This window comes from Rhinatrema bivittatum, chromosome 2, assembly GCF_901001135.1.
Source record: "Rhinatrema bivittatum chromosome 2, aRhiBiv1.1, whole genome shotgun sequence".
Taxonomy (NCBI): Eukaryota; Metazoa; Chordata; class Amphibia; order Gymnophiona; family Rhinatrematidae; genus Rhinatrema; species Rhinatrema bivittatum.
Window position 1 is genome coordinate 13,047,273 of NC_042616.1, and position 981,526 is coordinate 14,028,798.

Here is a 981,526-nt window from a genome sequence, read left to right on the forward strand (position 1 = left end):
GAAATCTGATCCGTCTCCCAACTGCTATCAGGAGTACACTATACCCATTGGTCCTGAGTCCATCTGTCTACACGCTTGGACAGTCGCTTTTTAACACGCTCCTTTATTGAAGAGCGACCGTGGCATAAGCAGCTCGAGATGTTTTCTCTGCTGAGCTGCTGTAAACCTGACCAGGCCGTAACTACTGGAAGAACCCATCCCGCGCCTGGCAGTCCATTGTCTCTCTGCAGGAGACAAGCAGGTTAAAAAGTTACCTTACCCCACTGAGCTGGGAGATACCAAGCCAGTGACTCGTCTGCTGAGGAGGAGGAGGGCCTCGCCCAGAAGCCACCTGTAACGGCAGCAGTGTGAGAGCAGTGATGCTTTCTGAATATGGCACTTCCCGGGTCCTGTGACAGCTTCCCAGTTTTACTGCCCATGATCTGAGCTGTACATAAACGTAGCAAGCCTCACCCTGGAGCTAGGACTCTGTCTGTGCTCAGCAGGCACCAGCGAGGCCTGAACTTGCAAGGAGAAGCAATCCTGCCCCAAGCAGCGTCTTATGCACACAAGTCTGCTTTTTAATAGGTTTTATTAGGGGAACTTTTTAACAACGGGTCTACGGGCAATCCAATCAAGCTGAAAGAACAACGCAGCAAACTAATTAACAAAGTATTCACCAACTAAACAACTACTTTATGGATCAAGCTTCAAATACCTGCGCCTCCATTAGGTTTCTCAATATCTATCGCCCTCCCCCTTCAGCTAAAGGCGCAAGATCTCCTTTTATCATTTATTTGATTTTCAGAGAGCTTGGCTTTCTCCTAATGAGCAGGCTGAGGAGTTACAGTGTGGGCAGCCGAGCGCACTGGTTAACCGCGGCTGGAAGCCGTTTTTAGATGTGCGTCCACCACCCCTTATAGGGGATTAACGTGTGGAAAACGCGCATCCCCCCGGACGCTAATAGCTCTCATCACATGCAAATGCACGGGGAGACTATTAGCTATTTTCTCCCGATTCAATAAGAAGGTGCACCCCTCGTGCACATTTTTACCCTCGGCAATTAACGCTGGCCCACAGCCCCCGTTATCCCTGCATAGTTATTGCATTAAAATTACATTTACCAACATCCTAAATCCAAACTGCAGCAAACCAGATCAGCCAATCGCCCCTCACACTGCCTGTGACCTTGGCTGAGTCACATCAGGCTCCGTTGCCTCTGATCAGAAGCGCCTGGGACCGGGAACAGACTTAATCTACTCGAATGTAACTCGCTTTTCTGCCAGCACTGAAAACGCAGGACCCAAATGCACAATAAATGCAGAAATCGGAGGCGAACACTTTCCAGCAGGACGGGATTCCCTGGGTGCGGAAGCCTTTCCCTGCCTTCTGATCAATCTCATCTAGGTTAGGATGAAAGGAATCCCCTCCTGCTGATTGCAAAACTCTCACAGGCCCAGTCCATTGAGATCTGCAAAGCTAAATGCAGCACTTTGAGCGGTGCACGAAACGTATGGGCGTCCCTTGGAGATCCTGTACAATAGAGTTAATTGTGGCCCCAGCATTTGCACTGCTTGTGGCTTGTGAATGCTTCTCCTAGGTTGCATCACGAGATGCAAGCACAGCATGAATTCCTGTACTTGGATCCTTCTGGGCAATGGAAATATTATGATGATTACTAACAATTTCTGAGGCACTACTGGATGCGTGCAGCGCTGTCCTGATGTACGTAAGAGACAATCCCTGCTCCAGGCAGTTTACAATCCGGTCCAGACACATAGAAAACACAAATAAGAGGAGGCAGAAAATGGATCTGGAAGACTCCGATAGGCACCAAGCCTTGGGGGCCGCTGGTGTCTGCCTCCTTCCCCAACCGTCTCTCAGTAATTAAAGTGCATTCTGCTGTACAAAGAATGGGTCCCCTGTCTTCTGAAATATTTTATTTCCAGGCGCGTGTGGGTTTATGTTTCACCCCTAATAAACTTTATTTTCGGGTGTCCCATGGACTCCGAACTTTCAGGATCTATCAAGGGGGCATAACCACTCTGACAGGGCTGGTGGTTTCTGGCGCTACCCCTGCAGTAGGTGGGGATGGTAGATTGGCAGAGGGTCGGAGATCTCTTCCGTACCCAGAAATGGATCGAGCCGGTCTCCTTCCCCCTCAGAGCCGGCGGCTTCCTCCCTGCCATCTCCGTCCCTGATTCAGGCCGCACAAGGAGTGGCAGAGCCGGGAATTAAACTGCCCGGGCGCACAGGGGGAGGAATGGTCAGCAGAGAAAACGCGCAGGTGATCTTGCCCCTTTACAAGTCTTTTGTGAGACCTGCGTACAATTCTGGAGGGCGCGCCGTGAAACTCGGGGGCGGCCTGAGGTGAGGAAACAGGGCACCCCCGAGTCGCGTGCAGGTCAAGGCAGGGAGAGGGCAATGGGGTGCGTGGCCCTTGGAGTCTCGTCCCGGGGAAGGGGGAGGCAGGGTCAGGTTTCCCAGCGGCACGGCAGAGAGAGGGATATTTCCAGGAAGCTGGCGACCCGGTTACATTCCCGCTAACCCTACCCACCTGCTTCCCAAGTGAGGGCTGGGGGAATGGGGTGGTGCAAGGATCCCCAGCACCCTACAGGTGAACCTTACAGCTGGTGCCCAGCCCCCAAAACCCCCCCCCCCCCCCCCCCGCACACATCTACAAATGAAGTATTTATAATAACACTGGACATGAAAAAGGGGGAAAAAATCACTTGCAAATTCATATTCAAAACAGCAACAGAACATTCATATGAAACTCGTAACGTTTCTTTCAAAGGTTCCAAAATCAGTAAAATATTTCCAAAAAGCAGACGCCTGCAATATTGAAAACTTAACAAGGACACAAGAAATTCCCGCGTGTGGGGCCGCCGTCCTCCCGCCGCTCCCTTTGCCTCTCTGACATCCAGGCTGGGATCCTGGCTGCGGCGCCAAAAGATGACATCACCAGCGGCGCGGCATTTACACCTCATGGCTCCTGCACTTAGCAGCAGAACTGCCCCACGGTGCCCCCTGCAGGAAAGATTCACTGATTGCACCTTTAACATCCCCGGCAACTCCTCGCCTGCCCTGCTGTGAAGTTGCTGCCCCTGCAACCATCAGTGCTCCTCCCTCTGCCGTTTCCTCCATCACTGTCACTGCCCCTCCATTCCCTGCCCTTAATCCTCCTTCTCTCCTCCCCCTCCCCTCTATCCCTAGTCCTCTTCCCTTCCAGCTGTGAAGCTGCTGCCCCTGCAGCCATCAGTGCTCCCCCTCTGCCATTTCCTCTATCACTGTCACTGCCCCTCCATTCCCTGCCCTGAACTCTTCCTTCCCCCCCTCCCCTCTATCCCTAGTCCTCTTCCCTCCCAGCTGTGAAGCTGCTGCCCCTGCAGCCATCAGTGCTCCTCCCTCTGCCATTTCCTCCATCACCGGCACTGGCCCTCCATTCCCTGCCCTGAATCCTCCTTCTCCCTCCCCTCCCCTCTATCCCTAGTCCTCTTCCCTTCCAGCTGTGAAGCTGCTGCCCCTGCAGCCATCAGTGCTCCTCCCTCTGCCGTTTCCTCCATCACCGGCACTGGCCCTCCATTCCCTGCCCTTAATGTGGGGCAGTGTAAAGGCTGCGTTTTCCCTCCCTCCCCCCACTTCCCAAATACTGCACATTTACATAACTTCTTCTGAAAAGCAGATTTTATTGATTGTACAAAGATGGCCGCAGCCCATAGACATTGAATAATCAGCAATTAGCAAAACATATCAATATCATCATAACTCTACAAGACTGCATAACAACTCGTAACTAAATTAGTGACCAGCGAGCCGCCCCCCCTTCTATGTGGTAAGTACATAAGTCAGCTGACGCAGGGGCACATCCCTTGGCCGTACGAGCCAAGGGGCGTGCCCCTTAGCACAAGCCATAGTGTCCGGCGCCCCGACTGTGGAAGTCGGGAACCTTTGTTCCAATCGCCCCATCTTCCCTCTTGGCTGTTGAAGTGTCGAGGGTCTGTGGTCCCTGGAGGTGCGACACTGAATGGCCGGGTGGGAACTGAAACCGCAGGTGGAGCAGATGTGACTGAACTTGCAGTTTTTCCACTTGCAGTGACCAGCGTTGAACTGTTTGCAGATTTCCCACCTCCCCGCACCCTGAAATGGACCTCTCTCTCTCGCATAGCTGTAGGATGCACCCGCTCTCTCCGCCCATGAGGGCTTCTGTAGGGTCATCTCATCCAACCACAGGTCCATCAATCTGTGCTGCCAAGAGACGGCGGGGTTATGGGCCATGCTCTTCCGAAAACGAACGTCGTAGTTCAGCCAAGCCCAACCTCCCCGTCTCTGCGCTGTCATGATGGTGTCCATGTATCTTATGAGAACGGGAGAGTGTTCCGGCTCGCGTTCCACAATCACGGACATGAAGACGTGGAAGGCCCTGACCCAGTTCTGAATGTTCTTGTCCACGTTGGGTCTCTCTTCTTTCACCTCACTTGACCCCCCCTTTCTCTGGCTCAACTTCCACATCCGCAATAAGGAGCGAAAATATATCAATATACTCCCGCTTCCATATTCTTTCCTTAATTGTGGCCGGCACACTGTGTGCCAAGGATGTGACCCCACCTAGAACATCGTTCGCTACCTGTGGCGCTGGATTTTGGGAAGCCAAAATGGCAGGGGCTAAGGGGGGGTGGACGTTCTACTGGCGGCTGAGGAGCGGGCACCGAGGTTGGCCACACTGTTTAGCTGGTGATTGCAGCACCGGAATAGAGGGTGGGGTTGACAGGTAAGGGGTGGCCTGAGTGATAGGGACACTCTCTGCCTCAGTGACCACTTGCCCACTACGCTCCGGCTCACTCACAGGCTGAGGACCCCAGACTACCGCTGCCGAAGCACTTGGCCTCGCGTTCTTCCTTCTTTGGAGGGAACGGAAAAAAGAGCAAAGTGTCTTGGCCAAAGCCCTTTCGGTATCACTGCAGTCAGATGACGAGGAAGGATCGCAGTTCTGGGGCTCACCTCGTCCCATGTCATAGGAAGCAACCTCTGCGCTAGGAGCCATGGAAGCTGTAGCCAATGGGTCGGGGGACGTCGAAGCTTCCCCGAAACCAAAGACCGCCCTGGACGCCCCAGCGAGGCATCGGGGCCCATTTATAGCTTTTCTGGGGCCCACAGGACGCCTTTTCTTGTTCGCTAATGCCCTCAGCTGCCGTGATTTGGCGCGCCTCTTGCGTGACGCTGACAGCTGACCCTGCGGAGCTGAGGAGAGCGTTGTTATATCCTGCACTAGTTTGTCTCCTGGTGAGCACTCGGGCTCTCCTGACGAAGCATCTTTGCCCCGTCCGTGAGAAGATGAAGGCGGAAACCCCGCATGCGCTGTCTTACCCAGTCCATTCCATGCGCAGCTGCCTGCTCTTTAATTTCCAACAGCAAACTGATCCATGTCACTTACAGCCGGCGCTGCCGTACTGGATGCCGGCGCTGCCATACTGGATGCCCTCTGCTTTCTGCGCTTTGCACTTCCTTGCGGTCTGCTTCCTCGCTTTGGGCTTGATCCTGTTCTTAACCTTGGTCTTTCTCACTGCCGAACCTTTTGAGCCTGCTACCCCGAGGGGGGCCTGTTGATGTGCCGAGGACCCTTCTGCCGCTGCTGACCGCTGACTTGTAGACGCCATCTCCGACTGACAATTACTGCATTGCAAAGTCACAATTAATTGATAAACAATCATTTAGTTTTTGTTTTTTTTTGAAAGCCACTGCTGTTTGTACCCTCAGGCATATGGCCACAGCGCGGCCCACATGACTTGAATGGCAGCCGTTAAGCCCTGCCCCACCCCCCCAACCTGGCTGCTGCCCTGTGTTCGAAGTGCAGTCCCCAAAATGATCAACAGTATAATGGCCGCCGCCATGTGCTGCCCCCCAAAATGGCTGCCGCCATGTGCTGCCCCCCAAAATGGCTGCCGCCATGTGCTGCCCCCCAAGCATACAAAGACATGCACTGCAAACAGGCCGCTGACCCTTTAAACACATAATGTGTACTGCACTGCTGTGGCCTTTGTCCTTTCAGGACGCTAGTAATTATAATGTAAATGATACCTTATACAAAAGGGGACGGACGGACAGTGGCCCTTTAAATAAAGACCGTCACCCAGTGCTACCAACCAAAATGGCCGCAGCCATGTGCTGCCCCCCCCCCCCCCCAACATGCATATATGCGATGGCTATTTAATAGTAGCAGGCCGAAGGCCCTTTAAGCATATATACCTATGTATTGCTAACCCTTGAAATACCAAACTCATAATTAAGTATGCAAACATCCATTACACCAGGGCCCCTGGCCTTAAAAGAATAAACAGGCCACTAACCTTTTTAGCTGCCCTAAATACTAATTAGTGATTATAACAGGGACATTACAATGGAGCCGCAGGCCCTATAACAACACGCTGCTAGCTGAAATAAATTTAAGTACATATGGCCCTTTGCAAGGGGCAAGTGCAATTTAAAATGACCTGGATTTCAAGTAACCCCACTGAATGGTGGACATAGATATTGCTGCTAGTCTTTCAATAAATATCTTCTATAGTAGGTCAGGCTGCCGGCCTTTTAGGTGCCATAAATAATAATAAATATGTGGGAAAAGAATGACAATGGGGCCGCTGTCCCTATAAACAAATGTTTTAGATGCAATAAAATGTAAACACATAAATACTTTCGTGGGCAGCTGGCCCTTTAAACATAAGCAATAATAATACAATTAAGCTTATAATAATAATAATAAATACAGGACCGCGGGCCCTTAGCATGGTAAGGCCGAAGGCCCTTTAATGCAAAACCTAAATTCCTCTCTCTCTTTCCTTTCTCTCTGGAGCTGGCTTAGCACAGACAAGGTCTCCCCTTTGCTGAACGGGGCAGCTCCGCTCAGGAGCCGAGCTGAAGGCTCCAGCTAAAGCGAAAGGAAGGAGAGAAGGCCATGCCTGGCTCCAGGGAAAAGCTGAAATGCGGCTCCCGGCCCTGCCAGGAACATTAAGGCTGAAAGGCCGCCTGAGCTCCGGAAATGGATTCAATGCGGCTTCTGCCCATCTCCCTCCTCCCTACCTGAGTCTCAAGCTTCCTCCTTCAGGTGAACTGCAAAAAATGCTGCTCTGTTTCTCAATGCTGCACCAGGGGAGAGGAAGCCCCGCTGATGAAGATGAAGCTGCGCTGGGTCTGGCCGAAGAGAGAGGGAGGGCTGAGCACGCTGGCTCTGCCTTTTCTACCCCTCCCCCCCAGCCCTAGCCCTGCCTACCTTGTCTTCCACGCCCCCATTGTGTCCTGCTTCCTTAATCCTCCTTCTCCTCCTCCCCCTCTTCCCTCCCAGCAGCCATCAGTGCTCCTCCCTCTGCCATTTCCTCCATCACCCGCACTGCCCCTCCATTCCCTGCCCTGAATCCTTCTCCTCCCCTCCAGCCCTAGTCCTCTTCCCTCCCAGCTGTGAATCTGCTGCCCCTGCAGCCATCAGTGCTCCTCCCTCTGCCATTTCCTCCATCACCCGCACTGGCCCTCCATTCCCTGCCCTGAATCCTCCTCCTCCCCTCTAGCCCTAGTCCTCTTCCCTCCCAGCTGTGAATCTGCTGCCCCTGCAGCCATCAGTGCTCCTCCCTCTGCCATTTCCTCCATCACCGGCACTGGCCCTCCATTCCCTGCCCTGAATCCTCCTTCTCCCCTCCCCTCTAGCCCTCTTCCCTCCCAGATGTGAATCTGCTGCCCCTGCAGCCATCAGTGCTCCTCCCTCTGCCATTTCCTCCATCACCAGCACTGGCCCTCCATTCCCTGCCCTGAATCCTCCTCCTCCCCTCCCCTCTAGCCCTAGTCCTCTTCCCTCCCAGCTGTGAATCTGCTGCCCCTGCAGCCATCAGTGCTCCTCCCTCTGCCATTTCCTCTATCACCGGCACTGGCCCTCCATTCCCTGCCCTGAATCCTCCTCCTCCTCCTCTAACCCTAGTCCTCTTCCCTCCCAGCTGTGAATCTGCTGCCCCTGCAGCCATCAGTGCTCCTCCCTCTACCATTTCCTCCATCACTGCCACTGCCCCTCCATTCCCTGCCCTGAATCCTCCTTCTCCCCTCCCCTCTATCCCTAGTCCTCTTCCCTTCCAGCTGTGAAGCTGCTGCCCCTGCAGCCATCAGTGCTCCTCCCTCTGCCATTTCCTCCATCACCGGCATTGGCCCTCCATTCCCTGCCCTGAATCCTCCTTCCCCCCTCCCCTCCCTAGTCCTCTTCCCTCCCAGCAGCCATCAGTGCTCCTCCCTCTGCCATTTCCTCCATCACCCGCACTGCCCCTCCATTCCCTGCCCTGAATCCTCCTTCCCCCCTCCCCTCCCTAGTCCTCTTCCCTCCCAGCTGTGAATCTGCTGCCCCTGCAGCCATCAGTGCTCCTCCCTCTGCCATTTCCTCCATCACCCGCACTGCCCCTCCATTCCCTGCCCTGAATCCTCCTCCTCCCCTCTAGCCCTAGTCCTCTTCCCTCCCAGCTGTGAATCTGCTGCCCCTGCAGCCATCAGTGCTCCTCCCTCTGCCATTTCCTCCATCACCCGCACTGCCCCTCCATTCCCTGCCCTGAATCCTTCTCCTCCCCTCCAGCCCTAGTCCTCTTCCCTCCCAGATGTGAATCTGCTGCCCCTGCAGCCATCAGTGCTCCTCCCTCTGCCATTTCCTCCATCACCCGCACTGGCCCTCCATTCCCTGCCCTGAATCCTCCTCCTCCCCTCCCCTCTAGCCCTAGTCCTCTTCCCTCCCAGCTGTGAATCTGCTGCCCTGCAGCCATCAGTGCTCCTCCCTCTGCCATTTCCTCCATCACCGGCACTGGCCCTCCATTCCCTGCCCTGAATCCTCCTTCTCCCCTCCCCTCTAGCCCTAGTCCTCTTCCCTCCCAGATGTGAATCTGCTGCCCCTGCAGCCATCAGTGCTCCTCCCTCTGCCATTTCCTCCATCACCGGCACTGGCCCTCCATTCCCTGCCCTGAATCCTCCTCCTCCCCTCCCCTCCCCTCTAGCCCTAGTCCTCTTCCCTCCCAGCTGTGAATCTGCTGCCCCTGCAGCCATCAGTGCTCCTCCCTCTGCCATTTCCTCCATCACCGGCACTGGCCCTCCATTCCCTGCCCTGAATCCTCCTTCTCCCCTCCTCCTCTAACCCTAGTCCTCTTCCCTTCCAGCTGTGAAGCTGCTGCCCCTGCAGCCATCAGTGCTCCTCCCTCTGCCACTGCCCCTCCATTCCCTGCCCTGAATCCTCCTTCTCCCCTCCCCTCTATCCCTAGTCCTCTTCCCTTCCAGCTGTGAAGCTGCTGCCCCTGCAGCCATCAGTGCTCCTCCCTCTGCCCCTCCATTCCCTGCTCTGAATCCTCCTTCTCCCCTCCCCTCTATCCCTAGTCCTCTTCCTTTCCAGCTGTGAATCTGCTGCCCTGCAGCCATCAGTGCTCCTCCCTCTGCCATTTCCTCCATCACTGGCACTGCCCCTCCATTCCCTGCCCTTAATGTGGGGCAGTGTGAAGGCTGCGTTTTCCCTCCCTCCCCCACTTCCCAAATACTGCACATTTACATAACTTCTTCCGAAAAGCAGATTTTATTGATTGTACAAAGATGGCCGCAGCCCACAGACATTGAATAATCAGCAATTAGCAAAACATATCAATATCATCATAACTCTACAAGACTGCATAACAACTCGTAACTAAATTAGTGACCAGAGAGCCCCCCCTTCTATGTGGTAAGTACATAAGTCAGCTGACGCGAGGGCACATCCCTTGGCCGTACGAGCCAAGGGGCGTGCCCCTTAGCACAAGCCATAACGTCCGGCGCCCCGACCCTGGAAGTCGGGAACCTTTGTTCCAATCGCCCCATCTTCCCTCTTGGCTGTTGACGCGGCGAGGGTCTGTGGTCCCTGGAGGTGCGACACTGAATGGCCGGGTGGGAACCGAAACCGCAGGTGGAGCAGATGTGACTTAACTTGCAGTTTTTCCACTTGCAGTGACCAGCGTTGAACTGTTTGCAGATTTCCCACCTCCCCGCACCCTGAAATGGACCTCTCTCTCTCGCATAGCTGTAGGATGGCCCCGCTCTCTCCGCCCATGAGGGCTTCTGTAGGGTCATCTCATCCAACCACAGGTCCATCGATCTGTGCTGCCAAGAGACAGCGGGGTTATGGGCCATGCTCTTCCGAAAATGAATGTCATAGTTCAGCCAAGCCCAACCTCCCCGTCTCTGCGCTGTCATGATGGTGTCCATGTATCTTATGAGAACGGGATAGTGTTCCGGCTCGCGTTCCACAATCACGGACATGAAGACGTGGAAGGCCCTGACCCAGTTCTGAATGTTCTTGTCCACCCTGGGTCTCTCTTCTTTCACCTCACTTGACTCCCCTTTCTCTGGCTCAACTTCCACATCCGTAATAAGGAGCGAAAATATATCAATATACTCCCGCTTCCATATTCTTTCCTTAATTGCGGCCGGCACACTGTCTGCCAAGGATGTGACCCCACCTAGAACATTGTTCGCTACCTGTGGCGCTGGATTTTGGGAAGCCAAAATGGCAGGGGCTAAGGGGGGGTAGACGTCTACTGGCGGCTGAGCGGGCACCCAGGTTGGCACACTGTTAGCTGGTGATTGCAGCACCGGAATAGAGGGTGGGGTTGACAGGTAAGGGGTGGCCCGAGTGATAGGGACTCTCTCTGCCTCAGTGACCACTTGCCCACTACGCTCCGGCTCACGCACAGGCCGAGGACCCCAGGCTACCGCTGCTGAAGCTCTTGGCCTCGCGTTCTTCCTTCTTTGGAGGGAACGGAAAAAAGAGCAAAGTGACTTGGCTAAGGCCCATTCGGTATCACTGCAGTCAGATGACGAGGAAGTATCGCAGTTCTGGGGCTCACCTCGTCCCATGTCATTGGAAGCAGCCTCTGCGCTAGGAGCCGTGGAAGCTGTAGCCAATGGGTCGGGGGCCGTCGAAGCTTCCCCGAAACCAAAGACCGCCCTGGACGCCCCAGCGAGGCATCGGGGCCCATTAATAGCGTTTCTGGGGCCCACAGGACGCCTTTTCTTGTTCGCCAATGCCCTCAGCTGCCGTGATTTGGCGTGCCTCTTGCGTGACGCTGACAGCCGACCCTGCGGAGCTGAGGAGAGCGCTGTTATATCCTGCACTAGTTTGTCTCCTGGTGAGCACTCGGGCTCTCCTGACGAAGCATCTTTGCCCCGTCCGTGAGAAGATGAAGGCGGAAACCCCGCCATGCGCTGTCTTACCCAGTCCATTCCATGCGCAGCTGCCTGCTCTTTAATTTCCAACAGCAACTGATCCATGCCACTTACAGCCGGCGCTGCCGTACTGGATGCCGGCGCTGCCGTACTGGATGCCCTCTGCTTTCTGCGCTTGCACTTCCCTGCGGTCTGCTTCCTCGCTTTGGGCTTGATGATCCTGTTCTTAACCTTGGTCTTTCTCACTGCCGAACCTTTTGAGCCTGCTACCCCGAGGGGGGCCTGTTGATGTGCCGAGGACCCTTCTGCTGCTGCTGACCGCTGACTTGTAGACGCCATCTCCGACTGACAATTACTGCATTGCAAAGTCACAATTAATTGATAAACAATCATTTAGTTTTTTTGTTTTTTTTTGAAAGCCACTGCTGTTTGTACCCTCGGGCATATGGCCACAGCGCGGCCCACATGACTTGAATGGCAGCCGTTAAGCCCTGCCCCCCCCCCCCCCCCAACCTGGCTGCTGCCCTGTGTACCAAGTGCAGTCCCCACAATGATCAACAGTATAATGGCTGCCGCCATGTGCTGCCCCCCAAAATGGCTGCCGCCATGTGCTGCCCTCCCAAGCATACAAAGACATGCACTACAAACAGGCCGCTGACCCTTTAAACACGTAATGTGTACTGCACTGCTGTGGCCTTTGTCCTTTCAGGACGCTAGTAATTATAATGTAAATGATACCTTATACAAAAGGGGGGACGGGACAGTGGCCCTTTAAATAAAGACAGACAGTCACCCAGTGCTACCAACCAAAATGGCCGCAGCCATGTGCTGCCTCCCCCAACATGCATATATGCGATGGCTATTTAATAGTAGCAGGCCGAAGGCCCTTTAAGCATATATACCTATGTATTGCTAACCCTTGAAATACCAAACTCATAATTAACAGGTCGATACTGTAAGACCGTGGGAGAGCGGACGAACGCCAGCTCTCCCGGAGTGCGCACCAGCCCTTCGCCAGTGCGGGCGATTCAGTATTTAAATGAGGTGACACAGGGAAAAGGAGGCGCTAGGGACACTAGCGCGTCCCTAGCGCCTCCTTTTTGTCAGGAGCAGCGGCTGTCAGCGGGTTTGACAGCCGACGCTCAATTTTGCCGGCGTCTGTTCTCGAGCCCGCTGACAGCCACGGGCTCGGAAACTGGACGCTGGCAAAATTGAGCGTCCGGTTTTCGGCCCGACAGCCGCGGGCCGAATTCAAATTTTTTTAATTTTTTAATTTTTACTTTTTTTTTTACTTTTGGGGACCTCCGACTTAATATCGCCATGATATTAAGTCGGAGGGTGCACAGAAAAGCAGTTTTTACTGCTTTTCTGTGCACTTTCCTGGCGCCGGAAGAAATTAGCGGCGACCTTTGGGTCGCCGCTAATTTCTTAGAGTAAAATGTGCGGCTTGGCTGCACATTTTACTTACTGGATCCCGCGCGCATACCTAATAGGGCCGTCAACATGCATTTGCATGTTGAGGGCGCTATTAGGTGCCGCGGGTGGGCCGCGTGTTTTCCTCCCCTTACTGAATAAGGGGTAAGGGAAAACGTGCGTCCAAGAGCAGGCTGACAGTGCGCTCCGACGGAGCACACTTTACTGTATCGACCTGATAGTCTGCAAACATCCATTACACCAGGGCCCCTGGCCTTAAAAGAATAAACAGGCCACTAACCTTTTTAGCTGCCCTAAATACTAATTAGTGATTATAACAGGGACATTACAATGGGGCCGCTGCCCCTATAACAACACGCTGCTAGCTGTATTTACTTTAAGTACATATGGCCCGTTGCAAGGGGCAAGAGCAATTTTAAAATGACCTGGATTTCAAGTAACCCCGCTGAATGGTGGACATAGATATTGCTGCTAGTCTTTAAATAAATATCTTCTATAGTAGGTCAGGCTGCCGGCCTTTTAGGTGCCATAAATAATAATAAATATGTGGGAAAAGAATGACAATGGGGCCGCTGTCCCTATAAACAAATGTTTTAGATGCAATAAAATGTAAACACATAAATACTTTCGTGGGCAGCTGGCCCTTTAAACATAAGCAATAATAATACAATTAAGCTTATAATAATAATAATAAATACAGGACCGCGGGCCCTTAGCATGGTAAGGCCGAAGGCCCTTTAATGCAAAACCTAAATTCCTCTCTCTCTTTCCTTTCTCTCTGGAGCTGGCTTAGCACAGACAAGGTCTCCCCTTTGCTGAACGGGGCAGCTCCGCTCAGGAGCCGAGCTGCAGGCTCCAGCTAAAGCGAAAGGAAGGAGAGAAGGCCATGCCTGGCTCCAGGGAAAAGCTGAAATGCTGCTCCCGGCCCTGCCAGGAACATTAAGGCTGAAAGGCCGCCTGAGCTCCGGAAATGGATTCAATGCGGCCTCGGCCGATCTCCCTCCTCCCTACCTGAGTCTCAAGCTTCCTCCTTCAGGTGAACTGCAAAAAAAACGCTGCTGCAGCAGGGGAGAGGACGATGAAGCTGCGCTGGGTCTGGCGGAAGAGGAAGGGCGGAGCGCGCTGGCTCTGCCTTTTCTACCCCCCCCCCCCCCCCCCAGCCCTGCCTACCTTGTCTTCCACGCCCCCATTGCGTCCTGCTTCCTTAATCCTCCTCCTCCCCTCCCCGTCACTGCCCCTCCATTCCCTGCCCTGAATCCTCCTCCTCCCCTCCCCCTCTTCCCTCCCAGCTGTGAATCTGCTGCCCCTGCAGGCTCTCCTGCCCCTGCTGCACGGCTCAGTTTCTGCCCCCCCCCTGCCCCCGGGTGCAGGCAATGACTGAGGCACAGAGCATTGTAACTGCCTGCACTGGGATTGAATGGAAAGGAAAGATAAAGGTGAACGCATGAATACGTTAAAGACTGTCCTCAACCAGGGGTGTCCTTCCACCACCTGCTGAGAAGAAAAAGTCCCTGCAGAGCTAAAGCCCGAGCATTAGCCAGGACACAGGGGAGCCAATAGGGCTGTGTGTTACGGGAAGCCCCTGGAGTGAATCAGCCAATCAGAAGCTGCCTTTAACTGGGGTGAATGGAGTCATTCCACCGGGAAATACTGGGGCCAGCTGGCCAATAGGATCGTAGGTACATCTGCACTCTTGGCAGTTTAGTGGTACCCAATAACACAGCTCCTCATAGGCTAACTGACTCAGAAACCAGCCAATGAGGATTAGGGGCAGGGTGCGGCACCAATGGCGATTCCCGAGATGCGGCTGCACAGGGAATGAATGAGGGTTAGAGGCGTGTGAGAGGCACCAATCAGAGTGAAAGCTGGGTGAGCAAGGAACCAATGGGAAGTGTGCGCTCATGTTTATTAATGCCCCTCCCCCCCTCCGGCTCTTCCTGTCGCAGGATAGGAAAAGTCTCAGCCGAGGAACCACAAGGCAGCACCTGGGGGGGAGGGGGGATCACTGTCACCTGGGGAGGGACACTGGGACCTCCCCCCCTCCCCCTGAGCGAGAGCCCCCGGGCAGTGGGGATTCTCCTGGGCTCTGAGGCAGGGGAGGTTTCATTCTATAATGCAGATAAATCTCACCTGTGCACCTTCCCCCACACCTTCACCTGCACTCTCCTGCCTTTCTTCTGCACTTACGGAGCTCTGAGGATCCTCCCAGTGCCAGGCTGGGAGTGAGAGCCCCCGGGCAGTGGGAATTCTCCTGGGCTCTGAGGCAGGGGAGGTTTCATTCTATAATGCAGATAAATCTCACCTGTGCACCTTCCCCCACACCTTCACCTGCACTCTCCTGCCTTTCTTCTGCACTTACGGAGCTCTGAGGACCCTCCCAGTGCCAGGCTGGGAGTGAGAGCCCCCGGCAGTGGGGATTCTCCTGGGCTAGGAGGCAGGGGAGGTTTCATTCTATAATGCAGATAAATCTCACCTGTGCACCTTCCCCCACACCTTCACCTGCACTCTCCTGCCTTTCTTCTGCACTTACGGAGCTCTGAGGACCCTCCCAGTGCCAGGCTGGGAGTGAGAGCCCCCGGGCAGTGGGGATTCTCCTGTGTTAGGAGGCAGGGGAGGTTTCATTCTGTAATGCAGATAAATCTCACCTGTGCACCTTCCCCCCACACCTTCACCTGCACTCTCCTGCCTTTCTTCTGCACTTACGGAGCTCTGAGGACCCTCCCAGTGCCAGGCTGGGAGTGAGAGCCCCCGGGCAGTGGGGATTCTCCTGGGCTCTGAGGCAGGGGAGGTTTCATTCTGTAATGCAGATAAATCTCACCTGTGCACCTTCCCCCACACCTTCACCTGCACTCTCCTGCCTTTCTTCTGCACTTACGGAGCTCTGAGGATCCTCCCAGTGCCAGGCTGGGAGTGAGAGCCCCCGGGCAGTGGGGATTCTCCTGGGCTCTGAGGCAGGGGAGGTTTCATTCTATAATGCAGATAAATCTCACCTGTGCACCTTCCCCCACACCTTCACCTGCACTCTCCTGCCTTTCTTCTGCACTTACGGAGCTCTGAGGATCCTCCCAGTGCCAGGCTGGGAGTGAGAGCCCCCGGGCAGTGGGGATTCTCCTGGGCTAGGAGGCAGGGGAGGTTTCATTCTATAATGCAGATAAATCTCACCTGTGCACCTTCCCCCCACACCTTCACCTGCACTCTCCTGCCTTTCTTCTGTACTTACGGAGCTCTGAGGACCCTCCCAGTGCCAGGCTGGGAGTGAGAGCCCCCGGGCAGTGGGGATTCTCCTGGGCTCTGAGGCAGGGGAGGTTTCATCCTGTAATGCAGATAAATCTCACCTGTGCACCTTCCCCCACACCTTCACCTGCACTCTCCTGCCTTTCTTCTGCACTTACGGAGCTCTGAGGACCCTCCCAGTGCCAGGCTGGAGTGAGAGCCCCCGGGCAGTGGGGATTCTCCTGTGTTAGGAGGCAGGGGAGGTTTCATTCTGTAATGCAGATAAATCTCACCTGTGCACCTTCACCCACACCTTCACCTGCACTCTCCTGCCTTTCTTCTGCACTTACGGAGCTCTGAGGACCCTCCCAGTGCCAGGCTGGGAGTGAGAGCCCCCGGGCAGTGGGGATTCTCCTGGGCTCTGAGGCAGGGGAGGTTTCATTCTGTAATGCAGATAAATCTCACCTGTGCACCTTCCCCCACACCTTCACCTGCACTCTCCTGCCTTTCTTCTGCACTTACGGAGCTCTGAGTATCCTCCCAGTGCCAGGCTGGGAGTGAGAGCCCCCGGGCAGTGGGGATTCTCCTGGGCTAGGAGGCAGGGGAGGTTTCATTCTATAATGCAGATAAATCTCACCTGTGCACCTTCCCCCACACCTTCACCTGCACTCTCCTGCCTTTCTTCTGTACTTACGGAGCTCTGAGGACCCTCCCAGTGCCAGGCTGGGAGTGAGAGCCCCCGGGCAGTGGGGATTCTCCTGGGCTCTGAGGCAGGGGAGGTTTCATCCTGTAATGCAGATAAATCTCACCTGTGCACCTTCCCCCACACCTTCACCTGCACTCTCCTGCCTTTCTTCTGCACTTACGGAGCTCTGAGGACCCTCCCAGTGCCAGGCTGGGAGTGAGAGCCCCCGGGCAGTGGGGATTCTCCTGTGTTAGGAGGCAGGGGAGGTTTCATTCTGTAATGCAGATAAATCTCACCTGTGCACCTTCACCCACACCTTCACCTGCACTCTCCTGCCTTTCTTCTGCACTTACGGAGCTCTGAGGACCCTCCCAGTGCCAGGCTGGGAGTGAGAGCCCCCGGGCAGTGGGGATTCTCCTGGGCTCTGAGGCAGGGGAGGTTTCATTCTGTAATGCAGATAAATCTCACCTGTGCACCTTCCCCCACACCTTCACCTGCACTCTCCTGCCTTTCTTCTGCACTTACGGAGCTCTGAGTATCCTCCCAGTGCCAGGCTGGGAGTGAGAGCCCCCGGGCAGTGGGGATTCTCCTGGGCTAGGAGGCAGGGGAGGTTTCATTCTATAATGCAGATAAATCTCACCTGTGCACCTTCCCCCACACCTTCACCTGCACTCTCCTGCCTTTCTTCTGTACTTACGGAGCTCTGAGGATCCTCCCAGTGCCAGGCTGGGAGTGAGAGCCACCGGGCTCAGGATTATCAGCTCCAGTTTCTGGGAGTTCTCGTATTTTCATTCCATGGCCTCATGAAGGATGACGAGGAAGGTTTGTGACAGCAGACGGAAGGAGCTGCTCCTTGTGACCTTGGGAAATGTCACTTTATCCTCCATTGTCTCAGGTATAAACACAGATTGTGAGTGCTCTGGGGACAGAGACAAACCTAAGGACCTGGAATCCATATTTACTATGATTTGCAAACCTCAGCTAACGCCAAACACTCATTGGATATAATAAATTTGTATGCTATGTTTTCTGGTTTAACATTTAAATTTGGGGAAGTCAGAGACTTTGGTTAGTGGAAGATGCACTCTGTTAAGGTTAGTAACTGCCGCTCCGTGCAGATTACCCCCATGCCTTCTGTTAAGGGTAGTAACTGCCACTCCATGCAGGTTACCCTCATGCCTTCTGTTAATGGTAGTAACTGCCGCTCCGTGCAGGTTACCCCCATGCCTTCTGTTAAGGGTAGTAACTGCCGCTCCGTGCAGGTTACCCCCATGCCTTCTGTTAAGGGTAGTAACTGCCGCTCCGTGCAGGTTACCCCCATGCCTTCTGTTAAGGGTAGTAACTGCCACTCCATGCAGGTTACCCCCATGCCTTCTGTTAAGGGTAGTAACTGCCACTCCATGCAGGTTACCCCCATGCCTTCTGTTAAGGGTAGTAATGCCGTTCCATGCAGGTTACCCCATGCCTTCTGTTAAGGATAGTAACTGACACTCCATGCAGATTACCCCCATGCCTTCTGTTAAGGATAGTATCTGTCGCTCCATGCAGGATACCCCCATGCCTTCTATTAAGGGTAATAACTGCCCCTCCGTGCAGGTTACCCCATGCCTTCTGTTAAGGGTAGTAACTGCTGCTCCGTGCAGGTTACCCCTATGCCTTCTGTTAAGGGTAGTAACTGTCGCTCCATGCAGGTTACCCCATGCCTTCTGTTAAGGCTAGTAACTGCCTCTACGTGCAGGTTACCCCATCCCTTCTGTTAAGGGTAGTAACTGCCTCTCCGTGCAGGGTACCCCATGCCTTCTGTTAAGGGTAGTAACTGCCTGTCCGTGCAGGTTACCCCATGCCTTCTGTTAAGGGTAGTAACTGCCTCTCCGTGCAGGTTACCCCCATGCCTTCTATTAAGGGTAATAACTGCCTCTACGTGCAGGTTACCCCATGCCTTCTGTTAAGGCTAGTAACTGCCTCTCCGTGCAGGTTACCCCCATGCCTTCTATTAAGGGTAATAACTGCCTCTACGTGCAGGTTACCCCATGCCTTCTGTTAAGGCTAGTAACTGCCTCTATGTGCAGGTTACCCCATCCCTTCTGTTAAGGGTAGTAACTGCCTCTCCGTGCAGGGTACCCCATGCCTTCTGTTAAGGGTAGTAACTGCCTCTCCGTGCAGGTTACCCCCATGCCTTCTGTTAAGGGTAGTAACTGTCTCTCTGTGCAGGTTACCCTCATGCCTTCTGGTAAGGGTAGTAACCGCCGCGCCGTGCACGTTACCCCCATGCCTTCTATTAAGGGTAATAACTGCCTCTACGTGCAGGTTACCCCATGCCTTCTGTTAAGGCTAGTAACTGCCTCTATGTGCAGGTTACCCCATCCCTTCTGTTAAGGGTAGTAACTGCCTCTCCGTGCAGGGTACCCCATGCCTTCTGTTAAGGGTAGTAACTGCCTCTCCGTGCAGGTTACCCCCATGCCTTCTGTTAAGGGTAGTAACTGTGTCTCTGTGCAGGTTACCCTCATGCCTTCTGGTAAGGGTAGTAACTGCCGCGCCGTGCACGTTACCCCATGCCTTCTATTAAGGGTAATAACTGGCTCTCCGTGCAGGTTACCCCCATGCCTTCTATTAAGGGTAGTAACTGCCTCTCCGTGCAGGTTACCCCATGCCTTCTGTTAAGGGTAGTAACTGCCTCTCCGTGCAGGTTACCCCCATGCCTTCTATTAAGGGTAATAAGTGCCGCTCCATGCAGGTTACCCCATGCCTTCTGTTAAGGGTAATAACTGCCGCTCCATGCAGGTTACCCCATGCCTTCTGTTAAGGGTAGTAACTGCCTCTCCGTGCAGGTTACCCCCATGCCTTCTGGTAAAGGTAGTAACTGCCACTCCGTGCAAGTTACCCCATGCCTTCTATTAAGGGTAATAACTGCCCCTCCGTGCAGGTTACCCCATGCACCCCTTTCTTCATTTCCAACATCTAGGTTGAAGGCATCTGCAGTTTTTATCTCATGTCGTTTTGAATTCATTTAGTCTTCATCTTTCTTCCTTACACTTCTACTAAGTGATTACGAATATTATTATATGTTATGTCATATTGCATTTTAATAATATTGCTGTTGTGATATTATACGCCGGATAATTTTCCCCAGAGAGAGAGTTAAATAATGACCTGCCTACGGTCTCTGTACTGAGAGCAATAGTGTTTAAATCATTCATTATTGATCTCTGCAAAAAGGAGCCACCGGTGAGGTTATTGGATTTGCAAATGACACCAAGTTATTGCAAATAGTTCAAACATGAGCTGATTAAAAGGAATTGCAGGAGGACTCTGTCAAATAGGAGACAGGGCAACTGAATGGCAGATGAAATGCAAGGTGAAAAAATATAGTGATGCACATAGGGCAAAATAACCCCAACTGCAGGCACAAGATGCTGGGCTCTGTACTGGGAGTCACTACCCAGGAAAAGGAACTTGCAGTCTTTGTGGACATTACAATATGTTGAAATCGTTGGGTAAGTGCACAGTGGCGGTGAAAAAACAAAAGGAATGGTAGGAATGATTGAAAACGGCAGGTCCAGCACGGTAAAGGGATGGAACGGCTCCCCCATGAGGAAAGGCTGAAGAGGTTAGGGCTGTTCAGCTTGGAGAAGAGACGGCTGAGGGGGGATATGATAGAGGTCTTTAAGATCATGAGAGGTCTTGAACGAGTAGATGTGAATCGGTTATTTACTCTTTCGGATAATACAAGGACTAGGGGGCATTCCATGAAGTTAGCAAGTAGCACATTTAAGACTAATCGGAGAAAATTCTTTTTAACTCAACGCACAATAAAGCTCTGGAATTTGTTGCCAGAGGATGTGGTTAGTGCAGTTAGGGTAGCTGGGTTCAGAAAAGGTTTGGATAAGTTCTTGGAGGAGAAGTCCATTAATGGCTATTAATCAATTTTACTTAGGGAATAGCCACTGCTATTAATTGCATCAGTAGCATGGGATCTTCTTAGTGTTTGGATAATTGCCAGGTACTTGTGGCCTGGTTTTGGCCTCTGTTGGAAACAGGATGCAGGGCTTGATGGACTCTTGGTCTGACCCAGTATGCCAACTTCTTATATCCTTAGCATGCATTTGCAGAGCAGGCATACCCAGGGTGCCATCAGACCCGCGGCAGCAGGAGAGGCCATGGCCGCTGGCGGAGCTCAACCCGCCGGCATCTGAAAACGAGAGACCAGGTGGGTTCCCTGTTATTCGTGTGCATGCACGCGAATAACAGGGAACCACAACTTTTCTCGTGCACAACTTTCCCGTGGTCGCACACAGCTTCCGCTGCCCTCCACCCCCCCAAGCAGGAAGGCTGATGGGCCCTGGTGGAACTCATCCCATCAAGGCCTGAAGACAACAGGAAGCCCACGGGGTCATGGTAGAGTTCATCCCACCATGGCCTAACGACAACAGGAGGCTGTGTGAGCCTGTGTGTGTGTGTGTGAATTGTGAGAGTGTGCGTGTGTGTGTTTGTCTCTGTGAGAGCCTGGGTGTGCCTGTGTCAATATAGGCTCTGACAGGCATGCACACATACACACTTAATGTATCTATGAGGGAAAGGGAGCCTGTGTATGTGATAGAATGAATGCGTTATTTTGTGTGTGTGTGTGAATTGTGAGAGTGTGTGTGAGAAGATAAAATTGTGCGGCCCTCCCTCCCCCAATCCATGACTATCTCTGGGTGACTGGAAATCAAAAGATCCCAGATATGGAGAGCAGGAGATTTTTAAATCCTTATTAGTTGTTATTATTGGGTGTAATTTGAGGATTCTGCTCTTTTGAAATATTTTTATGGGGAGGGGAATAGAATATGTTTTAATTATTGGATTTTTATTCATCAGATTTTTTTAAATTATTTTTGGTGTTTGGGAAATTTTCAATATTCTGTTATTTAACTGGTTTGAAATATTCTTTTTATGAATACGACTTTGCTATTATGATTGATGTTTTATATTTCTTGATTTTATTATTGAATGTTTTATGAAGAATGGTGATGTTTCTGTTTTTCCATTGTTGCTCTGCTTGTTGTGGGTTGCAGCTCAGCTCTTGTCAGCAGGTTTCTGTTTATACTTTCTGATCTCTTTATTCTGTATTTGGTGAGGGTCTCTCTGTGTTCTGCATATGTGATGGAGGTGAGGTATTTGCTGGCATGTAATTTCTGTGCACGGATCTACAGCAGCCTTGTTTCCTAATAAGAGTTTTATTGGTGTTGTAGGGCCTGGTGTAATATGTGCCATGTTGCCTTTTCATAGATAAGGCTGCTAGGGGGTTTTGGTAGGGGAAGTTTACAATATTGTAATGGTAATTCTGTTTATGGCTTTCTGAGGGCCAAGCTCACACCCAGCACACATTACAAAAAGTCCTAATACCATAGGAGCTCCAAGTGTCTTTTCTGCAGGGTTTTCTGGTTTGGCACCACAGCAGTGCTTGTAAAGCACAGCAGCTCCCAGGCAGCAGTAGCAGTGCAGACCCATGCATTCATGCAGCGGGGGTAAAGCACAGCAGCATCACGGCAGCAGCAGCAGTACAGACCCATGCATTCATGCAGCGGGGGTAAAGCACAGCAGAGCCCCTGCAGCAGCAGCAGCAGCAGTGCAGACCCATGCATTCATACAGCGGGGGTAAAGCACAGCAGAGCCCCGGCGGCAGCAGCAGTGCAGACCCATGCATTCATGCAGCGGGGGTAAAGCACAGCAGAGCCCCGACAGCAGCAGCAGTGCAGACCCATGCATTCATGCAGCGGGGGTAAAGCACAGCAGCATCACGGCAGCAGCAGTACAGACCCATGCATTCATGCAGCGGGGGTAAAGCACAGCAGAGCCCCTGCAGCAGCAGCAGTGCAGACCCATGCATTCATACAGCGGGGGTAAAGCACAGCAGAGCCCCGGCGGCAGCAGCAGTGCAGACCCATGCATTCATGCAGCGGGGGTAAAGCACAGCAGAGCCCCGGCAGCAGCAGTGCAGACCAATGCATTCATGTAGCGGGGGTAAAGCACAGCAGTGCCCCGGCAGCAGCAGTGCAGACCCATGCATTCATGCAGCGGGGGTAAAGCACAGCAGCGCCCCGGCAGCAGCAGCAGCAGCAGCAGCAGTGCAGATCCATGCATTCATGCAGCGGGGGTAAAGCACAGCAGCATCCCGGCAGCAGCAGCAGTACAGACCCATGCATTCATGCAGCGGGGGTAAAGCACAGCAGAGCCCCTGCAGCAGCAGCAGTGCAGACCCATGCATTCATACAGCGGGGGTAAAGCACAGCAGAGCCCCGGCGGCAGCAGCAGCAGCGCAGACCCATGCATTCATACAGCGGGGGTAAAGCACAGCAGAGCCCCGGCGGCAGCAGCAGTGCAGACCCATGCATTCATGCAGCGGGGGTAAAGCACAGCAGAGCCCCGGCAGCAGCAGCAGTGCAGACCCATGCATTCATGCAGCGGGGGTAAAGCACAGCAGCATCACGGCAGCAGCAGTGCAGACCCATGCATTCATGCAGCGGGGGTAAAGCACAGCAGAGCCCCGGCAGCAGCAGCAGTGCAGACCCATGCATCCATACAGCGGGGGTAAAGCACAGCAGAGCCCCGGCGGCAGCAGCAGTGCAGACCCATGCATTCATGCAGCGGGGGTAAAGCACAGCAGAGCCCCAGCAGCAGCAGCAGTGCAGACCCATGCATTCATGCAGCGGGGGTAAAGCACAGCAGCATCACGGCAGCAGCAGTACAGACCCATGCATTCATGCAGCGGGGGTAAAGCACAGCAGAGCCCCTGCAGCAGCAGCAGTGCAGACCCATGCATTCATGCAGCGGGGGTAAAGCACAGCAGCATCCCGGCAGCAGCAGCAGTACAGACCCATGCATTCATGCAGCGGGGGTAAAGCACAGCAGAGCCCCTGCAGCAGCAGCAGTGCAGACCCATGCATTCATACAGCGGGGGGTAAAGCACAGCAGAGCCCCGGCGGCACCAGCAGTGAAGACCCATGCATTCATGCAGCGGGGTAAAGCACAGCAGAGCCCTGGCAGCAGCAGTGCAGACCAATGCATTCATGTAGTGGGGGTAAAGCACAGCAGTGCCCCGGCAGCAGCAGCAGCAGCAGACCCATGCATTCATGCAGCGGGGTAAAACACAGCAGCGCCCCGGCAGCAGCAGCAGCAGTGCAGACCCATGCATTCATGCAGCGGGGGTAAAGCACAGCAGCGCCCCGGCAGCAGCAGTGCAGACCCATGCATTCATGCAGCGGGGGTAAAGAACAGCAGCATCCCGGCAGCAGCAGCAGTGCAGACCCATGCATTCATGCAGCGGGGGTAAAGCACAGCAGCATCCCGGCAGCAGCAGCAGTACAGACACATGCATTCATGCAGCGGGGGTAAAGCACAGCAGAGCCCCTGCAGCAGTGCAGACCCATGCATTCATACAGCGGGGGTAAAGCACAGCAGAGCCCCGGCGGCACCAGCAGTGCAGACCCATGCATTCATGCAGCGGGGGTAAAGCACAGCAGAGCCCCGGCAGCAGCAGCAGTGCAGACCAATGCATTCATGCAGCGGGGGTAAAGCACAGCAGCGCCCCGGCAGCAGTGCAGATTCATGCAGCGGGGGTAAAGCACAGCAGTGCCCCAGCAGCAGCAGCAGTGCAGACCCATGCATTCATGCAGCGGGGGTAAAGCACAGCAGAGCCCCGGCAGCAGCAGTGCAGACCCATGCATTCATGCAGCGGGGGTAAAGCACAGCAGGGCCCCGGCAGCAGCAGCAGATTCATGCAGCGGGGGTAAAGCACAGCAGTGCCCCAGCAGCAGCAGCAGTGCAGACCCATGCATTCATGCAGCGGGGGTAAAGCACAGCAGAGCCCCGGCAGCAGCAGTGCAGACCCATGCATTCATGCAGCGGGGGTAAAGCACAGCAGAGCCCCGGCGGCAGCAGCAGTGCAGACCCATGCATTCATGCAGCGGGGGTAAAGCACAGCAGAGCCCCGGCAGCAGCAGTGCAGACCCATGCATTCATGCAGCGGGGGTAAAGCACAGCAGAGCCCCGGCAGCAGCAGTGCAGACCCATGCATTCATACAGCGGGGGTAAAGCACAGCAGAGCCCCGGCAGCAGCAGTGCAGACCCATGCATTCATGCAGCGGGGGTAAAGCACAGCAGAGCCCCGGCAGCAGCAGTGCAGACCCATGCATTCATGCAGCGGGGGTGAGAAAAGCAGCGCCCCGGTAGTCCAGGAATGCAAGCAGGCAGGGCCCTGCCGTCCGGGAGGGCTTCCTACTGCTCCGGGCTCAGCTTCCTGTTTCCGTCCAGCAGTCTCCGCCTCCTCCGGAGATCCAGCCCCACGGCCGGGGAGAGCAGAGAAGGGGCAGGCCCCCCATCCCCTGAGCGAGGGAGCATGGCGGAGGGAGCTTCCGCTGCCGAGCAGGTAAGGCTGATCGGGGGGAGGATCGGAGCCGAGCACAGAGCAGGGGCCCCTGGCGGCTTCCTCCGTGCAGGAGGGGGAACCTGCACCCAGGAGCTGGAGCTGCCCTGAGACGTTACCATGAAATGGGGAGCATGATCTGGGAGCGGGGAGCAGGGCTGTGCTGGGAGGGTACAGGATGGAGGAGGTCACTGATCACAGAGGGTGAGGAGGGGGAACAGGGCTGTGCTGGGAGGGTACAGGATGGAGGTCACTGATCACAGAGGGTGAGGAGGGGGAGCAGGGCTGTGCTGGGAGGGTACAGGATGGAGGTCACTGATCACAGAGGGTGAGGAGGGGGAGCGGGGCTGTGCTGGGAGGGTACAGGATGGGGAGGTCACTGATCACAGAGGATGAGGAGGGGGGAGCGGGGCTGTGCTGGGAGGGTACAGGATGGGGAGGGTCACTGATCACAGAGGGTGAGGAGGGGGAGCGGGGCTGTGCTGGGAGGGTACAGGATGGGGAGGTCACTGATCACAGAGGATGAGGAGGGGGAGCAGGGCTGTGCTGGGAGGGTACAGGATGGAGGTCACTGATCACAGAGGGTGAGGAGGGGGAGCGGGGCTGTGCTGGGAGGGTACAGGATGGAGGTCACTGATCACAGAGGGTGAGGAGGGGGAACAGGGCTGTGCTGGGAGGGTACAGGATGGAGGTCACTGATCACAGAGGGTGAGGAGGGGGAGCAGGGCTGTGCTGGGAGGGTACAGGATGGAGGTCACTGATCACAGAGGGTGAGGAGGGGGAGCGGGGCTGTGCTGGGAGGGTACAGGATGGGGAGGTCACTGATCACAGAGGATGAGGAGGGGGGAGCGGGGCTGTGCTGGGAGGGTACAGGATGGGGAGGTCACTGATCACAGAGGATGAGGAGGGGGGAGCAGGGCTGTGCTGGGAGGGTACAGGATGGAGGAGGTCACTGATCACAGAGGGTGAGGAGGGGGAGCAGGGCTGTGCTGGGAGGGTACAGGATGGAGGAGGTCACTGATCACAGAGGGTGAGGAAGGGGAGCAGGGCTGTGCTGGGAGGGTACAGGATGGAGGTCACTGATCACAGAGGGTGAGGAGGGGGAGCAGGGCTGTGCTGGGAGGGTACAGGATGGAGGTCACTGATCACAGAGGGTGAGGAGGGGGAGCAGGGCTGTGCTGGGAGGGTACAGGATGGAGGTCACTGATCACAGAGGGTGAGGAGGGGGAGCGGGGCTGTGCTGGGAGGGTACAGGATGGGGAGGTCACTGATCACAGAGGATGAGGAGGGGGGAGCGGGGTTGTGCTGGGAGGGTACAGGATGGGGAGGTCACTGATCACAGAGGATGAGGAGGGGGGAGCAGGGCTGTGCTGGGAGGGTACAGGATGGAGGAGGTCACTGATCACAGAGGCTGGGGAGGGGGAGCAGGGCTGTGCTGGGAGGGTACAGGATGGGGGTCACTGATCCCAGAGGGTGAGGAGGGGGAGCAGGGCTGTGCTGGGAGGGTACAGGATGGAGGTCACTGATCACAGAGGCTGGGGAGGGGGAGCAGGGCTGTGCTGGGAGTGTACAGGATGGAGGTCACTGATCACAGAGGCTGGGGAGGGGGAGCGGGGCTGTGCTGGGAGGGTACAGGATGGGGGTCACTGATCACAGAGGGTGAGGAGGGGGGAGCGGGGCTGTGCTGGGAGGGTACAGGATGGGGGTCACTGATCACAGAGGGTGAGGAGGGGGGTGCGGGGCTGTGCTGGGAGGGTACAGGATGGGGGTCACTGATCACAGAGGGTGAGGAGGGGGGTGCGGGGCTGTGCTGGGAGGGTACAGGATGGAGGTCACTGATCACAGAGGGTGAGGATGGGGGAGCGGGGCTGTGCTGGGAGGGTACAGGATGGAGGTCACTGATCACAGAGGGTGAGGAGGGGGGAGCGGGGCTGTGCTGGGAGGGTACAGGATGGGGGTCACTGGTCACAGAGGGTGAGGAGGGGGGTGCGGGGCTGTGCTGGGAGGGTACAGGATGGAGGTCACTGATCACAGAGAGTGAGGAGGGGGGGAACGGGGCTGTGCTGGGAGGGTACAGGATGGAGGTCACTGATCACAGAGGGTGAGGAGCGGGGCTGTGCTGGGAGGGTACAGGATGGGGGGGGTCACTGATCACAGAGGGTGGGGAGGGGGGGAGCAGGGCTGTGCTGGGAGGGTACAGGATGGAGGTCACTGATCACAGAGGGTGAGGAGGGGGGAGCAGGGCTGTGCTTGGAGGGTACAGGATGGAGGTCACTGATCACAGAGGGTGAGGAGGGGGGAGCAGGGCTGTGCTTGGAGGGTACAGGATGGAGGTCACTGATCACAGAGGGTGAGGAGGGGGAGCGGGGCTGTGCTGGGAGGGTACAGGATGGAGGTCACTGATCACAGGGTGAGGAGGGGGAGCAGGGCTGTGCTGGGAGGGTACAGGATGGGGGTCACTGATCACAGAGGGTGAGGAGGGGGGGAGCGGGGGCTGTGCTGGGAGGGTACAGGATGGGGGTCACTGATCACAGAGGGTGAGGAGGGGGAGCAGGGCTGTGCTGGGAGGGTACAGGATGGGGGTCACTGATCACAGAGGGTGAGGAGGGGGGAGCGGGGCTGTGCTGGGAGGGTACAGGATGGGGGGGGGTCACTGATCACAGAGGGTGAGGAGGGGGAGCAGGGCTGTGCTGGGAGGGTACAGGATGGAGGTCACTGATCACAGAGGGTGAGGAGGGGGAGCAGGGCTGTGCTGGGAGGGTACAGGATGGAGGTCACTGATCACAGAGGGTGAGGAGGGGGGAGCGGGGCTGTGCTGGGAGGGTACAGGATGGGGGTCACTGATCACAGAGGGTGAGGAGGGGGAGCAGGGCTGTGCTGGGAGGGTACAGGATGGGGGTCACTGATCACAGAGGGTGAGGAGGGGGGAGCGGGGCTGTGCTGGGAGGGTACAGGATGGGGGGGGTCACTGATCACAGAGGGTGAGGAGGGGGGAGCGGGGCTGTGCTGGGAGGGTACAGGATGGGGGTCACTGATCACAGAGGGTGAGGAGGGGGGAGCGGGGCTGTGCTGGGAGGGTACAGGATGGGGGTCACTGATCACAGAGGGTGAGGAAGGGGAGCAGGGCTGTAAATTCTGTGAATAATTGTCAGGAGGGAGGACCAGTGTCTCGGGCCTGTACAGTTTGTGTTTCTGACCTGGGCAGTATGTATTCATCTCTCTTTCCCTGCTCGTATATTTACTCTGCCGCCCGTAGCCCTGCGTGTGCCCGGGGCACTGACTTGCTCCTGGTTTGTCTTGCAGGCACCGGTAGCTTTCGAGGATATCGCTGTTTACTTCCGTCGCACGGAGTGGGAGGACATGGAGGAATGGCAGAAGCAGCTGTACAAGGAGACGATGAGGGAGAACTATGAGACCCTGGCGTCGCTGGGTAAGATCTGCACTAGTCCCCTGCTTATAATCTGAAAGCCTCCAGTGAAGGCGTGATCCATCCAAAGCCCTGCCACTGCCACTGCCGCTGCCACTGCCACTGCCGCTCCCACTGCTGCTGCCACTCAGTACACTTTGAGAAGAAACAGCTAAAGAGATTTTTTTTTATCCCATTTGGAAAACTGTGGACTGCCCACAGACTTCCTGTTTCCGTGGAGAACCCCGGGGGTCACACACTCACACAGCCCCTCTTGCTACCTGTGGCGTGTCTCCTCCCTGCACAGGTGCCCTGCTGTCCATGGAGACGCATGCACGCGCAGCCCCTCGTCTTGGGTCAGTGTCTCATCGAGACATGCTAAAGAGGTTAAGGTTTGTAGATGCCGTTAATGCCTGCTTCATTGAGCAGCTGCTCCTAGAAAAGAGGGACAGCCGCTTTAGATCTAGCCCTCAGTGGTATGCGTGAGATGGCGTGAAGGTTTAATGTGGTGAGGTCACCGTGCAATAGCAATCACAATGCAATCACATTTGAACTGGAAGGGAGGACCTTAAACTTCCTTACAGTAGGCTATAACTTTTAAAAACGAAGACCACGATAGAATGAGGAAATTGGGAAAAACCTAAAAGGAGCAGTTGCAAGTGTTAAAAGTTTGCATGAGGCTCCGATATTTTTAAAAAATAAGATTTGGAGGACCAGATCAAATGTATTCCATGCATTACGTAAGGTCAGAGGAAGACGAAACAAATGACAGCAGGGATAAATAAGGTAAAGATAAATAAGGCAGTGAAAGCTATAAAAGGACATCATTCAAAAACTGGAAAGCAGAGCCAAATGATGAAATTAGGCAAGAGCATAAGGACTGGCAAGTTAGATGTAAAATATTAGTTAGACAGGCCAAGAGAGACTTTGAGAAAAAGGTTGCCAGTGAGACAAAAACTAATAGAAACTTTATAAACATTTAAAGCAAAAGGACAGTGAGGGGGGATCAGTTGAGCTGCTAGATAACCAGCGGGCAAAAGCGGTGCTCAGAGAGGACAAGGAAATCGCATTTAAACGTGTATGAATTCTTTGCTTTGCTCCTTCCGGGGGAGAATGCTGGGGACATACTTAGGCCAGAAACATTTTTTTTTTTTTAAGGGTGGAAATTCTGAGCAATTAAAACAAATATCTGTGACGGCAGAGGGTGTAATAGATCAGGTTGACCAGCTAAAGAGTAACAAATCGGCGGGACCGGATGGCATCTGTCCCAGAGATGTAGAAGAACTGAAGCATATAACACCGCTAACCTGTTACTAGTAACCTGCAAATTATCATTTACACCGGTCCTGCTGCTTGGAAGACTGGAAAGTAGCCCATGTGACGCTGATTTTTAAAAAGGGCTTCAGGTGAGGTCTGGGAAACTATAGGCCGGTGACCAAAACGTTGGGCAAAATGGTTAGAAACCGCTCTTAAAAACAAAATCATTGGCCCATATAGATAAACACAGCTTCATGGGGAAGAGTCAGCATCATCTTGCCAGGTCTTTCAGAATTTCTGAAGGTGTAAATAAACCCGTGGGTAAAGGCCAGCCGGCTGATATAGTATGGTGTTGGGATTTTCGGAAGGCGTTTGACAGGGTCCCCCCACGAGAGACTCCTCGGGGGAAATTACAGAGTCGCAGGGTAGGAGGCAGCGTAGATTGCGAACCGGTGAAAAGGCAGAAAACCAGAGGGCAGGCCCCAGCTGGTCGGTTTTTTCCCCAGATGGAGAAAGGTCGTCAGCGGGGCACCAGAGGGCTCGGTGCTGTTTGACGTGTTCCCGGGAACGATGCACCAGAGGCCTCGGTGCTGTTTGACGTGTTCCCGGGAACCGACGCGCCAGAGGGCTCGGTGCTGTTTGACGTGTTCCCGGGAACGACGCACCAGAGGCCTCGGTGCTGTTTGACGTGTTCCCGGGAACCGACGCGCCAGAGGGCTCGGTGCTGTTTGACGTGTTCCCGGGAACGACGCGCCAGAGGCCTCGGTGCTGTTTGACGTGTTCCCGGGAACGACGCGCCAGAGGCCTCGGTGCTGTTTGACGTGTTCCCGGGAACGACGCGCCAGAGGGCTCGGTGCTGTTTGACGTGTTCCCGGGAACGACGCGCCAGAGGGCTCGGTGCTGTTTGACGTGTTCCCGGGAACGACGCGCCAGAGGGCTCGGTGCTGTTTGACGTGTTCCCGGGAACCGACGCGCCAGGCCGTCGGGCTCGCGGGCGGCGCAGAATGGATTCCGAAGCGGGTTAGAGCGGCGGCGGATCGCGAGGAACTGCAGAAGGGGAGCCTTGGGGAGACCGAACGGCGGATGAAATGATGCAGGTGGTGGGGGGGGAATTAAAAACCCAATTCCAGCTTACGGGTACCCGATGCCGGGTTCTCGCACCGGGAGTCGCCGCCCAGGAAAAGGGGGGACCTCGGAGTCCTCCTGAGGAAAGGAAGCGGCCGGACGACGTGCCGCTTACACGCGCGTCCTCGGAAAGCCGCCTGGATCCTCGTGCTGAGGGGGAGGCCGCGCTGGACCTCGCCCGTGGGCCGCTGAGGGTTTGAGGGGGATTGGGGTGCAACGGGGGTATCAATGTATATATTTCAGAGGGGGGGGGGGAATGAGAAGTCCTGGCCTCGGTGTTAGATTTTAGTGAGAGGAAGGGAGGGGTCTGTTTCAGCGATCCTGGGACATTTTTGCCTTTTCTGAGATGTGGGTTGGGGGATGAAAGGCCCTAGAGAGCATTTTTTATTATTAGGGGAGGAGGAATACAGCAAATCGGGCCATAGGCTGTTTTAGTAGTGTTTTGTTTTTAACTCTGACACCTCCTGAAGATATGCGGATAAGTAGCAGGTTATCCAGATAACCTAACCAGATAAACCCGCTCTTCAGCTCAAGGTCAGCCAGATAACCCGACCCCTCTCCAGATCGCCCCAGGAGCGCGCCGTTTTTACTGGGCTGAATATCGCCACGTTTGGGTTATCCGTGGAAGTGGCTTTTTGAATATGGACCTCGGGAGGGTTATTTACCCTTTCCAATAATGCTAGAACAAGGGGGCGATCCACGAAACTTAACGACCGGCAGGTTCAAAAGCCATCCTGGGGCGTATTTTTCTCACTCTGCGCACAGTCAGGCTGTGGAATCCGTTGCCAGAGGGACGTGGTCAAGGCCACGAGCCGAGCGGGGGGGCTTAAAAGAGGTTTAGGACAAGTTCCCGGAGGAAGAGTCCACGGCTGTCGCTCTCCCTGGGAAGGGAGTAAGAGGGATGAGATCTGCTTTACGGGATCTGCCCGGGTTCCCGTGACCAGGACTGGCCACTGTTGCAGACAGGGCGCTGGGCTGCGTGGACCTTGGACTGGCCCGGCATGGCTCGTCTCGCGTCCCTACGCCTGTGGCCTGCCTCCTGCATGCAGACACCGGGGGCTGGCGCACCCTGGTGCAGCTCCTCTCGGTACTGGGTTCCCGTTTCCGTGCAGACAGCGGGCACGCACGCTCCCACTGCCTGCGGCCTCTCTCCCACGTGCTGCAGCTTCCCGTTGCCGTGGAGACACCCGGGGCACACTCGCCCGGCTCCTTTTGCCTCCCGCAGCCTGTCCCCCTGCAAGGTGCTTGGTTTCTGTCGCCATGGAGACAACCGGGATGGCGGGCAACGGAGTGGCACAGATCCTCTCATTGTCTGTGGCTTGTTTCCACGTGTCGCTGGATTCCTGTTTCCATGGAGACGCTGGAGGGGCACACTCACACAGCCCCTCTCCCCGCGGCCTGTGGCCCCCCCCCCTCCCGTGTGTCATTGGATTCCTGTTTCCATGGAGATGCTGGAGGGGCACACTCACACAGCCCCTCCCGCGGCCCGTGGCCCCCCTCTCCCACGTGTCATTGGATTCCTGTTTCCATGGAGACGGTGGGGGGTGCAGGCTCACACAGCCCCTCCTGCGGCCTGTGGCCCCCTCTCCCACGTGTCATTGGATTCCTGTTTCCATGGAGACGGTGGGGGACGCAGGCTCGCACAGCTCCTTCCGCCTCTCTCCCGAGTGACTCGGGATTTTCCGTTTTCCACGGAGACCCCGTGGCTAGCGCACGCGCGTGTAGCCACTCTTGCCACCAGCAGCCCGTCTCCTGCGCGACGCAGGGTTCCAGTTTCTGTGGTAACGGGCAAGACAGGCCGCTTTGTGACCCTCTTGCTTCGCGCGCTTCTGTGAACCCCCTGCTGACCACGTGGCGCCGCTGACTGATCCGTGCCACTGGCCCTTGCAGTGGTTCCCTGTGAGTAGCACAGTCGGTGGCGCTGGTGTTGCTCTACGCTCCATGAATTACATTTCTTGCTGTTACTTGCTGCTACTCGCTGCCTTACACGGCGCACGCTCGCTGTGAGTGCCTTGTGTTGCGCCGGTACTCGCTGGCAATACGCTCGGTGAGGAACGTTTCGTGCTTTTAAAACTAACGCGTTGAGCGCGCGCGTGAGCGTTTGCGACGCTCAGTTGTGGAGGTGCAACCGTGTTCGTGGGATGTTAGGTGGAGCCAGCAGATATGGACCAGCTTTTGTTACGAACACCGGCCCCCATCTAAGTTTGGAGCTGCCCAACCGGAAAAGACGAAGGAGAGCCACAGGAGCCAGCACAGAACCTGATAGTTGCATACAACTAGAGTGATCCCTGCTGCATATCTAACGCCCCTTCCCCTTCCCTCCCTCGTCCAGTTGCTGGGATTTGCGGGGTTGCGCCAAGGTGTTTGCAGGGCCCATGCTCAGCTGATGGCCGTGAAGGCCGCCCGTCGGTCTCCGTTCCCTGATGTGCTTGTGTCTCGGCACGGTGGTGGACGCGGCAGGGTGAGCTTACGGGGTGAGCGTGTGCCTCTGGGGACGTCGGCGTGCCCAGCATCAGGAACGTCCGTACTCCCACGAGGCTGTCTGGTGTCTGGAGCGGGAGCGGCCTCTCAGTTGATCATTGTGGCAACCCTGGATCTGTCCGTCAGTGGTCCGGATCTTGTAGGACAGAGGGTCCGGTGATGGAAGCGGGGCAGGGGGGTGCATTTTGGCCCAGCCCCGTGATCTCTAGCAAAAACTGGGCCCTGTGGTGTAAATGAGCCCAGGGAAGGCGTCGAGCCCCTGTCCCTGCTTGGAGTTGCGATTCCGCCGTGAGATCAGGGTTGTGTCTGCGGCCTGGCACGCGTCTCGGTCTTTAGCCATCCTTGCTGTGTCAGCCTCTGTCCCAGGCCACCCGATGCAGCTCTTGGCTAGCGCTTTCATAAAGCACGGCTCTAGCACGTGTGGCGTGCATCATAGCTAGAATGACCTGGTGACCTCTCCTTGTGCAGCTGGGAGGGGAAGGCACCCGGAAGAAACGTTTCTAGCACCGAAAGCGTTGCCCAGAAGTGGAACAAGGAAGTCTGGCACCCATAGCAGCAGGCGGCTGAAGGCATCGGGTGTGGTCATAAACCCTCAGCAGGGTAGTCCAGAGCTGCAGCCACGGTGACAAGACAAAGGGTGTAGGCTTTCTTTGGAGAATAGGCCCCGGAGAGGCAGGTGGTCACTGCGGATTTCAAAAGCCTTGACGGTACGTCTCTTGTGTGCAGTTCAAACTGTGCCTCTTATGGATGAGAGGAGCGCCGGTGGTAGGAAGCAGCGGCAGTTCCACCCCCACTGTCTATGAGGGAAAGGACAGCCCTCGCCAGCAATTCTTTACATAGTAACATTTATTTAAAATGTTTTACATACCATTTGCATAGGTCGTCGTAGTCAAAGCGGTTTACAGCACAAAAATATGCATCATGAAATAGAAAACACATAGAATAAATGAATTAAAAGAGGACATAAAATTCTAATAGTGTAGAAATCTACAAATCGGTACAGAACGTAGGAACAAAACTGAAACGAATCAGACTAGAGAACCAGCAGCGAAGAAGGTAGGCCAGGTAGGAGGGGAAGGACAACTAAGGATCGGAAGCTTTTAAGTTCTTCTTGAACTCTTTTCACATTGCCAAGGTGTCTCAAATTATCTGGAATCGAGTTCCAGAGTTGACTGCCAGCAACCGAGAATGCACATCTTCTAGTAATGTCAAGACGGGCAGTTTTGATGGTAGGTACGTGCAACAGGTTTTTGTGAGTAGAGCGTAGACTTCGGTAGGGTTTATAGAAGCAAAGTTGTATACTAAGCCAGGTCGAGGAGTCGTCCTATAAAAGATTATGGATCGTTGTAAGTATTTTATTCTGAATGCGACCAATGCAAAGAGTAAAGGACTGGGGAAATGTGGTCTCCACAAGATTTGCCAGTTCAGAATGCTGCAGCTCGCATTTTAACTAATTGCAGAAGGCGAGAATCGCATTGTCACGTAGGCCAAATAACAGAGCACTGCAGTAGTCAAGGCCACTGAAAATGGAAGATTGTAAGATGGTTCTGAAATCTTCCAAATGTAATAAAGGGCGTAGTCATGTCAGCATGTGGAGCTTAAAGAGTTTTTTACAGACAGAGATACAGGTTGGGTCATAGAAAGTCTAGAATCAACTGTGACGCCTAGATTACGAGCCTTAGATGTAATAGGCAGTGAAGAACCATCAAGATCCAAATGTGAAGGGAGGCCGCAGGCGGAAGATGGGATGGATGATAGATGAATAATTTCAGTTTTTGCAGTATTAAGTTTTAGGAAAGCCAGGTTTTAATGGTGGTGTTGTATAAACAGGCAATGGAAAGAGTATTGGACCATGAGTTTGAAGAGGGAATGAAAAACTGAATATCTTTGGCGTAGGTTTTGAATTGTAGGTTTAGACTGTCTAATGGATAACATGGTGGTAGTAAATAAATATTAAAGAGAGTGGGAGAGAGAGCTGAACCTTGCGGTACACCCGGGGATGTAGAATACTGAGCGGGAGAGTAAGAACCAATGTTTATTTGCTACAGGCGGCCAGTAAGAAATGAGTGGAACCAACTGGGTACTGAACCCGTTATACCAATGGGATGTAATCTAGAAAGTAGTGTGGAATGATCTAGGGTGTCAAACGCACTATATAATACCACTATATAATCTGTATTAGCATCGAGGCCTCTGAATTTAGTGTAGGAGGCAGAAAAAGACAAAATGGTCCATTCCTTCTGCCCAGCCAGTTTTTCATGGTAGCCTTCCCACGGTCATCCCATGCCTTATGTTAAGGATAGTAACTGCCGGTCCCCCTATGCTTACTTAAAGGCAAAACCAAGCATCTGTCAAGCCCGTAACAAAATTACTGCTAGCATCATTTTTACATGGTGAGCAGCCTTCCTGGTAATTCAGACAATGCTGCTGCTTGAATGGGCTTTGCTTTTGGACTTGGCCATAGAAACCTTACCCCCAATGCCGGCATAGCAGCACCCCAGACCGCAAGCGTCGGGGCCTAGTGTTGGCTGTCTTCAGAATTCAACACCCATTTTTTTTTCCCCTTCCCCCCCGTCAAAGTGGAGAGCGATGGTGCAGTTGTGTCTAAAACGTCAAGGCTAATTGGATAAGGGTAGTAATCTCCCATGCCTTCTGGTTAAGGGTAGTAACTGCCGCTCCCTGCAGGTTACCCCTATGCCTTCTGTTAAGGATAGTAACTGCAGCTCCGTGCAGGTTACCCCCATGCCTTCTGTTAAGGATAGTAACTGCCACTCCCTGCAGGTTACCCCCATGATTTCTGTTAAGGGCAGTAACTGCCGCTCCCTGCAGGTTACCCCCATGTATTCTGTTAAGGGAAGTAACTGCCGCTCCTCCGTGCAGGTTACCCTCATGCTTTCCGTTAAGGGAAGTAACTGCCGCTCTGTGCAGGTTACCCCCATGCCTTCTGTTAAGAATAGTAATGGCTGCTCCGTGCAGATTATCCTCATGCTTTCTGTTAAGGGTAGTAACTGCCGCTCCATGCAGGTTACCCCCATGCCTTCTGTTAAGGGAAGTAACTGCCGCTCCATGCAGGTTACCCCCATGCCTTCTGTTAAGGGAAGTAACTGCCGCTCCTCCGTGCAGGTTACCCTCATGCTTTCCGTTAAGGGAAGTAACTGCCGCTCTGTGCAGGTTACCCCCATGCCTTCTGTTAAGAATAGTAATGGCTGCTCCGTGCAGGTTATCCCCATGCCTTCTGATAAGGGCAGTAACTGCCACTCCATGCAGGTTACCCTCATGCCTTCTGTTAAGGGTAGTAACTGCCGCTCCATGCAGGTTACCCCCATGCCTTCTGATAAGGGTAGTAACTGCCGCTCCGTGCAGGTTACCCCCATGCTTTCTGTTAAGGGTAGTAACTGCCGCTCCATGCAGGTTACCCCCATGCCTTCTGATAAGGGTAGTAACTGCCGCTCCGTGCAGGTTACCCCCATGCCTTCTGATAAGGGTAGTAACTGCCGCTCCGTGCAGGTTACCCCCATGCCTTCTGTTAAGGGTAGTAACTGCCGCTCCATGCAGGTTACCCCCATGCCTTCTGATAAGGGTAGTAACTGCCGCTCTGTGCAGGTTACCCCCATGCCTTCTGTTAAGGGTAGTAACTGCCGCTCCATGCAGGTTACCCCCATGCCTTCTGATAAGGGTAGTAACTGCCGCTCCATGCAGGTTACCCCCATGCCTTCTGATAAGGGTAGTAACTGCCGCTCTGTGCAGGTTACCCCCATGCCTTCTGTTAAGGGTAGTAACTGCCGCTCCATGCAGGTTACCCCCATGCCTTCTGTTAAGGGTAGTAACTGCCGCTCCATGCAGGTTACCCCCATGCCTTCTGATAAGGGTAGTAACTGCCGCTCCGTGCAGGTTACCCCATGCCTTCTGATAAGGGTAGTAACTGCCGCTCCATGCAGGTTACCCCCATGCCTTCTGATAAGGGTAGTAACTGCCGCTCTGTGCAGGTTATCCCCATGCCTTCTGTTAAGGGTAGTAACTGCCGCTCCATGCAGGTTACCCCCATGCCTTCTGATAAGGGTAGTAACTGCCGCTCTGTGCAGGTTACCCCCATGCCTTCTGTTAAGGGTAGTAACTGCCGCTCCATGCAGGTTACCCCCATGCCTTCTGATAAGGGTAGTAACTGCCGCTCTGTGCAGGTTACCACCATGCACCCTTTTCTTCATTCCCATCCTTCAGCCTTTTAGGGATCCACAGTTTTTATCCCATGCCCTTCTGAATTATTTTACTCTCTTCATCCTCACCACGTCCTCCGGAAGGGCATTCCAGGCATCCACCCCTCCCCCCCCTTCCCCTTTTCCTGAAGAAATATTTCCTGATGTTGGTTCAGAGTCTTTCCCCCTTTGGATTTTCCTTTCATGACGGAGGGAGCGGGTGGCAGGCGATAGCGACTTCCTCTTCAGCCCCACAGGGCCTACTAGAAGAGGGAGGTATTTACAGGAACATCCGATTCATAAGCTGAACACAGTTAATACCGTGCAGTCTGTTGGGTGAGTGTGGAGACCTCATAAACAACGTGGGCTGCTTTTTACTTCAGTGACTGCCTCACGCTTAGGTTATGCTGCGTTTGAATGCTCAGTTGGATTATTTATGACTGTATAACCAGGTTACATTCATCGGTGGCCGCACTCGCTGGGATACATATTTTTTTAGAAAACATTTTTATGCTTGGAAACCGGACACTTGGGCAGCATTTGACAACCCTGACCCGACCCGGTTCATGTTTCGGGGGCTTCGTCAGGGATGGTAAGGTTGTGCCTTGTGTTCTTTGTCTGTATCTGTCTCTCTCTGCATGCACTGCTACTCGGTTTCAGCTTTAACTAAACAGAGAACAAGAGTGGAGGGCCCGAGCCAGCAGCAGACAGAGCAGAGCAAAGAAGAGCCGCGGTGTTCCCGAAGTCCAGCCCCTTTCCTCCTTTCATTCAAGGTCGTAAAGGCAGGGATGGACCTGGAAGCCGACGGCAGAGCAAAGAAGGGTTACATTTTTTTTGTTTGTCTGTACATTTCTGCGTCTAATTTGCGGTCATTTATTCTGCATTTAGTGATGGAGGCGAGGGATCCTGTCAGCATGTAGTTTGGGTAGGGACTTACGACGGGCCAGTTTGTCCCGCTTTCACAGCGGGAGGGGTGTTGGTGTTCTAGGGCCTGGCGGAATATCTGCGGTGTGGCCTTTTCATGCACGGTGAGTCCTGGGAGGTTTTGTGTGGCAGGTTTGCTACAGTTAGAGGTTCTGACAGGCCTTTTTTTTTTTTTTGTTTTTTTGCAGGGTTTTGTGTTACTTCACAAAGTTTATCTGGTAATTGGAGGGAGTGTGTGTGTCACTGTTGCTGAGGTGACAGCAGAATTCAGAGTTTATTTTCCTACGGTGAGTAGTTCAGCTGTTTCGGAGAATTACTTTCCGCCAGTGCAGTGTAAATGTCTGCTCTCAAAGGTTAAAGACGACACACTTATCGGACACCCTGACTTCTGAAATAGATCTGCATTGTGTGTTTAATATATAAAACTATGATGTGCAGTTATGTGTGTTACAGGATTAGGGATAGGATCACGATGATGGCTGAGTTTTAATAGCAAAATCTCGGGGGTTGAGTTGAACGGCCCTGAAAGTTAATCGTGTGGGTGGGAGACCACTTGCGTCGGCCCTGTCCGTAGCACGAGGGCCCTTAACGCCGGTTCCCCCAGCAAGCCCCGCACAGGGCCAGAAAAAGAGAGAGAAGGCCTCCTGCCGTGTACGGGGCCGGTGCTCGCATTCGCTCGCCTGGGCCGGAAGAAGACGAGAGATGGCGCTTCTGGCAGCCCGTGCGGGCCGAAAAGGGTTGGGGGGTCGGTCGGTGTCGCGTGCGGCCGGCCTCCTGTCAGCCAGCGCGGCGGAGGAAAGCTGCAGCGGCGGATGAACGGAGGGGGTGTGAGGGGAAGGGGACGGTGCAGGAGCCGGGGGAAGCGAAGGAGGGTAAAGGTCAATATGGGGGGTGAAAAAAAAAAGTCCAGGAACATCTTAAGTGGTTTAAAGCGGCCCTAGCTGGACTCGCCGATGGAGGACCGCCTACGCCCACGGCCCGTGCACGTCGTCGTCGGCGGCAGCAGCAGGATCCCCATCCTCGTCGCCAGAATGTGGGATGTGGACTATTAGAGGGAGCCGGCAGATATGAACCAGAAAAAAAGAGGAAGAGCGGGAACGAGAACCGGGAGAACGTCCTGCGGAGAGCCTGAATGGCTCCGTGCAGCCAGATCTCTGCTCCCCCCCGCTGCATACATAACAGACCTGATGTTAGGGGGGGTGAGGGAGACGCTCCTGCCAGGTGCTCCCCTTGCACCTGAGATTTCCCCTGAAGTTTACTTCCAGAAAGGCTAACTCGGAGGTCGGTGACAGAGGGGGAGGTGAAGAAAGCCGGAGGGGAAGGGCTGGGCTGTCTCCTTATAGTCGGCGTAGGAACGCGAGTCGCGTTGTCACCCAAGACTGTGGGCCGGCTAGACTCGATGGGTTTACTTCTGCCTGTGCTGGGGGAGGAGACGGTGCCACAAGCCTTCATCCACAGCGAGCTGGGGGGGGGGAGTAAGGGGGGAGGGCTCCCTATTTTTCTGTCACCTCCAAACGCTTCCCAGTCACTGCATTGACCGCTCTCCACCAGGGGACCACAAACCGCAGCTCCCACCGGAAACTGGGCTAACGTGGGGCCCCCTCCGGTCTATCATTGCATATCGCCATCGTGCGACATCCAAAACTCATCCCCCTTCTTTCCCGCCCGTCCGTCCTCCCCGGCCCAGCGGTGCACAGAGCTGCCGTGGAGCCACTCGGCTGGCTTCTCCCAAAAAATAAAAACAACCCCCGGCGCCGGAAGGGCTTCCTGAATAGCGATGCCATGATGCCGGGAGCAAATGCACGATGTTTACTCTCTCTCTTGTCAGGAGGTGGTGCGAGCGCCAAACCCGACCTGATATCGAAGATCGAGCGTGGGGAGGATCCCTGCCTCCGGGATCGGCGGGACCCTCCGGGCGGAGAGATGTCTGGCAGCCCCTGCGCCGGTGAGTAGAAGGTGCAGTGTGGACTCCCCCCAGGGCAGAGAAGGAAGGGGGGGTAACGCGGTCATAAGTGCTCGGCTAGGGTAAATCCACGGGATCCCCCCCCCCCACGGATGCCTCGATTCGGATCCCCGCCCAGCCGCTGGCGCTGCATCACCTCCAGCAGGGCGGGGGGACGGGGACCCTTTTATTTCCCAGTGCCCGAGTTCTTGAGTTCTAATCCCAGCTCTGACTGAGCAATTGGAATGATATTGTTCCTTCTCGCGCAGATGGGTGTAAAAGGATTTCCGAGGACGTGTGAGCGCGAGTCAGTTTTTGTGCGCCCTCAGAGGCCTGCTCGGTTGTGCCACGGTTAAAGCCACCGCTGCCTGCTGCTCAGACCTAGGCCGGCCCCTGGGTTCTGCTCTCGGCACTTTTCAGCCCCGCGTGACGCCGGCGGTGCCTCTTGAACGTGTCTGAGCCCCCTTCTTGAGAACGCGTGCAGTCACCTGTGCCTCTTCCACCGCTGCCTGCTGCTCAGACCTAGGCTGGCCCCTGGGTTCTGCTCTCGGCACCCTGCAGCCCCGCGTGACACCGGCAGTGCCTCTCGAACGTGTCTGAGCCCCCTCCCTGAAAGCGAGTGCAGTCACCTGTGCCTCTTCCACCGCTGCCTGCTGCTCAGACCAAGGCCGGCCCCTGGGTTCTGCTCTCGGCACCTTTCAGCCCCGCGTGATGCCGGCGGTGCCTCTTGAACGTGTCTGAGCCCCCTTCTTGAGAGCGAGTGCAGTCACCTGTGCCTCTTCCACCGCTGCCTGCTGCTCAGACCTAGGCCGGCCCCTGGGTTCTGCTCTCGGCACCTTTCAGCCCCGCGTGACGCCGGCGGTGCCTCTTGAACGTGTCTGAGCCCCCTTCCTGAGAGCGAGTGCAGTCACCTGTGCCTCTTCCACCGCTGCCTGCTGCTCAGACCTAGGCCGGCCCCTGGGTTCTGCTCTCGGCACCCTGCAGCCCCGCGTGACGCCGGCAGTGCCTCTCGAATGTGTCTGAGCCCCCTCCCTGAAAGCGAGTGCAGTCACCTGTGCCTCTTCCACCGCTGCCTGCTGCTCAGACCTAGGCCGGCCCCTGGGTTCTGCTCTCAGCACCCTGTAGCCCCGCGTGATGCCGGCAGTGCCTCTCGAACGTGTCTGAGCCCCCTTCCTGAGAGCGAGTGCAGTCACCTGTGCCTCTTCCACCGCTGCCTGCTGCTCAGACCTAGGCCGGCCCCTGGGTTCTGCTCTCGGCACCCTGCAGCCCCGCGTGACGCCGGCAGTGCCTCTCGAACGTGTCTGAGCCCCCTTCCTGAGAATGCGTGCAGTCACCTGTGCCTCTTCCACAGCTTCCTGATGCTCAGACCTAGGCTGGCCCCTGGGTTCTGCTCTCGGCACCTTGCAGCCGTGCGTGACGCCGGCAGTGCCTCTTGAACATGTCTGAGCCCCCTTCCTGAGAACGCGTGCAGTCACGGATGCCTCTTCCAACATGAGCCCTGGGGGGCGTGGTAATCACTGGGCAGTCTGCAGGGCACGGATAGCTGGCACCTGCTTTGTGCAGCGCCCACAGCACCTTCCCTGTCTTGGTGAGTCCTTCCGGCCTCTGTCTTCTCCCCGGGCCGAGTGAGACAGCGCCGACGTGCACTGAGCACTGGATGTGGTGCAGCAGCGAAAGGAGCTCTGGCAGTCCCGTGTAGAGAAGCCAAGATACCTCCCTGCCTGCCCACGGTGAGCACCGGCATCTCCCTTCTCCTGGGTTCCTGCGCGTCTTCGTCCCCTCATCCCCCTTCTGTTTTAAAACGGGGAGGAGAGACCAGCGGAGCTTTCTCTGCTTCCCCCCACCAATTCTTCTGGCCATACGACTCCTCTCCGTGTCCGCACCGCCCGCTCCATGGAGGCTGGGGTGCCACGCAGCGGGCTTTGTTAATGCGGGCGTGCCTTGGGAAACGCTGGCGTAAGGGACCGTGTGTCTGGAGGGCGTCGCGTCGTCCTTTATTTTCATGCTGCTTATGTCAGGCGGCTCACAAAAAAAAGAAAAAAAAATCCATAAACGAATAGACACTTGCAGTTAAATAATTAAAAAAAGAAAAAAAAGAAAAGCAAACTCAATTGAAATGGTGCATGTTAAAAGAAAACCTTAAAACTTTAAAAATTCTCATTGGGTCTTTAAAAAATTAAGCAGTTTAACGTCAGAAAAGGCTCTTGGGATTTATGGAAAAGCCTGGCTAAAGAGGGTTTTTTGTTTTGGTTTTTTTTCTGAACACTTTGGGACACTGAGTTAAGTGTGGCTCTTATTTTATTTTATTTTATTTTTTTATTTGTAATTTTTATTTAATTGCCAACAAATATACAATCCAACTTTATAGAGAGCAGTTATACACTACACTTTGTATATAATACTGTATTTATTTTTCAGCAATTAATCGCTGTTATCAATGTTTGACTGATCTATATAATCTTTATAACTTCTGTTCACCTCCTCCCTGTTACCTGCCCCTCGTTCAGTGTAATTTCTCTTGTGTTAATGAGTTATCTGTAAACCGATATGATGTCCCAAACGAATACCGGTATAGAAAAACCGTTAAATAAATAAATATCGTTAGGAACAATCAGAGCGCCCGTAATATGCAAAAAGGCTCTTCTGGAAGGGGATTCCACTACCCCGGCGCTGCAGCCGAGAAGCTGCGTTTCCGTATTGCGCTGAAGGCCACGTTCGCTGCCGTGACGGAACCTGCAGTTGGAACCTTTTAGAAGATCTTAAAGCCCTCAAGGGGGAGGGCGATACGGCTTCAGCGTGGCCGAAATCTTCGGAATAGCGCCGCGAGCGCGAAAGTCTTTGCGCCAGGGCGAGCAATTTTAGAATGGACCCTCGACGCGCCGGGCAGCCGGTGTAGAGCCGCCGGGACGGGAGGTAGAACGGTGGCGCACCAGAAACCGGCCGAGCGGCCGCCTTCCACAACAGGTTGGCGCGACTTTGATGAGGGACGTGGGAAGAGCTAGGCCCGGCCGGCTGCAGCAATCCAGAACGGGCGGGAATCATCGGCCCACACGAGCGTAGCGGAGGCGGGAAAGGGAGGGGGCGCGCGATAACTGGACTTTTTAATCAGAGCCCGATGTTACTCCGGCCTTCATTTGCGAAGCAAAGGGCAGCGCGGGATCGATAACGCCAAAGATTTCGTGCTTGAGAATTTTCGTTGTCGTCCCATGAATCATATTAGTCGTAGGTGGAGCTTCGGCCGTATCAGAAGGCGGCATTTCCAGTCTGAAGTTTTCATGACTGTGTTGGACAGATGTCGTCTTGTTTGTTTTTTTTTTCCAGCAGGATCCCAGCGGTATGGAATCGAGAGTGAACACTGAGGGGGTAAAAATAGGCGTAGGGGAGGCAGAAAATGAGAGACAGGGAAGGAGATTGTGCGGAGAGCTGTAGACCCTCTCAGCTAGTGCCAGCTACCAGTTACTCCTGAGAGCAGCCGTCCCTGGCATGGAGCGAGGATCAGATTGGATGATGCAATGTGTGTGTGTGTGATGTCATTTGTGACATCATCGCCACCAGGGACCAGTTAGATCTGACAATGGTGCGAGGATGGGAGACTCAGAGAGAAGCTGCAGGGTGCAGGTGAGAGAGTCGGACAGTAAACAGGAGGTCTTTGTTGCCTGCTGGTCCCTCGTTGCTTCAGATTGCCAGGGCTCTCCCTGCTCCCTCCCCTCCCCAATTCTTGGCAAGCACATAGGGGAAGCAGTGCACTCTCCTGCATGGTGTGTCCAGCTGACTCCTCTGTGCTTATCCCAGGCTTTACCCCTCATTCCTCCTGTCTAAGGATCCTCTGTGCTTATCCCAGGCTTTACCCCTCGCCTCCTCCTCTCTAAGGATCCTCTGTGCTTATCCCAGGCTTTACCTCTCGCCTCCTCCTATCTAAGGATCCTCTGTGCTTATCCCAGGCTTTACCCCTCACCTCCTCCTATCTAAGGATCCTCTGTGCTTATCCCAGGCTTTACCCCTCATTCCTCCTATCTAAGGATCCTCTGTGCTTATCCCAGGCTTTACCTCTCACCTCCTCCTATCTAAGGATCCTCTGTGCTTATCCCAGGCTTTACCCCTCGCCTCCTCCTATCTAAGGATCCTCTGTGCTTATCCCAGGCTTTACCTCTCACCTCCTTCTGTCTAAGGATCCTCTGTGCTTATCCCAGGCTTTACCCCTCGCCTCCTATCTGAGGATCCTCTGTGCTTATCCCGGGCTTTACCCCTCGCCTCCTCCTCTCTAAGGATCCTCTGTGCTTATCCCGGGCTTTACCCCTCACCTCCTCCTATCTAAGGATCCTCTGTGCTTATCCCGGGCTTTACCCCTCACCTCCTCCTATCTAAGGATCCTCTGTGCTTATCCCGGGCTTTACCCCTCACCTCCTCCTCTCTAAGGATCCTCTGTGCTTATCCCAGGCTTTACCCCTCGCCTCCTCCTCTCTAAGGATCCTCTGTGCTTATCCCAGGCTTTACCTCTCGCCTCCTCCTATCTAAGGATCCTCTGTGCTTATCCCAGGCTTTACCCCTCACCTCCTCCTATCTAAGGATCCTCTGTGCTTATCCCAGGCTTTACCCCTCATTCCTCCTGTCTAAGGATCCTCTGTGCTTATCCCAGGCTTTACCCCTCGCCTCCTATCTGAGGATCCTCTGTGCTTATCCCAGGCTTTACCCCTCACCTCCTCCTATCTAAGGATCCTCTGTGCTTATCCCGGGCTTTACCCCTCGCCTCCTCCTATCTAAGGATCCTCTGTGCTTATCCCAGGCTTTACCCCTCATTCCTCCTATCTAAGGATCCTCTGTGCTTATCCCAGGCTTTACCCCTCACCTCCTCCTATCTAAGGATCCTCTGTGCTTATCCCGGGCTTTACCCCTCGCCTCCTCCTATCTAAGGATCCTCTGTGCTTATCCCGGGCTTTACCTCTCACCTCCTCCTATCTAAGGGTCCTCTGTGCTTATCCCGGGCTTTACCCCTCACCTCCTCCTATCTAAGGATCCTCTGTGCTTATCCCAGGCTTTACCCCTCGCCTCCTATCTGAGGATCCTCTGTGCTTATCCCGGGCTTTACCCCTCGCCTCCTCCTCTCTAAGGATCCTCTGTGCTTATCCCGGGCTTTACCCCTCACCTCCTCCTATCTAAGGATCCTCTGTGCTTATCCCGGGCTTTACCCCTCGCCTCCTCCTATCTAAGGATCCTCTGTGCTTATCCCAGGCTTTACCTCTCGCCTCCTCCTATCTAAGGATCCTCTGTGCTGATCCCAGGCTTTACCCCTCACCTCCTATCTAAGGATCCTCTGTGCATATCCCAGGCTTTACCCCTCACCTCCTCCTATCTAAGGATCCTCTGTGCTTATCCCGGGCTTTACCCCTCGCCTCCTCCTATCTAAGGATCCTCTGTGCTTATCCCAGGCTTTACCCCTCGCCTCCTCCTATCTAAGGATCCTCTGTGCTTATCCCAGGCTTTACCCCTCACCTCCTCCTGTCTAAGGATCCTCTGTGCTTATCCCAGGCTTTACCCCTCGCCTCCTCCTATCTAAGGATCCTCTGTGCTTATCCCAGGCTTTACCCCTCACCTCCTCCTATCTAAGGATCCTCTGTGCTTATCCCAGGCTTTACCCCTCGCCTCCTCCTATCTAAGGATCCTCTGTGCTTATCCCAGGCTTTACCCCTCACCTCCTCCTATCTAAGGATCCTCTGTGCTTATCCCAGGCTTTACCCCTCGCCTCCTCCTATCTAAGGTTCCTCTGTGCTTATCCCGGGCTTTACCCCTCGCCTCCTATCTGAGGATCCTCTGTGCTTATCCCAGGCTTTACCCCTCACCTCCTCCTATCTAAGGATCCTCTGTGCTTATCCCGGGCTTTACCCCTCACCTCCTCCTATCTAAGGATCCTCTGTGCTTATCCCAGGCTTTACCCCTCGCCTCCTATCTGAGGATCCTCTGTGCTTATCCCAGGCTTTACCCTTCACCTCCTCCTATCTAAGGATCCTCTGTGCTTATCCCAGGCTTTACCCCTCACCTCCTCCTATCTAAGGATCCTCTGTGCTTATCCCGGGCTTTACCCCTCACCTCCTCCTATCTAAGGATCCTCTGTGCTTATCCCAGGCTTTACCCCTCGCCTCCTATCTGAGGATCCTCTGTGCTTATCCCAGGCTTTACCCCTTCACCTCCTCCTATCTAAGGATCCTCTGTGCTTATCCCAGGCTTTACCCCTCACCTCCTCCTATCTAAGGATCCTCTGTGCTTATCCCAGGCTTTACCCCTCGCCTCCTATCTGAGGATCCTCTGTGCTTATCCCAGGCTTTACCCCTCACCTCCTCCTATCTAAGGATCCTCTGTGCTTATCCCTGCCATTCCTGATGTTTTTCATTGTTTTTGCCTCCATCGCCTCCCGAGGAGTCTGTTGCATGTATCCATCTCTCTCTCTCATTATTTTTTTTCTATCCTTGTTGTTTTATTTTGGAAGCACAGTATATAAATAAGCAGATAAATTACATACTGTATTTAAGCACGGAAAAAAACCACCCTAAATGTAACAGGTTCTCTGCCTACGCAGCACGGTTAGTAGCTGTTTGCTGAAAAGCCATGCAGTGCATATGTTTCAGTGAGAGGATTATGGCAGATCTCGTTAGCCAGGGATTGCTAGGCCATACCTACGTGGGCTTTCCTTCAGACCAGGCCCTGTCCTTCTGCCTGAAGCCAAAGAAAGCTGCTGCACAAGCCACTGACCGTCCTCCCAGCCTGGCCGAGGCTCCGGATGAACCTCGGACGGACGTCGACAGATTTGCCCATTCGAGGGCTCACTCCGAGCTTTGGCTCCTGCCCCTGGATATTACCCGCCTCCCACCTCCTCCACGCAGCGCGGTGCCCGGGGAGAAAGGAAGTGCTGGGGGTCCTTTCCGATTTCCAGATTTCTCTCCCTGGACGGTGGGAAGAGTTTGCCTTTCCGCAGGCTGCTCCTGGCACCTCAGTCCCGCTGTGTTTTGAGATGCGGTAATCCTACGCCTGCATCCCGGAGGGGGGGGGGGGATAGCATCTCCTACTTAGTTCTGGGTTTCTTTCCGTCTTATACAAGAAGGTGGGTCAAGTTCTTATCATAGCTGGGACTTGCCAAACATCCGGCCCTTTCTCTCCTGCCAAGCTGGACTGGCTCTGTCCGGGGGGGGGGGGGGGGGGCGGTCCCTGCATTAAACCGGGCACGACCTCACGGGGGGCCTCCTCTGCAGCGGATTCAATGTCGGTGGGTGTTTGCCAGCTCGTACGTCCACACACCCACCCACCCACCCCCGTTGTAGAAAGTGGAGGATTACGCCGCGTCGTTGAGCTTATCCAGCGGCTTTTATGCGTTCGTTTTAAACAGTTCTGGGGATTGCGCTGCGAGAAAATGTTAGCGCCAGATATTTTCTTGGCTGTCTGTGCCCGGTTCATGGTGGACGGAGCTGTCCGTCCTAGCCCCAGCTCTTCCCAGTCAGTCCGGTGCTTCTGCCTTATCGTACCGGATCTGAAATCCCGAGCGTGTCGTCCCCCCAAGTGTTGCATGTTTTGTATTTGCTGCATCCGGATTGTACGGTGTCAGATCCTCTTAAAAACCGCGCTGAGTTCTCCCCGCTCTGTGCCTTACAAATCTTTTTTTTTTTTTTCCCAAGTGTCAATAAACGTAGAGGCGAGCCGGCTGCCGTAGTGTATTTGGATTTTCAGAAGGCATTTTATAAAGTTCCTCAGGAAATGGCAAAGCCCTTGAGTACTGCTAATGAGGACAAAAGATGGGAAACAGGGGATAAGACTCAATGATCGGTTTTGCAAATGGAGAAAGTTCAGTAACACAGGGATCGTGACTTGCAGAAAGGACCTTGGGGAGACCAGGAGACTGGGCAGCTGAACGGCGGATGACGTTCGGTACGGTGAAAAGCAAAGTGATGCACGTAGGGAAAAAAACAATCCCGACCTCGGGCATACGATGGTGGGTTCTGTCCTGGGAGTCGTTACCGGGGGGAAAGGATCTTGGAATCCTAGTGGACAACACGGTGAAATCCTCGGCTCGGTGCATGGCAGTGGTAAAAAAAAAAAAAGCAAATAAGATGTTAGGAATGATTGGAAAAGGAGCGGAGAATAAAATGGAAAATAGCATACTGCCCCTGTGTCAGGTCCTGGTGCACCCCCCTAGACTGTTTTACTCTCTGTTGTCTATCCCACAACCATTTTCTAATTCGATTTCCCTCCAGGTTCCTCAGCTGATTAACTGAGCCTCTTACGGGATCAAAAATGAAAGAGCTGGTGAAGTGCATCAGCACAAATAAGCGTTAATAAAGAGTCTCCAAGGAGAATGGCGTCTAATAATTTGGGGTCGGGAGGGTGGGCTCTATATCTGTTTCTGGTTTTTAAAATCTTTCTTACAGAGGTGTCTCGATACAAACGGAGGAAAAGACCTGACGCAATGAGTGAGGTCAGAAAAACTTTTTTTTTTTAAACATTACTGAAAGTGTCCATGTGTTCACAACCTTTGTACAAAAAGAGTTAACTTATCTTAAAAAGTCCATACTGGACCAAATCCGACACTGCCGGCGTTTCGCCTGTTGGCTGCTTCAGGGATTGACTCAGTCTATCTGCAACACAAAACATTTCAAATAAACCCACTTCTTAACTCTGTGCTCCTTACAACATTAAACACCCCTCACGCTCAAAAACATTTTCTATCCGCTCGCTTTTCAAACGCCTAGCGTGCAAATTCAAAGACCCGCCATCTCGGTCTGTGCATTTAAATCACTTCTGACGGACACCCCTTCTCCAATCAAAAGGCACGCTCTGCGACTGTTCTCATTGCTCTAAAATTGCGCAAGCCAGTCAACTCGCTCTTAACCAGCCCTTCTTGCAGCAATAAATCCTTCACCCATCAAGCAGCAGCAAGCAACCCTACTTCTTCATGTGAAGAAGCTCCATTCTGTTGCCACTTTTAGACCTTCGGGTTCTAAATATTTCAATTAAAATATCTATCTCTGTTGTAAACATCTTACCACTTATGTCTCGAGCTAGCCCTCGGGGATGAATTTTTACTTGATCTGTAATAAAGAAAAGGAATAAGGAATGTTCTTGTGGAATACCTATGAGGAAAGACTAAAGAGGTTAGGGCTTTTCAGCTTGGAGAAGAGATGGCTGAGGGGGGATATGATAGAGGTGTTTAAAATCATGAGAGGTCTAGAACGGGTAGATGTGAATCGGTTATTTACTCTTTCGGATAATAGAAAGACTAGGGGGCATTCTATGAAGTTAGTATGGGGCACATTTAAAACTAATCGGAGAAAGTTCTTTTTTACTCAACGCACAATTAAACTCTGGAATTTGTTGCCAGAGGATGTGGTTAGTGCAGTTAGTATAGCTGTGTTTAAAAAAGGATTGGATAAGTTCTTGGAGGAGAAGTCCATTACCTGCTATTAAGTTCACCTAGAGAATAGCCACTGCCATTAGCAATGGTTACATGGAATGGACTTAGTTTTTGGGTACTTGCCAGGTACTTATGGCCTGAATTGGCCACTGTTGGAAACAGGATGCTGGGCTTGATGGACCCTTGGTCTGACCCAATATGGCATGTTCTTATGTTCTTAACTATAATAGCTTCCTGACGTTTTATTCTTTCAACGTCTACGATGTTCCTGACATCCTGTAATGAAGCATTCTCTTGGTCTTGCCCACATACGCTTTCCAGCATGGACATATCATGCTATAAACTGTATAAGTGGACTTGCGTATGGTTAAATGTCATAACATATATTTTTTGTCTGAGTCAATGGGTTGACAAACTCCTTTGTTTGTAACGTGACGACATCGCCCACCTTTGAAATGTCCTGTCATAAACTTCCCAGCGCGCCGGGTAAACGATCTTGATTTGGGTAACAAATTGGCAGGGCAGGAGAATTCCTTCAAATTCTTCGATCTTAGTAAACGCAGTGCTCAAATGTTTCTCTGCAAAATACGAATGGGCTCGCAGTATTGTCCAGTGTTTCTGTAAAATTTTCCCTAAAGGCATAGGATGTTGTGAATGGCGTAGAACGCATGTGATTGCATCATCCAGACCACCACCCCCCCTTCTTTGATTCTCATCTTTAACAGATGATCTCCATTTGAAAAGAGGGCTCTTTTGTAGGCCTCATGCTCCAAGTAGAAGACCAAGCCATTTCCATAAGCCCTGCTGACATTTTTTATTTTTTTGTTTATAATCCCTTACATTGGAACAAATCTGCTTGTATTGTAGAGATTGGGGAAAAGGTAAATTTTCTTTCAAAGGCAAAGGAGACGCACTCATATAATGTAAAAAAAAAAAAAGTATTACGATCTGTCGTCTTTCTATAAACACTAGTAACAAATCCCACTTTTGGACTTCTACTAACAAGAACATCTAGAAAGGCTATGCTCATATAAATGAACTGTTTGCGTTCATCACAGCTGTCTGATCGTTTAACAAATCTCGGCACTGATGATTCTGTAGCCTCCAGAACAGGAAACCATCATTAATCAACCATTTCCACATTCAGAAAGCGGGGTGAATTTATCCACGCGCTCTCAAAATTGGACAGAAATGGATTTGCCAGGGATGGAGCCCATCCTTGCTTTCATCACTGTTGCTGAATTTTCGAACTAAAAATGTCCATTAAAAAATGAAGAAGATTCTTTTTCAATGCTATAATAGGCAAACCCATGCCGAAGGACGTAGGTACCAGATAGGGCCTTGTTCGTTTTATCCAGAACTTCACGGAGACACTTGCACTGCTTCACTTTGAAGGATATTGGTGCATAATGAATTTTACGTCCAAGGTGACCGTGATTCAGTCGCTTTAATGTATTTCAAACTCATGCTGAGGAATTCATAAAATGTGCGTTGTCTTTTGCATAGGAAGCAGTTTGAGTTGCAAATGTTTTCAAAAACTTGTCTGCATAAACCAATAGCGTTTCCAATAAATGAATCATTCACTGTTGCTTTTGACTGCTCAGACGGAAATAGTCTTAGTGAATTTTTGGTAAGTTATGGAAAGCAGGAATAGTAAAAAAAAAATCACTTTTTCTTTCAACGTTAATATCCTTCATCCAAACCCTGTTGAACTACTCACTGTATTGGATTTTGTGTCGATGAATCGCCCAAAAATTTATTATAGCACTTAATATCTGATAATTGTCGATTTTGTTTTCTTTCAGTATCGTAATCTTTCCGGTCCATGAGAAATATTGCTCCTCCCCTTATCTGCTGACTTAATAACAATGGAAGACTCACTCTTCAAATGTATTCAAGCTTGTTGATCACCAAAACAGATTTCTCCCTTTAGGTGAAGTTGTTGCTTCAAAATTCTTAATGTCCTTCAGAACCAGTTCCTTGAATGTATACAAAATCGGATCTGTTGGATCGGGTAGTACCCAAAAGGATTTCTTACGGGCAGTCGATCTACTGTAGTAATTGACAGCTTGATGGGCAAAACGCTGGTCACATCAGATTTGATTTCGTAGTGGCTTTTTAAAATAAGTCAACTCTTTTTTTATTTATTTAGTTTTCTGGTATAAATTTTCTGAACACATGGGCATTTTCAATAATATTTAAAAAAAAAAGTAATATGAGCAATGTACAAAGGAGTTCAAAAACCCCACATCCAGCACATGACACTGCTCTAATTGTCTGATCACGCACCCTATAAAGGAAATGGACCAGATCTGTTTGATACCATGCTGCTTCAGGGCCTGCAGCTGCTTGATTCAAGATAATTCACTATCATTTTGTTTAGTGGAGTTACCCAACTCTAAGATGAGAGTCACCGGCCTGTAAAAGGAATAATAGAAAATATCTCTTGGTGGAAAGAGTGGGGGACTTATGGAACAGCTTCCTAGGGGAAGACATGTGATAAGCTCAGACGGTCATTGGTTGCGAGGAGGTGAAGGTAAAATCAGAGCTCGAGCTGAAGGGGGACAGGTTTGTGGTATTGCAATAGGAAGGATCCTGGTCAGAGATTAAATGGGCCTATTGGCTCTTTTCGGCCATCATATTCTGTTTCTAAGTAAACCCCAAGAAAAGGCTTAAAATGTATGGCCTTCCCTTCCACAAGGCCCTCAATCAGAAAAAAGATGGAAGCTTAGAGAGAAAACAGCAACAAGATAAAGAAGCAGATGAGACCAGTCAAACTGAACAAACGCATCTTATGTACCAAAGCTAGGCACTTTACTCAGATTCACCTACTAATGGGCCTGAGGACTTTGAATGAGTTGAGTATCTTAAACTTTGTGGCAAGATCTACTCCCAAGTCTCATTGACCATCAATAAATGTGTGATTGAAGAGTCTCCCAACCCGCTACTGCATTCTTACTGAGGGTCTCCATGGAGAACGTGAAGGCTGTCACCTATTTAGTGAGGGTCTCCAAGGTGAATGCAAGGGCTGTCACTGCATTCTCACTGAGGGTCTCCATGGGGAACATGAAGGCTGACACCTATTTAGTGAGGGTCTCCAAGGTGAATGCAAGGGCTGTCACTGCATATTGAGTGAGGGTCTCCACAGGGAATGCGAGGGCTATTGCGTTTTGAGGGAGGATCTCCATGAGAACTGTAGGGGCTGTCGCTGAATGTTGAGAATGCAAGTCTGTTGAATGTAGGGCCTCTTGTTTCCTGAGCTTCTGAACTAATGCTCGCACTCTGCTATTTATCCAGCAGGTAATGAAATCAAGAAAGAAACCAAGACGCAGTCTAAAGAACTTTCTACCGTGCAGGAACTCCATAAGATGTTTCCAGATGAAGACAAAGACATGTTCTCCCATGACTCAGGCGTCAAGAGCGAGTCCCACTCAAATCAAGACAGGAGCCCTACCCAGCACCATTGGACCCCAGACTGGACAGACCCCTCTGGATCACAAACCAGCCATTGCACTGATGGGGGAGAAGGCTCCAGCAGGAATCCAGAGATCTTCCTAGAGAGTGGAAACTTCCCATCATGTGAAGCAGGAGAACGGTACTTCACGTACACGGAGTCTGATGGAAGTGTCCATCATGAATTGCATCTGGTGGTACACCAGACCGTCAGTACAGAAGCCAAACCCTTCAAGTGTCCTGAATGTGGTAAAAGCTTTGGTCAGAAATCCAACCTCCGCGTACACGAGAGGAGTCACAAGGGAGAAATCACCCTGATCTGCACCGTGTGCGACAAAAGCTTCAGCCGGAAGTCCAACCTGAGGGAGCATCAGCGGATTCACACGGGAGAGAACATCTTCATCTGCACAGAGTGTGGGAAGAGCTTTAGCCGGACATCCAACCTGAGAGTACATCAGAGGATCCACACAGGAGAGCACAAGTTCATCTGCACGGAGTGTGGGAAAAGCTTCAGTCGGAAATCGAGTCTAAAAGTGCATCAGAGCACCCACACTGGGGAAAAGCCATTTACATGCAGCGAGTGTCAGAAAAGCTTTAGCCGTAAGTCGAGCCTAATGAGGCACCAGACCATCCACACGGTAGAGAGCTGAGAGACTGACCACAAACCCGGCCTGAAGAACCGGGCTCATCTCTGTTCTGGCATGCACCAGGCAAATATGCTTCAAGCACTGAGAGAGAGAATGGACTCAAACTTGTAATACTAGTGCTGCAAGTGTTTTAAAAACATAAGGACAATGTGCCAACCATTAACTGGTCAAATGATCTCCTATAACTCTGGACTAATAGACTGGCCCTAGAGAGATCTAGAAAATGCCTCCAAGCCCATCAGCTAATCTGTGAGAACCAGTGTATGCTGAGACTGAACAGCTCAGGAGCTGAAGGTTGTCTGGGCCTTATAAAATAGGTTATGCACATACAGAACGACTGTCATAGCACTACAGGCATATCTGACGGTAGCAGAGCCAATTGCTCAAAACGGTGCCGAAATTCCAAAGTAAGCAGCCTCTACCTTTGCACCTGGACTGGTGTTCTGATGAACAGAAGGAATGAGCGAGAATCCGCCTGCACACATGGCAGCAGAAGGACAAATATGTGCAAAACCAGAGACGTGCAGGCGCGTATATCGGACACAGGGTAACGGACGCAAGAAAAGGGGTTGAAACTCATGAGGGGGCAGCACCAGTCGCCAAGGCTTCGACAAGAGAGAAAACTCTTTTTTTTTTTTTTTTTTTTTTTTTTAAAGCTGGACTAGCCAACAAGGATAAACAAGGGACAAATGAACAAAGACAGCGGGACATGTAAAGAATTATTTCTCCAATCACACGTAGGTCGGCACCTTCTACAGCAGTGGCTAAGGAGAAGTGAACTCAAGCTTGTGGATGAGAGATGGGTAATTGCAGCTCAGGATGGTCCACCGCCAGCATAGAAAAGGCCGGTAAAACGGACAAAGGCAGATTCTGCAGAGCAGAACTGGAAACGGTTGCACGTCTTGTTGCTGGGTGCGATGTGCTGACGTCAGAAGGCCTGCATGCAGGGAGACACCATCCGATTGCGCGGTTCCTCCACTGGAAATTGCGTAAACAGTGTACCATCGCTGTACCAGGAATGCAATGCCGTCACGACCCTGATGAGAGAACTGAGGAGAAGGAAGGAAATGTGATCACGTGAGACGTTCCCAATCCATCCAATAAAAAAAACTGGATGCTAGAACACAGGACGTTGTAGTAAAGAAACCCCCACCACACACACAGACACGCAGACACAGACAGACAGACAGACACACACACACAGAAAACCATCAGATTACCAAATGATGCAAGCGGAGACCAAGAGAATGTGGCAGAAAGATCCAGAAATAGTCCCAATTGCCCTGGTCTGATTAAGAAGAATTTGCCAGCACATCTCGCCATGGGGCTGGCAGCTCGCCTCTGCCCCAGATTACGTTCATTGTATGCGGCATCAGTGATCGCGTGTGCGTTCTGAATATCATTTCACGAAATGACTCACTACGGCGTGGAACCTCTTGTGCCGTCATGTGAGGGCGATGTATTTTTGGGGTGCCCCTAGCCTTTCCTCCCCACCCCCTTCTCGGAAGTGCTCCTAGACGGCTGCAGATGGAAGTTTAGTGCCAGAAGATGCCAAGACCGAAACCCAACCCCATAGCTCATCTCCCCAGAGCGCACACATGGAGACGGGAGGTTGAGCTCCTGTAGCTTGGCTATGGATATTGCATCAAGAAAATACTCGTGCTGGTACAGCAAAGGCTGTGGGGAAGACACAAGCCTGAACTTCTTGGACCTCGGGTTGGAAGGTTGCTCCTCGATGCCAATGCTTTGATGATAACGTTGAATCTATTCATTGAGTCTTTCTATAGAACAGGGCTCTAGCAGCCATATTGGTTTCGGAGAAAGCCGAATGAGCTGGTTCTTTCTCAAACGTCAGTATATTTTGTATGAGCTTGCCTGTGCTATACATTCAGGGCACTGTAAATAAATGGCAGATACATAATAATGTAAAGACGATGAGCAGGCTCCATTTGAAAAGTTACTGGGCAGTTGATATTGTGGGGTGGGATGGGCAATTCTAGGGAGCACAGGCCCAGTGCGGCCCATATTCAGAAGCATTTAGAAGGATAACTCAGAAGTTATCTGGCTGAAGGAATATTTTGGGCACTTAGACGGCTAGTAAGCTAGCTGTCTAAGATAGGGGTGTTCCAGGGGCATAACTGGGAAGAGCTGAATTAGTCGGCTAAGTCTGATATTCAACATTAGCCAGCTATCTTAGTCAAAGTGCTGTCTTGAAATTAGCTGGATAAACTTAGCCAACTAAGTGTAAGATAACTGGATTAAGTTTATCCTGCTAATGTTGCTGTCCAGACAGTGACTGAACGTGGCCTGTGTGTGGCCCCTTATTTAGTCTGGGCGGAGGATGAGCAGGGTCACGACCCAGGTTCTCTGCGTTTTCAATGTCTTTTATTTATTTATTTATTATTTATTTATGAACTTTTAATATACCGATATTCGTGAGTCACATCATACCGGTTCACAATAACCTCATGGAGAGAAGGGAAATAGAAATTACAAATAACCGGGAGAGGGGAAGGGGAGCAGCGGAGGAACAGGGAGAGAGTGGGGGTAGGGAGAAAGCAAGCGCCAGAGGGGGCGTGAAAAGCAAGTGTAGGAGAGAAGGAGATAGAAGTGGATAGGAACTGAAGTAACAGTTTTAAACAATATCCTTACTGGAATAACAGCATCAACATTATCTATACATTTCAATAGATTGTGAAATTAACCTTTACTTGGGGGGGGGGGGGGGGGGAAAGGGGGGGGGGGCGGAGGGGATTAGGTTTGGTTAGAGTCAGGATAGGCCTGCAGGAAGAGCCAGGTTTTGATGCCTTTTTTGAAGTTGGGTAGGGAGGGTTCGAGGCGGAGATAGGTGGGGAGTGAGTTCCATAGGGTGGGTCCTGCAATGGTAAATGCTCTATCTCTGGTAGAGGAAAGATGCGCAGTTTTGAGTGGTGGGGTGTGGAGGGTGTCAGCTAAGGTGGCTCTGGCAGGACGATTGGATGTACGGAAACGTGGCATTTCCTTGAGCCAGGCGGGGTTGTTGCTATAGAGTACATTGTGAAGAACGGAGAGGGTTTTGTATTTTATGCGGAAAGGGATGGGGAGCCAATGCAAATCCTTCAGTACTGGGGTGATATGTTCTTTTTTTCGGGTGTCAGTGATTATTCTTGCCATGGAATTTTGCAGGATTTGTAAGGGTTTGATCGTAGAGTATGGGAGGCCTATGCGGAGGGAGTTGCAGTAGTCCAATTTCGATAGAACGGTGGACTGCAACACTAGACGGAAGTGGAGATGGAGATGGAGAAGGGGCATGGAGAAGGGGCTTTATTTTTTTGAGGATGTGTAGTTTAAAGAAACCCCCTTTTAGAAGTGATTTGATGTGGGGTTTAAAGTTGAGGTGTTGGTCTAATATTACACCTTGCCCTCCGTGGGGGCTCCCCAGTTGGCCCAGCCTGACTGTTTTCCAGAGCCGGTGTTGTACCCGAACTACCAGGACCACACGGCGTTCTTCTTCAGACGGAAACGTAAAAGAGGTTGTCAGTGAAGTGGCGTGGGGCCCGCCCGCTCTGGCCCAATGTGTGCTGTGGGCAGGTCTTACTCTGTCTGTGGTCCTCAGCGTTCATGTCCTGCCTCTTCTCTCATCAAGTCTTATCTTGCTTCAAAAGGTGATAACACGGCCTCCGATAAATCAATTGAGCTCATTCTTGTGGAGCGGGCGTTATCGGATGGGAAAGCCAGAAGCCAGCAGGGGTTTGCAAGACTGCTCTGGCACTCCCGATAGCCAAAAATCTGGATCTTAGGTGAAAGGGTACGATCACATGAGAAATTTTAGAATGAAATAAAATTAGCGTGACGTGGCAGCCAGGAACGTGGGAAGAGGTGTGGTAGAAACGAGGCCTTCCTGAGGCTGACAAATGACTGTAAGGACCCGGGCTTGCCCCATTTCCTCAAGATGATGGTAAGGGTTCGCTGAAGCCCCCAGGGCGTCTGCACCAGGAAATGAATAAATGTCTCCTCTCAAATTTGGGAGCTTCCGCCATCGGAGAGGGAGGGTCGCGCGCTATCTGAACCTTGTCTGACCTGCTGCTGCGCGGTGTGAGCGGTGAGGCAGGGATCCGTCGGGCCGACGCCACCATATAAATGACCAAGTTCATAATTCCAACCTTGTGATTCCATCCCATATCTTAAAACAATATTATGACCACTTTTTTTGGGGTGGGATTTTCCTTACTTCATGCTCGAACAGCATCTGCCTCCTGCCCTGCTGACGATGAGGCCTCCCTAGCCCATATCTAGCAGGGGTAATCCTCTAGTGCCTGACACTATTGCCTCTTTCAGCCACTCGTAGCTGTTGCTGTGGGGTAATGGCTAGGGATCCTCCTCTTAACTCTGCCTCCCCTTCTATCAGCATTGTGAGCATTGCCGCTGCAGTATCTCTGGTCCCAGCCAACCCAGAGAGCAGAAGCTGGGCCAAGGAATGGAGCCCAGTTCTTCATCGCAGTAGCATGCAGCAGAATACATGGGGGTAACCTGCACAGAGCAGCGGTTACTACCCTTAACAGAAACATGGGAGTAACCTGCACGGAGCGGCAGTTACTACCCTTAACAGAAAGCATGAGGGTAACTTGCACGGAGCGGCAGTTACTGCCCTTAACAGAAGGCATGGGGGTAACCTGCACAGAGCGGCAGTTACTATCCTTAACAGAATGCGTGGGGGTAACCTGCAGGGAGCGGCAGTTACTACCCTTAACAGAAACATGGGGGTAACCTGCATGGAGCGGCTGTTACTATTCTTAACAGACGGCATGGGGGTAACCTGCAGGGAGCAGCAGTTACTACCCTTAACAGAAGGCACGGGGGTAACCTGCACGGAGCAGCAGTTACTACCCTTAAGAAGGCACGGGGGTGGGAAGCCTTCCGGGTGCGAGAGAGATCGCGAGAGGACGAGGGGGACTGCTCCGGTAAGCCGCTTAACCCGCCTCCCAAACCCTGACGTCATTGCCAGCTGACGGGGCTGTGCTATTTAAAGATCGGCACAGCGGCGCGCAGCCGCCGGCGCGCCAAAGCCGCGCGCCAAAGGGGCGCGCCCCTGGGAGGAAATTTGTGGAGAGCTCCCTATGGGGAAGAAAAGAAAGATAAAACCTACTACATCTACCCCAGCCTCTAAGGAGATGAAAGGCCCTATGGATAATCATTTGATCCGTAGGGGGAGTCAACTAACTGGAGAGATTGCCCAGGATTTATCCTTCTCTTCTGGGATGAGCACAAGTCCCGTCCAGGACCAAATAGCTGTCAAAGATCGCAGTAATATGGTGGTAAGTGTTTTAAATACCACCCATGTTACTGAAATGCCAAATTCAGCAGAGGGAGGAACCAGAGTACTGGAATCTGTTCCGTCTGCTGGAATAGTGGAAGGGAAAGCTGAACTGGCAGACCCTGATAACATCTCACTGGCAGATATATGGAAGGCTGTAACGAAAATGGAAATGAGACTCTCTCAATCCATGACCCAGTCCACTGTCTTTGCTGCTGAGATTAAAGGAAAGATTGACGACCATGGGAAAAGAATAGAGCAGTTAGAATCTGCAGACAAGATGATGACTAATCAAATTACCTCTCTACAAACTAGCGGGACTGCATTTATTAAGGACTCTTTAATAATCTATAGAAACATAGAAATGTTGGAAAACAATTTTCGTAGTAAGAATTTAAGACTCTTAAATTTTCCATATACCAGACTGTTGTCTGCGCAAGAGCTGTTTAAAAAATATGTTAAAGAGGTGTTGGGTATAAGTAGTGAATTATTAATATCAAATATGTATTATATCTCTAATTATAAGAGGGATGGGAAAGTAAATGAGAGTGGGATGGAGGAAATAAATGATAGAAGTCCCAATTTGACATCCTTCCTAGAAGCTTCTGGGGATGATATAACATCAAGAGCTACTTTAATAGTGGTTTTCGGATTAGAGATTGAAAAGAATCTTGTTCTGCAGAAATATTTTAAAAATAAAAATTTCTTATTCTGTGGTAAAACTGTTCAAATATTTCCAGATGTCTCAAGATCGACCCAGGTGAGAAGGAAACAGTTTTTGGCAATGCGAGGAAGGGTTTTAGCCATTGGGGCTACATTCTTCCTCAAATTCCCATGCAAATGTATTATTACCTATCAAAAAAACAAATTTGTTTTTCTTCAACCGGAACACCTGGAGGTATTTCTTCTGGATAAAGGGGGATCTGGGGTTCGTGAGCAGTCTACATGACGGTTAATTAATTTGGTCAAAAAAAGGATCTACTTATTAGTCTAGATTTAGACATATTTTCTTTAAATATCTTATAGAGAGGCTTCCCAGATAAAGTGGACTGTTTAGTTGGGATAATATGTAAATTTTTATTTCTTGTAAGTATTTCCTCTGTTTTTGAATTTGAAAATGTATCCCATGATTTCTTGATTTCTTTTCATTGTAAATGTTATAGAAATTTAATAAACTATAAATAAAAAAAAAAAAAGAAGGCACGGGGGTAACCTGCACGGAGCGGCAGTTATTACCCTTAACAGAAGGCATGGGGGTAACCTGCACGGAGCGGCAGTTACTACCCTTAACAGAAGGCATGGGGGTAACCTGCATGGAGCGGCAGTTACTACCCTTAACAGAAGGCATGGGGGTAACCTGCACGGAGCGGCAGTTACTACCCTTAACAGAAGGCATGGGGGTAACCTGCAGGGAGCGGCAGTTACTACCCTTAACAGAAGGCATGGGGGTAACCTGCAGGGAGCGACAGTTACTACCCTTAACAGAAGGCAAGGGGGTAACCTGCAGGGAGCGGCAGTTACTACCCTTAACAGAAGGCATGGGGGTAACCTGCACGGAGCAGCAGTTACTACCCTTAACAGAAGGCATGGGGGTAACCTGCACAGAGCGGCAGTTACTACCCTTAATAGAAAGCATGGGGGTAATCTGCAGGGAGCGGCAGTTACTACCCTTAACAGAAGGCATGGGGGTAACCTGCACGGAGCAGCAGTTACTACCCTTAACAGAAGGCATGGGGGTAACCTGCACAGAGCGGCAGTTACTACCCTTAATAGAAAGCATGGGGGTAATCTGCAGGGAGCGGCAGTTACTACCCTTAACAGAAGGCATGGGGGTAACCTGCATGGAGTGGCAGTTACTACCCTTAACAAGGCACGGGGGTAACCTGCAGGGAGCGGCAGTTACTACCCTTAACAAGGCATGGGGGTAACCTGCAGGGAGCGGCAGTTACTACCCTTAACAGAAGACATGGGAGTAACCTGCATGGAGTGGCAGTTACTACCCTTAACAGAAGGCATGGGGGTAACCTGCAGGGAGCAGCAGTTACTACCCTTAACAAGGCATGGGGGTAACCTGCAGGGAGCAGCAGTTACTACCCTTAACAAGGCATGGGGGTAACCTGCAGGGAGCAGCAGTTACTACCCTTAACAGAAGACATGGGAGTAACCAGCACGGAGCGGCAGTTACTACCCTTAACAGAAGGCATGGGGGTAATCTGCAGGGAGCGGCAGTTACTACCCTTAACAGAAGGCATGGGGGTAACCTGCAGGGAGCAGCAGTTACTACCCTTAACAAGGCACGGGGGTAACCTGCACGGAGCAGCAGTTACCACCCTTAACAGAAGGCATGGGGGTAACCTGCACGGAGCGGCAGTTATTACCCTTAACAGAAGACATGGGAGTAACCAGCACGGAGCGGCAGTTACTACCCTTAACAGAAGGCATGGGGGTAATCTGCAGGGAGCGGCAGTTACTACCCTTAACAGAAGACATGGGAGTAACCAGCACGGAGCGGCAGTTACTACCCTTAACAGAAGGCATGGGGGTAACCTGCACGGAGCGGCAGTTACTACCCTTAATAGAAAGCATGGGGGTAACCAGCACGTAGCGGCAGTTACTACCCTTAACAGAAGACATGGGGGTAACCTGCACGGAGCGGCAGTTACTACCCTTAACAGAAGGCATGGGGGTAACCTGCAGGGAGCGGCAGTTACTACCCTTAACAGAAGACATGGGGGTAACCTGCAGGGAGCAGCAGTTACTACCCTTAACAGAAGGCATGGGGGTAACCTGCACGGAGCAGCAGTTACTACCCTTAACAGAAGGCATGGGGGTAACCTGCACGGAGCGGCAGTTACTACCCTTAACAGAAGACATGGGGGTAACCTGCAGGGAGCAGCAGTTACTACCCTTAACAGAAGGCATGGGGGTAACCTGCACGGAGCGGCAGTTACTACCCTTAACAGAAGACATGGGGGTAACCTGCAGGGAGCAGCAGTTACTACCCTTAACAGAAGGCATGGGGGTAACCTGCACGGAGCGGCAGTTACTAACCTTAACAGAAGGCACGGGGGTAACCTGCAGGGAGCAGCAGTTACTATCCTTAACAGAAGATATGGGGGTAACCTGCAGGGAGCAGCAGTTACTACCCTTAACAGAAGATATGGGGGTAACCTGCAGGGAGCAGCAGTTACTACCCTTAACAGAAGACATGGGGGTAACCTGCACGGAGCGGCAGTTACTACCCTTAACAGAAGGCACGGGGGTAACCTGCAGGGAGCAGCAGTTACTATCCTTAACAGAAGGCATGGGGGTAACCTGCACGGAGCGGCAGTTACTACCCTTAACAGAAGGCATGGGGGTAACCTGCACGGAGCGGCAGTTACTACCCTTAACAGAAGGCACGGGGGTAACCTGCAGGGAGCAGCAGTTACTATCCTTAACAGAAGGCACGGGGGTAACCTGCAGGGAGCAGCATTTACTATCCTTAACAGAAGGCACGGGGTAACCTGCACGGAGCGGCAGTTACTATCCTTATCAGAAGGCATGGGGGAAACCTGCAGGGAGCGGCAGTTACTATCCTTAACAGAAGGCATGGGGGTAACCTGCACGGAGCGGCAGTTACTATCCTTAACAGAAGGCACGGGGGTAACCTGCAGGGAGCAGCAGTTACTATCCTTAACAGAAGATATGGGGGTAACCTGCAGGGAGCAGCAGTTACTATCCTTAACAGAAGATATGGGGGTAACCTGCAGGGAGCAGCAGTTACTATCCTTAACAGAAGGCACGGGGGTAACCTGCACGGAGCAGCAGTTACTATCCTTAACAGAAGGCATGGGGGAAACCTGCAGGGAGCAGCAGTTACTACCCTTAACAGAAGGCATGGGGGAAACCTGCAGGGAGCAGCAGTTACTATCCTTAACAGAAGGCATGGGGGAAACCTGCAGGGAGCAGCAGTTACTATCCTTAACAGAAGGCACGGGGGTAACCTGCACGGAGCGGCAGTTACTATCCTTAACAGAAGGCACGGGGGTAACCTGCAGGGAGCGGCAGTTACTATCCTTAACAGAAGGCATGGGGGAAACCTGCACGGAGCGGCAGTTACTACCCTTAACAGAAGGCATGGGGGAAACCTGCAGGGAGCGGCAGTTACTATCCTTAACAGAAGGCATGGGGGAAACCTGCACGGAGCGGCAGTTACTACCCTTAACAGAAGGAACGGGGGTAACCTGCATGGAGCGGCAGTTACTACCCTTAACAGAAGGCATGGGGGAAACCTGCATGGAGCGGCAGTTACTCCCCTTAACAGAAGGCATGGGGGAAACCTGCATGGAGCGGCAGTTACTCCCCTTAACAGAAGGCATGGGGGAAACCTGCAGGGAGCGGCAGTTACTACCCTTAACAGAAGGCATGGGGGAAACCTGCAGGGAGCGGCAGTTACTACCCTTAACAGAAGGCATGGGGGAAACCTGCAGGGAGCGGCAGTTACTTCCCTTAACAGAAGGCATGGGGGTAACCTGCACGGAGCGGCAGTTACTACCCTTAACAGAAGGCATGGGGGAAACCTGCACGGAGCGGCAGTTACTACCCTTAACAGAAGGCATGGGGGTAACCTGCAGGGAGCGGCAGTTACTACCCTTAACAGAAGGCATGGGGGTAACCTGCAGGGAGCGGCAGTTACTACCCTTAACAGAAGACATGGGGTTAAAGTATTTGGGGTGGCATTTGCTGTCTTAAAGAACGTGCTGGGCAGACTGGATGGATCATTTGATAGTTTGAGTTCCTTGTAAACCGGGGTGATATGTATTCTATACAGGAACCTCCGGTCTAGAAATACTATAAATAAATAAATAAATAAATCATTTGGTTCTTTATTTGCTTTCATCTGCTATATTGCTAGGAGCCATCGGGCGGCCTAGGCCTGTCACGGATGATGATAAAGGTTAGCATGTGTGACAGATCAGATTTATAAAATGAGTGCTCTCTAGGATGGACAGGAAATCCCCTCTGTCTTCCTGAATTAGTGCTTTTCACAACCACAGGGAGCGTTGTCTTTAAGCTTCTCACTTGTGTCTGAAATCACAGTTGTTTACAATTTGAATCGCACTCCTGGATGTGAGTCATCTTGCTCTGAAATTGATATATGGTTTAGTAATTTAATTACTCTAAGGCTTGATTTATATTCCATCTTTTGTGACTGCTCAGCTATTTGAAAGGAGCTTACATTCAGGTACTGCAGGTTTGTCCCTGGCGACTCGTTCAGTAACCCGAAGGAAGGCTAAGGCCGCGGTGAAAGGCATGGCCACGTTCAGATTCCCGTGCTGTTATTTTTCCGAGTGGTTAAATAGCACAGAGAACAACGCCACGGCGACAAAGGTCCCCAAACAATGCATGACGGTGGCCTGAGAACTGTGGAGCCGACATCACTTGCACATTTAACATCAGCTTCGCATAGAAAGGCAGGCAGGAAATGCTGGCGCAGTTTTCCTCCAAGGCCACCAGGTGTCAGCATCGCATTTATTTATTTGTTTGTTTTTAATATACCGACGTTCGTAGGATACATCACAACGGTTTACAATAAATGTAATAATATGATTCAATAAAAGTAATCACAGTAAACATAAATACAATAAAAAGTTCAAAGTATCATAAAAAGACAGAATATAGAACTTTTATGCAGTCAGCCAAACACCGCTTTCAGCTTTGCACAGAAAGGCTCGCAGTAAATGCTGATGCAGTTTTCCTCTACGGCCATCAGCTGTCAGCAGAACACATTAACACACAAGAATACAGAACCCTTCAGCTTCATATTGAAAGGCACTGAGTAACTGCTGATGCAGTTTTCCTCTACGGCCACCAGGTGTCAGTGTAATGCATTAACACGGTGAGAATGCAGAACCCTTATACAGAAAACTAAACACCGCTTTCAGCTTTGCACAGAAAGGCTCGCAGTAAATTCTGATGCAGTTTTCCTCTATGGCCACCAGGTGATAGCATAACACATTAACACGAAAGAATACAGAACGCTTATACAGAAACCTAAGGCACTGAGTAACTGCTGATGCAGTTTTCCTCTATGGCCACCCGGTGTCAGTGTAATGCATTAACACGCAAGAATACAGAACCCTTCAGCTTCATATTGAAAGGCACTGAGTAACTGCTGATGCAGTTTTCCTCTATGGCCACCCGGTGTCAGTGTAATGCATTAATATGGTGAGAATGCAGAACCCTTATACAGAAAACTAAACACCGCTTTCAGCTTTGCACAGAAAGGCTCGCAGTAAATTCTGATGCAGTTTTCCTCTATGGCCACCCGGTGTCAGTGTAATGCATTAACAGGGTGAGAATGCAGAACCCTTATACAGAAAGCTAAAGCTAAACTCCTGTTTTCGGCTTAGAAAGTCACGCAGTAAATGCTGATGCGGTTTTCCTTTATGGCCACCAGGTGTCAGCATTGCACGTTAACACAGTGGGTGGATTGGAGGAAAATATTGGCCCATAGTGGGGGTATCTTGCACCTTCATTCACTTTCCCTGCTGCATGTGTGTCAACAGCTCCCAAAAGCACACTAAAAGTTAACCCTGGAACCCAGCAGAACTGAGCCAACATAATCTCCAAAATAAACCTAATGTTTCCTAAATAACTAAGAAGATGAACACATTCTAGAGACCATGGGTGAGCAGATTTGCAGCCTTCGTTCTCTCCATGCAAATTGGTCGAGCACCCTACACGTCTGCTTACATCTCTATCAGGCCGATTCAGTATTAAGTGGGGGAGAGCCGGCACTCCCGTGTCGTGCGCCCGCTCTCTCCCCACGCGCGCCCAGGCGCCTCTCCTGGGCGCGCGTTTCTCTATTTATTTATTTTTTATTTAAATAATTTATATATCGGAGGTTCCTGTATAATATACATATCACCCCGGTTTACAAGGAACAGTAACTATCGCTACATTTAGCGGTTTACATAGAACAGAATTAAAAACGAAGTTTTTACATTGAACATTGAACAAATTTAAATGAGGGCCCGCGCTAATGAGGCGGCGCCAGGGACACCAGCGCATCCCTGGCGCCTCCTTATTAGCGGAAGCGGCGGCTGCCAGCGGGTCCAACAATAGACGCTTAATCTTACCGGTGCCTCTTTTCCAACCTGTCGGCAGCCACGGGTTCAGGAAACGGACGCCGGCAAAACTGAGCGTCCGTTTTCGGACCGGCGGACAGATTTTTTTTAAAGGTTTGTTTGTTTTTTCTTTTTTTGGGGACCTCCAACTTAATATCACAATTATATTAAGTCGGAAGGTGCACAGAAAAGCGCTATTACCCCTTACTGAATGGGCCTGTTATAGAGCTATAGCCTGGAGTCCCGGTCTGGCTCTTGAACCCTTTGCAGGTAGTGACACTGCCATTTGGTGTCAGACACACAACGCTCAATCACAAACGTTTTTTTAGATTGCAGGAAGCTTATTGGCACGTGCACACTGACACCCACAGAGACTCGTACTCTGTCTCAGATACTGTGTCAGAGACAAAGATACCCACACACACACACGCTCTCTCACGGACGAAAGTGTGCATGGGTGTGTGCGTCCTCACTCTCTCTTGGACAGACACGCAGACACTCTCTCTCTCTGACATGCTACCATTGTGCTGCTGCTCATGTGCTCACGCAGTGAGTGCCCCCCCCCCCCCCCCCCCAGTCCGGCACTGCTGCGTCGGGGTGCAAAGTTCTTGCTCGCTGCCAGCCCTTCCCCCGTTCTGCAGCGGCCCACCCCCTCCCTTTCCCAGTTTCATTCTCCAGGAGACTCGCCGGTTCCAGGGCCAGCTGCTTCTCTCGGAGCTCAGTGCAGTCACCTCAGACAGAAGCCTCCCCAACACTGCATTTGCGCTTTCTCCTGGCTCACCCGCCCCCCCCCCCCTTTCCTTCCTTCCCGTGCCTGCCGCTTGCCTGCCACTTCTCCGCAACCCTCCCACCACTCCAGTGCATTCCCAATGACTGCGGGCTACGCTGACTGCTGCTTTTATGGGTCCCCCGGCTCTGCTCTGTCTATCGACTCCAGGGGGGAGAGGGACCCAGAAGTGACCCCCTACCGTTCCCTGGGCCTATCAAAAGAGAAAATTAAGCCTGGGCCGAGACTGAGGAGAGAGCCACTAACCCGAAGTAGCCCTGCTCCGGCTGGAATCCTGCTTTCTCTGGTGGAGCCAGGTCTAGTGCAAGGGGTATTAGCTGTGGGCAAGGCTGTAAGGATCGCCTCTGACCCCCTAATACCGTTGCACTAGAGCTGGCTCCACAAGAGAAAGCTGGCTGACGGGCTGCTTTCTTTTTCGCCATGCGGACTGGCTGCCAGGGTCAAATTCTTTTCCCTCCAAATGGCTCGGCACAAATTAGCCACACAACCAACCAAGTGACTAGCCCCCCCCCCCCCCCCCCCCGTGTGTCTGAGAGAGAGAGAGAGTGTGGCAGTGAGAGGAGGTCTGAGAGAGAGAGTGTGTGGCGGTGAGAGGAGGTCTGAGAGAGAGAGTGTGTGTGCGGTGAGAGGAGGTCTGAGAGAGAGAGAGTGTGTGTGTCGGTGAGAGGAGGTCTGAGAGAGAGAGTGTGTGGCAGTGAGAGGAGATCTGAGAAAGAAAGAGAGTGTGTGGCAGTGAGAGGAGATCTGAGAAAGAAAGAGAGTGTGTGGCAGTGAGAGGAGGTCTGAGAGAGAGAGAGTGTGTGGCAGTGAGAGGAGGTCTGAGAGAGTGTGTGGCGGTGAGAGGAGGTCTGAGAGAGAGAGAGAGTGTGTGTGGTGGTGAGAGGAGGTCTGAGAGAGAGTGTGTGTGGTGGTGAGAGGAGGTCTGAGAGAGAGAGTGTGTGTGTGGCGGTGAGAGGAGGTCTGAGAGAGAGAGTGTGGCAGTGAGGAGATCTGAGAAAGAAAGAGTGTGTGGCAGTGAGAGGAGATCTGAGAAAGAAAGAGAGTGTGTGGCGGTGAGAGGAGGTCTGAGAAAGAGAGAGAGTGTGTGGCGGTGAGAGGAGGTCTGAGAGAGTGTGTGGCGGTGAGAGGAGGTCTGTGAGAGAGAGAGTGTGTGGCGGTGAGAGGAGGTCTGAGAGAGAGAGAGAGTGTGTGTAGGCCAATAAAGTTTCTGCAATCTAAAAATGGGTTTGTGTGACCGAGCGCGTGTGTGAAACTGGCTGGCAGTGTGCTTGTCTCGTTACTTGCAAGGGGTTCAAGAGCACCCATGCACGTGTCCCTATAAATATAAAATCTCTTCCGGAGTTAGGAGCAGACTTGCATGGTTGGAAGGGGGCTCTGTTTGCTCACCCCCTGGTCTGGATTGTGTTCTGCTTCTTAGCCATTCAGGACACATGTGAAGTTTATTTTGGAGATGTTTTGGGGCAGTTCTGCCACGCTCCAGGGATGACTTGGGGTGCGCGTGGGACTTGAGGCACGGGCTGTGCAAGGATAATGCAGGAGGGAGGCAGATCCCCCAGGGGCCGGTTTTGAAAAAAATCCCCCGGGCTGATCCTTTCCTGCAATCCGCCTCCTCCCCCCGATACTTTGGAAGCCCTTCCCTTCTGTTCCTGGCCCAATTGAAGCAGCAAGCAAAGTTGTGTGTGATGGAGGGTGGATCGCAGGGTCTGCACGACGCCGTGAGGTCAGTGGGTGCTGGCTGCCTTTCCAGATCACCCTCAGTAATGCATCTCCTCCCCTCCCACGCTCTCCATGGGAGCTGGGAAATATTTCACCACCCTGCGGTTCCTGCGTGGTGCAGCGGGAAGAGAGAAGATGAAAGGGGCCTTCCAATAGACGACAGACACGGTGACAGAACTGCGGGAAGCATGGGGATGAGCACAGAGGATTCTCCTGGTTATGAGGAAGTGAGGGGAAGGGGGGGGGGAGCCAAAGGTCAGCCGGGGTCCGCAGCAGGAGTGGAGCTGAGCCAGGCTGGAAGGGTCGTGTGGTCCTGATCCGCAATCACCATCCATCTGCACGCAGCACAAACGGGGCAGGAGACGCCTATAATATGAGTACAGCACGGATGGCTGAGGAGGGTCCTCGGGGGAGGAGCCGTGTACCTCCTTGTCCATCCCATGCTGAAGCAGGATCGGATTCTCTCGCTTTGGAGGAAGAGGAACAGCCCTAGTGCTTCACATCCCAAAGCACTAAGTCCGGCCGGGGTGGCGGGAGGAGGCCGAAGTGGTGTCAAGTGCCAGCGCTCTCCTCTTTCCTGCCAGCAAATCGCCCCGCCTGGAGGCTGGGGGTGGAGGAGGCCCCGCGCACTTCCTGCGATTCCGTGGCGGCGGGAGCTGCGGGACTCCGATGCGAGGGGCCCGGTTGCGGAGTAGCGAGGTCTCGGAGGGCCGCTCCCGTTCGTAGGCGAGCCCTGGAGTTCCGCGCAACAGGGAGGGGGAGTGGGGGGGTATATAACGTCTTACTGGGACAGCCAAGGCGCAGAGAGTCACGACACGAGGCGCGCTCGTAAAGCCGGTAGAAGGGCTTAAGCTAACTGAATGCGCCGCTTCCAGCTGGCAGGCTGCCGCCGGTGCAGCCTCGCCTGTGCGCGCCGTCGCAGGCTCCGTGCCCCCCCTACTGCAAGGTGCCTGGTGTGCAGCAAGTGCGGCGCGTGTGACGCGTTACCTTCCGGTGTGGCTCGGGATTTGAACTGGGATCCCTTATTTATTTATTTATTAACACATTTATATAGCGTTTTACCAATACATGATTGAACAAAGCGGTTTACAATAATAATAACAAAAAATTTTAAAATAATTAACTAGAGATGACTTAAGCCGCCCTGGGAGGAGACTTGGCCCCCCCCCCCCCTGCTGCGGCTCCTGCGGGAAGGGCCTCACGGATTGGGCTCCGACAAAGAAATCCATAACCGAACCGGGCCAGGCGCAGGGCCCGGCTCGCGTGGGTCAGAGGAAAGCCAGATCCGGTCCGGGGAGAGCCCGGGCCTGGGCACCGTCCCCACTGGATCCCAATAGAGAGTTGAGTGATCTCGGGGGGAGCGGCTGGCAGGGTCTCTGGAGGGGACCCGAATGCTGCCTCGGCCGCCTCCCTGCCCGCGCAATCTTTCCACCCTGCCCGCGCAATCTTTCCACCCTGCCCGCGCAATCTTTCCGCCCTGCCCGGCAGCTCCTTCCCCGATGGAGGAGGGCTCGGTAGACGGTGCATTTAGCAATCGGCGGGCGCGCTTACTTTTGCATTTCTTTTACCCATAAACGGGGAATCGGTGTCGGGCTGCCAGGGTCCTCCCTGCAAATGGATGGGGAAGGGGGGGAGGGGAGCAATGCATGGACTTGCAGCCGAGAGCCAGCAGACGGGCCCCCCCCCCCGTGCTCCCAAAGCCCCTCTCCTGGAACCAGATCCCCACCTCTCTCCCCCCCCGGGGGGTGAGGCGCTGCCCTCCCCTTCCCCCTGTCAGGCCTGCCTCACCGGTGCCGCCGCTTCCCCTCCGGCTTTCGCGCCGCCGCCGGCTCCGTTTCCTCCGGGACCGGGGGCGCGCGGCACCAGGAGCCTCCATTCGCAGCCCTTCCCCCGGGCACTTAGTTCAGCCACGGTGGGGTGGGGGGGGGGGGACGGGCCTAGGCCGGGCAGCGGAATAGGGCGAGCCCGGGGCCCGGCCCCCCCGCAGACAAAGGGGGCCGCCTTGGACGGCACCGGCGTCCCCGCGGTCAGGCGGGGGGGGGGGGGGGCGGCCCCGGCGGCTGCAGAGCGTGCGCCCTCTTAAAGGGGGGAGGGGGTCGGTCTCAGGTCAGCGGGCGCTGAGATCGGCCCTGGGGACCCCGGAAGCTTCCTCCCCGCGGTGGCGCTGCCGTCACCCCGGGGGCCTTGATCCACAGCTGCGAGGCCGGACGACGAGCAGGGGAAGAGCAAAGAGGGAGAGGGGCCCGGGGGGATCTTCTAAACGGGTGAATCTGGGCGCCTGCGGCTTATTTCTCCGTCGCTTTCCCCCTTGCAGGAGTGGGGATCACCCGTGCATCCGCCGCTGGCTGCAGAAAGGCTTTCGGGGGGGTCCGGCCACTTTGTGACCGGGCCTGGTCCTTCGGCCCGAACCGGTGCTGGCGGAGTATCCGGGGGGGGGGGGGGGGGGACTTGCTCGCCAGCCTTGCCCAGAAACAGTAAAACCCCCAGCCCCAGCAGCAGGAACTCGTGTTGCTTTTTTTTTTTTTTTGTGTGAGGGTAAATTCTGACAGGGCAATGGTTTGCAAGGACAAAATGTAGCCAGGGAGCTGGGGGGGGGGGGGGGAATATCTATCTATAAATCCGTTGGTTAGAGGCACCGTTTGAATGTTGACCTCGGGGTCATTCAGATCTTCCAAGTGAGCTCAATTCTTTGACAAGAAATCTCCGCGGGAGAGGGAGAAACCTGTTCAGATGCACAATTTGTGCCGGGGATTTGTGTGCTAGAGGCACAGAAAGAGGTTTGCTTGAGGCCCTTAGTGGGGGAGAGGGAGTGAGGGATTGAGGGGGGGGGGGGCGGGTTATGCTTGGATTATGGGGGCGGAGTAGGATTCAGCGATTGGGTGGGGCATCGGAGCCGGAGCAGGGAGGGAGGTGGGTGCACTCAGAAAGTTGGTGGAGAGTATTACCGTTGGCTGAGGGCACAAGTGGGTGGTGTGAGACGGGGCTGCAAGGGGTTTCACCTGCAAAAAAAAAACCACCCCAAAAGGGAGCGCATCCACAAACTTATGCTGGATCCAGGGTAAGAGGAGCACCGACCACGCGTGAGGAGGAGGAGTGGGCAATTGGCACTGTGCGGGTAGATGGAGTGTGAGAGAATGCCAGGAGGGAGGGAGGAGGGAATACCGAGAGGGAGTCGTAGCCAATGCTTGGAGGGAGGGGGAAATAGTGTCTGGGGGGCGTGAGCGAGAGAGGGATGGGCAGAGAACAGCTGGAGAGAGAAGAAGAAAAGAGAGAATGGATGGAAGGAAGAAGAAGAAGAAGGGGGGAGTATGCAGGGAGAGAGAGCTTGCCTGGAGGGAGGGAAGAGAAGGGGGGAGAGAATATGTGGCAGGAGCTCTACCTACCCTAAAACCCACCCTGGCAGCAGGCAGGACCCTAAATCTAGCCAGTAGGTGTCACCATTGTGCAATGACCGGGACTCCTTCACTCTCTCCCTCAGTGGCTGTGAGCGCTACCTCTGCAGCCCGATCCAACCTGAGGAGCAGAAGCTTTGAGCCGGGATTCGCCCCTAGGTCTCTCTGGGCCGGCTCTGCAGTTTGGTTTGTAACCGGTGCCACTCCGTGTTTTGGTGCCCCGATGGAGCTGCAGCACTTCTGCTCCGGGTTACAACTGCCGCTCTTTGCAGGTTTCCCGACTGTCGCTAGGGTTGCAGCCAACATAAATTTTATGCAACCTAATCCTTTGCCTGTGGTGTCCTGGGTACTGTCCCTCATATATGTGTGTGAAACGTGCTACCTGGCATGCAGTCCTGTGGGATTACACGGAAGCAGCTGCAGTTTCAACCCAAACTCTTCCTCTGGTTGGGGCCTTCTCAGTTTTAACCGAATACATTTCCTGAAACCTTAGTTAGTGGTTAGTGTAGCTGTGTTTAAAAAAAAGGATTGGATAAGTTCTTGGAGGAGAAGTCCACTACCTGCTATTAATTAAGTTCACTTAGAGAATAGCCACTGCTATTACTAGCAACGGTAACATGGAATAGACTTAGTTTTTAGGGTACTTGCCAGGTTCTTATGGCCTGGATTGGCCACTGTTGGAAACAGGATGCTGGGCTTGATGGACCCTTGGTCTGACCCAGTATGGCATGTTCTTATGTTCTTATGTCCTGTTTATCTGGTCGGTGTGCCTTGTCAGCTGCATGGAGCAGGGGTCCGTCTCCTGTGTGTTTCTGTACAGTGCTGTGTACACCCAGTAGCATCTTCTGATCCTCTTCCACTGGGAGGAGGGGGGTAGGGGGGTCCGGCCCGTGGCTCTGCCGGCCACAGCACCTCCACGCTGTGCAGCACAGGAGTCGAATGCCCGGGTCCGAGAGAGCAGCACTGCTGCCATCGCGGGGCTCTGTGGCCCTGCCTCACAGCTGCAGCCCCCGCTTCTCCCAGGAAGCATCCAGATGTGCACAGTAAGGGGACACTCCCCTCCCCCCCCCCCCCCCCGAGTCTGTCAGAGTCTGCCGACCAAGATAACCGAGAATTCAAACAGGATCCTGGCGGGCTGGGCCGCAGCGGTATAAATCCATCTCAGTCCCTCCCTGGGCAGGCGTTCCCATGTCTGAGTGCCTGCTCAGGGAACGAGTGGCCTCGTTGGGATACTCGCTTAATGCCACCAGCGGCAGGACTGCGGCACTGCCTCCAGTTTACCCACAGCTTTCCAGAGCGCACAATGTCTGATCACGTAACCAGGAAAGGAAGGGCACAGGTGGAGAGGGGGCACTTAGCAGAGGGCTTCTGAGTCTCTGGGAGCGGCTGAGCTGGTCCTGCTCTCCTCAGGGGAGTCATCGAGAATAGTCCAGAGCTGCAAAGGGGGAAAGGCCAGCGTCGTCCGACAAACAGACAGGGGGGATCGTCCAATGCCTAAGTGGTGGAGTGAGACCCCCCCCCCCCCCACACACACACACACAGCTCAACCAATATACATCACTCCTGCCCTGCAGCAGCAGCCCTACATTACAGTATAGAGACCCCCCAAACACAGCTGTGCCAATGCACCTTAATCCTGACCTGCAGCAACCTCTTCTATTCAGTGACTCAGACCCTCCTACACACACACACAGCTTCACCAATGCACCTCACTCCTCCCCTGCAGCAACCCCTACTGTTCCAGTACTGAGATCCTCACACACAGCTCTGCTAATGCACCTCACTCCTCCCCTGCAGCACCCCCTACTGTTCAGGTACTGAGACCCCAACACTCAGCTCTGCTAATGCACCTCACTCCTGCACTGCAGCACCACCTACTGTTCAGGTACTGAGACCCCAACACTCAGCTCTGCTAATGCACCTCACTCCTGCACTGCAGCACCACCTACTGTTCAGGTACTGAGACCCCAACACTCAGCTCTGCTAATGCAGCTCACTCCTGCAATGCAGCACCACCTACTGTTCAGGTACTGAGATCCTCACACACAGTTCTGCTAATGCACCTCACTCCTGCCCTGCAGCACCTCCTACTGTTCTAGGACTGAGACCCGCACACACAGCACAACCCATGCACCTTATTCCTACTCTGCAGCACCCCCTACTGTTCAAGTACTGAGAAGATCTCACATAGCTCTAACAATGCACCTCACTCCTGCTCTGCAGCACCGCCTACTGTTCAGGTACTGAGATCCTCACACACAGCTCTGCTAATGCACCTCACTCCTGCCCTGCAGCACCCCCTGCTGTCCCAGTACTGAGATCCTCACAAACAGCTCTGGCTAATGAACCTCACTCTTGCCCTGCAGTACCCCCTGCTGTCCAGTACTGAGATCCTCACACACAGCTCTGCTAATGCACCTCACTCCTGCCCTGCAGCACCGCCTACTGTTCAGGTACTGAGATCCTCACACACAGCTCTGCTAATGCACCTCACTCCTGCCCTGCAGCACCGCCTACTGTTCAGGTACTGAGATCCTCACACACAGCTCTGCTAATGCACCTCACTCCTGCCCTGCAGCACCGCCTACTATTCCAGTACTGAGATCCTCACACACAGCTCTGCTAATGCACCTCACTCCTGCCCTGCAGCACCGCCTACTGTTCAGGTACTGAGATCCTCACACACAGCTCTGGCTAATGCACCTCACTCTTGCCCTGCAGCACCGCCTACTGTTCCAGTACTGAGATCCTCACACACACAGCTCTGCTAATGCACCTCACTCCTGCCCTGCAGCACCCCCTACTGTTAAAGTACTTAGAGCCTCACAAACAGCTCTGGCTAATGAACCTCACTCTTGCCCTGCAGCACCCCCTGCTGTCCCAGTACTGAGATCCTTCACACACAGCTCTGCTAAGGCAGTCACGTCTGCCCTGAACTACCCCCTACTGTTCCAGTACTGTGATCCTCTCAACCAGCTCTGCTAGTCCACTTCTCTCCTGCCCTGCACGACCGGCTACTGTTCCAGTAATGAGACCCCCACACACAGCACAACCCATGCACCTTACTCCTACTCTGCAGCAACCCCTACTGTTCCAGTACTGAGATCCTCACACACAGCTCTGGCTAATGCACCTCACTCTTGTCCTGCAGCACCCCCTACTGTTACCTGTTCTGAGATCCTCACACACAGCTCTGGCTAATGCACCTCACTCTTGTCCTGCAGCACACCCTACTGTTTCAGTACTGAGATCCTCACACACAGCTCTGGCTAATGCACCTCACTCTTGTCCTGCAGCACCCCCTACTGTTTCAGTACTGAGATCCTCACACACAGCTCTGGCTAATGCACCTCACTCTTGTCCTGCAGCTCCCCCTACTGTTCCAGTACTGAGATCCTCACACACAGCTCTGGCTAATGCACCTCACTCTTGTCCTGCAGCTCCCCCTACTGTTCCAGTACTGAGATCCTCACACACAGCTCTGGCTAATGCACCTCACTCTTGTCCTGCAGCACCCCCTACTGTTCCAGAACTGAGATCCTCACACACAGCTCTGGCTAATGCACCTCACTCTTGTCCTGCAGCACACCCTACTGTTTCAGTACTGAGATCCTCACACACAGCTCTGGCTAATGCACCTCACTCTTGTCCTGCAGCACACCCTACTGTTTCAGTACTGAGATCCTCACACACAGCTCTGGCTAATGCACCTCACTCTTGTCCTGCAGCACCCCCTACTGTTCCAGAACTGAGATCCTCACACACAGCTCTGCTAAAGCACCTCGCTCCTGCCCTGCAGCACCCCCTACTCTTCCAGTACTGATATCCTCACACACAGCTCTGCCAATGCACCTCACTCATGCCCTGCAGCACCCCCTACTGTTCCAGTACTGAAAACCCCAACACACAGCACAACCCATGCAGCTTACTCCTACTCTGCAGCACCCCCTACTGTTCCAGTACTGATACTCACACACAGCTCTGCTAATGCACCTCACTCCTGCCCTGCAGCACCCCTACTGTTCCAGTACTGAGATCCTCACACACAGCTCTCCCAATGCACCTCCCTCCTGCCCTGCAGCACCCCCTACTGTTCCAGTACTGAGATCCTCACACACAGCTCTGCTAATGCACCTCCCTCCTGCCCTGCAGCACCCCCTACTGTTCCAGTACTGAGGTTCTCTCACACAGCTCTCCCAATGCACCTCCCTCCTGCCCTGCAGCACCACCTACTGTTCCGGTACTGAGATCCTCACACACAGCTCTGCTAATGCACCTCACTCCTGCCCTGCAGCACCCCCTACGGTCTCAGTACTGAGGTCCTCACACACAGCACAACCCATGCAGCTTACTCCTACTCTGCAGCACCCCCTACTGTTCCAGTACTGATACTCACACACAGCTCTGCTAATGCACCTCACGCCTGCCCTGCAGCACCCCTACTGTTCCAGTACTGAGATCCTCACACACAGCTCTCCCAATGCACCTCCCTCCTGCCCTGCAGCACCCCCTACTGTTCCAGTACTGATATCCTCACACACAGCTCTGCTAATGCACCTCCCTCCTGCCCTGCAGCACCCCCTACTGTTCCAGTACTGAGGTTCTCTCACACAGCTCTCCCAATGCACCTCCCTCCTGCCCTGCAGCACCACCTACTGTTCCGGTACTGAGATCCTCACACACAGCTCTGCTAATGCACCTCACTCCTGCCCTGCAGCACCCCCTACGGTCTCAGTACTGAGGTCCTCACACACAGCACAACCCATGCAGCTTACTCCTACTCTGCAGCACCCCCTACTGTTCCAGTACTGATACTCACACACAGCTCTGCTAATGCACCTCACGCCTGCCCTGCAGCACCCCTACTGTTCCAGTACTGAGATCCTCACACAGCTCTCCCAATGCACCTCCCTCCTGCCCTGCAGCACCCCCTGCTATTCCAGTACTGAGATCCTCACACACAGCTCTGATAGTGCACCTCACTCCTGCCCTGTAGCAGAGCCTGCTATTCAAGTACTGACTCCCTCACACACAGCTCTGCCAATGCACCTCACTCCTGCTCTGCAGCACCTCCTACTGTTCTAGGACTGAGACCCCAACACACAGCTCTGCCAATGCACCTCCCTCCTCCCCTGCAGCACCACCTACTGTTCCGGTACTGAGATCCTCACACACAGCTCTGCCAATGCACCTCCCTCCTCCCCTGCAGCACCACCTACTGTTCCGGTACTGAGAGCCCAACACACAGCTCTGCTAAAGAACCTAACTCCTGCCCTGCAGCACCACCTACTGTTCCGGTACTGAGATCCTCACACACAGCTCTGCTAATGCACCTCACTCCTGCCCTGCAGCACCCCCTACGGTCTCAGTACTGAGGTCCTCACACACAGCTCTACTAATGCACTTCGCTCCTCCCCTGCAGCACCTCCTACTGTTCTAGGACTGAGATCCTCACACACAGCTCTGCTAATGCACCTCACTCCTACTCTGCAGCACCCCCTAATGTTCCAGTACTGAGATCCTCACACACAGCTCTGCTAAAGCACCTCACTCCTGCCCTGCAGCAACCCCTACTCTTCCAGTACTGAGATCCTCACACACAGCTCTGCTAATGCACCTCACTCCTGCCCTGCAGCACCACCTACTGTTCCAGTACTGAGATCCTCACACACAGCTCTGCTAATGCACCTCACTCCTGCCCTGCAGCAACCCCTACTGTTCCAGTACTGAGATCCTCACACACAGCTCTGCTAATGCACCTCACTGCTGCCCTGCAGCACCTCCTACTGTTCCAGTAATGAGATCCTCCTACAGAGCTCTGCTAATGCACCTCACTCCTGCCTTGCAGATCCCCCTACTGTTCCAGTACTGAGATCCTCACACACACAGCTCTCCCAATGCACGTCCACTCCTGCCCTGCAGCACGTCCTACTGTTCAGTATTGAGATCCTCCTACAGAGCTGTGGTAATGCACTTCACTCTTGCCCTGCAGCACCCCCTACTGTTCAGTACTGAGATCCTCACAACACAGCTCTGGCTAATGCACCTCACTCCTGCCCTGCAGCACCTCCTACTGTTCTAGGACTGAGAGCCCCGCACACAGCAGAACCCATGCACCTCACTCCTGCCGTTCAGTAGCCCCTACTGTTCCAGTACTGAGATCCTCATACACAGCTCTGCTAATGCACCTCACCCTACTGTACCTGTTCTGAGATCCTCACACACAGCTCTGCTAGTGCAGCTCACTCCTGCCCTGCAGCACCCCCTACTGTACCTGTTCTGAGATCCTCACACACAGCTCTGCTAGTGCAGCTCACTCCTGCCCTGCAGCACCCCCTACTGTACCTGTTCTGAGATCCTCACACACAGCTCTGCTAGTGCAGCTCACTCCTGCCCTGCAGCACCCCCTACTGTACCTGTTCTGAGATCCTCACACACAGGTCTGCTATTGCACCTCACTCCTGCCCTCTAGCACCCCCTACTGTTCCAGTACTGAGATCCTCTCAACCAGCTCTGCCAGTGCACTTCTCTCCTGGCCTACAGCACCTCCTACTGTTCCAGTACTGAGATCCTCACACACAGCTCTGCTAAAGCACCTCGCTCCTGCCATTCAGCACCCCCTACTCTTCCAGTACTGAGATCCTCACAACCAGCTCTGCTAAAGCACCTCACTCCTGCCCTGCACCAACCCTACTGTTCCAGTACTGAGGTCCTCACAAACAGCTCTGGTAATGAACTTCACTCCTGCCCTGCACCAACCCTACTGTTCCAGTACTGAGATCCTCACACTCAGCTCTACAAATGCACCTCACGCCTGCCCTGCAGCACCCCATACTGTTCAGGTAATGAGACCCCAACACTCAGCTCTGCTAATGCACCTCACTCCTGCCCTGCTGCACCCTCTACTGTTCCAGTACTGAGATCCTCACACAGTTTTGCTAATGTACCTCACTCCTGTCCTGCAGCACCTTCTACTGTTCCAGTGTTGTGATCCTCACACACAGCTTTGCTAATGCACCTCACTCCTGCCGTGCAGCACCTCTTACTGTTCTAGGACTGAGACCCGCACAAACAGCACAACCCATGCACCTCACTCCTGCCCTGCAGCGCCCCCTACTGTTCCAGTACTGAGACCTACCCACACAGCTCTAATAATGCACCTCACTTCTGCCCTGCTGCACCCCCTACTGTTCCAGCACTGTGATCCTCACATAGAGCTCTGCTAGTCCACTTCTCTCCTTCCCTGCAGCACCCCCTACTGTTCCAGTACTGAGATCCTCACACACAGCTCTGCGAAAGCACCTCGCTCTTGCCATTCAGCACCCCCTACTGTTCAGTAGTGAGATGTTCACACACAGCAATGCTAATGCACCTGACTCCTGCCCTGCAACACCCCTTAATGTTCCAGTACTGAGATCCTCACACACAGCTCTGCTAATGCACCTTACTCCTAGTCTGCAGCAGCTCCTACTTTTAAAGTACTTAGAGCCTCTCACACAGCTCTGGCAAATGCACCTCACTCTTGCCCTGCAGCACCCCCTGCTGTTCCAGTACTGAGATGCTCACACACAGCTCTGCTAAAGCACCTCACTCCTGCCATTAAGCACCCCCTACTGTTCCAGTACTGAGGTCCTCACACACAGCTCTGCTAAAGCACCTCACTCCTGCCCTGCACCACCCCCTACTCTTCCAGTATTGAGATCCTCAAAACCCCTTACTGTTCCATTAGTGAGACCTACCCACAGAGCTCTACTAATGCACCTCACTCCTGCCCTGCTGCACCCCCTACTGTTCCAGTACTGAGATCCTCACACACAGCTCTGCTAATGCACCTCACTCCTGCCATGCAGCACCCCCTACTGTTGCAGTACTGAGACCCCAACACACAGCTCTGCTAATGCACCTCACTTCTGCCCTGCAGCACCCCCTACTGTTCAAGTATTGAGATGCTCTCACATAGCTCTAACAATGCACCTCACTCCTGTACTGCAGCACCACCTACTCTTCCAGTATTGAGATCCTCAAAACCAGCTCTGCTAGTGCACTTCTCTCCTACTCTGCAGCACCTCTTACCGTTGCAGTATTGAGATCCTCCTACAGAGCTCTGCTAATGCACTTCACTCTTGCCCTGCAACACCCCCTACTGTTCCAGTACTGAGATCTTCACAGACTGCTCTGCTAATGCACCTCACATCTGCCCTGTAGCACTCCCTACTGTTCCAGTACTGAGACCCCAACACACAGCTCTGCTAATGCACCTCACTCATGCCCTGCAGCATCTGCTACTGTTTAAGTAATGAGATCCTCCTACAGAGCTCTGCTAATACACCTCACTCCTACCCTTCAGCATCCCCTACTCTTCCAGTACTGAGATCCTCACAACCAGCTTGCTAAAGCACTTCACTTCTGCCTTGCAGCATCCCCTACTGTTCCAGTACTGTGATCGTCACTCACAGCTCTGCTAATGCACCTCACTCCTGCCTTGCAGCACCCCTTACTGTTCCAATACTGTGATCGTCACTCACAGCTCTGCTAATGCACCTCACTCCTGCCTTGCAGCACCCCTTTCTGTTACAGTACTGATATCCTCACACACAGCTCTGCTAATGCACCTCACTCCTGCCTTGCAGCACCCCCTTCTGTTCCAGTACTGATATCCTCACACACAGCTCTGCTAATACACCTCACTCCTACCCTTCAGCACCCCCTACTCTTCCAGTACTGAGATCCTCACAACCAGCTTGCTAAAGCACTTCACTTCTGCCTTGCAGCACCTCCTACTGTTCCAGTACTGAGATCCTCACACACAGTTCTGCTAATGCAACTCACTCTTACCCTGCAGCACCCCCTACTGTTCCAGTTCTGAGATCCTCACACACAGCTCTGCTAAAGCACTTCACTCCTGCCATTAAGCACCCCCTACTTTTCGAATACTGAGATCCTCAAAAACATCTCTGCTAATGCACCTCAATGCTGCCCTGCAGCACCCCCTACTGTTCCTGTACTGAGAACCTCACAAACAGCTCTGCTAATGCACCCCGCTCCTGCTATTCAGCACCGCTACTATTCCAGTAATGAGACCTACCGACAGCTCTCCCATTGCCCATCACTCTAGCCCTGCAGCACCTCCTACTGTTCCAGTAATGAGATCCTCCTACAGAGCTCTGCTAATGCACCTCACTCCTGCCCTGCTGCACCCCCTACTGTTCCAGTACTGTGATCCTCACACACAGCTCTGCTAGTGTACTTCTCTCCTGCCCTGCAGCACCCCCTACTGTTCCAGCAACGAGATCCTCCTAGAGAGCTCTGCTAATGCACCTCACTCCTGCTTTGCAGATCCTCCTACTGTTCCAGTACTGAGCTCTTCAGACAGCTCTGCTAATGCACCTCACATCTGCCCTCTAGCACCCCCTACTGTTCCAGTACTGAGATCCTCTCAACCAGCTCTGCTAGTGCACCTCCATCCTGCCCTGCAGCACCTCCTACTGTTCTAGGACTGAGACCCGCACACACAGCACAACCCATGCACCTTACTTCTACTCTGCAGCACCCCCTACTGTTCCAGTACTGAGATCCTCACACACAGCTCTGGCTAATGCACCTCACTCCTGCCCTGCAGCACCTCCTACTTTTCTAGGACTGAGACCCGCACAAACAGCACAACCAATGCACCTCACTCCTGCCCTGCAGCGCCCCCTACTGTTCCAGTACTGAGACCTACCCACACAGCTCTACTAATGCACCTCACTTCTGTCCTGCTGCACCCCCTACTGTTCCACTACTGTGATCCTCACATAGAGCTCTGCTAATGCACCTCACTCCTTCCCTGCAGCTCCCCCTACTGTTCCATTACTGAGATCCTCACACACAGCTCTGCTAATGCACCTCACTCCTGCCTTGCAGCACCCCCAACTGTTCCAGCATTGAGGTCCTCCTACAGAGCTTTGCTAATGCACCTCACTCCTGCCTTGCAGCACCCCCAACTGTTCCAGCATTGAGATCCTCCTTCAGAGCTCTGCAAAAGCACCTCGCTCCTGCCATTCAGCACCCCCTACTGTTCAGTAGTGAGATGTTCACACACAGCAATGCTAATGCACCTCACTCTTGTCCTGCAGCACCTCCTACTGTTCCAGTAATGAAATATTCCTACAGAGCTCTGCTAATGCACCTCACTCCTGCCTTGCAGATCCCCCTACTGTTCCAGTACTGAGATCCTCACACACAGCTTTCCCAATGCACCTCACTCCTGCCCTGCAGCACCCCCTACTGTTCAATACTGAGATCCTCACACACAGCTCTGGCTAATGCACCTCACTCCTGCCCTGCAGCACCTCCTACTGTTCTAGCACTGAGACCCCCCCCGCACACAGCAGAACCTATGCACCTCACTCCTGCCGTTCAGTACCTCCTACTGTTCCAGTACTGAGATCCTGTCAACCAGCTCTGCTAAAGCACTTCACTCCTGCCATTAAGCACCCCCTACTGTTCCAGTACTGAGATCCTCATACACAGCTCTGCTAATGCACCTCACTCATGCCCTGCAGCACCTGCTACTGTTCCAGTAATGAGATCCTCCTACAGAGCTCTGCTAATACACCTCACTCCTACCCTTCAGCACCCCCTACCAGCTCTACTAGTGCACTTTTCTCCTGCCCTGCTGCACCGCCTACTGTTCAAGTACTGAGATGCTCTCACATAGCTCTAACAATGCACCTCACTCCTGCCCTGCAGTACTCCCTACTGTTCCAGTACTGAGATCCTCACACACAGCTCTGGCTAATGCACCTCACTCTTGCCCTGCAGCACCCCCTACTGTTTCATTACTGAGATCCTCACACACAGCTCTGCTAAAGCACCTCACTCCTGCCATTAAGCACCCTCTACTGTTCCAGTACTGAGATCCTCTCACACAGCTCTGGCTATTGCACCTCATTCTTGCCCTGCAGCACCTCCTACTGTTCCAGTAATAAGATCCTCACACACAGCTCTGCTAAAGCACCTCACTCCTGCTGTTAAGCACCCCCTACTCTTCCAGTAGTGAGATGTTCACACACAGCAATGCTAATGCACCTCACTCCTGCCCTGCAGCACCCCCTACTGTTCAAGTACTGAGATCCTCAAAAACAGCTCTGCTAATGCACCTCACTGCTGCCCTGCAGCACCTCCTACTGTTCCAGTAATGAAATCTTCCTACAGAGCTCTGCTAATGCACCTCACTCCTGCCTTGCAGATCCCCCTACTGTTCCAGTACTGAGATCCTCACACACACAGCTCTCCCAATGCACGTCACTCCTGCCCTGCAGCACGTCCTACTGTTCCAGTATTGAGATCCTCCTACAGAGCTGTGGTAATGCACTTCACTCTTGCCCTGCAGCACCCCCTACTGTTCAGTACTGAGATCCTCACACACAGCTCTGGCTAATGCACCTCACTCCTGCCCTGCAGCACCTCCTACTGTTCTAGGACTGAGAGCCCCGCACACAGCAGAACCCATGCACCTCACTCCTGCCGTTCAGTAGCCCCTACTGTTCCAGTACTGAGATCCTCATACACAGCTCTGCTAATGCACCTCACCCTACTGTACCTGTTCTGAGATCCTCACACACAGCTCTGCTAGTGCAGCTCACTCCTGCCCTGCAGCACCCCCTACTGTACCTGTTCTGAGATCCTCACACACAGGTCTGCTAGTGCAGCTCACTCCTGCCCTGCAGCACCCCCTACTGTACCTGTTCTGAGATCCTCACACACAGCTCTGCTAATGCACCTCCCTCCTGCCCTGCAGCATCTCCTACTATTGCAGTACTGAGACTTTCACCCACCCACACATGCACATAACAAAGACAGCTCTGCCAGTGCATCCATCTCCTGCCCTCCAGCATCTAATGCCCACCCATGCGTTTTTCCTTCTTTCTTTGCTCCTCTGTCTCTTTTGCTCACTGCATAGATCTGCTGTAATTATATCGAGCCGCACTCTCTCCCTGTCCCTCCATCCCTTTCAGCCGGTGACAGTTCTGCTTTCTCAGACACTTTCTGCAGCTGGCTTTGCATCTTGCTGCATTTTATGTGCCATCCTTAATTAGGCCAGGTTTTCCCTGCATTTCTCTTTAAATCAGCCCTTCATCCTCTGACTCTGTGCCAGACCTGGCTATCTTGAGACGGCCACGCAGGGGCCTCTCACCATTCTGGCATGAATCGGAGCCACAAAGGGCGGCAAGCGTCCTCCAATCCCAATAATCTCGTATTTTACCGTAATCCCTTGATCTTCTGTGCTTACTCCTGGCAGCCTTCCTGCCTGCCCTGCAACCACCCAACATTCTGTGCAAAAAAACAAAAAACATTTCCTGATGTTTTTTGTGCGTCATGACCTCATCTTTCAGATCTTTCCACTGGAGAATTTGCTTCTTGTGTGTTTAGACTTTGAGGTTTCTGAATCTCCCTGAGTCTGTTAGAGCCCCTTTCTCTCCCAGCTTCCGTCTCCTCTAGGGCAGCCTGACTCCCAGTCAGTCAGGTTTTCAGGATATCTGCAATGAATATCCATGAGATAGATTTGCATGCATTGCCTCCCTGTCACCTGCAGATTTATCTCACTCATATTCCTTGTACAACTGGCTGGGGGGGGGGTCCTCCAGGACAGGCTGGGGAACCACAGCTCTAGAGTATACATCAATGGGTTCTTGCATCTCATGTCATAAGGGCTTCGACGATGTCTTTATCCTTTCTGAGTTAGGGCCTCCGGGACTGAACCCAATGCTCTTGGTGAGGTCCCATCAATGACCTGTGCAGGTAGGGGCAGTAGCATCTCCTTTCTCCGATAGTTACCCCTGGCCCCTGTGCACCCCAGCCTCCCTCTGTGTCCGCCCACTGCCTTGTGACACTGTTTCGCTCCTTGAGATCACTGGATATTATCATACCCCCCCCCCAGAGATCTCTTTCCTGTTTGGGGCGCATCAGTATCTCGCCCCCATCCCCGCTGATTCTGCACCCCGAATGCATGACTCTGCACTGTTTTGCACCCAATCTTAATTGCACAACATTCATTTGTTATGACTTTCAGTGTAAGAGTTGTTATATCTGTAAACCGGTGTGAAGGTTTGTACCAAACCTCGGTATAGAAAAACACACAAATAAAATAAATAAATACAAAATAAATAACAATTGCCAGCTGCTCGCCCGCTCCTCCGTTTTATCTGAGCGCTTCTCCTTCTCTCCGCTCCTTCGGTGGGGGAGGGGTGTCCCCTGCTGCCGCAGGTCTCAGGGGGACCCCCGGTCACTGCTGGCCACAAGTTGTCTGCCTGGTCGGCAGCCTGCCTGCGATAATCCCGGGGCCGCTGGACGGAGGGGGTTCTGTGTCAGGACAAAGGGACTGGGGGAGAGGAGCAGAGGGACCGGGTCCACGTTTTCAGGTGCCTGCGGCAGAGGATTCAGAGGCAGGGGCTGTGTGTGTACTGGGATGACTTTCTGTCGGAGCCGGCTCCTTTCCTGCAAGGTGCAAGCGAGCTGCAGCTTAACTCCCTACCTACCCGCTTGGCCTCCGACGGCAGGATGCATTATTGACGGTATCTGTGCTCTCTGTCTCACCCCCACGGATTACATTTTGGTTTGTGTTACGACAAGGAAGGGAAACCTGCGCTGTGTTTAGAGTTAGCTGCGATTTGTACAAGCCCTTCTGAACATGGGGGGGGGGGGGGGGAGTGCTTATTTTCTGCCCCTACAAAAAGCAGCTTTCCCCTTACAAACGTACAGCTTTGGCTGGCCCCAGTTTTTGCATCTCATGTCACCCTCAGAGGTCTCACCGGACCTTGCCTATGTCTGGGCGATGCCAATGTGTCAGGGAGCAGTGCCACTCCCCAATGGGTTATAAAAAAAGAAAACCTTCTGCCCCCACTGGAAGCCTGGAGAGAGGGGTGTGGAGAGCTGCTCTCTCCGCAGAATAGCACCAGGGGCCTTTCCCTTCCCAGAGAAGATGCAGAGGAGAAGGAGGCTCCTGGAAGCTTGAAGAAGAGGGGCCCTGAGGGCTGGGGACGAGCGATGGGGAAAAGTCTGCCTGGGAGAGAGACTTCTTCAGCTAAAAATCAGCCCCTAACTCCAGCGGAGAGAGGGAGGGAGAGACAAGCACCCCTAAGGAGGTTACTGCTCTCTAACAGGAGCTTGGAGGGCCCAGGTTGGAAGGGGAACCCGTCCAGAAGAGCTGACTTGTTTTGGAGGAAGAAGTGACCACAGCCTGGGTTTGATTTCTGCGACTTGGAAGACTGATTTGCTGGGGTGCTCTGCTGTTCTTGGCTTACCCTGCCACCAGTTTTATAATAAAGGATTTTAGTTTGAACCAGTACTTCCTAAGTATGCAAATATTTCTCATGCATATTCATTAGGGATGTCCTGAAAACCTGACAGGCATGGTGGGAAGGTCCCGAGGACCGGTTTGAGCTTCCCTGGTTTGATCATTTTCCCCCTGTGTTGGAACTCCTTTTGAGGGTCCCTGGCTCTCCCCGTGTGCCCCTGTACCCAGTACCAGAATAGGACAGGGGCTGACGCAGCAGTGACTCTCTCCTGAGAATTCCTCTCCCTCCGTAAACATTTCCAAAATTTCCCAATGTTTTGTTGACGATAATAGTCAGAAAATTGCAGCTGGCAAATCGTGCCCCATTTTTCTAAGAGACTTGAATACTCAAATCAGCTGCAATCCAACGTGCGTGTGAAGTGTCGGATCAGATTTGCACCGAGCCTTTGCAATTAACCTTCTGTTTTCCTTTTTGTTCTTTTCTGTGGTCTGTGCCTGAGACTGCTGCGGGGGCTCGGCGAATCTGATAAACTGTTCAGGAATCCAGCTGGTCAGTGGCGCTGGCAGCAGCAGCTTCACTTCTGACAGATACAAATTGCTTTCTATGGTTACCAGAATGCCACGGGACATGGATCTGAAAGCAGAGCCGCCTAGAGAGGACAAACCTTTTCTGATAACCCCGCTGCAATATTACACATCGAAAATACTGAAGAGAGCAGGCCCTCCCAGCCCTCTCCCAGGCTATTCCCTCGACAGCCTTCCGCTGATAACCCGTCTGTCCTTACTGCTAACCTCTCTTTATCTTTCACCAGTCAACCACTTTGTAGTCCAGCCCTAGGGCGCTCCTAGACGTGCCCAGCACTGTACAGATACACAAAGTAGACCATCCCTGCTCCATGGGTCCTTCCAATCAAGTCAAGAGACACAGACCAGACAAACGAGAGCCTTCAGGAGATGTCTTTCTTATAGCAAACATGGCTAATGTTAACAGGACCACAATCGGGAGTGGGGGGGGGGGGGGGGGGGACCAGGATTTAAGATCTATACCTCAGGAAGATGGGTTTTGTTTAATCTTTTTATTGGTTTTTTTGCATCCGTTGTACATATACTTTTCACAAATACAACATTTTGGTGAGAGATCTAACACCATTGCGAAACCCATCGCAGAAATCATTAACTGTTCGCTAACTCAAGGACTAGTCCCAGATACTTTAAAGCTTGCCATCCTGAAATCTCTCCTAAAAAAACCTAACCTGTTGATAGCGGACCCAGCGAATTTCCATCCCATAGCCAACTTACCCATCAAGGCCAAGCTTTTGGAAAAAACAGTAAATAAACAACTTTCAGAATACTTGGAGGAACACAAGACTCTATCTCCTTCGCAATATGGATTTCGCAAATCACTAAACACTGAATCCCTTCTAATCTCTCTCACTGACTCCATTATCCTGAGCATGGACAAAAGACAACCTCACCTACTTGTTCTCCTTGATCTTTCTGCGGCCTTCGACACGGTCAACCATACAATTCTTTTAGACCGGCTCGTAGACATAGGCATCACAGGTACCGCACTCAACTGGTTTAAATCCTTTCTCTGCAACAGATCTTTCAAGGTAAAAATAAACAATAAAGAATTGCATCCGGTCAGCTCCAATCTGGGAGTCCCCCAAGGATCTTCCCTTTCACCAACCCTCTTCAACATATACCTTCTACCTCTCTGCCACCTTCTTACCAAACTAAAGATCAAACATTTTCTCTGTGCGGATGATGTGCAAATTCTCATTCCTATCACTGAATCGCTACATAAAACCCTAAGCTTCTGGAATAGTTGCTTCCAAGAAATCATCACGTTCCTCTCTAGTCTCAATCTAGTCCTCAACACTGACAAGACTGAAATCCTCATCGTCTCTCAGGAGGACAGCCACCTTCTCCTTAACTCACCTTCCACTCTGCCCTACAACTACAAAAACTCGTCTTATGTAAGAGACCTGGGTGTGCTCCTGGACAACCAGCTTAACCTCAAACGATTTGTAAACAACACCATTAAGGAATGCTTTTTCAAACTGCAAGTCCTAAAAAAGCTGAAACACCTTCTTCATTTGTATGACTTCCGCTTGGTACTGCAATCAATCATTCTCTCAAAAATCGACTACTGTAACTCTCTGCTTCTCGGCCTCCCTGCAAACACCATCAAGCCCCTTCAGATGTTACAGAATTCTGCTGCCAGGATCCTGACGAACACAAAAAAGAGCGATCACATCACGCCTATCCTCTACAACCTCCATTGGCTCCCTATCAGATTCAGAATCCTTTACAAAGTCCTTACCATTTTGCACAAAACCATACACAATCTCTCCCCAATTGATCTCACCATCCAGCTTTGTCCTCACACCTCAGTCAGGCCGATTAGAAGAGCCTACCAAGGCACTCTATATGCCCCCCCAGCAAAAACATCCCTAAGGAATAGGGCCCTATCGACTGCAGGTCCCCCGCAATGGAACGCCCTCCCACCAGATCTCCGACAAGACCCTTGCCCGATATCCTTAAAAAAAACCCTCAAAACGTGGCTATTTAGATCAGCGTTTCCAAAATGATGACACCAGTTCATACCGTCACGTTAGCCAAACCAATGCATCTTAGCTTGCCTTATTGTATCCAACAAGTATTGTATTTTGTAATTAAGTTTTATCTATGTATTTATTAACCTTCTTGAGCAATGTCACATAGCTCATCAGTCTAGCTCTAAGTTCTTAGTATCTCATTTATTAACGTGTTCCTCCTTGGTTTCAATCATTGTCTCCCATCTGTTCAATGTTATTTATTCAAAGTTTATTCATTGTTTCGTGTTCTATGTAATGCTCACATGCGAGGTTTTTTGTTCACTGTAAACCGGTTTGATTTGTATTCTATACAAGAATATCGGTATATAAAAGTTAAAAATAAATAAATAAATAAATATTGTAACATTAGCCCATGAATAAGAAACAATAAACACCTTAAGCACATTGGCTCATCATCCATCATGGCGATAATCTGGGACTCCGGTGCAATGCCCCCACAGCCTGTTTAAGCCGTCCAAATGATGCATCAGTAGGTTAAGTGGAAGTTCCTATTGCTGCTCCGACTTTAAAAAGAGATCCCAAATTTATGCCACGTCATCTTACAACACATTAAGCAAACTCCTAAGGCTTCCTATTGTGGTAATATTTGGAAGAAACCTGTCCTTTTCTGTAACAACCCTCCCTAGCCCCCCCCTCCCCCAAATTCCCCCATCAGGAGAGAGAAGAGCTAGTCTGTACATGGTATGCCTAGGTGTTCAGCGACAAGGAAGTTGAGGAAGTAATCAGCAAACATAAATCAGACAACGTGTAAGAGCAAATATGACCCAACATGCACAAAGGTGAACATATATGAACAATCACTATCTGATGTGATCAAATACGGTCCACCGTACCCCTGTATACAAGAGCCAAATCACAGTGCTGTTGGTGTTCCGGCTCTGGACTATATGTTTGAACCTTTGGTTTTATATATTCCAACAATGTTGATCAACTCTCCGTTGCCCCTATACCCCGTTTGCCACCCGTTGTGTTGGCTAATAGTATCTCATGTGAGCACAAGTTGAGCAGTCTTTTGAACCGGTGTTCTTTCTCTGGGGCTTTGTCCTCTAGCCAGACTGTTAATATGACGTTTTTTGCCACCAGTGCCGCTTTCATAATAAAGAGCACCAGAGCAGGGTTCAAAGATGGGGTTTTAGGTGGAACTTGAATATGGTCCCGAGAGGGAGCATAACGCGCCCTACTCAGAAAGACTGCGGAAGAAATATGGCGCAGCTTAAGTGGAAGAGCAGAGTCGGGAGTTGGCGATGGAGGAAATGGCACAGATAGGAGGGACTTGCATGATGAGGGGAGTGCCCGAGGAGGGGTACAGGGAGAGATGAGAGAGGAGAGGAAGTGAGGAGCTGCAGAGGGAAGGCTCTGTAGGTGAGTAAGAGGAGCTTGAACCGTAAGTGGGAACGGATAGGGAGTCAATGCAGTGAGGTCAGAGGAGGGGTTATGTGGGTGCAGCGACTCTGGTGAAAGATAAGTCGTGCAGCTGAATTTTGGATGGATTGGAGGGGCTCACCGGGAGACCTGTGAGGAGCAGGCTGCATTGGAGTAAGCGGGAGGAGAGCGTGGATAAGGGGGTCTGGCAGTGTGTTCAGAAAGGAAGGGATGGATTTTTGTTGGTGTTATAGAGAAAGAAATGCCATGTTTTATCAGTGCTTTGGATGTGTGTAAAGGAGAGAAAGAAGAGTCAAAGGTGACCCCAAGGTTATGGGCTGAGGAAAAGGAGAGGATGATGATGGTAGACCAATACAAAAAAAGAGGAAAGAGGGAAATGGATTTTAGGAGTACTGATAAAGAGATCTAGGTTGGCCATGTTAAGTTTAATCCAACACCAATGCCAGTGCAAATATAATTACTTACTTCTGCTGCTGAAGATAAATTTTTCATTTTAAGTTTAAGCCTGAGGTGGGACATCCAGGCAGCAATGTCTGACAAGCAGGCTGGGATGTTGGACTGGATCCCTGATGAAGTTTCTGGTGAAAAGAGGGAAATCTGGGAATCACTAGTACAAAGATGGTATTAAAAATCATGGGATGAAGTTAGAGCATCCAGGGAATTAGTACAGAGATAGAAGCGGGCCCAGGAGAGAGCCCTGAGACATACTGACTGATCCTGGGATAGAGGTACAGGTACATAATGTGGGTCACTGGGGCAAAGACTGCATGCACTTTAAACCAATTCGCAGTGCAAAACTGCACAGGGACGTCCACTCTGAAACCAGTCTGTAGGAAAATAAGGATATTCTGCAATCTGTGGACTGCCACCTGCTTTCCTCCCCACTCTTGTCTCTCTCTGTCTCTGGGAGAGGGGCAGCACTACAGAAACTGACCACTTTTTACTTCATATGCATGTGATCTCAGCAGTCCAAAAAAGGACACTGTTGGTCTCAGAATCAGACTTTTATTGATCAGACATTTCAGGCTTACCAGTTAGAATAAGACGGATAACTCATATCTCTACAGTGCATAAGCTTCTCCAGGAACCATGCTTCCATCATCCGGACCCCACACGTCCTTTTATCTTGGAAGTCGATGCCTCCTTCTTGGTGTTGAGGCAGCATTCCAGTATGGGATGTTGCTGATTAAAACTTTGCATCATTAGTGAACTCAGGGCAAACATATAGAGACTTTGACTTGCTTAGGGGGTATTAATAAAAGTAGCTAGCTAACTACCCCCCCATAACTTTAGGAGACTACCTTCAGTTTCTCGCTGGAGCAGTCTCTGTGGCTGGAGGTTTCCGAGGCAGTCTCTGCCGGAGTGGTGCATGTGTTCTTGATCCCTGTTGCTTGCTGGGCTCAGGAGGCTTAACTGAGCCCTGGAGAAGAAAAGCCAGGTTTGACATGAACAGTCAGATAACAGACAGGACTTTCATACATGCAGGCTTCCAGGATACAGTAGCTCTTCTGCTTTGCAGGGAGGGGCAGAGATGATGTCTTGGGTGTTATATTCTGCTGATGTGAATGAACTTCTTCTGCCGGTCGCCCACCTGAGCCCTCTCCCTTGCTGCTTTTAATACAGGACATACATATGTAAGAGCTCATGCAGTCAGGCAGGAGCATGAATAAAGGGGTCTTGCCTTCATTTCATACTGCTGGACCCCCCTTTTCAATCAGTTGCTCCTGCCTCAGGGCAACTCTTGCCCAGGATGTGTGATCTTAGTTCGGTCCTGTGACTGACCTGGTCGCAGCAGTTCACCTGCCTGATAAGCTTGTTCTTCTTGGATTCGCTGTTCTGTTTCCAGGCAGATTTGGGACCTGTCCCTGACACATACACCTGGGCAGCTTCTTACGTCAGTGTTTGTGGAGAGAAGCTATATTCCTTAGTTAAAGCGCAGATCAGATAACTTAGTCACGTATTGTTATTCCTGCCCAAGTTCCTCATCTGTGTATTTCTGCTGAAAAACATGTCAGTGTCCATCATGTGGAGTCAGTGCTCACCTTTGGCTGCATCTCCCAATAGGCCTCAGGTAGAAACGATGAACATGCAGCCATTTGCAGCTCCTGTGACTGCGGGTTTAGTTCTGCTGGAAAAGCACGTGAATAGAATTGAAAATGCCTTCTACGCATGTACTTGTCATTCCCCCCCCCCCTCCCCAAGCTAAACACGCCCCGGGAATGCTAAAAGTGCACGCGTCATGGAAGAAGGGGCCGACCTTAGCTAAACTGAGGATGGGTAATTTTCAGGTGGCTGATAAACAAGCATGACAGACCCCTCCTGGTCTGGCTACCAGATGTCACTGTCCCTGTATTATAACACTCTAGTAATAAGCCATCCATACCCCTCAGACCCTCCCATCTGGAGAGTTTGGATTGGATGCCTGAAAGCTATTTAGCCCGGCCATGTTTGATACCCTGTGGGATTCAGTTAGAGAGAAGTCAAAGAGCAAGATGTATTTTTCCCACACTCTGATGGGGCCTCCCAGCTTCACCAAAAGGAGAGTTCTACTTATAATTTACAGATAGATAGATTTTCAGCCTCATATACCTTTGAGGCAAAAGGGCTCTCACCAGGAGACCAAAGACCTGTGAGCCTACTGTTGCATCCGTCGGTCGCAGACAGCTGCGCCCTCTCTGTCTCACCTCCTTTTTCTCTCTCTTTCCTCTCCTCTGGGAAAGATGGCTGCCTCCGCCTCATCTCACCAACCCCTCCGGCGTCCCCGGACCGGCATGGGCGATTGCGTTCGCCATGTTTGCACTGAGACCTCCTAGGGCATGTGCGCGTGCGCCGCCCTCGCTTTTGAATACGTCATGGCGGAAACCTCGGGGGCGTCCCCACCGCATGATGTCACTACCTCCGGGTACTTAGCCTCTGATCTCCAACACTGCTACGAGTTAGCAAGGATTCTGGTCCAGCTAATTTCGACCGCTTCTGAGACGCTCGCTCATAGTGCCTACTCCTACAACCCTCCGAGGTTACGCTGATCCTAGGACGCTCTGGGTACCCGCTCCTCGGGGGCCCTGCCGCTCCTACCTACCCTCCGGGGTTTCTCGCTCAGCAAAGACACTCAAGACACCTGCTCCTCGGGGGCCTTGCTTCGCTTCTATCTCCTCTCCAGGTTACCCTGCACAGAAGGACACCTAGGTACTCACTCCACGAGGGCCTTGCCCGCTCTTGACTACTTCCTGGGTTACCTGCTCCTCAAGGACCATGGCACCGGCGTCCCAGTCTGCCTCTCTACCTTCACTACTGCGGAAGCTATATCCTCAGCAGCATTACTAGCCTTGTGAGTACCTCATTCTTCAGTCCCTCTACCTTGTCTCACCACAGACCAGATTCTCGGCGTACTCCGCTCTGCGGACCACTACCGGATCTGTCACCGCTGGCTACATCACCTGTGACTGGGTTCTCAGCCTACCCCGCTCCGCGGACCACTACCGGACCCTTCACTTCCCAGCATCGGATGAGACCTACTCTGCCCTTATATCACCAGTGCCTGGACTGAACACTGCCATCAGAGAATACTCAGTGGCTGAGGAGAGCTGCTCGCTCCACGGGCATTGCTCTATTGCTGTATAATAAAAGCTTTCAGTCTCCTTGTGTTGCTTACTGTAGAGTCAGCCTATTGCTGTGTTTCCCCACGGGGCCCCTCCCTATGGGAGGAGTCATCAACACAGCAACCCAGGGGTCCACAACTATGTCACAACCACAACACCTACTCTAAACCCTAGGTGGACAAGCACCAGTGATGGACCCTGCTGCGAGAGATCGTGAAGGCAGAAGAGATATTCAGTTTAAGGTATTTTTTGGACTTAAGAAGAGTGGAGAAGGTTTTTGGATGCCCCTTCTCCCACTGGGATTTCAGAGTGGAGAACTTGCCTGATCCCATAGACTTTTGCCCAAAAGAAGTCCCCCAGAATATTTCAATAAAAGCAGGACGAAAGAATCATTAAGGAAGGAAGAACAAGAGCAGGAGACCCCAATCGGATCTCTACCATCAAAGGACCAGGACGGGCGGGGTATCTGAGGAGAAGTTGACTAAAGGTGGGATTTCTTTCAGTAAAGTTGGGGGCACCTCCACTAGGATTCCCGCACAGCCACTGGGAGAGTTTGTACAATTAAAATCACCATGAGCTGAGTTCTACCCAGCGGTCTGGTAAAAGACACCTACCTGCCCAGAATTATACCTGTACCATCAGTCAGATGCAAATTCACACTTCTGGACAATGGACTTTATGAGTATTAATCAGTAAACTTTTAGTTAAACACCCAGACTTGGTCCTATCTGAATCATTTCAGCCTCTCACCCCATGAGAAGCGCCGACAGTTCTGACACACACTGGCGACCTTTTCTCATCGTCTGGGCCATAAGTGAGAGCTTCCTCTCATAAAAAGAGTCCCCCTCTGAGACAGAGAGTCAAGCGTGGGATGGAATTGCTAGCTGGTGCAGCCTCTGAAGATACAAAATACTCGTGTGCCCTGAAGGGAGTTACTACTCCTAAAAAAAAAAGGGGGCTTACACAAGCATAATATACGTTTTCCCTGCAAAAATTGCTTTGAGAATTGTCAGTGCAGATTCATGTAGGTGCATGTTTATTTATTTGGACGTCTTCTGTGGTGGAAGAAAAGTGAGGAGGACCAAGATATAACAAAGTCCCAAAATCCAAGCAAGGAAAGAGCTATCAAGGAGTAGATAATAATCAACAGTGTGAAAAGCAGCAGACAGGGCAAGGAGGAGAGGGGTTGAGCCTTTGGCTTTAGCCATGAACAGATCATTGGAAACTTTGGCAAGGGCTGTTTCTGTGGAATGTAGAGGGTGAAAGCCAGACTGGAGTGGATCGAGAAAGGCTTGAGATCAAACGGTGAAGAGTATGTACAAATGGTTTGGAAGCAGAAAGGAAGGAGGGTGATGAGATGATAGCAGAGCAGGTAAGGAAGAATGAGGGTTTTTTTTAGGAGGGGTGTGATCGCAGGATGTTTGAAGGCAGCAGGAACATCGTCCTGTTTCCAACAGTGGCCAATCCAGGCCACAAGAACCTGGCAAGTACCCAAAAACTAAAGTCTATTCCATGTTACTGTTGCTAGTAATAGCAGCGGCTATTTTCTAAATCAACTTCATTAATAGCAGTTAATGGACTTCTCCTCCAAGAACTTATGCAAACCTTTTTTAAACCCAGCTACACTAATTGCACTATCCACATCTTCTGGCAAAAAGTTCTAGAGCTTAAGTGTGTGTTGAGTGAAAAAGAACTTTCTCCGATTTGTTTTAAATGTGCTACATGCTAACTTCATGGAGTGCCCCCTAGTCTTTCTATTATCCAAAAGAGTAAATAACCGATTCACATTTATCCATTCTAGACCTCTCATGATTTTAAACACCTCTATCATATCCCCCCTCAGCCGTCTCTTCTCCAAGCTGAACAGTCCTAACCTCTTCAGCCTTTCCTCATAGGGGAGCTGTTCCATCTCCTTTATCATTTTGGTTGCCCTTCTCTGTACCTTCTCCATTGCAACTATATCTTTTTTGAGATGTGGTGACCAGAATTGTACACAGTATTCAAGGTGCGGTCTCACCATGGAGCGATATAGAGGCATTATGACATTTTACGTTTTATTAATCATTCCCTCTCTAATAATTCCCAACATTCTGTTTGCTTTTTTGACTGCTGCAGCACACTGAGGGATAAGGGAAGGTGTGAGTGACTGAGAGGATTATTAAATTAATAGGGGACTAATATTGAAGGGGTTTCGAGACTTTTATGCAAAACTTTACACTTCGGAGGGTGGGAGTGACGAGGTTTACGATAGGTTTTGTTCGCATTTATCAATTCCGTGTTTGTCCAGTGCCCAAAAAGAGAGTTTAAATCAGCCCATAACGGAGAATGAAGTCTGGCTGGCCATTCGCCGCGCCCAGCTTCTCAAAGCTCCTGGACCGAATGGTTATACCGCGGAGTTTTTTAAATTACTAGTTGACCAGATAGCGGGCCCCTTGGCCGCTGGGTACTCAGAACTGATCACCCGAGGTTCCTTTTCTGCTCATGACAATCTGGCCCTTATTACTTTTATACCGAAGGTGGCAAGGATCCTCTGCACCCGGAGTCCTATCGTCCGATTTCATTGTTAAATCTAGACCTTAAGCTACTGGCCAAGCTATTGGCGGATAGATTGGCCCCTATTATCCCCACCCTTGTAGGGGATCACCATGTTGGGTTTGTCCATCAGCGCTATGCATTGACCAACATTTGCTGGGGCTTGACAGCCATGACGATGTGCCATCACATGGATACCCCCTACTTAGCCATCAGTTTTGATGCCGAAAAGGCCTTTGATAGGGTAGAATGGCATTATCTGTTCACTATCTTACATAAAATGGGGTTTGAGGGTTTTTTCATGCAGGCCTTGAATCTCTTGTACATGGATCCCCGAGCGGTCATCCTGGTGAATGGCACGCAGTCCGAACCCTTTGAAGTTGTGAGGGGCACCAGACAGGTGTGCTTTCGGCGGATAGCTAGGATCTCGAACAATATGTATTTTTGCGAACTACAATTTAAATTTTTAAGTCGGGCATATGTGTCGCTGCAGGTTGCATTTCAATTGACCATTGCTTCCTCGGCGGGATGTGCCCGCTGTGGACACACCACGGGTACCTTGTCCCACGTTTTTTGGACCTGTGCTCCGATACAGCGCTTTTGGCGTCGAGTGACGATGTATGTGGCCGATCTCATTGATGTGGCTTTCCCAATCACTCCGCTATGGATGTTATTCGGGTGTGAATCCCCGATTCGGATTCGAGATCCTGGCTCCTGCCTGTTTCTCCGCAAGGCTTGCCTCGTGGGGAAAAAGGTGATCCTCTCAGTTTGGCAATCTCCAGATGCTCCATACTTCTGGGCCTGGAGAAACAGCTTGCATGCCATGATGACCATGGAAGGTTTGGCTTCACGCACCTCCCCGCGGAGTAGACGACAATTTCTCACTATATGGCAGGCCTACCTTCAATCATTACCACATTTTGCTCGTAGCCTTGTAGTAAATTACTAACCATTGTATCTTGTGATGTGCAGTACTTTACGGTCATTGTTTGATTGAGTATATTGTTATTCACCAATTCCTTCTGTGGGGTTGGGGGGGGGTGTGTGGGAGGGTTAATCTGGGGGTTTTGAACCTTGTTGGTGGCTAATTCTGGGGAAGGCTCAGGAACGCGCCCTCCTCAGTGCTGTATTTTTTACTGTTTCCCTAAAACCAATAAAAAACATTTAAACATAAATTAATAGGGGACTAATGGTCATGGCTGACCTCAGTCCCTCCATGGCCTTGTTATGCCACTATTTTAGGACCTAAGTAATTATATGTTAGAGAGGAGGAGAGAAGAGGGATATGAAAGAAATGTTCATATACTTCAGGGATATAAATCAGGCACAACATAATAATCTTTTCAATAAAAAAATGTTCTAGAACAAGAGGACAGTGTGTGAAGCTCTGGGGGTAGACTCAGGAGTAACATTTTAAACTCTTTCTACACAGAAAGTCTTGTGTTTCTATATTCTAGTGGCAGCCAGACTAAGGGCTGGTTTTGATGTGATTCAGCCAGTGGCCATGGCCAGCACTGTGCTCCCAGGCCTGAGGGTGGGATGTTAGCCCTACTCTGTGACTTGGAAGATATGGCCATGCAGTGGATGCATTCTCTCACCACAAGCCACCTGGGAGCATTTCAGAGAAAACTTTTCCTGAAAGCTCATTACAATAATTGTTGTTCAGCCTGTATAAGGATGAGATAAGGCTGCAGCAGGGTCCTAGGAGAGGTCTGCTCCCGGCGGATACCTCCTGCAGGCTGAACTTACTGGAAAGTAACAGAGCACAGGGAAAGAGGCAGAATCCAAGCCATGGAGTGAGGAAGTGCCCCAGCCAGGCAGGGCATGGACTGAGCTTAAAAGTAGCACATTTAAAAATTATAAATTAAAAAAAAAAAAAAAAAGTAGCACATTTAACATCTGCTCCAGTAAAGGCTTTCAGGTCATGGCTATTAAGTACACGTATGTGGTATGAACAGTGTTACAGTTCCATTTCTATTTGCTTCTTAAAAGAAGCTTTACAGCATTGCAATAATTTACTCAACACTAATACTCATAGTTTAGAAAATGAAATCCCAGAGCTACATGTCCTAATAGCAGAGGCAGATCTAGAAATCATTGCTGTCACAGAGACTCGAGTCAGGGAGCATCCCCACAGAGGCAGTACAGGGCTGCAAGGCAGGACTGGAGCTGGTCTTCTGCCTAACTAACCCCCTCCCCCACAGGTTGAGCCCTTGGGTTCTGGGGGCCAGAAAGACCTGACTTCTGTGGAACATCATGGGACAGACTGGAAGCTGAGTACAGGCTGAGTGCTGAAGTCAGGCATAGGCTAGGCAAGGCAGGATGGAAGCTGAAGGTAGTTCACGCTGGTAGCTGGATACAGGTCCTGGCTGAGGACTGGAAGCAGATACTGGCTGGGACTGGATACGGGGCACAAACTGGGACTGGATACAGGGCACAGGCTGGACCAGGCACAAGGGTAAGGGCTGGGAAACAGACAAGGGCCTGGACAGGGCAGTGCAAGACAGAACAAGTACAGGACTGGACAGGCAACATAAACAGGAAAGCCCAACAGGGCACAAGGCTGGCTAGAAGAACCTAGCAGGCCGGGGGCCACAGAGCAAGGCAATGGAGCCAGAAGGCCTCAGAGCAAGGCAGGAGGTCTGAGTAGGGTGCAAAGCAAGACAGGATAACAAGGACAAGGTGGCCAGGTCAGGGAGCCAAGGTGACTCGATCAAAAGGCACTGAGACATTGAGCACGTTGGGTTAAGTAGAGCTGAGGCTGAGGCGTGGTATGACCAGTGAGGAGGTAACTGGCAGAGCTGTGAGCACAGCTCGCTGAGGACCCCTGATGGAAGGAAGGTTGCACAGCAGGCGAAACCTTGACACAGGGAGACTGCGTAGCAGGTGAAACCGTGCAGACGTGACGCAATGAGTCCCATGGCTGGGATACGGCCATACAGGGCTCATCTCTCAACAGAAAAGGGGGCAAAAGGAGCATTTTATATATTAAATAATATTAAAGGGACTGAAGTACAGGGGGAGCAGGGAAGAATGGAGACCCAATGGGTTATCTTGGAAAGGGAAGATGAGCATTAATTTAAACAAAGACTACATAAACTTGCAGGTGTTGCTGGTGGGAGGCTTTAATCTGCTGGATGTGGACTGGCGCATCCCTTCTGTGGAATCAGTGATAGCCCGGCTTCACTTAAAGGGGTGCTCCTCAGACAAATGGTAACAGAACCCACGAAGGAGGGCTATACTGGACCTGGTACCTACGAATGGGGAAAGCATTTCTAATGTCTCGTTAGGGGGGTCACCTGGACACCAGTGATCACCAAACAGTGTGATCTGCTGTAAAAGCAAAGGCAGAAAGAGGTCACACAAAGGTCTGGCTCCTGGACTTCAAGAATAAAGCTTTGTTAAAATGGGGAAGGATTTTACAAAGGCACTAGAAAAGTGGAAAAATCTTTGAAGTAGGATAACTTTGGCTAAGCTAATAGAAGCCATTATATGTGCGACAATTCCTTATGCTAGGAAAGTTATACAAGTAAGAGTTAAAATACTGGCACGGTTTTCAGAGGAGAAGGCTGAAAAGGTTAGGGCAAAAATATTAGCATTCAAAAAGTACTAAGGACATTAGAAAGAGAACAGGAAAATATCTGAAAGGCTGACAGAAACAAGGAAGGTAGTCAGGATAAGTGAGGCAGGCATGGTAAAGGAAGTTGACAAGATTTATTTGAGGTATGTCAAAGAAAGGAGGAAGGACAAAAGGTGGGATTGTATGAATGAGAGGAGACAAGGAGAAAGCACAAATGATTAATAATACTTTTCTTTAGTGTTCACTGAAAAAGGGATGGTGGAAGGACCACTAGCAGTTGGCAGGGTTATATATGGTAGGGAGGTAAATGCCATGATATTTAGAAAAGAGAGGCCTTGGACCTCTGGAATGGAACCATCAAGGAGGGAGCAAAAACCATGCTCTGCCAGAAAAACTAGCACAAGACAACACGGCAACATCCCCGCATTGGCAGTTCATTGACTTATGTCATTGTTCATGGCCAGGATTGCAAAGATATCCACATCACGTGAGTTATGCAAGACAATGACGACTCATGCGCTCAGCCATGCCATTCAAAGGGGCTTCCAAACGATGCCCTGTAGCAGAAGTGATGCAGGCAAAAGATCAGCGTCAAAGGGCTCACCTCGATGTCTGTCCATCGTAGGAAAGAGCATTGCGAGAATTCTCCGATAATGCGGTGACACTGAGCAGTGAGAGAGAAGCATGAAGAAGGAGATCTTTGAAATGCGTCCTGTGCAGGGTATAATTTGGGATAAAGCCACATTTAACGGACACGGCTACCAGACAAAACATAAGCTTTTAATTGCACATCAAATTAAAAAAAAACCCAATTCTTGTGATAAATGGACAGCATGCAATAAAGGGGTGATGATGATAAGGTAATCTTTATATTTGCATGGAAAGCTATTCTCTTTACATGCAAATATTTATTTTTTTGATGTATTTTCATGGCACGTTTTACATGATTTAGGTGATCTTTACAGTTAGATTAGGATTTTCACTTTACTTTGTGGTTTGTTTGTTTTTTTTTTTATAGGCAATGCTAGTCTATGATTTTGGCAGCACCATATCAACAGATTTTTAATTACACAGTAGCATAGCTGGAGGATATTAAGAAGGAAACATCATTATTCTCAGAAGCAGAATTAAAAGAACATAACTTAAGACACTAAGTAGATCCTATGCCTCTAATGCCAGTAACAGCAGAGGCCATTCCCTAAGTCAACTTGATTAATAGCAGTTTATGGACTTCTCCTCCAGGAACTTATCCAAACCTTTTTTAAACCCAGCTTCACTAACTTGATAAGTTCTTGGAGGAGAAGCCCATTAACTATTATTAATCAAGTTGTCTTAGAGAATAGCCACTGCTATTACTGGCATCAGTAGCATGGGATCTACTTAGTGTTTTGGTTCTTGCCAGGTACTTATAGTCTGGATTGCCCACTGTTGGAAACAGGATGCTGGGCTTGATGGACCCAGTATGGCAATTTCTTATGTTCTTAACCACATCCTCTGGCAACAAATTCCAGAGCTTGATTGTGTGTTGATTGAAAAATAATGTTCTCTGATTTGTTTTAAATGTGCTACTTGCTAACTTCATGGAGTGCCTCCTAGTCCTTTCTATTCTCCAAAAGAGTAAATAACCAATTTACATTTACCCTTTCTAGACTTCTCATGATTTTATAGACTTCTCATGATTTTATAGAACTGGAAAGTTGGGCATCAAAATGGCAGATGAAATTTAATGTGGATAAGTGCAAGGTGATGCATATAGGGAAAAATAAATCATGCTATAGTTACACAATGTTAGGTTCCATATTAGGTGCTACTACCCAAGAAAGAGATCTAGGTGTCATAGTGAATAACACATTGAAATCGTCGGTTCAGTGTGCTGCGGCAGTCAAAAAAGCAAACAGAATGTTGGGAATTATTAGAAAGGGAATGGTGAATAAAACGGAAAATGTTATAATGCCTCTGTATCACTCCATGGTGAGACCGCACCTTGAATACTGTGTACAATTCTGGTTGCCGCATCTCAAAAAAGATATAATTGCGATGGAGAAGGTACAGAGAAGGGCTACCAAAATGATAAGGGGAATGGAACAGCTTCCCAATGAGGAAAGACTAAAGAGGTTAGGTCTTTTCAGCTTGGAGAAGAGACGGCTGAGGGGGGATATGATAGAGGTGTTAAAATCATGAGAGGTCTAGAACGGGTAGATGTGAATCGGTTTTTTACTCTTTCGGATAATAGAAAGACTAGGGGGCACTCGATGAAGTTAGCACATGGCACATTTAAAACAAATCGGAGAAAGTTCTTTTTCACTCAATGCACAATTAAACTCTGGAATTTGTTGCCTAGAAGATGTGGTTAGTGCAGTTAGTATAGCTGTGTTTAAAAAAGGATTGGTTAAGTTCTTGGAGGAGAAGTCCATTACCTGCTATTAATTAAGTTGACTTAGATAATAACCACCGCTATTACTAGCAACGGTAACATGAAATAGACTTTTTTTTGGGTACTTGCCAGGTTCTTATGGCCTGGATTGGCCACTGTTGGAAACAGGATGTTGGGCTTGATGGACCCTTGGTCTGATCCAGAATGGCATGTTCTCATGTTCTTATCATATCCCCCCTCAGCCGTCTCTTCTCCAAGCTGAATAGCTCTAACCTCTTTATCCTCATAGGAGAGCTGTTCCATCCCTTCTATCATTTTGGTCACTCTTCTCTGTATCTTCTCCAGTGCAACTATATATTTTTGAGATGTGGTGACCACAATTGTACACAGTATTCAAGGTGCGGTCTCACCATGGAGCGATACAGAGGCATTATGACATTTTTCTGTTTTATTCACCATTCCCTTCCTAATAATTCTTAATATTCTGTTTGCTTTTTTGACTGCTGCAGCACACTGAGCTGACAATTTTAATGTATTATCCACTATGATGCCTAGATCTTTTTCCTGGGTGTTAGCTCCTAATATGGAACATAACATTGTGTAACTAAAGCATGGGTTATTTTTCCCTATAAGCAACACCTTGCACTTGTCCACATTAAATTTCATCTGCCATTTGGATGCCCAATCTTCCAGTCTTGCAAGGTCCTCCTGTAATGTATCACAATCCGCTTGTGATTTCACTACTCTGAATAATTTTGTATCATCTGCATATTTGATTACTTCACTTGTAGTATCCCTTTCCAGATCATTTATAGATATATAGATGTACAAGGACCAATGTTAGTTCTGGAAAATGATGAGTATTTTAAAAAATGAACTACCATTTAAAATAAATGTTCTCAGGATTTGATGCTCTTTGTAGTTGAGCAAGTTAAGATTTATACGGAGCAGTTGACAACACATATTTCTGAATCAATATCTAAAATTAGAGAAAAGATAATTGTGACAATGTTTGATTTGAAATTTAAGGAACATCAAGAGGTTTTAGAACAGTTTCGTATGGGTATTAAGAAAGCTAAGATTCAGAAATATAGACAAGATGAGCAAGATTATCAACAGAATAAGATGTATAAATGGACAATAATGGACATGAATTACATTATGCAAAAACCGAGATAAATTACATTTGACCTTTCATCTGACGAAAATTCCAGTGACTCCGATGATAGAGAGATGTCAACAGATAAGGATACCAGAGTAGAATGGTCCCCACGTAAACATATTTTAGGCATGGATCAATGAGGCTGAGTCAACCGGCGACAATACAGAGGTCGTTAAGAGCAAGTAGGAATGGATGTGTTCCAATCCAGTCGTCCAGTGATGAGACAGTAGACTCAATGCAACGACTGACAGTTATAAATCTTTCTTCTGTAGTATTAACTTGGATTCAAGAGGAAGTTCTCAATAAAGGCTTATCCTATGTTCTATTTGTCATGATCCATTTATTAGTAGGATTTCGATTCACAAATTCATTATAAGCTTGAACATAAAATTATTTTTTCAAAATCATCCAACTTATTCTGTGGACATTTCAATGGTTAAGGGTTGTTTGAAATGGAATCTGCTTGGTGCATTGGATCCATATTTCTCCATATGTAGGCATCTAATTTTACAGGACTTACATGACATGGAATGTGGTTGCTCAAGGACTTTTAACAGTCTTCACAGTGAAATGAGACAAGCTTTACAATTTTTGTTTCATACCAATCAGCTCACCATCAAGCCTGCAGATAAAGGTGGAATACAGACAGATATATGAGACGGATGCTTTCATACCTTCATGATAAGAAATATTACAGACAGTTGAGTAAAGATCTTACCTGGGCATTACAACAGCAGACTGAGAAGCTTTTACAAGAAGCACTCTTCCTCATGCATAAAGAAAAACGTTTTCTAATGGTTACATATCCAAGAGTGCCTGTGGTTTACTCTGTTCCCAGAGTAAGGCCAAATTTAATGGACACTGCTCCAAACAAAATATTTTAATTAAAAAAATTTCAGTTCTTGGGACAAATGGACTGCATGCAATACACGGGCAATGACGATAACATGGCAAACTGGGGAAAAGTTTTATCACCGATAGCCTTTATATGGGCAATTCCTTTTACATGCAAATATTTATTTTTGGTTTATTTTCATGGCATGTTTTATATGATTTAGGTGATCTTTACAGTTGAATATGAATTCTTCTGAAACATCCCCTTCCACTTTCTGGATTGCTCCTCCCAACATCTCAGTACTAGTTTAGGCCATCAAGAAACTTAATTGACATGATCTTCACTGCTCGTCTGCTCCAAGAGAATGTCAGAAACAAAACAAACCTCTCTACATGATCTTCTATGACCTTGCTAAAGCCTTTGACTCTGTCAACTGAGAATCACTGTAGAGGATGCTTCTAAAATATGGATGCCTATCAACATTTGTCACCATTCTTTGCCTGCTCCATGACAATATGTGAGTGGTGATTGTCAGTAATGGATCCATCACAGACCCCTTTGAGATTAATGTGGGAGGCAAGCAAGACTGTGTCATTACCCCAACATTCTTCTCCATATTCCTTACTGTCATGTTATATCTGACCAGTGACAAACTTCTAGCCAGAATTGATCTAAAGTATTAGATGGACAATTAGAGATAGATATTCAAAATGTAGATGGATTTATCTGGCTAACTTAGGGGGTCATTTATCAAAGTGCTATATGGCGTTTTCGCATGCAAAAAGCACCTTTAACGCATGTGAAAACACCATAACTCATGGTGAGATGCAAATTAGGAAAAGGGGAGGAGTTTGGGTGGGATTTCTGGCAAAGTGGGCTGGTATTATAAGCTGCTAGGGGAGAAAGATCCTAGCATGAGTGAGAGAGAGAGAGAGAGAGAGAGAGACTAGCTATAAGGTCCTCATACTAGGTAAGTATTTATACCTCTATATGAGGACCACCTAGCTATTTGAGGTGAGGTTTAGGCATTAGTGTAGGGGTTAGGGGCCACTTTGACATTCAGAATGTGACGTATGAACAGAACAGTGCACTCTTGTGAAGATTTGATGACCTTTGGCGTGAGGAAACTCACCCAAAGATGAGATTTGTGCAATGTTCTCTCAACTTAACTTGATGCTCTCTACCTGGGAAACATCAAGCTAGGTTAAGATAAAAAGCCTATTACCATAAAACATGCCCCTTTTGCTATCGCATGCGATATTTAGTACATTTTGATAAATCCAGGCCTTAGACGGGATATTCAGCACTATGGCTATGCTGCAGAATATCCTATAGTAAGCACTATAAGTTTAAACTTGCTATTGAGCAGGTCTAACTTACCTAGATAAGTTATCTGCCTGATGCTGAATATTGCTACTTAGCCAGATAATTTATCTGGCTAAATAGTGCCGCCCCGATCTGCCTACTGCCTGCCCCAACTTATCTGGCTATTCAGAATAGCTATATAAGTCCTACTTATCTGGCTATGTAGTGCTAAATGTGCTTTGAATATCAGCCTCCGCGTTGTTTAAACTCAGTCAGCTCTGATACAGAACCAGAACTAACCAAACTTCAGTCATCGAGTTCCTGTATGCTGACGAAGTTGTAGTGTCTACACATATAGAAGCAGATATTAAAGGAAATCGTTGATGTCTTTACCGAGACTGACATTTAACACTTAACAGATGAAGATGTTCTGTAAACAATCTCTCAATAAGTCATCCTTGGCTCCGGAAATTCAGATTCATAGTGTGACTGTTGAGAACCCTGAACATTTCCTATATGTTAGACGTAATCTAGTCTGTCACAGAAGGTTAACATTTACAAAGACATCAAACAGCCTCACATGTGCAGGTGCACTCTTTGGTCACCTGAGGAAATAGGTGATCAATTAATGCAACATCAGGTGCAAAACCAAGCTCAAGATTTATCTAGCAATAATAATCCCCAGCCTGGAGCTCTATGGACAGCATATAGTTGATACCTCAAGACACCCTTTTTGGTTTTAAATATTTTACTTAACAATGAAACTCACAAAGTCTTTTATTTGTCCTGTTTGTCCATCTTGATTAGATTGTAAGCTCTACAGAGAAGGGTCTGTCTGTCATGGGTGTTTAGACAGCACAGTGTATGTACTTTTACTGGCAGAGGAAAAGAGTCAGAGTAAGAGCAGGGAAGGGAAGCTACGCACAGAGATTGTAGGATCAAATCTGACAGGAATACTCTGTGCCTGCATGCCAGGTGCTGAAGGCATTTCTCCTGGAGCGGAGGACGTTGTACCTGCGGGCCCCACAAGCTCTTCGAGGAGGCTCATTATTGCCCTCCCTGGCCACCTTCAGCTCATCTCAGATAATTACTCCTAGGACTCTTTCCTGTTTAGCAAGTTGTCAGCTCTTCTCCTTCTAATTGATAAGTGAAGAACGGATTTTTGCACCTTGGAGAGATGATTTTACACTTGCAGCAAATCACAGTTTCTAAACTATTCTTCCAGTTCTTTTCAGGTCTCCTTTCAATTTTCACCTTCTCCAAGTGTGTCTACACTGTTATACATTTTTGTTTCATCCTCAGGCAAACATATTTGCCCTCATATCCTTCTGCAATGCTAGGATCAGCACTGGCACCAAGCCCTGGGTTACCCCTTTGGTCAGTTTGCCTTCAGCAGACTGGACTCTATTTTTCATTACTCTCGAACTCCTGCTGATCAACCAAATTACTCACTCACAGGTCGATCCAGTAAAGTGTGCTCCGTCGGAGCGCACTGTCACCCTGCTCTGGACGCGTGTTTTCCCTTACCCCTTATTCAGTAAGGGGAGGAAAACACGCGGCCCACCCGCGGCACCTAATAGCGCCCTCAACATGCAAATGCATGTTGATGGCCCTATTAGGTATTCCCGAGCGATCCAGTAAGTAAAATGTGCAGCCAAGCCGCACATTTTACTCTAAGAAATTAGCGCCGCCCAAAGGTCGGCGCTAATTTCTTCCGGCGCCAGGGAAGTGCACAGAAAAGCAGTAAAAACTGCTTTTCTGTGCACCCTCCGACTTAATATCATAGCGATATTAAGTCGGAGGTCCCCAAAAGTAAAAAAAAGTAAAAAAAAAAAAAAATAAATTTTGAATTCGGCCCGCGGCTGTCGGGCCGAAAACCGGACGCTCAATTTTGCCGGCGTCCGGTTTCCGAGCCCGTGGCTGTCAGCGGGCTCGAGAACCGACGCCGGCAAAATTGAGCGTCGGCTGTCAAACCCGCTGACAGCCGCCGCTCCAGGCCAAAAGGAGGCGCTAGGGACGCGCTAGTGTCCCTAGCGCCTCCTTTTCCTCGTTTGCACCGCGTCACCTAATTTAAATACTGGATCGCTCGCACCGGCGAGGGGCCGGTGCGCGCGCCAGGAGAGCGGGCGTTAGTCCGCTCTCCCACGGACTTTACTGGATCGGGCTGTCAATTTGCAGCTTTCAGTCCTTGTTTGCTTACCGATCTGCTTTGTGGAACAGCATCGGAAGTCTTACTGAGGAGCAGATAGACAATGTCTACTCCACCATGGTTGTCTCCTCATTATTTATTTATTTATCACTTATGCCAAAGCTCTACATGATTTACAAAATAAAAACATAATTAAAATATATAGACCAATATAAACAAATAACAAAAATAACAACGCCCATTAGCCAATAATATTCACTAGCTGTAGTAATAGTTCCTATAAAAAACAATACCTATAAAAAATACCACAAAATCTAAACTAAATAACTAAAATAAACTAAAATATCAGAAATTAACAAGCAAAGATGGATCCAAACCAAGGCGAGCAGTCACCATGCTTCTTCAAGTCATCATATGCTTGAATAAAAAGGCCTTGAGCATTAGGGATGTGAATCGTTTTTCGACGATTAAAATTATCGTCCGATAATTTTAATATCGTCTTAAACCGTTATGGAACACAATACAATAGAGATTCTAACGATTTATCGTTATAAATCGTTAGAATCGTGAGCCGGCACACTAAAACCCCCTAAAACCCACCCCCGACCCTTTAAATTAAATCTCCCACCCTCCCGAACCCCCCCCAAATGACTTAAATAACCTGGGTGTCCAGCGGCGGTCCGGAACGGCAGCGGTCCGGAACGGGCTCCTGCTATTGAATCTTGTTGTCTTCAGCCGGCGCCATTTTCCAAAATGGTGCCGAAAAATGGCGGCGGCCATAGAACAACACGATTCCACGGCAGGAGGTCCTTCCGGACCCCCACTGGACTTTTGGCAAGTCTTGTGGGGGTCAGGAGGCCCCCCCCAAGCTGGCCAAAAGTTCCTGGAGGTCCAGCGGGGGTCAGGGAGCGATTTCCCGCCGCTGAATCGTTTTCCGTACGGAAAATGGCGCCGGCAGGAGATCGACTGCAGGAGGTCGTTCAGCGAGGCGTCCGAACGCCTCGCTGAACGACCTCCTGCAGTCGATCTCCTGCCGGCGCCATTTTCCGTACGGAAAACGATTCGCGGCGGGAAATCGCTCCCTGACCCCCGCTGGACCTCCAGGAACTTTTGGCCAGCTTGGGGGGGGCCTCCTGACCCCCACAAGACTTGCCAAAAGTCCAGCGGGGGTCCGGAAGGACCTCCTGCCGTGGAATCGTGTTGTTCTATGGCCGCCGCCATTTTTCGGCGCCATTTTGGAAAATGGCGCCAGCTGAAGACAACAAGATTCAATAGCAGGAGCCCGTTCCGGACCGCTGCCGTTCCGGACCGCCGCTGGACACCCAGGTTATTTAAGTCATTTGGGGGGGGTTCGGGAGGGTGGGAGATTTAATTTAAAGGGTCGGGGGTGGGTTTTAGGAGGTTTTAATGTGCCGGCTCACGATTTAACGATTTTTCACGATATTTTACCCCTCCAAACGGCAACAATACGATTCCCTCCCCCTCCCAGCCGAAATCGATCGTTAAGACGATCGAGGACACGATTCACATCTCTATTGAGCATTGCCCACTAGACACTCGCCTCAATAGCATTTTAGTCAGTGCTGGAGAGGAGCCGGCTGTCTTAGTACATGTGGGCTCCAAAGATGTAGCAAGTTGCAGGAGATAAGTTCTGGAAGCCAAATTTAGGATCTTACGTAGAAAGTTGAAATCCAGAAACTCCAGGCTTGCATTCTCTGAAATGCTCCCCATTACATGCGCAGGACCCCAGAGGCAGGCAGAGCTCCGGAGTCTCAATGCGTGGATGAGACGATGGTGCAAGAAAGAGGGAGTCAGTTTTGCAAGGAACTGGGCAACCTTTTGGGCAAGGGGAGCCTATTCCGAAAGGATGGGCTCCACCTTAACCAGGGTGGAACCAGACTGCTGGAGCTAACCTTTAAAAAGGAGATAGAGCAGCTTTTAAACTAGAACAAAGGGGAAAGCAGACAGTCACTCAGCAGCGCATGGTTCAGAGAGAGGTATCTTTTTTTTTTTTTTATTAGATTATATCATTTATTACAATGAAACAAAACCAAGAGAAAAAAGAATTAATATAATACATAAACATGGAAAGAGGGAGGTTTCTTCAAAGGATACTAAAATAATAGAGGAGTTAGGGCATCCCGATAGAGAGGTTCCAATAAAAGTAAAAGTAGCCCATGTGCCTATAAGTTAAAAAATCCTAAATTATCTCTGTCAACTGATAAGCAGATTGTTAATGCACACAATAAAACACACTTTGAAATGTCTGTATACCAATGCCAGAAGTCTAAAAAGTAGGATGGGAGAGTTAAGAGTGTATAGTAGTGAATGATGACATAGACATAATTGGCACCTCAGAGACATGGTGGAAGGAGGCTAACCAATGGGACAGTGCTATACCGGGGTACAAATTATATCAAAATGATAGGAGACCAACTTGGTGGGAGGTGGCACTTTATATTAGAGAGAGAGCACAGAGTCCAACAGGATAAATAGCCTGCAGGAGACCAAATACACAGTAGAATTTTTATTCCATGTGTGATGGGGAATAGTGTAGCGGTGGAGGAATACTACTATCCAGCTATCCAAAATGCACAGATGGATGTTGAAATGCTAACAGAGGTTATTGAAGCTAACAAATTTGGCAGAACAGTAATAATGGGAGATTTCAATTACTTGAATACTGACTTGGTAAAAGTAACATCAGGACATGCTAGAGAGATGATGTTTCAAGATTAAATAAAGGACTGCTTTATGGAGTAGTTGGTCTGGGAACCAATGAGAGGGAGAGCCATTTTAGACCATTCTTAGTGGAATGCAGGATTTGGTGTGAGAGATAACGGTGGTTTGGCTGCTCAGCAACAGTGATCACAGTGCAATCAAATTTGACTTAATGACTGGAGGGAGGACATTAAGATAATCTACAGCTCTAGTATTAAACTTTCAGAAGGAAGACTTTGATAAAATGAGGAAAATAGTTAGAAAAAAATTAAAGCTGCAGCTACAAAGGTTAAGAGCTTACATCAGGATTGGTCCTTGTTTAAAAATACCATCTTGGAAGCCCAGTCCAAATGTATTCCACACCTTAAAATAAATGAAGGAAGGTCAAATGACTAAAAGGTGGTTAAAGGCTGAGATGAAAGAGGCTATTTTAGCCAAAAGAACTTCTTTCAAAAACTGAAATCCATCTGAAAAAACTGGATCCATCTGAAAAAAATAGGAAAAAGCTTAAGCATTGACAAGTTAGATGTAAAACATTGATAAGATAGGCTAAAAGAGAATTTGAAAAGAAGCTGGTTTTAGAGGCAAAAATTCATAATAAAACTTTAAAAATATATATCCAAAGTAGGAGGCCTGTGAGAGAGTCAGTTGTACTGTTAGATGATTTTGAGGGGTTAAAGGGGCATTTAGGGAAGATAAGGCCATTGTGGAAAGAGTAAATTAATTCTTTGCTTCTGTGTTTACTGAAGAAGATGTTGGGGGATAAACTCTTGCCTGAAACTATTTAGTGGTGACAATTCAGAAAAACTGAAACAAATCATGGTAAGACTAGAAGATGTAATAAGGCAGTTTGACATACTATAGAGAAGCAAATTGCCCGAACTAGATGTTATAAATAAATTAAACGCCCTTGTTATAAGACTTAAAGTGATTGACTGGGTTAGAAAATGACTGAATAGGAGGCGACAAAATGTTTAGCTAAATAGAGTTTTCTCTGAGAAGAGGGTTGTTACTAGCAATGTGTCTGAAGGATCAATCCTTGGACAGGTTCTTTTCAATATTTTCATGAGCGACTTAACAGAAGGATTGTCAGGAATGATTTATTTCTTTGCTGATGATACTAAAATCTGTACAGGGTGGACAGCCAGAAAGGTGTGGAAAATATAAGGTGGGATTTATCAAAGCTCTAGGAATGGTCTAGGGTCTGACAGCTAAGATTTAATACTAAAAAATGCAGAGTAATGCATTTAGGATGCATAAACCCAAGGGAGACGTACAGTATTGGAGGTGAAATTCATCCAAGGAAGAGTGGGATCTGGGGATGATTGTATCTGATGATCTTAAGGTGTCAAAAGCCAGAAAGATGCTTGGCTGCATAGGGAGAGGAATGGTCAGCAGAAAAAGGGAGGTGATATTGCCCTTTTATAGGTCCCTGGTGAGATCTCAATCCGAATACTGAATACAATTCTGGAGACCGCATCTTCAAAAGGATATAAACAGGATGGAGTCGGTCCAGAGGGAGGCTACTGAAACAGTCAGCGGTTTTCACTGTTAAACATATGGGGATAGACTGAAAGATCTACACATGTACACCCTAGAGGAAAGGTGAGATAGGGGAGATATGATAGAGAGATTTAAATATCTCAAAGGTTTCCATGCACAGGAGGTAGCCTCTTTGAATGGAAAGAAGGCTTTAGAATGAGGGTTCATGGGTTGAAATTGATATAGGGTAGACTCAGGAGTAATCTTAGGAAGTATTTCTTTACAGAGAGAGTGGTGAATGCATGAAACAGCCTCCCAGTGCAGGTGGTAGAGACAAAAACAGTATCTGAATGGTTTGATTTTTAATATTAATACCCTGAACAGAATGCATGGGGGTAACCTGCATGAAGCAGCAGATACTGACCTTAACAGAAAGCAAGGGGTAACCTGCACAAAAAAGCAGTTACTACTCTTAATAGAAGGCATGAGGGTAACCTGCATGAATTGGCAGTTACTACCCTTAACAGAAACAAAGGGGTAAGCAGCATGGAGTGGCAGTTACTATCCTTAACATAAGGCACATGGGCAGCCTTCACAGAATGGATGTTGCTACCCTTAACAGAAGGCATGGGAGTAACCTGCCTGGAGCGGCAGTTACTATCCTTAACAGAAGGCATGGGGTAACCTGTATGGAGTGACAGTTACTACCCTTAACAGAAGGCATGGGGGTAACCTACACAGAGTGGCAATTACTACTCTTAACAGAAGTCATAGGGGTAAACTGCATGGAGCGGCAGTTACTACCCTTAACAGAAGGCATGGGGGTAACCTCTACAGAGCAGCAGTTACTACCCTTAACAGAAGGCATGGGCTAACCCACATGGAGTGGCAGTTACTACCCTTAGCAGAAGGCTTGGGGTAACCTGCACGGGGCGGCAGTTATGACCCTTAACAGAAGGCATGGGGTAACCCGCATGCAATGGCAGTTATTAGCCTTAACAGAAGGCATGGGAGTAACCCACACAGAGCGGCAGTTACTACTCTTAACACAAGGCATGGGGGTAACCTGCATTGAGTGGCAGTTACTACCCTTAACAGAAGGCATGGGGGCAACCTGCATGGAGCAGCAGTTACTATCCTTAACAGAAGGCATGGGGGTAACCTGCACGGGACGGCAGTTAATGCCCTGAACAGAAGGCTTGGGGGTAACCTGCACGGAGCGGCAGTTCATACCCTTAACAGAAGGCTTGGGAGTATCTTGCACGGAGCGCAGTTACTACCCTTAACAGAAGGCATGGGGGTAACCTGCATGGAGTGGCAGTTACTACCCTTAACAGAAGGCATGGGGGTAACCTGCACAGGGCGGCAGTTACTATCCTTAACAGAAGGCATGGGGGCAACCTGCATGGAGCAGCAGTTACTACCCTTAACAGAAGGCATGGGGGTAACCTGCACGGGGCGGCAGTTAATGCCCTGAACAGAAGGCTTGGGGGTAACCTGCACGGAGCGGCAGTTCATACCCTTAACAGAAGGCTTGGGAGTATCTTGCACGGAGCGCAGTTACTACCCTTAACAGAAGGCATGGGGGTAACCTGCATGGAGTGGCAGTTACTACCCTTAACAGAAGGCATGGGGGTAACCTGCACGGGGCGACAGTTTCTGCCCTTAACAGAAGGCATGGGGATAACCAGCACAGAGCAGCAGTTACTACCCTTAACAGAAGGCTTGGGAGTAACTTTCACAGAGCGCAGTTACTACCCTTAACAGAAGGCTTGGGGGTAACCTGCTCGGAGCGTCTTTTGCTACACTTAACAGAAAAATTGGGGTAACCTGCATAGAGCGCAGTTACTACTCTTAACAGAAGGCATGGGGGTAACCTGCACGGGGCGGCAATTACTGCCCTTAACAGAAGGCTTGGGGGTAACCTGCATGGATCGGCAGTTACTACCCTTAACAGAAGGCATGGGGGTAACCTGCATGGGGCGGCAGTTACTGCCCTTAACAGAAGGCTTGGGGGTAACCTGCATGGAGCGGCAGTTACTACCCTTAACAGAAGGCTTGGGAGTAACTTACACGGAACGCAGTTACTACCCTTAACAGAAGGCATGGGGGTAACCTGCATGGAGTGGCAGTTACTACCCTTAACAGAAGGCATGGGGGTAACCTGCACGGGGCGGCAGTTACTGCCCTTAACAGAAGGCATAGGGGTAACCTGCACAGAGCGGCAGTTACTGCCCTTAACAGAAGGCATGGGGTAACCTGCATGGAGCAGCAGTTACTACCCTTAACAGAAGGCATGGGGGTAACCTGCACGGGTTGGCAGTTACTGCCCTTAACAGAAGGCTTGGGGGTAACCTGCACGAAGCGGCAGTTACTACTCTTAACAGAAGGCTTGGGAGTAACTTGCACGGAGCGCAGTTACTACCCTTAACAGAAGGCTTGGGGGTAACCTGCTCGGAGCAGCTGTTGCTACACTTAACGGAAAAATTGGGGTAACCTGCATAGAGTGCAGTTACTACCCTTAACAGAAGGTATGGGGGTAACCGCATGGAGCGGCAGTTGCTACCCTTAACAGAAATCTGCGGTAACTTGCACGGTGTGGCAGAAACTACCATAAAAAGCTTGTGGGGAGACTGGTTGGACCATTTGTTCTTTTTCTTCCATCATTACTGTATTACTATGATGAATCAGAGGCCTTGCCTTTATCTCAGTCAATGCTTACCTATTGGCAGGGTTCCTATACTTTAGGATGGACAACCTCATGTCTTAAATATTTGGGCTTTTTGTGTCCTACGAGAGGCGAGAATCTGTATTCTTTGGATCCTACTTTTCTGCTTGTTGCTTTTTGGGAATAACTTTGGGCAAATCTAGCACTATCCTTATTTGGGAGGTGTGCGTTGCTCAAAATGATACTTCTGTGCAAATTCCTTTATAAACTTCAAATGCTTCCGATTTGGATATTGAATAGAGACTTCAAGAAACTTAAATCTCTTCTAATCCAATTTGGCGAGCAAAAGGTGCATGAATTGGATCTTCTACTCTGATGAGAAGTAAAACTCCGGGTGCTTTAAAGACACCCGATTTCTGTTTTTACCAAGTGGCCCTGCCAGATGAAATTTTGTTCATGAATGGTACTTCAGTAGAGTATACGCTTTGCACTCCACAATTTTTTTTTTTTAGAGTCCTTGGTTAAACCCTGGTCTTTGAAGGGTCCTGGTGCATACTGGGAGAGGTCACACTTTTGCCCGATTATTCAAAAACGGCATTCTGTTTCGTCCTGTGAGTTATGTAATTGGGGAGATGGGTCATCAGTTGCCACTGGTCTTCCTCCGTTAGGGTTAAGCCAGGATTCTTACCAGGTTTACATACTGTGGTGCTTAAAGAATGGAACAAGAAGGGCGGTATTCAGATTAACACCAAGCCCTTGTGACCTTTGCAGATTTAGCAGCACTTCTACTAATTACCTCAAACTGTTCTGTGTCTTTTTGCAAGTCAGACATTACATATGACACAGTTTCAACCAAATTCCGCAGAAAATGTCATTAGGCATTTATCATCTGGTAAAAACTCTCTGTCTTATTGGTATAAAATTAGATTGACTAAATCTAATGTTGATTTGTTAGATAAACTGAAAAATTGCTGGACGAAATTCCTAGGTGTTGAAATGGACTCCGCAGGTAATGAAGCTTTCCTTTGGTTCTTTATATAAAGTGTCCATCTCAGCAACTCTTCAAGGAACACAGTTTAAAATATTACATTGTGGTTACAAAGATTCAGTCAAAGCATACAAAATGCAACTTGACGCCATCAGCAATATGCGTCATGTGTAACATAGAAACTGGCACTTTAACTCATAAACTGGCATTGTGTTCTAAATTGTTTTGATTTCTGGGATGAAGTGTTTAATGTAGTGGAACAAGTGACTTCTTTCCGACCTATAACTACAGGTCAATGCATATTGCTAGGTTTATGGATCCGCTCTATAACATTATCTAAAAGCTATGCTCGCTTTGTGCAAATAGCTTTATTCTTAGCTATGGCTTATATTTTGCGTTACTGGTCGGAAGGAAAAGCACCTCCACTAACATTGGAGCAATATAAAATGACAGATTGGATGCAATGTGAGTGATTAGGGGCTGCTGGTATAGGTGGCCCCGACTCCAAAAAGTTTAAAATATGTGTGTGATGGTGGCAACCTCCCCTCCCAATTTCAAAGCCTCCCAGGCCCCCCAAAGGAGCAGTCCACCCTCCCTCCAACACTCAAAGCCCCCATCCCTCTTCCCCCCTGAAGGAGCAGTCCCCTCCCATCCCTGATGGAGCAGTCACCTCTCCTCCCACCCCCTGATGGATAAGCCCCACACTCCTGTGCCCCCTCCAGAGACCCTCTTAACTTATCATCAATCCTGTTGGGAATGGGTTTACCCTTGCACCCATCCCATTCAGTGCCATTTCTTGCCTTGCCTCAGCCATGTGACTGGTGAAAGTCTGGGGGATTGGGTCTGGGAGGTAGGGGGAGGGGGTCTGACCCAGTATGGCATTTTCTTATGTTCTTATGCTCTTATTAACTAATTAACCAAACAAGAGAGCCGAAGCAAAGTTACATATAACAAGGAGATTGAACTTGGGGGCTAGAGTAGCCAGGAAGTAGAAAGACAAAAATTAACTAGAGGTAAAAATACATAAGAAGAGTACTGGGACTAGTGCGAACGTCCCATCAGTTGGGCTGTGTCTGGATTGACACTTTAGAAATTATGTGTAAAACTGCCATTTGCTCGAGTATGTGGGCATTTGAAAATTACTAGAATAGTTGCCATTGAATTGTCCATAGGATTTACCCGCGTAAGTGCACTTTACTGAAGTAACCTTACTCAAACCATCAGAAGGTAAGGAAACTACAAAACAAGAAGGACAAGAAATACTAACTGAAGCATGAAGAATACATTTAACAAGAGAGTGTAAAAATCCCATTGCAATGTTCTATTATGTGACCTTTGCTATATTATTTATCCTAAACTACTCACCTTATATTGTAGATCATTAGTAAGTGGCTTAATATGTATAGGAACAGTTCATTTGATTAATGTAATTCTTGCTTATGAAACTACCTCAGTAAAATGTCAATATTTGTTGATTTAAAGTTATGAATGTTACTTTTGTAAACTGTTACCGATGGTATATAAAATAAATAGGGACGGACCCAAAAAACAAAGCGGTAGCCGATCCAGTGAGCTGTGTAACAGTGACGACAATAGGAATCGGATGATGAAAACAAGCCCTTTATTTAAATGCCCGACTCTGGCCGAGTTTCGCTCCCTTGCACAGAGCTGCCTCAGGGGCAATTCATTTAACCAGGACTTGATTTGGTCAATGTGGAAAATGTCGCATTGATTATGCCTTCAGTGCAGATGAATTCCCACTCAAACACATAGCCGACTAGCTGAAAGACGGCTCGTCTGTTTGAATTTGTTATGTACAGAACGTTTTTGACTCCAATGCTGGTATCACGTAGCAATACTATGATGATAAGAGAAAGTCTATGTGTTTGAGTGGGAATTCATCTGCACTGAAGGCATAATCAATGTGACATTTTCCACATTGACCAAATCAAGTCCTGGTTAAATGAATTGCCCCTGAGGCAGCTCTGTGCAAGGGAGCGAAACTCGGCCAGAGTCGGGCATTTAAATAAAGGGCTTGTTTTCATCATCCGATTCCTATTGTCGTCAATATAAAATAAATAGTACATAAATAAATGGCTTTTGAACATTGCTATGATAGTATGTTATATTTTACGTGCGTAACTCCTTTAAAATTCACCTGAGACAGTCTAAATGGTCAGCTTTCTTAGTGAAGAAGGGTAGACAGTGGAGTGCCTCAGGGATCTCCAGTACGGATGATGCTTTATAAATGATCTAGAAAGGGATACGACGAATGAGGTGATGAAATTTTCAGATGAAACAAACTTATTCCGAGTTGTTAAATCACAAGCAGATTGTGAAAAATTGCAGGTGGACCATGTGATACTGTAGGACTGGGCATTTAAAGAGCAGATGAAATTTAATGTGGACAAGTGCAAAGTGATGCACATGAGGAAAAGTAACCCATGCTATTGTTACAAGATGTTAGGTTCCATATTAGGAGCTACCATCCAGGAAAAGAACCTGGGTGTCATAGTGGTCAATACTTTGAAATCCTATGCTCAGTGTGTGACCATGGAGAAAAAAAGCAAACAGAATGTTAGGAACTGTTAGGAAAGGAACGGAGAATAAAACTGAGATTATAATGCCCCTGTATCGCTCCATGGTGAGGCCACAATTAGGGGTGGATTTTAAAAGTGTTGCTTGCGTTAAAAGGTCCATATTTGCGAATATATGGGCCATGTGCAAGCAATATGTATTTTAAAAGCCGCAAATTATGCTCATATATACGTGTGTATGAGTTTTTAAAAAGAGGCAGGGTTGGGGCATGTCAGGGGCATTCCAGGATGAGGCTAAATTTACGCTTGTAAATCTGTATTTTAAATCTAATGGCCACACCATGGGGTGACCCATTAGCTGCGTACATTTACTTCTGCTCTTGATGAGATGTAAGTCTGCAGAAATCTCTTTTTAGGCCTAAAACGACTGGGTGAAGGGTTTGGGGCAACTGGAGGGAGTGTAGACTGAAGAACCAGAGGGTCTGGATGACCTCGAGATGAACTGAACTAATGGCTAAAACTGGGAATGTCCTTCACGCGAGCATATTTTAAAATCCGTTTAGCTGTGCGCATTAAAGCTGATAAAGTATTAAAGAACACACGCAAATTATGCTTGCTTGAGTAACTGCTTAAAATACGATAGGCGTATTTTAAATCATACTTACATACTTTCATGCATGATTTAAAATTTCAGCATATGTGTGCTCGCACTCCCATATGCATGTATAGAGGCGCCTGCGCACGGGTTTTAAAATTACCGTTCCTGGTCATCGCATCTCAAAAATGTTGCATTGAGAAGGGTGACCAAAATGATAAAGGGGATGGAAATGCTCCCTTATGAGGAAAGGCTGAAGAGGTTGGGCCATTCAGCTTGGAGAAAAGAGGCGGGATATGATAGAGGAGTGGAATAGAACAGGAGAATGTAAATTGGTAACTTACGCCTGGATTTATCAAAATGTGGTAAGTATCGCATGCGATAGCAAAAGGGGTGTGGTTTATGCACATATTCATTTTATTGCAATTTGTGCTAATTACCTATGTGAAGAGCTAAGTTAGTACAAATTGTGATAACATTATCAGGCTTTGTGATAGGAGCCAGACCTGTTGTATTTCCCACATATAACCACTGGGGGGACCATGTTTAGTAGTTTTAAGGAGGGAGAGGGAGAGAGAGAGAGAACCTAGCCATAGTGTCCTCTCCCTAGATAGGTATCTGTATCCCTATGGTAGGCCCACCTAGTAGCTCAAGGTGAGGTTTAGGCATCAGTGTAAGGGGTTAGGGGCCCCTTTGACATTCAGTGTTAGATGTACGAACAGAACAGTGGTTTCTTGTGAACATTTGATGACCCTCGGAGTGAGGAAACTCACTCCAAGATGAGATTTGGGCAATGTTCTCTCCACCTAGATTGATGTTACCCAGGTAGAGAGTCCATCAAGCTAGGTTGAGAGAACATTGCCCAAATCTCATCTTGGAGTGAGTTTCCTCACTCCGAGGGTCATCAAATGTTCACAAGAAACCACTGTTCTGTTCGTACATCTAACATTGAATGTCAAAAGGGCCCCTAACCCCCTACATTGATACCTAAACCTCACCTCGCGCTACTAGGTGGGCCTACCATAGGGATACAGATACCTATCTAGGGAGAGGACACTATGGCTAGGTTCTCTCTCTCACTCTCTCTCTCTCTCTCACAAGGCAATAAAACCTTACCACCCAGTCACAGCACCTATTGCACAGCCTAACACAATTCAAAAAGGTGTTGTTAAAATCAGCATTAAGTCTGTGCAATAGCTCTTCACAGCCAGGAAAACCCTGCCCTAACTCCTCCTATTTTCCATATTTGCATCGCACCATATGATATGGTGCTATTGCATGCGTTAAACACATTTTCGCATGCGGTAAGGGCCTATCACATGCGTTAACAGGGCTTTTCGCATGCATTAAGCCCTTAACGCATGCAAAAAAGCCTTAGCGCATTTTGATAAATGACCCCCTTAGTCTTTAAAAAATACAATGACTGAAGTTAGCAAGTAGCATATTCAAATAAATAGGCAAAAATTCTTTTTCACTCAACATAAAGTTAAGCTTTGAAACTCACTGCCAGAGGATGTGGTTAAGGCAGTTATCAAAGCTGGATTTAAAGATGGTTTGGACAAATTCCTGGAGGAGAATTCAATAAACTGCTATTAACCAAGCAGACTTAGGAAATAGCTACTACTTATCACTGCACGATAGCACAGGATCTATTTACTGTTTGGGTTCTTGCCAGGTACTTGTGACCTGGACTGGTCATTGTTACAAACAGGATACCTCGGTCTGACACAGTATGGCAATTCTTATGTTCTTAGCTGCTTCCTCCTTCAGCTCACCTATGTGTAACAGGCAGAAGCATTTACTTCAAATTAAGGTTGCCCAAGCAACAACTTCTAGGGCAATCAATTCTAGCTCAGAAGACCTGAAATTGGCTGAAAGTGGTGTCCCTTTCTCCCTTGGGCCCTCGGCACTGTAGAGGCTGTTTTGGTGGAATTCACATCATCTTCACTCTTCTCCAGTCCTTTGGAACCCCTTCAAGGAATTACAGAAGGTATTAGCAGATATCTCATCTGCCCTCTTTCATTCCTGGTGCAATGCCTTAGAGCCCCATTAATTTCCTGCATTCCAGTTACTTCCTTGCTTCTCCAGATCCTCTGTGCTTATCCTAGGCTCTCTTCACCTCTCTCACCATTTCTGTCGCCAGCCTCTCACCTGGGGGGCTGTTCCTTGTGCCCACCACCCTCGCCGTGAAGAAATATATTCCTATGTTGCTCCTGAGTCTGCCTCCTCCATCATCAAAGATAAGTTAAAAACAGCTGGAAAAGGTGCAGTCAGCATTTTCACATACATAGAAACATAGAAATGACGGCAGAAGAAGACCAAACGGCCCATCCAGTCTGCCCAGCAAGCTTTGAAATTTTTTTTTCTCATACTTCTGTTAGTCTTGGCTCTTAGTAACCTTTTGGTTCTATTTCCCTTCCACCCCCACCATTAACGCAGAGAGAAGTGTTGGAACTGCATCTAAGTGAATATCTAGCTTAATTAGTCAGGGGTAGTAACCGCCGCAATAAGCAAGCTACACCCATGCTTATCTGCTTACCCAGACTATGTAATTCAGTCCTTGTTGGTTGTTGTCTGTATATAGATCCACTTTTCTTCATTCCCCCTGCCATTGAAGCAGAGAGCTATGTTGGATATGCATGAAGTATCAGTCTTTCTCCCCTGCCGTTGAAGCAGAGAGGGATGCTGGATATGCGTGAAGTATCAGTCTTTCTCCCCTGCCGTTGAAGCAGAGAGCTATGCTGGATATGTATTGAAAGTGAAGTATCAGGCTTATTTGGTTTGGGGTAGTAACCGCTGTAACAAGCCAGCTACTCCCCTCTTTGTGAGTGCAAATCCTTTTTTCCATATTTCCTCTTGCTGTTGAAGCTTAGAGCAATGTTGGAGTCGCAGTAACCGTGTGTATGTTTATTGAATAAGGGTATTATCTTCAGGCAGTAGCCGTCATTCCTGCGAGCCACCCACTCTTCATTCACATCCTCTAGACTTTATGGATCCACAGTGTTTATTCCACGCCCCTTTGAAGTCCTTCACAGTTCTGGTCTTCACCACTTCCTCCGGAAGGGTATTCCAGGCATCCACCACCTTCTCCGTGAAGAAATACTTCCTGACATTGGTTCTGAGTCTTCCTCCCTGGAGTTTCAAATCGTGACCCCTGGTTCTGCTGATTTTTTTCCGACAGAAAAGGTTTGTCATAAGAACATAAGAAATTGCCTTGCTGGGTCAGACCAAGGGTCCATCAAGCCCAGCATCCTGTTTCCAACAGAGGCCAAAAACAGCCCAGCATTCTTCTGGCTTTAGCTATCGCCTTGTCACATTGTTTCACCGACTTCAGATCATTAGACACTATCACTCCAAGGTCTCTCTCCTCCTCCGTGCACATCAGCCTCCCCCCCCCCCCCCACCATCGAATACAATTTTCGAATACAATTTTCCTGGGGTGTACTTTAAAATGATCAGATTCCTACAAAATCTGTGAATTCTGACCACACCTCATCACTGATTTGTGCCATGAAGCAAGCTTTTCTTAAAAATCTACTTTCATTATTAGAAGTATTTTATATACTTTCTCCCCTGGCTTTGTGATCTTTTTTGTAATCAGTTGTGTCGTTGTATCCTGCCTTAGACAGTTCATCAGCTCCCTTCCGTCTGCATCTGTAAATACTTTGCCTATTTATTGTTTGATATTAACTTCCTTGGGTTAAATTTGTTCCAAGGAAGGGAGTAAAAATTATAACATAACATAACTAGACTCCCCATGGAAAATTTGCTAATCAGACCAAATTTTAATTTCACAAATTGGGTTACCAACATCAAATTCAACTTTACAATTTACTACTAGACAAGGGCAATTAGTGATCATCTCTATGTGCATTGAGTTTCATCGCTTAATTCCATCCAGAAGTGCCAAAATAGAAAATCCTGATCTGTAAATGGACAAGAATTACTTACAGATGGCCTAGTCCAATGGCTCAGATCAGTGCTGGGCCCCTTTGACCTCTCTCCAACCCCTCCAGAAATCACTTGGAGTCTCCCTAGGTGCCTACAACCCCTCCTTCCCCTTCCCTAGATGTCTGCTGGTGCCAGAGATCTCCCCGGCCCCGGCTTACCCCTTACATGGGCTCCAGGCACAAGAAAGGGGCTGGAACCCTCCCCACTCGCTCCTGCCTTGCTGGAATCCTTTTAAAAATGGCGTTGACCTCTGCTGAGTGTGACATCAAAACCGAGCCTGTCTCAGGGCCGGCCACTGCCAGTCTTCTTGGAATGAAGAATAACCTTGCATCTCGCTTCACCAGATAAGGTCTTGACAAGCGCCCTTGGTGAGACTACGGTGAAAAAGTTCTGGGGGAGCAACAGTACAGAAGGCGGTGGGAAACCGAGAGGGTTACACCCTGAGGCAGGCACGGAGAGGATGCCAAAAACCCAGTCCATGTCAGGTGAAGTGAGCGGCAAGGTTTCTCCATTCCGTGCTTCAACAGTTGGCAGTGACGCCACCTGGTACGTTACGTGTGCGTTTTCTCGTGCCCCCCTGTTCCGAGAGACCCAAGAAGCCGCTGCTATTTCACACAGCCCCAGTCCACCTTGAGATTCAGATGTAGGATGTTTATGGTACTTGCGCTGATTGATAAGATGCATCTGATGAAGAGCATCAGGCAGGGGGCGGGGGTTAAGCAGGAAGTTTCTTTACTCTGCACTCTTTGCCTTTCTGGTATCGGCCAAGAAGTAATTTCGACGTTCTAATTGGATACAAATTTACCAAACGGTCACAACGAAAAACATTTATTAATCCCAACGCTTAAGAACCTGAATATTAAAGAAACAAAGGAATAACAACGAAAGGGAATATTATGAAGCGTATTATCCTCACTTGTAAAATGCTTGTGTCAGGAGAATCTTAATCTTTTAATATCGTGCTCCACTTTTTGTTTTAAACAAAAAGAAAACCAGCGGGCGCTTTCGTGGTGATTAGTGCTGTTAAAGCGTGATAAAGAAGGGTTTATCTGCAACAAAATAAAAAGGTGTGTTTGAAAATTCTGCTTGGAGGCGATGATTATAAAACAAACGCCGATTAATCAGACAAAGAGCTAAGAGGTGGCTCCTTCGGGGTAGATGAATGCCTCTGCGGTCCACGAGGATTAATTGACCCTTCTCTCTCTGAGTGCATCTATTTCATTTGGCGGTGTCGGTTTCTACTCACCACATCAGACACTTCACACTGAATATTTAATTTCCTATTATAAGGGAGAGTATTAGGGTGCTTTTCTTCATTTGCTTATTCCTTTCAGAAAATATTTTTCCAGTCTGCCAGTATCCCCCCCCCACCCCCAACCCGGCTTTGTGGGTTCTGTTACCATTTGTCTGAGGAGCACCCCTTGAAGGGAGGCCGGGATCGCTTTACTTCTGATTGCACAGAAGGGATGAGCCAGTCCACATCCAGCAGATTAACACCTGCAAGTTTATGTAACAAAGTCAGCAGAAAAAGACCAAATGGTCCATCCAGTCTGCTCAGCAAGTTTATTATGGTAGTAACTGCTGCTCCCTGCAGGTTACCCCCATGCCTTCTGTTAAGGGCAGTAACTGCTGCTCAGTGCAGGTTACCACCATGTTTATGTTAAGGGTAGGACCCAAGAAGCAAAGATGAAGGCGAACTATGATAGCTGTGGAGGAAACAACAGAAGAATAGATGCCAGATGTCTTTGAATGTATTTATTGTAGTGGAGACGTTCTGTTAAGGGTAGCAACTGCTGCTCTGTGCAGGTTACTCCCATGCCTTCTGTTAACAATAGTAATTGCCGCTGCGAGCAGATACTGCTGCTCTGTGCAGGTTACCCTCATGCCTTCTGTTAAGGGTAGCAACTGCTGCTCTGTGCAGGTTACCCCGATGCCTTCGGTTAAGGGTAGCAACTGCCGCTCTGTGCAGGTTACCCCCATGCCTTCTGTTAAGGGTAGCAACTGCCGCTCTGTGCAGATTACCCCCATGCCTTCTGTTAAGGGTAGCAACTGCTGCTCTGTGCAGGTTACCCCGATGCCTTCGGTTAAGGGTAGCAACTGCCGCTCTGTGCAGGTTACTCCCATGCCTTCTGTTAAGGGTAGCAACTGCCGCTCTGTGCAGATTACCCCCATGCCTTCTGTTAAGGGTAGCAACTGCTGCTCTGTGCAGGTTACCCTCATGCCTTCTGTTAAGGGTAGCAACTGCCGCTCTGTGCAGGTTACCCCGATGCCTTCTGTTAAGGGTAGCAACTGCCGCTCTGTGCAGGTTACCCCGATGCCTTCTGTTAAGGGTAGCAACTGCCGCTCTGTGCAGGTTACCCCCATGCCTTCTGTTAAGGGTAGTAACTGCCGCTCTGTGCAGATTACCCCCATGCCTTCTGTTAAGGGTAGCAACTGCCGCTCTGTGCAGGTTATCCAAATGCCTTCTGTTAAGGGTAGCAACTGCTGCTCTGTGCAGGTTACCCCATGCCTTCTGTTAAGGGTAGAAACTGCCGCTCTGTGTAGGTTACCCCGATACCTTCTGTTAAGGGTAGCAACTGCTGCTCTGTGCAGGTTACTCCCATGCCTTCTGTTAAGGGTAGCAACTGCCGCTCTGTGGTTACCTCCATGCCTTTTGTTAAGGGAAGTAACTGCTGCTCTGTGCAGGTTACCCCCATGCCTTCTGTTAAGGGTAGCAACTGCCGCTCTGTGCAGATTACCCCCATGCCTTCTGTTAAGGGTAGCAACTGCCGCTCTGTGCAGGTTATCCGAATGCCTTCTGTTAAGGTAGAAACTGCCGCTCTGTGTAGGTTACCCCGATACCTTCTGTTAAGGGTAGCAACTGCTGCTCTGTGCAGGTTACTCCCATGCCTTCTGTTAAGGGTAGCAACTGCCGCTCTGTGGTTACCTCCATGCCTTTTGTTAAGGGTAGCAACTGCCGCTCTGTGCAAGTTACCCCCATGCCTTCTGTTAAGGGTAGCAACTGCCGCTCTGTGGTTACCCCCATGCCTGTTGTTAAGGGCAGTAACTGTTGCTCTGTGTAGGTTACCCCCACGGCTGTTGTTAAGGGCAGTAACCCTATGCCTTTGTTATGGTTTAGCGGTGTTTGGGTGACTTCTTGGGTACTGTGGCAGATGACCTCGCCCTCGGGGAGGAGCCCCGTGAGGCGCCACAGTACTGGGCTAAACGCAGACACACAAACACAGAGTTTAGTTCTTTTATTAAACAGCTTGAAGTGTACCACCAGAGGTGGCAGTAGTGAGGTAGTCTGGATGTAGCAGTCTCAGGACCCTTGGCAAAGGGGACCCTTCTCACCCCGTTGGTAAAGGGGGATTCCGGTGTAGGTTTCCCAGCAAAGCAGTACTGTGGATGAGATAGACTGATAGATTATTCACTAGATGGTTGCTGTTGGTAAGCGATTCCACCAGGTTGAAGAAGTTAGGTAGCGGCACCGAGGCAGGTTACCCCATGCCTTCTGTTAAGGGTAGTAACTGCTGCTCCATGTAGTTTGCCCCCATGCCTTCTGTTAAGGATAGTAACTGCCGCTCCGTGCAGGTTACCCCCATGCCTTCTGTTAAGGGTAGTAACTGCTGCTCCATGCAGGTTGCCCCCATGCCTTCTGTTAAGGGTAGCAACTGCCACTCTATGCAGTTTACCCCCATGGTTTGTTAATGATAGCAGCTGCTGTCCTGAGCTGGTTACTCCTATGCACCCTTTTCTCAGTTTCCAACTCTAGCCTTTAGGGATCCACAGTGTTTATCCCATGCCTTTGTGAATTTGTTTACTGTTTTCAACTTCACCACCTTCTCTGGAAGGACATTCCAGGCATCCACCACCCTCTCTGTGAAGAAATAATTCCTGATGTTGGTTCTAAGTCATCCCCCCTGAAATTTCATATCATGACCCCTAGTCCTACAGTTTCCTTCCCAACAGAAAAGGTTCAAAGTTTGTGCATCATTAAAACCATTCAGGTATCTGAAGGTCTGTATCATATCTCCCCTGTATGTCTTTGACTAAATTAATGTCCATCTCCCCTTCCCAAGATAACCCATTCGTTCTCCTTTCTTCCCTACACCCTCTGTATTTCAGTCCCTTTAATATTAATTTATATATAAAATGCTTGTCTTGCCCCCTTTTCTGTTGAGAGATAAGCCCAGTATGGCCGTATCCCAGTCATGCACTAATTGCATCACATCTCCGTGACAGCAACAATATCTAGATCTGAATCTCCCATTAGGACTTGTAGATTTTTTTTTTATTTATTTAAGTTTTTTTTATATACCAACATTCAAGACAATAGTCCCATCATGCTGGTTCACATGAAACAGGAGTGCAAAATAACCTTAAACTTGAACAATAGTGCGGAAAAAGCAGTTACATGTAACAAGGAAAAATAGAACTTGGAGTGAGAAGGAAAAAGGAAAAGGAAAACCAGCTAATTACATATAATTACATTGTAAGAGGTAGCTAATAGTGATATTGATATTGATCTGGGATTTCATTTTCTACACTATGAGCATTAGTGCTGTATGAAATATTGAAATGCTCTAAAGCTTCTTTTCAGAAGCCAATAGAAATGGAACTGTGTCAGGGATCATACCACATACTGTGAGGTTCGTGGACCCTTGTTGCTGTGGGGAAGTTGGCCCTGTTGGTCCTCCCTGACAGCGGACGGGACTAAGCTGGTGCGAGACTGGTCTAGAGCTTCACCTATACCAGCACCTTGCCCCAGGCCTCAGGTTCTGGGGACCAGCGAGACTTAGGCTTGAGTCTCGTAGGAGTGGGGAATAACATAAGAACATGCCATACTGAGTCAGACCAAGGGTCCATCAAGCCCAGCATCCTGTTTTCAACAGCATCCTGTTTCCAACAGAGAATTTTAGATGAGGATTGCAGGTATTCAACCAATTCAAAAAAAGTTCAAAACTTTCATTGTTGCCTGTTATGGAGTCTCAGTTTAGTGAACCCTTAGGCCGACCTGCAGGAGACTGGGAAAGGTGGTCAATGTCTCTAGTATGTGGCAGACCGGGAGGCAGGTGTTCAGGCAGACGTGGAGGTGCTCTTCACCCTGGAAGCTGGTACTCCCCCGGGAGGAGCCCAACCGCTGGGACTTAGGCGGCTTCACCCTTGGAAGCCGAAGCCCCTCCCGGGAGGAGCCCGTAGGGGTCCGGCCGCTGGGACTTAGGCGGGTTGTTGATCAGGACTGAGAACTGGAACCAGACTAGGACAGTAGATCAGTACTGTAATGGGGCTCGGGTTCTGGAACCAGGCAAGAACTGTAGCAAGACTTGGGTCCTGGAACCAGGCAGGAACTGTAGCAAGACTCGGGTTCTGGAACCAGGCAGGAACTGTAGCAAGACTCGGGTATTGGAACCAGGCAGGAACCGTAGCAAGCAAGCAGGAACTAAGCAGGTACTGTAGCAGGCAAGCAGAAACGGAGCAAGTAGCAAGGTAACTCACTCCAGGGCACGACGCAACAGGGAACCAGGAGGTAAGCCCGTTGCAAGGCAAAGACTGAGTGTCCGCGGTCAGCTTATCAAGGCCGCGGCGTCTGACGTCAGGAACTGGGCGGAGTCACCACCGGTGGGAAATGGCCTAGAAAAGTGTTCAAGTGGCTTGGCAGGCAGGAACAGGCCAATCCACCGCATTGGCCCTCTTTCGGGTGAGGTCAGTCAACGGGGCCACAATACGGGAGTAGTTAGGAATAAAGTGACGGTAGAAATTGGAAAAGCTGAGGAAGCGTTGCAACGCTTTAAGGCCCTTCGGCCGGGGCCACTTCTTAATTGCCGCCACTTTCTCAGGATCCATTTGAAAGCCTGTTGCAGAGATTATGTAGCCCAGGAATGGCAGGGACGTCTTCTCGAAACTACATTTTTCCAGTTTCGCGTACAGACCATGCTCCCTAAGTATTTGGAGCACTTGACGGACATGCTGATGGTGTGAAGGCAGGTCCTGGGAGTAGACTAGCACATCGTCATGGTAAACGATTACGCAGGTGTTCAGAAGGTCCCGTAACACCTCATTCATAAGGTGCTGGAACACCGCCGGAGCATTACATAAGCCGAAAGGCATCACAAGATACTCATAATGCCCGTCTCTGGTATTAAAAGCGGTTTTCCACTCGTCTCCGGGACGAATTCTGACTAAGTTGTAAGCACCTCGTAAGTCCAACTTTGTGAAAATCTTCGCTCCCTGGAGCCTATCGAGGAGCTCCGGGATTAAAGGGAGCAGGTAACGGTCTCGCTTAGTAATGGAATTTAGGCCTCGATAGTCTATACATGGTCTCAGCGAGCCGTCCTTCTTGCTGACAAAGAAGAAGCCTGCCCCTGCAGGCGACTTGGATGGACGAATGAACCCCTTGGCCAAATTCTCTGAAATATACTTGGACATGGCCCGGGTTTCGGGTAATGATAAGGGATACACCCTTCCTCGGGGGGGCATAGTACCAGGTAACAGGTCTATCGCGCAGTCATACGGACGATGCTGCGGAAGGATCTCCGCCTTGGTCTTAGAAAATACATCCGTAAAGTCCTCATAAGGTGCAGGAGGACCTAGGGCAGAGTGCATCAATGGAAGTGCGGGAGTCCTAGGCACTTTCATACAGTTAGCTAGGCAGAAAGGGCTCCACTTGACAATCTGTAGAGTATCCCACTGAATCGTGGGTGAGTGCTTCTGTAACCACGGCAACCCTAGCACCACGGGGTGGACAGCCTTATCCAACACTAGGAAGGCTATCTCCTCCGAATGGATCGCCCTGGTGCGGACAGTAATGGGTGCCGTGGACATCAGGACAGGTCCTGGAAGGAGCGTCCCCTGGATAGAGGTAATTCGTAACGGGACCTCCCGTCTACGCATAAGGATTTGCAACTGGGAGACTAAGTCCTGCAGGATGAAATTACCTCCGGCTCCAGAATCCAGGAACGCAATCGTCTCAATGGACCCTCCAGGGTATTCCAGGGTAACAGGCATGGTACATTGAAGAGCTGTAGCACAGCCTAGGAGGAGCTCCTCCTGACCTCCTAGGCTTTGGCATTTTCCGCACGCTCCTGGCAGCGTGCTAAGAAGTGGCCCTTCTGACCACAATACAAACACAACTTCAACGAACGGCGACCTTGCCTCTCTTCAGCAGAGAGCGGGGCCCGACCCAGCTGCATGGGTTCGCAGGTGGGAGCATCTGGACGAGAAGTCTTAGGAGAAGGCACAGGTCTCACCGACACAGCAGCAGGACTGTGGCAAGAGGAGTGCTGCTCCTTGGCCCGTTGTTGTAGGTGGTGGTCAATGCCGGCAGCCATCTCTATCAAGATGTTGAGGTCCTCCGGCATATCTCGAGCAACAATCTCATCCTTTATGTGTCCGGAGAGGCCCTCCAAGAAGATGGCCTTAAGACAACCATCCTGCCAACCTACTTCCTGGGCTAAAGTCCGGAATTCCATAGCATAATCTGCCAAGGAGAGAGCCCCCTGACGGAGTTGCAGCAGATCAGAGGTAGCCGAGGGTACTCGGGCTGGCTCATCAAAGGCCTGTCGAAAGTTCGAGATGAACTGTTGTAAGTTCGTTAGCGAAGGATCATTGTTTTCCCAAAGGGGAGAAGCCCATATTAAGGTTTTCCCATCAAGCAGAGACAGGATATACTCCACTTTCACCGCATCCGAGGGGAACTGCCGGGGCAACAGAGAGAACCGTACGAAACACTGGTTCAGAAAGCTGCGGCAGGTCCTTAAATCTCCAGCGTAGCGGGAGGGTGCCGGTAGCTGAGTCACAGAAGAGCTGTGTCCCTCGGGGACCCTGCCAGCAGGAGGCAAAGACTCCAGGCGAGAGGATAGCCGTTCCACCGTGGCTGCCAGAGTATCAATGCAGCTCTGGTGCTGTAGCATCTGCCGGGCCATCCTGGGCAGATCCGAGGGAGCGGGCACATCCGCCGAGTCCATGGCCTTGCAATCTGTTATGGAGTCTCAGTTTAGTGGACCCTTAGGCTGACCTGCAGGAGACTGGGAAAGGTGGTCAATGTCTCTAGTATGTGGCAGGCTGGGAGGCAGATGTTCAGGCAGGATGTAGAGGTGCTCTTCACCCTGGAAGCTGGTACTCCCCCGGGAGGAGCCCATAGGAGCCCAACCGCTGGGACTTAGGCGGCTTCACCCTTGGAAGCCGAAGCCCTCCCGGGAGGAGCCCGTAGAGGCCCGGCCACAGGGACTTAGGCGGGTTGTTGATCAGGACTGAGAACTGGAACCAGACTAGGACAGTAGATCAGTACTGTAATGGGGCTCAGGTTTTGGAACCAGGCAGGAACTGTAGCAGGGCTCGGGTCCTGGAACCTGGCAGGAACTGTAGCAAGACTCGGGTACTGGAACCAGGCAGAAACTGTAGCAAGACTCGGGTACTGGAACCAGGCAGGAACCGTAGCAAGCAAGCAGGAACCAAGCAGGTACTGTAGCAGGCAAGCAGGAACGGAGCGAGTAGCAAGGTAACTCACTCCGGGGCACGACGCAACAGGGAACCAGGAGGTAAGCCCGTTGCAAGGCAAATACTGAGTGTCCACGGCCGGCTTATCAAGGCCGCGGCATCTGACGTCAGGAACTGGGCGGAGTCACTACTGGCGGGAAACGGCCTTGAAAAGTGTCCAAGAGGCGCGCGCGCCTAGAAGCAGGGCATCCATGGGAAGCTTCCCGGCGGCGCAGCCCCTGCGGGGACGCTACTGAACAGGGAGCAAACCAGGCCTCCAGAAGCGGGAGTAGGTCCAGGAGCACGGAGGTAAAGGTCTGGTCGCGGCGCTCGCAGCCAGAACCGCAACAGTTGCCTCTCCAAAGGACAAACACATCGTCGATATATCGTTTCCACACAACTACTTGATTTTGAAAGGGATGGTGAATTAACTATTGTTCTTTGAAGCGATCCATATATAAATTAGCCAAGTCGGGGGCCATGGTGGCCCCCATGGCAGTGCCTCTAATCCGTTGGTAAAATTTGCAATTGAACGCAAAAAAGTTCTCTTTCAATGCAATCTGTAGTAACTGTGATAGAAATTCACTCGGAACACGATGAGGTCGTGGATGTCTGTCAAAAAACATGTTGGCAATTTCCATCGTCTCATCTTGGGGGATGGAGGTATACAGTGCCTCTACATCTAGGGTAACCAATTTTGAGATATCAATTTCCAACTGTTCAAGAAAAGTCACCATATTAGAAGAGTCCTTGATATAAGAAGCCATCTGCGGAATAAAGGGTGCCAATAAAATGGTCAATGAATCGTGATAAAGGCTCCAATAAATATCCACAACTGGACACTATTGGTCGACCTGTAGGATGCTATAAATCTTTGTGTATTTTTGGTAAGGTATAAAATACCGGGACTTGTGGATGAGATTTTACCAAAACGTTTGCCTCTTTTGTGGTCAAAAAACCAGATTTGGAGCCACGGTTTACAACCTTGATGATAGTCTCCTGTAAATTTTTTTTGTAGGATCCTGGTCAAGAGGTTTGTAAAATTGAGTATCCTCTAATTTGCGAATAATTTCTTGTTCATAAGTGGTTCGATCTTGTAAGACAATCTTTCCACCTTTGTCTGCAGGTTTTATTATCAGATTCTCAGCCGAACGTAATTCTTGAAGGGCATTCTTTTCAGAACGCGATAGGTTGAAAAAAGGCTTTGAAGTAGGGGTAGTTTTGAGCAAAGCAATTTCCTTGGAAACCAATTGGTAAAATACCTTTATTGCTGGATCTTCCGGCCCAGTCCAAGTAGAAGGGTTAGATATTATTGACATATCACAACTTGAAGGGTGAGAGTCGAAAAATAGTCTCAACTTTAACATCTGCACAAAACAGAAGAGAGCCACTTGTAGAGAAAATGAATGAGTCCAGGGGGTGGGAACAAATGATAAACCATGTTCTAATATCGTGAGTTGAATCGGTGTCAAATCAAAAGAGGAAAGATTCAGAACTAAGGATTCTTGGCATCCTGAGACCGGGTGACTCTCGTTGATTGTTCGAATTGGTCTGAATTGGTGGAGAATGGATGCCGATTGTATCGATTGTTGAATGGACGGCAGGATCCCTACATGTTCTGACCTAAAAAAGAAGATGTCATCGGTTTCGTGAAAGATGAATTATCATTGCGTCGGGAGCAATTCCGTGAATCATCATCGCCAGATCAGTGGCGTAGCCAGAATTGATTTTTTGGGTGGGCACAAGGTTAACATGGGTGGGCTGTAGGCATGCAGGTCTACTAGTTGTTTTTTTACTGATAAATAATGCCAAATTATGCAGCATAGCATTCACATCTACGCCTAAGTATGAGGTTTACTTAATGATACAAACATAATTCACGGTGATTTTTGGTACTTTAGCCTTCTTATTATTACGATTTTATACACGGCTCCTACCTGTCCATAAATTTTGAGAGAGCGGTTGTATTGCTTATATTTAAATTGCTAACATCTCAAAATATAGATATATATTTTTACCTTTGTTGTCTGATCTTTGAATTTTTCTAATCAGTTGTTCCTGGTCTCTTTTTCCCTTATAGCTCATTTCCTAATTCCTTTTCAGTGTCTTTCTTCTATTACTGTCTTCTTCCCTTCCACACACACATACACGCTTTCTCTCACAGACTCCCTCTCACACACTCAAGCTGTCACTCTCATATGCTCTCCCCCCCCCCCACAAGCTCACATTTTCTGCAGACACACATACAAGTTCTCACTTTCTCACCCCTCCCCAGGCTTATATTCTTATGCACACACAGACGCACATCCAGGCACCCATTCTCACCCACACACATAAACCCAGACTCCCATTCTCACCCACAAACCCATGCTCCCAGACTCACCCACACATATTCAAGCTCCCATTCTCATCCATACATATACACATTTAAGGTCCTATTCTCACCCACACATACACACATTCAAGCACCCATTCTTATCCACACATTCAAGCTCCCATTCTCACCCACCCACAAACCCAGGCTCCCATTCTCAACCACACATACACACATTCAAGCTCCCATTCACCCACATATTCAAGCTTCCATTCTCACCCACATACACACCCAGGCTCCAGTTTTCACCCACACACACTCCCATTCTCATCCACACATACACATTCAAGCACGTGCACAGCTTCCGCTTTCTCCCCCCAATGCAGGAAGATCAGCTGCCTCTCCTGCTGCCACCCGTTCTCCTGCTATCTTCGGGCGTCGGGCCGTACTGCGCGCCGAACTTCCTGGGGGGGGGGAGCGGAAGCGCAGTGCACAACGTCCGCTTCCTCCCTCCCCCCCCCAAGCAGGAAGATCGGCGCGCAGTACGGCCCGACGCCCGAAGATAGCAGGAGAACGGGTGGCAGCAGGAGAGGCAGCTGATCTTCCTGCATTGGGGGGAGGAAGCGGAAGCTGCGCGCGGCGCTTCCGCTCCCCCCGAACAGGAAGACCGGTTGGCCATACGGCCGCAGCAGCGCTTCCCTGTGTGTGCCGTGATGGCGCGCGAGGCGTGGGTTCTCTTGTTCGCTGTCGCGGGGATGGGATCCCGCGACAGCCTTGCAGTTCCGGTGCCAGTTGGGTGGGCCTGGGTCTAAGTTGGGTGGGCACCTGCCCACCCAGGCCCACCCGTGGCTACGCCACTGCGCCAGATGAGTCATCCCCACTATAGTCGAAAGTGACATGCCTGGAAGTTTTTGTAATGTTGGTTTTCGACATCCAAGGGTAAACATACCCTTTGTCGTAATCTCGTTTTGACATATACCATCTTACTAAATGTATATTTCTCTGACACTTTTAGGCAAAGACTCTTGTGAAATTAATTTCATATGCCCCTGAGGAAGCGTTTATCGTGAAACACCGGCTGTGTAGGGCTGTGGTTATTACCTTGACAAAGAGACTGCTGGTTAAATCTCTCTCATGGATTAGAGTTGAAGGCTTATAAAGACTTCTAATGAAAAGATAAAAATATGATAAAAAAACATTTTTTGGAATTTAATAAAAAGTTTTTGAAAGTGATGGTGAATGATTAAAAGACCGGTTGGGTTCTTTTTTAGAAATCACAACGACAGGCTTGCTGACACGGTCACTTAGGTTATTTCTTATATATTTATTTGGTTTTCCTCATTGTTTCCAGGTAATTGAAATCTCCCATTATTACCGCACTACCAATTTGGTTAGCTTCCCTAATTTCTCTTAGCATTTCACTGTCCGTCTCACCATATTGACCAGGTGGACGGTAGTATACTTCTATCACTACAGTCTTCCCCAACACACAAGGGATTTCTACCCATAAAGATTCAATTGTGCATTTAGTCTCATGCAGGATGTTTATCCTGTTGGACTCTATGCCATCCTGGACATAAAGCACCACACTGCCTCCCGGGTGCTCCTCTCTGTCATTGCGATATAGCACTGTCCCATTGGTTGTTCTCCTTCCACCATGTCTCTGAGATGCCAATTAAGTCTATGTCATCATTCACTGCTATACATTCTAATTCTCCCACCTTTCTTCTTAGACTTCTGGCATTAGCATATAAACATTTCAAAGTTTGGTTTTTGTTTGCATTTTCATTCTTCTTTTTAATTGTTAGGGATAAGTTAAATTTTTTTTAGCTCAGGTGAGTTTTTAGTTACAGGCACTTGGACTTCTTTTCTTATTATAGGAACCTCACTGTCGGGATGCCCTAATTCTAATACATCATTAGTATCCTTTGAAGATACCTCTCTTCGAACCATGCTGCTGAGTGACTGTCGGCTTTCCCCTTTGTTCTAGTTTAAAAGCTGCTCTACCTCCTTTTTAAAGGTTAGTACCAGCAGTCTGGTTCCACCCTGGTTAAGATGGAGCCCATCCCTTCGGAAGAGACTCCCCCTTCCCCAAAAGGTTCCCCAGATCCTTACAAAACTGAACCCCTCTTCCTTGTACCATCGTCTCATCCATGGAATGAGACTCCGGACCTCTGCCTGCTTCTGGGGACCTGCGCGTGGAACAGGGAGCATTTCAGAGAATGCTACCCTGGAGGTTCTGGATTTAAGCTTTCTATCCAAGAGCCTAAATTTGGCTTCCAGAACCTCCCTCCCACATTTTCCTATGTCATTGGTGCCCACATGTACCACGACAGCTGGCTCCTCTCCAGCATTGTCTAAAATCCTATCTAGGTGACGCGTGACATCCGCCACCTTCGCACCAGGTAGGCATGTTACCAGACGATCCTCACGCCCACCAGCCACCCAGCTGTCTACATTCCTAAAGCAGAGTTGCTTACCTGTAACAGGTGTTCTCACAGGACAGCAGGATGTTAGTCCTCACATATGGGTGACATCACAGGATGGAGCCCAATCACGGAACACTTTTGTCAAAGTTTCTAGAACTTTGACTGGCACCTACTGGGCATGCCCAGTAATGCACTGACCCTGCATCCAGCAGGGGTCCCCCCTTCAGTCTCGTCTTATAGTAAAAAGTACGTGTGAAAAATAAAATAAGAAATGTAAGCGAACCCAACTCTGCGGGGTGGCGGGCGGGTTTCGTAAGGACTAACATCCTGCAGTCCTGTGAGAACCCCTGATACAGGTAAGCAACTCTGCTTTCTCACAGGACAAGCAGGATGGTAGTCCTCACATAAGGGTGAGTACCGAGCTGAGGATACCTGAGCAAAGCACCAAACTCACCCATAGACGTGCAACAGGCACAACAGGGGTGGAAATTTGGTTAGGAGGGCATCCTGAACCCTGAACGGGTCGGTGGAAGGATGTTGGGAAGTTAAACTGAAAACAAGTTGCGTAGAATAGACTGGACAAAGATGGAATCCTGTCTGCCAGCCTTATCTAAGCAGTAATGGGCTGCGAAGGTATGGCGAGAACTCCAGGTAGCAGCCTTACAAATATCAGGAAGCGGCACCGAACGGAGGTGTGCTACTGATGTCGCCATGGCCCTGACAGAGTGTGCTTTTACACGATCTTGCAGCAGAATGCCTGCTTGTTGGTAGCAAAAAGAAATGCAGTCTGCTAACCAGGAGAGGGTCTGCTTTCCCACAGGATTTCCCAATTTGATGGTATCAAAAGAGACAAACAATTGAGTGGATTTCCTGTGGGCCGACGTGCATTCTAGATAGAAGGCTAGGGTACGTTTGCAGTCCAAGTATTGCAGAGCCTGTTCTCCTGGGTTTGAATGGGGCCTGGGAAAAAAGGTAGGTAGGATAATGGATTAATATGGATTTCCGACAATACCCGGAGGGTAGAGAGAGCTTCCAGCAGCAGCAAGAAGCGGCAGAGCACTATGGTACTTATTAAACAGACGCTTAGGTTAATTTTGACCTATCATAATAGGCTTCATCTGAATAGCAATTTTGCTAGATGATATGCCATATGTATAATCATCGGTCAATAACAAGAGTCAATTTTTTTAAATATTTTCTTTTTGCTTAATGTGATTGGTGAACTTAGCTTAGTGCAGTCGCTTAGCTAAGTTCACGACTCTAAATTGGCTGGACATCCCGGTCAATGGAGAACGCTGGCGAAGCTACAGCAATACTACTGGTAGCCATCTATGAAAGAAGACACTTTTGCTTACGTAGCGGCCTGTGCCAACTGTGCCAGGCAGAAACCTCCGCCCGGACATCCTTGGGGCCAGCTTCAGCCCTTGCCAGTACCAGACAAGCCCTGGACTCACATCGCCACGGACTTTGTGGTGGACTTACCACTCTCTGGAGGCAACAGTACCATCTGGGTAACAGTGGATCGTTTCTCAAAGATGGCTCACTTTGTGGCACTTCCTGGCTTACCAACTGCTAGTGAATTTGCAAAGCTTTTCATCAGCCACTTATTTTGTCTGCACGGCATGCCTAAACACATCGTCTCAGTTAGAGGTGTACAATTCACAGCCAAATTTTGGAAGGCTTTGTGCAAGACGTTTGATATCACTCTTGACTTCACTTCATCTTACCATCCTCAATCAAATGGTCAAACTGAAAGGATGAATCGTACTCTCAAGCAGTTCCTCCATGCCTATGTTGGTTCACGTCAGAATGACTGGGCTGAACTGTTACCATGGGCCGAATTTTCCATCAACTCCCATCCAGCAACATCTACTGGATTGACACCATTCGAAGTGGTATATGGACGACTACCTTTACCACCTTTGCCACTTCTGCTGTCAGTATCGTCCCCGGACGCTCAAGCTACTGCTGATGAGATCCAACTTTGGAAGAAGACCAAAGCGATGCTCATTAAAGCTGGAATCCGAGCTAAACATCTTAGACTCCTTAGACTCAAGCTACCATCAGCTCGCTTCGCACCACGCTATGTTGGACCATTTCCCATCCTCCAACATCTGGGCAACCTCTCCTACAGTCTCAGACTTCCCCCAGCAATGAAGATCCATAACGCTTTTCATGTCTCACTATTGAAACCGCTCATTCTCAACAAATTCAGCACCAAGACACCAGATCCCCCTCCTGTTGACGCAGAAGAGGACATTGAGTATAAAGTTGATGCTATACTTGATGTAAGGAAGAGAGGCAGAGTTTGGGAATATCTCCTGTCATGGGAGCGCTATGGACCAGAAAATAACTCGTGGGAACCTATGGCTAATATCATGGACAAAGAGATGCTAAATCAGTATCATCGATCGCATCCTCGGAAACCAAGACCAGTTGGGGGTCTGGAGGAGGTCCTTTGAAGGGGGGTACTGTTGCGTCCGTCGGACTCTTTTGGCTTCGTCCCACATATCTTACCTTGATATTCGCTTTCTCCACCAGCCTTGGGAAAATGGCGACCGCTGCGATCCTCGGAACAGCTATGGCAAGGCATTCCGCCATGATTCATCTGAGGGCCTCCTAGGGTGCGCGTGCGCGCTACCCACGTCTTTATACCAGTGTTGGCGCAAACTTCGGGGGCATCCCCCTCGAGTTACATCACACCATCCGGGTATTTAGCCCGCCCATTTGCTGACTGACTTTGAGTTAGCAAGGATTGGATTCATCCAGTCTATGCTGCTCTGCCGCTTCTTGCTGCTGCTGGAAGCTCTCTCTACCCTCCGGGGTTCTACTAACTTGGGTACCCACTCCTCAGGGGCCCTAAGCTTCTTTCCAGGTGCCTATCCAGTATCCAGGTACTTGCTCCTCGAGGGCCTGAGTTGTCCACCTTGGTGCCTGCTACCATTACTTCTACCTGCTGGGAACTCCACCATTACTGAAGAGGATGTTGGGGAGGTACCCGTAATGGAGAAGGTTTTCATGGGTAATGATTCAGATGGACTGAATCAAATCACGGTAAACCTAGAAGATGTGGTAGGCCTGATTGACAAACTGAAGAGTAGTAAATCACCTGGACCGGATGGTATACACCCCAGAATTCTGAAGGAACTAAAAAATGAAATTTCAGACCTATTAGTAAAAATTTGTAACTTATCATTAAAATCATCCATTGTACCTGAAGACTGGAGGATAGCAAATGTAACCCCAATATTTAAAAAGGGCTCCAGGGGCGATCCGGGAAACTACAGACCGGTTAGCCTGACTTCAGTGCCAGGAAAAATAGTGGAAAGTGTTCTAAACATTAAAATCACAGAACATATAGAAAGACATGGTTTAATGGAACAAAGTCAGCATGGCTTTACCCAGGGCAAGTCTTGCCTCACAAATCTGCTTCACTTTTTTGAAGGAGTTAATAAACATGTGGATAAAGGTGAACTGGTAGATATAGTATACTTGGATTTTCAGATGGCGTTTGACAAAGTTCCTCATGAGAGGCTTCTAGGAAAAGTAAAAAGTCATGGGATAGGTGGCGATGTCCTTTCGTGGATTGCAAACTGGCTAAAAGACAGGAAACAGAGAGTAGGATTAAATGGGCAATTTTCTCAGTAGAAGGGAGTGGACAGTGGAGTGCCTCAGGGATCTGTATTGGGACCCTTACTTTTCAATATATTTATAAATGATCTGGAAAGAAATACGACGAGTGAGATAATCAAATTTGCAGATGACACAAAATTGTTCAGAGTAGTTAAATCACAAGCAGATTGTGATAAATTGCAGGAAGACCTTGTGAGACTGGAAAATTGGGCATCCAAATGGCAGATGAAATTTAATGTGTATACTTCTAGTTTTTGCTGTTAATTTAGCACATTACTTATTCCTCTGATGTTTATTGTAAAGCCTTTGACTGAATTACTGTTTGCTGTAAACCGAGGTGATGTGTATTACGTTCCGCGGTATATAAAAAACTATAAATAAATAAATAAAATAAATGTGGATAAGTGCAAGGTGATGCATATAGGGAAAAATAACCCATGCTATAATTACACAATGTTGGGTTCCATATTAGGTGCTACAACCCAAGAAAGAGATCTAGGTGTCATAGTGGATAACACATTGAAATAGTCAATACAGTGTGCTGCGGCAGTCAAAAAAGCAAACAGAATGTTGGGAATTATTAGAAAGGGAATGGTGAATAAAACGGAAAATGTCATAATGCCTCTGTATCGCTCCATGGTGAGACCACACCTTGAATACTGTGTACAATTCTGGTCGCCGCATCTCAAAAAAGATATAATTGCGATGGAGAAGGTACAGAGAAGTGCTACCAAAATGATAAGGGGAATGGAACAACTCCCCTATGAGGAAAGACTAAAGAGGTTAGGACTTTTCAGCTTGGAGAAGAGACGACTGAGGGGGGATATGATAGAGGTGTTTAAAATCATGAGGTCTAGAACGGGTAGATGAGAATCGGTTATTTACTCTTTCGGATAGTAGAAAGACTAGGGGGCACTCCATGAAGTTAGCATGGGGCACATTTAAAACTAATCAGAGAAAGTTCTTTTTTACTCAACGCACAATTAAACTCTGGAATTTGTTGCCAGAAGATGTGGTTAGTGCAGTTAGTATAGCTGTGTTTAAAAAAGGATTGGATAAGTTCTTGGAGGAGAAGTCCATTACCTGCTATTAAGTTCACTTAGAGAATTGCCACTGCCATTAGCAATGGTAACATGGAATAGACTTTTTTTGGGTACTTGCCAGGTTCTTATGGCCTGGATTGGCCACTGTTGGAAACAGGATGCTGGGCTTGATGGACCCTTGGTCTGACCCAGTATGGCATTTTCTTATGTTCTTATTACAGCTACAAGAGTGTGAGTAATCTAACATCTACCAGTCTGTCTCAACTACAGCTCCTCATTGAAATCTGCATCAGAGCTCCCTACACCACCATTGTGGGACGGGTCTCCTCAGCCAAGGACCCAAGACTGCTGCTGCAGGAATCTACTCACTATTGCCACCTCTGGTGAACTCTACAAGCTGTATAATAAAAACTATCTCTGTGTTTGTGCATCTGAGTCTAGCCTGGTACTGCAGTTCCCTGCGGGGCTCCTCCCCATGGGAGTGGCCATCACTGCAGCACCTAAGAATCCACCAAACACCTCAAAATCATAACAGCAAATAGGTCTATGTGAGTGTAACCCCAACACTGGAATATTGTGTCCGCTACCATAGGGTTGAGAGACAACTCGTGTGGAAGAAACGTGCGGCTCAACTTGTCCGCCAACACATTGTCCATGCCTGGCAAGTAGGTGGCTGTGAGGTACATCGAGTGGGAAAGGGCCCACGCCCATATCGTTGCAGCTTCCTGACACTGGAGGTAGGAGTCCATTCCCCCTTGCTTGTTGATGTACCACATCGCCACCTGATTGTCGGTTTGAATCAGGATAGCCTTGTTTGAAAGGCAATCCTGAAAAGCCCTGAGGGGATACCTGATTGACCGAAGCTCCAGGAAATTTATGTGGTGTTTGGCTTCCTCTGGAGTCCAGGTTCCCTGAGTCTGTAGGTCACCAACATGAGCACCCCACCATAGGTTGGAGGCGTCTGTTGTCAAAGTGATTTGAGGATTTATAGCCTGAAATGGAAGGCCTTGAAGTAAACTGGAGTGTTGCATCCACCAGGCCAGCGATAGTCGGAGCTGTGTGGTAACGTGAACAATGCTTGACAGTGGTTGACAAGCCTGAACCCACTGGGATTTTAAGGTCCGCTGCATAACTCTCATGGCTAGTCGGGCCATTGGAGTGACATGCACTGCGGATGCCATGTGGCCTAGCAGTATGAGAAAGTGACGAGCAGTTGAGGATACTAGAGTCTGTAAATGATGCGCTAGAGAGGCTAGGGTGAAAGCCCGATCCTGAGGGAGGAAGGCTTTAGCCTGTATGGTATTTAGGTCGGCCCCTATAAAGGATAGGGCTTGGGATGGCAGGTCAGCCAACCTGTCCTGTACCTCTGGACTTAGGTCGGAGGATTTTAACCAAGCCCACCTTCTTGCACTAATCCCTGATGCGGACACTCTAGAGGCAGTGTCAAATATGTCATACGCAGCGCGGACCTCATGATTACTAGCATCCAGACCTTTCCGAGCAAGAGCATTAAGGTCATCCTGGAACTGGTCAGGTAAAGATTCAGAGAAATCCTGTATCTTTTTAAACAGGTTTCTGTTATGCTGGGTCATGTACAACTGGGAGGAAGCAATGAGAGATATAAGCATTGAGCCATGAAAAACCTGTCTGCCAAAAGCATCTAGGGATTTTTGTTCCTTTCCTGGAGGTATGGAGAAATGAGGTTTGGAACGTCTTGCCTTTTTCTGGGCTGATTCCACAACCACAGAGTGATGATCCAGTTGTGATCTTTGAAACCCAGGAGCTGACTGCACAAGATAGGTGGCATCTGTCTTACGGTTGACAGGTGGAACTGAACCTGGATGCTCCCAATTCCTCTTTAGAGGTCAATTAGGATTTCATGAATGGGAATTGACATGATTTCATTAGGAGCATCAAGAAACTGGAGTACTTCCAGCATCTTGTGTCTTGAATCTTCTTCTGTCTGAAGCTGAAATGGAACTGTTTCAGACATTTCCTTGATGAACACCTTCTCTCTTCAGGAGGAGAGGGCTCTGAAGGCAGATCATCTGTATCCTGGGAAGAATCATCAGTCCAAGGATCATAAGGTTGATCACCAGCCCCCTGAGGATCTTCAGAAGGGAGAAAAGGCATTAATCCAGAAGGACCAGGCTTGGCATCAATGGTATCAGAGGTGGCACCGATGGCATCACTGGAGGCATCAATGGCATCCGTGGAGGCATCGATGGCATCAATGGAGGAACTGATGGCATCGATGGAGGAACTGACGGCATCGATGGTGGCACCGATAGAACCGGTGACATTGATGGATGAGTCGATGGCAGAATTCCAGACAGTGGTATTGGTAACAGTCTTTCTTCGTCTTCTGATGACAGAGGTATCGGCATCGAAGGAAGAGGACATACCGGTGTTTTCGGTTCCATTGGTGGAAGGGTACCGAGCAATGCATTCAATCTACCCAGTAGCAGTGCGAGCGCCATGGGAATCGGATCGGTGACCAGCTCGGGCACCGGTAACGGCATCGATGGAGGCTGGAAGTCTTGCAGTGCTTTACCGATGGCCTCTTGGATCATCCGATCCAATTCCCAGCGGAAGCCTGGGGCATGGAACCCCGGCACCGGAGTAGGAAGCAGCACTGGTGTAGCTGGAGGGTCCCCCGGTGAAAGTGGAATTGCGGCTCCCTGCACCGATGAAGATGGGGAACACCTCGGTGACCCAGTCACAGAGGAGGATGGGGCCTTCTCTGGATGGGATTTCTTCGTTGGTGACTCTATCAACGCTGATGCAATGGTCTTGCCTGGTTCGGCGGACTGAGCTGTCCGATGCCGCTGTCAACGCTTTTCACGATGTTCTCCTCGGTCCTTCTCTTGAGGTGATGAGGAAGACGTCGACACCTTCAGTGTAGTCGATGCCGGTTGGGCCGTGTCGGTGACCTGCTGCTTGCGAGATGTCGATGGTACTGGCTCAGACGAAGTCGAAGCGGTCGATGGAGTCGGGAGTTTTGAATGAAAAAGAAACTCCATCTTTTCCAAACGGGCTTTACGGCCCTTCGGCGTCATTTGGGCACATTTGGTGCAAGTTAGGGTATAGTAGTTGGACCCCAAATACAATACACAAATTCTATGCGGGTCTGTGATGGATATTGTCCGAGGACAATCGGGGCACCAACGAAAACCCGATGCCATGGCTTCGACAAAAATTTAGTCGCGGTGCGGTCGATGGCCAGTAGGCCCCAAAGGGAAAACTCGACGGGAATCGTCCATAACAAGGGTAAAACCTTACCTTTTGACCCTATGGGGTAAAATGTTTTAAGAAGTTCCATGAGGAAAATTCCTGTCAGGAATCTCTGAATAGCTCCTTAACCCGCGTGGCTACTGTTGCGCGGAAAAAGAGAGACTGAAGGGGGACCCCTGGGTCAGTGCATTGCTGGGCATGCCCAGTAGGTGCCAGTCAAAGTTCTAGAAACTTTGATAAAAGCGTTCCATGATTGGGCTCCATCCTGTGATGTCACCCATATGTGAGGACTACCCATATGTGAGAATAATCGAATCACCAACTATGACGGCCGACCTAACCCTTCCCTCCTGGGCAGTAGGCCTTGGGGAGATATCCTTTCCTGCTGCACTAGGTTGATGCTCTCTAATCATGAGACCTTCTTCCTCCAAGGCAGCACCAGAGCTGCCAGTCTGAAGTTGGGACTTGGCTACTATGTCCCTGAAGGTCTCATCTATATACCTCTCTGTCTGCCTTAGCTTCTCCAGAAGGACAGAAGGTCCTGCTCGTGGCTAGGGTCAGAGGGAGGTGGCAGGCAAGGGTGGTCAAGGTCCAGACTGAGGTCAATGACAGACGGCTGCAGGGATGCTCAGAATTCAGGCTAAGGTCACGTCCGAGAGTAGGCAAGGAAGATACTAGGGAGAATGAAGGCAACAGGGCTGGAAGGGCAAGGCAGGCTGGGTTTGGAAAGACAAGGCAAGCTGTTACACAGTTGGGGTTTAAATACCCAGCCATGTAATGTCATCTCCCTGTCCCTGCCAAAGCGATTCCTGCCGTAGGGCATTTAAGGTTAACTGCGTCTGTAGAGGGAATCCTCATGTGAATCATGATGGCAGTGTCCCTGCTGTGAAGCACAGAGGCCATCAGTGACCTGAGGTGAGTGCGCCGACTGACAGTGGCAGCCCACAAATGTAACAAATACGTGTACTTAATAGCCATGACCTGAAAGCCTTTACTGGAGCAGATGTTAAATGCCCTACTTTTAAGCTCAGTCCATGCCCTGCCTGGCTGGGGCACTTCCTCACTCCATGGCTTGGTTTCTGCCTATCTCCCTGTGCTCTATTACTTTCCAGTAATATCAGCCTGCTGGAGGTATCCGCCGAGAGCAGACTGTAGGAGTAATGAAGAGGCATCAGACAGCTTTCATGGCAGGCAGGTCAAAAGGCTTGAGCACAGTGTAGCACTCTCTTTTATTGTACATTCATACAAAGGCAGATGATGTGTCATTACATGATTGGCTACTTTCCCATAGCAACAGACGAGTCCTTACACTATTGGCTTTGGCTCAGGGGGTGTGCACGGATCATTTCATTGGCTGCTGAAATCTATACCTCCTGACTTTGTCCTGCCTCTGACTAGGGAACACCCAGCCCTACTTTCAGGCTATCAGGATTAATTATAAGCCAGAGAAACACATGAAGTCAGGTATCCTTTCCTAGGCAGAGAGGCTTAAGCACAAGTGATGCTTTTATTCAGGCAAATGTCAGGGAGAAGGGAAGTTAGTGTTTAAACCTGATGAAATGGCTTGCTGGCAAGCGCATATTTCCCACACAGACCTCTCCCAGGACCCTGCTGCAGTGCAGCCTTACCTCATCCTTATACAGGCTGAACAACAATTATTGTAATGAGCTTTCAGGAAAAGTTTTCTCTGAAATGCTCCCCGGTGGCTTGTGGTGAGAGAATGCATTCACTGCATGGCCATATCTTCCAAGTCACAGAGTAGGGCTAACATCCCACCCTCAGGCCTGGGAGCACAGTGCTGGCCATGGCCACTGGCTGAATCACATCAAAACAAGCCCTTAGTCTGGCTGCCACTAGAATATAGAAACACAAGACTTTCTGAGCAGAAAGAGTTAATAATGTTGCTCCTGAGTCTACCCCCAGAGCTTCACACACTGTCCTCTTGTTCTAGAAGCTGGGAGCTCAAATCAGTCCTTGGAGGGTCCCCTCAGCCAGTCGGCTTTTGCAGGATATCTCTAATGAAGATGCATGAGGTTTATTTGCATGCCCTGCCTCCAATGCATGCAAATATTTCTCATGCATAGTCATTAGGAATATCCTGAATACCCAACTGGCTGGAGTGGGGGGTTCTTTCCATTGAAAAGGTTTGCTCTTGTGCCTGATTTATACATTTGAGATATGTGAGCATCTCTATCATTTCTCCCCCTACACTGTTCCTCCTCCCTTCTAATGTATGCACATACCAAGGCCATGGAGGGACTACAGTCAACTAAGACCATCAGTCCCCTACTAATTTAATAATCCTCTCAATTACTTACACCTTCCCTTCTCCATAGCCCATCTTAATACCATACCAATTACTCCCATGTTCGCCCCCATGTAAACTTTCTCAATTACTCCCTTATACCCCCTCCATAACACCCTCTCACTCACTCATTCATCAGAAGTACGTGGTTGTGATATATTTTTGTGTGTGTATTTCTGTATGCATTTATATATGTTATGTTGTACATTTTATATACATATTCATATGTTTTTAAATTTTGGTTTTAATTTTAGTAATTTTAAATTTTTCTATCTTCATTTTATGTATGTGGCTGCTATATATGTTTTATAATTGTTAATATATATGTTTATGATTGTCATAGCCTCTGAAGCAGCTCATGTGAGCGAAACTCGGCCAGAGTCGGGCTTTTCATTTCAACTGTATTGCATCTGCTATTAAAGAATCCCTGTTATACCGATCTTATCTTCTTGGTTGCTAAAATCTTAGGCTGGCCACATCCAGATGCTTTTCACTCAGTTCCCAGGCTTCTCGAGTGAAAACCAAAGAGCTGGAATTGGAAGTAATGGAGCAAAGATAGCATGCGAAAAACCCTGGAGATTATAACTGGGGGAAAATTCAAGATACTGAACTCCATTTAATGAAGGATAACTTATGTGATCAGAAATCTGACTTTCCTAAATTTGGCATCTCTTAAGCATTATTTTGTTGAAGTCCTGAAAATTCCGGAAAGTTCATGTCGCCCCCCCCCCCCCCCCTCTGAAGTTCTAGTGCATATTATCTTCCTCCTTTTGTGAAGAAAGAAAGCTGCTGGAAATCATGTTTTGGTCCCATTGCCTTATTTTGTTCCCCTGAATCTTTGCAATGCTCTAGAAAGCGAGGAGGAAGACATCACTCAGCTCTTACTGTTCACTTTGTACTTGGGCCTGACAGGAACTCGGTTCTGAAGCTTTCCCACCTGCCCCTGCCCCTGTTATAAGCATTCTCTGTTTCTGAATTCTAAACATTTGTGTTTTGCTGGATGTGGCTAAGGCCCACCCAATGGAAAAGGAAGCAATGTCTTCCTACGTGGCATCCAGGCCTCGCAGTTTGGGTCAATGTTTTGGCTAAATTTCCAATTAAAATGTACGATTAAATATCGAGGTACAAGATGTATCTTCCCCTCCCAGCTCACTGCCTTATTCGCACCTCCTGCAGCCTCCTCTCCTACGCCGTCTGCAATGCATGATGCTGCTTCGTAGATGAGGTGGTAATCCGTTGTGTAAGATGCTGGCCATCTCATCACTGCTGTGTACATTGAGTATTGGGGAGCGCTCCCTCTTTTTGGTGGTCTGTTTTTCTGTGGTTAGGATTTAGTTTTATTTTATTTTTGCCTATACTTGACTTATGAATATTTCGTGCTGGAAGGGAGGAACATAAGAACATAAGGTATTGCCATGCTGGGTCAGACCAAGGGTCCATCAAGCCCAGCATCCTGTTTCCAACAGAGGCCAAACCAGGCCACAAGAACCTGGCAATTACCCAAACACTAAGAAGATCCCATGCTCCTGATGCAATTAATAGCAGTGGCTATTCCCTAAGTCAACTTGATTAACAGCCGTTAATGGACTTCTCCTCCAAGAACTTATCCAAACCTTTTTTGAACCCAGCTACACTAACTGCACTAACCACATCCTCTGGCAACAAATTCCAGAGCTTTATTGTGCGTTGAGTAAAAAAGAATTTTCTCCAATTAGTCTTAAATGTGCTACTTGCTAACTTCATGGAATGCCCCCTAGTCCTTCTATTATTCGAAAGTAGTCTAGTGGTTAGAGCAGCGGGCTGTGCCCCAGAGTAGCCAGGGTTCAAATACTTGCTGATGCTCCTTGTGGCCTTGGTCAAGTCACTTTCAGCTCAGGTGAGGCCCCAGAAGGAAAAATACCCTGGGACTCGCTAAGCATGCAGTACTCAGTACTGCTACTTTGTGTATCTTGCAGTATTTTCTCCAGTGGAAAAATAACTGCAACATTACTTGCCCCTTTAATTCCTTGCAATGGCAGACCCAGGACTATGGGGCTGCCATGCCTTAAACTGACCTATTTGTCCTGGCTTCTAAACCCCCACCAAGTATGGCAAAGTCCCACACCCCCTGGAGGTGGCCAGAGTGAAAGAAAGATCTGTTGTAAAATACCTCTGGAGTCAGGCCCACCCCCACTCCTCTTTGACTAAAAATTGATTCCCCAGAGGCCATCCCCCCCTCCAGCCCTTCCTGGACTTAAGAAAGTAGCCCTGGTGGTCTAGGCAGAGTCTGAAGCACTTCCTAGTCTCTGGACCCAGCAGTGGCCATTTTCCAAAATGGCACTGGCCAGCCGGTAGCTTGACTTTGCCCATATCATGTGATGGAGCAGTTGGCAGCATTTTTAACAGAAAGGAGGCTCTGGAAAGAAGAGTCATGGGATGAGGGTGAAAGGGGGGTAGACTAAGGCGTAATCTAAGGAAATATTTCATTACAGAGAAGGAACAGCCTCCCCATAGAGATGGTAGAAACAAGGAGAGTATCTGAATTGAAGAAAGCATGGGATAAACACTCTGAGGGAGCGGTAATGATTGTAGAGATGAGTGGTTGGTGTGGATGGGCAGATTAGAAAGGCAATATGGTCTTTTCCTGCCATCACAATTCTATGACTGTTATCTAACAACTTGTGTGCCACCCCACTCATGATTTTATAAATCTCTATTACAGGGGTAAGTAAATCCAGGCCTGGAGTGCCACAAATAGGTCTGGTTTTCCGGATATCCACAATAAATATGCATGAGATATGTTTGCATACAATGGAGATAGTGCATGCAAATCTACCTCATGCATATTCATTGCAGATATCCAGAAAATCAGACCAGTTTGTGAAGCTCCAGGACTGGAGTTGCCTACCCCTGCTCTACCATATCTCCTCTCAGCAGTCTCTTGTCCAAGCTGAAAATCCCTAGTCTTTTCGGCCTTTCTTCATAAAGAAGCTGTTCCATCCCCTTTATCATTTTGGTCACCCTGCTCTGGACCTTTTTTAGTTCCGCTATATCTTTTATGAGATGGGACGATCTGAATTGCACAATATTCAAGGTGTGGGTCGCACCTCGGAATGATACAGAGGCAATATATTTTTCATTTTTTTCTCCATTCCTTTCCTAATAATTCCTAACATTGGCTGCAGCCAATGATATCAATGTTTTATCCGTGATGATGCCTAGATTCTTTTCTTGGGTGCTGATTCCTAATACAGAACTAAACAGAACCTAGCATCCTGTATCTGGGATCATTTTTTCCTCATGTGCATCACTTTGCACTTGTCCGCATTAAATTGCATTTGCCATTTAGATGCTCAATCTTCCAGTCTCGCAAGGTCCTCCTGCAGCTCCTCACTACAATCAGATAAACGTTTACTGATAGGTAAAGGGAAACCGAAATATCTTCTTCCAGACCAATCAAGATTTAAAGTCCTGTAAACACAGAAAACCAGTCAATAAAGAAGGTTGCTGGAGTGCTCCTGGCCTCCCTAGGAAGAAATGGGGGCTCAGTCTCTGTAGCTCTTCCAGAAAGGCTCTCCTCTTGTCAGTTAGCTCTTCTGCATCCTTTCCCCTCTCCCATCGGACCAGGAAGGCTAACTCTTCTCCTCTCTAACTCTCCTCAGGGAGCCGGCCAGCCTCCAGCTCCTCCGTACTGTGCTCCTGTAACCCCCCCCCCCTCGTTTGGGATGGATTACATGAGGGCCCTCGGGGCTCCCACGTCTATTAAGGGGAGGGTAACCAAAAAGAACGCCATCATCAGACTTAATCTTTCTGGCTACCATGGGGGGGGGATTCTTAGTTCATTCCCCTTAAATTTGGATTTCCAAACCTGAGCTCAAAGCGGATTGGGGGATGCCCTAAGAACATAAGAAAATGCCATACTGGGCCAGACCAAGGGTCCATCAAGCCCAGCATCCTGTTTCCAACAGTGGCCAATCCAGGCCATAAGAACCTGGCAAGTACCCAAAAACTAAGTCTATTCCATGTAACCATTGCTAATGGCAGTGGCTATTCTTTAAGTGAACTTAATAGCAGGTAATGGACTCCTCCTCCAAGAACTTATCCAATCCTTTTTTAAACACAGCTATACTAATTGCACTAACCACATCCTCTGGCAACAAATTCCAGAGTTTAATTGTGCGTTGAGTAAAAAAGAACTTTCTCAGATTAGTTTTAAATGTGCCCCATGCTAACTTCATGGAGTGTCCCCTAGTCTTTCTACTATCCGAAAGAGTAAATAACCGATTCACATCTACCCGTTCTAGACCTCTCATGATTTTAAACACCTCTATTATATCCCCCCTCAGCCGTCTCTTCTCCAAGCTGAAAAGTCCTAATCTCTTTAGTCTTTCCTCATAGGGGAGTTGTTCCATTCCCCTTATCATTTTGGTAGCCCTTCTCTGTACCTTCTCCATCGCAATTATATCTTTTTTGAGATGCGGTGACCAGAATTGTACACAGTATTCAAGGTGCGGTCTCACCATGGAGCGATACAGAGGCATTATGACATTTTCCGTTTTATTCACCATTCCCTTTCTAATAATTCCCAACATTCTGTTTGCTTTTTTGACTGCGGCAGCACACTGAACCGACGATTTCAATGTGTTATTCACTATGACGCCTAGATTTCTTTCTTGGGTTGTAGCACCTAAAATGGAACCCAACATTGTGTAATTATAGCATTATAGTACTTGAACGTAATCCGCTTTGAAATGTCGACAAGCAGAAGATAAATCAAGTAAATAAGTTGGCATTCAGGCAGTGGAGGTATCTCTGGAGGTTAACGTGCAAGTAATGGCGGTGGGATTGAACCCTTCCGACAGTCTGCCTTACTCCTTCACAGCCAGCTCTCATCAGGAAGCCATCCCGCTCAGCCTCTCTCCTTTGCTTCTTTAAATCCAGCACTCATCAGGGAGCTGTCCCACAGTCCGCCTCCCTTCTAATCATTCCTGTAAGTAGAGTATTCCTGTGGTGGCAGGAATGCAGCTGGGCTGGCTGAGGAGTGCTTTGAAGTGCTGGCCTTATAATTGCCAATTAGTGCTGGCCTTCAATTAGCAGGCGAATGCATTATTCAGAGGCTGGGCTGGCTTCTGGGAAGTGCAACTCAGGCAAAGGCTTGTGGTAACGGAGGGGAGCCACTGGTCCCCAGCTTCCCAGTGCCCTCAGACAGATGGGCTGGGGTACTCTCTCCCCCTCGAAGTCAGACTCAGCAACACCTAAAACCCTGACCCTAGCGCTTCTGCTCTTATTCTTAGGTCTCCTACAATTTGGTTAAGGGAAAACCTGCTATTGAGGTTAGGACTGAGGAAAGGGGCTTCCGCAGACGCTTTAAATATTTCCCAGTCTTTTGATGGCTAATGCACTGGGCTTCTCGTAATCTAACAGTATTTTAGGTGGGCTAACACCTTCAAGTTTCTTTATTGCAATGATATATTTTTTCCTATATTTCCACAGGTGCATGGAAGAACAAGTGTTGGAATTTGTGAGTGTGTGTGTGTGTGAAGGAACGTGTCAGAGGGTCACTGCTGGTTATATAAAATGTCCTGAGTGCCTCTGAATAGACATGGGGGGGGGGGGGGGGGCAGGGAAACTGCCTGTCCCAGAGCCAGAAACCTTTACTGAAATTCAAAAGAAGAAACTCTTTAAAAGAATGGCAAATATCCCCCTCCCCAGGGACTGAATTAAAGTCTGCAGGGATGCAGGGAGAATGGGAAGGAAGCCTGGCTTTTCATCCCCTCTTGCTGTCCTTTCCTTGTGATGAAAGGTGACGGAGAGTCAGGCCACCCTGGCTGTTGTGTCTGTACAGGGAGTGTGCATTCCACATGTGTATGTACAATGAGTGTGTGTTCTCCATGTGTATGTACACTGAGCGTGCTTACTTGTAATTTTTCTCTCTGTGTTATTGTAATGTAGAAACTGTGAACCGTAGAGATGGACTTTGTCTAATCTACGGTATATAAAAACTGTTTAAATAAAAAATAAATTCTTCATGTGTATGTACAGTGAACATGTGTTCTCCATGTGTCTGTACAGTGAATGTGTGTTCTCCACATGTCTATACAGGGAGCATGCATTCCACATGTGTATGTACAATGAGTGTATGTTCTCCATGTGTATTTACACTGAGCGTGCATTCTCCATGTATCTGTAGCATTCCTCAAGTGTATGACCAGGGAATGTGCATTCTCAATGTGTATGTATAGTGAATGTGTGTTCTCCATGTGAATGTACAGAGAGCATGTATTCACTGTGTATATGTATAGGAAACATGCATTCTCTGTGTGTGTGTGTGTGTGTTCAAGAAGTTTGTGTTCTCCGTGTGCATATACAAGGTGTGAGCATGCTCCATGAGAAGGTACAGAGAGAGCATGTGTTCTCCATGTATACAGTAGGGACAGGGAGCATGCATTCTTCATGTATACTGCATATACAGGGAGCATGTGTTCTCTGTCAGGCCGATGTAATAAGGTGCGCCCAGCCTAGTGCACAGGTTTTACTCCTGGTTGGGTGCGTGTTTCAGGCGCACAATCATAGCTTCCAAAGCAGCAAGAAGATTAGCAAGTCTAAAACATGTGCCCATTGCATTTAAATTGCATGCAAACAAAGTCATTATTTATTACCTACCACCCGATGCAGGAAAGTGTGCCCAAAGGCTGGGCGCCCAACACACATTTTTTATCCTGGAAAATTAACTCCAGCTCTGGAGGTGGAGTAAAGTTTATTCGCAGTCAAGGGCTCATGAGAAATATAAAAAATGTGGTCTTCTAAACTGCAATAAGTTGCTCCTTGTAGGATAGGATTCTTTAGAGAGATTAGTATAAGATTTAGTTATTTGGGGTTAGAACAAAAAATTTAAAAAATGTACATAGGGATTAGAGGCACGGAGCATGATGATTATTAAAAGGACACCTTAAAACACCGTGGGCGATTCCTCTCCTTTTGGTAAACAACAGGCATTGCAGATTTCTGTAACTTCATGTGAACGGTGCGCTTTTGTTAGGAACGCACAATTTAGACGTCCGTGCGCCAAATGCAATAAAGGTTTGAGCACCAGAAATGCGCGTTTCTCCCTAACACGCCTTTTCTGTATTCCACTTTGATTGATTTCTCATTAGAAGATTGCATCGGGCACACAGGGTGGAAGTGGATGCGCATGCGTCTTATTACAATGCATGTCCAGGGAGAAGGGGCAGTGGGACGCCTTTTCCATCAGGGGGAGGACCAAGGAAATCAATTGAACTCTGCCCCTGAGCTCCCACTGGCAGCTTCTTAGTTTACGTTTACAGTTAGTCATTCTTTCTTATATATGTTCTTTGCATAAATCATAGAGTGCAATTATTCATTCCCAGAGTAATCAATAAAAAGCTTGATGCTATAAAACCTGGTGGTAAAGGAGAAAACCACAAATACAGCATTACTGATAGAAATGTCGGTACTAAGTGGCCATTCTATACTATCTATGGAGCCAGAGAAGGTCATCAAGCGCCAAGAGGTGCAATCACAGACCATGAAAATGCACCTAGAGACACAGAAAGCGGCCTGTTTGCTTGGGTACCACTCCCTAGATTAAAAAGCACTTCCAAGCTCACCTCAGTAGGTTGCCTGCATTTACATAACACCTTATCAAGCTGCAGAAAGAAGCCGTTTGCCACAATGCAAGCAATAATAAGAGCACTAGCAGGAATTTTCAGAGATTGAGATCATTCCCAGCTTACCGTACGATGGGTTAAGAGGTTCATTCCTGCCACTGTATGTGCAAGACAAACCCAGTATAAATCCTGTTAATATATACTCAGTGTCCACAGAACCCCCAGGCCCCTCCCCATCCCCCCCCCTCCAAACATGGGGCACAGCAGGAGAACTAGGATATTTTCCTGTGCACCTCACCATGCAAAAACAATATATAAATTCTGGAGTCATCTAAGTAACAGGAACACAAACTCCTTCCAGTACCAGGCATACTGTGAAATACAAAATCCTGGTACAAAATGCCATACCATAGCAGCACTAAGTCACAGGACTCCAAGACAACTACTCCACTATGAAAAGGCAGCACTGCAAATATTACACTGGGCCCTAGAACCCAATACACCTATGGATCCCTGCATGCTAGCAGAATACCTCAGCTCGCTCACTGCTTGCAGGACACAGGCAGATCTCCACCAAATACAGAACAGCTGCCCACAAATTACAAATGTGCAGGCAGGAATTGTGGTTGCCATGTTAGTCCACAAGGATATGTGGCATTAAGGGTCAACAAACAAACTGTATGTGACACCGTTTTATAGGACTAATTTAAAGCGACTGTGACAAGCTTGCAAGAGCTATTCTTTCTTTGTCAGGTCAGTAATGAAACAGCGCAGCTACACTGGTATTAAATACTAGAGCGTCATCTGGGTCTTAGGCTGCCTGCATGTGTCATCACAACTCAATAAAGAAATGGAGGGGGGAGAGAGTGAAGGTTGGAGGGGAGGAGACAATAAAACTTTGCAGCTGAAAGAGCCGATATTGCTGATTGGGACCGAGAAAGCCGATATCCTCATTTCCTCCTTTTGTGTTTGATCCTCCTAATTTCAAATGTTTTCTCTTCTAAAGTTCCCCTTAGGTGCCCCGATTGTGAGGTCGTCAAAGGGGCGATCTTCCTATGAGAAACACGCACCTACTGAGCAGTCTCGTCGGTTTTTCTCTGTAGTGGTTTATGTTATGTCTAGAAAGATTGATTCTTCGCCTTGAATTTTGGTTTCTTTCAGCAAGGCTAGGTCACTAGGTTACCAGCTAGGTTACTGAATAGGTCACAGATACCAGTCATGTAACTAGACAATCCTCAGCAAAGTCTCTGTTACCACACCGTTATTGTTACTGAGTTACTCTGTTACTCTTTCCGCCTCTAGTGCATTCCTTTCCTCAACCCATTTCCCCTGTTTTATTGTAACTTTCCTGCAACTTGTTTATGTTAAGGTTAAAGTTCCTTAACACATTGTTCTTTGTAAACCGATTTGATATGATATTTTTCATGAAGGTCGGTATAAAAAAAGTTTAAATAAATAAATAAACAAGGCAGCCTCCTTCTTCAAATATTTTTGCATTGGATCATATGTGCAATATTTGTAGTGCAGCACGAATGTGAATCGCTTATTCTGAATGCCTTTCCCAAGTGGGTAGCTATAGGGTCTGTTGATACACAGTGAGATATAACACAGTAACATACTAACATACAGGCCGATACAGTAAAAATCGCGGGAGAGCGATTCAGTAAAAAAAAATTATTCAAATTAGGGCCCGCGGTAAAAAGAGGCGCTAGGGACACTAGCGCGTCCCTAGCGCCTCTTTTTTGACAGGAGCGGCGGCTGTCAGCGAGTTTGACAGCCGATGCTCAATTTTGACAGCGTCGGTTCTCAAACCCGCTGACAGCCACAGGTTCGGAAACCGGATGCCGGCAAAATTGAGCATCCGGTTTTCAACCCACGAGCCGCGGGCCGATTTTAAATTTTTTTTTTTTTATTATTTTTAACTTTTGGGACCTCCGACTTAATATCGCCATGATATTAAGTCGGAGGGTGTACAGAAAAGCAGTTTTTACTGCTTTTCTCTGCACTTTCCCAGTGCCGGCAGAAATTAACGCCTACCTTTGGGTAGGTGCTAATTTCTGAAAGTAAAATGTGCGGCTTGGCTGCACATTTTACTTACTGAATCACGCGGGAATAACTAATAGGGCCATCAACATGCATTTGCATGTTACGGGCGCTATTAGTTTCGGGGGGGGGGGGGGGGGGGGTTGGACGTGCGTTTTCGACGCGCTATTTCCCCTTACTGAATAAGGGTTAAAACTAGCACGTCGAAAACGCGCATCCAAACGCGGGCCTGATAGTAAACCAGAGTTGCTTACCTGTAACAGGTGTTCTCACAGGACAGCAGGATGTTAGTCCTCACATATGGGTGACATCACAGGATGGAGCCCAATCATGGAACACTTTTGTCAAAGTTTCCAGAACTTTGACTGGCACCTACTGGGCATGCCCAGCACAGCACCAACCCTGCAGCCAGCAGGTGTCCCCCTTCAGTCTCGTCTTATAGTAAAAAGTACATGCGAAAAATAAAATAAGAAAACGTAAGCGAACCCAACTCCGCGGGGTGGCAGGCGGGTTTCGTGAGGACTAACATCCTGCTGTCCTGTGAGAACACCTGTTACAGGTAAGCAACTCTGCTTTCTCACAGGACAAGCAGGATGGTAGTCCTCACATATGGGTGAGTACAGAGCTGAGGATGCCCGAGCAATGCGCCAAATGTACCCAAAGATGTGCAACAGGCATAAGAACTGGGGTAGAATTTGGTAAAGGGCATCCTGAACCCTACCAGGTTGGCGGAAGGATGTTGGTACCTCAGTTCACAAATAATTTGCGTAACACAGACTGGCCGACGATGGAGTCTTGTCTGCCAGCTTTGTCTAAACAATATTGGGCTGCGAAGGTGTGGAGAGAACTGCAGGTAGCAGCCTTACAGATTTCAGCAAGCGGCACTGAGCGTAGGTGCGCTACTGATATTGCCATGGCCCTGATAGAGTGTGCTTTGACACGGTCTTGAAGCGGAATGCCTGCCTGTTGGTAACAAAAGGAAATACAGTCCGCTAACCAGGAGGAGAGAGTCTGCTTACCCACAGGTTTACCCAATTTGATGGGATCGAAGGAAACAAACAACTGAGTAGATATTCTGTGGGCAGCTGTACAGTCTAGATAGAATTCTAGAGCATGTTTACAGTAAAGGGTATGCAGAGCCCGTTCTCCTGGGTTTGAGTGGGACCTGGAAAAGAAGGTGGGTAGTATAACGAATTGATTGATATGAAACTCCGATACTACCTTAGGCAAAATCATAGGGTGAGTGCGGAGTACAACCCTATCATGCAGAAGTTTAGTGTAAGGCGGGTAGCTGACTAAGGCCTGTAACTCACTAACTCTGCGAGCGGATGTGATCGCCAGAAGAAAAATCACCTTCCAGGTGAGATAACGGAGATCATAGGATCGGAGAGGCTCAAATGGCGGCTTCATGAGCCTACCCAAAACCATGTTGAGGTCTCAAGAAGGTGCTGGAGGGCGCAATGGAGGTTTAAGGTGAAGCAAGCCCTTCAAAAAGCGTGTGACAAGGGGTTGTACTGAAAGGGGTACATCCCCGACACCTTTATGGAAGGCGGCTACCGCACTGAAATGTACCCTGACAGAAGTTTTGAGGCCTGACTCTGACAGATGCCAGAGATAGTCCAGAAACTTCGGTGTGGAACAAGTGAAGGGATCGATGGACATAGAAGTACACCATACTGTAAACCTGTTCCATTTATAACGATAAGACTGCCTAGTGGAAGGCTTTCGTGAAGTTACTAGGACATGGGAAACCGGCTCTGAAAGGTTAAGAGGTTGAAGTATTAACCTTTCAGCATCCAGGCAGTCAGGGAGAGGGCCTGAAGGTTGGGGGTGACGAAGGCAGCCGTCGTTCATACAGTTAGCAATATTAATTTATGTGCCTTATTGTAAACCGTTGTGACAGTATCTAGCTTAACGATGGTATAGAAAGGATTTTAAATAAATAAAAATAAATAAATTCCTGAACACCCTGGCCTAGGCATGGATGGCCCCGAAGGGGGAATCGAAGGCATCGATGGAGGCATCGAGGGCATCAATGGCGGCATCAATGGCATCGGAGGCCCCGATGGAATCGGTGACATCGATGGTTGTGTAGGTGGCGGAACATCTGATGGCGGAATGAAGAGCGGTGTTTCTTCTTCTTCCTCTGATTACAAGGGAATTGGTGAGGAAGGAATCGGGTCCATCGGTTCTCTCAGATCCACCGGTGGAAGGGCACCGATTAACTTGTCCATTCTTGCCAATAGCGGTGCAAGTGCTATGGGTATCGGTTTGGTGGCTGGAGGAGGAACCAGCACCAGCATCGATGGAGGTTGGAAGCCCTGGAGTGCTTTTCCGATGGCCTCTTGGATCATCCGATCCAATTCCTCACGGAAACCTGGGACATGGATACCCGGTTCCGGAGTAGGAGGCAGCACTGGCATAGCCGGAGGGTCCACCGGTGGAAGGTGGAATCGCGGATCCCGGCACCTGTTCAGGTGGGGAATGCCTCGGTGACCCAGAGACAGAAGAGGACCAAGCCTTTTCTATACGGGACTTCTTTGTCGGTGACTCAAATGACGTCGATACTAAGGGCTTTCCCGTAACGGTGGCCTGAGCTTTACGATGAAGGTGTCGATGTTTTTCTCGATGTTCACCTCAGTGTTTTTCCTGAGGAGGAACAGAGGGGGTCGACACCCGTGGAGTCGTCGAGGCCAGTTGGATAGCAGCGGATTCCCGGTGCTGGTGCGACGTCGACGGCACTGGTTCAGACGACGTCAAAGCTATCGATAGAGTCGAGGTTTTTGGCCAAACGAGAAGTCCCATCTTATCGAGCTGAGCCTTATGACTTTTGGTGTCATTTGGGCACATTTGGTGCAAGTAAGGACATCATGGCCGGACCCCAAGCACATCACACAGACCGTGTGAGGGTCAGTGATGGACATTGTTCGAGTGCAGAACAATGGACAGAAACCCGACGCCATGGTCTCGACGAAATTTAGTCGCAGTGCGATAGATGGCCGGTAGGCCCTGAGGAAGAAACTCGACGGTAATCGACCGTAAATGGGTAAAAAACTTACTGTTTGACCGCGGAGTAAAGATATCAATAAGGGGACCCCTGTGGGGTAGAAATTTTTTTAACAAAGTTCCATGATTTCTGTTAAGGGTAGTAACTGCTGCTCAGTGCAGGTTACCCCCATGTTTCTGTTAATGGTAGTAACTGCTGCTCTGTGCAGGTTACCCCCATGTTTCTGTTAAGGGTAGTAACTGCTGCTCTGTGCAGGATACCCCCATATTTCTGTTAAGGGTAATTCCCTGTACGTACCAGGATCAGTCCAGACCGCTGGGTTGTGTCTCCCTTCCAGCAGAGGGAGTCAGAGAAAAAAACTGAAAAGGCACCCCTCTTAACCTGGTGTGCCACCTGCGAACCCTCAGTATTTTCTCTGACTCTCAGCAGAAAGGTTGACAACATGCGGTCCTGATTTTTCAATTTCTTTAAATTTAGTTACATCTTTTTTTTTTTTTACAGAGTTCTAAGGCTCTGGATGCTTTAGTTAACAGCTTTAGCTATAGCAAGTTGGTTGTATAAAAAAAAAAAAAAGCTTAGTGCGGTTTTATTTTCCCAGGCTTTTCACTCAGCTGGTAGAGGTAAGGCAGGGGCTGGCAGCTCTAAAAGTCTTGTTCCCAGAGGACCGTTTCTCTCTGGAAGCGGATTAACCGGTGGGCCGGTCCCTCCCCTCGGCGCCCCGAGACGGGTTTCCTCAGGTGCTGCAGCGTTCCCAGAGTTCCGGAAGGCTGCGAGTCGGCAGGGTATTTTAAGTTCTTCCTTTTTTTTCCTACCATGCTGTTTGGAACCCTCCGGGATGCCACGAGGGCTAATGTGCTCAGCATGTGGGGAGGTGGGGTTGCGCCTCTCGCGGGACAGGGTTTTCGCCCATTGCCTCCCCGGGGGGGAGGGCTCGTCTGGGGGAGATTTTGGGCCCATTTTGCCACGAGGCGCAGAACGGCGATTGCGATCGCGTCTGGGTCCGTTGCCGGCGCGTGCGGGAATGGCGGCCATTTTGTCAGAGCCCTGTCTGCCGACTGGGGGAAAGGATTCTCCGATTTCTCCTCCCAGTCTGAGTCCCGTTCGACCGCGCGATCCGGGGCCTGCCCCCTCCTCCTCACCTATCGGATCCCTTAAAGGGCCAGTCAGTTTTTTCTTCAAAATTTATTTTACTTATGCATAGGGCTTTTTTTGGAGGCAGAAGCTCATCAGCAGGATGAGCAACCCCCTCCTGCGAAGATTGCGCGGTGGGACACATCTCTGGATGCCCTTTCGGCCCCCGGGGGCTCCAGATCCTGCTCCCTTGGGATCTTTTCTGGATCCTCTCCTCCAAAACCTAGATGGGGGGTGTTGATGAATCCACTCCAGTAGAGGGGGACGACCCCCGGGGTTCTTGGCTGTTTCGATGGGAGGAGTTGGATCTCTTGATCCCCTATGTCTTGGAGGAACTGGAAGTGGAGACACCAGTCCCCAGTTCGGAGCCAGTTAAAGGGAAACCAGTACTCTTGGGGCTGCGTGCCCTGCCCCAAACTTTTCCTTTCCACCCAATACTTAAGCAGTTGGTCACTCGGGAGTGGGAATCTCCGGACGCGACCCTGCGGGTGGGATGGGCGATGGACAAACTCTACCCTTTACCCGAGAAAGCCTTGGATATCCTCAGGATTCCCAAGGTGGACACGTGGGTTACTGCGGTCACCAAGCGGACCACCATTCCTGTTACGGGAGCGACGGCTCTTAAGGATTTACAGGATAGGTGGCTAGAAGTCCTCCTCAAGCGCATGTTTTAGGTGTCAGCACTCTGTGTCTGCAGTAGCCTCATGCAGCGAGCGACCCTCGGGTGGGTCCAGCAAATGCTCACATCACAGGTGTTGCCACCAGAGGAAGCAGATCAGGCGAATAGGATGGAGTCCGCAGTAGCTTTCACAGCGGATGCATTATATGATCTGTTGCGGGCATCTTCATGCAACATGGCCACTGCAGTTTCGGCTAGACGGCTTCTCTGGCTCCGGAACTGGTCTGCAGACGTTTCTTCCAAAACTCAGTTGGGTAATCTTCCTTTCAAGGGAAAATTGTTTTTGGGGAGGAACTTGACGCCCTTATTAAGTCTCTTGGGGAAAATAAGGTGTATAAATTGCCAGAAGACAAGCCTAAGTCTTCCAGGCCCTTTGGGGCAGCGCGTTACCGTTTCCGAGGACAGCGCAGATTTCGGCAGTCGCAGCCACCCGCTTTTCCTGCCCGACAACAGACTCAGAGAGCTCAGTCTTGGACTACTTCCTTTCGTGGTCGGAGGCCATTTCGGGAGGGAGGCTCTCAAGGGGCCACCGGAGGTAAGCAGTCCCAATGAAGGTGTTCTGACCCTCTCCCCGGTTCCAGTGGTGGGAGGTCGTCTCTCCCTGTTTCTCGAGGAGTGGGTCAGGATCATGTCGGACCAGTGGGTCCTCAATATCATCACCCATGGTTACGAGTTGGATTTTGCCCGCCCGTTTCTGATTTCTCCCGCCGGCTCTCTGACCAAGGAAGAGGTAGTCGGGCAAACCCTGAATCACTTGAAATCCCTGGGGGCTATTGTTCCGGTCCCTCCAGAAGAGCGCAGGGCCGGCAGGTACTCCATCTATTTCGTAGTCCCAAAGAAGGAGGGGTCCTTCTGGCCAATATTGGATCTCAAGGCAGTCAACCGAGCACTTCGGGTTCCCCGATTTCGCATGGAGACTCTACGGTCGGTCATTGCGGCCATCCACTCAGGAGAATATTTGGCCCCTTTGGATCTGACCGAGGCGTATCTTCACGTCAGGATATGCGAGCGCCATCAGCGGTTTCTCCGGTTCATGGTCCTGGGGGAGCATTATCAGTTCCAAGCTCTTTCGTTCGGCTTAATGACAGCGCCTCGGGTCTTCACCAAGGTAATGGTAGTCGTAGCAGCAGCCCTCCGGCAGGAGGGGATCTTGGTTCACCCATACCTGGACGATTGGCTCATCCGGGCCAAATCGGAGAGCCTCTGTCGGGAAGCAGTGAGCAAGGTTCTATTCCAGCTCCAGTCCCTTGGTTGGGTGGTCAACTTTGCCAAGAGCCAGTTGGTACCATCTCAACTTCCTGGGAGCACGCTTCGATACCTCGGTAGGCAAGGTCTTCCTCACTCGGGAGAGGAGGCTCAAGTTAGTAGCGCAGATCTGTCGGCTCATGTCCTTACCCCTGCCCATAGTATGGGATTATTTGCAGGTACTTGGTTCCATGGCGTCTACTCTGGAAGTGGTTCCCTGGGCGTGGGCGCTTATGAGACCATTACAACGCGCATTGCTTTCTCGCTGGGATCCTAAATCGGAGAAGTTTCACCTGCCTTTGCCACTGATGGAACCAGCCAGGTCCAGTCTCGATTGGTGGTTGATTCCGGCCCACTTGTTACAGGGGATGGACCTGGAGAAGCCGTATCGTTGTATTTCAGATTCCTGAGTTTCGCTGTGGACCGTTCCCTCCTTCTTGCCCAAGGTGGTATCGGCTTTTCATGTCAATCAGACGGTAGAGTTACCGGCCTTCCCAAATTTGGATCCGACTTCTGCGATGGATAAGGATCTGCATAAGTTGGATGTGCACCGGGTTCTCCTTCGCTATCTAGAGGTGACCAATGCTTTTCGATTATCGGATCATTTGTTTGTCTTATTGACTGGTCCTAGACAGGGACACAAGGCATCCAAAGCTACGGTTGCTAGGTGGTTGAAGGAGGCCATTTCCTCCAGTTATCTTTGCGCAGGGCGTGCCATACCAGAAGGCTTGAAAGTGCACTCTACCAGGTCTCAAGCGGCTTCTTGGGCGGAGAGCCAGTCGGTCTTGCCGCAGGAGATCCTTGCATACTTTTGCGAAACATTATCGTGTGGATGTCCGGGATCTGGAGGTCAACTATTTTGGCAGCAGTGTTTTTCGTGCGGGACTCTCCAGATCCCACCCCAATTAGGGCAGCTCTGGTACATCCCAGCAGTCTGGACTGTTCCTGGTACATACAGGGAAAGGAAAATTGGTTATTACCTGCTAATTTTTGTTCCTGTAGTACCAAGGATCAGTCCAGACGCCCGCCCTTGGGTTTTTTGGAGAGTCCGTTTTTCTGTATGTTTTCTTCCTTCTTCTTACCTCAGCAGAGTTCTTTACAGGCATGGGAAGGAATCTTCTTGATTGATATGTTATGCGGCGGTACGGTTTGTTTATTTTACCGCGAGTATTGTTGTAGCCACTGGTTGTTATGTTTGGGGATTTGTTCTCCTTTATTGGTTATTCTGCTTTGATATCGTATATACTAAGGGATCGCAGGTGCCACACCAGGTTAAGAGGGGTGCCTTTTCAGTTTTTTTCTTTGACTCCCTCTGCTGGAAGGGAGACACAACCCAGCGGTCTGGACTGATCCTTGGTACTATAGGAACGAAAATTAGCAGGTAAGAACCAATTTTCCTTAACTCCCTCTCCGTGCAGGTTCCCCCCATGTTTCTGTTAAGGGTCCGGGGGGTAGCGAATAAATACTTTTAGACTGGGGTTTTTTTTTCAAAATCGGGGGTGTGGCGCAATAGACATTTAAAAACTGCTGAAGAGGAAAAGGGTGCAAGGGGTGGGAGTGGGGGGGACACAAGTGACCCATAAATGTATTTCAGGAGAGCTGGGCCAGCAATTCTAATTTATGAGAGGATGGGGGCAGCGAGCCCTTTCATTTTTTGTGTGTTTTTCTTTTTTTTTGGAACTGATACAGCCCTGCTTACCTGGATATCTTTTAAAGATATCCGGATAAGTAGCAAGTTATCTGGCTACATGTATCCGGCTAACTTTAAAATCTAACATAGCCAGTAAGGTTTTAAAGTTAGCCGGATACATGTAGCTGGATAACTTTACACTAGTATATTTAGCGGGAGGTTTATCCCACTAAACGGGCTGCGGAATATTGGCCTCATTATTTAGAAATATCATATAATAAACCAGCGGCAATTATTATACAGCTAATGGTTTTGAAGCTATAATCATCAGTCCTGCACAGTCACTGTGAATCCTTTTATTTTTTAAATTGTTTAAATTTGCAAGTAAAAATTCTCTTTAACTGCAGCCCTGAAATGCCCTTTATCCTTTATCCTCCCCCGCTGCTGGCACAGGACTCCTCTGGGTCCTGTGCCAGCAGGACCAGAGGGGTCCTGCTGGCACAGTGTTTCTGAGCACGAATAAAGACTCTTGAGAAACCCAGGGGGCCTCAAGCCTCCATCCAGCACTTTTGCACACATGTTTTCTTTCTAGAGGATCACCGGAGAAATTGGGCGTGCAACGTGCAAGATTAAGGGTGCTCCAAAAGTGCAGATACTTGCAGATTTAAACTTTTTTTTTTTTAAAGGATTCCCGGACTGATGGGTTAGTTTAGGAGGGGGAATATTCTCAAAAGTACCATAGAATTTTCTGCCATTTTCTTCTGCTTGGCGTTTGCTCCTTAGAAGTTTTTCGTTCAGGTCAGGTGGTTATCAGAAGGCTAGAACTGGGAGAGCAGCAATTCATCCCCCAGTAGTATTGGTTGCAGATCTTTTATTATTTTCTGTAGATTTTCCATCAATAGAAACTGCACGCGCTTCGTGGTTCTCCTCTCCTATTGCAGTAGGCTTCCTCCCTGAGTGTTTTGAGTGAGGATGCAATTTTCTCGGAGATGATTTTGGGGTGATTGCTGTTTTGTTGGAAGGATTCAGTTAGAGTTCCGAGATGTTTAATCCTGTCCTTTGTGTCACAATAAATACAGTGGTATCGTGTAGCTTGGCTGTGTGTAATAGACCTTTTTGTGTGTGAAGCATAGAAGCTGGAGCTGTGCAGGAAGCTGCCTCTGTCTATTGCTTTTCTGTATACAGATGTTTGCAAGTATTCACTGTTGACTGAGACTGTACAGTGTACAAAGTTAATGTTTTTGTCTGATCCTGGAATGGGATGCGTTGTAGGAGTTGTAAAAATGCTTGAACATTTTCTTTTCCTGCGGTCCAAATCATGAAGATGCCATTGATGTACCAGTAATATTGTGCTCACCATTAAGGCATGCCTCTTCCAATTCTGATGTGACAAGGCTGCTACACCGTGGTGCCATTCTGGTGCCCATAGCAGGCAAAAGGTGACTTCAAGAAGCCGGACTCACAGGCTGATCCACTAAAGTGAGCTCCCACATCACCATGTGCTATTAGCGAATGTGCCCCCATTAGCAGCAATGGGAGTGGCAGTAAATAAGTCTCAGTAAGGCACTATCACATGTTAGGGAATCAGCCTGTCGGTATGCAGTACAAAACTGGAAAACTAGAAACAGAAAAGCCTTTCCTCCTCTACTTAAACCAAGCCCCCATCATCATTCTTGTGTGAATATTGGGGGTGCACTGGAGCTATTGATCTTCCATCGTTGTCACTGTGGAGAATGGGAGTGTAAGCAACAAGGGTTTGGTGGCACTAACATAACGCCTTCTTCCCTCCTTTATGGTACTTTGCTTCCCCCTATCCAGCACCAGTATTTTTACCCAGCACAATGACTTTATTCAGCACTTGGGCCCTGCACCAGAATCCCATGACTCCCTTTTTTCCCATGTGCACAGCAGCCAACCAGCCTCCAATATGAACTCTGTTCCATTGCCAGCTGGCCAGTCAGCCTCCAGCCTCGACCCCTCCCTGGCTAGCCTTGACTTCCCCCCATCCCACAGCAAGCCTTTCCCCCCTCAGCCAGCCTCCAGCCTCAGACCCCCCCCTCCCCTCCCCAGAAAGCATTCATCCTATTGTGGATTGGGAACTGGTTAAAAGAGAGTAGGCTAACTGTCAAATTTTCCCAATGGAGAAAGGTGAATAGTGGTGTGCCCCAGGGATCTGTTCTGGGACCTCTGCTTTTTAATGTATTTATAAATGACCTGGAAATGGGAACGAGTGAGGAGATCAAATTTGTCAATGACAAAAAATTATTCAAATTTGTTAAATCTCAAGAGGATTGTGAGAAATTGCAAGAGGACCTTGCAAAACTGGGAGATTGGGCATTCAAATGGCAAATGAAATTTAATGTGAACAAGTGCAAAATGATGCATTTAGGGAAGAGAAACCCAAATTATAGCTACATAATGCAAGGTTCCATATTAGGAGTCAGGAACAGGATCTAGGTGTCATCACTGAAAATACATTGAAATCTTCTGCTCAGTGTGCAGCAACAGCCAAGAAAGCAAATAGAATGCTAGGGAATATTAGGAAAGGAATGGAGAATAAAACAGAGAATATCATAATGCCTCTGTATCTCTCCTTGGTGCGACCTCATCTTGAGCATTGTGTGCAGTTCTGGTCACCACATCTCAAGAAAGATATAGCAGAATTAGAAAAGGTACAGAGAAAGACAACGAAAATGATTCAAGGAATGGAACAATTCCCCTATGAGGTTAGGACTCTTCAACTTGGAGAAGAAATGGCTGAGGGGACATATGAAAGAGGTCTATAAAATAATGAGTGGAAAGAGTAAATGTTGATTGGTTGTTTACTCTTTCAAAAAGTACAAAGACCAGGGGACACACAATGAAGTTAATGGGTAATACATTTAAACTAACAAGATAACATTTTTTTACTCAATGCATAATTAAGCTCTGGAATTTGTTGTCAGAGGATGTTGTGAAAGCTATTAGTGTAGCTGTGTTTAAAAAAGGTTTGGGACTTCTGATCATGCACTGAGCTAGTTAGGTCCTGCATGTGTTGACTCCTGCCACAATCCAATTTAATCCTGATAAAACTTGGCCTTCGGGGCTGCCAGAATCATTATGTCACTTGGTAAAGAAGTGTCCAAGCGATCGATTCCCTATTTGTGGGCGGATAAAGGTGGCAAGGTCTCAAAATGGGAAAAAATCGGAGGCCACTGAGCAGCAAAACATGGACGACTCAACCTCGGACACCTAGGGGCCAGAGGATGTGGCTGGCACTGGCGCTAAGTGCAACTACATTTACAGTTTGATGGAAAAATTTGCAGAGAATCTGCAGAAATATCTACTAAACTTGATGCCTGTCTTGGAGTGATCATGGACAAAGTGGTGCAGATAGTGGAGAACATGCAGGAAAACACGGCGTGCATAGGTGAGGTGGAGGAGAGAGTGGGTGAGATGGAAGCCACTGTTACTTCATTAAGTGCTAAGGTGGACAGGCTCAATTGTCAACAGGCAGCAGTCCATGATAAGTTGGACAACCTGGAGAACTGGTCGAGGTGATGTAATATCCAAGTGACTGGGCTGGCGGAAAAAACTGAGAGGCAGAATGTGGCAATTTTTTTTGGCGATGGTTCCCTGAGACCCTGGTGCTCTCCCCGGCAGAGGGTCCCATCAAAGTAGACAGGGCCCATCGTTCACTTGCTCCTCCACCAGGACTGACCAACCACCCGAAAGCCGTCATCATTATGTTGCACTACTTTGAGGATAAAAGGCAGATACTCACGGCTTTCAGGGAGGCTGACACAGTTAACTTTGAGGGGCATAAAATTATGTTTTTTTCCCAACTTTTCCTCTAAGCTTCAGAAAAAGTGGCAAGATTTTCTTCATGTTAAAAAAGAGCTTCAGAAGCTGAACGTTAGATATGCTATGGTGTACCCCACGAGACTGCGGGTTATGGTCGACGGGAAAGCTTCAATTATGGATAATGTGAAAGCCATGGAAAAATTGGTTACGTAGCTCCATCGTGAGCATGGAGTGGAGCAATAGCTCTGGGTGCTGCAACCATTTCCTGGCAGCCATAGCTGGGTTATGGCAGGAAGCCAGACTGAAGCGTGGCAGTGGTTTTCTCTTTGAAGGAATTTGAAAACGGGGTATTTTTTCATGGGACATTATGTTTTTTCTAGCCCTCAAACTTTGGCCTCATCGCCTTTTTGTTGCTCTCAGTGATTAAATCCTCACAATGGACTCTGGGTTGGTCTATATTTGTGACTTTTCAACGCAGTTGGGGGTTTCTTTGGTTTGGTTGCTGCATGGGCTTGGGAGGTGTTACATAACGGGAGGCCTTAGGAGGCCTTGCATTCTGTTATGTTTGGGAACCGCTAGGAGAGCAATCCCATCTTGAGGGAATTGTGTGCCCTTGGGCCTCGGCACGATCCCAGAAGACTCCAAGACAGCACCGAGGGATGGCAAGACGTGTCCAAACATGGATGAAAACAAAGTCTGGCCCTCTGCCGGACCTTCATGCTTCTGGAAGACCAACAACACAATGTTGGTTAGTGAACAGTCCTCCGACCGTTCCCAGCCCTTTTGGACCTGCCGCTACGATCGGCAAGAAGCAGCAGGCCGGACTGAAGATGAGGGCTGTTATTGATCTGAAGCTACGAGTTGCTAGAGTTAGCAGTCTGTTGTAGATCTGATGCCTGATGGGCGGAGCAATCAGATAGGAGTAGCAATCTGTTAGGAATCTGATGGTAGTTAGACTGCGGGCTCCTGAAGAGGGAGGAGTTAGCAATCTTGTAAGGAAAGCTCTGTGTAGAGCTAAGAGTAGCAATCTGTAATTCTGATATAGTAGTGGGTGGATCCCTGGGCCGGTGGCAGATGACCACGCCCCCGGGAGGATATCCCGAGAGGGACCACCGGCTAGGCTTGAGTATGGAGATAGACACACATTAGTTCTTTTATTAAACAGGTTTTTGAAACCACCAGAGGTGGCAGTAATGAGCTGATATGCCCAGCAGGGCTGTAGTCCCTCAGGTACTGGAACAGCAATCCAGGATGGCTGAACTGTTGAGAAACTGTAGAAAGTGAGTAGGCAGAGTTCATGAACAGAACTAGATGACAAAACTCATGTAAGATCTCAAGGAAGCTCAGGAGCTGGAAAGGTTTAGGCCCTTGAGGAGCGAGTACCTGGTTCCAGGGAAAGCTCTGAGAGAGCGATGGTAACTCACAATTGTTTGTAGCAACAATAGCTTCCAGGCAGTAGAGAATCTTCAGAGTGTCCAGGAACATGGGCCCTTGAGGAGCAAATACCGGTTCCTATCTGTAATCTGAAAGTAAAGAAAAGAGCGAGGCCCCCAAGGAGCGGGTACCTCTGGTAAGTCCGAGGAGGCAGAGTAGCTTGGATAGCCAAAGTGAGTCCTTAGTGAATCCTTAGTGAATCCTTGGCAAATCCTTGCTAACTCAGTTAGTTAGCGATAACAGAGACCTTTAAATATTGGAAGCGGATGACGTCATCTCAGGGGGACGCCCCTGAGGTTCACGCCCTTGCTGGTACTTCAATCAGAGCGTGTGCACACACGCGCCCTAAGTCTTCAGGCAACATGCCGGATCTGCAACGTCGAGCCGGTCCGGGGACGCCGGAGGGAGAAGGCATGGAGACGCTGTGGCAGCCAGCCATCCATCAGACCCGGAGGGAGTCGCCACAGAGGTAAAGAGGGCGGAGTGAGGGCGTCGAGCAGCGACAGTTGCAACAGTACCCCCCTGCAAAGGGCGATCTCCTCTTCGGGTACCAGACTTAGGTTTAGAAGGATACGCAAGGTGGAACTGATGAAGCATCTCTTTGTCCAAGATATTGGTCTGAGGCTCCCAAGAGATTAAATCGGGGCCGAAACCTTCCCAAATCAGAAGGTATTCAAAAGTCTTGCCTCTGTTACGAACATCCAGAATCTCTATGATCTTAATTTCTAATTCATCTTCTGCATAGATGACAGTTGGATCTTGAGATTTGGAAGAATCTTGCAGAGTGTTATTGATGATATCAGCAGCAATGGGTTGAGCTGCTGTGGATGCCACTGAAGGTTTCAGTGGAAGCGGTGATGTTAGGTTACATCCAAGATCCATTTCTAAAGATGACTCTCCAGTAGATTTTGCTGGATGAGAGATGAAGTAGAATTCAGCAGCAACAGTAGCTGCTATGGACATCACTGAGGCTTCAGCGGAAGTGGCGATGTTGGGGTACGTCCAAAATCCACTTCTAGAGATGGTGGCATTACCAGCGGAAACAGACTAGCTGGTTGCCAGAGATAACTTCTTCGGAACTATATGTGCTGTGGCTCATCAGACACATCCTCCGAATGGATGGAATGTGACAGATATCTCTAAGTTTATAATCCGTGAACGCGGATAGATGTTGAACACCTTTGAGCCAAAGTAAACGTAGAAGGCGCTATGAATATCAGCAGCCATGAGTTGAACTGCCGTGGACGTCACTGAGATCTTTAGGAAAAGTGGCGATGTAAAGGAACGTCCAAAGCCCACTTCAAATTGTGATGTAATAATGTATCTTCTAATTTGACAAAGGGACTCCTCAGGTCTTCCACTAGAGTCTGAGAATAAGGTTGTCTCCTGCCCCTGAATCCATCAGGGCAGGAGTCTGAACCGCAGCCGGTTCGCAGATCACGGAGACTGGAAGAGAGAATGGAGGAGAAAACGCAGTACGGCCCAAGAACAGTCCTCCCACGGGACTTAGGCCCATCCGTTTCCCGGACAAATGGGACATGTAGGGACAACATGGCCGGGCTGACCACAGTACATGCACAGGCCGCGTTTCTTCCGAAATCTTCTCTCCTTGGAGGTCAAGTGTCCATGACCAAGTTGCATCGGTTTATCTTTATCAGCAGCAGAAGTTACTAAGACCATCCGAGGTGCAGTGGTAGTACTAGCCTGTTTCAACCCAGGTAACACCTTAGGCTGGAATTCCTTCACCTTGTCTCGGAGCCGGTGATCAATGTGAGTGGCCAAGGCTATTAATTCGTCCAGCGAGTCAGGTGTCTGGCGAGCGGCCAGCTCGTCCTTTAAGCGGGTATCCAGGCCTCTGCAGAAGAGAGTCTTGAGACAATTGGGGTCCCAGCGAAGTTCCGCTGCAAGAGTCTTGAATTCTATGGCGAAATCAGCCAGTGATCTGTTGCCTTGCTTCAAGTCACCCAAAGCAAAACCGGAAACAGAAATACGAGCAGGGTCATCAAAGTCGGATTTAAACAAGTCCATAAATCCTTCTATGTCCTGCAAAATAGGGTCCTTGCGTTCCCACAAGGAAGATGCCCACGACAGGGCTCTCCCATCCAAGTATGACAGGAAGTGGGTGATCTTCGAAAGAGCCGTGGGAAATAAAGTTTGCTGTAAGGTAAAGTGCATGCAGCACTGGTTCAGAAAGCCCCGGGTCTTCTGGATTTCTCCAGAAAAGCATATAGGAGCCACCAGTGATACAGCAGTCTTTAAAGTTACCTCCTGTAACTGATCTTCTTGGTTAGAAGCTGTGCCTTGTATCTTCTGTGTGTGTAGCTGATGAAATGCTGCAGTAAGTTTCTCCAAAGTTTCTTGCTGCTCAGAGATGCATTGAGCCAGGCCCGATATAGCCTGCAAGGTAGAGAGATGTGCCGGATCCATAGGGTTAACAACATCCCAAAGTTGAAGCCAGATCCACTGGAGTTAGCAATCTGTTATTGATCTGAAGCTACGAGTTGCTAGAGTTAGCAGTATGTTGTAGATCTGATGCCTGATGGGCGGAGCAATCAGATAGGAGTAGCAATCTCTTAGGAATCTGATGTTAGTTAGACTGCGGGCTCCTGAAGAGGGAGGAGTTAGCAATCTTGTTAGGAAAGCTCTGTGTAGAGCTGAGAGTAGCAATCTGTAATTCTGATATAGTAGTGGGTGGATCCCTGGGCGGGTGGCAGATGACCTCGCCCCCGGGAGGATATCCTGAGAGGGACCACCGGCTAGGCTTGAGTATGGAGACAGACACACATTAGTTCTTTTATTAAACAGGTTTTTGAAACCACCAGAGGTGGCAGTAGTGAGCTGATATGCCCGGCAGGGCTGTAGTCCCTCAGGTACTGGAACAGCACTCCAGGATGCCTGAGCTGCTGAGAAACTGTAGAAAGTGAGTAGGCAGAGTAGGCAGAGTTCATGAACAGAAAGCAAATGTTGCTTACCAGTAACAGGTGTTCTCACAGGACAGTAGGATGTTAGTCCTCACATATGGATGACTTCATCAGGATGGAGCCCAATCACGGAAAACGTCTGTCAAAGTTTCCAGAACTTTGACTGGCCCCTACTGGGCATGCCCAGCATGGCACTAACCCTGCAGCCAGCAGGGGTCCCCCTTCAGTCTTATTTGAAAGCTACAGGCAGTGCCGAAAATAAAATAAAACATTACAAATCCGACACCGCGGGGCGGCGGGCGGGTTTCGTGAGGACTAACATCCTGCTGTCCTGTGAGAACACCTGTTACAGGTAAGCAACATTTGCTTTCTCACAGGACAAGCAGGATGGTAGTTCTCACATATGGGTGAGTACCGAGCTGAGGATGCCCGAACATGCACCAAATGTACCCAACGGCATGCAACAGGCACAACAACTGGGGTAGAATTTTGTAGAGGGCATCCTGAACCCCAACGGGCAGGCGGAAGGGTGTAGGTACGTCACGTTGGAAATAAGTTACGCAGGACAGACTGACTGAAGATGGAATCTTGTCTTCCGGCTTTGTCCAAGCAATAGTGGGCTGCAAAAGTGTGGAGAGAACTCCAGGTGGCAGCCCTGAAAATGTCAGGAAGCGGCACCGATCGTAGGTGTGCTACTGAAGTCGCCATGGCCCTCACAGAGTGTGCTTTAACACGGTCTTGAAAAGGAATGCCTGCTTGCTGGTAGCAAAGAGATTTGCAGTCCGCAAACCAGGAGGAGAGAGTCTGCTTACCCACAGGTTGCCCTAATTTGTTGGGATGGAAAGAGACAAATAACTGAGTGCTCTTCCTGTGGGCAACTGTACGGTCTAGATAGAAAGCTAGAGCCCGTTTACAGTCAAGGGTATGCAGAGCCTGTTCCCCTTGATTGGAATGGGGCCTGGGAAAAAAGGTAGGTACTATGATGGATTTATTAATGTGAAACTCCGAAACTAGCTTGGGTAAAAACTTAGGGCGAGTGTGGAGTACCGCCTGGTCCTGCAGGAGTTTAGTGTAAGGCGGAAAGGTAACTAGGGCCTGTAACTCACTAACCCTGCGAGCTGAAGTGATAGCTAATAGGAAAATCATTTTCCATGTGAGATATTTTAGGTCACAGGAGTGAAGAGGCTCAAATGGTGGTTTCATGAGCCGACCAAGAACCAGGTTAAGGTCCCAAAAAGGGGCCGGAGGACATAAAGGTGGCTTGATATGGAGCAAGCCCTTTAAAAATCGTGTTACGAGGGGTTGTACTGATATAGGGACATCCCCGACACCTTTATGGAAGGCGGCTACCGCACTGACATGCATTCTAATGGAAGAGGTTTTTAGACCTGACTCTGACAGATGCTAGAGATAGTCCAAAAACCTTGGGATTGGACAGGAAAAGGGATCAAGGGACTGCGAAGTGCACCATGATGTGTACCTTTTCCATTTATAGGAATAAGATTTTCTTGTGGAAGGCTTCCGTGAAGCAATCAGGACACGAGAAACCGAATCTGAAAGGTTAAGTGGTTGAAGGATCAGATGCGGGTCCGTTCCCAAGGGAATGTGCCTGCAGATGGAGAGATCCTGGAGTATGGGAAACCACACTTGGCGTGGCCAGCGAGGTGCTATCAGGATCATGGTTCCCTTGTCCTGATGTAGCTTCACAAGAGTCTTCGAAAGAAGAGGAAGTGGAGGGAATGCATAGAGCAGACCGGTTGCCCAAGAGAGGGAGAATGCATCTCTGAGCTGAGAGCCTTGCTCCAAATGAGGGAGCAGAAATTGTCAACTTTGTGGTTCTGAGGGGACGCAAAGAGGTCTGTCTGGGGATAACTCCATTGTTGGAAGATGAAGTCCGCTACCAAGGGGCTGAGAGACCACTCGTGCGGTTGGAAGACATGACTCAGTTTGTCTGCCAAGACATTGTCCACTCCCGGCAAGTAGGTGGCCCTGAGGTACATCGAGTGGGATAGGGCTTCCGCCCAAATCTGTGCAGCTTCCTGACACAGAAGGAAGGAGCCTGTGCCTCTCTGCTTGTTGATGTACCACATGGCCACCTGGTTGTCCGTCTGAATCAGGATGATGTGATTTGATAGGTGTTCCTGAAAAGCCCTGAGAGCATATTGCATTGCTCGAAGTTCTAGGAAGTTTATTTGATGTTTGGCTTCCTCTGGAGACCAAGACCCTTGTGTCTGTAGATTGTCCACGTGGGCTCCCCACCCGAGGATGGAAGCGTCGGTGGTGAGGATGAGTTGAGGATCTGGCACTTGAAAGGGCAGTCCCTGGAGGAGATTGTTGTGATTTTTCCACCAGGCGAGAAACAGACGGAGTGAGTCGGTGATGTGGACAATGGTCAACAGAGGCTGAACAGCTTGAATCCATTGTGACCTCAGAGTCCAATGCATGAGCCTCATGGCCAGGCGGGCCATTGGTATGACATGGACTGAGGACGCCATGTGTCCTAAAAGGACGAGGAATTGGCGAGCTGTTGCTGTATGCTGAGACTGCAACTGGTGAGCGAGAGACACAAGAGTTAGCGCTCGTTGCTGAGGTAGAAAGGCTTTTGCCTGTAAGGTGTCCAAGTCTGCCCCAATGAACGACAAGGTTTGAGATGGGACTAAATAGGATTTCTCGTAATTGACGAGAAATCCTAGAGAAATTAGAGTGTGTAGGGTCAAATTGAGGGACGACAGAGCGGCTTGCTGGGTTGGCGCCCTGATTAACCAGTCGTCCAGATAGGGATAGACGTGAACACCTTCTTTCCTGAGAAAAGCTGCGACAACCACGAGACACTTGGTAAAGACTCATGGTACCGATGCTAGGCCAAACGTAAGCACGCGGTATTGATAGTGCTTTGGGCCTACTAAAAAGTTGAGGTACTTGCGATGAGCTGGAGTTATCGCAATGTGTGTGTATGCTTCCTGAAGGTCCAGAGAGCAGAGCCAGTCTCCTCTTTGCAGAAGAGGTAGAAGCGAGCCCAAGGTTACCATCTTGAACTTTTCTCGCTGTAGGTACTTGTTGAGAGCATGTAGGTCCAGAATTGGACGAACTCCCTCGGATTTTTGGGGGATCAAAAAGTATCGGGAATAGAACCCTAGGCCTTGCTGCGAGAGAGGGATGGGTTCTATTACTCTTAACTGGAGAAGAAGGGAAACTTCCTGCTCCAGAAGGACAGAATGGTCGGATACTCTCCATGCTTGCAGAGGTGGCGAGTCCGGTGGAAGAGCAAGAAAGTTTAGGTGGTAACCCTGAGCAATGATTGCTAGCACACATTGGTCGGTTGTGATTGATTGCCACATGCCGTGAAAGTGGCACAATCGACCTCCCATTGGTATGCTTGGCAGAAGAATCAGGCTGCTGCTCTCCAGTTGAAAGTCAAAAACCTGAAGCAGGCCCCGGCTGGGGAGCTGCTTGTGGCTTTTGCTTTCGGGCCTGGCGAGGCTGAGGTTTTTGAGAAGGCCTCATAGTTCGGGACCTTGCTGGTGGAGGATAGTACTTCCTTGGACGGAAGAATGACTTCTTAGAGTCCTTCCTAAAGGTCTCTCTTGAGGGGAAGTCGGAAGGTATCGATGAGAGCTGTTTAAGGGTCTCATGATGGTCCTTTAATTCAGCCACTATTTGCTGGATCTGTTCACTGAACAGATTGTCTCCTACACATGGCAGGTCAGACAGCCTGTCTTGTACTTCTGGGCGAAGGTCAGAAGATTTGAGCCAGGCCCATTGTCTTGCCGAAATGGCAGCTGCAGACACTCTAGTAGAGGTGTCGAAGATATCGTAAGCTGTTCTTATCTCATGCTTTCCTGCCTCAAACTCCATGTTGACAAGGATTTGAAGCTGTTGTTGGAATTGGTCAGGCAGGGTTTAGGAGAAGTCCTGCATCTGCTTGAAAATGACACTATTGTATTGGGTCATATACAGCTGGTAGGCAGTAATTCTGGAGATAAGCATGGCCCCTTGGAACACTCGTCGACCAATATTGTCTAGAAACTTGTGTTCCTTAACAGGAGGGGTAGATGAGTGAGGCTTCATCCTTTTTGCTTTCTTTTGAGCCTATTCCACCACCACTGAGTGGTGGTCGAGCTGAGATTTTTGAAAGCCGAGGGCTGATTGTACTAAATAGGTAGTGTCATCTTTTCTATGGACTGGGGCAACGGATCCAGGGTTTTCCCAGTTCTTTTGGAGGAGGTCAAGAAGAACTTGATGAATGGGAATAGAAGTGATCACTTTAGGGGCATCCAGGAATTGGAGGAGCTCCATCATCTGGTGCCTATCATCCTGCTCCGTCTGAAGCTGAAAAGGGACCAACTCTGACATTTCCTTCACAAAATTAATGAAAGAAAGATCTTCTGGAGGAGAACGCTTTCTACTTTCAGCAGGAGAGGGAGGTGAAGGTACGTCATCGGTGTCTGTGGAAGTATCATCACCCCAGGTGTCATAAGGATCAGCAGACTGACCTGTAGGACGAGAAGGGGGTTGGATACCCGAAGGCCCCGGCTGAGGCTCCGAGAAAATCGAAGGAATCGCCGGGGGCACCATGGACGGTCTGGAAGGCATCGGTGCCGGTATCGAAGGCATCAATGGCGCCAATGTGCATATCGCCCCCGATGAATGAATCGGTGACGAGGGACGAATTGGCATCGATGGCTGAGGCAGTACTCCCGAAGGAGGAATGAGGAACGGTGTTTCTCCTCCCGATGAAGCTGTCAACAGGGAACGCACCGGAGCCATCGGAGACCCGGGAATCACCGGTGGAAGGGTGGTCATGAGCGCCTCCATCCAGGATAGCAGTGGTGCCAGCGCTGCTGTCATCGGGTCGGTGACCGGTTCCACTCTCAGTGCCGGTGTCGGTGCCGGAGGAACCTGGAGTCGTTGCATCGCCTTGTCGATGGCCTCCTGGACCAGCCGGTCCAGTTCTTCCCGGAGACCTGGAGCAAGCAGCCCCGGCTCCGTGACAGAAGAGAAAGGCGGAGGCACAGTCGGAGGGACCACTTTTACAGGCGGAATCGCGATTCCCAAACCCCGATCGGGTGAGGGTGGCCTCGATGTCCCGGTTGCAGGAATGGTCGGTGCCTTTCCTGGACGGGGCTTCTTCGATGGTGGCTCGGACGGTGGCTCGGTCGATGATTTTGCTCCCTCGACGGTCCGAGACTTACGATGCCAATGGCGATGTTTCTCCCTACGATCCCCTTGATCTTGAGGGGGAGAAACAGGAGTCAATGGCCGTGAAGACGTCGATGGCGGACAGTCACCGGACGGTGGTCGATGCTGGTGCGACTTCGATGGTACCGGTTCCGATGACGTAGATGCGATGGACGGCGTCGGGGTGTGAGCACGGAAGAGGAGTCCCATCTTCTTCATTCTGGCTTTGCAACCTTTTGGTGTCATGAGGGCACATTTGGTGCAAGTCAGGACATCATGCTCATGGCCTAAACACATTACACAGACCCCATGAGGGTCTGTGATAGACATGGTATGAGTACAGTCTGGGCACCGACGAAACCCAGACGCCATGGCCATCGAAAAAAATCGAGCCGCGGTACGGTCGACGGCCAGTAGGCCGCGAGGGCCAAACTCGACGGTAATCAACGAAAGACGATCAAAAACTTACTGGAGTACCGCAGCCTGAGAAAAATTAGAGGAGGGACTCCTGTGGGGCAATTTAAGTTTAATTAACTCCGTGAGGAAAATTCATGTCAGGAATCTCTTCAGAGCTCCTAAACCGCGAGGCTACTGCTGCGCGGAAAAAAGAAGACTGAAGGGGGACCCCTGCTGGCTGCAGGGTTAGTGCCATGCTGGGCATGCCCAGTAGGGGCCAGTCAAAGTTCTGGAAACTTTGACAGAAGTTTTCCGTGATTGGGCTCCATCCTGATGTCACCCATATGTGAGGACTACCATCCTGCTTGTCCTGTGAGAACTAGATGACAAAACTCACGTAAGGTCTCAAGGAAGCTCAGGAGCTGGAAAGGTTTAGGCCCTCGAGGAGCAAGTACCTTGTTCCAGGGAAAGCTATGAGAGAGCGATGGTAACTCACAATTGTTTGTAGCAGCGATAGCTTCCAGGGAGTAGAGAATCTTCAGAGTGTCCAGGAACATGGGCCCTCAAGGAGCGAGTACCGGTTCCTATTTGTAATCTGAAAGTAAAGAAAAGAGCGAGGCCCCCAAGGAGCGGGTACCTCTGGTAAGTCCGAGGAGGCAGAGTAGCTTGGATAGCCAAAGTGAGTCCTTAGTGAATCCTTAGCGAATCCTTGGCAAATCTTTGCTAACTCAGTTAGTTAGTGATAACAGAGACCTTTAAATATTGGAAGTGGATGACGTTATCTCAGGGGGACACCCCTGAGGTTCGCGCCCTTGCTGGTACTTCAATCAGAGCGCGCATGCACAGCCTAAGTCTTGTTAAAAAGGCAGCAAACCCCTGACTAATTAACCCAATGAATACCAGCTCCAAAATGTTATAAAAGTAGAGGTTTTATTTATGGAGGAAGGCGTGGTTTCTCCAGGAGCAGAAGAAACACAAAACAAGTGGAATATAATTCTAAGTTTGCTCAAAGATCTGACTTGCGTATTCAACAATATAAGGGTTTCGTCCAACCAATTAACAGATGTCTCCAAAAGCCCGCCCATTCCCTTATAGCCAATCAATAAATTTTAGCATGTGTTTGTGTGCTCTTACTATGGGCAGGAGCCTCTTGTGTAATTTACAGGAATTGAGACCAAGTTAGTTTCGTTTTGACCAGGTGTGATGTCATCTGTGCTGGCTGATTCTCTGGTAAGTTTAGTTATCATAGTGCTTCATAGTGCTATCAATCTACTAGGTACAATTCAGCGCTGGGTATTCTTACAGTCTTCAGGCAACATGGCAGATCTGCAATGTCAAGCCGGTCCGGAGACGCTGGAGGGAGATTGCATGGAGACGCCATGGCAGCCAGCCATCCATCAGACCTGGAGGGAATCGCCACAGAGGTAAAGAGGGCGGAGTGAGGACGTCGAGCAGCACGGTCACAACAAGGGCAGATGGAGGCCTTGTGACACAGAATACTCAAGACGAGATGAGAAGACTCTGGATATGGACCAGGAACTTGGAAGACTCTAGACGAGAAGAGAAGCTTGGAAGGTTCGGACATTGGCACTGTTTCTCAGGGCGCCCTACACAGCCCACCTACACGGGTGGACCGAATGGGCTGGTCACGGACCACCCTGTCCCACTGCGTGCCCTTCACAACCTGAAGAGGCTGGTCATGGACCACGCGGAGAGCAGGACAAGCGCAGGAAGGGAATCCAGCTGAGACAAAACTCCAATGACGAGGCTAGGTGTCATCTGGAGAACCACAGGAGTTGGAGGGTCAAAAGCACTCGGAAGCACAAGAATGGAATCCAGCTGGGACGAGACTCCAATGACGAGGCAAGGTGTCATCTGGAGAACCACAGGAGCTGGAGGGTCCGGAAGACTCAGAATGAACGAAGGAGGAGCGGAACCTCGGAACATCAGGAAGTGAAACATCAGAAAGCCTGGACTAGGAACCTCGGAACATGAAGACATGAAACATCAGGAAACCACAGGAAGCAACAAAGACTCAGGAAGCAAGACAAGACATGGAGCTCCAACGAAGAATGAAGACCTGACGGAGCACTGGAAGACGAGACTTCCAGAGACAGGAAACTCCAATGCAAGGCAACACAGGAGTGCAGGAGAAGCCCTCTTATAGGGCTGAACCAGGAAACAGTCATTAGGTGGGACCCAGGGCATATCCAGCCATGGGCCCTTTAAATCTGGTAAGGAGGCGCGGCCACGTGCCTAGAGAGGCAGGCAGAAGCAGGGAGAACCCGATAGCGGCATCCCTTCCGCAAGGGAGAGTTCAGAGGCGTCCCCAGGCTGCAAGCAAGGTCGAGGCAGGCTCGCGGCTCTCTGCCGCTGAAGATAACGCTGAAGACTTGCAGCCCCCTGCCGCGAGGAGCAAGGGGCGAGCTCTGGCTGCCACGGAACGTGGCTTTGATGTCGGCGGCTCCGGCTGCATGAGGGGTCGGCAGCGTGGCTTCTGGCCGCGCGGAAGCGGCAGTAACGGCGGCCTCCTGTCCGCGTGGAAGCAAGCAGGGTGCATGGCTCCTGCCGCGATGAAGGCCCGGCATCAGCGGCATCCAGCCGCAACGAGGGAGGCAGCTCAGCAGGTGAGAGGCCTGCTCGCTGGGAATAGCTCCACGGGCAGGAATCATAACAGGAAGTTGTTGTGTTATGGGGGTAGAAAAAAGGCATGCGAATATTGCGGGCAATATGTGTGGGATTTCCGGATTCATGACTTCCATGGATATCTTTGGTAGTTTGATACTTAACATTGAACCTCTTGAAATTACCTATCTGACTGAAATGTATTTTCATGTGTGGTAGCAATATGTATATCTGGCGATCTCTCCTGTCTATAGTCTACTTTGTATGAAATGTCATGAGTTCCTGACTTAAGTGTGTGTCGCTCAATGTATGGGGGATATCCAATCCTATTAAAAGAAAATGTATCCTTCAATTTGCTCATAGAAACCAAGTGGATATCCTACTGTTGCCGAAGATACATCTCATTCGAGCTGAACATGAAAAGCTCAAAGCAGATTGGGTGGGGCAGATATACTACTCTTCTTACAACTTGAGAAGTAGGGGGTTTGTATTTTAATCCATTAAAATATTACTTTACAAGTGGGAAGGGTCTTGTCTGACCCAGATGGTCAGTACGTAGTGATTGACTATACGCTATGGGAGAATTCATTTAGTTTGGCAAAGGTGTATGGTCCCAATACAGATCAGAGGAAATTCTTTAGCAAATTCTTAGATACTTTGCTTGATTGAAGGAACCATCCTCTCCTAGTTGGAGGGGATTGGAATATATGCTTGGCCTCACATTTGGACAAGATTTCATCCTCCAAAACTAGTTTGGCCACCGCTAGAGAGCTGACTGATTTGATGGAAACTCTTTATCTCACTGACATTTGAAAACATCAATATGTTAAACAGAGGGATTACACTTTCTATTCTCCCCGACATGTTATGTATAGCCTGATAGACCACTTTTTTTGCTCATCGGAGTTCACGTCCAGAATAGCTAGAGTGATATATTGGTCTCCTCCATATCAGATCACCACCCTGTAGCAGTTGTTCTAGAACTGGGTGACGAGCTCAATTCAGAGGCTCAATACCTCACTCTTAGGGGATAACAGATTCCCCGAACTGTTAAAAGGAGCAATTGAGGAGTTTGACACTTTAACCCGGAAGGAGAAGGGAGACCTTTAAAGCCTACTTGCAAGGTAAAATAATCTCATTCTCTAGTCATTTTCAGAAACTACGTAGACAAAAAACTGATGCCCTTCTGACCAAGATCAGTAGTTCAGAGAAACAAGATAAGCTGGACTGTTCTCAGAGGACCTTGAAGGCACTGGAACAGTGTCAGAGGGATTTGGAATCCCTTGAGGTAATGGGTGTAGGGAAGGCTTTTAAAACTCTAGACTCAGGTGTTATGATCATAGTGATAGATCCGGTTCTTTTCTAGCCCATGTGATCAGGAAGAAAGTGGGGAGGACTACTATTACGGGAGTGTGGGATCCTATGGGTCGGGTTCACACAGACCCAAAACATGTGAATACACTGTTCAGGGAGTTTTATGAGAAATTATATGTGGTGGCCTGTTTGGAGAACTCGGACACTGTTCTGAGTTTCCTTACCTCCTTGTATTGCCCAGGCTTTCAGAGGTTTAGGCTGCCAAACTGAATGAACCTATCACGGGGCAGGAAATTCAATCTGCAGTTAGGGAGCTAGCTGGAGGAAAGAGTCTGGGATCCAATGGTCACCCTATAGATATTTATAAGAAGTATTTAGTTGAGCTTATTCCCTTTTTGGGAAGGGTATTCAACCATACAGGTGATCAGGGTGAGGGGCTGGGAGGCATGACTGATGCTATGGTTACCTTGCTCCATAAGAAGGGGAAAGACCCATTAGATTGTGGCTCCTATAGGCCCATTTTGTTATTAAATTCAGATATAAAAATGTTAGCGAAAGTCTTGCAGTTAAGGATGGTGCCTTTTATGCCTCAGCTCATTCACCCTGATCAAATGGGCTTCATTAAAGGGAGAGCACCTACCCATAATACCAGTGTACAAGGCCTAGCGACAAGGTCTTTCAGGTTTATTTATTTCATTGGACGCTGAGAAGGCTTTTGACAGTGTCTAGTGGCCTTTTATGTTTGCGACCCTGTGCGTCATGGGATTCCCTGAAAAATTTCTAGCCTGGATAGTGGTCCTGTATAAGGGACCTCGGGCCCATTTAGTTCTCAATGGGAGTTTAACACCGTTCATAGCCATTCAGTGAGGCACTCGTCAAGGTTGCCCCTCTTTTATTTAATATAGTTAGTGAACCTTTGGCTGAATCCATTAGGACTCATCCTGATATTAGAGGTTTTAAAGTGGGTGGCAGGGTTCATAAGCTGGCTCTTTACGCAGATGATTTATTATTATTTCTGATAGATACAGCAATAGAATTCTACAAAATCATGAAAGGACTTGAACAAGTTATTGTAAATTGGTTATTTACTCTCTCAGATAATAGAAGGACCAGGGGGCACTCCATGAAGTTAGCAAGTAGCTCATTTAAAACTCAGTGCATAGTTAAGCTCCGGAATTCATTGGCAGAGGATGTGGTTTCAGCAGTTAGTGTAACTGGGTTTAAAAAAGGTTTGGATAAGTTCCTAGAGGTTAAATCCACAAACTGCTATTTCGGTAGCATTGATTGTCCTCCTTCCACCTGTCTGGTATAGTAAAAAGATGTAAATAAATAAATGTCTCTGAAATGCCAATTAAGTCTATGTCATCATTCACTGCTATACATTCTAATTCTCCCATCTTACTTCTTAGACTTCTGGCATTAGCATACAAACATTTTAAAGCCAGCTAGACTGCCTTCCAAGACCTAAACTTACCACACACACATGCATAGCCCCCAGCTCCTAGAGCAGTAAAAAAATAACATTCAATGTCCATGAGGGGGAAAAGAGAGGAAAAAGGGCCCAAAGGCAGAGAAAACAATGCAGTCACCCTCAGTCACAGCGTAGCCTTATTTAAACAAATGACATGGGAAGACTCCATAATGCAGCAGAGGCCAGCAGGAAGGGGAGTACTTTCGCCAGCTTCCCAAATCTTACCGGGGATTTTTCCTTCTTCATTTACACAAGCTGAGACATTCTATGCAAAGCGGCCTTCCACATATTTCAGAAAGCCTAACTTGCTTAAAAGAAGGGACAGCTAGCAAAATTTCAGAGGCTGGTCATGAATAGCGTGTAAGCTGATACATCTGGAGGCTGGCATGGACACTCACCGGGGGAAGGCCTTGAAAACCTTTAAAGAAAAAAAACCAGGAGCGACATTTTTTCAGTTTCTCTCGCCATGAAACAGGCAGCCAATATAAAAAGGGAGAAATCTGCTCACGACCAGAAGCTCCTGAGATTTATCTATTTATTTAAAGATTTTTACTATACCGACATTCGTTGGAGACATCACATCGGTTTACATTGAAATATAACAGCAGCAGGGTTGCTTTACAGAGGAACAATGTTGATAACAGTGCAAATTGCTAAGGAGGGAGGAGGGGAAACAGGGGGAACTAGAGGGAAATTAAATGTTGCGGGATTTATTAACTGTATACATAAATAAAAGATAACTATTTACAAAGTTTATGCATATTAGTAGATTGCAGGAATTGGTTTATCTATATGAATATAAGAATTTATTTACAACGTTTATGCATATTAGCAGATCGCAAGACTAGTTACAGGTTTATGCCTATTAGCAGGACAAGGGGGATGTTATGAGGATGAGCGGGGAGAAAGGGAGAGGAGGGAAATGAACGGGACGAGTGGGGGAGGGGGTGGGAGCAGGCGAAAGTAGGGGTTGGGCGGGGGGGAGGAGTGTGGTCATGTGTATGCTTATGAGAAAAGCCAAGTTTTTAGGTTTTGTTTGAATTTTAGTGGGCTGAGTTCTTGTCGAAGGTCAGTGGGGAGGGTATTCCATAGGGTGGGACCGGCAATGGAGAGGATTCGCTCTTTGGTGGAGTTACAGTGGGTGAGTTTGGGTGAGGGAGTGTTTAGGGTAGCTGCATATTGGGCTCGGGTGATCGGTTGGTGTTGTGGAAGACTAAGGAATTATTGAGCCATTGAATATTTTGGTGTAAGGTTTTGTGTACGATGTTGAGGGTTTTGTATTGTGTTGTGTCCATTGCTGCCCTATGTCTCTGCTCCGCCCACCTTACCTCGTTGGCGACTCCCTTCTGGGTTGATGCTGCTGTGGCGTCTCCATGCTGTCCTCCTCCGGCGTCCCCGGACCGGCTCGATGCTGCAAGCTGCCATGTTGACCAGATGCCTAAGGGCGCGTGCACGCAGCCCGACTGATGTACCAGCGTTGGCGTGAACCTCAGGGGCGTCCCCCTGAGATGACGTCACCAGCTCCAGATATTTAAGGTCTCAGTTTTTGCTAACAGGACGAGCTAGCAAGGGATTGGTTTACCTAGCTTCCTCCTGGTCGCTGCGGATGGGATTCGCTCTTCGCAACCCTAGCTACGCTGCCTCCTCGGACTTCACTAGAGGTACACGCTCCGCGGGGGCCTCGCTCTCTCTTTTTCTTTTCATGTCGCAGTCCGGAACCGGTACTCGCTCCTTGAGGGCCCGCGTCCTGGACTTGCTCCTGGATACCACTTCTGCTAAGAAACCATCGCTGCTTACAACATCAGTGAGTTTCCATCTATCTCTCAGAGCTTTCCATGGGATCAGGTACTTGCTCCTCAAGGGCCTAATGCATACCATCTCCTGGGCTGCCTCAAGAGACTATTGTGTGAGTGTTACCATCAAGGACTTGTTCCAGAACTCTGCATATACTGCCTACTCACTTTCTTAGTTTCTCTACAGCTCAGCCACCTGGGGATCGCTGTTCCAGTACCTGAGGGACTACAGCCCAGCCGGGCGCTTCCAGCTCACTACTGCCACATCTGGTGGTTTACTATATTGTCTAATAAAATAACTAGTGTGCGTCTGTCTCCTACACTAAGCCTGACCAGTGGTCCCTCTTGGGATTTCTCCCGAGGGCATGGTCACCTGCCACTGGTCCAAGGATCCACCCACAACTATTCTAAATAACTTCAGATTGCTAAATACCAGCTTTAACAACAGAGCTTTCTGACAGATTGCTAACTTCATGGATCCGGCTTGACTACATGATTCCGGTTTGACTCCAGAGTTCGGGTAACTACATGGATCCAGCACAACTCAATGCTTTGCAGGCTATACCGGGCCTGGCTCAGTGCATTGCGGAACAACAGGACGCCTTGGAAAAACTTACTTCAGCTTTTCATCAGCTAGACACACAGAAGGTTCAAAGTACTGCTTCTGACCATGGAAGTCAGTTACAGGAGGTAACTTTAAAGACTGCTGTACCACTTGCGGCTCCGATCCGCTTCTCTGGAGAAATACAGAAGACTCGGGGCTTTTTAAACCAGTGCTGCATGCACTTTACCTTACAACTATCTTTATTTCCTACTGCTCTCTCCCAGACTACCTACATCCTTTCATACCTGGATGGTGGGGCCTTGTCTTGGGCATCTATCTTGTGGGAACGTAATCACCCCATTTTGCAGGACATAGAAGGATTTATGGATTTGTTTAAATCTGTTTTCAATGATCCTGCTCGAACCTCTGTCACCGGTTCTGCTTTGGTTGAATTGAAGCAAGGCAACAGACCATTGGCTGAATTTGCCATAGAGTTTAAAACTCTTGCGGCAGAACTTTGCTGGGACCCCAAATGTCTCAAGACTCTCTTTTGCAGAGGCCTGGATACCCGATAAAGGACGAGCTGGCTGCTCGTGAAACACCTGACTCGCTGGACGAATTGGTGGCTTTGGCCACTCGGATTGATCAACGACTCCAGGATAAGGTGAAGGAACTCCGGCCTAGGGTGTCACCCAGGTTGAAACAAGCCAGTGCTGTCTCTACACCTCGGATGGTTCCAGTAATCCCTGCTGCTGATACAGATGAACCCATGCAACTGGGTCATTGATGCTTGACCTCCAAAGAGAGAAGATTTTGGAAGAAGCGTGGCCTTTGCATTTACTGTGGTCAGCCCGGCCACGATGTCTCTACGTGCTCCACTCGTCCAAAAGCACAGACAGGCCAAAGTCCTACAGGAGGACTATTCTTAGGCCTTACTGTGCCCTCTCGTACGCTCTCTCTCCCAGTCTCCTTGACCTATGGACCAGTCACGGTTCAGACTCCTGCTCTGGTGGTCTCGGGGGGCAGGAGGCAACTTCATTCTCAGACGTCTAGTGGAATATTTAAGGATCCCCCTCATCAAGTTGAAAGACCCACTACGATTATCCTCCATTCATGGAGAGCCCTTACCGGGAGATGTGACTTGCCAAACCAAGTCAGTTACTCTCCGCACAGGAGCTCTTCATACGGAATCGCTCTCCTTCTTCGTACTGGAAAAGGCTGTGTACCCTATCGTCCTGGGGTTACCCTGGTTGCAAGTACACCAACCCCAATTTGACTGGGCATCTCTGGATCTCTCCCACTGGGGCCCAGAATGTCATGGGAAATGTCTTAAGGAGATATCGCCTATTATTGGCATGCCTGCGACTCCAGAGTACCGGGACTGCTGCTCCAGTACACTCCCTTCAGGGATATCTTCTTCAAAGAAGTAGTTGATATTCTTCCTCCACAGGAGCCCTATGACTGTGCCATATGACAGAAATCTAAAGCTGAGCCTCCGAAAGGACAGGTGTACTTTCTCTCAGCTTTTGAGAATAAAGCAACGTCGGAAAATATGGAAGAAAATCTCCAGAAGGGCTTTACTCAACCATCAGAATCGTCAGCTAGTGCAGACATTTGCTTTGGGGGAAAGGTAGATGATACGATACCCGTGAATGTTTTGCAGTATCTCAAGACGAAGACAATATACTAACCAGTGAATATTCTTCAATATCTCAAGACTCACTTATCATCAATACAGAAGACGAAGTAGAACTTAACGTCACAGAGATTCTGGATGTTCGTAAAAGAGGAAAGACTTTTGAATACCTTCTAAAATGGGAAGGTTTTGGCCCTGAAGAAAACTCGTGGGAGCCTCAGACCAATATCTTGGATAAAGAAATGCTTCGTCGATTCCATCTTGCGCATCCTTCAAAACCCAAGCCTGGTACCCGAAGAGGAGATCGCCCTTTGAAGGGGGGTACTGTTGTGTCCGTCGCTGCCCGATGTCTCTGCTCCGTCCCCTTCGGGGTTGATGGAAGGCTAGCTGCTGCGGCGTCTCCTGGCTGTCCTCCTCTGGCGTCCCTGGACCGGCTCGACGCTGCAAGCCGCCATGTTGACCAGATGCCTAAGGGTGTGCGCACACAGCCCGACTGATGTACCAGCGTTGGCGTGAACTTCAGGGGCGTCCCCCTGAGATGACGTCACTAGCTCCAGATATTTAAGGTCTCAGTTTTCACTAACAGGACGAGTTAGCAAGGGATTTACCTAGCTTCCTCCTGGTCGCTGCGGATGGGATTCGCTCTCCGCAACCCTAGCTACTCTGCCTCCTCGGACTTCACTAGAGGTACACGCTCCTCGGGGGCCTCGCTCTCTCTTTTTCTTTTCAAATCGCAGTCCGGAACCGGTACTCGCTCCTCGAGGGCCCATGTCCCGGACTTGCTCCTGGATACTACTTCTGCTAAGAAGTCATCGCTGCTTACAACATCAGTGAGTTTCCATCTATCTCTCAGAGCTTTCCCTGGGATCAGGTACTTGCTCCTCAAGGGCCTAATGCATACCATCTCCTGGGCTGCCTCAAGAGACTATTGTGTGAGTGTTACCATCAAGGACTTGTTCCAGAGCTCTGCATATACTGCCTATTCACTTTCTTAGTTTCTCTACAGCTCAGCCACCTGGGAATCGCTGTTCCAGTACCTGAGGGACTACAGCCCAGCCGGGCGCTTCCAGCTCACTACTGCCACCTCTGGTGGTTTACTATATTGTCTAATAAAAGAACTAGTGTGTGTCTCCTATATTAAGCCTGACCAGTGGTCCCTCTCGGGATTTCCCCCAAGGGCGTGGTCACCTGCCTCTGGTCCAAGGATCCACCCACAACTATTCTAAATAACTTCAGATTGCTAAATACCAGCTTTAACAACAGAGCTTTTTGACATATTGTTGTTGTATAGGGAGCCAAAGTGGTCCTTGAGGATCGGGGTGATGTGCTCGTCCCTGCGGGTGTTGGTGAGAATATGAGCGAATGAGTTCTGGAGCATTTGGAGGGGGCGATGTGGATTTTGGGAAGGCCGACTTTTGCAAATATGGTTGATTGGAGCACTGTTCTGAAATCGTTGAGGTGGAGGAGAGGTTTTAGTTTTTTCAGTGTTTGTAGCTTAAAGTAAGTCTTTCATGGTAGTGCTAATGAAGTTTTTAAGGCTGAGTTGGTTATCAATGATAACGCCAAGTTTTCTTACTTGATGTGTAATTGGGATTGATGGGGGGAGGGAGTGGATTTGAGAGGAGGTGTAAGGATTGTACTGGGGTGAGATTATCATGAATTCCATTTTGGAGGAGTTGAGTGCAAGATTGAGGCTGGTGAGGAGGTTGTTTATGGCGGTAAGTGAGGTTTCCCAGGTTTTGATTCCATTGGGTAGGGAGTCGGTGATAGGGATAACGATTTGTACGTCGTCTACCTATTTATTTATTTATTATTTAACATTTTTATATACCGAAATTCATGTAGCAATGTTATATATCATTTCGGTTTACATTATAACATTAAACACGCATGAAAGAATGCAATTACATCGAACAGGTAGATAAACTTGGATCAAGTAACTTGGGAATAACGTACAATGAATACTAAACGGTAATGAGATTTTAGACTGAAACCTGGCTAAGTGTCTAGGAGTCATGGTACATGGTGTACATGTTTGGATAGATTGAGGGGAGATTATTGGTATGGATGAAATGCTTGTTCGAATAGCCAAGTTTTGAGTCTCTTTTTAAAGGTGATTGGGCAAGGTTCCTTCCGGAGTTCTGGAGGTAGAGAGTTCCACTGCGCAGGGCCCGCTGTCGATAGAGAACGTTTATTTAATGAAGTTTTGATGGGTGGGGCGAGGAGAGTATCTCTGTAAGCTGTTCTCACTGGTCTGGAGGTTATATGTGGATGCAAAGGGATATTGAGATCCAGTGGAATGAGCTTGTGTATAGATTTGTGTATGATTGTTAGTATTTTGTAAGAGATTCTGAACTTAATTGGAAGCCAGTGAAGGTTTCTTAAGATGGGGGTAATATGATTTCTTTTGTTAGATTTTGTCAGAATCCTGGCTGAAGCATTTTGAAGCATAGTAAAGGTTTTATGGTGTTAGCTGGGAGGCCGAGTAGGAGGGAATTACAATAGTCAGTTTTTGAAAAAATGATTGCTTGTAGAACTGACCGGTAGTCTTGGAAGTGGAGGAGCAGTCTGAGCAGTTTCATGACTTGCAGTTTATAGAATCCATCCTTAGTGGTATTATTAATAAATCTTTTTAGGTTTAATTGATTGTCCATGTTGACTCCGAGGTTTCTGACTTGAGTGGAGAGGGAAGGTTGACTAGTAGGGAGTAAGTTAGACATAGTATAGTTACTGTCCTGAGAAACGAGGAGTAGTTCGGTTTTATTGGAATTAAGGATTAAGTTAAGGCTCATGAGCAGGTTGTTGATGGCTTGGAGGCAGTTGTTCCAGAATTCTAGTGTTTTTTGTAGAGATTCTGTAACCGGGATGAATATTTGCACGTCGTCTGCGTAGATGTAATGGGTTAGTTTTAGTTTGGAGAGGAGCTGGCAGAGAGGTAGTAGATAAATGTTGAAGAGGGTGGGGGATAAAGATGAGCCTTGAGGGACTCCTAGAGAGGAGTGGACTGGGTGTGATTCGTTATTGTTGACTCTAACCTTGTAGAATCTGTTTTGTAGAAAAGATTTGAACCAGCTGAGTGCAGTGCCTTTTATGCCGATGTCTGATAGCCATAGATGAAGTGTGTAGGCCAAGTTCATATAGGAGGTGGCAGAGGGGCAGGAGGTATATATTGAATAAAGTCGAGGATAGGGATGAGCCTTGGAGAACTCCTTGGGGAAAGTTAATTGCTTTGGAGTCGTGGTTACCTATTCTGACTTTGTATTGTCTGTCTTTTAGGTAGGATGTGAACTAGTGAAGTAGGGTACCTGAAATGCCAATTTCAGAGAGTCGGTCCAGTAGGATTTTGTGGCTTATGGTATCAAAAGCCGTGGATATGTCTAGTAGTGCGAGGATGTATGAGTGGCCTTTGTCCAGTCCTTTGAGTAGGTGGTCGGTGAGTGAAAGGAGGAGTGTTTCTGTGCTGAAGTACTTACGGAAACCAAATTGTGATGGGTGGAGGATATTATTATTTTCTAAGTAGTTGGTTAGTTGTATGTTGACTACTTTTTCCAGGACTTCTGATATGAAGGGAAGGTTGGAGATTGGTCGGTAATTGGACAGTTCAGTTGGGTCGGGTTTCTTTAGGATAGGTTTAACTATTGTTTGTTTTAGCGAGGTGGGGACATGTCCTAGGGTTATAGATCGGTTTATGATGTGAGTTAAAGGTTGTGCAATGGTGTTGGGAACAGAGAGGAGGAGTTTAGTAGGGATGGTGTCAGATGGGTGAGATGAGGGTTTCATTTGTTTTAGAAGGGATTCTAATTCGGCAGGAGTTGTGGTCTCGAATGAGTTTAATGAGGCTTGGGGGTGTTTCATGAGGATCTTGGAGTGGGATGAGGTGGTGGGGAAGCGAGTCATGATACTTTTTATTTTATCATGAAAGAAATGGGCTAGGTCCTGGCATTTTGTAGCTGCTTGTTCGTCGGGCATAGGTGGGGGGAGGTTTTAGTGAGGTCCGAGACATAGTTGAAAAGGGCTTTGGTGTTGAAGTGAAAGTTATGGATGCGTTGAGCATGGACGTCTCTTTTTGTTTTAAGGTTGTTCTCACGGTATAAGTGTAGAATGTATTTGTATTTGGCGAGTTGTGTGGAAGATGGGTCTTTGCGCCCAATCCTTTCTTATTTATTTATTTATTTAAAGTTTTTCTAGACCAACATTCATTGGGAACATCACATCAGTTTACAAGGAACAGGTTTTCTAAGGTTGCGTTTAAGAGCCTTTAAGTTTGGAGAGTACCAGGGATTTTTTGGTGTTAGTGGAAGGGATGAATTTTTTATATTGTAGTGGGCAGAGATTATTAGCAATGTAGTTGGTGAGGTGGTCACAGGACGAGATTGCTGAGTCTGTGTCAGTCAAATCTAGTTTTTCGCTGTCATTGGTAAGGGCAGTAGGCAGTAATAAGGTCGTCTCTGGAGCAGGGCTTTCTAAATATGATTGTGTTGTGATTGGTGTTTGTGTTAGGGGTTACAGTTTTGTTCATGTTGAAGGTTGCTTCGATGAGTGAGTGGTCAGACCAAGGTATTGGGGAGCAGGAGAGCATGTTTGGGAGTATGAGGTTGTTTGTGAAGATGAGATCAAGGATGTGCCCTGCTCTGTGTGTAGGACTTATCTATTAGTTGTTTGAAACCCATTGTCTGGAGTGAAATCAAGAATGCATCACATGGGGGGGGGGAGAGGGGAATGGTGTCAATATGTAAGTTGAAATCTCCAAGGATGATGGCAGGTGTATCCATTTAAATGTTTTCGGCTATGCATTCAATGAGAGGGGAGGAGTTAGACTCAAGGAGGCCTGGTGGGGTGTATACTAGGCATATTTGTAAATATTGGGATTTGAATAGACAAATTTCATATTTGGGAGTAGTTCTGATAGATTGGAGTATCATTTTGAATTCCTTTTTTGCAGCGAGTAAGAGACCTCCACCTTTTTTTCTGGACCTTGGTATAGAGAAGATGTTGTAAGTGTTTAGAGGGAGTTGGTTCAAAATGACTGTGTCAGTTTCCTTGAGCCATGTTTCCGTTATGGCGCATATATTGGGTTTATTGTCAAGCAGAAGGTTGTTGAGTATGAGTGATTTCTTGATGATGGATTGAGCATTGAAAAGGAAGAGGGTGATAGCTGTGAGGCTGAGTTGTGTGATTGGGGTGGGCATGATTGGAAGTAGGTAGGAGTATAGGGTGTTATGGTGTGGAAGGTGAGGTATAGATCGTTTGGTATAGTTGTGTTTGATGGAAGGGATTGAGTGTATCTGCATGTTTGTAAGGAGGAGGTGGATTGTGAGTGTGGTTGTTGCAGGTGCGAGAGAGGTACCAGGAGGGATGTTGAAGGGAGAGGATCGAGGACGTTGTGTATTGGTGTAATTGTTTGAGAGGGTAGTGGGGTAGGCGTGGATAGAGATAACCTGTGCAGCCCTCATCTGGCACCAACTGCGTCACTTGCACGCCGGCATATGGTCGGCGCACATAAAGCACATTGCAGTAATCCAGCGTGGACGTTACTAACGTGTGAAAAACAGTCTCGAGGTCAGGTTCTGCTAAACAGCCCCATTTCTCAGCTGAACTGACATCCTGACGCTCTGAGGGATTCGTGGGGGCCTTGTGCCACCCTTAGATACAAGATTTACAGATCACTGGGGAGACCCAGAAAAGCAGGTACGGCCTAGAGACTCTCTCCCGACGTGGGTCCTGTCTAGCTGCTCAGACATCTTCCTTGCCGTCCCTCTGTAAATCAGGGAAGGGTCCATTTCCACAGAACTGTAGCTCTCCTCATCAGTCACAGGGTTTGGTCAGCATTGCACCTTCATCTGGGGTTTCCAGCCTGCTATGCACACTGTAACTCGGAAAGCAAAGAAATTAATAAAGAGACGCAAGGACTTGTCCCAGGACATCTGAGTAATTCCCATTGATCAGGCACAAAGCAATTGGCAGACTCCCAGCCCAAGACTTATTAATTAAACCAGAGGCAATTTCTATATACCTTTTATTAAACTGTGTTGCTCTGTGTTTTTCATTTGCAAAAGGTCAAGGAACGCATGTAAGCATACTTTGCGGGTCTCTCAGGTGAGTATGGACAGGGCGTTGAGTGCACTTTCTCCATTAAGCATGCCAGCAGGGTGTGCAAGCCTGGTCTTAGTGCTAATCAGTGCTGGTATAAACTTGGCTCTTTCCAGCGGGGTTGCATTGGCTGGCCTCACAGCCCGGCCGTAGCTGCGGGAAGTAGATGACTCAGCCGATTTAACATTCAGTGGCAGCTTTTGCTGAGGAGGAGTACTTGCTCTTGGGTGTGTGTTTGGTCTTTCGTTAGATCTTCAGGTTTGATCTCTTTATAAACTGAGTTAGAAACTGGTTGAGTGGGAGGCAACAAAGGGTAAATGGAGCTTCTCCGAGGAAAGAGGGGTTAATAGTGCTGTGCCACTGGGATCGGACTTTGAACTGGTTCTTTTCTACACTTTCATCAGCAATAATGTGGAAGGATTGCCAGGAAAGGTTTGCCTTTTTGTGGATGATACCAAATCTGCAACAGGTTAGACACCCTGGAAGGTGTGGAAAACAGGAGGAGGGATCTAGTGAACTCAAGGAAAGGTGTAGAGTTTGTCTAAAAAAATGCAGGGATATGCACTTGGATTGCAAAGCCAAAAGAGAGCATCACAATATAGGGGATGAAGTTCTTCTGTACACAAACAAAAGCAGGATCTGGGGGCAATAGCAAAAGCCAGAAGGATGCTTGAGGTGCATAGCAAGAGGAATAAACAGCAGGAAAAAAAAAAGAGATAATATTGCCTCTGAAAAGGTCTCTGGTGAGACCTCATTTGGAGTACTGTGTACAATTCTGCAGACCACACCTTCAAAACATATAAACTGGATGGAGTCAATCCAGAGGGTGGCTGCTAAAATGGTCAGCGACCTTTATCATAAAGCATACGGAAACAGACATAAAGACATGTGCACCCTGGAGGAAAAGAAAGAAAGGGGAGAAAGGATAGAGACATTTAAATACCTCCAAGGAATAAATGCACAGGAGGCGGGTCTCTTTCAATGGAAAGGAGACTCGAACAAAGGGTCATGGGATAAGGGTGAAAAGGAGTAGGCTCAGGAGTAACTAAAGGAAATACTTCTTTACAGAAAGGGCGGTGGGCATATAGAACAGCTTCTCTGTAGAGGTGGTAGTGATGTGCTGTGCACCGCTGCTGTCTTGACTTCCTTACATCTCAAACCATTCTTGATCCATTCCAATCTGGTTTTCACCCTCTACATTCAGCTGAAATAGCCCTTGCCAAAGTTTCCAATGACCTGTTTATGGGTAAAGCCAAAAGTCTTTACTCTGTCTTTTCTCTGTTTCTGTGCAGGGCTAGTGCGTCCCATTAGGTGAATTAGGCGGGCGCCTTGGGCACCAACTATTAGGCGGTGCCGAAGAGCAGCCATGTGGGCCATGAGCAGAGTCTATCCTGCTCGTGGCAAAGAGGAGCAAAGCACAGGGCTGGCTTGGATGTACAGAGAGGAGCCGGGGGAGGCGGACAGTTTGAACCTTTAGAAACCTGTCACCTTTGTTACCTCTTGGAAGGTGCTCTTTCTGGTAGCAATAACTTCAGCGAGACAGATAACTGAATTGCACGCCCTGGTTCATTTCCCTCCTTATCTTCAATTTCAACATGACAAAATGACCTTACAGACACACCCAAAATTTCTACCAAAGGTGATCTCCAGTTTTCATATTAACCAAACTATCACCTTACCTACATTTCATCCAAAACCTCATCACAACGATAATGATAGGAAATTACATACTTTAGACTGTAAACGTGCATTAGCTTACTACAAGCCGTGCACAGATTCTCTCATAGGCCATCCCAATTATTCCTTTCATTCAATCCAAATTCACAGGGATGGCCAGTAACAAAGAAAAATTTATCCACATGGATAACCAACTGCATTCAGTTTTGTTATGCTCAAATATCACAGACGTTACCTGCAGCACCAAAAGCACATCAGGTACAAGCAATGGCAGCTTCCATAACCAACCTCCATGAAGTGCCAATCACCGATATCTGTAAAGCAGCGACATGGTCCTCGTTACATACTTTCACATCCCACTATTGTTTGGACAAACAATCAGCAGATGACGCATTAATTGAAACCTCTACTACAAAAACCCAACCTCTCCACAGACAACCCAGCTAATTTTCCCCCCCTTTGCAAATCTCCCCATCATTGCGAAGATCCTCGAAAGAATAGTCAACAAACAGCTCTCAGAATTCCTTGAAATCAACAACATCCTCTCCCCAGCACAACTTGGTTTCCGTAAATCCCGAAACACAGAATCTCTGCTATTATCACTGTCAGACAACATCCTCATGAACCTTGAAAAAAAACAGCCCTGCCTGCTCATCCTTCTGGACTTAACCGCCGCATTCGACACAGTTAACCACGACTGTCTCATTGACAGATTAACCGACATTGGCATCAAAAACACAGCCTTAAACTGGTTTAAATCCTTCCTCCAGAACAGATATTACAGAGTCAAGATCAACAGCAAAGAATCTTTTCCATTTAGTTCCACCCTCGGAGTCCCTCAAGGCTCGTCGTTATCACCAACATTATTTAACATCTATCTACTCCCGCTTTGTAAACTCCTCTCCGAGCTCAAATTAACACATTACATGTATGCAGACGACGTCCAAATCCTCCTACCGATAATAGATTCTCTGGACAGTACTTTACGTCGTTGGAACACCTATCTATGCTCCATTAATAACCTCCTTTCAAATCTTAACCTGATTCTCAACACAAACAAGACCGAATTCCTCTTAATCACACAGGATGGTAACTTTTCTCTAAACAACCTACTCCCTACAACGCTCCCAACCATCTCTCCCAAAGTCAGAAACCTAGGGGTAGTCATGGACACTCAATTGAGCTTCACAGGCTTCATTAACAACACAATAAAGGAGTGCTACTTCAAACTTCAAGTATTAAAAAGATTAAGACCCCTCCTTCATTTTCAAGATTTCAGGTCTGTCTTACAAGCGATCATTTTTTCAAAAATCGATTACTGCAATGCTCTTCATCAAGGTCTTCCAGACAACTCCATTAAACCTCTCCAGTTGCTTCAGAATGCAACTGCAAGGATACTCACAAAGTCTAACAAAAGGGACCACATAACACCGATCCTTAAGAAGCTCCATTGGCTCCCAGTCAAATTCAGAATCCTCTACAAGCTTTCAGTAATCACCCACAAAGCCATTCTTAACATCTCTCCGCTGGACCTATCGACCCCCCTGCAACTTCATACTTCAACCCGTCCTCTGAGATTAGCGCAAAGAGGGACTCTTAGAACACCTACATTCAAAACCTCCTTTAGTAAAAGAGCCTTTTCCACCGCAGGCCCCAAACAGTGGAACCTGCTCCCACCGGACCTTAGGCTGGAACAATGCCCAATTACATTCAAGAAGAGATTTAAGACGCTACTATTCAGACAAGCCTTCCCATAACACTCGTCCTTGCCTCATCCTCCACGGACCTTCTCTTTCTAAGCTCAGATGCCTAAGCACTTTTTCTTCCGCTGCCTAAGCTATTTAATATATGTATATTAGTTTCATTAAATCTATGGTAACCCTCCGCTACCCTCCCCCCCACCTTCCAACCCTCCTTCCAACCCCCTTACAATCCCTCATTCCTACCCCTCCCTCGGAATACCTGGTTACCCCAAAAAGCCAACTCTTATCAGTTCTTACCAGTTTAGGACACGTTACTCCCCATGCTTAAGCTGTATCCAAGTTTTTCTCTCCCCCTGTTCTATGTAAGACAACTTTGTCACTGTTTTTATGGTTGCAATGTAAACCGGAGTGATAATTAACTCTGTTATTTGAACTTCGGTATAGAAAAGTTATAAATAAATTAATTAATTAATGGGTTGGACTATCCTCCAGAAGAGCACAAAATCCACAAACAGGAAGCCTTCATAGGAACTGTCCGCCATTACTTCTAATATTGAGCACATCAAGCACTCTGAACGTAACGAACCTGCTCAATACATCAGCTGGGGACTCCCAGACAGCATGGCTAATTCAGATGCTTATCTATGTGAAAAGAGCAAGTTTGCTTACCGTAACCGGTGTTTTCCGTAGATAGATGAATTAGCCATGCTGGCCCGCCCGCCTCCCCGGACAGTTCTAATATAACTTACTTGCTTTGATACTGACTGAGGAACCTGAGGCAATCCTAGCAACAGGCAGGAGGGAAACCCTGGCTGAAAGATTTTATTAAACTTAGAGAGAGCTCTGCCACCTAGTGGTACGGAAGACGTACCCAGACAGCATGGCTAATTCATCTGCTATCTACGGAAAACACCGTTTACGGTAAGCAAACTTGCTCTTCATGTTGGAAAAGTAAATGAAAGTAACAGGAAAAAGAGACCAGCATGGCTTTCAAAGGAGGTGGCTGAACCAACCTGCTCCGCAGAAAAAGTGATATAACAGAATTCCCTGTGTGATGCACTGTTCATGTCAAAATCCTGCACCAGCTCAGTAGAGTTTCTTTAAGCTCTAGAAGCTGTGAAGTCAAGTCTTCCAAGCAGGGCTCTGTCTGATGACAGCACCCACCTGGGAGCACTCACATCCTGCTTGTCCTTGCAGAAAGAAAAAATTCCCAAGGCTTTAAGGAGAGAGAGCAAAAACATGTCCTTTTTTCAAGAGCGAAATAATAGAGACTAAAGAGACTTGCACAGAGGCGGCTGCATGGGAAGGTCCACACATGCCCAGAAGAACTTTTCCATCTCAGCCCCATCAGATGACATCACTCACTTGTGTGGCTGATGTATGTCCTCTTGTCTACAGAGAATATTTATTCATCTAGCAATGAAGCATGATCGTTCCTAAAACACTTCATCAACCTCCCTTCCTCTTCCTTTATTTGTTCCTTAGACAGTGGAGACCTCCACCAGAAGTTTTTGCCTCCTCAAAGATTGTCTGCTACCCTTTATGCATTTTCCTTCAAGGTAAAACTCCCCATGCTCCTTGGGACATTTTTTTCCTGCCCAGGCCATAAAGGTCTATGCAAGGGGCAAACCCTGATTCATCCACCTGGCTCTTTCCAAGCCCTCTCCCAGTCCATCTGTTTCTCATCGTTGAGATCCTGCGAAGCAGCCAGGGTGAACTCAGCGAAACATCATTGAGAGGGAAAGACTCCTCACACCCAAGTCCCACCCTGGAACAGAGCAATCTCCATCCTTAGTCCAGAAGTAGGCTCATGCAGGCAGAGAAAAAGCCCAGCTTTTCAGAAAGCTTATTATAAGATTCCCAAAACCGGGAGCATGAACCAATCACCTCAACAGTGCTACCGGGAAAGAGAGCATGAAAGGTCTGAACAGTGATCTCCAATTCTTCTTTGTATGGGACTCAAAATGGGCAGGGCCGGTGCTTCCATTATGCAAACTAGGCGGTCACCTAGGGTGCCATTATTTGGGGTGTGACAAAATCCCACCATCATAAGGTTCAGAGCAAATACCACCAAAGAAGGGAACGCTGTGCTCGTGCTGCTGACGCTGGTAGAATGGAATGGTAGGCTGGAGGTACATTTGGGAAGTGGTGCAAGGCGAAAGGGTCGCCTAGGGCACCAAATATTCTTGGCTTCAGCCCTGAGAATGGGATGAGAGAGGGAAGCTGAAGAAATGCTGCTAGAAGGAATTACATCAGATAACTAATTTAAATGCAGTTGCGCCAAAGGGTATGAATTTCAAGGAAGATTCAGGAATTGGAATTAATATTGTTGCACATTCCTCTCTGCTGAAAATAATATTATATGTTACATTTATTAGAGTAGGGCCTCCTGTGCCTGTGTCATGTAGGAATTTAAAAGTTCTTTCTTATAGGGTATGCAGCACAGATTTATTGGTTTTAGTGTCCCTGCGAGGATAAAAAAAAAAAAAAAAAATTCCTGTGTAGGAAAGAGATACAGAAACAGAGAATCTGACTGTAGCTAAACAGCACAAGGCCCTGCCCATTCTCCAGCTTTATAGTCTCCCATCCTTGTATCTAAGGAGTTTCTCTGCTTATTCCAGACTCTCCTGACCTCCACTGCCTTCTCTGGATGCATCTTCAAACATCTTTGGGGCAAGGAATGGAATTAACAAAGTAACACAGCAGATAATGAGTGAAGAAAAGACAAACACGGTCCATCCACTCTGCCCAGCAAGGTATTTAGGGTTGTACCTGCCGCTCCTTGCAGGTTTCCACAGTGCCTTCAGTTTAGGATTTCAACTGCTGCTCCGTGCAGGTTGCTTCCATGCAGAAATGTTACTCCAAAGTTACCCTGTTGCCTCAGTACCATCCTGCAGCCCCTAGGGATCCCCACACGCTTGAGAATTCTGTTATCGTTCTTGTTTTCGCCGCCTCTTCAAGGAGAGCATTTCATGCATCCACCCCGATTTCTGTGAAAAGGCATTTCCTGTCATTGTTCCTGAGTCTACCTTCTCGAAGCTTCATATCATGACCTCTGGTTCTACAGCTTTCTTTCCATCGGAAAAGGTTTGATTATTGTGCATTATTAATACCTTTCAGCTATTGAATCAGTGATACAAACCCTGTCCTGGAGGACCTGCAGCCAATCAGGTTTTCAGGATATGCACAATGAATATGTATAAGATAAATTTGCATGCAATCTCCCTCATGCCTCTTCATTGCGGATATCCTGAAAACCTGAGAGGCTGGGGGTCCTCCACTAGCCTATATCATATCTCCTCTGTCTCTCCTCTCCTCCAGGGTGTACATATTCAGGTCCTTATGTCTCATCTCATATGGCTTTTGGAACAGACTCCACGTTATTTTGCTTGCCTTTCTTTAGACAGCTTCTTACTTGTCTCTGTCCCTTTTTGAGATATGGTGTCCAGAACTGAACACAGTACTCCAGGAAAGGCCTCACTTGTACAAGAGCATTGTCACCTCTTTTTTCCTGCAGGTTTTGGCTCTTTGCAGCCCAGCATCCCTCTGGCCCTAGTCACCACTTTCTCACATTGCTTTGGTACCTTAAGTTCATCAGACATTATCTCACCCCTATTCAGTGTGTGACCTCCACCCACGCAAGGGCACATAAAATGGTGAGAGGTGCTGATGTCATGTGAAAGAGGTCAGAAAGTCAAATTTATCTAGTGGGTTCAACATTATGCATCATGCAGATGGTAAAGTGGGACCCAGATAGAAAACAGCAGGGGCAGCTCACAATCTCAGGACTGGTCAGGGAGAACACCCACCTCCTCCCCTCCATGCTCCCTAGCCCTGTGAGGAATGGCATGATAAAACATCGAGAGAGGCCCATCAAACTTTCAACGTTATCTCTGGTTTTATAGCCAGTCACTATGCAGGCAGCCATATAAATACTGAATGCTCAGAATTCATGGGATGCAACAGTCAGAGTAAAATCTCCCAAGAATAACAATGCCAATCGCTCAACCTTTACTTGAACAGAAATGAGGTCTCCGAATTCCACCTAGCAACACTTTTCTGGAATGTATGGCTTGCATCCCTTCCTGTTACAGCACTTAAAATCTCCACACATTAGGTACACTTCCCATCTCAATCCCAACCAACCATAACACACAAAGTATTTTATTTTATTTATATATATATTTTTTTCAGGCACTTCAAAGTAGATTACGTTTAGGTACTGTCCCCAGAGGGCTTACAATCTGTTTTGTACCTGAGGTAATGGAGGATAAAGTGACTTGCCCAAGGTCACAAGGAGTGGCCATGAGATTTGAGCCCTTTATTCCCGGATTCCTCATCCTTTTAACATCCACTTCAAGGTGGGACATTAGGGTTACGTCCCTTGTTGCTGGGGCCTCTTACGCCATACCCATACTGTTAGTCACACCTCCTCGGACCTCTCAGACTTCTCGATGATCCTCCACTCTCCCCAGTCACCTCCACTCTATAGAACTCACTGGGGCCTTCCTCATCTCCAATTAACCCCTTTTCCTTAGCCCACTAGCTTCTCCCTCAGGTGAAGGAAACGCCTCAGCTCTCTGTTGCTCCTGTCCCATTTCCTCGAGAGGGGGGCATCCTTTCACCACACCACAGCCTCGGGCCTTTTCCCCCTGGGTCCCAGCAGCCCACAGACTGGCTACTTTTGATTTGCTTGTGTGACATCAACAGAAGAAGGATCTGCTCTGTCTGTATAGTACTACCTTAACCTAATAACCCTGATGCCTAACCCTATTCTTAATCCCTAACTCTACCCTAACTCCAACCCCAATGCCTTACCCTATCCTTAACCCCTAACTCTACCCTAATAACCCTGATGCCTAACCTTATTCTTAACCCTTAATTCTATCCTAACCTACTAACCCTGATGCCTAACCCTATTCTTAACCCCTAATTCTACCCTAACCTACTAACCCTGATGCCTAACCCTATTCTTGATCCCTAACTCTAACCTAACTCTGATGCCTAACCCTATCCTTAAGCCTTAATGCTACTCTAACCTGCTAACTCTGATGTGTAACCCTATTCTTATGCCCTTATGCTTCCCTAACCCTATCCTCAAGGCTTAACCCTATCCTTAACTCCTAATTCTTTTAAAAACCCAAACACCAGTGCTTAACTCTATTGTTTAACTCTCCTGTAAGCATCTAATTCCAATATCTATCTGGTAGACCTAAAGTGTCACCTAGATTGGATTTTGGACAGTGCTGAGGAGAAGCCAGCTCTCATGGTACATGTGGGTACCAATGACAGAGTATTCTGGCTCAGCGTGGAGTCCCTTGCACTTTGGTGACCTGGGCCGAGGGAAAGAAGGTAAATAGGGACTCATGATGTTTCCTTGAGAGGGCACACTCGAAAAGCTCTCTTTCCTGCTGGGCTTTGTGTGATGTAACCCACCCAGTCAATCTTCCATGGATAGGGAGGAAAAGCAAAGATAACATTAGGAAAATTTCCTGAGTGAGGATGTTAGTCCAGAAAATTGCAAAAAGAAATGATGCTGTGCTGACAGGGCCAGCAGGATTTAGGTGTGGGCCTCTGTTGACAAGGTGGAAGTCCGTGGAGACAGGCGAATCACAGGCCAGGGTCTGGGGCAGGCTAGGTACAGGCGTAGTCGGAAACGAGCAGTGGTCAAGGCAGACAACGTTCAGTCGTAGTTGTGAATCAGGCAGTGGTCAGTGGCAGGTGGAGTACAATCGTAGTCAAGAATCAAGCAGGCCGAGGTCAGAACCAGAGATCCGTCCAAGAGAAGATGGGATGGATAGGCAGGCAGGGATGCGAGGAACAGCACAAACAGGCAGGAGAAGACACTGAAGAACTGAAGGCTGACCATAGAATGAAGACGAAGAACTCAGGAATTAAGACTAGGAGCTGCCAAGATGAAGACCAGAAACACAGGAACAAAGACCAGGGACACACTAAGGCAACTTGCTCTACCAAAGGAAGTCGACTATTGTCGAGCCCCAGGTTGCAGGAAGGAGGGGCCTTTTAAAGCCAAGTTTCATTTCCATGATTATAGAACAGTGCTCCAAGCAATAATATTTGCGAAAATTGATTACTGCAACTCTATCCTTCTAGGCCTCCCATCATCCCACACTAAACCTCTCCAAATGATACAGAACACGGCAGCAAGAATTCTAACAAACAAAAGGAGAAGAGATCACATTACACCAGTCCTCAAAGACCTTCACTGGTTACCAATCCACTACAGAATAATTCATAAGTCCCTCACCACAATCTACAAAAATATCCATGGACTGGCTCCACTCCCATCTACAAATAGCTCTCAAAAAACATTCCTCCAACAGACCCATCAGAGAAGCATATAGAGAATATCTACAAGTACCTCACAACAATACCACCCAACATATAACATTGAGAGATCGGGCCTTCTCCACAGCAGGTCCCCCACTATGGAACTCAATCCCCTTAGAATTACGACAGGAACCATGTCTTCCAACCTTCAGGAAGAGACTTAAAACATGGCTGTTCATGAAAGCATTTCCGGACCCTTAATGATTCACTTCCATCAAATGCAGCAACACTGAGCATCTTCTATTAAACTGAAACAGACAATACCAACCAATCACTACAATGTTTTACTTCTTGTTAAACTTTTTATCTCTCCTCTAACTCTAATCCCAGTTAGAATAACCCCTGTTTTATTGTAACTTTTTCTTCTACGCACTTGTTATACTTTTGTAATGTATACTCTTACGTTTTAGCTATGTACGTTATAATGTATTGCTCACCCCTTGTTTTATGTAAACCGACATGATACGAACTGCCGTGAATGCCGGTATAGAAAAACACAAATAAATAAATAAATAAAAAAGTCTGTGAAGTCATCAAGAGGGGCCACGAGGCCTTTAAGTTTAACACGTGCACCTAAGGGGAACACATCTGAGTGCGAGGTGTTGGCGGCCTCGTCTACTGGACTGCAGTAGAGGTGTGAGCAGCGGTCCCTGGGGCTAGCCCATGGATTACTGATTACAACAGAGGATTGGCGGGGTTTGCTACAAAGGAGGGCCCGGCATCTGCCTGGATTGGGTGAATGCCGCGACTCTTGGGGCCTACCCACACAAGCCACGAAACATAACAGGGAGATTTTAATTACCGTAATTTTGATTGGATAAATGTCTTATTGAGACATTCCTGGATAGAGCCAATACTAGAGCAGCCAGTTCTGAAATCTACAAGATAGAGGAATACTCTCGATTTAATACTTATTGCAATGCAGAAACTGGTGTAAGAGAGGTAACAGTGATGGGTCCACTTGGCAATAGTGATCATAACATAATCAAATTTAACATAATCGACTGTTACTTGTAAGGGCCCTGCCCAAAAGTTTTTTTTGTTTAATGTAAACCGATACAATGTGCGAACGGCTATCGGTATAGAAGAGACTTTAAATAATAAAATAAAATAATAAATAATAATAATAATAATCACTGAAGGGAGGACATTAGGGAAAACTACTGTGGTTACATGTAACTTTAAATAAGGTATCTATGATAAAATGAGGAAATGATAGAGGTTTTTAAGATCATGAGAGATCTTGAACAAGTAGATGTGAATCAGTTATTTACACTTTCGAATAATAGAAGGACTAGGGGGCATTCCATGAAGTTAGCAAGTAGCACATTTAAGACTAATCGGAGAAATTTCTTTGTCACCCAACGCACAATAAAGCTCTGGAATTTGTTGCCAGAGGATGTGGTTAGTGCAGTTAGTGTAGCTGGGTTCCAAAAAGGTTTGGATAAGTTCTTGGAGGAGAAGTCCATTAACTGCTACTAATTAACTTAGGGAATAGCCACTGCTATTAATTGCATCAGTAGCATGGGTTCTTCTTAGTGTTTGGGTAATTGCCAGGTTCTTGTGGCCTGGTTTTGGCCTCTGTTCAAAACAGGATGCTGGGCTTGATGGACCCTAGGTCTGACCCAGCATGGCAATTTCTTATGTTCTTAAATTAAAAAACAATTAAAAGCAGTGGTTTCGAAGGTCAAAAATCTTTTATTAATTCGGCCTGTATGTTCTTCTCTTGCTGTTATCAGCTCTCTCTAGACAAACTTCTTTTATGCTCAGCTTCTGTAGACTAACCTTCTTGGCATGACTTGAGAAGGAGATAATGCCCCCCTTTCAAAACTATTTTTAATGTCACCCATCTCAAATTAGGATCATATTATGATATTGGATGATGAAACTGAAACTAGTATACTCTCAACCGTCCCCCTAAATTCATGACTACCCAGCAATGATAAATTTAGTAACTTCCATGAGCTCTCTGATGAAGCCTAATGGGACCATATTCACCTGAAGAAAATAGGGTAGTGGTATAATATTACACTTGGTAATACATTGTGATTATTAACCTGAAGCGCTAAGCTTTAAATAAGGTATCTATGATAAAATGAGGAAATTAAAAAACAATTAAAAGCAATGGTTTCGAAGGTCAAAAACCTGCATAGGGCATGGTGCTGTTTAAAAACACCATCTTAGAAGACCAGAGTAGATGTAGTCCATGCATCTGAAAAGGTAGAAAGAAGACCAAACAATTGATAGCATAAATGGTAAGGTATATAAATATAAATGGTCAAACCGTGTTTGACCATTTATATAAACCTTTGTTATACTCGCCATACGGAGTGAAGGCATGCACCATCACACTCAGTTACCATAGTTATTAATCAGTTATCAATGTTATCATGTCAGCTTTTATCAATGATATCTAGCAGTTATCAATGTTGTCAATGTATTTATTGTTCGACTTTTCATGTAAATCGTTGTTATACCTGTAAACCGGAGTGAAGGCCAGCACCAAACTTCGGTATAAAAAAAACCCATATAAATAAATAAATAAAATATGGTGAAAGAGGCTATTAAAACCAAAAGAATATCTTTCAAAAATTGGAAAATAGATCCAAATGAAGAAAATAGAAAAAAACATTAACACTGGCAAGTTAGATGTAAAACAAAAGAATTTGAAAAGAAGTTTGTCAGGCAGGCAAAAAGTTAGGGATTACTATTGTTACATCTGCAATTTCATGTTTTAGTTCTTTTAGAACTCTGGGGTGTATGCCATTTGGTCTTTGTGATTTGTTACTCTTTAGTTATTCAGTTTGCTTTGTTCCATTTTCCTGGTTTACAGTGATTTGCTTCTGTTCTTCTGAATCATCACCCTCGAAGAATGCTTCCTGCACAGATATCTTCCTGATACTCTCCTCATTAAATACTGAAACAAAGAATTCATTTGGGGCCGGATTTTAAAAAGGTTGCGTGTGTAACCGGGCTTACACGCGCCGGGCCTATTTTAAAAAGGGCCGGCGGCAGGCGTAAGGCCCTGGGACGCATGTAAGTCCCGGGGCTTTACAAAAGGAGCGGTCCGGGGGGCGGGACCAGAGGCCTCCCACAGAGTGGCCATTGCCGCTGTGTCGGAGGATGGCAGGCGCAAAAGATAAGAAAAAGCTTTTGCTGGGGGTCAGAGTAGGGCTGGGGGGAAAGGTTAGGGGAAGGGGTGAGAAAGTCAGGTTAGGGGGGAGGGAACGGGGAAAGGCAGCGCGGCTCGGCAGGTGCAAGGTGCACAATTGTGCACCCCCTTGCACGCACCAACCCCTGATTTTATAACTTGCGCGCGCGTTATAAAATCTGCGTACATGTGCACGCACCAGGTAGCACGTGCACATGTAGGTCGTGTACGCTCCTTTTAAAATCTACCCGTTAGTTTTTCTGCTGTGGCCTTGTTTTCCTTGAGTGCACCTTTTGCCACCTCATGGTTTCTAGTGGTCCAACCCAACTCCTTCATAGGCTTCTTGCATCGAATATACTTGAAAAATATTTTATTTTGGCTTCTCATTCAAATTGTCTACAGTACCTGAGGTTTGAAGAGTGGCATTTTTAAAAAAGGGTTCAAGGGGTGATCCTGGAAACTACAGACTGCCGAGCTCCACGTCACTACCAAGCAAAATAGTAGAAGCTATTCTAAAGAACAAAATTACTGGCTATCTGGATAATCAAAGATTAACAGGCAGAACCAACATATATTTATCAAAGAAAAATCTTGCCTTACAAATTTGTTACATTTTTTAGAAAAAGTTAATAAACTTCTGGATAAAGGTGAGTCCATTGATATAGTTAGTATATCTGGATTCTCAAAAGTGGTTTGACAAAGTCATAAGAACATAAGAAATGCCATACTAGGTCAGATCAAGGGTCCATCAAGCCCAGCATCCTGTTTCCAACAGTGGCCAATCCAAGACACATTTACCTGGCAAGTACCCAAACATTAGACTGATCACAAGCTTCTATTGCTTATTAATTACCGTAATAACAGTTTATGGAATCAACCTCTAGGAACTTATCCAAACCTTTTTTAAACTCAGTAACATTAATTGCTGAAACCACATCCCCTAGCAAGGAATTCCAGAGCTTAACTATGCACTGAGTGAAAAATAATTTTCTTTGATTTGTTTTAAATGAGCTACTTGCTAACTTAATGGAGTGCCCCCTGGTCCTTCTATTACCCGAGCGAGTAAATAACCAATTAACATTAACTTGTAAAGTCCTTTCATGATTTTGTAGACTTCTATCATATCCCCCCCCCTCAGTCGTCTCTTCTCCAAACTGAACAGCCCTAACCTCTTTAGTCTTTCCTCATAGGGGAGCTGTTCCATTCCCCTTATCATTTTAGTCGCCCTTCTCTGCACTTTCTCCAGTGCAGCTGTATCCTTTTTGAAATGTAGCGACCAGAACTGCACACAGTATTCAAGGTGTGGTCTCACCATGGAGTGATACAGAGGCACTACGACATTCTCCGTTTTATTTTCCATTCCCTTTCTAATAATTTCTAATATTTGCTTTTTTGATCGCCACAGCACACTGGGCCAACAATTTCAATGTATTATCCAGTATGACACCTAGATCTCTTTCCTGGGTGGTAACTCCTAAGATAGAACCTAACATTGTGTAACTATAGCATGGGTTATATTTCCCTATATGCAACACCTTGCACTTGTCTATGTTAAATTTCATCTGCCATTTGGAAGCCCAATACTCCATTCTCACAAGGTCCTCCTGCAATTCATTTCAATCTGCTTGAGATTTAACTACTCTGCATAATTTTTTGTCATCCGCAAATTTGATCACCTCATTTGTCGTACTCCTGTCGAGATCATTTATAAATATATTAAAAAGCACCAGTCCAAGTACAGATCCCTGAGGCACTCCACTGTTTATCCTTTTCTACTGTGAAAACTGACCATTTAATCCTACTCTGTTTCCTGTCTTTTAACCAACTTGCAATCCACAAAAGACATCGCCTCCAATCCTATGACTTTTAGTTTTCTTAGAAGCTCTTATGCAGGACTTTGTCAAATGTCTTCTGGAAATCCAAATATACCACATCTACTGGTTCTCCTTTGTCCACATGTTTATTCACCCCTTCAAAAAAAAGTAGGAGATTTGTGAAGCAAGTAAATCCATGTTGGCTGTGTCCCATCAAACCATGTCTATCTAAATGTTTTGTGATTTTATTCTTTATAACACTTTCCACGATTTTTCCTGGCACTGAAATCAGGCTCACCAGTCTATAGTTTCCCGGATCACCCCTGGATCCCTTTTTAAATATAGGAGTTACATTGGCCATCTTCCAGTCTTCAGTTACATCAGATGATTTTAATGATAGGTTACAAATTATTACTAACAGTTCTGAAATTTCATTTTTTAATTCTCTTTCAGAACCCTGGGGTGAATACTATCCGGTCCAAGCAATTTACTACTCTTCAGTTTGTCAATCAGGCCTACCACATCTTCCAGGTTCACCGTGATTTGGTTCAGTTGATCAGAATCATCATCCATGAAAACCTTCTCCAAAACGGGTATGTCTCTAACATCCTCTTCTGTAAACACTGAAACAAAGAAATCTTTTAATCTTTCTGCGATAGCCTTATCTTTTCTAAGTGCCCCTTTAACCCCTTGATCATCCAACGATCCAACCGTTTCCTTACAGGCTTTCTGCTTCAGATATATTTTTTAAACTTTTTATTGTGAATTTTTGCCTTTATGACCAACTTCTTCTCAAATTTTCTCTTAGCCAGCCTTATCAATGTCTTACATTTAACTTGCCATTGCTTATGCTTTATCCTATTTTCTTCTGAAGGATCCTTCTTCCAATTTTTGAATGAAGATCTTTTGGCTAAAATAGCCTCTTTCACCTCACCTTATAACCATGCCGGTAATTGTTTTGCCTTCCTTCCACCTTTCGTAATGCATGGACTACATCTGGTCTGTGCTTCTAGGATAGTATTTTTTAGGGATGTGAATCATTTTTTGACGATTTACAACAATCGTCAGATATATTTTAAATCGTCAAAAACCGTTAGAGCTGCGATACAATAGCAATTCCCCGATTTATCGTCAATAAATCGTAAATCGGGGGAGGGGGGAGGGCGGGAAAACCGGCATACCCCTTCCAATAGTACTAGGACATGGAGACACTCTATGAAGGTAACAGGTAGCACATTTAAAACAAATCGGAGCAAGTATTTTTTCACTCAGTGCACAATTAAACTGCGGGATTTTTTCATTCACAAGAGTGGGAACAGAGAGGAGCTGGTAACTACAGACCGGTTAGCCTCACTTCAGTGGTGGGAAAAGTAATGGAGTCACTGTTGAAAGAGAGAATAGTGAACTATCTACAGTCGGGAGAATTGCTGGACCAGAGGCAGCATGGATTCACCAGGGGAAGATCCTGTCAGACAAATCTGATTGACTTTTTTGACTGAGTAACCAAGGAATTGGATCAAGGAAGAGCGCTCAATGTCATCTACTTGGATTTCAGCAAAGCTTTTGATACAGTCCCGCACAGGAGACTGGTGAATAAAATGAGAAGCTTAGGAGTGAGTGCCGAGGTGGTGACCTGGATTGCAAACTGGTGACAGACAGAAGACAATGTGTGATGGTAAATGGAGCTCTCTCTGAAGAGAGGGAGGTTTTAAGTGGTGTACCACAAGGATCGGTGTTGGGACCGGTCCTGTTCAATATCTTTGTGAGCGACATTGCGGACGGGATAGAAGGTAAGGTTTGTCTTTTTGCGGATGACACTAAGATCTGCAACAGAGTGGACACGCCGGAAGGAGTGGAGAGAATGAGACGGGATTTAAGGAAGCTGGAAGAGTGGTCGAAGATATGGCAGCTGAGATTCAATTCCAAGAAGTGCAGAGTCATGCATATGGGGAGTGGAAATCCAAATGAACTGTATTCGATGGGGGGAGAAGGGCTGATGTGCACGGAGCAGGAGAGAGACCTTGGGGTTATAGTGTCTAACGATATGAAGTCTGCGAAACAATGCGACAAGGCGATAGCAAAAGCCAGAAGAATGCTGGGCTGCATAGAGAGAGGAATATCGAGTAAGAAAAGGGAAGTGATTATCCCCTTGTACAGGTCCTTGGTGAGGCCTCACCTGGAGTACTGTGTTCAGTTCTGGAGACCATATCTACAAAGAGACAAGGACAAGATGGAAGCGGTACAGAGAAGGGCGACCAGGAAGGTGGAGGGTCTTCATCGGATGACATACGAGGAGAGATTGAACAATCTAAATATGTACTCCCTGGAGGAAAGGAGGAGCAGGGGTGATATGATTCAGACTTTCAGATACTTGAAAAACTTTAACGATCCAAAGACAACGACAAACCTTTTCAGTCAGAAAAAAATCAGCAGAACCAGAGGTCATGAGCTGAGGCTCCAGGGAGGAAGACTAAGAACCAATGTCAGGAAGTATTTCTTCACAGAAAGGGTGGTGGATGCCTGGAATGCCCTTCCAGAGGAAGTGGTGAAGTCTAAAACTGTGAACGACTTCAAAAGGGCATGGGATAAACACTGGATCCATCAAGTCTAGAGGGCGTGAATAAAGAGGAGGCATTCAAACACTGCACGGAGCGGCAGTAGCCACAGAGGCATTCAAACACTGCACGGAGCGGCAGTAGCCACAGAGGCATTCACGGAGCGGGATGCCAGTGGCCAGTAGTTGGTGTTCCATCTTCACGGAGCGGAAGGATGGAGGGCTGCTATCTCCAAAAAAAAACAAAAAACAAAAAAACAAACAAAAAAATAAAAACAGGGGTGGGTAAGAGTATGGGGTAAGGGTGTGGCCTGCTTGTTACAGCGGTTGCTACCCCTAATTGAGCTGGACATTCACTTGGATGCAGATACGGCGCTGCTCTCTAAATTGGTGGTGGGGTGGAGGGGAATTAGGGCTGGAGGGTACTGGAAGCCAATAGTAACAGGTGGGAGAGAAAAAAAGGGGAAAAAAAATGGATAAAGTGCGTAGCTTGCTGGGCAGACTGGATGGGCCGTTTGGTCTTCTTCTGCCGTCATTTCTATGTTTCACAGGGAATGTGATGAAAGCAGTACGCATAGCTGGGTTTAAAAAGGGTCTAAACAAGTCTATAAACATCATTGATTATCCCTAATCATAAGCAAGACAGATTGGACCTATTTTTTGCTATTCTTTTGGTTACTTGTGACCTGGATTGGCTACTGTCGGAGACAGGATGCTGGACTTGATAGCCCTTTGGTCTGACTCAGAATGGCATTTCTTATGTTCTTATCTAACTCTATCCTAATCCCCTAACCCCCGCTGTCTAACCCTATCCTTCACTCCTTACTCTTCCTTAATCCCCTATTGTGTGGTGCCTATCTCTATCTCTCCCTTAAGCTATATCTCTATATATCTATATCTATCTATCTCCCTTAAGCTATATCTCTATATCTATATCTATCTATCTATCTATCTATATATCTCCCTTACGCTCTGCAACCTATGTTTTTCACGCTACTTACGCGCTTGCTTTCACCCGCCCCCATCTCTCCTTTTTCTATTCCTGCTCCCCTTCCCCTGTCCTTGTTATTTTGTAATTTCTCTTTCCTCGCTACAAGAGTTGATTGTAAACCGGCATGATATGTCCTATGAATGTCGGTATATCAAAAGTTCTTAAATAAATAAAATAAATAAATAATGCTATCTTAATCTCCTAATCTCTGGTTTCTAACCTTGTCTCTTACCACCTAACACTACCCTAATCCCTCAAAACTCAATGTCTATCTTTACCCTTGACTCTTAATGTAATCTCCAAGGTTTTCCTCTATTCTTCACTCCCAACACTACCCTAATCTCCTAACCCTCAATGTCTAACCTTATCCATGACTCCTAATGTTATCCAAATCTACTAAATCTTGATGTTTAAAATGCTTACTGCTCTGTAACCATATCTTTGTCTGTGTTTGTGGAAAAGCATTCTCTTCTCCATGCCGTTCTCTGGAATGGTCTCCCCTCTCCATGCAGTGACTGATTTCCTCTGGTTTTCAATCCATGGAGGAGAGCAAATCTTTTCCCTCTTGCTTTTACTTCTTTTCCAGTCCCTGTCCAGCCTGATCCTCTTCCAGCTCTCAGACTCCTTCACTACCACCCTCTCCCTGACATGGATTTTACTGTATTTCCCGCCTTGATCGCATAGCACTTGAGGAAGTGCAGGGATGGCAAGTGCTGTGTAAATGAAACTGGAGTGCAGGAAAAGGGAACGAGACACTGTCTGAGCATCGTGCCGTGAAACGGTGTCTGCGGACAGTTCCTTGGAGCAGGTGAAACATGCCGTGAGGGCATAAACCTGGGAGAGGCCACGCGCACAGGAGCACTGCTGGGAGTGGTGGTGGGCTTTATTTCCAAATCCTCTCCATTTGAGGGGCAACAACAACAAAAAAAAGGATCAGAGCATCATCAGGAGGCTGGGGAGGGAGATAAAAGAGGAAAGGAGAGAAAGGAAGGCGTGTGTGAGAGAGAGGCAGTGAGAAGAGGAGACAGAAAGAGAGCAGATAGACAGCGACAGTTTCTCACTGCAGGAGAGGTTCATAGAGAGGGGGGAACACATTTGATATATGAATAGATAAATCTTGAAGAACAGATGGATACACAGACAAACAGACAGACGTGAATAGATGGGAGGAGAGAGAAGTAAATATTGCTAGGCTTAGTCTCCCTGTAAGCGATTCTCTCTCAGCCTGCAGAGATAACAGCACACCCCGAAAAAGAGAATGTGTGTGTGTTTGCGTGTGTGTGAGAGAGACAGACAGAGGATGGATAGAGAAGGAGGGAGGGGGAAAGCAGGCTGAGGTGTGGATGCTGAGCCAGACCACACCACATTAAAGCACGTCTGCCCAGCTCTTACAGTGTGAGGACCGCAGCTCTCGGCTCCCTCCCTCTCTCTCTGGGAATGGACACAGGCTTCTGAGCAGCAAACTCCCCCCCCCCTCCCACCCCCCTCCACCACCAACACTATCCATCCCTCCTTCCCTGCCTCTCTCATTTCACAGGGAAACTTGGAGAGAAAAGCAAGGGGGAAGCAGTCACAGAATACCAAGTAGGGAAGCGCCGGTGCCGAGGAAGGCTTCCTCCATCTCCTGTTAGTCAGTGTCGCCGTGACGATCCTCGGCTGCTGGGAGGCATCCCTCACCCCTCTCATCCCCCGTCCCTCCTGCCAGAGCTCCTCAGCTGGGATCGAAGCTGCTGGCATTCGCCGGGCAGGATCGATGCTTCCTGTGTGGAAGTGGAGAGCGGGTGGCGAGAGGCGGTGAGAGGAGCCTCAGCGATGCTCTGCCCACTTCCCCCGGGAGATCACCCACCACTGCAGACGGCCAAGGCAGGGGGGGAGCGTTAACCTGCCTAGCTGGTGGCAGGAGAGGAAGGGAGGACTTCGGAAACAGGACAGGCTTCTCCCCAATCTCCTCTGCATCTCGGTTCCCGAGACCTCGGCGGTGCCCAGGATGAAGGAGCCTTCGGCGGAGAGCCTCGATTCGGACAGCCCAAACAACCTTGCAACCTTTGCCAATAACTCCACGCTGCATGGCCTGAGCCACATCTTCACCTACGGGCCCTTGACCCTCCGGCGCTGCCTGTGGGCCACTTTCTTCTTGGGCTCCTTCAGCCTCCTGCTGCTGGTCTGCATGGAGCGGGTCACCTTCTACTTCAGCTACCCCCATGTGACCAAGTTGGACGAGGTCGCGGCCCCTAATCTGACCTTCCCGGCCGTTACGATCTGTAACCTAAACGAATTCCGCTTCTCCAGAATCACCCGCAACGACCTGTACCACATGGGGGAGCTCCTTACCCTGCTCAACAAGAGATACGAGCTCACCAGTCCTGCCATGGCCGACCCCGAGGTCCTGGCCATCCTGCGGGACAAGGCCAACTTCAAGAACTTCAAGGCTAAGTCCTTCAACATGACGGAGTTCTACAATCGCACCGGCCACGACATCCAGGAGATGCTGCTGAGCTGCAAGTTCCGGGGTATGAACTGCTATGCCCTCAACTTCTCCACGGTGAGTGGGACCCCCCCCCCCCCCCCCAACCGCTGCGCTCACCTCCCTGTGACATGCATCAGAGGGGTAAAGCATGCACTGATTCGCTTCCAGCCCTGGGGAAGCAGGTGGTGGGGGCGGGAGTGGCTGGCAATGTACAGGGTCATCAGGTGACTCTATGTCACCTAGGAAGGACGGATCCTGTCCCCAGTTTTTCCCCGTTGCATGCATGGAGGCACAGCTCCGATTTCTCCCCGAGAAATGCAGGACTGGATCAGCCTGGACAAGTTACCATGAAGTCAGGGTCCTCGGGGACCCAGTGGGTGATGGAGAAGTACTTGAGCTGAACTTGGCTCAAATGTGAGGCTGACAGTGCACAGCCAGTGTGAGGTTTTCCCCCATGGCATGCATGGAACTGTGTGATTCTGATTTCCCAAAGAGAAGCTCGTCCACCGGGCCGCATTGCTGCCGTGAGGTCGAAACAGGTATTACTCTGCCTGTGGCGGGTAACCCTCTCTGACACCTGTCCGATGAATGCATCCAGCTTCTGCTCCTCTACTGCTTTCCTTTTTACATTTCTTCTCAGCAAAGTCTTGTGGGGCATGTAGTTCTGGAGTGCCAATGGGACTATGACTACCCAGATGACTTTTCTGTTCATGCAGCTGTCTGCTCTAATGAGGCTGTGAGATTGTCATTTGCATTTAAAGCTCATATCAAATGGCACTCTGAGAACAGCTCATGAATCCAAATGTTAAAAAACCCTCCAGCTTGAGTGCCATTCCCAAGAACGAGCATGTCATAGGGGATACCAGTAGGGATGCCATGTCATCCTGGATCACCTAAACAGGCTGATCCGGTCCTGGTTGTGCCCCACTGCATGTAAGAAAATGTACTTCAGATTATTCCACTGATTTCCATCAGACAGTCAGATTTACCAATCTCTGCATGCAAAATCACTAGATAGAGCAGCTTGTTTGGTTGACCTAGGGTGAGGTAGCAACCCCAAGCTACCAGACCTGTCTGGGGTCCTGAAGCTTTCAATAAAGACATCAAAATAAACCACATACACCACATAACAAGTGCAGTATGTGCAGCAGCAGTGCCAGCTTCTCACACACACATACACACTCTCATTCTTACAATGCCCTACCATAGAATAGGTAAAGCATGGGCAGCAATAGTGCAAGCTTCCCTCACACACACTGCCACAGAGCAGATAGAGCACGGGCAGTGGCAATGCCAGCTTCACACACACACACACACACGGTCCCAAAGAACAGGTACAGCACAGGCAACAGCCGTGCAAGCTTCCTACACACACACATGCACTCGTATACTGTGCACACGAACCTGGCAGATCCCATAGAGCAGATCTAATTCCTGTTATTCACTCCCAGGAATAGCAATAGCTTTCTTTAATCTACCTGACTAATAATGTGTAATGGACTTTTCCTCCAGGAAATTGTCCCAGCCTTTTTTAAGCCCTGTGATGCTTTGTCACCTAGATCTTAATCTCTGGTAACAGATTCCACAGCTTCACACTGCACTGAGTGACAAAGTACTTTCTATGATGGGTTTTGAATCTGCTGGCTGTTAGTTTCATGGAGTGCCTCTTGTTTTAGTATTATTTGAATAGGTAAATAACCCTCCTTCATTTACCCATTCCACACCTCTCATGATTTTATAAACTTCTATCCTGTCCCCTCTCAGCTGTCTCTTTTCCAAGCTAAAGATCCCTCGCCTGCGTAGCCTCTCATCATAGGAGAGATGTTCCATCTCCTTTATCATTTTTGACAACCTCCTCTGTTTTATCTTTTTTGAGATGGGATGACCAGATCTGAACCCAATAGTCATGCACATGGATCAATACAAAGGCATTATGATATTCACAGTTTTGTTCTCTATTCCTTTCCAAATACTCCCTAACATATTTGCATTTTGGACCACTGCCACAGACTGAGACAAGGATTTCTACTTATTGTCCATAAGAATTCCAAGATCCTTTTCCCGGGTGGTGATTCCTAGCATTGTGAACTTATAGTTGGGGTTACTTTTCCCTTTGTTCAGCATTTTGCACCTGTCCTCATTAAATTTCATCTTCCCCATTAAGCCATGTCTATCTATGTGGCCAGTGATTTTGTTTTGCCCTGCATCGACAAATGACTCAATGAGTATAGTTTCATGGATCACCCCGGAGCCCTTTTTAAAAATCAGCATCACATTGGTCACTTTCCTGACTTCAGGTATTGTGGCTATTTTAAATAACAGGTTACATTACTAGCAATGGGTATGCAGTTTTATGTTTTACTTCTTTGAGGTTCGGTGATTTGTTATTCTTACGTTTATCAGTTTGATCTATTACATCTTCCATTTTTTCAGAGATTTGTTTTAGTTGCAGAAAAAAATGTTTCTGGTATGGGAAAGTCCCCAGCATCTTCCTCAGTAAAACCCAAGGCTAAAATTTCATTTACCTTTTTCTGCTATTTCCTGTCCTCTCTTTACCCTTGGTCATTTCCTGTTGCTCACTCCCTGGGATATCTCTACTTCATGGGATCTGTTGGGTACTTGTAACCTGGACTGGCCACTGTCAGAGACAGGATACTGGGCTTGATGAACCCTGGTCTAATTTTATTTATTTAGCCATTTTATATCACAACCGTTTACAACATGACGTACATATTTTACATCGACAGGTACGTTGACTTAATGGGGTTAAATAACATACGATTTAAAAATTGACACATACTTTGAATAATGTATTTAGTTCAGGAGATAGGATCTTAAAAACTTTGTCCTTGAGGGTGCATGCTCTGGGTTCAGGTGATTTTAAGTTAGGTTATAGGCATTTTGAAATAACCATGTGTTTAGGTCACGTTTGAATTTCTTTGTTTCTGGAGTCAGTCTTAGATACTCGAATAGAGAGTTCCATAGCATTGGGTCAGCTATTGAGAACATGCAGTCTCTTATTTTTGTTAAGTGAGTATTCTGTAATGATGGCACAGCTAGTAGTCCTTTGTTTTGAGATCTTAAAGATCTCTGTGGCCTGTATGATTGTAGAACTACATCTACCAAGCCAGAGTTATCAGAATGGATGGTGAATTGTATTAATGTTAGGACTTTGTAGCTGATGCGGGATTGTACAGGTAGCTAGTGAAGAGCTATCAGTGAATGTGATATGTGATCGAATTTTCTTGAACGTGTTAAGAGTCTAGCTGCGGCATTTTGTAATAGTTGAAGTTTTTTTTAGAAGACAGTTGGGAACTCCAAGTAGAAATGAATTACAGTAGTCTAAGTTTGGGAAGATGAGGGTCTGCAGGACCGTGCGGAAGTCTGCATGAGTCAGCAATGGTTTCAATCTAAGTAGTAAGCGCAGTTTGGCATATCCTGATTTGATTAAATTTATTTACGTGCTTTTCCATTGATAGGTTCTCGTCAATCTGTATACCTAAGTCCCATACTTGCTCCGAGGGTGTGTGTTGAAGTTGCCCATGTCAAGTGTTTGAGGAGTCACTATAGGGAGATTTTTTCTCAGTAGAATGATTTCAGTTTTATTAGTGTTTAGAGTTAGTTTAAGTTTGGATAGTTTATGTTGTATAGCCTTCATGTGTGTAGCTAGAGTTAATCTTGCATTTTCAATAGATTTGGTGCAAGGTATAAAGAATTGAATGTCATCAGCGTATAGGAAGAAGGCGATTCCTAGATCAGATAGAAGTCTACATAAAGGAAGCATATAGATGTTGAATAAAGTTGCATGGCAATTATTCTGTTCTTATCTAGCTTTCCAGCTAAGTTCCTTACAGGCTTTCTGAATCAAATGTATTTTCTAAAAGCTTTTATAATTGGTTTTTACCTCTATGACAAGCTTCTTTTCAAATTCTTTGCCTGCTACATTATTGCTTTACAACTAACTTGCAAGTGCTTATGCTCATTTCTGTTTTCCTCATTTATGTCTGCTTTCTATTTTTTTAAAAATTGAACCATTCTGGCAATCGTTTTGTCTTCTTTTGAAAATTTAAATGCATGGAATACATTTTACCTGGGCTTCCAAGATGGTATTTTTAAACAAAGTTCATGCTTCATGCAAACTTTTAACCTTGGCAACTACTCCTTTTCATTTTATTCTAAATAATTTCCTCATTTTATTGTAGTCTCTTTTTTTAAAGTTAATATTTCTGAAGTAATTTTAGTTAGTATCCACCTTTCATTGATTATGACAAATTTAATTACAATATGAACATACTGGCAAGCGGCTCGACCATCTTTACCCCTTGCACCATGTCCTGCACTCCAATGAGAACTAGATACAGAGAAGTAGTGATTGTCTCTGGCACCCGGGGACCAATGCATTTGTGTTGCCTCCTTGGCACCCCCTCCCAAATCCTTCTTGTAGAAGTGCTTAAGGGCAAGAAAGTTGCATTAATAGAAACCCAAGAAAAGAAATGAACATAAGATCATAAATTGCTATACTGGATCAGACTGAGGGTCCACCAAGCCCAGCATCCTGTTTCCAATGGTGGTCAATACCAGATACAAGTACCTGGCAAGTACCCAAATATTAAGAGGTCCATATTCAAAAGGATTTAGCCGGCTTACTTAGAAGTTAGCCAACTAAATGAATATTTGGACACATCCAGCTAAATTCTAGCCAGCTTTTGAGTTAGGTGGCTAGAATTTAGTTGGAAAAGTTAGGTGTGTTCCAGGGATGTAACTGGGAGGAGTTGAGTTTGCCAGCTAAGTTAACCGGCTAATTCCGATATGCAGTTAGTCGGATGACTTAGTCGGTTAAGTCTTGGCAGGTCAAATTGCTGTCCTAATGTTAGCCAGCTATAGTTAGCCGACTAACCAATTAAGATAACCAGATATATTCAATAGTGTGGCTGCACTATTGAATATGCCTCCAAAGTTAGTTGGATAAGTTTATCTGGCTAACTTTTCTATCCAGACTGTATCTGAATCTGGACCTCTAAATGGATCCCATGCTACTAATGCTGGTAATAAGCAGTGGCTATTTCCTAAATCAACTCAATAGCAGTTTATGGACTTCTCCTCCAGTAACTTATCCAAACCTTTTTTAAACCCAATAAGCTAACTGTCTTAACCACATCCTCTGGCAATGAATTCCGGAATTTAATTGTGCACTGATTGAAAAAGAATTTTCTTTGATTTGTTTCAAATGTGCTACTTGCTAACTTCATGGTGTGCCCCCTAGTCCTTGTATTATCTGAAAGAGTAAACAACTGATTTACATTAACCCCTTCTAATCCGTTCATGATTTTAGAGACCTCTATCATATCCTCCCCACTCAGCCATCTCTTCTCCAAGCTGAACAGCCCTAACCTCTTAAGCCTTTCCTCATAAAGGAGCTGTTTCATCCACTTTATCATTTTGGTTGCCTTTTCTCTGTATCTTTTTTGAGATGTAGCAACCAGAATTGAACACATTACTATGGAGCGATACAGAGGCATTATTAAATTCTCCATTTTATTCACCATTCCCTTCCTAATAATTCCTAATATTCTGTTTGCTTTTTTGACTGCTGCAGCACACTGAGCTGACAATTTCAATGTATTGTCCACTATGATGCCTAAATCTTTTTCCTGGGTGGTAACTCCTAATATGAAACCTAATATTGTGTAACTACAGCACCATTTTTCCCCTTTATGCATCTACTTGCACTTGTCCACATTAAATTTCATCTGCTATTTGGATGCCAATCTTCCAGTCTCACAAGGTCCTCCTGCAATTTATTTCTATCTGCCTGAGATTTAAATATTCTGAATAATTTTGTAACATCTGAAAATTTGATCTCCTCACTTGTCGTTCCCCTTTCCAGATCATTAATAAATACATTAAAAATCACCGGTCCAAGTACAGATCCCTGAGGCACTCTACTGTTTACCTCTCTCCACTGAGAAAATGGACCATTTACTCATACTCTGTTTCCTGTCTTTAAACGAGTTTGCAATCCACAAAAGGATATCGCCTCCTATCCCATGACTTTTACATTTTTTTAGAAGCCTCTCATTAGGGTAGTGTTGCGGGAGCGCTAGGGAGTGGTCCCGATTCCGGGGAGATTGGTGTGCCCTTGGACCACGGCACGACTGCAGAGAGGAGCTCCGTGGAAGCGCCGAGACAGGCAAGCCATGTCCAAGCATGGGTGGAACAGGCTGACCACTGGAGCCCTAACCTCTGCCGAACCTGCACGCACCGGTAGAGACCCAACAATGCAATGCTGGTCTCTGGGGTAGCCCTCCGGCCACTCGATAGCCCTTTCGGACCTGCCACTAGGGAACGGCACATGCTATAGGTCAGACAGAAGTCGAGGACAGGTGATGGTACTAGAACTTGGAACAAGACTGGAACTTGGAGACTTGGACAAGGCTTGAAAACTTGAACAAGACGAGGTTACTTGGAACTCAGACAAGACGAGGGTGCTTGGAACTCAGACGAGACGAGGATGCTTGGAAATTGGAACTCAGATGAGAAAGGACACTTGGAACTTGGATGCAAGGTGCTCAGACGAGGACTTGGAACTTGGAATGACTCAGATGAGGACTTGGAACTTGGAAGGACTCAGACAAGGACTAGGACTCAAGATATTCGGAGACTTAGACAGGCACTGCCCCGCAGGGCGCCCTAGACAGCCAATGTGGGCTGGTCACGGACCGCCCTGTCCCACTGCGTGCCCTAATTAACCTGAAGAGGCTGGTCGCGGACCACGCGGACAGCAGGACATGCACAGGTCTGAGGCTCAGGGCGAAGGAGAAGTCCGGGCAGTGCTCGAAGACGGATCCAACTGGAAGAGGACTCCAGCCACCACAAACGGACACCGGATCAATACAGATTTACTCCCAGGGAAGGTCAGCGGGAGACGAGGTCCAAGGCGAGGCAAAGCTGGACCCGGAGCTAGGAACTAGCAGTACTTCAGGAACAGAACTGGATGGAAGACATCAGGATCAGGACTCGGAACATCAGGATCAGAACTTGGAACATCAGGACTTGGAACTTGGAACATCAGGACTGGAATGTAGGGCATTAGGTACAACAGGACACCGGTACCTCTGTGAAAAAAACAAAAGCAAGACCGATGCCTTGGAAAGTAAATTTATTCAATACAATAATGCCTGCCCGACGCCGGCCGAGTTTCGCCCTTTCGGCTGCATCAGGGGCTCTTATAATTACTTTGCAAAATGTGTTCTCAAACACACTTATGGAAACCACTTAAGAGTCCTGTCTTGATGAATGTTCAAGGAATCTCAGGGGATGCAAATAAGCTGCAACAAAGGCATATTTCATCAAAGGTATGTCATAGTGCCTTCACTATGTCGATAAATACACGATTCCTGCTTGTGCACAGATAAAATTGCAGCGTGTTTGAGTCTTAGCAAAACTCTAAGATGACATACTTTTGATGAGATATGCCGTTGTGTGCAGCTTATTTGCATCCCCTGAGATTCCTTGAACATTCATTAAGACGGGACTCTTAAGTGGTTTCCATAATCACACTATAAACATTGTAAGCAGTTGAAATTTTCAACACTATCCAAGTGTGTTTGAGAACACATTTTGCAAAGTATGCAATTATAAGAGTCCCTGATGCAGCCGAAAGGACAAAACTCGGCCGGAGTCGGGTGGGCATTATTGTATTGAATACATTTACTTTCCAAGGCATTGGTCTTGCTTTTGTTTTTTTCACATCCGTGGCTACTTTAGACCATCTACCACTTTGCTTTTTGGCACCGGTACCTCTGGCCACCAGGACATCAGGGTGTCTGGATATCTAAGGCATCTGAGCATCAAGGACCTCTGGAGATGAAGAAATCAGGGACGTCTGGAACACAAAGCATGGAACATCAGGCACTTCTGGACCGGGGACATCAGGACTAGGAACATTCAGGGACTGGACATCAGAAGACGAAGACATCAGAAGACGAAGACATCAGAAGACAGGGACATTGGAACATCTAGAGATAAGGAGAGCTGGACATCTGAAGACAAGGAGATCTGGACATCTGGAGACAAGGAGATGGGATCAGATGAGAGACCAGGACATGGAACGAAGATGAAGACCGAAGGTTCAGGAACCATGGATGAAGACAAGGAATACCAATGAAGAACAGAGTTCCTTGATGAAGGGAGGAAGGATCACGGATGTTTCCTGGAACGAAGAGCTGGAACGGAGGATCTAGGAGCAGTCCAGCTCCATGACTGGCTCCTTGCGAAAGCAAAGACTGACTGAAGGATGGCCTACTTTATAGGGCTGAAGAGGAAACACCTCGGGGACGACAGCAGGAGGAGCTCAGGAGGACTGCCCACTGCTGGTCCTTTAAATGAAGAAGAGAGGTGCAGCCGCACGCCTAGGAAGGGGCAGGACCTTGGAGAGCGGCGTCCATGCCGCAAGAAGGAAGCGGGCCTTGATGTCGGTGGCTCCCTGCCGCGAAGAACGAAGATAATGGCGGCTCCCAGGCCCCATAAAGAGGAGCTCCGGGGTGGCCTCCTGGCCGTGGAAGAGGACCTGGATGATGGGAGCCTCTGGGCCGCAGAAGAAGGACATCAGCGGCTCCCAGGCTGCGTGGAAGAAAACAACAGCGGTTCCCAGACCGCATGGAGAGCTGGTCTGTGGCAGCTCCCTGCCACAGGTAGCAGCAGTGAAGGCGGCAATGGCAGCGGCCTCCAGGCCGCGAGGATAGTGGGCAGCAGTTGGCAGCAGCGGCCTCCGGGCCCCACTGCGAGGTAAGAGGCTGCTTGTGGGCCTAGCCTCAAGCAGGATCACAACAGGTACTTTGTCAAACTGACAGACTGTTATGAATAGTCTATGGAGCAAAAGTTTCCCTGCCCGCAGACAGGCTGCCAACATTGCCCCTTCCCTCTGTGGTTCTGCAAACAAACAAAAGCATTCTTTGATAAAGAATAAGACCAAGAGGCGAGGATTGTGATGTTAAATTTATAAATTCTTCCAAAATTTCCACTTCTGACCATTAGGAGAGAAAAAAAAAGGAAAACCATTACAAATTTGTCCTTTTTTCCAGACCTGCACACATCATTGCAGCCTCATTACAGCACACTGCCTGCCCCCTCACCAAATAAAGAATAACTGGCCACAAATTAGAAACAGAAATATGGAGACAAAAGCTGAAATGGAAACCCCAAAAAGCCAGACTCTGCCTGCAATATAACACCAGAGAAAAAATACAGAAGTATTCAGATGCAAAATGACACAGAGAAAATCAAATTCTCCCACTTCCCATCTCAAACAGATGCAAAGTAGACTCAGTCTTCTACCCTCCCAGGCCCCAGCAATCTTGCTCCACAGCCCCCTCTCACCTCCCAGTCCCTGGCATTTTTGCCCCCCCAGTCCTCCTAGTGCCCAGCAGTCATGCTCCCCAGTCTCTCTCCCCTCCCAAACCTTCCAGCCAGACTAATATGCAATACAATAATGCAAAAAACAGAAGCATCACCATGCCTTATAAAATAAAATCAGGAAATATAAATCAATCATAATAGAAACCATACTAATAAAAAACAATCTTTCAAAAACAGGTGATTAATACAGTATCTAATAAAGAAGAATAAAAACAACTTTGAACATTTCCCAAAAATCAATTAAATATTCAAAACAGCAGACATGCCAAATAACACCCAATAATAAAAATAAAAACTAATAAGGATAAAAAATGTTTCCCTCACCATACCTGGAAATGTTTGATTTCCAGTCACCTAAGATTGTTCTGGATTAGTGGAAGGGAAATGGGGTTGATGGGGGGAGGGGGAGCAGGAGAGGAGGGTACACAAACTTTTTCTTCTCTCTCATATACACACATATTCATTCACACATATGCACTCTTCTACTCTCAGACCCTCTTCCATTTCCTCACTCCCCCTTTCCCTCTCCTCAGTCACTCAACCCCCTTTTCATCACTCTTACCTTGCTTCTCTCCCAGTCACTCACCTCTTCCCTTTCCCCCTCAGTCTTTCACCCCCTCCCGCCAATTCCTTCCCTCCTCTCTGCACTCAACACCCTCTCTCCCGTCACTCACAACCCTCACACCTTCCCTCCCCATTCTTCATTCATACCCCTTCCCTTTCAGTCGCAACCTGCCATGACGCATCTGTGTTCCAGTGGTACTAGTCTTCTTCCTGTTGGCCAGGAGTGGGAAGCCCACCTGTAGGCCATAATTTGGGCCACCGCAAGGCATCTAGTGCCTAGCTCTCTCTCTGATATGCACATGCTCTCAAACACGCAAATTCCTCCTCTTTCATACGCACATCCGCATGCACATGCTCCCTCTCTCTCATGCACACGTTCTCACATAAACGCTCCCTCTCTCTCATATACATAGGCTGTTACACATACGCATATGCTCTCTATGTACACATGCTCATACAAATGCCCCTCTCCCTCATATGCACAGCCTCTCACACACATGCAAGCTCATCTCTCTCATATACACACCCGCATGCACATGCTCCCTCTCTCGTAAACACATGTTCTCACACACACAAGCTCCCTCTTTCTCATATATACAGGCTCTCACATAAACATTCCCTCTCATATGCATAAGCTCTTACACACATGCACTCTCCCTCTCTCATACACACATGCTCTCACATGCATGCTCCCTCTCTCTCATACACACACACACACACACCCACCCCAGACAGGCTCCCATTCACACATACACACACACCCCAGTCAGGTTCCTATACCACTTACACCCCCCCCCCCCCAGTCAGGTTCCTATACAGATATAGCAAATGTTGCTTACCTGATGTAACAGGTGTTCTCACAGGACAGCAGGATGTTAGTCCTCACAAATGGGTGACATCGAGGATGGAGCCCTGTACGGAAAACTTTTCTGTCAAAGTTTCAACAAGCTTTGACTGACACTGGCACACTGGGTGCACTGAGCATGCCCAGCCTGCAATTATCCCTGTGAGCCACAGGTGTCTCCCTCAGTCTCGTCTTATAGCTAAAAAGCGCAAGCGAAACTAAAATAAAAGTATACAGACCCAACTCCGCGGGGTGGCGGGAGGGTTTCGTGAGGACTAACATCCTGCTGTCCTGTGAGAACACCTGTTACATCAGGTAAGCAACATTTGCTTTCTCACAGGACAAGCAGGATGGTAGTCCTCACAAATGGGTGAGTACCGAGCTGAGGATGCCCGGGAATGCACCAGATACACCGCAGATGCGCAAAGGCGTAACGACTGAGGTGGAAATGGGAACGGAGGGCATCCGCAACACCATAATGGGTTCGTGGAAGGATGTTGGGTAGTGAATTGAAAAAAGTAAGAGTAGGCGGACTGGCCAAACATGGAGCATGCCGGCTAGTCAAATGTAAGCAATAATAGGCTGCGAAGGTATGGAGAGGACTCCAGGCTGCAACCTGATAAAAAAGTACAAGCAGCAGTAACCAAAGGGAAGCTGTTAAGGCTAAGACGGACACAACAGTATGTGGATACCCACAGTGTTGTAGTGAAATGTCTGCTTGTTGGTAGGAAAGGAAATATAGACCACTTAATCAGAAGGATTAGGTCTGTGTGGCCACTGGAAGTAGCAGCTTGACCCTTGCATGAAGGAAAGAGTCAAGTGGAATTCACATGGAATGCAGTGCAATGTAGATAGAATGTAAGCGCAGCATTACTGTCCAGGAATGTGGAAAACCCAGTCTCTCCCTAGGGCGAGAGAGAGAGGTTAGGAAAAATTAATAGAGTATTTCCTGAGGAAAGGAGATACAACATCTACCTGAAAAGGATAGAAAGTTGAATGCGTAGAACTACTCAGTGGCAGAGGAACGGAGTCAGGTGAGTATGGAAAGAGTGCATAACTCACGGACCCTGCTGGCAGGAATGACATTAAGAGGGAAAGAAGTTCCCTTGCCAAACTGTGGAAGAGAGGAATGGAAAGGCTCAAACGTAGAATGTATGAGACTTATAAGGAGAATATATATGTTCATTCCGTGATTAGAGAAATAGAGGCGGCTTGATCAGTGGATAATCCATGGTAAGCCGACTCAGAGAGGATTACCGAAAACGGGAACCCAACTCCCAAAACGATACACCTCCTAAGAGAAAGGTGTATCTATGTGGAGGATGTCTGGAGAACAGAATCCGAGGGAGTAAGAAAAAATGGTGGAAAAGTAAAAGGGGTAATACCTCTTTTTTTTTTTTTTTTTTAGTGTCAGGAGGTAAAGCCTGCCATATTAAACGGCAAGATTTATGTTTAGAAGGTTTTGTGACGCTACCAGAACCTAAGAACATCAGTAAGTCTATGATTTGGGACTGACTGGTGAGGGAATAAAAGGTTACTGATATGATGGATTGAGAAGTATGGGAAGCATACTGATCTCAGTCAGGGAGTGGGGAAAAGAATACTGAACCCCATCCCAGTTCAACATCAGAAGAATGCTGGCTACGAGAGGCAGCAGAAGAGATATATTGAAGAGGCCTTTGATGGAAGAAAAGGCATCTAAGGGAACGCATAGGAAACATGTGTAGGGAGCAGAACCTGTGCATCGTATGGAATGATGCAGACGCAGAGGAAAGTTTAGTTAAACTCAGCGTTAAAAGATTTGCCCTGTACACATGTAATTGAGACCATTCGAGAGGATAGAACCTACGTGGAGAAGGTCAGATAGAGCGTTCATTAAATCTCTTAGATATGTGGCCCAAGGACGCATGAAGTGAACAAGGGCCAAGGGTAGAGCTGCGCAGCTGTCTAGCAGAGCAGCTAAGAGGTAATGCGTGCTTATGAGTTGGAAAGCACATTGTCCCTATGCTGTCTGTCTGTATGCACAAAGAATTGTTGCAAAAGCAGTATTGGAAGGCATAAGGGCATAACTCATGGGTGCAACGTCCAGGACGTTTATGAGAAACTATGCTGGAGTGCAATAGATGCATAATGGGTTGACAGCTTTCAGGAGAAACTTTATAACCCTAAGGAATTGCGAGCATGAGTCGAAGGAGACTAGGTCCTAGTTCGAACTGGGATAAGAATCAGGGACGAAAGCAATGAAACCACTTAGGTCCATTGAGTATAGAATGTCACTGAATATAACCCATAGCAGTTTTGAATTATGAGAAAAATGCATAGTGGGAAGAAACCCCATAGCCCAACCATGAAAAGTTGAAAGGCTGAGGTTATGGAAAATATGCGCAGGGACATATAACAATGTATCAGAATGTCTGTGCGCATGCTGGACAAGAGGGTCTTAAGACTGTGGTGTCCAGAAGTGTTACAGAAGGGATTTATGGCAGTGACAGTAATCCCAGTTAGTAAATGTATAGTGAGTCCTGAAAAAAGTGAGAGCTCCTTGCATGTACTGAAAGTGGTTAGCAGTAGTCTATGCAAGGAAAGTGAATGATGTTACACTCCGCAGAGAAAACAGCATTCACCAACAGTGATGCAAGAGACAGTTCACTTACCGAAGCTGGTGCTAGCGGCAGAGCTTGGGGTTGTAATGTTGACTCACCATAAAGCACATAGAAACATTAAAATAATGTACTTACTGCAGTATGGAGTGATGGTAACCAAAGATACCATTGTACCTGTGACGTCTAAAGAAAGTTGGATTTTCTTAGGTCCAGGATGTGCGGAGAGTAACTATTTTCTGTTAAAAGAAAGAATAGTGCAATTAAAACTCCCCAACCCCCCTCCCTTCTCCCCTCTGCACTTCGTAGCGCCTGGGGGAGTGTACCGGGACTTTGGTACAAGGTGGGGTGGCCGCTCTGATATCTGACCAGATGGGAGACCAGGAGGTGTCCCAATGGAGGATATCATGTAGGCTCCTGCAGGTGTGTGAGCGGTAAGTGGTACCCGCATTTCTGTATGCTGTACAAGGAGACACTGAGACCTGTGGCCAGGCCTCAAGGTGGACTTGTACATGGGGCAATGGTTGCTGAATCTTATGTTTAGCAGATCAGCCAATGCAGCTGGACCTTGGTTGGGAGGGAACCAAGAGTCAGAGCATTGGTCGGCACAGGGACTTGTTACTGACAAGAGAAGAAGCCCTGCTGCAATCCCAAGAAGATAGAGGGGTTCTCCTGATATTGTGGCTAACATAGCTAACATAGTGATATGTGACACTAATACAGTTCTAAAAGGCACATGACCCAGAACTTTTCGAACCACGGTGCGAATGGGAGAACACAACTCTATGGGAATGCCGCCGAAGCGGGTACTTACCATCCGACGTGGATCGCCGCAAGACGAGCCGGTGAAGATTGTTGACCCCGACGGTCTCCGGAGTCCTCGAGGGTAAGGCCGGGGACGTAAACGTCCATCTCGCTCTGAAACCCGGTATGGTGGCACAGGTACAGAGGAGACAGGCCAGGCGTGAGTGGCGTTTAGACTGCTAAGTGTAACAGATGGCCATAGTCCCACACCACTTGACGGTGGGGCACGCCAGGAACAGAGGAGCCCTAACGGAACTCATGTTCCCTTCCCTCGTCACAGCGGCTCGATGTGTCGTGACGCCAATGCAGAAGCTGTCGGACCTGGATCCGGAAGTTCTGGATCACCAAGGACTGCCAAAACTGTAGGAACAGTGCTGATGGCAGTGGTGATGTCGCTCTGCCCGAGCGTTGTCCAGCCTGGAGAAGGATGGCACCGATGTGCTGGATGGCGTCAGCGGCGGACGATCACGATGTCGGCGATGATGGGTGCCACGGTGCTCGGCCCGGTCTTTCCCCAGCGCCGAGATGGAAGCCCTCGTCATCCTGGAAGGCGATCGATGACGAACTGTCAGCACGCCTGCTCTGCTCCTGACACAATGGAGTGCCTTAAGCTAATACGGGGCTTAAAAAAGAACCCAAAGCGTGGAGCAATGTGAGGAGGCGAGGGTATTATGTGGCGGTGCTATGTCGGTATTGACGATATTGAAGGCAACCTAAGGGGCTTCGAGGATATCATCAAAATGGGTATGAAAAATCGTCGATGACTGGCCAGGAGAATGATGACAGTGACGGGCACTGACAGCAGTGGCATAGGTATCTTTGAAACGATGTGGAATCGAATAATCGAAAAACATTGCCGTTATTGAAAAAGATACTGGCATCGACTGAGTCGAAGTCGAATCAATAGGGCGTCAAGGACACCGAAGGAAAACGGCGGTGTCGAGGGCATCGATGCATGGAGGCGGGCATTTATGCCGTTTGTGGCATGGCCACGGGCATCAACTATAGGGCCACAGACGTTGACGGTATCGATTTGGACAGACTCAGATTTCCAAGTGTACATGGCATCGGTGCCCCTGACACGTGTGTCGGTGGCATCGATATGGACACGTATGGAATCGATGGCATGGATCTCCCAGTCGATGAATTCCATCCCGGCATCAACGCCAGTCCTGGAATCGGCATGGGCATCGATGCCAGCCATAAGGCTGGCATTGGCATCAACGCCCATCCACGGAATCGAGCCGGCATGGATACCCACCGATGGGACCCACCTGGGCATCGAATTTCACCGATGGGAGCAGCCTGGCATCGACTGCCCTCGATGGATGCATTCTAACATAGATGCCCATGGATGAAACACCTGGGCATCGGTGTCCATCGATGCAAAAGGACCCGGCACCGATGCCATCGACGGACGGCCATCCGGCACCAATGCCATCGACGGACAAGCCATCCGGCACCGATGTCCATCGATGGGGACCATCCGGCACCGATGTCCACCGATGGGGACCATCCGGCATCGATGCCCACCGACGAATCGATGTGGCACCGATGCCCACCGATGGAAAAGGGCTGGGCATCGGTGGGGAGGATGGGGCATTGATGGCATCCCCAAAAGGGGGGGTGGCATCGATGAAGTGACCCTGGGATCGTTAAAAAGTGTCTCGGGCAGCGGTGGCGGCGACCCGAGTATGCATGGCAGTGACTAACAGCGTGTGCGTCAATGGCATGCATCCGGGTAGGGACGGCACCGAGGAAGCCCAAGGAAAAAAAACAGTGCGTAGGAGGAAAAAGCCTGGTAGCACTGAAAAGCAAAAAACATGGATAAAGGCATCAGGGCACCGTGGGGGGAGGGGCGCTGATGACATATAAAAGCCCAGGGCGGTTTAGGAGGGTCCCGGTGTAGCGATAGGGTATCGACTGCGTGAGGGTACCAGGGAACGAAGGACTTGAAGCTACAGAAGTCCTAAAGTTAAGGAAAAAAATCCCTACCCCACTAGCATAAGCAAGCAGAGTGTCACAGAGATACTCGCAAGCTGTTTAAAGCTAACTGAAAAATGGGGGAAGGGAAGGCTTCAGTCAGTTAACAGCCTTAAGATAGTGACAGGAACTGACCGAAAAATAAGAATTAGTACTCACCGAGCGTCGTAAAAACGTACGCGGAGGGAGACCTGTGCAGGGAAAAGTGTTTTTTGAAGTGAAAAGTTAAGTGTTTCCATGAGGTAATTAGTTAAAAAATCCTCACAGAGCTCCAACCGCTATGCTGACTGCAGAGCGGAAAAAAGAAGACTGAGGGAGACACCTGTGGCTCACAGGGATAATTGCAGGCTGGGCATGCTCAGTGCACCCAGTGTGCCAGTGTCAGTCAAAGCTTGTTGAAACTTTGACAGAAAAGTTTTCCGTACAGGGCTCCATCCTCGATGTCACCCATTTGTGAGGACTACCATCCTGCTTGTCCTGTGAGAAATATATATACACACACACATACCCCAGTCAAGTTCCCATGGACATACACTCACCCACCCACCCCATTCAAACCTCCACCCCAGGCAGGCTCCATTCACACAAACCACAGTCAGGCTCTCATTCTCACCTTCACCCCAGTTGGCTCCCATTCACACTTCTACCACAGCCAGGCTCCCATTCACACACCCACCACACACCTCAGCCAGGCTCTCATTCATTCATTCACATTTACACACACTCCACTTAGGCTTTCATTCATTCACACATACACACACACACCATTGGAGGCAGATGGGGGGGGGGGGGGCAATTCTACTACTCTTCTTTGTATGCCAGCCCCTGTGTTATTCAAATCTCGTGAGACTGACACTTCCTTTATGCTGATCTTGTGTATTGAGAGAAAGTGCTAGCTGCACTATTTGGGATAGGCATGCCGGCACAGTGCAGGAGGAGGAGAACAGGCTCCCTCTTCTTTTTTGTCTGCTGGTGGGATGGATTTCACCGGCGGCTTTGCGGGCCTCCTCGTAGTGCCAGTCTTGCCCGTGTGCGATTTCATCCAGGCCTGCTTCCGCAGCAGGGCCTGGAGTTTTCACAAGTTCCCGACACTGAAAAAAAAAATACAAAAAAGGCTCCTGGGTGCCCCCTACAGCCTGGTGCCTGGGGGCCTTGGCTTCCCTGCACACCACTTGCTATGCCACTGACTAGATCTAAAGAGGTTCCACATTCTTGTTAGTTTCATGAGCAGCAGCTGCTGCATGAAGGTGTCATTTATGGCATCTCGAAACTTTACCTTCGTAGCATGTCTTAAAGTGTCATTTAACCAATCAATACTTTGATAGTTGAACTCCGTCATTATAATTGTGTTGCCAATTTTATTAGCCTGTTTAATCTTTGGTAGTACTGCATGGATAGGTGGGGGGAAGAATACCCCAATTACTATACTCGTCACGATCCATAAAAATAGAACGTTTATCCTGCTTGATTCTATGCTATCCTGTCTCATTATGAGATGAAATCTAATGCTTACTTCTAAATAACTGCTCATAATAAGAAATGCTTTGTGTTCATTATTGTAAAATGGAGTTATGAATACATTTTGAATGAAAATAACATTTAAGAATTATTGACACTTTAGTGTTTACAACAACAGGTTGTTCTATTTTTTTGGTTTCGGGTTTTGATATTTTGATAGAACAGTGTTAGCGGTCTTTTGTTTGTAATAGTGTTTCTATGCTATCCTTAACATCTACTGCCACCCCTCTAGCAATATGATCTTCCTCTCATGGCGATATGATTTGTCCCCTGGCGTGTCTTCCTTGGCACATGTGCGCTAGCTATTCTGGCTTTTAAAGGGTTTCCAGAGGTAAAAACCATCCATGGCGCAATTCAATGACATCATAGGCCCGGAGTATTTAAAGGCCGGCTCTGTGCCATGCTGACGCCTCTGCAACAGGTCTCCAGTGCTAAGCTGTTGGTTCTCATTGCCTTGTGTTCCTCCCTTTCCATGTCCCTGTCCTTCCAGCCTTGTCTTGCTGTGTTCCTACTTGCTTTGCCCAGTCTGGCCTTATGTGTCTGACTTATCTTGCCTTCCCCCATCTCCTGCTCCTTCCCAACTTCACTTTGCCTTGTCTTCTTGCCAGCCCTCCTTTGGACTGATCTCTGCTGCTGACCTGGAATGCCTTAGAACCTTGCTTGTTCTCTGCCAGCTTTGATCATTGCCTGGACTCCATCCCCTACAATCCACCTGCCAGCTCTTAGATTCCAAGGACCCAACCTGTGGGAGAGGGGGCTGGTAGAGGCAAAGACTCTGGACTGCCAGGGCCCTGCCTGTTGGCTTATTTGCTGCCGCCTGCTGGGGCCTGACTCGTGGCTCCATGTATCAGGCAGCACCAACTCAGCAGTGGTCAAGGGCTCACATTCCCTTGAGCCTGGCACTTTTGTCCTGGGCACAAACCCCTAGTGACATATCCTTGGTGCGAGAGGTTAAGGCTTCACCAGGAGGGCAGGTCCTAGTTACAGGATCAGTTCCTGCCACACCAAGATGATGGCCTCCTTCCAGGTGACCTTGCATCGTCAAAGCAGCTCAGGGGCTGCCAGACTGGAGTTGAAACTGCTCTGCTATGTTCTTGATGGTCTCCTCTGTATGTGCTCAGCTCCTCCATGTCTGCTATTCTGGCCTCCACAGGTTGGACTAATTCTCTAAGAACCAAGAGTACTTTGCATTGGGAGCAGACATATAACCTCTCACCAACTGATAAGGTAGCCACATATGAGCAAAGAGCTCTCTCTCCTTTCATTTCCCTTTGTTGCTGCAGAATGTTTTCTGCTATGCCTCACACTAAACAGAAAGCAAAGCTTAGGGATAATACCTCTATGACTCCCTCACTGGCCTCAACACAACTGAGGATCGAGGGCTTCTTTGCCTCCACGCTGACATCCATTCAGGGAGCGCAGGCCATTGCGGGGCCTGACGTAGAGTGGACATCGGCCCCGCTGGCTGAGGAGATCTCTCTGAGCCCCAGTGCGCTGTCAATGCCGTCCCCTCCCTTCAGCTCGATTCCTGTTTTCTTGGAATCGTTGCCAGCTGCCTCTGAGGTCGGTTGGGGGACAATGGCGCTGGAAAAAGAAGTTATGGAGACAACCATAAATCCAACTCTGGTCCCTGTAACTGGTTCAACCCTCCATACAGGTTCCATCAGGGGGCTTGAGCATTAACATCGCTTCAAGCGAGGTCAGTGTGTCGCAGGAACTGCCGGTTTCAAAAATTGCTTTAACTAAGCCTTCAGTAATTACTTTGGGCGCTGTATGGAATGCATTAGTAGTACTTGAGGCTTCTATTGCTTCACTAACTAAGGTCTCTTTAGATACTAACCATCGAGTATCTGCTACAAAAAAACTGGTTTCATCCCATGAGGTTAAAATAGAAGCTTTGGACTCTTGGGTTTCAGCAGTCAAGAAGATTCAACATGGACTGGTTCAGTCTGAAATGGTCAAGGATAAGAAACTATAGAATATTGAAAAATCTTTAAGAAATTTTAATCTGAGGGTTCTCAGTTTTCCTGTGATTAAATTGATTGCACCAATAGAGCTTTTCAAGAACTATATTTCGCATGTTCTCAAGATTCCACAGGATGCTATGCCTGTTATTACTAAGGCATATTATTTGCCGCAACATGAGGAAGCTACTACTGGAAGTCAACCTAAACCTCAAGATTCAGCTCTGAACTTGACAGATATTTTAGAATCGTCACAAGAGACTGAGATCTCTAGGAGAGGGACTTTGTTGGTATCATTTGCTTTTATGAGTGATAGGAATTCTGTCCTCAAATTTTTTAAAAGTTTCTCTCTATGAGATCTGAGGCCTTGTCATTAGGTGTGCAATATATTTTACGATATCCATGGAAATGTCTTGTGAAATATTTAAATGTTAATTACGTCTTTTTCGAACCATCCCAATAGCGTTATTCCTGGACTCACATACTTAAAGCTCACTCTCTTAAAGATTGGCTAATAGTTTACCTGGCATGGAGAGTTCTTCTCAATTTTCTTTTTCAAATGTTACTGTTTTTACAATTTTTTTTCTTGGTCTCCCCCTTTTTCTTTATTATTAAGAGGAATGTGTATTGATAATTTTTTCTTTTTGTTTTTTTTTTATTATCTGTAGTAACTGTTTTATTATTACATACTCCTCATTTGCTGATACAAGATATTCTTGTGTTATTTGTTAAATTAATTAAAAATAATTTAAAAAAAGATAGCCATATATGTTTCACCAGATGTTAAAGACTGGGTAGCCCCCATCTCGCTGCTGGACCGCTGACTGCAATTAATACTGTTGAGTTGTTAAAGTTATTTAAGCTGATTAAGGAGTGGTTATACTTTAATTAAATTTAGAAGTTTTTTGTTGACTTGTCAATAAACTGCAACAGAACTAAAATCAGTCAATTACTAAAATCAGGGTAAATTACACATTGATGTAAATCTCTAATTGGCTTTTAGTATGAAAAAAAATCTTTCTATATTGGGTTAAAAGTATATATATAAAAAATGTGAGCGGGAGTGGGGGAAACAAAACAGCAGGGATTTAAACCTTTAAACTACATACACAATTAATTCAACACTCACAAATGACCTTCCCACACATACGGATCTGTTCAGAATTAAAACTGCACACAGAATTAATTAAACACTCACAAACTACTTTCCTGCATAAAATATTAAGACCCAAGAACCTTTGTTCCAAAATTTAAAAAAAGAAAGAGAGAAGGAAGCAGAGACCCACAAGGATTCCTCACAATGAACCAGTTCTATCTACATATATCCATGCAGCTGAGTCTGTCTGGCAGGCTGTAAGTACAGTATTAACTGGAAGTCCTAGAGGAAATGCAGGCACTCATGTAGCTGGGTCTGTCTGGCAGGCTATAAGTACAGTAATAACTGAAAGTCCTAGAGGAAACGCAGGTGCTCACATAGCCGGGTCTGTCTGGAAGTCCTAGAGGAAAGCAGAGTTGCTTACCTGTAACAGGTGTTCTCACAGGACAGCAGGATGTTAGTCCTCACATAAGGGTGACATCATCAGGATGAAGCCCCTCCCCCGGGAAAGTTTTCTGTCAAGTTTTAGAAAGCTTTGACTGACACTGGCACACTGAGTGCACTGAGCATGCCCAGCATGCCATTATCCCTGTGTCTCCCTTCAGTCTTGTTTATAGCAAAAAGTGCAAGCGAAAAAAATAAAATAAGAAAACGTTAGCGGACCCAACTCCACGGGGTGGCGGGTGGGTTCCGTGAGGACTAACATCCTGCTGTTCTGTGAGAACACCTGTTACAGGTAAGCAAATCGGCTTTCTCACAGGACAAGCAGGATGGTAGTCCTCACATATGGGTGATTAGCAAGCTACAGGCTAACTCGTATTACAACAGGCCAATAGCAGAGAACTCGTGCGGAAGCACAATAATTGGGGTGCCAGTGGCAATGATGAGACAGCCTGAAATCACAGCAGATGGTTATGTAAGGAGTTGGGAATTATAGTGGAAGAAGCTTTGCAAGACAGGTTGGCTAAAGGCAGAGTCTTGATAGACTTCCATATGTAAGCAGTAGGGGCTGCAAATGTGCAAAGAGAGATACAAGTCGCAGCCTAGAAAATATCGGCAACTGGTACTCAATGATAGTGTGGTACTGACGTTGTCATGTCCATTATAGAATGTGCCTTCATTCACCTCTGGAGGAGAAGGCCTGCTTTTTCATAGCAGAATTTGATACAGTCTGCTAGACAGTTGGAGAGAGTTTGTGTGCCCACTGGAACTTGTAGCTTGTCCTTGACAAGGAAGGAAAGAGTTTGGTGTATTTTCTATGGAGTGCAGTGCGGTCTAGATAGAATGCAAGTACACATTCACAGTGCAAGGTGTGGAAAAACCTCTCTCCCTGGTGAGAGAGAGACCTTGGGAAAAAGTGAGCAGAGCATATTCTGAGTGAGGTGAGAGGTTGCGTCTACCTTAAGAAGAATATTAGGATGAGTACGGAAGATCACTCGGTCACGTAGGAACCTAGTGTCAGGTGAGTATGTAACAAGGGCTTGCAACTCACTGACCCGTTCAGCAGAAGTGATGGGACGAGGGAAAGAATTTCCCATGTTAGAATTTTTAAGTTATAGGAATGCAGAGGCTCCAGCGGGGAACGTATGAGTCTTGTAAACACTACATGTAGTAAGAATGATCGTAGAGGAGGCTTAATCTGTAGAGGACCCATGATAAGCTGACTCATAAGGGGTTGAGCCGATTATCGGGCATACCCTGCTCCCAGGTGGTACGGTGAAATAGAACTGAGGTGTACCCATGAGGAGGATGGCTGGAAACCAGAGTCCGAGGGGTATGCTAGATAGCCTAAGAGAGATGGAGTGGTGCAGAAAAAAGGGACTAACCACCTTTTGTGTATACTGTGTGGTAAATGTTGCCATTTCGAATAGCAAGATTTACGTGTGGAAGGCTGTTGTGATGCTACCAGTACCTGAGAACATCAGTGAGTCGGTGTCATGAGACTGACCTGTGAGCAGGTGAATTGGTTACTGGAGTGATAGGTTGACAAGTATGGGGAAGCATACTTGTTGAGGGCAGGACGTGGTTCTGAGAAACATTGAAACTTGTCCTGTTGTAGCATCATGAGAGTTTTGGTTATGAGCGGTATCGGAAGAGACGCATATAGGAGGCCTTTGTTGCAGGAGCGAGCAAAGGCGTCCATGAGAACGCATTTTGATGCATGTGTAAGAAGTAGAATCTGTCCACTCTGTGGTTCGATTCGAACGCAGAGGTCAAAGGTTGGTTGACCTCAGCGCTAGAAGATTTTGCTCGCTACACATGGATTCAGAGACCATTTGTGAGGATGGAGTCTATGGAGGTCTGCTAGTGCGTTTGGTATGCTTATTAGATAAGTGGCCTGTAGATGCATGGAGTGTGCAAGGGCATAGAGCTAGAGCTGCGTGGTCTCCTGGCAGAGCAGATAAGAGCCTGTGAGTGCTTTTGTGTTGGAATACCACATTGCCACTATGCAGTCTGTCTGTATGCACAAACTTTTGTGAGAGAGGCAGTGTTTGAAGGCATAAAGGGCATAAAAGGCATAAAGAGCTCGAAGCTCCAGGAAGGTGATCTGAGACTTTTCATGGAGCGCAATAGTGCATCTTGGGATGGAAGGATATGGATTCGAGATTTCCAACCCTAGTTGTTTTTAATGTATTTCCGCCCTGGAGGCGACTGTTCAGTTCCTTGTAAACCGGTGCGATATGTATTCTTTACAGGAACATCAGTATATAAAAATTAAAAATAAATAAAATAAATAAATAGTTGAACATGACCATGGCCAAGATCATCTGAGGATTTGGTACTGGATCGGCAATAAGGATCAGGGAAGAAAGCAGTTGAATGGCTTAGAGCCCCTGAAATGTCAAAATCCTGAATGGTACTCATGGCTAAACTGGCCATATGAGTGATGTGGATAGTTAAAATCCCATGGCCCAGTAGTGAAAGAATTGATAAGCTGAGGTTATGTGGCATGCGTGCAGAGATGTGAAGAATTTAACAGGATGTCTGTGCGGTTGTTGGGCAGGAAGTCCATTGCGACTGTAGAGTCAAGAATCACTCGATATGAGATTTATGGTAGTGATAAGAAATCCCAGCCAAATTGAGAAGATTTATAGTGAGTCTTGGAGAAGTCAGAGCTCCTTGCTTGGGTTGACTCCTATTAGGCCGTCGTCCATGCAAGGAAAAGGGTGCATGCTGTTTTGCTCCAGAGAGAGTCACTGCTAGGCATTTGGTGAAATACACAAGTTGTCAAATTTAGTTTGAATGGTAGAACTTGGTATTGAAAATGTTGTTGACTCACTATGAAGCATATAGAAAGACTAGAGGATAGAGGCCACCCACTTATTGTAGTAAGGGAAGAATGGTGCCGAGAGACACAATTCTGAACTGTCCTTCCTGAAGAAAATTGTTGAAAACAGGACTAGCGGGATTAAAATCCCCTGCCTTGTTGCATCCCCGAGCCCTGGTTTTTTGTGGGATGTCCGCTCTGATGTCTGGCAAGGTTGAAAGACCAGGAGCCTGCTCGACTGGCGGAGCTGGTGTGATCTGGATATCAGTTGGTCTCACACGGGGCGTAAGCGATAAAAATCCTTCCCGCATCTCTCTCTCTGCTGTGCAAGAAAAATGTAGAGAGCTGTTGTCAGGTCTCAAGGTGGGTTTGCAATTGAGGCAGTGTCTGCTGGATCTTTTGTCTAGCAGATCAGCTAGTGAATCTGGGACTTCAAGCCGTAATTAGGCTCCAGAAGCCAGAGTATTATCGAGTACAGAGTCCCGTTGCTGGCAACGGGAGGACATCTCGAAGCAATCCCAAGTTGTTGGCAGAGAGGTTCCCTTGGTGTTGTGTCAAACACAGCTGATAATGGCAATATATGACACAAATATGGTTCTTGGAAGATAACACTACCTAGAACCTTCCGCAACCATCTGGTCCTTTTTAGTGACTAGGTCTCGATGGGATTGTTGCTGAAGCGGGATTAGAGTACTTACCGTCCTTTGTGGTGAAGGCACAGAAGGACGAGTTGGCGGCAATGATTTAGACTGTCGTTGGTAGGTATTGCAACGAGGTGATGCCACTGTGGCTTGGATCCATTGTTAGCGCAATGTCCATTGGGTTACTCTCATGGTGAGCCTTGCCATAGGAGTGACATGAACTGTGGAGGCCATGTGGCCTAGTAAGGTTAGAAACTGATGAGCTGTTGCTTGTTTCTTTGAACGAATCGAGTTTGCCAACAGGGATAATGTCTCTGCTCGATCCTTGGGTAGAAAGGTTCTGGATAGGATAGTGTCCAAGTCTGCACCGATGAATTGAAGTAGGTGAGATGGAGTAAGGTGGGATTTTTGATAATTGATGAGAAAACCCATGGAGTGAAGTAGGGAAATGGTTCGACTGAGATAGGTGAGAGCTCCCTCTTGAGAGTGCTTTCTAATGAGCCAGTCGTCTAGATATGGAAAGACATGCACACTTTGCTTGCGTAAATGTGCTGCTATTACTGCTAGGCATTTTGTGAATACTCTGGGAGCAGAGGCAAGTCCGAATGGCAGTACTCTGTACTGGAAATGTTGATGACCCACCATGAAACGCAGATACTTGCAGTGAGGAGGGAATATTGGAATGTGAGCATAAGCGTCTTGAAGGTCCAGAGAACAAAGCCAGTCTCCTGTTTGCAGAAGTGGAAGCATGGTGCCTAGAGAAACCATCCTGAACTTTTCTTTTTTTAGAAACTTGTTGAGATTTCTGAGGTCTAGGATGTGACGTAGGCCTCCGGTTTTCTTTGGAATGAGGAAATAACGTGAATAGAATCCTCTTCCTTTTTGAGTCCTGGGAACTAGCTCTACAGCTCTGGCTCTCAGAAGGGTGGATAATTCTATTTGTAGTTGAAGCATGTGATTTTCGCTGAGATGAGAGTGACTCGGTGGAAAATCTGTGGGAATTGAGATGAAATTGAGTTGATATCCTCGGTGTATTATTGATAGGACCCATTGGTCCGATGTTATTGATGTCCAATTGTTGTAAAAGTTGGACAGTCTGCCTCCTACTGGTAGTGCTGACTGAGGATTTGAGTAAAGGCTTTGTTCTCTGGATGTGTTTTCAAAATCCAGTAGCAGATCCAGTTTGAGGAGCTGGTTGGGGCCTAGTTGTTTTCAGTTGCCTCTGTTGTGGTCTTAGTGGGATCTAGAGGGTCTCAGTCTAGATGCAGGGGGATAATATCTGCGTTGCCTGTAGAAAGGCCGCCTGGTCTCTCTTCGTGTGGGCCTGCGGCCAGTATGCGTGGAAGAGTCATGTGGAAGGGAGGATAACTGTTGCAAAGTTTCCGTATGATCTCCTAACTGTGAAACTGCATCCTCCACCTTGGAGCCAAATAAATTATCCCCAAGGCAAGGAAGATCGACCAGTTTATCCTGCACCTCTGGTCTTAGATCTGAGGCCTTGAGCCAGGCCCACCTTCTGGCACTAATGCCTGGTGCAGCAACTCGTGAAGCCGTCTCATAACCATCATAGGCGGCTCGAACCTCATGCTTGCTGGCATCTAACCCCTTGTTGATAATAATTTGTGCAGCTTCCTGGTATTGTGTGGGCGGTGATGGCACAAACTCCTCTATTTGTTTCCAGAGGTTTCTCTGGTACTGGGTCATGTATAGGTGGTATGCTGAAATTCTAGAGTTCAGCATTGCCCCTTGAAATACCTTCCGGCCCATTTGATCCAGGAATCTGTTGTCTTTCCCGGGAGGTGTTGATGAATGGGCCCTTGTTCTTCTAGATTTCTTCTGCGCCGATTCTACAACCACTGAGTGGTGTGGCAGCTGTGTTTTTTGATATCCTGGTGTGGATTGTACCAGATAAGTGGTATCTACCCTTTTATTCACCGCAGGAACCGGGCAGGGATGCTCCCAGAGACGTTGCTGTAGTTGCAAGAGGCCTTCAAGAATAGGAATTGCAACTGTGTGTTTAGGGGGGTCTACAAATTGGAGGACTTCCAAAGTTTGTTGTCTGGCGTCCTGTTCAGCTTGCAGCTTGAAAGGGATGGAATCTGCCATTTCCTGCACAAACATTGGAAAAGAAAAGTCCTCTGGAGGTGATTGTTTCCAGGCATGAGGTGGTGACGGATCAGACATAAATGCCTCAGATGAGACATCTGAGTCAGTGTCAGACCAAGTATCGTAGTCTGTAGGCTGATGATGAGGAGGTGTAGTCCTACGAGGAGGAGGTACACCAGAGGGTTCTGGTAAAGGGTCATCAGGTGAAATGTCCTCTACCTGCTCTTCTACTGGGTTAGATGGCAGGGAGGCCAGTAATTCCTGGTATCTCTTGGTAAGGATACCATGCAGTGCTGATTCTTCAGACCTTGGAAGCTCAGAAAAAGTTGGTAGACGTTGAGTCATCGAGGGTTTTAACTTAGTCGATGACTTCGGTCTCGACATCGTTGCTTTCTTAGCCGGAAGTATGGTGGGTGCCGTAGTGTACACGGATATCAGTTGTGGAACCGATGGAATGGTCGATGTAGAGAGAAATGAAAACATCGATATTGGAGTAGAAATCGAAGATTTTTGTGGTTCCGAAGAACTTGGCATCGATGGAAGTTCTGATATGGCGAGAGGCACCGACACAGATGGTAAGAGCACAGATGACATGGTCGAAGACGGCATTGGCATCGGGGTGGTTTGTGGCATCGGTATTATCGATGGCATCGGCTTGATGACTGGCATCGGCGAGACCGCCGGCATCGGCGTGAGGGCCGGCATCGGCGTGACCGCCAGAACTTGTGCCTGCAAAGCCTCAATCACCATTTGCTTGATAAGAACAGCTAAGTCCTGAGTAGTCGATGGTAACTGTGATGTTGATGTGGGTGTCGACGGTGTAGACGATGGCGCCGTAGACACGGAGGTTAGTGGAACATCGGTGTGTTTATGCTGCTTTGCAGTCGTTTCTACCGGGGGTGGGGGGGAAGTGACGGGGACGCCGAGGATTGACGATGCCAATGTTTATGTTTAGGCCTCGGTTCCGAGACTGACCTGGTCGATGCTGTCGACGGGGCTAGCGATGAAGCATCTCCGGATCCTTCGAGGTGTCACTTTTTAAGCAGGAGTTTCTTCGTGACTCCTGTTGGAGATGACTTCATCGAAGTAGATGGTGAAGAACGAACTGGAGATGGAAAAGATGAGCCATCTTTTCCTGCCAGAGCTTCCGACCCTTCGGGGTCATCTCTTGGCATTGTTGGCATGATGAAACATCATGCTTCTCACCTAAACAGATCACACATTCAAGATGTGGATCTGTTACCGACATGGTCCGGTTACAGACCGGGCATTTTTTGAAGCTGGAAGACATGTTTGTATTGACAACCGTCGATGAAAAAATTCTGTGAAAAAAAGAATTAACGAGAAAGCGAAAATCACTATTAGTTTTGTCACCGTTGGGTGGCAAATGTGAAGTGAGACCCGAATGGGGAATATATGAGAAAAATAAGTGACTTTTTTTTAGTCAAAGTCGTGAGACAACTCACAGGGCTCCTGTCACCGCGATGCTGAGGGCAGCGCGGAAAAACGAAGACTGGAGTGAGACCCCTGTGGCAGAGAATATCATGGCATGCTGGGCATGCTCAGTAGCCTCAGGCTGCCAGTCAAAAGTTTCTAGAAACTTTGACAGAAGTTTTTTCCCGCAATAGGGCTCCGTCAGTGACGTCACCCATATGTGAGGACTAGCATCCTGCTTGTCCTGGGATAAATGCAGATGCTCACGTAGCTGGGTCTGTCTGGCAGGCTGTAGGTACAGTAATAACTGGAAGTCCTAGAGGAAATGCAGGTGCTCACATAGTTGGGTCTGTCTAGCAGGCTGTAAGTACAGTAATAACTGGAAGTCACATGTATAGAAGTATATAAGTACATATACTCCTTCCACTTCCAACCCTCATGAAGATCAAATAGATCCGCCAATAATGGCACTCTACTTATAACCTCCCCCAAACTCACCAACCTCATTTCTACAAGAGAACGTGCATTCTCCCTTGCCAGCCCTGCCATCTAGACCTAAGGCTTGAACCCAACACACATACCTTAAAAAAACCAAACTGAAAACCTGGCTCTTCGAGCAAGCCTATCAATAACTCCCCCTCCCTCCCACTCAATCACACCCTCAAACACTATTCCACACGCACTGTACAGCCACCATATTTATTGTTACTTGTTATTTGATACCTGTTACTTGTTCCTATCTCCTTCTGGCCTATTACGTTCCTAACTCCCTTTCACTTTTAATTATATAGAGTAGCCACTTGTTGTTATTGCTAAAACATTGTTTCTCATTCTGTTATGTAATTTCCCTCTCATCTATCCTTGTTTTACTGTAAACCGATGTGATGGTCCATACAAATGTCTGTATATAAAAGCTGAGCGTGAAGCAGACTCCATGCAAAGTAGTGGAAATTGAGACTGGAACATGTCAAAGATTCAGTAGAGGCCTGCACCGGGCGCGCCCTACACAGCCGTCTGTGGCTGGTCACGGACCACACTGGAGCGGAGCAGGTTCTGGCAGAGTCCTGGGCATGGACGGAAGCAGGCAAGGAACTCCAAAGACGGGACAGGATTCAGGACTCAGGATTCAAGACTCGGAACTTGGAACATGGAACTCAGAACATTAAAAACAAGTGTCTTCCAGAGATTTGCACTGCAGACGAGAAGAAGGACTTGTGCCATGAAGCGCCGTACACAGCCCCCCATGGGCTGGTCATGGACCACGACGGTGGCACGCCAGGAAAGTTGGACGCAGGAAACTGGGAACTGGTTGCAGAGGTGAAGACGAAGGCATCAGGGCCAAGACATCAGGAATACAGAACATCTGGAACATCAGGATTTTCAGGAATGGAACAATGGAACATCAGGGCATCTGGAACAACAGGACTTGGAACAGACGACGAGGGAGCTCAGACGAAGGACGAGACCAGGAACATCAGGATGAGGAGACCAGGAACATCAAGACATGGAACAAAGAACCATCTTGGACACATGAAGACCACGGAGGACCTGGACCGGCACAGAAGAACATGGACGACCATGAAGACCAATCTGAAGGCCCTGAAGAGCTGGAAGTGAGCCCTTTTATAGGGCTGGAACAGGAAACAGGATGTTGACGGCTTCCGGTGGGGCCTTGGGCTTTTCCCACCGTTGGCCCCTTAAATCTAGAAAGGAGGCACGCGCTGATGCCTAGAGGAAAGCCCAGAGTGGAGCAGGACCTTGGATAGCGGTGTCCCTGCCGTGAAGAACAAAGAAGCAGACAGGCGTGGCACTAGGCCGCAAAACAAGGGCCTGATGTCGGTGGCTTCCTGCCGCAAGGGAGAGCAGGCTCGCGGTGGCTCCCTGCCGCAGAGAGACTCAGCGGCGGTGGCTCTGCCTGCCGTGAAGATGGAACATCGGCAGCAGCCTCTGGGCTGCGCTGGGAAGAGGCTGCAGCGGTGATGGCCTCCGGGCCGTGCCAGAGATGGCGTCGGAGCAGCAGCAGCCTCCCATGCCACATAGGAGGACAATGATGGTGGCCAGGCCGCGGCAGCAACGACGTGACGATGGCGGTAGCTTGGGGTAAGTGGAGGGCCTGCTTGCAGAATGAGCTCTGCGAGCAGGATCACAACAATTGCTAGTGCTGCTGGGGTCTCCTTTGACAGAAGGAGCGCTCCTCCTGTTGTTAAGCCATTGTGGTGTTAGTTCTGGCGCTCTCTGATCAATTGATTTTTGTAGTTTGCCAGGTCTCAGTGGGGAGAGGTTGAATACTTGGCTCTCGTCAGGGCCAGGAGGCTTCCAGTCGGGGGCCCTTTGTAACTTGGCTTCCTGCTCTTTTTTTCTTGCCTCAGCTCATTCCATAGTTTTGATGTTTGCCTTTTCCAGTTCCCCTGTTTGCTGGGTCTTCATTCTGCTTTCTCCGTTGTACTCTATGGGATCCTCTGAGAAATTTCTATAGAACATTTCTGTTTCAGCTTTAGTGGTGCTATTTTAACTGAACTAATGTTTTTATTTCTCCAGGTCCCTGTAGAATTGCTTTGAGTTGTAAATATTTATTTTGCTGACTCCATTTCTGTTTTCAGTGTCTCTCCTTAGCTTTTGTGCTTCTGCTGCTATTTGCAATTTCTTCCTGGAGTATATGAATGACAGATCTTCTTCTGTTAGTGCAGCAGATTTCAGCTTGAGGCTTTGAATTTCTCTCATTAATTTCAGCGTCCTAAATCCTTTGAGATATTTGTCTATCTGGGGACATCGTTCCACTCAATGATTTCATTGTTTTCTTCCATCCCAGTGGTATTCACTCCCAAGCCCTGGAGGGCTAGCAGCAGGTCAGGTTTCCAGGATATCCCTAATGAAAGTGCAAGAGAGATTTATGCCTCCCCTGAAAACAAACCTCTCTCATGCATATTCATTAGGGATATCCTGGAAACCCGGCCTGTTGGTGGCCCTCGAAGGCTGGACGTGTATACCACCACTCAATATGTTTTTCTTTTTCAAGGAGGAGTTTATCTTTCCCCTTTTCTTCAGCCTTAGTGTCCTTGTTAGGAGTCTCAGTAATGATTTTTCCTGTACAATACTGTATCCAATTTATTTCTGTGATGTCAATAGATGGTCCCTTTATGCAGATTATGGCTTTCTTGATCTTACTCATCTTAAATTTTGGTCAGTTCATAAGAACATAAGATATGCCAAACTAGGTCAGATGGAGAGTCCATCAAGCCCAGTATCCTGTGTCCAACAGTGGCCAATCCAAGTCACAAGTACCTGGTAGGATCCCAAGGGGTAGACAGATTCCATGCTGCTTATCCCAGGGATAAGCAGTTAATTTTCCCAAGTTCACCGTAATGTTGGAACCTGTGGGAGGGAGTGCTACAGAGTGCTCCCGATTCCGAGGAGATGTGTGCCCTTGGACCATGATGCATCTGCAGAGAGGAGCTCCGTGGAAGTGCCGTGGCAGGCAAGACGTGTCCAAGCATGGGTGGAGCAGGCCGGCCACCGAGCCCTAACCTCTGCCGAACCTGCACACACCGGTAGAGACCCAACAATGCAATGCTGGTCTCTGGGATAGCCCTCCGGCCACTCGACAGCCCTTTCGGACCTGCCACTGGAGAGTGGCAGATATGGCAGGGCGGACAGAGGTCGAGGACAGGCGATGGTACTGGACCTTGGAACAAGACGGGACCTCGGCCTAGGACTAGGCTGACGGCTTGAATAAGATGAAGAAGCTCGGAGGCTCAGATGAAATGAAGATAAGTGGGGCTTGGGACTCAGCCGAGACGAGGACACTTGAAGACTCAGACGAGACGAGGACGCTTGGTATTTAGAGATTCAGATGAGATGAGGACACTTGGTACTTGGGAGCTCAGACGAGACGAGGGTGTGAGGTGGCTTGGAACTCAGACACAAGATGCTCAGACGTGGATGAAGATCAGAGGTAGATTCTAGAGAATCAGGCGAGGCTTCTGGATACTCCGATGAGGATTTGGAACTTGGAAAGACTCAGGTGAGGATAAGGACTTGAGATACTCAGACGAAGACAGAGGCTCAGGATCTGGGAGGAATCCGGGCAGTGCTCGAAGACAGGTCCTGCCGGAAGAGAATTCCAGCCACCGGAAATGGACACCGGATTGATACGGATTTACTCCCAGGAAAGGTCAGCTGGAGACGAGTTCCAGGGTGAGCGAAGCTGAACCCGGAAGTTAAGGACTGATGGTACTTCAGGATCAGAACCTGATAAAGGACATCAGGAGCAGACTTGGAACATCAGGGTTGGAACGTAGGACATCGGATACGAAAGGTCACAGGTACCTCGGGACATTAGGACATCTAGGCATTGTGACATCTACTCGGGGGAATTTGTAGCAGCATGCATAATTCTGTGGGCGGTTCCAAACCCAAATTATGCCAATTATCAAAGTAAACCTACTTGTGTTAAGTTCGTTTTGAAAATGATTCCGGCAAAGCTTCCCTCAAAAGTCAACACCTGCTAATTTGTACATTGAGTTTCTCAGAGGAATTCTGTATGCCATGCTTCCCAAAATCAAAAAGAACGAAAATAAAGCCAAACCCCGCCCAGATTCCGCCCCCACAGAACACTTCTCCACCATGCACAGAAAATTATGGGCGCCCAGAGTGTGTGCATGTAATCTTACCTACCGTACTTATCAGATGAACAATTTTCAAAGGGGTCATTCCTGTGGACAAAGCACTCTTTTATCCAACAGAGGTCCCTTTGAAAATAACCCTCCCTGTGTATAATAAGTTATTTATAATACTTTTTTCATTTATTGTATTCCTTTAGCTGTAAACCAGCCTGGGTTGAATTTTGTTGAAGGAAGGTGGTCTCCAAGGGTAATATAACATGGCATATTCTATATGGCATTAAATGAGAAGGACCTGTCCCAATATTTCATTAGGATATGTAATGAACAAACTCTTTATAGTACTAGGGTATGAAGTATGAGGTATCGATTTACGACACTGGGTTATATCTATTTTTCTCGGTTATCGGATGGAGGGGTTTGGAGTTAATTTTATAGAGAAGCTTTTAAGTTTTGAAAACGCCTGTTGCTTGGATCCCAGACCTGGAATTGATGCTGATATAAAACTGAGGGACTAGTTAATCTTGGCATTCTTGTAATTTCTCTGTCCCCTCAAAATTGTGAAGAAAACTTGTTTAGCTGCAGTAATTGGGGAGCTCTATTTTTGATGAAGGGATTTTGTATTGCTAGGAGATGCATATTGCTAAAATGGATCTCACAGGAAGCCCCTTCTTTCAGTTTGTGGCACTCGGAGATTTTGGAGCTTCTGTAATTTGCTGCGCCGGAAAAAAAGCGGCTTTTCTTAAAATATGGAGTGCTTATATCACACCTTTGTCCTCTTCTTTTTTTTTAATTTATATTTTATTGAATTTTAACAATACTTTATAGAATTCAAAAAAGATACATATTGGAATCTGAAAATTATAATCACATTTACATATTGTTTACATACTTGTAGAATTCCAATAAGACAAGTCCCCATAATGGGAGGCTATAGCGGAATACAATTAAAGAAAACACTGCAATAATTACAGCATATAGAGAGACAATTCAATTTCTTTACCTTAACATTCCACACATTCCATATACTAAGAAGTTTGCTTATCTACAAAAAATGTCTCTATAAGAGATAGATTTACCTCTGCATTGGATGCTACTTCTCTAGTTGGTATAAGGTCTGAAGTCATTAATGAAGATCATGCTGTTAATAAGTCTTGACTTATGATGCTTCTGGTCTGTGGTTACTCCTTTCTCAGGCTGGGTTGGAGAGGGGTGAATGGAGTGGGGGGCTCTTCTCTGTTTACTTACTGGGTTTTCAATAGTCTGTTTGTGGTTCTATTAAATGTTTGGGATAAGGTTTTATATAAAATGAATAAAGATATTTCAAAAAAAAAAAACTTGTTTAGCCTGCTTCATGTCAATTCCTAGCCTGTCTAGAAATGTTCCTAAACTCCTCATGGTACGTGCCTTCAGTTTGCAGGCAGGCCTCACCCCCTCTAGAGTTTCAGTTGTTTTCTTGGATTCTCTACACTGCTTCGGCTTTGATGAAAAGGTCTCGTGCAGCAGGATGCTTCCTGGTTCTTGTTTTCTTTCCAGAAATGATTCAGGGGATTATCCCATATCTATCAAGTCTTGCCACTGCCTTGGTTGGATCATTATTTAATACAGTTTAAATTACACATTTCTTCTGTATTCCTGAAGGTACAAACAATGGTCAAGAAATTCAATTCCTATGTTTCAGTTACCCTTGATTCTTTTTTTACGAGTATTGGTGACCTTAAGCCTGTTTTGGGAGATAAGGGGGTGAATAAAATGGTCGTCTCTTGGAATCAGGTGGTTACAAGAGCTCTGGATATTATTGCTCCTGCGAGGTCTCATTCAATCTCAAAGATAAAGAAATCTCCCTGGTTTACACAGAACTTCTGGCTATTGAAAAGTATAACATGTAAGTTGGAGAGATTGTGGCTTAGATCTCCAAATGCATATATAGCCTCCATCCCACTCAGCTCTTGGACACAGGTGGGTAACACGGGGAGGGCCATGGAGCATGCAAGGCCCCGTGGTCTCCAGGGGTTCCCACACATGGAGGAAAAGTCAAGCTTCTCAAGGCCTGGAGGGGGGTTTTCTCTTTGGAGTTCTCCAGTACCCCAGTGGAGTCACAGAAAAAGAATCACTCTTCACTCCAAAGCTATTTTTCAAAATAAACTCTTTACTGAACTAACAGCATGGGGGGGGGGGGGGGGGGAGAAACAAGGTCCACAATCTGGAACATTGGTGGTTAAAGCTCCACAGCAACAAAGTCCAAAAAAATACACCAAAAATCCAAATTCAGTCTCTTCCTTCTACCTGCACTCTCTTCCCTCCTAGGGACAGGTAACCTTCCTCCCGGCACCATCCCAGTACCCTTCTGCCCTCCCTCTCTTTCTTATTTTTATTTATTTATTTTATTTAAGAGTTTTTATATACCGTCATTAAGTTATTCACCATCATAACGGTTTACAATAGGGCACCTATATCAAAGAAAAATATGGCTCGCAAATTACATGGGTGGTGCCATTAGTATTCGGTAACAAACAGGAGTTTATATCAAAGACATTTACTTGGGGAGTTGAGTGTTTCATAGAAATTCGTCCTGATGGTTGACTACAGTTAAAAATAGGTTGAACTAATTCTATTAGGAGCTGGAAATTAGGCATTGGGTGCTTTATGCCGCTTATCCTTCTGCCTGCATCATTCTCTGTCTTGAAGGCTTGTATGAAAAGCCAGGTTTTGAGTTGTGTTTTGAAAAGTTTATGATTGCTCTGGAGACTAAGGTCAAGGGGCATGGAGTTCCATAATGTGGGACCGGCTAGAGACAATGCACGTTCCCTCACTTGGGTAAGTCTTGCTGTTTTCACATGTGGAATGGGTAGAAATGCTCTGTTTGCTGATCTTAAATTTCTGTGTGGGACGTGTACTCTAAGGGGCGGATTTTCAGAGCCCTGCTCGCCGGTAGGCCTATTTTACATAGGCCTACCGGTGCGCGCAGAGCCCCGGGACTCGCGTAAGTCCCGGGGTTCTCCGAGGGGGGCGTGTCGGGGGCGGGCCCGGTCGTCGCGGCGTTTCGGGGGCGTGTCGGCAGCGTTTTGGGGGCGGGGTACGGGGGCGTGGCTACGGCCCGGGGCGGCCCGGGGGCGTGGCCGCGCCCTCCGTACCCGCCCCCAGGTTGCGGCCCGGCGCGCAAGAGGCCCGCTGGCGCGCGGGGATTTACGCCTCCCTCTGGGAGGCGTAAAGGGGGGGGTTTAGACAGGGCCGGGCGGGTGGGTTAGGTAGGGGAAGGGAGGGGAAGGTGAGGGGAGGGCAAAGGAAAGTTCCCTCCGAGGCCGCTCCGATTTCGGAGCGGCCTTGGAGGGAACGGGGGTAGGCTGCGCGGCTCGGCGCGCGCCGGCTATACAAAATCCATAGCCTTGCGCGCGCCGATCCAGGTTTTTAGCAGATACGCGCGGCTCCGCGCGTATCTACTAAAATCCAGCGTAGTTTTGTTTGCGCCTGGAGCGCAAACAAAAGTAGGCTATTCGCGCTCCTTTTAAAATCCGCCCCTAAGTGCTGTGTTCAGCCATTCTGCTTTTTCGTCGTGGATAAGTTTGTGTATTAAGCACAGTGCTTTGAACTGTATTCTTTGTTCTATGGGTAGCCAATGTAGAGTGGCAAGTGTATCTGTTATGTGATCTCTTTTGCTTTTTCCAGTGAGAATTCTAGCTGCAGCATTTTGTAAAATCTGCAGTGGTCTTACTGTAGTGTTGGGTAGGCCTAGTAGCAAAGCATTACAATAGTCTGTGCTGGCAAATATCAGAGATTGAAGTACAGTACGAAAGTTTGGCAAGGATAGTAATGGTTTAGGTTTTCTGAGTATCATGAGTTTAGCATATCCTTCCTTTACCTTGGCTGATTTGGTTGAGCAGCCTGTCCTCTGGACTTTCCCAGGTCTCTCCTCTGACACCTCTCTGGTAGTTTAGTTCAGTTTAATTTTCTTCTTGATATGCTGCAAATCCATAAACAGATCAATGCAAATCCCCGCTCTCCCTTGGCCTCCTCAGAGTCTCTTCTGATTTCAAGAACATTTCCTTCCACACTCTCTGGACTCCCAGAACTTCTCCCTCCTGGAACTCCTCCATTTCCGGAAGGCCTGGCCAACTTCTCCCCAGGTTCCAGCCACCTTCTCTGGTCAAGAATATCTCTCTCTCTCCTGGCCCTTTCCCTATGGAGGGATGAGGCTGACTGGCACCCTCTCCTGCCATCCTATTCACTTTCCTGCTCCTCTTCTCCCAGACTTTCCCTATGGAAAGGTCAAGCCTACCAAAGTGTCCTTTGCAAGGAGAGACATCTGCTCCAACTCAGCCCCGTTCTAAGGCTGATGCTGAGCTCCTCGAATGTCCTCCTGCATCACATGGGTGCAGGGGGTTTTATACCCACTTACAACCCTTCCCAATGGGGAGTGGAACGCTACACTAACACACCTACAATGAACTGACATCACACTTCGGTGCAGAGTCTGACACAGACTACTGGCAAGCTTACCTGTTGAGGACACTGCTACCATATCAACCAGAGGCAAATGCTGCTAGTAAGGGACAGTGTGAAGGGGTCAACAGGAGAAAACCCCAGAATTCCTTAACGGACTGGCTCTACCTTAAACCTAATTCAGCAGGGAAGCCTGGTCCTGGACTACAAAAGCAGCGGTCAGCCTGGTGACCCAACTGATACCAAAGGTTAAAGTACCCAATAGCAAAGGAAAACCTTCCAAGGGAGGGTGATTGCTGGTTTGGAAGGTGTCTGCCCAAACAAGTAATGAGATTATGGATGTTTTCCTTTTCTGCTTCCTTTTGCTGGGCAAGCAGAAAGAGGAATGGTGCCCGTTGGTAACGAAGAGAGCAAGGTACCCTTTGTAGGAAGTATGCAAGTCAAAGGAGAACAGAATCTATGGGCATGCTCCTACTGTAAGACAGAAGACCATGCTGAGAAGGACTGCCTATGGCTTGAAGACCTAGAATGCAGACGCAAGCTAGAGGAGCAGCGCAAGAGACAGCGCTGTCAATGAAGGAGGCGAATGACAAAGCTTTTTTAGGAACTGCTGATCTCAAAGCAGAGCAAGACTAGTAGGCAAGCTCTCATTTTGGCACGGAAGAACACGTTATCAAGAATTATCCCCAACATGAGACTGAAGTATGGAGGCGCGAATGAGCCTGGTCTTTTGCGAAGATGCAAAGCTGTAATTTAGTAGATGGTCCTTGTGGGGGACTATTTAACTTTGTGATCCCCTTGGAATTGAATGACTGTCTTATATGAGCCTTGATAGATTCAGGGTGCGGCAAGACACTCATTAAGAAGGAGTTAGCTTAGACATTACATGTCGACTATAAGAAGAAAGTAACGCTTGCATACATGTGGATCAGCAACAATACCCCACCTACCAGGTGGTGCTGACGACTATGCCAGGGCAGAGATGGGAGTGCTTCCTAAGCTCCTCTACAAAGTGGTTCTTGGGCATGATTATCTTTGGACTTGGCTTATTGCTGGGTTAACCAATGCTAAAGGAGACAAAGCAAAGGAACTTACTGAGACAAAGGAGGAGCAGCAGACAACACGAGATCCTTTAACTGATTCTCCAGATTAGGGGAGAGGGGAAACCCAAGAAGAATAGACAACCCCAGCATAGGAAGGGGAAGGAAAATAGGATCTTATGTTTCTTAGGAGTATACCCTTACTAAGGGCAAGTGGTCAACCTGATAGGTTTGAGCTGAGGGGGAGGGTATGTAAAGGGGTATACAGGAGAAACCCCCAGAATACCTTAAAGGACCGGCTCCAGAGAACTGGCCCAGTCCATCTTAAACCCAATACAGCAGAGAATCATGGTCCTGAGCGGAGGTCCCTGGGAAAGGTGTTTAACTAGCCAGGCCCAGGAGGGAACAGGAAGACCAGGGAAGAGAAGGAAGCCTAGAGAAAGAGAATGCTGCTGAACTGTAGGTTGAAATACTACATTTGAGGTGTTGAACTGCAAAGAATAGCACAGCTGCTTTTGTTCGTTTTCTTGTCACTAAAAAAGAGGTTTTTGCAAGATTTCTGCGAGTCCAGCCTGAATCTGTCCTCTGGCTACTCTAAGACTGCTGACAGTGCCGCAGGCAGATTTTGGGGTCCCCTTACACATGTAATGGGCACCTATGGATGGAGCAAGCCATCTTGCTGAGCATAAAGAATTATTTATCAAACATGTTGAACTCTGCTATAAATAGACCCAGGCAGTCATTTCAGATAGCAAACACTTTTTTGCATCTGAATATGCAGCAATCTGCAATTAATCCTTTCAAAGAGATATGCGAAGGATTCGCTGAGTTTTTTCATGATAAAATCTCTGCTCTGCATTAAGAAGGCTGTTATTGTATAAATCCCCACCGGAGGGAGGGGTAACGTAAATAACTCTGCCTCTCAGCTTTGGAATATAGACTGGGCATCAGCAACATGCCAACAGGGTCGAAGCTTCTCCCAGGGGTGGGGAGCAGGTTAAAAATAATAAAGAAAAATACAAATTATTATTAATACTATAAGTGATGCAAGCAAAACCAGCATATGCACATTTACATACAGTAACACATTTCGACTCTTATACTCTACCAGTAGAAAAGGCCATCAAAAATGACATGTAAAATATGAACCCACAGACCTGTGAAGTTCTTCTCCTTAAGCTATATGCAAACTCAACCCTATCAGCCACTAAGTTCCCCACCTCCACGCAGCCTCCCCTCATCCCAGTAGAACTCAGCACAAGCTTTCTCCCTTCTTCCTCCCCTACACACTGAAGCCTCTCTTCCACTAACACCACAATAGCGGACCCTCAGTCACTTACGGCAGCCAAAGCTGCTGCTCACTGTGTCATGTGTGTATGTCAATACAAGTGGATGACGTGTCTTAGTCAGTGGGAGGTTGTGTGTCCGTGGACATCTATGGCTGTATGAGTGGGGAGTGTGAGTATATTTCCGTGGGTGGCGGGGCGGAGGAAAGTAGGTCTGTGACTGGGGAGTATGGGTGGGTGCGTCTCAGTGTGGGGGGAGCTGTGGGTACAATTGTTGGAGTGTGGTTGTCTCTCTGGGTGAAGGGGTGTGTGTCTATCAGTGGAGAGCGTGGGCTTGTTTGTGTGTGGATGTCTATTGGGGAAGCTGTGTGTGTGTGTGTGTGTGTGTGTTAAGAGAGTGAGTGGGTGCCCCTCACTTTCCTCCTTCCATTCTGCCATGATCTCTCCTCCCTTCTCCCCTTTCCCTCCCCACTCACTCACCCTTCCCGTGCTTTCTCCCTCCTCCTTTCCCTCTCATACATACGGCCTCCTCTCCTTTCGTACTCCCTTTCCTTCTGCTCATTTCCACTTCCACTCACCTCACTAATGCTTCCTCTTCTGCTGGCAGGGGTGGGGACTGTGCCAACATTGCCACATGGCATCATGCTCCTTCACCTCTAGGTCTGGAGGGTTCAGGGATACAGAACCAGGGGACAGGTAAAGGGACACAGATCCTGTCACCACTAGGACTGGAGGTCTTAGGGGATGGGCATCCATAATATATCGGGCTTGGTAGTGTGTCAGTCAGTGATCGCGGATGTTCTCCAGCCCGCCGATAGATGGCGCTATAATATATCGGCCTTGGGGCGCAGGCGGCTCCCTGGACGCCTTGGAGCCTCAAACAAGCCGCAACACCAGGGACAAGTGGTACTCCGGGGGGAATTCTGCTGCGGCCATCGCGGGACAGGATGAAAATAGCTGAGGAGACCCCGGCATGCTGTGAACAGAGCACGTCCCGCGGCACACGCTCCATTCACGGCGAAGATGAAGGCCTGGCGCACCCTTCGCGGCGACAAAGGAAGGCCCCTTGTGCCGAGATCGGCACGCACGAGCCTTCATCTTCGCCACGAACGGACTGTGTGCCGTGCGACACGCTCCGTTCGCAGCATGCCGGGGTCTCTGCTGCTATTGTCTGCTGAACGCGAACATGGAAGGCCCCTGTGTGCCGCGAACAGCGCGCAGGCCCTTATCTTCGCCGCCAACGGCATGGCTCCCGCAGCATGCCTGTGACAGACAATGTGTGTCGGGGAGGGGAGGGTGGAAGAGAGCAAGAGGTTGTCAGAGAGAGCATGGGAGTGGGGATGCCGGTGAGAGAGAATGTGTGTGAGAGAGGGGGGGTGACAGAGAGCATGGTTGGTAAGAGGGGGTGGGGAGGGTTTGAGAGAGAGCATGGGGGGGGGGGGAGGGGAATGCCGGTGAGAGAGAATGTGTATGTGAGAGAGGAGGGGTGACAGAGAGCATGGTTGGTGAGAGGGGGGTGGGGAGGGTGTGAGAGAGAGCATGGCAGGTAAGAGAGGGTGGGTGGGGGGATGCTTGAGTGAGGGTTTCAGAGAGAGGGAGTCTATATGAGGGGAGCGGGATGCCGGTGAGAGAGAATGTGTGTGTGAGAGAGGAGAGGGGGTAGTGGGGGAGTGTGAGAGACAGCTTGGTTGGGAGTTTGCGGGATGCTTGAGTATGGGTTTCAGAGAAGGAGCCTATATGACGGGATGTGTGTGTGTGCCAGAGAGTGAGGGAGCCTGTATGAGGGTGGGTGTATGTGGAAGGGACACTCTTACAGTGAATTTCTAGGGAAATTCTGCTCAAAACAAGAGATGTGCCAATAAAAAGGCTCACCGCCCGGGCGTAAAACGGGTACAGTTGCTAGTAGAGATATAGTCTGTCACCTCTAGGATTAGAAGGCTCAGGAGAGAACTGTAGTGATTGCTAGGACTGGAGGGTTTAGGGGATGGAAACAGGGGTGAAGAACAAGTTTGCTTACCGTAAACAGTGTTTTCCATGCCACTAGGTAGCGGAGCTCTCTAAGTATAGCAAAGTCTTTCAGCCGGGTGCTCCCTCTTATATCCTCTCTGATTCACCTCAGGCTCCTCAGTTAGTATTAAAGTGCAGGTGTTGCTGGAACTGTTCAGGGAAGCGGGTGGGTCAGCATGGCTAATTCATCTGCTATCTACGGAAAACACCATTTACGGTACGCAAACTTGCTCTTTTCACGTAGATAAGCAGCTGAATTAGCCATGCTGTCTGGGAGTCCCCAGCTGAAGTATTGAGCTGTCATGTATTTTGATTGGTAATTATCTCAATACAGAGTTTTTAGGTGGACAGTTGCTATGAAGGCTGTATATGCAATGAACATGTGCTCTTCTGTAGGATAGTCCTACCATTAGTGCATCATTCACAGTTTGTTTGTCCAAACAGTAATGGGATGTGAAAATATGCAGTGATGACCATGTTGCAGCTTTGCAAATATCTATGATGGGAACTTCATGGAGATGGGCCATTGAAGCTGCTAGTGCACGAACGAAAGGAATGTAAATAGGTGAATCCTTGGGCCGATGGCAGATGACAGCGCACCCAGGAGGATATCCTGAGAGGGACCACAGGCTAGGCTTGGGTATGGAGACAGACACAGATAGTTTTTTTATTAGACAGGTTAGTAGGACCACCAGAGGTGGCAGTAGTGAGTTGATATGGTCGGCAGGGCTGAAGTCCCTCAGATACTGGAACTGCGATCCCAGGAGTGCTGAGCAGTAGAAAGACTATAGATAGTGAATAGACAGGTTATGCTGTATACATAGCCAGTAATAGATGATAATCTCACATATGTTCTTAAAGAGGCTCAGTAGCTGGAAAGAGTTAGGCCCTCGAGGAGTGAGTACCTGGTTCCAGGGAAAGTTCTGAGACAGCGGTGGTAACTCACGAATGTCTGTATCTGCGATAGCTTCTAGGCAGTAGAGAATCTTCAGAGTATTCAGGAACATGGGCCCTTGAGGAGCGAGTACTGGTTCCTATCTGCAATCTGAAATAGTAACTCACAAATGTCTGTATCTGCAATCGCTTCCAGGCAGTAGCGAATCGTCAGAGCCAGGCGTTCCCGGAGAGCTAAGGTCCGATAAATGGCGCTTCATAGACGTTGCTCCACTTATACCACTGTAAATATGTTTGAATTGTACTAATTATTGTTAGCTAATCATGTTTTTAAATGCATTCCACTTGTTCACTGTAAGTTCACATCAACCTTGTTTCAATGTATCCGCCCCTGGGGCGACAGTTCAGTTCTCTGTAAACCGGTGCGATATGTATTCTATACAGGAACATCAGTATATAAAAATTATAAATAAATAAATAAATAGTATTCAGGAACATGGGCCTTCAAGGAGCGAGTACCGGTTCCTATCTGCAATCTGAAATAGAGAAAAGAGAGTGAGGCCCCCGAGGAGCGAGTACCTCTGGTAAGTCCAAGGAGGCAGAGTAGCTTAGAGAGACAAGCGGGTCAAAACAATCCCTGCTATGAATCCGTCCTTGCTAATTCAAAATGTAAGCAAAAGTGAAGACCTTTTATGTTGGAAGCGGATGACGTCAATACAGGAGGGACGCCCCTGAGGTTCGCGCCCTTGCTGGTACATACTTTGGAACGTGCACGCGCCCTACATCATCAAGAACATGGCGGATCCACAGCGTCGAGCCGGTCCGGGTACGCCGAAGTGGCATGGAGTCGCCGCAGCAGCAAGCTGTCCATCAAGTCCGGAGGGAGTCGCCACAGAGGTAGAGGGTGGAGTGAGGTCGTAGAGCAGCCACAGTAATGAGAGTGGATAATGAATGGAGGAACTGATTCCATTGGTTTTTCAGTCCCCATTGAAGGCGACGCATGTGGAGTCGTGTATGAGAGACTACATATATGGAAGCTGCCATGTGGCCAAGAAGAGTTAGAATATGGCGAGCTGATGTTATCGAAGTCTGAAGGAGATCTGTAGCCAGAGTAGAGAGAGCCACTGCTCTCGGATGGGGAAGGAAAGCCTTGTCCTGTATCATATCAATGACGGCCCCTATGAATTGTAAAGTTTGAGTGGGCTGCAGATGTGATTTTTCGTAATTTATGAGGCCTAGACTGTCTAGGCAAGAAATAGTTTGTAGGAGATTGGTCCGTAACAGGATGTGATTGGAGGCTACTAGGAGCCAATTGTCCAGATAAGGAAATATTTGCACCGCTTGATGACGAAGATGCGCTACTGTCACTGCTAAACACTTGGTGAATACTCTGGGGGCAGAGGAGAGGCCGAATGGTAGAACCCTGTATTGGTAATGTTGATTGTCCGCCTGGCAACATAGGTAGCACCAGGAACTGGGGTGCATTGGAATGTGTGCATAGGCATCCTTTAAGTCCAGGGAGCACATCCATTCCTTTGGTTGAAGAAAGGGAAGGATGGATTTGAAAGAAGTCATTTTGAATTTCTCCCTGTAGAGATGTTTGTTCAGAGAACGAAGATCCAATATTGGACGCAGTCCTCCTGATTTCTTGGGAATTAGGAAATATTGGGAGTAGAATCCCAGACGGGATTGTTGGGAAGATAACCTCTGAATGCAGTTGTTCTGTAGAAGATTCTGAATTTCTTTCAGTAGAGGTTCTTTGTGAGATGTTACTTGTTTTTGCTGAACCCAATGTGGAAATGTTGGGAGGGATGAGAAATTAAGTTGGTAGCCGTGGGCTATGATTGACAATACCCACTGGTCTGATGTGATATGAGTCCAGGTGGGAAGAAAGTTCGATAATCTGCCTCCTACCGTGGGGTGATGGGACGGTGGCAGAATTATTTCTAAAAACTGGTTTGAGTTTTCGCGGGCTGAGGGTCAGCCTGTTGTTTAGGCGGGTGAGAAGCCCTTGTTCTTTGCCGAGAGGCTGCAGGTTGGTATGGCTGCTGCCTTGAAGGTTGGTAGGGTTGAGGTTTGTAGTATGAAAACGGTTTATAAGACTTAAAGGGTAGTCTTCGGTATGACCCTGTAGGAATGTATTGCCTTCTTGAAGTAGATGGCTGATGTGGTAAAGTTAAGGAAAGGACAGTCGTCTTCTGTTCCTTGAACTTTGATACCGTTTCCCTGAATTTATCTCCGAAAAGTTTGTCTGGACGACATGGCAAATTCGCTAATTTGTCATGGACATTGTCTCGTATGGCGCTAGATCGAAGCCATGCGAGACGGCATGCAGCCAAAGTGTTTGCTGAACCTCTGGATGAGATGTCAAATCCTTCATAGACGGTTCTTAACAAGTGCCTTAAGCCTTCCTCCATGCTGTGATATTGAGGAGGCAAAGTGATATCTGGAAAACTCTGTTGGAGATTTAAGTGCCTGTAAATTATCAAACAGGTACTGAGTAATATAAAATTGGTGCTTCTGAATTCGCATATTTAACATCGCTGAATTAAAGGATTTCTTTGCAAATTCATCCAACAGTTTATGATCTTTGTGAGGTGGTGTATTCGAATGAATACGGGATTTTCGTGCCTTCTGCATCGCTGACTCAACAACAACAGAGTTATGCGGAAGCTGAGAAGTATGAAAAGGAGAATCTTTCATCTTATATTTTATATCAATTTTCCTGGAAGTTGGAAGCGTGGACAATGGAGTGTCCCAGGATCTCTCTATCAGCTGTGTCAGAACAGAATGCTGTGGAAGGGTTATTGGTTCTGTGGGGGCATCAAAAATCTTCAGTATGCCCATCATTTCCTGGCGTGGATCAGGCAATTTCCTGGTTTCTACATTTAGAAATTTTCCAACCTTCTCTATGAATTGAGCATAAGATAAGTCTTCTGGGGGTGAAGATGGTTCAGGAGGTATCTCTGCCGGGCCAGATGGATAACCCGTGGAAGTGTCTGCAGAGGTATCCGTATCATATTCAAGTGGGGATGAATGTGGTACTGGATGAACCTTGGGTGCTGGACCTGGTGTGACAGGAACCACTGGAACTGTTGGTAAGGTAGTAGGTTGGGTTTGAATATTTGAATTTTCTACTGACTGTAGAAATTGAGACAGAATATTGGTAATTTGGGTCATGGCCTGAGTAGAGAGACCCAAAGTGGACGGTACCTGTGTTGGTTCCGTACTTGATGGTAAAGACAAAAGGATTACCTCTTCTGAATCGTTCCCTAGAGTGGGTTGAAATTGGCCTGGACTTGATGCCCCGATGGAAATTATAGACTCAGATGTTCCAGGCGAGGTAGGAGATGTGGGCGAGATATGAGGAGGCAAAAACTCTGAATCCAATTCTAAAGTTGGAAGAGGAGATACTTCTCTTCACCTCTTATGGCCCGAATGGTGTTTCTTATTCTGTTTGTGTGTAATTTGCATCGGTTGTGCGCTGATATGCGTCAACGATGCACCTATTATATGAGATGTTGAGACAGGAATAATCGTGCGTCGAGGCATCGATGGTATAGTTGTTGCGTCGGAACAATGCAGCATTTATGCAGAGGCATCCGTGCGCCGGACATGTTTTGGTGCTTCGATGCGAACATCCTTTGCTGCGTCGGTGCGCCGTACATCCTGCGGCGTGCCAATGCTTCGGTGTTTTTTAGCTGTTCTGAAGCATCCCACTGCTGGCCGTCGATGCGTCGAGTCCATCGGTGATCCCATCGATGTATCCCCGGCACCGTGCCCCGGTTTTTCGCGGGTAAGCAATGGTGGGTGTTCTGACCTGGGGGGGGGGGGGTTCAACTGAGGAAGCTCTCCTCGATGAGGGAGACCTTTTTCTTCTTTTTGGTCCTGGTGATGACCTAACTGAAGCCTCAGAAGGTGCATAGGAACCTGAAGTTTTGGATTGAAGGTCCTGTATTTTCGCTGCCCGTTGACGATGGGCACGTGGGGACATGCGTCTGCAATCAGCACAATTAATTTGGTCGTGGAAAAATCCCAGACACAAATAACAGGACTTGTGGCCATCAGTGGCCGACATAATCTTACCACAAGAGCAAAAATTAAAACCAGGACGTGGCATTCTTCAATCTGCTGTTTGTTTGAAGCGGATTTTCACTGGTTTCTTTCCTTTTTTTTCACTTCAGAAGTTTTCTCTCACAGGAGAGCAGAGCTCTGCGTGCCAACTGCCGCACAGAAAAAAACTGACTGAGGAGCCTGAGGTGAATGAGAGATGATATAAGAGGGAGCACCTGGCTGAAAGACTTTGCTATACTTAGAGAGTTCCGCCACCTAGTGGCACGGAAGACGTACCCAGACAGCATGGCTAATTCAGCTGCTTATCTAAGTGAAAATATCCTGTTACTTCTAGGATTGGGGGGGGGGGGGAAGGGGGCTCAGGAGAGGGTGCAGAGGTACAAAGCCTGTCACCTCTAAAGCTGGTGGGCTCAGGGGACAGATTCTGGGATACAGAGCTGGTCACCTCTAAAGCTGGTGGGCTCAGGGGACAGATTCTGGGATACAGAGCTGGTCACCTCTAAGATGGGAGAGCTCAGAAGATAGGCACTGGGATACAGAGCTGGTCACCTCTAGGAGTGCAGGGCACAAAGGTATTGAATCTTTTACCTCTTCCCTGTTCTTTCCCTTGCTTATTGTGGGAATGTGGTGCCCGGTGTCACCAGGATGGGCTCTGGGTGCTATATCCTGTGTACTGTGGGTCATTGGGATGGGTGATGTACACTATGTATCCTGTGTGTGGGGGGATTAGTAGGATAGGTGCTGGGTTCTGTGTCCTCTGTATTGGGTCACTAGGATGGGTGCTGTGTCCTGTGTGTTATTGGGGGGGGTCACTGGAATAGGCTTTGGGGGCTGTGCCCTGTGTGGGCCACTGAGATGGGTTTGTGGGAGTCACGGGGATGGGTGTTGTGCCCTTTAATTAATTTGATGTATTTTGCTTTTTTTTTTTGGCCATTTAAAAGTGGCTTATTCTCAGGTATTTCCCTATCCCCAAGTCTGTACCTGAGGCAAGGGAGGGTAAAATTACTTACCCAAGGAGTGGTGGTAGGATCATGGCCTGCCGCTCAAACCACTAGGCTCCTCTTCCATTCATCCTGTGTGTTGGGGATGTGCAGATTTGGTAATCTGCGGACTTCCTGCAGGGCGGCTTCCCGCCGCCTTCCTCGGCTAACAAACACAGCTGCGGGCCCGGAGCCCACCGGCACGCTCCGGCAGGCCCCGCCCCCTCGGGGTTATGGGAGGCTCGTGCAGCAGAGGGAGGGGGTGAGGCCGCTGTCAGAGCGCGCGGGCCGTCTCCTCGCTAGGGTTTCTTTGGTTACAGGAAGACTGTGGCGAAGGCGAAAGAGCTGAGGCCGCTGACAGTGCGCGCGGGCCGTCTCCCGCCCCGCCCCTTCGCAAGGGTTTCCTTGGTTACAGGAAGACTGGCGAAGGAGAAAGAGCTGAGGCTGCTGAGAGGGCTCGCGGGCCGTCTCCCGCCCCTTCGCAAGGGTTTCCTTGGTTACCGGAAGACTGTGGAGAAGGAGAAAGAGCTGAGGCTGCTGACAGTGCGCGCGGGCCGTCTCCCGCCCCGCCCCTTCGCAAGGGTTTCCTTGGTTACAGGAAGACTGTGGAGAAGGAGAAAGAGCTGAGGCCGTTGTCAGAGCGCGCTCCGCCCTAGGGTTTCCTTGGTGATGGGAGGCCCGTGGAGGAGGCGGAGGAGGGACGGCGCTGGATTTCCTTCCTCGTCCTGCTTCTGCAGTTGTTGTTACTGGACCCGCCTTGGAAGAGCCCCGAAAGGTGAAGGGAAGAGGCTGAGTCTGCGGAGGAAAGAAGCTGTTGAGCGAGCGCGGGAGAGAGAGAAGCTGGGAAGAGCTGGGAAAGGGCCATGGAGCGGGAGGGGCGCATATTGGAGAGAGGTCATTGGGGGGGGCGAGTAGGAGAGAAAGGGGATACAGCAGCCATGGGGTGAGGAGCCAGGGGTTTCAGGAAGGGGCCGTGGGGAGAGGAGGAAGAGGGCCCAGGATTAGGGGGGGGGGGAGGAGTAGGAGGGAAAGGGGATACAGCAGCCATGGGGTGAGGAGCCAGGGGTTTCAGGAAGGGGCCGTGGGGAGAGGAGGAAGAGGGCCCAGGATTAGGGGGGGGGGAGGAGTAGGAGGGAAAGGGGATACTGCAGCCATGGGGTGAGGAGCCAGGGGTTTCAGGAAGGGGCCGTGGGGAGAGGAGGAAGAGGGCCCAGGATTAGGGGGGGGGGAGGAGTAGGAGGGAAAGGGGATACTGCAGCCATGGGGTGAGGAGCCAGGGGTTTCAGGAAGGGGCCGTGGGGAGAGGAGGAAGAGGGCCCAGGATTAGGGCTCCCATATTTCTTTCCCGCTCTTTTCCTGCCTTTTTTTTTTTTTTTGGTCTCCCAGGCCCACTCCAAGTTGACTTAGCCAAGAGTGCCACTGTCAGACATGACAGCCAACCACAGGCCATGCTCGTACCTCTCAACTCGGGGGGTCTCGGAGATTGGGAAGGGGGGGGGGGGGTCCTACGGGACAATGGGGGCCCCATAGGAAAGTGTGAACGAGGGGCTTAGTGGGCGAGTGGGGGCCTGGATTGGGTGAGGTTTGGGGCAGGGAAGAGTGTGGACTCGGAGATTGAGAGGAATTGGGGGTGGGGATTTATTTAAAATATTAATCTAGACTGAGACTGAAGAGGCAGTAAACTCAGCATCCTTTGGGGTGAGGGAGAGAGCAAAGACTGGGTAGGGAATAGGCAGACAGTGAGGACTTGGTGGTGGATGGTGTGGCTTGTGTTAGTTGAGCTGGGAGGGTATTGGGGGGGGGGGGGGTTGAGATCTGTAAAATAATAGGCTTTGAATTTGCTCCTTCTCCCGAACTTGCATTATTGGGGTACTGAGGTTGTCTTCCAGTTGTAGGCAAAATGAAAAAGCTTATCTCAATTAGCAGCAAGATTCACTATTGCCCAATTTTGGAAACACACCCACTTTGGATAATTGGGGATCTCGATTATTTAAAATTGTGAGAATTGAAAGATTGATGTACTCACTTAAGGGATTTATTAAAGCATATAACTGCTTTGCACAATAAACATGTAATAATTAGTAGGGATGTGAATCGTTTTTTGACGATTTAAAATATCGTCCGATATATTTTAAATCGTCAAAAATTGTTAGAGCCGCGATACAATAACAATTCCCCCGATTTATCGTCAAAAAATCGTAAATCGGGGTAAGGGGGAGGGGAAAGGGGAGGGCGGGAAAACCGGCACACTAAAAAAACCCTAAAACCCACCCCGACCCTTTAAAATTTATTTTTTAAAATTTAACTTTTTATTTAACTTTTTTATATACCAACATTCAAGACGGTGGTCCCATCAATAAATCCCCCACCCTCCCGAACCCCCCCAAAATGCCTTAAATTACCTGGGGTCCAGAGGAAGGGTCCTGCTGTGATCTTCCACTCTCGGACCTCCGGTGCTTGTAGAAATGACGCCGGCGCTACCTTTGGTTTTTCCGTATGGAAAAACGATTCGCGGCAGGAGATCGCTCCCGGACCCCAGGGACTTTTGGCCAGCTTGGGGGGCCTCCTGACCCCCACAAGACTTGCCAAAAGTCCAGCGGGGGTCCGGAACGACCTCCTGCAGTCGAATCGTGTTGTCTACGGCCGGCGCCATTTTGCGCAAAATGGCAGCGCAAAATGGCGCCGACCATAGACAACACGATTCGACTGCAAGAGGTCGTTCCGGACCCCCGCTGGACTTTTGGCAAGTCTTGTGGTGGTCAGGAGGCCCCCCCAAGCTGGCCAAAAGTCCCTGGGGGTCCAGCGGGGGTCCGGGAGCGATCTCCTGCTGCGAATCATTTTTCCATACGGAAAAACCAAAGGTAGCGCCGGCGCCATTTCTACAAGCACCGGAGGTCCGAGAGTGGAAGATCACAGCGGGACCCTTCCTCTGGACCCCAGGTAATTTAAGGCATTTTGGGGGGGTTCGGGACGGTGGGGGATTTATTTTAAAGGGTCGGGGTGGGTTTTAGGGTTGTTTTAGTGTGCCGGTTTTCCCGCCCTCCCCCCCACTGGACCCCAGGTAATTTAAGGCATTTTTGGGGGGTTCAGGAGGGTGGGGGATTTATTTTAAAGGGTCGGGGTGGGTTTTAGGGATGTTTTAGTGTGCCGGTTTTTGATTTTCACGATATTTTATAAACCCAAACGGCGACGATCCGATTCCCTCCCCCTCCCAGCCGAAATCGATCGTTAAGATGATCGATCACACGATTCACATCTCTAATAATTAGTAAGGAATAGTACAACATGCTTAAATCAGCAAATTTATTCCCGCATTATAAAACGTAATCATGCATACAAATCCCTGAATTTACCCCAAATATTATCGAGCTATGTAATTAATTTATTTATTTAAGAATTTTTCTATACCGGCATTCGTGAAATCACATCATGCTGGTTTACATATAACAAGGGGGGTGTGAAACGCAGAAACGAAACATTAACAAGTGCAAAGAGGTCATAAAGTTACATTACAACAAGGTATATATAACTGGGGAGAAGAATTAGAGCAAGATAATTGAGCAGTTCGGAATAACTATTTACATTATATTGTGAAGTCTCTTAAAAAATGATGCTGTCATTCAATTGGGATCTGGGAAGGCTTGCTTAAAAAGCCAAGTCTTAAGTCTTTTTCTGAATGTAGTTAGGCATGGCTCTTGTCTCAGATCCGGGGGAATATAATTCCATAGTGAAGGTCCGGCTGTGGAGAAGGCTCGGTCTCTGAACGTTAAATGATGTGTGGTTTTGGTTTGGGGAACGAGCTATGTAATATGAAATATGTAATATTTCATATTACATATGTAAGCTATGTAATATGAAATGTGTAGTTAAAAAATAAAGTTTAATATTTTGGGACCCAGTTCAAAGTCTGTAACCTGAATGTGTCTCCTGCAAAAAATGTACATGTTGGGAACAGCAGGTTTTTGTTGGCTGACTAGACTTTTTTGGGTGCATCATTATTTTTCTTGTAAGTAGGACATAGCATCCAGCCCTGAGGCTTATGGACTGGGTTCTCAATATTCTGTGGTAACAAAATTTAAAGAATATGATCCTGATTTTCAAAAGCATTTACACTCTTTAAAAAAACCTTATTTTTCTTAGCGTCCAGACAGTTGAATTCAGAACCAGTGGGTTGTGCTCCCCAGCCAGCAGGTGGAAAGGAGCAAAGCTGATATCACAGTATATATAATCCTTTGGTGACATCAACCTACCAGTCTTCTCTGACTCCAGCAGATGGTGGATGTGCATCTCACTACTGGGGATTGATTTAAGTTTTAGATGGAGAAAAAGAAGGAAACTTAATTTGCTTCACTCTTCTGCGGTGAATCCAATTGGTCCCTCCCCCAGTTGAGAATTCCTGAGGTGATTTCCGTGGTTCCTCAGATGAGTATCTTGGTCCAGTAGCTAGTTTTACAGTCGGCATGGACTTAGCTGTTGAAACAGCTGAAAGACAGCGGGTGCAGGAAGCCGAGCACGGCGGTGACGGTATATGCCCTCTTCCCCCTGCAGCTGGAGAACAACTCTGTACTTAGCTGGGACGGGTTGAGCTCAGGTAAAGCTTTAAAAAAAAAAAAACTGGGAAGGAAGGTTTTTTGTAGGACCTCTTCCATCCTCTGGTCTCCATGCGCGGTGTGCCGATCTGACATTCCCACCCCCAAGGGAATTTAAGGGACCTGGACAGCCTGGCCGGTTGAGCAGTCCTTTTGGGCTAGGCCCTGCTCTTAGGCTTTTCTCTGTGCTTCATTTGCTTGTTTAAGAATGGCTCCAATCCTTCTATCGTTTGCATCATTCAAGGTTGCTACACCCTCCACAGAGATAGTCGTTCTCTTAGAGATGGCACATACAAGTGCGTTCACTTTCGGAAAACTTAAGCGCTCTCTTGCCACTGGATCCAAGGGGTACAGGCCTTCTAAAACTCGACCCACTTTGAAATTAGCCTCCGAGGCACCCTTCTCAAGGCCAGTCAATTCTTCAATGGCCTCCATAACAGAAAAAACAAGAGGCTTAAAGCAAAGAAACCAAAATGGGATTCTTCTTTGACTTAGACATGGAATCAGTGCCAGCATCTTTAATATCTGGGAAATCAGAGCCAGTAACTTACCTTTATGAAAGAACTGCAACTTAGTTCTATAGGGCTCTAGTCCCGGAGGAATTTCCTCATCGTCCAGAGACTAAGGATCGGCTTTATCATCTGTACCATCCGGCTCCCTATCAGGAAGACCGACTGCTGATGTAGGAGTACTTCGGTGCTCAACTGCAGCGACAGGCGTTCGGGGAGGTCACCACCTGTGATTCTGACCTGGCAAGATAAGCCAAGACGAAGGACTGTGCCTGAAGAAAGGATTGCAATCCTTGAAAAATTCTACCCAAGAAAAGGCAGAAGGACCCATGCCAAAACCAGGAGGCACCTGTCCTGTGTCCCCTGAGCTACCTTTCCCTGCTGATGAACTAATTAAGGGAGTTCCAAGGTCAGGTGCCCCTTCTGACATGTCTCTACCCCAGGCCCTCATCAGGCTGGGAAGAACGGGGCTTAGTAAAATCAGATGAAGGCAATTCACCCTGAGCCTCTAAACAGCGCTGGCACAAGTTAGAGTAGGTTCCATTTGGGGAGAGCAAAATGGTGTCGTGAAGGAAAGACGCGGTGAGACAGAGCTCCCAACTCGCCGTTTATTTTTGTATTTCATTTCCTTCTGTTGTGTCTGTCGCCGCTAGACGCCCTCACTCCGCCCTCTTTACCTCTGTGGCGACACCCTCCGGGTCTGATGGACGGCTGGCAGTCACGGCGTCTCTGTGCCGTCTCCCTCCGGCGTCCCCGGACCAGCTCGACGTTGCAGATCCGCCATGTTGCCTGATGACTTAGGGCAGGCGCACGCTCTGATTGAAGTACCAGCAAGGGCTCGGACCTCAGGGGCGTCCCCCTGAGATGACGTCATCCGCTTCCAATATTTAAAGGTCTCTAATTCACTATCTAATGGAGTTAGCAAGGAGAGGATTCGGATACGGATTAGACTACGTTCCTCCAAGCTACTCTGCCTCCTTGGACTTACCAGAGGTACCCGCTCCTCGGGGGCCTCGCTCTTTTCTTTACTTCAGATTACAGATAGGAACTGGTACTTGCTCCTCGAGGGCCCATGTTCCTGGACACTCTGAAGATTGTCTACTGCCTGGCAGGTATCGCTGCTACAAACAATTGTGAGTTACCATCGCGCTCTCAGAGCTTTCCCTGGAACCAGGTACTCGCTCCTCGAGGGCCTAAACCTTTCCAGCTCCTGACATTCCTTGAGACTTTATGTGAGTTATATCATCTAGTTCTGTTCATGAACCTTGTCTACACTGCCTACTCACTTTCTGCAGTTTCTCAACAGCTCAGCCATCCTGGATCGTGGTTCCAGTGCCTGAGGTACTACAGCCCTGCCGGACATATCAGCTCACTACTGCCACCTCTGGTGGTTTCCAAAAACCTGTCTAATAAAAGAACTAATGTGTGTCTATCTCCATACTCAAGCCTAGCTGGTGGTCTCTCTCGGGATAACCTCCCAGGGGCGAAGTCATCTGCCACCGGCCCAGGGATTCACCACTACTATCTCAGATTCATAACAGATTGCTAACTACTCACGGAGAACCCTAACACATTGCTAATTCCCAGCACAGCGGAATATACAGAATCTGAGACATTACAAGATAGCTGACTCCTCCTTCTTAGGAGCCATTCATTCAGATTGCTCCTCCCATCTAACTCCCAGCTTTCTTAACAGATTTACATCAGATTGCTAGCTCCCTAGCAGATTCTCAACACCTTCTGAGCCATTATGCCTCACACCATAAGGAAGGGAGCCTGGCCTCCACCCCCCGAAGCCTACCCTAGCACAGACGTCAATTCAGGAATTCTATACCGCTTCGGGGTGATTCCAGGAGAGTCGGCTGCAGCACCGGAGGAGGAGCAAACTTCAGTACTGCTCGACGAGACATCTCTGAGCCCTGGAGCGCAGGCTACTCCTTTCCCCCAGCCCATGTCGGCGCATTTGGGTCGGCTGGAACCCTAAGATGGAAGGCGTCTGAGGAGGATGAAGCTTGCAAAGGAGGCCTATCTGCAATAGCGATGGGACAGACTCAAGGCGGAGGAGTTCTCATTGCTTTGAGGGAAGCAAACAGCGTGTTGAGTGGCGTTGGCGGGGCTTCGCCATTTTCTGCCACTTAAGGAAGGAGTCAGACGGATCTAATGGAGTTAGAAGATTCATCACAGAATACATCGGTAAATATACCTGTTAAAAATTTACTAAATAAACCAGATGTTGTGACTTTGGAAGCATTATGGAATGCAGTTTCATTACTTGAAAATGCTATTATTTCCTTGACAGCTACGATTAAAGATTCTCAAATACAACTCAATACAGTTAATCCGGTGGTTCTGGCTAACTCCACAAAAATTCAGGAAATGGATTCTCAAATAACCCAGATACAGGCGATTCAAACTGGCCTAATTAGGGGGACTCAATGACAGATAAGAGATTGGAAAATTTGGAGAATAATCTCAGATATAATAATCTGAGAATAGTGAAGTTCCCAAAGTGCAAATTGATTTTTCCCAAGGAACAGTTTAAGAAGTATATGTTAGAAATATTGTGGTTTCCTAGCAGTGAATTGCCCACAATTCTTAAAACCTAATTTCTACCAGAAGCAGCCCAAAGAGGGGGGAATGAGAATGTATGTATTGGAAATCAAGTAGAACTCCCAGAGACATTATCACCTCTAGAGGATTTATCTGGCTTCCTAGAAACATCTCAAGAGGAGCAAGTAGAGAGAAGAGGTGTTCAATTGGTTATATTTCTGTTACCTGCTGCAAGGGACAATGTATGAAAGAGTTTTCTTCAAAACAGGAATAAGCTATACCTGGGGGAAAAGATCTGGATGAATCAGGACATTGTAAGAACTACGTAACTGTGAAGGAAAAAATTTTTGGTTCTCTGTCCAAGAGCCCGCCAATTAGGAGCTCAAATATTGATAAGATTTCCCTGTAAATGTATATTAAAAATGGGAAATAATAGATATGTTTTTATGGAACCAGATCAATTGGAAATATATTTGAATTCACAAATTGAATTGAGGGAAGGAGTAGGTTCCATTTACCATCACATGCTGTCTTCTATCCGTCAACCAGTTTGTAATCCACGCCACCACTTTGGCGCTCACTGCCAAGATTCTCATTTTATTCATGAGTCTTCTATGTGCATATCAAAAGCTTTTCTAAAATCCAAGTAAATCACATCAAGCGTTTTTCCCTGATCCAATTCTCTAGTCACTCAAAGAAATCAATCAGATTCGTCTGACAGGACCTTCCCCTGGTGAATCCTTGCTGCCTCGGATCGAGCAACCCACTGGATTGTACATAGTTCACTGTCCTTTCCTTCAACAGAATCTCCATTAATTTTCCCACCACCAAGGTGAGGCTAACCGGCCTGTAGTTTCCAGCCTCTTTTCTGCTCCCACTCTTGTGAAGCGAGACCACCACCGCTCTTCTCTAATCACTCGGCACCCCTCCCATTTCCAGGGATCTATTGAACAGGTCATGCAGCGGATCTGTCAGCACATCTCTGAGCTCCCTCAGTATCCTGGGATGAACCTCATTAGGCCCCCATGGCTTTTTCCACTTTCAGTTTTTCTAGCTCTTCCTGTACTTTCTCTTCTGTAAATGCAGTTTTGACTACTTCCCCTCCCCCCCCCCCCTCCCCATGTCTTGTTAACTAGCGACGCCTCCTCAAGGGTCGTCTTTAGTGAACACCGAATTGAAGTATTTGTTTAATATTTCCACCATTTCTTCATCTCTCTTTACACATTGATCCTTGTCACCTTTCAATTTCACTATACCTCTTTGGACCTTACTCCTTTCTCTGATGTATCTGGAAAATGTTTTGTCACCTTGCTTTACCTCTCTGGCAATTGTTTCTTCCACCTGACTTTTTGCTTTCTTGATTACCGTATTTTTCGCTCCATAAGACGCACCTGACCATAAGACACACCTAGGATTTAGAGCAGGAAAATTAAAAAAAAAAAAAATGGTTTGCTAAACCTGCTCTGTTCCTGGGCATCTGTGCGTCTTATGGAGCAAATTAGGGGAGGGCACAAAACTTTTTTTTGTCCCCATTTTGTTTTCGGGTCTGGGGAGGGCCATTTCTGTCCACTCCCCGAATCAGAAAACTTTTATCATTCTCTTTGTTGGAAAAACAAAAAAAACCAACCTCATCTCAACCCTTTAAACTTAATTCACTACAATCCCCCGCCCTCCTGACCCCGCCCCCCAAGACTTGCCAACAGTCCCTGGTGCTCCAGCGGGGGTCCTGGAGGGTTCTCCTGCACTTGGGCCGTCGGCTGCCAGTATTCAAATGTGCTCCTACCATGTGACAGGGGCCGACCAATGGCACAGGTAGCCCCTGTGATATAGTAAGGGCAAGGGCTATCGGCGCCATTTTGAATACTGGCAACCGACAGCCCAAGTGCAGGAGATTGCTCCTGGACCCCCGCTGGACCACCAGGGACTTTTGGCAGGTCTTTGAGGGGGGGGGGTCTGGAAGGTGGGGGTTTTTAGTTTAGTTTTTTTTTAATATTTGCTCCATAAGACGCACAGACATTTTCCCTCCACTTTTGGGGGGGGAAAAAGTGCGTCTTATGGAGCAAAAAATACGGTACTTTCTTTGTCTTCCTTAGTTTCACCAGATACTCTTTCCTATGTTCCTCTTTTTTTGATCCTTTATATTTTTTGAACGCTGCTTTTTTTTTGTTTTTATTTTGTCAGCCACCTCCTTTGAGAACCAGATTGGTTTCTTATTTCTTTTACTTTTGTTTACTTTTCTAACATATAGATTTGTTGCTTTTATAATTGCTCCTTTTAGTTTGGTCCACTGATGTTCAACCTCTCCCATTTTCACCCTGTCTTCTCGTTCTACCTCCAGGTACATCCCCATTTCGACAAACTCTGTATTTTTGAAATGCAAAACTCGGGTCTTCTTAGGACTTCTCGGTATCCTATTTGCGATGTCAAACCATAACGTTTGATGGTCACTGTGCTGAGGTGGACACCCATCCGAACATTAAAGACATTATCTCCATTAGTGAGCACTAGGTCGAGTATAACTCCCTCCCTTGTGGGTTCCATTACCATTTGTTTGAAGAAAGCTCCTTGCAGGGCATCCACTATTTCTCTACATCTGGTAGGGATTTTCCAGACTACGTTCGGCAGATTAGTCTCCAACAATCAACACTTCTCCCTTCTTCTGCTGAGCTGCTGGGAACCGTTCCTTTGAGTGACTTGCATCAGTAGCATGGGTTCTTCTTAGTGTTTGGGTAATTGCCAGGTTCTTGTGGCCTGGTTTTGGCCTCTGTTGGAAACAGGATGCTGGGCTTGATGGACCCTTGGTCTGACCCAGCATGGCAATTTCTTATGTTATGTTCTTACCCCTTGTAACAGGTCAATAGGTTTTGATTCTCAGTGCCCAATTTTTACACTGTATTGCCTGTTTAGATATGATTAAAACCAGTGGAGTGGGGTTCCAGAAATGCCGATTTCTTTAAGGCATTTTATTAGGATATTATGATTGACCGTGTCAAATGCAGATGAAATGTCCAAGAGGGCCAGAATGTAAGATTGCCCTTTATCAAGAGCTTTCAGTATGCGTTCAGAGAGGGAGATAAGGAGGGTTTCGGTGCTGTGGTGTCTGCGGAACCCATATTGAGGGGAAAAGAATGTGATGATCGTCAAGGTAATCTGTCAGCTGCCAATTAATTATTTTTTCTAGGATTTTTGATAGGAATGGAAGGTTGGAAACGGGGCGATAGTTGGCAGGTTCGGTAGGGTCAAGGGAGGATTTTTTTAAAAAATAGGTTTTATTATGGCGTGTTTAAGTTGGTTTGGGACTGAGCCGAGGGATATAGATTTATTAATGATATTGGCTATGGGTTTGGATATAATGTTGGGAATAGTGAGGAGGGTTTTGGTGGGGATAGTGTCTGAGGGATGCACTGCAGGTTTGATTTTCTTGAGGGTAGATTCTATTTTCATAGGGGTGGTGGTCTCAAATAAGTTTAGTATTGCAGTGGTGTTTGCTGCTTGGATAGTATTGGGTATGGGAGAGGTGGAGGTGGTGCTTGCTGCTAGAGTATTGGTGGATGTGGGGGGTAGAGGAGAAGCGTGACATGAGTTTCTCTATTTTGTTGTGGAAATATTGCACAAGTTCTTTGCATTTGGCTTGGTTATCAGTCGGGGGAGGGAGTGTGGGTGGATTTAATTAGTATTGAAACATATTGAAAGAGGGTGTGGGGTTAAATTGTAGCTGATGAATTCTTTGGGTGTAAAAGTCTTTTTTTGGCTTTGTCAATGGCTTCTCGATAGGTATGGAGGTAAGATCGGAACTTAGACTCTATGGCCGGGGCTTGTTCTTTGCGCCATCTTTTTTCAAGTTTTCTGAGATATTTCAAGGTTTTGAGCTCAGGGGTGTACCACGGTTTCTTTTTGTTGTTGGCAGGGTTGATTTCTCGAGATTGTGTGGGGCAGATGTTATCGGTGACAGTATTAGTAAGTTGAAGCCAAGAGGAAAGGGCGGAGTTGGCATCCGTAAGGTCGAGTTTGGGAAGTTCATCCGAGAGGGTGAACTTCCCAAACATCCACTTCCGTAGACCATGTTTTACATGGTCTACGGAAGTGGATGTTTTTTTTGGTGAATGAGTTTTTTATTGTGCAACTGGTTTCAATGTGGAAATGGTCGGACCAGAGGATGGGTGTGCAAGTAGGGGGGGTCAGGTTGAATTAGGGAGTTGGTGAAGATGAGATCAAGGGTGTGGTCTGCCTTGTATGTAGGGTTGGTGATTATTTGTTTAAAGCCTAGAGCGTTCAGAGAGGCCAGCATGTATGTCTGTGTGAGCTTATGGTAGTATCTGCTGTGTTGTGTTGGTTACTCCATGCTTATTAGTTTCCCACACCGCAAAAGTCAGGACCCTCGTTGATTGCTATTGAATCCAATTCCCCGTTATGCCTTGCCATTGAAGCAGAGAGCAATGTTTGAGTTGCATCAAAGTATCAGTCTTATTGATTAAGGGTAGTAACCGCTGTTGTGAGTTTTGGGAGTTAGTTCTCTTATGATATGGTAGGCTCTGAGTGATGGTTTTGTATGACTTCACATTGTGCCTGGCAGTGGAGAGAGTTTGTGGTAGTGTTACTGAAGTGACAGCAGAATTTGAATATTCATTTTCAGTTTTATATTTAAATGTATGATGGCCAGTTATGTTTTTATAGGATCATTCTCAGAGGGAAAGGAGGAGGGTCACAATTTTGTTCCTTTGTCAACAAAATTTTGGCAAGGGTCCTATTGATCCAAGTCCCGAGTCTACTAAATAACAAGTAACACTTCTGGGAGGACTCGGCGGCAGGCTCAGTTAAGAGAGAAGTGGGATAGGAAGCGGTTTGAGAGAGAGGCTGCTGGAAATGAGGTGGGACCTTGTGAAAAGGGGATAAGGTTTGAGACTTGAGAGACTGCTGGACTGGGGGGGTGGTTTAAACTTGAGAGAGAGACTACTGGGGACAGAGTAGATGCCATATCATTGCCCCACCAAGTCCTCAGCAGTCTTTTTCAATTCTTCATCCCTAGCCATCAGTGTGTGTCGTATCCTGGAGAAAAGGGAACTGCTGGGGGGGGGGGGGGGAGGAGGGGGAGAACTTTGTCGACAGTATAACTAGCATGCTCACACCTCTACGCTTAGTTCCTGCCCGTGTTCATTTTGAATCCTGCCAAAATATCAGTTCTGGCTATGCAACTGGTGTGGGAGTCACTGAGGTAGGTGCTGGGTACCAGAGCTGTAGCTAGACTATGGTCGATATAGACATGGCCATAGCTGCCATCCATTATGAGGCGCCACCACTCTTCCAATAGGGCTGACAAGCAATCTCCACACCTCCTGATACAGCCCTTGGTCCTCAAAAGCCCTTCCATGTGGGAGGAGTACATGAACTGCTGTGCGTGCTCTTGGTGACACCCCCCTCAGGGTCATCCTTGTGGACGGAGGGAGCAAACGGGGGGCAAAAATACCAAGATGCCACCCAGTGCAGGACTCCCCTCCCTCTGCAGTTAGGAGATCGTTTTATAAGATGTGACATTTATAACTTTTCCATTTACAATCCTTCTCCTGAATTTTGGTTGCCCCCCCTGGCTTCAGCTCCTCTATCTGCTATGTTATAGAATGCAGCTCTGGAGACCTGAGGCCTGAACGGAACCTTAACGGCATTTTGATTGCAGCTTAATTGGCTTAGAATAGCAGTAAATGAAATGTTTCAGCTGAGTATCAACTGCAGACTGCATTTCTGCAGTCCCACCCTAAGCAGATACAGTAGGAAGTGAGAAGGCACACTTGTGAGACCACAAAACAAACAATTGGCCAACCCTGTGCCAGTCGGGAGCAGGAAGAGCAGCATGGCCTAATGGCTGGAAGAAGATGCATCACTCTTCTCACCCTCCCCCCAACTACAGTCAGAATATCATGCCTCTCCGGCCAGGCACTTAGGAGTAGCTTGGCCCATGGGGCCGCAAGAAGAATAGTTTTCCCCTCTTCCTCCACAATCAGGAGGAGAACCAACATCAGCCTTCTCTAAGTCAGAAGCATGAAAAGCGCAGTCCTGAGGTTAGAAGGAGGAGGAAGAATGGGCTGTGAGGCTGAAAGAGGAGGCTATTGCTGCTGCTGCTTTTACTTCCTGGGGGGGGGTGAACAAATGAGAATGAGAGATATGTGTATGTAAGTTTGAGCACGTGGGTGTGAGTAATTGATGATAGCAGAGAGAGCGAGCATGTATGTCTGTGTGAGTGATTTGAGCTTGGTGGTGAGAGTGTGTGTGTGGGAATGTTTGAGCATGGCGCTGAAAGCGCGTGAACATGGCAGAGAGTGTGTGTGTGAGCGATTCAGCATGGCAGAGAGAGAGAGTGCATGTGTTTTTCATATGATTGAGCTCCTAGAAAATGAGTTCTTGTGTGCATGAGATTAAGCACTGCATAGATCGAGTGCGCACATGTGAGTGTGTGTGAGATTTAGCATGGCAGAGAGTGAGTGTGTGCATGTGTACGTGAGATTGAGCATGAGAGAGAGGAGGAATTTGTTTAACAACACCTTACTCTCCCCCTGTTAATCCACAATAATATCAGGGCATCTGGAAATTAAGTTCCAAGATATAGAAAGTAGGGGATTTTTAAAAATCCTTGCTAGTTTTAATTATTGGGTGTAATTTGATATGTCTGCTGTTTTGAAATATTTTGTTTGGCATTTAGAAAAGTTTTGAGTTTTTAATTTTTGGATGCACTATTTAGCTTTTGTTTTGAAATACTGTATTTATTTTTATTAGTATGGTTTTACTGATATGATTTTATATTTCTCAAGTTTTATTTTTTTGTTTTATGTTGTATGGCGATGTTTATCTTTTTCCATTGTTACACTGCATACAGAGTCTGGCTTGTTGTGGTTTCCAGTGCAGTCTGCACATTTCTGTTTATACTTTTGGTCTCTTAATCCTGTATTTGAGAGTCTGTGTTCTGTACCTATGATCGAGGTGAGGAATTCTGCTAGTCTGTTTCTGTAGCGGGATCTGTAGTAGCTTGGCTTGTTCTGTTTTCCTAATACATTGATGATGTTCTAGGACCTTGTGTAATATTTTGCAGTTGACTTTTCACAGGCAAGGTTATTACTGTTTGAGTTCTGGCAGTTAGTGCTGTTTTGGTGTGGTAGGTTTACTGTATTGTAATTCAGTTTTGCTCATAGCTTTCTCATGGCCAAGCCCACACCCAACACACGTTACCATGGGCATAATAATGAGTTCCAAGCGTCTTGTGCTTTTTGCAGGGTTGGCACCAGGGTTGGCAGTGCGTATAAATATAATATAAGTATTGTTGTATGTGATTTTTTTGCCTCAGAAGACCGTGCTTTGAATATTTTTTTTTCATGTATTCTAAATGCATAATTTTTAATTGTGGGTGGGGAGGGTGTGACTGGGTTGGGGGGGAGTGCAAGGCTTTAAGGGGGAAGATGGAACTGGCAAGCAACATGCTGGGATTTCATTTTTAAATTTCTGCATGTGCTTTATGGTAGCAGGTGCAAGTATCCCCGTGTTTTCGAAGAAAAACTTGGCGGGCTATTTCTCAGTCTCTTGCATTGTGCAGACTGGATATGACTGATGGTACTGAATTCTCTGATCTATCCATACGATATAGATGCAAATGATTTCCATGCTTATTATTCCAACATTAGAAACCTAACTAATTTAATTTAAATATGGTGAAGAATATTTGATGTATGAATGTATAAATATTTTTGATGGTTATGAGTAGATTTGTAAATTTGTAGAACAGCGGGTTATACAGTTTTGTAAATAAGGCTCATGGCACCAGGATTGTTTTTACTGTTTCTGATTGAACTGGAAGCCTAAAGAAAAAACTGCTGGGTCAAAATTAAAGCTCCCTACATGTAACAGTCTCCTAGCTTGTGGTCTTTTATGTTGTGTTCAAGTTGAGGGTGTACGTTTTCACTTGGCTACAGGTGCCAAATGGCTTGGCTTTGGCTCTGCTAGGTGCTGTGCCCTGTGCATCATAGGTCCCTGCGTTGGGCACTGGGTGCTGTTCCCTGTGTATTGTGGCCATGTAGGGGTCATTGGGGACGAGTGCCATGTCTTGTGTATTGTGGGTCAATGGGATAGGCACTGGGTGTCGTGGTTATGTGGGGCTCACTGCGATGGGTGCTGTGCCCTGTTTATTGTGGGTATATGTGGATACTCTAGGTGCTGTGCCCTTTGTATCGTGGTGTGTGTGTGTGTGGGAGTTCACTAGGATGGGCTCTGGGTGCTGTACCCTGTGAGTGGTGGTTATACGTGGGTCACTGTGATGGGTGCCATGTCCTGTGTATGTGGGTACTCTGGGTGTTGTGCCTTTTGTATTGGGGGGGGTGTCACCAGTTGGGTGCCTTGTCCTGTGCATCGTGGATATATGTGGGTCATTGGGCTAGGCCCTAGGTGCTGTGCTCTGTGTATCATGGGTGTGGCGGGGTCACTGGGATGGTGCTAGGTACTGTGTCCTGTATATTGTGTGGGAGCCACTGTGATGGGCTCTGAGTGTGTATTGTGGTTGTGTGGGAAGTACTAGATTGGGTACTGGGTGCTGTGTATTGTGGGGGTCACTGGGATGGGTGTCTGGTGCTCTGCCCTGGGATGAATGTTGGAATTTGTCTTTGAGCACTGGGTGTGATTTTCAGCTGTTTAGGTCTTCCTCCAAACTTCTTTTACAAGTATGGGCAGCTGCTTTTTTTTTTTTTTTTTTAAATAACGATTTGTGGCAGGGAAGTGCACTAAAGTAACTTCCTCTATTAATCTAATGGATTAAACACTGTGAAGAGAGGGTAAAAAAAGCCAAACCCTCTCTACTGCTAAGTGTGACTTATGGAGACAGACTGAGAGAGATGGGGAGGGGAATTGGGGGAGAGAGAACAGCATCAGAGGGGAGAGAGAGCATGTCATGGGAAGGTAGAGGGGGAGAGAGCATCTCTGAAAAAGAGCGTCTGAGAGGAAGAAAGAGAAGGCTGGTGGGAGGGAAGCGGGAAGAGAGAGAAGTGAACGCTGCAAATATTCCAAGGCCCTGGAGCACTAATACCCCTCACTAGTGTTGGCGCCTGTTTTAGATGATCAGAAAGCTTGGTGGTAAGACTTGGGTTTGAGAGGCATTTGGGAGCTGGGTTAAAGAAGCAATCATCAAACTGCCTCCGTAATTAAAAACTCCACGAGTAATGTTTACCCCTGAGTTTGTACAGTAAGTGTAAGAAAACGACGTAGGGAATGATTATTTCCTGCAGCGGTGTGTGGCTGCTTTCTCTGTGGGCCATCTTCAAATGAAAACAGTGTGCAAAGCCTTGATTAATCAAATCTGCAGACAATGTTGTTCTCCTCACCCCTGGGAAAGCCTCCAGAATTTGTGGATGAAAGCTGAACGCATGTACTGCACAAACTGGGCAATATTCAAAGCCTCCATTCCCTTAGGTTAAAATGCTTTTTTTCACTTGTAGGGAAGGCTTTGGATACCGCCCTCGCTGTGTGGGAATTTGCATGTTTGGGATAGCAGAATAGAAAAATTGACTTGGATAAGGGGCAACGTGCTACAATTGGTTGTGCTTCTTCAACTGAGAACTATCCTTAGCATTATCAGTGCAAGACCAGGATTGCTGGGCAAACCTGAAGGGCCATGTGGTCTTTTTCTGCCCTCAACTGTCTTACTATCTGACTTCTGTCCCACATGCAAAATACAGGCAGACCCTCACCAAATATATAGGATAAATGTTCACAGTTTAGAAACAGAAAGATGCAGACAAAAACTAAACTGGAATCACTAAGAATCCAGGCTCTGTGCGCAATACAACACTGAAGGAAGAAAAACAGAGATTGCACTTCTTCCTGTGTTGTGCAAATACAAAAAAATCAGGGAATAATACTTGCCAAAACTGAGAGAGAACATTTGAGATTTTGCACAAAAGAATAAGCAGGGAAAACACTGAATAGTCCTGGGGGAAAGGAGAAACAGCAGCCAGAGAAGCAAACTCTGTTTTCTTCTGTTTGTAGTAATTCCATTTCATTCTTGTTATTGCTAGAGATATTTGTCCTCGTTTATTTTTAATCCACTGGGGAACAATTTTAAAAGCTTTCCAAAGCTATTTAGCAGTTCCCCGTTTTCCGGCTGAAAGCATGGGCCGGCTTCCATAGCACATGGACTTTCAGCTGGATGGAGGAGAGCCGTGGCAGGGAGAAGGCATCTTCAGGAAATGCTGCCTGAAGATTTGACGTTCAAATCTACGCACATTATTCTCCAGCAATGGATTTGCAACTGATTCCTTTGGCAACATGTACAAACAGTCGAGGCCGAGAGAGCCTCCTGAATCAGAATCTGACAGGATCGGAGGGGTTGGGGAGAGGGGTGGGCAGCTTGTTTTCGGAAACCTCTGAAGCAGGTGGCATTGCCTGGAGGATCTGTGTGGCAGAGCCTTGTAAGATCTTGGCAACATTAGGGTCCTGAAGGAAATCCCGCAGCTTGGAAGTGAGAGGAGCGAGCCAACAGGCTGGGAAGGACCTTGGGGGAAAGCATCCAGTGGCACAGACTGGCCGCCATGCATTATAGAGTGAAAAACAGGATTGCTGGGAAGAGCTCATCCAGTCCTCTTCAGCTGCTCCCAACCCTAGAGCTCCCTGGGGAGAGAGGGATTTAAATGGACAAGGGCTTCTTCTGTTGTAAAGAGCTTATCTCCAGCTCCCAGCCTCAGCTGGTGGGCATGCGTTCAAATACAGGCTCCTTCCTTCTCCTGACAGTTTACTCATGCATTACCAAAGTAATGCTTACCTTGGATTAAAAATAGATGAGGAAAATATGTAGTGATAGTAATATCAATAAAATAAAATTACAAAGTACAGGAGAGAAATAGAGAATTTCTGCTGTTGGTCCCTGATCAGACTCGTTTCTGGTCCGGTGCCAGGACACCACATATATTTTGCATTTCTGTTTTTTTCTTTTTCTGGTATCGCACTGTGTTCAGAGTCTGATTTCTTTGACTGTCCAATTCAATTTCTGTCTGCATTTACCTGTTTTTTTTGTCTGTAGTCCCTTATTCTGTATTTGGTGAGGGTTTTTCTGTGTTTTTTGCCTGTATGGCAGAGATGTGTACTGTAAGACTCGTGGGTTATGTGGACCCTTAGTGCCGAGATGTGGTTGGCACTGCTAGTGAGCAAGCCCACTAGGCAAACTCCCATCAGCGGGCGGAGGAGCCCAGATGCACGACCAACTGGAGCTTTGCCTTTACCAGCTATATCTCCCTCATAGGTTGAGCCCTTGGGCTCTGGCAGCCGGCAGGTGGGTCCATAGGGTAGTCCTGTGGGGAATCCCAGGTGAGGTGCTGGTCTGGGCAGGCTGTGGACAGAAGGACCAGAAGACAATCCAGTGGTCTAGGCAGGTGGCAGAAAGTGAAACCAGAAGACAGTCCAGAGGTCGAGGCAGGTGGTAGAAAGTGGAACCAGAAGACAGTCCGGGTGGAACTAGGCAGCAGGTAGCAAAGAAGTCTAGATCAGGGCCAAGGTTGGAGTCTGGGAAGTCATGCCAAGGGAACAAAGAGCAATGGGCAGGACATATAAGACAGAAGGAATAGCTGTCAGGACAAAGCAAGGACAAGAGTAACACACACCGGGACAAAGAGCTCCAGGGGACCTGTTGCTGAGTGAAGGAAAGGCTGGCTGAAGAGCCCTATAAGGGCTGAGACTGGTGATGTCATCGGGCGCCACAGCCCTGTTCCTGTTGCGGGCCCTTTAAGAAGGCACATAGGCGCATGCCTAAGGAAGGATGTGGGGTGCAGCGACTGGCGGTGCTTGCGACCGCATGGAGTGATCTTTGGAGGAGTTGGCATCTGGAGCAGCAGTCTTTCCTGACAGTGCCAGGGGTAAATGCGGGGGCTCACGGGGCCATCCCTTGAGCCCCCAAACGTAACAGTACCCCCTCTCCAAAGGCCCCCCCCCCCCAAACGTCTGGGCTTCTTGGGGAACCTTCGGTAAAATTTCTGGATCAGCTGGGGGGCTTGGAGGTTGGAAGCCATCTCCCACAAATTTTTCTCTGGGCTATTTCCCTTCTATAGAAGAAGATAGTGGAGTTTGTTACAGACCTGTCTTGTGTCTAGTATTTCCTCTACTTGATATTGCTTATCTTCTGTCTCAATCCGAGGAGCCGAGGATGCTGGTGTTCTTGGCCATGAGAGAGAGACTGGGGTTTTTCTTTTTTTTAATTTTAAAGTTGTTTTTATTGTGACATCAACAATTACAAACAGAACAATGTATACATTGATCAATGGTATGAATATAATAACCACTTCTGCAAAAGTGAAACTGGTGAAGTCACATAACAAAGCAGTGGAAACAATAATAAAACCATTGCAAACCCTCAAGTTGTGTTTAATTATGTAAACCAGATAATGCCCCCATGAACCCCTCATCCCCCCCGCCCTAGGCCCATTTTACTCTGCTGATGTTTGGTAGTAGCAATGGAGGTCAGATGAAATTACCAGTAGGGGCTGGTTACGGTCTGTGTAAGTGGTGATCTTTAACTTAAGCATTCATGTAAAATTTGCCCGCCAAACTGTATATGGCTGCTATATTCGAAAATGCCCAATATTTTTCTGTTTATGCGCTATAATCTCTAACATATAGATTTCTCCTAGATTATGTTGTACTTCAGCGAGCCCTGGACTGAGGGGTGATTTCCATTGCTGTGCTATTGCTAATCTGGTGACGGTGAAAATACAATTAACTAGTCTGTTCTCGCCGCCTTTGGTCGGTAGAAGTTTAATGCCCAATAACGCATGTTGTGGGGTTACTACTATTGAAGTTTGTAACAATTGACCAATCCAGCGCTCCACATCTTGCCATAAGCTTTGAACCACTCGACATTCCCACCACATATGTAAATAACTACCCTTGACCCCACATCCTTTCCAGCACTTGTCTGAAAAAGTAGATTTAATTTTATGAAAGTGCACTGGACATATATGCCATCTATAGAACAGTTTTAAGGAATTCTCAACCATGGAGGCTGCAATTAGAACTTTACCTAGCTGAGAGGCGTTTGCCTCCCATTCCTTCTGTGAAAAGGTAGCATGAAGATCCTTTTCCCAAGTGATCATATGAGTGGGTTTCTCAAACATTGCGTAGAGCAATGATAGCAATTTTGTGGCGTGATCTGCTTTGTGACATAGTATTTCACAGTCAGATCGACCTTGGGTTAGGTGACCTGCTATGAGCTGAGTACCTGTGAAATGCCTTAAATGAAGGTATGGATATATATCCAAATCAGCCAGCTCATATCTCATTTGTAGTTCCGAAAATGGGGAAATATCTTTCACCCCCCCAAATGTGTTCCCAAAGTCGAATGCCCTTAGATTCCCAGGTACGAAAGGCTGTAGACTGATACCCCGGGGTGAAGTCACCATTTGCGTATAAGTAAGTACTGCGATGGAATTCCCTCGTACCCACATGTATTCTCTCGGTATTCCACATGTCTAGTGGTATAATCATAGAGGGGGGGAGGGGGTAGGAGATCCTTGGGTGATATTATCCATGTTTTCTTATGTTGCCAAAGGAGGCTAGATAGTGGTATATTACCCAGTAATTGTTGGCTAAAAATCACCCAAGGTTTAGGTGGAGTCTTCTTATGCCAATCTACTAGTATCTTAATTTGTGCAGCAATATAGTACTTTACTAGATTTGGGACTCCCATCCCTCCCTTCAGCCGTGGTTGAAACATAACCTGCCGTGCTATTCTAGGTCTCTTGTTGCCCCATATATAAGACATTTTCTTCTGCCAATTCAGTAATTTGGATCTGGGGATAGCTATAGGTAGAGTTTGAAATAGATACAATAGCTTGGGTAAGACCGTCATCTTGACCGCCGCTATTCTACTATATCTGTTCCATTCCTCAAGATCCCTGGATATTTTCTGCTATAGGGAGTCATAATTAAACTGAAACATGTCACTAGAAGCGCTGATATAGACACCTAGGTATTTTAATTGTCTGTGCCCATTTATTCTCACAGGACAAGCAGGATGGTAGTCCTCACATTTGGGTGACATCACAGGATGGAGCCCAATCACGGAACACTTTTGTCAAAGTTTCCAGAAATTTGACTGGCGCCCACTGAGCATGCCCAGCATGGCATAACCCTGCAGCCAGCAGGGGTCCCCCTTCAGTCTTCTTTTTTCCGCGCAGCAGTAGCCTCGCGGTAAAGGAGCTCTGCAGAGATTCCTGACAGGAATTTTCGTCACGGAATTACTAAAAGTTTATTTTCCCCACAGGGGTTCCTCCTTTAACTTTTTTCAAGCCGCGGTACTCCGGTAAGTTTTTACCCGTTTTCCGTCAATTACTGTCGAGTTTGGCCCTCGCGGCCTACTGGCCATCAATCGTACCGCGGTTCAATTTATGCCATGGCATCAGGGTTCCGTCTGTGCCCGGACTGTAATCGCACCATGTCTATCACAGACTCTCATAAAGTTTGTGTAATGTGTCTTGGATGAGAGCACGATGTGCTAACTTGCACCAAATGTGCCTTAATGACACCAAAAGATCGCAAGGCCAGAATGGAGAAGATGGAGCTTTTCTTCCGTGCTCAAACCCCGACTTCGTCCATTGCATCGACGTCAACTTCACGCCAGTATCGACCACCAGCTGGTGACTGTCCGGCATCGACGACATCTCAGCCTTCGACACCTTCTACTCCCCCTCAAGACCGAGGGGATCGCAGAGAGAAACATCGCCATTGACATCATAAGTCTCGGACCATCGAGGGAGCGAAGTCATCGACCTCACCATCGTCAGAGCAGCCGTCGAAAAAACCCCGTCCAGAAAAGGCACCGACATTTTCGGAGACCGGGTCACCGAGGCAACCCTCAACCAACAGGGGATCGGGAGCTGCGACTCCGTCTTTAACTGTGGTCCCTCCGGCTATGCCTCTGCCTCCTTCTTCTGTTCCGGAGCCGGGGCTGCTTGCTCCAGGTCTCCGTGAAGAACTGGACTGGATGGTTCAGGCGGCCATCGACAAGGCGATGAAACGACTCCAGGTTCCTCCGGTACCGATTGTGGAACCGAGCACCGACCCGATTCCAGCAGCATTTGCACTGCTGCTATCCAGGATGGAAGCGCTCATTGCCGCTTTTCCACTGATGGACCCCGGGTCACCGATGGCTCCGGTGCCCTCTCCACTTATTCTGTTATCGGGAGGAGAAACACCGTTCCACATCCCTCCATCCGGAGTCCTGCCTCAGCCATCGATGCCGATATATCCCTCGTCACCGATCCAACCATCGGTGCCGATACATCCGTCTGCGCCACCGAGCCATCCATCGATGCCTTCATCGGTGCCTCCGATAATTCCTCCGATTCCTTCGGAGCCTAGACCAGGACCTTCAGGTATCCCACCACCCCGTCCCCCTCTAGCTTCTAGAGGGACAGGTGCTGATCCTTATGATATCTAGACTGATGATTCCTCGCCAGACACCGATGATTTACCTTCACCACTTTCACCCACTGAAAGTGGGAAGCGTTCTCCTCCAGAGGACCTCTCCTTTGTAAATTTTGTGAAGGAAATGTCTGAATTGGTTCCCTTCCAATTACAGACTGAACAGGATGACAGACATCAGATAATGGAGTTGCTCCAATTCCTGGATGCTCCCAAGGAAATAACCTCCATCCCTATCCACCAGGTTCTTTTGGACCTACTCAAGAAGAACTGGGAACATCCTGGCTCCTTTGCTCCAGTGCACAGAAAGGCTGACACTACCTATTTGGTGCAGTCAGCTCCAGGCTTTCAGAAAACTCAATTGGATCACCAATCTGTAGTTGTTGAATCTGCACAAAAAAGAGCAAAGAGATCAAAGCCTCATACCTCTTTTCCCCCGGGCAAGGATCAAAAGTTTTTAGATGCCATTAGCCGCCGGGTATTCCAAGGCTCAATGCTCATCTCCCGGATTGCCGCCTATCAGCTCTATATGACCCAATATAATAGGGTCATTTTTAAGCAGATACAAGATTTGACAGATATCTTGCCTCAACAATTCCAAGATCAGCTTCAAACCCTAGTAAATAAGGGTTTTGAGGCAGGCAAGCATGAGATCCGATCATCTTATGATATTTTTGACACTGCCACTAGGGTATCTGCAGCTGCTATTTCGGCAAGAAGATGGGCCTGGCTCAAGTCTTCCGACCTTCGCCCTGAAGTATAAGACAGGCTATCCGGTCTGCCCTGTGTGGGGGACAATCTGTTTGGCGAACAGATTCAGCGAATGGTGGCGGAACTTAAGGACCATCATGAGACCCTAAGACAACTCTCTCTGATGCCTTCTGACTATTCTTCTAAACAGCCCTTCAGAAAGGACTCTAAAAAGTTATTCTTCCGCCCGAAGAAGTCCTACCCGCCACCAACCAGATCCCGTGCCACGAGACCTTTTCAAAAAGCACAGTCTCGTCAAACATGTAAACAAAAGCCACAAGCAGCTCCACAACCAGGGCCTGCTTCAGGTTTTTGACTTCCACCTAGAGAGCAGCAGCCAGATTCCACTGCCTCACATACCAGTGGGAGGTCGATTGTATCACTTCCACAACATATGGCACTAAATCACCTCAGACCAATGGGTACTGGCAATAATTGCTCAGGGTTACCATCTGAACTTTCTCTCCATGCCACCAGACTCCCCACCTCTACCGATGTGGAGAACATCCGATCACTCCATCCTTCTGGATCAAGAGGTCTCCCTCTTGATCCAGAACCGTACGTAATAGAACCCGTACCTACCCTACTCTCAGCACAGCCTAGGGTTCTATTCCCGGTACTTTCTAATCCCCCAAAAATCGGGAGGCGTTAGTCCTATCCTGGACCTACGGGCCCTGAACAAGTACCTTCAGCGAGAGAAGTTCAAGATGGTAACCTTAGGCTCGCTTCTTCCTCTTCTACAAAGAGGAGACTGGCTCTGCTCTCTGGACCTCCAGTACGCATACACTCATATTGTGTTAACTCCATCTCATCGCAAATACCTGAGGTTTCTAGTAGGCCCCAAGCACTATCAATACCGAGTGCTTCCATTCGGCCTAGCATCTGCGCCACGAGTCTTCACAAAATGCCTCGTAGTAGTTGCAGCCTTTTTCAGGACCCAAGGTGTTCACGTCTACCCCTATCTAGACGTCTGGTTAATCAGGGCTCCCACTCAGCAAGCTGCTGTTTCGTCCCTCAATCTAACCTTACACACTCTCTAATTTCATTAGGATTTCTCGTCAACTACGACAAATCCTACTTAGTCCCGTCTCAAACCTTGTCATTCATTGGGGCAGACTTGGACACCTTGCAGGCAAAGGCTTTTCTGCCTCGACAGCGAGCGCTCACTCTCGTGTCTCTTGCACACCAGCTGCAGTCTCAGCAATCTGTGACTGCTCGTCACTTTCTCATCCTTCTGGGACATATGGCGTCCTCAGTGCAAGTCACACCAATGGCACGATTGGCCATGAGAGTTATGCAGTGGACTCTACAGTCACAATGGACTCAAAGCGTTCAGCCCCTGTCGACCATGGTCCACGTAACCGTCTTACTCCGTCAGTCTCTTGCCTGGTGGAGGCATCAGACCAATCTCTTCCAAAGCTTGCCCTTTCAGGCTCCAGACCCTCAAATAACTCTCACCACCGATGCTTCCAACCTCAGCTGTGGAGCCCATGTGGCCAATCTGCAGACACAAGGATCTTGGTCTCCAGAGGAAGCCAAACACCAAATAAATTTCCTGGAGCTTCGAGCAATAAGATATGCTCTCAGGGCATTTCAGGATTGCCTCTCAAATCAAGTTATCCTGATCCAAACAGACAACCAGGTGGCCATGTGGTACATCAACAAACAGGGAGGCATGGCTCCTTCCTTCTGTGTCAGGAAGCTGCACAGATATGGGCGGAAGCTCTCTCCCATTCAATGTGCCTCAGGGCCACTTGGTTGCCAGGAGTGGACAGTGTGTTGGCAGACTAACTGAGGCGCATCTTTCAACCGCACGAGTGGTCTCTGAACCCCTCGGTGGCGAACTCCATCTTCCAACAATCAGGATATCCTCAGATAGACCTCTTTGCGTCTCCTCAAAACCGCAAAGTAGAGAACTTCTGCTCCCTCATTCACAGCAAACACTCTCAGCCCAGAGACGCATTCTCCCTCTCGTGGACAACCGGTCTGCTCTATGCATTCTCTCCACTTCCTCTTCTCTCAAAGACTCTCGTGAATTACGTCAGGACAAGGGAACTATGATCCTGATAGCACCTCACTGGCCACGCCAAGTGTGGTTTCCAATACTGCAGGATCTCTCCATTCGCAGGTGCATTCCCTTAAGGATGGACCCGCTTCTGATCACTCAAAATGACGGGTGCCTCCGCCATCCCAATCTTCACGCCTCATCCCTGACGGCATGGATGTTGAAAGGTTAATCATTCAGCCACTTAACCTTTCTGAACCAGTTTCCCGTGTCTTGATTGCTTCACGGAAGCCTTCCACGAGAAAAGCTTACTCTTACAAATGGAAACGGTTCACGTCATGATGCTCTTCTCAGTCCCTTGACTCCTTTTCCTGTCCCATCACGAAGTTTTTGGACTATCTCTGGCATTTATTAGAGTCAGGACTAAAGACTTCTTCCATCAGAATTGATGTCAGTGCAGTAGCCACCTTCCATAAAGGTTTCGGGGATGTTCCTTTATCAGTACAACCCCTTGTAACACGTTTCTTGAAGGGCTTGCTTCACCTCAAGCCTCCACTGCGTCCTCCGGCCCTTTCTTGGGACCTTAATCTGGTTTTGGGTTGGCTCATGAAACCACCATTCGAGCCTCTTCACTCTTGTGAACTTCGATATCTCACATGGAAAGTGATTTTCATTTTGGCAATCACTTCAGCTCGCAGAGTTAGTGAATTACAGGCCCTAGTTACCTATCCGCCTTACTCTAAACTTCTGCAGGACCGGGTGGTACTCCGCACTCACCCTTAATTCTTACCTAAGGTAGTTTCGGATTTTCACCTCAATCAATCCATCCATCATACTACCTACCTTTTTCCCAGGCCCCATTCCAGTCCAGGAGAGCAGGCGCTGCATACCCTTGACTGTAAACGGGCTCTAGCATTTTATCTAGACCATACAGCTGCACACAGGAAAAGAACTCAATTGTTTGTCTCTTTCCACCCTAACAAATTAGGGCAGCCTGTGGGTAAGCAGACTCTCTCTTTTCCTGGTTGGCGGACTGCATATCCTTTTGATATCAGCAAGCGGGCATTCCATTTCAAGACCGTGTTAAGGCACACTCTGTGAGGGCCATGGTGACTTCAGTAGCACACCTGCGATCGGTGCCGCTTCCTGACATTTGCAGGGCTGCCACCTGGAGTTCTCGCCATACCTTTGCAGCCCACTATTGCTTGGACAAAGCCGGAAGACAAGATTCCATCTTCGCCTAGTCTGTCCTTCGTAACCTGTTTACAACGTGACGTACCAACACCCTTCCGCCTGCCCGCTGGGATTCAGGATGCCATCTACCAAATTCCACCCCAGTTGTTGTGCCTGTTGCACGCCTTTGGGTATATTTGGTGCATGTTCGGACATCCTCAGCTCGGTACTCACCCGTATGTGAGGACTACCATCTGCTTGTCCTGTGAGAAAACAAATGTTGCTTACCTGTAACAAGTGTTCTCACAGGACAGCAGAATGTTAGTCCTCACGAAACCTGCCCGCCGCCCCGCGGTGTTGGGTTCGTATCGTTTTATTTTATTTTTCGGCACTGCCTGTAGCTTTTAAACAAGACTGAAGGGGGACCCCTGCTGGCTGCAGGGTTAGTGCCATGCTCTGGGCATGCCCAGTGGGGGCCAGTCAAAGTTTTGGAAACTTTGAGAAAAGTGTTCCGTGATTGGGCTCCATCCTGTGATGTCACCCATATGTGAGGACTAACATCCTGCTGTCCTGTGAGAACACCTGTTACAGGTAAGCAGCATTTGCTAATCTAAATTGCTTTTGAAGTTTGGTAGCCACTGGGGAGGGAATATTTATATTCAAAATTTTTGATTTCTCCCAATTGATGCGAAATCCTGATATGGAACTAAAATCTTCCAAGGCATATATCAAATGTGGCAGAGAAGTCTCAGGGTCAGTAATCGTGATCAGGATGTCATCGGCAAATAGACAATTTAGAGGAAAATTGACCCAAGTCAACCCCCTTTATGTTAGGATTAGTTCGTAATTTGGCAATAAAGGGTTCAAAAAATATAGTGAATAAAAGCGGGGATAAGGGACACCCCTGCCTCGTTCCCCTCCGTACTGGAAAGGTGGCAGAATAGCCTCCATTTACTTTGAAACCGGCTTGGGGATTTTCATAAAGCTGTTGGAGCCATTGTAGAAAGGAATTACCAAAGTTTAATTTACGCAATAAAGCAAAGAGATTGAGCCAATGCACCATTTCAAAGGCTTTCTCGGCATCAACCGAGAGAGCCAATGTAGAGATGTTATGTTTTGACACCCACCATATCAAGTCTATGACTTTGTGTACATTATCACTGGCTTGTCGCCCGGGGATGAAGCCAGCCTGATCTGTGTGAATAATTTGGGCAATAAAACTAATCGTGTTGCTAGAATTTGAGCCAATATCTTCAGGTCGATATTGATCAAAGAAATCGGGCAATAGGAACCACAAAGCGTAGGGTCTCTACCCGGTTTAGCAAGCACCGTGATTCCGGCAGTATTGCCTGAAGAGGGGAGAGAGGTCCCCTCTCTTATTGCCTGAAAAAGGTTCACCAAGAGGGGGGCCAGCTGCGGAGCAAAGACCTGATAAAAGCATCCTGTATATCCGTGAAGTCCAGGTGATTTCCCAGGCTTTAAGATTTTATAGCTTGGTGCACTTCAGCTTCGGTAATGTTGTGTTCTAGAATGGCTCGTTGAGACCCCGTTAGTTCCTGTAATTGAACACTCCCCAGATAGTCATCTATCTTATCGGAACTTATCTCACATCCTTAGAGTAAAGTTCCGAATAGAGCAGAAGAAATCTTTGATAAATGGATTTATTGTCAGTTAGTATGTCCCCATTTTCTGCTTTTATTTTAACTATAGCTGATTGGGCTTGGCTACGTTTAAGGGTTTGTGCCAGCAATTTCCCGGCCTTATTGCCGACTTCAAAGTATTTTTGTTGGGTTAAGGTTAGTTGGTGGGCTAACGCTGAGGCATCAATAGATTCTATCCTATTACATAATGTAGTTATTTGGGTTTTAGATGCAGGATTATGCTTATGTCGTTTCTCAAGTGATTTTAATTGAGAGATAAGACCCTCTCTGGCTTCCTCCCTCTGTTTTTAAGGAAAGTAGAGCGAGCAATTAATTTACCCCTCAAAACAGCTTTTAAGCAGTCCCATAAGATCACTGGATAAACTTCCCCCATATCGTTATGTTCCAAATAATCAGCTATCTCATCTTGCAACTGAGTTATATATTGGGGTTCATCAAATAATGAGTCATTTTAACCTCCAAAAGCGGAGGCTTCTATCATAATCCTGCACGTCAAGGGTAAACCATATGGACACGTGGTCTGACCATAGAATAGGTTTAGTATCAATGTTTATGACCCTCTGTGGCAAGCTAGTGCTAACGAAAAACATATCTAATCTTGAATAACTGTCATTGGGATGGGAGAAGAATGTATAGTTTCTGGATTTAGGATACCTGGAGTGCCAAATATCTATAACCACCTGAGATTTCAGAAGCGTTTTCAAATCAGTTCTAGCAACTTTAGGATCATACCTGTGACCACTAGAGGTGTCTAGTCTGGGATAGAGAGTCAGGTTAAAGTCACCTCCTATGATCGCATGTCCTTCTTCTGTTCTCTTTGCCATGATATGAGACAAGTTGTGATAGAAGTCTGCCTTGTGTGTGGTAGGGCCATAAACTGAGACTAAAGTATACAGCTCCCCCCCCCCCCCCCCATGGTCATTGTAATTAATAGAAATCTGCCATTAGGGTCCGGATGTGCTCCTTTGAACTCGAAGTGCAAGTCCTTATGTATTAAAATGCCCACTCCTGCTGTTATTTGTGATAATTGTGGGTGGATCCTTGGGCCGGTGGCAGATGACCACACCCACGGGGGAAGATCCCAAGAGGGGCCACCGGTCAGGCTCAGAGTTGGGAGACAGACACACACTAGATCTTTTATTAAATTGTATAGTGAACCACCAGAGGTGGCGGTAGTGAGCTGGAAGAGCCCGGCTGGGCTGTAGTTCCTCAGGCACTGGAACAGCGATCCCAGAATGGCTGAGCTGAAGAGAAACTGAATATAGTGAGTAAGCAGAGTATGCAGAGTTCAGGAACAGAACCTTGATGGTAACACTCACACAATAGTCTCTTGAAGCAGCTCAGGGGCTAGAATGAAGTAGGCCCTTGAGGAGCGAGTACCTGGTTCCAGGGAAAGCTCTGAGAGAGAGATGGTAACTCACTGGTGTTGTAGGCAGCGGTGACTTCCTGGCAGAAGTTGTATTCGGTAGCAGGTCCAGGAACGTGGGCCCTCAAGGAGCGAGTACCGGTTCCAGACTGCGACCTGAAAAGCAAGAGAGAGCAAGGCCCCTGAGGAGCGGGTACCCCTGGTAAAGTCCGAGGAAGCAGAGTAGCAAGGTATGTGGAGAGCGAATCCCATCCACAGCGATACCTGGAGGAAGCTAGGTAAACGTATGAAACCCTTAACCTTTGCTAACTCGAATAGCCAGCAAAACGAAAGACCTTAAGTATCCGGTGAGGATGACGTCATCTCAGGGGGACGCCCCTGAGGTTTGTGCCACAGCTGGTACTTGAGTTGGGGCCACGCCGCGCGTGCCCTTAGGCTTCAGGAGAGCATGGCGGAAGGCAGCGTCTAGCCGGTCTGGGGACGCCGCAGCAGCCAAACTTCCATCAACCAAAGAGGGAGTCGCAAAAGAGGTAAGGTGGGCGGAGTGGAGACATCGGGCAGCGACGGTCGCAACACCTGCATACTTGATCTGTTTTGTGGCAGGCGCCCAATATTGATACGGGAATTTTTCAGATTTCATTAACTCTTGATATCTTTTCTTTAGATGTGTCTCTTGAAGAGACACAACATCAACATACAATCTATCTAATTCTTTAAACTGCAATTGTCGTTTTCTAGGAGTATTAAGGCCTTTTACATTTAACGAAAAAAATCTAAAAGTCACCATCATCATAGATCCCACTGCTCCCTCCGGCACGCAGAAGACCTCCCCTTTGTACACTCAGCAGCTCATTTAGAGAAGTAAAACCTTTCAAATTATCAAGCATTTTGTCACATAATAATAACCAGCAAACACATATTTTGAACAACCATGCTTGTGCAGATGGATAACATTTGCAGAATATGACCACCCATCCCCATACTGTGAACAACAACCTCTCCATATCAGAGACAGAATCCTCCTTCCCATACAACACCCCCCACCCACCCTGCCCTAGTACCTGAGATAGAAATCATATGCAAAGATAGCCAAAATTATCCACGGTATGACTGCTATAGACTGCGTCCTTCAGGATGAAACTCTCTTATGTCCTGTAAAGTCATGCAGGATCTGTGTGCGTATTGGCCCCAGTAGAGTTCCTCTGAAGCCTACGGCGACCATTCGTGACCCGCTGCCACCGTGGCGGTGCTAGAGAAGCATTGCGGTTTGATATTCCCGGCTGCGGGCACTTTAGGCGGGACCTCTACGACCATGCTTGCTAGTTTGAGGATCTCCGCGGCCTCTTCCACTGACTGCACCCGATGTGATATCCCTTGTAGCGTAAAGACTAGTTCTCCCGGGAACAATCACCTGTAGCGAATATTAGAGGCCAGAAGCTGCGAAGTAATGCATCTGAAATCTTGTCTTTTCTTCAGTGTGGCTGCGGCTAGATCTGCAAAGATGGCTATCACGTGGCCTTCCCACTGCACGTGCGTTGTTTGCATGCTATGTTATATATGTGCTCTCTTTGTTTATAAGAGTGGTAACACACAACTATATCCCTTGGTTGGTTAGATAACTTGGGCCCTAGAGTTCTGTGAGCCCTCTCAATTTTAACAGGGGGAGTCGCAGCGTCCAGAGTGGGCTCACCTTGTGTCAGAAAGAACTGAGAGACTTTTATCGCCGCTGCGGTGCTGTCTGAGAATTCTGACTCCGGCACGCCTCTAATATGAATGTTGCAGCGACTGCTGCAGTTTTCAATATCTTCCAGCTTGTCTGAGAGATTCTGGCAGGTGGTGTGCAAGACTTCATTTTCTTTTTGAAGAGCATGCCAGCCTTCTCCTTGAGTATAGAGGCAAATCTGTTTCATCGATTAGTCTAGCCATCTCAGCTGATTCCTCTCGCAGTTCTGCGATTTAAGGTGGTCATTTCCATTTTGTATGTTTTAATGTCCTGTCTCAGTTCTCTGAACCATCCTCTCATTTCTCTGCGTGTAGGATAATCATCATTAAATTTGCTCGCATCCGTGCTTGTCTCTCCTGTTTCTTCCCTCATTTCCACTGGCGCTATTTTACCGCATGAGTCCTCGGGATCTTCTCCACTCTTCGCATATGAAAATTTGCGTAAATCCACTGTTTTTTTTTTTTCTTTTCCGACACCGCCATCTATGTCCAATATCAATAAGCTGCCATATATTAGTAGCTGTAGGTTCAGTTGCAGCCCATAAGATTAGATTTAGTCCGGTGAAAACGGAGAGCACAGGTTTAGGCTGCTCTCATGAGGAGTGAAGTCACTTCCTCAAGAGAGAGACTGGTTTTAGCAGATGTGACATGCATCCTGTACTCGGAGAGATGGAAGTAAGCGAAGCCTGTATATAACTGGACCTAACTGTCGGACCAAGGGGAAAGGCAGTGAATGGGGTGTAAACTTTAAGGAAGGCATCCTTAACCAGAGGTTGTTGGTAACTAACCATACCAGTGTTCCAGGATGCTAAGTTGATGCTGGATGTTTTTGTTTTTTTTTTTAATCCGCTTGTGCCTTGAAATGAGCAGCAGTTCTGGATAAAAGGGTAATGAGTCTTCTGATATAAGGCATGGAGTTGTTTACTCATTAGGGTAGCCGCCGGACAAGTATCTGGCATAAGCAGAGGTTTTGGTATCTGGGGGTGGCGTCCAAAGATAAGGGAGAAATGACAGTACATGCATTGATATGATTATTATGGGCAAACTCTTCCCAGGGGAGTAGAGTGGCCCAATTGTCTGGCATTGACATATGCTTGTATGAATTTCTCAAGTTCTTGGTTTACCCGTTGGGTCTTTCTGTTGCTTTGTGGATGATAGGTGGAGATAAAGTCCAAGGTAAATCCAAAGCTTTGCCTCAAGGCTCTCCAGTAACGGGCTGTGAAGTGGACTCCGCAGTCCTAAAATATATGATAATAGACCATGTAGACGGAAGATGTGCTATACAAATAGTTTGGCCAGTTTGGGAGCAGACAGGAGCCCAAGGAGAAGAATGAAATGGGCCTTCTTAGAAAATCTGTCCATGACCACCCATATAGTGTTGTGGTCACTAGAGAGGGGAAGGTTACAGACACAATCTGTAGTCATATGGGCCCAGGGTTCCATGGGGGCTTGCAGTAGCTGTAACAGCCTCCACTGTTGTGCTCGGACACTCTTGTGCGTTACACATGTGGGGCAGGACCCCACATAGTATTGCATATCTGTTTTAGTTGGGGCCACCAGTATTGTCGCATTGTGAAAGCCAAAGTCCAGATGATGCCAGGATAACCAGAGAGATGGAGTTGTGGGCCCATTCCAGGACTTTTGCAGAAGTCTTTGTGCCAAACCAATTAAAGAGAGCAACAATGAGGCCTATAGTGAAAGATGGTAGCAAGCCACAAAGATTCTGGAAAGTCGTGTCTTTAGTCAGAGGAGCATATTACGTCTATTAATGCCCTACAAGAAAATCAGTATGGGTTCCAGCAAGGAAACAATACTGAAATGTTACTGTCTTTGGATACGCTGATATGCAGTTTGGATAGAGAAAAACAGGGATTTTGATGTAGCGTCGGCATTTGATATGGTCAGACACAATGTTCTCTGGCGTGATTTAGAGAACATCACTGTCTCTGGAAAAGTATTATGCTGGTTTCGTTCTCTTTTGGATATGAGGGAGTACAGGGTCCAGATGGGCCCAAGTTACTCCAAAAGGCGATCAGTGAGCCATGGAGTTCCCCAGGGCTCATTGCTATCATCCGCATTGTTCAATATTTATCCAACTCCTCTGGCTTTTGTGCTGGAGGAGCTGTATGTAAAATTTCACATATATGCAGATGATGTGCAAATATAGTTGCCAAGCGATCACCCAGGATAATTCCCAGTGTGAAATCCTTTATTAATTGTGTGACATTCATTAAGGATTGGATCTTTAAAAATGGTCTATTGCTGAATATTGAAAAAACAAAAATTTTATGGCTAGGCAAGAAACCATTTAGCTAGGATACAACCGATTTATTGATTGAGGGAAAACAGCTCCACCTTCTTACAGAAGTACGGAGTCTTGAAGTTATATTGGATTCAGCTCTTACATTTAAAACCTCACGTTAGTCAGTCAACATGCACTGCATTCTACAAATTGAAACTGAGTTCAGTGAAGCCTTTTCTTCCAAAAGGCTTCTTTTGGGTGGTTCTTCAGTCGTTAGTGATGGGGCACATTGATTATTGTGCAACATTACTGATAGACTTACCTGAAAATTTGCTAAGGATTTTCAGCTAGTGCAGAATGCTGCAGCCTGAGTCCTCCTGGGGTTAACAAAGTGTGATCATGTGTCATCCGGACTGCAGCATGGACACCGGCTTCCAGTGAAATGACGGGCTAAGTTTCGTCTCTTGGTCTCTGTCCATAGACTGATGAAATCTGAGGAATTTTGTGCACTGAATCACAAATTGTCTTATTACGTACCTAACAGGACATTACGGTCCCAGTCGGCTTGCCTGTTAAATGAGCCCTCATTGAATAGAGGTAGAACAGCTCAGACGCATGGGAGGGCACATTCTTTGGTAGTGCCAGTAGTTTGCAACACTTTATTTATTATTTATTTAAAGTCTCTTTTATACCGATGGCCGTTCGCACATCGCATCGGTTTACAAAAAACAAGAACTATTGGGCATGGCCCTTACATATAACTGATATATAAACAATAAACAGGGGGAGTAGATAATACTGAAAGGCAACGCCAATTAATAAATCAATAAATAGATAGATAAAAAACTATGAACATGAGTAACAATATACAATAATCAGAGGTCATAAAGCATCAGGCATAAATCGGTGGTCATAAGGCATTCCTAGTCATAGAGCATTCTTAATCGTAGAACGAAGAATAGATTACAGGGGAGTTTTATGTGATGGGCGGTGTCATAGGGTAGGCTTGCTGGAAGAGCCAGGTTTTCAGTTTTTTCTTGAATTTGGGAGTGTAGGTCTCCATGCGTATGTCATGAGGCAAGGAGTTCCATGCGGAAGGGCCAGCGAGTGAAAAAGATCTGTTTATGGTGGAGGAGAGTTTGAAAGATTTGATGGATTGGGTACGTAGGGTTCCTTGGAGGGCTGGGCGGGTGGGTCTGTTGGAGGTACGGGGGAGGAGGGGAGGGTTGAACCAATTGAGGTTTGAGTTTACCAGACTTTTGTGGATTAGGGACAGTACTTTATAAAGAATTCGTGAGTGTATTGGGAGCCAATGTAGTTCAATAAGTGTGGGGCGTAATATGGTCTCTTTTTTTAGAATTTGACAATATGCGAGCGGCGGCGTTTTGTAATAGTTGCAACGGCTTGATGTGTGTTGCGGGGATGCCAAGGAGGAGTGCGTTACAGTAGTCTATTTTTGACAATATAATAGACTGGAGTACTGTACGGAAGTCAGAAAAGTGTAGTAGGGGTCTGAGTTTTTTTATCGTTTGCAGCTTAAAATAGCATTCCTTTATGATAGAATTAATGAATGGTTTAAAAGTAAGGTGATTATCAATAAGGACACCTAAATTTCTAACGTGTGCGGGGGAAATGGTGGATGAGTATGAGGGTGGTATGGCTGGAAGCGGTTGCTTATTGGAAATGATTAATAGTTCGGTTTTGTGGGGATTTAGGGCCAGGTGCATGTCAGCGAGGAGTTGGTTGATGCAGGACAGACAGGATTCCCAATTTTGTAGAGCAGTTTGGAGAGAGTCTGAGAAGGGGAAAATGATTTGCACATCGTCCGCATAAATGAAATGCTTGATGCGCAGGTTGGTGAGAAGGGTAGTAAGGGGAAGCATGTATATATTAAAGAGGGTAGAGGGCAGCTGAGGGAAATTCAGCTGGGCAGCTGGTAGCTGGTAGCTACCAGCTAAGCTGGGCAGCTGAGGGAAATTCAGGATTTAAAGGAGTTTAGGCAGGCTTTGAAAACACATCTTTCTCAAGAAGCATATCATTGAATGAAGAGTGATGCGTATTAGTTATTTTAATGAATGAATTGTTTTCTTGTTTTATTATGTTAGGTGGTTTTGTGATCCGCCCTGGATAAATGTTTTCTTTGGAAGATGCGGAATATAAGTTTTTAAATAAGGTACAAGTTATGGAAAGCTCAGCATCAGGGACACGTCTCAGGTTCTGGTGCTGGTCCATAGTGTCCCTGGTCAAGTTTCATTTCTGGCCTGGTGGCCATTTTTCTGCTATTTACGCTGTTTCTCCTCTTTCCCCAAGATTGTAAAGGAGTTTTTCTGGCTCATTCTTTTATGGAAAAATTTTAGGAAATGTGCATCTCTGATCTATTTGAGGTCAATATTCAAAAGCCATTTAGACGAATAACTCACAGGTTATCCATCTATATGGCAAGTGTGGCATATTCAGCTAGTTATCCGGTTAAAATATAGCCAGATAACTATTTATCCGGCTATAATTTAGCTGGATAGAAAATGGATGTTTCAGGGAGGGGGCTGACATATTCAGCTAATTTAGTTAGCCAGATAACTTTTTCAGTCTGCTTCAGAGCAGATCTAATGTTATCCAGCCTTGTGTGGCCAGATAATTTTACATATAACCAGCTATATTCAAAACTATCACTGGTTAAGTGGGGCTTCATGGGGGGGGGGATTTAAAAATCACAGGCCTACAGATTTTATCTAGACCGCTCCTCCCTTACATGAAGCACTAAGTTGCTGCCTCCCTTCTTCAGGGCTGCAGCCTTTTGAAAAAACAGAAAACACAGGGCTGGAGTTGGCTTTTCCATATGGCAGAGGCTGAAGTGCTGGGCCCAGATCACAGTAGGAAGCTGCCGTGATCCGGGCAATATGGAAAAGCATTTTTAAGGTATGGGGTGGGAGGAATAAGGTTGGGGTGGGGTCCTTGGAGAGACAAACTTATTTTCCTAGCACGTAGACAGATCGATTCAGGACCAGTGGGTTACGCACCTCTACCAGCAGATGGAGACGGAACAAACTGATGTCACAGTATATAGACTCCTGCAGTGACATCAGCCTGCCAGTGTTCTAAGTCTCCAGCAGATGGTGGATGTGCATCTCCCTACTGGGGATTGCTTCAAGTTTTAGAGGAGAATTAAAAAGAGCTTTGATTTGCCCCACTTTTCTGTGGTGATACCAAATAGCCCCTCCCCCATTTGAGAATTCCTGAGGTGATTTCTGATGTCCCTCAGATGAGTGCCTTGGTCTGGTAGCTGGTTTTTCAGCCAGCATGGACTTAGCTGATTAAAACAGCTGAAAGGCAGTGTGTGTAGGAAACCGAGCGCGGTAGTGATGGTATATGCCCTCTGTCCTTGCAACTGGAGACAGTCTCTCTACTCAGCCAGGAGAAGCTGAGCTCAGGTAAGGTTTAAAAAAAAAAAAAAAAAAAAAAGAGGAGACAGACAGACAGTGTAGAGGGGTTGTTGTAGGCCTTCCTCTGGTCTTCGTGCTCGGTGCGCCGTTCCCACGTTCGTTCCCACTCCCATGGAAGGTTAAGGGACTTGGGCAGCCTAGCGGGTTGAGCAGCCCAGATGGGCCTGGCCCCATTGTTAGGCTTTCTTTTCTGTGTGCCGTGTGGTAGGCTGTGGTGGCATTTTCAAATGCTTTGGCTGGATACTCATCTTCAGTCACCTGTTAAGCATACTGATGAAATAATAGCGCCTGTGGCTAAGAAACCTAAGCAACTTTCCCTCTGTGCTGCCTGTCATATTTGGGTATCTCAGCCTGGAGCGCCCTTTAACTTGTGCCAGCGCTACTTAGAGGCTCAGGGGGAATGTTATCTTTTCTGATTTTACTAAGCCTGATTCATCCCAGCCTGATGATGGTCTGGGTAAGGACATGTCAGGAGAGATGCTTAACCTTAGACCTCTCTTAACCGATTCATCAACAGGGGACGGTAGCTTTGTGGGTGCAGCACAGGTTCCTTCTGGTTTTGGCATGGATCCTTCTGCCTTTTCTTGGGTAGAATTTTTTTTCAAGGATTACAATCCTTTCTTCAGGCTCAATCCTCAGCCCCACCCAATCCTGTCAGGTCAGATTCCCAGGTGGTGGCTTCTCCCTCTTCCGGTACTACTGTTAAGCACTGAATTACACCTAGATTGGTAGCAGGTACTCCTGATAAGAATCTGGATGGCACTGATGATGAGGCTAATCCTGACTTTCTAGACGATGGAGAAATTCCTCCGGGACTGGAACTTTATAGGACTATGTTGTGGTTCTTTCATAGAGATGAACTACTGGCTCTGATTTCGCAGACTTTGAAGATGCTGGGAGTACCTGGGTAAGATTCCTCTGAGCTAAAGAAATATCCCATTTTGGTTTCTTTGCATAAAGCTTCTTGTTTTTTCCCTGTTATGGAGGCCATTCAAGAATTGATTGATCTTGAGTGGGACACCCCAGAGGCAAAATTCGAAGGGGGTCAGACCTTAGAAGGCCTGAATTTCCTGGATCTAGTAGCGAGAGAGTGCCTGTGTTTTCTGAAAGTGGATGCGCTTGTCTGCCATCTCTAAGCGGACAACTATCCTCAAGGAGAGAGGAGCAGCCTTGAAGGATGCACAAGATAGGAGGATTGAGGCCTTCCTTAAGCAAGCATTTGAAGCAGTAGCGATAACTTTGCAGATGGATTCTTGTTGTTCCCTGAAGGCTCGCTCTGTTTGCTTCTCTCTCAGGAGGTCGAAGACTCTGGAGTGAATTCCAGGGCATTTATGGAACCAGCCGCTGCATTTTTAGCAGATGTGGGCTGCGATTTTTGTCCATGCCTTGGCTAGAGGAGTGGTTTCGGTAATAGTGGCTAGGCATCAGTTATGGCTGAGAAATTGGTTGGCCAATGTGACCTTCAAGTCTAGTATTATAAAATCGCCCTTTAAAGGCTCACTCTTGTTTGGGAGCGAGTTTGAGAAACTGGTTAGTAGATTCCTCGGTTGCTGGAGTATATAAGAAGCAGTCGCCACACCCCTTTGGTCTGAGGGGTTGTTCAGGGGTTCCAGGCATCTTTGTCCCTTCAGAGGACTTGGACCTTCGGTAGGTCTCAGTCCTTTCATCCCAAACCGCCCAGGCGGGGCATGGGCTTGGGATGTGGAACACCCTGAGCCTCCCAATAAAGGTTTGCTGACCCACCCCCGGGAACAGGAGATAGGGGGGCATCTCTCTCTCTTTTATCAAAGGTGGGTCAAAATCACATCGAATCAGTGGGCTGATATCACTGCAGGGGTATCTATACTGTGATGTCAGCTGTGCTCCATCTCTATCTGCTGGTGGAGGTGCGTAACCCACTGGTTCTGAATTCATCTGTCTGGTCTAAAGAAAAGGAAATTATTAGGTAAGTAGTAATTTCTCATTTTCAAAGGCCAAGAACCGAAAGGGAGGGGGTCCGCTCTCACCCAACTCCAGCCCTGTTTTTTTCAAGATGCCACCACTCTGAGGAGGGGGTCTAGGTCAGGCCTGTAGGCCCGTGATCATTTTCCCCCTGCCCCCCCCTCCCACACCGGAATTGCCACTTAGGCTATATTCTTTTGAATATCTGGTGATTTTTAAAGTTATCTGGCTGCTGATAGTCAGATAAGGGTGGAGCGAGGGCGTAGAGTAGGCACGAACACAAGTAGTAAGGGGAAGCATCCTAATTCTGCTCTGCACCCATTATGAGGAGTGTTTCTGTAGAAATAGGAGTGTCTGAATTCAGAACTGGAGGTGTAGGATTTCTACTGGGGTTCTGTCTCATTCTGTATAGTTTGGGGTCAGTGATAGACCCCAGACCTCACTCCTGTATAAGAGGATTGGTTGAATGATGCCAGAGGTTTCTTTGCTGCATGTAGGGCTCTTAGTGCTTTTTCTTGTGGTGTCTTTATAGTCAATTTAAAACTCCCAGATGCACTTAGGGGCAGATTTTCAAAGGGGTACGCACGTAAGATACGCACGTAACCCCCGAAAAGCTGCCCCTTCCGCCCCCTGCGCGCCGAGCCTATGTTGCATAGGCTCGGCGGCGCGCATAAGTCCGGGGGCATGGACGCGGCCTCTGGATCAGCCCCCGGACCGGAACATGGCACGCCGGCGTAACGTGGGCAGGCGTAACTTTTGAAATAAAGGTGGGGGAGGGTGGAAATTAGGTAGGGCCGGGGGGGGGGCGGGTTAGTTAGGGGAAGGAAAGGGAAGGTGGGGGGGCGCCGGAAAGAAAGTTCCCTCCGAGGCAGGCTGCGCGGCTCGGTGTGCGCAGGCTGCCGATTTTGCGCAGCCTAGCGCTTGCTGACCCCGGATTTTAAAAGATACGTGCGGCTAAAATCCGGCGTACTTTTTAAAAATCTGCCCCTTAATGTCTCAAGCCAAAGTTTGCATGGTTTATGGTATGCTCTTGTTTATACAGGAAGAATTTGAATTTGTGTTGAATACTTTTGGCCTCTTCTAGAAAATCATAAGTTTTTGTTTTCTCCAGGTTTACTTGCAGGGCTCATGATTTGCAGCAGGTCTCTAGCAGATTTAGATTCTCTTGTAGACCTTCTGCAGTGCGGGACAGAATGTCCAAATCATCTACATAGAGCAGGCATTCGACTTCTGAGTCATTTATTTTTATATCTGGATCTGAGGAACTCTCTAGTATTGTGGGAAGGTTATTTTGATAAAAATATGGACTCCTCTGCTTTTCTTTCTGCATCTCATATCCCCCTGCCCCCTTTTCTGCAGGGCACTGGGCTTTCGGTACAGTTCTATCTTTATAGGGGGAGGCTGACCCAGACCTGGTTTTCTACCTAGTTGCATGCAGAACAGTTCCTGGTTCTTCATAAACCCATGGCTAGCAAAATGTTTTCCTGTCTGGTAATCGTAGCACTGAGGAGTTGAGAAAGGTGAGACGGATAGCACATCTGCCTGAGAGCTGAAGGCGATCCGTCCCATGAGATCCTTTCTGAGATGGCAGAACACTGAGCAGGGTTAAATGGGCTACTGACACTCAAGATAAAAACTGAAAGGAGGAGATGCCAAGGTTAAGAGTTTACATCAGACATGGATATTGTTTAAAAATATGAATAGTAAAGAAGAAAAAAAAAAGCCTCCAATGGTATATGTATTTTTAATTTAGACCATCATACTAGGCACTACCAGCATTCATCTTCAATTGCTTTATTACTAATATAGTTGAGTTCATGAGTTGAAAAACTCAATTTTTTGTTTTTATATATTGCAAATAAAATGTCTACTTAACTGACTTCTGAGGGTTAGTATGTCTTGTCAGCATCAGACCCCTTACACTGTCCATGTTTCTAAAAGCAATCTGCTTCAGGAGGATAAATTAATCCAGTATTCAGCCATTTGTAACGTTGGGACCTAAAACAAAGTTGTGAAATGTAAGCTATCATAACTCATAAATGTATTAAAAAAATGAACCCACCCTGACAATAACCTCTTCAGATTGTACAAATAAATATAATGAGTCAAATAAAGTGCTTCAAACTCCAAAGCTGTTCTTTAAATCATTCAGCATGACTGAAGGTGTCGTACACCAACTTGACTTAAGGGCACATCGCCAGAAAAACATCATCACTGGAAGGACTCAAGGTGGCTGTTGTCTAATATTTATATCAATATCTCAAAACAATTAAATAATGAAGTACCACTCATCTTCAAGACTGAGCCCACCTGGAGCTGCTGTCTGTAATTCAAAATTCCAAAATTGTGCTTTATAATTACCGTGCTTGGCGAACCCTTTCTTGAGGAAAAGGCAGACCAACAAAGCAACAAGGAAGGCTATCTAAAAAAGCTGTGAGGGCAACAAAATGGGTTAGAAGCCAATTGTCAGATCAGAAATTTTTATTTCATGGAGTCGTGTTTCTTTTTAGCAAGCCCGACTCTGGCCAAGTTTTGCCCCCTACATTGGGACTACCTCAGGGGCTATAAACACACAAACAAACATATCTATAACTCAACAATATTTGACAAAATAATTAATGCATAACATTTAAACAAGACATATACAATGGTAACATATAAAACTGTATTAATGTGCATATGATAAATGATAATACATTTCTTGTTGAGCAGCTCTAAGGAAACTTTGTAGTGTATTTGATTTTTGAAGAAAAATAATGAAACAATTAGTGCCAGTTTTTACCTGTGTGCAGTCAAGCGTATTGAGTCTGAGGAATCAATATCATTCAGGTAGATTATATTAGATGGTTTGAAAAGGTATGTTTATAAAACAGATGAAATCAGTGTCAGAAAATAAAAATGCTTATGTGATGATATAAAGGTAAAAATGTAAAAATAAATAAATAAATAAAAAGTACTGAGTTTGCGAATACAAGAATAATCTGATACTGTGACACTACGGGTATATACTAAATAGACAAGAAAAATTAGCACAAAAACAAACTCTGCAAAAACATCTATTGTACATTAAAAAGCTATTGGTGATAATACTTGCTTACCGCGGCGATTCAAAAGCCCTGCCGGGTATTGTTAAAGAGCTTGCTCAACCTCCTCATTCTTTTGAGATCAGAGCGGAGACTGTCCTTGCCGTGGTTGTACTGAGGAAATATAAGTGACTCTCATTTCTCTTTTGGTATTTGTCGCAGCACATATTTTTTAACAATACCCGGCAGGGCTTTTGAATCGCCGCGGTAAGCAAGTTATTATCTGACCCTGATTTCATCTGTTTTATAAATATGCCTTTTCAGACCATCAAATATAATCTGCTTGAATGATATTGATTCCTCAGACTCATTACACAGTCCTATGCTTTCTGAATGCAACCTGCCTTTCAGATAACCAAGGGTCTGGACATATTACTTCCTCTCTGTTTTTAAAAGTGTGTAGTAAGTCACAAAGCCACCATACAACTTTCTGCAAAACTTGTTTCATGAACTTCAATGCTTCTCATTGAGAAATGTTAATATAAAGTGACTTTATATCAAAAGTTTTGCATCTTTGAAATATGAACTTGTGAGGGGATCCTCCATAAAAAAAAATGTTTTCTAAAACAGATAAAGGTTATAAAATAGAACTGATTAACGCTACAGTAGGTCTCTGTGGAGGTTTATCCAATCTTTTATGTATTTTTGGAAGAAGGTAGTGTATCAGAACTGCAGGACAATGAGGTGTTAAAAATTGAACTTCATGCAGAGTCAAAAAAACAAGTTTTGTGGCTTGTTGTAATTCTGACAAAATCAATTGTTCCAAATGTGATGTGGGATCACAATCAAACTTCTTATAGAAATGACAGTTTTCTATTTATTGGAGAATTTCTGAAATGTATTGATCAGAGTACGAATCACAATAGCCCTACCCTTGTTGGTTGGTTTAATTATACTATTTTAGTAGAGAAGAACGAAAAAACGTGAAGTGGTACAGAAATATTTCCTAAGATTACTAGAGTCTATCCCCTTTCACCCTTATCCTATGACCTCTTGTTCTAGAGCCTCCTCTCCATTGAAAAAGGCTCACCTCCTGTGCATGGAAACCTTTGAGATATTTAAATGTCTATATCTCCCCAATCTCATTTTCTAGGGTATACGTGTTTAGAACTTTAAGTCTATCCCAATATACTTTAGAATGAAGACCAGTGATCATTTTAGTAGCCACCCTCTGGATAGACTCCAATTGATCTCCAGAATTGTACACAGTATACCAAATGAGGTCTTACCAGGGACCTATCCAGAGGCAATATCACCTCCCTTTTTCAGCTGACCATTCCTCTTCCTCTGCAGCCAAGCATTTTTCTGGCTTTTTGCCATCACTTTATCCACCTGTTTGGCCTTCTTAAGATCATCGGATATAATCACTCCAGACTTACGGGCGTATGTTCTGACCCGCATGCATGCTGTAAGAAATTACCTTTCTTGCGTAAAGTCATAGAAAACAGAGGACAGGGGTCCCAAGACCTTTCAGAGGAAGGGCCACATAGGTCATTTCAAATCACCAAGAGGATGGGGCTGGGGGGGGGGGGGGGGGTCCCCTCAGACTGCGGAGTGGTGAAGCATGAGGAGGGACATGTCTGGCCTTTTTGATGATATGAAATGCTGGTAGAGGGAGGGGACAGAGTTCCTAGGAATGTGGCAGATAGTAATAATAATTCTAGATTTCTTGAAAGATGGTGACCCTGCCACACCCCTAGGATCCATGCCCCCTTCTTCATCTGCTCCCTGAATTGGAGGGGCATGATTGTGTATGTGTGGCTCATTTCTTCCTCCCCACCTTGCATCCTATTCCAGTCCCTTTCATTCATTCCCCTCCTCTCTTTTCCCTTCATGTCACAGTCTCAGCTCCTCCTCTTCCCTCCCTTCACTCTCAGTATGCTCTCTCATTTACTCTCGTCTCCTTCCCTCCCTTAACTGTTATTCACCTCTTTCCCCTTCCTTCTTCTCACGTACTAACTCCACCCATTCTCAATGTCTTCTTGATCTTCTGCTGGTAAGGCCTGGCCTCTTCATTTGCGGCTCTCTTAATTCAGGCAGATCTGGCTAGCTCTTATATTGGAAGGGCCTGGGAAACCCCCACCAGCCTTTCTACCCCCATTGTGTATGAGAAAAAAAGACTTCGCTGTGGATCAGTTTCAGCTGCATGAAAGAAAAGCATAGCAGCCAGGAAAAGGAGCTTTGTGGGCTGGGTCAGGCCTGTACACCACAGTTAGGGACCTCTGACATAGAAGATGTCAACAGAAAAGGACCACTCAGTCTCTCCCTCCTCCATTCGTCCTGTTTGTACCCGTCACCTGTGCTGCCACAGATATTAATTTTAATTTATTATTATTAAAGTTTATAATCTGCACTTTCATAAGAGCACCATTGCAAGGCTGTGTACATGAATATATTCACAGATCTTACTCAGTCCCTTGTCTTTAAAGTCCCTTCATGTTTTATCCCATGTGTGTCTGAATTTTGTCGCTATTCTGACTCATATAACTTCCACTGGGGTCTGTTCCAGGTGTTCACCATTGTCTTAGAGGCTGATGTAATTAGGTGAGAGTTAAAATTGCACACAAGCTACATTTATTTTTTCACCCCAATGCAGTATGTTAATAGTATGATAATGCGTCAGGAATTTAAAAAATGCACACAAAGCAGAGAATGTGCACAAAGAAAGGGCTTAGGATATAGCAAAACATGATTTATCCATATAAATTATATTTTATACTCAGAAAATATGGTTTATGGGCACAAAATCTTTTCTGTGCATTTATCCTGACTATATTTATTTATTTTATTTATTTAGAGTTTTTATATACCGGCAATCATGAAAACATATCTTGCTGGTTTACATCGAACAGGAGTGCATTATAAACAAAAACTAGAACTGTGGTGTCCGAAAGTACAGTTACATTTAACAAGGGTAGCCGAACTTGGAGAAGGAAGAAGAGAGGAGAGAAAAGAGATGGTTAAACAATATACAATTTAAATATAGCATATATATATATATCCCAACATATATCCCAACTATATATATATATATATATATATATATATATCCCAACTATATATATATATCCCAACATATATCCCAACATATATCCCAACTATATATATATATCCCAACATATATCCCAACTATATATCCCAACAGCAGAACTCCCTCAGCCCTAATTCTAACACTGGAAATTTTACTCTACCTTTTGACCAGGAGGAAAATTTCCAACATTAAAAAAACTTGTTATGGCAGTGCCTCTCTCTGTATGGCTGGGGGAGGGAAGTAATAGTTAATGCCCACATTAGCATGGGATTTTCACGTGAGGGTGCCAACCTGTACATCAGGGCCAGTTGAAGCACTAGATGGTCCAGGCAGCTGCCTAGAACACCTCCAGTCTGCGGGCAGCAAGTGCATGGCTTCTCCCTTGTCCCCAAACCAAGCCTCCAAAAACTCAGAAATCTGAGGTAACTATAACACAATCAAAAACACACCACACTGTTCCTCAGTATAGTTTTATCACATTAGATCAGCTGTATTTTATATCAACTATTTTTGTAGGACCTTCATGGGAACAACTTTAAGCTAACTGATAAGTTGTATAACCTTTTGGTCCACTTTTATTTAAATTTTTTTTTTCTTTTTTTATATCCATAATCTATGAACTTTTCATGTTTTTCTTAAAACACAGTCCCAACCCGTGAAGATCCTTAGAATGGGTCACATCTCAAATAACATCTTAATTGCAAAAATCTCTAATGAGAGCCGTTTTTACTTAGCTTTTTATGTGGAGGCTAACTCTGCTCACCACCCTGACATGGCCATGTTTCGGTATAAGTTCTACTTCAGGGGGTTTCACAACTCCTTTCAAAAAAATGCTCTCTTTCCTTCCAGCATATGTCCTGAAAGATTTCAGCTTTTTAGTAATTAATGAAAGACCTTTAAACATGGCACCCAAACACTCTACCTTTATACGTCAAAACGTGCTGATGTCATTGATTACATCAGGGAATACCAGTTCACTATTTCATTAAGTCCATCTGGATGAACCGATCTTAATTTGAAAATCCAAAATTGTTCGTGTCTATTAAGAACATATTGAATATCGCCAGCCCGAGATGACACTTGCAGCATTTCAAGAATAGTCCACCGAAAGTCTGTGAACAGATGTCCTTTATCAATACAGTGATTGACCAATGGAGCTGTCAACTTTGAATTCTTGATACAGCTTTTGTGTTCTAAGAGATGTGTCCGAATTTTTCTTTTAGTATGCCCTACATCGATCAGATTACAAGGACATTGAAGAACATACACAACATGTGTGGAATTACAATTTGTTGATTTTTTTCAAAAAAATTGTAAACCTGGAACCTGGGTGCTGCCACTCTGCTCCGAAAGCCAACCCGCACATTTTGCATTTGCCATTTGTTCATGTCCATCAGGCTGATTTTCTATGTTAAGATTGTGAGGGCTTGTCTGAAACCTCTCTCGAAGATTGTGACTCTTAGAAAAGGCAAAACGGGGGAACTTATCAAAACCTTGGTGGAGGGGATAACATATTCCAATGTTTTTGATGGATTTCAATGACATCTTTTACACAGTTGCTGTACTGTAAAACACATGTCAGTCCATCATTCTCACGGCTTGCTTTATACCCCAAAAGTAGCTCCCTGTTTGCAAAAAGAGCCTGTTTAAAAGCCTTTTTGATTACAGAGTGGGGATAACCCCATTTCAGAAAGCGGGACTTCATATCCTCTGATTGAATTTTAAATTCGGAAAGAGGAGAAACCACTAAATGTTGGATCCAAGATGGCTGCACGTCGCGGTTAGGAGTGAAGTGGTGCCCTGACTGCAAGCAAAAAACTTTGTTTCCTTTACCAAAATGCCTCCCAAAAGGAAAGGGAAAATTAGGGTTTACCCTTCTACACCCTTACCTTCAACTTCTACAGCGATACAACAGGAGATTATCCGATTCCTAACCTCATCAGTTTTGGAAACGCCAGGAGTCGAGAAGCCCTTGGAGGGTGAGACCAAGAGAGCGGTTCCAGCCCCGGAGGAGACTACACTGAGTCCAGACCTGAGGCCAGCCCCGACGCAAAGATCAGGGTCGCAGTTTCAGCCCGGAGCACTGAGCGAGGGAACCTTTTCTGGGTTGGATGCAGAGTCACCATCTTTCATCGCAGCCGTTCAGGCTTTACCAGCTACAGCGGCAACATCGGTCAAGACGCCCAGTGCGGGGATATCTAGAGCTGGCCAGGAAGAAGGGGCAACAGGGGTAAGTCACGAGAATAACGTCCTGCAGTTACAAGTTACTCCTGAAATCAAGCCCCTAATGATTCCTGAGCGCCCTGAGGTCGTCACTATGGCTGCACTTTGGGACCTGATGGTGGGGGTAGCTACCACGGTAAATAATCTGGCTATCAAGGTAGAGAGTTTGGCGTCTCAAAACGCCTTTACCTCTCTAGGTTTTCAAAGGAAAGTTGATCTACTATCAACTAAAGTGGATTTATTGGAGGAGAAGGAACGTGAAAATTCGAAATTTAAAGTTGCTTTGATAAAAGACAAAGAATTTCTCGCTAGAAGAGTAGAAGCCCTTGAAAACACTTCTAGATATTTAAATGTCAGAATTTTTCCCCATGTTCTAGGTGAAACTCATATGTTTCCTTGAAACGATATTTCCAAGAGATTCTTGGTTTTGAAGAATCTAATTTTCCTGTTATAAATAAGTGTTATTTCCTTAAAACTGTTTCCACAAATAGAATCAATTTACAAGATAACTTGACTGAAATACTAGAAGGTTCATCCCTAGAAGTGTTAGAGGGACTTTATTAGTATCATGTATATCTTCAGGGGATGTTCAGTCTATAATGAAAAGTTATTTTAGAAAGTTTCCTACCTTATTCTTTGCTGAAAATGTAAAAATTTTTCCTGACCTTTCTTCTATAACACAAGAGAAGCGCAGGGCTTTTCTAACCCTGCGCCAAGAAACAATTTCATTAGGATATTCCTTTAAGCTAAAATTTCCTTGCAAATGTGTAAAAGAGAGGTTCAGAAGTAAATATTTTTTTCACAGTTGAACAGTTGAAAACTTTCCTGCAATCCAAAACTCCCATTACTTCATCTCCCATAAATGCGTAAAAATAAGATAATTGAATGAAGACGTGCAGTTGATTATCTACTAATGTTTAATTATCTATAATATCTCTCTAAGTTTATGGATCTGGTTAATATACTATATTGATTTATGGATTAATAAAGTAAGGTAATTTTTAATTTATTTTACTTTGGAAATTGTATGAAGAAAAAATTTTTCTTTTCCCTTCTTTATGATGTTTTTCTGTATTTGCAAAAATTTGATTTTTTGTAATGTTTAAAAATGATAAAATAAAGAATTAAAAAAAAAAATTCGGAAAGAGTAGAACATAGCCTCCTTAATCTCAAAAATTGCTAATTGGCAGGTTATCTCGTAATTTTTTGGGATGACAACTGGAATATTTAAAAAAATGATTGTGGTCTGTCTCCTTCTGGTAAAGTGTTGTTTTCAAAAAATCACCTTCCCTTATTATAGTGATATCCAAGAATGCTATAGAGAGTACATGATATTTCAACGAGAATTTCAAATTTGCATTCTGTCCATTCAACCATGTTACAAAAACAAGAGGATCCTCCTCACAGGAACCTAACCAAATGAAAAAAATGTCGTCGATGTAGTGCCACCATACATAGATTTGACTAAACCAATATGATGGATACAGCATTTCTTCTTCGAAGTGAGCCACAAAAAGATTTGCGATGTTGGGCAATGGTAGCACCCATCGCCACTCCCTTTACTTGAAGATAGTATTGCCCCTCAAACATAAACATTTTTTTGAATATTACTAATTCTAGTAGGGATACCAAAAAGGAAGTAGGTACCCTATGGGCGTGTTCTCGATACTCTAGAATTTTTTCCATCAAATTAAATGCCTCATTTTGTGAGATATTTGTATATAACGCCTCAACATCAAGAGTTGCTAAAATACATTCTTTCGGTAACGGGGGCATTTTATCAATCAAGGCCAAATCTGTGTTGTATCTTGAACAAAAGAGGCCGTTCATAGTACAAATGGTTTTAAGAAAAAATCCAAAAAATTTGATAGAGGTTCAAGAATAGACTCTCTACTAATCAATGACATCAGTACGTTTTGATGTATAAAGGTAGAGTGTTTGGGTGCCATGTTTAAAGGTCTTTCATTAATTACTAAAAAGCTGAAATCTTTCGGGACATATGCTGGAAGGAAATGGAGAGCATTTTTTTTTAAAGGAGTTGTGAAACCCCTGAAGCAGATCTTATACCGAACCATGGCCATGTCGGGGTTGTGAGCAGAGTTAGCCTCCAGATATAAAGCTAAGTAAAAACGGCTCTCATGGGGGAGAGCCGAGGAGAGGAGAGAGAAGGGCTCGAACCAGCCTACCATCACCCACCCGAGCTTGTTTCCTGATTACCAACGCTGACAACAGCTGGGAGACTCGGCGTGTAAGATCTGGGACTGACGTCATAGACAAGCGCCTGCCTATAAAAACGGGCAGTCTGCGGCGCGTGTCGCCGCCGGCGCACCTCCTAAGCTGCGCGCTCCCAAGGGGCGCGTGGCTTTGTCCGGATAAGTCTGGTAAGTCCGGGGTTAGTATCGGGGAAGAAGGAAAGTACTCATTTATTCTTTTTGTTCCAAGGCGGGTGTATGGGGAGAAAGAGAAAGGTGAAGTCCTTTCCGGCTTCCCCGATAACTCCCCGAGGCCCCATGGACAACCACGTCATTCGACGGGTTGAAGCGCCATTAGGGGAAAACTCAGGGGAACATTTTTCAGCTTCCCTGAGCCCCGGCGAGGGACCAATACTTCCACCCCAACCGACGGCATTATCTCCAATATCATTAGATAATGCAGCGGCAAGCACCTCCCAAAATGGGGAGGTAAGCTTAGAAACTGCAGATATGGCATTAGGAGCTTCAACTCCTATTGATAATCTTTCATTGTCAGGAGAATTGTTGCGGCCCGAACAATGGCCTTCAACTCCTCCAGACAATGTTACCTTAATCGATATTTGGAAAATGGTGTCGTCTGTAAATGCTAATATCCAACAAATGAAATTATCTTTACCAATAATTATAAATGAAAATAAGTCACAAATTGAAGATCATGGAAAGAAAATAGTGAAAATGGAACAGGAGATAGGAAAAATGGCAACAAAGGTTAAATTATTGCAAGATACAGAGTCGATCCATATCAAGGATAGCCTTTCTATCCATAGGGACTTAGAATATATTGAAAATATGCTACGATACAAGAATTTAAGATTAGTTAATTTCCCGCAGACGAGACTCCTCTCCCCTAAGGAAATGTTTTTAAAATACCTTAGAGAAATTATGTAGTATGAGGTTAAAGATATTCCACAAATATCTAAGGTTTTTTATTTTCCTAGAAGATCCATTAGGGATAGTAAAGAGGAAGAGAGGAAAAGGTGGAGGACCCAACAATTGGAGTCTCCACCTTTCTAGAAGAATCTATAGATATAATTAATAAAAGATCTACATTGTTTGTATCACTACAATTGGAATCGGAGAAAGATAGATTATTTAGAGACTTCTTTAGATTTAAAGAATTAAATTTTTGTGGCCAGCCTATTCAAATATTCCATGATGTATCTAGAGTTACCCAAGTGAAGAGAAAGCATTTCTTGTCTCTAAAGACTAGGTTGGTAGCCTTGGGAGCAAGTTTCTTTCTAAAATACCCATGTTCATGTTTTATAACATATCAAGGAAATAAGTTTAGTTTTAATGATCCGATGCATTTGGAGACTTTTTTGCAGGATAAAAGCAATGAGGGAGGAAATAATGAAGTCCAACAAAGGTAGATATCTCTCTTACTTGAATCTTTGTTAATAAGGGAAAAAATGTATTTTGGTTTCTCTCCCCCAATTATGAGTTTGTAATTACAGATAAATGAGTTTTGTACAAATGTTGGACAATTATGATCTGTAAATTGCTATCTACATATTTTGTTTAAATTGATTTTAAATGAAATTCAATAAAAAAAAAAATAAAAACGGCTCTCATTAGAGATTTTTGCAATTAAGATGATATTTGAGATGTGACTGTGACTGCATTTTAAGAAAAACTTGAAAAGTTCATAGATTATGGACATAAAAAAAGAAAAAAATATATTTAAATAAAAGTGGACCAAAAGGTTATACAACTTTATCAGTTGGTTTAAAGTTGTTCCCATGAAGGTCCTACAAAAATAGTTGATATAAAATACATCTGATATAATGTGATAAAACTATACTGAGGAACAGTGTGGTGTGTTCTCCCTTGTCCCACTTACGTAGCCCAAAAGTGGAAATGATATGGCATAAGTCCGCATAAGCAGGAAGAAGGGAGAGGCCATGCCATTGCCACCGAAAGCAGGAGAAATAATAGTGCATCCCATGTTGTAGGAAGAGGCAATATCAAGCCTAGATCCACACAGTGTTTGAACTTAGGAGCAGCAGCATGGCCCTTGCCCACCTCAGGAAGTAGCAGCATCTATCCCCGTACATGGTCAGAAGTAGAAAAAGGAGTAGGGGCTCATAGGTGCAGGAGGAGAAGCATGGTCACGGCCCTTAAGCGCAGGAAGCAGAGCAGCATTAGCCCCCTCAGCCTGTAGAAAGATGAAGAGTCCCATCTACCATGTGAGCTGAAGGAGGAGACTTCTGCTGCATAGTGGGTTGTGAGGGAGAGGAAATGAGAGAGAGAGAGCATGTCTCTGCGTATGAAAGCATATCTATGTATGTGTGGGTGTATGTGATAAAATCTGTGTATGTGGTTATGTATGAGAACGTGTGTATATGAGCATGTGCCTGTGATTGAGCATGTGTATATGTCTCTGTATGTATATATGTGTATGTGTGTGTATATATATATCTGTATGAACCAAATCATAGTGAATCTGGAAGAGGTGGTAGGTAGGACTGTGACAAACTAAAGAGTAGTAAATCACCTGGATCGGATGAAAACTAAAAAATGAAATTTCAGACATATTTCAATTAATTTGTAACTTATCCCTAATTTTTTTTTAGTTCAAATCTTTTTTATTGAAAATGTAACAAAAGTACAGAACAAAAATATACTGGGTCTAAATAAAAGAACAAACAAACAAAACAAGGAATCAGGGCCTTGAGTCAATAAGTCAATGGAACAAATTATGGAAAGAAAATCGTACATCATCAGGTTGTGCAACATAGTATTACTTAATAGAATAAAAAAAGTCATCAAGTGGCTTCCACAACTATGGCAATTATGCTAGCCATTGGTACTTAACAGCTACAGCTTTTTCGTATTTACAATAGAGACAAATAGAATTCCACCAAAAGTGCTCATTCAGTAAATCACTTTGCTTCCAGTTAGATATGATTAAATGTATAGTAACAACAAGGAAAAAATCCAACAAATTACAGTGAGGAAAAGAAAGAAAGAAGGGCAAGGCCGCTCCCCAAAAAATAATGCGATAAGTGAGAGAAACTTCCAAAGCCAGATTGAATGGGAAGGGAGAAAGGGGACACATCTCTCTTGTATCCCTGTGTAAAATGACTTGATAGTTTGTCCTATTATTAAGATATAAAAAGGTAGATGGGTGATGGTAAAGCAGCAGAATCCAGGTCAAAAAGGTGGGACCAAAGCCAAACCACCGGAGAGTAGTGAAAAGATATTGCCATTCAACATGGTCAAATGTTTTTTCAGCATCAAGAGAAAGAATCAGAGATGCAAGGGATTTGGCCACTTCTTGAATGTGAAGAAAAAAGCAAGCATTATTAGAAATTAAGTAATGTTTAATAAATCCAGATTGGTCAGAGTAAACAAGATGCTGCATAACTTCCATCATCCTGAAAGCCAAAATTTTGGCAAACAGTTTATAATATATATTTAAAAGAGAGATAGGTGTGTAATTGGATGCTAACTGGGGATCCCTACCTGACTTTGGAAGCACCACTATGCAGACCTTTGTGAAAAAAGAAGTAGGCTTAGGATTAGACACTAAATCAGAAAAAAATCAACAATCGAGGCACAAGTTACTTTTGAAAGGCCCGCTTGAAATCTACAGTGAAACCATCCAGGTTGGGAGCCTTCCCACTCTGCAGAGTTGACAAAGCCGTAGCAATTTCCATAGTTGTGATAGGGCTATCTAGGAGACTGATACAAATCATTATAAAAATCAAGAAAAGCTTGTAAAATATTAGTGTCAGAGAGTAAAACATCTCCAGAGGGAGAATTAATTGCTTGAATACGCTTTTTATCCTTTTTCTTTTTAAGGTCGGTGGCTAACAAGTGACCACAGTTATTGTTTTCCACATAGGGAGGAGGGAGAGGAATAGCCTAGTGGTTAGAACAGTGGGCTACAAGCCAGGAGACCAGCGTTCAAGTCCAGCTGTCACTCCTTGTGACCTTGGGCAAGTCACTTTACTCTCCGTTGCCTCAGGTACAAACTTAGGGGTAGATTTTATAATTTTGCACGAGCACGAACAAAAGTACGCTGGATTTTATAAGATACGTGCGTAGCCACGCGTATCTTATAAAATCCAGGGTCGGCGCGCGCAAGGGGGTGCACATTTGTGCAACTTGTGCGTGCCGAGCTCGGCGCGCGCTGCCTGTTCCCTCCAAGGCCGCTCTGAAATCGGAGCGGCCTTGGAGGGAACTTTCTTTCCGCCCCCCCGCACCTTCCCCTCCCTTCCCCTACCTAACCCCCCCGGCCCTATCTAAAACCACCCCCCTACCTTTTGTTGGCAAATTTACGCCTGCTCACTCGATCCGGGGGCTGGTCCGGAGGCCTCGACCACGCCCCCGGGCTGGCGCCACCTCCGGTCCTACCTCCTCGCCGCCCCTTTTACGAAGCCCCGGGACTTACGCGCGTCCCAGGGCTGTGCGCGCGCGCCGGCGGCCTATGCAAAATAGGTGCGCCGGCGCGCGTAAATCCGGCTGGATTTACACGCGCAGGGCATTTAAAATCCGGCCCTTAGATTGTAAGCCCTCTGGGGATAGGGAAATACCTACAGTACCTGAATATAAACCAATGTGATATCTGAGATTGAATGTCAGTATATAAAATAAATAATTCTGGGCCTGCTGAGTAAATAGGAATTTGCCAGCATGAGAGCTTAAAAGCTTCTCATATTCATAATGTGCTCTTTGTATCCATCAAAGTAGTAGGAGAGGGAGGAGAAATATGATCATCCTCCAATTTAGCCACCTTCATCTGTAAAGAGCTGCACGCTGCTTTTTCCTAGATCTGATACTGTAGCTTATATTCTCACCTCTGATAGTAGCTTTAAAGGCAGCCCATACTATTGGAGAGGAAATAGGGGTGACATTATGCAAAAAATATTCAGCAATTTTGTCACGGAGGAAATCAGAAAAGGAGGAATCGGCCAACAAGGTCGAATTAAGAACATAAGAACATGCCATACTGGGTCAGACCAAGGGTCCATCAAGCCCAGCATCCTGTTTCCAACAGTGGCCAATCCAGGCCATAAGAACCTGGCAAGTACCCAAAAACTAAGTCTATTCCATGTTACCGTTGCTAGTAATAGCGGTGGTTATTATCTAAGTCAACTTAATAGCAGGTAATGGACTGTTCATCCAAGAACTTATCCAATCCTTTTTTAAACACAGCTATACTAACTGCACTAACCACATCCTCTGGCAACAAATTCCAGAGTTTAATTGTGCGTTGAGTGAAAAAGAACTTTCTCCGATTAGTTTTAAATGTGCCACATGGTAACTTCATGAAGTGCCCCCTAGTCTTTCTATTATCTGAAAGAGAGAAAAAATGATTCACATCTGCCTGTTCTAGACCTCTCATGATTTTAAACACCTCTATCATATCCCCCCTCAGCCATCTCTTCTCCAAGCTGAAAAGTCCTAACCTCTTTAGTCTTTCCGCATAGGGGAGCTGTTCCATTCCCTTTATCATTTTGGTAGCCCTTCTCTGTACCTTCTCCATCGCAATTATATCTTTTTTGAGATGCGGTGACCAGAATTGTACACAGTATTCAAGGTGCGGTCTCAACATGGAGCGATACAGAGGCATTATGACATTTTCCGTTTTATTCACCATTCCCTTTCTAATAATTCCCAACATTCTGTTTGCTTTTTTGACTGCCGCAGCACACTGAACCGACGATTTCAATGTGTTATCCACTATGACGCCTAGATCTCTTTCTTGGGTAGTAGCACCTAATAAGGAACCTAACATTGTGTAACTATAGCATGGGTTATTTTTCCCTATATGCATCACCTTGCACTTGTCCACATTAAATTTCATCTGCCATTTTGATGCCCAATTTTTCAGTCTCACAAGGTCTTCCTGCAATTTATCACAATCTGCTTGTGATTTAACTACTCTGAACAATTTTGTATCATTTGCAAATTTGATTACCTCACTCGTCGTATTTCTTTCCAGATCATTTATAAATATTGAAAAGTAAGGGTCCCAGTACAGATCCCTGAGGCACTCCACTGCCCTCTCCCTTCCACTGAGAAAATTGTCCATTTAATCCTACTCTCTGTTTCCTGTCTTTTAGCCAGTTTGTAATCCACGAAAGGACATCGCCACCTATCCCATGACTTTTTACTTTTCCTAGAAGCCTCTCATGAGGAACTTTGTCAAATGCCTTCTGAAAATCCAAGTACACTACATCTACCGGTTCACCTTTATCCACATGTTTATTAACTCCTTCAAAAAAGTGAAGCAGATTTGTGAGGCAAGACTTGCCCTGGGTAAAGCCATGCTGACTTTTTTCCATTAAACCATGTCTTTCTATATGTTCTGTGATTTTGATGTTTAGAACACTTTCCACTATTTTTCCTGGCACTGAAGTCAGGCTAACCGGTCTGTAATTTCCTGGATCTCCCCTGGAGCCCTTTTTAAATATGGGGGTTACATTAGCTATCCTCCAGTCTTCAGGTACAATGGATGATTTTAATGATAGGCGAATTGAACCTCCATAAATGATCTTCTGCAGAAGGGGAAGTCAAAATAGGATGAATGGCAGTGGATTGAGCTTGGGGGAACTAGGGTTCCAGATACCAAAAATAATCAATACAGGAAAACATGGAATGAGGAGGGGAGAAAAAAGTATAATCTTTATCAATGGGGCATAATAATCTCCATGGGTCAGCCATACCAGAAGTATCAATGAAATTGTGTAAAACCATATGGGGCGGATTTTAAAAGCCCTGTGCGCGTAAATCCTTCTGGATTTACGCGTGCAGGGCGCCAGCACGCGTAAAGGGGCAGGAGGGGGTGTGTCCGGGGGCGTGCTGCAGCGTTTCGGGGGTGGGCCCGGGGGCGTGGGCGAGGCCTCCGGACCAGCCCCTGGGACCGGAGGATGGAGCGGGGCTGCCGGCAGGCGCGCGCAAAGTTACGCCTGCTGAAAGCAGGCGTAACTTTGCCGACAAAGGTGGGGGGGGGTTTAGATAGGGCCGGGAGGGTGGGTTAGGTAGGGGAAGGGAGGGGAAGGTGGGGGGAGGGCGAAGGAAAGTTCCCTCCGAGGCCGCTCCGAAATCGGAGCGGCCTCGGAGGGAACAGGCAGCGCGCGCTGGGCTCGGCGCGCGCAGGTTGCACAAATGTGCACCCCCTTGCGCGCACCGACCCTGGATTTTATAAGATACGCGCGTAGCCGCGAGTATCTTATAAAATCCAGCGTACTTTTGTTCGCGCCTGGTGCGCGAACAAAAGTATGCGATCGCGTATTTTTTAAAGATCTACCCCAAAGATTAAAACAAAAACAAAAGATCCAGTCCCTAGCCATAATATTAAGATATGGAGACATAAGAGGCACAACCCGCAGAGAAAAATGGCAATGAGAAACGAAGAATGACACAATAACAATGGGAAAACAGCCCTGCAAAGGAATGTATCAAAAAAAAAAGATAGAGTGCAAAAAGAGTATCCTTAGCCAAATTGGCAACATGTATATAATGAGCCTCAGGGCAGGGCCAGTAGGTAAAGAAGATCCAGCTGAAAGCAGAAAATGAGGATATGCCTATATAAGACCCCCCCCCCCCCCCCCCAAAAAAAATTGAATATTGTAAAAAAAAAAAGTCCATCAAATCCAAAAAGGAGCTTCGACCTCCATCAAAACTGTCTGCCACACTGCAGACAACATCAGCAAAGAATTAAGCTGGCATATCAAGACAGCTATTGAAAAACAAAAATGATGCTCCCAGCAGAAAATATAAGGTAATACGGATCATGGACAAGGGATCATATATTCAGGTTATAATGTGCTGCATATTCTCCAAAGAAGTAAGAAACGAAGCAAGATCTTCTGGCACTTCAAAGGATCTGGTCTGGTAGTGGCAAGTCACTTTCATTTGCGCAGGGTAAAGAAGGCCATAGTGGGCCCCCAAAGCTTGTAGACGGGGATATAGGGCCAAAAGGCCTTGCGCTTTACCGCTGTAGATTTGTCCAAATCCAGTATGAAAAGAAGAGTTCCCTTGATATGTGACTAGTGATCAAGCGTGCTTCTGAAAGAATTGCCAAAGCTTGCAGGTATCTGAGTACTTTAAACATTACCGGGCTGGGAAATCTAGTGGCCTAGATGGTATCCAGTGCGCCTGCTCGAATTTGAAGGGCAGATTAAAGGAGAGCTGGAGGTAAGCTAGGATCATAGTTGTTAGAAAGCTTATCATGTCTGACACCTCTGATCCTTCGGGAATGCTGAGAATCCGAACATTGTTCCAGCGATTCCAGTTAGGAGGTCCTCCATGCCCCTCTGAAAGCATTCCACCTTTTGGATAAGTTGAGGGAGCGGACTAGTTGCTAACAATAATGATGCCACTTGGGATTCAACATCATCGAGCTGCGATTGAAAAGTTGACATTTGCTGAGACATCCCAGTTAAATCCTGCTGGATTGCCAACGTCGCATCGATATTGACCTTTAGCATTTCCTTAAGCTGCTTGAGCTCCATAAGCACTAGCTCGGCTGATGCCATTGATTTAGTATGTGTCACCTTCTTCGGGGTGGGGGGATCTTGATGCGCATGTTTCATGCCGGTAGCCACTGTGAAAGCAGCTTCTATCTTGCTCAACTTCGTCCCTGACATTACCAGGCACTAATAGTGAGGAGGTCAAAGTTAGTCATGACAAATTATAAGGGCAAAGGATAGGAATAAAAAAAAAGGATCTTGGAGAACAGCTAGATTAAACAGCCATCTTGGTATTTGCTCAAGAGCATCCCCAATTTGTAACCTATGGTATTTAAGAGCTATTTGCTCACTCGTGCATTTAATATTGTATAATTACAATGTGAATGTTTTATGATATTATTGTGAAATCATGGAGTGTTAACTGTTGAATTTCCCTGTTAAATTTACTTCAGGTATGTAATCCAGTGAATTTTTAGGGATAAGTCCCTAATGTTAGTTTGGAATAATTTGAGATGGTTTCTATGAAACCTATATTTATGAGTGTCATTTTTATGTTTTTGTTTTTATTATTATGTATGTTTGTTATGTATATCGCCTAGGCCTTCTAGTGTTAGGCGATTAATAAATTTTATTAAATGAAAAATCTTTAAAATCATCCGATGTACCTGAAGATGGCAAATGTAACCCTGATATTTAATAAAGGATCCAGAGGTGATCCGGGAAACTATAGACCGGTGAGCCTGACTTCAGTGCCTGGAAAATTCGTGGAAACTGGTATAAAGAATAAAATCACAAAACATTTAGATAGACATAGTTTGATAGGACACAGCCAACATGGATTTACCCAAGGGAAGTCTTGCCTCACAAATCTCCTACATTTTTTTTTTTTTGAAGGGAAGGGGTGAATAAACATTTGGACAAAGATGAACCGGTATTTGGATTTTCAGAAGGCGTTTGACAAAGTTCCGCCTGAGAGGTTTCTAAGAAAACTAAAAAGTCCTGGAATAGGAGGCGATGTCCTTTTGTGGATTGCAAGCTGGTTAAAAGACAGGAAACGGAGAGTAGGATTAAATAGTCAATTTTCTCAGTGGAAAAGGGTAAACAATTGAGTGCCTTAGGGATCTGTACTTGGACCGGGCTATTGCCAGGTACTTGTGACTTGGATTGGCCACTGTTGGAAGCAGGATACTGGGCTTGATGTACCCTTGGTCTGACCCAGTACGGCATATCATGTTCTTATTCTCTTATAATATATATACGCAAGAGAGGAAAGTTTGTGAGCAACAAGCCCACTTCTCTCCCCTGCTAATCCACGATAGTCTAAGGCAGGGGTCGGGAACCCATGGCTCGCGAGCCAGATATGGCTCTTTTGAGGGCTGCATCTGGCTCGCAGACAAGTGTCGCCATACTTCGCGGTTCCCCGCTGACCCAGCTGCTCCCCGGTCCTCCGCCGCCCGGGCTTAAAATGCTGTCAGCCCGGGCGGAACGCGGCAGGACAGCTGGAGTCAGCGGCACCGGCGTGCTCTCTTTCCCCCCCCCCCCCCCCCCCCGCGGCCCGGAAGAGGAAGTGGAGAGCATCGGGTGCCTGCGCGGAAGAAGAGACCACACTAGCGTAGTCTCTTCTTCCGCGCAGGCACCCGATGCTCACCACTTCCTCTTCCGGGCCGCGGGGGGGGGGGAGGAGAAGAGAGCACGCCGACTGGAGTCATCCGGGTGCCTGCGCGGGAGTCATCGGGTGTCAGCCGGGTGCCAGCGCTGGAGTCATCGGGTGCCTGCGCGCCCGATGCTCTCCACTTCCTCTTCCGGGCCGCGGGAAGAAGAGAGCACGCCGGTGCTCTCTTCTTCCCGCGGCCCGGAAGAGGAAGTGGAGAGCATCGGGTGCCTGCGCGGGAAGACCCGCGCAGGCACGCTACTGTCCGACGGGAAGAAGATTGCAGCGCGGCTCGGAGGAAAATGAAAATCTTCAACCGCGGCCGATGGGACTCCGCCTTCGCCTCCGCGAGGGCTGAAAATGAAGGAGGTTAGCGTTGGGAGGTGGCTGCTGCTGCCGCGAGTTCCCGGGGGGGGGGGGGGGGGAAGGGGGAGAGAGAGAGTGAATGAATGAGCGAGCAAGCATGTGTGTTTGAGATCCTGTGTGTGTGAGTGAGAGATTGCATGTATGTGAATGATTGAGAGCCTGTATATGTGAAAGAGAGTATGTCTGTGATTGAGATCCTGCCTGTGAGAGAGAGAGCATGAATGTAAGTTTACCATTGGGAACCTGTATGTGTAAGTTTGTAATTGAAAACCTGTTGTTTGAAAGAGTATGTGTGTATGATTGAGATCCTTTGTGTGTGAGAGAGATCATGTGTATGTATGATTAAGAGCCTGTGTGTATAAGTAAGAGAGAGATCATGTGTGTCTGTGTCTGATTGACAGCTGGTTTAGGTGATGGAGCATGTGAGTATGTGATTGAGAGCCTGTGTTTAAATGAGAGAGAGAGACCATGTGTGTCTGTGTGATTGAGAGCTGATTTAGGTGAGGGAGCATGTGAGTATGTGATTGAGAGCCTGTGTTTAAATGAGAGAGAGAGACCATGTGTGTATGTGTGTGATTGAGAGCTGATTTAGGTGAGGGAGCATGTGAGTATGTGATTGAGAGCCTGTGTTTAAATGAGAGAGAGAGACCATGTGTGTATGTGTGTGATTGAGAGCTGATTTAGGTGAGGGAGCATGTGAGTATGTGATTGAGAGCCTGTGTGTAAATGAGAGAAAGAGAGGACATGTTTGTAAGCATGTGAATGAGAGTCTGTGTGTGAGAGAAAAAGACAGCATGTATTTATGTGATTGAAAGCCTGTGTGTGTGTAAGCGTGAAAAGATAGACAGCATGTGTGTAAATGTGTAATTAAGAGCCTATATAAGTGAGAGAGAAAAAACATTTGTATATGTGAGTGACTGAGAGCATGTGTGTATAGGTGTGTCATTGAGAGCCAGTGTGAGAGACAGCGCTGGTATGTGACTGAGAGAGGAGAAAGTTCCAAGCAAACCACCCCACCTCCTGCTAATTCAGAACAATCTCAGGACACCTGGATATCAAACGTTCCCAGGTATGCAGAGCAAAAAAATGTTTGTATCCTTATTATTTTTCATTACTGGATCTTTGTGTCTGCTATTTTGAAATATTTTGTTGGTATCTGGAAATGTTTTATATGAGTTTTTAATTATTGGATATTCCACTCATCAGCTGTTTCGAAATATGTTCTTTTTGTTAGTACACTTTTACTGCTGATGATTTTATATTTCTTGATTTGTTTTATAAGGATGTGTGATGTTTCTTTTTTCCTTTGTTACACTGCATACAGAGACTCTGGCTTGTTGCAGTTTCCAATTCAGTTTTTGTCTGCATGCTTCTTGTTATGCGTTTTGGTCTCTTTATTCTATGTTAGGTGAGGGACAGCACGTGATTCAGGTGAGGTTTTCTGCTGGCGTGTAGTTTCTGTGTAGGACTCTATAGCAGCCTGACTTGGTCCGTTTTCCTAATAGGAGATGTATTGGTGTCTTAAGGCCTGGTGTAATATTTTCAGAGACTTATTGTACTTTAAAAGTGTGATCTTACATAAAATGTACACATTTACTTGTATTTAGTTTTAAACATATTGTATGGCTCTCATGGAATTACATTTTAAAATATGTGGCGTTTATGGCTCTCTCAGCCAAAAAGGTTCCTGACCCCTGGTCTAAGGGCATCTGAAAATCAAAAGATCCCAGTATAGACAGCAGGGTTTTTTTCTTATTAATTTTAAGTACTGGCTGGTGTTGGTATCTACTGTTTTGAAATATTTTATTGGTCATAGAAAATGTGTATGAGGTTTAAATTATGGGATGTTATTCATCAGCTGTTTTGAAATATTCTTTTTCTTAGTATGGTTTTACTTCTATTGATTTATATTTCCTGATTTTACTGTTTGATGTTTTATGAGGCAATGTAATGTGTCTGTTTTTCTCTTGTTGCATTGCTTAAATAGTCTGGCTTGTTGCATTGCTTAAATAGTCTGGCGGTTTAGGGTTCAAGTTTTAGTCTACATGTTTTTATTACTTCTTTATGGTCACTTTATTCTTTATTTGGTGAGGGTTTGTTTTTATTTTGCATGTATGAACGAGTTGATGAATTCTGTTAGCATTTAAGTTCTGTATATAGCTGTATATAGCAGCTTGTTTTCCTAATAGGTGTATTGGTGTATTAAAGCCTGGTGTAATTATTTTCAGTATTACCTTTTCATAGGTAGGGTTGTTACTTTTGAGTGAGGGCAGTTAGTGCTGTTTTGGTATGGGAGGTTTACTACATTATAGTTGTAATTCAGTTAACTCATGGCTTTCTGAGGGCCAAGCCTATTCCCATCAAATATTACTATAAACCTAATACCAATTCCAAATGTGTTTTCTATTTTTTTTTGTAGGGTTTTCTGGTTGGCACCACAGCAGTGCATGTAAATATAATATACATGTTATAAGTGATATTTTTACCTCAAGATTGTACTTTGTGTTCTTTTTACTGTAAACTCTTATTAGAAATGCATAGACATGCATGTGTAGGGCGGGTGTGATGGGGAGGAGTGGCAGGTTGTAATATTCGCCTAGGGTGCCTTGCACTGGCCTTGCTGTACCTACATTGTTAGGCACATATTTTTTTGTGCACAAAACTTCTTGCTGTATCAGGAGCAAAGTTTGTACAGAAAAGGTTTTTTACACAACTGCTGGTTAAACTGTGCCCTCTGCTGAGTACTCCTTATTGCATTGGGTCCCCAGTGAGAAAGTATTTCCTCACGTTCCCTCTCAGCTTCCTTCTCTAGTTTCATGCAATGACCTCTTGTCCTTGAGCATTTCATTCTAGGGAAAATGCTGCCTTCTGGTGCATTATGGAAGCCTGCCAGATATTTCCATGTTTGTATGCCTGTTCTAGTGACTTCGGGCATGTCTTTGTTATTCTAGGAGAAACAAGGGTCAATAGACCAGCTGTAGGTGAGACCTCTTTATTGGATCAATTTAATTCATCTGCTCTTGAAAGCTTGTTACAAACGTATTAAGTAAATCCAATAGCAAGGGCTCGCCTACAGCTGGTCTGTTGACTTTTACATCTACATAGTCCTATCGAGTAACGGATCCAGAGCCTTTTTGTTTTTAGGTAACTCCAGCTGGTGATCAAATTCTCTGCCAAAGTCTGTTTGGGGTCTGGAATTATATGTAGATGCAGGGGCCAGAGCACAGGCAGACAGGTTTATTTAATGAGCATAGGACGGCTTTCTGCAGGAAATATTTCAGGGCCCGTGGTACAGAGAGGCCATATTCAGTGGTTTCTGCAGCCCAGAAGAGTTGTTCGAAGTTTTGTTTTTCTTTAAAATCAGGCTACCTTTGATTAAGATCTGGAAAGCATATTCCAGATATGCTTTAGGTTTTGCATGTTGTTTCATATCTCATTTATCTTGTCTGCATGTCTAGATTACATTGTAAGCTCCATGGAGCAGGGAACTTCTCTCTATGTGTATTTGTGCAGTGTCTGGTACATCTGCCAGTAATGTAGAAATTAAGAATAGTAGTAGCGCTGGGGGTCACAGTGAAGAAATCATAGAGAACTTTTAATGACTGAAAATGTGTTGAGTGAGGCTGTAATTCAGGATAGGCAGGGGACGAGGGATTTATAATATTCATCAAGGGACTTTAAACTGATTGACTGAAACTGATTGACAGGGAAAGATAACAGTATGTTCAAGGTATAGGAGGAAGAATCAGCAGCAGGATACTAGAGGGAATATTGCCCCTGTCGTCAGAGCCCACCTTGAGTATAGGGTGGCCAATTTTTCCATGGACCATAACTTGTCACCCCACTAAACTTAATGCTTGGGGGGGGGGGGGGGGGGAGGTTACAGGTTACTGTTAGTTGTTGGTTCACTCATTACATGGCTTTCAAGCACCCTCTCAATATTCTTTGTTTTATAACATGTTATTTCAACTATCCTCATAAACCACAACCACAGCCTTGCTATTTATCACAGCTCAAGCCTTTCATATACACACCCACCTCCCTGCTTCCCCATAAGCACACAACCTCCTCTGTCATACACACAACCTCCTCTCTCATACACATGTACATCCACACACTCCCAAAAACACAGCCTCCTCTCTCATACACATGTATAAACACATTCCCAAAAACACAGCCTCCTCTATAGTGTACACCCACACACTCCCAAAAACACAGCCTCCTCTTCCACACACTCCCAAAAACACAGCCTCCTTTCTCAGACACAGGTGATTTGCTCTCCCTTTCCTTAAACCCTTCCTGGACTGGAAAATTGGGCATCCAAATGGCAGCTGAAATTTAATGTGGATAAGTGCAAGGTGATGCATATAGGGAAAAATAACCCATGCTATAATTACACAATGTTGGAGTCCATATTAGGAGCTACCACCCAAGAAAGAGATCTAGGCGTCATAGTGGATGACACATTGAAATCGTCTGTTCAGTGTGCTGCGGCAGTCAAAAAAGCAAACAGAACCTGGAGTGCATACCATCCGGTCCAGGTGATTTGCTACTCTTTAGTTTGTCAATCTGGCCTACTACGTCTTCCCGGGTTCACAGTGATTTGGTTGACTTCATCTGACTCATCACCCTTGAAAACCATCTTCGGAACTGGTATCTCTCCAACATCCTCATTAGTAAACAGAAGCAAAGAATTAATTTAGTCTTTCTACAATGGTCTGATCTTCCCTAAGAGCTCTTTAATCCCTTGGGGGCGGATTTTCAGAGCCCTGCTCGCGTAAATCCGCCCAAAACCGGGCGGATTTACGCGAGCAGGGCCCTGCGCGCCGGTGAGCCTATTTTACATAGGCTCACCGGCGCGCGCAGAACCCCGGGACTCGCGTAAGTCCCGGGGTTTTCGGAGTGGGCGTGTCGGGAGGCGTGTCGGGGGCGGGGCCGGAGCGCGCGGCGTTGCGGGGGCGTGTTGGCAGCGTTTTGGGGGCGGGTACGGGGGCGTGGCTACGGCCCGGGGCGGTCCGGGGGCGTGGCCGCGCCCTCCGTACCCGCCCCCAGGTCGCGGCCCGGCGCGCAGGAGTCCCGCTCGCGCGCGGGGATTTACGTCTCCCTCCGGGAGGCGTAAATCCCCCGACAAAGGTAGGATGGGGGTTTAGACAGGGCCGGGTGGGTTAGGTAGGGGAAGGGAGGGGAAGGTGAGGGGAGGGCAAAGGAAAGTTCCCTTCTAGGCCGCTCCGATTTCGGAGCGGCCTAGGAGGGAACGGGGGTAGGCTGCGCGGCTCGGCGCGCGCAGGCTATACGAAATCGATAGCCTTGCGCGCGCCGATCCAGGATTTTAGCCGATACGCGCGACTACGCGCGTATCTACTAAAATCCAGCGTACTTTTGTTTGCGCCTGGAGCGCAAACAAAAGTAGGCTGTTCGCGCTCGTCTGAAAATCTACCCCTTGGTGTCTAAACAGTCCAACAGACTCCCTCGCAGGTTTCCTGCTTCGGATAAATTTTAAAGTTTTTATTATGAGTTTTTGCCTCTATGGACAACTTTATTTAAAATTCTTTCTTAGACTATCTTATCAATGTTTTACCCTTAACTTGACAATGCTTATGCTTTTTCCTATTTTCTTCAGATGGATCCTTCTTTAAATTTTTGATTGATATTTTTTTTTGGCTAAAATAGCCTCTTTCACCTCACCTTTTAATCATACAGGTAATCATTTTGCCTTCCTTTTCACCTTTCTTCATATGTGAACTACATCTGGACTGCACTTCTAAGATAGTATTTTTAAATAATGTCCACACCTGTTGTACACTTTTAACCATTGCATCTGCACATTTCTGGATTTTTCTAACAATTTTCCTCATTTTATCAGTTTCCCTTTTGAAAATTTAGTGCTAGAGTTGTAGATTTACATATAGTCCCCCTTCCAGTCATTAGCTCAAATTTGATCATGTTATCACTATTGCCATGTGGCCTCACTGCTGTTACATCTCTCATCAAATCCTGCATTCCACAAAGAATTATATCTAAAATAGCTCCCTTTCTCATCAGTTTCTAAACCAATTGCTCTATGAAGCAATCATTTCTTCCATCCAGGAACTTTACATCTCTAGCATGTCCTGATGTTACATTTACCCAGTCAATATTGGGGTAATTGAAATCTCCCATTATTACTGCACTGCCAAATTGGTTAACTTCCCTCATTTCTATTAGCATTTCATTATCTGGCCAGATGGATGGTAGTATACTCTTAACACTATACTCTTACCCAACGCACATGGGACTTCTACCCATATAGATTCTACCGTGCATTTAGTGTCTTGTATGATTTTTATCCTGTTGGATAAAGCGCCATACACCCACTAAGTTGATCCTCCCTATCATTGCAATATAATTTGAACCTTGATATAGCACTGTCCCAGTGGTTATCCTGTTCCTACCAGACATAATTGGTATCTCTGAGACCTCTCTCATCATTCACTGCTATGCACTCTACCATCTTACTACTTAGACTTCTGGCACTGGCATACAGACATTTCAAAGTGTGTTTTTTGTTTGTATTAACAACCTGCTTTTCAGTTCTTAGGGATAATTTGGAATCCTTTAGCTCAAGTGATTCTTTACTTATAGGCACATGGATTAGTTTTGCTTTTATTGGAACCTCTCTGTTGGGTTGCCTTAACTCTCCTGTTTCATTAGTATCCTTCAAAGATACCGTCCTCCAAACCATACACTGCTGAGTGACTGTCTGCTTTCCCTCTGGAACAGCCTGGTTCCATTCTGGTTAAGGTGCAGTCCATCCTTTCAAAAAAGTCTCCTCTTTCCACAAAAGGTTGTCCAGTTCCTTACAAAACTGAATCTGCCTTCCCTACACCATCATCTCATCCACGCATTGAGACTCCGGAGCTCTGCCTGCCTCTGGGGACCTGCCTGTGGAACAGGGAGCAATTCGGAGAATGCTACCCTGAAGGTTCTGGATTTCAGCTTTTTTTTTTTTAATTATTAGTTTTTGTTCTCCGAAAACCAAAAATGAGAATACATCCATAATGCAAAATACGGTAGTACAAACATTTTGCTAAAGACAACATACCATTCGTATCAAATGAACTAACCCATCTCCACAATTTGACCGCATTATCTGTACAAAATCGTTAAACATGTTAACTAAATGAAAAATTGTGAACCGTTGTGATGGCAAAACCAGGCGATATATAAAACTTTATAAATAAATAAACATATTAAGTTTTTCAATTACATCATGCTTCTTGCAGGAAATCCCTCCCTCCCCTTGATGACTTTATCAGACCTAAGACTAAAACTATAACAGAACATTAAAATGTGCATCATCAAGGAAAATAAAGAATATTTCAAGTTTTCTGAAGTAAAAACACTAATGTCTGAGGGCCCATCACATACAGAGTATCAAGAGGAATCAGATTGCCTCCAGCCAAGTAAGGGTCCCATGTTTAGGTAAATCTACTAAGCTTGTGGTGTTTTAAAGCAGTGATTTTACTCATGGTGCAGACTCTGTCCATTTGTGAGACCACTCCCTGTCTCGTTGGTACATGATCCTGTCTCCAGAATAGGGCAATCTCCATTCTTGTAGTAATGCAGAATTACTGGACTAGGACCTGAGCAGCTGAATCTTCAGCAGGAGCTGAGAAGTTCAGAAGTGCTATTTCCTTGGAGAGCTGGGTTGATTTCTTGAGGATCTTGGAGAGAATAGTAGATATCTGTTGCCATAAAAGTTGTATATGGAAGCATTCTCACCACATGTGAATAAAGGTCCCCTGAGAAGAACAACCCCGCCAACACTGATTGCTTGTTTAAAGGCAAAATTTATGAAGCTTGACAGAGGTATAGTACCACCTGTATAGCAATGTATAGCTATTCTCGAGTAGCAAGGAGGAAATAGAGGATGTCTTGGTCATCTGGAAAATGGACGAATCCTCATCTGAAAATGTAAAGCCTAGATCATGTTCCCAAGCTCTTATGTGGGCGGGCTTGTCCTTCAGGCGAACATTCAGTAACATATAAATTTTAGAGATCATTCCTTTCATGATATAAGAGCGAGAGCAATATCCTTCAAAAAGAGACTTCTCTGGGAATAATAGAGATTTCATTTGGAGGTCAATCACAAAGGGGTAGATTTTATAATTTTGTGCGAGCGCGTACTTTTGTTCACGCACCAGGTGCGAACAAAAGTACGCTGGATTTTATAGGATAAGCGCGTAGCCGCGCGTATCTTATAAAATCTGGGGTCGGCGCGCGCAAGGGAGTGCACATTTGTGCAACCTGCGCGCGCCGAGCTCGGTGCGCGCTGCCTGTTCCCTCCGAGGCCGCTCCGAAATCGGAGCAGCCTCAGAGGGAACTTTCTTTCCACCCCCCCTGCACCTTCCCCTTCCCTTCCCCCGGCCCTATCTAAAACCCCCCTACCTTTTGTTGGCAGATTTACGCCTGCTGAAAGCAGACGTAAATCTGCGCGCACCAGCGGGCTGCTGGCGCGCCATCACCCGACCTGGGGGCTGGTCCGGAGGCCTCGACCACGCCCCCGGGCCAGCTCCACGCCCCCTCCCCGCCCCTTTTAAAATCCGGCCCAAAGTGTTTAATCTGAAGGTAGCAAAGGAATTCAGATTGGGGGAGCTGATATTTAGTCTGCAAAGCATCATAGGATAGAATATTCCCTTTTATACATATGTTCAATAAGGAGAATTCCTTTATCTTTCCATGCTTTGAATGATTGGATGGGCAAGTAGGGAGGGAACATGAGATTGTGAAAGATGATGATTGAAAATAAGATATTGGGCCCACCAACCGATGTTTCCAAACTAACCATGTGTTCAGGGTATGTTGGGTAGTGGGGGCCAGGTTGGGCAATGATGCCAGGAATGGCACGGTTGCCACAAAGTAGCCTGTAAAGGCATGTCATTCAGCCAGAATTGTTATATCTATACCCACTGTTTAACTGTTTAACTAGAATTGTGCGAGTCAATAATGGGGCGCAACTGGGCTGCTGTGTAATACCAGAGTAAATTGGGTATCTCCAACCCGCCATCTAATTTAGACTGATAGAGAATGGAGTAGGCCACTCTGGGAGGTCTTTATTTCCAAATGAAGTGGAGAAGTTTCTTTTGCATATTCTCAAGATAGAATTGGGTAATGGGAGTGGGAGGGTTTGAAATAGGTAGAGAAACCTAGGTAGTATCTTCATTTTTCTCGCTGAAATCCTCCCTATCCAGGTTAGAGAGAGGCGTTCCCATTTATCTAAGTCTTGTCCAATTTTCTTAAGGAGGTGTGTATAATTTAATGAATAAAGATCCTTCAAATGTCTACCAATATATACACCCAGATATTTAAGTTTGTGCTAAGCCCATTTAAAAGGATGATGCTACTTTAAATAAGATTCTACTTGTTTGTTGCAGGAAATGTTGAGTAGCTCCGACTTTTCCCAGTTAATCTTAACAGATTCTCTTCGGATTTTTATCAAGCGTTTCAAAAAGACTTAACCCCTCACATACATAAGTATTTTTCCTTGCTCCCCTCACACCCCACTGCTGCTGGACCTTTTACTGAAGCTTGTGTTGTGGTGATTCCAATGCCAGGAAGGGACGCTATAGATGTAGTGAATTATAGACTCTCATAAAAGTTTTGCGAAAATTTTAGCTACCAGCCTGTCCCATCCCATTTGTTCTATTATTCACTCTGATCAATCGGGATTTATTAAGCACCGATTGATAACCAAAACACTTGCCTTTTTTTGCATATACAGGCACAGGCAATCTCCATTTCTGAGCCAGTGGTTGCTAAATCTCTAGACGCAGAAAATGCCTTTGATCGCATCGAATGGCCTTTTCTATTTGCGACGCTCCAGTGGTTTGGTGTGGGCCCCATATTTACATCTTGGATACGACTCCTGCCTTCGTCTGCCTTCTTATACATAAATGATTCGGCTTCTCCTCCATTCTCCCTTTTCAGAGGAACCTGTCAAGGTTGTCCTTTGTCCCCGCTTCTATTCAACCTGGCTTTGGTTCTGAGACATATAAGTTATCTGCTTATGCTGATGATGTTCTCCGCTTCCTAAGTAATCCGGCTTCTTCTCTCACTAGCCTTTTTGATTTGATTTCTTGCTATTCTTCTTTATCTGGATATAAAATAAACTGGAATAAGACAGAGCTCCTTCCCTTGAATTTTCTAGGTTCAATGGCTGCCCTTGCAAAAAGTTGCAAATGGGCTGAAATACCTAGGAGTCTGTTTCTTTACTGACCCTATTCTCACGATCACTAACTGTGAATCCACAATGTTACAACAATTACGAGATGCCACTCTGCAGTGGTCCCCTCTACACCTCTCTTGGTGGGGGAGACTAGACACTATTAAAATGGTGTTGCTGCCTAAAGTCTCATACTTACGCTCCATGATTCCCATCTACTTCCCCAAAGATTTATATACGCAAATTGATAGAATTTTGCAGAGATTCCTCTGGCGTAATAAAACCCCCACAATTGCTCTGAAAACATTAAAAACTGCAAGATCTTGCGGGGGAGGGGGGGGTAATTTCCCTGATTTTTATACATACCACCTGGCATTCATCCTACAACAAGGGTCCCCTTTTTTTTCAATTCGATGCTGATCCCTCCCATCAGCCTAGGTGGCTGTCCATTGAATGTCACTTGTTGGCACCATACCCTACTAATTGCTTCCCTGGAATGAACCTTCTCCCCAGACAATCCTATATTACGAATGCTTCATCGTACCTTTTTGGAACTAGAAGCGCTTCGACTCTCTAGCACATAAACTTGGAAGGCCTCCAGTTTAGCCCCCATATGGTACAATTCACTCATCAGAATTAGGGGTCATCCAATAAATTAACCAATTTGGCAATCTGTTGGTATGTGGAATCTTACCTCTCTTCTTCAAGAAGACACTCTTATGGCACTCCAGAATCTCCAGACAAAATTTGGGCTCCCTAAAACACAATTCTTTGTCTGGTTACAACTCTGAAGCTCTTTACCTGTAAAAAAAACTCTGAGAGCTATCCTTAGATAAAATTCCTTACATCTTTATTAATTTTATTTAATTGCTTTTATATACCAACATTCATTGGAGTATATCACATCGGTTTATATTGTAACTAATGGAATAGTAAGACTAAGGTGTCTTAATATTGATACATTATATACCATTGAGGATATAAAAACCTAAGACTAATGTGCCTTATAATAAATAGAGTATAACATGACAATCCAGTGGGAGCACTGAGAGGAGAGGATCACCTAGCTGGTGGCTGAAAGGAATCAGTAAGTTTTTGCTTGGAACATTGTCTTTTTCAAAAGTATTGGGGCAAAGTTAACTATTTGGTAATATTATTTAGTGTGTTTGTGTGTTTGTGCTTTCAATAGTCAGTAAGGCAGCAAATAAATAGAAGTTAGACTGTTTGTATTTTTTAAATAGGCAGTAAGGCAGCTAGCAAGCAGAAGTTAGTCTTTGTATATTAAAAAAAAAAAAAAAAAGTAGCCAGAAGCTAGAAATAAGCTAGGGCCATGTATATCTAAGTAAAACGCTTGAAAGGTTCAGTTCAGTTACTCACCTTGGAATAGTGTTGAGGTAGTGTGATTTGGTTTGATTAGGTACCAACATTTGTTAATCAAGAGAGCAGTGAGTCACTCTGGCTGAGTAACTGAAGTTAGGCTGTTTGTATTTCCCAGCCCTCCCACCATTCGTCCACCCATCTGTAGCTCATGTTATTGAGAGTTTGATCATTCCTGTGTAGGCCACTACCAGACATATAGGGAATTCACTAATACATTTAAAGGACATTAATTAGACATATTCCTACTCCGATAGCAACCTATAACTTAAATAGGAACTGAACAAATTTGAGATGAAGGCAGCAGTCCAGCAGCAAGAGGGGGGCTTCCCAGTCTTTTGCATCGAGTGTCACATGTATGATTTTTTACCCACCGGTGAGAAATTGTACATGTGCATGCGATGCAAAGAGCTCCTGGCTCTCAGAGAACGAGTCCAATCTCTGGAGGCTAGAGTGGCAGACCTGGAGGAGCTGAGGCAGACAGAGAGGTATATAGATGAGACCTTCAGGGACATAGTAGCCAAGTCCCAACTTCAGACCGGCAGCCCTGGTGCTGCCTTGGAGGAAGAAGGTCTCATGATTGGAGAGCATCAACCTGATGCAGCAGGAAAGGATCCTGAAGCAAGGACCTTTTCTCCAGGTGATGCATTGTCCTTTCACACCGAGGATATCTCCCCAAGCCTACTGCACAGGAGGGAAGGGTTAGGTCGGCCGTCATAGTTGGTGATTCGATTATTAGGAATGTCGACAGCTGGGTGGCTGGTGGGTGTGAGGATCGCCTGGAAACATGCCTACCTGGTGCGAAGGTGGCGAACCTCACACGTCACCTAGATAAGATTTTAGACAGTGCTGGGGAGGAGCCGGCTGTCATGGTACACGTGGGCACCAACGACATAATTAAGTTGACTTAGAAAATAGCCACTGCTATTACTAGCAACGGTAACATGAAATAGACTTAGTTTTTGGGTACTTGCCAGGTTCTTTTGGCCTGGATTGGCCACTGTTGGAAACAGGATGCTGGGCTTGATGGACCCTTGGTCTGACCCAGTATGGCATGTTCTTATGATAACTTGAGGCTAGGGTGTCTTATTATTGATACATGGTAACATAGTAACTTTGAAAATTCAAAGCATGGTAACAGTGATACATCGAGACAGAATGAGAGGTTAAATATCTGGACTTTGGGCCAAAAGGACACTTTGCCTCTCTATTTTATAAACTCATTAGGGAACTTTCATTCTCACAGGACAAGCAGGATGGTTGTCCTCACAAATGGGTGACATCGAGGATGGAGCCCAACCACGAAAAAACTTCTGTCAAAGTTTCTGGAACTTTGACTGGCCCCTACTGGGCATGCCCAGCACGGCACCAACCCTGCAGCCAGCAGGGGTCCCCCTTCAGTCTTCTTTTTTCCGCGCAGCAGCTGCCACGCGGTGAAGGAGCTCTTACCACATTCCTGACAGGAAATTCTTCTCGAACTTTTTTGAAGTTAAATACGCCCCACAAGGGTCCCCTCTCTATCTGCGGTGTTTCGGTAAGTTTTTTGCCGTTTTTCGCCGGCTACCGTCGAGTTTTGCCTTCGCGGCCTGCTGGCCGTCGACCGTCCCGCGGCTAAATTTTTGGTCAATGGCCATGGCACCGGGGTTCCGTCGGTGCCCAGATTGTACGCACACCATGTCTATCACAAACCCTCACAGAGTCTGCGTATTATGTAACGCCACAGATGCGATTGTTCAGTTTCAATGGAAACCGATATGATTTGATATCTTCTTTCAAGAATGTCGGTATATAAAAAATTCTAAATAAATAAATGTTTGGGAAGTGAGCATGATGTCCTGACTTGCACCAAATGTGCCCTTATGACACCAAAAGGTCGCAAAGCCAGAATGGAGAAGATGGGACTCCTTTTCCATGCTCACACTCCGATGCCGTCCATCGCATCGACGTCCTTGGAACCGGCACCGTCGAAGTCCTTCCATTGTCGGCAACCTCCCGGTGACCGTCTGCCATCGACGTCTCCACGGCCATCGACCCCCGTCCCTTCCCCAGAGGATCGTGGGGATCGGAGGGAGAAGCATCGTCATCGACATCGCAAGTCTTGGACCATCGAGGAATTGAAGTCTTCGACCTCGCTACCGTCCGAGCCACCACCGAAAAAGTCTCGATCAGAAGAGGCACCGTCCACTTCTGTTTCTGAGACATTGAGGCAACCCTCACCCCATCGGGGTTTGGGAGCCGCGATTCCACCGGTGACGGTGGTCCCTCCGGCTCAGCCTCAGCCTCCCTCTTCCACGGAGCCGGGTATTGTTACCCCAGGTCTCCGGGAAGAACTGGACCGGCTGGTCCAGGAGGCCATCAATAAAGTGATGCAAAGGTTCCAGACTCCTTCGGCACCGACTCCGCCACCGAGAGTGGAACCAGTCATCAACCCGATTCCAGCAGCGCTGGCACTGCTGCTCGCATGGATGGAAGCGCTTGTGACCGCCCTTCCACCGGTAATATCCGGGTCACCGACAGCACTGGTGCGCTCCCCGATGCCAAATTCATCGGGTACAGAAACACCGTATCGAATTCCTCCTTTGGGAGTAGTTCAATCGGTGCCATGTCGTCCCTCGCCACCGATACATTCCTCTGGGGCGATACGTACATCAGCTCCATCGATGCCTTCGATGCCGGCACCGATGCCTCCAAGGACAGTTTCGATGCCCCCGGTGATTTCTTCGGGTTTCTCGGAGCCTCAACCGGGTCCTTCTGGTATCCAACCCCCTCGGGGTCCTACAGGTCAACAACCTGATCCTTATGACACCTGGGGTGATAATTCTTCCTCGGATACCCATGATTTACCTTCACCACCCTCTCCTGCTGAAAGCAGAAAGCGTTCTCCTCCCGAGGACCTCTTTCACAAATTTTGTGAAGGAAATGTCGGAATTGGTCCCTTTTCAGCTTCAATCGGAGCAAGATGACAGGCACCAAATGATGGAATTACTCCAATTTTTGGATGCCCCAAAAGTCATCACTTCCATTCCAATTCATCAGGTTTTTCTGGACCTTCTAAAAAAGAATTGGGAAACTCCTAGATCTGTTGCTCCAGTAAATAAAAAAGCTGACTCTACTTACCTGGTACAGTCAGCACCTGGCTTTCAAAAACCTCAGCTAGACCACCACTCTGTTGTGGTGGAGTCAGCACAAAAGAAAGCTAAAAGAATGAAGCCATACTCATCCATACCTCCCACTAAGGAGAGTAAGTTCCTAGATAGTATAGGCAGAAAAGTTTACCAAGGGGCCATGCTTATTTCTAAAATAGCTTCTTATCAGCTATACATGACCCAATATAACAGGGTCATTTTCAAGCAGATACAAGAATTTTCAGATACCTTACCAGAACAATTCCAACAACAACTTCAAACCCTAGTGCTTAAAGGGTTTGAAGCTGGAAAGCATGAAATACGAACATCTTATGACATATTTGATGCTTCCACTAGACTGTCTGCTACAGCCATCTCGGCAAGGCGCTGGGCTTGGCTTAAGTCTTCTGACCTTCGCCCGGAGGTTCAGGACAGGCTCTCCGACCTGCCCTGTTTAGGGGATAATTTGTTTGGTGAGAAAATTCAACAAATAGTTGCTGAATTAAAGGATCATCATGAGACCCTTAAGCAGCTCTCATCGATTTCTTCTGACTTCCCTTCTAAACAACCATTTAAGAAGGAACCTAAAAAGTCATTCTTCCGTCCACGGAAGTATTATCCCCCACACACCAAGTCCAGGTCAACGAGGCCGTATCAAAAGTCTCAGCCTCGCCAACCTCGAAAGCAAAAACCCACACCAGCTCCGCAACCAGGTCCTGTGTCGGGGTTTTGACTTTCAATTAGAGAGCAGATGCCTAATCCCTCTTCCAAACATACCAGTAGGAGGTCGACTAAGCCACTTTACACAAAAATGGCATCATATCACTACAGATCATTGGGTGCTAGCGATCATTGCACAGGGTTACCATCTAAACTTTCTAACTCTTCCTGCGGACTCTCCGCCTCTACAAGCGTGGAGACTTACCGACCACTCTGTTCTTCTAGAGCAGGAGGTATCTCTTCTCCTCCAGTCCAACGCTATAGAACCCGTTCCTCTTTCCCAACAAGGACTGGGGTTCTATTCCAGGTACTTTCTGATCCCAAAAAAGTCAGGAGGACTTCGACCAATCCTGGACTTGCGGGCCCTCAACAAGTACCTTCACAGAGAAAAGTTCAAGATGGTAACCCTGGGCTCGCTTCTACCTCTGCTACAAAGAGAGGACTGGCTCTGCTCTCTAGACCTCAAGGACGCTTATACCCACATTGCGATAACTCAGGCTCATCGCAAATACCTCCGATTTCTAGTAGGCCAAAACTACTATCAATACCGAGTGCTCCCATTTGGTCTGGCATCTGCACCGCGAGTTTTCACCAAATGTCTTGTAGTGGTTGCAGCGTTCCTCAGGAAGGAAGGCGTCCATGTATACCCCTACTTGGAAGACTGGTTGATCAGGGCCCCAACCCAGCAAATCGCTCGGTCCTCCCTGACCCTGACAATTCAAACGCTTATTTCGCTGGGATTTCTTGTCAATTACGAGAAATCCTACTTTCTCCCATCTCAAACCTTATCCTTCACTGGAGCAGACTTGGACACCTTACAGGCAAAAGCCTTCCTTCCTCATCAACGTGTCCAAACCCATGTGTCCCTAGCTTGCCAATTGCAGTCTCAACCCACAGCAACAGCTCGCCAATTCCTCATTCTGTTGGGACACATGGCCTCTTCAGTTTATGTGACTCCAATGGCCAGTCTAGCCGTGAGAGTCATGCAGTGGACTCTGAAATCACAATGGATACAAGCCACACAGCCTCTGTCGACCGTTGTTCGCATCACCCATGCACTCCGTCTGTCTCTTGCCTGGTGGACAAATCGATCCAACCTTCTCCAAGGCTTGCCCTTTCATCCACCAGATCCTCAAATAATTCTCACCACCGACGCTTCCAACGTCGGCTGGGGAGCCCATGTAAACAATTTACAAACTCAAGGATTCTGGTCTCTAGAGGAAGCCAAACACCAGATAAATTTCCTGGAGCTTCGGGCAATCCGATACGCTCTCCGGGCTTTTCAAGATTGCCTATCAAATCACGTAATCTTGATTCAGACGGACAATCAGGTGGCCATGTGGTACATAAACAAGCAGGGAGGCACAGGCTCCTTCCTTCTCTGTCAGGAAACTGCGCAGATTTGGGCAGAAGCCCTCTCCCGTTCGATGTACCTCAGGGCCACCTACTTGCCGGGGGTAGAAAATGTCTTGGCAGACCGGCTAAGCCGTGTCTTCCAACCACACGAGTGGTCACTCAGTCCCTTGGTAGCGACCTCTCTTTTCCAGCAATGGGGTTATCCACACACAGACGTCTTTGCGTCCCCTCAGAACCACAAAGTGGTCAATTACTGCTCTCTCATTCGGACTCAGCACTCTCGGCCCAGGGATGCATTCTCCCTCCCGTGGTCAACAGGTCTGCTTTATGCATTCCCTCCACTTCCTCTTCTGTCGAAGACTCTTGTGAAGCTACGTCAGGACAAGGGAACCATGATCCTGATCGCACCTCACTGGCCACGCCAAGTGTGGTTTCCCATACTCCAAGATCTCTCCATCCGCAGGCACATTCCCTTGGGAAAGGACCCGCATCTGATCACTCAAAACGACGGATGCCTCCTCCATCCCAATCTCCAAGCCTTGTCCCTGACGGCATGGATGTTGAAAGGTTAGTCCTTCAACCACTTAACTTATCGGATTCAGTTTCTCGTGTCCTCATCGCTTCACGAAAGCCTTCCACAAGAAAATCTTACTCCTATAAATGGAAAAGGTACATATCATGGTGCACTTCTCAGTCCCTTGATCCCCTTTCCTGTCCAATTCCTAAATTTTTGGACTATCTTTGGCATTTGTCAGAATCTGGTCTAAAGACCTCTTCCATTAGAATGCATGTCAGTGCGGTAGCCGCCTTCCAGAAAGGTATCGGGGGTGTCCCTATTTCAGTACAACCCCTTGTAACACGCTTTCTTAAAGGCTTGCTCCATTTGAAGCCACCTTTACGTCCTCCGGCCCCATCTTGGGACCTTAATCTGGTTCTTGGTTTCCGTATGAAGCCACCCTTCGAACCTCTTCACTCCTGTGACCTTAAATATCTCACATGGAAAGTGATTTTCCTTTTGGCTATCACTTCAGCTCGCAGGGTTAGTGAGTTACAGGCCCTAGTTACCTACCCGCCTTACACTAAACTCCTGCAGGACCGGGCGGTACTCCGCACTCACCCTAAATTCTTACCTAAGGTAGTTTCGGAGTTTCATATCAATCAATCCATCATACTACCTATTTTCTTTCCCAGGTCCCACTCCAACTCCGGGGAACAGACTCTGCATACCCTCGACTGTAAACGTGCTCTAGCTTTCTATCTAGACCGAACAGTTACCCACAGAAAGAGCACTCAATTATTTGTCTCTTTCCATCCTAACAAGTTAGGGCAGCCTGTGGGTAAGCAGGCTCTTTCCTCCTGGTTGGCGGACTGCATCTCTTTCTGCTATCAGCAAGCTGGCATTCCCTTTCAAGACCGTGTTAAGGCACACTCTGTGAGGGCCATGGTGACTTCAGTAGCTCACCTTCAATCGGTGCCGCTTCCTGACATCTGCAGGGCTGCTACCTGGAGTTCTCTCCATACATTTGCAGCCCACTACTGTTTGGACAAAGCTGGAAGACAGGACTCCATCTTTGGCCAATCTGTCTTGCGTAACCTTTTTCCAACATGACGTACCAACACCTTTCTGCCTGCCCGGTGGGGTGCGGATGTCCTCTACTAAATTTCACCCCAGTTGTTGTGCCTGTTGCACGCCGTTGGGTATTTTTGGTGCACGTCCGGACATCCTCAGCTCGGTACTCACCCATTTGTGAGGACAACCATCCTGCTTGTCCTGTGAGAAAGCAAATGTTGCTTACCTGATGTAACAGGTGTTCTCACAGGACAGCAGGATGTTAGTCCTCACGAAACCCACCCGCTGCCCCGCGGTGTTGGGTTCGTTTTCTTATTTTATTTTTTCGGCACTGCCTGTAGCTTTGAAACAAGACTGAAGGGGGACCCCTGCTGGCTGCAGGGTTGGTGCCGTGCTGGGCATGCCCAGTAGGGGCCAGTCAAAGTTCCAGAAACTTTGACAGAAGTTTTTCCGTGGTTGGGCTCCATCCTCGATGTCACCCATTTGTGAGGACTAACATCCTGCTGTCCTGTGAGAACACCTGTTACATCAGGTAAGCAACATTTGCTATACAACGTTCCCCCAAGATTTTGCATTCAACCTGGACCTCTGACTATTGCAGGTTTCCTCTGTTGTGAATTGGTCTTATATTTGGAATGTATCAGCACGTATCTCCTTATCTTCTAGTTTGACTCAGACCTCTTATTTCATTCTTCATAGGGCGATTTTTACTCATGTTTTTTGTGAATTGGAAAGTGGTTACAGTACAGGAAACAGTAGTATTAAATAGTCAGTTTTCTCAGTGGAGAGAGATAAACAGTGAGTGGCTCAGGGATCTGCACTGGGACTTAACATTTATAAATGATCTGGAAATGGATATGACAACTGAGCACATGAGTGATTGTTCATGCATTTTGGAGCATCATTCACAGGATTTACAAGGTTGCTCATGTGCTTATTTTCTTTGTGCTATTGATTTGTGCTTATGTACATCGCTTTGAAAGATTTTATTGTAAAAACTGGAAAGCTGTTAATGTTTTTATAAATAAAATAAGTATACAGAAATGCAACGCTAATGCTGGCACTCAAATAGTTGGTTTAAAATAGCTGTTGCTGAACTGAAAAAAAAATTGCGCACACACAGTCAGTCTTTGGAGGGAACATTGACGATGAGTGAGGTGATCAAATTTGCAGATGACACAAAATTATTCAGAGTAGTAAAGTCAAAAGCAGATAGTGATAAATTGCAAGAAGACCTAGTGAGAATGGAAGATTGGGCTTCCAAATGACAGATGAAATTTAATGTGGACAAGTGGAAGATGATATCTAGGGAAAAATAACCCATGTTATGGTTACATGGTGTTACGTTCCATATTAAGAGTTACCACCCAAGAAAAAGAATCTTGGAATTCTGCACATAAAAATTTTAAATTCTGCACACAAAAAATTAAAATTCTGCATAATTTATATTGGTCAAAGTAATACAATATATTTGACAGTCTTTAAGTACCGTATTTTTCGCTCCATAAGACTCACCTGACCATAAGACGCACCTAGGATTCAGAGGGGGGAAATTAAAAAAAAAATTTTTTTTGTGCTAAACTGGCTCTGTCCCCTGGCATCTGTGCATCTTATGGAGCAAATTAGGGGAGTGTATAACATTTTTTTTTCTCCCCATTTTGTTTTCAGGTCTGGGGAGGGCCATTTCAGTCCACTCCCCAGATCAGAAAACTTTTATCTTTCTCTGGGGAACCCATCCCCCAAAATAAAACCCCCATCCCAACCCTTTAAATTAACACCCCCCCCAAGACCTGCCAATTTAATTTACTACAACCCCCCCACCCTCCTGACCCCCCCCCCCAAGACCTGCCAAAAGTCCCTGGTGGTCCAGCGGGGGTCCAGGAGCGGTCCGGGAGCGATCTCCTGGGCTTGGGCTGTCGGTAATCAAAACGGCGCCGACGGCCCTTTGCCCTTACTATGTCACTGGGGCCGACCAATGACAGCGGTAGCCCCTGTGACATAGTAAGGGCAAAGGGTCGTCGGCGCCATTTTGATTACCGACAGCCCAAACCCAGGAGATTGCTCCCGGACCGCTCCTGGACCCCCGCTGGACCACCAGGGACCTTTGGCAGGTCTTTGGGGGCGGGGGTCAGGAGGGTGTGGGGGGGGGGGGGTTTGTTAGATTTTTAGTTTTTTTTTTTTTTTTTTTTTTTTTTTTTTTATATTCGCTCCATAAGATGCACATACATTTTCTCCCCACTTTTGGGGTGGAAAAAAGTGCGTCTTATGGAGCGAAAAATACGGTAATTTAAAATGTAATACAGAAAAAAGTTATTACTTAAAGATGCAGAGTTTTAAATATTTTGAGCAGAATTTCTCTAGAAGCTCACTATGTGTCTCTTCCACCCTCTCTCCTACTCCCCTGGCCAGCCTCCTTTCATATGGCCCTCTCAGGTCCCAACTCCTCCACCTGCCACTATCTCTCCCCTCCCCGCTAGGCTCAACTCCTTCCACTCTATCTCCACTTCCAGAGTTTGACCCCTCTCACAAGCTCCTTATCCCAGGACAAGCAGGATGCTAGTCCTCACATATGGGTGACGTCACTGACGGAGCCCTTTCGCGGGAAAAAACTTCTGTCAAAGTTTCTAGAAACTTGACTGGCAGCCTGAGGCTACTGAGCATGCCCGGCATGCCATGATATTCTCTGCCACAGGGGTCTCACTCTAGTCTTCGTTTTTCCGCGCTGCCATTAGCATCGCGGTCATCGGAGCCCTGTGAGACTTCTCACAATTCTGCCTGAAAAAGTCACTTTAAAATTTTCCATTTCTCCCACATCGGGTCTCACTTCTGATTTGTTACCGGCCGGTGACAAAAAATAATATTGGAATTCTCATTTTGGAAAAAATCTTTTCTCAGACATTCTCATCGGTTCAAATTTTTCTCTCAGCTTTCCATCGATTGCTGTCGACAGAAACATGGCCTCGGGCTTCAAAAAATGCCCATCCTGTAACCAAACCATGTCGGTAATGGATCCGCATTCTGAATGTGTAATGTGTCTAGGAAAACAGCATGAAATTTCTTCATGCCAGAAATGCCAAGAGATGACCCCGAAAGGGAGAAAACTCAGGCAAGAAAAAATGGTACAACTTTTTCAACTCCAATCTGTGCCTTCTCCCTCGACTTCGACTAAATCATCACTGCTGGGAGTCACGAAGAAACTTCTCATCAAAAAACGACACCTTGAGGGTTCCGGCGCTTCACCAGTCCCCTCAACTTCATCGACCAGGTCAGTGTCTGAGTCGAGGCCTAAGCATAGGCATCAACGTCATCGATCCACGGTATCCCCGTCACTTCCCCCGCCAGAAGAACCGACGGTGATACGCCATAAACCGGCTATGGTACCGTCGACTTCCGTGCCCTCTGTTCCATCGACATCGATGACGTCATCGACATCGATACCGGACTTGACTGTACTTATCAAGCAAATTGTCACCGATGCCTTACGAGCACAAGTTCTGGCGCCATCGCCAATGCCGATGACTACGTCGATGCCAGCTGTAGAGCTGATGCTGGAAGTCACATTGATGCCGGCTTTACAGCCGATGCCGGCGGTTGCGCCGATGCCGGCAGTCGCGCTGATGCCAGCGATTCCGGTGTTGTCCACAATGTCACCGACATCGGTGACCACTTCGATGACAGAGCCTCTTCAAGCGTTGATGTCATTGGAACCATCGGTGTCCACACCTCTCTCGATGCTACCGGTTCCATCGATGCCAACATCATCGATACCACCCATCGTTGCATCGACGATTCCTATCTCGATGTTTTCTTTTCTTACAACTTCGACATCGACCATACCATCTACTTCACAGTCGATGTCACTTTACACGATGGCACCATCAGTACCTCCTCTTCACAAGGCATCGACATCGAAGCACAAGTCATCGGGAAAATCTAAGTATTCGATGACAAAACCTCCACCTGCAGTTTCTGAAGCTCCCAGTACAGAAACAGCACTGCATAGCCTCCTGACTAAAAGATATCAAGAGCTCTTAGCTTCCTTACCTGCCAATCCAGTAGAGGAGGAGGATGAAGAGGAAATTTCACCTGACCCTCTGCAGGGACCTTCTGGTGTACCTCCACCTCACAAAGCTACACCTGCTCCATACCAAACACCAACTTATGATACTTGGTCTGACACTACATCTGAAGCCTCAGAGGACTTTATGTCCGATCCTTCCCCACCTCAGTGCAGAAAGCAGTCACCTCCAGAAGACCTCTCCTTTTCATCATTCATACAAGAAATGGCAGATTCCATTCCAATTGCAAGCAGAAAAGGATAAAAGACAACAAACTCTAGAAATACTGCAGTTTGTAGATCCCCCTAAACACAATCTTGCAATTCCCATCCATGAGGTGCTCTTGCAACTTCAACAACGTATCTGGGAGCATCCCTGCACAGTTCCTGCAGTAAACAAAAGGGTGGATTCTACTTATGTCGTGCAATCTGCACCGGGATATCAGAAGACTCAACTACCTCACCACTCGGTTGTAGTTGAATCTGCACAAAAGAGGTCCAGAAGAACAAGGACCCATTTATCAATCCCTCCAGGGAAGGATAACAGATTCCTGGATCAGATGGGTTGAAAAATTTTTCAAGGAGCAATGCTGAACTCTAAAATTTCAGCATATCACTTGTACATGACCCAGCACCAGAGAAACCTCTGGAAACAGATTGAAGAGTTTGTGCCATCCCTGCCTGTACAATATCAGGAGACAGCACAAAGTATTATTCAAAAAGGATTGGAAGCAGGGAAACATGAGGTCAGGGCCGCCTACGATGCCTTCGAAACATCTTCAAGAATAGCTGCATCGGGCATTAGTGCTAGGAGATGGACCTGGCTAAAAGCCTCCAATTTATGGCCAGAGGTTCAAGACAAGCTTGTTGACCTACCCTGCCTTGGAGATAATTTGTTTGGTACCAAGGTGCAGGATGCAGTTGCTCAGTTACGAGAGCACTCAGAAACCCTGAGGCAACTATCATCTCTCCCACATGACCCGGCAACACATACCAGCCGCAGGCCCCCACGTAGGGAGACTAAATGTCCATTCTACAGGCCAAGGAGATATTATCCTCCCACGCCCAGACCAAGGCCTCCCAGATCTCAACAAAGATCTCAACAGAGACAACAAAGAACAGCTAGGCCTCAACCAGCTCCGCAAACCGGACCTGCCACTGGCTTTTGAAATCACATCCAGGGAACAAGGCCTTTATTCCAATCCTCAACCAACAATACCAGTGGGTGGAAGACTGTCCATCTTTTACAACAATTGGACGTCAATAACATCCGATCAATGGGTCCTTTCAATAATAAATCAAGGATATCACCTCAATTTCACATCACTTCCCCAGGATTTTCCACCGAGTTCCTCTCATCTCAGCGAAAATCACATACTTCACATACAAAAAGAATTATCCACCCTTCTGAAAGCCAAGGCTGTAGAGCTGGTGCCACGACTTCAGCAGGGCAGAGGATTCTATTCCCGTTATTTCCTCATTCCAAAGAAAACCGGAGGCCTACGCCCCATCCTAGATCTCAGAAATCTCAACAAATTCTTAAAAAAAGAAAAGTTCAGGATGGTCTCTCTAGGAACCATGCTTCCACTTCTTCAAAAAGGAGATTGGCTTTGTTCTCTGGATCTTCAAGATGCTTATGCTCACATTCCAATATTTCCTCCTCATCGCAAGTACCTGCGCTTCACAGTAGGCCAGCAACATTTCCAGTACAGAGTGCTACCATTCGGCCTTGCTTCTGCTCCCAGAGCGTTCACCAAATGTCTAGCAGTAGTAGCAGGACACTTGCACAAACAAGGTGTTCATGTTTTCCCATATCTAGATGACTGGCTCATCAGAAGTCAATCTCAGCAAGGAGCTGTAACTTCTCTAAATCACACAATTGCTGTACTTCACAAGATGGGATTTCTAATCAATTATCAAAAATCCCACGTAACTCCTTCTCATCTACTCCAATTCATAGGAGCAGAATTGAATACCATCCTTGCAAAGGCCTTTCTACCCGAGGATCGAGCAGAAACACTGTCCCTGTTGGCGAACTCGATTCACTCAAAGAAACAAGCAACAGCGCATCAGTTTCTCACCTTACTAGGCCACATGGCTTCCACAGTTCAAGTCACTCCTATGGCAAGACTTGCCATGAGAGTAACCCAATGGACATTACGATCACAAAGGATCCAAGCCATTCAACCACTGCATTCCCCTATTCAAGTAACCCACCAGCTCCGTTCTTCCCTACTATGGTGGGTGAACAAGGACAATTTGCGCAAGGGCCTACCCTTCCAACAACCAGTCCCACAGATAACATTAACTACAGATGCATCCACCTTGGGTTGGGGAGCTCACATAAACAATCTCCAAACACAAGGAACTTGGACAAAACTCGAAGCAACATTTCAGATAAACTTCCTGGAACTTCGAGCTATGCGTTATGCACTTCATGCGTTCGAAGACTGCCTCTCGCACAAGACTGTTCTCATCCAAACGGACAACACAGTAGCCATGTGGTACATCAACAAACAGGGAGGTACGGGATCGTACCTCCTCTGCCAAGAAGCTGCACAGATTTGGGCCCTGAACCACTCAATGTTCCTCCGGGCCACTTATCTGGCAGGCATTCACAATATAGTGGCAGATCGACTAAGTCGTCAGTTCCAACCATACGAGTGGTCTCTGGATCCCTCAGTTGCGACCAGAATATTTCAACGTTGGGGACAACCAACAATAGACCTCTTTGCATCACATCTGAATCACAAAGTGGACAACTTTTGTTCTCTACACGAACAGAAGAACCAACCAGCCAAGGATGCTTTTGCTCGCCCTTGGAACTCAGGCCTACTATACGCGTATCCTCCAATACCGCTCATAACAAAAACTCTAGTGAAATTACAACAGGACAAGGGAACCATGATACTCATAGCCCCGTCTTGGCCTCGACAAGTATGGTTTCCCACACTTCTAGACTGCTCAGTCAGGGATCCCATTCGCCTGGGAGTAACTCCCACTCTCATAACTCAGGATCAGGGTCGGTTGCCCCACCCCAACCTTCAATCCCTATCCCTGACAGCATGGATGTTGAAAGCCTTATTTTACAACCACTCAATCTTTCTACCAATATATCTCAAGTGCTTATAGCTTCACGCAAACCTTCCACACGAAAGAATTACTCTTCCAAATGGAAAAGATTTGCTATGTGGTGCAGACAAAAGAATATAGACCCTTTCACCTGCCCCACAACCTCTCTGTTAGACTACTTATATCATCTATCAGACTCTGGTCTTCAGACTTCATCCGCAAGAGTCCATTTGAGTGCCATCTCAGCTTACCATAACAAGATGGGAGATGCACCAATCTCTACACAACCTCTTGTCAGCAGGTTTATGAGAGGTTTAACTCACCTTAAACCACCAATTCGGCCCCCAGTCACTGCATGGGATCTGAATCTGGTTTTAATACAACTAATACGTTCTCCTTTCGAACCCATAGATTCCTGTGATCTTAAATTTCTCACATGGAAGACTAACTTCCTCATAGCTATTACATCAGCTAGAAGGGTTAGTGAGTTACAAGCACTTGTCACGTACGAACCTTATACAAAGTTTCTACATGACAGAGTGGTTCTTCATACACATCCAAAATTCCTCCCTAAGGTAGTTACAGAGTTCCACTTGAACCAATCCATAGTTTTACCCACATTCTTTCCAAGGCCTCATTCTCACCAAGGTCAGCGGGCCTTACACACAGACTGCAAACGTGCATTGTCCTTTTATTTAAACCGCACTGCAGTCCACAGGAAATCAAATCAACTTTTTGTCTCTTATGACCCAAACAAACCGGGTAAAGCAGTGGGTAAACATACTCTATCCAATTGGCTAGCAGATTGCATACAGTTTTGCTATGAAAAGCAGGCCTTTCTCTCCAAGGGCGAGTAAAGGCACATTCAGTAAGAGCAATGTCAACCTCAGTAGCACACTATCGTTCAGTGCCAATCCTTGACATATGTAAAGCAGCAACATGGAGTTCTCTTCACACATTTGCAGCTCATTACTGTTTGGACAAAGAAGGACGACATGATTCATCCTATGGACAATCTGTGTTAAAGAACTTGTTTCCAGTCTAATCCCAACTCCTTCTACATCCAACCTGCTGTGATCTTCGGCTGACTCACTTTCAACAACAATACATCACTGTTGCTTCACTACAAAATGACTCAGCCTCTAGCTTGCTAATCACCCATATATGAGGACTAGCATCCTGCTTGTCCTGGGATAAAGCAAAATTGCTTACCTTGTAATAGGTGTTATCCCAGGACAGCAGGATGTAGTCCTCACAGAACCCACCCGCCACCCCGCGGAGTTGGGTCTCAAACCTTTTATTTTATTTTTGCTAAAGCTTATTGCTACATACCAGACTAGAGTGAGACCCCTGTGGCAGAGAATATCATGGCATGCCGGGCATGCTCAGTAGCCTCAGGCTGCCAGTCAAAAGTTTCTAGAAACTTTGACAGAAGTTTTTTCCCGCGATAGGGCTCCGTCAGTGACGTCACCCATATGTGAGAACTACATCCTGCTGTCCTGGGATAACACCTATTACAAGGTAAGCAATTTTGCTTTCTGTCCCTCTCTCACACACACACACACACTCCCTCTCTCTTGTGCACACACACATCCCCTCATACAGGCTCCCTCTCTCTCTTGCGCACACACCTACACAGGCTCCCTTTCTCTCTCATGTATACACCCATGTCTCTCTCTCTCTCACACTCCTGTATACTGGCTCCCTCTCTCGCTCACCCCCTCTACACATAGGCTCCCTCTCTTTCATACACACATCCCTTCACACAGGCTTTCTTTCTTACATATAAACACCCTCACACAGGCTCCCTGTCTCACAAACAAGCACCCTCACATACGTACCATCCCTTTTTCACACACGCCAACTCCCAATCTCTCACATATTTACACACTCCTTCACAATCTTCTCACATTGGCTCCCTCTGTCTGGCACCCACACCCTCACACATGCTCTCTCTCCAACCCCTCAGGCTCGCAGTCTTACACACACACATACTCTCACCGGGGCCTGCTCCATCTTTGTCACAAGTGGGATGGCCTCCACTCGTGGCACGCCTGGACCTGCTTCATCTTCGCCGTGAGCAGGATGGCCTCTGCTTGCAGCACGCCGGAGCCTGCCAATTTCTGGGCAGGAGGGGAATTCTGTGCTCAGCAGTAGCGCAGAAGTCCCCAGGACTACATAGTGGGCAATACATTGAAATCGTAAGCTCAGTGTACCACAGAGGTCAAAAAAGCTAACAATGAAGGTAATGGGGAATAAAACGGAAAGTTTTATAATGCCTCTGTATTGAACCTTGAATATTGTTTGCAGTTTTGTTCGCCACATCTCAAAATATAGAGAAGGGCGACCAAAATGATAGAATGGAACAGCTCCTATATGAGGAAAGGCTAAATAGGTTAGGGCTGTTTAGCTTAGAGAAGAGACGGCTGAGGGGGGATATGATAGAGGTCCATAAAATCATGAGAGGACTAGAATGGATTTGTTACTCGAGCGGTCAAAGAGGACTAGAATGGATTTGTTACTCGAGCGGTCAAAGAGCGGCCTGCCGGCGCTCTGTGCGCGCCGGCAGGCCTATGGAAAATAGGCGCGCCGGCGCGCAAGGCCCTGCTCACGTAAATCCAGGCGGATTTACGCGAGCAGGGCTTTTAAAATCCGCCCCCTAGAGAATAGCCACTGCCATTAGCAATGGTTACATGGAATAGACTTAGTTTTTGGGTACTTGCCAGGTTCTTATGGCCTGGATTGGCCACTGTTGGAAACAGGATGCTGGGCTTGATGGACCCTTGGTCTGACCCAGTATGGCATTTTCTTATGTTCTTAGAGGAATCACACTCAAGACTCAAGGTAAAAATGCCAAACACAAATGCAAACACTTAGGACTCTTCTCCAGTCTCAGCAACTCAAAGTAACTAAGCCCTTCCCAGAAGTCAGCCCACCTTCACACTATCTCTTAGGCCCTTCCCAAAAGTCTGCCTACCCTTTCCCAGAGTGTTCTGGAGCTCCCACTCCAATATCCACGGGGCCCATCCTTTCCCCACTGGCTCAACAACTTATCCTCCGCTGTAGTGGGCATGCCCTCCAAGCACCTCCCGCCCATAGACATTCATCCTCTAGGGGGTTTAAAGAGGACCAGGCTTCTAGCTTCGTCCTCCACATGCTTACAAGGGGACACTAAGGGTCCTGCCTCACATTACCCCCCACCCCAGCCTAGGCCCATCAGCCTAAGTGTCCTTACCCGGAGATCCACCCAGGGGAGAACGCCACACAGCCCATCCCCCTCAGCCGGGCTCTCCCCCTCTAGGGTCAAACTTGAAAGTCTGGGGTTCTGTGTACCCCCACTCCCTAGGGTAATGCTAGAAAGTCCATCAACCACCACCCACTGCATTCCCAGCCAGAGTCCTTTTGAGTTCTTCTAGAGCTCCAAGTTCCAGGTTCTTCTTAACAGGACTTTTGTAGCCTCCTCTGGGTACTATGGTTGCCACTTCTCCTTTTTTCCACCTGTGAGAAACCTCGCCGCGACTCTTTCTGGGGGCTGCTCCCTCCGGGGTCTTCTCTGCTGATGCTGGGGTCTCGGCGGCATCATTGTCTGGACCCTTTGCAGCCTCTCCTTCAGGCTTCTGCCCGCTGGCCCCTTTCCCTACCAGCCAGTTGAGGGACTCTTGCAGTTTCCTTTTTATCATGGCATTTTCTTTGGCGATTTGTTCCAGGTCCCTCTCCATCTGGGCTGCCTGTGCCACAATATCCCCAACTCTGCTATTAACTGGAATCAGTCCCATCTTCCTGGTGTCTGGGTCTCTGTGCGTAGGTTCTCTCATTTTGGATCCCGAGCCGGCTTTTCAAGCCTCCTAACCGCACGTTTCCTCTTTGCTTTGGCTCTGGGGAACTAGGTACGTGCACCACATAGTAGTATATAATTCCAGACGTCACTTCTTTCTCCAGCCTTCTGGCTTCTCTCTCGCTGCAGCACTCCCCACTGGTTCCCAACCAGGCTTTACTGGGATATTGCCTAGGTTTCCAGCAGCTGCTCCTTGCTAGCAGTTTCTCTTCTGCTGGGCTACTCCCTGCTCAAAAAAAAATTAAATAAAAAAAAGATCCCGCATGACCTGCTCTGGTTACACTTTTGTTGCACCCCCAGCTTCGAGACAGGGCTAGCCCCTTTAGTCTCAATGACAAAAACCCCAACTTGCTTCCCTAACAGGCTCCTCATCCCTCTCTCTGAGTTTAAAGCAGTTTTGGGTTGCTTTTTTTTTTTTTTATGCTCTGCAGACCAGCTGTGTTACAGGGCTCCAATGCTCTGCAGAGCCACACTCTTTTCTTCAGCTGTTTCTAGCAGGCAGCTCAATTAACCAAACTTTTCCTCTTTTAAACAACTTTTTTCTCTTCCATCTGTGTGCTCCCAGAGCCCCACCTGCCTTCTGTAGTCCGCTTCCCAAGCCACACTCTCAGAGAACCTTTTCCAACAAACTTGCTTCTCTTCTCAACACACTTTTCCTTTTCACGCTGTATGTCCCCAGAGCTACCCAGCAGCTCCAGCTGCCTTCTGCAATGTGCTCCCAGGGCCCCACCCTCCCTCAGCAGCACTGCTCAGAAAAGAAAATGTCTTTACATCAGTCTTTTCTTCTGGAGACTGGTTCCTCCTTCTGTGCCTTGCTTAGAGGGATCCCACTGCTACCACCATATGTGGCACTCGAGTGGTCAAGGACTTAGATACAGCCAGTGGAATCACACTCAGGCTCTGCCATAACTTCAGTGTGTTTATTTAAAGTGCCACAGAAACTCAAGGTCAGAATGGCAAAAACAAATATAAACAGTTAAGACTCTTCTCTAGTCTCAGCAACTCAAAGTAACTAGGCACTTCCCAGAAGTCTTCCCACCTTCACAGTATCTCTTAGGCATTTCCAAGAAGTCTGCCTACCCTCTCCCAGAGAGGTCTGGAGCTCCTATTCCCAGATCCAGAGGGCCCATCCTTTCCCCACTGGCTCAACAACTTATCCTCCCCTGTACTGGGCATGCCCTCCAAGAACCTCCTACCTGGCAAGGTCCCGCCCATAGACATTCTCCCTCTAGGGGATTTAAAGGGGACCAGGCTCCTAGCCTGGTCCTGCACATGCTCACAAAGGAACAGAGGGGGCGCTGCCTCACAGGGTTAATAAAAATTGGTTGTTTACTCTCTCAGACAATACAAGGACTAGAGGGAACTCCAGGAAGTTAGGATGTAGCACATTTCAAATTGGAGAACTTTTTTTTTTCACTCAATGCATAATTAAGCTCTGGAATTCATTGCCAGAGGATGTGGTTAGGGAAGTTAACTTATCTGGGTTTAAAAAAGGTTTGGACAAGTTCCTGGAGAAGGAGTCCATAAACTGCTGTTGGTAAAGTTGACTTAGGAAATAGCCACTGCTTATTACCAACATTAGTAGCATGGGATCTATTTAATGTTTGGGTACTTGTCAGGTACTTATATCCTAGATTGGCCACTGTTGGAAATAGGATATTGAACCTGATGGACCCTCAATCTGACACGCATAATTAAGCACTAGAATTCATTGCTGGAGGATGTGGTGAAAGCCATTAATGCTTCTGGGTTTCAAAAAGGTTTAAACAAGTTCCTGGAAGAGAAGTCCATAAACAATTATTAAGTTGGACTTGGGGAAATCCACTACTTATCCCTAGGATAAGCAGCATGGAATCTGTTGCCCTTTTGGGATCCTACCAGATACTCGTGTCCTGGATTGGCTACTTTTGGAAACAGGATACTGAGCTTGATGGACCTTTGGTTTGACCCAGTCTGGCAAATCTTATATTCTTAGGAGGTGTGGCTGGTGGGGTGTAGTCAGTCCTCTCTTATGACCTCGGCTGTTCTTGTAATGGTGCAGGATCATCCCTAGACTCGGGCTGCATTCTTGGACAGTCGCTGAGACATTTCAGTACAGTTTCTTGTGCTGTTTGTGTTCTGCTTCATATCTCTCCCCATCCTGGCCTCTCTATGGTCCGCTCTCTCCTCTGTCCCTGTATCTCTTTCCCCCCCACCCCTCCATCCTCTGGGTCCTCTCTGTCTATCTCTTTCCTCTGTCTCATATGTCTCTCCACTCTTTTTTTCTTTCCCTCTCTCCTCTCATTTCAGTCTTTTTTTTCTATTTGTTTTACTCTTTTTCCTCTGAATTTCTCTGATTTTACTTTTTCTTTGCCCTGTTTCCACTGTCTCTCCTCCATCCCTTCCTCATTACTCAGGAATTAAGCCCAGGTTCAGCCATTAGATGGGATCCCTGGATAAATCTATAGATATCTCTTTTCAACCTCTCATCTTTATAGCCCCACTGCTGACCACATATGTCCTAGGACACTTTGCTAATTGCAGCCTCCTCCCTCTATCTCCTCCTTCCTCTGCCAGTCCTAAGCCAGAAACCTGCAGAGGTCGGGGAAAGCTTTGCCTGGCTCCTTTCACTTCTCATACTTTGCTAGTTCCAGTAACTTGAGCTGTTAGTCAATTCCATTCTGTCTGCCCTTCGCATCTCTCTCCTTCCTTGCATCCTCCTCCCTCACTGGCAGCATTCTCTCTGAAATGCAACCCTCCTTCTTTGGTTATGTGTCAGTGAAGGAGCCTGGTCATACACATACAGCCCCTCTGCCCTGCGGCAGTTCTGCAGGAGGACGGGCAGCAGACGAAAGCGAGATTGGGCTGTTGGCAGCCAGCATCCAAGAGAGGAGCAGAATGAAAGCACCACAGGAGGAAGAAGAGTCTTCGAAGGCTTCCGACCTCATCATCTTTGCCAGCAACTCCAGCCTTCATGGAATCAGCCACATCTTCCTTCCTGGAGGGGTTACAATCCGGAGGGCTGTGTGGGGCTGTGCTTTTCTCATGTCCCTCAGCTTCTTTCTCTACCAGGTGGTTGACAGGATCATCTTTTACATGGAGTACCATCATGTGACTACCCTGGACGAGACGGATAATAGCAGTATGTTCTTCCCAGCTATCACCATCTGCAATTATAACATCTTTCGCAAGTCCAAAATCACCAAGAATGACCTCTACTGGATGGGTGATCTCCTGGGAGTGGAAGAGGAAGACTACCCTAGCTACCTGCAGGCCATTGGGCAGCCAGCTGACTTCAGCTTTTTTCCTACCAAGACTTTCAATGTAACAGACTTCTACTGGCGCACAGGACATTCAATGGACGACATGGTATTGGACTGCCAGTACCGCAGCCGGGACTGTGGTGCCGAGAACTTCACAACTGTGAGTGTGCTTGTCCCCTTCTAATTCCCCTGCCAGAAATATAGCAAGAGTCACAAAATCATGGAAAGATAGGACTGGAGGGGATGTTGAGGTCATCTAGAATCATGAAGAGAGGTTCTAGAAGAGTTCAAACAGAACCATATTAGATTGTTGTTGGAAGGGACTGAAAGAAGCCAACCCAGTTTATATAATAAGGGCTAGAGTGGACCTCAAAAGTTTATCTATAGTGACCCTATGTGGGCCAGGATTATGTATATAAATTGAATAAATAAAAGACTAAATAAAATAAAATCTACAGACAGAGAGAGAGCTGGAAGAGACCTCTAGAGTTCATCTATAGTCACCGAGAGAAAAGGCTGGAGGGTATCTCAAGAATGTATACTCTGTCATTGAGATGGCTAGGAGAGATCTCTAGAGCTCATCTACAGTCATAGGAAGAGAGAGGGCTGGAAGAGACTTCTGGAGATCATCCAGTGTCATTCAGAGAGATAGGGCTGGAGTGGACCTCGAGAGTTCATCTACAGTCATTGATTGAAAGGGCAAGAGGGGACCTTGAGAGTACATCTACTGACCAGTTCCATGGCAGTGTTCCATACCTGGGAACGTTTGAATTCCAGTCACCCTGAGATTGTCGTGGATTAGTGGGCAGAGTGGGGGGTGGGGAGGGAGACAAACAGCCTGGCGACACCCCAATTCCTTCACAGCCACACACAGTTTAGATGCTGATCTGCAGGGCATCTTCAGATGTTCTAAGTCTTGTTTCGTGGCAGGAAGAAATTTGGAAATGTGATGATAAATGATTACGCTCTGTGATTGTGCTCTTCGGCTGCTGTATGAATAGCTCGAGACCTGTCAGCAGTGGTATCTCTCTGAGAGAGCCAGGACAGGTTCAATCTGTCTCACTGCCCTCGATTGGCTGATAACTCTGTGTACTCTCTGGTAATGCCATTTGTAGGCAATTGATGCCATTCGCTATCTGATAATGCCGTACGTGGTGTGATGATGCCATGGTCAGTCTGTTATGAGACAGTGATTTGAGGTGGTCTGTGCTCTTCTCCTGCCCAAGCTTGGGTCTCCTGAGATTTGGTCAGCTAATTGAGTGCCCCCTCAGAATAGACATCTCCCTCGCTTTGCTTGACTGCTTGCTGTCTGCCAGTCAAAGATGAAAGGAACAGAATCTTCCACTTATGCAGACCTTGACTGACTAGAGACCTGACTTTTTCTGAGGCTGGGAACAATGTGTATATAAAGGAGACCTGCCTTTTTCTCAGGCAGGGATAAATGTGTATATAAAGGAGACCTGCCTTTTTCTCAGGCAGGGATAAATGTGTATATAAAGGAGACCTGCCCTTTTCACTAGCTGGGATCAATGTGTATATAAAGGAGACTTGCCCTTTTCACTGGCTGGGATCAATGTGTATATAAAAGAGACCTGCCCTTTTCACTGGCTGGGATCAATGTGTATATAAAGGAGACTTGCCCTTTTCACTGGCTGGGATCAATGTGTATATAAAGGAGACCTGCCCTTTTCTCAGGTGGGGATAAATGTGTATATAAAGGAGACCTGCCCTTTTCACTGGCAGGGATAAATGTGTATGTAAAGGAGACCTGCCTTTTTCTCAGGCTGGGAATACTATGTATGTAAAGGAGACCTGCCCTTTTCACTGGCGGGGATCAATGTGTATATAAAGGAAACCTGTCTTTTTCACTGGCTGGGATCATTGTATATGTAAAGGAGACTTGCCGTTTTCTCAGGTGGGGATAAATGTGATTATAAAGGAGACCTGCCTTTTTCTCAGGCTGGGATCAATGTGTATATAAAGGAGACCTGCCCATTTCACTGGCGGGATCAATGTGTATGTAAAGGAGACCTGCCCTTTTTCTCAGGCGGGGATAAATGTGTATATAAAGGAGAACTGCCATTTTCACTGGCTGGGATCAACATCTCCATGGCATTTCCTGTGGTTTCTTTTTCTGTCAGTTTTCAAATTAAATCCTGCAGCTCTTATTTACAACAGACACAGTGGCAACAAAGGGACAGAGGGATTCCTTGGAGTGAGCTTGCACCATCTGATAATCCCTCTTCTAAGTTCATCTCTGGGGCCATAGGCTCCCGAAACTGCCCCCAGTGCAGTAGCTTACTGGGGAAAAGCAACTGGGAACTTTCTGGGTAATAATCAGAGTGCGGGTGCCTTAGTACCCTCATCCTGCCCAGAGGTAATTAGAGAGAGCGGAAGGAGAAATGTATTATAGAATCAAGGAAAGAGTCTGAGAGGGAAAAATAACGAGATAATACAAGAGAGAGATCAAGATGGGGAGAAAAGGATTACCGAGGCAGAAAGGAGACGGGGAGGAGAGCCTTCTGCTTCTACTGGCAAATGCAAAATCTTTCTTCTACTATGTAATATAATCAGTCTTGGGACCGTGAGTCTCTCTCCCTCACACTTGTTAAGAACACATGGAGGAGATGGCTCCACTTCCCCCTCCCGGCCCTCGGCTGTTAATAATAGATGAAGTGGAGGAGTAGCTTAGTGGTGAAAGCAGTGGGCTGAGAACCAGACAAGCCAGCGTTCAAATCCAGCTTCTCTCATTGATGCTTTCTTGTGACCTTGGACAAGTCATTTTTCCCAGTCGATAGCAGGGCTGAATTAGCCATGTTGTCTGGGAGAGCGTCACGATCCCGAGTAGGGGGAATTTCCTCAGCTGAGCACAGAGTTTTTGACTCTGCGTCTGCGCGGTTGTGTTTCCGCGCGGTTCCCTCACCTCTTCAGTTTCTTTTTTTTCTGCGAGCCGTTCGCACGCGGGGTTTTTTCCTCTAGCTATTTTTTCCTGACAGGAAATTTCTTCGTCTAATTTTTCACGGTTTTTTTCAAGATTTTTTCTTCCCAGATGGCTCTGAAGCCCTCTGGGTTCAAATATTGTCAGTGTGGCAAAATTATGTCCATCACGGATGGACATAATTATTGCTACATCTGCTTAGGCCCGGACCATGACCAAAAGTTGTGTTGGGACTGTGGAAGAATGTCTCCGCGAGCCCAGCAGCAGCGGGCTGCAAGGATGGAAAGGCTTTGGACGGGCACTTCGGCCCCACCATCCTCCATACACTCTTCGCTGGGACCGGCAAAATCTGGTAAGGCCCACTCAAAACGGGCGTCCTCGTTGGGACCAGCCAGATTCAAAGAGCCGTCCCCAGTGCCAGGCCAGGGTCTCACACACCCTCAAGGCCACATAATAAAGCCAGGGATCCGGCAGTGGTATTTCAACCAAAAGAACCGGGGAATGCATCGTCAAAAACTGCGCCTTCAGTGTCGTTGAAAAGGAAGCACGACGCAACAAAAACCGGCGACGCACGAACAACGCACGGTGCATTTAAATTGTACGGCGCATCTACCACACATGCCCGTGACGGCGCATCTACGACACATGCCTGTGACGACGCATCCTCAACACACATAACGGCCCACAGCGCATGGCCAACCACACGGTGCATCTACGGCGCACAGACCATTGCACGACGCAAGTAAGGTGCATGGTGCAAAAAGAATGCAGGTGGAGTCACAGACCACAATAGATTGGGCAAACATCATCATAAATCGCACCATGCAGGTTTATCGAAGCACACGAAAAAAGAAAATTCAACAAGGAGACGGCACTCTCAAGATTTACAAAGAATCTCCAGTATAAGTTCTGATGTGGATGTTGAAAATCTATCTGCACCTGATTCTCCATCCTCAGGTCACACTCCACTCAGTGAAAGTTCTTTGGCCAGTCTCTCATCCGTATCTGGAGCTAAGAGACTGTCCCCTACCTTACAGATCCCGTTATCAAAACGTATTTGCCCGTCTCCAATTATTCCTCCTCAGGACCAGCAAAAAGGAACATCACCTGAGGACATTTTGCTTGCGGCAATTCCAACAAAAGCCCCAAAGCAAAGATTACACATTCCTCCACAGGGCAATCTTGTGGCATCTACTATGACTAAAATCTCAGATATCCTGAGCTCTTTTTTCCAAGAACTGGAAAAAGCTCAACAAATATCACCACAGGATTCACCTCACGGTTCACCTGCTTCACCTTCATATGTTGAACCCTTGCAGCCAGACAAGGAACATACACCAATTCAACCACTTAGCCCGGGTTCTCCGGAATCAGTTCAGTCTTTGAACTCTTCAACGGGAATGCCATCTGATCCTCCGGAAGGCCTACCTGAGCCTTATTCTCCTCCGGAGGACTTGACTTATGCAAAATTCATTGAGAAAGTAGGCAGTCTTCTTCAGGTAGAAGCCGGAAGAATACCTGATCCCAGGGCTGAAATGCTAGGGATCTTAAAAATATTCGAATCTCCTCCTGAACCCACTGCTTTACCCCCACACTCCGTGTTAGAAAATATTGTATTCAAAATCTGGAAAACTCCATTCTCAACAACCGCTACTTCCAGAAAAATTGAAATTAAGTATAAGATGCGTAATTCAGCAATTTATGAGTCTGCCCAACTCCCCCATCAATCTGATGTAGTTGAATCAGTCTTATCCAAGGCTAAGCGTACTAAGCTACATTTGAATACCCCACTGGGCCAAGAGAATAAATGTCTGGAAGACTTTGGAAAGAAGGTGTACCACTCCTCCATGCTCACAAACAGAATACAGCATCATCAGTTCTACACTACGCAGTACCTCTTTGAATCACTCCAAAAGCTGCGTCCACTCTGTCTATCGGAGGACAACACACTTCCACAGTCTTTCTTGGATATTGAAGAAGGTCTCAGACATTTACTACAGTCCATTTACGAGTCATTCGAATCATTGGCAAGAGCGTCCGCTTCGGCTATAGCGGCCAGACGTATCGCTTGGCTCAGAGCCAGCGCAATTCGTCCTGATGTCCATGAGAAACTCGCCGATATTCCATGCACAGGAGGCAATCTCTTTGGAGATAAATTTCGTGACACAGTCTCCCATTTGAAGGAACAAAGTGCAGCTGTACTTTCCCTTACAACACCTGCAGAGTCTCACAAATCTCAACATCGATTTTATCCTTACCGTCGTCGGTATAATACGAGACCATACAATAGACCAGGGGTCGGGAACCCATGGCTCGCGAGCCAGATATGGCTCTTTTGAGGGCTGCATCTGGCTCGCAGACAAGTGTCGCCACACTTTCCCGCTGACCCAGCTGCTCACCGGTCCTCCTCCGCCCGGGCTTAAAATGCTGTCAGCCTGGGCGGAACGTGGCAGGACAGCTGGAGTCAGCGGCACCGGCGTGCTCTCTTCTTCCCCCCCGCGGCCCTGAAGAGGAAGTGGAGAGTATCGGGTGCGTGCGCGGCAAGAAGAGGCCACGCTAGTGCGCTCGGCATCGGCCCGAAGAAAAGAAGACTGCAGCGCGGCTCGGAGGAAAATGAAGCGCTTCAACCGCGGCCGATGGGACTCCGCCTCTGCGAGGGCTGAAAATGAAGGAGGTTAGCGTTGGGAGAAGGCTGCTGCTGCTGCGAGTTCCTGGGGTGGGGGAGAGAGAGAGTGAATGAGCAAGCAAACACAGCTTGCTCGCTCATTCACTCTCTCTCTCCCCCACCCCAGGAACTCGCAGCAGCCTTCTCCCAACGCTAACCTCCTTCATTTTCAGCCCTCGCGGAGGCGGAGTCCCATCGGCCGCGGTTGAAGCTCTTCATTTTCCTCCGAGCCGCGCTGCAGTCTTCTTTTCTTCGGGCCGATGCCGAGCGCACTAGCGTGGCCTCTTCTTGCCGCGCACGCACCCGATACTCTCCACTTCCTCTTCCGGGCCGCGGGAGGGGGGGGGGGGGGCGCGCGTGTGTGTGTGTGTGAGTGAGAGATTGCATGTAAGTGAATGATTGAGAGCCTGTACGTGTGAAAGAGAGTATGTCTGTGATTGAGAGCCTGCCTGTGAGAGAGAGAGAGCATGAATGTAAGTTTACCATTGGGAACCTGTATGTGTAAGTTTGTGATTGAAAACCTGTTTGTGTGAAAGAGTATGTGTGTATGATTGAGATCCTTTGTGTGTGAGAGAAATCATGTGTATGTATGATTAAGAGCCTGTGTGTATAAGTAAGAGAGAGATCATGTGTGTCTGTGTGTGATTGAGAGCTGGTTTAGGTGATGGAGCATGTGCGTATGTGATTGAGAGCCTGTGTTTAAATGAGAGAGAGAGACCATGTGTGTCTGTGTGTGATTGAGAGCTGATTTAGGTGAGGGAGCATGTGAGTATGTGATTGAGAGCCTGTGTGTAAATGAGAGAAAGAGGACATGTTTGTAAGCATGTGAATGAGAGTCTGTGTGTGAGAGAAAAAGACAGCATGTATTTATGTGATTGAAAGCCTGTGTGTGTGTGTAAGTGTGAAAAGATAGACAGCATGTGTGTAAATGTGTAATTAAGAGCCTATATAAGTGAGAGAGAAAAAACATGTGTATATGTGAGTACTGAGAGCATGTGTGTATAGGTGTGTCATTGAGAGCCAGTGTGAGAGAGAGCGCTGGTATGTGACTGAGAGAGGAGAAAGTTCCAAGCAAACCACCCCGCCTCCTTCTAATTCAGAACAATCTCAGGACACCTGGATATCAAACGTTCCCAGGTATGCAGAGCAAAAAAATTTTTGTATCCTTATTATTTTTCATTACTGGGTCTTTGTGTCTGCTATTTTGAAATATTTTGTTGGTATCTGGAAATGTTTTATATGAGTTTTTAATTATTGGATATTCCACTCATCAGCTGTTTCGAAATATGTTCTTTTTGTCAGTACAGTTTTACTGCTGATGATTTTATATTTCTTGATTTGTTTTATAAGGATGGGTGATGTTTCTTTTTTCCTTTGTTACACTGCATACAGAGACTCTGGCTTGTTGCAGTTTCCAATTCAGTTTTTTCTGCATGCTTCTAGCTATGCGTTTTGGTCTCTTTATTCTATGTTAGGTGAGGGACAGCACGTGATTCAGGTGAGGTTTTCTGCTGGCGTGTAGTTTCTGTGTAGGACTCTATAGCAGCCTGACTTGGTCCGTTTTCCTAATAGGAGATGTATTGGTGTCTTAAGGCCTGGTGTAATATTTTCAGAGACTTATTGTACTTTAAAAGTGTGATCTTACATAAAATGCACACATTTACTTGTATTTAGTTTTAAACATATTGTATGGCTCTCATGGAATTACATTTTAAAATATGTGGCGTTTATGGCTCTCTCAGCCAAAAAGGTTCCTGACCCCTGCAATAGACCATATTCCCAGTACAGACCTCAACCATATGTCCCACCGAGGAACACAGCTCCACCTGTTTCTAGGGATTGTGCCAGACAACAAAGGCAATTAAAGCAAACGCCGGCTCCTCAACAAAAGCAAGCTTCCTCTTTTTGAAATTAATACAGCCACCACCACTACCAGTATTCATAGGAGGACGCCTTCAATTTTTTCTCCACAATTGGGAATCCATCACCTCAGACCAGTGGGTACTAAACATCATAAAGGACGGTTAGCCAATAAACTTTCAATCCACTCTTTCTCTTCCTCATATTCCTCCGAAGAGGATGATACAGTCCCAGTCCACATCCCTCACAGCGGAATTGAACAACCTAAAAATTCAACAATCTATACAGATCATCCCTCTTCATCAACATCATCAGGGTTTTTATTCCCAATACTTCCTTATTCCAAGGAAGTCAGGAGGTCTGCAACCCATTCTGGATCTGCAACTACTGAACAAACACATACAGAGAGAGAAATCCAAAATGACTTCTCTCAAAAATATCCTACCGCTGATTCAGTCCAACGATTGGCTATGTTCCATCGACCTGAAGTATGCATATTCCCATATACCAATGCACCTGTCTTCTTGGCGTTACCTATGTTTCCAAGTTCAGAATATACATTACCAATACAAGGTTCTCCCATTTGGCCTATCTTCAGCCCCAAGGGTATTCACCAAATGTCTAACAGTGCTGGTGGCTCACCTCAGGAAACTTTCGATCCAAATTTTTCCTTATCTGGACGACTGGTTAATAGTAGCATTGGATCAGTCTACACTGAGAGATCATACGTTACGCACGATCGAATGCCTTCAGAGGTTGGGATTTCTTATCAGTTTCAAGAAGTCTCACCTACAACCTACTCAACTACTTCAGTTCATAGGCGCTGTCATAAATACGGTGGAACAGAGAGCGTACCTTCCTCCAGACAGGATGTGGAACCTACAACCAGGCATCAGCAAGCCAGGTGCTCCAACTTTTGGGTCATATGGCAGCAGCGATCTACGTAGTTCCTCACACCAGACTTCACATGTGCTGCTTAAAATGGGGTTTAAAGACTCAGTGGTCTCAATTCCTACAGCCACTCAGCTCCAGAATTCAAATTACAAACGCAATGAAGGAGGACATTCGATGGTGGCTCCTTCCCAAAAACCTTTCCTTGGGAGCCCCATTCCGCTTACCTCCTCATCAGATCACTCTGACCACAGATGCCTCCAACAAAGGTTGGGGAGCCCATCTCGGCGACCTGAAAACTCAGGGTCTGTGGACCCCTCAGGAATCTACATACCAAATCAATCTCTTAGGATGGCACTTCAAACGTTGTCGGCTCAGATACGGGGATCAAGCCTCATGGTATATACAGACAATCAGGTAGCCATGTTTTACATAAACAAGGAAGGAGGGTCCGGTTCTTAGACTCTGTCAGGAAGCAACACAAATTCTACCTTGGACAATCAAAGCCCAAGTATCAATTCAGGCGACTTATCTTCCAGGTCTGGACAATGTGACAGCAGATCGTCTCAGTCGGATTTTTCATCCACACGAATGGACCTTAAATCCAGAGGTGGCAGAAAACATCTTCAAACAGTGGGGTTTTCCCACAATAGATCTCTTTGCTACAGAAGCCAACAGACAAGTCCAGACCTTTTGCTCAATTTATCCCAGCAATCAAAGGCTTGCTCCCGATGCTTTTCTCAATCCATGGACACCAGGCTTGATGTATGCCTACCCTCTCATTCCACTCATATCTCGAACAATTCAGAAATGCATCCAGGACGTGTCAGACATGATTTTAATCGCCCTGGCATGGCCAAGACAGCCTTGGAATGCTTACCTCATGAGACTTTCCATTCATCCACCAATAACGCTACAAAATCTTCCACATCTTCTGACACAAGAAGGGGGCTCTTTACTTCACCCCATGAACCAATCCCTTCATCTCACAGCGTGGAGAATGAAAGGCAAATATTAACTCCCTTAGGTTTATCTTCTCAACTGGAGGATATTCTTATTGCTTCAAGAAAACCTTCAACCAGACGCAATTACACGGGAAAGTGGCAGCGGTACTTGAACTGGTGTAGTCCAAAAAAACATAAACCCCTTTTCATCTACTGCCACTCAACTACTACAATACCTGCACACACTTTACGAAGCAGGATTAGCCACCACTTCGGTACGAGTTCATATCAATGCTATAGCAGCTTTTCATGAACCTTTTAATAATCTTCCAATTTCTAACCATCCGTTAATTTCCAGATTCATGAAGGGAATGATACGACTTCGCCCACCGGTGACTACACCTCCAATTCCATGGGATTTAAATGTAGTACTAGAACAACTAATGCTTCCGCCTTTTGAACCATTAGACTCTAGCCACATCAAATATATGACATGGAAGACAATCTTTCTCATTGCCATAATTTCCACAAGGAGAATAGCGAACTACAAGCCTTGGTTCACTACTCCCCTTATCTAGAATTCTACCATGACAAGGTGACCCTTCGTCCTCGCCCTTCCTTTCTCCCTAAGATGGTAACATTTTTTCATCTTAATCAAACCATAACTCTACCTATCTTTATGCTAAAACCGCATACTAACGAACGTGAAAAGTTTTTGCACACGTTGGACTGTAAAAGAGCGTTAGCTTACTATAAGAAAAGGACTCAATCAACTTCGAGGCCTTCTCAACTGTTCCTTTCCTTTAACCCGAATGATCCTGGTCAACCAGTCTCAAAAAGGACCATAGCCAGTTGGTTATCACAATGCATACTTTTTTGCTACAATAAACGTTCCATTAAACTACTCACAAAGCCTCAGACTCCAAATTCGCGCCACTGCAGCATCAGTTGCCCACTTGAACAAAGTTCCCTTAATTGATATCTGCAAAGCGGCAACATGGTCGTCCATTCATACCTTCACATCACATTATTGCCTGCAACAGCAAACGACCTCTGATGCAGCACTAGGCACAGCAGTCTTATCACTCAAAAAGATATGAGATTGTCTACCACTTCAAGGGTTGCTGTCCAAACCTCCAAAGAGATATATGCATGAACAAAACCCGGGAGCTTGGGACTCTCAGACAGCATGGCTAATTCACATATCTTCCTAACTTACCTCTCGCTTGGCTACAAAGAAACTGAAGAGGTGAGGGAACTGCGCGGGAACACTACTGCGCAGATGCACAGAGTCAAAAACTCTGTGCTCAGCTGAGGAAACTCCACCTACTCTGGATCACGACGTTCTCCCAGACAGCATGGCTAATTCATCCTGCTATCTACGGAAACATCGTTTACGGTAAGCAAACTTGCTTTTGCTCTTCATTGCAACAGGAACAACTTAAATTGTAAGCCCTTTGGGGAAGGGACCAGCGTACTCTATCTGTACTGTAAGTCATCTTGGGCTTTGATTTGTAAAATGAGTACTTAAATCTAGATATAAACAAAATGGGAGGAAGTTTTTTCCCCTTTCCTGCAATGCCCACTTGTAAATGATTCACATAAGAGGCATCTCCCCATAGCCCCTCTTTGTTAATTATAACAGTGGAAGTACCTTTCCCCTTCCAGTGGTCCCTGCTTGTTAATAATAAAAGGAGGAGGCATCTCTCCCCCCTTTTTCTGGCTCTTGCTTGTTATTAATATACAGAGGAAGTGAGTGATTTCCCCCCCCCCCCCACCAGTGGCCTCCTTACATGTGTGTGAGCCCCTATATTTTAAGCCCTAAGTGTGTGGCCCCCAATGAAGTTTGTGAACATGCTGTAGAGACAAATGTACAGAGGACGTGTGCTTGTTCTGTGTGAAGACCGAGGCAGAAAGAATCTGAGAGGGAAAGAGTCCGCTGGAAGCAGGGGCAGTTCTTAATGAGGCAGGGTGAGGCGGTCGCCTCAGGCGGCAGAAATTTGAGGTGGCAAAAAAAGCCCCCCTCAAAGCACCCCCACGGCGTCTGCCTCACCCTGCCTCAGGGCAGATTGGCCTATCGGGGCTTTGGGCATGCTCTGGTGGGTTGATCTGGCCTATCACGGGGGTTAGTGTTGGTCACAGCAGCTCCATGCTCTTGGAGCTGCTGCAACCAGCATCAGGCACACAATAGAAGTTTTTTGCTTGCCATGGTCTGCCTTTTTCATTTTTGCGGTAGTGGTGGCAGCAGCAGCATGGAACCATATGTTCCTCCACCTCCACCTCCCTCTTCTGTCACGGAGCCGGGGCTGCTTGCTCCAGGTCTCCAGGAAGAACTGGATCGGCTGGTCCAGGAGGCCATCGACAAGGCAATGCAATGGCTCCAGGTTCCTCCAGCACCGACACCGGCACCGAAAGTGGAACCTGCCACCGACCCGATGACAGCAGCACTGGCACCGCTGCTATCCCAGATGGAGGCCCTTTCACCGGTGATTTCCGGGTCTCCGATGGCTCCGGTGCGCTCCCCGTTGACAGCTTCATCGGGAGGAGAAACACCGTTCCACATTCCTCCTTCGGGAGTATTGCCTCAGCCATTTCGTCCCTCGCCACCGATTTCATTCATCAGGAGCGATACGCACATCGGCGCCATCGATGACTTCGATACCAGCACCGATGCCTTCCAGAACATCCACGGTACCCCCGGCAATTCGTTCGATTTTCTCGGAGCCGCAGCCGGGGCCTTCGGGTATCCAACCCCCTTCTCGTCCTACAGGTAAGTCTGCTGATCCTTATGACACCTGGGGTGATGATACTTCCACAGACACCAATGACTTACCTTCACCTCCCTCTCCTACTGAAAGTAGAAAGCGTTCTCCTCCAGAGGACCTTTCTTTCATTAATTTTGTGAAGGAAATGTCTGAGTTGGTCCCTTTTCAGCTTCAGACGGAGCAGGATGATAGGCACCAGATGATGGAGCTCCTCCAATTCCTGGATGCCCCTAAAGTGATCACTTCTATTCCCATTCATCAAGTTCTTGACCTCCTCAAAAAGAACTGGGAAAACCCAGGATCCATTGCCCCAGTCCATAGAAAAGCTGACACTACCTATTTAGTACAGTCAGCCCTCGGCTTTCAAAAATCTCAGCTCGACCACCACTCAGTTGTGGTGGAATCGGCTCAAAAGAAAGCAAAAAGGACGAAGCCTCACTCATCTACCCCTCCTGTTAAGGAACACAAGTTCCTAGACAATATTGGTCGACGAGTGTTCCAAGGGGCCATGCTCATCTGCAGAATTGCTGCTTACCAGCTGTATATGACCCAATACAATAGGGTCATTTTCAAGCAGATACAGGACTTCTCTGAAACCCTGCCTGACCAATTCCAAGAACAGCTTCAAATCCTTGTCAACAAAGGGTTTGAGGCAGGAAAGCATGAGATAAGAACAGCTTACAATATCTTCGACACCTTTGCTAGAGTGTCTGCAGCTGCCATTTCGGCAAGACGATGGGCCTGGCTCAAATCTTCTGACTTTCGGCCAGAAGTGCAAGACAGGCTATCTGACCTACCTTGTGTAGGAGACAATCTGTTCGGTGAACAGATCCAGCAAATATTGGCTGAATTAAAGGACCATCATGAGACCCTTAAACAGCTCTCATCGATACCTTCCGACTTCCCTCAAGACAGCCCTTTAGGAAGGACTCTAAGAAGTCATTCTTCCGTCCAAGGAAGTACTATCTTCCACCAGCAAGGTCCCGAACTATGAGGCCTTCCCAAACACCTCAGCCTCGCCAGGCCTGGAAGCAAAAGCCGCAAGCAGCTACCCAGCCGGGGCCTGCTTCAGGTTTTTGACTTTCACTTGTAGAGCAACAGCCTGATTCCTCTGCCAAGCATACCAGTGGGAGGTCGATTGTGCCACTTTCACGGCATGTGGCAATCAATCTCAACCGACCAATGGGTGATAGCAATCATTGCTCAGGGTTACCACCTAAACTTTCTTGCTCTTCCACCCGACTCACCACCTCTGCAAGCATGGAGAGTATCCGACCATTCTGTCCTTCTGGAGCAGGAGGTTTCCCTTCTTCTCCAGTTAGGAGCAATAGAACCCGTCCCTCTCTTGCAGCAAGGCCTAGGGTTCTATTCCCGGTACTTTTTGATCCCCCAAAAATCTGGGGGAGTTCGTCCAATTCTGGACCTACGTGCTCTCAAGAAGTACCTACAGAGAGAAAAGTTCAAGATGGTAACCTTGGGCTCGCTTCTCCCTCTTCTGCAAAGAGGGAGAAGCGAGCCCAAGTAGGCCCAAAGCACTATCAATACCGTGTGCTTCCGTTTGGCCTAGCATCGGCACCATGAGTCTTTACCAAATGTCTCATGGTTGTTGCAGCTTTTCTCAGGAAAGAGGGTGTTCACGTCTACCCCTATCTGGATGACTGGTTAATCAGGGCTCCAACCCAGCAAGCCGCTCGGTCGTCCCTCGATTTGACCCTACATACTCTAATTTCTCTAGGATTTCTCGTCAATTACGAAAAATCCTATTTAGTCCCATCTCAAACCTTGTCGTTCATTGGGGCAGACTTGGACAACAGATCATACAATGTTTGCAAAAGTTGGGCCTAGTGATCAATTTTCAAAAATCACACCTACAACCATCTCAACAAATAGGAGCATATCTGAACTCGACACAGACCAGGGCTTATCTTCCAGTGGACAGACAAATACAGCTACGACGACTTCTGCAGCAATTGAACAACACTCAAACGCCTTCAGTGAGGCAAGTGTTAGTAATCTTGGGTCACATGGCGGCGGCCAATTTCACGGTCCCCAACACCATGCTACATATGAGACGCCTGCAGTGGGGACTAAAGTGTCAGTGGAAACAACACACACAACCATTGACACAACCAATTCTTCTTACAGCCGAAATGAGGAAAGACATTGCATGGTGGCTGTTCCAGTCCACACTCGCAAAGGGAGCACTGTTCCACCTGCCCATCCACAAAGTTCAAGATGGTAACCTTGGGCTCACTTCTCCCTCTTCTACAAAGAGGAGACTGACTCTGCTCTCTGGACCTCCAGAACGCATACACCCACATTGCGATAGCTCCAGCTCATCGCAAGTACCTCCGGTTTTTAGTAGGCCCAAGGCACTATCAATACCGGGTGCTTCCATTCAGCCTAGCATCGGCACCACGAGTCTTTACCAAATGTCTCGTAGTTGTCGCAGCCTTTCTCAGGAAAGAAGGTGTTCACATCTACCCCTATCTCGACGACTGGTTAATCAGGGCCCCAACCCAGCAAGCTGCTGGATCGTCCCTGGATTTGACCCTACACACTCTAATTTCTCTAGGATTTCTCGTCAATTACGAAAAATCCTATTTAGTCCCATCTCAAACCTTGTCGTTCATTGGGGCAGACTTGGACACCTTACAGGCAAAAGCCTTTCTACCTCAACAATGAGTGCAAATCCTCGTGTCCCTCGCTCACCAGTTGCAGTCTCAGTACACCGCAACAGCTCGGCAATTCCTTGTCCGTCTCGGACACATGGCGTCCTCAGTCCATCTCACACCAATGGCCCGCCTGGCCATGAGAGTCATGCATTGGACTCTGAGGTCATAATGGATTCTAGCGACTCAGCCTCTGTCAACCATTGTCCACATCACCGACGCACTCCGTCTGTCTCTCGCCTGGTGGAAAGATCAGAAAAATCTCCTCCAGGGACTGCCTTTTCACCTACCAGATCCTCAACTCATTCTCACCATCGCTGCTTCCAACCTCGGGTGGGGAGCTCATGTGAACAATCTACAGACACAAGGATCTTGGTCTCCAGAGGAAGTCAAACACCAGATAAATTTCCTGGAGCTTCGAGCAATGCGATATGCTCTCAGAGCTTTTCAGGATTGCCTCTCAAATCACGTCATCCTGATTCAGACGGACAACCAGGTGGCCATGTGGTACATCAACAAGCAAGGTGGCACAGGCTCCTTCCTTCTGTGTCAGGAAGCTGCGCAGATTTGGGCGGAAGCACTTTCCCACTCGATGTACCTCAGGGCCACCTATTTGCCGGGAGTGCACAATGTCTTGGCAGACAAACTGAGTCGTGTCTTCCAACCGCACGAGTGGTCTCTCAGTCCCTCGGTAGCGACCTCTCTCTTCCAGCAATGGGGTTATTTATTTATTTATTTATTTAAGGTTTTTATATACCGGCATTAGTATGCAAACATCATGCCGGTTTACATTGGAACTAAAAAGGAGGAAAGGAAATACAATGAACGGGGGTATTGGGAGGGGGCATAGCATAGGCTGCAGAGGAGATAAAGGCAAGGAAGCGGACAGTAAACTGTGATGAACTATGTACAGTATGGAGTATAACTATAAATACATTATAAATACATTATATACAGGGTTATCCCCAATTAGACCTCTTTGCGTCCCCTCAGAACCACAAATGTGGACAATTACTGCTCCCTCATTCGGAGCGAGTGCTCTCAGCCCAGAGATGCATTCTCCCTCTCGTGGGCAGCCGGTCTGCTTTATGCATTCCCTCCACTTCCTCTTCTCTCGAAGACTCTCGTGAAGCTCTGTCAGGACAAGGGAACCATGATCCTGATAGCGCCTCACTGGCCACGCCAAGTGTGGTTTCCCATACTCCAGGATCTCTCCATCCGCAGGAAAATTCCCTTGGGAACGCACCCCTTCTGATCACTCAGAACGACGGATGTCTACACCATCCCAATCTTCAGGCCTTGTCCCTGACGGCATGGATGTTAAAAGGTTAATCCTTCAACCACTTAACCTTTCAGATTCGGTTTCTCGTGTCCACCTTCCCCCCTCCCCCCACCTTCCCCCCTCCCTTCCCTCATCCCCCCCCACCTCTATTCCTAAATTACCTAACCAACAAGTCCCTAATCCTAAATTTATTTTATCAACAACACATTCATGTACATATGTTATTTTCTATAACCTTTTGTTATATCCTATAACCTTTTGTTCCATGTACCACTGTTATAATATGTTATAATTGTTTTTTTTGTTTTTGTTTTTTTTTTGGTTACCATGTTATAATGTAAAATAGGGCGGACTACGCCCTATTCTCTTGGTTATCTGGAAACCGATGTGATATCTCGATTGAATGTCGGTATATAAAAGAAATAAATAAATAAATAAATAAATCATGGTGTTCTTCGCAATCCCTTGATCCCTTTTCCTATCCAATCCCAAGGTTTTTGGACTATCTCTGGCATTTATCGGAATCAGGTCTAAAGACCTCTTCCATCAGAATGCATGTCAGTGCGGTAGCCACGTTCCATAAAGGTGTCGGGGATGTCCCTATATCGGTACAACCCCTCGTAACACGTTTTCTTAAAGGCTTGCTCCATATCAAGCCACCTTTACGTCCTCCGGCCCCTTCTTTGGCCCTTAACCTGGTTCTTGGTCGGCTCATGAAACCACCATTCGAGCCTCTTCACTCCTGTGACCTAAGATATCTCACATGGAAAGTGATTTTCCTATTAGCTATCACTTCAGCTCGCAGGGTTAATGAGTTACAGGCCCTAGTTACCTATCTGCCTTACACTAAACTCCTGCAGGACCGGGCAGTACTCTGCACACACCCTAAGATTTTGCCTAAGGTAGTTTCGGAGTTTCACATTAATCAATCCATCATACTACCTATCTTCTTTCCCAGGCCCCACTCCAACCCAGGGGAACAGGCTCTGCATACCCTCGACTGTAAACGGGCTCTAGCGTTCTACCTAGACCGTACAGTTGCCCACAGGAAGAGCACTCAGTTATTTGTCTCTTTCCATCCCAACAAATTAGGACAACCTGTGGGTAAGCAGACTCTCTCCTCCTGGTTGGGGGACTGCATTTCTTTTTGCTATCAGCAAGCAGGCATTCCTTTCCAAGACCGTGTTAAAGCACACTCTGTGAGGGCCATGGCGACTGCAGTAGCACACCTACGATCGGTGCCGCTTCCTGACATTTGCAGGGCTGCCACCTGGAGCTCTCTCCACACTTTTGCAGCCCACTATTGCTTGGACAAAGCCGGAAGACAGGATTCCATCTTCGGCCAATCTGTCCTGTGTAACCTATTTCCAACGTGACGGAGCAACACCCTTCCGCCTGCCCGGTGGGGGTTCAGTATGCCCTCTACCAAATTCCACCCCAGTTGTTGTGCCTGTTGCACGCCGTTGGGTACCTTTGGTGCATGTTCGGACATCCTCAGCTCGGTACTCACCCATATGTGAGGACTACCATCCTGCTTGTCCTGTGAGAAAGCAAATGTTGGTTACCTGTAACAGGTGTTCTCACAGGACAGCAGGATGTTAGTCCTCAAGAAACCCGCCCACCGCCCCGTGGTGTTGGGTTCGTAACGTTTTCTTGTCTTATTTTTTCGGCACTGCCTGTAGCTATCAAATAAGACTGAAGGGGGACCCCTGCTGGCTGCAGGGTTAGTGCCATGCTGGACATGCCCAGTAGAGGCCAGTCAAAGTTCTAGAAACTTTGACAGAAGTTTTCCGTGATTGGGCTCCATCCTGATGATGTCACTCATATGTGAGGGCTAACATCCTGCTGTCCTGTGAGAACACCTGTTACAGGTAAGCAACATTTGCTTTCTCTCTCATCGGCTGGTGAGATATTTTCAGCATTTATAATTCAAAACACTAATAATTTTTTCTCTCATTCATCGACGGCTGTCGATAACACCATGGCCTCGGGTTTCAAAAAATGCCTGGCCTGTAATCGGACCATGTCGGTCACAGACCCGTATCTTGAATGCGTTGTCTGTTTAGGTGAAAACCACGATATTTCTTCCTGTCAGCAATGTCAGGAAATGACACCAAAAGGAAGAAAACTTCGGCAGGAAAAAATTGAACAACTTTTTCACCTGCAACTGATTCCTTCACCATCTACTTCATCAAAATCTTCACCGGCAGGAATTACCAAGAAAATCCTGTTGAAAAAACGTCGACCGGACGGTTCTGGGGACAAAACCTCGCCAACACCGTCAACGGTATTGGTGCGATCGGAGACCGAGGTAAGGCCTAAACATAAACATCGGCATCGTCATGCCTCAACATCGCCATCAGTTCCCTCCCATGTGGAACCAAGTGGGAAACGGCCGAAACACAGACACTTCACTGTCACCTAGGTCTCCCTCGGTGGAATCTGCATCATCGCAGGTAATACTCTCTCCGCCTACACCGGTGCCTAGCTTTCCCCCCGTACCACAAGACTTGACGGCATTCATTGAAGAAGCGGTACTGCAGGCAATAAAAGAACATCTGCCGGCGATATCACCGATGCTGGTGACTTCTTCTCTACCTGGGACGTCACCGATGCCGGTAGAACCGATACTAATGACAACTTTAGTACCGGCGACAACGCCGATGCCGGGTATATCCCCAATGCTGCTGGCATCTGTGCCACTCACAACTACACAGTCGATGCCGATGCCTCCTCTTTTTTTGGAGTTTAATTCGATGCATATGATGTCATCGGTTCCAATCTCGGTGCCTATTGTTACTTCTGCACCGTCACAAAAGAAAAGTGGAACATCAACGATACCCACTAAACAAACATCGAAGACCCTGATACCCTCGATGCTAAAGACTTCATCAACGGTGCCACTTCCTCCTGGGGCTCCAGGATCCTCAGAAGCAGCACTATATATTCTCTCTTACAAAAGAGATACCAGGATTTATTGGACTCTTTGCCAACTAATCCACGAGAAGAGGACTCTTCTCCTGAAGACCCTTTGCCAGGGCCTTCTGGTCTTATTCCTCCACCTAAACTCGCAGTACCACAACAAAACACTGCCTCAGACACTTCATCAGAAGCCTTTATGTCTGATCCATCACCACCACATCCTAGAAAACAATCTCCTCCAGAAGATCTTACTTTTACCACATTTGTGCAGGAGATGGCTGACTCTATCCCCTTTAAATTGGAATCAGAGCAGGATTCTAGACAACAGACCTTGGAGGTACTGCAATTCGTTGACCCTCCAAAGCAAGTGGTGGCAATTCCCATACATGATGCTCTCCTACAGCTACAGCATCGCCTTTGGGAACATCCCTGTTCTGTTCCTCCAGTAAATAAAAGGATGGACACCACTTACTTGGTGCAATCCACTCCTGGATATCAAAAATCACAACTACCCCACCATTCAGTAGTTGTTGAATCAGCACAGAAAAGGTCTAAAAGGACAAGAGTGCACTCTTCAAATCCTCCAGGAAAGGACCACAGGTTTTTGGATTCCCTGGGTCGTAAGGTCTTTCAAGGTGCAATGTTGAATTCTAGGATTTCATCATCCATCAGAGTGTATGTCAGTGCAGTTGCCGCATTCCATAGAGGTACGGGGGATGTCTCTATCTCGACACAGCCCCTGGTAGTGCGCTTTATGAAAGGCTTGCTTCACCTGAAGCCTCCTCTCCGTCCACCGGCCCCGTCTTGGGACCTTAATGTGGTTTTAGCGCAGCTCATGAAACCTCTGTTTGAGCCTCTGCATTCTTGCGAGCTGAAACATATCACTTGGAAGGTCCTTTTCCTTCTGGCATTAATATCTGCTCGCAGGATCAGTGAGCTACAGGCACTGGTTACATACCCCCCTTACACGAAATCTTTTCATGATAGGGTGATCCTTCGCACTCATCCTAAATTTCTACCGAAAGTAGTATCTGAATTTCATTTAAATCAATCCATAGTGCTGCCTACTTTCTTTCCAAAGCCCCACTCACTTTCTGTTGAGCGGGCTCTGCATTCCTTGGACTGTAAATGTGCGCTTGCCTTTTATTTGGAACGCACTGCAGGCCATAGGAAATCCACCCAACTTTTTGTGTCCTTTGATAACCTTAAGCTGGAAATACCGGTTGGAAAGCAGACCCTGTCCTTCTGGTTAGTGGACTGTATCTCTTTGTGCTATCAGCAAGCAGGCCTTCCGCTTCAGGAACGAGTTAAAGCGCACTCCATTAGAGCAATGGCAACGTCGGTTGCACACCTTCATTCTGTACCTCTCATTGATATCTGTAAAGCTGCAACCTGGAGTTCTCTTCATACCTTTGCAGCACACTATTGCAAAGACAAGGCAGGTACACAAGATTCTATCTTTGGCCAGTCTGTTCTACGCAATCTGTTCTCAGTGTAATATCCTACTTCCTTCTACACCCACTGTGATATTCAGGCTGCCCGTATACCAAAACATCACCTCTGTTGTTGTGCCTGTTGCATGTCTTTGGGTATTTTCGGTACATGCGCGCGGGCATCCTCAGCTTGTTATTCACTCCCATGTGAGGACTACCATCCTGCTTGTCCTGTGAGAAAGCAGAGTTGCTTACCTGTAACAGGTGTTCTCACAGGACAGCAGGATGTTAGTCCTCATGAAACCCGCCCGCCACCCGCAGAGTTGGGTACACTTGCGATTTATTATTTTATTTTTTGCACACAATTTTTACTATACATAAGACTGAAGGGAGATCCCTGCTGGATGCAGGGTTAGTACCATGCTGGGCATGCCCAGTAGGTGTCAGTCACAGTTCTAGAAACTTTGTCAAAAGTATTCCATGATTGGCTCCATCAGATGATGTCACCCACATGTGAGGACTAACATCTTGCTGTCCTGTGAGAACACCTGTTACAGGTAAGCAACTCTGCTTTCTCTCTCACATACACCAGTCACCTCCCTGACCAATGTCTCTTTCTCTCACACACACACTAGTCACCTCCCTGAACAATGTCTCTTTCTCTCACACATACACACACACATCAGTCATCTCCCTGAACAATCTTTCTCTCACACATACCAGTGACTTTCCTGAGAGTATTTATTTTATTTATTTTATTTATTTAGAGGATTTTATATACCGATGAACGTTGGGAACATCGGTTTACAAGAAACAACGTGTAGCAAACTGCGCTTTTCAGAGAAACTTGAACCAAACTTGAACCAAATATACAATAAGGAACGAGAACATAATATTTCTAACAGATAGATTCATCAATTAAATTACAAATGGGCATCAGTTTAACAAAAGGGGGGGGGGAAATATGATACAATAAAGAGGGAGAAGAAAGGAAGGAGTTATTTACAAAAGAAAGGCGTGGTTAGATAATTAGATAAAGAGTTAAATTACAATTAGAAGGAGGCGTAAAGGGAAAGCTGTTAAGCAAATGCTTGCTTGAAGAGGCAGGTTTTTAGATTGTGTTTGAAGTTTTTTGGGCAGGGTTCCTGCCGCAGAAAAGGGGGGAGTTTGTTCCAAAGGGCAGGCCCAGCTAAAGATAGTACCCGAGCTTTAGTGGAAGCAAGTTTGGATTGTCTGGGTGAGGGGATAATGAGGGTAGTCTTGTGTTGTTGCCTTATTGGTCTGCTTGAATTGTGAAAGATGAGGTGATCGGAGAACCAGTGCATGTCTTGGTTGTGGAGGGCCTTATGGATCAGGGTGAGAGTTTTATAGGATATTCTTTCGGCGACAGGTAGCCAATGCAAGTTTTTAAGAACAGGGGTGATGTGGTCGCTTTTGTGAGTATTAGTTAGAATCCGTGCAGCAGCGTTTTGTAGAAGCTGTAGTGGGAGTAGTGTACTTTTGGGTAAACCTAGTAGTAGGGGCGTTGCAATAATCGATTTTGGATAAAATGAATGCTTGCAGGATGGTGCGAAAATCACTGAGATGCAGCAGGGGTTTGATTTTTTTGAGGGAGTGCAGTTTGAAATAACAGGCTCTGAGGGTGTTATTGATATATTTTTTAAATGAGAGATGGCTGTCAATAGTGATGCCAAGACTGCGCACCTGTTGGCTGAAAACAACGGCGGAGTTAGGGCTGCAGGAAGGTTGCAGTGGAGTGGGAATGTTTTGTGGAGAGATGTGCAATAGTTCTGTTTTATCCGCATTGAGTGCCAAAAAGTTACTTGTCAGGAGTGTGTTGATCGCTGATAATGTGGAGTTCAAGGTCTCAATAGCTTTTTGAAGAGTGTCTTTTACGAGTATGAGAAGTTGCACGTCATCAGCATAGATGAAGTACGGGAGGCCTAGATTGGTTAAAAAATTGCATAAAGGGAGAAGATAAATGTTAAACAGGGTGGAGGAGAGGGAGGAACCTTGGGGTACACCCTGTGGCAGTGGAATGGTTTTGGAGGTGCAGTTGCCAATTTGTACACTGTATTGCCTATCTTGCAAGTAAGATTGGAACCATTGCAACGCGGTACCTGCAATGCCAATATCTGAAAGGCGTTGCACCATTATTTTATGATTAACAGTGTCAAAGGTGGCTGAAATGTCCAGGAGTATCAGGATATGAGAAATGCCTGTGTCCAGGCTTTTGAGAATGTAGTCAGACATGGTAATAAGCAGGGTTTCAGTACTATGGCGTCGCCGAAAGCCATATTGTGAGTGTGAGAGCAAGTCGTGTTCGTCCAGGTAGTCGGATAGCTGTCGATTGATGGCCTTTTCAAGGATTTTCGCAATAAATGGGAGATTAGAAATGGGGCGGAAGTTGGTAAGGTCTGAAGGGCTTAGTGAAGGTTTTTTTAAGATAGGTTTAATGATGGCATGTTTCAGCTTCTGGGGAACAACACCAAAAGTGATGGAGCAGTTAATAATATTTGGAATGGGTTTAGCGATGATGTGAGGGATCGTGAGTAGGGTTTTAGTCTGTATAGTATCAGAGGGATGTGTGCAGGGCCTCATTTTTTTAAGATAGAGTCAATTTCCATAGCGGAAATGGTATTAAGAGCAGGGAGCCTTGTAGTGTATTGGTAGGCACATAACAGTCAGAAGAGACTTGGTTGTTAGGGAAACGTGCTAGAATGTTGCAAATGTTCGTGTTAAAGAATGCAGCAAGGTCGTCACATTTGCTCTGTTCGTCAGTGACCTGGAAGCAGTTGGGACTGGACTTAGTTAAGGAGTTTACCAACTCAAAGAGGGCCCGAGGATTGAATTGCAGGTGATGAATTCTAAAGGGTAGATTTTAAAAAATAACGCGATCGCGTAATTTTGTTGGCGCACCAGGCGCAAACAAAAGTACGCTGGATTTTATAAGATACTCGAGTAGCCGAGTGTATCTTATAAAATCCAGGATTGGTGCCGAGCCGCGCAGCCTGCCTCCGTTCCCTCCGAGGCCGCTGCGAAATCGGAGCGGCCTCGGAGGGAACTTTCTTTCGCCCTCCCCTTACCTTCCCCTCCCTTCCCCTACCTAACCCACCCCCCCGGCCCTATCTAAACCCCCTACCTTTATCCATGGATTTATGCCTGTCAGAGGCAGACATAAATCCGCGCGCGCCAGCGGGCTGCTGGCGCACCAAGACCCGACCCGGGGCTGTTCCGGAGGGCGCGGCCATGTCCCTGGAACGCCCCCGGGCCGGCGCCACGCCCCCGGGCCCACCCCCCAAACGCTGCATCATTCGGCGATGCCACAGACACGCCCCTTTCAGGAAGCCCCGGGACTTCCGCGCGTCCCGGGGCTCTGCGTGCGCCGGCGGCCTATGCAAAATAGGCGCGCCGGCGCGCGTAAATCCAGGAGGATTTACGCGCGCGGGGGTTTTAAAATCCGCCCCTAAGGGCGTAGAAGTCTCTTTTTGCTTTATCAATGGCTGCTCTGTATGCATGGAGGTGAGTTTTGAAGGTGGCACGTAGAGTGGAGGTAGGGGTTTTTTGCCATTTTCTCTCCAGTTTCTTAAGGCTGCATTTCATGTCTTTTAGCTCTCTAGTATACCAAGGTTGCTTTTTATTTCTGACTGGTGATACAAGAGTGATTGTATGGGGCAGAGTTCGTCAGCAATAGTATTGGTGAGAAAATTCCAAGAGTTGAGGGCAGTGTCTGCGTCTGTAAGGTCGAGTTTATCAAATTCTTGTGTAAGGGCTGCTACTAGGTCCTCTTGCTTGCAACTTCGTCTGAATTGCAAGGATTTTTTGTGTGGAGAGGGTGTAAATGATTTGCTTATGGAGCAGGAGATGTCTATGCGAAAGTGATCTGACCAAGGGATGGGGGTGCAACTGGGGGAGTTGGCGGTGATTAGGGAATTGGTGAATATAAGGTCCAGGGTATGACCTGCTTTGTGTGTGGGGGTAGAGACAAGTTGTTTGAAGCCTAGGGCATCTAATGCAGAAAGAATAGCTTCACAGGAGGATGAGAGCATTGCTGCATCAACATGGATGTTGAAGTCTCCAAGGATGATTGCTGGGAGGTAAATGTTTATATGCTTTGTAATGTATTCAATTAGGATGGAAGGGTTCTTTTCAAGAAGGCCAGGTGGGGCATATACAAGGCAAAGTTGAAGATTGGAATCAGTGAAAAGGCTGATTTTCAGTTTGTGTGGTGGGGTAATGGTTTGTGTGCGATTTTAAAGGCCTTTTTGGCAGCTAGTAGTAGGCCGCCTCCTTTTTTTTTTTTTTTTAGGTCGGGGGATAGAAAATAAATCATATGTTTGTAAGGGTAGTTGATTGATATGGGCGGTGTCGGAATCCTTTAGCCAAGTTTCTGTGATGGCGAGAATGTCGGGTTTGTCATCAGTGAGTATGTCATGAATTAGAGGGTTTTTTTTGGAGATGGACTGTGCATTAAGTAGGAGGATTGTGAAAGTAGTGATACCAATGAGTTGTGTGAATGGAGTGGTCATGATGGGTACCAGGTTTCTGTGTCTGACCAGTGGTGGTTCGGGGGGGGGATCCCTAGTATGATGTTTAATGGTTGGGATGAGGAATGAGTGCATGATGAAGACAGAATATCTTAAAGGAAACGGGCAGCTAAAAAAAAAAAAAGATTAAATGTGCTGGAAGGAATGGGTGGTGTGGGAAATGAGTGAGGCCCTCGTATGGGGGGAGGAGGGGGGGTGGAAGTTGCCTGAAAGCAAATTACAAGGTACAGATATAATGCAATGATAGAGAGGTTATACTTAATGTAAAAGTCAGTTGAACTGGATGGAGACCTTTCCAGGGGCGCAGCAGGTGGAAGATGTTCTTGTTGCAGTTGCGAGATGGAGTGAGTAGAAAAACTGCAAGGTACTTTCTTATGATAGGTCCAATCCGGCGAAATCTGTTAATTTTCTGTTGGTGAAGGTGGCAAAGTGTATTCCCTGCGGTTGGCGCACGAAGGGGTGCACTAAGGGGCAGGCCCCTTAGTTCGCGCTCCTTTGTGCGTATCTTTCTCTCTCACACACACACGCATCTTTCTCTCTCTCTCTCTCACTCACTCACTCATTCACTCACTCACACACACACACACACACATTCTCTCATACACTTACACACATGCTGGCTCACTCTCTCTGTCTCACTCACTCACCCCCACCCCCAGCACACATGGCAGCTACAACACAAGGTAGCCGGTATGCTGCTATTAAAAGCAGAGTCCTGACAGGCTGGAAACTGTAGCAGGAATGACCTCCCCGCCCTGCAGTGGTAAGAAGGCAGCACTCAGCTGATTAATTGTGCTGCTATCACGGCACAGAGCAGTCAGCCTAGAATGTAATCTTATGTTTTTCCTTCTCCCCACCCCAGTCTTTTATTTTTTTGCAGTTTATTTATTTATTTATTTAACATTTTTATATACAGAAATTCATGTAGTAATATTACATATCATCTCGGTTTACATTATAACAGTAACAAGCATGTAATAATGCAATTACATTAAACAAGGGAGTAAAACTTGGATCAAAAGGAAACTGGGGAATTAAGAAAACGAAAACGAATAAATAAGATTCTTATGTGGAACCAAGTCTAACCTTGTTAAAAGATCTAGGTGAATACTGGAATAATTTAAGGTTAGGGTACAAGGAACAAAATTTGGATTGATCTACTGCTGAATTGGAATGCTAATTCAGATAGATAATCTGAATAGATAATCTGATATATAGCCTGTTAGATAGTAAGGTGATGTAAGAGAGGAAAATCATTGGCATAAATGAAAAGCTTGTTCGAATAGACAAGTTTTGAGTCTCTTTTTGAAGGTGATCGGGCATTTTTCCAGCCGGAGTTCTGGAGGTAGAGAGTTCCATTGCGCGGGGCCTGCTGTGGACATAGCTCGTTTACTTAAAGAGGTTTTGATGGGTGGAGCTAGGAGAGTATCTCTATAAGCTGCTCTCACCGGTCTGGAGGGTATATATGGTTGAAGTGGAATGTTGAGTTCCAGAGGGATGAGCTTGTGAATGGCTTTGTGTATGATCGTTAGTACTTTGTACACGATTCTAAACTTGATTGGGAGTCAATGTAGGTTCCTCAAGATGGGGGTGATATGATCTCTTTTGTTGGTCTTAGTCAGAATCCTGGCTAAGGTGTTTTGAAGCATTTGTAAAGGTTTAATGGTGTTAGCTGGGAGGCCGAGTAAGAGAGAGTTGCAGTAGTCAATTTTTGAGAAAATGATTGCTTGGATCTGTAGTCTTGGAAGTGTAGGAGAGGTCTGAGCCGTTTTAGGACTTGCAATTTAAAAAAGCCATCCTTAGCAGTATTATTGATAAATCTCTTTAGGTTTAATTGATTGTCCATGATAAGTCCGAGGTTTCTAACTTGAGAAGAAAAGGATGTTTGATTAGTGGGGTGCATGTTAGACATTGCATAGTTACAGTCCTGTGAGACGAGGAGTATTTCAGTTTTGTTGGAGTTAAGGATTAAGTTAAAGCTCATGAGCAGGTTGTTGATGGCTAGAAGGCAGTTGTTCCAGAATTCTAGAGCTTTTTGTAGAGATTCTGTAATCGGGATGCGTATTTGCACATCGTCTGCGTAAATATAGTGAGTTAATTTTAGTTTAGAGTTTAGTTAGTTTAGTTAGATTATTATTATTTTTATGTTTTCTTGCTGGTGTCACGCTGGCGAGAGAAGGGGAGGTCAGAGCCGGGGGGGGGGGGGGGGGGGGGCAGCGGCACCGTATTCCTGTAGCCCCTGGCAAAGTGGCCAGCCAGCACCAATCTTCAGCTCCGGGTCCAGGCAGCTGATGGACGACTTTCCCCAACAGTCGCACCACAGGAAATCCTGGTGGTCACATTCTCAGTACAGGCAAACTGCTGAGTGTAGCGGGGTCAAGGAGAGCCTTGGGATTTGATTGCTGCTGCATGGCCTTTTCTTCTTCCCGTGTGCCCGGTAAACATCACTTCCTCTTCCGGGCCATGGGGCGGGAAGAAGAAAAGGTCACGTTCCTGTTGCCGGCTTGCACCAACATACTTGCACCAACATACTTCGCTAGTAATAGCATTAATAGCATTAATAGCAGTAATAGCATTAATAGCCACCCCTTATAATGTTATTATATATATTTATAATTATCTGATCTTCATTTTCCTTCTTACTCCAAGTTATTGATGATTCCCTGTTACATGTAACTGCTTTTCTGCACTATTGTTCAAATTGTAAAGTTTATTTTAATTGCACCCCTGTTTCTTGTGAACCAGCATGATGGGACTATCGTCTTGAATGTTGGTATATAAAAAAAAACAAATTAAAAAAAAAAAAAAGTATTGGCGCACAACATTTCTATGCGCATGGCGCCGAAGACACTTGTGCGCACAACGCCGAAGGACCCTGCGTGCACGGCGCAGAAGATTTCTGCGCGCAGGGCGCCGAAGACATCGGCACGCAAGGCGCCGAAGACGTCTGAGCGCACAACCAAAGGAAACTCTACGCACACGGCGCCATCAACATCTGCGCACATGGCGCCGACACCACCTGTGCGCCCGGCGCCAACCATATCTATGTGCATGGCGCCACAGACATCGGCGCCGATCACTCTTGCACATATGGAAACAGAAAGATATGCGCACAAGTCTAGATCCACGCATAAATCCAAATCCGCGCATAAGACACGAGCACCTATCTCATGAATTACAAAATGAGTTGAAATGAAGACATGGAACTTCACACAGGTCTTCTTCAGCCTCTCCATCAATAACCTCACCTCATTCAGGTACTTCCCTTTCTTCGAGAGATAATTCGACAGAGTTTACAGTAAAACGTAGAAAACGATCACCGTCTTCACAGAAAAGTCATACAGACTCGTCATCACACTATTATCATAAGCACTCACGACACTCCCACCACAAAAAGTCGGCAAAGAGGAGTGCAACATGGGAAGTAAGCCCTTCGACTTCTAAATCATCTTATATACCAACTTCAAATACCTTCTCTCACAGAGAGGTAATACAAGTTGCTTCCTCTACAGCTGCTACAGCTTCAGAGGATTCGAGGGACATCATATGCGATGAGAAACAGAAGGACCATAAAGTATACACTTTATCTCAGAACACACCAATGCACCCTAAAGCATGTGGATCACAAGAACCAGATGATCGTACAATAATGCCCCCTCGTACAAAAGAGGCATTTTATCAATTGTCCCAATCCTTAGCAGATTTTTATGAAACTCTTCAGTCATTATTCAAAATGACTAATATTGCTGCTGACAGTTCTCCGGAACATAAGATGCAGACTAATAGAGAACAATCAGTGGAGCCTCCGACATCTCCCATAGCAAACCGACCAGCTTCACCAAATTATAAACAGGATACATCATTTGATTCTCTTTCACCGCAAACATCCCCATCATCATCTACGGGATTCCCATCGGATCCGCAGGAACAACCTCAGGAGCCGTATTCCCCTCCAGAAGACCTTACATACCCAAAATTTCTGGAAAAATTGGGTACAATACTGCATCTAGGGGTCCAAAAAGAGACAGACCCTAGGTCAGAAACCCTTGGTCTCCCAGGGGAACCAACATCACTTCCACCACAAGTCTTACAGAAATCCTGGGAAACATCTTACACAATCGCAGCAGTTTCCAGAAAAATGGACATAAAATTCCATATGAGGAAAACTTCACTGTACTCTGTACCACAATTACCTCATGCTTCAATTGTCGTAGAGTCGGCGATGCAAAGATTTAAGAAAACAAGGTCACATTCCTCATACCCACCAGGCAAAGACAACAAATATTTGGATGAGTTTGGGAGGAAAATGTTACGGGACCGGGCCGTGCCCCGGTCCCTCCTCCTACCTCTGGGCCGGCCCGGCCCACACGACAGCCTCCTCGATCCCCGGGGCCCAGCTCGCAGCCTGCCGCGGCTCCTCCGTGGTGTGAGAGACGCCGCCGACTCCCGTCGCTGGCCCCACCCCCCAGGTGCGCGGGCGAGGGGGCTTGCCTCTTAAAGGGGCCAGCGCAGGAGAACCAGGAATCACCAGAGGATGACGTCAGACGTCTCAGGGTATAAGTACCCTGCACCTAGACCTCTCCAGTGCCTTGCAACGAGGTTCCTCAGGTTTCCTGATCTTCAGTTGCTGCGTTCTCTTGGTTTCTCTCCGTCTTGACCCAGCCTGACTCCTGAATCGTCTTCCGCCTTTGTCCTTTGGTTTCGGTATTGGCTTGTGACCTCTGGTTCTGACCCGGCTTCATCTACAACTTCGTCTCCAGCTTCAGTCCCTGGCTTGGCTTCCTCCGACCTCTGGTTCTGACCTGGCTCCATCCACGACTCCGACTTCAGGTTCTTCCTTGGCACGGCTACCTCTGACTTCGTCTGACCTCTGACTTCGTCTTTGGGCTTCGCAGCTCTCCTGGCACTTGGCGTCCGCTGGCCCAGAAGATTCACCTAAGTCCCAGCGGCCGGGCCCCTACGGGCTTCTCCTGGGGGGGCTCCGGCTTCCAGGGCGAATCTCCAAAAGTCCCAGCGGCTGGACTCCTACAGGCTCCTCCTGGGGGAGTACCGGCTTCCAGGGCAAACTCGCTTCTGTCGTCAGGGCCCAACGTCGTCCGTCTTCTCTGCCTCTCCCGAGTCCTTGGTCGCATAGGACTCCACCTCGCCCAGTGCCGAAGCCTTCTCCGAGTCCTCCGAGCCGCCTCCCGGTTTGGACGCTTACGGTGGTCCTCCACCATCGCATCATCTGCTGTCCCAACCGACCCAAGAGTCCACAACCCTAACAGTTTGCAAGGCCATGGACCCGGCGGACCTTGCGGGCCTGAAGGCCATTCTCGGTATAGCCCAGAGGCTACAACAACAGCAAGCATGCCTCGATACTCTGACGACCACTGTACAAGCCTTAGCCGACCGCGTCAGTGGAGCCCCGGCCGCCAGCCCCAATGCCCCCGGAGCTGGGGCCCCTTCTGCAGCTTCAGCCCCTATCTAGATGCCGGCACCTTTGCGGTTTTCAGGAGACACGAAGCTCTGCCGAGGTTTCCTGAACCAGTGCTATATTCGGTTCGACCTTCTCCCGCTTCAGTTCGCAACCGACCGGGTCAAGACCAGTTTTATTATTTCCCTTCTGGATGGAAGACCTTTGGCCTGGGCCTCCAACTTTTTGGAGTGCCAGGACCCTCGTTTGAGCAACCTGGTACACTTCGTTTCTGCATTTAGGCAGGTCTTTGACGAGGCCACCCGTAAACCCACCGCTGCATCCGAACTGCTCCAGCTATGGCAGGGCAACTGGCCCTTAGCAGACCATGCCATGGACTTTCAGACCCTCGCTGCTGAGTTAAACTGGTGAAGCGACAGCTTACACAGTATTTTCCTGGAGTGTCTCTCCCCGAGATTACAAGATGAGTTGGCAGTCCGAGATCTTCCCGATGATCTGAATGATCTAATTGATTTGGCAGGCCGGGTGGACCGCCGCATACAACATCGCTTCCGAGAGAGGAGGGCGGCCCATAGACCTGCTGCCTCCAGACCCACTCCTTTACACCATGGAAGTTCCCCTCCAGCCTCTTCTGGGCCCCAAGATGTTGAACCCATGCAGGTGGGTCGAAGGCCCCTCTCCCAAGAGGAAAGAAGGAGACGCCGCTCGCTGGGTCTTTGCTTGTACTGCGGCGGAAAAAGCCACTTCCTTGCCCGTTGTAGCGAGCGCCCGGGAAACGCCCAGACCTAGGGACTGTGGGGGAGCTAACCCTAGGTCATGCCGCTGCCGACTCCCCATGCTTTGTTCCTGTAACTCTGCTTCTCTTGGACGGAGAGTTTGAAACTCAAGCCTTGATCGACTCTGGGACCGGGGAGAACTTCATCCTCCAGGAGCTTGTTCAGCAACTCCGGATTGGGGTACAACCCCAAGAACCTCCGCTTCGGATATCTTCCAGGGGAGACTCCTTCCGGGTACCATTGCCACGCGTACCTCACCGCTCGTCTTATGTATGGATGCCTTGCACCTGGAGGAGATTTCCTTTCTCATTTTAGAGAGATCCATGCACCCGATCATCCTGGGGCTGCCCTGGCTTCGGAAACATTCACCTGTCATCGCCTGGGACTCCCTCCAGTTGGCGTCCTGGGGTCCTGCCTGCTTCAGCGCCTGCCTGACGGACATACCTCGTGCCCCGTTGGCGCTACTGACCTCTTCTCTGGCGTTACCTCCCCAGTACCGGGAATTCCACGATGTTTTTTCCAAGGAGAGAGCTGAGATTCTTCCGGAGCATCGCCCATTTGACTGCGAAATCAACCTGCTGCCTGGTACCACTCCACCGCGAGGCCGGGTCTACCCATTATCCCTTCCGGAGACCCAAGCCATGTCTGCTTACATCCGGGAGAACCTGGAGCGAGGGTTCATTCGGCCATCTAAGTCCCCGGCAGGAGCAGGCTTCTTCTTTGTAGCAAAAAAGGATGGGTCACTCCGCCCCTGCATCGATTACCGCGGCCTGAACAACATTACTCGGCGAGATCGGTACCCTCTGCCTCTGATACCGGAGCTCCTAGACAGATTACAGGGGGCCAAGATTTTTACTAAATTGAACCTGCGATGGGCTTACAACTTGGTGCGGATTCGTCCCGGTGATGAATGGAAGACCGCTTTCAATACGAGGGACGGCCATTATGAATACCTAGTTATGCCCTTTGGCCTTTGTAACGCCCCGGCGGTCTTTCAAAACCTCATGAATGAGGTTCTCAGAGACATGCTACACTCTTCGGTCATAGTCTACCTTGATGACGTCCTTATTTACTCCAAGGACCTGGAGATGCACCGCCAACATGTCCGACAGGTACTGCTAAGGCTCCGAAAGAACAAACTTTACGCTAAGTTGGAAAAATGTGTTTTTGAGCGGGAATCATTACCCTTCTTAGGGTATATTGTGTCATCCACCGGCTTTCTGATAGACCCCGAGAAGGTTGCTGCAATCAAAGACTGGCCACAATCTCAGGGGGTAAAAGCACTCCAACGATTCTTGGGGTTCGCCAACTTTTACCGGCAATTCATTCCCCATTATTCTCAGCTGGTGGCTTCTCTAATGGCTCTCACTAAGAAGGGGGTCGATGCCAAGAATTGGCCGATGACGGCCATACGGGCCTTCCGTGACTTGAAAGAGGCGTTCCTCCAGGACACCTGCCTGTGCCATCCTGACCCCCAACGTCAGTTCATCGTAGAGGTGGATGCCTAGGATACAGCTGTGGGGGCAGTTCTAAGCCAGTTGTCTGCCAGAGGCAAGCTTCTGCCCTGTTCTTTCTACTCTCGTAAGTTTTCACCGGCAGAGAGGAACTACGGCATCGGAGATAAGGAGCTACTGGCTATTAAGCTAGCTTTCGACGAGTGGCGTCAGTGGCTGGAGGGAGCTCTGCACCCGGTTATCGTCTACACTGATCACAAGAACCTCGAGTACTTGTGTCGGGCTCAGCGCCTCAATCTGCGGCAGGCACGATGGGCACTCTTTTTCAGTCGTTTCAATTTTTCCCTTCGATACCGACCAGCGGCGAAGAACATGCTCTCTCTCGGACATCAGAACCTGAAGATGCACCTAACCCACCTCAATACATCTTTGATCCAGCCAAGGTCTTGCTAGCAGCTTCCGAAGTGGCTCCGGCGGGTAAGACGGTGGTTCCCATGCGTTCTCGCAAGAAGGTTTTAGCCTGGGCTCACGATTCTCTGACCGCCGGACATCCAGGGATCGCCAGGACTCTGGAACTCCTGACCAAGTTCTATTGGTGGCCCCCAAGTTAAGGATGACGTACGCCAGTATGTCCAGTCGTGTCCTACCTGTGCTCAACACAAGTCTCTCCATGGACGCCCCTGGGGACTTCTGCAACCACTGCCTACTCCCACGGAGCCTTGGACTCACCTCTCTACCGATTTTATTGTGGATCTGCCAGTTTCCGACGGGAAGACTGTGATCTGGGTCATGGTTGACCGCTTTTCTAAAATGGCCCATTTTGTGCCTCTCGCCAAGCTACCCTCGGTGCTGGAGCTGACCAACCTCTTCATACACCATGTATTCCGCTTACATGGCCTACCTTCGCACATTACCTCCGACCGTGGGCCTCTGTTTACGGCTAAGTATTGGAGATGCCTTTGCAGGAAATTTGGGGTGCGCCTAGACCTTACTACAGCCTTCCATCCACAGGCCAATGGCCAGGTCGAACGGACCAACCGGACACTGAAGGCCTTTCTTCGAGCATTTGTTGGGGATCTGCAAAATGACTGGGTCACCCTTTTACCCTGGGCTGAGTTCTCCTATAATCGACACAAGCACTCTGCTACCGACCAGTCTCTGTTTCAGCTCGTCTATGGGAAGAGCCCCAGGCCTCCATTGCCTCTGCCTCTGACAGTCTCCTCTCCGGCAGTTCAGCTTACCGCCCAGCAGCTGCGCTCCCTATGGACGTCTACCCAGGAGAAGCTCCGACTTGCCTCGGCTAAAGCGAAAAAATATGCCAACCGGCTACGACGGCCGGCTCCGGTCTTCCTCCCAGGAAGTAAAGTTTGATTAAGTACCAAGAACATTCGCCTACGGATCCCGTCTACACGCTTGGCTCCCAAGTATATTGGCCCATTTACAGTCCTGGAGCGGGTAGGGGCAGTGTCCTACCGTCTACGATTACCCTCCACTTTACAGATCCATAAAGTATTCCACGTATCCCTGCTTAAACCACTGGTGCTCTCCTCCTTTCATGACAAACCTCCGGTGCCTACTACCACCGAAGCTGAGGTTGACGGCATCTATACTGTAAGGGAGATTCTGGACGTCCGGTTTCATCGCCGCCGGTGGGAGTACCTTCTCTCATGGGAAGGATGTGGCCCTGAGGAAAACTCCTGGGAACCATCCTCCAATATTTTGGATAAGAACCTCCTCCACCATTTCCACATCGACCACCCGGGCAAACCCAAGCCTCCAGGGAGGGGGCGTAGGGGAGGGGGTATTGTTACGGGACCGGGCTGTGCCCCGGTCCCTCCTCCTACCTTGGGGCAGGCCAGGCCTGCACGACAGCCTCCTCGATCCCTGGGGCCCAGCTCGCAGCCTGCCGCGGCTCCTCCACGGCGTGAGAGACGCTGCCGACTCCCATCGCTGGCCCCGACTCCCAGGCACGCGCGCGGGGGGGCTTGCCTCTTAAAGGGGCCAGCGCAGGAGAACCAGGAATCGCCAGAGGATGACGTCAGACGCCTCAGGGTATAAGTACCCTGCACCTAGACCTCTCCAGTGCCTTGCAACGAGGTTCCTCATGTTTCCTGATCTTCAGTTGCTGCGTTCTCTTGGTTGCTCTCCGTCTTGACCCGGCCTGACTCCTGACTCGTCTTCCGCCTTCGTCCTTTGGTTTCGGTATTGGCTTCTGACCTCTGGTTCTGACCCGGCTTCGTCCACGACTCCGACTTCAGGTTCTTCCTTGGCACGGCTACCTCTGACCTCTGGCTCAGACCCGGCTCCGTCCACGACTTCGTCTTTGGGCTTCGCAGCTCCCCTGGCACTTGGCGTCCGCTGGCCCAGAAGATTCACCTAAGTCCCAGCGGCCGGGCCCCTACGGGCTTCTCCTGGGGGGCTCCGGCTTCCAGGGCAAACTCGCTTCTGTCGTCAGGGCCCAACATCGTCCGTCTTCTCTGCCTCTCCCAAGTCCTTGGTCGCATAGGACTCCACCTTGCCCAGTGCCGAAGCCTTCTCCGAGTCCTCTGAGCCGCCTCCCGGTTTGGACGCTTACGGTGGTCCTCCACCATCGCATCATCTGCTGTCCCAACCGACCCAAGGGTCCACAACCCTAACAGAAAGTATACCATAACTCAATGTTGAATGCCCGGATTATGCACCATCAATTCTACATGGTACAATACCTGTATGAATGCATACAAGCTATAAAAGGTATGCTTTCCTCGACTGGGGATCAGATACCTCCGCCTCTTCATGACATGGAAGAGTGTTCTCATCACCTTTTGAGGTCAATCTATGAAGCATATGAAACATCGTCTAGGGCATCGGCAACAGCCATTGCAGCCCGCAGACTAGCATGGTTACTCTCAAGTTCCATACGTGAAGATTTACACGCGAAACTAACGAACCTCCCATGTACAGGAGATAACCTGTTCAGAGAACGATTTCAGGACACAGTGGGTAAACTAAAGGAAGAAGCTCTAGCAGTACAATCATTAACATCACATCCTAACTATTCGACCACACGTCGTTATATTGGATCTACTCGTAGGCAATCCTATGCCAGGAGACCCTACAGATCTTACTAGTCCTTTCGTACACAGACTTACCCTGCATACCAGCGTCCTGCTCCACAACAGAATACCTCAAACCAACGTAGAGGTAAACCACGTAATCAGATACAGCAGGCACAACAACCGGCTATGGTAGTGAAAGCGACTTCATCTTTTTAGTTACCCAGCCACCACCACAACATCAAGCACCACCCGGCAGGATTCATTCCTGCCTGACAGCTTGGGAGAGAATAACCCCCGATCAATGGGTTTTGGAGATTGAACGTCACTGCTACCAACTCCAATTTGTCACAAAACCCATATCAACCTCCAACCACAACTGGGGGAGGAAATTGCTTTGCTTTGCAAACAACAAGCAATTCGACAAATTTACCCGGGGACCCAATCAGTAGGATTTTATTCCCCATACTTCCTCATACCCAAGAAGTCGGGTGGCCTTCGCCCCATCCTAGACCTAAGGAAATTCAACAAATTTCTCACCAAAGAGAAATTCAAAATGGTATCATTGAAATCAATCCTTCCTCTGATTCAAACCAACGATTGGATGTGTTCCATCGACCTGAAGGATGCTTACACACACATTCCAATCCATCCATCCTCATGGCGTTACCTATGCTTTCGGTACAGACATCAAAATACCAGTACAAAGTTCTCCCCTTTGGACTATCGGCTGCACCCAGGGTGTTCATCAAATGCATGGTAGTGGTGGTGGCTCATCTCAGACAACAAGGTATAACCATCTTTCCATATCTGGACGATTGGCTCATAATCGCCCCAACTCCAAACGTCTTACTCGAGCACCTCCCTCGAGTGATACAATGCTTGCAAGAATTAGGATTGGTAATCAATTTTCAGAAATCACACCTACAACCAATACAACAGTTACAGTTCATAGGAACATGCCTGGACACTACGTACAACAGGGCGTACCTACCAAGCGACAGAATATCAGAATTCCGTCTTCTGTTACATACCTTGAACCATACTCAGAGACCTTCAGCGAGACAGGTTTTAGTAGTCCTCCGCCACATGGCAGCGGCGAATTTCATGGTTCCCATCACCAGGCTACACATGAGATGCCTGCAATGGGGCTTGAAACGTCAATGGAAACAGTACTCGCAACCATTGACACAGAAGGTATCGCTGACCACCGAAATGAGGAAAGATTTAACATGGTGGCTCCTAAACTCCACCCTATCCAAGGGAGCATTGTTCAGTTCCCCTCCTCACAACGCAGTATTAACTACAGATGTGTCTCGCAAGGGCTGGGGTGCACACCTCGAGATTTACGAAACACAAGGGTTATGGACAATCTCGGAACAGAACCTGCAAATACATTTATTGGAACTTAGAGCGATTCGCAATGCATTACGAGTGTTCCAAGACCACCTGAAAGGACGCAGGATCATGATCTACATGGACAACCAAGTCGCGATGTTTTACATCAACAAACAAGGAGGGTCCGGTTCATGGTCCCTTTGCAAGGAGCCCTGACAATCTTCGAACATGCTCACCGAAATTGCATACATCTCCAGGCATCTTAAACCTACCAGAGCGGACAAGTTAAGCCGCATCTTTCACCTGCACGAATGGGCACTCAATACAGAGATAGCCCAAGACATATTCATGCAGTGGGGGACACCTTCAATAGATCTCTTTGCAACAGAGATCAATGCTCAAGTCCCCAAATTCTGCTCGATAAGACCAAGCCAATTCAGGATCGCTCAAGATGCCTTCCTCATCCCGTGGACAACAGGCCTCCTTTACGCCTTTCCTCCCATACCACTCATAACAAGGACAATTAAGAAATGCATAGCAGACAAAGCTCAACTGATACTCATAGCCCCGACTTGGCTGAGGCAACCGTGGTACAGTTTCCTTCTCCGACTATCCATCATGGATCCAATTTGATTACCGAATCGCCAGGATCATCTCTGCCAAGATCAATGGACGCTTCTACACCCACTACACTCATCTCTCCACTTGACAGCGTGGAGATTGAGAGGCTCCTTCTAACAGAACAGGGAGTTTCCACCTCGGCACAATTCATCTTGTTAGAATCCAGGAAACTCTCCACAAGGAAAAATTACAGCTATAAATGGAAATGTTACTCTACCTGGTGCACTTCCAAAGGTGTACCACCATTGACTGCTCACCTGAATTGCTCATTGATTATCTTCATACACTATATGCAGCTGGTCTAACGACATCATCCATCAGAGTTCAAATCAGTGCCATAGGGGCATATCATAGACCAGTTAACAATAATAAAAGGGTTAACAATAATAAAAGGGTTAACAATAATAAAAGGGTTCGCACTCACAAAGCGGGGAGTAGCTGGCTTGTTACGGCGGTTACTACCCCAAACCAAATGTACCTGATACTTCACTCTCGAAGCATATCCAGCATGGCTCTCTGCTTCAACGGCATGGGAGAAAGACTGATACATCACGAATTTCCAGCATAGCTCTCTGCTTCAACGGCAGGGGAAAAGAAAAAACTGATACTTCACGCATATCCAGCATAACTTCAACGGCAGGGGAGAAGAAAAAAGGATTCACACTCACAAAGCGGGGAGTAGCTGGCTTGTTACGGCGGTTACTACCCCAAACCAAATGTGCCTGATACTTCACTTTCGATGCATATCCAGCATAGCTCTCTGCTTCAACGGCAGGGGAGAAGATAAACAACCAATAAGGGCTGTATAACATAATTTGGGTAAAAACAAATAAGCATGGGTGTAGCTTGCTTATTGCGGCGGTTACTACCCCTACTACCTCTAACTAATCAAGCTAGATATTTCACTTGGATGCAGCTCCATCACCGCTCTCTACATTAATGGCGGGGGTGGAAGGGAATTAGAACCAAGAGCTAAGAGAAACAGATAAGTATGAGAGAAGAAATGAGGGAAGCTTACTGGGCAGACTGGATGGGCCATTTGGTCTTCTTCTGCCATCATTTCTATGTTCTATGTTTCTATGTTTCTATAATATTCCTATATCCAATCACCCCTTACTATCTCGTTTCATCAAGGGGTTATATCACCTTTGTCCTCCGATCTTTAAGCCTCCAGTTCCATGGAACCTCAACATAGTTCTGGAACAGCTCATGCTTTCCCCATTTGAACCCATGGACTCGGCACATATTAAATACCTCACATGGAAAGTGGTATTCTTGGTTGCAATAACATCAGCACGAAGAGTTAGTGAATTACAGGCCTTGGTCCATTATTCTCCATATTTACAATTTCATCACCAGAAGGTAGTTCTCCGAACTCACCCATCCTACCTACCAAAAGTGGTTTCCCAATTCCACCTCAATCAGACCATGGAATTACCCACCTTTTTCCCTAAACCTCATGCAAATGATGGGGAAAAATTACTGCACACACTAGATTGCAAAAGAGCTTTAGCATACTACAAAGAAAGGACAAACTCGGACTCCCGTGTTTCTCAACTCTTTGTCTCTTTTGACCCAAAGGCACCTGGACTACCAGTAGCTAAACGCACTATCTCTAGCTGATAGCACAGTGCATCAAATTCTGTTACGATATACAGAATTTACAGCTACACTCTCATCCTAAAGCTCACCAAGTCAGAGCAGTGGCGGGCTTCTTGGCACACCTTAAGAATGTACAACCCATAGACATTTGTAAGGCAGCTACATGGTCATCGCTCCATGCCTTCACATCTCACTACTGCCTTGATCAACAAGCAGCCACGGATGCGAAGACAGGGCAAGCAATCCTGCAATCTCTATCCTCCTGTCCACAGTGACTGCCACACTGTCAAAGATCACGTACAGACATATATATCAAAACAACGTGATCGGAAGCTTGGGACTCCCATGACAGCATGGCTAATTCAGCCCTGCCATCGATGGGGAAAAAGCAAGTTTGCTTACCATAAGTTTCCGTAGATAGCAGGATGAATTAGCCATGCTGATCCACCCTCCTCCCTGGCAGTCACCAAGTCGTCGACTACATTAAGGCTTAATCACAGACTGAGGAGATTCTGTTACTTTCCTGCGTGGGAACACACGCGCAGCCGCAGAGAGCAAAGCTCTGATCTCTGCTTTGACAAGCTCCGCCTCCCGGACCTGATTGACAGATCCCATGACAGCATGGCTAATTCATCCTGCTATCTGCGGAAACACCGTTTATGGTAAGCAAACTTGCTTTTCCTCAAGTCTACCTGGAGAAAAAAACCTGTAAAACAGACAAATGCAGATTCTGTAGAACAGTACTAGAAATGGCTATTCTCCGAGGACAAGCAGGATGGGAAGTCCTCACACATGGGTGACCTCATTAAATGGAGCCATGATGACAAAAACGTATAACAGAGTTTCTAGAACTGATTAGGCACACTGAGCATGCCCATCATGTCCTATACCATGCATCCACTTGGGGTCCCTCTCCAGCCTCTTCTTTTCTGCGGAGCTGTAAGGCTCACGGTGTGATTGAGCTCATTTTGGTTGTTTTTAACCTTATGGAAAAACTTTGTTCTCTTTGTGTTTTTTTCCTTCTCAATTCCGTCGCTGGGTCCCTCTCGGTGCCTTACCATAGTGTCTTTGGTCAGGGTTTTTGGTGTTTCAGGAAAGTTTCCCTTCGCAGTCGATTTCCCCCATGGTGATGGTGCCTTGGTGCCCGCCAGCCATCGACACCTTCCGCCATCACTTTCAACTTTGACCCTTTTTTTTCGCCCCATCATGGCCAAGTCCAGTTTACGCCGGTGCCCGATGACCATATCTGTCATTGATTCTCATGAGGTATGTATCCTCTGCATGGGGGCATCATATGACATCTGGGTTTGCCACTTATGCACCCAGATGACCCTGAAGGAATATCTGTTTCGACTGACAAAGTTGAATATTTATTTAGGTTGAGGAAATCCAAGCCATTGGCATCAATGGTCCTTGGAGCCACACCAATGGACATCGCGCCATTGACATTGGCGGGACCATCTGTGCTGTCAGCAGATAGGGGCGCCAGAGACCGACCATTGTTGATCTCTTCCAGTCTGAGGAAGCTAGTGCATTATCTTCAATCTTGGCATCAGAGAAAAACCGGGCTGAGCATTGAGGGAAGCCTAAGAAATATCGGTACAAGTACCCTTTGCACGATGCTGGCTGTGGGGATGCATCATTTTTTGCTGTGATGCCCCCAAAGTGACACCACAGCAAGGAGGGCCCATCTTCTATTGGTGCCGGAGGTCTGCGATGGCCTCCACCGGTCCTGGTGCCAGTCGCTGAGCCACCTGTCAGGTCCAAAGAAGATCTGGCCCCTCCTCATTCCTCCCAGTTGGTGTTGGCAATGGCAACGTTCGAGTCCAACTGGCGGTGGATTGGGCACTGCAGGGCATTGGGCCTGTGGTACAGATGGCACCGGAGCTGGTGCTGCCTGTCATCCTACCACTGCTGGAGAAGTTTAACGTGATTGGTGAGATACCGACCCAGCTGGTGCCAGTTCCTGGGATGGCAATGAGGCCTCCCACTACCAATACGGGGGCATTGCCAGTTTCTCAGAGGAGGAAGCTCCACAGAGGCCAGAAGAGACACCGAGGTCTGTAGCCCCCCGTCCAGTTCTACTGATGCTTGCACCCCTGGATGAAGGCAGAGCACCTAGGCCCCATCCCTGTAGTATTCAGTGAGGATGAGGTCCCTATGACCCCTGGGGGGATGATCCTATGGAGTCCTCTTCCAAGGACTCTGATGGTCTCCCATCAGTCCCTTCTCCTCCAAATGAGCGAAGGAAGTCCCCGCCTGAGGACTTTACCTTTGCTTGTGAGGGTGATTGCGGAGGCCATCTCATTTCAGTTTTTGACAGAGGAGGATGCCAGGCACAAAATGCTTGAGTTCCTCCAGTTTGTGGAGCCTCCTATGGAGATCGTGGTGGTCCTGATACATAAGATCCTTAAGGAGTTGCTGCTGACGATATGGGAACATCCCCTCACAGTGTCTCCCATTAATAAGGTGGCGGACAGGGTCTGCCTCGTCCAGAAGGCTGCTGGATTCGATAAATGGCAGCTGCTTCACCAGTTGGTGGTGGTTGAATCTGCCCTCAAGAGAGCCAAGCACTCTCAGATCCATTTCTTGGTGCTCTCGGGGAAGGACCGCTCTTGGAAGGAAGGTGTTTCAGGGTGCCATGCCTATTGTTCACATCGCTGCCTAACAGCTCTACATGAGCCAGTATTCATGGGACATCTGGAAGCAGGTACAGGAGGTGGCTGAGCAACTGCCTCAACAGCAGCAATACACCCTCATGTTGTTGGTGCACAAAAGTCTGGAGTGTGGGAAAGACTAGGTCTGTGCAACCTAGGATGTTTTCGAGACTGCGAGAGTCTCTGCAGCGGGAATCAGTGCCCACAGAATGGCATGGCTGTGGGCCTCGGATCTCCCACCAGAGACACAGGAACAACATGCTGACGTGCCCTTTACTGGAGAGAATCTCTTTAGAGATAGAGTGAGGCATGCTGTGGTCCAACTCTGGGACCACCATGAAACCCTCCAACAACTCCATCAGTAGACTCGTCCTCCTCATCCAGGAGGCCATCAAGACCAGGGCCAAGGAAGTCTTTTGCTAAAGGGAGTACTATCCTCCGCCTCCTTGCGCCTGTCAACATCATCAGGGCTCCCACGGCCGTCCCAGGCAGCAGAGAGCTCCCAAGCCCCAGCCAGCTCCTCAGTCAACTCTGGGGATGGGGTTTTTACTGGGCCGCAGGGAGTGTAAGCCAGTCAGTCATCCATACCTGGGGTGATGGACCCTCCGGTTGAGGTCAGACTGCGGTTCTTTGAGAACCAGTGGCCCAGTGTAACCTTGGGGTTTTGTCCATCAGGGGTAACAAATGAATCTATTGGGTGTCCTGCCAAATTGCCCTCTGTGCCATATTGGGGACGGTAGTGCATCAGGAGGTAATTCTAATGGAGCTCTTCTCCTTTTTAATGACTAGAGCAGTCAAGCCCATACCACCAGGCAAAAAGGGTGGGGATTCTTCTTCAGGTACTTCCTGATTCCAAAGAAAACAGGAGGACTCCGTCCCATCCTAGACCTAAGGGCCTTGAACCAGGTTTCTAATAAAGAAAAGATGGTTTCTGTGGGCACCTTGATTCCCCTTTTATTAAAAGGGGACTGGCTATGCTCCCTCCACCTAAAGGACACACAAATTCATATTGAGATCTTCCCCAGTCACAGGAAGTATCTCCAATTCGTGATAGGAAAATAGCACTTCCAATACCGAGTGTTGCAGTTTGGGCTCGCATCTGCCCCACGTATCTTCAGAAAATGCCTGGCCATGGTGTCGGCACACCTCCACAGACTGGGAGGGCATGTATTCCCATACCTAGATGATTGGCTGGTCAAGAGCATGTCGCGGGCAGGAACTGTCAGGTCCATGCGCTTCAATATTCGGGTGCTGGAGTCACTAAAGTTAGTCCTCAACTACCCAATGCTCCATCTCAGCCTGTCACCCCAATTGAACTTCATAGGAGCCCTGTTCGACACGGCTCAGTCCAAGGCCTTTCTGCCTCACTAGAGTGCTGTAGCCTCCAGTGAATGTTGTCCTGCCAATATTCTTTCCAACACCCCATTTGCAACAATGCGAACTTTGTGTAAGTGTTCCCTAATGTGAGCCAGAACCTTAGTGAACTGAGGGAAGCTCACTGACCTCTGAAGGCTGGGCTGAGAGGGGTATGGGGGGGAAGGTGGGTCCTGGAAGCAGGAGGCTAATTGTAATCAATGTTCCCTCTAAGGAGTGGGTTGCTCATGAGCAAAAATTTTTGGTTTCATTTCCCTGCAAGCTCTTCAGTCTGTGTGATCCTGCTCTCTTTGGGTCATTGTGCCTTGTGAAAAATCGTTGATGGCATTCTCCCCTTCTCTCCCCCCACCCCCCACTAATCTCTGCTCCTCAGGAGCAAAGAGTAAGGAAGTCAGACTGGGAGGATGAGGGAGAAGGGCTAAACCACCCCCTCCCCCAGATTGACATGGGTTAGTGTGAGTGGACACACTTTAACTTTCTTTCTGATCACAGAATTCTCCCCATTCCCCCTCCCTCCACCACTCCAGTGCTGGCCTTAGCGATAAAGAAATATTCATTCTCTAGATATAGAAATGCTGCTTCTACACAATAAAGAGACATGTTTTCATTTTCGATCAGTCATGCATCCCTGGATCATCACCTGCAGAACTGAGTCAAAATATCTCCAATGCAAATTTCAGATTTTGTCTAAAGAATCAAGAAATAGAGTACACCCCTAGACTATGCATGTATGCATGACTTGGCCAGACATTAAATATAGCTGGCTACTTGACTCTAAGATATCACAAGAAAAATGCCTACAGGCCCTAATGGCAAAAAAAAAAAAAAAAGCCCTGGTCAGTTTTAGCCTCTCAGTAAAACTATTTTTTAAATCATCTAACAGCTTTGCATCAACAATTTTAGAAAATGGATGCAAGATCTTATTCAGATGATATTTAACACCTCATAAATTATACAAAATATACCCACAGGTGTCAGTTAATTGCTGAAGACAAAAACAGAATAAAGAGACCATAAAGCATAAATAGAAATGTGCAGACAAAAACTGAACTGGAAATCACAAAAAGCCAGACACTGTATCCTCATAAAACATCAAACAATAAAATCAAGAAATTTAAATCATGAATCATAATAGACAAACCATTCTAATTTAAAAAAAATGTATTTTAAAACATCCAATAATTAAAATCATGTTATAAATTTCCCAAAACGCCAATAAAATATTTCAAAACAGCAGAAACATCAAATAACACCCAGCAATTAAAACTAATATGAATTTAAAAATATCCTGCTCTCCATACCTGGGATCTTCTGATTTTCGGTCATCCTGAGATTGTCGAAGATTGGGGAAGGTGGGGCTGCACAAACTTTAAACCTTATCTGTTTCCCCTACTCACACACACAAACACACTAACAGTTCATTCTATCATACTCCCTCGCACATACACATTCCCTTTCTCTCCTTTATACAAACATACTCTCGTATATACTCACACAAGCTCTCTCTCTCACACATATACACTTAAGATGTTCATTCTCTAACTCCCTTTCTTATTCATCCACCCATGCTCTCACACATACTCCCTCTCTCTCACATACATAGCCTCTCTCTCCCTCACACACACATTGTGTGTGTGTGTGCGTGCCTGTGAGAGCCTATGTGTGACACACAGGCTCTCACAGGCACACACAGAATGTGTGTGTGTTTGTGAGAAAAACCTGTGTGTCATATGTGGCTTGGAGGGAACACTCATAAGTACTAACATTATCGTCTTGGACCCATCAGTCTCTGGAAGGAGACTCCCACACACATGCAGGAGTGCAGCCCAAAGCACTGATCCGGTGTCAGTGCACTGTCAGCTGCAGAGGAGAGCAGTGCTGTGCTCTGTTGATCCATGTACAATATCCCCAGGTGGTGTAAGGCTGCCCTCTACTGTATGTTTAGTGGTACTTCAGTATCTGTATTTTTAGGATGCTTTTCTTTTTTTTCTTTAATCTTTATTAATTTTTAACATTCATATCAAGATAATTCTCTTGACAATTATATCATTGCATACATTCATAATTCTCATAAAAGAAATACAAAAATCAAAAAACCATGTATACAATCCAAGTCCACAATATAAGATCCAAGCGATCTAATAATCTTAAATCTTCTTTATTTATTTATTTATTTATTTATTTATTTATTCGTTTTTATATACCGAAGTTTAGCTAGAGGCCTTCACTCCGGTTTACATTTGAAACAACGAAATACATGTGTAGAAACCTTATGAAAGTCCTTATGGTAGACCAAGATTTACATCTAACGATATGATTGGTAATACAACATTTAGGATATAATGAGATACAGCGAGATAAAACAATATGACGAGATATAACACTATAACAAGATAGTTGGTAATTCACCATTTAGGATAATTAACAGCAGGGGACAGGTTATGACTCTGGTTGTGACAGTGGATGCGAATGGATTAGCGTTAGCAGGTTTTCTAGCGGCATATTGGTAGTATCATTATATGGTTTAAATAACCGTAATGGTATGGTTTAGTGATATGTATATAAGTTTGAAGTGTCCGTAAGGGTATGAGGTGTTGGTTGTGACGGGTAGTTTAACCGATCCCGTCTTTGAAGGTTTGTCTGAAGAGCCAGGTCTTGAGTTCTTTTTTAAAGGTTTTAGTGTTATTTTGTAGTCTTAGGTGCTCTGGTAGTGAGTTCCAGAGGTGAGGGCCTGCTATGGAGATGGCTCTGATTCTTACAGTAGTATGTTTGGCAGTTGAAATTGTTGGAATGTTGAGTTTTAATTTGTATGTTGTTCTTGTATTACGTTGAGAGACGTGTCTCTGAATGATGTTCTTTAGTCCTGTGTTTTCCATGTTGTGAATTGCACTGTGTATAATGGTCAGCGTTTTATATTCGATTCTCCTATCCACGGGTAACCAATGTAGTTCTTTTAGGACTGGGATGATGTGGTCGGATCTTTTGTGACCTGTGAGGATTCTGGCTGATGCGTTCTGTAGTAGTTGGAGTGGTTGAATGGTAGATTTGGGTAGGCCTATCAGTAGTGAGTTGCAATAATCAAAACTGGTGAATATGAGTGATTGAAGAATGGTTCTGAATTCAGGTTTAAATTTAAACTTAGCACTGGCAGGAGCTATCTAATATATGAGGTAGAGCAAACACAGAATTTCCAAGGTATTTGGAACTAAGTAATGGGTAACACGAACATGCTATGTTACTGGGTTTTCACACAGAAATTGTGTTAATTGTGATGGTAAGAAAAAGAGGAAAGATTTATCTCTAAACTTAATTATACAACGACAAGGAAATCTTAGTATGAAAGATGCCCCCCCATCTGTAGGACCTGAGGTCTTAATATCAGAAATTGCTTCCTTCTTTTCTGCGTGGATTTGGACACATCTGGGAACCCTCTCACTTGCATCCCCATAAATTTCTCCAGGCGATATTTAAAGTATAATTTCAAAATCCATTCCTTATCCATCTCAAGGGCAAAATTTACTATCAAGGTAGGATGCTTTTCTGAGGTGGGCCTCGGATCAGGACAGAACCCTCACACCTCATAGCCCAAGTTCTCATTGGGGGTGTTACACGTAAGGTAATTGATTAGCACAAACTCTCCACTGCCATTTTCTGCATCTTTTATTCCATTCTCTTTAACAAAGGTTAAAATTGATTCCCTGACCTGGCCTTTGCTACTCGTGGCTGCTGTGGAGTGAGCACTGGCAGTCTCTGCAGAGATGAGGGAGTCTCCGCTACTTATTGGATTCTTTTATAAACAGAGGTCAAAATGGTTTCTAAAAAGGGTTCATATTTTGCTGGTTCCAGGATTGTGCTGCGTGCTGGTATATGGAAGACCAGGGTTCAGTTTTCAGGCTGAAAAAAAGTAAAGGAAGGTTTGTGATAGTTTAGCGTGACACTGAAAGATTAATCTTTTCACAACCAGAGGGATATTGTGAGGTCTTTAGGTTCAAATGTATAAATCACAGTAACTTAGTCCTCCTTCATGTGTTTACCCAGGACCTGTAAAGGCTATTTAGGGCCCCAACAGTTTTGTTTTGATGCAAAAAGTGTTTTGTTTCTTTTTGGGGTTTTTTTTTTTTTAAGACTATCTGGCCACATTTCCCCAACATCCCCCTGTAACCAGAGGAATAGTGTGAGCATCAGAGTTTCACATCATTGATGAAAGGGGGCCTTAGGGGCAGCAGGGCACTATGCGATAGATCAGTAATTCTCTAAAAACATATGAATATGTCACTTTTTGCACTAATTGCGGACCTATGATTCTGTATGGGCTTAAATCCCAGACTGTGATATCTAAGTTCTCTGCAGCTCAGTAGGATGGTTCCCAAAAAATAAAAATTTGTCCATAGCAGTTAGTTTAATTTTAAATTATTAAAAGAAAATAAATCATAGCACTTTTGTAAGAAGATCATGCTTTCTTTGAGCATGTCGAGAGAAGGCAGTTTTCAGAAAGGCGAAACACTTTTTAGACATGTAGCGCCCCCCTCAAGTATTATGCTGCCAAGGGAGAGGGGCTGCACAAGAAGAATAACCCCCACCTGTACCCGTGGGTATGAGTATCAGAGTGGGGGGTGGGGGGTTGCGAGTTACGTTAGCGCCTCTGGGATAGATAATCCAAATGCCCTGATCCTCTCTTTTGTGGGACCCTGTGGTTCCCACCCCACCCCTGGGAACAGGGTACAATGCAGAAAATCACCTGTCTACTGTAAACATTCAATTTTTTTATTATTAACAGGTAAGTAGCACGATGCATACAGTGATGATACAGCAAAAGGGAAAATAATTATTACTAGCACCAGACAATAAGCATAACAGTCACAAAATGGTCCAATATTGTTAGCTCAATATTACTTGCTATTAAATCTAGCAACCTGCAGAGTCAGCCATAATGATCAACTTGAATTATCCATAGCAGTCTGTTGATTTGCCTGCTTAGACTGCACTCTGGAAAACTTTGTTTACCCAAGACTCTAAGGGTAATTCTCACACCAGTGTATCAGAATGTGTTCTACTGTTCCTCTCATAGTCCCCAGTCCAAGAAGTGTATACTCCCTTAAAGCATAATCAATGAAGGTTGTATTAGTTGAAACGTAGTGGCACTCTCTGGGAAGCTCCAGTCTTAGAGAGGCTCCAAACAAGGGGAAACATGCCGGTTCCCCGCCCTGATGCAGGGGATAAAAATTCAGGGCAGGTCTCTCTACTCAGTAGCTAACAGCAGTGTTTATCTGGCAGCTCACTGATGCAACAGTCTGATGTCAATATTGCAAGGCAGGAACAAAGAATGAAAGCATAACCCGTTGTACTGCTGCTGCTGAACAATTTAGGACTACTTAGCTGCAATGGGTCCTGCAGTGGGGAGGATGTAAACTCCCAGCTCCTGTAGTGGAAGCTTCTGGACTCTTCTTCTGCTGTGCACTCTTCTCCTGGTACCTGTGGTCGGAAGTGGGAGGGGGGGGGGGAATCCTCTCCCAAGCACAGCTCTCTGATATTTCTCTCCAACGCTGATATCTTTCCTCTTTTTTTTCTAGTTCCCTTAACGGTTTAGCTCAGCCTGGTAGCTAGGCTCATTACCCAAAAAAGCAGCATTTATTCCTCATTTGTTTTTTTTTTCTCTTTACTCTTTTCTGATTGGTCTGAAGTTCTCATCCTCTCTCCGGGTAATGAGCTGGCTCCCCATTGGCTCATGATAGTAACTGAACTTCCTGTGCCTGGTGTAATCAGATACCAGCTGGTTTCTGCAACAGCACAAGTCTAATGCTGGATTTAAACTGAAACAGTTGTCACCAGTCCAATTTTTTTTTTCTCTGGTTTTCACTATACATCCTTGTGCCAGGTAAGGTCAGGAGGGCAGGGACCCAAATCAGGCAGTTAACACCCCCCCCCCCCCCCCCCCCCCTTATCCGGAGAGCGTGCCCTCACACTTCTGAAAAGGAAACCAGGTTAATATGTAGTATTTGACTGATACACATTCTGTACTGACTAGCCAAACAGCAATATTAGCAATATTCACATTATCGAATTCGAGTCAAACCCAATGTTCTTTATATAATGGCCATTACACCCCGGGAGGCTGTTTGCAGTGGGATATCAGAAGGCACCCCTAGGGTATCATATGTAAGCTTATGCATAGGTTTAATTACTCTTTTCAAGGGCTGATTTCACTCCTCCCCATCAATGCTGACCTGGGGGTCTGGCTCACTCTCAACACTATCCCCTTGGTGGAAGGCATAAAGGGCTACCTCGGGTGTTTCACTAAGTTCATCTTGTCCCCGGAGTGCTTCTCCAACTGGAAATCCCTCTTCCCCAACCAGTAGCTTTGCCGAGGGCCCAGGTGCTACTATGTCTGAAGGTGCAGCTGGTTCAATGGGGTGACCCCAAGGGTCTGAAACATGCTTGGCTGAGAAATTATTGAGGGGGGTGTTTGAATTGTTGTCAAGGGTGGTTAGCTGGACCTGCCGGGGCTTGGGTGAAGAGGCGCACCAACTCAACTGGATCAGAACTCTCCCTCCTTGGAAAGGCAGCAGAATATTCCATCTCCAATTAAGAGTCCACACTGTCTGATAGGTTTGCAGAATGGCCCGGGGTAACCTCCTGTGCTTGTAGGGGGATCACCATTTTGTCCCCTCAATCGCCATAGTCTCGGTGGCTAGGGCCCAGGCGAGAGACCGTCCTTAGGTGAAGGCAACCTTATGGGGGAGCAGATGATTCCTGTGTAGTGTTTCTTGGGGCCTTGCCCATTCTCTGGCCTCATTCGGTAAACTGGCAGGTTTGGCAATTTGGAAACATTGACATAGGGTTCCTTGTGCCACCTATTTGACAGCTTATGCTTCCCTGGGATATGCAAACCATTCACCAGCACTCGATCCCCATCACTCAGTTCGTGATTTTTAACACTAGCATCATATCTGGCTTTGTTGCTAGCATTTCTATTTCCAGCAGCCTCAGTAGCAACCTAGTAAACCTGGTTTAATTGCTCTTTCAGATGCTCAAGATACTTTAAATGACTTCTTGCAGAATTACCATCAGGGGTCACCCCAAAGCACACATCTATTTATTTTATTTATTTATTTTATTTTATTTATTTATTTATTTGTTATTTTTATTATACCGAGTTTCATGATAGGAATCACATCAACCCGGTTTACAATTAACAATGTGAGTAAAGGCAGAGAGTAACAAAGTAAAGAACATTTCCCAATACAAGAACAAATATAGTATGAAACTTGACAAATATTATAACAATATTTTGGATGTGAGAAAGTTACAAAAAACATGGAAAAATAACTTGGATATGAAAGGGGAAGAATTGTAGAACGACTATAAGCATTTTAACCAGCTGTATCAATTAATAAATATGTATAATATTATAAAATGTAGATGTGTAGCAAAATCTACCGGCAGTCTACCGGTAGATAGATACCGGTAGATACCGGTAGATAGATACCGGTAGATAGATACCGGTAGATAGCAAAATCTACCGGCAGTCTAGCCTCCCTACCAAACGTGAGGTAGTAGGGTGAATAACCAGTAGCCTCATTCTTGGTACAATTGTATGCATGAACCAACCTGCTCACATGCTGACTCCACTGTTGTTTCTGCTTGGAAACACCTTGAGGGAGGCAGTGCAATAATAATGGGAGATTTCAATTACCACAATACACTGGTGCAGGATAAATATTTTAACCACCACAAATTTTATGGTGTATTTTAATAGTTCCAAATATCAAAAATATCAGTGTTTATACTGGCAACTCCATAAATTCAGATATGAAACTTTAAATAGGTCCCCCGACACGGTCCCGTGTTTCGCTAGGCTGCATCGGGAGGGACCGCAGGTATATTTGAATCTAGGATATAAAACAAATATGAATGAAGTTAAGGAATGGTGAAGACGGCTACAAAGTAAACTCCATTACAAACATGTACATACTTCTGAAAAGATACCCGGAGTGCGCAAGCCCACACAGGTGTAAGACATTTAAACATGGGAAAAGGCGCGAACGCGGCAGCTCTCGCGAGAGCTGTCAAAACCAGCAGATCTCGGCGGATCCATCCAGGCAGTGACCCTGTAACCTTAATAGAACAGATTCCACTCAATTTCTCTGTTGAGACCCTTAGGGACCACTGTGTCTAACATAAAAATCCATCTCTGCTCCCTCCGGCAGAGGATCTCGGGGTAGTCACCGCCCCGGGGGGGGGCGGCGCACCACCTCGATCACCAGAAAGGAGAGATCAGAGATGGAATGGCCGCAATCAAGCCAATGGGAAATTAGGGGTTCGTCTACTCTATGTGAGCGTATGTTGGAACAATGTTCTATCATTCGGGTCTTTACCATGCGCGTAGTTTTACCCACATAAAGCAAGGAGCAGGGACATTTTACAATGTAAATGACACCTTTAGTAAGGCAGTCCGATACTGAACGAAGGGTAAATACCCGCCCCGTAATGGGATGTGTAAAAGATAACATATTTTCCGTATGGCTGCACATAGTGCAGTGGCCACAGGGACCATGTATACCTGAACTCTCAGGTGGGTCGGCAACTGTAAATGTATGGACCAACCTGTCCCTCAAATTTTTACCTCGCCTAAAGGTGAAACGCAGCGGGCTGTGTAGCAAATCTGTAAGTGCCAGTGCTAACCAGTGTCGCCTTATCATCGTGGCAATGGCTCTCCCCATGATGGAAAAGGGTAAAATACAGTTATTGGTCTCGTCATTCGAGCTAGAAGATGGTAAAAACAGCCATTCTCGATTCGTGTACAAAGCTCTTTTAAAGGCTCTTTTGACAACCCTATGGGGATAACCGCGTTCCAGAAAACGATTAACCATAATTTGTGCTTGCACTAAAAATTCTGGACGGGTGGAACACAGGTGGCGCAAGCGAAGGAACTGGCCCGTGGGGATGTTGTCTCGCAATGCACGGGGGTGACAGCTTTGATACTGTAAAAGAGTATTACAGTCAGTCTCCTTACGGTAAAGAGTAGTTTCAAACCTATCACCCGCCGCTCTAATCATAATATCTAAGAATGCTATTTCCCGAGGGTGAATGCAAAAATTAAATTGTATATGTAAATTAAGAGAATTAAGCCAATCTAGGAAACAATAGAATTGTACTTCAGTACCCATCCAAATCATCAAAACGTCGTCTATATACTGACGCCAAACGTGAATGAACCGAAACCATTCCGAAGGGTAAACAAATTGGCTCTCAAAATGATCCATAAAAAGACAAGCAAGGCTGGGGGCCATAGTGGCCCCCATAGCCGTGCCTTTAATCTGTTGATAATATGAGTTCTGAAACTGAAGTAGAAAAGAAGTAGACACGCGGTGTGGTCGTGGACGCTTATCTAGAGTGTATGAAATAACCTGGAGGGCCTCAGTCTGAGGTATATTGGAGTACAATGAGACCACATCCAGCGTGACAAAAAAGAATGGGTCAGTAGGAAAATCCAGCTCAGTCAGAAGAGAGATCAAGTGTGTCGAATCCCTCACATAAGACCAAATCTGTGACACGAAGGGCTTCAAAAAACAGTCAACAAATTGGGATAAGGGTTCAAGGAGAGAACCAATGCCCGAGACGATAGGGCGGCCCGGAGGGTGCTCAAGAGTTTTATGAATTTTAGGTAATGTGTAAAACTGCAGCATAATAGGACATGGAGTGGTCTTCGAGACAACACTCCAAGGAAAACTGTCCATGTGGACCATGACTATCAGGTGACCATGTTCTACATAAACAAAGAAGGAGGGTCTGGTTCCTGGAACCTTTGCAGAGAAGTGGTGAGGATCCTAGAATGGGCGACCAGCAGATCCATCACTCTACAGGCCACCTACCTGCCAGGCATCAACAACGACAGAGCAGACAGATTGAGCAGAATCTTTCACCCCCACGAGTGGGAACTACATCAGAAAGTGGCAGACAGCCTTTTTCAGACATGGGACCTGCCACTCATCGATCTCTTCACTACAGAATTCAATCGCAAGGTGCAGATCTCCTGCTCGGTGTACCCCAGCTCCCAGAGATTAGCACAGGATGCGTTCCTCATTGACTGGATGGGGGGTCTGCTATACGCCTTTCCCCCCATACCTCTTATCTCTCGCACAGTCCAGAAATGCATCTCGGACAATGCAGACCTCATTCCTATCGCCCCGATGTGGCCCAGACAACCGTGGTACGCGTGTCTGATTCGACTATCAGTGGACCAACCGATACCCCTGGGCAACAGCTCTCATCTCCTCACCCAAGAGGGAGGCTCCCTCCTCCATCCGCTCCACTCCTCTCTGAATCTCACTGAAAGGCAGGTCTCCATCACCTGAACCTTTCACCTCAGCTACATGATATCTTGCATCACTTCTCATAGGGGAGCTGTTCCATCCCCTTTATCAATTTGGTCGCCCTTCTCTGTACTTTCTCCAATGCAACTAAATCTTTTGTGAGATGCGGTGACCAGAACTGTACACAGTATTCAAGGTGTGGTCTCACCATAGAGCGATACAGAGGCATTATGTCATTTTCCATTTTATTCACCATTCCCTTTTTAATAATTCTTAACATTCTGTTTGCTTTTTTGATTGCTGCAGCACACTGAGCTGATGATTTCAATGTATTATCCACTATGATGCCTAGAACTCTTTCCTGGGTGGTAACTCCTAATATGGAACCTAACATCGTGTAACTACTGCATGGGTTATTTTTCCCTATATGCAACACATTGCACTTATCCATTTGGACCTTGCAAGACTGGAAGACTGGGCATTTGGATGCCCAGTCTTCCAGTCTTGCAAGGTCCTCCAGCAGTTTATCACAATCCGCTTGTGATTTAACTACTCTGAATAATTTTGTATCATCTGCAAATTTGATAACCTCACTCGTCATATTCATTTCCAGATCATTTAACAATGTATTGAAAAGCACAGATCCCTGAGGCACTCCACTGTTTACCCTTTTCCACTGAGAAAATTGAGCATTTAATCCTACTCTGTTTCCTGTCTTTTAACCAGTTTGTAATCCATGAAAGGACATCGCCTCCTATCCCATGACTTTTTAGTTTTCTTCTTCTTGGTTCACCTTTTTCCACATGTTTTATTAACCCCTTCAAAAAAAATAAAGCAGATTTGTGAGGCAGGACTTCCTTTGGGTAAATCTATATTGACTGTGTTCCATTAAACCATGTCTTTCTATATGCTCTGTGATTCTGATCTTTAGAATAGTTTCCACTATTTTTCCCGGCACTGAAGTCAGGCTCACTGGTCTATAGTTTCCAGGATCACCTCTGGTGCCCTTTTTAAATATTGGGGTTACATTGGCCACCCTCCAGTCTTTGGATGTCCAGCTGTTCAGAAGGGGATAGGGTTGGATGTCCAGTTGTTCAGCAGAGTGATGAGATCTTGAATTTGGTGGTTACGGAGCAGCTCAGAGGAGAGGAGCATGGTTGTTTTTCTCAAATGCAGAAGTTATTGACCTCATATTCTCTCTTCTTCTCTTTTCTTTTTTTTGTTATTTAGATCTTTACCCGTTATGGGAAGTGTTACACCTTTAACTCGGGGAAGGAAGGGTACGAGGTACTCACCACACTGAAGGGAGGGACAGGGAATGGCCTGGAGCTCATGCTGGACATTCAACAGGACGAGTACCTGCCTGTCTGGGGTGAAACAGGTAAGAAGCCTTGGCCTATTATCTTTGACTCTTTTGTCTTGTTCTTCAGTAACGTGTCCATCACCCATTCATCAGCATGGGAATGAAAATAACGGGGCAAATCTTCCCAGACTTAGGCCCGTTTGTATAATTACAAATAGAGTTAACCTGTGTAAGTCAGCTATATCAAGATCAACTACGAAACTTAGCATTTTGTCCTGGCAGTTGTAATCTGTTTTCAGTTTTATTATATTGAGTTATTGAATTATTTTTATTGTTTTACTTTTTAAAATTATTTTTATATTGTTGACAATTTGTGTGTTGTTTGTATTTCATATTATGAATGTACATTTGGAAACCGCCCAGAACATAGGATGGTACGGCATAAAATTTTTTTAAATAAATAAATCCAGGTAAGTGGATTATTAGCTGCTGGAAACCCGGCTGATTTCTGGGTTGTTGTCTCCGAGTCTCCTTTGGTTCTCTCCAGATGCGCTGTCCAGACCTGGGCTTCTTAATACCCGCTCCAACCTTACGGAATTGTCTCTCCTTAGGCCTGGCCTCTTACCAGGTGTTCCTAGAGCTCTGGAAACCTCCTTACTTATGTATGAGTGGCTCCCACCTCCGCCATATCCCCTCTCCAGGGACACGGGACTTCTTTACTTACCTGCCATAGTCCTCTTTTGGGGACATGCAGTGGTTCACAATTACTCCGGTCATGCTCATGCTGACTTCTCTCCCCTTGCCTTCGGCAGGCTCCCTCGGGATGCTCTCTCCCAGGAGGCTCTGGCTTCATCTCTCAGGCTTCCCATCCGGGGCACACCGTTATGCAACCAGAAGGCTGTGTATGGATTCTGCAAGGTCCCAGCTAGGGTAGCAAAGGGGGCAGAAAGCTCCAGTAGCATGAAAAAGGGGAAGCTGATTCCTGGGTTGTGCCTCCCTTCCTGCAGATGGAGACAGAGAAAGGTTTACTGACACTGCTACTTAACCACACATGCCACCTGCAGTTCTTCAGTATTTCTCTGTCTCTAGCAGATGGTAGATGGGTGCATACCTGCAGTTCTGCAATTTTATTTTTTCCTTTTGAGCCTTCCTCCCAGGGGTTTATCATTTTTTCTGAATCCTGAGGGGTTCTCCCTGTCTGGTTGAGGCGGGCGGACTGGGGGTTGGTGATCCTTGTATGTGCTCGACCTGTGCGCCCGTGGGGTGTAAATCTGGTGGTTCAGCTCCCTCCCCTTCACAAGGCCACTTAGACGGCTGCAGGCTCTGGGTACCCTTTTTATCTGAGACAGCCTATATGTCTTTTTGTTTTGTTGTGGGCTCTCTCAGTTATGGTACTTTTCATTAAAGTTTAGACAAAAAAGATATTCTGGCTGAGCGGCAACCCTTCTTCCTCTCTTAGCACTGCGGTAGGTTTTATTCTTTGTTTATTTTGTCGGCTATCTTCCTGTGCTCAATGTCAGCATGCAGTGATAGGCTGGGGGTCAGCCTGCCGTGTGTGTGGCACAACTCGATCATGGCTCTGCCGACTCGGCTTCTGTGCCGCGAGTTCCAGGGGGGCCTCTCCGACCGACTGACTGCTGCGAAACAGCGCCGGGGGTCCTCTGCTGCCACCCCAGCATTGCATCGCGTTGCTGACCAGGGTGCTGATCCCTTCCTGATTAGCACAGGAATGGCGGCCATCTTGGATTTGCATTTGGCCATTCCCACGCTATCTGAGGGGAAAGACAGGCTCCTCCTTGCTTGTTACTGGCCCATTCCGTCTCCACCCGCGGTCGGGGGGCCTGTGGTGATTGGAGGATACCCTGCTGCCGTTTCCTGGTTCATCGCTTGAGAAATCTGGATCTTTCAGGCATTTTTCAACAGTCTGTGCTGCTGCTGCATGAGGCTTATTTAGCCAGGCAGCAGGCAATTTCTACAGCCAGGGAGCCACGGTCTTTAGCAGCCCAGCCTACGGGAGGGGGGGGGGGGCGTCTTCTTGATCCAAAACAGACTCGATTTAGTCGGCAATAGGTTTCTTTTGTGCAGGGCTCATTGGGTCCACCCTTGGCTTCTGGCCAAGGTGGGGGTGACTCTGATGGTTCAGTCGAGGCTCCTGTAGTGTCTGAGGACCTTCAGGTTCTGGGGTTTCCGGCGGACTTGGGAGATCCAGTCTCCGGAGATACGGATTCAGGGGACACTATGGCGATCCCGCTGCCCAAGTGTGATGACCCAAAGGTGGTGCGTCTTTTTAAGAAAGAAGAGCTCAATGCCTTACTGCTGCTGGCCTTTCAGGTACTTGGGGTAAAAATATCGCAGTAGGACTCTGATTTGGATGGAGCGGATCTGGTCCTTGATGGGATGCGGGGTCCCCCCAGGGCTTTTCAGTATCACAAGTCGGTATAGATGATGGTGGAAGCGGAATGGGGTTCTCCCGATTCTGCTTAAAGGTGGGGAGAGCCATGGCGCAGCTTTATCCGTTACCCAAACAGGCTCTGGAACATTTTGCTCTTCCTAAGGTTGATGCAGCTGTATCAGCTGTTATGAAAAGAATGACCATCCCGGTGGTGGATACAGAGAAGGGCAACCAAAATGATAAAGGGGCTGGAACAGCACCCCTATGAGGAAAGGCTGAAGAGGTTAGGGCTGGTCAGCTTGGAGAAGAGACGGCTGAGGGGGGATATGATAGAGGTCTTTAAGATCATGAGAGGTCTTGAACAAGTAGATGTGAATCGGTTATTTACACTTTCGAATAATAGAAGGACTAGGGGGCATTCCATGAAGTTAGCAAGTAGCACATTTAAGACTAATCGGAGAAAATTCTTTTTCACTCAGCGCACAAGAAAGCTCTGGAATTTGTTGCCAGAGGATGTGGTTAGGGCAGTTAGTGTAGCTGGGTTCAAAAAAGGTTTGGATAAGTTCTTGGAGGAGAAGTCAATTAACAGCTATTAATCAAGTTTACTTAGGGAATAGCAACTGCTATTAATTGCATCAGTAGAATGGGATCTTCTTAGTGTTGGGTAATTGCCAGGTTCTTGTGGCCTGGTTTGGCCTCTGTTGGAAACAGAATGCTGGGCTTGATGGACCATTGGTCTGACCCAGCATGGCAATTTCTTATGTTCTTATGTTCTGCAGCACTGAAGGATGTTCAAGATCGTAAGTTAGAGGTCCACCTCAAGAGGATTTTTGAGGTCTCGACCCAGGGCTTGCACGCGGCTATTTGTACTAGTTTTATGCAAAGAGCATGTCTCCGATGAGTACAACAGTCCCAAGAGAACCTCCCCACCTCCAGCGAGGATGCAGACAGGGCCGAGAGAATTGAGGTGGCAGTGGCTTATGGAGTGGTTCTCACAGGACAAGCAGGATGGTAGTCCTCACATATGGGTGACATCACAGGATGGAGCCCAATCACGGAATACTTTTGTCAAAGTTTCTAGAACTTTGACTGGCCCCTACTGGGCATGCCCAGCATGGCACCAACCCTGCAGCCAGCAGGGGTCCCTCCTCAGTCTTCTTTATTCCACGCAGTAGTAGCCACACGGCTAAGGAGTTCTGCAAGGATTCCTGACAGGAATTTTCTTCACGGAATTATTAAAAGTTAAATTGCCCCACAGGGGTCCCTCCATTAACTTTTTCAGTCTGTGGTACTCCGGTAAGTTTTTACCCAATTACTGTCGAGTTTGGCCCTCATGGCCTACTGGCCGTCAACCGTACCGCAGCTCAATTTTTTTCTATGGCCATGGCGTCTGGGTTCCGTCGGTGCCCGGACTGTACTCGTACCATGTCCATTACAGACCCCCATAAAGTCTGTGTAATGTGTCTTGGACGAGAGCACGATGTCTTGACCTGCACCAAATGTGCCCTAATGACACCAAAAGGTCGCAAGGCCAGAATGGAGAAGATGGGACTTCTCTTCCGTGCTCAAACCCCGACTCCGTCCATTGCATCGATGTCATCTGAACCGGCATCGTCAACGTCGCGCCAGCATCGACCACTGACCAGTGACCGCCCGGCATCGACAACTTCTCGGCCTTCAACACCCTCTTCTCCCCCTCAGAACCGAGGGGATCAAAGGAGAAACATCACCATCGGCACCGAAAGTCTCGAACCATCGGGGGAGCGAAACCATCGACCTTGCCATCATCCGAGCCGCCGTCAAAGAAACCCCGTCCAGAAAAGGCACCGACCTTTTCGGCCACCGGGTCACTGAGGCAATCCTCGCCCGACAGGGCATCGGGAGCCGCGACTCCGTCTTTAACGGTGGTCCCTCCGGCTATGCCTCTGCCTCCTTCTTCTGTTCCGGAGCCAGGGCTGCTTGCTCCAGGTCTCCAAGAAGAACTGGACCAGATAGTTCAGGAGGCCATCGACAAGGCGATGCACCGACTCCAGGTTCCCCTGGTACCGACATCGGTACCGATAGTGGAACCGACTACTGACCCGATTCCAGCAGCCTTGGCACCACTGCTATCGAGGATGGAAGCGCTTCTAGCCATTTTCCACCAATGGACCCCTGGTCACCGATGGCTCCAGTGCCCTCCCCGCTTACTTTATCATCGGGAAGAGAAACACCGTTCTGCATCACTTCATCGGGAGTTCTGCTCAGCCATCGAGATTGATGCCGATACCTCCATCGGCGCCATCGAGCCATCCACCGATGCCCTCGATGCCTGCACCAGGGCCTTCATTGCCTTCATTGGTGCCTCCAGTTATTTCTCCGATGCCTTCGGAGCCTAGACCGGGACCTTCAGGTATCCAAGTACCCCGTCCCTCTCTAGTTCCTAGAGGGTCAGGTGCTGATCCTTAGGATACCTGGACTGATGATTCCTCACCAGACACCGATGATTTGCCATCACCTCCTTCACCCACTGAGAGTAGAAAACGTTTTCCTACAGAGGACGTTTCTTTCATAAATTTTGTGAAGGAAATGTCTGAATTGGTCCCCTTCCAATTACTAATGGAACAGGACGACAGACATCAAATGATGGAGTTGCTTCAATTCATGGATGCGCCCAAGGAAATCACCTCCATCCCTATCCACCAAATTCTTCTAGACCTCTTCAAGAAGAACTGGGAACATTCTGGCTCCATTGCACCAGTCCACAGAAAAACTGACTCTACCTATTTGGTGTAGTCAGCTCCAGGCTTTCAGAAGCCTCAGTTGGATCACCAATCTGTGGTGGTTGAATCTGCGCAAAAGAGAGCAAAAAGGTCAAAACCTCACACTTCCTTTCCCCCTGGGAAGGAACAGAAGTTTTTGGATGCCATTGGTCGCTGAGTCTTTCAAGGATCAATGTTGATCCTCTGAATTGCCGCTTACCAACTCTATATGACCGAATATAATAGGGTCATTTTTAAGCAGATACAGGAGTTGACAGCCTCCATGCCTCAGTCACTTCCAGAACAACTCCACACCCTAATTAAGAAGGGTTTGGAGGCAGGCAAACATGAGATCAGATCATGTTATGACATCTTTGACACTGCAACCAGAGTATCTGCAGCTGCTATTTCAGCAAGACGATGGGCTTGGCTCAAGTCTTCAGACCTTCGACTGGAAGTCCAAGATAGGCTGTCCGACCTCCCCTGAATAGGAGACAATCTCTTTGGTGAGCAGATTCAAAAGCAGTGGCTGAACTAAAGGACCATCATGAGACTCTCAGACAGCTCTCTCTGATACCTTCGGATTATCCTTCCAAACAGCCTTTCCGGAAGGACTCTAAAAAGTCTTTCTACAGACCAAAGAAGTCCTACCTGCCAGCAGCCAGATGCCGTTCTGTGAGACCATTCCTCAAATCACAGTCTCGTCAGACCCGAAAACAAAAGCCACAAACAGCCCCCCAGCCGGGCCCTGCTTCTGGCTTTTGACTCTCGCGTAGAGAGCAACAGCCAGATTCCATTACCCCACATACCAGTGGGAGGGCGGATGTGCCATTTCAACAACATATGGCAATCAATCACCTCGGACCACTGGGTCCTAGCAATAATTGCTCAAGGCTATCATCTCAATTTTCTCTCCATCCCACGGATTCCCCACCTCTAATGATGTGGAAAACATCCAACCGTTCATTGCTCCTGGAGCAGGAGGTCTCCCTCCTACTCCAGTCCAGAACAATAGAACCAGTACAGTTCCCTCAGCAAGGCCTCGGGTTCTATTCCCGGTATTTTCTAATACCCAAAAGATCGGGAGGCATTCGTCCAATTCTGTTGGACCTCTCAACAAGTACCTCTCTGGAGGTACTTGTTGAGAGGTACGAGCTCTCAACAAGTACCTCCAGAGAGAAAAGTTCAAGATGGTAACCTTGGGCTCACTTCTTCCTCTTCTACAAAGAGGAGACTGGCTCTGCTCTCTCGACCTCCAGGACGCATACACTCATATTGCGATAACTCCATCTCATCGCAAATACCTGAGGTTTCTCGTAGGCCCCAAGCACTATCAGTATCGCGTGCTTCCATTCGGCCTAGCGTCTGCACCACGAGTCTTTACAAAATGCCTTGTCGTGGTTGCCGCCTTCCTCAGGACTCTACCCCTATCTGGACGATTGGTTATTCAGGGCTCCGACTCAGCAAGCTGCTTTGTCATCCCTACATCTCACCTTAAACACTCTAATTTCACTCGGATTTCTCAACTACGACAAATCCTGCTTAGTCCCATCTCAAACCTTATCGTTCATTGGGGCAGACTTGGACACCTTAGAAGCAAAGGTTTTCCTGCCTGGTGGACGAATCAAATCAATCTTCTACAGGGCTCGCCCTTTCAGGCGCCAAACCCTCAAATAACTCTAACCACCGATGCTTCCAACTTCGGATGGGGAGCCCATGTGGCCGATCTCCAGACACAAAGTTCTTGGTCTCCAGAGGAAGCCAAACACCAGATAAATTTCCTGGAACTGTGAGCAATTCGATACGCTCTCAGAGTATTTCAGGATCGCTTGTCCAATCAAGTCATCCTGATCCAGACGGACAACCAAGTGGCCATGTGGTACATCAACAAACAGGGAGGCACAGGATCCTACCTTCTGTGTCAGGAAGCTGCACAGGTTTGGGCGGAGGCACTCTCCCACTCGATGTACCTCAGGGCCACCTACTTGCTGGGAGTGGACAAAGTGTTGGCAGACAAGTTGAGTCGCACCTTCCAACCGCACAAGTGGTCTCTAAACCCCTCAGTAGCGAACTCCATCTTCCAAAAATGGGGTTATCCTCAAATAGACCTCTTTGCGTCACCCCAGAATTACAAAGTAGGCAATTTCTGCTCTCTCACTCGCAGCCAACATTATCCACCAAGAGACGCGTTCTCCCTATCATGGGTAACCGGTCTCCTATACGCATTCCCTCCACTTCCTCTTCTCTCGAAGACTCTCGTGAAGTTACGTCAGGACAAGGGAACCATGATCCTGATAGCACCCCACTGGCCCCGCCAAGTGTGGTTTCCAATACTTCAGGATCTCTCCATTCGCAGGCACATTCCTCTGGGAACAGACCCGCTTCTAATCACTCAAAACGATGGGTGCCTTCGCCACCCCAATCTTCAAGCCGTGTCCCTGACGGCATGGATGTTGAAAGGTTAATCCTTCAGCCGCTTAACCTTTCTGAATCAGTCTCCCATGTCTTGATTGCTTTATGAAAGCCTTCCACGAGAAAATCATATTCTTACAAATGGAACAGGTTCACGTCATGGTGCTTTTCTCAGGCCCTTGATCACTTTACCTGTCCAATCCCGCAGTTTCTAGACTACCTCTGGCACTTCTCAGAGTCAGGTCTTAAAACTTCCTCCATCGGAATGCATGTCAGTGCGGTAGCTGCCTTCCATAAAGGTATCGGCTGTGTCCCTAGCTCAGTACAACCCCTTGTCACACGATTTCTGAAAGGCTTGCTTCACCTTAAGCCTCCACTGCGTTCTCCGGCCCCTTCTTGGGACCTCAACCTGGTTTTGGATCGGCTCATGAAACCACCATTTGAGCCTCTCCAATCCTATGAACTTCGCTATCTCACATGGAAAGTGATTTTCCTTTTGGCAATCACTTCGGCTCGTAGAGTTAGTGAACTACAGACCCTAGTTACCTATCTGCCTTACACTAAATTTCTGCAGGACTGGGCAGTACTTTGCACTCACCCTAAGTTTTTGCCTAAGGTAGTATCAGAGTTTCATCTCAATCAATCCATTATACTACCTACCTTTTTTACCCAGGCCCCATTCCAATCCAGGAGAGCAGGCTCTGCATACCCTTGACTGCAAACAGGCTCTAGCATTCTACCTGGACTGTACAGCTGCTCACAGAAAGAGCACTCAATTATTTATCTCTTTCCATCCTAACAAATTGGGGCAGCCAGTGGGTAAGCAGACTCTCTCCTCCTGACTAGCGGATTGCATATCCTTTTGCTATCAGCAAGCGGGCATTCCACTTCAAGACCGTGTTAAAGCACACTCTGTAAGGGCCATGGCGACTTCAGTAGCACACCTACGATCGGTGCCGCTTCCTGACATTTGCAGGGCTGTCACTTGGAGTTCTCTCCATACTTTTACAGCCCACTATTGCTTAGACAAAGCCGGAAGACAAGATTCCATCGTCGGCCAGTCTGTCTTGTGTAACTTATTTTCGACGTGACGTACCAACACCCTTCCGCCTGCCCGGTGGTGTTCAGGATGCCCTCTCCAAAATTCCACCCCAATTGTTATGCCTGTTGCACATCTTGGGATGCATTTGATGTATGTCCGGACATCCTCAGCTCAGTATTCACCCATATGTGAGGACTACCATCCTGCTTGTCCTGTGAGAAAGCAAATGTTGCTTACCTGTAACAGGTGTTCTCACAGGACAGCAGGATGTTAGTCCTCACGAAACCCGCCCGCCACTCTGCGGTGTTGGGTTCGTTTTCTTATTTTATTTTTTGGCACAGCCTGTAGCTTTGTAACCAAACTCAGGAGGGACCCCTGCTGGCTGCAGGGTTGGTGCCATGCTGGGCATGCCCAGTAGGGGCCAGTCAAAGTTCTAGAAACTTTGACAAAAGTGTTCCTGTGATGTCACCCATATGTGAGGACTAACATCCTGCTGTCCTGTGAGAACACCTGTTACAGGTAAGCAACATTTGCTGTACTCTGTATGATTTGGTTCTTACCTTGTCTGGCATTATGGCGTCTGCGATTTCTGCCAGAAGATTGCTCTGGCTACAAAATTGGCGGTGGACGTTTCCTCCAAGGCATAGTTAGGCTCACTACCATTTAAAGATTGTCTTCTATTTGGTGAGAACCTTGAACAATTGATGCAATCTCTTGGGGACAATAAAGTCCTCAGGTTACTGGAGGATAAGCGTAAGGGCAAGCGTTTTTTTCAGACATGTTCGCATTTTTGGCTTGATAGGAGGTCACAGCCATCAAGACCTATTTCCAAGCCCCAAAGGCAGTCCTCTTATCAGGGTCAATTCTTTCGCGGGGGCTCGAAGGCCCTTCCGAAGTGCTCCCGGAGGGGGTAATTCTGGTATTAAATCCTCGCAGTGAGGCGAGGCTGGTCCACTCCATTATTCCCACTATAGGAGGTCACCTGGCGATGTTTTACGAGGAGTGGGCCAGTATCACCCAGGATCATTGGGTTCTCAGTGTGGTATGGGACGGTTATGTTTTAGAATTTACTCATCCTGTCCGCGATTTGTTCCTAATCTCCCATGCAGTTCATTAGACAAATGTATAGCAGTTTGAAATATGTTAAACCGTCTGCATCTCCTGGGGGCGATGGTTCCAGTTCCCCACGAAGAGCTTCTCAGGAGATGGTATTCCATTTATTTTGTGGTCCCAAAGGAGGAGGAGACTTTCACCCAATTTTAGATCTGAAGAAGGTGAATGCTGTACTCAAAGTCCCACATTTCAGAATGGAAACCCTCAGGTCTGTGGTGGCGGCAGTTTGCAAAGGGGAGTTTCTGGCATCCCTGGATTTGACGGAGGCTTATCAGCACATCCCCATTCATCAAGCCTCACCTCATTGTGATTCATGATTCTCGGACAGCATTTTCAGTTTCAGGCCCTTCCTTTCGGGTAAGCCATGGCGCCACACACCTTCACCGAGGTGATGGTTATGGTGGTGGTGGCTGCACTCCGGATGGAGGAGATTTTGGTGCATCCATATCTGGATGACTGGCTTATCAGGGTGAAGTCGGAAGCCCTTTATCGCCAGGCGGTTCAAAGGGTTTCTAACTACTACAGTCGTTCAGTTGGGTGGTGAATGTAGCAAAGAGTCTCCAGTCACCGATGCAGTCCCTGGAGTATCTGGGGGCTTGGTTCGAAACTCTAGTTGGCAAGGTGTACCTCTCAGAGGAACGAATTCTGAAACTTCAGAGGCAGATTTGGCATTTGTTGCAGTTACAGGTGCCCAAGGTTTGGAATTATTTGCAATTTCTGGGCTCTGTGGCCTTGACACTGGAGTTAGTGCCGTAGGCCTTCGCTCACATGAGACCATTGCAGAGGGCGCTTTTGTTTCGGTGGAGCCTGGTCTCAGAGGATTTTCAGCTTCCGTTGCCACTCGAGGGCATCACACGGGACAGCCTTTCCTGGTGACTTCTAACTTCCAATTTGGTCCGGGGTGTGGACCTAGAAGTCCCGGATTGGGTGGTAGTTACTACTGATGCCAGTCTCTCTGGTTGGGGAGCAGTTTGTCAGCATCAATCAGCTCAGGGTGGCTGGCCCAGGAAAGAGTCTGTGTGGTCTATCAATTGACTAGAGACCAGGGCGGTCTGCTTAGCCTTGCAGGAATTTCTTCTGTTGATGAGAGGCCGGTCGGTGAGGATTCTCCCCGACAATACGACAACAGTGGCTTATATCAATAGTCAGGATGGAACCAGAGGTCAGGGAGTAGCTCGGGAGCCACAGGAATTTATTCATTGGGTGGGACAACACCTGGAGCGCATAGAAGCATCCCACATTGCCGCAGTCGAAAATGTTCAAGTAGATTTCTTGAGTCAGATGGTATTAGATCCGAGCAAGTGGGAGTTGTCGGAGTCAGCGATGCAGCTCATTTGCGAATGGTGGGGTCCTCCCCATGTAGATCTAGTGGCATCTCGTCGGAATGCCAAAGTGCCTTGGTTTTTCAGTTGGAGGTGAGAGCAAGGGGCCAAGGAGGTTGGTGCGCTGGTACTTCCTTGTTCGAGAAGAGTGCTACTCTCTTTCCTCCTTGTCCTCTCATGTGAAAGGTATTGCGTCGCATAGAAAAGCATCAGGGAGAAGTGGTCTTGGTGATGCTGAAGTGGTTCGTGAATCTGATCAATTTGGCTGTAGATGGACCGATTCGATTTGGTCATCTGGAGGGACCCATATTTTCTGACCAGACTGCTTACCTTTGTCTAGTGGCCTGGCTTTTGTGAGGCGACAGTTAAGATATAGGGGTTATCCAGAGGCGGTTATTACTACATTGTTTGCAAGCCAGGGGAAAGTGTACTAATGTTTCCTGTTTTCGAGTTCTGGTGTACCGCCAACGAAGTTCGTCCTCTCAGGTCATCAGTCTCTGCCATTTTATCCTTTCTGCAGGATGGATTCCCCAAAGGCTTGTCTCTTAGCTCACTTAAAGTGCAAGTAGCGACTCTAGGTTGCCTTCTTGGTAAGATTGATGGTTCATCTATTTCTGCACATCAGGACATCCTTCACTTCCTTTGAGGGGCGAAGAATTTGCATTCCCCACTTTGACTAATTTGTCCGTCCTGGAATCTTAATCTTGTCCTGAGGGGTTTAAGTGAGGCTTCTTTTGAACCACTTCAAAAAGGGACTTGGAAGGACTTGACTCTTAAGGTGGTTTTTCTGGTGGCCATATGTTCCACTAGGAGGATTTCTGAATTGCAGGTGCTGTCATGTCGTGATCCAATCCTTCAGATTTCACAGTCAGGAGTCTCTTTGAGAACCTTACCTTCCTTCTTACCAAAAGTGGTCTCCGCGTTTTACGTGAATTAGACTATGGAGCTTCCAGCCTTTCCCCGGCTGGATGTGTCTACTCCTCATGCGAGGGAACTCAGGTTGTTAGATGTCTGAAGAGCTTTGTTACTTTACCTCAAGGTAACAAACGACTTTAATTAATTCATTAATTAATAACTTTTCTATACCGACATTCATATGCATGCCACATCAGTTTTCAGATCAACGGGGATAAACAAAAGCTGTGAAATAGATTTATACAGTTACAATTAACAAGGGGATAAAGGAACAAGGAGGGAGAATTAGAGGGAGTAAAGGGTCTAGCGGACCTAAGTAGAGTTAAGAAGATAGATCAACCAAATGCGAAGATAGATTAACCAAATAAATAGCCCGAAGTGGGCTTAATGGGGGGGGGGGGGGGGGGTAGAAGTGGGGGGAGAAGGGGAAGAGGAGGTAAGATCACCTCTTTGTTCTGTGGAGTGGCCCAAAGAGGGGTTTTCAAGCTTCTAAGGCTACCATTGCTCGTTGGCTTAAGGAGGCTATTGGTTCCATCTACATTCTACAAGGCCGACCAGTTCCGGAGGGGTTACGTACTCATTCTATACATTCTCAGGTGGCCTCATGGGCGGAAGCTCAGCTAGTTTCTCCCCAAGAGATTTGCAGAGCAGCGACTTGTAAGTCACTGCATACTTTTGCTAGACACTATTGTCTCGATGTGGGCAATTATGGGCTCCCCATCTTTTGGCGAAAGTGTCCGAGTGGGACTTTCTAGGTCCCACCCTGTCTAGGGAGCTTTGGTACATCCCAGGAGTCTGGACTGATCCGGGTACGAACAAGGAAAGGAAAATTGGTTCTTACCTGCTAATTTTTGTTCCTGTAGTACCACAGATCAGTCTAGAACCTGTCCAGTCTATTGAGGGGAGATTTGTCCACTCATTCAATTTTTTATAGCAGAGAGCATTTTCATATATTCATGATTTTGTAACTTTAAAAGTTGAGATGTTTTTTCCATTTTGGTGTGTTTGGCTTGGATATAGATAAATTTTGAGGAACTGCAGGTGGCGCATGTGATTAAGTAGCAGTGACAGTAAAACTTTCTCTGTCTCCATCTGCTGGAAGGAAGGCATAACCCAGGAGTCTGTGGTACTACAGGAATGAAAATTAGCAGGGAAGAACCAATTTTCCTTTACAAAGACTGAGAAAAGAGCTCCTGCAAATAAAAAGCAGAGTTTCAGAGGCAGAAGCCTAGGCCTGGGGAGGGAAAGGTAGGGATTCCAAATTTTCTTCCCTGTACAGGAAACATCTTTAGCTTCACAGACTGTGAAAGAGAGTCTTCACCTTGAGATGGGGGAAGAATCAATGGGACTCAGAGAATGTTTCTTGAGTGGCCATAGCCTTCGCCCCCCCCACACACACACACCCCCCTCTACCCCTGCCTCCACCCAGATAAAAGTGAAGGGATGAGCCCCAGGATACTCTTGGAAGACTGATGGGATAGGCCTGCTGCTTCCCCCCAGGTCCCTTCATCTGATGTAACCTTATTGGAGACCCAATACTTGGAGTGATAGATGGTGGAAAGCTCCGAGTGGCTGGGGCTGGTTCACATCCAAGCCCAGGGCAGCCCTTAGGGTCAGGGACCCTGTTGGCTTCGTGTGTGCTGCTAAGACACTAAAAATGGAATCGTTCGCAAAATGATAAACTCCAAGGCCCAAACCATTATTCCAGTATAAAATCTGTCTCTCTTTCTATGAGTCCCGAGGACGCCTGCTAGCAAAACCGCACCCCCATTGGCCCTGCTTGACTCTTTCGTGCTGTCCTGCATGCCTGGATCCTGCCTGCACCTCTAGATCCCCTAGGAATGCCCAGGTTTATTTATGTCTGTTTCCAGATCAAGTCTGCACCTCCCATGCACTCTCGTATAAGTTACAACAAACACAACAGCATCACCAGGAATCTCACATCCCAGAACACCTAGAGCCAAAATCCATTGTGCTAAGATTCATCCAGTGCAGACTCTGCCCTTTTTTACCACCAGAATATATACAGACAACTCCCCCAAGCAATATTTAGGGAGCAAACAAGGTAGCCGAGCCGACCACATGAATTAGGGAGGATTTGGAGAAGTGCAGCAAAAATAGAGCCAAACCTGTAACCCTGAAGTGTCTTCTGTGTTGTCAACTTGAGTAGGCCCTGCTGCTCTTTGTGGATCTTGCTGTGTGATGCCTGTCTTTTCTGCAGTTTGCTTTTTTTTTTCTAGTAACCTGTCTTTTCCACCTCTGCACCTCCCATCCCTCCCTTTCCCTCTCCTCCGCCTGTGCTCTTAGATGAGACGTCCTTCGAAGCTGGGATTAAAGTTCAGATTCACAGCAAGGATGAGCCTCCCTTTATCGACCAGCTAGGGTTCGGCGTGGCTCCTGGATTTCAGACCTTCGTGTCCTGCCAGCAGCAGCAGGTATCCAAAACCTGATCCATCCAGTGCCCCTCCTTATTAGCTCTGGCCCCACCAAGGCTTTCTGAGGTAAAGGCTGCAGTTCTTCCCCAACCTGTCAGGTCAGAGATGCTGTGGAGGAAGAAACTGCCAGGCTGGGGGCCATTAGAGACAGGCTGGAATGTGAGCAGGACTAATGAATATTCATGGGGGGAGGGGGAACTTCTGGGCCTATGTTTCTGTGGCCTTAGCCAAGTGGCAATTCATCATGAGAAACGAGCCATAGCAGAAAGGTCTCTGTACTTAGAGACAGACAGACAGACAGAAAGAGTGTGACCTGCTGCATTGAGTCAGACCAAAGGCCCACCTCACCTGATATCCTGTCCCTAACAGCAGGAAGCCATGGGTGCCCAGTGGAAGTCTGTAAGAAAGAGGATATCCATAACATCGTCCATCCCGTTGGATCTTGCCACTTTTCAGAAATTGTTAGTGTAGCAGCTTACCCATCCCACACTAATCGTTGCCTGGCTGTGAGAACAGTGGCGTGACGGCAGCATGGAAGTTTAGTAAGCATGTGCTCCCAGCCTATGTGGCTGTTCTTCCTCTGTAAGGTGGCCTAGTGGTCGCTATTTGGATGGGGGCCAGCAGGGCCATTATGCCATCCAACATAAGCTTGGGTAGTCTGCATACCCCCAGCCTCCACAGCAGCAGATGCTCGCATTCCCTCTCCAGAAATCATCATCCTGTTCCCAGAGCAACTCTCTTGCTTTCCTCCACACTACTGAATGGAGACATTTCATTGTAAAGAAAGGTCAGTACCAGGTCTTTCTCACAGGACAAGCAGGATGGTAGTCCTCACATATGGGTGACATCATCAGGATGGAGCCCAATCACGGAATACTTTTGTCAAAGTTTCTAGAACTTTGACTGGCACCTACTGGGCATGCCCAGCATAGCACCAACCCTGCATCCAGCAGGGGTCCCCCTTCAGTCTTCTTTTTTCCGCACAGCAGTAGCCATGTGGGTTAAGAAGCTCTTCAGAGATTCCTGACAGGAATTTTTCCTCACGGAACTTTGTTAAAAAATTTCTACCCCACAGGGGTCCCCTTATCGATATCTTTACTCCGCTGTCAAACGGTAAGTTTTTTACCCGTTTGTGTTCGATTTCCATTGAGTTTTCACCTCGTGGCCTACCGGCCATCGACCACACCACACCTAAATTTTGTCAAGGCCATGGCGTCGGGTTTCCGTCCGTGTCCCGACTGCACTCGAACAATGTCCATCACTGACCCTCACACGGTCTGTGTGATGTGCTTGGGGTCCGGCCATGATGTCCTTACTTGCACCAAATGTGCCCAAATGACACCAAAGGGTCGCAAGGCTCGGCTTGATAAGATGGGGCTTCTCTTTCGGCCAAAAACACAGACTCCATCGATAGCTTCGACGTCGTCTGAACCAGGGCTGTCCACGTTGCACCAGCACCGGGAAACCGCTGCTATCTGCCCGGCCTCAACGACTCCACAGATGTCGACCCTCTCTGTTCCTCCTCAGGAAAAGCACCAAGGGGAACATCGAGAAAAACATCGACACTGTCATCGTAAAGCTCAGGCCAAGGATACGGGTAAGTCCTCGGCATCGACGTTGTCTGAGCCACCGACAAAGAAGCCCCGTACAGAAAAGGCCTTGTCCTCTTCTGTCTCTGGGTCACCGAGGCGTTCCCCACCTGGACAGGTGCCGGGATCCGCGATTCCACCTTCACCAGTGGACCCTCCGGCTACGCCAGTGCTGCCTCCTACTCCGGAACCGGGTATCCATGCCCCAGGTTTCCGTGAAGAATTGGATTGGATGATTCAAGAGGCCATCGGCAAAGCACTCCAAGGCTTCCAGCCTCCATCGATGCCAGTGCCGGTTCCTCCTCCAGTCACTGATCCGATACCCAAGGCGCTTGCACCGCTATTGGCTAGAATGGAGAAGTTAGTCTGTGCCTTTCCACCAGTGGATCCGAGGGAACCGATGGACTCGATTTCTTCCTCACCAATTCCATTGTTATCAAAGGAAGAAAAAGAAACACCGCTCTTCATTCCAAAATCAGGCGTGCCGCCACCGACACTGCCATCGATGTCACCGATACCATCAGCGCCTCCATCGATGCCTTTGATGCCTCCCTTGATACCATCGATACCGCCAGCGAGGCCCTCGGTACCTCCAGCGATGCCTTTGGTTCCTCCTTCAGGGCCATCAATGCCTAGGCCAGGGCCTTCAGGAATAACTCCGTTACTTCCTTCTGAAGAACATTTGGGAGCGGGTGATGATCCTTATGATCCCTGGACTGATGATTCGTCCCAGGATTCTGATGATCTGCCTTCACAGCCCTCTCCTCCTGACGAAAGGAAGCGTTCTCCTCCAGAGGACCTGTCCTTTATTAATTTTGTAAAGGAGATGTCTGAAACGGTCCCATTCCAGCTTCAGACTGAAGAGGACTCTAGACATCAGATGTTGGAACTTCTACAATTTCTTGATGCTCCAAAGGAAATAATGTCCACCCCTGTTCATGACATCCTTCTGGACCTTTTAAAGAGAAACTGGGAGCGCCTTGGCTCTGTGGCACCTGTTAACCGAAAAGCAAATGCCACTTATCTAGTTCAGTCAGCCCCTGGCTTTCAAAGAACTCAAGTGGATCATCACTCAGTGGTTGTGGAGTCAACCCAGAAGAGGGCCCGTTGCTCCAAACCTCACTCTTCCATTCCCCCAGGAAAGGAACAAAAATTCGTGGATGCATTTGGAAGACGAGTGTTCCATGGATCAATGCTCATCTCTCGCATTGCGTCCTACCAATTGTACATGACCCAATACAACAGGGCCTTGTTTACAAAAATCCAGGACTTTGCTGAAGCCTTACCTTTGCAGTTCCAAGACCAACTTCATGCCCTAGCACAAAAGGGCTTAGATGCTGGCAAACATGAAGTGTGAGCAGCGTATGACATTTTCGACACTGCCTCCAGGGTGTCGGCGGCCGGTATCAGTGTGAGAGGATGGGCCTGGCTAAAGTCTTCTGACCTCAGACCAGAGGTACAGGACAGATTAGCTGACTTACCCTGTACAGGGGATAATCTTTTCGGGGAAAAGATTCAGGAAGCAGTGGCGCAGCTCAAGGACCACCAAGAGACTGCACCAGCTCTCCTTGCTGCCTTCCGATCCCTCCTCCAAAAGACCATTTAGGAGAGATTCCAAAAGACAAGTCTACCGGTAGAGGAGATACTATCCCCCGGCTTCCAGGGGTCGGCCTTCTAAGCCTTATAAAAAAGGCCAATCCAGGCAACCTAGAGTACAAAAGTCACAGCCAGCCCCTCAACCAGGTCTAGCATCTGGCTTTTGACTCCTTCCTAGAGAGCAGTACCCAGCCTCCACTTCCAACTATACCTGTCGGGGGCCGATTGTGCCACTTCTCCACCGTGTGGCACACAGTCACCAAAGACCAGTGAGTACTGGCGATAGTAACTCAAGGTTACCATCTCAACTTTTTCTCGGTTCCACCGTTTTCCCCACCTCAGCTGACGTGGGGAAAGTCCGACCACTCACCATTTCTGGAGCAGGAGGTCTCCCTCCTCCTCCAATCACATGCAATAGAACTGGTGCCCCTCTCCCAACAGGAGCAGAGGTTCTATTCCAGGTATTTCCTGATCCCAAAAAAGTCAGGTGGGGTGCGCCCAATACTGGATCTTCACACCCTAAACAAATACCTACAAAGAGAAAAGTTCAAGATGGTGACCTTGGGTTCTTTACTTCCCCTTCTTCAATGGGAAGACTGGCTCTGCTCTCTAGACCTACAGGACGCTTACATGCACATTTTAATTACTCCGTCATGTCGCAAATTCCTGCGATTCCTAGTAGGCCCAAAACACTTCCAATATCGAGTGTTACCATTCGGCCTAGCATCTGCCCCACGAGTCTTCACCAAGTGCATTGTAGTGGTAGCTGATTATCTCAAGAGTCAAAGTGTCCACGTCTACCCATATCTCGAAAATTGGTTGATCAGGGCTCCCACTCAGGAAACTACTCTGATGTCCCTACGTCTCACTTTGCATACCCTGGCCTCCTTTGGGTTTCTCATAAACTATCCAAAATCCAGGCTAGTTCCCTCTCAAACCCTATCTTTCATAGGGGCACACTTGGACACTCTGAAAGCGAAAGCCTTTCTACCTCAGGATCGAGCTCTCACTCTCGCTTCTCTGGCCCATCGAATACAGTCTCGAAACCACTCGACTGCACGTCATTTTCTCATATTGCTGGGTCATATGGCCTCCACAGTGCATGTCACTCCCATGGCTCGCCTTGCCATGAGGGTAATGCAGTGGACTCTAAGATTGCAGTGGACTCAGTCTTCTCAGCCAATGTCCTCCACCATCACCACATCACCAAACAGCTCTGATTGTTGCTAGCTTGGTGGATAATCCAAATCAATCTGGTGTAAGGCCTGCTGTTTCAGGTTCCAGAACCTCAAATAACCTTGACAACAGATGCCCCCAACCTTGGCTGGGGTGCACATGTTGCAAACTTGCAAACTCAGGGCTTTTGGTCTCCAGAGGAAGCCAAACACCAAATAAATTTCCTGGAACTTCGTGCAGTCAGATATGCTCTCAGGGCTTTTCAGGATCACCTTTCCAACCAGATTATCCTGATTCAAACAGACAACCAGGTGGCCATGTGGTACATCAACAAGCAAGGGGTAACGGGCTCCTACATCCTGTGTCAGGAAGCTGCACAGATATGGGCGGAAGCCCTTTCCCACTCGATGTACCTCAGGGCCACCTACTTGCCAGGAGTGGACAATGTGTTGGCAGACAAGCTGAGTCGCACTTTTCAACCGCACGAGTGGTCCCTCAACCCCACTGTAGCGGACTCGATACACAACCGCAAAGTAAGGAACTTCTGCTCCCTCACTCGCAGCCAACACCTTAAGAGACACTTTCTCCCTCTCGTGGGCCAGCGGTCTCCTTTATGCGTACCCTCCACTTCCACTCATTTCAAAGACTCTCGTGAAGTTACGAAAGGACAAGGAGCTAATGATTCTCATAGCCCCTCATTGGCCACACCAGGTCTGGTTTCCAATTCTCCACGACCTGTCTGTACACCGGCACATTCCTCTGGGGAAGGACCCGCTTCTGATCACTCAGAACGACGGCTGCCTTTGTCACCTCAACCTCCAGGCCCTGTCTCTGACCACCTGGATGTTGAAAGGTTAATACTTCAACTGCTAACCTTTCTAAGCCGGTTCCCCGTGTCCTAATCGCTCCACGAAAGCCTTCCACTAGGCAGTCTTATCGTTACAAGTGGAACAGGTTTACGGTATGGTGTACTTCCATTCCATCGATCCCTTCACTTGTTCCACACCGAAGTTTCTAGACTATCTCTGGCACCTGTCAGAGTCAGGCCTCAAAACGTCTTCTATCAGGGTACATGTCAGTGTGGTAGCCACCTTCCATAAAGGTATTGGGGATTACCCATTTCAGTACAACCCCTTGTAACACACTTTTTGAGGGGCTTGCTTCACCTTAAACCTCCACTGCACCCTCCGGCCCCTTCTTGGGACCTCAATTTGGTTTTGGGGCGGCTCAAACGGCAGTTTCTCCAATCCTGTGATCTCCGTTATTTCAACTGGAAAGTGATTTTTCTTTTGGCGATCACATCCGCTCGCAGAGTTACTGAGTTACAGCCTTAGTCAGCTACCCGCCTTACACTAAACTTCTGCATGATAGGGTAGTGCTCCGCACTCACCCTAAGTTTCTGCCTAAGGTAGTATCGAAGTTTCATATCAATCAATCCATTATACTACCCACCTTCTTTCCCAGGCCCCATTCAAATCCAGGAGATCGGGCTCTGCATACCCTTGATTGTAAACGAGCTCTAGCTTTCTATCTAGACCATACAGCTGCTCACAGAAAATCCACTCAATTGTTTGTTTCCTTTGATCCCATCAAATTGGGCAAATCTGTGGGTAAGCAGACTCTCTCCTCCTGGTTAGCAGACTGTATTTCCTTTTGTTACCAACAGGCAGGCATTCCGCTTCAAGACCGTGTCAAAGCACACTCTATCAGGGCCATGGCAACATCAGTAGCGCACCTATGCTCGGTGCCGCTTGCTGAAATCTGTAAGGCTGCGACCTGGAGTTCTCTCCACACCTTCGCAGCCCATTATTGCTTAGACAAGGCTGGCAGACAAGATTCCATCTTCGACCAGTCTGTGCTACGCAACTTGTTTGCGAACTGAAGTACCAACATCCTTCCTCCAACCTGTTTGGGTTCAGGATGCCCTCTACCAAATTCCACCCCAGTTGTTGTGCCTGTTGCACGTCTTTGGGTGCATTTGGTACATTGCTCAGGCATCCTCAGCTCGGTACTCACCCATATGTGAGGACTACCATCCTGCTTGTCCTGTGAGAAAGCAGAGTTGCTTCTCACAGGACAGCAGGATGTTAGTTGTCACGAAACCCGCCCACCTCCCTGCGGTGTTCGGTTTGCTACGTTTTCTTATTTTCGTTTTCTCATGTACTTTTACTATAAGACGAGACTGAAGGGGAACCCCTGCTGGATTCAGGGTTGGTGCTATGCTGGGCATGCCCAGTAGGTGCCAGTCAAAGTTCTGGAAATTTTGACAGAAGTTTTCCGTGATTGGGCTCCATCCTGTGATGTCACCCATATGTGAGGACTACCATCCTGCTGTCCTGTTGAGAACACCTGTTACAGGTAAGCAACTCTGCTATATCTCATGGCAGCAGCAACAGCAAGCTGTGAAAGGGCATAGGTCAGAACCTGAACCAAGATGGGACTCCACTCCCAGCAACTGCAGTGGCCTTGATCCCTTCTGGCTTCCATACAGGAGACAGAGTCTGAGATCAGACCATGCGCTAGGCTACACCTGTCGCTCTTGCTGCTGCCAGCACAGTCAGGCATAGGACCTAACCCCCTTCATAAGAGTGAGAGGAGGGGTGAGGGGCAGGAGGTCTATGGGGTGGGGGAGGTTATGGAGAAGAGGTCTCTATGAAGGGAGGGAGTAGGGTTTGTAAGAGGGAGAAATAAGCATAGGGACCAAATTGTTTTTTTTGGTTTTTTTTTATTTAGGCTCCTCCCTGACGCGTCCTGATTAGAAAGGAAGCCTGCATAATGGGGAAGAGAGGTTGAGGGGACAGGGAGCACACTGTCACTATGTCACTGTCCTTCTGGGCTACCATAGTACTGTGCCCCAATAAACTGAGGAACCTGAGAGAGAGAGAGGGCTGGAAGATGGAGAGGAGCCTGGATGGGAGAAATAGAGCACAACCTAAGGGAAAGGAGGGGGGAGAGAGAGGGCAGGAAGAGATGAAGAGGACTTTGGTCAGAGAGGAGGAGATGGTGAAGATCTTGAAGAGAAAAGATGGAAATTAATTTAATTGGAGGTAGAGAGAAATCTGAGGAAGAAGAGGGGGAGACTGAGAAAACCTGGAGAGGGAGAGCAGAGAGAAATCTGAAGAGGAAGAGAGATGGTGAAGAGCTTAAGGAAAAGAAGGGATAGGAGAGAGAGAAATCCAAGGCCCCAGGGAGGAGATGAAGAGGATGCTGGCAGGGGAAGAGGAGATGGAGAGAGAATTGGGAGGGGGCAGATTGAGATAAAGTCAGGGGCTGGTAGAAACGGAGATTCCTGAGGGTGAGGAGGGGGAGATGAAGAATAATGTGTGTGTGTGGTGAGGGGGGAGAGGTAAAGATAAATGGAATGGGGTAGGTAGAGAGGAATCTGGAATGAGCAGAGGGAAGATGCGAATGAGTAGGGAGGCAGTGATGTAGGGCTGGGATTTGGGTGCTAGGGGCCTTCATTCAGAGATTCCCGGGGATTTCCCCCTCTTTTAAAATCTTGATCTGAATCAGAACACAGGAAAATTTCTTAAAACCAAGACTGTCCTGTCTAGAGGGGGACACCTGGATGCTTCAGTTGGACTCGGGGTGATATCCCTGACTTATCTTCTATTGATATGCCCAATCCATTTCTGAACTATAGTTGAGGAAAAGAAATATGAGAGGTTAAGGACAGAGTGAAAAAAAGGAACAGAGATGGGAGGAGAGAGACTCTGCAAGAACAGGCAGAAGAGGACAGAAGGTGGTGGCTGACAAGAGGGGACGGAGGAAGAGCTGGGTGGCTTTGGGTGAGCTCCTGCCGGATATGAGATGTGCTGAGCCTCTCCGGGAGCCCAGCCTGGGAATACCGAGGGTGGTGGACAGAGGGTACAAAAGAAAGGCTCAGAACAGCAGCCTCCAAAAGTCATGGCGGTCGGGGCTCAGTGACTTTTTCTTTAGTCTTACTTGCTGTTCATCTTCTTTCCCCTATTCTATGGTCCTGTCCCTCTCTCTCCCTAGCTCCCTTTCCCCCTCTTTCCTCTCTCTTTCTGACCCTTTATTAATTTCCCACCTTCTACTACATAATTCCTCATTTACTTTTCCAGCCATTAACCCACCCTGACCCTCTCACACCGGGCTGCAACCCTCCCTGTCCCTCTCCTGTCCGCCCTGACAATCTCCCAGACCGGGCCCCTGATGCCCACTTCCTAGTATCTTAAAAAAAAAGTCCTGCAGAATTTCCCTGAGCTTACAGATATCCCAGGATCCTTCCTGGGGCTTAGAAAAGAGTGGAGATCCTTCTCTGTCTCTGCTGAACACCTCTGAATGAATACTGTAAACCGCTCTCCTGTCATTCCTGGTCTTCAGTGGGGGAATCATTCAGCTTGCTATCTTGCTGGGGTGGAAACATTTCTGGTCCTAAGCATTCCCCCTCCTTAGCCCCCCCTGATCACTGAAAGCATGGAGAACCAAGAATGATGGTGATGGTAGGGCTAAGGAGCCTTGGCTTGGGTCCCGAGGATCCCTGGGACATTCTGCTCTGTTCTTGGGTTTCAGTGCTTTTCCGAAGAGCGCACTGGCACTGGTCATCCTGGTTTACTCTTAGAACAGAAAGGACTACAAGCTCCAGAATGCTGTGCAGCGGATGTGGGTGCTGGACCTTGGACAGCAGCCATGATTCCTGGGATGAACGTCTCTTCTTAGTTTTTGCTGCCAAGTCTCTGTGCGGATAAATTCTGTGCCATCATCCAGACACTATTGGTGCATAACATGGTGTAAGAAGCCCACTCTGATTTCTAGGAATTTTTGGAACAGAAGTTGAATAACCAAGATGGACATTGGGCTGCTCCTCCTGAACTGGCGGCAGAAATATGACCTTGGGGGTACTCAGGTGGAAGCAGAGCTTGTCTTGTCTGGTTATTTTCCATTTCAGTGAATGTCCACAGGTAGCATCCTGGGCTTTCCCAGAGACCACTGAGCAGGGTCCGATCTTTACTCTTTTGCGTAATTAGCTCCTGGATTCCAGTGAGGAGGAAAGAGAGGACACGATTTTCTGTAATGTTTGTGGATTGTAATATCTCTGTTTTCTATGTTTCTCTCTCTTTTCTGCCTGTGTGTTTGGGGTTGTCAATGGTGTGGCTGTTATGAATATGTGCATGTCTCCATATTCGGTGTGCATGGTGTCTCCATGATGTGTGTGTGTCCATGCTGTATGTATGTGCTTGCCTGCTGACCTCCGTGGTATGTCTGTGGTCTTTGTGGCTGGTGTTTCTGTGATATTTGCGGTTGTATGGATCACTTCCCAGATGAGATCTGCTTCAAGGCTGGAGCGATGATGCAGATACACAGCCAGTCTGTGCCACCCTTCATACACGAGCTCGGCTTCGGGGTGGCCCCAGGATTCCAGACCTTTGTGTCCATGCAAGAGCAGCGGGTATGGGGACACATGACACAGGTTTTCCGCATGCCATGTGCCACTGCTTGTGTCTTGGAGATGTTGTGTTGCTTTGCCTCAGTGTCGTTCACTGTCTTGTTCTGCTCTTCTCCACAGTAAAAGCATCTCCTAATGCCTCAGCGGGCATGGACCTGATTTAGAGGTGCTGCCTCACCCCAGGTCAACCGATCCAGTTCAAGTTCTGCCCCATGGGGTGAGGTGGCAAGCCCTAGTGCTGTAGGGTAGCTCCGCACTCTCATCATGATTAAGGAACCGAGAATTACTGGGTTTAAACTGGCATCGGCGAACATATTCAGGGACGGCAAACTCCAGTTTGAGAGTCTCTCCAGCAGAATGGGCTTTCAGGATAGCCACATTGTACAAAAGAACATGGATGAAATGCATGCAGATAAAATTACTTGAATATATTTTGAGGAAACCTGAAAACTGGACTGAGGGTTGTACTTAAGAACTGGAGTGTGCCATCACTAATTCCTCTGCAATATGTACATGGCTGGGCTGGTGCTAGCAAGTGGCTCTCTGTGCCTCTCATCTCCCCCAACACATTCACCTTAATCCAGCAGTTTCTTGCTGCTCCTTTTGTACTTCCAGTTCTGTTCGAACCAAAGCTGAGATCTAGTGCCATGAGTCTGCATTCGTGACTTTCCTGGCACTTTTTCTCTGTATTTTATTTCTCTGAGTACAAGCAGGATGGTAGTCCTCAGAATGGGTGACATCATTAGATGGAGCCCGATGTGGAAAACTTATGACAAAGTTTCTAGAAACTTTGATTAGGCACACTGAGCATGCCCAGCATGTCCTATACCATGCATCCAATAGGAGTCCCTCTTTTTTTTTTTTTTTTTTTCCCGCGAAATTGCGAGCCTCGCTGTTTGATTGAGATCTAAAATCTTGGCTTTTTGCCTTGTGGAAAACTTCGGTTGTTTTGCAGTTGTTTTTGTAATTGGTCCATCACTAGGTGCCTCCCTGTAGTGCCCCAATCAGGGTTTTCAGCATTCGGATAAGTTTCATTTTGCGGTTGGTTCCCTCCATGATGGTTGTGCCTCTGTGCCCATTGGCCATCCAAGCCCGCTGCCATTCTTCTGTGCTTTTTCCCTTTTGATTTGCCCCGTCATGGTCATGTCTGGCTTCCGCCGATGCCCCCAGTGCCTGAGGACCATGTTGAGCAGTAATTTCATGACATCTGGGGTTGCTGCTAGTGCGCCCAGATGACCCCGAAGGGACATTGGATTTGACTGGACAAGATGGATACCCTCTCTGGGGCGAAGAAGTCCAAGCCATTGGCATCAGTAGCATCGGTATCGAAGGACCTCTGAGCTGCCTCAGTGGACATTATACCATCGACATCAACGGGTCTGTTGGGTCCGTTGAGGTCGCTGGTGGATAGGGGTGCTGGAGACCGACCATTGTCTATGTCCTCTGAGCCGAGGATGCTTGGTTTGTGGTCCTCGGCACCGGGGAAGTACTGGGCCGAAGATCGTGGGAAGACCAAGAAGCCATCGGCACCAGTCCCCATCAATGCATGGTGTCAGGTATGGGGAAACACCAGCTTTTGCCACGATTTCCCCGAAATGACCCCGTGGCAAGGAGTGCCCATCCCATCCTCCAACAATGCCCTGTATCCATGACAGTCTCCACCAGTCCTGGTGCCAATTGCTGATCCCTCTCGCGGGTCTGACAAAGATATGCCCACATCTACCCGTTCTAGACCTCTCTTGATTTTAAACACCTCTATCATATCCCCCCTCAGCCGTCTCTTCTCCAAGCTGAAAAGTCCTAACCTCTTTAGTCTTTCCTCATAGGGGAGCTGTTCCATTCCCTTTCTCATTTTGGTCGCCCTTCTCTGTACCTTCTCCATCGTAATTATATCTTTTTTGAGATGTGGCGACCAGAATTGTACACAGTATTCAAGGTACGGTCTCACCATGGAGCGATACAGAGGCATTATGATATTTTCCGTTTTATTCACCATTCCCTTTCTAATAATTCCCAACATTGTTTGCTTTTTTGACTGCCGCAGCACACTGAACCGATGATTTCAATGTGTTATCCACTATGTTGCCTAGATCTCTTTCTTGGGTAGTAGCACCTAATATGGAACCTAGCATTGTGTAACTATAGCATGGGTTATTTTTCCCTATATGCATCACCTTGCACTTGTCCACATTAAATTTCATCTGCCATTTTGATGCCCAATTTTCCAGCCTCACAAGGTCTTCCTGCAATTTATCACAATCTGCTTGTGATTTAACTACTCTGAACAATTTTGTATCATCTGCAAATCTGATTACCTCACTTGTTGTATTTCTTTCCAGATCATTTATAAATATATTGAAAAGTAAGGGTCCCAATACAGATCCCTGAGGTACTCCACTGCCCACTCCCTTCCACTGAGAAAATTGTCCATTTAATCCTACTCTCTGTTTCCTGTCTTTTAGCCAGTTTGTAATCCACGAAAGGACATGGCCACCTATCCCATGACTTTTTATTTTTCCTAGAAGCCTCTCATGAGGAACTTTGTCAAATGCCTTCTGAAAATCCAAGTACACTACATCTACAGGTTCACCTTTATCCACATGTTTAACTCCTTCAAAAAAGTGAAGCAGGGGGGGGCGCTGTTCACCGCGAATGTGTGTGGACACGTGACGGCTCGGCTCCGTGATCCCTCCCGCCGAAAGACCTACTAAATCGCTGTTTAGCGCTTTGAATACCCGGCGATTTTCATCCGAAACGTGAGTGGGACCCCCGCGCCCCGAAGTAGATGGCTACCAAGCGCAAGACAATGGATTTGCGGCACTTTTCTTATGATAAATTGTCGGGGGAAGCAGGCCAAGATGGCGCCGAGCCCGCGAACCTTGCGATCAGGGAGAGGGGCCAGAGCAGCTCGCGGATGCAAGCCTGCCGGCTAAACAGATAGATCCTTCGGAGATACTCACCCGATCTGAGGCCAGGAATTGGTTTAAGGAAATTCGGGCAGACTTAAAACAGCATCGGGATGCCATAATGGCGTCCATGGCAGACCTGAAGGACGATCTGGCTGCCCTGGGGAACAGGGTGGATGAGGCAGAAATCAGATTGGAAGGCCACGGGGAGTCTATCAACTCCCTAATCTCCCAGCACACCTCCTACTCATCCGATATGCTAACTCTGCAAAACAAGGTGGAGGACCTTGAAAACAGAAGTCGGCGCAATAATTTGCGCATCAGGGGAGTACCCGAAGCCCCAGAATATGCCGGGGTGGCGGAGACGGCGGTACAAATCTGCACCTTTATTCTCCAACAAGCCCAGGAGGGTGCGGCGTTGGAATCCACTCGTGGAACTGATATTCAATTTGAGAGAGCACACAGAGCGCTGGGGCCTAGAACGGATCAGAGGCCTAGAGATATTGTGCTGTGCTTTACTAGCTTCCCCCTCAAGGATGAGATATACAATATAGCCAGGAATTTAAAAGAACTTAAATGGCAAAATCATCATATATCCATATTCCAGGATTTGTCCCCGGTCACATTGAAGAAAAGATTTGACCTGCGGGAAGTCACTGCGCAGCTGCGCGAGAACAACATTCGCTATCGCTGGACATACCCCTTCGGGCTCTCCTTTCAGGTCCAGGGTGTGGGATATAAAATTACTTCACTAGAAGAAGCGCCTGGAGTATTTACTAAAGCTCAGCTGCCGGTTCACTTTCAACTTCCAAATTCCAAACAGCCACAACCCAGGAGGGATGAGGCGCCCAGATGGCAAAGGGCGGATAAAGGAGGAAAGCGACTGTGGAGACAACCTGGACTACGTGGTACCGCTCCTTCAGACAAGGGATGACTTTTTCTTCTAATAGGCCTACTTCGGGACGTATTGATTCCTTTCACATAGAGCACATGAGGCTTCTGTGCATTTAGCCATTTCACTTGGCTTAGTCGAACTCCTGTGCGGTTTACAGGGGTTCCGTTCTCTTCAGTTTGCTGGGACATGAGATGTTATTTCACTGTGTTTATGATAGATATAGGTCTTTTACTGTTTTAATCTTTGCTTCTGGTTTCATGCGGCGGGTGGGGAGGTCGCGGGGGGAGGGTCACGCCTCACATACACTACAACAGACCTCCAGAGGTGGAGTATCCCTACTTGTGGGAGAGGGATACTATAGGAATTCATTGGGGTTACACTGGTAGTTTATGGTTACTTGAGGAGGCTGGGACGGCTACATCTGTGGGTGGTTATGAGCGCGGGATTGGGACTGGGGTCCAATACCGTAGGCTGGTCTTATGCTATGCGGCTCCACGGTTTACAGTAATGGAGGCTGAGAAGGGATGTGGTAGTTTTCTCCTCTCTTGTCATGAACCATGGCGACCAAAATACTATCCCTTAATGTAAAGGGGATTAATACGCCACGCAAGCGCACATTGTTACAGCGGGAATTACAGAGGCAGGGGGCGGGCATTGTCTTTTTACAAGAAACGCATATTAGGAAGCATCATCAAAAGTTACTGCACTTTTCGAAGTATCCAGCTGCACACTGGGCGGCCAGCACCAAAACTTCTAAATATGCTGGGGTGGATATCCTCTTTGCATCCACTTTTGCCCATGAGGAGTTGTTTCATATCTATGACTCACAGGGGCGTTTTGTGCTGGTTAGGGTACGAGTGGGCAAACAGGTTTTTACCCTGGTCAATGTTTACTTTCCTAATGCGCATAAAACTCAATTTTTATGGGAGTTTAGGGACTTATTGTCCCAGCATGTGGAAGGGGACCTTATCATTGGAGGTGACTTTAATTTCGTACAGGTACCGTTGTTAGACTCCAGTTCTGGAAAAATCTCTGACCCCCAAACTAGAAACCGGTGGAGTGAGATTATGGAGGACTGGAGTCTGGTGGATGTTTGGAGGGCTAGATACCCGAATTCCCGAGCCTACACTTTTTATTCTCACGTTCACAGCACCTACACTCGAATAGACTGCTTTTTCATTCCAGGATGCTACAGAACTCAGTTATTCAAACTGATATTGACAATATCACTTGGTCGGACCATGCCCCAGTGTGGCTGGTGTGCCATTTTAGAGACCTGAATAAAGGGTTTAGACCTTGGCGTCTTAATGATTGCTTGCTCAAAGATACTGCCTTCCTAGGTCAATTGGAAAAAACGCTGAAAGATTATTTTCAGGTTAATCAAACGGAGGGTATATCCCCGCTGGTCGTCTGGGAATGCTCCAAGACGGTGGTCAGGGGAGAGTGTATTGCCCGGGCTGCATATTGTAACCGGGAGAGGGAGAGACAACGGCAAGCTTGGCTGCAGGAATTGTCTAACCTGACCCAAGTACACAGTCGAACGCATTCCGGAGCTACTTATCAGAAAATCCTGCTCCTCAAAGATAAATTGAGAGCATTGGATGATACCGCCGTTAGTCACCAATTAATGCTTCTCAAACAACAGTTTTATGAGGGAGGGAATAAGGTGGGAAAGTATCTGGCCAGACAGTTAAAAGCGGCCCAATCTAGAACGCTCATATCCAAAATACAGACTGCCTCAGGTAATATGATCACAGTGTCCGAGGATATTAGGAAGGCCTTCACTGACTTTTATTCCACCCTGTACACTCAGGACATCAACATTAGGGCGGTGGCCATAGAGCAGTATTTGACTGCAGTGCAGTTACCAGTTCTTAGCGAGCGCTGGCGACTTACTTTAGATAATCCCATAGAAGTGGATGAGGTTTTGGCTGCCATCAAGCAACTTAAGCCTGGCAAGGCACCTGGCTTGGATGGGTTCACAGGAGTCTACTATCATAAATTTGCTCCTCAATTAGCTGGGCCCCTGGCAATGGCTTTCAGTTCCCTCCTTGAAGGGAAAACCTTCACGAATGAATCCAATACAGCTGGGATTTCCGTGCTAGCAAAACCGGGGAGGAACCCAACTAAATGTAGCTCCTATCGCCCCATTTCCTTAATCAATATTGATTTGAAAATATTGGCTAGAGTTTTAGCGGCCAGGCTTAATGGGATTCTCCCTTAACTGATTCATAATGATCAAGTGGGCTTTGTTCCAGGGCGATTAGCAGCGGACAATGTCCGGCGGATTGTCAACATAGTCGACTTAGTACAACAACGGCATATTCCAGCGGTACTGTTAGCTCTAGATGCAGAAAAAGCGTTTGACCTCGTCCACTGGGACTTCTTGTTTAAAGTATTAGGTAAAATGGGTTTTGGGGTTGCCTTTTTGAAGTGGATACAGAAGCTATATGAGTGCCCCATGGCTAGGGTGAAGGTTAATGGCGGATATGGTCCCCCCTTTGATATCCAGCGTGGAACGAGGCAGGGCTGTCCCTTATCACCCCTGCTATTCGCACTGTTCCTGGAGCCATTTGCCATTAGGGTACGCGAGGCTCAGCATATCTCAGGGATCTGGGGCGGTGAGGTTCATTCTAAGATCTCCCTTTTTGCGGATGATGTTATGATGACCCTCTCTGATCCTGAAGCATCTTTGCATGGGGTAATGCTTGAGTTGCAAGGCTTCTCGGCAGTTTCCGGAATGCGTATTAATTATGACAAATCAGAACTACTTAACTTGACCCTTTTGACTGAGGTGGCGCATGGACTTAAGACTAAGTTTCCTTTCCTATGGGCTCCTTCATATTTGAAATATTTAGGTGTTAAGATCGGACCCCACGTTTGACAATTGTTTGATCTCAATTATACTCCCTTGGTGGCTAATATTCGAGAGAATTTAAGGCGCTGGGATAGACAGATATTTTCCTGGTTAGGCCGATTGGCTATTATTAAGATGAACGTCCTCCCTCGTTTCTTGTATTTCTTCACTACTCTTCCCATTAGTATACCCTCTCTACTCCTCAAACAGTGGCAGCAACTTATGTGTGGCTTCATATGGCGGAGACGTTCCCCCAGGGTGGCGAGGTCTATTCTTTATTTACCTAAAAACAGAGGGGGTCTTCACCTACCTAATCTACTGTGGTATTATTATGCGGCCCAACTGCGTGCCCTGGTGGCCCTACATGGATCCCGAGATATTCCTCAGTGGGTGAGGTTTGAACAAGGGCTGATAGGATCCTTCCCTATTACAGCACTGCCATGGCAGCCTAGCGCCACGTGGGGTGAATTCGGGTATTACCCCTTCGCTTTGCGTACCACGATGCGGATTTGGCATCAGTGGAAAAATGAGTTGGTGGGTCCTGAAAATCACTCCTTGCTCACCCACTTATTCACCAATACCGCGGTGTCCAGCTCGGAACGATTTGTGGGTCTTAGCGATTGGCGCAAGGCTGGGGTCCTATGCATAGGACATATGCTACAGCAGGGCAAGGTGTTCTCCAGAGCGCAATTATGTGACCTGCACCCGGGCAGCACTCTGGATTTTTTATTGTATGCTAGATTGTCCTCTTACATACAAACTGGTTTACGAAGGGGCACTGTACGGTCTAACAATTCTCTATTTGAGACCTTGTGTCAGCATGCCTCGCTCATAAAGGGGATTATATCAAAAGTTTATACTATGTTTACTAATAAATCACTGGTGGTCCATAAATATAGGACTCTCTGGGATTTAGACTTTCCGGGTTCTTTGGATGACACTGATTGGGATGTCATATATACTGTAGCTGGCAAATGTTCCGTATCAGCGGGTTTACAAGAAAACTGCTACAAAATGCTCTATCGTTGGCATTACACACCTCTTGCACTACACAGATTCTACCCCCATATCTCAGATTGCTGCTGGAGAGGCTGTGGGGCACAGGGCACATATATACATATATGGTGGTCTTGTCCCGGAATTCAGGGTTACTGGCAGGGGGTGATTCACTGGATCTCCCAGTTGTTAAATGCGCCTTGTGTAGCGCATCCCTGGCATGTCTTATTAGGTGCGCCTATGAAAGACCATGACACGTCACACCAAAAGTTGTTTTTGCAAATCTTTATTGCAGCAAGGACAGAGTTGGCTCTAAAATGGAAACAAATTACAGTTCCTACGCTTGCTGCAGTGCAACATCGCCTTTTCTCTTTATACCAATTGGGCAGACTTACGGCTGTCCATCAGAATCGTTTGTCCTCTTTTCAGGCTGTTTGGGGTCCATACCAACAGTGGATAGCTGCCCACAATTCCACGTAATGCTCATAGTTTAACTGCGTCTTACCAGTCCACTTGCTAGCGGTGCTCGTTAATGTTTTCCAAGTACCATTACACTGTAGATTCTGTATGTACTACACCAGTGAGGGGTGGGGGTTGGGAGGTTATTCTGGTTCATATGTCTTTCACGATCATTCTGTAATCTGGTCTTTTCAATTTAGTTTTTACTGCAGTTTGCTGTTATTCTTGAGGCTGTTTTTTGATTTTCTCGTATGCTGTATCGCATTGGCAAGGCTACTGTGATATTGTTAGTTAACCATTATGTTGTATCACTTGCTTCACCTCAGAGGTAGTCTGTTATCAGCCTGTCACTTGTATATTGATGTGTATTGCGGCTTGTTCATAAAATAAAAAACAGATTATATACAAAAAAAAAAGTGAAGCAGATTTGTGAGGCAAGACTTGCCTTGGGTAAAGCCATGCTGACTTTGTTCCATTAAACCATGTCTTTCTATATGTTCTGTGATTTTGATGTTTAGAATACTTTCCACTATTTTTCATGGCAGTGAAGTCAGGCTAACTGGTCTGTAGTTTCCCAGATCGCCCCTGGAGCCCTTTTTAAATATGGGGGTTACATTAGCTATCCTCCAGTCTTCAGGTACAATGGATGATTTTAATGATAGGTTACAAATTTTTACTAGTAGGTCTGAAATTTCATTTTTTAGTTCCTTCAAAACTCTGGGGTGTATACCATCCGGTCCAGGTGATCTACTACTCTTAGGGTTGTCAATCAGGTCTACCACATCTTCTAGGTTCACCGTGATTTGGTTCAGTCCATCTGAATCATTACCCATGAAAACCTTCTCCAGTACGGGTACCTCCCGAACATCCTCTTCAGTAAACACCGAAGAAAAGAAATCATTCAAACTTTCCGCGATGGCCTTATCTTCTCTAAATGCCCCTTTAACCCCTCGATCATCTTACAGTCCAACTGACTCCCTCACAGGCTTTCTGCTTCGGATATATTTTAAAAAGTTTTTACTGTGAGTTTTTGCCTCTACGGCCAACTTCTTTTCAAACTCTCTCTTAGTCTGTCTTATCAATGTCTTACATTTAACTTGCCAATGTTTATGCATTATCCTATTTTCTTCTGTTGGATCCTTCTTACAATTTTTGAATGAAGTTCTTTTGACTAAAATAGCTTCTTTTACCTCCCCTTTTAACCATGCCGGTAATCGTTTTGCCTTCTTTCCACCTTTCTTAATGTGTGGAATACATCTGGATTGTGCTTCTAGGATGGTATTTTTTAACAATGACCACGCCTCTTGCACACTTTTTACTTTTGTAGCTGCTCCTTTCAGTTTTTTTCTATTTTTCTCATTTTATCAAAGTTTCCCTTTTGAAAGTTTAGCACGAGAGCCGTGGATTTGCTTACTGTCCCCCTTCCAGTCATTAAATCAAATTTGATCATATTATGATCACTATTGCCAAGCAGCCCCACCACAGTTACCTCTCTCACCAAATCCTGTTCTCCACTGAGAATTAGATCTAAAATTGCTCCCTCTCTCGTCGGTTCCTGAACCAGTTGCTCCATAAAGCTATCATTTATTCCATGCAGGAACTTTATCTCTCTAGCGTGTCTCAATGTTACATTTACCCAGTCAATATTGGAGTAATTGAAGTCTCCCATTATTACCGCACTACCAATTTGGTTAGCTACCCTAATTTCTCTTAGCATTTCACTGTCCGTCTCACCATCTTGACCAGGTGGACGGTAGTATACTCCTATCACTATAGTCTTCCCTGACACACAAGGGATTTCTACCCATAAAGATTCAATTGTGCATTTAGTCTTGTGCAGGATGTTTATCCTGTTGGACTCTATGCCATCCCGGACATAAAGCACCACACCGCCTCCCGGGTGCTCCTCTCTGTCATTGCGATATAATTTGTACCCCGGTATAGCACTGTCCCATTGGTTGTCCTCCTTCCACCATGTCTCTGAGATGCCAATTAAGTCTATGTCATCATTCACTGCTATACATTCTAATTCTCCCATCTTACTTCTTAGACTTCTGGCATTAGCATACAAACATTTCAAAGTTTGTTTTTTGTTTGTTTTTTCATTCTGCTTTTTAATTGATAGGGATAAGTTAGAATCTTTTAGCTCAGGTGAGTTTTTAGTTACAGGCACTTGGACTACTTTTCTTATTATTGGAACCTCACTGTCAAGATGCCCTAATTCTAATGCATCATTAGTATCCTTTGAAGATACATCTCTCCGAACCATGCACTGCTGAGCGTCTGTCAGCTTTCTCCTTTGTTCTGGTTTAAAAGCTGCTCTATCTCCTTTTTAAAGGTTAGCGCCAGCAGTCTGGTTCCACCCTGGTTAAGGTGGAGCCATCCCTTTGGAAGAGACTCCCCCCTTCCCCAAAAGGTTCCCCAGTTCCTAACAAACTGAATCCCTCTTCCTTGCACCATTGTCTCATCCACGCATTGAGACTCCGGAGCTCTGCCTGCCTCTGGTGACCTGCACGTGGAACAGGGAGCATTTCAGAGAATGCTATCCTGGAGGTTCTGGATTTAAGTTTTCTACCTAAGAACCTAAATTTGTATTCCAGAACCTCCCTCCCACATTTTCCTATGTCGTTGGTGCCCACATGTACCACGACAGCCGGCTTCTCCCCAGCACTGTCTAAAATCCTATCTAGGTGACGCATGAGGTCCGCCATCTTCGCACCAGGTAGGCATGTTACCAGGCGATCCTCATGCCCACCAGCCACCCAGCTGTCTACATTCCTAATAATCAAATCACCAACTATGATGGCCGACCTAACCCTTCCCTCCTGGGCCGTAGGCCTTGGGGAGATAACCTCGGTACGAAAGGACAGTGCTTCACCTGGAGAGCAGGTCCTTGCTTTGGTCCTGTGGTATCTATGGCACTAGAGCCAGTGCCACCTGTCCTAGAGAAGCTCAGTGTTCTCATCAGTGCCTATAGAGGCACCAAGTTTGGTAATCCCCCGTCCAGTTCTATCGGTGCCTGCACCTCTGGACAAAGACTGAGCACTTAGGGTCCCATCCTCTGTGGTATGCAGTGAGGATGAGGGTCCCTGTGACCCCTGGGGGTGATCAGATGGACTCCTCCACTGAGGATTTGGATGGTCTCCCGTCAGACCCTTCTCCAGAAGATGAGTGAAGGAAGTCTCTGACTGACAACTTAACCGTCGCAGGTTTTGTACGGGTGATGGCGGAGGCCATCCCATTACAGCTTTTGACTGAAGAAGATGCCAGGCACAAAATGCTTGAGATTCTTCAGTTTGTGGAGCCTCCTAAGGAGATTGTGGTGGTCCCGGTGCACGAGATCCTTAAGGAGTTACTGTTGAGGATTTGGGAACAGCCCCTCAAAATACCTCTCATGAATAAGAAGGTTGCCAGATTTGATAAGTATCAGCTGCCCCACCAGTCAGTGGTTATCAAATCGTCTCTCAAGAAGGACTACAGAACGATGAACACTCTTGGAATAAAGGTGTTCCAAGGTTCCATGCTTAATCTCTACATCGTTGCCTACCAGCTCTACTTGAGCCAGTTCTCACAGGACATCTGGAAGCAGGTGCAGGAGAAGGCTGAGCAGCTGCATCTACAGCAGCAAGACACACTTATGTCGCTGGTGCTCAAGAGTGTGGATTGCGGAAAACCTGAGGTCCATGCGACCTACAATGTTTTCAAGATGACATTGGGATTCTGCGCCCGCAGGATGGCATGGCTGCAGGCCTCTGATCTCTTAACAGAGCTACAGGAACGAGTCTATGACGTGCCGTGCACTGGAGAGAATCTCTTCGGCCATAGGATGAGGAATGCTGTAGCCCAACACCGGACCATCATGAAACCCTCCAACAGCTCTCCACCAGTAGTCCGGACCTGATCTCCTCCTCCAGGAGGTCGTCAAAGGAAGTACTATTCTCTGCCTCCATGAGCCTGTCAACACCATCAGAGCTCCGTCCAAGGCAGTAGAGAGCTCCCAAACTGCTCCTCAGTCAACTCCGGAGATGGGGTTTTGAGAGGGCCGTAAGAAGCATAAGCCAGTTGCCCGTACCTGGGACGATGGACCCCCCAGTCAGGGGCAGGCTGTGGTTTTTGCAAACCAGTGGCCCAGTGTAACCTTGGACTAATGGGTTTTGTTCATCATCCGCCAGGGCTACCAATTAAATCTATTGGATGTCCTGCCAAATTGCCTTCTCTGCCCATATTAGGGGCCAGTAGAGCACCAGGAGGTGCTACAAGCGGAGCTCTCCTCCCTATTAACGGCCTCAGTGGTCAAGCCCATACCACCAGGGCAAAGAGGGTGGGGATTTGACTCCAGGTACTTCCTGATTCCAAAGAAGACAGGAGGACTCCATCCCATGTTAGACCTCCCTGGTCACCTTCATTCCCTTTTTGCAAAAAGGGGCCTGGCTATGCTCCCTCAACCTAAAGGATGCAAACACACATATCTTCCCCAGTCACAGGAAATATCTCCGATTTGTGGTGGGAAAACAGCATTTTCCAGTACCGGGTGTTGCATCTGCCCCACGGGTCTTCACATACTGCCTGGTCGTGGAGGCAGCACACCTCCACAGACTGGGAGTGCATGTTTTCCCGTATCTGGACGTTTGGCTGATTAAGAGCATGTGTCAGACAGGGGCCACCAGGTCCATGCGCTTGACCATTTGGGTGTTGAAGTCACTAGGGTTTGTCCTCAACTACCCAAAGTCGCATCTCAGTCCGACACCTCAATTGGAATTCATCGGAGCTATGCTAGACAAGGCTCAGGCCGAAGTCTTTCTGCCGTGCCAGAGGGACATCGCTTTGGCGATCATTGTGCTAGAAGTTCAACAAAGCCAGCAGGTATCAGCCTGGCACATGTTAAGGCTGTTGGGCAACATGGCCGCAACCATCCATGTCACTACCTAGACACGCCCCTTTTCTCAGTGATTTCTTGTCCTGGTGGCGGGTACATTCCAGTCTGGAATGGGGGATTTCCTTTCGGAGTCTTCCTTCTCAAATGGTGCTAACCACTGATGCATCTACCCTGTGGTGGGGAGCTCATGTAGATGGGCTCGGCACTCAGGGATTGTGGTCCACTCAGGAACGTTCTTGTAAAATCAACTTCCTGGAGCTTCAGGTGATCAGATATGTGTTATGGGCTTTGAGTTCGGTTGGAAGGTCATATTTTTGGTGGCGGTCACTTTAGCATGCAGGGTCAGCGAGCCCCAGGCCTTAAATCACTTATCCACCGTATACTAAGTTTTATCATGACAGGGTGGTCTTGCATACACACCCTAAGTTCCTACCTAAGGTTGTGATGGATTTCTATCTTAACCAGTCAATCGTCTTGCCAATATTCTTTCCCAGGCCCTATTCGCACCAAGATAAACGAGCACTGCTCAGTTTGCACTGCAAGCTAGCCTTAGCCTTCTACCTGGAGCGGACAACTTTTTGTTTTTTTGTTTTTATAAGAATAGGTTGGGCATTGCTATTGCCAAACAGACAATATCCAGTTGGCTAGCAGATTGCATCTTCTTCTGTTTTGCCCAGGCAAAATTGCCAGGTTCTTGTGGCCTGGTTTGGCCTCTGTTGGAAACAGGATGCTGGGCTTGATGGACCCTTGGTCTGACCCAGCATAGCAATTTCTTATGTTCTTATGTCAAGGCTCATTTTAATACCTCACCGCATTACTTAACACAGATATCGTTATTGTTACTTTAATGTTAATGTTATTAACTCTATTACTCATCCTCCACCTCTATTCTTGTTTGTGACTCTCCCCAGAGTTGTTTCTCCAGGTTAAACTCCCCTGTTTATTGTAATTCCAATTAAAGTTATATGTAAACCAACGCGATATGATTTTTCATGAGCATCGGTATATAAAACCTCTTAAATAAACAAACAAACAAATAAATAAATATCAGAGCCATGGCAGCGTCAGTGGCCCACTTGCGAGCAGTTACCGTGGAGGAAATCTGCAAAGTTGTGATGTGGCGTTCTCTCCACACATTCATGTCCCATTACTGTCTGGATAGGGATAGCCAATGCGACAACAGGTTTGGCCAGTCTGTCCTTTAGAACCTTTTTGAGAGGTAGAACCCAATTCTCCCAACTTAGGACCCATTGTTTGGTTCAGGCTGTCTCCCCCTCTGTTACCAACAGCAGCTGTGTTGTTGTGCCCGTAGGTACCTGGCTGGGTGTCTATTGGTCCCCTTTTGTGTTGGGGAGCAGCCTGTAGCTAGGGATTCACTCGTGTGAGGACTACCATCTTGCTTGACCTTAAAGAAAGCAGAGTTGTTTACCTGTAACAGGTGTTCTCTGAGGACAGCAGAATGTTATTCCTCACAAAATCTGCGCCACCCCGCAGAGTTGGGTTTCTCCTAATTTTTAAATTTTTATCGCAATTTTATGTTACGAGACTGAAGAGGGATCCCAAGAGGACGCGTGGTATAGGGCATGCTGGGCATAGTTAGTATGCCTTGTCAAACATTCTAGAAACTTTGATAGAAGCTTTCCGCATCCGCTCCATCTAATGATGACACCCAGGTGTGAGGACTATCATCCTGCTGTCCTTGGAGAACACCTATTACAGGTAAGCAACTCTGCTATCCCCTCCCTATATCCTTTCATGTAGTTATTACAGGGATATTACTCGCAGGGTATTCATGCACCAGGTTGCCTTCTAGAACCCTGCAATCATCAATATATGCAGACTCTCATGGCTCAGCGATGGGGGGGAGGGGAAAGACACCATGCCATGGAAGCAAGGGAGGCCAGGAAATTAGAACAATTGCTTTGGGTCTGAAGCAACAGAGGGTCAGCGGGAAAGAACACCAAAGCCTCTCTATGCAGTTTCTCGGGGACTGGAAGTTTTTTAACCTGCCAGTGTACTGAACAGTGTAATATGCAGAAAAAATATCCTACAACTAAACAGTACACAACATTTATGCCCTCAGACTGACTGCTGAGAATCAAGAGCTTTTTAGCATGCTTATGGGTATAGTGGGGTTGAAACAGTCATCTTGGTCAACTCTTGGGCAGTGGGGGCCACACGGGAAGGCCAGAATGCAAGGCCCCATGACCTCCCAGGGATCCCACACAGGGAAGGAAAAGAAAAGTCTTTTCAAGAACCTTAGATTTTGCTCTCTCTTTCTGGGGCTTCTCTGCTCACCAGTCCAGCCACACAAAAAAAGCCACACTCCAAGTCAAAAGCTGCTGTTCCAAATAAGTCTTTTCTTAGCTTCCAGTCAGATGAATCCAGAAGAAGTGGGTTATGTACCTCTACCAGCAGATGGTGACAGAGCAAGTTGACGTCAGAGTACATATACCCCTGCAGTGATCTCCACCCGCCAGTATTCTCCTTCTCTAGCAGATGGTGGACGTGCATTTTCCCACTGGGGATTGCTTCGATTTTAAGAAGGAGAATTAAGGAAGAAAATTGATGCCCCACTGTCCTGCAGTGATACCAAATGGTCCCTCCCCCAATTGAGATTTCCTGAGGGGATTTCTATGGACACTCAGAGGTGTGCCTTGGCCCAGTAGTTGGTTTTCCAGCATGGGTTTAGCTGCTTGAGCAGCTGAAAGGTAACAGTTGCTGGAAGCTGAGCGTGGCTGTGATAGCAAATGCCCTTCCCCCTCCCCTCAGCCGGAGACTATCTCTGTACTCAGCCAGGTAAGGCTGAGCTCCGGTAAGTTAAAATTAAAAAAAAAATAAAAATATATATATATATATAAGGTATGTATATGTGTATATATTAGGGATGTGAATCGGATCCGATATTGGATCCGATTCACATCCGATATCGGATCCGATTCACATCTATAGAGATGTGAATCGGAACCAGAATCGGATCCGATATCGGATCCGATTCACATCCCTAGTATATATATACATATATATTTATTTATTTATTTTTTCAGATTTTTATATACCGGCATTCGAGACAGCAGTCACATCATGCTGGTTCACATAGAACAGGGGTGCATAGTAAACATAACTATAACAATGGTGCTGAAAAGGCAGTTACATATAACAGGGTGATAAGAACTTGGCTGAGAAGGAAGAGAAAGGACAGGTTATTAATTCACACAGGTAAACGATAGAAGATATGGTTAAACAAGGTGTAGTTGGAGATTAGTTGACCATGCATGCATACATTATATATATATATATAATTTTTTTTTTTAATTTTAACTTACCGGAGCTCAGCCTTACCTGGCTGAGTACAGAGATGGTCTCTGGCTTGGGGGGGGGGGGGGGGGTTTGCCATCACCGCCACACTCAGCTTCCAGCATCTGCTACTTTTCAGCTGCTCAAGCAGCTAAGCCCATGCTGGAAAACCAACTACTGGGCCAAGGCACACCTCTGAGTGTCCATAGAAGTCTATAGAAATATGTGTATGTATATATATGCATATATATACATATATATATATATATATATATATATATGTAGATATATATGTATGTACATATGTATTTACAGAGACTTAGCGGGAGGTTTTACTTAAAGGGCTTCCTCCTCCCTTTGGTCTCCTTGCTCAGTGCGCTGTTGTGACGTTCGTCCCAATCTGTGGGAGGTCAAGGGAAGTGGGCAGCCTCAGCAGGTTGAGTAGCCTATCAGACAGGTCGATCCAGTAAAGTGTGCTCCGTCGGAGCGCACTGTCACCCTGCTCTGGACGCGTGTTTTCCCTTACCCCTTATTCAGTAAGGGGAGGAAAACACGCGGCCCACCCGCGGCACCTGATAGCGCCCTCAACATGCAAATGCATGTTGATGGCCCTATTAGGTATTCCCGAGCGATCCAGTAAGTAAAATGTGCAGCCAAGCCGCACATTTTACTCTAAGAAATTAGCGCCGCCTAAAGGTCGGCGCTAATTTCTTCCGGCGCCAGGGAAGTGCACAGAAAAGCAGTAAAAACTGCTTTTCTGTGCACCCTCCGACTTAATATCATAGCGATATTAAGTCGGAGGTCCCCAAAAGTAAAAAAAAAAAAAAATTTTTGAATTCGGCCCGCGGCTGTCGGGCCGAAAACCGGACGCTCAATTTTGCCGGCGTCCGGTTTCCGAGCCCGTGGCTGTCAGCGGGCTCGAGAACCGACGCCGGCAAAATTGAGCGTCGGCTGTCAAACCCGCTGACAGCCGCCGCTCCAGGCCAAAAGGAGGCGCTAGGGACGCGCTAGTGTCCCTAGCGCCTCCTTTTCCTCATTTGCACCGCGTCGCCTAATTTAAATACTGGATCGCGCGCACCGGCGAGGGGCCGGTGCGCGCGCCGGGAGAGCGGGCGTTAGTCCGCTCTCCCACGGACTTTACTGGATCGGGCTGTAAGCTAGGCCACACTCCAAGGTTTTTGCTGTGCCCTATGTAGTAGGCCGCAACAGCTTTTTGCGCACTTTATTAGACTGCCCTCTACGGGCTTATTGGTTCGACATGTGCGTCTTGCTATGCATCCAGTTTGTGCGCCCAGTTTTTAGGCGCACAATCAAGCCTTATCTTCTGAGTGCCTACGTTAAGCGCCACCTAGTGGCCACGTGCTTACATCAGTGCACATCTAGCAGTGTGCGGTGTTTTTGTGCGCCTTCTTGTTGGCCGCCTGGGTGTATACCTAGAAAGGCGTGCTTAACTATTAAACGCATATTTTTTGGGAGCCTAATTAAGCGCTTACATTAAAAAAACAAAAACAGCTAGACATGCGCCTCCGGCTGCCGCTCTGCCTTATTGGCATTATGGCATCAGTGCCTAAGAAGCCTAAGAGCCTCTCTTTTTGCACTGCTTGTCATATTCTGGCGTCTCAGCCAGGTGTGCCCGCTGAATTGTTTGGAGGCTCAGGGTGACTTGTCTTCCTCTGATTTTGCTAAGCCTGGTTCTTCCCAGCCAGAGGCGGGTCTGGGTAAAGATGTCTCAAGTGGGGCACCTGAATTTGGAACTCTCCTAACTGGCTCCTCAGCAGGGGAAGGTAGCTCAGTGAGTACTCCTCAGATATCTCCTGGTCTGGCTGTTTCTACTTTTTCAAGGGTAGAATTTTTCCAGGGGTTGTTACAATCTTTTCTTCAGGCGCAGTCCTCTGTTCTGTCCCATGCTCCATGAGCAGAGGCACAGGTGAGAACCTTGCCTGGACCTTTGGCTCCATGCCGGAGTAACCCCCAAGAGAAAGCGGCTCCTCTGACTGGCAATGTGGACGCCACAGATGTTGACGCCAATCCTCTCTCTCTTGAGGATGGGGAAATCAACCCTGGATTGGAACCTTATAGAACTATGTTGCGGTTCTTTCACAGAGATGAACTGCCAGCCTTTATTTCCCAGACCTTGAGGCTAATTTCAAAGGAGGTCAGATTTTGGAAGGCCTATACCCTCTGGACGTGATGAGAGAGCACTTACGTTTTCCAAAGCTCATTCTTGTTTGATAACGAGTTGGAGAAACTGGCTAGTAAGTGGGGCAAATCTCTAGTTCCTCGTTTTCCAGAAAATAAGAGACTAGCGCAGCACGCTCTTATCATGAGAGGTCGTGCTAGAGGATTCTGATGTTTTTGGCCCTATAGAGGAGCAACATTTCAGAGGACTCTGCCCTTCATTAGGTCTCAGTCCTTTTGTCCCCGACAGCCCAGACAAGGCGCAGGCTCGGGTGGTGGACCCTCCCAATCCTCCCAATGAAGGTTTGCCGACCCCCCCCCCCCCCAGGAACAGGAAATAGGGGTCATCTCTCTCTTTTATTAGAGGTGGGTCAAGATCACATCGGATCAGTGGGTCCTGGAGGTGATATGAGACGGATATGCGATGGCGTTTCGCAGTATTCTTCAGGACGTGTTCATGGCTTCTCCCTGCCACTGTCCGTAGAAGAAGCAGGCAGTGGAGGTTACGTCGACAAGGCTCCTCAGTCTGAGGGCTGTGGTCCCAAGGCCCACATCTCAAGAAAATATGGGGCGATATTCCATTTATTTTGTTGTGCCAAAGAAGAAGGGCTCCTTTCGTCTTATCCTGGACCTCAAAGGCGTCAACCGTCATCTGCGAGTGAAGCATTTTCGCATGAAAACATTGTACTCTGTGATAATAGCTGTGCAGTCGGAGGAATTCCTGACCTCCTTGGATTTGTCTGAGACGTATCTTCACATTCCCATCCGACTGGAGCATCAGCACTTCCTGCAGTTTGGAGATGTGGGATGCCAGTTTAAGTTTTGGGCACTGCCCTTTGGTCTGGCCACTGCTCCCAGGACCTTTTCCAAGTTAATGGTGGTAGTTGAGACAGCATTTAGAAAGGATGGAATCCTTGTGTACTTGTATTTGGACGACTGGCTGATTCATGCCAAATCACTGGAAGAGAGCCGCCTGGTAACTCGCAAGGTGATTTCCCTTTTGCAGGAGCTCAGCTGGGTGGTGAAACTAGCCAAGAGCAGTCTTCAGCCTGCTAAGTCACTGGAATACCTTGGGGTTCAGTTCAACACACAGCAGGACAAAGTGTTCCTACCGGAAGCTCGAATTCGGAAGTTGCTAGCTCAAGTCCGTCAGTTGTTGAACACTCTGTGCCCAACTGTATGGTCTTACCTGCAGGTTCATAGCTTAATATAAGAACATAAGAAATTGCCATACTGGTTCAGACCATGGATCCATCAAGCTCAGCATCCTGTTTCCAACAGTGGCCAAACCAGGCTACAAGAACCTGGCAAGTAGCCAAAATAGCAGCAACCTTGGAAGTGGTGCCATAGGCAAGGGAGTATGAGTCCTCTTCAGTGCTTCCTGCTGTCTCTGTAGAATCCGCAGTCTCAGGACTATTCAATTCGGCTCCACCTGCCGATGGAGGTATCCTTCCAACTGCAGTGATTGCTGCAGGCAGATCATGTATGGAAGGGAGTCTCCGTGTCCCCGTCGGACAGGCTAGTGCTGATAACGGATGTGAGTCTCTGAAGTTGGGAGGCTCACTGTCAGGAGCTGATGGTGCAAGGGTGTTGTTCCAAAGAGACTCTTCTGCACTCCATCAATCTACTGGAAGCCAGGGCCATCTGGTTGGCATATTTGGAGTTTGGCAACAGGCTGCAAGATCGGTCAGTCTGAATAATGTCGGTCAATGCAGCGACCATGGCTTACATCAGTCGGCAGGGAGGTACCAAGAACCAGCAGGTGTAACTGGAAATAGATCAAGTTATGGAATGGGTGGAGGTGCATCTCCAGATGATCTCAGCCTCGCACATTGCAGGCAATGACAATGTCAGAGCAGACATTTTCAGCAGAGACACCTGTTGGCAATTCTGCACAACGCGAAGGTTCCGCAATTCTTCAGCTACAGAAGGGATCCAAAGTCATTGGGGATCGATGCCCTAGTGCAGGAGTGGCCAGAAGGCAAGCTGCTGTATGCCTTTCCTTAATGGCCCATGTTGGGCAGATTGATTTGCAGGATTGAATGCTACAGGAAGTTGATGCTATTGGTCGCTGCAGATTGGCCCAGGAGACCGTGGTATGCAGATCTGCGGAGGCTCCTGGTGGATTTGCCTCTTCAACTTCCAGCGCACAGGAAGCTGTTGCAGCAGGAACCTGTCCTTCATGAAGATCCGACTCCATTTTGTCTTATGGTATGGCTCTTGAAAGGGCTCGCTTGCTGAAACGTGGATACTCTGCCACAGTGATTTCCACTTTGCTAACTGTTGCGCCGTCGGTTGCAGATGGCTGTGCCCTCTCTGTCTCACCTCTCTTCTTCTCTTTCATCTCCTCTGGACAAGATGGCTGCCACTGCCTCTCCTCGCCGACCTCTCCGGCATCCCCGGACCAGCATGGGCGATTGCGTTCGCCATTCTTACACTGAGGTCACTTATGGCCCGCGCACGCCACCCTCTCTTTTGAATACATCATGGCCGGAACCTCGGGGGCGTCCCCACCGCATGACCTCACTATCTCTAGGTACTTAGCCTCCGATCTCCATTCCAGCTACGATTTAGCAAGGATTCCGCTTCAGCTAATTTTGACTCCTTCAGAGACTCCCGCTCTGAATACTCGCTACTACAAACCCTCCGGGGTTACGCTGGCTACACTAGGGCGCTCTAGGTACCCGCTCCTCGGGGGCCTTATTCGCTCCTACCTACTCTCCAGGGTTTTGCTGTTCCAGCAAGTACGCTCAAGGCACCCGCTCCTCAGGGTTTTGCTTCACTCCTATCTACTCTCCAGGTTCCCCAGCTCATCAGGATCCTACGTACCTGCTCTCCGGGACCTTGCACTCGCCTGTCTTCCTCCTGGGCTAACCTGCATCTACAGAGGATATCCTGGCTCCAGCACTCCGGGCCTTGCATCATCTCTACCTCCGTTCTACGGAGGCCATCTCTTCAACAGCTCCCAGCCTTCGTGAGTACCTTCTCTTTCAGTCTTTCTGCCTTGTCTCACCACAGAATAGATTCTCGGCACACCCCGCTTCGCGGATCATTACCGGATCTACCATCACTGACTACGTCATCAGTGACTGGATTCTCGGTCTACCCTGCTCCGCGGACCACTTCCGGAACCTTCACTTCCAGCTTCTGGTGAGACCTTCTGTGCCCTTGATACAACTCAGTGCCTGGACTGAACTATCATCAGAGACCTACTCCACTGGCTGAGGAACACAGCCCGCTTCTCGGGTCTTGCCAACTGCTGTATAATAATAAAGCTTCTATTCTCTCTGTGGTCATTACTGAAGAGTCAGCCTATTGCTGTGTTTTCCCCACGGGGCCTCTCCCCGTGGGAGGAGTCATCAACACAGCAACCAGGGGTCCACAAACAAATCAAACTTACAACACTAACAGCTAGAAAGTTCTCCACTTCCTTGGCCTATGTGCGAGTTTGGAGGGTGTTTGAGGCCTGGAGTGAGGATCGAGGTGCTCTTTCTTCTTTGGTCAAGATTCTGCTTATTTTGGAATTTTTGCAGGATGGCTTGAATAAAGGCTTGGCTCTTAATTCCTTAAAGGTACATGTAGTGGCTCTCACCTTTTTCAGTGGTCAGGTAAATGGTGGATCCTTGTTGGTTCATCCTAATGTGGCTCGTTTTCTGAAAGGAGTGAAACATCTTCGTCCTCCTTTGCAGTTTCCGGTGCCCCATGGAGTCTTAATTTGGTCTTGGATTTTTTGGCAAGCCCTATGTTTAGACCGCTATGTACTCTGTCCTTGCGGTTGCTGACCTTGAAAACAGAGTTCCTTGTGGCAATTTGTTCGATGTGTAGGGTTTCCGAATTGCAAGCCTTGTCTTGCTGGGAGCCATTTCTCCAGATGACTCCAGAGGCGGTACAGCTGCGTACTGTTCCTTTCATTTTACCAAAGGTAGTCACTGGATTTCACTTGAATCACACCATCTCCCTGCCGTCTCTGGACAAAGGAAGAGATGCAAAGGAGTATCATCTGTTGCAAACCTTGGATGTCAAGAGACATATTATTGGGTATCTGGAAGTTACTGAAACTTTGTGGAAGTTGGATCGCCTGTTTGTTCTTCATCGTGGAACTAGACAGGGAGAGGCAGCCTCGCGGGCTTCTATAGCTCTCTGGATTAAGGAGGTAGTCATGGCTGCATACATGAATGCTAGGAAGCCGTGGCCTAGTCAGGTTCAGGCTCATCCCACTTGAGCTCAGGCAGTGTCATGGGAAGAAGTTAGATTGTTGTCTCCCGTCGACGTTTGCCGAGCTGCGACATGGTTCTCCTTTCACACCTTTTCCAGACATTATCACCTGAATGTTCAGGCCCAGGAAGACATGGCCTTTGCGCGTGCAGTTTTGTCTGGACTGCGGGCAGCCTCCCACTCTATTCGGGAGTAGCTTGGGTATATCTGACTTGTTCTGGATTCATCTGACTGGATGCTAAGAAATGAGAAATTACTACTTACCTGATAATTTCCTTTTCTTTAGGACAGTCAGATGAATCCAGCTTCCCTCTCTTGGCTGCCATGTGGTTGCATTTTGTTCCTCCTATATACCTACATGTTACAGAGATTACTGTTAAGTGTTACTCCAATCCCTAGACTAGTGTTGTTATGTTCTTATCGGAGCTCAGTATTGTTTGTTGGCTGTGTATTGACATAGTTAATCAAGATTTTTGACTAATCTGTCCCCAGTTGCTTTTGAAGAGAATACTGGCGGGCTGAGGTCACTGCAGGGGTTTTTCACAGGACAAGCAGGATGGTAGTCCTCACATATGGGTGACGTCACAGGATGGAGCCCAATCACGGAAAACTTCTGTCAAAGTTTCTAGAACTTTGACTGGCCCCTACTGGGCATGCCCAGCATGGCACCAACCCTGCAGCCAGCAGGGGTCCCCCTTCAGTCTTCTTTTTTCCGCGCAGCAGTAGCCTCGCGGTTAAGGAGCTCTGACCACATTCCTGACAGGAATTTCTTCACGGACTTCTTTAAGGTTAAATTTGCCCCACAGGGGTCCCTCCGCTTTCTTTACTCAGTCCGCAGTACTTCGGTAAGTTTTTTGCCGTTTTTCGTCGATTACCGTCGAGTTTGGCCCTTGCGGCCTACTGGCTGTCGACCGTACCGCGGCTAAATTTTTCTCATGGCCATGGCGTTGGGTTTCCGTCGGTGCCCAGATTGTACGCGCACCATGTCTATCACAGACCCTCATAGAGTCTGTGTATTGTGCTTAGGTAGTGAGCATGACGTCCTGACTTGCACCAAATGTGCCTTGATGACACCTAAAGGTCGCAAAGCCAGAATGGAGAAGATGGGACTCCTTTTCCGTGCTCACACCCCGACGCCGTCCATCGCATCGACGTCTTCGGAACCGGCACCGTTGAAGTTGCACCATCATCGACAATCCTCCGGTGACCATCCGCCATCGACATTTCCACGGCCATCAACTCCCGTCCCTTCCCCCAAAGATCGAGGGGATCGGAGGGAGAAACATTGCCATCGGCATCGCAAGTCTCGGACCCTCGAGGAACCGAAGTCATCGACCTCGATACCGTCCGAGCCTCCATCGAAGAAACCCCGGCCAGGAGCGGCACCGTCCACTCCTGCGACCGAGACATCGAGGCAACCCTCACCCGATTGGGTTTTGGGAGTCGCGATTCCGCCTGTAAAGGTGGTCCCTTCGGCTCTGCCTCAGCCTCCCTCTTCCGTTACGGAGCCGGGTCTTGTTACCCCAGGTCTCCGGGAAGAACTGGACCGGCTGGTCCAGGAGGCCATCGACAAGGCGATGCAATGCTTCCAGGTCCCTCCGGCGCCGAGAGTGGAACCGGTCACCGACCCGATTCCAGCAGCGCTGGCACCGCTGCTTTCCCGGGTCACCCTGGGTCACCGACAGCCCCGTTGCGCTCCCCGATGACAGCTTCATTGGGAGGAGAAACACCGTTTCGCATTCCTCCTTCGGGAGTTGTGCCTCAACCATCGATGCCGTGTAGTCCCTCGCCACCAATTCATTCATTGGGGGCGATACGCACATCGGCGCCATCGATGCCTTCGATACCGGCACCGATGCCCGCCAGGGCATTCTCGGTGTCCCCGGTGATTCCTTCGATTTTCTCGGAGCCTCAGCCGGGACCTTCGGGTATCCAACCCCCTCCTGGTCCTACAGGTCAGCCCGCTGATCCTTATGACACCTGGGGGGATGATACGTCCACAGACACCGATGATTTACCTTCACCACCCTCTCCTACTGAAAGTAGAAAGCGTTCTCCTCCAGAGGACCTCTCTTTCATCAATTTTTTGAAGGAAATGTCGGAATTGGTCCCTTTTCAGCTTCAAACGGAGCAAGATGACAGGCACCAGATGATGGAGCTTCTCCAATTCCTGGATGCTCCTAAAGTGATCACTTCCATTCCAATTCATCAGGTTTTTCTTGACCTTCGAAAAAAGAATTGGGAGAATCCTGGATCCATTGCTCCAGTACATAAAAAAGCTGACTCTACTTATCTCGTACAGTCAGCACCTGGCTTTCAAAAACCTCAGCTTGACCACCACTCAGTAGTGGTTGAATCAGCCCAAAAGAAAGCAAAAAGGACGAAGCCATACTCATATATACCTCCTATCAAAGAACATAAGTTCTTTGATAATATTGGTCGACGAGTATACCAAGGGGCCATGCTTATCTCCAGGATAGCTTCTTATCAGCTGTACATGACCCAATACAAATAGGGCCATTTTCAAGCAAATACAAGATTTCTCTGAAACCCTGCCTGAACAATTCCAACAACATCTTCAAGCCCTTGTAACTAAGGGTTTTGAAGCAGGAAAACATGAAATTAGAACAGCTTATGATATTTTTGACACTTCCACTAGAGTGTCTGCAGCTGCCATTTCGGCAAGACGCTGGGCCTGGCTCAAGTCTTCTGATCTTCGCCCAGAAGTTCAAGACAGACTTTCTGACCTGCCCTGCTTAGGGGATAATCTATTTGGAGAACAAATTCAACAAATAGTTGCTGAATTAAAGGACCATCATGAGACCCTCAAGCAGCTCTCATTGATACCTTCTGATTTCCCTTCTAAACAGCCCTTCAAAAAGGACTCTAAGAAATCATTCTTCCATACACGGAAGTATTATCCCCCACCAACAAGATCCAGACCGACGAGGCCTTATCAAAAATCTCAGGCTCGCCAGCCTCGAAAGCAAAAACCGTAAGTAGCTCCCCAGCCAGGGCCTGCTTCGGGTTTTTGACTTCCACTTGGAGAGCGGAAGCCAGATCTCTCTACAAAACATACCAGTGGGAGGTCGATTAGGACACTTTCATGAAAAGTGGCACTCAATCACAACCAACCAATGGGTATTAGCAATCATTACTCAGGGTTACCACCTAAACTTCTAAACTCTTCCACCGGACTCCCCACCTTTGCAAACATGGGGTCTAACAGGCCACTCTGTCCTTCTGGAGCAGGAGGTTTCCCTCCTTCTCCAGTCAAACGCAATAGAACCTGTCCCTCTTTCACAACAAGGCCTAGGGTTCTATTCCCGGTACTTTCTGATCCAAAAAAAGTCAGGAGGACTTCGTCCAATTCTGGACATACGAGCCCTCAACAAGTACCTTCAAATAGAGAAGTTCAAAATGGTAACCTTAGGCTCTCTTCTACCTCTGCTCTCTAGACCTTCGAGACGCTTACACCCACATTGCGATAGCTCCGGCTCATCGCAAGTATCTCCGCTTTTTAGTAGGCCAAAAGCACTACCAATATAGAGTGCTCCCTTTAGCCTAGCATCGGCACCACCAGTTTTCACCAAATGCCTTGTAGTTGTCGCAGCCTTTCTCAGGAAGAAAGGGTGTCCATGTCTACCCCTATCTGGACGACTGGCTGATCAGGGCCCCAACCCAGCAAGTCGCTCGGTCCTCCCTGAACCTGACCATTCACACTCTAATATCTCTAGGATTTCTTGTCAATTACGAGAAATCCTATTTACTCCCATCTCAAACCTTATCCTTCATTGGGGCAGACTTGGACACCTTACAGGCAAAAGCCTTTCTCCCTCAGCAGCGAGTTCAAACCCTCGTGTCTCTAGATCACCAGTTGCAGTCTCAACACATAGCAACAGCTTGCCAATTCCTCGTCCTGCTGGGACACATGGCGTCCTCAGTCTATGTGACAACAATGGCCCGCCTGGCCATGAGAGTCATGCATTGGACTCTGAGGTCACAATGGATTCAAGCCACTCAGCCTCTGTCAACCATTGTTTACATCGCCGACGCACTCCGTCTATCTCTCGCCTGGTGGAAAGATCACACCAATCTCCTCCAGGGACTGCCTTTTCACCTACCAGATCCTCAAATCATTCACACCACCGACGCTTCCAACATCGGTTGGGGAGCTCATGTAAACAATCTACAGACGCAAGGATCTTGGTCTCCAGAGGAAGCCAAACACCAGATAAATTTCCTGGAACTTCGAGCGATGCAATATGCTCTCAGGGCTTTTCAGGATTGCCTGTCAAATCACGTAATTCTGATTCAGACGGACAACCAGGTGGCCATGTGGTACATCAACAAGCAAGGCGGCACAGGCTCCTTCCTTCTGTGTCAGGAAGCTGCGCAGATTTGGGCGGAAGCGCTCTCCCGCTCGATGTACCTCAGGGCCACCTACTTGCCGGGATTGAACAATGTCTTGGCAAACAAACTGAGCCGTGTCTTCCAACCTCACGAGTGGTCGCTCAATCCATCGGTAGCGATCTCTCTCTTCCAGCAATGTGGGTATCCCCAAATAGACCTCTTTGCGTCCCCTCAGAACCACAAAGTGGAAAATTACTGCTCCCTAATCGGAGCATGCACTCTCGGCCCAGAGATGCATTCTCCCTCACGTGGGCAACCGGTCTGCTTTATGCATTCCCTCCACTTCCTCTTCTCTCGAAGACTCTCGTGAAGCTACGTCAGGACAAAGGAACCATGATCCTGATAGCACCTCACTGGCCACGCCAAGTGTGGTTTCCCATACTCCAGGATCTCTCCACCCGCAGGCACATTCCCTTGGGAACGGACCCGCATCTGATCACTCAAAACGACGGATGCCTACTCCATCCCAATCTTCAAGCCTTGTCCCTGACGGCATGGATGTTGAAAGGTTAATTCTTCAACCACTTAACCTTTCCGAATCAGTTTCTCGTGTCCTGATTGAAAAATAGAAACATAGAAATGACAGCAGAAGAAGACCAATCGGTCCATCCAGTTCTGCCCAGCAAGCTTCACACTTGTTTTTTCTCATACTTATCTGTTTCTCTTGGCTCTTAGTAACCTATGTTCTAATTCCCTTTCACCCCCACTATTAATGTAGAGAGCAGTGATGGAGTTGCTTCCAAGTGAAATATTAAGTTTGATTAGTTGGGTAAGCGGCAGCATAGCTCTCTGCCATGAAGCAGAGGGCAATGCTGGATATGTGTGAAGTATTAGTTTTTCTTCTCCCCTGTCGTTGAAGCAGGGAGCTATGCTGGATATGCATTGAAAGTGAAGTATGCCTTGAAAGTCACATTAACTATCATCAAATATTGAAAAGCCTAATAATTGGTAATTCCTATAGCCCATGAACCCATCCCTGTTTTTTTTCTTTTTTTGTTTTTTTTTTAATTGGGAGATGGCTGCCCTTCATCCTTCCGCTCCGTGAAGATGGACACCTACCACTGGCCACTGGCATCCCGCTCCGTGAATGCCTCTGTGGCTACTGCCGCTCCGTGCAGTGTTTTGCTACCTGCTCTTTATATGCGTCCACTAGACCTGATGGATCCCATCCCTGTTTTTTTGGGTTTTTTTTATTTAATTGGGAGATGACAGCCCTCCATCCTTCCGCTCCGTGAAGGTGGAACACCTACCACTGGCCACTGGCATCCCGCTCCGTGAATGCCTCTGTGGCTACTGCCGCTCCGTGCAGTGTTTTGCTACCTGCTCTTTTACGGAAGCCTTCCACAAGAAAATCTTATTCCTATAAATGGAAAAGGTACACATCATGGTGCACTTCGCAGTCCCTTGATTCCTTTTCCTGTCCAATCCCAAAATTCTTGGACTATCTCTGGCATTTATCAGAATCCGGTCTAAAGACCTCTTCCATTAGAATGCATGTCAGCGCGGTAGCCGCCTTCCATAAAGGAATCAGGGATGTCCCTATTTCGGTACAACCCCTCGTAACACGATTTCTTAAAGGCTTGCTCCATATCAAGCCACCTTTACGTCCTCCGGACCCTTCTTGGGACCTTAATCTGGTTCTCGGTCGGCTCATGAAACCACCTTTCGAACCTCTCCACTCCTGTGACCTTAAATATCTCACATGGAAAGTGTTATTCCTTTTAGCTATCACTTCTGCTTGCAGGGTTAGTGAGTTACAGGCCCTAGTCACCTATCCGCCTTACACTAAACTCCTGCAGGACTGGGCGGTACTCCGCACTCACCCTAAGTTTTTGCCCAAGGTAGTTTCGGAGTTTCACATTAATCAATCCATCATATTACCTATCTTCTTTCCCAGGCCTCACTCCAACCCAGGGGAACAGACTCTGCATACCCTTGACTGTAAACGGGCTCTAGCTTTCTATCTAGACCGTACAGTTGCCCATAGGAAGAGCATTCAGTTATTCGTCTCTTTCCATCCAAACAAATTAGGGCAACCTGTGGGTAAGCAAGCTCTTTCCTCCTGGTTGGCGGATTGCATATCTTTTTGCTATCAGCAAGCAGGCATTCCTTTTCAAGACCGTGTTAAAGCACACTCTGTGAGGGCCATGGCGACTTCAGTAGCACACCTACGATCGGTGCCGCTTCCTGACATTTGCAGAGCTGCTACTTGGAGCTCACGCCATACTTTAGCAGCCCACTATTGCTTGGACAAAGCCGGAAGACCAGGATTCCATCTTCGGCCAATCTGTCCTCCGTAACCTTTTTCCAACGTGACGTACCAACACCCTTCCGCCTGCCCAATAGGGTTCCGGATGCCCTCTACCAAATTCCACCCCAGTTGTTGTGCCTGTTACACGCCATTGGGTACATTTGGTGCATGTTCGGACATCCTCAGCTCGGTACTCACCCATATGTGAGGACTACCATCCTGCTTGTCCTGTGAGAAAGCAAATGTTGCTTACCTGTAACAGGTGTTCTCACAGGACAGCAGGATGTTAGTCCTCACGAAACCCGCCCGCCGCCCCGCAGTGTTTGGTTTGTTTTATTTTATTTTTCGGCACTACCTGTAGCTTTCAAAACAAGACTGAAGCGGGACCCCTGCTGGCTGCAGGGTTGGTGCCATGCTGGGCATGCCCAGTAGGGGCCAGTCAAAGTTCTAGAAACTTTGACAGAAGTTTTCTGTGATTGGGCTCCGTCCTGTGATGTCACCCATATGTGAGGACTAACATCCTGCTGTCCTGTTAGAACAACATTTGCTCTATGTACTGTGACGTCAGCTTTCTCCATCTGCTGGTAGGAGTGCATAACCCACTTGTTCTGGATTCATCTGACTGTCCTAAAGAAAAGGAAATTATCAGGTAAGTAGTAATTTCTCATTACTGAATTGCTAGGCCGGAAAACAAAGTCCAGAACAGGTCACAAAAAACAAACTCATTCTCTTTCCAGATCACTCAGAGAAGACAACCACAATAGAACAGGTACTTAGGACAGGTACTTGGCCTCCCTAGGCCCTTTCAGTTACTCTTGGCTGGAGTCAGTTTCTTCTCTTTATCTACTCTCAGGTTTTCCTCTGGCAGGCAGCTTCTCTCTGATTCCCTCACTTCCCTGTTTCTGAACCTAACCTTTCTTCTTTAGATCTTCAGACTCAGAACTCCCAGATACATTTTTCTTCAGAACTCACTGGAGTCCCCGGACTCTTCTCCTCCTGGACTCCTGATTTTATTCCTCTCTCCAGGCACCTCTTTACCCCAGTTTACTCCTTCTGCTACTGTCTCTGCAATGAGACTCACTCATTCTCTCACTTTTGTGCACAGAGTCTTCTTAACTGAAATGACCCCTCCCTTTGGGGAACGGTATACCTCACTAACCCACCTATGCAAAGACTTCACACAAAGAGGCAGGGTCTGGTTGAGACCTCTGATATGTAGGGGCCACTGATGCCATAAATGTATAAAGGGTAACACTGCTAGTAAGGGGCAGATTTTGGCACACTCACCCCTTATACTTAGTATCCCATAGGCAACAGATATGTGGGTGTTTGATCGCCCCCAGCTTTGTCTTGTGCACTCCTGTGGCTCAGGAGCTGAGAGCTGTATGCTGCACAGTTATGGGGGAGGGCAGGGAAGTTAGGAAGTGCTTCTGTATCCCTGCTACTGCTCTCTCCTACCTCTGCAGCCTATTGGCTGTCTGTGGAGTATCTGACCAATGGTCTGCAGGGGGACCAGAGAATGGAAGTAGTGGAGATGGGAAGAGGTGCTGATATAAGGACTGGGAAAGAGGGACAGATGAGCTATGAGGGGGGTAAGACAGAGACTGAGAGAAAAGAGGGAATGCTGACTAGGAGAGGAACTGTGAGGAGAAGAGGGGCTGATGGTGGAACTGTGTGAGAGGGAGAAGAGTAGACAGGCTGTGAGGGGAAGAGGGGTTTGGAGAGTAACAGAGAGGAATGAGAAAGGAGACATGGGTTGGGAGATAAGAAGAGCTGAGGTAAGAGGTTAGGCAAAGAGAACTTAAGAGGAAGAGAAAGGTGAAGAGAACTGGGAAGGAGCTGCGTGGTACAGAAGGGAGAAATAAAAAAAATTGCAAAGGGAATAAGGAAGGGAGGGGAAGAGGAGAAAGACGAGATATGGGGAATGTGAGAGAGAGAGCGGGCTAGAGAGAGAAAGTGGTGGGGACGAGACTGGTGTGGATGGGCTGCAGAGGTTGGGAAAGGAGAAGAGGGGTGAGGAGACTGGTATGGATGAACTGGGGTTGGGGAGAAGAAAGACTGGTGGGACTTTGAATCTTCCTTAGTTTTCTTTTGGCCACATGAGTCTTCTCCATGTCCTCATTATCTGCTTCTATCTGGACATTTAAATACAGACTGGTTAGTCGCACTCACAACCCACTGCGCTTTGGGGTTTGTTTTTTGTTTTTTGCTTGGGATACATTGATATGTGTTGAGTTCAGTATCCCCAGATCAGTCCAGAATTGTGGGTTGTGTATCCCTACCAGGAGGTGGAGTCTGAGAACAATTAGAACTTTGGGCACTGCTACATAACGAGAGTGCCACCTGCAGTCACTCAGTATTTCTCTGACTCCAGCAGGTGGTACAGATGCACACCTGCAGTTTTTAGTTATATTTTTTATTTAGTTTGAATTTCATTTTTTAGTTAATGGTCGCTTCCTGAGGTGTTAGGCGCCTTCGTGGGCCATCTCTCAGTAGAAGCTGGGCGTCCGGGGAATTGGATATTCTTGTCAGGGTTTCGCCTGCCACAGTTCGGTGTCTGACGACCAGGGGTTCCTGGCTACTCACCATCGTCTCTGCTACAACTGCTCCCTTGTCTCCTGCAACAGCCTTTCTCTGTGTCTTGGTAAAGTTTAATTTAAAAAAAAAAAAAAAAAAAAGCTGTTTTCACTGTAGCTGACTGACAGTCTTCAGTGCTGAGGTAAGGAGAGGTGCAGGAGGGACCGGGTCTTTTAAGGCCGGCCGGGGAAGCTGTCAGCAGTGTTCCCCTCAGCTCCTGGGGCTCCAGGTCATTTTCTGAGGGCAAGGGTGAGTTTTTCTCCGTGTGCCTTGTTTACTCGCCGCTTCCCTGCTGAGAGCCTTGCCATTTCACTATAGACAGGCTCCTTTCCCGCAGCATGGCTGCGCACGTTTTTTTCTCCTCAGCCGGTAGTCTCTTAGCCCGCAGCACGAAAAGTTTGTTTTTTCTGGTCCTGCCTGACTGAAATTTTCTCCGCGCGTTTCTTTTTTTTATTCGCGCCCTTTTCTATTTCACTTCAGACTATCGACGCACTGCTGCGGATGGGACAGAAAACAGAATTGCAGACCTGCTGCGCGTGAGGGTCACGCGGCCAGGCGTTAGATACGGCCTCCTTATGCGCTGTGTATTCCCCAGGGTTAGAGGGCTCTTCAGGGCTTCTTGCCTCCTCCCTCGGGGAGGGACGTCTGTCTCGGCTTCGCGGGAAGAGGATTCTCCACCTGTTCTAGCCCCGGTGAGGGAAGACCTCACCGGGGGAACTGATGACATCAACCCAGCCGACTCTCCAGTGGGGGAGGGGGACCCGGAAGGGTTTTCCCCAGAATTTGTCCTCCTTATGCACAAGGCTTTCCTGGCAAGGAAACACTCGGCGGTAAAGCGGCATGGTCTCCTGGGGGCAGGTTCGGACCCACCTGAGAAAAGAGGTCGGGGTACGGACCCTTGTCAGCGCCTCTCTGATCAGGCTAACCCCACAGGGGATTCTCCCCAGGGTACGCAAGATCCGATCCTGGGGTCTGGGGCGACGCCGGCTTCTGGGGTAGTAGGGGCAGCAGACCCGGTTCCGCGGCCGGATCCGGCTGATGTGGATACTGATGATCTGGATGAGCCGGATGACCCTCCTGCAGAGGGGGATGACCCCAATGTGCAGCGTTTGTTCAAGCGGGATGAGTTAAGTCCCCTTATTCCCCAGGTCTTTGATGTTCTGGGACTTAAGGTTTCTCAAGAAGAGTCTGACAAAGAGGGCATCAATCTAGTCCTCGACGGCATTAGGGGTCCCACAACATCTTTTCCTCTGCCTAAGAAGGTTCGTAAACTAGTGACCCGGGAGTGGGAGACTCTGGCTTGAAGGTGGGCAGAGCTATGGCGAAACTGTTCCCATTATCTGATGTTTTGGATTTACTGAAGATTCCAAAGGTGGACGCCATGGTCTCGGCAGTCACGAAAAAGACCACTATCCCGGTTGCTGGGGCGGCTGCCCTTAAGGATATGCAGGACTGCAAGCTGGAGATCCAGTTGAAGCGAGCATTCGAGGTTGCAGCGCTAAGCCTTCGGGCGGCGGTTTGCGCTAGCCTCATGCAGAGAGGGCCTGTCTGTGTTGGGTCCAGGAGTCGGCTGCCAGGGCCGGTACGGGCGACAGTGGGGCTCTGCAGTCCACCCACCTAGAAGCAGGCATCGCTTATGTTGTAGATGCTTTGTATGATCTGGTGAGGACCTCGGCGAGAGGTATGGTGTCCTTGGTGTCAGCGCTGCGTCTCATCTGGCTGCGAAATTGGGCGGTGGATTTGTCCTCCAAGTCCCAGCTTTGTAATCTACCCTTTAAGGGCAAGCTCCTCTTTGGGGAGGATCTGGATCAACTAGTAAAGCTCCTTGCCAAGGGCAATCGGTTGCTGGAAGATAAAAGATCTTCTAAGAAAGTCTTCCCTCCTCGAGCTAGGTTTCGGGACTCTCACTGCTTCAGAGTGGGTAGATACTCCGCACCTCTTCCTTCTAAACCTGCTTCGGGGCGCCAGCAGTCCTTTTGAGGTGGTCGCCAGCCCGGAAGAGATTCGGGACATCTTGGTGCAGGAAGTAATAAAAACCCCCAATGAAGGCACGAGCACCCATTTTGTCGTCAAAGCTGACGGAGGCAGATTATCCAACTTTTACACGGAATGAGCAAGAATTACATCAGACCGCTGGGTCTTAAGAACATAAGAAATTGCCATGCTGGGTCAGACCAAGGGTCCATCAAGCCCAGCATCCTGTTTCCAACAGAGGCCAAACCAGGCCACAAGAACCTGACAATTACCCAAACACTAAGAAGATCTCATGCTACTGATGCAATTAATAGCAGTGGCTATTCACTAAGTAAACTTGATTAATAGCCGTTAATGGACTTCTCCAAAAACTTATCCAAACCTTTTTTGAACCCAGCTACACTAACTGCACTAACCATATCCTCTGGCAACCAATTCCAGAGCTTTATTGTGCGTTGAGTGAAAAAGAATTTTCTCCGATTAGTCTTAAATGTGCTACTTGCTATCTTCATGGAATGGCCCCTAGTCCTTCTATTATTCGAAAGTGTAAATAACCGAGTCACATCTACTCGTTCAAGACCTCTCATGATCTTAAAGACCTCTATTATATCCCCCTTCAGCCTTCTCTTCTCCAAGCTGAACAGCCCTAACCTCTTCAGCCTTTCCTCATAGGGGAGCTGTTCCATCCCCTTTATCATTTTGGTTGCCCTTCTCTGTATCTTCTCCATCGCAACTATATCTTTTTTGAGATGCGGCGAGATGCGGCGACCAGAATTGTACACAGTATTCAAGGTGCGGTTTCACCATGGAGCGATATAAAGGCATTATGGCATTTTCCGTTCTATTAACCATTCCCTTCCTAATAATTCCTAATATTCTGTTTGCTTTTTTGACTGCTGCAGCACACTGAGCCGACGATTTTAAAGTATTATCCACTAAGATGCCTAGATCTTTTTTCTGGGTGGTAGCTCCTAATATGGAACCTAACATCGTGTAACTACAGCAAGGGTTATTTTTCCCTATATGCAACACCTTGCACGTGTCCACATTAAATTTCATCTGCCATTTGGAAGTGATCAAAGACGGGTATGCACTGGAGTTCTCGCACCCGATCTGGGAGGTTTTTGTGGAGTCCCGAGTGGCCTCAAGTTTCAAGCGAGAGGCAGTTCAGGTGACTCTACAACAACTTCTTGAGCTCAAAGCTATTGTCCCAGTTCCGTAGGCTCAACAGGGACGTGGTCATTACTCCGTGTACTTTGTGGTCCCCAAGAAGGAGGGCACGTTTTGGACCATCCTCGATCTGCAGAAGGTGAACCGTTGCCTTCGGGTTCCTCGCTTTCGTATGGAAACCCTGAGGACAGTGATGGCCGTGGTTCGAAAAGGGGTGTTTCTCACTTCTCTGGACCCTCACGGAGGCGTATTTACGCATTCCGATCTGGCTGAATCACCAGAGATTTCTGCGGTTCAAGGTCTTGGGATGACACTTCCAATTTCGAGCCCTATCATTTGGTCTCACAACAGCTCCTCGCACATTCACCAAGGTAATGGTGGTGGTGATGGCCTTCCTTCGTCAGGAAGGAATCTTGGTCCATCCGTTCCTGGACGATTGGTTGATTCGTGCGAAGTCTCGGGACTCCACCTGCTGGTAGGGATACACAACCCACTTTTCTGGACTGATCTGTGGTATTACAGGAACGAAAATTAGCAGGTAAGAACCAATTTTCTTTTATTTTCCAAAGATGGCTCCTATGTATTCTCCTGATATGTGAACCCATGGGATTATCTTAGGCTTGGATTGTCAGGAACAGCCTCACTGCTGTTGACCAAGGCTGAGGGGTGTACAAGACTGGACTGTCGGGATAGGTCTCAGTGAGCACAGGGTTGAGAAGTGCATAGGCCTGGACTCTCAGGAAAAGCCTCATTGCCGTGCACAGGGCTGAGTAGTGCATGGGCTTGGACTGTCAGAAATGCCATTAAAGCTGTTGAGCATGCTGGAGAGCTCTAGTGACCCTCTAGAGTGGACTTTTATGGCAGTAGGTTTCTTAGGATATACAAAGGAGCTGATAGTGCTTTTTAATAGTCTGGTTTGTGTTTTTCTCATCCTCTTTCTGGTTCCCAGAATGCTCTGCTTTCTTGACATTTGTGCGTGTGTCATGTGTGTGATCGCTTGATGTCTGCATGACTTTGCTGTATAATGTAATGGGCATTTCTTTTGGAGTATCTAAAATGTCTGAGATTCTCTCTCTCTCTCTCTCTGTTTCTCTCTCTGTTTCTCTCTCTCAATCTTTACATAGCAATAATAACATAGTAAATGAAGATGAATAAATACTAAAATGGTTCATCCAGGCTGCCTAACAAGATGTTTAAAAGCCACTCTGTTCAGGTTACCCCATGCCTTCTGTTAAGGGTAGTAACTGCCACTCTGTGCAGGTTACCCCATGCTTTTGGTTTAGGGTTGTAACTGCTGCACTCTGCAGGTTACCCCATGCCTTCTGTTAAGGGTAGTAACTTCTGCTCTGTGCAGGTTATCCCATACCTTCTGTTAAGGGTAGTAACTGCCGCTCCGTGCAGGTTACCCCATGCCTTCTGTTAAGTGTAGTAACTGCCACTCTGTGCAGGTTACCCCATGCTTTCGGTTTAGGGTTGTAACTGCTGCATTGTGCATGTTATCCCCATACAGAAAAGTTATCTCAGGTCATGCCACATCCAATAGTGTAGTTTACCAATACCTAATTTCACCACCAAACAGGTGTAACCCTAAATCCAATACATCCTAAATGTACACCGTTATCACTAGAATAGGAAATGGGCGAAACTATTTTTTTAATATATATTTTCTTATATGTAAAAGAAAACTCTCACCACCAAAAGGTGTTTTTACATAAAAAAATTATTTAAGCAATGGGTTGATAGTTTCTTATAACATTCACTCCATTACCTACCGAGGTAACGGAGTGATATGATGAATTTATAATCATTAACTACCAACCACCTTCCACCCTATCAGGTTATTTTAATATTTTATTTTAATATAATTTTTTGTTTGAAAAAAGATTTACTCTTAAAAATATAATTTCCAAATCCTTATCAAGAGTTCTCCATATGCATGTACACAGAAATCTAATCAGTGTAGGAAATGCTTCTTAATAAATCCTAGGCATCGATATATATAGTGCACTCAACTTCTTACTGTCCTCCCAACAAGACTGTACTTCAAAGTCCTTCATCAGGGGATGTTTCTTTTTCTTCTCGATGTACCGATAATTGAACCAGTTTGAAAAATTGTCTCCACCGTGTTAAAAAATCCATGCAACGGATAAGCATTAAATGGTGCCATTTCTTATATAGATGTCATCTGTCCAGGAAATGACCAGTCAGCATCAATCACAGCAAGAGACAAAAACTAAAAAGCCAATCACTGTGAGGTATATCGATTCAAACTTTTGGACGTAAATAATTATTATACCAACGATGCCCAATTCAATTCTTCATTCACACCTGCAGGACACACTGTGTTCGGTGTGTACATCCAAAAGTCTTCACAGTGGTTGAGTCTCAATAATACATCGCCCCCTACGACTAGTATTTGATTTTTGTTCAATAATGGTCCTCTGGAGGTTTGAAAAGGTGTGCTCTAATTCAACATAATGTTGTACCATTGGTGCCGTTCATTTAATCAGATACATGGTATTCCAATGGGTTCCCCTTTAGCATTGCCGGTGGCCAATTTATACATGGCGATTTTTGAGGAGATACATATAAATTCCTCAGAATGGTGGCAGTATATTGCTGGTTGGCACAGATATAGAGATATTTCCAACTATCAATAGCTAAAAAACCTCACGTATTAAACATTTAAAAACACCATACCACTCATGAGGAACACTACATATTTTTATCAATCAAAATATTTTATATATCTGTAGGGAATCATTATCAAAGATAATTGTGCTCTTTCAATCTCCAGGCTCTTGCCCGCAATGGGCTTCAACCAGTATCAACGAGCACCAGATTTTACATAGTCTACTGCTTCCCACACACCACTTTATTTTATTTTTATTTAATACTTTTTATTTAATTTTATTCATTACTACTTTTTTTTAAGCAAATCTCTTCCTTTTATGCTTAAAAACTATTTAATTAAACTTCCGAATTGAAATGTACTTATCTTTCACTCGAAGATTTTTACTTTACAGGTTCTTAATCTTTTACTTTGCTCGCTGTGTTTTCTTCACATAACGTACCTGACATTGACAATGTTTCGGCATAACCTTATGTCTTCTTCAGGGGTTACAACTTTCTCTATAATTAAAAGAACACATCAAACTCACCAACATTTCTTAAACATTTAAACTTTTAAACAGGCTACCGCGGTCAGACTCACCCTTTTCTCGTAACCACCTCGGCTTCACCTCGCAGTTCACACATAATGGCGAAAAACGCTCAAACACCCACACCAGAAGTACGATTTTTAAAGGACGGCACCAACTCTTTATAAACCAATCAAACCATTTCCACTGAAGCTACCTGAATACTGACCAATCCACCTCTTTATTCAGGCCAGCTGGATGTACAGTTCCTAATTTAAAAATCCAACGCTGTTCACTCTGGAGTAATCGCAGATTTACATCACAACCTCTCACTCCACATCTCATCACTTCTAAAACTGTACATTGTAATTCTTCAAATTCATGCCTCTCGTTCAAGCAATGTTGCACCAAATGTGCTTCTACTTTTTTGCACTTCAAGGCACTCTTGTGCTCAATAAGACGTGTGGTTTTGCCTATGTATAACAATTCACACGGACACCAAACCACATACACTAGTTTTCCCGTCGATAGCAGGGCTGAATTAGCCATTCTGTCTGGGAGAGCGTCACGATCCCAAGTAGGCGGAGTTTCCTCAGCTGAGCATGGAGTTTTTGACTGTGCGTCTGCGCGGTAGTGTTCCCACGCGGTTCCCTCACCTCTTCAGTTTCTTTTTTCCCGCGAGCCGTTCGCACACGGGGTTTTTTCCTTTAGGTATTTTTTCCTGACAGGAAATTTCTTCGTCGAATTTTTCGCGTTTTTTCAAGATTTTTTCTTCCCAGATGGCTCCGAAGCCCTCTGGATTCAAATATTGTCAGTGTGGCAAAATTATGTCCATCACGGAAGGACATAATTATTGCTACATCTGCTTAGGCCCGGACCACGATCAAAAGTCGTGTCGGTCCTGCGGAAGAATGTCTCCGCAAGCCCAGCGGCAGCGGGCTGCAAGGATGGAAAGGCTTCGGATGGGCACTTCGGCCCCACCATCCTCCGTACATTCTTTGCCGGGACCGGCAAAATCTGGTAAGGCCCACTCGAAATGGGCGTCCTCGTTGGGACCAGCTGGATTGCAAAGAGCCATCCCCAGTACCAGGCCAGGCTCTCACACACCCTCAAGGCCACATAGTAAAGCCGGGGATCCGGCAGTGGTACTTCAACCAAAAGAACCGTGGATTGTGTCGTCAAAAACTGCGCCTTCAGTGTCGTTAAAAAGGAAGCATGACGCAACAATAACCTGCGACGCACGAACGACGCATGGCGCATTCAAATTGTACGGCGCATCTACGATGCATGCCCATGACGATGCATCCTCGACACTCATAACAGCGCATCCACGGCGCATGGCCAACCACACGGCACATCTACGGCGCACAGACCATTGCATGACGCACTTAAGGTGCATGGTGCAAAAAGAATGCAGGTGGAGTCACCATACCACAATAGATCAGGCAAACATCATCATAAATTGCACCATGCAGGTTCATCGAAGCACACGACAAAAGAAAATTCAGCAAGGAGACGGCACTCTCAAGATTCACAAAGAATCTCCAGTATAAGTTCTGATGTGGATGTTGAAAATCTATCTGTGCCTGATTCTCCATCCTCAGGTCACACTCCACTCAGTGAAATTTTTCCTTATCTGGACTGGTTAATAGTAGCATCGGATCAGTCTACACTGAGAGATCATACGTTATGCTCGATCGAATGCCTTCAGAGGTTGGGATTTCTTATCAATTTCGAGAAGTCTCACCTACAGCCTACTCAACTACTTCAGTTCATAGGCGCTTTCATAAATAGGGTGGAACAGAGAGCGTACCTTCCAGACAGGATGTGGAACCTATAATCATTGGCCCACAGCCTTCTCTACAGAAATCAGGCATCAGCACGCCAGGTTCTTCAACTTCTGGGTCATATGGCAGCAGCAATCTACGTGGTTCCTCACACCAGACTTCACATGCTCCGCTTACAATGGGGTTTAAAGACTCAGTGTTCTCAATTCCTACAGCCACTCAGCTCCAGAATTCAAATTACGAACGCAATGAAAGAGGACATTCGATGGTGGCTCCTTCCCAAAAACCTTTCGTCGGGAGCCCCATTCTGCTTACATCCTCATCAGATCACTCTGACCACAGATGCCTCCAACAAAGGTTGGGGAGCCCATCTCGGCGACCTGAAAACTCAGAGTGTGTGGACCCCTCAGGAATCTACATACCTAATCAATCTCTTAGAATTGCGAGCCATTTGAAACATAGAAACATAGAAATGACGGCAGAAGAAGACCAAACGGCCCATCCAGTCTGCCCAGCAAGCTTCACACGTTTTTTTCTCATACTTATCTGTTTCTCTTAGCTCTTTGGTTCTATTTCCCTTCCAACCCCACCATTAATGTAGAGAGCAGTGATGGAGCTGCATCCAAATGAAATATAAAGCTTGATTAGTTAGGGGTAGTAGGGGTAGTAACCGCCGCAATAAGCAAGCTACACCCATGTTTATTTGTTTTACCCAGACTGTTATTCAGCCCTTATTGGTTGTTTTTCTTCTCCCCTGCCGTTGAAGCAGGGAGCTATACTGGATATGCGTGAAGTATCAGTTTTTCTTCTCTCCTGCCGTTGAAGCAGAGAGCTATGCTGGATATGCGTGAAGTATCAGTTTTTCTTCTCTCCTGCCGTTGAAGCAGAGAGCTATGCTGGATATGCGTGAAGTATCAGTTTTTCTTCTCCCCTGCCGTTGAAGCAGAGAGCTATGCTGGATATGCGTGAAGTATCAGTTTTTCTTCTCTCCTGCCGTTGAAGCAGAGAGCTATGCTGGATATGCGTGAAGTATCAGTTTTTCTTCTCTCCTGCCGTTGAAGCAGAGAGCTATGCTGGATATGCGTGAAATATCAGGTTTTCTTCTCCCCTGCCGTTGAAGCAGAGAGCTGTGCTGGTTATGCGTGAAGTATCAGTTTTTCTTCTCTCCTGCCGTTGAAGCAGAGAGCTATGCTGGATATGCATGAAGTATCAGTTTTTCTTCTCCCCTGCCTTTGAAGCAGAGAGCTATGCTGGATATGCGTGAAGTATCAGTTTTTCTTCTCCCCTGCCGTTGAAGCAGAGAGCTATGCTGGATATGCATTGAAAGTGAAATATCAGGCTTATTTGGTTTGGGGTAGTAACCACCATAACAAGCCAGCTACTCCCCGCTTTGTGAGTGCAAATCCTTTTTTCCACATTTCCTCTTGCTGTTGAATGTTGAATTTGGATGGCACTTCAAATGTTCTCGGCTCAGATACGGGGATCAAGCCTCATGGTATATACCGACAACCAGGTAGCCATGTTTTACATAAACAAGGAAGGAGGGTCCGGTTCTTGGACTCTATGTCAGGAAGCAACACAAATTCTACATTGGATAATCAAAGCCCAAGTATCAATTCAGGTGACTTATCTTCCAGGTCTGGACAATGTGACAGCAGTTTGTCTCAGTCGGATTTTTCATCCATACGAATGGACCTTAAATCCAGAGATGGCAGAAAACATCTTCAAACAGTGGGGTTTTCCCACAATAGATCTCTTTGCTACAGAAGCCAACAGACAACTCCAGACCTTTTGCTCAATTTATCCCAGCAATCAAAGGCTTGCTCCCGATGCTTTTCTCATTCCATGGTCACCAGGCTTGATGTATTCCTACCCTCCCATTCCACTCATATCTCGAACAATTCAGAAATGCATCCAGGACGTGTCGGACATGATTTTAATCGCCCCGGCATGGCCGACACAGCCTTGGTATGCGTACCTCATGAGACTTTCCATTCATCCACCAATAACGCTACAAAATCTTCCACATCTTCTTACACAAGAAGGGGGCTCGTTACTTCACCCCATGAACCAATCCCTTCATCTCACAGCGTGGAGATTGAAAGGCAAATACTAACTCCCTTAGGTTTATCTTCTCAACTGGAAGATATTCTTATTGCTTCAAGAAAACCTTCAACCAGACGCAATTACACGGGAAAGTGGCAGCGGTACTTGAACTGGTGTAGTCCAAAAAATATAAACCCCTTTTCATCCACTGCCACTCAACTACTACAATACCTGCACACACTTTAAGAAGCAGGATTAGCCACCACTTTGGTACGAGTTCATATCAATGCTGTAGCAGCTTTTCATGAACCTTTTAATAATCTTCCAATTTCTAACCATCCGTTAATTTCCAGATTCTTGAAGGGAATGATACGACTTCGTCCACCGGTGACTAAATCTCCAATTCCATGGGATTTAAATGTAGTACTAAAATAACTAATGCTTCCACCTTTTGAACCATTAGACTCTAGCCACAGTAAATATATGACATGGAAGACAATCTTTCTCATTGCCATAACTTCCGCAAGGAGAGTCAGCGAACTACAAGCCTTGGTTCACTACTCCCCTTATCTAGAATTCTACCATGACAAGGTGACCCTTCGTCCTCACTCTTCCTTTCTCCCTAAGGGGGTCATTTATCAAAATGCGCTAAGGCATTTTCGCATGCGATAAGGGCTTATTGCATGCGAAAAGCCCCATTAACGCATGCGATAGCACCATATCGTATGGTGCGATGCAAATTTGAAAAAGAGGAGGAGTTAGGGGCATGGAGTGGGCTGGGTTTGCCAGTCTGCGAAATGCTATCACACAGAGATGACCCTCGGAGTGAGGACACTCACCCAAAGATGAGATTTGGGCAATGTTCTCTCCACCCACTGTTCTGTTCGTACGTCTAACATTGAATGTCAAAGTGGCCCCTAACCCCCTACATTAATACCTAAACCTCACCTCGAGTTACTAGGTGGGCCTCTAGGGAGAGGATACTATGGCTAGTCTCTCTCTCTCTCGTCCCCCAGTGGTTGAATGCAAGAAATACAACAGGTATGACACTTATCGTACAGTCTGATAATGTTATCGCAATTTGTGCTAACTTAGCTCTTCGCATAGGTAATTCGATACTTATCACATTTTGATAAATCCAGGCCTAAGATGGTAACATTTTTTCATCTTAATCAAACCATAACTCTACCTATTTTTATGCCAAAACCGCTTACTAATGAACGTGGAAAGCTTTTGCACACGTTGGACTGTAAAAGAGCGTTAGCCTACTATAAGAAAATGACTCAATCAACTTCGACGCCTTCTCAACTGTTCCTTTCCTTTAACCCGAATGACCCTGGACAACCAGTCTAAAAAAGGACCATCGCCAGTTGGTTATCACAATGCATACTTTTTTGCTACAATAAACGTTCCATTAAACTACTCACAAAGCCTCAGGCGCACCAAATCCGCGCCACCGCAACATCAGTTGCCCACTTGAATAAAGTTCCCTTAATTGATATCTGCAAAGTGGCAACATGGTCGTCCATTCATACCTACACATCGCATTATTGCCTGCAACAGCAAACGACCTCTGATGCAGCACTAGGCACAGCAGTCTTATCATCACTCAAAAAGATATGAGACTGTCTACCACTTCAAGGGTTGCTGTCCAAACCTCCAAAGAGATAAATGCATGGACACAACCCATGAGCTTGGGACTCCCAGACAGCATGGCTATTTCAGCCCTGCTATCAACGGGAAAAAGCAAGTTTGCTTACAGTAAACGGTGTTTCCGTAGATAGCAGGATGAATTAGCCATGCGTTCCCTCCCTCCTCCCTAGACAGTCACAAAAAGGACATACATATCTTCCTAACTTACCTCTCGTTTGGCTACAAAGAAAGTGAAGAGGTGAGGGAACCGCGCGGGAACACTACCGTGCAGACGCACAGAGTCAAAAACTCTCGGGCGGATTTTAAATGCCCTGCTCGCGTAAATCCGCCCGGATTTACGCGAGCAGGGCCCTCGCACTCCGGCGTGCCTATTTTGCATAGGCCGCTGGCGCGCGCAGAGCCCCAGGACGCGCGTAAGTCCCGGGGTTTTTTTAAGGGGGCGTGTCGGGGCGGGACCGAATGACACGGCATTTCGGGGGCGGGATGCAGCGTTTTGGGGGTGGGACCGGGGGTGTGGTGCCGGCCCGGGGGCGTGGCCAGGCCTCTGGACCAGCCCCCTGGTCGGATGACGGTGCGCCAGCAGTCCGCTGGTGCGCGTAGATTTACATCTGCTTCTAGCAGGCGTAAATCGAGGGACAAAGGTAAGGGGGGGTTTAGATAGGGCCAGGGGGGTGGGTTAGGGAGGGGAAGGTGAGGGGAAGGTGAGGGGAGGGCGAAAGAAAGGTCCCTCCGAGGCCGTTCCGATTTTGGAGCGGCCTCGGAGGGAACGGAGGCAGGCTGCGCGGCTCGGCGCGCGCAGGCTGCCCAAAATCGGCAGCCTTGCGCGCGCCGATCCAGGATTTTATAAGATACGCACGGCTATGCGCGTATCTTATAAAATCCAGCGTACTTTTGTTAGTGCCTGCTGCGCGAACAAAAGTATGCAATCGCGCTCTTTTTTAAAATCTACCCCTCTGTGCTCAGCTGAGGAAACTCCGCCTACTCGGGATCGCGACGCTCTCCCAGACAGCATGGCTAATTCATCCTGCTATCTACGGAAACACCGTTTACGGTAAGCAAACTTGACAGGCACGATGTTTTTACTTTCAGTTTATAGCCTCATAATTTTTTTAGGGACAATCCACTATTAGAATGTGCTTGTGCACAGACTGAGCATGAATTACAGGGATAATGTCCAACCTGCTCCACAATTTCAGTGACCTCCTCTTTATAAAATGACCGCATTACTTGATCTTTTATATTACTGTCTCGCTGAAAGGCTACCATTGGTTTCTCCTTGAAAACCGAATACAACTGTAATACATGCCAATGTCTTTTAAATCTCCTTACTACTTTTTGAATGGCCGGGGAATATGGTAATTCACAAGTGAGGTTCTGTCTGTTCTCCTTCTGCACCGGATTCAATAACAGATCCCTGTTATTCCAACGGGCTCTTTTCATGGCTCTATTAACCACCTTTAATGGGTAACCCCTCTGTATAAATTTTAACCTCATATCTTTTGTCCTTGCCTTATACTCTTGTGTAGTAGAACATAACCTTCTTAACCGCAGGAATTGTCCAAATGGAATACTGTCTTTTAGACACCGAGGATGACAGCTGTCATAATTCAATAAAGTATTTCGGTCTGTCGGTTTATGATAGATTGTAAAAATGAACTGATTCTGACATAAGGATATTTGTATGTCCAAAAAAGGCACCGTGATATCTCCAAAATGGTAAGTAAACTGCAAATTGGAATCGCAGGAGTTCAACCAGTCTATGAATTGTACGAACTTCTCCTTTCCCCCTGTCCACAATATAAGGATATTGTCTATGAACCGCCTCCAACATATTATATCTTTCTTATATGGTGAATCTTGCATCCAATTCTGTTCAAACTGTCCCACATACAGGCTGGCTACACTTGTGGCCATCGTGGCACCCATTGCCATCCCTCCTATTTGTTGATAATAAACCTCATCAAACAGAAAAAAATTCTCTTTCAGTGCCACAGTGGCAAAATCTACCACAAATTGAACTTGAATACGTGGCCCAATCCTCTTTAGCATTAATTTCTCATAGATAACATTCAATGCTGCATCCTGGGGGATATTCGTATATAAAGATACGATAGCGATAGTCATTAAGGATACTCCCAATAAAGGGGAATCAATCTTTTGTAGAGTTTTTATCAGATCACCAGAATCCTGAATATATGAAGGTAATTGCAGAACCAAGGGCCTCAAAAAAAAATGTTCACAAACTGGGACAGTGGTTCAAACATAGAACCCTTTGCTGATGTAATTGGATGTCCTAGTGGATGTTGCAAATCTTTATGTATCTTGGGTAAATGATAGAATACTGGGGTTATTGGGTAATCCCCCTTCAAAAAAACAATATTCTTTTTCTGTGATCCACTCACTCTTCAGAGCCTGGTCATTTTTTAAGTGCTGGAGTAGGATCCATTTCCAAACATTTATAAATTTTTTTATCTGAGAGTTGCCTCAGAGTTTCCTCTTTGTACATTAGTCTGTCCACAACCACAACTGCCCCTCCCTTGTCTGCTGCTTTCACTATTATGTTTGAATCATTTTTAAAATCTCTTTAATGCCCTCTCTTCTTGGTTGGTTAAATTGTTCCACTCTCATATTGATCTTTGCCGAACCCCCTCAATATCACTGAGCTTTCTGCAGTTTCTCCCGATGGCTGGGACTCAAAAAAACAACCTCAACCGCAGTTTTCTTACAGTTTTTTGAAAAAACTTACATACTTCAAAATGATCAAACCCTACATTAGGGACAAATGAAAGACCTTTATTAAGCACATTTTCATGATCTCTTGTAAGTTGATTTGTGGGATAAATTGATTACAGCAGATCTTTGTGGGTCCATCCCCATGTCTGCAACCTCGTCCACCATATAAGAAAGATATAATATGTTGGAGGCGGTTCATAGACGATAACCTTATATTGTGGACAGGGGGAAAGGAGAAGTTCGTACAATTCATGTAATGGTTGAACTCCCGCGATCCCAATTTGCAGTTTACTTACCATTTTCGAGATACCACTGTGCCTTTTTTGGACATACAAATATCCTTGTGTGAGAATCAGTTCTTTTTTTACAATCTATCATAAACCGACAAACCAAAATACTTTATTGAATTATGACAGCTGTCATCCTCGGTGTCTAAAAGACTGTATTCCACTTGGACAATTCCTGCGGTTAAGACGGTTATGTTCCACTACACAAGAGTATAAGGCAAGGGCAAAAGATATGAAGTTAAAATTTATACAGAGGGGTTACCCATTAAAGGTGGTTAATAGAGCTATGAAAAGAGCCCGTTGGAATAACAGGGATCTGTTATTGAATCTGGTCCAGAAGGAGAACAGACAGAACCTCACTTGTGTATTACCATACTCCCCAGGGATTCAAAAAGTAGTAAGGAGATTTAAGTCATTGGCATGTTCTCACAGGACAAGCAGGATGCTAGACCTCACATATGGGTGACATAATCAGGATGGAGCCCAATCACTGAATACTTCTGTCAAAGTTTCCAGAACTTTGACTGGCACGTACTGGGCAAGCCCAGCATAGCACCAACCCTGCATCCAGCAGGGGTCCCCCTTCAGTCTTCTTTTTTCCATGCAGCAGTAGCCCCAGGGGTTAAGGAGCTCTTCAGAGATTCCTGACAGGAATTTTTCCTCATGGAACTTTGTTAGAAAATTTCAAAAATTTCAACCCCACAGGGGTCCCCTTACCAATACCTTTACTCCGCGGTCAAATAGTAAGTTTTTTACCCATTTGCGGTCGATTCCCGTCGAGTTTTCACCTCATGGCCTACCGGCCATCTACCGCACCGCGCCTAAATTTTGTCAAGGCCATGGCGTTGGTTTCCGTCCGTGCCCCGATTGCACTTGAACAATGTCCATCACTGACGCTCACACGGTCTGTGTGATGTGCTTGGGGTCCGGCCATGATGTCCTTCCTTGCACCAGATGTGCCCAAATGACACCAAAGGGTCTCAAGGCTCGGCTTGATAAGATGGGTCTTCTCTTTCGGCCAAAAACACCGACTCCATCGATAGCTTCGACGTCGTCTGAACCAGGGCCGTCCATGTCACGCCAGCACTGGGAAGCTGCTGCTATCTGCCCGGCCTTGACGACTCCAAGGGTGTCGACCCCCTCTGTTCCTCCTCAGGAGAAGCACCAAGGTGAACATCGAGAAAAACATCGACACCGCCATCGGAAAGCTCAGGCCACCGATACAGGCAAGCCCTCGTCATCGACATCGTCTGAGCCACCGACAAAGAAGTCACAAACAGAAAAGGCCTCATCCTCTTCTGTCTCTGGGTCACCGAGGCATTCCCCACCTGGACAGGTGCCGGCATCCGCGATTCCACCTTCACCGGTAGACCCTCCGGCTACGCCAGTGCTGCTTCCTACTCTGGAACCTGGGTATCCATGCCCCAGGTTTCCGTGAGGAATTGGATCGGATGATCCAAGAGGCCATCGGCAAAGCACTATAAGGCTTCCAGCCTCCATCGATGCCGGTTCCACCTCCGGCCACCGATCCGATACCCATGGCGCTCGCACTACTATTGGCTAGAATGGAGAAGTTAGTCGGTGCTTTTCCAGCGGTGGATACGAGGGAACCGATGGACCCGATTCCTTCCTCACTGATTCCATTGTCATCGGAGGATGAAAAAGAAACACCGCTCTTCATTCCACAATCAGGAGTGCCGCCGCCAACACTGCCATCGATGTCACCGATTCCATCGGCGACTCCATCGATTCCTTTGATGCCTCCCTCAATGCGATCGATGCCTGCCTCGAAACCATCGATGACGCCAGCGAGGCCCTCGATACCTCCATCGATGCCTTCGGTTCCTCCTTCAAGACCATCGATGCCTAGGCCAGGGCCTTCAGGAATAACTCCGTTACTTCCTTCTGAAGAACATTTGGGAGCGGGTGATGACCCTTATGATCCCTGGACCGATGATTCGTCCCAGGATTCTGATGATCTGCCTCCACAGCCCTCTCCTCCTGACGAAAAGAAGCATTCTCCTCCAGAGGACCTGTCCTTTATTAATTTTGTAAAGGAGATGTCTGAAACGGTCCCATTCCAGCTTCAGACTGAAGAGGACTCTAGACATCAGATCCTGGAACTTCTACAATTTCTCGATGCTCCAAAGGAAATCATGTCCATCCCTATTCATGACATCCTATTGGACCTCTTAAAGAGAAACTGGGAACACCCTGGCTCTGTGGCACCTGTTAACCGAAAAGCAGATGATACTTATCTAGTTCAGTCAGCCCCTGGCTTTCAAAGAACTCAATTGGATCCTCACTCTGTGGTTGTGGAGTCCACCCAGAAGAGGGCCCATCACTCCAAACCTCACTCTTCTATTCCCCCAGGAAAGGAACAAAAATTCCTGGATGCATTTGGAAGACGAGTGTTCCATGGATCAATGCACATCTCTCGCATTGCATCCTACCAATTGTACATGATCCAATACAACAGGGCCTTATTTACAAAAATCCAGGACTTTGCTGAAGCCTTACCTCTGCACTTCCAGGACCAACTTCATGCCCTAGCACAAAAGGGCTTAGATGCTGGCAAACATGAAGTGCGATCAGCGTATCACATCTTCGACACCTCCTCCAGGGTGTCAGCGGCCGGTATCAGTGCGAGAAGATGGGCCTGGCTAAAGTCTTCTGGCCTCAGACCAGAGGTACAGGACAGATTAGCTGACTTACCCTGTGCGGGGGATAATCTTTTCGGGGAAAAGATTCAAGAAGCAGTGGCGCAGCTCAAAAACCACCAAGAGACTCTGCGCCAGCTCTCCCTGCTGCCTTCCGATCCCTCCTCTAAAAGACCATTTAGGAGAGATTCCAAGAGACTAGTCTACCCACAGAGGAGATACTATCTCCCGGTGTCCAGGGGTCGGCCTTCTAAGCCTTATCAAAAAGGCCAAGTCAGGCAACCTAGAGTACAGAAGTCACAGCCAGCCCCTCAACCAGGTCCAGTGGCTGGCTTTTGACTCCTTTCTAGAGAGCAGTACCCAGCCTCCACTTCCGACTATACCAGTCAGGGGCCGATTGTGCCACTTCTCCACCGTGTGGCACATAGTCACCAAAGACTAGTGGGTACTGACGATAGTAACTCAAGGTTACCATCTCAACTTTCTCTCGTTTCCACCGGAATCCCCTCCTCGGCTGACATGGGGAAAGTCTGACCACTCACCATTTCTGGAGCAGGAGATCTCCCTCCTCCTCCAATCACATGCAATAGAACCGGTGCCCCTCTCCCAACAGGGGCAGGGGTTCTATTCCAGGTATTTCCTGATCCCAAAAAAGTCAGGTGCCGTGCACCCAATACTGGATCTTCGCACCCTAAACAAATACCTACAAAGAGAACAGTTCAAGATGGTGACCTTGGGTTCTCTACTGCCACTTCTTCAAAGGGGGAAGACTGGCTCTGCTCTCTAGACCTACAGGACAATTACACGCACATTTCAATTACTCCGTCACATTGCAAATTCCTGCGATTCCTAGTAGGCCCAAAACACTTCCAATATCGAGTGTTACCATTCGGCCTAGCATCTGCCCCACGGGTTTTCACCAAGTGCCTTAGTGTGGTAGCTGCCTATCTCAGGAGCCAAAGTGTCCACGTCTACCTCTAGCTCGAGGATTGGTTGATCAGTGCTCCCACTCGCCAAACTGCTCTGACGTCCTTACGTCTCTCTTTGCATACCCTGACCTCCCTAGGGTTTCTCATAAACTATCCAAAATCCAGGCTAGTTCCCTCTCAAACTCTATCCTTCATAGGGGCAGACTTGGACACTCTGAAAGCGAAAGCTTTCCTACCTCAGGATCAAGCTCTCACTCTCGCTTCTCTGGCCCATCGACTACAGTCTCGAAACTGCACGTCATTTCCTCATATTACTGGGTCATATGGCCTCCACAGTACATGTCACTCCCATGGCTCGCCTTGCCATGAGGGTAATGCAGTGGACTCTAAGATTGCAGTGGACTCAGTCTTCTCAGCCAATGTCCTCCACAGTCCACATCACCAAACAGCTCCGATTGTCACTCGCTTGGAGGAAGCTTCAGTCCAATCTGGTGCAAGGCCTGCCGTTTCAGGTTCCAGAACCTCAAATAACCTTGACAATAGATGCCTCCAGCCTCGGCTGGGGTGCACATATTGCAAGCCTGCAAACTCAGGGCATTTGGTCTCCAGAGGAAGCCAAACACCAGATAAATTTCCTGGAGCTTCGTGCAATCAGATATGCTCTCAGGGCTTTTCAGGATCACCTTTCCAAACACGTCATCCTTATTCAGACAGACAACCAGGTGGCCATGTGGTACATCAACAAGCAAGGGGGAACAGGCTCCTACATCCTGTGTCATGAAGCTGCACAGATATGGGCGGAAGCCCTTTCCCAATCAATGTACCTCAGGGCCACCTACTTGCCGGGAGTGGACAATGTGTTGGCAGACAAGCTGAGTCACACTTTTCAACCACATGAGTGATCCCTCAACCCCACTGTAGCAGACTCTCTTTTCCGGCATTGGGGTTACCCTCACATAGACCTCTTTGTGTCGATCCACAACCGCAAAGTAAGGAACTTCTGCTCCCTCACTCGCAGCCAACACTTTCAGCCAAAAGACGCTTTCTCCCTCTTGTGGGCCAGAGGTCTCCTTTATGCGTACCCTCCACTTCCACTCATTTCAAAGACTCTTGTGAAGTTTCGAAAGGACAAGGGGCTAATGATTCTCATAGCCCCTCATTGGCCATGCCAGGTCTGGTTCCCAATTCTCCACGACCTGTCTGTACACCGGCACATTCCTCTGTGGAAGGACCCGCTTCTGATCACTCAGAACGACGGCTGCCTTCGGCACCCCAACCTCCAGGCCCTGTCTCTGATAGCCTGGATGTTGAAAGGTTAATACTTCAACCTCTTAACCTTTCTGAGCCGGTTTCCCGTGTCCTAGTAGCTTCACAAAAGCCTTCCACTAGGCATTCTTATCGTTACAAGTGGAACAGGTTTACGATATGGTGTACTTCCATGTCCATCGATCCCTTCACTTGTTCCACACTGAAGTTTCTGGACTATCTCTGGCACTTGTCAGAGTCAGGCCTCAAAACTTCTTCTATCAGGGTACATGTCCGTGTGGTTGCCGCCTTCCTTAAAGGTGTTGGGGATGTACCCATTTCAGTACAACCCCTTGTAACACGCTTTTTGAAGGGCTTGCTCCAACTTAAACCTCAACTGCGCCCTACTTGTTTTTGGGGTGTCTCTTGAAACCTCCATTTGAGCCTCTCCAATCCTGTGATCTCCGTTCTCTCACCTGGAAAGTGATTTTTCTTTTGGCGATCACATCTGCTTGCAGAGTTAGTGAATTACAGGCCTTAGTCCCCTACCCGCCTTACACTAAACTTCTGCATGATAGGATAATGCTCCGCACCCACCCTAGGTTTCTGCCTAAGGTAGTATCGGAGTTTCATATTAATCAATCCATTATACTACCCACATTCTTTCCCAGGCCCCATTCAAACCCAGGAGAACGGGCTGTGCATACCCTTGACTGTAAATGTGCTCTAGCATTCTATCTAGACAATACAGCTGCCCACAGAAAATCCACTCAATTGTTTGTTTCCTTCGATCCCATCAAATTGGGCAAACCTGTGGGTAAGCAGACTCTCTCTCCTCCTGGTTAGCAGACTGTATTTCCTTTTGTTACCAACAGGCAGGCATTCTGCTTCAAGACCGTGTCAAAGCACACTCTATCAGGGCCATGGCAACATCAGTAGTGCACCTACGCTTGGTGCTGCTTGCTGACATCTGTAAGGCTGCGACCTGGAGCTCTCTCCACACCTTCGCGGCCCATTATTGTTTAGACAAGGCTGGCAGACAAAATTCCATCTTCGGCCAGTCTGTGCTACGCAACTTGTTTGCGAACAGAAGTACCAACATCCTTCCTCCAACCTGTTTGGGTTCAGAATGCCCTCTACCAAATTCCACCCCAGTTGTTGGGCCTGTTGCACATCTTTGGGTACATTTGGTGCATTGCTCGGGCATCCTTAGCTCGGTACTCACCCATATGTGAGGACTACCATCCTGCTTGTCCTGTGAGAAAGCAGAGTTGCTTATCTGTAACAGGTGTTCTCACAGGACAGGAGGATGTTAGTCCTCACGAAACCCGCCTGCCATCCTGCGGTGTTGGGTTCGCTATGTTTTCTTATTTTCATTTTCACATGTACTTTTACTATAAGACAAGACTGAAGGTGGACCCCTGCTGGATGCAGGGTTGGTGCTATGCTGGGCATGCCCAGTAGGTTACAGTCAAAGTTCTAGAAACTTTGACAAAAGTGTTCCGTGATTGGGCTCCATCCTGATGATGTCACCCATATGTGAGGACTAACATCCTGCTGTCCTGTGAGAACACCTGTTACAGGTAAGCAACTCTGCTTATTGCAGTTGTATTCGGTTTTCAAGGAGAAACCAATGGTAGCCTTTCAGCGAGGCAGTAATATATGTATTTATTTATTTATTTTGTATTTTTCTATACCGGAAGTTCCTGTATAATATACTTATCACTCCGGTTTACAAGGAAATAACTATCGCCTCGTTGGCGGTTTACATTGAACAGATAAACAATTAACAATTAATTATTACTGAAACAGTTAAACAAAGAAAACATGAAACAGTTAAACAAAGAAAACATGAAAGATATAAAAGATCAAATGGTGCGGTCATTTTATAAAGAGGAGGTCACTGAGGTTGTGGAGCAGGTTGGACATTATCCCTGTAATTCGTGCTCAGTCTGTGCACAAGCACATTCTATTAGTGGATTGGCCCTAAAAAAATTAAGAGGTTATAAACTGAAAGTAAAAATAATGTGCCTGTCAAGTAAACTAGTGTATATTGTTTGGTGTCCGTGTGAATTGTTATTCATAGGCAAAACCATGAGGCAACTGAAAACACATCTTATTGAGTTCAAGAGTGGCTTGAATGGCAAAAAAGGTAGAAGCACCTTTTGGTGCAACATTGCTTGAACGAGGGGCATGAATTTGAAGAATTACGATGTACAGTTTTAGAAGTGATGAGATGTGGCGTGAGAGGTGGTGATGTAAATCTGCGATTACTCCAGAGTGAACAGCGTTGGATTTTTAAATTAGGAACTGTACATCCGGCTGGCCTGAATAAAGATGTGGCTTGGTCAATATTGAGGTAGTTTCAGTGGAAATGGTTTGATTGGTTTATAAAGAGTTGGTGCCGTCCTTTAAAAATCGTACTTCTGGTGTGGGTGTTTGTGCGTTTTTCGCCATTATGTGTGAGCTGCAAGGTGAAGCCGAGGTGGTTACGAGAAAAGGGTGAGTCTGACTGCAATAGACTGTTTAAAAGTTTAAATGTTTAAGAAATGTTGGTGAGTTTGATGTGTTCTTATAATTATAGAGAAAGTTGTATTCCCTGAAGAAGACATAAGGTTATGCCGAAACATTGTCAATGTCGGGTACATTAAGTGAAGAAAACACAGCGGGCAAAGTAAAAGATTAAGAACCTATAAAGTAAAAATCTTCGAGTGAAAGATAAGTACATTTCAATTCGGAAGTTTAATTAAATAGTTTTTAAGCATAAAAGGAAGAGATTTGCTTAAAAAAAAAGTAGTAATGAATAAAATTAAATAAAAATAAAATAAAGTGGTGTGTGGGAGGTAGTAGGTGACGTAAAATCTGGTGCTGCTTGTTGATACTGGTTGAAGCCCATTGTGGGCAAGAGCCTGGAGATTGAAAAAACACAATTATCCCTGATACTGATTCCCTATAGATATATAAAATATTTTGATTGATAAGAATATGTAATGTTCCTCATGAGTGGTGTGGTATTTTTTTTAACAGATATATAGATGACATTTTTCTGCTATGGATTTCTTTGGAGGAACAGCTAAACAAATTTTGTATATGGATTATTTCGTTGGGTAATAACATACTGTGTACACCACAATGGTCTAAACAATCAATCTCATTTTTGGATGTTTTGGTTTCTTTCCGAGAGGGACAATTCAGGACAACTATGTATCGCAAACCCACAGGTAAGAACAATTTGTTACATTTTCATAGTCATCATTCAGGTTCATTTAAAATGGGTTTGCCAGTTAGCCATTTCTTTCGAATTAGAAGAATCTGCTCTGAGATGAATGAGTTCGAGCATCAAGCTGATATTCTGGTAGCCAAATTTCGTGCAAGAGGATATCCTAATAAATCTATCAGTTGAGCTTATAAATGAGCCAAATTCACAGATCGGCAATTGTTGTTACAGAATAAACCAGTTAAAGAGCAGTCATGGCTGGTTTGAGTGTTGAAACAAACTACAGCATTTGCAGCAATTGCAACTTCAATTAGGAAACACTGGCATGTTTTAACCTTACATGACATTTTTCAGGAACCTCCCCTTATAGCCACATCCCATAGTCTTAATATTTCGGATAAAGTTGTGTGTTCTCATTTACTGGAAGATTTTCCCATGGAAGACATGGAGGGTCATTCGAAGTGCAGAGCATGTAATTTTTGTGTCAATACCTTTTAGGGCAAAGTGTGGCAGGATCCAGTTACAGGATACAGGATTAAAAGGAGGGCACACACTGATTGTTGCTCTAATTATGTAGTTTATGCAATCATATGCCCCTGTCCCAAAGTACATATAGGGTGAACATCGTGCCCCATTAAAGTACGATTAACAGAACACAAAGACTGTTTAAAAACGATTAAATTAACTGCACCAATGGTACAACATTCTGTTGAATTAGAGCACACCTTTTCAAACATGCAGTAAACTTTATCGAACAAATATCAAATACCAGTTGGGGGGTGGGGATGATGTACTATCAAGACTCAATCCTGTGAAGCCTTTTGGATTTACACACTGAACATAGTGTGTCCTTCAGGCGTAAATGAAGAATTGAATTGGGCATCATTGGTATAATTATTATTCACATCCAAATGTTTGAATGGATATACCTCACAGTGATTGGCTTTTTAGTTTTCATCTCTTGCTGTGATTGGTGCATTAAGTAGGAATAATCCTGATTGGTTATTTCCAGGTCAAATGACGTATATATAAGAAACAGATGCCATTTAATGCTTATCCGATGCATGGATTTTTTAACACTGTGGAGACAGTTTTCACACTGGTTGAATTATCGGCACATCGAGAAGAAGAAAAAACATGCCCTGATGAAGGACTTTGAAGCAAGGCCTTGTTGGGAGGACAGTAAGAAGTTGAGTGCACTATATATCCATGACTAGGATTTACTGAGAAGCATTTCCTACACCGATTAGATTTCTGTGTACATGCATATGGAGAGTTCTTGATAAGGGTTTGGAAATTATATTTTTAAGAGTAAACCGTTTTTCAAGATTTTTTCAAACAAAAAAATTATATTAAAATAAAATATTAAAATAACCTGATAGGGTGGAAGGTGGTTGGTAGTTGATTATATATACATCATAGCACCGGTTACCTTGGTAGGTAACGGAGTGAATGTTATATGAAACTGTCAACCCATTCCGTATATAATTTTTAATGTAAGAACACAGTTCAGTGGTAAGAGTATTCTTTTACATATAAGAAAATAGATATTTTAAAAAAATCGTTTTGCCCATTTCCTATTTTAGTGATAAGGGTGTAAATTTTGGTAATAGTGTAGTTTGCAGTATTTCCATACTAAATGTTGGTTGAATATTTGAATTTTTCAAAACTTGCTTACTTGATAGAGTGGAACATGATTAAGGCCAAATTGTTTTGTTTTGGGTTTTCTTAGCCTATCCGATGTCATCTTGCGTAAAGGACAAAAAATGACAAGGGGGATTTTCTGGGATCACTGATGGAGCGACAGAGCTGAAGAACCTTGTCCGGTCTTTGACTCTAAACCCTGTAAAATGTGCAATTCCCGAATTCTGGAATCTCATTAATTGTAGCTTTGATATCACAGGTTCCCTGTACGTACCCAGATCAGTCCAGACCATAGGTTATACCTCCCTTGCAGCAGGTGGAGACGGAGAAAAACTTGAAAGGCACCCATAGATAAGCTGGTGTACCTCCTGCATCCCTTCAGTATTTCTCTGTCTCCAGCAGATGGAGGTCGTGCAAACCCTGCAGTCTTGTCACTTTTTTTGGGGTTTAGGCTATCCCTTAAAAGTAAGTAAGAGTGAACTAGCTATAAGCTGTGAATCAAGAAGTTTAAAAAAAAAAAAAAAGACAGAAAAAGGTTCTTCTTCAGAGTTCCCTATCCTCCCAGGGGGTTGTTAGATTCTGCGAGGTCATACTCTCTGGTAGCAGGTTATTGGAGTTGGGGTTGGTAACCCTGCGGGGCTCCAGACAGGTAAGGAGTAGGGGAAAAGATTACTGGTGGTCCAGTCCCTCTCTTACCTCATGTTGTTCCTGAGCTTTGTGTAAAAAAAAAATAAATCCAAATTTTAAAAAATTTTTCTTTTTTTGGTCTGCTGCAATCCAGGACCCCTCTCCGTCAGAATCGCCGCATTTTTGATAAATTTCGCCATGTTTTTCCTTCCGTTTTTTCCCCCCTCGATGCCACGGCCATCTGTTTTTGTGGCATGTGGAGAACCAGCTGCGTGGCTTTCTAGGGCTGGTGTTTGCATCTGATGCCTCCCTGGAGGGGAAGGCAGTTCTTTTTCAGGGTCTGCAGCAGTAACCAAGCCTCGAGGGGCTTCAAAAAGATCTGCTCCAAGGGAGCTTCAGGCTGATCCTTTCTCCCTCAGTGCAGGATGGCGGTCATCTTAAGCACATTTTCTGCAATCAGGCAAAAGCTATGGGGGACGGGGAGCTTCCCTCAGCACTGTCTCCGGTCCCTGCTAGTCCTGATGTTACTTTAGATCAGAACCAGGATTTTTTTGCAGGAGGATCCTGTTTTCCCAGGAGGACAGGATGTTGATTCTGATTCTTTTTCTTTAGATTTTGTCCTCCTTACGCATAAAGCATTTTTGGCTTCCATTTCTCCACAAGGTGGTGCTTTGCCTATGAGACCTGCATAGGGACCGCCCCCCAAGGTAGGCAAGTGCACGGATGTGCCCGCGTCTCTACAGATCGCGAAGTTAAAAGGCGCTGTGGCTTCAGGAGGCTCAGCCGCTCCGGTGGTGCCGGGCAGTGCAGCTGCGTGTGGGGGGAGGGGGGGGGGGGTTTGGATGATGAGCCGGGGAAACAAACGCTCTTGGATGGCAATGACACTCAGGTGGTCCGTCTGTTCCAGAGAGGAATTAGAACCTCTCATTCAGGCAGTTCTTTCTGAGCTCGGGGTGGAGCTCCCCCCACATGCTCCGCTGCAGGACTCTGTGGATCCAGTCCTGGCAGGATTACGAACGCCGACCCGGGTTTTTCCCATCCATCGCATGCTTCAGCAGCTGATGACCAGGTAGTGGGATGCTCCAGATGCTGGTTTGCGGGTTGGTCGAGCTATGGATAAATTTTACCAGCTAGTGGATGAGTTCCTGGAACTCCTACGGTCCCCTAAGGTAAACGCTTCAGTTTCAGCTGTTGTCAAGCGGATTACTATTCCAGTCGCAGGCTCAGCGGCTCTCAAGGACCTTCAGGATAGCAAGCTGGAAGTACTGCTTAAACGCATTTTTGAGGTATCAGCCCTGGGTATCCGGTCAGCAGTGTGTAGCAGCTATATGCTGCGTGTGAGCCTACACTGGGTACAGCAATTGCTGACATCCAGAGAAGATCTTCCCCCGATGAATTGGATCAGGCGCAGTATTTGGAAGCTGTGGTGGCATATGGGGCGGATGCGCTGTACGACCTGCTCCGTACTTCCTTTCACACCATGTTGTCAGCAGTGTCCGCAAGATGGCTTTTGTGGCTTCGCAACTGGTCAGCGGATGTTTCATCAAGGCTCAGCTTGGTGCGGCTCAGCTTGGTGCTATTCCATTTAAAGGTAGTGTTTTTATTTGGAGAGGATTTGGAGCAGTTGATAAAGTCCCTGGAATGTGTTACCAATTCTGCACTCTGCCGTTCGGCCTCGCGACCGCACCTCATACGTTCACCAAGGTCATGGTGGTTGTGGCTGCGTTTCTTCGGAGACAAGGCCTCCTCATTCATCCCTGCCTGGACAATTGGCTCATCAGAGCAAAGTCAAGGGATTGTTGTGTGGAAGCGATCTGCAAGGTGACCACTCTTTTGGAATCCCTTGGATGGCTAATCAATCAGGCCAAGAGTAAACTGGTTCCCTCTCAGACACTAGAATATCTGGGATCCAAGTTCGATACTTCGGTTGGGAAAGTTTTTCTTCCGACGGATCGAAGGAACAAGCTAACGGGACAAGTTCGTCGCTTGTTGGTTCTTCCACTGCCCAAGGCCTGGGACTACCTTCAAGTTCACGGTTCAGTGGCATCCACGTTGGAGGTGGTTCCTTGGGCATTTGCTCATATGAGACTGTTACAACGAGCATTACTTTCCTGGTGGGATCCCAAGTTGGAGAATTTCCAATTCCCTCTGCCACTCACCGAACATGCCAGGTCCAGTCTTGGGTGGTGGCTTTGCCCGCTCAACCTGTCTCAAGAAGTGTATCTGGAAGTCCTGCACTGGACAGTGGTGACCACGGATGCCAGCCTCTCCACCTTTCAGTACAGAGCAACCATCCGGACTCCTCCCCGGAGGAGTCCGGATGGTTGATCAATCGCCTGGAAACCAGAGCAGTTCGCTTGGCCTTGCAGCACTTTCTTCCCCACTTACGCCATCAGGCGGTTCGCGTCCTCTCCGACAATGCGACAACGGTGGCCTATATCAACCGTCAAGGAGGAACCAGAAGTCAAGCAGTAGCCGATGAAGTGGAGCTGCTTATGGCTTGGGCGGAGAGGAATCTAGCAATGCTAGCGGCATCTCACATCGCCGGGAAGGACAACATACAAGCGGACTTCCTCAGTCGAAGGTGCATAGATCCCGGAGAGTGGGAACTCTCGGACGGAGCAATGGATCTCTTTTCTCGCAGATGGGGGACTCCCCATATGGACTTGATCGCAATGCGGAACAATGCCAAGGCCCCTCGCTTCTTCAGTCGCAGGAGGGATCACGGCGCAGAAGGGGTCGATGTGCTAGTAATTCCCTGGCCAACCTCAGTTCTCCTGTACGTGTTTCCTCCTTGGCCTCTGGTGGGCAAGGTGCTTCACCACTAGGATTACCCAGGGAGGGTAATCCTAGTGGCTCCCGAGTGGCCCCAACATCCGTGTTTTGCGGATCTCGTCAATCTGACCGTGGATGGCCTGCTACGACTCGGGCATCTTCCACAACTTCTCCATCAAGGGCCTATATATTTTGGCCAGGCAGCTCACTTCTGTCTAGCGGCTTGGCTTTTGAAAGGAGGAGATTGAGGAAGAAGGGCTATTCTGAGGAGGTCATCACTACATTACTACAAGCCAGAAAAACGTCTACTTCCCTCTCATACATTAAAGTATGGAGAGTTTTTGAGACATGGTGTTGTAATACATATTACTCTGGTTGGTAGCTCGGTGGCGTCACATCCAGATGTGGTGCGTTTCCTCAGAAGAGTGAGGCATTTGAAGCCCCCTGTCCATCCGGTATGTCTGTCATGGAGTCTTAATTTGGTTCTTTGAGTGTTGTGTGATCCACTGTTTGAACCGCTTAAAACGGTAACGTTGAAGGATCTCAACTTGAAAACTTTGTTTTTGATGGCTATATACTCAGCTCGCCGGATATCTGAATTCCAGGCGCTCTCCTGTAGGGAACCTGTTTTGAAGATCTCTGACTTGGGGGTTTCTCTTCAAACGGTTCCATCCTTTTTGCCCAAAGTGGTCTCATATTTTCATTTAAGCCAGTCAGTTAAGCTTCAGGCCTTTCCTGATTTGTCAAATGATGTACAACACGCATGAGAACTGCATCGGCTTGATGTTCGGCATTCCTTGTTGCGTTACCTGGAAGTTACAAATTCTTCCAGACTCTCAGATCATTTGTTTGTCCTATGGAGCGGTCCCAGGAAGGGGTCACAAGGTATCTAATACGACGATTGCGTGATGGTTGAGAGAAGTCATTTCGTCTGCATATATTTGTAAAGGTAGACCTGTTCCTGAGGGACTGAAGGCCCATTCTATTTGCTGTCAAGCAGCTTCGTGGGCCGAATGCCATTTGATATCGCCTCAGGAGATTTGCAGAGCTGCTACTTGGAAGATGCTCCACACTTTTGCTCGCCACTACCGCTTGGACGTTCAGGTGCCCAGAGATTTTGGCAGTGGCATACTGCGCATGGGACTCGCAAGGTCCCAGCCGCTTTAGGGAAGCTTTGGTACATCCCATGGTCTGGACTGATCTGGGTACGTACAGGGAAAAGAAAATTGGTTCTTACCTGATAATTTTCGTTCCTGTAGTACCACGGATCAGCCCAGACGCCTGCCCAAAGATTAGGAGTGGGTAACAGGGGGATCTGTAAAGTCCGCGCGCGTATGTTCAGATTATGTTATTGCAGCATACTAAGAAAGAAAGCTACGGTTACATGTTTATTTGTTCTTAAAGTTCTTGCTTGATTCATTGCTAGTTTTATTCTGCTTTGATATTCTATATACTGAAGGGATGCAGAAGGTACACCAGCTTAACTATTGAGTGCCTTTCAAATTTTTCTCCGTCTCCACCTGCTGGAAGGGAGGCATAACCCATGGTCTGGACTGCTCCGTGGTACTACAGGAACGAAAATTTTCAGGTAAGAACCAATTTTCTTATAAGCCATTTATTATTTTTTTTGGCAGGGGCAGAGTTTTATGTGTTTACAGAAATACCACATGCATGGACTTGGCTGGTTTCAATGATAAAATTTCATTTTCACACCCATACTTGACACAATACAAAGCGATGACGTCCATGGCTGCTCTGTGGCTGTATCATATGGACATCATTTGACTAAGAAAAGCATTTCTGGAAAATTCTTAGGATGGGTCCGTAAACAGTATCACAACCTATAGAGAATTTACTTTTCTTTGACCTGTGACCCTATCTCTCCAGCTATAGAGCAGTCGGCCAGTCTACCATCGTCATCCCTCGACTTTCCCTTCTCGCTATTTCTTGCTTTCCCAGTATTGCTATCTTGCTCCAAGTCTGCCATTGCTTCCCGATCTAGTCCTGGCTGCTCTCATTCTCCCAATGCATTCTGGGACCTGTAGTCCCTTCCCTTGTTAAAATAATGACAAAAAGTCCAACAATGCAACAAGATGATTATTAAAGAAAGCCGGGACGGTATTATTTTGTCACGGTGAGTCAGGTAAGGGGTAACTGTTCACTTCCCTTTCTTCCTAGAGTCCTCTGTGATGCCCCATCAGTATTTCTCTGCTTTCAGTTTCTGCCACTCCATTTCTGCTTTCGCTCATTCTGCCAGGTTCCCCCTGCCTTCCTTCTCTCAGTACTGTTCACTCATTCTGCCAGGCTCTCCTTTTCCCTGTCCTTCTCTTTCTCAGTTTGATTCACTCACTCTGCCATGCTCTCTCTCTCCTTTTCCCTCTCTTTCTTGTTTTGGATCACTTGTTCTGCCAGGCTCTCACCTTTCCTTTCTTGGTTTGGTTCACTCACTTCTCCCTGTCTTCTCAATTTGGTTCTCTCATTCCACCAGTCGTCTTCCCTCCCTTTCTCGGTTTGTTCACTCATTCTTCCAGGTTCTCCCCATCTCTTTCCCTCCCTTTCTCGGTTTGGTTGGTTCATTCTGCCAAACTCTCCTCCTCTCTTTCCCTCCTTTTCTGCTAGCAATCATACAAAAGCTGGGTTATAGTTGGGTTGCTCCTCTCAGCCCTGCAGAGTGTGGGGGTTATGTTGTCTTCTGCCCTGTTTTCAAATATCAATCTTAAAAGTAGAAAGAAAATGTGTGTCTGAGGTATCTACTCTCCTGTCTCCTAATGCCTCTCTGCCTTCTTTATTCTTCCCTCTTTCTCATGTTGGGTTTTTCTCTTCCTTGTATTTTGTTTCTTTCCCTCCTTTTTATGGACTGCCTCTTCCTTAACCCTTCCTCCATTTTAGCTGAAGTACCTCCCGCCCCCGTGGGGGGACTGCAAATCCGCTGCCTTCGACTCAGATTTCTTCTCCACCTACAGCATCACGGCCTGCCGCATCGACTGTGAGACCCGCTATGTGGTGGAGAACTGCAACTGCAGGATGGTGCACATGCCAGGTATGGGGAGCTCAACTCTGGGGCCCTGGGGCAAGCCTGACATGAAGGAAGAGGGTGGATTCAGCAGGAAGGTCGCATTGACCCATCATTGTGGATATCGTGAAAACCTGACTATCTCTGGGGTCCCCAGGACAGATTTGGGAAACTGTGTTGCACAGGATCTCAATTTCGACTAAAAGGCCAAGTAGAGTCCATCCAGAGCATCTAGCTCAGACCATGGAATCCATCTTAGCACCAGTGATCAACAAGTGAAAGTTGTAGCAACCCAAACAGGACCCTGGCTAGCGCAGAAGGAACTGAAGTCTCAATGCAGAGATAATGCATTTCCTTGTACATTGTGAGGTCAATATTCATCTCTGTTTATCTGGCTAAGGCTGGGCTTAGCAGTGAGATTGAAAATCCTGCTGAACTAACCAGCCCCGAGATAGTCGGGGGCAGTGTGGGTTGGAGCATTCCAGGGTGTAGTCACTTATCTAGCTAAGTTAGTCAGATAAATGCTGTTTTCAGTGTTATCCAGCCAATGTAGCCGGTTAATTTTAGGACAGCTGAGAAGCTGAATCACCTGGACCGGATGGTATACATCCTAGGGTACTGAAGGAACTCAAAAATGAAATTTCTGATCTATTAGTTAAAATTTGTAACCTATCATTAAAATCATCCATTGTACCTGAAGACTGGAGGGTGGTCAATGTAACCCCAATATTTAAAAAAGGCCCCAGGGGCGATCCGGGTAACTATAGACCAGTGAGCCTAACTTCAATGCCGGGAAAAATAGTGGAAACTATTCTCAAGATCAAAATCGTAGAGCATATAGAAAGACATGATTTAATGGAACACAGTCAACATGGATTTACCCAAGGGAAGTCTTGCCTAACAAATCTGCTTCATTTTTTTGAAGGGGTTAATAAGTATGTGGATAAAGGTGAACCGGTAGATGTAGTGTATTTGGATTTTCAGAAGGCGTTTGACAAAGTCCCTCATGAGAGGCTTCTAAGAAAACTAAAAAGTCATGGGATAGGAGGCGATGTCCTTTTGAGAATTATAAACTGGTTAAAAGACAGGAAACAGAGAGTAGGATTAAATGGTCAATTTTCTCAGTGGAAAGGGGTAAACAGTGGAGTGCCTCAGGGAACTGTACTTGGACCGGTGCTTTTCAATATATATATAAAAGATCTGGAAAGGAGTACGACGAGTGAGGTAATCAAATTTGCAGATGATACAAAATTATTCAGAGTAGTTAAATCACAAGCGGATTGTGATACATTACAGGAGGACCTTGCAAGACTGGAAGATCGGGCTTCCAAATGGCAGATGAAATTTAATATGGACAAGTGCAAGGTGTTGCATATAGGGAAAAATAACCCTCGCTGTAGTTACACGATGTTAGGTTCCATATTAGGAGTTACCACCCAGGAAAGAGATCTAGGCATCATAGTGGATAATACTTTAAAATCGTCGGCTCAGTATGCTGCAGCCGTCAAAAAAGCAAACAGAATGTTAGGAATTATTAGGAAGGGAATGGTTAATAAAAAGGAAAATGTCATAATGCTTCTATATTGCTCCATGGTGAGACCACACCTTGAATATTGTGCACAATTCTGGTTGCCGCATCTCAAAAAAGATATAGTTGCGATGGAGAAGGTACAGAGAAGGGCAACCAAAATGATAAAGGGGATGGAACAGCTCCCCTATGAGGAAAGGCTGAAGAGGTTAGGGCTGTACAGCTTGGAGAAGAGACGGCTGAGGGGGGATATGATAGAGGTCTTTAAGATCATGAGAGGTCTTGAAAGAATAGATGTGAATCGGTTATTTAAACTTTCGAATAATAGAAGGACTAGGGGGCATTCCATGAAGTTAGCAAGTAGCACATTTAAGATTAATCGGAGAAAATTATTTTTCTCTCAACGCACAATAAAGCTCTAGAATTTGTTGCCAGAGGATATGGTTAGTGTAGTTAGTGTAGCTGGGTTCAAAAAAGGTTTGGATAAGTTCTTTGAGGAGAAGTCCATTAACGGCTATTAATCAAGTTTACTTAGGGAATAGCCGCTGTTATTAATTGCATCAGTAGCATGGGATCTTCTTAGTGTTTGGGTAATTGCCAGGTTCTTGTGGCCTGGTTTGGCCTCTGTTGGAAACAGGATGCTGGGCTTGATGGACCCTTGGTCTGACCCAGCATGGCAATTTCTTATGTTCTTATGTTCTTAAAGTTAGCCAGATAAACTGAATTCTCCAAGGACAAGCAGGATGGTAGTACTCACATGGGTGACATCATCAGATGGAGCCCCGATGCAGAAAAAATGTCAAAATTTCTAGAACTTTTACAAGGCACACTGAACATGCCCAGCATGCCCTCCCTATACCACGTATCCATGCGGGGTCCCTCTTCAGTCTCTTCTTTTCCAGGGAGCTGTAAGCCTCACAATCTGATTGAGCTCACTTTGGCTTTTTCTTGCCTAATGGAAAACTTTTTTCATTGCAGTTTTTCGTGGTTTTCGGTATTGTTTCCCTTTGATAGCAGGGCTGAATTAGCCATGCTGTCATGGGAACTGTCCATCAGGCCTGGGAGGCGGAGCTTCCTAAGTGTTATCAGAGCTTTGCTCTGAGGCTGCGCGTGGTTTCCCGCGCTGATAACGACTCTCCTCAGTCTGTTTTTCCACGCGCGGGATCGCACATGGAGCTTCAGACCTCCTCAGCTAAACTTTTTCTAACAAGGGAAGTGCAGCTAAAAAATTGATCTCATGAAAGGAGACGGTAGGAAAGACGCCCCCCGGCCCTCAGGGTTCACACCCTGCCTCTGCGGGAAGGTCATGTCCATTACGGATGGACATGGCTGTTATAGATGTCTCAGCCTAGATCACCCGCTGGAGTCATGCCCACACTGCGGCCGGATATCCCCGAGGGCTAGACACCAGAGGGGGGAAAAAACTCGAGCGACTAAAAATAGCGAGAGCCAGTTTGTATGCCCCGCCGTCGGAAGCCCAGTCTTCCCCGGGGCCCACCCCGACCGCGCCACCTCCGCAGCATTGGGCAGCCTCTATGGAGCCACTTACCTCCAGACCGGGTGTGAAGCGCCGAGGAAAAACTAAGGCACAGGCCTCCAGAGGTCGGGATTCCACCCGCGCCAAGGACCGAAGCCGGGAAGAGTCACATGAATCAGAGTGGAAGGGAAAGCCTGCCCATGGAGCGTCCCATGTGTCAAAGCCACCGGTGTGAGATGCACAGATGCAGCACCGTGGCGCAAGGGACTCTGAGAGCGTTGCCGGAATATCTGACACACAAGCTGAGGCCGTCCAATTTGACACACAAACCCCATGCGTCGACCGCGACGCAGGTGCATCGGCCGACGCACACCTTACAGACGCCAGCAGAAACGCCGTCGATGCAAAAAGTTGCGGCGCGGGCACACTGAAGCACACCAGCGCATGCTACGGCGCCATCAGAGCAAGTAACGACACCAACGGCGCTGGGGTACGCAAAAAAGAAGAAATCGTCCAAAACATCAACGCAACTTCCGGAACCCACTAAGGATAAAGGGGAGGGTTCTCATCTATTGCCACCATTTGCCACCCATACAATCTCAAGGGCATCCAGACGTGAACCACTGTCTCTGGGACATTTTTTACCGGCCTCTTCATCCAGATCAGAAACAGAAGAGGGCCAGATACTCCTTTCTTCTTCAGCTTCATCCGCTTCCTCAGCTCCTGTATTCTCAGACTTATCCTCGGCCTCTAAACGCCGCTCCCGGGGTGATGTGCTGCAGGAACCGCTGGTAAAGAAGCACAAGGGACCAGAGGTGCTGCACACCCATAACCACAATGCCAAGGCGCCAGATTCTGATATTCTGCTGGCGGCGATTCTGGTGGGGCGCCCACAGACACCATCTCGGCCACCTATCCCGCCAAAGATGAAAGACGCTTTCTTTAACCTCTCACAAGCACTATCTGGGTTTTTTGAGGTCATGCAATCGTCCTACCAGCTAGCAGACTCCTCACCCAGTAGTGGACTGGAGTCTCCACAACCATTGGTGCATTTGTCTCCACAGCACCCACAGCCTCCGTCTCCAGGCGCACCCTCTCCGATCCCAATGCTGTCGCAACAACCTCAGGAATGACCACTTAGCCCCATGTCTCCGGATCTCCCGACAACGTCGCCAGACACTTCGACTGGGTATCCTTCGGAGCCAGGGGAGGAACCAGCGGAATCTTACTCTCTGCCGGAAGATCTAACTTATCCGAAAATTTTAGAAAAGATGGGTTCCGTGCTCAACCTGAGCATTCAGAAGGTGCCTGATCCAAGACCTTCCAGCAGAGCCGACCCCGCTGCCTGCCCATGCAGTACTGGACACAGTTCTGGAATGCTCTTGGGACACCCCCTTTACATTCCCGGCGGTCTCCAGTAAGACTGACCTAAAATACAAGATGCAAAAGTCACCCTATTACACGTCGCCACAACTGCCTCATGCTTCTCTGGTCGTTGAATCGGCAATGGCGAGAGCTAGGAAATCCAGATTACATTCAGCTGCCCCTCTGGGCAGGGACTTTTGGTTGTTGGATGAATTCGAAAAAAAGCGCACATTCCAGGCTTCTATGCTAGCCGCCCGCATTAACCGCCATCAATTTTACATTGTTCAGTACCTCTACGAATGTGTGCAATGGCTGAAGGACAACTTGGAGCTAGCCCACCCAACTTCAGGGGATGCTCACACCATTCAAGACCTAGAAGAAGGAATACGACATCTGTTGCACATGGTATATGACGGTTTTGAGACCTCCTCCCATGCGTCAGCAGCCGCTATTGCAGCACGGCGTGTGGCCTGGCTTAGAGCCAGCTCCATTAGAGATGACGTCCATGACAAGTTGGCCAACTTGCCCTGTAAAGGTGACAACCTGTTCGGGACCCGGTTTCAGGAAACAGTGGCTCAACTAAAGGAGCAGTCAGTAGCCGTACAATCCCTAGCCACTCCTCAAACCTACTCTACTTTACGCCGATATTCTACACTGCCCCGGAGACAAATCTTCCCACACCGGCCTTATCAACTGTATGCGTCTTATCGTCCCCCGTCCTATCAAACGACTCCCTGTCCGCAAAATCAGCAGAACCAAAACCGCAGGGGACGACCGCGGGGCCAGCGGCCATAGGCTCAACAACTTTCTGCTCCCACCAAGCCTAATCCGGCTTTTTGAACATCACCCTGCCACCACCGTAGACAGTGCTAGCGGGGGGAATCACGGCGCACATCCAGGAATGGGAAGAGATCACAACCAACCAATGGGTACTGGACATTGTTCGTCACGGTTACAAAATCCACTTCCAGAACCCACCACCGCTCCCTCACTTAGCGCTACAAGGGACCAGACCCCACCAAACCTGATTGGAGGGGGAAGTGGCTGCCTTATTACGACAACAAGCAATTCGCCACATCCCTCCAACCGACCATCTTACGGGATTCTACTCCCCCTACTTCCTCATTCCCAAGAAATCGGGGGATCTTCGTCCAATCTTAGACCTCAGAGAACTGAAGAAATTCATAGTCAAGGAAAAATTCAAAATGATCTCTCTCAAATCTCTGCTACCCCTGATCCAGCCCAAAGCTTGGATGTGCTCTATAGATCTAAGGATGCGTACACTCACATTCCCATGCATCCTTCCTCCTGGCAATACCTATCATTTCAAGTGCATGGCCAACACTTTCAATACAAAGTCCTTCCCTTCGGCCTGTCGACAGCGCCCAGGGTTTTCACCAAGTGTATGGCAGTGGTGGTGGCATTCCTCAATCAGCGGGGGATCATGATTTTCCCCTACCTCGACGACTGGTTGATTGTGGCCTCCAGCCCGGACACTCTGCAACAACATCTCCGGGATACAATCAATTGCCTAGACAAATTGGGTTTGATCATCAATTATCAAAAATCCAACCTACGTCCTACACAAACAATACAGTTCATAGGAGCTTATCTGGACATCATCAGATACAGGGCTTTTCTACCGACAGACAGGAGACACACCATAAGGCTCCTATTCTGACAACTCAAATCGACCAGATCACCGTCAGCACATCAAATCTTGACAGTGTTGGGACATATGGTGGCCGCGATTCACGCGGTCTCCAATACAAGGCTACGCATGAGACACATACAATGGGGTCTCAAACGACAATGGAGGCAACATTCTTAACCACTACAATGGAGAGTGTCCTTGACAAAGACCATGATAACAGACTTAGATTGGTGGTTACGCAAACCAATGCTCACCAAGGGAGCTCCCTTTACTCTTCTGCCACACAATGCAGTCCTTAACCACAGATGCCTCTCGCAAAGGATGGGGGGCGCACCTCAATCACCTCCAAACGCAAGGCCTCTGGATCCAATGAGAGCAATCCCTCCACATCAATCTATTAGAATTGAGAGCCATCCGTTATGCACTGTGAACTTTTGTATCTCACCTTCAAGGTCACCAAGTCATGTTTACACGGACAACCAAGTGGCCATGTTTTATATCAACAAACAAGGAGGCTCGGGCTCATGGAGTCTGTGTCGCGAAGTCCTCACCATTCTGCAGTGGGAAAACTGCCATTCCATTCAGTTGCAAGCCACTTACCTGCCGGGCATCGCCAATACTCAAGCAGACAAACTAAGTCGGATATTCCATCCCCACGATTGGTCCCTCAACCACGACATAGCAGAGGCCATCTTCCAACGATGGGGATGGCCATTCATAGACCTTTTCGCCACAGAGATCAACAGGAAGGTGACTCGCTTCTGCTCCGTATGGCCGACCCCAAGCAGAGTTGCCCAGGATGCTTTTCTCATTCCCTGGACGGAACCACTAATGTACGCGTTTCCTCCGATTCCCCTCATCACAAAGACGCTACAAAAATGCATGCAGGACGAGGCGCAGTTAATCCTAGTGGCGCCAGCATGTCCCCACCAACCATGGTACACGCACCTTTCAACTGTCCTTGGACACACCATTTCGATTACCCAATCAGAAAAATCTCCTGTCACAAGAGGAAGGAACTCTTCTCCACCCGTTACACTCCTCCCTGCATCTCAAAGCTTGGAGATTGAACAGCGCCTTCTGTCGGACCAGGGATTTTCCATTACGGTGCAAGACGTAATCTTGGCATCCTGCAAACCTTCCACGAAGAAAAACTATCATTTCAAATGGAAGCGTTATGCAACCTGGTGCAAATCCAAGAGAGTTGATCCACTCACCTGTACACCGGATATTTTACTGGACTACCAACACACGTTGTGTATGGCAGGCCTTGCTACAGCCTCAGTCCAGGTCCACCTCAGTGTGATAGCCGCCTTCCATAGGTTCCACAATGGCCAACCTATCTCTATTCATCTGATGGGATCTCGATTCGTCCGAGGGCTCACACCCCTTCGACCCCCGGTCGCAAAACCACCAGTACCGTGGAATCTAAACCTTGTTCTCGAACAACTGATGGTACCCCCATTTGAACCGATGGAATCCTCCCATCAAAGATTTCTCACCTGGAAGGTTGTATTCCTCACCGCAGTGACTTCGGCAAGGCGAGTTACAAGCATTAGTTCACTATAGCCCTTATCTCCAATTCTATCATCACAAGGTACTCATGCGTACACATCCATCATTCCTACCGAAGGTGATATCCCAATTTCATCTTAACCAATCAATTGAATTGCCGACATTTTGTCCCAAACCTCACAAAAACGAACAAGAAAAGCTACTGCATACATTAGACCGTAAAAGAGCATTAGCCTACTATAAACAAAGGACCCATTCACCCAACAGGGCATCACAACTGTTCGTGTCTTTCAATCCGAATGCCCCAGGTCTTCCAGTAACAAAACACACCATTTCTAGCTGGATTACGCAGTGTCGACCCACGGCTCATCAAACTCGAGCAGTGGCAACTTCAGTGGCTCACCTAAAGCATATTCCACCAGTAGACATTTGCAAAGCAGCCACATGGGCTTCTCTCCACACATTCACTTCCCATTACTGTCTTGACCAGCAAACAGCGGACGATGCAAAGTTTGGTAAAACACTTCTACAGTCATTGTCCACAGATTCAATGGGGTCGACTGTCACTTAACCTTCATCACGCTGCATCATAAACTGACTACTGACTCTCATTCAGCATGATGTGGGGCTTATGACTCCCTTGACAGCATGGCTAATTCAGACCTGCTATCGACGGTAAAAGCAAGTTTGCTTACCGTAAACGGTGTTTCCGTAGATAGCATGATGAATTAGCCATGCTGACCCACCCACCTCCCTGAACAGTCGACTTCGCCTTCACGACCACGCTTGCTTTATCACAGACTGAGGAGAGTCATTATCAGCGCGGGAAACCATGCGCAGCCTCAGAGCAAAGCTCTGACATCACTTAGGAAGCTCCGCCTCCCGGGCCTGATGGACAGTTCCCATGACAGCATGGCTAATTCATCCTGCTATCTACGGAAACACCGTTTACGGTAAGCAAACTTGCTTTTCTTTCACTGGGTCCCTCTCAGTACCTTCCTGTAGTGTCCTAGTCAGGGTTTTTGGCATTTCTGATAAGTTTCCTTTCACCGTTGATTCCCCCACGGCAGTGGTATCCTGGTGCCTGCCAACCATCGACTGCCGCCACCATTGTTTAGTGTCTATGGCCCCTGTTCTTTCATTCCATCATGGTCAATTCTGCTTTTCGTCGATATCTCCCAGTGCCTGAGGACCATGTCCTTTACGGATCCTCATGAGATATCTGTCCTCTGCCTGGGGGCATCGCATGATACCGAGGATGTCAAACGTGCGCCTAAATGACCCCAAAGGGACATTTGCTTCGGCTCGACAAGATGGATCAGCTCTTCAAGTTGAAGAAGTCCAAGCCATTGACATCTGTGGACGTCATGCCATCGATATTTGCAGGACAGTCTGTGCCGTCAGCAGATAGGGGCAGACATTTGTCAATCTCCTCAGGGCCGAGGACACCGGCTTCATCATCTTCGGCCTCAGGTCTAGGGAAAGACTGGGCTGAGCATTGAGGGAAGCCTAAGAAGCATCAGCACTGGTCCCCTTCGATATATGGTACTGGGTGCAGGGATGCACTGGCTTTTGCTGTAGTGTCCCCAAACCGACCCTGGGATGAGGAGGGCCTATCCTTTTCCATGCCAGAAGTCTGCAACAGTCTTTACTGGTCCTGCTTCCTGTCACTGATCTACCTCACGGGTCCGAAGAAGATTTGCCCACCTCATTGGGCACTGTAGGGCATTTGGCCTGTGGCACTCACGGCACCAGAGCTGATACTGCCCATCATCCTACCACTGCTGGAGAAGCTCAACATGCTCATTGGTGCGTTACTGACCCAACTGGTACTGGTTCTCAGGACAGTACCAGTGCCCAGTGGGGCACTGAGGCCTCCCTCTACCGATACGGTAGACATTGCTGGCTCCTCCTCAAGGAAGCTCCACTGAGGCGGGCGGAGATGCCGAGGCCTGTAGTCCCTCATCCAGTTCTATCAGTGTCTGCATCTCTGGACGAAGGCCGAGTAACTAGGGCCCTATCACCTGGAGCATACAATGAAGATGAGGGTCCCTATGACCCTTGGGGAGATAATCTGATGGAGTCTTCCTCTGAGGACTCTGATGGTCTCCTATCAGACCCTGCCTGAGGACTTGACCTTTGCAAGGGTAATGGCGGAGGCCATCCCGTTTCAACTTTTAACAGAGAGGGATGCCAGACAAAAAATGCTTGAGATCCTCCAGTTAGTGGAGCTTCCTAAGGAGATCGTGGCAGTCCTGGTAAATGAGATCCTTAAAGAGTTGCTGCTGAGAATATGGGAACACTCCCTCACAGTGCCTCCCATTAATAAGAAGGTGGACTGTGTTTACCTTGTCCAGAAAGCTGCCAGATTCGATAAGCATCAGCTGACTCACTAGTCGGTGATGGTCGAATCCTCTCTCAAGCGGGACAAGCGCTCTCAGACCCATTACTAGGCACCCTGGGGAAGGACCACAGAGCAATGCACATTCTTGGTAGGAAGGCTGATTCTCCACATCGCTGCCTACCAGCGTGAGTCAGTACTCACAGGACATCTGGAAGCAATTGCAGGAGGTGACTGAGCAGCTGCCTCAAAAGCAGCAAGACACCCTCATGTCGCTGATGCAAGAGGGCCTGGAGCATGGAAAACCCTGAGGTCCATGCGACATAAAAGTGTTTTTGAGATGGCATTGAGAGACTCTGCAGCAGGAATCTGTGCCCGTAGAATGGCATGGCTGCGGACCTCCAATCTCTGACCAGAGGTACAGGAACAGCTCGCTTATGTGCCATGTACTGGAGAGAATCTCTTCTGAGATAGGGTGAGGGATGCTGTGACCCAACTTCGAGACCACCATGAAACACTCTAACAACTCTTCGCCAGTAGTCTGGACCCGTCCTTCTCATCCAGGAGGCCATGGAGACCAGGGCCAAGCAAGTCTTTCTATAACCAAAGAAAGTAACTATCCTCCGCATCCTCGCTCATGTCAGTACTATCAGGGCTTCCGTGGAAATCCCAGGCAGCAGAGAGCCCCCAAGTCCCAGCCGGCTCCTCAGTCAACTCTGGGGATGGGATGTTGACTGGGCCGCAGGGAGCTTACCCGGGACGATGGACCCTCCATTTGGGTGCAGGCTGTGTTTCTTTGCGAACCAGCGGCCCAGTGTAACCTCAGACCAGTGGGTACTAACAACGTCTGCCAAGAATACCAATTGAATCTATTGGGTGTCCTGCCAAATTGCCCTCCGTGCCCATATTGGGGGCCGGTCACGCATCAAGAGGTACTAATAGCGAAGCTCTTCTCCCTCTTAATGGTCAGAGCAGTTGAGCCCATACCACCAGGGCAAAGAGGGTGGGGATTGTACTCCAGGTACTTCCTGATTCCAAAAAGAACAGGACTCCTTCCCATCCTAGAACTAAGGGCCTAGAAAAAAAAAAAAAAAAGTTCAAGATGGTTTCTCTGGAGATCTCGATCCCCCTTTTTGCAAAAGGGGAAGGCCATGCTCCCTTCACCTAAAAAACACATACACTCAATTCGAGATCTTCTCTGTCACAAGAAGTATCTCCAATTTGTGATGGGAAAACAACATTTCCAGTACCAGATATTGCCATTCAGGCTCACATCCGCTTCACAGGTCTTCACAAAGTGCCTGGCCATGATGGCGGTGGACCTCTGCAGACTGGGAGTCCATGTCTTCCCGTATCTGTACAATTGGCTGGTCAAGAGCATGTCTCAGGCTGCAGCCGTCAAGTCCATGCGCTTGACCATTCGGGCTTTGGAGTCACTAGGATTCGTTCTCAACTACCCAAAGTCCCATCTCAGCCTATCGCCTCAATTGGACTTCATAGGAGCTCTGCTAGACACGCCTCAGGCCTTGGTCTTTCTGTGTCACCAGACGGCTATCGCCTTGGCAACCATTTGCGGCAGAGATTCAACAGAGCCAGCAGGTGTCAGCTTGGCACATGTTGAGGCTCTTGGGCCAAATGGCCGCAACCATCCATGTCACTCCTTTGGCACGTTTACATATGCACAGTGCCCAATAGACCTTGAGGTCAGAGTGATGCCAGGACACTCAGAGCCTCCAGATTTGTATCCAAGTCACACTGTCTCTCCAGGACTCATTGTCCTAGTGCTGGGTAGTTTCCAATCTGGAACAGGGGATCTCATTTCAGAGTTTCCCTACTCAAATTGTCCTAACCAGGGTCCTACCCAGGGTCTTTGGCCTGCTCAGGAATGCTCTTGTCAAATCAACTTCCTAGAGATTTAGGCGATCAGGTACATGCTGTGGGCTTTCAGAGATCAGCTGTCCAACAAAGTTGTCCTGATCCAGACCAACAACTAGATAGCCATGAGGTATGTCAACAAGCAGGGAGGCATGGAATCATACTTCCTGTGTCAGGAAGTCATCCAGATAAGGACATGGGCCCTGTCCCCCAAGATGTTGCTCAGGGCCATGTACCTTGCCAGGAAGGAGAACAGGCTGAGCGGACAGGCTGAGTCTAGCCTTCAGACCCCACGAGTGTTTCCTGGACCAGAGGGTAGCGAATCTGATATTCCACCCCTGGGGAACCCGCACTTAGATCTGTTCGCATCCCCTTGCAAAAGGAAAGTTCTTCGGTTCTGCTCCCTTTACTGGTCAGACAGCAAACCAGCCCCATAGGCCCTCACCATCAGGGCAAGGGTCTTCTGTACATGTATCCTCCAGTTCCCTTAGTGGTGAAGACTCTCTTGAAACTTTGCGAGGACAGAGGGACTATGATTTCATAGCCCCTCATTGGCCGAGACAGATCTAGTTTCCACTCCTAAGGGGGTTGGCCACTGGAGACTGATCAGTCTGGGGACTTCCCCAGATCTCATCACTCAAGACCAAGGCAGGCTACAGCATCCCAAACTCCAGGCCCTGTCTCTCATAGCTTGGATGTTGAGAATTTAATTCTGCAGCTGCTTGTTCCCTGTACGTACCCGGATCAGTCCAGACTGTGGGTTATGCCTCCCTTCCAGCAGATGGAGACAGAGAAAAACTTAAAGAGTACCCCTCTTAACTTGGAGCACCACCTGCATCTCTTCAGTGTTTCTCTGTCTCCAGCAGATGGAGGTGGCAATCCCTGCAGGCTTGACCTTCTATTGGGTTAAGGGACTCTCTTAAAAAAAAAAAAAAGATTATTAACAGAGTTTAGGAGCAAACTAAGATCAAGCGAGTGTAATTAATCCTCCCAGGGGGTAGGCAGGTCCTGGGTGGACTATCCCCCTGGTAGGATTCAGGAGCTGGGGTTGGTGACCCCGCGAGGCTCCTGCAGGTAAGGTGCCTGGGGTGGAGATACCAGTGGTCCGGTCCCTCTCCCCCCTCCTCAGGTCCTCAATCCGTTTAAAAAAAAAAAACAAAAAAAGATTAGGACTTTTCAGCAATCGGGCAGGAAGGAGCTTGTCAGCCTTCTTCTAATTCTGTTTCTTTGTACTTACTGGTGAGGGTTTTTTCGCGGCAGTCTGTTTTTGGTTTTATATTTCCTGCTTAATCACGGCTCTCCTTAATTTTCAGTTATGCCGCGACCTACCCATTGCCTTGCCTGCGGGGAGTCGGCTTTGCATCTCTCTCGCGCAGGTCTTTGTTCTCACAGGACAAGCAGGATGGTAGTCCTCACATATGGGAGACATCATCAGGATGGAGCCCAATCACGGAATACTTTTGTCAAAGTTTCTAGAACTTTAACTGGCACCTACTGGGCATGCCCAGCATGGCACTAACCCTGTATCCAGCAGGGGTCTCCCTTCAGTCTCTTTTTTTCCACGCAGCTGTAGCCACGCAGATCTTTGGAGCTCTTCACAGTTCCTGACAGGAATTTTCTCCTCAGGAAATTTACTTCAAAACGTGCAAAAGTTTATACCCCCAGGGGTCTCCCTTCTCCGCCGTCGATTGCCGAGCCGTACGGTAAGTTTGCCCTATTTTTTGGTCGATTCCTGGCGGGGACCGCTGTGGGCCTTGTAGGCACCGTCTTCTACCGGCCTAAATTTTTTCGACGGCCACAATGGCGACGGGTTTTCGTCAGTGCCCTGACTGTCCGAGGACTATGTCAATCACAGACCCTCATCTGGTCAGTGTATTATGCTTTGGACCGTCGCACGACGTGGAGACATGTACCAATTGTGCCCAAATGACCCCGAAAGGCTGTCGGGCATGGCTGGAAAAAATGGTGCTTTTATTTCAGCGTCCGTCTCCACAGACGCCATCGACTCCATCCCCGGCGAAGCATCGGCATAGCTCTGAGGCCGAAGAGTCCTTATCGGCGTCTCAATCTTCGGCGTCCCCTTCATTGATGCCGGCGTCAGGGAAAGCTGAGCACTGGGAGAAGCACAGACACAAACATCGGAGACCGGTGCCTTCAACTTCCGCAACACCAGTGGTGTCATCGAGCGAGCCACCGAAGAAGACCCAGGCTGAGGAGCATAAATTGCCCTCAAAGCCAGATGCACCGAGGCGTCCCTCGCCTTCGGAGGGTGCAGCTACCGAGACTCCATTGGGACCGGTGGACCATCCGGTGTTGCCCGCCATGTCTCCCACTCCGGACCTGGGGCTCACCACCCCAGCGTTCCGAGAGGAATTGCACTGGATGGTGCAAGAGGCAGTGGTCCAGGCTGTCCAAGGCCTCCCGAGACCACCAACTCCAGCACCGGTGCCCGTGCCAGCACCGGCACTGATGCCACCGAAGCTGCTTCCTCTCCTCGATAAGCTTGATTTGCTTATCGGTGCCCTGCTGGAGGCACTGAGGAAATCACCGATCCCCATGGCTCCATCGACGCCCATCCATCTCTCATTGGTGGAAGAGGACGTGTCGAGGCCGGAGCCCATTCCGGGGCCTTCGGGAGTGCCCACCCGGCATCGATACCGGATCTCGATTTATCGATGCCAAGGCCAGGACCATCGATGCCAAGACCTCCGGCCGTAGGAGTTCCAGGTTTTCCACCAAGACCACCGATGGATGCAAGGGATCAACCTTATGATCCATGGGCAGACGATTTCTCTGAATCCCAGGACTCAACCGAGGGCCCGTCGGAGCAGTCACCTCCAGAGGAAAGGTGTTAGTCTCCGCCAGAAGACCTCTCCTTTATTAGCTTTATCAAGGAGATGGCGGAGACTATTCCCTTCACACTGCAGATGCAGGAGGATTCCAGGCATAAAATATTGGAAGTACTTCAGTTCCTAGATCCTCCAAAGGAAATCATGTCCGTCCCAGTCCATGAAATTCTACAGGATTTAATGCAGCGGAACTGGGAGTATCCTGGAACGGTTCCTCCTGTGAACCGTAAGACTGACGCAATGTACTTAGTTCAGCCATCCCCGGGCTTCCAAAAGACACAATTGGCACATCAGTCGGTGGTGGAAGAGTCCGCCCAGAAGAGAGCCAAGCGTCCAAAGCCCCATTCCTCAGTGCCACCTGGGAAGGAGCAGAAATTTCTTGATGCTTTAGGCCGCAGGGTGTTTCACAGAGCTATGCTCATCTCGCGTATTGCGTCATATCAGCTATATATGACACAGTACAATCGAAACCTGTTTAAACAACTACAGGACTTTGGTGAGTCCCTCCCAGAGCAGCTTCAAGACCAGCTGAATTCCATAATTAAAAAAGGCTTCGACGCTGGAAAACATGAATTCAGATCTGTGTATGATGTCTTCGATACAGCCTTCCGTTTATCAGCGGCTGGTATCAGCGCTCGCTGTTGGGCTTGGCTGAAGTCTGACCTCCCCTGCACAGGAGATAACCTCTTTGGTGAAAAAATCCAGGAGATGGTAGCCCAACTGAAGGACCACAATGAAACACTTCGTCAGCTCTTGGCCGCTCATGCTGAATTTTTGGCTCCCTCCAAGCGCCCGTTCAGACAAGAAGCTAAACGAACAGCGTACAAAGCCCGGAGATATTATCCACCATCGGCATGAGCTCGCCCATCCCAGCCATTCCAGAAGTCTGCACCACGCCAGCCACGGGCTCAAAAAATTCAGCCTCCTGCCCAGCCTTCTCCTGTGGCGTGAGTTTGACTTCAAAGTCGGAAGCGAAGATCATCTCCCTCTGCCAAATCTGCCTGTTGGTGGCCGGCTATGCCACTTCTCCACCATGTGGCTAAAACTCACCACAGACCGGTGGGTACAGTCGGTCGTAACTCAAGGCTACCATCTAAACTTCCTCTCCGTCCCGTCGGACAGTCCACCTCAGCCGGGGTGGACCCCCTCCGACCACTACCTTCATCTGCAGATAGAAGTAACTTCTCTTCTGCAAGCGAATGCCATAGAACCGGTTCCTGTTTCCCAGAGGGGACTCGGATTCTACTCCCGGTACTTTTTAATCCCAAAAAAGACAGGAGGTATTCGCCCGATATTAGACCTTCAGGCTCTGAACAAACATCTTCGGAGAGAGAAGTTTCAGATGGTGACCTTGGGCTCCTTACTTCCACTTCTCCAACAGGGGGATTGGCTTTGCTCTCCAGACCTGAAAGACACGTACATGCACATCGCAATTACCCCGTCTCACAGAAAATACCTCTGCTTCCTTGTCGGAGACCAACATTTTCAGTACTGGGTACTTTCATTCGCAAAGTGCCTGGTAGTCGTAGCCGCATACTTAAGAAGACTGGGCACTTATGTCTGTCCTTACTTGGACGACTGGTTACTGAGAGCTCAGTTATCGGAAGGAGTCCTTCACTCCCTCCATCTTACAGTGCGACTACTATTGTCATTGGGATTTCTAATCAATTATCAGAAATCTCACCTGATTCCTTCTCAGTTCCTCTCCTTTATCGGAGTGGATCTCGACACGATCCAAGCAAAGACTTTTCTTCCCAGGGACCGAGCTCACATGTTAGTATTACTGGCACAGGCTCTGCAGTCTTGCCGAACCACAACGGCTCATCATCTACTCGTCTTACTAGGACATATGGCATCCTCAGTCCATGTTACCCCAATGGCTCATCTGGCCATGCGAGTAACGCAGTGGACATTAAAGTCCCAGTGGTCACAGGCACATCATCCAATGTCCGACATTGTCTGTATCACCAGGCAGCTTTGCCTCTCACTGGCATGGTGGATCCAGGAGTCTCACCTGCTTCAAGGGCTACCATTTCAAGCTCCAGAACCTCAGATGATCTTAACAACAGATGCTTCCACTCTAGGGTGAGGAGCACATGTCAACCACCTGCAGACTAAGGGAACCTGGTCGGTAGAGGAGTCGCAACATCAAATACATTTTCTGGAACTCCAAGCGATCAGATATGCACTCTCTGCGTTTCGGGATTGTTTGTCCAACAAAACAATCCTGATCCAAACGGACAACCAGGTAGCAATGTGGTATGTCAACAAGCAGGGAGGAACAGGATCCTACCTCCTATGTCAGGAGGTAGCACAGATTTGGGCTTTTGCTCTATCTCAGGCAATGCATCTCAGAGCAACCTACCTGGCAGGTGTGGACAATGTTCTAGCAGACCATCTTAGTCGGGAGTTTCAGCCTCACGAGTGGTCCCTCAACCCTGTCATTGCGGACAGAATATTTCGGAAGTGGGGGTACCCGACCATCGACCATCCCTACATCGCAGTCGCCAAGTTCCACCTCGGGATGCGTTCACCCTATCCTGGAAGAAGGGCCTCCTCTATGCCTACCCACCACTTCCTCTCATCAGCAAGACTCTCGTAAAGCTACGCACGGACAAGGGTCTAATGATTCTCATTGCCCCCTACTGACCGCGACAGGCATGGTTTCCCATCCTTCACGATCTCTCAGTGCACCCGCAGATTCCCCTGGGCTCGGATCCGTTCCTGATATCTCAGAGGAATGGCCAATTGCACCACCCCAACCTTCAGGCCTTGTCACTGACAGCTTGGATGTTGAAAGTTTGATCCTGCAACCGCTCAATCTTTCGGACTCTGTATCCCAGGTCCTGGTAGCTTCACGAAAGCCTTCTACTAGAAAGTCTTATCATTCTAATTGGAAAAGATTTTCCTTGTGGTGCACTTCAAAGGAGTTAGATCCTTCTACTTGCCCCACAAATCAGTTTTTAGACTACCTTTGGCATCTCTCGGAGTCGGGTTTGCAAACCTCCTCCATCAGGGTACGTGTAAGTGCAGTGGCCGCCTTCCATAGGGGTACAGGGGATGTCTCTTTATTGATTCAGCCCCTGCTAGTACGCTTTATGAAAAGCTTGCTTCACCTGAAGCCTCCTTACCAGCCCTGGCTTGGGACCTTAATGTGGTATTAGCACAGCTCACGAAACTTCCGTTTGAGCCTCTGCATTCCTGCGAGTTGCGCCATCTCACTTGGAAGGTCCTTTTCCTTCTGGCGTTAACGTCTGCTTGCAGGATCAGTGAGCTGCAGGCGCTGGTTACATACCCCCCTTACACGAAATTTCTTCAAGATCGAGTGGTTCTTCGCACTCATCCTAAATTTCTTCCGAAAGTGGTATCTGAGTTTCATTTAAATCAATCCATAGTACTGCCTACTTTCTTTCCCAAACCCCACTCACTTTTTGGTGAGACGGCTCTGCATTCCTTGGACTGCAAACGTGCGCTGGCCTTTTATTTGGAACGCACTGAAGGCCATAGGAAATCCACCCATCTCTTTGTTTCCTTTGATAAACTTAAGCTGGGAATCCCGGTAGGAAAGCAGACCTTATCTTCTTGGCTAGCGGACTGTATTTCCTCCTGCTATCATCAAGTGGGCCTTCTGCTCCAGGGACGCATTAATGTGCACGCCATTAGAAAAATGTCAACGTCGGTAGCGCACCTTCGTTCTGTACCTCTTCTTGATATCTGCAAAGCTGCAACGTGGAGTTCTCTCCATACATTTGCAGCCCACTATTGCCTGACAAAGCTGGCACACAAGATTCTCTCTTTGGCCAGTCTGTTCTGCGCAATCTATTCTCAGCGTAATAACCAACTTCCTTCTACACCAGCTGGGATTTTCAGGCTGCCCGTTATCCAAAGAACCACCCCTGTTGTTGTGCCTGTTGCACGTCTTTGGGTGTTTTTGGTACATGCACGGGCATCCTCAGCTTGTTATTCACCCATATGTGAAGACTACCGTCCTGCTTGTCCTGTGAGAAAGCAAAGTTGCTTCCCTGTAACAGGTGTTCTCAAAGGACAGCAGGATGTTAGTCCTGACAAAACCCACCCACTACCCCGCGGAGTTGGGTACGCTTGCGATTTATTATTTTATTTTTCGCACGCTCTATTTTACTATACATCAGACTGAAGGGAGACCCCTGCTGGATGCAGGGTTAGTGCCATGCTGGGCATGCCCAATAGGTGCCAGTCAAAGTTCTAGAAACTGTGACAAAAGTATTCCGTGACTGGGCTCCATCCTGATGATGTCACCCATATGTGAGGACTAACATCCTGCTGTCCTGTGAGAACACCTGTTACAGGTAAGCAACTCTGCTTTCTCGCTGCCTCTCCGGAGGTGAAGGCAGCTCGGACCCGGGACCAGAGCCTGCTGTCAAGCCCTGCGCAGTCCCAAACCGCCCTGCTCCACACGAGTCTCTGGCTGCTCCGTTCCAGCTAAGCGCGGGAACGGCAGCCATTTTAGACTCTTTGACAGCGTGGGCTCGTGCCGTGAGTGGAGGAGATTTCCCCCCACCCAATTTGTCTCCCGGGCCAGCCAGTCCAGATGTGCCTGAGGATCAAGACATCTGGTGGGGGAAGGGGCAGAGATAATTCTTTTTCTTTGGATTTTGTGCTGTTAATGCACTAGGCCTTTTTGGCCATTCAGGCACAGCAACCTGAGACTTCTTGTTTGGGATGCCCTGCGGGCCCCCCCCGTTCCAAGAAGATGCCTAAGCACCAGGACCCCCAGACCTCCCTTTGCGTTTTGAAGCTCCGGAGCTCCCTGGTGGCCCCTTCTACTCCTGATGGGGCTCCTGTGGGATCTTTAGACTCCTCTCTCGTCCCACCCCCCCCCTTCGTCAACTGACCCTGAGGATGATCTGGGGAAGTTGTCCCACCTTTAAGGTGACGACCCTAAGGTAGTTCGTCTCTTTCAAAGAGAGGAATTAGATCCTTTAATTCCATGGGTACTTTCAGAATGCGGGGTTGACCTTCTGCGGTTTCCGTGGACCCAGTTCTAGCAGGCTTTACCCCTTGCCCGAGGAGACCCTGGAACTGTTAAAGTTTCTCAAAGTGGATGCTTCCGTCTCAGCTGTCACTAAGCGAACCACTATTCCTGTGGCTGGGGCAGCGGCTCTTAAGGATCTTCAAGACAGAAAGCTCGAAGTTCTTCTCAAGCAGATCTTTGAGCTTTCAGCCTTAGGAATACGAGCAGCGGTGTGTAGCAGCTTTACGCTTTGAGCTAGCCTCCGATGGGTCCAGCATTTATTGACTTCCAGGGACCTCCCTCCGGAGTACTTGGCAGAAGCAGAACGCCTGGAGGCGGCTGTGGCTTATGGGGCTGGCGCCCTGTATGATTTCCTGCGAACTTCCTCCCAGACTATGGCATCTGCGGTGTCCGCAAGGTGACTTTTATAGCTACGCAACTCGGCTGCGGTCGTGTCTTCCAAGGCTCAGTTAAGTTCTCTGCCCTTTAAGAGAGAGCTTCTTTTCGGTGAGGAATTGGAACAGATGATCAGATCTCTACGTGAGAACAAACTGCATAAGCTCCCGGAGGATCTACCCAAGCCATCCAGAGGCTTCCCATCAGCTAGGTCACGTTTTCGTGGCCAACGAAGATTTCGTCTGAGCAGAACACAGCCTGGAGCTCAGCGACAACCAGCCAGAAGGCCCCAGACGTGGTTCTCTTCCTTTCGAGGACATCAACCCTCCCGAGAAGGAGTCTCTTCAGCCACGATTGGCTCCAGGTCCTCTCAATGAAATGTGGCCGGCCCATCCCTCGATCCCTCAGGTAGGGGGATGATTGTCCTTCTTTTACAAGGAATGGGCCAGGATTACCACTGATCGGTGGGTCTTAAACATCATAAAGCATGGCTACGCTTTGGAATTTTCTCGGCCTCTTCGGCTCTTCATGGTCTCCCCTTGCAGTTCTCATACCAAGTCTCAGTTTGTACGGGAGACTTTCGAATGTCTTATTGCCCTGGGAGTTAAAGTTCCCGTCCCCCAGGCCGAGTGGAAAAAGGGAAGATACTCTCATCTATTTTGTGGTTCCCAAAAAGGAAGGATCTTACCGGACGATTCTTGACCTCAGGAAGGTCAGCAGAGCACTGAAGGTTCCACATTTCCGAATGGAGACTCTACAATCGGTCCTTGCTGCAGTCCACAGCGGAGAATTTCTAGCTTCCTTGGATCTCACGGAAGCATACTTACACATAGCCATTCGCAAGGCTCACCAGAAGTATCTTCATTTCAAGATTCTCGGAAAACATTTTCAGTTCACGGCACTGCCTTTTGGACTCGCCATAGCGCCCCGCACGTTTACCAAGGTGATGGTAGTCGTAGCAGCAGCCCTATGGAGAGACGGTATTCTGCTGCACCCATACCTGGACGACTGGCTCATTCGAGCAAAGTCCCGAGACCTCTGCGTGGCGGCAGTCTCCAAAGTTCTCAGTCTTCTCGAGTCTCTCGGATGGATGGTCAGTCAGGCCAAAAGCAAACTTCTTCCTTCTCAGATCCTGGATTTTTTGGGAGCTCGGTTCGACACGAGTCGGGGGAAAGTTTTCCTTCTGCTGGAGCGGATCAACAAGTTGTTGAAGTCAGTCCATCGCCTGTTGGCTCTCCTGCTCCCCAAGGCTTGGGACTATTTGCAAGTTCTCGGGTCCATGGCGTCCACCTTGGACTTGGTTCCCTGGGCTTTTGCGCATATAAGACCATTGCAATGAGCGTTACTGGCTCGCTGGGATCCGAAGTCGGAGGAGTTTCAGGCTCCCTTACCTCTCACCAATTCTGCCAAATCCAGCCTTGGCTGGTGGCTTGTCCTGGAACACTTGAACTGAGGGGTGGACCTCGAAGTTCCCCAATGGATGGTGGTGACCACAGAAGCCAGTCTCTCAGGTTGGGGAGTGGTATGTCAGTCCCAGTTGGTTCAGGGCCTATGGTCGGCAGATGAAACAAGTTGGTCCATCAATTGCTTGGAGACCAGGGCTGCTCACTTGGCGCTCCAGCACTTTTGTCCTCTCCTCCGCAACCGAGCAGTCAGAGTCCAATACGACAGTGCAACAACCGTAGCCTACATCAACTGGCAAGGCGGTACCAAAAGTCTAGCGGTAGCAGCAGAAACAGAGCCTCTTATGGACTGGGTGAAGAAGACTCTTGCTGTTCAGCCACGATTGGCTCCAGGCCCTCTCAATGAAATGTGGCCGGCCTGACAACGTACAAGCAGATTATCTCAGTCGGCAAAGGATAGATCGGGAGGAATGGGAACTCTCTGACCAAGCGATGACCCTCATCACACGCAGGTGGGGGTCTTCCTCACTTAGACCTGATGGCAACGCTTCACAATACCAAGGCTTCACGCTTCTACAGCCGCAGAAGAGAGCACGGGGTGGAAGGGTTTGATTCACTGGTGCTCCCCTGGCCAACTTCTGTGCTCCTTTACATCTTCCCTCCTTGGCCTCTAGTCGGCAAGGTTCTTCGCCGGATAGAAGTGCATCCGGGGAGGGTGATTCTGGTGGCACCGGAATGGCCCAGACATCTGTGGGTCGCCGACCTCATCAATCTCGCATTGGACGGTCCCCTGAGACTCGGACATCTTCCACGTTTGCTTCATTAGGGGCCTATATTTTTCAACCAAGCAGATCACTTTTGTCTAGCGGCCTGGCTTTTGAGAGGCGGCGATTAAGGAAGAAAGGATATTCGGAGGCCATAATTACTACACTGCTACAAGCTAGGAAGACCGCTACTTCCCTTTCCTATATCAAGGTTTGGAAGGTTTTTGAGACCTGGTGTCTAGAGCAGGGTGTTCCCCCCTGATCACTGTCGATAGCTCATATTTTGGCATTCTTGCAGAAGGGCTTGGACAAAGGTGTTATCTTTCAATTCCCTACGGGTTCAGGTAGCGGTCTTAGGTTCTCTGCTAGGTAGAGTTCATGGACAGTCTCTCACTTCTCATCCAGATGTGGTTCGTTTTCTTCTGGGGGCAAAGCATCTGTACCCTCCAGTCCGACCAGTCGGACTTCTTGGAGTCTTAATTTGGTACTAAGAGTTTTGTGTGACCCACCTTTTGAACCTCTCAAGAGGGCAACCTTAAAAGACCTCACCTTGAAAACAGTATTTTTGGTGGCTATCTATTCGGCCCGTCTCATATTGGAGATCCAGGCTCCATCTTGCAGGGAACCCTTCTTGCGGATTTCTGACTCAGGAGTTTCTCTTAGAACGGTACCTTCCTTTCTACCTAAGGTGGTTTCGTCTTCCATGTCAGTCTGTGGAACTCCCAGCTTTTTCAGATACTTCCCCTGATGATCCTCATGCCAAGGAGTTAAGGCATCTGGATGTTCGAAGGATGCTATTGCGTTATTTGGCGGTCACTAACCCTTTTCGGTTATCGGATCATTTATTTGTCTTGAGGAGCAGGCCTAAGAGAGGACAAAAGGTGTCCAAAGTGACCGTAGCTAGATGGTTGAAGGAGGCCATTTCCTCTGAGTAAATTTGTCGAGGTTGTTCCATTCCTGAAGGTTTGAAAGCCCACTCACTGCGTTCTCAAGCAGCTTCGATGGGCTGAATGTCAGTTGGTATCACCACAAGAAATTTGCAGAGTGGCAAACTGGAAGATGATACACACATTTGCTCATCATTACCGCCTAGACATCCAGGCTCCGAACGCTGGTGATTTTGGTAGGGTTGTCATTCGAGCGGGACTCTCGGGATCCCACTCTAACTAGGGACGCTTTGGTACATCCCACAGTCTGGACTGATCCGGGTACGTACAGGGAAAGGAAAATTGGTTCTTACCTGATTATTTTCGTTCCAGTAGTACCACGGATCAGTCCAGATGCCTGCCCTTCGGAGGAGGGTTTTCTGAGAGTCTGCTATGAATCTTGTATACCAGTGCTTTATTCTGCAGAACATTATGGAAGAAGGCTACAGGTTTCTTCTCATTCACTTCTTGACAACAGTTGTTTGCTAGTTGAAGTTCCAAGTTCTTTTGCCTTGCTTGATCCATGTTTGCTCCTGGTTTGATCTTATTTTTATTCTGCTTGGATATTCTTTACACTGAAGAGATGCAGGTGGCGCTCCAAGTTAAGAGGGGTGCTCTTCAAGTTTTTCTCTGTCTCCATCTGCTGGAAGGGAGGCATAACCCACAGTCTGGACTGATCCATGGTACTACAGGAATGAAAATTATCAGGTAAGACCCAATTTTCCTATATTTCAGGATGTGTCTTGGGTCCTTGTGGCTTCTAGAAAGTCTATCACTAGAAAATCTTACAGACTGAAGTGGAGGAGATTTTCCATGTGGTGTGAACAGATGACCCTAGATCCGTTCTCCTGCCCCACACAAAAACTGCTTGATTACCTTTTATACCTGTCGGAAGCTGGCATAAAAACCAACTTGTTAGAGTTCATCTTAGTGCAACTGGTGCATATCACCAAGATGTAGATGGTATGCCCATCTCTGTACAGACTATAGTTGCATGTTTCATGCGGGCCTGCTTCAATTGAAGCCTCCCCTAAGGCTTCCTGCTGTGTCTTGGGACCTCAAAGTGGTGTTATCTCAGCTGATGAAAGCTCCTTTGGAGCCGCTGCATACGTGTGACCAGAAGTACCTGAGCTGGAAGATCATATTTTTGTTGGCAGTCATTTCAGCATGCAGGGTCAATGAGCTCCAGGCCTTAGTGACTTATTTATTTATTTATTTAGGGTTTTTATATACCGACATTCTCGATATACATATCAAATCAAGTCGGTTTCCATATAACAAAACTGTCGCCGGTAAGGCGTTACATTAAACAATAGACAAAGTATTGAACAGAGAACGTGCAGCGTAACATTAAACAATCAACAAATTATTGAACAAAAGAACGTAGATCAATAAATATTAAATATTAAACGTAAAAAAGATATATAAAATAAAATAACTATGGGAAGAGCATGAGCTAGAAAGCTGATGCTTCAAGAGATGGTTTTTCATAGCAGGTGGGTGGACTATCCAGATAAGGTCCTGAAGGTCCTAAGGGTATAAAGTCGGTAGTGGACTTTATATTGTGCTATTTTGCTCTTTGACCTGTGTCGAATTGTTTCTGCGATTCCGAATAGGCTTGTCGGAAGAGCCACGTTTTGAGGTTTTTCTTGAAGGTAAGATGGCAGGTTTCAAGACGAAGATCTGGCGGTAATGAGTTCCATAGGGAGGGCCCAGCAGTGGAGAGTGCTCGTTTTGCTAGCGAAGTTTTAATCGGGGGAGCATATAAAGAACCTTTATAATTATATCTGATAGGTCTTTTTGATGTGTGAAGGCGGAGTTGCGAGGTAAGATTTAGGTGAGCGCTTCCCATAATATCCTTGTGGATCATTGATAATGTCTTGAAGGTGATTCTAGCTTTTATGGGAAGCCAGTGGAGGTAGAGCAGAATTGGAGTGATGTGGGCTCTTTTGTTGGTGTTGGTGAGTAGCCTCGCTGCAGCGTTTTGTACCATCTGTAAGGGTTTAATGGACGAAAACGGAAGACCTAGCAGAAGAGAATTGCAGTAGTTTAACTTGGACAGAATTATGGACTGGACTACTAAGCGGAAGTCGCTGAAGTGAAGGAGTGGTTTCAGATTTTTTAGCACTTGGAGTTTGAAGTAACATTCTTTGGTTGTGTTGTGAATGAAAGATTTAAGGTTGAATTGATCGTCGATGCGCACCCCTAAGTCTCTGACTGAAGGTGAGTGGTTTAAGGGTGGTATTGTGGATTGTGTTGAGCTTTGGATGTTGAAGAGTGTGTGGTTTTCGTCAGGAGAGATGATGAGGATTTCTGTTTTATTTTTGTTGAGTATAAGGTTGAGGCTGGATAGCAGGGAATTGATGGATAGTAAGCATCCATCAATTCTTATCCATCAAACTTATCCATCAAACTTATCAATTCAATCAAATTTATCAATTCAATCAAATCAAACTTATCAATTCAATCCATCAAACTTATCCATCTTATACTAAGTTTTATCATGACAAGGTGATCTTGCATATGCACCCTAAGTTCCTGACTAAGGTGGTGATGGATTTCCATCTTAACCAGTCAATCATCCTGTCACAATCCTTTCCCAGTCCCCATTTGCATTAAGGCGAAATAGCACTGCACAGTTTGGACTACAAGCAAGACTTAGCCTTCTATCTGGAGTGGACAGAAGCTTAAAGACAATCCACCCAACTTTTTGTTTCTTTTGATAAGAATAGGTTGGGCGTTGCCGTTGCCACACAGACACAATCCAATTGGCTAGCAGATTGAATCTCCATCTGTTAAGCCCAGGCAGAACTGTATCTTGGGGGTCATGTCAAGGTTCATTCTGTCAGAGCCATGGCAGCGTCGTTGGCCCACTTGCGAGCAGATCCTGTGGAGATCTGCAAGGCTGCGATGTGGAGTTCTCTCCACACATTCACATCTCATTACTGTCTGGATAGGGATGGCCGATGCGATAGTAGGTTTGACCAGTCTGTCCTTTGGAACATGTTTGAGGGGTAGAACCCAACTCTCCTGCCTAGGGCCCGTTTGTTTGGGTTTAGACTGTCTCCCCCTTTGTTACCAACAGCACCGGTGTTGTGCCTGTTGGTACCTGGTTGGGCATCTATTGGTCCCCTTTTTTGTTGCGCAGCAGCCTGTAGGTAGGGATTCGTCCATGTATGAGGACTACCATACTGCTTGTTCTCGGAGAAAGTAGAGTTGCTTACCTGTAACAGGTGTTTTTCGAGGACAGTAGGATGTTAGTCTTCATGAAACCTGCCTGCCATCCCACAGTGTTGGGTTTCGCCTATTTTTTTTTAAATTTTAATTGTAATTCTGTTACGAAATTGAACAGGGACTCCGCGTGGACACGTGGTATAGGGCATGCTGGGCATGCTCAGTGTGACTAGCCAAAGTTCTAGAAACTTTGACATAATTTTTCTGCATCAGGGCTCCATCTGATGATGTCACCCTTGTGTGAGGACTAACCTACTGCTGTCCTCTGAGAACACATGGGTGTGTACACAAGTGTGTGTGTGTATGGGACAGGGGTGTAACATTTTAAGTAGGTTTTCAGGTGACTAATTTTTTTTTGTATTCAGTTTTCAACTTCTTATATTATTTTTCCTGGGCGCCCCCCTGGTTTCCATTTCTTGCTGCTCAGTAGCAGGTTAAAGTCATGCCTATTCACTACTCTGACTGTGCTCTTCAAAATAGAAAAGTTTATATGGGAGCCAGAGGAAGACCTTGATCTGTAGCTGATTCAAATTATAGTACCGCTAACGATAGAAATTACAAGATGGGATGACCATGGCCTGTAGAGCAGGAGATGTCCCATCCGAAGGCTAGAAAGAGATAAGACACCGCTAGAGCTCCTTGGGGAGACGTAGGTGAGGTTTCCTCATACAAATGACACCAGGCTGGTTCTGCATTTCCTACTTAAGTTCCTGAGACAGCGGATCCGCCAAATTAACCTTACAACAGGTGTCCTTGCCATCTGCTTCTCACCATGCACCTCTCTCTTTATTCCTCAGGAAACGCCAATGTCTGCACACCAGAAAAACAAAAGAACTGCGCAGACCCAGCCCTAGGTATTTAATAATACTTATTTCCCCTTCCACCTATATTAGAGACATAACTACGAGCTGCTCTGCCCCTTCCATGTGTGTAATGAAGACACACCTATTACCTGCACTCCTCTTCTTCTTGTGTAATAGAGACACATCTACTGCCTGCCTTGCCCCTCCACCTGTCTAATGCAAACACATCTTCCTGCTCTCCCCCTTTCACCTGTATAATGCAGATACACTTGTCCCTGCTCTCCCTCTTTCACCTATGTAATGCAGACACATCTATGCCTGCTCTCCCCTTTCACCTGTGTACATCAGACACACCTACTGCCTGCTCTCCCCTTTCACCTGTGTAATGCAGTCACACCTTTGCCTGCTCTCCCTCTTTCACCTGTGTAATGCAGACACACCTTTTCCTACTCTTCCCTTTCACCTGGGTAATGCAGACACACCTGTCCCTGCTCTCCCCCTTTCACCTGTGTAATGCAGACACATCTATGCCTGCCTTCCCTCTTTCACCTGTGTAGTGTAGACACACCTAATGTGATACTTTAGTGACATGCCCTGGAGAACCCCTCTCCCTTTATCCTTTCGCTGGACACACATGTACTGAGTTAGTGCAATATCAAGATCTCATGCATGTCTCCCTTTCAGACCCCAGTTTCCACATATTCAGGCAATCTTAACACAGCAGCCTCACTGCTTTATTCAGCTGTGAAAGGGAAACTTTTTCCTGATTTATCATTCTTCTCCTCCTCCTCGTGTCTCTGTTGTCTTCTTTTGTCCTTTTCTTTTCCTCGTTTATCCATCTCTTCTCCTTTCCATACTCCCTTGCTCTTCTCACCACCTTTCTGTCTCTGTTCCTCTTCCCTCACTGTACGAATAACATCTCCCTCCCTTGTCTTCCCTTCCCTTCCATTCTGTCCCATTCTTCCCCTCCATCTTCCCTGTTTCTCTCTTCCTCTCCCTTCTCCTTTCCAATCTTCCCCATTCTCACTTCCTCCTTCTGCCTTCACTTCCCCTTCTCTTCCCCCATCTCTCTCATGCCCTCTCCCTCTTCCATTGTGTCCCTTTCTTCACTTCCTTTCCTGCCTTCCTCACTGCCTTCCCTCTTTTTCTTATCTTTGCTCGCCACAGATTTCCTGGTTGAACAGGACAGCAAGTACTGTGTGTGTGAGACTCCGTGTAACATGGTCCGCTATGGGAAAGAGCTATCTATGGTGAAGATCCCCAGCAAAGCCTCCGCCAAATACCTGGCCAAGAAGTACAACAAAACAGAGCAGTATATAGCGTAAGTTACACCATGTGATGCTGGAAGTGCACTGCGTGATGCTCTCTGATTTCCCCTGTGGCATGCTGTCTCATACTCTGTGAGATATAGCTCATGATACCCTGCAGCAGTGGAAGGGGGGTGTGGGGCTCTTGACAGTGCAGTCAACCTTGGGTCACCTCTAGGAAAGGGGGTGCTAGCCGGAAGGAAGGTCGGTGGCCGCGAGTGACAGAAGAGGGAGGCGTCACTGGACTGTGGGTGGAGTCCATCCCACTCATGGCTGAAAACTAGGGAGGCGCCAGTGGGCTGCGAGCGGAGCCCATCCCACTGGCGGGTGAAGGCAGAGGTACCAGCAGGTCGCAGCCAAGGAGTAGTTAACAACTCTTCCCTGTACGTACCCGGATCAGTCCAGACAGTGGGTTGAGCCTCCTGTTTAGCAGATTGGAGACAAGAGAAAAACTGAAAGGGTTTCCTATATCAGAACAGTGCTCACCCTGCGTCCCTTCAGTATTTTTCTGTCTCCAGCAGATGCAGGCAGTTGAACCTGCGGTTCCCTAGCATTATATACCTTTCTTCTCTTTGATGATTTCTTTTCTCTTCTTCCCTCTGGGTTGATACAGGATCAAGCAAGTATTGTTTTTCAAAATTTAAAAAAAAAGAAGAATTTGTGCAAAGTGAGACAGAGTTGTCTCTTAGCGCTTACTGGGTCCCAGGGGGAGTTTTCCCCTTGAGTATTCAGCCTGGGACCCACTTTCCCAGTGATCAGCCTGGCTGCATGGGGTGATACTGGGGGTCCAGTCTCTCTCCCTTCTTTGCCTAGTCTGACCCCGGAGAGGCTCCTGCCTCGGGTTACATAGCAGGGAAGTGTTCATTCCTCTGCTTGTGTAAAGTTTTACAAACAAAAAAAAAAGACTGACGGGCAAAAGGCAATTGGCAGCATTTCAACGGCACTTACAGGGGAAGGAGCGTAGCAGGGTTTGTTCTCTTGCTTTGGCTCGTGTTCAGCCAGGCACTGCCGTTTTCAGCACAAGCGTGGTCGTCCGTCCGTCCCCCCCCCCCCCCCTCCCCCCGGAGAGAATGCCGCGTTCCTCGGCCTGCCTTGCTTGCGGGGAGCCTGCCCCTCGGCTCTCCCGCGATAGGCTTTGCTCCTTATGCCTAACCAGAGGGGAGGGACCCTCCGGGGCAGCGGCTAAATTGGCGGTCCAGGGTCGGGCCATGAAGCACATTCCTAAGCTGGCTCCCTCGCAAAAAACCGCGGGAACGGTGGCCATTTTGTCCCTGGAGCTCCCTTCTCATACAAGCCCTGAGGGACTCGCAGAGCCAATTTTTAACCCTTCACCGCCCGATCTCAGCCCCGAGCATTCCCTGGGTCTGGTTTCTGGACCTCCCCTCCCCCCGCGAGACTCCTCTCCCCCCCTTGCCTGGGAAGGTTCAGCATCGTTTTTCTACAGAATTTGTTCTCTTAATGCATAAATCTTTTCTGGCTAGTTTGGAGGAGCAGAATGATCCCTCTCCGGGGCACCCCCCCGACTAAGATCCCCTCGGGTGGCCACCGGACAGGGCCCTAGGGCCACAGATTTACCGGGCACAAGTAGGGTCAGGACCATGCCGGGCGTACCGGATCCTCCAGACCCTCCTCAACCATCGCCTCTGCCGGATCCCGATTCAGACACAGATCTAATCTGGCCCTCCCGAATCCGCCTGCCGACGGGGACGATCCCTGTGTTCTGAGACTGTTTCAACGAGAGGAACTTGACCCGCTCATTCCTTTTGTGTTGGATGAACTTGGCATTGAGGTTCCCCCGGAGGAGCCACCCACTGCCTCAACTTCAAGCACTGTGGACCCGGTCCTGGCGGGACTGAGGGCTCCGCTGTGTACTTTTCCATTCCACCCCATGCTTATGCATCTCCTGCTTCAGGAGTGGTAGTCTCCAGAGTCAGGCCTCCAGGTGGGAAGGGGGGATGGACAAGCTTTATCCTCTGCCAGACCAATGTCTGAAGATGCTTAAGGTACCTAAAGTTGATGCTTCTGTGTCTGCAGTCACCAAATGCATCACCATCCCGGTGGTAGGAGCCACAGCGTTGAAAGATCTTCAGGATCGGAAGCTGGAGCTTCATCTCAAGAGGATCTTTGATGTTCTGGCACTAGGAATTAGGGCAACAGTCTGTAGCAGTCTCATGCAGTGGGCAAGTTTCAGTGGGGTTTAGCAATTACTCAGCATCCAGGACCTCCCATCTGCAGAGGCGGAACAGGCAGAACGGCTGGAAGCTGCCATGGCATATGAAGCTGACGCTCTCTACGATCTCTTCAAGGTGCAAGCCAGAGCCATAGTCTCAGTGGTGTCAGCCAGGCGTCTCCTCTGGCTGAGGAATTGGGGTGCAGACTCCTCTTCTAAATCGCAGTTGGGCACACTCCCTTTCAAGGGTAAGTTGCTTTTTGGCGAGGACCTGGAACAGCTTATCAAATCCTTAGGCGATAACAAGGCCTGAGGACCGCCCCAAACAGTCCAGGTCGTTTTTTCTGTCACGCTCTTGCTTCAGGGGGCAGCGCAGGTATAATAAGCCGAGAAGTGCTTTTCAATGAAACACCTCCACTAGAGCTCAAGCATGATCCCAGTCCTTTCGGAGACGACGATCTTTCAGAGATGGCACCCACCAAGGCTCCGCCACAAAGCCCTTGCAATGAGATGTGGCCGGACCATTCCTCCGTTCCAGACTTAGGTGGTCGGCTGTCCCTATTTCTTGAGGAATGGGTCAAAATCACTGCTGATCAGTGGATCCTTGAGGTGATCGAAAGAGGTTACGCTTTAGAATTTGCTCGAGACCTCCCGGACCTCTACTTAATCTCTTCCTGTGGCACTCGGAAGCGGTCAGTGGTCTGCCAGACTCTCGACAGACTTCAAGCCCTCAGAGCCATAGTCCCAGGCCCCCCTCAGGAGCAGGGATCCGGCCAGTATTCCATCTACTTCGTCGTAGCCAAAAAGGACAGATCTTTTAGTCCAATCCTGGATCTCAAGAGTCAATAGGGTGCTCAAGGTTCCCCACTTTCGCATGGAGACCCTGAGGGCGGTCATAGCGACGGTGCGCACAGGCGAATTCATCGCCTCTCTCGATCTGACGGAGGCCTACCTTCACATCCCGATCCGTCAGGACCACCAACGTTTCCTTCGTTTCAATATTCTGGGACGACACTATCAGTTTCGGGCGCTCCCGTTCGGTCTTGCCACCGCTTCCTGCACATTTACCAAGGCTATGGTTGTAGTGGCGGTCTTCCTCTGGCGGGAGGGAGTACTAGTCCACCCGTACCTGGACGACTGGCTCATTTGTGCAAAGTCAGAGGAGCTGTGCGTGAAGGCGGTCAACCGGGTCTCGTCAGTTCTCACCTTCCTCGGGTGGATAATCAATTTTTCCAAGTGTTGTTACCCGAGATTCGTGCGCTCAAGATCATGGATCAAGTGCAACATCTGATATCTCTCTCGGTCCCCACGGCCTGGGACTATCTCCAGGTGCTGGGTTCTATGGCATCAACTATAGATTTGGTTGCGTGTGCTTTTGCGCATATGCGTCCTTTACAGAAAGCTTTGCTGTCCTGCTGGAAACCTGTCTCGGAGGAGTTTCGAACGCCTCTGCCGCTCTCCGATGCTACCATCGCCGACATACAGTGGTGGCTCTCTCTCGCCCACCTATTAAAGGGGATGCCCCTGGAAACTCCTCAGTGGATTATTGTAATGACGGACGCCAGCCTTTCCGACTGGGAAGTAGTGGGTCAGACTCAGTCTATGCAGGGATGCTGGTCCCCAGTTCAATCCCTCTGGCACATCAATCACCTGGAGGCCCAGGCAGTCCGTCTGGCACTCAAGGCCTTTCTGCCCCGATCTGTCGCAAAGCGGTATGAGTTCTCTCCGACAATGCCACCATGGTAGCCTATATCAATCGTCAGGGGGGCACCAGAAGTCGTCTGGTGGCTCTGGAAGCCAGCAAGCTGCTCGCCTGGGTGAAGCATAACCTGGATTGATGGCAGCTTCCCATATTGCGGGGAAGGAGAATGTTCAAGCCAATTTCCTCAGTCGTCAACGGCTAGACCCCAGAGAGTGGGAGTTGTCCGGGGTGATGGATCTGATTGTCCGCAAGTGTGGGGTCCCCCACTTAGACCTGATGGCTACTCTGAACAATGCAAAAGCTCCCAGATTCTTCAGCTGCAGAAGGGAGCAGTGCTCGGAAGGGGTGGATGCCCTGGTTTTTCCCTGGCCTCATGTCAGGGTCCAGTATTTTTCGATCAGGCAGATCGCTTCTGTCTAGCAACCTGGCTTTTGATAGTGGAGACTGAGAAAGAAGGGAGTGGAGCTCTACAGTTCTTGTGAGGAGAAGTTATATCCACTCTGTTGCGGGCCCATAAGCCTTCTACCACTCGTTTACGTTCGGGTGTGGAGAGTGTTTGAGAATGTGTGTGCCGAGTCCGGAGTGCCGGCATGCAAGGCTTCAGTATCCAAGGTCCTCTCCTTTCTACAGAATGGCATTTCCAAAGGTTTGTCTTTCAATTCTTTGTCGGTCCCTCTTAGGAAGTATCGATGGTTACGCAGTGATGGCTCATCTGGATGTCGTTCGATTCCTCAAGGGGGCCAAGCATTTGAATCTGCCTGTCCGGGCTACTTGCCCCTCGTGGAGTCACTCTTAAGGATCTAACTCTTAAGACGTTTTTTTCTCGTTTCTATTTGCTCAACCAGGAGGGTGTCAGCTCCAAGTGTTGTCTTGTAGGGAACCTTTTCTCCGTTTTTCTGATTCAGGTGTCTCCCTTAAGACGGTACCATCATTCTTGCCGAAGGTTGTGTCTTCCTTTCACGTCCATTAGTCAGTGGAACTCCCTGCTTTTTCTTCTGAGGACATTGCGAACATGCCTAGTGGTGACCTGCGGCGCCTTGATGTAAAAAGAGTACTACTGCAATATTTACAGGTTACAAGCGAGTTTCGAGTCTCTGATCATCTCTTTGTCTTATGGAGTGGCCCAAATAAAGGAAACAAGGTTTCTAAGGCTACGATTGCTCGCTGGCTAAAGGAGGCAATTGCGTTGGCGTATATCTGTCGGGGCCAGACGGTTCTGGAGGGCTTAAAGGCCCACTCTTTGCGTTCACAGGCTACTTCTTGGGCGGAGAGCCAGTCGGTCTCTCCGCAGCGACTTGGAAGTCTCTGCATACGTTTGCTCGTCATTATCGCCTCGATGTGCAGGCGCCTGTATTTGGCTCCTTCGGAAGGCAGGTGCTTCGAGCGTGACTGTTTCGGTCCCACCCATTTAGGGAAGCTTTAGTACATCCCACTGTCTGGACTCATCCGGGTGCGTACAGGGAAAGGAAAATTGGTTCTTACTTGCTAATTTTCGTTCCTGTGGTACCACGGATCAGTCCAGACTCCTGCCCTGACTACATCTACTTTTGATACGTCCGCTCGAAGTTTTCTTTCACAGAATTTTGGATCTGTCTACTTCCCATCCGATATTGATAAGGCACTGGAGGTACTCATTGATGTAAGAGCGACTTCTTATCTGTTTGAATTTCATGTTTCAATTGAAAGTTACAGTTGGTTACTTGCTTGGTCTTATTCTGGTTCTTTTTTCTCTTGTTAGTTGTCTGCTTTGATAATGTTTATACTGAAGGGATGCAGGGTGAGCATCCTGATATAGGATACCCTTTCAGTTTTTCTCTGTCTCCATCTGCTGGACAGGAGGCTCAACCCACTGTCTAGACTGATCCGTGGTACTACAGGAATGAAAATTAGCAGGTAAGAACCAATTTTCCTATATCAACGCGGCCTGTGAGTATGTGTGCGCAGAATGTCAGGCACCAGAGGGTGTATGTGATTTGGAGTCTATGAGCCTGAGTGAGGATATGTGTTTGTCTGTGAGAGGGAGCCCTTGAGAGAAGGGATGTACGTGAGTAAATGAGAGACAGAGAGCCTATGTGCAGGGGTGTATGAGTGTGCAAGATAAAATAGAAGCTTGTGTGAGTGCCTATTTGCCAGAGAGAGATGGAGCCTATGTGAGAGGGGAGGGATGTGTGCAATAGAGAGAGGGAGTTTGTGAGGGTGTATATGTGTGTGTGTGCAAGAGAAGAGGGTGTGTGTGTGAGAGAGTGCAGAGGGAGCCTGTGTGAGTGGGGGGTGTATGCGAGAGAGGGAACCTGTATGAGGGTGTATGTATGCAAGAGAAGGGAGCCTGTGTGAGGGGGTGTGTGTGTGTGAGACAGTGCAGAGGGAGCCTGTGTGAGTTGGGGGCGGGAGGATGTATGCAAGAGAGGGAACCTGTATGAGGGTGTGTTGTGTGCAAGAGAAGGGAGCCTGTGTGAGGGTGTATTTTTGAGTGTAAGAGAGGGAGCCTGTGTGAAGGGGTGTATGAAAGTGTGTGCAAGAGAGAGAGGGGAACCGGAGATTAATGGGGGGGGGGGAGAGAGAACAGAGAAGTGAACCTTGGGGGATGCAAAAGGAGGTGTCCATCCCGGTTGCCAAATATTTTAGGTATGCCACTGCCCTGCAGCAGGGCTGTCCACTTGTGAAATGAAGATACAGCTGGTATCTGCTACATACATCAGAAGAGAACTTTGGCCATGTCCCTGGTCGAGTATCTAGGCTGGAGTACAGACCTCCTCAGTTGGAGTAATGCCTGTCAGCCTTAGATCTGGATCTGGTACTCTCGGGTTAACATTACTCGGAGTAACACAGTTCATTCTTGGACCTGAGGTTGGCACACAATTTATTCACACATTCCCTGTACATACCAGGATCATTCCAGACGGTGGGTTATATTCCATGTCCAGCAGATGGAGTCAGAACACAAAATTCCCAGGGGAGGACCCATATAACCACGCCTTCCCTGTAACAGCTCTCAGTAATGTTCTGACTCTAGCAGATGTGAGCAGGGGACTTGAGGTCCCCAGCTTGTTAGCTTAGGGCTACCTCCTCAGGGGGATCAAGTTTAAAAAAAAAAAAAAAAAGGAAGTTTTAAATTTACAGCTTAGGTCACTTTGCTAAGGCTCCTCTTACAGCAGGGGGAGAGCTCTCCGCTGGTGCTGGCTCATTGCTCTCTAGCCTGGTGACTTGCTGACAGGCTGTTGCCTGTTTTTTTTCTTTCTTTTCTCATTTTCCTCACTGAGGGCTCAGTTGGGGTAAGTGTATTTTTGTTTCATCTTCTTTTTCAGCAGAAGACTGCAATGTTTGGACTCCGTTCGGCTCTCTGAGGTGAAAGTCGATAGTGCCAGCCTCTCCCTCCTGATCCAGGTTTTCCCCCCTCCCTTTTGGGGAGCGACCGACGTCCCGACCTGCGGCCCCACGAAGCACCATTCCCCGGGGCCGCCTGCTGTCGGGAGGTTAAGTCCCCGTCAGTTCTTCTTTAGGTCGGTGGGGGACCGCGACAAGCGTCCGTTGCCGGGTCAGCGCTCATTTTAGGCGCGAGCCACCTGTAGAGCCTCCCTCCCCTCTCTCTCTCCCTGCGGCGATGCAGTCCGCGGCGCCTTGTGAGGGCTCCAACAGGGCCGGATTATTTTCTGAAGAGGGTCTGTGCTCAGGCTGTTTCCCTGAGGGGGAATGTGCGCCAGCTACTAGCAAGGACATTCGAGCTGCAGACCGCGTGGGAAGGAAGCGCCAGGCCCCGTTCCCTCTCAACGCGGGAACAGCGGCCATTTTGTTGCAAGATTCTGATGCCGCGCTTTCTGAGGAGGACACGGATATTCCGTTCTCCACTTCTAGGCCTGTTTTGGACCCTTACTCCGAGTCTAATCCTGATAGGCAGAGGGGGGATCCCCCGGGGAGTGACCCCTCAGGATGCCAGGCCTTTTCCCCTGAATTCATATTCCTGATGCACAGGGCTTTTCTTCAGAGCAGAGACACGACCTTCGGGACCTGGGGACCCTCCATGTCCTGCCCCCCTCCTGGGTGGGACCCTCCCTCAGGCTCGCCCCCCTTTAGTAGGCGGGGGAACAGGGACATCTCTTGGCCCTACCAGGACACCATCGATAATACAGACTTCGTCGGGGGAAGGACAATCCCAGGACCCTGACGTGGACGACCCCACCTTGGCGGCCCAGGTGGAGGGCGACGACCCTAGGGTCCTCCGCATCTTCAAAGCGGCGGAGTTAGATGACCTCATTCCCTACATCCTCCAGGAAATGGATATTGATCCCCCTCCGGAACCGGTGGGGCCTGACCCGGCTCTCAAGAAGGGGGACCCCCTCCTAGCAGGACTGCGGCTTCTAGCCAAGTCTTTTCCCATTCATCACAGGATCTTGCAGTTGATCACTCGGGAATGGGATTCCCCGGAGGCCAACCTTAGGGTCGGTAGAGCCATGGAAAAAATTGTATCCTCTGCTGGCCGATTTTTTGGAAATTCTCAAAGTTCCCGCCGTAGATTCTGCGGTATCAGCGGTCACAAAACATACCACTATTCCTGTCACTGGAGGGACGGCGTTGAAGGATATGCAGGATCGGAAGCAGGAGGTTTACCTCAAGCGTATCTTTGAGGTCTCGGCCTTAGGGATGCGGGCGGCTATCTGCAGTTCCCCTGCACAGCGAGCGGGTCTTCAGTGGGTGCAGCAGCTTCTCACCTCCCAGTCCTTACCAGACGCTGAGGCTCACCAGGCGGACAGACTGGAAGCCGTTGTTGCCTATGGAGCGGATGCTTTATATGATCTTTTAAGGGTCCTAGCCCGAACCATGGTGGCGGCGGTCTCAGCGCGTCGGCTCCTTTGGCTTCGCAATTGGTCGGCTGATGCCTCTTCGAAGACTTGGATCAGATCATCAAGTCCCTTAATGAGAACGCGGTGCACAAGTTGCCCGAAGATCGACCCCATTCGTCAAGATCATATAATTACTCTAGAAACCGTTATCGTAACCAGCGGAGAGCGCGTCCTCAGAGGCAACAGCCACCTCGGGCTCCCTCTTCTCGTTCGTACTCCTGGAACCGGCCCTTTCGTGGGCGCCGCCAGGGTAAGGAAGCGCAGGGTGCTGGTAAATCCACTAAATCTACCCAATGATGCTAGACAGACCCGCGAGGTGGTCCCTCAACTGGGGGGTCGCCTTGCTCTCTTCTACGAAGAGTGGGTCCAAATCACGTCTGATCAATGGGTTCTTGATATTCTAAGACGCGGTTACGCTTTGGATTTTGTTTGCGCTCCTCGGGACCGGTTCCTGTTTTCCCCTTGCGGGTCCTTAATCAAACAGGGAGCCGTGCGGCAGACCCTCAATATCTCCTTCAATTGGGAGCCATAGTGCCGGTGCCAGCCGCCGAACTGGGCCGGGGGCATTATTCAATCTACTTTGTGGTTTCCAAGAAGGAAGGGAGGGCACGCCGAGGGCGTGGACGCGCTGGTCCTGCCTTGGCCGCGCCACTGTCTCCTATATGTTTTCCCACCGTGGCCCCTCGTGGGCAAGGTCATCCACAGGATAGAGGCACACCAAGGGCCGGTGATCCTTGTGGCGCCAGAGTGGCCCCGACGACCGTGGTTCGCGGATCTGCACAATTTGACGGTGGAGGGTCCCCTTCGTCTCGGTCAGCTGCCACGTCTTCTACGCCAGGGACCAATATTTTTCAAGGAGGCAGATCGCTTCGGTCTTGCGGCCTGGCTTTTGAGAGGTGTCAGTTGAGGAGGCGCGGTTATCCGGAGCCGGTTATTTCAATGCTACTGAAAGCACGTAAGATGTCCACCTCTGTTACCTATGTTCGAGTCTGGAAGGTCTTTGAGGATTGGCGTGGAGCGAATGACATTCTTCCCATGCAGGCCTCAGTGTCACAAGTCCTTTCCTTCTTGCAGGCAGGTTTGGATTTAGGTCTTGCTTACAATTCTCTTCGGGTTCAGGTGGCGGCCTTGGGGGCTTTTCTTCGCAGTGGAAATAAGGAGTTTCTGTCCTCGCATCCGGACATCTCCCGTTTCCTGAAAGGAGTGGAACACTTGAAGCCTCCGATTCGCCCACCTTGTCCGTCGTGGAATCTGAATCTGGTGCTCCGAGTCCTCTGTGGTTCGCCGTTCGAACCTCTAAGCTCGGCTACCATCAAGGACGTCAGTCTCAAGGCCATTTTTCTCGTGGCAATCAGTTCAGCAAGACATATTTCCGAGCTGCAGGCCCTATCCTGTCGTGAACCATACCTTCGTTTCAAGCCTGAAGGGGTTTCGCTGAGGACGGTTCCTTCTTTTCTCCCTAAAGTGGTTTCGGCATTCCACCTCAACGAATCGGTGGAATTACCATCTTTTGCCTCTTCTGAGTCTGGAGACCTGCGTAGACTGGATGTACGGCGGTCTCTGATACGCTATCTGGAGGTGACTAATGATTTTTGGCTCTCCGATCATCTGTTTATCCTCTGGTCCGGATACCGGAAGGGTTGCATGGCCTCCAAACAATCTATAGCGCGGTGGTTGAAGGGTGCGATCATAGCGGCATACCTTGGTGTAGGTAAGTCCCCTCCGCTGGTTGTCAAGGCTCATTCTCTTCGAGCCCAGGCGACATCTTGGGCGGAGAGCTCCTCCGTCTCCACTCATGAGATTTGTAGGACTGCCACCTGGAAGTTGATCCATACTTTTGCGAGACATTATCGCCTGGACGTCGGTGCTCTGTCGGGCGGTCAGCTTGGAGACAAGGTAATACGAGCAGGGCTGTCTGCGGCCCACCCGTGATGGGAAAGCTTTGGTACATCCCACAGTCTGGAATGATCCTGGTATGTACAGGGAAAAGAAAATTATTCCTTACCTGCTAATTTTCGTTCCTGTAATACCATGGATCATTCCAGACAGCCTCCCTTGGTTTGGAGGTTTGCTTGTGGGACATCCCTGCCTACCTGTCTTAACAATCTTTTACTCTGTATTTCGAATACTGCGTGTCTCTTTTGTTCACATACTGCTGTTTCGCAAGTTCACTGTTCAGAATTTAGTTGCTGTTTATTTGGACAGCGGTTATTTCAATTCTTTCTTTGATTACTTGATCCCTCTGTTTTTTAGTCTCTCTCTTTTGGGCTTTGTTAGTCTAGTTACTGAGAGCTGTTACAGGGGAGGCATGGTTATATGGGTCCTCCCCTGGGAATTTTGTGTTCTGACTCCATCTGCTGGACATGGAACATAACCCACCGTCTGGAATGATCCATGGTATTACAGGAACGAAAATTAGCAGGTAAGGAATAATTTTCTTATTTATTTGTGTGAATAAATTGTATGCATTTCTTGCACTTGCAGTAGGTGATGCTGGAGGGGGAATTGGGGAAGGGAAAGCATTTACATACATACTTTGAATTTTCGAATGCATGTGTTTACATGTAGATGCGATAAGAGATATCTGCTTGGGAGCAGGTGTAACTTCCTGTGCAGATATCCATGTGTATACTGGCACAACTTATGAATTTTCAAAACAGATTTATGCCTATGAGCCTGCTTTAGAGATTTGGGATAAAGTCTTTGGGTACAGTGTGCCCCACACAGGCTGCTGAAAATGACTTTTGCCAGGGGTAACCTTAATCCAGAATAATGCTCTTCACTCTCGGGCCTGGGGCTGGTATTTTGGGGGTAGCATTATTCCAGAGTAACACTTTGGTGGGGATGGTATTTTGGGGGTAACATTATGCCAGAATAACACTCTTTGATTTTAGGCCTAGGCCTACTTTTTTTAGAATAGCATTTCCCTAGAACAAAACTTTGTTTTTCAGGGCTGGGGCTGGCATATCAGGGGTAACATTACCCTAAAGTAACACTCTTGTTTCGTTGTCAGGGAAAATGTTCTGGTGTTGGATATTTTCTTTGAGGCTTTGAACTATGAGACCATCGAGCAGAAGAAAGCCTACGAGGTGGCTGGACTGCTAGGTGAGTGACTTCTAGAGGGAAGGGAGGTCAATGAGAGGGTCACCTCTGGCTTGGAGGGTCATGGAATGAGTAAGAAGACATTGTGTGAGACCTCAAAGGTAAAATAATGGGTCAGGTCTATTTATGATCATAGGGTGAGTGATCTCTGGGTGGTCAATAGGCAGGTCAGTTTTGGTAGGATCACTAGACCAGTGACTTCTGGAGAGAGCCACCTCTGGTGTGATTATAGGGTGAGTGACCTCTAGGACACTTCTGGTAAGATCATGGGGTGAGTGACCTCTGGGGTGGGACGCTTCTGGTGGCAGTCACTGGCTGGGGGGAGGGTCACTAAATGAGCATGTCTGCTTTCAAACATTTGCTTTGTAAAGAAACCAGGTTGGGCTGCCAAGCCTTTCTTAACAGACTAGCATGACCCTTCGCAGCACCTTATCTTATTCTCTGATATCCTGCAGTTTGCCTCTGGAGTTGTAGCCCTAACTTCAGGTGTGTGATTTCAGCAGGCCACATGAAATGGATTTCCTCCTGGTTCTGAGGAACACTTTCTGCACTCTGATGGCCTGGTTTCTCTTTTCCACTCCAGGCTTTCCTTGCTTTTCTGTTTCTGTATAGATAGTCTCAGCTAAGCTTCCTGAGCAGACTCATGACTGCCTGGGTCTGGGCTGGATCAGGGGGGATAAAGAGGACCACCTCTCACTGGAGACCTTGATCTTCTATTTTGCAGGTGATATCGGTGGCCAAATGGGCTTGTTCATTGGGGCCAGTATCCTCACCATCTTAGAAATATTTGACTACTTGTATGAGGTAAGAGATTAATAGCGTAGCAGGAAAAATGAGTATCGTGACCCCTTCAGGACCCTCTGCGTAAAACCAGAGGCCCAGAGCACCATCCCACTATCCGAAATCCCCAATACTCAAAGTAGCCAGGAATGGTTAGGGTGACCACACAGCTCCAGGGCCAGAGGGATGGGCAGAGCCAGTCCTGGATTTACCTCATTGCATGCAGGGAGATGAGGGGAAACCAGATCCTCTCCTCCCTGGACAGGGAGCTGTGCAATCACCTTACATGGAATACAATGCAGGCATAACAAGCATTTTGTGGAGATCAGATGTGGATTGGAAGGCACAGTGTAAACCTCAAATTACAAACCAGTAGTAACTTGAGCACAAGGTCCCCTTGGGGAGTTGCTGCTTTAGGTAGCATGGAAGACGTGATGCTGCTCAGCATCTCGAGGGATCTCAGAACAAAGGTTTATCTAAGTCCTAGGGCCACATCTCTTCCCTGTTTTCCCCAGTGATAGCGCAGAGTGGTGAGTGAATAAGACTTATCTGTGTGTTCATGACACCGAGATCTGGAACAAGTTAGTTCCTGTACATAACCCAGATCAGTCCAGCAGAGAGAGGCAGAGAACAAAAACTTTCAGTCACTGCTACATAACCAAGAGTGCCACCTGCAGTCTTTCAGTATTTTTCTGTCTCCAGCAGATGGTAGAAGTGCAGTCAGAGAGAAATTAAAAAAAAAAAAAAAGTAGCAGATGGTAGAGATGCAAACCTGCAATCTGGACTCCAAAAAAAAAAAAAGAGTAACGGAGAAGAATTAGGACTGAAGGAGGAAGACTGTGCTCCCTAAGGTGCTAGGTTCCTTTGTGGGCCATCCCTTAGATAGAGCCAGGCAAGTGGGGGGGTTGGATATTCCTGGCTTTCTCAGCCCGAAGTTCCCAAAGGACTGAATAGCAAGGGATCCTGGTTCCCTTGGTTGCTCTGAAGCATACTCATCTGTTCCTGGCCGCAGGTTACAGGGAAGTATCCCCTCCTTTCTGCCCTTTGTTTTTTAAGTCTCTGTTTCTTTAAATTAAAAAAAAAGTGAAAGTTTGGAGACATTAAGGGCTAAGAGGAGTGATGAGCACTTTGGCTCTTTGGTCCTGGCGGCTCGGCAGGAAGTCAGGGTGAGTTAGAGAGGCCATTCTCGGGCACCTGGGGTCTGAGAGGGCTTGGCGAGGTGGCGTGGTTATTTTGGCTGTGAATGTGTGTGCAGCGCATGGGAGCATGGCACTGGCTGCGGACTGTGGCAAATCCTGTCGGGCCTTCAGGGTAAGATTGTTGCATATTAATGCTGTTGCATTGTGTCCTGATTGCTTCTCCAGGGCCGAAGCAGGCTCTTCGGGGACTGCAGGGAGATGGCTCATGCGATCTGGTGCTGGTAGGGAGGCTTTGCAGGGGACTGAACTGACCGCGGAGACATTTTGTCGCCTCATGTTACAAGGCGGCTTGATACCGAGGAAGCCAGAGATTCCCTGCCTCCACTGTCCCTGATGGTTCAGGGTACCTCTGAGGGTCGGGGCACTGTGGAGGAACCAGCTGACAAGGGGATGGCTGGTGATTCCAGTGATTCTGAGGACTTCTCTGTGGATTTTGTTTTCCCATAGATAAGCAGCTGAATTAGCCATGCTGTCTGGGTACGTCCTCCGTGCCACTAGGTGGCGGAGCTCTCTAAGATCACCCAAAGTCTTTAAATGAGGTGTTCCCTCCTGCCTATTCCTGTGCCTGCTCGAGGCTCCTCAGTCTGTTTTTTCCGCGCGACTGATCGCACGCGGAGCTCTACAGTTCTTGTGAGGAAAAGTTGCTGTGAAGAGAAAAACTTCAATTATTTCTTCAAAACTTCAAATTTCACCACAGAATATTTACATCATGCCTCGTCCAGGGTTTAAATTCTGTGATTGTGGTAAAATTATGCCTGTAACTGACAGACATCAATTTTGTTACATTTGCCTTGGTCCAAAACATGATCAGGCAAACTGTACTGATTGTGGACGGATGTCCCCAAGGGCACAGCGCCAGAGAGCAGCGCAGATTGCCCAGCTCAGAGAGGAGGCAACGGGCTCTGATGCTTCAGCAAGGTCTGCTCCGGGACCGCAGTCGACCCCTAAGGCCCATGCCCATCGGAGATCCATCTCTGCTGACCCTCCAGGCCACAAGCAGAAGAATAAAACTAAAAATCCTTCGATGCAAGCTGCCAGGGACGCGCCGCTGATGCAGCCTGCGTTGGATGCGTTGAGACCTACAGATAGGCCAACTCAGCGGCGCCCTGATGCTTCAGAAAAAGATCAACGTACCGATGCATCGGGGCAGTGTCGACGCATCGGAGCAGTATCGACGCAGCAGAGAAGCACCGGCGCACCAAAACATCTGAAGAGCGTCGACACCTCGAAGCACCTGAGGAAGATCGACGCAGCAGCGTATCTACACCTCAGCAACCTGTGAAACAATATAAAAAACATACATCAGGTCATAAAAAGCCTAGGAGCCCATCCCTACTCTTAGTGGTGGACTCGGAGGATTCCTTATCTCTACCACAATTATCAGGGGCCTCTTCTCATTCGTCTGAGGTTTTTTCAGGACTTTCTACAGCATCTCAACATCGTAAAAGTCCCTTCTATCAGGAACTTCTACACTCCAAATTTCCTTATCTACCTGAGGATATTGGACGTCCTCAGGGACTGAACCAAGACATCCTCAAGGCAACTGTGCCTCCATTGGGTCAAAGGCCAAATATCAGGCCCTCCACATCAGTTTTGGCTTCTGATACACTGACACAGATTACGTCTATCTTGTCACAATTTCTAACATCGGTTCAGCAGCAAAATCAGACAAACCCTGATCCACTGACGGAGTTGCCTTCTTCACCCATACCGGGAGCAGCACCAAATCGCTGCCTAGCAAACCATCTCCTCTGCCAGTAGTTTCTCCTACTCCATCTTCATCGCCAGGGTCATCAACCGGCTACCTGTCTGACCCACAGGAATTGCCTCCAGAACTAGTATCACCACCGGAGGATCTCACACATTCCCAATTTTTAGAGAAAGTGGGTCACCGATTGGGAGTAGAAACAAAAAAGAATCCTGACCCTAGGCAAGAGATGTTCGGTATATTAAAAATATTTGATACACCGGCTGAACCTACAGCACTCCCTTCCCATCCATTGCTGGAATCTCTTTTGGAAAAGACTTGGGATTCTCCAAATTCCACGACTCCTACTTCAAGAAAGACGGATTTGAAGTATAGGATGCGAGATTCTCCCTTTTACACCAACATGCAGTTGCCGCACACATCTGTCATGGTTGAATCAGCCATGCAAAAGGCATGCAAATCTCGCTTACATTAAAATAATCCACCAGGCAAAGACAACAAAAATCTGGATGACTTTGCACAGAAAGCGTACCAATCGGGAATCCTTAACACTAAGATACAGAACCATCAATTTTATGTAGCTCAGTATCTTTTTGAATGCCTTCGGTCCTTAAAACCTTTGCTCCAACAAGGCTCGGCAGATAATACAGTTCCATCTGAATTCCATGATATGGAAGAAGGGCTACGACATCTCTTACGTTCCATTTACGAAGGGTTTGAAACCTCTGCAAAAACAACAGCTAATGCTATAGCAGCCAGAAGACTGGCTTGATTACGTGCAAGTGCCATAAGTGATGGCGTTCACGATAAGCTGACTAACCCGCCTTGTCGCCCTGATAACTTATTCGGTGACAAGCTTACGGAAACTGTAGCGAAGTTGAAAGAGCAGAAAGTAGCTGTACTTTCCTTAACTCAACATGATTCTTCATCATCTAAATGTCAATTCGGTTCATACAAGAAACCTTACCAGAGACGTTAATATCGGCCTTATCCTACATTTAGGCCTCAACCATATCAACCAAACTGCCAACAGTCTTTCCAACAACCAGCTTCTCGTCAACGCCCACGCGCACCTCGTCAACCACGTCAACCTACAGACCCCTATCCTTCTAAAAACCAACAGAGTTTTTAGAATTGATTCCGCCACCACTACATGCCCAGACAGTAGGAGGTCGACTTTCTCACTACTTCATACAATGGAGCAATATCACAATGGATTCCTGGGTCCTGAACATAATAAAAGGCTGATATTCCCTCAACTTTATATCCCCGCCTCGTCTTCCGCATTTGAGTACCAAAAGTTTTCAGAGTTTTCATCGGGAGACTCTCCTTCAAGAGGTCAGTCACTTACTTCAACAACACTGTATATAGTAAGTACACCTCTCCCAACATCTGAAGGGATTTTATTCAAAATACTTCCTCATTCCCAAGAAATCCGGAGGTCTACATCCAATTCTGGACCTATGCTTCCTCAACAAACACATTCGGAAAGAAAAATTCAAAATGACCTCTCTCAAATCAATTCTTCCATTCCTGCAACCTATGGATTGGATGTGCGCCATAGATTTAAAGGATGCGTATGCTCATATCCCGATGCATCCCAAATCTTGGAATTACCTATGCTTTCAGATAGGAAACAGACATTTTCAATACAAAGTCCTTCCCTTCAGTCTCTCATCTGCTCCCAGAGTATTTACGAAATGCCTAGCGGTAGTTGTGGCTCACCTCCATCGTCAGGGGATTCAAATATTTCCTTATCTGGACAATTGGCTACTAGTAGCCCCAACTCCCTGTCTCCTCCGAAACAGTTTAACTCAAACAATCAATTGCCTAGACAGTCTGGGTCTTCTGATAAATTATGAAAAATTTCATCTTCAACCAACCCAGACTCTGGACTTCATAGGGGCATCCATAAACACCATTCAAGACAACATTTTTTTATCTCAACCCTGGGCTTCTCTAGCCCAACATTTGCTAAATCTTGCGACTACCTCTGCCCACTAAGTCTTGACTGTCCTAGGTCATATGGCAGCATGTACATATGTAGTCCTGAACACAAGACTTCACATCCGCTGCCTCCAATGGGGTTTAAACACCAGTGGTCTCAATTCCGAAGTCCTTTGTTTACTCAAGTGAGACTAACCAACAGCATGAAAATAGACCTTCACTGGTGGATTCGCCCACCAGCATTGACAGAAAGCTCACCACTAAGGCCTCCTCGACATCAATTGATTCTTACCACAGATGCCTCCCCCACAGGATGGGGAGCCCATATGGCCAACCTACAAACCCAAGGATTGTGGTCGCTCCAGGAACGCACTTACCACATCAATCTCCTGGGACTATGAGCCATCAAATACGCTCTTTGAGCTTTCGAGCACAAGATAAGACAACGTGTCATCATGATCCATACCGACAACCAAGTAGCAATGTTTTATGTAAACAAGCAAGGAGGGTCCGGTTCATGGAACCTCTGCAAAGAAACAGTAGAGATCCTGGACTGGTCTCACAGCAGAGTAATCTCCCTTCAAGCCACATATATTCCAGGAATCAACAATTCCAATGCGGACAAGTTGAGCAGAATTTTTCACCCACGAATGGGAACTAGACCAACACGTGGCCGACCAAATATTTTCAACTTGGGATCTTCCCCAAATAGATCTTTTTGCAACAGAAAGCAACAGGAAAGTTCCACCTTTTTGCTCAGTTTACCCCAGTGTTCACCGTCTAATACAGGACACATTCCTACTGGATTGGTCTCAAGATCTGCTGTACGCATTTCCACCAATTCTCCTGATATCTTGCACAATACAGCGGTGCATCGAGGACAAAGCGAACCTAATTCTGATTGCGCCGGCATGGCCGCATCAACTATGGTACTCTTACCTACTCCAGCTACCAATCTGTAGACCAATTCCTCTGGGAAACGCCCCCACTCTTCTCACCCAGCAAAAGGGTTCACTTCTCCATCCACTCTATGCATCCTTGAATCTCACGGCATGGAGATTGAACGGTTCCCGTTCCAAAACCTAGCCATATCTCCACAGCTACAAGATATTTTAGTAGCATCAAGGAAACTATCCACCCATCTGAACTATCAACGTAAGTGGAACCGTTATGTCGCATGGGGTTCTTCTATGGACATTGACCCACTCACATGCCCACCTGAAAGGCTATTGACTACCTTCACGTACTTTATATGCAAGGTTTGGCAACCGCTTCCTTACGTGTTCATCTCAGCAGAATTTCAGCGTATCACACTCCTCTAAATGGAGAATCTATAGCATGTCATGCTCTGGTTTCCCGATTTCTGAAAGGCATTCTGCATTTATGACCTCCAATCAAAAACCCCCAGTGCCTTGGGATGTTAATCCAGTTTTGGATCAACTTATGCTACCACCCTTTGAACCAATGCATAACTGCCATCCTAGATACCTTTCCTGGAAAGTGCTGTTCTTAATCGCCCTCACTTCCGCACGAAGAATCAGCGAACTTCAGGCACTAGTTCACTACTCTCCTTACTTGGAGTTCTACCATTTATTTTTAATTTTTATATACCGGTGTTCCTGTATAAAATACATATTGCACCGGTTTACAGAGAACTGAACTGTCGCCTCAGGGGCGGATACATTGAAACAGTAATTGAAAACTGAAAACTTACAGAGAAACCAATGGGATGCACTTCAAAACATGATTAGCAAAAAGAAGTATAAATCAAAGCCTAACAAATCAAAAACATATTTACAGTGGGGTTGGTGGACCAGTGTCTGTAAAGCTCTATTCATCGGCTCAACATAAATGACTTCCTCACCCACATCCACCTCGCTCTAAACTCCTCCAAAACAGAGCTGCTCCTTATCTCTCCTCACCTCCCTCCCAAACCACCGATCTCCAACGATCCAGCTTTCAACGTCATAACACCCCAACCCACAGTAAGAGACCTTGGAGTTATCATAGATCAACAACTCAATCTCAAAAAACAGATCAACTCCATCCTCAAAGAAGGTTTCTTCAAGCTTCACATCCTGAAGAAACTCAGACCCCTCCTCCACTATCATGACTTCCGCACCGTCGTCCAAGCCACCCTTTCCTCAAAGCTGGACTACTGTAATGCCCTCTTCCTCGGCCTACCCTCCTCCACCACCAAGCCCTTACAAATGCTCCAGAATGCCATCGCCAGGGTCATCACCAACTCAAGGAAAGCTGATCACATTACCCCTATACTCAAAGAACTCCACTGGCTCCCCATCGCATCCCGAATTCTCTTCAAAATTCTAACCATAGTGCACAAATCCATCCACTCGCACAATTCCAATTGGTTGGATGAACCCTTTCGTCCTATACGCACTGAACGACCCACTCGCACTGTCAACAAAGGCACCCTCTCCATTCCCCCTTTGAAAAAAGCCCACCTCTCCTCTACTAGGGACCGTGCACTATCCATTGCAGGCCCTAAACAATGGAACGCCCTCCCTACCACTCTCAGGCTAGAGCCATGTTACGCCAAGTTCAGAAAAAAACTTAAAACATGGCTCTTCCGACAAGCCTACCCTGATTAAGTACACTGACTTCCGCAAGTATCTTGCCTACGCCTTGTATATTCCTGTAAATAGTCCGTTGCAGTTTTATTTATTGCTTTAATTCCTCCACCTCCTGCTCTTTGTATACTCCTCCTTGTTCGCCCTCCCTGTTCATTGTAATTTCTGCCTTTAAATACATTGTAAACCGGTATGATGTATGCCTACTAATACCGGTATGCATACTAATACCGGTATATAAAAGTTTTTAAATAAATAAATAAATAGTTATCAGGGAAACGCTTGGCTAAACAGCCATGTCTTTAGCTTCTTTTTGAATACCACGAGGCAGAGTATGACAAAGTTACGCTTGTACACACCCTAACTTTCTACCTAAGGTAGTTTCTACCTTTCATTTGAACCAAACCATAACACTACCGATCTTTCATCCTAAACCGCACGCAAACGACAGTGAATGGCGTCTTCATTCCTTAGACTGTAAACGTGCTCTTGCATATTATAAACAACGCACTCAATCTCCTACCAGACCTTTGCAACTCTTCCTCTCCTTTAATCCAAACGCGCCAAGTCTTCCAGTTTCAAAAAGAACATTATCTTCCTGCCTTACCAACTGCATATGTTTCTGTTAGCAGTGGTGTTCGGAGTCATCATCTACCACACCCAAAGCACACCAGATTGTGCCATGGCTGCTTCCATTGCTCACTTTCATGATGTGTCTCTCTTAGATATCTGCAAAGCAGCCACATGGTCTTCACTTCACACCTTCACATCCCACTACTGCTTGAATAAACAGGCGGGGGATGACGCAAAGATGGGGCAGATAATTCTCCAAAAGAACACTTAATTAATTCAATCACTTCAGAACTGTCCGCCTCCTATTCTGTATTGAGCGCTCACTAACATACAAATAATTACATGCCTACCGCGCTCAATATTTAAGCTGGGGACTCCCAGACAGCATGGCTAATTCAGCTGCTTATCTATGGGAAAAAAGCAAGTTTGCTTACCATAAATGGTGTTTTCCTTAGATAGCAGATGAATTAGCCATGCTCACCCTCCCGCCTCCCTGGACAGTTCCAGCATTGCATATCGTCTTGCTTTGTCACGGACTGAGGAGCCTCGAGCAGGCACAGGGACAGGCAGGAGGGAACACCTCATCGAAAGACTTTGGGTGGTCTTAGAGAACTCCACCACCTAGTAGCACGGAGGACGTACCCAGACAGCATGGCTAATTCATCTGCTTTCTATGGAAAACACCGTTTACGGTAATCAAACTTGCTCTTCTCCGTATGCATAAAGCATATTTCCTGAACATACCCAGATCAGTCCAGAATAGTGTGTTGTGTATCCCTACCAGCAGGTGGAGTCAGAGAACAATTAGAACTTTGGGCACTGCTACATAACGAGAGTGCCACCTGCAGTCACTCAGTATTTCTCTGACTCCAGCAGGTGGTACAGATGCACACCTGCAGTCTTTAGTTATATTTTTTATTTAGTTAGTTTGAATTTAATTTTTTGGTTTACGGTCGCTTCCTGAGGTGTTAGGCGCCTTCGTGGGCCATCCCTCAGTAGAAGCCGGGCGTCTGGGGAATTGGATATTCCTGTCAGGGTTTCGCCCGCCAGAATTCAGTGTCTGACGACCAGGGGCTCCTGGCTACTCACCACCGTCTCTGCTACAGCTGCTCCCTTGTCTCCTGCAACAGCTTTTCTCTGTGTCTTGGCAAAGTTTAATTTAAAAAAAAGAGCTGTTTTCACTGTGGCTGACTGACAGTCTTCAGTGCTGAGGTAAGGAGAGGTACAGGAGGGGCTGGGTCTTTTAAGGTCGGCCGGGGAAGCTGTCAGCACTGTGGCTGACTGACAGTCTTCAGTGCTGAGGTAAGGAGAGGTACAGGAGGGGCTGGGTCTTTTAAGGTCGGCCGGGGAAGCTGTCAGCAGTGTTCCCCTCAGCTCCTGGGGCTCCGGTTCGTTTTCTGAGGGCAAGGGTGAGTTTTTCTCCGTGTGCCTCTTTTACTCGCCAATTCCCTGCTGGGGGCCTTGCGATTTCACTATTGACAGGCTCCTTTCCCGCAGCACGAAAAGTTTGTTATCCCAGGGCAAGCAGGATGCTAGTCCTCACATGTGGGTGACGTCATTGAAGGAGCCTTATTGCGGAAAATGTTCTGTCAAAGTTTCTAAAAACTTTTGACTGGCACTCTGAGCCACTGAGCATGCCCAGCATGCCATGATATTCTCAGCCACAGGGGAGGGAACGTCTGTCTCGCCTTCGGCTTCACGGGAAGAGGATTCTCCGCCAACTCTAGCCCCGGTGAGGGAAGACCTCACCGGGGGAACTGATGATATCACCCCAGCCGATTCTCCAGTGGGGGAGGGGGACCCGGAAGGGTTTCCCCAGAATTTGTGCTCCTTATGCACCAGGCTTTCCTGGCAAGGAAACGCTTGGCAGTAAAGCGGCCCGGTCTCCTGGGGGCAGGTTCGCCTGAGAAAAGAGGTCGGGGTACGGACCCTCGTCAGCGCCTCTCTGATCAGGCTCACCCCACAAGGGATTCTCTCCAGGGTACGCGAGATCCGATTCCAGGGTCTGGGGTGACACCAGCTTCTGAGGTGGTAGGGGCAGTAGACCCGAATCCACGGCCGGATCTGGCTGATGTGGATACTGATGACCCTCCTGCGGAGGGGGATGACCCCAGCGTGGTGCGTTTGTTCAAGCGGGATGAATTAAGACCCCTTATTCCCCAGGTCCTTGAAGTTCTGGGACTTAAGGTTTCTCAAGAAGAGTCTGACAACGAGGACGTCAATCCAGTCCTTGACGGCATTAGGGATCCCACAACATCTTTTCCTCTGCCTAAGAAGGTTCGCAAACTAGTGACCCGGGAGTGGGAGACTCCATATTCCGGCTTGAAGGTGGGCAGAGTTATGGCAAAACTGTACCCGTTATCGTCTGATGTTTTGGATGTACTTAAGATTCCAAAGGTGGATGCCATGGTCTCGGCAGTCACGAAAAAGACCACTATCCCCGGTTGCTGGAGCGCCTGCCCTTAAGGATATGCAGGACCGCAAGCTGGAGATCCAGTTGAAGCGAGCATTCGAGGTTGCAGCACTAAGCCTTCGGGCGGTGGTTTGCGCTAGCCTCATGCAGAGGGCCTGTCTGTGTTGGGTCCAGGAGTCGGCTGCCAGGACCGGTACGGGCGACAGTGGGGCTCTGCAGTCCACCCGCCTAGGAGCAGGCATCGCTTATGTTGCAGATGTTTTGTATGATCTGGTGAGGACCTTGGCGAGAGGTATGGTGTCCTTGTTGTCAGCGCTGCATCTCTTCTGGCTGCGAAATTGGGCAGCGGATTTGTCCTCCAAGTCCCAGCTTTGTAATCTACCCTTTAAGGGCAAGCTCCTTTTTGGTGAGGATCTGGATCAGCTAGTAAAGCTGCTTGCCGAATCCAAGGGCAATCGGTTGCCGGAAGATAAAAGATCTTCTAAGAAAGTCTTCCCTCCTCGAGCTAGGTTTCGGGACTCTCACCACTTCAGAGCGGGTAGATACTCCACACCTCCTGCTTCTAAATCTGCTTCGGGGCGCCAGCAGTCCTTTCGAGGGGGTCGCTGGCCTGGAAGAGATTCGGGACATCTTGGTGCAGAAAGTAATAATAAACCCCCGATGACGCCACGAGCACCCATTCCGTTGTTGAAGCTGTTGGAGGCTGATTATCCAACTTTTACACGGAATGGGCAAGAATTACATCAGACCGCTGGGTCTTAGAAGTGGTCAAAGATGGGTATGCACTGGAGTTCTCACGCCCGGTCCGGGAGGTTTTTGTGGAGTCCCAAGTGGCCTCAAGTGTCAAGTTAGAGGCGGTCCGGGTGACTCTACAATGACTTTTCAAGCTCAAAGCTATTGTCCCAGTTCCGGAGGCTCAACAGGGACGAGGTCGGTACTCCATGTACTTTGTGGTCCCCATGTAGGAGGGCACTTTTCGACCCATCCTCAATCTGCAGAAGGTGAACCGTTGCCTTCGGGTTCCTTGCTTTCGTATGGAAACCCTGAGGATAGTGATGGCCGCGGTTCGAAAAGGGGAGTTTCTCGCTTATCTGGACCTCACGGAGGCGTATTTACACATTCCAATCCAGATGAATCACCAGAGATTTCTGCGGTTCAAGGTCTTAAGATGACACTTCCAATTTTGAGCCCTCCCATTTGGTCTCGCAACAGCTCCTCGCACGTTCACCAAGGTGATGGTGGTGGTGGCAGCCTTTCTTCGTCAGGAGGGACTCTTGGTCCACCCGTACCTGGATGACTGGTTGATTCTCGCGAAGTCTCGGGAGGACTGCGAGAGATCAGTGCACATGGTGATGTTCACATTGCGATCCCTAGGTTGGGTAATCAATGTGCAGAAGAGTCACTTGGAACCCACTCAGAAGTTGATTTATCTCAGAGCACAATTCGATACCTTGCTATACAAAGTGTTTCTAGCGGTGGACCGAATAGGGAAGTTGCAGGAACAAATACATTCCCTTCTTTGAAGGAACAATCCCACAGTGTGGCATCATCTTCAGGTCCTGGGCTCCATAGCTTCAAACTTGGACTTGCTTCCTTGGGCGTTCGCTCACGTAAGACCTTTACAACATGCGCTTTTGTCTGGCTGGAGCCTGATGTCTGAGCAATTCCATCTACCAATGCCTCTACTTCCGGAATCCAGAGCCAGTCTGTCATGGTGGCTGTCACTGGACAATCTGGAATGGGGGGTGGATTTGGACACTCCGAATTGGCTGATAATCTCCACCAATGCCAGTCTCTCAGGTTTGGGGGGCAGTGTGTGCAGACAGGTCCACCCAAGGGCTCTGGTCGGCGCTGGAAAGATCCTGGTCCATAAACCGGCTCGAGACCAGGGCTGTCGTCTGACCCTGTGGGCGTTTCTTCCCTAGATTCAGGGCAGAATGGTGCGAGTCTTCTCGGACAATGACACAACGGTGGTGTACATCAACCGGCAAGGCAGGACTCGAAGTCCCGCCGTAGCACTGGAGGCACGTTTTCTGTTCACCTGGGCAGAGCGCCATCTCGAGGGCATTGCCGCATACCATGTCGCGGGAGTAGAGAATGTACAAGCCGATTATCTCAGCCATCAGCAACTAGACCTAGGGGAATGGGAACTATCTCTCGAGGCGTGGAATCTCATTTGTGCCAGATGGGGAACTCCTCAGTTGGATCTGATGGCAATGCTGGCGAACGCAAAAACAGTTCATTTTTTTAGCCATCTCCGAGAACAGGGCTCGGTGGGCATAGATGCTCTCGTGTGTCCTTGGCCCAAGGGGATTCTGCTGTATGCCTTCCCGCCCTAGCCCCTCATAGCTCGGCTTCTCCGTCGCATAGAGCGGCACCCGGGAAGGGTGATTCTGGTGGCGCCGGAGTGGCCATGTCGTCCATGGTTTGCGGATCTGGTACGCTTGGCTCTAGAGGGTCCACTTCAGTTGGTTCATCTAACGCATCTGCTCCGTCAGGGGACCATATTTTCGGATCGGGAGGATCGCTTCTCTCTCGCGGCTTGGCTTTTGAGAGGCGACGTTTACGCTTGAGAGGTTATTCAGAACAAGTTATTTCCACCCTCCTACAGGCGAGACGTCCAGCCACCTCTATGGCTTATGTGAGAGTTTGGAAGCTTTTTGAGACGTGGTGTCATCAGCGTTCCTGCGACCCTTTAGCGGTGCATGTTCCTTGGGTTCTTGACTTTCTGCAACAGGGCCTTGCTAAGGGCTTGGCGTTCAATTCCCTTCGTGTACAAGTTGCAGCTCTAGGTGCCTTGCGGGGAAACTTTGACAGCTGTTCGCTGGCAGTGCATCCGGATATTGCTCGGTTTCTTAAGGGGGTCAAACATTTGCGCCCTCCCATCCGTTCGGTGTGTCCGGATTGGAGTTTGAATTTAGTCCTGCGAGTTCTATGTGGCGCTCCTTTCGAGCCTCTTCGTGGAGTTTCCCTGAAAGATCTGACTTTGAAAATGGTGTTTTTGGTGGCCATTTGCTCGGCCCGTCGGACCTCAGAGTTGCAGGCGCTGTCTTGTCAGGATCCTTTTCTTCGGATTTACAACGATCTGGTATCGTTACGTACGGTTCCGTCCTTTGTCCCTAAGGTGTTTTCAGCCTTTCATGTCAATCAAACTGTGGAGCTTCCAGGGTTCCCTAACTGGTCCCGGGAGTCTTCTGAAAACAGAGACCTTCATCTTTTAGATGTGCAGCGCGTCTTATTGCATTATCTGGAGGTTACCAATGACTTCAGATGTTCTGATCATTTGTTCATTCTCTTTGGTGGCCCAAAGAAGTGGGACAAAGCGTCAAAGGCGACCATATCTCGGTGGATTAAGGAAGCCATTTGCGCAGCATACATAGCCCAAGGGCGTCAGGTGCCTTTGGGTCTCAGAGCTCATTCCACTAGGGCTCAGGCTACCTCTTGGGTAGAGTGTCAGTTACTGTCGTCTCAGGAAACCTGTAGGGTGGCGGTGTGGTCGTCTATTCACACTTTTAGGAAACATTACCGATTGGACATTAAGGCTTCTGATGAACAGTCCTTCGGGGAGAGTGTGCTTCGTGCCTGTCTTTCGGGTTCACGCCTAGTGTAGGGTGGCTTGGGTACATCCCACTTTTCTGGACTGATCTGGGTATGTTCAGGAAATGAAAATTGGTTCTTACCTGCTAATTTTCTTTCCTGTATTACCACAGATCAGTCCAGAGGCCCACCCCTTTCTTCAGATACCGAAAGACTGTCTTGCTCAGAACCTGCTTAAGGTTTTTATTGTTGAAGCTCCTTTTTTGCAGACATGATTCATGGAGCAGTTTTTAGTAGTTGTTCGGTCTGGTTTTTGCCAGTGGCGAAGTGGTAGTCCGGAAATTTGGTTGGGTGCTACCCTTTGTTATTTAGTTTTGTTAGCATGGGCTTGGGTACAGGTCAATACTGAGTGACTGCAGGTGGCACTCTCATTATGTAGCAGTGCCCAAAGTTCTAATTGTTCTCTGACTCCACCCGCTGGTAGGGATACACAACCCACTTTTCTGGATTGATCTGTGGTGTTACAGGAACGAAAATTAGCAGGTAAGAACCAATTTTCATTTAGCCAGACTTTCCTTCTGCACCCTGCAGAAGGAAAGTGGCCACTGCTCCAAAAGTCTAAGCACCTTGCAAAGGTCCATAAAGTGCAATCCACCGGAAATTCAGGTGGGCTGCTCCGATGTCTGGGCCTCAGGGGCGGCCTTCAGGAGAGGGTGAAGGCTTCTGTTCAGATTCTGATGCTTCAGAGGATCTTCAGGGGGTTCTTGGAGATGACCCTGGAGAGGGACCCAGGGACTCTTAGAAGGACGATGGTTCTCAGACGGACAAGCATCATTCGGATTTGGAGGAGACTCCGGTAGCGGAAGGAGATGACCCTAGAGTAGTTTGCTTGTTCCGAAAGGAGGAATTATGCTCTCTCATCCCCCACATTCTGGATGAACTAGGAATCAAGGTCCTGCAGAAGGAATCAGACAATAAAGGGGTGGATCCAGTTCTGGATGGCTGCAGGGTTCCCCAAAGACTTTTCCTTTACCTATGAAGGTGAAGAATTTGGTGATCCATGAGCTGGATATTCCGGAGGACGGTCTTAAAGTTAGCAAGGCCATGGCTAAGTTATATCCTTTGCCGGAGGAGAACTTGGAGCTCCTCATGCTGCCAAAGGTAGTTGCTTCAGACTCCACAGCGACCAAGAAGACGACCATTCCAGTAGTGGGATCAGTCACCATTTGTTGCCAGAGGATGTGGTTAGTGCAGTTAGTATAGCTGTGTTTAAAAAAAATTGGATAAGTTCTTGGAGGAGAAGTCCATTACCTGCTATTAATTAAGTTGACTTAGAAAATAGCCACTGCTATTACTAGCAACGGTAACATGGAATAGACTTAATTTTTTGGGTACTTGCCAGGTTCTTATGGCCTGGATTGGCCACTGTTGGAAACAGGATGCTGGGCTTGATGGACCCTTGGTCTGACCCAGTATGGCATGTTCTTATGAAGGATGCTCAGGATCAGAAGTTGGAGATCCAGTTAAAGAGGATATTCAAGGTGTCAGCCTTGATCCTTTAAGAGGCTGTTTGTAGCAGCCTTATGCAGCAAGCTTGCTTATGCTGGGTACAGAAGGCGCAGGAGAAGGGATCCTGTTTAGCGATAGAGGGTGACGCGGTATGATTTGGTTCGGACATCAACAGCTCCTATGGTTACATAATTGCATAATTGATCAGCGAATGTGTGATCCAAGTCACAGCTATGTAATCTCCCTTTCAAAGAGAAGCTTTTGTTCAGGAAAGACCTAGAGCGGGTGATAAAGCATTTGGGGGAGTCCAAGAGAAACAATTTGCCAGAGGATAAGCCCAGCAAGAAGAATTTTCCAACTCGGTCTCGTTTTCAGGAGGCGAGGAGATTCCATTCCAATAGAAATCTTCCTTGCAACAGCAGGGTGCAGGGAGGCAGCAGTCCTTTCAAGGGGCGCGTAGTCCTAACCGTGATAATTCCACTCAAGGGATCAGAGGAAGTAAGGTCTTACATTGAGACCAGCGCAGTCCACTCCTCCGAGCATGCCATTGGGGGGAGATTGACCCTCTCTTACGAGGAGTGGACCAACATCACAACAGATCAATAGGTTCTGGATGTGATAAGAGATGGCTAAGCGATAGAATTTTCTCGTTCGATCAGAGGGGCCTAAGTGGAGTCTCATTGTGTGTCCCGCGTCAAAAGAGAAACAGTGCGGGAGACATTGCAGCGCCTGTGGCACCTAGGAGCAATAGTACCAGTTCCTCCGCAAGAACGAGGCCAGGGAAGGTCTCTGTTTACTTTGTGGTTCCGAAGAAGAAAGGTACCTTTTGGCCCATTCTGGATCTGCAGAAGGTCAATGTGGCACTATGAGTGCCATGTTTTTGCATGGAAACTCTGCGAACAGTGATAGCTGCAATTCGCAAAGGGGAGTATCTGGCGTTGTTGGATCTGACAGAGGCTTATCTGCAAATCCCTACTCACCCAGACCATCAGAAGTTTCCATGGTTTGTGGTGCTAGGAGAGCACTTTCAGTTCAGAGCTCTTCCTTTCCGTCAAGCAATCATGCCGAGGACTTTCATGAAGGTGATGGTGGCAGCAGCACCAGGGCTGTTACTAGGTTTTTTGTGCTCTGTGTGAAAACTTACTGTGCTTCCCCGCGTTCGTTCATTCTCTGTCCCAGATCCTCTGAAAAAAAGCCCAGCTCCCTTCAATGATACAAACTTTAAAACTGACACCCTACTGCAAGGGTATTAGGTGCCCCAAGTGAACCTTATAGCCTTGCACAACGTGCCCCCTCCCCCCCCCCCCCCCATCCCCATTCCTCACACAGAGTTATGCATTTATATTTTACATGAAAAATATCAAAATACAATATTCTGAGGTAAAAATATCACATTATTTTTACATGCACTGCTGTGATGCCAACCAGAAATCCCTGCAAAAAAGACACTTGGAACCCATATGATATTAGGCCTGTTGTGATGTATGTTGGGTGTCAGCTTGACACGCTGAAAGCCCAAATACACTTCCTATTAGGAAAATGCCTCACCTCAGTCACACATGCAGAACATAAACAGACTCTCACCAAATACAGAATAGAGCAACCATAAAGTAGAAATACAAACGTGCAGACAAAAACTGAACTAGAAACCACAATAAGCCAGACTCTGTATGCAGTGGAACAATGAAAAAACAGAACCATCAACATTCCTCAAACATCAAATAATAAAATCAAGAAATAAAACAAATACTTAATCATAATACTAAAAACAATATTTTTTTAAAAAGCTGATGAATAAAAGATCAAATAATTAAAAACTTATATACAAGTTTTTTTTAAATGTCCCAAATACCAATAAAATATTTCAAAACAGCAGACACAGAAAATGACACCTGAAAAATAAAACTAAAAAAGATTTTAAAAATTCATGCTCTTCAATACCTAGGAACTTTTGATTTCCAGTCACCCTGGGATTGTCGTGGATTGGAGTAGGATGCACAAACTTTCTTCTCTTTCTTATATATACACACTCACACAAACTCATACACACATACTCTCCCTCTCAGACAAACCCCAGCTCTTCTTTGATTGGGATCTACCAGCAGCCCCAGGCCCTCATCTTTGTTTCAGCTGCTAGCAGATTGGAATTCACCTGCACCCCCCCCCCCCCCCCCCCCCATTTTCATTCTCTCTTTCTCTCTCTCTCTCTCACACACACACACACACACACACACATCCTGCTCATCCCACGAAGGCTCCCATGCATGTATGTGCACATTCACACACCCCAGGCAGGCTCCCATTCACACAGACACACATATGCAACCCAGGCAGGCTCCATTCACTCACACACACACCCATCCCAGGCAGCCTCCCACATACATACACTTATCCCAGGCAGCCTCCCATATGCACACACACACACCATTCCCAGACAGCCTCTCTCACGGACACACACACCCATCCCATGCAGCCTCCCATACACACACCACCATTCCCAGGCAGCCTCTCACCATACACACCCATTCCAGGTAGCCTCTCATCACACACACACATACATACACACATATAGACCAGGCAGTCGGGGTCCATGAGTCATTCCTCCTCTGCTGCTACTACCAGCCTGTTCTTTGTGGAATATAGAAAGTTCTAGCTCTGTGAGTGTTCAGTACTGCGGGGCCAGCACCAGAGAAGGAGCTGAAGGACAGACTTCCTCTGTTGTGGCCTCCTGCTTCTGCCACCGGTGGGTTCGGGTAAACCGGCAGCAACACGGGCCTCCTCCTCTTCTTCCGCCGCCAGTGGGATCGGGTCCACGGACAGCAGCACGGGTCTCTCCCTGCTCTCGACGCCACCCCACTGGGTGTGCTGCCCTGTGCATTTGCATGGTTTGCACACCCAGTGGCACCGGGCCTGAGAGGCATTAAGAAAGGAAGGAGTTCAGGTACACCCTTACTTGGATGATTGGCCTATCCAGGCAAAATCAGAGTGCCATCACTCGATTCAGCGGGTTCTGAATATGTTATGCTCCTTGGACTGGGTCCTGAGCCTAGCAAAGAGCAGTTTGGTTCCGTCCCAGTCCTTGGAATACCTAGGGGTGCGTTTTGATATCCGATTGGGGAAAGTTTTCCTTACCTCAGAGAGAGTGAGCAAGTTGCAGTCTCAAGTGCAGTGGCTACTTTGACTGGCAGTGCCCAGGGTCTCGGATTATTTGCAGGTCCTGTGGTCTATGGCTTCTATGCTGGAATTAGTTCGTTGGGCGTTTGCTCATATGTGGCCTTTGCAGCAAGGTCTTCTGTCCCATTGGAGTCTGTTGTCGGAGGAGTTTTTCCTGCCTTTACCACTTCAGGGAGGTGCCAGGTCCAGTCTTTCATGGTGGCTGTCTCAGCAGAAGCTGGAAAGAATAATGGATCTCAAACTCCAGGATTGGGTGGTATTGACCACGGATGACAGCCTCAAGGGTTAGAGGGTCATGTGCCTAGATCAAACATCTCAAGGTTGGTGGTCAGCAAGGGAAGGGGCCTGGTCTATGAACCATTTGGAAACAAGAGCGGTTCACAGAACATTGGCTTCCTTTCTTCCTCAGATCCAAGGTCAGACAGTGAGGGAATTCTCAGACAATGCGACGATGGTGAAGTATATAAATAGTCAGGGTGGGACAAAGAGACGCTGGGTGGCTCAGAAGGCCCAGGAGCTTTTTGTGTAGGCAAAATTGCATCTGACAGACAGGGTTGGTGAGTGGCATCCCTTGTGGCCGGAGTAGACAATATGCAGGCAGATTATCTCAGCAGAAATCAGTTGTGTCTAGGGGAATGGGAGTTATCCTCAGAAGCCATGCATCTCATTCGGGCCAGGTGGGGCATACCTCAGTTGGACCTGATAGCTTCGCACCTCAATTCCAAGGTGGGGCGCTTTTTCAGCCATAGGAGAGAGTTTGGATCCGAAGGAATCAATGCTCTGTTCTTCCTGTGACCCACACAAATTCTGTTGTATGTGTTTCCTCCGTGGCCTCTTGTGGGTTGTCTTGCGCCAAATAGAGCGGCTCCTGGGAAGAGTGGTTCTCTTAGCTCCGGAGTGGCCTTGCTGTTCCAGGTTTGTGGATCTGGTTCATCTAGCAGTGGGTGGGCCTATCCAATTCGGTCATCTGCAAGGGCTTCTTCGTTTTTTTCGGTTCGGTTGGATCACTTTTGTTTCGTGGCTTGGCTTGTGAGAGGAGGCGATTACGTCTGAAGGGTTATTCGGAAACTGTGATTGCTATGTTGCTTCAGGCTAGAAGACCTTCCACCTCTCTGGCTTATGTCTGAGTTTGGAAGGTGTTTGAAGCTTGGTTTGGGGAGGAAGATGTCGACCTGTTGCATGCAGAATTTCCCCACATCTTGGCTTTTTTGCAGCACAGTTTGACCAAGGGATTGGCTTACAATTCCCTTCATGTTCAGGAGGCAGCTTTTGGTTGTCTTAAAGGCAAGGGAAGACAGCAGGCCTCATACCCGGGAGTCATTCACTTCTTGAAGGGGGTGAAACATTTGAGGCCTCCGGTCTGCAGGTTGTGTCTGGCATGGAACCTTAATTTAGTTCTGTAGGGGCTATGTGATCTTCCCTTTGAGCCTTTACGTCAAGCTTCTTTGAAGGTTCTCACATTAAAGACTTGGAGCTATTTGTTCGGCCAGAAGGATTTTAGAGCTTCAGACTTTGTCGTGTAGGGATCCATTCCTGCGAATTACGGATGATGGAGTTTTGTTGCATGTGGTCCCTTCCATTTTGCCAAAGATCATCTTTTCCTTTCTCCTTAGTGAGGGTAGAGCTTCCCGCTTTTCAACGTTTGTCAGCGGACACACCTTATGCAAAAGACTTTTTTTCACTCCACGCAGTTAAGCTCTGGAATTTGTTGCCAGAGGATGTGGTTAGTGCAGTTAATTATTTATTTTTATTTATTTATTTCGAGGCTTTTATATACCGAAGTATAGCAGGTTGCCTTCACTCCGGTTTACAAGATAACAACTTAATACAATTTGGTAACACTGGAACAACTTAACTGTAAACTGAGTAAGGGATGAGGTAAAGGGGAGCAACGATTACAAACCGAAGAAAGCACTTTATAACAAACGGTGAAATCATATAACGTGGGGGGACAGAGGGCAGAGCTCAAGGAAAGGAGCGGGGTAACAGGGGGAAGGATGTTAGTGTAGCTGGGTTCAAAACATTCTTGGAGGAGAAGTCCATTAACTGCTATTAATCAAGTGGACTGCTTGTGCATTCTACCAGGGCACAAGCTGCTTCCTAGGTGGAGTGTTAGTTGCTGTCTCTGCAGGAAATTTGTCACATAGCGATGTGGTCTTCACTTCAAACTTTTACCAAGCATTATCATCTGGATGTTCGGGTGCCAGAAGAAGCTTCTTTTGGTGAAGGAGTGTTGCAAGCTGGTCTTTCGGGATCCCACCCAGAATAGGAGGGCTTGGATATATCCCCACTAGTCTGGACTGATCTGGGGTATGTACAGGAAAGGAAAATTTGGTTCTTACCTGCTAATTTTCATTCCTGAAATACCACAGATCAGTCCAGAGGCCCTTCCCTGTTTTTAATTTCAAAAGACCTGGATTGCTATGCTTGTAAATAGGGCAGAAGAGTTTGAGAGGTTTCAGGTTCCTTTGTTGGAACTGAGGGCTCCAGTTCAGGAGTTCCAACCTTTGTTTGCCCTGCTCGCCTTGGAAGAGGAGTTAGTTTACAGTTGAAAGTTAAAGTTGGCGGGGTTCATCTTGGCTTGGGTACAGGTCAATACTGAGGGACTGCAGGTGGCATTCTAGCTTATGTAGCAGTGTCTGAAAAGTTTTTATTCTCTCCTTCATCTGCTAGTAGGGATGCAAAACCCTCTTGTCTGGACTGATCTGTGGTATTTCAGGAGTGAAAATTAGCAGGTAAGAACCAATGTTCCTGTACTCCAGATAGAGTAGAAAAAAATGGGGAGTGGTCCAAGAAAGCTTCAGGAATAATTGAAAGTTTGAGAACTAAGATCTAATGTAAAAACAGTAGCAGTACATGGGTAGAGGAGGGGACCTCAGGTGATCATTTCTGAAGATTTCATAGTAGCAAAACAGCGTGACAGGGTGGTAGCCAGAGCCAGAAGAATTCTAGGCATGCATAGGGAGAGGCATAACCAGTAGAAAAAAACGAGATAATGTCACTGTACAGGGCATCAGCCAGACTTCAGATGAAGTATTGTGCCCTATTCTGCAAGCTGTACCTCCAAAAGGATAGAGACCGGGTAGAAGCAGTCCAGAGAGAGGCTAGTAAAATGCCCAATGAAAAGAGACTTAAGGAGCTCTAGAACAGGGTTCGGCAAATATTTTGGCCCAGGAGCCACCTTGGTGCTCACTTAAATATTGGGTCGCTCTGTCAGGGGAGGAGTTCACTCCCCCTCGGAGTTCCGATTGAGGAACGGGAGCAGGGGGCTCCCCCTCAGAGCTATGGTTGAGGAGCAGGGTGGAGCTTCTTCTTGGAGTGGTGTACACAGGAAGGGAGAATTGCATCTTGACCCAGGCTACAGTGGCGATGTCACTTCAGCCAGCCAGAGGATGCCTCTTCCTCTTGCAAGCCGGGACAATGACATCATCACTGCAAGGCCGAGACAATTATACACCGCCGCAGCCTGAGGTAAAGACAACCCATGAGCCAGATATGGTCCACGGGTGATATTTTGCAAACCTCTCCCCTAGAGTAAAGAAAAAAGACAGTAATGATGAAATAGAGAGAAATACTTCAAAGCTATTCCCTGTACATACCCGGATCAGTCCAGACACCTGGGTTCATCGCCCCCTATCAGCAGATGGAGACAGAGAAAAAAACCTGACTGACACTGTATCTAACCAACCGTGCCACATGCAGTTCCTCAGTATTTCTCTGTCTCCAGGAGATGGCAGAAGCTGTTAATCCTGAAGTTCTGCAGTTGACTAATTTTTTTTTTAGCTAATGTTTTTCTTTTGAGCCTTCTTCCAGGGGGTTTCTTCTATTTTTTTTTTTTTAGAATCCTTAGAGTTCTTCCCTGTCCGGTTGAGGCAGCCGAGCTGGGGTTGGTACCCTTGTGTGCTTGGTCTGGGCGCCCGTGAAGTGTAAATCTGGTTGTCCAGATCCCTCCTTTCACGAGGCCGCTGAGGCGGCTGGAGGCTTTTTACAAGAATTTTTGGCTATTTTTCAGGGCAGGTTGTTCGTTCATTTTTAGCTAAAGCTAAATAAAAAAAACAAAAAACTGTATTTGCACCAGAGCACTGCTCTACAGGTGAGCAACTTCCTCCCCTGAGGTAGGAGCTTTTTGTGGGGCTTTGGCTGTTTGTCTGGGGGACCTTTTCTTCTGTCATGGTGAGTACCTTCAGAGAAAGGATTTTAATTTTATCTCTACCTTATGGCTCGTGGCAGGGCATGCCGTTCATGCGGCTCTGATTCTTTCCGGCTTAATAAGTCAGGGTTATGCGTAACTGTGCCGATGGTGGGGAGGGTTCGTCTGTGAACATAAGAACATAAGAAAATGCCATACTGGGTCAGACCAAGGGTCCATCAAGCCCAGCATCCTGTTTCCAACAGTGGCCAATCCAGGCCATAAGAACCTGGCAAGTACCCAAAAACTAAGTCTATTCCATGTTACCATTGCTAATGGCAGTGGCTATTCTCTAAGGGGCGGATTTTCAGCGCCCTGCTCGCCTAAATCCGCCCAAAACCGGGCGGATTTAGGCGAGCAGGGCCCTGCGCGCCGGTAAGCCTATTTTACATAGGCCTACCGGCGCGCGCAGACCCCGGGACTCGCGTACGTCCCGGGGTTTTCGGAGGGGGGCGTGTCGGGGGCGTGTCGGGGGCGGGCCCGGTCGACGCGGCGTTTCGGGGGCGTGTCGGCCGCGTTTTGGGGGCGGGTACGGGGCGTGGCTACGACCCGGGGGCGTGGCCGCGCCCTCCGTACCCGCCCCCAGGTCGCGGCCCGGCGCGCAGCAGGCCCGCTGGCGCGCGGGGATTTACGTCTCCCTCCGGGAGGCGTAAATCCCCCGACAAAGGTAAGGGGGGGGTGTAGACAGGGCCGGGTGGGTGGGTTAGGTAGGGGAAGGGAGGGTAAGGTGAGGGGAGGGCAAAGGAAAGTTCCCTCCAAGGCCGCTCCGATTTCGGAGCGGCCTTGGAGGGAACGGGGGGAGGCAGCGCGGCTCGGCGCGCGCAGGCTATACAAAATCGATAGCCTTGCGCGCGCCGATCCAGGATTTTAGTGGATACGCGCGGCTCCGCGCGTATCTACTAAAATCCAGCGTACTTTTGCTTGAGTCTGATGCGCAAGCAAAAGTAGGCTGTTCGCGCGCCTCTTAAAATCTACCCCTAAGTGAACTTAATAGCAGGTAATGGATTTCTCCTCCAAGAACTTATCCAATCTTTTTTTAAACACAGCTATACTAACTGCACTAACCACATCCTCTGGCAACAAATTCCAGAGTTTAATTGTGCATTGAGTAAAAAAGAACTTTCTCCGATTAGTTTTAAATGTGCCCCATGCTAACTTCATGGAGTGCCCCCTAGTCTTTCTACTATCCGAAAGAATAAATAACCAATTCACATCTACCCGTTCTAGACCTCTCATGATTTTAAACACCTCTATCATATCCCCCCTCAGCCGTCTCTCCTCTAAGTTGAACAGCCCTAACCTCTTTAGTCTTTCTTCATAGGAGAGCTGTTCCATTCCCTTTATCATTTTGGTAGCCCTTCTCTGTACCTTCTCCATCGCAATTATATCTTTTTTGAGATGTGGTGACCAGAATTGTACACCGCATTCAAGGTGCAGTCTCACCATGGAGCGATACAGAGGCATTATGACATTTTCTGTTTTATTCACCATTCCCTTTCTAATAATTCCCAACATGCTGTTTGCTTTTTTGACTGCCGCAGCACACTGAACCGAAGATTTCAATGTGTTATCCACTATGACGCCTAGATCTCTTTCTTGGGTTGTAGCACCTAATATGGAACTCAACATTGTGTAATTATAGCATGGGTTATTTTTCCCTATATGCATCACCTTGCACTTATCCACATTAAATTTCATCTGCCATTTGGATGCCCAATTTTCCAGTCTCACAAGGTCTTCCTGCAATTTATCACAATCTGCTTGTGATTTAACTACTCTGAACAATTTTGGTCATCTGCAAATTTTATTATCTCACTTGTTGTATTTCTTTCCAGATCATTTATAAATATATTGAAAAGTAAGGGTCCCAATACAGATTCCTGAGGCACTCCACTGTCCACTCCCTTCCATTGAGAAAATTGTCCATTTAATCCTACTCTCTGTTTCCTGTCTTTTAGCCAGTTTGCAATCCACGAAAGGTCATCGCCACCCATCCCATGACTTTTTACTTTTCCCAGAAGCCTCTCTTGAGGAACTTTGTCAAATGCCTTCTGAAAATCCAAGTATACTACATCTACCGGTTCACCTTTATCCACATGTTTATTAACTCCTTCAAAAAAGTGAAGCAGATTTGTGAGGCAAGACTTGCCCTGGGTAAAGCCATGCTGACTTTGTTCCATTAAACCATGTCTTTCTATATGTTCTGTGATTTTGATGTTTAGAACACTTTCCACTATTTTTCCTGGCACTGAAGTCAGTCTAACCGGTCTGTAGTTTCCCGAATCGCCCCTGGAGCTCTTTTTAAATATTGGGGTTACATTTGCTATCCTCCAGTCTTCAGGTACAATGGATGATTTTAATGATAGGTTACAAATTTTTACTAATAGGTCTGAAATTTCATTTTTTTAGTTCCTTCAGAACTCTAGGGTGTATACCATCCGGTCCAGGTGATTTACTACTCTTCAGTTTGTCAATCAGGCCTACCACATCTTCTAGGTTCACCGTGATTTGATTCAGTCCATCTGAATCATTACCCATGAAAACCTTCTCCATTACGGGTACCTCCCCAACATCTTCTTCAGTAAACACTGAAGCAAAGAAATCGTTTAATCTTTCCGTGATGGCCTTATCTTCTCTAAGTGCCCCTTTAACCCCTCGATCATCTAACGGTCCAACTGACCTCCCTCACAGGCTTTCTGCGTCGGATATATTTTAAAAAGTTTTTACTGAGTTTTTGCCTCTACAGCCAACTTCTTTTCCCTGTACGTACCAGGATCAGTCCAGGACACCTGGGTTGTGACTCCGCACCAGTAGGTGGAGACAGAGCAAAACTTGTGGGCGGAGCTATATATAAGCCCCTGTGCCAGTCACATCCCCTCAGTCTTACTCTGTCTCCAGTAGGTGGTGCAGGTCTAGTCACAGCCTCTGAGTGGCCTGAGGACTGATAGTTGGTTAGTCAGGGTCATTGTGGTTTTATTGGTTTTGGTTATTTAAAAAAAAAAAAACAAAAACAAAGAAAAGGATTTGAAGGTGAGAAGAGACAAGAGGAAGCTGTCCGTCCTGCCTCCCAGGGGGGTGGGAAGGTTCTGAGGGGACCATCCCCCCTTGGTTGAGGCCGCTGCTGAGGGTCGAGGACCCGGCCTACCACTGGCAGCAGCGTGGGGGTGACACCGGGGAGCCCGGTTCACTCACCCCCAACTGAAGCAAGAGATCCAGGACTCCGGACAGCGGCAGGTTTGCGTACAAAAAAAAAAAAAAAAATTGTACTTTTATTTTTTCTTGTGCAGCTCTTCGTTTCTTCGCCGGTGGGGGAGTTTTCTCGGCTCGGTGAGGCGCGGGGAGTGTTTAGGCGGTAGGAATTAATTATTTTCTGTCTTGTTAGTGCGCCGTCCGTTCCGCCGCGACCGCATGGAGGCCGAGGGGAACGGTTGGCCGCGCTCACGGCTCGGCGCGCGCGCACGGCTCCCACGAGAGGGGATTTGCTCCGCTTGCGTCCTGGGCGGGAGGGACCGTCCGGGACAGACAGGGGGAGCCGATCCCGGTCGGCACGTTCGCAGTCGCGCGTTTTCGCCGCTCCAGTCATGCCGGCTGACCCCTTCCCGCTCAGCGCGGGAGCGGCGGCCATCTTGGGGTCAGCTCGCGAACCTGTGCGCGAACCGGCAGGGAATCCCGGCATGCCTCCCGCGTTGTCTCCTTAGCGGAGGCCTTCGGGGGATGTCCCCCGGGGGGGCTGAGTCCTCCGATGAGGCTAGCGTGGATGGGAACTCCTCGTTTCGGGGTCCTCATTTTTCAGACGTTTTCGCGCCCGCTCGTCTCTAGCGAGCTCGGCTCTCCTCAGGCTGCGAAACGAGGGGCACAGTATCATTGGCCTTGCTTCGGGGGGTGCTTGTTCGGCGGCGGCATTTCGCTCTTGCGGCGTACTTGGTTGCGGGGACCGTCCGGCGGCCTTCCCCAAGCAGTGTTCTGCCTGCCGCGGGCAAAGATTTAAAAAAAAAAAAAAAAAAATTCCACACAGACTTTTCGCGCGAACTTTGGCGGGAAAGTCGGCCATCTTGGTGCGGCGTCGAGCGCGGCAGTCCCCAGGGGGTTTTTTTTTTCCCTCATTTCCGTTCCCCCCCCCCCCCCCCACTCGCCGGCTCCGCGGTCTGTTTTGCCATCGGAGGCGGTGGGGGTGGGAGGGCCGGGGGAGACACGCCACGATCTCTGAGGGACTCTTTGTTCCTGGTTTTTTTTCTTTTGGCCAGGCATAGGGCCTTTAAGGCTGCAGTGCCCACAAGCGACCTTCTGGCCAGGCGGGGAGCCTGAGAGGCCAATCAAGTTAGGATCGGACGCGTACTCGGCCGCAGTTCACGGTGGGGCGATTCATAGCCAAACGCCCGTTGCGGGCCATACCGTCTGGTTTGAGCACGGGCCCTACCTCTGCCTCGTCGGATCCGGTAATTTCCTAGGTGTCCTCCCCTCCTCCGAAAGGGGCTGAGGGAGATGTCGACGTTTGCATCGTCTGGTCCGGAGATTTCCAAGGCGCCCTCCCCGCCTCTGAGGGGGGCTGAGGGGGATGGCACACCGCCGCAGAGGGCGGCGGGGCAGACACAGCCTTCGGAAGGGGATTACTCGAGCTTGATCCGCCTCTTCATCAGGAAGGAGCTGGCCCCTGATTCCCGCCATCCTGGAGGGGTTGGTCATCCCCACCCCGCTGGGGGTAGTCTCGGCTGGGCTTCATTCCTTTTCACCTCTCTGTGTCAGCCCTGCTCTATCGAGAATAGGATACTCCGGCTTTGCACCTCCAGGTCACGAACCTATGGGTAAGCTCTCTCCCTTGCCGGAGATCGACTGATTCCCGAGGCTCGAGGATAAATTCAGGGCGCGGTTTTCATTTTCGGCCAGGTCCCGCTTTCGTGATCCCAGGACGTCGCATCCTCCAAAGTCTCCTGGTCAGTCGTATAGGTCTGCTTCCTCCCGGACCCCGCCATGGCAGCAGCAGTCCTTTCGGGGGAAACAAGGGAGCCCCGGCGAGCGCAGTTGATTTCAGTTGTAGAGAGATGGGCCGGTGTATCGTCAGACCAGTGGGTCCTCCGCGTGATCAGACTCGGCTGCCTCCTCCGTTCCGGTCAACCGCACGGCAGGGGCCGTTACTCCATTTACTTCGTCGTCCCCAAGACAGGCGGCACGGACAGATCTATTCTGGATCTTGGTGGAGTGAACTGTTGCCTTCGCGATGCCTTCGCGTTCTCCCTTCAAAATGGAGTCGATTCGGTCGGTAAGATGCCTTCGCGTTTCTCACTTCAAAATGGAGTCGATTCGGTCGGTAATTGCTGCGGGGCGGCCCGGCGAGTTTTCTGGCCTCCCTGGATTTCGAGAAGGCGTATCATCACATAGGCATTCAGCCGTCGTTCCTGCTCTTCGTCCGGTTCTGCGTTCTATGACAGCACTGCCAGTTACAAGCGCTCCCGGTTGGTCTAGCGACGGCCCCCGCACGTTCACAAAGGTGATGGTCGCGGTGGCGGCGCGGCTGCGCCAGTATGATCTCCTGGTCCATTCGTCCCTGGACGATTGGTGGATTCGGGCGAAGCCCGAGGATCAATTTCGGTTGTCAGTTGGCCAGGGTCTTATACCTTGGCAGTCCCTAGGATGGGTGGTCAACTTCAACAAGAGTCATCGGGCACCCTCGAGGACCTTGGAATATCTGGGAGCCGTTGTCGACACGTCGCAGGGCTAGGTGTTCCTGTCACACGAACGGAGATACGAGCTGCCAGCTCAAGTACGGCGCTTCTTGTCTGCGACTGCCTTATGGTCCGGGGCTATATGGCTTCCATGCCTGCGCTGGTTTCCTGGGCGTTCGCTCATCTGCGGCCTTTTACCGTCGTCCTTACTATCTTGCTGGGCGCCGGTTTCAGAGGAGTTCCACTTTCCGCTTCCACTAGGGGGACTCGCGAGGTCCAGCCTGCTCTGGTGGCTGGATTCCAGTCATCTGTCCTCTGGAGTGTCTCTTCTGGTGCCCAATTGGACGGTGGTGACCGCGGATGCCAGCCTCTCCGGTCGGGGAGCGGTCTGCCTAGGGAGCTCGGTCCAAGGCCTATGGTCAGTGTCGCTAGCCCAGTGGTCTGTCAACAGACTAGAGACCAGAGCGGTCCGTTGGGCTCTGCAAGCCTTCCTACCGGTAGTGCGGGGAAAGGCGGTCCGAGTGTTGTCGGACAACGCGACCACCGTGACCTACATCAACCGCCAAGGCGGGACAAGGAGCCCACAGGTGGCGGAGGAGGCTCTCCGCTTAATGGTCTGGTCAGGACTCCATCTCAGCCACATAGCAGCCTCTCACAGTGCAGGAGTCGACAACGTTCAGGCGGATTTTCTCAGCCGGCATCGCCTGGATCCCGGTGAGTGGGAACTGGCGGACGAAGCGTTGCCTTTCATTTGCGAAAAGTGGGGAGTGCCCCACATGGATCTGATGGACACGTGGCACAACGCGAAGGCTCCGCGATTTTTCAGTCGAAGTCCAGAAAAGAGGGCGGAAGGCGTCGAGGCGTTGGCGCTTCCCGGGCCGACGGATGTTCTGCTGTACGTGGTTTCTCCCGTGGCCGATCGGCAAGATTCTGCGGCGCATAGAGTTGCACCCAGCCAACGTGCTCCTGGTGACACCGAAGTTGCCGCGTCGGCCGTGGTTCGCAGACCTCGTCCAGCTCACAGTGGATGGCGGGTCTACTCCATCAGGGCCCCGTCTGTTTGGAGACTGCGGATCACTTCTGCCTCGCGGCATGGTTTTGAGAGGAATCGGCTGAAGAGAAAAGGTTACTCAGCTGCGGTGGTAGCCACGTTGCTACGTTCCAGGACACAGGCGACGTCCCGGACTTATGTCCGTGTCTGGGTGACTTGGAGGAATGGTGCGTGCAGCGTGGGGTGGTCCCTACTGCGGCTTCTGTCTCCGACACTCTGGCGTTCCTCCAGGCAGGTTTTGCCAAAGGTAAGGTCTGGCTTGCAGTTCCCTACGGGTCCAAGTGGCGGCGATTGGTTGTTTGCGAGGTAAGGTCCGTGGTACTTTCCTGGCTCTTCACCCGGATATCTCCCGTTTCCTTCGGGGAGCTAAGCACCTTCGTCCTCCATTGCGTCTCCCCTGTCCGGCTTGGAACCTCCATTCCGTTCTCTCCGCTTTATGCGCGGCGCTGTTTGAACCCTTGAAACGCTTAACTTCAGGATCTCACGTTGAAGACGGTGTTCTTGGTGGCGATTGCTTCGGCACGGCGTGTTTCGGAGTTACGGGCTTTGTCCTGTAGGGGACCCTTCTTGTGTATTTCCGATTCCGGAGTTTATTTGCAGACGGTTCCTTCCTTCCTGCCGAAAGGGGTGTCGGCCTTCCATGTTTTTTCAATTGAGCTATCCGTTTTCGCGGTCCGGGAGCCCTCTGATCCAGAAGCGAGGGAATTAAGGAAGCTTGACGTGCGGAGATCCCCCCTTCGCTGTCTGGAGGTCAATTATCCTTTTCGGGTCACGGCTCTTCTCTTTGTTTTGTTCTCTGGTTCAAAGAAAGGAGTTGCAGCGTCCCGCACGACGATTGCCACTTGGCTCAAGGAGGCCATTGGTTCGGCGTACTTGGTGCGGGGGGAAAATCACTTCCCGTGGGTCTTCGGGCTCCCTCGACTCGCTCTCCAGCTGCGTCTTGAGCCGAAGCTTCTCAGGTGTAGCCTCAAGAGATTTGCAGGGCGGCTACCTGGAAGTCGTTGCATACCTTTATCCGGCATTACCGGTTGGATGTCCGGGCTACCGATTCCGGGGGATTTGGAGAGAGGGTACTCCGAGCGGGACTCTCTGCTTCCCACCCTCGGTAAGTTGGCTCTGGTACATCCCAGGTGTCCTGGACTGATCCTGGTACGTACAGGGAAAGGAAAATTAGTTTCTTACCTGATAATTTTCGTTCCTGTAGTACCAAGGATCAGTCCAGGATCCCGCCCGCAGGGCTTCGCTACAGTAACGGAGAGTCCGCTCATAATGTTTTCTTGGTTCTGCTGTTAGCTTGTTTAGCTCTCCCGGTTGGGGAGTCCGGTTCAGGTAGGAGTTTGGTGTTAGTTTAAAGTTAGAAGTGCATTTTCTAGCCAGTTTTGTTACTTGGTTGCATGGCTACTTTGACATTACGTATGACTGAGGGGCTGTGACTGGCACAGGGGCTTATATATGGCTCCGCCCACAAGTTTTGCTCTGTCTCCACCTACTGGTGCGGAGTCACAACCCAGGTGTCCTGGACTGATCCTTGGTACTACAGGAACGAAAATTATCAGGTAAGAAACTAATTTTCCTTTCAAATTCTCTCTTAGTCTGTCTTATCAATGTCTTACATTTAACTTGCCAACGTTTATGCTTTATCCTATTTTCTTCTGTTGGATCCTTCTTCCAATTTTTGAATGAAAATCTTTTGGCTAAAATAGCTTCTTTCACCTCTCCTTTTAACCATGCTGGTAATCGTTTTGCCTTCTTTCCACCTTTCTTAATGTGTGGAATACATCTAGACTGTGCTTCTAGAATGGTATTTTTTTAACAATGACCACGCCTCTTGGACATTTTTTACTTTTGTAGCTGCTCCTTTCAGTTTTTTTCTAACAATTTTTCTCATTTTATCAAAGTTTCCCTTTTGAAAGTTTAGCACGAGAGCCTTGGATTTGCATACTGTTCCTCTTCCAGTCATTAAATCAAATTTGATCATATTATGATCACTATTGCCAAGTGCCCCACCACCATTACCTCTCTCACCAAGTTCTGTGCTCCACTGAGAATTGGATCTAAAATTGCTCCCTCTCTCGTCTGTTCCTGAACCAATTGCTCCATAAAGCTATCATTTATTCCATCCAGGAACATTATCTCTCTAGCGTGTCCCGATGATACATTTACCCAGTCAATATTGGGTAATTGAAGTCTCCCATTATTACCGCACTACCAATTTGGTTAGCTTCCCTAATTTCTCTTAGCATTTCACTGTCCGTCTCACCATCCTGACCAGGTGGACAGTAGTATACCCCTATCACTATAGTCTTCCCCGACACACAAGGGATTTCTACCCATAATGATTCAATTTTGTATTTAGTCTCAGGCAGGATGTTTATCCTGTTGGACTCTATGCCATCCCGGACATAAAGCGCCACACCTCCTCCCGGGTGCTCCTCTCTGTCATTGCGATATAATTTGTACCCCAGTATAGCACTGTCCCATTGGTTATCCTCTTTCCACCATGTCTCTGAGATGCCAATTAAGTCTGTCATCATTCACTGCTATACATTCTAATTCTCTCATCTTACTTCTTAGACTTCTGGCATTAGCATACAAACATTTCAAAGTTTGTTGTTTGTATTTTCATTCTGCTTTTTAATTGATAGGGATAAGTTAGAATTTTTTAGCTCAGGTGAGTTTTTAGTTACAGGCACTTGGACTATTTTTCTAATTATTGGAACCTCACTGTCGGGATGCCCTAATTCTAATGCATCATTAGTATCATTTGAAGATACCTCTCTCCGAACCATGCGCTGCTGAGCAACTGTCTGCTTTCTTCTTTGTTCTAGTTTAAAAGCTGCTCTATCTCCTTTTTAAAGGTTATCGCCACAGTCTGGTTCCACCCTGGTTAAGGTGGAGCCCATCCCTTCGGAAGAGACTCCCCCTTCCCCAAAAGGTTCCCCAGTTCCTAACAAAACTGAATCCCTCTTCCTTGCAGCATCATCTCATCCACGCATTGAGACTCCGGAGCTCTGCCTGCCTCTGCTGACCTGCGCGTGGAACAGGAAGCATTTCAGAGAATGCTGCCCTGGAGGTTCTGGATTTAAGCTTTCTACCTAAGAGCCTAAATTTGCCTTCCAGAACCTCCCTCCCACATTTTCCTATGTCGTTGGTGCCCACATGTACCACGACAGCCGGCTCCTCCCCAGCACTGTCTAAAATCCTATCTAGGTTCTTATGTAGGTGACGCATGAGGTCCGCCACCTTCGCACCAGGTAGGCATGTTACCAGGCGATCCTCACGCCCACCAGCCACCCAGCTGTCTACATTCCTAATAATTGAATCACCAGCTATGATGGCCGACCTAACCCTTCCCTCCTGGGCAGTAGGCCTTGGGGAGATATCCTCAGTGCGAAAGGACAATGCATCACCTGGAGAGCAGGTCCTTGCTACAGGATCCTTTCCTGCTGCACCTGGTTGGTGCTCTCCCATCATGAGACCTTCTTCCTCCAAGGCAGCACCAGGGCTGCCAGTCTGAAGTTGGGACTTGACTACTATGTCCCTGAAGGTCTCATCTATATACCTCTCTGTCTGCCTCAGCTCCTCCAGGTCTGCTACTCTAGCCTCCAGAGATCGGACTCGTTCTCTGAGAGCCAGGAGCTCTTTGCATCACATGCACATGTACAACTTCTCACCGGTGGGTAAAAAATCATACATGTGACACTCTATGCAAAAGACTGGGAAGCCCCCCTCTTGCTGCTGGACTGCTGCCTTCATCTCAATTTTGATCAGTTCCTAGTTAAGTTTTAGGTTGCTATGGGAGTAGGAATGTGTCTAACGTTCTTTAAATGTATTAGTGAATTCACTATGTGTCTGGTAGTAGCCTACCGGGGTCTGATCGAATTCTCAATAAAGTTTTTGTTGATTTTTTTTTTTTTTTTTGTGAAAGTGGCACCTGCCTGTAAATTAAGAGATGAGCTAGGGTTGGGAAATACAAACAGTCTAACTTCAGTTAGTCAGCCAGAGTGACTCACTGCTCTCTTGATTAACAATTGTTGGTCCCTATTCAAACCCTATCACACTACCTCAACACCTTTCCAAGGTGAGTAACTGAGCTGAACTATTCAACTTTTTTACTTAGGTATACACTGCTCCTAGCTTATTTCTAGCTTCTGGCTACTTTTTGGGTTTTGTTTTTTTTGTGTGTTTTGGTTTTTTTTTCAATACAAACACTCAGTTCTTTAAAAATCTGCAGAACACTCAGTTCTTTTAAAAATAAACACACTACCTACTGCTTACTAGCTACCTTATTGACTATTTAAAAATACAGTCTGAGGAAAGACTAAAGAGGTTAGGACTTTTCAGCTTGGAGAAGAGATGACTGAGGGGGGGATATGATAGAGGTGTTTAAAATCATGAGAGGTCTAGAACGGGTAGATGTGAATCGGTTATTTACTCTTTCGGATAGTAGAAAGACTAGGGGGCACTCCATGAAGTTAGCATGGGGCACATTTAAAACTAATCGGAGAAAGTTCTTTTTTACTCAACGCACAATTAAACTCTGGAATTTGTTGCCAGAGAATGTGGTTAATGCAGTTAGTATAGCTGTGTTTAAAAAAGGATTGGATAAGTTCTTGGAGGAGAAGTCCATTACCTGCTATTAAGTTCACTTAGAGAATAGCCACTGCCATTAGCAATGGTTACATGGAATAGACTTAGTTTTTGGGTACCTGCCAGGTTCTTATGGCCTGGATTGGCCACTGTTTGAAACAGGATGCTGGGCTTGATGGACCCTTGGTCTGACCCAGTATGGCATTTTCTTATGTTCTTATGTTCTTATTTATTCACTGCCTTTCTGACTATTAAAGACACAAACACACTAAATAATATTCCCAAATAGTTCACTTTGCCCCAATACTTTTAAAAAAGACAATGTCCGAAGCAAAAACTTACTGATTCCTTTCAGCCACCAGCAAGGTGATCCTCTCCTCTCAGTGTTCCCACTGGAATGTGGCTAAACAGCGTTGAGTATCGTTTTCTTTTGGACAGGCTGCAAATTCTTTTTTTCCCGTCGATAGCAGGGCTGAATTAGCCATTCTGTCCTGGGATCTATCAATCAGGTCCAGGAGGCAGAGCTTGTTAAGCAGAGGTTAGTTTTTTGTTCCCTCTGTGGCTGCGCGTGTGTTCCTGTGCAGGAAGTAACACATTCTCCTCAGTCTGTTTTTTCCGCTCACGGGATCGTACGTGGAGCCATACTTCTCCTCATGTCTAAGTCGGGATTCAAGAGGTGTCGCTGTGGCAAGGTAATGTCGGTCATGGATGGCCATGATCGATGTTACCGCTGCCTCGGCGTCAACCATGATGTCTCCGATTGTGAATTTTGTGCCCGGATGTCACCAATGGCGAAGAAACAAAGGACCTATTGTTTGAGAGAACGTTTGTGCCCGTCGGACCCATCGGAGGCCCATTCTTCACCTGGCCCGGTGAAGAAATCCTCACACGCTATTCGGAGGGCTGCCTCATGGGAAACTTCAGGGCCGAAAACATCAGAAGGAAAACAAGTACCTGGGGAACAGGAACCCCAATTTTCCGACCAAAATCGATCCTCTATTCGCTCAACCCCGACCCGACAGGGATCCGGAGAGCAAGGTTTCTCACAGGACAAGCAGGATGGTTGTCCTCACAAATGGGTGACATCGAGGATGGAGCCCAACCACGGAAAACTTCTGTCAAAGTTTCAGGAACTTTGACTGGCCCCTACTGGGCATGCCCAGCACGGCACTAACCCTGCAGCCAGCAGGGGTCTCCCTTCAGTCTTCTTTTTTCCGCGCAGCAGTAGCCACGCGGTTAAGGAGCTCTTACCACATTACTGACAGGAATTTCTTCAACTAATTTCTTGAAGAAAAAATTGCCCCTCAGGGGTCTCCCCTCTTCAAATTTTTGCTCCGCGGTACTTCGGTAAGTTTTTGCCGTTGTTTTTGTCGACTACCGTCGAGTTCGGCCCTCGAGGCCTGTTGGCAGTCGACCGTCCCGCGGCTAAATTTTTGGCCTATGGCCATGGCGTCAGGGTTCCGTCGGTGCCTGGACTGTACACGTACTATGTCCATCACAGAGCCACATAGAGTCTGTGTTTTGTGTTTAGGGAGTGAGCATGATGTCCTGACTTGCACCAAATGTGCCTTAATGACACCAATAGGTCGCAAAGCCAGAATGGAGAAAATGGGACTCCTTTTCCATGCCCACACTCCGACGCCATCGATTGCATCGACGTCATCGGAACCGGCACAGTCGAAGTTTCACCATCGTCGACAGCCTCCCGGTGACCGCCTGCCATCGACGTCTCCGCGGCCATAGACTCCCGTCCCTTCCCCCGAAGATCGCGGGGATCGGAGAGAAAAACATCGCCATCGACGTCACAAGTCTCGGACCGTCGAGGAATCGAAGTCATCGACCTCAGTACTGTCCGAGCCTCCTCTGAAGAAGTCTTGACCAGAAGTGGCACTGTCCACTCCTGTCTCGCAGACACCGAGGCAACCCTCACCCATTCGGGGTTTGGGAGCCGCGACTCCACCGGTGACGGTGGTCCCTCCGGCTCAGCCTCAGCCTCCCTCTCCCGTGGAGCCGGGTATTGTTACCCCAGGTCTCCGGATAGAACTGGACCGGCTGGTCCAGGAGGCCATCGACAAGGCGATGCAACGGTTCCAGACTCCTCCGGCACCGAGAGTGGAACCGGTCACCGACTCGATTCCAGCAGCACTGGCACCGCTGCTTGCCCGGATGGAAGCGTTTATGACTGCACTTCCTTCGTTGATACCCAGGTCTCCGACAGCTATCTCATGGAGTGGAGAAACACCGTACCGAATTCCCCCTTCGGGGGTAGTACCATCGGTACCATGTCGTCCCTCGCCACCGATACATTCCACGGGGGCGATACGCACATCAGCTCCATCGAGATTTTCGATGACAGCACCCATTCCTTCAATGCCGACACCGATTCCTTCGATGCCGGCACCGGCACCGATGCCATCAAGGACATTCTCGATACCCCCGACAATTTCATCGAGTTTCTCGGAGCCTCAGCCGGGGCCTTCAGGTATCCAACCCCCTCATGGTCCTACAGGTCAGCAACCTGATCCTTATGACACCTGGGGTGATGATACCTCCACAGACACCGATGATTTGCCTTCACCACCCTCTCCTGCGGGGAGTAGAAAGCGTTCTCCTCCTGAGGATCTCTCTTTCATAAATTTCGTGAAGGAAATGTCGGAGTTGGTCCCTTTTCAGCTTCAATCGGAGCAAGATGACAGGCACCAGATGATGGAGTTGCTCCAATTCTTTGATGCCCCTAAAGTCATCACTTCTATTCCGATTTATCAGGTTTTTCTGGACCTTCTAAAAAAGAATTGGGAATCTCCTGGATCTGTTGCTCCAGTAAACAAAAAAGCTGACTCTACCTATCTTGTACAGTCAGCACCTGGCTTTCAGAAACCTCAGCTAGACCACCACTCTGTTGTGGTAGAATCAGCTCAAAAGAAAGCTAAACGAATAAAGCCACATTCTTCCATACCTCCTACTAAGGAAAATAAATTCCTAGATAGTATAGGTAGGAAAGTATTCCAAGGAGCCATGCTAACTTCCAGAATAGCCTCTTATCAGCTATATATGACCCAATACAATAGGGTCATTCTTAAACAGATACAGGAGTACTCAGATACCTTACCAGAGCAGTTCCAACCACAACTTCAGTCCCTACTAAATAAAGGGTTTGAAGCTGGGAAGCATGAGATAAGAACAGCTTACGACATCTTTGATGCTTCCACCAGACTTTCTGCTACGGCCATCTCTGCAAGACGCTGGGCTTGGCTCAAGTCATCTGACCTTCGTCCGGAGGTTCAGGACAGGCTCTCTGACCTGCCCTATCTAGGGGATAATTTGTTTGGTGAGCAAATTCAGCAAATTGTTGCTGAATTGAAGGATCATCATGAGACACTTAAACAGCTCTCATCCCCTTTCCTGTCCAATTTCCAAATTCTTGGACTATCTCTGGCATTTATCAGAATCAGGTCTAAAGACCTCTTCCATTAGAATGCATATCAGTGTGGTAGCCGCCTTCCATAAAGGTATCGGGGGTGTCCCTATTTCAGTACAACCCCTTGTAACACGCTTTCTTAAAGGCTTGCTCCATTTGAAGCCACCTTTACGTCCTCCGGCCCCATCTTGGGACCTTAATTTGGTTCTTGGTCGCCTTATGAAACCACCTTTCGAACCTCTTCACTCCTGTGACCTAAAATATCTCACATGGAAAGTATTATTCCTTTTGGCTATCACTTCAGCTCGCAGGGTTAGTGAACTACAGGCCTTAGTTACCTATCCGCCTTACACTAAACTGCAGGACCGGGCGGTACTCCGCACTCACCCTAAATTCTTACCTAAGGTAGTTTCGGAGTTTCATATTAATCAATCTATCATACTACCTATCTTCTTTCCCAGGCCCCACTCCAACTCCGGGGAACAGACTCTGCATACCCTGGACTGTAAACGGGCTCTAGCATTCTATCTAGACCGTACAGTAGCCCACAGGAAGAGCACTCAACTATTTGTCTCTTTCCATCCTAACAAGTTAGGGCAACCTGTGGGTAAGCAGGCTCTTTCCTCCTGGTTGGCGGACTGCATCTCCTTTTGCTACCAGCAAGCTGGCATTCCTTTCCAAGACCGTGTCAAAGCAAACTCTGTGAGGGCCATGGCGACTTCAGTAGCACACCTTCGATCGGTGCCACTTCCTGACATCTGCAAAGCTGCAACCTGGAGTTCCCTCCATACCTTTGCAGCCCACTATTGTTTGGATAAAGCTGGAAGACAAGATTCCATCTTCGGCCAATCTGTCTTGCGTAACCTTTTTTCAGCATAAGGTACCAACACCCTTCCACCTTCCCGGTAGGGTGCGGATGCCCTCTACCAAATTACACCCCAGTTGTTGTGCCTGTTGCACACCGTTGGGTACATTTGGTGCACGATAGGACATCCTCAGCTCGGTACTCACCCATTTGTGAGGACAACCATCCTGCTTGTCCTGTGAGAAAGCAAATGTTGCTTACCTGATGTAACAGGTGTTCTCACAGGACAGCAGGATGTTAGTCCTCACGAAACCCGCCCACCACCCCGCGGTGTTGGGTTCGTTTTTTTATTATGTTATTTTTCGGCACTGCCTGTAGCTTTGAAACAAGACTGAAGGGAGACCCCTGCTGGCTGCAGGGTTAGTGCCGTGCTGGGCATGCCCAGTAGGGGCCAGTCAAAGTTCCTGAAACTTTGACAGAAGTTTTCCGTGGTTGGGCTCCATCCTCGATGTCACCCATTTGTGAGGACTAACATCCTGCTGTCCTGTGAGAACACCTGTTACATCAGGTAAGCAACATTTGCTATATCGGGGCATGGCGCCGGAAAACAACCACGCCATAAGGCGCTGAGAAAGCGCTTACAAGGCGCGGAAAGGGCGGCGCCATACAAAACAGCGCCACGTCATTCGGAGCCGCCAAAAGATGGTGGACCTCCGCCATCAAAACAAAAGCCAACGGCGCAGCAGACGGCGCAGACCTCATCGGCGCAGCAGACGGCGCAGACCCCGTCGGCACAGCCGACGGCGCCAAACTCGTCGAAGCACAGGAAAGCGCCGAACCCGTCGAAGCACAGGACGGCGCCGACACCATCGGCAGATAGGACGATGCCGATGCCATCGACGCGCAGTACGGCGCCGACACCATCGACTCAGACCAAGACGATGTCAACACCTAAAATAACGATGAAGCCGAAGCATACTGGTGAACTCAGAACACGAATCACGATTCCAACGGGACGCAGACCAGAATTAGATTCTCTCTCTGGGAAGTCCAAACAAGACCCACCAATGCATGGTCTTAAAGAGACACAGGAGACTAGGAGACATCATAAACGCAAGCACCATTCCAGGTCACATTCCACTTCCAGTGAATCGCGACATCGGATACCTCCTCTAAAAGGTCTAGACATACACATAAGCATACTCGAAGGCATCATTCTGCAGGTCATGCTGTAACGCCACGACACAAGGAGAGGGGAGTCAGCCCATCCACCTCCAGGTCATCAGTACTATCCCACCATAAGTCGAAATCACAACAATCGCCTATAAGCCTCACTTCGTCGCCGGCATCCAGATCCTCTACAAGCCCCTCGAGGGCAACTGAGGACATAGTTCCACCAATAAATACACCTATACCACAAGATACAGGCAAACCTTACATGCCTCCAGCAACCAAAGAAGCTTTTTGGCAATTATCTCAGTCATTGGCAGGTTTCTACGAAACATTGGAAGCTTCCTTTGCCATAGGCAAACTGCCTAAGGGTTCAATCACCAACCCTTCCACTCCACCTCGGAGAGACCCAGGACCTGAACCACCATTCTCCTTGAGAGAGGTGACCCGAGTTCATTCACCTACACACCCGGATATTCTGGAGGATACTCTCTCCCCTTCCCAATCACCGTCATCATCAACGGGGTTTCTGTCCGACTCACCAGAGCTCCCACAGGAACCATATTCCCCTCCGGAAGACCTCTCGTACCCCAAGTTTCTAGAAAAGATGGGTAACATTCTGCAATTACAGGTTCAAAAGGAACCTGACCCCAGATCGGAGACCCTGGGACTCTTAAAGATCTTAGATGTCCCGGGGAAACCTACTGTTCTCCCTCCACATGATTTACTTCATCAACTACTTTTTAAATCTTGGGAAACACCTCATTCGTTACCAGCGGTTTCCCGAAAATCGGACATAAAATTCCGAATTAAGAGGGACTCACCTTATGCACTTCCACAACTGCCTCATGAGTCCGCGGTAGTTGAATTGGCGATGCAACGATTTAAAAAGAATAAGACCCATGCAACGTACCCACCTACCAAGGACAACAAATACCTAGATGATGTTGGACGTAAGATTTATCAAAATGCAATGCTTACTGCAAGGATCATGCATCATCAATTCTATATGGTGCAATACATGTATGAATGCATCCAGGCAACAAAAGGGATGCTTGCAACTACGGGAGATCAACCTCCGCAGACTCTCCATGACATGGAAGAGTGCAAGAGACATCTACTCCGATCAGTATACGAGGGCATGGAGACATCGTCAAGATCGTCAGCGACGGCTATAGCAGCATGTAGAACAGCATGGCTACGCTCTAGTTCCATAAGGGAAGATGTCCACGAAAAATTGGCCAATCTTCCCTGCACAGGGGATAACCTTTTTGGCATGAAGCTACAGGAAACAGTGGGTAAATTAAAGGAAGAGGCGATAGCCATGCAGTCTCTGCAATCACAACTGTACTATATGACCTCTAAGCGATACTACCCTTATACTCGACGTTCGTCGTATGGGCGTAGACCTTACAGATTGTATCAAAGTTTCTGACCCCAGTCATACCCAGCATATCAGAGACCACAATCTCAAACACAACACTCCCAGATACCTCGTAGAGGGAAACCACGTACTCCGCACCAGCAAAGTCAACAACAAACTTCCACACCTAAAGTGACACAGTCTTTTTGTGAATTTTTATCTAAAATATACATGGTCATAAGAAAAAGAGAATATGATGTGGCTTACTTAACTTCAGAAGCAGTTATTCTAGGAAACTTACAATAAAGATTTATTAATCTCACCATAGTATATACTAATTCCCAGCTCATTAGAGTTTTTAGGGTTGGGCATTCAGGTACGATCTTAACTGGATAGGTTGATTAAAGATAAATTTTTTCCCTTGATATATAATAATACAGGAACATGGAAATCTTAAAATAAATTTAATCCCTTTTTGTTGAGCTTGCTCTCTCATTGTTAAAAATTCTTTCCTCCTAGTTTGTGACTCTCGTGATATATCAGGAAACATCCTTATACACTGACCATAAAATTTGGCTTTCTGGTTTCTGAAATATATCCTAAGCAGTGGCGTAGCCAGAATTGATTTTTTGGGTGGGCACAAGGTTAACATGGGTGGGCTGTAGGCATGCAGGTCTACTAGTTGTTTTTTTACTGATAAATAATGCCAAATTATGCAGCATAGCATTCACATCTACGCCTAAGTATGAGGTTTACTTAATGATACAAACATAATTCACGGTGATTTGTGGTACTTTAGCCTTCTTATTATTACGATTTTATACACGGCTCCTACCTGTCCATAAATTTTGAGAGAGCGGTTGTGTTGCTTATATTTAAATTGCTAACATCTCAAAATATAGATATATATTTTTACCTTTGTTGTCTGATCTTTGTATTTTTCTAATCAGTTGGTCCTGGTCTCTTTTTCCCATTTTCCCTTATAGTTCATTTCCTAATTCCTTTTCAGTGTCTTTCTTCTATTACTGTCTTCTTCCCTTCCACACACACACACACACACGCTTTCTCTCACAGACTCCCTCTCACACACTCAAGCTGTCACTCTCATATGCTCTCCCCCCCCCCCCCCCCCACAAGCTCACATTCAAGTTCTCACTTTCTCACCCCTCCCCAGGCTTATATTCTTATGCACACACAGACGCACATCCAGGCACCCATTCTCACCCACACACATAAACCCAGATTCCTATTCTCACCCACAAACCCATGCTCCCAGTCTCACCCACACATATTCAAGCTCCCATTCTCATCCATACATATACACATTTAAGGTACTATTCTCACCCACACATACACACATTCAACCACCCATTCTTATCCACATATTCAAGCTTCCATTCTCACCCACCCACACAAACCCAGGCTCTCATTCTCACCCATATATACACACATTCAAGCTCCCATTCTCACCCACCCACAAACCCAGGCTCCCATTCTCAACCACACATACACACATTCGAGCTCCCATTCACCCACATATTCAAGCTTCCATTCTCACCCACATACACACCCAGGCTCCAGTTTTCACCCACACACACTCCCATTCTCATCCACACATACACATTCAAGCACGTGCACAGCTTCCGCTTTCTCCCCCAAAGCAGGAAGATCAGCTGCCTCTCCTGCTGCCACCGGCCTCCTGCTATCTTCGGGCGTCGGGCCGTACAGCCCGCCGAACTTCCTGTCGGGGGGGGGAGCGGAAGCGCAGCGCACAACGTCCGCTTCCTCCCCCCCCCCCAAGCAGGAAGATCGGCGGGCTGTACGGCCCGACGCCCGAAGATAGCAGGAGGCCGGTGGCAGCAGGAGAGGCAGCTGATCTTCCTGCTTTGGGGGAGAAAGCGGAAGCTGTGCGCGGCGCTTCCGCTCCCCCAAACAGGAAGTTCGGCGGGCCGTTTGGTCCGAAGATAGCAGGAGAACGGGTGGCAGCAGGAGAGGCAGCTGATCTTTCTGCATTGGGGGGAGGAAGCGGAAGCTGCGCGCGGCGCTTCCGCTCCCCCCCCGAACAGGAAGACCGGTTGGCCATACGGCCGCAGCACTGCTTCCCCATGTGTGCCGTGATGGCGCGCGAGGCGTGGGTTCTCTTGTTCGCTGTCGCGGGGATGGGATCCCGCGACAGCCTTGCAGTTCCGGTGCCAGTTGGGTGGGCCTGGGTCTAAGTTGAGTGGGCACCTGCCCACCCAGGCCCACCCGTGGCTACGCCACTGATCCTAAGTAACGAGTCTCTTTCAGAAATAAAAGAAAATTGCACAATGAGAGTAGCTCTAGTCTTTATATCCATCTCAAAAGACTTTTCCAATAGATCGGATAAATCCAAATCTACTTGATTGTCCTGTTTTAGATCATCTAGTGCCTGTTTTTGAGGTATATAATAGATCCTTGCAATTGCAGGTATTGCTTCATTTGTGCATTTTAACACATTAACAAGATAACTTTTAAATAAATCTGTTGCAGACATTAAATGAGTTTTAGGAAAATTAAGCAACCTTAAATTTTTCTCCCTCATTTGATTTTCTATAATTTCCAATTTGTCAGTATGTATTTTCTCAGACTTAATTAAGTTTCCTTGTATTTTATCTATTTCCTTCACTTTAGTTTCTACAGAGTGTACAGAACCTTCTATTTTATCTATCTTCATCTGATGGGTTACATGCTTATTCAAAACTTCCTGCAATGTTTTTGCCATACTATTAATAGATTTTTGCATTGATAATAGTAAAGTCCCTATTTCTTCAAGGGTAAAATTCCTCGGGGTGATTACGGTTATTCCAGACACTGACCCTTCTTGAATGACTCCATCTCCTCCCTCTAATGGGGCCTGGGCGGGTACAGGCTGTTGTAAAAAACTACCATTTTGATCCTTAGAGTCCATTACTGGACTCTCCGAGGTGCGGGTTAAAGTACCTGCTACTCTCTGATCTCGCAGTGGAGTATAGTTTAGGTTGAGTCTTGGATCCTCCAAGGAATCAATCCTTACTCTGATCCCGCTTGGTGGCTCCGGTGTTGCTGGTGCTCCCGGGGTCAAAGATGTTTCTTGGGTCTGGAGGGAAATCCCCTGCTCCTGGTCATATCCCTCTGCGACCACCCCTCCTGGGATTTCTATGGGATTTTTCACAAAGCAATCCTCTATTTTGGGTTGATTACCAATTACAGGTGTAGAGGATAAATCCCTTAGCTTTGCCTTCCTCTTTGTATGCGGCATTACAAAGAGGAGACTCAGCCAGAGTAGATTTTATTTACCCAAAATAAGGAAAACTGAAGAAAAGAAAAAAAAAATCTCACCTAGGATGCTTTGCCTTAGTCCAAATATGAAGTCAGTTCCATACCATAAACTCGTGGCTGCAGATTCGATTAACCAAAAATTTCCTGCCAGAGCCAAGCACGCCAAGCTAAGCCGAGCAAAGCCGTGCACCCCTTGGGCGTGCTCGGCTTTGGCGGGGCGGCTGCGGTGCGCCGATAGGACGCTGTTCTTGTAGGCGTCCCAGTCAGCTCCTCCCCCGACGTCCGGGTCACGCTAGGCAGGCAGAATCAGGTGAGAAGGAAATTCACTGGCAGGCTGTGCAAAGGCAAAGAATCAAAGCTGCAGCAGCTGGCAGCTGTGTGAATGCCGTTCTTGTAGGCGTCCCAGTCAGCTCCTCCCCCGACGTCCGAGTCACGCTAGGCAGGCAGAATCAGGTGAGAATGAAATTCACTGGCAGGCTGTGCAAAGGCAAAGAATCAAAGCTGCAGCCGACACAGTCTTTTTGAATATAGAGCCACCACCACACTCCTTAATGCCAACGGGGAGAATCAAATCGTGTCTCCCATATTGGGAGCAAATAACATCTGATTAATGGGTACTAGATATCGTACGTCAGGGATACTGTCTTCAATTTCTAAGAAAACCGGAGTTACCCCACCTTTCCTTCACACACAATAACAGGACTCAAGTGCTACTCGAACAAGAGATCTCCAGTTTGCACAAACAGAAGGCCATCAGGCTTCTATCCAACAAACAACAGAACATGGGGTTTTACTCCCCTTACTTCCTGATTCCCAAAAAGTCGGGTGGACAACGTCCCATTCTAGATCTTCGGGAACTCAACAAATTCCTAATTAGGGAAAAATTAAAGATGGTGTCCTTGAAGTCGATTCTTCCTCTATTACAACCCAACGACTGGATGTGCTCCATCGACCTGAAGGATGTGTATACACACATTCCAATCCATCCCTCTTCTTGGCGTTACCTGTGTTTTCGGTACAACCATCGACATTACCAATACAAAGTACTCCCCTTTGGGTTATCAGCTGCACCCAGAGTATTCACCAAGTGCATGGTAGTGGTGGTGGCACACCTCGGACAACAAGGAATAACAGTCTTCCCCTGCCTGGATGATTGGCTCATTGTAGCCCCGACTCAAGAGCTACTGCTACAACATCTGCAACAGATCATACAATGTTTGAAACAGTTGGGGTTAGTGATCAATTTCCAAAAATCACACCTACAACTGACACAACAACTACAATTCATAGGAGCGTATCTAGATACGATGAGAACCAGAGCTTATCTTCCTGTGGACAGACAATTACAACTCCGACAACTACTACAGCAACTGAACAGCACTCAGACGCCTTCAGCAAGACAAGTGTTAGTAGTCTTGGGTCACATGGCGGCGGCCAGTTTCATGGTTCCCAACACCAAACTTCATATGAGAAGACTACAATGGGGATTAAAGAGACAATGGAAATAACATACACAGCCACCAAAACAACCAATAGTTCTTACAGCAAGCATGCGAAGGGACATTGTATGGTGGCTTGTTCACTCCACACTGGCGAAGGGAGCTTTATTCCGCCCGCCCATCCACAATGCAATCCTAACTACAGACGCATCGAGGAAAGGTTGGGGGGCGCATCTCGAAGTTTACGAGACGCAAGGTCTGTGGACCCTGCCGGAACAAAGTTTACAAATAAACCTATTAGAACTCAGGGCGATTCAGAATGCCCTACAAGCCTTTCAAATCTATCTAAAAGGCCGCAGAGTCATGATATATACGGACAGTCAAGTAGCAATGTTCTACATCAACAAACAAGGGGGATTGGGTTCCTGGCCCCTTTGCAAGGAGACGTTGATCATTTTCCAACATGCTCAGCAGCATTGCATACATCTGCAAGCAACGTATCTACCGGGAGTGGCAAATACAAGAGCGGACAAGTTAAGTCGCATCTTCCATCCACACGAATGGACCCTCAATCCAGCAGTGGCCCACAGTATATTCAGCAGATGGGGAACCCCATCGATCGATCTCTTTGCAACGGAACTCAACACACAAGTTCCAAATTTCTGCTCCGTAAGACCCAGCGCCAGCAGGATGGCGCAAGATGCGTTCCTCATACCATGGTCAACGGGTCTTCTATATGTCTTTCCTCCCATACCTCTGATCACCAGAACAATTCAAAAGTGCATACAGGACAGAGCTCAACTGATTCTTATCGCCCCGGCCTGGCCACGATAACCATGGTACAGTTACCTTCTTCACTTATCTCGAGACCAGCCAATACGTCTTCCCAATCGACCAGATCTTCTCCTTCAGGATCACGGGACTCTTCTGCACCTTTTGCACGCATCCCTCCACTTGACAGCATGGAGGTTGAGCGGCTTCTTTTAACGGAACAGAAAGTATCGCAACAAGCGCAACTTATATTATTAGAAGCAAGAAAGCCATCCATGAGGAAAAATTACAGTTACAAATGGCAACGTTATTCCGCTTGCTGCACATCCAATCACATATCACCATTGGACTGTCCACCAGATGGATTATTTGCACACGCTGTATGACAAAGGTCTGGCCACATCTTCCATCAGAGTTCATCTCAGTGCCATAGGAGCCTACCGTAGACCTTACAATGATGTCTCCATATCTAATCATCCATGCCTGTCTCGTTTCATCAGAGGACTCTATCACCTTTGCCCTCCCATCATCAAGCCTCCAGTTCCCTGGCATATCAACCCAGTTTTGGAACAACTCATGCTTCCTCCCTTTGAACCTCTGGATTCAGCACACATAAAGTATCTAACGTGGAAAGTGGTATTTCTAGTGGCAGTAACTTTGACAAGACGAGTCAGTGAATTACAAGCACTGGTCCATTATGAACTGTATTTACAGTTTTTCCATCACAAGGTGGTGCTTAGAACGCATCCCTCCTTCTTACCAAAGGTAATTTCACAATTCCATCTCAACCAAAACATCGAATTGCCTATGTTTTTCCCAAAACCCCACAGCAATGAATGGGAAAAATTGCTCACACTCTAGACTAAAAGAGCATTGGCATATTACATGAACAGAACAAAAATACCATCCCGAACTTCTCAACTGTTTGTATCATTTGATCCAAAGGCACCGGGTCTACCGGTAACGAACGAACTATATCCAGCTGGATAGTGCAATGCATTCAATTTTGTTATGGAAATCAAAGATTACATCTCGCTACCAGACCGAAAGCTCACCAAGTCTGTGCTCTAACCACCTCATGAGCACAACTTCGAAATATACAACCAGTAGACATTTGCAAGGCAGCTACATGGTCATCACGCCATACCTTCACGTCACATTACTGCCTTGATCAACAAGCAATCTCGGATGCAAAGATAGGACAAGCAGTCCTACAATCTTTACCGTCCCATTCTAAGTGACTGCCACACTCCAGCAGATCACGTTCAAAGCAACATTATACAACCAGACGTGATTGGGAGCTTGAGACTCCCAGGACAGCATGGCTAATTCAGCCCTCTTATCGACGGGAAAAGCAAGTTTGCTTACCGTAAACAGTGTTTCCGTAGATAGCAGGATGAATTAGCCATGCTGACCCACCCTCCTCCCTGGCAGTCACTGGGTTTCTTCTCTTACCTGAGGCTTAATCACAGACTGAGGAGAATCTGTTACTTCCTGCGTGGGAACACACACGCAGCCGCAGAGGGAACAAAAAACGAACCTCTGCTTAACAAGCTCCGCCTCCCGGACCTGATTGACAGATCCCAGGACAGCATGGCTAATTCATCCTACTATCTAAGGAAACACCGTTTACGGTAAGCAAACTTGCTTTACCTCACCCGGCCAGAGCAGGAATGGCGGCCATTTTGGATTTTGCTGCGGCAGTTCCCGTGTCAATGGGGGCGGGGGGGGGGAGGGTCCTCCATCTCTGTCTCCGGCCCGTTCCGAGTTGTGGAACTAGCAGGGGAGGAAAGCTCTGGTTTGCCTGTTTTTCAACCAGACCATGCTGGTTTTGTTGCGAGGAGGCTTTTCTCCACAGACTTTGTTTTGTTACTTCATGATGCCTATATGGCCAGACAGAAAGAGGCTTGGGGGACTACACAGCTGCATATTCCACCAGTCCAGCCCACTGAGGGTCCTTCGGGGGTCCCAGGAGGTCTCCTATGCCCGGTAATAGATTTCCCTCAGCACAGGGCTTGATTTTTCACCCGCAGGGTGATGCAGCTGGGGCGGTTGATCCAGAGGACGCTATCATAGCTCCTGGGTCTGGCCAAGCCCCCCTGGTGGCTCCGGTTATTCTGGCTACCGAGGATGCGGGTCAAGGGGATGACCCGGTCTCTTTTATTCCTGAGGCTGAAGATCCTAAGGTGGTCCGCCTTTTTAAAAGGGAATTTGCTTCCCTTGGCTTACCAGGTTCTTGGGGTTAAAATGCCACAGGAGAACTAGGATTTGGACGGCAAGGACCCTGTACTAGGTGCCATCCGAGATCCTCCAACTTCTTTTCCTTACCACAAGTCGCTTAGGAAGTTAGTAGAAGAGGAATGGGGACTCCTGATTCTGGTTTAAAGGTTGGCAGAGCCTTGGGGAAACTTTACCCTCTACCAGAACAGGATTTAGAATTTTTTTTCTCTCCCAAAAGTAGATGTGGCAGTGTCTGCTGTGACTAAGCACACCACGATTCCGGTTATTGGTCCTGCCGCTTTAAAAGATGTACAAGATTGTAAGATGGAGTTACACCTTAAAAGGATTTTTGAGGTGGCTTCCCTGGGTTTGCGTGCAGCACTTTGTTCAAGTTTCTTGCAGCGTGCTTGTCTCAGGTGGGTACAGCAGCTTCAAGGTAATTTGTCTTTATCAGGTATGGATGCGGATATGGCTGAGCGTGTGGAAGCAGCTGATATGGCTGAGCATGTGGAAGCAGCTGTGGCTTATAGTATGGATGCCCATGCTTATGGTGTGGATGCCCTCTATGATTTAGTGCGTACTTCCTCCAGAGTAATGCGCTAAGAATCCACGACCTACAATTTAATCCCAAAACCCTCTTCTCATTTGTGGCTGACCTCACCAAAACCTCAACAACTTCCTTCCCAAATGATGAAGCCAAAACAAAATGCGAAGAATTGGCACAATACTTGACGATAAAATATCAAATCTCACAACACGATTCCCTACAGCCACATCCCCCATTAAACCTCCCACTAAAACCATTAACGCCGAACTAAACACCTTTGAGACCACCACCTTCACTGAAACAGAAGCAGTCCTAAAAGAAATGAGACCTTCCACACACCCATCAAACGCAATCCCTTCTAAATCCCTCCTCTCCATCCCTAATATCATTGCCAAACCCTTAGCCAGCATTATCAACAGCTCCATCACCCTTGGAACTGTCAAACCAATACTTAAAAAACTCTAACTCGACTTGACGAACCTGGCTAACTACCACCCTATTTCCAATCTCCCATTCATAGCAAAAGTCCTGGAAAAAATTGTTAACCGTCAACGAACAGACTACCTAGATCAACACCACCTCCTCTCCACATCTCAACACGAATTTTGCAAACATCGTAGCACAGAGACACTACTGACTACCCTTACAGACTATCTCCTGAAAGGCCTAGACAAGGGACATTCCTACATACTGGCCATGCTTGACATTTCCTCAGCCTTCGATAACATTAGCCATAACCTGCTAATCGAACAGCTATCTGAATTAGGCATCTCTGGAATCCCATTGCTATGGTTTAAATCCTTCCTAAGCAACAGGAATTATAAAGTCAAAATAGGCACCAGCGAATCCAAGGCAATTAACATAACTCAAGGTGTACCTCAAGGTTCCTCCCTCTCCTCTACCTTTTTCAAAAAAAAATTGTTAACAGTCAACTAACAGACTACCTAGACTACCACCTCCTCTCCACATCTCTCCCTCTCCACATCTCTCCCTCTCCTCTACCCTCTTCAACATTTACCTACTGCCCCTATGCCGCCTCCTTTCAGAGCTCTCTCTTCCATATTTCGTATATGCTGATGATGTGCAAATAATTATCCCCATCAAAGATTCCATACATAATGCCCTCGAGACGTGGGATTCTGCCCTGTCGGCCATCAACAACCTCCTTACCAAGCTCCATCTTGCCCTCAACACTAACAAGACGGAACTTATGATCATTACCCCCCAACACAACTCTATTATCACCACCCCCACCAACACTCGCCTGCCCACACTCAACTTCTCCCCTCACTTATGTGATCTAGGCGTCACCCTTGATACCCAACTCAACTTGAAAAAAATCATCAATTCCACTTTAAAAGACTGTTATTTCAAGCTGAACACTCTAAAAAAGCTCAAACCCCTACTGCACACTAATGACTTCCGCACTGTTCTTCAATCCAGCATCCTTTTCAAAATTGATTACTCCAACAGCATCCTCCTGGGCCTCCCCAAAAACACTCTTGCCCCTCTACAAATGCTCCAGAATGCTGCAGCACGCATCCTGACAGGTACACGCAAAAAAGACCACATCACCCCCATCCTCAAACAACTTCACTGGCTCCTGATTTCCGCCAGAATTAAATACAAGACCCTCTCCCTCATTCACAAAGCGCTTCACAACCCCAATATGCTTTGGTTTAATGACTCACTTCTATTCCGCCCCAACAACAGACCCACTAGATTGCAATACTTAGCAACACTTCAAACTCATTAACCCAAACTCACCCACCTTATGACAACTAAAGAACGCTCCATATCTATTGCTGGACCCACCTTTTGGAATACCATGCCACCTGATCTACGACAAGAAGAATGCCCCAAAAAGTTCAAACAAAGACTCAAAACATGGCTGTTCATACAAGCCTACAGAAACAACATGTAACCCTCTTCCCCTCCCTCTCCCTGGGCACATTCTTAAGTCGACTCTCTCTGCTATAATTTAACTTCCGACCTATGTGAGCTCATTATGGGCTCTAGCTTAATTGTTTTTCCCTACTTCTATTGACTTTTGACTTATATTCGCTATTTTCTCTCTCTCTCCTACCCCTCTTCAACCTCCCTTAATTCACTATCCTGTAAATACCCCCCTGCCCCGTAAACAGTGATTCACTATTCTATAATTTCCCTCAGCCCCTAATATCTGTTACTACAATATACCTTAATTCCCTCAGCCCGTTAATCAGTAATTTTTTTTTTATTCCTTTATGCAACATTAATGATCTTTGTACTTATGCAACTTTAATGATCCTTGTATTTGTTATGTCTTCCCTTAGCCCCCATTAATTATTATTGTTTAATACTGTTTTAAAACCGTTCATTGTAAAGCTCTGTTAGCTGCATTACCAGTTCTATGGAAACCGATGTGATGTTCCGAATAAATGTCGGTATATAAAAATGTTAAATAAATAAATAATGGCATCAGCTGTGGCCGTCCGAAGGTTGCTTTGGCTTCACAATTGGGCGGCGGATGTTTCCTCTAAAGCACAATTGGCATCCTTGCCTTTCAAAGGTAAGTTCTTGTTTGGCAAGGATCTAGAGCAACTAATCCAGTCTCTTGGAGACAATAAAGTCCTCAGGTTACCCGAGGATAAACCTAAGGGTAAGAGATTTTTTCAATCAAGGTCTCATTTTCGGTCCGACAGAGGATCGCAACCTACCTGTGATATGCCAGAACCACAGAGACAATATTTTTCAGGGGGGCAAGCATGGGGACAATCCTTTCGTGGAGCCAGAAGGTCCTTTGGGGGATCCTCTGAGTCCTCGGCAGGAGGTAAGTCTCCCCAATGATGCCAGGCTGGTCCACTCCGTCGTTCCTATTGTAGGAGGTCGCTTTAATGCACTTTTACGACGAGTAGGCCAAGATCATTCAGGACCAGTGGGTTCTCAATGTGATAAGAAACGGTTACGTTTTAGAATTTGCTTGTCCCGTACAGGAACTTTTTCTAATTTCCCCATGCAGCTATCTGGTCAAGCGGGCGGCGGTACAACTGACTCTAGACCGGTTATGTCCCCTGCAAATTCATCATTCTCCAAGGACATGCAGGATGGTAGTCCTCACATATGGGTGACATCATCAGAAGGAGCCCTGTTACGGAACACTTTTGTCAAAGTTTCTAGAAACTTTGACTGGCACACTGAGTGCACTGAGCATGCCCAGCATGCCATGATTCCTGTGTCCACAGGGGTCTCCCTTCAGTCTCTTTTTTTCCGCGCTGCAGTTTGCCTCGCAATTAGGAGCTCTGTGAGATTTTTCTCACAACTTTTCCTCACGGAAACACTTGAAGTTTTACTTCACAAATAATTTCCCTACACAGGTCTCCCTTTGCGTACACTTCATCGACGCTCGGTGAGTAACATAGAAACATAGAAATGACAGCAGAAGAAGACCGAATGGCCCATCCAGTCTGCCCAGCAAGCTTCACACATTTTTTCTCTCATACTTATCTGTTTCTCTTAGCTCTTTCTTCTATTCCCCTTCCACCCCCACCATTAATGTAGAGAGCAGTGATGGAGCTGCATCCAAGTGAAATATCTAGCTTGATTAGTTAGGGGTAGTAACCGCCGCAATAAGCAAGCTACACCCATGCTTATTTGTTTTACCTAGACTGTGTTGTACAGCCCTTGTTGGTTGTTTTTTCTTCTCCCCTGCCGTTGAAGCAGAGAGCCATGCTGGATATGCATTGAAAGTGAAGTATCAGGCACATTTGGTTTGGGGTAGTAACCGCCGTAACAAGCCAGCTACTCCCCGCTTTGTGATTGCGAATCCTTTTTTTCTTCACCCCTGTTGTTGAAGCTATGCAGGATATTTATTTATTTATTTAACACTTTTTTATACCGACCTTCATAGTAAATAAACCATATCGGATCGGTTTACATAAAACAAGGGTATAACAGAAGCAATAAATAAAAGTAATTAACAAGAGAAGAGAATAAGATAAAGTTACATTTAACAAGGAGTAAAAACTTGGGAAGCTTAAAAGCTGGAAGGAAGTTAAATGCCAAAAAATAATTAAAGAAGCATAGTCCAAAAGGAATTTGGATTAAAGCAAGATGCTTTAATCAGTAAGTGCCAGAGTTCTTCGTTTGAATGGTTGTCAGACTTTAATCTTCTACGTCCAAGTGTGGATAAAGAAGACTAAGGGTTGTCTGGAGGATCATCGAAGGCTTGGAGGAATAGCCACGTCTTAAGTTTTTTCCTGAATGTAATGAGACAGGGTTCTAGTCGGAGGCTTGAAGGAATGTTGTTCCAAATGGATGGACCTGCTATTGAAAAAGCTCGGTCTTTGGTCGAGGAAAGGCGTGAGGCTTTAGTTGGGGGGTAGTTCAAAGTACCTTTATGATTTATGCCATTGAAGCAGAGAGCTATGCTGTATATGCATTGAAAGTGAAGTATCAGGCATATTTGGTTTGGGGTAGTAACCGCCGTAACAAGCCAACTACTCCCCTCTTTGTGAGTGCAAATCCTTTTTTTCCATTTCCTCTTGCTGTTGAAGCTTAGAGCGATGTTGGAGTCACAGTAAGCATGTGTATGTTTATTGAATAAGGGTATTGTGTCCAGGCAGTAGCCATCATTCTGGCGAGTCACCCACTCTTCATTGGCGGCCTCTTGACTTTATGGATCCACAGTGTTTATCCCACGCCCCTTTGAAGTCTTTCACAGTTCTGGTCTTCACCACTTCCTCCGGAAGGGCATTCCAGGCATCCACCACCCTCTCCGTGAAGAAATACTTCCTGACATTGGTTCTGAATCTTCCTCCCTGGAGCCTCAAATCGTGACCCCTGGTTCTGCTGATTTTTTTCCTACGGAAAAGGTTTGTCGTTGTTTTTGGATCATTAAAACCTTTCAAGTATCTGAAAGTCTGTATCATATCACCTCTGCTCCTCCTTTCCTCCAGGGTGTACATATTTAGATTCTTCAATCTCTCCTCGTACGTCATCCGATGAAGATCCTCCACCTTCCTGGTCGCCCTTCTCTGTACCGCTTCCATCTTGTCTTTCTCTTTTTGTAGATACGGTCTCCAGAACTGAACACAGTACTCCAGGTGAGGCCTCACCAAGGACCTGTACAAGGGAATAATCACTTCCCTTTTCTTACTCGATATTCCTCTCTCTACGCAGCCCAGCATTCTTCTGGCTTTTGCTATCGCCTTGTCGCATTGTTTCGCTGTCTTCACTATGCCCTGTTTTTCGGTCGGTTCCTGTCACCTCACTATCGGTTCCCCTGGGTTACCAACCGAATTGTGGCCCTCTTTTCTCCCTATGTTTATCACCCTCAGTCCGTCCCACGATGCTCGCAAGTGTCCTTGCTGTGATCTTTCACCGGGTCCATCAGGGCTAGAGGGATTGGGACGTCCATGGTTCCCGTTGCCGCCAGGGCCACCATCGATGCCCCCGTCGATGCCATCGGTGCTTCCATCGATGCCTCCTTCAATGCCACCATCGATGCCCTCGACTAAAGAAAACACTCCATACTTCGGGTTCGAACCCAGAGTCCCGTGTAATCCTTGGGCGACAATCAATGCCAGGAACTGTAGAGGCACAGTGACAGTCCATCACCAATGCCATCCGGGATAGCTAGGGCATCTTCCTCAGTGCTGGAGAATGACCGGGCCGAGCACCGTGGGAATCATCGTCATCGGCACGGTGACCATCCCTCACCGACGCCATCCATGACATCAGTGGCATCTTCCTCGGTGCTGGAGAATGACCAGGCCGAGCACCGAGGGAAACATCATTACTGCCATGGTAACTGTCTGTTGTCAACGCTGTTCTGGACATCTGTTGCAGTTTCCTCGATGCTGGAGAATGATCAGGCCGAGCACCAAGGGAAACATCATCGTCGGCACAGACATGGTTCCACGTTCGGTGCCGGCACTGATACCGCACCGGTATCAATGTCCATTGAGCCAGTTGTGAAGCGGGCCTGGGTACAAGAGTCTCCATGCACCTCTGCACCCGAGGCACCGAGGCGTTCCCCATCGACACTAGTGCCGGGTACTGAGCCACCACAGATTCAAGTGGAATTGCCAGTAACGCCTAGCCTGTTTCCCCCTATAGCTGCGCTACCCATACCAGCTTCCAGGGAGGAGCTGGACGTCTTCGTCCCTCAGGCTGTCCTCGATGCCTTCCGAAATCTACTAACACTGGAGCCATAGATGATTGCACCGTTGTGGCACCGCCTCGTTCTGGCACCTACCAACGACAGCCTAAGTCATCGACGCTGACTCGTCCTTCTGAGCCTCCACCTCGAAGGGCAATGGGCACTCTAATCCCGCTTCGGCTCCGATCCCATCAAGACCAGGTCACTAAAACGGACCAGAAGTTTTCGGGAGGTTCTAGGTCGGAACATCTTCCAAGAACCATATTGGTGTCACATATTGCTATTTTCCAGCTATGTTTGACACAACACCAAGGGAACCTCTGTGCCATCAACATGAGATTCCAGCAACATGGGATTGCTTCGGAACGTCCTCCCATTGCCAGCAACAGGACTCTGTACTAGATAGTAACCTGGCTTCCGGCCCCTGATTTATGGCCCGAAGTCCAAGGTAAACTAGCTGATCTGCTATGCATCGCAGATAATCTCTTCATGTACAAGGTCCAGCAGACAGTGCCTCAGTTTTAAGACCACCATGAGACCCTGCGACAGCTCTCTACATTTCTTGCACAGCAAAGAGGGATGCTAGAAGAACCTTTTACCGCTCATGCTCCCGCGTGAGACCAACTGATATCCAGATCATTCCAGCTCCCCCAGTCGGGCAGGCTCCTGGATTTTTCAACCTTGCCAGACAAGAGAGCGGCCATCCCACTGTGAACCAGGGCTCGGGATACTGTTACCCGGACGCAACAAGGCAGAGGATTTTAATACCGCTATTTCCTACTTTCAAGAGAAAGCAGGCGACCTCCGCTCATGCTGGACCTCAGAAATCTCAACAAATTTCTTCAGAAAGAAAAGTTCAGAATAGTGTCTCTCGGCACCATGCTTCCTTTACTACAACAAGTGGGTTGCCTCTATTCTCTGGACTTTCTATATGCTTCATAGTGAGTCAACAACATTTTCAATACATAGTTCTGCCATTCGAACTAGCTTCGACTACTTGTGTATTTCACCAAATGCCTAGCAGTGACTGCTGCTTATCTACAAAGAACAAAAGTATTCACACCTTTCCTTACCTGGACGACTACCTAATAAGGAGTCAATACAAGCAAGGAGCTCTAAATTTTCTAAGAATCACTATAAATCTACTACATTTGGCTGTGATTTCTGATCAACTACCATAAATCCCATATGGAGCAGTTCTGGGCACTACAGTCGTAATGGCCTTCTTGCCCAACAATCGCGCAGACATCCTATCAAATTGTCCACATCTCTGCACGCAACATAGCCTCAGCCCATCAATTCTTTCATTGCTGGGCCACAGGGTTTCCACTATTTACGTCACTCCAATGCCAGACTAGCCATGAGAAAAACTCAGTGGATTTCAAATTTCAGTGGCTCTAAGCTGTTCAACCGCTTTCGTCCCTGATCCATATCACAGATCCAGTACCAAATCCTCAGATGATCTTAGCCACGATCGCATCCAACTTGGGTTGGAGAGCTCAAATCCACACCCTTCAAACCCAAAATGCATCTACTCCGCTCCATGAAAAGTCTCAGATCAACTTCCTGGAGCTCCGAACCATGCATTATGCCCTTTATGCCTTCAAACATTGCCTCTCACACAAAACTTTGTGGACACAGACAAACAACATAGTGGCAATGTGGTACTTGAACAAAAAGTGATGCACAGGCCCTTATCTGCTCTGCCAGGAAGTTGCGCAGTTCTGGGCCTGGATCCGGGCCCTTGCATACTCCATGCATTTCCGGGCCACTTATCTAACAGGCATACCAAACATACTAACAGACCATCTCAATCGATGTCTCCATCCCCACAACTGGTCTCTGAATCCATGTTTAGTGAGCAAAATCTTCTAGCACTGAGGTCAACCAACCATCAACCTCTTGCGTCCGAATCGAACCACAGAGTGGACGGATTCTACTCCCTACACATGCTTCGAAACGCATTACCATGGATGCCTTTGCTCGCCCCATCAACAAAGGCCTCCTATATGCATCTCTTCCGATACTGCTCATAGCCAAAATTCTCGTGAAGCTACAGAAGGACAGGTTTTCAATGATTCTCATAACCACGTACTGGCCTCGACAAGTATGCTTCCCCATACTTCTCAACCTATCACTCCAGTAACTGATTCGCCTGCCCAGAGATCAGTCTCATAACACAGACTCACTGATATTCTCAGGTACTTGTAGCTTCACGACAACCTTCCACACACAAATCTTACCATTCGAAATGGGCAAGTTTTACAAGATGGTGGGCACAAAAAAGTATTGGCCCCTTTTTTCTGCCCCACTGCATCTCTATTAGGTTATCTAGGATACCTTTTGGATTCTGGTCCCCAGACATCCTCCGCACGGGTACACCTCAGTTCCATCTCAGCGTACCACCAGGGAATAGGGGATGCCCAGTTTACGGCTCACCCCGTATGGGTTGGCTTATCTTGGGTTTTCTACAACTTAAGCCTCCTCTACCATCACCGGTTACGGAATGGAGACTAAATGTAGTGCTTACAAGGCTCATACATCCTCACAGGACAAGCAGGATGGTAGTCCTCACATATGGGTGACATTACAGGATGGAGCCCTGTACGGAAAACTTTTCTGTCAAAGTTTCTACAAAGCTTTGACTGACACTGGCACACAGATTGCACTGAGCATGCTCAGCCTGCAATTATCTCTGTGAGCCACAGGTATCTCCCTCAGTCTTCTTTTTTCCACTCTGCAGTAAGCATAGCGATTAGGAGCTCTGTGAGAAATTCTAACACTTTTTCCTCAAGGAAAGACTTAAACTTTTACTTCAAAAACACTTTTCCCTGCTCGGGTCTCCCTCCGCGTACGTTTATTCGACACTCGGTGAGTACTATGCCCTGTTTTTTCGGTCAGTTACTGTCACTTTTCTGGCCTGCCAACCGACTGCGGCCTTCCCTCTCCCTATTTTTTCAGTTAGCCACACATAGCCTGCGAATGTCCCCCTGTGACACTCTGCCTGGTTATTAGCGCTAGTGGGACAGGGACTTCCACGGTTTCCGTTGCCGCCAGGGCCCCTGTAGATTCAGGTCCTTTGATTTCCTTGGTACCCTGGCGCAGTCGATCCCTCCATCGCTACTGTCGGTACCCCCTTCAGACCGTCCTGGATTCTTAGATGCCATTGGTATCCCTCCCCCCGCGGTACTCTGATGCCATCGTCCCTGCATTGTTTCTATCAGTGCCATCCATGTTTTTCATCCATGGCACTGATTTTTCCTTGGGTTCCATCTGTGCCATCATGGCCCGGATGGATGCCATCAATGTACACCTTGTCTTGTCGGTGCCATCCATGCCCGGATCGATGCCACCGTCGCCCAAGGCACTTCCTTCGATGCCGGGGTCATTCCATTGATGCCATCCTTTATTTTATGGATGCCGTCGATGCCCAGGGCCTTTCCATCAGTGGTCATCGGTGCCCACGTCCATGGCATCAGTGCAAACGTCCGTGGCATCGGTGCCCGTGTCGAATCCATTGGTGCCCACGCCTGTGACATCGATGCCATGGACACCATTGCTGCCAGAGTCGATCCAATCGATACCGTCGATGCCCATAGCCATGCCACCGATGCCCTCGACGCCCACGTTGTTTCCATCGATGTCTTCGACGTTCCTATCGATGCGGTCATCGACTCCATCGATGCCGGTATCTTTTTCTGATACCAACGATGTTTTTTCGACTATTCAATGCCACATTGTTCCCATAGATACCTACGGCGATGCCATCAATGCTCCGTCACTGTCATCATTGCTCTGGCTGAGTCATTGACGTTTTTTCATATACATTTTTGACTATACCCTCGAGGCCGCTTCGGCCGCCATTGACACCGTCAATACCGACATAGCATCGCCATGTAATGCCCTCGCCTGAACACAGTGCTCCATGCTTTGAGTTCTTATTAAAGCCCCGTATTAGACTACGACACTACGTAGTGCCAGGAGCAGAGCAGGCATGCTGACAGTCCATCATCAATCGCCATCTAAGACAGCGAGGGCTTCCATCTCGGCACTGGGGAAAGACCGGGCCAAGCACCATGGCACGCATCATCACAGACACGGTGACCATCTGCCACCGACGCCATCCAGCACATCTGTGCTATCCTTCTCGATGCTGGACAATGCTCGGGCCGAGCAACATCACCACTGCCATCGGCACTGTTCCGCACAGTTCTGGCAGTCCTTGGTGCTCCAGAAACACCGGATCAAGGTCCGAAGAATTCTGCACTGGTATCACGAGACATCGAGCCGCTGCGACGAGGGTCGGGTTCACGAGCTCGTTAATCGGCTCCCCTGTTCCCAGGCGTGCCCCACCATCATCGGTGCGGGATTGTGGCCCTCCGCTAATTACGGTGTAAGCGCCAGCCATGCCCAGCCTGTCTGCTCTATACCTGCACCACCATACCAGGCATTAGAGTTGAGACGGACGTCTACGTCCACAGGCTACCCCACGAGGACTCCGGAAATCCATGGAGTCAGCAATCTTCACCGGCTCGTCCTTCGTCGATCCATGTCAGATGGTAAGTACCCGCTTCTGCGGCATTCCCATTGAGATGTGTTCTCTACTTCGGGCCACATGGTTCGAAAAGTTCTAGGTCATGTACCGTCCAAGAACTGTATTAGTGTCACATATCGCTATGCTAGCTATGTCAGCCACAATACCAGGAGAACCTCTCTATCATTTCTTTGGGATTGCATCAGGGTTTCATCCTTTTTTCAGCAATGAGGCTCTATACTGATTAATGCTCTGGCTTCTGGTTCCTGCTTCAGAACTAAAGTTCCAGGTGCATTCGCTGATCTGCTAAACACGAGATCAAGCAAATACTGCCTCAAGTGCAAGTCCACCTCGAAGCCTTACGACAGGTCTCGATGTCTCCTTGTACAGCACACAGAAATGCGGGTTATTCTTTACCGCTCACACTTCCGTGGGAAGTTACTGATATCCAGATTACATCAGCCTCTCCAGTTGGACATTCCTGGTCTCCCAACTGGCTGGATATCAGAGCAGCCACTCCACCTTGTACCAAGGTTCCCGCTACACTCCCCCAGACGCTACAAAGCGCAGGGGGGGTTTGGGGAGTTTTAATTACACTATTCTTTCTTTCAACAGAAAGTAGTTACTCTCCGCCCATCCTGGACCTCAGAAATACTAACTTTCTTCAGAAGGCACAGGTAAAATGGTATCTCTCGTTACCATGCTTTCATATCGCAGTATGTACATTACCTCTAATCTTTCTATGTGCTTCATGGTGAGTCAACAATATTACAATCCCAAGCTCTGCCGGTTGCACAAGCTTCGGCAACTGGGGTATTCATTGAATCAGTGAATGCTGTTTCTCTGTGGAGTGCAACATCATTCACGCTTTTCCTTGCATGGACAGCTACATAACCACAGTCACTCCACGCAAGGAGCTCTCACTTCTTCATGACTCAGTATACATTTACTAACTGGGATTACTGTCACTGCCATAAATCCCTTATACAACACTTCTGGACACCACAGTCATAATGACTTCCTGTCCAGCATACGCGCAGACATTCTAATAAATTCTTACATGTCCCTGAGCACATTTTTCCATAACCTCAGCCCCTCAATTCTTCATTGTCTGGCCATGGAGTTTTTTCACTATGCATTTTCCTCATAGATCGAAAACTGCTATGGGTTAGATTCAGTGAAATTCCATTATCAGTGGGTCTAAGCTGTTCATCCACTTTCGTCCCTCATCCATATTGCAGATCTAGAACCAAAACCTAGTCTGATTCTGCTCATGCTCGCATTTACTCAGGGTTGTAAAGTTTGACCTAAAAGCTTCTCAACTCAATATGCGTCTATTCCACTCCAGGCACAGTTTCACATGAACTTCCTGGAGCTTGTAGCCATGAGTTATAACCTTATGCCTTTCAATACTGCCTCTGCAACATATCTTTGTGCATACAGACAGACAGCATAGGGGCAATGTGCTTTCCAACACACAAGCATGCACAACCTCTTTGCTGCTCTGCAAGGAAGCTGCGCAGCTCTACCCTTGGCCCTTGCTCACTTCATGCATCCTTGGGCCACTTATCTAAGAGATTTACTGAATGCACTAGCAGACCTTCTCCATGTAGGTTTCTATCCTCTCGAATGGTCTCGGACTACATGTGTAGCGGGAAAATCTTCTAACGCTGAGGTCAACTGAACTTGCCCTCTGCGTCCGAATCGAACCATACGGTGCACAGATTCTACTCCTTACACATGTTTCCAATGCGTTCCCATAGAAGCCTTTCTTCCATCAAGGGCCTCTTAAATGTGTCTCTTCTGCTGCCTCTCATAGCCAGCACTCTTCTAATGTTGAACCGGGACGGGGTTCACTGTTCCTCAAACCCACGTCCTGGCCGAGACCAGTATGCTTCCCATACTTCTCAATCTATCACACCAGTAACCAATTTGCCTTCTCACAAGTCATTCTCAAATCGTAGACTCTCTGATGTTCTCAGGTACTGGTAGCGTCACAAAACCTTCCACACACAAATCCTACCATTCAAAATGGCATGATTTACCACATGATGCATACAAAAGGGTATTACCCTTTTTTTTTCTACACCACTCTTTTCTCTTGCTCCCTCGGATTCTGCTCCCAGACATCCTTCACATAGGTATACCTCTGTTCCAATTGGTGTATCATTTGGGAGTGGGGATACCCGATTTACGGTAAACCCCTTCTGAGTCAGTTTACCATGGATTATCCACTGATCAAGCCGCCTCTATTTTCACTAGTCACGGAATGGAACCTATATCTTATCCTTATAAGTCTCATACGTTCTCCGTTCGAGCCTCTCCATTCCTGTCATTTCACAGTTTGACGTGGCAAATACTTTCCCTCATACATGTCATTTCTGCCAACAGGGTCAGTGAGTTACACACTGTGTTACATGCTCATCCAACCCTGCGTTCCTCTGTCACCGAGTGGTTTTTTACGCATTCAGCGTCCTTTCCCTGTATGTACCCGGATCAGTCCAGACCATGGGTTGAGCCCCCCTTCCAGCAGGTGGAGACAGACCAGAGTTCTAAGGGTAGCCTGTATAAGGACAGAACCCACCCTGGAACCCTCAGTATTTGTCTGTCTCCAGCAGGTGGAACAGCTCACCCTGTGGTTCCCTGTTAGCTTGCCCTCTGTGCTCTTTGGTATTTCTTCTTCTACTTTCTTTCTCGGGCAAGCTCACGCAAGTACATTTTTAGTTTGTTTTTCTTACATATTTAAAAAATAAAATAAAATAAAATTTTTTCTGACTGACTGTGTTAGGGTAGACAGTCCTGTCTCCCTCGCTCTTGGAGTTCCTAGGGGGGCTTGGTCCCTTGATTCTGTCAGCCTAGGTTCCCTTCCCGGTGACCTTGTGTGGGTGATACTGGTGGTGTCAGTCCCTCTCCCCGCTTTCTCTGCTCCCGTGCCCCGAGATGCCCATTCCTCGGTTGGACTGTCAGGGATGACATTTTCCCTGCCTCTGTGAATAAAAAAAATAAAATAATAATAATAATAATAAAGAGAAGATTTTCTTTTTTTCACAGAGGACCATAAAGCAGTTTTAAGAAAAAGATTTGGTCTTTGTTGGCAAATAAAAAGGCAGCAGATTTTTGTGAGGAGGGAGTGGAGTTCAATCTCCTGCCCAGCTCCTCAGGGGCTCCCCGGTCAGCTGTTTTCTATTAATATCACGGCTGCTATTCTCTGCCTCATGCCGCAACCTCACTGTTGTTTAGCGTGTGGAGAGTTGGCCTCCCGACTCTCCCGCGAGGGGGTGTGCTCCAGGTGCCTTTCCGGGGGGGGGGAGGCTTCTCTTCAGCGCCGCAGGTTACTAGAGCTCGTGGACGGGCTCCTCGTCGTTTGGCCAGGCCATTCCCATCCCGGGAAAGCGTGGGAGCGGCGGCCATTTTAGGTGTTTCTGAGGAAACACATTCTGCTTCTCCTGGGGCAAGGGATACAATTTCTTCTCTTCTACCCCCCGATTTGAGCCCGGTTCACTCTCGGGGAGGTGATTCTGACCCCCCCCCCTCACCCCTATCCGCCCTCCCCCCGTGGAAAAATCGGCCCGGGCCCGTTTTTCTTCAGATTTTGTTCTTTTATTGCATGAAGCTTAGCTTGGCTAGCTTAGAGAGGGAGGTGGACCCCCCCCAATAGTTCCCCCTCCAATTCTTCCTCGTTTGCCCGTGCCGTCCCCCGCTGTTATTCCGGACCCTCAGGGCTCGGTTCGGATTCGGGTGGTTCCGTGAATTCCCCCCGCCCCGGTGGACCCTCCCCCCATCCTCCCGTGAACCCATTTGATGAAGGGGAGAGTGATACCGCGGCCCAAGCCCCCCCCCCCCCGCCAGAAGGCGACGATCCCCGTGTCCTACGCTTGTTTCAGCGGGAGGAGCTGGAGCCTCTTATTCTCTTTGTTCTCCAGGAATTGCGAATTGATGCCCCACCAGATGATTCTGTGGAGGTGGCGATGACGCCAAACGCGGACCCGGTCCTGGCGGGACTCAGGGCATTACCGCGTACTTTCCCGTTTCATCCGATGCACCGCTTGCTCCTCCTCCGGGAATGGGAGTTCCCAGAGACGGGTCTTTGAGTTGGTAGGGCTATGGAAAAGCTGTACCCGCTTCCTGAGCACTGCCTGGATATGTTAAAGATTCCAAAGGTGGATTCTTCTGTCACTGCGGTGACAAAACAGACCACCATTCCGGTGGTGGGCACCACAGCATTACGGGTTGTGCAGGACCGTAAGCTTGAATTTTATTTGAAGCGCATTTTTGAAGTTTTAGCTCTTGGAGTCCGGGCGACAATTTGCAGCAGTCTCATGCAGCGGGCAAGCCTTAAGTGGATGCAACAGTTACTCAGCACCCCGAGCGTTTGGAGGGCCAAGCGTTTGGAGGGTGCTATAGCCTATGGTGCGGATGCCCTCTATGACTTGCTTCGGGTCCAGGAAAAGGCTATGGTTTCCGCAGTCTCGGCCAGACTTCTTCTCTGGCTACGTAATTGGTCCGCTGATGCTTCTTTGAAGGCTCAGTTGGGCACTCTTCCCTTCAAGGGCAAGTTGCTTTTTGGTGAGGACCTGGAACAGCTTATTAAATCCTTGGGTGAGAACAAGGTCCACAAGCTGCCAGAGGACTGTCCCAAACAGTCGAAGTCTTTCTTCCCAACTCGCACTCGCTTCAGGGGGAACCGCCGGTACGGCAACAGGGCGCGTGGCTCTTTCCCCAGGGGAGGCGTGTCCAGGTCCCAGTCTTGATCCCATTCCTTTCGCGGCCGTCGAGGTTTCCGAGATGGCCATCAGCAACACACGACCACTAAGTCAGCTCCCCAATGAGATTCGGTCGGTCCATTCCTCCGCACGAAACTTAGGTGGGCGTCTTTCTCTGTTTCTCGAGGAGTGGGCCAAAATCACATCCGATCTCTGGGTCCTCGAGGTGATAGAACACGGTTACGCGTTAGAGTTTGCCAGGGACCTGTCGGATCTATATATCGTGTCCCTTTGCGGCCGTTCTAAGCGGCCCGCAGTCTGTCACACCCTGTTGAGACTTAAGGAATTGGGGGCGATCCTTCCGGTGCAGGTGCAAGAACAGGGCACCAGCCAGTATTCAATTTACTTGGTTGTTCCCAAAAAGGACGATTCCTTTCGCCCCATTCTGGATCTCAAAAGGGTCAATCGGGCCCTCAAGGTTCCCCGTTTCAAGATGGAAACCCTGCGTGTAGTGATTGCGGCGGTCCGTCCCGGCGAGTTCCTCGCTTCCCTCGATCTGATGGAGGCTTATTTTCACATCCCCATCCGTTGGGAACATCAAAGGTTGCTTTGTTTTCAGATACTAGGCCAGCACTTCCAGTTTCGGGCCCTCCCCTTCGGTCTCGCCACCACTCCCCGCACCTTCACCAAGATCATGGTAGTCATTGTGGCAGCTCTCCGATGGGAAGGGATATTAGTCCATCCTTATCTGGACGACTGGTTGGTAAGGGCCAAGTCCGCTGCCCTCTGCGCACATGCGGTAAACAGAGTATTAGCCCTACTCACATCACTCAGCTGGGTAATCAACTACTCCAAAAGCAATCTTCGGCCCTCACAAGAGCTGGAATTCCTGGGCGCTCTTTTCAACACTCGGGTCGGGAAAGTTTTTCTTTCGGACTCGCGGGCACTCAGCCCGATCGATCAGTTGAACAGTTTCGTCTCTCTACCGCTTCCCACGGCGTGGGATTACCTGCAGGTTCTAGGGACCATGGCTTCCATGATCGATCTCGTCCCCTGGGCGTTTGCTCATATGCGTCCCTTACAGAAAGCATTGTTATCCCGTTGGAAGCCGATGTCCGAGCAGTACCAGGAGATTCTCCCACTCTCCGACTCTACCATTGCCAATATACAATGGTGGTTCTCCCCGGCACACTTTATCAAGGGGATGCCTCTTCTGACTCCCTCATGGGTCATAGTGACGACGGATGCCAGCCTCTCCTGTTGGGGGGCCGTCTGCCAATCTCAAACGACTGAAGGTTTCTGGTCCCTGTCCCAATCACGGTGGCACATCAATCGTCTAGAAGCCCGAGCGGTTCGCCTGGCCCTCAAATTTTTTCTTCCTCTGATTCACCACAAAGCAGTCCAGGTGCTATCGGACAATTCCACCACGGTGGCCTACATAAATCGACAGGGGGGGGGGACACGAAGTCGTCTAATGGCGCTAGAGGCCAGCAAGCTCTTTCTCTGGGCAGAGAGGCACTTGGATCACCTGGCGGCCTCCCACATAGTGGGCAAGGAGAATGTTCAAGCCGACTTCCTCAGTCAACAGCATCTCGATCCCGGCGAGTGGGAGTTGTCAGACGTAGCAATGGACCTAATCGTGCACAGGTGGGGTCCCCCTCACCTGGACCTCATGGCGACCCTATCCAATGCCAAGGCTTCCCGGTTCTTCAGCCAGTGGAGGGAGCATTGTTCGGAGGGGGTGGACGCGCTGGTTCTTCCCTGGCCCTCCGACGTGCTACTCTACGTGTTCCCACCGTGGCTGTTAGTGGGGAAGGTTCTATGAAGAATAGAGCTCCATTGCGGACTGGTCATTCTCGTGGCCCCCGAATGGCCCCGACGGCTGTGGTTCATGGACCTAGTGAATCTCACTGCAGACGGACCTCTTCGTCTCGGTCACCTGTCCCATCTTCTGCGGCAGGGTCCCGTATTTTTCGACCAGGTGGATCGCTTCTGTCTAGCGACATGGCTTTTGAACTGAGACGTTTGAGACGCAGAGGTTATAAGAAAGAAGTTATTGCCACCCTCCTCAGGGCTCGCAGTCAACATTGCTTACCTACGTCCGGGTCTGGAAGGTTTTTGAAAACGTCTGTGAGGGGTTGGGTGTTTCGGCACGTTCGCCTTCAGTTGCGGTGATACTCACTTTTCTTCAGCGTGGTCTCTCCAATGGTCTTTCGGTCAGCTCCCTGCGAGTTCAAGTTTCAGCCCTTGGTTCCCTCCTGGGCACCATCGAAAGTCGGGCGGTCGCCTCTCATCTGGATGTTGTACGTGTTCTCAGGGGCGCTAAGCACCTGAAACTGCCTAACCGGTCTATTTGTCCTTTGTGGAGTTTAAATTTGGTACTTCGAGCTCTTTGTACGGCGCCGTTCGAGCCTCTCCGTCGAGCCACTCTCAAAGACTTGACTCTCAAGACTGTCTTCTTGGTCGCTATTTGCTCTGCCAGGAGGGTGTCTGAGCTTCAAGCTCTATCCTGTAGAGACCCTTTCTTGCATTTTTCAGACTCTAGCGTCTCTCTCAAGACCATACCTTCTTTCTTACCTAAGGTTGTTTTGTCTTTTCATGTTAACCAGTCCATGGAACTTCCTGCTTTTTCGCCAGAGGATATCACGGCATCTGGTAATAGTGATCTTCGTCGTCTCGATGTCAAGCGAGTCTTATTGTATTATCTTGAGGTCACTAATGATTTTCGGGTTTCCGATCATCTTTTTGTCCTGTGGAGTGGACCCAACAGGGGGAAGCAAGCTTCTAAGGCTACGATTGCTCGCTGGTTGAAGGAGGCAATTTCTTCGGCCTACATTTGCAAAGACCGACCAGTTCCTGAAGGCCTAAAAGCTCATTCTTTACGTTCTCAAGCGACTTCTTGGGCAGAGTCTCAATCGGTGTCGCCGAAAGAAATATGTAGGGTGGCTACATAGAAATCTGTTCATACTTTTGCTCGTCACTACCGACTCAATGTTCAGGCTCCAGCCTTTGGTTCCTTTGGTCGGCAGGTGCTTCGAGCAGGACTGTCTGGGTCCCACCCTCTGTAGGGAAGCTTTGGGACATCCCGTGGTCTGGACTGATCCGGGTACATACAGGGAAAGGAAAATTAGTTCTTACCTGATCATTTTCGTTCCTGTAGTACCACAGATCAATCCAGACACCCGCCCGTTCTTCTGGCCGCTCGAATTTTCTTCCTGTTATTTTTTATTTTTTCCTTCTTATAGGACTCTCTCTTTTTTGATCCCTGCATCATCTTCCTGGAATTTACTAATAGGCACCGGAAGCATCGTTACGATGATCGGGGGTAGATATACAAGAGCGTTTAGTTACACAGTTCATTCAGTTGTTCTCTTATTTTGTTGGTTTAAATTAAATTACTAGTTATCCTGTTACTTGCTTGATCTTGTATTTTCTGCTTTGACAATGGTTATACTGAGGGTTCCAGGGTGGGTTCCGTCCTTATATGGGCTGCCCTTAGAACTTTGGTCTGTCTCCACCTGCTGGAACGGGGGCTTAACCCATGGTCTGGACTGATCCGTGGTACTACAGGAACGAAAATTATCAGGTAAGAACTAATTTTCCTTTTTCTCAAAAACTGACTACTGCAATGCCTTATTATTAGGCCTCCCAGCTTCTACCAGCAGACCCCTTCAACTTCTGCAAACCTCAGCTGCCAGAATACTAACTAATACTAGGAAATTTGAACACACAACCCCTATTCTAAAAGAATTACATTGGCTTCCTATCACACACAATATCCAGTTTAAAACTGTATCCTTAATCCATAAGACCCTTTATAATGACAAAGTAGAATGGCTTACTGCTGCCCTTCATTTTCACACTACTCAAAGAAACACAAGATCAGCAAGTAATGGGACATTACTTATCCCATCTCCCAGATCAGCACATCTTAACACCGTTAGTGAGAGAGCTATATCAATTGCTGGGCCACAATTATGGAACTCCTTACCACAAAATTTAACACTTGAACCGAATATTAGAACATTTAAGAAGGGAGCTAAAACATGGCTCTTTCAGCAAGCATTTTCTTAATTCTAATGATAAATAGTATATATCACGTTTCTTTTTTCTAATTAAATTTTTATTGTATGTTAGATGTTTTATTAAGTATTTGATGTATTTGATGATTTTATGATTATAATACTATAATTCAATTTTATGTTAATTGTGTATTTTACATTTGATTGTAAACTGATGTGATGTTCCGTACGAACGTCGGTATATAAAAACAAATAAATAAGTGCGGAAGTACCAGTTCCCAGAGCGGAGCTCCGTCAGGGGGAGATACTCCATTTATTTTCTGGTCCCCAAAAAGGAGGGCTCGTTTCGGCTGATATTCGATTTAAAGAAGGTCAATGCAAAACTCAAGGTGCCACGCTTTAGAATGGAAACCCTCAGGTTGGTCATAGCGGCCATATGCAAAGGAGAATTCCTGGCTTCCTTGGATCTCATGGAGGCTTATCTACATATTCCCATCCATCAGGATTCTCAACGTTTTCTCCACTTCATGATTCTGGGTCAACATATTCAGTTTCAGGCTCTTCCGTTTGGTCTCGCCATGGCTCCGCGGACTTTCACCAAGATGATGGTGGTGGTGGCAGCTTTCCTTCGAAAGGAGGGTATTCTAGTTCACCCATATTTGGACGATTGGTTGATCAGAGCCAAGTCAGAGTCTCTATACCACAAGTCGGTTCATCGAGTTCTCGAAGTCCTTCAGTCCCTAGGTTGGGTAGTGAATCACGACAAAAGTCAGCTATCACCAACACAAACTTTGGAGTATTTAGGAGCTCGGTTCGATACTCTTATAGGCAGAGTCTTTCTCTCTCAAGATTGAATCTTGAAACTTCAGGCCCAGATCCGCCGTTTTTTGCGGTTGCAGGTACCCAAGGTCTGGGACTACTTACAGGTACTCAGCTCGATGGCCTCCATGCTGGACTTGGTTCTCTGGGCGTTTTCCCATATGAGACTACTACAGAGGTCATTGTTGTCCTGCTGGAAGCCAGTATCAGAAGAATATCATATCCGCTTACCTCTCAAAGGTTTGCCGAGAGACAGTCTGTCATGGTGGCTTCAGACTTCCAATCTCAGTCGGGGAGTAAACCTCGAAGTTCCCGATTGGATGGTGGTTACTACCGATGCCAGTCTCTCTGGATGGGGAGCAGTTTGTTAGTCCCATTCGATTCAGGGATCCTGGTCCACAAGACAGTCTGTGTGGTCTATCAACCGTCTAGAGCAGCGCTTCTCAGCCGGTGTGTTGCGACACACCAGTGTGTTGCCAAGCACTGGCTGGTGTGTCGCATGCTCCCGGTCTCTCCCGCTGCTCTTTCTTCCCTGCTGCCGTTGCCGCCGGGCTATCAGCCCGTTCAAGCCCAGTGGGAACAGCAGCAGTGCTAAAAGAAGCTGTGGCACCCGTGGCTGGCCTTTTCTTCTTCCCGCGCCTGCCCCCCCCCCCCCCGACCCGGAACAGGAAGTGATACGCGGTGCGCGGGAAGAAGAAAGAGCCGTGCTGTGTGATAAAGTAGCGGCGGCTGCAGCATCGGCCCCCGAGCAATTGAAGCAGCCGGTAATCAAGAAAGGAGAAAGCAGCATGAGCCTCCCGCGGCTGATGGGATTCTACTTTCTTGGCTTGCGGGGGCTGGAGGAAGAGGCTGCTGCAGCTACCATTTGTGCTCGGGGGGGGGGGGGAGAGGAAGTGAGTGAGAGAGAGAGAAGAAGCCAGCCAGCCAGAGTGTAAGTGAGAGAATGTATTTGATCGAGAGCATGTGTGTGAGAGAAACTGGTCAGAGAGCTGATGTATGTGTTTCTCACAGGACAAGCAGGATGGTTGTCCTCACAAATGGGTGACATCGAGGATGGAGCCCAACCACGGAAAAACTTCTGTCAAAGTTTCTGGAACTTTGACTGGCCCCTACTGGGCATGCCCAGCACGGCACCAACCCTGCAGCCAGCAGGGGTCCCCTTTCAGTCTTCTTTTTTCCGCGCAGCAGTAGCCACGCGGTTAAGGAGCTCTTACCACATTCCTGACAGGAATTTCTTCTTGAACTTCTTTGAAGTAAAATTCACCCCACAGGGGTCCCCCCTCTATCTAAATTTAGCCTGCGGTACTTCGGTAAGTTTTTTTCGCCGATTACCGTCGAGTTCGGCCCTCGCGGCCTGCTGGCCGTCGACCGTCCCACGGCTAAATTTTTGATCAATGGCCATGGCGTCGGGGTTCCGTCGGTGCCCAGATTGTACGCACACCATGTCTATCACAGACCCTCACAGAGTCTGTGTATTATGTTTAGGGAGTGAGCATGGTGTCCTGACTTGCACCAAATGTGCTCTTATGACACCAAAAGGTCGCAAAGCCAAAATGGAGAAGATGGGACTCCTGTTCCATGCTCACACTCCGACGACGTCCATCGCATCGACGTCCTCGGAACCGGCACCGTCGAAGTCCTTCCATCGTCGGCAACCTCCCGGTGACCGTCTGCCATCGACGTCTCCATGACCATCGACTCCCGTCCCTTCCCCCGAGGATCGTGGGGATCGGAGGGAAAAGCATCGTCATCGACATCGCAAGTCTCGGACCGTCAAGGAATCGAAGTCATCAACCTCGGTACCGTCCGAGCCTCCACCGAAGAAGTCTCGATCAGAAGCGGCACCGTCCACTTCTGTTTCTGAGACACCGAGGCAACCCTCACCTCATCGGGGTTTGGGAGCCGCGATTCCACCGGTGGTCCCTCCGGCTCAGCCTCAGCCTCCCTCTTCTGCGGAGCCGGGTATTGTTACCCCAGGTCTCCGAGAAGAACTGGACCGGCTGGTCCAGGAGGCCATCGACAAAGCGATGCAACGGTTCCAGACTCCTTCGGCACCGACTCCGCCACCGAGAGTGGAACCAGTCACCGACCCGATTCCAGCAGCGCTGGCACCGCTGCTCACCCGGATGGAAGCTCTCATGACCGCCCTTCCACCGGTGATACCTGGGTCACCGACAGCACCGGTGCGCTACCAACTTCATCTGGTGCAGAAACACCATATCGAATTCCTCCTTCGGGAGTGGTTCCATCGATGCCGTGTCGTCCCTCGCCACCGATACATTCCTCCGGGGCGATACGCACATCGGCTCCTTCGATGCCGGCACCGATGCCTCCAAGGGTATTTTCGATGCCCCCGGTGGTTCCTTCGGGTTTCTCGGAGCCTCAACCGGGACCTTCAGGTATCCAACCCCCTCGTGGTCCTACAGGTCAGCAACCAGACCCTTATGACACCTGGGGTGATGATACTTCCACAGATACCGATGATTTACCTTCACCACCCTCTCCTGCTGAAAGCAGAAAGCGTTCTCCCCCCGAGGACCTCTCTTTCACCAATTTTGTGAAGGAAATGTCTGAATTGGTCCCTTTTCAGCTTCAGTCAGAGCAAGATGACAGGCACCAAATGATGGAGATACTCCAATTTCTGGATGCCCCAAAAGTCATCACTTGGAGCTTCTAAAAAAGAATTGGGAAACTCTGGATCTATTGCTCCAGTAAACAAAAAAGCTGACTCTACTTACCTTGTACAGTCAGCACCTGGCTTTCAAAAACCTCAGCTAGACCACCACTCTGTTGTGGTAGAGTCAGCTCAAAAGAAAGCTAAAAGAATGAAGCCATATTCATCCATACCTCCTACTAAGGAGAACAAGTTCCTAGATAGTATAGGCAGAAAAGTATACCAAGGGGCCATGCTCATTTCCAGGATAGCTTCTTATCAGCTGTATATGACCCAATACAATAGGGTCATTTTTAAGCAGATACAAGAATTTTCGGATACCTTACCAGAACAATTCCAACAACACCTTCAAACCCTCGTACTTAAAGGATTTGAAGCTGGAAAGCATGAGATAAGAACATCTTATGACATCTTCGATGCTTCCACTAGACTGTCTGCTACAGCCATCTCAGCAAGACGCTGGGCTTGGCTTAAGTCTTCTTTTTTTTTTTTTTTAATTCTTTATTTTCAAATTTTGAAATTACACCCAAGAATAACCTTGTACAGCAAAAAAAATGTTTGCATAATCCATAGACTTTAGAGGAAAATGTAATAAGTGAGTTACCCTCATCCCATATTTTTACAAACATCAGCGCAAATTAAAGGAAAACAAATTTACAATTAATATTAACAACCAAGTGATGCCATTACAACTTTTACTAATGAGCCGAGACTTGAGGGGATGCCTCTTGGGTTCTGGCTTCTATGAAAGCCCTGAGTTGTGCTGGCTCTAAGAAGTTATACATAACACCAGAATGCTTTACACAGCATTTACATGGGTATTTTAACGTAAAATTAGCACCCAACTGAAGCACTAACGATCGCATATTTAGAAACTCTTTACGTCTAGTTTGGGTTGTTTTAACCACTTCAGGGTAAATCCAAATCGGATAACCGTATACTTTACAATGCCTATTTCGAAAAAATTGTTTCATTACATAATTACGGTCGGAAAGAAATGCAAATGAAATTAACAATGGTTTCCTTTGGGTTATCTGTGTGTCCATGGAAATTTCTAATATGTCAGATATATTTAACATTGGTGTTTGAATCTCAACTCCTCCCGTTGCTTCAGTTTGTGTCCTTTGTTGGAGATAATAAGCCTTAGTAATCACTGGCAAAGCAGTTTCTGGTATTTTTAGAATTTGCTTCATGTAATTTCGGAATAAATCCATCGGAGAAAATAGGGCCACGACTGGAAAGTTCAGAACCCTTAAATTATGGGCTCTGAGAGCATTTTCGATACCTTCTAGTCGTTTATTTGTAATATTATCTGATATTACCAGTTTCTGCTGCACATTTTCAACCTTTGAAACCTTTTTATCCAAATCTTCCACCTTTTTCCCAAAATTGGAAATAAGGTTATTATTCACCAAAGTTTGATTCCTGGTTTCTAAAGATACAGCAGATAAACTTTTAATAGACAGTTCGATCGATTTCAATATTGCCCAAATCCCATGCAATGTTATAGTTTCAGGAGTGGATATAGTAAAACCCGCAGCTAGGGCTTTCAAATGGCCATCTCCCGCTTCCTCCTCAATGCTCACCAACCTTCCTTTGCCATCTGATGTCATTGGCTTTTCCTTCTTTATAGCCCCCTGTAGAGACTCCGGAGTTAAAGTTGTTAAAACTCTTTCTGGACTCAGAGCCACCACTCCTTCCAAACTACGGGTCTCTCGGGGGTTAGCCTCCCGGTCTGCAGGGTCTCCTCCGGTCGACTCAAACGCCGAAGGAGTCCTCACTTCTTCCGGGGTTCCAGGGGATATCGCGATGTTTCCAGGGTGAGCTGGTCTCCTCGGCTCTCCGGGGCTTAGAGTGATGTCACAGGTCAAGGGAGTCTGTGCACGCTCCTGCACTGCAGTCCCAACAACAAAGCTGTCCGGGGATGAAGTAATGGCTCCCGCGAAGAACTCTTCGATTCGAGGCTGTCGGGGATCCACAGAGGGTGAGTCTTCTCTCGCCTCTCTTATTTTCCCCTTTCTTTTAGTGTGCGGCATTGCCCCGTGAAGAAAAAAGAACGTAAAGGTAAGAGCCTCTCCTCTCTGTGTTCACTCCGGTCTCACTTGGCGGCCATCTTGCCTCCTGGCTTAAGTCTTCTGACCTTCGCCCGGAGGTTCAGGACAGGCTCTCTGACCTGCCCTGTTTAGGGGATAATTTGTTTGGTGAGCAAATTCACCAAATAGTTGCTGAATTAAAGGATCATCACGAGACCCTTAAACAGCTCTCATCAATTCCTTCTGACTTCCCTTCTAAACAACCGTTTAAGAGGGAACCCCCACACACCAAATCTAGGCCGTATCAAAAGCCTCAGCCCCGCCAACCTCGAAAGCAAAAGCCCACAACAGCTCCGCAACCAGGCCCTGTGTCGGGGTTTTGACTTTCACTTAGAGAGCAGACGCCTAATCCCTCTACCAAATATACCAGTAGGAGGTCGATTAAGCCACTTTACAGAAACATGGCATCGCATCACCACAGATCAATGGGTGCTAGCGATAATTGCACAGGGTTACCATCTAAACTTCCTAACTCTTCCTTCGGACTCTCCACCTCTGCAAGTGTGGAGACTTACCGACCACTCTGTCCTTCTAGAGCAGGAAGTTTCCCTTCTCCTCCAGTCCAACGCTATAGAACCTGTTCCTCTCTTACAACAAGGACTGGGGTTCTATTCCAGGTACTTTCTGATCCCAAAAAAGTCAGGAGGACTTCGACCAATCCTGGACCTACAGGCCCTCAAGTATCTTCACAGAGAAAAGTTCAAGATGGTAACCCTGGGCTCGCTTCTCCCTCTGCTGCAAAGAGAGGACTGGCTTTGCTCTCTAGACCTCAAAGACGCTTATACCCATATTGCGATAACTCAGTCTCATTGCAAATACCTCCGATTTCTAGTAGGCCAAAACCACTATCAATATCGAGTGCTCCCATTTGGCCTAGCATCCGCACCACGAGTTTTCACCAAATGTCTCGTAGTGGTTGCAGCGTTCCTCAGGAAGGAAGGCATCCATGTCTACCCCTACTTGGACGATTGGTTGATCAGGGCCCCAACCCAGCAAATCGCTCGGTCTTCCCTGACCCTGACAATTCGAACTCTAATTTCTCTAGGATTTCTTGTCAACTACGAGAAATCCTACTTACTCCCATCTCAAACCTTATCCTTCATTGGAGCAGACTTGGACACCTTACAGGCAAAAGCCTTCCTTCCTCATCAACGTGTCCAAACCCTTGTGTCCCTAGCTTGCCAGTTGCAGTCTCAACCCACAGCAACAGCTCGCCAATTCCTCATTCTCCAGAGACACATGGCCTCCTCAGTTTATGTGACCCCAATGGCCCGCCTGGCCATGAGAGTCATGCAATGGACTCTAAAATCACAATGGATCCAAGCCACTCAGCCTCTGTCGACCATTGTCCGCATCACCGATGCACTTCGTCTGTCTCTTGCCTGGTGGAAAAATCGATCCAACCTCCTCCAAGGCTTGCCCTTTCATCCACCAGATCCTCAAATAATTCTCACCACCGACGCTTCCAACGTCAGCTGGGGAGCCCATGTAAACAGTTTACAAACCCAAGGATTCTGGTCTCTAGAGGAAGCCAAACACCAGATACATTTCCTGGAGCTTCGAGCAATCCGATATGCTCTCCGGGCTTTTCAAGATTGCCTATCAAATCACATAATCTTGATTCAGACGGGACAACCAGGTGGCCATGTGGTACATCAACAAACAGGGAGGCACAGGCTCCTTCCTTCTCTGTCAGGAAACTGCGCAGATTTGGGCGGAAGCCCTCTCCCGTTCCATGTACCTCAGGGCCACCTACTTGCCGGGAGTAGAAAATGTCTTGGCAGACCGGCTGAGCCGTGTCTTCCAACCACACGTGTGGTCACTCAATCCCTTGGTAGCGACCTCTCTTTTCCAAAAATGGGGTTATCCCCACATAGACCTCTTTGCGTCCCCTCAGAACCACAAAGTGGCCAATTACTGCTCTCTCATTCGGACTCAGCACTATCGGCCCAGGGATGCATTCTCCCTCCCGTGGACAACCGGTCTGCTTTATGCATTCCCTCCACTTCCTCTTCTGTCGAAGACTCTTGTGAAGCTACGTCAGGACAAGGGAACCATGATCCTGATAGCACCGCACTTGCCACGCCAAGTGTGGTTTCCCATACTCCAGGATCTCTCCATCCGCAGACACATTCCCCTGGGAAAGGACCCGCATCTGATTACTCAAAACAACGGATGCCTCCTCCATCCCAATCTCCAAGCCTTGTCCCTGACGGCATGGATGTTGAAAGGTTAGTCCTTCAACCATTCAACCTATCGGATTCAGTTTCTCGTGTCCTCATCGCTTCACGAAAGCCTTCCACAAGAAAATCTTACTCCTATAAATGGAAAAGGTACACATCATGGTGCACTTCTCAGTCCCTTGATCCCCTTTCCTGTCCAATTCCTAAATTTTTGGACTATCTTTGGCATTTGTCAGAATCAGGTCTAAAGACCTCTTCCATTAGAATGCATGTCAGTGCGGTAGCCGCCTTCCATAAAGTTATCGGGGATGTCCCTATTTCAGTACAACCCCTTGTAACACGCTTTCTTAAAGGCTTGCTCCATTTGAAGCCACCTTTATGTCCTCCGGCCCCATCTTGGGACCTTAATCTGGTTCTTGGTCGCCTTATGAAACCACCCTTCGAACCTCTTCACTCCTGTGACCTTAAATATCTCACATGGAAAATGATTTTCCTTTTGGCTATCGCTTCAGCTCGCAGGGTTAGTGAGTTACAGGCCCTAGTTACCTATCCGCCCGGTCCTGCAGGACCGGGCGGTACTCCGCACTCACCCTAAATTCTTACCTAAGGTAGTTTTGGAGTTTCATATTAATCAACCCATCATACTACCTATTTTCTTTCTCAGGCCCCACTCCAACTCCGGGGAACAGACTCTGCATACCCTCGACTGTAAACGAGCTCTAGCTTTCTATCTAGACCGTACAGTTGCCCACAGGAAGAGCACTCAATTATTCGTCTCTTTCTATCCTAACAAGTTAGGGCAACCCGTGGGTAAGCAGGCTCTTTCCTCCTGGTTGGCGGACTGCATATCCTTTTGCTATGAGCAAGTGGGCATTCCCTTTCAAGACCGTGTTAAAGCACACTCTGTGAGGGCCATGGCGACTTCAGTAGCACACCTTCGATCGGTGCCGCTTCCTGACATCTGCAGGGCTGCTACCTAGAGTTCTCTCCATACCTTTGCAGCCCACTACTGTCTGGACAAAGCTGGAAGACAGGATTCCATCTTCGGCCAAACTGTCTTGCGTAACCTTTTTCCAACATGACGTACCAACACCCTTCCGCCTGCCCGGTGGGGTGCAGATGTCCTCTACCAAATTCCACCCCAGTTGTTGTGCCTGTTGCACGCCGTTGGGCACCTTTGGTGCACGTTCGGACATCCTCAGCTCAGTACTCACCCATTTGTGAGGACAACCATCCTGCTTGTCCTGTGAGAAAGCAAATGTTGCTTACCTGGTGTAACAGGTGTTCTCACAGGACAGCAGGATGTTAGTCCTCAGGAAACCCGCCCGCCGCCCCGCGGTGTTGGGTTCGTTTTTCTTATTTTATTTTTCGGCACTGCCTGTAGCTTTGAAACAAGACTGAAGGGGGACCCCTGCTGGCTGCAGGGTTGGTGCCGTGCTGGGCATGCCCAGTAGGGGCCAGTCAAAGTTCCAGAAACTTTGACAGAAGTTTTTCCGTGGTTGGGCTCCATCCTCGATGTCACCCATTTGTGAGGACTAACATCCTGCTGTCCTGTGAGAACACCTGTTACACCAGGTAAGCAACATTTGCTATATGTGAGAGACAATAAAAGTGACTGCTCAAGGAGATGACTGATGTTTATGTGAGAGTGTGAGACAGGGATTTATATTTATTTATTTATTTATTTATAATTTTTATATACCGAGGTTCTTGAATGAAATACAAATCACTCCGGTTTACATAAAACAGTGAGACGCCCAAAATGGGGATAGGGGCTTTACATAGAACAATAGAACAAAGTACAAATTGAACGTAGTATAGTTACAGGGAACATTCGAACTAGTAGTATAGTTACAGGGAACATTTGAACTAGGTATAATGGTACAATTACAGACTCAGAATGAGAACACCCAAAGAGAAAAGTGGGGGGGGGGGGGGGGGGGGGGGCTTTATATTGAACACTATAACAAAGTACAAAATTGAACATAGCATAGCTATAGGGAACATTTGAACTCTGTGTAGTATTAAAGGTTGCAAAGGACATTTGAACTTGGGATAATGGTACAGATTTGAGGTCGGGACAATGGTACAGATTACAAAAAACAATTGAGTAAAGTAGCTTAAAAAGGAGACAAGGGAAATGAAAACAAGAGGTACTATGGAATATAGGGATTGCAAGTACTAGCACTTGAGTAAATCGCTCTGTGCTGAAATTTGTTGAGGGCATTAGGTCCGGGAAAATGCCTAAAAGAGTTTTCAAGTTATAAAAGTGATGCAACGTGGGATGTGACTGATGTGGTGTGTGTGTGTGTATGTGGTGTGTGTGTGTGAGAGAGAGAGAAAAAGCATGGAAGTGAGAAATCTAGGTATGTGAGAGAGCATGAGAGTAAGAAGCCTGGTGTTGTGCGGGTATGTGTGAGAGAGAGCATGGGAGTGGGAAGCCTGTGTGTGTGTGTGCATGCATGAGAGAGAGAGACTGGTTGGTAAGGTGACTGTGTGTGTGAGAGAAAAAGACTGGTGTGTGTGAATGTGAGAGAAAGAATGTGATTCAGGGAATGAGAAACCTGGGCAGTGGAGAGCGAGCATGGAAATGAGAGAGACTGGTGTGTGTGTGTGTGTGTAACAGAGAGAAAGTGATTATGGGAATGAGAAGCCTGTGCATGTGAAGAGTGAGCATGGAAGTGAGAAACCTGGGTGTGTGCGAGACACAGCATGGGAGTGAGAAGCCTGTATATCTGAAAGAGAACATGGAAATGGGACGCCTGTGTGTGTATGCATGAGAGAGATCAGGTGACTGGTGTGTGTGTGAGAGAGAGAGAGAGAGAGAGAGAAAGTATTATGGGAATGAGAAGCCTGTGCATGTGAAGAGTGAGCATGGGAGTGAGAAACCTGGGTGTGTGTGAGACACAGCATGGGAGTGAGAAGCCTGTATATCTGAAAGAGAACATGGAAATGGGACGCCTGTGTGTGTATGCATGAGAGAGATCAGGTGACTGGTGTGTGTGTGAGAGAGAGAGAGAGAGAAAGTATTATGGGAATGAGAAGCCTGTGCATGTGAAGAGTGAGCATGGGAGTGAGAAACCTGGGTGTGTGTGAGACACAGCATGGGAGTGAGAAGCCTGTATATCTGAAAGAGAACATGGGAGTGGGAAGTCTGTGTATGCATGAGAGAGATCAGGTGACTGGTGTGTGTTTGTGTGTGTGAGAGAGAAAGAAATTGATTATGGGAATGAGAAGCCTGTGCATGTGGAGAGAACAAGCGTGGGAGTGAGAGACTGGTGAGTGTGTGTGAGACAGAGAAAGTGATTATGAGAGTGAGAAACCCATATATGTAAGTGGAACACAGGAGTGGGAAGCCTGTGTGAGTGTATGGCGTGAGAAACTGTTCAGGAAGGTGACTGGTGTGTTTGTCAAAGACTGTTTGGGAGATGATTGGTGTGTGAGAGACAGAAACTGGTCATGGGGGCATGACTGGTATGGTGTGTGTGTGTGTGTGTGAGAGACATGGGCACTAAGGAAGAGGACCATGAGTATAGAGCTGCTTCTGCTGTGTGCTATGGCCTGCATGGAAGAGGAGTAGGAGAGCTGCTGGAGGGGGTAAGTAAAGGTGGCTTTTTAAGTTTATTTTTCTTGATTGACTGCCATTTTAATTATTTAATATTATGTGATGTCTGCTTTTTTGAAATATTTTATTGGTGTTTGGAGAATTTTTAATAGTTTTTATGAGTTTTTAATTGTTGGATGTTATTCTGTTCAAGGCTGTTTTGAAACATTTATTCTGCTTATTAGTATAGTTTTACAATTATTTCTGTGTGGGGATCTATAGCTGCTTGCTAGTTCTGTTTTCCTAATAAGAGTTGTATTGGTTTTTAGGGCCTGATTTAATATTTGTAGTATTGCCTTTTCGTAGATAGAGTTGCTCCTGTTTGAGTGTATTCCATAATACAGGTGTAACTGTGTGCAGATTAGTTTATGTGCATTACTACAGATCCTGGGAGTATGTTAGGTCGGTTCTGTGTCTGTTACGGAGATGAGATATTTTACTAGCATGTAAGCGTTTGTATCAGTCTTATTTGTTGTGTTTTCTCAAAAGGACATGCATTGGTGGTAAACTGCTGTCTTTTCATAAGTAGGGCTATTGAGCCTGGAAGTAGAAGGAGTTTGAGTTGCTGTTACTGAGATGACACCAGAACATCTTTTTTGTAGGGTGAGTTGTATGGGGAATGTCATAATTCTGCTTTACATCCATTATTGTGGGTCAGGGAGGTTCCCGTGGATGCAAACTGTACTTTTACATCTAGCCCCATGACAATCATGGGTCAGTGTGTCACGCATGTGAGAACCATCTGTCAGGTGTGTCCCGACCGAAAAAAGGTTGAGAACCACTGGTCTAGAGACCAGGGCGGTTTGCTTGGCCTTGAAGGAGTTTCTGTCGTTACTACGGAATCGTCCAGTTTGAGCTCTGTCGGAGAACACAACAGCATATATAAATTGGCAGGGCGGAACCTAAAGCAAGGTAGTCTCTCCAAAGGCCTACGTTAAAGGGTTTGACACTTAAGGTAATTTTTCTCGTCGCCATTTGTTCAGCTAGAAGAATTTCTGAATTACAGGCGTTCTCACAGGACAAACAGGATGGTAGTCCTCACATATGGGTGACATCATCAGGATGGAGCCCAATCACGGAAAACTTCTGTCAAAGTTTCCAGAACTTTGACTGGCCCCTACTGGGCATGCCCAGCATGGCACTAACCCTGCAGCCAGCAGGGGTCCCCCTACATAAGAACATAAGAAAATGCCATACTGGGTCAGACCAAGGGTCCATCAAGCCCAGCATCCTGTTTCCAACAGTGGCCAATCCAGACCATAAGAACCTGGCAAGTACCCAAAAACTAAGTCTATTCCATGTAACCATTGCTAATGGCAGTGGCTATTCTCTAAGTGAACTTAATAGCAGGTAATGGACTTCTCCTCCAAGAACTTATCCAATCCTTTTTTAAACACAGCTATACTAACTGCACTAACCACATTCGCTGGCAACAAATTCCAGAGTTTAATTGTGCGTTGAGTAAAAAAGAACTTTCTCCGATTAGTTTTAAATGTGCCCCATGCTAACTTCATGGAGTGCCCCCTAGTCTTTCTACTATCCGAAAGAGTAAATAACCGATTCACATCTACCCGTTCTAGACCTCTCATGATTTTAAACACCTCTATCATATCCCCCCTCAGTCGTCTCTTCTCCAAGCTGAAAAGTCCTAACCTCTTTAGTCTTTCCTCATAGGGGAGTTGTTCCATTCCCCTTATCATTTTGGTAGCCCTTCTCTGTACCTTCTCCATCGCAATTATATCTTTTTTGAGATGCGGCGACCAGAATTGTACACAGTATTCAAGGTGCGGTCTCACCATGGAGCGATACAGAGGCATTATGACATTTTCCGTTTTATTCACCATTCCGTTTCTAATAATTCCCAACATTCTGTTTGCTTTTTTGACTGCTGCAGCACACTGCACCGACGATTTCAGTGTGTTATCCACTATGACACCTAGATCTCTTTCTTGGGTTGTAGCACCTAATATGGAACCCAACATTGTGTAATTATAGCACGGGTTATTTTTCCCTATATGCATCACCTTGCACTTATCGACATTAAATTTCATCTGCCATTTGGATGCCCAATTTTCCAGTCTCACAAGGTCTTCCTGCAATTTATCACAATCTGTTTGTGATTTAACTACTCTGAACAATTTTGTGTCATCTGCAAATTTGATTATCTCACTCGTCGTATTTCTTTCCAATTCATTTATAAATATATTGAACAGTAAGGGTCCCAATACAGATCCCTGAGGCACTCCACTGTCCATTCCCTTCCACTGAGAAAATTGCCCATTTAATCATACTCTCTGTTTCCTGTCTTTTAGCCAGTTTGCAATCAACGAAAGGACATCGCCACCTATCCCATGACTTTTTACTTTTCCTAGAAGCCTCTCATGAGGAACTTTGTCAAACGCCTTCTGAAAATCCAAGTATACTATATCTACCGGTTCACCCTTATCCATATGTTTATTAACTCCTTCAAAAAAGTGAAGCAGATTTGTGAAGCAAGACTTGCCCTGGGTAAAGCCATGCTGACTTTGTTCCATTAAACCATGTCTTTCTATATGTTCTGTGATTTTGATGTTTAGAACACTTTTCACTATTTTTCCTGGCACTGAAGTCAGGCTAACCGGTCTGTAGTTTCCCGGATCGCCCCTGGAGCCCTTTTTAAATATTGGGGTTACATTTGCTATCCTCCAGTCTTCAGGTACAATGGATGATTTTAATGATAAGTTGCAAATTTTTACTAATAGGTCTGAAATTTCATTTTTTAGTTCCTTCAGAACTCTGGGGTGTATACCATCCGGTCCAGGTGATTTACTACTCTTCAGTTTGTCAATCAGGCCTACCACATCTTCTAGGTTCACCGTGATTTGATTCAGTCCATCTGAATCACTACCCATGAAAACTTTCTCCATTACGGGTACCTCCCCAACATCCTCTTCAGTAAACACCGAAGCAAAGAAATCATTTAATCTTTCCGCGATGGCCTTATCTTCTCTAAGTGCCCCTTTAACCCCTCGATCATCTAACGGTCCAACTGACTCCCTCACAGGCTTTCTGCTTCGGATATATTTAAAAAAGTTTTTACTGTGAGTTTTTGCCTCTACAGCCAACTTCTTTTCAAATTCTCTCTTAGCCTGTCTTATCAATGTCTTACATTTAACTTGCCAATTTTTATGCTTTATCCTATTTTCTTCTGTTGGATCCTTCTTCCAATTTTTGAATGAAGTCTTCTTTTTTCCACGCAGCAGTAGCCTCGCGGTTTAGGAGCTCTGAACTGATTCCTGACAGGAAGTTTTCCTAACGGAATTAATTTAAAATACTTCGCCCCAGATGGGTCCCCCCTCTAACTTTCCTTGCCCGCGGTACTCCAGTAAGTTTTTTTTCACCGTTTTTCGTCTATTACCGTCGAGTTTGGCCCTCGCAGCCTACTGGCCGTCGACCGTACCGCGGCTCGATTTTTTTTCCATTACCATGGCATCGGGGTTTCATCGGTGCCCGGACTGTACTCGCACCATGTCTATCACAGACCCTCATGGAGTCTGTGTTTTGTGTTTAGGCCATGATGTCCTAACTTGTACCAAGTGTGCCCTCATGACACCTAAGGGTCGCAAAGCCAGAATGGAGAAGATTGGACTCCTCTTCCATGCTCACACCCCGACGCCGTCCATCGCATCGACGTCCTCGGAACCGGCACCGTCGAAGTCGCACCATCGACAACCGTCCAGTGACCGCCCTCCATCGACGTCTTCACGGCCATCGACTCCCGTATCTCCCCCTCATGATCGAGGGGATCGTAGGGAGAAGCATCGCCATCGGCATCGTAAGTCTCGGACCGTCGAGGGGGCGAAATCATCGACCTCGCCACCGTCCAAGCCACCGTTGAAGGAGCCCCGTCCAGGAGCGGCACCAACCACTCCTGCGACCAGGACATCGAGGCTACCCTCACCCGATCGGGGTTTGGGAGTCGCGATTCCGCCTGTAAAGGTGGTCCCTCCGACTGTGCCTCAGCCTCTCTTTTCTGTCACGGAGCCGGAGCTAATTGCCCCAGGTCTCCGGGAAGAACTGGACCGGCTGGTCCAGGAGGCCATCGACAAAGCGATGCAACAACTCCAGGTCCCTCCGGCACCTGCACCGAGAGTGGGAACCGGTCATCGACCTGATTCCAGCAGCGCTGGCACCGCTGCTATCCCGGATGGAGGCGCTCATGACAGCCCCGGGCTTTCAAAAGTCTCAGCTTGACCACCACTCAGTTGTGGTAGAGTCAGCTCAGAAGAAAGCGAAAAGAACGAAGCCACACTCCTCTACCCCTCCTGTCAAGGAATACAAGTTCCTAGACAATATTGGTCGACGAGTGTTCCAAGGGGCCATGCTCATCTCTAGAATTGCTTCTTACCAGCTGTACATAACCCAATACAATAGGGTTATCTTTAAGCAAATACAGGACTTCTCTGAAACCCTGCCTGACCAATTCCAAGAACATCTGCAAACCCTTGTCAATAAGGGCTTTGAAGCAGGAAAGCATGAAATAAGAACAGCTTACAATATCTTCGACACCTCCACTAGAGTGTCTGCAACTGCCATTTCGGCACGGCGTTGGGCCTGGCTCAAGTCCTCGGACCTTCGCCCAGAAGTACAAGACAGGCTCTCCGACCTGCCCTGTATTGGTGACAATCTATTCGGTGAACAGATTCAGCAAATAGTGGCTGATTTGAAGGATCACCATGAGACCCTCAAACAGCTCTCATCGATTCCTTCTGACTTCCCATCTAGACAACCCTCCAAGAAGGACCCTAAGAAGTCGTTCTTCCGGCCAAGGAAGTACTATCTCCACAGACAAGGACCCGAGTGACGAGGACTTATCATAAATCCCAGCCTTGCCAGCCTCGCAAGCAAAAGTCACAAGCAGCTCCCCAGCCGGGGCCTGCTTCAGGCTTTTGACTTTCACTTGGAGAGCAGCAGCCTAATCCCTTTGCCAAGCATACCGGTGGGAGGTCGACTATGCCACTTTCATGGAATGTGGCAAACTATCACAACTGACCAATGGGTGCTGGCAATCATTGCTCAGAGTTACCATCTGAATTTTCTTGCTGTCCCACAGGACTCCCCACCGCTACAAGCATGGAGACTAGCGGACCACTCTGCCCTTTTGGAGCAGGAGGTTTCCCTTCTTCTCCAGTTAAGAGCAATAGAACCCGTTCCTCTTTCGCAACAAGGCCTAGGGTTCTATTCCCGGTACTTTTTGATTCCCAAAAAATCTGGGGGCCTTCGTCCAATTCTGGACCTACGTGCCCTCAACAAGTACTCCAGCGGGAAAAGTTCAAAATGGTAACCTTGGGCTCCCTTCTACCTCTTCTACAAAGAGGAGACTGGCTCTGCTCTCTAGACCTCCAGGACGCATACACCCACATTGCGATAGCTCCAGCTCATCGCAAGTACCTCCGGTTCTTAATAGGCCCAAAGCACTATCAATACCGGGTGTTTCCATTCGGCCTAGCATCGGCACCACGAGTCTTTACCAAATGTCTCATAGTTGTCGCAGCCTTCCTCAGGAAAGAAGATGTTCACGTCTACCCCTATCTAGACGACTGGTTAATCAGAGCCCCAACCCAGCAAGCAGCTCGCTCATCCCTGGATTTGACCCTACACACTCTAATCTCTCTAGGATTTCTCGTCAATTGCGAGAAATCTTACCTAGTCCCATTTCAAACCTTGTCTTTCATTGGGGCAGACTTGGACACCTTACAGGCAAAAGCCTTCCTACCTCAACAACGAGTACAAACCCTTGTGTCTCTCGCTCACCAGTTGCAGTCTCAGTACACAGCAACTACTCGGCAATTCCTTGTCCTTCTCGGACACATGGCGTCCTCAGTCCATCTCACTCCAATGGCCCGCCTGGCCATGAGTCATGCATTGGACTCTACGGTCACAATGGACTCAAGCGACTCAGCCTCTCTCAGCCATTGTCCACATTACCGACGCACTCAGTCTGTCTCTCGCCTGATCAGAACAATCTCCTCCAGGGACTGCCTTTTCACCTACCAGATCCTCAACTCATTCTCACCACCGATGCTTCCAACCTCGGCTGGGGAGCTCATGTGAACGATCTACAGACACAAGGATCTTGGTCTCCAGAGGAAGCCAAACACCAGATAAATTTCCTGGAGCTTCGAGCAATGCGATATGCTCTCAGAACTTTTCAGGATTACTTATCAAATCACGTCATCCTGATTCAGACGGACAACCAGATGGCCATGTGGTACATAAACAAGCAGGGAGGCATAGGCTCCTTCCTTCTCTGTCAGGAGGCCGCTCAGATTTGGGCGGAAGCCCTCTCCCACTCGATGTACCGCAGGGCCACCTACTTGCCGGGAGTGGACAATCTCTTGGCGGCAAACTGAGTCATGTCTTCCAACCACACGAGTGGTCGCTCAATCCCTCGGTAGCGACCTCTCTCTTCCAGCAATGGGGAAATCCCCAAATAGACCTCTTTGCGTCCCCTCAGAACCACAAAGTACACAATTACTGCTCCCTCATTCGGAGTGAGCGCTCTCAGCCCAGAGATGCATTCTCCCTCTCGTGGGCAGCCGGGCTGCTTTATGCATTCCCTTCACTTCCTCTTCTCTCGAAGACTCTCGTGAAGCTCCGACAGGACAAGGGAACCATGAACCTGATAGCACCTCACTGGCCACGCCAAGTGTGGTTTCCAATACTCCAGGATCTCTCCATCCGCAGGCACATTCCCTTGGGAAAAGACCCGCTCCTGATCACTCAGAACGACGGATGTCTACGCCATCCCAATCTTCACGCCTTGTCCCTGACGGCATGGATGTTGAAAAGTTAATTCTTCAGCCGCTTAACCTTTCAGATTCGGTTTCTCGTGACCTCATCGCTTCACAGAAGCCTTCCACAAGAAAGTCTTATTCCTATAAATGGAAAAGGTATACATCATGGTGTTCTTCACAGTCCCTTGATCCCTTTTCCTGTCCAATCCCGAGATTTTTGTACTATCTCTGGCATTTATCGGAATCCGGTCTAAAGACTTCCTCAATCAGAATGCATGTCAGTGCGGTAGCCGCCTTCCATAAAGGTGTCGGGGATGTCCCTATATTGGTACAACCCCTCGTAACACGTTTTCTTAAAGGCTTGCTTCATATCAAGCCACCCTTGCGGCCTCCAACCCCTTCTTGGGACCTTAATCTGGTTCTTGGTCGGCTCATGAAACCTCCATTTGAGCCTCTTCACTCCTGTGACCTAAAATATCTCAAATGGAAGGTGATTTTCCTTCAGCTCACAGGGTTAGTGAATTACAGGCCCTAGTTACCTATCCGCCTTACACTAAACTCCTGCAGGACCGGGCGGTACTCCGCACTCACCCTAAATTCTTACCTAAGGTAGTTTCGGAGTTTCACGTTAATCAATCCATCATACTACCTACCTTCTTTCCCAGGCCCCGTTCCAATCGAGGAGAGCAGGCTCTGCATACCCTAGACTGTAAACGGGCTCTAGCGTTCTACCTAGACCGTACAGTTGCCCACAGGAAGAGCACTCAGCTATTAGTCTCCTTCCATCCCAACAAATTAGGGCAACCTGTGGGAAAGCAGACTCTCTCCTCCTGGTTGGCGGACTGCATATCCTTTTGCTATCAGCAAGCAGGCATTCCTTTTCACGACCGTGTTAAAGCACACTCGGTGAGGGCCATGGCGACTTCAGTAGCACACCTACGATAGGTGCCGCTTCCTGACATTTGCAGGGCTGCCACCTGGAGCTCACTCCACACCTTCGCAGCCCACTATTGCGTGGACAAAGCCGGAAGACAAGATTCCATCTTCGGCCAATCTGTCCTGCGTGACCTGTTTCCAACGTGACGTACCAACACCATTCCACCTACTCGGTGGGGTTTAGGATGCACTCTACCAAATTCCACCCCAGTTGTTGTGCCTGTTGCACGCCGTTGGGTACATTTGGTGCATGTTCGGACAAATCTCAGCTCGGTACTCACCCATATGTGAGGACTACCATCCTGCTTGTCCTGTGAGAAAGCAAATGTTGCTTACCTGTAACAGGTGTTCTCACTGGACAGCAGGATGTTAGTCCTCACGAAACCCACCCGCCGCCCCGCGGTGTTGGGTTCGTAACACTTTGTTTTTTTATTTTTTTGGCACTGCCTGTAGCTATAAAATAAGACTGAAGGGGGACCCCTGCTGGCTGCAGGGTTAGTGCCATGCTGGGCATGCCCAGTAGGGGCCAGTCAAAGTTCTGGAAACTTTTTCCGTGATTGGGCTCCATCCTGATGATGTCACCCATATGTGAGGACTAACATCCTGCTGTCCTGTGAGAACACCTGTTACAGGTAAGCAACATTTGCTTTATCTTGTCGAGATCCTTTCATTCAGATTTCGGAATCCAGAGTTTCTTTACGGATGGTACCTTCATTTTTACCAAAGGTAGTTTCAGCGTTTCATGTCAATCAGTCGGTGGAACTTCCGGCTTTTCCTAACTTACCGGCGTCGGATCCTAATGCGAAGGAGCTCAAATGTCTAGATGTTCGGAGAGCTTTATTGCATTACCTCGAGATTACCAATGACTTTAGGAGGTCCGATCACCTCTTCGTGCTGTGGAGTGGTCCTAATAAAGGTTCCAAGGCTTCTAAAGTCTCTATTGCATGATGATTGAAGGAGGCTATTTCTTCCGCGAATATTACATGGGGTTGGCCAGTTCCCGAAGACTTGTGTGCTCACTCCACATGTTCGCAAGCGGCCTCGTGGGCAGAATCTCAACTTGTTTCCCCCACAGGATATTTGCAGAGTGGCGACTTGGAAGTCATTGCATGCTTTTGCAAGGCACTATCGCTTTCATGTCGGGGCTCCGGCAAGCCCTTCCTTTGGCGAGAGTATTTTGCGAGCGGGACTCTCCAGGTCCCACCCTGGGTAAGGGCTTTGGTACATCCCAGGTGTCTGGACTGATCCGGGTACATACAGGGAAAGGAAAATTGGTTCTTACCTGCTAATTTTCATTCCTGTAGTACCACGGATCAGTCCAGAGCCTGCCCAATTAGGAGGGGGTTATATTAAGGGAGAGTTGTCCGCTCAGTTCTAAGATTGTTCTCTGTTGCATTCCATGTTCTTGTTAATTGTTGTTAATGGTTCCATATTTTTTTCTATTATCTGCTTTGATATAGATATATATACTGACGAACTGCAGGTGGCACGGTTGCTTAGATACAGTGTCAGCGAGGTTTTTTTCTCTGTCTCCATCTGCTGATAGGGGGAGATGAACCCAGGGGTCTGGACTAATCCATGGTACTACAGGAACGAAAATTAGCAGGTAAAAACTAATTTTCCTTTAATCAGGCATGAAAACTAAAGTATTTTCAGAAGTACGAAAGTTCCAGAGCAAGAGGTCATTGGTGGGACTCCCAAGACAGGAGCAATATCAGACAATATTTCTTCACATACAGGGTAAGGGGTCTAAGGAACGAACTCCCTATTGAGGTGGTGAAGTAAAAAACACCTGAGATAAACCAGAACATCCTTATAGGAAAAAGCCAGAGATCAACCGGGGTTTGTGGCATTTCACCAAAAGTGGGATTAGGCAGAGACCAGAAGGGCCTTATGATCTTTATCTGCTGTAATAGTCCATTTCTATGCCCCAAAATATACAGATTCCCCCATCCCAAACCAACATATCCAGTACTTTCAGACTGTGAGTCCTGTAGTCCCTTTCCCTTCCTCCTCTGGGATGCCTCTCACCCCAGGTTCCTCGCCTCCTGCACTGAGGGAGCCTCTCCCAGAGTGTTTGTGTCTCTCTAGAACATAAGAAGTTGCCATATTGGGTCAGACTGAGGGTCGATCAAGACCAGCATCCTGTTTCCAATAGTGGCCAATCCAAGTCACAAGTACCTGGCAAGTTCCCAAACAAAACCCCCCTCTCTCAGCTCTTCTTCTGGAGATTTTCCATATCACGGCTCTCTCCAGTTTTCTGCCTGTGCTCCTGTGATTTCTTAACTTGCAGTGTGTTTCCTTACAACTGCCTGTGACAGAGGTTATTAGGGCAGGACTGGGCCTCAAGAGGGGAGTGGATGCAGACAGCCGGACAGGTGACAGAGAGAGAGAGAGAGAGAGATTGGAATCTCATGGATTGTTTTTTCTCTCCCATTCAGGTATTTCGGGACAAAGTACTGGGGTACTTTAGGGATAAGAAAGCACCCAAGAGGAGTCACAGCGACAACCTGGTAAAGAAATGGAATAATAGTGCGGGGAGCCCCATGTGGGTGAGAACAGGAGGAAGGGTGTGCAGACATGAGAGGGGAGAACAGAGCACACCTCCCTTAGCTCTGGTCCCCGGCAGAGCTCAGCATTGTATGGAGGGTGGCCCGGGTGTGGGAGGGGGTCCCTCTGGATCCATTTGCTCATGCTGTCCGATGACGATGTTCAGTAATCCATGAACATGGCTCATTGCTTTCACCCTCTGCACTGCTTGTCCGCTCTTCATGGCGCCTTCCCTTCTTCCCTACCTCCTCCGCCACCAGCAAGAACCCCAGCACAGCTGAACCCTTAGGGCCAGTACCTACTCATTTAGACGGTGAGTCAGTGGCGTTCCCAGACATCTCAATGTCAGGCAGAGACTGGGATCACAGTATGCAAACTGGATGTCAGGAGATCATCTGGGTCTAGGCTTTGACCTGTTGTATGTAGGTAGATGTAGTTCTGAGTTCCTTAATAAAATAAGAGCTACATCTCCTAGCATTCAGTGGGGGCGGGAGGTGAGGGTGGTGGTGAAACCAGAACTAGATTAAACTGTCCTGAAAATTTTAAAATTAATTTAAAAAAGGATAAGAAATGATTCTTCTTGATTAAATGCCATACACAAGAGCAAAACCAAAACATTTGAAATGTAAATCTATAATCAGAAAGAGCTGTTTTATGAAAGAGGAAGCAAGATCCAGGGCACATGTTAGTCTTCAAAGCACCATACCCAAATGAATCAACACCAAGGGTTATGGAAGCCAAAGTGAGTGACAGAGTGCTTAATACAAAACTTCACAGGTACTAGAAGGAAACGGAGCTGGGTCTGTCTGACAGGCTGCAAGTACAGTAATAACTGGAAGTCCTAGAGTAAATGCAGGTGCTCTTTCCCTGTACGTACCCAGATCAGTCCAGACTCCTGGGTTTTGCTTTTCCGAGAATGGGATACCCCGGATCTGGGTTTGAAAATGCGTAAGGCCATGGACAAGCTATATCCTCTGCCAGAGGATGCTTTAGAGCTGCTTTGAGTACCCAAAGTAGATGCGGCAATCTCTTCTGTTACCAAGAAGACCACAATTCCGGTCACTGGAGCTACAGCACTCTAGAATCTGTAAGACAGGAAATTGGAAGTGCAACTTAAAAGGATTTTTGAGGTTTCTGCACTGGGAATGCGGTCGGCTATTTGCAGCAATTTCACCTTACGAGCGGGTCTCCTCTAGGATCAGCAATTGCAAGCTAACGTTGACTTATCGGATGAAGAGGCGGTCCAGGCAGGTCGTCTGGAAGCTTCGGTGACATACACCGCGGATGCACTGCCTGATCTTTTGCGCACATCGGCCAGATCCATGGTTTCAGCTGTCTCAACTCGTAGGCTCCTCTGGTTGAGAAACTGGTTCTTGCCCTTCAAAGGCAAACTACTTTCAGTAAGGATCTAGAAGATATGATCCAATCTCTGGGTGAGAATAAGATTCATTGGTTACCAGAGGATAGACTGAAATCCAAAGGTTCCTTTGCCTCTCAGGCCAGATTCAGAGGGAATCGAAGATTTTGCCCATCTAGACCACCCGTGTCCCCTTTTTGGCAAGATCCTAACAGGCAACAGACTTGGTCCCAGTCCTTTCGGGGCAGTCGATTTGGCAGACCTGGTAACTCCCAGTCTGCTTCCAGTGCAAAGGCATCACAATGAAGGGGCACAGGTCCATTCCTCGGTGCCGGAGACAGGGGGAAGACTGTCCCTGTTTTACAAGGAATGGACCAAAGGTAACGATGGACCAGTGGGTCCTTACCGTGATAAGAGACGGCTACGCTTTAGATTTTGCATGGTGCCCTCGGGACAGATTTCTAATTTCTCCCTGCATTTATGAAACCAAAAGAAGAGTGATGCAGGACACTACAACAACTTCTGCAACTAGAAGCCATCGTCTCAGGGCCTCCAGAGGCAAGAAGGAAGGGCCGTTACGCCATTTACTTCATAGTGCCAAAAAAAGAGGGATCTTTTTGGCCCATTCTGGATCTTAAGAGTGTAAACAGATTTCTCTGGGTTCCCCGGTTTCGCACAGAGACGCTTCGGTCTATCATTGCCTCGGTTCGCAAGGGAGAGTTTCTAGCATCCTTAGATCTCACAGAAGCGTATCTTCACATAGGCATTCGGTCAGTCCACCAGAGGTTTCTTTGGTTTTCTGTTCTGCATCAGCATTTTCAGTTTCGGGCTCTACCCTTCGATCTGGCTACAGCACCCAAGACATTCACCAAGGTGATGGTGGTGGTGGCAGCCTATCTCCGCAGAGAGGGGTTACTGGTGCATCCTTACTTGAACGATTGGCTAATCCGTGTGAAGTCAAAAGCGCATGTCCAGGAGGCAATTCAGAAAGTACTTCATCTCCTGCAATCCCTAGGCTGGGTGGTCAATCTCGCCAAGAGCCGACTGGAGCCCACTCAGTCGTTGGAATATTTGGGTGCTCTTTTTGACACTCAGCAAGGCAGAGTTTTTCTTACCATGGAACGCATCTCCAAGCTGCAAGTCCAAGTTCAAGGTTTAATGCTCAGGCACCCCCCCAGAGTCAGAGATTATTTATAAGTTCTCGGGTCGATTACTTCAACATTAGAACTGGTACCTTGGGCCTTTGCTCATATGAGACCTTTACAGTCCTCATTACTTTCCCGATGGAACACAGTCTCCGAACTTTTTCATCTACCTTTACCGCTTACGGAGACGTGCGAGCCAGTCTCGATTGGTGGTTAGTGACGGACAATTTAACCCGAGGAGTTCCCCTGGAGGTGCCCCACTGGACAATGGTCACTACAGACGCCAGAATCTCAGGCTGGGGAGCGGTATGCCAAGGAAAATTAGTGCAGGGACTTTGGCCCCCCGTCTAATAGCTCTGGTCGATCAATCGACTGGAAACCAGGGTGGTATGGTTAGCATTGCAAGCGTTCCATCCTCTCCTCCAGGGGAAGTCGGTCAGAATTCTCTCAGACAATGCAACCATGGTGGCGTACATCAATCGCCAAGAAGGAACCAGAAGTCAACCAGTGATAATAGAAGCTCGCCAATTGATCAGCTGGGCAGAGCTAAACTTGGTTGATCGCTTCTGTCTAGTGGCATGGCTTTTGAAAGGCAGAGGTTAACTCGCAAAGGCTATTCTCCGGCTGTGGTAGCTATGCTTCTCCGATCGCATAAGACTTCTACCAATCTCACATATGTTAGAGTATGGAAAGTTTTTCAGTCTTGCTGTTTGGACCATGAGGTTGCGTGTACCCGAGCCTCGGTGTCGGATATTCTTGTGTTTTTTTCCAATCCGCTCTTTCTAAAGGGTTGTCATGTAATTCTCTCAGAGTGCAGGTTGCAGCACTTGGTTGTTTGCGTGGTTCCATCCAGGGTGTGGCGTAAGCGGCACATCCGGATGTAGTTAGATTTCTTAAGGGAGCAAAACACTTGCATCCTCCGCTTCAGCATCCTTATCCATCGTGGAGTTTGAATTTAGTCCTCACTCCCTTTGCTCGGCACCTTTTGAGCCTTTGAAGAGATCGACTCTAAAAGATCTTACCTTAAAGGTGATTTTTCTGGTGGTCATTACTTTGGCTCATAGGGTGTCGAAACTCCAGGCGTTTTTCCTGTAGGGAACCCTTTTTGTGGATTTCGGACTTGGGCATTTCTTTAAGGACGGTTCTGTCTTTATTGCTGAAAGTGGTTTCCTCTTTTCATGTCAACCAGTCGGTGGAGCTGCCGGCCTTCATGGACTTAAACCATTTGGATCCTTTGGCTAACGACTTGCAGAAGCTTGATGTTTGCAGAGCTTTGCTTGTTACCTTGAGGTTACCAATGAGTTTCATGTGACTAACCATCTTTTTGTGCTGTGGAGCGGTCCTAAACGAGGACAGCAGGCATCCAAAGCTACTATAGCTCGTTGGCTAAAGGAGGCTATTAGTTCGGCCTATCTCCTTCGTGGTAGATCCCTTCCTACGGATCTGCGTGCCCACTCTACACGTTCACAAGTGGCGTCTTGGGCAGAGTGTCAGATGGTATCACCTCAGGAAATTTGCAGAGCGGCTACATGGAAATCTCTGCATACTTTTGCGAGACATTACAGATTGAATGTCCAGGTTCCAGTTCCAGGAGGATTTGGAGAGGGAGTACTTCAAGCGGGCCTCTACGGATTCCATCCCAGGTAAGAAAGCTCTGGTACCTTCCAGGAGTCTGGATTGATCCAGGTACGTACAGGGAAAGGAAAATTAGTTTCTTACCTGATAATTTTCATTCCTGTAGTATCACGGATCAGTCCAGAGTCCCGCCCGTCAGAGGCATGGAAGAACAGGAGAGTCCACTCGGATCTTATCTATTTCGGTTCTTATCTATTTCGTTATTTCAGATTCACAGAGATTTTTAATGTTTTGTCCTCAAGTGGTTTTTTTCAAGGTTCAGGTCCCAGGAGGGTTTGTTTCTTTTATTATATATAGTTATAATGGTTTTGAGAGTTCCATTCTGCTTTGACATTGAGTAATACTGCCGGGACTGTAGGTGGCACCATTCTATTTATAGGCACAGCGTTATTATGGTAACTGCTCTGTCTCCATCTGCTAGAGGGGGGGGCAAAACCCAGGAGTCTGGACTGATCCGTGGTATTACAGGAACGAAAATTATCAGGTAAGAAACTAATTTTTCTTCCCTCTACGTACCTGGATAGGTCCAGACTCCTGGGTTTTGCCTCCCTTCCAGCAGATGGAGACAAAGAAAGTTTTACTGACATTGCTACTTTAACCACACATGCTACCTGCAGTTTCTCAGTATTTATCTGACTCCAGCAGATGATAGATGGGTGCAAACTGCCAGTTGCGCAACTGAGACAACTTTTTCCTTTTGAGCCTTCCTGCTGGGGGTTTTTTTTTTTAATCCTAAGGGGTTCTTTCCTGTCCGGATGAAGCGGGCAGGCCGGGGATTGGTGATCCTTGTGTGTACTCGACCCGTATGCCCTTGGGGTGTAAATCTGGTGGTACAGATCCCTCCCCTTCATGAGGCCGCTTAGGCGACTGCAGGCTCCAGGTACATTTTTTGTCTGAGACAGCTTATACGTTTTTTGTACGATTTTGTCTCAGGGTAGTTTTCAGTAAAGTTTAAAAAAAAAAAAAAGAGAGAGAAGCAGTTTTATGCTCTGCTAGCTCAGTGGCTCCTTCCTTAGCTTTTAAAATGGTAGGTTTTTTTTCTCTGGGGTTTTTTCTTATCTTTCAGTGGCTCCTTCCTCAGTTTTAGGTGGCAGCTTTTTTTCTCCCTTTTAGTCACTGAGTGTTCAGTGATAGTCTGTGAGTCAGCCTGCCGTGCATGCGGCTCCATGCGGTTGCAGTTCAGCAGACCTGGACTTTGTCCCGCGTGTTCAGAGGGTCAGGAGGGCCTGTCCGTCTGCCGCGAAACAGCATCAGGGGTCCTCTGCTGCCACCCCATCACTGCATCGGGCCACTGACCAGGGTGCTGAATCCTTCCGGGTCAGCACAGGGATGGCAGGTATTTTGGATTTGCATTCGGCTGTTCCCGCACTGCAAGGGGGGGGGATGCACCTTCATGTTTGTCACTGAGCCATTCCTTCTCAGGCTGCAGTCGTGGGGACTCTGAGGAGGTAGTAAATTCCAGGCTGCCACTTTTTGGTTCCTTGTCTGCGAAGTCTGGAACTGTAAGGCCCTTTTCTGCAGACTTTGTGCTGCTGCTGCATGAGGCTTACCTGGCCAAGCTTCTTCAGCCAGGGCGCCTTGGTCCTTTATGGCCCAGCCTACAAGGGATCGTATGTTTGACCCAAAACCAGTTCACTCTGGGCGAAATCGGGTCACACTGGAGTTTCCGGTTTCCCCTTGGGTTCCGGCCCGTGGGGAGTGACTCTGTCGAGGCTCCCATTGAGGCAGAGGAGTCTCAGGGTCAGGATGTTCCAGCTGATCAGATAGTTCTGGTGGACAGAGATGCAGATGATATGGTGGTCCCGGTCCCCGAAGGGGATGACTTGAAGGTTGTACGTCTTTTTAGGAAGGAAGAGCTTGATGCCTTGCTGCCACTGGCCTTTCAGGTTCTTGGGGTTAAGATCCCACAGGAGAACTCTGACTTAGATGGGGTGGATCCTGTCCTCAATGGGATGCGGGGTCCCCCACAGCCTTCCTGTATCACAAGTTGGTGCAGAAAATGGTAGAAGCAGAATTGGGTGCTCCCGATTCCGATTTAAAGGTGGAAAAAGCCATGGCGAGGCTTTATCCGTTACTCGAACAGGCGTTGGAGCTTTTTGCTCTCCCTAAGGTCGATGTGGCGGTGTCGGCGGTTACGAAGATGATGACCATCCCAGTGGTAGGGTCCACAATACTGAAGGATCTTCAGAATCTTAAGTTAGAGGTATACCTCAAAAGGGTTTTTGAGGTCTCGCCCCTGTGGTTGCGCACGGCTATTTGTACTAATTTTATGAAATGAGCATGTCTCCGTTGGGTGCAGCAGTTGCAAGAGAACCTGCCAACCTCTGACAAGGAGGCAGATAGGGCTGAGAGAATTGAGGCGGTAGTTGCTTATGGTGCGGATGCTCTGTACAATTCGATTCATTCCTCATCTCGCATTATGGCGCCTGTGGTTTCTGCCAAAAGGTTGCTCTCGCTGCGAAACTGGGTGTCTCCTCTAAGGCGTAGTTAGGCTCTCTGCCTTTTAAGGGTCGAATCTTATTTGGAGAGGATCTTGAACAATTGATGCAGTCTCTTGGGGAGAATAAAGTGCTCAGGTTGCCAGAGGATAAACCTAAGGGCAAGCGGTTTTTTTTTCAGACACGTTCTCATTTTTGGTTGGATAGGAGGGCCCGGCCGTCAAGATCTGGGTCCAGGCCCCAAAGGCAGTTTTCTCTTCGGTGCAGTCTAGGGATTAATCCTTTTGGGGTGCTCGAAGACCATTCTGAAGTGCCACCGGGAGGGGTGCTTCCAGTCTTAAGTCCTTGCAATGAGGCGATGCTCATCCACTCAGTTGTTCCCATTATAGGAGGTCTCCTGGCAAGGTTTTACAAGGAGTGGGCCAGGATTACTCAGGACCAGTGGGTTCTCAGTGTGATAAGGGACGGTTATGTTTTAGAATTTGCTCGGCCCGTTAGCGAGTTGTTTCTAATTTCCCTGTGGGAAAAGAAGCAGCAGTTCGGGAGACATTAGACCATCTGTGTTGCCTGGAGACAGTAGTCCAGGTTCCCTGCGAAGAGCTTCACAAGGGGAGATATTCCATTTACATTGTGCTTCCAAAGAAGGAAGGAACTTTCCGCTCCATTTAGATTTGAAGAAGGTGAATGCTGCACTCAGGGTTCCATGTTTCAGGATGGAAACATTGAGGTCAGTGATTGCTGCAGTTCATAAAGGGGAGTTTCTAGCGAGTCTGGATCTTACGGAGGCCTATTTGCGCATCCCCATTCATCAAGCCTCGCAGCAATTCCTGCGGTTCATGATTCTGGGACAACATTTTCAGTTTCAGGCCCTTCCTTTTGGATTGGCCACAATGCCACGCACCTTCACCAAGGTGATGGTGGTAACAGCGGTGCTCTGGAGGGAGGGAATTCTGGTGCATCCATATCTGAATGACTGGCTTATCAGTGAAAATTTGGAGGTTCTTTGTCGCCAGTTGGTTCAAAGGGTTCTTGAGGTACCCCAGTTCCCTAGGTTGGGTTGTGAATGATTCGAAGAGTCGTCTGTCTCCGGGAGCTCGGTTTGATACCCTTGTCAGCAAGGTATACTTCTCAGAGGAGTGCGTTCTGAAGCTGCAGGAACAGATTTGGTGGTTGTTGCAGTTACAAGTGCCCAAGGTATAGGATTATTTGCAAGTTCTGGGCTCTATGGCCTCAACCCTGGAATTAGTACTGTGGGCTTTTGCTCACATGTGACCTTTGCAGAGAGCACTTTTGTCTCGGTGGAGCCCAGTCTCAGAAGAGTTTCAAATTCCATTGCCTCTCGAGGCTTTCTTTTCTGGTGGCTTCTAACTTCCAATCTGGTCCGGGATGTGGCCCTCGAAGTCCCGGATTGGGTAGTAATTACTACCAATGCCAGTCTCACTGGTTGGGGAGCGGTATGTCAGCATCATTCAGCTCAGGGTGTCTGGTCCAGAAAAGAGTCTGTATGGTCTATCAACCGGCTGGAGACCAGAGCGGTCCACTTAGCCTTATGGGAATTTCTACCATTGGTGAGAAGTCGGTCAGTGAGGGTCCTCTCGGACAATGCGACAACGGTAGCTTATATCAATCATGAGGGCAGAACCAAGAGTCAAGGAGTAGCCCAGGAGTTAATTCTGTGGGCAGAGCAGCACCTCGAGCGAAAAGCGGCATCCTAAATAGCTGGGGTCGAAAACGTTCAAGCAGATTTCTTGAGTCGAATGGTGTTAGATCCGGGCGAGTGGAAATTGTCGGAATTTGAGTTGCAGCTCATTTGCAAGCGGTGGGGCTCCCCCCAAGTAGACCTAATGGCGACTTGTCGGAATGCCAAAGCCTCTCGCTTTTTCAGTCAGAGGTGAGAGCTCAGGGCCAAGGGTGTGGATGCCCTAGTTCTCCCTTGGCCACGAGGAGTGCTGTTTTGTCTTTCCTCCCTGGCTGTTCGTGGGAAAGGTTTAGCAAATGTTGCTTACCTGTAACAGGTGTTCTCACAGGACAGCAGGATGTTAGTCCTCACATATGGGTGACGTCAATGGACGGAGCCCTGTTACGGAAAGCTTTTCTGTCAAAGTTTCTATAAAGCTTTGACTGACACTGGCACACTGAGTGCACTGAGCATGCTCAGCCTGCAATTATCCCTGTGACCACAGGTGTCTCTCCTCAGTCTTATAGCAAAAAGCGCAAGCGAAACTAAAATAATAAAACGTAATGAACCCAACACCGCGGGGTGGCGGGTGGGTTTCGTGAGGACTAACATCCTGCTGTCCTGTGAGAACACCTGTTACAGGTAAGCAACATTTGCTTTCTCACAGGACAAGTAGGATGGTAGTCCTCACATATGGGTGAGTACCGAGCTGAGGATGCCCGAGAGTGCACCAAATGCACCCAAAGACGTGCAAAAGGTGCAACGACGGGGGTGGAATTTGGTAAGGAGGGCATCCTGAAACCCTTAACGAATTGATGGAAGGATGTTGGGTATTTAAACCGAAAAGAAGATGAGTAGACAGACTGGCCAAACATGGAAGCATGCTGGCCAGTCTTACCTAAGCAATAATGGGCTGCGAAGGTTTGGAGAGAGCTCCAGGTCGCAGCCTTACAAATATATGTATTTATTTATTTATTTATTTTTATTTTTTTCTATACCGATGTTCCTGTATACAATGCGGCACCGGCCGAAGGTGAACTATTGAGGCTGGTACGGCCCTAACAGAGTGTGGTTACACACGGTGTTGTAGTATGTATGAGTCTTGTAAGCACTAAATATAGGCCCCATTCCGTAACCAGTAAAAATAGAGGCGGCTTAATCTGTGGATAACCCATGGTAAGCTGACTCAGAAGGGATGAACCGTTAATCGGGTATCCCCACTCCCAAGTGGTACGCTAATTGAAACCGAGGTGTACCCATGTGGAGGATGTCTGGGGAGTAGAATCCGAGGGAGGAAGAGAAAAGAGTGGTGTAGAAAAAAAGGGGTTATACCCTTTTGTATGCGCCATGTGGTAAATCATGCCATATTGAATGGTAAGATTTATGTGTGGAAGGTTTTTGTGACGCTACCAGTACCTGAGAACATCAGTGAGTCCATGATATGAGACTGACCTGTGAGAAGGCGAATTGGTTACTGGTGTGATAGATTGAGAAGTATGGGAAAGCATATTGGTCTCGGCCAGGACATGGGTCTGAGAAACAGTGAACCCCGTCCCGGTGCAGCATAATAAGAGTGCTGGCTATGAGAGGCATTGAAAGAGACACATATAAGAGGCCTTTGTTGCAGCAAAGGCATCCATGGGAATGCATTTTAGACATGTGTAGGGAGTAGAATCTGTCCACCGTATGGTTCGATTCAGATGCAGAGGGCAAGTTCAGTTGACCTCAGCGCTAGAAGATTTTTCTCGCTACACATGTAGTCCGAGACCATCCGAGAGGATGGAAACCTATATGGAGAAAGTCTGCTAGTGTGTTCAGTAAGTCTGTTAGATAAGTGGCCCAGGGATGCATGGAGTGAGCAAGGGCCAAGGGTAGAGTTGCGCAGCTTCCTAGCAGAGCAGCTAAGAGGTTGTGCGTGCTTGTGTGTTGGAAATACCACATTGTCACTATGCTGTCTATCTGTATGCACAAAGGTTTGTTGCAGAGGCAGTATTGTAAGGCATAAAGGCATAACTCATAGCTCGAAGCTCCAGGAAGTTCATGTGAAACTCTGCATGGAGCGGAATAGACGCATATTGGGTTGAGAAGATGTTAGTTCAAACTCTGCAACCCTGAGTAAATGCGAGCATGAGCAGGACCAGCCGAGGATTTGGTTCTAGATCTGCAATATGGATCAGGGACGAAAGCAGTTGAACAGCTTAGATCCACTGATAATTGAAATTTCACTGAATCTTACTCATAGTAAATCTGGACCTATGAGTAAAGTGCATGGTGAAAAAATCCCGTGGCCCAGCAATGAAAGAATTGAGGGGCTGAGGTTATGTTGTATGAGCGCAGAGATATATAAGAATTTGTCAGAATGTCTGCGCGGTTATTGGACAGGAAGTTCGTTGTGACTGTGGTGTCCAGAAGTGTTCTACATGGGATTTATGGTAATTAACAGCAATCCCAGGTAGTAGATTTATAGTGAGTCATGAAGAAGGTAGAGCTCCTTGCTTGGATCGACTGTTGTTATGCAGCTGTCCATGCAAGGAAAAGCGTGAATGATGTTTTACTCCGTAGAGAAACAGCATCACTGCTAGTGATTTAATGAAATACCCAAGTTGCCAAAGCTGGAGCAGCTGGCAGAGCTTGGGATTGTAATATTGTTGACTCTCCATGAAGCACATAGAAAGATTAGAGGAGAGAGGCAACCTACTTACTGCGGTATGGAAGTATAGTGATGAGAGACACCATTTTACCTGTCCCGTCTGAAGAAAGTTAATATTTCTGAGGTCCAGGATGGGTGGAGAGCAACTACTTTCTGTTGAAAGAAAGAATAGTGAGATTAAAACTTCCCCACCCCACCCCCTGCGCTTTGTAGCGTCCAGGGGACTGTACCCTGAACCTTGGTACCAAGTGGGGTGGCAGCTCTGATATCCAGCAAGTTGAGAGACCAGTAGGTGTCCAACTGGCGGGGCTGACATAATCTGGATATCATGCAATCTCCCATGGGAGCGTGAACGGTAAAAATCTTACCCGCATTTCTGCGTGCTGTACAAGAAAACGTTGAGACCTGTCGCCAGGCCTCAAGGTGGATTTGCAATTGAGGCAATGTTTGCTGGATCTTGTGTATAGCAGATCAGGGAATGCATCTGGGATTTCGGTCCTTAATTAGGAACCAGAAGCCAGAGTATTAATCAGTACAGAGTCCCGTTGCTGACAACGGGAGGATGTCGTGATGCAATCCCAAATGATTGTAGAGAGGTTCTCTTGGTATTGTGTCCGACATAGCTGGCAATAGCAATATGTGACACTAATACGGTTCTTGGAAGCTTCACAAAAGCCTTCTACGAGAAAGTCTTATCATTCAAAATGGAAAAGATTCTCATTGTGGTGCACTTCAAAGGAGTTTGATCCTTTTACCTGCCCACGAATCAATTTTTAGACTACCTCTGGCATCTCTCGGAGTCTGGTTTACAAACCTCCTCTATCAGAGTGCATGTCATTGCGGTGGCCACCTTCCATAAGGGTACAGGGGATGTCTCTATCTCAACACAGCCCCTGGTGGTGCGCTTTATGAAGGGGTTGCTTCACCTGAAGCCTCCTCTCCATCTACCGGCCCCATCTTGGGACATTAATGTGGTTATAGCGCAGCTCATGAAACCTCTGTTTGAGCCTCTGCATTCCTGCGAGCTGAAACATGTCACTTGGAAGGTCCTTTTCCTTCTGGCTTTAACGTCTGTTCACAGGATCAGGGAGCTACAGGCGCTGGTTACATTACCCCCCTTACACGAAATTTCTTCATGATCGGGTGGTCCTTCGCACTCATCCCAAATTTCTACCGAAAGTGGTATCTGATTTTCATTTAAATCAATCCATAGTGCTGCCTACTTTCTTTCCGAAGCCCCACTCACTTTCTGCTGAGCGGGCTCTGCATTCCTTGGAGTGTAAACGTGCGCTTGCCTTTTATTTGGAACGCAATGCAGGCCATAGGAAATCCACCCAGCTTTTTGTGTCCTTTGATAGCCTTAAGCTGGGAATGCCGGTTGGAAAGCAGACCCTGTCCTCCTGGTTAGCGGACTGTATCTCCTTCTGCTGTCAGCAAGCAGGCCTTCCGCTTCAGGAACGAGTTAAAGCTCACTCCATTAGAGCAATGGCAACATCGGTTGCACACCTTCGTTCTGTACCTTATTGATATTAGCAAAAGCACAACCTGGAGGTCTCTTCATACCTTTGCAGCACACTATTGCATAGACAAGGCTGATACACAAGATTCTATCTTTGGCCAGTCTGTTCTACGCAATCTATTTTCAGCGATACATCCAACTTCCTTCTACACCTGCTGGGATATTCAGGCTGCCTGTATACCAAAGAATCACCCCTGTTATTGTGCCTGTTGCACGTCTTTGGGTGTTTTCAGTACATCCTCAGCTTGTTGTTCACCCACATGTGAAGACTACCATCCTGCTTGTCCTGTGAGAAAGCAGAGTTGCTTACCTGTAACAGGTGTTCTCACAGTCCTCACGAAACTCACTCACCACCCCGCGTAGCTGGGTACGCTTGCGATTTATTATGTTATTTTTCGCACGCTCTTTTTTGCTATACATAAGACTGAAGGGAGACCCCTGCTGGATGCAGGGTTAATGCCATGCTGGGCATGCCCAGTAGGTGCCAGTCAAAGTTCTAGAAACTTTGACAAAAGTGTTCCATGATTGGCTCCAACAGATGATGTCATCCACATGTGAGGACTAACATCCTGCTGTCCTGTGAGAACACCTGTTACAGGTAAGCAACTCTGCTTTCTTTTATCAGAGGTTGGTGGAGTACAAATGAAGAAGAGAATGAAAGTGTGCTGCTTAGGGAGTGATATCTTACAGGCGGTCGTGCTCTATGGCTGGCAGCTGGGATATATTCTGGCAGTGTGCACAGGAATAACTGCAGACTGGAGGGTCTTGTTAGTTTGGGGGTTTTTTTGTTTTATTGCCATCGTTTTTTAAGTTGCCATTGGGTCAATTTTCAGAAGATTCATACAGTTAAAGTAGGCTTTTAACCACAGAAATCTGTTAAAATTCCCCTCCCACCTTCACCTGTCCTAAAGTCAGGCCGCACAGGATTGCTGGGTAACACACATTCAGCTGCACAGAGATGTCTTGCCCCGGGTGGGATTTTCATGCTTAGCCGGAGAGCATAATGTTCAGCGTTAGCTGGCTATATTTGTCCGCACAAATGGCCGCTTTCACTCTGTGCACACAAGTTTTGTGTGATTAGATTTAACAAGATATTCTACCATAATTTTAACCAGATATAACATGGTGTCGGGATCATCATATATTCACCAGGAACAGCTGGGGGCTGAGATCATCATATAATCACCAGAAACAGCTAGGGAGAAAGGGGGATCATCATATATTCACCAGCAACTGCTGGGGAGAGAGGGGCTATATATTCACCAGGAATAGCTGCGGAAGGGGGGGTCTTCAGATATTCACCAAGAAGATGTTGACGAAGTGGATCTCTGGGCTGAGGGGAAGTTGGCGCTGTCCCCATCATCGGCAGGCGGAACTAACTAGCAGAGGCCCAACTGGTGCTTTGCCAATACCAGCCCATGTTTCCCTTAGGTTGAGGCCTCGGATGCCGGGGATGGCTGGTTATAGGCGCGGGCCTCTGTGAAGAGTGGTAGCTAAGGCTATAGTTGCAGGCCAGATGAAGGTCAGGCTCAGGTAATGAGATCCAGATGGGAACCCATGGCAGACCCTGGCATTGTCCAGGTGAAGGAGGAGGTCCAGATGAGTGGACGAAGAGCTGATGTCCAGACAGTGGATGGTGGTAAGGGGTTCCCCTGCGAGTGGTGGTCCAGGGAAGTGGACTAGGAGCCAAGGTCCAGACAGGGCTGTGGAAGGGGTTCTCCTGCAAGCGGTGGTCAGGATAGGTGGAAGGCAGCAGCATCTGTTCCAGCGTCTGTTCCAGGAGTCCAAGAACACAGATGGAGATGGAGGGACCCTGGAGGAGACGCTGAAGAGACACCAGGAGACCATGCAGGACCACAACTAAGGGAAGGTGAGATCAGAAAGCCAAACAGGAACACTGGCTGGATTGCAGGAACATAGAGTGGCAACTAACAGTACCAGGGGTGGTTGACCTATTGCCAAGGCACTGGAGGAACATCTGGGGCAGCCATATATAGGAGCCAGAGGATGATGATGTCATCTGAGAGCGCTGCCTGGCCATTCCTGACACTGGCCCTTTAAATGAGAGGGAACCAGCCACATGTACGCCTAGGGATGCAGAAGAGAAGGCATACTGGTAGGCAGTCTAGGCCACAAGGTTCCAGCAGTGTCCTGCCACCCAGGGGAGAGGCTCGATGCAGCGGCGTGGCTCTCTGCCAAGTTCAGAAGAGGATGCCCGTAGGACTGGGGAGGTAAAGGCAACGGGCCATGGGTTGGGCCCACGGTCCACTGAACGCAACAGAAGTGTGGGGGACTGGGATCACCATATATTCACTAGAAACAGCTGGGGAGGGAGGGGGGGGATGAGGGGTCATCAGTTTTCACCAGGAAGAGCTGGGGGCTGGGATCATATATTCACCAGGAACAGTAGGAGAGGGGAGGGGGATATATATTCACTAGGATAGCTGGGGAAGGGGGAGTCATCAGATATGCACCAGGAAGAGCTGGGGCTGGGATCATCAGATATTCACCAGGAACAGTAGAGGAGAAGGTATACATATTCCCCAGAAATAGCTGGGGAAGAGGGTCATCATATATTCTCCTAGGACAAGCAGAATGGTTGTCCTCACACATGGGTGACATCATCGGATGGAGCCCAGCTCGGAAGGTGGGTCAGTTCTGTTCCCTGTACAGGGTGGACAGCAAACCAGCTTCAGATACCTTTGCCTGCCATTGGGGCAAGGGCCTTCTGTATGTGTATCTCTGCTGAAGACTCCGCTGAAGACTCTCCTGAAGCTTCGACAGGATAGGGGAACTCTGATCCTCATAGACCCTCATTGGCCAAACAGATCTGGTTCTCGCTCTTACGGAATCTCTCCCTTTGGGAGCCGATCAGTCTGGAGACCTCCCCAGACTTCATCATGCAAGATCCGGGGAACAGTGCGCAATCCCTACCTCCGGGCCTTGTCTCTGATGTCCTGTATGTTGAGAGGTTGATTCTGCAGCCCCTCGACCTCTCTGATGTGTCTCGAGTCCTGGTGGCTTCTAGAAAGCCTTCCACTAGGAAGTCTATTGGCCTGAAGTGGAAGAGGTTTTCTGTGTGGTGTCAGCACCACAGCCTGGATCTGTTCTTCTGCTCTGCACTGAAACTGCTTGATTACTTCTTGCACCTTTCAGACGCTGGCTTAATGACCAATTCTGTTAGGACACACCTGAGTGCGATCAGTGCCTACTTCTGGAGTGTGGATGGTTTGCCCATCTCTGTGCAACCTATTGTGGGGCGCTTTATGTGGGGCCTGCTTCAGCTGAAGGCCTCCCCTGTGGCTTCCTGCTGTCCTGAGACCTAAATGTGGTATTGGCTCAGCTCATGAAAGCTCCTTTCGAGCCACTGCGTTCTTGTGATGTCAGGTACCTGACCTGGAAGGTCATGTTTTTCGTCGTGGTGACGTATCCACCCTACATGAAGTTCTTCCATGATAGGGTGATTCTGTGCATGCACCCAAAGTTCCTGCCTAAGGTGGTGATGGATTTCCATCTTAACCAGTTAATCGTCCTGTCCACCTTTTTTCCCAAGCCTCATTGACACCAGGATGAACAGACTCTGCACAGTCTGGATTGCAAGAGAGCCTTAGCCTTCTACTTGGAGCGCACAGCAGGCCATAGGCAATCCACGTAACTCTTCATCTTTTTTAACAGGAATAGATTAGGAGTTGAGGTTACTAAGCAGACCCTGTCCAACTAGCTGGCAGATTGCATATCCTTCTGCTGTACTCAAGCATGACTGCAGCTTGGGGGCCATGTCAAGGCTCATTCTGTCAGAGCCATGGCAACTTCAGTGACCCACTTGAGAGCAGTCCCTGTGGACAAGATCTGCAAGGTTGAGACGTGGAGTTCTCTCCACACTTTTGCCTCTCACTACTGCCTGGATAGCGATGGCCAATGCGATAGCAGCTTCAGCAAGTCTGTCTTCCGGAATCTCTTTCAGCTGGAAAACCCAAATCTTCCTACACGCCCTTTTTTCAGGTTCAGAATGTCTCCCTCTGTTACCAACAGCATCACTGTTGTTGAGCATTTGGTTAGGTGTCTGTTGGTCGTTTTGTCTTCAGGGACAGCCTGTAGCTAGGGATTCACCCATGTGTGAGGACTACCATCCTGCTTGTCCTAAGAGAAAGCAGAGTTGCTTACCTGTAACAGGTGTTCTCCTAGAACAGCAGAATGTTAGTTAGTTCTCACGAAACCTACCCACCACCATGCAGAGTTGGGTTTCACCTATGTATGTTATTTTATATGTTTGTAGTTCTATGTTACGAGACTGAAAAGGGACCTGCATGGATAGTGGCATGCTGGGCATGCTCAGTGTGCCAGTCAAAGTTCTAGAAACTTTGACATACGTTTTCCATGCCAGGCTCCATCTGATGATAAGAACATAAGAAAATGCCATACTGGGTCAGACCAAGGGTCCATCAAGCCCAGCATCCTGTTTCCAACAGTGGCCAATCCAGGCCATAAGAACCTGGCAAGTACCCAAAAACTAAGTCTATTCCATGTAACCATTGCTAATGGCAGTGGCTATTCTCTAAGTGAACTTAATAGCAGGTAATGGACTTCTCCTCCAAGAACTTATCCAATCCTTTTTTAAACACAGCTATACTAACTGCACGAACCACATTCTCTGGCAACAAATTCCAGAGTTTAATTGTGCGTTGAGTAAAAAAGAACTTTCTCCGATTAGTTTTAAATGTGCCCCATGCTAACTTCATGGAGTGTCCCCTAGTCTTTCTACTATCCGAAAGAGTAAATAACCGATTCACATGTACCCGTTCTAGACCTCTCATGATTTTAAACACCTCTATCATATCCCCCCTCACCCATGTGTGAGGGCTAACATTCTGCTGTCCTAGGAGAACACCTGTTACATGGAAGCAACTCTGCTTTCACCAGGAGTAGCTGGGGAGGGAGGGGGATGGTCATATTTTATTTTATTATTTATTAAAGGCTTTTATATACCGACTTCCTTGATACAAATCAAATCAACTCGGTTTACATCGAACTAAGCAGTAACTATAACCAACCAATCAACAAGAGACAATTTAAAGGAGCATAAAGTTACATTATAACAAGGATGCCTTAACTGGGAGTAGGAAATAAAGAAGGGGAGAACTAAGATAAAGTACTATATATATGGGAGGGAGGCAAGGAGCCGACCTCATGATAACTTGTAGGCGTGATTTAGCGTTTGTTTATTTGCATAAGTGATGAAACAATTCTAAGTCAGGCTGTTGAGCTAGTAGTGGGGAAGGCTCGGCAGAACAGCCATGTCTTTAGTTTCTTTTTAAAAGTTAGTAGACAAGTTTCCTGCCTGAGGTCCAGAGGCATGGCATTCCAGATGGAGGGACCTGTGATCGAGAATGTCCGGTCTCTGATGTTTGAGTGGTGCACAACTTTGATTGGAGGAACATGTAAGGATCCCTTGTAGGCATCCCTTAAGGGTCTGGCCGTCGAGTGCAATTTGAGAGGGTGTAGCAGGTCAAGAGGGGTCTGATGGTGTATATTTTTATGGATAATTGTGAGTGATTTATGGAGAATCCTGAAATGTACTGGGAGCCAGTGAAGATCTTTTAGAATGGGAGAGATATGTTCTCTCCGATTGGTATTCGTCAAAATTCTCGCCGCTGCATTTTGGAGCAACTGGAGGGGTTTTATAGTAGAAGCCGGGAGACCTTGCAAGATGGAGTTGCAGTAGTCGATCTTGGAGAACAGAATGGCTTGGAGGACAGATCTGGAGTACTATGTTCAGTACTGGAGTCCATATCTTAAAAGTCAGCATGGCTTTACCCAGGGCAAGTCTTGCCTCACAAATCTGCTTCACTTTTTTGAAGGAGTTAATAAACATGTGGATAAAGGTGAACCGGTAGATATAGTATACTTGGATTTTCAGAAGGCATTTGACAAAGTTCCTCATGAGAGGCTTCTAGGAAAAGTAAAAAGTCATGGGATAGGTGGCGATGTCCTTTCGTGGATTGCAAACTGGCTAAAAGACAGGAAACAGAGAGTAGGATTAAATGGGCAATTTTCTCAGTGGAAGGGAGTGGACAGAGGAGTGCCTCAGGGATCTGTATTGGGACCCTTACTTTTCAATATATTTATAAATGATCTGGAAAGAAATACGACGAGTGAGATAATCAAATTTGCAGATGACACAAAATTGTTCAGAGTAGTTAAATCACAAGCAGATTGTGATAAATTGCAGGAAGACCTTGTGAGACTGGAAAATTGGGCATCCAAATGGCAGATGAAATTTAATGTGGATAAGTGCAAGGTGATGCATATAGGGAAAAATAACCCATGCTGTAATTACACAATGTTGGGTTCCATATTAGGTGCTACAACCCAAGAAAGAGATCTAGGTGTCATAGTGGATAACACATTGAAATCGTCGGTACAGTGTGCTGCGGCAGTCAAAAAAGCAAACAGAATGTTGGGAATTATTAGAAAGGGAATGGTGAATAAAACGGAAAATGTCATAATGCCTCTGTATCGCTCCATGGCGAAGACCGCACCTTGAATACTGTGTACAATTCTGGTCACCGCATCTCAAAAAAGATATAATTGCGATGGAGAAGGTACAGAGAAGGGCTACCAAAATGATAAGGGGAATGGAACAACTCTCCTATGAGGAAAGACTAAAGAGGTTAGGACTTTTCAGCTTGGAGAAGAGACGACTGAGGGGGGATATGATAGAGGTGTTTAAAATCATGAGAGGTCTAGAATGTGAATCGGTTATTTACTCTTTCGGATAGTAGAAAGACTAGGGGGCACTCCATGAAGTTAGCATGGGGCACATTTAAAACTAATCGGAGAAAGTTCTTTTTTACTCAACGCACAATTAGACTCTGGAATTTGTTGCCGGAGGATGTGGTTAGTGCAGTTAATATAGCTGTGTTTAAAAAAGGATTGGATAAGTTCTTGGAGGAGAAGTCCATTACCTGCTATTAAGTTCACTTAGAGAATAGCCACTGCCATTAGCAATGGTTACATGGAATAGACTTAGTTTTTGGGTACTTGCCAGGTTCTTATGGCCTGGATTGGCCACTGTTGGAAACAGGATGCTGGGCTTGATGGACCCTTGGTCTGACCCAGTATGGCATTTTCTTATGTTCTTATGTTCTAAAAAGAATAAAGACAGGATGAAGGCGATCCAAAGAAGAGCAAACAAAATGGTATGGGGGGGTTCTGTGCTGGAAGAGTTATGAGAGGTTGAAGAATCTGCATATGTACATCATGTTGACTGGGCTCTCTGCTGCCAGTGCTATAGCAGAATCCAGGTGAATCTTACATGAGCGGCCATGGACCTGGAGGAACTGTGCCGGGTCCTTTTTAATTTTCTCATAGTACTCTCTGCGGCGCTCAGCACGCTTCTTATAATCCACCATCATACCACGGAGCTTGTGCTCATGCTTCCGAGCCTTGTGCCACATGCTGACTTTCCCCAGCTTTCACCTTCCAGTGGCCTGTTGGTAAGTGAAGCTTTAAATCCCAAAGCAGATTGCAGCAGCTTTCACTCTCCCAGAATCCTGAACAAACGCCAGCAGGACGTCTGCATACCTAGGTAGCCCCTCCCTCATATATTATAGTTTAGCTGGGTTTCAAAAATGTTTGAACAAGTTCCCAGAGGAAAAGTCCATAAACCATTATTAAGGTAGAGTTACAGAAATCCACTGCTTATTCTTGGAATAAACAGCTTGGAATCTGTCTACCTCTTGTGATCCTGCCATGTACTTGTGTCCTGGCTTGGCCACTGTTGGAAATTGGATACTGGGCTTAATGGATCTTTGGTCTGACCCAGTAAGGCAATCTTTTGTTCTAAGGTCTGCAACACCAACACCACTACTGATTCCCATTTTTTAGGAATTAGGTGAAAAAAGTAGAATGCAGAGGATGTGTCCATCCATTGGTCTGTTTGTGACACCCCCCACCCCCTGTGCATTGCTGCAGAAGCTGATTCACACGGGGCACTGTGGCAAGATAGGAGCAAGTGTGCAGCTGCACTCGAGAAAAGACTTGCCTGATCCACCTGGCAGAGGAGGGATGCATTTCTGAAGCCAAACTCTGGCTATGCGGGGCAGAAGAGATTGACTCCCATGGCCCCAGGAGAGAGGGGAGTGCATACAGGTCAAATCCTGGAGCAAACTTATTGTTGGGATGGGGATGAGGGACTAAGCTCGGCAGCAAATCAGACGAGAGACAGGACGTTGTTGGCAATCGGCACAGATTGAAGTAAGCAAAGAATGGGGTTGGCTCCCTCTGTCCAGTCCTGGGATGACAGCTTCGCCACTTGCACCCCTGGAAGAAAAACGGTATTATATCCGAAAGAGGTGTAAGAAAAAATTGCTGCAGATAGTTACAAGCAATTCCTTTGCTTGTCCCAAATCTGCAATGTAAGTTTCATAAAAGGATTCCTAATAAGACATCTGTAAACAATTCCTCTGCCTGTCCCAAATATGCAATGTAACTTATATAAAAGGATTCCTAATAAGACAGCTGCATGTGATTCCTCCGCCTCTCCCAAATCTGAAGTGCAACTTTCATAAATGGATCCCTAATAAGAGAGCTGCAAGCGATTCCTCCACCTCTCCCAAATCTGCAATGTAACTTACATAAAAGGATTCCTAATAAGACAGCTGCAAGCGATTCCTCGGCCTCTCCCAATTAAGTTTCATAAAATGATTCCTAATAAGACAGCTGCAAGCGATTCCTCTGCCTGTCCCAAATCTGCAATATAACTTACATAAAAGGATTCCTAATAAGACAGCTGCAAGCGATTCCTCTCCTCTCCCAAATCTGCAATGTAAATTTTGCAGTTCAAAAATACGGACTTTGATGAAATGGGGAAGTACCTGGAAGAAGAATTAAAAGGCTGGGAGAACGAGAGAGGTGTGGATCAACAGTGGACCAATCTAAAAGGAGCAGTTACCAAGGCAACTAATCTATATGTTAGAAAAGTAATGAAGAGCAAAAGAAAAATGGAACCTATCTGGTTCTCAAAGGAGGTGGCTGACAAAATAAAGGCCAAAAGAACAGCGTTCAAGAAATATAAAAGATACCAAAAGGAGGAGCACAAAGAAGAATATCTGGTAGAACTGAGGGAGACGAAGAATTTAATCAAGACGGCAAAAAGTGAAGTGGAAGAGAGGATTGCCAAGGACGTAAAGAGAGGAGACAAAACATTTTTCAGATATATCAGTGAAAAGAGAAAAGTTCAAAGTGATATAGTGAAATTGAAAGGTGGAAAGGATCAATGTGTGGAGAGAGACAAAGAAATGGCAGAAATATTAAACGAATACTTCAGTTCTGTGTTCACTAAAGAGGACCCTGGAGAAGGACCGTCGCTAGTTAACAAGAAACTGGAGGGGAGTGGAGTAGATGTAACTCCATTTACAGTAGAAAATGTATGGGAAGAGCTGGGGAAACTGAAAGTGGACAAAGCCATGGGGCCTGATGAGGTTCATCCCAGGATACTGAGGGAGCTCAGAGATGTGCTTGCGGGTCCACTGTGTGACCTGTTCAATAGATCCCTAGAAACGGGAGTGGTACCGAGTGATTGGAGAAGAGCGGTTGTGGTCCCGCTTCACAAGAGTGGGAACAGAGAAGAGGCTGGTAACTACAGACCAGATAGTCTCACTTCGGTGGTGGGAAAAGTAATGGAGTCACTGTTGAAAGAGAGAATAGTGAACTATCTACAGTCGGGAGAATTGCTAGACCAGAGGCAGCATGGATTCACCAGGGGAAGATCCTGTCAGATAAATCTGATTGACTTTTTTGACTGGGTAACCAAGGAATTGGATCAAGGAAGAGCGCTCGATGTCATCTACTTGGATTTCAGCAAAGCTTTTGATACGGTCCCGCACAAGAGACTGGTGAATAAAATGAGAAGCTTAGGAGTGAGTGCAGAGGTGGTGGCCTGGATTGCAAACTGGTTGACGGATAGAAGACAATGTGTGATGGTAAATGGAACTCTCTCTGAAGAGAGAGCGGTTTTAAGCGGTGTACCGCAAGGATCGGTGTTGGGACAGGTCCTGTTCAATGTCTTTGTGAGCGACATTGCGGACGGGATAGAAGGTAAGGTTTGTCTTTTTGCGGATGACACTAAGATCTGCAACAGAGTGGACACGCCGGAAGGAGTGGAGAGAATGAGACTGGATTTAAGGAAGCTGGAAGAGTGGTCGAAGATATGGCAGCTGAGATTCAATGCCAAGAAGTGCAGAGTCATGCATATGGGGAGTGGAAATCCGAATGAACTGTATTCGATGGGGGGGAGAAAGGCTGATGGGCACAGAGCAGGAGAGAGACCTTGGGGTGATGGTGTCTAATGATCTGAAGTCGGCGAAGCAATGTGACAAGGCGATAGCTAAAGCCAGAAGAATGCTGGGCTGCATAGAGAGAGGAATATCGAGTAAGAAAAGGGAAGTGATTATCCCCTTGTACAGGTCCTTGGTGAGGCCTCACCTGGAATACTGTGCTCAGTTCTGGAGACCGTATCTCCAAAGAGACAGAGACAAGATGGAGGCGGTCCAGAGAAGGGCGACCAAAAAGGTGGGGGGTCTTTATCGAATGACTTATGAGGAGAGATTGAAGAATCTAAATATGTACACTCTGGTGGAAAGGAGGAGCAGAGGTGATATGATGCAGACTTTCAGATACTTGAAAGGCTTTAATGATCCAAAGACAACGACAAACCTTTTCCGCCCGAAAAAAATCAACAGAACCAGGGGTCACGATTTGAAGCTCCAGGGAGGAAGATTCAGAACCAATGTCAGGAAGTATTTCTTCACGGAGAGGGTGGTGGATGCCTGGAATGCCCTTCCGGAGGACATGAATGAAGAGTGGGTGGCTTGCGGGAATGACGGCTACTACCTGGAGATAATACCCTTATTCAATAATCACACACATGGTTAATGCGACTCCAACATTGCTCTAAGCTTCAACAGCAAGAGGAAATGTGGAAAAAAGGATTTGCATTCACAAAAAAGTGGGGAGTAGCTTGCTTGTTACGGCGGTTACTACCCCAAACCAAATAAGCCTGATACTTCACTTTCAGTGCATATCCAGCATAGCTCTCTCCTTCAGCGGCAGGGGAGAAAGACCGATACTTCACGCATAACCAGCATAGCTCTCTGCTTCAACAGCAGGGGAGAAAGACCGATACTTCATGCATATCCAGCATAGCTCTCTGCTTCAACAGCAGGGGGAATTAAGAAAAGTGGATCTATATACAGACAGCAGCCAACAAGGACTGAATAACATAGTCTGGGTAAACAAATAAGCATGGGTGTAGCTTGCTTATTGCGGCGATTACCACCCCTAACTAATTAAGCTAGATATTTCACTTAGATGCAGTTCCAACACTGCTCTCTACATTAATGGTGGGGGTGGAAGGGAAATAGAACCAAAAGGTTAATAAGAGCCAAGAGAAACAGATAAGTATGAGAAAAAAAGTGCGAATCTTGCTGGGCAGACTGGATGGGCCGTTTGGTCTTCTTCTGCCATCATTTCTATGTTTCTATGTAACTTTCATAAATGGATTCCTAATAAGACAGCAGCAAGCGATTCCTCCGCCTGACCCAAATCTGCAATTTATTTATTTATTTAAGGGTTTTTCTATACCGACATTCGTTTAGTAACATTATATCGGTTTCCATTTAACATGACTAATTGCAACGGAGCTTTACAGATGAAACTGTAGATCAAAGAAATTATTAAACAAGGAAATTAATAAACAAGGTAATTAATAAACAATTGGAGAAAAACAGGTAACCATAGAATAAAAAATAACAATCATTGCAATAATAAAATACAAGTGCGGGATGCAAGTGCGGAATGCAGTGGACTGTTCAAGTAGAACAGATAGATTGGCGACTATTGCTTTATGCGAGTGGTGGAATTTTAGGAGATTCAGGAGAAGGCTTGCATGAAGAGCCATGTTTTAAGTTTTTGTTAACATTTTTTTGGGCATAATTCCTGACGCAGGTATGAGGGCTTAGCGTTCCAGGTAGTTGGCCCTGCTGTGGACATGGCACGTTCTTTAGTTGTAGCAAAGAGTGTGGCTTTGTGAGACGGCATGTGTAAGTTAGCCGCATGCTGAGATGAAGGTGGTGTGGTGGGTTTGTGGAAGTACAAGGAATTGTTGAGCCAGTGCATATTTTCTGTATGTATGGTTTTGTGTATTATAGATAATGTTTTGTATCTTATCCGCTCAATGATGGAGAGCCAGTGTAGTTCTTTGAGAACAGGTGTAATATGTTTGGATCTGCGAGTGTTAGTGAGTATGCGTGCGGCTGTGTTTTGCAGCATTTGCAGAGGGAGGATGGTCGATTTGGGAAGGCCAAGGAGGAGTGAGTTACAGTAGTCAACTTTTGATAGGATTATGGATTTCAGAACGGTATGAAAGTCACATTGATGGAGGAGGGGTTTTAATTTCTTTAGCGTATGTAATTTGAAGTAACAGTCTTTTATCATATTGTTAATGTTTCTTAAGATTTAGCTGATTGTCAATGATGACTCCGAGGTTTTTTACATGTTGAGCAGGGGTAGTTGTGGGGGAGGTGTACCGATATGGTGGTTGCGTGGAGGGGAAATAATCATGATTTCCGTTTTATCAGAATTGATGGCAAAGTTGATGCTCATGAGACGTGTGCTATGGCTGTGAGGGCAGTATCCCAGGTTTTAAGGGCATTGTGTAAGGTGTCTGTAATAGGGATGATGACTTGGACATCATCAGCATATATGAAGTACATGAGGCCGAGTTCAGAGAGCAGGTGACAGAGAGGAAGTATGTATATGTTAAAAAGGGTTGACGAAATGGCGGAACCTTGTGGGATCCCATGGGATAGGTTGTGGGCTTGGGATTCCTTATTTCTGAAGTTAACTTTATATTGTCGGTTTTTGAGGTAAGATTCAAACCAGTGGAGGTGGGTGTCTGATATGCCAATTTCCTTAAGGTGCTTGATAGGGTATTGTGGCTAATGGTGTCGAAAGCGGCAGATATATCAAGCATTGCTAGTATGTAGGAGTGGTCTTTGTCTAACCCTGTGAGGAGGGAGTCTGTGAGTGCGAGTAGTAGGGTTTCAGTACTGAAATGCCTACGGAAGCCAAATTGGGAGGGGGAAAGAATATTATACTTTTCTAGGAAGTTGGTGAGTTGCATGTTTACTACTTTTTCCAGGATTTTTGCCATAAAGGGAAGGTTGGAGATGGGGCGGTAATTAGCCAGATTAGCAGGGTCAGATTTGGGTTTTTTAAGTATGGGTTTAATGAAGGCTTGTTTGAGGATGGTGGGGACTTCGCTGAGTGTTAAAGAGCGGTTGATAATATTGGCAATTGTAGGTGCTATTACATCGGGGATGGTCAGGAGAAGTTTAGTGGGAATGGTATTGGTAGGGTGTGTGGCAGGTTTGATTTTCTTTAGTATGGATTCGATTTTGGAGGCAGCAGTGTCTCGAAGTTGTTGAGTGATGCATTGGGGTTGAGTGGGATGGTTTTAGTGGGGAGGTAGGAAGTGGAAAATCGTGTCATAATTTTTGCTATTTTGTCATGAAAGAATTGAGCTAAGTCATCACTTTTAGCTTTAGCATCTTCTTCAGGCATGGGTGGGGGTAATTTTGGTCAGTTCAGAGACATAAGTAAAGAGGGCATTGGAGTTGAATTGTAAATCGTGTATTCTTTTTGCAAGGAAGTCTCTTTTGGTTTTGAGGATTTGCTCACAATAGTTATGTAAGGAGGATTTATATTTGGCTAGTTGAGAGTGTGAGGGGTCTCTACGCCAGATTTTTTCTAATTTTCTGAGTGTACGTTTCATAGTTTTTAATTCGGGGGTGTACCAGGGTTTTTTAGAGGTGTTGGAGTGGTTAATTTTTTTTATTTTTTTTTTTAAAGTAAGGGACAAATTTTGTTGGCGATATTGATAGTAAGAGAGTTCCATGATATGATAGTGCTGGTGTCAGACAGGTTAATTTTATGTAGGTCATTGGTAAATGCGGCAGCGAGGTCATCTTTGGAGCAGGGTTTACGAAAGTGGATAGTGTCGCATACCGAGTGTGTTTGGGGGGTTGAATTTTGTAGAGAGAGGGTTGTTCGGATAAGGTGGTGATCAGACCAGGGCATGGGGGTGTAAGTAGAGGCATCTGGAGAGATGGCACTGTTAATGAATATGAGGTCTAATGTGTGACCAGCTTTGTGTGTGGGGTTTGTTAAGATTTGTTTGAAGCCCATTGCGTTGAGGGACGATAGGATAGTTTCGCATGAGGGGGAAAGCGGTATTGCATCAACATGGATATTGAAATCTCCCAGAATGATTGCGGGAGTGTTTATATTAATGTTTTGAACATTAAATTCAATGATGGGAGGATTTTTGTCAAGGAGACCTGGAGGGATATAGACGAGGCAGACCTGAAGCTGAGGTGATTTAAACAGCTCAATTTCGAATTTAGGGGTGGTATAGACAGTATGGGAGGTTAGTTTCAGGTCTTTTTTGCGGCGAGAAGAAGCCCTCCACCCCTTTTTTTGGGTCTGGGGATAGAGAAAATATCGTAGATATGATTGGGGAGTTGATTGAGCAAGACTGTGTCTGTGTCCTTAAGCCAAGCCAAGTCTCTGCTATGTAACTTACATAAAAGGATTCCTAATAAGACAGCTGCAAGCAATTCTTCCGCCTCTCCCAAATTTGCAATATAAGTTATATAAAAGGATTCCTAATAAGACAGCTGCAAGCGATTTCTCTCCTCTCCCAAATCTGCAATGTAACTTACATACAAGGATTCCTAATAAGACAGCTGCAATCAATTCCTCTCCTCTCCCAAATCTGCAATGTAACTTACATAAAGGGATTCCTAATAAGACAGCTGCATGCGATTTCTCTCCTCTCCCAAATCTGCAATGTAACTTTCATAAAAGGATTCCTAAGTTTTCAAACTCTGAGTATTTGTGCTTTTTCTCATTTGAAATCAGCACTGCAGGTACCAGGACTGGCTGAAAATGTCTCTCCAGGAGCTGGTTCCCTTGGCAGCACTGATATAGCTTTGTACCACACTCCAGCACCGTGTCTGGTTTTGTCCTTCTACATCTGTGGTGTTTCTTAAACTGAAACCTCAAATCCCAACATGCAATGTGAAGGAAGGGGAACCAGGCCTGACTCAGCCCATCCATGAGGATCTTCAGCTGTTTGGTGACCCTGCTTACATGCAGGTCTTTCCTTTAGATACAATGAGGCCCATTTTCTGGAAGAAGACCTTAGGCAGGTTCTGGTGTTTGATTGCGTGTCCCTGTGCACCATGGGACTTCTAATTCTGTTTCTTTCTAGCACTATGGGGACTAGAATGCCTCAATATGGTGTCCCAACTCCCCCACCACCACCACCAGAGTCTCCCACCAGAGACTGGGTCGCCTCACATCAGTGTTCATATAACTTTAATGACCTCTTTCAGGATTTTTTCCAGGGAACAAGGATAGGTCACCTTTCTGTCTGAAAACCAACAGAGAATCACTCACCAGGGATTCAATAGAGACTCAGTATGTAGAAAGGTCACCAGAGCTGACCATATCCAGCTCATCCAGGCCTGGTGTTGCCCCATTGCTGGTCACCCAAATTGGGAATGATGCATTCGAAAAACCACCGGGGTTAAAACCAAGACTGGTTCAGCTTATCCAGATGATATGAGGCCAGTCCATGCCTCTAATTTCTGAAGAGTTTAAAATAGGGATTCCAGTCTTATCCCGCTGCTCCCACCCTGCCTCTCTGAAATCTCTGAGACACCTCAGATTTCATGACTCTGCATGCCAAGTTTCCTGATTCTCAGCATCCATCCTCCAGTGGCACCCATTCAACTGTTCTCTGTGTTCTCAGCTGTTTCATTTTGTTCCAGGATCACTTCATCCTCTGCCTCTCTGTCTGTCTGTCTTTCCATTCTGTCTGTTCCAGGAATATCCAGAGAATTCTACCAGTCCAGGCATCGCTCCCAGCCATACCCCCAGGTAGTCATCCCTCCTTCCCCATTACAGCACCTTCTCCTCTCACTTCTCTGCTGCTTGCTGCCCCAGCCAGACCCTCCATGGAGGCAATGCCTGGGGGAGACTGCCCAGCTTGGGGTGGATGGGGAGGAAAGAGGGAGGGGGGGCTGGTTGTAGGTTGCGGTGAGGGGGCACATTACTCTTTTTTTTCAGGAACTGCCTGGGGTAAGGATGTGCACTGTTATGTGGTAGCAATTTTAAAAAGGCAACAATGACAAATTATTATTTTATATTTAAATTTGTGGACTAAGGAATTCAGAATAATTCAAAACCTTGATGTCCATATTTAGTAGGACATTTAGTGGACAAATTATCCAGCTAAGGCTAGCCTGATAACTTGTCCTGCTGAATATACTTGCGTATACTTGAGTTTCAATATAGCCGTTAGGGTTTTAAGGTATCTAGCCTTGTGTGGCCGGATAACTTGCTACTTACCCGGATATCTTAAAAAAAAAAAATTCTTGGGGGTTTTTGGGCAAAAGCGCTACCTTTTGAAAATATCCGGGTAAGTAGCAGGGGTATCTGGCCACACAAGGCCGGATAACTTTAGTCCTGCTTTCAAGCAGTCCTAAAGTTATCCAGCTAATTTAGCTGGATATATGCGAGGCTAAATTAGCAGATAACTAAACTCCTCCCTGGAATGCCCCAATAACGTCCCCTTTTCATCCGACAATAATTTAGCTGGATAAGTGGATGAATATGACAATTTTGCCATTTAGATGAGGCTGGTTTTAAACAATGAAAAAACAGAGATGATACTCCTTGAAAGAAAAATATCCCCAAGAAGCACCAATCAGATAACATTACAGGACCATACCATTTTAGAATTAGCAGACAATATCAGGGACCTGGGCGTAATTATTGACCCAGAATTCAGCTTTAAAAAACACATTGCCATTAAAGTAAGAGATGGGTAGGCAACATTATTAATATTAAGACGGCTGAAACCCCTACTCGATCAGAATGACTTCCGCAAAGTTCTTCAAGCACTTTAATTTGGCAGTTTAGATTATTGTAATTCACTCCTATTAGGTTTACCCGCTTCTACCATTCGACCTCTTCAGGTCCTCTAGAATGTAGTGGCAAGAATTCTAACCGGGAAAAAGAAAAGTGAGCACATTACTCGTACATTGATTAACTTACACTGGCTGCCAATAGAATTTAGAGTTAAATTCAAATCAATTTGCATTTTACACAAGCTGATCTATGGTGACCAGGTGGACTGGCTGAACACTGCCATTAAATTACATGTGCCGCAAAGAAACCTGCGTTCTGCCAACAAAGGTTTACTTACTTTACCATCTGTTCACTCATCTTGCCTGAATCAGATAGAGCTCTGTCACTGGCAGGTCCGAAACTTTGGAATATGCTCCCAACAATTATCAGAATGGAGACTAATTTTAAGCAGTTTAAGAGAAAACTGAAAACATGGCTTTTTAGTGAGGCTTATACAAGCCAGTCTTAAAAGTTGTTTTTATGCTTTGCTTTTACTGTATTTTTTGATAAAGTTTGTCTGTTTTTAGGAGATTGGAGGGTGAGTCTGTTTTATGTTTTTACTATTGTTTTATGCAATGAATAGTATTTGATAGTTTTATGACGCTAATAAGGAATTTTAGGCTTTTCATTTTAGATATGTTTTAGATCTGAATTAAGTTTATTTTTAGGATAATTGTGATGTATTCTATTTTTGTTGTAAACCGTTACGATGGATCCCTAGTGACGATATATAAAACCTAAGAAATAAATAAATAGATGGATAACTTTTGAATATGGACCTCCTTATTTACAGTTGGGTCCCAGGAGTCAGGGGGTGAGTAGCAGAGTCCAGGGAATGTAGTAAAACCATAGTATGCTCAGTCCGTGGGTGTGGGGTGGGGGGGGAGGAGAGAGACTGCTGCAACAGAAGCCACCATTGGCCAGTGAGGGGTGCTGACTGCTCCCTTCAGTCCCCAGGCTGGCAAGGGATCCAGGAGCCACCTAGGCATGCTATCTCCCTCTCTCCAAAAATGAAGCAATGATAACTGTAGCATCATACAGTTATAGAAATCACCAACCGAAACATTTACACATACATTTGATGGTCCAATATTCATCCCAAGCAGATCTGAGTGAAATGTTTCCAGACGTGGGGCAGATGTTCACTGTAAGATGTTGGGCCAGCAAAGGAAAAAGTATATTTTTTATTAAAGTTTTATTAATAAGATTTTCCAGAAATAACAAAAGCTCAATAGTCAGAGTCATGAAATATTATACAACTCCAGAACAGATCCCAACCTTTTCCCCCCTTACATTTATCCTCCTTATTCTTGTCTTTGTCCCAGACTTGGAAATCATGCCAGTTTTTTCAAATCTTCCAGTAGTAATGCATTTAATTGCTGTCAACCTTTCTATCCATTATATATGCAGAAGACATTTATAAACTGAAAACTTGCTAGAAGGGTTTTTCACTTTCCAATGAGCTGCTATTTTGCAGCGTACTGTTACGGACGTAGCAGTGGACCCTTGGGCCGGCCTGGAGGAATGAGAAGATGGAAGAGGAGAGCATGCCGCCAAGAGACAGTAGGCCGGGAGGCGGCGCCAAGCCGTACGTAGAGCTGAGTCTTCGCCCTGGAAGCCAGTGGACCCCCCGAGAGGAGCTTGTGAGATCCCAGGCTGTTGGGACTTAGGAGATCACTGGAGAAGAGGTGCTGACTTCACCTGGAAGCCTGCGGACCCCCCAAGAGGAGCTCGTGAGGTCCCAGACCGCTGGTACTTAGGAGATCACCGGAGAAGAGGTGCTGACTTCACCCTGGAAGTCTGCGGACCCCCCAGAGAGGAGCTCATGAGGTCCCAGACCGCTGGGACTTAGGAGAACAGAAGAAGCGAAGTATGAAGAAACAATCCGAGGTCGAGGCAGTCGGCAAGAACGGAAGTCGGGAGCCAGCAGGAGTCAGGAACCGGGGAGTCAAGCAGAAGATCCCGATCCGGGACAGGAGGGAGAAGGGAAGTCCCAACCTGGGACAGAGGCTACAAGCCCAAACCTGAAGCAGGAGCCGAAGGACGGAGCAGGAGCTGAAGATCCGAGCAGGAGCACTGCAACAAGCAAGAACCTTGTTGCAAGGCGATTTGCTGGAAGCAGACACCGGCTTAAATACAAGCCGGAGTCTGACGTCAATTTGTGGGCGGTCTGGTGGGAAAAGCCCTTTAAATTGGGCTTCCCCGCGTGCGCGTGCCCCGAAGAGGAGGGGCCAAGTTCTGAGGCTCGGCGGCGTCTCCCTCGTGGAGACACCTCTGTGAGAAGGCCTGAATAGGCCTGACAAGTCGCGCACCCTGCCGCGGACCCCCCCGAGAGGCCGGACCAAGCCGGAATACCCCGACGCTAGCGCCCGGAGGTAAGGACCCGGTCGCAAGACGTGCAACCGGGACCGCAACACGTACTGCCAATTATGTTTGTGATATCAAATTGTCCATTCACTTTGGAGCAGATAACAATAAGACCAAAGGGTCAGTGTCCAAAGAAAATCAAGTAATGCCCTTAATAAGGACCAAGGAAAAAGTATTTTTACCTATATGTATGTTTCCTTGAGGGGGTCTTAATTTTCCATTCTCAGTTGAACTCTAGGACGTAAGATGTCTTTGGAAGCCAAAGCAGCAGATCCAGAATATTGCTTGTATGCAGCCCTCGCTGGTTAGAGAACTGTTGCAATTGTGGGGCATTTAAAATGCCCTCCACTCCACAGGAATAAGGGATTGCTACAGCCCAATGCTGGCAGAGAGACTTATCACTAAAGACACAGCCTGATTGTAATCCCAGCACTGGCTGTCAGCAATCCCTAGCACCTTCAGGCACTGCTACAAAACAAATTCTTGGTAATCCTGCACTAACCATGTTACTTCCCACTGCAGGAAACTTTAGTCAGGAAGAGCTAATCAACACTCGTTCCAGAGCCCAGCTGTCATCACCTACACTTCCTAAGTCGTCACGAATGAACGATTGTCTTGCAGGGAGCTAAGAAGGTAACCCACACCTTTTCCCTCTCCTTTCAGCAATGATCTCCTCCACGGAGAGTCAGACCTTGGGAGTAGCTGCACTCCAGCTGCGCAGAGTCCTGGAATGCCGCCTGAAAACTGTGTTCTGTTTCCCACATGACAGACTGGCAATTTCGTCTGAGGTGTCATCGGTTCCATCACTGCCCCTATTCCAGGAGATAGTGGTCAACCCACTTGATCCAATCTAGGAAGAGTCTGCAACCAAAGCCTGTAACTTAGCACCTAGAGGGGGGTGCAACTCCTGACTTCATGCGGCCACAGAGGCGCTGCCCTTGATGTCCAGTGCCTGACAAGCACTGCCCTTGATGTCCAGCGCCAGGGAGGTGCTGCCCTTGATGTCCAGTGCCAGGTTGATGTGGTTCCCAAGGCTCAGCATGCACAGGAGTGTGCCATTCCCAATACCCAACATCCACTTCGAGGTGCTAGTCCAGAAATTCAGCGCCCAGAGGGGGAGGCACTATTCATGATACCAAGCATCAAGCAAACAGTGTTGTTCCAGATATCCAGTCTCAGGGATAACTTGCATCCTGCGTCTGCCCTGACAGCTTATCCTACTGGCCCCCAGAATCCTATTGGCTTATCCTACTGGCCCCCAGAATCCAAGGGCTCAACCTGTCTGTTGCGTCCGTCGGTGCTAGATGGCTTCGCCCTGTTTGCTTCACCTTGTCCACAGCTCCTCCCGCTTCCTTTGGGAAAATGGCTACCACCGCATCTACAAGCCAACCTCTCCGGCATCCCCAGAACGCCTATGGTGCTACCTCCCACCATGCTTCTCCCAAGGGCCTACTAGGGTGTGCGCACGCACATGCCACCCACATCTTTATTTCAGCATTGGCGCAAACCTCGGGAGCGTTCCCCTCTACTGACGTCACACCATCCGGATATATAGCCTGTACTATGTTGCTAGCTCGTTGAGTTAGCAAAGGATTAGTCTCAGCTGGTCTAAGCTACTCTGCCGCTCCGTGCTGCCGCTGGAAGCTCTCTTTCTGCCCTTCGGGGTATTGCTAACCTGGGTACCCGCTCCTCAGGGGCCCTCTGCTTTATTTACAGGGATTAGGTACTCGCTCCTCGAGGGCCTGCTCTCCCTCCCTCGGTGCCAGTACCAACTTCTTCAACCTGGTGGAATTGCATACCTACAGCAACCATCTAGTGAGTAATCTAACTCTCAGTCTCTCTCATCGACAGTACTGCCTTGCTGGGAAACCTACACCGGAATTCCCCATATACTAACGGGGTGAGAAGGGTTCCCTCTGCCGAGGGTCCTGAGACTGCTACATTTATTTATTTATTTAGGGTTTTTATATACCGACTTTCTTGATATATACCGTATTTTTCGCTCCATAAGACGCACTTTTTTTTCCCCCAAAGGTGGGGGGGAAATGTATGTGCGTCTTATGGAGCGAATATAAAAAAAAAAATCTAACAAACCCCCCCCCCCCCCGACTCCCCCAAGACCTGCCGACTTAATTTCCTACAACCCCCCACCCTCCTGACCCCCCCCCCCCCAAGACCTGACAAATTAATTTCCTGCAACCCCCCACCCTCCTGACCCCCCCAAGACCTGCCAAACGTCCCTGGTGGTCCAGCGGGGGTCCGGGAATGATCTCCTGGGTGTGGGCCGTCAGCTGCCAGTAAACAAAATGGCGCCGACGGCCCTATGCCCTCACTATGTCACTGAGACCGACCGCTGCTATTGGTCGGTCTCAGTGACATAGTGAGGGCATAGGGCCGTCGGCGCCATTTTGTTTACTGGCAGCCGACGGCCCTATGCCCTCACTATGTCACTGAGACCGATCGCTGCTATTGGTCGGTCTCAGTGACATAGTGAGGGCATAGGGCCGTCGGCTGCCAGTAAACAAAATGGCGCCGACGGCCCTATGCCCTCACTATGTCACTGAGACCGACCAATAGCAGCGGTCGGTCTCAGTGACATAGTGAGGGCATAGGGCCGTCGGCGCCATTTTGTTTACTGGCAGCCGACGGCTCACGCCCAGGAGATCGTTCCCGGACCGCTCCTGGACCACCAGGGACGTTTGGCAGGTCTTGGGGGGGGTCAGGAGGGTGGGGAGTTGCAGGAAATTAATTCGGCAGGTCTTGGGGGGGGTCAGGAGGGTGGGGGGTTGCAGGAAATTAATTCGGCAGGTCTTGGGGGGTCAGGGGGGTGGAGGTTGTTAATTTAAAGGGTTGGGATGGGGGGGGGGGTTTTGGGGGTTCCCACAGAAAGAAAAGTTTTCTGATCTGGGGAGTGGACCGAAATGGCCCTCCCCAGACCCGAAAACAAAATGGGGAGAAAAAAAAAACTATGCACTCCCCTAATTTGCTCCATAAGACGCCCAGACGCAGAGCCGGTTTAGCACAATTTTTTTTTTTTAAATTTTCCCCCTCTGAATCCTAGGTGCGTCTTATGGTCAGGTGCGTCTTATGGAGCGAAAAATACGGTATATATCAAATCAAGTCGGTTTCCATTTAACACAACTGTCGCCGGGGGGCGTTACATTAAACAATAAACATAGTATTGAACGGAGAACATCCAGACTACCTTACTACTGCCACCTCTGATGGTATACTTCAAGCTGTATAATAAAAGAACTAGCACTGTGTTTGTGCGTCCTGCGTTTAGCCCAGTACTGTGGTGCCTCATGGAGGCTCCTCCCCGTGGGCGTGGTCATTTGCCACAGTACCCAAGAATCCACCCAAACACCGCTTAACTATAACACTGTAGGGAAGGGTGCTCGCTAGGCAGAAGACCAGCTTTCAACCATGATGTTCAGCTGATGTACCCAAGGGCTCAACCTGCAGGAGAGGGGGCTGGCTAGGCAAAAGACAGATCCAGTTACTGCCCTGTGGTCCTGCCTGGATCCTGACTCCAGCTCCTGGACTCCAGCTCTCTTGACAGCTTTACAGTGTTAAATGTCCTTGGGGTGGTGGTGAAATCAATTGATCTGCCGCTGAAGCTTTGAGTTCCCTTTTGAGGTGGATTTCAGCTGTATCATCTCTTTCTCCTTCGAGTTCGGGGGGGGAAAGCATCCTTCTCACCCCACCTGTATCACTTTCAATCTCAATGTTGTTCTGGGAGCCTTCCTGAACTTTCCATTTCTAGGCCTCTCTTTCAGGGAGCCATCCTATCAGTCCCTTCATGCACATGTCTGACAGGAATATATTGTCTCCACTATGGATCCCAGGTGAACCTCATATTCCCCTCACCAAGCTCTTCTTGGGAATCCTCACTATCAAACCCACACTCTTTCTTGCAATGGATACCCAAGTGTTACTTTCAGGCAGCTAATATGGTCGGCTCTCAGGACTTACTGTTCCTCTCCTTTGGAGCCAGGGCTAGTGGGGTTGAGCCCAATGGTCAAGAGGAAGTTTCTGTGTACAGTTCTTACCGGTTATTCTCCTCATTCTGGTCTTACCTGATAAACAGGCAGAATGTTCAATTTTTCTTAAACACAAGTTGTAGACCTCTATCTGTTAATCTTGTGTCTCTCAGGTAGTCCCCAGTTCCCTGACAGAACTCTGTCTCCTATCATCAAGTTATTCTTCTTTACTTTCTGGTCATATCGATGTTTGTTCGTCTGGCTCAGATTGTAGCTGGACTCCACAGCTATCCTGTAGACTGCCCCTAACTGCTCTTTTTATTTTTTTACATAGTAATGAAAAGTGTTACGACTGTCGCTGCCCAATGTCTCCACTCCGCCCACCTTACCTTTTTTGTGACTCGTCCCGCGGTTGATGGACGTCTGGCTGCCGTGGCGTCTGCCTGCCATCCTCTCCGGTGTCCCCGGTCCGGCTTGGGCGCTGCATCCCGCCATGTTGTCTAGGGACCCTAGGGCGCGCGCGCCGCGCAGCCCTGCTTCTTATTCTCTCTTTGGCGCGAACCTCAGGGGCGTCCCCCTGTGATGACCTCAAGCATCCCGGATACAAAAGCCTACACTTTTTGCTAGCTAATCGAGTTAGCAAGGGAATCCTGATGGATGGGATTCGCTCTCCGTACCTAGCTACTCTGCCTTTCCAACTTTTGGACTTTATCCTAACGTTGTACCCGCTCCTCGGGGGCCTCTCTTATTTCTTTCAGGTCGCTATCAGGAACCAGTACTCGCTCCTCGAGGGCCCATGTTCCCTGACTCGCTGCCTGAACTTATCACTTCTGCTTGGAAGAAACTGCTGCCTACATCATCAGTGAGTTACCAACTTTATTTCCTCAGAGCTGTTCTCTGGAACCAGGTACTCGCTCCTCGAGGGCCTGCCTCTATTCCAGCTTCTGTGTCACCTTCCAGGAGAAACCACTGTCACAGCCATAGAAGGAATCGCTGTTCCAGTATCCTGAGGAACTCTAAGCCCAGCCGGGCTTCATCTCTACTCAACTGCCACCTCTGGTGGCTTCTCAACTCTGTCTAATAAAAGATATCACTCTGTGTTGTGTGTCCCAAAGCTGAGCCTGACCTGTGGCCCCTCACGGGATTTCCCCCCGTGGGCATGGTCAGCTGCCACAGTGTCCAAGGGTCCACCCAAAACCTTACAATAACAAAACGTCTGAGGCAAAGTCTCATCTTCTGCAGCTTCTAAACACAGATCAATCTGCAACTGGGCCTCTCTCAGAAAATAGGGTGAAAACCCTATCGCATCTTTCTAAGTATAGTTGTAAGCATGTACTAAATAGCTCTAGTTCCTCTGTTGAGCTGGCTTCAATGTACCCTTCATGTTCAATAGTGTCCTGTTAAATCTCTCAGGTTGGGAGCTGCCATAGGGTGATCGGGAGAGGTGTGTGAATTCCTAACCTCAGTCATCTGCATATTCTCTTTAATGAGTCTGCTTTCAAAATCCCTCCCCTAATCAGAGTGTATGCAGACTGGGAGTCCATAGTTCTTAAAAATTTCTCCCACAATACATGTGCTGCAGCCTCTGCTCCCTGGTCCTTGATAGGATATTCTGTGCATATCTGGTGAATTTATCTGTCACACCCAGAATGTTCTCTTTACACTGGGGAGTCCATTTCTAAAGTCAAAAATTCTATACACAGTGAATCCTTAGGGTAGTATTCTTCACTGTAAGGCCCAGGAGCTGATGGTGTTTCTTAGTGTGGCTGCCCCATACTCTTCCCCACCTTCTCCGGGGGCTTGCTGCCAGCACTGCTTCTGAAACAGCTGTTTGTTTTCTTCTTGTAACCTCTGACCTGGTGCCCCATCACAGGGATCTACAGAGGTCTTTTTGGCCTCTCAGTTTTCCTCTTCTTTTATCCTCTCAATCACTGCAGCAAAAGGAGCAGGGGTCCCTCCTCCTCTCCACTAACCCAGTTTTGATCAAGGTTACTTTTGAGTATAAGGCTCTCCGACTATCTATTCAGAGCAAGCCTAGACCACAAGATATCCCTTACACTCCCATCACCTGACCCCAGCCCCTTTCTTCTCCCCAAATCACAATCCTCCATCTGCCATCCAGTATTGTAAATGACTTTCAACTCACTGCTGCATCAATGTATCCACCTGCCAATAAAAGACTCTCCATACACCTTCCCAAGATTTCATTCTGATTTCCATATTTCTCGATTACCCATGGATTTTTGTCATCTCCTCTGATGAATCTGGTTTAAAGTTTTCCTCATTAGGTTGGTAAGTCTGTGGATAAACGTATCCTTACTTTTCCATGTAAGGTGTATTTTATCTTTACTCAGCAGACCATCTTCTCTGATCCAAGAAACCAAACCCTGTTGTCAGCACTATTTGCATAGGCCTATATGCAGCTCTATTGTACGACTGTTCCCTTTCAAGCCTTTATCTTTTATTAGAAGGGTAGATGACATTCTCACAGGACAAGCAGGATGGTAGTCCTCACATATGGGTGACATCATCAGGATGGAGCCCAATCATGGAAAACATCTGTCAAAGTTTCCAGAACTTTGGCCCCTACTGGGCATGCCCAGAATGGCACCAACCCTGCAGCCAGCAGGGGTCCCCCTTCAGTCTTCTTTTTTCCACGCAGCAGTAGCGTCGCAGTTTAGGAGCTCTGAACACATTCCTGACAGGAATTTTCCTCACGGACTTATTTAAAATAACTTTGCCCCACAGGGGTCCCTCCTCTAACTTTGTTTTTCTCCTGATTATAATAAGTTGTTTATGTTTACTGTTTATGTCCCTGTTCGATGTAAACCGACCTGATAAGGTATTTAACTTTGAAGGTCGGTATAGAAAAATGCTAAATAAAATAAATAAATAACTTTCTCTGGCCGCGGTACTCCGGTAAGTTTTTTCGCTGTTTTTCGTCAATTACCGTCTAGTTTGGCCCTCGCAGCCTACTGGCCGTCGACCGTACCGTGGCTCGATTTTTTCTATGGCCATGGCATCGGGTTTTCGTCGGTGCCCGAATTGTACTCGCACCATGTCTATCACAGACCCTCATAGAGTCTGTAATGTGTTTAGGCCGTGAGCATGATGTCCTGACTTGCACCAAATGTGCCCTCATGAAACCAAAAGGTCGCAAAGCCAGAATGGAGAAGATGGGACTCCTTTTCCGTGCCACACCCCGACGCCGTCCATCGCATCGACGTCATCGGAACCGGCACCGTCGAAGTCGCACCAACATTGACAACCATCCGGTGACCGCCCGCCATCGAAGTCTTCACGGCCATCGGCTCCCGTTTTCTCCCCCTCAAGATCGAGGGGATCGAAGGGAGAAACCGCCATCGGCATCGTAAGTCTTGGGCCGTCGAGGGAGCGAAATCATCGACCTCACCACCGTCTGAGCCACCATCGAAGAAGCCCCATCCAGGAACAGCACCGACCACTCCTGTGACCGGGACATCGAGGCCACCCTCACCCGATCGGGGTTTGGGAGTCGCGATTCCGCCTGTAAACGTGGTCCCTCCGACTGTGCCTCAACCTCCCTCTTCCGTCACGGAGCCGGAGCTGATTGTCCCAGGTCTCCGGGAAGAACTGGACCAGCTGGTCCAGGAGGCCATCGACAAGGCGATGCAACGACTCCAGGTTCCTCCGACACCGGAACCGGTCACCGACCCGATGACAGCAGCGCTGGCACCGCTACTATCCCGGATGGAGGCGCTCATGACTGCCCTTCCACCGGTGATTCCCGGGTCTCCGATGGCCCCGGTGCGCTCCCCGATGACAGCCTCATCAGGAGGAGAAACACCGTTTCGCATCCCACCTTCGGGAGTTCTGCCTCAGCCATCGATGCCATGTCGTCCCTCGCCACCAATTCATTCATCGGGAGCGATACGCTCATCGGCACCATCAATGCCTTCGATACCGGCACCGATGCCTTCCAGGCCATCCACAGTGCCCCCGGCGATTCCTTTGATTTTCTCGGAGCCTCAGCCGGGGCCTTCGGGTATTCAACCCCCTTCTTGTCCTACAGGTCAGCATACTGATCCTTATGACCCCTGGGGTGATGATACTTCCACAGACACCGATGACTTACCTTCACCTCCCTCTCCTACTGAAAGTAGAAAGCGTTCTCCTCCAGAGGACCTCTCTTTCATTAATTTTGTGAAGGAAATGTCCGAATTTGTCCCTTTTCAGCTTCAGACGGAGCAAGATGATAGGCACCAGATGATGGAGCTTCTCCAATTCCTGGATGCCTCTAAGGTGATCACTTCTATTCCCATTCATCAAGTTCTTCTTGACCTCCTCAAAAAGATCGGGGAAAATCCTGGATCCATTGCCCCAGTACACAGAAAGGCTGACACTACTTATATGGTACAGTCAGCCCTGGCTTTCAAAAATCTCAGCTTGACCACCACTCAGTTGTGGTGGAATCGGCTCAAAAGAAAGCAAAAAGGACAAAACCACACTCTTCTACCCTTCCTGTCAAAGAACACAAGTTCCTCGACAATATTGGTCGTCGAGTGTTCCAAGGGGCCATGCTTATCTCCAGGATTGCTTCTTACCAGCTGTATATGACCCAATACAACAGGGTCATTTTCAAGCAAATACAGGACTTCTCTGAAACCCTGCCTGACCAATTTCAAGAACATCTTCAAACCCTTGTCCACAAGGGGTTTGAGGCAGGAAAGCATGAGATAAGAATGGCTTACGATATCTTCGACACCTCCACTAGAGTGTCTGCAACTGCCATTTCGGCAAGACACTGGGCCTGGCTCAAGTCTTCTGACCTTTGCCCAGAAGTACAAGACAGGCTCTCTGACCTGCCCTGTATAGGAGATAATCTGTTCGGTGAACAGATTCAGCCAAATAGTGGCTGAATTAAAGGACCATCATGAGACCCTCAAACAGCTCTCATCGATACCTTCTGACTTTCCTTCTAGACAGCCCTTCAAGAAGGACTCTAAGAAGTCATTCTTCCGCCCAAGGAAGTACAATCCTCCACCAACAAAGTCCCGAGTTACGAGGCCTTATCTGAAATCTCAACCCCACCAGCTCCGGAAGCAAAAGCCACAAGCAGCTCCCCAGCCGGGGCCTGCTTCAGGTTTTTGACATTCCCTTGGAGAGCAGCAGCCTGATCCCTCTGCCAGCCATACCAGTGGGAGGTCGATTGTGCCACATTCACAGCATGTGGCAATCAATCACAACCGACCAATGGGTGCTAGCAATCATTGCTCAGGGTTACCACCTGAACTTTCTTGCTCTTCCACTGGATTCACCACCTCTACAAGCGTGGAGAGTAAACGACCACTCTGTCCCTCTGGAGCAGGAGGTTTCCCTTCTTCTCCAGTTAAGAACAATAGAACCTGTCCCCCTTTCACAACAAGGCCTAGGGTTCTATTCCTGGTACTTTTTGATCCCCAAAAAATCCGGGGGGCTTCGTCCAATTCTGGACCTACGTGCCCTCAACAAGTACCTCCAGCGGGAAAAGTTCAAGATGGTAACCTTGGGCTCGTTTCTACCTCTTCTACAAAAAGGAGACTGGCTCTGCTCTCTGGACCTCCAGGACGTGTACACCCACATTGCGATAGCTTCAGCTCATCGCAAGTATCTCAGGTTTTTAGTAGGCCCAAAGCACTATCAATAACGAGTGCATCCATTCGGCCTAGCATCGGCACCACGAGTCTTTACCAAATGTCTCGTGGTTGTCGCAGCTTTTCTCAGGAAAGAAGGTGTTCACGTCTACCACTGTCTAGATGACTGGTTAATCAGGGCCCCAACCCAGCAAGCCACTCGATCGTCCCTGGATTTGACCCTACACACTCTATTTAGTCCCATCTCAAACCTTGTCATTCATTGGGGCAGACTTGGACACCTTACAGGCAAAAGCCTTTCTACCTCATCATCGAGTGCAAACCCTCGTATCTCTTGCTCACCAGTTGCAGTCGCAGTATACAGCAACAGCTCGACAATTCCTTGTCCTTCTCGGACACATGGCGTCCTCAGTCCATCTCACACCAATGGCCCACCTGGCCATGAGAGTCATGCATTGGACTCTGAGGTCACAATGGATTCAAGCGACTCAGTCTCTGTCAACCATTGTCCACATCACCGACGCACTCCGTCTGTCTCTCACCTGGTGGAAAGATCAGAACCATCTCCTCCAGGGACTGCCTTTTCATCTGCCAGATCCTCAACTCATTCTCACCACCGATGCTTCCAACCTCGGCTGGGGAGCTCATGTGAACGATCTGCAGTCACAAGGATTTTGGTCTCCAGAGGAAGCCAAACACCAGGTAAATTTCCTGGAGCTTCGAGCAATGCAATATGCTCTCAGAGCTTTTCAGGATTCTCTATCAAATCACGTTATCCTGATTCAGACGGACAACCAGGTGGCCATTTGGTACATCAACAAGCAGGGAGGCACAGGCTCCTTCCTTCTGTGTCAGGAAGCTTCGCAGATTTGGGCGGAAGCGCTCTCCCGCTCGATGTACCTCAGGGCCACCTACTTGCCGGGAGTACACAATGTCTTGGCAGACAAACTGAGTCGTGTCTTCCAACCACATAAGTGGTCGCTCAACCTCTCGGTAGCGACCTCTCTTTTTCAACAATGGGGTTATCCCCAAATAGACCTCTTTGCGTCCCCTCAGAACCACAAAGTGGACAATTACTGCTCCCTCATTCGGAGCGAGCGCTCTCAGCCCAGAGATGCATTCTCCCTCTCATGGGCAACCGGTCTGCTTTATGCATTCCCTCCACTTCCTCTTCTCTCGAAAACTCTCGTGAAGCTCCATCAGGACGAGGGAACCATGATCCTGATAGCACCTCACTGGCCACGCCAAGTGTGGTTTCCCATACTCCAGGATCTCTCCATCCGCAGGCACATTCCTTGGGAACGCACCCGCTTCTGATCACTCAGAACGACGGATGTCTATGCCATCCCAATCTTCAGGCCTTGTCCCTGACGGCATGGATGTTGAAAGGTTAATCCTTCAACCACTTAACCTTTCAGATTCGGTTTCTCGTGTCCTGATTGCTTCACGGAAGCCTTCCACAAGAAAGTCTTATTCCTATAAATGGAAAAGGTATACATCATGGTGTTCTTCGCAATCCCTTGATCCTTTTTCCTGTCCATTCCCAAGGTTTTTGGACTATCCCTGGCATTTATCGGAATCAGGTCTAAAGACCTCTTCCATCAGAATGCATGTCAGTGCGGTAGCCTCCTTCCATAAAAGTGTCGGGGATGTCCCTATATCAGTACAACCCCTCGTAACTCGTTTTCTTAAAGGCTTGCTCCATATCAAGCCTCCTTTACGTCCTCCGGCCCCTTCCTGGGACCTTAATCTGGTTATCGGGCAGCTCATGAAACCACCGTTCGAACCTCTTCACTCCTGTGACCTAAAATATCTCACATGGAAAGTGATTTTCCTTTTGGCTATCACTTCAGCTCGCAGGGTTAGTGAATTACAGGCCCTAGTTACCTATCTGCCTTACACTAAACTCCTGCAGGACTGGGCGGAACTCCGCACTCACCCTAAGTTTTTGCCTAAGGTAGTTTCGGAGTTTCACATTAATCAATCCATCATGCTACCTATCTTCTTTCCCAGGCCCCACTCCAACCCAGGGGAACAGTCTCTGCATACCCTTGACTGTAAACGGGCTCTAGCATTCTACCTAGACTGTACAGTTGCCCACAGGAAGAGCACTCAGTTATTCGTCTCTTTCCATCCCAACAAACTAGGGCAACTTGTGGGTAAGCAGACTCTCTCCTCCTGGTTGGCGGACTGCATATCTTTTTGCTATCAGCAAGCAGGCATTCCTTTCCAAGACCATGTTAAAGCACACTCTGTGAGGGCCATGGCGACTTCAGTAGCACACCTATGATCGGTGCCGCTTCCTGACATTTGTAGGGCTGCCACCTGGAGTTCTCTCCACACTTTCGCAGCCCACTATTGCCTAGACAAAGCCGGAAGACAAGATTCCATCTTCAGCCAATCTGTCCTGCGTAACCTATTTCCAACGTGACGTACCAACACCCTTCCGCCTGCCCGGTGGGGTTCAGGATGTCCTCTACCAAATTCCACCCCAGTTGTTGTGCCTGTTGCACGCCGTTGGGTACATTTGGTGCATGTTCGGATATCCTCAGCTCGGTACTCACCCATTTGTGAGGACAACCATCCTGCTTGTCCTGTGAGAAAGCAAATGTTGCTTACCTGATGTAACAGGTGTTCTCACAGGATAGCAGGATGTTAGTCCTCACGAAACCCGCCCGCCACCCCGCGGTGTTGGGTTCGTTTCCTTTATTTTTCGGCACTGCCTGTAGCTATAAAAACAAGACTGAAGGGAGACCCCTGCTGGCTACAGGGTTAGTGCCGTGCTGGGCATGCCCAGTAGGGGCCAGTCAAAGTTCCTGAAACTTTGACAGAAGTTTTCCGTGGTTGGGCTCCATCCTCGATGTCACCCATTTGTGAGGACTAACATCCTGCTGTCCTGTGAGAACACCTGTTACATCAGGTAAGCAACATTTGCTTTACTTCTCAATGTGTTTCTCTTTCCTCGTCCCACTGGGAAGAGCAAAACTGTCCCAATATTAATCAGAGCTTAGTCCCAAATTCAATCATCTTAAATTAGTTTAACGCCTTAGGTAGCACCTGAAGGGTACTCATATTCTTTTCTGTGCTTTTCCATTTATTCTTTTACTGCTTAGTCAGCACCCACTGTGCACCTCACATGCCCATGTATAACTTCCCACCATGGCAACAAAGTTCGTGTTCCCTTTGCTTTGTATCTTCTGTGTTCCTCCTGGCAGTCCACTTTACTGGGATCCCTTCTTTTACATGGAACATGCAACATTCCTGTGTCTTCCAGGGTGAAAAACGTGCTCTTTAATAGGTCTAGCTACTGACACCCAAGTACCAGGGATTATCAGCTCCAAGTGGGAAAAAAATATTAATTGAACTTAAAGGCCACTAACCTCCACTATACTTATACTAATCTCAAAAACCTCTAATCTCATTGTACAATGTTACTAACACTTCACAAAATGCAATAAGCCCACAAAGCTCCAATGTATAGAGAAAACTTTTCACCGATAAAAAGTGTTTATTTGTATATAGCTACTAACCCCCATCATACTCATTCAAATTTAAAAATCCACTAATGCTACTAACACATCATAAATCATGTATAGGGTACATTGTCACTGATTAACCCTTTCAACACATTGCAAACCGGTGTGATATGTACAATGAACATCGGAATATAAAAGCAAATAAAAAGGGGAAAATGCAAGCAAGAAGCAGGAAGGGTGGAATAAAACTTCTGTGCCTCCAACATAAGAGAGAGCTCAAAACAGTTAAAGCAAACCTCTTCTTCCTCTGCAGCAGGTCCCTGTCACTGCGTATCCTCGTTAGGAGACATAGCACAAGCAGGGCTTCCTTATCCCATATCGAGCCTCGAATTCGGGGGTGCCCCAGTTCACTGTGACAAGAGGGATGGGCTCCCACTGAGAATCCTCACAAATAGGCTTAACAGAATCCAAACCAGTCTATAAAGGTTGGAAAACGAGTCAACTACACTGGCTGCCAATCAAACAAAGAGTACAATTTAAAACACTTTGCACAATCCACAAGTTAATTAATGAAGAAAATACTGATTGGTTAAACACTGCATTAAGACTACATGTTCCCCAAAGAAATCTCAGATCAGCAAATAAAGCCTTACTAACCATACCCTCTGTAAAGACAGCCAAATTGACACAAGTAAGGGAGAGAGCACTGTCATTAGCCGGCCCTATATTATGGAACTCAATGCCACCCGAAATAAGACTAACGAGGGATCAAAAACTTTTCAAAAAAAGCTTAAAAACATGGCTTTTCAAAAAGGCCTTTCAAAGTGAGAATGGGAAATAGGTAGTACTAAGAAACAAGAAAAGGACTTATACACACAAGCAAAAGTCACCTGAGAACATATGTGTATTTTTATTTTTATTTTATCACACTTAAGTATTAAGTTAAAGAATTACAGTATTCCGCATCTACGGTTAGCCCATAAAGGGAATTTTAATACACTTTACATATAGCTTATAATATTGAATCATGTATCTGAACAACTGCGGCACCCTCTGGTTAAAGTACAATCCATCTCGAATTTATTTACCGGTATGTGCCTATTTGTAAACCGTTGTGATGGTATATCACTAAACGGCGGTATAGAAAATTTTTTACATAAATAAACTAGAGGGTGACCCCTAAAAAGGAAACTCCCTTACTCCTTTCCCCTAAAGTAGGAATAGGGTAGATAGCTCCTGACTCCTTGAAAGTCTAGCTGAAAAGCCACCAGGATAACAGGTGCTATGGGTTGATAAACAGCTAGGGCACACCATCTGCATATTCCCTCTTGGGGAAGCAAAACCCAAAACTCTTTCACCTATTTCTTCACTGAATCTCCACAGCTTAATGGTAGACTCTTTAAGTAAGGGGAAACCAAAGGTCCCTTACACTATGGATGCTGGTTTTTTGTTGTTGTTGCTAATGTGGTAGAGCAAGATGTGGTGCTGAAGTGTGGTTTGTTCTATGTTCATGCTTCTCCCTCCTTTTCTCCCTCCTCAGAGCACATGTGACACCCTCCGGAGTCATTCGGAAAGCCTCGGCTTCACGCCCAACATGCTACCTCGTCACCCGACTCTAGGGAACTTTGAGGAGTTCGCCTGCTGATGGCTCCAGCGCCAGGACTGTGAAACTCATCACAAGGGCAGCGGAATGACAAAACACTTAATAAAAAAAAATCAAATGGAGGGACAAAAGTATCCCTCAAGAAATTGAAACTTTATTATCTGCTATATAAACCTTTCACAGTCTAACTCAGGAGGAGCTGCAGATTCCAGGCACCTTTGGGCATTGTGATTAATCAACTGAATTGCAGTGCGGGGGAAGGATGGGAGTGCTCAAGCATGCCAAAATCTCTTCTAAAGCAGAGAGGATTGGAGAAAGTTTGTCTTGAGAGTCTGAGAGGAACCTTTATTCATCTGGCTGTTTCCCCTACCTCACAGAGGATGCGGAGTTGGGTTGCTATTATTCTTCCTACATCCTACATGGCAAAGAAGGGAGGGTGGGACTCAGGAAAGCTTTAGGAAGCCAGAGAGAAGGAGATAGTGAAACAAGACAGAGGATTTTTGCTTTGATTTGGAACAGATTTTGACATTTTTCAAAATTGGAAAACAAGAGTGAGCCAGGCGAAGGCCTGGCGGAGCACCCACATCATGTGAAAGGAAACATTTGAGGCTCCCTGACACACACACATCACACCATAGTTCAACAGCGACCCTCACTCAGACTTGATAGATCTGGTTCAGGGGCCAAAAGAGGAGCTCACACCTTCCTTATTTCTTTAGACCCTGCAAAGTGAGAGCAGATTTCAGTAAATGTGCCCATCCTCTTCTGGACGTCCCCAGACCACAGTGCCAATGGAATCCAACCCCCAACCTGGCACTGGAGTGAATGACAAGTGGTCATCATGTTAACCTTCAATCACGAGAACCTCTTTCAACACCTCTACCCCATCATTCCCAGCTGGAATCTCCGTGTGCTGCTGACATGAGAAATCGCACCTCCATGTCCTTTCTGTTCTGCGCTTCCACACACAGTGAATCTTGGGTGAAACCACTGTTGGGTTAATTCTTGGCTTTCACACCATAAAGTGTCAGTCCCCACTGGGAGAGACCCAAATATTTGCCAGCATTGAGGAATTATCATTTTAGCATGCGACAGAAGAGCGTGATTTGCTTGTTACACTCTTGGCTAAGAATGTATTTAAAATGTAAAGGTAACGTATGAAAGTGGTTGTAACTTCTTGTTCTAAATTGCAACCTTTACTGAGAGGGCAAGAAAATTCATTCATTGGGGCTTCCAGATGCTCCTTGTACTGCAGACGGTTTCTGGAACTTGCTTTACAACTGGAGAATCCTCATCATTGCCACATCTGGCACAAACTGTACTATGGATTCTGGGAGGGGGAGAGAGGGGGCAGGCATTGACCTCTGGAAAGAAGGCATGGAAGTAGGAGGTTACATTTCCGTACCCCTGATGTAAATATCTGTGAAAGCAAAATTGCTTACCTTGTAATAGGTGTTATCCCAGGACAGCAGGATGTAGTCCTCACATATGGGTGACGTCACTGATGGAGCCCTATCGCGGGAAAAACTTCTGTCAAAGTTTCTAGAAACTTTTGACTGGCACTCTGAGGCCACTGAGCATGCCCAGCATGCCATGATATTCTCTGCCACAGGGGTCCCCAGTCTCGTATGTAGCAATAAGCTTTAGCAAAAAATAAAATAATAAAAGGTATGAGACCCAACTCCATGAGGTGGCGGGTGGGTTTCGTGAGGACTACATCCTGCTGTCCTGGGATAACACCTATTACAAGGTAAGCAATTTTGCTTTATCCCAGGACAAACAGGATGCTAGTCCTCACATATGGGTGATTAGCAAGCTGGAGGCTGAGTCATTTGATATGGAGGCAACAGTGATTCATTGTTGTTGAAAATGAGTCAGCCGAAGATCACAGCAGGTTGGTTGTAGAAGGAGTTGGGTTTAGACTGGAAACAAGTTCTTTAAGACAGATTGTCCATAGGCTGAATCTTGTCATCCTTCTTTGTCCAAACAGTAATGAGCTGCAAAGGTGTGAAGTGAACTCCAAGTTGCTGCTTTACATATGTCAAGAATTGGCACTGAGCAATAGTGTGCTACTGAGGTTGACATTGCTCTTACTGAATGTGCCTTTACTCGCCCTTGGAGAGGAAGGCCTGCCTTTTCATAACAAAACTGTATGCAATCTGCTGGCCAGTTGGATAGAGTATGTTTACCCACTGCTTTACCCGGTTTGTTTGGATCATAGGAAACAAAAAGCTGATTGGATTTCCTGTGGACTACAGTGCGATTTAAATAGAAAGATAGTGCACGCTTACAATCCAAAGTATGTAAGGCTCGTTCTCCTTGGTGAGAATAAGGCCTTGGGAAGAATGTGGGTAAAACAATGGATTGGTTCAAGTGGAATTCCGTAACTACCTTAGGAAGAAATTTTGGATGCGTACGGAGAACCACTCTGTCATGTAGGAACTTCGTATAGGGTGAGTACGTGACAAGTGCTTGTAACTCACTAACCCTTCTAGCTGATGTAATGGCTATGAGGAAGATAGTCTTCCATGTGAGAAATTTAAGATCACAGGAATCTATGGGTTCGAATGGAGAACGCATTATTCTTGTTAAAACCAAATTAAGGTCCCATTCTGTGACTGGTGGCCGTATTGGTGGTTTAAGCTGAGTTAAACCTCTCATAAACCTGCTGACAAGAGGTTGTGTGGAGATAGGTGCATCTCCCATCTTGTTATGGTAAGCTGAGATTGCATTTAAATGTACTCTTACCAATGAAGTCTGGAGACCAGATTTTGAAAGATGGTATAAGTAGTCTAGCAGAACAGTAGTGGGGCAAGTGAAAGGATCAATATTCTTTTGTCTGCACCACAAAGTGAATCTCTTCCATTTGGAAGAGTAATTCTTTCGTGTGGAAGGTTTACGTGAAGCTATAAGCACTTGAGATACATTGGTTGAAAGATTGAGTGGTTGTAAAATTAAGCTTTCAACATCCATGCTGTCAGGGATAGGGATTGAAGGTTGGGATGGCGCAACCAACCCTGATCCTGAGTTATGAGAGTGGGAGCCATTCCCAGCGAGTTGTATCCCTGACTGAGAGGTCTAGAAGTGTGGGAAACCATACTTGTCTAGGCCAATATGGGGCTATGAGTATCATGGACCCCTTGACAAACTAAAGAGTAGCAAGTCACCTGGACCGGATGGTATGCATCCTAGGGTACTAAAGGAACTCAAAAATGAAATTTCTGACCTATTAGTTACAATTTGTAACCTATCATTTAAATCATCCATTGTACCTGAAGACTGGAGGGTGGCCAATGTAACCCCAATATTTAAAAAAGGCTCCAGGGGCGATCCGGGTAACTATAGACCAGTGAGCCTAACTTCAGTGCCGGGAAAAATAGTGGAAACTATCCTCAAGATCAAAATTGTAGAGCATATAGAAAGACATGATTTAATGGGACACAGTCAACATGGATTTACCCAAGGGAAGTCTTGCCTAACAAACCTGCTTCATTTTTTTGAAGGGGTTAATAAACATGTGGATAAAGGTGAACCGGTAGATGTAGTGTATTTGGATTTTCAGAAGGCGTTTGACAAAGTCCCTCATGAGAGGCTTCTACGAAAACTAAAAAGTCATGGGATAGGAGGCGACTGTCCTTTCGTGGATTACAAACTGGTTAAAAGACAGGAAACAGAGAGTAGGACTAAATGGTCAATTTTCTCAGTGGAAAAGGGTAAACAGTGGAGTGCCTCAGGGATCTGTACTTGGACCGGTGCTTTTCAATATATATATCAATGATCTGGAAAGGAATACGACGAGTGACGTTATCAAATTTGCGGATGATACAAAATTATTCAGAGTAGTTAAATCACAAGCAGACTGTGATACATTACAGGAGGACCTTGCAAGACTGGAAGATTGGGCATCCAAATGGCAGATGAAATTTAATGTGGACAAGTACAAGGTGTTGCATATAGGGAAAAATAACCTTTGCTGTAGTTACACGATGTTAGGTTCCATATTAGGAGCTACCACCCAAGAAAGAGATCTAGGCGTCATAGTAGATAATACATTGAAATCGTCAGCTCAGTGTGCAGCAGCAGTCAAAAAAGCAAATAGAATGTTAGGAATTATTAGGAAGGGAATGGTTAATAAAATGGAAAATGTCATAATGCCTCTATATCGCTCCATGGTAAGACCACACCTTGAATACTGTGTACAATTCTGGTCGCCATATCTCAAAAAAGATATAGTTGCAATGGAGAAGGTACAGAGAAGGGCAACCAAAATGATAAAGGGGATGGAACAGCTCCCCTATGAGGAAAGGCTGAAGAGGTTAGGGCTTTTCAGTTTGGAGAAGAGACGGCTGAGGGGGGATATAATAGAGGTCTTTAAGATCATGAGAGGTCTTGAACGAGTAGATGTGACTCGGTTATTTACACTTTCGAATAATAGAAGGACTAGGGGGCATTCCATGAAGTTAGCAAGTAGCACATTTAAGACTAATCGGAGAAAATTCTTTTTCACTCAATGCACAATAAATCTCTGGAATTTGTTGCCAGAGGATGTGGTTAGTGCAGTTAGTATAGCTGGGTTCAAAAAAGGTTTTGATAAGTTCTTGGAAGAGAAGTCCATTAACTGCTTTACAATAGTCCATTAACTGTTATTAATCAAGTTTACTTAGGGAATAGCCACTGCTATTAATTGCATCAGTGCATCAGTAGCATGGGATCTTCTAGGTGTTTGGGTAATTGCCAGGTTCTTGTGGCCTGGTTTGGCCTCTGTTGGAAACAGGATGCTGGGCTTGATGGACCCTTGGTCTGACCCAGCATGGCAATTTCTTATGTTCTTATGTTGTAGCTTCACTAGAGTTTTGGTTATGAGCGGTATTGGAGGATACATGTAGAGTAGGCCTGAGTTCCAAGGGCGAGCAAAGGCATCCTTGGTTGGCTGGTTCTTCTGTTTGTGTAGAGAACAGAATTTGTCCACTTTGTGATTCAGATGTGACGCAAAGAGGTCTATTGTCGGTTGTCCCCAACGTTGGAATATCCTGGTCGCTACTGAGGGATCCAGGGTCCACTCGTGTGGTTGGAACTGACGACTGAGTCGATCTGCCACTACATTGTATATGCCTGCAAGATAAGTGGCCCGGAGGAACATTGAGTGGTTCAGGGCCCAGCCCCAAATCTGTGCAGCTTCTTGACAAAGGAGATACGAGCCCGTACCTTCTTGTTTGTTGATGTACCACACGGCTGTGGAATCGACGAAACGGTCGACATCGATGTGGATAAAAAGGAGAACATCGATGTGGGAATAGTCATCGAGGGTATCGATGACACTGATGTTATTGGCATCGAGAGAATTTCCGATGATAATGGCATCGAGAGAGGCATCGACACGGATGTTAGTGGTATCGATGATGTAAGCGTCGGAGACGGCACCTGCATCGGGGTGCTCACTGGCATCGGCATTATCGCTGGCATCGGCGAGGTCGCTGGCATCGGCAAGGTCGCCGGAACTTGTGCCTGTAAGGCTTCCATCACTACTTGCCTGATGAGGACGGTTAAGTCTTGCGTAGTCGGTGGTAGTAACGATGTCGATGTAGGTGTCGATATCGATGCTTTCGACGGTGGCACCGTAGGCGCGGATGTTAGCGGCACATCTCCATCTTTATGCCGCTTTGCAGTCGGTTCTCCCGGGGGGGGGAGCGACGGTGACGCCGAGGATCGACGATGTCGATGTTTGTGCTTAGGCCTTGGTTCTGTGACTGACCTTGTTGATGACGTCGACGGGGCTGGCGATGATGCATCTCCGGATCCTTCTAGTCAACGTTTTTTAAGAAGGAGTTTCTTTGTAACTCCTGTTGGAGATGATTTGGTCGAAGTAGAAGGTGAGGAAACTAGTTGAAGATGGAAAAGATGTGTCATCTTTTCTTGTCGAAGTTTCCTACCTTTCGGGGTCATCTCCTGACATTGTTGGCATGATGGAATATCATGCTTTTCACCCAAACAGACCACACATTCAAGATGTGGATCTGTTACTGACATGGTCCGATTACAGACCGGGCATTTTTTAAAACCCGAAGCCATGTCACTATCGACAGCCGTCGATGAAAATTTTGTGAGAAAAAATCAATGTGGAAGCGCAAAAACACTATTAGTTTTGTCACCGTCTGGTGACAAAAGGAAAGTGAGACCCCAAATGGGAAAAATATGAGAAAAAATAGTTGACTTTTCAGTCAGAATTGTGAGTAAACTCACAGGGCTCCTATCTCCGCGATGCTCACAGCAGCACGGAAAAACGAAGACTGGAGTGAGACCCCTGTGGCAGAGAATATCATGGCATGCTGGGCATGCTCAGTGGCCTCAGAGTGCCAGTCAAAAGTTTCTAGAAACTTTGACAGAAGTTTTTCCCGCGATAGGGCTCCATCAGTGACGTCACCCATATGTGAGGACTAGCATCCAGCTTGTCCTGGGATAAAGGGATATGCTAATAAGTGGTAATGTATCAATAGCTGCTGATACAGTCTATGGAAGAGACTTGACAATAAGAGTGGATGTGCAGGAAAGAGGTCTGGTAGGGAGAAGTACTGGAGTTTTTATAGAAAGGCAAGGGTTGGAGCACTGGTGCTTCAATGAAATGCAACAAGTGTCCTGGGAAGGTTCAACTTTGAACTTCTTTTAGTTATCGACTAAAAAAAGCAAAATTGCTTACCTTGTAATAGGTGTTATCCCAGGGCAGCAGAATGTAGTCCTCACATATGGGTGACATCACTGACTGAGCCCTGTCACAGAAAACCTTCTGTCAAAGTTTCTAGAAACATGTATGCCATGATATTCTTAGCCACAGGGGTCTCCCTTCAGTCTCGTATGTAGCGATAAGCGTTAGCAAAAATAAAATAATAAAACGTATCGGACCTAACTTCGCGGGGTGCCAGGTGGGTTTCATGATGCTAGTCCTCACATATGGGTGATTAGCAAGCTAGAGGCTGAGTCATTTTGTAGTGAAGCAACACTGAAGTATTGTTGGTGAAAATGAGGCAGCCGAAAATCACAGCAGTTTGGATGTAGAAGGAGTTGGGATTATACTGGAAACAAGTTCTTTAAGACAGATTGTCCGTAGGCTGAATCTTGTCATCCTTCTTTGTCCAAACAGTAATGAGCTGCAAACGTGTGAAGAGAACTCCATGTTGCAGCTTTATATATGTCAAGAACTGGTACTGAACGATAGTGAGCTACTGAGGTTGACATTGCTCTTACTGAATGAGCTTTTACCTGCCCTTGGAGAGGAAGGCCTGCTTTTTCATAACAGAACTCTATACAGTCTGCTAGCCAGTTGGAGAGAGTGTGTTTGCCCACTGGATTACCTGGTTTGTTTGGATCAAAAGAAACAAAGAGTTGAGTGGATTTCCTGTGGACTGCAGTGTGGTCTGAGTAGCATGCTAGCGCATGCTTATAGTCCATGGTATGTAAAGCTCTCTCACCTTGGTGAGAATGAGGTCTTGGAAAGAATGTGGGCAAGACTATGGATTGATTAAAATGGAATTCCGTAACTTTTTTTGGGAAGAAATTTTAGGTGTGTACGGAGTACCACCCGGTCATGTAGGAATTTTGTGTAGGATGAGTATGTGACAAATACTTGTAACTCACGTAACCCTTCTAGCAGATGTAATGGCTATTAGGAAGATAGTCTTCCAAGTAAGAAATTTAAAATCGCAGGAATTCATGGGTTCAAAAGGAGAACGCATGAGCCTTGTTAATACCAAATTAAAGTCCCATTCTGTGACTGGTGGCCCTATTGGTGGTTTAAGGTGAATTAAACCTCTCATAAATCTACTGACAAGAGGTTGTATGGATATTGGTGCATCTCCCATCTTATTATGGTAAGCCAAGATTGCACTTAAGTGTACTCGCACGGATGAGGTCTGGAGACCAAAGTCTGAAAGATGACATAAGTAGTCTAGCAAAGAAGGTGTGGGGCAGGAGAAAGGATCAGTGTCCTTTTGTGTGCACCACAACGTAAATGTTTTCCATTTTGAAGAATAGTTCTTCCGTGTGGAAGGTTTACGTGAAGCTATAAGCACTTGAGAAACATTAGTGGAAAGATTGAGTGGTTGTAAAATCAAGCTTTCAACATCCATGCTGTTAGAGATAGGGATTGAAGATTGGGATGGCGCAACCTGTCCTGATCTTGAGTTATGAGAGTTGGAGCTACACCCAGGTGAATTGGCTCTGAGATCGAGAGGTCGAGAAGTATGGGAAACCATATTTGTTGAGGCCAGTGTGGGGCTATGAGTATCATGGACCCTTTGTCCTGTTGTAGCTTCACTAGAGGTTTGGTTATTAGCTGTATCGGAGGATACGCGTATAGAAGACCTGAGTTCCAAGGGCGAGCAAAGGCGTCCTTGGCTGGCCGGTGTTTCTGTTTGTGCAGAGAGCAGAACCTGTCCACTTTGTGATTCAGGTCTGATGCAAAGAGGTCTATTGTTGGTTGTCCCCAAAGTTGAAATATCCTGGTCGCTACGAAGGGATCCAGGGACCATTCGTGAGGTTGGAACTGACAACTGAGGCAATCTGCAACTACGTTGTGGATGTCCGCTAGATAAGTGGCCCAGAGAAACATGGAATGTGTCAGGGCCCAGTCCCAAATCTGTGCTGCTTCTTGACAAAGGAGATACGAGCTCGTACCTCCCTGTTCAGGTACCACATGGCTACTGTGTTGTCTGTTTGAATTAGAACCGTCTTGTGTGAAAGGCAGTCCTTGAACACATGTAGAGCATAATGTATAGCTCGAAGTTCCAGGATTTGAAATGTTGCTTCAAGTTTTGTCCAAGTACCTTGTTGGAAGGGTAGACATTTGCGCAAGTTGTCTCTGTTTGCCCACCAAAGGAGAGATGAACGTAGCTGGTGGGTTACTTGAATTGGAGACGACAGTGGTTGAATGGCTTGTATACATTGTGACCATAATGTCCATTGGGTTATTCTCATGGCTAATCTGGCCATAGGAGTGATGTGAACTGTGGAGGACATGTGACCTAGTAAAGTGAGAAACTGATGAGCTGTCTCTTGTTTCTGCAAATGTAGCGTGCTAATAAGGAGATTGTTTCTGCCTGATCTTCTGGTAGGAAAGCTCTTGATCGGATGGTGTTCAGTTCTGCTCTGATGAATTGAAGCAGATGAGACAGGATGAGATGGGACTTTTGGTAATTGATGAGAAAACCCATCGACTGTAGCAGAGTGATTGTTCACCTGAGAGAAACAATAGCTCCTTGTTGAGATTGACTGCTGATGAGCCAGTCGTCCAGGTATGGGAAAACGTGTACACTTTCTTTGTGTAAGTGAGCTGCTACTACTGCCAGGCATTTCATGAATACTCTGGGTGTATTGGAAATGTTGTTGACCCACCAGGAAACGCAGATATTTGCGATGAGGGGGAATATTGGAATGTGAGCATAAGCGTCTTGTAGATCCAGAGAACAAAGCCAATCTCCTGTCTGAAGAAGGGGAAGCATGGTGCCTAGAGAGACCATCCTGAACTTTTCTTTCCGTAGAAATTTGTTGAGATTTCTGATATCTAGGATGGGACATAGGCCTCCTGTTTTCTTTGAATGAGGAAATAACGGGAGTAGAATCCTCTGCCTTGCTGAGTCCGGGGTACCGGTTCTACGGCTCTGGTTCTCAGAAGGGTGGATAATTCTGCTTGCAGATGAATAATGTGATTTTCGTTTAGCGAAAGAGGCTTTGGAGGAGAGTCTTTTGGAATTGATAGGAAATTAATTGATAACCTCATGATATTATTGAGAGTACCCATTGGTCTGTTGTCAACTGAAACCAATGGTTGTAGTAGAAGGAGACTCGACCTCCTACTGGTAAGTTTGGGTTGGGATTGTGGAGATGGCTTTTGCTCTCTGGCGCCTGCCTCAAAAACCTGCAGCTGGTCCTGTCTGCGCTGGTGGTTGAGGCCTAGCGGTTCTAGGCTGCCTGGGCTGAGATCTTTGCTGTGGTCGAGAAGATCTACCCCTAGGTACCGGTGGATAATACCTTCTCGGCCTGTAGTACGGCTTTCTGGTATCCTTTCTTGGTGGATGGCGGGACGCTGAAGAGGAAGAGTCTTGCGGGACCGCAGATAATTGACGCAGTGTCTCTGTGTGTTCTTTAAGTTGGTCCACTGTGTCCTGTACTTTTGACCCAAACAGGTTGTCGCCCACACAGGGCAAGTCCATCAACTTATCCTGTATCTCAGGCCTGAGGTCAGAGGCTTTTAGCCAGACCCAGCGGCGTGCACTGATCCCCCGAAGCTGCAACCCTTGAAGAGGTTTCAAAGCTGTAGTAAGCAGCACAGACCTCATGTTTTCCAGCTTCTAGTCCTTTATGGATTATTGTTTGAGCTGCATCTTGGTATTGCTCAGGTAGGGAATCAGTAAGCTCCTGCATTTGCTTCCAGAGATTCCTCTGGTATTGCGTCATATAGAGTTGGTAAGACGCTATCCTGGAGTTAAGCATAGCTCCTTGGAATACTTTTCTTCCTAGAGAGTCCAGGAATCGATGATCCTTCCCTGGTGGTGCAGACGAATGAAGTCGTACTCTTTTGGATTTTTTCTGAGCCGACTCAACTACTACGGACTGGTGTGGTAGTTGTGACTTTTGGTAACCAGGGACATGCTGCACAAGATATGTAGTGTCCACTCTCCTATTGATTGGCGGAACAGATCATGGATGTTCCCAAAGCCTATGTTGTAACTCCAGGAGGACCTCGTGGATAGGAATGGCTAGGACTTCCTTGGGTGGATCCATGAATTGTAGGACTTCTAATGTCTGCTGCCTTGTATCTTCCTCAGACACTAAATTAAAAGGGATTGTGTCTGCCATATCTTTAATGAAGGTAGTGAAGAACAAGTCTTCTGGTGGGGACTTTTTTCTTCCTTCAGGAGGAGATGGCTCAAAACCTTTTTGTGTGCACCAAGATTTATGTGTGGAAGGCTTTCGTGAAGCTACGAGAACTTTAGAGACTTGTGTTGAAAAATTAAATGGTTGCAGAATTAAGCTTTCAACATCCAAGCTGTCAGGGCAAGAGTTGTCAGGTTGGGATGACGCAACGTGCCCTGATTCTGAGTTATGAGAGTGGGCACTGTGCCCAGGCGAATCGGCTCTCTGATCGAGAGGTCGAGGAGTATGGGAAACCATACTTGTTGAGGCCAGTACGGGGCTATGAGGATCATTGTTCCTCTGTACTGTTGTAGCTTCACGAGAGTTTTGGCTATGAGCGGAATTGGAGGATACGCATATAGAAGTCCTGTATTCCAGGGGCAAGCAAAGGCGTCCCTGGGGAATGCTTGTTGACGGCCGTGGAGGGAGCAGAACCTTTCCACTTTGTAGTTCAGTTTGGATGCAAAAAGGTCTATGGTTGGGCGACCCCAGCGTTGAAAGATTTTGCTCGCTACACGTGGATCCAGAGACCATTCGTGGGGATGGAAATGTCGACTGAGATAGTCCGCTAAGACGTTTTGTATGCCTGCCAGATAAGTTGCTCGAAGATGCATAGAGTGCTCTAGAGCCCAAGCCCAAATCTGCACCGCTTCCTGGCAGAGCAGATAAGAGCCTGTGCCTCGTTGTTTGTTTATGTACCACATTGCTGCTGTGTTGTCCATCTGTATCAGCACAGTCTTGTTTGAGAGGCAGTCTTTGAAGGCATAAAGGGCATATCGCATCACTCAAAGTTCTAAGAAGTTTATTTGACACTTCATTTCGAGCGTAGTCCACATCCCTTTTGTTTGAAGGTTGTTGACGTGAGCTCCCCATCCCAAGTTGGAGGCATCTGTGGTCAGGATGACTTGCGAAGTTGACTGTTGGAATGGGAGACCAGCTTTCAATGCTGTTTGATTTGTCCACCAGTGGAGCGATAGGTGTAACTGGTGGGTGATTTGAACTGTGTACGACAGTGGTTGGAAAGCTTGTAGCCATTGAGATTTCAAAGTCCATTGAGTTCTTCTCATGGCTAACTTCGCCATAGGGGTAACATGTACTGTCGAGGCCATGTGTCCTAGTAGCACTAGAAGTTGATGGGCAGATGCGAACTGGTATTGGGTTATAGAGTTCGCCAAGCATGCTGGATTGTTGGCACGGTCGTTTGGAAGAAAAGCTTTTGCCACTGTGGTGTCGAGCTCTGCTCCGATGAATGTGAGGAGTTGAGACAGCTCGATGTGGGATTTTTGATAGTTGATGAGAAATCCCAGGGAGTGTAATAGTATTATTGTACTTTTTAAGGCAGACAGAGCTCCCTACCTGGATGGACTTCTGATTAGCCGATTGTCTAGGTATGGAAAAACATGAATGCTGTTTTTTCTTAGATGTGCAGCAACCACTGCTAGACATTTTGTGAATACTCGAGGAGCAGAGGCTAGTCCGAATGGTAGGACTCGATACTGGTAATGATTTCCTCCCAGGACAAATCGTAGATACTTGCGATTTTGTGTGGAAATTGGTATGTGTGCATAAGCATCTTGAAGATCTAGAGAACAGAGCCAATCTCCCCGTTGAAGCAATGGAAGGATGGTTCCCAGAGATACCATCCGAAATTTTTCTTTGTGAAAAAATTTGTTGAGATTGCGGAGGTATAAGATATGGTGAAGGCCGCCTGTTTTCTTTGGAATTAGGAAATAGCGGGAATAGAACCCTTTTCCTTGTTGAGACCGGGGAACTGGTTCGATCGCCCTGGCAGTCAGCAAAGTAGAGAGTTCTACTTGGAGTTGAGGTGTGATGACCATGCTTGTCCAAAGTGGAATGGGTGGAGAATGTGGGGGTATTGTTTTGAACTTTAGATGGTATCCCCGATTTAGTGTGGCTAACACCCACTGGTCCTTCGTGATAAGACTCCACTGGTATTTGAAATGATGGAGTCGACCTCCTACTGGTAAGTGGGGCATAGGGTTGATGGAAAGGCCTCTGTTCTCTTAATTGACTTCAAAAACCCACTGCTGGACCAGTGTGTTTGGGTATTTTACTGTTTTGGTTGGCGTGCACGTCCCCTTTGTGGTGGACGGTATGAATGCGCTGAAGAAGCCGGTGGGTAGTATCTTCTAGGCCTATAGAAGGGTCTTCTGGTTTCCCTTCTAGTCGATTTTCTTATTGAGGATGGCTGATCCGATGATAGTCTGGAGAGTATGCGGAGTGTCTTGTGGTGATCTTTCAACTGAGAGACTGTAGTCTGAATTTTTTCTCCGCAGAGATTCTCTCCAGTACAAGGGAGATCTGCCAGTCTCTCTTGGACTTCTTGTCTGAGGTCCGAGGCCTTAAGCCAAGCCCACCTCCTTGCATTAATTCCCGATGCTGATAGGCGGGCAGAGGTTTCAAAAGGATGTTTCAAAAGAGTCATAAGCTGCCCGTACCTCGTGTTTGCCAGATTCAAGCCCCTTTGCAATTAGTGTATTTAGAGCCAGTTGTTGTTGCTGAGGGAGATCATCGGCAATACCTTGAACTTGCTTCCACAAGTTTCTTTGGTACTGTGTCATATAAAGCTGGTATGCCGCAATACGAGATATCAGCATGGATCCCTGAAAAACCTTTCTCCCTAACGTATCTTAAGAACTTCTGTTCTTTTCCTGGTGGAGTAGAAGAGTGTGGCTTCTGTTTCCTGGCTTTTTTCTGAGCCGATTTGACGACCACAGAGTGATGAGGCAATTGGGGCTTTTGGAAACCTGGGGTATGTTGCACCAGGTATGTGGCATCTGTTCTATTTATAGCTTGCACCGAGCAAGGATGCTCCCACAACCTATGCTGGAGTTCCAACAGGACTTCGTGGATTGGTATTGCCATTACCTCCTTTGGTGCATCAACGAATTGAAGGACTTCTAGAGCCTTGTGTCTTGTGTCCTCTGTCAGTAATTCGAAAGGGATTGTGTCCGCTATTTCCTTAATGAAGTTTGTGAATGACAAGTCTTCAGGAGGGGACTTTCTCCTCTCTTCTGGTGGAGAAGGCTCAGATTGTAGTTCTTCTGAATCAGTATCAGTATCCACGGAGTATACTGAGGATGGTAAAGTGATTCAGGATCATCTGGTTGTTGTTGTAAATTATGTTTTGTTTTAGAAGCAGATTTTGATGGAATCTGCTTTGACAGCATAGGAGGTAATGAAGGCATCAATGGGGAATCGATGGGTCTCGATGGCATCAATGGGAACCAATGCCGGGTATCACCCAATGGGCCTGGACGCATTGTATCAAGGGATCCTTTACTGGCATCAATGGTCTTGCCGGTATTCGATGATGATGAAGGCCCGATGGCCCCGGGACGGAATCTGAGTCCCTGTCATCATCCTCCGATGAACCCAGAATCGGAATGGAAGGAATCACCGGTGGATGTGTAGGCATCAATGGAGTCGATGGTTGCACCGGAGGCGTCGGTGCCGGTGGAGGAAATATACCAATCAAGGCGTCGATTTTGTTCAGCAAAGGCTGAAAAAACCACGGATCCGATGTCGATGCCGGAGTCGGTGTTGGTACCGATGGTGGTATGGAAGGAGGCTGAAATTTTCGAAAAGCCTCGACGATGGCCTGCTGGACCATGGAAGTCACCTCTTCCCTGGAAACTGGGACTGGGTCCATTGTCATAGGAGAAGGTAAGACTGGCGCTACTGGCACTTCTATGACTGAGTGTGGTGGCACAGTCTCTAACACCGATCCCGGTGGAGAGCGCCTCGGGTACGGAAGGGTGTGTTGGTTCCAGTACCCGGACTCACTTGGGCATCGGCTCGATGTCTTTCGATGCCGATGACTGTGCCATTCCATCCGATGGATCAGTGGAATGGTGTCGATGGCATCTTTTTTCTCGATGTTCCTTAGATGCCGAGGAAGACGCTACAGAGGACACCGATGGGTTTGGTGACGGACAGTCACCAGTCCTCTTTTCTCCTCGATGTTTTGCAACCAAGGGAAATATTCTTCTTGGAGACAATGTCGACAATGACGATGGGGTGATTTTCTTAAATAACTCCTCCATCTTGTCCAATCGGGCACACCTGCCCTTTGGTGTCATCTGGGCACAAGTTAAACAAGCCCGGACATTGTGGCCTGATCCCAGGCACAAAACACAAACATTGTGCCAGTCGGTAATCTACATAGTGCGGTTACAATCTGGACATTTTTTGAATCCAGTGGCCATGTTAGAAAGTTAGGCTGATTGATGGTCAATGACCAGCGGATACCTTTAGTGAGGTTGACCAGAATCAACCGAAAATGACTAAAAAAAAAATGAACTCACCAATACTATGTAGAAGGGAGACCCGATGACAATTTTTTTTTATTGAAAATGTTTTCTTTCCCTTGAGGAAAAAGTGAGGGAAAATTCCCAGATCTCCTAATACACTATGCTTACAGCAAGGTGGAAAAAAAGAGACTGAAAGGAAACCCCTGTGACTGAGAATATCATGGCATGCTGGGCATGCTCAGTAAGCTCAGTGTGCCAGCCAAAGGTTTCTAGAAACATTTGACAGAAGTTTTCCGTATCAGGGCTACATCTGATGATGTCACCCATATGTGAAGACTATCATCCTGCTTGTCCTGGGATAATATCATGGCATGCTGGGCCTGCTCAGTGGGCTCAGGATGCCAGTCAAACGTTTCTAGAAACTTTGACAAAGTTTTCCGTGATAGGGCTCCATCAGTGACATCACCCATATGTGAAGACTAGCATCCTGCTTGTCCTGGGATAATGTTTCTAACCTTTTCCCTACTATCACTTGTGACAATAGCATGAACCCTCTTTTGAGGGCACTCCTCTGGACCCCTGCATTAGGTGTAGCTTATTGCACTCTGCTTTCTGGGTGGGCCTCTCCAATATCTCTCAGTATTATATAGGCATATCTATGAACTCCATTTCTTTCTCAGAAGTTGTAAAGTCCTTATTCCCAGGATAAGGACTGTCCAAAGTCTAATACACCCAGTGTAGAGAGAAGGTGCAGCAGATACAAACCTAATTCTCAGCTATATGTACTAGTAGTACAGTCTTATTACAAATATACTTCTGCAAAGTGGTGATCATCTTGTTACTTAAGATTGCAGCTCTAGCAACTGTGTGTATGGACTAAGAACATTCTTGGGGACTAAGATAAGTTTGTCTTAGCAGAAAGAGACATCTAGGTGGGTGTTCAGCCTTGCTGAAGGTTTTTGGCCTGTCAACCTAATTTCACCTTGGCTATTTCATCTCTGCTTTTCATCTATAATTCCACTTCACCCTCTCAGACCTCTGCACATGGATTCCTATATTCCTGAACTAAACTTTTTCTGATCTCATTGTTTGATCCAATGGTCTGAGTCCTTACTCTGCTCTTTATTGTTACTCTGGGCACTGTGCCAGGCATCCTTCATCATGTGGGGTCAGTGTTCTGGACACTTGGACTGAAGGTGATCTGCATCTGCTAAAGCACTACTACCCTAAAGTGTGTAGCCACAGGCAGGGGTGGCTCAAGTCAATCTGCTGCCTGAGGTGAGGAATGAAATGACCTCCCTATATGACACGGTGCTGGTGAAATCATTGAGGGGCAGGGTGAAGACCATGGAGGGTGAAGTGACTTGCCCAAGGTCATAAGGAATGGCAATAGAATTTGAACCCTGGCTTCCCTTGTTTGCAGCTCACTGCTTTAACTACTTAGTTTTTGGGACTGTTATTTTTTTGTTCAGTCTTTGGCGTCCGCACTAAGGGTGATGGAGAAATGTTTAATGAGGCGGGGCGGCCATTTGCTGCCCCACCTCCTGGTCTAGAAATAAGACTCCTCCATTCCCTATTGTCTGCCTCCCACCCTTCTCCAGGATCTGCCCCCTGGCGGTGTGAGAGGTTGGTGAATTTGTGTGTGTGACACACTCTCTCTTAGGGCTGATACAAGGGTATTAGATGCCCTAGATAAACCTTACAGCCTTTCATTCCCCCTTCCCTCCCCTCCCTGCATAATTAAAACTTATGCATTGTTTTCCATTTTAAAATTTATTAACTTCCCCTACCTAAAAAGGCAGACTGCACATGGAAAATAGACATTCAAAGAATAATCTTCTGAAGTAAAAATATCACAACAACCTATATATTATATAGGCATACTGCAAAAAAAATCCACACTTTCAATAATAATATTTTAATAGACCTAATAAACTACCTTACTCATAGTAATGAAAGTGGTTTACTGGATCCCATATGGTATTAGGCCTATGGTAAAGTTCACTGAGTGTGAACTTGGCCCACAGAAAGCCAGGAATAAACTGAACTACAGTTCCAAAATAGTAAGCCTTCCATATCATAACTGCCAGCACTCAACCTATGAAAACGCCATACTGCAAATCTTATATCAGACCCTAAACAAATGTACGCCCGATTTTATAGCATGCGCACGCAGCCACTCGCATGTTATAAAATCCGGGGTCGGCGTGCGCAAGCGGCCTCGGAGGGAACTTTCCTTCCGCTCTCTCCCACCTTCCTGTATCTAACCCGTCCCCCAGCCCTACCTAAATCCCCCCCCCCCACACCTTTATTTTGTTATTTACGCCTACCTCTGGCAGATGTAAATTGTGCTTTATTTTGTTATTTACACCTACCTCTGGCAGATGTAAATTGTGCGCACCAGCTGGCTGCCAGCGTGCGATCCCCCGGCACGGCCGCTGTGCTGGAGGCCTCAGTCCCGCCCCCAGACCGGCGCCCATGCCCCCGCCCCCTTCCCACCCCTTTTTCAAAGCCCCGGGACATACACGCGTTCCGGGGCTTGCGCACATCGCCGGGCCTATGCAAAATAGGATCGGCACGCATAACCCCCCTGCATGCGTACATCCAGCTGGATTTACGTGCGCAGGGCTTTTAAAATCTACCCCTAGGTGTATTTGGACTTTAGCCAGCTCTTATCTTTGGGAACATAGACTATAAAGCTTTCGAATAAGAAAGGGAGCCCAGGAGTATTTCTTTACCTTACTGACAGAACTGGGAGAAGTCCACATGAACAAATACAGATTGTGTAGAACAGACCTGGAAATGGTTGCACCTCTCTATGCTGGCTGTGACATGCTAATGTCCGAAGTTCTGTGTACAGCAAGATGCTGTGGGTTATTCATTGGAAAAAACATAACATCAGTGTATCAAAAAATCACTTGAAGTATGACCCTAACAGAATAAAGAAGTTATGGTCCTATGGGAAATTCCTATTCCCACCTATAGGAGGATCAACTCTAGAAAACCTCATATTGTGGTGAAGAGAGAGTAACAAGAATGGCATTGCTGATAGAGTTATCAGTACCCAGCAAACATTCTCTGGCTTATATAAAGAATGCAAAGATCCTGAAGTACCAAGAGATGCAAGCAGAGACCAAGAAAATGTGTCAAAGATACAGAAAAAGTCCCAATTGTATTGGGTGCCATTGGTCTGATGAATCAACATTTCCAAGTGCACCTTAATAACATAAGATTTGCCATATCGGGTCAGACCAAAGCTCCATCAAGCCTAGTATCCTGTTTCTAACATGGCAATCCAGGTCATAAGTACCTGGCAGGATCCCAAGAGGTATAGATTCCAAGCTGCTTAACCCAGGGATAAGCAGTGGATTTCCCCAAATCTACCTTATTAAGGATTTGTGGTCTTTTCCTCCAGGAGCTTGTCCAAATCTTTTTTAAACCTAGTTACATTAACAGCTTTCACCACATCCTCTGGCAAAAAATTCCAGAGCTTATTTATGCATTCAGTAAAAAAATATTTTCTCTTATTAGTTTCAACGCACAATGAAACTCTGGAATTTGTTGCCAGGGGATGTGGTTAGTGCAGATAGTGTAGCTAGGTTCAAAAAAGGTTTGGATAAGTTCTTGGAGGAGAAGTCCATTACCTGCTATTAATCAAGTTTACTTAGGGAATAGCCACTGCTATTAATTGCATCAGTAGCATGGGATCTTCTTGGTGTTTGGGTACTTGCCAGGTACTTGTTATCATGGCCACCAGCGGCAGCAAGCCGCAACCGGGGCCAGCCACTCACCGGCGCAGCAGACCGCCCTGCTCACGTTGACCGCACTCTGCTTCGGCGGGTTCATCCAGCGGCGGTTCCTGCTGCTCAGCCAACATGGCGTCAGCCGTCCTCCTGCTCGCATCTGGCTCCGCCCCCGCCGGACCTCCCTAGAGCCGCGCGCACAGCAAAAGCTAATCTTTTAAAGGAGCCACTACAGAAAATTGGGATTGGCTCCTTCCTGCAGGCTCCATCTGTGGGGGACTATTTAAGGCAAGGCCTGCACCTCAGACCTTGTCTTGGCTTCTTGGCTCTAGTTTGGTGTTAGTTCCTGGGTTCCGTTCCTGTTCTGCTGAGTGTCTTCCTATGCTTGACTCCTGGACTGGCTGCTGAGTTCCCTCTGGTATTGACTTCTGGATTGGCTGCTGACTTCTCTTTGGATTTGACCCCTGGACTAGTTGCGGAATATCCTCTGATCTTGACCCTGGACTGGCTGCAGAATATCCTCTGATCTTGACCCTGGACTGGCTGCGGAATATCCTCTGATCTTGACCTCTGGACTGGCTGCGGAGTATTCTCTGGTCTGGAACCCTGGACTAACTTCGACTACGCTCAAGCGTGATTTAGAGTTGTACAAGACCTGCTGGAGGGGCCAGTCACCTCGATCACACAACCTGCTGGAGGCGAAAGCCATCTGGACCATACGACCTGCTGGAGGCGCCAGCTATCTGGACACACGACCTGCAGGAGGCGCCTGCATCCAGATTTCCCTCTTTAACTTCACAAGATCTTCTGAGTTTTGCCTCGCCTTCCGATGGTAGGAACTTAGGTGTTACTACCTCGGATCAAGGGTCCACCTTCCAGGTCATAACACTTGTAGCCTGGATTGGCCTCTGGTGAAAACAGGATGCTGGGCTGGATGGACCCTTGGTCTGACCCAGTATGGCATGTTCTTATGTTCATTGTGTGTCCCGTAGTCCTTGTACACTGAAAGACTAAACAACTGATTAACGTTTACTTGTTCCATTCCACTCATTATTTTATAAACCTCTATCATATCTCCCCTCAGCCGTCCCTTCTCCAGGCTGAAGGGTCCTAACCTCTTTAGCCTTTTCTCAGAGGAAATAGTTCCATCTCCTTTATCATTTTGGTTGCCCTTCTCTGAACCTTTTCTAATTCTATATCTTTTTTGTGATGTGACCAGAACTTCACACAATACTTAAGATGAGGTCACACCATGGAACAATACAGAGGCATTATGATATTCTCTGTTTTATTCTCCATTCCTTCCTAATAATCCCTAGCATTCTATTTGCTTTCTTGATATGTTGCCTATAAAAATTATTGGGTGAGAGCATACAGGGCAGGCGGAGTAAATAATACACACATGTAGAGAAAATACAATATAAATAATGTGTGGCATACAATAGCAACTGGTGAATACTTATGAACAAACAGACTTCTTATTGTAAATACAGTCACATCAATGGTACAAATTCAAAGGTGCAAATAATATATGGACCCCTGACACAGCCGTGTTTCGCATCAGGGCTGCGTCAGGGGGACCGGAACTTCCATATATCTTAATTACTGAAGCATTTCAATGTAAAATGACCAAATAGCTGACTGTATACAATACAACTAAGGAGATGTGCAAGGGTTCAAACACAACTCAGTAAGTTCTGAGGTCAGAGTCAACCAGGACCATACAGTGGATTCCAACATCGGAAAACAGTGAGGTGATTAAAGAACCTTTGCCGTGGGTTGATGGAGAAAGGACCGCCACGGCATGAGATGGACAGTAGATTCTTTGCACAGCAGGGGATTTTTAATTAGAAGGATTCAGAACCAAACTCGGGCAGTGATGATATCTTAGTGATTTAATCATTCCGGAGGGAGATTCTTATGAAGCTTCATGTAGGTTCTTACACTGCTATTCTGTAACTAAAGTCCAGGGGAGGGCTTTTTTTGTGATCAGGTATTCATGTAAGTGAATTTTCAAAAAAAAAAAACCCCACGTTTCTCTTTTAAAATTCCCTACGAGGTCTTTGGATGCAAAAATACCCGTGGTCAAAACTTCCCCCATAGTGCACCTGCCAGGGCATTCATTGAAGTATATTGCCCAGAATCAATGCAAGGTGTGCACCCCTACAGAGCACAGTTTTCAATGAGATCTAGCTGAGTAAATATGGAGATATTCAGCTAGATCCCAGGGCTTGAAAGCTCTTCCCTACTGAGTGAGTACATAGAGCAGCCATGTTTCACAAGTTGGCTATATTTATTGATGGAGAAAAAAAGATTTCAGGAGGTAAAGTTAGGTCAAGGAGTGAAAAAACACAGGCATAGGGCATTTTCAAATACTTGCTTGCATTTGCACGGATGCAGCCAACCCACAAACAGCAGATGCAATGTTCACAGATACTGCTGTACTGTCTGGATCTTGCATGGTAGTGGGCTAGTGACAATTATTCCCATTGTTCACCGACCAGGCTCCATCTGCCGGTGACTGCACCCCATGCCCAAACCAATTCTCCAGGCTTATTTCCCACAGACTGTGCCCAGGCTTTACACATTCACTGCACTTTCCAAGGCTCATCTCCCAAGTGCTGTCCTTGCGACCTGATCTATTAAGAACATAAGATATGCCATACTGGGTCAGACCAAGGATCTATCAAGTCCAGTATTCTGTTTCCAACCGTGGCCAATCCAAGTCACAAGTACCTGGCATGTACCCAAACATTAAATAACTCTCAAGCTACTATTGGTTATTTATTAATAGCAGTTTATGGATTTTTCCTCTAGGAAGTTATCCAAACCTTTTTTAAACCCAGTTACACTAACCACTGTATCCACATCCTCTGGCAATGAATTCTAGAGCTTAACTATGCGCTGAGTGAGAGAGAATTTTCTTCAATTTGTTTTAAATGAGCTACTTCTTAACTTCATTGAGTGCCTCCTTGTCCTTTTATTATCTGAAAGATTAAATAACTGATTTACATTAAGTTGTTCAAATCCTTTCATGATTTTGTAGACCTCTGTCATATCGCCTCTCAGTCATCTCTTCTCCAAACTGAACAGCCCCAACTTCCTTAGCCTTTCCTCATAGGGGAGCTGATCCATCCTCTTTATCATTTTGGTCACCCTTCTTTGTACCTTCTCCATCGCAACTATATCTTTTTTGAGATGCAGCGACCAGAATTGTACACAGAATTCAAGGTGCGGTCTCACCATGGAGCGATATAGAGGCATTATGACATTTTCCATTGTATTCACCATTCCTCCATTCCCTTCCTAATAATTCCTAACAGTCTGTTTGCTTTTTTGACTGCTGCAGCACACCAAGCTAACAATTTCAATGTATTATCCACTATGACGCCTAGATCTTTTTCCTGAGTGGTAACTCCTAATATGGAACCTAACATTGTGTAACTACAGCAAAGGTTATTTTTCCCTATATGCATCACCTTGCACTTGTCTACATTAAATTTCATCTGCCATTTGGATGCCCAATCTTCCAGTCCTACAACTTATCACAATCTGCTTGAGATTTAACTACTCTGCATAATTTTGTATCATCTGCAAATTTGATCCCCTTACTCGTCGTACCCCTTTCCAGATCATTTATAAATGTATTAAAAAGCACCGGTCCAAATAAAGATCCCTGAGGTACTCCACTGTTTACCTTTTTCTACTGTGAAAACTGACCATTTAATCCTACTCTCTGTTTCCTGTCTTTTAACCAGCTTGCAATCCACAAAAGGAAAATTGCCTCTTTTCCCATGACATTTTAGTTTGCTTAGAAGTCTCTCATGCGGGACTTTGTCGAACACCTTCTGATAATCCAAACACACCACATCTACCAGTTCACCTTTATCCTCATGTTTATTCGACCCTTCCAAAAAAATATAGGAGATTTGTGAGCCAAGACTTCCCTTGGGTAAATCCAGGGTACCTTTCAGATTTCATTCCAAAGAAGTAAAGACATTTATCCAAAGTCCTTTTCTGGACATGCACATGATCAGTTTTAGAGATGGAGATGTTTGCTTAGTGGGTAATCAGTTGTAGAAGCAAAAAATTTCAACCAGGAAAATTTGCTTCTCAACACCTGGACCTTGCTGGTGTTGACAACTGCTGTACAACCTCAACTTTGAACAGCTCTTCTTTTGAACTAATGATAAACTGTTTAATTCTTTAATTTATTTTAAAAAATTATAGCCCATGTTTTCCAATATTCAAAGCAGGAAACAAAAACATACATGACAGCATGAAAGTAATGCATACAGACAAAAAATAAAAAATCATACATAATAATTATCATAACATATTAAGAATCCCACCAAATATCTGATAGCCATTTACTTTCAGAACAAAATAATTGTTGACAATAAAAGATCTTTGAAACTTTTTTTCACAAAGACTGCATATATTTCAGTAATCGTATAAAGTCAGGGAGGCTATTCCAAACTATGACGCCAGCAATAGAAAAGGCCTTGTTACAAGTCTCTGTGAGGCGAGTGGTATTTCTAATAAACCCACTGAGATGATCTAAAACAGTGGGTTTATAAGCACGCAGCATTGCAATAGTCCAGGACGAGGAATCTTGACTTAGAAAATTGTGAGTTGTCATAGCCAGCTTGTATTTAATTCTCCATTGAATTGGTAGCCAGTGGAGAGAATTGAGCACAGATGTAATGTGCTCCCGAACTGACTTGCCAGTTAGAATTTGTGCATTTGAGTTTTGCACAATTTGGACTTGATGAAGGGTGGTCACCAGGAGGCTGAGAAAAACTGAATTACAATACTGTAAATATGTTAGGATAAGAGCTTGTAAGACTGTATGAAAATCCTGGGTGCACAAAAAGGGCTTTAACTCCTTAACAGTTGTAACTTATAAAAAGCTGTCTGAATTAAGGATTTAATATGAGGCTGAATTGAGAGATTCAAGTCAGGGATTACTCTGAGATTACAAACCTGCATGGTAAAAATAATAGTCCGATCCTCAAAGCTGAATGAAGACGTTATATCATGTAATGTGAACCTACTCACCATGATCACTTCCATAGTTGTAATATTAAGTGTAAGCCTATTGAAGGCCATGGCATCCTGGTGTGCCCTCAGACGTGATTAGTTGTGCCATGGAAAAGTCACTAATGACTGATGCTCAGGTCCAGCACCTCGGTTCTGCTCTCAGCATCTTGCAGCAACAAGTGATGTCAGGAGTGATTTTGGGCCCATTTTGCCATGCGGCGCGGAACGGCGATTGCGTCCGGGTCTGTCGCCGGCGTGCGCGGGAACAGCGGCCATTTTATCGGATCCTCCTGCCAACTGGGGGAGAGGATTCTCCGATTTCTCCTCCCAGTCTGAGGGCCCTTAAACATGTAAGAGCTCCTTTCTGAGGATACATGCAGTCATGCATGCCTATTCCTAGCTACAACGTGAGCTCTGGAGTGCGATAATTAATGGGCAGCATGCAGGGCATGGATAGCTGGGCCCTGCTTTCTGCTCCACACAGTGCACACAGCATTTCTTCCTCTTGAGTCCTCCCAGCCTCTGTCCTACGCCCAGGCTGAACGAGATGGGGAGAGCCTGCACTGAGCACACCTGACATGACTTATTCTGAGGGAGTAGCGCAGTAAATGAGCTGTGGATGTCACTACCCAGGTGCCTACACCACATCATTATCTCCCTTCTGTACTTGTATATATAGGGAGTTGGTCCACCGTGAGGGGTTCATGAGTGTCTCTGCTCCTTTTTTTCCCTGTGTTTTCAAATTTGGAAGAAAGAGCTTCCCTGGCTCTTCTTGTGGCCATTTGAATCCTCTCCATGTCCACACATCCTACTCCACACTAGTTGGTGTGCCACACAATTCTGATAAGGTAGGCATGCCTTGGGCATGAAAAGGTTGGGAAATACTGGTCTAGCAGAAGCCAGAGTACCCTGTCTAAACCCAGAGGAGGCTATGATATGCAACAGTAAAATTTCTGAACATCATGAGGGAAGGCAGGGTGTCCCTAATAACCAGACAACAATGTGACCTCAGCTGAAGTTATGTGATCTCAGAATTGTATTGTTTTCCCTGGGTGATGACCCATTCTCCACGTGTGTGTTCCCACCTCATCTCATTGCATGAATGTCTTGTATTCTGTCCCCTAACCAGTCTTCGCCCACTGCTTTCTCATAACCTATATAATCATTAGGCCAGTGTGTCCAAAACCTGTTACAGTGATAGCATATGAAGGCAGCTTATCTTCCTGTGTATGTTGCGAATGATGGATATACAATGCATCATTTCATTAAATACTAAACACCTTTGATTTTAAATGGAATTGGTGTAGTGTTTTGTTGTCCTTGGGTGGTTTATCTGTGTGGCAGAGCTGTGAGTTACTATAATACTGATGGTGGTGTTGAGCGTGTGATGTTGCTTCTGTTGGAGAGGACAGTGGAAGCAGTAAAGATGATGTGTAGAAGGCTGAAATGAGAATTTGGATGGGTTTTTTCTTTAAATGTTGGAGATGGTGGGAAGGAATAACCCTGATGAGAACGCTGAAACTGAAGACAAGGTCAAGTGACTGAACTTCTCCTCTAGATGTCCTACCGACCCCTTGACCTCAACCTGTTCAAAACTGAGCTCTACAGCAGTCCCATCTCGACCTCTCTACATCAGTCCCCTCCCTCCTTCCTTCTCATTTCCAGGCCATCGTCTCTTTCCTTGGAGTTACTTTCAATGTTTCTCTTCCTTATTCTTCCTTGTTCAGTGCCTGGCTATGTGTTCTTTCCTTGCCCTCTTGATTATACTAAAAATCCATTCCATGTCTCCCAACCCTCCTCTGTGCCCTCATTTCACACCTCAATTACAGTAATCTCCTTACAGGCCCCGCTCCACGCCTCAATCCAGAACTTTCAGTTCCATCGCATTCACCCTGTTTCCCCTGGTTTCAAATCCCTCCATCAGCTCACCATACCTTTCAAAGCACAATTCAGGCACCTCCCACTCTCCTTCCCTGTACGTACCAGGATCAGTCCAGACCGCTGGGTTGTGTCTCCCTTCCAGCAGAGGGAGTCAGAGAAATTAAACTGAAAAAGCACCCCTCTTAACCTGGTGTGCCACCTGCGATCCCTCAGTATTTTCTCTGACTCTCAGCAGAAGGGTTGACAGAACCTGCGGTCCTGATTTTTCCGGGGGTGATTTTGGGCCCATTTTGCCACGCGGCACGGAACAGTGATTGCGTCCGGGTCCGTCGCCGGCGCGCGTGGGAATGGCAGCCATTTTGTCGGATCCCTGCCTGCCGACTGGGGGAGAGGATTCTCCGATTTCTCCTTCCAGTCTGAGTCCCGTTTGACTGCGCGATCCGGGGCCTGCCCCCTCAGGGAGCCCGGTCCTCCTCCTCCTCCCCCTCACCTATTGGATCCCTTAAAGCAGGGGTCCCCAACCACCGGTCCGCGGACCAGGACCGGGCCGTTGGGGTTTTTTTGCCAGTCCGCGGCGCCGCCTCAGACCAGCACTAAATACTGACAGTGTGCTCTGCTCTGCGGCGGCTCAGAGCACACTTTGTGGGGTGGATGCTGCCCACTGCCCAGGGCTGGTGGAAGCACAGCATTAGGGGGCGCCGAGCCGCCGCTGGCCACTGGTGGACCTCATCCCACTGGCGGCTGAGCGGTGAACTACTGCTGTGCTGTGTGCCGGATACACACAGCAAGAAGATCAGCAGGGCCGTGGTGGAGCTCACATCACCACGGCCCGAAGAAAAAGGTTGCGTCTAAACGTGCAGGTACTCCTCCTCCTTCCTGCCCACGCAGCCCTGGAAGAAAAATGTTGCTGGAGTTGCATGGGCAGGAAGGAGTAGGAGCATCAGCCGCGTGCAGAAGAGGAGCAACACGGCCCGAGAAGACCAGGGCTGCTGCAGAGCCCATCCTGTGGCGACCCGTAAAGAAGAGGCCCAGAGGTGAGAGAGAGGCTGAGGGCCTGTAGAGTGTGTATGTGTGTGTGTATGAGATGAGTTGAGAGATTGTGTGTGAGAGTGAAAACCTGAATGTTTGCAGAGAAAGCATGTGAGAGCTTCTGTGTGTGAGAGAGAGACAGCATGTGACAGTGAGAGCCTGTGCTTGAGCAAGACAGCATGTGGGAGAGAGAGCCTGTGTGTGTGAGAGTCAGACAGCATGTGCCAGTGAGAGACTGTGTGTATGAATGAATGTATGAGAGAGAGCATTTGAGAGTGAGAGCCTGTGTGTGTGTGTGTGTGTGAGAGAGAGAGCATGTGAGAATGAGAACCTGACTGTGTTTGAGGGAAGAAGACAGAGGGAGAGAAAAGAAATAGAAAAAAAGACAATATAAAAGGAATTGGCAAAAAATAAGAAAGGGAAGGTAGAAAAAAAAAAAGCCTGTGACCAACCAATTAGAAAACTAAGACAGGAAATGTAAAAAAAATTTAATTACTTTTTACTGATTGACACATGTAATCTTTGGGAATGTGCAAGAGTAGCACTTCCTCTATGCGGATCTCACAATGTACGAGATCAGCATGGAGGAACTGGAAGCCCACAGGGCCTGCATAGAGGAGGCAGCAGAATGGCCTTCAGTGCCAGTAGCAGCAATCAGCACCCGGTGCTCCCACTCATTCTGAACCTATGGTGAGTTGTCACATTCACATTATAAATGTCATAATTAAATGATAAGTATGCATTAAAATCCAACCCCCTCCATAACCCCGCCCCCATATGACCAAAGCCCCAGCCCTGCCCCACCCCACCCTGCCGGGCCATGGAAAAATGGTCTTGCTTGAAGCCGGCCCCTGGTGCAAAAAAGGTTGGGGACCACTGCCTTAAAGGGCCAGTCAGTTTTTTCTTCAAAATGTATTTTACTTATGCATAAGGCTTTTTTTGAGGCAGAAGCTCATCAGCAGGATGAGCAGCCCCCTCTCGCGAAGATTGCGCGGCGGGACACGTCTCTGGATGCCGTTTCGGCCCCTGGAGAGGCTCCGGATCCTGCTCCCTTGGCATCTTTTCTGGATCCTCTCCTCCAAAACCTAGATGGGGGTGTTGATGAGTCCGCTCCTGTAGAGGGGGAAAACCCCCGGGTTTCTCGGCTGTTTCGCCAGGAGGAGTTGGATCCCTTGATCCTCTGTGTCCTGGAGGAACTGGAAGTGGAGGCACCAGTCCCCAGTTCGGAGCCAGTTAAGGGGAAACCAGTACTCTCGGGGCTGCGTGCCCTGCCCCAAACTTTTCCTTTCCACCCAATTCTTAAGCCGTTGGTCACTCGGGAGTGGGAATCTCCAGACGTGACCCTGCGGGTGGGGCGGGCGATGGACAAGCTTTACCCTTTACCCGAGGAAGCCTTGGATATCCTCAGGATTCCCAAGGTGGACGCGTCGGTTACTGCAGTCACCAAGCGGACCACCATTCCTGTTACAGGAGCGACGGCTCTTAAGGACTTACAGGATAGGCGGCTAGAAGTCCTCTTCAAGTGCATTTTTGAGGTGTCAGCGCTCTGTGTTAGGGCGGAGGTCCGTAGTAGCCTCATGCAGCGAGCGACCCTCGGGTGGGTCCAGCAAATGCTCACATCACAGGTGTTGCCGCCAGAGGAAACAGATCAGGCGAATAGGATGGAGTCCGCGGTAGCTTACACAGCGGTTGCATTATATGATCTGTTGCGGGCATCTTCACGCAACATGGCCACTGCAGTTTCGGCTAGACCGCTTCTCTGGCTCCGGAACTGGTCCGCAGACGTTTCTTCCAAAACTCAGTTGGGCAATCTTCCTTTTAAGGGTCAATTGTTGTTTGGTGAGGAGCTTGACACCCTTATTAAGTCTCTTGGAGAGAATAAGGTGTATAAATTGCCAGAAGACAAACCTAAGTCTTCCAGGCCCTTTGGGGCAGCGCGTTACTGTTTCCGAGGACAGCGCAGATTTCGGCAGTTGCGGCTGCCCGCCTTTCCCGCCCGACAACCGACTCAGAGGGCTCAGTCTTGGCCTACTTCCTTTCGTGGTCGGAGGCCATTTCGGGAGGGAGGCTCTCAGGGGGCCACCAGAGGTAAGCAGTCCCAATGAAGGTGTCCCAGCCCTCTCCCTGGTTCCAGTGGTGGGAGGTCGTCTTTCCCTGTTTCTCGAGGAGTAGGTCAGGATCATGTCGGACCAGTGGGTCTTCAATATCATCGTCCACGGTTACGAATTGGATTTTGCCCACCCGTTAAGGGATCTTTTTCTGATTTCTCCCGCCGGCTCTCTGGCCAAGCAAGAGGTAGTCAGGCAAACCCTGAGTCGCTTGAAATCCCTGGGAGCTATTGTTCCGGTCCCTCCAGAGGAGCGCAGGGCCGACAGGTACTCCATCTATTTCGTAGTTCCGAAGAAGGAGGGGTCCTTCCGGCCAATATTGGATCTCAAGGCAGTCAACCGAGCACTTTGGGTTCCCCAATTTTGCATGGAGACTCTACAGTCGGTCATTGCGGCCGTCCACTCAGGAGAATATTTGGCATCTTTGGACCTGACCGAGGCGTATCTTCACATCGGGATACGCGAGCGCCATCAGCAGTTTCTCCGGTTCATGGTCCTGGGGGAGCATTATCAGTTCCAAGCTCTTCTGTTCGGCTTAGCGACAGCGCCTCGAGTCTTCACCAAGCTAATGGTAGTTGTAGCAGTGGCCCTCCGGCAGAAGGGGATCTTGGTTCACCCATACCTGGATGATTGGCTCATCTGGGCCAAATCGGAGAACCTCTGTCGGGAAGCAGTGAGCAAGGTTCTACTCCAGCTCCAGTCCCTTGGTTGGGTGGTCAACTTTGCCAAGAGCCAGTTGGTACCATCTTCGGTTCTCAACTTCCTGGGAGCATGCTTCGATACCTCGGTAGGCAAGGTCTTCCTCACTCGGGAGAGGAGGCTCAAGTTAGTGGTGCAGATCCATCGGCTCCGGTCCTTACCCCTGCTCATAGTATGGGATTATTTGCAGGTACTTGGTTCCATGGCGTCTACTCTGGAAGTGGTTCCCTGGGAGTGGGCGCATATGAGACCATTACAACGCGCATTGCTTTCTCGGTGGGATCCGAAATAGGAGGAGTTTCGCCTGCCTTTGCCACTGATGGAACCAGCCAGGTCTAGTCTCGATTGGTGGTTGATTCCAGCCCACTTGTTACAGGGGATGGCCCTGGAAGAGCCACTGTGGGTAATAGTCATGACGGATGCCAGCCTCACTGGTTGGGGAGCAGTTTGCCAGTCACAATCCACTCAGGGTTGTTGGACAAGTTATCAGGCGACGTGGTCAATCAATCGATTGGAAACCAGGGCGGTACGCCTGGCGTTACGTGTTTTTCTCCATCTAGTAGCTCAGTGTGCAGTGCGAGTCTTATCAGACAACGCGACAAAGGTAGCTTACATCAACCGCCAAGGGGGAACCAGGAGCCGGTCAGTGGCCTGGGAGGCTGAAAGGCTCATGACATGGGCAGAGCGACATCTGGTCCGGTTGGCGACCTCGCACATAGCCGGGGTGGACAATGTGCAGGCAGACTTTCTCAGTCGCCAGCATCTAGATCCTGGCGAGTGGGAACTGTCTGATGCAGCTTTCTGACTGATCACTCGTCGTTGGAGGCTTCCACACCTCGACCTGATGGCAATTCGGACAAATGCAAAGGCGCCCCGGTTTTTCAGTCATCGGAGAGATCACGGGTCGGAAGGAGTGGATGCTCTTGTCCTTCCGTGGCCTTGCGGCGTACTACTGTATGTGTTTCTGCCTTGGCCACTAGTGGGCAAGATCGTGCGTCTGATAGAGAACCACGTGGGGTCTGTCATTCTGGTAGCCCCAGAGTGGCCCCGAAAGCCGTGGTTTGCGGATCTGATCTCGTTGGCGATCAACGGTCCGGTGCGTCTCACCCACCTTCCGAATCTTCTTCGACAAGGTCCAGTATTTTTAGATCGAGCAGATCGCTTTTGTCTAGCGGCCTGGCTTATAAGAGGAGGCAATTGAGAAAGAGGAAATATTCAGATTCGGTTATTTCTACCCTCTTGCAAGCACGGAAATCGTCACGTCGTTGGCCTATATTCGTGTTTGGAGAGTTTTCGACTCTTGGTGCTAAGGTTTGAACGTCCCCCCACGTCTGACTTTGGTGGCACACATCCTATCCTCCCTGCAGGAGGGATTGAATAAAGGTCTAGCTTGCAGTTCTCTCCGGGTGCAGGTCGCAGCACTGGGTTGCCTGCGGGGCAAGATTGATGGCTTTTCGCTGGCAGCTCATCCGGATGTGTCCCGTTTTTTGAAGGGGGCCAAGCATTTGCACCCGCCGGTATGACAAATTTGTCCTGCCTGGAACTTGAATTTAGTTCTTAAGGGCTTATGTGGACTTCCTCTTGAACCCCTCCGGCGGGCTACGTTGAAGGATTTGACACTCAAGACTGTTTTTTTGGAAGCCATTACCTCCGCATGGCGAATTTCAGAGCTTCAAGCTTTGTCGTGTCAGGATCCGTATCTTCGTATTTCGGATTCCGGAGTTTCACTGCGGACCGTTCCCTCCTTCTTGCCCAAGGTGGTATTGGCTTTTCATGTCAATCAGACGGTAGAGTTACCGGCCTTCCTGAATTTGGATCCGACTTCTGCGACAGATAAAGATCTGCATAAGTTGGATGTGCGCCTGGTTCTCCTTCGCTATCTAGAGGTGACTAATGCTTTTCGATTATCGGATAATTTGTTTGTCTTATTGACTGGTCCTAGACGGGGACAAAAGGCATCCAAAGCTACGGTTGCTAGGTGGTTGAAGGAGGCCATTTCCTCCACTTATCTTTGCGCTGGGTGTGCCATACCACACGGCTTGAAGGCGCACTCTACCAGGTCTCAAGCGGCCTCTTGGGCGGAGAGCCAGTCGGTCTCGCCGCAGGAGATTTGTAGAGCAGCTGCCTGGAAATCCTTGCATACTTTTGCGAAACATTATCGTGTGGACGTCCAGGATCCGGAGGTCGACTGTTTTGGTAGCAGTGTACTTTGTGCGGGACTCTCCAGATCCCACCCCAATTAGGGCAGCTCTGGTACATCCCAGCGGTCTGGACTGATCCTGGTATGTACAGGGAAAGGAAAATTGGTTCTTACCTGCTAATTTTCGTTTCTGTAGTACTAAGGATCAGTCCAGACTCCCGCCCTTGGGTTTTTTGGAGAGTCCGTTTTTTCTGTATGTTTTCTTCCTTGTTCTTACCTCGGCAGAGTTCTTTACAGGCATGGGAAGGAATCTTATTTTATTTTATTTATTTATTTATTTATTTTTTATACCGACTTTCATGACAGGAATCCCATCAACCCGGGTTGATGTGATTCCTGTCATGAAAGGTGAGTGCAAATCTTCTTGATTGATATGTTATGCGGCGGTACTGGTTGTTATGTTTGGGGATTTGTTCTCCTTTATTGGTTATTCTGCTTTGATATCATATATACTGAGGGATCGCAAGTGGCACACTAGGTTAAGAGGGGTGCCTTTTCAGTTTTTTTTTTCTCTGATTCCCTCTGCTGGAAGGGAGACACAACCCAGCGATCTGGACTGATCCTTGGTACTACAGGAACAAAAATTAGCAGGTAAGAACCAATTTTCCTTTTCAAGACCTGCATCCCATTGCCCCACCTTTAATCCCCTCCATTCTCTGTGTTCCCCAGACCTCACTCTGACCTCACATCTCTCCTGCCCCACCATCGTCAATGTCCATTCTGCAAAATAATTTTTTACCACCCAAGGCCGACAGAGCATGCTGTGTGATGAGGATGGCTCCTTGTAGCCTGAGAATCCAACTAAAGAATTTAAGGTTCCATATATCCAGGAGAGACGCCAGGAGTTGGTGAAAGTATAGAGCAAATACGATCACCTCTGGATTTTAACATCTCATTGAGCCCTGGAGAACCCGTGACCCCTCCACCGCCTAGCCTTGCACAAACTCCGTTTTTGGGAGGTGGTTCTCTACCTATTGGGTTGAGTGAATCTACCTCTAATGGAGGGGAAACGGAGAGAGAAGGTGCGAGGCCTAAAAGTGGGGGGAGTATAAAGGAACCCCTCACAATTTTACCATCATTAGCGACGGAAGGGAGGGCAGAGGATTTGGAGGAGAGAAGTAGACTCTGCCCTTTAGGATCAGTAAGTTTAAATAACTCCTTAGGCTCACAGTCACACCCGATAACGCTAGAGACTATTTGGTCCACCCTAACTGATTTAAAAGTATTAATTTTGTCCTTAAATGCATCTGTCAATGGAACAAAAGATCAGATATCTAAAGTTGAACCTTTAGTGGTACAACATGAGGAGAAACTAGTCAGTATCTCTACAAAATTAGAACAAGTGGAGAAAATTCAGACCAGTTTGATACAGGGAGACCCCATAAATACAAAGAAAATAGAGAATATTGAAAACCTCTTGAGGTATAATAATCTGAGAATATTAAACTTCCCTAAAGTGAAGTTAATTTCTCCTTATGAGCAGTATAAACAATATCTTATGGAAAATTTGAATTTAAAAATAGGTGAAATTCCAATTATTGAAAAAATCTTCTTTGTTGTAATGGGGGAAAAGAAAAATGAAGCAAGTCAACATAATGTGCAACAATTAGAAGCAGGCAATTTGACGGCTTTTTTGGAACAGTCAATGACTGAACAAGTAGAATATTGAGGCACATTGTGTGTGAAATTTCAGAATAGTGGAGATAGAGATAAGATATTAAAACTTGCATTAATAAATAGGGAAAAATTATATTTAAATCAAAAAATTTGGACATATCCTGATATAACCAGGACGACTCAGTTACGTAGAAAGCATTTCCTTCAAATGAATCCTGAATTAAATTCCATTGGTGCTCAGCATATGTTATACTATCCCAGTAAGTGTGTGGTAAAATACCAGCAGGAAAGGTTTGTGTTCTTTGAACCTTTAGAGTTACGTAAGTTTCTTGATGCCAGATTACCTGTTACTGTACCCTGTCCGAGTTAAATTATTATAAAAACAGGAACCACAAATATTTCTTACAATAATTTACTTTATTTTGCTCACATTATTAACACGCAATGGTTCTATTTTCTTTATAACAGGGATAATACTGTCTATGTAGAGTGGTAAAATAATTACTATCTCTTGTTTTACTTTACTTATTTCTTGTACCTGTTTCAAATGGCAAGCGGATATTGCTGTCTGTATTGTTTAAAAATTGTATAAATAAAGAATTAAAAAAAAAAAAAAAAGAATTTAAGTGGAAATGGAAAATGTTGGGCATGCCCAGTGTGATGTGATGTAAGGCTTCCTACATCATGCTGCTTACTCAAGAGATTACCAGCCCGAAGAAAAATGCAAGCAACCACCTCTGGGGTATATTGCTGTGTGCACAACTTTACTCCTGATTTAAAAAGGAGCCCAATATTCAAACACCAGATAGCCATATATGTAGGACTTATGCAACTATCTAGCGGCAATTGAATATCCAGTTGTAATCAGCGGACACTAGATAGCTTGATAAGTCACTTATCTGGCTAGCTGGATAACTTGTGGGTGAGCACTGGGTGGATCGGGGCAGTGCTACTTAGCTGGATAACTAATCTGACTAAGTAGCAATATTGTAGGGATGTGAATCGTTTTTTGACGATTTAAAATAGCGTCCGATATATTTTAAATCGTCAAAAATCGTTAGAGGCGATATTTAATAGGAATTCCCCCGATTTATCGTCAAAAATCGTAAATCGGGGGAAGGGGGAGGGCGGGAAAACCGGCACACTAAAACAACCCTAAAACCCACCCCGACCCTTTAAAATAAATCCCCCACCCTCCCGAACCCCCCCCAAAATGCCTTAAATTATCTGGGGTCCAGTGGGGGGGGGTGTCCCGGTGTGATCTTTTACTCTCGGGCCTCCGGTGCGTTGTAGAAATGGCGCCGGCGCTACCTTTGCCCTGTCATATGACAGGGCAAAGGTAGCGCCGGCGCCATTTTGTTTTTTGTCCCCCGACGTCAGGAGCATAGGAGATCACTCCCGGACCCCCGCTGGACCCCCAGGGACTTTTGGCCAGCTTGGGGGGGCCTCCTGACCCCCACAAGACTTGCCAAAAGTCCAGCGGGGGTCCGGGAACAACCTCCTGCACTTGAATCGTTTTGCCGTACAAAATGGCGCCGGCCATACGGCCAATCCAGGCCATAAGAACCTGGCATAGGCAGGACATTGACACTAAGCAAATAGCTGAAGGATAACATGGGAAAAAAAATGTCTGAAATTGTGGCCTGGCTTGAAGAAGAGGTGTGCACCTTTAATTGCAAATAATTGCTTTGTAGAGGAAAGGCAGTGTCAAGACAGAAGGAACAGAGTTGAGAAACTCTCTAACATGGTAAAAGACAGCAAAGAAAAACAACCGGCCCATCTGTTTAGCCCAGTTATTCTATGCACATTGCTAAAGTCCTATCCCAGCTGATAGCCATAAAAGCATGGTCAGTTTAATAATAGTTTAGTTTAATAATTTGTTATACTGCCTTTCCTGTCAAATCAAAGCAGACTGTTTATAGGATATTGCTCTTAAGCCAATTCAGTTTTTGTCATCTTCAATACTTGCACTCTATTATCTTGCAGAATCTTACAAAATCGCAAATGAGTGAGGGTTGAGTCGGGGGGGGGGGGGGAATAAATGAGGCAGATGTAAGTTCAGTTCAGTTAATTTTAGAATGTCATACTCAAGAAAGCAGAATGTGAACAGAAATAGGTGCTGACCTAGGACCTGAAAATAGGCAGAACTCAGCACAATGTCTGGAAAGTACCTTTTGCACTGGCACTGAACTGAGCCAATGAGATATTCACAATGTATTCTGACATAGAGAGGTATCCCCTGGAGTCAGACCAACCAATCACGTATCAAGAAGTTGTGACCATAAGATTTATTTAGTTAGTTAAAGTATTTATATACCGTCTTACCAGAGCTGGCCAGAACTGCCTAGCAACCAAAAAGGTTGCCTGTCATGAGCTAGATACGAATGATGACCACATATAAAACCACCAGCACAGCAGCTCAAACCAGAAAAACAACCAGGAAGATCAGGAACACCAAGAAGATCAAGAAGATCATAAGCAATAAGAAATGCTGAGAACCAAAGAAAGCCCCAGCAGCACAGAGGCACACCTTGCTAAAGACTTCCTAAATTGCCAAGAACTTCTGAAACAAATGAACTTCAGGTAATACTTAGATGGGGGTTATTATTTCTGTTTAGGCCTATCTGGCCAGCTTCATAGGGTAAACAATGAATGTGGTAACCTTGTATAATAAACCTTACATGACTCCATTATTGTTTCCTCATCATTTTAGATCCAATAAAGTGGGGCCTGGACTGGGGGAGATGGTCCCCTAGGGCCCTCAGCTTACATTTTTGGTGCATTATCTGGGACATGATGAAAACAATATGCATCATAGTTTGGATTTGACAAGGTCATAATTTACGTAGTCTGCAACACAAAGGTAGTATATAAGAAAAAATATTGGGAACAGAATTTTGTGCATTTTAAATTTGACTTGATGTGGTCTTGAAAGGTGTCAAATGGTTAGGGTGAAGAGAACAGTAAGAAATATCTTGTGCCAAAATGAAAATTACAAACCAAGATAAATTCCCTTCTAGAAATTGCAGCAGCATGTGGGAAATGTCTGTGGGGTCCTTCCATTGCAGCAGAATTAAATTTGTTTTCTGATGTGGGGGATAGGCTTACTATGTATATATATAATGCAGAGGTCAGCTGCAATTTGGATAATGTTCCCAATGATCCCAGCACCTCAGTGAACTAACAAATAAAACAAAAAATAATGTCTGCAGCTCAGTTTGTACAACAAAGACAGAGATATGAAGGGCAAATAGAAACACAGTGTTATAATTATTTAGTGGATCCTTAGTTCAGCTAATCAGTAGGAATTTATCAGCTGATAGGTGGTTTAAAACAGGAAACAATTCAATTAAAAATGACTTTAATTTCACTGAAATAGGAAGTTCAACCAGGACAGTCAGATGAGGCAAAAGATTAAAAAACAAAACAAAATCTGACTGAAGTCTGTAGCTGTCACATAAAAATATTAACTTCAGAACAAAGTACATTCAAAAAACAAACGGAGATCTGTAGTCACAGCAAATGCTAGCCTCAGAACAGAAGTGTATTTAAATACACAAATTACTAATTAATGAAGTAATTAGTAAATAAACACTCTAAACATTCAGAATTAAAAAATTAACTAGCATTAAAATAATTAAAAATAACAAAGGCAACAGACGGGAGATCAATAAATACCAGTCTTTCTCCATTGATGATCGTTGCCAAGGCAACCAGAACACTCAGCCACACTGTTTATATTCCTCAGCTGTTAACTTTAACAGCTGAGGAATGCTCTCTGTCCCACGCTGACTCCCTGCACCAATCACCACCAAACCCCCCTTGGCATTCGAACACACGCGTGATGATGTCACCGATGTGCGCGCACGGGCAAGGCCTGCGACGTCGGTCCCGATCAGGCTGAACTGGAGACCGACACACCGCAAGCCCCGAGGCAGCCCAGCCCAACCCCCGACACACGGAGAGAGGTAATGAAGTCTTAACAGTACTCCCCCTCTTACGCCCCCTCCCAGAAGGTCTGGGTTTAGTAGGATTATCTTCATGAAATTGTCTTAAAAGAGATTTGTCCAAAATGTTTGATGCTGGTTCCCATGTATTCTCCTCCGGACCAAAACCTTCCCATGAAATCAAGTATTCCCATCGACGATGATGAAAATGTACATCAAGGATATCCTGAACTTGGTAAATAAGATCTGCATCAGCAGTTGTATTCACTGGTTCAGAGGGAGCTGGATGAAATCTTGAAAGAATTACTGGTTTAAGTAACGAAACATGAAAAACATTATGAATTCGGAAATTTGATGGTAGTCTTAGACGATAAGAAAGTATACCTATCCTTTCAGTAATTACAAAGGGTCCAATGTACTTCGGAGCCATATGCTTAGAAGGAACTTTAAGACGAATATGTCGAGTGCTAAGCCACACTCGATCTCCAGTTTTAAAGATAGGAGCTGCTCGTCTATGTTTGTCTGCAGCTTTCTTTGCCATATTTGCTGCTTTCGTTAAGTTAATTTGTGTTGAATCCCACAATGATCGAAGTTGTTGAGCTGTAAGTTGAGCTGCTGGAGATGGTACAGACGTTGGAATTGGCAAAGGAGGTTTTGGTTGTTTTCCAAAGACTAATTGAAATGGGGAATTTCCTGTAGCAGAATGAATGTGAAAGTTATATGAAAATTCTGCCCATGGAAGTAAAGTCGTCCAATTATCTTATTTATCTCCAATAAAAAGTCGTAAAAAAGTCTTCAATGACCTGTTAGTACGTTCTGCTTGTCCATTTCCTTGGAGATGGAAAGCTGTAGTGAAATCCAGTTGAATATCGAATTTTTTGCAAAGCGATCTCCAAAATTTAGCTGTAAATTGTGTACCTCGATCAGAAGTTATATGTTGAGGTAATCCATGAAATTTAAAAATATGTTCAGTGAATAATTGTGCCAATTCGGGTGCTGAAGGAAGTTTTTTAAGTGCTACAAAGTGAGCCATCTTTGAAAACCTATCTACTGTTACCCATATTACTTGTTTTCCTTCCGAAGGAGGTAAATCCACAATAAAATCTGTAGATAAATGAGTCCACGGTTCAACCGGAATGGGTAAAGGTTGTAATAGTCCCCATGGCCGACCAGACAAAGGTTTATGTTTAGCGCATGTAGGACAAGAATCCACATATTTCCTTACATCGCTATTAACATTTGGCCACCAATAGAAACGAGATAAAAGTTCCAAAGTTCGTACTCTACCAGGATGTCCAGCAGTCAGGGAGTCATGAGCCCAAGAAAGTACTTGTCTCCGTAAACGAGTTGGCACCACTGTTTTACCCTCAGATGATAAATTAGTATTTGCCATAACAATATTGGCTGGATCAATGATATATTGAGGTTGTATGATGGTATCTTCAACCTCATTGATTCGTGAAAGAGCATCTGCACGAATATTCTTTGAAGCTGGTCTGTATCTTAAAGAAAAATTAAAACGATTAAAAAATAGAGACCATTGAGCTTGTCTTGGATTTAAACGTTGTGCTTTACTTAAATATTCCAGATTTTTATGATCAGTGTAAACCACCACTGGAAGTAAAGCTCCCTCCAGCCACTGACGCCATTCCTCAAAAGCCATTTTAATTGCTAATAACTCCTTGTCCCCAATTCCATAATTTCTTTCTGCAGAGGAGAATTTCCGTGAGAAATATGAGCAAGGTAAAAGTACTCCCTTATTTGAAATTTGACTAAGAACAGCTCCTACTGCTGTATCAGAGGCATCAACCTCCACAATGAATGGTCGAGATGGATCTGGATGATACAGACAACTATCAATCAAAAATGCTTGCTTTAATTCTTGAAAAGCTTTTATAGCTTCCGGAGGCCATTCCTTTGCATTGGCTCCTTTTTTAGTTAGCGCTGTAAGGGGAGCAACCTTCCTGGAATAATTAGGAATGAAATTCCGATAAAAATTAGCAAATCCCAGAAAGCGTTGTAATGCTTTAATTCCTACTGGTTGTGGCCAATCATGAATGGCTGAAACTTTTTCTGGATCCATATGAAATCCTGTAACAGAAACTATATAGCCCAAAAATGGTAAAGATTCCTGTTCAAAAAGGCATTTTTCCAACTTAGCAAATAAATGATTATCTCTAAGTCTTTGTAACACCTGTCAAACTTGTTGTCGATGAGAATTGATATCTTTTGAATAAATGAGAACATCATCCAAATAAACTATAACAGAAGAATTTAGCATGTCCCTGAATATTTCATTCATGAGATTTTGAAAAACAGCTGGAGCATTGCATAAACCAAAAGGCATAACTAAATATTCATAGTGGCCATCACGGGTGTTAAATGCAGTTTTCCACTCATCTCCTGGCTTTATCCTTACTAAATTATAAGCGCCTCTTAGATTGAGTTTAGTAAATATTTTAGCTCCTTGCAATCGATTCAATAATTCAGGAATCAAAGGTAAAGGGTAACGATCTCTTTGTGTAATAGCATTTAGACCACGATAATCTATACAAGGTCTAAGAGTTCCATCTTTCTTAGCAACAAAGAAAAATCCCGCTCCTGCGGGAGAAGTCGAAGGACGGATAAAGCCTTTCTCTAAATTTTCTTGGATGTACTTTGACATTGCTTGAGTCTCTGGTAGAGATAATGGGTACACTCTACCTCGTGGAGGAATAGCACCAGGAAGAAGATTTATCGCACAATCAAATATTCTATGTTCTGGCAGTAAATCAGCTTTTTCTTTTGAAAAAACATCAGAATAGTCTATGTATTGTATAGGTAATGTCCAGGAAGTTGAAGATAACGGAAGGTTTGGAATAATGTGATCTGGAATACAAATAGTAGACTTTGGTATTTTTTGTAAACACGTGCTGAAACAATTCTTTCCCCAAGCTGTTATTTGTAATCCATCCCATGAAATAATTGGAGAATGTTTTTGTAACCATGGTAATCCTAATACGATAGGATGGATAGATTTATTTAATATATAAAAAGAAATTTCTTCCTTGTGTAATACTCAGTACATAACTTTATGGGAACCGTCTTTCTCTCAATAATACCTGGAAGCTGAGTTCCGTGAATAGAAGAAATTCGCAAAGGTGGTGTATTAGGTTGAGTGGGTAATTGTAACTTTTTAATCACGTCTACCAGAATAAAATTTCCTCCAGAACCAGAATCAACGAAAGCTGATGTTGAAAAAGACACTCCAGCATACTCCAAAGTCACAGGCACAGTAAATAGGGGAACAGAAGTAGAACAGCCTAGGATCAGCTCCCTGGAGATTCCTAGACTTGGGAGTTTCCCGGTAATTTTTTACATTGAGCAAGCATATGGCCCTTCCCTCCACAATATAAACATAATCCCAAAGAACGGCGACGTCTTCTCTCCTCGGAAGTAAGTGGAGTATGTCCAATCTGCATCGGTTCCTCTACCCGAATATTTGAAACTTCCGAAGGTGGGGCTAGAGGACAAGAGAAAGATGGTGCTAAAGTCACTGGTCTCCGAAAAGCTCTAGTCTCTCGAGCTCTCTGTTGTATTCGACGATCGATACGTCCAGTAAGATCTATTAACTCCTCCAAATTCTCTGGACGATCTCGAGCTGCTAATTCATCTTTGACTCTGGACGATAATCCTTCTAAATAAATACTCCATAGGCTATCCTCTCGCCATCCAAGTTCTGAAGCTAGAGTTCGAAATTCAACTACATAGTCCACTAATGAGCGTGAACCCTGTCGTAAATTTAAAATTTCTGTAGCAGCCGTGGATTGTCGAGCGGGTTCATCAAAAACTTGTTTAAAAACTTTAACAAATTGTTGTAGATCTCCAAGAATCGGGTCACCACGTTCCCAAATTGGTGAAGCCCAAACCAAAGCCTTACCATCAAGCAAAGACATGATATAAGTTGTCTTAATTTGATCATTTGGGAATTGACAAGGTTGCAATGTAAATCTCATAAAACAGTGATTCAAAAACCCTCGACACTGTTTCATGTCTCCATCATATCTAGGAGGAGCAGGTAGTTGTAAAGGAGTCACAGGTCCATGAACTAAACTTGCAGCCGAAGTAGTAGCAGTTTCAGCAGAGGAAGGATTCTGACGATTAGTTAGCTGCTCCACTGTTGCAGCTAAAAGATCCAAGCAATGTTGTTGTTGTTGTATACGTTGAGCCATACCAGGAATAGCTTGTAAACCAGATATCTCCTCCGGATCCATGGCCTTGGCAATCTGTTATAATTATTTAGTGGATCCTTAGTTCAGCTAATCAGTAGGAATTTATCAGCTGATAGGCGGTTTAAAACAGGAAACAATTCAATTATAAATGACTTTAATTTCACTGAAATAGGAAGTTCAACCAGGACAGTCAGATGAGGCAAAAGATTAAAAAACAAAACAAAATCTGACTGAAGTCTGTAGCTGTCACATAAAAATATTAACTTCAGAACAAAGTACATTCAAAAAACAAACGGAGATCTGTAGTCACAGCAAATGCTAGCCTCAGAACAGAAGTGTATTTAAATACACAAATTACTAATTAATGAAGTAATTAGTAAATAAATACTCTAAACATTCAGAATTAAAAAATTAACTAGCATTAAAATAATTAATTAAAATAACAAAGGCAACAGACGGGAGATCAATAAATACCAGTCTTTCTCCATTGATGATCGTTGCCAAGGCAACCAGAACACTCAGCGACACTGTTTATATTCCTCAGCTGTTAACTTTAACAGCTGAGGAATGCTCTCTGTCCCACGCTGACTCTCTGCACCAATCACCACCAAACCCCCCTTGGCATGCGAACAAACGCTTGATGATGTCACCGACGTGCGCACACCGCGCACGGGCAAGGCCTGCGACGTCGGTCCCGATCAGGCTGAACTGGAGACCGACACACCGCAAGCCCCGAGGCAGCCTGGCCTAACCCCCGACACACGGAGAGAGGTAATGAAGTCTTAACACCCAGAGACAAGAAATTGAGAAAGTCTGAGACCAATCATTTTCAGTTACAATGCAAGAATCTATGAACAGTATAAAGAGAGACACCTATACATCTGATAAATTAAAATGAACTCAATTACTCAAAGAAAATGAGGATAAATTCTAACTAGCACAAAGGGAGACCTCCAAAATCTCAGGTCTTCGAGGAGCCTTATTAGTTCCAGATAACAGACCTATCCACCATATACTTGAAAGCCGATATCCAGTTGTAATCTCCCCAACATCAGTACCCTCTCATAATAAAGAGAAGCGTGATAGGAAACCCACTGCAGTTATAGAAACAACAGGGAAGAGGGGTGAGAAAAATCAAGTTGAGAGAGAGACTGGAGATGTAGCCACATTATTCATCCATGACAGGACAGTCCTGTCCCTAAAACTCAGTCATTGAAAAATAAGTTTCATGGTATTTCTTTTTTCTATAAAAATGTAGGACACTTAGCTAGGAAATGTCGCATGGCAGAACAAAGCAAACATAGAGAAATATAATGGTAGAAAAAGACCATATAGCTTAGCAGTCTGCCCATCCACCCAACAAATATAGCTTTACAATTCCCATCACTCCATCAGAGATCCCCTGTATTTATCCCATGCTTTTTTGAATTCAGATACTGTTTGTGTCTCCTCTACCTCCACTGGGAGGCCGTTCAATGCATCCATAACATTTCCCGTCGATAGCAGGGCTGAATTACCCATGCTGTCTGGGAAGTGTTGCGATCCCGAGTAGGCGGAGTTTACCCTAGCTGATCACAGAGTTTTAGACTCTGTGGGTCTGCACAGTGGTGTTCCCACGTGGTTCCCTCACCTCTTCAGTTTCTTATTTTCCACGAGCCGTTCGCACGCGGGGATTTTTCTCCTAGCAAATTTTTGCCTGACTGCATTTTTCTTTGTCGAATTTTTCACGTTTTTTTCACACAAATTCTCATCACAGATGGCTCCGAAGCCTTCTGGGTTTAAATATTGTCAGTGTGGCAAAATTATGTCCTTCACTGATGAACATAATTATTGCTACATCTGTTTGGGCCCGAACCATGATCAGAAATCGTGTCGGGACTGCGGGAGGATGTCTCCGCGGGCCCAGCAACACCGGGCCGCAAAGATGGAGAGGCTCCGTACGGGCACTTTGGCCCCACCATCCTCTGTCCATTCTTCGCTGGGACTGGCGAAGTCGGGTAAGGCCCATCCAAAGCAGGCGTCCTCGCTGGGACCAGCAGGACTTGGAAGACCCACTAAAAGTTCTAGGCTAGGATCTCACACACCCTTCAGGCCTCGTTCGGAAGCCAGGGATCCAGCAGAGGAACTTCGGCGCCAAGTACCGGCAAGTACGTCTGCGGAGCCTGCGCCGTCAGCGTCGTTGAAAAGGAAACACGACGCTTCAAAACGAGGCGAGCACAAGCAAAGCACGAAGCATTCAAGTTACATGGTGCGTCCATGGCGCACTGGCGTGACGATGCATCCTCGAAGCGCCATACGGCGCACGGAGCACATACGGCGCACAGAGCAGCTACGACGCATGGAGCACCTACAGCGCAACCTACAGCGCATGGCCTGTCGCACGGCGCACCTATGGAGCACAGATCATTGCACGACGCTCCTAGGGCGCATGGCGTAAAGATTGCACCTGCAATCACCAGAACGCAGTGCATTGGGCAAACATTGCCATAAGTTACATCATACAGCTTCTGGCAAACAGATAGTAAGATCTACAAGCTCATCCAGGATCTCCATAACTTCTGATGTAGACATTGAAGGATTCTCGGCATCTGAATCTTTATCATCAGGCCGTTCTCCTCCTAGTGACAGTTATTTGTCCAGTCTCTCATCGGTTTCTAGAGAGAAGAGATGCTCTCCTTCCTTGCAAATTCCATTAACAAAACATATTTGCCCTTTGCTTGTATACCTCCTCAGGGTCAACACATGGGGAAAGCACCTGAGCATATTTTCTTGCAGCAATTCCAACAAAAACCCCAAAGCAAAAATTACATATTCCTCCACAAGGTACTTTGGCAGCATCTACTATGACGAAAATCTCAGATATTCTCAGTTCCTTTTTCCAAGAACTGGAAAAAACGAAAGAATTACCACCACAGCATTCTCCAGAGGGTTCTCCTATCTCGCCTCCAGGTGTGGCACCTTTGGAACCAGTCAAACCAACCCAACCTACTAGTCCAGGTTCTCCAAATCAATTCATTCTGTGAATTCTTCAACAGGGTTGCCATCTGATCCTCAGGAAGGCCTACCTGAACTGTATTCTCCTCCGGAGGACTTGACCTATGCTAAATTTATTGAGAAAGTCTGTAGTCTTCTCCAGGTAGAAACAGGAAGGATACCTGACCCCAGAGCTGAAATGTTCGGAATATTAAAAATATTTGATTCTCCTCCTGAGCCCACTGCTCTTCCTCCTCACTCTGTATTAGAGAATCTATTATTCAAAATCTGGAAAACTCCTTTCTCAACATCGGCTACTTCAAGGAAAATTGACATTAAATACAAGATGCATAATTCATCAATTTACGAGTCTGCCCAACTTCCCCACCAATCTATTGTGGTGGAATCGGCCTTATCCAAAGCTAAACATAATAAATTACATTCAAACACACCACCAGGCAGAGAGAATAAATGCCTAGATGACTTTGGGAAGAAGATTTATCACTCCTCCATGCTCATGAACAGAATTCAGCATCATCACTTCTACACTACACAGTACATCTTCGAATCACTCCAAAAGCTGCATCCACTATGTCTATCGGAGGACAATACACCCCACCAATCTTTCTTAGATATGGAAGAAGGACTCAGGCATTTACTGCGCTCTATTTACAAGTCTTTTGAATCTTCAGCAAGAGCGTCTGCTTTGGTTATAGTGGCCAAGCATATGGCTTGGCTCAGAGCCAGCGCAATTTGGACCGATGTACATGAGAAGCTAGCCGATATCCCATACATGGGTGAAAATCTCTTTGGGGATAAGTTTGGGGATATAGTCTCTCATTTGAAGGAACAAAGCGCAGCTGTATTATCTCTTACCACTCCTGCAGAATCTCAGAAATCGCAACATCGATTTTATCCCTACCGTCGACTGTATGGTCTGGAGTAATACCATCGGCCATATTCACAGTAGACACCTCAACCATATGTCCCACCAAGAAACACAGTTCCACCTGTTTCTAGGGTCGTGCCAGACAACAAAGACAAATAAAATAAATGCCAGCCCCTCAACAAAAACAAGCTTCCTCTTTTTGAAATTAATACAGCCACCACCACTACCGGTATTCATAGGAGGACAAATTCAATTTTTTCTCCACAATTGGGAATCCATCATTTCAGATCAGTGGGTACTCAACATTATAAAAAACGGTTACAATCTATACAGATCATCCCCCTTCATCAACATCACCAAGGGTTTTTTTTTTTTTTGAATTCTCTGTTTTATTTTCAATGAAAATTACAACAAATTTAACATTACAATCGGAAATACAGTCCTAACTGGTCAGAAAAATAGGAAAAAAAAAAGAAAAAAAACTGAAAAAAAAACATTATTTATTTAAAAAACAATATTTCCTGGCTTTTATAGGACTTAATTAAGGCAAATAGAAGTGTCTTCTCCTTAAGTGAACGGAATAAAGGGAAAAACAAACAACATACCATGAAACTTATGCATTCAATCCCAATATATTTCTTAATCCGATCATTACATTGCCAATAGATCCTTTAATCCCACAGGATCCGTGAATGAATAGTTGTTACCATTAAGTTTAATGATGCATCTGCACGGATATTTCAAATTGAAATATCCTCCTTTCTCCAAGACTTTTCCCCTGTATTGTAAGAAATTCTTTCTCCTAATCTGGGTTATCTTTATCAAATCTGGAAATATCCAGATTTTTTCTCCATAATAGGTACTTGACCTATTTTGGAAAAAGGATCTCATTACAAGATCTTTATCAGTGGAAAAAGCCAACTGTACTAATAGTAACCCTCTGGATTTTATTACAATCTCATCTTGAGATTTTTGTAATAGTTCTGTCAAATCTATAGAGTTACTAACCTCTTCCTGTTCTTTATCTGCTTCTTGTTTCTGGTTCTGGTCTAATTTATTCATTTTTCTCATTTTCCCACCTAGGTAATATGCCTTTATGATGACAGGGAGGCATTTCTCGGGAATTTTTAAAATTTGTATCAAATAAGCCCTGAATAGTTCAATGGGGTTCATTTTTCTTATTATTGGAAAGTTATTGACCCGTAAGTTTAAAGATCTCACGGTGTTTTCTAAAACCTCCAATCTTTTATTCACATCCTCTCCAGATACTATCTGTTGAGTTTGAATTTTTTCAGTTTGTAATACTCTTTTTTCTAATACACTTAAATCCTTTTTTTGTTGTTGAAGTTCAGCAGTATTTGATACTGATGAAGTAGATGTCTGCATTACTACTTCTGTTAATCTATTAATTGAAGAATCAAGTTTTACCATACAATTCCATAATGTTTCCAGTGTAATACATGTCGGTTTTTTTAAAACTTTCTCATGGTCAATAACTACTTTGATACCTTCTTTCTTATCTTTATCACTTTTATCCTCTTTGGGTGTACTATACTCCTTAGGGGGACTTTGCAAGAAACTACCTTGAGGTCTAAATATCTTTTCCATTTCTGATATACCATTAGACTGAACTATTCCATTCTCTGCCTCTGGTGAATTAAATATGTCTATTTGACAAACTCCTGCCTGTATTGGGGTTGCTACACCCTCTCTAGCAGGAGGAGGTGGTGGTGTCGGAGCTCCCGAGCTTATAGATGCCTCAATGGCCAGAGGAGCAGCACCCCGTTCCAGTGACTCTCCTACAGCGGCCAGCCCTCCTGGGAGAATTTGGGGATCGAGCCATTCCAGAACTGTTTTCTGCCCACCCTCTGTGTTAATCACATCACTAGGAGGCCGTGTCTTAGCCTTCCTTTTAGTGTGTGGCATATCAACGGTAGAATAACAATACCTAGGGCAGAATAAGTAATGGAAGTTGCATAAATATATATTAAACAAGAATAAACACTTCTTGAAGATAGGAGAACGTCCGCTAAGTTCCACATTTAAGACATCTTAGGGCTAAGTCCAGCAATCCGGCAAGTCCGGCGAAGCCCGGCAAAGCCTTAATGCGCGCGCCCCTTGAGCGCGCGCGGCTTTAGCAACGCGCCGGCTCTGCTGCGCGCCGCTGTAATGTAGATATTTATAAGGAAGAGTCCGGGTCCCGCCTCCTCCCGGAAGCAGGAAGCGCCCCTCGTCCAGCAAACAGCGAAACAGCAAAGTTGTTAAAGTTCCGTTGGGGCAAGCCACCGCTTACCCCCGGGCAAGCTGTGCAGGTAATAAAGATAGCTTTCTCCTCCTACCTCGGTGGAGCTCAGCCACGAACTAACTTTTATGGGTAAGAGTCCGGGTCCCGCCTCCTCCCGGAAGCAGGAAGCGCCCCTCGTCCAGCAGACAGCGAAACAGCAAAGTTGTTAAAGTTCCGTTGGGGCAAGCCACCGCTTACCCCCGGGCAAGCTGTGCAGGTAATAAAGATAGCTTTCTCCTCCTACCTCGGTGGAGCTCAGCCACGAACTAACTTTTATGGGTAAGAGTCCGGGTCCCGCCTCCTCCCGGAAGCAGGAAGCGCCCCTCGTCCAGCAAACAGCGAAACAGCAAAGTTGTTAAAGTTCCGTTGGGGCAAGCCACCGCTTACCCCCGGGCAAGCTGTGCAGGTAATAAAGATAGCTTTCTCCTCACCTCGGTGGAGCTCAGCCACGAACTAACTTTTATGGGTAAGAGTCCGGGTCCCGCCTCCTCCCGGAAGCAGGAAGCGCCCCTCGTCCAGCAAACAGCGAAACAGCAAAGTTGTTAAAGTTCCGTTGGGGCAAGCCACCGCTTACCCCCGGGCAAGCTGTGCAGGTAATAAAGATAGCTTTCTCCTCCTACCTCCTAGCTTTCTCCTCCTACCTCCTCACCAAGGGTTTTATTCCCAATATTTCCTCATTCCAAAGAAGTCAGGGGGCCTACGACCCATTCTAGATCTTCGACTACTCAACAAACACATACAGAGAGAGAAATTCAAAATGACTTCTCTCAAAAATATCCTACCGCTGATTCAGCACAACGATTGGCTATGTTCCATCGACCTGAAGGATGCATATTCCCATATACCAATCCACCCATCTTCGTGGCGTTACCTATGTTTCCAGGTTCAGAATATACATTCTCACAGGACAAGCAGGATGGTAGTCCTCACATATGGGTGACATCATCAGGATGGAGCCCAATCAAGGAAAACTTCTGTCAAAGTTTCCAGAACTTTGACTGGCCCCTACTGGGCATGCCCAGCATGGCACTAACCCTGCAGCCAGCAGAGGTCTCCCTTCAGTCTTCTTTTTTCCGCGCAGCAGTAGCCTCGCGGTAAAGGAGCTCTGAAGAGATTCCTGACAGGAATTTTCCTCATGGAATTACTAAAAGTTATTTGCCCCACAGAGGTCCCTCCTCTAACTTTTCTCAGTCCGCGGTACACCGGTAAGTTTTTAACCGTTTTTCCGTCGATTACCGTCGAGTTTGGCCCTTGCGGCCTACTGGCCTTCGACCGTACCATGGCTTGATTTTTTGCCATGGCGTCTGGGTTTCGTCGGTGCCCGGACTGTAACCACACCATGTCGATCACAGACCCCCATAAAGTCTGTGCAATGTGCCTAGGACGCGAGCACAATGTCTTGACTTGTACCAAATGTGCCCTAATGACACCGAAGGGTCGCAAGGCCAGAATGGAGAAGATGGAACTTCTCTTCCGTGCTCAAACCCCGACTCTGTCCATTGTATCAACGTCGTCGGAACCGGCACCGTCAACTTCGCCCCAGCATCAACCGGTGACCGACCGCCATCGACGACTTCTCGGCCATCGACACCCTCCACTCCCCCTCAGGATCGAGGGGATCGCAGGGAGAAACATCGCCATCGACACCGTGAGACTCGGATCATCGAGGGAGCGAAAACATCGACCTCGCCATCGACCTCGCCATCGTCCGAGCCACCCCGTCCAGGAAAGGCACCGACCATTCCTGCGACTGAGTCACCGAGGCAACCCTCATCTGATCGGGGATCGGGAGCCACGACTCCGCCTTTAATGGTGGTCCCTCCAGCTATGCCTCTGCCTCCTTCTTCTGTACCGGAGCCGGGGCTGCTTGCTTCAGGTCTCCGAGAAGAACTGGACCGGATGGTTCAGGAGGCCATCGACAAGGCGATGCAACATCTTCAGGTTCCTCCAGCACAGACACCGGCACAGTTTGTGGAACCGATCATCAACCCGATTCCGGCAGTGCTAGTACTGCTGCTTTTCAGGATGGAAGCGCTCATGTTCGTTTTTCCTCCGATGGTTCCAGGGTCTCCGATGGCTCCGATGCCCTCCCCACTGACTGCATCATCGGGAGGAGAAACATTGTTTTGCATCCCTCCATCGTGAGTTCTGCCTCAGCCATCGATGCCGATATGTCCCTCACCACCGAGCCATCCATTTGTGCCGATACGTCCATCGGCGCCACCGAGCCATCCATCGATGCCCTTGATGCCTGCGTCGGTGCCTTCGATGCCATCATCGGCGCCTCCGATAATTCCTCCGATTCCTTCGGAGCCTAGACCGGGGCCTTCAGGTCTTCAACCACCCTGTCTCCCTCTACTTCCTAGAGGAACAGATGCTGACCCTTACAACACCTGGGGTGATGACACTTCAACAGACACCGATGATTTACCTTCACCAACTTCACCCACTGAGAGCAGGAAGCGTTCTCCTCCAGAGGACCTCTCTTTTATAAATTTTGTGAAGGAAATGTCTGAATTGGTTCCCTTCCAATTGCAGACTGAACAGGATAATAGGCACCAGATGATGGAATTGCTCCAATTCCTGGATGCCCCCAAAGTGATCACCTCTATTCCCATTCATCAGGTCCTTCTTGATCTTCTTAAGAAGAACTGGGAACATCCTGGATCAGTTGCTTCAGTACATAGAAAAGCTGACACTACCTATCTGGTACAATCAGCCCCAGGTTTTCAAAAATCTCAGCTTGATCACCACTCGGTGAAAGGAACAGAAGTTCCTAGATAACATTGGTCCCCGAGTATTTCAAGGGGCCGTGCTCATCTCCCGAATTGCAGCCTACCAGCTTTATATGACCCAATATAACAGGGTCATTTTTAAGCAGATACAAGACTTCTCAGACTCCCTGCCTCAGCAATTTCAAGAACAATTACAAGCCCTAGTCAGCAAGGGTTTTGAGGCAGGCAAGCATGAGATTAGAACATCTTATGACATTTTTTACACCTCTACCAGAGTGTCTGCAGCTGCCATTTTGGCGAGTTGGTGGGTCTGGCTCAAGTCTTCTGACCTTCGCCCAGAAGTACAAGACTGGTTATCTGACCTGCCTTGTATCGGAGATAATCTGTTTGGTGAACAGATTCAATGGACAGTAGCAGAATTAAAAGACCATCATGAGACCCTAAGACAGCTCTCTTTGATGCCTTCTGTCTTCTCCTCCAAACAGCCCTACAGAAAGGACTCAAAGAAGTCATTCTTCCGCCCGAAGAAGTCTTACCCGCCACCATCCAGAACCCGTGCCACGAGACCTTATCAAAAACCACAGTCTCGTCAAGCCCAAAAACAAAAACCACATGCAGCTCCTCAACTGGGACCTGCTTCAGGTTTTTTACTTCCATTTAGAGAGCAGCAGCCGGATCCCTCTGTCGAACATTCCAGTAGGAGATCGATTGTGCCACTTCCACAACATGTGGCATACAATCACATCTGATCAATGGGTATTAGCAATCATTGCTCAGGGTTACCATCTGAACTTTCTCGCCCTACCACCGGACTCCCTACCTCTACAGACGTGGAGAACATCTGACCACTCCATTCTTCTGGAGCAAGAGGTTTCCCTCCTTCTCCAGTCAAGAGTGATAGAACCCATTCCATACTCTCAGCAAGGCCTAGGGTTCTATTCCCGGTATTTCTTAATTCCCAAAAAATCGGGAGGTGTCCGTCCTATTCTAGACTTACAGGCCCTCAAGTACCTCCAATGAGAAAAGTTCAAGATGGTCACCTTGGGATCGCTTCTACCTCTTCTACAAAGAGGAGACTGGCTCTGCTCTCTGGATCTCAGGACGCATACACCCACATTGCGATAACTCCAGCTCATCGCAAGTACCTAAGGTTTCTAGTAGGCCCCAAGCACTATCAATATTGAGTGCTCCCATTCGGCCTAGCATCTGTGTCACGAGTCTTTGCCAAATGCCTCATAGTTGTCACAGCCTTCTTCAGAACAAAGGTGTTCACGTCTACCCCTACCTGGACGATTGGTTAATCAGGGCTCCCACTCAGCAAGCTGCTCTGTCGTCCCTCAATCTAACCTTACACACTCTAATTTACTTAGGATTTCTCGTCAACTACGAAAAATCCTACTTAGTCCCATCTCAAACCTTATCGTTCATTGGGGCAGACTTGGACACCTTACAGGCAAAGGCTTTCCTACCTCAACAACGAGCACTGACTCTTGCGTCCCTTGCTCACCAGCTGCAGTCTCAGCACTCCGCGACTGCACGCCAATTTCTTGTCCTCCTGGGACACATGGTGTCCTCAGTCCATGTCACACCAATGGCCCGCTTGGCCATGAGACTCATGCACTGGACTCTGAGGTCTCAATGGACTCAAGCTATTCAGCCTCTGTCGGCCATTGTCCGCATCACCGACTCACTCCATCTGTTGCTCGCCTGGTGGAAAAATCAGACCAATCTCCTCCAGGGATTGCCCTTCCAGGTTCCAAATCCTCAAATCATTCTCACCACCGATGCTTCCAACCTCGGGTGGGGAGCCCATGTATCCAATCTGCAGACACAAGGTTCTTGGTCTCCAGAGGAAGCCAAACACCAAATAAATTTCCTGGAACTTTGAGCAATCAGATACACTCTCAGGGCCTTTCAGGATCAGCTCTCAAATCAAGCCATCCTGATTCAGACGGACAACCAGGTGGTGATGTGGTACATCAACAAACAAGGAGGCATGGGCTCCTTCCTTCTGTGTCAGAAAGCTGCGCAGATTTGGTTGGAAGCTCTCTCCCAATCGATGTACCTCAGGGCCACCTGGTTGCCGGGAGTGGACAATGTGCTGGCAGACAAGCTAAGTCACATCTTTCAACTGTACGAGTGGTCTCTCAACCCCTCGGTAGCGAAATGCATCTTCCAACAATGGGGATCTCCTCTGATAGACCTCTTTGCATCCCCACAAAACCGCAAAGTGGAGAACTACTGCTCTCTCATTCGCAGCAAACACTCTCAACCCAGAGATGCATTCTCCCTCTCTTGGGCAACGGGTCTGCTCTATGCATTCCCTCCATTTCCTCTTCTCTCGAAGACTCTCGTGAAGTTACGTCAGGACAAGGGAACCATGATCCTGATAGCATCTTACTGGCCACGCCAAGTGTGGTTTCCAATACTTCAGGACCTCTCCATCCGCAGGCACATTCCCTTGGGAAAGGACCCGCTTCTGATCACTCAAAACGACGGGTGCTTACGACATCCCAATCTTCAAGCCTTGTCCCTGACGGCATGGATGTTGAAAGGTTAATCCTTCAGCCACTTAACCTTTCTGAGCCAGTTTCTGTGTCTTGATCGCTTCACGGAAGCCTTCCACGAGAAAAGCTTACTCTTACAAATGGAAAAGGTTCACATCATGGGGCTCTTCTCAGTCCTTTGACCCCTTTTCCTGTCCAATCCCAAAATTTCTGAATTATCTCTGGCATCTATCAGAGTCAGGTCTTAAGACTTCCTCCATTAGAATGCATGTCAGTGCGGTAGCCGCCTTCCATAAAGGTGTCGGGGATGTCTCTATATCAGTACACCCCTTTGTAACCCGTTTTTTGAAGGGCTTGCTCCACATCAAGCCTCCATTACGTCCTCCGGCCCCTTCTTGGGACCTTAATCTTGTTCTGGGTCGGCTCATGAAACTACCTTTCGAGCCTCTTCACTCTTGTGACCTTAGATATCTCACGTGGAAAGTGATTTTCCTTTTGGCTATCACTTCAGCTCGCAGAGTTAGTGAATTGCAGGCTCTAGTTACCTATCCGCCTTACACTAAACTTCTGCAGGACCGGGCGGTACTCTGCACTCACCCGAAATTCTTACCTAAGGTAGTTTCGGATTTTCATCTTAATCCATCATACTACCTACCTTTTTTCCCAGGCCCCATGCCAACCCAGGAGAACACGCTCTGTATACCCTTGACTGTAAACGGACTCTAGCATTTTACCTAAACTGTACAGCTGCCCAAATTGAAAACACTCAATTGTTTGTCTCTTTCCACCTTAACAAGTTAGAGAAGCCTGTGGGTAAGCAGACTCTCTCCTCCTGGTTGGCGGACAGCATAACCTTCTGCTATCAGCAAGCAGGCATTCCATTCCAAGACCGTGTTAAAGCAACTCTGTGAGGGCCATGGCGACTTCAGTAGCACACCTACGATCGGTGCCGCTTCCTGACATTTGTAGGGCTGCCACTTGGAGTTCTCTCCACACTTTTGCAGCTCACTATTGCTTGGACAAAGCCGGAAGACAAGATTCCATCTTCGGCCAGTCTGTCCTTCGTAACCTCTTTACAACGTGATGTACCAACACTCCGCCTGCCCGGTGGGGTTCAGGATGCCCTCGTCCAAATTCTACCCCAGTTGTTGTGCCTGTTGCATGCCTTTGGGAACATTTGGTGCATGTTTGGACAACTTCAGCTCGGTACTCACCCATATGTGAGGACTACCATCCTGATTGTCCTGTGAGAAAGCAAATGTTGCTTACCTGTAACAGGTGTTCTCACAGGACAACAGGATGTTAGTCCTCACGAAACCCACCTGCCACCCCACGGTGTTGGGTTCGTAAAGTTTGTTATTTTATTTTTCGGCACTGCCTGTAGCTTTCAAATAAGACTGAAGGGGGATCCCTGCTGGCTGCAGGGTTAGTGCCATGCTGGGCACGCCCAATAGGGGCCGGTCAAAGTTCTGGAAACTTTGACAGAAGTTTTCCGTGATTGGGCTCCATCCTGATGATGTCACCCATATGTGAGGACTAACATCCTGCTGTCCTGTGAGAACACCTGTTACAGGTAAGCAACATTTGCTTTACCAATAGAAGGTACTCCCATTTGGCCTATCTTCAGCCCCAAGGGTATTCACCAAATGTCTAGCAGTGGTGGTGGCTCACCTAAGGAAACTGTCGATCCAAATTTTTCCCTATCTGGATGACTGGTTAATAGTAGCATCGGATCAGTCTACACTGAGAGATCATACGTTACGCACTATCGAATGCCTTCAGAGGTTGAGATTTCTTATCAATTTCGAGAAGTCTCACCTACAACCTACTCAGATACTTCAGTTCATAGGCGCTCTCATAAACATGGTCGAACAGAGAGCGTACCTTCCTCCAGACAGGATGCAGAACATACAATCATTGGCTCACAACCTGTTTCACAGAAACCGGACATCTGCACGCCAGGTTCTCCAACTTCTGGGTCATATGGCAGCAGCGATCTATGTGGTTCCTCACACCAGAGTTCACATGTGCCGCTTACAATGGGGTTTAAAGACTCAGTGGTCTCAATTCATACAACCACTCAGCACCAGAATTCAAATTACGAATGCAATGAAAGAGGACATTCGATGGTGGCTCCTTTCCAAAAACCTTTCCTCGGGAGCTCCATTCCGTTTACCACCTCATCAGATAACGCTGACTACGGATGCCTCCAACAAGGGTTGGGGGGCACATCTGGGTGAACTGAAAACTCAAGGTCTCTGGACCCCTCAGGAATCTACATACCAGATCAATCTCCTGAAACTACGAGCCATTTGGATGGCACTTCAAACGTTCTCGGATCAGATAAGGGGATCAAGCCTCATGGTATATACAGACAACCAGGTAGCCATATTTTAAATAAACAGACCGTCTCAGTCGGATTTTTCATCCACACGAATGGACCTTAAATCCAGAGGTGGCGCAAAACATCTTCAACAGTGGGGGTTTCCCAGAATAGACCTCTTTGCCACGGAAGCAAACAGACAAGTCCAAACCTTTTGCTCAATCTATCCCAGCAATCAAAGGATTGCTCCAGATGCCTTTCTCATTCCATGGACGCCAGGCTTGATGTACGCCTATCCACCCATTCCACTCATATCTCGAACGATTCAGAAATGCATCCCAGATGTATCAGACATGATATTAATAGCCCCAGCGTGGCCGAGACACCCCTGGTACGCATATCTGGTGAAACTTTCCATTCATCCACCAATAACGCTACAAAATCTTCCACATCTTCTGACACAGGAAGGGGACTCATTACTTCACCCCATGAACCAATCCCTTCATCTCACAGCATGGAGATTGAAAGGCAAATACTAACTCCCTTAGGTTTATCCTCTCAATTAGAAGATATCCTTATTGCATCACGGAAACCTTCAACCAGACATAACTACAAAGGAAAGCGGCAGCGGTACTTAGACTGGTGTACTCCAAAGAACATAAATCCTTTCTCATCCACGGCCACTCAATTACTGCAATATTTGTACACACTCTACGAAGCAGGATTAGCTACCACTTTGGTATGAGTTCATATCAGTGCTATAGCAGCTTTCCATGACCCTTTTAATAACCTTCCAATGTCTAACCATCCATTGATTTCTAGATTCATGAAGGGAATGATCCAGATTCGCCCACCGGTGACTAAGCCCCCAATTCCATGGGTTTTAAATATAGTGCTGGAAAAACTAATGCTTCCGCCTTTCGAACCATTAGACTCTAGCCACTTCAAATATATGACATGGAAAACAGTCTTTCTCGTTGCCATTACTTCTGCAAGGAGGGTCAGCGAACTACAGGCCTTGGTTCACTAATCTCCTTATCTTGAATTCCACCATGACAAGGTGACTTTTCGTCCTCACCCTTCCTTTCTGCCGAAGATGGTAACATTTTTTCATCTTAATCAAGCCATAACTCTACCTATTTTTATGCCAAAACCACATAATAACGAGCGTGAAAAACTTTTACAGACTTTGGACTGTAAAAGAGCGTTGGTTTACTATAAGAAAAGGACTCAGTCAACTTCAAGGCCTTCTCAACTGTTCCTTTCCTTTAACCCGAAGATCCTGGACAACCAGTCTCAAAAAGGACCATAGCCAGTTGGTTATCGCAATGCATACTTTTTTGCTACAATAAAAGTTCCATTAAACTACCCACAAAGCCTCAGGCGCACCAAATCCGTGCCACCGCAGCATCAGTTGCCCACTTGAACAAAGTTCCTTTAATTGATATCTGCAAAGCAGCAACATAGTCGTCCATTCATACTTTCACATCGCATTATTGCCTCCAACAACAAACGACCTCTAATGCAGCACTAGGCACAGCAGTTTTATCATCACTAAAATGAACAGGAGACTGTCTACCACTTCAGGGGTTGATGTCCAAACATACAAGCAATAAATATACAAGGACACAACCCGGGAGCTTGGGACTCCCAGACAGCATGGCTAATTCAGCCCTGCTATCAACGGAAAAAAGCAAGTTTGCTTACTGTAAACGGTATTTCCGTAGATAGCAGGATGAATTAGCCATGTGTTCCCTCCCTCCTCCCTAGACAGTCACAAAGAGACAGACATAACTTCTTGACTTACCTCTCTCTTGGCCGCAAAGAAACTGAAGAGGTGAGGGATCTGCACGGGAACACCACCGCGCAGACACACAGAGTCTAAAATTGTGATCAGCTAGGGGACACTCCGCCTACTCAAGATCGCGACGCTTCCCAGCCCTCATGGCTAATTCATCCTGCTATCTACAGAAACACCGCTTACGGTAAGCAAACTTGCTTTTATCTGTAAAGAAATATTTGATCCTGAGTCTACCCCCTTTCACCCTCATCCCATGAACCCTCATTCTAGAGCCTCCTTTCCATTGAATGCCCCCAGACTTTACATTCAGTACCTAATTTTCCTTTCCAGCAGGTCTGGAGATTCCTGCCAGAGTTTTACAGAAAATGGGGTTGGCTGACTCCATTTATTGCACCTTCTTATTTGCAAACTCAGCACTGGTTTAAAAATTGGGATGTCTGGCCTCAGGTAGTTGGTAATATCTAATGATTTGGGGAATCTCTAAAGGTCAATAATAAGACAACAGAGCTGTTAGAAATGTTTAGAATGCTTGTTGAAGGGAAGTTTCTGTCTTGCTGTTTCTTTAATGCTTGTGTGGCTGGTGTGTCTGATTTTGTGATAATTGTGCAGTTGCAGTATATAGGAAATTTGTTAATTTGTAAGTCAGCATAGAAGAATTGAGCTGTAGAAGACAATAGATATGGTTTTGTTAACTGCTTCAATAAGATTACAGTCTGCTCCTTTTGTTGCTGATGAATATGGTCTGAGTATGTGATAAGGTTATGTATTAAAGGCTTTTCACAAAAAGAGAAACTAGTATTTTTCTTCAGAGGGATAGCCATGTTAGTCTGATGTAGCAAAAAAATGACAGGAGTCAGGTGACTCCTTATAGCAGTGGTTCTCAACCTTTCTAATGCCGTGACCCCGCAATACAGTTCCTCATGTTGCGGTGACCCCAAACCAAAAAATAATACATTTTTCCATGGCCCGGCAAGGCGGGGTGGGGGTGGGGCGAGGGCGGGGTGAGGGCAGGGCTTTGGTCATATGGGGCAGGGTTATGGATGGGGTTGGATTTTAGTGCATACTTATTTATTATGACATTTATAAACAGAACCACCATTCCTCATAAAACAATCAAATTAAGAAACATAAAGCATCAGTTATAATAGTAAAACCATACTAATAAAAGAATATTTTAAAATTACTGATAAATAGAATTTCTATTAATTAAAATCATATACATTTTTATAATTTCCCAAACACCAATAAAATATTTCAAAACAGCACATATATCAAATAACACACAATAATTAAAACTAATAAGGATTTTAAAAGCCCCTGCTGTCCATACATGGGAGCTCTTGATTTCCAGTCACCCTGATATTGTCGAGGATTAGGAGGTTATCCTCTCTCTCTCACACATACTCTCACATGTCCATTCTCTCTCACACATACACTGTCACATACATACACATTCATGCTCTTATACCCACCATAACCTCTCACTCTCACAGACACTGATATACTCTCAGGCTCTAAGACACTCTCTCCCCCCCCCCCCCCCCACACACTCTTACTCCCCTGGATTTTCTCATACACACTCATGCTCTCACTCTTACTGGCTCCCTCACAATTTCAGAGCCTCTCAGATAAAACTCTATGCAGCAGAAATAATGCTGAATGTTGAGAATTGTGTTATGCAGACTAATCTGGAAAATGACTAATTTCTACATGAGTCATAATGAATCAGTCCTCAGCTGCAGGCTTCAATTGATTATCCTGGCTCCCTTTAATGTTTGCCAAATACAGTTCATATGTAACAGCAATTCTAATTCTCCACCAGATCAAGCTGATTTCACATCCCCCTTCATACTTTGTCACCTCCAGCTGAGTCAAACAATTAATCTAATTACTGCCACTGCTGCCACGTGGCTATTGGGGAGGCGCTGATTGCTGCTATTGGCACTGAAGCCCATTCTGCTGCCTCCTCTGTGCAGGCCCCGTGGGTTTCCACTTCCTCCATGTTGATCTCGTACATTGTGAGATCCGCATAGAGAAAGTGCTACTCTTGCACATTCCCAAAGATTACATGTGCCAATCAGTAAAAAGTAATTTATTTTTTTTTTTACATCTGCTTCCCTTTCTAATTTTTTGCCATTTCCTTTTATATTGCCTTTTTTTCTATTTCTTTTCTCTCCACCTGTCTTCTTCCCTCAAACACACAGTCAGGTTCTCATTCTCACATGCATTTCTCTCTCACACACACATACACACACAGGCTCTCACTGTCACATGCTCTCTCTCTCTCATGCAATCATTCATACACACAGTCTCTCACTGGCACAGGCTGTCTGAGTCTCACACACAGGCTCTCTCACACCCCCACCACATGCTGCCTTGCTCAAGCACAGGCTCTCACTCTTACATGCTGTCTCTTTCACACACACAGAGGCTCTCACATGCTGTCTCTGCAAACACAGTCTCTCAACTCACTCTCACACACAATCTCTCAACTCATCTCATACTCGCACACACCTCTCTCTCACCTCTGGGCTTCTTCTTTACGGGTTGCCACAGGATGGGCTCTGCAGCGGCCCTAGTCTTCCCGGCCCCGCTGCTCCTCTTCTGCACGTGGCTGAAGCGCCTCTTCTACCCACGCAGCTGACGCGCCTCCTCCTTCCTGCCCGTGCGGCTCCGGCAACATTTGTCTTCCGGGGCAGGGCGGGCAGGAAGGAAGTAGGAGGAGCACCTGCAGCGGCTGATACACCTCCTTCCTGCCTGCGCGGCTCCAGCAACATACTTCACCGCGACGCGCTAGCTTTTTGGGCCATGTCTCTTCCCTTTTGGGGTTGGAGGAGGCAGGTCTCCAGCTTCGTCCCGCCTCCCCGCAGCAGCCGCGGCGCCGCGGACCGGCAAAAAACCCCAACGGCCCGGTACTGGTCCGCGGACCGGTGGTTGGGGACCCTGCTTTAGGCGACCCCTGTGTTTTGGTCATTTGACCCCCGCCGGGGTCGCGACCCACAGGTTGAGAACCGCTGCCTTATAGTCTAACAAATTTATTGAAATATGAGCTTTTGAAGACAGAGCCCACTTCATCAGATGCATGAAATGATGTACAGGAAATGGGCAAATTATATATAGAACAAAAATAAGTAATTGAATAAGGGAGGATATGCTGTGGACAGAGTGTTAGTAGCATTATAGGATAGCCTACTGACAACCGAGGTAAGTGTGAAAAGACAGAATGATCTGAGAACACTTAAGATAGTTGTAGTGAGTCATGAAGCCATTGTCTCTGTTAATACCTAGGGTGATAGTATTAAATTTTTTTATGAGTTCCAAATCAGCAGTTTCACACTGGAGTATTCCTTTGAAGTTTCTCGGTAAGAGTATAGCAACCTTAAGGTTGGACAGAGAATTTCCTGGAAGGTTAAAATGTTCGCCTGTTGGTTTCTGGACGTTGCCATTTCTAATGTCAAACTTACATCCATTTATTCTTTTCCTTAGAGATTGACCTGTTTGTCCTATGTAGACATTAGAAATGAACTTATAAAATACTAACACACTTTCCCCGCTCTTTTCTTCCCTTGTCTGTTGCAAAAATAAATAGAGAGACAGATTAAGTGCAGTAACGTAAGTCAGAGGATGACAGCCAAGTTTCAGATAACTTAGGCAGTTACAATTCACAATCGGCTACATTAGCCAGATAACTAAATCCCTCCCAGAAGCATCCCCTTTCCCCCTCCAATCCTGGGGGGAGGAGAAGGAAGGACTTATGGGTCCATGCCCCGGATCTTTGAGATACAGAGCAATGTCCCTGCCTCAGACTGCACCTAGGGGTAAATAGGAAAAGAGATGGACCCTATCTGCTCCTGGCTCTCCACAGATAGCATTACACTGCTGAGATCCAGGGCTCCCTGTGGGGGAAGGCTTAACCTCCAGGCCCTTTTGTATTAATCCCAGCACAATCCCTTTTCCATTTACTGTAAACAGCACTGGCAACAATCACAGTCTTTTGCATCCAAAATCACATTGAGAAGCGAAGTGGTTTTCAGCTTCCATACTGATAGTTGAGTAGATGACTGAAGAATAATTACAGCACTTAATTCGTATTTCAAACAAAATCAATAAATAGAACAGCAGAAAGATTAATAAACTTGTGACCTCACTCTTTTAGCAAAGTCTCTGAATTCCTCTGGAAGCTCAGTTTGTAACACTTGATGGCTTTCTCTTCCCAGATAACTCAAATTGAAGATAATTCAATTTGCCTATAAATTCCCATAATTATCACTGTTTTTTCTCTATTGTAGAATGTTAGAATTTAGTCTCAGTTATCTATGAGAATGTAAGTCCCAATCGCCATACCTTTCTGAAGTAAGAACATAAGAATTTGCCATACTGGGTCAGACCAAGGGCCCATCAAAACCAGCATTCTGTTTACAACAATGGTCAATCCAGGTTACAAGTACCTTACAAGTACCCTAACATTAAGTAGATCCATGCTACTAATGCTGGTAAAAAGCAGTGACTATTCTTAAGTCAACTTTATTAATAGCACTTTATGGACTTCACCTCCAGGAACTTATTCAAATCTTTTTTTTAAACACAGCTACACTAACTCCCCTAACCACATCCTCCGGCAAAAAATTCCAGAGCTTAATTGTGCATTGACTAAAAAATAATTTTCTCCCATTTGTTTTAAATTTGCTACTTGCTAACTTCATGGAGTGCCCCCTAGTCCTTTTATTATCTGAAAGAGTAAATAACCGATTCACATGTATCCATTCTAGTCCTCTCATCTATCCTATCCCTACTCAGCCGTCTCTTCTCCAAGCTGAACAGCCCTAACCTCTTTAGTCTTTCCTCATAAGGGAGCTGTTCCATCCCCTTTATCATTTTGGTAGCCCTTCTCTCTACCTTCTCCATTGCAATTACATCTTTTTTGAGATGCGGCGACCAGAATTGTATACAGTATTCAAGTGCAGTCTCACCATGGAGGATACAGAAGCATTATGACATAATCCTTTTTATTTGCCATTCCCTTCCTAATAATTCCTAACATTGTTTGCTTTTTTGATTGCCGCAGCACACTAAGCCGACAATTTCAATGTATTATCCACTATGGCGCCCAGATCTCTTTCTTGGATGGTAAATCCTAATATGAAACCTAACATTGTGTAACTATAGCATGGGTTATTTTTCCCTATATGCATCATCTTGCACTTGTCCACATTAAATTTCATCTGCCATTTGGAGGCCTAATCTTTCTGTCTGTCCTCCTGCAATTTATCACAATCCATTTGTGATTTAACTACTCTGAATAATTTTGTATCATCTGCAAATTTGATCACCTCACTCATCGTATTCCTTTCCAGATCATTTATAAATATATTGAAAAGCACCGGTCCAAGTACAGATCCTTGAGGCACTCCACTGTTTACCCTTTTCCACTGAGAAAACAGACCATTTAATCTCACTCTCTATTTCCTTTTTTTTTAACCAGCTTGCAATCCACAAAAGGACATTGCCTCCTAGCCCATGACTTTTTAGTTCTCTTAGAAACCTCTCATGAGGGATTTCTGAAAATCTACTGGTTCACCTTTGTCCACATGATTATAAACGCCTTAAGAAAAATGAAGCAGATTTGTAAAGCAAGACTTCCCTTGGGTAAATCCCTGCTGCCTGAGTCCCATTAAATCATGTCTATCTATGTTCTGTGATTTTATTCTTTATAATAGTTTCTATGATTTTTCCTGGCACTGAAGTCAGGCGTACCAGTCCTTAGTTTCCCGGTTCTCTCCTGCAGCCATTTTTAAATATCGGAGTTACATTGGCCACCCACCCATCTTCAGGTATAACAGATGATTATAATGGCAGGCTACAAATTTTTACTAATAGGTCTGAAATTTCTTTTCTGAAATTGTAATAAGTCTTCTTAACTACTGTAGATCTTCTTATGAAGTATCGATGGACACTCCCCTCTCAAATGTAAATCACCTGAATCAGCAGCCAACACAGTCCTGGAATACTCTCAGCCTATTCCCTCTAGTAAGGAACAGGAATAGTCTTCTTAGATGAAAACGATCACTCCTCAGGCTCTTCCCTGGTGAAAGATGCCTCTTCCCAATAGAATAGGAAAACTGATTCCATGGTACCAAAGGCGCTCAGTTCCTGGTGGAAAAACCAAAAGTGTTTGACTCCAAAAATAGGGGAAAATAAGAGACAGAGTGGAAAAACTTCCTTGCCTCCAAAATGAGGAGATAATTACTGATAAGTTGACCTTCAGTTGTTTTTTTCTTTCTCTTCATCTGGTCACCGACAGGTCTATACCCAGTAGGAGTTCTAGAACCTTGCACAGGGACGCTCCAATCCTCTGTGAAGTGGTATCGAGGTTCTTAAATGGAAAAATCTGAAAACCTGAGTAAACAAAATGAGTAAACACAGCCTAGATAAGTCAATCTGTCCAGCTGGCTTCAAGGAAAAAATATCCACTAGCTTCTCCCTTCATTAAGATAGAAAAATTAAAACAGTAAACAGAGAGCCTTCAGGAAATCCAACTAAACTTCCACGCTCCTAAGATGGTGCCTGATGGTGATAAACAGCTAGAGCCCACCATTTGCAGTTCCCACACGGGGGCGTAAAACCCAAACCTTTTTTTGAAAAGGGGGTTAGGTTTCAGAGGTAGGAGTCCAAAGCTAAGTGCTGCCAGAATAGGCTTAAATCTGGCCACTCAGCCGTCCACTCTCTCCCTCTGCTTAAGAGAAGTTAAGTTGGGAGGCCATCAGCATCCTTGCATCCGCCCTCCCTTCCACAATTGAAAGTAAGGCAGAGGTGCCAAGTTGACAGCTCTCGCACCTCTGGCATCCCTTCTCCTCATGGTCCTTATTTGAAAAATATTAGGACCCTCCTCCCCACAAGTGTACCCCTTACAAGTCCTGAAGACCCAGAGATTTGTAGAAAATCCCAAAGTTTCCGGGTAAAACTCAGAGGGGCCGATGCAATACAGTGCACTCAGCCGAGTGCACTGTATTACCTGCAGTTGGACGCAGGTTGTATAGGCGCTAATTAATCCCTTTATGCAATAAGGGGATTAGCGACTAATACAATGCATGTTCAATGCAGAGTGAGTCCAATAGCGCTAATCACATGCAAATGCATGTGCTTGAGGCTATTAGGCATTCCCTCCAAATGCAAAAAAAAACAACAAAATGTGCGTCTAGGATGCACATTTAGGATCAGAAATTAACACCTGCCTGGAGCTGTTATGGAGTCTCAGTTTAGTGGACCCTTGGGCCGACCTGGGGAGACTTGGAAAGGTGTTCACTGTCTTTGGTACACCACAGGCCGGGAGGCAGATGTCAGGCAGGACGTAGATGATGCTCTTCACCCTGGAAGCTGGTGCTCCCCCGGGAGAAGCCCGTAGGAGCCCTGCCGCTGGGACTTAGGTGAGGTTTCACCCCTGGAAGCTGGAGCCCCCCTGGGAGCTAGACTTAGGCGAGTATAGGAACTTGAGACTGTAGCGGGCAGGCTGGTGAGCTGGACTAGGAACTGGAACCAGACAAGGACAGCGGGCAAGGCTGTAGCAAGGCTCGGATACTGGAACCAGGCAGGAACTGTAGCAAGACACGGGGGCGCCGCCGAACAGACCACGAAGTAGGCCACCAGGAGCGGGAACGAGTCTAGGAACATGGAGGTAAGGGTCTGGGCACGGCACTCGCGGCCAGAACCGTAACATGGAGCAGGCGTTAATTGCTGAACACTCCTTAAACCAGTTCAGAAAAGCTGAAAAAACTGCTTTTCTGTACTGTCTCCTACTTAATATCGTTGTGAAGCGTTCGTTTCCTGAACATCCTGGCTGTGCAGTGTTTAGGAAAATCGATGCTGATAAACTCAGCATCGGTTTTCCTAACCGGTAGCGGGCCGACGCACTCGGGCTCTCCTTCCAAATGCGATCCCCTAATTTAAATTTTGCATGGCTCTCCTAGGGGGGCGCCTGGGGGTGCGTTAACAAAGCAGGCGCTAACTGTTCAGTGCCCGCTTTCTGCGCCAAAGTATTGCATCGGCCCCAGAGACTTCCCTGGTTGATGGTGGCTGAGGAGCAGTAGGAGAATAGAATATTTTTTCTTAGGGCATATTCCCAGCCTTCTAGCTCATTGACCCAGAATATGTACCATAGTGCTTAGGATCTTGACCAGATAGAGATTCTACTGATTAATTGTCTGACACATTAGTAGAGTGGGCAGGGTGTGGCTGGTGGGGTTTAGTCAGTCCTGTTCTCTTATGATCTCTGCCTGTTCTTGTAATGGTCCCAAAAAGCACAAAGGTAGGCGATCTATGAAAGCCGTTAGGAAATACAAAAGAGATAGATGCCTGTAGTCTTTTTCAATTCCTTTATTGAAGTGGAGAAAAGACATAGTCCTTAAAAGGGAAGGTCCCAAAAAACACAAAGGTAGGCGATCTATGAAAGCCGTTAGGAAATACAAAAGAGATAGATGCCTGTAGTCTTTTTCAATTCCTTTATTGAAGTGGTACAGGATCATCCCTAGACTCGGGCTGCATTCTTGGACAGTCGCTGAGACATTTCAGTACAGTTTCTTGTACTGTTTGTGTTCTGCTTCACATCTCCCTCCATCCTGGCCTCTCTATTGTGAGAAATGCTTAGAGTGTTGCTATTACATAGAGAATAATGGATATAGGATGCTTTAAGTTTCTTTGTGTGTCTGATATTGAAAAACTACTCTATGTTGCTATAAGAAATAAGAATGCTGCTAGGAAGAACTGACTGTAGAGACCCTTTTGTAGCTTTGCTAAACATAGTAGAGAGAGAGCTAAAAGAAAGGTTTAAATTGCAACTTTTGCTTAGAAGTTAAGAAAGAAAGAGTAACCCTTGTTTTTAGAAATCATTTAGCTTGTCTGACCCAGCTGTTGCAGAAAGAGGAAACTGACAGAGACGAAACAGGCTGTGCAGAATCGCTGGTTCCAGCAGAGCCCAAGCACTTTCCCCAGAAACCTCCTATCAGAAACGTATTACCAAAAATGAAGTCCCACCATGTCCTGGAGGCCACACCATGAACCTGTAAGCAGGAACCAGGCCTATGTAAAGGCTACAGAGAACCAAAGTCAGGAATGGGTGGGCCCGATATATAATCGAAGCCCACGAATTACCTGGGCTCGTGGAGGGCAGCGGGCCGTCGCGTGACGTCATTGGAACACGCCGCAAGAGCACGGCACGTCCCGATGACGTCGGGGCAGAGTACAGCCCCGGTGGGGGCGTTCCGGGCAGCGTCAGCAAGGAGGGGCGGCGCCGACGGGAAACGCCACCCCTCCAGGGCATTCCCCGATGACGCCGGAGCACCACCCCTTTTGGGGAATTCCTGCGGCCGGCGTCATCGGGGAGGCCGGCTCAGGCCGATGACGCCGGCCGGGGTTTAAAGGGCCGGAGCATCGTGGCAACCGGCCCTTTTCGCAGGAGAGCCGTTTTGGGACCCCCGTCGGCTCGTTTCACGGAGAACCACGCAGCCCCCCAGTCCTATCGGCCCGATTGATACGCGGCAGCCAGCAAAACAAAACAAAAAAATTTTTTTTAAATATATATTCAGAAGGACTCCGGTGGCCAAAGGCTCAAAAGAAAAAAAAAAAAAGACTGGGCTCCAGCCGCAGGCAGCAGGACCAGGACACAGGACACAGCACCACCACCTGGCAGCCGGAATGAGCAAGACCCAGCACAGAACCCCAGCCGGTACCAGCCCAGGAACGCCTGGACCTTCTCCAGGCCCCTGGACCCCCAGAGCAGGCGTAGGACCGCACGGCCAGCCCCCCGACCCACAGGATACCTCGCTGCTGGCACAAAAAACTGTGAGTAACCCATCCCCACGCATGATTGGAAAGGGTCCAAAACCGCGATCCGGGGTCCGACCGACAAAAGGTTCACGGGGAGCCCCCTTCAGGTCAAAGCGGGGGACAGGGAACTCGCGACCCCAGGCGCCGGCTCCACCCCCCCTGACTCCAGGTCCGGTGAACCCTACCCCGCCTGCTCCAGCCACACACTATCCAGTGGGCAAGGACCCAGCTCCGGAAGCTGGCACCATCCCAGACACCAGCAGGGGATCCCATACAAAACAGATGGGGGAACAGGGCCCCCTGGCCCCCCAATGAGAAAGCCGTGCAACACCTAGAGACCCTCCCCAGGGCCCACCTCAAGTTCATGGCGCGACCCTGCCGACGCCCGAGCAGCTAACCAGCATGACCCCATCTTTCCCGGGGTTTCCCTTCCCATGGGGCGTCCCTCCTTGGATGCAAGCCCCCAACTCCATCCCAGGTGTAAGTCCACCCGGGCAGATCCCAGGACTCTACACCCAACCACAATGGATCCCGCCAGCCTACCCATACCAGATGTTCCCATGGGGGTACTGGCCTGGGCTTCCAGGGGATCGCCACACCCCCCCCCCCCCCCCCCCCCCCCCCCCCCCGCCGGGGCTAACCACCCCTCCAGGGAACCTCACCCTCAGCGATTCTCGGGGTCCACAGAACAGCACGGCGAGTGTAGAGATGACCCATGCTGACCCACCACAGCAAATCACTCAGGAATCACCACGATACCACGAACAGTGCACCCATCCCGAGAACAGGACAGCAGAGACGACAGCTCTGGAAGACCGTTCCCAAGACGACGCAGGGGCAAATACAACGCAGGATATAAGCAGAGGTGAGTTACCTGCACAAGTTGCCCACCCCAACAGCCCCCCCCCAGGCACCCATAACTGCGCAAGCGATTAAAAGGAAAGGAAAAGCGAAGCATAGGAGGAGGTACAGCTCCAGCGAAAGCAGCTCCTCTACGGATACGGACAGCGTGGATGACAATAATTAGAATCCGTCGGCGACACTCCAAGGAGTGGAGGCAACAGCAGCTGCAGCAAAGGGCATCCCACTATGGGAAAGCGTGCCAAGAAAGTTGCGAAAGCGGATAAAGCAGAAAAAATACATAGACATCTTCCGACTCATGGAAGGGAGGAGAGGTCAGCGAGACAGGAAGAGAGCTAAGACCAGCGACTCACCACCGGACAACAACGAGAAAATTGAGCGCAATATCGTGAACTGGACTCATGCATATTTCCGCATGATGAGCGTCATCACAAAAGACGATCCGTCACAATGTGGACCCATGCTAACCTATGGGGACACTATCCTAGAAGCGTACCGGGCGTACGAGGGATGGGCCTGGTTGAATTACGATGAGCGTTTCCATGATCGAATGGAGGAGAATACGCAGCTATCCTGGGGAACGCCCGGTGTAAACCTCTGGCTCAAGCAAATGACCAACAGAGCCAGCAATGCCGGTGGACGGAGTCGAACAGCTGCGAGGCCATCAACGTCTGGACTAGGCTACCCAGGAACTGGAGGTGCATCTAACAGCGCGTGTTGGAGATACAACAAGGCTTCATGCAATTTCAAAAAATGTAAATTCAAGCACATATGCCTGATTTGTTCCGCACCGCACCCGGCGAATAAGTGCACAAAAAAATCGGGGAGTGGGAGTTCTCCTAAAAAAGAAAAATGAAGCCCAGCACTATCAAAAAGCTGCCCCGCCAATAAGATTAGAACGCATGATGCATTGGCTCGATAAATACCCGAGGAGAGAGGAAGCAAAGAAGATTTCAGCAGGTTTCCAGGAAGGGTTCAGGATCCCTTATCAAGGCAACATCGGCAACCACACAGCAGGCAATATGCCATCCACAACGTGGCACCCTGACATCGTCCGAAGCAAACTGGACAAGGAGATCGAGTTGGGCAGAATTGCCGGCCCTTTCCAGATGCCCCCCTTCCAGGAGATGATGATTTCCCCGCTGGCGGTTGTACCGAAGAAGGAACCGGGCAAGTACAGACTCATTCAAAACCTGTCCTTCCCAATAGGAGCATCCGTAAACGACCACATACCACGAGAGGCATGTGCGGTGCAGTATGCATCATTTGACAGTGCTATATCCTTGTTAAGGAGGTGTGGGAGGTCGGCAGCAATGGCAAAAACGGACATAGAATCTGCGTTTCGCCTGTTGCCCGTACATCCAGACAGCTTCCCGCTACTGAGCTTCAAGTTCCAAGGACAATTCTACTTCGACAAGTGCATGCCCATGGGATGCTCAGTTTCATGCGCCTACTTTGAGGTGCTCAGCACATTTCTCCATTGGGTGACAGCAGAGAAAGCAGGTTTGGACAACATTATACATTACCTCGATGACTTCTTGTTCGTTGGCCCGGAAGGGACAGGTGCAGCGACTCGCCTACTGAGGACTTTCCAAGGAGTGACAAAGGATTTCAGCATCCCTTTAGCGATGGACAAGACCGAAGGGCCAGGGACGAACTTGTGTTTTTTGGGCATCGAACTGGATTCGGAAAAAATGATATCCAGGCTTCCAGAGGACAAGATACAGAATCTGCGGAACCTCATCGAAACCGCAATGCAGGTGAAAAAATTAACGCTGCGGGAGGTACAATCGATAGTGGGTGCTTTTAACTTTGCTTGTAAGGTGATCCCAATGGGCAGAGTTTTCTTGAGGAGACTATTGGCCGTGACTACATCTGTACAGAAACCACATCACTACATAAGGATAACAAAGGCAATAAAAGACGACCTAGCGATATGGAAAAGTTTCTTGAAGGACTTCAATGGAATATCCATATGGCAAGAGCCCCCAATGTCGAATCATGACCTGGACATACAATCGGATGCCTCGGGGGAGGGGGGGATTCGGAGTGTATTGCCAAGGCGCGTGGGTGGCTGCCCAATGGCCATCAGAATGGGTGCAAGAAGGTACAACACGCAATATAACGTTCCTGGAGCTATTCCCAATTTGGGTTGCATTGGTCATATGGGGATCCAGATTACAAAACAAACACATAATTTTCTGGAGCGACAATCAAGCCGTAGTATACATCATCAACAGGCAGACGGAGAAATGCCCAAAGGTCGCGAACCTATTGAGACAAATAATACTGAGCAGCTTGCGCTTAAACACTACCATTCAAGCGCGGCATGTACCTGGAATTACAACAGCATTGCGGATGCATTATCACGCGCCAAATGGTCTCTCTTTCGCAAACAGGTACCCAACGCAGACTAGGAGGGGACTCCAGTACCGGAACACTTATGGGCAATTGGACTGCAACCACCCTAGACTTGCTACGGAGATTGGTGGCGCCCGCTACATGGGGTGCGTATTTCAGAGGATACAGGAAAGTGCGAGCCTTCCTTAATCAGTGCGGTTGGGCAAACGGTCCGGTGCTGGAGGACTTGGTAGTGGACTACATCACTTGGGCCAAAGAGTCCGGACTGTCGAGGGGCATCGTGGTAAAGCAGCTGGCAGGACTGGCCTTCTTCACAAATGCTCAAGGATGGGGCGATCCCACCAAGGGATTTCTTGTTAAAAGACTAATGAAGGGTTGGGGAAGGCAGTTAGGGCACAAGAAAGACGGGAGACACCCAGTTACACACGAGTTATTAGCTCAGATATGGTATGCGCTACGGGAGATTTGTGACTCACAATTTGAAACGCAGTTATTTCAGCTGGCATTTTTGCTGGCGTTTCTTGGGGCCCTGCGCATAGGCAAACTAGTGGCGGCATCTAAGGAAGATATGGGTGATACGGGGATGCTACTGTGGAATGTGCAGATATTGGGAAACACACTCAGAATATTGATACCTTGGTCCAAGACAGACCAATCAGGAAAAGGGGCTGTGGTGACATTAACCAGGTTAGATAACCAAGTCACCTGCCCGCTGGCTAATCTAGAAGCATTCTTGGCAGTACACCCCAAAAAGGGGAACCATCTGTTAGTACATAACAACGGGGTCCCTTTGAAAAGGTATCAATTTTTGGTGGTATTTAAGCGTGCGTTAACCAAGGTGGGGTGGAACGCAGCGAACTTTGGGACCCACTCCTTTCGGATAGGGGCAGCGACAAGTGCCGCGCAGGCAGGTTTGGCTACGGAGACCATACAGCAAATAGGAAGGTGGCGTTCATTAGTGGTTAACGCATACATGAGACTGGACAGAGTAGGCTCACAGGGTATGGATAACTAACAGGAATTGTTCTTTATTGCAGAATCGTCCACTTAGCAGAAAAAAGTTTGGATCGTGGGGCATTCCTTCATGCATTGGGCGGCGCAGAGGGCGCAGCAGCGTAAGCACGGCGTGCATCTTGGTTTGACCCCGCGGGGAATACAGGTTACATGGATGGAAAAGCGAGGGATGCGGTGGCGGCAACTACTACCTATGCTTCATGTCAGGAGGGAAGAATTGGCAGCCCCAGACATGTTAATAGTGCACCTGGGAGGCAACGATTTGGGAACATGGACTTGCAGGCAACTGTTGCAAGAAGTAAAAAAGGATATGCGCGAGTTGCAGACATTGTTCCCAGGTGCGGGATTATGTTGGTCAGACATTATTCCCCAGATAAAATTTGCAAAAACCAAGTTATGGGGAAGGTGTCGCAAGAAACTCAATAGGTAGTTGGGGGCCTGGTTGGGGCGCCTGGGGGGTTATCAGATACGCCATCAGTGGGCAGACGAGCAATGCGAAGGCTTCTATCGGGACAATAAAATACATCTTTCGGACATCGGGTACGATTTGTTTATTAATGACATAATCGAAGCAATAGAGGCACAGGTAGAGAAGCACAGGGGCCACAGCTAAAGCACTGTTTCTGGTTGGGGGGCTCCGAGCAAGTGTAGACACTGCTCGGTGCCGGTGGCGGGTACCCGGGCCAATAGGACTTAGGGTAAAGGGATCAGCCGCGGGCTGACAAGCAGATTGCCGGAAGAAAAGGGGGGACCACGCCTGGAGGCAGGGCCCCCCCCTGCTTATGACGAGGCGGGGGGCCGGTGAACGGAAGTCGCCTTGCTTGGAGCGCGGCAGGTGGTGCGTGGTGGGCGTGGTCCCGGGAGAACGCATGGCAATGGATATGTATTGGCCCGGGGTGGTGGGTTGTTATGATTACATTGTGTGCTGTTTTATATATATGGTTAAATAAAAGCTGCGGCCAGTTTTACCCAAGATACGTTTTAGAGTGGTCATTCTAGCAAAGCAGGTGGGCGAACGCCCGGGGACAAAAGCTGAAGTCACGGGTCCCAGAGTCAATTAGCCTGCACAGCTCTGGTAGCGTCACCTCCTTCTATAGAAGCAGTTAGCTTCACTTCTGCTATCTGCACACGCCAAGAGAAGCTGGGCTGAGCGCAACTCCCTCAGTACAACCCCCCCCTCCCCCCCATGTTCCAAGGAAACGGGTGCAGATCGTCAAGTTAAGAGATATCGCTATGTTCAGCAAAAAGAGAGAGCAACAGACCCCCTTCGCTCACACACACACACACACATACACACACACACACACCTTTGCACAAGCTTGTAGTTTAAACAGGATAAGCTAACTGCAAAACTAGAGATAAGAACTTTTAAAAAAAAGCCAGCTACTGTCTAAAGAAATTGTTCTTGATTGATAATTTACAGCTTGTACCCATTTGCGCAAAAGTTTTATATATATATATATATATTAAAAAGACTCTTTCGATGATGTGTTTCTGTTCACAGTCTTATCATTTCCGAGAGGGAACCGCTTGTTATTTCCTACACTATCACCCATCTCTTTACTCTGTTCCCATACCTCTTTCCCTCCTTTTCCCTCTGTGCCCCCTCTACTGTCTCTCTCTTTCCTCAGTCCCATATATCTCTCCACTTTTTTCTTTTCCTCTCTGTCTGTCCCTTTTTCTCTATCTTTTTAATTCCTCTCATTTCCCTCTGAGTTTCTCTGATTTTATTTTTTCTTCTCTCTGTTTCCACTGTCTCTTCACCATCCCTTTCTCATTACTCAGGTGTTCAGCCATTAGATGGGATCCCTGGATAAATCTATAGATATATTTTTTTTTTCAACCTCTCATCTTTATGGCCCCACTGTAGTGCTAACCACATACGCCCTAGGACACTTAGCTAAATGCAGCCTCCTCCCTCCATCTCCTTCTTCCTTTGCCAGCCCAAAACCGCAGAGATCAGAGGAAGCTTTGCCTGGCTCCTCTCACTTCCCATATTTTGCTGGATCCATTAACTTGAGCTCTTAGCCAATTCTTTCCTGTCTGCCATGTGCAACTCTCTCCTTCCTCACATCCTACTCCCTCACTGGCAGCATTATCTCTGAAATGCAACTCCCCCTTTGCCTATGTCAGAGAAGCAACTTGGTTATACACATACAGTCCCTCTGCCCTGCCACAGTTCGGCAGGAGGACGGGCAGAGGACAAAAGCAATAGGGAGGTGGTGGCAGCCAGCACCCAAGAGAGGGGCAGAATGAAGGCGCCACAGGAGGAAGAAGAATCATCGAAGGCTCCCAACCTCATCATCTTTGCCAGCAACTCCAGCCTTCATGGAATCAGCCACATCTTCCTTCCTGGAGGGGTTACAATCCGGAGGGCTGTGTGGGCCTGTGCCTTTCTCATGTCCCTCGGCTTCTTCCTGTACCAGGTGGTTGATAGGGTCATCTTCTACATGGAGTATCATCATGTGACTGCTCTGGACGAGATGGAAAGCAACCGTATGATCTTCCCAGCTATCACCATCTGCAACTATAACATCTTCCGCAAGTCCAAAATCACCAAGAATGACCTCTACTGGATGGGTGATCTCCTGGGAGTGGAAAAGGAAGACTACCCCAGCTACCTGCAGGCCATTGGGCAGCCAGCTGACTTCAACTTTGTTCCTACCAAGACCTTCAATGTAACAGACTTCTACTGGCGCACAGGACACTCAATGGACGACATGGTATTGGACTGCCAGTACCGTGGCCGGGACTGTGGTGCCGAGAACTTCACAACTGTGAGTGTGCTTGTCCCCTTCTAATTCCCCTGCCAGAAATATAGCAAGAGTCACAAAATCTTGAAAAGATAGGACTGGAGGGGATGTCAAGAGGCCAGATAGAGTCATGGGGAGGGGGCTTAGAAGAAAGCTCTAGAGATCAGGCAGAATCAAAGAAGGATTCAGTTGGAAAGGATTGAAAGAAGCTACCCCCATTTATAGAATGGTAAGGGCTGGAGGGCAGACGCTGAGCTGCAGGGCATCTTCAGATGCTCAAAGTTCTCATTTTGTGGCAGGAAGGCATTAGGAAAAGTGGTGATAAACGACTGCGCTTTGTGATTGTACTCTGCCACTGCTGCGTGACTAGCTTGAGACAACCAGGATAGAATTGGCTGATAACACTGTATGCTCACTGGTAATGCCCTTGATAGGCAGATGATTCTATATGCTCTCTTGTAATGCCATGGATAGGCAGGTAATGCCGTGCGCTGCCTGGTAATGACGTGTGCTGTGAGATAATGCCATGGTCTTTCTGTTCTGAGACAGTGGTTTGTGCTCTCCTTCTGACCAAGCTTGGGTCTGCTGGGATTTGGTTAGCTCACTGAGTGTACCCTCAGAATAAGGGCATTCCCCTCACTTTGCTCATCTGCTTGCTATCTGCCAGCCAAAAATGAAAGGGACAGAATCTCCCATTTAAAGGAGACCTGCCCTTTTCCCTGGCTAGGACCAATGTGTATTGAAAAGTAGGGATGTGAATCGTTTTTCAACGATTAAAATTATCGTCCGATAATGTTTATATCGTCTTAAATCGTTATAGAACACGATACAATAGAAATTCTAACGATTTATCGTTAAAAATCGTTAAATCGTGTTAGTGCGCACTAACTCGAGTTAGTGCGCACTAACTCCCCGTTAGTGCGCACTAACTCGATTTAGTGCGCACTAACTGAAAATGATACAAATAAACACTTTCCAGGTCACTGAAGGTCAGTTAGGAATGAATATGTGTTCCTATTGGCTGGCTGCCCTCTTATCTATTGATGTTACCAAGGTTACCACTGAGGTGATGGTTGGGGGGATGGGAAATGGAACTGGAAACTAACGAACACCAACAGAAAATGAAACAAAGTGTTCACACTTCCCAGGTCAGTAAAGGTCACTTAGGAATGAATATGTATGTATGTATTCCTATTGGCTGGCTGTGCTCTTATCTATTGATGTTACCAAGGCTAATACTGAGGTAATGGTTGGGGGGATGTGAAATGGAAACAGTTGGAAGCTTGACAAAAAAAGTAATGTAATGATCAGCACTCACGTGACTAGAACTTGTTTGTTTATTATTTTTGTTAGCAGGCACCTGAAATGCTAGTGCATGTTGAATTTGCCAATCACTGTGCATTTTAGAAAGGTGGTCCTGGCTGGAACTGTACACAGTTCAAATATATGTAATTGATTGTTGGTAAGTGTATTTTTTAAGTAGCCACACTGGCACAAGTATGTTTACTTTTCCTCCTACTTAACTCACTAGCTCAGCTTTGTAAGAAGGGCTTCTCTGCTTGTGTGTTGTTTTTGTTTGGTGTGAGGAGAGCAGAAACATCAGATCTTTATTCAATCTACTACAGTCATCTCTTACAGTGCCCTATCCCTATTAATACCAGGAGTGTTGTGATCTTCCTGCACACAGTGCCCTAACCCTGATACCAGTCTGAGACAGCTCCCTCCCTGCATTACTAGTGAGAGGCTGGCTTCACAGACAGGGGGGAGCTGCCTGACCCTCACTCCTGACTTCCCCCATGTCCCAGCTAGTGAATGGTGTGTGGGTGAGGGGGGGGGGAGGATGGTGAAGTCTGAGACAGCTCCCTCCCTGCATTACTAGTGAGAGGCTGGCTTCACAGACAGGGGGGAGCTGCCTGACCCTCACTCCTGACTTCCCCCATGTCCCAGCTAGTGAATGGTGTGTGGGTGAGGGGGGGGGAGGATGGTGAAGTCTGAGACAGCTCCCTCCCTGCATTACTAGTGAGAGGCTGGCTTCACAGACAGGGGGGAGCTGCCTGACCCTCACTCCTCCGGGGTATTGTGATCTTCCTGCACACAGTGCCCTATCCCTGATACCAGGGGTGTTGTGATCTTCCTGCATGCAGTGCCCCTGCCCTATCCCTATTAATACCAGGAGTGTTGTGATCTTCCTGCATGCAGTGCCCTATCCCTATTAATACCAGGAGTGTTGTGATCTTCCTGCATGCAGTGCCCTATCCCTGATACTGGGATGTGTGCAAGAAGATCACAACACCCCCGGTATCAGGAATAGGGCACTGTGTGCAGGAAGATCACAACACCCCCAGTATCAGGAATAGGGCACTGTGTGCAGGAAGATCACAACACCCCTGGTATTAGGGATAGGGCACTGTGTGCAGGAAGATCACAACACTCCTGGTATTAATAGGGATAGGGCACTGTGTGCAGGAAGATCACAATACCCCTGGTATCAGGGTTAGGGCACAAGTTCTAGTCACATTGACTGATCACATTACTTGTTTTGTCAAGCTACCAACTGTTTCCATTTCCCATCCCCCATATACTGTCAGTAGGAAACTTGGTAACATGAATAAATAAGAGGGCAGCCAATAGGAATACATATTCATTCCTAAACTGACCTTAACTGACCTGAAAAGTGTCAAATTGTATCATTTTCAGTTAGTGCGCACTAACTCGAGTTAGTGCGTACTAATCGGAAAAAACGATTTTTAACGATTTTTTAACTAAAAAATCGTGCCTAAGATGATTTTCTTGCCCTGCCACACGATTTCTATCGTTAAGACGATATGGAAAACGATTCACATCCCTATTGAAAAGAGACCTGCCTTTCCCTCAGCTACAAAGATAAGGGCAGCATTCTCTCCCTGGGGAAAGTAGGGCGGTGATGACTGGAAATGAGGATGTGCAAGGGGTTAATGTGAAGGGCAAAAAAAGGGAATAAGCCCAGATTTAGACATAGGCAACTGCCTAGGGCAACAGATTTTGAAGCTGCCAAATATCTAGAACAAAGAGGACCCCGCTTTTGCTTCCTTTAGAGCTATGTGCCAGCAGTGCTTCAAAGGGGCACCGTTATGGCACTCTGCCTATAGGCAGCAAAATCTTAAATCCAGTCCTGAAAGGGAAATACTGTTTGGCATGGCCCTTTGGCTTCAGGCCTATTGGCAAGATGGCCGACCTCCAGTGTAATTGCTAGGGTTGGGTCAGTCAGCTGATGGGGTGATTAGGGGAGCAGGGCAGAGCTAGCCCCATTCCAGGAGAGCCTTTGGGGGCTGGTACGGGAGCAAGGGGGAAGGGGGAACCCTCGGGAGATTGGCAGTCAGCTCCCCTCACCCTCTTGCTAGATCTGGTCCCGGCAGTCGTAGATTGAAAGGGATATTTCTGTGTGATCTACAGAACGTTTAGCCTAGGGTCTGCAACCTGCGGCTCCTGAGCTTCATGCAGCTGTTTGAAGATGTGAATGTGGCTTCATCATGGAAGTATTGGCACACAGTGGTGCAGGTTGAACAGAAAAAAGGTAGCATCAGTGGGGATGCGATGGAGGGCTGCAAGGGACTGCGGGATGAGAGACAATGACTTCTGGGGTCAAAAGGGGGATTGAGCAGGAAAGTGTGACTCAAGGGGAGAAGATAGACAGCGAGTGCTGAGGAAAAGGTGAGACTGAAGAGAGCAAAAGAGAGTAACCTATGGGGATAAGGAGAGAGGATATGACTGCTGGGGATAAGGAGGACTGAGAGAGTGACTACTGGGGTTAAGGGGGAATTGGGAAAGAGAGAGCGAGATTGCTGTGGATGAGTGGTTAAAGAGAGAGAGCATGATTGTTGGTGATGGTGATTGACTGCTGGGGATAAGGATGGATTGAGAGAATTAGCAGGGATGGAGGGATTGAGAGAGTGACTGCTGGGGATAAGGAGGACTGAGAGAAAGTGACTGCTGGGGATAAGGAGGACTGAGAGAAAGCAAGAGAGTGACTGCTGATGATGGGGAGGCTTGAGAAAGAGAGAGTGACTGCTGGGTATAGGGGATTGAGAGAGAACGACTGGGGGCGATGAATGGGATTAAGAGAAAAATTACTGGGGATTAGGGAGGATATAAAATGACAGAGATGAGGGGCATTGAGAGAGAGAGAGAGAGAATGACTGTGAGGGTTGGGGATGACAGAGTGACTGCTGGGGATGAGGGGTTATGAGAGAGTGTGACATCTGAAGCAGGGGGTTTGGGAGAGTGTGCTGGAGAAGGAGGAGATTGAGAGAAATGGAGAGGCTGATGTTGAAATGGTACTTAGCTGGTTCAGTTGGACTAAACTGGTTAAGAAGTGGCCACTGTATAATTCAGCAGCTGCACTTAGCCAGTTAAGTTCCCTAACTGGCTAACTTGGGGGCAGGCAATGGGTGTAACAGAGCGGCAGTATTTAATAGCAGGTTTAAACTTAGCCGGGTAATACTTATCTGGGGATATTCAGTAGCGTAGCTGTGCTGCTGAATATCCCAACTAAGATAGCCGGCCTACCCCAGAGTGACTGCTGAGAATGGGAGTGGAGGAGAGGAGGTGATTTACCTGAGTGTACTGAATTACACCAGGGTTGCAGCTCTCAGACTATTTTGGACAAAGAAAACAAATTAGAACTGGCTCTTCTGTTCTGACCTTTGGTTTTGCCCAAATGTTCAGTGATGATTTGGTCTTGTGGAATAGCTTGTTAATAATTTATTGTGTGAATATATGTGAGGAATGGCAAACCACAGCTTTGGAGTTGTTTGCCATTATCTCAGCTCCTGACTAATGCAGACTGAGCTGCCGCAGAGAGGCTTGGCTGTCCTCATGGTGAATGCTTTCACCCAAGGTCCACTACAACAGCTGATCAACTTAGAGATCCCTAAGACCATTCGAGGCATTCCCCCTGGTCCACTCCTCTATTTATCCAAGATAACGTTCGTCATCTTCCTCCTTTAAGGTCACCAGAAAACAAAGGGAAGCTCCTGTTGGACAAACTGAGCTCTTGAATCAGGTGACAAAAGTGGGGGATCAGGGAGCTGTCGCCTAGCTGGGCTTCATTAAGTTCTCATGCAGAAGGCTGGAAGGTTTGGGAGGAGGCCCGAAAGTTGTGATCTGGGTGAGAAACTGGTAGAGCGTCAGATGGTAGTCAATGGAGTCCCCTCTTGTGAAGGTAATGTGAGCAGTGAGGTACTCAGCGCTGGGTGATGGGGGTAGACTCAGCAGCAAACTAAGGAAATGTTTCCTTACAGAAAGGGTGATAGACACAGGAAACTGCCTCCCAGGGGAGGTAATGGAGACAGGGACAGTATCGGAATTCAAGAAAACATGGAAGAAGCACAGGGGATCTCTGAGGGAGAGGAAGGGACTATAAAGCTGAGCTGGAAATGTGCATGGGTAGACTGGATAGACCGTATGGTCTTTATCTGCTCTCATGTCCCTTGTTTCATTCATCTTTGTTGTTAACATTATAGAGGGACTTGGGGAAAAAATGCTGGTATGAAGGTGATACAGAAATCTGCAGCAGGGGGAGGTAGCTGGGAATTGTGGAAAAATGAAAAAGGATTTTTCAAAAACTGAAGGAATGGTCAAGAGTTTGGAAGGGTAGTGTGATCTTGGATGTGGTGGTCTAGCCAGCTGTTCAGAAGGGGATAGGGTTGGATGTTCAGCTGTTCAGAAGGGGATAGGGTTGGATGTCCAGCTGCTCAGAAGGGGATAGGGTTGGATGTTCAGCTGTTCAGAAGGGGATAGGGTTGGATGTCCAGCTGCTCAGAAGGGGATAGGGTTGGATGTCCAGCTGTTCAGAAGGGGATAGGGTTGGATGTCCAGCTGTTCAGAAGGGGATAGGGTTGGATGTCCAGCTGCTCAGAAGGGGATAGGGTTGGATGTCCAGCTGTTCAGAAGGGTGATGAGATCTTGGATTTGGGGGTTACTGAGCAGCTCAGAGGAGAGGAGCATGGTTGTTTTTCTCAAATGCAGAAGTTATTGATCTCATATTCTCTCCTCTTTTCTTTTTTTGTGATTCAGATCTTTACCCGTTATGGGAAGTGCTACACCTTTAACTCAGGAAAGGAAGGGTACGAGATACTCACCACACTGAAGGGAGGGACAGGGAATGGCCTGGAGCTCATGCTGGACATTCAACAGGACGAGTACCTGCCTGTCTGGGGTGAAACAGGTAAGAAGCCTTGGCCTATTATCTTTGATTCTTTTGTCTTGTTCTTCAGTAACATCCCCATCACCCATTCATCAGCAAGGGAATGAAAATAACGGGGCAAATCTTCCCAGACTTAGGCCCGTTTGTATAATTACAAATAGAGTTAACCTGCATAAGTCAGCCATATCAAGATCAACTACGAAACTTAGCATTTTGTCCTGGCAGTTGTAATCTGTTTTCAGTTTTATTATATTGAGTTATTGAATTGTTTTTATTATTTTACTTTTTACAATTATTTTTATATTGTTGACAATTTGTGTGTTGTTTGTATTTCATATTATGAATATACATTTGGAAACCGCCCAGAACATAGGATGGTGCGGCATACAAATGTTTTAAATAAATAAATCCAGGTAAGTGGATTATTAGCTGCTGGAAACCGACTGATTTCTGGGTTGTTGTCTCCGAGCCTTCTTTGGTTCTCTCCAGATGCGCTGCCCAAACCTGGGCTTCTTAATACCCGCTCCAACCTTACGGGATTGTCTCTCCTTAGGCCTTGCCCCTTACCAGGTGTTCCTAGAGCTCTGGAAACCCTCCTTACTTATGTATAAGCGGCCTTCACCTCTGCCATATCCCTCTCCATGGGCACGGGACTTCTTTACTTGCCTGCCATGGTCCTCTCTTGGGGACATGCAGTGGTTCACAATTACTCCGGTCATGCTCTTGCTGACTTCTCTCCCCTTGCCTTCGGCAGGCTCCCTCGGGACGCTCTCTCCCAGGAGGCTCTGGCTCCATCTCTCAGGCTCTCAACCCAGGGCACTCTGCTATGTAACCAGAGGGCTGTGCATGGATTCTACAAGGTCCCAGCTAGGACAGCAAAGGGGGCAGAAAGCTCCAGTAGCATGAAAAAGAGGAAGCAGGTTATTGGGGAAGCCATTTGCACAGCAGATTACAATGGCTGAGAAAAGAGCTCCTGCAAATAAAAAGCAGAGCTTCAGAGGCAGAAGCCTAGGCCTTGGGAGGGAAGGGTAGGGATTCCAAATTTTCTTCCCTGTACAGGAAACACCTTTAACTTCACAGATGGTGAAAGAGAGTCTTCACCTTGAAATGGGAGAAGAATCAATGGGACTCAGAGAATGTTTCTTGAGTGGCCATAGCCTTCGCCCCGCCCCGCCCCGCCCCCCCCCCCCCCCCCCCCCACACACACACACACCCCCCCTCCACCCAGATAAAAGTGAAGGGATGAGCACCAGGATATTCTTGGAAGACTGATGGGATAGGCCTGCTGCTTCCCCCAGGTCCCTTCATCTGATGTAACCTTACTGGAGACCCAATAAGTGCAGTGGTAGATGGTGGAAAGCTCCGAGTGGCTGGGGCTGGTTCACATCCAAGTCCAGGGCAGCCCTTAGAGTCAGGGACCCTGTTGGCTTCGTGTGCACATCTTCGTGTGTGCTGCTAAGACAGTAAAAATGCAATCATTTGCAAAATGAGAAACTCCAAGGCCCAAACCATTATTCCAGTATAAAATCTGTCTCTCTTTCCATGCGTCCATGCCTGCTAGCAAACCCCCACCCCCATTGGTCCTGCTTGACTTTCGTGCTGTCCTGCATGCTTGGATCCTGTCTGCACCTCTAGATCCTCTAGGAATGCCCAGGTTTATTTCTGTCCATTTCCAGATCAAATCTGCACCCCCCATGCACTCTCGTGTAAGTTGCAACAAACACAACAGCATCACCAGGAATCTCACATCCCAGCACACCTGGGGCCAAAATCCATTGTGCTAAGATTCATCCAGTGCAGACTCTGCCCTTCTCCACCACCAGAATATATGCAGACAACTCCCTCAAGCAATATTTAGGGAGCAAACATGGTAGCCGAGCCGACCACATGAATTAGGGAAGATTTGGAGAAGTGCAGCAAAAATAGAGCCAAACCTAAAACCCTGAAGTGTCTTCTGTGTTTTCATCTTGAGTAGGCCCTGCTGCTCTTTGTGGATCTTGCTGTGTGATGCTTTCTTTTCTGCAGTTTGCTTTTTTTTTTCCCAGTAACCTGTCTTTTCCACTCTGCACCCCCCACCCCTCCCATTCCCTCTCCTCTGCCTTGCTCTTAGATGAGACGTCCTTCGAAGCTGGGATTAAAGTTCAGATTCACAGCCAGGATGAGCCTCCCTATATCGACCAACTAGGGTTCGGCGTGGCTCCAGGATTTCAGACCTTCATGTCCTGCCAGCAGCAGCAGGTATCCAAAACCAGATCCATCCAATGCCCCTCCTTACCAGCTCTGGCCCCCGCCAAGGCTTTCTGAGGTAAAGGCTGCAGTTCTGCCCCAACCTGACATGTCAGAGATGCTGTGGAGGAAAAAGGTGCCCACCTCACCTGATATCCTGTCCCTAACAGCAATAAGCCTGGGTGCCCAGTGGAAGTCTGTAAGAAAGAGGATATCCATAACGTGGTCCATCCCCGTCGGACCTTGCCACTTTTCAGAAGTCATTAGGGTAGCAGCTGACACATCCCACACTAATTGTTGCCAGGCAGTGAGAACAGTGGTGTGACGGCAGCATGGAAGTTTAGTAAGCATGTGCTCCCAGCCTATGTGGCTGCTCTTCCTCTGTAAGGTGGCCTAGTGGTCGCTATTTGGCTGGGGGCCAGCAGGGCCATTATGCTGTCCAACATAAGCGTGGGTAGTCTGCAAACCCCCAGCCTCCACAGCAGCAGATGCTCGCATTCCCTCTCCAGAAATCATCCTCCTGTTCCCAGAGCAACTCTCTTGCTTTCCTCCACACTACTGAATGGAGACATTTCATTGTAAAGAAAGGTCAGTACCAGGTCCATATTTCATGGCAGCAGCAACAGCAAGCTTTGAAAGGGGCATAGGTCAGAACCTGAACCAAGGTGGGACTCCACTCCCGGCATCTGCAGTGGCCTTGATCCCTTCTGGCTTCCATATGGGAGACCGAGTCTGAGATCAGACCATGCGCTAGGCTACACCTGTTGCTCTTGCTGCTGCCAGCACAGTCAGGCATAGGACCTAACCCCCTTCATAAGACAGCTCTCTGGTGGAGGGTGAGGGGCAGAAGGTCTATGGGGTCGGGGTGGAGGAGGTTATGGAGAAGAGAAGGTCTCCATGAAGGGAGGGAGGAATGAGCATAGAGACCACATAGTTTTTTGATTTGTTTTTTTTACCCAGGCTCCTCCCTGATGCGTCCTGATTACAAAGGAAGCCTGCATCATGGTGGAAGAGAGTCTGAGGGGATAGGGAGCACACTGTCACTATGTCCCTGTCCTCCTGGGCTACCATAGTACTGTGTCCCAAGAAACTGAGGAACCTTAGAGAGAGAGAGAGAGGGCTGGAAGATGGAGAGGAGCTTGAGGAGGAATAAAGTGATGGGAGAAATGGAGCACACCCTAAGGGAAAGGAGGGGAGAGAGAGCGGGCAGGAAGAGATGAAGAGGACTTTGGTCAGAGAGGAGGAGATAGTGAAGATCTTGAAGAGAAAAGATAGAAATGAATTTTCTCACAGGACAAGCAGGATGGTAGTCCTCACATATGGGTGACATCACAGAATGGAGCCCAATCACGGAACACTTTTGTCAAAGTTTCTAGAACTTTGACTGGCACCTACTGGTCATGCCCAGGATGGCACTAACCCTGCAACCAGCAGGGGTCCCTCTTCAGTCTTCTTTTTTCTGCTCAGCAGTAGCCACACGGGTTAAGGAGCTCTAAAGAGATTCCTGACAGGAATTTTCCTTACGAAAATTACTTCATAATTTAATACCCCACAGGGGTCCCCCTATTGAATTTTTTCTTCCGCGGTGGTCCAGTAAGTTTTTTACCCAATTCCAGTCGATTCCCATCGCGTTCGGCCTTTGCGGCCTACTAGCCGTCGACTGCACCGCGCCAAAAATTTTTTGACAGGCAATGGCGTCAGGGTTCCGTCGATGCCCCAACTGTACTCGCACAATATCCATTACAGACCCTCACAAGGTCTATGTAATGTGTTTAGGCAGCGAGCATGATGTCCTTACTTGCACCAAATGTGCCCTTATGACACCAAAAAGTCGCAAGGCTAGAATGGAGAAAATGGAACTTCTCTTTGGGTCAAAAACCTCAACGCCGTCCATAGCATCGACGTCGTCCGAGCCGACATCATCTACGTCGCGCCAGCATCGTGCACCGACCGGTGTCCGACCAGCATCGACGACTCCACGGCCATCGACCTCCTCTGTTCCCCCTCAGGAAAAGGACCATCGACGCAGGCAAGCCTTCGACTTCGCCAATGTCTGAGTCGCCACCGAAGAAAGCCCATCCAGAAAAGGCACTGTCCCTATCTGGCTCCTGGTCACCGAGGCAACCTTCACCTGGACAGGTGATGGGAGCTGCGATTCTACCTCCAACGGTGGTCCCTCCGGCTACGCCTCCGCCTCCTTCTCCGGCATCGGGGCTTCATGTTCCAGAGTTCCGAGAGGAATTGGATCAAATGATTCAAGAGGCCATCGGCAGAGCGATGCAAGGCTTCAAGATTCCTTCGATGCCGCTGCCGATTCCTGAACCACCTACCGATCCCATTCTGTACCTTTTGTAAGCGCTTTCTGTACCTTTTGTACATAGCCTCCCCCTTTTTTTTGCACATAGTTGTACCCTCTTCTCCTAACTTATGTTTACTCCCAGTTGAATGTACTAACCTAAGTTCTCTGTTTCCTGGTTATACTCCTTTTTGTTTTTCTGTTCTTTGTAAAGGCTATGCCTAATTTATATTTATTGTTCTAAGTTATCTGTAAACCGATACGAGGTGCAAACGGCTGTCGGTATATAAAATCTTTAAATAAATAAATAAATAAAATAAATTCCTGTAGCGCTGGCACCGCTACTGACGAGGATGGAAGCGCTGCTGGCCGCTTTTCCACCGATGGATCCGAGGGCACCGATCGACCCGGTGCCCTCCTCCTCAATTCCTTTCTCTTCGACAAGCCTCACTCCTCTTTCCCTCCATGGAAGGAGCAAAAGTTCCTGGATGCATAGGTCGGCGTGTCTTTCACGGGTCAATGCTTATATCATGCATTGCCTCTTACCAACTCTATATGACCTGATACAACAGGGTCCTCTTCAAGCAAATGCAGGACTTTGCTGAGTCCCTACCTCAGCAATTTCAAGAGCAATTACATGCCCTGGCTCAAAAAGGTTTAGAAGCGGGTAAACATGAAATAAGATCAGCATATGACATTTTTGACACCGCTTCCAGGGTATCAGCAACAGCTATTTCTGTGAGGAGGTGGGCCTGGCTAAAGTCTTCGGACCTATGTCCTGAGGTCCAGGACAGACTATCCGACTTGCCTTGCACTGGTGACAATCTTTTTGGTGAACAGATACAGCAGGCAGTGGCACAACTCAAAGATCACCATGAGACTCTTCACCAACTCTCCTTGTTGCCTTCTGAATATCCTGCTAAGAAAACATTCAGAAAGGATCCCAAAAAGTCTTTCTACCACCAAAGAAAGTCATATCCTCCACCATCCAAGGGTTGCTCTACTAAGCCTTACCAGAAAGGCCAGTCCAGGCAACCTCGCAGGCAAAAAACACAGAAAACCCCTCAGCCAGGTCCAGCATCTGGTTTTTGAATATTTCCTAGAGAGCAGCATTCAGCCTCCACTACTGCATGTACCAGTGGGAGGTCGATTGTGCCACTTCAGCAACATCTGGCACACAATCACCTCAGACCAGTGGGTTCTAGCCATGTCATCTCAACTTTCTTGCAATTCCGTCGGACTCCCCACCTCGGCTGATGTGGGGAACATCCGATCACTTACCACTCCTGGATCAGGAAGTCTCCCTCCTCCTCCGATCCAGAGCAATCGAACCAGTGCCCTACTCCCAACAGGGCCTCGGATTCTATTCTCGGTACTTTCTAATCCCAAAAATGTTAGGTGGCGTTCGCCCAATACTAGACCTTCGCGCCTTAAACAAGTACCTACGAAGAGAAAAGTTCAAGATGGTAACCTTGGGTTCCCTCCTTCCCCTTCTGCAAAGGGAAGACTGGCTCTGCTCTATAGACCTCCAGGACGCTTACACACATATTTTATTTTATTTATTTATTTGTGTTTTTCTATACCGGCATTCACGGGAGTACGTATCATGTCGGTTTACATAAAACAAGGGGTGATCAATACATTATAACATACATAACTAAAACATAAGAGTATACATTACAGTAGTATAAAACAAGTGCACGGAAGAGAAAGTTACAATAAACAGGGGTTATTCTAACTGGGATTAGAGTTAAAGGAAAGATAAACAAGTTTAATAAGAATTAGAACATTGTAGTGATTGGTTTGTAGTGATTGATTCCGTTTAGAAGGGAATGTTCAATTAAGTAATTGTTCTTTTAAATAAATATTTTATTTGATAGAAAATGTTCAGTATTGCTGTATTAGATTTTGCTGCAATTGCTGGAAGTGAATCCTTAAGGGTCTGGAAATGCTTTCATGAACAGCCATGTTTTCAGTCTCTTTCTGAAGGTTAGGAGACATGGTTCCTGTCTTAATTCTAAGGGGATTGAGTTCCATAGTGAGGGACCTGCTGTGGAGAAGGCCCGATCTCTCAATGTTATATGTTGGGTGGTATTGTTGTGTGGTACCTGTAGATATTCTCTATAAGCTTCTCTGATGGGTCTATTGGAGGAGTGTTTTTTGAGAGCTATTTGTAGATCGAGTGGAGCCAGCCCATGGATATTCTTGTAGATTGAGGTGAGGGACTTATGAATTATTCTATAATGGATTGGTAACTAGTGAAGGTCTTTGAGGACTGGTGTAATGTGATCTCTTCTCCTTTTGTTTGTTAGTATTCTTGCTGCCGTGTTCTGTATCAATTGGAGAGGTTTAGTATGTGCTGATGGGAGGCCTAGAAGAATCGAGTTGCAGTAATCAATTTTAGCAAATATTATTGCTTGGAGCACTGTTCTATAGTCATGGAAGTGAAATAGGGGTTTTATCCTTTTTAATACGTGCAGTTTGTGGAAGCAGTCTTTGGTTGTTTGGTTGATAAATGATTTAAAATTTAATCGGTTGTCTATGGAAACTCCTAAATCTCTTACTTTTGAGGTTTGCAAGTTGGCTGGAGGGTTTGTAGTGATTTTGCAATTGTCTGGAGAGATTAGAATGAATTCGCTTTTTGATTGGTTTAGAATTAAATTTAAGCTGGATAAGAGATCGTTGATTTCATGAGAACAATTTTCCCAAAGTTCTAGAGCTTTAGTGATGGATTCTTTAATGGGGATCAGAATCTGGACATCGTCGGCAAATATGAAGTGTTTAAGGTTCAATTTGTTTAGCAATTGGCAAAGCGGGAGAAGGTATAAGTTGAACAGTGTCGGTGAAAGGGAGGAACCCTGCGGAACTCCTTGCGAAGATGGGTATCTGGGGGATTCTTTGTTGTGAATTTTAACCTTGAAACCTCTGTTTTCTAAGAATGTCTTGAACCATGTTAGTGCTGATCCTGCAATACCGATGTTCGCCAGTTGTTTTAGTAATATGGCGTGGTTGACAGTATCGAACGCTGCAGATAGGTCCAATAGAATCAGAAGGAAGGCCTGTCCTTTGTCTAGGCCCAAAATAATGTAGTCAGTCAGTGAAATGAGAAGGGATTCGGTGCTTGATGCCTTTCTGAAACCAAATTGAGTAGGGAATAGAATTCCGTGTTCCTCTATGTAATCCGATAGTTGTGTGTTGACTAGTTTCTCCATCACCTTGGCAATGAAAGGCAGATTTGAGATTGGACGGAAGCTGTTGGGATCATTGGGGTCCAAGTTAGGCTTCTTAAGGAGCGGTTTGATGGATGCTAGTTTGAGGTTGTCTGGATAGAAACCCTGGGTGAATGAGCAGTTTATGATGTCTGCTAGGGTTTTGGTTATGGTGTCCGGGATTAGCAGTAGTAATTTTGACGGGATCTGGTCTAATGGATGCGATGAGGGTTTCATTTTTTTAAGAAGTGTTTGGATCTCTGAGGAAGTGGTGAGTTCAAGAGATTGGAGGGAAATGTCTTTATTATGGAATACGTAATTGCTAGCTGGTGAGCCTGTGTTAGGCTTTAATTGTGATAGCAGGTTCGTGATTTTCTTACTGAAGAAGAGTGCCAGCTCATCAGCTTTTGTTTGAGCTTGGTTAGGTGGTATGTCAGAAGGGTTTTCATGAGTTAGATTGGAGACAAATGTGAATAGCGCTTTAGAGTCGAATATAATGTTATGAATCTTTTGAGCGTAGAAGTCCCTTTTTGTTTTTAGAGTGGAGCTCTTGTATGAATGGAGGGCGAGTTTGTATGTAGAAAGTGTAGTGGGGGAAGGAGCTTTCCGCCATTTACTTTCTTTTTGACGTAGGTTAAGTTTAAGGCTTTTGAGTTTGTTAGAAAACCATGGCTGCCTTTTTGATGCACCTTGTTTGACTTTTTTTGTTATCCATGGACACAGTTTGTTTGCCACAGATTCTGTTATGTTGGACCAGGAATTTACGGCTGTATTAGGTGATGTGACATCTATGTGTGAGAGTTCCGTGATTAGATGATTGCTGAGTTCATCCGAGGGGCATACTTTTCTGTAAAGAAATGAGTGTTGAGGGGAGTGTTTATTGTTCGTTTGGGTCATTGAGAAGGTGGTGGAGATTAAAGAATGGTCTGACCAGGGAACTTTTTGGCATGTGGGTTGTACTGTATGTGTAATACCTGGGTTCACAAAGATTAGGTCCAGTGTGTGACCAGCTTTGTGGGTGGGTTCATTGATTATTTGTTTGAATCCCATTGCAGACATGGCTGTAAGAATGGTTTCGCAGCTGGTTGAGAGTGTGGGGTTATCAACGTGCAGGTTGAAATCTCCTAGGATTATCGTTGGGAAGTCTGGTTTTAGATATGAAGCTAAGATTTCTAGGAATGGTGATGGATCTGCTTCTAGAAGTCCTGGGGGGGCATATACTAGAAGGATTAGTAGAGAGTCTGATTTGAAAAGACCTGTTTCCAATTTCGAGTCAGATTTGATTGGGTGCTGAGAGAATCTAAGATCTTTCTTAGCTGCTAAGAGAATGCCCCCACCCCTTTTTTTCTGTCGTGGGATAGAGAAAAAGTCGTAAGTCTGAGTTGGTAGTTGGTTAATTAATGCTATATCTGTAGATTTAAACCATGTTTCTGTTATAGCACATAGGTCTGGGTTTGCATCTAGGAGAAGATCATTTAGAATCAGAGATTTCTTGGATAGTGATTGAGCATTAAATAGAATCAGTGAGAACAGAGTGAATCCTAGAAGTTGAATGATTGGAGTAATCATGATGGGGATGAGGGATTTGTAGGTTCGTTGATTGTAGAGTATGTTTGGTTTTCCTGAGAGTAGTGTTCTATGATGGAGAATCGGTATAGGGAGACCGTGGTACATTGTTTGCATTGTTAGGAGCGAAAGTGGTGTTAGTGAGTATTGGCTGAGTTGTCAGTGATTGGCTGAGTTGTCAGTGATGTGGCGACTGGATGTTAGATCAGTAGCTGAGTTGATTAGTTGGTGGCGTTTAGTTGTCTAGGTATTTGTTGGGTTGTCTGAGTTCACAATAGAAGGTTGTTTGAGTGGTATTTGAGTTGTCTGGTGTTGGCGTCTGGTAGTCTGGGTAGTAGTTGCGTTGTCTGGTGTTGGCGTCTGGTAGTCTGGGTAGTAGTTGCGTTGTCTGGTGGTGGCGTCTGGTAGTCTGGGTAGTGGTTGCGTTGTCTGGTGGTGGCGTCTGGTAGTCTGGGTAGTGGTTGCGTTGTCTGGTGGTGGCGTCTGGTAGTCTGGGTAGTGGTTGCGTTGTCTGGTGGTGGCGTCTGGTAGTCTGGGTAGTAGTTGCGTTGTCTGGTGGTGGCGTCTGGTAGTCTGGGTAGTGGTTGCGTTGTCTGGTGGTGGCGTCTGGTAGTCTGGGTAGTAGTTGAGTTGTCTGGTGGTGGCGTTTGGTAGTCTGGGTAGTAGTTGCGTTGTCTGGTGGTGGCGTCTGGTAGTCTGGGTAGTAGTTGCGTTGTCTGGTGGTGGCGTCTGGTAGTCTGGGTAGTAGTTGAGTTGTCTGGTGGTGGTGTTTGGTAGTCTGGGTAGTAGTTGCGTTGTCTGGTGGTAGCGTCTGGTAGTCTGGGTAGTAGTTGAGTTGTCTGGTGGTAGTGTTTGTTAGTTTAGTTAGTTTTGTTTTTTGTGAAGTCTGTGAAGTCTATTTTCAGTCGGTGCTGTCTGTTCGTCTGCAAATGTGGAGTCCGGTTGTCTGAGCAGTGAAGAATTTTTTTTTTTTTTTGACGCTGTGTCGTTAGTGCAGACTGCGGCATCTCATAGGGTTGTCTGTGTTGTAAAGGGCTTGCTTGTAGGATTGGTAGTCTGAATGCTAACTGTTTGTTTGGTAATGTTGTGCTGTGAATTTGGTTGCCTCTGTGGGGTACAGCTCCGTTCTTAGGGTCCGCACTAAGGGGCGCACAAAGGGGCAGGCCCCTTTGTCGCGCTCCTTCGGCGCGCGACGCCCGGCGCGCGGCGCCTGGTGTCTTGTCGTCTTTTTAAACGTGTGCCGGCGCGCTCGGGTGACGTCAGCGGCGCGACTTCGATGATCGGAGGCAGAGGCGGCGTCGGTCGGTCTGCAGGACTAGGCCCAACCCTGGTGGACTCCTCCCCGGATCGAGTCGCTCGGCCGGAGGGGCTGGATTGAGGCAGCGAGGAGCGGCTGTAAGCTGCTGTCCGAGAAGAAAAGGGCAGCGCAAAGGTAAGATCCCCGCGTGGCCGGGGCGGGGCCCACGGTGGTAGGGCGAGAGTTAAGGGCCTTACCCCGATGGGCTCGAGCGCCGGCTGCGCGGGCCTCTCTCCCAGCTCCTACTCGGGTCCGAAGATGGTTCCTTCACGGACCGGTCGTGTTGTGAGAAAAGGGCGCCTGGTAGCGTGTCGGCCCTTTAAATCCTCTGCCGGCGCGCTCGGGTGACGTCAGCGGCGCGACTTCGATGATCGGAGGCAGAGGCGGCGTCGGTCGGTCTGCAGGACTAGGCCCAACCCTGGTGGACTCCTCCCCGGATCGAGTCGCTCGGCCGGAGGGGCTGGATTGAGGCAGCGAGGAGCGGCTGTAAGCTGCTGTCCGAGAAGAAAAGGGCAGCGCAAAGGTAAGATCCCCGCGTGGCCGGGGCGGGGCCCACGGTGGTAGGGCGAGAGTTAAGGGCCTTACCCCGATGGGCTCGAGTGCCGGCTGCGCGGGCCTCGAGCCCATCACAATAACTCCGTCTCATCACAAATTTCTGCAATTCCTGGTAGGCCCAAAGCACTATCAATACCAAGTGCTACCATTTGGCCTGGCATCTCACCACGAGTCTACACCACGTGCCTCGTAGTAGTAGCAGCATTCGTCAGGACTCAAGGTGTCCACATCTACCCCTACCTCGATGATTGGTTGATCAGGGCTCCCTCTCAGCAACTGCTCTGACGTCCCTAGGTCTCACTTTTCACACCCTGATCTCCCTAGGGTTTCTCATCAATTACCCAAAGTCCATCTTAGTCCCATCACATACCCTGTCATTCATAGGAGCAGACTTGGACACCTTCCAAGCAAAAGCATTTCTTCCTCGAGAAACAGCTCTCACTCTCACTTCTCTCACCTATCAACTGCATTCTTGACAACGCTCACCTGCACGTCACTTTTTAATTTTGCTGGGACACATGGCGTCCTCGGTACATATCACTTCAATGGCTCATCTCGCCATGAGAGTCATACAGTGGACTCTAAGGTCACAGTGGATTCTATCATCTCAACCACTGTCAACCGTTGTCCACATCACCAACCCACTTCGCTTGTCTCTGGCTTCGTGGAAAAATCAGTCCAGTCTTCTCCAAGGCCTTCCTTTCCAGGCTCTAGATCCTCAAATAACCTTTACAACCGATGCCTCCAACATCGGATGGGGAGCACATGTTGCCAATCTACAAACTCAAGGAACCTGGTCTACGGAGGAAGCCAAACACCAAATAAATTTCCTGGAACTACGAGCAATCATATATGCTGTCAGAGTGTTTCAGGATCGCCTTTCCAACCAGGTCATCCTGATTCAAACGGACAACCAGGTGGCCATGTGGTATATCAACAAGCAGGGAGGAACGGGCTCCTACCTCCTGTGTCAGGAAGCTGCACAGATATGGGCGGAGGCCCTTTCTCATTCGACGTACCTCAGGGCCACCTACTTGCCAGGAGTGGACAATGTGTTGGCAGACAAGCTGAGTTGCACCTTTCAGCTGCACGAGTGGTCTCTCAACCCCACAGTAGTGGACTCAATATTCCAACGCTGGGGTTATCCTCACATAGACCTCTTTGCGTCACCTCAAAACTGCAAAGTAGAGAACTTTTGCTCTCTCACTCGCAGCCAACACTCACTACCAAGAGATGTGTTCTCCCTCTCATGGGCCACCGGTCTCCTATAGGCGTTCCCTCCACTTCCACTTATCTCAAAGACTCTCGTGAAGTTACGTTAGGACAAGGGAAACATGATCCTGATAGCCCCTCACTGGCCACACCAAGTGTGGTTTCCGATTCATCAGGACCTCTCCATTTGCAGGCACATTGCCCTGGGGAAGGACCCGTTTCTGATCACTCAGAACAACAGGTGCCTACGCCACCCCAACCTTCAGGCCTTGTCCCTGACTGCCTGGATGTTGAAAGGCTAATTCTTCAGCCATTCAACCTTTCGGAGCCAGTTTCCCGTGTCTTGATTGCGTCACGAAAGCCTTCCACGAGAAAATCTTATTATTACAAATGGAACAGGTTTAAGTTATGGTGTTCTTCCCTGTCCCTTGATCCTTTCACTTGTTCCACCACAAAATTTCTAGACTATCTCTGGCACTTGTCAGAATCATGTCTAAAAACTTCTTCCATCAGGATGCATGTCAGTGCGGTAGCTGCCTTCCATAAAGGTGTTGGGGATATTCCCATCTCAGTACAACCCCTTGTAACACATTTTCTGAAGGGCTTGCTCCACCTCAAACCTCCACTGTGCCCTCCAGCCCCTTCTTGGGACCTCAATCTGGTTTTGGGTCGGCTCATGAAACCACCATTTGAGCCTCTCCAATCCTGTGATCTTTGCTATCTCATATGGAAAGTGATTTTTCTTTTGGCAATCACATTCGCTCGCAGAGTTAGTGAGTTATAGGCCCTAGTTACTAACCCGCCTTACACTAAACTTCTGCATGACCGGGTAGTACTCCACACTCACCCTAAGTTTTTGCCTAAGGTAGTATCAGAGTTTCACATTAATCAATTCATTATACTACCCACCTTCTTTCCCAGGCCCCATTTCAATACAGAAGAACAGGTGCTGCATACCCTTGACTGTAAACGGGCTCTAGCATTCTATCTAGACCGTACAGCTACCCACAGAAAATCCACTCAACTATTTGTTTCTTTCCATTCCACCAGATTGGGTCAACCTGTGGGTAAGCAGACTCTCTCCTCCTGGTTAGCGGACTGCATATCCTTTTGCTATCAGCAAGCAGGCATTCCACTTCTGGACCGTGTTAAAGCACACTCTGTCAGGGCCATGGCAACTTCAGTAGCGCACCTACGCTCTGTTCCGCTTCCTGACATTTGCAGGGCTGCTACCTGGAGTTCTCTCCATACCTTTACAGCCCATTATTGTTTAGACAAGGCTGGCAGACAAGATTCCATCTTCGGCCAGTCTGTCTTGTGCAACCTATTTGCAACTTGATGTACCAACACCCTTCCACCTGTTATGGCTGTCGGCTGCGGCGGGCCACGACCGGGGCCAACTGTCATGGCCGCCGGCCGCAGCGGTCTGTGGCCGGGACCAAGCACTCACCCGCGGCGTCGGGTTGGCTCCGAGGCTCCTGCAGGAGCAGGCAGCCTCCTTCGGTGTTTTCCTCGCAGCCATGGCCGCTGCTGAGGCCGGCCACAGGGCCCTGCACGGCCGGGATGACTCCCCCCCTCCTGGCTGTCTTAGAGCCATGCGCGCGGCTGAAGATAAGATTTAAAGGGGCCACAACAGGAAGTTGTCGTAGCTCCTTCCTGGGACTCATCCCTTGCCTCGGGTATTTAAGGCAAGGTCTGCTCCTCAGACCTTGCCTTGGTATTGAGGCTTCTGGCTTGGTGGTTCCAGTGTCTTCGTTCCTGGTTCTGGCTCCCTGGTTTCGTTCCAGCTCTTCGTCCCGCTCCTGCTCTTCTCCCTCGTTGGACCGACTCTTGGCTTCTGATCCTTGGACCAACTTCCGTACTTCTCTTGGCTTGACCTTGGACCGACTTCTGTACTTCTCTGGCTTGACCCTGGACCGGCTTCCGACACTTCTCCTGGCTTACTCCTGGACTGGCTTCGGACCATTCTCCTGACTTGCTCCTGGACTGGCTTTCAACACCCTTCTGGAATCGACCATCGGACCGGCTGCGGCCCAATCTTCATCTCTACTCCTAGACTGTCTACGACCTGCTGGAGGCGCCAGCTGTCTGGAATCCACGACCTGCAGGAGGTGCCTGCATCCAGACTATCTTCAGTCTTCGGTGAGTCTCCTAAGTCCCAGTGGCTGGATCTCTACAGGTTCCTCCTGGGGGGATCATGAGCTTCCAGGGTGAAGTCTTCAACTATCTGAAATTCACAACCTGCAGGAGACGCCTGCTTCCAGATTATCTTCCGTCTTCAGTGAGTCTCCTAAAGTCCCAGCGGCCTGATCTCTACAGGCTCCTCCTGGGGAGATCACGAGCTTCCAGGTCAAAGTCTTCATTCAGCTGCTGATTCACCTGGCCTCGCCCTCCAACGGTAGTTACCTTACAGGGTTGACTCTCTCTTCGGTAGCATTCACTCTACCTCGGAACAGGGGTCCACTTCCGAATCACAACACCACCTGCCCATTAGGGTTCAGGATGCCCTCTACCAAATTTCACCCCAGTCCTTGTGCCTGTTGCACATCTTGGGTACATTTGGGGCATTTCTCGGACATCCTCAGCTCAGTACTCACCCATATGTGAGGGCTACCATCCTGCTTGTCCTGTGAGAAAGAGAGAAGAAAAGAAGGGTTAGGAGAGAGAGAAATTCAAGGCCTGGGGGGAGATGAAGAGGACGCTGGCAGGGAAGGAGGAGATGGAGAGAGAATTGGGAGGGGGCAGATTGAGATAAAGTCAGGGGCTGGTAGAAGTGGAGGTTCCTGAGGGTGAGGAGGGAAAGATGAAGAATAACCTGTTGTGTGTGTGTGTGTGTGTGTGTGTGTGTGTGTGTGTGTGGTGAGGGGGGAGAGGTAAAGATAAATGGAATGGGGTAGGTAGAGAGGAATCTGGAATGAGCAGAGGGAAGATGCGAATGAGTAGGGAGGCAGTGATGTAGAGCTGGGATTTGGGTGCTAGGGGCCTTCATTCAGAGATTCCCGGGGATTTCCCCCTCTTTTAAAATCTTGATCTGAATCAGAACACAGGAAAATTTCTTAAAACCAAGACTGTCCTGTCTAGAGGGGGACACCTGGATGCTTCAGTTGGACTCGGGGTGATATCCCTGACTTATCTTCTATTGATATGCCCAATCCATTTCTGAACTATAGTTGAGGAAAAGAAATATGAGAGGTTAAGGACAGAGTGAAAAAAAGGAACAGAGATGGGAGGAGAGAGACTCTGCAAGAACAGGCAGAAGAGGACAGAAGGTGGTGGCTGACAAGAGGGGACGGAGGAAGAGCTGGGTGGCTTTGGGTGAGCTCCTGCCGGATATGAGATGTGCTGAGCCTCTCTGGGAGCCCAGCCTGGGAATACCGAGGGTGGTGGACAGAGGGTACAAAAGAAAGGCTCAGAACAGCAGCCTCCAAAAGTCATGGCGGTCGGGGCTCAGTGACTTTTTCTTTAGTCTTTCTTGCTGTTCATCTTCTCTCCCCTATTCTCTGGTCCTGTCCCTCTCTCTCCCTAGCTCCCTTTCCCCCTCTTTCCTCTCTTTTTCTGACCCTTTATTAATTTCCCACCTCCTACTACATAATTCCTCATTTACTTTTCCAGCCATTAACCCACCCTGACCCTCTCACACCGGGCTGCAACCCTCCCTGTCCCTCTCCTGTCCGCCCTGACAATCTCCCAGACCGGGCCCCTGATGCCCACTTCCTAGTATCTTAAAAAAAAGACCTGCAGAATTTCCCTGAGCTTACAGATATCCCAGGATCCTTCCTGGGGCTTAGAAAAGAGTGGAGATCCTTCTCTGTCTCTGCTGAACACCTCTGAATGAATACTGTAAACCGCTCTCCTGTCATTCCTGGTGTTCAGTGGGGGAATCATTCAGCTTGCTATCTTGCCGGGGTGGAAGAATTTCTGGTCCTCAGCATTCCCCTCCTTAGCCCCCCCTGATCACTGAAAGCATGGAGAACCAAGAATGATGGTGATGGTAGGGCTAAGGAGCCTTGGCTTGGGTCCTGAGGATCCCTGGGACATTCTGCTCTGTTCTTGGGTTTCAGTGCTTTTCCAAAGAGCGCACTGGCACTGGTCATCCTGGTTTACTCTTAGAACAGAAAGGACTACAAGCTCCAGAATGCTGTGCAGCGGATGTGGGTGCTGGACCTTGGACAGCAGCCATGATTCCTGGGATGAACGTCTCTTCTTAGTTTTGGCTGCCAAGTCTCTGTGCGGATAAATTCTGTGCCATCATCCGGACACTATTGGTGAATAACATGGTGTAAGAAGCCCACTCTGATTTCTAGGAATTTTTGGAACAGAAGTTGAATAACCAAGATGGACATTGGGCTGCTCCTCCTGAACTGGCGGCAGAAATATGACCTTGGGAGTGCTCAGGTGGAAGCAGAGCTTGTCTTGTCTGGTTATTTTCCATTTCAGTGAATGTCCACAGGTAGCATCCTGGGCTTTCCCAGAGACCACCGAGCAGGTTCTGATCTTTACTCTTTTGTCGGGACTGTATGGGTGTGTAATTAGCTCCTGGATTCCAGTGACAGGAGGAAAGAGAAGACGTGATTTTCTGTAATGTTTGTGGATTGTAATATCTCTGTTTTCTCTGTTTCTCTCTCTCTTCTCTGCCTGTGTGTTTGGGGTTGTCGATGGTGTTGCTGTTGCCCCGGTGTGCTTTTCTCCATATTCTGTGTGCATGGTGTCTCCATGATGTGTATGTGTCCATGCTGTATGTATGTGCTTGCTTGCCGACCTCCGTCGTATGTCTGTGGTCTTTGTGGCTGGTGTTCCTGTGATATTTGCGGTTGTATGGATCACTTCCCAGATGAGATCTGCTTCAAGGCTGGAGCGATGATGCAGATACACGGCCAGTCTGTGCCACCCTTCATACACGAGCTCGGCTTCGGGGTGGCCCCAGGCTTCCAGACCTTTGTGTCCATGCAAGAGCAGCGGGTATGGGGACACATGACACAGGTTTTCTGCATGCCATGTGCTGCTGCTTGTGTCTTGGAGAAGTTGTGTTGCTTTGCCTCAGTGTCGTTCACTGTCTTGTTCTGCTCACCCCAAGTCAACCGATCCAGTTCTAGTTCTGCTCCATGGGGTGAGATGGCAAACCCTACCTGTAGGGTAGCTCCGCACTCTTATCATGATTAAAGAACCGAGAATTACTGGGTTGAAACGGGCATCGGTGAACATATTCAGGGATGGCAAACTCCAGTTTGAGAGTCTCTCCAGCAGAATGGGATTTCACGATAGACACATTGTACAAAAGAACCTGGATGAAATGCATGCAGATAAAATTACTTAAATATCCTGTACCCCGGGCATCAATGAAAGATGGGTATTCTTCGCCATGGGGTCGCTTTGTGGGCATTGTGGCAAAAGCTGGTGCTTCTCTGTGCCTGGCGCTATGCATTAACGGGCACTGGTGCTGATGCTTCTTCGTCTTCCCATGATCCTTGGTCGGTTCTTCCCCAGTGCTGAGGTTGAGGATGACAATGGTCAGTCTCCAGCACCCCTATCCTCCCACGACCTGGACGAAACAGACAGTCACGCTGATGTCGATATCATGGTGTCCATAGTTGTACTTAAGAACTGGAGTGTGCCATCACAAATTCCTCTGCAATAAGTACATGGAGTGGCTGGGCTGGTACTAGCAAGTGGCTCTCTGCACCTCGCTTGCTCCCCCCAACACATACACCTTAATTCAGCAGGTTCCTGCTGCTCCTTTTGTACTTCCAGTTCATAAGAACATAAGAAATTGCCATGCTGGGTCAGACCAAGGGTCCATCAAGCCCAGCATCCTGTTTCCAATAGAGGCCAATCCAGGCCACAAGAACCTGGCAATTACCCAAACACTAAGAAGAACCCATGCCACTGATGCAATTAATAGCAGTGGCTATTCCCTAAGTAAATTTGAATAATAGCCGTTAATGGACTTCTCCTCCAAGAACTTATCTAAACCTTTTTTGAACCCAGCTACACTAACTGCACTAACCACATCCTCTGGCAACAAATTCCAGAGCTTTATTGTGCATTGAGTGAAAAAGAATTTTCTCCGATTAGTCTTAAATGTGCTACTTGCTAACTTCATGGAATGCTTCTAGTCCTTCTATTAATCGAAAGTGTAAATAACCGAGTCACATCTACTCGTTCAAGACCTCTCATGATCTTAAAGACCTCTATCATAACCCCCTCAACTGTCTCTTCTCCAAGCTGAACAGCCCTAACCTCTTCAGTCTTTCCTCATAGGGGAGCTGTTCCATCCCCTTTATCATTTTGGTTGCCCTTCTCTGTACCTTCTCCATTGCAACTATTTCTTTTTTGGGATGCGGCGACCAGAATTGTACATAGTATTCAACGTGCGGTCTCACCATGGAGCAATACAGAGGCATTATGACATTTACTGTTTTATTAACCATTCCCTTCCTAACAATTCCCAACATTCTGTTTGCTTTTTTGACTGCCGCAGCACACTGAACCGACGATTTCAATGTGTTATCCACTATGACGCCTAGATCTCTTTCTTGGGTAGTAGCACCTAATATGGAACTTTAATTTTAACATAGCATGGGTTATTTTTCCCTATATACATCACCTTGCACTTGTCCACATTAAATTTCATCTGCCATTTTTATGCCCAATTTTCCAGCCTCACAAGGTCTTCCTGCAATTTATCACAATCTGCTTATGATTTAACTACACTGAACAATTTTGTATCATCTGCAAATCTGATTACCTCACTTGTCGTATTTCTTTCCAGATCATTTATAAATATATTGAAAAGTAAGGGTCCCAATACAGATCCCTGAGGCACTCCACTGCCCACTCCCTTCCACTGAGAAAATTGTCCATTTAATCCTACTCTCTGTTTCCTGTCTTTTAGCCAATTTGTAATCCACAAAAGGATTTTTCCTAGAAGCCTCTCATGAGGAACTTTGCACTGCCAAATTGGTTAGCTTCCCTAATTTTTCTAAGCATTTCATCATCTGTCTGACCATTTTGTCCAGGTGGACGGTAGTATACGCCTATTGTTATACCCTTCCCAACACTCGTGGGATTTCTATCCATATAGATTCTACTGAGCATTTAGTCTCTTGTATGATCTTTATCCTGTTGAATTCTATACCCTCCCGGACATAAAGTGCCACACCCCCACCAAGTTGATCCTCCCTATCATTGCGATACAATTTGTACCCTGATATAGCACTGTCCCATTGGTTATCCTCCTTCCACCAAGTCTCTGTGATGCCAATTATGTCAATCTCATCATTTGCTGCTATACACTCTGACTCTCCCATCTTACTTCTTAGACTTCTGGCTTTGGCATACAGACATTTCAAAGTGTGTTTTTTGTTTGTATTAACCTGTTTTTCAGTTGTTAGGGATAATTCGGAAATCATTAGCTTCGTTGATTTTTTACATATAGGCACATGGACTATGTTTGCATTTAATGGAACCTCTCTGTTGGGATGCCCTAACTCTCCTGTTTCATTAGTATCCTTCAAGGATACACTTCTCCAAACCATGCACTGCTGAGTGACTGTTGGCTTTCCCCCTTTTTCTAGTTTAATAGCTGCTCTGTCTCCTTTTTGAAAGTTGGTGCCAGCAACTTGGTTCCACTCTGGTTAAGGTGGAGCCCATCCTTTCAGAAAAGTCTCCCCTGTCCCCTGATAAACCAGAGCTGAGATCTAGTGCCATGAGACTGCATTCATGACTTTCCTGGCACTTTTTCTCGGTATTTTATTTCTCTGAGGACAAGCAGGATAGTAGTCCTCAGAATGGGTGACATCATCAGATGGAGCCCAATGCAGAAAGCTTTTGTCAAAGTGTCTAGAACCTTTGGTTAGGCACACTGAGCATGCCCAGTATGCTCTATACCACGCGTCCATGCCGGGTCCCTCTTCAGTCTTTTTTTTTCTGTGAAGCTGTGAGCCTCACTGTTGGATTGAGCTCTACAATCTTGGCTTTTTGCCTTGTGGAAAACTTTGGTTGTTTTGCAATTTTTTCATGATCGGTCCATCGCTTGGTGTCAGGGTTTTCAGCATTCAGGAAAGTTTCATTTCGCGGTCAGTTCCCTCTCTGGTTGTGATACCTCAGAGCCTATTAGTCATCCACACCTGCTGCCATCCTTCTGTGCTTTTTCCCTTTTGTTTTGCCCCATCATGACCACATCTGGTTTCTGCCGATGCCTCCAGTGCCCAGGACCATGTTGATCACCTGTCCTCATGATGTTTGTAACCTCTGCCTGGGGTTAGCATGACATCCAGGGTTGCCGCTTGTGCACCCAGATGACCCCGAAGGGATGTTGGATTCGACTCGACAATATGGATTGGCATCGAAGGTCCTTGCAGCCACAACTTTGGACAACATGCCATCGACATCAACATGACTGTCGGTTTCGTCGAGGTCGTGGGAGGATAGGGGTGCTAAAGACTGACCTTTGTCATTCTCGACCTCAGCACTGGGGAAGAACTGACCAAGGATCATGGGAAGACGAAGAAGCACCAGCACCAGTGCCCATCAATGCATAGCGCCAGGCACAGAGAAGCACCAGTGTTTGCCACGATGCCCACAATGCGACCCCATGGTGAAGAACACCCATCTTTCATTGATGCCTGGGGTATGAGACAGTCTCCACTGGTCCTGGTGCCAGTTGCCTATACCCCTCGTGGCTTTGAGAAAGGTCTTGCCACCCCTCCTTCCTCCCAGTTGATGTTGGCATCAGCAACTTTTGAAGAGGAGCTGGAGCATCGAGGCTAGCTGGTGGTGGAGCGGGTGCTGCAGAGTTTTGTCCTGTGGCACCGATAGCACCAGAGCCAGTGCAACCTTTCCTCGTACTGATTCTGGAGAAACTGAATGTTCTCATCGTGCATTAAAGACCAGCTGACTTCTGTTCTGGGTCACACCAGTACCCGGTGGGGCACCGAGGCCTCCTCTACTGACACAGTGGTTGTTGTCGGTTCTCCTGAGGAGGAAGCTCTGGCAAGGGTGGCAGAGACACCGAGGCTTGTAGTCCCCTATCCAGATCTATCAATGCCTGCACCTCTGGACATAGACCAAACACCTAGGGCCCCATCCCCTGTGGTATACAGTGAGGATGAGGGTCTCTATGACCCTTGGGGGGTGTGATCAGATGGACTTCTCCTCCTCTGAGGATTCAGATGGTCTCCCATCAGACTCTCCTCTTCCAGGTGAGTGAAGGCAGTCTCTCCCTAAGGACTTATAACTTTTCAGGTTTTGTATGGGTGATGGCGGAGGCCATCCCATTCTGCTTTTGACTGAAGAATATACCAAGCACAAAATGCTTGAGATTCTTCAGTTTGTGGAGCCTCCTAAAGCGATTGTGATGGTTCCGATGCACGAGATCCGTTGAAGATTTGGGAACATCCCCTCACAGTGCCTCCCATGAATAAGAAGGCGGATGGGGTTTACGTCATCCAGAAGGCTGCCGGATTTGATAAGCATCAGCTGCCCCATCAGTCGGTGGTGGTCAAATCCACCCTCAAGAGGGACAAGTACTCTTGGACCCTCTCCTCGGCACTCCCGGGGAAGGACCACAGAGCGATGAACGCTCTTGGGAGGAAGTTGTTCCGAGACATCATGCTTAATCCCTACATTGCTGCCTACCAGCTCTATATGAGCCAGTACTTGTGGGACATCTGGAAGCAGAGCAGGAGTTGACTGAGCAGCTGCCTTAACAGAAGCAAGACACACTTATGTCTCTGATGCTCAAGGGCCTGAAGTATGGAAAACACGAGGTCCGTGCGACTTACGATGTTTTTGAGATGGCTTTGGGAATCGGCACCCACAAAATGTCATGTTTGGAGGCCACTGAACTCCAAATGGAGATACAGGGATGACTCGATGACGTGCCACGCACTGGAAAGAATCTCTTCGGAGATAGGGTGAGGGATGCTGTGGCCCAACTCCCGGACCACCATGAAACCCTGCAAGAGCTCTCCACTAGTAGTCTGGACCAGGCGTCCTCCTCCAGAAGGTCATTGAGGCCATGGTCAAGGAAGTCTTTCTTTCACCAAAGGAAGTACTATCCTCTGCCTCCACGAGCCTGTCAACACCATCAGAGTTCCCACGACCATCCCAGGCAGCAGAGAGCTCCCAAGCACCAAACGGTTCCTCAGTCAACTTCAGGGATGGGGTTTTGACTGGGCTTAGGGAGCGTAATCCAGTTGCCTATATACAGGACGATGGACCCTCCAGTCAGGGGCAGACTGCAGTTTTTGTGAACCAGTGGCCCAGTGTAACCTCGGACTAGTGGTTTTTGTTCATCGTCCGCCAGGGCTACCAATTAAATCAATTGTGTGCCCCACCAAATTGCCCTCCTTGCCCATGTTGGGGGCCAGTAGAGCATCAGGAGGTGCTGCAAGCGGAGTTGTCCTCCCTCTTAACGGCCAGAGCAGTTGAGCCTATACCACTAGGGCAAAGGGTGGGGATTTTACTCCAGGTACCTCCTGGTTCCAAAAAAACAGGACGACTCCGTCCCACCCTAGACCTGAGGGCCTTGAAAAAGTTTCTAAAAAAAAAGAAAAGTTCAAGATGGTTTCCCTGGGCACCTTATCCGCTTTTTGCAAAAAGAGGGCTGGCTATGCTCCCTCGAACTAAACGATACATACACCCATATTGAGATATTCCCCGCTCATAGGAAGTATCTCCGCTATGTGGTGGGAAAACAGCACTTTACAGTACAGGATGTTGCCATTCAGGATTGCATCTGTACCAAGGGTCTTCATAAAATGCCTGGTCATGTTGGCGGTGCACCTCTGCAGACTGGGAGTTCATGTTTTCCCGTATCTGGATGATTGACTGGTCAAGAGCATATCTTAGACAAGAGCCACTTGACCATTCGGCTGTTGAAGTCACTAGGGTTCGTCCTCAACTACCCAAAGTCCTATCTCACTAACATCACCTCAATTGGAATTCATCGGAGCTCTGCTAGATATGGCTCAGGTCAAGGCCTTTCTGCCATGCCAGAAGGCCAGCGCTTTGGCGATCATTGCGACAGAAATTCAACAGATCCAGCAATATCAGCATGGCACATGTGGAGGGTCTTGGGCCATATCACTTCCTTGGCATGTTTACACATGCGCATACCCCAATAGACCCTGATATCACAGTGGTGCCAGGCTACTCAGAGCCTCCAGAATTGCATCCAAGTCACCTCGTCTTCCAGGAACTCCTTGTCCTGGTGGTGGGTACTTTCCAATTTGGAATGGGGGATTTCCTTTCACTCTTCCTACTCAAATTGTGCTAACCACAGATACATCCACCCTGGAGTGGGGAGCTCATATAGATTTATTTATTTATTTAACAGTTTTATATACCGAAGTTCTGGTAACAAAGTTACTAATCACTTCGGTTTACATTATAACAATAGATTGACAGTATAAAGAATAATGTCTTACAATGAACAAGGTAAATAGAACTTGGAAAAAATAAATAATAATAACTTAATAAGGGGAAGGAGAGTAATTATATACAAAGTGGTGGACCGTCCTGGAGATCAAAGCTTAGATATTGAGTTTAAGTTTAAGAGAATGCTTGGTTGAACAACCAGGTCTTTAGTTTAGATGGGCTCAACACTCAGGTACTGTAGTCCGCTCAGGAATGTTCTTGTCAAATCAACTTCCTGGAGCTTCAGCTGATCAGGTACGTGCTATGGGCTTTCAGAGATCAACGGGAAGGTCATATCTTTGGTGGTGGTCACTTCAGCGCATAGGGTCAGCGAACTCCAGACCTTAGTCACATCCATTTTATACCAAGTTTTATCACAACAGAGTGGTCTTGTGTACACACCCTAGATTCCTGCCTAAGGTGGTGATGGATTTCCATCTTAACTGGTCAATCGTCCAGCCAATATTCTTTCCCAAGCCCATTTGCACCAAGGCGAATGAGTAGTGCACATTTGCACTGCCACAAGCCTTAGCCTTCTACCTAGAGCAGACAGAAGCCCATAGACAGTCCAGCCAACTTTTTGTTTCTTTTAAGAACATAACATAAGAAGTTGCCATACTGGGTCAGACCAAGGGTCCATCAAGCCCAGCATCCTGTTTCCAACAGTGGCCAATCCAGGTTACAAGTACCTGGCAAGTAGCCAAACATTAAATAGATCCCATGCTACTGATGCTAGTAATAGCAGTGGATATATTCTAAGTCAACTTGATTAATAGCAGGTAATGGACATCTCCTCCAAGAACTTATCCAAACCTTTTTTAAACCCAGCTACACTAACTGCACTAAACACATCCCCTGGCAACAAATTCCAGAGTTTAACTGTGCATTGAGTGAAAAAGAATTTTCTCCAATTAGTTTTAAATGTGCCACATGCTAACTTCATGGAATGCCCCCTAGTCCTATTATCCGAAAGAGAAAATAACCAATTCACATTTACCCATTCTAGACATAAGAACATAAGAAATTTCCATGCAGGGTCAGACCAAGGGTCCATCAAGCCCAGCATCCTGTTTCCAACAGAGACCAAAACAGGCTACAAGAACCTGGCAAGTACCCAAACACCAAGAAGATCCCATGCGAATGATGCAATTAATAGCAGTGGCTATTCCCTAAGTCAACTTGATTAATAGCAGTTAATGGACTTCTACTCCGAGAAATTATCCAAACCTTTTTTGAACCCAGCTACACTAACTACACTAACCACATCCTCTGGCAACAAATTCCAGAGCTTTATTGTGCATTGAGTGAAAAAGAATTTTCTCCGATTAGTCTTAAATGTGCAACTTGCTAACTTCAAGGAATGCCCCTAGTCCTTCTATTATCTGAAAGTGTAAATAACCGATTCACATCTACTCGTTCAAGACCTCTCATGTTTTTAAAGACCTCTATCATATCCCCCCTCAGCCATCTCTTCTCCAAGCTAAACAGCCCTAACATCTTTAATCTTTCCTCATAGGGGAGCTGTTCCATCCCCTTTATCATTTTGGTCAACCTTCTCTGTACCTATATCTTTTTTCAGATGCAGTGACCAGAATTGTACACAGTATTCAAGGTGTGGTCTCACCATGGAGCGATACAGAGGCATTATAATATCCTCTGTTTTATTCACCATCCCCTTCCTAATAATTCCTAACATTCTTGTTGCTTTTTTGACTGCTGCAGCACACTGAGCCAAAGATTTCAGTGTATTATCCACTATGATACTTAGATCTCTTTCCTGGGTGGTAGCTCCTAATATGGAATCAAACATCGTGTAACTATAGCATGGGTTATTTTTCCCTATATGCATCACCTTGCACTTATCCACATTAAATCTCATCTGCCATTTGCTCAATTTTCCAGTCTTACAAGGGCCTCCTGCAATTTAGCACAATCTGCAATGTGATTTAACTACTCTGAATAATTTTGCATCATCTGCAAATTTGATTACCTCACTCGTCGTATTCCTTTCCAGATCATTTATAATTATATTGAAATGTAAGGGTCCTAATACAGATCCCTGAGGCACTCCACTGTCCACCTCCCTCCACTGAGAAAATTGTCCATTTAATCCTACTCTCTGTTTCCTGTCTTTTAACCAGTTTGTAATCCACGAAAGGACATCGCCTCCTATCCCATGACTTTTTACTTTTCCTAGAAGCCTCTCATGAGGAACTTTGTCAAACGCCTTCTGAAAATCCAAATACACTACATCTACCGGTTCACCTTTATCTACATGTTTATTAACACCTTCAAAAAAAGTGAAGCAGATTTGTGAGGCAAGACTTGCCCTGGGTAAAGCCATGCTGACTTTGTTTCAATAAACCATGTCTTTCTATATGTTCTGAGATTTTGATTTTTAGAACACTTTCCACTATTTTTCCTGGCACTGAAGTCAGGCTAACCGGTCTATAGTTTCCTGGATCACCCCTGGAGCTCTTTTTAAATATTGGGGTTACATTAGCCAACCTCCAGTCTTCAGGTACAATGGATGATTTTAATGATAGATTAAAAATTTTTACTAATAGATCTGAAATTTAATTTTAATAAGAATAGGTTGGGCATTGCCTTTGCCAAACAGACAATATCCAATTGGCTAGCAGATTGCATCTCCATCTGTTATGCTCAGATAGGACAGCATCTTGGGGGTCACGTCAAGGCTCATTTTGTCAGAGCCATTGCATCATCGGTGGCCCACTTGTGAGCAGATTTCATGGAGGAGATTTGCAAGGCTGCAACGTGGAGTTCTCTCCATACATTCACATCACATTACTGTCTGGATAGGGATGGCTGACATGACAGTAGGTTTGGCCAGTCTATTGTCTGCAATCTGTTTGAGATGTAGAACCCAACATTCCCAACCTAAGGCCCATTACGTTCCCACTTAAGCAAGTGTTATTATTAGAGATGTGAATCGGAACCGGAATCTGTTCCGATTCCGGTTCCGATTCACATTGTGGGGTTTTTTTTTCCGTCCGGCCCGATAAACAAAAAACCCACCCCGACCCTTTAAAACTAATCCCTTAGCTTCCCCCACCCTCCTGACCCCCCCAAAAAACATTTTACAGGTACCTGGTTGTCCAGTGGGGGTCCCGGGAGCGATCTCCCGCTCCCGGGCTGTCGGTTGCCACTAATAAAAATGGCGCCGATGGCCCTTTGCCCTTACAATGTGACAGGGTATCCGTGCCATTGGCCGGCCCCTGTCACATGGTAGGCCACATGAGTCTTCCCCATGTCCTCATTATCTGCTCCTATCTGAACATTTAAATACAGGCTGGTCAGTCGCACTCACAACCCACTGCACTTTGGGGGGTTTTGGGGGTTTTTTTTTGCTTGGGATACAGTGATATGTGTTGAGTTCAGTATCCCCAATCATTCTCCAAAGATGCAAAGATGGCTCCTATGTATTCTCCTAATATGTGAACCCATGGGATTATCTCAGGCTTGGATTGTCAGGAATGGTCTCACTGCTGTTGAACAGATCTTAGGGGTGCATGGGCGTGAACTTTCAGAACTGGCCTCACTGCTGTGCACGATGCTGAGGGGTGCATGGGCCTGGAATGTCAGAACCAGCTTCACTGATGTGCACAAGACAGAGGGATGCATGGGCCTGCACTGTCAGGAATGGCCTCACTGCTGTGCACGAGGCTGAAGGGTGCATGGGCCTGCACTGTCAGGAATGGCCTCACTGCTGTGCACAAGGCTTGAGGGGTGCATGGGCCTAGACTTTCATAAGTGGCCTCACTGCTGTGCACAGGCCTGGACTTTCAGAACTAGTCTCAATGTGCACAGGGGTGAGAAGGGCATAGGTCTGGACTGTCAGGAACAGCCTCACTGCTGTTGAACAAGGCTGAGGGGTGTACAAGACTGGACTGTCAGGACTGGTCTCAGTGAGCACAGGGTTGAAAAGTGCACAGGTCTGGACTGTCAGGAAAGGCCTCATTGCTTTGCACAGGGCTGAGGGGTGCATGGGCCTGGACTGTCAGGAACGCCATTAAAGCTGTCGAGCGTGCTGGAGAGCTCTAGTGACCCTCTAGAGTGGACTTTTATGGCAGGAGGTTTCATGGGATATTCAAAGGAGCTGACAGTGCTTTTTAATAGTCTGGTTTGTGTCTTCCTCAGCCTCTGTCTTGCCCTCTTTTCGGTCCCCAGAATGCCCTGCTTTCCTGACCTTTGTGTGCGTGTCATGTGTGTGATCGTTTGATGTCTGTGCATGACTTTGCTGTAAAGTGGAATGGGCTTTACTTTCGGGTATCTGAAATGTATGAGATCATCTCTCTCTCTCTCTCTCTCTCTTTCTTTCTCTATCTCAATCTCTACATAGCAATATTAACGTAAATGAGGATGAATAAATACCAAAATGGTCCATCCAGTCTGCCCAACAAGATGTTTAGAGTAGTAAATGCCACTCTGTTCTGGTTACTTTATGCCTTCTGTTAAGGTTAGTAACTTCAGCTCTGTGCAGGTTACCCCATGCCTTCTGTGGGTAGTAGCTGCCGCTTTGTGCAGGTTACCCCCATGCCTTCTCTTAAGGGTAGTAACTGCCGCTCCATGCAGGTTACCCCATGCCTTCTGTTAAGAGTAGTAACTGCTGCTTTGTGCAGGTTACCCCATGCCTTCTGTTAAGGGTAGTAACTGCTGCTCTGTGCAGGTTACCCCCATGCCTTCTCTTAAGGGTAGTAACTGCCGCTCCATGCAGGTTACCCCATGCCTTCTGTTAAGAGTAGTAACTGCTGCTTTGTGCAGGTTACCCCATGCCTTCTGTTAAGGGTAGTAACTGCTGCTCTGTGCAGGTTATCCCCATGCCTTCTGTTAAGGGTAGTAACTGCCGCTCCGTGCAGGTTATCCCCATGCCTTCTGTTAAGGGGAGTAACTGCTGCTCTGTGCAGGTTATCCCCATGCCTTCTGTTAAGGGTAGTAACTGCCGCTCTGTGCAGGTTACCCCATGCCTTCTGTTAAGGGTAGTAACTGCCGCTCTGTGCAGGTTATCCCCATGCCTTCTGTTAAGGGTAGTAACTGCCGCTCTGTGCAGGTTACCCCATGCCTTCTGTTAAGGGTAGTAACTGCTGCTCTGTGCAGGTTATCCCCATGCCTTCTGTTAAGGGTAGTAACTGCCGCTCTGTGCAGGTTACCCCATGCCTTCTGTTAAGGGTAGTAACTGCTGCTCTGTGCAGGTTACCCCATGCCTTCTGTTAAGGGTAGTAACTGCTGCTCTGTGCAGGTTATCCCCATGCCTTCTGTTAAGGGTAGTAACTGCCACTCTGTGCAGGTTACCCCATGCTTTCGGTTTAGGGTTGTAACTGCTGCACTGCACAAGTTGAGCCCTTGGGTACTGGGGCCGGCTGGTCTTAGATGGAGCTGAAGCTCCATCTAGTCCAGATCTAGTTCAGATCTAGATCTAGTTCAGATCTAGTCCAGTGGGCCAGGTGAGAGGCGGAGAATGTGGCCAGGCCTGGTCCAGGAGGTCAGAGGCATGAGGCATAGTCAGGTCCAGTCCAGGGGTCTGAGGTAGGCAGCAGAAACAGGAGTGTAGTAACTGGAACAGCAACTCAAGAACCCGAGCAAACGAGAACGAGGAGACCCGTTGCCAAGGCAAGCTCTGACAGTCAGAGCTTGCCTTGGCAAGCTTGCCTTATATACCCAGGGCTGGCAACATCATCATTAGGGGCCGCGGGGACATTTCCCGCCGCGGCCCCTTTAAATTCTGACCGGCAGCACATGCATGCCTAGAAGCAAGGGCTGAACAAGGTGGCTGCGATGGCAAGGGCGGCATGGTGTCGTTCCTTTGCCACAGCTGGGAGATGGCCCATGCGGAGATCGAAGCGGTGGCACCCCTCTGCCACGGAGGGGGAGGCGAGGAGCAGTCCAGGGCCAGGCCGGGGAGCCAGGAAATGGCAGGACCTGGGCAGCGGACGGCAGGTGCAGCCAAAGTGAGAAGAGCCGTGGCCCGGGCCCGGTGCTGGGAGGTAGGAAAAGGCTTCTTGAGACCGGGGATTGTAACAGTATCCCCCCTTATGCCCCCCACCGGGAGGTCTGGGCTTCTTGGGATGAACTGCATGGAACTGTCTCAAAAGTTATTTGTCCAGAATGTTGGAAACTGGCTCCCATGAATTCTCTTCGGGGCCATAACCCTCCCAAGAGAGAAGGTACTCCCACCTTCACCCTCTCTTCCAAATGTCGATGACTTCTTGCACCTGGTAGGTAGGATCCGGGTCTGAGGACAGCGGAGGAGGTTCAGGAGGCTCGCAAGATGGCCAAGTAAGGATCAGCGGCTTGAGTAAGGAAACGTGGAATGTGTTGTGGATGTGTAAGGAGTGCGGGAGATGGAGCTGGTAGGTGACTGGTCCCACACGTCTCGCAACCGAGATTGGGCCAATGTACTTTGGTGCCAAGCGTTGCGAAGGCAATTTCAGGCTTATGTGGCATGTGCTCAACCACACTTTATCTCCCGGGAGGAAGATGGGTGCTCATCTGCGGTGAGCGTCCGTGGTTCTTTTGGCATGGTTGGCGGCCTCCTGGAGAATCTTGGTCGTACAAACCCACACTGCATGTAAGGCTTGGGCAGTGGCTTAGACCGCAGGAGAGGAGATGGATAGTCGTACAGGCAGCGGAGGCTGTGGCTGTCGGCCATAGACAATAGAGAACGGAGAGGCTCCGAGGATTCACAGATGTGGGAATTATGTGAAAATTCCGCCCAGGTTAGCAGTTGTGCCCAATTGTCCTGTCACTCATTGGAATAGGCCCTCAGGAAGATTTTCAGAGAATGATTGGTGCACTCTGCCTGCCCATTTGCTTGAGGATGGTTGGTGGTGGTGAGACATAACTTTACCCTGATCTTTTGGCAGAGAGCTCGCCAGTACCGGGCTATGAACTGGGGCCTGCAATCGGAGGTGATATACTTGGGCAGACCGTGAAGCCGGAAGACATGGACAAAGAAGAGGCAGGCCAGTTCAGGAGCAGATGGCAGAGTAGGAAGAGGGACGAAATGGGCCATCTTACAGAAGTGGTCCATGATTACCCAGATCGTGGTATGGCCGTCGGACTTAGGGAGATCTACCATGAAGTCCATGGATACATGAACCCATGGAGCCTTTGGAATGGGTAAGAGTTGGAGGAGTCCCCATGGCCAGCCCACAGGCACCTTCTATTGGGTGCACATGACGCAGGAGTCCACGTAGGCACGGGCATCCTGGATCATTTTGGGCCACCAGTAATATCTCTGAAGTAGACTTACGGTGTGAGCCCGCCCGGGGTGCCCGGCAAGCTGGGAATCGTGGGCCCATTGCAAGACCTTTTCGCAGAGTCTGCGGGGGACTACCGTCTTCCCTACGGGAACAGGAGTGGAGGCGAGCAGGTGTATGCGAGCAGGATTGATGATGTGTTGAGGAGCGTCGGGTACGTCTTCCGGTTTGAATGAGCACAACAGCACATCTGCTTGAAGGTTCTTCTCTCCCGGGTGGGATCTGAAGTCAAAATCAAATCGAGAAAAGAGCGACCAACGAGCTTGCCTAGCATTGAGATGCTGGGCCTGTTTTAAGTGCTTGAGATTCTTGTGGTCGGTGTAGACAATGAACTGATGTTGCACTCCTTCATGCCAAGGACGCCATTCTTCCAGGGCCAGCTTGATGGCAAGCAACTCGCAATCGCCGATTCTGTAGTTGCTTTCAGTGGAAGAGAACTTGTGGGAATAAAACGAACACAGATGGAGCTTGCCCTTGGGAGAGCACTGACTGAGGACAGCTCCAACTCCCGCAGAAGAGGCATCTACCTCGATGAAGAACTTCCGGCTTGGGTCCGGGTGTTGCAGGAACGGTCTTTTAAGGAAAGCCTCCTTGAGGGTCTGAAAAGCCGAGATGGCTTCTGGTGTCCAATTCTTTAGGTCCACGCCCTTCTTGGTGAGGGCTGTGAGGGGCGCTGCGATGACGGAATAGTTGGTGATGAACTGGCGGTAGTAGTTGGCGAATCCCAGAAAGCATTGGAGCACGCGAAGGCTGGGACCAATTTCGGATTCACTGAAGCTTGTCGGGGTCCATCGCGAAGCCGTTCCTGGACACAATATTGCCGAGAAAAGGTAGGCTCGGCTTTTCAAAAACACATTTATCCAATTTGGCATAAAAGTGATGATCCCAGACGTGCTGAAGGACTTGGCATACATTCTAGCAGTGTGTCTGCAGGTCCCGGGAGTAAATCAGGATGTCATTCAGATAGACAAGTACTTTGGAGTAGAGCAGGTCCCAGAATATTTCATTCATCATTCATTGGACAACTGCCGGGGCGTTGCAAGGGCCAAAGGGCAATTTCGACTGTTGAAGGCAGTCTTCCAGAAATCCGCAGGGTGGAATTGGACCAGGTTGTAGGCACCCCATAAGTCGAGCTTGGAAAAAATGGTGGCACCTTGCAGGCGGTCGAAGAGCTCATTGATTAGGGGTAGCGGATACTTATCTTTGCGGGTGATGGTGTTGAGGCCCCTGTAATCAGTACAGGGGCGCAGCGACCCATCCTTCTTGGTTATGAAGAAGAAGCTCGTCCCCGCAGGTGATGAAGAGGGCCTGATAAAGCCTTTTGCCAGGTTTTCCTTGATGAAATCGGCCATCGCCTGAGTCTTGGGAATGGAAAGTGGATAGACCCGATCATGAGGGGAGAAGTCCCGGGCAGGAGTTTGATGGCACAGTCGAATTTTTGTACAGGTGGTAGGATGTTGGCCTTCTGCTTGGAGAAGACGTTGGCATAGTCAGAGTAAGGTGCTGGTATCCCAGGGGTTGCAGTGGCAAGGGAGAGCGGCCGGGAGTCTTCCACCGGTGCAACAGACTGCAGACAGGATTCCCGACAGCGAGGGCCGCACTTGGAAAGCTGAAAGGTGGCCCAGTCGAACTGGGGGGAGTGGCGTTGGAGCCACAGCAGGCCCAGAACCACCGGATGGATGGATTTTCCAGAACATAGAACTCAATATCCTCGTGGTGGAGGGTGCCGACCTGCAGTTGAATGGGTATAGTGACCCAGGATATCCTTCCTGGCAGAGGATCCCCATGTATGGAGGCGATGGACAGGGGTGCCTCGAGCATCTTGATGGGGATTTGCAGGTGATGCACCAGGTTCTCCCACAGGAAGTTCCCGCCAGCTTCTGAGTCGACTAGGACTAGCGTGGGAGAGGAGCGGGTACCGCAAGATAGTTTGGCCAGAAGTGAAAGCTGAAGGGCCATATTGGCCGCACCTAGAGTCAGGGACTCTGCTGGCCATAGGCCAGGGAGTTTCCCAGACGGACTGGGCATTTGGTCAGACGATGCCCCTCAGCTCTGCAATATAGACAGAGCCCCGACTGTCTCAAAGGCATTCCTCGGGGGGTAATTTGCCATGGCCCAACTGCATGGGCTCTTCAGAGGTTCGGGGTCTAGAAGCTCCTGATGGGAACCCTTCTCTGGTGGAACTCATCTGGGATGCTTCAGAAGGGGAACGACGGGTAGGCCATAGCTCCTGGCTGTGCTCTTGGGCTTGAAAATCAATATGACCGGCTAGGTCAAACAGCCCCTCCAGGGAGTTGGGCAACTCGTGGGCAATGAGTTCATCCTTTAGTGGGGCAGATAGCCCATCCAGAAAAATGGGACAGAGGCAGTCCTCTTGGCAACCCAGCTCGGAGGCCAACGTACAGAACTCTATTACATAATTACTGAGGGGCCATCGGCCCTGACGGAAGTGCAGGAGGTTGTAACTGGCATTCATGGTCCTCCCTGGGTCATCGAAGGTTTTCCGGAATTCGGCGATGAAAAGAGGCAGATCCTGGAGAAGAGCGTCAGAGTGCTCCCAAAGCGGGGAAGTTCAGGATAGGGCCTGCCCTCGAGTTGTGAGAGGATGAAGATAGCCTTTGTCATGGCGGCGACTTGAAACATGAAGTGCATGTAGCATTGGTTAATGAAACCTCTGCACTGCGCGGGATCACCATTGAAGCGAGGCAGAGCTTGGAGCGAAAAGTGGGACCTTGGAGGAGATGGCTGCACCGGGGGGCTGGGAGCCGACGGTGGCGCAGCAGAAACGTGACCGGCGTCGAGATGGGCGTTGAGCTGCTTAATAGAAGCCACCAAAGCCTCAAGGTACTGCTGTTGTTGCTGGATCTTGAGTGCCAGGCCTGGGAGTGCCAGCCGGGTCCATGGCCTTGGCAACCTGTTGGTTTCAAGGACCCGTGGCCCGAGGTGATGTTGGCCCCATCTGTGGGGGGAAACCCCCACAGGTCCCCATCGTCGGGTGGCGAGGTCGGATGGGAAGCAGAGGTCAACTGGAGCTTCGCCACTACCAGCACACGTTCTCTGCAGGTTGAACCCTTGGGTACCGGGGCCAGCTGGTCTTAGGTGGGCCTCTGCAAGGGAGCTGATGAGGGAGCATGGTGGCAACCAGGAGAGAGAGGCCTAAGGCCAAAGCCAAGAGCGGTATCAGATCCAGTCCAGTGGGCCAGGCGGAGAGCATGGCCAGGTCTGGTCCAGGAGCTCAGAGGCATGAGGCGTAGTCAGGTCCAGTTCAAGGGTCAGAGGCAGACAGCAGAGTGCATGGTCAAGTCTAGTCCAGAGGTCAGAGGCAGGCAGCAGAATGCGTGGTCAAGTCCGGTCCAGAGGTCAGAGGCAGGCAGCAGAATGCGAGGTCAAGTCCGGTCTAGAAGTCAGAGGCAGGCAGAAGAAACCGGAGTGAAGGAACTGGAATAGCAAACGAGAGCGAGAAGACCCGTTGCCAAGGCAAGCTCTGACTGTCAGAGCTTGCCTTATGTACCCAAGGCTGGCAACATCATCACTAGGGCATGTGGGAACTTTTCCCGCTGCAGCCTCTTTAAATTCTGATCGGCAGCGCGCGCACCTAGGAGCAGGGGCCAAGTAAGGCGGCTGCGATGGCAAGGGTGGCATGGCGTCGTTCCTTCGCCATGGATGGGGAGGCGAGGAGCAGTCCAGGGCCGAGCAGGGAAGCGGCAGGACTGTGGTGGCGGCCGGCAGGTGTGGCCGGAGCAAGAAGGGCTGCGGCCCGGGCCCGGTGCTGGGAGGTAGGAACTGGCTTCTTGAGACCGGGAATTGTAACATCTTCTCAGTTTGGTTCTCTCATTCCACCAGTCTTCTTCCCTCCCTTTCGTGGTTTGTTCGCTCATTCTTCCAGGCTCTCCACATCACTTTCCATCCCTTTCTTGGTTTGGTTGGTTCATTCTGCCAGACTCTCCTCCTCTCTTTCCCTCCTTTTCTGCTAGCAGTCAATCAAAAGCTGAGTTATAATTGGGTTGCTCCTCTCAGCCCTGCAGGATGTGGGGGTTATGTTATCTTCTGTCCTTTTTTCAAATATCTATCTTAAAAGTAGAAATAAAATGTTTGTCTGAGGTATCTACTCTTCTCTCTTCTCTCCTGTCTCCTAATGCCTCTCTGCCTTCTTTATTCTTACCTCTATCTCGTGTTGGGTTTTTCTCTTCCTCATATTTTGTTTCTTTCCCTCCTTTTTTTGGACTGCCTCTTCCTTAACCCTTCATCCGTTTCAGCTGATGTACCTTCCGCCCCCGTGGGGGGACTGCAAATCCACCGACTTCGACTCAGAGTTCTTCTCCACCTACAGCATCACGGCCTGCCGCATCGACTGTGAGACCCGCTATGTGGTGCAGAACTGCAGCTGCAGGATGGTGCACATGCCAGGTATGGGGAGCCCAACTCTGGGGCCCTGGGGCCAGCCTGACATGAAGGAAGAGGGTGGATTCAGCAGGAAGGTCGCATTGACCCATCATTGAGGATATCGTGAAAACCTGACTATCTCTGGGGTCCCCAGGACAGATTTGGGAAACTCTGTTGCATAGGGTCTCAATTTCGACTAAAAGGCCAAGTAAGGTCCAGCCAGAGCATCTAGCTCAGACTATGCAATCCATCTTAGCATCAATGGTCAACAAGTGAAAGTTGTAGCAACCCAAACAGGACCCTGGCTAGTGCAGAAGGAACTGCAGTCTCAATGCACAGATGATGAATTTCCTTGTACATTGTGAGGTCAATATTCATCTTTGTTTGTCTGGCTAAGGCTGGACTTAGCAGTGAGATTGAAAATCCTGCTGCACTAACCAGCCCCGAGATAGCTGGGGGGCAGGGCAGGTTGGGTCAATCCAGGGTGTAGACACTTATCTAGCTAAGTTAGTCAGATAAATGCTGTTTTTCAGTGTTATCCAGCCAACATAGCCAGATAATTTTAGGACAGTTGAGAAGCCAGATAAACGGAATTCTCTGAGGACAAGCAGGATGGTAGCTCTCACACATGGGTGACATCATCAGATGGAGCCCGGCACGGAAAACATTTATCAAAGTTTCTAGAAATTTTGATTGACACACTAAGCATGCCCAGCATGCTGCTATCCATACGTCCATGCGAGATCCCCCTTCAGTCTTTCTTTTTCCGCAAAGCTGATGTTAAGAAATGACCTGCTTCTTACTAGCTCTGAGCAGCTTCACAGCTGGACAATGGCCGCCGGCTGCTGAACTCCGGTGGAGAGAGGACAGCCTCATAGCCATTTTTCTTTAAGGATTATCTGAATACATAAAGGATGACTTGGCTGTACGAGAACCACCGGATTCCTTAGAAGAATTGATCTGCTTGGCAATCCATTTGGATCTCCAGTTTCAGGAAAGGTCTCGTGAGAAAGCATCCCTTTGCCAGTCAGTCCGACTAGCACCCACCTTTCAACATCTGGTTCTTCCTACCAAATCTCAGGAATCATGAACTGTTTCTGATGAACCCATGCAAATAGATCGAGTTAGATTATCCTGGAAGAATTACAGAGGTGTCGGCAACACTATCTCTGTGTTACGATGCTGCTCGCGGGCCTAGCCGTGAGCAGCCTCTCACCTCTCTCACAGCCCGGAGGCCACTGACGCCGCTGCCTTGCGCAGCCCAGCACCGCCGCTGTCCTCTCTCTGTGGCAGGCATAGCCGCAGGCGACTTTGCCCTTCCTTGTGGCATGAAGCCATTGAGATCCCGGCCTTGTCTTGAGACCCAGAGGCCACCAACATCGCTTCTCTTGACGCGGCAGGGAAGCCGTGGCTGCCTCCTCCCTTGTGGTAGGGAACCGCTGACATGCTGCTCCTCCCTTGCGGCCCGGAGGCCACCGACGTTCCTCCTTCTCCACGGTGTGGGGCTGCCCTTGTTACAGCCTTCTTCGCAGCATGAGTGCCGCCACTGCTGTCCCTGGTCCTGGCCTCTCTCTAGGCGTGCGGCTGCGCCCCTCTTCGATATTTAAAGGGCCTGCTGCAGGAAAAGCCCCGTGACCCTGCCTAATGACGTCATCCGGGCGTCTTCTCTTCAGCCCTATGGCAAACAAAATTAACTTTCACCGGCTGAATTCGGGGTGACTGCTGGCTGTCCGCTTATCCTCTTCACTGCCCCACGGTACTGAGAGTTAAGGGACTTTGTGTAATCACAGCTCTCGCTGTGCCCCAGACTGTAGTGCCCGTCGACCATGTGTTGTTAAGATGGCGGAGGCTCCTGCAGGGAAAAAACTGTTGGCCTTTTTTTTTTTTTTTTACAGAGGATGCACTACAACAATTATCCCAATGGGTTACGGAGGCACTGGACGGTCGCCTTATCAAATTGCAGACCTCTATGGTGGATATCAAGGCGGCTTTGTAGGGCCACTCCAAGCGGCTTGATATGGCAGAAACTACCCTCTCCGACCTTGGAGACCGGCTGGCTGAGTCAGAGCGGCACGTGGCGGACTTGAGGTCTCAACAGCGAGAACTCCTAACAAAACTTGAGGAGCAGGAGGATCGCGGATGGCGAAATAACTTAAAGATCATTGGATTGCCTGAAACGGTAAAAGAGGGAGAGTTAAGGGACTTTGTGTAAAAATGGCTCCCTGGCCAGCTGGGCTTAGCTCTGATGCTGATCGGGTACATCGACTGGGCCCTCTGCGAGAGGGCAGTAGCAGACCGCGGCCGGTTATGGCACGTATTTTGAACTGGGAACACAAAACCCAAGTGCTGAGGGCATATCATCAAAAAGCTACTGTGGAATACCAGAGATGCAGAATCCTGCTGTGTAATGATTTTTCAGCCAGTACCGTGGCCCAGCGAAAGATTCTAGTGCCGGCTTGCACGGAACTCCACAAACGGGGTATCAAGTTTGCGCTGTTCTACCCTGCGAAGTTACGGATACAGCATGACAACCAGGTTTTATTTCTCACCTCTAAGGAAGAGGCAGATCGCTTTATCATGAACTTGCCGAGACAAGGAGCAGAGTGAGGATGAACAGTTTGTTTTTCACGGTATCTCAAGAAATAAATTCGTATCGGCCTAGTTTAAAGTGACTGATGCTACCATAGGCACTATTGCTCTTTCCGATCATGCTCCGGTGATGGTGACATTGCAATGTGGCCCAAATGCCTGTCCCCCGTTCTCCTGGTGCTTGTGTCCTGATTTATATTTGGTTAAGGAGTTTCATAGATATCTGCAAGGATGCTGGAAAGAATATGTAGAGATTAATGTCACCCCAGATGTCTCTCCCTAGGCTGTGTGGGAGTTGAGAAAGACGATCATGAGGGGGGCTATTATAGCCTATGTAGCTAAGCGCAACAAAAAGTGTAATGCAGAAATATTACGGCTAACGGCTGTGCTTAAAACTGCCCAACAGCAGCATATGGCGGGAATGACGGCCGAGGCTAAAGCCCTTATGGATAGAGCACGTGAAGCCCTAAACAGTCTACTCCACCAAAGGGCGACTAAATTGCTCAGATATTATCGCTACCAGTTATATAAACACAGCAAAAGGGCAAGCCGCCTTCTGTCACATCTCTTCCGCCCCCGCGGCCACCGAACAGCAGTAGTAGGTATTAGGGATGGCCAAGGAGTGCAACATACTGCGTCTGCAGCCATTGCGGCTAGATTTCTAGAATACTACACATCCTTGTATGGCCCTAAGCCTATGAATTTGGAAGCTGCGAACGTCCTTTTTCGCGACCTTCCATGGCCACAACTGGCCGGAGAGCATCTGGCTGCCCTCAATGGCCCCATAATTGAGAGTGAAATTTATTCTGTGATCCAGACACTTAAATTGGGTAAAGCAACGGGTCACGACAGCTTGGGATCTGAGTTTTATAAGATTCTGAAGTTTACTGTCTTGTCCCCTTTACAAAAATACTACAATGGTATGCTGCTTGATAACCACCTTTCTGCAACTTCCAACAAGTCCGTTATTGTTGTCCTCCCTAAGCCGGGAAAAGATACATTGGAGGTGGGCTTCTATCGACCAATCTCACTGCTTAATGTAGATGTAAAAATCCTAGCTGCCGTTTTGGCATCCCGACTCAGTAGTGCCCTACCCTCCCTCATCCATGAGGATCAAACTGGCTTTGTTAGGGGGCAGCAAGGAGTACGAAATGTACGTCGCTTTCTGGCAGCGCTAAGCTATGCGCCCAAGGCGGAAGCACTGGTCCTGAGTCTATACGCCGAAAAGGCTTTTGATTCCCTATCTTGGTAGTACCTGTTCTGGGCATTGCGAAAATATAACATTTCAGGAGATTTCCTTCACTGGCTTCAGGTTCTTTATAGCAATCCCAGCGTTTCTATTTTGCTCAATGGGTCGCCCACAGCCACTTTTTCTTTACACTGTGGGGTAAGGCAGGGTTGCCCTCTATCCCCACTGTTGCTCGTCCTTGCCCTGGAACCTTTAGCTATCACACTGCGGAGGGAACCGAATTTTACTGGGATTAGTGTGGATGGGCACCCGTTAAAGACTGCCATGTTTGCCGACGATGTCCTTTTATTTGTTGGGCGGCCCCCGTACCAGCGTACCTGTTATTGTTAACCTCTTTGAACAATTCCGACTGGTGGCCGGTTTAAAAATAAACGTTGCCAAATCTGAAGATCTGGCCCTGAACGACCACCTGCCCGCTACTTGGGTGGGACAATTTCCCTTTCAATGGGCTCAAGATAAGCTAAAAATACTTAGGCATCTGGATTCCGAGAAGGTTGGAGAGGTTATACGAATTTAATATTTTCCCCCTGTCTTACCAGTCTGGGGGTGTAGCTGAAAGTGTGGAGCCCTCTCCCATTGTCGCTGTTTGGTCGTTGTGCTTTAATAAAAATGGTACTAGTCCCTAAGATTTTATGCCTCTTGCATATGATTCCTTGCTGGTTGACAGCTGGAGACCTCAGACGGCTCCGAGCCTTTCCCTTTCAAATTTCCTTTGAAAGGGAAAGCGGGCCCGGCTGCCCTATGCTACGCTAGTACGTCCCCGGGAACAGGGCAGGCTAAATTTGCCAGATTTTCGATTATACAATGTAGCCTGCCAGATGTGCTTCCTAGGCGAATGGCTCACTGGAACCTACCATTACTGTACAAAAGGGATGCTAGGTAGCATGTCCGGCCTTAGCTCCCCTCTAAGCATTATTCAGCTGCGCCCCGGGCTATGAAACAATCCCATTTACCCCAAGATCTTATTGAACCCTTGTGTTTGGGCTTGGAGATGGGCTGCACCGGCTATTTGGCTTACCCGGGAGGGCTTCTCTCCTGCTGCCTTTTTTAGGCAATGTCAGCTTTTTGCCAGGTTCGGAGAGTAGGGTTGTCTTTCGGTCCTGGGCGAGTAGTGGGGTGATGTTTGCCTTTCAACTGTTTGACCCTACCTCTCATTTACTATTGGACTATGAGACCCTGGTTCGCACTTTTCAACTACCGGCTAGACAATTTTATGCCTACTTGCAAGCACGGCACTATTTGCAGTCATTTTCCTGGTCCTCGGAGGCGCTGGCAGCTGAAACCACTTACGCTACTAAGCTACTTTGATACTGCCTGCCTAGCAAATACTATTACTGGTTGGAAAAAACTGGGGCAACAGCTTCGCAAGACTGACCGCCTAGATTCTTTGGCAACCCGTTGATCTTGTTATGCTGACTTCGGTGGTTACCCCGGTGCACATGAAAGCCTGCCTCACAGCGCTTTACAAGTTGTGACCTGTCCTGGGCATCCGAGAAGTTCAATTTAAAATTCCTCATTGCTTCCATTATGACGACGTACGTCGGCACAAAATGAAGCTGGCCCCCACTCCTTTGTACAGTAAGTGTGGTGTGGCGGACGGTGTGTTACATCATCGACTGTTTGCTTGTTCACAGCTGAAGGCCTTCTGGGTCTCTGTACCGCAGACAATAAGTAAATGTACGGACATGGCTCTTTCTTTTGCAGGAACTGTCTTACTGGCCAGCCAACACATGGTAGTGGATCCAAGCTGAAATTTGAACGCCTTGCGGTAATGCTTGCTTGTCGAACTATACTGGCCGATTGGGTTGACCCGGTGGCAACCCCCACCATTTCTGCATGGTCAGGCAGGATGATTTCCTTACCGCAGATGGAAGTTATGGACTTTCTGAGTGGTACGAGGAAACCAGACAAAATATACTGTGCTTGCTGGCCCGCATATTATACTCTGCTTCCTAATGATGTCCAAGCTGGGTTGACTAATAATGCCTACAAGCCAACCTGGTCTTAAAAACAATGGAGGTTCCGGGGGGGGGGGGGGGGGTGTTATGAATTGAGTATGTTTGGGGTGTGACTGAGGTGTGCTAGGGAGTTGTTTTGGAGATTGGCTGAGGTTAGGACTATGGAATGTGGGCATGAAGGGGGAGGGAAGTAAATGAAAAACTGATGAAGGAGCGCGCCTGCTGGGGGCTCTCTTGCTGGTATAGGGCATGCTGGGCGTGTTCAGTGTGCCCAGTAAAAGTTCTAGAAACTTTGACATAGGTTTTCCGCATCGGGGCTCCATCTGATGATGTCACCCTTGTGTGAGGACTAACCTACTGCTGTCCTCTGAGAACACCTGTTACAGGTAAGCAACTCTGCTTACCCCTGTTCGAGCAGTACATTCTGTCTTTTGTGTATGTGTGCACAAGTTTGGGTTTGTGCATATACACATGGGTGTGTACACAAGTGTGTGTGTGTGTATGGGACAGGGGTGTAACATTTTAAGTAGGTGTTCAGGTGACTGTAATTTCTTTTTCCATCCAGTTTCCGACTTCTTATATTGTTATTCCTGGGCGCCCCCCTGGTTTCCATTTCTTGCTGCTCAGTAGCAGGTTAAAGTCATGCCAATTCACTACTCTGACTGTGCTCTTGAAAATAGAAAAGTTTATATGGGAGCTAGAGGAAGACCTCGATCTGTAGCTGATTCAAATTATAGTACCGCTAATGATAGAAATTACAAGATGGGATGACCATGGCCTGTAGAGCAGGAGATGTCCCATCCGAAGGCTAGAAAGCGATAAGACACCGCTAGAGCTCCTTGGGGAGACGTAGGTGAGGTTTCCTCATACAAATGACACCAGGCTGGTTCTGCATTTTCTACTTATGTTCCCGAGACAGTGGATCCGCCAAATTAACCTTACAACAGGTGTCCTTGCCATCTGCTTCTCACCATGCACCTCTCTCTTTATTCCTCAGGAAACGCCAATGTCTGCACACCAGAAAAACAAAAGAACTGCGCAGACCCAGCCCTAGGTATTTAATAATACTTATTTCCCCTTCCACCTATATTAGAGACATAACTACGAGCTGCTCTGCCCCTTCCATGTGTGTAATGGAGACCCTATGTAATGCAGATACACCTGTCCCTGCTCTTCTCCTTTCACCTGTGTAATGCAGACACACCTGTCCCTGCTCTCCCCCTTTCATCTGTATAATGTAGACACACCTGTCCCTGCTCTTCTCCTTTCACCTGTGTAATGCAGATACACCTGTCCCTGCTCTCCCCTTTTCACCTGTGTAATGTAAATACACCTTTCCCAGCTCTCTTTTCACCTGTATAATGCAGTCACACCTATATATGCTCTCCTCCTTTCATCGCTGTAATGCAGATACACCTATGCCTGCTCCCCCTTTCACCTGTGTAATGCAGACACATCTATGCCTACCTTCCCCCTTTCACCTGTGTAATGTAGACACTCCTGTCCCTGCTCTCCCCCTTTCACCTGTGTAATGTAGACACACCTATGCCTGCTCCCCCCCTTTCACCTGTGCAATGCAGATACATATTTATTTATTTAGTTATTTAGTTATTTAGTGTTTTTATTATACCGGCATTCATGACAGGTATCACATCATGCCGGTTTACATTTAACAGGGTGTGAAAAACAAAGAGAAATACAAAAAATGCAAAAAACTTTAACAAGTGCATGGTTAGAATATTGCAGTGACAATAAAACAGGGAAGTGTAAAACTGGGAACAGAAGAGAAAGTAGCAGAAGTTTAACCGAGAGCAAATTATTTACAATGTTGTAGCATTAATGTAGTGAAGGAGATTGTTGACAGCGTGTTGATGAGGTCTGATAGTAAATGTCCCTGCTCTCCCCTTTTCACCTGTGTAATGTAAATACACCTTTCCCAGCTCTCTTTTCACCTGTATAATGCAGTCACACCTATATATGCTCTCCTCCTTTCATCGCTGTAATGCAGATACACCTATGCCTGCTCTCCCCCTTTCACCTGTGTAATGCAGACACACCTATGCCTGCTCCCCCTTTCACCTGTGCAATGCAGACACACCTGTCCCTGTTCTCCACCTTTCATCTGTATAATGTATACACACCTGTCCCTGCTCTTCTCCTTTCACCTGTGTAATGCAGACACACCTGTCTCTGCTCTCCCCCTTTCACCTGTGTAATGCAAACACACCTGTCCCTGCTCTCCTCCTTTCACCTGTGTAATGCAGACACACCTATCCCTGCTCTCCCCTGTCATCTGTGTAATGTAAACACACCTGTCCCTGCTCTCCCCTTTCATCTGTATAATGCAGACACACCTGTCCCTGCTCTTCTCCTTTCACCTGTGTAATGCAGACACACCTGTCCCTGCTCTCCCCTTTCATCTGTATAATGCAGACACACCTGTCCCTGCTCTTCTCCTTTCACCTGTGTAATGCAGACACACCTGTCCCTGCTCTCCTCCTTTCACCTGTGTAATGCAGACACACCTGTCCCTGCTCTCCCCTTTCATCTGTGTAATGTAAACACACCTGTCTCTGCTCTTCTCCTTTCCCCTGTGTAATGCAGACACACCTGTCCCTGCTCTTCTCCTTTCACCTGTGTAATGCAGACACACCTGTCCCTGCTCTCCCCTTTCATCTGTGTAATGTAAACACACCTGTCCCTGCTCTCCTCCTTTCCCCTGTGTAATGCAGACACACCTGTCCCTGCTCTTCTCCTTTCACCTGTGTAATGCAGACACACCTGTCCCTGCTCTCCCCCTTTCATCTGTATAATGTAGACACACCTGTCCCTGCTCTTCTCCTTTCACCTGTGTAATGCAGACACACCTGTCCCTGCTCTCCCCTTTTCACCTGTGTAATGTAAATACACCTTTCCCAGCTCTCTTTTCACCTGTATAATGCAGTCACACCTATATATGCTCTCCTCCTTTCATCGCTGTAATGCAGATACACCTATGCCTGCTCCCCCTTTCACCTGTGTAATGCAGACACACCTGTCCCTGCTCTCCCCCTTTCACCTGTGTAATGCAGACACACCTATGCCTGCTCCCCCTTTCACCTGTGTAATGCAGACACACCTGTCCCTGCTCTCCCCCTTTCATCTGTATAATGTAGACACACCTGTCCATGCTCTTCTCCTTTCACCTGTGTAATGCAGACACACCTATCCCTGCTCTCCCCTTTCATCTGTGTAATGTAAACACACCTGTCCCTGCTCTCCTCCTTTCACCTGTGTAATGCAGACACACCTATCCCTGCTCTCCCCTTTCATCTGTATAATGTAGACACACCTATGCCTGCTCCCCCTTTCACCTGTGCAATGCAGACACACCTGTCCCTGCTCTTCTCCTTTCACCTGTGCAATGCAGACACACCTGTCCCTGTTCTCCCCCTTTCATCTGTATAATATAGACACACCTGTCCCTGCTCTTCTCCTTTCACCTGTGTAATGCAGACACACCTGTCCCTGCTCTCCCCCTTTCATCTGTATAATGTAGACACACCTGTCCCTGATCTCCCCCTTTCACCTGTGTAATGCAGACACACCTATCCCTGCTCTCCTTTCACCTGTGCAATGCAGACACACCTGTCCCTGCTCTCCCCTTTTATCTGTGTAATGTAAACACACCTGTCCCTGCTCTCCTCCTTTCCCCTGTGTAATGCAGACACACCTGTCCCTGCTCTTCTCCTTTCACCTGTGTAATGCAGACACACCTGTCCCTGCTCTCCCCCTTTCATCTGTATAATGTAGACACACCTGTCCCTGATCTCCCCCTTTCACCTGTGTAATGCAGACACACCTATCCCTGCTCTCCCCTTTTATCTGTGTAATGTAAACACACCTGTCCCTGCTCTCCTCCTTTCCCCTGAGTAATGCAGACACACCTGTCCCTGCTCTTCTCCTTTCACCTGTGTAATGCAGACACACCTGTCCCTGCTCTCCTCCTTTCCCCTGTGTAATGCAGACACACCTGCCCCTGCTCTTCTCCTTTCACCTGTGTAATGCAGACACACCTGTCCCTGCTCTCCTCCTTTCCCCTGTGTAATGCAGACACACCTGTCCCTGCTCTTCTCCTTTCACCTGTGTAATGCAGACACACCTATCCCTGCTCTCCCCTTTCATCTGTGTAATGTAAACACACCTGTCCCTGCTCTCCTCCTTTCCCCTGTGTAATGCAGACACACCTGTCTCTGCTCTCCTCCTTTCACCTGTGTAATGCAGACATACCTGTCCCTGCTCTCCTTACACCTGTGTAGTGTAGACACACCTAATGTGATACTTTAGTGACATGCCCTGGAGAACCCCTCTCCCTTTATCCTTTCGCTGGACACACATGTACCGAGTTAGTGCAATATCAAGATCTCATGCATGTCTCCTTTTCAGACCCCAGTTTCTACATATTCAGGCAATCTTAACACAGCAGCCTCACTGTTTTATTCAGCTGTGAAAGGGAAACTTTTTCCTGATTTATCATTGTCCTCCTCCTTCTCGTGTCTCTATTGCCTTCTTTTGTCCTTTTCTTTTCCTTGTTTATCCACCTCTTCTCCTTTCCATACTCCCTTGCTCTTCTCACCACCTTTCTGTCTCTGTTCCTCTTCCCTCACTGTCCAAATAACATCTCCCTCCCTTGTCTTCCCTTCCCTTCCATTCTGTCCCATTCTTCCTCTCCATCTTCCCTGTTTCTCTCTTCCTCTCCCTTCTCCTTTCCAATCTGCCCCATTCTCACTTCCTCCTTCTGCCTTCACTTCCCCTTCTCTTCCCCAACTCTCTCATTCCCTCTTCCTCTTCCATTCTGTCCCTATCTTCACATCCTTTCCTGCCTTCCTCACTGCCTTCCCTCTTTTTCTTATCTTTGCTCGCCACAGATTTCCTGGTTGAACAGGACAGCAAGTACTGTGTGTGTGAGACTCCGTGTAGCATGGTCCGCTATGGGAAAGAGCTATCTATGGTGAAGTTCCCCAGCAAAGCCTCCGCCAAATACCTGGCCAATAAGTACAACAAAACAGAGCAGTATATAGCGTAAGTTACACCATGTGATGCTGGAAGTGCACTGCGTGATGCTCTCTGATTTCCCCTGTGGCATGCTGTCTCGTACTCTGTGAGATATAGCTCATGATACCCTGCAGCAGGGCTGTCCACTTGGGAAATGAAGATACAGCTGGTATCTGCTACATACATCAGAAGAGAAGCTTTGGCCGTGTCCCTGGTCTCGTATCTAGGCTGGAGTACAGACCTCCTCAGTTGGAGTAATGCCTGTCAGCCTCAGATCTGGATCTGGTACTCTCGGGTTAGCATTACTCGGAGTAACACAGTTCATTCTTGGACCTGAGGTTGGCACACTGGGGGTAATTTTCAAAAGGATTTGTGTGAATAAATTGCGTACATTTCTTGCACTTGCGGTAGGTGATGCTGGAGGGGGAATTGGGGAAGGGAAAGCATTTACATACATACTTTGAATTTCCGAATGCATGTGTTTACATGTAGATGCGATAAGAGATATCTGCTTGGGAGCAGGTGTAACTTCCTGTGCATATGTCCATGAGTTTACTGGCACAACTTATGAATTTTCAAAACAGACTTATGCCCATGAGCCTGCTTTAGAGATTTGGGATAAAGTCTTTGGGTACAGTGTGCCCCACACAGGCTGCTGAAAATGACTTTTGCCAGGGGTAACCTTAATCCAGAATAATGCTCTTCACTCTCAGGCCTGGGGCTGGTGTTTTTCACCCACCATTACCCCAGCATAATGTCTTTGACCCCAGGTCTGATGCTGGTGTTTTGGGGGTAACATTACTCCAGATTAATACTGTGTTGTCTTTGGCCTGGGGTTGGTATTTTTTGAATAGCATTATCCTAGAACAAAGTTCTTTGTTGTCAGGTATTTTGGGGTAACATTTCTCCAGATTAACAGTCAGTGCTGGGATTGGTATTTTTTTGGGGAGTTAACATTGCTCCAGAATAATACTCTTTGTTTTTAGCCTAAGGCTGGTGTTTTGGGGGTAACATTACTCCAGAGTAACACTTTTTGGTAGGGATGGTATTTTGAAGGTATCATTGTCCAGAGTAACACACTTTGGTGGTGATGGTATTTTTGGGGAAACATTATACCAGAGTATTTCTCAGTGTCTAGTCTGATGAATCCAGAACAAGTATGTAACGCACCTCTATCAGCAGGTGGAGACGGAGCAAACTGACATCACAGTAAATATACCCCTGCCATGACAACAGCCTGCCAGTATTCTCTGTCTCCAGCAGATGGTAGACGTGTATCTCCCCACTGGGAATTGCTTCAATTTGAAAAGGAGAAATAAAGACAATAGATTCACCCTGCTGTCCTGTGGTGATACCAAATGGTCCCTCCCCCAGTTGAGAATTCCTGAGGTGATTTCTGTGGTCCCTCAGATGAGTGCCTTGATCCGGTTGCTGTTTTTTTCAAGCAGCGTGGACTTAGCTGTTTAAACAGCTGAAAGGCAGCAGGTGCAGGAAGCCAAGCGTGGTGGTGATGGCATTTGCCCTCTCCCCCCGGAGCTGGAGACCATCTCTGTACTCAGCCAGGTAAGGCTGAGCTCAGGTAAGTTAAATAAACAAATAAATAAATAAATAAATATACAGAATCAGAGAAGGAGAGTTTTTGGTGTAGAGCTTCCTCCTTCCACCGGTCTCCATGCTAAGTACGCTGGTTAAATAAAGAAAAAACAGCGGAGGGCCGACATGTAACCTTTGAGGATTCGGATAATGGGAGTAACTCAAGTGGGTCTAATGAAGGAGCATTTTCTAAAACCGTAAGAAGAGGTTCGGCGAATCGACCTTTTTTAGGCAGAGGAAGGGGCCGAAACCGGTGGCAATCTCGAACTCAACGCAAACCATACAAGCAAGACCCTGTATCGCAGGCATACACACAGTGGGAAGGCCCACAAACAAGATCCAAAACACGGTACAATCTGCCGTCATAAATATATCTCAGCATCATCTAACAGAAGCCCAAGAACAAGTATTAAATCTAGGACCATCCTTCGTTCCACATAATGTTCATAAAGCTTTTGAGAGTCGGATTTCCATTGCTCGATTTATCCGGAAATTACAAATAAAATTATATTGTGAAACCAATTCAATTCCGGCAGACACTTTATCAATAGTAAGATCTAAGTCCAAGTGGATTCCTCCGGGACCGATGGATCCCAGGATCTGCACTTTTCGAGATTTGGTGTTAAAGGATATTGAAACCATCGAATCCTTACCTAATAAATCTTATGTTAACATCTCTTCCATACATAAGTCTGCTTTACGAGAGTTAGCTAATAACTCTGAGATAATTGTAAAGCCTGCAGACAAAGGAGGTGGAGGAATAATTCAGAATAGAAATCAGTACATTCAAATTTTACATGATCAACTTTCAGATACGAATTACTATCAGTTATTGAATATAGATCCTACTATGGAACTAGAGTTTGATTGCATAATTGCTGGATGAAAAGCTGACACCTTTTCTTACACGAAAGGAAAGAAGTTTTCTTAAGGTACAATGTCCTAGAACACCAATCTTATATGAAATTCCAAAGATTCATAAATCAATGGTTAATCCTCCACTACAACCAATAGTTTCTAGCAATGGTTCGCTTTTAGAACCTTTGGCCATTTTTTTGAATAAATTCTTGCAACCTCATGTGGAAAATATGAAGTCATTTGTGAAAGATACAACTCAAGTATTAAATAAATTATCCACGTTCAATCAGAAGCTGGATCACATTTTTTTGACATCGTTGGACGTTTCCTTATACACAAACGTCTCTCAGGATACAGCATTGGAGGTAATTGCTGAAACTTTAGAGAGACATCAATTATCAAGAATACCAATTTCATTTTTGCTGCAAATCACGCGACTAGTGTTGAAACATAATTACTTCCAATTTGAAGGCAAGTTCTATCTACAGACCCATGGCTTTGCCATGGGGTCATCCACTGCTCCATCCATTGCTAATCTAGTAATGGACCGGATTGAACGACGGTATATCTATACTTCTTTGTTTTTCCAACAGATTCCATTCTGGATACGATATATTGATGACCTTCTATTTTTTTGGGTATCGGATGAATCATCTTTGAAGCAATTTCTAATATGGATAAATACAGTGGATCCGAATTTAAAGTTCACATTTCAGTATAGTAAAAAACAGATTAATTTTCTGGATATTCAAATTCACATACAAAACAATCAACTTCATACAACTGTATATCGTAAACCCATTGAACGTAACAATCTGTTGAGGTTCAATAGCTGCCATCCAAAGGCTTTCAAGAGAGGATTGCCAGTCAGTCAATTTTTTAGGCTGAGACATATATGTTCAGATTACCTAGAATTTAAGAAACAAGCACAAGAAATGGCATACAGATTTTTTGAACGAGGATACCCCTTTGATGCAGTTCAGAAGGCTTACAGACATGCGAAATATTCGGATCGTTCATCATTGTTAGAATACCAATCAAGAAAAAAAGTCATTTCAGATGTATGTGTTTTACAACACTCTGATAAATCCCATTTAATAGTTAAGAGCATCAAGCGACACTGGCATATTTTACAGTTACATTTTCCAATATTTTCAGATTTTCCATTATTTTCATATTCAAGGGGCAGAAATATAAAAGAACATGTTGTTCGTGCTGATACTTATATTTGATATACTGAATTGGAAGAAGGTTCGCATAATGTATGTGGTGAATGTGATATGTGCATTCAATCCATTACTAGAGTTGAGTGGCAACATCCCGGTACTGGAATAACATATAAAAAAACATCGATTACAAATTGTTTATCCACTAATGTGGTATATTTAATTCAGTGCCCGTGTCCATCCATATATGTAGGTCGGACAAGAAGACAAATCAAGATCCGTCTACGTGAACATCGCAGCAGGTTAAACACACTTAACATGGAAGGCCCCCATGGTAAAACATTGTGTACAAAATGGTCACCAGTTTCAACAGTTGAAATGGACTGTACTTGATCAAATAGTACATCTTGGCCGTGAGCATGATGTTCAAACCAAATTAAATTTTATTGAACAAAAATGGATTTTTAAATTATCCGCCCAAACTCCGGGAGGCATGAATGAAGCAGTGGATTGGACGACGTTGATCTGATTCATTTACGTATCGTGTCATACCACTGATGACGTTGTGATGTAGAAAGTTCTTATTGGTTACGATACCATCCTTAGGCAGGTTTAAATGCCGCCTTAAGCATAACAAAATGGAGGATCAATCGTTGGGAAACGCTGACCGAATCAGGTGACAGCACAGAAATACCGAGTAAAAAAGTGAAATGCCCCTGATGAAGCAATAAAGAAACACGAGCCGTGTCGGGCGGATGTTCACTACTTCAGCGTTTTGGTCACTCAATACAAAAGATAAGTGATATTCACAATACAAAAATTCAGCAACAGAAAATTTCAAAAAAACATAATTAAGATTGATATAACCAAGACCGATGATTAAAAACTGAAGAACCACAATATATAAAAATCATAATACATATATCATGTGGTAATTCCTCAGTGAGAGCAATTTTATAAAAACTCTCAAATGCGATATATGAGGTCTTGTTATACATTATAAATATTACAAATAAATTCAGTCCCAATATAGTTATCTCAGTGTTGTGGGTTATAAGTACACTGTTCCGACATTCATTCTGCTCCATGGAAGGTTAAGGGACATGGGCAGCCTGGTTGCATGAGCAGCCTCTGTAGACTAGGCCCCGCTCTAAGGCCTTTTTGCTGCACGCCACATGCTAGGCCTCAACAGATTTTCCCTGTACGTACCGGATCAGTCCAGACTCCTGGGGTTTGCCTCCCCACCAGCAGATGGAGACAGAGAAAGATTTGACCAACTCTGCCTTATATACCAGGGTGCCACCCATAGTCTGCCAGTATTACTCTGTCTCCAGCAAATGGTGGGGGTGCAACACTTACAGTCTGTACCGATTAATTGGGGGGGAAAAAAAGAAGTCAGTGTTTAGTTGGTTAGGTTGTTTAAGTTTATTTCATTTAAAAAAAAAGACAGCCAAAGAAGAGGAAATCAGCCGACTGACAGCCTCTTGCCTCCCAGGGGGTTGGCAGGTCCTGAGGGGACCATCCCCCCTGGTTCTGTAGGCAGCTGCGGCTCAGGGTCGAGGGCCCTACCTTTGCCACTTTGTCTATGTGTTAGGCTGCCCTCTTCAGGGTTATCAGTTTGGCTTGTGTGTCCAGCTGTACATCCAGGTTGGCGTCCAGTTTTTGGAAGCTTAGGCCTTGGTTTGTGCATCCAAGATAAACAGTGCCTTAGTGGCCATCCTGCTTACCTGTGCGCACAAATTGGGCGTTTGCTATGCGCTTAAGTTTTTTGCGGCACCTATTCTTAGGGACGCCCAAGTTTGGGATGCTTACATGTTGGATGCTTAAGTTTTTGGACGCCTAGAATTTTTGGATGCCTAAATAAAAAAAAGAAAGCCAGCTGGTTGCATACCTTCAGTTGTCACTTGGTGTACTGATGGCCTAATGGTGCCTATACCTAAAAAACCTAAGCGATTTTCCTTTTGCCTGTCATATTCGGGCATCTCAGCCTGGAGTGCTCGTTAACTTGTGCCAGTGCCATTTGGAAGCTCAGGGAGAATTATCTTACTCTGATTTCACTAAGCCTGGTTCTTCTCAGCTGGATGTAGGCCTGGGTGAAGACGTGTCAGGTGGGGTGCCTGATATTGGAATCCCTAACTGGTTCGTCAGCAGGGGAAGGCAGCTCAGTGGGTACGCCTCAGGTGCCTTCTGGTTTTGGTGTGGATCCTTCTCCATTTTCATGAGTAGAATTTTTCCAGGGATTCCAATCCTTTCTTCAGGCGCAGTCATGAGCCCCATCCAATGCTCCCAGGGCAGAGTTGCAGATAGGAACCTCACCTGGACCTATGTTAAGTGCTAGAGTACACTGAGATCGGCAGCAGGTCTGCCCGATAGGGATCCAAATGGCACGGATGATAAGCTGATCCTGACTCTCTAGAGGATGGATAAATTCCTCCAGGATTAGAATCCTATAGGACTATGCTAAGGTTCTTTCAAAGAGATGAACTGCCAGCCCTAATTTCTCAGACCTTGAATATGCTGGGAGTACCTGGGGCAGATTCCATGTCTGAGCCAAAGAAAAATCACATTTTGGATTCTCTGTGTAAAGCCTCTTGTTTTCCCTGTTATAGAGGCCATTCAAGAATTGATTCATCTTGAGTGGGGCACCTCAGAGGCTAATTTCAAAGGAGGTTGAGTTTTGGAAGCGTTTATGTTTTCTGAAGGTGGACGCACTTGTTTGTGCAGTCTCCAAACGGACAACTATCCCCATAGAGGGAGGAGCGGCCTTGAAGGATGTTCATGATAGGAGGATTGAGACCATCCTTAAGCAGGCATTTGAAGCAGTGGCAATGACTTTGCAAATAGCTTCTTGTTGTTCCCTGGTGGCTCACTCTTGTTTATTCCATTCTCAAGAGGGCGATGATTCTGGGGTGAATTCCAGGGCAGTTATGGATCCAGCAGCCACCTTCTTAGCAGATGCAGGCTGCAATTTGGTCCGCACTTTAGCCAGAGGGGCGGCTTTGGTAATAGCAGCCAGGCGTCAGTTATGGCTGAGAAATTGGTTGGCCGATGCAATCTCCAAGGCTAACCTCATGAAATTGCCCTTTAAAGGCTTGCTGTTGTTTGGGAGCAAGTTGGAGAAACTGGCCAGTAAGTGGGGCGAATCACCAGTTCCTTGATTACCAGAGGATAAGATGCAGACACCACGCTCCTTTAGCATGAGAGGTCATGCTAGGGGATCCAAGCATTTGCGACCCTATAGAGGAGCAACCTTTCAGAGGACTCGGCCTTTTGGTAAGTCTCATTCCTTTCATCCCAGACAGCCCAGAAGGGGTATGGGCTCGGGGAGTGGAACCTCCTGAGCCTCCCAATGAAGGTTTGCCGACCCACCCCCGGGAACAGGAGATGGGGGACGCTTCTCTCTCTTATCAGAGGTGGGTGAAGATCACATCGGATCAATGGGTCCTGGAGGTGATACGAGAAGGATATGCGCTGGAGTTTCACAGTATTCCTTGAGATGTGTTCATGGTCTGTCCCTGCCACTCCCCGCAGAAGAAGCAGGTAGTGGAGGATACATTGGCAAGGCTCCTCAGTCTGAGCACTGTGATTCTGACGCCTCAAGAAAATACAGGGCAATATTCAATTTATTTCATTGTGCCCAAAAAAGAGAGATCATTTCGTCCCATCCTGGATCTCAAAGGTGTCAACCGTCATCTGCGGGTGATGCATTTTCACATGGAAACCTTGCGCTTGGCAATAATGTCCGTGCAGTCAGGGGAATTTCTGTCCTCTTTGGACCTGTTCGAGACATATCTTCACATTCCCATTCGACTAAAACATCAAAGCTTTCTGCGGTTCACAGTCATGGCATACCATTATCACTTTTGGGCGCTGCCACTGCTCCCAGGATCTTTTCCAAGGTAATGGTAGTAGTCGCAGCAGAATTAAGAAAGGATGGGATCCTAGTTCAATAGTATTTGGAGAACTGGCTGATTCAATCCAAGTCACTGGAAGAGAGCCACCTGGAAGAGAGCAAGGTGATCTCCCTGTTGCCAAGAGCAGACTTCAGCCCACTCAGTTACTGGAATACCTCGGGGTTAGGTTCGACACGAAGCAAGGCAAGGTTTTCCTGCTGGAAGTTCGTATTCAGAATCTGATAGCACAGCTACGTCTGTTGATGAACACGCTGTGCCCAACCATATGGTCCTACCTGCAGGTACTTGGTTTAATGGCGGCAACCCTGGAAGTGGTACTATGGACAAGAGCACATATGTTTCTGTTCCCTGTACGTACCTGGATCAGTCCAGACTCCTGGGTTTCCCCCCCCCCCCCCCCCCCCAGCAGATGGAGACAGATGTTTACCAACAAACTTCTCCTTATATAGGAGGGTGCCACCTACAGCCTGGCAGTATTCTTCTGTCTCCAGCAAATGGTGAGGGTGCAAAACCTACAGTCTGTGTTAGGACTTGTTGGCAGTTTTGGTCAGTGGTAGTTAGCTGTTTAAAAAAATTATAGAACTTAGGAAGTTTTATCAGGAGACAAACCGCAGTGAGTTCCTGCAGGTTGGAGTCTCCCGCCTCCCAGGGGGATGTGAGGTCCTGAGGGGACCATCCCCCCTGGTTTCAGAGGCAGCTGAAGTGCTGGGTTCAGAACCCAATTACCAGCTGGTGCAACTACTGGAGGTGAAACTGGGGAGCCGGCTCACTCCCCCCAGTAGGTTCAGGACCCGGAGGCTATCGGACAAGTTTGTTTTGGTGTTTGGTGCGGCTCGACTCTCCCTGTCTTCCCATCCGTGGTGGAGCTGATTTTGCATTTTCGGGGGGGAGGATAGCCTTAATTTTTGCTGTAAGCGATGCCGCGACGGGCCGCATGTCGGGCCTGCGGCACCGCGAGGGTGTGCCTGTCGCGGGAGAATTTGTGTGCCAACTGTGTTTTAGGGGAGAGGGAACCTCCACGACCCCGAGGAGGATCGTTCTTCGGGTCCAAACTGTTACTGGAGCCTTCAGGGACCTGCCGCCGGTGATGCCTGCCCCGTTCCCAAGTAGCACGGGAATGGGTGCCATTTTGGGTCCCCTGGGAGTTGCGGCCTTGGTGGCAGGCGCCATTTTGTCTCCTTTAGTAGCAGCGGCCCTGGCAGGGCGGCCAGAGCGCAGAGAGGAGGATCTCCCGCCGATTTTGTCTCCACAGCAGAGGGTCCCTGAGGGGGACATTCCCATGGGTGTTGGAAGGCATGGCATGGGGGATACCCCTGCCGGGGACACGGATGACTCGTTATCAGAGTCCTCCTTTTCCTCCAATTTTATTCTGCTTATGCAAAAAGCCTTTATGGCTAGGAAGGCTGGCAAGAAGTGGCCTCTTCTATTGGACTCGCAGCCCGGACCTCTGAAGCGGGTCCGGACTACCCAGGACCTGGGCTCATCGGCTGGGAAGCGTCCCTCCACCTTGCGGACTGAGTTGGCGGATCCAGATTCCTCCACGGAGTTGGAGGACCAGGTAGTCCAGGAATTTCCTTCTTAACCCCCAAGGGGGATCGAGGGAGAGGGCGATCAGATACAGGAAGGCCTGCGAGGGGCCCATGGAGCGGACGGAGATGATCCGAAGGTGGTCCGTCTCTTTCAGAGAGATGAGCTGGGTCCACTCATCCCGGCTATTTTAAAGGAGCTGGGCATTCGGCTTCCACAGGAGGAGTCTAGCCTAGGAGTAGCGGACCCAGTGGTGCTGGGCCTACGGGGACCTCCTTCATCTTTTCCATTTCATTTTTCAGCCACGGACTTACTTTTTAAGGAGTGGGACACTCCAGACTTGGGTCTTAAAGTGTCAAAGGCGATAGATAAGCTCTATCCTCTACCCGAGGAGGCCTTGGAGCTTTTATGCGTTCCTAAGGTGGATATGGTGGTCACAAAGAAGACCACCATTCCAGTCACTGGAAGGACAGCCCTTAAGGATCTTCAGGATCGTAAACTGGAGATTCAACTCAAGAAGATCTTTGAAGTCTCCGCTCTGGGGATCCGGGCGGCGATTTGTAGCAATTTTTCCTTAAGGGCAGGGCTCCATTGGGTCCAACAGCTCCTGGCTAATGAATCACTCTCCCAAGAGGAAGCTCTTCAGGCGGGGCACCTTGAGGCGGTGATTGCTTACAGTGCAAATGCCTTTTATGATTTACTCTGCACCTAGGCTAGAACCATGGTTTCGGCGGTGTCTGCATGGCGTCTCCTTTGGTGATGCAACTGGGCAGTGAATGTGTCGTCCAAGTCTCAGGTGGGCTCTTTGCCGTTTAAAGGCAAGCTGCTTTTTGGTAAGGAACTGGAGGACCTGATTCAGTCATTGGGCGAGAATAAGGTCCATCGTTTGCCAGAAGACAGGCCAAAGTCAAGGGGTTCCTTTGTTTCTAGGTCTTGCTTTAGGGGAAGTCAGAGACCTCGGACCTCTCGAGGGTCAGTTTCATCTTTTTGTCACACTGTCAAAAGGCAACAGACTTATAACCAGTCCTTTTGGGGAAGATGTTTTGGTAGGCCTGGCACAAGCCAGGGCACACTGGGCGGAAAGCCTTCACAATGATGGGCGGCCGGTCCATTCCTCGATTCCCGTAGAGGGAGGCAGATTGTCTCTGTTTTACGAGGAGTGGACCAAAATCACGACGGACCAGTGGGTTCTTTCAGTGATAAAACACGGTTACACATTAGATTTTGTATGCAGGCCCCACTAACAGTTCCTGATATCTCCATGCAGTCACGCCGTAAAGCGCCAGGCGGTCAAAGAGACTCTATAGCATCTTCTCGACTTAAGAGCCATTGTACCGGTTCCGTCACCGGAGCTTCGAAGAGGAAAGTATTCCATTTATTTCGTGGTGCCCAAAAAAGAGGGCACCTTCTGATCCATCCTCGACCTCAAGAGGGTCAACAGATGCCTTCGGATTCCTCGCTTCCAGATGGAAATGTTAAGGTCCGCCATTGGGTCGGTTCGCCAGAGGGAATTTCTAGCGTCCCTGGATCTTATGGAGGCATATCTGCATATCAGGATCCAGTCAGATCATCAGCAGTTTCTGAGGTTCTCCGTCTTAGGGGATCATTACCAATTCCAGGTGCTGCCGTTCGGTCTGGCTACTGCTTCCAGGATGTTCACCAAGATCATGGTGATAGTGGCAGCACAACTCCGAAAAGAAGGTTACTTGGTACATCCGTACCTGGACGATTGACTGATTCGAGCAAAGTCAGAATTGCTTTGCCAAGCAGCGATCAACCGAGTGCTTCAATTACTGAGAACTCTGGGCTGGGTGGTCAACATGTCCAAGAGTCGTCTAGTGCCCTCCCAGTCATTGGAGTTTTCGGGAGCTTTGTTCGATACTCGTCGGGGAACAGTGTCCCTAATAGAGGAACATATGGCCAAGCTACAGAGTCAAGTGCGAGTCTTGTTGTCCAAGCAATCCCTGACGGTCTGGGATTACTTGCATGTCCTGGGTTCTATGACCTCGACCCTAGAATTGGTACTGTGGGCCTTCGCTCATATGCGGCCCTTGCAATCAGCGTTACTCTCCTGCTGGAACCCAGTATCAGAGCAGTTTCCTCTTCATTTACCTCTGACGGGGTTCGCTTGGTCCAGCCTAGACTGGTGGCTACGTCCCTACAACTTGAGACGTGGAGTTACGTTGGTAATTCCGGACTGGATGATAGTCACTACGGATGCCAGCCTGTTCGGTTGGGGAGCAGTTTGTCAGCGGAAATTGGTACAAGGACAATGGTCCCAGCAGGAGGCCCATTGGTCCATCAATCATTTGGAAACCAGGGCGGTGAGATTGGCACTGCAAGCGTTCCTTCCGATCCTCCGCGGCACATCAGTCAGAGTTTTATCCGACAATGCGACCGCGGTGGCCTACATCAACCATCAGGGGGGAACCAAGAGTCAACCAGTGGCATTGGCGGCTCGTCTGCTGATCGCGTGGGTGGAGCAGAACCTATTCAGCATCACAGCCTCTCACATTTCCGAGGTCGACAACTTTCACGCGGACTTCCTCAGTCGTTATTGCCTGGATCCCAGGAATTGGGAGCTCGCGGACGAAGCGTTTCAACTCATCTGTGCCCAGTGGGGCACGCCCGCCATGGATCTGATGGCAACATTCCAGAATGCCAAAGCTCCGCGCTTTTTCGCTCGGTGCAGGGACATGGGGGCAGAAGGCATGGATGCCCTGGTACTCCCCTGACCAACAAATGTGCTACTTTATGTGTTTTCTCCTTGGCCTCTCATAGACTGGACTCTTTGCTGAATAGAAGTACACCCAGCAGAGGTGATTCTGATAGTTCCCAAGTGGCCGAGGCGTCTGTGGTTTGCGGACCTCGTCAATCTGACCGTGAACGGTCCCTTTCGGTTTCCGGACCTGCCGAACTTGCTTCAACAGGGACCCATTTGTTTCGACCAGGTAGAGCGCTTTTGTCTAGCGGCATGGCTTTTGAGAGGAAGCGATTAAAGTCCAGAGGATACTCGGATGCGGTGGTGGCCACATTGTTGCGATCAAGGAAAGTGTCTACCTCCTTATCTTATGTCCGAGTCTGGAAGGTGTTTGAGGCCTGGTGTCTCGCCAGGGATATTGTACCTACTCGGGCGAGTATATCAGACATTTTGAGTTTCCTTCAAGCTGATTTAGCAAAGGGCTTATCGTGCAGTTCCTTGCGGGTGCAGGTGGCGGTGCTTGGCTCCTTATGTGGGAACATTCAAGGGGCAACCTTAGTGACGCATCCCGATGTCTCTCATTTTCTACGGGGAGCGAAGCATTTGCGTCCACCGGTGCGGCAGCCATGTCCTTCCTGGAATCTGAATGTGGTTCTTAAGGTATTGTGTGTGGCGCCGTTTGAACCCTTGCGGAGAGCAGCCTTGAAGGATCTCACGTTGAAAGTGGTGTTTCTGGTAGCGATCGTGTCAGCGCGCCAACTGTTGGTTTTCGGATTCAGGAGTTTCCCTGCGAACGGTTCCTTCCTTTCTTCCCAAGGTGGTATCTTCCTTCCATTTAAATCAATTGGTAGAGCTTCCGTCCTTCTCTGATCTGGATAGGTTGGATTCCTTCTCCAAGGATTTACGGAAATTGGATGTTCGTAGGGCCTTGCTACGCTACCTGGAGGTTACCAATGGTTTCCAGGTCTCGGATCATCTCTTTGTTCTCTGGAGTGGTCCACGAAGGGGGAACATGGCTTCTAACATTACGATAGCTCGCTGGCTAAAGAAGGCCATTAATTCTGCTTATTTATTACATAGTTGGCCCTTGTCAGTGGGTCTTCAGGCTCATTCTACTCGTTCTCAAGCCGCGTCTTGGGCGGAATGTCAGCAAGTTTCTCCAGAGGAGATTTGTAGAGTGGCTACATGGAAGTTGTTTCATACCTTTGCCAGGCATTACCGACTGGATGTTCGGGCTTCAGGAACAGGAGTTTTTGGAGAAGGTGTGCTGAGAGCGGGCCTCTCCAGATCCCATCCCAAGTAGGTATAGTTCTAGTACATTCCAGGAGTCTGGACTGATCCGGGTACGTACAGGGAAAAGAAAATTGGTTCTTACCTGATCATTTTCATTCCTGTAGTACCACGGATCAGTCCAGAGACCTGCCCTGTTTCGGTTCTGTAAGGTCATGGAGAATCCGCGCTGTTTCTGGTCAATTATTGTTCCTTTTATTCAAGTTTTGTTCCACGTAGCACGGGTTCTGTTCCCATTTGGGGGTCAAGGAGCCTGTTTTCTGGTTGTTAGGTTACTGTATATAGTTAGTTTGGGTTTTTGGATCCATTTTTGGATCCATTCTGCTTTGACATTAAGTAATACTGCCAGGCTGTAGGTGGCACCCTCCTATATAAGGCGGAGTTTGTTGGTAAACTTCTGTCTCCATTTGCTAGAGGGGGGGCAAACCCAGGAGTCTGGACTGATCTGTGGTACTACAGGAACGAAAATTATCAGGTAAGAACCAATTTTCTTTTTCAGCACTCCCTGTTGTCTTGGTGGAACCTGCAGTCTCCACTTGTCAATCTAGGTCTTCTCCTGACTGCAGTGGTGGCTACAGCTGGATCATCTAAGGAAGAGAATTTCCCTAGCAGCATCAGATTGGCTAGTACTGAAGACAGATGCAAGCCTCCATGGTTCAGGAGCTGACAGCGTAAGGGCGCGGGGATGCAGAAAAGTCTCTCTAGAATATCAATCACTAGGAGGCCAAGGCAGTCCGGTTGGCATGTTTGCAGTTCGGCGACAAGCTGCAGGGTTGATCGGGCTGGATAATGTTGGACAACGCAACGACTGTGGCCTACACAAATTGGTAGGGTGGAACCAAGAGCCAACAAGTGTCACAGGAAATAGATCAACTTATGGAATGGGCCGAACTACATTCAAGATGATCTCACACATAGCCGGAAAAGTCAATTTAAGAGCAGACTTTCTCAGCAGGTAGAGTCTGGACCCAGGAGAATGGGCACTATCAAACGAGGCATTTCAGATGATTCTGGATCACTGGAGTCTCCTGTTTCTAGACCTACTGGCAACTTCTCACAATGCAAAAGATCTGCAATTCTTCAGTTGCAGGAAAGATCTGAAGTCATTGGGAATCGAGGCCTTGGTGCAAGAGTGGCTGGAAGACAAGTTCCTTGTCTTCCAGCCACTTCCTTGTCTTCCAGCCTTTCCTCCATGGCCCATGTTGGGCAGATTAGTCCAAAGGATTGAGTGCTACAGAGGGATGGTGCTCTTGCTTGCTCCAGATTGGCCCAGGAGACCATGGCATGAAGTTCTGTAGCAGCTTCTGGTGGAATCGCCCCTTCAACTTTCGGTGCACAGAGATCTGTTGCGGCAGGGTCCTGTTCTTCACGAAGATCCGACTCGATTTGTCTTATGGTATGGCCCTTGAAAGGGCTCACTTGCTGAAACATGGATACTCTGCGGCAGTGATTTCCACCTTTCTAAGAGCTAGAAAGTTCTCCACTTCCTTGGCCTTTGGGCGGGTTTGGCTAGTGTTTGAGGCCTGGCTTAAGGATCAAGGTACTCTTCCTGGTTCGGTCAACAACCCACTCATTTTGCAAGATAGCTTGAATAAATGTTTGGCCCTTAATTCCTTAAAGGTTGAAATAGTGGCTCTCGCTTGTTTCAGGGGTCAGGTGAATGGTGGATCCTTGTCGGCTCATCCTGATGTGGCCTGTTTCCTGAAAGGAGTGAAACATCTTCATCCTCCTTTTCAGTTTCTGGTGCCCTTATGGAGTCTTAATTTGATATTGGATTTCTTAGTAGACCCTACATTTATTTTTTTTTCCATTGCAATATTTATTGGAAGTATAATAATTATAAACATCAATTATCAAGTCATAGACAATAGCATAACAAAAATGAACATGATCAATCAGCTGGCACACAGATTGGCACCCATTCTTATGTTATACTGATTATTATTCAACTGTGCACCCTTCTTGTTTACAATAAACAATATGCGGATTGTATGACCCGATTCCATTTCGCAGTTATTTACTCCCTTGTTTTCAACCCTTTCCACCCCCTCTTGCTCTATAAACCTCAACCAAACTAGGTGTTTTGTTACCAGTGTCTTAAGAATGCCCTTTATTTATTTATTTGCTTTTACATACCAACATTCATTGGGGTATATCACATCGGTTTACATGTTAACGTGGTGAATAATAAGACTAAAGTGTCTTATTATTATTACATGTTAACGGAGGCAATTCAACAATTAATATAATTACATTTTAACAGAGGAGAACATTGTAAAGAATTAACTCAACAACTCAACAAAACAGTTATTATATTTACATTAGGAGGTAGGCATCTCGAGAATTATTACATTGTATAAATAAGTACATAGGAAACATAGTTGGGCTTATTGTGGTACGCGGGCATGCAATAGGGCTAAGTGGTATTGTGACATTTTCATTTGATCATAAGATGGGGAGGGGGAGGGGAGTTAGGTCTGTGGGCTGGTAGGCTTTTTGGAATAACCAGGTTTTTAGATATTTTTTGAAAGAATGGTTGGAGGTCTCCAATCTGAGTTGTGAAGATTGGAGACCTTGTTATAACAATATGAAGCACAGGAGGCCTCCCATCTCCAGTCCTCTCATTCTCATTCTTCGTCAGTCATAAGTGTTTAGCATATGATTTTCCCAGTGTTAGATATAAAGTCACCCAGATGAAAGCCATAATTCATATGGATCCCACATCATTGTAAATGAGGGAATAGACCTATGTTTGCAAGCAGTGATCCGCCCTAACCTATATATGGTAGATACCTTACGCTGTACCTCGTATAATTGTGGGATGGTAGATGTTCCCCAGTGTATAGTGAGAACACATCTCGCAGCCACAAATATATAATATTTCAGTAGACCCTACATTTAGACTGATGCATAACCTGACTTTGTGGCTTTTGACCTTGAAAACGGTGTTTCTTGTGGCAATTTGTTCTGCACATAGGGTTTCCAAACTGCAGGTCTTGTCTTGCCGGGAGCCATTCCTCCGGGTGACTCCAGGGTCAGTTCAGCTGTGTACTGTTCCTTCTTTTTACCGAAGGTGGTCACTGACTTTCACTTGAATCAATCCTTCTGCCTGCCATCTCTGGACAGAGAGAGAGATGTAGAGGAGTATCATCTGTTGCAACCCTTGGATGTCAGGTATCTGGAGGTTGCTAAGCCTTTACGGAAGATGGATCACCTATTTGACCTTCACGGCAGTACTAGGCAGGGAGAGCCAGCCTCACGGGCTACAATAGCTCACTGGATTAAATAGGTAGTCACGGTTGCATACGTTGATGCTAGGAAGCCGTGACCTAGTCAGGTCAGGGATCATTCCACTAGGGCTCTGACAGTGTCATGGGCAGCAGTGAAATTGTTGTCTCCCATCGACATTTGCCGAGCTGAGATGTGATCCTCGTTACACACATTTTCCAGGTATTATCGTCTGGATATGCAGGCCTGCGAGGAAGCAGCTTTGCACGTGTGGTTTTGACTGGACCACGGGAAGCCTCCCACCCTATTCAGGAATAGCTTGGGTACATCCCACTTGCTCTGTTTTCATCTGGCTGTACACTAAGAAATGAGAAATTCTACTTACCTGATAATTTTCTTTTCTTTAGGACAGTCAGATGAATCACACTTTCCCTGCCTTGGCTGCTGAATGAGTGTTAGTCCAGTCCCTGGACTAGTGTTAATACATTCTTGTCTGAGCTCAGTGCTGCCTATTGGGTGAGTATTGAAATGGTTAGTTGTTTTTAATCAAGTTTTGCTAGTCTGCCCCCGGTTGCTTTTGAAGAGAATACTGGCGGCCTGATGTTACTGTAGGGGTATATATATATATACTTTGATGTCAGTTTGCTTCATCTCAATCTCCTGGTAGAGAGGTGCATAACCCAGTGGTTCTGGATTCATCTCTATGTCCTAAAGAAAAGGAAATTATTAGGTAAGTAGTAATTTCTAAATACTCTTTGGTGGGGATGGTATTTTGGGGGTAACATTATGGCAGAGTAACACTCTTTGATCTTAGGCCTAGGGCTGCTTTTTTTTAGAATAGTATTTCCCTAGAACAAAGCTATTTATTTTTCAGGGCTGGGGCTGGCATATCAGGGGTAACATTACCCTAAAGTAACACTCTTGTTTCGTTGTCAGGGAAAATGTTCTAGTGTTGGATATTTTCTTTGAGGCTTTGAACTATGAGACCATCGAGCAGAAGAAAGCCTACGAGGTGGCTGGACTGCTGGGTGAGTGACTTCTAGAGGGAAGGGAGGTCAATGAGAGGGTCACCTCTGGCTTGGAGGGTCATGGAATGAGTAAGAAGACATTAAGTGTGAGACCTCAAAGGTAAAATAATGGGTCAGGTCTATTTATGATCATAGGGTGAGTGATCTCTGGGTGGTCAATAGGCAGGTCAGTTTTGGTAGGATCACTAGACCAGTGACTTCTGGAGAGAGCCACCTCTGGTGTGATTATAGGGAGAGTGACCTCTAGGACACTTCTGGTAAGGTCATGGGGTGAGTGACCTCTGGGGTGGGACGCTTCTGGTGGCAGTCACTGGCTGGGGGGAGGGTCACTAAATGAGCATGTCTGCTTTCAAACATTTGTTTTGTAAAGAAACCAGGTTGGGTTGCCAAGCCTTTCTTAACAGACTAGCATGACCCTTCATAGCACCTTACCTTATTCTCTGATATCCTGCAATTTGCCTCTGGAGTTGTAGCCCTGATATCCTTCAGTTTGCCTCTGTATCTCTCCATGGTGAGACCGTACCTTGAATACTGTGTACAATTCTGATCACCACATCTCAAAAAGGATATAGTTACGATGGAGAAGGTACAGAGAAGGGCAACCAAGATAAAGGGAATGGAACAGCTCCCCTATGAGGAAAGACTAAAGAGGTTAGGACTGTTCAGTTTGAGAAGAGACGACTGAGGGGGGATATGATAGAAGTCTACAAAATTCTGAAAGGACTTGAACAAGTTAATGTAAATTGGTTATTTACACTCTCAGATAAAAGAAGGACCAGGGGCACTCCATGAAGTTAGCAAGTAGCTCATTTAAGACAAATTGAAGAAAATTCTTTTTCACTCAGTGCATAGTTAAGCTCTGGAATTCATTGCCAGAGGAAGTGGTTACTGCAGTTAGTGTAAATGGATTTAAAAAAAGGTTTGGATAAGTTCCTAGAGGAAAAATCCATAAGCTGCTATTAATTAATAGCACTAGTAGATTGGGATTTATTTAATGTTTGGATTCCTGCCAGGTACTTGTGACTTGGATTGGCCACTGATGGAAACAGGATGCTGGGCTTGATGGACCTTGGGTCTGACTCAGTATGACATATCTTATGTTCTTATGATTTCGGCTGTGTGATTTCAGCAGGCCACATGAAATGGATTTCCTCCTGGTTCTGAGGAACACTTTCTGCACTCTGATGGCCTGGTTCCTCTTTTCCACTCCAGGCCTTCCTTGCTTTTCTGTTCCTGTATAGATAGTCTCAGCTGAGCTTCCTGAGCAGACTCACGACTGCCTGGGTCTGGGCTTTATCAGGGGGCAAAAGAGGACCACCTCTCACTGGAGATCTTGATCTTCTCTTTTGCAGGTGATATCGGTGGCCAGATGGGCTTGTTCATTGGGGCCAGTATCCTCACCATCTTAGAAATATTTGACTACTTGTATGAGGTAAGAGATTAACAGCGTAGCAGGAAAAATGAGTAGCGTGACCCCTTCAGGACCCTCTGCTTAAAACCAGAGGCCCAGAGCACCATCCCACCATCCGAAATCCCCAATACTCAAAGCAGCCAGGAATGGTTAGGGTGACCACACAGCTCCAGGGCCAGAGGGACGGGCAGAGCCAGTCCTGGATTTACCTCATTGCATGCAGGGAGCTGTGCGATCACCTTACATGGAATACAATGCAGGCACCACAAGCATTTTGTGGAGATCAGATGTGGATTGGAAGGCACAGTGTAATCCCCAAATTACAGACCAGCAGTAACTCGAGCACAAGGTCTCCTTGGGGAGTTGCTGCTTTAGGTAGCATGGAAGACGTGATGCTGCTCAGCATCTCGAGGGATCTCAGAGCAAAGATTTACCTAATTCTGGGGCTGCATCTCTTCCCTATTTTCCCCAGTGATAGCGCAGATGGGTGAGTGAATAAGGCTTATCTGTGTGTGGAAGACACTCAGTTTCTTAGTGTCCAGACAGATTAATCCAGAACCAGTGGGTTATGCACCTCTACCAGCAGATGGAGACAGAGCAAAGCTGACATCACAGTTTCTTCTTCCTTCTGCTCCACCAGTTCCGAACCTATGGGTTATCATCAAAAACTTTTTTTTAATGACATCACTAGAATATAAGTGATAATTAGAACACATTCAAACAGTGTTCTCTGCCTCCAGCCGTTGGATGAGAGTTTAAAGTATTTACTTTTGTAGCTTTCAGCACCTTTATTTGTGTCAAAGTGCTTTAAATTGTGGCCATGCTCCTGCGGACAGTTCTCCTGCAGTGAGGCGAGCCTTAGAGACTAATATATTCACTCCTTTGCTTTTTGCATTGTAAGGAGGAGAAGTCTCTACTCTCTATATCGGCCATTATTTGGAGATTTAGACTGAGTTACCTGCACTTCAGCAGGGGATTCCTGTCACCATGTCGGAGAAGGTCCATCGTTGCAGCGGTTGCAGGACAAAGCGTATTCCCTGTACGTACCCGGATCAGTCCAGACTCCTGGGTTTCCCCCCCCCCCCCCAGCAGATGGAGACAGAGCAGTTACCAGTGGTTAAAGGGGCTCTTAGGGAAGATAAGGCCATTCCCTGTACGTACCGGATCAGTCCAGACACCTGGGTTGTGACTCCGCACCAGCAGGTGGAGACAGAGTAAAACTTGTCGGGCTCCCTACATATAGTAAGGTGCCACCCACAGCCCCTCAGTCTTTCTCTGTCTCCAGCAGTTGGGGCAGGTCCACCCACAGTCTCTGGGATCCCTGGGGTTGGAGTTAGCCAGTCAGGGATAAGAAAAAAAAAACAAAAAAAAACACATAGGACAGAAAGGGGATTCCCTTTTTTTGTTTTAATTCATAGTAAAAAAAAAAAAAAAAAAATAGAAAGTTTTGGGCCAGGAAGCTCCCGGTGGAAGTGCCTCCCAGGGGGGTTGCCAGATCCTGAGGGGATCATCCTCCTCTGGTAGAGGCCGCTGCTGGGGTCGAGGACCCGGCCCCTCTGGCAGCAGCGTTGGGGGTGACACCGGGGAGCCCGGTTCACTCACCCCCAGTGGAGCCCGGAGGTTTCAGCACCCTGGTCAGCGATCGAAGTAAAAAAAAAAAAAAAAAAGTTTTTTACTTTTGCGCCGGCTCTCTCTCTCTCTCTCTCGCTCTCCCGCGCGACGTTTCGTTCCGGGGGGGGGCGGTTTGTTTTCTTAGGGCTGCGGCGTTTTTTGTGCAGTCTCGGCCGGAATGCCCGTCGGGGCCGCCTGCCGCGCGTGCGGCTCCGCGCGCACGCGAGTCTCGAGGGACGGCATGTGCTCGGGGTGCCTCGCTGGAGGCGAGGGACCGTCCGGGGGCGATCGGGGGGGTCGGACCCGGGCGTCTCGTTCGCCGCCGCGCGTTGGTGCAGTGCAGGAGGGGGGGCCGGATCCGTTCCCGCTTAGCGCGGGAGCGGCGGCCATTTTGTCGACCGTCCACGAGGCGACCAGGAGAGCCATGGAACATGGCTCCCAGCCCCCTCCGCTCTCTCCCCAGCCTCGGGTCGCGTCGGGTGCGCCTCGGGGTGCCTCCGATGCGGCTGACTGGGGCTCGGGGGAGGGGCACTCGGACTCTGAAGAGTCCTTTTCGGAGGATTTTAATTTTTTATTAAAAAAATTGGCGAAGTATCAGAGGGAGCGGCGCAGGCACGGGAAAGTGCCAGGAGATGCGGATGGCCGGTCCCGCTCCCGGAAGAGGTCGGCCCGCCCTAGAGACACGGCTGTGCCCCCGAAGGACAAGCGGCTGGCGCGTGGCGCACCCCAGGCCGCGGATTCAGAATCCACTTCCTCGGAGGAGGAACGGTCGATCTCGGGGGCGCCGGAAGGGCCTGAGGGGCCCGATGAGCAGGGTCCAGCGCAGTCAGGCGCAGGCGAGGGCGCGCAGGCGGGGGATGGTGACGACCCCAAGGTCGTCCGCCTGTTTAAGAGGGAGGAGCTTTCCCCTCTCATTCCAGCGATTCTCGACGAGATTGGAGTGGAGGCCCCGCCGGTGGAAACCCGTCAAGGGCCTAAGATGGATCCGGTACTCCTGGGACTCGCGGGTCCTACGGTAGCGTTCCCTTTCCATTTTTCTGCGTCCGACATTCTCTTCCGAGAATGGGACACCCCGGAGCTGGGCCTCAAGGTAAGTAAGGCCATGGATAAGCTATATCCTCTGCCGGAGGATGCCTTGGAGCTCCTGCGGCTCCCTCGCGTGGATGCCGCCGTGTCGGCGGTCACCAAAAGGTCGACCATTCCCGTCACCGGCGCTACGGCGCTGCGGGATGTCCAGGATCGGAAGCTGGAGGTGCAGCTCAAAAACGTTTTCGAGGTGTCAGCCCTGGGAGCCAGGGCTGCTATTTGCAGCAATTTTGCGTTGCGGGCTGGGCTCCGCTGGGCCCAGACCTTACAAGCGAATGCGGGTCTCTCAGAAGGGGAGGCGGCTCAGGCGGACCTTCTGGAGGCAGTAATCGCTTACAGCGCTGATGCCATGCACGATCTGCTGCGCACCTCGGCCCGGGCCATGGTGTCTGCGGTTTCAGCGCGCCGTCTTCTCTGGCTCCGAAACTGGGCGGCGGACGGTACGTCTAAGGCTCATCTAGGCGCCTTGCCTTTTAAGGGGAAGTTGCTGTTTGGGAAGCAGCTGGATGATATCATGCAGTTCCTGAGTGAGAACAAGGCTTTTAAGCTACCGGAGGACAGGCCACGTCCTAGACCCAATTTCTCTGCACGGAACCGTTTTCGTAACAACCGTCGCCAGAGGCCGCAGAGGTCAGCTGGGGCGGGTCAATCCTTCAGAGGAGGCTCTGCCAGGGCTTTGACCTGGCCTCAGTCCTTTCGGGGGAAGAGATTCAACAGGTCAGGGGGATCCTCGGCGGGATCCGGGGCCAAGTCGGCCCAATGATACGCGATTGGTTCGTTTCTCGGCGAGGACTCAGGAGGCCGTTCCACTGGTGGGAGCGCGCCTCGAGAGTTTTTACGAGGAATGGACCAAAATCACTTCGGACCAGTGGGTGTTAGACGTGATAAGACACGGTTACGCGTTAGAATTTGCACGTCTCCCCTGGGACAAGTTTCTCGTATCCCCCTGCAAGGCCGTAGCCAAAAGGGCCGCCGTACGGGCAACCCTCCAGCGCCTGGAGGCTCTGGGCGCCATCACTACTGTGCCGCCGGCGCAACGGGGCATGGGAAGGTACTCCATTTATTTCGTGGTTCCAAAGAAGGACGGAGCGTATCGTCCGATCCTCGATCTAAAAGGAGTAAACCGGTGCCTTCGTGTTCCACGGTTCAAGATGGAAACAATTCGCTCGGTAGTGGCAGCGGTTCGCCCGGGCGAGTTCCTAGCGTCCCTGGATCTGACGGAGGCATATCTCCACATAGGGATCCAGCCAGCCTATCATCAGTACTTGCGATTTTGCATCCTGGGCAAGCATTTCCAGTTCAGGGCTCTTCCCTTCGGTCTAGCCACGGCTCCACGCACCTTCACCAAGGTTATGGTGGTGGTGGCTGCTCAGCTCCGACGGGAAGGGCTCTTCGTTCATCCTTACCTGGACGATTGGCTCATTCGGGCCAAATCCGAGATGGAATGTCGGCAAGCGGTGGCCAGGGTTCTGCAGCTCCTGCGGTCGCTTGGTTGGGTGGTCAATCTAGCCAAGAGTCACCTTCAGCCCACCCAGAGGTTGGAATATCTGGGGGCCGTGTTCGACACCAAGGAGGCCACGGTATCCCTGACTCAGGACAGGGTCCTCAAGCTCCAGGGGCAGGTGAGGCGTTTGCTAGCCCTACGATGCCCTTTGGTCCACGATTACCTGATGGTCTTGGGTTCCATGGCGTCGACACTCGCCTTGGTGCCCTGGGCTTTTGCTCATCTGCGACCGTTACAATCAGCGTTACTTTCCCGCTGGAGGCCGGTCTCGGAGGAGTTCCTGCGCCCGCTGCCTCTCACGGACCGCGCCAGGGCCAGCCTGCAGTGGTGGCTCTGCCCCAACCATCTGACGTGCGGCGTTTCTCTGATCCTGCCCAACTGGACGGTGATCACGACGGATGCCAGTCTCTCGGGTTGGGGAGCGGTCTGTGGGGGGCGCTCGGTGCAGGGTCTGTGGTCAGCTCAGCAATCGCAGTGGTCCATCAATCGGTTGGAGACCAAGGTGGTGGCACTAGCGTTGCAAGCCTTTCTGCCGTGGATACGGGGCCAGGCGGTACGAGTCCTGTCGGACAACGCCACCACGGTAGCCTATATCAACCGCCAAGGCGGGACAAGGAGTCAGCAAGTAGCGGAGGAAGCGGCTCAGTTGATGGACTGGGCGGAACGGCACCTCAGCAGCATTGCGGCGTCACACATCGCCGGCGTCGACAACGTACAAGCGGACTTCCTCAGCCGGCACCGGCTGGATCCGGGGGAGTGGGAGCTCCCGGAGGTAGCATATCGTCTCATCTGTGCCAGATGGGGTCAGCCACGTCTGGATCTGATGGCCACCGCGCACAACGCAAAGGCTCCGAGGTTCTTCAGCCGTCGGAGGGAGCGGGGCGCGGAAGGGGTCGATGCCCTCGTGCTTCCTTGGCCCACGGACGTGCTGCTCTACGTGTTTCCCCCGTGGCCTCTGATAGGCAAGGTGCTCCGGCGGATCGAGCTACATCCGGCGGCGGTGATATTGGTGGCGCCGGAGTGGCCACGACGTCCGTGGTTCGCGGATCTACTGCGGCTGGCGGTGGAATCTCCGCTCCGTTTGCGGGGCGACGCGACCATTCTGCGGCAGGGACCCGTCTGTTTGGAGGACGCGGATCACTTCTGTCTCGCGGCTTGGCTTTTGAGAGGGCGCGCCTAAGATCCAAGAGGTACTCCGAGGCAGTGGTCACCACGTTGTTGAGGGCTAGAAAACAGTCCACGTCTTTGACCTACATGAGGGTCTGGACGGTCTTTGAGGACTGGTGTAGTGCTCACGAGGTGAACCCCATTCGGCCAGAGGTGCCGGAGATTCTCTCTTTTCTGCAAGAGGGCCTCTCGAAGGGACTGTCCTGGAGTACCCTGAAGGTTCAGGTGGCAGCCCTTGGCTGCCTTCGAGGAAAGGTCCGGGGAGTGTCCTTGGCGGGCCATCCAGATGTGACGCGGTTTCTGCGGGGGGCAAAGCATCTCCGTCCGCCGGTCCGGAATCCGTGTCCCTCCTGGAACTTAAACTGCGTGCTTTCGGCTCTTTGTGGGTCGCCTTTTGAACCGGTCAAGCGTGCGACGTTGAAGGATTTAACATTGAAAACAGTGTTTTTGGTCGCTATTACGTCCGCGCGTCGGGGTCTCGGAGTTACAAGCTCTTTCTTGTAGAGAACCGTTTTTGCGTTTTACAGAGACTGGTGTCTCACTGCGGACGGTTCCCTCCTTTTTACCCAAGGTGGTGTCGTCCTTTCACTTAAATCAGTCAGTTGATCTTCCTGGGTTTTCGGCCATGGATCCTCAGGCCAGAGGATCGAGGGAACTGAGGAAACTTGATGTCCGTAGGATTCTACTTCGTTATCTGGAAGTTACGAATCCTTTCCGGGTTTCCGATCACTTGTTTGTTCTCTGGTCGGGGCCTCGTAGAAGATCGGCGGCTTCACGGGCCACGATTGCGCGTTGGCTCAAGGAGGCGATTGGTTCGGCGTATCTTCTGCAGGGCAAGCTGGCACCCAGGGAGCTTCGTGCCCATTCGACACAGGCGCAGGCCACGTCTTGGGCCGAAGTTTCTAGTGTATCCACACAGGAGATCTGCAGGGCGGCAACGTGGAAATCGTTGCACACTTTCACGAGACATTACAGGCTTGATGTCCAGGCGGCTGAGGCTCAGGGTTTTGGGGCGAGTGTTCTCCGAGCGGGACTCTCTGCTTCCCACCCTGGGTAACTTGGCTCTGGTACATCCCAGGTGTCTGGACTGATCCGGTACGTACAGGGAAAGGAAAATTAGTTCTTACCTGATAATTTTCGTTCCTGTAGTACACGGATCAGTCCAGACTCCCGCCCGTCTGTGTCTTGTAGTTTATGTCAGAAGAAAGAGAGAGAGTCTGCTCGGTTGCTTATTTGGCCATTGTAGTTTTGCAGTTTTGCACGTTGTGTTCATGGTTCTGAAGGTTTTCGGCTCCAGCTCAGGGGCTGTTGTGAATTGGCCTCATGTTTGGGGTTTTTTTTCTAGTTAGCTAGTTTTTGGCTTTATCTGGCTTTGACATTACGTGCGACTGAGGGGCTGTGGGTGGCACCTTACTATATGTAGGGAGCCCGACAAGTTTTACTCTGTCTCCACCTGCTGGTGCGGAGTCACAACCCAGGTGTCTGGACTGATCCGTGTACTACAGGAACGAAAATTATCAGGTAAGAACTAATTTTCCTTTGCAGAAAGACTAAATGAATTCTTTGCTTCCTTGTTTACTAATGAGGATGTTGGGGAGATACCAGTTCCGGAGATGGTTTTCAGGGATGATGAGTCAGACGAACTGAACGAAATCACTGTGAACCTGGAAGATATAGTAGGCCAGATTGACAAACTAAAGAGAAGCAAATCACCTGGACCAGATGGTATGCATCCTAGGGTACGGAAGGAACTCAAAAATGAAATTTCTGATCTATTAGTTAAAATTTGTAACCTATCATTAAAATCATCCTTTGTACCTGAAGACTGGATGGTGGCCAATGTAACCCCAATATTTAAAAAAGGCTCCAAGGGCAATCCAGGTAACTATAGACTAGTGAGCCTGACTTCAGTGCCGGGAAAAATAGTGGAAACTATTCTCAAGATCAAAATCGTAGAGCATATAGAAAGACATGATTTAATGGAACACAGTCAACATGGATTTACCCAAGGGAAGTCTTGCCTAACAAATCTGCTTCAGTTTTTTGAAGGGGTTAATAAACATGTGGATAAAGGTGAACCGGTAGATATAGTATACTTGGATTTTCAGAAGGTGTTTGACAAAGTCCCTCATGAGAGGCTTCTAAGAAAACTAAAAAGTCATGGGATAGGAGGTGATGTCCTTTCATGGATTACAAACTGGTTAAAAGACAGGAAACAGAGAGTAGGATTAAATGGTCAATTTTCTCAGTGGAAAAGGGTAAACAGTGGCGTGTCTCAGGGATCTGTATTGGGACCGGTGCTTTTCAATATATATATATAAATGATCTGGAAAGGAATACGATGAGTGAGGTTATCAAATTTGCTGATGATACAAAATTATTCAGAGTAGTTAAATCACAAGCAGATTGTGTTACATTACAGGAGGACCTTGCAAGACTGGAAGATTGGGCATCCAAATGGCAGATGAAATTTAATGTGGACAAGTGCAAGGTGTTGCATATAGGGAAAAATAACCCTTGCTGTAGTTACACGATGTTAGGTTCCATATTAGGAACTACCACCCAGGAAAAAGATCCAGACATCATAGTGGATAATACTTTAAAATTGTCGGCTCAGTGTGCTGCAGCAGTCAAAAAAGCAAACAGAATGTTAGGCATTATTAGAAAAGGAATGGTGAATAAAACAGAAAATGTCATAATGCCTCTATATCACTCCATGGTGAGACCGCACCTTGAATACTGTGTACAATTCTGGTTGCCGCATCTCACAAAAGATATAATTGCGATGGAGAAGGTACAGAGAAGGGCAACCAAAATGATAAAGGGGATGGAACAGCTCCCCTATGAGGAAAGGCTGAAGAGGTTAGGGCTGTTCAGCTTGGAGAAGAGATGGCTGAGGGGGGATATGATAGAGGTCTTTAAGATCATGAGAGGTCTTGAACGAGTAGATGTGACTCGGTTATTTACACTTTCGAATAATAGAAGGACTAGGGGGCACTCCATGAAGTTAGCAAGTAGCACATTTAAGACTAATCTGAGAAAATTCTTTTTCACTCAACGCACAATAAAGCTCTGGAATTTGTTGCCAGAGGATGTGGTTAGTACAGTTAGTGTAGCTGGGTTCAAAAAAGGTTTGGATAAATTCTTGGAGAAGTCCATTAATGGCTTTAATCAAGTTTACTTAGGGAATAGCCACTGCTATTAATTGCATCAGTAGCATGGGATCTTCTTAGTGTTTGGGTAATTGCCAGGTTCTTGTGGCCTGGTTTTGGCCTCTGTTGGAAACAGGATGCTGGGCTTGATAGACCCTTGGTCTGAACCAGCATGACAATTTCTTATGTTCTTATGTTCTTATGCCTGGGGCCTGTTGTTTGAGTTCAGGCTGCCTCCCCCCTCTGTTGCCAAAAGCACTGATGTTGTTGTGCCCGTTGGCACCTGATTGGGCGTCTGTTGGACCCCTTTTGTGCTGGGGAGCAGCCTGTAGCTAGAGATTCACCCATGTGTGAGGACTACCATCCTGCTTGTTCTTGGAGAAGAGGTTGCTTACCTGTATCAGGCGTTCTCTGAGGACAGCAAGATGTTAGTCCTCACAAAACCTGCTCGCCACCCCGCGGAGTGGGTTTCTCCTATTTTTATGTTACTAATAATTCTATATTACAAGACTGGAGAGGTACCCTGCGTGGATACGTGGTATAGGGCATGCTGGGCATGCTCGGTGTGATTGGTCAAAGATCTAGAAACTTTGGCATAACTTTTCCGCATCGGGTCTCCGTCTGATGATGTCACCCATGTACAAGGACTAACATCCTACTGTCCTTGGAGAACATCTGTTATAGGTAAGCAACTCTGCTTCACCGCAGCCTGAAGTAAAGACACCCTGTGGGCCAGATATGGTCCACGGGCCATCTTTTGCAAACCTCTCCCCTAGAGGAAAGAAAAAAAAGACAGTAATGATGAAATAGAGACAAATACTTCAAAGCTATTAATCAGGCATGAGAACTAAAGCATTTTCAGAAGTAAGAAAGTTCCAGAGCAAGAATTCATTGGTGGGACTCCCAAGACAGGAGCAATATCAGACAATATTTCTTCACATACAGGGTAAGGGGTCTAAGGAACGAACTCCCTATTGAGGTGGTGGAAATAAAAAACACCTGAGATAAACCAGAACATCCTTATAGGAAAAAGCCAGAGATCAACCTGGGTTTGTGGCATTGCACCGGAAGTGGGATTAGGCAGAGACCAGAAGGGCCTTATGATCTTGTAGTCCTGTAGTCCCTCTCCCTTCCTCCTCTGGGATACCTCTCACCCCAGGTTCCTCGCCTCCTGCACTGAGGGAGCCTCTCCCAGAGTGTTTGTGACCCTCTCTCAGCTCTTCCTCCGGAGATTTTCCGTATCACGGCTCTCTCTCTCTCCAGTTTTCTGCCTGAGCTCCTGTGATTTCTTAACTTGCAGTGTGTTTCCTTACCACTGCCTGTGACAGAGGTAATCGGGGCAGGACTGGGCCTCAAGAGGGGAGAGGATGCAGACAGCCGGACAGGTGACACAGAGAGAGAGAGAGATTGGAATCTCATGGATTGTTTTTTCTCTCCCATTCAGGTATTTCGGGACAAAGTACTGGGGTACTTTAGGGATAAGAAAGCACCCAAGAGGAGTCACAGCGACAACCTGGTAAAGAAATTGAATAATAGTGCGGGGAGCCCCATGTGCGTGAGAACAGGAGGAAGGGTGTGCAGACATGAGAGGGGAGAACAGAGCACACCTCCCTTAGCTCTGGTCCCCGGCAGAGCTCAGCATTGTATGGAGGGGTGGCCCGGGTGTGGGAGGGGGTCCCTCTGGATCCATTTGCTCATGCTGTCCGATGACGATGTTCAGTAATCCATGAACATGGCCCATTGCCCTCACCCTCTGCATTGTTTGTCCACTCTTCACGGCATCTTCCCTCCTTCCCACTTCCTTCCCTCCTCCGCCACCAGCAAGAACCCCAGCACAGCTGAACCCTGAGGGCCAGCACCTGCTCATTTAGACGGTGAGTCAGTGGCGTTCCCAGACATCTCAATCATGTCAGGCAGAGACTGGGATCACAGTATGCAAACTGGATGTCAGGAGATCATCTGGGTCTAGGCTTTGACCTGTTGTATGTAGGTAGATGTAGTTCTGAGTTCCTTGATAAAATAAGAACTACATCTCCCAGCATTCAGTGGGGGCGGGAGGTGAGGGTGGTGGTGAAACCAGAACTAGATTAAACTGTCCTGAAAATTTTAAAATGAATTTAAAAAAAGGATAAGAAATGATTCTTCTTGATTAAATGTCATACACAAGAGCAAAACCAAAACATTTGAAAATAAATCTATAATCTGGAAGAGCTGTTTTATGAAGGAAGAAGCAAGATCCGGGGCACGTGTTAAGTCTTCAAAGCACCATACCCAGATGATACAACACCAAGGGTTATGGAGGCCAAAGTGAGTGATAGAGTGCATAATACAAAACTTCACAGGTACTAGAAGGTAACGGAGCTGGGTCTGTCTGACAGGCTGCAAATACAGCCTGTCAGACAGACATGAGTGCCTGAGATTCCTAGAGGAAACGCAGGCGCTCACATAGCCGGGTCTGTCTGGCAGGCTGTAAGTACAGTAATAACTGGAAGTCCTAGAGGAAACGCAGGCGCTCACTGAGCCGGATCTGTCTGGCAGGCTGTAAGTACAGTAATAACTGGAAGTCCTAGAGGAAACGCAGGCGCTCACTGAGCCGGATCTGTCTGGCAGGCTGTAAGTACAGTAATAACTGGAAGTCCTAGAGGAAAAGCAGGCACTTACATAGCCGGGTCTGTCTGGCAGGCTGTAAGTACAGTAATAACTGGAAGTCCTAGAGGAAACGCAGGCGCTCACTGAGCCGGGTGCGTCTGGCAGGCTGTAAGTACAGTAATAACTGGAAGTCCTAGAGGAAAAGCAGGCACTTACATAGCCGGGTCTGTCTGGCAGGCTGTAAGTACAGTAATAACTGGAAGTCCTAGAGGAAACGCAGGCGCTCACTGAGCCGGGTGCGTCTGGCAGGCTGTAAGTACAGTAATAACTGGAAGTCCTAGAGGAAAAGCAGGCACTTACATAGCCGGGTCTGTCTGGCAGGCTGTAAGTACAGTAATAACTGGAAGTCCTAGAGGAAACGCAGGCGCTCACTGAGCCGGGTGCGTCTGGCAGGCTGTGAGTACAGTAATAACTGGAAGTCCTAGAGGAAAAGCAGGCACTTACATAGCCGGGTCTGTCTGGCAGGCTGTAAGTACAGTAATAACTGGAAGTCCTAGAGGAAACGCAGGCGCTCACTGAGCCGGATCTGTCTGGCAGGCTGTAAATACAGTAATAACTGGAAGTCCTAGAGGAAACGCAGGCGCTCACTGAGCCGGATCTGTCTGGCAGGCTACAAGTACAGTAATAACTGGAAGTCCTAGAGGAAAAGCAGGCACTTACATAGCCGGGTCTGTCTGGCAGGCTGTAAGTACAGTAATAACTGGAAGTCCTAGAGGAAACGCAGGCGCTCACTGAGCCGGGTGCGTCTGGCAGGCTGTAAGTACAGTAATAACTGGAAGTCCTAGAGGAAAAGCAGGCACTTACATAGCCGGGTCTGTCTGGCAGGCTGTAAGTACAGTAATAACTGGAAGTCCTAGAGGAAACGCAGGCGCTCACTGAGCCGGGTGCATCTGGCAGGCTGTAAGTACAGTAATAACTGGAAGTCCTAGAGGAAAAGCAGGCACTTACATAGCCGGGTCTGTCTGGCAGGCTGTAAGTACAGTAATAACTGGAAGTCCTAGAGGAAACGCAGGCGCTCACTGAGCCGGGTGTGTCTGGCAGGCTGTAAGTACAGTAATAACTGGAAGTCCTAGAGGAAAAGCAGGCACTTACATAGCCGGGTCTGTCTGGCAGGCTGTAAGTACAGTAATAACTGGAAGTCCTAGAGGAAACGCAGGCGCTCACGTAGCCGGGGCTGTCTGGTAGGCTGTAAGTACAGTAATAACTGGAAGTCCTAGAGGAAACGCAGGCGCTCACATAGCCGGGGCTGTCTGGTAGGCTATACAGGGGACCATGGGAGGCTCATTTAGCAATAGCACCTATTTAAATTCTTAAAGATCTTTGTGGTTAGACATAGGAAGGGATGGGTGCTGGGGATGAACTAACTGAGGGGATCTTGAGTGCTCTTTAATCAGCGGTGCTGGTTTATAAATGAGGAAGAGGATGAACGCTCCTGCGTAGGGAGTGATATCTTACAGGAGTTTTAGCTCTATGGCTGGAAGCTGGGATATATTCTGGCAGCGCACACAGGAATAACTGCGCAGACTTACAGTACAACTGAAAACCTCCCACCACTAAGGCAGAGCTGTACGGCTCTCCTCTGGGAATGTGTCAAGAGAGGATTCCAGAAAGCCTCTGCCGGTTTTCAGTCTGTCGTGTGGTATCGCTGTTCCCTTGCCCATCAGATGCCCAGCTCCACACGTTCCTTAAACAATTCTGTATCCCCCGCACGCAGCTTTGTTTCCAGTTAGCTGCCATGCATTTCACATCTGGCCTGTACCAGCAGCTGATCAATTAACTGATCCGTCCAATGGAATAGGTCTTCCCCTGCCAATCCCAGCACAAAGGTCTTGGGGTCCCAGAGTAGAATTGCTTTAGTAATTTTACAAAAGGGCCTTCTCTTAATACAGTCCCACCAAACAGGCCGCCTTGCACCTCACACCTGCTCACACTGACATGTAAACTTAGTACCCGGGTGCACGGTGTGCTTTATTTGTAGGGGATATGCAGATTATGCTAAGGGACTTCAAGCAATCATTTATTAAATTGACCTTCACTTTTTTTCTGGTTTAAAAAGTGTTTAACTTGCAAACACTGGAAAAATTATAAAAGAGAGAGACAATACATCTCCGGCAAGATGTATTGCCAGTTCCCCTGTAAGGGAAGGCTAAAGAGGTTAGGACCCTTCAGCTTGGAGAAGAGACGACTGAAGGGAGATATGATAGAGGTGTTTAAAATCATGAGTGGAGCCGAAAAGGCAAACTCGAATCAGTTTACTCTTTCAAAAAATACAAAGACTAGGGGACACGCAATGAAGTTAGTAGGTAAAACATTTGAGACAAATAGGAGAAAATAAGTTTTTACTCAATGCGTAATTAAACTCTGGAATTTGTTGCTGGAGGATATGGTAAGAGCTGTTAGTGTAGCTGTGTTTAAAAAAGATTTGGACAAGTTTCTGGAGGAAAAGTCCATAAACCATTATTAAGATGGAGTTGCAGAAATCCTCAGCTTGGAATCGTATCCACCCCTTGGGATCCTGCCGGGTACTTATGACCTGGCTTGGCCACTGTTGGTAACAGGATACTGGGCTTAATGGACCTTTGTTCTGACCCGGTATGGCAAGCCTTATGTTCTTATGTTCTAAGGTCTGTGACTCCAACCACCGCCAGTGATTCCCATTTTTTTTAGGAATTAGGTATAAAAGGTAGAATGCAGAGGTTGTGTCCATCCATCTGTTTATCTGTGACCACCCCCCCCCCCCCCTCCTCTCTGTGCATTGCTGCTGAATCTGATTCACACAGGGCACTGTGGCAAGGTAAGAACAAGTGTGCAGCCACAGCACCAGGAGGCACTCGAGAAAAGACTTGCCTGAGCCACCTGGCAGAGGAGGGAGGCATTGCTGGAGTCGAACTCTGGCCATGCGGGGCAAAACAGACTGAGTCCCATGGCCCCAGGAGAGAGAGGAGTGCGTACAGGTCCTACTCCTGCAGGAAAACTTATCGGTGGGATGGGGATGAGGGACTAAGCTCAGCTGCAAATCAGACGAGAGACAGGACGCTGCTGCCGTTCGGCACAGCTTAGAGTAGGGAAAGAATGGGGTTGGCTCCCTCTGTCCAGCCCTTTGGAAGACAACTTCTCCACTTGCACCCCTGGAGGGAAAACTGTATTATATCCGAAAGGGGTGTAAGAAGAAACTGCTGCAGATAGTTCCAAGCGATTCCTCTGCTTGTCCCATATCCGCAATGTAAGTTTCATAAAAAGTACCCCTAATAAAACAGCTGCAAGAGATTCCTCTGCCTGTCCCGTATTTACACACCTCCCTTATTTCTTTAGGCCCTGCAAAGTGAGAGGAGATTTCAGTAAATGTGCCCATCCTCTTCTGGACGTCCCCAGACCACAGTGCCAATGGAATCCAACCCCCCAACCTGGCACTGGAGTGAATGACAGGTGGTCATCATGTTAACCTTCAATCACAAGAACCTCTTTCAAGACCTCCACCCCATCATTCCCAGCTGGAACCTCCGCGTGCTGCTGACATGAGAAATCGCACCTCCATGTCCTTTCTGTTCTGTGCTTCCACACACAGTGAATCTTGGGTGAAACCACTGTTGGGTTAATTCTTGGCTTTCACACCATAAAGTGTCAGTCCCCCCTGGGAGAGACCCAAATATTTGCCAGCATTGAGGGATTACCTTTCTAGCATGCGACAGAAGAGCATGATTTGCTTGTTACGCTCTTGGCTAAGAATGTATTTAAAATGTAAAGGTAACGTGTGAAAGTGGTTGTAACCTCTTGTTCTAAATTGCAACCTTTACTGAGAGGGCAAGAAAATTCATTCATCGGGGCTTCCAGATGCTCCTTGTACTGCAAACTCCACCGTGGAGATGCTTGCTTAGCAGGTAATCGGTTGTAGAAGTGGAGAACTGCAACCAGCGAAATTTGCTTCTAAACAACTAGAACTCGTTGGTGCTGACAACTCCTGTACCCCCTCAAATTTGGACAGCTATATAACCATTAGGCCAGTGTGTCAAAACCTGTTACAGTGATAGCATATGAAGGCAGCTTATCTTCTGTGTATGCTGTGAATGATGGATATACAATGCATCATTTCATTAAATACTAAACACTCTTGATTTTAAATGGAATTGGTGTAGTGTTGTGTTGTCCCTGGATGGTTTATCTGTGTGGCAGAGTATCCTGAGCTGTGAGTTACTATAATACTGATGGCGGTGATGAGCGTGTGATGCTGCTTCTGTTGGAGAGGACAGTGGAAGCAGTAAAGATGATGTGTAGAAGGCTGAAATGAGAATTTGGATGGGTTTTTTCTTTAAATGTTGGAGATGGTGGGAAGGAATAACCCTGATGAGAATGCTGAAACTGAAGACAAGGTCAAGTGACTGAACTTCTCCTCTGGATGTCCTACCGACCCCTTGACCTCAACCTGTTCAAAACTGAGCTCTACAGCAGTCCCATCTCGTCCTCTCTACATCAGTCCCCTCCCTCCTTCCTTCTCTAGGCCATCGTCTCTTTCCTTGGAGTTACTTTCAATGTTTCTCTTCCTTGGTCTTCCTCGTTCAGTGCCTGGCTGTGTGTTCTTTCCTTGCCCTCTTGTTCATACTAAAAATCCATTCCATGTCTTCCAACCCTCCCCGTGCCCTCATTTCACACCTCAATTACAGTAATCTCCACCTTACAGGCCCCACTCCCCGCCTCAATCCAGAACTTTCAGTTCCATCGCATTCACCCTGTTTCCCTTGGTTCCAAATTCCTCCATCAGCTCACCATCCTTTTTAAAGCACAATTCAGGCACCTCCCACTCTCCTTCCAAGACCTGCATCCCATCGCCCCACCTTTAATCCCCTCCATTCTCTGTGCTCCCCAGACCTCACTCTGACCTCACATCTCTCCTGCCCCACCATCGTCAATGTCCATTTATTCTGTGTGATGAGGATGGCTCCTTCTTGTAGCCTGAGGATCCGCCTAAAGAACTTAAGTGGGAATGGAACATGTTGGGCATGCCCAGTGTGATGCGATGTAAGGCTTCCTACATCATGCTGCTTACTCACGAGAATGCCAGCCCGAAAAAAATTGCAAGCAGCCACCTCTGGGGTGCATATCTGCATGCACCACTATGGCAGGTCACCTCCTTTGTAATAAAGTGTGTATATGTTAATGCAAGGTTGTGTGCACATTTCTGGGTGCACAGCTTTACTCCTGATATTCAAATGCCAGGTAGCCATAGAAGTAGCTCTTATCCGACTATCTAGCGGCCATTGAATATCCATTTACATTCAGTGGCCACTAGGTAGCTTGATAAGTCACTTTTCCGGCTATCTAGCTAGCTTGTGGGTGGACACTGGGCAGATTGGGGAGGTGCTACTTATTGCGCAACACTTATCTGGCTAAGTAGCACTTTGTACGTGAATATTCAGTGCATAGTTGTGCTGCTGAATATTCTTGTAACGTAGCCAGATAAGCTATATCCAGCTAGCTTAGCCAGCTAGGCTTTCAATATCTACCCCATGGAGTTTAGTGCACAAAAAATGTGCACAGAAACATGAGTAATAAGGTACACAGAAATGAGTGCTCCTTCTTGCAAATTCCATATAAATCAAGGCATTAGCTATTACTGCTCAGTGCAGAGGGATGAATAGATTTAACTCACGGTTTCTTAACACTGGAAATTTAACTCTTGGTCAGAGGTGGCATAACGTTTCTTGGGTTTGTGGTAATCCGTGGGGCTGAACCCTGAGTCCATGGGGCAGAGATCCTTACTCAGGATTTATGTGCACAAAACATAATTAGTGTGCATAACATGTTTTCAGTGCATAAAACATGGTTTATGTGAACAAATCATGTTTTATGTGCATGAAACATGTCTGTGTGTGCACATTTTGGGGTTAGCATGCTTTTTTTTTTAACCCCCGTTGCATTAGCATAGCATTAGCTTACAGCAGCGAGTTAACTTTTGTTTTAGCACACGAGTGAAGAAAATGTGCCCTGAAGTTCAGTTTACTTTTCCTACATCCGGCTGCAAGGTTGCAGGCAGCAGCCGATCCCAGGTTCGATCAGACTCTGAAAGCTGGTGCCTCCCCTCTCCCTCCCATCTTACATCTCCTGCTGGCCACTCCACTTTTATGATGCTCCCTCTTTAGGTCTGTAACACAAGGGCAGACCCTCCCCAGCCTGGTGTCACTATTCATGGAAATGAACACACCACATTTTCCTGATATTCCCCAAACAGAATCCCTTCTCCATGTTTTACATCCACTCTGGCATTGTCTGCGCTTCCTTCAATTGTCATCACTTGGGCCCCTTTTTCATGTTTTAAAGGAATCTCTCGTGGCCCTGTTCAGCCCAGCTGGTAACTCCGATGAGAGGCTGCACTTCACTGAGGCTTCCAAAGTGGAATTTTTAAAAATTATCCCCTGCCTCAGGTACACTTTGAGCAATTCTCTTGTATCCCTTTAGTTTCTTTCTCACCTGATTCTTCATATCTGTCATCCTGAGATTGTTGCTTGCATGCACCCGCACACACACACACACACAATATGCTCCCTCTCTCTCATACACACATACATGCTTGGTGAGAGACAGAGGGAACAAGTGTGTGTGTGTGTGTGTGCAGTGCATGCGTGCAGCAATTTTAGGATGACAGATATAGAGAGCGGGAGATTTTTAAAATCCTTCTTAGTTTTAATTATTGGTTGTTATTTGATGTGTCTGCTGTTTTGAAATAATTTATCGATGTTTAGGAAATTTTTAAATTATATATGGAGGGGGGGGGTGCCAAAGAAGTATCCGTCCCAAGTGCCAAATTCTCTAGGTACGCCTCTGGTGGGTGTGTGTGCGCGCGAATAAGTGTGGCAGAAGGAGCGTGTGTGAGTATGAAAGAGGGAGTGTGTATATGTGTGTGTAAGCATGTGTGAGTTTGAGAGAGGGAGTTTGTGTGTGTATATGAGAGAAGAGAAAGTTCCCCCCTAATCCATGATAATCTCATGGTGACCAGAAGTCAAAAGTTCCCAGGTATGGAGAGTCAGCAATTCTTTTTTAATTGATTTTTGATAAATCTGGTGTTATTTGATGTTTTTTTGAAATATTGTATTGCTGTTTGGGACAGTTTAAAAAATGTATATGAGTTTTTAATAACTGGATATTCTTTTTATTAGCTGTTTTGAATTATTAATTCTTTTTATTAGTATGGTTTTACTATTATGATTGATGCTTTATATTTCTTCATTTTATTGTTTGATGTTTTGAGGAATGATGAGGTTTCTGTTTTTCTGTTGCACACAGCTTCTGACTTGTTGCAGTTTCTAGTTCAGTTTTTGTCCACACTTTTCTATTTATATTTTATGGTCATTTTATTCTGTATTTGGTGAGGGTCTGTCTGCGTTCCACGTGTGTGACTAAGGTGAGGCATTCTGCTAACATGTTGTTTCTATGAAGGGATCTATAGCAGCCTTTCTTGTTCTGTTTTCCTGACGATTTGGGGCCTGGTATATTAGTAACAGTGCTGCCTTTTCATAGGAAGGGTTGTAACTGAGTGCAGGTAGTTAGTGCTGTTTTGGTATGGGAGGTTTGCTATGTTGTAATTGTGATTCTCTCACACACACACTTCCTCTGTGTCTCTCTCTCACACACAAAAATGCTTCCTCCATCTCTTCCTCTCTCACACACACACACACGCTTCCTCTGTGTGTGTGTCTCTCACTCTCTCTCTCTCACACATTCAGACAAAAACTGAACTGGAAACCATAACAAGCCAGATTCTGTATGCAGTGCAACAGTGGAAAAGTAGAAAATCACTATTCCTCAAATCAAGATGATCAAGAAATATAAATCAATCAGAATAGTAAAACCATACTAAAAAGTATACATTTCAAAACAGCTGATGAATAGAATAATATTCAATAATTAGAAGCTCCTGTACAAATTTATTAAAATTTCCTAAACATTGTTAAAATATTTAAAAACAGCAGACATCAAATAACACCCAATAATTAAAACTAATAAGGATTTTAAAAATCCCCCACTCTCCATACCTGTCACCCTGAGATTGTCATCAACTGAGGGTACACACACACACAAATAAAATATGCTCCATCTAACTCTCACACACACATACATGCTTGGTGAAAGTCAGAGAGAGCTTGAGTGTGTGTGTGTGTGAGACACAGACACACACGTTTCCTCCGTCACACTCACACATATGCTTCCTCTCTCTCATCCCCACCCCCGCACACAGGCACCCTCTCACACATACACACCCAGGGGCACACACACATACCCTCATACACACATCCACTCAATCACACACATACACACACACACACCCAACCTCATTAACTGGCACTTACTCTCACAGAGCCAGTCTCTCCCTCCTTCGGCTGGTGGCGGCAATGCTGGGCCTGTTCTGCCGCCGGCTCCGGAAGCACCGCTGGCAACGCTGGACCTGTTCTTCTGCCGCCGAGTCTGGAAGCACCGCTGACAATGCTGGGCCTGCTCTTCTGCTGTTAGCTCCCAGAGCTCCGCTGCACCAGCTCCAGGAAATGCCAGCGGAGCTGCTGGCCTCTGCCACTGCGGCTCCTTGCTTTTGCTGGCGGTGTTTCCCTGCCACGTCACCGCAGGACCCCCGCCATGCCACCGCAGGACCTTCCTGCCAGCAGCAATGGCACCCCCTCCCCGTTGCCACCCAGGGCAGACCACCCCTCTCGCCCTTTCCTTAGCACACTTCTGACACACACACACACACACACATGCTCCCTCTTTCAAACTCACACCCACATGCTCCCTCTCAGGCACACGTTTACACATACACACATTCCTAGGCACACATGCTTACATACATACACGCACGCATGCACAAACACACTCCTTCTCTCTGAGGCACACATTCTTTCACACACACACACAAATATTCCCTCTCCCTCAGGCACACACAGACACACACACATACTCCCTAACGCTCAGACACACATACTTACACACACAAACACACTCCTTCTTTCTGAGGCACACATTCTTACAGACACACACACAAATATTCCCTCTCCCTCAGGCACACACAGACACACACATACTCCCTAATGCTCAGGCACACATACTTACACACACACTCCCTAATGCTCAGGCACACATACTTACACAGACAAACACACTCCTTCTTTCTGAGGCACACATGCTTACATACATACACGCACGCATGCACAAACACACTCCTTCTCTCTGAGGCACACATTCTTACAGACACACACACAAATATTCCCTCTCCCTCAGGCACACACAGACACACACATACTCCCTAATGCTCAGGCACACATACTTACACACACACTCCCTAATGCTCAGGCACACATACTTACACAGACAAACACACTCCTTCTTTCTGAGGCACACATGCTTACATACATACACGCACGCATGCACAAACACACTCCTTCTCTCTGAGGCACACATTCTTACAGACACACACACAAATATTCCCTCTCCCTCAGGCACACACAGACACACACATACTCCCTAATGCTCAGGCACACATACTTACACACACACTCCCTAATGCTCAGGCACACATACTTACACAGACAAACACACTCCTTCTTTCTGAGGCACACATGCTTACATACATACACGCACGCATGCACAAACACACTCCTTCACTCTGAGGCACACATTCTTACACACACACACACACACACAAATATTCCCTCTCCCTCAGGCACACACAGACACACAGACACACACACTCACATGCTCCCTAACGCTCAGACACACATACTTACACACACAAACACACTCCTTCTTTCTGAGGCACACATTCTTACACACACACACACAAATATTTCCTCTCCCTCAGGCACACACAGACACACACACATGCTCCCTAACGCTCAGGCACACATGCTTACACACACAAACACATACACTCACACTCCTTCTCTCTGAGGCACACATGCTTACTTACATACACATCCTCCCTCTCTTTCAGCACACATGCTTACTTACATACACATCCTCCCTCTCTTTCAGCACACATGCTTACTCATACACCATAGCAGTTCCTCTGTAGCAGGCAGGCAGGCAGGATGTAAGCTTCCTGCAACCATGGGGCCTCCTTTAGTTGGGCCGTCAGATGGGTTGGGATCCCCTGGCAGCCCCGTGCCTCCTCCATTTGGGCCTCTGAGCAGGACATGATCACTCAACAGCTGCAGGGTCTCCTCCACTTGGGCCACCGGGTGGGATGGGATCCCTCAGCAGCTGTGGGGACAGCATCCCCATTCCCCCCATCGGTTGCTGGACCTCCTCTTTAGCTGGCCCGTGGGTGGGATGGGATCCCCCAGCGGCCGCAGGTTCTCACTTAGGTGTGATGGGCTCGGGTAGTGGTCCCCAGGCCGCCACCCCCTCAGGGCCGCCGCCCTATGCAAGCACATGGCTTGCACAATGGGTCACACTGGGCCTGACTGTGTCCTAAACAACTGTACTGCTACCCACACAAATCACCCCTGAGGATCTGCCACTACTTTTTCACAAACAAATGGTAAGATTTTATGTAGGACCTACCCAATCAGTTTCTAATGTAGTAAGGTCAACATCTTCTAAATGGATTTCTTGTAAGAAAGCTAGGTGTGTGCCCAATGTTCTCAAATACAATAACATGTGAGGGTATTCCACTTACACTCCAAGATCGAAAAACCAGTTTATTAAGTTGCGCCATTCACACCAGCAAAAAGGAGGGCGATACAAGATCAACCCCAGCCCAGCGTAAGCACATTCCCTCCAGTTAGGATTCTCACAGCTCCTGCAATATTCACACAGGTAATGGCCCCTTTCATCCCACCCCCCACCATCCCCCTGTGAATCCACAACCTCTTCCCTCCCGGTACTGGAAAAAAAGAAAGCCTCAGGATGTATAAAACGGTGGGGTGAGCAGCTCTCCTGAAAACCGATAAACTGTAGCTCAGAGAAGTCACCGACAGGATTATCCATTCTGACTCTAGAACGTACAAACACAGTCACACACAGAGAGGCATCCTTTCAAATCCCAAAACGTCTAAGAAAAGTTGCAGCTTCAGAGCCAGCAGGTGACAGAATCCAGGATTCTTCCGGAAAAAAATACAAACATAAGCAAACCAGGATTAAGTTGTTTCTCATACAGAAAACATTTCTCTTTTAATGCCATAATGGCTAGCTGGATAATATATGCTATATGGTCTTGGTCCATGTACACCTAACTATCCACATCTTGGCTAAGATTCATACAGGCCGATACAGTACAGCGCACTGTTAACCTGCCCTTGGACGCGCGTTTTCCCTTAACCCTTATTCAGTAAGGGGAGGAAACCGCGTGTCCAACCCACGGCACCTAATAGCGCCCTCAACATGCAAATGCATGTTGAGGGCCCTATTAGGTATGCCCGCGCGATACAGTAAGTAAAATGTGCAGCCAAGCCGCACATTTTACTTTAAGAAATTAGCACCTACCCAAAGGTAGGCGCTAGTTTCTACCGGCACTGGGAAAGTGCACAGAAAAGCAGTAAAAACTGCTTTTCTGTGCACCCTCCGACTTAATATCATGGCGATATTAAGTCGGAGGTCCCGAAGAGTAAAAAAAAAAAATTAAAAATGGGCCAGAGGCTGTCGGGCCGAAAACCGGACGCTCAATTTTGCCGGCGTCCGGTTTCCGAGCCCGTGGCTGTCAGCGGGCTCGAGAACTGATGCCGGCAAAACTGAGCATCGGCTAAAAGGAGGCGCTAGGGACGCGCTAGTGTCCCTAGCGCCTCCTTTTGCCTGTTTCTACCGCACCACCTAATTTAAATAATGAATCGCGCGCACCGGCAAGTGGCCGGTGCGTGTGCCGGGAGAGCGGGCGTTTGTCTGCTCTCCTGTCGACTTTACTGAATCAGCCTGATAGAGATTAATAAATCCACCCGGACGCCCAGCAGTACCTGCCAATGATTCAGTACTGGAGACATTGTCTGTTTATGTTAACTATTTGTTGAGACCTTTAGCTCCAGTGGACACCATCATAAATTCATGATTCAACACACTTCATGACTATTATGAGAGATTTGCAAACTAAATATGTTCATTTTAGGTTGCTTATTCTTGATGTGAATTGCTTATACACAAATATTCCACAAGATGAAGCCGTTGTTGTCATCAGAGATGTCATTTCTATGCGACCAGGACCTTATAAAGTCCCTGCCAAAGTAGTATAGAATGCTTGAAAGAAAGAAACAAAATAAAAAAATAAAAAATAAATGACATAGAGGTACAGCTTATGAAAAGTAGAATAACACGGACATGTCTCTGGTTCTGGTGCTGTTCCATATTGTCCCTAGTCGGGTTTCATTTGTGGTCTGGTGGCAGGATAGCATATATTTTGCTACTATAGCTGCTGTTTCTCCTCTTTACCCTGGGATTACAGAGTTTCTCCTGCTCATTGTATAATGTATGAATCTGAGCTCCCAGTCTTCCCTCCTGGGTCCCTGCTCCTGGAGAACTATTCTCAGTGCTAGAGGATACCACATCATCTTGAGGGCAGGTCCTAGCTACAGGATTGCTTCCTTCCTCATCAGCTGATGCTCTCCTTCCAGGTATAATGTATGAATCTGAGCTCCCAGTCTTCCCTCCTGGGTCCCTGCTCCTGGAGAACTATTCTCGGTGCTAGAGGATACCACATCATCCTGAGGGCAGGTCCTAGCTCCAGGATTGCTTCCTTCCTCATCAGCTGATGCTCTCCTTCCAGGTATAATGTATGAATCTGAGCTCCCAGTCTTCCCTCCTGGGCCCATGGCTCCTGGAGAACTATTCTCAGTGCTAGAGGATACCACATCATCCTGAGGGCAGGTCCTAGCTACAGGATTGCTTCCTTCCTCATCAAGCTGATGCTCTCCTTCCAGGTATAATGTATGAATCTGAGCTCCCAGTCTTTCCTCATCAGCTGATGCTCTCCTTCCAGGTATAATGTATGAATCTGAGCTCCCAGTCTTCCCTCCTGGGCCCGTGCTCCTGGAGAACTATTCTCAGTGCTAGAGGATACCACATCATCCTGAGGGCAGGTCCTAGCTCCAGGATTGCTTCCTTCCTCATCAGCTGATGCTCTCCTTCCAGGTATAATGTATGAATCTGAGCTCCCAGTCTTCCCTCCTGGAGAACTATTCTCAGTGCTAGAGGATACCACATCATCCTGAGGGCAGGTCCTAGCTCCAGGATTGCTTCCTTCCTCATCAAGCTGATGCTCTCCTTCCAGGTATAATGTATGAATCTGAGCTCCCAGTCTTCCCTCCTGGGTCCCTGCTCCTGGAGAACTATTCTCAGTGCTAGAGGATACCACATCATCCTGAGGGCAGGTCCTAGCTCCAGGATTGCTTCCTTCCTCATCAGCTGATGCTCTCCTTCCAGGTATAATGTATGAATCTGAGCTCCCAGTCTTCCCTCCTGGGCCCGTGCTCCTGGAGAACTATTCTCAGTGCTAGAGGATACCACATCATCCTGAGGGCAGGTCCTAGCTCCAGGATTGCTTCCTTCCTCATCAGCTGATGCTCTCCTTCCAGGTATAATGTATGAATCTGAGCTCCCAGTCTGCCAGTCCCAATATTCCTGAGAGTGCAGTCCCAGCTGATCCTGAATCCTGCAGCCTTGTGTGCAGCCTCAGCTCCTGCTGTCAGTGCTGGGCGGGGGAGGCAGAGGGCAGCAGTCAGAGGGGGCTCTCTCTCTCACATCCTCTCTCTTCCTTACCCTCTCCCTGATCCTTCCCAGTCTCTCCCCTCCTGTGCCTGCTCTGTCCCCACACTCTCTCTCCCTTTCCCCTCTCTCTTACTTTCACTTCTCCCTGCTCAGTTCCTCTCCCCCAGCCTCCCTCCCTCTTTCCTTCCGCCCCTCTCTCTGCCGGAAGCTGCATTCGGTCCCCAGGCTCTCTCTGAAGCACTGATGCATATTCTGCGGATTACACATGGCCCTGGGTTCGCATTATTTTAATGTGTTGGAGACTCTTTCCTAGATTTTTGAACGTCAGACTTCTGCCATTGGTGCCAAAGGCACAACAGCTGCAATAGAAAGTGGGGCACTCACAGCCCCCAGCACCTGGGTCTACATTTCCCACAATTCCCAGCAGTACAGGACTACATTTCCCAGCGTCCATACCAAACGCTCCTTAACGCCGGCAGATACAGCTCTTACTTCCTCTTTCCTCTCTTTGGTGATGTCACTTCCTTCTGACAGGGGGCGAGGTTTGTTGTGCAGGGCAGTCCTGAGACGCAGAACCCCAGCGAGAAGCTGATCCTTCATCCAGCAAAGCCCCAAACTGCTCCCACCCATCCCCAGGGACTGTGCAGGGAGGGAGCCGGGGCTGGAAATCCTGCTCTGGAGAAGGGGCAGGAGAATGGCTGCAGGGCTTTCTGCTCAGCAGGTAGGAGGGGGGCAGGGGATGCAGCCTGGGACTGATCCCATCCCCCACCCCAGGGACCGTGCAGGGAGGGAGCCGGGGCTGGAAATCCTGCTCTGGAGAAGGGGCAGGAGAATGGCTGCAGGGCTTTCTGCTCAGCAGGTAGGAGGGGGGCAGGGGATGCAGCCTGGGACTGTTCCCATTCCCCACCCCAGGGACCGTGCAGGGAGGGAGCCGGGGCTGGAAATCCTGCTCTGGAGAAGGGGCAGGAGAATGGCTGCAGGGCTTTCTGCTCAGCAGGTAGGAGGGGGGCAGGGGATGCAGCCTGGGACTGCTCCCATCCCCCACCCCAGGGACCGTGCAGGGAGGGAGCCGGGGCTGGAAATCCTGCTCTGGAGAAGGGGCAGGAGAATGGCTGCAGGGCTTTCTGCTCAGCAGGTAGGAGGGGGGCAGGGGATGCAGCCTGGGACTGTTTCCATCCCCCACCCCAGGGACCGTGCAGGGAGGGAGCCAGGGCTGGAAATCCTGCTCTGGAGAAGGGGCAGGAGAATGGCTGCAGGGCTTTCTGCTCAGCAGGTAGGAGGGGGGCAGGGGATGCAGCCTGGGACTGATCCCATCCCCCCACCCCAGGGACCGTGCAGGGAGGGAGCCGGGGCTGGAAATCCTGCTCTGGAGAAGGGGCAGGAGAATGGCTGCAGGGCTTTCTGCTCAGCAGGTAGGAGACGGGCAGGGGATGCAGCCTGGGACTGATCCCATCCCCCACCCCAGGGACCGTGCAGGGAGGGAGCCGGGGCTGGAAATCCTGCTCTGGAGAAGGGGCAGGAGAATGGCTGCAGGGCTTTCTGCTCAGCAGGTAGGAGGGGGGCAGGGGATGCAGCCTGGGACTGATCCAATCCCCCACCCCAGGGACCGTGCAGGGAGGGAGCCAGGGCTGGAAATCCTGCTCTGGAGAAGGGGCAGGAGAATGGCTGCAGGGCTTTCTGCTCAGCAGGTAGGAGGGGGGCAGGGGATGCAGCCTGGGACTGTTCCCATCCCCCACCCCAGGGACCGTGCAGGGAGGGAGCCAGGGCTGGAAATCCTGCTCTGGAGAAGGGGCAGGAGAATGACTGCAGGGCTTTCTGCTCAGCAGGTAGGAGACTGGCAGGAGGGGGGCATGGACTGCTTCCATCCCCCCACACTTTGAATCCATTCTTTGCAACCTCTCAGGCTCTTCTTCCTTTTTCTCCTCCCCTTATACAGTAGCTGCTTCTCTCGCTTTATGACTCTCACTTTTTTCGTTCTGCAGTTTCATTACAGGCACCTTCCTTCTCTCACCCTTTCCTTTGTACACTGAGAAATTGATGTGCAAAGGGTTTGTCTATCTTTTTCAGTTATCTGGAGAAAATAAAAAATTTGAATATTTTTTCAGCTGTCCAGCTAAATTTTGACTTGGTAGCTAATTGGATGCACAAAACTTAGCTGCATAAAACCGTCGTGAGAGTCAGGGCTTTCAAGGTAGTCCGTTTGAGAGGCTCGAAGGGAAGACTGAACAAGCCACGGAGAACTAGGTTCAAACTCCACGAAGGACAGACCTGTCTAACCGGGGGATTCAGCTACTTCGCGCCCTTCAAAAACCGTGACACATCCGGATGAATTGCAAGGGAGACGCCGTCAGTCTTTCCGCACAAACATCTAAGGGCCTCCACCTGCACCCGAAGAGAACTGCAGGCCAACCCTTTCTTCAGTCCTCCTGCAAGAACGCTAGAATATGTATAATGGAAGCGTGCCGCGGGGACACATCTAACCCGCTACACCAGGTGTCAAAAATCTTCCAGACTCTAACATAAGCAAGAGAAGAGGATTTCTTGCGTGCCTGCAGGAGGGTTGAAATAACTGTATCAGGATAGCCTCTCTTCCTCAATTCCCGCTTCTCATAAGCCAGGCCGCTAGACAAAAGCGATCCACTCGATCGAAAAATACTGGACCTTGCCGAAGAAGATTCGGTAGTTGATGGAGTCAAAGCGGATCGTCGACCACCAGATTGATCAGATCCGCAAACCACGGCCGCCATGGCCACTCCGGTGCCACGAGGATAATGGGTCCCGTGTGCTTCTCTATGCGCCGTAGGACCTTGCCCACCAAGGGCCAGGGAGGAAACACGTACAGTAGGATGTCGCGAGGCCACAGGAGGACAAGGGCATCTACCCCTTCCGACCCGTGCTCCCTTTGGCGACTGAAAAACCGAGCTGCCTTTGCATTTCTCTGAGTCACCATCAAGTCCAGGCGAGGCACGCCCCACCGAAGAGCCAGGAGGCCCATGGCTTCCTTGGACAACTCCCACTCTCCAGGATCTAGACACTGACGACTGAGAAAATCCGACTGAACGTTGTCGACTCCAGCTATGCGAGAAGCCACCAGGTGGACTAGATGGCACTCCACCCAAACTATCAGATGGTCGGCCTCTTTGGCCATGGGACGACTCTTGGTCCCTCCCTGATGACTGATGTAAGCCACCGCTGTCGCATTGTTGGACAACATTCGTACCGACCGATGGCGAACCAAAGGAAGAAAATGGCACAACGCCAGACGCACCACCCTGGTTTCCAAGCGATTGATGGACCATTTTGCCTGTCGCCCCGTCCAGCTGCCCTGCACTGCCTGGGATTGACAAACAGCGCCCCAACTGTAGAGGCTGGCATCTGTCGTCACTATCACCCATTGAGGTTCCTCCAGGTCCATACCGTGCTGCAGGTGGGCCGGAATCAACCACCACTGGAGACTGGACCGGGCAGGCTCCAAGAGCGGCAATCGGATCTGGAACTCTTCCGACTTCGGATCCCAACGAGAAAGTAATGCCTTTTGCAAAGGCCTCATATGGGCGAAGGCCCAAGGGACTAATTCCAGAGTAGACGCTATAGAACCAAGCACCTGCAAGTAATCCCACACTTGGGGCAACGGTAGGGACAACAGCTGGCGAACCTGCGCCACCAGCTTGGTGGCCTGCTCCTCCGTGAGGAAGACCTTGCCTACCGCCTTATTGAACTGAGCACCTAGAAAGTTCAAAACCTGGGACGGAATCCACTGACTCTTGGCGCAATTGACAATCCCACCCGAGAGATTGCAGTCGACGTAGCACTGACTGAATCGCCGCTTTGTACAGCTCCTCCAACTTCGCCCGGATCAGCCAATCGTCCAGGTAGCAATGAACCAAAATCCCCTCCTTCCGTAGCACCGCGGCTACAACCACCATCACCTTGGTGAATACTCGGGGAGCTGTCGCCAATCCGAACAGAAGGGCCTGAAACTGGTAATGCTCGCCCAAAATCATGAACCTGAGATACTGGCGATACCGCTCGTTGATTCCCACATGAAGGTAGGCCTCTGGCAAATTTTTGGCTTCTTTAGACTTGACAGAGTGGGCGGCCGCAATGACCGAGCGGAGGGTCTCCATGCAAAAACGAGGTACCCAGAGTGCCCTGTTCACCTTCTTGAGATCCAAAATCGGGCGGAAGGAACCCTCCTTCTTGGGGACCACGAAATATATGGAACATCTGCCTGTTCTGAGCTCCTGCCAAGGGACCGGGACAATGGCCCCCAGAGCTTTCAGCCATCCCAGCGTCTTAAGTTACCTCTGCTCGCTTTGCATGAGACCCGCAGGGCGACATCAAAAACAGATCCCGCAGTGGGTAAGTAAAATCCAAAGCGTAGCCGTGTTCGAGGATGCTTAGCACCCACTGGTCTGATGTAATCTTGACCCATTCCTCGAAAAATAGAGAAAGGCGGCCACCTATCACCGAGAACGAGGACTGGGCTAGCACACCTTCATTGTGAGGACGTGTTCCCGGAAGATCACTGAGGACCTCCGTCCCGGGGAGGCCTGCAGCCTCGAAAGGAAGAAGGCCAAGCCTGCGACTTCTGTGACGGCTGCCGGGAAGTATAGGAGAAGGCCCTACCCTGACGAAACTGGTGCTGGCCCCTAGCTCATAGGGCGAGCCGAACCAAAGGTCCTAGATGCTCTAGTCTTATCCTCCGGTAATTTGTACACTTTATTTTCGCCTAGGGACTTGCTAAGGACCTCCAGATGATCTCCGAACAAGAATTTTCCCTTAAACGGCAGATTGCCCAACTGATTCTTGGAGGAAACATTGGCAGACCTGTGGCGTAGCCACAGAAGCCTTCTGGCTGAAACCGCCAAAGCCATCTTGTGTGAAGATGCCCGTAGAAGATCATACAAGGCATCCGCTGTGTAAGCCACAGCTACCTCCATGCTATCAGCCTGCTCAGCTTCCGCCGGGGGTAACTCTTGCATGGTGAGCATCTGCTGTACCCATCTAAGGGTCGCCCATTGCATGAGGCTACTGTACACCGCTGCCCTAACACATAAGGCCGAGACCTCAAAGATGCGCTTGAGAAGGACCTCCAGTTTCCGATCCTGAAGATCCTTAAGGGTGGTAGCCCCCGCCACCGGGGATGGTCGTCCGTTTGCTGACATCCAAGACTGCCGCGTCCACTTTGGGCACACTAAGGACGGCCAAGGCTTTGTCTGACAAAGGGTAGAGCTTTTCCATTGTATGTCCCACCCGGAGGCTGACCTCGGGAGTCTCCCACTCCCGTGTCACCAGCTGCATCAACATCGGGTGAAATGGAAAAGCTTTAGGAGGATCCTTAAGCCCTGAGAGAACCAGCTCCCCTTTGGTCATCTCAACGCTAGGTTGCGCGCCTCAATATCCAGCTCCTCCAGAACCTTGGGAATCAGATGCTCCAGGTCTTCCTTCAGAAACAGTTTAAGGACCCTCGGATCATCCCCCTCCACCGGGGCGGACCCATCAACGTCCCCATCTTCATCCCCAAGGAGAAGGTCCTGCGACCCAGGGTCCGGTGGATTAGGAGCTGAAGATCCCGATAAATTAACAGCTGTCTGGCCTGACTGCCCCCTAGAGGGATCCAACACCCCTGATGGCCTGGGAACTTTTGCTGGTGGAGGTACCTCCTCCTGCAATTCAGCCTCCGCTTCCAAAAAAGCTTTGTGCATTAAAAGCACAAACTTAGAAGAAAAGGACTGCTGTCTCTTTAAGGCCCCTCCCCCCCCCCCCCCCCCCCCCCCGAGGAGGGGCCGCATCAGGAGAAGAGGCAGGCCCTAGGTCGGCCGGTCGCACAGGGCTCAAATTAGGAGGCGAAAGAGGAGGAAGTATCTCCCCTCTCCCTGCACCCAGCTCCTCTTCCCCTCATGGGGAAGGCAAAATGGCCGCCGTTCCTGCACTAGATGGGGACGGCACGGCCCGAGCGTGGCGGGAGTGAAAACCTTTGTCCATCCCTTGAGAATGCGCGGACATGCTTTCCCGGGCATTCCCCGATGGTCCCTCACCACCGGGGAGACATCTGGTGCAGAGGCCATCGTGGGAGAGCCGCCAGACCGGCTCCCTGCAAGCGGAGCAAGAGGCATGCCACGAGGTAAGGGTCAGTAATCGAATAAAAATCCGGCGCCCCTGGAACCTGCACGTCAAGATTCTAAATCTTCTTTTTTTTTTTTTACACTATCAACCAGGGGAAACCAAGCGTCCCTGGGACCACTAGCGCACTGCAGGGTACACCCGAGGAACTCGCACATCTCAGGGTGTTTGGGAGAGGGACCGGCCCACCGGTGAATCTCCCCACTTACCAGCTGGGCTCCGGGAATACGGCTATCGGGGCGTCCCAGCCGAGCCTCTACCAGGGGGACTTGGGAGGATCCATCTATCAAACTCCAGCCAAAGAACAAAAGTATCTATTTTCTTTTTCTTTTTTTTCTTTTTTTTTTTTTTTTAACTAGCTTGATGTAGCCAAAGAACACAAAAGCTTCTGAAAGAACAAGCTTTCTTTTAAATTTAAAACAAACCCCCTTTTTTTTTTTTTTTTTTTTTTTTACAGGATCAGGACCGCAGGTTCTGTCACCCTCATCTGCTAGAGTCAGAGAAAATACTGAAGGATCGCAGGTGCCACACCAGTGTAAGAGGGGGTGCCTTTTCATTTTTTTTCTCTGACTCCATCTGTTGGAAGGGAGACACAAGCCAGCGGTTTGGACTGATCCTGGTAGATACAGTGAATGGTGAATAAAACAGAAAATGTCACAATGCCTCTGTATCGCTCCATGGTGAGACTGCACCTTGAATAGTGGTACAACTCTGGTCACCGCCTCTCAACAAAGATATGGTTGCGATGGAGAAGGTTCAGAGAAGGGCGACCAAAATGATAAGGGGAATGGAACAGCTCCCCTATGAGGAAAGACTAAAGAGGTTAGGACTTTTCAGCTTGGAGAAGAGACGACTGAGGGGGGATATGATAGAGGTGTTTAAAATCATGAGAGGTCTAGAACGGGTAGATGTGAATCGGTTATTTACTCTTTTGGATAATAGAAAGACTAGGGGGCACTCCATGAAGTTAGCATGGGGCACATTTAAAACTAATCGGAGAAAGTTCTTTTTTACTCAACGCACAATTAAACTCTGGAATTTGTTGCCAGAGGATGTGGTTAGTGCAGTTAGTATAGCTGTGTTTAAAAAAGGATTGGATAAGTTCTTGGAGGAGAAGTCCATTACCTGCTATAAGTTGACTTAGAGAATAGCCACTGCTATTACTAGCAATGGTTACATGGGATAGACTTAGTTTTTGGGTACTTGCCAGGTTCTTATGGCCTGGATTGGCCACTGTTGGAAACAGGATGCTGGGCTTGAAGGATCCTTGGTCTGACCCAGTATGGCATGTTTTTAGGAGTCCTAGTGGAGGATCAGCAGGACAAGGTCTAGGTGAGGGCTAGACCCAGCCATTCAGTGTTCCAGAAATCTTGACCTCTAACCTAGGTGAAGGCAGACTGGATGGCAGCAGTCACTGTAATGGCATTAGCTGATGTGAACAAGCTGAGGGAATCTAGCAGCCCTCAGGTGCCCCCGGATGAGTGAGTCAGACTTGCCCTGGGATGGAGATCTCCTGCAGTACCTATCAGCAGCACATACAGACAGTACCATCATCCTACAGACGCATGTTTTAAGCTGACGTTCTTTACAACCCAGCCTGTCCCCAAGCCCTTCCCCTGCTACCTCACATTCAATCCCCCACCACCAAGCTCCAGCAGCCTCTCTCAGTCAGACTCCATCCCCCACCAGGCTTGATGCTGATCATTTCTCCCCAATGCCTCTAACCCAGGCTTAGGCTGCTGGCACTGCGCTGGGGATCTTCCTGCCACCACGCAGCCGCCTCCTTGCAAATTCTTTCAGAGCTTTCACCACTGCTGGAAGACGTCTTCCTACATTGTGAGGAGCTGCCGGCTGTTTCCAATTGGCCCCATGGGAAACTTGCAAATGCACAAAGGAAATTGGATGGATCTGATGGAAAAGTGGTTTGGCCATGGCCCACCAAGACCTGCCCTAGGCTCCACCTCTGTTACCACCAGTACTTTTGTGCACACCGTGTCCTGGGGCCACACTCTGCCCCTCTTCTTCCCACACACATCTGCCCCTCCCACAAGGTTCTCATGCACCCCCATACCCTGGCTCTCATCCCAACAATCCAGATGTGCATTGCTGATTTCAGGGAGAAGGGAGAGGATACTGGATTCCCCTCAGCTTCTCATACTCCCCCAGCATTCAACCCCCGCCTCATCTCCAAAACTATTTATCTTCTCCCATGTCCTCTTCTTGTATCATCAGTATTCACCCCTTTCTTCACCTCATCCCTTTCAGTATTTTCCTCCTTTCCCTCCCCATCAATCTCTTAACAGCTCCCTGATTATGCTCTAGGATGCCTCCTTCCTCCTCCCCACTCTGCCCTCAGCTGAATCCTGAGTCCTGGGATCCCAGCCTGTGGCCTTATCTGTATCTGCTCCAGCTTCTCACTCCTGTTGAATAAGGGGACAGGGCGGGAGGGAGTGAGACTAAAGCACAGGACACAGCAGAGGAGATTTCACATTGCTCTGCACCTGTGCTGCCTGCAGTCCCTGCTCAGTCTCACCCCCTCCCACTCCCGTGGGCATAGGAGGGGGGAGAAGTTGAGTTTGTATCGGAGTCTGCAGAAAAGAAAACACCTGCTCTGCTCCCTTTTCAGCCCCTCCTCCTTCTGCGCTCAGGCCAATCCACACAAGTGGCTTATGCACCTCTACCAGCAGATGGAGATGGAGTAAAGCTGACATCACGGACATATAGCCCTGCCTCGACATCAGCTCTCCAGTATTCTTTGTCTCCAGCAGATGGTGCACATGCATTTCCCTACTGGGATTGCTTGTAGTAAAAAAGAAAAAGAAGGAAAATTTAAGAAGAAAAGAACTTTGACAGCACTGCTTATTCTCATGAGGTGATATCGATAGGTTCCTCCCTCAGTTGAGCACCTGTAGTCCTGCAGCTTTGTCAGGTGTGGACTAAAAAATAAATAAATAAATAAATAAGGCGAAGCAGTTGAAGGATGTGGGAGACTCGGCGGTGAAGGCCTTTGCTCTCTCTCCTCGTATCTGGAGACCCAGTCGTTCTCTCAACCAGGGAGGGCTGAGTTCAGGTAAAAACAAAAAAAAAAAAGAAAGAGTGGAAAGAAGGTAGGGGGGTTATATTTCTCTAACTCTTCCTTATGAGGATTTGGGATAATTACTGCTTTACAATAACTACCCCATGTTCCCTGTACGTACCCGGATCAGTCCAGAGGGTGGGTTGAGCCTCCTTTCCAGCAGATGGAGACAGAGAAAAACTCAAAAGGTATCCTATATCAGGATAGTGCTCTGTCTCCAGCAGATGCAGATAGCAGAACCTCTGGTTCCCTTTCTTTGTAGCAGTTTTTGGTTTGCGGAAGTTCTTCCTCCTCCTCCTCTAGTTATAAAGGATCAAGCAAGTATTGGTTTATTTCCCAGTGTTTAAAAAGTAAAAAAAAAAATAGTTTAGTGATCAGGAGCAGTTTTGTTCTGACTCCTTGCTCTTGCTTGGGCCTAGGGGAGGTCCTGTCCCGTTGATTTATTCAGCCTAGGACCCTTTTCCTGGTGGCCTCTTGCCTGGCTCTGGGGTGATACTGGCGGTCCAGTCCTTCCCCCGTTGAGACCCCTGAGAAGTTTCATGCCTCTGGTCTCGTTGTCAGAGAAGTAAAATTCCTTTGTTACTTTAAGCTGTCTGAAAAAAAAAAAGAGGAAAGGTTTTTACTTTTTATTAATCAGTACCCTGGGGAAGGAGCGGAGAGCAGATTTATCTCTCTCCTGCTCACAGCAGCCAGGCACAGAAGGACTTTGCCATTCCCACGGCAACTCCTCACCCCCCCCCCCCCCCCAATGCCTCGATCGCCATTTTGTATCGCATGTGGAGAGCCAGCCTGCTGCACATATCGAGCCTGTTTCTTTGCCGGACGGGGGAAGGGATTCTGTAGTTTATCAATCCCCTATGGATTTAAGCCCCATGGACTCTCCGGATTTGACCCTGAACTCTTAGGACGATAACCCCCCTTCTCCAATTCCAGGGAAAGCCCCTTCTCATTTTACTACTGATTTTGTACTTTTATTACACAGAGCTTATGTCGCTAGTTTGCTGCAGCAGGAGGATCCCCCCAAAGGCCCTTCACCTGCAAAGGTGCCTAAGGAATCTACAGACCAGGGACCCAAGCTCCCAGATTCCCAGGGGACTAATCGGGTTCGGACCATACCAGGGGTGCAAAACCTGCCAGATCCTCCTACCCCACCTCCTCAGCTCCCGGAGCCTGATCCAGATGCAGATCCTTTCATTCAGAATCTACCGGTCAAAGAGGACGACCCGCGGGTCTTACGCTTGTTCTAACGGGAGGCACTGGACCCGCTCATCCCTTTTGTTCTAGCCGAGTTGGGCACAGATGCCCCTCCGGCGGAAGCCGCTAGTACCCAGGTTTCCAGTAACGTGGACCCTGGCCTGGCAGGACTGAGAGCCCCCTCCACGCACCTTCCCTTTTCATCCTATGCTAATGCAGTTACTTCTCTGGGAATCGGAAGCTCCGGAATCAGCTTACGAGTGGGCAGACCAGTGGACAAGCTCTATCCCCTCCCGGACCACTGCCTAGAGATGCTCAAGGTCCCTAAGGTGGATGCTTCAGTTTCCACTGTCACAAAGAGAACCACCATCCCGGTGGTTGGAGCGACAGCTTTGAAGGACCTTCAGGATCGGAAGTTGGAGGTACATCTCAAAAGGATCTTTGAAGTTCTAGCACTCGGTGTTCGGGCGACAGTCTGTAGCAGTCTCATGCAGCAGGCAAGTCTCAGGTGGGTTCAACAACTACTCAGCACCCAGAACCTCCCGTCTGCAGAGGCGGAGTGGCTGGAGGCTGCGGTTGCGTATGGGGCTGATGCCCTCTATGTTCTCCACAGGGTGCAGGCCAGAGCCATGGTTTCAGCTGTGTTGGCCAGACACCTCCTCTGGCTGTGAAATTGGGTGGCAGACTCCTCTTCTAATTCGCAGTTGGGCACTCTCCCATTCAAGGGTAAGTTACTTTTTGAGGAGAACCTGGAACAGCTTATCATATCTTTAGGCGACAACAAGATTCATAAGCTGCTTGAGGACCGCCCTAAACAGTCCAAGTCCTTTTTTTTCACTTCACGCTCTCGTTTCAGGGGGCAGCCCAGGTACAGCAAGCCGCGGGGGCTTCTCAAAGAAGTCCCTCCACTGACGACGGCCATTCCAGGATGGTAACCCTCAAGGAACCGCCCCAAAGTCCTCACAATGAGATGCGGCTGGCCCATTCCTCCGTTCCCAATTTAGGTGGTCGTCTGTCCCCATTTTATGAGGATTGGGTCAAAATTACTTCGGATCGGTGAGTCCTCGAAGTAATTGAACAAGGCTTCACTTTAGAATTTGCTCGGGATCTTCCGGACAGCTATTTAATTTCTCCCTGTAGACTTCAGAAGCGTCCAGCTGTGCGCCAAACTCTCGACAGGCTTCAACAGCTCGGAGGAACAGTGGTCAGGCCAGTATTCCATCTACTTTGTGGTTCCCAAAAAAGATGGCTCTTTTCGACCAATCCTGGACCTCAAGAGAGTCAACAAGGTGCTCAAGGTCCCCCATTTTCGGATGGAGACCGGATGGAGGGCGGTCATCGCGGCAGTTCGCACAGGCGAATTCCTTGCTTCTCTCGATTTGATGGAGACCTACCTTCATAACGCCGGGAACTTCAGAAGTATCTCCGTTTCAACTTCCTGAGACGGCATTACCAGTTTCGAGCGCTCCCGTTCGGTCTCACCACCGCTCCATGCACATTCACCAAGGTCATGGTGGTAGTGGCGGCCTTCCTCTGCTGAGAAGGTTTACTGGTACATCCTTACCTGGACAACTGGCTCATTCGGGAAAAATCGGAGAAACTCTGCGCGATTGCAGTCAACAGAGTCTTGTCGTTTCACACCTCACTCAGTTGAATAGTCAATTTGTTGTCTGGTAACTGAAAAAAAAAAAAAAGGTCAAGGAAAAGCCAACTGAAGCAGTGGGGTGGTTGTGTGCAAGGATGACTGCATGAGTAAAGAATTGGTGCAGATAGGAAGGCATCAGATGGCCACAGGAACAAAGATACACAGACCTTGAGAGGGGCCTCAGGAAAAGTGTAGCCAGGTTTAACAGGCTATAAAAAAAAGCAGCCTTGGCACGTGAAAGACGAGTAGACCGGCATTGCTCAGAAAGCAGTTCATTCTGTAAACTGGGCTCCGTTTACTCCCTTAAGGAAACAACCTTGTTTCCTTTGGTTTCTGCTATCAACTTTTGTATGTATAAAAAAACAAACCTGCCGGCGATTATAGATTTCTAAGCTACTTAATAAATATGTTATGTTTTGAAACTGAAAGGCTGTTTCATCACTGGCTTTGTGCCCTGTCTGGGGAGGAAACCAGGCGAGGTAAGTTTAAGATTCAACACTGGATCTTCCCTTGACGTGAGTGGTTGACATCTTTTTCCTTTCTTCTCTTTCACGTCTCTGGGGAGTTTAGTTAGGTGTGGAGGTAGCACAGGCTTAGTGGGTTGAGCATCCTTTGCCTATATCCCAGTCCCAGGCTTGGAAACTATGAGCCACATGATAGGCTATGGCAGTGGTTTTGCACACTTGAGTGTGTGCATTCTCGCCGCGTGATGATGTAGTAACATTGACATGCACATGCGAGCCTACTTGTGTGCACAAGGTCACAGCCTGTCTTTTCGTACTTGAGCTGCATACTGAGCCTGCTTGAGTGTGTACGGAGCATTGACTTGATGGCGTACCAAACGCTTGCTTGGGCATGCACTTGACTGCATACAGAGCGTTTACTTGAGCACATACTTCAATGTGCATATTCTAGGATGAGTATCTTATTTGAGCGCACAAGTAAAGCGTGGTGATAGGTGCTGCTGACAAAGAAGACCAAGCGCTTGGCGATCTGTGCTGCTTGACATTTAAGGGCATTACTGCTAGGGATTTCTGGATATTTATGCCTTCACTGTCTGGATGCTTGAGGTGATTTGCCGCCTCCTGATTTTGCCGACAGTGGTGCATCCCCTCAGACAGGGAACACTGGAGCTGAAGGCGACACAACAGGGGTGTCCCCTTCTTCAGTTGACCTTAGGAGAGGGCATGCTCGGTCAGAGGTTGTCAGATTAAGGCCTATGGGGCCTGGTATGGACCCATCCCTCCTTTTCATGGGTAGGTATTTTTTCCAGGAACTACAGCCCTTTCTGCAGCAACGTCCAGCAGATAGGGCGATACCTTCGAAATCAGGGTCGCGTATTCGAGGTCCCCATTTGTCTGCCACAGTGGTCCCTAATCATGTTCAAGAGGACGAGGATAAGGATGACTCTGTTGAGGATTGGTTTTTTTCTCCTCTAGAGGAAGGGGAAATTCCCCCAGATTAGAGCCATATAAAAACTCTCTGCTTCGTTTCTTTCATAGTGGTGAGATGCTGAGTCTGTTTTCTCAGAATCTGAAGACATTTGGGGTTGCTGGGGGTGATTCTTTTTGGTCACCCTACGCAGAGAGCAATTTTTCTTCCCCTCCTGGATGCAGTTCAAGAGTTGATTGACCTTGAATGGAGTGCTCCAGAAATGAATTTTGAAGGGGGGCACACTTTGGTGGGTCTGTACCCCTTGGTTCCAAGCGGATCACCATTCCATTGGAAGGAAGGGCAACTCTAAAGGATGCTCAGGATAATAGAATTAAAACTATCCTTAAGCAGACCTTTGAGGCCATTGTGATGAATTTGCAATTTGCCTCTTGTTGTTCCCTGGTGGTTCAGGCTAGTCTACGTCTCTCTTGGGAGACTGATGAAGTGGAGTCAAATAGCAAAGTGGTGATGGAACCGGGAGCTGCTGCCTTAGTTGATGCGGGCTAGGACCTTGTTCGCACTACCGCCAAAAGGGTGTCTTCCATAACATTGGCTAGGCATCAGCTGTGACTGTGAAATTAGTCGGCAGACACAATTTCTAAGTCTACTCTCATGAAGTTACCCTTTAAGGGTTCTCTTTTATTACAGTGAGTTGGAGAAAATGGCATTTAGATCAGAGGACTTCCAGGACCTTCATTTGCCAGAGAGTATCAAGCAGGCAGCGTGTCCCTTTGGGACAAGAGGCCGCAGTAGAGACTACAGTCGTATTCGTCTTTATAGGGGAGCGACTTTTCAGAGGTCTCGACCTTTTGGCCCAGAAAGCCTGGGAAGAATGTGGGCTCCGGGAACGGTGCACCTTGATCTTCACAGTGAAGATCTGTAGTCTCACTTGCTGGGGTTAGAGATAGGCGGACATCTATCTCGTTTATTTCAGAGTTAGGTCCAGATCACGTCGGGCCATTGGGAAGTGATAAGAGAAGGCTATACTTTGGTGTTTCTTTACTTTCCTCCGGAGGCCTTTATGGTTTCTCCCTGCAAATCCCTATGGAAGAGAGTGGCAGTGGAGACTAACTTAAGGAGGCTGTTGGGCTTGAAGGCTGTAATTCCTGTTCCCAAATTGCAATAAAACACTGGCCGCTATCCCATTTATTTTAGGTGTACCCAGAAAGGAGGGATCCTTTCGTCCCAAAGAGTCAATCGACATTTGTGGGTAACTCATTTCTGTATGGAAACTCTGTGTTCTGTATTACTGGCAGTGCAATTGGAGGAATCTTTGTATCTCTAGATCAACTGCAGGTATTTCTGCATATTCCCATTCGCAGGGAACATCAATTGATTCAGGCCAGAAGCGTGGAAGAAAGTCACTTGGCTTCTTGCAAGTTAGTCTCATTAGTACAAAAAGGCTGGGTGGTGAACTTGGCTGAAAGCAGTTTACAGCCATCTCAGACAGTGGAGTATCCCATTGTTTGTTTTGATACAAAGCAGGGCAGAATAATTTTGCCAGAGAGTTGTATTATAAATCAATTGCTCGAGTTTAAACCCAGAAAAGGGCCTTTCGTCCAACAGAGTGCTTTTGTTTCTTCAGAAACTGGGTTTGATGGCAGCCACCTTCGAGGTTGTCCCCTGGTGAGAGAGCATTTGAGACCTCTTCAAAGCACATTGTGTTCTGGTGGAGTCCACAGTCTCAGGACTGCATGGTGAGGCTTTGCTTGCCATATCAAGGAGGGATTTTCCTGTGAATAGCTGGAAGGGTTAGTGCTTATGATAGATGCAAGCCTTCAAGGTTGGGGGGCTCACTGACAGGAGTTCTGGTGTAAGATCGCTGGAGCGCCGAGGATCATCAGTGGAGCATCAATAGGTTGGAAGCACGTGCAGTTCGAATGCCGTGCTTAATGTCTGTCGAGCGTTTAGAGACTCAGGTGGGCAGGATAATGTCAGACAATGTGGCAATTGTGGATTTCATTCATAATCAGTCTAGAACCAAATCTAACAAGTGACAGAGGAGATAGATGTTGCTCTGTCATAGCATGAGCACATCTTTTAGATATATTAGTCTGCCACATTACTGGAAAGGGCAATGTAAGGGCCGTCTTGCTCAGGCTTCCAAAGTTCTTTAGTCGAAGAAGGGATCTGAAAGTTGTTGGATCGATGCTCTCATCCAGGCATGGCTGCAGGACAGTTTTCACATCATGGACACTAATGGGCATGATTGTTTGAAAGATTGCAGTAGAAACCCTGCTTCTGGTGGCCACGGATTGGGCCCCGATGGCTGGGGTGTGCTGATCTGCAGTGGCTGCTGGAGGGCAGGCCTTTTAGGCTACTTCTTGGGAAGGATGTATGGCTGTAGGGATCCATTCTACATTACAATCCGGGTCAATTTTCTCTTACAATTTGGCCCTTGAGAGGGTCAAGTTATTGAAGCAGGGTTATTCTGCTGCACTGCTTACACTTTGCATCAGGCTAAAATAAAAAAATATATAGATTTCTATATCTCGGGGCTTTATGTGAGAGTTGGGCAAGTTTTTGAGGCCTTGTTTGAGAAGCAAGGTTCTCAGCCTCTCAAAGTGGAAATTTGATTAATTTTGTAATTTTTCAGGACAGATTGCTTAAAGGCTTGGCTCTTAACTCCTTGAAGGTTCAAGTGGTAGCACTCACCTGTTCTTGGTGGGTTTTTGTCTCCCCGTCCGGATGTGTCTTGGTTCATGAAGGAAGTTAAGCATCTTCATCCTCCCTTTTTGCTACCAATGTCCTTATAGTAACTTAATCTGATTGTGGATTCCTTTGGAGTCCTACCTTTTCAACTGCAACATAGCTTCTTCTTGATGGTACTTACCCCTAGAAAAACAGTCTTCAAGGTAATCTGCTCAGGATGTCGAGTTTCCGAGCTGCAGGCTATTTCTTGCCGTAAGCCGTTCCTGCCTGTGACTCTGAGGATGGTACTGCTTTGGACTCTACCTTCTTTTGGCCCAAAGTGGTTTTGGATTTTCCTTTATTTATTTTTAGCTTTTATTTACTGATGTTCCTGTATAGGATACATATCGCACTGGTTTACATAGAAACTGAACTGTCGCCGTGGGGCGGATACAATGAACATGTGGTACAATGAACATGCAGAAACAATGAACATGTACAATCGAAATATACTAAAATATAATAGAAGCATAGGGCTCTACATGATGAAACTTCCAAATAATCTTAAGGGAACGCCATAATAACTGGAGAATTGGAGTAGCTGATGGATAACGGGTAGAGCTGACTTAGCTAGCGGGCAAGTTAAAAAGGGGAAAAGATCAAACAAAAAAGCATTAAGAACGTTTAACTTGAAGGTTCATAGAGGGACTAGGTGACTTCTAGCTACGTATTGATCCACGGCTAGGTGAGGAATTAATGTAGTCTCTGGCTCCCGTTATAGATTAGAGAGCTGGGGGATATATGGAGTGCAGGTACAGTTAAGGTCTTACAGTCGAATATCCAGTCTATAGTTGGACATGAGCAGGGGAGCCTCAGTGAGAGGATTATCTCTCCGAGAAGGCCTGGCTGAAAAGCCATGTTTTCAGCTTCTTTTTGAAAACCAGAGGGCAGGGTTCTTGGCGGAGGTCCGGAGGGAGGGAGTTCCAAAGGGGGGGGGGGACCAGCTGTGGAAAGGGCACGCTTCCTTAATGAGGTTTTAGCAGGTGGGGTATACAGAGTGTCTTTGTATGCTCTTCTGATAGGTCTGTTTGAGATGTGTGGCCATAGTTGGAAGGTTAGATTGAGGGCTTTAAAGAGAATCCTGAATTTGATTGGTAACCAGTGAAGGTTCTGAAGGATGGGGGTGATGTGCTCTCTTTTGTTGGCGTTGGTGAGAATCCTGGCAGTCGCGTTCTGGACCATCTGTAAGGGTTTAATGGTGTTAGCCGGTAGACCCAGAAGAAGGGAGTTGCAGTAATCAACTTTAGACAAGATGATTGATTCCTTTGACTCTGTTTATTTCCCTGCCACACTGGAAAGGAATACAGAGGAGAGTGAATATAGTCTCTTGTGTGCTCTGGCTGTCAAGTGGCATCTGATACAGTACTTGGAGGTTATTAATCTTCTCAATAAGTCTGGTCAACTGTGCTCCATGGCGGAGATATACTGGGTGAGCCAGTGGCGCAGGAAACTATAGTCTGTTATTGGATTATGGAAGTCATCAGCGGTCGTCCTTATTCACCCTTCCAGGCATTCCGCTTGATCGTTGGGCTCAGGAAGACGCCGGCCTTAGCATGTGCGATGTTGCTGGGTCCCTGGGCAGCTTTGGTACATCCCACTGGTGTGGATTGGCCTACCTGAGTGAACAGGAAGGAGAAATTCCTACTTACCTGACCAAATTAAAATAAAATAAAATAAAAAAAGTCCTTTCCTCTAAGGAAGACAGGCTGATCCACAATCCATCCTCGACTGCTGTCTTGCTTTCAGTTTGTCTTCTAGGTACGGACAATGCAGAGTATTATATCTGTTACTCGTTTGAGGAGTGGTAAGTGTCAGGACCCGCTCCTTAGCTTAGTAAATGTTAGCTCTTTGGACTGAGCTCAGTGTTCTCAATTGGTTGGAAGTATGAATGGTTTGTCCACAGCTTGGCTTTTCCAGAGAATACTTGTAGGCTGATGTTGGGTTAGGGCTATATGTCCTTGACATCTGCTTTTACTCTGTCTCCACCTGCTGGTAGAGGTGCATAATCCATTTCTGTGGATTGACCTGCCTGAAACCTAAGAGAGAAAATTATTAGGTAAGTATTAATTTCTCCTTTACTTTTCCTTCCAGAGAAGGAAAGCAAACAGCTGTTTGAGTTTTGTGGCACGATCCCTATGTGCCCATGGTTTGCAACACCCCTGAATACAGAATTAGTACATCACAATGGGAGATATGTCACTGCCCAGGACACCAAACTCTTCCTGCCCTGTTGGGATTTAGCACAGTGAGTCCTGATGGAATAGAACCAGATGTTCCTGATGTTCTGGATAAAGCTCTTATAGCTTCCTTTTTATTATAATGTGATTTATCCACGCAATGATATTTCATATTCTCTGTCTCTGGTATTAGAGAATATATTCCAGTTTGATTTGAAAACCCTGGGGGTCTATGGAGGAAACTGATTCTAGGGCAACACAGAGGGAACAAGCCTGGCATTTCCTGGGGAAGAGGGGTCCTGGTGCCCTCTTTTCAATGATAAAATGTTAGGAGAATAAATCCAGCTGAGATCTAATGCACGCTGAGCCCCTCCACGTGTCTCTGAGTGTTTCTGGTTTGTGTTTCAGGTGCGGGTGACGTTTGAGGACATCGCTGTCTATTTCTCCCAGGAGGAGTGGGGGTATTTAGATGAAGGGCAGAAGGAGCTTTACAGGGAGGTGATGAAGGAGAATTATGAGACCCTCATCTCCCTAGGTAAAAATTGCATTATCTGCATGTTTAGCGGACTCGAGGGCTGATTTACTGAAGGTCATTTGTGACTTTTCTCCTGACTCCAGCTCCAGCATTGCTCTGTGTCTGAGCTGGCACCTGAGATTGGTTGTTTGGATCTTTTCACGTGAGACGGCCCCTGCGAGGCAGTCTAGGAATTTATCTCAGATGTCTTACATGAGGCACTTGCTGGGGAGCATCCACAAAGTTTCTCAAGGGACTTGACTGAGCCCTCAGCAGCAGGACAAGGACTACTGATCCCACCTGCCCAGATCCAGAACTGAATGGGCCAAATTTTAAAAGCGTTACTGGCACTAAAAGATGAATACGTGGCCGCACGTGAGAGATATGAATTTCAAAAGCTAATTACTTGCTCGTGCTAAAAAAAGGGGCGGGGCCAGCAGTTCAGTGTGTAAATCCGGCGGCCGCTGCTCGTGGCGCACTGTTAGCTGCGTATATTTCCTGCTGCTCCTGATGAGGAGTAAGTCTGCAGGAATCACTTTTTAGGACTAACACGATAGGGTGAGGGTCTTGCTCAACTGGGGGGAGTGGAGAATGAAGAACTGGAAGGGTCTGGATGACCCCGAGATAGACTGGGCAAACTGATGGGCTAATGTGTAAAACGAGGAATGGCTTTAACCTGAGCATGTTATAAAATCCTCTTCTCTGTAGGCGTTAAAGCCGACAAATTCTTATGGAAGAAATATGCTTTACATCTGCTCAAGTACACAGGCTAGGCGTATTTTACATCATACACATGTACTTGTGCACATGATTTAAAACTCCAGTGTATCACTGCTCACTCACTCCCATTGTAAAACAAGAATGCACGCGACCGTACAGGCGTACGGTCGCGTGCATTCTTGTTTTACAATTAGCTGACTATGAATAGCAGGATACAAGAGGTCTGAGCTTGCTTCATGACTGTCATTACCCCGTGACATACTTAGCCTTGCACTAATATAATAGAGCGGTTTCAGCTTGTCTGCATACTTCTAGCTGTCTCATGGCCACTTCTAGCTGTCTCATGGATCCATTCTCCTTCCTCTGCCTGACACTAACCCTACCCAGTCTCATTCCCCACTTCTGTCCTTTGTGAACATCAGGTGCCTGTCAGCCTCCCATATTCTCCACCTCCTCGGCCATTCTGGCTTCTGCTTTGTCCGTTGCTTTACAAAGTTTTCTTCCTCTCACACTAAGAGAATCTCACTGTCTTTACTGTCATCACACCTGCCCTTCTTTGGATATCTCAGTCCTGTCCCTCCATGGTAACTCTCATCCTTCCCCTCCAAGCTTATCCTACCCCCACTCTCCTCCCTCTTCTCTCCCTTTCAGATTTTATCTATGGAGTATCCGCTCTGTTTCCAGCAAGCCCACCTATGTTCCTGACCTCTTATCTCTCATTCTCTCCATCTTCTCTCGCTTCTGTTTATCCCACTATTATTTTTTATATTCTGTTACAGTTTTCATCTCCAGCACTTCCGTGAGGTAATTCCAGGCATTCACCACACTTTCTATGAACAAAAGATATCTCTTGATATTATTCCTAGTCTCCCCCTTTGGAACTTTCTATCATGACCTTTGCTCTACAAATTATTTTCCAATCAAAAGAAGTTTACTTCTTGAGCATTATTACCTTTCAGGTATGGAAGTGTCCCTATCATATCTCCCCCTTTCTCCTCTCCGCTAGGTTTTACATATTTAGGAGCTCATCTCATAAGGCTTGTGGTGCGAACACCATTGTTAGAAGTTTTTCATGGTCACCAGTGCTTGGTCAGAAGGGCACAGCTCTATCACTGTGTGACAGTGCCAGAGCAGTAATTATAGGATCAGAAACCCAGATCCATTTGCATGGTCACTAATGCCTGATTAATGTCTTCTTCTATCACCAGCAAGTGATGAGGTCATACAGCACATAAAGGAGGAGAATCGAGAAGAACATCCTATGGAAGAAGGACTGATCCCAAGAGAATCAGGAACTATCTTTGAGAATGTTTCGCAGGGGACTGAGAGGAGAAAAACAAGGAATAGTCAGCAGGAGTCTGAGAAGAAGCAGAGAGACCCTGCAGGAGACTCACGGGATGGAGTCACTGCATGTGAGATGGAGGTCAAAGTCATCCCTGAGCACCAGAGACACGTGAGCACAGGGAGCCTATTCCAAAGTAATAACAGTGATCAAAAGATTTCTGACCTTCACCAGAGGGAGGGGAAAGGGAAGAAATCCTTTCTGTGTGACTCCTGTGGTAAAAGCTTTGGTAAGGAATTGCATTTAATATTGCACCAGAAATCCCATCCACTCAAACCACCATTTCTATGCAATAAATGTGGGGAAAGCTTCAGTCAGAAGAAAAATCTAAAAGTGCACCTAAACATACATAAAACAGAGAAACCCTTCCTTTGGAGGAAAAGTTTAATTAGTAAGTGTAACCTAAACTTACATCACAAAATCCTCACTGGAGCGAGACCATTTATAGATAGTAAGGGTGGGAAAAGTTTCATTAGCCAGAATATACTAATCTCGTACCAGAAAATCCACACCGGAGTGAGCCCATTCTCATGCACTGAAGGTGGAAAATGTTTTGTAAGGAACAAAAACATCCCCCAACACCAGCAAATCCACACTGGAAGCAAACCATTTAACTGCAGCAAGTGTGGGAAACACTTCACTCGTAAGAATATGCTAAAGTTGCACCAGCGCATCCACACAGGAAAGAGACCATTCTCATGTAGTGAATGTAATAAAAGATTGACTGGGAAGGGTGCCCTCACAAGTCACATGAGAATCCACACAGGGGAGCGACCATTCTCATGTAGTGAATGTAATAAAAGCTTCCCTGTGAAGGGTGCCCTCACAAGTCACATGAAAATCCACACCGGTGAGGGACTATTCTCATGTAGTGAATGTAATAAAAGCTTCACACAGAAGGGTGCCCTCACAAGACACATGAGAATCCACACAGGGGAGCAACCCTTCTCATGTAGTGAATGTAATAAAAGCTTCACACAGAAGGGTGCTCTCACAAGTCACATGAGAATCCACACAGGGGAGCAACTATTCTCATGTAATGAATGTAATAAAAGCTTCACCCAGAAGTCTGCCCTCACAAGTCACATGAGAATCCACACAGGGGAGCGACCATTCTCATGCAGTGAATGTAATAAAAGCTTCCCTGTGAAGGGTACCCTCACAAGTCACATGCGAATCCACACAGGTGAGCGACCTTTCTCATGTACTGAATGTAATAAAAGATTCACACAGAAGTGTATCCTCACAAGTCACATGAGAATCCACACAGGGGAGCGACTATTCTCATGTAGTGAATGTAATAAAAGATTCACACAGAAGTGTATCCTCAAAAGACACATGACAATCCACACAGGGGAGCGACTCTTCTCATGTAGTGAATGTAATAAAAGATTCACTAGGAAGGGTGCCCTCACAAGTCATATGAGAATCCACTCAGGGCAGCAACCATTCTCATGTAGTGAAGGTAATAAAAGATTCACTAGGAAGGGTGCCCTCACAAGTCACATGAGAATCCACACAGGGGAGCGACCATTCTCATGTAGTGAATGTAATAAAACCTTCACTGTGAAGAGTGTCCTCAAAAGTCACATGAGAATCCACACAGGTGAACGACTATTCTCATGTAGTGAATGTAATAAAAGCTTCACACAGAAGGGTACCCTCACAAGTCACATGAGAATCCACACAGGAAAGCAACTATTCTCATGTAATGAATGTAATAAAAGCTTCACACAGAACAGTGCCCTCACAAGTCACATGAGAATCCACACCGGTGAGAGACCATTCTCATGTAGTGAATGTAATAAAAGATTCACTGAAAAGGGTGCCCTCACAGGACACATGAGAATCCACACAGGGGAGCAACCATTCTCCTGTAATGAATGTAATAAAAGATTCACACAGAAGTGTATCCTCACAAGACACATGACGATCCACACAGGGGAGCGACTATTCTCATGTAGTGAATGTAATAAAAGATTTACTAGGAAGGGTACCCTCACAAAACACATGAGAATCCACACAGGGGAGCGACCATTTTCATGTAGTGAATGCAATAAAAGCTTCTCTGTGAAGGGTACCCTCACAAATCACGTAAGAATCCACACAGGAGCACGACCATTCTCATAGAAAAGATAGAAAAATAGAAATGATGGCAGAAAAAAAACCAAATGGCCCATCCAATCTGCCCAGCAAGCTCCCACACTTATTTTCCCATACTTATCTGTTTCAGGGCCCTTGTTGGTAACTGCTTGATTCCAGTTTCCTGTCACCCCCTGCCATTGATACAGAGAGTAATGTTGGAGTTGCATCAGTACTGTTGATGCAGAGAGTATTGTTGGGGTTGCATCAGTACTGTTGATGCAGAGTGTAATATTGGGGTTGCATCAGTACCGTTGATGCAGAGAGTAATATTGGAGTTGCATCAGTGCCTTTGATGAAGAGAGTAATATTGGGGTTGCATCAGTGCCGTTGATGAAGAGAGTAATATTGGGGTTGCATCAGTACCGTTGATGCAGAGAGTAATGTTGGAGTTGCATCAGTACCGTTGATGCAGAGAGTAATGTTGCGGTTGCATCAATACATTCTCATGTACTGAATGTAATAAAAGCTTCACACAGAAGGGCGCGCTTACAAAACCCATGAAAATTCACACATAGGAGAGGCCATTCTCATGCATTAAATATGGAAGGTCCTTTATTAGGAAGCAACATTTCTCAAAACCCCAGAACATCCATTTGTCCCACTACAACCTATTTACATGACCTGAGCTTGGGTAAAGCTTCCATGCTAAACATACACTTAGGGGTAGATTTTCAAAACAGCGCCCGACCATCCATGTCCATGTGATTTCTGGCGCGTGTATGTGGACATACCGATTTTAAAACGTGTGTTGTGGGCGGCACGAGCAGGGGCAAAACTTCGTAATACATGTAATAAAAGTCTGGCGATGCTATTGGGCCTTCCCTGCATGTACCCGGATCAATCCAGACAGTGGGTTATGTCATCCGTCCAGCCGATGGAGTCAGAGCAAAACTTGAAAGGTGCCCCTATATAAGCAGGTGCACCCTCTGTGTCCCGCCTGTATTCCTCTGACTCCAGCAGATGCGAGTGGTATAACTTGCAGTTCCTCCTCCTATCCTTGATACAGATTGAACATTAGTTTTTCTATTTTCTCTGTTTTGTCTTTTCTATTTGGTTGGATCAAGTTGTATTGGAAAAAACAAGCTGTTACTAAAAGTTCTCTGTGCCTCGACACTCAGAAGCTTGCAGGCAGAACTTTTTCCCTTGTTTACCCTTGGGTGGTGTTCAGGTAAGTTCTGTCTCATTTCTCTTTACAGAATTTTCAAACTTTCATCATTTTTGGGATGATAGTTGGTGGTCCAATCACTCCCCCTCTCCCCAATGACTCACTGCCTCGAGATGCTATCTCTCTTCTGAGCAGTGTCAGCAGAGAGGCTTAATTCCTCCGCTTAAAAAATATATATACATATTTAATTGCTTTGCAAGTTCCTTCAGAGGGTTCTTAGCAGTCGGCACTTTGAGCGGAGTTTGTTTCCCGTTCTGGTCAGAATTCGGGGGTGAGCGTAGTAACTGGCTGTGTGCCTTCCTCCCCTATGCCGCGATCTTCGCGATGTGGAGCCTGTGGAGAGGCCGGGCCTCAGCTCTCCAGGGAAGGCTTGTGTTTGAGGTGCCTCCTTGGCAGGGAGCGACCCTCGACCCTGACCACTCGCTCTGCCGTGCGTTTGCAGTCGCACCGGCCTCCGGTGGGGTCGTCCCCATCTAGTGCGGGGGACTTTCAGGACTTTCAGTTCCACTAGGAGCCGTTTCTGAGGTCGACTGTTTCGTCAGTCCAGGCCAGTCTCTCAAAGGCTGCCCTCAGCTCGTTCCCAGTCGTGGTCCCATTCATTTCGGGGACGAAGGACAACATGGGATAGTCCCTTCCAAGGATGCCCCTCCAAGTCTTCCCAATGAAGGTGTGCCGATCCACCCCTCGACACCGCGGATACGAGGACATCTTCGCCTCTTCTACGAGGAGTGGGTCAAAATTACCTCCGATCAATGGGTCCTGGATATTCTAAAACATGGCTACACTTTAGAATTTTCTCGGCCACTAAGAAACATGTTCCTCTTCTCTCCGTGCAGCCCAGTGCAGAAGCAGCTCATCGTGTGACGGACGCTCGACCGTCTCCTGGCCCTGGGTGCCATCCTTCTGGTGCCTCCGATGGATCAGGGGTCAGGCCACTGTTCCGTTTACTTCGTAGTCCCCAAAAAGGAAGGATCATTTTGTCCAATCCTCGATCTCAAGATGGTCAACAGAGCCCTCAAGGTCCCTCGCTTCCGGATGGAAACGTTGAGGTCCATCATTGCGGCAGTCCATCGGGGAGAGTTTCTGGCGTCCCTGGACTTAACGGAGGCTTACCTCCACATTCCAATCTGCCAGGAGCACCAGCGTTTTCTGCGCTTCAAGATTCTCGGTCAGCATTTCCAGTTTCAGGCTCTCCCTTCGGATTAGCAACTGCTCCCCGCACTTTCATCAAGGTCATGGTGGTAGTGGCAGTAGCCCTCCGGAAGGAGGGGATTCTGGTGCATCCCTATTTGGACTGGCTCATTCGTGCAAAGACCAGGGTCCTCTGCCAACAGGCCGTAGACAAGGTCCTTCGCTCCTCTGTTCCCTGGGATGGATCGTCAATTTTGCCAAGAGCAGCCTCACTCCCTTGTAATCTCTCGACTTCTTGGGAGCACACTTCGACACTAGCATGGGCAAGGTGTTTCTCCGACCGGTCCGTGCTCGGTCCCTCATGTCTCAGGTGCAGCGCTTCAGGGGCCTCCTACTCCCCACAGGATGGGACTATCTCCAGGTTCTGGGCTCTATGGCTTCAACTATCGATTTTGTACCTTGGGCTTTGGCACATATGCATCTTTTGCAGAGAGCTTTATTCTCACGCTGGAAGCCGGTCTCGCAGGAGTTCCAAGTCCTCCTGCCCCTGTTGGATCTTGCCAAGGACAGCCTGGGCTGGTGGCTCAGCCTGGATCACTTAATGAAGGGAGTGGACTTGGAGGTCCCTCAGTGGGTGATCATCACCATGGATGCCAGACTCACTGGTTGGGGGGCTGTATGCCACAAGCAGTCGGCTCAGGGGCAGTGGACGCCGTTGCAGGTGGCTTGGCCGATCAATCACTTGGAAACCAGAGCTGTCCGGCTCGCTTTGAAGTGTTTCCTCCCCCTCGTCCATCATCAGGCCGTAAGAATACTATCCGACAACGCAACCACAGTGGCGTACATCAATCGGCAAGGCAGAACGAGAAGCCGTCTCGTCTCCCTGGAGGCGGACAAGTGAATGGCTTGGGCGAAGCGTCACCTTCTTCGCCTGGCAGCCTCCCACGTTGCAGGAGTGGACAGTGTCCAAGCGGACTTCTTAAGCAGACAATACATAGATCCCGGAGAATGGGAACTCACCGAGGAGGCAGTGGCTCGCCTCTTTCACCGGTGGGGAATTCCCCACATGGACCTAATGGCGACTCAGCGGAATGCGAAGGCTTCACATTTCTTCAGTTGGAGAAGGGAGCACGGCGCAGAAGTCCTTCCATGGCCGTGACATCTTCTGCTCTACGTATTCCCGCCCTGGCCCCTGGTGGGAAAGGTAATTCAGAGAATAGAAAGCTACCAGGGACCCGTGATCCTGGTAGCGCACGAATGGCCAGAAGACCATGGTTTGCGGATCTGGTCAACCTCAAAGTGGATGGTCCCCTATGCTTGGGACATCTACCGAACCTCCTACGTCAGGGTCCAGTATTTTTAGACATGGCAGATTGCTTCTGTCTTGCGGCCTGGGTTTTGAGAGGCATAGGTTGAGACGATGAGGTTACCAAGAAGATGTTATTTCTATTCCCCTCAAGGCCAGGAAGACTTCTACGTCCCTATCCTATGTCCGTGTCTGGAAGGTCTTTGAGGCCTGGTGCCAGTCCATCAACATATCTCCATGTCGGGCCTCCATAGCCCAGATTCTTTCTTTCCTTCAGCCGGGCCTGGAGAAAGGTCTAGCCTACAATTCTCTGTGAGACCAGTTGGCAGCCCTTGGCTCTCTTTTCCAACATCTGGACGGGGCTCCTCTGTCATCTCATCCTGACATAGTTCGTTTCTTGAGGGGAGTCAAGCACGTGAAGCCTCTGTTCCATGCTCTGTGCCCTTCCTGGAGTCTCAATCTGGTACTCCGGGTCCTGACTGGTTCTCCCTTTGAACCACTGACCAGGGCTACCCTTAAAGATCTGACACTCAAAACGGTTTTCCTGGTCTCCATTACTTCAGCCCGCAGGATCTTGGAACTTCAGGCTCTCTCATGCAGGGAGCCCTATCTCTACCTTATGGACTCTGGGGTGTCCTTGATCACAGTCCCATTCTTTCTACCAAAGGTGGTCTCCGCGTTTCATGTGAATCAATCGGTGCAACTTCCGTCCTTCTCCTCTGAGGACTCCAGGGAGCTCCGCAGCCTTGATGTCAAGCGCGTCCTTATGCGCTATTTGGAGATGACTAACGATTTCTGAGTTACAGACATCTCTTCGTCTTCTGGAGTGGTCCCAAGAAGGGCAACAGGGCTTCCAAGACCTTCATTGCTCGCTGGTTGAAGGAAGCAATCTTTTCCGCATACATGGGAACTGGGCGGCAGCCTCCGGCGGGGATCTGGGCCCAATCTCTCAGGGCCCAGGCCGCCTCCTTGGCCGAGAGCCAGGCGGTATCTCCGCAAGAGATTTGTCGGGCAGCTATGTGGAAATCCCTACACACCTTTTCTCGGCATTATCGGTTGCATCTTCCGTCACCAGGTTTTGGCTCCTTTGGCACGCAAGTCAATTCGAGCAGGGCTATCCAGGACCCACCCTATGTACATCCCACTGTCTGGACTGATCCGGGTCCGTACAGGGAAAAGAAAATTATTCCTTACTTGCTAATTTTTGTTCCTGTAGTACCACGGATCAGTCCAGACGCCCTCCCTGAGATTTTTCGGTTGGGATTGTCTCAGCTGTTTGTGTGTACAATTTCTGCATGGTTTTCCTTGCAAGTTTTATGGTTTTCAAATTTGGCATGTTATGCCGTGTTTATGATTGCTCTGTTTCTTCTGAGGTCACCGGATCCATCCCAACTGTTAACTTCTGCTTTGATATTCTGAATACTGGAGGGACGCAGAGGGTGAACCTACTTATATAGGGGCACCTTTCAAGTTTTCTCTGACTCCATCTGCTGGAAGGGGGACATAACCAACTGTCTGGACTGATCCGTGGTACTACAGGAACGAAAATTAGCAGGTAAGGAATAATTTTCTTTTCCCCAGTTCCCTCCCAGTTTATTAAGGAGCGAAGTGGGAGAGAATTCCCTACCCCCTACCTACACTTCCTCCCTCTACCGCTCTCTTCCCCACCCCCTAAACCTAACCTACCTTTCCCTAAATTTTATTTTATTACTTACTGCTCCTCCAGAGCAGAAGCAAGTGTGAGAAAACTTTCATTAATAACTATATACTAATCTCACACCAGAAAATCCACACAGGCGAGAGACCATTGTCTTGTACTGAGTGAGAGAAAACCTTCATTAATAACTATATACTAATCTCACACCAGGAAATCCACACAGGAGAGAGACCATTGTCTTGTACTGAGTGTGAGAAAACCTTCATTAATAACTATATACTAATCTCACACCAGGAAATCCACACAGGAGAGAGACCATTGTCTTGTACTGAGTGTGAGTAAACTTTCATTAATAACTATATACTAATCTCACACCAGGAAATCCACACAGGAGAGAGACCATTGTCTTGTACTGAGTGAGAGAAATCCTTCATTAATAACTATATACTAATCTCACACCAGGAAATCCACACAGGAGAGAGACCATTGTCTTGTACTGAGTGAGAAAATTCCTTCATTAATAACTATATACTAATCTCACACCAGGAAATCCACACAGGAGAGAGACCATTGTCTTGTACTGAGTGTGAGTAAACTTTCATTAATAACTATATACTAATCTCACACCAGGAAATCCACACAGGAGAGAGACCATTGTCTTGTACTGAGTGTGAGTAAACCTTCATTAATAACTATATACTAATCTCACACCAGAAAATCCACACAGGAGAGAGACCATTGTCTTGTACTGAGTGAGAGAAAAGCTTCATTAATAACTATATACTAATCTCACACCAGAAAATCCACACAGGAGAGAGACCATTGTCTTGTACTGAGTGTGAGAAAACCTTCATTAATAACTATATACTAATCTCACACCAGAAAATCCACACAGGAGAGAGACCATTGTCTTGTACTGAGTGTGAGAATACCTTCATTAATAACTATATACTAATCTCACACCAGAAAATCCACACAGGAGAGAGACCATTGTCTTGTACTGAGTGTGAGAAAACCTTCATTAATAACTATATACTAATCTCTCACCAGAAAATCCACACAGGAGAGAGATCATTGTCTTGTACTGAGTGTGAGAAAACCTTCATTAATAACTATATACTAATCTCACACCAGAAAATCCACACAGGAGAGAGACCATTGTCTTGTACTGAGTGAGAGAAAACCTTCATTAATAACTATATACTAATCTCACACCAGGAAATCCACACAGGAGAGAGATCATTGTCTTGTACTGAGTGTGAGAAAACCTTCATTAATAACTATATACTAATCTCACACCAGAAAATCCACACAGGAGAGAGACCATTGTCTTGTACTGAGTGTGAGAAAACCTTCATTAATAACTATATACTAATCTCACACCAGAAAATCCACACAGGAGAGAGACCATTGTCTTGTACTGAGTGTGAGAAAACCTTCATTAATAACTATATACTAATCTCTCACCAGAAAATCCACACAGGAGAGAGACCATTGTCTTGTACTGAGTGTGAGAAAACCTTCATTAATAACTATATACTAATCTCACACCAGAAACTCCACACAGGAGAGAGACCATTGTCTTGTACTGTGTGTGAGAACACCTTCATTAATAACTATATACTAATCTCACACCAGAAAATCCACACAGGAGAGAGACCATTGTCTTGTACTGAGTGTGAGAAAACCTTCATTAATAACTTTATACTAATCTCACACCAGAAAATCCACACAGGAGAGAGACCATTGTCTTGTACTGAGTGTGAGAAAACCTTCATTAATAACTATATACTAATCTCACACCAGGAAATCCACACAGGAGAGAGACCATTGTCTTGTACTGAGTGTGAGAAAACCTTCATTAATAACTATATACTAATCTCACACCAGAAAATCCACACAGGAGAGAGACCATTGTCTTGTACTGAGTGTGAGAAAACCTTCATTAATAACTTATATACTAATCTCACACCAGAAAATCCACACAGGAGAGAGACCATTGTCTTGTACTGAGTGTGAGAAAACCTTCATTAATAACTATATACTAATCTCACACCAGAAAATCCACACAGGAGAGAGACCATTGTCTTGTACTGAGTGAGAGAAAACCTTCATTAATAACTATATACTAATCTCACACCAGAAAATCCACACAGGAGAGAGACCATTGTCTTGTACCGAGTGTGAGAAAACCTTCATTAATAACTATATACTAATCTCACACCAGGAAATCCACACAGGAGAGAGACCATTGTCTTGTACTGAGTGTGAGAAAAGCTTCATTAATAACTATATACTAATCTCACACCAGGAAATCCACACATGAGAGAGACCATTGTCTTGTACCGAGTGTGAGTAAACCTTCATTAATAACTATATACTAATCTCACACCAGAAAATCCACACAGGAGAGAGACCATTTTCTTGTACTGAGTGAGAGAAAACCTTCATTAATAACTATATACTAATCTCACACCAGAAAATCCACACAGGAGAGAGACCATTGTCTTGTACCGAGTGTGAGAAAACCTTCATTAATAACTATATACTAATCTCGCACCAGGAAATCCACACAGGAGAGAGACCATTGTCTTGTACTGAGTGTGAGAAAACCTTCATTAATAACTATATACTAATCTCACACCAGGAAATCCACACAGGAGAGAGACCATTGTCTTGTACTGAGTGTGAGAAAACCTTCATTAATAACTATATACTAATCTCACACCAGAAAATCCACACAGGAGAGAGACCATTGTCTTGTACCGAGTGTGAGAAAACCTTCATTAATAACTATATACTAATCTCACACCAGGAAATCCACACAGGAGAGAGACCATTGTCTTGTACTGAGTGTGAGAAAACCTTCATTAATAACTATATACTAATCTCACACCAGGAAATCCACACATGAGAGAGACCATTGTCTTGTACTGAGTGTGAGAAAAGCTTCATTAATAACTATATACTAATCTCACACCAGGAAATCCACACATGAGAGAGACCATTGTCTTGTACCGAGTGTGAGTAAACCTTCATTAATAACTATATACTAATCTCACACCAGAAAATCCACACAGGAGAGAGACCATTGTCTTGTACTGAGTGAGAGAAAACCTTCATTAATAACTATATACTAATCTCACACCAGAAAATCCACACAGGAGAGAGACCATTGTCTTGTACCGAGTGTGAGAAAACCTTCATTAATAACTATATACTAATCTCACACCAGGAAATCCACACAGGAGAGAGACCATTGTCTTGTACTGAGTGTGAGAAAACCTTCATTAATAACTATATACTAATCTCACACCAGGAAATCCACACAGGAGAGAGACCATTGTCTTGTACTGAGTGTGAGAAAACCTTCATTAATAACTATATACTAATCTCACACCAGGAAATCCACACAGGAGAGAGACCATTGTCTTGTACTGAGTGTGAGAAAACCTTCATTAATAACTATATACTAATCTCACACCAGGAAATCCACACATGAGAGAGACCATTGTCTTGTACTGAGTGTGAGTAAACCTTCATTAATAACTATATACTAATCTCACACCAGAAAATCCACACAGGAGAGAGACCATTGTGTTGTACTGAGTGAGAGAAAACCTTCATTAATAACTATATACTAATCTCACACCAGAAAATCCACACAGGAGAGAGAGCATTGTCTTGTACTGAGTGTGAGAAAACCTTCATTAATAACTATATACTAATCTCACACCAGAAAATCCACACAGGAGAGAGACCATTGTCTTGTACTGAGTGTGAGAAAACCTTCATTAATAACTATATACTAATCTCACACCAGAAAATCCACACAGGAGAGAGAGCATTGTCTTGTACTGAGTGTGAGAAAACCTTCATTAATAACTATATACTAATCTCGCACCAGAAAATCCACACAGGAGAGAGACCATTGTGTTGTACTGAGTGTGAGAAAACCTTCATTAATAACTATATACTAATCTCACACCAGGAAATCCACACATGAGAGAGACCATTGTCTTGTACTGAGTGTGAGTAAACCTTCATTAATAACTATATACTAATCTCACACCAGAAAATCCACACAGGAGAGAGACCATTGTGTTGTACTGAGTGAGAGAAAACCTTCATTAATAACTATATACTAATCTCACACCAGAAAATCCACACAGGAGAGAGAGCATTGTCTTGTACTGAGTGTGAGAAAACCTTCATTAATAACTATATACTAATCTCACACCAGAAAATCCACACAGGAGAGAGACCATTGTCTTGTACTGAGTGTGAGAAAACCTTCATTAATAACTATATACTAATCTCACACCAGAAAATCCACACAGGAGAGAGAGCATTGTCTTGTACTGAGTGTGAGAAAACCTTCATTAATAACTATATACTAATCTCGCACCAGAAAATCCACACAGGAGAGAGACCATTGTGTTGTACTGAGTGAGAGAAAACCTTCATTAATAACTATATACTAATCTCACACCAGGAAATCCACACAGGAGAGAGAGCATTGTCTTGTACTGAGTGTGAGAAAACCTTCATTAATAACTATATACTAATCTCTCACCAGGAAATCCACACAGGAGAGAGACCATTGTGTTGTACTGAGTGTGAGTAAACCTTCATTAATAACTATATACTAATCTCACACCAGGAAATCCACACAGGAGAGAGACCATTGTGTTGTACTGAGTGAGAGAAAACCTTCATTAATAACTATATACTAATCTCGCACCAGGAAATCCACACAGGAGAGAGAGCATTGTCTTGTACTGAGTGTGAGAAAACCTTCATTAATAACTATATACTAATCTCTCACCAGGAAATCCACACAGGAGAGAGACCATTGTGTTGTACTGAGTGTGAGTAAACCTTCATTAATAACTATATACTAATCTCACACCAGGAAATCCACACAGGAGAGAGACCATTGTGTTGTACTGAGTGTGAGAAAACCTTCATTAATAACTATATACTAATCTCGCACCAGAAAATCCACACAGGAGAGAGACCATTGTCTTGTACTGAGTGTGAGAACACCTTCATTAATAACTATATACTAATCTCACACCAGGAAATCCACACAGGAGAGAGACCATTGTCCTGTACTGAGTGTGAGAAAACCTTCATTAATAACTATATACTAATCTCACACCAGGAAATCCACACAGGAGAGAGACCATTGTCTTGTACTGAGTGTGAGTAAACCTTCATTAATAACTATATACTAATCTCGCACCAGAAAATCCACACAGGAGAGAGACCATTGTCTTGTACTGAGTGTGAGAACACCTTCATTAATAACTATATACTAATCTCATACCAGAAAATCCACACAGGAGAGAGACCATTGTCTTGTACTGAGTGAGAGAAAACCTTCATTAATAACTATATACTAATCTCACACCAGAAAATCCACACAGGAGAGAGAGCATTGTCTTGTACTGAGTGTGAGTAAACCTTCATTAATAACTATATACTAATCTCACACCAGAAAATCCACACAGGAGAGAGACCATTGTCTTGTACTGAGTGTGAGTAAACCTTCATTAATAACTATATACTAATCTCACACCAGAAAATCCACACAGGAGAGAGAGCATTGTCTTGTACTGAGTGTGAGTAAACCTTCATTAATAACTATATACTAATCTCACACCAGGAAATCCACACAGGAGAGAGACCATTGTCTTGTACTGAGTGTGAGTAAACCTTCATTAATAACTATATACTAATCTCGCACCAGAAAATCCACACAGGAGAGAGACCATTGTCTTGTACTGAGTGTGAGAACACCTTCATTAATAACTATATACTAATCTCATACCAGAAAATCCACACAGGAGAGAGACCATTGTCTTGTACTGAGTGAGAGAAAACCTTCATTAATAACTATATACTAATCTCACACCAGAAAATCCACACAGGAGAGAGACCATTGTCTTGTACTGAGTGTGAGTAAACCTTCATTAATAACTATATACTAATCTCACACCAGGAAATCCACACAGGAGAGAGACCATTGTCCTGTACTGAGTGAGAGAAAACCTTCATTAATAACTATATACTAATCTCACACCAGAAAATCCACACAGGAGAGAGACCATTGTCTTGTACTGAGTGTGAGAACACCTTCATTAATAACTATATACTAATCTCACACCAGGAAATCCACACAGGAGAGAGACCATTGTCCTGTACTGAGTGTGAGAAAACCTTCATTAATAACTATATACTAATCTCACACCAGGAAATCCACACAGGAGAGAGACCATTGTCTTGTACTGAGTGTGAGTAAACCTTCATTAATAACTATATACTAATCTCGCACCAGAAAATCCACACAGGAGAGAGACCATTGTCTTGTACTGAGTGTGAGAACACCTTCATTAATAACTATATACTAATCTCATACCAGAAAATCCACACAGGAGAGAGACCATTGTCTTGTACTGAGTGAGAGAAAACCTTCATTAATAACTATATACTAATCTCACACCAGAAAATCCACACAGGAGAGAGAGCATTGTCTTGTACTGAGTGTGAGTAAACCTTCATTAATAACTATATACTAATCTCACACCAGAAAATCCACACAGGAGAGAGACCATTGTCTTGTACTGAGTGTGAGTAAAACCTTCATTAATAACTATATACTAATCTCACACCAGAAAATCCACACAGGAGAGAGAGCATTGTCTTGTACTGAGTGTGAGTAAACCTTCATTAATAACTATATACTAATCTCACACCAGGAAATCCACACAGGAGAGAGACCATTGTCTTGTACTGAGTGTGAGTAAACCTTCATTAATAACTATATACTAATCTCGCACCAGAAAATCCACACAGGAGAGAGACCATTGTCTTGTACTGAGTGTGAGAACACCTTCATTAATAACTATATACTAATCTCATACCAGAAAATCCACACAGGAGAGAGACCATTGTCTTGTACTGAGTGAGAGAAAACCTTCATTAATAACTATATACTAATCTCACACCAGAAAATCCACACAGGAGAGAGACCATTGTCTTGTACTGAGTGTGAGTAAACCTTCATTAATAACTATATACTAATCTCGCACCAGAAAATCCACACAGGAGAGAGACCATTGTCTTGTACTGAGTGTGAGAACACCTTCATTAATAACTATATACTAATCTCATACCAGAAAATCCACACAGGAGAGAGACCATTGTCTTGTACTGAGTGAGAGAAAACCTTCATTAATAACTATATACTAATCTCACACCAGAAAATCCACACAGGAGAGAGAGCATTGTCTTGTACTGAGTGAGAGAAAACCTTCATTAATAACTATATACTAATCTCACACCAGGAAATCCACACAGGAGAGAGACCATTGTCCTGTACTGAGTGTGAGAACACCTTCATTAATAACTATATACTAATCTCACACCAGGAAATCCACACATGAGAGAGACCATTGTCTTGTACTGAGTGTGAGTAAACCTTCATTAATAACTATATACTAATCTCACACCAGAAAATCCACACAGGAGAGAGACCATTGTGTTGTACTGAGTGAGAGAAAACCTTCATTAATAACTATATACTAATCTCACACCAGAAAATCCACACAGGAGAGAGACCATTGTGTTGTACTGAGTGTGAGAAAACCTTCATTAATAACTATATACTAATCTCGCACCAGGAAATCCACACAGGAGAGAGAGCATTGTCTTGTACTGAGTGTGAGAAAACCTTCATTAATAACTATATACTAATCTCTCACCAGGAAATCCACACAGGAGAGAGACCATTGTGTTGTACTGAGTGTGAGTAAACCTTCATTAATAACTATATACTAATCTCACACCAGGAAATCCACACAGGAGAGAGACCATTGTCTTGCACTGAGTGTGAGAACACCTTCATTAATAACTATATACTAATCTCACACCAGGAAATCCACACATGAGAGAGACCATTGTCTTGTACTGAGTGTGAGAAAACCTTCATTAATAACTATATACTAATCTCGCACCAGGAAATCCACACAGGAGAGAGACCATTGTCTTGTACTGAGTGTGAGTAAACCTTCATTAATAACTATATACTAATCTCACATCAGAAAATCCACACAGGAGAGAGACCATTGTCTTGTACTGAGTGTGAGAAAACCTTCATTAATAACTATATACTAATCTCACACCAGAAAATCCACACAGGAGAGAGACCATTGTCTTGTACTGAGTGTGAGTAAACCTTCATTAATAACTATATACTAATCTCACACCAGGAAATCCACACATGAGAGAGACCATTGTCTTGTACTGAGTGTGAGTAAACCTTCATTAATAACTATATACTAATCTCACACCAGAAAATCCACACAGGAGAGAGACCATTGTCTTGTACTGAGTGTGAGAAAACCTTCATTAATAACTATATACTAATCTCACACCAGAAAATCCACACATGAGAGAGACCATTGTCTTGTACTGAGTGTGAGTAAACCTTCATTAATAACTATATACTAATCTCACACCAGGAAATCCACACATGAGAGAGACCATTGTCTTGTACTGAGTGTGAGTAAACCTTCATTAATAACTATATACTAATCTCACACCAGAAAATCCACACAGGAGAGAGACCATTGTCTTGTACTGAGTGTGAGAAAACCTTCATTAATAACTATATACTAATCTCACACCAGGAAATCCACACAGGAGAGAGACCATTGTCTTGTACTGAGTGTGAGAAAACCTTCATTAATAACTATATACTAATCTCACACCAGAAAATCCACACAGGAGAGATACCATTGTCTTGTACTGAGTGAGAGAAAACCTTCATTAATAACTATATACTAATCTCACACCAGAAAATCCACACAGGAGAGAGACCATTGTCTTGTACTGAGTGAGAGAAAACCTTCATTAATAACTATATACTAATCTCACACCAGAAAGTCCACACAGGAGAGAGACCATTGTCTTGTACTGAGTGTGAGAAAACCTTCATTAATAACTATATACTAATCTCTCACCAGAAAATCCACACAGGAGAGAGAGCATTGTCTTGTACTGAGTGAGAGAAAACCTTCATTAATAACTATATACTAATCTCACACCAGGAAATCCACACAGGAGAGAGACCATTGTCTTGTACTGAGTGAGAGAAAACCTTCATTAATAACTATATACTAATCTCACACCAGGAAATCCACACAGGAGAGAGACCATTGTCTTGTACTGAGTGTGAGAATACCTTCATTAATAACTATATACTAATCTCACACCAGAAAATCCACACAGGAGAGAGACCATTGTCTTGTACTGAGTGAGAGAAAACCTTCATTAATAACTATATACTAATCTCACACCAGAAAATCCACACAGGAGAGAGACCATTGTCTTGTACTGAGTGAGAGAAAACCTTCATTAATAACTATATACTAATCTCACACCAGAAAATCCACACAGGAGAGAGACCATTGTCTTGTACTGAGTGTGAGAAAACCTTCATTAATAACTATATACTAATCTCACACCAGGAAATCCACACAGGAGAGAGACCATTGTCTTGTACCGAGTGTGAGAAAACCTTCATTAATAACTATATACTAATCTCACACCAGGAAATCCACACAGGAGAGAGACCATTGTCTTGTACTGAGTGTGAGAAAACCTTCATTAATAACTATATACTAATCTCACACCAGGAAATCCACACAGGAGAGAGACCATTGTCTTGTACTGAGTGAGAGAAATCCTTCATTAATAACTATATACTAATCTCACACCAGAAAATCCACACAGGAGAGAGACCATTGTCTTGTACTGAGTGAGAGAAAACCTTATAACTATATACTAATCTCGCACCAGAAAATCCACACAGGAGAGAGACCATTGTCTTGTACTGAGTGTGAGTAAACCTTCATTAATAACTATATACTAATCTCACACCAGGAAATCCACACAGGAGAGAGACTATTGTCTTGTACTGAGTGTGAGAAAACCTTCATTAATAACTATATACTAATCTCACACCAGAAAATCCACACAGGAGAGAGACCATTGTCTTGTACTGAGTGTGAGAAAACCTTCATTAATAACTATATACTAATCTCACACCAGAAAATCCACACAGGAGAGAGACCATTGTATTGTACTGAGTGAGAGAAAACCTTCATTAATAACTATATACTAATCTCACAGCAGAAAATCCACACAGGAGAGAGACCATTGTCTTGTACTGAGTGTGAGAAAACCTTCATTAATAACTATATACTAATCTCACACCAGAAAATCCACACAGGAGAGAGACCATTGTCTTGTACTGAGTGAGAGAAAACCTTCATTAATAACTATATACTAATCTCACACCAGAAAATCCACACAGGAGAGAGACCATTGTATTGTACTGAGTGAGAGAAAACCTTCATTAATAACTATATACTAATCTCACACCAGAAAATCCACACATGAGAGAGACCATTGTATTGTACTGAGTGAGAGAAAACCTTCATTAATAACTATATACTAATCTCACACCAGAAAGTCCACACTAGAGTGCTGAGTGGAGAAAAACCTTTCTAGCTAAATTTACATTAAACTCGAACAGGAAATTTTAAACAGAAGAAAGACCTTTTTCATATGAGTGTAATAAAACATTCTCACAGAAGGCACATGAAAATCCAGACAGGGGAGACATGAGATCATCCCCAGTAAATCCTGGCATACAAATGAGGTTCAATCTGATCAAGGTCTGCACAAACAAACTCATATGGAGACCCTGTCCCGAGTCAGACCATTCTCATGCAATAAATGTAGAAGATGCTTCATTAGGAATGCTCGCCTCTCACCACGCCAGAAAATGCACACAGGTGACACGTGATGACATTTAACAAATGATACAATCAAAGACCAAGAAAATGTGCCAGAATGATACAGAAATTTTTTGAATTATACTGAGTGCCACATGTGTGATGCATCGAGACGCTCCCTGTGCATAGAACTCCCCATGGACTCCAGCAGGAAATTCCCTTTCACACAATGCGAGTGCTAAGAGGGCATTAGCAGTGAATTGGAGAGACTAAGATCAGACTCGGCCAGGGCCACTTTCACCCAGCAGTCTCCTCCATCTCTCCTGCCCCATTAATCTGATGCTGCTGCAGCTTTACTCCTTGTTGGCTGATGGGAGGGCAGTCGCATGCTGCCTCCTCGCTCTGGCCCATGCTGACCAATGCACGCACATCTCTACCTTCTTCCAGCCCTCGCAGGACCATGCAGGAGCAGCATGAGGCTACTTCCACCTTCTGACCCCTGCAGGCTGGTGCCAGTGTGGGGTTAAGAGCTTTGTGCTATGGGCAGAGCTGGTACCAGAGTATTAAATACCCTAAGTGAACCTTCAGCCTTGTACCTCTTTCTCCCAAAATAACTTCAGGTTCATAGACCCTCCCCTTTCATAATTACATTCATCATTCATTATGAAACCCAGCACCACCATCTCAGTACAATCCTGTAACAATGGGTACTTTTCAATATGAAACTTTGCTTTATAAATATAAACATAATACAAATATGTGTCAGAAATCCTGTCAGCATCTGATGAAGGGCTCAGGTGAGATTATTTTTTTTGGACGGGGGTTAGACAAAGGTTGCCAACTTTTCCACAGACCAGGATTACTCACTTGTGTACTGGGTGCCTCCCCTTATTTGCATGTATTTACATATATTTACCCCTCAGCCCCTGAATCTGCCTCCTCTTTCACTCTTCTGTCTGTTCCTTGTGCCACCACTGTCTCTTCCCTCTCCTCTGCTCTGTTTATCTCTCTCCCTTATCTGTCCTCTCTGCCCTTCTCTCTCCCCTCTGTCTCTTATCCTCCTCCAGGCCCTGTTCCTCCTCTGTGTTTCTCTCCCTCCTACATCCCATGTGTCCACGCTCTCCCTCTCCCCTCCATTCCCTGTCACTGCTCTGTTTCCCCCGTTATGGGATTATTTTGCTTGAAACTCACTCTTGATGAACTCAGAGCTACAAACAGAGAGAATGAACAGAGGCTGTAGAGAACCAGTTCTGGGCCAGGCCAATTCGGAACCATTTAACGTGACTTACAAATATGCAGGGATGCAGAGGGCTGTGCCTGACACCTAATACCCCCGCACGATTGCTTTCTGCTGGAAGAAAGATAAGGTGACCTCTGACACAGTCCACTTTCAAGGTGTCTCTTACTACTTGGCTGTCCAGTAACACAGCAAAGCAATAGATAAAAGGACTGACCCAAGCAAGCAGGAGAAGAGCGATGGACTGAGGCCCTGCCAGCCTGCACTTCTCTGCACTGGACTGTTTACCTAAGAGATATGTCAGGCCATATTATTATTATTCCTATTATCTAATGTATATTCTGATTGATTACCTTCTCTGATTTTTGCAATCAGCCCTTTAGTGTTATTTGTACCAATCCCCTTTGTCTAATTATTCCTATTAGCTAATAATAAATCCCTACCTGGCACTCAGGTGTTCTAACTCAATGTGTGTGTGTGTGAGAGAGAGAGGAGTATTAAGGTAAGCCTTGTCAGTTATTGGTGCAAGCCCTGTCAGTCACTAATATAAGGCGAGTGATCCTAGTCTCAGTCTGAATCTGGGAAAACCCCTCCCTCTCATTCCCACCCCCACTGCCTCTCTGTTTCCCCTGTGGATTAAGCAGCTCTCTGCTCTCACCTCCCAGCACACAGGGGAGCTGACAGTGAGGACTTTTACTGCTGGGCTGCCAGAGTTGCAGAATTTAGAGCAGCTGGGAGCTACTGCCAGTGAGGAGGGGAAACTGAGCAATGGCCCCACCAGTTCTCCCCTCACTTCCAGTCACAGCAGGGGAGGTGAGGAGGGGCCTCAGGAAGGCTGCAGAGAGCTGTGCTAGCTGAGGTCCCAACCCCTGTCCTTCCCACACCCATCTATAAACAGGAATTTCCTTGCGTGTAGCAGATGGACTCAGGACCAATGGGTATAGTGTACTCCTGTTAGCAGTTGGAGACGGATCAGATTTCAGTCTTACGTCAGCCCTAGTACATATACCCCTGCAGGAAGTGCAGCTCTTCAGTATTTTCCGTCTCCATAGCAGTTAGGGACTATCTGCACGCTCTCACAGCATTAGAACCAAATTTAAAGAAGAAAACAAAAATTTTAAAGGAAAAACCTACCTGAAGACGAGCCCCGCTCTCCTGCAGTGATACCCTCGGGTCCCTCCCCCAGTTGAGATTCCTGAGGTGATTTCCTTGGTCCCTCAGAGGTGAGCCTCGGTCCGACGGCCGAATCGCGGCGAGAACCTAGCCCCCGATCCTCGGGCGTGGCTGAGAGGCAGCGGGTGCACCCTCGAGTGTGGCGGTGAAGGTATTTGCCCTCTCCCCCCACAGCTGGAAACCGCTCGGAACGAAACCGGGAAGCGCCGAAGACAAGGTAAGGTAGAAATCTTCTGCTTGAATCCGGTCTCCAAGGATCGAGAAGGAGCATAGGTCACCAACCAGGACCAGTGCCAACGGGTTGATCCGCCCTAGCAGGGCCAGACCCTGGCTATTTCCAAGGGTCTACCCACGTGGAGATCCTCCGAGGGGGGTTGCCATATTGCCTGCGTGCTCACCGTCACCATCTTGGCCCTATTCGCCGCTCCATTCACCGTTCGGCCGAGCACACACAACCTAGCTAGGCGCACAAAGCACATGCGCATAGACTTACAAGCACATAACTCTTGTGCGCATAAGTTGCACGAACAAGGGCCATGCGCACTAGGATACGTGCGCCCTGCGCGCCTACCGAGCTGGGTGCATATCTTCGGCAGCTGCACGCACAACTCACACGCACATCTTAGGCGCACCGGAGTGCATAAGAGTTTACGCGCTGACAGCCATGGCACCACCAGAAACAGGGATAAAGGCTCAAGGCCTCTGCCCAGCATGCCACTTCAGAGCCACACAAAGCGAGGAGGCCAACGCCCTGTGCACCCAGTGTGAGGAGGTCATGGAAGATCCAGTTCAAGGCCAGTCCCACCCAGGGCCGAGTACTAGCTCCTCAGGGGGCACCCCGGATCTAGCAAATCCCAGTGGGACATCCCCACAGAAGGGGATCCCCAGGGATCCAGCGCCCCTCAGCTTGGACCCAGTGTCTATCTCAGGGGTCGGGAACCAATGGCTCGTGAGCCAGATGTGGCTCTTTTGATGGCTGCATCTGGCTCGCAGACAAATCTTTAATAAAAAAGTAAAAATCTAACAAAACCCCCCACCCTCCTGACGCCCCCCAAGACCTAAATTAATTTACTACAACCCCCACCCTCCTGATCCCCCCAAGACCTGCCAAAAGTCCTTGGTGGTCTGGGAGCGATCTCCTGGACTTGGGCTGTCGGCTGCCAGTAGTCAAAATGGCGCCGACGGCCCTTTGCCCTCACTATGTCACTGGGGTCGACCAATGGCGGCGGTAGCCCCTGTGACATAGTGAGGGCAAAGGGCCGTCAGCTGCCAGTAATCAAAATGGCGTCGACGGCCCTTTGCCCTTACTATGTCACAGGGGCTACCGCCGCCATTGGTCGACCCCAGTGACATAGTGAGGGCAAAGGGCCGTCGGCGCCATTTTGACTATTGACAGCCCAAGTCCAGGAGATCGCTCCCGGACCTCTCCTGGACCCCCGCTGGACCACCAGGGACTTTTGGCAGGTCTTGGGGGAGTCAGGAGGGTGGGGGGTTGTAGTAAATTAATTTGGTAGGTCTTGTATGGCTCTCACGGAATTACATTTTAAAATATGTGGCGTTCATGGCTCTCTCAGCCAAAAAGGTTCCCGACCCCTGGTCTATCTCATGAGTGGAGTTCTTCAAAGGGGTTCATGCCTTTGTTCAAATGCAAACTGAACCTCTGGCTGATCAGCCACGTGCTCCACCGGAGGACCCTCATGCCCCAGGCCCTTCAAGACCTAGGCACAGGCTTCCACTACCCAGAAGCCCTACCTATGGGGACACTGACATCTCTGAAGAGGAATCCGAACCCCTGGAAGAGGGGGAGCTCCTCCCGGGGACAGAGCCTCACCGAATCATGAGACGCTTCTTCACAAAGGACGAGCTCCCGGACCTGGTCAACCAATGCCTGACGGAGCTCACTATCCCGGGCCCAGGTACTTCGGGGGAACCTAAGCCGAACCCCTTGCTGGAGGACCTTCGCCAGACCTCCCGCCATTTCCCCCTGTTACAAGCTGCACAACAGTTAATTGACCTGGAATGGAACGCTCCGGAGTCCACATTCAAAGGGGGACGAGCTTTGGCAGCCCTGTACCCCCTGGACCCGGCAACCAAAGATCTTCTTGCATGCCCAAGAGTTGATGCCATGGTCTGCGCGGTCTCTAAGCGCACCACTATCCCAGTGGAGGGAGGAGCAGCGCTCAAGGATGCGCATGACCATTGTCTGGAATCCATACTCAAACAGTCATTTGATGTAGCCGCTATATCTCTACAAATTGCGGCCTGCTACACCGTGGTGACACGTGCCTGCTTATCCCAAACCAGGAACAACACGCCGGGAGAAGTCATGGAACCAGCAGTATCATTCCTCGCAGACACTTCCTCCGACTTAGTGCGCACAGCGGCCAGAGGAGTGTCATCTGCGGTGGTGGCCAGGAGGCAACTCTGGCTGTGAAGCTGGTCGGCCGACACATCTTCCAAAACGCGCCTCACAAGAATGCCCTTCAAAGGATCCCTCCTGTTTGACAGCGAACTAGAGAGAGAAACTGGCCGACAAATGGGGCGAGTCCCCATTGCCACGCCTGCCGGAGGATAAGACGAAGAGAAACCAGTGAACCTTCCCCAGGTCCTCCAGGGGCAGAAGTTCACAGTGCTTCAATCCTTACAGGAGCAACTATCAAGCGCCCCGCCCTAAGGGCGGGAACCAGTCCTTTCAGCACAAGCACAAGAGGGGAACCAGCTTGGGTACAGGCCCCAGCCGCACCCCACAATGAGATTCAGCCGACCCGTCCAAGGGAAGAAGCCATAGGGGGCAGACTAGCCCTATTCTACCGCAGATGGGTCGAGATAACTTCGGACAAGTGGGTCCTAGCCATCATTTGGGAGGGGTACTACCTGGATTTTCTACGAATCCCTCCAGACAAGTTTGTGGAGTCTCCCTGCCACGACCTCTTCAAGAGGGCGACAGTGGAAGCTACACTACCCAGAACACTGGCCCTCGAGGCTATAACCCCAGTGCCTCCACAAGAAATAAATACTGGACATTATTCCATTTATTTTATCGTCCCCAAGAAAGAGGGAACATTCAGGCCCATCTTGGACCTCAAGTCGGTCAACCGCCACCTGAAGATTCCCCACTTCCTCATGGAAACCCTATGATCCGTAATAAGGGCGATACAACAGGGACATTTCCTCACATCCCTGGATCAAGTTATTTCCTAAGTTTATTTCAGTTGTTTTAAATTAGATTGTACTTTATTATAGTTTATTCGATATGTTCCATGTTCCATGTATGTTCCATGTAAACCGCCTTCCCGGCGATAGTTTTCTCTGTTAATTGTGAACCGGAGTGATATGTATTGTATACAGGAACTTCCGGTATATAAAAACCTAAAAATAAATAAATAAATAAATCTTTCAGAGGCCTACCTACACATCCCAATTCATCAGGAACACCAGCGCTACCTACGCTTCAAAGTCCTGGACCATCACTACCAGTTCCAGGCACTACCCTTCGGGTTAGCCACAGCAACCCGGATGTTCACCAAGGTATTAGTAGTGGTGGTGGTAACACTGAGGAAGGAAGGAATCCTCGTACACCCTTACCTAGACGATTGGCTGATCAGGGCAAAGTTACCAGAGGAAAGCCACCAAGCAACCAGCAGAGTCATAACTCTACTGGAGAGCCTAGAATGGGTGGTCAACACAAACAAAAGTTTCCTACATCCCTCACAGTCGTTGGAATACCTAGGAGTCCGATTCGACATCAAAGAAGACAAGGTCAGCCTGACCCCTACAAGGAGATCAAAACTGTGGAACCGGTTGCAAACCTTGCTGAACGACCCTCGTCTCACAGCATGGGACTACCTGCAAGTCCTCGGGCTGATGGCGTCCACACTGGAAGTGGTTCCATGGGCGCGAGCCCACATGAGGCCCCTGCAGCGCTCGCTGCTATCACGGTGGAACCCACGATCCCAGAACTACACCGTACGTCTATCACTCCCGGGCAGTGTTTGGACCCAACTACGGTGGTGGCTGCAGGCCAGCCACATGAGTCGGGGATCAAGACTATCCTCCCCAACCTGGACCCTACTCACCACAGATGCCAGTCTACGAGGATGGGGAGCACACTGCGAGGAGTTAACTGCCCAAGGGCAATGGAACGCAGAAGAGGCGGGATGGAACATCAACCGCCTAGAAGCGTGGGCTGTCAGACTAGCTTGTCTGCGGTTCGCTCACAGACTTCGAGACAAAGAGGTCAGAGTAATGTCGGACAACGCTACAACAGTGGCCTACATCAACCGACAGGGGGGGAACCAGAAGCCAACAAGTGTCTCTGGAAATAGACCCCCTAATGACGTGGGGGGAAGTAAACCTCCAAGAGATCTCGGCCGTCCACATCGCCGGGAAAGACAACATCACGGCGGACTACCTCAGCAGAGAAAGTCTAGACCCAGGAGAATGGAAGCTGTCGTCCGCGGCCTTGCAAATGATAGTGAACCGGTGGAGGACACCAGACATGGACCTTCTGGCAAACTGGTCCAACGCCCAAGTACCCAGATACTTCAGCCACAGGCGGGAACCTCAGTCCCAGGGGATCGATGCCCTGGTACAGACCTGGCCACAGGGAACCCTTCTATATGCTTTCCCACCGTGGCTCTACTCGGCGCAATCATTTACAAGATACAGCTACATAGGGGCCTAGGTCTTCTGGTGGCCCCGGAATGGCTAAGAAGACCGTGGTACACTGACATGAGAAGACTATTGGCAGGGATCCCCCTACCACTACCTCCATACAGAGACCTGCTCCAACAAGGACTGATCCTCCACGAGGATCCAGCTCAATTCTCTCTTCTGGCCTGGCCCTTGAGAGGGCTCACCTGAGAAAGAGCGGATACTCGGGGGCTGTAATCGACACCCTACTCCGAGCCCGCAAGTTCTCCACATCTATAACGTGCATAAGGATTTGGAGGGCTTTTGAAGCCTGGTGCGAAGACCAAGACATCAAGCCATGCTCAACTAAAGTTCCCGTGATCCTGGAATTCTTACAGAATGGGCTAGAGAAGGGGCTGTCCCTCAACTCTGTCAAGGTACAGGTGGCCGCATTGTCATGCTACGGCCCCAAGAGTGGGGGCGACAGCATAGCTTCTCACCCGGACGTGGCATGTTTCCTGAAAAGAGTCAAGAAGATTCGCCTGCCACTAAAGTGGCCAGTACCTCTGTGGAATCTCAACCTGGTCCTGGATTTCCTAGCAGGAACCTCCTTCAGACCCCTCCGAGGTCTCTCCCTCCGCCTGTTAACTTTAAAGACAGTCTTCCTGCTGGCAGTTTGCTCAGCCCGCCGCATTTCAGAACTACAAGCGCTATCCTGCCGTGAGCCATTCCTCAGGCTCACCCCGAGGGCCATATAGCTACGCACAGTCCCTTCGTTTCTTCCCAAAGTGGTATCTCACTTCCACCTGAACCAAACCATCTCGCTACCATCGCCGGATGACGTGAAGAATACAGAAGAAGCTCGAAGTCTACGTCACTTCAACATCGGCAGACTTCTATCCAGATAACTGGAAACCTCGGAAACCGTACGAAAAACGGACCACCTTTTCGTCCTGCACAGCGTGAAGAGACAAGGAGAAGCGGCCTCGCGGGCAACCATAGCCCGCTGGATCAAGGAAGTCATCAAGGCATCCTACGTAGCAGCAGGCAAACCACCGCTTCTACAGGTCAAGGCCCATTCTACCAGAGCCCAGGCAGTATCCTGGGCAGAAACCAGAATGCTGTCACCCACCGAGATTTGCAAGGCGGCGACATGGTCCTCCCCCCATACCTTTTCCAGATTTTACCACCTGGATGTTCAGGCTCGGGAGGACATGGCATTTGCAAGGGCAGTACTAAGTGGGTCACGGGCAGCCTCCCACCCGGTTCAGGAGTAGCTTTTATACATCCCATTGGTCCTGAGTCCATCTGCTACACGCTAGGAAATGGAGAAATTACTTACCTGATAATTTTGTTTTCCTTAGTGTAGACAGATGGACTCAGCATCCCATCCTTGGCTGCCATTACGCATGGAATTTCTAATGATTAAAGGGTAAGCCATGTTTTCATTCACCTAGTGCACCCACCCTACCGGGTGTCGACGCTTACCGGTTAAGGACATTGGCGGTCTCCAGCTATAGTCAATTCGACCAGCCCAAGTTAATCAAGTTAATCCAGTTATAACGTTTAACCAATTTATGAAGTTATTCAAGTTAATCCAATTAGTCAGTCACATATATCCACAATGCTTTTCGAGGAGAATACTGAAGAGCTGCACTTCCTGCAGGGGTATATGTACTAGGGGCTGACGTCAGATTGAAATCTGATCCGTCTCCAACTGCTATCAGGAGTACACTATACCCATTGGTCCTGAGTCCATCTGTCTACACTAAGGAAAACAAAATTATCAGGTAAGTAATTTCTCCATTCCTGAACATACCCAGATCAGTCCAGACCAGTGGGTTACGCACTCCCACTAGCAGATGGAGGCAGAGAAAAAAACTTCCAGGCACTGCTATAAATACCACTAGTGCCACCTGCAGCTCCTCAGTATTTCTCTGTCTCCAGCAGATGGTGGTTGTGCATCCTGCAGCTCTGGACTGAGTTTAGCAGGGCTCCCCGAGGTATGAGGTTCCGATCGCGGGCCATCCCTTGGGTAGAGCAGGGCTGTAGAGCGCACGGATTCTGGGGAGTTGGAGAGCCAGGGGACTGGTTCCCTCCATGCCCCAAAACCCTCCTCCAGTGCCTCCTAAAGGAAAGTACCCCTGTGGGGATTTTTTTTGGTTACTTACAGAGTTAAAAAAAAAAAAAAGGATTTTTGCCTTCAGTTTTTTTTTCTGCAGGGGCTTTTCTCTGAGGCTTGCAGTGCTCAGCAGTGGGGGGGGGGGGGGGGGGAAGGAGCATCCTAGTGCCCAGAGCCTCCTCGGGTCAGGGAAGCAGCTCCTGGGCATTTTTTGCCTCAGGGCAGATGTCCTGAGAGCCTGGGCAGTCAAATTGGAGGTTTGCAGTAGGGATGTGAATCGTTTTTTGACTATTTAAAATATCGTCCGATATATTTTAAATCGTCAAAAATCGTTAGAGCCGCGATACAATAACAATTCCCCCGATTTATCGTCAAAAAATCGTAAATCGGGGGAAGGGGGAGGGCGAAAAAACCGGCACACTAAAAAACCCCTAAAACCCACCCCGACCCTTTAAAATAAATCCCCCACCCTCCCGAACCCCCCCCAAAATGCCTTAAATTACCTGGGGTCCAGAGGAAGGGTCCCGCTGTGATCTTCCACTCTCGGACCTCCGGTGCTTGTAGAAATGGCGCCGGCGCTACCTTTGGTTTTTCCGTATGGAAAAACGATTCACGGCAGGAGATCACTCCCGGACCCCCGCTGGACCCCCAGGGACTTTTGGCCAGCTTGGGGGGGCCTCCTGACCCCCACAAGACTTGCCAAAAGTCCCTGGGGGTCCGGAACGACCTCCTGCAGTCGAATCGTGTTGTCTACGGCCGGCGCCATTTTGCGCAAAATCACCTGGCAGCTGTGCTATAGGATGGCTAGAAGCTATGAGATGTAGCGGTACTGATGCTGTAGGAGGTGACACCACCGAAGTGGACATGTCCAGGCGAGTGGACAGCTGGTCGATGGAGGAAGTCAGGAGTTCCAGGATACTTTGCTGATTCTTCACCCTATGGGCTAGATCCAGGATGGCCTGCAATGATGACAAATCTTCCGGATCCATTGCCTCAGCAACCTGTTGCATTCGTGGCCATTTGGCCGAGGCAGGGGTGATGCAACCTGCAGGGGGGAGCCTTGCTGGTCCCCATCATCAGTAGTGGACCCAGACAAAGCAGAGGTCCAGCTGGAGCTTTGTCTCTACCAGCCCATGTTCCTCTTTGGTTGAGTTTTGAGTGCCAGGGCCAACAGTTCTTAGGCTGGGGCCTCTGCTGATAGCAGAGAAATTCATTATAAGGTAGCTGTGGCAGAGTAGACAGAGGACAGGTGTATCTGGTGCCAGGCAGTGGTTGGTCGAAAATTTCCCTTCACTTTTTACAATATGAATTTTGTTTTTGTTCCATTTTAAATGTTCAATTGACCTATGTAACTCACACTTACATGTGCAACCCAGTTCTTGAATGTGTGTTATTTTTATTTCAATTTTTATCTATGCTTTTTCTTAAAAAAAATTGTTATAGGTGTGTAGTGATGCTTCATAAAACTCAAGGACGACTAACCATTAGCGCCTTGATCAATTTTTTGGTTTAATCATGAGCACCACCATCCACCATTTAATTTTTAATTGATCCCTCAAAAATACTTTTTATTATTATTGTAATTTTTTTGAAAAGCTTTTCTTTAAAAGGTAAGTGTGAAAACACTAAAGGTCAAACAGAGGATGTCAGATCGCCAACCATTTAAAACTGGAGCAAAAGATCCCAGGTAGCACTTATCTTAACACTTGAGATCCTGAAAAGGTCGTCTTTCGGCGGCACTTTTGGTGTTTACTGAAGAGAAAGATATAATGCTGACTGACAAACTAAAGAGTAGCAAATCACCCAGACAAACTAAAGAGTAGCAAATCACCCAGAACAGTTGGAATACACCCCAGAGTTACAAAAGAACTAAAAAAATGAAATTGTAATCTATACTGTTAATTTGTAACCTATCATTGAGATTGTCCATTGTGCACAAAGATTAGAGGGTGGCCAGTGTAACCCCAATCTTTACAAAGGGATCCAGGGGTGTTTGGGGAAACTCTAGACCAGTGAGTCTGAATTCAGTGCTGGTAAAAATCATGGAACGTTTTGTAAAGAACAAAATCACAGAACATAGAAAAAAGCAAGTTTGCTTACCGTAAACGATGTTTCCGTAGATAGCAGGATGAATTAGCCATGCTGTCATGGGATCTGTCAGTCAGGTCCGGGAGGCGGAGCTTGTCAAAGCAGAGATCAGAGCTTTGCTCTCTGCGGCTGCGTGTGTGTTCCTGTGCAGGAAAGTAACAGATTCTCCTCAGTCTGTGATTAATCCTTAGTGTAGTCGAAGACTTGGTGACTGCCAGGGAAGGGGGTGGGTCAGCATGGCTAATTCATCCTGCTATCTACAGAAACATCGTTTATGGTAAGCAAACTTGTTTTTTCCTGTCGATAGCAGAGCTGAATTAGCCATGCTGTCATGGGAGTCCCAAGCTCCCGATCACGTTGTTTATGATATATATGTTTGTATGTGATCTTTGACAGTGTGGCAGTCACCGTGGACAGGAGGATAGAGATTGCAGTATTGCTTGCCCTATCTTCGCATCAGCGGCTGCTTGTTGATCAAGGCAGTAATGAGATGTGAAGGTATGAAGCGATGACCATGTAGCTGCCTTGCAAATGTCTATTGGTTGCACATTCTTCAGGTGTGCCAAGGAGGCTGCTACTGCCCTGACTTGGTGAGCTTTAGGAGTAGAATGTAATTGTAAATTCTGTTTATCATAGTAGAATTTGATGCACTGTGTTATCCAACTGGAGATGGTGCATTTAGCCACTGGTGATCCAGGTGACTTTGGGTCAAAGGAGACAAAGAGTTGAGAAACACGGAAGTCCGAGTTTGTCCTTTCTTTGTAGTGTGCTAAAGCTCTTAAAATCTAGTGTGTGCAGTAGTTTTTCCCTATCATTTGCATGAGGTTTAGGGAAAAAGGTGGGTAATTCCATGGTCTGATTGAGATAGAATTGGAAAACCACTTTTGGTAGGAAGGATGGGTGAAATTGCAAATATGGAGGATAATGGACCAAGGCCTGCAACTCACTAACTCTTCGTGCTGATGTTACTGCAACCAAGAATACCACTTTCCATGTGAGGTATTTAATGTGTGCCGAGTCCATGGGTTCAAATGGGGACAGCATGAGCTGTTCTAGAACTATGTTGAGGTTCCATGGAACTGGAGGTTTAGATACCGGAGGACGAATGTGCGTTAACCCCTTGATGAAACGAGACAGTAATGGGTGATTGGATATAGGAATATTGTTAACTGGTCTATGATAGGCGCCTATGGCACTGAGATGAACTCTGATGGATGATGTTGCTAAACCAGCTGTATATAGTGTATGAAGATAATCAATGAGCAACTCAGGTGAGCAGTCCAGTGGTGGTACAGCTTTGGAAGTGCACCATGTAGAGAAACGTTTCCATTTATAGCTATAATTTTTTCTCGTTGAGAGTTTCCTGGATTCTAACAAAATGAATTGTGCTGAAGTGGAAACTCCCTGTTCAATAACAGGAGCCTCTCAATCTCTATGCTGTCAAGTGGAGAGATGAGTGTAGCAGGTGTAGAAGCATCCCTTGATCTTGGCAGAGAAGATTTTGGCGATTCGCGATTCGGTAATCGAATGGGATCCATGATGGATAGCTGGAGAAGGAAACTGTACCATGGTTGCCTCGGCCAGGCCGGGGCTATGAGTATCAGTTGAGCTTTGTCCGCTATGCACTTTTGAATTGTCCTTGTTATGAGTGGTATGGGAGGAAAGGCGTACAGGAGGCCTGTCGTCCACGGAATGAGGAAGACATCTTGAGCGATCTTGAATTGGCTTGGTCTTATCGAGCAGAATTTGGGAACTTGAGCATTGATCTCTGTTGCAAAGAGATCCATCGAAGGTGTCCCCCACTGCGAGAATATGTCTTGGGCTATTTCTATATTGAGTGCCCATTCGTGAGAATGAAAGATGCGGCTTAGCCTGTCCGCTCTTGTGTTTGCAACTCCTGGTAGATAAGTTGCTTGGAGATGTATGGAATTCCGGTGAGCGTGTTCGAAGATTATTAGGGTCTCCTTGCAAAGGGACCATGAACCGGACCCTCCTTGTTTGTTGATGTAAAACATCGCCACTTGATTGTCCGTGTAGATCATTACCCTGCATCCTTTCAGGTGGTCCTGGAACACGCGTAACGCATTTCAAATCACCCTGAGTTCCAATAAATTTATTTGCAAGTTTTGTTCTGAGATTGTCCATAACCCTTGTGTTTCATAAATCTCGAGGTGTGCACCTCAGCCCTTGTGAGACGCATCTGTGGTTAAGACTGCGTTGTGAGGAGGGGAACTGAACAATGCTCCTTTGGACAGGGTGGAGTCTAGGAGCCACCATGTTATATATTTTTTCATTTCGGCGGTCAACGATACCTTCTGTGTCAATGGCTGTGAATGTTGTTTCCATTGGCGTTTTAGTCCCCATTGCAGGCTTCTCATGTGTAGCCTGGTGTTGGGAACCGTGAAAATCGCTGCCGCCATGTGGCCCAGGACTACCAAAACCTGTCTTGCTGAAGGTCTCCGAGTATGGTTCAAGGTATGTAGAATGTGACGGAAGTGTGATATTCTGTCGCCTGGTAGGTATGCCTGGTTGCAAGTAGTGTCCAGGCATGCTCCTATGAACTGTAACTGCTGTGTTGGTTGTAGGTGTGATTTCTGAAAATTGATCACTAACCCTAATTCCTGTAAGCATTGTATCACCCAATGGAGGTGATCTACTAAGATGTTGGGAGTTGGGGTGATTATGAGCCAATCGTCCAGATATGGAAAGATGGTTATATCTTGTTGTCTGAGATGAGCCACCACCACCACCATGCATTTGGTGAACACCCTGGGTGCAGCCGATAATCCAAAGGGGAGAACTTTGTACTGGTAGTGTTGATGCCTGTAGCGAAAGCATAGGTAACGCCACGAGGATGGATGGATTGGAATGTGGGTGTAAGCATCCTTCAGGTCGATGGAACACATCCAATTGTTGGTTTGAATCAGAGGTAGGATTGATTTCAATGATACCATTTTGAATTTCTCCTTGGTGAGAAATTTGTTCAATTCCCTTAGGCCTAGTATGGAACGAAGGCCACCCAACTTCTTGGGTATAAGGAAATATGGGGAGAGAGATCTCCCCCACCCCGGGAACTCGCGGCAGCAGCAGCCTCCTCCCAACTAACCTCTTCATTTTCAGCCCTCGCGGAGGCGGAGTCCCATCGGCCGCGGTTGAACCTCTTCATTTTCCTCCGAGCCGCGCTGCAGTCTTCTTTTCTTCGGGCCGATGCCGAGCGCACTAGCGTGGCCTCTTCTTGCTGCGCACGCACCCGATACTCTCCACTTCCTCTTCCGGGCGGCGGGAAGAAGAGAGCACGCGGTGCCGCTGACTCCAGCTGTCCTGCCGCGTTCCGCCCGGGCTGACAGCATTTTAAGCCCGGGCGGAGGATGACCGGGGAGCAGCTGGGTCAGCGGGAAAGTGTGGTGACACTTGTCTGCGAGCCAGATGCAGCCCTCAAAAGAGCCATATCTGGCTCGCGAGCCATGGGTTCCCGACCCCTGCTGTAATACATGAGATGAGTGCTCAAGTCTTTTATGCACGGATTTAGATTTATGCGCAGATGTAGACATGTGCGCATATCTTTCTGTTTCCGTGCGCGCAAGGGTTATTGGCACCGATGTCTTCGGTGCCGTTCACATAGACACAATTGGCGCCATATGTGCAGATGTCGACGGCGCCGTGCACGCAGCGTATCCCTTGGTTGTGCGCTCCGATGTCTTCAGCGCCTTGCGCGCCGATGTCTTTGGTGCCCTGCGCGCAGCATTCTTCTGCGCCGTGCGCACAAGTGTCTTCGGCGCCATGCACATAGAAATTTTGTGCGCTGATCCCTCTCTAGGTGCCGAAGTGTTATGCGCCGATACTTTTTTATGCGCATAAGGCGCCTTAGGCGCAGAAGGTGTAGGCGCCGAGGTTTTTGGCGCCAATGTGTCCTGCTGCGGTGCTTCTGGCTCTGTGGACTTTTAAAAATCCATTGGCCTTTGTTGGTTTGACACCTCCTTACCTCCAAGAGTGGAGGATTGAGGATCCCACGAAGATGCTCTCTTTTTCGAGGGAACCGATAAAATCGGCGGGCCAGGCGATGAATGAGCCTCCAATGGTTCCGGTGAGGCAAAAAGTTCCTGAAGCCTGTAGGCCCTTTGCTTCAGTGCTCTGGGTGACATCCTTGAGCAAAATTCACAATCTTCCCGATTGTGATCTGGTCCTAGGCATCGGTAACATCGGTCATGGCCGTCCGTGACCGACATTACTTTGCCGCAATGATAGGGTTTAAACCCCAATTTTGACATGTTTATTATGTTAACGCTGAGGAAAAGAACAGTTCTGCGTGCGTTCCCGCTCGCGGAAAAAACAGACTGAGGAGATTCCGTTACTTTCCTGCGCGGGAACACACGCGCAGCCGCAGAGAGCAAAGCTCTGTTCTCTGCTTTGACAAACTCCGCCTCCTGGGCCTGATTGACAGATCCCATGACAGCATGGCTAATTCAGCCCTGCTATTGACGGGAAAACATGGTTTAATGGGACACAGCCAGCATGGTGAGCTGATGGATGTAGTGTATATGGATTGATAAGTGCCAGTGAGAGAAAACTGTACAGTCATGGGATACGAGGCAATGTCCTGTTATGGATTGCAAACTGTAAAAGACAGGAAACGGGGAGGACATAGGTGAATAGTGAAGAGCCCCAGGGATCTGTTCTGTGACCATTCCTTTTTAATATATTTCTAAATGACCTGGAAATGGGAACAATGAGTGTGAAGTGATGAAATCTGCAGACAACACTCAATTATTTCAAGTTGTTAAAGCACAAGCAGATTATAAAAAGTTGTAGGAGGACCTTGTGAGACTGGAAGGCACCAAATGACTGATGAAATTTAATGTGGACATGTACCAAGTCACGCCCATGGGGAAAAGTAACCCACACTGTAGTTGCATGATGTTAGCTTCCATATATAAGGTATTTCCAACCAGGAAAACGTTCTGGGTATTATAGTGGACAATACTTTGAAATCCTTGTCTCAGTGTGTGGTGGCAGCAGTCAAAAAATCAAACAGAGTGCTAGGAATTGTTAGGAAAGCACTGGAGAATAAAATGTAGAATGTAATAATGCCTCTGTATTGCTCCGTGGTGAGCACTAGGGATGTGAATCGTTTTTGAACAATTAAAATTATCGTCAGCTAATTTTAAAATCGTCAGAGTGCACGATACAATACAAATGCCCCCGATTTATCGTCAAAAATCGTCCTAAATCGTTAAATAGGGCACGGGAATTATTTGGGGGAGGGCAGGAAAACCAGCACACCAAAACAACCCCTAAACCCACCCCGACCCTTTAAAACCAATTCCTTACCCTCCCGACCCCCCCCCCCAAAAATGTTAAATTACCTGGTGGTCCAATGGGGGGGGTGGGTCCCGGCGCGATCTCCCGCTCTTGGGCCATCGGCGCCATTTTGGCTGCCACTAATTAAAATGGCGCCGATGTCCCGATAAAAATAAAACCCCACCCGACCCTTTAAATCGAACCCCCCACCCTCCCGACCCCCCCAAAACCTTTTAACATTACCTGGTGGTCCAGGGGGGCCTCAGGGGACGATTTCCCGTTCCCAGGCATCAGCTGCGCTAAAATAAAATGGCACCGATGCACCTTTGCCCTTACCATGTGACAGGGTATCCGTGCCATTGGCCAGCCCCTGTCACATGGTAGGAGCACTGGATGGCCGGTGATGGCGCCGGCCATCCAGTGCTCCTACCATGTCACATATCTTAACGATCAGATTTCCCCACCCCCCCCCAGCCGAACCTGATCGTTAAGACAATCTGGCACACGATTCACATCTCTAGTGAGCACTGTGTGCAGTTCTGCTTGCCGTATCTCAAAAATGATATAGTTATATTGGAAAAGGTAAAAAAAAATGATAAAGTGGAAGGAATGGCTCCCCTATGAGGAAAGGCTAAAGAGGTTAGGACTGATCAACTTGGAGAAGAGACAGGTGCGAGGGGATAAAATCATGAGCTGACTAGAACAGATAAATGTAAAGCAGTGTTTTACAAAGATAAGGGCACACTCCATGCAGTTAGTAAGTAGCACATTCAAAACAAATAGGAGAAAATTCTTTTTCACTTAATGCACAATTGAGCTGTGGAATTCATTGCCAGAGAATGTGGTTAAAAAAATTAGCATAGCGAGGTTTAAAAAAGGTTTAGACAAGCTCCTGGAGAAAAAGTCCAGAAATTGTTATTAACCAAGTATACTTAGAGAACAGCCACTGCTTCTCAATGTGTGATAGCAGCATGGGAACTATTTACTGGTTGGGATCTTGCCAGGTGCTTGTGACCTGGATTGACCACTAATGGAAGCAGGATACTGGGCTTGATGCACCCTCAGGCAGACCCAGTGTGGCAATTTTTATGTTCTTATGTTGCATATTGTCCCTAGTCAGGTTTCATTTCTGTTCTGGTGGCAGGATAGCATATATTTTGCTGCTGCTGTTTTTTCTTTATACAATTAGATTACACAGAGTATCTCCTGCTCAATGTATAAAGTATAAATCTGAGCTCTCAGTCTTCCCTCCTGGGTCTGAGCTCCTGGAGAACTATTCTCAGTGCTAGAGGATACCACATCATCCTGAGGGCAGGTCCTAGCTCCAGGATTGCTTCCTTCCTCATCAGCTGATGCTCTCCTTCCAGGTATAATGTATGAATCTGAGCTCCCAGTCTTCCCTCCTGGGCCCGTGCTCCTGGAGAACTATTCTCAGTGCTAGAGGATACCACATCATCCTGAGGGCAGGTCCTAGCTCCAGGATTGCTTCCTTCCTCATCAAGCTGATGCTCTCCTTCCAGGTATAATGTATGAATCTGAGCTCCCAGTCTTCCCTCCTGGGTCCCTGCTCCTGGAGAACTATTCTCAGTGCTAGAGGATACCACATCATCCTGAGGGCAGGTCCTAGCTCCAGGATTGCTTCCTTCCTCATCAGCTGATGCTCTCCTTCCAGGTATAATGTATGAATCTGAGCTCCCAGTCTGCCAGTCCCAATATTCCTGAGAGTGCAGTCCCAGCTGATCCTGAATCCTGCAGCCTTGTGTGCAGCCTCAGCTCCTGCTGTCAGTGCTGGGCGGGGGAGGCAGAGGGAAGCAGTCAGAGGGGGCTCTCTCTCTCTCACATCCTCTCTCTTCCTTACCCTCTCCCTGATCCTTCCCACTCTCCCTCCCTCCTGCGCCTCCTCACCCTACTCTGTCCCCAGAATCCTTCCCTTTTCCCTCTTTCCTTCTCCCACCTCCCTGCTCTCCCCTCCTTCTTTCTTTTTCCCTGTTTCCCCTCCCCCTGCTCCCCAGTCTCTCTGAGAGGCTGCACTGTTGCCAGGTTTTCATGAAAGAACAAGCACTTTTTTCCAAAAAAACAAGCCCAAAACACATGAGATTGAAACATTTTATTTTTTTATAGCAGTTAATGCCCTTACATACTCATATCCCTCTCCCCACCCCCCTCCGAGCACATCTCTGGCCCTCACACTCTCATTCCCCCCCTCCCTAACCCCTCTGAGCACATATCTGGCCCCCACACTCTCATTCCCCCCTCCCCTAACCCCTCTGAGCACATCTCTGGCCCCCCACACTCTCATTCCCCCCTCCCTAACCCCTCCGAGCACATCTCTGGCCCCCCACACTCTCATTCCCCCCATCCCTAACCCCTCCGAGCACATCTCTGGCCCCCCACACTCTCATTCCCCCCCTCCCCTAACCCCTCCGAGCACATCCTCTGGCCCCCACACTCTCATTCCCCCCTCCTTAACCCCTCTGAGCACATCTCTGGCCCCCACACTCTCATTCCCCCCTCCCTAACCCCTCTGAGCACATCTCTGGCCCCCACACTCTCATTCCCCCCTCCCCTAACCCCTCTGAGCACATCTCTGGCCCCCACACTCTCATTCCCCCCTCTGAGCACATCTCTGGCCCCCACACTCTCATTCCCCCCTCCCTAACCCCTCTGAGCACATCTCTGGCCCCCACACTCTCATTCCCCCCTCCCTAACCCCTCTGAGCACATCTCTGGCCCCCACACTCTCATTTCCCCCCTCTGAGCACATCTCTGGCACTCACACTCTCATTCCCCCCTCTGAGCACATCTCTGGCCCCGCACACACTCATTCCCCCCTCCCAACATACTAACTCCTCCCCTCCTGATCCCTGGCTGTAGCTGCACACTCTGGATTCCTTTGCTGTTGCTCTGCTGCTGGCCTTCCCGTTCCGCCCACGTGCGATGCTGTGCTGCCTGGGTCTGCCCACAAAATGTGCTCCTGACGTGTGCATCAACAAGGCTTGCAGCTCTGCTCTGATTGGCTTACTGCTGCAATATAGGGATAGGGTGCGCCTGCTATGGACAGGCTTCATCGCAGCAGCAGCAGCAGCCAATCACTGTAACATGATTCAGAGCACAAGTCCCGCCCAACAAGCCCAAAAAAAACCGCGACTGGCAGAAAAAAATAGCCCAATTAAAAGAAACCCGCGAATCGGAAAAAAAAACCCCGCGAATGACTACAAAAAGAAGCCCAATCTCGCAGTAAATAAGCGAGGTTGGCAACACTGGGCTGCAGAGTTACCCATTTTGGTTTTTATGAACGGAAAGCAAGTTTGCTTACCGTAAACGGTGTTTCCGTAGATAGCAGGATGAATTAGCCATGCTGTCATGGGATCTGTCCATCAGGCCCAGAGGGCGGAGCTTGATAAAGCAGAGGTTAGACTTTTAGTCCCTCTGCGGCTGCGCGTGGGTTCCCGCGCAGGAAGTACAGATTCTCCTCAGTCTGTGATTAAGCTAAGGTAGTTGAAGACACATGGACTGCCAGGGAGGAGGGTGGGTCAGCATGGCTAATTCATCCTGCTATCTACGGGAAACACCGTTTACGGTAAGCAAACTTGCTTTTCCCGTCGATAGCAGGGCTGAATTAGCCATGCTGTCATGGGAGTCCAAAGCTCCCGATCACGGTTGATATAAGTGGTAACTGTTCGTGATCAGATCATAGTGGCAGTCCTTGAGGATCAGATGATAAGGAATGGAGTACAGCCTGCCCCAGCTTTGCGTCCTGAGTGGTTTGCTGATGGAGGCAGTAATGAGCAGTGAATGTGTGGAGAGTAGTCCACGTTGCTGCTTTGCAGATATCCGTTGGGTGGACATTGTTAAGATGAGCCCATGAGGTGGACCAAGCTCTGACTTGATGAGCGTTAGGAGTGGAGGACAGTGGTATGTTGCTAGATCTATAGCAAAACTGAATGCACTGTACAATCCAACTAGAAATGGTCCGCTTAGAGACCGGCAGACCCGGTGCTTTAGGGTCAAAGGAAAGGAACAATTGTGAAGGTCTCGATACTGCTTGTGTTCTGGAAAGATAACACTGTAGTACTCGTTTGCAGTCCAGGGTATGAAGCAGCTTTTCCCTATCATTGGTATGAGGTGGTGGAAAAAAGGTTGGAAGCTCAATGGTTTGGTTAAGGTGAAAAGACAAGACCACTTTTGGTAAAAAGGAGGGGTGTGTCCTGAGCACTACTTTGTGTGGATGAGACTGAAAGTAAGGAAAGTAGTGTACCAATGCTTGTAACTCACTCACCCTTCTCGCCGATGTTACGGCTACAAGAAAGACTACCTTCCAGGTTAAGTATTTGGGATGTGCTAATTCCATTGGTTCAAATGGGGGAAGCATTAGACGTTCCAAAACCGTGTTAATGTCCCATGGTATGAGTGGTTTGGATGTAGGTGGACGTATGCGATAGAGTCCCCTGATGAAACGTGAAAGGAGTGGGTGAGTGGAGATACTTGCGTTGTTACACAACGTATGGTAAGCTGCTATGGCACTGAGATGTACCCGAATTGAAGAGGCAGCAAGCCCAGTGTCAAAAAGCGTACATAAATAGTCCAGCAGTTTGTCTGGAGGGCAATCTTTTGGATGTAGCCCGTTGTTTGTACACCAAACAGCATAACGTTTCCATTTATAATTATAATTACGTCTGGTCGATAGCCTCCTGGATTCTAAAAGAATGAGTTGTGCTCGTTCAGAGACGTTGTAATCGGTGAAATAGCTCCGTTCAATAGCCATGCTGTCAAATGCAGAGAGGCATGCATGGGGTGTAGCAATGTTCCCTGATCTTGAGCTAGAAGATCGGAACGTTGTGGGAGATGAATGGGAGGCTGCTGCGACAGGTGGAGTAGAAAACTGTACCACGGTTGACGAGGCCACGCAGGAGCTATTAGTATCAGAAAGGCCTTGTCCTCTATACATTTCTGAATGGTCTTGGAAATGAGAGGGATGGGCGGAAATGCGTACAGGAGACCGTGCGACCATGACAGCAGGAACGCATCCTGCGCTTCCCTGTAGTGGCTTGGCCGAAGGGAGCAAAAACGTGGAACCCGTGTATTGGTTTCCGTAGCGAAGAGGTCTATTGTGGGGGTTCCCCACTGTGTGAATACATGTCGGGCGACTTCCATATGCAGAGTCCACTCGTGAGGGTGGAATACTCGGCTCAATCTGTCGGCTCTCGTGTTGTCCACTCCCGGTAGATATGTTGCTTGTAGATGAATGCAATGGAGATGAGCATGCTGAAATATCAACAACGTTTCTCTGCAAAGGGTCCAGGATCCCGTCCCTCCCTGTTTGTTGATATAAAACATGGCCACCTGATTGTCCGTATAAATCATTACTCTGTGGCCTTGTAAGTAACTCTGAAATGCTAAAAGCGCTTTCCTGATGGCTCTGAGTTCCAACAAATTGATTTGAAGTTCGCGTTCGGACGGAGTCCAGAGACCTTGTGTCTCGTATATGTCCAGATGCGCTCCCCAACCTTTTCTTGAGGCGTCTGTAGTTAGAACTAAGTCGTGAGTGGGAGTGTGAAATAACGCCCCTTTGTTTAGAACAGTGGGTTTCATCCACCATAAAATGTCTTGTCGCATGGCTGCAGTAATTGTGATCATGCGTGTAAGTGGTTGGGCGTGTTGTTTCCATTGACGCTTCAACCCCCACTGAAGATGGCGCATGTGGAGCCTGGTGTTGGGCACCATGAAGTTGGCTGCCGCCATATGACCCAAGACTACTAACAATTGTCTCGCTGTCGATGAACGAATCCCGCAGAGATGGAGGAGGAGAGGTTTGAAGAGAAGTTGCCTCTCCTGTGGAAGATAAGCTCTGCAACGAGTGGTGTCGAGTTGCGCTCCTATGAAAGTTAATTTCTGTGTCGGGTGGAGATGGGACTTTGAAAAATTCACTACCAGTCCGAGTTCCTGTAGAAAGGGTATTATCACTTGAAGCTGACTGAGTAAAGCGTCCTTGGAAGAGGCTACTACGAGCCAGTCGTCTAGATATGGAAAAATCGTTATTCCACGCTTTCGAAGATGAGCCACCACTACCACCATGCACTTGGTGAATACTCTGGGGGCCGCTGAAAGGCCGAAGGGGAGTACTTTGTATTGATAATGTATGCTCCGATGTTTGAAACATAGGTATTTCCAGGACTCTGGATGGATTGGAATGTGAGTGTAAGCATCTTTGAGGTCGATGGAACACATCCAATCGTTGGGTTGCAGTAAGGGGAGAATGGTCTTTAAGGATACCATCTTGAACTTCTCTTTCACAAGAAATTTGTTGAGCTCTCTCAAGTCTAGAATGGGGCGATGTCCTCCCGTCTTCTTTGGCACAAGGAAATATGGGGAATAAAATCCCTGGTTGATCTGTGCTTGTGAAAGTTTGTTGATGGCTCGCATTTGAAGGAGAGAGGAGATTTCTAACTGCAGTTGAGTTTCTGAACTCGGAGACCGAGGTAGGGGAAGAACCGGGAGGTTCGGTCTGTGTTGAAATTGTAACTGATAACCGGTTTGTACTATCTGCAATACCCATTGGTCGGATGTAATGGATTGCCATTTGGGAAAACAAGTTTGAATCCTGCCCGGAGGAGCATGGAGGGAAAGTGGTGGCTGCCAAATCAAAAAGCCTGTGCAGGTTTCGTAGTTGTAGTGGAAGATTGTGGTTGAGAACGTTGGTTACGAGGGCGTCCTCGTCGTGGCTGTTGAGCTTGTTGAGACTGTTGCTGTGGCCTCTGGTAGGCCGGATAGGTAGGAGGTCTATAGGGTTGGTAAGACCTATAAGGTCTGCGGTTATAGTTTGAACGGCGACTAGATTGAAAATTGCGCCTGGGGTATTGAGTTGAAGCAGAAGACTGTAGAGACTGTACCGCGAGTGCCTCATCTTTTAGCTTCCCCACCGTTTCCTGGAGTTTGGTGCCAAATAGATTATCTCCAACACACGGAAGATTCGCCAATTTGTGATGGACATCTTCTCTTATGGAACTGGAGCGAAGCCATGCGGTACGTCTAGCCGCTATGGAAATTGCGGACGCTCTCGAGGAAGTCTCCATGCCTTCATATATGGAGCGTAATAAATGCCGGGTGCACTCCTCCATATCATGGAGGGTCTGAGGGGTAGTAGTGGCTGAAGTGGTCAAGAGACCTTTAGTCGCCTGGATACACTCATAAAGATATTGAACCATGTAAAACTGGTGGTTCAATATCCTAGTACTCAACATTGAATTTTGAAAAAGCTTTCTTCCAACTTCATCTAGATAGCGGTTATCTTTATTTGGCGGGTAGGAAGCGTGAGTTCTCATTTTCCGAAAACGCTGCATAGCGGACTCTACCACAATGGAGTCATGTGGAAGCTGTGGAAGTGCATAAGGTGGTTCTTTCTTTATACGAAATTTTAGGTCCGATTTTCTCGAAACAGATGTAATGGATTGAGGAGTTTCCCATGATTTTAACAGAACTTGGTGAAGCAATTCGTGTGGCGGTATAGCCAGAGGTTCACCGGGAGTCTCAAAAATACGAAGGAGACCAAGGGTTTCAGCCCGAGGGTCCACTTCCTTCTGCAATGGTAAGTTTAGAATCTTTCCTATCTTCTCCAAAAACCTTGGATATGTAAGATCCTCTGGTGGAGAATACGGTTCAGAAGGTACATCCAATGGGTCGGAAGGGAACCCCGTTGAAGAGGACGGTGAAAGAGATGGGGACAGCGAAGGAGAACCACGATGTGTATGGTGTCTAGACGAAGGTGATAGACTGTGACTTGAAACTGGAGACTGTAATCGCCGCTGATGAGAAGCAGTTTTTACTGGAGATGCTGATATAGCCGGTGCTGGTTCATTCTGAGCAGGCATCATAAATGCGGATTCTATGGTTTCATAGAAGCCAGTCAAAGACTGTGACAGCTGGAAAAACGCTTCTTTAGCGTGAGATGGCATTGTCGGCCTTTGATTCGCACGGTTTTCCGGTTGGCTCGGAGGCGATTTAGAAACCGGGGTAAGAGATCTGCTTCTAGAGAGAGAGCGTTGAGAAACAGAAACAGAAGTTGTTGACTTGGTAATAGACTTAGAGTGAGATGACGAAGTCGAGGAAGAAAATTTTTCTTTACTGGCTCCAGAGATTCTCATATCAGAAGGGGCATGATGAGTATGAGTTTCTGCACGGTGTTGATGAGTCCGAAGAACTGGACTACGACTTCTTTTCCGTGTATGAGACGAAGTTTTGGAAGGAGGATGAGAGCCAGAAGAGTTAGCGGAATGAGATGAATGACGCTTCCGTTTGCGATGGACTTTGAGAGATTTTACTCCATGTGTAGTGTCCTCAGATATGGACTTTCCGGAAAGAGAGTACCAATCCCTCCTATGGGACTTCTCTGTTACTCTTAGTCTGCGGGTGGAATCTTTCCCAGGAATATCCATCCCCCGTATTATTTTGTCAGATTCAGTGGAAATAGAAAGATCCTGCTGCGCCGTTAAGCCAACAGGAGGTAACGCTGATGGCGCAGTAGATGGACAGGGTGCCGTCTGCGCCGAATCTAAATGCAGCGCCGGTCGCGCCGAAGTGTAATGTGAAGAGGACTGCGCCGGAGAAGGTGTCTGTGGCGCCGTCTGCGCAGATGTTAACATAGCCTGCGCAGGAGGTTGCTGCGCAGTGTGCGCCGACTGTGCCGAATGATGCGCTGTCTTCGTTAGGTCCACAAACGGTACCGTCTGCGCAGTGAGGGATCGAGGCGCTGACCGCGCCGTAGAATGCCTATGCGCCTTTAATTTTTTCTTGTCCTGCGCCGCAGCCGCTGACGCTGTCTTGTCCTGCGCCTTAGTATGGCGCACATTGCCATGTGCCGACTTACTTGGTCGGGTGGCGCGGTCTGCGCCATGTTTGGCATGCCTGGAAGTGGACGGTTGCGGATTTCGGATAGGTGACCGGCCTCTTTGGTTTTTTGGGCTCTGACCGTTATCCGAGACGTTATCACACGAAGTGGGTCTTTTCTTCTTTTGTTGGTTGGTCTTCACCGGTCCCGGTGAGGACTGAACCTCTGAAGGATCAGAGGTAGTAATTAACTCTTGAATGCGGTAAGCTCTTTGTCGTAGCGCCCGAGGCGACATTTTTGCACAAAATTCGCATTCTTTTGGTTTATGGTTAATGCCGAGGCAGCGATAGCAGCGGTCATGACCGTCCGTTTTTGCCATCACTCTGCCGCATCGGCAACGTTTAAATCCCGATTTTGACGACATTTTTGTAGACATTACAAGCTCCGCGTGCGTTCTGGCGCGCGGAAAGAACAGACTGAGGAGAATCTGTACTTCCTGCGCGGGAACCCACGCGCAGCCGCAGAGGGACTAAAAGTCTAACCTCTGCTTTATCAAGCTCCGCCCTCTGGGCCTGATGGACAGATCCCATGACAGCATGGCTAATTCAGCCCTGCTATCGACGGGAAACAGGACTTGGCTTTCTTAATCAGCCAATTGCAACACCCACGCCCTGGGACTACATTTCCCACAATTCCAATAAATCTCAGCCTGAGGAAAGACAGTGCAGGACTACATTTCCCAGCATCCACCCCAACTAGATGGGCCACAGGGTCTTTTTCTACCGTCAAGTTTCGGTTTCTAACAGCTCCTTCTGCAGTGGCTGCAGTTCCCACTTCCTCTTCCTTTGTGATGTCACTTCCTGCTGGAAGGGGGCGGTGCTCCCTTTACGGAGCGTAGTGCTGAGATCGGAAGCTGCTGCCAATCATCCCCAGGGACCGTGCAGGGAGGGAGCCGGGGCTGGAAATCCTGCTCTGGAGAAGGGGCAGGAGAATGGCTGCAGGGCTTTCTGCTCAGCAGGTAGGAGGGGGGCAGGGGATGCAGCCTGGGACTGATCCCATCCCCCACCCCAGGGACCGTGCAGGGAGGGAGCCGGGGCTGGAAATCCTGCTCTGGAGAAGGGGCAGGAGAATGGCTGCAGGGCTTTCTGCTCAGCAGGTAGGAGGGGGGCAGGGGATGCAGCCTGGGACTGCTCCCATCCCCCACCCCAGGGACCGTGCAGGGAGGGAGCCAGGGCTGGAAATCCTGCTCTGGAGAAGGGGCAGGAGAATGGCTGCAGGGCTTTCTGCTCAGCAGGTAGGAGGGGGGCAGGGGATGCAGCCTGGGACTGTTCCCATCCCCCCAGCCTCTCACTGAATCCATTCTTTGGGCTCCTTATTCTCTGCATCCGCTCAGGCTCTTCTTCCTGCTTCTCCCCCTCATACAGCAGCAGCAGCTCCTCCTGCTTAAGGACCCTCTCTGTTTCTGCTTCCTGTGATTTCTTTACCTTCCCCCTCTGCCGCTTCCTCTCACCTTTGCCTTTTTTCACTGAGAGTTTGATGCTCCCAAGGGCTTGTCTGGGTACTTTTCTAGTTGCTTTTACAAAACTGGAGATACAAATTTCTCCCCCTACTCTCCTATTCTTTGGGTTGCTCATAACTCATTATTTGTAGACAATTTAGCTGGTGGAGGTGCTCTGGGTAGGGTAAATTTTAGTTGCCCTGGGTAAAGTTAGTCTGATTGTTTTTTGTAGACCAGAAAGGAGAAAAGTGCATGGGGGTAACTTGCTGGTGCAGCGGTTACTACCCTTAACCTGTAGCCTTTATACTGTTGATGCAACTTTCCTGGACATAGCCAGGTCATTCCAGACCAGTGGGTTTATACCTTCCTACCAGCAGATGGAGGCAGAGAACAAACCCTTGAGGCACTGCTACATAACCGAGAGGCCACCTGCAGGCCCTCCGTATTCTGTCTCCAGCAGATGGTAGAGGTGCAAACCTGCAGTCCTGACTGATCTGGAAGTGTGAGAAGTGCTGCAGCTCCCCGAGGTGACAGGTTCCAGTGGCTGCCATCGCTTGGGTCGAGCTTGGCTAATGGGGGGTTGGTCACCCCAGGCTGTTTCAGCCCACTGTTTCTGGGGCCCCTGATAGCCAGGGGACTGGCTCACTCTCGGTGCCCTGAGGTCCCCTCCTGCCTGCTGCTGGACTCACCAAGGAAGTATCCCCCCTGGGGATTGTTGCTGCTTTCTCTTTGTGGGTGAAGCTAATTAAAAAAAAAAAAAGCAGCCTGCATTTGCTTCTGCGGAGAGTTTCCATCCCGGGATAATCGGGCTGGGGGGGCTGTACTGGGGTTGGCCAGCCTCAGCAGCTGCTGGGTCCGGTAAGGGAGTGGGAGCCATGTGGGCAGGTGTAGGAGCCTTCTCCTGACCGGGATTCAACAATTTCAGCACATCTGCCCATCTCGGCCTTTCTCCCGTACTCCGATGGTTGCTCCATGGCTGCGCTTCTGGGTGACTCGGCCTCCATATTGTGAGGCCCACTTCATGCAGCAGTGCTTAGTGGGGAGATTGCTGCCATATTGAATCCCTTACTCCTCCTTCCCCTGCGGTGCAGGGATGCGGGGAGGAGTCTCCATCCTGTCGCCCTGAGCCGGCCTTGGGGGGATCCAGGAGGCTTTTCCCCAGAGGTTATTTTGCTGACGCATGACGCCTTCCTGGCTCGGAAGGCAGGTGCTCGGAGAACCAGGGAATGGTCCACTGGATCATCCAAGAGACACGCTCGGGGTTTGCAGGCTCTCTGGGCCTTGTAGTCAAGCGTCGCGGATCATGGGACTCTCGTCTGGACCCTGTCCCCTGGGATCTGGAGGACTCTGATGAGCTGCAGGAGGACTCTGAGGTGGACCCGGATATTGATCTGAGTCCTGGCCCTGATGCCACCAAGGATGATCCGGATTCTGTGGATGCTTCCAGGGCAGATGGTGATGACCATCGTTTAGTTTGCCTATTTAAAAGGGAGAAGTTGCACCCTCTCATTCCCCAGGTGTTAGATGAACTGGGGATCAAGTTGGATCTGGAGGAGTCAGAAGGCGAGGGCGTCAACTAGTTCTTGATGGTCTGCGGGGTCCTCCCAGTGCTTTCCCAATCCTAAGAAGATTCAAAACCTAATTAGCTGGGAGTGGGATTCCCAGAAAGTGTGCTTGAAGGTGAGGAGAGTGACGTCCAAGCTATATCCCAATGTGGATGAGCATTTGGATCGTCTGAGAACACCTTGGGTGGATGTACTGGACTCTGCGGTGACCAAGAAGACTACCATTCCATTAGTGGGGTCAGCAGCGTTGAAGGGCATTTAAAGTGCATGTCCGAGGTGTCCATCTTGGGCCTCCGGACAGCCGTTTGTGCCAGTTGATGCAACGCGCCTGCTTATGTTGCATTCAGAAACTGCAGGAACCGATATCTTCAGGAGTACTATTCCCCGATCAGGCAGTGCGCCTTGAAGCAGGAGTTGCTTATGTGGTGGATGCTTTGTATGATCTCATGTGCATGGCAGCCAGGAGTATGGTTTGGGTGGTTGCTGCCCGATGACTCCTGTGGCTATACAACTGGTCGGCGGATATGTCATCCAAGACTCAGTTATGTAATCTGCCTTTTAAGGGGAAGCTTCTTTTCGGAGAAGATCTGAATCAACTGATGAAGTCCCTCGGTGAATCCAAGGGCCTTAGATTGCCAGAAGACAAAAAGGGCAGTAAGAAGCCTTATTCATCTTGCCCACGTTTTCGAGAGAGAGTCGAGACATTTTTTTGTCAGGCAGAGGGGGCTCCTCTGCAGGTTCCAAGCAGCCGTCAGGTCTCCAGCAGGCTGTCCCTTTTTTACAAGGAGTGGGTCAAAATCATCTCTGACCTGTGGGTTATAGAGGTAGTGAAAGATGGTTACTCCTTAGAACTTTTACAGCCTCCAAAGAAGCCTTCCTGGAGTGGTACTGTTCTTCCCGAAACAAAGTTCCTTGTCTGCTGCATCTACCAGTACCACGGGTCTGGGACTATCTTCAGGTCTTGGGTTCCATGGCATCGACGTTGGACCTGGTTCAATGGGCCTTTGCTCATATGCAGCCCCTGCAGAAGACACTATTATCCTGGTGGAAACTGGTATCAGAGCAATTTTTTCTTCCGCTCCCCCTTTTGAAGGAGGCCAGGATCAGCCTCCAGCTAGGTCTTCCTCCACTTTATGTTGAAGAAAGAAGTGACGAATCTGTAAATATTGAAATACATCTGATGGTTCCAGTTGAAAACGACTACTAAGTGTGGAGAAGGGCAAGAAGCCTCCAGGCTCCCATAAATGTACCATTTGAGTGATGCCTTTGTTGATCCATTTGGCAAAGGCTCGTAAGTTCTCTGCGGGTTTAAAAGTTTTTTGGTGTAAGAATTGCATGCTATAGAAAAAAGTCTTGTGGCCCACCAACACTTTCCGCCATTGATTCCACGTTTGTAAAGTGGATTGGACCGTGGCAGGTAAATTAACCAATGACCTCCAGGAAGTGCGGTGTTGCCATAACAGTGCAGTTATGGGAGTGCTTCCTAATATCGCCTGCTCCAACAGAACCCACGGTTTTTGTCGCTTTATTGGATGCCACTCTACAGCTGCTTTGAGTTGTGCCGCCCCTTGGTAGCACTGTAAGTTTGGCAACCCCATGCCTCCTTGGGTTTTGGGTAAGTAAAGAGTCTCTCTCGCTATGCGCGGCCTCTTACCCTTCCACAGGTATTTGTTGATTCTATTTTGCCACTTTCTAACTAATTTAGAAGGTATCACCATAGGAAGAGTTTGCAAAAGATATAATATCCTGGGCATGACATTCATTTTAATAACTGCCAAACGGCCCAGCCATGAGATGTGATAGCGATCCCATTCCTCCAGCTCTTTATAAATTTTGGCCATCAAAGGAGGATAGTTAAACTGATACAGGTTACAAGCCGGGTCTATATAGATTCCCAAATATTTTATCTTAGATTTAGCCCATTTAAATGGGAATCCGGATTGCAGCAGGGGTAACCCAGACTGGGGAACCGACACATTTAAAAGTTCAGATTTTTCCCAGTTAATTTTGAAGCCTGACACAGCACTAAAAATCGTAAGTTCGTCAGTGATGGCCCGTAAAGAGGGAAATGGATTGTGATAGTAAATAAAATATCGTCAGCGAATAAGGACAATTTAGAAAAAAAATCGCCCACTCTAATCCCTTGGATATCAGTGTTGGATCGAATCTGATGTGTGAAGGGCTCCAAAAATAAAGCAAAAAGTAATGAGGAGAGTGGACACCCTTGTCTGGTTCCCCGTCCCACGTTGAAGGGCTGTGAGTATCCTCCATTGATTTTTAAACATGCTGTGGGGGAATCATATAATTTCATCACCCATCTAATAAATCTTTTTCCAAAATTAAAGGCCCGCAGCGTTTGAAAGAGAAAAGGCCAGTACACAAAATCAAAGGCCTTTTCGGCGTCTAGTGCTAGGAGGACCATGGGTATGTTTTGCGATCTCGTCCACCACATAGAGTTCACAGTCTTTCTAACATTGTCCGAAGCCATCCTGCCAGGTATGAAGCCAGATTGATCCGAATGTACCAGATCTGGTAGGAAAGCATTGAGACGGTTGGCGAGGATTTTAGTCAGCAATTTCATATCAAGATTTATTAGGGAAATTGGGCGATAAGAACCGCATACGGTGGGGTCTCTGCCTGGTTTTGCTAATAGGGTCACTCCAGCGAGGTTGGCTTCCCTAGAAAAGGAGTGGGGTCCCTGTAGGGAATTAAAGAGAGAAACCAGAAGAGGAGCGATTGTAGTGGCAAATATTTTATAAAATGGATCCATCCAATCCCGGTGACTTCCCCGTCTTCAAGGATTTAATAGCCCACATTACCTCAGCAGATGTGATATCTTTATCTAGAGAGTCCTGAGTGTCCCGCTGCAACTTTGGTACTGGAACACTTGCTAAATATTTATCGATCTCTTGGGGTTGTATATGAGAAGCCGCTGCATAGAGATCTGAATAGAAGCATAGGAATCTCTTCCGAATATCAGAGTTAGAAGTCAGTATCTGACCTGATTCATCTTTCAGTTTGATAATGTTATTTTGAGTTTGCTTTATTTTCAGTGTACGAGCCAATTGTTTGCCAGCCTTATTACCCCCTTCGAAATACTGCTGTTTGTTAAGTTCAAGATTGCGAGCAATTTGTGTAGCTTCCAACTCATCTAAATGATGACGCAGTCGATCCATCTGAGCAAGTATATCGGGTTCTCCAGACTGAGAGTGGATATGGCCCAGGTATTGTAGTTGTAGGAGAGTATCCAGTTTATCTTTAATTCATTGTTTTTTGAGAAAAGACCCACGTGCGATTAGTTTGCCTCATATGACCGCTTTTAGACAGTCCCACAGGGTCATAGGAGTTATCTCATCCGTCATATTCAGAAGCAAATAATCCTGTATGTCTTTTTGAAGTTGAGCGCAAAAGTCAGTGTCCTCGAGTAAACTGTCATTGAGTTTCCAAAATTGTTGACCTCTATCATACGATGTAACGTTTATTTTTAGAGTTATCGGACTATGGTCAGACCAAGTGATAGACCCGATTTGGGGTTGAGATATAATGGTTGGTGAAAAACCCTGTGAGTTATCTAGGCGGGGCTTATTCGTTAAGTTGAAGTCGCCACCCACAAGTAAATGGCCTGCAGCGCATTGTTCCAAAAGTTGCGACACCTTATTGAAGAAATCTCCCTGTGCCGAATTAGGTGTTACGATCCGGGCAGGCTCTTACCCTCTCGCGGCTAGTCGAGCCGCCGACGCTGCTGTCTGTCCGGGCTCTCCCCGATGTGCCTCTGCCTTCCCGGGGTCCTCAGCTGGCAGGGAGGGTGTCCCTGCCGGTGCCCGTGTGCAGCCCGGGTCCTCGACCGGCAGGGAGCCGTCCCTGCTGGTGCCTGCAGTTTCCCACAGTTCCCTGCAGCCAGCCTTACCTCTCTGCCTGCAGCCTGCTACAGCTCCCTGCTCGTCCTGCAGCCAGCACTTCTCTCTCTCTGCTTCAGTCCTGGCGGCTGGGAGCCGCTCTAGCCCAGGGCTGCTCCGCTGCTTCCCTGGGTTTCCCACGTGGCTGAGGACACCACCAGCTTCCAGCACTCATCTCTCCGGCTTTCTAGGGCGCGAGCGCGCGCCTCCTGTCTGTTCTTCAAGGGACTATGCTGTTGTTATGTGAGAGGGAGTTATCAACTTAGCAGGAGCACGCCCCCAGACAGCCAACGTAGAACAATAGCAAATGCAAACTGCATGTATAAAATCTCCTCAGACTCTTAACAGGCTTTAGTGCAGTAAAATCTTACGACCATGAGTATCCACCAACTTGATATGCCTGTTATTTGAGGATCATGAGCAAACCTCTTACTTAACAGTATAAACAATGCAAAGCATTTCCCTTAGCAGTGTAAAAGGATATGTGAAGCCCACTGTCTCAATTGGGTTCCCGGCTAGATTGTCCTAAGTCAGGATTACGACGCAGTCTTTTATCTCCTCTGGTTACTCTTTGCCAGCACGGGAAATCTTCTCTTCTGGGAGTATTTTTAACCGTCGCTGAAGCATCTTCTATGCCTGAGTAGCCTGCGGACTTCAATATATAGGAAGCTTATGCCACTGTTTTAATGCGGTGGGTCTCACCCTTCAAGGAGAAACTTAGTCGAAAAGGAAATAGCCAATGATACCTTATTTTATCTTTTCTCAATGTCTCTGTGATATTTCTGAACTCCTGACGCTTCCTAATCGTGATGGGAGACAAATCTGCAAATATCATAATTTCGTGACCATTCCAGTTCCAAGTCGCTTATTTCCTGGCTATAGCTGCAAATTTATCTTTAACCGCAAACTCATGGAAGCATGCAATGATATCTTTAGGTTTATTGGAATTTCTGGATCCCATCACCCTATGCGCTCGTGCAAGCTTCACTTCAGTGGCTGAATTTGAAGTCTGGGTTAGATCTCTCTCTGTAAGTAGCATGGCGCAAACTTGAGATACAACAGTGACGCAGTCCTGAAAGTCCGGCGTTTCGGGTATGCCTCGGAATTGCAGGTTTTGGTGGTGGGAGCGATTTTCGAGGTCTTCGACTTTTTCATTGAGATGTTCTACTTCTACTTGCAACTCGGTCAAGGTTTCACGTGTCATTTTGATTTCGTCGCTGTTCGCCTCTGCCCTCGTCTCAACTTCAAAAATGCGGCGGCCATTTTCCGCAACTTCCCCCCTCATCTCCTCGATCGAGTTCATGATGTCAGTAGTATGAGTTAAGATATTTTTAAGCTCGGCGAGCCAGGCTTTCATTTCTGCACGATTCGGGGGCTCACCTTCATCAGGATTCGGCTCTTCATCGTGATCTTCCATATCAGATTTATCCGTGTCATCCGGCACCATTTTCCTGCCAGCTATCTCAGCGTTCTCAGTGGCTTTTTTATAAGACAACTTTTTAAAGTCCATTGGTTTTCGCCTTACCGACATCAGATAGCTTAAAGGTAGCTGCTCAGAGATTTCTGTGGAGATTCGCTCGCATAGGAAGGAGATATAAAAAGTATTTGGTGGCAGTCTGAGGGAGCTCTTAGTTCAGGCGGCCATCTGCTAAGGTGACGTCACTTCCCTCCAATCACGGAACACTTTTGTCAAAGTTTCTAGAACTTTGACTGGCACCTACTGGGAATGCTATCTTAAATCCCCGCCACTCTAATCAACTCTCATTAACGGCGCAATCATTGTATGACCTTCATAATAGGCATCATTGTGAGGCAACACGTACCATTTTTCACTCTGCCTTATTTTTAATCATTGGTCAGTCCATATTTCATTTTTTCATTATTTTGTGCTTGAAAGTAAAGTGCTCTGTGTATTTAAAAATTTTTCGACAAACGTTTAACTTTTCCCAGAATATCAATGGTAAATCATACTGTTACTTAGCTTGAAATTCATGCTTTTCTTAATATTACAGCCCAAGATTCTTCACATCCGATGGTCTATAGCAATGTGTCCAATCTCCACATTGCCTTACTGTGTCCGTGCCCGACACTGTACAATGTTTCGGACGTTGTCGTCCTTCCTCAAGGGCAATATTCTGCGCCACAAACATAAACATATTGCAACATCAATATCAACGTTTAATATTGTAACAAAGTCCCAACCATGTAACGCTACTCACTCAATTTTCCACCAACATGGCTTTCAGCGTGTTTTTTAACCTTCTCTTCCGGTTTTGTATTTCCCGCCTCCATTTTTAAACCCCCTGTCTTTAGTGACGTATGTGCAACGTCACTTCTGGTGTTATAATGAATACCACTCAATCATACTATTCAAGCCAGATGGAATAACGGTATGCATCCAGAAAATCCACTGTTGCTCCTTAAGATTTAACAAAAAATTAGGATCGCCACCTTGCTTGTGCATTGTAACTACTTCTAACATACGCTATTGTAACTGTTGAAAAGTATGTTGTTTTTCCTGACAATGAGCCACCATTGGGGCCAATATTTTTCCTGTGGCAATGCAACTGCGATGTTCAATTAATCTGACACTTATTTGACGTTTCATACGTCCTATATAATACAAGTTGCAAGGGCAAACAATGATATATATCACTCTAGATGTATCACAAGAAGAATATTGCCGTGCTTTATGCACTTTTCCATGTTTATCGATCCACGATTCGCCCTCTATGACTTGACTGCACAGGGAGCAGTGTTTACATGGCCAATGACCAATGTTCTCATTCATACTGCTCAGACTTGTTGGAGGCATGTAAGAGTGTGTCACTAAGTCCCCCACATTTTTACCTCTACTATATGCTATGATAGGTGACTCCTTAAAAATATCATGTATTTTTAAAACTGGCCAATGTTGATGTATCAACGACGAGATTTTTCGTGCTTGATTGGAATATGGTATAGTACACACTATGCGTGACTCTTCATATTCTATTGATTTGTCAAGGAGCAACCATTGTCGCTCGGCATTATACGCCCTCTTGTATGCCTTTTTTTATATATTTCACCGGATAGCCTCGTTCAAGCAATCGTACCTTAAGAAATTCTGCCTGATGGACAAATTCAGCTCGCGTACTACAGATCCTCCGTATACGGAGAAATTGACCTATGGGTAAATTATTCCGTAGTTGTTGGGGATGGAAACTAGTATAATGTAAGAGTGTATTCCTCTCACACTCTTTTCGAAATAAACTAGTGGTAAAACGCCCATTAACTTGTTTGGCAATATCCAAAAAATTAATATCTGTATAATGGTAAGTACTAGCAAACTGTAAATGCTCATCTATTTGATTAATTTTGGAATTTTTCAGGACAGATTGCTTAAAGGCTTGGCCTTTAACTCCTTAAAGGTTCAACTGGCAGCATTCACCTGTTATAGGAACCGAGTTCTTGGTGGGTTTTTGTCTTCCCATCCAGATGTGTGTCTGTTCATGAAGAAAGTTAAGCATCTTAATCTTCCCTTGTGGCTACCAGTATCCTTATGGTAACTTAATCTGATTGTGGATTCCTTTCATGTCCTACCTTTTCAACTGCAACATAGCTTCTTCTTGAAGGTTTTTAACCCTAGAAAAACAGTCTTCAAGGTAATCTGCTCAAGACGTCAAGTTTCCGAGCTACAGGCTTTTTCTTGCCATAAGCCGTTCCTGCCTGTGACTCTGGGAGCGGTACAGCTTTGGACTTTACCTTCTTTTAGCCCAAAGTGGTTTCAGAATTTCATTTTACTCTGTTTATTTCCTTGGCCACACTGGAGAGGAATACAGAGGAGAGTGATTATCTTCTCTTGCTTGCTCTGGCTGTCAAGTGGCATCTGATGCAGTACTTGGAAGTTATTCATCCTCTCAGTAAGTCTGGTCAACTGTGCTCCATGGCGGAGGTATACAAGGTGAGCCAGTAGTGCGGGCAACTATAGTCCGTTATTGGATTATGGAAGTCATCAGCGGTCATCCTTACGCACTCTTCCTGGCATTCTGCTTGATCGTTGGGCGATGCTGCTGAGTCCCTGGGCAGCTTTGGTACATCTCACTGGTGTGGATTAGCCTGCCCAAGTGAACAGGATGGAGAATTCCCTACTTACCTGATGACATTTTTTATTTAATTTTAATCTTCTTTCCTCTGGGGAAGACAGGCCGATCCACAGTCCACCCTCGGCTGCCATCTTGCTTTCAGTTTGTCCTCTAGGTATGAACGACGCAGAGTGTTATATCTGTTACTCATTTCAGGATTGGTCAGTCCCATGACCAGCTCCTTACTTAGTAAATGTTAGCTCTTTTGACTGAGCTCAGTGTTCTCAGTTGGTTGGAAGCATAAGTGGTTATGTTCATGTATAATCAGTTTGTCCACAGTTTGGCTTTTCCAGAGAATACTTGCGGGCTGATGTTGGGACAGGCCTATATGTCCTTGCCATCAGCTTTTACTCTGTCTCTACCTGCTGGTAGAGGTGCATAACCCATTTGTGTGGATTGACCAGCCTGAAGGCAAAAGAAAGGAAATTATCAGGTAAGTATTAATTTCTCCTTTCCTTTCCCTGCAGAGAAGGAAACCAAACAGCTGTTTGAGATTTGGGGCACAATCCCTATGTGCCCATGGTTTGCAACATCCATGAATACAGAATTCATACATCACAATGGGAGATATGTCACTGCCCAGGACACCAAACTCTTCCTTCCCTGTTAGGATTTAGCACAGTGAGCCCTCCTGATGGAATAGAACCAGATGTTCCTGATGTTCTGGATAATGCGCTTATAGCTTCCTTTTTATTATAATGTGATTTATCCACGCAATGACATTTCATATTCTGTCTCTGGTATTAGAGAATGTTTTCCATTTTGATTTGAAAACCCTGGGGTCTATGGAGGAAACGGACTCTAGGAGCAACACAGGGAACAAATCTGACATTTCCTAGGGAAGAGGGGTCCTGGTGTCCTCTTTTCCATGATAAAATGTTAGGAGAATAAATCCAGCTGAGATCTAATGCACTCTGAGCCCCTCCACATGCCTTTGTGTTTCAGGTGCTGGTGACGTTTGAGGACATCGCTGTCTATTTCTCCCAAGAAGAGTGGGAGTATTTAGATGAAGGGCAGAAGGAGCTTTACAGGGAGGTGATGAAGGAGAATTATGAGACCTTCATCTCCCTAGGTAAAAATTGCATTATCTGCATGTTTAGCGGACTCGAGGGCTGATTTACTGAAGGTCGTTTGTGACTTTTCTCTGACTCCAGCATTGCTCTGTGTCTGAGCTGGCACCTGAGATTGGTTGTTTGGATCTTTTGACGTGAGACCAGCCCCTGCGAGGCAGTCTAGGAATTTATCTCCGATGTCTTACATGAGGCACCTGCTGGGGAACATCCACAAAGTTTCTCAAGGGACTTTACTGAGCCCTCAGCACCAGGCCCAGGACTACTGATCCCACCTGCCTGGATACAGAACTGAATGAGCCAAATTTAAAAGCGTTACAGGCACTAAAAGATGAATACATGGCTGCATGTAAGCGACATGAATTTCAAAAGCTGCTAATTACTTGCTCATGCTAAAAATGGGCGGGGTCAGCAGTTCAGTGTGTAAATCCTGCGGCTGCTGCTCGTGGCGCACTGTTAGCTGCGTATATTTCCTGCTGCTCCTGATGAGATGTAAGTGTGCAGAAATCACTTTTTAGGACTAACACGATAGGGTGAGGGGTCTTGCTCAACTGGGGGGAGTGCAGGATGAAGAACTAGAAGGGTCTGGATGACCCTGAGAGACTGGGCAAACTGGAAGAAATGTGCTTTATATTTGCTCGAGTACACATGCTAGGCGTATTTTACATCATACACACGTACTTGTGCACATCATTTAAAACTCCAGCGTAGCTTTGCTCACTCGCCCCCAGGTGCACGTACGGTCGGTGCATTCTTGTTTTACAATTAGCTGAATATGAACAGCAGGATACAAGAGGTCTGAGCTTGCTTCATGACTGTCATTACCCCGTGACCTACTTAGCCATGCACTGATATATTAGGGAGATTTCAGCTTGTCTGCATACTTCTAGCTGTCTCATGGCCATTTTTCCCTTCTCCCCTACCTACAGATCCATTCTCCTTCCTCTTCCTGACGCTGACCCTACCCAATCTCATTCCCCACTTCTGTCCATTGGGAACATCAGGTGCACTGTGAGCCTCCCATATTCTCCACCTCCTCGACCATTCTGTCTTCTGCCTTGTCCATTGCTTTACAAAGATTTCTTCCTCTCATTAAGCTATCACCTCTTACCCTAAGAGAATCTCACTGTCTTTACTGTCATCACACCTGCCCTTCTCTGAATATCAATCTCAGTCCTGTCCCTCCATGGTAACTCTCATCCTTCCCCTCCAAGCTTATCCTACCCCCACTCTCCTCCCTCTTCTCTCCCTCTCAGGTTTTATCTATGGGAGTATCTGCTCTGTTTCTAGCAAGCGTGCCTACATTCCTGACCTCTTGTCTCTCATTCTCTCCATCTTCTCTCTCTTCTGTGTTTATCCCACTGTTATTTTTTATATTCTGTTACAGTTTTCATCTCCAACACTTCCGTAAGGTAGTTCCAGGCATCCTCTACAATTTCTGTGAACAAAAAATATCTCTTGATATTATTCCTAATCTCCCCCCTTGGAACTTTATATCGACCTTTGCTCTACAAATTATTTTCCATTCAAAAGAAGTTTACTTCTTGAGCATTATTACCTTTCAGGTATGTAAGTGTGTCTATCATATCTCCCCCTTTCTCCTCTCCTCTAGGTTATACATATTTAGGAGCTCATCTCAGAAGACTTTTGGTGCAAACCCCATTGTTAGTTATTTTTCATGGTCACCAGTGGTTGGTCAGAAATGCGCAGCTCTAATCCTGTGTGACACTGCCAGATCCATTTGCATGGTCACTAATGTGTGATTAATATCTTCTTCTATCACCAGGAAGTGATAAGGTCACACAGCATATAAAGGAGGAGAATCGAGAAGAACAACCTACGGAAGAAGGACTGATCCCAAGAGAATCAGGAACAGTCTTTGAGAATGTTTCACAGGGGACTGAGAGGAGAAACACAAGGAATAGTCAGCAGGAGTCAGAGAAGAAGCAGAGAGACCCTGCAGGAGACTCACGGGATGGCGTCACTGCATGTGAGATGGAGGTCAAAGTCATCCCTGAGCACCAGAGACACGTGAGCACAGGGAGCCTATTCCAAAGTAATAACAGTGATCAAAAGACTTCTGAACTTCACCAGAGGGAGGGGAAAGGGAAGAAATCCTTTCTGAGTGACTCCTGTGGTAAAAGCTTTGATAAGGAATCGCATTTAATATTGCATGAGAAATTCCACCCACTCCAACCATTGTTTTTATGTAGTAAATTTGGGAAAAGCTTCAGTCAGAAGAAAAATCTAAAAGTGCACCTAAGCATATGTAAACCAGAGCCAACCTTCCCCTGCAATGATTGGAGGAAAAGTTTAATTAGTAAGTATAAGCTAAAATTACATCACAAAATCCACCCTGGATGGACACCATTCTCGTGCACTAAAGGTGGAAAATGTTTTGTAAGGAACAAAAACCTCACCCAAATCCCCACTGGAAACAAACCATTTACCTGCACTGATTCTGGGAAAAGCTTCAGTCGTAAGACTATGCTAATGCTGCACCAGAGCATCCACACAGGAGAGAGACCATTCTGTACTAAATGTGGAAAATATTTCATTAGCAAATCACACCTTTCCCAGCACCAGAAAATCCCCACTGGTGAAAGACCATTCTCATGTAGTGAATGTAATAAAAGCTACCCTGAAAAGGGTGCTCTCATAACACACACAAGAATCCACACCGAGAAGCAACGACTCTCATGTAGTGAATGTAATAAAAGCTTCACACAGAAAGGTGCCCTCACAAGACATATGAGAATCCACACAGGGGAGCGACCATTCGCATGTAGTGAATGTAATAAAAGCTTTCCTGAGAAAGGTTTGCTCAAAAACCACATGAGAATCCACACCGGGGAGCGACCTTTCTCCTGTAGTGAATGTAATAAAAGCTTCCTTGAGAAGGGTACTCTCACAAGACACATGAGAATCCACACAGGGGAGCGACCATTCTCCTGTACGGAATGTAATAAAATCTTCATGCAGAAGGGTGCCCTCAAAATACACATGAGAATCCACACAGGAGAGAGACCATTCTCCTGTGCTGAATGTGGAAAATGTTTCATTAGCAAATCACACCTCTCCCACCACCAGAAAATCCACACAGGTGAAAGACCATACATGTGTACTGAATGTAATAAAAGGTTCCCTGAGAAGGGTATGCTCACAAAACACATGAGAATCCACACAACTGAGCGACCATTCTCATGTAGTGAATGTAATAAAAGCTTCTCTGTGAAGAGTGTCCTCACCAAACACATGAGAATCCACACAGCTGAGCGACCATTCTCATGTAGCGAATGTAATAAAAGCTTCCCTGAGAAGGGTGTCCTCACAAAACACATGAGAATCCACACAGCTGTGCAACCATTCTCTTGTAGTGAATGTAATAAAAGCTTCCCTGAGAAGGGTGCCCTCACAAGTCACATGAGAATCCACACAGCTGAGCGACCATTCTCATGCACTGAATGTAATAAAAGCTTCAAGCGGAAGTATGCCCTCAGAAGACACATGAGAATCCACACAGGGGAGCGAACATTCTCATGTACTGAATGTAATAAAAGATTCACTGAGAAGGGTGCCCTCACAAGACACATGAGAATCCACACAGGGGAGCGTCCATTCTCATGTAGTGAATGTAATAAAAGCTTCACTAAGAAGAGTGCCCTCACAACACACATTAGAATCCACACAGGGGAGCGACCATTCTCATGTATTGAATGTAATAAAAGATTCACTGAGAAGCGTGCTCTCACAAAACACATAAATTCACACATAGGAGAGGCTATTCTCATGCATTAAATATAGACGGTCCTTTTTTTTTTTTTAATTTTTTATTTATTGCATTTCTTTATAATTATTACAAAATACAATTGATGCCAAGGAAATACAACAATCAAAGAATTCAAATCTTAATACTATTTGTATCCCAGCATCATATCATTAATAGAGGATAATAAAAGAACATTTTTAGAAAACATTGACAGTTAGTAAACACTATGGAGCATACATAGGAACAAAGCATATTAACTAATATTCTTCCTAGTACTCCTTCATTCATTTTTTTTTTCCTGTAATCCCTTTATTACAGCCCTTCGGGGGGGGGTGTCGAGAAATGCTCGTAATTGCTCTGGAACATTAAAGATATATGAATTTTGTTGGTGTTTTATAAAGCACTTGCAGGGATAGCGTAAAGAGAATTGAGCCCCTCTATCTAATACTTCTTTACGAAGTGCAATAAAGTTTTTTCGCCTAAGTTGTGTTGTTCGCGTAACATCTGGGAATATTCTCACTGGTGCTCCATAGAAATCTAATTTTTGTTGTCTAAAATGAAGTTTCAACACCTCATCTCTCTCTGCTTGGGACATAAATTGTACTAATAGAGTAGATCTACTTTCAATTTTAGATTCATAAGATTTCTCTAGAAAATCAGTCAGGTTAAAGCTTTCTATAGCCTTTATATTTTTATCCTCTTTAGCCTGTTGTAAATAATAGGCCTTAGATAGTTTAGGCAGGGAATTTTCTGAATATTTTAAGATGTTCTTTAGATAACTATTAAACAGATCCCCTGGAGTGACCAGATGAACTTGTGGAAAGTTTAATATTCTTAAATTCAGTTTTCTACTCATATTCTCTATCATTTCTATTCTCCCCTCATGTTCTTGTATAGATTTTATTACATTAACCTGTATTTTCTGTATTCCCCCAATTTTTTCATCAGCAGTGTTAACATTCTTCTCCAATATCTCTATCTTCCCTTGCACAGATGCATTTTATTTAATACTTCTTGCACATTTAAAGTTAACTTATTGATTGATTTCTGCATTTTCATAATCATCAATCCCAATTCCTCCAAAGTTAATTTTTTTGGAATTATCTCTAATATATCTTGTCCCATGTTTCTCGAATCACCCTCTCCTGGCTGTTGAGGAGTTCCATTGCCTCCCACAATGTCCGAGCCTTCTCCAATCTCCCAGGACTTATGATCTTCAATGTCCATTGAGATTTTTGTTGGATTTCCAACATCTCTAGAGAGATCGAGTGGGCCTCCTGATGTCATTTTGGCATTCTCAGATTCCATGATGGGAGGAGCCGGTTTCTCCGGGGCACCGGGGGTAAGAGATATTTCACTGGCCAGAGCGGCAGACTCCTGCTCCTGAGTCATGCCGCTAGCGGCCCCAACCGGTGTTCTTAATGAAGGAGTTTGAAAGCAGTCAGGAATAGTTGCTTGATATGATTTAACTGGCGTAGAAGTTGCAGACAGTTCTCTAATTTTAGCCTTTCTTTTCGAGTGGGGCATGGCACTCTACACCAGATAACACTATCAAGCCTTTTACACCTCTAAAAAGCAATATAACAAATGAATGCTTCCAACTTTAACCCAAGAAGAACGTTTTCTATTACTTATCTTGTCGCTGTTTTCTAAGGCCACTCTTTCTTTGAAGAAAATTTTTTCGCCCAATGCCGGCCCAATCCGGACGAAGCCGGACAAAGCCGAGCGCGCCCCTTGACCGTGCGCGGCTTAACCGTCGTGCCGGCGGCGTCACGCTGGAGTAGACAGAGTTTTATTGTCTACCGGCTCCTCCTTCTCCGACCTCACCAGCAGCGCCAAATCCGGAAACAGGTAAAGGAACGTAGCAAGCGGGCCTCTCAGCAAGCAGACCCCGAAGAATAGTGTGGCCATAGACGGTCCTTTATTAGGAAGCAAAATCTCTCAAAACACCAGAAAATCCATTTGCCCCCACTACAAACCATTACATGATCTGAGTCTGAGTAAAGTTTCCATGCTAAACAGACACTTAGGTGCAGATTTTCAAAGCAGCGCACAACCATTCATGTGCATGCAGTTCCCAGCACGCGTACATGAACGCACAGATTTTAAAACATGCGCCAGACTTTCATAAAATACGTGCGGTGATGTTATTGGGCCTTTCCCCGTTCCCTCCCAATCTGCTCCAATTAAGGAAAAGACTGGGAGAGTATTCCATACTCCCTACCTACACTTCTTCCCTCTTCCCCTCTCCTCCCCACCCCCTAAACCCTAACCTACTGTTCCCTAAATTTTTTTTATATATATCAAAATGAATATATCTGTATGTATATCAATATATCAATGTCAAAATCATACGATTTGTTATGTAAAATGAGTGTTATATAAATGAGTGTGATAGAAACAATTTAATAGGAACGATTGGTATATTAACACGTTAATAGAAACATCTTATGATATATACCTTAGTCTCCTATAAAAAATTAGAAATACACCACTTATGCAAATTTCCAATAAAACATGTCCTGATTGGAAAAAACATGTGTAATGGATGTATCTCTCCTATACGCGGGTACTTCATCATTCCTCTGTATAATAGTCAAATATTAAGTTATAACAAGTGTTAGCAACCAATTTTCCCTTCCTTTCTTCCTTGCCCCCACTCCCCCCTCTCCCCCCTCGACTTAGCTCCACTACTAATAATTGCACAGTAATATATGAGATGTTTGAAATTCTCCAAAATGTATTTCTGGTGTTATGGCTGATGGTATTGACCTCTCGCTACTGCTGAACATGATGTCTAATACTAAACTATAACGAGATCTGTTATTCTTGTTATCCTTGAGATAATAATTCAAGTCTGGAAGATTATTAACTAGCTGCTTGAGACTGAGATATTGGGGTGATCATGGGAGATTTTAACCTCCACTTTGATGCCGCACCCCGCTCTTCCAATTGTGAAGCCCTCCTCACCGCCCTTAGTGCAATGGGATTCAATCAGATCGTCAACAAGCCAACACACAAAGCAGGTCACACCCTGGATCTTATTTTCATCAACTCTAATTTCTCCTGCACTATGGAACCCTCATTTACCCCAATTCCCTGGTCAGACCACTTTCTGATAACAACCACCTTCTCCACAAAAAAAACAGTCTTACACCCCACAGCACCTCTCCACCATTCACTTCAGGAAACCATGTGCTTCCGACATTCTCAGTGAGCAGCTCACCAAGGAATTCACAAACTTGGATCTATCTAACCCCAACTCAGCCGTGCTCTCCTGGCACAAGATTACTGAAGCAGTAGCAAATAAAGTATGTCCCGCAGTCTCCAAATTAATTAACCCAACAAAAAAAGGAAATCAACCCTGGTTCTCCACCGAACTCAAACGGATAAAACAAGAACTACGACACAAAGAAAACAGATGGCGCAAAGCCCCCAACTCATCTACCCTATCAACATACAAAGGAACCGTACATCTTTACAGGACCTCAATTCTAAAGTCAAAAAGAGAATACTACGCCAATAAAATCCACGATCTCCAATATGATGCAAAGGCTCTCTTCTCATATGTATCACAAATCACAAAGTGACTTCCACCGACGATACCAGATGAACAGGCATAATCCAAGGCTAATGAGCTTGCTGTATTCTTTCAGTAGAAGATTTCGAACACTCTCGCACTCCTTCCAACCAATACTACCCCCCTCGCTACTTTAGCCAATATCCACACCCTCATGGGAGCCAAGCTCGACAATTTCGAACTAACCTCCCCTAAGGAGATCAAATCCCTTCTTAAGAGGCAGAAACCATCCAGCCACCCAGCAGACAACATCCCATCCAAACTTCTGCTACTTATCCCAAACACAATCTCCGGACCACTGACCAACATCATAAACTGCTTGTTAACTCAAGGTGTGTACCCAGACAGTCTAAAAAACGCGGCTCTTAAACCCCTCCTTAAGAAACACAACTTAGACCCCAGTGAACCAGCTAATTTCCGCCCCATCTCTAATCTACCATTCTTAGCCAAACTAACAGAGAAATTGGTAAACACCCAGCTTTCAGAATATTTAGAAGAATACAATATCCTATATCCATCCCAATATGGTTTCCGCAAATCACGCAACACGGAAACCCTTCTCATCTCACTAACAGACCATATTATTATGGGATTGGACAAAGGCCATTCCTTCCTTCTAATCCTCCTAGACATCTCGGTGGCTTTCGACACCGTCAACCACTCCATCCTCCTGAATCGCCTATCAGACATAGGCATATCTGGATCAGTCCACAGATGGTTCAAGTCTTTCCTTAGTAACAGAAGCTTTAAAGTCAAAATTAACAACAAAGAATCACCTTCTACAAATTCTTCTCTTGGTGTACCTCAAGGATCCTCCCTATCACCCACCCTCTTCAACATCTACCTCCTCTCCCTTTGCCAACTGTTAACAAGTCTCAAACTAATTCACTACATTTATGCAGACGACGTGCAGATTCTGATTCCTATAACAGAATCCATCGCTAAATCACTCACACTCTGGAATAACTGCCTACAATCTATCACCAGCCTTCTCAACAGTTTAAACTTGGTCCTTAACGCCTCTAAGACCGAACTCCTCCTCATCTCTTCCAACCAAGACAACCCCCTCCCACAGACCCACAACACCACCCATCTCACTCATACTCATGTAAGAGATCTCGGGCTAATATTCGATAACCACCTCAACCTAAAGCAAATGATCAACATCACAACCAAAGATTGCTTCTACAGACTCCAGGTTCTAAAAAGACTCAAACCTCTCCTATATTTCCATGACTTCAGGACAGTTCTACAAGCCTTGCTATTTGCTAAAATAGACTACTGCAGCGCTCTCCTCTTAGGCTTCCCCAGCTCAACTACCAAGCCGATACAGAACGCCGCTGCTAGAATCTTGACCAACACCAACCGTGGAGAACATATTACTCCCATCCTCCGAAACCTACACTGGTTACCAGTTAACTACAGAGTCCTACACAAATCACTCACCTTAATACACAAATCCATCCATAATCACCTTCATCTCGACCTCGAAATCCCTCTCAAACTCCATACTTCCATCAGACTGATTAGAGAAGTCTACAAAGGATCTCTACAAGCCCCTCCAACCAAAACCACACGCCTCACTTCGACCAAAGACCGAGCTTTCTCGACAGCAGGCCCAGCCATTTGGAACAACATCCCCTCAGACCTCAGGATGGAACCTTGCCTCCTAACATTTAAGAAAAAACTTAAGACTTGGCTGTTCCGCCAAGCCTTCCCAGACCCCTTGGATACACACTAGATGACTAACTCTTTCACGAGCAACAGATCTTTGTACCTCCTCTAAGTACTTTATAAGCACTAGTACCTTTCCTACTTAATAAGCACTAGCCCTGATTCCACGATGTTATTGTTCTTAGTTTAATGCCCTCTTAGGCCTTTCTTTCCAGCTGCTTAAGCTCCCAAGTTTAATCTCCCTGTTGAATGTAACTTTTGATTCTTCTGTGTATATAAAAGTTGTTTTCTGTTACAGTTTCTCCCAGTTCGATGTAAACCGATCTGATATGGTCATTTAACCATGAAGGTCGGTATAGAAAAGTGCTAAATAAATAAATAAATAAATAAATTTCGGTATGTCTCCTGGCAATGGGTGAGAAAGGGACCCCATTCTTCTGTCGTATTCTTTTTTTTTTTGTCTGGCATTTCCGTGCTGAGCTGTAATTTGGTCAAAACTGGCTAGTTTATACATTTTATTTAACCAGTGCTGGAACACTGGAGCTTCGGTTGAGAGCCAAACAGATAGTATTGTGTGCTTTGCTTGAACAACTGCTATTTCCCAAAACCTTCTTTGTATTCTTGAGGGTTTCTGCCTCCACATTTGAATCTGCCCAAACAGCCAGAACCTAGGGTCATCGGGTATCGTGTGTTCACAAAGGTCAGAGCATATAACTTGAATGTCTTTCCAGAAAGCATGCACTTTGGGACATGACCAGAAGCAGTGAAAGTAATCCCCTATCGGAGTGTCACATTTCTGACATTGGGGGGATGGACTAATCTTCATTTGCCGTGTATAGTAATATTGCCAGATAAATTTAAATTGTAATTCCCGCAAATTTGAGTTTTCAGAGATTGTTTTTCATATAAATTTTAATATCCGTGGCAGTTATTTCCAATGCTGGGCAATTGTCCCATTTGTGTGCAATAACCTCCAAGAGCGAGTCGGGGCTGCATTGTCCCACTGCCTTCGCAATGGTGGAACATTTAGGTTTCCCCAGAGAAGGGCCAAGGAACAGAGATTCCAGAAACCTGTAGTCCAGTAAAGCACGATAGTAGAACCCGGAAGTTTGTACATAATGTCTAATTTGTAGGCAGGCAAACAAATCTGCATGAGATATACTGTATTTAGCCTGTAATTCCTGAAAACTGTAGATTTGCTTTTGTGAAAGGTTCACTAATTGACCTATGATCAATGATCTTTCCTTCTGATCATGTTAGACCTTTCAGCAGCTTTCAACACCGTTAACCACGCCATCCTCATAAACCAACTCTCATCCATTGGAATAACAGGTACAGCTCTAGCCTGGTTCAAAACGTTCCTCAATAACAGAGGCTACAAAGTAAAAATCCAGAACAAAGAATCTCTCCGCCATGACGCTCCAGTAGGAGTCCCACAGGGATCTTCCCTATCACCCACCCTATTCAATATTTACCTTCTCCCGCTGTGCCAGCTTCTAACTGAACTAAAACTCAAACACTTTGTCTATGCTGACGACATCCAGATAGTGATCCCTCTTAAAGAATCTCTCATCAAAACTCTCGAATACTGGGAATCATGCCACTCAACGATCAATGACCTGCTCACCAGCCTAAATCTCATTTTAAACACCACCAAAACGGAACTCATGCTAATTTCTCCAGAAAACAACAATAATTCCCGCACCCCCCCAAACATTCCACTCTCCTCTCAAGTGAGAGACTTAGGAGCTATAATTGATAGCAAGATGAATTTGAAAGCATTTGTCAACCGCACTACAAAGGACTGTTTCCACAAACTCTAAGTGCTGAAAGGATAAAACCGCTTTTCCATTTTCAAGACTTTAGAACAATACTACAAGCAATAATCTTCGCAAAGTTAGATTACTGCAATGCTATCCTACTAGGTCTCCCATCCTCATATACTAAACCTCTACAGATGGTCCAAAACGCAGCAGCAAGAATACTCACGAATACCAGAAGAAGAGACCACATCTCACCTATCTTAATACATCTCCACTGGCTCCCTATTCACTTCAGAATCATCTACAAATCCGTTACCATCATATATAAGTCATCCACCACCTTACTGCACTTGACCTTCAATACCCGCTCAGCCTACACAACCCCCGTAGACCAACCAGAGAAGCCTACAGAGGATCCCTCCAGATACCCAATTCGAAATTCACACGACACATAACCGCAAGAGAACGTGCTCTCTCGACAGCCAGACCATCACTCTGGAACTCCATCCCCACTAACCTTCGCCAGGAGCCTTGCCTGCCAACTTTCAGAAAAAGATTGAAAACTTGGCTTTTCAAACAAGCCTTCCCAGAGCACATCTGAATCACAACCACCTATTCAAAGAATGTAGCCACTCTGGTTCTATAAATAATTATTAATTTATGAGTTAACTTTCTACTACTTTCTACTGTATTTTCTCTTCCAGTACCCCTGTTTCAATGTAACTGCAACTCCTCTGCACTAATTTCAGTTTTGTACTGTTTGTACTGTTTTGCACACCCTCTTTGAATGTAAACCGGCATGATGTGAATGCCGGTATATAAAAAACCTAACTAAATAAAAAATAAATAAATGTATTTTAAACCTTTGTCCTCCCACGGTCGGAATATCGGGTTATTGAGCCCCAGTGTAAATTGAGGATTTACATATCGGAACCATTGGTGTCAGAATGCACGAAGATCCCTTGAATACACGTAAGAAATGCCATGCTAGATCCAAGATGGCGCTGGCATAAGCACACGCAGAAACTCTTTGCTCCGTGGTAGAAATTTCCTTCGAGCCTTTCTGTTATTTTTATCTTCTCAAATATATTGCCTCTTTTTACGATGCCACATACTAAAAGGAAGGCTCGAGTCCGAGAGCTTACCTCAACGCCGACATCCAAAGAACGACAGCCGCGGATCGAGGAGGTATTTGCGAGGCCCGTTACTGAGAGACCGGAGGGAGGGGCCGCTGGCGAGAGCGACGAGAAGCAGACGCCAACCGCGATGGCCGAGGGATACATCCCTCAGCCCCGGAGCACCTAGGACCCCTAGTCCGCCGATAGGACCTCCCAAGAGAACGGAGGAGAATTTTGGAAGTTCAGCTGTTCCAGCTTCCCTCGAGATCCCGCCGACCCTGAGAGTTGGTAGTGATACACTGACCGACTCGGAGAGCCCAGAGCAGGGCTCCAAGGGCCGAGGAGCTGCGGATCAGAAGGGAAGGAAAACAGAAGCGGACAGAGGAAATCTCCTGGAGGTAGGAGTGATAATGCCAGATATTACTGAGAAGACAATGACTGTGCCAGAAAAAAATTACTTTGCAGGAGGTGTGGAAGTTACTTTTGGGTATGGATAAATCCATTAAGTCTATCTCTATAATGTTAAAAGATCAGGCTAATAGAGTACAATGTATTGAAAATAAGACAAGTCATATGGAAACTTCTATATCAGGAATGGAACAAGAAATAAAGAAAATTAAGGAAATTCAAGGCAATTTAATTAAGTCAGAAACCTTGCAGTTAAACAAAATGGAAGTGATTTGAAAATACAATGAGGAGATCCAACCTGAGGTTTTTGAACTTTCCCAAGTCTCGTATTATCCCACCTAAAGAAATGCTTAAAAATTATTTCTTAAAGATTTTGAGGCTTCAAGAAAAGGATATTCCAACCATATCAAAAGCATTTTATATACCTTCATCTAAAGATCAAAAAAGAAAAGGAAATACAAGCAAATGAGGAAATATCGTCATTAAACCTAACAGAATTATTGGAAAAATCCACTGAGACACCTATAACATCAAGAGCAACCTTACTAGTGACGTTTACTTATATTTCAGAAAGAGATTCTATACTTAGACTTTTCTTTCGAAACTCAGATCAACAATTCCATGGACAGCAAGTGCGAGTCTTTCCTGACATTATAAAATCTACCCAAGAGAAAAGGAAAAAATTTCTTCTTATGAGAAATGAGGTGGTAACTAGAGGGGCGAAGTTTAATCTACGGTTCCCGTGCAAATGTATACTTTTGTTTCAAAATGCTAAATATGTCTTCACAGGCCCTTTGCATCTACGGGAATATCTGGACACACACTCCTAAGTTTGTCTCCAGGGGAGTTTAGGTTATATTTGAAAGATAGTAATGGGTTATCTTATGCAATGCTAATCTTTGCTTTATGATTATTACTTGTATATCTGCTTCTTAACATCTTGGATCTTCTGTTTTTTTACCTATGATAAACAGAGGAGAAAAGTATATCTTTTTCTTGAATGTACTCGAGCCAGATGTAATGGTTTATTTTTTTTCTTTCTTTTCTAATCTCTGTATTTTTCTGGAGACATTATAATTAATGTAATCATTGTTTAAAAATTCAATAAAAAGAAAATTAAAAAAAAAGAAACGCCATGCTTTTCTGCCTGATTCTAAAATGAGAAAGTTTCGTAAAGGGGCTGGGAGTGACGATTTTGGTTCTTGGATGAGGGCAGTTAAGGCTAACCCTTGAAACCAAGCATGTAAGTGAGATGTGGAAGAATGGAAAGAAGTCCCTGCAAACCAATCTTTAAAGTGTCTCAACATGCATATGAGGTTGTACTTTTTAAGGTCAGGGCACGCCAAGCCCCCCTTACATAATGGTTCCTGCAGCCAACACAGTGCTATTCGAGCTTTGCGTCCTTGCCATAAAAACCGTGTGAACACCTTCTGTATCTCTAAGAGATCTGATCTTTGTAACCACATCGGGAGCATCTGCATTAGGTATAACCCCTAGGCAATTCATTCATTTTGAACAGTTGTATTCTTCCAGTGAGTGATAAGGGTAAATGTGACCACCTCTCTAAACGTTCTCTGAGATTTTTCAACATAGGACGAATGTTTGTTCAGTATATTTTTGTGATATCTGAAGGAATCAGGACTCCGAGATATTTAATATATTCACCGGCCCATCTCAGGGGAAACTCCTGACCCCAGGCATTCAATAGGCTGCCAAACACTGGCATAGCCTCCGACTTATCCCCGTTTATTTTTAGCTCGGAAAAGAAACCAAATGTAGTTTGGTGGACTAATATATGGGAAAGGGATGCAACAGGGTCTGTTAAGAAAATAAGTAAATAGTCAGCAAATGCTGCAATTTTAAAAGAGGTGTTTTTAACTTCAAGCCCTTTGATTGCTTCATCTTCTGCTATTACTCTTAATAATGGGTCTAATGATAATATATAAAGAAGTGGTGACAGGGGGCATCCCTGTCTAACTCCCCGCTTCGGTGTGAAAAAGGGAGTCATAAATCCATTAACTAGGAGATGAGATGTGGGATTGTGATAGAGAAGCCTTAAATATTGCATAAAGACACCGCATACTATCACTGATAGTTAAATTCAACCACTGACTGTTATTCTCTTTACATCTGACGATATATCCATTAGGTTGCTATAGAAGCTGTTAGCTATAACATTTTTACACCCGTTGTTATAACCATTCCATATTGGTTGTTTTACCAGTTATGTCGTTTTACCAGTTATGTTGTTATTCCAGTTATCTTCTCACTTGTAATTCGTTGTTTCACCTGTAAACCGGAGTGAAGGCATCTAACTAAACTTCGGTATATAAAAGCGTATAAATAAAATAAAAAATAAATAAAAATAAATATTGCCTGTGAAACTGTACCTGCCCAAAGCCGAGAATAAATAAGGCCATGCCACCTTATCAAAGGCCTTTTCCAAATCGAAACTAACTGCCATTGATTCTATCTGATGAGAGGAGCAGTAGGCCATAGCTGTGGTAAGGCTCACTATGTGGGAGCCAGCCGCTCTACCTTTCACGAAACCCATTTGATTCTCTGAGATAAGATGAGGGAGAACTGTACTGATTCTTGAGGCTAACACATTAGCCAGCAACTTGAGATCACAGTTTAGTAGTGATATTGGTCTATATGATGCTGCTTGAGACAAATCTTTCCCTGACTTAACAGTGATATATGCTTTGTTAAAATCGGGTGGGAATGTTCCGGTTTCTAATCCTGCTTGAAAGAATTTACATAGAGGTTCTGAAATTTGACATTGCAGAATTTTAAAATAATCATATGAGAACCCATCGGGTCCAGGAGCTTTGCCCACTTTACAAGTCTGAATTACTTGGCTTAACTCTGACGGTATAATCGGTCGATTAAGAGTCTCCAATTGTTGTTGTGTTAGTTTAGGGAGAGCTAGACCTTTAAAGAATTGATCCTCCTCTACTCTACTCCCTATGCGACCTTCGGAATTAAGTGAGCATAAAACAACCTTAAAGTCTCCCCAATGTCTGCTTCTTTTAAAGCCGAAGTGCCTTGGGACGTTTTCAGTCGGTCTATATGGGTCCAACTACATCTCGCTCTAATTAAATTTGCTAATAATTTTCCCGTTTTATTCCCAAAACGAAAAAAGTTATATTCAGCAAACTGGCAGCTCCTCATGGCTCTTTGTTGTAGATACCCCTGTAATTCCCCCAATGTGGTATGATATGCATGGCTCATTGCTATAGGTGGATTGTGAATCATCTGTTGTTTAGCCTGATGTAGAGTGTGTTCTAATTGCAATATTTTAGCGGTCAATTTTTTATTCCTAGAGTGTAAATAGGAGATTATTTCTCCCCTCATTACAGATTTGCTTGCCTCCCAAGATAAACCCGGGTCATTTTTATGTTGGGCGTTAGTTTCATTAAAAAGGTACCATTTATCTTGCAGAAATTTCTGGAATTTTGTATGTTGTGCCTGTGCTCCTATGTGTATGTCCGCCCATATTAAAGCATGGTCCAAAACGCAAGGATGCCCTATAGATTCATCGTTAATATGTGGGAATAAAAAACTGTCTCCAAAGATATAATCAATGCGTGATAGCGTTTTGTGGGCTTTAGGAACGTGGGTATAATCACTCTCCTCAGGGTGTAGGTTCCTCCAGTAATCTAAAAGTTGAAGATGTTTACAAAATTTGGTTAAACATTTAGAAGAGTTTGTGGATCCACTGGCTCCCCTGGATGAGGAGCTATCTAAACGTGGGACCATGACCGCATTAAATTCCCCTGTGATTAGCAACCATCCTTGCTTATGTTTCAATATCTGAGCTGTTAAATGGTGGAAAAACACAGGGGATGTTGAATTAGGACCATATGCTGTACACAATGTTATTTCATTGCCATTGAGTTTGCCAATAATCATGGAATATCTGCCATCGGAGTCAGCAATCTCAGAAGTTAATTGAAAATTAAGTGACTTGTGAAGTAGAATCGCCACCCCTGCCTTTTTGCCCTGTGCGGGTGAAAAGTAAACTTGCCCCATCCAGTCACGGCAAAGCTTTTTACTTTCAACCGCTGTCAAGTGAGTCTCCTGTAGGCATGCATTATCTATTTTACTTCTGCGCAGGTGCTGCAGCACCTTTGTTCTTTTTATGGGAGTTCCTAGGCCGTTCACATTTCAACTGGCAAGTCTCAAGGTGTGTGAGGTTATAGTCTTTTTTACATTGTAACAGCAGGTAGAAAATACATTGAACGGGGGTGGGGAGTAGACAACCAGCAAACAAGAGTTAGATGGGCTCCAACCGAGAGCCCGAAGGCTTAACTGAGAGAGGGAAGGGGGCAAAGAGGAGGAGAAATATTTACAAATGCTAGGGAGGGGGGAATGAGGGAAATGAATTATTTACATGGCTGTGGGGAGGAAGGTGTTTGCAGCTGAGGGGGTGGGGGGGGGATGATGTTTGTAGCAGATTTAGTCCGGGAAGGCTTGGTGGAAGAGCCAGGTTTTTAGCATTTTTCTGAATTTAGTTGGGCATGACTCCGATCGGAGGTTTGAGGGTAGTGCATTCCATTGGGTTGGGCCTGCAATTGAGAAGGCACGATCCCTGGTTGAAGTTAGTCGGGCCCTCTTAAGGGTAGGGACTTGCAGAGTGAATTTATGGTTTGTTCTGGTTGGGCAGGTGGATTGTATGAAACGGATGGGTTCACTGAGCCAGGAGGAGTTATCTTTGTGGATAGCTTTATGTATAATAGTGAGTGTTTTGAAGAGGATACGTGATGGGATGAGAGTGTGTCTGTGTGACGTCAGCCGCGCGGGCGGGGCCAGGCTTCCGGGGATGAGCGCTCAAGATGGGCGTCCTTGCTCGTGCGTGAGGCAGAAGAGAAGCCGGACCGCAATGGCGGCCGCCACGTGGAGCACGAGACACCCCCGGGGTCCAGAACGGGTGGAATGCGGCGATTCCTGAAGCGGAGGTAGGCCAGGTTGAGCCCGGAGCGGGGGGAAGCGGTAGAGACTGCAACAACCATCTGAATTTGCTAATGATTTGGCAAAAAATGCCTGCTTTAAAATATAAAGACTATCGATTATGTACCGCACTAGTGTATATAAGTTGCCGACTCTAACCAAACCTATCAATCAAGTATTGGAAAAGTAATGGTAAAGTAAAAAAACTTATATGCAATGAAAAATAATATGATTTTCATAACTGTCCTCCTACTGAGCACAGGCACAGGCTTATTATTTATAAATTAGGCTTATATTTCATTGGATTCAGCAATTACAATTTCCAAAATATTTCAGTTCGGCATCTCAAATCAATTATTTTTCATTGCATATAAGTTTTTTACTTTACCATTACTTTTCCAATACTTGATTGATACGTTTGCAATTCAGCATTATTTTAAAATAAAAAAATTTTTATATTAGGATTTAGCAGTCAAATGTACATGGGTTGGTTATAAAAAAATATATATTTAATACAAAGCACATAACTGCGCTGTATTCAACTCAGTGTTTTAGGTGGTAATATTATATATACTAGTTAACACTGATCGGCACTTGGGTGGGTATTTTTAAATTAAATATTTTTTATTATTTATATTTAACTTCAAAAGGATTCATTTTTAGTAATATCATAAATATGTTCTTCATCATTAAATTTAATAAACTGTTATTTGTATAATTTTCTGTATTTGCCGCAGCGTTTTCATACGGGTTCTTTCTAAGCCACGCCCCTAATTTGATTGACAGAGCGTTCTGGCGCGTTTTTAACTTATTGTTATTTGTATCGTTTTCTGTATTTGCCGCCGCGTTTTCATACGGGTACTTTGTAAGCCACGCCCCTAATTTGATTGACAGAGCGTTCTGGCGCGTTTTTAACTTATTGTTATTTGTATCGTTTTCTGTATTTGCCGCCGCGTTTTCATACGGGTTCTTTCTAAGCCACGCCCCTAATTTGATTGACAGAGCGTTCTGGCGCGTTTTTAACTTATTGTTATTTGTATCGTTTTCTGTATTTGCCGCCGCGTTTTCATACGGGTTCTTTCTAAGCCACGCCCCTAATTTGATTGACGGAGCGTTCTGGCGCGTTTTTCACTTATTTAAATGGCGAACGAGTCTCTCCGCTTCACATTTTGGTCTAAACCAGAGCGGAGACTGTGCGTGACGGCTCTTTTATCTAAGTAAGTAATAAATCTGCTTTTTTTCCATTCAGTAAAACATTTAGGAGTTTATGCTCTTCATTGTGCTCCTACGGGGACCGCGTCTCTGCCAGGAAAACGCGGTTCTGTTGCCCCAGCATTTGGTTAGAGTCGGCATAATCGATAATCGATAATCGATCGTCTTTATATTTTAAAGCAGGCATTTTTTTTGCCAAATCATTAGCAAATTCAGATGGTGGCGTTTTTTTTACGCTCTATTATTATATTTGCATAAGTACCGGTTTTCTTTACTTTTGCTATCCATCATGTAAAGCTTTTTTGCAATGATTGTTAATTCTTGTTGCATAAGAATAATGCAGACTGACAGAGCTGCACCCTTCTAGTGCATTAATGGCAGATAAGCTGAGCCTATCCGTTGTATTACGCGTTTACAATTTATGCTCGAATAGCTTTTTACATATCATAGCAGTTCCCCTTATGAGTGTACACTTTTTATTTATTTATTTATTTATAACTTTCTTTTACAAACAAAGAAATAAGAATGCATACAATATATTGCATTTGTATTTGTAAGCAATAAAAAGGAAAAATAATGGAAATGCACTGAGATTACGTGAGACACTATTAGGAGATTAAGGAAAAATCAAAATTCTTTTTATTTATTTATTTATAACGTACACTTTTTTTTTAAATTTCTCTTGGTTGATATAATATCGGTTTGAGATGTTCTTTTCATTTTGTATGTAGCTTATAAGCCCGTGCCTGTTTTTTAAGTTACATCAGGGGATAGTTTTTTATGATATGCTTGTGTACAGATTTTAAATATTTGCTCGCATTCATTTTTACTCAATTAAGAGTGTGATGTTTTGAGATCCAAGTCTGTTGCTTAAGGTTCTATCTGTTACATATAATAATTAGAATTAATGTTGGATAGTATTTTATTATTGAGTACAGTTTAGCATTAGTTATTTTATCATCATTTCATTATATATTTATGTTCAGAAGTATTATTAATGTGTTTATTAACTTCCAGATCATTAGATAATTGAAGTTTTAATCGTAAGCACATTCTTGTGACATAGAAAACGAGAACTTCTACATACAGGTACAAATATTGTTTTATTTGTTTTTTTTCAGTTTTTCATAGTTTGATTCACTAAGCATCTTTTAATTGTTTTTTATCAAGTGTAATTAGTGATTTGCATTTTAGTCTTTGATACCTTTTAATGTTATTTTGATTATATTGTATGTTTTAATTATATCACATGTTATAATGTATTTATGTCTGTTTATTTATATGGCGTATTTATTGTTTTAGCCCCTGAGGCAGCCCCAGTAGGGGCGAAACTCGGCCAGAGTCGGGCACCTGTATGAATATTTGTCTCCACTCAATTAAAAGGTTATATCTGGTCTATTTCGGTGTCTAATCTATATTATTGCCCAAATGGCATTCTTAGATAACCTACCCTCCTGCTTCATCAGTCCATGCTGACCAATGCACGCACATCTCTACCTTCTTCCAGCCCTCGCAGGACCATGCAAGAGCAGCCTGAGGCTACTTCCACCTTCTGACCCTTGCAGGCTGGTGCCAGTGTGGGGTTAAGGGCCTTGTGCTATGGGCAGCGCTGGTACAAGAGTATTAAATACCCTAAGTGAACCTTCAGCCTTGTACCTCTTTCTCCCAAAATAACTTCAGTTTCATAGACCCTCCCCTGAGTTAATTACATTCATTATGAAACCCAGCACCACCATCTCAGTACAATCCTGTAAAAATGGGTACTTTTGAATATGAAACTTTGCTTTATAAACATAATACAAATATGTGTCAGAAATCCTGTCAGCATCTGATGAAGGGCTCAGCTGAGATTTTTTTGCTTTGGACGGGGGTTAGACAAAGGTTGCCAACTTTTCCACAGACCAGGATTACACACTTGTGTACTGGGTGCCTCCCCTTATTTGCATGCATTTACATATATTTACCCCTCAGCCCCTGAATCTGCCTCCTCTTTCACTCTTCTGTCTGTTCCTTGTGCCACCACTGTCTCTTCCCTCTCCTCTGCTCTGTTTTATCTCTCTCCCTTATCTGTCCTCTCTGCCCTTCTCTCTCCCTCTTCTGTCCCCTCTGTCTCTTATCCTCCTCCAGGCCCTGCTCCCTCCTCTGTGTTGCTCTCCCTCTCCCCTCCATTCCCTGTCACTGCTCTGTTTCCCCCGTTATGGGATTACTTTGCTTGAATCTCACTCTTGATGAACTCAGAGCTGCAAACAGAGAGAATGAACAGAGGCTGTAGAGAACCAGTTCTGGGCCAGGCCAATTCAGAACCTCTTAACCTGACTTACAAATATGCAGGGGTGCAGAGGACTGTGCCTGACACCTAATACCCGGCACGATTGCTTTCTGCTGGAAGAAAGATAAGGTGACCTCTGACACAATCCACTTTCAAGGTGTCTCTTACTACGTGGCTGTCCAGTAACACAGCAAAGCAATAGATAAAAGGACTGACCCAAGCAAGCAGGAGAAGAGCGATGGACTGAGGAGCTGCCAGCCTGCACTTCTCTGCACTGGACTGTTTACCTAAGAGATATGTCAGGCCATATTATTATTATTCCTATTATCTAATGTATATTCTGATTGATTACCTTCTCTGATTATTGCAATCAGCCCTTTAGTGTTATTTGTACCAATCCCCTTTGTCTAATTATTCCTATTAGCTAATAATAAATCCCTACCTGGCACTCAGGTGTTCTAACTTAATGTGTGTGTGAGAGAGAGAGAGAGGAGTATTAAGGTAAGGCTTGTCAGTTACTGGTGTAAGCCCTGTCAGTCACTAAAATAATACTGCTGAGCACCGAAGGAGCTCCTTAAATGGCACCAGGCCCTCAAGCCTCCATCTTGCCCGCGCCGAGCTCCTACCTGCTACATCACACCAGCCGAGGCCCCCGGACTGCCTCCAACGAGACGCCAGCAACCAGTGCTCTAGTCCAGGAGCCGCACCGCTCCCCCTCAGGAGCTGACCCCGCCCCCGTGACGACACTCCAGAGCACCGAAGGAACTCCTTAAAGCAGCTCTAGGCCTCTGGCTCTGGGTGTCGCATGCCAAAGCGTCCCTTTTCAACCAAGACCTTACTTGTACTACCAGCCACCCATCCATCTGAGACCCATCAAGGTCTGTGAAAACATCCCGCACCCTCCGCAACCGAATGAGGTCTACCTGACTTCCAGACCCAACCCTGACACCAGAGGCCCACCCCCAGCTGACGTCAGAGAAAGCACTGGGTAAGCAACTTAAAGCCTCCCTCAATCCAGGGCCCTTTCCGTGCCCCTCCGCACTACCTCTTCCACACTGCCTGGACAATCGACAACTACCAGCCAACCACGACCACCCATCAACTGAAACTCTTCACACCCTCAACCGTCCGGCCTCGCACCGACCGAACCGCGCCGCATCGATTCTTGCCCACAGTCCACCTCAGTGATTCGCCTCCTCACCTCGGAAAGACCGCCCATGTCAGTGACACTGACGCAAGCGACCTGACTGCTGGATTTAAATCCCAACTGCAGGCGCTTTTCCACCTCTTCTCTGGCTGCCCCACAATCCCTGCGCTGCCGGCGCATACCCGCCCGGGTAAAGGGCCTCGCACCAACCGAACCGCAATGCATCGTTTCTCGCCCGCAGCCCACCTCAGCGATCCGCCTCCCCACCTCGGAAGGACTGCCAAGGTAAGCGACGTTGAAGCAAGTGACCCAACCGCCGGGTTTAAATCCCAACTGCAAGCACCATGCGACAAAGGGGCCTGCCCCTTTGAGTGCCCCTTCGAGCAGCACACCCGAGCAGCCACACCAACTCTAGCCAAGACCCCCGACAGACTCCATGAGGACAACAGCCTACATAAGAACAAGATACTCATCCAAGAAGCCCGAGTCCTACATCAGCTCTAACCACAAACAATCACAGATGAATTACATAATGTCAAAACATCAAACTGAAAGAAAACATCACCTGGTAAATATACAAATCAAAGACTCAATATTCAACATGTTTTACCCAGTCGCTATCAAAAAAATTCATACTGATTTCTGACATCCTTCAAGATCACAAACCTGATTTCATTGCCATTACTGAAACATGGCTAAAAAAAACAGACCAAGTAATATTAAACCAGATTTCAAACAACATATACGATATATTCTCCATAACAAGAAACACACGGGGAGGGGTAGGATTAATGTTAATCGTCAAATGCTTTGCCATGAAACTTACCTCGCACTGACTCCCACAATATTATAAGGTAGCATTATTTGACTCAGACAACCTACCGATATGCCTAATCTACTGCCCCCCCCTCCCCAACTACTTGACAATGACATTTCACCGCTATTAGAATTCCTCACATCAAAATTAAATCATAAAAAGCCCGCAATTATACTAGGAGACTTCAATCTCCATATCGATGAAACACCCCTTTCACATTCCAGCCAAACCCTGATAGAAGTACTATCTGCCCTCAACTTCACACAGCTAGTAAAAGACTCAACACAAAGCAGACCACACCCTCGACTTCATCTTCACAAACGACAAATTCACACCTGACCCATCTGTCTCCTGCTCACCAATACCCTGGTCAGACCATTGTGTCATTCATCACTCAACACATACCTCAACCTAAAGAACAACAGTCAAACCTCCTTCAAATACCGACCTCCATTTCCTATAGACGAACTAGAGATCCAGCTAAAGAACATAGACCTATCCAACATCAATAATGCCGCACAATCATGGCTACAAATTACAGCAGATATTGCCAACAAAATAAACCCTGAAAGAACAAAAAAAACTGACAAAAAAAAATATAAACCCTGAACCCATGGTTCAACAAACAACTGAAGGATACCAAATCAACCCTAAGGAGAAAGAATGGCGCAAAAATAAATGCCCTCTAACACTAGCAAGATATCGCACACACCTGGCACACTAAAAAACATATTATCTAAAACAAAATGTGAATACTACAGCAATAAAATACAAAAATACTCAACCCAAAAACACTATTCAACATAATGAAAAACTTAACCTCTGACAGCAACAATAATGCATACCAAAACAAAAACCTAAGTGATGAATTAGCAAACTTCTTCAAAAACAAGATAATTAAAATAAAAGAGAACTTAAATAATAACAAGACACACAACATACATCTAACCAACAAAGACATATCATCATGGTCCAAATTCGAACCAGTCTCATCCAAAGAGACTGAGACCCTTCTAAAAACACTAAACCCAGCCTGCCACAACATTGGCAAAATTCCTACTCAAACTCTAAAAGGAATCTCATGGAGGAAGTGACGTCATTCAGACAGATGGCAGCCTAAACCCGAGTCTCCTCCAATGACCGACAGCATCTACTTTCATCAAGCCCCCTAGTTGGACACACGAGGTGTCAAATATAACTTTACGTTATAGGAAGAGTAGCAGATGACGACCAGACGAAAAGCATTTGATTTTACGAAGTACTCGTACCACAAACTTGGGCTGGAAGGAGAGCCTTTGGAAACTAACATGGCGGACGTGCCTGCGGCCGATGAGAGTCCGGCGGTCGGCAGGGCAGAATCGCCGCAGGAACATATTGAATACCCAACCAAGTCCGAAATGCGGGGTTGGTTTGAGGACCTGAAAAATGAAATTTCGGCCAACACTGCGGATATCAAGACCTCGATTGAGGAGCTTCGAGGTGACATAGCAGAACATGGACGGCGCATATTTGAAGTGGAGACACGAGCTGAAGCCAATAGTGACGGAATAAAAACAGCCCGAGAGCATCTGACCACGTTACAAAGTGAGATGGAACGCCTCCAGGACAAGGTCGAGGACCTTGAAAATAGGTCCCGACGGCAAAACCTCCGCTTTCGCGGCATACCGGAGCTTCCTGACTATGCTGATTGTGCAGCTGTAGTGGTACAAATAAGCGCCATGCTGCTTGCTGAAGGTGAGGTGGACAAGGCCGCAGTTCCAGCTGATGCAGTCAAAATTGTGCGAGCTCACAGAGTGCTGGGCCCAAGGGGCAATAATGTGCCTAAAGATATCATAGCTTGTTACCAGGATTTTGGACTCAAAGAAAAAATCGCAAGCATAGCGCGAAGGCAGACCATGTGGCAATGGCAAGGGCATGAGCTCATGATTTTTATTGACCTCGCACCGTCTACAATCAAGAAAAGAAGGGATTTCCAGCCCATAACAGGACTTCTTAGAAAAGAAAATATCCGATATCACTAGCTGTTCCCGTTCGGGATCAGCTTCACAGTTAAGGGGGCAACGCATAGGGTGAGGACACCCGTGGAGGCTTCCCAAATTCTAAAAGAGGCGGGCTATCGCGACTGTGTAGAATTACCAGCGCCTCCGCCGCCTAGTGCCCGCAAAGATGAACCGCCTAGGTGGCAAAGAGTAATCAGGGGAGACAGACGGTTGCAACGACAACCGGAGAAAGACCCACACGGGTGAGAACCTGCAGGATGAGAAATCCTCTACCAGTTATTTTTTTCAATTTATGGTCGTGGATGCGCCGAACAGGCCACACGAGCATGGCGCTGTGTCCTCCGGACGCTCTAGTTACCAGTTTCAAGTTTAGTCTGCTCGGGACAATGACTTCTTGTATCCTTATTTGGTCTAAATGTTATTACATGTTACTGGACTTATATCAATCTGGTTTTCATTCAGAGGCTTTTCCTGAGATTTAAAAAGGGGAGCCTCAATGTTATGCTTGATGATTTTTATAAATTCTGTAAGATGTCTGGTGGAAGGCAACTGTTGGTATGACTGTTTCCTCCTTTTCACAGGCAGAGTGGTCCTCGAGAGAGGAATACTCTGCAGAGGGGATGGGAAAGCGGGGAGGAGGGGGGGGAAATGAGGTGGGACAAAGCTATTATGCTCCGTTTCTCTGTGTGAGGGTACATCTAAAATTACAGCTAAACTGGCAGGACCGAATTATTGTACACTGGGGCTCAGGGGTTTATTTTAAAGGAAATACTGTTCAGATGTTATGGCGAATATAAATATTTGGTCCCTTAATGTTAAGGGGCTGAACTCGCCACTTAAAAGGCAGTCTCTATTTTCTGACTTGGCTTATCACAATGTTATGATTGGGATGGTTCAGGAAACACACTTAAAAAAGAGATATGAACGCTTACTTCGACATAATGACTACCCAAAGCAATATTGGGCGGCCAGGCCACTGTCTCATAAGTACCTTGGGGTAGGCATCTTAATTCACAGAGATTTAATGTATGAAGAAATAGCATGCTACTCAGATCCAGAGGGTAGATATCTTATGGTGATCATTGCTATTGGTGGGGAAAAATATTCTTTTAAGCGTATATGCTCCCAATAGCGCTCAGGGACCTTATCTAGCTCGCTTATCTCAGATTATAGATCAATGTGCAGAGGGTCATTTGATAATTGGGGGAGATTTTAATCTGACCTCCAACCCTAGACTGGATAATTCACAAGGGAATACTCAAACTAAGAAGAAAGATCGTCGGAGTTTCCACTGCTTCCTACGCAGGTACAGTTTAATTGACACATGGAGGGTTTGGCACCCCAATAGACGGGGATATACTTTTTTTTCTAAAGCCCACAAGACATATTCTAGAATAGATTATTTGCTGGTTACAAAAAGCTGCTCCAATCATGTTAGCAACCCGACTATAGGGACCGCTACCTGGTCAGATCATAGTCCAATATCTTTACAGATAGTTTTTTCTGCCATGGATCAGGGCATACGGTACTGGAAGCTCAACGAAAGCCTGTTGGCAGATGAAGCCTTTTGTGACCTTCTCAATTCGAGTATTCAGGATTACCTACAAATAAATGATACGCCAGAAACGGCCCCAACCACGCTGTGGGACTGTCTTAAAGCAGTGATTAGGGGTCTGCTTATTGCCAGAGGAGCTTATGTGAAAAAACAGAAACAGAGGGATAAGATCGAAATCATTGGGCAGATACAAAGGCTAGAACTTTTACATTCCACTACCGGGAATAACCAACTTTTGGCACAAATGGATAAATTAAGATTGCAATTGGTGGAAATTGAAGCGGCTCAGGTTGCGTTCCAATTGGAACGTGCAAAACAGTCATTCTATGAAGGAGGGAATAAGGCTGGAAGATATCTGGCCCGCAAGTTAAAGGTCAAACAATCAGTACTCAATATTGTAAAGTTAAAAGACGAACAGGGGAAGATAATTACTTCCAGTACCGAAATTAGGCAAAGGTTTTTGCGATTTTACTCAGCTCTTTATGCAACTAACCCTACTATTCACCCAGCAGAGATAGACCACTACTTGTCGACCACACAGCTCCCCCGGGTACCTCCGGAAGCACTCGGGATATCACAGCAGCGGAGGTGTTGTGGGCCATAGGGGCTTTGAAGCAGGGCAAATCTCCCGGCGTGGACGGCTTTACGGCCGCTTTTTACAAAAAATTCGCAACTACATTAATTCCCCCTCTGGTAAAATTATTTAACTCACTGCAAGATCAGGGTTCCCTATCCAGAGAGGCGAATTTGGCGGGGGTGACACTTCTAGCCAAGCCAGGGCGTGACCCTACTTTATGCGGTTCATACCGCCCCATCTCCTTAATAAACTTGGACATGAAATTACTCGCAAAAATACTGGCACACAGGCTCAATACCTTTCTCCCCAACTTGATCCATCCAGATCAGTCGGGCTTCATTCCAGGTCGCATGGCGTCCGATTAATGTCAGGAAGGCAGTTGACGCTATGTGGTGGGCAAGATCCCATCAAATTCCTATGACTCTCCTGGCTATCGATGCTGAGAAAGCCTTTGACTATGTTCACTGGCCCTTTTTATTCCGGACCCTGTGCCAATTCCACTTAGGGGATAGATTCATAACGTGGATACATAAACTTTATGAGGCTCCCACAGCCTGTCTCAAAATTAATGGGGGGTATTCTTTGCCTTTTGACATACAGAGAGGGACCAGGCAAGGTTGTCCCCTATCCCCTTTATTGTTTGCTCTTTTTTTGGAACCCTTTGCTCAAAAAATTAGGAATAACCAGTTGATATCTGGGATACAGGTTGGTGACTTCTCGTCCAAGCTTTCCTTATTTGCAGACGACATCTTGTTTACCATTACTGACCCGCTGCAATCGCTACGGGAAGTCACCAAAGAAATTACTGAATTTAGCTCTGTATCGGGGTTCACTATTAACTGGGATAAATCCGAATTATTAAACATATCCCTGTCACCGGAAATGGTGGTTCAGATTCAACAAGGATATCCTTTTAAGTGGGCCAAGCAAAAATTGAAATACCTGGGGGTATATTTGGGGGTGTGTGATAACTTGTTTCAACTAAACTACCCGCCTTTATTGGCTAAAATCTATAAGGACCTTGAAGAGTGGGACCGGTACCACATTTCTTGGTTGGGGAGACTGGCGGTGGTTAAAATGAATGTTATGCCTCTGCTTTTATATCTCTTACAAACGTTGCCAATTCTGATCCCGGTAAAGCTTTTGGATAAATGGCAAAACCGATTGAATAAATATTTGTGGAAAGGCAAGAGAGCGCGAATTGCTAAGCAGACCCTATACTTACCCCGTTTACAGGGAGGTTTGGGGATGCCCAATCTAGCCCGCTATCAAGGCGCCGCTCAGCTTAAAGCGGCTGTAGAATGGCATAGGAACACAAATGGCAAGCCCTGGGTACAGCTGGAGCAAGCGATCATAGGGACTTTACCCATTAGCGCGCTTATGTGGCAAAAGAGGAATACCTGGCCCCAGAGAGGGCAGTTACTGGACACGGTCGAGGTAACTCTGTCAATATGGGAACAATGGAAGAAAACCTTAGTGGGTACACAAACTTTCTTTCATAGCACTCATTTATTTCATTATAATGCATTCAGGCCTGCGGGTCATCCTATGGCCTTTTCTCATTGGATTATAAGTGGTATCTCGCAACTTGCTCATGTGTGGGCACCAGGGGGGTTGCTTCCATTTCAGACGTTGCGAGAACGGCACAATTTGACACCTGCAGATTTGTTTAAATACTTGCAAGTTCAACATTTCTACATTAGTAATCAGGTAGAAAAGGATTTAACAAAAGGGGTGTCCTCATTTGAAAGCATGTGCAGACATGCAAATAAGGTAGATAAACATATTTCCAACATATATGGTTTATTGTGTGGTAGTTTCTCACTTTCTACTTCCCATATTCGAGCATGGCAACTGGATTTACAGTGCGACTGGACCAAGGAGGACTGGCTGCGGGTGTTTCACGGCCTGCAAACAGGTTTAATTTCAGCTAAGCATATCGAAAATGGATACAAATTGTTCTTCCGATGGTATGTTACCCCAGTCCAGCTGCAACACATGAGACCGAGTTCTTCAGGACTGTGCTGGAAGCAATGTCGGGAAAAAGGAACATTTTTTCACTTATGGTGGACTTGCCCCAAGATTCGTTACCTGTGGAGTTTGATTTCTGATTGGATTACAACTATATTACGAATCACCGTTCAACTAACTCCGTCTCAAGCATTGCTGAATGAAGAACTCAAGGACACTTATAAGTTTCATAATTATTTTATTAAGTACGTGGTAACTGCGACGAGATGCCTCATTGCACAATATTGGAAAGACACGAAGGTACCTACAATACTTATGGTGCAGGCAGCAGTCAGGAATATGCATAGCCTTGGGCGGATCACTGCATATAAAAATAAGTCGGTACATAATTTTTCAAAGATATGGGGGCCCTATGATCGCTGGATGCACAATACTATGGGGGGATGGTAGCTAGTGCCATTCCAGCTCTATTGTGGTCCTGAACTAGTGAGGGTGGTTTGAGAGATCCCAGTGACCCCTTGCGCTCTGAGGGCCCATACCGGGACCTTGATATCGAGTCTCTATCCACATATCTTTACTGCCTGTGCATATGCTTTGTTATCCTTACACAATATTCTAAGGACAATAGTTGTACGCCTCATGGGGGCGGGGGGGAGTTAGGGTAATAATACATACTATGGCAACATGCCCTTGTTGATGTTGTTGATAATAACTCACTGTATTCGTTTCTGTATAAATTATGTTTACTCATTCTAGTGGAATTTGTACAGGCTGTCTACATGTTGCCAATAAAAGTTATAAATTAAAAAAATAAATAAATAAAAGGAATCTCATAAACTATCACGGCAATCATCAACAAATCCCTGGAAGAAGGGAAATCCCAGTCAAACTAAAAATAGCCACTATCAAACCTATCTTAAAAAAAAAAGAACCTGGACCCAAATGATTTAAACAACTGTAGACCCATCTCAAACTTACCCTTCCTAGCTAAATTAACAGAAAAGGTAGTTCTCAAACAACTAAATGAACACCTAGAGCAAAATAGCATACCACACGCAACACAACACGGCTTCAGAAAACACTGCAGCATGGAAACCCTTCTACTAACGCTATCAGATACAATCCTAAGAGGTTTTGACAACAGACAATGCTTCATACTAATTCTACTAGACCTATATGCGGCCTTCGACATGGTCGATCATAATAGCCTAATTGAATGTCTACAAGAAATAGGTCTGACCGACATAACTCTAAAATGGTTCACCTCCTTCCTACAGAACAGATTATACCAGGTAAACATCAACTCGGAGACAATCCCTCTTGAAACAGGAGTACCTCAAGGGTCAGCACTATCTGTCACCCTATTCAATATATACCTCCTCTCTTTATGCCAACTACTATAGAGTCTTGGAGTCTCATATCTCATGTATGCCGACGACATACAACTAATCATCCTTATATCTAACAATCTAGAAAATATCCTCAAACAAGCAGCTAGCTATCTCGAAAACATAAAGAACCTCCTAGATCAAATGAGCCTACGCCTCAACATGGACAAAACAGAATACATTCTGCTTGGAAAAAAAAAAAACTCCGAAAAACTCTCCAATAACATCATCAAACCAAAAGAAAACCTCAAAGATCTAGGAATATGGATTGACCCTGAACTGAACCTCAAACATCACATAGCTATGAAAATTAAAGAAGGCTTCACAAATTATTGATCCTTAAGCGCCTAAAACCCCTTCTCAACCCACCAGACTTCAGAACCATTCTACAATTGCTGATCTTCACAATCTTTGACTACTGCAATGCCCTACTCATTGGACTCCCCAAAAACGCCCACTTCAAATTCTTCAAAACACCACCACAATAATTCTAACCGGTCAAAAAAAATGTGACCACATCACACCAACACTAAAAGAATTTCACTGGCTACCCATCGAAAAACAGATAGAATACAAAACACGAGGCTGAAGGCTTCCGGTTAAGATGGTGGCAGGAAGTAGATGCTGAGAAGACAGTGTCCGAAAAATTTCCAGATTTCTTAGAGAAATGCCTTCTAAAAGAAAAGGAAAGGTGAGGGTATACCTGTCTGAGATAATACCCTCACCGATACAGCAAGAAATTTTTCGATATCTGCTCTCACCTGCAACTCCAGGAACCGAGGATACCGCTGGACGCAGAGACCTGGGAGAGTCTCTGGTTCCTTTCGAGGAGGTTTCCCTGAGCCCAGACCTGAGGCGGCCACCGGAGCGAAGGGGCGATGAAAGTGACGCGATCGCTGACCCAGGAAATTGCATTGCTTCCGGGGTCACTCGCGGAACTGATGGGGGAGCTGGATCAGAGACGCCGGAGAAGACATCGCCTTCAACCCCAGAGGGGTTTCCCGTGATGCAAGAAGCCCGGGACCCGGGAGCGCCACAGCAGCTGGTTCATCTGATCGAAGGCACGACTGCGGCGACCCCAGATACTGCTGGTGCAGGTGTGGGAGAGACCAGTGTCGGCATCGGATTCAGAGGTGACCCCCGCCCCTCAGTAGTGACCCTAGAAGGTATCTGGGACCTAGTAGTGGGATTTAGATCCGAAATGAAAACTGTTTGTATAGAACTAAGCCAAGCTTCTTTTAAGCAACATCAAGGACTAAAAGTCTTAGAAGGGAAACTAACTGAGACTAATTGCAGGATAACCCAATTGGAAAAAAAAGAAGAAAAGACTTTGGAATTTAAGGCTGTAGTAGCCAAGGATCGATTGAGGCTTGAGCAGCGTATGGAGACTCTGGAGAATAATTCTAAGAGCTTAAATTTAAGATTCCTAAATTTTCCTCATATTGTAGGAGAGTCACCGTACACTACTTTGAAAAAGTTTATGGTAGAGATACTAGGTTTCTCAGATTTAGATATGCCTGTGGTGAATTCTTGTTATTTTTTACCTGTTTCAAGAAGTAGAGAATCTAATATTCCTTTTCAAGGAGATTTAACCAATTTTTTGGAAAACTCCAATTTAGTGGTAATTGATAAAGGTACACTACTAGTTTCTCTACTTACAACTTTTGAAATAAATTAGGTTATGAATATAAGGTTTACTTTAGGAAATACCCGGTTATCTACCATGACTTAAATGTTAAAATTTTTCCTGATTTAGCCTTGGCTACACAACTAAGAAGGAAGGCTTTCCTGACCTTGCGTCAAGAAGCCATAAATTTGGGATATAATTTTCAACTACGTTTCCCGTGTAAATGTTTGATTAAAAAAAAGGGATGAATGCAATATATTTTTTACACCAGAACATTTGGCAAGGTTTATACAACTTAAAGGACAACCCACCTCAACTCCAGATACATAGATAAAATTACAGGTGTTATCTTTGCTACCATCTTGTTTCTCTTTTAAAGCTGGTGTATAATTTACTTCCTATTAATTTCAAGCCTTCAACTCGAATCATTGTATGTTATATTAAGAATTATCACATATATGCTTCTATATTAGAAGTTATGTTTTTCCTATGTTTAAATGTTAAATGATATGTGATAATATCTGAGATTTCGGTTATGAACTATTTTGGTTTGTAAAATTATTTGAAAATCCAATAAATAAAGAATTAAACAAACAAACACTAACAATCCTACATAAATCAATGCACAACAGTGAATTCACCACCCTAAAGAACATTCTTCAACAACATAAACCCCAAAGAAACACCAGATCCACAAACAAAACTCTATTTGCAATACCCCCTGTCTCATCCACTAAACAACTACAAGACAGAAAGCTTTATCAATAGCGGGACCCCAGCTATGGAACTCGCTATCAGAATACCTAAGGATGCAAAACAATTCAAAAATATTTTTAAAAAAATCACTAAAAACATGGATATTTCAACAAACCTACAAAGATGGCATTGGTTAAACTACACAGACACACGAGAATCAGCAACACAATCACACGCACTTCTATCACATTAAGACTTGAATTTCAGTGTTCTGTCCACTTTTGTTCATATCAAGATCTCAATGTACTACATACAAACTAACACATATTACACCCACAAGTTATTAGTGTTATTTTGATGTTCAACTTAGTATCTTCTGTTTACATTACTATGTCTGTTATTTTAGTGCCAATGTTATTAACGTTATACTGTTTATTTGCTTACATTATTATGACAGTTATTCTGGTATCTCTGCTAACAACGTTATACTGTAAAGGTTGTTACAAATGTAAACCGAAGTGAAGGCTTGTACCAAACCTCGATATAGAAAAAATCAAAAATAAATAAATATAAGGCGAGTGATCCTAGTCTCAGTCTGAATCTGGAACACCCTTCCCTCTCATTCCCACCCCCACTGCCTCTCTGTTTCCCCTGTGGATTAAGCAGCTCTCTGCTCTCACCTCCCAGCACACAGTGGAGCTGACAGTGAGGACTTTTACTGCTGGGCTGCCAGAGATGCAGAATTTAGAGCAGCTGGGAGCTACTGCCAGTGAGGAGGAGAAAACTGAGCAATGGTCCCACCAGTTCTCCCTACACTTCCAGTCATAGCAGGGGAGGTGAGGAAGGGGCCTCAGGAAGGTTTCAGAGAGCTGTGCTAGCTGAGATCCCAACCCCTGTCCTTCCCACATCCATCTATAAACAGGAAGTGTCACAGGCGCATGAATTTTAGTGTCTAGTCAGTTCTTACCAGACACTGTAGAGGTCCATATAAAGCTGGATTGTCTGTTAAATCCAGTTGGGAGCACTGAGAGGAGAGGATCACCTTGCTGGTGGCTGGAAAGAATCAGTAAGTCCTGCTTGGAGACATTTTTTAAACTTAAAAGTATTGGGGGGGAACTAAACTTTTGGGGTATATTATTTAGTGTGCTTGTGTCTTTTGTTTTAAATAGGTAGAAAGTCAGGCAGTATTGACTGGGTAAGTGAAACATCAGGGCATGCTAGAGAGATAAATTTTCTAGATGGAATAAAAGACAGTTTTATGGAGCAATTGGCTCAGGAACCGACTAGGGAGGGAGCAATTTTAGATCTAATTCTCAGTGGAGCACAGGATTTGGTGACAGAGATAACGGTGGTGGGGCCGCTTGGCAATAGTGATCATAATATGATCAAATTTAAACTGAGTGGAAGGGGAAGAGAAGGTTCATCCGCTGCTCTAGCGCTAAACTTTCAAAAGGGAAACTGAAAAATGAGAAAAATAGAAAAAACCTGAAAGGTGCAGCTACAAAGTTACAAAATGTGCAACAGGCATAGACATTGTTAAAAAATACCAACCTAGAAGCACAGACCAGATGTATTCCATGCATTAAGAAAGGTGGAAGGAAGGCAAAACGATTACTGTCATGGTTAAATGGTGAGGTGAAAGAGGCTATTTTTATTAAAGATCTTCATTAAAAAATTGGAAGAAGGATCCTTCAGAAGAAAATAGGATAAAGTGTTGCTGTTCTGGCTGCGAGCACCACGGCCAGGCCCTTACCTCCAGGCTCCTGGACCTGCTTCCGCTTCCGTTGGCCTAGTTTGCGGCCTGGTTGGCGGCGTCCCCGCTGGGGCTGCGCCACTGCGAGGTCTCCCATGGATGCCTTGCTCCTAGGCGCGCGCGCCACGTGGGCGCTTTTCTAGACGGTTTCCCGCCAGTGGTGACTCCGCCCAATCCCTGACATCAGACGCCGTGGCCTTGATAAGCCGGCCGCAGCCACCTAGTCTAGTACCCGAGTCCTGTTACAGTTCCTGCCTGGTTCCAGTACCCGAGTCTTGTTACAGTTCCCGGCTGGTTCCAGAACCCGTGCCCAGTCACAGTGTCTCTACTATTCTAGTCTGGTTCCAGTTACCTGTCCTGACCCATATCCCGCCTAAGTCCCAGCGGTTGGGCTCCTACGGGCTCCTCCCGGGGGAGCGCCAGCTTCCAGGCTGAAGAGGATCTGCATCCTGCCTGAACATCTGCCTCCCGGCCTGCCACTCTCTAGAGACATTGTCCATCTTTCCCAGTCTCCAGCAGGTCGGCCCAAGGGTCCACTAAAACTGAGACTCCCATAACATAAAGCATAAGCATTGGCAAATTAAATGTACGACATTGTAAGACAGGCTAAGAGAAAATGTGAAAAGAAGTTGGCAAAAACTCACAATAAAAATCTTTTAAAATATATGCAAAGCAGGAAGCCTGCAAGGGAGTCGGTTGGACCATAGATGATCAAGAGGTTAAAGGGGCACTTAGAGAAGATAAAGCCATCGCGGAAAGATTAAACGATTTCTTTGCTTCAGGGTTTACTGAAGAGGATGTTGAAGAGAGACCTATTCCGGAGAAGGTTTTCATGGGTGATGATTCTGATCAACTGAACCAAATCATGGTGAATCTGGAAGATGTGGTAGGCCTGATTGACAAACTGATGGGACACAGCCAACATGGATTTACCAAGGGAAGTCTTGCCTCACAAATTTCCTACATTTTTTTGAAGGGGTGAATAAACATGTGGACAAAGATGAACCGGTAGATGTGGTGTATTTGGATTTCCAGAAGGTGTTTGACAAAGTAGAAAACTAAAAGGTCATGGGATAGGAGGTGATGTCCTCTTATGGATTGCAAGTTGGTTAAAAGACAAGAAACAGAGTAGGATTAAATGGTCAGTTTTCACAGTGGAAAAAGGTAAACAGTGGAGTGCCTCAGAGATCTGTACTTGGACCTGTGCTTTTTAATATATTTATAAATGATCTGGAAAGGGCTATGACGAGTGAGGTGATCAAATTTATGGATGACACAATATTATGTAGAGTAGTTAAATCTCAAGTGGATTGTGATGAATTGCAGGAGGACCTTGCGAGACTGGAATATTGGGCTTCCAAATGGCAGATGAAATTTAACATGGACAAATGCAAAGTGATGCATTTAGGGAAAAATAACCCAAGCTGTAGTTACACAATGTTAGTTTCTATCTTAGGAGTTACCACTCAGGAAAGAGATCTAGGCGTCATAGTGGATAATGCATTGAAATCGACAGCCCAGTGTGCTGTGGCGATCAAAAAAGCAAACAGAATGTTAGGAATTATTAGGAAAGGAATGGAAAATAAAACAGAGGATGCCATAATGCCTCATCACTCCATGGTGAGACTGCATGTGGAATACTGTGTGCAATTCTGGTCACCGCATCTCAAAAAGGATACAGCTGCACTGGAGAAAGTGCAGAGAAGAGCGACCAAAATAAGGGGCATGGAACGGCTCCCCTAAGAGGAAAGGCTAAAGAGGTTAGGGCTGTTCAGTTTGGAGAAGAGACGACTGAGGGAGGATATGAAAGCCTACAAAATCAAGAAAGGTCTTGAACAAGTTAGTATAAATTGGTTATTTCCTCTCTCAGACAATAGAAGGACCAGGGGGCACTCCATGAAGTCAGCAACTAGCTCATTTAAAACAAATCAAAGACAATTCTTTTTCACTCCCCACATAGTTAAACTCTGGAATTCATTGCCAGAGGTTTTGGTTTCAGCAGTTAGTGTTACTGGGTTTAAAAAAAATGTTTGGCTAAGTTCCTAGAGGTTAAATCCACAAACTGCTATTACAGTAATTAATAAGCAATAGTATCTTGTGATCTATCTAATGCTTGGGAACTTGCCCGGTACTTGTGACTTGGATTGGCCACTCTGGAAACAGGATATTGGGCTTGAGGGAACCGTGGTCTGACCCAGAAGGGCATTTCTTATGTAAAACCCCGCAGTTGGCAGCTCTATGGTCGAAGACAGAAAAAGAATGAAGAAATTGGAGAAATTCCTTATCTGATGATTTTGTTTTTCTTAATGTAGACAGATGGACTCAGGACCAATGTGTTATGCTCCCCTGTCAGCAGATGGAGATGGAGTCAGATTTCAAAGCTGACCTCAGCCTGCCAGTATTCTCTTCAAAAGCCACTGTGGACATACTAGTGAAAAAACTTGATTAAAATATGATTAAGAGTCACATGATGTGGTGGGCTCAGCCGGCAGCACTGAGCTGAGCTCCGGGTACCGTCTGTCCCTTTGTGTACAATTCTACACCGCACTTGATTGAATTTTCTTCTACCTTGGTGCCAAAAGATTCAGGAACTGATTGGCTTAATTTGGGCTGGATGGTGCTTCGACAGGCTAAACAAGAGAAAGAGAAGGGGAAACCGGCCTCGCCCAAAATGGCCGACTGCATGGGAGCTGGAACTGCAGAAGGATGTGACTCAGCTCTAATTGTAAAACTTACAGCTGCAGTGGCCTCTGTGTTGGATGAAAGATTGTCACATATATCTTCTCAAACTGAGGAGCTTAAATCATCTTTATCTGACATTACTTCGCTTCTTGGTCATGTTGAGAGGCAAGTGTCGACAGTGGAAGACGATGTTTTGCAACTGGAGAGGCGTGTGCAGTCATTAGAGAGAGAAATGCAGGAGAAAACGCTCAAGATCGACAACTTGGAAAACAGAGCCCGCAGGTCTAACATCAGATTTGTGGGGATCGTTGAGGATGAAAATTCGGTTAATGTGAGTACCTTTTTGGAGGGCTGGATCTTGGAGGAACTGGGCCTACAAGAGCTGAGAGGAAAAATAATCTTTGAAAGGGCCCATCATTTAGGACCGAAGCAACAGGAATGGTCCTGACCAAGGGCAGTTAGTAAGTAGCACATTCAAAACAAATAGGAGAAAATTCTTTTTCACTTAATGCACAATTGAGCTGTGGAATTCATTGCCAGAGAATGTGGTTAAGAAAATTAGCATAGCTAGGTTTAAAAAAGGTTTAGACAAGCTCCTGGAGAAGAAGTCCAGAAATTGTTATTAACCAAGTATACTTAGAGAATAGCCACTGCTTCTGAATGTGTGATAGCAGCACGGGAACTATTTACTGGTTGGGATCTTGCCCGGTACTTGTGACCTGGATTGACCACTAATGGAAGCAGGATACTGAGCTTGATGCACCCTCAGCCTGACCCAGTGTGGCAATTTTTATGTTCTTATGTTCCGTATCTTCCCTAGTCAGGTTTCATTTCTGGCCTGATGGCAGGATACCACAGATTTTGCTGCAATAGCTGCTGTTTCTCCTCTTTACCCTGGGATTACAGAGTTTCTCCTGCTCATTGTATAAAGTATAAATCTGAGCTCCCAGTCTTCCCTCCTGGGCCCGTGCTCCTGGAGAACTATTCTCAGTGCTAGAGGATACCACATCATCCTGAGGGCAGGTCCTAGCTCCAGGATTGCTTCCTTCCTCATCAGCTGATGCACTCCTTCCAGGTATAATGTATGAATCTGAGCTCCCAGTCTTCCCTCCTGGGCCCCTGCTCCTGGAGAACTATTCTCAGTGCTAGAGGATACCACATCATCTTGAGGGCAGGTCCTAGCTCCAGGATTGCTTCCTTCCTCATCAAGCTGATGCTCTCCTTCCAGGTATAATGTATGAATCTGAGCTCCCAGTCTTCCCTCCTGGGCCCGTGCTCCTGGAGAACTATTCTCAGTGCTAGAGGATACCACATCATCCTGAGGGCAGGTCCTAGCTCCAGGATTGCTTCCTTCCTCATCAGCTGATGCTCTCCTTCCAGGTATAATGTATGAATCTGAGCTCCCAGTCTTCCCTCCTGGGTCCCTGCTCCTGGAGAACTATTCTCAGTGCTAGAGGATACCACATCATCTTGAGGGCAGGCCCTAGCTCCAGGATTGCTTCCTTCCTCATCAGCTGATGCTCTCCTTCCAGGTATAATGTATGAATCTGAGCTCCCAGTCTTCCCTCCTGGGTCCCTGCTCCTGGAGAACTATTCTCAGTGCTAGAGGATACCACATCATCTTGAGGGCAGGTCCTAGCTCCAGGATTGCTTCCTTCCTCATCAGCTGATGCTCTCCTTCCAGGTATAATGTATGAATCTGAGCTCCCAGTCCCAATATTCCTGAGAGTGCAGTCCCAGCTGATCCTGAATCCTGCAGCCTTGTGTGCAGCCTCAGCTCCTGCTGTCAGTGCTGGGCGGGGGAGGCAGAGGGCAGCAGTCAGAGGGGGCTCTCTCTCTCTCACATCCTCTCTCTTCCTTACCCTCTCCCTGAGCCTTCCCAGTCTCCCTCCCTCCTACGCCTCCTCACCCTGCTCTCCCCTCCTTCTTTCTTTTCCCCTCCCCCTGCTCCCCAGTCTCTCTGAGAGGCTGCAGAGTTACCCATTTTGGTTTTTATGAACGGAACTGGACTTTGCTTTATTAATCAGCCAATTGCAACAACTCATGCCCTAAGACTACACTTCCCACAATTCCCAGCCTCGCCTTTCCCTTCCTTGCACTTCTTGCTTTGCTCTCTTCCTCTTTCTTCCTCCTCTACCTTGAGCCATTAAGAGAGAAGCTGAGAGAGGAAGTGACATCACTTCCCATTCCGGGTGTCTTTTAGCGGTGCTCTCTGCCCCCGGAGCGTTTTAAGCCAATATATCAAGTAAAACCCCTCATTTTGCGGCGAATTTTAGCAATTCCAGCAGTGGATACCGGTGGGAACATGGCACAGAAGAAAAAAATGGTGGACTTTAAAAAATATTCATATATTAAAAGTGGTGAAGCCCCAGACCCCACAGACTACAAAATGGCGGCGGCTGCTGAGTCGGAGGACTCGGAGACTGAAGGGACTAATCCAGAACTCCTGGATTTGGATCGGCCTCTGCGCTCAGAAATGCGTTCCTGGTTTATGGAGCTGCGGAAAGACATTAAGGTATTTAAAAATGAGATAACCGAAACGCTGCAAGAGATGAGAGGACCATGTGGCCTTAGGCCGCAGATTGGACGAGGAGGACACGCGGCTGGACGAGCAGGAGGAGCGATGGCAGCTCCAAAATGTGGAGGTTGCAGGTTTAAAATCAGCACAGACAGATTTGGAGGATAAGCTTGAAGACCTGGAGAACAGGTCCAGACGCTGCAATCTCCGCTTTAAGGGCGTCCCTGAAAAAGAGGAGTACCAGGATTGTGTACTCCTCATTCAAAAAATCTGTCAAATGATTATCGGTGGTCCAGAGAACGAAGATGGGGGCACTGTCTTGATCCACAGATTGAACGAGCGCATAGGTCGCTGGGACCCAACGTTGGAAATCGCCCACGCGATATTGTGGTCTGCTTTCACTCATTTGTGTACAAAGAAAAACTTGCAGCGGCAGCCAGGCGACAAAGAGTGTGGATTTGGGAAGGAAACGAGATCTCCATTTATGCGGATTTGGCCTCTAGCACCCTATGCAAGCGCTTATCTTATCGTCCGGTCACCTCCGCACTTACCAATGCATCAATACACTATAGATGGCTCTTTCCTTTTAGCTTGTGGTTTCAGGTGGAAGGGAAATCCTACAAAGCCCGCACTCTGGATACCGCAGTGCAGGTCCTAAAAGAACTGGGACTCTCGGTGGAACTACCAGCGCCAAAGGACCTGGGACCTTCCAGCTCTAAACCAGCTGCCCCACGATGGCAACGTGTCAACAAAGGAGGTCGACAGCTACGCAGGAATGCCAGTGAAGTAGGGGTGGCTGCAGCTGGTACCTGAGCTCAATTTTGCTGGCGTTGGTTCTCGAGCCTGCTGACAGCTACAGGTTCGGAAACCGGACGCCGGCAAAATTGAGCGTCCGGTTTTCGAGCTGTGGGCCCATTTTAAGTTTTTTTTTTTTTTTTTTTTTTTTTTTTTTTAACTTTTTTTTAACTTTCAGGACCTCCGACTTAATTTCGCTATGATATTAAGTCGGAGGGTGCACAGAAAAGCAGTTTTTACTGCTTTTCTGTGCACTTCCCCGGCGCCGGCAGAAATTAATGTCTACCTTTGGGCCGAGGTGCAGTCCGTCTCCTCCCAGGAGATTTGCCGGGCGGCAACTTGGAAGTCTTTGCACACCTTGCGCGACATTATCGGCTGCACCTACCGTCGTCCACCTCCGGACATTTTGGTGACCATGTTATTCGAGCAGGGCTTTCAAGAGCCCACCCGGTGTAGGGAAGCTTGGGTACATCCCACCGTCTGGACTGATCCTGGTACGTACAGGGAAAAGAAAATTATTCCTTACCTGCTAATTTTCGTTCCTGTAGTAGCAAGGATCAGTCCAGATGCCCACCTCTTTGATTACTGGGTCTATAGGGTCTTCCCTGCTCGATCTACTCTGCTCATTCTGAAACACGTTGTTCTTCTCGTCTTATGAGACTGTCTCACGGTTCTTTCTGCAAGTTACAGTTATGGCACGTGTTGCCCTAGTTTATGTTCTGTTATGGTTGGGGACACTTGATCCATCCTTCGTATCTTACTATTCTGGCTTTGATATACTCTACACTGAGCTCCTGCAGAGGGTGCACTGGTCGATATGTCAGCACCCTTCGAAGCCTTGTCAGACTCCATCTGCTGGACGGGGGACATAACCCACAGTCTGGACTGATCCTTGGTACTACAGGAACGAAAATTAGCAAGTAAGGAATAATTTTCTTATTTGCCTCTTGTTGTTGTTCTCTGGTGCTTCGGGCTAGTCTACGTCTCTCTTGGGAGACTGTTGAAGCAGAGTTGAATAGCAAAGTGGTGATGAAACCAGGAGCTGCTGCGTTAATTGATGCAGACTGGGACCTTGTTCGCACTACCGCCAGAAGGGTGGCTTCCATAACATTGGCTGGGCATCAGCTGTGACTGTGAAATTAATCTGCAGACACAATTTCTAAGTCTACTCTCATGAAGTTACCCGTTAAGGGTTCTCTTTTATTGCAGTGAGTTGGAGAAAATGGCATTTAGATTAGAGGCGTTCTAGGACCTTCATTTGCCAGAGAGTATCAAGCAGGCAGCGTGTCCCTTTGGGGCAAGAGGCCATGCTAGAGAATACAGGTGTATTCCTCTTTATAGGGGAGCGACTTTTCAGAGTCTTGACCTTTTGACCCAGAAAGCCTGGGAAGAATGTGGGCGCCGGGAACAGTGTACCTTGATCTTCACAGTGAAGATCTGCAGCCTCACCTGCTTGGGCAGAGATGGGCGGACATCTATCTCGCTTATTTCAGAGGTAGGTCCAGATCATGTTGGGCCTTTGGGAAGTGATAAGAAAAGGCTATACTTTGGTGTTTGTTTGCTTTCCTCTGGAGGCCTTTATGGTTTCTCCCTGCAAATCCCTACGGAAGAGGGTGGCAGTGGAGACTAACTTAAGGAGGCTGTTGGGCTTGAAGGCTGTAATTCCTGTTCCCAGATTGCAAGAAAACACGGGTTGCTATCCCATTTATTTTGGGCGTACCCAGAAAGGAGGGATCTTTTCGGCCCAAAGGACTCAATTAACATTTGCGGGTAACTCATTTCTGTATGGAAACTGTTCTCTGTATAACTGGCAATGCAATTGGGGAAATTTTCATGTCCCTAGATCTGCTGCAGGTATTTCTGTATATTCCCATTCGCAGGGAACATCAATGGTTCTTGAAGTTGCCATTCTAGGACATTATGATGAGTGTTAGGCCTTGTTCTTTGGGCTGGCTTGGCACCCAGGTTCTTTAAGGTCATGGTGCTAGCGGCGTCCTTATGGAAAAACGGCATCCTGGTCCACCTATATCTGGGTGATTGGTTGATTCAGGCCAGAAGCATGGAAGAGACTCACCTGGCTCCTTGCAAGTTAGTCTCTACTACAAGAAGGCTGGGTGGTGAACTTTGGCTGAAAGCGGTTTACAGCCGTCTCAGACATTGGAGTAGCCCGGTGTTCATTTCGATACGAAGCAGGGCAGAGGATTTCTGCCAGAGAGTCGTATTAGAAGTCAATTGCTCGAGTTTAAACCCAGAAAAAGGCCTTTCCTCCAACAGTGTGCTTATGTTTCTTCAGAAACTGGGTTTGATGGCAGCCACCTTCGAGGTTGTCCCCTGGGTGAGAGAGCACTTGAGGCCTCTTCAAAGCATGTTGCGTTCTGGTGGAGTCCGCAGTCTCAGGACTCCATGGTGTGGCTTCGCTTGCCATCTCAAGGAGGGATTTTCTTGTGAAACACTAGAAGGGTTAGTGCTTATGACAGATGCAAGCCTTCAAGGTTGGGGTGCTCATTGTCAAGAGTTGCTGGTGCAAGGACGCTGGAGCACTGAGGATCATCAGTGGAGCTTCAATAGTTTGTAAGCACGTGCAGTTTGACTGCTGAGCTAAATGTCTGTCGAGTGTTTAGAGACTCAGGCGGGCAGGATAATGTCAGCCAATGTGGTAACTGTGGATTTCATTCATTATCAGTCTAGAACCAAACCTAACAATTGACAGAGGAGATAGATATTGCTCTGCCATAGCATGAGCACATCTTTTAGATATATTAGCCTGCCACATTACTGGAAAGGGCAATGTAAGGGCCGTCTTGCTCAGGCTTCCAAAGTTCTTTAGTCGAAGAAGGGATCTGAAAGTTGTTGGATCGATGCTCTCATCCAGGCATGGCTGCCGGAGAGTTTTCACATCATGGCCACTACTGGGCATCATTGTTTGAAAGATTGCAATAGAAACCCTACTTCTGGTGGCTACGGATTGGGCTCGAATGCTGTGGTGTGCCAATCTGCAGTGGCTGCTGGTGGGCAGGCCTCTTAGGCTACCGCCCGGGAAGGATGTATGGCTTTAGGGACCAATTCTTCATGACAATCCGGGTCAATTTTCTCTTACACTTTGCCCTTGAGAGGACTCAAGTTATTGAAGCAGGGTTATTCTGCTGCAGTGCTTTCACTTTGCATCAGGCTAAAATAAAAAAAAATGTATATTTCTATATCTTGGGCTTATGTGAGAGTTGGGCAAATTTTTGAGGACTTATGTGAGGAGCAAGGTTCTCAGCCTCTCAAAGTGGAAATTTGATTAATTTTGGAATTTTTCAGGACAGACTGCTTAAAGGCTTGGTTCTTAACTCCTTGAAGGTTCAAGTGGCAGCAGTCACCTGTTATAAGAACCGAGTTCTTGGTGGGTTTTTGTCTCCCCGACCGGATGTGTCTTGGTTCGTGAAGGAAGTGGATTGCAAACTGGCTAAAAGACAGGAAACAGAGAGTAGGATTAAATGGACAATTTTCTCAGTGGAAGGGAGTGGGCAGTGGAGTGCCTCAGGGATCTGTATTGGGACCCATACTTTTCAATCTAACTAGATAAACGACGCTTGACCGACGTGCCGCAAATGCACAGTAGAGAGCAGCTCTACTGCGCATGTGCGGGCGAGCACGTCGGCCTTAGGCAGCGTAAAACAAAAAACATGGCGGCGGTACCGGCAGCGGGCGGCGGCCAGTAGCGAGGGAGGGACTGACTGACTGAGAGGGAGGGAGGGAGTGGGAGGGACGACGAGAGAGAGACTGGGGGGAGGGACTGAGTGGGAGGGACTGAGTGGGTGAGTGTGGTGGAGAGAGGTAGGGGGGTGGGGAAGAGTGAGGGGAGAGTGAGAATGAGGGAGAGGTGAGAGTCAGGGGATGTGAGTAAGTGGAAGGGGGAGAGGTGAGAGACAGGGCCGCAGCGGTGGCGGCGAAGACGGGCGGCAGCAGTGAGGGAGGAGAGAGAGAGGGAGGGGACTGACTGAGAGAGAGGGAGGGACTGACTGAGAGGGGAGGAGAGAGAGGAGGTGGACTGATTGAGAGGGAGGGAGGGAGTGGGACTGAGTGAGGGGGGGAGAGAGTGAGTGGGACTGAGGGAGGGAGTGGGACTGAGGGAGGGAGGGAGTGGGACAAGTGAGAGGGAGGGAGAGAGGGGGGAGGGAGGGAGTGAGGGAGAGTGAGGGGGGGAGGGAGTGAGGGAGAGAGGGGGGGAGGGTGGGAGTGGGACAGAGTGAGAGGGAGGTAGAGAGGGGGGAGGAGTGAGTGAGACTGAGTGGGAGGGAGGGGACTGAGTGAGAGGAGTGGGAGGGTGGGGAAGGATGGGTGGGGTGAGTGTGAGGGAGGGAGGTAGGGGTGGTGAAGAGGGAGGGGAGAGAGAATTGAGGGGGAGGTGAGAGACAGGGATGTAGCCCGTTTTAACGGGCTTAACGGCTTGTACATTTATAAATGATCTGGAAAGAAATACGACGAGTGAGATAATCACATTTGCAGATGATACAAAATTGTTCAGAGTAGTTAAATCATAAGCAGATTGTGAAAATTGCAGGAAGACCTTGTGAGACTGAAAATTGGGCATCAAAATGGCAGATGAAATTTAATGTGGAATAAGTGCAAGGTAATGCATATAGGGAAAAATAACCCATGCTATAGTTACACAATGTTAGGTTCCATATTAGGGGCTACAACCCAAGAAGGGAGATCTAGGCGTCATAGTGGATAACATTGAAATGTCGGTTCAGTGTGCTGCGGCAGTCAAAAAAGCAAACAGAATGTTGGGAATTATTAGAAAGGGAATGGTGAATAAAACGGAAAATGTCATAATGCCTCTGCATTGCTCCATGGTGAGACCGCACCTTGAATACTGTGTACAATTCTGGTTGCCGCATCTCAAAAAAGATATAATTGTGATGGAGAAGGTACAGAGAAGGGCAACCAAAATGATAAGGGGAATGGAACAGCTCCCCTATGAGGAAAGACTAAAGAGGTTAGGACTTTTCAGCTTGGAGAAGAGACGACTGAGGGGGGATATGATAGAGGTGTTTAAAATCATGAGAGGTCTAGAACACGTAGATGTGAATCGGTTATTTACTCTTTCGGATAGTAGAAAGACTAGGGGACACTCCATGAAGTTAGCATGTGGCACATTTAAAACTAATCGGAGAAAGTTCTTCTTCACTCAATGCACAATTAAACTCTGGAATTTGTTGCTAGAGGATGTGGTTAGTGCAGTTAGTATAGCTGTGTTTAAAAAAGGATTGGATAAGTTCTTGGAGGAGAAGTCCATTACCTGCTATTAATTAAGTTGACTTAGAAAATAGCCACTGCTATTACTAGCAATGGTAACATGGAATAGACTTAGTTTTTGGGTACTTGCCAGGTTCTTATGGCCTGGATTGGCCACTGTTGGAAACAGGATGTTGGGCTTGATGGACCCTTGGTCTGACCCCAGTATGGCATGTTTTTATGTTCTTATGTCCTCCCTTGTGGCTACCAGTATCCTTATGGTAACAATCTGATTGTGGATTCCTTACGAGTCCTACCTTTTCAACTGCAACATAGCTTCTTCTTGAAAGACTTACCTTGAAGACTGTTTCTTTTAGGGGTAATCTGCTCAGGACGTCGAGTTTCCGAGCTGCAGGATTTTTCTTGCTGTGAGTCATTCCTGCCTGAGACTCTGAGGGCAGTACAGCTTTGGATTTCTGCCTTCTTTTGGCCCAAAGTGGTTTCGGAATTTCATTTAACTCTGTTTATTTCCCTGGCACACTGGAGAGGAATACAGAGGAGGGTGAATATCGTCTGTTGCATGCCCTGGCTGTCAGGTGGCACCTGATGCAGTACTTGGAGGTTATTAATCCTCTGTCAGTCTGGTCAACTGTGCTCCATGGCTAAGGTATACAGGGTGAGCCAGCGGGGCGGGCAACTAAGGTCCGTTATTGGATTATGGAAGTCATCAGCAGTCGTCCTTAAGCACCTTCCAGGCATTCCAATTGATCGTTTGGGTTCAGGAAGATGCCGGCCTTAGCATGTGCGATGTTGCTTGGTTCCTGGGCACCTTTGGTACATCCCACTGATGTGGATTGGCCTGCCTGAATGAACAGGAAGGAGAAATTCCTACTTATGTGATAAAATTTAAAATAAAGGAAGGCAGGCTGATCCACAATCCACCCTCAGCTGCCATCTTGCTTTCAGTTTGTCTTCTAGGTACGGACGACGCTGAGTATTATATCTCTTACTCATTTCAGGATTGGTAAGTGTCATGACCAGCTCCTTAGCTTAGTAAATCTTAGCTCTTGTGACTGAGCTCAGAGTTCTCAATTGGTTGGAAGTATGAGCAGTTTGTCCACAGTTTGGCTTTTCCAGAGAATACTTGTAGGCTGATGTTGGGACAGGGCTATATGTCCTTGACATCGGCTTTTACTCTGTCTCCACCTGCTGGTAGAGGTGCATAACCCATTTGTGTGGATTGACCTGCCTGAATGCGGAAGAAAGGAAATTATCAGGTAAGTATTAATTTCTCCTTTCCTTTTCCCTGTAGAGAAGGAAACCAAACAGCTGTTTGAGATTTGGGGCACGATCCCTATGTGGCCATTGTTTGCAACGCCCCTGAATACAGAACTCGTACATCACATTGGGAGATATGTCACTGCCCAGGACACTAAACTCTTCCTGCCCTGTTAGGATTTAGCACAGTGAGTCCTCCTGATGGAATAGAACCAGATGTTCTGGATAATGCTCTTATAGCTTCCTTTTTATTATAATGTGATTTATCCAGGCAATGACATTTCATATTCTCTATCTCTGGTATTAGAGAATGTTTTCCAGTTTGATTTGAAAACCTTGGGGTCTATGGACGAAACTGATTGTAGGGGCAACACAGAGGGAACAAATCTGGCATTTCCTGGGGAAGAGGGGTCCTGGTGTCCTCTGTTCCATGATAAAATGTTAGGATAATAAATCCAGCTGAGATCTAATGCACGCTGAGCCCCTCCACGTGTCTCTGAGTGTTTCTGGTTTGTGTTTCAGGTGCGGGTGACGTTTGAGGACATCGCTGTCTATTTCTCCCAGGAGGAGTGGGGGTATTTAGATGAAGGGCAGAAGGAGCTTTACAGAGAGGTGATGAAGGAGAATTATGAGACCCTCATCTCCCTAGGTAAAAATTGCATTATCTGCATGTTAAGTGGACTCGAGGGCTGATTTACTGAAGGTGTTTGTGACTTTTCTCCTGACTCCAGGTCCAGCATTGCTCTGTGTCTGAGCTGGCACCTGAGATTGGTTGTTTGGATCTTTTCACGTGAGACCGGCCCCTGCGAGGCAGTCTAGGAATTTATCTCAGATGTCTTACATGAGGCACCTGTGGGGAGCATCCACAAAGTTTCTCAAGGGACTTGACTGAGCCCTCAGCAGCAGGACCAGGATACAGAACTGAATGGGCCAAATTTTAAAAGCGTTACTCACACTAAAAGATGAATACGTGGCCGAACGTGAGCGACATGAATTTCAAAAGCTGCTAATTACTTGCTCGTGCTAAAAAGGGGCGACGCCAGCAGTTCAGTGTGTAAATCCGGCGGCCGCTGCTCGTGGTGCACTGTTAGCTGCGTATATTTCCTGCTGCTCCTGATGAGGTGTAAGTCTGCAGAAATAACTTTTTAGGACTAACACGATAGGGTGAGGGTCTTGCTCAACTGGGGGAAGTTCAGGATGAAGAACTGGAAGGGTCTGGATGACCCCGAGAGAGACTGGGCAAACTGGTGGGCTAATGGGTAAAACTGGGAATGGCTTTACCTTGAGCAGGTTTTAAAATCCTCTTCCCTATATGTGTTAAAGCCGACAGATTCTTAAGGCAGAAATGTGCTTTACATCTGCTCGAGTACACATGCTGGGCGTATTTTACATCATACACATGTACTTGTGCACGTGATTTAAAACTCCAGCGTATCTTTGCTCACTCGCCCCCAGGTGCACGTACGGTCGTGTAGTTTCTTGTTTTACAATTAGCTGAATATGAACAGCAGGATACAAGAGGACTGAGCTTGCTTCATGACTGTCATTACCCTGTGACATACTTAGCCCTGCACTGATATAAGAGGGAGGTTTCAGCTTGTCTGCATCCTTCTAACTGGCTCATGGCCATTTTTCCCTTCTCCCCTACCTATGGATCCATTCTCCTTCCTCTTCCTGATGCTGACCCTACCCAATCTCATTCCCCACTTCTGTCCATTAAGAACATAAGAACATGCCATACTGGGTCAGACCAAAGGTCCATCAAGCCCAGCATCCTGTTTCCAACAGTGGCCAATCCAGGCCATAAGAACCTGGCAAGTACCCAAAGGGAACATCAGGTGCCCTGTTAGCCTCCCATATTCTCCACCTCCTCGGCCATTCTGTCTTCTGCTTTGTCCATTGCTTTACAAAGATTTCTTCCTCTCATTAAGCCATCACCTCTCACCCTAAGAGAATCTCACTGTTTTTACTGTCATCACACCTGCCCTTCTCTGAATATCAATCTCAGTCCTGTCCCTCCATGGTAACTCTCATCCTTCCCCTCCAGGCTTATCCTACCCCCACTCTCCTCCCTCTTCTCTCCCTCTCAGGTTTTATCTATGGAGTATCTGCTCTGTTTCCAGCAAGCTCACCTATGTTCATGACCTCTGATCTCTCATTCTCTCCATCTCTTTCTTTTGTGTTTATCCCGCTGTTATTTTTTATATTCTGTTATTGTTTTCATCTCCAACACTGTGGGAAGATAATTCCAGGCATCCACCACACTTTCTGTGAAGAAAATATATCTCTTGATATTATTTCTAGTCTCCTCCCTTGGAACCTTTGCTGTACAAATTATTTTCCATTAAAGAAGTTTACTTCTTGAGCATTATTACCTTTCAGGTATGTAAGTGTCTCTATCATATCTCCCCCTTTCTCTTCTCCTCTAGGTTATACATATTTAGGAGCTCATCTCATAAGGATTTTGGTGCAAACCCCATTGTTAGAAGTTTTTCATGGTTACCAGTGCTTGGTCAGAAGGGCACAGCTCTATCACTGTGTGACACTGCCAGAGCAGTGATTATAGGATCAGAAACCCAGATCCATTTGCATGGTGACTAATGCACGATTAATGTCTTCTTCTATCAACAGCAAGTGATGAGGTCACACAGCACATAAAGGAGGAGAATCGAGAACAACATCCTATGGAAGAAGGACTGATCCCAAGAGAATCAGGAAATGCCTTTGTGCATGTTTTGCAGGGGACTGAGAGGAGCAAAACAAAGTATAGTCAGCATGAGTCAGAGAAGAAGCAGAGAGACCCTGCAGGAGTCTCACGGGATGAAGTCACTGCATCTGAGATGGAGGTCAAAGTCATCCCTGAACCTCAGAGACACGTGAGCACAGAGAGACCCTTCCAGAGCACTAACAGTGATCAAAAAACTTCTGACCTTCACCAGAGGGAGGGGAAAGGGAAGAAATCCTTTCTGTGTGACTCCTGTGGTAAAAGCTTTGGTAAGAAATTGCATTTAATATTGCACCAGAAATCCCACCCACTCCAAAAACTATTTCTATGCACTAAATGTGGGAAAAGCTTCAGTCAGAAGAAAAATCTCAAAGTGCACCTAAACGTACATAAAAGAGAGAAACCTTTCCCCTGCAGTGATTGGAGGAAAAGTTTAATTAGTAAGTATAAGCTAAAATTACATCACAAAATCCACCCTGGAGAGAGACCATTCTCAAGCAGTAAAAGTGGAAAATTTTTTGTAAGGAACAAAAACCTCACACAACACCAGCCAATCCACACTGGATATGAACCATTTAACTGCAGTGAGTGTGGGAAAAACTTCACTCGTAAGCATACGCTAATGTTGCACCACCGCATCCACACAGGTGAAAGACCATTCTCATGTACTGAATGTAATAAAAGCTTCTCTGTGAAGGGTGCCCTCACAAGACACATGAGAATCCACACAGGTGAGCGACTAATCTCATGTAGTGAATGTAATAAAAGATTCACGCAGAAGAGTGTCCTCACAAGTCACATGAGAATCCACAGAGGTGAGCGGCTATTCTCATGTACTGAATGTAATAAAAGCTTCGCAGTGAAGGGTAAACTCACAAGTCACATGAGAATCCACACAGGGGAGCGACCATTCTCATGTACTGAATGTAATAAAAGCTTCGCAGTGAAGGGTAAACTCACAAGTCACATGAGAATCCACACAGGGGAGCGACCATTCTCATGTACTGAATGTAATAAAAGCTTCACTCAGAAGGGTACCCTCACAATACACATGAGAATCCACACAGGGGAGCGATTATTTTCATGTAGTGAATGTAATAAAAGATTTACTAGGAAGAGTGCCCTCACAAGTCATATAAGAATCCACACAGCAGAGCAACCATTCTCATGTACTGAATGTAATAAAAGCTTCACACAGAAGGGTACCCTCACAATACACATGAGAATCCACACAGGTGAACAACCATTCTCATGTAGTGAATGTAATAAAAGATTCACTGAGAAGGGTGCCCTTACAAAACACATGAGAATCCACACCGGGGAGCGACCATTCTCATGTACTGAATGTAATAAAAGATTCACTGGCAAGGGTGCCCTCACAAAACACATGAGAATCCACACAGGGGAGCGACCATTCTCATGTAGTGAATGTAATAAAAGCTTCACAGTGAAGGTTAAACTCACAAGTCACATAAGAAGCCACACAGGGGAGCGACCATTCTCATGTACTGAATGTAATAAAAGCTTCGCAGGGAAGGGTAAACTCACAAGTCACATGAGAATCCACACAGGGGAGCGACCATTCTCATGTAGTGAATGTAATAAAAGATTCACTGTGAAGAGTGTCCTCACAAGTCACATGAAAATCCACACAGGGGAGCGACCATTCTCATGTAGTGAATGTAATAAAAGATTCACTGAGAAGAGTGTCCTCACAAGTCACATGAAAATCCACACAGGGGCGCGACCATTCTCATGTAGTGAATGTAATAAAAGCTTCGCAGTAAAGGGTGAACTCACAAGTCACATAAGAATCCACACAGGGGAGCGACCATTCTCATGTACTGAATGTAATAAAAGCTTCGCAGTGAAGGGTAAACTCACAAGTCACATGAGAATCCACACAGGGGAGCGACCATTCTCATGTAGTGAATGTAATAAAAGATTCACTGTGAAGAGTGTCCTCACAAGTCACATGAAAATCCACACAGGGGAGCGACCATTCTCATGTAGTGAATGTAATAAAAGCTTCGCAGTGAAGGGTAAACTCACAAGTCACATGAAAATCCACACAGGTGAGAGACCATTCTCATGTAGTGAATGTAATAAAAGCTTCGCAGTGAAGGGTGAACTCACAAGTCACATAAGAATCCACACAGGGGAGCGACCATTCTCATGTACTGAATGTAATAAAAGCTTCGCAGTGAAGGGTAAACTCACAAGTCACATGAGAATCCACACAGGGGAGCGACCATTCTCATGTAGTGAATGTAATAAAAGATTCACTGAGAAGAGTACTCTCACAAAACACATGAGAATCCACACGGGGGAGCAACCATTCTCATAGAAATGATGGCAGAAAAAGACCAAATGGCCCATCCAATCTGCCCAGCAAGCTCCTACACTTATTTTCCCATACTTATCTGTTTCACTGACCACCAAATTCAGGGGCAGTTGTAACTGCTTGATTCAGGGGCAGTTGTTAACTGCTTGATTCTAATTTCCTGCCACCCCTGCCATTGATGCAGAGAGTAATGTTGGAGTTGCATCAGGACCATTGATGCAGAGAGTAATGTTGGAGTTGCATTCTCATGTACTGAATGTAGTAAAAGCTTCACACAGAAGGGCGCTCACACAAAACACATGAAAAACTCACACATAGGAGAGGCCATTCTCATGCATTAAATATGGAAGGTCCTTTATTAGGAAGCAACATTTCTCAAAACACCAGAAAATGCAGTTGCCCCACTACAAACCATTTACATGACCTGAGCATGGGTAAAACTTCCTTGCTAAACATACACTTAGGGGTAGATTTTCAAAGCAGCACCCGACCATCCATGTGCATGTGATTCCCAGCGTGTGCAGGTGGCACGCGCAGGTGGCAAAACTTCGTAATGCTATCAGGCGATGCTATCGGGCCTTCCCCTGTTCCCTCCCAGTTTATTAAGGAGCGAAGTGGGAGAGCATTCCCTACCCCCTACCTACATGTCCTCCCTCTACCCCTCTCCTCCCCACCCCCTAAACCTAATCTATCTTTCCCTAAATTTCGTGCACACCGGAGTAACACCAAGCAAGGCTCCCATCCCTCCATACTGTCAGCACAGTCTTGCACTCACAGACTCAACCACTCCATATCTTTTCATCATACAAATACTCTGCACTCATTCATCCTTGATCCTTCACTCAGCAGATCAACACTCGACAGACTCACTCTACAGACCAACACGCAGCGGTCTCACACACACAGACGGACAACCAGTGGACCCACACAACAGACGGACAACCAGTGGACCCACACAACAGATGAACACGCAACGCACTCACTCGACAATCTGACAGATTTCTACAGACGGACACCCACCCATCACTCACCTCCCTCAGCAGACAGACGCTCACCAGGACACCCAGCTACTCACTTTCCCAATTTCAGCTCCACAGGTTTCCCAACCTAACCCCTTCGTTCCAACAGACGCTCATCCAAGCCCGACCAGCCAGAACACAAGTGGAACATGACACAAGGATACCCAATCCCCATCCTCCACCACAGCGCCCTTACCAGGGAAAAAGCTCTTACATTACTCCGGACACGTACCACTAGATCTCTTATCCCGATCATGGTCCTCGCCTCTCACCCAACTACTGGGTCTTGCACTACTCTCGGTATCTCTTTTTAACGCTCAATCGATCACAAAAAAATCACACATTCTAAATGATTATCTCCTAGACGCAAACCCAGACATCTGCGCCATAACAGAAACCTGGCTTAAACCGACAGATGCAGCCCTGATAAACCAACTACCCTCTCATCAATACGACATCTTCTCTCTTCCCAGACAGAAAAAAAGAGGTGGCGGCTTGCTCCTTGCGGCCAAAAAGGAACTCAGGCTTACTCTTCAACCAATTAAGTCAGCCTCTAAATTAGAACTAGGCCTGTTTAAATCCGACCATTTACAAATCCTCCTGATCTACGCCCCACCTGGTCTCCTGGACACAGACGCCCTCACCCGTAGTTGAAATCATTGCCAAACATGTCAACCTAGATGCCCCCGCTCTGATATTAGGGGACTTCAACCTCCATGTTGATTCATCCCCACTCTCTACTAACTGCGAAGCATTCCTCACCTCTCTCAAGGCCATGGGCTTCACACAAATCATCAACAAGCCCACCCATAAAGCAGGGCATATACTGGACCTCATCTTCATCAACTCCAGTTTTCACCCTCCACCCCCCCTGGTCTGACCACTCACTGATTACCACCACCCTCACAAGCAAGGAAAACCCCAAAGCACAACCCACTCAACTACAGTTCACTACAGAAAATCTTGCTCCTCAGAAGTCCTCAGCGAGCATCTAACAAAGGAACTACACAAACTAGAAGTCTCTGACCCTAACTCGGCACTCCGCTCATGGCTTAATATCACAGAATCAATAGCAAACAAAGTATGCCCTCAGGCAACCAGAAGAATCAAGAGACGCCTAACAGGAAACAACCATTGTTCTCTGATGAACTTAGAGAACTTAAACGAATCCTAAGACAAAGAGAAAACAAATGGCGCAAGGACCCCGTGCCCGAGCACACTGAATGCATACAAATCAACCCTACACATATACAGAAACACCACTCACCGAGCAAAAAAGATTTCTACGGTCACAGAATACATGATCTCGTCTTTGATCCTAAGGCCCTATTCTCCTATGTTTCAGAGCTCCTAAAACAGCTACCCCATGCATCCCAGACGAACAAGCGCAAGCAAAAGCAAAAGCGAACTGGCAATTTCTTCCACAACAAAATATCTAACTTACTAACTCTCCTGCCTGTCAATTCTACTTCTCTCACTCTCCAGCCCCCCCCCCCCCCCCCCCCCCCCCCCCCCCCCCCTCAAATTCCGGACCCTCACTGGATTCATTTGAGCTCACCTCTGCTCTGGAAATTGAATCCCTTATAAGAAAATGAAACCCTCCTACCACCCCCTAGACCAAATCCCAACCAACTCGTCTATTGGTGCCAGACTCCATCTCCAAGTACCTAGCTGACATCATAAACTGCTCACTATCTCAAGGAATCTTCCCGGACGTCCTAAAAATTGCCACCCTCAAACCCCTTCTTAAGAAAGCAAATCTAGATCCTAGAGAACTCAACAACTTCCGCCCCATCTCCAACCTACCTTTCTGGCAAAGATCATAGAAAAAATTGTCAACAAGCCAATTATCAGAATACCTGGAAGATCACAACATCCTCCACACATCGCAATATGGATTTTGCAGAGCTCTAAGCACCGAATCCCTCCTCATCTCCCTCACAGATCATCTCATCATGGGCATGGACTCCGGTCACTCCTTCCTTCTAATACGCCTCGACATCTCGGCAGCATTCGACACGGTGAATCACTCACTCTCTTAAAAGACTTTCGGACATCGGGATAACAGGTACGGCCTTCAAATGGTTTGACTCCTTTCTCACGAACAGAGGATACAAAGTAAAGATCAACAACAAGGAATCCCCGCTCATCAACACTACAAGAGGTGTCCCCACAGGGCTCCTCTCTGTCTCCTACACTTTCAACCTATACCTTCTCCCCCTTTGCCAGCTGCTTACGAATCTTAAACTCAAACACTATCTATGCCGACGATGTCCAAATCCTGATCCCAATAACCGAATCCCTCACAAAAACACTGAAGTTCTGGGACAACTGCCTCCAAGATATCAACAACCTCCTTACCACCTTAAACCTTGTTCTTAACACGTCTAAGACAGAAATGCTCCTTATATCTCTCAACCACAATGATAACATACATTCAAGTCACACAACACCCTGGTCAGCCAAGCAAGAGACCTCGGAGTTATAATTGATAACCAGCTAAATCTAAAAAAATTCATCACAAACACAACCAAAGACTGCTTCTTCAAACTTCAGGTACTAAAAAGACTCAAACCGCTACTGTACTTTCAAGACTTCAGATCGGTACTCCAGCCATTATATTCTCCAAATTAGACTACTGCAATTCCATTCTGCTAGGCCTTCCCGCCTCTTCCACCAAACCACTTCAGATGCTACAAAATTCGGCCGCTAGAATTTAACAAACTCCAACAGAAGAGACCACATTACACCCATCCTAAAAAACCTGCATTGGCTCCCAGTAAACTTTAGAATTCTTCACAAGTGTCTCACCATCATCCATAAAACCATTTACAACAGAACACCCATCGATTTATACTACCCACTCACGTTGCACTTCTCTTCTAGACCCATCAGAGAAGCATACAAGGCTCGCTACCCCCCCCCTCCCAGCCAAATCCACTCATCTCTCATCCACCAAAGTCGAGCCTTCTTGACAGTGGCTCCAACCATCTGGAACACCATGCCCCCAGAACTTAGACAAGAACCTTGCATACTGACTTTCAGAAAGAAACTCAAGACTTGGCTTTCTTCAAGCCTTCCCCGATCTATGACCGCCACAACTATAATAACTCACCATGGTTTTCCAGTCGACATACCACATCCCTGACTTGGCTTCTGACTGTACATTAATCAGTCCCGAGTTTTATGAACTGACACTATTTAGTCAGGAGCATTTGATATTATTACAGCCCTGAGTATATGATATTTATATATTTGAAATAATCCAGTCCCTAAGTACATGTTTTTTATAATCCTGAATTGCGACTACTATTTTATCTCTGACAGGTCTATCCAGTACCGAGCGGTAGGAAGAGCTGCGTTAGTGCCCGGGGCACCGCAGTTGCCGCCCGCACAGTGCAGCTCACCTACCGCTCGATCCTGAACAATAATTTTATGCAAATGTAAACCACGCCTAAGAAGGCTCCATGAAGCGTTAGGCCCGCGCAACCATTTTACTGGATAGAGCGCCTATACAGTATCCTGGGTGCGGGCCTAACGCTTCACGCCACGCTGGTATCTGTCATTTCAAATGTCATTTGAAATGACAGATACCAGGAAGTCGGGACTGCCAGTCCCGCCTCCCCTCCTCCCGAAGCAGGGCGCGAAAAGCAGCCTTGCTCCGGGAGGAGGGAAGAAGGGACTGGCAGTACGAAGCGGCGAAGCAACTTACTTTTTGCAGGCGTCCGGCCATCAAGAAGAACGTATCGTGGCTCCCCTGCCTCCCGGGGAAGATGGATGCCAGCACGGGGGAAAGCGCCCCTGGGCATGCAATTGGCCGCTGAAGACGTGACGTCACGACGTTTGGCGTCACGGCATGTGACGTCACGTATTGAGCGGCCAATTGCATGCACAGGGGCCGCTTTCCCCCGTGCTGGCATCCATCTTCCCCGGGAGGCAGGGGAGCCACGATACGTGATGGCCGGACGGCTTCAAAAAAAGTAAGTCGCGCAGCGGAGGCAGGAGAGGTCCGACCGGGCCTAAAGTAAGTCGCTTTGCCGCTTCACACTGTCACTGTCTCTTCTTCCCTCCTCCCGAAGCAGGGCGCGAAAAGCAGCCTTGCTCCGGGAGGAGGGAAGAAGGGGCTGGCAGTACGAAGCCGACTACTTTTTGCTTTTACGTTTTTTTTCGCTTTTTTTTTTTTTGCTTCGGGAGGAGGGGAGAGGAGTGGGGCTGCCCGGAGACTGGCACCCATGATCGCGGCCGGGGCAGGTGAGCGGGGGCTGGGGGAAAGCTTGCCACCTACCCTTACCCTGCCTCTACCGCAGGGGGAGGGTAGGTAGGGTAGTTTAAGTTAGCAGGTTAAACGCGCGGCAAAATGGCAGGGAAAGATAGCGATAGTCGGGGCGCGGGTTACGGGATGCTAGGGAATAGCTAATTCGCTCGTTTGCATGCAATATACATGCCGCGTGCGGAAGGGGTTGGCCGGGGATTTTAGGACGCGGTTAGGTAGGAGTAGGTTAAAGTGGATTGGGGATCGCAGGAAGGGATAACGCGGCCGGAAAGTGAGTAGAATGCGGCTTAGGAGCAGGGTAAACGCGGCCGCACTTTACAGGATAGACCTGTGAGTTAGCCATGTCTCAGGCTCTTCCTCCTCCCAGTTCATGTACCCCTGTTTATTGTAACTTTCGTTCACTTGTTCTCTCTTCGCCTATTGTTCATGTTGATGTTATGTTAATGTTTTTTTCACCATTGTTTCTTGTAAACCGATATGATATGATTGGTATCATGAATGTTGGTATAAAAAAGCCATAAATAAACAAATAAAAATAAATTTTATTTTATTACTTACTGCCCCTCCAGAGCAGAAGCAAGTGTGAGAAAACCTTCATTAATAACTATATACTAATCTCACACCAGAATATCCACACAGGAGAGAGACCATTGTCTTGTACTGAGTGTGAGAAAACCTTCATTAATAACTATATACTAATCTCACACCAGAAAATCCACACAGAAGAGAGACCATTGTCTTGTACTGAGTGTGAGAATACCTTCATTAATAACTATACTAATTCACACCAGAAAATCCACACATGAGAGAGACCATTGTCTTGTAAACCGAGTGTGAGAAAACCTTCATTAATAACTATATACTAATCTCACACCAGAAAATCCACACAGAGAGAGACCATTGTCTTGTACTGAGTGTGAGAAAAACCTTCATTAATAACTATATACTAATCTCGCACCAGAAAATCCACACAGGAGAGAGACCATTGTCTTACGAGTGTGAGAAAACCTTCATTAATAACTATATACTAATCTCACACCAGAAATCCACACAGAAGAGAGACCATTGTCTTGTACTGAGTGTGAGAAAACCTTCATTAATAAATATATACTAATCTCGAACCAAGAATCCACACAGGAGAGAGACCATTGTCTTGTACTGAGTGTGAGAAACCTTCATTAATAACTATATACTAATCTCACACCAGAAATCCACACAGGAGAGAGACCATTGTCTTGTACTGAGTGTGAGAAAACCTTCATTATAACTATATACTAATCTCACACCAGGAAATCCACACAGGAGAGAGACCATTGTCTTGTACTGAGTGAGAGAATACCTTCATTAATAACTATATACTAATCTCACACCAGGAAATCCACACAGGAGAGAGACCATTGTCTTGTACTGAGTGTGAGAATACCTTCATTAATAACTATATACTAATCTCACACCAGAAATCCACACAGGAGAGAGACCATTGTCTTGTACTGAGTGTGAGAAAACCTTCATTAATAACTATATACTAATCTCACACTAGAAAATCCACACAGGAGAGAGACCATTGTCTTGTACTGAGTGAGAGAAAACCTTCATTAATAACTGTATACTAATCTCACACCAGAAAATCCACACAGGAGAGAGACCATTGTCTTGTACTGAGTGAGAGAAAACCTTCATTAATACTATATACTAATCTCACACCAGAAATTGTAGGAGTAATGAAGAGGCTTCAGACAGCTTTCATGGCAGGCAGGAAGAGAGAAGGCAAAGAGGGTTTGCCCTCAGGAGCCTTTTCCTTTTATTGTACATTCATACAAAGGCAGATGATGTGTCATACATGATTGGCTACTTTCCCATAGCAACAGAAGAGTCATTACACCATTGGCTTTGGCTCAGGGGGTGTGCACGGATCATATCATTGGCTGCTGAAATCTATACCTCCTGACTTTGTCCTGTCTGACTAGGGAACACCAGCCCCTCCCCCAGGAATTCAGGGCCAACAGGTATCCTTTCCCAGGCAGAGACTTAAGCACAAGTGATGCTTTTATTCAGGCAAATGTCAGGGAGAAGGGAAGTTAATGTTTAACCCTGATGAAATGGCTTGCTGGCAAGCGCATATTTCCCACATCTCACCCTTTCTGTTTTTGTTTAGGGCAGCTCAGTAAAGCTTTAGACCCTTACTGAAATCTGTTATGTCTTGGTATGGGCTGGAAATAGGGGAAGGGGGATTATGGAGAGAAAGAAAGCTATAATTCGACGTGGTGTGCCAGCTGCCGATGAGCTTCTGAATCTCCATATCACCCAGAGCAGGTGCAGGTGGTGTGCCAACGCTGCAGGGCTCAAGATTCCCTATTAGGCATCTTACAAGACATCTTTGTATCCGGGCTGAGAGCAAAGGTTTCAATATGGATATGAGGGTTGGGTATGCACTGAAGACAGCATCACAGGCAAATAATTAATTACAGTAATTATAATAGAAATCACCCTTTTGAGACCAGAAATATCAGGGAGCCAGGACCATAGCCAGTCCCATGGAGAAGAAGTTGGTATTCTGTCTGAAAAATGGTGCATCAGCAACCATGGTTTCTATCTGCTCTTTGGTATGTGTGAGGTTTGCTTTATAATCTGATATGTACACACAGCAATGAGATCCAATTAATGCACAAACACCACCCTTTAAGGCTAAATAGCTTCTAAGGTATAGCTGTTCTGTAATGCTACTTCTCTAATCTGAGAAACTTCTGTGTGAGTAGTTTTAATGCATGGACTGTCTGATTAAATATGGCAGTCGTCCAGTTAGCTAGGATGTGTAAGTCTCTGTAATTCATATCTGTTCCCATTGGGGGAAACAGGCTTCTAGCTATCTGAGTTTCTGTATACTTTTCTATGGGATTATTTATCGCCTCCCTTTTGTTACGGAGCCTTGCTTGGGTAAATTTTTGACTGCATAGTATGAGGGGAGGATGTAGCCTAAGTGCATCTGTCTATCCATCTCGGGGAAATGTACATATATGCTCTACGCCCACATAACATCCATATGTTTCCTAACAGATTAGTGGACATGTCATTGGTTATCATTTGGGCTATATAACTACAAAAGGTAAATCCTTCATCCCCTCTATACTTTCTGTGACTTGCTTGGGTCTCCCACTGCACATCCTGAAATCTGCCAATTGCATACATATGTGGTATAACTATGCAAGTGTTCAGTGATTAATACAAAAGTTCAGTTTACAATATGGATATTTCCCACCTGAATTCCCTTTCCATCCCCTGTATCATAGTCCCAACAAAGACGGCAGTCTCTTGAATACAGCTACCAATGTGTAGTATGGTATTATTAACTGGAGAGTTAATGAAAACCTCTCTGTAAAGGATAATTAGTCCATACTGTAAGGTTAAATGGTACAGCATGCATCAGTAGTTCTCCGCAGGCTTGGGTTGGCATGTGTGTGCAGATCCAACAGTCTGTTCGATTCAACAGGTGTGAAAAGTTCTGTGCATGTTGTTCTGTCAGAGTCCTTGTTCTGAAATCGCCATAGCTGGAGAAATAAGGCAAAAGATGAGGATGCAGAACACAATTGTTAATGAGTTGGCATTCAGGCAAGAAAAAGCGGCCAACAAGTTCTCTGGAGTTTTCTCAAGGCCTTGCTGTTCTAAGAGTTGTGCAGATTGGTTGGATAGGGCCTTGATCAGTCCCCAGGTCATGTGGTGCTGCTTTTTGCAAGGAGTCCGATCTCTGTCCTTCTGAGGGCTGTGGAGGCTCATGGAGAAGTTGGGATCGGGTCCTGTAGACCTGGACACCTTTCCATCTTTCCACGGCTTGATACCTGTGGAAGCAAGCAGAGAAACATATCCTCGTTCCCCATTTTAAGGGAACGGGACCGTACCAGACATTAAATTCTATACAAAACTGATGGCGGTGGGTGACTAACCCTAGTCCCATAATGATTACTCATGGCTGTGTCTTATGTGAACCTGATATGTTTAGATGAATTAAAGTAAACAATACTTTGTGAATTAAAGTAAACAATACTTTGTTCAGGGGGAAAATCCAGGGGCAATCCCCTTTTTCTTTTTGTTTGGTCCAGAGCTCTTAAGGGTATGATTGGCTCTCTCCACAATGGCTTGCCCTGTGGTGTTGTAGGGGATGTCAAATAAGTATTTAATGTTCAATTATTGACAAAATTCTGCAAAGGAATGGCTGCAATAAGCAGAGCCATTATTAGTTTCAGAACAGAGGGATTATCAGAAAGTTTTTATGCAGT

At 47.4% G+C, this 981,526-nt stretch overlaps 6 protein-coding genes and 2 long non-coding RNA genes across 12 annotated transcripts; 6 read left to right on the forward strand and 2 right to left on the reverse strand.

Moving 5' to 3' along the window:
* Positions 1-9,537: 9,537 nt before the first annotated feature.
* On the reverse strand, positions 9,538-13,741 carry LOC115083560. The gene is made up of 2 exons (XM_029587455.1): positions 13,624-13,741; positions 9,538-11,533 (listed from the first exon to the last, which is right to left on the reverse strand). Exon 2 carries the CDS (start codon positions 11,515-11,517, stop codon positions 9,694-9,696), a length of 1,824 nt encoding a protein of 607 aa, XP_029443315.1. The 5' UTR covers positions 11,518-11,533; positions 13,624-13,741; the 3' UTR covers positions 9,538-9,693.
* Positions 13,742-16,046: 2,305 nt separating this feature from the next.
* Positions 16,047-55,674, forward strand: LOC115083562 (gastrula zinc finger protein XlCGF7.1-like). Of its 5 annotated transcripts, none has more exons than XM_029587458.1 (4): positions 16,047-17,405; positions 28,218-28,344; positions 40,129-40,245; positions 52,934-55,674. In XM_029587458.1, exons 1-4 carry the CDS (start codon positions 17,379-17,381, stop codon positions 53,737-53,739), a joined length of 1,077 nt encoding a protein of 358 aa, XP_029443318.1. In that variant the 5' UTR covers positions 16,047-17,378; the 3' UTR covers positions 53,740-55,674. The 5 variants fall into 5 exon arrangements, with proteins under 5 accessions (XP_029443318.1, XP_029443317.1, XP_029443319.1 ...); XM_029587457.1 differs by lacking the exon at positions 16,047-17,405 and adding an exon at positions 24,825-24,917; XM_029587459.1 differs by lacking the exon at positions 16,047-17,405 and adding an exon at positions 24,825-24,917 and having other exon boundaries at positions 52,937-55,674.
* A 157,292-nt stretch (positions 55,675-212,966) lies between these two features.
* On the forward strand, positions 212,967-674,632 carry LOC115086231 (acid-sensing ion channel 1C-like). Its single transcript, XM_029592693.1, has 10 exons — positions 212,967-213,521; positions 408,728-408,878; positions 423,045-423,172; positions 495,640-495,790; positions 522,881-522,937; positions 524,054-524,207; positions 535,917-536,008; positions 536,730-536,809; positions 626,866-626,937; positions 673,412-674,632. Exons 1-10 carry the CDS (start codon positions 212,967-212,969, stop codon positions 673,514-673,516), a joined length of 1,545 nt encoding a protein of 514 aa, XP_029448553.1. The 3' UTR covers positions 673,517-674,632.
* LOC115083565 lies at positions 247,787-261,314 on the reverse strand. Its single transcript, XR_003854357.1, has 3 exons — positions 261,056-261,314; positions 250,164-250,265; positions 247,787-247,939 (listed from the first exon to the last, which is right to left on the reverse strand). It is a non-coding gene; the product is annotated as an uncharacterized LOC115083565 (long non-coding RNA).
* Positions 674,633-701,272: 26,640 nt separating the features above from the next.
* LOC115086235 (acid-sensing ion channel 1C-like) lies at positions 701,273-833,838 on the forward strand. The gene is made up of 11 exons (XM_029592695.1): positions 701,273-701,946; positions 746,878-747,475; positions 753,506-753,656; positions 755,746-755,873; positions 788,951-789,101; positions 795,871-795,927; positions 799,781-799,934; positions 817,121-817,212; positions 818,565-818,644; positions 828,588-828,659; positions 833,105-833,838. Exons 1-11 carry the CDS (start codon positions 701,273-701,275, stop codon positions 833,132-833,134), a joined length of 2,187 nt encoding a protein of 728 aa, XP_029448555.1. The 3' UTR covers positions 833,135-833,838.
* Positions 833,839-862,069: 28,231 nt separating this feature from the next.
* LOC115086253 (zinc finger protein 850-like) lies at positions 862,070-924,215 on the forward strand. Its single transcript, XM_029592704.1, has 5 exons — positions 862,070-862,341; positions 864,249-866,509; positions 869,314-869,628; positions 908,728-908,986; positions 921,908-924,215. The coding sequence occupies exons 1-5, from the start codon at positions 862,308-862,310 to the stop codon at positions 923,917-923,919; spliced, it is 4,881 nt and encodes a 1,626-aa protein (XP_029448564.1). The 5' UTR covers positions 862,070-862,307; the 3' UTR covers positions 923,920-924,215.
* Positions 924,216-938,263: 14,048 nt separating this feature from the next.
* On the forward strand, positions 938,264-967,475 carry LOC115083567. Its single transcript, XR_003854358.1, has 3 exons — positions 938,264-938,603; positions 939,616-939,687; positions 967,417-967,475. It is a non-coding gene; the product is annotated as an uncharacterized LOC115083567 (long non-coding RNA).
* A 14-nt stretch (positions 967,476-967,489) lies between these two features.
* On the forward strand, positions 967,490-971,900 carry LOC115083566 (oocyte zinc finger protein XlCOF6-like; the record flags this gene model as incomplete). The annotated part of the gene is made up of 2 exons (XM_029587463.1): positions 967,490-967,543; positions 969,526-971,900. Coding segments are annotated over exons 1-2 (2,409 nt in total), but the record flags the coding sequence as incomplete, so codon positions are not given.
* Between the last annotated feature and the right edge of the window lie 9,626 nt (positions 971,901-981,526).

Excerpts from the sequence above, each read along its gene's own strand:
- LOC115083560 (XM_029587455.1), bottom strand. The coding sequence starts at position 11,517 with ATGGCGTCTACAAGTCAGCGGTCAGCAGCAGCAGAAGGGTCCTCGGCA.
- LOC115083562 (XM_029587457.1), top strand. The coding sequence starts at position 24,888 with ATGGCGGAGGGAGCTTCCGCTGCCGAGCAG. Across the intron at positions 24,918-28,217 it reads GAGCTTCCGCTGCCGAGCAG|GCACCGGTAGCTTTCGAGGA; the intron begins GTAAGGCTGATC and ends TTTGTCTTGCAG. Across the intron at positions 28,345-40,128 it reads TGAGACCCTGGCGTCGCTGG|GAGGTGGTGCGAGCGCCAAA; the intron begins GTAAGATCTGCA and ends CTCTCTTGTCAG.
- LOC115086231 (XM_029592693.1), top strand. The coding sequence starts at position 212,967 with ATGAAGGAGCCTTCGGCGGAGAGCCTCGATTCGGACAGCCCAAACAAC. Across the intron at positions 524,208-535,916 it reads AAAACAGAGCAGTATATAGC|GGAAAATGTTCTGGTGTTGG; the intron begins GTAAGTTACACC and ends TTTCGTTGTCAG. Across the intron at positions 626,938-673,411 it reads GGAGTCACAGCGACAACCTG|AGCACATGTGACACCCTCCG; the intron begins GTAAAGAAATGG and ends CTCCCTCCTCAG.
- LOC115086235 (XM_029592695.1), top strand. The coding sequence starts at position 701,273 with ATGCATAAGGCTTTTTTTGAGGCAGAAGCTCATCAGCAGGATGAGCAG. Across the intron at positions 799,935-817,120 it reads AAAACAGAGCAGTATATAGC|GGAAAATGTTCTAGTGTTGG; the intron begins GTAAGTTACACC and ends TTTCGTTGTCAG. Across the intron at positions 818,645-828,587 it reads TATTTGACTACTTGTATGAG|GTATTTCGGGACAAAGTACT; the intron begins GTAAGAGATTAA and ends TCTCCCATTCAG.
- LOC115086253 (XM_029592704.1), top strand. The coding sequence starts at position 862,308 with ATGAAGGAGAATTATGAGACCCTCATCTCCCTAG. Across the intron at positions 862,342-864,248 it reads TGAGACCCTCATCTCCCTAG|CAAGTGATGAGGTCATACAG; the intron begins GTAAAAATTGCA and ends TTCTATCACCAG. Across the intron at positions 866,510-869,313 it reads CAGGAGCACGACCATTCTCA|AGAGCTTTATTCTCACGCTG; the intron begins TAGAAAAGATAG and ends CATCTTTTGCAG.